Source organism: Macaca thibetana, chromosome 4 (assembly GCF_024542745.1).
Source record: "Macaca thibetana thibetana isolate TM-01 chromosome 4, ASM2454274v1, whole genome shotgun sequence".
NCBI classification, from domain to species: Eukaryota; Metazoa; Chordata; class Mammalia; order Primates; family Cercopithecidae; genus Macaca; species Macaca thibetana.
The window spans coordinates 126,140,991-127,294,423 of NC_065581.1; the positions used below are offsets into that span (position 1 = coordinate 126,140,991).

Consider the following 1,153,433-nt stretch of genomic DNA (forward strand, 5'->3'; position numbering starts at 1 on the left):
GGGTGAGACACATTCCCATACATATGAGAATGGAAAGGTAGGTGGGGAGAAAACCAGGAAAAGAAAGAAGCTGGAGATCTTATGAGTGGGAGGGAGGATGAAAGAGAATAAGAGTCCCATCAACTGCAGGTGGGGACAGAGAGATCTGGGGGAGGAAATGGATTTGGAGGAGGAGACCTGTCTCAGTAGTGAAACATCTTGCCCTGTAACTACTTTCTACCCACCCCAGTTTCCACCTACTCACACTTACATATATAAAATCGCAAGTCAAATACCAGCTTCTCAACACTGGCTTATGAAGTAGATTTTCTTTTGGGAATCAATAGTCGTGTTCAATCCTACACTCCGTGTGAGGAGAGACACATTCCTCCTTTATGTTTTCTTAACTCTGGAAAACCAGTAAAAATAATTGAAAAATGGCTGGCCTCTTTGGCTTCACCTCACTCTTGCCAACTTTAGCCATCTAATCTCCAGGCCCTGTGGATTCTGCGTCCACAGTCCCTCACAAGTAGACTGCCCTCTATTCTGTTTCCACTGCCAGTTCCCTGATGTGACCTTCCCTGGCTTCTGGCAGAATGCTGTCTCTACCTCTCATTACCCATCACACTATTCTCTACTTCACTTACCCTGTTGTGCCCATTCCAGCTTATATTTGAATAATTTATGAAGATGCCATATCCCTTAGTGCAACAACTGCTGTATAAGAGCTGCCTTTTTTTCACCTTTACCGATTTGAGATGACCTTATACAAAGATTTTAAGTGTTTTAGGAAACCTTTGTGAAAGCAAAGGAGAAAAAAAGGACAAAGGGAAGGAAAAGGGAACCAGAAGGACACAGAGAGGAACAGAATGAAATGGAAGGGAAGGGAGTGGAAGAAATTCGGTAGTGTCTTTTTATGTGAGGTACATAATAGACCTTCAGAACATGTCTAATTTTATTCCTTTTCCAAATAAGCTTTTTTATACCCTTTATTTTTCCAAAAACAGATCCTCATTTTCTTTTGAATGAGTGTCTCAGTTGTACCTTCTAAGAACTTAAGTCAGATAACATTTACACATATCCAAATACCGATGTTCAGTGCCATATTTTTCTTTTCCTCAAATACCTCTTCTATTTTGTTTTCCTTTAGAATCAATGTTCTTTATTCTTAAGATAATAGAAAAGTGCACTAAATAGTTTGGAGACTGTTCAAAATAATCATATTTTACTCTTTACTTCATTTATCCTTCTTTAATATCTGAGGTAATTTCATGAAGACTAGTATGTCATAGATCTAAAATGATTGTTTCCTCATTTCTGTGGCTCAGAAAAATCTGACAAGAACCTCTGCAGCTGCACTTGTTATAGCCTCAGACTGTGATTCCCCAGCCAGGTGCAAAAACAATGGCTGCCTATTACTATTCCTGTGCCAGCTGTTATCCCTACATGTGCAACACCCGTGTGCTGAGGGGAGAACACCATTTTATCTGCAACCTCCCTTTTTTTGGTAAGGAATAAATTTTGCTGTCAATTTTTAAATGGCTCCTAATGAGTTAAAAGAAATAAATTATGTTTTATGCAATATATTTTTCATTCAAGGGACTAATGACAGAACCTCTTAGAACTATCCTTATGTTTGAGGAATATACACAGCACAGGACTTCCAGCCACAAAGGTTATTGGTGGAAATGATATATATGATTTCACTCAGGTCTACAATAGAAATTAATCTTCCATGAAAGTATCTTGTAATCAGGTATAATTGACATAATGAATAGATAAAACATGAAACAGAAGAACACATTGGCAGGTAAGAGGTAAGGGCGGGGGGGCAGGGAAACATATGTAAATGGAATCCAAAACCATAAACTAGGTAATATTTCAGTTTTTGAAAGTTACTAACAGTCATCTAAGGGACCCCCAATAAAATGTGATGGGTTCCAGCTTAAAAATAAGCCATACTCTTTATTCTTGATGAGCTGAATTATCTAAAATCAGAAATGTGACACCAAACAAAGTATTCAGTGTCAGATTTATTTTATTCCAAGTCATATAATTTTATATTGGGAAGAGACCTTGGAATCCAACCTTTCATCAAGCTCTGGAATTCCTTCCACAATATCCCAAGTAGATGGACATTTAGTCTTAGCTTGACTCTGGACTTAACCTGATCATTTAGACATAGCTTGAGCTCCTCCTGTAACAGTGAGCTAAGCACTCTGTAAGGCAGTCTACTGTATTATTGGACGTTTTTGGTTACCAGAAAGTTCCTTTTTATGTTGAGATGAGTCTTGTATTTCTATAATTTCTGTCCATTGACAATGGCTTTGCTACTGGGAAGATGCTGTATTATAATTTATGGGGCAGCCCTTAGGTTGCTTAGGTTAGATAGGGTGATGCTTTAAGATATCCTGGGTCCAAAGAGAGGGAATTAAGAGAGGTGAAATAAGTACATCCTTTTAAATCCAACAATTCTTTTGGGGTCTAAGTAAATAGCATAGGTCATTATTATAACTTATATTTAAGGCATATTCAGAGGCAAGCATATATAGTTAAGATTTAAAGACCTGTAACACTTAATACAATGCAATACTTTCTCATCGTTCAATTTTTTATGTTTATCTAATTTCTGTAATTTCCCCAGTCTAAGGTCAAGTGGGTTAAAAGTTTTGGGAGTAGGAGACGTAGGAGACTTTGGGGAAGAATTTTTCCCCAAAATAAATTATTGGATAGAATTTACTTTCCAGTTCAAAAAACTTGATGTTGAAATTGTCACTTATAATCAGAGGTCTTGGTAGACATCTGCATTGCTCCAGCCTCGGTAGAGCTTCGGATTCTGCAAGCAACACTCAAACTCTACCACTTCCCCTGCTTCTGAGGTTAAAAGCAAGTGCCTGTCCTCATTATGATAGTTAAGATCTTATCTTTTCTTGTTTTTCTACCTCTGATAGGCTGTTCTGGTATTTTTCCTGGGGGCAAAACAGAAAAGTGGTTGATTTCTTCGTGGCTCAAACTGAAAGATCATCAGGAACATGCAGAACATACACACACACACACACACACACACACACACACACAAGCATTAAGCTCCCTGGGGCCTTGAAGCCCTCACTGTCACTGCATTTCTTTTCTTTTTTTTTTTGAAATGGAGTTTCACTCTTGTTGCCCAGGCTGGAGTGCAGTGGCACAATCTCGGCTCACCGCAACCTCTGCCTCCCAGGTTCAAGCAATTCTCCTGCCTCAGCCTCCCAAGTAGCTGGGATTATAGGCATGCACCACACACCTGGCTAATTTTATATTTTTACTAGAAACGGGGTTTCACCATGTTGGTCAGGCTTGTCTCAAACTCCTGACCTCAGGTGATCCACCCACCTTGGCCTCCCAAAGTGCTGAGATTACAGGCATGAGCCACGGCGCCCACCTCTCACTGCATTTCTAACTCTCCTTCTTCATTAGTGATGAATAAATCACCATGTCTTGTATGTGCTTTGGGGTTTTTCTTCTTCCTCTAAAGAAATTTTTGAAAGGGTTATATTGTAAACATTATAGATTCGTACTTTTATAGGTGACTAATATGCTAACTTCCTTCTGGACAACAGTGGAGCTTATATTTCTTTCAGATGCTTCAAAGAATACAGAAATGTAAGCTCTAGGAAGCATGCCAGAAACACTTTTGAATCCAAATGGCCGGGTGGAGCCGGGTTATACTGAGAAATTTTGAGATATTTAAAAATCATTAGAGCTGACAGAGTAATAAACACCTATTCAAATGCAAAATAGTTGTTTTTCTCTATACCTTTTAAAGTCAGTGAAAGAAGGTTCTCACCATTTTACAACTGTTAAAAAATTTAACTATATGTCACCCACTTTCTTAAATATTTACCCAATTTAATCCTTAAAACAAGCCTCGAGGCATTACTCTCTGCATTTTTGAAAATAAGGAAACTGGCTTAAAGAGGAAGAGTTGAGACATGCCTGACAATCCCAGGAGTTGAAGTTGAGGGAGTCTCATGACTTCAGAGGCCAGGCATGTTCACTCTGCCATGACTATCCAGTGATCTGTGGGCTCACTTTGGTCTGCTATTACAAATAAAAGAGACCCTTGAATTTGCTTTCTAAATAATTATCTTCATGCCAGGCACAGTGGCTCACGCCTGTAATTCCATCACTTTGGGAGGCCGAGGTGGGAGATTGCTTGAGCCCAGGAGTTCAGGACCAGCCTGGGTAACATAGTGAGACTTTGTCTCTACAAAAAATACAAAACTGACCCAGTGTGGTGGCACACACCTGTAGTCCCAGCTACCCAAGAGGCTGAGGTGGGAGGATCACTTGAGCCTGGTAGGTTGAGGCTGCAGTGAACTGTGATCTTACCACTGCACTCCAGCCTGAACTACAGAGCAAGACCCTGTCTAAAATAATAATCATCATGATAATAACAATAATCTTCCAAACATCTTAAGCCTAGTAAATCTTGATGTTTTGGTTCTTAATCCATGGGCTGGGTAAGACATGTCCTTTGCTGGAGATTTCCACAAGTAAATTGAAAGAAATGACATCTAAGACATGTTTCAACTCTTATGATGGTTAGTTTCATGTCAATTTTACTGGGTTAAGGGTGCCTGGATAGATGGTAAAACACTATTTCTGGTGTGTCTATGAGGGTACCTCCTGAAGAGATTAGCACTTGAGTCTGTACACCAAGCGAGGAAGATCATTCTCAGCAATGTGGGCAGGTATCATCTAATCCATGGAGGGCTCAAATAGAACAAAAAGGTAGAGGAAAAGTGAATTTGTTCTTTCTGCTTGAGCTAGGACTTCTATTTCTCTGTTGCCCTTGGACATCCGCATTCCTGGTTCTTGGTGTTCCAGGCTCAGACCAGGACTTATACCATCTACCTGATTCTCAGGCTTTGAGACTCTGACTGAATCACAGCACCAGCTTGCCTGGTTCTCTAGCCTGTAGACAGCAGACATGGGGTGTAAGCCAACTCCCATAACAAATCTTTTATATATGTGTGTGTGTGTGTGTGTGTGTGTGTGTGTGTGTGTGTGTATCACCTATTGTTCTGTTTCTTTGGAGAACCCAAATACGACTTTAAAACGTGATTTTGTGAGATTACACGTAACAAAAAACAAAAGAAAAATAAAGAAACATATACTTAAGTACAGACATATTAAGGTAAGTGAGAGTCCTGCTTTGTTTAAGACAAGTCTCACCTGTGAACAAATCTTTAAGTGACCTAAAAACTTTAAAAAACAAATTGTGGGAGGCTTGCCTTTAGAGATTATGGTTTCCAATTTTAGTTTTTTATTTTGTTTCGTTTTTTGTTTTTGTTTTACAGCTACCAGGGATACCAAATTAAAAATTCTTGTTTGGCTTCTTAAAAGTAACCTTTTTAAAGCTCCCCGGGGAATTTTACTGTGCAGCCAAAATTGAGAGCCACTGATTTGGGGTGTATAGGGAGGGCCTGTGGTGGGAGGTGTTGGGGAACGAGATCTGGACAGAGGATGGCCCCCTTGAGAGTCTACATTTCTGCTCTTGATAAAGAGATTGTGGGAATAAATACCACAACAGGCATTATCTGCACTGTCTGCAAAGGCTAATTAAAGGAGATGAAGCTTGAGCAGAGTTTTGAAAGAGAACAGAGTATAATTTTATTATAAGAAAAAAGGAGGCAAGATTAGGTCAGAAACTTAGATGTGTAAGAGTGGATTATGTTCAGAGTTGGAACAAAACTTTAATCTGAGAACAGTTAAAGAATACCAAGAAACCCATGATCCAAACTTTGTTTCCATTAGGCACTCGGTAACTAGTAATTAAATTTCACTGTAGTTGAATTGAAATAATCTTAGTGGAAAACCATCAAGTGGCTCAGATTAAATTTTTGTGTTTACTACTGTATCCATTTAATCCTGGATCCGCTCTCTCAGATTTAGAAATTCTAAAACCCAGGAATTACTCGGTTCATTCTCTCTTCCCATTGCATGTCATCTTTGCAGCAGCACAATGATTGGAAATAGATACTATTAGCAACTTCTACTTCCTATCTTGAGCAGATCAAATATCTCTCTAACCCCATTCAATGAAAGATAATGAGATCTTTAAAATGTCCCAATATCCACAAACATAGTGAATCATTGCTCTTAAGGGTCCTTATAATGATGGTCCCAGGACTACAGGAGAGAAAGATCACATTTTAACAAAACATTTCCACTGAATTTTATAATCTAATAGTACCTTAAGAATTATGTCTAGTTCCTTGAAAAAAATTATAAAACATTTTCCATCCTGTTTTAAATATTACTTTTTTGTTCAATAGAGAGGTAAGTCAAATATGGATAGTTTATGAAATACATAAAGGACCTATTCACTACCTAATGAATTTAGAGTGAAATTTTAATACTTACCTGAAAATCAAACATGACCTTCCTGTCATGTTTGTCCCGTGTATTAATCCGTTCTCGCACTGCCTGAGACTGGGTAATTTATAAAGGAAAGAGGTTTAATTGACTCACAGTTCAGCATGACTGGGGAGGCCTCAGGAAACTTACAATCATGGTGGAAGGGGAAGCAAACACGTCGGTCTCGACATGGTGGCACAAGAGGGAGGTGCTAAGCAAAGTGGGTAAAACCTTTTATAAAAGCATCAGACCTCCTGAGAACTCACTCACTATCACAAGAACTGCATGGATGTAACTGCCCCCATTATTCAATTACATCCTACCGGGTCCCTCTTCCGACACGTAGAGATTATGGGAACTGCAATTCGAGATTGGATTTGGGTGGGGACACAGCCAAACCATATCATCCTGCCTTCCCTTGGGGACTGTGCAATCAACACTTAAAGATCAGCAAACTGTAGCCCCAGCATCCAATCAACGCAACAAGCTTTTACCAGTAGTCCCTATTCACAAGTAGCAAGGCATGGCAGAACAAAAGATCCTAATTGTCTTTGGGTGGAAATGTCATAAGTTATGCTGGACTCATTAATATGATTTGTGAAAATAGTGTAATATCTGACCTTGAAAAACACAGAAACAGTTTGTCTTTAGTGCCATCTCTCAATTATAAATTCATTCATTCACAAAATCATTCATTCAACAAACACTTCCTGAGGCTGCACTATGCGCCAGACATGTGTTTGTCCTGTGTATTAATCCGTTCTCACGCTGCTATAAAGAACTGCCTGAGACTGGGTAATTTATAAAGGAAAGAGGTTTAATTGACTCACAGTTCAGCAAGGCTAGGGAGGCCTCAGGAAACTTACGATCATGGCAGAAGGGGAAGCAAACACATCCCTCTTCACATGGTGGCACAATATTTTTTTTTCATAGAGACAGGGTCTCGCTATGTTGCCCAGGCTAGTCTTGAACTCCTGGGCTCATGAGGCGGTTATCTCCGTGCTGTTCTTGTGATAGTGAGTGAGTTCTCAGGAGATTAAAAGCAACACAGGCTATTCTTTGCTTTCACAGGGTTTGATGAGGAAAACTAGCAATTAACAGTTAAATAAAAATTATAATTAAAAATTGAAACATAAATGGTTTGAAGGTAATTAACAGTGGGTTATGTGAGACATGTGTAAGAAAGAACCAACCCTCCACATGGAAAGAAGAAGGCTTTAGATGAGGCTGAAGAGTAAGGTAGTCACAGCCAGGTTTTACAGACCTCTTTTCTATTCAGCTTGGATCCTATCTGCTGCCCAGCGCCAGGAGCTGAGACTAGCCAAGGACACCTTCTGCAGAGCCCAGACTGAGCTGGAGCCTTCCTGTCTCCTTGGTGAAAACTCTCCCGCAGCAGACTCAGCCTTGCATTATGTACGCATGCATGCTCCCGTCAGGGGTGTCGCTGGAGCAGGGGCGGGGTGGTGGGTTTGTTTCTCCATATGTCTCTGTATGTCGGTGGGGGTGCATATTGCTAGCATAATTCACAGGTTTTAATTTATTTTATTTATTTTTAATTTTTTTTTTTTTTGAGACAGAGTCTTACTCTGTCTCCTAGGCTAGAATGCAGCGTTACAATCATGGCTCACTGCAGCCTCAACCTGCCAGGTTCAAGTAATTCTCCTGCCTCAGCCTCCCATGTGGCTGGGACCACAGGTGTGTGCCACCACACCCAGCTAATTAAAAAAATTTTTTTTTTCATAGAGACAGGATCTCACTATGTTGCCCAGGCTGGTCTTGAACTCCTGGACTCAAGTGCTCCTCCCACCTGGACTTCCTAGAGTGCTGACTGGGATTACAGAGGTGAGCCACTGCACCCAGCCTCAGCGTTTTTAAAAATAAAGTTAATTATTTTTTTCTCCTATAGCTACAAACTTAATTTTTTTTAAGAAAACTAAATGGGTGATTATTCTTCACATTGCTTGCCAGAAAGCCCAAATACTTGACATACATACTTACATACTGACAGTGTGAAAGCCACTTCAGGGAGGCCTGTGGACCCTCTGACCCACCAACTTCTTGAGGTAAGTAGGGGTAGGGCATAGGAATTCTACAACAAGAGCTTTGAAGTCTGTGATTCATGTCAGCAAGTTAGGGAACATCTCAGGACCTATGTGACAAGACATCAGCTGTGGCTGCACTATTTAGCTTTGAAGTCCTTAACTTTTTAAAACCAATTCCCCTTTTGATACACATAAGAAACTCATACACTGTGTTATCAGCAGAATTGTTTCCCACCAAAAATATGTTGAAGCTCTAGCCCCCCATATTTGTGAATGTGACCTCATTTGGAAATAGAATCTTTCAGATGATCAAGCTAATGAGGTCATTCGAATGGGCCCTAATTCAATATGACTGCATCCTTATGAAAAGGGGAAATCGGACACACAGGGAGAATGCCATGTAAAGTTGAAGGCAAGGTGATGCATCGACAAGTCAAGGAAAGCCAAAGGCTGCCAACAAACCACAAGAAGCTCAGCAAGAGGCATGGAACAGATTCTCCCCCAGGCAGAACCAATGCTGCTAATACCTTGATCTTGGACTTCTGGCCTCCAGAACTATAAGACAATGCACTTCCATTGTTTTAAGCCATCCAAAGTAGTATTCCGTTCGTGCTAGTTTGTCATGGCAGCCAGAGGAAACTAATACATACCCCAACTATCTTATTTGAAATTTCAAAACAAAGGAAAAGAAACTTCTTATGTTTCTACATTTTTTTTTTTTTAGATGAAGTCCTGCTCGTCACCCAGGCTGCTGTGCAGTGGCATGATCTTGGCTCACTGCAACCTCTGCCTCTCGGGTTCAAGCGATTCTCCTGCCTCAGCCTCCTGAGTAGCTGGGATTACAGGTACGTGCCACCATGCCCAGCTAATTTTTGTATTTTTAGTAGAGATGGGGTTTCACTATGTTGGCCAGGCTGGTCTCGAACTCCTGACCTCAGGTGATCCACCACCTCGGCCTCCCAAAGTGCTAGGATTACAGGTGTGAGCCACCACACCTGGCCTGCTTCTATATTTAAAAATAGAAAGCTAAAGAATGGAAAAACATGACTAAATTTGTTAAAATATTGAATATGCTTTTAAGAAATATATATTGCAGCCCACCCTTTTCTAGAGATGCTGACATTGCCTGTGAAAGGATTTCCCTCCTTCACACTGTGCAGTTGAGAGTCACTGCTCTAGCTTCTCTGGTTTATACTGCAGTAGGGAGGGAAGGCTTGGGCACCAGCCAAACCTTCTTTCAGCCTCAGAGAAAACCTCCACCAAGGTACGATACAGGGGAGAGGTAGTGAAGTCCTATGCAATGCCCTACCAAAGACTCCACCTGATTATGCCTATCAAACAACACAACAGCAGGCTGGACAATTATGTCCATCCTTAGACACAGGCGTCTAGAAAACCACCCAACTTAACAGAGAAGTGGAAACCAGGAAGGCCTCACCTTTATACTATCCTGACTCCAGTTCTAGCATGTCATGGAATAGGGGAATGTTGTCTTGCTTTGGAACTAAGGTTATGGGTACTGTATTAGTTTCATAGGGCCACCGTAACGAAGTACCACAAACTAGGTAGCTAAACCAACAAAAATGTATTGTCTCACAATTCTGGAGGCTAGAATTTCAAAATCAACGTGTTGGAAAAGTTAGTTCCTTCTGAGGTCTCTGAGGGAAAATTGGCTCCACGCCTTTCACCTAGTTCCTGGCAGCTGAGATACCCCTTGGCTTGAAGATACGTCACTCCAATCCTCCCTCTTCATGTGGTGTTCTCCCTGTGTGACTGTAACTGTAAGTAAATTTCCCCTCACCATCCCACCTTTTTTTGTTTGGTTGGTTTCTTTTTTTTTTTTTTTTTTTTTTTTTTTGAGACAGAATCTCACTTTGTTGCCCAGGTTGGAGTGCTGTGGCACGATCATGGCTCATTGCAGCCTCAACCTCCTGGGTTCAGGTGATCCTCCCACCTCAGCTTCTGGGGTAACTGGGACTACAGGTACATGCCACCATGCTGGGTTAGGTTAATTTTTGATAGAAATGGAGTTTTGTCATTTTACCCAGCCTGGTCTTGAACACCTGGGCTCAAGGAATCTGCCTGCCTCTATCTCCCAAAGTGCTGGGATTACACGCATGAGCCACCACACTTGGCCAAATTTCCCTTTTTAATAAGGATACCAATCGTATTGTATCAGGGCCCATCCTAATGACTTCATCTTAACTTGATCACCTGCAAAGACCCTATTTTCAAATAAGGTCACATTCACAGATACTACAGGTTAGAACTTCAACATTTTGCTGTGAGGCAGGGGTTCAGAATTCAACCTGTAACATGTACCAACTTGACTGTCCATACTGACACAGACTAAAGAACATTAGTAAGGTTTTTGGATCAGAACCTGATCCTGAAGGCCAGTCTCAGTGGCTCACACCTATAATCCCAGCACTTTTGGAGGCAGAGGTGAGTGGATCACCTGAGGTGAGGAGTTCGAGACCAGCCTGGCCAACATGGTGAAACCCCCCTCTCTACTTTTAAAAAATATATTAAAAAACAAAACAAAACAAAACAAAAGAAATTAGCCAGGTATGGTGGTGCACGTCTGTAATGCCAGCTATTTGGGAGGCTGAAGCAGGAAAATCAGTTAAACCTGGGAGGCAGAGATTGCAGAGCCAAGACTGCACCACTGCACTTCATCCTGGGCGACAGAGTGAGACCCTGTCTCAAAAAAGGAACCTGATCCTGGATGCCCAGCTACTCAACCATTCAAAAGTTGCCAGGAGGACTGAGGCTATACACGTACTCCCCCTGCTGTAAAAGTCGATGATGTAGTGAAACCACTCTCATCTAGCTGCATTTGTACCTACATCCCTAGCTAAAATTAGCCAATAATTTTCCTTCCTTTTTTGGCCCTTGAAATCAAGGTTACCTTATTGGCATACCATGAACCAAGGAGAGTGGGGAGACACTGCCCCTACTTAAGGCACTGTCTTAACTATTCTCTGGAATTATATATATAAGATGAGGATTATCTGTTCCGTTGCTAGAAGATAAAGTAGAACTTGCTTAGAAAACCACCTTGGCCTTAGGGTGTTTACTTTTGTTTGTAGGCAAACTTTTATATATATATAAAATATATATATATATATATACACACACACACACACACACATATATAAATAACATTTATACATATTTATGGGGTACAAGTGAAATTTTGTTACATGCATTGAATGTGTAATGATCAAGTCAGGTTATTTGGGGGGGTTCATCACCAAAGTGTTTATCATTTCATGTCCACTCTTCTAGCTATTTAGAAAAATATAATATATTGGCTGGGCACAGTGGCTTACGCCTGTAATCCCAGCACTTTGGGAGGCTGAGGTGGACAGATCACGAGGTCAAGAGATTGAAACCATTCTGGCCAACATGGTGAAACCCCGACCCTACTAAAAATACAAAAAATTAGCTGGGCGTGGTGGCATGTGCCTATAGTCCCAGCTACTCAGGAGGCTGATGCAGGAGAATCACTTGAACCCTGCAGGGGGAGGTTGCAGTGAGCCGAAATCGCACGGCTGCACTCCAGCCTGGCAACAGAGCAAGACTCTTTCTCAAAAAACTAAAAAGAAAAATAGAATGTATTATTGTCAATTATAGACACCTTACTTTGCTATCAAACATTAGAACTTATTCCTTCTATCTAACTGCATGTTTGTAACCATTTTCCAGCCCCTCTTTATCCACCCTTCCCCTCCACAACCCACCATTTACCCTTCCTAGTTTCTGGTGTCTATCTCCTTAGACAGAGCCTCTGTACCTCCATGTGATCAATATCTCTAGCTCCAAACTTTTTCTTTTTGTTTGTTTCAGACGGAGTTTTGCTCTTATTGCCCAGGCTGGAGTGCAGTGGCACAATCTCGGTTCACTGCAACCTCTGCCTTCTGGTTTCAAGCGATTCTCCTGCCTCAGTCTCCCAAATCACTGGGATTATAGGCGCCCGCCACTATGCCCAGCTAGTTTTTTTGTATTTTTAGTAGAGACAGGGTTTCAGCATGTTGGTCAGGCTGGTCTCGAACTGCTGACCTCGTGATCCACTCGCCTCAACCTCCCAAAGTGCTGGGATTATAGGCATGAGCCATCGCACCAAGCCCCTCCAGCTCCAAACTTCTAAAACCGCTGTTTCAATTTCTTCAATGGTCTAAGATGGATTTGGAGGTTGTGTTTCTTTTTTGAGCTAATTTTTTTACATTATGTTTTTCTAGAAAATGGACATTTCACCTATGTTCTCATAATTATGCATACACTTCTTCTTGATATTCTGTTATAATTTTAAAATACCTACTATTTGTTGGTTATATCCTCCTTTGCATTTAACTTTTTGGTGTGACTCCACTTGTCTTTCTCACCAAGAGTTTTTCTAATCTGTTAACCTTTTCAAAGAACCAGTATCTAATTTTTGTTAATCCTCTCTATTATACATTTTTTAACTTCTTAGTTCCAGTCTTCATTTTTATTATTTTTATTATTTGGCTTCTTCCACTTTTTTTTTCTGGTTTACTATATTGTTCCTTTCTAACTTTTTAAGGTTGATACTTGGGACGTTCATTTTGAAACGTTTGTCTTTTTTTAATGTGTGCATTCAAGGCTATTTTCTTTCCCAAGTAATTGCACACTCTAGTTTAATTAGTGCCATTATTGTTCTTTAATAAATATATCATTTGGGCTGGGCACGGTGGCTCACCTTTGGGAGGCCAAGGTGAGTGGATCACCTGTGGTCAGGACAAGCCTGGCCAACATGGCGGAACCCTGTCTCTACTAAAAATACAAAAATTAGCCAGGTGTGGTGGTGGGCACCTGTAATCCCAGCTACTGGGGAGTCTGAGGCAGGAGAATTGCTTGAACCCAGGAGGTGAAGGTTGCAGTGAGCCAAGATTGTGCCACTGCACTCCAGCCTGGATGACAAGAGTGAAACTCCAACTCAAAATATATATATATATATATATATATATATATATATATATATATATATATCATTTCATTATTATATATATAATCATTTCATTATTATATATATAATCATTTCATTATGATATATATAATCATTTCATTATGATATATACATCATTTCATTATATATATCATTTCATTATGGTATATATCATTTCATTATGGTATATATCATTTCATTATGATATATATCATTTCATTATGATATAATATTACACATGTACATTATTTTATTTTTAATTGAATGGAGATTTGATGACCTTTTTGTTAATTTCTAATTTTATTACACTGGTATCAGATAATGTAATCTGCATGGCATTTATTCTTTGTTTTTTGTTGAAATCTGTTTTGTGGTTAGTAGTCATCCAATTTTTGTACAAGTGCTATGAGAATTTGAAAAGCACATATATTTTCTTTTTGTTTTTTTTCCAGATGGAGTCATGCTCTGTCTCCCAGGCTGGAGTGCAGTGATGCCATCTAGGCTCACTGCTACCTCCGCCTCCCAGGTTCCAGCAATTCTCCTGCCTCAGCCTCCCGCGTAGCTGGGATTACAGGCATGTGCCACCACCTCCAGCTAATTTTTGTATTTTTAGTAGAGACGGGGGCTTCACCATGTTGGCCAGGCTGGTCTCGAACTCCTGACCCCAGGTGATCCACCCACCTCAGCCTCCCAAAGTGGTAGGATTACAGGCGTGAGCCACTGCGCCTAGCCGAAAAGCATGTATATTTTCTAAATGTGTGCAGAATTCTATTTATATCAACTCAATCAAGTTTTTAAATTGTGTAGTATCAACCTTCTATAACTTTACTTATTTCTTTTAGACTGCTTCATTTACTACTGAGGGGATTATATGAATTTATCCATTTCTTCTTGTAATTCTGTCAGATTTTGGATATTTATTTTAAGGCTCTATTGTACAAGATATAGATTCAGAGTTGGTACAACTTCCTAATGAATTGTTCATTTTATTATTATGTAATGATCCTCATTGTAACTAATAACACTTTTTTTCTTTAGAGTCTATTTTGTGTGGAATTACTATAGTATACCAGTTTTCTTTCGATTGAGATTTTTCTGGTATGAATTACTGATTTATTTATTTACAATGTCCCCATGCTATCCTGTGTTAGGTGTTATAAACATGTAACAGCATTTTTTTTTTTTTTTTGAGATGCTCTGTCACCCAGGCTGTAGTGCAGTGGTGTGACCTCGGCTCACTGCAACCTCCGCCTGCTGGGTTCAAATGATTCTCATGCCTCAACCTCCTGAGTAGCTGGGATTACAGGTGCCCACCACCACTCCCGGTTAATTTTTGTATTTTTCGTAGAGACAGAATTTCACCATGTTGTCCAGGTTGGTCTCAAACTCCTGACCTCAAGTGATCCAGCCGCCTCAGCCTACCAAAGTGCTGGGATTACAGGTGTGAACCACTGATCCTGGCCCATTTAACTGGGATTTTAAAAATTCAGTCTGATAATCTCTGGTTTTTAAATACTCTATTAATTCATTTAAATTTAACATATTTTAATAGTATATATTTAAATTTAATTTTAGCATCTCATTTTGTTCTTTTAATATGCTTTTTTCATTTCTTCTTCTTCCTCCTTTTTCTCTTCTTTCCCGACTTCTTTTTGGTGAATTTGGTTTTCTACATTTCCTTTTATTTTTCAAATGGTTTTGGAAGTCTTACTTTATAGTATTCCAATTAGTTTCATTTTGGTCTTAGATTTTTCACAAGCTACAATAGGTTCTGGCCAAGCTTGTCTTACCTAATCACTCTTCAGCTTTGCAACCCAGGACATAACTAGTTGCATACAACCACAGCCTAGAAGTTATTTATTTATAACTTATGTGCCCAGAAACAGAGGTTCAATGATACAGCTACTTAAAGGCAGCTTTTGCAAACATAAAAGGTAATTAGGTTGGAGTTTTAGAAACTGGTATACAAGAGGCATGGTAAACATTGCCTTACTCTAAACAGATGGAAAACTACTGTTCACTCAGGCATGTCTGTGAAGCTTTGGGGGGACTTGAAAACCATGCTCACTGCACATCTGCCTGCCTGATGTTCTCTGTTATGCTTAGAGCTTATCACAGTAAAATGCAACAATACACAATTTATTAGTCAAAGTGCTCATTTTCATTAAGACCTAGAATCAGCCCTCGGTGGAACTACTTTGCCAAGACACTTAACCAAATCTAAATTCATTAGTACCCTGAACCTGATACTTGGCAGTAGGAGAACCTGAACTACCTATATTCACAAACACCCTCTCATCTCTCAAGTAACTCATTTTACATGTAACTATTTGTTGTTAACTCCCCCAAATAATCATCACTATTTGTTTTTTACTTATTTTTTAATATTTTATTTCATTGTTCACGTTATATTTCAAATTCCTGGGGGTATGAATCTTTGCTGTATTTGCTGTCACCCATGGTTAACGATATGTTTTTTAACTTTCTGTGTATGCCAATAAACTTGTTTTATTCTGTGGGAATCGTAGTAGCAGCCTGGGTTGTAGGATAGTGTCTCCAAGGAAGTTTTGTATTTTTCTCTGCTCTAATTTGAAATCAATTTTTATTTAATTGCTAGATAGGAGGTTTACGTACCACACACACAGGAAGCAAAGAAATACAGATATTACTAGACGTAAGACTTTAATGCGTGATAAAGCCTTACACGTTAGAAATTGAAGAAAATAATTATTTTTTAAAGTAGTGCTGGTAACACAAAGAAGTTATGTATGAAAATTAAAACAAAACTAGGGGGTCAGGGGAATCCCAGGATGGAAGGCAGAATGTGACAAAACAATCTAACTCTATTACAAATGCACAAAACAGCCTTACAAATGTTTCAGGTGCTGACCTCAAACTTTGGAAATGAGCAAAGTCTGCGAAACTAAAGTCAAAAGAAACTACATAGGCACTGTACTTCTAGCTAAGAAAGTTGTTTCCCACAGAATTTAACAATTCTGCTACTATTCTACATGTATGCTCTATTTGAACAATGAAGTAAACACATGGCAGATGGTAGGAGCCTGGTTTCTCACTGTTGAAGTTGGAGGTTACAGATAAGCAAGGGGAGAGTCTGGAGCGATCTTAGTGGTAAAGGAATAAAGTTGGAGGCATCAATATGAGTTCATATTTAGCTTAATATAGATACAGATGGTTACATATAGAAATATGTGTGTGTGTGTGTGTGTATATATATATATGTTAGTATACACACATAGATTTCCTTGCACTGTCTGCTAAGAGGACCTAAAACCAACAACACTGGAGTAACAAGCACACTTAGCATCCATGTTCCAATAAAAGTAACCAGAGTATCTTGGTGAAATGGCTGATTCTAAGATTGAAACAGAAAATATACAAGATGGGCCTGGAACATCTCATAGTGCCAGAAAGTAAGGAAACACTAAATCATGCAAACCCCCTGCCCCCAGACACACACAAACAGTGAGGGTAGTCAAAAGGACCCAGGAGACAAAGGAAAGAGCTTCCAATGGCTAAGGCTGGAACAATTTGTGCAACAGCAACAGCTAAAAGAAATAACATTGGATTATAACTCAAAATATAAAATAAATATTTATGAGTCCACACTCATGCATGATTTTTTTTGCCCCTTCACTGGACATGCGGCAGGAGCACCACGTCTACTTGGCCCACTGTGCTCAACCCCATGTGGGAGGGAGCTTGTGAGTGGGCAAGTGCAGGATCCAGATGGCTGCTCTGGGTGGGGCCTACAGTCAGACCAGGTGTGTTGCCTCAAAAGGAATGTGGTGGCACTGAGGTGAGAGTGCCTATGACCCTGAAGGCCCAGAGGGGGTATCACAGTACTGTTTTAGTTCCACCATCTACAGTCTGATGGACGGCAGTATTTTAGCAGCTCAGCTGGCCCCTTGCCTCATTGTGTGGGGTGGCTGCCCTCTGCCAGTGAGGGCAAAGGGCCAGTGTGACAACCTTTTTTAGAATACCTGCACTGAGTGGGTCCCAAGCTCTTGTCCAGCATCCAAGAAGAATGAGGTCACTTGGATGGCTGAAGGATGGTGAAGACAGATAATTTTATTGAGTGATGAAAACGCTCTCAGTGGACAGGGGAGCTGGAGAGGGGCCAGGAAGGGCAGGTCATCTTCACCAAAGTCAGGCCATCTCCTCCTCTACTGACTGAGTCTGGGGTCTTTATAGGCACAGGATGGGGAGTGCATGCTGATTGACTTGTGAGTATGCAAAAAAGGTCAAAGTGAAGACACCACTCAAAAGTGGGCATAACAGTATAGAAAACAAATTATAAAAGGGTAGGCATATGTAAAATAGGTGATGGGGATCAATAGAGGAAAGCACCCCAAACAGGAGGACAAGTTCTCAATCCAGTCTGGGGATTTAACTTGTAATTTGACTTTCAGGCTTTAAACTCTCTTCTGCTTGGAGGTGGGATTTCACTGAGAACTCGCTGCTGTCTGCCTAGGCATTTGGCTGCCTCCTGTCACTATCAATACTACATAAATAAATGATTAAATAAATACATTAGGGGAGAAAAGACAAATAATTCTAGGCAGAACAATTCCGAATAATTTATGTAGAAGCTGCACCACTGTGGGAGCATAACTCCCCAGTCTTTAAGTGTGGGTTGCATAAAGTGACTCCTTCCCAGAGAGTACAGGACAGAAAGGGAAACAAAAGCAACTTTGTAGTAGAGAAACCTTACAAACACTACGTCAGCCAGGTGATCAAAGTGATAATCAACAGGGATAAGTCATGCTGATAACATGTGTCCTTGACATAATGTGATGAAATAGAACTTGACCTCTATGGTTTTCCTCCCTGAAACCCAAAACCCCAGTTTAATTATGAGGAAAGCCTCAGACAAATCCCAGTAGAAAGACATTATACTAAATACCTGACCACTTCTCAAACCTGTCAAGATCATCAAAAACAAACAAATTCTGAGAAATGATCATAGCCAAATGGAGCTAAGGAGATGATGACTAAATGTAACTCGGTCTCCTGGATGGGATCCTGGGACAGAAAAAGGACATTAAGTAAAATGTGAGTAAAGTATGGACTTTTATTAATATGTCAGGATTGGTTTATTAGTTGTGATGAATACTAATGTAAGATGCTAGAAGTAGGAGAAACTGGGTATGGAGTTCATGGGAACTCTGCGTAGTCTTTCCAATTTTTCTGTTCTAGATTTGTTCTAAAAATTTAGGCTTTTTTCTAAAAAAAGATAATGTTGAAATAAACTTCATTTTGTGAAAAAACCCTAATGGAAAATCTCAAAATCTACAAAATAATAAGAATTTTTTTCCAACCTGTAATATTATTATTCTGAAATACAGACTGTTAATTTTTTTAGATACGTGGTGCTGGAAAATTAAATAACAATTTTTAAAAATCATAGCAACTCCCACGTCGTTCCATTTAGCAAACAAAAATTTAAAATTCAGTGTAACACAACAGAAAATCAAAAGAAAAATGTGATAAAAATATTTGCAATGATTATGACAAAGAGAAAACATTAATTTCTAAGAAGTGTATAACTTTTTTTGACAAGAAAAACACCAAAATCCAAGAAGACAGCTAGTTAGAAGCATTAAAAAAATTTACAAAGAAAGAAACACAATAGCTAATATATATTTAGCAAAACATTTTACCTTGGTTCCTGGAATAATTGAAAATTGGTGAAACTGGGTAATGAGCACATGCGATTCTTTATACAATTCTCCCTACTTTTGTATATGCTTGAAATTTTTCCTTATTAGAAAGACAAACGTTTCACCTTACTAAAGATGATTACACATTTTAAGCATAGATGTTGTCTATAAAATTAAATGTTTTATTTGTTTGTTTAATAAAACCCAACTTTTTATATGTTACATTGAAATACTCTCACTGATATTCAGATTGTGGAAATGTAACTTTGTAAAGCTTTCATGGAAAGCAAGTTTGTTTTACACAGACTGACAGACACATGCACACGCACACACACAAACTTGGAAAGTTCTTGAATACTTTAAGATGGCAGACTGAGTGCACGTTTGTCATCCTTCTACCACATCGTCCACTGAATTCTAAAAACAGGTAAAAGAAAAAGAAAATATGGATGAGTACCATTGGCTGACCACAAATTTTTAAAACTTCTTGGAAAAGACAGAGCAGATACAACCAAACTGACAAACTAGATTGAGAAGTGTCAGATCTGTATCGGGGTCTATGCTTTCCCTAACCAATCCTTTTTCCCCTTCATTTTATGTTTCCCAAGGTTTATACCGTAGTAAACCTCCTACAGTTAAAATAGTTTTGCAGCATCCACTTCCCAGAGAACACGATGACACAGCTGTACATATGATCACAAAATTTCTGATCTCAAATTATTTCTTTTAATTCCAAAAACACACTGGAAAAGAGAAGAATAAGAATCATAGTGGCATCAGACTTCTCAGCTGCTAGACAGGGTGTTGAAAATAATAGGCCTATTTCTGCAAAATTTAAGGATAACAGATTTTGTGTCTATATCATAGTTCTATACTCAAACTGTATGGCTTAAAGGGAAAAATGATACACATCCATGGAATCAAAAAGCTATCCTGTCACATGAACTTTTGGGGAAGAAATTCTTAAATATTTTCTCCAGAAAAATTGAAAATAAATAATCATAAAAGACATATTAATTAAATACTTTTGGCTTGTTTGCAAATAACAGGACTCTATATGAACTAGCTAGGCAAAAGGTGAGTTTTTATAAGGAAACAAAGTTATGTGGCCCAACACAGTGGCTCATGCCTGTAATCCCAGCACTTTGGGAGGCTGAGGTGGGCAGATCACTTGAGGTCAGGAATTCGAGACCAGCCTGGCCAACATGGTGAAACTCTGTCTCTACGAAAAATACAAAAATTAGTTGGGCATGGTGGTGCATGCCTGTAATCCCAGCTACTCAGGAAGCTGAAGCAGGCGAATCGCTTGAACCCGGGAGGCAGAGGTTGCAGTGAGCCAAGATCGCACCACTGCATTCCAGCCTGGGCATCTCAAAAAAAAAAAAGAAAGCTATTTTACAAAATCTGTCTTACATTGGGTTCCCTAGAAACCAAAGTCTGAAGCAAAAGCTCATGTGCTACTATTTTATTAGAGCATGCAAGCCTAGGAAGGAGAGAGGAGACAAAGCCAAGAAGTGAGGGAGGGAGAGCAACAATATGAGTGTGTTACCAAGCATGTCATTCTTTGGTATCTAAAGAGATAGACTACCACATCTGACGGTAGTCTCTATTTTCCAGGGAGCTTTATAAATGACTGACTATCAGGACAGTCTGTCCAACAGCTCCCGACTCCACTGGACAGTGTCCTGACTCCACCGGACAGTGGATGGCCCCACAAGGAGTTGACTTCTTTGTACTTTTAAGTTACACCATCATAAACGGCCACAACACAGATCCTGAAATTTCTCAGTGCTTTAGAATCAAAAGGGAAGCCCCAGAAGGAGGTGACCGGTGGAAGGCGAAAGGCAAGCGGTGTTGGCAGCAGGGCCCTGTCTGATTGTGCATATGAGAAGTCAGAGCCCACCTAGAGCTACTTACTTGTTGGTCGCAACAACAGTTAGCCAAAGATTCTTGAGACAGGCAGAGGTGAAAGAATCTGAAGTGCATTTTTAAAATTTATTTATTTTTGTTTTGGCTTTAGTTGTTTTTTTGTTTTTGTTTTTGTTTTTTTTTTGAGACAGAGTCTCACTCTGTTGCTCAGGCTGGAGTACAATGGCAAAATCTCAGCTCTCTGCAACCTCCACCTCCCGGATTCAAGAGATTCTCCTGCCTCAGCCTCCCGAGTAGGTAAGATTACAGGCGCCCTCCACTATGCCCAGCTAATTTTTTGTATTTAGTAAAAATGGGGTTTCACCATGTTGGCCAGGCCATTCTCAAACTCCTGACCTCAGGTGATCCACCTGACTCGGCCTCCCAAAGTGCTGGGATTACAGGCGTGAGTCACTGCACCTGGCCTGAAGTGCACTTTAGAGGTATCTGAATCAGAGTCCAGAATGGAGTCAGGCCTCCGCAATAGAGTAAATCCAGTGGCTGAGACCCAGGAAGAGCACAGCCACCCTTGTTTTTCATTTGTCTTTTTGCTCCTTTCTCAATGTCAGGTCTTCTCAATCAAGGTCAACTTGATTCTCTATGGCTACAAATGAAATTCCTGAGACATGAAAAGTGATTTAAAATAAGAGAGTAGCTTTGTACAAACCAAAGATGATGAGGAGAACGCTTAATCTCTGAATCTAAGTTTCAAAAAAAAAAAAAAGAAAGAAAGAAATAACTGGAAGGAACACATCTTATGACTAGATGAAAGCCCAACTATTATGAAGATGTAAATATTTTCAAATTAATTTATGGATTTAGTGTGATCCCAATCACTGTTGCAATGGAATTTGGAAGACGATCTAAAAATATTTTATTTTTAGCCAGAGAAATGAGTGAGATTAACTTTTAAAATGAAACTCAAGGGTAATATGAATAAATTAGACATTCCAGCTGTTAAAGTCAGTCCTCACTTAAGGACTTGGATAGGTTCTTGGAAGCTGTGACTTTAAGTGAAATAACGTATAACAAAACCAATTTTGGCTGAGCAGGGTGGCTCAGGCCTGTAATCCCAGCACTTTGGGAGGCCAAAGTGGGTGGATCACTTGAGGCCAGGAGTTCAAGACCAGCCTGGCCAACATGGTGAAACCCTGTTTCTACTAAAAATATAAAAATAAGCTGGATATGGTGGAGCATGCCTGTAATCCTAGCTACTCGGGAGGCTGAGGCAGGAGAACCACTTAAACCTGGGAGGCAGAGGCAGAGGTTGCAGTGAGCCGAGATCATGCTATTGAACTCCAGTCTGGGCGACAGAGTGAGACTGTCTGAAAAAAAAATTCTCATTAACTTTATTACTAATGACTTTGAAAGAAATGATATTATTCAAGGATCTGTTCTACATTGTTGGGCTTAAAATTAGTTTCCAAGAACCTATTCATGACATTGAGGACCTATTATATATCCCCTTATATTTAGGTTGGCATAAGAATAAACAGATCATGAGAGACTAATGTACAAAATAGACAAGAATAGCCAGATAGCCCAGAATGTCTCTGCACTATTAAAATTAAAATTACATTAACATTAAAATTCAAGTTATTAAGCCAATACTGAATCTGATAATACTTCAACTTGGGACTGTCATAGTTTTAGCTTGTGTATTTACTGCTCTCAATCTCTGCCATTTAGGAATTTCCTCTTCTTCCTTATGAACTCAAGATGGCATTAAAGTTTTTATTTTTATGACCACAGTGCCATAAAAAGACAGAGGCACTGGCTACCATTCCCAATTGCCTCTACTCAATGATGTTGACTTGTCAGACCAAGATAACTTCCAGGTGCATAAATGATAACTGGTACAAGTCAAAGTAGAGATATATGAGTTAGATGCAGTTGGTACCACTAGAGCCTACTGACCTTTCTCAATTGGGGAATTGGGGTTTCATGAGAAAATTAAGAGAAAATGATTTTGATTATGCCTCAATTCCACCCCTACCCCACCGAGATGATACATTGCTAGTGCCATTACAGACACATAAGAAAGAAGTTAATTTGGCCGGGCACGGTGGCTCACACCTGTAATCCCAGCACTTTGGGAGGTCAAGGCAGGTGGATCACCTGAGATCAGGAGTTCAAGACCAGCCTGGCCAACATGGTGAAACTCCGTCTCTACTAAAAATACAATACTTAGCCAGGCGTGGTGGCAGGTGTCTGTAATCGCAGCTACTTGGGAGGCTGAGGCAGGAGAATTGCTTGAACCCAGGAGGCGGAGTTTACGGTGAGCTGAGATGGCGCCACTGCACTCCAGCCTGGGCAACACAGCGAGACTGTCTCAAAAACAAAAAAAAAAAGAGAGAGAGAGAGAGAGAAAGAAGTTAATTCATTGTGTACATTGAATGCTTCCAAGCTTAACCCTCTCATGAAATCTTACCTGAGAATAGATAACATAGACTACACTTGCACAGAGCAAAATGGGAAACTTTTAGTGAGCAATTTAATATTTCAATCTGTTACTGGACCCCACCACTTACCCAAAGTTATCATTTAGCTTGGAGATTTCCTCAGTATTGTCCCTTCCTTGGTTGCCAGAAAGATGTTACCAGAAAGGGGTCCCGATCCGGAACCCAACAGAGGCTTCTTGGATCTCACACAAGAAATAATTCAGGGTGAATCCATACAGTAAAGAAAAAGCAAGTTTATTAAGAAAGTAAAGGAATAAAATAATGGCTACTCCATAGACAGAGCAACCCTGATGGCTGATGGCTGCTCATTTTTATAGCTATTTTTTGATGATATGCTAAACAAAGAGTGGACTATTCATGCCTCCCCTTTTTAGAACATATAGGGTAACTTCCTGATATTGCCATGGCATTTGTAAACTGTCATGGCACTAGTGGGAGAGTAGCAATGAGGATGACCAGAGGTCACGCTTGTCGTCATCTTGGTTTTGGTGGATTTTGGTTGGCTTTTTTACAGCAAGCTGTTTTATCAGCAAGGTCTTTGTGACCTGTGTCTTTTGCCAACCTTCTATCTCATACTGTAACTTAGAATGCCCAGGAGGTCTCAGCCTTATTTTACCCAGCCCCTATTCAAGATGGAGTTGCTTTGGTTCAGACGCCTCTGACAAATCCACTAAGTACTAGACAGGCAAAATTATAAGACAAATAACCTATTTTAGCATCTGTGTTATGGCCTCAGGAAATCTTGTGGCCTAAAAAGTTTAATCTCCATCAGGTTTTTATTAGTTTGCTCGGGTTGCTGTGACAAAGTACCACAAAGAGGGTGTCTAAAACAAATGTATTGTGTCACAGTTCTGAAGACTAGAAAGTCTGAAATCAAAGTTTTGGCAGGGCTGGTTCCTTCTGAGGGCTGTGAAGAGAAGAGCTATTCCAGGCTTCTCTCCCTGCCTTGTAGACAGCCATCTTCATGTTCCCATGGCATTCTCCCTTCATGGCTGGCTGTGCCCAAATTTCACCTTTGTATGAGGAGTTGGATTAGAGCCCACCTCAATGACCTCATTTTAACTTGACTACCTCTTTAAAGACCCTATTTCCAAATAAGATCACATTCCATGGGAGTGGGAGTGGGACTTCAAGAGATGAATCTGTTGCGTGGCATTCTGCTATTTAACCCAAAACATAGGTTGCATAGGCAACTGTCAGTTTTGAACTGAAATCCTCTTTTCGGTAATCTTTTTCAGAAATCACCACTACTTCCAGGAGTAGACATACAATCCAGACTTGAACAATCAGAGAAGCCTATTGCCCTGGCATTATGATTGGTTTAGGGATGGCCACATGACTCAAATCAAGCCAATCAAAACCCTCACTGGGACTTTCACTGTTACTATAAGGAAAGATTGCAGGGTCAAGGACCACCATGTAAGCCTAACTGCAGGTGGCCATCTTGGATGGCACATGGACAGATGCTGCCTGAAAATAAAGTCAAATAAAGCATGGCATACTGCCCAAATCACTCCCTCTGGACTGGGACACTGATGTTTCCAGCTGCTTGGAATATTGGTAGCTGATGGCTCTCAGCTGAGTTGTTCTCCGTGAATTGCCCGCACCAAGAAAAGCCACCTTGCCCAAGGACTGATGGATGTGGGGCTGAGAGCTTATAAAGGCCCAGTCCCCTTTGCTCAAGACCAAACAACCCTAGATAGGGTTATTCGGTACCAGAGTTCATCACAGAATCGGCTGTCTCCCATGCCCAGTCTTGCTTTATTTACTCCCCTGAGCCATGTTTCTATTGAGAGCACTCCCCAGCAAACTGCCTGCATTCAACAAATCTTCATCTCAAACCTATGACACCAGCACAGACGAAAGTGGCATTGTGGGATCCTGATTACTTGTATCAGGCTATGGATTCAACCCTTGCACCTGTTGGCTATATGAGCCAATAAATTTCCTTATTTATTTTTTGTTTTACTTATTATATTTTATTTATTTATTTTGAGGTGGGATCTTGTTCTGTCACCCAGGCTAGAGTGCAGTGACACTATCTCAGCTCACTGCAACCTCTGCCTCCAGGCTTAAGCCATTCTCCCACCTCAGCCTCGTGAGTAACTAGGACTACGGGCATGTACCACCATGCCCAGCTAATTTTTGTAATTTTTGTAGAGATGGGGTTTCTCCATGTTGCCCAGGTTAGTCTTGAACTCCTGAGTTCAAGAGATCTACCTACCATCCCCTTTCAAAGTGCTGGGATTACAAGCATGAGCCACTGCCACCAGCTAGGCTACATTTTAATGACAGAAAAATAAAATAAGCAAGTAAGAAATTAACAAGTAGGTGTCTGGTTCCAAGATAGCTGAATAGGAACAGCTCCAGCCTGCAGCTCGCAGCATGATCGACACAGAAGATGGGTAATTTCTGCATTTCCAACTGAGGTACCTAGTTTATCTCATCGAGACTGGTTGGATAGTGGGTGCAGCCCATAGAGGGTAAGCTGAAGCATGGCAGGGCATCACCTCACCCAGGAAGTGCAAGGGGTCACTGGATTTCCCTTTCCTAGCCAAGGGAAGCCATGACAAACTGTACCTGGAAAATCGGGACACTCCTACCCAAATACTGTGCTTTTCCCACAGTCTCAGCAACCGGCAGACCAGGAAACTTTCTCCTATGCCTGGTTCGGTGGGTCCCACGCCCATGGAACCTTGCTCACTGCTAGTGCAGCAGTCTGAGATCAACCTGCAAGGCTACAGCATGGCTGAGGTAGGGGCATCCACCATTGCTGAGGCTTGAGTAGGCAAACAAAGCAGCTGGGAAGCTTGAACTGGGCAGAGCCCACTGCAGCTCAGAAAGGTCTGCTACTTCTACAGACCCCACCTCTGTAGGCAGGGCATAGCTGAACAAAAGGCAGCAGAAACTTCTGCAGACTTAAACATCCCTGTCTGACAGCTCTGAAGAGAACAGTGGTTCTCCCAGCATGGCATTTGGGCTCTGAGAACGGACAGACTGCCTCCTTAAGTGAGTCCCTGACCCCTGTGTAGCCTAACTAGGAGACACCTCCCAGGAGAGGCCAAGAGACACCTCATACAGGCAGGTGGCCCTCTGGGACAAAGCTTCCAGAGGAAGGATCAGATAGCAATATTTACTGTTCTGCAGCCTCTGCTGATGATACCCAGGCAAACAGGGTCTCGAGTGGACCTCCGGCAATCTCCAACAGACCTGCAGCTGAGGGACCTGACTATTAGAAGGAAAACTAACAAACAGAAAGGAATACCATTAACACCCACAAAAAGGACATCTACACCAAAACTCCATCTGTAGGTCACCAACACTGAAGGCCAAAGGTAGATGAAACCACAAAGATGGGGAGAAACCAGAGCAGAAAGGCTGAAAATTCTAAAAACCAGAATGCTTCCTCTCCTCCAAAGGATTGCAGCTCCTCACCAGTAAAGGAACAAAGCTGGATGGAGAATGACTTTGACAAGTTGACATAAGTAGGCTTCAGAAGGTCAGTAATAACAAACTTCTCCAAGCTAAAGGAGCATGTTCAAACCCATCACAAGGAAGCTAAAGACCTTGAAAAAAGATTAGACGAATGGCTAACTAGAATAAACGATGTAGAGAAGACTTTAAATGACCTGATGAGCTGAAAAACATGGCACAAGAACTTCATGATGCATGCACAAGCTTCACTAGTGATTCGATCAAGTGAAAGAAAGGTTATCAGTGATTGAAGATCAAATGAATGAAATAAAGTGAGAAGAAAACTTTAGAGAAAAAAGCATAAAAAGAAACAAACAAAGCCTCCAAGAAATATGTGACTATGTGAAAAGACCAAATCTAAGTTTGATTGGTGTACCTGAAAGTGACGGGGAGAATGGAACCAAGTTGGAAAACACTCTTCAGGATATTATCCAGGAGAACTTCCCCAACCTAGCAAGGCAGGCCAACATTCAAATTCAGGAAATACGGAGAACGCCACAAAGATACTCCTCAAGAAGAGCAACCCCAACATACATAATTGTCAGATTCACCAAGGTTGAAATGAAGGAAAAAATGTTAAGGGCAGCCAGTGAGAAAGGTTGGGCTACCCACAAAGGGAAGCCCATCAGACTAACAGAAGATTTCTCTGCAGAAGCCCTACAAGCCACTAATATTCAACATTCTTAAAGAAAAGAATTTTCAACCCAGAATTTCATACCAAGCCAAACTAAGCTTCATAAGTAAAGGAGATATAAAATCCTTTATAAATGAGCAAATGCTGAGAGATTTTGTTACCACCAGGCCTGCCCTACAAGAGCTCCTGAAGGAATCACTAAACATGGAAAGGAACAATTGGTACCAGCCACTGCAGAAGCATGCCAAATTGTAAAGACCATTGTTGCTGTGAAGAAACTGCATCAATTAATGGGCAAAATAACCAGCAAACATCATAATGACAGGATCAAATTCACACATAATAATATTAACCTTAAATGTAAATAGGCTAAATGCCTCAATTAAAAGACACAGACTGGCAAATTGGACAAAGAGTCAAGACCCATCAGTGTGCTGTATTCAGGAGACCCATCTCACATGCAAAGACACACATAGGCACCAAATAAAGGGATGGAGGAAGATCTACCAAGCAAATGGAAAACAAAAAAAAAAGCAGGGGTTGCAATCCTAGTCTCTGATAAAACAGACTTTAAATCAACAAAGATCAAAAGAGACAAAGAAGGCCATTACATAATGGTAAAGGGATCAATTCAACAAGAAGAGCTAACTATGCTAAATATATATGCACACAATACAGGAGCACCCAGATCCATAAAGCAAGTCCTTAGAGACTTACAAAGAGACTTAGACTCCCACACAAGAATAATGGAAGACTTTAACATCTCTCTGTCAATATTAGACAGATCAACAAGACAGAAGGTTAACAAGGATATCCAGGACTTAAACTCAGCTCTGCACCAAGCAGACCTAATAGACATCTACAGAACTCTCCACCCCAAATCGACAGAATATGCATTCTTCTCAGCACCACATCGCACTTATTCTAAAATTGACCACATAATTGGATGTAAAGCACTCCTCAGCAAATGTAAAAGAATGGAAATCACAACAAACTCCCTCTCAGACCACAGTGCAATCAAATTAGAACTCAGGATTAAGAAACTCACTCAGAACAGCGCAACTACATGGCAACTGAACAACCTGCTCCTGAATGACCACTGGGTAAATAATGAAATGAAGGCAGAGATAAAGATGTTCTTTGAAACCAATGAGAACAAAGACACAACGTACCAGAATCTCTGGTACACATTTAAAGCAGTGTGTAGAGGGAAATTTATAGCACTAAATGCCCACAAAAGAAAATAGGAAAGATCTAAAATCAACGCACTAACATCACAATTAAAAGAACTAGAGAAGCAAGAGCCAACAAGTTCAAAAGCTAGCAGAATGCAAGAAATAACTAAGATCAGAGCAGAACTGAAGGAGATAGAGACACAAAAACACTTCAAAAAAATCAATGAATCCAGGAGCTGGTTTTTTGAAAAGATCAACAAAAGTGATGGACCACTAGTAAGATTAATAAAGAAGAAAAGAGAGAAGAATCAAATAGATGCAATAAAAAATGATAAAGAGGATAGCACCACTGATTCCACAGAAATACAAACTACCATCAGAGAATACTATAAACACCACTATGCAAATAAACTAGAAAATGTAGAAGAAATGGATAAATTCCGGGACACATACGTCCTCCCAAGATTAAACCAGGAAGAAGTTGAATCTCTGAATAGACCAATAACAGGCTCTGAAATTGAGGCAATAATTAATAGCCTACCAACCAAAAAAAGTCCAGGACCAGACGGATTCACAGCCGAATTCTACCAGAGGTACAAAAAGGAGCTGCTACCATTCTTTCTGAAACTATTCCAATCAATAGAAAAAGAGGGAATCCTCCCTAACTCATTTTATGAGGCCAGCATCATCCTGATATCAAAGCCTGCCAGAGACACAACAAAAAAAGAATTTTAGACCAATATTCCTGACAAACATCGATGCGAAAATCCTCAATAAAATACTGGCAAACTGAATCCAGCAGCACATCAAAAAGCTTATCTACCAAGATCAAGTGGGCTTCATCCCTGGGATGCAAGGCTGGTTCAACATATGCAAATCAATACATGTAATCCATCATATAAACAGAACCAAAGACAAAAACCTCACGATTATCTCAATAAATGCAGAAAAGGCCTTCCACAAAATTCAACAGCCCTTCATGCTAAAAACTCTCAATAAACTAGATATTGATGGAACATATTTCAAAATAACAAGAGCTGCTTATGACAAACCCACAGCTAGTATCATACTGAATGGGCAAAAACTGGAAGCATTCCCTTTGAAAACCGGCACAAGACAGGGGTGCTCTCTCTCATCACTCCTATTCAACCTAGTGTTGGATGTTCTGGCCAGGGCAATCAGGCAAGAGAAAGAAATAAAGGGTATTCAATTAGGAAAAAAGAAAGTCAAATTGTCCCTGTTTGCAGATGACATGATTGCATATTTAGAAATCCCATTATCTCAGCCCAAAATCTCCTTAAGCTGATAAGCAACTTCAGCAAAGTCTCAGGATACAAAATCAATGTGCCAAAATCACAAGCATTCTTATACACCAATAACAGACAAACAGAGAGCAAAGTCTCAGGATACAAAATCAATGTGCAAAAATCACAAGCATTCTTATACACCAAAAACAGACAAACAGAGAGGTGAATCATGAGTGAAATCCCATTCACAATTGCTACAAAGACAATAAAATACCTAGGAATCCAACTTACAAGGGATGTGAAGGACCTCTTCAAGGAGAACTACAAACCACTGCTCAATGAAATAAAAGAGAACACAATTAAATGGAAGAACATTCCATGCTCATGGATAGGGAGAATCAATGTCATGAAAATGGCCATACTGCCCAAGGTAATTTATAGATTCAATGCCATCCCCATCAAGCTACCAATGACTTTCTTCACAGAATTGGAAAAAACTACTTTAAAGTTCATATGGAACCAAGAAAGAGCCCACATAGCCAAGACAATCCTAAGTAAAAAGAACAAAGCTGAAGGTATCACACTACCTGACTTCAAACTATACTACAAGGCTACAGTAACCAAAACAGCATGGTACTGGTACTAAAATAGATATATAGGCCAATGGGACAGAACAGAGACCTCAGAAATAACACCACACATCTACAACCATCTGATCTTTGACAAACCTGACAAAAACAAGAAGTGGGGAAAGAATTCCCTATTTAATAAATGGTGCTGGGTAAACTGGCTCATCATATGTAGAAAGCTGAAACTGGATCCCTTCCTTACACCTTATACAAAAATTAATTCAAGATGGATTAAAGACTTAAATGTTAAACCTAAAACCATAAAAACCCTAGAAGAAAACCTAGGCAATATCATTCAGGACATAGGCATGGGCAAAGGCTTCATGACTAAAACACCAAAAGCAATGGCAACAAAAACCAAAATAGACAAATAGGATGTAATTAAACTAAAGAGCTTCTGCACAGCAAAGGAAACTACCATCAGAGTGAACAGGCAACCTCCAGAATGGGAGAAAAGTTTTGCAATCTACCCATCTGACAAAGAGCTAATATCCAGAATCTACAAAGAACTTAAACAAATTTACAAGAAAAAAAGCAAACAACCCCATCGAAAAGTGGGCAAAGGATATGAACAGACACTTCTCAAAAGAAGACATTTATGCAGCCAACAGACATATGAAAAAATGTTCATCATCACTGGTCATCAGAGAAACGCAAATCAAAACCACAATGAGATACCATCTCACACCAGTTAGAATGGCGATCATTAAAAAGTCAGGAAACAACAGATGCTGGAGAGGATATGGAGAAATAGGAACACTTTTACACTGTAGGTGGGAGTGTAAATTAGTTCAACCATTGTGGAAGACAGTGTGGCAATTCCTCAAGGATCTACAACTAGAAATACCATTTGACCCAGCGATCCCATTACTGGGTATATACCCAAAGGATTATAAATCATGCTACTATAAAGACACATACATACGTATGTTTATTGTAGCACTATTCACAATAGCAAAGACTTGGAAACAACCCAAATGTCCATCAATGATGGACTGGATTAAGAAAATGTGGCACATATACACCATGGAATACTATGCAACCATAAAAAAGGATGAGTTCATGTTCTTTGCAGGGACATGGATGCAGCTGGAAACCATCATTCTCAGAAAGCTATCATAAGGATGGAAAACCAAACACTGTATGTTCTCAATCATAGGTGGGAATTGAACAATGAGAACACTTGGACACAGGCAGGGAACATCACACACCAGGGCCTGTCGGGGACTGGGGGGCTGGGGGAGGGATAGCATTAGGAGAAATGCCTAATGTAAATGATGAGTTGATGGGTGCAGCAAACCAACATGGCACATGTATACCTATGTAACAAATCTTCACGTTGTGCATATGTACCCTAGAACTTAAAGTATAATAATAATAAAAAAAGTAGACAGAAAAAAAAATTTAAAGTACAATTTTCAGTAAATGCTACCCATCCAAAGCTAGCCTTGGGGGAGTGGGCTGTCACAGAGCCTGGCTCTACAAAGTTGGTTGGCATTATTACATTTGAGCAGAAGGGGCCATTCCCAGGTTCTGTACTTATATCACAAAGCCTCTTTGGAAGGCTAGTATGACTAATTTAAAATCATCCACAGAGTCTGGGAGGGGCCTTGCAATCACCATGCTGCCCTCTGGTGCTACCTTTGACCAACATCTAGCTAGGCAACTCCAGAGATGACTATCTTAACATCCCTGGAACTTTGTCTCCGTGGACTTCACCTCAGTCCTGCCCTTCTCAGATCATCCCAAAAGCCTTATGTGGATTATTTCACTTAGCACTCAAAAACCCCTGTAAGTGGACACTGCTATCTTCTTTGATAGGTAAGAAATCTGAGCAACAGAGAGAATAAGTAACTCCTCCCAGGTCAGAAAATGATGGAGTGGTTCTGAACCCAGGCAGTCTGATTCCAGAGACCTTTGCAGTCCCTTTGGAAGCCTGCACAACTTAGCGATACTTGGCCCGTGGTCTCACCTGTCAGGGTGCCCATCAGACTTATACCTGAGTCTGGTTCTGGGAATGTCAAAATCAAGAGAAAAGAGACTAACATGTACTGCCCACCTACCTCATTCCAAATGATTTTTTTAGTAAGTTCATTTAAGCTTAAATTTTTTTTTTTTTTTTTTTTTTTTTGAGACAGAGTCTCACTCTGTTGGCCAGGCTGCAGGGCAGTAGTGCCATCTCGGCTCACTGAAACCTCCATCTCCTGAACTTAAGCAGTTCTCCTGCCTCAGCCTCCCGAGTAGCTGGGATTACAGGCATATGCCACCACGCCCAGCTAACTTGTATTTATTTATGTATGTATTTATTTATTTATTTTTGAGATAGAGTCTTGTTCTGTCTCCAGGCTGGAGTGCAGTGGCGCCATCTCGGCTCACTGCAACCTCCAACTCCTGGGTTCAAACAATTCTCCTGCCTCAGCTTCCCAAGTAGCTGTGACTGTAGGCACGCTCCACCAAGCCCAGCTAATTTTTTTTTTTTTTTGTATTTTTAGTAGAGACAGAGTTTCACCATGTTGGCCAGGATAGTCTCGATCTCTTGACCTCATATCCGCCCACCTCGGCCTCTCAAAATGCAGGATTACAGGGATAAGCCACGGCACCTAGCCTAATTTTTGTATTTTTAGTAGAGATGGGGTTTCTCCATGTTGGCCAGGCTGGTCTCAAACTCCTAACCTCAGGTAATTTGCCCGCCTTGGCCTCCCAAAGTGCTGGGATGACAAGCATGAGCCACCGCACCCGGCCTAATCTTAAAATTTTTCAAACCTGCAAGGTTGACATCATTGTTCCCAATTTTCACAGGAGGAAATAATGCCAGTAGAGTTTAATTAATGAGCCCACAGTCCTCCACTTAGTGCTAGAAATAGGTCTCAGACCTGAATCTGGCTGACTCCAAAACACGCACTCTTATTAAAACTGCAATTTAATCATGCTATTTTTTTCAAGCAAATGGTCCTCTTGGTCTATTGAGATTCAGTTATTTATTTTCATTCAGTTTCCTCTTTAATAACAACTGAATAGAATTCTTTATGTTGGAGATTGAGAGTAGAAAGAGATTAATTGGGAAGAATCCAGGCTATGCTACGGATTTGCCCTGCTCTTAGCCTGGACAAATATTCGTGTCCTGCTATTTATAAGGAAGAAGATGCAGGAGTGGTTTCCATGCAGTCAGTACATGCTTTCTCATTAAAGGACTGGTGAATGTTTCCCGCCCCAGGTGAACAGGGCCAGAGCTTTGTCTTTGTCACAGTCCCCAGCCTCACGCTTTCCCCATTTCTAGGCCTGACCTTGCCAAATTACTCTTTTGAAGTAGTTCTGACTTTGCAAGATTCTCCCTGCAATTTCCTTAGGCTTTTTGCCTTCCATCAGGTGACCGTAGTAACTGCAGGGCTTGCATTTCATATCACTGTTGGCATTTGTGTTCATTCATCTACAATATTAAACCTGTCACTGAGTGCAGGATCCTTTGCTGTCAGGTCCTGAAGATTTTTGGACTCCTGATTTGTTCTGTAATTTTTTGTTCCTTGCTCTGCCTTCTCAAACCAGTGATTTCTTTGTGCCCACCAACACCTGAAGATGATCTTCCAAGGAAACATACCTTGGCTCCAGTACCACAAGGTCAATAACCCCTTTCTGGCTCTCTGCACCCTCTAGTCCATCCTTACTACCAGGCTCAGTAGACATCTGGTCTCGTCCTGGGTATCTATTGTTCACTCCACTTCTCAGCTCTCAGGTTCCTATTATCTTCCTGAATCTTGGATCTGTGCTCGCATCATGCTTGGAAGAGCCATTTCTACCATCCCTGTGGTTTTTGGTGGAGAGAATTAAGTTCCTTAGGAAAAGATGGCTCTTTCTTCTATAGTTGATTCCTGGATCCCCTTTGAAAAGATCTCTTCCACAGCTTCAGGGTAAGGGACAAAAAGATCTGCATTTAATATGCAGGTTTTGCACCCAGACTTGCAACTGCTTTTCCTGCAGAAACCATTATAGTACCTAAAAATTATTTTACTATTTCATGTTCTGCTCCCTTGCATATAGGTTACACATTTCTATCACCGTGTTATAAATTATGTAATGTACTTTTTAATATAGTTAATGTAAGTACAATATACTAAAAGAGCTGATGCTGCTCTTTAAGCATTAAAGCTACAAAATATAAACTTGAACTTTGGTGCTGATAGTAAATACCATTTTTCTGTTATTTTGTCAGGAGATAGTTACGAGTGCTCTGATAATAACATATGCTTACTACTCATGCCATTTCCTCCAAAATGAACTCTTTAACAATTTAAACACAAGTCTAGTACAATAACATTTCACAACATGGCTAAAAATAAAAGGAATCACATTTGATGAGCATTTACTGTATGCCATGCTCTGAGCTAAGCACTTTGCAGACATTATCTCATGGAGTTCCTCAACAACAAGAGGCTGGTCCTATAATAATAATTGTCAGTGAGCCAGCTGAAGCTCAGAGGAGTTAAATAACTTTCAAGTCTCAGAACGAGGCTACAATGGAGCTTAACTCCAAAGTCCAAACCTTAACTATTGAGTGATATTACCTCCCAAAACTAGAGAAAGATAAAAGGTATGTTTGTGCATCTGTGTGTGTGCATGTGTGTTAAAGAGAGAGAGTGAGAGAATCAGATACTCAGAGCATAACAAACTGCAGGTTCTCACCAAATAGTTTACTGGGAAGAAATCCTCATTCTGGATTCAAAATAGTTACATATTATAAGCCAAAAAATATGACGGTATTTTTATTATACATAACCTATCATTCATACAGTTTTATGGTGTTGCAGAAAATTTCTGAAGGCATAGTACTAACCATCAGATTTGTTTTCATTGTTTAAATGTGACTCATGAGAAACAAACAGCAAATGAGTCTGATAATTCCTTAAGTCCAAACCATGGTTAATGGTAAGGTGCACAGGAAGTTGAATTAAGTTTTTCCACCTTTCAGCCTACAAAATTACCATTGGTATACTGCCACTTTACAGTGACAAATAGGCAACCACTTTACCCAGATTTCATTGTAAAGGGTTGTGATGTTAATAATAGCATTCACAGTGAGTCATTGTGGCAACGGCAGCAGCCGCCACAGTCGTGATACTATATTTATTACGGGGAGATGGTGTTATTAAGGCTACAAAACCAGAACATGTCATTTGTCATCTTGCCATTAATCTGGAAAAAAGCAAATGACTCCAGTTCAGCCCCAGAGTAGGTACAAGAAGTTCTCATTTGTCCCTAGATTGACGAGAAACTGCCAGGGTCTCTTTAATCCCTTCCCCATTTTGCCATTTCAGTCAATGCTGGCCCTTGAGAGTTGTGTTGGCACAGTCTGTATTGCCTGCCCTTGCTGGAGGCCGTGGGGGCATCAACTACTGCATGCTGACATTCACAAAGGGGCTCTGGGATTTTCCAAAAGAAAAAAACACCACAAAACACTTTTCCCCCAAGTTATAGGACACAAGACCTTCTAACTGGACACCAAGATCTCCTAAATCAACGTCACTGAAACTCACAGTGAACTTACTTATCAAAATAGACACTCCTTTATAAACCTTGTGATGGAGACCGTGAGTTGGCTACCTCAACATGCAAGCCCTCTTCCTTCTGATTAGAAAGATTGCACATCTAAAAAATCATCTTTCCAAAACTCCCTTACAGCTTGGGTTCTGGATGTGCATTGTACTCTGCCCAGTACATGAATCTTGTGAGAAGTAGGAGGCAGAAATGAAATGGAGGCCATATTGCTGCCAATGTTTTGGTCACTTTTTTCTGCAGCAATGTCCCAGTTCCTGTTCTCAGCTTCCTAGGCGTGGAGGGCAGTTGAGCAGCAATGATCATGCCTTGATTCCAGCTTCCTGAACACTGGAGCACAGCTGCAAAGCTGCACTCTTGAACTCACAGCTCTAGTAGCAGTCTCGGGAAGAGTACCACCCCAGGGTGTCAGATCCATACTGTTCTTGGCCCTTTAAAGCAACCCAAGCCTTTAATCTTGCACTAACAGGATTGTCTGCCACAGGAAGGGCACATTCTCCAGCACCCCCTTCAGAGGCAATCCACAAGGCTAGTGGACCAAGAGAGCAAAGACATGATCTGTGGAGGACAGTGGACAGGAAGGCTCCTTCCAGAAAGCAGATCTAGGGCCCTAATGAAGGACCTTATCGGGAGAACCCGCTCCGGATGTTTAACGTGAGTTCTTTTCTGTTTCCTAAGTGTCTCCGCTGGATTGAGAAATAAATGGAAAGAGCACAAGAAATTTAAAGCTGGGTGTCTGGGGGAAACATCACATGTCAGCAGGATCCATGACGTTCCCCGAGCCGTAAAACCAGCAAGTTTTTATTAGCGATTTTCAAAAGGGGAGGGAGTGCACGAATAGGGTGTGGGTCACAGAGATCACATGCTTCACAAGGTAATACAATATCACAAAGCAAATGGAGGCAGGGCAAGATCACAGGACCACTGGACGAGGTGAAATTAAAATTGCTAATGAAGTTTCGGGCATTCATTGTCGTTGATAACATCTTATCAGGAAACAGGGTTTGAGAGCAGATAACCTGTCTGACCACAATTTATTAGGCGGGAATTTCCTCGTCCTAATAAGCCTGGGATCGCTACAGGAGACCGGGGCTTATTTCATCCCTTCGGCTTCGACCATAAAAGACGGCACACGCTTCCAAAGGGGCCGTTTATAGGCCTACCTTCAGGGCACATTCTCTTTCTCAGGGATGTTCCTTGCTGAGAAAAAGAATTCAGCGATATTTCTCCTATTTGCTTATGAAAGAGGAGAAATATAGCTCTGTTCCGTCCAGCTCACCAGCGGCCAGTTCAAAGTTACGTCTCTTGTTCCCTGAACATTGCTGTTATCCTGTTCTTTTCTTTAAGATGCCCAGATTTCATATTGTTCAAACACTCATGTTCTACAAACAATTTGTGCAGTTGATGCAATCACAGGGTCCTGAGGCGACATTCATCGTCCTCAGCTTATGAAGAAGATGACAGGATTAAGAGATTAAAGTAAAGACAGGCATAGGAAAACACAAGGGTATTTACTGGGGAAGTGATAAGTGTCCATGAAATCTTCACAATTTATGTTCAGAGATTACACTAAAGACAGGTGTAAGAAATTATAAAAGTATTAATTTGGGGAAATAATAAGTGTCCATGAAATCTTCACAATTTATGTTCTTCTGCCACGGCTTCAGCCGGTCCCTCCATTCGGGGTCCCTGACTCACGTTTTCCCTATTCCCACCTAGCGGGAATTCAAAATTCCCATAACTGCCATGTGCTTCCCATTCTTTGCTTTTCTAAATGAAATACGTATGGAAGTTACCCTGTTTCTACTTCTCCACTGTATTTTGGGGATGGAGTAGAGGACAGAACACTTTTCTATTCATTTATGGGCCAGCGAACCAAATGATCCACTTCCAGCCCTGCTGAAGAGGATGGCACACCACCCAGAGATCTTGGACTCTGAGTTGGTTTTAGTCACTGGAAGGGTGTTTGGATTGTCTCCTTCATGGAAGGAGTGAATGTGTTCAATATGTGAGAAGAGTATGCATATTTGGAAAGCAAGAGGGAGGGACTGTGGTAGAGACCAAAATCCATTAAGGGACAATGACTGCCACAGTGTCAGATCTATCTCTCGGCCTCCCTTACAGTTTAGTATTGTCATGTTAGTAAATTCTGGCTGATGGACTGTGAATAGAAGTGACTTCTGTCTCTTTGTAGTGCCCAGCAAAAGGAAGGCGTGTGTGCTCCCCGCCCTTTCCCCTTTCCTGCTGCCTGGGAGATAAGCTTTGGGAAAGAGAAGACACGTACTGAGAATGGCAGAGCTCCCCACTGGTACTGACCTGATTAATTCTGGACTGTTAGGTGACAGATTTATACTGCTGTCTTATTCAAGCCATTGTATATTTGGATTGCTTCACTAAAAAAGCTTATTGTACTTTAATATGTGTATCTTACTATACTAATGCAGAAACAAATAGAAAAGTTGATAACTAGCTGAACCTAGGGCAAAATCTGACAAACTAGAAACAGAAATTAGAAACACATATAATATTACCAGTTCTTACCTTTACAACTCTTGGGGGACTTTGTATTTGTGTGGTGTCTGTTGTAATCTCTTTTTTTTTTTTTTTTTTGGAGACCGAGTCTCGCTTTGTTGCCCAGGCTGGAGTGCAATGGTACGATCTCAGCTCACTGCAACCTCCACTTCATGAGTTCCAGCAATTCTCCTCCCTCAGCCTCCCAAGTAGCTGGGATTACAGGCACACAACACCATGCCGGGCTAATTTTTGTGTTTTTAGTAGAGGCAGGGTTTCACCATGTTGGCCAGGCTATTCTCAAACTCCTGACCTCAGGTGATCCACCCGCCTTGGCCTCCCAAAATCCTGGGATTACAGGCATGAGCCACCACTCCTGGCCAGTCTATTGTGATCTCCGAGGCATCTTCATTTCCATCTCCTCCTCTCTCTTTTTGGAAGCTGGTATCCTCATGATCTTTCCATTGTCCCTTTCTCTGAACCCATCAGTATAAATGGAGAATAGAAGACAACTCCTAGATATTGGGCACTTTCTCCATGTGTGACACTTTGCTAAGCACTTTATATGATGCGAGGTGTACAGTACTATTATCACTATTTCTCAGATGAGAAAAGCGCAGCTCAGAGATACTTATTAATTTCACCTAAAGTCATTTGTCTAAGTGACTAGTGGCACCTAGCTAAAAGTCAGTTTTTCTGACTTTAAAACTTAGAGATATACAGTTATACACAGCTCTAGTAACGCAATTTCAGGTGTCACTGAGTTGAATAGAAAAGTAGGTTTCCTGTCTGTGTTATGTGTGGAGTCCCTGTATCATGACACAAATAGTCACATCTTTTGGGAAAGCACATTAACGTTTCAGCTCTTTGGGGGACTTTTATTTAATGTAGTAATAATGTCAAAATAAGGCAAGTGACACCGATGCCTTTTTTGCATTAATTATTAAACACTTTAGGTATTTTTCAATATATAACATACTCTCTTTCCTTTAGGAGCATCTAGTGTTTTCCATCCTGCAGATTTATTGAAAAGAACATAGCATCCTAATGAAATTGATTTTTTCATAGCCCAATCTTTAAAAAATTGAACAAAATATAATGGACTATACCCAGAAATAAAATATCAGAATGTATTGTGAACAATATAGGTAAGCATTATTTTGGGAAAACATTGTAATGTACACACACACAAAATAGATAGAAAAAAAAAAAAAATATATATATATATATATGTATAGTGTCCTAGGGCTGCCATAACAAAATACTACAAACTGGATGATGCTGGCAGGGACATGTTCTCCCTGAAGCCTCTAGGGGAGAACCCTTGCCTCTTCGTGGCCTCCGGTGGTGGCTGGCAATCCTTGGTCTTCTTTGTCTTGCAGCTGTATAACTGCAATCTCTGTCCTTGTCTCCACATGGCCTTCTTCCCTGTGTTTGTCTGTCTCTGTGTCTCTTCTCCTCTTCTTATAAGGACAACAGTCATATTAGATTCAGGGCCCACTCAACTTTCAGTATGGCCTCATCTTAACTAATTATATCTGCAATAACCCTATTTCCAAATAAGGCCACATTCTGAGATTCCAGGTGAACATGCATTTTGGGGGTACGCTATTCAACCAAGTAAAACCAAAAGAAAAACATATATATATATAAAATATGCTTTTTAAATATAATATGTATGTGTATCTACTGAACCAATAAAAAAATGTAATTCTTCCTGTGGGTCCTGATCACAAGTATGAAATCCTTTGACTCTTGTTGAGAGGGACATGGCATCTGCTTATCACAGTATCAGCAAACTATGACCACACATACTGAACACGTAAGTCCTAAGAGGATGGCAAGTAGACAAGTGAACTGAACCATGTGTAGGCTCAACTTAACACCCACTTTCACATTTATTTGATAATAGATGTGTGGTTGTCTGGATCAGTGAGTGGAACTCATGATAAAATTTTGGAAAGAGATGATACCTAAATTACTCTAATGATAGTCTTTACGATGTCAGTGAACATGATCAATTGTAATTATTTTGCAGCCACTCCAGTGATTTCAAGCCAAATTTGAACTGGTAACCTAGAAAAGGAGTTTCTTGAGTATACTGATGATACTTCAGGATTTCAAACTTCAAGGTAGTCATAACATAAACATAGGAAGTTTCAATGTATATTATTATGAAACGCACAGGACCAAGGACCAGAAACTGGTAAATTTCAAGGATACAATGAGCAGTGCCTGTGTTTATTTTTAAACATCTCTTTCACCGCATAATATCATGTTTTCCCAAACTAAAACATTTCTGATATATTGCTGATACAGTTAGAAGTTCATTGGGAAGAGCCGAAGCAAATATAGCAAAATGATGACATCCAATTTTGGTGAGTAGAACATGGATACTTCCCATAATATTCTCCATATTTTTCTGTATGCTAAAAAGATTTTCATCTTTCTTTTCCAAAGAAATGAGTTGTGCCAAACAGTATCATTTTGCTTATTCAGTCCTCAAAGCCTCAGCTCAGTGGCTGCTGGGTTCCATTTTCAAAGCCCCTGAATCCTCCTCACCTCTTCTCTGGCCTTTGATGTCACAGTCTTCAATTTCACCAGAAGACTTAAGCCTGAAGTCCCCATTGTGGAGTGGCATCCAGGGAGGCCTTGGGTTCTCTCCAGCAATCTGGCTAGTCCTCACGGTCTCAGAATGCCTTCAGTATCAGCTCTTACGAAGCCCCAAAATGGCTTGCCACAATAACATCCCCTCCTAGGGAAAGCATGGAGCCTGGACACTGACCCCAGCTCTGGAAGAGGAACTAGGCACACAAGGGTTGTGTGTGTTGAGCATGGCAAACTGACGTGGGGACTCGTGTCCAGGGGCATCTAAAGGTCCAGCTTCAGCAGGGCCCCATGGCTCACGCCTATAATCCCAGCAATTTGTGTGGCTAAGGCAAGATCACTTAAGGCCAGTCTCTACAAAAAAAAAAAAAAAAAATTTTTTTGAGACGGAGTCTCACTCTGTTGCCACGGTGGTGTGCAGTGGTGCGATCTTGGCTCACTGCAACCTCTGTCTCCTGGGTTTGAGCAATTTTTCTGCCTGGGACTATAGGCATGCACCACCATGCCCAGCTAATTTTTGTATTTTTAGTAGAGATGGGTTTCACCATGTTGGCCAGGATGGTCTCAATCTCTTGACCTCATGATCCACCCGCCTCGGCCTCTCAAAGTGCTGGGATTACAGGCGGGCCAAAAAAAAAGATTTTTTTTTAATTAGCCTAGTGCACACTTACAGTCGCAGCCCAGGGTGGTGATAGCAGGGGAGCTGGAGCGGGAGGATCAGTTGAGCCCAGGAGTTCAGGGTTTCAGCACTCTGATCACGCCACTGCACTTCAGCCTGGATGACAGAACTAGACCCTGTCTTAAAAAAAATAAAAAAATAAAAAATGAAGGGCCAGCTTCCATGAATGACAATGGGATATGGTAGTGGTATTCAAACTACATTTTGCTCTGCTGCCTTAAAAGAGTTTGTAAAATTGGCTGGGGGCGGTGGCTTCCTCCTGTAATCCTAGCACTTTAGGAGGCCGAGGAGGGCGCATTGCCTGAGCTCAGGAATTTGAGACCAGCCTGGGCAACATGGTGAAACCCCATCTCCACTAAAATATAAAAGAAGTGAGCTGGACGTGGTGGCGCGCGCCTATAGTCCCAGCCACTAGGGAGACCGAGGCAGGAGAGCTGCTTGAACTGGGGAGGCGGAGGTTGCATTGAGGCGAGATCGCGCCACTGCACTCCAGCCTGGGCAACAGAGCAAGACTCTGTCACACACAAAAAACAAAAACAAAAAAATAAACAAACAAAAAAAGATTTTGTAAAATTATGTATTGTTTCACACATTTTATTCATGATTCCTTTTTTTTTTTTTTTTTTTTTTTTTTTTTTTGAGACAGAGTCTTGCTCTCTTGCTCAGACTAGAGATCTCAGCTCACTGCAACCTCCACCTCCTGGGTTCAAGCAATTCTCCTGACTCAGCCTCCCAAGTAGCTGTGATTACAGGCAGAGTAGCTGTGATTACAGGCGCACACCACCACACCTGGCTAATTTTTGTATTTTTAGTAGAGACGGGGTTTCACCATGTTGGCCAGGCTGGTCTCAAACAAACTCCTGACCTTGTGATCCACCCACCTTGGCCTCCCAATATGCTGCGATTACAGGCATGAGGGCCCAGCCTCCAGAAGTACTTATTATTAGAACTTTTAAGACTTGCAATGGATGTAATTTCCAGCTTGCATTGCTCTTTTAAAAGTAGTAAAAGAATATAAATACCCTAGCACAGGTGTCCCCAGTCCTCAGGCCACAGACCAGGACAAGGACTCGTGTGTGGCCACTTAGGAACAGGGCCACACAACAGGTGAGTGGTGGACAAGCGAGCAAAGCTTCATCTGTATTTGCAGCCACTCCCCATCACTCGCATGACCACCTGAGCTCCACCTCTGTCAGATCAGCAGTGGCATTAGATTCTTATAGGAGTGCTACCCCTGTTGTGAACTGTGCATACGAGGGATGTAGGTTGCATGTTCCTTATGAGAATCTAATGCCTGATGATCTGTCACTGTCTCCCATCACCCCAGATGGAACTGTCTAGTTGCAAGAAAACAAGCTCGGGGCTCCCACTGATTCTACATTATGGTGAGTTGTATAATTATTTCATTATATATTACAATGTAGTAATACTAGAAATAAAATGCACAATAAACATAATGAACTTAAATCATCCAGAAACTATCCCTCCCCCCATTCACGGAAAAATTGTTTCCACCAAACCATTCCCTGGTGTCAAAAAGGTTGAGAACTGCTGCCCTAGAAGTTTGATACCTGTAAGTATGTGGCTTTAAAAGATCTGAACAAGAAGTTGCTTTTAGCAGTCAAAAATTTCACTTTGTCCCCTGCTAACTCCATTCTACCTCCTCCACATAAATTTATCCAAATGTAGTATCATTCTATGCTTAAAAATCTTTTATAGATCACAACATTATATGATCTGCACAATTGTGTATATACATTGAACATTTTTTACTTTATGTGCCCATAATGCTGTAATTAACATTTTCTGCCATTACAATTGCTAATACACAGTTGATCAAAGCAGATCAACATGCTGACACTTTTGATAGATAATTATTAAACATAAAAGAAAATTTTTGTTGGGAGTGCATCTGTTTATGAGATGAATGTGCTTTGTTTTTAAAATTAGTTCATATATCTATCCAGAATAGAATTTGTCAATAATATGAAAATGATTTGACATCATTTTTGTTTTCATTTTATAAATGTAGAGGCTAAGAAAACTTGCTTATGTGAATAAATGGGGATAGAAAAGGTTTTGCTGAAACAAAAATCAGTCAATCCTTTCAACTCGTTCTAAATTTTATGTCAAAAATCACCTAGTGATCTATCATAACATTATTTTTCATGTTCTAGCAAATGACAGCTTGATTAAGCTTGTCTTCAATTTTGTTGGAAGTAAAGAGTTGGAAACCACCTGGCTTGCAAAAGAGGTTTTTATCCAGGTATCAGGGTTTTCTCCAAGAAAGGCTTGCCAAGACTTATCAAATGGTTATTAAATATGTATGTTATTTTTGGCTCAAAGGTATTTTCTAAAGTAAGATGTACTCAAAGGGGTTGGGAAAATAAAAACTCTTTCTTTTAATGTGCCTTAGCCAATTCACAATTTTTAATAAAATTATTTTCATCTTCTCACATGTTTTCAATATATTTTATGTCAAAACTTTGATGAGCTAAGACAACAGATTTAGCTCACTGAATCTGTGGAAAATGTTTGCCATCCAACCTGACTGGCAAAGGCAACATCAGGTTTACATTCTTCAGAAGGACTTCAGTTTTCAATTCAAGTAAATATGTTGATACGACTTTTAAGGAACATTACAAAAACCATTAAATTTAAATTTAATAATTTAAATGTATTAAACTATGAAGAACATTTTATAAAGTAGATTGCTAAAAGTCTTAAAATCATTATGTAGAGGTAATAGGATTTTTTCATTTTTATAATAAATTATAAAACAAGAAAATAATGTGATTTCTTACAACAAATCTATAGTTAAGTAATGTAATATAAAATTCCGGCTTGGTAGAGGTCCCTAAAGTGGGAGAAGGAGTTCTGTGAAAGTGGGTGACAATGAAGACCCTTCCTAAATATGGCAGCTGGTTCTCAGGCAGATCAGTTTCAAGTAAGAGTATGTATGGGATTTGAGAACCTAGAAATTGATTCCCTTAGAACTATGTGTGCTCACATGACCCTTGGAAAGTCTTCAGGTATTCCCAGGAATATTCTAGTTTGAAGGCCACTGCTATTAAAAACCAAATAACCAACCTGCTTTGATACCTTAAAAAAAAAATCAAATAATCAGTAACGATTATTATTGAGAAGGGCCAACTGTCATTTATAGGTCAAGAACCGCCCCCATATTATCATTAGTCATGCTTGTTCAACTGAATATCTCAGCTGGATAACTCATAGTAACCTCAAACACAACACATCCATAACTAAATTTGTTGTCTTTCCACTGAGGCCTGCTACTCGTCCTATATTTCCTGTCTCAGAGGATGAAACTAGCATCTCACAATGATCTGTGGGAAACGCTGTTGTTGGCCACTCTATAGCCATTCTTCACTAACAGAATCACTTTTAGTTCAGAGAAGCAATCTGCTCAGCTTAAAAACTTTCTTGGAAATATATGCAATTTTTTATTTTAAAAAATAATAAGGTAAACAAAGACACATATAAAAAATAAAATAATTCAACAACCAAAAAATAAAGAACCTCCCTTGCAACTAGGGGTAGCTATACAAACTGCTTGGGCTACTGCATATCATAATGACATGGGTGGGACATCCAGGAAGGCTTTTTTTTTTTTTTTTTTTTCTTTTTGAGATGGAGTCTCACTCTGTTGCCCAGGCTGAAGTGTAGTGGTGTGATCTCAGCTCACTGAAACCTCCGCCTTCCGGGTTCAAGCAACTCTTCTGCCTCAGCCTCCCAAGTAGCTGGGATCACAGGCATGCACCACCATCCCCAGCTAATTTTTGTATTTTTAGTAGAGATGAGGCTTCACCATGTTGGCCAGGCTGGTCTGGAACTCCTGACCTCAGATGACCCACCCACTTCAGCCTCCCAAAATGCTGGGATTACAGGCATGAGTCACCGTGCCTGGCCCAGGAAGGCTCTTTTTAAAAGGGCTGTCTCTGCCTTTTGCACTTCAACCCTTCCCTTCATCAAGCCTGGACCAGTGTGATGCTGAAAGTAGCACATGCTTCTACATTAACAAGATGACAAGCATGAGGATGAAAAGCCATTCTAAAGAAGGTTGAGCAGAAAGTTAGGAGAGGCATCACAAATCTGCAGAATAGCAGTAGATTGTGTTGCCAACTTTTCTAGTCAAGCACAATCCTGACATCATAACCAACCCAGAAACCTGGACCATTCTCCATGGCTCCTTCTCTCTCACTCCCCACATCCACCTAGTAGCCAAACCTTGATTCTTTTATATCCCTAACATCCCTCCTGTCATTCCCACTCTCTCTAACCCTGTAGCTAGCCGCCTTAGTTTGACACCTTGCTTTTAGGTTTTCCCATTTCTCTGATGGCAAGGTTTTCTTATTAGAGTCTCAGCTTGCGCCAAAGCTTTAAGTAGATTTTGTTGGCTGTGTCATGAAGCACCAACTTCTTCAAGAGAAACACCAGATCTTAGCATATGCTCTGACTCTTCTTTGCCTTGCTAGACTGACTTTTGACCATATTTCTCCCACCCTTCATTCCAGACAAACTGAGCTACACTAAGTTGTCCTTTGTCTTTGGACCCTTACTCTTTCTCCTCTGTCCCCTGAAATAACCTTAATCCCTCACTTCATCATGGCAGACATTTACTCTTCTCTTTTTTTAGAGACAGGGTCTCACTCTATTGCCCAGGCTGTAGTGAAGTGGCATGATCAGAGCTCACTGCAGCCTTGACCTCCCAGGCTCAAGTGATCCTCCCACCTCAGCCTCCCAAGTAGCTGGGATTGCAGGCACATGCAACCATGCTTCAATAATTTTTTTAAAAAAATTTCTGTAGAGACACGGTCTCCCTGTTTTGCCCAGGCTGGTCTCAAACTCCTGTGCTCAAACGGTCTTCCCACCTTGGCCTCCCAAAGTGTTGGGATTACAGGTGTGTGCCACTCAAGTTATATCACTCTTGAAGTCTTTCCCAGATCCCCTCCTTCCTTGTTGAAAAACATAAAGATAACTATGGGATTAGTAAAATGATTTAATTATTGCATTCTTTCTGAGACATGGGAATTTAAAATGCCACAATCTACTATATGGGTGTATAAAAATTATTGTTAACTATATCTGTATCTCTGTATATTCTATATATGTGCCTGGTGTTTTTAGATGTCAAGGAAGTTTGGTTATTTGGTTCTTAATAGTAGTGGTCTTCAAACTTGAGTACTCCTGGGGATACCCGAAGACTTTCAAGGGATCATATGAGCAAAGATAGTTTTAAGGGAATCAATTTCTAGGTTCTCAAATCCCATACATACTCTTATTTGAAATTCATCTGCCTGAGAACCGGCCGCCATGTTTAGGAAGGTTCTTCCTCGTCATCCACCTTCCCAAAAGTCATTCTCCTACTTTAAGGAGAAAAATGGACCTCTACCCAGCCAGAATTTTATATTACATTACTTAATTATTAATACATATCACTTAACATATATGAAATTTTATGAATTTATGAATAGATCACGTAATGTATACCAATTTAAATTCAAGCTATGCCCTTTGAATTCATCCCAATATAGCTGAAATAATTGGTTATGGATTTCATACTTTTGTTGTGTTAAAAATAAAATCAGATCAAATTTTTAAATTGTTCCTAGGGAAAATATCTATTCAACTATCCCCTGTATCAACAATAGTTTATTGTCAGAACATTTTCTGTCACTGGCACAATTTCACTGGAAACCATGTGTAGTGTGCACATTCACTTTGGATGTTTGGGGTTTTTTTTGGAATTTCTTGTATAAGGCAACTTGCACAAATAATATTGTCCTGTTTACTTCAAATATTTTCCACCTTAAGCCATGACTTTGTTTGCTTTGTTGAATAATAAAAGTAACAGATAAAAAAAAAAAAGAAACTAACTGTAGAAATTTATCGTGCACAAAGGAACGGTTGGAGAACAAAGAGACCTTGAATAAAATATGGTAAAACGTCCTGTTCACAGCACTTACAGAACAGTTTATAGAGCATTAAAGGAGCAAGAATTTTGACTTTTTTCATGATTGACCGTTAGACATTAACATTCTTTTTAAGGCAAGCAGAGCTGTTTAAGCTTATTTGTCTACAGCTAATTGGTTTAATTTCACTGAATCATGTTGACAAAGATGTTAAGCTTGTATTTTGTGTTTCATTTATAAGTAGAGCTAGCATTTGGGAAAATCAGGATGACTTAAGTGTTGGCTACCTGAGTATGCATAGATGACCTTGAGATATATCTAAACTGTGGCTTCCATTTGTATCCTTTTTAATAGTCAAAATTATCATTTTCATAGAAGCTAATGGTAAGACAGAATCAACCAAGTAATTTCTAAAAATTGCCTCTTAGACTAACATCATTATTTTGCATGTCTTATTAGCATTGCTGTTGATGTTGAGTAGTGAATGATGCCTGAGTGGTTACCTGCTGATTAATTTGCTTTATGTAGGATCTGATCACAGCTCCACCAATATATCAGCATTGAATAAACATTTGGGGATGATAATTGTATACTAACAATGTCAATCATTCATTTGGCCATCACAATACAGACACCATCATGCTTTATGTGTTGATTATGTACTCAGAGTTGAGAAGGGATAATGATACCCAGATTTTTGTTTGATTGTGTTAAAATAAACACTGAGTTTGAAACATCTGGCCAGTCTTTGTTTTTCTATAATATCCATTGATTAGTAACTATTTTTAAAGGCCTTTTCTATAATGTCCAAAAACCCTGGTATAATGTACTACTACTAACTAATAATAATAATAAAAAGGCCGGGCGCAATGGCTCATACCTGTAATCCTAGCACTTTGGGAGGCCGAGGTGGGTGGATCACCTAAGGTCAGGAGTTTGAGACCAGCCTGACCAATATAGTGAAACCCATTTCTACTAAAATTACAAAAATTAGCCAGGCATGGCGGTGCATGCCTGTAGTCCCAGCTACTCAGGAGGCTGAGACAGAAGAATTGCTTGAACCCGGGAGGTGGAGGTTGCAGTGAGCCAAGATGCGCTCCACTACACTCCAGCCTGGGAGACAGAGTAAGCCTCCATTTCAAAAATAAAAAAATGGGGTCAGGCGCAGTGCCTAACGCCAGTAATTTCAGCACTTTCGGAGGCCAAGGCAGGCAGATTGCTTGATCCCAGGAGTTGGAGACCAGCCTGGACAACATGGTGAGGCCCCTGTCTCTAGAAAAAATACGAAAATTAGCCAGACGTGGTGGTGCACACCTGTGCTCCCAGCTACTCGGGAGGTGGAGGTGGGAGGATTGCTTGAGTCTGGGAGGAGGAGTTTGCAGTGAGGTGAGACTGCATCAGTACACTCCTCACGTGACAGAGCGAGACCCTGTCTCAAGAAAAAGAAGAGGAAGAGGAAGAAGAAGAAAAGAAGAAGGAGAAGGAGAAGAAGAAGAGACTTGAGAACCTATTCCTTAGCTTGTTGGGCATTTATTTTTAATTATCATATAATTCACTTAATAGAAACACACTTGCAAAAGCAGACAGGGCACAATGCTCCAGGAATGGGGTGTCAAACATATAAAGAGAATAAGGGCATCTGCCTTTGCTCCTCCGCACACGTGGTATAAAACGGAGTCCAGTCAAGTTGCTTCAGAAAGAGCTTTTTCTTCCAATCCAATACAGAACTTTCTTCTTCTCCTTCTTCCTTCCCACGAGGGCCACCGCTCAGTGTCCCGTTTGCCACTTCTTACTCTCCCCACTAAGCACAGTCTCCAGCTTTTATTCCCATCAAGTACCTGTCTGGGAACAAGATCAGCAAGACTGTTTGAAAGAGAGAGAAAATGGGAGAAAGGAGTTGAATAAAATGGACCAGAAAATTAGAGGGACCAAGAAGACAGAAACGGAGAGAGTCCTTCTCTTCGTTCACCTTCTTTATGAAGACTCTTAAAGAGAGAGAAGGGGCTGCAAAAATGAGAGGAAACTGCTCCTGGCTCCTCCCTCACCCCATCTTTCAGGGCTGCATCCCAGGGCCACTACTCTAAACACCGTCCCAGAGCCCTAGCCCCAGCCTCTTGCCACCTAAGTGTAAGTATAAACTCTCACCAGGACGTGGAGGCAGGGAAGACCTGCTCTCACTGCCTTGCTGCTGAAAAACTTGCAGCCAGGATGGCAGGAAGGAGACAGCAATAGAGATAAAGAGAGGGAAAGGTAGGGGTGAGGAGAAGAAAAGGGAAGGGAAAAGAAAAAGGAAAAGGAAGAAAGGAGGGAAGGAGGAAAGGAAAATGGAGAGAAGGAGGGAGGAAGGAAGACAGGTAGGCACATGGGCAAGGAAAGGAAAGAAGGACAGGGATCCCAGGAGGTTTAAGGAATGAGGCCTTCTGCTGGGCACGGTGGCTCACGCCTATAATCCCAGCACTTTGGGAGGCTGAGGCAGGCGGATCACGAGGTCAGGAGTTCGAAACCAGTCTCACCAACATGGTGAAACCCTGTCTCTACTAAAAATACAAAAATTAGCCAGGCCTGGTGGTGCACCCCTGTAATCCCAGCTACTCGGGAGGCTGAGACAGGAGAATCGCTTGAACCTGGGAGGGAAGATTTCAGGAGCCGAGATTAAGCCATGGCACTCCAACCTGGGCAACACAGTGAGACTCAAAAAAAAAAAAAAAAAGGAATGAGGACTTCTTCCTTTGGGGGGAAGAGGATTTAAAGAATAAGGCCTTCTTCCTCATTCCATGGGGAAGGGGATTTAAGGAATAAGGCCTTCTTCCTCCAGACCTTGTGGAAAGGGATTTGGCAACTCATGTGCTGGTCATGTGTCCCTTAGGGCAGTAGCTACAACACTATGTAGACTGTTTCATCTTGGCTGGCAGGAGGAGGGAAATAAAGGCCTTAAAGCCCAATGGCAGACACTGGATCTGTGATGGCAGCCCCAGCAAGGTGATAGCTACAGGCTGTCTATGACAGAGGTCACAATGCAAATGCCTACAGGGCCAGACGGGTAACATGACTGTAAAGCCAGCCAAAGCGTGGCTCTGGTGACCCGGGGAGCCCAAGCTACAGCTGTCGTTACTTTTCCTCCTGCCAGATCTCCTGTTTTATTTTTTTAAGAGAATACAGGAATCCATGTTTTTGAGAAATCTCCTGATTTTTTACATGTCAACAACTAATTCTTATGTTTTTAAACATATACATCAAAAGGAAATACTTCTATGGGCCATATGTAATCAATAGGTGCAATGTCAACTAAATATTTTTTTCTGTTCACATAACTTTGTGGCAAAAGACTTGATCACCCATTTTTGACATTTTCAGTAGGTCTAGGAAAGGAAAATAGGCAATCAGGAAATTAATTGTGAAAACAATTACTGAAGGAAATTGTTAAAATTACATAAATAGGGATACCATCTAGGTCTTTCTGTGCACCTGGGAACATAATAGCTCCCATTTATAATGTTATTTTGGAGGAGAAAAAAAACATTTTTCAACTTCCAATGACAACAACAAAAAGAAACAAACTTTTGGAATTCAACCCCTTCATTGACTGAAGGGTACTTTTATATACAGTAGTTTGATATGAGAGGGTTTGCTATGCGATATGATCTAAAGACATTTTGGAGAATTCCTAAAGACTTAGCTTGCTATCTGATGTTCTTGATATAACATAAATATCTAGTCTCCGCTATAACTAAGCTATTCCAGCCAAGATTAGTATCATTGCCCATGGTCCAGGCAACACTAAACCGTAAGATCATATATCACTTGGAACAGGATATAAATATCTTCCAGAAGATAGATGTGCTCTGCCTAAATATATAGTGAGGGCCGTTTAAGCTGAGTACAAAGCTATTTTAACTCTAAGCAGGATTTATAGATGCTGTGATGGTTAATTTTATGTGTCAACATGGCTAGGCTATGGTACCCAAATAGATGTTGCTATGAAGGTATTTTTTCGATGTGATTAATTTTTATAATCATTTGGATTAAGTAAAGAAGATTATGCTCCGTAATGTGTATGGGCCTCATCCAATCAGTTGAGGGCCTTAAGGGCAAAAAATGAGATTTCCCAGAGAAGAAGGAATTCTGCCTCAAGATTGTTAGAATTCCTGCCAGAATTTGCAGCCTGCATGCCTGTCCTAGAAATTTCAGACTCACCACCCCGACAATCACATGAGCCAATTCATTAAAATCTCTTTCTCTCTTCCTCTCTCTCCATATATGTATGCTCTCTCTCTCTCTCTCTCTCCATATATATATATATCATATCTTATGTATATATATAAAACGTATCTTAGCTATAAAGGAGACTAGATATTTATGTTATATCAAGAACATCAGATAGCTGGCTACGTTTTCAAGAATTCTCCAAAATCTTGTTAGATCATATCGCATATCATATGTGTGTGTATATATATGTATGTGTATATGTATGTGTGCATATACTTGTGTCTATATATGTCTACATATGTGTTTATATGCATGTGTGTGTCTACACAAATATATACACACATATTGACACACGTACATATAAACACACACGCAGATACATATACACACAAAAAAAACTTATTGGCTGTTTCTTTGAAGCATCTTTACTGGCAAAATGCCCATCAGTGAGGTCTGGAAACTACCCTTCCTCCAGTTCATCTCTCCCACCTATTCGTCAGTTCTACTCTAAAGCATTATTTTTCTAATGTAAGGCTTTTATTTCAGACAAAATGTGAACATGATGAAGTTAATACTTTATAATGTGGCTGTTTTCATGTTGCACTCTAAGTTGTAATTCTACCATTGTCTGTATCTCTTACTGTATGGTGAAATAAGAGCAAAGGACCTAATCTTTATTCAGCAGATACTTTTTATTTTTTTCTTTGAGACGGAGTCTCACTCTGTTGCCCAGGCTGGAGTGCAGTGGCGCAATCTTGGCTCACTGCAACCTCCTTCTGGGTTCAGCCGATTCTTCTGCCTCAGCCTCCCAAGTAGCTGAGACTACAGGCGCATGCCACCACGCCTGGCTAATTTTTGTGTTTTTAGTAGAGATGGAGTTTCACCATATTGGCCAGGCTGGTCTCGAACTCCTGACTTCGTGATCCACCCACCTTGGCCTCCCAAAGTGCTGGAATTACAGGCATGAGCCACTGCGCCTGGCCCAGCAGATATTTTTTATACTTTAGTCAACCAAACTTCTGAAGTAGACATCATTTTTATTATTATCTCCATTTTTACAGAGAAGAAACCCACTTCTAGTGCACATATCTATTTACAGTTTGATGAATTTTCAGTCTGAGCACATGTGTAGCAAGTAGCTAGGTCAAGGAACAGAAAGAGACAAGTACCCCAAAAGTGTCCTCAAGTACTAGTGCATGTGCGCATATAAAATGTATATGAATGTATATATATGCATGTACACATACAGATATCCACAAAAAAACCTGCATTTTAACAAGATCCTCAGGTGGTATAACTGCTACCCAGATCAAGATAGAAAATCTTTCCAGGCCGAGCACAATGGCTTACACCTGTCATCCCAAAACTTTGGGAGGCTGAGGTGGGAGGATTGTTTCAGCTCAGGACTTCGGGACCAGCCTTGGCAACAGAGTGAGACTCCATCTCCACAAAAAAATTTTAAAAATAGCCCATCATGGTGGTATGCACCTGTAGACCCAGTTACTTGGAAGGCTGAGGTGGGAGGAATGCTTGAGCCAGGGAGATTGAAACTACGGTGAGCCCTGATTGCACCACTGCACTCAATCCTGAGTGATGGAGTAAGGCTCTGTCTCAAAATAATAATAATAATTATTATTACATTACTTATTATTATATATTATATTAATTTAATATTTTATTATATTAATATTATTAATATAATTATTATATTAATAATATTAATATAATTATTATATTAATGTTAATATAATTATTATATTAATATTATTTTGATTATTATTATTATTATTTCCAGCACCCCAAAAAGGCTCCCCTTGAATCTCTCCTAGTCACTACCTCCTCTCAAAGGTAATCATGATCCTCGCTTTCAGTAGCAAAGATTAGTTTTGCTTGTTTTTATACTATTTATAAATAGAATCATACAGTGCGTGTACCCTTTTTGGCTCCAGCTTCTTTCCCTCAGTCTCATTGTAGGATTCATTTATGTTGTTAACATAAAATTGCAGTTCATTAAGCTCAGACTCAGAGATTGCAAACCGTCACTTAAATCATGTAAGTAAGTTATTCGACCAAGATCGCACAGCTATAGTAAGCAACAGAGCCAAGATTCCAACCCAAGAGTGTCTTAAGCCAAAGTCCATGACTTTCTTCTGCTCTACCAATGTTTCCCAAAATAGCATATGGGAAATAATTTTAGGAGGTGCATGGGTGAAAATGAATAGTTATGCTTTTCTTTTCTTTTTTTTTTTTTTTTTTTGAGATGGAGTCTTACTTTGTCACCCAGGCTAGAGTACAGTGGAGCGATCTCAGCTCACTGCAACCTCCACCTCCCATGTTCAAGCGATTCTCCTGCCTCAGCCTCCTGAGTACCTGGGATTACAGGTGCCTGCTACCATACCCAGCTAATTGTATTTTTAGTAGAGATGGGGTTTTACCATGTTGGCCAGGCTGGTCTCAAACTCCTGTTCTCAAGTGATCCACCCACCTCATCCTCCCACAGTGCTGGGATTACAGGTGTGAGCCACTGGGCCCAGCCTTACAATTCCATTTTTATGAAGTTCAAGAAGAGGCAAAACTAATGTGCGTAACAGATGGCGGAACAATGATCGCGTGAGAGAGTGATATTCACTGGGAAGGGGCATGAGGTAGCATTCTGGGGCTAAGAAATGTTTTCTCTCTTGATAGGGGTGGTAGTTGTCTCCCTCTGTGCGAGGGGTATAAAAACTCATGGGGCTATGTGCATAAGACTTGTGCACTTTATCACACATTCTGGAAAAACCAATACAACTCAAAACAAATAAATACATTTCACTTCTCTTTTACATTTGTTTTAATTTATTTTTTAACTTTTATTTTAGGTTCGGGGTACATGTGCAGGTTTGTTATATAAGTAAACTATGGGGGTGACGCGGGTGTTTGGTATACAGATTGTTTTGTCACCCAGGTACTAAGTATAGCAACAGTTTCTTCCCTTCCTTCCTTCCTTCCTTCTTCCTTCTTTCCTTCCTTTCTCCCTCCCTCCCTCTTTCTGTCCCTCCCTCCCCCATCTCTATTTCTCTCTCTTTCCCCTCCCTCCTTCCCTCCTTTCTTTCTTTCCTTCCTTCCTTCCTTCTTTCCTTCTTTTCTTTTTCTCCTTCTTTTCTCTCTTTCTCTCCTTCCTTCCTTCCTTCCTTCCTTCCTTCCTTCCTTCCTTCCTTCCTTCCTTCCTTCCTTCCCTTCCTTCCTTCCTTCCTTCCTTCCTTCCTTCCTTCCTTCCTTCCTTCCTTCCTTCCTTCCTTCCTTCCTTCCTTTTCAGAGTCTCCCTCTTGTCGCCCAGGCTGGAGTGCAATGGTGCGATCTCAGTTCACTGCCACCTCGGCCTCCCAGCCTCAAGCGATTCTCCTGCTTCAGCCTCCCAGGTAGCTGGGATTACAGATCTGGGATTAGCCACTACACCGGGCTAATTTTTGTATTTTTAGTAGAGATGAGGTTTCATCACGTTGGCCAGGCTTTTCTCAATCTCCTGACCTCAGGTGATCCACCTGCCTCGGCCTCCCAAAGCGCTGGGATTACAGGCGTGAACCACCGAGCCTGCCCCAGATAGTTATTTTTTCCTGATCCTCTCCCTCATCCTACACTTCACCTTCAAGTAGGCCCCAGTATCTGTTGTTCCCCTCTTTGTGGCCATGTGTTCTCAATATTTAACTCCCTCTTATAGGTGAGAACATGCGGTATTTGGTTTTCTGTTCCTGAGTTAGTTTGCTAAGGATGATGGCTTCCAGCTCCATCCATGTTCCTGCAAAGGACATAATCTTGTTCTTTTTAATGGCTGCATAGTATCTCATCGTGTATATGTACCACATTTTCTTTATCCAGTCTACCAGTGATGGGCATTTTAGGTTGATTCCACGACTCTGCTATTGTGAATAGTGCTTCCATGAACGTTCATGTGCATGAGTCTCTCTAGTAGAATGATTTATATTCCTTTGGATATATACCTAGGATATGTAATAGGACTGCTGGGTCAAATGATAGTTCTGTTTTTAGTTCTTTGAGGAATCACCACACTGCTTTCCACAATGGTTGAACTGATGTACACTCCCACCAGCAGTGTGCATTTCCCTTTCTCCGCAACCACGCCAGCGTCTGGTTTTTTTTTACTTTTTAGTAATAGCCATTCTGACTGGTGTGAGATGGTTATCTCATTGTGATTTTGATTTACTTTCTTTAACGATTAGTAATATTGAGCATTTTTTCATAAGCTTGTTGGCTGCATGCATGTCTTCTTTTGAAAAGCATCTGTTCATGTCCTTTGCCCACTTATTAATGAGGTTGTTTTTTGCTTGTAAATTTGTTTAAGTTCCTTATTGATTCTGAATATTAGACCATTGTCAGATGCATACTTTGCAAATATTTTCTCCCATTCTGTAGGTTGTTTATTTACTCTGTTGACTGTTTCTTTTGCTGTGGAGAAGCTCTTTCATTTAATTAGATCCCATTTGTCAATTTTTGCTTTAGTTGCTATTGCTTTTGGTGTCTTTGTCATGAAATCTTTGCCAATTCCTATGTACAGAATGGTATTTCCTAGGTTTTCTTCCGGGCTTTTTAGAGTTTTACTTTTTACAGTTAAGTCTTTAATGCATCTTGATTTGATTTCCATACTTAAAAAGTGAATCTACTTAATCAAAAACCCTAAATGAAGAATACTTCCAGTGTTCTATAAGTATTGTGAAAACTAAGAAGATGAGAGTCACTTTGTTAGAGGTATTTGGGGCACATTGCCCTAGACCACAGAAGCCTCCAGCAACAGCAATGCCTGAGAAGGGAAAAGTGGATGTAAACTTGTTTCTCAAAGCATATTCTGGGGGCCAGCAGTGTTGGCATCACCTGGGAGCTTTTTAGACTGGCAGTATTTTGTGGCTCACTTCACACATACTGAAACAGAACTTACACTTTAACAAGATCCTCAGATGATTCATCTGCCCTGAATGGAAAACAAAAGCACTGATAGAGAAAGTAGGAAGACTAATTGTTTCACTAGCACCAATTTCATCATCCTAACTGGATTGTAACCTTCTTGAGGACAGCACTGAATAGGATCGGAGGACTCAGACTCCCACTTAGGCTTCTTCCTAGCAGAATAACTTTGGGGTCTACTAGATTCCCTTAGTCTCAGAATATAAAGTGGGAATAATAATAATAGTATCATTATTAATACGTACTTCATTGGGTGTTGTAAAGATTAAATAAAATAGTGTTTTTGCATTGAAAGTATATCTTTTAAAAGGGCTGTAGGCTTCCATGGCTAGATGGTCTGTTAGAGTCAGAAATCTGAACACTGTCCGTTTATTCACACAGCATGCTTTGAGAGGTTTTAAGAATTCCAGCTCCTCAACAGATGCTTGCAATACCTTTTCGTGGGTAAGATTCCTAAGAGAGAAGAAATTAGGTCCCCTCATTTTCATCCTCTGGAACAGTGCTTCTAAAACTTTCACATTCAGAACAATCAGCTGGATAGCCTCTTGTGAAAGATTCTTGAGTTTCATCTGCAGTGTCATGCTGATCCTGGCAGTCAGTGGATCAGAGTTGGAGTAGCATTTATCCACTGTATTAGTATACTTCGTACTTGATGTTTGTTCAACACATTACTTTTCTTAATTTTTTTTTTTGTTATTGAAGACAAGGGCTTGCCCTGGAGTGCAGTGGCATGATCTTGGCTCACTGCAGCCTCAAGCTCCTGGGTTCAACTCTGTCCTCCCACCCCATCCTCTTAAACAGCTGGGACTTCAGGCACGTGCCACTACACCCTGCTAATTTTTTTTTTAATTTTTTTTTGTAGCCAAAAGGCCTCACTCTGTTTCCCAGGCTGCTGCCAAAACTCCTGGGCTCAAGTGGGTCCCCTGCCTCGGTCTCCCAAGGTGCTGGGATTACAGGCATGAGCCACCACGCCTGTGCATTATTTCTTTATAGTGACAATTAAACATAATAGGCAATATATAATTGGTTGAACATAGTTTATGAAACAGTGCATTAATTGTGGGCAGTGAAGAATCATTGCAGTTGTGAAATTTGTATTTTAAGTAGATCATTGTAGTATGGCAAAATGGTTAGGAAAGAGAAAGCTATTTTTTTTTTTTTTTTTTTTTTTTTTTTTTTGAGACGGAGTCTCACGCTGTTGCCCAGACTGGAGTGCAGTGGCGCGATCTCGGCTCACTGCAAGCTCCGCCTCCCGGGTTCCCGCCATTCTCCTGTCTCAGCCTCCTGAGTAGCTGGGACTACAGGCGCCCGCCACCGCGCCCGGCTAATTTTTTGTATTTTTAGTAGAGACGGGGTTTCACTGTGGTCTCGATCTCCTGACCTTGTGATCCGCCCGCCTCGGCCTCCCAAAGTGCTGGGATTACAGGCTTGAGCCACCGCGCCCGGCCGAGAAAGCTATTTTGATTAACTGTTCACGATATGAGATACTGACTGTGATATACACGTACGTTCAGTGTTTCTTTAGATATACTTGACTTATTCATTGAACACTTATCCACTAATCTCAAAAGTATTCCTCGGGATAGTCTCCACTCCTATCATTTTTCCTCTTATTCATGAGATGGAAAAATTATGACCATGGTACAGAGTTGTATCTAGGAAATGAAGAACTAGAACATTGAATTGAATGGGTTTGACAGGGTTCATAATTTCTTTTCATTTTCTATCAATGTCTTCTTTTAAATTATCTTAATAATAAAACCTTTTTCTAAAAAATAATAATAATAATAATAATAACGTTTGTGGCTCACGCCTATTATCCCAGCACTTCAGAAGGCCGAGGCGGGCAGATCACGAGGTCAAGTTGAGACCATCCTGGTCAATATGGTGAAACCCCATTTCTACTAAAAATACAAAAATTAACTGGGCATGGTGGTGCACACCAGTAGTCCCATCTACTCGGGAGGCTGAGGCAGGAGAATCTCTTGAACCTGGGAGGCAGAGGCTGCAGTGAGCCAAGATCATGCCACTGCACTCCAGCCTAGAGACAGAGTGAGATTCTGTCTCAAAAAAAAAAAAGTTTGTAAAGTAGTTAGTACATTCCTAAGTACGTAGTAAAATATTAATAAATGTTAGCTATATATTATCACCTCCATTCATGATGAATGAGGTGAAGGACATTTGTTCATTTGTTCAACAATTTTTATTTAGCACTTATTATGTGCCCGGTATTGTTTTAGTCACTGAAGACACAACTCTGAATGAAACACACCAAAAGAATCCCTGCATTGTTGGGGCTCCTGTTCTGGTGTGAAGGATGGTGTTGTGCAGCAGATGAGACCCTCCAGAGAGAAATATTGGAGACTCAGGAAAACCTCCTAATTGAGCCTTGAGATATCTGGCATCACTGTGTACTGATTCTTCCTCCCAGATGGGCTGTGACCACCGTTAGTAAAAGAAGTGTGCCAAGATCTTTTCACACCTTCCCTAGAGACAGGTTGCAATGAAAGAAAATGTAGCACCTGCAAATCTCTGGCTTAAAAATTCTTTTTAAAGAAATCTTTCTTGTCCTTTTGATGTTTGTCTCTCTATAAATATATTGGGAAGAAATGTCTCCATTTTGTATCTCAAATAAAGAAAAACAATCATAGAACATCACATGGGCCCATGATTTCTGCCCCAAGGAGGGGATAACAAGGTCATAATCCTCCCCACACAGCTGAAACAGTTGCCCAGGTGGGCAGAACAGCCTTGTGTTCACCCCCTGTCTAAATGAACCACACCTGCTCTGGGATGCAGGCCTATCACAGCTATCCACGTCTGGAAGAGGGCTGAAAGCAACGCAGGTAATACTTGAATACTTAGCACTTGATTTGATGGGGAACAAAAGGAGAAAGAACTCTTTCGCACTTCTCTATGTCTTGGTGTTCTTCAATTTTTGTCCTATTGTATTTGAAAGAAACCTGTAGTCTAGCCCAAAATGAAGAGTCGTCTTGGATTCTGGCGGATCCTAAAAGAGAGGCTAGTAAGTTGCTTTGGAGGGCCTTTTTCTAGTCTCTCCTCCCTGCCCCTCACCCCCGTCTCCCATTACATGGGCCGCTGCATAAAACAAACCACTAAGAACACCTAAACCTGTCCAGAAAATCATTCCTGGGCTCAGACCTTCATTCCCAGCATTCTTGTCCCTCTCTTCATATGTTGTCATGTTTAGATTTGGGTTGGGTTGAGCCCTGTAGAAATGCTCACAGCAGGGAGTAATTAGTATAAATAGTCTAGGGCCATCTATGTTTTTGCTCAGGTAACAATCTAGGAATCTGGACTCAAATTCTGGATTCAAGTAACCTTCAGTGTCAGACTACCAGGATTATAGGAATTGATATCCTAATTCACTCAATTTGGAATTTCCCACCTCCCCAGATACCATGTTCTTAGAAACCCAAGCTACAGGGTTGTTTGCTTCCTTAGCCCCAGACTTACCAGATCCGTGCTTTCTCGTTTTTCTTCCTGCCTCACACTGGTCTATCTGCATGCTTTGTAGTCAAGTCTTCCTGAATCATGACACCTACACTTCCAAGTATTTGATAATAAAAGTGAAGTTAAGACTTTTATAGTAACCTAATAATTTTCAATGGAATTTTGGCTCTTTAGGACATTTCCCTAAATATCACCAACATACAAGTAGACTCCCAGCCATTTATTTATTTATTTATTTATTATTTTGTAGAGACAAGGTCTCACTATGTTGTATACACTGGTCTCGAACTCCTGGTCTCAAGAAAGCCTCCCACCTCAGCCTCCCAAAGTGCTGGGATTACAGGCATCAGCGACCACACCCAGCCTAAACATTGTATCTCAAACTATTTGGACTATAGTTCATCCAAGTAAGGAAAATGACCCCATGCTCCACCAAGTCTGATTTTCAATAAGAGAAAGAACTGAGTGATAAAAATAAACCATCACTCTATAAGCAAACACAGCGGGTTTTCTCTATACATCTACTCTAGCAATAGATGTAGATGTAGATAGAATGATGTGGATGTAGATAGAATAGATAGGTGTAGATAGAATAGATGTAGATAGAGGCGGGGCCCGGTGGCTCAAGCCTGTAATCCCAGCACTTTGGGAGGCTGAGACGGGCGGATCACGAGATCAGGATATCGAGACCATCCTGGTGAAACACGGTGAAACCCCGTCTCTACTAAAAAAATACAAAAAAATAGCTGGGCGAGGTGGCACCCAGCTACTCAGGAGGCTGAGACAGGAGAATAGAACCCGGGAGGCGGAGCTTGCAGTGAGCCGAGATCTGGCGGGCGCTCCAGCCTGGGCGGCAGAGCGAGACTGTAGTCCCAGTAATCCCAGCACTTTCAGGAGGCTGAGACAGGAGATCGAAACCAATGGCGTGAAAACAAAAAAAAAAAACCGGGGAGGTGGCGGGCGGAGCTTGCAGTGAGCCGAGATCTGAACCCACGGAGCGCTCCTGAGCCACTGGCGGCAGCAGAGCGAGACTCTGTCTCAAAAAAAAAAAAAAAAAAAAAAAAAAAGAATAGATGTAGATAGAATTATCTACATCTCAAGTTCTAGTTTTGGGAAAAATTAAGCCCCAAATAGCACTGACACAAATATGTGTCACTACTTGCAAATGTCTAACCAAACAACCAACAAATTTATAGTAACAAAGCTAAATTCAGTTAGTCATTAAATAGCCAGAATGGTAGCAACCGAAAATCATGACCAATTCAAGAAAATGTTGATGATACTGTTAACAAAGTACCCTTTCAAAAAAGTGTAAGAATTCCAACCATCATCATGAGCATATGCCATACAACCCTCACAACATATACACTTGTGGTACTGGGAGTCAACCAGCCTTGTCAGTAGACTACTGAATTCGATTTTTCATCAACTCTAATAGTACATTACTTTTAGTTTATAAATTGTTACGTTTAGCAACCCTTGGCTTTCTTAGTAGGTTACTAGTAAGCATCTCTTAGCCCTAAGTAAAATGAAAGTCGCTTGTCCCTAAGCACCAAAAAAATACCTGGCATGTTTCAATCAGCTTTGAGCTCCTCAAGACACTACAATAGACCCCATTTTGAAAACCATGGTACTAACTTAGAATATGCAAACTAATGGCTCCTTGAGGCTACTTGCGGCCCCATTCCTCCTTTATTGATATCTCTGCTCCAAACCTACTACATAAACTCCCCTTTCTTAATTCACTGTCTGGTTTTCTCTTTGTTATCTAGTCTCTCCCAACTCAGAGTCTGAGGCCTCTCTAATATTCCACCTTTATCCAAATCTTCCATTTTTTACTCTTATTCTTTAATTACCTGGTGAATGTTCTACTCAACAACAGTCTCATCAGCCAGACCTGTCCGTGGTGGAACCCCTGTCAGCTGCAGCTCTCTGGCAGAACAGCTGCTACCCTTTCTCCCCCTGCAGCGAACTCCTGTGTGTGTATGGCTCTTGTTCCCTGATTCGCACATACCTAAGACTAGATTGCTCTTTATTCGTCCCCAAACTTTTCACTTTTGGCAAAGGTTTATTTTTTTTTTTTCTAATTATAAAACATTGCTCTAAAAATTCAGCAATGAGATGAAAGGTTTGTTATTTCATAAAATATAGGAGACATGTGTTACCTTTCTGCAACAAAGTAGTCATTTATCGTCCAAACATGGTATGATAAAAGCTGCCAAAACACTGATAATTTTTTAAAAACTATAGAACACCCCCAATCAAAGAAAAATAATTGCCAACTCATCTTCTCTCTTGCTATTTCAAGCTGTAAGTAACCATGGCACATGAGCTTCTGATGCGCAAAACAGCAACCACAGCAAACAAACTCTTCTGCCTCATTCATTCATCCATCCATCCATTCATTCATCCATTCATTCAGCAACTATCTATTAAGCAGCCAGTATGTCTAGTGCTATTGTAGTCATTGGAGGGTCATCAGTAAACAGTCTTTGTAGGATAGACAACAGTACAGTGAGTTATGAGAGATAGAGATTTGGCCTGCCAACAAAAATCCACCAAAGGAGAAGCTAACAATTGTAAATGTGTCTCTGAATTTAGTCCCATAACTTTCAGTGACCTTTGTTTCCTCCCCTTGAAGGCTGATGTAGTTACACCTTGGCCAGTGACTACCTCCTCCATTTATTATAAGTCGCCCTCAAGGCCCAGGTTACCTTCAGAACTTCATGAAACAAATAATGGTAACAATTGTAACTCCAGCAACAATTTTCCTACCAAAAGAAATAATAATAACAACAACTAACTTTTATTGAGCAATTACTATATTTCAGAAGTTTAATCCCCACAATAATCCTAAGAGTTAGGAGTAATTATTTTCTCTACATTACAGATAAGAAGAGACCAAGACTTAGAGGTTATTAGGTTTATCCACAATTCCAAGCAAAAGATCCATTTCCTTGATCTGCTCAATGCTTCTTGGCTGGTATGGAGAGTCCTAAACTCTGTAGTTGACTCCAGCTCCAAAAATATTTCATCGTTATCAGGGCCCTTTATACTAATACTCTTTGCTTCTCTCTGCAGCCAGCTGTCAATAAGCTCCTTTTCTGCTGATTACAACATCAACAGACAATAAATATTGAATATATGTGTAGACTGTTTACTATTCTAATCAAATAGTGCATTCCTCAAAGTTAATTTGGCACCTGTTTAAGGAGACACATAATTGGTATTGAATTGCATGGCAATTAGATAAAGCTATTCCAATAAATTCTGTGATCGGCCCCCAAATAATTGTCTTGTGTTTTTATTCCCATTTTTAAAAAATGTTCCAAGATCTGTCATTTTCTGCTACAATGTGCAGTTTCTTCACCTTTTCCTCTTACATATCATCTTCTGTTTCTTCAGAATACACTCAAGTGAAATAAAACATAACGAGCCTAGGTTATATTTCCCAATGGCCTAAATCCCATATTTCCCAGTGACGAGATCTTCCTGGGTTTCTCCTGGCACACTGTACCTTCTTTCTTGATTCCCATCTCTGCCAGGATGCCCTGGAGGCTGAAGGATTGAGAGACAGCAGAAGTCAGGCAGAGCTTGCTTGGAGAGGGCTACAGATGTTTAGTATGCTGGAGAGTCACATGACAGTGATCTCCACCACCGAGGATGACAAAATAGAGCGAAAAATGAACTCTGGATTGCCTGCATTTGTGATCTGGGAGTCTAAGAGCAAAAAAATTAGAGAAAACATTTTGGACTGCAAAAAGGAGAAAGGTTTTCCAGATAAGTATGGCAAATCAATCAGCATTTTAATATTGTTTCTCCTGAACCATTTTTAAATGCAGCAAATACATGGAAAAAAGTCACAAATTCACAAGGACAAAGAAAATATGACAGGTGACAATAGCTTATGAGCAACATTAATAATCTTTTGAAGTCAGGAGAGCAGACAGAAGAGTAGGAATAGACTTAAGAAAGCTGCCACCTAAGCGCCTATGGATAGGGATACCAGTAGGAATTGAGTCAATCTACCCTCAACACAGAGGCCCGATGAGGCTCAGAACCCTTGTATATCTGGTATTTTCAGGGAACTCTTAAGGCAGGAAAAAGGTGTGTGATTGCAATTAGGGGGTTGGTTGCTCATTTATCCACTGGTAGCCCTGCCCCCGGTCCCATCACCTTTCCCTTGAATTCAAGTAACTCCTCCTCCTCCTGCCTACACATGGAGATCAAGGTCTCCAAAAAAATGGAGAGGAAGTATTTCCATACCAGATCATCCCAGGTATAGTAGACAGCAAGGGTGGGGAGCAAAGCTGAAAAGAGAGGAGTGAAAAACTTTTGCTGATTGAACGGTAGGGCTCCAGTTTCTTCCCCTGATTCCAGAATGCCTGCACCCACGAGATACACCCACGCAGAAATTAGCAGAGCTCTTCAGAAACAACCCCAAAACCCTACGATTTTCATGTTTGGAATTTTCACAATGAAAAGCTTGCTTACCAACTGATTACCGTATAACAAAGCTCACTAGTATCTGTTGGCAAAATCTGGCCACCAATACAGAGCCTCTGATCAGTTTCCTAATGACTCACTGTTAAATATGAAGAGATAGCCAAAGATCTCTAGATATTTGAGGAAATACTTCAGCATAAACACACAAAAATAGAGATACAAACAAATAAATTGACAAAAAAAGGACTTCATTTGAACAGACAGAAGGCAGTAGAAAACATCAGTGAAGTCATGGTTAATATTCTCAAGGAGATGAAACTAAGTGTCATATTCATGAAACAGGAACAGAATGCTATCCTTTAATAAAAGTGATGGAAATTAAAATCCAAAAATGGAATTAACTCTTAATTTTTAACGAGAAAGCAAAGTAAATCTCTTAGAAAAAAAGAACCAAAAAAACCCCAGAAAAGATAAGAGGGAAAACTTAGAATATTAAAGTACCAATTTAGAAGTGCCAACATCCAACTGTTAAGAATTCCAGGAGAAGAAAAAAGAAGAAGAAAATGGAGAGAAATAAATTTTCAAGGAAATAACACAAGAAAACATCCCTAAACTAAAGAACATACGTTTCTGTATAAACAAAAGATTGAAAATGATGCATGACCAGGTATAATATGGCAGAACATTAGAACCTAGGGATTAAAAGATTCCAAAAATTCCCATAATTTTTAAAAGTCACATAAAAATGGTAAGGGATGAGAATGCTACCTGACTTCTCAACATCAGCACTGGAAGGTAGTTGACAATGGATTAATCTATGATTGCTACTTTTTCCTCCTACAGCTTTCCTTTCTCTCTCAAATCTCTTTCCCTCTCTCCCTCTTTTTCCAAGGAGTCATGCTAATAGAAGTTGTTGGCAGCTATTTTTTGACCAGGAAGAAAGCCAGACTTGGGAAGAAAGTCAGACTTAGAAAGAAATAAAACATATTACAGATGGCAGAATGGAGAAAGAAGGAAATCAGGATTTAGGGGTAACATTGAATTGCTTGATGAAATCATCCCCAAGGTCCTCCCTCTCTCTCTTATATTACATGTGTCAAATAGTTACTCTATAGCAATTTATGGCCCAGCCTCAGAAATCATTAGGATCATTCCACTGTATTCTATTTGTTGAATCAGTCATAAGTCTGCCCAGATTCAAGGGGAGGAAATGTAGAACAACCATGGGTTCTGAGAACCGAAATGAGTAGTAGATCCTGAGGCTCAAATGCAGGCGTTCATGATCTAGGCAATGTGCTTATTGTACCACAAAAGCATTCGTAACCCGCGGACAAAACACCCTAAGGAACCAGAGTTATTTCAAGGAATCCAGGAAACCATATGTGTACCAAGCATTGCTAATTTAAAAAAAAAAAAAAAATCACAAGATCTATAAATTTGGAAAAGGAGACTTTATTTCTTATAAAGGGTTACAACCTGCAAGGTGGTCATGTGGCAAGCTGGGAGGGCTAACACGAAAGCCAGGCACTTTGAAGGAGAAGGCATTGGGGTAGAAGATATTTGATGAATGGGTTAGCTAAACATACATATTCAACAGGAGCTATGGACATTCATGAAAGTGGTCATGATGCAGGCTAGGGAACAAACATGCATGTTACACATGACCCAGGTTCACCTGCGAGTGGAGACGAAACATTTAAATGTATTACAATTAGGCCTAATTGGGTCTTTTCAGGACACAATTTTGCTCTTTTCAAGACACAAAGACACAACTGTGCAGCCTCTGTAAACTGGCCAGAATCAGTCCATGGTCAGTGGTCTTATCAGGAGAAAGTTACTGAAATTGGTCTCTTGTCCAATCAAAGATGTAGTTATGGCTTGTGGGAAAATGGTTGGGGGTCAGTTAGTCAGCATCTGGTGGAGCTGCAAATTGTTAAAATATTGCATCTCTCAAGGCCAGTGCTCGTTTAGCTGCCAGAGAAGAAAAGCCTCCTGGATGCCAGAATATAGTTATTCTTTAAGTGCAAGAGTGCACGACTTAACCTTTGCCTAGCAGGGCCTCTTGTTTATAATTTGGTATCTTATTGCCACAAAGAGTGTTCTGTCAGATTTATGATCTCTCCTATAACATAATGCTGGTAAGTTGTTGTGTCTAAACTCTTTAGGAGTTTAGGGTATGTCTGACCTCCTGTCCTGATAGGCTGGGAACTCACTTTTTAAGGTTTTTCTGAGGTCTTCCCAAGAGGGAGTTCATTAGGTCAGTGGGGGGTTTAGGATTTTATTTTTGGTTTATACATTTTCTGTAGATTGAATAAATAATGTACCTTTTATACATAAATAGTAAATGTATTATTATCTTTAAAGTGTAAGTATTAACTTTATGATTAATAACTCATGTAAAACCTTCACTAGGCCAGGCACGGTGGCTCATGCCTGTAATCCCTGCACTTTGGGAGGCCGAGGCAGGTGAATCACCTGAGGTCAGGAGTTCAAGACCAGCCTGGCCAACATGATGAAACCCCATCTCTACTAAAAATACAAAAAAGTAGCTGGGCATGGTGGTATGCACCTGTAATCCCAGCTACTTGGGGGGCTGAGGCAGGAGAATCACTTGAACCCAGGAGGTTCTAGGTTGAGTGAGCCGAGATCATGCCACTGCACTCCAGCCTGGGCAACAAGAACAAAACTCCATCTAAAAACAAACCAACAAACAAAAACAAAACAACAAACAAAAACCACATTTGATAAAGATAAAACAGCTTTTTGTATGTGTACTATGTATTATATAATGTATTTTATTCGTCATAGATACTGCAAGTACAACAAACAGGTGGGGGTGACATTTTTTATGTTTAAAAAGGGTGATCATATCTTCCAAATTGAAAGTCACTGTCTTCGTATTGTCTAATAAATCCCAGAGAACCTCTGAGAAGAGGCTTGTTAGAATGCATTCACAACGTCTGCCGGATCCACAGACACTGCGGAGGCAGCTCAGCTCCCTGATCCTGTTGCGGGAACTCGAGACAGCCATTTGCCCAGCTCTTCCATCCCCTAACCACAGCCACAACTGATTGGACCAGGGGTAGGCAGCCAACCCAGCCAATCCTGGGCTGGTCAACGACCTATGAGGTGGCTTGGAGCATAACGTTATCAACTAGGGACAAACTGAGCTACTCAGGATTTTTCTATCTATTTGAATTCAGACCTTGTACAGCATGAGACTGCTAGCAGCAAGAACGGACACCAATAAATCAAAATAATGAGGGAACAAATCAAAGATTAAGTAAAAGCTATGAATTAGAGAAAAGATAGAGGTTGAGGAAGCTAATTAGAAGCATAAAGAGAAGTAAACAGAAAGCACTGTGTTTTAGTCCATTTTTACACTGCTGATAAAGACATACCTGAGACTGGGTAATTTATTAAAAAAAAAAAAAAAAAGAGGTTTAATGGACTCACAGTTCCATGTGGCTGGGGAGGCCTCACAATCATGGCAGAAAGTGAAAGGCACGTCTTACATGGCAGCAGGCAAAAAAGAGAATAAGAACCAAGCAAAAGGAGTTTTCCCTTATAAAGCCATCAGATCTCGTGAATCTTATTCACTATCAAAAGAATAGTATGGGGGAAAACCGCCCCATGATTCAATTATCTCCCACCGGGTCCCTCCCACAACACGTGGGAATCATGGGAGCTACAATTCAAGAGAGATTTGGGTTAACACAGCCAAATCGTATCAAACTGAATCTATGAAAACAACAGAGTGGTGTTAACCAGGAGTCCCCAGTGCAGTAAAGGCTAGTTCTTCACCAGAGCTGCCCATCAGAAGCAGCCTGTGAGACGCTTCTTCATGGAAATGCTTGGGCCTCATCCAGATCTACTGAATCAGAATCTCCAGAGTATTTCTTTATTTATTATTTTTATTAGTATTAGTATTATTATTATTATTATTTTGAGATGGAGTCTGGCTCTGTTGCCCAGGCTGGAGTGCAGTGGTGAAATCTCAGCTCACTACAACCTCCACCTCCCAGGTTGAAGTAATTCTGCTGCCTCAGCCTCCTGAGTAGCTGGGATTACAGGCATGTGCCACCATACCTGGCTAATTTTTGTATTTTCAGTAGAGATGGGGTTTCAGCATGTTGGCCAGACTGGTCTGGAACTCCTGACCTCAGGTAATCCTCCCACCTAGACCTCCCAAAGTGCTAGGATTACAGGCTTAAATCACCACACTCAGCCCCCAGAGTATTTAGATGTTGAAAGAGCTACAAAAGCCATTCTGACACGTTCTGGTTTAACAGCCCTCAGTCTGTAGAGGTCCTATCATGGTAAATGGCCCTCTTTTGGCTTTCAGTGGAGTCCCATATCTTCCTAGTTGCCCCGTATACATCCTGACGGTTAACCCCTTTTACCCGGCTAAGTGAATCTCCATTCCTTCTAGCCCAAAGTGTCTAACTGAAACATTCAACTAAAGGAGGACTACAAAAAAATTATTTTTTTAAGGAACCGTTTGTTGAGGCTGCTAGAGACAAAAACAACAGGAGAGGAATTTTCGGATAGATCCATCTTCCAGAAAAGTGTGGTTGTTTCAGATTTCTCATCAAAAAAGGCTCCTGAGGAGCTGGTTTTCTTTGAAGAGTTATTTATAACTTTTTTAAAGAAACTGGAAAGCCAGAGATTATTTGTCTATAAATAAATTAAAGGTACATGCATTTCTCTTGACTTTTTCTAGATTTATGAGGTTATACTGAGTCCAATACCTCATGACACAGAGAAATCAGCTTGTTCCTTTGCCATAACATGTTTGTATTTTGTCTGTCAGTTCATTGAACTGTTCCTCCTTATTGTCTGGAATTGTAGGAATTGTGCTCAGACACTAGGGAAATCTGGGATGTCAGTGTTTCCTTACGACAAATTCCTCAGATCCACATTTCTGTAACTTTTTTTTTTTTTTTCTGGTTCATAAATGTTATAACTGCTGTTGATGGTAGAATCCTGGATTCTGAAATAATTTCTTTTCAAAAGTTAATTTTACATTTTAGCTTCAGGTAGCTTCAGTGACTCAGCCATTGTATTGAAAATGAGATAACAATGTCAGTAATCTTTAAATTATGTTAAATAGGCATTTGTTGAAACCTCAGTTCATCCGGTTTGGGAATTATCTAATCCATTCCACCTTTTCAACCCTGCTCAATCATTTGCCCTCCTCCTCTTTTCTAATTTCGGCTATTGTAATGGTATATGGACAATTATCGGCTGACAGGAGGAAAAGACAGTTGCATCAGCATATTAAGTTACCTGGTCTGTAACTTATTTAATTATTTATTTATTTTTATATTTATTTATTTTTTTGAGATGGAGTCTCACTCTGTCGCCAAGCTGGAGTGCAGTGGCGCGATCTCGGCTCTTGACAACCTCTGCCTCCCGGGTTCAAGTGATTCTCCTGCCTCAGCCTCCTGAGTAGCTGGGACTACAGGCATGCGCCACCACGCCCAGCTAATTTTTGTGTTTTTAGTAGAAACGGGGTTTCACCACTTTGGCTAGGATGGTCTTGATCTCTTGACCTAATGACCCGCCCGCCTTGGCCTCCCAAAGTGCTGGGATTACAGGCGTGAGCCACCACACCTGGCCATTAATTATTTATTTATTTAGAGGCAGAATTTCACTCTGACACTCAGGCTGGCGTGCAGTGGCACAGTCATGGCTCACAACAGCCTTGAATTCCTAGGTATCTATGAAAGCCTCCCAAGTAGTGGAGACTGTAGTGGGTCACGCCACCACACCCCAGCTAATTTTTTTAGTTTTTTGTAGAGATGGGTGTCTTGTTTTGTTGCCCAGGCTGGTCTGGAACTCCAGCACTCAAGTGATCCTCCTGCCTTGGCCTCCCAAAGTGCTGGGATAAGTGTGAACCACTGTACTCAGCCAGTAACTTATTTTTAAATTGTGACTCCAGGACACTAGGGCATGCTTGGACTTCCTATGATAGGAGCTTAAGAAAATTCAAGTATGCAAACGTGGTAACTTTAATCAGTTTTCAGTGAACAGTCATTCACTATGAAGATGATAAGCTATAATTATAGATTGTGTTATGTAATCTCAATACACAAAATAGCAATGTTACAGAAGTTAAAAATTAAAGTTTCTTTATAATTAGTGGTACTTATCAAATTATTTTATGTAAGTTTTTTTACAGTTCTTTGTAATTCACCATTATTAAGACATACACTTAGAATTGTTTCTTCTGTCCTAAAGGTTCAAAATCAATGTCCCAACCTTCCTTTCTAGCCTCAACTGTTGTTACGCCTCTTTCCTTCCATACCTCAAATTACTTGCCTTTCTCTGATTTTGTATGCAGTAGCGACTCTACCCCTAAAGTCCTACCCTATTATTCTATTGCTTTAAAGCCCCAGGAAACTTCACTTTATCCATGAAAGCCCCCAGGTCTCCCCAGGAACGATTCTTCATCTTTGCACCCATATCCCTGTATCATTTACCCAAAGCTTCTTTTATACTATTTATTAATAATGCATAGTACTACTTGGGGTTTTTGGAGGACTAGAATTGAATTTTGTTTATTTTTACTTTGCTTTAGTCTTTCCTAATGCCTAGAACAGTGACTTGAACAAAGTAGATGTTCCATATTTTCATTGTGTGAATAAAGGAATGTTGGTGTATAACTGTTGATCATCTCTAATTCCCAGCCAACTGTAGCCAATGGCACTTATTACTGAGATAATTAACTGGAATGCAACTTATGGCCAAGAAGGAGTATTTTCACTGTATTCACAGCTCAAAATTCACAGGAGTATATTCATAACTCAAAAAAATCAAATCTATGATTTTAAATTTTAACACCATGATCCAAATAAAAGAACTATCTATATGTGAAGTTGATACAAAGGACTAACCATCTTGAATCTAAAGGAAAAAACATAAAACTGTATTGTCGATATCAATGGTAGATAGAAACGATACTCTGTCAGTTTTCTTTAAATAACTGAACAATCACATGAATATACCTTCTCTGGAAGATATTCATTAAACGTTAAATCATCAAGGGCTTGAAACTAAACTTCATTTGATGCTCACCAAGAAGACATTAAACAAATCATGACAGACTGAGTAACAATTTCAACTTCTATAGATTTTTTAAAAGTCTTTTTGATTACACAAGGTCAGCCACCTCATAAAATTCTCAGACTTCTTTGGGCTTCCTACATTGCTTCCGTCTAAAGGTTGCTTCAATTTCTCAGCCTAGACTTTTGCAAAGCCTGTAGATTGTTTGTCTTTTGTATTTTCTAAGTGCCTGATAAATAAAATTTCAATTTAACGTTACTAAGACAGGCAGAAGTAGAATTATCTATACAAATCAAAATTAAAGTGAAAATCAACCATGAACCACAATTCCCAAGTCTCTGTCTACACTCCTAAGCCTTTACTTAGCCTGGGTTCTAGAAGAAAATCCTCACCTACGTACTACACATTTCTACTTTAACTACCTCAAGTTCGCCATGCTCAGATCAAACTCCCTGAAACTAGCCCTCCTTCTCCATCCAATTTTCCCACCTCTGTTAATTAGTTCATTATTCTCTCAGTCACTGAGGGCATATATGATGGTAGCTTTTGACCATGGCTTCTCATTTACCTTTTCATTTTCTGCCACATAATGGTAAGGATTCATTCTTCCAAAGGTCTCTTATTTCTACAGCGAACCTACATCATTCCCATGTAGCCAGCATCATTGCTTTTGGAAAACTACCCCTTTCTTATTTGAAATGAGGTTGTCAAGCACAGTAACTCACCCCATCCCCACTGAGAAACCAGCATGTGACCTGTGGCCTGTCAGTTCACGGTGTTTCATCCCCCTGGTAAATGTCATTGGTCGAAGGGGTAGGTTTATACTGCAGTGAGACCAATCAGAATTCCCTTCTTGGAATTCATAATTAGATATTATAATAAATGCTCTCTCTACTAGAATTACTAATCTAGGAATAAGTGAATTTGCAACTACCAGAAGCATCTTCCCAGCTATACGCAGGGAGTCTATTTAGAGTAGAAAGAGCTCAAACCAGAGAAGGCATGAGAGCCAATGTGGAAAAACAGAGTTTTGACTTTGTTGAGTCACTGGAGCCAGCCATGCTCAAAGTCTGCGCCATCCCTGGAATTGCCAGTTAGATGAGTCCAATTTCAAAATTCAGACTCTACAACTTTCTACCTAGGTGAACTTGGACAAGTGACGACTTTTCTGTGCCTCACTTACCTCATCTATAAAATGGAAGGTACTATTAGTACCTACCTCACAGGGTTGTATGAGAATTAGCATTGTAAATGCTCAATAAAAGTTAGCAATAACCATCAAGTGCCAGTGAATTCTAATATTGTTTGATCTACTTTGAGTTGGGGTCCTGTCACAGCAGAAAGAGCACAGATGAGAGGGCTTTGATTTTAAAAACATGCTTAGAGTTCATTCTTCCCCTGCCTTTGCGTTATCATCATCCCCATGATGATCCTGAGCAACATTTCAGCTGGCTTGTCTGACCACTTCTTCACTCTCTACAATCCACCTGAATCACTAGTGTCAGGGCCATCTGCACTAAATATCACTGTCATCATGGAATGTCCTTGCTCCAGTTTCTGTTCAGATTCCCCTTCTTGGTTTCCCGGGTCCCACTTTCATGGTCCAATGAACCACCTCTCTCCCCAGAATTCTGGTCGGCCTGATATCTTGCCTTTCACGAGATCATGCCTTGCTGATTTGTGTCCTTCTGCCTTTCCTTCAGTCATCACCCTCATCATCCCGTCTTTTTTTCCCTCGAGATAATCAGCTGCAATCATTCCTCAATGCAAGCTCTGCCCCCTCCAGGATCTCTCCCCTGGCCACTGTGGCTTTCACTGCTTTTACTCTTCTTGGTATTCCAAGTCATTTTAAATTCTGTAACATGCAATCAGAGATTATCCCATATTGTTTCAGAGGGGGGTCACCCAACTAGAATTTGAAGTTTATGTGAAGTTTTTAGGTCAGATTTTTTGGTATGTCCCCTAACTCAGCAATAAGCACACAATCAGCCTCAAAATAAGTATTTTGTATAGGGTCCAACCATAACACTAACCATTCTTATTTCTTTTTTCTTTTCCTTTTTTTTTTTTTTTTTTTTTGTGAGACTGAGTCTCGCTCTGTCACCCAGGTTGGAGTGCCGTGGGGCAATCTCGGCTCAGTGCAACCTCCACCTCCTGGGTTCAGGTGACCCTCATACCTCAGCCTCCAGAGTAGTGGGTATTACAGACATGTGCCATCACACCCAGCTAATTTTTGTATTTTTAGTAGAGACGGGGCTTCACCATGTTGGCCAAGCTGTCTCGAACTCCCGACCTCAGGTGATCTGCCCACCTCGGCCTCCCAAAGTGCTGGGATTACAGGTGTGAGCACCTGTGCCCAGCCATTCCTATTACTGAAATTTGGTAGTTCTGAGCATTTGTTTCAGATTAACATAACTTTTACTGCAGTTATCTAATATTGATACAAAAACTCAATTCTGAGAAGCACACAAATACTTAAATGACAAAATAAGGCAATTTTGAGACAGCTACATGTCTTTATTACATAAACATTATAATATTTCTCATAGGAGTTGGTCTTCAATTTGCTTGTTGCTTTCGCAGAATGTCAAATATCTATAGAAAATGTCTAATTATTTATGAAACAAACATTCCCCTGTCCCCGCCTCCCAAAAAACCTCATTGCCTACAATTCCCAACCAGATTCCTGAGAAAAATAATAGGATTTGTTTATTTTATAGCATCATACATAAATTTTCTTTCAAGATATAAAAAAGGACAGACTTCTAAAACATTAATCTCCTTTTGTTTACAAAGTTCTATAAAAATACATTAAGTATGTTCAAATGTTTGTTCTTTCACTTTATATTCCAGTTTACCAGAAACAAAAAATGGTGGTACATAAAAGATATGTGAACCACATTAATCTTGCAGTAATACAATGTCAACATCATCATGAACACCTTGCAGAAGCAGCTCTCCTGAATACGTTACAATTTTCCTTCGTTTTGCAGCTTTGAGAGTTCCTACCAATGCTTCAAAGAGGTTGGCACATTTATCATCTCGGAAGAGGACCCCAAATTTCACGCTTAACTTTCCATCAGCATCTAATTTGAGAAAATACATTGTTAGTAAATGTAAAGTCTGTGTCTTACCGTCAAGTATGGCAGATTTACAAAATCTTTAATACATTTCTAACTATGGGCTATCCAAGATTACAATTTAACATTTAACAGTCATAAATTCAACATATTCTCTTCCCAGATCCAAAAAGTAATGGAATAAATACATGTTATACGCCTCTTAGCCTTAGGATTATCCAAAGACTGAGAACCAAGAAACATTCACAAAAGTTGAATGTGCTACAGTGCTAATATTGCAGATAAATTTCCCGCTTTTTATTTGTTAATTGTTATGTGAGTTTTTGAATCAATAAAGACTACAAATAAAATAGAAAACCAGGATCAAGAGCAGTGTTTCTCTAAGTGTGTTCTGAACACTCGGAATCCCCAGGGTGGGAGTGGGGGCTCCTTAAAAATGCATTATCATCAGCCATTTATCAGGACCACTGAATCTGAATTCCTGGTAGTAGACTCAGAAATCTGTATTTCATATGAGCCCTAGATTATCTTATTTGGAGGCCAGTTTTGAACATAGACATCGAAAGTTAAGATAGACCAAAAGTGGATCTGCTGTTAAAAATCAATAACCTGAAAACCTGGAGACGAGAGTAATCTGGGAGACGCCTCCCTATCCTTGGGTGATTCCTTTGATCACCTGACTGAATCCCTGACCTCTTCCTAGCCCTCTACTGCAGGTTCTTCCCTTCCAAAGCTACCCCCACAGTCAAGAGGATGGCCCTCACAGTGAGGAGAGGACCATTTCTTGACCCAAGGTTCTTGAGTGCCCACGCTCCCTGGCGAGAACTGCTGACTGGCTGCTTGGCAAACTCCTACCGTAAGCACAGCACTGTGTTACACGCTAGAGACAGATATAAGGAAGGAGAGAATTGCTTTCGAACTTTCAAAGCAATGACTCTGAGTCCCATGAAGAAATAAGAAATATACACATAACAAGTTAAAGCAACAATACAAAGCAGTACGTGATTGGATGCCAAATGAGAAGCCAAGAAAATACATCCCGGCTGAGTGCAGTGGCTCATGCCTGTAATCCCAGCACTTTAGGAAGCCAAGGTAGGAGAATACCTGGAGCCCAGAAGTTTGACACCAACCTGAGCAACATACTGAGACCATCTCTCTCCTAAAAAAATAAACTAAAAATAGCTGGGTGTGGTGGAGTGCACCTGTGATCCCAGCTACTCAGGAGGCTGAAGCAGACGGCTGTTTGAGCCCAGGAGTTCGAGGCTGCAGTGAGCCATGACCGTGCTAGTGCACTCCAGCCTGGGCAACAGAGTGAGACTCTGTCTCAATAAAAAAAGAAGAAAAAAAGAAAATATATTTTACAGTTTAGAGGAGGGCAAGATGTCTTTGGGCAAGAATGGTAAGGAAGACTTCAGGGAGGAGGCAGTACCTCTTCCGGACTTGAAAGGAGACAATCACCTGGAGCTTTTTTTTCTTCAGCTTCATTGTGATGATATGCTCTGAGCTTTTCAAAAACCTAACAGTCCTCAGTGGAAATCTCTGCCACCTACTAGTCGTTTGGCCTTGGGCAACTTGTTTAAAGCTCCCTAAGCCTTGGCTTCCTCCTGTGTAAAATGGGGGCCTGAACATCTTTTCTCGGTGCTGCCAGGAGACACAGTTCGAAAGCACTCGGCACACTGCCTGGCACACACTGAGCAGACCATCAGCGACCAGGGGCTCTGCTGTGACTGACACAAATAGGGATAGTGTGCCAAGCCACAGGCAAGGCTAAAAACGAGTAAGGTGGCTGGGGGAACAGTGACCAGCGTTGAGTAGTTTACTCACCTGAAGTAGATCACCTAAGATGAGAAGGAGGATGAAAGATGTTCTAAAGGGAAAACAGGGAATCTGACCATGGTTGGCCTGGAAAGCAAAGATGCACCTCTTTGATTTTTCAACTTCTACCTGCATGACACTCTGTGGGCAACAGGAACCTGTCACTGACTACAGATAGAAATGGAGCTGCTGGTAACCTCAGGCAAGTCCTCCAAGCTCTCTGAACTTCAGGTATCCATCAAATGAGGGTAAAAATACCTCTCACAGGGCTGTTGCAAGGATTAACAGACATAATAAAGAAAAAGTCTTTTCTAGAGTGCCCAGCATACAGTAAATTCTCAACTTTGGTTAAAATTTTTAAAGGCACCAAAGACAGAAACCTTGGTGTAATCTTGGAGTTCTCATGCCCCCCTCATCCCTCAATCTGACAAATGTTTGGGTGATTCCACCTTCTTTGTGTCTTCTGTGACTACTGCCTCTCCTCTCCAATGACAGTTAATTCCTTGGTTCAGATCCTAAGTGTTTCTCACTTGCGTCACCGCAAGCTGCTGAGAACTCCATACCAGCCTCCTTTTCTGCATTTTTGCTCCTCAATACATCCTCTACATGGGTGCAGAAGAAACAATGTGGAAGAAATTTTATGAGATGCAAAGCTCATTGTTACTCTTCTACTTTAATCCTTCTTTCTTTCTTTTTTCTTTTTTTGAGACAGGGTGTTGATCTGTTGCCCAGGCTGGAGGGCAGTTCTGTGATCATAGCTCACTGCAACCTCGAACTCCTGGACTCAAGAGATCCTCTTGAGCCTTCCAAGCCTCCCACGTAGCTGGGACTGTAGGCATGCGCCACCACACCTAATTTATTTTTATTTTTAATAGAGACGAGGTCTCGAACTCCTGGGCTCAAGCATTCCTCCTGCCTTGGCCTCCCAAAGTGCTGGGATTACAGGTGTGAGCCACCTCATCAAGCCTACTTTAATATTTCAATGGCTCCTTATGACCTTCTAAATAAAGAGAAGTCCATGGCCTCGCAGAAGAGGCACTTCATCCTCTGGCCTTGCATCTATCGCTTGCCTGGCCTTCTGCCATATCACTGCATGTACCTTCTGATTCAGTCACAATGACCTGCTTGCTGTGCCTAAGATGATATGACAGATCCTGCCTTTGTAACAGTGCCCATGTTCAGTCATCTGCCCAGAAACCCAGAAACTTTTTCCTAGCTAAATTATTTTTCTTCAGGAATGAATTCAAATGCTACCTTTTCTAGAAGTCCTTCATGATCCCTTCAGTTGAGTGAATAGCTCTTCTTATAAAACTGAGTATATATCTATCAAAGTGTTCACCATCATTTATAGTATTAATAGCTAACATGTATTGACTACTTGCTATGATCCGGAACTGTTCGATGCATTTTACAGTCATTAAAATTCACTTAATCTGTATTTCATGGAAGATAAGACACAATTGATTGCAAGAAGCATCATTATTTTATATTACAATTAAACTGCCAATTTAACCATAGCATGCCATGTACTATAAGATGCATTTTTATTTGAGAGATTTTTTTTTTTTTTCTTTTGAGTTTCCTTCTTGTTGCCCAGACTGGAGTGCAATGGTGTGGTCTTGGCTCACTGCAACCTCTGCCTCCCAGGTTCAAGGGATTCTCCTGACTCAGCCTCCCAAGTAGCTGGGATTACAAGCACCCGCCACCACGCCCAGCTGATTTTCATATTTTTAGTAGAGACAGGGTTTCACCATGTTAGCCAAGCTGGTCTCGAGCTCCTGACCTCAGGCAATCTGCCTGCCTTGGCCTCCCAAAGCGCTGGGATTATAGGCGTGAGCCACCGCACCCGGCCTATTTTAGAGATTCTTTTAATGTGAAGAAATGTGTCCTTGAAGTAGAGTATTACTGTTTTACAAACAAGGAAAACAAGGCACAGAAAAGTTTAGTAAAGTAGCCAAGGTCACAGAGCAAGTATGTAGAGGAGCTGGGATTCATTTCCACAGAGTCCAACATACAGCACATATTAATTACTTCCCTCTAGGTACTTCTAGTTTGCCTGTCTTTCAGCTACCTAAAGAGAACCTCAAAGATGGAGATGGAATTTTGTTTATTTTTACATCTCCAGCACTTGAGCACAAAGGGGACACTAAAAAAAATATTTGTTGAATGGAAGAATTTAAATATCCAAGTGCTCTCTCCCCATTTAATCTTTTTCACTATATGAAAAATGAGACTTTAAAGAATTTGACTTTGAATGAAAAGATAAAACTAAATTCATCAGTTTTCATCTTGAGCTCATAATATGTAGACTAAAGCAAAATCATTCCAGATACAACTTAAATAATTAACCATAACACATTCAAAGATTACACATATCTACATATGCTTTCAAACTCAATAAGTCATCTTTTGCCAGGGATGAGAAAGTCAAGGTATCCTGATGAAGCTGCAAAATTAAAAGTATTTCCATGCTTACAGAAGTTATGATAATTATCTTAAGTCTTCTAACGTGAAAGCTGCTAATTTTGAAGTGGAATTTCAGTTTGCCTTACCAGAATAATGACTAGTACTGTAAAGGTTAGAATTTAAAAACTAATTGAATATGGGCCGGGCGCGGTGGCTCAAGCCTGTAATTCCAGCACTTTGGGAGGCCGAGACGGGCGGATCACGAGGTCAGGAGATTGAGACCATCCTGGCTAACATGGTGAAACCCCGTCTCTACTAAAAAAAAAATACAAAAAACTAGCCAGGCGAGGTGGCGGGCGCCTATAGTCCCAGCTACTCGGGGGACTGGGGCAGGAGAATGGTGTGAACCCGGGAGGCGGAGCTTGCAGTGAGCTGAGATCCGGCCACTGCACTCCAGACTCCGTCTCGGAAAAAAAAAAAAAAAGAAAGAAAAAACTAATTGAATATGACCAATAAACACTAGGCTGACATGGATACAGAAAAGAAAATCCTACAAATCTTTAGAAATATGCCTTTAACACCTATAACTATCCAAACAACAGTAATGCATGGCTGGGCCCAGTGGCTCACGTCTACAATCCCAGCACTTTGGAAGGCTGAGGCGGGTGGATCACACGAGGCCAGGAGTTCGAGACCAGTCTGGCCGACATGGCGAAATACTGTCTCTAGTAAAAATACAAAAATTAGCCAGGAGTGGTGGCAGATGCCTGTAATCCCAGCTACTCAGGAGGCTGAGGCAGGAGAATTGTTTGAACCCAGGAGGCAGAGGTTGCAGTGAGCCAAGATCACACCATTGCACTCCAGTCTGGGTGACAAAGCAAGACTCTGTCTCAGAAAAAAAAAAAAGAAAAGAAAAAGAAAAAAACAATAATAATGCTGCCAAGAGTAAGATGACCTCACTGAGCTCAGGAAAAAAACAGGAGTGTGGGAGGAAGAACAGGAGGGGCATCACTGTGGAAAATAAGACTCATCAGGCCTCCATCAAGTGGGTGTGGTGAAATGGGTGGGAGAAAAATTGAGTTAGGGAAGATTGTTGACTTCTTTGATTAGGAAACTAAATACATCATGGCCAGACCAAGTGGCTCATGCCTGTAATCCCAATACCTTGGGAGGCTGAGGCAGACGGACCACTTGAGGCCAGAAGTTTGAGACCAGCCCGGCCAACATGGCAAAACCCCATCTCTACTGAAAATACAAAACTTAACCAGGCGTGGTGATGGACACCTGTAATACCAGCTACCAGGGAGGCTGAGGCACAAGAATCGCCTGAACCTAGGAGACAAGAGGTTGCAGTGAGCCAGGATGGTGCCACTGCACTCCAGCCCAGGCGACAGAGCGAGACTCCGTCTCAAAAAAGAAACTAAATAAATTACATTTTCCAATGTCTTCTCAGTGTTCTCTTCAAACAATACATTCATTCCCATTCCAAAACCAACTCATGGATTTCCCCCTAAACTGACCTGCCCTATACTTCAAAGTCCTACCTGAGATGCAAGACTTCACTGAGTGCCCCCAACTACCACAACTTCCAATAATCTATTTTGAAGGGACCATATTGCATGTCAGCACTTCATAGTTCAGCATACCATTTTTTTTTCTGACAATTGCCTCATGAGTTTTTTATTGTTTTTCTTTTTGTTTTGAGATAGGGTCTCACTCTGTCCCATAGGATGGAGTGCAATGGCTTCAACACAGCTTACTGCAGCCTCAACGTCCTGAGCTCATGCAATCCTCCTGCCTCAGCCTCCAGTACAGCTGAGACCATAGTTGTATGCCACCATGCCTGGCTAATTTAAATTTTTCAATTTTTTTGTAGAGATGGGATCCTACTTTGTTGCCCAGGCTGGTCTTGAATTCCTGGGCTTACATGATCCTCCCACGTTGGCCTCCTGATGTGCTAGGATTACAGGCCTGAGCCATGGCAGCTGGACTATGAGATTTTATTTGTTTTCATCAACTAAGTAGTAAAATCCCTGAGGAAAAGGAACACACTTTATACCACTTGTACTACACAGTTATTAGCACATATAGATACTCAATAAGTATTAACTGATCATATGATTCAACTCACTTAGTTGTTGACTACCTTAGGACATAAGAGTCCACATCAACTTTAATATGCCTCATTTATCTTTTCTTGGTACATTTCAGTAATGATGACTTGGGTTTGATATAGAAATAGAGTGACTAAGACAAAAAAAGAGGGAGTAATAGGAAGAATAAAGGCCCCAGAAGATATGCATGTCCAATCCCTAGAATCTGTATGTTACCTCACATGGCAAAAGGGACTTTTCAGATGCAATTCAATTAAGGACCCCACGACAAGGAGGAATCCTGGATTACCTGGGTGAGCCCAGTGTAATCCAAAAAGTCCTTAAAACAGAAGAGGGAGGCAGGCCGTGCATGGTGGCTCACACCTGTAATCCCAGCACTTTGGGAGGCCGAGGCAGGTGGATCACTTAAGGCCAGGAGTTCAAGACCAGCCTGGCCAACATGGTGAAACCCCATCTCTTTTATGTTTGCTTGTTTGTTTGTTTGTTTGTTTTGTGAGATGGAGTCTTGCCCCACTGCCCAGACTGGAGTGCAGTGGCGCAATCTTGGCACAACCTCCGCCTCCCGGGTTCAAGAGATTCTCCTGCCTCAACCTCCCTAGTAGCTGGGATTATAGGCACACGCCACCACGCTCGGCTAATTTTTTTTTTTTTTTTTTTTTTTAATCTTTAGTAGAGACAGGGTTTCACCATGTTGGCCAGGCTGGCCTCGAACTCTTGACCTCGTGATCCAACTGCCTCGGCTTCCCAAAGTGCTGGGATAACAAGCGTGAGCCACTGCGGCCGGCCAGTGAAACCCCATCTCTAATAAAAATACAAGAAACTAGGCCGGGTGTGGTGGCTCACACCTGTAATCAAGCATTTTGGGAGGCCGAGGTGGATGGATCACCTGAGGTCAGGAGTTCAAGACCAGCCTGGCCAACATGGTAAAACCCCATCTCTACTAAAACTACAAAAATTAGCTGAGCATGATGGCAGGTGCCTATAATTCCAGCTACTCGGGAGGCTGAGGCAGGAGAATCACTTGAACCCGGGAGGCCGGAGGTTACAGTGAACCGAGATTGCACCACTGCACTCCAGCCTAAGCAACAGAGTAAGATTCTGTCTCAAACAAATAAACAAACTTAAAAAAAAAAAGTGGAGGAGGTCGATGTAATGCAATGCGTGGACTCAATCAGCTCTTGCTCGCTTTAGGACAGAGAAAGGGGACCATGAGCCAAGGCCACCTCTAGAAGCTGGAAAAGGCAAGGAAACTGATTCCCTCCTGGAACCTATAGAAAGGAGTCCCCTGCCAACACCTTAATCTTACTCTAGCAAGACCCTTGTCAAACTCCTGACCTACAGAAGTTTACATCACTAAATTTGTGGCAATCTGTTACAGCAGGAACAGAAAACCACTGCAGGGGACATTTGATATTAATGGCTTAATGGAATTTTCCAAGTCTGTCCTGTTATTTCAAAGGATTTGTGATTCATGAACAGACAGTGCTTTAAGAAGAATCAAACTATAATGACACAAACCTTGAGAGCTTCTGAGGGACTTTCTAGGACGGGTTTTCACTTACATGATGTAATTTTAAAACTTCCAGTCCTATGATCCTAGTTGTTGCTGAATACGTCTATTATTCTCATTATTTTCAAAATGCTCCCCAAATTCTTGCATGTCTCATCTGAGATGTACCAAATACCTAAAGCCACAAGTATAATAGTAATTTTCATTACGACTTAGGAAGAAGATGCGAATACTACCCATTTTGCATGTCACTATCTTCAAGGAAGCTGCCTAGTTATTGCTGAAGAAAAAGATAATTTTTCTTAAACACTACCTAAAGGGTGATTTATTTTAGTTATCTTACTTAATACCTGATTATACAAAACTCAAGATTTGAGATTTGGAGAAAATAAAGACAATTTAGTATAATTTAGTATAATTTCAATGTAAGTCCCTAGTCATTTACAAGTTTGTAAAATGATGACATTTTAGATAAGATGATTTAAAAAAAGAAGTTTGTAAAATGATAGCAGAACAAAGCAGAAAACATGAATTTTAATAGTATGATAAGTAAAAATTTGAACATGATTCAATTACCAAATTTTAATGTAGTCAGATGAAAGAAGCTTGGTAATTTGCTTTCTATTGAAAAAATAATGAAATATCTCAACCATTCTCTGCATCAGAATCACAATACCCCAAAAGCCCTGTGTCTCCAGATGTCACTTTCTGGCTAAGGGCAGTTACCACCTGGGGCTGTGGGCAGAGCTGCCATACCTCTGTCCTGAACCCCTGGGTGACCCCTTCTAGGCTTCTCCAGCATGCCAGTCTCGCCTGTTCAATGTAAAGCCACGAAAAATACTCTATCTCTGTTACATACTTACTTTTTGAACCCAAACGATGAATTTCCTCCACTAAGAGGTTAACCTCATGATCCACATTCATTGCTGCCTGGGAGGGAAAAAGGAAGTCTAAATTATCACCATTACATTCCATTAAGCACATCCAAATCCAAGGGCCCTTTGTCTTTTTCATGTCGCATTTGTCACTATTAATTTACCATGTCCCTTTTCCTAAAAATATTTGTGTGATGCATGTGGCACTGAAGTGTCCCCATTTTCCCTCTACCTTTGTAACCGCCCCCTTAGCTGCCTGCACTCCTATTCTCCACATCCGTGGGGGAGAATACAGTCATTCTCCTTGCACCCATGATTCACTCTGAGTAGGTCTTCTTCAGGGTACCCTGCTAGGCACCGAAAATACAAAAGGTGTGTAGCACAGGATCTGCCCTCAGGGATCCCACATTCTAAAGGCAAATGAGGGCCTGCAATGAAGAGCAATGTGACAAATACTCTTTGAGTGGTGGGTCCAAGGCATCTGGAAGCACAAAGGAGTAAACGGCAGGAGGCTTTCTGGAGGTCACTGGGGAGGAGTGGTCCAGCCGGACAGGTAGGGTAGGGCACTCTATACAGGAGGAAATGCATACGTAAAGCAAGGCAACAAAGGAGAAAACGCATAGCACACTTGAGGCAGGCCTAATCTAGGGGCTGGACACCCCACAATAAACTGACACACACTGCCTGCCCTTCAGCAGCCAGTCTAGTGGGGGAGGCAGATCAATACAACAGCAATTTTAATACCATCCTGTCAATCCAGTGACATACAGGGACATCATGGCTTTCTCTGGGCAATGCCCAGTAAATCCGATTGCAGTAAATAGCTTGTGGTGAAGATCATTCATCTGCAGATAAGGAGTTCAGAATAAAACAGAAGCTGAGCCTTTCCTTGGCTCACTAAGTCCTCCAACAGCTGGGTTCTGCACACTGTTCTAGCCTCTTCCACCCCCTTGAACTCTAGGCTGTAGCCACACGGGACTTTTTAATCTCTCAAATGCCCCTTGCTCTCTCACCTCCAGCCTTCACACATACTATGGCTTCAATTCAGACTATAGCTATTCCTCTTTCCAGGGGCTAATTCACACACATCCTGCTCCAGCTTAAATAAAAGCCTTCCCTGAAACCCTGGAGAAGCAGTACTCCCTCACTGTGTTCCCATAGCACCGTGCCCCTCATTTCACCCAATTGGAATTACATTTCTGGACTTTCACTACCACAGGGTAAGCTCCCCTCTGCAGGGATCTGACTATAATGCTCACTGCTGTATCATGTCTGGCACTAAGAGTAGAGGGTAAAGAAATATTGACCTCATGAACTGAAAAGAACACGCAAAGGCATGAGAGGGATTGGAAGTACACCTGCAGGATGTCAGGAAGTATGAGCAACTGGGTAGAAGATGCATCAGTTCAGTCTGTTTTCAAATCATAATTTTTTCAAATCAAATAAGGGACCAAAACAGTGGAGTTGTGTGTATGGTTTCCTTCGGGGTGATAATTTGCAAGAAACAACTTTATCCATATGGAGTGTAACTAATTCTTGCTAGCTGTTAAAAACAAGAGTGACACCTATGACTATATACTACCTGCTTACATGATGTTGATTGGGACACTAGATTTTCTATCTGCTAATTATTAAAAGTGCCACTACCATCTGCTCTGTTGCTTGTGTGAATATTATAATTTAAGAAGCTTAGATTGTAATAAAACGTGAAATATTCAATTAAATGCATCTTCATAAAACTTAATATGAAAACTTACAGTGTTCAAATATTGGGGACTTTGTGTTGGTGAAGTCATATCTATAACATTATATGCAATTCAAGACATAGTTTAAGAGCGATACTAAAAAGCTAAAATATACACAAAGTACACAGCCACTAAGCCTGAACACCATGCCATGAGAATAAAAGTAAGAAAAAACTATTAGTAGCAGTGTGGTGGGCAACTGTTGTTTTGTCTACCCAGCACCCATTTCCCATTCTGGCACCGGCAGTCTAAGTTTTGTTTGGATAAAGCCTTTCCCTCCTTATGCTAAACCCATGTATCCTGGGTAGAGCCTTACCCTGGGCTCCAGAAGCAGGTCAGAGCCAGAATAATTGGTTTGAGGCATGAGGTAGCTGAGCCCATCCAGAACAATTAGGTTCAGCCCTGTGATTTTGCTAGAACTATTAGTAAAACGACACTCTCCTTCCACTTGGTTCTAAGATATTAGTTTATAGTCCCTGATGTCAATGGCCACCATGTGAGAACCGCTGGCCAGGAATAAAGCTAACACAAAGAAATGTCCAGTCATACAACAATGACTGAGCCTATATAAGACCCTGGACTTTCCAACTACGTGAACCAGTATCTTTCCTCTTTTTGCTTGTGTTGGTTTGACTGAGTTTCTATTACTTGCACTCTAAAGAATCTTGACCCATAAAGTTAGCTTAGAGAAGAACTGCTGCTTTAAAAACAAAACAAAAAAAACTAAAGCTCTTTTTTATGTACTTTATGAATAGACTTTGTGTTCCTCTACTGGGTAGGATGGATAAGTGTAATAGAAAGGCAGATTTGAGAGCCATATAAAAAAGTTCTCTAGCAATTAAAATTGCCCAACAATGAATAAAGTTTGCACCCTGTTCCTAGAAACATGCAGACATAGTAATGCAGACATAGTAAGGATCTGTGAGGGATGATGAGGAAATTAGCCTGTACTGGACAGAGCGGGAATGAAAATGTCCAAAGAAATTAAGGAACTCCCCAATTATCTGATTCTCGACCCCCTAGAAAGATGTTATCTCTTTAACACCCTTCTTCACTCCTTCCTCCCAACACCAGCAACACACTTCAGACTTAGCTCTCATTGAATATGGAGAATCAAAGGGGAAATCCATCTATTATATATAGCATGCATACCTGCATTATATTAAGCAAATGTACGTTCATCCAGTTTTAAGCATGGAAGGTAACCAGCGTTTCTTTATACTTAATTACACATCAGGCTCCTTATCTGCGTTAATTCATGTAGTTCTAAGAACCTTACAAGGCATTTATTTATCCCCATTTGAAGGATAACGAAACAGGGGTTAATGCCCCACAACTAAATGCTGTTCTACCACACGGTGGTGGCTCTTCTTTCCCCCTTCCTCTTCCTCTTTTGCCATTATGCAAATACACTAAATATAAGAGTGAGTGGGATTTACATGAAATGTGACATGCTGAGCTCTTACCAAGGCAGAATACTTACAAAGCAAGAAAGGCTCCCTGCCCAGACCACTATAAATAGGAAAATAACAGGTTTAGAAACAATTGCTAGCATACTTAACTTGACATGTTTTATTTATTTATTATTTAGGAAGGAGAGGGACAAAGGGGGAAAAATACCTATTGTGACACAATCCTTGAAAGACCCATGGCCTTTTATAATAAAGACAGAATCCCAGGACTGCAGTGAGCAAGATGCAGAACAATGAAGGGGGTGGAGGGATGAAGAGAGGTTGATGGATATAAATACACAGAAGAAATAAGACCCGATGTTGCATTGATCAGTGGGGTGACCATAGTTCACATTAATGGATTGTACACTTCCAAATGGCTAAAAGCAAATAAGTTGAATGTTCCTAGCATAAAGAGATAAACATTTAAGGTGATGGATATCCCAATTACCCTGATTTGGTTATATGAACGTAACACATTCTCACGAGTACCGTGAAACTATCTCTAAGGGAAAAAAAAAAAAAAGAACAATAAGGAGAGGTGAGAAGCAGAGCAAGTCTAAGGGGAAGAGCTTAATGGTGAGCGGCTGGACCAGAAGACAGGAAAATGCTCCAGGGAAGGCAAGGCAGATGCCGGCCAGGCACTCTAATTGTCGTCGCAGAATCGATTTAGGCTTTGTGCGTGGGAAACACAAAGGAAGCGTAAAGTCGGTGGACTGGGCAGAACCCGAAACCCACCATCAATACACACTTTAGAATATATTTCAGGACCCTCAGGGCATTGTTATTTTTCAAAAGTTTGGAGGCAATGCATGGAGATTTTCTAATATCCAAGGAAATATAGCCTACTGGAATAGGTATGTCTGGAACCAGGAACCAACTTTACACACTCGGGCTGGGCACGTTTTCTCAGCCCTCCTTCGTAATCGCGGACAAGCAGCTGGTGCGGGTCAAAGGATGACTGGGCTCCTTCCTCCCTCCGGTCTGGGGCGCGCTCACTCCATATTTGGCCATCCTGCTCCCAGTTTGGGGTTCTGCCTGGTAGAGGTCCCTTAACCCCGTGCCCTGCAGCCCATCATCACACGGTCAGCGCCGGCACCGGTGCAGGGCTGGGGAGCGCCGGGCTGGGCCCCCAGTTGCGGGGCGGCACCGCTGGCGCCAGGGAAGGGCCGCGTCCCGGAAGCCTTTGTCTCCGCAGCTCCCGGCGCGGCGCCCCGGGTCCGTCTCCCCAGTGGCCCGGGCATCCCGAAGCGCCGAAAGAGCGAGCGCCCAAACCGGGAGAGGAAAACGGACCCTGCCCCGGGCTCCAAGAGCCCCTGGTGTCCCCTCACGACTCTGCACCCCCTGACCTGGAGCGCACAGAGCCGCACCCACCTCCGGCGCTGCAGAGTCCACTGCCCTGAGGCCACCACGTTCCTTGGGGCAGTCTCTCCCCTTGCCCCCAGCCCTTCCCCACCCAGCTCTGCAGAACTGGCTCCTGAACCACCACCGTGCAAAGCCGACACGTCGCACCGCGGTAAAAATCGTTCCATTTCTGCTGGCTTCCCAGTCCGCCCCCGGCCGGCGAAACGTCACGTGAGCCGAGTGCGGAAGTCGGCCCTAGAGGTGGGGGCGTGAGCGGCGCGCGCCCCCCGGGACCTCAGCCCTCGAGGTCTCAGCCCAGCCGGTCGCAGCCTCCGCGCGCCCTGGGCCCCTTCCTGGCCCCCTCCCGACCCCCTCCCGACCCGACTCTCACCGCAGCCCGCAGTGCCCGGCGGCGCACCCCGGACACCCGGTCCATCCCTGCTACCTAAGCCACATCTGCCCGGGCGCTCACGTACCTCTCTGCCCGGTTTTCCTTCCCGCGGGAGAACTGGCGCCGCGTGGGTCCGGACCCGGTTACCTTCTTCAGTGCACTGGGGAGGGTGAGGCCAAGAAAGGAAGTGGCTGAGGCAAAGAGAAAGACGGCTGTGGAGGAGGAGGAGCAGGGTAGGGGGAAAAGTAAGTGTTTCTGCGCTCAAGAAAGGGGCCGCCCACACTCCCAGGGACAAGCCTATGAGGAGGAAACTCAGGGGAGGAGACGTCCAAGAAAGGAGCTGACTCCAGACAGGTGGAGCGCCCTGGGCTCCTAGGAAAACGGGTCCGGAGCCGCGATTACCCCACTTTTCCACCGTGCTACTCAGAGCCAAGGATCCCAGGATCTGCAGCTGATCCTGGGCGTCGATTTCCTGCAGAATTTCTCTCCCAACGTAAGAAACAAAGCGCCCCCGAATTGCTGAAGGCAGCTAGAAAGAATGTGGCATTCATGGGTTCCGGACGCCGGGGGCCTCCAGAAAACTACGACTCGTGACTTGAAAATGGCTTAATTCGCAAAACAAAATGCAATCTTGAAAGCCAATTTGTTAGACTGCAAAGAAATTTGACTTGGACATAGGTAGTTGTTGACCCTGGATCAGTATCGGTTTCTTCCCTTGTTCATTCATTATTTCCTACGTTTAACTTCATAATTCAATTTATTCAGACTCCCTTTGTTTTAGTCACTGTTATTTTAATATATGCGTGTGTGAGAGAGAGATGCTTACCCTACCCAGAGTCCCTTTGGAAAGGAAACAGTTACCCAAACTATTTCTAGAGCAGGGTTTGCACAAATAACTACAAGAAACGTTCCTTACTCCTCCCCACGCCCAGCCCAGCTAGTTGAAATCAAGAGGGATCACGTGACCCAGGAGCGCACAATCCATGAGGTATTCATCATCCTGTGAGGTGGCCTGGAACAAACAGTTCTCATCAAACACGGACTCTGATAATTAGTAAGCAGATCAGACTCTCCCTTGGAAATGGAAAGTGGAGAATGCAGAGACGGAGCTATCTGATGTAATAGAAAGGTTGGAACTAAGAGAGGGTAAGGCAGAAGGGGCCAAAATGGGCTTCGGGATGCAAAACATTTGAGTAAGCAGAAACCAGGAGAATGTAGCAGCAGGTTGGGTGGAGGCACAAGTGGTAGAAACCAGTCAAAGACAAGCTGAGACCAAGTGATGGAAGAAGAGCAACGAAGACCTGCTTCCCAGGGGCATGTGAGTGTCCAGTTCCCTGGGGCTGCACTGGATCCATCCACTTCCCATGCTTCATTCTAGTCTTTACAGTGAACACCTGTCTCTTGGGTGTGACTGAATGAGTCTCTGTTCTGTAATCTTCAACAAAGGTCTGAGTCTTCTAAGTGTCTCATGGCAGATAAAGTTTAAGGTGACTCCTAGATCTTTTAAGACCTATTTTTTTCTTTTACTTGTTTTATATTGTTACCAAAAGGATTGAGGCCTATTTTTTTCTCACCAAAAGAAAGCCAAGAAGTTATAGTTTGTATCTTTCAGAGTTGACATAAGGCAAAAAATTATAATTCAAGAAAAATATATTTAGCAATTATCCAAACAGGACCTTGCTACTTTGGCCTGTGACAGGGATCACAATTCATCAGTCAGATAATATCCAATGAAAGGAATAATGAGTCTGGAGTGTACCACTTATGTTATGATTAAGCAATTAGGATTGTGCTAATTGCCAACCAAAGAAAAAGAAATAGATTACTTTCCCTAAAGAAGTAAACATCCTTGTTAGTATAAAAATAAACTCACCCAAAAAAATACTTGGTTTACACATATGCTAAACTAAGTATAACACAAACTTTACGTTAATCTATAAGGAATTACAATGTAAGAAAGTTGTTTTGTCGGCTGGGCGCGGTGGCTCATGCCTGTAATCCCAACACTTTGGGAGGCCAAGGTGGGCGGATCACCTGAGGTCAGGAGTTCGAGACCAGCCTGCCCAACATGGTGAAACCCCATCTCTACTAAAAATACAAAAATTAGCTGAGTATGGTGGCATGTGCTTGTAATCCCAACTACTCTGGAGGCTGAGGGAGGAGAATCACTAGAACCCGGGAGGCGAAGGTTGCAGTGACCCAAAATCGTGCGACTGCACTCCAGCTTGGGCAACAGAGTGAGACTGCATCTCAAAAAAAAAAAAAAAAAAAAAAAGAAAAGAAAAGAAAAAAAAAAAAAACGAAAAAAGAAAGCCGTTTTGATAAAAGAAATATTTAAAAATTTTAGCTAATATTTTTCATATCCAATCCTACTCCTTCAATTTCCAAATGGACTTTTGTTATCTTTCCTTATTCCCTCAGGAATATCATCATGTACAATGTAAACAATGTGGAAGTTTAACCTACAAAGAAAATAAAATTTATCAAATTAAAGAGTATTTAATATATTTTAAATAAAAGTGCCAGCCACAAAGTGCCAGCCACAAAAGTGCCAGCCACAAAGTGCCAATACTAAATGGTCCAAAGTAGTCCATGACCTGTTCTTTGTCAAACAGAACTGAAAGTAATGTACATTTGAAATATTAAGACAATCCTTATCCATGTATTTAATTGCATAGTATGGACCAGCACTGTCCAAAGGAAATAAAATTGTGAACAACACATGCAATTTAAAATTTCTAGTAGCCACATTTTTTTAAAAAAAGATGAGATTTATTTTAATATATTTTATTTCACCCAGTATATCCAAAATATTATCATTTCAACCTGTAATGGATACTTTGAAATTATTAATAAGATATTGTACATTCTTTATTTCATACTAAATATTGTAAGTCTATTTTGTATTTTACATTTACCCAACATTTCAGGTGTTCAATAGCCTTCTATGGCTAGTGGCTACTGTATTAGACAGTGTAGCTATAGACAATTCCAGAATAAAGCATTGTATTATATGCTAATACTTTACTTAAAAACTTATTACGTGTTCCTGGAATGAGAAAAATAACACTATGATATTTAAAAGCTCATGGAAAATCGAAGTCATTATTTTAAAAATGCAGTTGTCTCTACTGTAATGAATAGAAAAAAATTTCTATTTCTTCCTCTATCTTAAAGGATCTCTAGGATGGCAATTCCATCCTGGGCACACACCCAACAGAAAAGGGAGATATATTCACCAAGAGACATGTACAAAATATTCACAGGAGCACTGACTATGCATAATATTTCTTTTTTCTTCTTTTTTTTTTTTTTTTTTGAGATGAAGTTTCACTCTTGTCACCCAGGCTGGAGTGCAGTGGCGCAATCTTGACTCACTGCAACCTCGGCCTCCCAGGTTCAAGCGATTCTCCTGCCTCAGCCTCCTGAGTAGCTGGGATTACAGATATGCACCACCACATCCAGCTAATCTTTGTATTTTTAATAGAGACGGGTTTTGCCATGTTGGTAGGCTGGTCTCGAACTCCTGACCTCAGGTGATCTGCCCACCTCAGCCTCCCAAAGTGCTGGGATTACAAGCATGAGCCACAGTGCCAGGCTGTATTTCTAAAATACAAAATATTTCTAAAATACAGTGACTCAATCCCCTAATAACATCAGAATAAATTGATAAATGCAGTACATTCATATAATGGGCTATTATCCACCAGCGAGAACAACCAACCAACAGCTGCGTGCAACATGATGATTCTCACAAATACAGTGTTGTGTGAAATGAGCCTGATTATTCCTTTACACAAAGTTTTAAAAGCGGGTTAAACTAACCAGCAGTGTTGGGAGTTAGGATAGTGGTTATTCCTGTTGGATAGTGAAGGGTAATGACTGAGAGGGGGCATGATAGTGGCCTTATGAGGGGCTGATAATGTTCTGCTTCTTGACCTGTGTACTAGTTACACTAGTGTTTTATTTTTAAGAATTCATTAAGCCAAATACTTTAGATAAATATATATGTATATGTATGTGTGTATATATATGTATGTGTGTATATATATGTATATTTTTTCCTGTTTTAAAAAATAAAACATTTTTTTTAAAAAAGTGTAGTTGTCAGGCTATGCTTAAGAAACATAAAAAATAAAAATGAAGAGTGGAGTATCACAATCAAGCAAGGCATATTCCAGGAATGTGGGGATTATTCAACAACATTGAGAAAAGTAATAATCCCATATGGCCTTATCTCCAACTTTTATCTTACTCCTTAAAATGAGGTTTCTCATTTGGACTTGTCATTCTAGTTCAGAATGTCATCACCTTGTGCTCTCATTTATGAGGATAGCAATAATAATGATGGTTACATGTCTTGGGCACTAGTTCTTGATCCAATTGTAGTATGGCTTGAGTGCCTTGGATGATATGGAGAAGTAAAAGTAAGCTCTGTGACCTTAAGAAATAATGTAAAAAAAATTATACACCATAAGCAAGTGGGATTTCTACCAGGAATGCACAGTTGCTTCAACTTACAAAAATTAATGTTAAATAATTAATTATATTAATATATATAAATTAAATAGAAAAATCCACATAATCATTTTATTAGATGCAGAAAGAACATTTGACAAAATTCATTATCCTTTCATGATTAACTGGAAATACAAAGGAACTAGAAATGGAAAGGAATTTCCTCAACCTAATGAAGGGCTGCTACAAAAAAACACAGTAACATCATACTTAATGGTAAAAGACTGAAAGCTTTTCCCCTAAGATGAAGAACAAGACACGGATGTCTGCAAAACAATCCACTAAAAAGCTAACAGAACAAATAAACTAATTCAAAAAGATTACAGGATATAATATCAATATACATAAATCAGATGTATTTCTATATACTAGCAATGAAAAATCTGAAATGAAATTTTTTTAAAAATTCTATTCCAATAACATCAAAAAGAATTTTTGCACAGGCAGCAAAAGCAAAAATAGACAAAAGAAATGACATCAGACTAAAAAGCTTATGCACAGCAAAGGAAACAACCTACAGAGTGAAGAGACAACCAGTAGAATGGGATAAAATATTTGCAGACCATACATCTGATCAGGGGTTAATATCCAAAATATGTAAGGAATTCAAACAACTCAATAGCGAGAAAACAACCTGATTTTAAAGTGGTCAAAGGCACTGGGCGCACCTTTAATCGTGTGTCTGTAATCCCAGCACTTTGGGAGGCCGAGGCGGGCTGATAGCTTGAGTCCAGGAATTCAAGAGCAGCCTGGGCAACACTGTGCAATCCAGCCTGGGTGACAAAGGGAGAACCTGTCTCAAAGTCTAAAAAAAAAAAAAAAAAAAAAAGGCAAAGAACCTGAGTAGACATTTCTCAAAAGAAGCCATACAAATGACCAACAGGCATATGAAAAAAATGCTCAACATCACTCATCATCAGGGAAAAGCAAATTAAAATCACAATGAGATATCACCTCACACCCGTTAGAATGGTAATTTTCAGAAAGGCAAAAGATAACAAAGTGTTCCCAGGATGTAGAGAAAAGGGAACCCTCATTCCCTTTTGGTGTTGGTGGGAATGTAAATTGGTACAGGCATTATGAAACAGTGTGGAGGTTCCTGAAAAAATTAAAAATACAGCTATCATGTGATCCAGCAATGTCACTTCTGGGTATATGTCCAAAGGAAATCAGTATCTTGAAGAAATATCAAGCCAGGCACAATGGCTCAGCCTGTAATCCTAGCACTTTGGAAGGCCAAAGTGGGTGGATCATGAGGTCAGGAGTTCAAGACCAGCCTGGCCAAAATAGTGAAACCCCGTCTCTACTAAAAATACAAAAGTTAGCTGGGCGTGGTGGCGTGTGTCTGTAGTAGTCCCAGCTACTCTCGGAAGGCTGAGGCAGGGGAATAGCTTGAACCCGCGAGGTGAAGGTTGCAGTGAGCCAAGATCACGCCACTGCACTCCAGCTTGGGCAACCGAGTGAGACTTCTTCTCAAAAAAAAAAAAGAAAAGAAAAAAAGAAATATCTACAGTCCCATATTCATTACAGCACTATTCACAATAGCTAAGATATGGAATCAATACAAGCGTGAATCAAGAGATGAATGGATAAAGAAAATATAGTACACACATTGTACAGTTTGGTTCTGTGTCTCCACCCAAATCTCATCGCAAATTGTAATCTCAATAATCCCCACATGTCAAAGGAGAGACCTGATGGGAAGTGATTGAATCATGGGGGCAATTTCCCCCATGCTGTCCTCAGGATAGTGAATTAATTCTCATGAGATCTGGTGGTTTTTTGGGAGTTCCTCCTTCACTTTCACTCACCTGCTGCCATGTAAGATGTGCCTGCTCCCCCTTCCACTATGATTGTAAGTTTCCTGAGGCCTTTCCAGCCATTTGGAACTATGAGTCAATTAAACCTCTTTTCTTCATAAATTTCCCAATCTTGGGTATGTCTTTATAGCAGTGTGAAAACGGACTAATATAACACACACACATCCCCAGTGAAATACTATTCAGGCTTAAAAAAGAAGATCTTGTCATTTGCAACAGCATGGATGAATCTGGAGGACATTATGTTAAGTGAAGTAAGGCCAGCAAAGACAAATACTGCGTGATCTCATTATATTCAGAATCTAAAAAAGTTAAACCCTTGGGAGGCTGAGGTGGTGGATCACCTGAGGGCAGGAGTTCAAGTCCAACCTGGCCAACATTAGTAGAGAAACCCCATCTCTACTAAAAATACAAAATCAGCCAGGTGTGGTGGCACGCACCTATAATCCCAGCTACTTGGGAGGCTGAGGCAGGAGAATCAGCTTGAACCCGGGAGGCAGAGGTTGCAGTGAGCCGAGATCGTGCCACTGCACTCCAGCCTGGGTGACAGAGCAAGACTCCGTTTCAAAAAAAAAAAAAAAAGTTGAACTCATGGAAGCAAAGAGTAGAATAGTGGTTACCAGCGGCTGGGAGCAGGGCAAGGGATGGAAAGATGTCAGTTAAAGGATACAAAGTTTTAGTTAGACAGAATGAATAAATTCTGAAGATTAACAATGTATTGTATATTTGAAAATTGCTAAAAGATTAGAACTTTTTTTTTTTTTTTGAGACAGAGTTAGGCTCTTGTTGCCCAGGCTGGAGTGCAATGGCACAATCTTGGCTCACTGCAACTTCTGCCTCCTAGGTTCAAGTGATTCTCCTGCCTCAGCCTCCCGAGTAGCTGGGATTATAGGCATGCGCCACCACGCCTGGCTAATTTTTCTATTTTTAGTAGAGACGGGGTTTCTCCATGTTGGTCAGGCTGGTCTTGAACTCCCGACCTCAGGTGATCCACCCACCTCAGGCTCCCAAAGTGCTGGGATTACAGGTGTGAGCCACCACACCTGGCCTAAAAGATTAGATCTTAAAGTTTCTTACAACAAAGAAATGATAAGTATGTAAGGTGATGATATGTTAATGAGCTTGATATAATCATTTGACAATGTATACACAATCAAAACATCACATTGTTCACCTAAATATAATTTTTGTCAATTATACCTTAATAACAATTTTAATACTCAGAAAAAAGAATAAAATGTTTAGTAATAAGTTTAATTAAAGGAATGCAGAATTTGTACACTGAAGATTAGAAAATATTGTTGAAAGAAAACTTTGTTTAGAAAATCTAATTAAATAGAATGACATCCCATGTTCATAGATTGAAACACTTAATATTGTGGTGATGACAACACTCCCTTAAATGATCTACGGGTTTGATGGTATCCCTATCAAAATTCTAACTTTCTTTTCGCAGAAATTGACAAGCTGATCCTAAAATTTATATAGAGATGAAAGGGACCCAAAAAAAACAAAGTTGAAGGACTCACACTCCCTGATTTCAGTTTGCTGCAAAGCTATAATCAGTGATACTGGCATAAGGATAAACACGTAGATCATAGGATAGAATTGAGAGTCCAGTAATAAACCCATTCATTGATGGTGAACTGATTTTTTGTAAGGGTGCCAAGACCATTAAATGGGGAAAGATGGTATTTTCCTTTTTTTTTTTTTTTTTTTTTTTTTTTTTGAGACAGAGTCTCACTCTGTCACCCAGGCTGGAATGCAGTGGTGTGATCTTCGCTCACTGCAACCTCTGCCTCCCAGATTCAAGCAATTCTCCTACCTCAGCCTCCCGAGTAACTGGGAGTACAGGCATGTGCCACCACACGCAGCTAATTTTTTTGTATTTTAGTAGAGACGGGGTTTCACCATATTGGCCAGGCTGGTCTCGAACTCCTGACCTTGTGATCTACCCACCTCAACCTCCCAAAGTGCTAGAATTACAGGCATGAGCCACCACGCCTGGCCAAGATGGTATTTTCAACAAATGGTGCTGGGTCACTGGATATTCACATGGAAAAGAATAAATTGGACTCCTATCTCATACCATTATATTAAAACTCAAAATGGATTAAAACCTAAATGTAAGAGCAAAAATGATAAAACTGTTAAGAGACACAGGTGTAAGCTTCATGACTGTGGTTCAGGCAATATTTTCTCAGATATGACACCAAAAGCACAAGCAACCAAAGAAAAAACAGATAAATTAGATTTCATCAAAATTAAAACATCTGTGCCTCAAAGGACAATAAAGTGAAAAGACAACTCACAGAACGAAAGAAAATATTTTCAAATCATATAACTAATAAAGATCACATATCCAGAATGTGTGAAGAACTCTTAAAACTCAACAATTTTTTAAAAATCCAATTTTAAAATAGGCAAAGAATTTAAATAGACATTTCTCCAAAGGAGATACACAAATGGCCAATAAGCATATGAAAAGATGCTTGATCTCATTAGTGATCAGAGAAAGACAAATCAAAACCACAATAAGATACTACTTCACACCCACTAGAATGGGTATAATCAAAAAAATGAACAATAATGAGTCTTGATAAGGATGGGAAAAAGTTAAACCTTCATACATTACTGGCGAGCATTAAAATGGTACAGCTTCTGTGGAAAACAGTTTGGCAGTTCCTCAGCAAGTTAAATATATATTTTACATTCTTTTTTAAGTGTTATTATATATATTATATATAGGATATATAACATGTATATATATTGGAGACAGGATCTCACTCTGTGGCCCAGGCTGGAGTGCAGTGCTATGATCATAGCTCACTGCAGCCTCCAACGCTTGGACTCAAGCGATCCTCCTGCCTAGCGCCACCCTCCCACCCCCAGGTAACTAGGACTGCAGGCACACTCCACCACACTCAGCTAATTGTTTACAGTTTTTTGTAGAAACAGGGTCTCATTTTCTTGTCCAGGCTGGTCTCGAACCCCTGGCCTCAAGCAACCCTCTCACCTTGGCTTCCCAAAGCCCTGAGATTACACACATGAGCCACTGTGCCCAGCCTAGATTTTACGTTCTTTGATCCAGCATTTCCATTTTTGGTTGTATACCCAAGAGTACCAAAAGCATATGGACTGCACATAGTGGCTCATGCCTGTAATCCCAGCACTTTGGGAGGCCATGGCCGGTGGATGACTTGAGCCCGGGCATCTGAGACAAGCCTGGGCAACATGGTGAAACCCTGTTTCTACAAAAAATACAAAAATTAGCCAGGCGTGGTGGCACGCATCTCTAGTCTCAGCTACTCGGGAGGCTGAGGTGGGAGGATCACTTCAGCCTGGGGAGGCTGAGGCTACACTAAGCCGTGATCATACTGCTGTGCTCCAACCAAGGCAACAGAGTGAGAACCTGTCTCTAAATAAATAAATAAATAGAATGAAAGCATATGCACACACAAAAACTTGTACATAAATGTTCATAACAGCATTATTCATAATGGTCAAAAGGTAGAAACAACTCAGCTTGTGAAGAAATAAAACGTGGTACATCTACGCAATAGTCTATTATCTAGCCATAAAAAGGAATAAATGCTAATACATGCTATCACACAAATAAATCCTGAAAACATCATTCTAAATGAAAAAAGCCAGAACAAAAAGGCCACATATTGTGTGTATTTATCTGCTATCATATAAATAAAATTGTATTTATATGATAAATAAAATAAAATTGTATTTATATGATAGCAGATAAATTCAGATCAAGCAAATCCACAGAAAAAGCAGGTGGATTTGTGGTTTCCAGAGGCTAACAGGAGGTAAGCAGTTACTGGGTGCAGAGTTGGTGTGTGTGTTTGCTGGGGTGGGAGCAGGGGCGGGGGGAATTTAAAATGTTCTGGAATTAGTGGTGAAGGTTGCACAATCTTGTGAATACACTAAAAACTGCTGAATTGCATGGTTTAAAATGGTGAATTTCATGATTCATGAATTATGTCTCAATTTGATCTTTTTTTAAAAAAAGAAACAATGGGAAGACAAGACTGGCTGAATTTTCTTTTTTGAGATGGATTCTCGCTCTGTCGCCCAGGCTGGAGTGCAATGGCGCTATCTCGGCTCAATGCAAGCTCTGCCTCCCAGGTTCATGCCATTCTCCTGCCTCAGCCTCCCAAGTAGCTGGGACTAGAGGCACCTGCCACCTGGTTGAATTTTTGTATTTTTAGTAGAGTAGGGTTTTCACCATGTTAGCCATGATGGTCTTGATCTCCTGACCTCGTGATCCACCCACCTTGGCCTCCCAAAGTGCTGGGATTACAGGCGTGAGCCACACTGTCCAGCCTGAAAAAAATCTTGGAAAAAAGGATCGATTAGACTGTTCTAGGAAGGTGTTGCATGTCCCCACTGCTGCTTTATTCATTCATTCATCTATTTACTCATTCATCAAATATTTATTGAAAACCATTATGTGGCAAGTCTCATGTGTCTCCCTCCCAAAGCTTGGTTTGGTCAAAAACGACCTTCTTGTATAAAAGAGGGTCATTCTTTGTCAAATGAAGACAAAGACTCTTCTAAACTGGCTTATGATACAATACATATCACCATTATTTCTAGAGTTTTCATGGACTTTTCCTTATTTTTCTTTTATCCTTCTTCCATATCTTGCTTTATTATTTTTCTCTCTTCTGTAACTCCTAAATTGGAAACAATGTCTTCAACAAAGCTCTTTAATCGTAAGACATGGAAACATACTAAAGCTCCAGTATTGAGTTATTGAAAGGTTACAACAGAGGTTCTCATGGACATCCAAGAATAAGAAACAAAAACGTTCCAGTGACCTTGGCCTTAGAATGGAAACGTTAGGACCAAAGCATTATTGTCTCCCATGAGACAACTCTCCCTCCCTCCCTCCCTTGTGTCCCCCATAACTGATGTTGCAAATGGCCTTGGTCTCCTATGGCACAGTCTCTACTGACAAGTCTACTGGTAGTGGTTCAGCTCACCATTACCAAATGAATACAGTCTTTTAGTATCTTAATTCCAGATTTTTTTTTTTTTTTTTTTTTGAGACCGGGTCTCACTGTCACCCAGGCTGGAGTGCAATGGCATAGTTCACGGCAGCCTCGAACCCCTGGGCTCAAGCAGTCCTCCTACCTCAGCCTCCTGAGTAGCTAAGTCTACAGGCGCACCATAATGCCCAGCTAATTTTTTATTTTTTGTAGAAATGAGTACTTACTATGTTTCCCAGGCTGGTCTTGAACTCCTGGGCTCAAGCGATGCTGTCACCATGGCCTCCCAAAATGCTGAGATTACAGCATGAGCCTCTATGCTTGGCCTCCAGATTCTTTAAACAGAGAACCTAACCGAGCTAGTTTGGATGGATTATTAGTCACGCTCCCCCATGCCCTGTCAAATCTGCTATGCCCACTACTAGGGCTGCTCCTTCCAAAAGAGATGCATGAGATCGTTTCTCTGTGAAGGACCTGTAGGAGAGGAGTCACCCCTACATATGTCTGACACAGATAACAGCAACTCTTATTATTCAATAAGTAGTTACTAGACCCACATGGATATTTTCTTTTTCATTCTTTTTTTAAAACATTTTTTAGGGACAGAGTCTTGTTATGTTGCCCAGGTTGGTCTCAAACTCTAGCCTTAAGCGAGCCTCCCAACTTAGCCTCCTGAGTAGCTGGGACTACACATGAGATACATGGCACCTGGCTCTAATTTTCATTTACACTTAAATTAGTTAAAATGAAATACGATTAAAAATTCAGATCCTCAGTCATAGTAGCCACATTTCAAGTGCTCAATTGCCACAGGGGATTAATGACAACTGTATTGGATAGCACAGAAATTTTTTACTGTTTCAGAAAGTTCTACTGGAAAGAGTTGTTACAGATGGTAACAACAACAACAACAATGACAACAACAACAAAAAAACAAGAACATTGTTAAGAACTCTAAGATGATAACCACTATTTATTTTTCCAATTCATCCCCCACTTTCAACCCACCAACCAACGAATTTACAAATAACCTTTTTTTCTAGGCCTCCTAATCTTGTGATAAGAAATCTAAACTATTATCCCAAAATAATCAACCAAAAAGTCAAAATCTAGGACAGTCCTAGTCAGTTTGGGACAACTAGTCAGCCCACCCATGGTTCACCCTTCTTTTTTGTAAATTTCTTTCATTCAGTATACAGTCCTTCTACTTCCTTTTTTCTGAGTCTTTGTTGTAGCTCCAGTAAGAGAGAGGCTACATTATCCTTTATTGAGCCTAGGCCAAATGGTCAGTGCTGCCAACTGAGAATAAAATTTCCAGATCATTAAATTCAGTCATGAGGGCTTAAGTACTAGGTGCAAAGAGCAGCCAGACAGGCAACTGTGGTGATCACAGTGGAGTCAGGGGTCAAGGAGGGCACCAAGAAGCACAATTTCTAACCAAATACCTAAGGTGCTGTCTCGGAAGTCTACAAAGCCTAGAGTGGAAGGGGTTAATGCCACAAAGCATTGCAGTGGCAATTAATCTGACTACACATTAAGATCACCTGCCAAGCTTAAAAAGAAGTACCTAGGCCTTACTCAAACCAATTAATTCAGAATCTCTGGGACGCCCATGTTTTAAGGTTCCCAAGAAATTCTAATGTGCAGTTGAGATTGAGAACTACTTGGTCTAGACAAGCTTGTGAAGCCAGCAGCCAGTGAAAGCTCACAGCAGCAGCTGCTCCAAGGAATTCAAAAAAGCTTCTGCTGCTTTTCAGCCACAGGGGCTCACTGATGTCTGTCTAATGTATCCCATAGAATGTAAAGTGTCTCTGCTGCTCTCTTCCTGGGCTCCATCATTCATGGTATCCCTAGGAGGGGCACTCTCTCAGTATGAACGGAGGACAGACTTACACCTCGGCAACACAGAGGCCCAGCCACGTTGCAAAATGTAAGGGGTGCTCAGGAGTGTCTCTTTCCCCGTAAAATATCTCCACACCATGACTTTTCACCTGGAATTCCAGTATTTATACACACGGATGGCTGTCTGTATATGTATAGACACACACGCAAACATGTAAAATAAGCATAGAGTTTGCAAAATCAAGTGTCTGTAGAGACAGGCACATAACAGTGGTTGAAATAAGCCTGGCTGACTTCCTCTTTGGAAGAGGGAGCTCCTATTCAGCTGCATGTGGGAGTCTGTACCCAGTGCTGCTAGACTGTACCGTTTTTCAAGAAAAGATAGAAATCTGGATTTTTTGAAAAACCAAAACTTTCCCGTTAGAAACAAATACAGCAACTCATTAAAATGTTTTAAAAACACTGTCCAGGCCCAGTGAAATCTTACTGCAGGCTGGAAAAAGTCCCTTCAAAAATAGAAACGTCTTTGGGAGTAGCAAGAGAATATTTCCTTTCTCTTGTCTCTCTGTTGGGAAATTTTTCTTTTTCTACAAAGCAAATATTTCCTTCAGTTTATTCACGAATTCCTCCCTCAATCCTGCTGAGGGCTCTAGATTCCGTTTTCTCTTTTTCTCAACAATATTTTTCAGAAAGTACTTGAAGTTTGCTGCTTCTATCCCTCACCACCTACCATTTATTTCACTACTTGTAATCTGGCTTCTACCTTCACCTTCTTTCTTCCTTCTTTTTTTTTTTTTTTTTTTTTTTGAGACGGAGTCTCACTCTTGTTACCCAGGCTGGAGTGCAATGGCGTGATCCCGGTTCACTGCAACCTCCACCTCCCTCACCATTTCAAGCGATTATCCTGCCTCAGCTTCCGGAGTAGCTGGGACTACAGGAACCTGCCACCACACCCAGCTAATTTTTTTATTTTTATTTTTAGTAGAGATGAGGTTTCCCATGTTGGCCAGGCTGATTTCGAACTCCTGACCTCAGGTGATCCGCCGACCTCAGCCTCCCAAAGTGCTGGGATTACAGGTGTGAGCCACCGCACCTGGCCTACCTTCACCTTCTTACTAAAGCTGTTCTCTCTAGCCTAAGGTCACTAATGACTCCCAGCTGGCAAACACAACAGCCTGTTCCCATTTCCCAATATTCTGCAGTTCTCGATAGCACCAGACATTGTCACCAGTCCCATCAGTCACAGTCATCCCCCAACAAGGAGGCTAAGTGGTTCAGGCATACTGCTGGCTTGGAATCTGGGCTGCTGGAGATCAGCTTCCTTGTGTCAGAATCTCTAGAGAGCTTTTAGAAATGAAAAATTGTTAGACTTAGAAATACAGAAGTCTGCATTACATGAAGTTTAGGATGCTCCGTTCTGGTCCCCCCTTCAGTCTAATGTCGGGTTAATTTTCTGAAAGTACAGCTTCAGAGTTTGCAAATGGTCTATTAAATCAAATATAAGCTTTTCACCACTTTTTAAAACCTTCCACAACTTGACCACTCTTACCTTCCAGAGTCCTGACCCTCCAGTGCCATCTGTGATAAACCATAGACCTATCAAACTGCACTACATCCTATTCCTGCATCTGGTCCAGACTATAGTGAGGGCACGGGTTGGAGATCAGTTCTGTTCTGTAAATGTTTATTTAGTATGTTCTTGCCTTCCTGTCTTTGCTCTGATTGTTCCCTCTGCCTGTTGAGTCCTCCCCTCCCACCCTACCTTCGCCTACTGAAATCAAAGACCAAACTTCGGTGCCAGCTCTGCCACTGAAACTCCGTGTGCATGTACACAGCAGAGGCGACCCAGTCACGCGGGCTGGCTGTAGTTCTGTTTGCATGTGTTCTTGGAAAAATTGCAAACCTCTATGCGCCTCAGTTTTCTATTCTAAAAATTAATGATAATGAAATCTGCTTGCAGAGTTGTTGTAATGGAGAAGTAAAATTGTGCATGTGTGTGGGTTTTGTTTGTTTGTTTCTTCTGACACAAAGTCTCACTCTGTTGCCCAAGCTGCAGTGCAGTGGTGAGATCTCAGCTCACTGCAACCTCCACCTCCCAGGTTCAAGCAATTCTCCTGCCTCAGCCTCCCAAGTAGCTGGAACTACAGGTGTGTGCCACCATGTCCAGCTAATTTTTGTATTTTTAGTAGAGATGGGGTTTCGCTATGTTGACCAGGCTGGTCTTGAACTCCTGACCTCGTGATCCTCCTGCCTCGGCCTCTCAAAGTGCTGGGATTACAGGCGTGAGCCACTGGGCCCGGCCAAAATTGTGTTTCTTATTTAAAGCATCCTTCCTCATTGCAAAAGGATTTGAGGAGAAATGAACTAATATAGAAAGCATACCCAGCCCTGCCCCTCTTCCTCCTGTCCATTCTGCTTGGTGTCATAACCCCCTCTTGGGAGTCTTACAGCACTTTGAACTTCTTTTGGGACAGTTATCTCATGTCACTTTTTTTTTCTTCTTTTGAGATGGAGTCTCTCTCTCTTACCCAAGCTGGAGTGCAGTTCACAATCTTGGATCACTGCAACCTCCGCCTCCTGGGTTCAAGTGATTCTCCTGCCTCAGCCGCCCATCTCATACCACTTTTATGTAATGCAAATATCACCCTCACCTTGACTGTACTCAAGTTCATGATTCCACATCCTCTAGGAAGTTCAATATTCTTCCTTTTTTTTTTTTGGAAATTCTTGGGATGTATGTTCTTATGCTTTCTGCTGGTTCTGAGTTCTCTAATTCCAGTTACTTCTCACATTTCATGGATGTTCAACCATTTCCCCCAAAAAACAGGCATGGAAGAGCTCCATTTCTTAATTTATTCCCCATATCAACCTCTCCCCTGGCCACCCAAGAAAAAAACTAGCATTTGGGGCCGGGTGCAGTGGTTCAACCCTGTAATCCCAGCACTTTGGGAGGCTGAGGTGGGCGGGTCACCTGAGGTCAGGAGTTCGAACCTGGTGAAAGCCCATCTCTACTAAAAATACTAAAATTAGCCAGGCGTGGTGGCGTGCTCCTGTAATCCCAGCTGCTGATGTGGGAGAATCTCTTGAACCCAGGAGGCGGAGGTTGCTGTGAGCTGAGATCGCAGCACTGCACTGTAGCCTGGAGCCTGTCAGGAAGGAAGGGAGGAAGGAAGGAAGGAAGGAAGGAAGGAAGGAAGGAAGGAAGGAAGGAAGGAAGGAAGGAAGGAAGGAAGGAAGGAAGGAGGGAGGGAGGGAGGGAGGGAGGGGGAGGCAGGGAGGGGGCAGGGAGGGAGGGAGGGAGGGAGGGGAAAGAAGGAAAGAAAGAATGAAAAAGAAAGAAGGAAAGGAAGGAAGGAAGGAAGGTGGGAGGGAGGGAGGGAGGGAAAGGGGGAAGGGAAGGAAGGGAGGGAGGGAGGGAGGGAAAGGGGGAAGGGAAGGAAGGGAGGGAGGGAGGGAAAGGAGGGAGGGAGGGGAAGGAGGAAGGGAAGGAAGGGAAGGAAGGGAAGGAAAGAAAGGAAAGGAAAAAGAAAAGAAGAAAGAGATGTCCTATTTCAAAATCCCTTCAGGTGCCCCACTCCACCTGAGGACTTGCCCAGGGCCCCCGCTCCTCCCAGCTCCAGCCTCCTACCTGCTGCCAAGCCCTGTCTTCACCTCTCCTTGTCTGTTTCCAAGTTCCTACTCCTCAGGCACCAGAACTTCCAGTTCTCTCCTTTGTTACGCAGAGCAGTTTAGTTTTCCAGTCCAAAATCCAAAGCCTCATTAATGTGCTCTGCTGGGAACACAAAAACAAACAAAAACAAAACACCTTCGCTTCTGTCCCTTGGGCAGCTTGGAAGACCAAGCAGAGGCTTTACAAGTTGTCTTTTTTCCCTTTATTTCATTTTTCTTTCTTCTTTTTTCTTGTGCATCTCCAGCACTAAATCTCTATCAGTGAAAGTAAGCTTTATAGCAACTTATTTTCTCAGTGATGTGAATTATGGCAACGCTCTTAGAAGACAAAGGTGCTAAATGTGTTGTTTTAAATAACATATTTATTTAAGCTTATATTGGAACTTATACCATCGTCGTTTCCCCTTAGCAGACTACAGTTACTGAGGGTGGACAGTGTCTTATTCATTTTGTGTCTTTGCAATGCTTGGCCCCATGCCTGGCAGGGAGTGGGTGCTCAATAACTGTTTAGTTGAATGGACTTGAGGGTGGACTATCTAACCTCTTGACCCTCCTCAGGGCTATTTGAAATGAAAGATTAGATGTATGAATCAATTATCTTAGCCATTATAGACCAAATATCCTTTTAAATTTTCACCAAAATTTAAACAAATTTCTAGGGAAGAGGTAATGTTTTAAAATTTACTATGTATTAAATACATATAATTATTTGCATTTATATTCCATTTCCACTGTCTTTTTAGTGAAATCAATGTCTAGTATCTCTGCCCTTGCTGTCTGTGGGTCATATTCAATTGAAAGAAGCCAATAAAATTTGTAAAAACTAGTTGCATACATTTTTAATGGGCTTAGGTGGCAAGTAATCACCACAATAAAACTTTCATTGATATTCTAATTTCCAATACGATGTGAATTTCAAATATCATTAATTGCATGTAAAATCCTTCATAACAGCTGCCTTTTAGCTATCAGTTATTAGTAAGTGGTCATAATACACATTTATTAACTCTTCCTGAGAGAAATTACAGAGACAACAGAATTATGGGTTGATATTTTGAGAACATAAATTTAAAAGATCTACATGAGTAAATTTCTTAAGTCTTTTGGCAGTCTTTTCTATATATTTAATTGAGGGATGAAACAGCAAAAACATGTGGGGGAGGAACATAGACCACATTCTTTTCTTCTTGGTCTTAGCAGTGTTGATTAAAGCTGTTTAGGGTGTTCTAAACATAAGCCCCTGGAATTCTTTGATAGAGATTTTTTTTTTCTAGAATGAATTCCAATCTCTTCACTGATTTCTTAAACACTCACAACATGGTTTTCATTGCCACAAACTTCCTTAAAATAGCTAATTGCTTTCCTTGGTCTTATGAAGTCCAGTTGATTTTGACAGGTTATCACTCAAATATTTAGATTTCAATTTAAAAATTGAAACATCTAGATGTTTCTAGATGGGTTTCTTTTCTAAGTATTTAGGTGGCTTTGGGGTGCTCCTCCACGTATGACACATATCAAGAAGACCAATTAATGTTAACCAAGTGTATAGAAGATTTTATTTATTTATTTGCTTGTTTGTTTATTTATTTTTTGAGACAAGGTCTCGCTCTGTTGCCCAGGCTGGAGTACAGTGGTGCGATTTCAGCTCACTGCAACCTCCACCTCCTAGGCTCAAGTGATCCTCCCACTTCAGCCTCCTGAGTAGCTGGGATTACAGGGGCATGCCACCACACCCAGCTAATTTTTGTTTTGTCTTGTTTTGTTTTGGTAGAGACAGGGTTTTGCCATGTTGACCAGGCTGATCTCAAACTCCCGGGCTCAAGTGATTCACCTACCTTGGCCTCCCAAAGTACTGGGATTCCAGGTGTGAGCCACTGTGCCCAGCCAAAAGATTGTCTTTGAAACATCAATATTAGTATACAGTAAGAACTTCAACTGTATGAAAAATTATGTTATCCACCTAGGGTCATCTATAATCTACAAACAGTATTGCTGTACATGCAAAATCAGATTGTTTTCACAAAAGTGGTTTTAATATTTATGGAATTAAAAACAGAATAACTTGGATTTCCTAGTAGTTAATCTAATTCCCAACATATTAATAAAATTTAAAGCTTATGAGAGAAAAGAAAGACGATTAGTATGTTATAGTAATGCAAAAATTTAATACTAGTATTTTGGCAGTTCAGTTATATTTGTCAATGGTAATTATAACCATTAAACAAACATTTATTAAATAGATATTTATTCAGTACCTGCTATGAACTTAATAAGTCACTTTTTCTCCCTAGTAAGGGGTTTTTGGTCTGATATCTAGGACCATTCACTCTCTGGTATCTATTAGATAATGCTTGACCTAAAATTCTCTAAGTCCCTTATTAAACTCTCTCTCCTCAATACTTTACAATGATCTTTAGAAGCTTTTGTCAGGCTGTTAAACTATTGTTCTGTCCCCCTCAAGAGTAGAGAACCTCTGATATCCAAGTTGATTTGCAAACAAATTAAGGCTAAAGATGCCTTGAATATACATGGGATGAGGCAGTCATTTGTGTGGAAAGATTTGAGGTACGAAAGACCTTCTACTAAGAATAGCAATTGCTGGCTGCAGTGGCTGATGCCTGCAATCCCAGCCCTCTGGGAAGCCAAGGCAGGAGGATCGCTCAAGCCCGGGAGTTTGAGATCAGCCTGGACATCATAACAACATTTCATCTCTACAAAAAATTAAGAAAAAGGCCGGGCGTGGTGGCTCACACCTGTAATCCCAGCACTTTGGGAGGCCGAGGCAGGCAGATCACGAGGTCAGGAAATCGAGACTATCCCGGCTAACACGATGAAACCGCCTCTCTACTAAAAATACAAAAAATTAGCCGGGCATGGTGGTGTGTGCCTGTAGTCCCAGCTACTCAGGAGGCTGAGGCGGGAGAATCACTTGAATCTGGGAGGCAGAGGTTGCAGTGAGCCAAGATTGGGCCACTGCACTCCAGCCTGGGCGACAGAGTGAGACTCCATCTCAAGGAAAAAAAAAAGAAAAGAAAAAAAATTAGCCTGGAGTGTTGGAGTGCACCTGAAGTCCTAGCTACTTAGGAAACTGAGATTTGGAAGAGCCCTTGAGCCCAGGAGGTCAAGGTTTCAGTGAGCCTTAATTGTACCACTGCACTCTAGTCTGGACAACAGAGCCAGACTTCATCTCGAAAAAAATAAATAAATAAAAAGAACACTGGCTGCCATGCACCTACGTGCATTTCCATAGGCATAGAGTTGGAACTCTGACCATTCCAAGGAGGTCATTTTGTTATCAATGAGGTTATCAGCATTACCTTGGGATAATTATTGTTTTTGGTTACTGTTATTCTACTTTTTAATGATCAAAATGTCTATGTAAGTATGCTTATAATGAATTATAAATGACTTTAAGTACATCATTATTAATTGACTGTATATCATTGTATATTTGCATCAGTTTTATTGGTGGCCCATAATTTTCCAATAAGCCACTGCCAAATGACATATATTGAAAAACACCTCAAATTTGCTGTATGGTGCCATTTAATTCATTATATGCTCCCAATGGGTCTATACTATTGAATTAACTTTCATCATACTTACATCCTTACTCACTTATACTTAAATGAAGTATAATAACTTACTGTGCTATTTTGCCATTTATATATATTGTTTTAAGATATATAAAATGTGTAGAGGCCCTTATTCCTGTAAGTAAGCTAAATGTTTCAAGCTAGAAGTTTACTGCGGCTTTTTTATTCTCTTTAGGTTTTTATTATCAAAAAGTTTTTTGTTGTTTTTATTTTTTCCCAACAAGAAAAAGTAGGTCCAGAGAAGCTGGTGCCTTCATCCAACACTTGTGAAATGTTAAAGCACACACTTTGGTGCCCAACAGGCCATTAATAAAATTCCAGCTCTACCACTTAATGTGTGTCCTTGGGCTCAACTTCTCATATCTCTCATATGTAAAATGGGAATAATAACACCTTCTGTATAGAGTACTCATGAGGCCTAAGTGTACTTAGACCTTCAAAGCAATTATTCAGTGAATGGTAGCCATTATTATTGTGTACTTTGTGATTAAATGATGAACCTAATCTCACACCTGTAACCCCAGCACTTTGGGAGGCCAAGGTGGGTCGATTGCTTAAGACTAAGAGTTTGAGATCAACCTGGGCAACATAGCAAGCGAGACCCCTGTCCCCACAAAAAAAATGTAAAATTGGCCAGGTGTAGTGGCATGTGACTGAAGTCCCATCTACTTGGGAGGCTGAGGTAGGAGGATTGCTTGAGCCTGGGAGGTTGAGGCTGCAGTGAGTCATGATCGTACCACTACACTCCAGCCTAGATAAGAGGACAAGACCCTCTCTCAAAAATAAAAATTAAAAAGATGAACCTTGGCTGCCCAGGCCTTGGAAGACACCTGGTCTAGGGTGAGTCCAGGCAGAGTGTTATGGAATTGGTGGGTGGGATTTTTGTGTTGCAGCCTAGGTCCAACACAAGAAAGTTGGTGCCATGCTCCTTGTACTGACTTGCGTGTTCTAGGGATCCAGGAAACTGAAGGAGCTTACCCTGCTGTCACAGCAGGAACTTCTGATCTTGCACAGACATGGTAACCCAATTTTCTATGTAGCTATAGAGGGGTTAATATGGAGCATGTAGGAACTCCCTCGGCCTTCTTCTCATCAACTGGATGAGACATTCCAGGACTTGCGAAGAAGCCCTTTCAAATAATATCAGGTGTTCAAAGGGATAAGTAAGAGTGTGTCTCAAGCCCACGAGTTTGAGCTCTCATTGTTGTGTGCCAGAGCAGCTTACTCACAGCCTGGTTTTCTATCTGTACATCAGAATACAGGAAGCTGTCCCTCAGAAATTGCTAGAAAGCTAGTATGGTTTAGGAAACTAATGAGCATAGTAACTCAAAGGGGCTTAACAGGTGGACCCTACAGGTGGCTTAACTGGAAGCAGGGTAGTGGTACAGATAACCTTGACTTTGTCCCAAAGCTCACAGATAGAGCCTGAATCTCTCCCTTGCCTTTGGGGAGAGGAGGGGAGAACTTAGCCTGATTAGGACACTGGCCAAGGAGCACAAGGTAAGCTGGGGCTTCACTGGCCAGGAAACACAGAAGTTATAATAGGAGCAGAAAAAGTCAAAATTATGCAGGATGGCTGATATGGTATGGGTATGTCCCCATCTAAATCTCAACTTCAATTGTATCTCCTAGAATTCCCAGGTATTGTGGGAGGAACCCAGCGGGAGGTAATTGAATCCTGGGGGCCAGTCTTTCCTGTGGTATTCTCACGATAGTGAATAAGTCTTACAAGATCTGATGGGTTTATCAGGGGTTTCTGCTTTTGCCTCCTCCTCATTTTTCTCTTGCCGCCACCATGTAAGAAATGCCTTTCACCTCCCACCTTGATTCTGAGGCGTCCCCAGCTGTGTGGAACTGTAAGTTCAATTAAACCTCTTTTTGTTCCCAGTTTCATATATGTCTTTATCAGCAGCATGAAAACAGGCTAATACAATGGCCAAGATCCAAAGGGCCAGAAGTGTAAAGAGCACCAAATCTAGGGGTTTAGTGTCAAGGTCAAGTTCAGAAAAAAGGCAGCTAATATAAGAAAAGGAAGACTATAAGCAAGGCAGAATGGAATGTGGTAGAGGGGTGCAAAAAGGGAGAGAAAGGAATGGAGTTTCTGAAACATTTTCTAGAATATAATTTAATGACTTGTTACAGGAACTGAAGAGGTGTTGGTGGCAAATGCTGCATGTGGGTGAGCACAGATTAAAGGGTCTGGGATAAAGCAGGCAGGTAAGAGGGAGGTCAGTTATTATCTCAGCCAAGGCTGGTTTTAAACTTCTGTGGTTCAGCTTTTAACCCAGTATGGGGAACTTCCCACCTCTTTCCCTTTCCCACCAAAAGCAAAGTCCTTGTGTGGATGTTCTGGTCATGGCAATTTTGGTGAGGAGTCCACCATGGTAATCATATGGGGAGTAAGCCTGAAGGAACTTCACTCTGCTGAGCAGACCATGGGTGGAGTCCAGTCTGCATTGGTGTGGACAGGAAGTATGACTGGTTTGGTCTCTGTGTATAGACAAAGGGGTTCTCTAGTAAGTCTGTGTCTCTGAGATTCAGCCTCTTATTCACAGGCCCTTAAACAGTTCCCCTCTTTTTATGTTTTTTTGTTTGTTTTCTTTCTTTCTCTCTCTCTTTCTCTCTCTCTCTCTCTCTCTCTCTCTCTCTCTCTCTTTCTTTTTGAGACAGGGTCTCACTCTATCACACAGGCTGGAGTGCAGTGGCACAGTCTCAGCTTACTGCAGCCTTGACCTCCCTGGGATCAAGCAATCCTCCCATTTCAGCCTCCCAAGTAGGTGGGAACTATAGGCGTGCACCACCATACTCTGCAAATTTTGTTTATTTTTGAAGAGATAAGGTCTCACTATATTTCCCAGGCTGGTCTCCAGCTCCTGGACTTAATCAATCACCCACTTTGGTCTGCCAAAGTACTGAGATTACTAGGGTAAGAGACGATGCCCGCCTTGGTGGTCCTGTCTGAGATCTGCCCACCCTGCTCCTCTTGAGCAATGATGCAAAGCCTTCTTAGGCCTCTTCTCCAGGATTAACTCCAGATTCCCAAAGGGTCCTCTGGTAAGCCCCTCCCATGGGAAACCCCTCTGATGGGACAAGCCCTCCTCCCCTACTTCTTTTTCCTCTCTGAGGCATTGCTTGTCTTCCTTCACATTCCTTTTTTTTCCTGTGACACTTTCAACAGATCTTGAGAATTTAGAAATTAGTTTACTAATTAAAAACTGAAAACTTCACATTCCTTGAGGGAAGGGAGAGCTTAACTCCACATCCTCCCTGGCAGTGAGGTGAAACATTCGCATTCCACCTTTCCACTGCAGACAAGCAAGGGAAGACAGGTTTCCATAGGGAGCAGTCAGAAAGTTCATAAGCTACCACAAAATGTTCACATGAAAGGGATCAAAGGCCTTTAGAGGAGAACCAGACACCCTCAAACCAGGAACACACCAAGTTTGGACTTAGAGCTAGAAGCAGGGGTGGGGAGCTACACAGATAGGAAGTGCAACACAGAGAGGAGAAAAGTTAAACAGCATATATTTGTCTTCTCCACTGTATTATAAATTCCTCAATGGCAGGGATCATATCTGACTTTCTGTTCTCAGCATCTAGTAGTTATTAACACATAGTATTGTGAGCCTTGGTATTAGGCAAAAACAATCAGACAAACAAACAAAACATAATAAATGCTCAATAAATATTTGTGAAATGAATTAAATTGACCAAACTGTTTTGATGGTAGGAATTTATACATATGTTCAAATCCCCAGGCTGCCTTAAAATTCCTATTATCTCAGATAACTTTTGGGGATTCAAGAGTTCATTGATATACTTTTTTTTTTTTTTTTTTTTTGGAGACAGAGTTTCACTCTGTCACCCAGCCTGGAGTGCAGTGGTGCGATCTCATCTTACTGCAACCTCCGCCTTCTGGGTTCAGGCGATTCTGATGCCTCAGCCTCCCGAGTAGCTGGGATTACAGGCGCTAGCCACAATGCCTGGCTAATTTTTGTATTTTTAGTAGAGACAGGGTTTCACCATATTGGCCAGTCTGGTCTTGAACTCCTGACCTCAAGTGATCCACCTGCCTCGGCCTCCCAAAGTGCTGGGATTACAGCCATGAGCCACCTAACATACATTCATTTAATGTTTCAATGCATCTTGAAACATTAATTGAGATTCCCCAATCTTTTGGGGATTCAAAATATATTGAAACATTAAATGAACGTTTATCAGTGAAGGTCCTGAGAACTAGGAGAAAGACAAAGCGAAATAGGCAGAAAAGTACCTTGGTGTAGAAAAATAAAGTAAGTGGTGACTCTTTTATTCCAAAGGTTGTTGCCTTTTAATACAACTCTACTTGATCTAACTAGAGCACAGCTAGAAATATGGAATAAATAATGTTTATCTCCAAAAAGCATTTTTTATCAAAATGATGCAGGCAATGGGCCAGGAACTACAAAAAGGAAAATGTCACATAGGTTCTGGGGTCTGACTGGTGTGGAGAATCAATCACTTTGCTAAGGCTCAGTCTGGTCAGCATAAGGATTTGTGTTGTGGGAATATTGTTTTGTTTTTCTCTTTATTTCATCCTTCTGTCCATTTTTCTCACGCTCTTCTATTTCCCTTAGCTTCCGAGGCCACCTCTAGTTCTATTCTCCACTTCCCCATCTTCAATGACCTAATATGAAATGTCATCACGTTAATCTCGTTAACTCTCACATGTCCTGTTCAATCTGTCGAAGTATAGATAGTCATCCTGCAGTTCCTTCCGGAAGGAGGGGTCAAAAGATGAAACTGACCTACTTCTGGCCACTCCAGGCCCGTGCAGGACAACTTTGCTGTATATTCTAAATGCACTCTTTCTATTAGACCATGCACCATGCCGTATCGTAATTACTTGTTTACTCATAGTGAATGTCACCATCGTTTGCTTCTTTGCTATTTAAAGGCAAGAAATGTTTTCTTTAAATCTTCAAATTTAGCACAGTGTCTGACATACAGTAAGTATTTAATAAATAAGTAAAAGGGATGGAGGGAAGAGAGAAGGAGGGAGCAAAGGAAAAAAGGAAGGAACAAAGGAGGAGGAAAACAGTTAATTAGTTGGGAAATTCTATCCAAAAAAGAGAGTAAAATTCAATACTAGATGATTTGTGGAAACCAATTATTAATAGTCACTCTTACAACAAAATCACTGTAACTGCTTCTCAACCTGGCCACTTGAAGTGACCTGGCTAATTAGGGAGCATATGTTGAGTTAGGTCAGAGAGACTAACATCATAAGATCATGATATGTTGCAGCCTGCAGAGTAAGGTAGGAAATTTAAGCAATTATTTATTTTTGTTTTTTTAAGGGTCCTTGATTCTACAAATACAACCATCAACAACAAACACTAAGCCGAACTAACCAAATAACAAACTTCATTTTGTTTTCAGGCAACTTAAAGGAAGTTTTGTTTTTGACTTTGTAGCTGCATTTCTCTAGTTCTCTTATTTCTCTTTGTACAAATAATGATTATCTTAATGACTGCCTTCCTCACAAATAATCCTTTGAAAATGATCCACTTTAGGCTGGGCTCGGTGGCTCACACCTGTAATCCCAGTACTTTGGGAGGCTGAGGCGGGTGGATCATCTGAGATCAGGAGTTTGAGACCAGCCTTGTCAACATGGCAAAACCCTGTCTCTACTAAAAATACAATAAGCTGGATGTGGCGGCACTCGCCTGTAGTCCCAGCTACCCAGGAGGCTGAGGCAGGAGATTCACTTGAGCCCAGGAGGCGGAGGTTGCAGCGAGCAGAGATCGCAACATTGCACTCCAGCCTGGGTGACAGAGTGAGACTCTATCTCAAACGAAAAAGAAAAGAAAAGAAAAGAAAAGAAAAGAAAAGAAAAGAGGGAGGGAGGGAGGGAGGGAGGGAGGGAGGGAGAGAGGAAGGAAGGAAGGAAGAAAGGAAGTAAGGAAGGAAGGAAGGAAGGAAGGAAGGAAGGAAGGAAGGAAATGATTCACTTTAAATAAATTAGTTTATTGAATTAGAAGAGGAGATTTTCCCAAAAAAAAAAAACTACTTTGGTAAAATAAATAACTTTCTGTCTTTAAATCAAAGTATTGTTCAAGGAAACATGGGTATTGTGAATCCTGGGGCCACTGAGACTAAGTATTCTTATTGACTTCTTATCGGATTGACACCTTGAATGTCTTTATTATAATGTCCCCTTCTCTCTCCCAGCCAAGAAATCATGCAAACTGATCTCAACCCCTAACCTCCATTGACCCCCATGACATCTGGGAGAAAAGCAAGGAAAAGAGGAAGTACTGGAGGCTGAGCTGTAAGTGAAAGATACTGTATTACTTAAATGATAACAATTTAACAGAAGGATCCTGAGATACAGTTAGTGACAAAATTAAGTTCAACCCGGTTGCTGCTACTGAGGAACACTATATTCCCTAGAGAAGAAGATTTTTAAAGCTACATATAGGGTTTAAAATGTTTGGTCCCACCACACTTATGTACCTGCATCAAAATAATTATTAAAAAAAGACAAGTAGATTTTAGGCACTAAATGCTTATAGGCTGTAACACTTGTTGATAGTACCCAAATTATTAGACATGGTCAGGCTTTCTTTGTGCAGTGGATTTACAGAACAGTAACAACTTGAAGACTAGAAGGAAATGGATATTATAGATGATAATGACATGTTGTAAATAATTGTTTATACCTTAATAAAGGATCTCCTCCTGGTTGTTTAAATTATCTGCACAATAAGCAAGAACAAACATAAATAATCCAGATTTTAATTGATTATGTTTGTCTTTGATAATAGTTGCCAGTTGTTAAATACCACTTAGATAACAATTTTGACATATGTTATCTCTTATGGTTACTCTGACCAAATAAGGCATCCCTTTTTACAGAAGAAGAAAATGAAGCTAAGAGAGATTAAACTTGCCCTGGATTATTCAGCTAATAATTTCCAGAATCAGGCTTCAAACCCAGGTGTATTTTACCTCAAACTAGGACCATTCTGTTTCTCTTTCAACTTGTTGCCTTCTTATTGTTACAGCCAATCAAAATTTATATTCGTTTTTACTTTCCACAGTGTTAGTTAAGATTGTCAGCAGAGACAACCACCGAGAGTCCTTGGAAATTGAAATATGGACAACAAAGCATGCCATAGTTTAAACTGGAAATAGGCACAGTGGCTCACACCTGTAATTCCAGCACTTTGGGAGGCCGAGGTAGGTGGATCGCCTGAGGTCAGTAGTTCGAGACCAGCCTGACCAACATGGAGAAACCCTGTCTCTACTAAAAATACAAAATTAGCCTGGTGTGGTGGCACATGCTTGTAATCCCAGCTACTCGGGAGGCTGAGGCAGGAGAATTGCTTGAACCTGGGAGGCAGAGGTTGCGTGCAGTAAGCTGAGATCACACCATTGCACTTCAGCCTGGGTAACAAGAGCAAAACTCTGTCTCAAAAAAAAAAAAAAAAAAAAAAAAAAGGGAATTAGACTTTACAAAGCAAATAACCTATAGCTCTAAGCACCACAAAGGGTTATGAAACATATAACAATGTAAAATATTTTCCCGGCAGGACCATGGGAAGTTAAAGAAAATAGTGAAGGTTATAGAAGTAGCACAAAGGTCAGGTTACTTGTTGTTGTTGTTGTTAATAGTTTGAAAAGATCAAGTGTTTGGAGATGATCCTATCCAAGTGCAAAGTTTTTGCTTTTGAAACACTACTAATGGTAAGCAACATGCATTTAGCTTTTCCTACAACTACATCTGCATTTTTCAGTCCCACTATTATAAAGACAAAGAAGAAACCACTTTGACTTTTTTCAGGTTAAAAATTCAAAGTCCTGAAAGCACATGCAATTGAGAATATTTACAAAGGAAACTTGGAGGAAAATTGCCTTGCATACGGTAGATAAGTCATAACTTTGTTGGTTTGATTTCTATTGGAAATCAAAGGAAAATGCTTTTTCAATTTTTGGTTAATCTCTCCTGATAATTTTATTTAGACAAAAAGTTGATTTATTTTTCCTCTACCAACAGTTTCATAAAGGTTTCCATGCCTTTGCTCCTGTTGAATCTAATGCTAATACGAGATCTTAAATTTATCTGGCATTTTCTATTTCATGATTAAACCACTGATTTGCAACTGCAACATCCAAAAAATAATAAGTTTATGATTCTCTCCTAGTTAGGTAATGGAAATATATCCCATGAGTAATATTGCCTCATGTGGTTTCTAGAGAATACAGTTGATTTTCTTAAGTTAATCTTATTGTATCATTTATATTAATGACTTCAGAAGAGGAAAATATATAAGATTCATAGTTGAGGACACAAAACTTGCTACAAAAGATATAACAAAGAAATAAATATACAATGTCAAATAAATGGATGCATTTTATATGTAAATATATGTATATAACATGTAATACATATATAGTAATTATACAATGCATTTATTTGATATATTTGATTATATGACATATAGTAATACATACACATATATAGGATGTAATGTGTATCTATATGTATAACACATCCATTTATTTGACATTGTACATGCTTTTGTGTGTATTTTAAACAAATGATGTTAAGAAGGATATTCACTGAAATGTTAATAGAGGTTGCCTGTGGATGGTGGGATTACAGGTAATTTTTATTTTTTATTTTCTAAGTTATTTTGAGTTTTTACAATAAACCTGTTTATTTTTACAAAAATGGTAGATTTCTCAAAAATAAAAGACAGAAATTATAATTACAGGTAATAAATTACACTCCATCCTAAATTCTACATCAAACAAGAAGCATACATTAAACACCTGGATACCATGTTGTTCTGAGACAGAGTCTTGCTCTGTCACCCAGGCTGGAGTGCAGTGGTGCAATCTCAGCTCACTGCCTCCTGGGTTCAAGCGATTCCCATGCCTCAGCTTCAAGTAGTTGGGATTACAGGCATGTGCCACCACGCCTGGATAATTTTTGTATTTTTAATAGAGACTGGGTCTCACCGTGTTGTCCAGGCTGGTATCAAACTCCTGACCTCAAGTGATCCACTCACCTTGACATCCCAAAGTGTTGGGATTACAGGTGTGAGCCACCGCACCTGGCCCCAACTCCAAGTCTGTCTTTATGAGAACACGACGCAGATAATTCAACAGCAACTATTCTTAGCAATTTACCATCATGGTGTCTGCCCAAAGCATCATTCTTGATTTTTATACAAACAAAAATCATCTTTCTGTTTGCATACTTAACGTGTTTATGTAACATTTAATCCAATTATAATAATTACAATAATAAGTATAAGAGGATGGTAAGCACCAGCCAGCTCAACTAATGGGAGCAGAAGTGTGTAGGTGGCTGGCTTAGATCGGGTTTCCCAGGAAACCTGATGGAGATTTGGAGATAAGAGGTTCACTGGTAATTGTCAGGAACAACACTCATAAGGAAGGGAAGAAAGCCCAAAATTGGGCAGAGGGAAAACTGTAATGTGGTAGCAATGGAGGCCCACACCAATCCCTGGAAGATCTCTGAAGCTGAAATGACTCTTCAAAGTTGTCCCAAAACAAAATTGTCCCTTGTCCTAGGAGACAAGGACCTTTAGTCTCCTAAATCCACTGACCAGTCATTGGATGTGGGCTGCCCCTGTGGCAGGGGTATAACTTGAGTAAGACAACTTCCTTCTCCCGAGGGCAATTCCTGGAGAGGGATTCAGCTGTGGGGCTTTGACATCTCAATACTTTCAGTGGCTAAAAATATGAGTGCCTCAGTCCTGGCGCATGTGGTAATCTGGATTTCATACCACAGTCAGCAGCCACCACAGCCCGTGCTTGCACCACACATGCTTTATATATTTACTCCATATGGGAATAACTCTCCTAGCATTCTGATTGGTCTCATTTCCTGGAAACTGTTACAAGAGGAAGGTTAGTGGAATGAACTACATTTGCCACCCCTGCAGCTCATGGCAAGGCCACATCTGATCCTCACTGTCTCCTTTCTGCTTCTCATTCTACATCCCCCTCACCCTTAGCCAACACCTCTGCTGCCCTAGGTGGCTGTTCTTGCAGGGTGACCCAGACTCTCATCTCCCTGGTGGTCTGAGTCCCTTGTCACCACACCCTTCTCAGACTATGGCAGTTACACTTATCCATTTACCAACAACACTGAACAGGGCAGTGTTAAAGAAAAAGTTATTCAATGACATTTGTTAAAGCATGGTAAAGCAGACTTATCCAGAACCATTGAGAGAAGCATAGGAACCACTGCAATCAGATTTTTCAGTAAGGCAAAGAGATTGGGCTCAACTCCAAATGCAGCTTGGGCAAGTGGGAATTTATAGCCAAGGAGTAGGGTGGGGCTCAGTGGATGGAAATTACTTAGAGGAAACATCAAGGGTAAGCGGGATTCTCTGGCTAAATCGACTGAACAGGATTCTTGCTAAAGTCAGAGCAGGATGATCAGACATCACCTGGGGAGAAAGTGGAAGATGAGGAACAGGATCAGCTTTCCAGGTTGATCAGATTGATCAGATTGATCAGAATCAGCTTTCCAGGTTGGTCAGATCGAGGTTGATCAGATATTGAGGGTTGGGGGTTCTTGCTAAACTGACTTAGCAGGTTCTTTGCCGAAACTGGATTTTACAAGGAAGTGCACAGATGGGCCTAGGAGAAGTTTTAGGAGCCTGACTAAAGTTTGGCCAAGCCAAAAATTTTTATCAGGGGCAACAAGAGATACCAATCCCAATAGATCTCTTAGGTTTTTAACTTACTCTTTTCTGCCTCAATTGTGTAAAGTAAGTGTTATTTCCTTCTGATGAGTAAATTCAATTACCTTCAGGTGTGTTAATTATTTTGTTCCCTATTAAGGAGCCCTTAGTAACGGGACTGCATTTGTGGCTGAAAGTTTAATGGGACTAGTAATAAGCCTCATAGTGGAAGCACTCTTCTTTGACAACTAGGACCTCCAGAGGCCCAAAGCCCAGGACTGAGGGGACAGGAAGGGGTCTCCAAGTGGGTCACTCCTAACAAAGGCAAATGGGGCCAATCTAACGTTCACCACTTGGTTCCCTGTCTCATAGAGAGCCCACTGATCGGTGACACTGTAGCATATACAGTCATTAATTTAGGGTCCTCTCTTGGCAGAGTATCATCTCCAAGCTGACACACAGCTACACCTTCAAAAGACCATTCTATCACTCTCCTGGCCAGCACCTTCCATGGGGGTATGTGAGAGGTCCCATGGTCATATGTCCACTGATGTACATGTAAGCCACCTACAGCAGCAGAGGTGTTGGCTGAGGGCGAGGGGATCTAGAATGAGGAGTAGAAAGGAGACAATGAGGATCAGTTGTGGCCTTGCCATGATCTTCCAAACTGTCTCCTTCCAAGAACCTGACCAACCAGCCAAACTCTTTGTTACTGTCCCTGGGTTTAAAGTATATTCTCATCTTGGGCCACCTCTCATTGATGTGAATGGGGTCTCTTGTTCTAAAGCAATATTACACAGACTCCAGGTTGATGATATAAACATTCTGCTAAAACACCCTCTGATAGTGGTGCCGGCTGAGGCCCTGTGGGCAGAAAAGCAAACATATGCCCAGAATATATTTGATTATAGTAAAGATAAATCAACTAGTCACCAAGTATCCGATTGGTTTCCTTGAGGAATGATCCTGTGTTCAGAACTGAACTTGGGTCTCGTTGCTGGCGGGTTGGACATACGGCCTTGGTAAGTGGGAATCTAAGGTGTGGGGCCCATGCATAGCTTCCATTGCTGCTGCAAAAGCCATTCAGTTCCTGAAGCCAGTGTGCCAACATGGGGGTGGCTGATTGCAGGAGCTGCCTGACAGCAACTGGACAGGTCATTTTGTCTACCTGGTTGTCTTGTGCCTTCTCTCTACTTGGTTGCCTTGGGTGTGAATATGTAGTACAAAGATATTCCCATTTCATGTCCTTTCCATAGGCTCAACCACATGCTTTCCCCCCAGACATCCTCCACTCTGATCTTCCAAACTGTCTCCTTCCAAGCCCCTGACCAACCAGCCAAACCCTTTGTTACTGTCCCTGGGTTTAATGTATATTCTTATCTTGGGCCACTTCTCATACACAAAGTGAATGACTAAGTGCCTTAACTGAAACCCTCCCCAGTAAATTTCCCCTCACTAATGTTCTTTAGGCCCCCCACACAAGTTGGGCTAACCCAATTTTTAACTCTTCTGTTCTGTAGAAGACACTCCTAAGAGAATAAAGAGGCAAGCCACAGACTTTAGAAAATACTTGCAAATCACGTCTAACCAAAAGGAACTTGTATAAACAATGTATAAAGGATATTCAAAACTCAAAAATAAGAAAACAAAGAACTCAATACAGGCCAGGCACAGTGGCTCATGCCTGTAATCCCAGCACTTTGGGAGGCTGAGGCCAGTGGATCACTTGAGGTCAGGAGTTCAAGACCAGCCAGGCCAATATGGTGAAACCCGTCTCTACTAAAAATAAAAAAATTTAGCCAGATTTGGTAGTACATGCCTGTAATCCCAGCTACTTGGGAGGTTGAGGTAAGAGAATCGCTTGAACCCAGGAGGCGGAGGTTGCAGTGAGCTGAGATTGCACCACTGCACTCTGGCCTGGGCAACAGAGTGAAACTCTGTCTCAAAACAAACAAACAAAAACAAAACCAAGAAAACCCACAATATAAAATGGGAAAAATTTTGAATAGACAGTTCACCAAAGAAGATATTCAGATGGCAAGTAAGTACATGAAATGGTGATCGTTTGTCTTAGAGAAATGCAAATTTAAATCACAGTGAGATGCCACTACACACCTATTGGAATGACATTAGAATGGTTTATGAGGTTGTGTTCAACAAAACTAAAATGCGGATGCATTTCTGATGGGAATGCAAAATGGTACAGCCATTCTGAAAAAATGACATTTAAAAAATAAAGTTAAACACATGTTAAGCATTCACCAAACAATCCCACTCCTAGATATTTTATTAATAATCACCCCAAATTGGGAGTAACCCCAATGTCCTTCAATTAGTGAATGGATAAGCAAACTGTAATCATCCATACAACAGAATGCTATTCAGTGCTTAAACCACTGATGCAAGCAAGAACATGGGACAATCTCAAATGCATTAATCCATGTGAAAAAACATCCAGACTTAAGAGGGTACATACTACATGATTCCATGTATATGACATCTTTGGCAGAAGAATAGGAACAGCAAACAAATCAGTGGTTGCAGGGGCGCTGAGGGTGGAGACTGGAGCTTAGTACAAAAGGGCAGCACAAAGGAATTTTTTTGGATTGTGGAATCTATATCTTGAGTTTGGTGGTGGCTGCATGACTGTTTGCATTTGTAAAATTTTACTGTATGTAATTTATTTATTTTAAAAATGATATTAGAGATTTTCAGTTAAAAAACAGCTGATGCATTTGCTGGCAGTAACCAACTAGTAGTTTTATCTGAAAACCAGCATTTTAAAATCTATAGCTATGTAATATAGACCACCTGTATTAAAATAGCTTTCTCATGATGTCACTTTTAAAACTGATATTACTAAAAATGTATAGGAAAGATTAGACTTGAACTCAAAGGGCCAATGTGTTACATCGTATTTCTTTACCTTTGTAATTGGAAATACGAATTTGAGTGACAGATCTAGAGAATAATATAATACATTGTAAAACTGTTAGCCCTCTACCACTCAGTCCACCCAGTATCCATCTGGGAACTGAGGAGGCAGGCTCCTCCTCTTGCAGGCTTCCCTGTCTTTTTGAGTTCCTGCTTCCATGGGGAGTATGTATTTGGAGGGGCTCTCACACAAGCGCACTGCTTCTCATAGACTGATGACATCTAGGACTCTGGCTCCATCCGGGGAATTGTGTCTGCAGGTTGAGGCAGTAGTTGCTGGCAGTAAGGTCCGTTCAGCTGCCTCCTAGTAAGCCCATAAGGAAAGGGGTCTGACTTTATTATTTTTCTTTAGAATGTGTGGTACTTGTGACTTTTGGTCTTCCCCTTGGCCTTGGTTGTCAATGAGAAAACTACTCCATGTCCTGTTACATTAGGAAAGCCTCATAGAGCAATAGAATCATTGGAAGATTCCCTCTCAAAATCTAATAACGCATATGTTGTGGCCAATTCAGTTATTTGGCCAGGGGTAGGGGGAAGGAGTGCATGAAGGAATCAAGGGTGCCAGCAGAGTACCCTGGACATGATGACAACAAGGTCCCTGAACTATATGATCACTGAGAACAAGACCATGGAGTTTGTTTTACAATGGCACAAGATGCTTAAAGTATATTTTTGAATACATTAATTATGTGCTGGTATTAAGGAGAACCTGAAAGTTATAAGGAGCATATTAGTCCGTTCTCATGCTGCTAATAAAGACATGCCCAGGACTGGGTAATTTATAAAGGAAAGAGGTTTAATTGACTCACAGTTTAGCATGGCCAAGGAGACCTCAGGAAACTTACAATCATGGCAGAAGGGGAAGCAAACATATTGTTCTTCACATGGTGACAAGGAGAAGTGCCAAGCAAAAGGGGAAAAACCTCTTATAAAATCATTAGAGCTCATGAGCACTCACTCACTATCACAAGAACAGCATGGAGGTAACTGCCCCCATGATTTAACTGCCTCCCACTGGGCCCTCCAGCAACATGTGGGGATTATGGAAACTACAATTCTAGATGGGATTTGGGTGGGGACACAGCCAAATCATATCATTCTGCTGCTGATCCCTTCCAAATCTCATGTCTTCACATTTAAAAACACAATCTATGCCTTTCCAACAGTCTCCCAGTCTTAACTCATTCCAACATTAAACCAAAAGTCCATAGTCCAAAGTCTCACCTGAGACAAGGGAAGTCCCTTCTGCCTATGAGCCTGTAAAATCAAAAGCAAGTTAGTTACTTCCTAGATACAATGAGGGTACAGTTATTAGGTAAACACACCAGTTCCAAATGGGAGAAATTGGCCAAAATGAAGGGGCTACAAGCCCCATGCAAGTCTGAAATTCAGCAGAACAGTCAAATCTTAAAGCTCCAAAATGATCTCCTTTGACTCCAGGTCTCACATCCAGGTCACACTGATGCAACAGGTGCATTCTCATGGTCTTGGGCAGCTCCACCCCTGTGGCTTTGCAGGGTATAACTCCTCTCCTGGCTGCTTTCACGTGTTGGCATTGAGTGTCTGTGACTTTTCAGGCACATGGTGCAAGCTGTCAGTGGATCTACCATTCTGGGGTCTGGAGGATGGTGCCCCTGTTCTCACAGCTCCAGTAGGCAGTGCCCCAGTGGGGTCTCTGTGTGGGGGCTCCCACCCCACATTTCCCTTCTGCACTGCTCTAGCAGAGGTTCTCCATCAGGGCATCACCCCTGCAGCAAAATTTTATCTGGGCATCTAGGCATTTCCATACATCCTCTGAAATCTAGGGGGAGGTTTCCAAACCTCAGTTATTGACTACTGTGTACCCACAGGCTCAACACTATGTGGAAGATGCAAAGGCTTAGTTCTTATGCCCTCTGAAGCCACGGCCTGAGCTGTACCTTGGCCCCTTTTAGCCACAGCTGGAGTGGCTGGGATGCAAGGCACCAACTCCTTACGCTGCACACAGCAGGGCGGCCGTTGGCTCAGCCCATGTAACCATTTTTCCCTCCTAGGTTTCTGGGCCTGTGATGGGAGGGGCTGCCACAAAGGTCTCTGACATACCCTGGAAACACTTTCCCTATTGTCTTGGTGATTAACATTAAGATCCTTGTAATATACGCAAATTTATGCAGTGGTCTTGAATTTCTCCCCAGAAAATGGGGTTTTCTTTTCTATTGCTGCAAATTTTCCAAACTTTTGTGCTCTGCTTCCTCTTGAACACTTTGCCACTTATAAATTTCTTCTGCCAGTTGCCCTAAATCATCTCTCTCAAGTTCAAAGTTCCACAGATCTCCAGGGCAGGGGCAAAATGCCACCAGTCTCTGCATAGGAAGAGTGACCTTTACTCCAGTTCCCAAAAATTTATACATCTCCATCTGATACCACCTCAGCCTGGAATTTATTGTCCAGATTATTATCAGCATTTTGGTCAAAGCCATTCAACAAGTCTCTAGGAAGTTCGAAACTTTCCCACATCTTCCTGTCTTCTGAGCCCTCCAAATCTCTAGGAGGTTCTAAACTTTCCCACATTTTTCTGTTTTCTTCTGAACCCTCCAAACTTTTCCAACCTCTGCCTGTTACCCACTTCCAAAGTCACTTCCACATTTTCAGGTATCTTTACAGCAGCACCCCACTCTTTGCAGTATCAATTTATCGTATTAGTCTGTTCTCATGCTGCTAATAAAGACATACCCAAGACTGGGTAGTTTATAAAGGAAAGAGGTTTAATTGACTCAGTTCAGCATGACTGGGGAGGCCTCAGAAAACTTACAATCATGGTGGAAGGGGAAGCAAACACATCCTTCTTCACATGGTGGCAGCAAGAAGTGCTGAGCAGAAGGGGAAAAGCCCCTTATAAAACCATCAGATCTCCTGAGAACTCATTCACTAACATGAGGACAGCATGGGGGCAACCGCCCCCATGATTCTGTTACCTCCCAACAGGTTCCCCCAATGACACATGGGAATTATGGAAACTACAATTCAAGATGAGATTTGGGTGGGGACCCAGCCAAATACAAAGGAGCAAGTTTTTTGTTTTTTTTTCGAGACGGAGTCTTGCCTTGTCACCCAGGCTGGAGCACAGTGGTGTGATCTTAGCTCGCTGCAACCTCTGCCTCCCGGGTTCAAGCAATTCTCCTGACTTAGCCTCCCTAATAGGTGGGATTACAGGTGCACACCACCATGCCCAGTTAAATTTTTTTGTAATTTTAGTAGAGACAAGTTTTCGCCATGTTGGCCAGGCTGGCCTCGAACTTTTGACCTCAGGTGACCCACGGCCTCAGCCTCCCAAAATGTTGAGACTACAGGTGTGAACCATTGTGCCCAGGGTAGGGTGCATGCTTATTTCAGGACTGGAACGTGAGAGTGAAAGGACAGCCTGTTATGGACTGAGAAAGAAGGTTCAGAGTTCTAGAACTTGGAAGTGAAGAGATCCTATAATTACTTTGGGTTGCTAAAGAGGAGTGGTGCTGCGAGGTCAGGAAATTGAGACCATCTTGGCTAACACGGTGAAACCCTGTCTCTACTAAAAATACAAAAAATTAGCCGGGCGAGGTGGCGGGCGCCTGTAGTCCCAGCTACTCGGGAGGCTGAGGCAGAAGAATGGCATGAACTGGGGAGGCGGAGCTTGCAGTGAGCCGAGATCGCGCCACTGCACTCCAGCCTGGGTGACAGAGCGAGACTCCGTCTCAAAAAAAAAGAAAAAAAAAAAAAAAAAGAGAAGTGGTGCTGGAGGTTGCTAAGGTTAAGGGTGCAAAACTAGGAGGAGATTAGAAGACAACAGGTCCTTCGATAGCAACATTGTTTCATTATAACGTTGAAGAGAAAAAATAAATCCATTCCCTGTAGGGACCACTGCCTGGTAGGGACCAGTGCCTGTGTGAAGTCTGCATGCTCTCCCTATGTCTGCGTGGGTTTTCTCTGAATCCTCAGGTGTCCTTCCACATCCCAAAGATGTGCACATTAGGTAAGTCAGGGTGTCTAAATGGTCCCAGTCTGAGTGAGCATGGATATATGTGTGTGTGTGTGTGTGTGTGTGTGTGTGTGTGTGTGTGCGCGCGCACCCGGTGATGCAATCACATCCTAGACAGGAGCTGGCGCCTACCTGTCCCATGAGCCACTGGGATAGGCTCCTGCTACCCACAACCCCGAACTGGAATACATAGGTAGGAAAATGAATGAATATAAGTGACTGAAAAATAAAAATGTGTAAAGCATATGATGATCATACAGATGCAAAACAGTAAACAAAGTGGTGCTAGAGAGCTCAGCAAGCCACCATGTTTGTGATGATTTTGAACTTCACTTTGCAGACATTTATTCCTTGATTTAACCCACCACAAGGACAACCGTCGTAACTCACTAGTACAGCAAAAATAGGGTAAGGAGTTATTTTTTTTTATTAATCATTTTGGTTGCATGTGTAGCTTACATTTACTTAATTAAATGTTTAATATTAGAAGTGTTTTGGTCTCGATTTAGAAATTTGGTGATTTTCTGACCAGAAATATGCCATAGGAACTTAACTCTTGTTTGTAGCAAATTATCAATTAGCCTGTGATAAAATTGGTTTCATGATACCATAACCAAGTGCAGGCTTGGCTGCATGCCCCTTGCCAACCCAATAACAAGGATGAAGTGCAGTGAAAGGAAAGTGGCTTTATTTTTCAAAGCTAGCAGTGGGGAAACAGCCAGCTTACACACCTCTGGAAACTGCTTCAAAAGCCTGGGTTGAAGGCAGAGGTTTCAAAAAGGGAAGCTCGATATGGGAGACATGCAGGAGTTGTGCCAGGAGCAGGGGTTGTGGTGTCTTGCTTCAATGCCTATCTTGAGTTATGGTCCATCTAAAATGCAGGCTGGCGTCATCTCGCCTGTGGCCAGGCTGCAGAGTATCTACCTTGAGGCAATCTTTAAGTGGGGGACAATTCTGCAGCTGGGCCTTTGTGCCTAGCTCATTTTAAATTAGCCCCTGGAATTTTTAAGAAGCATACAGTTACATAAATGTGCATTGGGTAAGGGAGTACCTTGTGGGAAATGGAGGGGAGTGGAGTTTCAAAGTATGTTTCAAGGCTATATTTTAAGACTAAAGAGAAAAGGTTTCTACAGTTTGTTTCAAGGTTACATCTTGAGACTGATAAGAAAGGAGAAAAGAAAAAATGTTTTGTTTTGAAGCTAAACTACTCGGTTACAATACTTTGTTTTGCTTAAAATTAGTTTCCAAGGACCTATCCACAATAACATTAATTGAGGACTTACTGTATTGAATGGCTTATCATATCAATGTCGAAACTGATGCTTTCATTCATTCAACAAATTATTATTGATACGCATTATGTGTCACATACTGAATTTTGGCAATGAAGAAATATTTCCCTCCCCTCCCCTCCCCTCCCCTCCCCTCCCCTCTCTTCCCTTCCCTTCCCTCCCTCCTCTCTTCCCTTCCCTTCCCTTCCCTTCTTCCTTTCCTTTCCTTTCCGTTCCCTCTCCCCTCCCCTCCCCTCCCCTCCCCTCCCCTCCCCTTCCTTTCCCTCCCCTCCCCTCCCCTCCCCTTCCCTTTTTTCTTCTTCTTCTTTTTGATACAGAATCTCATTCTGTCACCCAGGTTGGAGTGCAGTGGCACAATCACTGCTCACTGCAGCCTCTATCTCCTGGGCTCCAGTGATCCTCCCACCTCAGCCTCCCAAGTAGTTGGGACCACAGGTGCACACCATCATGCCTGGTTATTTTTGCATTTTTGGTGGAGATGGTGTTTCACCGTGTTACCCAGCCTGGTCTTGAACTCCTTAGCTCAAGCAACCCACCCACCTCAGCTTCCCGAAGTGCTGGGATTACAGGCATGAGCCACCACACCTGGCCAAGAAATATTTTCTTAATAATAAAGAAATTAGATAGGCAATACAAGGTAATGATTTTAGAGTTGAGACAGCCTGGAGTTTGAATCCCAGTTCCAGGTATTTAATAGCAACATGACTTACACAATACTTAACCCATTTTGCCTCAGCTTCCTAATCTGTCAAAAAAAAAAACCCTTGTAGTACCTACTTAATAGGGTTGTTGTGATTAATGCGATAATTAGTGTAAAGCTTTAGAACAATGCCTGAAACTTAATAGCTAATTATTCAATAATTAGCTATTAAAAATGTAACAGATATATATATAATGTCAGATAGTGACAAGTGTTATAAATAAAAAGAATTCAGGTTGGGTGCAGTGTGGCTCATGCCTCTAATCCCAGCACTTTGGGAAGCTGAGGAGGGTGAGCCCAAGAGTTTGAGACCAGTCTGGGCAACATGGCAAAACTCCGTCTCTACAAAAACCACACACACAAAATTTAGCTGGGCATGGTGGCCTGGGCCTGTGATCCCAGCCACCTGGGAGGCTGAGGTGGGAGAATCACCTGAGCTCAGGAGGTCGAGGCTACAATGAGCCAAGATTATGCCCCTGCACTCCAGCCTGGGTGACAGTGGGAGACCCTGTCTCAAAAAGAAAAAAAAAAAAAAAAGAATTCAGATAAGCAGATAGTGCATGGTGGGACTATTTTAGAGCAGCTGCTGCAGGAAGGCCGCTCTGAGGAGGTGACATGTAAGCAGGGACCGGAAACCATGTGAGAGAATATGCCATGCCATGGTTTGTGGAAGGACTATTTTAGATGGCAGGAACAAAGGCCCTGGGGCAGACAAGGGCTGCAAGGCCTAGGAAAGGTGGCCGAGAAAAAGATGCAAAGACAATTGTGAGCCAATCTCTACCCCTTTGTGCTCTTCCTGTTTACACCTTTGGAAGGCAGCTGTCTGGGGGGTTCTGATCACTTCCTGCAGGTGCCCTGAAAGGCCACATGAGGGGCTGCTGTAGCAAACTGAAAGTCTTAGAGATGGGAAATAAGCTTAATGGATAGTATATACTTACCTTTATCAAATACTACTAGTCAAGTCAGAAGATATTGACAGGTCTACAATCTCTTACCTTTCTTAAAAAATAGAAAGATAATAGAATGCCTGTAACTGTGTACATATTAACATTCCAGAAAGGCCTGGAGTGAAATGAATAAAAATGGACACTAAGTGGCATCCATAAAGGCTAGAAATAGCTTCATGCAAGCTTAGTTTAGATTTTGCAGGGCAGGTTTTACTTCCAAAGGGTTACAAAAAAGTCTTTGGGTTTTCAGTGCGCTTTGAATTTTGCAATTACAGATAAATGACTGGGAACCTGTAATAGTTTCCTCCTATGTGTCATTTATAGGATCCGCACTCTGGGAAACAACTTGTAGAAGACAAAATAAAAACCAAAACTCTGTGTAATTCTGCCTTAGCTACCGTCTTTGAAGTATTTTATATTTGCCAAGTATAAATTCTTAAGATATTCTACTTGAAATAGCTGAAGAATCCCCTCTCTGGGACAGGTGCAGATTAAAAGAGCGCCACTCCATGATTTTCATAAAGGAGAAAATAAGGAAGGCAGCCCCTGTGGGCAGACCTGGGCCTACATGAGTTGATAGAGTTGACGGTATAAATGTAGAGTATTAAGTTCCCAGTGACCGGAATGACCTTGTGAACAAAGAGGACAACTTTGCCAGTTTTCCCCCTCTATTCAGCATATTTCGTTTCTCAGGTAAACATGGCTTAAAGCACGAAGGAGACGAAGCCTCAATGTTGGTGTCTACGTGGAGGCTTTCCGGATAGCCTGGATGTTCATAGCCCTTCAGAACAGATGGAACTACTGCATTTATCTTCATTTGTACCAAAAAGGTACAGATAGAATGATAATAACAATTATTATCCCCTTTCAATCCAATTATTTAGACGCTTAGGACCAGAAGCTGCGAAACATAAAAACTGCAACCCGTATCTTAGTTATCTCGGCCTTAATGAGCTGCTGGCTGTTTTCCACTGCACCCCCCTTTCCGGGGGTCTTGCTGAGGTCTCCGCGCAGAGGGCGGCTCGGTCATCCCGCCGCCGGGCGCCGGCCACCAGGGGGCGCTGCGGCCTCCTCCCTCTCCCGGGAGCGGCCAAGCCAGCCCGGTGGGTGTTTCTCTCTCCCTCTCGCGCTCTCTCCTCCCGGCCTCACATCCGGGTCTGGAGCGCGGCTGCCGCTGTCACTGTTGGTTCGGGCGCGTCGGGGCCGGGCCGGGCGCTGTAAATGGCGGCGGAGGGAGGCGGAGCGGCGGCCACGCTCAGCCCAGATCCTCCGAAACTTTAGGTTCGAAGCCCCACAACTTTTCGGGAAGCGCTGCGGCTCCGGAGGCGTGGACGGAAGGGGAAGCCGAGGCGGGAAGTCTGGGGGAATCGGCGGAGAGCCGGGGAGACTCGAACCCGCGGCGGGGGCGGAGTCCACCAGTGCCTCGCGTCTCCGCGGCCCCCGCCTCTTTTTCTGCACCCTCCCGGCGGCCGCGGCCAGGGCCGGAGCTGCAGCCGCAGGCGCGCGCTGCGCGGATCCCGGGACTGCGCCGGGCCTCGCAGGCGGTGGCGCGCCGAGCGCAGCCGGGCTCCCTCCTCGCGACCTCTGGGCCCTGTTGCTTGGGCGCACCTGGCGCCTGTGAGGCCGGGGCCGGCGACTTCGGGAAGCTAGCAGGAGGCCGGGCCACGCGCAGCCCCTGCCGGCCCAGGATCCTGGGGCCGGGCCCGGAGTAGTGCATGCGGGGCGGGGCGGCCGTGAGCCGGAGGCGAAGATGGAAGGCTTAACGCTGAGCGATGCGGAGCAGAAATACTATTCAGATCTCTTCTCCTACTGCGACATTGAGAGCACCAAGAAGGTGGTGGTCAACGGGCGGGTGCTGGAGCTGTTCCGGGCCGCGCAGCTGCCCAACGACGTGGTCCTACAGGTAACGTCGCGTCCTGGGGTCGGCGGGCGCCTCAGGCCTGCAGTCGCCAGCCTCCGGGAGTGGGAGTGGGCACCGATTCCTTGGGGACGGGCGGGGGTCTGGGTCGGGGTCCCCGCAGCGGGTAGGGGCCGCAGGTGCCCGGGAGGCCTGGACTCGCGCGGCGGCCGAGGGGGAGGGGATGGCTCTTAGAAGACGGAACTCCTGTGGTGGGGGTCTGAAGAGCCTCAGCCGGTATCCCCCACTACCCTGAGAATCTGTGCTCTGCACTACAAGAGCTACCTCACGTGAAGGATCTTAGGTTGTTAAATGTGTGTGAATCCTGGAACCTGGCATACAGAGCTTTTCGGATCCTGCGGAGTAGTGAAGTTATCAGTATGGGCAAAATGGTTTTTTTAATTCTTGAATTAACCGAGAAGACGCGATAAAGTGAGTTTTACAGGTTTAGGCATCGAAGAAACTGTTTTGTTAAAGGAAGCAAAATTCTTAGGGCAATTTTTAAAAATGTGAACTAGTGAGTAGTTTTACAAGTAGGCATACAAGAAGTTGTAATTATCTGTAGAACGTGTGTATGAAACTGAACAGTTTTTTTCAACAGGCGTTCGAAAGCATTTGTGGAACTTGCGGATTTGGGTTGGGAGATGAGTATTGAACAGCTGGTAGACAGAAGTGCGTATTTTCCCTAATCTGAAGCCCTGGAGGAGCAAGCCCTATAGGTTTCAAGCCTTCTTTATCATGTATGCTTTTAAAACAGAAGACTTCCTAGAAATTCTTATCTAATGTATGTGGTGAGCATTAGTGCTACTCTGTTTAATGATTCATAGCTGCTAGTAGGAGTCTGTCTAAACAGCATATTAGGAACAGGTTTTAAGCATTCATCTTTTATATTGATTCAAGCTAGTTATCCACATCATCCACATCTCCAAAACTTAAAGCCACATGTGTAGGCGTATGTAGTGGACTGCAGAGCATTGGACCAGGGTTTTGAGGGCTGGGTCCTTGACCCTACTCTGCTGTTAACCAGCAATATGACTTTGGGTCAGGCACTTTCCCTTTTCAAGCATAAGTATGCTCATCCACAGAATGAAGGCAAGTTTCTTCTAACAAAAATTCTGTGAAGTATAAAAATGTCCACACACAGGTCTCTGTTTTAGAAGTTAGGTCCACATTAACTATGACTAAGTTGAACGAGTTAGATCTTTTTACATGTTCTTGGGTTTTATATTGCTTTTTTAAAACCTTGGGAGGAAAAATGTGGGGTGTCTTACGTGCCAGTGAAGGGCAACGAGGAGTCCAATTTCATCCTGTTGAAAAGGGACAAATAGTAAATATTTTGGGCTTTGCTGGCCATATATGCTCTCTGTTGCATATTCTTTGTTTTTGTGTTTACAAAACACAAGTATGTAAAACCATTCTTAGCTCAGGGACATACAAAACTGATTCTGTGGTCTGCTAACAGAGGGTGCTGGTAGTGTGGTCTACGGTACTCTCCTCTTACAACTTTTGAGTAGGACTTAAAGATCTGGTCAGAACATGCTCATTAATGATCCTCTTTTTGCTCCTTTTGAAGAAATAACAGAATATACCTTCAAGTTAGGATCTAAATAAAATTAAGGAAAAGCCTTCTGTGTTCTATTTTGGTTTGTCTTTGAGGTGAGAAGGAGTTGAAATAAAACTTTCAATCTTTTTAATGATAAGCAAAGACTTTAGAACTTGAAATGTAATTTTTAGGACAGACACATCAGCACTAATGAATCTTTACTTGAAACACGTTTAATCCAATGCAAGTTATTTTTATGTTTTGCTCAATTTTATTAACATTCAAAAAATAAATTTCATTGTCTTTTGGCATAAAGAGAGAGCTTAAGTATTCAGGGTTCACTTACAAGTTGGAACTCCCTGAAGCAGAACTCTACAGTAATGTATACTAAATAGCAATCCAGATATCTTGAAGGCGGTTTACTTAAAAATTGGTCTAAGACATAGACATATGAGACAAAAGGAGAATATGTGCTTACTTCCCTTAAGGGAGTTTGGGATTGTCTGAAAACAGTCCTCCATTGCTTTCTAAGTGGGAAACATTTGGGGAAGCTCGTATCTAGTGCCGAGTCTCTGCTTAACACTGGGCGAGGCATTGCAGGCATCAGAAGAGGAGTAAGAAGCTCTTAAGGATCTTGTCAATTACAGGAGTACTCATGTATAACATAAGGTAGAATGTATGCCATAGGAGAGGTGCCAAGTGTTATGTAAATACAAAGGAGGTATGACCAAGAAAGGCTTTTTGACTTAATTCAGATGGACTTTAAATTAGGGTGGAGTGAGGGGAGTGGAATTATGAGGGCTTCCAGGCAGAGAAAAAAATGTGATCAAAAGTGGAAAGTGTAGGAGCCTTTTCAAGGACTAGTGCTTTCAGGATAACGGAACATAAAATTAGAAAGAGGCCATATTAGGAAAGACTCTGAAGAAGGGCAGCAGATACGATATTTCAGCAGGCAATGGAGAACCACTGAAAAGTTTCTGACTTCGAGTGGCAGAGAGGCTAGGGAATGAGACTCTTTTAGTGATCTGGATTGGGTGCTAGGTCATGGACTTCCAACCAGGGTGACAGCAGTAGAATAGAAAGAAAGAGACTGGATGTGTTATTGAAGGACTGCTGGGTAGCCACTATATGAGGTGCTTTGTGGAATAATGTTTAATTGAAGCCAGATTATCAAGGTTGGATGGAGAGCTTTGAACTAATTGTGAAGGTAACAGGGAGTGGTAGATTTAAAGAAATGACTCATAAAGCAGTGCTTTAGGAGTCGTTTGTCAGGGCCATAGGAATTAGAGGAATAAAACTGTAGACTTAACTTGGGGGCTGATTTTGTATGGCAGATACGAAGTAAGAAACTGGGCCAGTGGTACTCAAACTTGGGAATGAGGGTGACAATGGGGAAGGGGCATTTGGCAGTGTCTAGAGACATTTTTGATTGTCATAACTGGAGGGGAGAGAGCAGTTCTACTGGCATCTAGTGGGTAGAGGCCAGAAATGCTGCTAAACATCCTGCAGTGCACAGGACAGCCTCCACAAGAATTATGTACCCAAAATGTCAGTAGTGCTGAGACTGAGAAACCCTAACCTGGAATATAGTGGTGGGAGTGGGACAAACATGAGATATGGGCCAGGCACAGTGGCTCACGCCTGTAATCCCAGCACTTTCGGAGGCTGAGGCAGGTGGATCACCTGAGGTTAGGAGTTCGAGACCAACCTGGCCAACATGGTGAAACCCTTTCTCTACTAAAAACACAACATTAGCCGCGTGTGGTGGCGCATGCCTGTAATCCCAGCTACTCTGGAGGCCAAGGCAGGAGAATCACTTAGAACCTGGGAGAAGGAGGAGGTTGCAGTAAGCCGAGATCGAGCCACTACACTCCAGCCTAGGTGACAGAGCAAGACGCTGTCTCAAAAAAAGAGAGAGAGAGAGAGGTGGTAGAGATTATGAAGGTAAACTCGAGAGGCCTGGGTTATTTGGCAGTGTTTTGGTGAGAGTACAATGGGGCAAGGATCGTTCTTCGTCACACCACTCACAGTTAGAAAAGGGGCAGGAAGAGGGCTTACTTTTTAAAAGAGACAATGATGAGTTTGGTTTCAGACATTTTTAGATGGCAATTCAGATCTCTTGGGGACAGTTGGAAGTGGGTGGAGATTTGTCCTGCTGGTTCTTACAGCAGTTCAGGTTCAGGTGTTTGGGGTCTTTTCCTCTATTTTGCTCACCTAGGTGTTTAGGGATGGGAGACAGTGTCACATAGACTGGGTATGCACATACATAACAGGACCTTGATTGGTACAGTAGTTTACAGTGTTTGTTAGTAAAAGTTAGGAGGGGACTGAGTCATCTGGGGACGTGAGTGTAGAGAACAAAGAACACCGAGCCCAGAACCAAACGAGGAAGGAGCTGGCATTTATTGAGTGCCTATTACGTTCTTTGACCAGGCAAATCATTTTCATGGAAGAACTCATTTGATCCTTGCAACATCTTGTGAAGTGGGTGTTATTCTTGTTTATTTTATTTTTTATTTTTTGTTTTTATTTTTATTTTTTGAGACAGTCTCGCTCTGTCGCCCAGGCTGGAGTGCAGTGGTGCGATCTTGGCTCACTGCAACCTCCACCTCCCAGGTTCAAGTGATTGTCCTGCCTCAGCCTCCTGGGTAGCTGGGACTACAGGCATGCGCCGCCACCACGCTCGGCTAATTTTTGTATTTTTAGTAGAGACAGGGTTTCACCATATTGGCCAGGCTGGTTTTGAACTCCTGACCTTGTGATCCGCCCACCTCAGCCTCCCAGAGTGCTGGGATTACAGGTTTATTCTTGTTTACTAAGAACTTGATAACAGGGAATTTAACTAATTTATTTGTGAATAGTTCGTATCTCTCCCTTACTATTATTCACCAGCTCTTACCTTCTCTGGTCATGTGGTTTGGGGGCAGGGTAAGGAATAAAATTCAGTTGGTCTGATTTTGACTTGCCCACAGTTCTTATGAACAGTAGGGATTTTGGAATATTTGATTTTGAGTTACGTATCAACTTCCTCCTTTGCATAGTAAGTAGTTTAATGTATGATGATGTCTTGAAACACAGCCACTTCAAAGAAAGAGGGAGATTCTTGTAGTTGGTATCTGGGGCACACACAGATACAATTTTTCTTTATTACAACTGTCAGATGTTTTAAGGTGTGCTCATTATACTTGCTTTGGAATAGCAGAGGAAAATCTATTCTGAGTTTAAGAGTTTGTTTTTGAAGACAGAATGTCAATAGATAAACTGAAGGAGTGGATGCTTTGTAAAATTATGCTCCATGCCACATAATAACAAGATGAGGGGGAGAAAAATCTGGCTCATAGGATTTAATCATGAGGAATTTTGCTGTCTGCTGAGCAAGACAATATTCATTGTTGTGGCTTAAAAGTCAGCTTTTTCCGAGTAGTTTATTTTTTAAAGATTAGGAAAGATGTACTATTTACCACACTAATCAGAATGTTTTCTTTGCTTTCACCAAAAGCTTCTGTTTGGGAAATGTCTTAAAACTTCATACAGACTTTGAATGCATAATAGGTTGATAAAAGGTTCTAGTACTAACTGTTCTTTCATTGAGGTTTGTGAGCAATGTACCCTGTTAATGAAGCTGAAAATCTTTAGATCATTTGTGTTGATCAATATCTTGGTAGAATATTTGAATAACACACATAAATGTAATGGGGAAAAGCAATAACAGTGAAACAAACCATTTTGTTTTTCTCTTGAAACTTGTTTAAATCAATTACAAAATCTGGCATTAGTGATAAGTTTAAAAATAGAAAGCAGAGCTCATTTATGTGTTGAAAGATATAAACTTAATAAGTCTCGGGTTTGTTATTCTGGAGTAGTGGTTTTTAGTTCTGAATTACTAAAAAATTGTAATAAACTACAGAAATAATCTTGCCTTAATCACTTACCTATACACAGTTGAAAAAGATACTGTTTGTGAAAGAAGTCACAGTTAATGTCTTTCTGTAGTGTCCTATTTATTTACTTTTAAAATTTCTGTCTTCTTGAGTTTCTTATGTTAGTTTTAGTCATTTTGTTTGTTTGTTTGTTTGTTTTTAATCAATAGCCCAGAGTTAGAGTTTTAGTATATTGGGAATTCATGCCAAACATTTGATGGAACGACACAAGAGCATGAGAAGGTGGTATGAAGAGCACTAACTGTGGCAGGCAAGTTCCAGTCCTGGCATCAGCTAACTTTGTGACCCTGAACAAATCACAGAATGTCTCGTTTAGCTATGGAATTGGGTTTTCATGATTTCTGACTCAAATGAGACTATCTTTGTGTAGGAGCAGCTAATCTATTGCAGACACACCCCTTTAAGAGTAGCACAAAGTCTTGTGGTTAATTGCTCCACTATCTTGACACTGGAACTGGATTATTTGACATTCTTTGAGGACTATAAAGAGGAGATATATAGAAGAGGAAACTGGTGAAAGGGTCTTAAATCCGTGGGTGCTTAGTTCTTCAAGGCCATGAGAATTTGAAATGGGTGATAAGACTTGTCATTTCTGATGTTTTCTGTTATATAGGTTTTATTTTCTTAGCCTTTCCTATTGTAGATGCATCTGCACTCATCTTTTCCCTCTGTGTAATGGAAGTTAAACCATATACCACATTTCATTGAGATTTGATGAATTCTAAGACTTAGGCTTTTAAAAATTAAGAATACTACATCTCTTCTCCATTTTGTTTCAAGAATTAGCCGTGTGTTGAATTTGGGGTCTATCATTAAATAATGAAGCCAGAATTTATTAGTCTGTCTCTTTTGGGTTGTTGATTCCTTTGAGATTCTGGTATACACACTGGACATCTACTTAGAAAACATAGTTCCACAGAATTTTGCACTTAATTTGTGATTTCCAGCCTTCCCCTAATTGAGTCAAGCTTATCTTATGGCCTTCTACATTAATTCAGTTTTAAGGAAGAGCACGCTGACCTGAGAAATGCTAAACATTTCTCTGTCTTAAATCAGTTTTAAATATTTGAACTAAGACTTCCTTGTGGCTGTTCTTTGTATACATGCAGTGGTGAAGGATAAAGACATGTTCTCTGACTTGTGCCAATGTCAAAAAGAAAAAAAAATGGCCAGGCATGGTGGCCCTCACCTGTAGTCTCAGCTACTCGAGAGGCAGAGGCAGGAGGATCACTTGAGCCTGGGAAGTCCAGGCTGCAGTGAGACATAGTAGACATAGTAGTGTCACTACACTCCAGCCTGGGTGACAGAGCAAGTCTCCATTCCACCCCCCACCGCGCCCCCTCCAAATAAAAGAAAAGAAAAAAAGAACGGTATACAATAATAGAGAATCATTGGATGAGGAGGTAGTGGGGACCTACTTAGGTGTAAGGGAAGGCCCCTTAGAGGACGCCTGGATGAGGGGTCAAGGGAGGGAGAATAAGGTGTTTCATATAGAGAGAACTGGGAAGGGCCTGAGGCTGTCAAGAGGGCAGTGTGTGAAACTATGGACAAGAGGGGAGAATGGCAGGGACTGCATAAGGCAGGCCCTTGTACTCAGTGAAAAGGAATTTGGATTTTAGTGGAAATATACGAAAAGTTTTTATTTGGGGGTGTAGCATCACCTGAATTTTTTTATATATATATATATATAAAATATGTATATATATAATATGTGTATATATATAATATGTATATATATAAAATATGTGTATATATATATATAAAAAAAATATGTATATATATTTTTTGTTTGTTTTGTTTTGAGACGGAATCTTGCTCAATCACCCAGGCTGGAGTGGAGTGGCCGGATCTCAGCTCACTGCGAGCTCTGCCTCCCGGCTTTACGCCATTCTCCTGCCTCAGCCTCCCGAGTAGCTGGGACTACAGGCAGCCGCCACCTCGCCTGGCTAGTTTTTTGTATTTTTTTAGTAGAGACAGGGTTTCATCGTGTTAGCCAGGATGGTCTCGATCTCCCGACCTCGTGATCCGCCCGTCTCGGCCTCCCAAAGCTGAATTATATTTTAAAAGATCATGCTGACTGATGTATGAGCAAAAAGAATACTGGGGGCAAGTGGAAGCGGACAAGCTAGTGGATATGCAACAGTCCAGGCAGCAGACAGCAATGGTTTAAATTAGCGAGGTGGCAGTAGGATAGAGAACAGTGGACATATCCGAGACTTTTTAGGTGGTAGAAATAGGAAGGCATAGTAATGCGTTGGATATGGAACATAAGGGAGGGGAAAGAACTTGAGGATGTTGTTGGAAGTTGCCACTATTGTATGGTTGGAAGAGGAATGGATTTTGGTGGGGGTTGTTTCGGTGGGAGGGGTAAGGGTGAATTCAGGAGTTTCCCTTTTGTCTAGTTCTCAGAAGCTTGTAGATTGTCAAGTAGGCCTGTTAGAGAGATCTATAAATCTTGAGGAATTCAGAGATACTTGGCTTAGATATGTCATTTGAAGATTGTCACTATGTTAGTGACATTTAAGGTAATGAAAATGAATGAAATAATTGAAGAAAAGATAAAGAAGAAAGAAAGATTGACTAGAATTGGAATCCTGAGGAATGCTGAACGTTTCTAAGTTGAGTAAACTGGAAGGCCTCTTGGAAGGAGGCTAGAAAGCACACAACCAGAGTGGTACAAATTGGGAGTGTGTAATGTACAGTATTATCACGTCATGGATGCCAAATAATGCAGGTATTTCGAGGGGGGTGGGTAGTCAGCTGTATTGAGTTTCACTGAGAGGCTGAGAAGATGTGGGCAGGAATGTGGCCATTGGATTTGGCAACCTGGAAGTTATTAGTAACTTCAGTGAGCCAGTTTCATGGACTAGTGTAGATGGATGCCAGATTTGAGTGATTTGAGGGATAAATGATGGCTGAGGAACTAGAGATAGGGTGTATAGATAGCTTTGAAAGAAGTTTGCCTGTGAAAGGGAATAGATACAGGGTAGAAGCTAGAGGTGTATGAGGATATAAAGGAAATCTTTTTGTTTGTTTCTTTTTGAGTGTGAGAAATTCTGCAGAATGATTTTAGTTGTTAGGATTGCTAAGATAAGGGAGATGAGAAGTCCTTGAGAAAGCAGGAATGGTCAGGATCCTGACTGCACAGAGTCCTTTGATAAGAAGGGGATACTTCCTCAGTGTTTTTTTTTGTTTGGTTTGTTTTGTTTTGTTTTGAGATGGATTCTCACTCTGTCTCCCAGGCTGGAGTGCAATGGTGTGGTCTTGGCTCACTGCAACCTCCGCCTCCCGGGTTCAAGCGATTCTCCTGCCTCAGCCTTCAGAGTAGCTGGGATTACAGGCACCCACCACCATGCCTGCCTGATTTTTGTCTTTTTAGTAGAGAAGGGGTTTCACCATGTTGGCCAGGCTGGTCTCGAACTCTCGACGTCGTGATCCGCCCACCTTGGCCTCCCAAAGTGCTGGGATTTCAGGCATGAGCCACCACGCCCGGCCACTTCCTCAGTTTTAACAGTGGTGAAGAAAGAACAACATGGTTACAGAGGCAAGTAGGAATATAGATTTAGTGGGTGGAATATAGATTTAGTGGGAAGATGTTCTGGCCTAATGGCTTTTATTTGTTTTCTACAAACTGAGGCAGGATTAACAGTATAGTAGTGACATAAAATCTTAATATGAAAGTAAGGGGAAAAAAAAAACTTATATTAGTTTCAAAGAGGCCTAACATACTTAGGAATAAACTTAAGAAAAGAGTCACCAAGATTTTTGTATTAAAAACTACAAAACGGGGCTGGGCACAGTGACTCACGCCTGTAATCCTAGCACTTTGTGAGGTTGAGGTGGGCAGATCACTTGAGCACAGGAGTTTGAGACCAGTCTGGGCAACACAGGGAGACCCCTGCCTCTAAAAAAAAGATAAAATAAATTAGCTGGGTGTGGTGGTGTGCACCTGTGGTCTCAGCTACTTGGGAGGCTGAGGCAGGAGGATGGTTTAAGCCTGGGAGGCAGAGGTCAGAGAGACCCAAGATTGTGCCAATGGACTCCAACCTGGGCAACAGAGCCAGACCCTGTCTCAAAAAAAAAGAAAAAGAAAAAGAAAAAAAAAAGAAAAGGAAAAGAAACAAGAAATAATTGGGCTTTATTAAATATTTTTAAAACTTTTACACTTCAGAGGATACTTAAGAAAGTATAAAAAGATAAGCCGTAGATTGGGGAGAAATATTTGCATATTATAAACATGGTAAAGATCTTTAATCTAGAATATATTTGAAAAATCTTACAACACACTTAAAAAGGAAAAAAAAAAAACTGGGAGAAAGCCCATTCTTAGGCTTAAGCCCATTAAATAGGTATTTCACCAAAGACAACGATAAGAATGGCCAATAAGCGTATGAAAAGATGCTAACATCATTAGTCATTAGGGAAATGCAAATTAAATCACAGTGATATACTATCACGCACTGTCCAGAGTGGCTATAATTAAAAAGACTGACAATACCTAGTATTTATATTGTTAAGAAACTGGAACCCCTAGGCACTTCTCTTGGGACTGTAAATGGCACAACCACTTTGGGAAACAGTTTGGCTTTTTCTTAAGAAGTTAAGCCTAAATTTGCCATAGGAACTAGCAGTTCCGCTGTTAGGAATCTGCCCAAGAGAAATGAAAATACATGTAGAAATAATGGCATGTACATGTCTGTTAGCATTATTCACTGGAGTCAAAAACTAGAAAACAATTCAAATATCCATCAAATGGTGTTTGAATACATAAAATGCGGAAAACTATTCTGCAATAAAAAAGAAACAAATTAGTGATATATGTTATAACAAACATGAATGTCAAAAACATGGCTCTGGGCAACATAGCAAGACCCTGTCGCAAAAAAATTAATAAATAAAATTAGCTGAGTGTGATGGCACCTGCATATCATTGGCTATTCTTGGAAGGCTGAGGAAAGAGGATAGCTTAAGCCCAGGTGTTTGAGGCTGCAGTGAGCTGTGTTAACGCCACTACACTCCAGCCTGGGTGACATAGCGAGACCTCATCTTTAATAACAACATGCTAACTGTCAAACCAAATACAAAAGAGTACATATTGTGTGGTTACATTTATATGGACTGTCTACAAAAAGCAAATTTATAGAGATATAGCAGATTAGTGGTTGCCTGAGGCCAGAGCAAGAGAAATGGTCTGGAGGAAAATACTTGGGTGACAGAAAAATTCTAAAATTAGATTGTAGTGATAGTGCTGTATACACTCTATAATTTTCTTAAAACTCAATTAATTGTACATGTACGATGGTTGAATTTTATGGTTTATAAATTATACCTCAAAGCTATGAATTAAAAAATTACAAAATAGTCATCTAGGAGAATGTAAAAGTTGAGTGTGGTGGAGAATGAAGGACTGTGTACTGCTTACATAGTTTAATTACAAAACTTCAGCATAATGTAATCTGGCATTCGATAAAGGATTTAAATTTTGAAAGATGATATACTGATAGATTTTTACATGTAGCGGAGATTGCCATATCTCATCTTCCAAGATTCATTAGAACTCAGTATATTTACATTACATTACATTAGCATCAAGCTAACATTTATGCACTGTTCTGTGTGACAGGGACTGCTCTGCCTGCTTTTGTATGTGTTGTTTTACAAGTACATTATTTATTGACCTTAGAAGGGGCTAAAAATCATATGATTTAGAATGAAGACCAGTTTCCATCTATTGACCTTTAGTGGTATGATGAATTTTTGTACACTTAACTCAGATATCTTAATATTATGGGAAATTACAGAAATATAATACTTCAAAGAATAATGCGAATTTGAAGTAGTCATGACTGACAAGTACTAATTTTAATGAAATAGTGGTTTCAATCTACAGGACTATTTTGGGTTGGTTTGTCCACTGGCATAATCACTGTCACTATCATGAATCTTTTTGGGGGCTATTCTAATGTTACTTAAAGGGACTGATTTGGTGTTTTGTATTTTGAAATAGCTGTTTTCAATCTGAGTTTGCATAAGTAGCTAGATCTTGGGCCTAATACAATTATAAGTGTGTTCCTTTGGAGAAAAAAATAGTTGCATAAAGTGATTATTGCTTCTTTTTGCCCATGAGTTATGCAAAATGTTGTACGTGGAAATAGAAGTATCTATAAAACAAGAATTCATTGTTTGGAAACTAAGAGTATACTAGTTTTTCTTGGTGTCTCATTTGTGACTAGAAGGATCAGAGGTTTGACTTCAAAGTGTTTAATGAAACTGTATGTTAATAGCTGATTTAGAAGAACGCATATCTTTTCTGAAGCACTTCATTATATTCCGTAGAAAAGTAATTACAACACCTTCGTAATTTTCTGTGTCAGCAAGTATTAAGTGTAGTCAATAATAGCATAGACTTTGGAATATGACAGTTCTAGATTTTGAATCTCCAGTTGGTGCTTATTAACTTCTCATCCTTTGTAAGTGCTTAACCTCTCTTGAGATTTCATTTCCTCATCTGTAAACTGAAGCCAATACCATTTCTGGAGGTTTTTTTTATTTGTTTGTTTTGTTTTGTTTTGTTTTGTTTTGAGACGGAGTCTGGCTCTGTCTCCCAGGCTGGAGGGTAGTGGCACAGTCTCTACTTACTGAACCCTCCGCTTCCCGGGTTCAAGCTATTCTCCTGCCTCAGCCTCCTGAGTAGCTGGGATTACAGGCCTGCGCCACCACGCCCAGCTAATTTTTGTATTTTTTAGTAGAGATGGGGTTTCGTCTTGTTGACCAGGCTGGTCTCGAACTCCTAACCTCAGGTGATCCTCCGCCTTGACCATTTCTGAAGTTTTAATACTACCAAACTGATAGTGCCTGGTTCTTAGAAGGTAATCAAGTAAGTTTCACTCACTTAAGCTCTGCTGTATATGAGAAAACACAGAATTTGTAGAATCTTGGCTTTAATACTAGAGAAAATTGTCTGTTCTTCAAATCTAGCTTTATACCTTTCATTGATTTTGTTGGGTGAACTTCATAATGCTTTCCCAACCTTTCGATTCTGTCAGTAAGCCTTTTGTTTTGCCCTTTCACTGGATAATTAATTTGAAGGTTTGCTCTCTTGAAGTGAAGTTTACCACTAGAGGACTCAAAGAATGATTCTGAGGTTTGGAGCCTACAGAAGGGTGATGCCATTAACATGGAAATAAAGAAGCAGAGGGCAAGGTAAGGGGTTTGGGGAGAAGATAATATGGTGAATTTTGGATGTGCTGAGTGTGATGCCATGTTCCTTCCTTCTGGGCAGCAGAGTTAGGTGGACATTTGAAAGCTTGAGAGTAGCAGCAGCTGGGTGGCGTTAGAAGCGTGTGCAGACTTGGTGGTGGTTCCTGAATGAGGCCATTCACTAAAAATGAGGAATGCAAGCCTAATTTATTTATTTATTTATTTATTTTTTTTTTGAGACAGGGTCTCACTCTGTCACCCAGGCTGGAGTGCAGTGGCATGGCATGATCATGGCTCACTACAGCCTCAACCTCCCAGGCTCAAGGGATCTTCCCACCTCAGCTTCCCAAGTAGCTAGGACTACAGGCACATGCTATCATGCCCAGCTAATTTTTGTATTTTTTGGCTTTTAAACTCCTGGACTCAAGGATTACAGGCATGAACCATAATGTCCCGCCTTAAAGTCTTTATATTTGAAATGTCCTTTCAGAGTTAATTAACTCTGATATTGTCCCAGAGATTTAGGTTTCTGTTTTCACTTAAGACCTCAGGAGTTTTCTGAAACTTTCTTGAAACTGTTAGGAAGGCCATGTGGGTATGGAAGTATATCTCTTCATCTGAAATTAGGTCAGCCTCCAGAGACTTGAATCTTGGATATTAAACCCAAAGGCACCTTACATTTTAAACCCGTAACACATTTGGACATTTAATACAAGAGGTTTTAGCTATTTGTATAAGCAACCACTAAACACCTGGACACATAGTAATTGTATTTAGCTGAGGAGTGAGCCTCGGAGCTGAAGAATCTAGCCTACCTCTTCACGTCAGCATCTTATTGCAGCTTTGTGATTCTCATTTAACACAGGATCTCATTTAATCCTTGTAATAAGCGTGCCATTTCATTAATTTTTATTAATAGGAAAATGTATGCTCTTATGATATTCAAGAATCGATAGATTCTTGAAGGTTTGTAGACACATTTCTTGAGGTTTAGTTATCCTGTGGCATTGCTGTACCATTTGTTCAGAGGATGGTTCTATTGAATTCCTATTCTCCATATATTCAGAATTTTTTTTTTCAATTTCATGTCCTATAATTACGCTTTTCATTAATTAAACAAACACCATTAAACACCTGCTGTGCTCCAGGATCTGTACCTAGGGCATTCAGTATGCAGAGGTGAGTGAAAGAGACACGGTTCCTGTCCTCCTGGAAAATCGAAGCTTCTGATCTCCAAGGAGTCACTGTGCCTGTCTGCTTCATGACTGTATTCCTAGCACATTGTCAGTAGTGAATATTTGTTGAATGAGTGAACATGATTTATCTTTTTTCCCAAAAAATATGTTTGCTTATCTCTAACCTTAATGTACATTGCCAGCAAATTCAAACGATACTAATAATTAATGCTGATGTAGTGCCTACTATATCAGCCTTGTTTGTGGCCCTTTATGATAATTCATTTTCGTTTCAGTGATGTGAAGTGGACACAGTTTATTATCCCTATTTTTAAAATGACACAGGATAAGTAACTTCTCTACGATTATACAGCTAGTAAGTAGTAGAGCTGGGATTTAAGTAGTCCTGCTTTAACCTACTACGTTTTATGTGTGTTTCATGGAAGCTTAAGAGTGAAAGTCAGATTACTTTCTGACAAGCTTGTGTATTACTCCTTCAAAAATGTTTTCTTATTCAGACTCTGACTGATTCCCAGTAGAATTTTTTTACAGTCTCTATATTATTGCTGAGATTTTATTAAACTTACTGTATTTTTTCCTGGGATCCAGAGCAGATTCTTCCTATGATGAATTATTTTCTACATTGAGATATTTACAGACTAACTCATTTTATAGTCCTTTGGTTTCCTTCATAATTTTTATCACAGGCTTACTTACCTAAATCTGAACCATCACATTATATCTCTGGAATGTTGTATCATCTTTCATGGAATTAGAAAGGTCTTTGAAATAATTTTTGAACTTTCACTTAAAATACCATGTGTTTTTTGTTTTTTAGTTTGACCTCCTACTTGAACTTTTTCCTGATCATCCCAACCAGATAACCCCTCCTTCTGTAGTCTCCCAGCTCTGTTCTGTATGTTTGCACTTGTATACAATTTGTACTTTAGGTTATTCTTTCTGTGTATCTTTTTCCCGTGATCGGTGGCAAACAATTTGAGGGTAAGTTTTAGCCTTGTTTCCCTTATTATCACTTTGTTCCTGTTAGGTACTCACTCAAAGCCTATTAGACTGCTTAGCTGGTGCTTTAGAATTTCATTCCTCATCAGTACATTGATGGGTCCCAGCCTAGCCTCTTCATTTTATCATACCACTTAAAAACTTCCAAATTATAATTAATGAGTTTTTTTCAACAGTATGGAACTCTGAGAACAGACTGCATAGTGCTTTCAATTAGACTGTGAATATTCTCGTTAATACTTTTAAAATTGGTCAGGTGATGCTAGTCAAACACACTGAGCGTGCATGCTAATAACTTTAAGGAGTTGTTACATCAAGGCTGTTCTCTTAATTTTTTTTTTTTTTTTTTTTAAGTGGTATCATGGCTTACTTTAGTAGTAAACTCACATGCATTTCTCTGCCCTGCAGAGGCATAATTTTCAGTTGTTGAACTTGACAGTGAGCAAGCACTGGTAAACAAGCATGTAATCTAAATAAGAAAACAGGTCAGTGGAGTTTCTCATTTAATTTAGTTAACTCTTTTAGAGAGAAAGTATAGCATTCCCATAAAATGAAGGGTGATACAGAGAGCATTTCAAATCTGAGTAGTCATGCATAATCAGCCTTAAAAGCTTCTGCCAACCCACTGCTACATCTCACAGGCTTGTTTCTGATTATTCTCCTAATAGGGACTTTGTGTTCCCTCCCAGCAAATCTGTTTTTCTGTATCTCATACAGCTTTTACTTGTTCTTTATCTATTCTTTTTTATCATGTAACTTCCTTCATCTACAAGACTCTGTCCTCACTTCTGTGCTTATTCCTCCCCCCCTTTTCAAAACATGGCTTAATTGACTTTTATAGGTTTTGGAAATTAATTTGAACAACCTCACTCTCACTGAGACCAATTTCCCTGCTGCCTATCCTTTTATATATGTTTTGCACTGTATTGATTTTTGTTCATTTATGCTGTTTCTTGGTGTGTTTATGCCGTTGCTTGGCTGCTTCTCCAGTATCTCTATATCCCAGCAATATTGTGAGCAAGTTGTGGCTAAAACTCAGATTTCTTTTCTTTCATGATGTGCAGAACAGCAGAAACACATAATAGATGTTTAGAAAACATAGGCAACTTTTTGGGGCAAGCCATTTGCTTAGCCCTGCTTTGCTGTGCATTCATAGACGTGATTGGGATGATGACTTAAGGCAATTCTGGGCTCCTCACCCAGGGAAGTGAAAAGTGGGGGTGGTGAAGCTTGAAGCCTTGGATGTTCCACTGCCTAGCACTATGGGTACTCTCTCCCCACCCCAATCAACATTCTGAGCATGAGAAGAGAAGGAGGCAGTAAGAACAGGAACAATAGCACAGAATTCTCTGAGCTCTGACTTCGCTGCTTTGCTGACAAGACATTGCTGCTTTCCCCTCCCTCCCTTTTAGAATCTTTTTCCCTTACCTACCCCCAGTTTTTTTTATATATAGCAGAGTAATTGTAAGAAATTTTTTTAAAACTGTGAATTTATTGGCAACTAAAACAATAAATTATGGTAGAATCTGGATACCTTGGCACTATAGCATATACTTTTTTTTTCATAAAGTATAATGAGGCACAACTTCTACAGAGTTCCAGTGTGCCTGGCTGCAAGTGGCGGCCCACAAGTCAATTTAGAGATGAGGGTGCTGGGTTGAGTGATGGTACACTCACAGGATTTCATACATTCCCTAGCACAGGCCACTGAGACATGTGCCACGTCAGAATTACGGATTGTACTACTTGTCATTAGGAATAATAGAAACTACAGATCTTAAACCTTTGAAAGCTAATGACCCACTGTATTCTCTGCCGTCATTCAGAACACTAAAGAATTAATGGCTGGTGGAAGGGAGCTTATGGTTAGATTTTCTGTTTACCACCCACTGTTGTGAACCCTGAGAGATAGAAATCTTTTACTTCCCTAAGTACATTTCCCTCGAAGATTTGATTCTGGAGTGAATCCAAACTTAGTGTTTCTTGTTAGCACCTAACAAATGGCAAAAAGGGAATTGTCATAGTTACTAATTGTATTGTTTCATGGTTATTTTCTACATAATGTTCCTTTTTGCTTCTGGTGTTTTTCATTTGACCCTGCACACCCATCTAGCTGCCTTCCTATTTTTCTTCTTCCTTTTACTGCCAAATAACAAATGACCTGATTTCTTCTCTACTGCCTGTACCCTGGCCTATTCTTAAGCACTAGTAATCTAACTTTTATTTTTATTTGCTGATTCATCTTTTGAGACAGAGTCTTGCTCTGTCACCCAAGTTGGAGTGCAATAGCACGATCTTGGCTCACTACACCTCTGGTTACCTGGGCTTAAGCGATCCTCCCACCTAGCCTCCTGAGTAGCTGGGACTACAGGTGTGCACTACCATGCCCGGCCTTTTTTTTTGGTGTTTTTATTAGAGATGGGGTTTTGCCATGTTGGCCACACTGGTCTCGAACTCCTCAGCTTAAAAGCAATCTGCCTGCCTTGGCCTCCCAAAGTGCTGGGATTTTAGGCATGAGCCACTGTGCTTGGTGTAATTTAACTTTTATATTCCGCCTCCTTTTTGTTTTTTGTTTTTTTAAAGTATTCTTAAAGTTCGTTGTTATCGTAATCACCAAATTCAGTGACCTTTTCTTAGGTCTTATTCTGTTCAACCACTTTCCTTGCAATTGGCAGTGAATCACTTCATGTTGGATATTGTCTCTTCTTGTTCATCATGGAGCTGAAATATTCTGTCTTTAACATCCTGATTGTCTTCCTACTGTCTTCTTTGGAGTCAGCTTTGACTCATCTTTTCCATTTATCCAACTTTCAAAGTCCTTCAGATTCTCTTTGAAAGGACTTAGCCAATCATTCTTTTCTGTTCTTAGCATTACTCTAATCCAAGCTCTGAACGCCTCATTGATAAACTACTATAGTGGCCGCCTAAATGTTAAGCTTTTCTGTAATTGCTAAAGAATAGATTAGTGAATTATAAATTATATGATACTCTTAAGAAATGTTCGGTGAAAATTAGCGTGGCATTTAGAGCCTCCATCATCTAACTTCATTGTACCACCTAGCCACCACTACAGTCCCTGAATTGACTTAAATTGGCACCCTGAATTGGATTGCCTCTCTTGTTTTGACTGACCAAAAATCTACCAATTCTTTAAGGGCTAGAGATTGGGTACTTATTAAAAAAAAAAAAAAAATCCCAACTCACAGTAACCACTCTTTTTATTTAATTCTTACAGGGGTCGAGTACTAATTATATAGCACCTATAATGGGCCAGGCATCAAGCTATTTGACATATATTTAACTTTACATTTAGAGATAGGTATTATTTCAGTTTTTCAACTGAGCAACCTTGAGCTATAGAGTCGCTACATGTGCAACATGCACTGGGATTCAAATTCAGTTTCGTGTGATGGCAAAGCTTGTGCTCAGGTTGCCAACCATTTTGATGCTTAAAATTACAACCTTGCTGGGTATGGTGGCTCACGGCTGTAATACCAGCACTTTGGGAGGCTGAGGCAGATGATTACTTGAGCCCAGGAGTTTGAGACCAGCCTCAGCAACATAGTGAGACCCCATTTCTACCCAAAAAAAAAAAAAAAAAAAAAAAAAAAAGGCCAGCTGCAGTGGTGCATGCCTGTTAGCTACTAAGGGGGCTAAGGCGAGAGGGGTTTGAACCAGGGAGGTTGAGGATGCAGTGAGCCGAGATCACGCCACTGCACTCCAGCCTGAAAGACAGACCTTGGAGACACAGTGAGAACTATCTCAAAAAAAAAAAAAAAAAAATACAGCCTTATATCATAGGTTGTGTGTTGTTTGCAACTAGGGCAGAAAGTTTTTGAGAAAAAGGGTTCTGTGTAAAAATTTTGTTTTCCTCCCAGGGCCAAGTATATATTTTCAACATTGTATGTGAGTACTTAAGAGGAGAAGATTTTCATGAGATGTTTCTATAATGCTACTAGGTATAATAACCAGTCTGCTACTCAGTGTTAGCACATTCTCTACAATATTGAGAAAACATGAAAGACTGCAGATATGGGTGTGTACTTGAATCAAGGAGAGGCAGTAGAGCAGCCTTATATTTTGTTCCCCAAAGCGTGAGATGTGTACCCAATTCTTGCACATAGTGAAGAAGCTATTCTCTTTTTTATTGTTTTTCACATCTGATTATTCACGGAGAATGTTTCAGATTGGAGCTAGTAAAATTTTTTTTTTAACACCGTTCCCATATTATTTGCTCTCTTTTAAAAAAGGACAGGTAGGCCTTGATGTGGTTGCAAGCACATTTAGCAGACAGTGGTATTTGGCTGAAATTACAGTTTTGTTTTCATTGAATATATTATTTTTTTAATCTCTGTTTCAAGTGAAGTAGAATTTTCCATTTATACATGATACAAAGTTTCTTTTAAAATAAGTTTAACTTTTAAAAAAGTGTCTCATTTGAAGAAAAAATACTAAGTACATAATAGTGCAAGTGGTCCATGAACATGGCAGAATTTGTGAAGGTGGTATGCAAGTGTCTAAAATTTGGGAGATACTGGCATAGTGAAAAAAGCCAGGCTTTGGAGGTCTATGAAGCTGGGTTCATATCTTGGCTCTACTAATTTCTAGTCAATATCCTTGGCCAAGAACTTTCTCTTTGCCTATTACTTTGATTTGTAAAATGAAAATAACAATGCGTAATTTTTAGGGTCATTTTTGAGGATTGTATTAAAGAAGTACTGATACACCACTCAATAAATGATAGCTTTTTCATCATTGTCACTTTTATTTTGTTTATTGTTTATTTTCATTTAGTCAGCTTAAAATCCTTGATGGAATTTTTAAGTTGAAGTTGAGTTCTTAGGAGTTACCACCATCAAGCAAGTACAGATGGTCCCTGACTTACAATGATTTGATTTAGGATTTTTCACATTTACAGTGGTGTTAAAGTGATACACATTCAGTACACTCCTCAACTTCTGATGGAATCATGTCCCAGTAAACCCATCATAAGTTGAAAATATTGTAAGTCGAAAACATACTTTTGACTTGGGATATTTTCAGCTTAGGTTGGGTTTATCAGAATGTGACCCCATCATAAGTTAAGGAGCATCTGTACTTAACTGCTCTGAGCCTTAGTTTCTCTGGGCATTAGTTAGTTTTTTTCTTCCTGTGTTTGGGGAATAAAGGTAACCCTTGCCTCTTAGGATTGTTTTAAGGACTAAATGAATTCATTCGTAAAGTACCTGGAACAATGCCTGGTACTTGGAATAGTGCTTTATATAGCTGTTAGCTACTATTGTTGCTATTCTCCTAGGAAGAAGCTTGTTGGAGATCCTGAGGCTCTTTTTCTTTGTTCTTTTTTTTTTTTTTTAAAAAAGATATATTTTATTTTAAAAGATTTATTGTAATAAGGTATTTTCTGTATATCCATTATTAAAACATAGTCTTACACACTAAGTGCCTTCTATCTGTCAACTCCTTCTGATAGGTAGAAGGAGTTCTATGAAGTTTTCTTTCTTTTTTTTATTTTTATGTTGTTATTATTATTATCATTATTATACTTTAAGTTCTAGGGTACATGTGCATACTTTCTTTCTTTGTTCTTATCATGTGTTGGGGATGGAGTGTGTTTAGTGATGTTTGTGTATGTTCATTAAGTACCTACTGAGTATAAAACGTTGCTGTACTGGGATTATGATAAATAGTCAAGGGAGAACAAGTCTTCAGCAAAACTACCCTGAACTACCTTTACCCTAAAATTATTGCTGCATATAGCTATAGAAACTCAAAAGGAAGACACTAATAAATCCCAGCAGATCAAGAGGCCTAAGGTTGAGTCAACCTCAAGTTTTGTGTGTGATACTGTACTTTTTAATTGAGTAAAATGTGAATATAACTTCTTGTATATTTGATCTCATAATCATATTTAAATACACACCTGTGTTATTTTTCAAAGGAGTCACATATCTATGTCTGGCACTTTGGCAGAAATAGATTTTTAAAGATTAGATGTTGTCTTGTCCATTTTATGTTGCTATTTTAAACAGAATACCATAGACTGGGTAATTGGTAATGAAAAAAAAGTTTATTTCTTACAGTTCTGGGGGCTGGGAAGTCCAGGGTCGAGGAGCTCATATCTGGCTAGGGCCTTCTTGTTGTATTATCCCGTGATGGAAAGCAGAAGGGCAAGAGAGCACAGTTGCATGCCCAAGAGCGGGCCCAATTCCCTTTTATAATGAGTCAACTTCTGTGATAATTGCATTAGTCTATTCACGAAGGCAGGGCCCTTGTGACCTAATCACCTCTTAAAGGTCCTGCCTGTCAACACTGTTGTTGTATGGGAGATTAGATTTCCAAAGCATGAACTTCAAACCATAGCAGATGTTTTCAGCAGGTAGTTTGTATTGTTGTTATATGAAATGTCAGGAAATTAGCATTCAGAGAAATGATATTTGTATTAGAAGGGATCTTAGAGATAGAATTCAACGTTTTCATTTTTTTAGGCAGAAGCTTGAGAAATATGACACCTATCAAAACTTGGTTCCTGCGGCCTTCCAACCAAAAACTTAACAACTCTTGTTTGATGATGTAACATACTAAAACTCTGTTATAATGCAGCTTACTAGATGAATGTACTACTGGGTATATATGATCCCTTATAAAATAGTGAAGTGATAAAGAACATGGGTATCAATCTAAGTTCTGTTACTTGCTGTGTGTCCTTGAGCAAGTAACATGGTCAGTTCTCTCAACTGTGAAACAGTACCTACCTCATAGGGTTTTTAGTATGATTAGGTTAGTTAACATGATACGAGCTTGGGACAGTACCTGACACATTGTGTGTGCACAGTTAATGCTTGTCATTATTATAATCATCTTTTTTGTCATTCTCACCCTGTGATAACCCATAGTGCTGGTGTAGTACATTATGCTAACAGTGGAATGGGTTTCTCTTTATCATATTATAAGTAAAGACATTTCCCTGTCCCATTTGCTCCTGCTTGACCACTGGTAACAAATGTATACCGGAAATTATATCATTGGTGCTTAACTCTGTGTAACCACGATTCTACTCACTTGAGATACTTGAGAGCTCCACTGTATTCTGTGCACTTAGGAAAAAATTGTGGGCTCCTGCTTCTCCCACTAGAGGAGCAATAGTGGCAACATAGTACAGTTGGTAAGAGCACACTCTGGAATCTTCAACTTCATCACTTACTGTGACCAGGGGTGAATTACTGAGCCTCTCTGTACTTCAGTTTTCTCACCTGTAAAATAGGATAGAAATCTCTGTCCTTCTGGGCTAAGATGATTAAATGAGCTATAAAGTGCTTAAAATGATGCCTGGGCCACTGTGTTTAAATGTTTTATTGTAAACTTTTATTATTTTTTAAAATTTCTGATTAAATAGGAGTCATTGTGGTTCTGGAATAATCAGGTTTCCATGTAAGAAAAGAGAGGTTTGATTATTAGTAACTGGTTCTTGAAAAATACTACTCCTTAATCAAAACATCAATATTTTATATGGCATGTTGTAAGGGAACAGGTTGCAGGTGTTGTCTTTCCATGTCACCTTACACACTTTATTGGTTGAATGGGATTATTTATCTTCAATGAGTTTTAGAAGCAATTGTAAGTCTGAGTTTGCTTAAGACAGCCCTGGTTTATGCCTCTTGTTTAGGCATAATTATAAACAGTGCCTCTTTCACTCTACACATGTCTCAGTTTGGATGTAAATTTTATGATCACTCTAAGTATTAGATAGTGATCAAATTAATTTTATTGGACTATCTCCATACGCTGTCGTATTTTCTAAAGTCAACTAGTACTATTTCAAGCTTCAGTTTTAGATGGTTGTAGTATTTTTCAAACTACTTTTGCATATTGTGGTTTTTCTCCTTTTTTACCTTTAATCTTATTTGTGTTTTTTTAAAAGTCTTTTTGTTGTTGTCATTGTTAATGTAGATAATACAAATGATTATTTTAATTGGGAATTTGAGACCTGGATCAAACCGTCAAACTTTAGAAGTAGTCATATTGGAGTTCTTATATTTGAGGCTATCAGAAGTGTTTTATTTGTTTAGATAACAATGACAGTGAGATTGATTAAGCAGTACAATATTTATTGGCCTGTATGTACTACTTTTATCAGAGTAGACTGACAGTGGGAGTTTATGTTTCCTAAAGGAAGAATTTATAGCTAAAGAACCAGGAATCACATATTGCTAAGGAAAATCTCTTTAACTACATATACTATGCAGAAATTAAAGTCAAGAACTATAAACTTCTTAAGTTGCCTCAGTCCTCTTACGTTGGTTGTTTGACTCAACCCATTCTTTATGATTCCCTTCCATAGCAGGTTGAGTGAAATCTACCGTGCAAATATTAAGAAGCTTCTAGGTCCTATAGCAGTAATCTATATTGTGATGGTGAGTTCTCTTGATGAATTTCTATGAAAATACTAGTAGAGGAGAAAGAATATGTATATATATTTGAACTTTCTGTGCTGAAAAGTTACAGAAGACATTTCTAGGGTTTTTTTTTTTTTAATTGAGAAATATACCTTTCTTATATACTAATACTTGTATAGAAAGGAAATTCTTATCTCGTACTTACGTACTTTTTCTTTGTCTATTTTAAAAATTTTTCCTTAACTGACAAATAAAAATTTTATATATTTATTATATACAACATACTTTGAAATACGTATACATTGTTGAATGGCTAAATTGAGTTAATTAACATACTTGCTTTGCGTGTGCATGTGGTTCTAATATTTGTGTTTAAGTACCTAACATGCAGTAAGGGCTCAAGAAAAGTCTAATGTTACTATTTAGCTGTAGTAATTCCTCTATGATGAATTTTATACATTTCTTATTTTTTGAGTTTATAAAATAATGGACATCATTACGTCAACATCATAACATATAGACAGTTCATTTTACCTGAGGACATAGTGTTGGGGAAAAGACCTGGAGAATTTTCCCTCACTGAAGTAGGAAAGTGGTTGAAATGTAAATTGGAAGTTACAGATAAGTAAAATGGAGTTTGGGTGAAAGGTAGAAAAAAAAAAAAACAAGAGAATGTCTATTTATGTAAGTGTTAAGATAAAATCATGGCAAGAGAAAGGAAAGAAGCAATGTGGTCTTGGTGTGCAGGCTTGAAATCAAAGAGCATTTGAGTTGTGTAAGCAAAGCAATGAACAGTTAAAAGTTTTAGATGAGAAAGGTAGTGAAAGTGAGATGAGCTATTTGCTTTAATATAACCGGTAAGTATCTAGTATCTCAAAAGGGTTGAAATGATTGCATTTCACTTTACAAAGGAGTTTAGGAGGGAATTGGCAGGGGTTGGTCACTAAGGGATAGCAAGAGTCACTTAGGAATACATACATGGCTTATGAATACAGTGATGGATATGAATTACCCTCTTCTTTGTTGGATTGTGCTAAGTATTGAAATGAACTTGTTTTTGTAAGGAAATAAAATATTAGAGATTAGTATGTACCCAAAGCTAAACGTATTCTGTTTTGATAGCAGAAAGGAAACAGCCATTTTGGAATGACTGGGCTCTGAAGATGATGTAAAGGTGTGCATGGATTGTGTGTAATCAAAACCACTTGGACAAAGCAAACATTGTTTATTATTAGAAAATGTTTAATTTTTAAAGAAATGGTGAACATGATCTTTCCAAGTAAGAAAGGGTTGATTCAAAAGAAGACTAACAATGAATTCGGTAAATCAGGAGGGTGTGGGCATGACAGGGAGCAATTCCCTTCAATAGGTATTAAGTGCCTACCAAGTACAAAGAACATTGCCAGACCTTGCAGTGGATTTCAGTGTACCCAAGCCATAGTCCTGCCCTCAAGGAGCTTAGTGGAGGGGAATGTGGGTATGGAATGTGTGGTGTGGTTAACATAATAAATGGGTAATACTAGTAACTCAAATGGCGTTGGGGTACCAGCACAGAGAAAGAAAGATAATTTGGTTATGGAGTGGGATGGATAGAAAATGTTACAGGAAGGAGGTAGGTCTTCAGATGGGTCATGAAAGAAGGAAGGGTGTAATTTTATTTATTTATTTATTTATTTATTTTGAGATAGTCTTTCTCTGTCATCCAGGTTGGAGTACAGTGGCTCACAGCAACCTCCCCCTCCCAGGTTCAAGCAATTCTCCTGCCTCAGCCTCCCAAATATCTGGCATTACAGGTGCCCGCCACCATGCCCGGCTAATTTTTGTATTTTTAGTAGAGATGGGGTTTCACCGTGTTGGCCAGGCCAGTCTGGAACTCCTGACCTCGTGATCGGCCCACCTCAGCCTCCCAAAGTGCTGGGATTACAGGTGCGAGCCACTGCGCCCGGCTGGAAGGGTGTAATTTTAATAGGCAAACATAGATTACAACATGATCTTGTGAGAGAGAGAAAAGCAAAAGGATAGAGGTAGGAAAGCCCAGTCTAGGTTGGCCAAAGTAAGTTTGGCGGGGGAAGGTTGGGGTTATATATTATGGAGAATCTTGAATGCTGGACTTAGAAGTTTGTTCTTTAAAATATAATAAAACTATAGGGAACTGTACTTTAGGACTGCTAATCTGTGTAGGAGTCGAGGAAGACCGCAGAAGAATTTATCGTAAATAACATTTCATTCATCGAACCAACAAATATATATTGACACTGTGCTTTAGGAGTTGCTCTAGGTGCTGGGAATATAAGAGGCCTTCCTTATTCTCTGGACTATCATTCTTTTGGGAGAAACACAATAAATAACAGTAGAGTGCTCAAGGAAGGCCTCTGAAAGCATGACATTTAAGGTGAAGCCTGAATGACAGAAGAGGTCTGAGGGGAAAACATACTGAAGATACAGCAAGTGCATATTTAAGGGCTTTACTGACATACTGGTGAAGGATGAAATAATGTATTTTTTAGTAATTAATTTCCCTTGGTGACTACTCAGTTGTCTTAATACCTTGAGTCATTTTGCCAGATAACAAGATCTTTTATAAAGCTATTTTATATATATACACACACACACATATATATACACACACATATATACACACACACACATATATATACACACACACACTATATAATAATTCCTCGATGGCCTTAGAATAATTTTTTTTCTGGGCACCCAGTGTCTTAGGCAGCTGGAACTCTCTAGGACCATTATATATTTGGGAAGGCAGGTTAATATATAATAATGCCTGTATGTAAGATCTTTCATGAAACTTGGTCTTACCCTTCTTTCCCACCCTGCCCTTAACCTACTTGCTAAAGAACACAAAGGGACATTATTGCAGTCTTGCCATTTATTTTATTGCCATTTTTCCAGTATTACGAATACCTTTGGGACAGAACATGCAAATAGGTGGTCCAAGTGTTATGTTTGGTCTGCATACTTTTAAAAGATGATTTTGAGTCCACACTAGCATTTGAAAGTGGGAATATATTATAGAAAATTCTGTGTATCCAACTCTACAAAAATCTCTTCATGGCGTCTTTAGGCAAGTATTCTTCAATAGCAGCAGTCAGCTAGAGTTGAACAGCAGCTGCTTCCTTTACACCTGCACTCCATAGTTCACTACTTTCCTCACCTTGCCAGTTTCACTAATTCATATTAATTGCTTGCTCCCATAAGACATGGTTTTCAGTGGCTGCTTTAAGGGAGGTGTAGTACACAGTGGTGGGATCAAAACCAAGAATTCCTTTTATCACTGTCCTCTGTTTTCACTCTGTGATAGCATTTCTCAAAGTATGGTCTCCAGACCCTGGTCTGTGAGGTCCAAGTTATTTTCATAACAATAGTATTATTAATTACCTTTTTTACTGCGCTGACACTTGCATTGATGGTATAAAAGTCATGGCAGATAAAACTTTTGGTTTCTTGGCACAAATCAAGGCGTAGCACCAGACTGTGCTAATATTGTATGCTGGACTGCCAAGCAGTTTTACTTAAGAAAGTGCTTTGAGCCGGGTGTGGTGGCTCACGCCCAGCACTTTGGGAGGCGGAGGCGGGTGGATCATGAGAGGTCAGGAGATCGAGACCATCCTGGCTAACACGATGAAACCCTTTCTCTACTAAAAAGTACAAAAAATTAGCCGGGCGTGGTGGCGTGTGCCTGTAATCCCAGCTACTTGGGAAGCTGAGGTGGGAGAATGGCGTGAACCTGGGAGGCAGAGCTTGCAGTGAGCTGAGATCGCACCACTGCACTCCAGCCTGGGCGACAAAAAAATAATGCCATTTGAGTAGCAATAAAAATTACTAATTTTATTAAAATTTGACCCTAAGCATACATCTTTTTAATATTTTATGTGATAAAATGCTAAATGTGAATAAAACACTTCAGTTCCATAATGCCTGTCTTGAGAAGTACTTACATTATTGTGTGTGTCGAGAGCTAAAGTAACTACTTTTTTCATGAACATCATTTTTCTTGAAAGAATAGCTGACTTAAGTATTGGGCAGACAGGTTCTTGAAAATGAAGGAAGTGAGCCTGCCATTTAAGGAAAACAGGTGATGTTCTTTGTTGCTAATGATAAAATTCAAGCTTTCCATTGAAAATTATAATTTTAAAGAACTTTTATCTGCTACCATGTACAGATACTTCCCAACACTTAATGACTTTTCTGGTGAGATCAGTGGTGATATTAACAAAAATATGTCACATTTAGAAAAGTTTGTTGATATGGTTTCGGATTTATATTGAAATTAACCTTTAAGTACCACTTGTTGAATTTTGATGTAGTATCAAAAAATAATAATCAAAATTACCTAAAAAGCTATCTAAATACTCCTTTTCCAGCATGTATCTGTGCGAAGTGTGCATTTTCTCTACACTTTAAACGAAGCAGTGTATCACAATAAATTGAATAAAAAGGCAGATAAGAGAACCTTTTCCTAAGCTAGACATTAAGGAAATTTTCACATTTGTAAAATAATATACTCTTCTCACTTGTTTTTTTTTTTTTTTTTTCCAGTTTTGGAGAATAGTTTTTTGTATAAAACTGTGTTATATGTAATAGGATTATTGTTTTACGTGAATTTATTGATACTTTTTGATTTCCCGTTTTAAATTCTCATATGGTAATATCAATAAATATAACCCATAAAAACAAGAACTTAGGGAATGGAGTCCTCAATAGTTTTTTAAAGTATGTGTAAGGGATCCTAAGACCAAAATTACTAAGAATCACTGCTCTAGAGTCTACAACATTGAATCCCAAAGTGTTTTATATAAAGCATCTGATACATGGACCATTGATTCTAAAGCATTTTTGTAGGTATTAAACCAAAAGGGGGTTCGTTTCTAGATGGTAGGATTTTTTAAAATTACGTCTTGTGGGCTAAAAATGCATTCTGAAATCTCCAAAGAGGCTGTTACATACCTCAGCTTACTCGACTACAACTTCAACTGGACTGATGTTGTTTGGAATACATTTTGAAACTACTGCTCCATAAGCAAGCACCGTTGAAGTTTTGTCTATTTATGTCTTGGAGGCATATGGGAACAGGGAGTCTTCATACTGCCCTGGCATTGAATCCTAACTCTGCCACTTACTAGCCTCAGTTTTCTTTACTATGAACTGGGGAAAATGCTAGCCAACATTATCGGATTGTTCGGAGCATTAAGTAGAGTAACAAGTAAACACTCCTAATAATAGGTATTTGCTATAATTGTTCCCTCCTTTATTGTAGATGTGAATCTTCATTACAAGGATTCCCATGTTACTTAAGCTAGTGAGTCAGAATTGTGTGACCTAGTCTAACAAGTTAGTAGAACAATAGAAGTTATATAGTGATTGGCTAGCCAGTGTTGTACATTTATAAGTCGATCAGACTAGGCTTTTAAGCCACCAAAAAACATAGCATGCTCACTGACCCAGTTCCATTTGAACTGAATAATTTTTATGAAAATGAAAGCAGTAGAATGAACTTCTCATTTTTAACCTGTTAATGACTGAAAAGGGAAGATCCTAATTTTGATTCCATTTTGTTATATTAAACTCATTCATAAAATTTCATTTTGGAAAGGATGTTGGCAGCTTATCTCAGTGTGGTGTATAGTTCCAGTACATTTGTCATCGTGTCTTTTGAGTTTTTTTGTTTTGTGATTCAGGTCATGGATTCAGGCGCTTAAACGTAATTGGACATCTACTTGACTTTGGTCTTTTCTCTTTTTTTTTTTTTTTTTGTCTTTGGTCTTTTCTCACCTGGAATAAGAAGTCACTTCTGTGTACCTTTATTGTTCTTAGCATTCCCTGCAGTCTCATTCTGAGCATAGGAACAGAGAGCCTCACTATGCATTTAACCAGTCTTGCTGTCACTATGTGCAAGACACTGAAAAATCAAAACATGCTTCAGGACTTCTTGAGGGTACTTGTCCTGAGGAAGCTGACATTATCCTGGCAAAAAGACTAGGTACAGCATGTCATGGTGGAAGAAGAAAGGCATACATTTTTATTATAACTCTGCCCTTTATTGGGCCCTCTGGCCTTAGGCAAGTTGCTTTTCTCTTTTTTCCTCAGTAAAATGATAGTACCAGTTCCACTCCATTATTTTTAAGAATTAGATGGGAACACCTTGAGTGTTCAGCACTGTGTCTAGCATTGTGTGTGCTCGATGAATGTTCACCTCCCCCCCATTTTTGTATTTCTGGAAATAAAAATAGATTGCTCATGTAGTTTGCTCCTTGGAGATTTCTTTGGGTCCTTATTAAAGAACTATTCTTGTTTTATAGTTTTAAAAACTCATTTCTTTTTTTTTTTTTTTTTTGAGACGGAGTCTTGCTCTGTCGCCCAGGCTGGAGTGCAGTGGCGCAATCTCTGTTCACTGCAAGCTCCGCCTCCCGGGTTTACGCCATTCTCCTGCCTCAGCCGGACAAGTAGCTGGGGTTACAGGCGCCCGCCACCACGCCCGGCTAAATTTTTTGTATTTTTAGTGGAGACGGGGTTTCACGGTGTTAGCCAGGATGGTCTCGATCTCCTGATCTCGTGATCCGCCCGTCTCGGCCTCCGGAAGTGCTGGGATTACAGGCGGGCTCATTTCTGTTTTTAAGTCTGTGGCATGCAAGGCAAAAGGACAACACCTAGAGACTGCTGATAGAGCAAAAAACGATAGTTTGGCAACAACAAAAAAGTCACAGATTATTACAAAGAACAATACAAAAACTCTGTTAATAGTGTTATTTTATTATGTGAAAAAAAAAATTCCACTTTTTTTTTTTTTTTTTTTTTTTTTTTTTTGAGACAGAGTCTTGCTCTGTCCGCCAGGCTGGAGTGCAGTGGAGCGATCTTGGCTCACTGCAAGCTCCGCCTCCTGGGTTCATGCCATTCTCCTGCCTCATCCTCCTGAGTAGCTGGGGCTACAGGCGCCCACCACCTCGTCTGGCTAATTTTTTTTGTATTTTTAGTAGAGACGGGGTTTCACTGTGTTAGCCAGGGTGGTCTCGATCCCCTGACCTTGTGATCCGCCTGCCTGGGCCTCCCAAAGTGCTGGAATTACAGGCATGAACCACCGCGCCCGGCCACATTCCACTTTTTTTTAAGGCCTGGAGTACATAATTGCAGTATCCTACAATGTACTATGTTTTCAAAATTTGCATTGTCAAAAATCTATACGCTTTTGTTCTCACTCATAAGTGGGAGTTGAACCGTGATAACACCTGGACACAGAGAGGGGAACAACACACACCACAGCCTGTTGGAGGGTGGGGGGCGAGGGGAGGGAACTTAGAGGACAGGTCAATAGATGCAGCAAACCACCATGGCACACGTATACCTATGTGACAAACCTGCACGTTCTGCCATGTATCCTGAAACTTAAAGTAAAAATGGTTTCCATAAAAATAATTGCTGCTCATGGTTTTAAAAAGTCAGATAGTTCACAAGAACTTACAATAAAAGCAACCATTTCCTCTACATTCCCCTTTCCTGTACTACTTAGTGTTGTTTCCTGCAAAACCACTTCAAACTTTATTAAACTCTTTCTTCAGTGATTACTTCCATATCTCTTAAAACCCCACTTTATCTAGATTCATCAGTTATAGACATTATCCAAATATAGGAAGTAAATGAAGATTTCATTCAAGTTACTTCTCTGTATTCCCTCAATTTTCATGTCAGGTCCTCTGTTACCTTTAAAACTTTTCTTTCTTCTTGTCCTGTTGATGCGTATTTTAAGTTGAGAATGTGAGCCAATGCCTTTTCCTTTCACCTTTCTTATACTTCTGCTCAGTTTCTTAGCAGTACTTTCACATATGTAATATTAACATTTATATTGTTCTGTAACCATAATTAATTGTTTAATATGTTTTGACTTTAGGTTGAATATAAAAGTTGAAAATGAACCAAAAATATTCATGCGATGACTATATAAATATTTTCATGGCAGAGCTGGGTATTCAGTAGTGTACTATGCTTACAGCTTTTCTGCTGGGTTTCTTAACTGTCTTTCCTTTTTTCTCACACTGTTTGCCTTCATAGCCGTTGAGTTCTTCTTCCTCTTTATTTTTCCTTAAGCTTCCTCCTGGAGACTTCTGTCATTATCCTTTGATCTGCAGTGGTGGCTCTGTAGGCTGGTTGCGTAGCTGACATCCTGCAACTTTTTTTCTTTGCTTTCTTGGCATGTATCTACTTTTCCTGGAAGCTGTGTCTTCACACTTTACTGAATAACATTCTTCAATATTTTTCCAAGAATGGGTTCATAGGAGATAAACATTTAAAGATTTCTGACTGGTTGAAAGTGTCCATTCTTTCCATAATCTTGATGATAGTTTGGATAGAATTCTAGGTTGAAAATTTTTTTTTCTTAGAACTCTCTGGATATTACTTTATTGTTTTCTGATATTCAGTGTTACTGCTAAGTCTGATTCCAGTTTACTCGATATTTCTTACATGATTAACACTTCTCTGCCATCTCTAATGTTCTCCCCCATCTCTAAATGTTTTAGGATCTTTGTTTTCTCCTTGCTGTTCTGAAGTTCACAATAATGTGTTTAGGAATTTTTTGGTTCATTTTGAACACTCAGTGGATCTTCACAGTCTGAAAACTTGTGTCCTTTAGCTTTGGGCAAAATCTCTTTAATTATTTACTCTTCTGTTTTCTCTGTATTCTTTGTAAGACCTTTTTTAAATAAAAATTTGGTCCTTCTAGATGAATTCTTTATTTTTTTTTTTGTATTTTTCTAATTTACCTTTAATCTTCCTACTTCTGGAGACATTTTTCTCTATTTTATCTTCCAGTGTTTCTATTGAACTTTGTATATTTCAAGATACCTTGCTCTCTGATTGTTCTTTTAACATAGTATCTTGTTCTTGTTTTACGAGTGGAGTATTTTCTAAAATCTATCAGAGAATACGCACTAGAGTATTTTTAAGGTTCTTTCCCTCTGTGTGGTTTTTTTTTCTGTTCGTAAATTTGGCAGCCCTCTTCAACTTTATAGGCTTTCCCAGATGCTTTTTGAGCTTTGGTAAGCTGTTCATATTTACGGATGAGACAATAGAAAAACCGACTGAGTTCTGTGTACTTGGGTGTCGCTTATCTTTTTTTGAAGGGCTGGGGAATAGCTTCTTAAAAGGCTGTCTTACTTTAGGTGGGGTGGGTCAGGTGCTGATCCTTAATTGGGATTAGTAAGTTCTGGAAAGACTTAACAGGGGCAACAACAAAGTCTATACCAGCTGTCCTAGTTTTTCTCTAACATTTCATTCTTTTAGATATACCACCATCCGGTGCTTGTTTGTCTGTTTGCTTTTGTTTAGAGGGTAGGGTATGGTTGCTAGTATCTGTGAGCAGCAGTAGAAATGGGGATCTTTATTCTCTGTCCTAGTCCCATCCCTAGTCATACCCAGGATTTCTGGGTGAGTCTCTGAATTTTGTTGGGCAAGTTGGTTCTTCTCCACGGGTATTCTTGGCACTCATTTCTTCCACCTTACTTCATTAGTCACTATTCTGTTTTCTAATTGCAAAAAATTATTGAAATTTTCTGTCAGCTAACTTCCCCTTTATTATTGTGGGTTTATTCCCTTACTGTCGTTTTTAATGAGTCCTGAAGGGAGAGCAGGTAAAATCCTGGGCTCAGAAGTTGTGAATGCTTAGGAAGACATGAGAGCATCTATTTTAGAAGGCTTTCCATCAGAAATTATAACACTCATATTAGTGCGTAAAGGCATTAACTCTTGGCTCTCAAGAAAATGTGGTTTTCAAAAATGACTTAGTCTTTGAAGTCTCTATATAAAGTCCACTATGATCAGGGTATTAAATGGAAAGTAATAATGATATTTCTGGGCCAGATACTTGTTGAAATGCTTTATTGAATACAGTCTCATTGAATGCTCACAGCAACTGCATGAGGTAGTGTATTATTTTCCTCAGTTAATATATGAGGGAACTGAGGCATAGTAAAGTTGGGTTCTTGCTGAAGTACTGTATGAACAACATAAAACATGATTTCCTAGCCGTGTTGATCTGTACAGGAGTCAAGTGAACTACAGTCTAGTTTATCTTTTTTCCTAGAAGTTAGTGGCTTTTTGGTAAATATTATGGAATGAAACATTGAGAAAAGAAGTACTGACTTCTCTAGGCTGATACTCCTTGGTAAAGCCAGTAAAGTTAAGGAAAACATTAACTTTCCTCTCTTGTCTCAGACCACAGAGCCAGGATTTTGTGCTGGTCAGTTAGATGTAATACTCACTTACAGTTTTTAGTACTTGACTGTTACTTACACACACACAACTTTGTTTTGTTTTTGTTTTTTTTGGGGGGGGGACGGAGTCTTGCTCTGTTGCCCATGCTGGAGTGCAGTGGCGTGATCTCATCTCACTGCAAGCCCCGCCTCCCAGCTTCATGCCATTCTCCTGCCTTGGCCTCCTCCCGAGTATCTGGGACTACAGGCACCCACCACCACGCCCGGCTAATTTTTTTTTGTATTTTGAGTAGAGACGGGGTTTCACTGTGTTAGCCAGGATGGTCTCGATCTCCTGACCTCATGATCCAACCGTCTCAGCCTCCCAAAGTGCTGGGATTACAGACGTGAGTCACCGCGCCTGGCCTTTTTTTTTTTTTTTAATTTCAAGAGATGGGGTTTCATTCTGTTGCCCAAGCTGGAGTATAGTAGCATGGTTCCTAGGTCACTGTAGTCTGGAGCTCCTGGGCTCAAGTGATCTTCCCACCTCAGCTTCCCTAGTAGCTAGCACTACAGGTGTGCCATCACACCCAGCTTTTACATATATATATATTTATTTCTTGTAGAAACAAGGTGTCACCATGTTGCCCAGGCTGATCTTGAAATGCTGGCCTCAAGCAATCCTCCTGCCTCAGCAAAATATTGGGATTACAGGCATGAGCCATTGTACCTGGTGGACTGTGGTGGAAAGCATATTCCATTTCTAGAGATTTGTTCTATAGTTGTACAAGTGCACAAAGACATGCACAGAATTGTTTACGATATTATTTGTAATAGAACACTGGGAAAACCTAAATATCCATCAATAGGAGATTGGTTAATTTGTGATAGGCACATCCATCCACACGATGAAATGCTTTATAAAAAAATGAGATGTATGCAGATAGAGAAAGATCTTTGAGTAATACATGAAAAAAATCATGTACAGTGACCCTACTTGTGTAAGATGTGTGCTTGTGTGTTTGTATACATGTAGAAAAAAATTAGAATATATGAAAGGAAGTGTTCCTTTAAGTTTACCAATGTGGTAGGTTTATTACAAGTTGCTTTCAGATTTATATTGCATAGCTAATAGGATACCTCGGGATTAAAAAGTTACCTGTCTTATGTAATCACCCTTTATTTTCATTTTATTTAAAATAATTAATAATTGTATATATTCCTGGGATACATAGCGATGTTTCAAATATATAATGCGAGCTTGTCCAGCTTGCAGCCCACAAGCTGCATGTGGCCCAGGATAGCTTTGAATGCAGCCCAACATAAATTAGTAAACTTTCTTAAAACATCATGAGATTTTTTTTGTGTGTGATTCTTTTTTTTTTTAAGCTCATCAGCTATTGTTAGTTTTAGTGTATTTTATATGTGGCTCAAAACAGTTCTTCTTCCAGTGTGGCCCAGGGAAGCCAAAAGATTGGATACCCCTAATATAACGTATAGTGATGAAATCAGGGTAATTAGCATATCCATCATCTCAAACATTTATCATTTCTTTGTGTTAGGAACATTCAATATCCTTCTCCTAGCTATGTGAAACTATATATTATTGTTAACTGTGGCCATCCTAGAGTGGTAGAACTTATTCCTCCTATCTAGTTGTAATTTTGTATCCCTTAACAAATCTCTCCTTATTCCTCCGTTTGTCTACCCTTCCTAGCATGTGGTATACTCTGTTCGCCGTTTTGCTTCTGTGAGATCAGGTTTTTTTTTTTTTTTATAGCTTCCACGTATGAGTTTAACTTTCTGTTCCCTGGCTTTTATTTCACCTAACATAATGTCCTCCAGTTCCATCCATGTTGCCATGAATGACAGGATTTCATTCTTTTTTATGGCTGAATAGTATTCCATGGCATATTATAGCACATTTTCTTTATCCACTTATCTGTTGTTGGACATCTGAATTAATTTCATATCTTGGCTATTGTGAATAGTACCACAGTAAACATGGGGGTACAATGGCTCTCTGATACGATGATTTCTTTCCTTTCGATAAATTCTCAGTAGTAGGATTGCTGGTAGTTCTATTTGTAGCTTTTTGAGGGACTTCATACTGTTCTCCATAGTGGTTATAACTAGTTTGCATTCCCACCAGAAGTAGATGAGTTCCCTTTTTTCTGCATCCTCACCAGCATTTGTTTTTGTTTGTTTGTTTGTTTTTATAATAGCCAGCCTACCTGGGGTGAGATGATACCTCATTGTGGTTTGATTTGCATTTCCCTGATGATTAGTAGTGATGAGCAGGTTTTCACATATTTGTTGACCATGCATATGACTTGCTTTGAGAAATGTCTTTTGGGATCATTTGCCCATTTTTAAATCAGTTTTTTATTTATTTTTTGCTGTTGAGATATTTCAGCTCCTTGTATATTTTAGATATTAATCTCCTGTTGAATGGTTAGTGTCCAGATATTTTCTTACATTCTGTAAGTTGTCTTTTACTCTGTTGATTGCTTTCTTTGCTGTGCAGAAGTTTTTAGTTTGATACAATCCCATTTGTTTATTTTTGCTTTTGTTGCCTATGCTTTTGAGGTCTTATTTATAAAATATTTGCCCATACTGATGTACTGAAGCATTTCCTATATGTTTTCTTCTAGTAGTTTTATTATTTGGGGTGCTGTATTTAGGTATTAGATGCATTTTGAGTTGATTTTTATATAGGGTAAGAGGTGGGCATCTAATTGCATTCATAAAATATGTAATTTGGCCCGGTGTGGTGGTTCACACCTGTAATCCCAGCACTATGGGAAGCCGAGGTGGGCAAATCACCTGAGGTCGGGAGTTTGAGACGAGCCTGACCAACATGGAGAAACCCCATCTCTACTATAAATACAAAATTAGCCAGGCATGGTGGAGCGTGCCTGTAATCCCAGCTACTCGGGAGTCTGAAGCAGGAGAATCACTTCAACGCAGGAGGTGGAGGTTGCATTGAGCCGAGATTGCGCCATTGCATTCCAGCCTGGGTGACAAGAGCGAAACTCCGTCTCAAAAAAAAAAAAAACCTCTCTCTCTCTCTCTCTCTCTCTCTCTCTATCTCCCTATTTCATATGGATATCCAGTTTTCCCAGCACTGTTTGTTGAAGAGACTGTCCTTTCCCCAGTGAATGTTCTTGGCACCTTTGTCAAAAATCAGTTGGCTGTAGGCTGAGTGTGGTGGCTTATGCCTGTAATTCTAGCACTTTGGGAAACTGAGGCAGGCGGATCACATGAGGTCAGGAGATCAAGACCAGCCGGGCCAACATGGTGAAACTACGTCTCTACTAAAAATACAAAAATTAGCCAGGGGTGTTGGTGGACACCTGTAATCCCAGCTACTCAGGAGGCTGAGGCAGGAGAATTGCTTGTACCCAAGAGGTGGAGGTTGCAGTCAGCCAAGATCACACCGTTGCACTCCAGCTCTAGGTGACAGAGCAAGAGTCCGTCTCGGGCGGGGGGCGGGGAAAGAAAAAAACTACTGATTTTTGTATATTGGTTTTGTTATCTTGCAACTTTACTGAATTTATTAGATCTGAGGGTTTTTTGGTAGAGTCTTTAGATTTTTCCATTTATATAAGATCATGTCATCTGCAAACAGGGACAGTTTGACTTCTTCCTTTGGATGCCCTTTCTTTCTCTTGCCTAATTGCCCTGGCTAGGAGGAATTGTTACGTCTGATGGGGAATATAGGAACTTTAAATTCTATATCCTTAACTACTATTTTATTTTACCATGAGCATGTATATTTTATAACATTAAAAAAAAAGCATGATAGTTTCCAGTATTATAGCAACAATCACCAACTGGCCTTTGGTGATTTAGATTTCCTTGGTGAGTTAGAAATCTAATGGGAACAGTTTGGGAATCTGTATCCTAACAGGTATTTCTTTTTTTTTTTTGAGACGGAGTCTCGCTCTGTCACCCAGGCTGGAGTACAGTGGCACGATCTTGGCTCACTGCAACCTCCACCTCCTGGGTTTAAGTGATTCTCCTGCCTCAGCCTCCCGAGTAGTTGGGATTACAGGCGTGCACCACCACACCTGGCTAATTTTTGTATTTTTAGTAGAGGCGGGGTTTCACCACGTTGGTCAGGCTGGTCTCGATCTCCTGACCTCGTGATCCGCCCGCCTCAGCCTTCCAAAGTGCTGGGATTACAGGCGTGAGCCGCCGCTCCCGATCCTAACAGGTATTTCAAGTGGTCCCCATGGTCAGATAACTGTGCTAGAGAAAGAGTGAACTGCATACAAATATGCATAATTAAGATTAAGAGGAAATTACCATAAAAGGAAATTAAAAGAATGGGATTGCTTTGAATGATGCTCAACTAAGAAATTGTAAAATTTGGAGATGATAAATGATTCTCTAGGAAATTATCAAATCTTAGAGATAGTAAACCTAGCTTATTTCAGATAGAATGGAAGAAACTGAAAAACATATGAGAGCTATTGCCTCACCTGTATCACTGGTGAATTATTTCAAATCTTCATGAAACACCTAATTCCTAATCTATTTAAAGTATTTCAGAGCAGAGAGAAAAAAGTAGTTTGCAAGTTCTGCTGAAAAAGCCAGTATAACACCAACTCCAAAGCATGGCAAAGATTATGTATGCTTTGAAACTTAATTATTCTAAGATTGTGGTTAAAATATTTTATAAGTATTATTTGGGAAAGTAATACACCATGTCTAAATGAAATTCATTCCACGAATCAAAGGATGGTTCTATGTTAGGAAATCTGTTAATATACTTAGTAATATCAGTGGGCCAAAGAGAAAATTATGGTCTTTTAGTTTTCTGCACAAAATCCACATATGATAAAATTAACATCTTTAAGTGGTTTTTGAAAATATAAAACCCAAAACAAGATTCTTAGAAGAACAGAACTAGAACTAGCTTTTTGTTTGTTTTGTTTTGTTTTGAGACGGAGTTTCCCCCTTGTTGTCCAGGCTGGAGTGTAATGGCACAACCTTGGCTCACTGCAACCTCTGCCCCCCGGGTTCAAGTGATTCCCCTGCCTCAGCCCCCTGAGTAGCTGGGATTAGAGGCGTGTGAGGCATGTGCCACCACACCCAGTGGTAATTTTGTATTTTTAGTAGAGACAAGGTTTCTCCATGTTGGTCAGGCTGAACTCGAACTCCTGACCTCGTGATCCGCCCGCCTCGGCTCCCAAAGTGCTGTGATTACAGGCGTGAGCCACCGCTCCCGGCCTTAAGAGTTTCTTTAACCAAAGGTGTTGGCAGAGTGTTAGCCTGTATCATGCTTAATGATAAAACACTAGAAGTGATCTTGTTAAAGTTTGGAACAAGACCATAAATCAATTGCTATCCCAAATAAAATCTCAGTTTATTCTGACAAATGATTCTAAGGATTATTTAGAAGAATAAATATATGAGGATAATTCAGAAATTTCTAAACAGCAAAAAAATCGAGGGTGGACTAATCCTATCAGATGTTTAAATATTATAAAGCTAAAGTAATTAAAACACTGGGTTACAGCTCCAGGACTAGCATACAAAACTGTAACATAAGGAGCCCAGAAATAAACACATGTAAATATAGGAGTTGCTTTTCAAGTTAATGGAGAAAAGAGTTTTTTAATAAATGGTTAACTTTTTCTTTTTTTTGCGGGGGAGACAGAGTCTTGTTCTGTTGCCCAGGCTTAAGTGAAGTAGCACCATCATAGCTTACTGCAGCCTCAAACTTGTAGGCAAAAGTGATCCTCCCACCTCAGCCTCCTGAGTAGTTGGGACCTCAGGCATGTGCCACCACATCCAGTTAATTTTTAACTCAATTTTTTTTTCATATAGATGAGATCTCACCATGTTGCCAGGGCTGGTCTTGAACTCCTCCTGGCCTCAAGCAGTCCTCCTACCTTGGCCTCCCAGAGTGTTGCAATTACAGGCATGACCCACTGCTCCTGGCCTCAATGGTTAACTATTGAGGAGGATCAAAAGGATATCTGGTTTGCTTCTCATTCCAAAATAAATTCCAGTTTTGTCAGATTTGGATATTTTCAATATTAATCATAAACATTCTAGAAGAAAACATGTATAAAGACCTTTTTTCTAAGTCTAGCAAACTCAAAAGTCCTAAAAGGGGGAAATTATAAGCTTGTATAAAAATTGAAAATTCTGTATCACCAAAACAGCTTTTTTGGAAAAAACAGATAAACTAGAAAACAACGTGTACAGTATGATCTGGCTTCTGCCTAAGTCATCAGCTCCATCTGCTGCATTCCCTCCTCCCCATCAATCCTACACACACTTAAACTACACACACTTACAGCTACACTCCGGTCTTTCCTTCCTGAGGGTGCTCAGTAAATAGTCATTGAATAAATGAATTAATTCTGTGAGAGTTTGCAGGTCAATATGTATGATATAATGAAACCTTTTTTTAATGAGACGGAGTTTCAGTCTGTCACCCAGTCTGGAGGGCAGTGGCTTGATCTCGGCTCACTGCATCCTCCACCTCCTGGGTTCAAATAATCCTCCCACCTCAGCCTCCCGAGTAGTTAGAATTACCAGTGTACACCACCACACCTGGCTAACTTTTGTATTTTTAGTAGAGATGGATTTCACCGTGTTGGCCAGACTGGTCTTGAACTCTTTTTTTTTTTTTCTGAGATAGAGTCTTGCTCTGTCGCCCAGGCTGGAGTGCAGTGGCATGATCTCAGCTCACTGCAAGCTCCACCTCCCGGGTTCACGCCATTCTCCTTCCTCAGCCTCCCGAGTAGCTGGGACTATAGGTGCCCACCACCACACCCGGCTAATTTTTTGTATTTTTAGTAGAGATGGGGTTTCACCGTGTTAGCCAGGATGGTCTCGATCTCCTGGCCTCGTGATCCACCTGCCTCGGCCTCCCAGAGTGCTGGGATTACAGGCATGAGCCACCATGCCTGGCCCAAGTGATTGGCCTGGGCCGCCTTGGCCTCCCAGAGTGCTGTGATTACAGGCATGAACCACGGTCCCCGGCCATAATAAAACTTCTTAAAATGAATAAAGAAGATTAACAATCCATTAAAAATTGCCAGAGAACAAGTTGGGCAAGTCAGGAAATTTTTTTGCATTTCTATGCAAATGACTAACAAATATAGAACTTTTAATAAATACCAATTAAAACAGCATTGAGATTCTGTCTCCCTTCTTGAACACTGCCTCCTCATTTCTAACCATTTCCTTGGTGTCTTCCCAAAATGTCAACAAACCATACTGTGAACTCCTTTTAGGTCTTCCCTCTGTCTAGCAGATACCTGGCATACATTAGATGCATTGTTATATAAACAAAAGTATCTGAGATATGTAATGATCCTCTGCGAGGCGTCAAGTGGGCAGAAAAGAGTAGAGGATTGAGGCCGGGTGGCCTTCCTTTTTTAACTCTCCTTTTCCTCATAGTTCCCTTAATGGTGTAGCCTGCCTCTTTATTCTCTTAGCCCTTTTAAATTTCTTCAGAAGGACATGCTCCTTAGTGGCAGGAACAGGAACTTCTTTGAGTGCTGGTCAGCCAGCAAAAATGACTCTTTTTGTGTATGTAAACAAATGGTCATTATTGTTGTGATACAATTGCTTAATCATTAATAGGTGCTTTTTTTTGAAGTCCTGTGAATACTTTTCTTCAGACTTAATACCACAGCGTCTCAGATACTTTATCTTCCTTTGAGCGTTTTGGAAAAACAGACTAAAACTGCTCTCTCTATACAAAAATTTGTATTATTTGAAAAGATACAACAGGGATACTTAGTGTTTAAGATAAGATTATAATATCTGCATAGTAGAAACCTCCAGCTTTTAGAGTTACAATTTTGTAATCTGAAATCCTATTTTTCTAATGTAATATTTACTTGCGCTAGCAAGTCTGGAAATACTTGTTGAAAGACTGGAATGATTAATGTAGATCCTTGAACACTTTCATGCTTTAAATAAAAGGACAGACAAATTTTGTTCATTTTAAAGAACAGTAGTGTAGCCATATTAAATACATTTGGAAAATAAGAGGGAAAAATCCAACTCTTAATCTCACCTAAAAAATTGTGATAGACTTTTTTTTAATAGTTTCCAAATTTGTGTTTTTATGGTTAAAATTATGTATATTGCCTTTCTTCCCCACTTGATGAATCCTTAGCATTTTTCCATGTTGTTACGTCATTTAAAGACTATCACTTTAAATGGCTGCATAATTGTCTCTTAGTCACATGGTTGTATTGTATGTGCAGTGCTTATGAAGAAGAGCGGGTGGTACGTTGTTTCTTTAAACATGTGACTCGTAACAAAAAATTTTTTCTGAGAGAATTGCTAATTGTATGGATTTTGATAAGTAGGCGAACGGTGACCTTACTGCAAAACGGTGACTTTTTGTTTGTAAACATATGAACCTGAAACTTGAGGAAGTTGGTTGTCAGTTGTGTTAAACCATCTATTAGATAGATATTTTGAGACGTTACAAACAAGTTGGGTAGCTGCTTATTTTTGAAGGGAGAATTTTGTCGTGAATCTTAATGTTAACATTATGTTATCTTATAGATCATGGAGCTTTGTGGTGCAACAAGACTTGGTTATTTTGGAAGAAGTCAGTTCTACATTGCTTTGAAACTTGTAGCTGTTGCCCAGTCTGGTTTCCCTTTAAGAGTGGAAAGTATAAATACAGGTAAATATAGAGTACACTAGTAACTGAAAGAAAATAGGCTTCTATTACAAATGAAGTCAAGTCAATAGAACCCTTGTGTCTTTCTGATCTTATAGTGGCATTTGTGACCTTGAGTGAAGTGTCGTGACTTTATTCCCACTACCTTGCATTTCTCACTTGAAAATACTAGAAAAATATGTCTGTCTTTTATTACAGCATAGTATATGTACTTCATCTGTGTTTGACTGTATGTACTGTTCAAATGGCAAATTTTTAAGAATTTACTAAAAGTTGTTTAGAAATATTTTAAACGAATAGTTTTATTAAGGTAAATGATAAATTATAGTGACCATCTTCATATATAGCATCCCTGTTTTCTTCATTTCTAATAAAACAACATTATACTTTGTATTTTTGTTTGTTTGTTTGGGAAGGCTATGGAGGCTCCAGTTGAAATTAAGAAGTAACAGTTAACCTAAACTTTTTGATTGATAGAGACAATATTAAAATATTGGCAGACTAAAATCTAGTTTCAGACATCTGACCGCATTACAATTTTGTATTAGTCCGTTTTTACACTGCTATAAAGAAATCCCTGAGACTGGGTAATGTATAAACAAGAGAGGTTTAATTGACTCACTTCCGCATGACTTGGGAGGCCACAGGAAACCTACAATCATGGCAGAAGGTGAATGGAAAGCAAGGCATGTCTTACATGGCCACAGGAGAGAGAGAGAGAGCGCAAGGGGGAATTGCCACAGACATTTAAACCATCCGATCTCATGAGAACTCACTCACTATCACAAGAACAGCAATGGGGGAATTGCCCCCATGATCTGATCACCTCCCATGTGGGAATTACAATTCGAGATGAGATTTGGGTGGGAACACAGAGTCAAACCATATCAAAGTGTTACATCATCAGATAATTTGTTTTTCAAGTATTTAGAGACTTGTTGATGTGAAAGAAGATAGAAAGTCTACAAAGATAGGCACTTAAATGCAGAGGGTTCTTTCGTTTTTATAGAGTAAAGGGGAAAGAGAAAAATTAAGATTTTTAAAATAATCTGTACAGAAAAATTGCTGTAAAATTCTGTAAATATCAGAATTTGTAGAAATAGTTTTAAGTACCAGTTTAGTTTATTGGTCAGCAGAGGTTTTCATTGTAGACCTCTAGTTTCCCACACATCTTTCTTCTAGTGTTGGGAGTTTACATTCTTTTCAGGTAATTTTGAATTCTCTTACATGTATATTGAATAAGCTTAATAGTTTCCCTCCTTCATGTGGAGGTTCTAAAGAGAGACAGAGGTAATCATATAATGGAGGTAAGTACACTTTCCTCTGAAATGATTCTGTAGCTGTATTTTTTCTGGTCTAAAAGTATCACTTATGATTTACCTGCAAACAGTTTTTCAGTCCTTCCTCTTTCTCCTCTATTTAAAATTGAATGTAGAATAGAATACTGTGTACCATGTTTTTGGTAGGTGAACAGTAAGGTATTTTTAGGAATTTCTGCCATGAAAATTTCTAAATCTAGTCTCAGACTTAGTGACATATTCTGTGTTTTACTTAGAGGTCTAAAAGCTTACTTTAAAGACCCGGTGTGAGTAGAAGCAGCCTAGGCTTTGGGGTCTGACTGACCTAGGTTTAGATCCTGTCAGTTACTACGAGCATGACCTTGCCATCATGAAACTTCAGTTTTCTTTTCTGTAAATAGGGACTTTGCAGGCGTACTGTGGTTACGAGGTGAAATAAATATTCAATGACAAGTGTAGGGCTAAACATACATAGACATTTGATATAGCCATTGTTATCACTCACTAGAAGGACAATTTGGTTTTATTACTTCTTTCTAGGTAAGAGTCTCCCTAAATAATGTAAGGGAGATTATGGTCCATATTTTGTGGTGATAGACATTTTGTGCCTTTTGTTTCTGTATCCATTTTTACAAAAATTCTGATATCTAATTCATGTCTTTAGTTTTTAATGTATATGTCCTTTTTTATTTTAAAGTAATGATTATTTTGTGGTTAACAGTAAAGGACCTTCCTCTGCCAAGATTTGTTGCTTCAAAAAATGAACAGGAATCTCGCCATGCAGCCTCATATTCTTCAGATTCTGAAAATCAAGGGTCATATTCTGGTGTAATTCCCCCACCACCTGGCAGGGGGCAAGTGAAAAAGGGATCCGTAAGCCATGATACGGTTCAGCCTCGTACATCTGCAGATGTACAGGTAATCACATGCATGTAAATATTAGCAGTTGATGCCCTGTGCAAACGCTTCACTAAAACATTTATTGGTAGCTTAATAATTAACATGTCTCCTTAAAATTACAATTTTAAAATACTGTTCTTTTCTAGGAACCTGCCTCCCCAGTTGTTTCACCACAGCAATCCCCACCAACTTCTCCACACACATGGAGGAAGCACAGCCGTCACCCCAGTGGTGGGAATAGTGAGAGGCCTCTTGCGGGACCTGGGCCATTTTGGTCTCCCTTTGGTGAAGCACAATCAGGTATTTAGAGATTTATTGATTAGAGTGTCATTGTGTTGCCCAGGCTGGTCTTGCAATCCTGGGTTCAAATGATCCTCCTGCCTCAGCCTCCTGAGTAGGTGGGGATTATAGGCTTGTGCCACAGAACCTGGCTTAGAGATTTTTTAAAAATAGCAATTATTTAGGGTTGTAAATTGAAGGAAACTTGATAATATTCCTTCAGGAGTTGCCTTCAAGACAGTTTTTAATTGTAAGTTAAGTTAAATAAAAGCAAAAGCCAACTATGGAGATTTATAAGTGGATACATTGCTTTGAAAAGTGGTAATTGCATTTATGTGTATCTATGATGCTTAGACACATTTATGGATACCAGATTCTCTAAAGGTAAAATGAATAATTATTTCCCAGAATATTATGTATAAATTACATAAATTTTATTGACAAGGAGAGCACAAAATAATTGAAGATATTTACATGAGGTATAATTTCTAATTGAACAGAAAAGATTCCATTTTGGAAATTGTTAGATTTCTTCAGAGTAAGAGTTTGAAAGAAAACTTCCTGATAACTTAAGTTTTTTCCTCAAACATGAGTCAGCATGTTTACCCATTCTCCTTATAGGTTCTTCTGCTGGTGATGCAGTGTGGTCAGGGCATTCCCCACCTCCACCTCAAGAAAACTGGGTCAGTTTTGCAGATACTCCACCAACCAGTACTCTTTTAACCATGCATCCTGCTTCTGTCCAGGTGTGACATTTTATTGGTATTGCATTTTTATTTGCTTCATTCAGAGTATTGCTCCAGTCATCATTTTTATATTTTGCTGTTGCAGATTTTATAAATGCAAATCCATTCATTTATTTAAAAGCAAAATTCTGCTCTGTGCATTTCAAATCTGTTATCATTGGAATGTTTCAGCTGATTTTATTTCAGTTTCTGATTTCCTAGTGAAGTTTTGAAAGGTTTCTGCATCTGGAAATATATTTGCTTGGCTTTTTTAGCACATTTTCATAACTTTCTGTTGCTTGCATAATTGCTGTCATTCTACTCATTTCTATAATCATTGTGCAAAAACATATCCAATAATCTGACTGTAACAGATATGTGGTTTTACATTTTAAATATCCACAAAAAGCAAATTTTATTTTCAAAGATAAATAACCTAGCAATCTTGGTCCATATAATCATGTAGGTAGATACTGTACTGAGGAAAAAATGTTTCATTACAGGACCAGACAACAGTACGAACTGTAGCATCAGCTACATCTGCCATTGAAATTCGTAGGCAATCCAGTAGTTATGATGATCCCTGGAAAATAACAGATGAACAAAGACAGTATTATGTAAATCAGTTTAAAACCATTCAGCCTGATCTAAACGGATTTATTCCAGGTGAGTTGTTGAAAACAGAAGTTCTTCTAGATGGGACAGGACAGTCTCAATTTCATAATCTCAAAGATACTGTTTTATTGGTCATAGATTTTAATTATAAAATAATTACCAGATTATTTGTCTAAAAAGAATTTATAATCACTGGGAGCCAAAAACATGACATATTCACATATTAAAAATATCTTTTCCCAGTTAAAAAAGTCTAAGACTCTTACATTCTGTTGGTGGATCCGTAAGTTCAGAATAACATTAAACAACACTGTTTTAATATTTCAGGATCTGCAGCTAAAGAGTTTTTTACAAAATCAAAACTTCCTATTCTTGAACTTTCTCATATTTGGTAAGTGTGGTATATCATTAGTTGGGTGACTGGGTTGTTTCCAAGGAGTTTCTAGCAGATAGATTTTAGAGCCTTAAAAAATAAACAACTAACCCTTCAAGAATGCTGTCAAAGAACTCAGTATTTCCTTACAATAGCCAGCTTCTCTCTCATTCTGCAGAAAAGAAATAAGTGATACTGATACAGTAGTTCTTTGTAAAGAGCTAAAATTCTTTAAGCTGTATCAGCTGTCTTTTTGTTGCATGAGATAAAAGTTAGTTTGCACATACATGGTTATATTTATCCCATTGGTGTTTTATCAAGTTTAGTTAAGTCCTATACCATGCCATAACTTTAGGAATGGTGTTAGCTTCCATTTAACCAGAGACTTAAGAATAGCTGTGTTGGAATATGGTTGGAATTGGCCATTAGAACACAAAGTGTAATCACAAATTACTTTATAAAAACAGGCGGGGGCCGAGCACGGTGGCGCATGCCTGTTATCTTAGCACTTTGGGAGGCCGAGGCAGGCGAACTGCCTGAACTCAGGAGTTTGAGACCATCCTGGGCAACACGGCGAAACCCTGTCTCTACAAAAAAATTAGCCGGGCATGGTAGCACATGCCTGTAATCCCGACTACTGGGGAGGCTGAGGCACGAGAATCGCTTGAACCCGGGAGGTGGAGGTTGCAGTGAGCCAAGATTGCGCCACTTCACTCCAGCCAAGGTGACAGAACGAGACTCTGTCTCAAAAAAAACAAAAACAAACAGAAAACACAGGCTGGGAGTTGTGGTTCACGCCTGTAATTCCAGCACTTTGGGAAGCCGAGGCAGGCAGATTGCTTGAGCCCAGGAGTTCAAGACCAACCTGAGCAACATGATGAAACCCCGTCTCTACAAAAAATTAAAAAATTAGCAAGGTGTGGTGGTGCAAGCCTGTAGTCCTGGATACTTGGGAGGCTTACATGGGAGGATTGCTTGAGTCCAGGAGGCAGAGTTTTCAGTGAGCTGAGATCATACCACAGCACTGTAGCCTGGGCAACAGAGTGAGACTCTGTCTCAAAAATAAGTAAAAAACGATTATCAAATAAACATAAATGTTAATTCCAGTGTGTATCAATGTATTTCTCTATATTCTAAATCATTTTTAATAGGTTTTTGGTAGCATAGAGTGTTTAGTACAAGGTAGGTAGATAACACCTAAACCTGAAAACTCAAAAACTAGTAATATATGCATGCTATTTATAGTTTAAGGCAATCAAGACAAAAGTGGTTGTCTGTGTATCTAGGAAAGGGCATAGACAGCAAGGTGGAGTGGCTGTATTTCTGTTTTAAGCCTTGCAGTTCTACTCAGTCATTTAAAGTATGTACATGTTGGCCGGGCGCAGTGGCTCACGCTTGTAATCCCAGCACTTTAGGAGCCTGAGGCAGGTGGATCACATGAGGTCAGGAGTTTGAGACCAGCCTGGCCAAAATTAGCCGGGCATGGTGGCGTGTGCCCGTAATCCCAGCTACTCAGGAAGCTGAGGCGGGAGGTGGAGGTTGCAGTGAGCTAAAGCTCATGCCACTGCACTCCAGCCTGGGCGACAGAGCAAGACTCCATCTCAAAAAAATATAAACAAAAAATAAAGTACATACGTGGTGAATTTTGATAACATAAAAAGCAAACTTTTAAAAAATGTCACTAATTTATTACATGTGCCTTCTAAAAATGCATGTGAGTTACAGGTCATTCTTTTTGATGACCTTAATTATTGGGGCCACTTTTTAGAGAATTTCAAACACACAGGAAAGCTTAATAGTACCATAAACCCTCACATACTACCACCTAGATTCTGCAGGTAACATTTTGCTACATTTGCTGTATTACACATCTTTCCGTGTATGGGATTTTTATAATTACTGAGTTTTTGCACTTTCTCATGGAAAATATTTCTCTTGCTTCTTTTTGAGAAATGAAAGGATCCAAAGCGGAATGTGATTATATACACAATAAACTTATCTTCTAGGGAACTCTCAGACTTTGATAAAGATGGTGCATTGACACTGGATGAGTTTTGTGCTGCTTTTCATCTGGTGGTTGCTAGGAAGAATGGCTATGATTTACCAGAAAAACTTCCTGAAAGCTTAATGCCCAAACTGATTGATTTGGAAGATTCAGCAGGTAAGACTGGGAGCTAAAGAGAGCTGTTTGCATGCCTTGATAAACATAGTGCTTGATTCTGAAAGAAAAATCAAGATAGAGGTTAACCAGAGCTTAATACCCAAGGTATTTCATCAAGTGTACATAGATTTGTCATCAGAATAGGATGTATGAGCCAAACTTGGATTTGTCTTATTCAGTCTACTTTTAAAAATAAAGATAAGTAATATATACCACTATTTTACCTTTATATTTGTGGCTTGCCAAGATTTGAAGAGCATTTCAGTGTCTTGTTATTTTGCTATCCTTTAATTGTGATAAATATTGTCTCAAGTGGGTAAAGTAACCCATCTTCATTATAAACATTTTTCTCTTTAATACGTCTTAATTTGTTGAAGGGAAATTACCTGGTTCATCATTAGACCTTTACAGTTGTGAGCATTTTTCTTTAAAATGCCAAGCTCTCTTCTGCAGACTCAAAGAAATCTGGAGTTTTTGTGTTTGATTTTAGAGAATGCTGTGTTGTTAACAAGAATGCAAAGTGCTCGTATTTATTGGGACCTTTCTTTCTTTCTTCCTTCTCTTTTTTTTTTTGAGATGGAGTCTCGTTCTGTCACCAGGCTGGAGTGCAGTGGCATGATCTCGGCTCACTGCAGTTTCCACCTCCCGGGTTCAAGCGATTCTCCTGCCTCAGCCTCCTGAGTAGCTGGGACTACAGGCACACGCCACCATGCCCAGCAAATTTTTGTATTTTTAGTAGAGACGGGGTTTCACCACGTTGGCCAGGATGGTCTGTATCTCTTGACCTCATGATCTGCCTGCCTCGGCCTACCAAAGTGCTGGGATTACAGGCGTGAGCCACCATGCCCGGCCTGGACCTTTCTTTAAAAAGAAAAAGAATATCAAGGGCTAAAAATTAGTACATTTTTCTTAAATTCTGAGTGAATAAAAGGAAATCTAATGTTTAATTCTTAATGAGTCTAATTAAAATAAATTATTGTCTTCAGTGTTTCTATCTAAATTCTCATTTGGATGTGATGATGGAAAGAATTTGATACTTTTAAAAGGGAAGTTCAAATAGAATTTGGCTCTCAAAAGGGCATTTTTCTATCAGGCAGCATCTTTTTAACCTAAAAATATACATGTCTGACTTAGTTGTCTAAATTACACAGAAGGAATCAGATGCATGAAATTACTGTCACAAAGAGAACAGTCTCCTTGGAGTCAATAATCTGAATGTGCTTCTAGTTTTGCTAATTTCGCCTGTGACCTTGGGCAAGTTCTAATCATTTACTGTATTTTTCCCTTCTGTTTCTCCACCTGAAATGTGGATTTGATGCCATTCACATTTCAGGACCTGAATTGTACACTGACCTTTTATCAACCAATAGGTTGATTCTAAAAATATGGCATTGATTTTAATTTCTTAAGCACATTTTTCTATGATAATCCTAGCATTTGGGGATTATTTCAGGTAGTTGTGAAGCATCAGCCTCTTACTTGAGCTGAAAGCTTAGTATCTTTATTAGGTAATTTTGATTCAAAGTACTTTGATTTACCTACTTAAGAAATAAAAACAACTTCTTTGTTAAACACCTATGATAGCAACCAAAAGAGAGAAGAAAATGTGGTAACTTCACACTTTCAGTATCATTGATTTAGAAATTGGACTTGTACCTAGAGCTTTTATATGACTTCAAGCCTTTGAAAACCGACAGCACAATAATACAAGAAACTAATTTAAATGAAGTTTAATGTCTTGTAGGTGATTTTGTAGAGGCTTGTCTGCTTCTGTTGTCTGCTATATTTGTCAGTGAATCTGGCTTTTGCATGCATTTATTGGGTTTCTTTTTCCTTTATTTAATTTAAATAAAAATCAAGTTCTTTGTAAATTTGATCTATAAGGTTGATGGTTCAGGAAGTTTTTTTCTGGGCGTTTATCTTTTTGTCTAATTTTACACCTATTAGATCTGTTTAAAAGACAGACTGATTTTATTGCCTGTGTATATCTATGCACTGTTGCCCTAAATATAATTTTGAAACTATCACAGACCCAGATAGTTTTTTTTCCCCTCACAACATATGGTTTTCTCACCAAATTTATTGTAAACATTTGGATCACACGGTATTACATTCAAATCTGCTTTTCATATTTACAAATGATAAATTTTGGAATTCTGTTGATTCTGGGGTGATGTAATACAAATTATCATTTTTTTCCCACCTATCATAAACCTGAGATTCACATGACAAAAGGTCCTTCGAGTATAGAAATTGTTTTGTGACTCTGTGGGTCAGTCAGTATCCGTAAAAATCATTATAAAAAAAAATTAGCCAGATGTGGTGGTGTGTGTGCACCTGTAGTCCCAGCTACTTGGGAAGCTGAGGCAGGAGAATTGCTTGAACCCTGGAGGTAGAGGTTGCAGTGAGCCAAGATCGCACCATTGCATTCCAGCCTGGGTGACAGAGTGAGACTGTCTAAAAAAAAAAAAAAATTATAAAAATAGCTGTGTTTTGGCTGGGCGCGGTGGCTCATGCCTGTAATCCCAGCACTTTGGCAGGCCAAGGCAGGCGGATCATGAGGTCAGGAGATCGAGCCCATCCTGGCTAATACAGTGAAACCCCATCTACTAAAAATACAAAAAAAAATTAGCCGGGCATGGTGGTGGGTGCCTGTGGTTCCAGCTACTCGGGAGACTGAGGCAGGATCATGGCGTGAACCCGGGAGGTGGAGCTTGCAGTGAGCTGAGATTGCGCCACTGCACTCCAGCCTGGGGGACAGAACGAGACTCCATCCCCAAAAAAAAACAAAAAGAAAAAATAGCTGTGTTTTTAAAAGGTCACGGTTAAGAGGGTCATACTCAGATAGTTTCTTTTGGCTGACATTAGAATTTATTGTAAATATTCCTCTGTGGAGCCTCTCTGACTATAGGCAGAGGTAGTTTATCTCATTTCTGATCTCTTATAGCATTTTCTACATGCTAATTACTGAAACATACCACACTAAATCCTGGTTTTTTTTCCGCCTTCCTATCACTATACTCTGAATTCCTTGAAATAAGGGAAATGTATCCTATTTATTGTAGTATGCTTAAAACATACCACTTTGCCAGGCACTGCACTAATATTGGATGAATTCTACATGTGTGCCATTTTCAAAGGAAGGTATTTTTCTTGACATTTTTCTACCTTTGAAAATATAGCGATTTGTTATCCTAGGTTTATGATGTTGGGACATACTAAAACATTAGTTCCACAAATATTCTGTACTTAAAGTTTAACTGTTAGAGGCAAATAGATGGTGAGCAGTGATCACTTGAGTTATAGCTCCTTGGAGTAACATGCTAGGCTTTCTATAGGCATGCAGACTGGGTGGGGTAAATGTGCATTTTTTCCAAAATTACTTGAACAGGTATGCAGGGTTAAATCATAGATAAAATAGAACTACTAAGGATTATAGGTAGAAGTACTTCTGTCGACCTGAGTTAGAATATTTAATAACATCAGCACTGAATTTGGCAACTAAAATAAATAGAAAGGGAAACTTGATTTTTGTTGCCTTACAAAGGAAAGCATACAAAATTCATCTGCAGAAAGAGCTTTCTGAAACTGAATTAAAGAATATTTAGCTTTTTAGGAGTGTTTGTCTTCTTTAAAAAAAAAAAAAGATTAAGGTGGCCTGCCACAAACACATTGAGGTACTATACATTTTAATGTCTAAAGAATCGTCTCCTTTGCAAAGCACAGTTGCAATTTTAATGTACTTCTGTGATTGTTTGATACATATCTTTCTCTCAAACTAGACTAGAGCCTTCTAGGAAGGTAGGAACTGGATCAGTTTTGTTCATTATATCTCAGTGCCTAGCAAGGTGCAAATTGAGTACAGGAATAGACAGACATTCACATTGTTGAAATGATTAAATGACTGAGCCAATGAGTTTTAACTGTTTTCTACCTCTACACCACACTGCTCACATGTGCAACTCGCCAATCTCTGAGATGCTGAAAGAAGGAAAGGGATGTGTGCTTCCCTGTATCCATCTCCTTCCGCATGATCCCTACTTTACACAGTAGATTTGGGCAGATGTTTCATTGTTGTTTATAGAGTGCGTTGCATGGATCTACAAACTCTAAGAAGTACTTCCAACATGAATTTTTTTTTAAGCCAGAGAAAAGAAGGCACATGAGACTTTCCATGAATAGTTTACTAGAAATCCACATAAATTCAGATTTGAGACTACCTTTGTGTAAGTAAATCACTGTTAAGAGTTTCTCATATTCATCCAGAAATTTTTGACATATATATAAAAACCTACACACAGGTATTGGTGTTTATGCAGATGCAATCATACTACACATCCTTGATTTTTTTTTTTTTTCTTACAATGTTGGACATCTTTGTACTTTACAATTGATATGGTTTGGCTCTGTCCCCACCCAAATCTCATCTTGAATTCTCAGGTTTGTGGAAGGGACCCAGTGGGAGGTAATTGAATCATGGGGGCAGATCTTTCCCATGCTGTTCTTGTGATAGTAAATAGTCTCACGAGATCTGATGGTATTATAAGGGGAGTTTCCCTACACAAGCTCTCTCTTTGCCTCCTGCCGTCCATATAAGATGTGACTTGCTCCTCCTTGCCTTCCACCATGATTGTGAAGTCTTCCCCAGCCATGTGGAACTGTAAGTCCATTAAACCTCTTCCTTTTGTAAATTGCCCAGTCTTCGTATGTCTTTATCAGCAGTGTGAAAATGATCCGATACAATAATATATGGAGCCATCACATTTATGATTCAAAGTATTCCATAATATGATGTGCTTTAACCAGTTTCTTATTGATGGATTTTGGGGTTGTTTTCTGGCTTTATCTTTAAAACACTGCTGCAGTGAACATGCTTATATGTATATCTTTGTTTTATACAAATAACCTGGAATCTTTGTTTTTGAAAATTCATTATTCAGGTACCCTTAGTTGCAGAAGAAAAAATAATGAAAATATGCACTAATGCTTATCATTAGCTTTCTAATTAAGAAATTACTTCTCAAACCACCCCTGCCCCCCAGACATACTCTGTCACTGTCTGTCTCCCCGCCTACCCTGCTGTGTCTCTCTGTCGTGTGTCATTTCTTTCCAGATATTTGGGTATTGTAGCTGATAAATCAGTACAGTTGAATTACAGATATTAGTAAAGATACACCATTTAATGAACTCGGTCGAAGTAAATAGAACTCAAATCCTGACAAAGACATTGACAAGCAAGGGCAGATGATACTTGAAGGGCAAAAACTCTATGAGGGCAATAACAATAGTAGGGGCTTTAAAAGATTATGGTTTGGGCCAGGCACAGTGGCTCCAGAAGCATTTTACTAGACCAAGGTGGGAGGATCACTTGAGGCCAGGAATTCAAGGTTACAGTAAGCTGTGCACCACTGCACTTTAGCCTGGGTGACAAAGCGAGACCCTGTCTCTAAAAAAAAAAAAAAAAGGATTATGATTTCAAATTCAGCAGATTAGTAAGTATCCTTGGGAGTAATTAATGATACTTACAATTATTTTTTTGTAGAAGTGACCTTTTTCCTTTGCAGTTGTGCTATAAAAGTCAAAAGTGAACGAAAGATGAACGTATCTATCTTCCTCTGTTAGAAGGAGAACTCCATGGGAATGGGACCCTTGTCTTACTCAGTACTGGGTCTCGAGAGCCTGGAACCCCATAGGCCTTCAGTAAATGTTCACTGACTCAATTAGTGCTTTTTAATTTTGCCACCAAATTATACCCCCCAAAAAAGTAACATTATGTTTCTCCCCGCCCACACCCTCCCCACCGAGATGGAGTCTTGCTCTGTCGCCCAGGCTGGAGTGCTGTGGCGCAATCTTGGCTCACTGCAACTTCCCCCTCCCGGGTTCAAGCAATTCTCCTGCCTCAGCCTCCCGAGTAGCTGGGATTGCAGGCATGCTAATTTTTGTATTTTTAGTAGAGACGGAGTTTCACCATGTTGGCCAGGCTGGTCTTGAACTTCTGACCTCGTGAAGCGCCCACCTTGGCCTCCCAATCCCAAAGTGTGGGGATTACAGGCATGAGCCACCACTTTATCTTTCATTCTTTGTTCTTTATACTCTATTTCCACTATTTTCTCTGTAAGTTTTTAAGATAAAGCTCCAATTAACTGTTTTCCTCTTTATGAAATTTTAGTATTTATTTTGAATGGATTAACTTTAAATGGATTTTTTCCCATGTTTAGCTTTCTTTGGATAATGGGAACCTCCTATATATTGTAGGTAATATTCTTTGAACTATAATAGTTGAGTCAGATGTTGATCAGTACTGTCAAATGTTGATCAATGCTGTAAAAAGTCAGCAAGTTCAGTTTAATAAGAATTTTGGGTGAATATTTTGTTTCTTTTCAAACCTTGTTGGACACGTTTTTACTTTGGTTTTTTTAAACCTTTGGTTTTAATCGAAAACAATTAGTCTTCTACATAGACCCTCTTTTAAGGTAGTTTTATTGAATAAGTTTCATAAACCCTCTTAAGGTCTGCTTACTAAGTTTCCATTTTGTGAAGTGTTAGGGAAAAGTGGAGTTCATTTTGGAAATAGAACTTACTAGTTTTTTGATGCATATAATATCATTCAATGAAAAACAAAGCATATCTTAAATTTCATCTTTCTACATATGCATTGCTTATGCCTGTCTTTTAAATATGAATGAAAAACTTACCATTTGTAGTTTTCCTTGAAGACTTAAAAGTCATGAACACTTGATTGTTTTTCATTTTACATAGTTTTTTCTTACACTGTCTTTTAAATATGAATGAAAGTTACCATTTGTAGTTTTCCTTGAAGACTTAAAAGTCATGAACACTTGATTGTTTTTCATTTTACATATTTTTTCTTACACTGTCTTTTAAATGTGAATAAAAGTTACCATTTGTAGTTTTCCTTGAAGACTTAAAAGTCATGAACACTTGATTGTTTTTCATTTTACATATTTTTTTCTTACAAGAATAATAGTCTTCAAATAAGTTATTTCTGCCTTGATGAAATTATTAAATGAGGTTGGAACATTGAACATTCGTTACTGAATAAATTCCTAGATTTGTTTGCTGCTTGAAGGCAAAGTAAGTTTTAAACTGTAAGACTTTAAGGGAGTATATATATTTCTGTAAGATTAATAACAGCCAGCACTTTTGAGACAATTTTTTAGTATATCAAGTATAATACTAAGAATATAAGAGAAGTTTAGGATGTGTAGGTTACAAAGCTAGAATAAAACCAAAGCTCTGAGAAAGAGGTTGTTTAGCAGGTAGACTGTACTGAATTGAATCTGGGAATTTTCCAGATTCTTTGAAAGGATAGAGAGGTGAAACTTCTTCCAGTGTTTGCAAACTTAGAATAAATGTAGAATAAGCCGTAGGTCAGTGTGATCATACTGGGTTGTCTCTTTCAGACACACTTTTATACGTGGAAATACTTTTTGCATAACAGCCCATTTGGGGTTAACTTTAACGAATAATTTAGGCTCATGCTCTTCTTTTTCAGCCCTGATGCTCTGATGATGTCAGGGGCAGAGCAGAACCCACAGGAGGGAGGCAGGGTTGACACAGTGTTCCAGCAGGAGGCTAGGTTGGAACACTGCATCAGGTAAGAGTAAAACTACACCCCTGCCTCCGGAAAAATACAGTCTTAAAGACTAACATTTGTGGGTGGGCAGGAAGCTCTTTGTTGGAGTACTTACATGGAGCAAAGTTGAAGGAGGTACAGTTTATTTCTAGACCGAATGGTTGTCCGTAGACTGACTCTTGGTTTCTAGAACATAGGAGAGAAGCAATGCGTAATTTTGCTAATTTATCCCAGAAACAATTTTTGGATTTTCTAGGACAACAATTTTTCAAACTTCTAAATCTTTTTTTGTTTGGTTGGTTTTTGTTGTTGTTGTCGTTGTTGTTTATTTCAATGTGGAACAAACTTTTAAATCTTTAGACCCCTTTAGACGTTCTTAAAATTTGTGGACCCCAAGAGTCTTTGTTTACATGGGTTAGATCTATCAAATACTTACATTATTAGAAATTAAAACTGATTAATTTTTGTTTTTACTTTATGTAAAAAAGCAATAATCCATTACCTATTGGCATAAATATTTTTAGGAAAATAACCGTATTCTCCAAAATTAAAAAATTATAAAAAGGGTGGCATTATTTTACATTTTTGCGAATTTCTTTTACATCTGTCTTAATAGAAGACAACGAAATTGTCATATTTGCTTCTGCATTGTCTGTTGGATATGTTGTTTTGTTTGAGGTATACCAGGGGTCTAAAAACTAAGCCCTGTGAGATAGATCCAGCCTACTGCCCATTTTTTACTAGCCCACAAGCCAAGAAAATTTTTTCTTTTTAATTGTTGAAAAGAAATCAAAAGAATATTTTATTACACATTAAAAATTGTATGAAATTCAAATTTCAGTGTCCATAAAAATTGTATTAGAACACAGCAGTGCTCATCGTTTATTTATGAATTGTCTAGGACTGCCTTTGCACCATAATGGTGGAGTTGAATTGTTGCAACAGATACCTTATAGCCACAAAACCTAAAATAGTTACTATCTGGCCTTATGGAGAAAACAGTTTCCAAGTTAAATCTAGCCTTACACAATAAAAGGAAGCACTATTTCGTGGCTTTTTCAGATAACATAATTATTCTTTGGTACCACATCAAAGCACAAATGATAATTTCTTAAAGGTTACTTGCAGTGTGGAAGCTGAAGCCACTTTAATGCATTTTTTGTACTTTTACTTGATTTTATACCATAATGCATTGGATATTTGTAAAATATCAGATCATTGAGTTACACACATCTTTCAGATGTTGACATCTTTCATTATAAAATATTTAAAAAGTGTATTTGCTGATTTCACAACCTATCTTATCAAAGAAGCCTTTAAGTGCTGGAAGCTCTTGAGATTATGGACATGGACATACATTTTCCAAAATTTGAGTTTTCCCTTGAAACCCTCAGCATTGTCATTAGTAACCATTGGAAACAAATACTGAAAACATTGCTTTCCTTGAAATGACAAGCTCACTTCGTTCATTTTTGAGAAAATGCCTGCTCGATAACCAAGTCTGAATTATTATAGATTATCAGCTCTTCTTTCAAGAAAAATGGTGTGCCATGAAAAAAGTGGCTTGTTCAGCTTACAACTGAATCATACAAGTACTTTTCTGTGAGACAACCATTGTACCTATTCATATGCAGCAGAAGTGTTGTGTGTATATATTTCCCATTTTGACACATAGAGGAAGATGTGTTTTTAGGGCTGAGATTTAATAAAATTAATTTGTACTGCTTCATGAACATTCATAAGTGAGATCAGCATACATATTTATTTTCATTTATTTAAATTTAATGCTTATGTATGTGGGGGGGGTAAGGAATACAATAACTGTAAGTGAAGAGTACAATGACTATATTTTGTTGCCACTGCCTTGATTCAGTGCAAATGTCAACATAAATGTCAATTATTATTACAAGAATAATTTTCACCTTTCAAATCTCTAAAAGAGTCTTGGGGAGGGACTCTTAGAAAGGAGTCTGTGGTCCACAGTTTGAGGACTACAACTCTAGGAAAATAACTCTATTGAAATGGCTGTAAAGTATAATTGTTTGGGTGACTAGCATTTCACTTCACAGCCTCAAGCAACTAGACCCACTGCAGCTTTGTACCAGTGAACCAGAAATATTTCCAGAATCTGTCCCAAATCATAACTGCCCTGAGGTGGGGATGTGGTACAGCCTGGCCCTAAATTTGTCAGTAGAAGAAATCATGAGAACTGTGGTCTTGAAAGCCCAACCAGGACTTCCAGATTGCCCTAAGATTGATATTTAAAACTAAAGTAATAGAGTCTTGCTTTAAATAAATTCTTTCAAAAATTAGTCATCGTGTAGTTAATACTGTTTTAATTCTATTTATTTTCTTCAATACTCACCTGCTTTGGGGAATCCCTTAAAGATACTTCTTTATTATTCTCCTAGTAGACTTTCACTTTCAGTAAATTGTCAAATTTATAGCTACTGTTCCCCTTTCCCTTTGTTATCACTGGGGATAAAGGTTCATAATGGTTTTTTTCCCACTGAAAACTATCCAGTGAGGAATTTGCTACTACTGTTTATCCTAAATAATTTTTTCATAAGTTCTTCTCTAAGAACTTTGAGTTGAGGTCTTCATAGAATAATATCTGAAGTCTTCCTACCTCTATACTACCCAGACACTTCTATTGAGAAGATATAGGACTCAAGAAAGAAAGAATTTCTGATCTTAGAAAACAAAAATTAATCAGAGTACAATTCTGAACTACAGATTAGAACTTGCAATGTGGTATAATTATAAAGGTATAACATCTGGGTAAGTAAAAAGGAAATATTTTGAGGGAGGCATGTAACAATAGCAGAAAGGACATTTGGAGAACTTTTTCAGCTATCAGTACTTAATTGTGGTCCTAGGAAAATGACAGTAAAGGAGAATGAAGTTAAATAAAAAAGATTACACAAGGCAACTGATTCAGTAAACACCTGAGTGCCTGTATGTATTAGGTCCTATGTTAGGCACTAAAACTTAAAGGATTTACTAATGAATAGATTGAAAAGTTAAAAGCTATACATTGCTAGGTTGTATTATATGGCTGTCTATTTAGAAATGTGAAGTATAGTGCTAACGTTTAATGGCAGCTGTCTTTCTGATGGAGAAACTCAGGTGCTGTTTTATTCAACTTGCCTATGGTCAGACACGATATGGAAATGATATTTTTGATATGAGTTCTAAACCGATTAGGTACTCCCTGTTGACTGGGGTTATATTCAAAGCCAGCTTGGAAGAATTGGAATGAGAGTTTAGTGACCTTTGAAATTCCTTCTGTTTTTAAACATAATTTAGAGTTATTTTAAATTAAGGTTAACTATGCTTAAAAGTAGAATATGAGACCTCAAAATACTTTAAAAACCGTTTTGAAATAGTGTAATGGATTTGTAACTACCTCAGTTAAGTCTGTAAGTGCCAGTGAGCTTAGATAAAAGTTAAGTTTCATACGGGGCTTATTGACTTTGCTTTTTTCCCGTGGATGGGGACTCTCTTCTTTTGCTGTGTACCTTGCAAGTATATGCTGTTAAAATTTTGTTAACAAGGGAGATTTGTAGAGGATATGTGAGTGAGTTAGTATAAGTCAGCAGTTCCCAAAGTATATTCCAAGGGAATACTGAAGGATTTTATTTGATGAAAAGGATGTGTGTCTGGAAAAAAAATTGATTTAAACAAAGCTTATTTACTTTGAGACATCACAAGTCTTAATATACAAATGTGCATAAGGATGCTCCAACAAAGAATTACTGTTTCCCCAAACTTATTTGAGCAGAAAACCTAATTTTTCAAAGCCACCTTACTGATTAGTATTCCATGGAAGAGAATACACTTTGGGAAACTGGTATAAATCTATTTCTATTACCAGAAAATGATTTTAAAGCATGTGACCTATTGCAATATTACTATGTATAACCTTCTTCTTTTTATTCCTAACTAGATTTTATTTTCATGAAAAACTGTGGCTTTGGGTAGACCATAAGTAGCAGGAATAAGTAATGTCTGTTAAAATGCTCACTCTGAGAACATGAGGAAAGGAGATTTACATTATATATTACTACTTGTGAAAATCATCTGTTAGCTTTTTTTTAAATAAGTAAATATGCCTAAAATAAACTACAGTGTAGTCTTTATAGAGAATTTCTCTATTTTTAAATTGCAGATGTTGGGGATCAGCCAGGTGAGGTAGGTTATTCAGGCTCTCCTGCTGAAGCTCCTCCAAGCAAGTCACCATCGATGCCGTCACTAAACCAGACATGGCCTGAGCTGAATCAGAGCAGTGAGGTTAGCAAAGCTTTCCTTTTCTTTCATTAAAAGTTAACTCTTTTAAGGTAAGATGTTCCAAAGAGGGTAATTTCAATCTGTCTCTTCCAGCATGCATGCATAATTGAGAGAATATATCAGATATACTATGATAAATGTTTGTAATTATGTGACTTTTTCGAGGTTTTCAAAGTATATATTCTGTCATTTGATTTCCACCACTTACCCCATTAATACCTTGTGAGTTTAGAGAGGCAGATTTAGAAAGTTTAACCGTCAAAAGGTAAATGACTTGGCCAAGATCTCATACCCAGTGAGGGACAAGAGCTAGGATTTAAACATAAGTCCTTTGATACCTAGTCAACTGCCACATCCACCGTGTCACACTGCCTTCTCAGTCCTGTAAACAAGATATGTAATAATACATTTGGGATCTTAGCATTGGAAATGATAAGAGAAGTGACTGATTCAGTTTCCATGTGAAGAAAGTATGTTTTACAACCCCAGAACTCTGTATAATTAGTTTTATTCAATATAGAATGTTTAGCCATATTGAATGCGTTAAAGATGTGTTATATATGACCAAGCACAGTATGCAAAATGGAATTTGGGACCAATGCACTGTTTCCCAATTTCTTTGAAACTGCATTATCTAAAACATCAAAAGGGCCACTGATAAGAATAAGGGAAGAGGACCTGAGGCCCTACCTCCCCTAAAACACCTGCTTAGGCCCCTATTAGAGCAGTTTTCTTTGTGAACAAGTTACGTTTTTTTTCTTATTTTTTTTTTCTTTTTGTAGCATGTAGGAAATGCTAAAAATATAAATATATAAGAGTTTGTTCACTTTCAGGAAGAAGTTCTAAGCTTCTGTCCTTTCCATGCCCTTTACAGCCAGAAAAATGCTGGATTGAAGACCATGCTAGATAATAATAATTTTGGACAGTTGGAAAACAGAAGTAACTGTGGTTTTATACTACTTCCTGCTCTATGACATAATCACAGCCAAGATACTTGTGTCTGAGACATTATAACATCACACCATCCATCCTACCATTGGATGCAAAACCATTAATACAAGTGCTTTTCTAGATGAAGGGAATAAACCTTGAAAGAATTTGCTAATAGAGAGGGTTTATGGAAAGTAAGGTAATTGTTGTTAAGACACTACTGTTTTTGCTGTGTCTATTCATTTTGTGTCATTTTTTAAAAACCAATATATTAAAAGAATATTTTTATTCCATTGATATCAGTTTGTAAATAAAAACAATTCTTTCTAAAGCATCTCAAATCTAAAGCCCATGTTCATTCTAAATAAAATCATATGTGATCATTAGAGACTAAAGATAGAAGTCCCTTCTAAATTCAGATAGTAGAAGTTGCATTTTTTCCTACTGAAATATTCCCATGAAGTTTTATTTATAGTATTTGGTAATGAGGTCATAATTTTTTTCTATATGTGAAAAATCAAAATGTTAATAAAACATTGATTTTGAGACATTTAATGATATTTCTAAAAATATCTAGTTAGGATATGGAATTTAGATTACATTTTAATTGTCTTCCACAAAGCACTAGTAATCTTTCAACATAGATTTATTTAGCATCTGTGGTTATGGATGAGACAGTATAGGAGATGACACTAATAATCTGTAACCTTTATGGAGCAGTTTTGATGTGTCAGTTCTGTTTTAAAAACAGTACAAAACAAACTCTTTATGTATATTAACTCCTTTAGTTCTCTGAACAATCTTATGAGGTAGATATTATGTTACAGATGGAGAAACTGAAGCACAGAGAAGTTATGTAACTTGTCCAAGTTTGCACAGCATAACTGGGATTCCAGTAGCCTGGTTCCACAGCTGTGAGCCCTTAAAAATTAAGTATGAAGATGATAAAAGTGTCCCTTTGTCCTCCAGGTAGCTTACATGCAGTCTTGTGAAACTAAGTTAAACTTCATGCCACCCAAATGAGATACACAAGTAAATACCTTCTTTTTGGCAAAAATCTTCTGTAAACTTTTCTCCACAGTTAGATAATTAGGATTTTAAAACTTCCTTCTCTGTCCCTGTAACAATAATTATTGAGGAAAAAACTAATTATATTAACAGATATTGATAAGTAACTTTCCTGAAATGATGCCGCATGATAAAAGCAATTATTGTGGGATTTTTAATTCATGAAATACTTTGAATGGATCAGTATTTCTCAGAATATCTTAATTTTCATATGAAAACTAATCTGTAGGAAAAGTGGAATTATTGTATTAGCCATTTTTGTAGGTAATTTTCACCAGTGTGCTCATTTGCTGATACTTAATTTTTACATATCTTCTCAACTTAAATGTCACTATTGTAAATAGTAAGTTGAACTTTGAAGCATAAAAATGTATACTTTCCCAAAGAGGATTTTGGTTTATGGGGTAGTTTTGTCTTTTGTGTAAATATTTGTGTGTATACATTGTGTGTGTGTAGATGTTTTTCCTCTTTAGAGGATAACTGATAATTCTTAAGAATCAGATTTAAATGATAATTTTAATACAATTTTGATGTAAAAATTCTATACCATTTTATTACTAAGATCTCCAAAACAAATGGAATTTACTATAATTAATATTGACTTATCACTCCACCTGTTTTAAGAGGTATGATTTTTTTTTGTGTACCTCTTTTAGAAGAGTAGTATTTCATATCAAAGTACATCTTCTGTATATAACTCATGCTCAGATGCTTGATTTGCTCTCATTGTGGCCGCATTCTGATTTTTCTAGCATGGGGTAGGGAGTGGGGAAGTGGGGGTGCCTGATTGGCAGTTCTGTCTTGTGATCTGGCATGGCCCTGTTTGTAGTGCTGATTGCAGGGGTTGACTTGCTACAGATTGACATAAGCTCTACATATATTAATTCCAGAATTCTTTGCATTTTATCTCAATTATATTTTATTAAATATCTATACATTTGTGTAAAATATGTGCACGTACATAATAGAATCATCTTTCAGGGGTCGCACTGGCAAGTCGCACTGACTTGCTCTGTTTTGAACAAAACTTTGATTCTTTAGGATCACAAAATCAGTACATTAACATTTGAATGTTCAAAGAGGGATTTGATGTTATTTTTTCTTTAGTCAAGACATGCCTCTTTAGTATTTTTACTTGGTGGACATTTATATCACTTAGACTTTGTTCCTGTATTGTGTTTTATTTTAATTCTGTAAGGCTTTAAATCTCTTCCATAGAGATTGCAATAAATCATTACTATACTTTTGATTGTGAAGCTCCTTACCTTACAAGATGACCCAGAATAAATATAAAATGTTGATGGAAAAATAGAAATTACTGAATTTTGTTAAACCTATGAAACACAACTTGCAGTGCAACCTCTGAATTACTTTGCTAAATCTTCTCCAGTGATCTTTTACTCCATCTTTCTCATCATGCTGACTTGTCTCTCCTCTGTCTATTCAGCAGTGGGAGACATTTAGTGAACGCTCTTCAAGCTCACAAACTCTGACCCAATTTGATTCTAACATTGCACCAGCTGATCCTGTAAGTCAATCACTTAGCTTGCTTGTTTGAGATTAATTTTATTAACCCAAATTTCCATTCATTATCGTTTTTAGCTGATATGCATGATTCAGTGGAGTGCTTAGAAGGAAGTGGTGGCAGGCTTTTCAGTTTTTGTGTGCTTAATGGTGGGAAAGACATTTTTTGCCATTCCTTTTTTCTAGTTATTTTGTTGAGAGAAAACTACGTTTTTAAAATCTGGTACATGTGTCTAGAGAAGCATTTTTTGTGACAATCTATTTGGTTACCCTTATCATTTGCTAATTAAGTGTATATTTTATATACATACTGTTTATTTCAGTGTAGTGACACTTTATGTAAATACTATTTGTATGCTTACACATCATGTAATATGTACTACATATGTAACTATTTATGCAATGTCATCTTTTATTTTGACATGCCAAATGACATGGCTTTTATTTAATTAGTATGTTGAGTCCTGTTAGAGAGAATCAAGTTCAGCAATACAAGATGTTGGACAAATACTCCCCTTATGCAAAGGAGCCTCTGTCTTGTCTTCTTGTGGCTTACTGTGTTGCTTTGAAAATGCTACAAAGTTCACATCCTGATTTAAAAAATAAGTTCTATCCCCACAGAGTTAATTTAATATATGCTTCACCTATCCCTTGGGTTTTTTGAAAACCTTAGCTGTTAATTGTTCTTCTCCCTGTTCACTTCTCTGCTTTTTCTTTTTCTCTCTTTATTTATATATATATATATATACACACACACACACACACACATATATATATATTTAAAGACAAGGACGTGCTAATAAGCACTTTCCAAAAAGAAAAGAGGGAGTAAGCAGGAAGTGAAGAAGTGTGTAAAGGCAAGATTTTAAAAATGAGCTGAGTAGAAAGATATGGGGAAAATGACATAAGACATTCTTTTTAGATGATCTGATCAAAGACAGCCAGCATTTATTAATTAAATGTAAAAATGGTCTTGTCATCTAAAGAGATTTTGAAGAAGTGGCATTTAAAGATAAAGTATACCTTTAGCAGTTAATGGGTCTTTGATGTGGTTTGTTTTTTGTTTTTTTGAGATGGAGTCTCGCTCTGTCGCCCAGGCTGGAGTGCAGTGGTGCGATCTCAGCTCACTGCAACCTCTGCCTCCTGGGTTCAACTGATTCTCCTACCTTGGCCTCCCGAGTAACTGGGACTACAGGTGTCCACCACCACACCCGGCTAATTTTGTGTGTGTGTGTATGTGTGTGTGTATATATATATTTTAGTAAAGGCGGGGTTTCACCATGTTGGCCAGGGTAATCTTGAACTCCTGACCTCCAATGATCCACCCACCTCGGCCTCCTAAAGTGCTGGGATTACAGGCTTGAGCCACCACGCCTGGCCTGATGTGTTTTATCATTTTAAAGAATTTATATGAAATCTAGAGGCTGCTGTTGTATTTATTGAATTCAAACATAATGTATGTTTTTTAAATGTTTATTTTATAGTCTATTAAGTATTCAAGGACCAGCTGATATGTAGATTATCTCTGCCTTTTGCTTCTCATTTCTTGCTACATTTAAGGCATTTATTTTTTGTTTTAGTCTCTGAAAAATGAAGGAGAAATACAAGGCAATGCTTGAAAACTTTGCTGCTTATTGGCAGCTATAATTAAGATCTCTTAGGAATTGACAAGTTCTGTAAATTAAAAGTTTTACCTTTATGTTTTCTTTTTAAGTTTAAAGTTTTACCTTTAAGCTTTAAGTTTTGCTTCTCTATATTATTCCTGTCTCATTATTGTACAGTTAAGCTAATATGAAAGTACTTAATGGAAGTACTCTATATGGGAAGGAAGGTTTGATATAGCAATAAAGAAACTATTATATTCTCTAACCCTTAAAAAACAGTGACAGTAATCACACATAGTATTATGATTCTTTGTCAGGCCAGGCAAGAACATTATGTATAAAAATCTAGAACTCAGAAACAAAATAAATTGACCTATGACTGACAGGAAATGTAGAGAAATAGTTGGTTGAATAGCAGTGATGTTCTTCACACTTCTTGGAAATAATACTCAAATTTGCAACTCTAGTGTCTAAAATTATGTGACTCAGTACTTTCCTTTGTTATCTCTAGTGTGTCAGGAGGCTCTCAGAAAATAGAGTGATTAATTTGCATTTTAAACTTGAATTTAGACCTCTGAATTTGATTTTAAAAAATTGTCATTCTTAAATACTTATATTTATAATCTAATACCTAGAAGTATCTTATTTATTTTATGGTGGCAAACTTAAATCTGATCTTTGTTTCCCAACCAGTATTCTTACTTTAAATTTTCTATTAAAGGAGTAGCCTGCCTTCTGTTGTGTCCTACAGTGTCTAAGTTTGTTAACCTTCATTTAATACTTACCTGAAGTATTACCCATCCACAGACCCACTACAGTCTGTAGCCACAATCCCACATGATCCTTTGCAAGGCTTTTATAAATAAGGATTATAAGTAAGTAAATAAGGCACATTCAGATTAGAAGGGAATCACCTAGGGGGAAAAAAACCTTACACTTCTTTTTTTTTTTTTTTTTTTTTTTTTTTTTTTTTTTTTTTTTTTTTTTTTTTTTTTTTTTTTTTTTGAGACGGAGTCTGGCTCTGTCGCCCAGGCTGGAGTGCAGTGGCGCGATCTCGGCTCACTGCAAGCTCCGCCTCCCGGGTTCACGCCATTCTCCTGCCTCAGCCTCCCGAGTAGCTGGGACTACAGGCACCCGCACCTGATCCGCCCCGCCTCGGCCTCCCAAAGTGGGGATTACAGGCGTGAGCCACCGCGCCGGCCAAAACCTTACACTTCTAATGTGAATTTAACATTTCTTACAGTATTGGAAATATTTAACGGACTATTAAAAAGAAACTAAATTATAATAATTTGCCATTTGCTCAGTAAAAGTCTGTACAAAGTTCCAAACTGGTCCGTAGCATTTAGAGACAACCACTACACAGTGCAGTGACCCCATTTGCAAACCAGATGGTTAGTTATTAAGCTTTCATAGTTCTGGTGAAATTGAGATTCTGATGGTCTTGGTTCCAGAAACTTGATCTCTTTTCTTGAACTGCTTGTCAGTTAATAGCCTTTGGTAGAATCTGCTTCTGCTAGGATATACATGAATGAAAACACTAGGAAAATTGTAGGTGGATGAGAAGTGTAATGCATTAATTAGTCTTTGCTGTGATTGATTGCACTGCAAATATATGAAAATGCTAGTTAACATTCCCAGCTGTTCCAAGCTTTATATATCTGATTTTATATACACATACACATACATTGAATATAGATTTAGATGAATGTTATGAATTAAAGCATCTAAGAAGTTTTTCTTTTTTTAAATTCCTAATTTGCTTTCTGTTTGGAATAAGAACTTATTTTCTCATGAACTATCATTTTTTTCTCCTTTAATCATGCCTTATAAAGGTATATTCTGATTTTCATAACAGTTATTTCTGGTATTAAATGTAAATTAAGAAAATAGTAGAGTTGCTCCTAAAGCCATGTTTTTATAACCAAAATATAACTTAATATCTTAAAGGTGTTTTTATAAATACTTTCCTGAGAATGACTCATTATGTGACAAATCTAAACTTTCATCCATCTATAATGTTAATATTATTTGTAACTATAATTTTTTAGTTGTAGGGCAAGTGTTAGGTTGATTGGTTAAGTACATGAACCCTGTCGAGATTCTCCCTGGTGTAGGGGCAAGAAATTACTTTGAATGAATTTGGTAGTGTAATAGATGTGTAAAGAATTTGTTACCAGTTGTTGGAATTCAGAGATGAGCATAAGCCAAGGAGATATGTCAGATAAGAGAGGGTGTGCTAGAGCTTTGCCTTCTCTAGCAGGGGCTTGGTGTTAGCACAGTACTGTCTCACTAAAACAGTTTCCAACTTAAACTGAAAGGCCATTATCCTCCACACTAAATTATAAACTTAATTCATTACTAGATATTAAAAATTTAGGATCTCAAATTCAGTCTTCAGCAGCCGCACATACAGAGTGTGAACTGACCCCTCATAGGAGGAGCTCAGCCCCCTTGGTGATATTTCTCAGCTGGTCTATTGCTGTTAAGCTGGGTGCTTGATCTGGTTCTGGTTTCTGCCCTGGGAGTCTCAGTCCCCAAGATGAGCCCTACCTGTGTCCCAGGTACACCTCTCTTTTCCTTTTTCTGAGAGGCTACCATTGTCTTCATTCTCTCACCCTTTCTTTTGTGCTTTCATTCTAATCAGAAGTCTTTACTATCAATTCCTTTAGTCCTCTAACTGGACTAGACTCTAATCTAGTCTAGTTTAGAAATAATCAGCTGTATTACAGTTATGAAAAAGGTTTAAGAAAAGTATTACCTTGTTAGAATGGGAGTCTTGTTTCTCTTTAAAAAAAAGGATTCCTTTGTGGCAGTTTTGTGTTAAATTTTGAGACAATCAAATTTAAACACTTTGAATTAATCTGTAGGAAGTATGTATTGTGCCTACTATTGCAATGTCATAGGCATTTTAGTAACTTTGTTTCATAGGTTTAAAAAAGTATCAAATTATTTTGAGCAGTTTACTGAAAATGAGTTTTCAGTCTGTTATCTAGTTCTTGGATTCTCATGAAATAGTTTATTTCAACCTCAAGACTCACATTTGCATAATTTTGTCAGATCATTCCTCACTTTTTAATATTGTCTTGAACTGTGTTTTTATAAGAGCATGTTTTAAATGTAAATCTTACACACACACACACACACACACACACACTTTTCGAGATGGGGTCTAGCTCTCACCTAGGGTGGAGTGAGATGGCATGATCACAGCTCACTGCAGGTTCCACTTCCCAGGCTCAAGGATTCTCCCACCTGGCCGGGCACAGTGGCTCAAGCCTGTGATCCCAGCACTTTTGTAGGCCGAGGCAGGCAGATCACGAGGTCAGGAGTTCGAGACCAGCCTGGCCAGCATGGTGAAACCCCGATTCTACAAAAAAAAAAAAAATTAGCTGGGCGTGGTGGCAGATGCCTATAATCCCAGCTACTTGGGAGGCTGAGGCAGGAGAATCGCTTGGACCTGGGAGGCGGAAACTTGCAGTGAGCCAAGATTGCGCCACTGCACTCCAGCTTGGGTGACAGAGCAAGACTCCATCTCAAAAAAAAAAAAAAAAAAAAAAGGAACCTCCTACCCTAAGCATCCTGAGTAGCTGGGAGTATAAGTCGTGGGCCATGCCCAGATAATTTTTATATTTTTTGAAGAGACAGTGTTTCACTATGTTGCTTAGGCTGTTCTCTGGGCTCAGGTGATTCTCCTGCCTTGGCCTCCCAAAGTGCTGGCATTACAGGTGTGAGCCTCTGTGCCCAGCCTTCACGTAAATCTTTAATCACTCCACTTAAAAAGTTTTTTTTTTTTAATTAGCAGATATTAGGCATATATAGTGAGCTTGATTTTTAAATAGAATTCTAGAGCTTTTAACTTAAAAAGCTTATTTTCATGCCTGCCTGAGTGTAAATGGGAAAGCCTGTCCACTGGTTTTTACAGTTTTATTAGTTTTGGTTGTTGCATGGCATTAGCTTGACATTTTAATACAAATTCTGTATTTCCTCCCATTTGTCTCTAGGATACTGCTATTGTTCATCCAGTTCCCATTCGTATGACTCCAAGCAAAATCCACATGCAGGAAATGGAACTTAAAAGAACTGGCAGTGGTAAGGAAGCCGTTGCTGGTTTGTATTTTAGTTTTGCATCAAACTAAAATACATAAGTAATTATTCTGTCAAGGTTCAATTTTCTTTCATCGTTGCTTATTTTTTAAGCTAGTACTTTCTATAATTATGTATATGTTCGTGCATATTTATTTATGTTGCAGTTTTTAAAAGGAATTTATTTTAAATTGTAGAGTTTTAAAATAAGGACATACGAAAATGTGACATTTCTAATACCCTGTGGGTTTTTATGGTCACCCTTGTAAATTTACATTTAAAATATGTTAAAACTTTAACTGAAGAGATATATGTTAAAATAAATTTTGGCTTGGAAATTATATATTTTACTTGAACTCTTGGAATGCCTCATTTTGGACTAAATGTTTCAGGGTTTCTCAAAGGTAGATTTTTTTTTTTTTGTATAAATCAGCATTATAAATTAACTTACTTTACAGCTTATATATGTAGTGTTTTGTTTAAGTTTTCTACAGGAATAAAATTGTGAACATGCAAATAAACTTTTTCATTATAAACTATCTTCTATTATGACAGAAAATAAAATTCTAAATAAATAGTTTTACATTTGTTTTTATTAAAAATATTATTTTGTCTTACATTTTATGTTTTTACCTGCCACTTGTTTGGATATTTAAATGTCTTACACTCTGGGCTTTATGAGTTTATCAGTTCAAATACCTATATCTTGTATTTTTACCTATTAATTCATAGATCATACAAATCCCACTAGCCCATTACTTGTGAAACCATCTGACCTTTCAGAAGAAAATAAGATAAATTCATCAGTGAAATTTGCTTCTGGTAATACTGTAGGTAAGTGAAGTATTACATCTTCCATTTGAAGTTTACTAAGTCTGGATTTAGAGTCTGACTATTTCAGATGTGTACCCATTTAACACTGTCTTCACTAGATAACACTTTGCCCTGTCTGTGAATAAATGGTTGCCCATTGACTCCTGCTTCAATGCAGGCCTCCTGTTTGCCATCCCTCTCTGTGTAGCCAGGTTTGGTCTTATGGCTCTTTCCCAGTAGTTCCTTCCTTTTCTATCACACAAGAAATTGCATATATACGTTTATTCAGCCAGTGTTAATTGGATACAGTATACCAGGATCTGTTCTAGGCACTGGGGATTGAACAGTAAAAAAAGTCTTTGCTGCTATAGAGTTTACATTCTGTAAAGGAGATAAAGAGGGAATAAAAAGTAACTCTTATATTAGAAAGTAACTAATACTGTGGATAAAAATAAAGCTGGGAGAGGGTGGAGAGGTGCCATTTTAAATAGGATGGTCAAGGAAGACCTTACCAAAAAAATGTAATTTGAGTGAAAACTTGAAGGAGATGAATTAAGCTGTACAAACCCAGAAGGAAAATTAAGGCCCAACAGACAGCAAATGTAGAGCCCTAAGGCAGGACCTGCTTCTACCAGAATAGCAAGCAAATACCTGGAATAGAATTAGTTAGGAAATTTGACAGGGAAAGGTAGCAGTGGTAGGACAGTAACAGGAGGCAGTGTCAGATTTTCTTTGACTTAGTGAGATGAAAAGCCAATCGAAGGTTTGAATGGAGGAGTGATGTGATCTGAGCCTCCTTTTTAACTGGGTCACTCTGGCTGTCCTAATGATAATAGGCCAGAAGAAGGTGAGACAAAACAGAACACAATTTGGGAGACAGGGATAATCAGGCAAGAGAAGATGGTGACAGCTTGGTGTCTAGGGTGCAAGCAGTGGAAGTGATAAGAAGTGGCTGGACTCTGGCTGTTGTGTACATTGTGGAGGAAAAGACCTCAAGAGTTGCTTTTACCTGTGTGGTATAGGATGTAAGAGAGAGGAGTCAAGGGTGGTTCCAGGGTTTTTGGCCTGGACAACAGGGAAATGAAGAAAACTGATAGCAGTAGGTTTGTAGGGAAAGAATCAAGTTCAGTTTCATATGTGTTAAACTTGAGGTGCCTGTTAAAATATCCAGATGGAAATATGTTCATTTTAATGTCATTCTTGTACCAACTAGATGATTCTGTGATTTACAAGAAAAAGGAAGGAGATATATTTTGAAATACAACTAAAATAACCAGTGCCTTCAGCTTATGACTCTTGAACGTATATAGTAATATTCCTTCAGATTGTCTCTAGAGTTCCTATCTTAAAATTTCTTTTGTCTGTCACAACTCTTAGTCTATTTCTGGGATTCTCTTCTGTAAGCACATTTTATTCCCATGTCAAATTAACAATTTTAAAATTACTTTATTTAAAAGTTTCTAATTTGTTCTTTAAAAGTGACCTTTTTGTCCATTACAGAAGTAACATATTTATTATAGAAATGTAATAGATAAAAATGAAATAATTACTCATATTCTCACTAGTCCACCAATGTCCATGATTAACAGATTCATTGTCAACTTTAGTTCTCATTCTGCACATATGTAAGGTATGTTTGTATCTAATGTGAAATTATAATACAGTCATCCCTCAATATGTTTAGGGAATTGGTTCTAGGACCCCCATGGGTACTAAAATCTGTGAATTTTCAGCTCTCTGATATGTGGAATGGTGTAGTATTTGCATGTAACCTATGCACATCCTCCTGTGTACTTTAAATCATCTCTAAATTACTTATAATACTTAATACAATGTAAATAGTTGTTTTATTGGGCCAGGCACAGTGGCTCACACCTGTAATCCCAGCGCTTTGGGAAATCAAGGTAGGAGGATTGCTTAAACCCAGGAGTTAGAGACCAGACTGGACAATATAGCGAGACCTTATTTCTACCAAAAAAAAAAATATATATATATATATATATATATGCGCGCACACACGCATGCAAACTATATTAAAAAAAACAGTGGTCATGCTGTATGGTTTTTTATTTGTGTTATTTTTATTGTTGTATTGTTACTTTATTTTCTAATATTTTCTGTTTGCGGTTGGTTGAATCCTCACCTGTGGAACCTACAGATACAGAACCACAGATTTGGAGGGCCACATTGTATATGTACTGTTTTGTGACTTATTTTGAATATTTCTGCATCATTAAGTATTCATTATTTTTTCTAGACTATAACTTGCTTTGTCTACTGTGTAAATATGCCATGATTTATTTGATTTGTAGTTAATTTTTTACAGTTAATAACACCAGGATGAACTGTTAGCCTATTAGCCAATCTTTGACTATCTCTGGCTTGAAACAGCATATCACTTATATTTGTTTGGAGTAGATAGAGCAAAAAGTAAAGAAATGATTATTATTAAATAGGACATATCCCATTTATCAGCAGATGGTTACAGTAGTTCAGACTCTTTTACTTCTGACCCAGAACAGATCGGGAGCAATGTAACTCGTCAAAGGTCAGTATTTCTGTCAATGAAAAGCATGTTAAACTATCTTGCTGCATTTTAATGTTTAAAACTATTTAGAACCAAGCACACATGATTTTGTTATCTGAAAGCTGATAGGTTACTTTTTGATTTATGTAAAAGACAAGTAATTTTGATCCTTTCCACTTGAATAGAAAAACAAAAAGAACCCTGGCTTTCTAAATGGTATTTTGTGGAAGCTTTAAAAAGAGGTGATAACTTCTTGGCGATAGAAGTTTTGTAAGTCCTTTTTGTACCTAACCAGTGAGAGTCTGTTAAGTAATATATGTATAGCCTTATGGCAAGTACCAAAAGAATTCTGTGTTTTAAAACACCATCCAAAAGCACAGTCCAGTGGTGGGCCACCTCCCCACCCTGAAGTTCTGCATTACATATAACCTTTCAGGCACAAACAAGAAAGGTGTGGGATAGGGTGGAGGATGGCTAGAGATTTGTCTGCAAGGGCTTTACCATCCACTAAAAATTGTGCAGGACAGAAGCATCTTTCTCTCCTCACTTTTTGCACATGGTAAGTATCATTTTGCTGCATGCCTGGTGTAGCGAGGATGCAGAATCTCCAAACAGCTTAGAGTCAGAAGGCTGCTTGTCTTCCTTTCTGATTCTTCATGTAGTTCTTCCTGTGTTTCTTAGCATTCTCAGTCATCTTGGATTTTACTCTGCTGTTTATTCTCATATGTGAAGATCAGATTACCAGAGTCCTTGGAGACTCTTTTCAGAATATGAAAGACTTTGGTAGCAAAGAAGTGAATCTCTAGGGTGAGTTGAGTTTGAGCATAGTCACCTCTAAAATGAGATGGTCTGTGTGGACACATGAAAGGGTACTCCAGCTCACCAAAATCCAGACCTTAATAGGTTGAAAGCTAACCATATCTGAAAGTAGACTTTCCTTTTTACAATTTTTTTTTTCAGACTATTATTACCTTTAATTGAATGGGAAAGCATTACACTAAGTATGCGCAGTCTATTATGAAGTCATGTTGACAACTAAATTTCTTTTCAAAATTTTTGAGGCTGGGCACATCTGTAATCCTAGCGCTTTGGGAGGCTGAGGTGGGCGGATCACCGGAAGTCAGGAGTTCGAGACCAGCCTGGCCAACATGGTGAAACCCCATCTCTACTAAATACAAAAATTAGCCGGGCGTGGTAGCATGCACCTGTAATTCCAGCTACTCGGGAGCTGAAGCAGGAGAATCGCTTGAACCCAGGAAGTGGAGATTGCAGTGAGCCAAGATGGTGTCACTGTACTCCAGCCTGTGCAACAGAGTGAGACTATCTCAAAAAAAAAAAAAAAAAAAAATTGAAATTTTGCTTAATAACTTTATTTAAAAAAATTGTTAGCCACATAAAATAATCAGTTGTTTAGGATACATCGAAAACAGTGCTATCTTAATTTATTGTAACACTTACATACTTGAGTGTTGAGAAAATGTCATGCTAATAAGATCCTTTGCTGCTTAGTCAAGTTTCAATGTTTAAAAAGAAAAAAGCTCTGATATCAGTAGTATGACCAATTATGATGGGGTGAATTTTGCAGATCTCATTCAGGAACATCGCCTGATAACACTGCACCACCACCTCCCCCTCCAAGGCCACAGCCCTCTCATTCCAGATCATCGTCTTTAGATATGAATCGGACCTTTACAGTCACCACAGGTAGGGGCTAGAGAACCATAATATACATTATCATTTAATTTTAAAGTTAATCCAACACACATACACATTTTATTTTTGTTTCTATTAACATGTCTTTTAAAAATATTTATCTGGCCGGGTGTGGTTGTTCACACCTGTAATCCCAGCACTCTGAGAGGCAGGCAGATCACTTGAGGTCACAAGTTCGAGACCAGCCTGACCAACATGGTGAAACCCCATCTCTACTAAAAACACAAAAATTAGCCAGAGGTGGTGGTGCATGTCTGTGGTCCCAGCTACTTGGGAGGCTGAGGTGGGAGAATCCCTTGAACCCGAGAAGCAGAGGTTTCAGTGAGCCAAGATTATTTCACTGCACTGCAGCCTGAGTGACAGAGTGAGACCCTGTCTCAAAAAAAAAAAAATTATCTGAAGGAAAATTCGGGTTAAAAAGATAGCAGATGAGAGGCAATTTTTTTTTCTTAACAACTACTTAAAGTGTGTTTGAGTGCAAATGATGAAGATGGGAACCTGAGAGATGTCACAGGAAGTTTTAAAAGAACAATGTTGTGATATCAAGTTAGGTGGGACTGATAGATCTCAATTTGGCTGATGAAGATGAAAAGTCATAATTTACCCAGGTTTTCAATTTTTGAAGAACTGGCATTATTGTTGTTACCTTGGTTAACATAGAAAAGTTAGGGCAGAGGATGATGAAGTGATGTTTTAGTCACTATGAGTTTAGAATGGTGAGGAAAAGTGAAGTGTTAAGTGAAAGGGAAAATTTGGAAGTTTTCATGTGATACTTAAACAGCAGTCAGAGATATGAGAAGAAAATCAAGGTTGTTTACTATTATGGAAATAGGCAGGAGTATGCCAGGAGGGCTTCATGTAATAGAGTTAAGAAGCAAAGCGACATCTGATGAAAGGCTGTCAGATTGGGTCTTTAGGTTACATACAGACTGTGTAACAAGTTAGTACCTGCCTTCTAATGCTTAACAAACATTCTTAGAAATCTTTATCATGTAGTCACATTCATTCAGCCTATTTCTTCTATTAACAAAGTGATTATACAGTTACTAAAAAGAAGACTTTCGTATTCATGCAGGACAACAACAGGCTGGAGTTGTTGCCCATCCTCCTGCAGTGCCTCCAAGACCACAGCCCTCACAGGTAATTCTCCAAGGTATTTATTACTAAACATCCCATGATCACTTTTCTTGCTAGGTATTTAATTCTGTTCTCAAATTATTTGGAAGGTCAGGAATGATCTGATGGTCATCCTTAATGAGCATTTAATTCAGTGAGGCTAAATCTCATTTTGAAAGATACACATTTCTAGAATGATCTGGTTGTTTTTTGAAAGAGCCTTAAAAGTGAAACAAATGATAATGTCTTGACAGAGAAGAGTTTAGTTGAAACAACAATGGATTGGGAGATAGGAGAGATCCATTACTGTCCTGGGTGTAGCAGTGACTCACAAAATCACTTGACTGGGCTGGGTGCAGTGGTTCACACTTGTAATTGCAGCACTTTGGGAGGCTAAGGCGGTAGGATTTCTCAAGCCCAGGAGTTCCAGACCAGCCTGGGCAACATAGTGAGACCCCCATCTCTAAAAACAAAAAAAAATTAGCTGGGTGTGGTGGTGTGCACCTGTAGTCCCAACTACTTGGGAGGCTGAGGTGGGAGGATCTCTTGAGCCTGAGAGGTCAGGGTTGCAGTGAGCTGTGATTGCACCACTGCACTCCACCCTGGTGACAGAGTGAGACCCTGTCTCAAAACAAAACAAGATACCCCAAAATAACCTCACTGCATCTCTCTGGATGTGTTTACTACATGAGTTAAGGAAGTATAATGACCTCTGCATCCCTTCCACATCGAAATTAGAGTGCTGTAGTAGACATTTATAAAATGCTTTGGGACAGCCTTAGTGGCTGAAGTTAAGGATCACATTATACATAAAATGTTGGAATGAGACTTAGCAGGGACTTAAAAGATAAATTGGAATTTATTGGAGAGAAGGTATTCCAAACCGAAGGTATGACATCCACAAAGCCATGGAAGTGTGTGTTAAGCCTGGCACATTCCTCAGGGGAAAACAAGTTCGTTCAGCACAGCAGGAGTAGATGTGCGGAGTGATGGGAAATGACGCTAGAGAGGTAGGGAGGAGGCAGAGCATCTCCCATATCATAGTAAGAAGGACAGAGTTTTTCTTAGAGGAGATGAAGAATTTTTAAAGGGAAGAGACTTCAGATGTCTTTCTTTAGTATCCTTTACTTCCTTTGTCATAAAACATCTCACACTCTATTTTAATTTCTTATTTACTTATTCTCTTCTGCTCCAGAGAGAAGCAACTTTATTAGGGTATAAGCGGGCCTCATTTGTTTTGTTCACAAGTAGATATTCAGTAAACATATTTTTAGACTGAACATGGAGCAGCATTGGTCTGGCAAAGGAGTGGAAGATGGATTGAAGGGAAGTGTTCCTGACATGTTGGGAGAATAGTTAGAGCAGTGGTTTTCACGCTTTAAAAAGAGCAACCTTTTTAAGAAACATAGTGAAACATTCAAAAAAAATAACTTATTTAAGGAACAAACTATTGTGTATTAGCCCAGTTAAGACAAAAATACATGCAAATGGAGAATGGGGGTAGGGCCAGCCCTACCCTCTCCTTCAGTGTACTTTCTTTGCAATATAGTTTTTGAAAAAAAATCTTTTTATTGGAAGTTTATTATCTTAATTTTTTTTTAGTGTCTTAGCTTTTCACTTACGGTTTAATCATTTATTTAGAGCTAAATGTTACACCTCTCTGAACTTACAGATAATAAAACAGGGCATCTTTATATACTAAATTTTCAAAGAAGAAGAAGATGACTCTGTGACACTGATAGGCTGATAAAATGTGTGTTCCTCTGTTTTGAACCATTGCACAGGCTCCTGGTCCCGCTGTGCATCGCCCAGTGGATGCCGATGGCCTCATAACTCACACTAGTACCTCACCTCAGCAGATACCAGAGCAACCAAATTTTGCAGATTTCAGCCAATTTGAAGTATTTGCTGCATCAAATGTAAATGAAGAACAAGATGATGAAGCCGAGAAACATCCAGAAGTCCTGCCGGTCAGTTTTCAAGGGCTTGGCTAATTTTCTGCAGGCAGTCACTTCCCGTACCATGTTGGGTCAACAGAGCAGATATTAGAGGTGACATCAGTGAGTAAAATATTCCCTAGGTCAGTGCTTCTCAACTTTTTTATTGGCCTCCAATATCTGCTGGTTGCAGTGTAATGCTTACTGAGTATCAGAGTCTGGTGGGGATGGGGGATTGATACCACATGAAAAGACACCACCACCTGGCTGTGGCTAAAACACTGCTTTGGGGGTTTCCATCTTAATGCTAAGCATCTGACTGCGTGATTTGGTGAAGATTTCCATGTGATAAAAAGGCCATGGTTACCATAGCTCCACTCATTACACCTTTTCCACAAGGGGACCTTCACTAGATGTAACTTTTAGATCTAACTACAACTTTAACCAAATTTCAGCCAGACTTCTAATTAAAGCATTTACAATTTGTATGAGACTAAGTTGCCTTAGCTAAGCAAAGACTATAGGATATCAAAATTTAATATTCAGTGTTCTAGGAGATTCTGTTGTAGTTCCAATGGCAAGAACTTCTCTAGGAATCTCTGACCTAAATTGCTGACCATAAATGTGGAGTTGGAAAGACCAGAGGAATTCTGCAGTCTCTTTCATATAGATCATGGCCATGGAAAATTTCCTACTCGCTCCCTTTTCAAACCTATAACTTTCTGCTGTGCCCATTAGGGGACTGGGCTGCATCTAGGAGGGTCAGAGTGGGCATGTAGAGGTGTGCACAGGGTACCGTACTCACTCCCCTGAGTGGATGCCTCCCTCTCCCAACCCCAAGGACTTCCCAGACTAAGCACTTAGAGGTTCAGTGCCGTGGCTGCATCCTCACCCCGTCTTCCTCTCCCTCACACATCTATTACCTGCATCCTCGCCCCATCCTCGTCTCCCTCACACATCTATTACCTGCATTCTAACCCTGTCCTCCTCTCCCTCACGCATCTATTACTGCATCCTCGCCTCGTCCTCCTCTCCCTCACACATCTATTACCTGCATTCTAACCCTGTCCTCCTCTCCCTCACACATCTATTGCATAGCTGCATCCTCTCCCTCACACATCTATTACACAGCTGCATCCTCGCCCCGTCCTCCTCTCCCTCACACATCTGTTACCTGCATCCTCACCCCGTCCTCCTCTCCCTCACACATCTATTACATAGCTGCATCCTCGCCCCGTCCTCCTCTCCCTCACACATCTATTACATAGCTGCATCCTCAACCCGTCCTCCTCTCCCTCACACCTCTATTACATAGCTGCATCCTCACCCTATTACATAGCTGCGTCCTCGCCCCGTCCTCCTCTCCCTCACACATCTATTACCTGCATCCTCACCCTATTACATAGCTGCGTCCTCGCCCCGTCCTCCTCTCCCTCACACATCTATTACCTGCATCCTCACCCTATTACATAGCTGCGTCCTTGCCCCGTCCTCCTCTCCCTCATACATCTATTACCTGCATCCTCACCCCATCCTCCTCTCCCTCACACATCTATTACATAGCTGCATCCTCGCCCCGTCCTCCTCTCCCTCACACATCTATTACCTGCATCCTCACCCCGTCGTCCTCTCCCTCACACATCTATTATCTGCTCTCCCCTCTGCCTTTCAGTAGCAGAGAAATCTCATTTAATGAAGTTCCTTCAAGTTTCTTAACATCATCTCAGTTTTCTTGTCTGAATATTTAACATTTTACTCTGATTTGTTACGTATGCTATATTTATGCATAATTACATGTTATGTATAATTAATAGTGATAAACATACTCCTTTTTAGGCTGAAAAAGCTTCTGATCCTGCAAATTCTCTTCGAGTTGCCAAAGCAGATAGTAAAACTGAAGAAAAGACAGCTGCTAGTGCTCCCACCAATGTGGTATGCAAAATGTCTTTTATAATAATAATTTTGTACATCATAAGTTATGTGAAATAATTTTTAGAAATAAGGTCAACCAGAAATCATCTAACCCGTTTCTCTACCTTTAACTGTAGTATAGTCAGTCTGTCACAGAACAAAGTCTGCCTATTTAATGGAGATGATATTCTGTAATCTATGTTAAATATGTGTCACAGGTTCTCAGAATTTAAGTGGTTATTACATTCTTCCCACTATATAAGGTAGAACTTCTTTATAGGTGAAATTCAGTTTCTTTTATTGTAGTCTTGAATATAATAAAGAAAAATTATCAACTCTCTAAAGTTATTGTTATTCCTTTTGCTCTTAACTTGTTCTTTAACTGTTTTAGGAATAATTTTTCCCCAACATTTTATTATGAAAACGTTTAAGCATACAGAAAAATTGAAACAGTTTTTCATTGTACATCAGTAAATTCACTACCTTATAACATTATTATTTTACTATACTTGCTTTACTACATATCTCTCCATGCCTTCTGTTCATCTGTCAGTCCTTATCTGTTTTATATATGTATTAGTCCGTCTGCATTGCTATAAAGGAATATGTGAGACTGGGTAATTTGTACAAAAAAAAAAAGAGGTTATGTTGGACATAGTGGCTTACACCTGTAATCCCAGCACTTTGAGAGTCCAAGGCAGATGGATCACTTGAGCTTAGGAATTCGAGACCAGCCTGGGCAACGCAGCGAAACCCTGTCTCTACAAAAAGCACAAAAATTAGCCAGGTGTGGTGGTGCACGCCTGTAGTCCCAGCTACTCGGGAGGCTGAAGTTGGGGGATTGCTTGAGCCTGGGAGGTGGAGATTGTAGTGAACTGAGATAGTGCCCTGCACTCCACCCTGGGTGACAGAATGAGACCCTGTCTCAAAAAAAGAAAAGAGGTTTATTTTGCCTCATGGTTCTGCAGGCTGTACAGGAAGCATGGTACCAGAATCTGCTTCTTCTAAAGCCTCAGGAAACTTAGATTCATGGCAGAAGGCAAAGTGGGAGCAGATGTGTCACATGGCGAGTGAGGGAGCAAGGAGAGATGCCAGGCCCTTTTAAACAGCCAGCTCTCATGTAAACTCAGAGTTAGAACTCATTCATTACCGTGAGAAGGGCACCAAGCCATTCACAAGGGATCTACTCCATGACCCAAACACCTCCCACTAGGCCCACCTCCAACATTAGAGGTCACATTTCAACATGAGATTTGGAGGGGACAAATACCTCAACTATATCAGTGTACCTCAGATTGCAAATATCAGCACACTTTCCCTTTGAGGGAATAATTTTGGTAACTTTTTTTTTCTGTTATCATCTAGACATTCCCAATAGTTATAAAAACAGCATGTGTTTCTGAAGTGCTTCAATTCTACTTTCTGGATGCTGTGTGTGTATTAGTCTGTTTTCATGCTGCTGTAAAGATACCACCTGAGAGTGGGTAATTTATAAACAAAAGAGATTTAATTGACTCACAGCTCTGCATGGCTGGGGAGGCCTCAGGAAATTTACAGTCATGGCGGAAGGCAAAGGGGAAGCAGGTGGCAGGATGGAAAAAGAGCGAGGAAGTGCCTCACTTTAAAATAATTAGCTCTTGTGAGAACACCCTCACTCTCACAAGAACAGTATGGGGGACCACCCCCATGACCCAGTCATCTCCCACCAGGCCCCTCCCTTGACACACGGGGATTACAATTTGAGGTGAGATTTGGGGGCACAGAGCCAAACCATATCACTATGTTTTATTACATTAGTAGTCCTGTGAGTTTTTAAGTAATGAACTTTATTTTTGTCAACTCACAGCAACAAATTAAAAATATCACTTAAGAGATAGCAGTTGACTATTGTTTTTATTTATTTACAGGTAAATCAAGTTACGGTAAATGCCAAAACGCTGTTTTTTATTCTGCCGAGGGCAGATTCATAATCGCCAACAAAATGTCAACTCATTTTCAAAAGTTTTAATTACTGTGCATATTAATAGTGATGTTTTTGGTATTTTAAAGAGTTGCTTAGCTTTCCATTACTTTATAATGTTATTTTATTCATTAAGATACATGTTAGTATTTTTGAGTAAGAAATCCTATAGTCATAATGCTTAGATATTTCTGGAGACTGCCTTTGTTTATTGTTGAACAGGTATATATTGATTCTGTATCATATTTATGTTAAAACTGAATATTAACAGTTTTGCATCAATATGTTATTCTAAAAATATTTATATTGCAGGTACATTCATGGTTGTGGTGTCAACTAGAAACATCTTTTCTCTCTATAATTTAAGTTAGCTCTTGCCACAAATACATAGATTTAAAGTAGGACAAGTAACTTTCAATTTTCCAAGAGCAAATGGCTTAAAGAAAGCAAATGGTGTTGCAGAGTGCTAACTATGAATGTCTTCAGAAATGCTTATTATTAATGGAATTCTTGTCTTAAAGAGCAAAGGCACAACACCTCTTGCTCCACCACCTAAACCTGTTCGAAGAAGATTAAAATCAGAAGATGAATTAAGGCCAGAAGTCGATGAACATACACAAAAGACGGGTGTCTTAGCTGCTGTTCTTGCATCACAACCTTCTATTCCCAGGTAATCAAAGCTATTCCTAGGCACATTTAATTACTAGGAAGAAAAAGCACAACAATTAAAAACAATCAAACTGGGCCGGGCATGGTGGCTCACACCTGTAATAGCAGTTTGGGAGGCCGAGCTGAGCAGATCATTTGTGGTCAGGAGTTGGACCAGCCTGACTAACATGGTGAAACCCTGTCTCTGCTAAAAATACAAAAAAAAAATTAGCCAGGTGTGGTGGTGCACACCTGTAGTCCCACCCAGCTACTCGGGAGGCTGAGGCAGGAGAATTGCTTGAACCCAGGAGGCGGAGGTTGTAGTGAGCCAAGATGGCACCAGTGCACTCCAGCCTGGGCAACAGAGCAAGACTCCATCACAAAAATAATAACAACAACAATAATCAGACTGAAATAAATTATGGTCAGACTAGTTCTTTAATTGAGCAGAGCCATGTCATGTATGAGTAGGTACTCTTCCCATGTTTCCCCTTTATTATTAAGTTGTATTCCAATTCCATTTTAACACCCTGTTTCAATAGCAGTACGTTCTTTAAACTTGATAGTTTATAGTAAAACTGGTATTTTAATTATGGTGTTCTAGACCAAGAATCAGCAGATTAACTCTTAATGGGCCAAATTCAGCTCAGCCTATGGCCTGTTTTTATATAGCCTATGAACTCAGAATGACTTGTTCTTTTTTGTAGAAGAGAGAAGAAAGAACAGAAGAGAAAAGAAAACAAAAAACTAGAATATGAGACAGAAACTGTATGGCCCACAGAGCCTGAAATATGTACTGTCTGGTCTTTTACAGAAAAGGTTTGCCAGTACCTACTTTAGACTCTTTTACTTAAACTCAGGTGATTCTACAGAAGAAATTTTTTAATAATTTCTTTTTTTTTTTTTTTTTTTTTTTTTAACCTCTCCTATAGTGCTGAAGCTTTTGGTTTATCACTGCAACTGAGCAAGTGATGTTGAGCTATGCTAGTAAGGAAAAAGATGCTCCTTTTGCTTCTCATGTTTAGAAATAGATCAGGGAGGAATAGAGAGGATTTAAGATAAATGAATGTTACAGGTTTTTTTGCCTTCTTTGTCTTCTCAGATCTGTTGGGAAAGATAAGAAAGCTATTCAGGCATCGATTAGACGCAATAAGGAAACCAACACAGTTTTGGCCAGATTGAATAGCGAATTGCAGCAACAATTAAAGGTAATATAGTTTCTGAATCTTTATAATATTCCTTATCTTAGTAAAGAAACCTAAAGAGAAGGAATGTGATCTCAGACACCTCCAAGATCACATACATAGCTCTCTTCTCTAATTTTCTAGATGGCTTTGACTGTGGTTAGTTTACCCCCCACACGCCACCACACACACACACACACCCTTTTTTTTTTTTTTTTAAAGAGACAAGATCTCGCTCTGTCACCCTGGCAACCTGGGCTCAAGCTATCCTCCCACCTCAGCCTCCTGAGTAGCTGGGATTACTGGCTTGAGCCACTGCACCCAGGTCCTAGTTTGTCCTTTTATCAAAGACAACTCAAATTCCATTAAAGGGACTTAAACAGGCCTAAAAGAAGAAGAGAGAGGTGGCAGCAATTTCAGTCGTCTTGCATGTGGAAAGAGAAAAGGCAAGCCTTAAATAGAAATGGTGCTTATGCACAGTGTGTACTACTGTCATCTAATACCCAAGAGGAATGTGTTTGTTTTCTAGTAACTATGATTTCTTTGCTTCCCTAGAAATAAAAATTACTCCTACTTACTCCTTCCTTACTGGGTCAAAAAAAAAATTACTCCCAGAATCACTTATGGTTCCCCAACATTATTAGGTACTCATGTCTTACAAACCAGTGGTTCTCAAACCTTAATGCATATATAGGTAATCTTGGATCATGTTAAAATGAAGATTCTGGTTTTTGTAGAGCTAAGGTGGGACCTGGGAATTCCAGGCAGTGGAGATGCTGGAGCACTATCCCACTTGGAATAGAACAAAGATGAGATGTCATCACTAGGGAAAAGAAGCTATATTAACAAATTCATCTACGGTTAATTCAGGGGCAGGCTTATTGCAAATTTCAGGTGTTAATACCTATTTGTTGCAAACACTGACTTTTCTAATAACTAGACATTCTGTTACCCTGATTTGTGTAATAAGAAAATGTGTGAAATTACTAGGATCTTTAGTATTAACATATAAAGAAACTACGTTTCTAAAGTGAAGTATACTTTTAAAATATGAATAAGCTCTCCCTTAGTCGTCTTGACAAATTTAAATTGTTTTCTGGAAGCAGAGCTATTGTTAGATATTCCTTCATTTTTCTATACTTTGAAACATAACTTGGGCTTTGCATCTTTTTCAGGATGTTCTTGAGGAGAGAATTTCCCTGGAAGTTCAACTGGAACAACTTCGACCATTCTCTCACCTATAAGCCAATTGCCGTTAACTGTGAACATACTTGTTTTTAAGTGGTTTTGGGTTCAAAGCCAATTTGGAGACCCAAACATTCAGCTCACTGCTTAACTCAACATTAAATTTTATGATTCTGTTTTGCCCTATATGTTCACCATTGTATTTAAGTATCTTTTATTTTTTAATTTCAACAATAAAAAGGTCAGGATGACGTTTTCTGGAGGGTGTGTTGTGTTTATTGGCACACTCACCTTTTCTGTTCCATAGCAGCTGGGATATGCAATGTTTCTATGGCTAATATCACACACCAATTTAATTTATAGAATGGGCTCCTCGTTTACATCTCAGTCACAGACTCAAATAAATTGTCAGTTTGTCCTTTTATGTTTGTTTAATATTTTACATAAAGCGTCTATTCCATAAAAATCTTCAGAAAGAGTTTCCCATTTAATTTTTGATTTTAAAGAATTATATTGGATAAGGCGGTTTTCACCATAAGCTAATTTACTCTCTGCAGCTGTCTGCATTCTTCACAAATCATGTGTTACGTTCAAGCCTCTTTTACATGTCAACTTGTGACAAATATAAACGTCAGATTTTATATTTCCCTTGTAGAAATGTGATCAACTTCATTAGCGACTTATAACTATTTTATGTGAGATTGAATAATTCAGCATTCATGTAAACTTATGAAATAGGTATGAGTAATGGCCTTTGTTAATTTTTTTAAGTATTGTTTTAAAACTTCTGAGGATATCAGTTATTCACAAAATAAAGGGAAATTCCTTAAGATTTCTAGTTTACCTTTAGCCATCTTGCCACTCATTCTTTTGCTATACAAACAAGTTTTTCCTATTAATGAGTTTCTGGAGTGTGCCTTATTCAGGACAATATGCTGTTTTAGATTTTGTTTAATATTATATGATATATACATTTTGATCCATTGCTAACAGCAGATATTCCCTTTAAGAGTTATTCTGTCTATAGGATCATAGTTGTTAAACTGCATGGATATATCTTGGCAGAATCAGAAGTGTGGTTTTACACCAATAAAACAGCATAATATTTTAACTTTTGCTCATCTTTTTAACAACAATTTAAAGTTTTAAGAAATAGAAGGTTTTGTATATTCATTTCTGAAAGAAAAATTGTTTAAATACTATAGATTCACCATCCTAAACTGTACCGATAGGTTTTGTTATTATAAACAAGAATATGAAGAACAAGGAAAACTGACAACCTCAAGCTTCCAAGATTAATATAATTTTTACCTAGCGATATCTAGGTAAAAATATACATCAGCTAAAGTTTCCAAGTGGCCATCAGTATGGCTTTAGTTGTTAAATAATCAGATTAAAGCATTAAAGGCCCAGGAAACTACTCAACACCTATTTTTCAGTGTCTTTGTTTTAAAAGAAACAGTTTTACTTAGCTGCATTTCATTACAAGCAACTTTTGCTGTTTCCATTTATTTTTGTTCTTTAAAATTTGCTTTTTAAGAATAGCCTTCTAATTTAAACAATGTCAAAAATATTTTTAAAGCTTCTTAGAGTTTAGCCTTGCAATAAATAACACTTAAAAATTATAGAAAACTTTTTTAGCACTTGGAAGCAGTATATCTTTAATGCTGTCTAGAGGAGTACATCCGTATATGTATGACAAGTTTTTGAGTAAATTGTCCTTTGTATTTCTTGTCTTTTTTTTTTTTTTTTTTTTTTTGAGACAGAGGTTTGCTCTTGTCACCCAGGCTGGAGTGCAGTGGAGCCATCTCAGCTCACTGCAACCTCCACCTCCTGGGTACAAGTGATTCTTCTCCTGCCTCAGCCTCACAAGTAGCTGGGACTATAGGTGTGTGCCACCATGCCTGGCTAATTTTGTATTTTTAGTAGAGACGGGGTTTCTCCATGTTGGTGAGGCTGGTCTCAAACTCCTGACCCCAGGTGATATGCCGCCTTGGCCTCCCAAAGTGCTGGGATTACAGACGTGAGGCACCATGCACAACCCTCTTATCCATATTTTAAATCAATAATTGTTTCATGAAAATGTTAAAAATGGTAAATCACCAACAAATTAAAATATTTTTCTAGACTGATCACTTAAGAAAACTTTCATTCTGCTTTTTGCATTAGATCATAAAACAAAGCTTTATACAATGTGCTTGCTCTGTCTTACGTTTCATCACATCACATTACTCCAAATAATATTATCCATGAAATATAGCTACTAAAAGAAGTAATTGAAAATTTTGAACTCAAAATGTACTTACACATTCTACATAAGTGAGCACAAATGATAAAGTTTAAAAGTTGGAAAGATCCTATGGGTCATCTTAGTTTATCTCATCATCCATGACAGTTACTCTGTTTCTTACTGGATATTTTGGAACAGAAAATACATGTTGTCTGTCTTTGCTGGGGAGAATTGGCACCCTTGAAGTTTTCAAGTTTGGTCTCACTTCTCCATACTGCTTTTGATTGCATTTCTAAGTACTGACAGCCATAGGAACTTCTCATCCTCTACTTCTGTAGCACAAATCCATTTATATTTTGGACCTTGAAGAATAAATGCATTCTTGACATCTGTAAAAGCATTTGAGATATACTAATTAATCCTTGCAGGTAGCAATCAAAATGAGAAAAAATGTTAATACTCAAAAGTCATCATCTTTGAGAATTTTAAAACATAAAAAGAAATACATATCCAGTGTAGAATATAACTTCCTAAAATTACTAAATAATTCAAATGCAGTGTAAAATAATGTCTATATTACAGTTACTGTAATTACAATTATTTTAAAGATTAAAGGATAGATGATGTAATGTCTTTTAATTCCTTGTCTCAATGACTGCAGAAGGAACTGGAATCAGTAACAGTCTTTACTGATAGTTATTATAAATAAAGATGCTAAGAGCTAGACCTGGACGACCTCAGTATGAGAACCAATGACAGAATCAAGCCAGCTACTTAGCTGAATGCCCACTATTAGGTCACTTAACAATGTTTTGACGTAGGTCACAGCTGATTGTCATGGGAAGGGAACTGAAGGAGACATGTTTCATACGCTAACCATACCCAGTGTTGATAGGTAACTAAGCCTTTTTAACCTGAGTTTGTATTCTAGGTGGAAATACTCATTTTTTCTCAGGCTCAGATTTAGAATGGGGCTGAAGCCATTGGGAAATAGGCCTTTTGTTTAGTTTGGTACTTCTGTAAGTAGTAGGGTCTTGGGTTCCAACTTTAACCTTAAGTTCTGTCTTGACATGCAGTGAAAAACATTGGAATGAGAGATGTTACATTCAGACTGTCTGGCCTAACAGATATAGGAATAAGATAAAGATCCTTTTAAGCTTGGGAAGTAAAATATAGGATAATAACTAATAAAAATAGGTACAGTGGGTTTAAGTAGGACTTCGTTTTTGTGACAAAATGATACTTCTATTGGAATTATTGTGAGTGAAGTGTTTAGTTTACCAAGCATCCTTTGCATATCTGTGGATTCCTTTATGTAACAACTCCCAGCTTAGATGCAAACTTAAGGAAGAAAAGGTTATGTCAAATATGTAATAATCACTTAGTCCTAGTAGAATGGGAAAGTAATAGATAAAAATTTAAAATATGCTTTAAGACTGTAGCATCTTCAGACAGTGTAGAATAATGGTTGAGAACCCCAGCTCTCATGTCACTGCTTCAAAGAACTCATGGTAATATGGGGCATTGCCTCCCTTTGTGATTTTTGAAAGCTGTTTTCCTAACATCTAAGGTTCATGTCTGAATGCCAGAAGTCCTGTCTTTAACTATTTCAGAGGCAGATGAAAGTTTACATTGTTTAATGAAATTCTAATATTGGGGGAATTATTTGCAACCTGGTAAATTATAATTCCAGTCCTTTTTCTACTGTTCTATTAAAGAGCTTTACATTATATAGCTTTTTGAAGGTATCTGTCTCTTGGAAGGAAAAAAAATACGTACACTTGGAATCTGGAATATTTTCTATGAGTAACCGATGAAGGGCCACTGATGCAATGAACTGGTAGGTTGTTTTTGAAGTCCTCTCAAATGGAGTATGAGATGTGCCCCGACTAGAAACGAGCAGTGCATCATTGAAGAGGAAAAGGCTGAGATCATGGATGTGTTCATAGAGCCTGTGTTAAAATGGAGAAGGTGCAGTTTTAATACATAACATACATGCTTTATTACATAGTTAACCATCTTGAAATTGTTAAGTCACTAGTCAAGGTTTTTACCCCACTACTGACATTTTGAATGGCTGGTTGAAGTTCTCAGTATAATATTCCTCCCGATGTGATTCGCCCCTCTTGTGTCTCTGAGGTCAGGTCAGTACTGTGGGCCCTCAGGGCTCCTGGTGGAGTGCTTTGAGTTTGTCCATGGGATAAGTATTTGGTAATCCATGTGGGAAAAGAAACACTGACTTTCCCTTCTTTATGAAATGAATTATATCTGTGTTGGTAAATTTTTGTCAGTGTTGGTATTTTGATGTATTTGGGCAATCTGAAGAAAATAAGTCTTTGTTTTGTTTCACCTTTAAGGATAACAAGGCCTGGCACAGCGGCTCACACCTGTAATCCTAGCACTTTGAGAGGCCGAGGCAGGCTGATTACTAGGTCAGGAGTTCCAATACCAGCCTGGCCAACATAGTGAAACCACATCTCTACTAAAAATACAAAAATTAGCCAAGCATGGTGGTGTGCACCTGCAGTCCTAGCTACTTGGGAGGCTGAGACGAGAATCACTTGAACCCGGGAGTCGGAGATTGGAGTGAGCTAAGATTGCACCACTGCACTCCAGCCTGGGCGACAGAGCAAGACTCCGTCTCTAAAAAAAAAAAAAAAGAAAAAGGATAACAAGTTGGGGTAGAGAGAAACACAAGAACTAATTTGGCATGAGGTGTATTAATAGGAGAAAAAAGCATTTAACCACTATGTAGAAGTAAATACAAAAATTTTTACTTTTGATTGGAAAGTAGTAGATAACCTAATATAGTTCATCAGTTTGAAAGGTAAAAATTAAATAGTTCTTTGTTTTTGCTGAGGTTGCTACCATGGTCAACTGTAGGCATATTTATCAAGGAGTAAAATTTGTTGTCCTCAACCTCCCATCTGTTATCCTCTACTTTTCTGTCATTGGAGCGAGATTGCTGTGTTGGCAGGCCTCACTCTGCTCTAGTGTGGGTTATCTGTCCTGTGGGGGTGAGTGGTGATAGCCTGGGAGGAGCTTGGGGAAACCCACCCCACCTTCCAGTTCCCCCCGACCAGGGGTGGCTAAGTGAAGCAAACTAAATGTTTTAATAGAGGATAATTGTTTTCCTGTCAGAAGCATCAAGGAACCCTCAGGAAGTTACTCTAATGAAGACTCCATATATTTATGCTTGTTCGGGTCTCTTATTTTTCATCTTCACCATTTTTGTTTGATTTTTACATTGTCAGTTTAGAACATAAAGTATTACAAAATGCTTAAGTGACATCAATCCCTGCTATTGGCTTTTATTTAGCGTACCTCTTTCCCCCTCCACTTTTCCACATAGCACGACCTCACCTGTCTTCACTCAGATCACCTAAGTTATCAACCTAGTACATTTCCACTCTTTTGTACTTGCCCAGGTAAACACATACACACACACACGCACACACACACACACACACACACGTATCTATGTACAGGAAAGGTTATCTTACAAAAATGCTAAGATTTTCCCTACTCTTTTCTTGCTTTTCTCACTCAGCAATGGAAATCACTTCAAGTTAATGGATAGGACTTTTATTCCTTCCTTTTAATGGCTAACCAGTACTTCATGGTGTGGGTACAACATCATTTATTCAACTCTTCCCCTATTGATGGGTGTTCTCCTTTGATGGACATTTGCTTTGTTAAGAGGCTTGGGTCCCCTCCTTTTTTTCCCTCCCTCTCTCTCTTCATTTGTTTTTTTCTCCATTGCCACTGTGAATGTTGCAATGAGCAGATTTCTTACATAGAAACAAAGTCCTAATATTCTGTCAGATAAAATTCCTGAGAGTAGGATGGATTGGTCAAAGGCTACACGGAGTCCCCCCTTATTTATGGTTTCTCTTTCCACAGATGAACCTTTACATAACTTTTATTACTTTATGTCATCATAATTGTTCTATTTTATTAAGTAATCTCTTATGGTACCTAATCTTTAAACTTTATCATATGTATGAATGTATAGCAAAAAATGTGATATTATAGGGCTCAGTACTGTGAGGTTTCAGCCATCTACTGGGGGTCTTAAAAGGTATTTTCATAGATAAGGGGGGACTGCTGTATATATTTTTATCAAATACCTCCAGGTTGTTCTTCATAGAAGCTGCTATAATTCATATTTAAAACTATATGGTAATAGCTTTAATTTGCTTCTGATTTACTTGGTGATTTTGTTAAAATGCAAATTTTGATTGAATAGAGCTAGGGTGGCCTGAGAATTCTGCATTTCTGGCACGCTCCCTGGTGATGCTGAGTCCACAGATCTGCGGGACACACTTTGAGTAGTAAGGCACTTCAGTCATTTGTTAGTTACAGCTATGCCTAAGAACTGGGCAAAGGACTTCATCAGGTAGTTTAAAAATGTCCAAGAGTTCCATGTTTCAGGTTCAGCTACTTGGACAGTGTTAGGAAGTAGGAGTTGTTTTAGGTGTGTGGATCAATGGAAACGGTGGTCACCCAGCCACTAGAGCTAGCTCTTTCTTTCAAACATTTTCTTCTGTCTTTGGTTATGATTTAGGCTGGGAAGAGTGGGGTGCTTCACATTTACTGATATCTTGCAAAAAATATTTCTAGATCAAGTCAATAGGTTATTCTGAGAATAAAGGAATGAATAGAACTAAGGATGAGGGAGAGTGGAAGCAAGAAAGGCAGGGGGTGCATTTTAAGTCTGTGTGATGGGCAGTATGTGGTGAGTAGCCATTTTGAATAGGCGAAAGAATTCTACCATAGTCTTACTTTTTGCGGGAGAGGGGGAGCAATATTTTTTTTTTACCATATCCATAAGAACAATTATGTCTCCTATCATAGAAGTTTAGAAAACTTCAAATCTGTAATAAAACTGCTGTATCCAAATATCAGGAAAGATGCCAACAGAGTGCTTTGAAGAAGTAGCATTCAGGCCGGGCGCGGTGGCTCAAGCCTGTAATCCCAGCACTTTGGGAGGCCGAGGCGGGTGGATCACGAGGTCAGGAGATCGAGACTATCCTGGCTAACACGGTGAAACCCCGTCTCTACTAAAAAAAAAATACAAAAAACTAGCCGGGCGTGGTGGCGGGCGCCTGTAGTCTCAGCTACTCGGGAGGCTGAGGCGGGAGAATGGCATGAACCCGGGAGGCAGAGCTTGCAGTGAGCCGAGATCACGCCACTGCAGTCCAGCCTGGGAGACACAGCGAGACTCCGTCTCAAAAAAAAAAAAAAAAAGAAGTAGCATTCAAAGAGGTACTTGCTTTGGTAAATTGATGTTCAGTTTTTTTCCTTTGGAAGGGATCACACTGATATTAGAGGTGAATGAAAGAGAATTCCAGTTTTGTGGCCCACTTGGACCAGGTGGATGGTTGGCCCAGGGAGGGGATGGAGCAGCCATACTAACTTGAGCTTAGAATTGAGCCTTTTGTATTCCAAGGACATGAGTGAGGGAAAGAAACACACAAAGAGGTTATTATTTCAATCTGATTCTGAGAGGGCTATTTTATATATGATTTTTATCTAGAAAAACTTTTCAAAAGCCATTTACTAAATTAAGCCCCTCAAGATCTCCAACAATGTTTATCCACAGACCAAACACCAAAAACTCTAAAAATTTAACAGTTCCTCTAAATATGCAAAAGCAAATACAGTCATCCCTTGATATCCATGGGGAATGTGTTCCAGGACCTCCTGCAAATACCAAAATCTGAGGATGCTTGGTATTTTCATATAATCTCTCTAAATCATTTATCTAATACAATGTAAACACTATGTGAATACTTATACCGTATGAGGTTTTTATTTGTTTGTTTTAATTGTATTTATTTTTTAATGTTTTCCATCCTCAGTTGAACCCATGGGTGTGGAGCCTACAGATAATCCCAGCCACTTGGGAAGCTGAGGCAAGAGAATCGCTTAACCCAGGAGACGGAGGTTGCAGTTAGCCGAGATCACGCCATTGCACTCCAGCCTGGGCAACAAGAGTGAAACTCTCTCAAAAAGAGAGTTTCAGTACATGGACAACAGCAGGTCATCAGCTCCACTGTGAGCTGACCTGAGTCGAAACTGTTTATCACCCAGCCTGGTGGATCACAGTGGCGTTGGGGGTCCCCAGAATGAGTCAATTCTGGACCAAAGTCTAGTACCCTTGAGAAGCCTGAGTATGTTTTCTCTAACGCATAGTTACCTGCTAAATGACTGTAGATCCCTTTGGGGGAAGCTAAGAGGAAAGTTTACAGTATGTCTTTTTGGCAGTATAATAGGATATTTCCTCAAGGAAAATCGGCCTGGGAAGTGGATGGCTCTATTTGATGAACAAGGCCAGGCCTCTGTTCACCAGTCCTGCACCACTTTTGTACCTTTGGTAAGACTCCGTTGGAAGAAAAAAAGCATGCTTAAAAATCAGCAAGCTTTGGCCACGTGCAGTGGCTCCTGCCTGTAATCCCAGCACTTTGGGAGGCCAAGTTGGGAGGATCATCTGAGCCCAGGAATTCAAGACCAGCCTGGCCAGTGTGGCAAGACCCCATCTCATTAAGGGAAAAAAAAAAAATCAGCAAGTTTAAAATCACAGACATGAAAATCGGTGTTTATGATAAAAACAATAATACAGAAGTTCCAAGGTACAAAATATATTCTAAAAGTTTAACATACCCAAAATAATGGTCCATGTCCCCAGAGGAACAAATTGCCCTCTGAATTTCCCAGCTCTTAAAATGACTGTATGACTTCATTTCTATTTTAAATTTCATTTAGAATGCAAACACTCGTTCTTTCTGTGTCATAGTTATTGTCTGTTATTTGTGGCCAGGTGCAGTAGCTCACACATGGCCAAGATGGGTGGATCTCTTGAGGCCGGGATTTCAAGATGAGCCTGGCCAATATGGTGAAACCCCATCTCTACTAAAAATACACAAAAAAATTAGCTGGGCGTGATGGCATGCCCCTGTACTTCAAGCTATTTTGGGAGGCTGAGGCACGAGAATCGCTTGAACCCGGGAGGCAGAGGTTGTAGTGAGTTGAGATCGCACCACTGCACTCCAGCCTGGGCAACAGAAGGAGACTCTGTCTCAGAAAAAGAAAAATATGTATTTGTTCAGTAATTGTTACTATGTTAGATTATTATAAGGAAGACTTGGTTCACCTTTCTGCCTCCTGGTCTAATCACTGGAAACAGCATTGTCTGTGCACCGAGAGACCTGGTTCTAAATTCCAAGACCAGCACTTAACTCTGTGACTTCAGGCAACTTAAGCCAGATTGCCCACCCATAACATGGTTCCTGTCCTACCTGCCTCATCAGGTAATTGTAATTAAATCTATCAAATGAGAGAAGTTAACATATGGTAAAGAGTAAAGCCTTATATGAGTTGGTACTGTATCTATAAATACAAGCAGAGTATATTTCCTCTAAGTAAAAATTCCTGGTAGAAATGGGGATGGCATTCCTTGAGTTTTATGTGATTTTCTAAAATGACAGAAAACAAGGTTGCAGGCTAAGTATTGTGTGTTATCTTTTGGAATATGAGCCTGTTTGCATTTACCTAATTTCAAAACTTTTTTCCCCCCCGTAGAGACGGGGTCTCACTATGTTGCCTAGGCTGGTCTAGAACTCCTAACCTCAAGTGATTCTCCCACCTCAGCCTTCCAAAGTGCTGGGATTACAGGAATGAGCCACCACACTATTCAAATAAATATTTGAAATTACATTTAAATTTATTAGCAAATAATATAAATGTCATCACTGAGACAGTGTCATTGACCTAAAAGGAAGAAGCTGAGGCAAAATCAATATAAGTAGAGTTTATTTGGGCTAAGCTTGGAGACTGCAACCCTGGAGCATAGATTCAGTTACCAGGAATATACACCCCAATTAGTAGCATTTACAAGTGGATTTTTAAAGAAAAAGAAGAGGCAGTTCCAGAGTTGTTTATCAAGATTTTACACTAAAATAGCACAAACTATTGATTGACTATAATTGTTCTTTGTCTATGATTTCCGGTAATGTGAAGATAATGGGTGAGGCAGCCTAGGAACAATTGCCCCCAGGCAAGCATGGATGGGGAGGTGTGACTGAAGTCCCATACTCATGTCTCTCTGGGCCTGGTAAATTTTTCATACCTCATACCTCATAGCTTAGAGCAGTGCCTATTTAAATATAAATATACCTCACAATTAGAGCATAAAATGATCTTGGATTATCCTAAATCTTCAAAGTATTCTCATTTGTTGTCCAAGTATTGAAGACCGAAATCTATTTTGTAATAACTAGACCTCCAGCTTCCAGTCCACATGTAAAGAGCTTGGAAGTTGCAGGCCAGGTGTGGTAGTTCACGCCTGTAATCCCAGCATTTTGGGAGGCTGAGGCGGGTGGATCACAAAGTCAAGAGATTAAGACCATCTTGGCCAACATGGTGAAACCCCATCTCTACTAAAAATACAAAAATTAGCTGGGTGTGGTGGCACGCGCCTGTAGTCCCAGCTACGTGGGAAGCTGAGACAGGAGAATTGCTTGAACCTGGGAGGCAGAGGTTGCAGTGAGCTGAGACTGTGCCACTGCACTCTAGCCTGGCAACAGAGCTAGACTTCATCTCAAAAAATAATAATAATAATTAAAAAAAAAAAAAGAGCTTGGAAGTTGCCAATTCTGTCCTCACAACAACAACAACAAGTAGCTGAAGAACTCAGAATCAACAGCTTTTCTCCGATCCATTATAGAATTGAAGTTATCACCCCAAAAGCTGGAATGATAGGCTGCTATAGAGAATCAAAGCTTATCAGAAACAGAAATTGCCTGTATGGAGTAAGGATGCTTGAAGGGTATTGGATTAACTACTAGAGTGTAGACTAGCTTTAGCATTTAATAACTCTGGGCTTGCACACTGGTGTGAGTTTTGCCTCTAGGAGCCTTCCAGATTCTTGCAATGAAGAGCTAATAAAAAATTTCCTTTTCCCGGCTGGGCGCAGTGGCTCATGCCTGTAATCCCAGTACTTTGGGAGGCTGAGGCAGGTGGATCATTACAGGTCAGGAGTTCAAGACCAGCCTGGCCAACATGGTAAAAACCCCGTCTCTACTAAAAATACAAAAATGAGCCGAGCAGTAGTGGCATGCACCCGTAATCCCAGTTACTCAGGAGACTGAGGCGGGAGAATCCCTTGAGGCTGAGAGGCGGAGGTTGTGGTGAACTGGAGCTCAGGCCACTGCATTCCAGTCTGGGTGAAAGAGTGAGACCCTGTCTCAAAAAAAACCCAAATATATATATTTATATGAATACATATAATATACAATATTCTTGCATGGTGGGGAGGAGAAAAGTACCATTTTGAAATATGCCCAGAGTACTTTGTTCTTTTTTTTATTTTTTTTATTTTTTATTTAATTTTTATTTTTATTATACTTTAAGTTCTAGGGTACATGTGGATAACGTGCAGGTTTGTTACATATGTATACCTGTGCCATGTTGGCGTGCTGCACCCATCAACTCGTCAGCACCCATCAACTCATCATTTACATCAGGTATAACTCCCAATGCAATCCCTCCCCCCTCCCCCCCCACCGTGATAGGCCCCGATGTGTGATGTTCCCCTTCCCGAGTCCAAGTGATCTCATTGTTCAGTTCCCACCTATGAGTGAGAACATGCGGTGTTTGGTTTTCTGTTCTTGTGATAGTTTGCTGAGAATGATGGTTTCCAGCTGCATCCATGTCCCTACAAAGGACACAAACTCATCCTTTTTTATGGCTGCATAGTATTCCATGGTGTATATGTGCCACATTTTCTTAATCCAGTCTGTCACTGACGGACATTTGGGTTGATTCCAAGTCTTTGCTATTGTGAATAGTGCCGCAATGAACATACGTGTGCATGTATCTTTATAGCAGCATGATTTATAATCCTTTGGGTATATACCCAGTAATGGGATGGCTGGGTCATATGGTATTTCTAGTTCTAGATCCTTGAGGAGTCGCCATACTATTTTGCATAATGGTTGAACTAGTTTACAGTCCCACCAATAGTGTAAAAGTGTTCCTGTTTCTCCACATCCTCTCCAGCACCTGTTGTTTCCTGACTTTTTAATGATTGCCATTCTAACTGGTGTGAGATGGTATCTCATTATGGTTTTGATTTGCATTTCTCTGATGGCCAGTGATGATGAGCATGTTTTCATGTGTCTGTTCGCTGTATGAATATCTTCTTTTGAGAACTGTCTGTTCATATCCTTTGCCCACTTTTCGATGGGGTGGTTTGTTTTTTTCTTGTAAATTTGTTTGAGTTCTTTGTAGGTTCTGGATATTAACCCTTTGTCAGATGAGTAGATTGCAAAAATTTTCTCCCATTCTGTAGGTTGCCTGTTCACTCTGATGGTAGTTTCTTTTGCTCTGCAGAAGCTCTTCAGTTTAATTAGATCCCATTTGTCAATTTTGGCTTTTGTTGCCATTGCTTTTGGTGTTTTAGACATGAAGTCCTTGCCCATGCCTATGTCCTGAATGGTATTACCTAGGTTTTCTTCTAGGGTTTTTATGGTATTAGGTCTAACATTTAAGTCTCTAATCCATCTTGAATTAATTTTCGTATAAGGAGTAAGGAAAGGATCCAGTTTCAGCTTTCCACTTATGGCTAGCCAATTTTCCCAGCACCATTTATTTAATAGGGAATCCTTTCCCCATTTCTTGTTTTTCTGAGGTTTGTCAAAGATCAGATGGCTGTAGATGTGTGGTATTATTTCTGAGGACTCTGTTCTGTTCCATTGGTCTATATCTCTGTTTTGGTACCAGTACCATGCTGTTTTGGTTATTGTAGCCTTGTAGTATAGTTTGAAGTCAGGTAGCGTGATGCCTCCAGCTTTGTTCTTTTGACTTAGGATTGTCTTGGCAATGCGGGCTCTTTTTTGGTTCCATATGAACTTTAAAGCAGTTTTTTCCAATTCTGTGAAGAAAGTCATTGGTAGCTTGATGGGGATGGCATTGAATCTATAAATTACCTTGGGCAGTATGCCCATTTTCACGATATTGATTCTTCCTATCCATGAGCATGGTATGTTCTTCCATTTGTTTGTGTCCTCTTTTATTTCACTGAGCAATGGTTTGTAGTTCTCCTTGAAGAAGTCCTTTACATCCCTAGTAAGTTGGATTCCTAGGTATTTCATTCTCTTTGAAGCAATTGTGAATGGAAGTTCATTCATGATTTGGCTCTCTGTTTGTCTGTTACTGGTGTATAAGAATGCTTGTGATTTTTGCACATTAATTTTGTATCCTGAGACTTTGCTGAAGTTTCTTATCAGTTTAAGGAGATTTTGGGCTGAGACAATGGGGTTTTCTAAATATACAATCATGTCATCTGCAAACAGTGACAATTTGACTTCCTCTTTTCCTAACTGAATACCCTTGATTTCTTTCTCTTGCCTGATTGCCCTAGCCAGAACTTCCAACACTATGTTGAACAGGAGTGGTGAGAGAGGGCATCTCTGTCTTGTGCCAGTTTTCAAAGGGAATGCTTCCAGTTTTTGCCCATTCAGTATGATATTGGCTGTGGGTTTGTCATAAATAGCTCTTATTATTTTGAGATATATTCCATCAATACCGAATTTATTGAGCGTTTTTAGCATGAAGGGCTGTTGAATTTTGTCAAAGGCCTTTTCTGCATCTATTGAGATAATCATGTGGTTTTTGTCTTTGGTTCTGTTTATATGCTGGATTATGTTTATTGACTTGCGTATGTTGAACCAGCCTTGCATCCCAGGGATGAAGCCCACTTGATCATGGTGGATAAGCTTTTTGATGTGCTGCTGGATCCGGTTTGGCAGTATTTTATTGAGGATTTTTGCATCGATGTTCATCAGGGATATTGGTCTAAAATTCTCTTTTTTTGTTGTGTCTCTGCCAGGCTTTGGTATCAGGATGATGTTGGCCTCATAAAATGAGTTAGGGAGAATTCCCTCTTTTTCTGTTGATTGGAATAGTTTCAGAAGGAATGGTACCAGTTCTTCTTTGTACCTCTGGTAGAATTCGGCTGTTAATCCATCTGGTCCTGGGCTTTTTATGGTTGGTAGGCTATTAATTATTGCCTCAATATCAGAGCCTGCTATTGGTCTATTCAGGAATTCAGCGTCTTCCTGGTTTAGTCTTGGGAGAGTGTAAGTGTCCAGGAAATTATCCATTTCTTCTAGATTTTCTAGTTTATTTGCATAGAGGTGTTTATAGTATTCTATGATGGTAGTTTGTATTTCTGTGTGGTCGGTGGTGATATCCTCTATCATTTTTTATTGCGTCTATTTGATTCTTCTCTCTTTTCTTCTTTATTAGTCTTGCTAGCAGTCTATCAATTTTGTTGATCTTTTCAAAAAACCAACTCCTGGATTCATTGATTTTTTGGAGGGTTTTTTGTGTCTCTATCTCCTTCAGTTCTGCTCTGATCTTAGTTATTTCTTGCCTTCTGCTAGCTTTTGAATGTGTTTGTTCTTGCTTCTCTAGTTCTTTTAATTGTGATGTTAGAGTGTCAATTTTAGATCTTTCCAGCTTTCTCTTGTGTGCATTTAGTGCTATAAATTTCCCTCTACACACTGCTTTAAATGTGTCCCAGAGATTCTGGTATGTTGTATCTTTGTTCTCATTGGTTTCAAAGAACATCTTTATTTCTGCCTTCATTTCGTTATGTACCCAGTAGTCATTCAGGAGCAGGTTATTCAGTTTCCATGTAGTTGAGCGGTTTTGATTGAGTTTCTTAGTCCTGAGTTCTAGTTTGATTGCACTGTGGTCTGAGAGACAGTTTGTTATAATTTCTGTTCTTGTACATTTGCTGAGGAGTGCTTTACTTCCAATTATGTGGTCAATTTTGGAATAAGTGTGATGTGGTGCTGAGTAGAATGTATATTCTGTTGATTTGGGGTGGAGAGTTCTGTAGATGTGTATTAGGTCTGCTTGCTGCAGAGATGAGTTCAATTCCTGGATATCCTTGTTAACTTTCTGTCTCATTGATCTGTCTAATGTTGACAGTGGGGTGTTGAAGTCTCCCATTATTTTTTTTTTTTTTGAGACAGAGTCTCGCTCTGTCACCCAGGCTGGAGCGCAGTGGCCAGATCTCAGCTCACTGCAAGCTCCACCTCCCGGGTTCATGCCATTCTCCTGCCTCAGCCTCCCTAGTAGCTGGGACTACAGGCGCCGCCACCTCGCCCGGCTAGTTTTTTGTATTTTTAAAGTAGAGACGGTGTTTCACCGTGTTAGCCAGGCTGGTCTCGATCTCCTGACCTCGTGATCCGCCCACCTCGGCCTCCCAAAGTGCTGAGATTACAGGCGTGAGCCACCGCGCCCGGCCGAAGTCTCCCATTATTATTGTATGGGAGTCTAAGTCTCTTTGTAAGTCTTTAAGGACTTGCTTTATGAATCTGGGTGCTCCTGTATTGGGTGCATATATATTTAGGATAGTTAGCTCTTCCTGTTGAATTGATCCCTTTACCATTATGTAATGGCCTTCTTTGTCTCTTTTGATCTTTGATGGTTTAAAGTCTGTTTTATCAGAGACTAGTATTGCAACCCCTGCTTTTTTTTGTTCTCCATTTGCTTTGTAGACCTTCCTCCATCCCTTTATTTTGAGTCTATGTATGTCTCTGCATGTGAGATGGGTCTCCTGAATACAGCAGACTGATGGGTCTTGACTCTTTATCCAGTTTGCCAGTCTGTGTCTTTTAATTGGAGCATTTAGTCCATTTACATTTAAGGTTAAGATTGTTATGTGTGAACTTGATCCTGCCATTATGATATTAACTGGTTATTTTGCTCGTTAGTTGATGCAGTTTCTTCCTAGCCTTGATGGTCTTTACATTTTGGCATGTTTTTGCAATGGCTGGTACCGGTTGTTCCTTTCCATGTTTAGTGCTTCCTTCAGGGTCTCTTGTAAGGCAGGCCTAGTGGTGACAAAATCTCTAAGCATTTGCTTATCTGTAAAGGATTTTATTTCTCCTTCACTTATGAAACTTAGTTTGGCTGGATATGAAATTCTGGGTTTAAAATTCTTTTCTTTAAGAATGTTGAATATTGGCCCCCACTCTCTTCTGGCTTGTAGAGTTTCTGCCGAGAGATCTGCTGTTAGTCTGATGGGCTTCCCTTTGTGGGTAACCCGACCTTTCTCTCTGGCTGCCCTTAAGATTTTTTCCTTCATTTCAACTTTGGTGAATCTGGCAATTATGTGTCTTGGAGTTGCTCTTCTCGAGGAGTATCTTTGTTGCGTTCTCTGTATTTCCTGGATTTGAATGTTGGCCTGCCCTACTAGGTTGGGGAAGTTCTCCTGGATGATATCCTGAAGAGTGTTTTCCAACTTGGTTCCATTTTCCCCCTCACTTTCAGGCACCCCAATCAGATGTAGATTTGGTCTTTTTACATAATCCCATACTTCTTGCAGGCTTTGTTCATTTCTTTTTCTTCTTTTTTCTTTAGGTTTCTCTTCTCGCTTCATTTCATTCATTTGATCCTCAATCGCTGATACTCTTTCTTCCAGTTGATCGAGTCAGTTACTGAAGCTTGTGCATTTGTCACGTATTTCTCGTGTCATGGTTTTCATCTCTGTCCATTCGTTTATGGCCTTCTCTGCATTAATTATTCTAGTTATCAATTCTTCCACTTTTTTTTTCAAGATTTTTAGTTTCTTTGCGCTGGGTATGTAGTTCCTCCTTTAGCTCTGAGAAGTTTGATGGACTGGAGCCTTCTTCTGTCATCTCGTCAAAGTCATTCTCCATCTAGCTTTGATCCATTGCTGGCGATGAGCTGCGTTCCTTTGCAGGGGGTGATGCGCTCTTATTTTTTGAATTTCCAGCTTTTCTGCCCTGCTTTTTCCCCATCTTTGTGGTTTTATCTGCCTCTAGTCTTTGATGATGGTGACGTACTGATGGGGTTTTGGTGTGGGTGTCCTTCCTGTTTGTTAGTTTTCCTTCTAACAGTCAGGACCCTCAGCTGTAGGTCTGTTGGAGATTGCTTGAGGTCCACTCCAGACCCTGTTTGCCTGGGTATCAGCAGCAGAGGCTGCAGAACATAGAATATTGCTGAACAGCGAGTGTACCTGTCTGATTCTTGCTATGGAAGCTTCCTCTCAGGGGTGTACTCCACCATGTGAGGTGTGGGGTGTCGGTCTGCCCCTAGTGGGGGATGTCTCCCAGTTAGGCTACTCAGAGGTCAGGGACCCACTTGAGCAGGTAGTCTGTCCGTTCTCAGATCTCAACCTCCGTGTTGGGAGATCCACTGCTCACTTCAAAGCTGTCAGACAGAATCGTTTGCGTCTGCAGAGGTTTCAGCTGCTTTTTGTTGTTGTTGTTGTTTAGCTGTGCCCTGTCCCCAGAGGTGGAGTCTACAGAGACAGGCAGGACTCCTTGAGCTGCTGTGAGCTCCACCCAGTTCGAGCTTCCCAGCCACTTTGTTTATCTACTTAAGCCTCAGCAATGGCGGGCGCCCCTCCCCCAGCCTCGCTGCTGCCTTGTCGCAAGATCACAGACTGCTGTGCTAGCAATGAGGGAGGCTCCGTGGGCGTGGGACCCTCCCGGCCTGGTGTGGAATATAGTCTCCTGGTGTGCCCGTTTGCTAAGATCCTTGGTAGAGCGCAGTATTGGGGTGGGAGTTACCCGATTTTCCAGGTGTTGTGTGTCTCAGTTCCCCTGGCTATGAAAAGGGATTCCCTTCCCCCTTGTGCTTCCCAGGTGAGGCGATGCCTCACCCTGCTTCAGCTCTCGCTGGTCGGGCTGCAGCAGCTGACCAGCACTGATTGTCAGGCACTCCCTAGTGAGATAAACCCAGTACCTTAGTTGAAAATGCAGAAATCACCTGTCTTCTGTGTCGCTCGCGCCGGGAGTTGGAGACTGGAGCTGTTCCTATTCGGCCATCTTGCTCAGGATTGAAACATCTTTCTTAAATGTCAGTATTTTGTTCTTAACAAAGGCCTGACCTCAAGGGAAACTTCTACTAGAACCTAACCAACTGAGATTTTACCAGAGGCTAATCAACCTGGGAGAAGGGAAATACCCAATTCCAGCCACTTCTAACCTTACTGTCTCATGTTAGAGGTGAAAAAAAAACGAAAAACAAAAACTGAGAAGCACTTGTGAAGGTCACAATCCAGAAGTAAAAGACTCACTAAAAGACTGAAAATTGATCACAGAACTCTAGAATATTTTTCCTCCTCTGACATCTTAACTACCACAGCAGTAGGACTCTGGTATGATAATAGGATTACAGCTAAAATAACTGCAAGGCTCAGACCCTATTTAAGAAGGGATCTCTGGCCGGGCGCGGTGGCTCAAGCCTGTAATCCCAGCACTTTGGGAGGCCGAGACGGGCGGATCACGAGGTCAGGAGTTCGAGACCATCCTGGCTAACATGGTGAAACCCCGTCTCTACTAAAAAATACGAAAAACTAGCTGGGCGAGGTGGCGGGCGCCTGTAGTCCTGGCTACTCGGGAGGCTGAGGCAGGAGAATGGCGTAAAAACCCGGGAGGCGGAGCTTGCAGTGAGCTGAGATCCGGCCACTGCACTCCAGCCTGGGTGACACAGCGAGACTCTGTCTCAAAAAAAAAAAAAAAAAAAGAAGGGATCTCTAGGGAAACCCAAAGATGATAGGGAGAAAAAAACAAGGACATGGGAGAAAACTGTAGCCTCTGACGCCAAGCTACAACAAACAGCAAATATGACCTAACTCCCAGCCAGATAAACATAAAACTTCACACTGAAGGCCTGTTTAGTTCCTTTTACCTGACACATTATATCTGGTATTCAGCAAAAAATTATAAGGGGTTCTGGCTGGGCACGGTGGCTCAATCCTTTAATCCTAGCACTTTGGGAGGCCAAGGTGGGCAGATTATCTAAGGTCAGGAGTTCAAGACCAGCCTAGCCAATGTGGTGAAACCCCGTCTCTACTAAAAATACAAAAATTAGCTGGGTGTGGTGGCACGTGCCTGTAATCCCAGCTACCCAGGAGCCTGAGGCAGGAGAATCGCTGGAACCCAGGAGGAAGAGGCTGCAGTGAGCCTAGATTGCACTACTACACTCCAGCCTAGGTGACAGAGTGACACTCTGTTTCCAAAAAAAAAAAAAAAAAAAATATATATATATATATATACACACATGATACTAAGAGGCAAAATACACAGACTGAAGAGACAGGGCAAGCATCAAAACCAGGCTCAGATACAGTAGAGATTCTGGAATTATCAGAGCAGAAAGTTAAATATGATTAATATGTGAAGGACTTTAATGGAAAAAAGTAGACAACATGCAAGAACAGACGGGTAATGTAAGAAGAGAGACCAAAACTCTAAGAAAGAAAAGGTAATACCGGAAATAAATATAACAAAAATGAATGCCTTTGGTGTGGTCATTAATACACTGGACACAGCTGAGGAAAGAATCAGTGAGCTTGAAGATATGTCAATAGAAGCTTGCCAAGCTGAAAAGCAGAGAGAAAAAAAGACCAAGGACAAAGTAGGGGTAGCAGGTAGGGACCACCAGGGGAAAGAACAGAATATCCAAGTCATAGGGACAGTTACAAAAGGCAAATCATATGCATAATGGGAATACCAGATGAAGAAAGAGAGATGGAAGAAATATCTGGAGTAATAATGACTGGAGATTTTACAAAATAATTGACAGCAAACCATAGGTCCAGGAAGCTCAGAGAACATAAAACAGGATAAATACCCCCCCCCCCAAAAAAAAAAAAAAAAAAAAACTACATCTAGGCATAATACATTTAGATGTAGAAAATAAAAGAGAAAATCTTTGTCATTTCAGAGAATACAAAAACAAAAACCCACCTTACTGTCAACAAAGAGTCAAACTCTGTAAAATAAAGAGATTTATTCTGAGCCAAATATGAGTGACCAGGGCCTGGGTCACAGTCTCAAGAAGTCCTGAGAAAATGTACCCAAGGCGGTTGGGTTAAAGCTTGATTGTATACATTTTAGGGGGACAGAAGTTACAGGCAAACATCAATCAATGCATGTAAGTTTTACATTTGTTTGATCCAGAAAGATGGGACAACTTGAATTAAGGGCTTCCAGGTCATGGAGGGATTCAAAAGATTTTTTGATTGGCAATTGGTTGAAAGAGTTATTATCTGAAGATCTGGAATCAGTAGAAAGGAGCGTCTGGCTTTAGATAAGAGATTGTGGAGACCAATGTTCTTATTATGTAGATGAAGCCTCCAGGTAGCAGGCTTCAGGGAGAATAGATGGTAAATGTCTCTTATCAGACCTTAAAAGATACCATACTCTTAGCCGAATCTCTCCTGGATCAGGAAAAGACCTGGAAAGAGGAGATTTTCCCAAAAGAGATTACTTTGCAGGGCCATTTCAAAATATGTCAAAGAAATATATTTTGAGGTAAAATACTCTGATTTATTTCAGGGTCTGCTATCTGCCATGTAATACAATACTGGAGATGAGTTGGAATTTGGTATCTTATTTCTACAAGGAGTTCATTTTATCAGTCTTAAGATCTCTGTTTCAATGTTAAATTTGGGTCAGTTGTGCCTGAATACTTAAGGGAGGAGAGTATAATGAGGCATATCCAATCCCCTCTTCCTATCGTGGCCTGAACTAGTTTTTCAGGTTTACTTTGGAATCCCCTTGGCTGACAGGAGGAGTCCATTCAGTCGGCTGGGAGGCTTAGAATTGTATTGTTGGTTTATATTACCTATAGAGGAACAAGGATAAAAATTACACTGAACTTCTCTTCAGAAACCATGTAAGTAAGAAGAGTGTGGAATGAAATAAGCAAAGTGTTAAAAGAAAAAAGCCACCAACCTAAAAATCTGTATCCAGCAAAATTTCCTTCAAACAATAAATTTTTTACACACACACAAACTGAGAGAATTCATTGACCTTAGTAGAACATTAAGAAATGTTAAAAGAAGTTCTGCAGAGAGAAGAAAAATGATGTAGAAAATCAAACTTATGTAAAGAAAGGAAGAGTGTTTGAGAAGGAATACATGAATGTAGAATAATCTAATAATCAAAAACTGGAATCATCACAGAATGTCTTCTACCAAAGCAGTGTGTTTAGAATTGCTGGTTTGGTAGGTAGTTTCTTTCCATCATTGTAGCTCTTTTCTATTGCTACAAGCCAAAAAACAAAACAAAACAAACAACAAACAGATCAAAGAAAACAAAAATGTCATGACAATGAGAAAAGTGACATATTGTGTGATTTGATTTTCATTTACGATCTAGTCTAGGTAAGGATGGAGGTGAGGGGACTGATTTCTTCCACCTACCCTGCTACCCTGTGCCGTTGAGGAACATTTGTTGAAATATTCATTGAAATAACAAATCAATTTTCATTATGCTTATTGGAGTTGAACAAATTAAAGGAGTTAATTCCTGTCCCTTTGGTTGCTGTTTGCTGAGTCACTCTTTGTCATTAATACTGAAAATCAAACTTACATACAGAAAGAAAGAATGAGAATAGAATTTTATTTTATTCTATTAATTATTTTGTTATTTATTTTATTTCTATTATTTTATTCATAGTTTGATGAACAGTTTTCTAAAGCAGAGATCACCACACTATGGCCCACACCTGTTTTTGTAAATGAAGTTTAATTGGAACATAGTCATGTTTGTTCATTTATATCTTGTACGGTTTATCAATAGTGTATCACTTGTTATGTGTTGCATCATTGGTAGAGCTGATTTTGTTTTACAATAGCAAAGTTGGGTAGTTGCTGCATATATCATTTGGCCAGCAAACTCTTTACTACGTGAAATATTTACTATGTGAACGTTTACAGAAAACTTTGCCCACTCTTGTTCTAAAGGAGTAAAGGGGATACTAATTTATAAAAAGTAGCATCCTTCCATCTTTTTTTCTTAGGTTACTCTGAGCATCGTGCAAACTAAATAGCGTAAGGTCTTGTTAAAAACTGACCTCAATAACTATCTGAGGATAATAAATTGGTCCTCTCTTTCTTACATTTGAGCAGATCATTGGTGTGAAAATCCTGCAACACTTGGAGCTTAGCTAAGTAGAAAAGTGGCCGGGTGCAGTGGCTCATGCCTGTAATCCCAGCACTTTGGGAGGCCGAGGCAGGTGGACCACTGGAGATCAGGAGTTTGAGACCAACCTGGCCAACATGGTGAAACCCTGTCTCTACTAAAAATACAAAAATTAGCTGGGCATGGCAGCGGGTGCCTGTAATCTCAGGGAGGCTGACGCAGGAGAATAGCTTGGAGGCGGAGGTTGCAGTGAGTGGAGATTGCACCACTGCACTCCAGCCTGGGCAGCAGTGAGTGAGACTCCATCTCAAAAAAAAAAAAAAAAAAAGAAAGGAAAGTGACCAACCTTTAGAATGCCTGCTTATGTGGAGTTTGTGGTCCTGGCAGGGACAATTTTCTTCTCCCATTCTACCCAGTAGCTGGCTGGAATGCGAACATGGTGATAAAATAGCCTACACTATCTCAGAGGGAGTTGTCTGTAACTTTTCAGTCTAATGCGCAGATTCATTTCAAACCTACTGTGTCAGACATTGTACTGAATGCTGGAGCTACAGGATGAGTAAGACAGTCACCTGCTTGGAAGGTGTCCACAGCCTTAGGATAGTTAACTATTGTTTACCTTAGAGAGAAACTTATTTCTTCATCACAGCAATGAAGTTGGGCTACATCTTGTACCCTAATTAGATATCTGTTTACTTCTGATAGAGTCTATAAATCAAAAACAAAATAGAAGCACATATAAATTTTTTTAAATAAAAAAACTTACTACTGCAAACCATTTTATATCCCAGAATATGCAAATGTTAAGTAAAACACAGTTCAAACATGAAAAAGTTAATGTTTTCACTGTTTATGAAACAGATTTTCTTAGAAAGACCACAGTATTGACAAAGAAAACTATATTTAAGGGAAAAAAAAGTAATTTTTGTCAAAGTTTTAAAACTACTGAAATTATAGTTTTATTTGTAAGTGCTTTCCTAATATCAAAAACAAAGTTGGGGGTTGGGGGATAAGAAGGGAACTATTCAGAAAGAGAAGTGGGCTGGGCGCAGTGGCTCACGCCTGTAATCCCAGCACTTTGGAAGGCCGAGGCGGGTGGATCACCTGAGGTCAGATGTTGGAAACCAGCCTGGCCAACATGGTGAAATCCCGTCTCTACTAAAAATACAAAATATTAGCCAGGCGTGGTGGTGGGCTCCTGTAGTCCCAGCTACTCGGGAGGTTGAGGAAGGAGAATGGTGTGAACCTGGGAGGTGGAGCTTGCAGTGAGCTGAGATTGCACCACTGCACTCCAGCCTGGGCGACAGTGCGAGACTCCGTCTCGGAAAAAAAGAAAGTAAGTAGAACACATGGCCCCTTTCCTCAAAGGGCATCATGATCACAGTAATACCAATAAAGGAACAAAGACTATCGAAAAGTTATGGGATAGGGGCAAGCTCACTTGTGCCCCTTCTTATAGAGCAACCTTGCAGATAAGAAAGATGTGAAATGGGAGGGCGTGGCAGTGCCTGGCACGTAGCAGGCATTCCACAAATAGTAGCTGCCTTGGGGTCTGTAGGTCTCCTTTTGCCAATGATTGGAGGTTGTATTCATGAGCATGAGATATAGCAAGTTCCTAAGAATACATACAGGGCATCCCCAGATGATTCTCTGTATATCTGACAGATGATCCTTCATATTGATGTTTTGCTTCATCTAGGGGAAAAAAAGTACTTTTAGGCAAACTAAAATTGTGACATTTTTATTCATAAAGAAATAGATTAAAATATTTTATGGCACTTGATACAGGGCTTGGTATTTCCATATGTTATAATAGAAAGTTTCCAATTTCTGGGCTGGGTGCAGTGGCTCACATCTGTAATACCAGCACTTTGGGAGGCTGAGATGGGCAGATGGCTTGAGCTCAGGAGTTCAAGACCAGCCTGGACAACATGGTGAAACCCCATCTCTACCAAAAAAAAGAAAAAAAGCCAAGCATGGTGGCGCCTGCCTGTGGTCCCAGCTACTCAAGAGGCTGAGGTGGGAGGATTGCTTGAACCAGGGAGGCAGAGGTTGCAGTGAGCCGAGATCACACCACTACACTCAAGCCTTGGTGACAGAGCCAGACTCTGTCTCCAAAAAAAAAAAAAAAAAAAAAAAAATCAATTCTCTGTACCCAATGTTTTAAAACAAAGGCAAGTGACAAAATTGGATGCAAAAAGTATCTTCATGGAAAAATATGTTAGCAGTTTACATTCAGCCCAGATGCCTATTTACAGTATGCACAATACAATAATATTTTCAGAATGATAGTACTGTCTCCAAGGTGCTTAATTACTTCTTCAGATAGTAATTATGACCATCGTACTCACTGAGGCAGGAAAGCTAATTAATGCATTGAAAGTACTTTCAGAGGCCGGGCCTGGTGGCTCACGCCTGTAATCCCAGCACTTTGAGAGGCCAAGGCGGGTGGATCACAAGGTCAGGAGACTGAAACCATCCTGGCTAACACGGTGAAACCCCATCTCTACTAAAAATACAAAAAATTAGCCAGGCGTGGTGGCGGCGCCGGTAGTCCCAGCTACTGCGGAGGCTGAGGCAGGAGAATGGTCTGAACCCGCGAGGCAGAGCTTGCAGTGAGCTGAGATCGCGCCACTGCCCTCCAGCCTGGGCGACAGAGGGAGACTCCGTCTCAAACAAACAAAAAAGTACTTTCAGAAACAAAGGATTTTACTTTTTTTTTATTTTTTATTTTTTTGCCTTTTAGTTGTGTAAAAAATCAGTCCAAATACTTCATTCTTCAAACTTTCATAAAAATTTTATTGTATTTGTACAAATATCTGAAAACATTGTCTCATGTTGCTTGGCTTAGAATAGATGCCCTTAGTGTTGGAAATCACTGAACACACTGTTGATTTAGCATTAAAAGGATGAAAGACTTTAAAGCAAAGAACCCCACAAGAAGATAAGGTGTCTCAGACTCTTTGAGTGGGAGTATCACAAAGGCATTGTAACATGTTTAAAGGATGCAGATTCTTATCAGCAACCAACCTGATCTATATAACTTTTATATTTTTTGATTTGGTCAATTGCAGTGGTCAAGTCCCCACGGTCAACATGCTCTGCAGGGGTATGAAGCCTGACAGCGTAGAGAAGATTAAGATATTCTTCAAATCTTCGGGATGGGTACAACAGCAGCTCCGGCAGGCTGTATGAGGCATAGAGAAAGGAACTCTGGTTTCTGAAGGCCCAGGAATGCCCTCTCTGGGGGGGTCCCTGCGGTGCTCTCCCTCAGAACATACCTCAGCATTTTGGTAACAATGGTCTTATCATGCCTCTTCAGGAAAGTTCGGAATGCTGGTATCATTTCTCTGCACTAAAAGGTGAGGATTATTTTGTCAAAACTTTATGAGATAGTTATAAAGTCCACTGTTCCACTGAGCAAGCGTGATCTATGGAATGCCTGAAGCAAAAGGGCAACATCGATGTCTAACCAATTAGACTATTAGCAGTGCCATTGGTGTCTTCCTAGTATGTAAAGAATGTGTGTCAGCCGGGCACTGTGGCTGTAAAGCCTGTAATCCCAGCACTTTGGGAGGCCGAGGCAGGCGGATCACGAGGTCAGGAGATCGAAACCAACCTGGCTAACATGGTGAAACCCTGTCTCTACTAAAAATACAAGAAATTAGTCGGGCGTGGTGGCAGGCGCCTGTAGTCCCCGCAACTCGGGAGGCTGAGGCAGGAGAATGGCGTGAACCTGAGAGGCAGAGCTTGCAGTGAGCCGAGATCGCGCCACTGCACTCCAAACTGGGTGACAGAGCAAGACTCCGTCTCAAAAAAAAAAAAAATGTGTTTTAATTATACATAGACCTGACCCTATTCATTGAACTTAATAAGTATAGACAAATAAGAATGTACTTTGCAACCAGGTGGGCCTGGATTTGAATGAGAATAACTCAAATATATAACCTTATCAAATTACTTAACTTTTCTGAGCCTCAGTTTTCTCATCTGTAACATAGATACCATCTCTAATGCTTGTGGTGTGGAAAAAAAACAATCCTATCCATAAAGTGGCTGTCACACAGTAAATGTTATTTCAGTGTAGTAAGATCTTGACTATTAATGGTATTCACCTTTAATGCTTCTATTAATTATGTTTTCCATAGTAATATTTATTATACAGGTGTTCCACTGTACTTCATATCTGTTTTTTTGTTTTTTGGGGTTTTTTTTTTGGGACAGAGTCTCGCTCTGTCACCCAGGCTGGAGTAGAGTGGCATAATCTCAGCTCACTGCAACCTCTGCCTCCCGGGTTCAAGCGATTCTCCTGCCTCAGCCTCCCGAGTAGCTGGGATTACAGGCACCCGCCACCATGCCCAGCTAATTTTTGTATTTCTAGTAGAGACGGGGTTTCGCCATGTTGGCCAGGCTGGTCTCGAACTCCTGACCTCAGGTGATCCGCCTGCCTAGGCCTCTCAAAGTGCTGGGATTACAGGTGTGAGCCACCCACCTACCTTATCTGTTTTAAAATGTATTCATTTATCACTATTAAAGCACCTGTGAGGTTACCTCCTTTTCCATGCCTAAAAGATGTTGGCAGTGCTAACTTCTAGAAATCAAATATTCATGATTTCATTCTCGGACTTTCAGCTAAGACCAAGTGAAATATTTATGGATTTCAATCAGATTAATAGCTAACAAACATTGGCTGGCATGGTGGCTCACACCTGTAATCCCAGCACTTTGGGAGGCAGAGTTGGGCGGATTGCTTGAGCCCAGGAGTTTAAGACCAGCCTGGGCAACATGGTGAAACCTGGTCTCTACAAAAAAATACAAAAAAAATTAGCCAGGTGTGGTGGCACATGCCTGTAGTTCTAGATACTTGGGAGGCTGAGGTGGGAGGATCACCTGAGCCTGGGGACGTCGAGGCTGCAGTGAGCTGTGATCATGGCACTGCACTCCAGCCTAGGTGACAGAGGGAAACCCTGTCTCAAACCCCACAACTAAATAGCTAACATTTAAGCTAAATACTTACTTGTATGCACACACTGTGCTAGTGAAATAGGCATCATTATCTATAGCTAAAGAAATTTAGGCACCAGTGTGTTCCTGATACCATGTGATGCTTTGCTCCAATTCTTGTCGCCAAAGTCAGTCCTATGAAACTACCTTATTTACGTAACTGTTGAATCATCAAGTTATCCAGCAGTGACTAGACTCCCTGGGTAGGGGGAAGGAATACTACAAAGGAAGCTGTCAAGGGCAGGAGCCCTCCAGAGGCCTCCCAGCTCACAGGACTTTCCTGCAGGCCTCAGTGAAGATGAGTGGTGACAGTGGACTCTGGCAGAAGTGTGCTGCCGTGTGACAAGGTAGCCTTTTCTAGGCTTTCGATACCAAATGAGGAGGGAAGAAAGAGGGATTTTATTCCCAGCAGAAGGGATCCCCACAAGAGCAGCAGGTGGTATAGAAGGGAATTGGATATTCCTGCTCAGAGTAAATAATGGCAGAAATTGCAAAAGGAAAAACTGTTAATAATTTACTCTCTAAGAAATGTAAGATCAAGGCATTCCTTACTTCCTAGTGACATTTCAGAAATTGACTGTTCTTCCAAAAAAGCTGTGGATGATTAATTTTCTACATGAGAGAGTGAACTTGTCAAGGACACACAGGATTGTAGTAGCAGAATGGATTCCAAGCTCAATTGTGGAGCATTTTCCTGTAAGCTGAGGGTATCTGGGGCAGGTGAAACCCTGGTAGTTTGTATGAGGATGAGTTCAGTTCAAGAACAGTTCCTGGCAATGCTAGGTGTCAAATATTGTGCTAGCCCCTAAGTCAGGGTTCCTGTCCTCAGAGGTCACAGTATGGGAAGAGAGCTGGGAGCTAAGAGCAGAGAAGCCTTTCTTATTAACGCTGGTCTTTCGGGTTCCACACATAACTTCCTTTCTAGCTCAGGTCTCATAGAATGATGGGATTGAAATTCATTTACCTTCTCAATAGTTTTCAGAATGACAGGGTAATTGTTGAAGAAATTGGTATATGTGTTCAACTGGCTTCCAAACTTCGTGACTATTTCTCCCACACAGTGAGCTGGGCCCCATTCCTGTAGTCTGTCTCTCAGGTTATCTAGAAACTGCCTGTGGTATGAGAAGAGCATACGCATGAAATATTCACTTGAGATAACTTACAAACCCAAATATCCATTGTCATCAGCACGGGCATTTTCAGCCTAGTCCTTTACAGTAGGGTTTTGGTCAAGTCATTTCTTCTTAACACAGAGAAGTGCAGATTTGACAGGAAAGGGAACAGGGACGTGAAGGAGTAGGTTGGCTGGGGTAGAATCCCACCTCTTCACCTCAGTTCCTTGAGTCAGAACCACACACTGGCCACGATACAGCTGCCGCCTGATGTCCCAGTCTCTTGCCTCCAGATAGGCAGGTGGGTGAAAGTTGTTACAGTTTTTAGAGGGGAGTGCTCCACTGTCTTCAACAGGGAGTGCCAAAGTCCCTGCTTGGCCCGTTTCCCCAGGGCTCTAAGAAAATCCCTCATTCATCTATCAGAGGCCTTCAACACTGGAAGAGGCCTAGTTCAACCTCTTCACTGTAGGAACTGGGGCCCATTGAGAGGAAGGAACTTGTTCCAAGTTACCTAGAGAGTCACCATCGGGGAAGCACATACTCAGGTTGCCTCCCTTTACCACAGGCAGAAATGATCACTTTTCTCTCTCATGTTAGGCACTTGAAAATATGTTGTTATTAAATTGACCCCCAGCTTGGGCTTTCTAAGCTAAGTGTCCTGGTGGCTTAATCCCATTAAATCCTTCTGGTTTTTCCCCATTGCTTAACTGAACATTGCTGATTAAGAATGAGTATATGGCTCTCCTCCTTCCTGCTGTCTTTTGCATGGACTGTCTATTGGTTACAGCAAGGATTCCCAACCCCCAGGCCGTGGATGGGTTCTGGTTCATGGCCTGTTAGGAACCCGGCCGCACAGCAGGAGGTGAGTGGCGGTTGAGTGAGTGAAGCTTCATTGATATTTACAACCGCTCCCTACTGCTTGCATTACTGCCTGAGCTCCAGATCAGCAGCAGCATTAGATTCTCATGGGAGTGCAAACACTGTGGTGAACTGCACATTCAAGGGATGTAGGTTGCATGCTCCTTATGAGAATCTAATGCCTGATGATCTGTCACTGTCTCCCATCACCCCAAGACGGGACCATCTAGTTGCAGGAAAACAAGCTCAGGGCTCCTACTGCTTTACATTATGGTGAGTTGTATAATTATTTTATTATATATTACAATGTAATAATAATAGAAATAAAGTGTATAATAAATGTAATGTGCTTGAATCATCCCGAAACCATTCCCCCCACCCCTGGTCTGTGTAAATATTGTCTTCCATGAAACTGGTTCCTGGTGCCAAAAAGGTTGGGGACCGCGGGGTTACAAAAAGCCTAGGTCCTGAACGCCACTCCTTGCGCCATGGCTAGGAACCAGGGAAGGGGTGTCCTTGGGAATTACTACTGGTTGCAGCCCGGTAGGTAATGTGATGACGATCTCTCTGCTATAATCAGGGTCCCTAAGAGGGGCAGAGCATCATTGCACCTCCATGCAGCTTTAGAAACATTAAAGTATGGGCTCTTCTCAGTGCACAATGAATACTTAAAAAGATACATATTCCAGATTTACCTGTTAAGACTTAAAATCTGTAGAATATCAGAGAAAAGGATCTGGATATTGGCAGCACTCAGAATTGCTCTGTTTGATGACAGTGCTGCTTTCAGTGGTGCGAAATAAACATCTCTCACAATTTCCAGCATCTGCACGTATTTTCTCTCACTCTGTAAGAGTTCCCTGACAACTCTAGTTCGCTTTTCTGCTGAATCCTTCTGGAGTATTCTCTCCTGTAGAGAAGTGTTAAGAACTCAAGTCAGTGATGGAGAAGTAGAAGTGCTGAGCAGTCAGGCAGCTACATGGAGAACTCCCCCCCACCACCCCTTGCTGGTTTGTGCTGTTCAGGTTGAAGGGGACTTCACAGGGGGCTGTGGAGGACCCCGCTGTCCATCACTTGTCCCCAGTATCACCAGAGAGCCCCTCATATCAGGCCAGCCTGATGGCCAAGTAGAGAGGGGAATTTTAATCTTGGATCTAAAGGAAGGCAGTTTGAAAATTTACTTTTATCCATCTGTCCATCCAAATCAATATTAGGTATCTTATGCTGGTGCTGGCCATGGAATGATGAGAACAAGACAGAGTCCTGTCTTCATGGAGGTTACAGTCTAGTGAGGAAGCCTTTGGCTTGTCTACCCTTGTTTGTTTTCCTATTTCTTTTTCCAAGTACTGTTTTATTGATTATCCTGCAAATAGAAAAACTGAAATGAGCTAGCCCTCTGCTAGTTTGGATGTGTCCCTTCCAAAATTCAGGTGTAGCCAATGTGACAGTATTAAGAAGTGGAGCCGTGAAAAGATGACTGGGTCATGAGGACTCCTCCTTCATGTATGGGATCAGGTGCCCTTAGAAAGGGGCTTGGCAGAGGGAATTGGTCCTCTCTTGCCTTCCACCATGTGAGTACTCCAAGAGAAGGCCCTTGACAGATGCCAGCACCTTGATCTTAGATTTCCCAGCCTCATAAAGAATTTCTGTTCTTTGTAAATTACCCAGTCTCATGTATTCTATTGCAGCAGCATGAACAGGTGAAGACAGCTTTTTATTATTAGCTAGTTTGCTTCTCCAACTGACATATGAAAAATCTGAAGCATATGCTCTTCTTTCAGTATTAAGGATCTAACTTCAGTATTAAGGATAGACTTGGAGCTATGAGCCCATCTCTCCTGGCTAGCCAGGTTGCCAGATGTGCTATGTTATATTTCCAACTCTTGTTTTATTTATTTATTATTTTACTTTTTTTCTTTTGAGATGGAGTCTCATTCTTTAGTCCAGGCTGGAGTGCAGTGGTGCGATCTTGCTCACTGCAACCTTCGCCTCCCGGGTTCAAGTGATTCTCCTGCCTCAGCCTCCCAAGTAGCTGGGACTACAGGTGCATGCCACCATGCCCAGATAATTTTGGTATTTTTAGTAGAGACAGAGTTTCACCATGCTGGCCAGAATGTTCTCGATCTCTTGACCTTGTGATCCACCCACCTCAGCCTCCTAAAGCACTGGGATTACAGGTGTGAGTCACCATGCGCAGCCTCTTGTTTTATTTTTTAATGCAGAGGTGAAAATCATACACTAGCCTAAAGAAATTCCATAGCCTGATGTTGTGTGTGCTATGTTTATATGGAGAGAGAAATTACTTTTTATTGCTGGTACTAGATATTTTTTTTCTTTTATCTGCATGTTTCAAAAGCTATAAAATGAGCATCTTTATAACAGAAAATCTATAATATCTAAATTTCAAAAACATAATGTCCTTCAATTTGAGCCTAGGATTATTATTTTCCCTCCAGCCCTAAATATACCCCACACTGCCCCCAATAAAATATGACAATACTGCTTCTGCCACTCCTGGTGCTGCTTGTGTTCTCATTCAATGCAGACCTGAGGTAACTCCAGCACTCACCATGGTAAACAGAAAGCTCAAGGAAGGAGTCAGAACTGCTCACATTCATTTTAAGGTGGTGAGCAGGATGGTTCCTTGGTACAATTTAAGATTAACAGGCATACACCACTTAGTAATAACCACTAAGTAAACTAAGTAAACTTAGCTTACTTAGTACACTTAGTAAACTAATGACAAGCAAGGCTTGTCAATGAGGTGGATCAGATTCCAATTTGTCAGATGGCCAATCAGTGAAACAGAAACACCTGCAAAATTGGAAATGGAGGTTAAAGATGCAATTGATGTGTTTCAGCAGCAGAAGGAGGAGTCCAGTAAAAAGAGAACCTGCTACTTTACGCCAGAGGCTATTCTTACAGACCAAGGGTGCATTCTCAACTGCAATGTGGTTCCACTACATCCTAACTATTACAGTATAGTTTTCTCTGTTCTTTCATTTCCTTCACCATTCCTTTATTGTACATAAGGTTAACTGATGAATGTGCACAAGGATTTTTAAAAAAAATTAGTGGCTAATGATACGTGTTGATCAACACAAATGGAGATGAGAAGGTGAAAAATGCTTCTGTGAAAAGACCTCCTTGGCCAGGTACAGTGGCTCACGCCTGTAATGCCAGCACTTTGAGAGGGCGAGGCAGCTGGATCACCTGAGGTCAGGATTTCGAGACCAGCTTGACCAACATGACAAAACCCTGTCTCTACTAAAAATACAAAAATTAGCCAGGCCTGTTAGCACATGTCTGTAATCCCAGCCACTCAGGAGGCTGAGGCAGGAGAATCACTGGAACCTGGGAGGCCAAGGTTGCAGTGAGCCGAGATCGTGCCACCGCACTCCAGCCTGGGCGACAGAGCAAGACTCCATCTCAAAAAAAAAAAAAAAAACCACCTCTTTTCTCCCTTCATGGGATGCACATTCAGCAGTTATCTTTATATTCCAATCTGTTATTTTGCTCTCATTGTTTTAACAACAGCAATATATATATATATATATATATGTTTTCATTGTCAAACCTTTTGTTGTTATCTTGAGACCACTGTCAGGTATTATTACCAATAGTCATATATATATGTGTATATATGTGTGTGTATATATGTGTGTGTGTGTATATACACATATATATATATAAATCCTTGCATACCTTGTTCAATTGGAGAATTCTAATGTTTTTCATTTATCATTGTAACATGAAGGGCAAATTTTATAACATTTCTGTACCTACCTCTTATATGTAGGACAATCTGTCTTTAACTGAGAATCAATTAGTTGATAAAAATGATTCCCAGATAGTTTTTCCTTCAAGTCAAGCACCCTGTTGTTTAAATAAGTGTCTTGTTTAAAATGAAAAAATGTGTAATGCTATGTGATCTTCACCAAGATGTGTTAACCATAATTTCACTAACTGGAATTATAATGTAAAAATAAGAGAAAAATGAGAGAACTCATTGTAGTTGAAATACTATAAACACACTTTTCTTTTTTTCAGTTTTTTATTTTGAGACAGGGTCTCCCTCTGTCACCCACGCTGAAGTGCAGTGGTGCAATCATGGCTCACTGCAGCCTCGACCTCCCAGGCTCAAGCGAGCCTCCTGCCTCAGCCACCAGAGTAGCCACCACAACAGGCTAATTTTTGTTTTTTTTTTTTGTAGAGACAGGGTTTTGCCATGTTGCCCAGGCTGGTCTCAAACTCCTCTGCTTAAGCGATATACCCACTTTGGCCTCCCAAAGTGCTGGGATTGCAAGCATGAGCTGCCAAACTGTTCTTATTTTCCAAACACATGGTCTGTATAGACTACCTATTTAGACATATCTAATGAGGTAAAACATACATCTGCATCCCACTTGTCAGTGGGCTTACAGCCCATATTATTTTTTAATATTATATGTGTATTTCTATATGTATATATTTTTAAATATTGGAGTTATCCAACATTTATAATCATTTTGAACTAAGGTTTTCATTGTCAAACCTTTGGTTGTTATCTTGAAACCACTGTCAGGTATTATTACCAATGGTCAGATGAGACACCCTCATATCCCCTGCTCTATGCAACACGTTCCTCCTGGGAGTTCCTAGGGATGGGTTTGGGGCGAGTGGGCACCCATGTCCTGGGGCTCCACGGCCTGCGCTGTCTGCAGCAGACGGATACAGCGAGGGTGTCTGGGGCTGGGAGAGAGCCCCAGGTCTGAGCTCAGGGCTGCAGGACTTAAGATTTTTCTTGCCCAATTGTCTGGCCTTAGGGAAGTCATTTGACTTTTTCTCCCCCATGTAACTTTTCTTAACTCTAGTCCTTTGTCTATAAAATGTGGCTAGGAATGTGTCTTTTACAGGATTTTGAGAATGAAAGGTGATAATAAGTGTGTTTGTGTGTTGAAGAAAACAAAACAATGTGCCATGCCCTGGGCTACACAGGATGGGACTGGCCTCTGCCGAGGCTGCAGCTTCCTCCACACTTCACCTTTGACATAGAAAGACGGAGCCCTAGACATTGCGTTCATTAGACTCAACTTTTGAAGTCAGACTATAAGTTGGTAGATTAATTAGAAACTGTGAGGCTTTGTCCCCTTGCCATTTCTTTAAAAGACATCCTAGTATCACAGAGGAAAGTCAGGGAGTAACATACAGATTGGTTTTGCTCCAAGATGGTTACACTGCTGTCCTTCTGGCTCAACTTCTTTTCAGTCCAGGGCTTATTTGAAAAATAAGTCTGCCAGCTGAATTACCTCTAATTATACTTGAGGTTTTTCTTTTAATCCCCCAAAGGGAAATTTTCAAGGAAAACAAAGAACTAACCAGAATAAAGGCTGAAATTTCACTGTCAGGAGCAAAACCAGTGGTAAATTTACATTATGTAATAATTAGCTTACCAGATTAATCAGTGCTTCAAAATTTAAATCATTTTTGCTGAGCCTGGACTTTGTGTCCCAAGAATTGTCTTCTACAACACTTCTTTCCTGAAGATTGAATGGAAACTTGGTTATTGGAGGCAGGTCTTGACATCTCTGAAAACTCAGTACTGTGCCTGCAGGAGGCCCTCAGAAGCCTCTGCCTTCAGCCCCAACCACAGTGTTCCCTACACACAATGAGTTAAGTGCTTGCAAATGGGATGCCACTCTTAAATTTTATGGTTTTTTTTTTTTTTTTTTTTTTTTTTTTTTGAGACGGAGGCTTGCTGTGTCTCCCAGGCTGGAGTGCAGTGGCCTGATCTCGGCTCACTGCAAGCTCCGTCTCCTGGGTTCACGCCATTCTCCCGCCTCAGCCTCCCAAGTAGCTGGGACTACAGGCGCCCGCCACCGCGCCCGGCTAGTTTTTTGTATTTTTAGTAGAGACGGGGTTTCACCATGTTAGCCAGGATAGTCTCGATCTCCTGACCTCGTGATCCACCCGCCTCGGCCTCCCAAAGTGCTGGGATTACAGGCTTGAGCCACCGCGCCCGGCCAAATTTTATGGTTTTTAAAAATAGCCTTTGCTTCCTTTGAACTACATAATACTTGAAAACTAAATCCAGCAAAGCTCCCTCTTCCCTGGGAGCCAGGAGAGTCATGCTGGCCTGGGGCTCCTCCCAGGCTTAGAGACTCACACGCATTCCTGGATAACAGGCTTCTTTTTTTTTTCTTTTTCTTGAGCCGGAGTCTCACTCTGTCACCCAGGCTGGAGTGCAATGGCACAATCTCGGCTCACTGCAACCTCCGCCTCCCAGGTTCAAGCAATTCTCCTGCCTCAGCCTTCTGAGGAGCGGGCTTACAGGGCCCGCTACCACGCCCCACTAATTTTTGTATTTTTAGTAGAGGTGGGGTTTCACCATGTTGGCCAGGCTGGTCTGGAACTCCTGACCTCAGGTGATCCGCCCGCTTCGGCCTCCCAAAGTGCTGGGATTACAGGCGTGAGCCACCGAGCCTGGCTAGGTAAGAGGCTTCTGCCTCAGCTCTGCTCTGTTCCTTCTCAGTTGAGGGCAAATAGGTTATTTTATTTTTAAGATCCAGAAGGAAAAGCTCACAAAACTCACTCCTTTTTTTTCCACCAAGTGAAAATGTGTCAAAAACAGTTTGCATACCCTTTCTAGACCTGCATATTTAAATAAGGCTTATTCTTTCTTCACTACCTTGTTAACTATTCTTACTGTGGCCTCCCTAAAACTTAGCACATTTTTTTAAAAAGCCCTCCACCCCCACCCCTGCTGCCTGCAGCACCGCAGGGTCCACCCTAGCAACAGAGCAATGGTCCTGTGTTTATGTTGAGGGACGATCATGGTCAGCGGCCATTATTGCTGCCTTCCTCATCAACTACGAAACTACCAATAGCAACCCTTGGATGTCCAGGGATGATGCTGGAAGAATAACTTCAATTTGTAACCAAGACTCCTTTTACCTTACTCTACTGAGGCAAAAACAAATTTTTATTTTGGAGATGCCACATTGCTCTGGCAGCCTGAGCCTCTGCAGAAGAACCCAGGTGTGCAAAGCTGCAGCCAGCTAGCTCTAGTCCTAGATGGCAGGAGGTCCCACCTGAGCCTAAGTGCTTCCTGTCTGCTCCAGGGAGTCTTCTTATGATTTCTTTTGTCCTCTGCTCTGTGGCTGTCTCATACCAGCCCCGCATGTATCCATACTTATGGTTTGGGCGGAGGGAGGAGATCTACTTTGTTTTGTTTTGAGACAGGGTCTCACTTTTTCACCCATGCTGGAGTGCAATGGTGCAATATTGGCTCACTGCAGCCTCCACCTCCCAAGCTCAATTGATCCTCCCACCTCAGCCTCCCAAGTGGCTGGGACTACAGGCACACGCCACCATGCCTGGCTAATTTTGTTCATTTTTTTTTTAGAGACAAGGTCTCACTATGTTGCCCAGGCTGGTCTCAGATTCAAGTGCTCCTCCTGCTTTGGGATCTCAAAGTGATGGGATTACAGGCGTGAGCCACTGTGCCCAGCCAGTATCTTGCACTCCAGCGTGGGTGATGGTGTGAGGCTGTCTCAAAAAACAAAAACAAAAACTCTCAAGTTGGACCAAGATTAAGATAATGCAAACAGCACACAATTGTATTGTATTGTGGATCTCACAGATAAGGGAGCCATCTGTCTCTGGGAGATCACCTGACTACACAGGCTCACATGAAAGTTTATGCATTAAAATTCAGGTGTCATCATGGAACCCCCAGACCACTTTGGCTATTTTAGAACCTGCTCACTTACAATTGGGCTTTGTTTCACATTCCAGCTCAGCAGCAACTTACTTTTTTAAATATAATTTTTTCTTTGTGGATAGGACATTGATTTGGCGTAGCAATTTTGTTCGAACCTAAAATTGGCAAGGTCACTCATTTTATATTATATGTTTAACTGCCAGAATTTTTACAGCTTAATTTTAGATTCCGATGCTATCTTTTACTTAGTTTTTATGGATGAATTCAGACGAAGTAACATGGCAGAAACTTTGCACGTTTATTAGACAACGATCATTTTGGGTTAGTGGGTCTTTGCCTTGGCTCTCCAGGACATATAAGGAAGACCATTAAAAAAAAGCTCGGAGAACATGTTAGGAATTTTTCTCTAGGATGGAGCATAGGCAGACACTATTTTCCAGAGACATTCTAGTCATTGCTGATGCTTCTGCCAGCAAACACTCTGCTGCCTGGATTAGGGGCCAGAAATAGTTGTGAAAATGACAGGTAGAGTTCAGGAACAATTATAATTCTGGCGGCCAGCCATCACCATGGTTGCATGGTATCAGTGTAAACATTATAGGCAGACAAAAACCAGGAGCAAATAATCACTGGGCAGCAGGATGGTAGGTAGGTAGGTAGGTAGGTAGGTAGGTGGATGGATAGATAGATACATGGATGGACACACACACACAGTCCTGGATTTGACAGATAATCCCTATTACACAAGCCTCTCTGGGAGGGTTTTTTTTTTTTTTTTAATGAGATGGAGTCTTGCTCTTGTCACCCAGGCTGGAATGCAGTGCTGCAATCTTGGCTCACTGCAACCTCTGCCTCCCAGGTTCAAGGGATTCTCCTGCCTCAGCCTCCTGAGTAGCTGGGATTACAGGCACCTGCCACCATGCCCAGCTAATTTTTGTGTTTTTCGTAGGGACAAGATTTCACCACGTTGGCCAGACTGGTCTCGAACTCCTGACCTCAGGTGATCTACCCTTGGCCTCCCAAAGTGCCGGGATTATAGGCGTGAGCCACTGCACCCGGCTGGAAGGGTCTTTAAAACAATTATCTCAGAGAAGCTTTCACTTTCCCCTCCTTTGTCTCCTGAGGCTTCTGAGTGAATATCCAGGTTTAAAAATAAACCCTAATGTAAGGAAAATCAGCTTTTCTATTTTTATCCTAATTCAACACTGACATTTAGCTGTGGTTCTTCCTCCTAGAGGTCTCTGCATTTCTTTTGTGGGCTTTGTGCCCAAGCTCTTTAGTGTTAAATAGTAGAGAATCAAATGAGAATCGAATACGTATTTTTTCTAATTCAATTTTTTAAAAAATCAAAGAAATTTCCAGGCATTAAGGAGTTTTGCATTTTTCCAGTTTTATTACAGGCAGACAATGTAGCAATAGAGGGCCTGATTTCCAGCAATAAGGAACTTTCAGCCCAGATTTCATGCATTATTTTATGAACATGATTAGCTGTTCGGGTCAACAGCCAGTTGAAAAGACGTCATTCAGCTTGAATTTTATTTGGCAGAGGAACTTGAGGAGAAAGAGTCTCAGAGGAACTGCTCCGAGTCATCGTTCCCTTAGGTGTCAATGATCCCAGAAACGGTTCTCACCAAGAGTTAGGTCTTTCAAATGTGAGAGTGGCACTTCAGAGGAGGAAGCACCTTAGTTTTGTCCTTATTGCTTTCTTGCACAAAGAGGGGCTTTTACTGGGATCTGTATGCCTGGGGTTTGAGGCAATAGCTTCACCCTTAGGAATAAAAGTGGGTGAAAGAATCCAATAAAGTTTCCAGGGAGTCAGGAATCAGCAGATGTTGAAAGGACTTCGGAAGAATTTGGAACCTGTGTAATGGGGTTATATATGTTGATCTTTCCCTTTAGTGAACCAAGGGAAAATGAATGGTATTAGAGGCCTGGGTGCTGTTTTTCAGGTTTTCATAGGCTAAAGGATGGATGGAGACTATGTTCACCCTTTTGGGAAGAATTATCTCCACGAATTTCAAAGAGATGGTGGCTGGCATAATGAGACAAAAGCGGCAGCCTCTGACAAGCAGAAAGGGGAGTCTGGACTAAATGCCCATCTGGCGTTCCCACCCCTGGATTCCCATCCCAGCCCGCGCGTCCTGTTAACAGGCGCTAATCATGCTGCACCGCCTATTTATGTATTGGCCTCATCCTCCACAAAGGCAGGAACTGTCTTATTTTGCTGCCCAGTCCCAGGATTTAGCAGAAGGTCTAGCATGTGGTTAGCGCCTGCAAATATTTAGAGAATGAAACTAAAAAGATGAGGAATTGCCCTCTGCTTGAGAAGTTTCCTGAAAAGGTCGATTTAGGGGCAAGGCGGCCAGCAAGCAGAGCTCCAGCCTGTAGAGGGCTTAGATATCCCTGGAAGGCATTTAGACTCCTCTTGGGATGGCTGGGCGTGGTGGCTCAGGCCTGTAATCCCAGCACATTGGGAGGCTGAACCAGGAGGATGGCTTGAGCCCAGGAGTTCAAGGCTATGGTGAGCTATAATTGTGCCACTGTACCCCAGCATGGGTGACAGAGCGAGGCCCCATCTCAAATAAATAAATAAATAAATAAATAAATAAATAAAGACTCCTTTCTCAGGGAGATGCTTATATCAGGTGATTGGGCAGAATAAGCCACTTGGGCACTTTGTGGGGGAAGGGGAGGACTAAAGTAAGGGTTGTGCTATGGTAACAGCAGAACGGTAGGTCTTTTTTTTTTTTTTTTTTTTGATAGGGTCTGGCTCTATTGCCCAGGCTGGAGTGCAATGGCGCAATCTTGGCTCACTGCAACCTCTACCTCCCTGGTTCAGCGATTCTCCTGCCTCAGCCTCCCAAGTAGCTGGAACCACAAGTGTGCCTCACCACGCCTGGCTAATTTTAGTATTTTTAGTAGAGACGGGGTCTTACCATGTTGGCCAGGCTGGTCTCAAACTCCTGGCCTCAATTGATCCACTCACCTTGGCCTCTCAAAGGGCTGGGATTACAGGCTGAGCCACTGCACCCAGCCAAGCATGGGTCTTAATGACGGCAGGTATGTGCTGCTGAGTTCATTTGGGGCGGCAGGCAGAGGGGATGCTGCCACCAGCAGTCCTCCGTGTGTGCTCCTGCCCGGCCCTGCACTGTCCTTTAAAGAAGCATTAACAAATACTTCCAGAATATCAGGTTAATAAGGCAACAAATGATTTGCCTGCTAGGGGTGCTCATAAGTCTGTTACTCCTAACAGCCCCCCATGGTGAGTTTGTGTTAGGGACTGCCATCCCACGCCTTCAAACATCAAAGGTGACTTCTCTATGGACATAAAATGGTTCTAAAACAGTATTTTCCCCTACATAGAAATCAGCTATGTGAATGAAAACATAATTCTCAGCATTTCTTGAATCCTGGTTATTTCATGTAACCAAGAATGCTTGGATTCTGAATATAGCACTTGCAAAATTATTCTTTTTTGCCTGATGAACTAGCTTTATTATTTATTTATTTATTTATGACAGAGTGTCACTCTGTTGCCCAGGCTGGAGTGAAGTGGTGTGACCTCTGCTCACTGAACCTCCCCGGGTTCAAGTGATTCTTCTGCCTCAGTCTCCTGAGTAGTTAGGATTACAGGCGTGTGCCACCATGCCCAGCTAATTTTTGTATTTTTAGTAGAGATGCGGTTTCACCACGTTGGCCAGGCTGGTCTTGAACTCCCGACCTCAAATGATCTGCCCGCCCGGGCCTCCCAAAGTGCTGGGATTGCAAGCGTGAGCCACCGCGCCCAGTCAGAACTCACTTTAAACCCATTTTTTTTCTTCAATGAATTTGAATCTCAGCTAAGAAAAAACAGAACTATTCTTAGTTTCACCCCCCTCAAAAAAAATTCCCCTGAAGTTCTCTCAAGGCTCAACTGTATAAATGGCAAAGCAAAATGCAAATTTCTAACTTTCCCCCACAACCAAATAGTGCTGCTCAAGTTAACATAGTGCAGGTCATGCTTTTAAGTGGCTGAAGTATTACTCATATTATGAAACTACAAAACACCCTTTTCAATAATACTTCATGAAGATAAAATTCTTTGGAGAAATGACAAGTTAAAGCTTCCCAATAGAGCTTATATAATGGTTTATGAATTTCTTTATCACGTGGGTCTAACTACAGAAAAGCAACGGCATAAAAATGCAGCAGCAACTTTACCTTCATGAATAAACTGAATGTTGTCTTTGGGTCACATTTTGTTGGAATAACATTTCCTTCAAAATCTTTGCTCTCTTTACCATGTTTCTTCAGCAGAAAATATGACAAAAATTCCAGAGGTTTGTCCTAAAGAATGCCCCACCCCCCCAACCCCCCCGCCAAGAAAAATTCCCATTTAAAACATTCATCTGAAATACAGGTGTTAACAGTGCAGCAGAAGAGAGAACACACTTTTTAGCAGGGATTTCAGCTTTCTACCTAATTAATTTACATGTCCAGAAAACAGAGCGACTAGTACTCCATTCGAGTCAGTACATGAGACTTTCTAGTTAATCTCATATTCCAGTTACCATACGTACTCTTGGTTCTCAACAATTTGTCACAATCCAGTTAAGACACCAAAGTTTTATGGGAGGGTCTCTCAAGATCTTTGGAACCAAAGTGGCCCACACCATCCCCTCGGCCAAATGAGGAATGGGAACAGGAGGGATCTTGTCGTCTTTCACGGGGAAGAAGAAGGCCTGGGAAAGAGGCTGCAGTAGCAGAATTGCTAGGAAAAACATGCTGGGCCTCTCAAATTTGGTTCCCTCTCAGGCTATAGGTTTGAGCACCATCCAAATTATATCATACATGGTTATTTTTAAAAAATTAGGTGGAAATAAGTACACTGAACTGACACCAAGCACGCTGAGTAATCCTTCGGTGTTTTGGGAGACAGTGCGGGGGCATCTCTGTTAATATCCCTGCTCATTTTATCAGCAAGACTCGCCAAAGGCCTTTCGTCATTGGGCTGCCTGAGCCTCACTGCGTAGCTGAGACTTTGCAGAAGACAAACTACAGCTAATGCAGCTTCGCTGCCCCCACCCAGTGCAGAACAGCTACGCCCAGAGATGCCTGGTGCAGACCCAGAAGCCACACCGAAACAGGAGCAGATACTCGATAATAAGGAGAGAGAGAACGTGTGCAGAGACAGTGTTAAACTCACCCACGAAGTAGAATTATGATGGTGGAAAAGAAAGATTTGAGACTCTCCTTGAGAATTCCTTGGAAACTGGAGAATTTAGGTTATTGAATATGTTAACATCAGCCCTATCTCCATCCTATTCGTATTCCTGACTTCCCTCAGATGGAGAGCTGCACGTTGCATTTTCTTTCTTTCTTTCTTTTTTTGAGACAGAGTCTCTGTCACGCAGGCTGGAGTGCAGTAGTGGCACGACCCCAGCTCACTGCAACCTCCACCTCCGGGTTCAAGCGATTCTCCTGCCTCAGCCCTCTGAGTAACTGGGATTACAGGTGCCCACCACCATGCCCAGCTAATTTTTGTATTTTTAGTAGAGATGAGGTTTCACCATGTTGGCCAGGCTGGTCTCCAACTCCTGACCTCAAATGATCTGCCTGCCTCAGCCTCCCAAAGTGCTGGGATTAAAGGTGTGAGCCTGGCCACACTGCATTTTCCTATAGCCATGCTGTCCTCTTTGGGGCTGTGAGAGCTGTCTGGAGGCTGACCTCTCACCATTTTCTGAAATGTGGACTGGCTTCTTCTCACTGTTTTCTGAAGTGTAGACTGACCTTAATGAGAGAGAATCTTGGATCTGTGTCTGATGAAATTGTTTCTTTGGGCTTCTCCTACACCCGTCCCCAACCGAATTACTGATTTGCTTCTTTCTGTTCTGTCGTGTTCTCTTTCCCTTCCTCTCTCATCTAGCACCCCTTCCCTTTATCTTTTCACATCTGGGTCACACTTTCTCAAGTTTCTCCTCAAACTGGGAATTGGTTTCACTGTTGAGTAAAGTTTATGTGAAATATAAAGCCACTAGCATGTTTTACATATATATATTAAAAAAGTCACTTCTGACTGAAATTAAGCACAAGACAGAAAACAGGGCACAATGTAATAAACTTTAAATAACCTAGAAGATTTTCCTACTTGTCTGTCTTGTGTACTTAACACATCTTGTGCCCAGAATCCTTAGTGGCTGTTCTCATAAACTGATGTCATTTCTCTGAGGAATTGTGTGCTGAAAGGGATAAACTGGTCAAAAAAATTAGTAATAACTGCAAACAGAATGTATTTAAATGTTGGTTTTCATAGTTTACTTTCTTCAGAGAAAACACTTACAGAATCTTCTTTTGACAACTCCATCAATCTATCTGCCAGAGCTTGTGCAGTCTCTTGGTTGTTCAGAATGTTGGTCATACCCATGGTGTCAAACATAAACTGCCCTGTAAATATAAGGCCACATGCCCTGTAATTGATTTATGCAAGAAATGTGATTTAAAAACAACAACTCAGTCCTCACAGTTGCTTTTTTTTTTTTTTTTTTTTTTTTTTTTTGTGAGACAGGATCTTACTCTGTTGCCCAGGCTAGGGTGCTGTGGCAAAATCTTAACTGCAGCCTTGATTCCCTGAGCTCAAGTGATCCTTCCGCCTCAGCCTCTCAAGTAGCTGGGACTATAGGCAGGCACCACCATGCCTGCTTACTTTTTAAACTATTATTTATTTATTTATTTTGAGATGGAATCTCGCTCTCGTCACCTAGGCTGGAGTGCAGTGGCACAATCTGGGCTCACTGCAACCTCCGCCTCCTGGGTTCAAGCAATTCTACTTTCTCAGTCTCCTGAGAAGCTGATATTACAGGCACCTGCCACCACGTCCATCTTTTTTTTTTTTTTTTTTTTTTTTTTTTTTTTGTAGTTTTGGTAGAGACCAGGTTTCACCATGTTGGCCAGGCTAGTCTCGAACTCCTGACCTCAAGTGATCCTCTTGCCTCGGCCTCCCAAAGTGCTGGGATTACAGGCATGAGCCACTGCGGCCAGCCAATTTTTTAACTTATTGTAGAGATGGAGTCTTGCTATGTTTCCCAGGCTGGTCTCAAACTCCTAGCCTCAAGCAATCTACCCACCTCAGCCTCCCAAAGCATTGGGACTACAGACATGAGGCATCGTACTAGACCCACAGTTGTTTTTTAGTGGATAAAAATGCAAAGAATAGCAGTAAAACTTCTATTACCCAATGGGGATTTCTACTATGATAAAATATAAAATGAACCAAAGTAATCTAAATGTCTAGCATATAAAAAGTGCCCACTCTGGCAAAGCTGATATTGAATGAAATGTATAAATTGGACAATAAGGAGAGATCATGTAAAAAGGAGCTCAATAAGTTTAAATGTTAGACTCTCGATCCTACCAGAAGTTCCTCTATCTTCTCCTTTATCTTCATGCTCAAATATACATTTTTTTTTTTTTTTTTTTTTGAGATAGGGTCTCACTCTGTTGCCCAGGCTGGAGTGCAGTGATGCAATCTCAGCTCACTGCAACCTCTACCTCCCCTGCTCAAGCAATTCTCGTGCTTCAGCCTCCTGAGTAGCTGGGATTACAGGCACACGTCACCACACCCAGCTAATTTTTCTATTTTTCTGTGGAGACAGTGTTTTGCCATGTTGCCCAGGCTGGTCTCAAATTCCTGAGCTCGAGCAATCCACCTGCCTCAGCTTCCCAAACTGTTGGGATTACAGGCTGAGCCACTGCACCAGGCTTCAAATATTTAAATATTTTAAAGTCCAAAGTAAATAACATGCAAACATACATACACAGACATCTTTTAATTTTTAAAATATTTTTAACACGATGCAGTTATTTAAAAAATTGTTGGGCCAGGTGCAGTGGCTCAAGCCTGTAATCCCAGCACTTTGGGAGGCCGAGGCGGGCGGATCAAGACCGCCCTTGGTCAGGAGATCAAGACCATCGTGGCTAACAGAGTGAAACCCCATCTGTACTAAAAAACTACAAAAAGAAATTAGCTGGGCGTGGTGGCAGGCGCTTGTAGTCCCAGCTACTTGGGAGGCTAAGGCAGGAGAATGGCGTGAACCCAGGAGGTGGAGCTTGCAGTGAGCCGAGATCGTGACACTGCACTCAAGCCTGAGTGACAGAGTGAGACTCCGTCTCAAAAAAAAAAAAAAATTATTTTTCCATTTTCTTCTCATTGCCTACGTATATTATTTCATAAATACTCTTATCTTTAGCCAGGTGTGGCAGCTACTGGGGAGGCTGAGGCGGGCAGATCACTTGAGGTCAGGAGTTTGAGACCAACCTGGCCAACATGGCGAAACCCCGTCTCTACTAAAAATATAAAAAATAGGCTGGGCACGGTGGCTCATGCCTATAATCCCAGCACTTTGGGAGGCCGAGATGGGCGGATCACTTGCGGTCGGGGGTTTGAGACCAGCCTGGTCAACATGGTGAAACCCTGTCTCTACTAAAAATACAAAAATTAGCTGGGCATGGTGGTGCACGCCTGTAATCCCAGTTACTCAGGAGGCTGAGGGAAGAGAATCCCTTGAACCCGGGAGGCGGAGGTTGCAATGAGCCGAGATCACACCATTGCACTGCAGCATGGGGGACAAAAGTGAAACTCTGTCTAAAAAAAAGAAAGAAAGAAAGAAAGAACTAGGAGAAATACTTTCTCCGTGTTTACAACTTCATAACCATTTTTAAATAATGGTTGAACACCTCCTAAATGTGATAGAGTAGGTAGTACAAATAAGCAGGAAGGCAAATCCCTGTTTTGGAGGCATTTCTGTAAAGAGACATAGGACACATATTGACAGATATCTGCATGCACGCTTGTGTGTTACAGCTCTTGTGTAGATGGTAACTATGTAAACAGACCTTAAATATGGAGCTGGGCAGAGGAAAAGAAGAAAGGCATAGATAGAGGGTGATTTGATTCATACGGTGTTTTAGTCAGGCGGAAAGTAGTAGGGGAAAAATTGAATAGATATGAATAGTTGCAGATGAGAAAAAGAAAAACTCTTTACCTAGATGGTGAAATATACTTAATTTTACAGAATGGACTAATTTAGGAAAAGATGCAAAGTGGAGGAAGTAAATTGTTTTCAAAGGGCTCTGCTGTGATCATTCATTCCATCATGGGGCTGGAATGTGAATGGAAAAATTCATTCAACCATGTCCAATAGACTCAGCAAAGGCCCATGGAGCCCATCACTAAATTATATTTTTTAGATAGAAAATAAATAGAATTTAAATTGTAGAACAATTTATATAATAGTTGCTGGGGTATAAGAGGTGCTTAACTTTCAGAGCAAACTCTAGTGGGAAAAGTGCACAGCTCTCTGGCTTAGCAAACAGCAAATTGTGTCCAGGTAAATAAGTGACAAAGAATTAATAAGGTGGTAAAATGTTAAAATAAGAACCAGCTTCAACATTTTTGAACCTGAATATATTTGTTCTTAGCGGATATTCATTACATTTGAAAGGAAGTGTGAGCAACCTAGGAGATAAAGTTTTACTGAAGTTAAAATTTTACTTGTGCCACAACTAGTATTCACTCGGGATATGAAAGCAACTTCATAATTAACCTGCAACAGAAGTAGCAAGACTGCTTACCTATCATCCTGCCACTGATGCTCTTCTGCAGTTCCTTGAAGAGAGGATACAGCTGCTTCCTTACTGTTTTCAAGGTTTCTTCTAGGAAGTCTGCGAAGCTGGACCATGTCTGTAGCTTTGCTTCGCAGAAGTAGATGGAAGAGGGGGCCTTTCCCCATTGGGATCCCAGCCAATCACTAAGAACTGACAAGATTTTCTTCTGTTATTATTGCAGGCTTGAGCTCAGATGAAAGAATTCTACGTCTTGTTTAAAGTACAACAAAAACTTAGTTGCATTTGTATTGTTTATTATCGTTTCTCATTAGAAGACTAAGACAAACACCCATCCTCTGTTTTCAAAGCTAAAATTAGAAACTCAAAAAGGATTCAATGAATCATTTCAAATGCATCTCTACTCTTTGATAGCTGAGGCTGACATATTCCATTCAAAGTTAAAAAACAAAACAAAACAGCTGCTGGATTGTGCATTGGGAAGCTGAGAAGTCATCTAAGGAAGAATGCATTGCTGTATCTTTCCAGCCTACAAGTGAAAACACAAGAAATCCCACACTACACGCCTTCCCCATCAGGCCACTGAAAGTCAACCCTGTCATAGCCAAATCCTTATCTTTCTTAAATTATGTCAAACTGCTACCTCGCTCTACAAATCTGTCTACAGGACTATAGCAGATGCTTAAAGAAAGTTTCTCTTCTTAAAAAACAATTACTGGATGATGCACTGGTATGTTAAATTTGATTTTCTGTCCTGAGTGGATACATAGCCTTACTTGCTTTGTTTCCTCTACTGTTACTGATAAACATGTGGAAAGCTTCACAACATGTTTTTGTTTTTGTTTTTGTTTGAGACAGAGTCTTCCTTTGTTACCCAGGCTGGAGTATAGTGGCGCGACCTCGGCTCACTGCAACCTCCGCCTCCCAGGTTCAAGCAATTCTTGTGCCTCAGTCTCCCAAGTAGCTGGGATTATAGATGCATGCCACTACTGCCTGGCTAATTTTTGTATTTTTAGTAGAGACGAGGTTTCACCATGTTGGCCAGGCTGGTCTCAAACTCCTGAGCTCGTGATGCTCCTGCCTCGGCCTCCCAAAGTGCTCGGATTACAGGTGTGAGCCACCGCACCCAGCCACAACATACTTTTTTTTTTTTTTTTAAATAAGGAGAATGAGAACAAGAGAGGGAAAAGGAGGATGAATAGGAGGAAGGGAAGGCAGAGGAGGAGAAAAAGAAGAAAACCTGTTCCCAGCCAGATGTGATGGGTCACTCCTGTAATCCCAGCACTTTGGGAGGCCGAGGTGGGTGGATCACAAGGTCAAGAGATCGAGACCATCCAGGCCAACATGGTGAAACCTCATCTTCACTAAAAATACAAAAATTAGCCGGGCATGGTGGCGGGCGCCTGTAGTCCCAGCTACTCAGAAGGCTCAGGCAGGAGAACCGCCTGAACCCAGGAGGCAGAGGTTGCAGTGAGCCAAGATCAAGACCGCACCACTGCACTCCAGCCTGGCGACACAGCAAGACTCTGTCTCAAAAAAAAAAAAAAAAAAAAAAAAAAAAAGAAGAAGAAGAAGAAAGAAAGAAGGAAGGAAGGAAAGAAAGAAAGAAAAAAAGAAAGAAAGAAAACCTGTTCCCTATTACCAGCAACAGTGTTCACAGCCTGCTGTGCTCTGCTAGGCCAGTTCTCTCTCCACAGAGCCAAATATGCTATCATTTGGTGACGTTGCTATATTAACTAAAATTAGCAAGTGACCTCTGCTTCAAAACTATATTAGGTCAATGCACTTTTGTTTTATCTATAAAGAATCTTTTCCCTTACCAGTTTCACAATTGTGCCAGTTTTCCCAAGTTCTAAAAGGCCCTTGGCATTTAGGAGTAGAGAAGCAATGCTTTATATAGTTTGCATCACTCTCAGCCCTACTTGATAGGAATCAAGGGTGTTTTAAAGCGGAAAATGACTGGCGTCAGTGTAACAAAGCAATTTGACTCTCTTGTTGGTCAGCCCATGTTACATTTTAATCTAAATTTGCAGCTTTAGTACCTAAATGAAAGTTTGCTTTCAGGTGTATTTTCTCTGATTGTTTTTCCTCTCAGATAATGCTACTGTAATGGAAACTAAGCCAGCCTCTTTGCCATCTCTTCGTAGCTACAATTTATTTTTCCAAATAAAACCATATTGACTATATTTTACCAAGAAAAGTTATTCTTTGTACTTATTATTTTTCTAGATCAGCAACTTTGCTTAATTGTTAAAGATTATGTTTTCAACAGAGTTTTTGTAAATGATGGTTTGGGGCAAATATGTACAATAAATAATTCTCTTCTAAGCAAATGACTGAATGATGTGAGATTACCTAGTTTGGGAAGTAATAGCGTTCCTTCAGGGGAGGAATGAAAGAGAGTAATGGATATCAGCCATACCAGTACTATTAACTGGATTTTGTCTTTTGATGATCCTGGAGTTGGCTTGTGTTATTGGACATGGCACTCAGCTCCCATAACACTTACTGTGCTGGTAAGAGCCAGTTGCAATCCCAGTGGGGGCCGTAGAGAATGTGCCAGTTAGTTGAGACAGCTGGGAAAGAACTTCAGTTCCTGCTTCTGCATAGTCAAAAATACTTTTGTTAGTTTACTCATATGTTTTGCCATGGAAGATGATATAACTTGGATATTTGTTCCCTCCAAATCTCATGTTGAAATCTAATCCCCAGAGTTGGAGGTGGGGCCTGGCAGGAGGTATCTGGATCATGGGGGCAGATCCCTCATGAATGGCTAGTGCCATCCCCTTAGTGATGAGTGAGCTCTCACTCTGAGGTCACACAAGATCTGGTTGTTTAAAAGTGTGTGGCACCTCCTCCCTCTCTCTTGTTCCCGCTCTTGCCATGTGACACGCCAGCTGCCCCTTCACCCTCTGCCACGATTATAAGCTCCCCAAGGCCCTCACCAGACGCCAAGCAGATGCCAGTGGCATGCTTCCTATACAGCTTGGAGAACCACGAAGTAATTAAACCTCTTTTCTTTATAAATTACCCACCCTCAGGTATTTCTTTATAGCAATGCAAGAACAGACTAATCCAGAGCAGTTAAATATTATGTATGGGCACTAAAGAGATGGCCAAGAAAGGCCGCTAGCAGTTCTTGTCTTCCATTCAAACCACTCCATTGAACAGTCCATGAACACTTTATAGTTCACCCCTAAATACTGAAGCCGAAACAATCTGAGGACTAAACTCCAGGATGGGGAAAGAGGGCATGGAGTTTGATCTGGGGCTTATTTTCAGATTTGGAATACCCAGCCCAAAGAAAGAGAAAAATCTATGTATTTTTTCTAAAATAGTCTGACTCAAAGGATAAGTCTCATTATAAGAGGACAGATTTTAAAAAGTTAAACACAGGATGGAATATGATGATTAAAATTTAGCCCCTTCCCTGGGCAAAGACTTCATGACTAAAACACCAAAAGCAATTGCAACAAAAGCCAGAATTGACAAATGGGATCTAATTAAACTGAAGCGCCTCTGCAGAGCAAAAGAAACTATCACCACAGTGAACAGGCAACCTACAGAATGGGAGAAAATTTTTGCAATCTATCCATCTGACAAAGGGCTAATATCCAGAATCTACAAGGAACTTAAACAAATTTACAAGAAAAAAAGAAAAAAAACAAAAAAAACCCAACCCCATCAAAAAGTGGCCGAAGGATGTGAACAGACACTTCTCAAAAGAAGACATTTATAAGGCCATCAAACACATGAAAAAAAGCTCATCATCACTGGTCATTAGAGAAATGCAAATCAAAGCCACAATGAGGTACCATCTCATGCCAGTTAGAATGGTGATTATTAGAAAGTCAGGAAACAACAGGTGCTGGTAAGGCTGTGGAGAAATAGGAATGCTTTTACACTGTTGGGGCAGTGTAAATTAGTTCTACCATTGTGGAAGACGGTGTGGTGATTGCTCAAGGATCTAGAACCATAAATACCATTTGACCCAGCAATCCCATAACTGGGTATATACCCAAAGGATTATAAATCATTCTACTATAAGGACACATGCACACGTATGTTTATTGCAGCACTGTTCACAATAGCAAAGACTTGGAACCAACCCAAATGTCCCTCAATGGTAGACTGGATAAAGAAAATGTGGCACATATACACCATGGAATACTAGGCAGCCATAAAAAAGAATGAGTTCATGTCCTCTGCAGGGACATGAATGAAACTGGAAGCCATCATCCTCAGCAAACTAAAACAGGAACGGAAAACCAAACACCGCATGTTCTCACTCATAAGTGGGAGTTGAACAATGAGAACGCATGGACACAGGGAGGGGAACATCATACACCTGGGCCTAGGACGGTTGGGGGGAAAGGGGAGGGAGAGCATTAGGACAAATAGCTAATGCATGCAGGGCTTAAAACCTAGATGACGGGTTGATAGGTGCAGCAAATCACCATGGCACAGGTATACCCATGTAACAAAGGTACACACACTGTACTTATATCCCAGAACTCAAAGTAAAAAATAAATAAATAAATAAATAATAAAAAATAGCCCCTTCAGTGGCACAACATATAGATTGAATTATTTAATTCAGCATACAGGTTGAATTACTTGGAATGAAATGGGTAATTTATTTTAACTATTTGTGGTCCAAGAATAAATACTCCAAAATGCTTCAATTGCTTCATGAAACAAGATGACAGCAGCTGAAAGTTTGGGATGTCTGTCACCTACTGATGTCTACAGCACTTTCATTGACAAATTCATCGATGAAATCAAATAGAGAGTCCAATGTACATACATAGTCAATAGATTTCAACAAAGGTGCAAATTAAATTCATTGGAAAAAGGATAGTAGTTATAAAGAATGGTGATGAAACAACTAGCCATATGTAAAAAAAAAAATTAACTTCTATCCATATCTCATATACCACATTAAAAAAATAGTCAAGTGGATCACAGACCTAAAAGTCAAACTTAAAGCTATAAATCATTTAGAAAAAACATAGGAGAAAATCTTAGTGGCCTTTGGTTAGGCAAATCGTGTTTAGATATGATGCCAAAGCATGATCTATATAAGAATATTTGATATATTTGATTTCATCGAAATTAAGAACTGTACTTCAGGCTGGGCGCAGTGGCTCATGCCTGTAATCCCAGCACTTTGGGAGGCCGAGGTGGGCGGATCACCTGAGGTCAGGAGTTCAAGACTAGCCTGGCCAACATGGTGAAACCCTGTCTCTACTAAAAATATAAAAAAAGTAGCTGGGCATGGTGGCGGGCATCTGTAGTCTTGTAATCCCAGCTACTCAGGAGGCTGAGGTAGGAGAATCGCTTGAACCTGGGAGGCGGAGGTTGCAGTGAGTTGAGATTGTGCCATTGCACTCCAGCTTGGGTAACAAGAGCAAAACTCTGTCTCAAAAAAAAAAAAAAAAGAAGAACTCTGCTTGAAAAGAAACTGTTCAAAGAAGGAAAATATAAGTCACAGACTGGAGAAAATATTTGCAAGTTACTTATCCAGCATGTGCAAAGAGTTCTTAAAACTGAAAAAGAAACAAACAACCTAGTCTTTAAGATGGTCAAAAGAATGGCAAATAAGCATATGAAAAGATCTTGAGCATCATTAGTCATTAGAAAAATGCAAATTAAAACCACAGTGAGATACCACCACATACCCACCCGAATGGCTAAAATTAAAAAGACTGGCCATACCAAGTGTTAGAATGATGGGCAGCTAGAGTTCTCAGATACTGCTTGTGGAAATGTAAAATGCTAAAGTCACTTTGGAAATCAGTTTAGCTGGTGTTTTTATAAAGTTAAACATACACCTACCTATAATCTTGCCACTCTACTCCCAGGTATTCATCCAAGAGAAATGAAAGCATATGTTCATAGCAGCTTTATTTGTAAAAGCAGAAACCAGGAAGAACTCAAATTTATCTATCAACAAATTAATGGATAAACAAATTGTAGTATACATGTACAATGTAATAATTCCCAGTAGTAAAAAGGAGACATTGATACATGCATCGAATGGATAAATCTAAAATAATGATTGAGTGAAGAAAGTCAGACAGATAATACATACTATATGATGCCATTTATAGAAGATTCTAGGTCAGTGCTCACTTTGGCAGCACATATACTAAAATGGGAACAATACAGAGAAGATTAGTATGGCCTCTGCACATGGATGACCTGCAAATTTTTGAAATGTTCCATATTAAAAAAGAAAAAAGGAAAAGGAAAATTCTAGGCCAGGTGGGATGGCGCACGTCTGTGATCCCAGCAGGCTGAGGAAGGAGAATTGCTTGAGCCTAGGAGCTCAAGACCAGCCTGGGAAGCGTAGGGAGACCCTGTCTCTACTAAAAATAAAAAAATTAGCCAAGTGTGGTGGTGTGTGCCTGTAGTCCCAGCTACTCAGGAGGCTGAGGTGGGAGGATCGCTTGGCCCCAGGAAGTTGAGGCTGCACTGAGCCTTGATTTCACCACTGCACTCCAGCCTGGGCAACAAAGCAGACCCTGTCTCAAAAAAAAAAAAAAAAAAAAAAAAAAAAAAAAAGGAAAATTCCAGAAGATGAAAACTAATATACGTGAAAGAAAGACCAGTGGTTGCCTCAGGTTGGGGGTCGGGAGAAGCAAGAGAGAGAAATTATGGAATGGCATGAGGAAAGTTTTGGGGGTAATGAATATGTTCATTTTCTTGATTTTTCTTATGGTTTCATGGGATAAGTATACACATGTCAAAATTTAGTCAATTGCACACTTTAGTTATGTACTGTTTATTGTATATTAATTATATTTAAAAATGTTTTTAATGCCAAAAAGAATGAGTCTCAGATTCTCAGATTTTTGGCTTATGCAGTAACTGTTGAATGATATTTTTACGGAGGAATCTGGGGAAGGGGTAGGTTTGGTGCTGGGGAGGCAATCAAGGGTCTGATTTAACTTTGAGGTGTCTATTAAATGTGAAAATTAAACATCCAGTATGCAGATTCCAAGTGGGAATTAGATATGAGTCTGCAGCTCAGAGATTTCAGAGCTGGAGACATAAATTTCGGGGTTCTCAGCATATAAATTATATTTAGAGTCATAGTGATATAGTTTGGCTGTGTCCCCACTCAAAATCTCATCTTGAATTGTAATAATCCTCACGTGTCAAGGGTGGGACCAGGTGGAGATAATTGAATTAAGGGGGCAATCTCCCCATCCTCTTCTCGTGAGAGCGAGTGAGTTCTCATGAGATCTGATGGTTTTATAAGGGGCTTCCTCCTTTGCTTAGCTCTTCCTCCTTTGCTTCCTCCCTCCTGCTGCCATGTGAAGAAGGACGTGTTTGCTTCGCCAGCCATGCAGAACTGTGAGTCAATTAAACCTCTTTCCTTTATAAATTACCCAGTCTCCAGCAGTTATTCATAGCAGCGTGAGAACGGACCAAGCGTGAGAAAGGAATAATACACATAGGAGTAGTGAGACTGCCTAGGGAGGAGAGTGCGTATGTGGAAAAGGAGAGAGGCTAGGATCAAGCCGTAGAGAATATTTAAGGATCCTGCAAGAAAGAAGAACCTGCAAAGGAGACAAGAGGGCACTGAGGTAGGAGGAAACAGGGAGCGGGTGGTATTAGGGACAACAAGAGAAGGAGTATTTCAAGAAGGGGCGTTCCTCTGCATCAGATGCTTCCAAGAAGTCAAAGTGAGATGGGAATGGAGCAGGGACCACTGGATTTGAGCACGTGGAAGTCACTTACAGTCCTCCAAAAGCAGTGCCAGTACAGACAGAGACCCATTGGAGGAGCTTGAGGAGAGTGTGGGAGGTGAGGAAGGAAGGCCTTGAAGCAGCAGCATCAACATAACCTGGAAACTTGATAGAAAGGAAAATTCTCCAGCCCCACCCCGGACTTAACTGAGTCTGAAACTCTGCGTGGGACCCAGCAATGTGTAGTTTAACCAGCCCTCCAGGTGATATGGATGCACGCTCAAGTCTGAGAACCTCTGGTCTTGTCAATTGAAAAAGTGGCGAGGGAAAGCTTGTTGTCCTTTTATTTTTTTAAAAGGCAGGAGATACTACAGGTGTTTCTGTTTGATAGAAACAATCCAATAAAGAGAGACATGAGGGCATAGGAGAGGATTGGATGTAGGAAGTCTGGAGAAGATGAAAGGCAACGGGCTAGATTCCAAGTGCAGTATCTGAGCTTGTTTGAGACGGGTGCTGCTTCCATCAAGGCAGAAAGGGAGACAGAATAAAAAGTAAAAGGTGGAGCTAGTGGTGGATTCGATGGTGGGAGGAAAATTAGGGAGTTCCCATATGATTCTGTTTTCTCAGGGAACTAAAAGGTGAGGTCAAAGCTGAGAGACAGGGTTATTGAAAGATTGTCTAAAGAGAAGAGATAAAATTGTCATCTCAAAGAGTGTGAAAATGAATTTACCAAGGAAATTGCTCATCAGTGTTGCAATCCCATTTGACAGTTATGTCACCAAAGTAAAGTTAGACCAATCAGAACAGTTGTATCACTTACTCCAACAGTCTTTAAAGCTGCTTTAGTACCCACAGGTATAGCGTGTGCAGAGAGTTGTGTTTTAACTAACATTGGGATTTAGCCAAATGAATTGGGATTTACCCAAAAAAGACAAGGAAGTTCAGATTCTTAGCAAGGGAGTGATGATAAAGTTGGGCCATTAAATCCAAGTTTAACAGGAAAGGAAGCAAAAATGAAGACGTGGTGATAGTGAAAAAGTTGGAGCGTGTAGGCTGGAGGTCTTAGATAAAGAATTGCTGGGCCAGGTGTGGTGGCTTATGCCTGTAATCCCAGCACTTTGGGAGGCCGAGGTGGGCGGATCATGAGGTTAGAAGTTCTAGACCAGCCTGGCCAATATGGTGAAACCCTCTACTGTAATTTCTGTCTCTACTGAAATTACAAAAATTAGCTGGGTGTGGTGGCGCATGCCTGTAGTCCCAGCTACTTGGGAGGCTGAGAAGAATCGCTTGAGCCCAGGAGGTGGAGGTTGCAGTGAGCCAAGATCACGCCACTGCACTCCAGCCTGGGCAACAGAGTGATACTCCATCCGGGGGAAAAAAAAAAAAGACGAAAAGAATTGCTGTGGTGGGGGTATTTGAGCACATGATTTGAAAATGGTTCTCAAAGATAAATACTTGAAATCAAGATTTTAGGGGTGATACAGCTACTGGGCTGACAAGCCTAAGAGGGATGCCTGAAGTGGTGGAAAAGAGATATTTGGACTGAGAAGTCAATGATCTTTGATGCATCCAGGTGAATATTACATTTGATGAGAATTTTGGGGCCCAGAATGGGGATGAGAAGCCTAGTTTTTGAGTGTCATTAAGTTTCACTTGAGATAATTTTATGTCACTGAATCCACTTTCCCCCCTTTATTCTTATTCTGCCTTTCAATACTTTCCCAAGTCCTTTCTTCTTCACTTAAAATATTTGTTTTGTTCTTATTATAAAAGTAATATTAGTTCATTACAGGAAATTGAGACAAAATAAATTAAAGGGAGAAAAAAAGAAAGGAAAACTCACTTATATCCAACTAGTGTCAAGACCTTGGTATACATCCTTCCAAATCTTTTTCTATAAATACATACACCAACTCACGCATGTTGTAAACAATGAGATCACGCCATCCAACTCTTTGTAACCTAGTCTTTTAAAACTAAGTTCAAAAGTAGAAAAGTAGGAAAATTACAAAACGCATCTAGAAATAGGTGCTGTTAATATTTTGGTATATTTCCTTTTAGATTTTTCTATGCGTATTTTCTTTTTTTTTTTTTTTTTTTTTTCCTGAGGCAGAGTCTCACTCTGTCGCCCAGGTTGGAGTGTAGTAGTGTGATCTTGGCTCACAGCAACCTCTGCCTCCCGGCAGATTCTCCGGCCTCAGCCTCCTGAGTAGCTGGGATTACAGGTACCCACCACCACACCCAGCTAATTTTTTCTATTTTTAGTAGAGATGGGGTTTCGCCATATTGGCCAGGCTAGTCCCGAACCCTGACCTCAGTTGCTCTGCCCACCTTGGCCTCCCAAAGTACTGGGATTACAGGCATGAGCCACCACACCCGACCAGCGTATTTTCTACATAATTGAGATTTAAGAAATATATATATATGTAACTGGAATAACTTTGTAAAATTATTTACACGTTTTAAAAAATTCTTTCCCATTCTTTTTTTTCCTGTCCCCTGATTGAAGCCTGCCAGGGGCTTGCTTTGCATATGTCCAACAGTCCTGTGAAATTTGAGGAGTAGAAAGAATTTTAAAACAGTTCCCCAAGGAATGGCTAACAACAACAACAACAACAAAACAGCATGAGATAATTTAATTTCACATTCCCTCTCCCCTGCTCTGCTTGGTAAAACATTGTCCATGAATACAGAGCTTTTACTGAACAGATCTCAAAGAGTGAATTTCACTTAATGCTTCTGAAGTTTCTCTTCAAGCATAGAAATCAACTTTGAATCAGAGTTGCTGATTCTAGACAGGCAGCCACTTAAAATGATATCAGCAACCTTAGTCATTAGCCATACTCATCTTTATAAAGCACTTCGCTGTTTTTAATATTATCTAAGAATATATACTATATTTATTATTTAAATATTTATGTCATCTTGATATTCACAAGTCCTTAAGACACACTAAGATACTGTTGTTCTAATTTCATATGAGGAAATGGAGGTCCACAAGTTTGCCTAATGCCACAAAGCTAAACGATGGTGTGGATGGAACTCAAGTTCAGGTTCTTGGTCACCAAAGTTCATGCCTACTCCAGGTTCAGAAGGCAGCAGGGGGCGTTTCCTCGGATTGAATGATTATGGCTCCTATGATGGTCAGGCACCTTCCCTTATATCCTGGATGCTGGTTTTATTGTGTTTTCCAGAATAAATATAAATAATGCTGCTGGGTCTTGCCATTTAGGGACTGTATTTCTGCAGAGACAGGTTACTCTCATCACTATCCCTCACTGCTACTTTCCTGAAATACTTGGATATGTGAAGTATAAAGAAAAAAGAAATTGAAGCATGAAATGTGACTGAATCATTTGACCCAGGGGCATTTCAGTAATTCACAACATATCCCCATGAAGTGGCAAGGCCACTGTCTCTGTACGAGGTGTTCCGAGCTAACCTGATGCTCCAAGGGGCACGAAGAAGTCCACGTGACCCCCTTCTTCTTCAGTGGCCACATAGCTTCCTAATTTCTCCCAGAAATCTCTCACTTCAGGCCTCAGTAAATTTTTAACACCAATTTTATAGCCTGAGGAAAAAAAAATCAAAATGTCATATTAGTTGGTAACATAATCCTGAACAGAAATTATTAGCAGTTTGTGAAAATGTAAGCACAAAACCAAAATGCCATCTGCCTGTAAGACCAAGATACCTGAGGCACCTCTGCTTCCTCCTGCACCGTGTCGGGGCCATCACCATGGCCCTGTTCTCCTTCACATCCTGGGTGAATTGGACAGTATGCACTCCGGTTGAGGACACTGCATTTCTGCCTCTACTGTGCCGCAGGGTAAGATATCAGGCACATGCAGGGTTTAGGGTGGATGGCCAGCAAGTCATGGGACTTTGCAACCAAGTTCCAAAGTAGAACTGTTTCCCAGGATTGTCAATCAAAAAATAAATAGTGCAGAGCAGAAGTGAGGCTCCCAGAGATGGTAACCATCAACGGAAACTCTCCTTTTCTCTCACTTCCCGACAATTCTGTGTGATGATTCCGCTAAGCTGCATGGGTCTGGACCCATTTCTAAAGGAGTCCTGGAAACTCCACATTCCCAGGCTCTGGGGATGAAATGAAAACAGGCAAAGAATTCTGGTGTTTCCCTCCCTCCCACTGGGAGGGAGAAAGGACTTCTTCATGTGACAGGGTAGCCGACTTTGTTTTGATGTTGTTTTGAAAGCAAAAGCTTTTGGGAAAACACCACAATTATACAGAAGGAAACTAGTTGTTTGAGGTATTTTGTCATTGTTACTGTTGCTTAAAAAAAACAAAATAAGGGCCAGGAGCGGTGGCTCATGCCTGTAATCCCAACACTTTGGGAGGCCGAGGCAGGCGGATCACAAGGTCAGGAGTTTGAGATCAGCCTGGCCAATATGGTGAAACCCCATCTCTACTAAAAATACAAAAATTAGCTGGGCATGGTGACGCATGCCTGTAATCCCAGCTACTCAGGAGGCTGAGGCAGAAGAATCGCTTGAACCCTGGAGGCGGAGGTTGCAGTGAGCCGAGATTGCAACACTGTACTCCATCCTGGGCGACAGAGTGAGACTCCATCTCAAAACAAAACAAAAAGGCCGGGCGCGGTGGCTCAAGCCTGTAATCCCAGCACTTTGGGAGGCTGAGACGGGCGGATCACAAGGTCAGGAGATCGAGACCATCCTGGTTAACACGGTGAAACCCCGTCTCTACTAAAAAATACAAAAAAAAAACTAGCCGGGCGAGGTGGCGGGCGCCTGAAAAATACAAAAAAAAAACTAGCCGGGCGAGGTGGCGGGCGCCTGTAGTCCCAGCTACTCGGGAGGCTGAGGCAGGAGAATGGTGTAAACCCGGGAGGCAGAGCTTGCAGTGAGCTGAGATCTGGCCACTGCACTCCAGCCTGGGCGACAGAGCTAGACTCCGTCTCAAAAAAAAAAAAAAAAAAAAAAAAAAAAAGCAAAAAAACACCCAGAATAAGGAAAAGGCAGAGTTTGAAAACTTTTCTTACCTGGAGAACAAAAAGACTGAGATCAAGAAACTCTAATAGGACATTCTACACGAGATAAACTTACTCCCATCATATAAACTTGCCAATATCTCTGCACCATTTAGAGAAGAGTTACTATGTCATTATACATTTAAACCCCAAACAAATAGTATCTGTGCTTTACTTTGGGAGGACATAGAAAAACGATGTGGAACACAACTTGCCCTAGGCACAGGTAAGCTAAACAGGGAAAACCAGAAGTAAGGTAAAGTGAAACAAAAGACAATTCGTTTCTGCCAATGATAAATTTCACTGAAACTTTCCAAGTACATGAAGTCCCAACCACAGAGATGACAATTTGACAGGTGACTCAGGGACTCACTTTGCCATTTTGCTGGTTTACTCCAGCCATATCTGGGACCATCTTATTCCTTCTCTCCCCTCATCCCACAATGATGGAAGAGTTCACTTGCGTAAGTTTTAAAACAATTTTACTTTAAGTGTAAGCAAGGAAGAATGTAAGTTATAAGAATAGAAACTAGATATTTACTTCTAAAACATTCATCATCTCTTTCTCCTGAACAAAAGTAACCATTGAGGTTTGTTTTGAGGGGCAGGGGGTTGGGGGTTTTTGGTTTGTTTTTGCTTTTGTTTTTGTTTTTTTTAAGACCAGGTCTTGTTTTGTAGCCCAGACTGGAGTGCAGTGGTTCAATGGCTCACTTCAACCTCCGCCCCGCTGGGCTCCAGGGATCCTCCCACCTCAGCCTCCCAAGGCGTAGCTGGGACTACAGAGGTGTGTGCCACCACACCCAGTTAATTTCTTTGTATTTTTTTGTAGAGATGGGGTTTCGCCATGTTGCCCAGGCTAGTGTGGGCTCCTGGGCTCAAAAGAGCCACCTACCTCGGCCTCCCAAAGTGTCAGGATTACAAGTGTGAGCCACCATGCTCCACCCCATTGAGATTTTTGATAGCTGCCCTGTAACAAGTTGACGATATCAGCCATTCCTTTCCTTTGTAGTATAAGCCAACTAGGAATATAATAAATGTTAGTGTATACCAATTTATAGATCTTAGTATTTGCTATTAAAATTGCTGCACTTTCATCCAATTTAAAACTTTTGTGCATCAAAGTGTACAATCAACAGAGTGAAAATGAAATCTATGTAATGGGAGAAAATATCTGCAAATCATATATTTGACAAGGGATTAATATTTGGAATATATGAACTCTAACTCAACAGTGAAAAAAATCAAATAACCTACTTTTTAAAAATGTGCAAAGGACATGAATAGACATTTCTCTAAAGAAGATAAACAAATGGCCAACAAGCCTATGAAAAGATGCTTGACATCACTAATCAGAGAAATGCAAATCAAAACCACAATGAGATATTACATCCATTAGGATGGCTACTATTAAAAAAAAAAAAAGGCTAGGCATGGTGTCTCACACCTGTAATCCCAGCATGTTGGGGACTGAGGTGGAAGGATTGCTTGAGGCTAGGTGTTCCAGACCAGCCTGGACAATATAGTGGGACCCCATCTCTAAAAAATAAAAATAGAAATTAGCTGGATATGATGGTGTGCATCAGCTACTCAGGACGCTGAGGAAAAAGGATCACTTGAGCCTAGGAGTTCGAGGCTACAGTGAGCTATGATCACGCCACTGCATTTCACCTTGGGCAACAGAGCAAGGCTCTGTCTCCAAAAACAACCAATAAAACAAAACAAAAAATAAATAAAAAGCACAGATACACACAGAAAATAAGTGTTGGCAAGGATGTGGGATGTGTAGAGACTATAACCCTTGTGCACTGTTGGTGGGATTAGGAAATGATGCAACCGCTATGGAAAACAGCATCGAGATTTCTTTTTCTTTCTTTTTTTTTTTTTTTTTGAGATGGAGTTTCATTCTTATTGCCCAGGCTGGAGTTCAGTGGCGCAATCTTGGCTCACTGCAACCTCCACCTCCCGGGTTCAAGCAATTCTCCTGCCTCAGCCTCCCGAGTAGCTGGGATTTCAGGCATGCACTACCACATCTGGCTAATTTTGTATTTTTAGTAGAGACGGGGTTTCTCTATGTTGGTCAGGCTGGTCTCAATCTCCCAACCTTAGGTGATCCACCCACCTCAGCCTCCCAAAGTGTTGGGATTATAGGTGTGAGCCACTGCAGCAGGCTGGAGATTTCTTTAAAAAGTAAAAATAGAACCATCATATAATCTATCAATCTCACTTCTGGTACATATCCAGAATTGAAAGCAGGATCTCGAAGAGATGGTTGCATACCCATATTCAACAATAGCAGCACTATTCACGGTAGAAGTGGAAGCAACCCAGTGTCCATCAGTGGATGAACAGGTAAACAAAACGTGCTGTATATATGCCCTTAAAAGGAACACATACAACACGGATGACCTTTCAGGACGTTATACTAAGTGACATAAGCCAGTCACGGCCAGGCAAAGTGGCTCATGCCTGTAATCCCAGCACTTTGGGAGGCTGAGGCAGGTGGATCACTGGAGGTTAGGAGTTCAAGACCAGCCTGGCCACCATGCTGGAACCCCATCTCTACTAAAAATGTAAAAATTAGCCAGGCATGGTGGTGGACACCTGTAATCACAGCTACTTGGGAGGCTGAGGCAGGAGAATCACTTGAATCCCGGAGGCAGAGAGAGGTTGCAGTGAGCTGAGATTGTGCCGCTGCACTCCAGCCTGGGCGACAAGAGCGAGACTCTGTCTCAAAAAAAAAAAAAAAAGCAATTCACAAGAAGACAAGACAAATACTGTGTGGTTCCCCTATAAGAGGTATCTAAAATAGTCAAATTCACAGAAACAAGGTGGAATGGTGGTTGCCGGGCCTGTGGAAAGGAGAAGAGAGAAGTTTGTTTTCAGTGGGCACAGCGTTTCAGTTTTGCAAGATGGAAAATTTTTGGAGATCTGTTTCACAATAGTGTGAACCAACAATACTGAACTGCACACTTCAAAATGGTTAAGACAGTAACCTGTTTCTTGAATCAAAATTTGAAAAAACGGTCATCAAAAAAATTGCTTCAAGTCAGGGTGTGGTGGCTCACCCCTGTAATCCCAGCACTTCAAGAGGCTAAGGCAGGAGAATCACTTGAGCCCAGGAGTTTGGGACCAGCATGGGCAACATGGAGAAAGCCCATCTCTACAAAAAATACAAAAATTAGCTGGGCGTGGCAGCACACACCTGTGGTCCCAGCTGCTTAGTAGGCTGAGGTGGGTAGATCACTTGAGCCTGGGAAGTCCAGGCTGCAGGGAGCCGTGATCACACCACTGCACTCCAGCTTGGGTGACAGAAAGAGACCCTGAATCAAAAAAAAAAAAAAAAAAAAAAGCTTCACTTTTTTCATAAAGCCAAAAAATCAATACATCTTAGCAACTTGGAACTGAAATAGTCCTCCGAAAGTCATACTGTGGACAAACCGCACAGCACGAAGTTGCATGGTTGTTCATCGTCAATCCCCAGGCCTACCTTGGAGTAAATTGATTTCTCTGCTATCTCCATCGCTAAATATTCCCATGCTCTGTGCCTTCCTCCCGTCCAGAGCTTTTTCTATCAGATACAGCAGGCTCTCCAGGGTTACGCTGTGTTCATATACCACAGAAACGACACCAGCCTTCACGCTCTCCACTACCATCTGGAGAATGAAACCAAAGTTGCAGGAGCCGAGACCCACTATTTTAGAATATTTATTAATGAAAGAAATAGAATGGATACAAAATATGCCGTGATTTCTAAAGAATTTTCAGAGATTATGGAAGAAGATAAGCTTCCTCCTTCATTGGTTTCTATTAAAATTAGTTTATTTCTAATTATAAGAGAAGAAAATTAAGTACACTTGTAACTCCACTCAGAGATAAATACTATTAACAATTTAGATTATTTTCTTCCAGCCTTTTTATCTTTGTGCACAACATGCACAAAGACATATAAATAACTTTTAAAAAGTAATAGTGGCCAAGCACAGTGGCTCACACTTGTAACCCCAGCACTCTGGGAGACTGAGGCTGCTGGATAACTTGAGCTCAGGAGTTCGAGACCAGCCTGGGCAACATGGTGAAACCCCTGTCTCTACAAAAAATAAAAAATTAGGCAGGTGTGGTGGCATGTGCCTGTAGTCCCAGCAATCCTCCTGCCTTGGCCTCAAAGTGTTGGGATTATAGGTGTGAGCCACCATGCCCGGCCAGCATGATGCATTGTTAAACACTGTGGAAACTATCTATGGCCCACATGGAGATCAAGGCTCTGATCTTGCTTTCATGTGGATCCACTGAGCTCACCGGTTATCAGTGATTAGAGCTGACTCCTAGATGCCCAGAAGAAGTGAGTTCGTATCTTAAAAGGAGCCATTTTGTTACAAATAGAAACTTTTCTAAGTATATGTGCCTATGTGTGCATATTCACACACATACACATATATACATACAAATACACTCACATATATAGTTACAAAGATTGTCTTTGTGCTTCCTTTATTTTTATATTATTCAGATTAAAATTAAAATATATAACTTCATTATAGAGAAATCAAACAGGATTTCTGACATTGTTCTTTTGTGAGATGGTGGTTACATAATACTATTTGGGAATTTCAGAAGTTTCAAAGTAATTCTTAATCAGCATGCTCCTTTTTTGGATTAAGTGCAACAAATTAAATTCAACAGAAATTTATTGGACATGCACACTGATATGGTTTGGCTCTGTGTCCCCACCCAAATCTCATCTTGAATTGTAATCCCCATAATCCCCGTGTGTCGAGGGAGGGACCTGGTGGGAGGTGACTGGATCATGGCGTCGGTTTCCTGCATGCTGTTCTCGTGACACTGAGTTTTCATGAGATCTGATGGTTTCATAAGTGGCATTTCCCCTGCTCATTGCTCTCTCTCCTGCTGGCATGTGAAGAAGGTCCTTGCTTTCCCTTAGCCTTCTGCCATGACTGTAAGTTTCCTGAGGCCTCCTCGCCATGTCAAACTGTGAGTCAGTTAAACCTCTTTCCTTTATGAATTACCCAGTCTTGGGTATTTCTTCATAGCAGTGAGAATGGACTAATACACACACACACACACTCTCACAAATGTTCAGACACAGAGATCTACATGTAGCATCAATGGGTGAAGCTAAAAGAGTGCTGGAATTTTAGGATTTAGAATTCAGAATTTAGGTTCTAGTGTTTGAAACTTTGACACTTGAGTAAGTTGTCACCTCTCAGTTAAAAGGCCTCAGTTAAAAGTTTGGGCCTTTAATGCTTTTTCAAAATAATTTTGATGTATGATTACCTTTATCGCTTCTGTTTTTTTTGTTTGTTTGTTTTGAGACAGACTTACTCTGTCACCCGGGCTGGAGTGCAGTATCCTGATCACTACAACCTCCACCTCCTGAGTTCAAGCGATTCTCATGCCTCACCCTCCTGAGTAGCTGGGACTACAGGTGCACACCACCACACCCGGCTATTTTTTTTGTACTTTTAGTAGAGATGGGGTTTTGCCATGTTGGCCAGGCTGGTCTTGAACTCCTGACCTCAGGTGATCCACCTACCTTGACCTCCCAAAGTGCTGGGATTACAGGTGTAAGCCACTGCACCTGGCCTTTTATTTTTTTTATAGAAACAGAGTCTCACTTTGTTGCCCAGGCTGGAGTGCAGTGTTGTGATCACAGTTCGCTGCAGCCTCAACCTCCTGGGTTCCAGTGATCCTCCCACCTCAGCCTTCTGAGTAGCTGGGACTACAGGTATGTGCCACCACACCTGGCTTGATTTTCCTTTTAGAAGTTGAATCATTTTTCATAAACATGGTGGCCAAAAGATTGTCACACACCCTCTAGTCTAGATGAAAAAAAAAAAAAAAACTATCAGGACAGGACTGGCCTCATAACATACTCTACCTCATACGCAGGAATCCGGGATGATATTAATATGAAGTGTGGCCGGAGAGCATATGAAGAGCTGTCATCATTTTTATGAACTCCATGCCAATATTTCTTTGATAATAAAGGGTAGGAATGGCTTCCAGAAATATTGCTTCTATGGAGAAAAAGGAAATATGAGAAGTTTTCATGTTCTCTTACCTTGAGTTTTGGTAAGTAAGCAGCATATGTCTCTGGGCATCAGCTCTATTCTACAAGGCACGTGGCCTCCGTGCCTTAGCCTCTCCCTGTGTTTTGTGGGGACAGTAGCAAATGGAGCTCCTGGGTGGGGTGAGGCCAAATCTGAGAGATTGTGAATTTCCTTCTAGGCCTCGGTTGTTCCTGAATAATATCTTCATTCTCTCCACAGCCACCCTCACCTCCAGCAATACCAGCAGCAGGGGCTTCCCTGTGCTTCTTAAAATTCCATATATATATATATATTTTGTTTGTTTTTTTTTTTTTTTTTTAAGTGACAGGGTCTTGCTCTGTCACCCAGGCAGGAGTGCAGTTGTGTCCTCACAGTTCACTGCAGCCTCAACTTCCCAGGCTCAAGCAATCCTCCCACCTCAGCCTCCTGAGTAAGTGGGACCACAGGTGTATGCCATCACAACCAGCAGATGGGGTCTCGCTACGTTGCCTAGGCTGGTCTCCAACTCCTGAATTCAAGTGATCCTCGCACCTTGGCCTCCCAAAGTGCTGGGATTATAGGCGTGAGCCACCATGCCTGGCCTCTTAAAATTCTTTATGTGCCTTGAACAAGTGAATGCACACATTCACAAATGTTCAGACACACAGAGATCCATATGTAGCGTCAGTGGGTGAAGTTGAAAAAGTGTTGGAATCTTAGAGTTTTAGGTTCTAGTGTTTGACACTTTGACATGTGGGTAAATCACGTCACCTTCCTAGGCCTCAGTTTCCTCATTTGAAACAGGTGAGTGAGATTATATGATCTCAAGAATCCAAAGTTGGCTGGGCATGGTGGCTCACACTTGTAATCCCAGCACTTTTGGAGGCTGAGACCGGTGGATCACCTGAGGTCAGGAGTTCGAGACCAGCCTGGCCAACATGGTGAAACCCCGTCTGTACTAAAAATACAAAAATTAGCCGGGCATGGTAGTGCACGCCTGTAGTCCCAGCTACTCAGGAGCCTGAGGCAGAAGAATCGCTTGAACCCAGGAGGCAGAGGTTGCAATAAGCTGAGATCGTGCCACTGCACTCTAGCCTAGGTGACAGAATGAGACTTCATCTCAAAAAAAAAAAAAAAATGTTTAAAAAGAAATTCTAAGCAGATGCACAATGGTAATGGTTATGAATGTCAGATAGAATTTAATTTCTGGTAATTTCAGTCTATAGTATGATTTGGTAACTGAATGCAGCTGATGTTTCTCTATTTTGGGTAATAAAAGAATTATATTTGTACATAAAAATATAAGTGGAAGTTATATTTGGATACTCTTACTTCATAGAAAACACTTGTGGAAAAAATGTTATTTTTGCTCAATAACTGTATACAGAAAATATACTACATCCACAATATAGCTTCAATGCAGAGTTGAGAATGTCAAGCTGGGCTCAGTGGCACATGCCTGTAATCGCACCTATTTGGGAGGAGAGTGGGAGGAACGCTTGAGCCCACAAGTTTGACACCAGCCTGGGCAATGTGGCAAGACCTCATCTCAAAAAAAAAAAAAAAAAAAAAGAATATTTAAAATGTAAGTTTTGGATGTTATATGTTTACCTCTTCAGAAGGCATGTTTGACCACTGTTCTAGAAAATTAATTATCTTTACTGATATTTCAGAGGATATGAGCCACAGAATTACACAAGATTTCTGCACGATAGCTAAATTTATTCTAGAATGAATGTTTGGTATTGGGATAGTGTTGAGCCGTCAGTAGATGGAATTTTGCTTACCGCTTGGGCAAGATTTCTAAAGATGTCAAAACAAGCTGTTTCTCCAAAGCTTCATGTGAACCCACTCGCTCCCTTACAGTCTGGGAGAGGCGTGGTTGGCGTCTGGGCTTTAGCACGCTAGAGCGGCAAGTTCCACTAACCCAAGGGGGTCTAACTTTGAATAACTCCTCTGAAAAACAAAAAGCAGCAGGCGGGGCTGATTACTTCATACTTCTCCCAGCCAAGTCCACACAGATAAAGGCATCAAAAATAAAGCTGTACCAGGGCAAGATTCCAAATGACAATAATTACAGCCATTTTCATGTACTCTGTTTGGATTTCTCATCCTCTCGGCACTGTGGCTGTGAGCTACCAGTCATTTCAGGTCAAGAAACACAGCTCAGAGAACAAGCAACCCTTTTCTTGAGGAGACCAGTTAATCAATTGATATGTGTCACATTCATTTGTGCCCTTCTTCTTGCCTTCAAGCAATTTCTTATTTGTCACAATCTCACCAGAGGGTGAGTTAGTGGGAAGAAAGCACGGGAGAACTCAAATCAGTTTTGCTGTTTTCTTTTACACACTGCTTAAAGCATAAGGCCTAGCTGAGGCTGGACACCATGGCTCACACCTGGAATCCCAGCACCTTGGGAGGCCAGGGTGGGTGGGTCACTTGAGCCCAGGAATTCGGGACCAGCCTGGCCAACATGGAGAAACCCCGTCTCTACAAAAATAGAAAAAATTAGCAGGGCATGGTTGTGTGCACCTGTGGTCCCAGCTACTTGGGAGGCTGAGGTGGGAGGATCACTTGAGCCTCAGAAGTTGAGGCTGTAGTGAGCCAGAGATCGCACCACTGCACAGCCTGGGTGACAGAGTGAGACCCTGTCTCAAAAATATATAAATAAATTAAATAAATAGGGGGCGTAACTGAAAGAGGCTTTAAAAAGAGAGGAAAAAGATGTCCTCTTTCTCCTTTTTTAAATGGCATTTTCCCTGCTTCCATTCTCACTTTCATTTCTCCTCCTTTTTTCATCACTCCCAGTTCCTCTGTTTTGAACCTATTTATTTGCTTCTTATCCGTGTTCAAACATCTTTCTGCTTTTTGTTTTTGGTCTTATAAGCCTGAAAGGAGCCAGAACAGCAATGGAGACACTGATATTTAACCTTACATATTTTGTCTGAAATCTTTGTTTTTCTCATCAATTAACTTGAAATATACAATAAAGAAAAAAGCTCTTCTGGAAAATAAAGACAGAGTACTGCGAAAGACAGGGCCGTCCTCCTCTGTGGGAATTTGTATGTGATCCATTTGTTTCTACAATATTTACATAAGATATAAAGGTTTAAAATGCTACTTACTGTTACGTAGTGCAATTTCCTCCCAAATTCTTTTCCTCAAGCACTTTTCTCTTTGTCTCTCCAGTAGTTCCTCATCTTCTGTTTTGGGTTCATTCAGCGTCCCATAAATAGCAGCAGCCTCCCTAGGTGTCAGCCAGTCTAAGTGGGACACACAGGCAACGTAATGGCGCTTCCAAGCACCATACTCATTATCTGTTGGAGTATAGGGCAGAAACCACCCGAACTTAACGCATTTGGGCATCCATAAGCAATCCTTCAGAAACAAGAGGAAGATGAGTCACAAATTGTTTTCAGACAGTTTTCTAGCAATAATATTTTCAGGTACACAGATACTTTTTCATTACACTGACATTTCTGGTACAAAAATCTGAGAATTTATATGCAAATACATTTGTTCTACAATGTTTACATAAAATATAAGGTTAAAAAAATTTGTTTTGTTTTGTTTTGTTTTGAGACAGAGTCTGACTCTGTCGCCCAGGCTGGAGTGCAGTGGCCGGATCTCAGCTCACTGTAAGCTCCGCCTCCCGGGTTCACGCCATTCTCCTGCCTCAGCCTCCCGAGTAGCTGGGACTACAGGCGCCCGCCATCTCGCCCGGCTAGTTTTTTGTACTTTTTTAGTAGAGACGGGGTTTCACCGTGTTAGCCAGGATGGTCTCGATCTCCTGACCTCGTGATCCGCCCGTCTCGGCCTCCCAAAGTGCTGGGATTACAGGCGTGAGCCACCGCGCCCAGCTAAAAATATTTTATTTTATATATTTTGAGACGGAGTCTCGCTGTGTCACCCAGACTGGAGTGTAGTGGCGTGATCTCAGCTCACTGCATGCTCCGCCTCCCGGGTTCATGCCATTCTCCTGCCTCAGCCTCCCGAGTAGCTGGGACTACAGGCACCCGCCACCACACCTGACTAATTTTTTTGTATTTTTAGTAGAGACAAGGTTTCACTGTGTTAGCCAGTATGGTCTTGATCTCCTGACCTTGTGATCCGCCCGCCTCGGCCTCCCAAAGTGCTGGGATTACAGGTGTGAGCCACTGCGCGTGGCCTTTTCTTTTTCTTTTTCTTTTTTTTTTTTTAAGACAGAGTCCTGCTCTGTCACCCAGGCTGGAGTGCAGTGGTGCGATCTCAGCTCACTACAACCTCTGCCTCCTGGGTTCAAGCAATTCTCTTGCCTCAGCCTCCTGAGTAGCTGGGATTACAGGTGCATGCCACCATACTCAGCTAGTTTTTTTGTATTTTTGCTAGAGACGGGGTTTCACCCTGTTGGCCAGGCTAGTCTGGAACTCCTGACTTCAGGTGATCCACCCGCTTCAGCCTCCCAAAGTGCTGGGATTACAGGTGTGAGCCACTGCACCTGGCCAGATATAAGGTTTTTAAATGCTACTATTGACTTACTATCTGAACTTGACTTGGAAATAAGAAGCATATCTTGTTCCACAGGAAAAATAGTATTTGATGAATATATACATTATGTGTGAATGTATGTATTAGACCTCTTTGTGATACTTATCTAGTGTTCCAATAGCATTTGGTTACATTAACCCTAGATTCTGAAAATTCAGCTTCTAGCAATAATGGAATAGTTTCTTTCAGATTAACCCTCTCATTGAGAATAATTTTGACTGAAGCATATGATATTGCCAATATGCAGCCATTTTGACATAAGAAAAAGAAAATTTCATGTGGTTTGATCTAATGAAATATCTAGACCAAATATTATACAATTATTTGAAGGCTATATTATAGAGCTATCAATGCAATAAGGACTTGTTCAACCGAGACCCCAGAAAGAAGGGAAACCCAGAGAGGTAAGCCTGATATTTGGCATCACTTTTTACTTCAAGGCATTTGTCAGTTCCAAAGTAAAGCTTGTTAGGCTGAGAATCCGAACAGAAAGTTATGACTAAAAGACTTAGATGTAGAAAAGAATCTTAAGCATTCTCACAGGGAAGAGAGGACACAAATGGAAATTTAGGGCCCACTGAGAGGAAGAGCCTTGGTAATCACACCAGCTTTCAGTTAAGATTCTTTTCAGGAAGGACGATACTGAATTAGACAAACTCACAAAGACTGAAGCCAGCTTTGAAATATCTCATTCCTTGACTGGATTTGTATGATTTGTTCCTAGCACTAGATATGCCAGAAGCAAAAGTAAATTCTCCTGGAGGAAGATAACATCACCCAGAGACTCAAAGGATCACATCAATTTTGTATACTCAGTATGCGGTACTCAATCAAAATTAACTAGAACATACAATAGACAAGAATTCGGTCTTCTTTTTGGTTTTTAGTAACTATAGAGAGATCCTCAGGCAATCCAAATACTGTAATCATCAGACATGAACTTTGGGGAAATAAATACTCTATAATTAATATATCTAAAATAAATGACTAGGTGGAAAATTTTGGCAAAAGAAGTCAGTATTCTAGAACTGAAAATATATAATAACTGAAATTTAGAACTCAATGGACGGGTTTAAGATCAGATTAGAATCTAGCTAAAGAAATAATTAGTAAACTGAAAGATGGGTCTGAAGAAAATCCAGACTGAAATACTGAAGGTCACAGAAATGGAAAATGTATAAAAGAATATGAAAGTTATGAGACATGGTGAATCTTTCCAACCTATAAGTATTGGAATACTAGGAGAAAAAGGGAGAGAATGGGGCGGAATCAATATGAAGAAATAACCTCTGAGCATGTTTCAAAACTGATGAAAGACATTAAGTCTCAGACTCAAAAATCACAGCCAAACACAAAAACAAGGTACATAAACACTCACACCTAGGTATATCACAATAACGTTACTGAAAATGAACGAAAAAGTCCGAAAAGCAGCTAGAGATGATATAAATGTTACCTTTAAAGGATCAACAATAAAACTTGACTTCTCAAGAAAAAAAAAAAAAAAAAATGAAATATTTCAGAGTTCTATAAAAAAATTAGCTGCCAACCTAGAATTCAGATTTCTTACTGAAATATCTTCTAAGTATGAAGATGAAATAGATATTTTCAGACACACAAAAACTAAGAGAATTTATCAGCAGCACGCCTGTACTAGAGGTAATATTAAATAGAACATAAAAGGAAAATGATCCCAAATGGAAACTAGGAGATGCGGAACAGAAAAAAATGAGCTACAGAAAAAAATATGGTCATATATGAATAAATATTGACTACATAAAACAATAGTAATAAAGATTTGTGAGATAAGTGTTTATGTGTTATATATGTTTATTTTACACACTTAACCCTTGAACAACGGGTTTGAACTGCATGGGTGCATTTATACACGCTTTCTTCCACCTCTGCCGCCCCCAAGACAGCAAAACCAACCCTTCCTCTTCCTCCTCCTTTTCCTCCTCTTCCTCAGCTTCCTCAGCCTACTCAACATGAGGATGAAGATCTTTATGATGATCCATTTCCACTTAACAAATAGTAAATATATTTTCTCATGAATGTTTAAATAACAATCTCTTTTCTCTTGCTTGCCATATTGAAGAATACAGTATATAATACACATACAAAACGTGTGTTAATTGACTGTTAGCGTTATCAGTAAGTCTTCTGGTCAACAGTAGGCTCTTAGTTATTAGTATATATAAAATAAAAATCTTTAACAAAAAAGCATGGAAACTGAGAGGAGGGTAAATGAAGTTAAAGGGTTCTAAGCTCCTTGCATTGTCTTAGAAATGGTAAGATAATACAAGGTTATATGTTATAATCTCTATGGTAACCATGAAATAACTGTTAAAGAATCTAACAATTGAAAAAAAAATTTTTTTTTTTTTTTTTTTGAGACAGAGTCTTGCTCTGTCGCCCAAGCTGGAGTGCAGTGGCCCGATCGCTGCTCACTGCAAGCTCTGCCTCTGGGTTCACGCTATTCTCCTGCCTCAGCCTCCCAAGTAGCTGGGACTACAGGCGCCCGCCACCACACCTGGCTAATTTATTTTTTGTTTTGTATTTTTAGTAGAGACGGGGTTTCACCGTGTTAGCCAGGATGGTCTTGATCTCCTGACCTCGTGATCTGCCCGCCTCGGCCTCCCAAAGTGCTGGGATTACAGGCGTGAGCCACCGTGCCCGCCCTGAAAAAAAAATTTTAATTAACGCAAAGGAAGACAGGGAGAGGGAAAAAACTAAATGCGACAAACAAAAAATAGTAAAATGATAGATTAAACACAAATATGTAAGTGTTTACAGAAATATAAACAGACTAAGCCAGGCACAGTGGCTCACGCCTGTAATCCCAGCACTTTGGGAGGCCGAGGTGGGTGGATCTCTTGAGCCTAGGAGTTCCAGACCAGCCTGGCCAACATGGCAAAACCTCATCTCTACTAAAACTACAAAAATTTGCTGGGCGTGGTGGTGCATGTCTATAGTCCCAGGTACTCCAGAGGCTGAGATGGGAGGACCACTTGAGCCTGGGAGGCAGAAGTTGCAGTGAGCCAGATGGCACCACTGCATTCCAGCCTGGGTGATAAAATGAGATCCTGTCTCTGAAAAAAAAAGTATGTATATTGTTACATTTTATTAAATATTTTACAAGAAAAGGGACAGCCCAGAGGCAGAATTAATGGCAAAAGATGTTAATTTTAAACAGCTGCTGCTTTTAACTGCTTTCAACTGCTGTTAAGATCTCAATGTATGTTCTTTAACAGATGTTAGACAATAAGGGATCAGTTGAGGCTGTGGTTGTGTAGCAGTTTCTAGAGCTGAGTTATTGGAGATAATATACAAAATCTAAAGCATATATCATTTTTCATGAAGAAAAGTGAACTTCTTGGCAGGGCGCGGTGGCTCATGCTTGTAATCCCAGTACTTTGGGAGGCCGAGGCAAGCGGAACCCAAGGTCAGGAGTTTGAGACCAGCCTGACCAACATGGTGAAACCCCGTCCCTACTAAAAATACAAAAATTAGCCAGCTGTGGTGGCAGGCGCCTGTAATCCCACTTACTCAGAAGGCTGAGGCAGGAGAATCGCTAGAACCCAGGAGGTGGAGGTTGTAGTGAGCCGAGATCGCACCACTGCACTCCAGCCTGGGTGACAAAGCGAGACTCTGTCTCAAAAGAAAGTGAACTTCTTTAACCAAGATAAAATGTTTTCTAAATAATTATATGGAGTATTTAAAGATTTTTTAAGTAACAGGAATTATTGGACTAGTCTATATGCCTTATTTATTTATAGAAATACATTATTTCACTTATCCCTATTTTTTCTCTCAAGGGTAAGGGATGGATCAGGTACCCTCAGCTATTGTCTTCAGGGAAGGGAGCTACCCTAGTAGCCTCATTTAAGATTACAGCTGTACTTGTGCCCTATTACTAGGAAGTGACAAATAGTAAACCTGTTCAGTTAAAAACTTCCAGGGCCAGCTGACTTGGGCAGCTGCACACAAATCTTTCGGACTCAGAAAGGAAAAGATATATAGAGAAATGAAGCGTGGTAACACTGTAGAGAAATCCACTTTGGCCACTTGCATCCTTTCTGAAAACCAGTCTTGGACAAACCTAAAAAGAAAGAGAAATTTAGTTTAGAACATTAATGTCTAAAATTGACTAAAAAGCATAAATATTGGTCATTGATCTTCCTCCAGTGTTCTACCTATAAAAAATCCTAACAAAACATAAATCTAGATTTAAAAAACATTCAGGCCGGGTGTGATGGCTCAAGCCTGTAATCCCAGCACTTTGGGAGGCCAAGGTGAGCGGATCACTTGAGGTTAGGGGTTCAAGACCAGCATGGCCAACACAGCACAACTCTGTCTCTACTAAAAATATGAACAATTAGCTGAGTATGGTGGTACGTGCCTGTAATACCAGCTACTCGGGAGGCTGAGGCAGGAGAATCACTTGAACCCAGGAGGCTGAGTTTGCAGTGAGCTGAGATCATGCTACTGCACTCCAGCCTGGGCAACAGAGTGAGACTCTGTCTCAAAAAAAAAAAAAAAAAAGTATTCGCTTTGAATTATCCATTCTAAAAAGGAAGACAAATAACAAGAATATCTAAAATTTACAGGAAGAAAACAGTCTTCGAGTAAACCTAGTTTGGTGTGATTTTCAACAGAAAAAGACTATAAAACCTTTTCACTATCAATTTAAAACTGAACCCAAGATTTTTAATGGAGTTGAAATTCAAAGCAAAGATATATTCACTGAGATTTTCTTGTGTGTGGACTTTTTTGCTTTTTTAGACCAGTGCTTCTAGAAGAAATTTCTTTTTCCCTTTGAGTGGCTGCCTCTATTATAAGACCAAATTCTCTTCCCCACTGGAGCTGACACATTATATTATGTGATGTATTTAATCCTTCTTTTGACACAAAGCTGGCCATATTCTGAAATGCCAATCATTTGTCCCGAATGGGTAGCAGGTATAGAAAAGAATAATGTGCTATTACGGGTCAGTAAGAGGGTTTGCTCAGCCTGGCGTGGCTACGGGAAGAGTGCGGAGAGACTCGGTGGGGCAATAGCCATGTGCAGAAGGGCAGAAGGAGACGATGGCTTCTGAATGGCTGGAAGATCGGTTGTTTATAGGGGGTTGGGAAAGATTTGAAGATTATGGGAGCTAGGTTTCTCACTTTTGGAAAAAGGATCTACAAATATGTAAAGGAGGAAAGCTAGACTAATCTATATGGAGTTGGAGAGAAATTGGAGATATCACTGTAAAATCTCATGTTTTAAAATATGTATATAAATGAATGATACACAAATAGAGACAGATGGCTGTATATGTACACGTGTGTACATATATTTCATCTTAGAGCACCTAAAAGCAATGACATCCCAAAAGCAATGAACACACCATAAACTCAGATATTGGTTTCTCAATTCCATTTCCTAATAAAATAAACCAGAATTTACTGGAGAAATGGCTGATACCAGGGTAGGGACAAGGAAAGTATAAGATAGGTCTGGAATATCTTGACACCAGAAAATAAGGAAGTACTTAACCCAAAGAATACAGAAGCCAATTTATTAATAAAGTCACTCCCACCGGCAAAATATGGAATAATTTGAGTTTCAAAGCAAATAATTAATGTAATATAGCCTATTGAATAAAATAGGCATTCCTGAGTCCATACTGATATAAATATACCCATGAATGAATGAATAAATAGGGGAGAAGGAAAACTACCTCATAACAGAACACCAATTAATACATGCAGAGGGAATTAAGAAATTAGGAAATCACCTCTTGGAGGCCATCATATTAATAATTGCTTCAAATAGGAATCATTAATGAGTGACTCATGCCTATAATCCCAGCACTTTGGGAGACCGAGGCGGGTGGATCACCTGAGGTCAGGAGTTTGAGACCAGCCTGGCCAATGTGGTGAAACCCTGTCTCTACTAAAAATATGAAAGTTAGCCAGGCATGGTGGTGTATGCTTGTAAGCCCAGCTACTCAGAAGGCTGAGGCAGGAGATTTGCTTGAACACGGGAGGCAGAGGTTGCAGAGATGGCGCCACTGCACTCCAGCCTGGGTGACAAGAGCAAAACTCCATCTCAAAAAAAAAAAAAAAGAATGATTAATGAATGCCAAAACTAGTGGGTGAAGCTTGATAAGAAACAGGATATTTACATAGATTAAAATAGTTTTTGATTACTTTAAAATTAATCAAATACTTTAAAATTATTTATTAAATATAAATTAAGTACAAAATACTTAATAATTAACTATCTTAACCAAGGGATATAATCACCAGCTGTGGGACAAATTGACATGCTATGCCCCCCGATGCAATCCACAGAGAACACAGCATCATTTCCACACTGTTCCTGCCAAGAAGGTATAAACTGAACGTCATCTTGAGGAACCATCACCCAACCAGAAATCGAGGGTTATTTGACAAAGCAGCAGGCCTGTATTCTTCAAAAGTATCAAGTCATAAGAGACAAGGAAAACCTGAGCATTTGCTCCACATTGAAGGCGGATCTAGAGACATGGAAACTAAATACAGTAGATAACCCTGGGCTGGATTCTGGACCAAAAGGAAAAGTGTGATTATAATGGACATTGCTGCAGCAATCAGGAGTATGGGAATGGAGTCTGCAGGGTGGATGTAGTGTTGTATCAGTGCTGATTTCCTGGTAATGCTGGATGTACTTTGATTTTTCAGCAGTGTATACACCTTGTGTTTTAGGAAACACATTGACAACCTTAAGGTAATGTGCATCATGTTTGTAATTTACTCTCAAGTGATTCTAAGTAATAAGGCAAAAATGGTAAAATGTTAGCTATTAAACTGTTAACTTTTTTTTTTTTTTTTTGAGACAGGGCCTGGCTCTGTCACCCAGGCTGGAGGGCATTGGCACGATCTCAGCTCACTGCAACCTGTGCTTCCCAGCCTCAAGCAGTCCTCCCACCTCAGCCTCCCAAATTGCTGGGGCTCCAGGCATGCACCACACACCTGGCTAATTTTTTTGTATTTTTAGTGGAGATGTGGTTTGCTTATGTTGCCCAGGCTGGTCTCGAACTCTTCAGCTCAAGTGATCCGCCTGCCTTGGCCTCCCAAAGTGCTGGGATTATAGGCGTGAGCCACAGTGCCCAGCTATAACTATTAAAATGTTAACTAAATGAGGAAGTCCAGGTAAAAGGGATAAAGACATTATCTGTACTATTCTTGCAACTTTTCTGTGAGTTAAAAATTATTGCAAAATGAAAAGTTTTTTTTAAGTGGCCAAAATATTTTTTTTTAAAGTTTGCTTCAGTTCCAAGTTTTAATGATTGCTGATTTATTTTCTGTGTTCCTCCTCCCCTGGCCTTAAGTCACTGCTGTTTTTTTAATCCCTGTCCAGGTAGCCTTGTCACATCCTGAGATGAAACAGAGTGGCATAAAATGAACCTGTTTGCATGCCGTTGTAAGGAAAGAGTGTGTGTGTGTGTGTGTGTGTGTGTGTGTGTGTGTGTGTGTGTGTGTGTGTGTAAACAGGGGCAAAGAATGGAGTCGGGCCTGTACTGGTAGCATGTAGTATCCACAGACAGAAGTGTTACTTGAGGATCTTGTCAGTATCAACAATAAAGCACAGGTAATAACTGTAATTTCCTTAGAGATTAACATTCAAGCTGAACAAGACTGTGGCAATGCCAAGAACAGCTAATCTCTAATGAATTACTGTCCTCATTGCCTGAGACTTCAGGATCATTTTGCTAGCCTTTGAGATAAGTTTTATTCTCATTTACTTGGAATTATAAAATAGATTAATAAAATATGAGGCAAAACAGAAATGTTTCTGGCCTCCTTTCCAAAGAAAGGTCTCAGTATCTTTAGATTTTCATGTCTACTACCTTCCCACCTCACAGCATCTATTGTTCCATCCCAGCAAAGCAAATGAGAATTGAATATGAATTACTTCCAAAAGTAAACCTTGGTTATACATATTTCATATTTGTTCCTATTCTATGCTGCTACAAGGACACATTTGAGTATAATGAATCTTAAGAAGAAAGAAAAATGCTTCTGTCACATTAAAAAAAAATACATGATCAGCAGAACTAAGGTAGGGTAGTTTGTAGTAATGACATTGCGGGGCTCATCATATTTTAGTTAATGTTGCAAAGTAAGAAATCCGTGAAGAGAAATAACAACATGTAAGAAGAAAGTGAAAAAATGTGTTTTGCTCATTTATTGTGACAAGGATGGTTTCATTTAAATAATTCATGATAATGCTTTGCAGTGTGCCACTGAATGTACAACGTGTACTTTGCAAAAATAACAAAGCTTAGTAATGCGGGACTTGAATTTAATTCTCTGCTCTTAAATTTCTGATAAGTAGAAAGAAGCTGCCAAAATTGTGATGAAAATGACTAGGAGAACAGCTTGGAGAGAGGCCTGTGGAGGGGAGAGTGGATTTGGCAGAGGTCCCTGTTTTCTGGTTGCCTAGGCAGCACCTCTAAGCCTTGTCTGGTGGCTTCTTTACAAACAGTTTTATGGCTTGGTCAGGGTCTGGGATGCTGTTCATACCCCAGTTTCAGTCCCTGGTGCATGGTTTTGTTTTGTTTTTTTTTTTTAATTATTTATTTATTTATTTTTGAGATGGCATCTTGCCATCTCACCCAGGCTGGAGTACTGTGGCATGATCTCTGCTCACTGCAACCTCCACCTCCTGGGTTCAAGCGATTCTCCTGTCCCAGCCTCCTGAGCAGCTAGAATTATAGGTCCGTGCCACCAAGCCTGGCTACTTTTTGTATTTTTAGTAGAGACGGGGTTTCACCATGTTGGCCAGGCTGGTCTCGAACTCCCGACCTCAGGTGGTCCTCTGGTGCATATTTTAATGGGGCCAAAAGGAGATGACACAAGGGCAAGGGGAACCATAGGCATTTGTGCAACTCCTGAATTGCATGAAAAGGAAGACAAGTTGACAAGTGACAAATATCAACGGCCATACAAATATGCTTTTGGATCCAGCAATTCATCTTCTAGGGTTTTTTCCTAAAACAGTGATTAAAGATATGTCTAAGGATTTAGCTAAAGGATGTTCCTCTAAGTGTTGTTTATAGTAGCAAAAGCTGGGGAAAACAAGCTAAATGTCTGAGATAAGTTATGGCATATCTATAAAATCTAATCTTCCTAGAAATCAGTAGACTGAGCTGAAAGAGGAATCTATGTGATATGCTTTGGCTTTATGTCCCCACTCAAATCTCATCTCGAATTTTAATCTCCATAATCCCCATATGTCAAGGGAGGGACCTGGTGGTGGGTGAGTAGATCATGGAGGTGGTTTCCCCCATGCTGTTCTTGTGATAGTGAGTTCTCATGAGATCCGATGTTTTACTGGTGTTTGACAGTTCCTCCTCCTCTCTCTCGTTCTCTCTCCCTCTCTCAATCTCTCTCTCTCTCTCTCTCTGTCTCTCTGTCTCTCTGTCTCTGTCTCTGTCACCTGCCACCACGTAAGATGTGCCTGCTTCCCCTTCCACCATGATGTAAGTTTCCTGAGGCCTCCCCACCCATGCAGAACTCTGAGTCAATTAATTCTTTTATCTTTATAAATTACCCAGTCTCAGGCAGTTCTTTATAGCAGTGTGAAATGGACTATTATACTATGAACTAATTTCAAACAGCTAAAAGCTTGGGATTATAAAGCATAATCTCTTCAAATGGAAAAGTAATGAAAAAAAGAAATCAGCAAGTTATAAAATTAAAAAAAAAAAAAAAACACAAGGACACCAAGTGGGAGCGGAAATTGAGAAATTCACAGAAGAATTGGGCCCAGTCTTGATGAGTAGTGCTAGGCTTTCCTACTGACAGGAGTCCACACCTTGTAGGGAAGAAGCAAGGAAGCACACTGTCTCCTGGGCTGCTACAGGAAAGGGAGACCTGGGGGAAATCAGAACAGGCCTGTACCTTGCATGGGCTTAAGTCCATATTAAATCTCCTGGCACATTAGAGACCCTGAGCTACCATAAAAACATAAATGCTGGTGAGAAAATAAGAAACCCAAGGGGTTCCCAGAGAGGAAGATACACATGTGAACCACCCCATGTGCCTCCACAACCCAGGGCAGTTATCCTCCCCGTGGAAAATAACCTCAGACTAAAACACCATGAGGGAAGGCCAGCAAATGAAAAAACAAGGGATCTGTCACCTCAAGAACTAAAGGTAATGAAATTATCCAAGAGATTTTAACATAAACATGCTGAAAATATTCAAAGAGAAGTCAAGGTAATAGTAGGAGTGAATGTTTGAAATGTTCATTTGGAAAAGAAACAACAGACATTTGAAGTAAAAAATACATAGTTTTTGAAATTAAGAGAAAACTGAATAAGTTGGATAATAAACTTGAAACCAAAGGAGGGAAAACTAGAGAATCTTAAGCAAAATCTGGACCATTGAATACTATAAAGTCATTAAAAATGATTAAAAAAATTGAAGACATTTCACTTAGTTTCATGCACTATTATCCATATGAGAGTTTCATGCAGCATACAAAGTTCCTGAAATGTCTGGCAAATTTTGTATCTATGCACCTATGTGTGTTTTCTGGGGGGAATATTTATAGTTTTTGGGTGCAGTTTGAATACCTCTTCTCAAAGGAATACATGATCTAAAATTGTTTCATTAAATTGGTATGTGCATGTTTACTGTGGTTGTACAGTTCACTGATTCGCTTATTAAATCAACATTATTTTGAATCCCTTCTTATATTCTGGGGTTTTAATGAGACAAAAAACAAACAAACAAAATGACACAATTCCTGCCTTTATGGAGCCTACAGTATGGTTAGGAAGACAGCACCAATTTTTTTAAAAATCTAATACAGTGAAATTACAACTGTAGTTAATCTTCTGAAGAAAAAGTACATGTGTGGAAAGGCTTCCCTGCAGGAGCTAAGTCGGTTAAAGGCAACTTGGAGAAGAGGGCAGTGGAGGTAGAAGAGCCTCCTAGGTAGAGGGCAATGTCAAGGGCAAAGACAGCACGGCATCCCTGAAGAGCTGGAAGAAGGTGAGTTGGGCTGAAGCACCAGGAACTATGGAGGAAGAGGGAAGAGGGGAAGCTGAAGCGGGGGTCAGAGCCATATCCCTGCAGGGCCTTAGATGCCATGTTAAAGTTTACAATTTTTTAAACTAAAACTGTTAAACAGGGGCATGATGACATGGTCTCAGTGCCATTTGAGAAGCCAACACTGACTGCACAGGGAGGGGTGGGAGAGTCCAGAATGATGGGGAGACCAATTAGAAGACCACGGCCATAGCCATAGCCCAGGCCAGATATAATGGTGGGTTGGCCTAAGGTGGTATTGATAAAGATGTAGAAAATTGAACACATGAGAGATATTGGGGGTAAATTGATAAGTGATGATTAGATGACTCTTGGGTTTCTAACTTTTAGAACTGGATGGCTGGTGGTACCATTATTAAAATAGAGAATATAGTCACATTTTGCCTATGACGATTGTACACACTTGGACGTGTTGTTTTGGGGTGTTTTCAAGACATTCCAAATTAAATATCAAGTAAGCAGTTGGATATATAATTAGGAACTCAAAGGCAATGTCTGGGCCAAAGATAAAAATTGCCTGATCACTGTTATAGAAATATTAAATAAAAGCCTGGGTATGGATTAAGTGCTCTACACAGACAGCACAGAGTAAAAAGAGAAGCAGAGTTCCCACAGGCTGGAGGAATGCCCGCATTTAACAACACATAGAGGATTTGTCATTAAACAACATGGAAAGGACAGGACCGAGAGGTAGGAGGAAGCCAGGTGAATCTTCTATCATGGCATCCACAGGAAGATTGTCATTTCGAGGAGTGAGTACTTGATTGTACTGAAAACTGCAGAGAGGACAAGCAAGATAACTGAAAAAAATCCAAGAGTCCTCTGGATTCAGCCATATGGACTTAAAAGGGCAGAAACCAGTTTAGGATGGGGTGAGTAGTGAGTTGAAACTGGGGATCTGGGGACAGTCCCTGCAGATGACTCTAGAGCAGATGTATGGCCCGTGGACTGTATCCATTTGTTTTTGACATCCCTTTTTGCAAAATGTTACTGGAACACAACCATACCCATTTACTTACATACTGCCTATGGTGGGCTTCGTACTGCATTGGTAAAGCTAAGTAGTTGGAGCAGGGATCACAGGGCCCACGAGGCCTAAGATGGTTGCGATCTGGCCCTTTAGAAAAAGCTTGTCCACCCCTGTCATAGAGTGATTTGGAAGGAAGGAACAGAACACAGTGGTAGAAGCTAGACTTTTCTGAATACACCTTGTTTTCTAGATGTGACTTCTGTAACCACATGTCTTTTAATATTAAATTATCAAACAAAATTGGATTTGATAAAAGCAATCCCTAAAATTCAAAAGCAAAATGAAACCAACCTAATTGTGTATTGAGTTAGTTGAATAACCATACAGATTGGGATTATTCCATTTTAAAACACAGAAATTTGACTCTATGTCCCTAAATGTGGCATACCTTAAGGACAATAAGAACTGCAAAAATTATTTTTAACTGATTTCAGTAATGACATAGGGAGTGGTAGTGATGGTTTTGTTGTTTTGGGAATGTTGTGCATGTATTATGGAACAAACAAAATGAGTAATTACGTTAATGTCATTGGGAACCAAGATTTCCTATGTGAAAGAAAGGAGATATGGATGCAATACAGAAAGGTTCAATACAAATCCTGTTGACTTGAATTTGAATTGAGAGTATGGATCTGAACTCTTGATGCATTGTAACTTTTTTTTAAAGTTATTTTCTAGTTCTGTGTACTAAAAATTCCTAGAAACTTGAACAACCTTATAAGATACTTACAAGAGTGCCCTATTAGGGCAATACCTAATACCAAATATTATTCCCCACCAAAAGGAAACAGGGCTCCTTGGAGAAATGGTGATCCCAAGTCTGAGGCAGAAAAAGGACAAGACGAGCCCAGAAGATTTTATCACACCAGAAAGAAAAGAAACTACTAGAAACAAACAGGTGTGGTGGCTCATGCCCTGTAATCCTAGCACTTTGGTAGGCCAAGGTGGGAGGATAATTTGAGGGCAAGAGTTCAAGACCAGCCTGGGCAACATAGTGAGACTCCCATCTCTACAAAAAAAAATTTTTTTAAACTTAGCCAGCACCCTAGCCTGAGTGACAGAGTGAGACCCTGTCTCAAAACAAAAAAAGAAGAAGAGAAATTAACATGTCAAAAGAACTCAAGCGTTATCTTGAGGAGGCTCCCCTGGCCAGGAACAATACAATTTCAATACAAATAAGAAAATAACCGAAATGGATTAAAACATAAGATACTTAAGTTCATGAGTTTATAATACTACGAAGAACTCAGTGATCAATTTTGGAGGATGACATAAAACCAAGCTATTGGTTAGAAAATTGGTAAATAAAATCAACATGTGTCTTTCCTGTATGAACTCTACCTCAGGGGAAAGCACCTCATTAAAGAGGGAAAGTTTCTCTTTATAGAAGTATGCTAACTAGTAAACAGAAAAGGAATGACGAGGTAGTATGTCGACATTTTGCAACCCCTAATGAAACAGTGGACCCATGCCAAGATTGTCAATGGCATCTAACAGCACACAGAAAAACCACTGGAACTCGCCAGCTTCTGAAGGAAGAACAAAACACCACCTTTAAAGTATTCTTATCAAAAAATCAAATGTGACTTTCATCAGGCCTCAAACTACCAGTTTTCAGGAAAAGGGGAGGCAGAAGGTTACAATCAGCAAAATATAGACTGTGGGAAACTCTACAGGACAAGGAAGAAAAGAAAAAGAGGGGAGAAAACCTATACATTAAAAGAAATCTAGAAGTCATATTAATCAGTTGCAATTTGTGAACCTTACTGGGTCCTGAGTTAAAGCAATTATTTTTAAAGTAAGTTATGAGATCATTGAGGAAAATTGATTACTGACTAGACATTTGATTATACTAAGAAATTATTTTTTCAGGCCGATAATGCAATTGTGATTAGATTTTAAAAAATAGTCCTTTATAAAAAAGTTATGTACTGGAATATTAAAGTATGAAATGACATGATGTCTACAGTTTGCTTTAAAATAAACCAGGGGGCTGGGCGTGGTGGCTTATGCCTGTAATCCTAGCACTTTTGGGAGGCCGATGAGGGTGGATCACTGAAGTCAGGAGTTTGAAACCAGTCTGGCCAACATGGTGAAACCCCGTCTCTACTAAAAATATAAAAATTAGCTGGGTCTGGTGGCACACACCTGTAATCCCAACTACTTAGGAGGCTCAGAGGCAGGAGGACCTCTTGAATCTGGGAGGCGGAGGTTGCGGTGAGCTGAGATTGTGCTGCTGCACTTCAGCCTGGGGGACAGAGCGAGACTCCGTCTAAAAAACAACAAAACAAATAATAATAACCCAGGGTATATAGGGTGGTTACAACTTCGAGAAAATAGATGAAATAATATGAACCATGAGCTGATAATTATTAAAAATGGGTGCTGACTATACCAGGGTCCCTTATATTGTTTGTATATGTGTTAGGCCCTTCTTGTGTTGCTATAAAGAAATACCCCAGACTGGGTATTTTTTTTTTTTTCTGTTTGGTTTGAGACAGAGTCTCACCCTGTTGCCCAGGCTAGAGTACAATGGTGTGATCTCAGCTCTCTACAACCTCCGCCTCCCAGATTCAAGGATTTTCCTGCCTCAGCCTCCACAGTAGCTGGGATTTCAGGCATGCGCCACCACACCTGGCTGATTTTTTGTTTCTTTAGTAGAGACGGGGTTTAACCATGGTGGCCAGGCTGGTCTTGAACTCCTGACCTTGTGATCCGCCCACCTCAGCCTCCCAAAGTGCTGGGATTACAGGTGTGAGCCACTGCACCTGGCTGGGACTGGGTAGTTTATAAAGAGGAGAGCTTTAATTGGCTCATGGTTCTGCAGGCTTTACAGGAAGCATGGTGCTGGCATCTGCTTGGTTTCTTAGGAGGCCTCAGGAAGCTTCCAATCATGGTGGAAGGTGAAGGGAAAGCAGGCACGTCACATGAAGAAAGCAGGAGCAAGAGAGTGAGACAGTGGGGGAGTTGGGGGAGGGTGCCATACACTTTTAAATGACCAGATCTCTCAGACGCTCACTATCATGAAGACAGCACCAAACCATGAGGGATCTGCCCTCACGACCCAAACACCTCCCTCCAGATCTCACCTTCAGTATTGGGGATTACAATTCATTATGAGATTTGGGTGGGAACTAATACCCAAACTCGATCAGTATAGTTTGGTTTTCTTTTTTTTGAGATGGAGTGTCTGTTGCCTGAGCTGGAGTGCAATGATGTGATCTTAGCTCACTGCAACCTCTGCCTCCCAGGTTCAAGAGGTTCTCCTGCCTCAGCCTCCCAAATTACAGACAACTGCCACCACACCCAGCTGTGTTTTGTATTTTTAGTAGAGTCAGGGTTTCACCATGTTGGCCAGGCTGGTCTTAAACTCTTGACCTCAAGTGATCCTCCTGCCTTGGCCTCCCAAAGCGCTGGGATTTCAGGTATGAGCCATCGTGCCTGGCCTATATCATTATAGTTTTAATTAAACTTCAATTTTCCCAAAATAAAAAATAATTTCTAGCAAACAATCTACCTTGCTGTTGGTTTTCTCTAGTAATTCTTAGTGGCTGGTATGTATGTAGGGGAGAAATTTAAAGGTTCAGGTCTTCAGACTAGGATTTTGGAAGATGAATGTGATAAAAATCTTGAGTAAGGGAGCTGAGAGAATTGGAATGTGAATTACTAACATGGCAGGCCATGGCCCCTAAATGGGGTGATCAGGCAAGTTAAGTACCAAGGAAAGGGCTGATTGACAGAGAGCAGAGGAGCCCGTGGACTGGAAGGTCAGTGAGTAGAACAGCGATCAAGATGGGGATAGCTGAACAGGCAAACTGGGAGAAGAGGGAATGCTTCCATCAGTGACTTTGGATTAACTGTAATGCATTTATTGTGGGAGTCGTTGATTAAGGCTGGGGGAGAAAAATTCATTTTGGGTGATAAGACCAACTGGGTGTCCAGAGTGTGAAGTGGGTTTTCCTCATGAATGCCAGTGTCACACAGACTAATGACTGGGTTTGGGATATAAACGAAATGAAGAACCATGTGCTGAAGTCTTCAGAGGACGGGAGAGCAAAACTGGATATGGCTAAAGCAATAAGGAGAGTGATTGAAGTTTCTTTGAAAAAAAAATTCTGGATAATTGGTCTAATCGGATCCATATATAGTCATACGAATGCACAGGAGTGTAAAAAGAAGGCTGTATATGGTGGTGGATCATTGGATTATTGGTGATGGCTATTTCCCTCTTTTTACTTATCTACATTTTCTTTTCTTTTCTTTTTTTCTTTTTTTTTTTTTTTTTTTTTTTTTGTTTAGATGGAGTCCTGCTCTGTCGCCCAGGCTGGAGTGCAGTGGCATGATCTCAGCTCACTGTGACCTCTGCCTTATGGGTTCAAGCGATTCTCCTGCCTCAGCCTCCCTAGCAGCTAGGATGACAAGTGTCCCCCACCACACCTGGCTAATATTTTTGTATTTTTAGTAGAAACAGGGTTTCACCATGTTGGCCAGGCTGGTCTCGAACTCCTGACCTCAAGTGATCCACCTGCCTCAGCCTCCCAAAGTGTTGGGGTTACAGGCGTGAGCCACTGTGCCCGGCACTATCTGTATTTTCTAATGCTTCTACAAAAGCCTGGTATTGGTGTTGAGCAGGCAAAGAAGAACCAAGGCTCTCACACATCCTGTCCCCTCTAGATAGAACAGTCACTCTCTAAGTCTTTGCTTGTCTGACTCCTACTCGTCCTTCAGACTCCAGTGTAAATATCCCGTCCTCAGGGCAGCTTTCCCTGACCCTCTGGCCTAGGTGAGGTCCCATTACTTTTCCTTTGTCACTTCTCACAGTCATAGCTACTTCTTTGTTATGTCAGGCTGGCCAGGCTGGTCTTGGATCATGGGAAATGTCGCATAATGCATGCACACAGACATATTGTTGTTATGTAATTGCAGTTTGACTTCCTATGTGTTCATAATAATTTAGGGCCAACGAGGTGATGTGGTTCTGGGGGGTGGAGCCAGAAATACTGAAACCAGTAGAGTGGGTTAGAGTCCTGTGGCTGGTGAAAACTATTTTGGCAACAACGCAGGCAACCAGATCAGGTGATGATAGTGGAGTTTTAGAGTGACATGTCTGGGGTACAGCCAGGATCTCCCCATCTCCTCAACAACCATTCCTGCTGCCCAAACACGTCCCTTTAGGAGGCTGACTGACACTCATTGAGCACTCCTGCTTAATGCCATCTCACAACCTTTGCTGAAACTTGTGTTCTTTACACTTGATGTGCATTACCGTGTAATCTAAGCGCTGTTTTATGTTTTTATTCTTGCTGACCCAGTCCTTTTTCAGACTCCACCATTTATTTATTTATTTTTAAGACAGGGACTCTGTTGCGCACGCTGGAGTGTAATGGTATATTCTCAGTTCATTGCAACCTCCACCTCCCAGGCTCAAGCAATTCCCCTGCATCAGCCTTCTAAGTAGCTGGGACTACAGGCACACACCATAGCACCCAGCTAATTTTTGTATTTTTTAGTAGAGACAGGTTTTTACCATGTTGCCCAGGCTGGTCTCGAACTCCTAAGCTCAAGTGATCCACTGGCCTCCGTCCCTAAGTGCTAAGATAACAGATGTGAGCCATTGCACCCGGCCTCCCTCACCATGTAATGTCTGTCTCCACTACTGTCTTGTTCACTGCTCTGTCCCTGGCAACTGGCAGAGTGCTTGCAGCATGGCTGGGGCTAAATAAATGTGTATAAATTAAAATAAGAATTGAAAAAAGAATAAACGTTGAAAAATAGAAAAAGAAAATCACTGCTTATAATAGTTTCCTGTTGCTGCTCTAACAAATTTGTAAACAAAGCTACCACAAATGTAGTGGCTTAACGCAACAGACTGATCTTAGGGTTCTGGAGGTCAGACGTCTCAAGTCACTTTCTCTGGGCTACAGTCAGTCCCAGTGCCTTTTCCTGCTCCTGGCAGCTGCCTGCCTTCCTTGTCTCATGGCTTTTTCCTCCATCTTCAAAACCAGCAGTGGAGCCTTTTCGGCTTCCCCATCAAAGGGCTAGAAGCTTTGATGTCTGGCTGCTTCCAGGGTTCACCCTTTTTCTATCTTAGTTTTATTCTACTGAATATAAACTGCAGTGGGCAGGCCCTTTTCCACTCTGCTCACTGTTGAGTCCCATGCACTCAGAACTGTGCTTGCTCCATGGTAGCTACTCAGTCAATATTTGTTCAATGCTAAATGAAGAAACTAGCTTTTGTCATGCTTCATTTACTTACCCTTCTGTTGGTGAAATAACCCCAATTTCTATTCGGCAGTGCACATAATTCTAAAGAAGCTGACACCACAGCTTTGAAAAGCATATGATCAACGTATAGGCCAATCCCCTGGCCACAGCAAGTGGCCAGAAATGGGCATGGGCCTAAACGAGTCTGATCAGAGTAAGGCCCAAACAAATGGTTTTTTTCTTCTGGACACATCTGAGGGAATGGAAGGAGAAAGCTGTGGCTACAGAGGCAGAACAGGCACAGGAAGAAACAAGCCATTGGCTTCACTACGGAAGCACTGCAAGAAGCTTCAGCTGCAGGAAAACCCATATCTGGAGTTTTCAATGATGTGAGAATAAAATATGTCCTTCATTATTGATGTCAAGTTTTGGGCTACCTACAGTGAAACACATTCTAAAGCCAGTAAGTAGCATCACAAGTGCAAAATGAAAAAGGCACCCACAGAACTGGAACAAATCATTTTGTTTCATTGCACTGAGACTAGAAGGGTCGAGACAGTTCATGTGATCTGTGTTCCTGACTCCAAGGAGGAGTAGAATCAAGAGATGGAAGAAGCCTTGGGGCTTTCAGGTCACCCACCCCTGTGTCTGACCCTTGGCTACACCAGATCACCTGAGGAACTTTGTAAAAACAGCTTCCTCCACCCCATTCCATTGTGTTGAGCCAGAATCTCTAGGGGTGAGGCTCATTATCTGTTTTACAAACTCCAAGTGATTCTGAGGGACCATCCCTTCTCAACAGCTATGAACTTCCCATTGGTAGAAGGAAGCATCATAGCAGATCCTAATGCTAATGTCGACGTCAAATTCAAAGCACTGAACGTATGTATCGTGGTCTTAGAAGTATGTATAACTCATTTCTGAATCACTTTATTGAAGTCCCAAATTAATTAAATACTTAGACTATGCATGAGAGTCTGAAGGCCTTTCTCCTGTGTGTAAAAGGAATCTATTTCACTGCTAAAAGGTTTTTGTTTTTCCCTTCATGGTTCTCAGATAAAATTTAGAGAGTTGAGATGACCAGAGAAGTGACTACTAGATAAATGGACTATTATGGACCATTCTCAACCTATTTTTCTTCCTTTCACTATAAACAATGGCAGCTTCAGATTTAGCAAATTCAAGGAATCAATGATGTCATCAAGGATTTCTTATATTTTCACTTTGCCATCTTCAACCGTTTTCTTTGGTCCTTAGGCTTGTCCCAAAAATAGTTCTCAAATAACTAACTGCGGTGAGCCTTGGTCTTCACACAACAGTGACCACAGCTAGCAGGACGGAAGAGAAGATGTTCATCCTCAAATCTTGTTTAAGTTTCTTTCAGCAAGAAGTCCGTCCACCCTTACGTCTCCTTGGGCAGAATTAATATCTACACGCCCTTTCCTAAAGCAGACACCAACCAGGGGAGGCAGTGATCGTGATAAATTTAGTCCAACCCTGACCCACCCTTGGCAGGGTGGGGTTACTTACCAGCCACCCCTGAAGCATAGAATGCCTGGGGGGAAAAATCAGAGTTTCTGTCAGGAAGAAGGAGAGGAATGTGGAATGACTTGGCTGGGCCAGTAGTCAACAGTGTCTAACCCTGTAAACAGGAATTGAAGAAAGACAAGGGGAAAGATTTCTCCAGCCACCTTGAATTAAATAATGAAAACTTGAATGATGCAAAGTATTAGTAATGTCCTATATTCTAATGCTTGGATTTTTTTTTTTCATGAAGTCTTGCTCTGTAGCCCAGGCTGGAGTGCAATGGTGCAATCTCAGTTCACTGTAACCTCCACTTCCCAGATTCAAGCAATTCTCCTGCCTCAGCCTCCCGAGTAGCTGGGATTAGAGGTGCCCGCCACCACACCCAGCTAATTTTTTTTTAATTAAAACTTGGAATATTTTGAAAAACTCCTTCCTCCTAGAGAGCTACCAAATGAAAATTTTTTTCTGATTAGCTTTTTGTCATTTTTGGAATTAGGAGTGCTTTAGATATCTGAATTCATTCAACAAGCATTTATTGAGTGGCTGCTATGTGCCTGGTATGGCTCTAAGTGCTAGAGAGGAAAAGAGTCACCAAAGTCTTTGCTGTCATGGAGCCCTCATTCTAGTGGGGTAGGCAGACAGCAAAGAAACAAGTCCTGCATGTCACATAGTGTCAGGTGGTGTCAAGCGGTAGACAGAGAAGCTCAGCATGAGAAAGGGAGAGAGAGCAGCTCCACACACTCACAAAATGGGAGTGAGAACTTCAAGCCAGTGGATGTTGTCTAATATAGGCCAATAACCTTCCCTCCATCCATCCAATCAAAGAGCTTCGCTTTTTGCTTTTCCCTTTTAAAACTCAATGATTTTCTTTTTCTTTTCTTTTTTTTTTTTTTTAAGCATCATTCACCTCTAAAAACCATCCCAATTGCAAATGCTAAAATTTCATGCGGTTGTCCTTAACCAGCCCACGTGTGTAGAAGGGCAGGAACATATGCAGAATACTCGGCGAAGGGGAAGGAAGTCAAGATGACTTGAATTTCCAGACTTGCCTTGGATATTTAGAAAACAGTCGTTTTAGATACAAGTGTACACTTACACTTTGAGTACTCCCCTCTCCTCTCTGACAAAGATTCTCTGCTTGACCAAACTTTAGTCAAGCTTCTGAAACTTCCCTTTGACCCACCTGTGCACTTCCTTATAAAATTCTGTTTTAGTAAAGAGCCCTGTTAAGTCAGTTTAGGAAGAACCCCCACCCTGGATATCTTATCAGGTTCCTCATCCTCCACCCTCCCCCAGGTGTTCTCTGAGCATCCCGGCCTGTCTTCAGCAAGAGTCCTGTTGGGTCAGTGTATTCAGATCCCCGCTTACCCCTGATGTTTCCTTGAGTAATTTTCCATCCACTGGCCCCAGCCTGCTCCTTGGCTATCCGTTCCCACTTGTCCATGCTGCATCTGAAGTTGAGCCCAATCTCTCTCCCCTGACCCCATGCGGCAGTCCCTATAGCTATCTACTATCTCCATGGTTCTCAATAACGTCTGCTTTACTGTCTTCATCAAGTTTCATTCCACTTTTTTTTTCTTTAATATCTTCACCATCTCCACACAGAAATATTCTCCTTTTAAATGGACGTTCAGTAACTGAGAGTGATGTGGCTGTTCTATATTTAAAATTAACCTAGGAGTATGTTGTCTCTGAAAAACTGCTCACCAGATTGCCTCACAGATCACGGCTGAGACAGACGTCCTCAAGTGAGCCCTCGCAGGCTGCATAGGAAGAATGGAAGTGGGAGTCGGGGCTGTTCTCTCTTAATACACCTTGGTAGATACATTTTTCTGCCCTCCAACCCCATTTCGAGTCTGCTCTGATGGAGAAAAGTGACGAGAGCGAATCCTTCATGGGCTGTTTGTTATCTCACACACACACACACAAACACGCACATACACACCTGGATCAATGCATTCCCCCTCTAGGGAATGCAGTTGCATGGATGCTGCCCCACCCACCGAGGAAAGCTGCAAGTTTGAGCAGCTCCGGCTCTGGAACCAAAGGCTTTTGTTTAAGGAATTACCAGGCACTAAGCAGAGGCAATTCAAAACCGGTTAAACCAGTGTGGCAAGGAGACTGATTCAGACTCCTCATAGGTTTCTCCAAGTGTAACAGACACAAGCAACCCAGTTTCCTTTAAGGAGTCACAGGAAAGGTCAACCTAGTCAAGTGGTAGGGGAAAGACATCACTGGAAACCATTAGTCATGTGGATGACACGGGGCCATACTGTACTGAGGAAAAGCCACAATTGAGATATAAAGTTGCTGGGCATTAAAGACAAGCAGAGAAGGCTTCCCAGGAGAAGGGACATTTTAGTTGTGGCAAGGAGAATTTGCCAGAAGGATGGTTTAAGAAGCTGAACCTTTAAATAAATGTCTTAAATATAATAAAATTCCACTTAGGAAATCATCTTAAAACTTAACAATAGGGAATATTTATTAGGACAGGAAAGAAAACTCTAAGATATTTGAATATATCTCATAGAGATTAAGAATTTTTTTAAAGACAGTTGTGATAACAGTTCCCACCAATATTGCAATACCCTGTTTATAACTGAATTAAAACAAAAATTATTTGGAAATTATAAAACAAAACATCTAAAACAATGGTCTCTCTACCTTGAAAGAAAGGTATTGCACAAATATAGCCTAGCTTACATATAAAGATTTCAAGCATTCAAATTATGCTAATGTATTTCATTTATTAACAAGCTTATTTACAGTTATTGGGTAGGCAAGACTACAGGAATAAATGATTCAAAAGAAATGCTTAATAATTAAAAAGTGATTGTACTACCATTGGACCTAGCAATTCCATTCCTATATGTATAGCTAAGAGAAATAAAAACATCCCTATGCAAAAACTTGGACACAGATGTTCATAGCAGCATTATTTATAATAATTATTGTAAATAAAGATGGGAAACAGTCCATATGTCCATCAACTGATGAGTGGATAAATAAAATATGGCATATCCATACAATGGGATAATATTTGGCAATAAAAAGGAAAGAAGTACTGATACGTACTACAAAATGGATGAACCTTGAGAACACTATAATATGTGAAAGAAGCCAGTCACAAAAGACCACATACTGTCTAATTCCATTTATACGAAAAGTCCAGAATAGGCAAATTTATAGAGACAGAAAGTAGATTCTTGTTTGCCCAGATCTAGAGGGATGGAGATGAGAAGTTACTGTTAATGGGTAGGGGGGTTCTTTGTGGGGTGATGAAATGGTCTAAACATGTGGTTATGATCATGGAATTTCATGGAACTGTGAAATACAGTCTGCTCTCTGAAGAAATGCTACTGCTATCCAAAAAAAACCAAAAAAACAACAAAAAAAAAAACGCTTTCACTGAACAGGTTAGTTTTATATTTTTGTCTCAGAAAAAAGAATTCAGTTACCAGACAAAGGATGCAATTTCCAGTGACAAAATGCCAGGCCTAAATTAAGCTGCTTCAAAATATACCACAAGATCTCTAATGACCTCCAGTGGTCACGACTAAAATTGCCTGGTTTATGATACCTGAGCCTAGAACACGACGCACAAAGTGGTTATAAATGTGACGTCTGGTCTGTTATTTTCTTATCTTGAAAGCTGCAAAGTTGGAGTAAAAGGAAACATAGCCAATGACTATCATAAAATGTCTCTTCCCCCTGATATTTCAACATTGACTGAAGGGCCCGTTTATCCGTGCCCTGTCTTTGCAGCCTCTTTCAACAGAGCCAGAAAGATGCCTGTCTCCTTCCAGTGACTCCACTGAGAGAGTCCATTAACAATCTGCTTTGCACCCACAGATGCAGGAGTAGCCGACACGTGAGGAGGAGAGAAAAAATGACTGATCAAAAGAGACTGGCAGGAAAACATGTAAGAAAGAACAAGAGGCAAGTGCTCCACCTAAAATACGCCAATTTGGTCATGCACAACTCTCAGATACTTTTGCGGGCTATCTAAGACATCCGAAGGTTACCCTCTCCTGCAGCCTCACCACCAAGTTCTAGTGAAAGTACCTAACATCAAATGATGCCATACTTACAGTTTTTCTAAACAAACATTAGTAAATAAGCCCAAACAACTTCACACAGTCTCCTCTGTAGGCCTGATGAAGTCCCAGCTCTCTCTCCTCTGGGTAAAAGGTTCATTCGAAAGGACAATGTTTCAGAAACAGTATTCTATTATTTTTACCCTCATTGTTGGCCTCGGGCTACCAGAAATCCTCCAGACTAACATAAGGCCATTTATTTGGCATTGAAGGCTGGAAAAGCATCCTGCCACACACCTGCTACCAGCCTGGCTGGATTCTTCAGCCACATCCAGGCAAGCTGGAGGGCTCTCTAGAATATTTCGGTCAGTCCACACATATCTTGAATACCTTTAACTTCACAAAAGAGAATCCATTTCTAACATTCGTCTGGCTAGTTAACAAGCCACAGGTTGTTTTGAGAATAATGCCTGATATTTGCTATGCTAATTAGTAAAGTATCTGATAACTCAGGTATTTTGACCTTCCAAACTAGAGCTGGCTAATGACTCCTAGGGTATTCATTCCTGACCAGAACATGAGCTGACCCTGGGCATAACTTCAACTCACAGATGTCACACTGTCTGTGCTGAGTGTTTTAAAGTAAATTACAGACATAACATGAGGGAAGGGGAAGAAAAAGAAAGAGAACCCTCTTGGCAATCCTTGACTAGGGCTGTATAAGTCTTGCCCAGATTCCTAAATGTTTCAACCACTGTCACTTGTCGTATATTTTTTAGATCCATCCATTCATTTAATGATTTTGCCTACCTATGTCCCAGACATCCACTTGCAATATATTGTCTGTCTGATGGTTCCAAGGAAAATTTAATATGCTAAGAGAATGTTAAAAATTCACTGACTGAAGCCATTGTGTTTTTGCCAACATGAAACAGTCCCACCATAGTATGAAAGCGTTAAATCCCCCCACGGCTCCACTTTAGCCTCAAGGAGAAAAGGAGAAAGCAGGCACTGTAAGAGTCTGTTTATAAACCTTAAAATATCAATTGCCTGGTTTTTTTTTCCCCTAGGAACAAAACATCTCTTAAAGGTTATATAAACATTTATATATGGTTTTCTTTAAGAATCAATGTTAATTACATCATTAGGCTACACTTACCTTAACTGTGATTTAGTGCATCTTAAAAAAATCGCGAATAAGAATTCTTGACGTTGCTTGTTAGTCCAGAGGTCAAACCAATGACTTATAAGAGCCACTCTTTCCTGAAAGAGCTATAAGGGGGAGGGGAGGAAGTGGCATTTTGCTGTACAGTTCAATGTTTTTAATTGCTAAGCAATCTTTAGACAATCTACCAGCAACCTCACTGCTAATATTTGCAGAGTGCATTACAGTTCACACAGCGCTTTCACATATAGAGAGAAAGGTCTCTCCTTTCAGGTTAAACTTCTTACCCAGGGATACTGACAGGCCCAGACTTGTTGGGTGGGCTGATGGGAAGGACTGGCAGGGATGTAATTATAGAGGGGCCCAAGAAGGGCCTCTGGAAAACAAAGAGGTAATGATTCCTGGATCTTGTTTCTACCTAGGCTAATGTGGCCTAGGGAAACAGAGTCCATACATTTCATCTTGAACACATATACGGGCTACACTCATTTAATTGTGAGAACAGGACCATTTGAGGTAGGTATAACTTCACTAACTACAACCCTGGATCTTCATAGCACCCACCAAGATGAAAGGAAGTATCACTTAATAGCCAACAGAGACATGTCTCTAGGGAAGATATACATTAAGGACCAGAATCCCCCAAACCTGGGTTTCGGTCCAGCTTTGCTCAGATAGAGATAACAAACTCACTGTTCTTATCATAGGTCAGGCTTTAGCCCCAGCCTGGTCTAGTCTCCTTTCCCGGTGAATGAGGCTGAACTCACAAGAGCACCCGTGAGAGCTCTGAGCACTCAGTTCGCCTTCTCTATTGCCAGAGCCACCATAAGCCATTAAATCACGACTTCCTGAATTACCTTAAAATAGGAGAGGCATCCCCAGGCCACATGGAACCATCCAATTGGCACAGGAGGGGAGAGAGGATTACAGAAATACACAGGAACACATGCATGAACACTCCCAGCCTCCACCACCAAAAGCACCTTCTCATATCCTCCCCTGTCTCCAGCAACTGTGTGTCCTGGAGGTCTCTATTTTGTCCCTGGAGGTACTGAGTGGAAAGGGAGGCCATCTGGAGCCTCCCTTGAGGTAGAAGATGGGGACTGGCGTGAGAAGAGACTGTCTTTGGGACAAAGCTAAGTTTATTTTTGTTTAAACTGAATCAAAAGCTAAACTCTTTAGAGAGTTTTTCTTTAAAAATATGACAACATGAGACCCAATATATCACCATAAAATTAACCCTATGAATTAAACTTGTTCTACTTTAAAGTATGTAACTTACCTGTCTATTTAATGACTTGTTGCTAAAAGGTGTCCAGGCACTAAATCTTGTGTGGAAGCTCTCCATTTCCGGAGTTCTCCAGGAAGAATCCTCAGCTGACATCTCAGCAAATTTTCTTCCACTTCTGGAAACTACAGGTTTATTTCAATAGGTGTGCAATTAAGATCACCTAGAAATATCCAATATGTTAGTGTCCTTATAGGAACTATATAATTATCGAAATTCACATATAACATATAGACAGAATTATAACAATTCATGTGTATACATGTGTATATATACAATTCATCTGTGTATATGATAAGCCATACAAATATACACAAAAATCCCATGAACTTCAAATCATTGCAATTATTCTATTCTTACCTACTTTCACCCAAATCTGAATTTAAACAAAAGTTGTTTTTTACTTTGCTGGGAAAATGGGAAGCACTGGAAAGGTTTCAGGAAATGATACTTAGAAACTGACATGATTCATCAGCCAAGGAGGTTGACTTTTTCTTTACCTGGAAAATAAGAATTTGTTACTTTGTTAATTTTTTTTTTTTTTTTAGATAGAGTCTCGCTCTGTTGTCCAGGCTGGAGTGCAGTGGAGCGATCTTGGCTCACTACAACCTCCGCCTCCCGGGTTCAATCCATTCTCCTGGCTCGGCCTCCGGAGTAGCTGGGTTCAATCCATTCTCGATCTGGCTCAAGCTCCGCCTCCGGAGTAGCTGGGATTACAGGTGCGCACCACCATGCCTGGCTAATTTTTGTATTTTTAATAGAGACAAGGTTTCACCATGTTGGCCAGGCTGGTCTCGAACTCACGGACCTCAAATGATCTGCCCGCCTTGGCCCCTCAAAGTGCTGGGATTACAGGCGTGAGCCACTGCATCTATCCAAAAGTAAGAATTTGAAGTACTAGAAGATGATATTCCACCTGCCCATTTTTCAGGACAGAGGTCAAAGAGAATATAAAGAAAAACAAAATAGGCTATTGTATTATTTATTGCTGCATAGCAAATTACTCCCAAAATTTTCAGCTTAAAACAACAAACACTTATTTCAAAGCTTCTGTGGTTCAAGAATCCAGGCACAGTTTAGCAGGGTACTGTCTAACAGGGATCCCACAACAACCTGCCATAGACTGGGTGACTTGCACAACAGAAATTTATTTTCTCATAGTTCTAGGGGCTATAATTCCAAGATTAAGATGCCAGTAGAATTGGTTTGAGGAGGCTTCTCTTCTTGGCTTGTAGGCAGCTGTCTTCTCACCGTGTCCACACGTGGCCTTTCTTCCATGTACATGCAGAAACAGAGATCTCCGTCGTCGTCGTCGTCGTCGTCGTCGTCGTCTTCTTCTTCTTCTTCTTCTTCTTCTTCTTCTTCTTCCTCTTCCTCTTCCTCTACTTCCTTCTTCCTTCTTCCTCCTTCTTCCTCCTTCTTCCTCCTTCTTCTCCTCCTCCTCCTCTCCTCTTCCCCCTCCCCCTCCCCCGCCTCCTCCTTCCTCCTTCTTCTGCTTCTCCTTTCTGCTTCTCCTTTTCCTTCTTTTGAGACAGTGTCTTGCTTCTGTTGCTCAGACTGGAGTGCAGTGGTGCAATCATAGCTCACTGAGCTGGGCGCGGTGGTTCACGCCTGTAATCCCAGCTCTTTGGGAGGCTGAGGTGGGTGGATCACTCGAGGCCAGGAGTATGAGACCAGCCTGGCCAACATGATGAAACCCCGTCTCCACTAAAAATACAAAAATTAGCCAGGCATAGTGGCACACACCTGTAATCCCAGCTAATCCCAGCTACTTGGGAGGTTGAGGCAGGAGAATCACTTGAACCTGGAGGCAGCAGTTGCTGTGAGCCATGATCGCACCGCTGCACTCCAGCCCTGGGTGACAGTGAGACTCCATCTCAAAAATAAAAAATAAAAAATAAAAATCATAGCTTTCTGTAACTTTAAACTTTTGGGCTCAAGGGTTCTTCCCACCTCAGCTTCCCTAAACACTGGGATTACAGATGCGAGCTGCACCTGGTCTCTTCTTATAAGGACATCAGTCCTGTCAGATTAAAGCCCCATGACCTTGTTTAACCTTTATTCCTTATAGGCACTATCTGCAAATACAATAATGATTGGGGTGAAGACTTCAACATATGAATTTGTGGGGAAAGGGGATACATTTCAGTTCATAACCAGTACCTCTGTGTCAAGGGCTCTTATAAGGCTACAGTCGAGGTGTTTGCAGGGACTGCAGTATCACTGAAAGCCCTGAAGCTCATTCATGTGGTTGTTGGTAGGATTCCATTCCTCATGCTCTGTTGGACTGACGACTGCAGTGCTCACCAGCTGTTGGCTGGAGGCCTCCCTTGCCTTCCTTGCTACATGGTTCTCTCCATAGGGCATCTCCCATGGTAGCAGGCTTCCATCACAGTGAGCAAATGAGAAAGCAAGAGAGGGCACACCAGAGGGAAGCCACAGTCTCTTTGTAACCTAACCTCAGAAGGGATATCCCATCACTTTCACTATATACTATTGGTTAAAAGCAAGTCACCAGGTCCAGGCCACACTCAAGGGGAGAGGATTAGATGACAGCATGAATAGTAATACAGTCTATCATAGTTTACCCTTTGGGTCAGTTCCTTTCCTTTCCCATATGCAGAACACACATTTTTAAGGAAAACAACCCCAAAGTTCCATCTCATCAATATTTTTAGCACAGAGCTCATGAGCTAAGAATGATTCACAAGGGTCTCTCTATAGATACAGGTATAGCACCCTTTGATCTAAATACCTTTGAACTAAAAAGGTAAGTTATCTGGTCCTTGCCTCTGTAAATAATATATATCATGGTAGAACAAGGAAAGGATAACTGCAATAGATAGTCCCATTCTTAAAGAAGGATAACATATGAAAGGATTCATAGCAATCCTGAAATGCAGCTACAGAAGACTGGGGCCCAGTGATCATTTTGTCTCCAACAATCACATTCTCTTTTAGACCATGCCAGTGATTCCCTTGACAATGTCAACTTCTCAAAATTATCCCAAATTATGTATTTGATTCTAAGCAGTGCTATGTGCCACAATTATTTAGAGACATGTTTTTTTCTCTCTCTCTCACTGTAGATATTTTGAGCCTATCAGGCTTCCTTAGAAAAAGCCAAACCCTACGTCTTCCTTCCTTGAGATGTTTTTCCAACTCAAAGTATTGGCTGGGTACCACCTTGTTCCATTCAGAGATCCTAACAATGGTGTGACCACCATACTTTTGACTGGTCCTTACCAATAGGCATAGTTTTCAGCATCATTTATTGCTCAAAGGTCTTCTCAGTTTTTTCTTTACTAGTTGAAGATGTGAATCAGTTATTCCTTCCAACTGTGCAAATCCCTGAGTTCTGAGACTCTCTCTGAATTCTTTTATATTCCTGCTTGCAAACCAGCCAAATATTTTCTGAGCTCCTCTATCTCTTCTAGTACTTTGGCAAATGTGGCCTATAGTAATAAACTCATTCTAATAGCATTCATTTTCTACCTCTTTGCATACAGTACAAACTTATTAAGTATATAATATGCCCTTTAATCTATTCCAGGCTATAGTTTTACAACTTTTTCCCACTGCATCACATGGATTGCCATCTTTTCAGGTCTTCCACAACAATTTCATGCTGTCAGACTAGAATGCCACATAATATAGAATGTGTTGCTGTTGTTACGGCAACATCCTACTCCTGGAACCAATTTCTGTATCTACCAAACATTCAAGGAAGAAATTACAGTTACACAAAATCTTCCGGAGAACAGAAAAAGTGGGAATGATTCCCAAGTTCTTTTATGAAGTTGGTATAACCTTTATATAATCTTAACACCAAAACCCAAGGACTTTACAAGAAAGAAGTATTACAAGCATATTACCATAAATATAGATGCATAAATCCTACCAAAAATTAGAACACCAAACTCAGTAGTATATAAAAAAGATCATATATCACCAGCACGTTGGATTTATGTAAATTTTGTTTGACATTACAAAATCAATGTACTTCTCATTATGAACAAAAGAAAAAAAGAGAGAAGATTATATGATAATCTCAGTATATAAAAAAAGTTTTCTTTTTGTTTGTTTGGAAAGGGTCTTGCTCTGTTGCCCAGGCTGGAGTGCAGTAGCTTGATCTTAGCTCATTGCGGCCTTAACCTCCCAGACTCATGCAAGCCTCCCACCTCAGCCTCAGCTGGGACCACAGGCATGTACCACCATGCCTTGGCCTCCCAAAGTGCTGGGATTACAGGTATGAGCCCCCCAGCTGGCCCAAAAAGTGTTTCTGATAAACCTCAATACCCGTTCATGACAAAAAGATCTCAGCAAACCAGGACTAGAAGGGAATTTCCTAATCTGAATAAGGGCAAATACAATAACCCATAGCAGACATGACACTAATGGTAAAATGATAAAACTTTCTCTCTGTTCACTACCACTGTCTTTATTTAACATTATTCTGGAGGGTCTTTCCAATGTGATAAACCAATAAAATAAAATAAAATAAAATAAAATGTTTAATCATTTAAAAGGAAAAAATAGGCCAGGCGCGGTGGCTCACGCCTGTAATCCCAGCACTTTGGGAGGCCAAGGCAGTGGATCACTTGAGGCCAGGAGTTTGAGACCAGCCTGGCCAACATAGCAAAACACCATCTCTACTAAAAATACAAAAAGTAGCTGGGCGTGGTGGTGCATGCCTGTAGTCCAGCTACTCGGGAGGCTGAGGCAGGAGAGTTGCTTTAACCTGGGAGGCAGAGGTTGCAGTGAATTGAGATTGCACCACTGCACTCCAGCCTGTGTGATGAGGTGAGACACTGTCTCAAAAAAAAAAAAAAAAAAAGAAAGGAAAAAATTAAATTGTCGTTATGTATTACAAACATAATTATTCATAATTATATGTAGAAAATATTAAAGAATCTACAGATAAATTCACAAGCTTGGCAAGGTTGCTGCACACTAGGCTTACATACAGAAATCAATTGTTTTTCTGTATGCTAACAACATTTAATAAGCAACAACATATCATTTATAACAGCATTTAAAAATCCAATATAGGCAGAGGCAGGAGGATTGCTTGAGTCTGAGTGTTTGAGACTAGCCTGTGCAACATAGCAAGACCATGTGTCTACACAATTTTTTAAAGAAAATTAGCCAGGAATGGTGGTGCATGCCTGTAGTCCCACCTACTCTGGAGGCTAAGATGGGAGGATCACTTGAGTCCTGGGAGGTTGAAGTTTTACTGAGCTGTTATCTTATCCCTGCACTCCAGCCTGGGCAACTGAATGAGACCCTGTCTCCAAAACAAAAACAAAAACAAAATCCAATATAAATCAAGGTGGGACAAGTATTCCACATAGAATACTAAAAATTTTATCCAGACAAAATTTTTCAAGACCTAAAGAAGAGTATACATCAGTGAAGATATTGATTCTTCTAAATTAATCTATTACTCAATACAGTCTCATGAAAACCCAGCAAGTATGGGGGGGGGTGTGTGTGACAAACTGATTATAAAATGTGTATGAAAATGCAAAGGGTCAAGACTAGCAAAGACAACTTTAAAAAGAACAAAGTGGTTGGACTTACTCTACTTGATATCAGGACTTATTATACAGCTAGTGTAAATAACAGCATGAGATATTGGCGCAAGAATAAACAAATAAACCAATGGAACAGAGCAATTATTCCAGAAACAGACCCACATACATATGGACATTTGACCTATGACAAGGATGGCACTGCAGAGCAGTGGGATAGGATGGCTCCAGTCAGTAACACACGTGGTAGAACAACTGCCCAGCTGGACCCAGCTCACCCTCAGAACTATGAGAAATAATAAATGATTATTGTTTGAAACCACTAAATTTTGGGATGGTTTGATATCCAGCAATAACAAAAAAAATTGGTACCTGGCAGTAGAGTATTGCTGTAATATAACTTAAAACATATGATACTGGCGTTGGGACTGGGAAGCAAGTGAAAATTAAAAGGGTGTGAAGGAGATGGTGTAGTGGAGTGTAGAGAAAGGCTAGTCAGAAGATGACTGGCATTATGTAGCAGTGGAAAGTTTAGTAACACTGTTACCTGCACTAATGTGGAGGATAGAAAATGTGTCAATGAATTTATAGACCTGGCGAAAGAAATTCTGAGCAGGATGTGGAAAGTGCTGATTGGCTCCTTTAGCTGTCCAAGGTGAGAGATATGAATTAACCTAAAAAATCTGTTTAGTCTTGGGGCAAATTTTAATGATAAAGAACATCTAGGCCGGGTCCGGTGGCTCATGCCTATAATCCTAGCACTTTGGGAGGCTCAGACAGGCAAATTGCTTGAGCTCAGGAGTTTGAGACAAGCTTGGGCAACATGGCAAAACCCTGTCTCTAAAAAAAAATACAACCATTAGTAGGGTAAAAGAAAGCAAAAATTACCCCTGGGACAGCAAGACCAACCCTTCTTCTCTCTCTTCCTCCTCAGCCTACTCAACATGAAGATGATGGGGATGAAGACCTTTGTGATGATCCACTTCCACTTAATGAACAGTGAATATATTCTCTCTTCCTTATGACTTTCTTAATAACATTTTCTTTTCTCTAGTTTACTTCATTGAGAGAATACAGTATATAATATGCATAACATACATTATACGTTAATCGGCTGCGTTATCAGTAAGGCTTCCAGTCAACAGTAGGCTATTACTAGTTAAGTTTTGGGGGAGTCAAAAGTTACGCATGGCCAGGTGCAGTGGCTCACGACTGTAATCCCAGCACTTTGGGAGGCTGAGGTGGGCAGATCACCTGAGGTTAGGAGTTTGAGACCAGCCTGGCCAACATGGCAAAACCCCATCTCTACTAAAAATATAAAAATTAGCTGGGCGTGGTGGTGGGCACCTGTAATCCTAGCTACTCGAGAGGCCAAGACAGGAGAATCGCTTGAACCCAGGAGGTGGAGGTGGCAGTGAATTGAGATTTCACCACTGCACTCTAGCCTGGGGGACAGAGCGTGGCTCCATCTCAAAAAAAAAAAAAAAAAAAAAAAAGCGTGAATTTTCAGCTGCACAGGGGATATGTGCCTCCAACTCCCACATTGGTCAAGAGTCAACTATAAAAGAGTTTTAAAGAATCTTAAAGTCTTTGTCCCATAGCACCCCAATCCATAGCCCAAAGCAGAAAAGGACCTATCTCAAAGAGACTTGTGGATATAGCTTTTGTCTAATAGAATAAATTACAATTACATATATACAAAGCCCACAGAATTGTCAAGAGGCTTGCTCTCATGAAAGCATGGCCAGCTTGAAATAAGAAGGATCAGGAAATTTTGAAATAAAAAGTCTAAGCCACCATTTTAAGCCACCATTTTAAGCTGGGTGTCTAGGGAAACACATAACATGTCTTTTGAGCTCACAGATCTCCAGATTGAGAGGAGTGATGAACAAGGAGCCTCATTTGCAACTGGACCTGATGGAGATCACAAGAGACTGGGCTTCAAGCTTCATACCATAATTGGAAGACACTATGGTGGTGTCTTGGTGTGAAATAAATATATTTTGTGTGCTGCAAGTAAGAATTGTGGCCAGAAGGAGGAACATGGTATATTGTCTGTGCCCATGGCCAGGAACAATTGCTCCCATCCCTGTACCCACATACCAGTTCTCTATCAAAAGGTGGAGTCTATTCTTCTCCCTCTCCTTGAATCAATCTGCACTAGCACTGGCTTCTTTTAACCAATGGATATTGTGGAAGTGATGATGTGTGACTTCTGGGCATGGACCTTAAGAAGACTTGCAGCTTCTATTTTTGCATTCTTGGAATCCAGCTGCCATGTAAATAAGCCTGGGCTGGGATACTGGATGACAGAAGACAAAATTAGGAACAGTGGATGATGTCAGAGAAGAAGATTTTGGCTCAATCTAAGTGGGAAGAAAATCACTCCACAGCTCTAGCTGTCTCCAGAGATTATGTCCATTACTGGAGTTGGTAAAACTCAAGGTGGACAACCACTTGTCAGTGATTTTCTAGCTGGGATTCAAGCATCACAAACTTCTAAGTTTCTAAGCAACCCTCTGTTGCTATAAATTCCAAGAAGAGAGAGTACAACGTGGCTTGGTGTAGCTGAAGAAACTTTATTGAAGAGTCAAAATAATTCTAGAATAAGGCATTTGCAGTGCCTCTGCTCTTATTACATTTCATGAAAAGAAGCACATTTTTTTCAATGAATATATTAGGCAGGCATCATATTAGGAACAATTTTAGAAATGTTACAGACGAGCAGCATGGCAGAGAGAGCACTAGATTTGGATCTCTGCTCTGATTCCCCAAAATTAAGGCTTTACAAGTGATTTACTATTTGGGCCTCAGTTTCCTCATGTGTAAAGCAAGACAGTGATGTGTCTTGGTAAACTATATTATAATGTGTTGTTCAGATAAAAACCTCTTGGCAATGTGGGAAATTAAATACCTCCTTCTGAATCAACACTAAATGAAAACAAATTCTTAGTTTCATAAGATGCCCAGCTGTTGTTACATGAAATCCTTCCAAGAGCCAACATATGGGATTTTTATTTAGCAAGTTCTCAAAATTGTTATTACACTCTGTGTTAAGGGATTAGAGTTATATAATGAGCTGAACATTACAGAAAGAATAGTCGCTGTCTCTGCTGGTGGGCTTAAATATGTGAGCATAGTATAGTATATTGTGTGTGTGTGTGTACATGCATATATGTACAACTTTGGACAGGATTATTTTCTTTTTCTCTTTCCTTTAGTTTTTTTACAGTTGGGATTTCACTGTATTGTTTAGACTGGAGTGCTTTGGCACAATCATGGCTTACTGCAGCCTCAAATTTCTGCCTCAAGGGATTCTCTGGCCTCAGCCTCCCGGGTAGCTGGGGCTACAGGCATGACCAACTGCTCCTGGCTCAGGATTATTATCATTATTATTTATTTATTTATTTTGAGACAGAGTCTCTCTGTGTTGCCCAGGCTGGAGTACAGTGGTACAATCTCGCCTCACTGTAAGGTCCGCCTTCTGGGTTCAAGCGATTTTCCTGCCTCAGCTTCCTGAGTAGCTGGGATTACAGATGCACACCACCATGCCTGGCTAATTTTTGTATTTTCAGTAGAGATGGGGTTTCACCATGTTGGCCAGGCTGGTCTCCAGCTCCTGGCCTCAAGTGATCCGCCCACCTCGGCCTCCCAAAGTGCTGGGATTACAGGTGTGAGCTACCGTGCACTGCCTGCCTCGGATTATTTTGATTATGTGAAGATACTAATTTTGTTGACTAGCTAGTCAACCCAGGGAGAAATGGCAGGCTGACAATTACTACTTCTTTAATGGAATAATTTCTTTTCTTATTCTAGCATTTTACATTGCTCCAAATAGTAGTGCCATAAGATATTAATAACTATTTCCCCAGAAAACAGGCTCTGTGTTTAAATGATTGAGATATTAAACTTATTTCTTTTTTGTAGGATGTTTTGGATGTTTTAATATGCTTAATGTTCACACTGAATCTCCAAGAGGGGAAAATAATATCCAGCATTTTTCTTTGTTCATTGTTATATGGAGACTATCATAGTGTGTATTGGTTATCTAATGGGATTATCATACTGTTTATTTAATGCTGCATAACAAATTGTCCCAAAACTCAGTGGCTTAAAATAACAAACACTTATTATCTCACGGTTTCCATGAGTGATGAGTGTAGACATAGTTTAGCTGGGTCCCCCAGCTTAGGGTCTCTCACCATCCAATTGTCAGCTGAGGATGCCACAGCTGGACTGGGGAAGAATTAACTTCCAAGCTCACATAAGTGGTTGTTGGTGGGATACAGTTCCTCCTAAACTGTTGGCATGAGAGACTCAGTTATTCGCTGGTTGTTGGCCAGAGGCTCCCCTCCCATGTGGGCCTCTTTATAGTTTAGCTCACAAAATGGCAGCTCACTTCCACCCAAGTGAGCGAGCAAGAGAGTAAGAGCGGGCAGGCAAGATGGAAGCCAGAGCCCTTGCGTGGTGTAACCTCAGAAGTGACAAGTAACACACCATCACTTTTTGATTCATCAGAACAGGGGTTTAGCAACCACAGTCAGCAGTCCACATCTGGCCCACCACCAGATTTTATAAAGTGTAACTGGGATACAGACAATCTCATTTATTTATGTATTGTCTGTGGTTGCTTTTCTTTAGTAAATTTCACTTATGAGTCTCTTGTTTTCTTATTGTTTCCATATTTATTCAGTATTTTTCTTCATCTACTTACTGGATAACTTTTTTTTTTCTTTTTTAAGACGGAGTCTCGCTCTGTCACCCAGGCTGGAGTGCAGTGGCATATCTTGGCTCACTGCAACCTCCACCTCCCTGGTTCAAGCAATTCCCCTGCCTCAGCCTCCCGAGTAGCTAGGATTACAGGTGCCTGCCACCGTGCCTGGCTAATGTTTTTTGTATTTTTAGTAGAGACAGGGTTTCACCATGTTGGCCAGACTGGTCTCAAACTCCTGACCTCAGGCAGTCTGCCCACTTCAGCTTCCCAAAGTGCTGGGATTACAGATGTGAGCCACCACACCTGGCCTCTGTGGCTGCCTTTTTGGCTACAATGAAATTAAGTAATCGGGAGAAAGACCATATGCCTCAGAAAGCAAAAAATATTTATTATCTGGGCCTTTACTGAAAAAGTTTGTCAACTCCTGCATTATAGGCATCTAGCCCACATCTAAGGGAAGGGGATTCACATAAGGCATAAAGACCAGGAAGCTGAGGTCATTGGGAGCCATTTTAGAAGCTTCCTCCCCATAGTGTCTGCCATAGAATAGGTATTTGGCAAGTATTTGCTGAAAGAATAAATGGATAATTGTTCTATAATTGCAGTTCAAACCATAACTGCTATGGTTTGAATGTGTCACCCCCAAATATCAGGTTTTGAACCTTAATGGCCAATGTAATGACATTAAAAGGGTGGGCCTTTACGAGCTAGGTCATGAGGGCTCCTTCCCTTGTGAGCTGGAATTCAGATCCTTATAAGGCTTCACACAGCGTTCACCTCACTTGCCCTTCCACCTTCTGCCATGTGAGGGCAGACATTCCTCCCCTGCGGAGAATGCAACAACAAGGCATCCTCTTGGAAGCAGAGAGCAGCCCTCACCAGCCAACCAGACCTGACAGCACCTTGACCTTGGATTTAGCAGCCTCCAGAACTGTGAGAAATACATTCCTATTGCTTATAAATTACCCAGTCTCAGGTTTTATTATAGCAGCAGAAACAGAGACATGCATCTGCTAATTTTCCAAATTCAGGGGATAAAAAAGCAAGTTATTAGTAAGAAAAAAACAAATTCCTTCACTATTAGGATTTGACAACTGTGTCACAACTGTGACAATTTATCAAGTCTGTGATCTTACTAGCAATTTCCATCATTATGTTTAACAAGTCATATGGTAAAATAAGCTCAGAATTGAATTAAATATAGATTTGACAGATTATTCTTCCATGACATCAGCAAATTAGAAAAAATGGAAGCATTTTAAGGGACTCATTTGAGGTGAGAATTCATTCTGGGGCAAGAATACTTATTGTGCATTCTGTTTACAATACAGCAGTCACCAGTATCTTCTATATACAAGGGAGGTTCAAAACCTTAGTGTATAAAACCAAACTCTCAACCATTTTTTCATCCTTTTTGTGTGTCTTTTCTACAGAAGTGAAAATACTGTGCCATGAAGTTCTTTCTTGATTTTTTTTTTTTTTTTTTGAGACAAGAGTCTTGCTCTGTCACCCAGGTTGGAGTGCAGTGGCGTGATCTCGGCTCACTGCAAGTTCCGCCTCCCGGGTTCACACCATTCTCCTGCCTCAGCCTCCCAAGTAGATGGGATTACAGGGACCCACCACCACGCCTGGCTAATTTTTTGTATTTTTAGTAGAGACGGGGTTTCACTGTGTTAGCCAGGATGGTCTCGATCTCCTGACCTCATGATCTGCCTGCCTCGGCCTCCAAGGGATCACAGGCGTGAGCCACTGCACCTGGCCTCCTTGATCATTTAAGAATGATCTTTTTCTTCTACAAAGTGGCATGTCTCTACTGGAAAAGTGAATGTTGTGGCTGCCATCTCACAGCCCAGCTTTTGACTTCGAATTGAAACTCCAGTGTGGGTGATGCAAAACTGGAGGCCCCTTTGTTACGTCACTCTGTAAAGCAAGGGCCTAAATGATTCTAAAGTCTGTTGCAAGAAGGGAATACAACAGAAGACCCCAATCTGTGTCTTTCCTCATTTGTAACTGGATCCAACAAACGTGCTAAGTAACAAGATCAAAATGAGGAGGGGGATGTGTAGTAAATATTGTATTTAACATCTTAATTTTTGTTTGAGTGTCTACACTGACTGGCACAGCACTAGAAAATCTCTTCCCCCGTACACTGGCTCATTGAATCCTCAGATTCACACTGGGAGTTAGATTATAGAAGAGAAGAACATGGTAGAGAAAATCATCCAGTCGGCATGCAGTGGCTTACACTTGTAATCCAGGCATTTTGGGAGGCCAAAGTGGGTGGATTGTTTGAGCTCAGGAGTTCCAGATCAGCCTGGCCAATATGGCAAAGCCCCATCTCTACAAAAATTAACCAGGTGTGGTGGCATTCGCCTGTAGTCCTAGCTAGTTGGGAGGCTGGAGTGGGAGGACTGCTTGAGCCCAGGAGGCAGAGGTTACAGTGAACCAAGGTCCAAGATTGTGCCACCGCACTCCAGCCTGGGCAATACAGTGAGACCCTGACTCAGAAAAAATAAAAGAAAATCAGAAAATCATCCAAGGTTACACAGGTGGTAATTGGCTATCAAGTTTCAAAATTATACTAGATTTTTGTTCTGAAGTGTAAGTTTAACTTGAATATAAAATGGTATTAAAAGAAAAACTTCAGCTGAATTAAATTTAAAGGTGTTTAATTGAGCAATGAACGATTCGCGAATCAGGCAGCTCCCAGAATCACAGCAGATTCAGAGACTCCAGCGGTGCCTTGCAGTCAGAACAAATTTATAGACAAAAAAGTGAAGTGATATACAGAAATCAGAAATGAGGTACAGGAACAGCTGGATTGGTTATAGCTCAGCAGTTGCCTTATTTGAACACAGTTTGAACACTCAGCCGTGTATGAGTGGTTGAAGTATGGCTCCTGGGATTGGCCAAGACTCAGCGATTGTTACAAGCACGTACTCCTAAGTTAGGTTTTCATTCCTGTCTACCTATTAAATTAGGTGGCAATTCATCCACAAGGATTCAAATATAAAAGTACAGAGTCCATCTCAGGCCATATTTAGTTTGCTTTAACAACTGCTACGGATGTATTTGGAAATACATTTCTATGTCGTGGCTGACTATCCTTTACAACAGGTATATTGATGAGGAACTCAGAAATTGACATTGGCACTTCTATGCTTAGTCAAAAGAAGGATGGGGCTTTTTGTGTGACAACCTGTGATATGGTAGAATAATAAAAAATATATATATTGGTCTTCGTCCCTGGTTCCTGACATAGAGCTCCTAAAACTCTTGTCGATATGGATGCTAGGATAATCTTTTGTTCTAATATTTGGTTTTTGACCCCAGTTCCTGACACAGAGCTCCAAAATCCCCTGGAATTTCCTGGGTGATAGGAACATCTTTTGTTCAGATGAAGTGAATCTTGGTGAACCCCTAGATAGCTTTAGGATGAGGGCTGGTTACCAGGGAAACCAACCATGTGATTATGCAGCTGGAACTTTCAGCTCCATCCTGTGACCTCTGGGGAGGAGAAAAGGGCTCAAGTTGAGTGATGACCAAATGGCCAATGATATCATCAATTGTGCCTATGAATGAATCGTCCATTAAAATCAAGATTCAGGGATGTTTGAGATAGCTGAACATATGGAGGGGCTGAGAAGGCATGGAAGTTCCACACCCTTGCCCACATACCTTTCTCTGGGCATCTCTTCCATCTGGCTATTCATCTGTGTCCTTTGTAATATCCTCTATAGTAAATGGGCAAACATAAGTAAGTAAAGTGTTTCCTTTAATTCCGTGAGTCACTCTAGCAAAGTAATCAAACCGGAGGAGGGGCTTGTGGGAACCCAGATTTGTAACTGGTTGGTTAATCATAAACAACATATAGTCACAACCTGGGACTTGTGATTGGCATTTGAAGTGGGGGACAGTCTTTTGGGACTGAGCCCTTAACCTGTGGGATGTGACACTAACTCCAGGTAAACAGTGACAGAGCTGGGTTAAATTATAGGACATAGAGTTGGTGGCCACTGGAGAATTAGTTGTCAGTGGGAAGAAATTCCCACACATTTTGGTGACACGAGGTGAAGGGCAGTATGGAGTGTGTGTGAGAGTAAAGAGAAAAGAGAGATTTTGTTGTTTTTTTTTTCCCCTCTCAGAAAAATCAAAGCCCAATTAAAAGATGAAACGGCTGAACAATTGCCAGCCCATATAGAGAGCTAAATCCTCACTGGGATCACACATGATGTCAATTAACTGTGTTTCCACAGGTGATCCGTTACACAGGTGGAGAAATGCAAGTTAGTCTGGTCCTTCTCCACTACAGTAGACAGAGTGGCTTAGAAATTAAAACATTGCTCCTTGGCAGAGGTATGTACCTACATTCGCGTACTTCTGCAATTCACACATACAAATTGTGCAATGATTCCTTTATTTGATTATCAAAAATTTACTTCCTTAAATATGCCTCCAAAAAGGTTATCTGGTTCTAAAGATTGCACAAAAAAAACGGGAGTAGAAGAAAAGTGTGATTGGTGAAAAAGCAGAAATGAAAGACAATTCCAGTTGAGTTAAATGTTCCACATTTAGGGCATGTAAAGATACATGCCAGTATATAATTTTTATTAAGTACACACTAAGCAATGAATAATGAAAATAATGGCGTGTTTTGAGGAAACTTGGGCTATTGATAGTACAGGTGGTGACAGAAAATACCATACTTGTGCTGGTATTTTGAAATGGTAGATGTGCTCACTGATTTATAAGTTTAAAGCTATAAAATTAAAGCACGCTGTAACAAACAAGATGCAACTGTTGCTATAAAACTTCCAAGTCCTTATCCCTTCTTCCTCCCACTGAAATAATTGTTTTTAGAGCATGATTTTTGAGGTTTCTGTGGAGCACAAATGTCAGTTCCTGCAGAACAGACTGTAGCGGGCTTGCATACAATTGCATGGGTTGCAGTGAACTTTAATACTGATGATGTCAGGACATTCTGTTCTGATACATATGCAAAGTTTATTAATAAGCACAGCATCGGTATTTTTAAATCGGTAAATATTTTAAAGTACCACTGTTTTATTTGTCCTGTTCGTCAAATCTTAGCATATTAACTCTGAGAGCTATCCTTATAACCACGACCTGTATTCACAGTAGATTTTTTGTATTTCTCCTTCATTCCCCCAACCCAGCCCCCACCCTACTGCCTACATTTTTGGACCCCATAGGAGGAAAGGGGGCAAGAACTGTCAGAAGGAAGAAGGCCTATGAAAATCAGCGTTTTCCAAAGTGCTCAAGAACTTTACTTCGATCCCAAATCAGTTCTCTGGAGGAGGTAAGAGTTTATTTGCGATGGACCCATGCAAACCCTACCCTACGCGCGGATTTTGTTCCTCCCCAGAGCCTCCTGAGAGTCTTGGTTAATTCCAAAGCTGCTAAGGGACTCCAGGGTCCCGGAGGGAGGGCCCTGCGCCCCTCAGCGCTGCTTAGGGTCTTCCTGGGCGGCTGCACTGGGAAACTAAGCCGGCCCAGGCGATGTGCCCCGGGCGGCCCCAAGAAAAAGAGGAGCGGCTCAGAAGCCACGGGCTTTACCTCTGGGAAGTGGCCATGAGGCCCGGCATGGTGGCGGCTGTGTCCTCTTGAAACCGTGCAGTGAAAATGGAGTGCGCCCTCTCCGGCCCGCAGCTCTGGAGAGGGGTGGGGCAGGGACAGGGTCATCTCCATAGGGACCCAACAACACTGAGCCGCCACCCCGCCCCAGCGGCCGACCTGGACCTCCCCAGCTGCAGTGTGCAGAGCCGCCCGCCCTTCTCTCCGCAGTCGCAGCGCAAGGCCAGCTAGGTTCGGGTCCCGGCTCCTTTCCCCGTCCCCAGGGAGCTTGCCGTGGGAAAAAGCTTTCGTGGGGTCCCGTGGGTCGCGGCACGTCTCGGAAGCCCTACGAGGTGTCCAGCAGAGGTGCTAGACCCAAGGCCGTGGGACCCCAAGAAGAGACTCGGACACTGAAGCCAATGTTTGCTTGATCTCAAACAAAGCCAGCGATGTTAATTAAGGCTGTGTGATGAGGAAAGTGGAGTTTCTTATTTTTTGTTATGTTCATCTTCAGCAGATTCTCAGAAAATGTTAATATTTACTGCAGAATTACCAAGTTCAGCATTATACAGGAGGTACAAAAACAAAATCGCAAAAACAAAACCAAAAAACCCTTCCTCATTAGTTTCTGGTCAAAATGTCTTTTAAGTATTTATTGTGAAGCCTGTTTTTTTTTTCTTTTGTATGTAATAGTTATGGCCATGAAAAGATGCTCACAATACATTACGTATAAAAAGCAGCTTAGAAAACCACCAGAATGGTATGATCTATTTTTTTTTGCAACATGTTTAAGAAATCTGGGAGTATGTACACAAATAGGTTAAATGGTTTGCTCTGGTAGTTTTAAAAATCATCTGTAATTCGATTTTTTCTACAATGAATAAGCAACATCTATGTAATAAAAAAAATTTCATTCTAGTTAAGTTTCTTATGAGAGATGGGATCTTGCTATGCTGCCTAGGCTGGAGTGCACTATAGCCTAGGCAGCATAGCAACATCATTGTGCACTATATTTTTATTTTTATTTCAAATATATTTTTCTTTTTCATCTGTATGCCAGTAAAATCATCATCATGCACTATAGCCTAGAACTCCTAGGCTCAAGCAATCCTCCTGCCTCAGCCGCCAGAATAGCTGAAAGTACTGGTGCCTGTCCCCAAACCAGGCCCTAAATTTTATTCTAATACAGGCACCGCATTTTTTCCTGTTGCCTTGGATATGTGTTTAAGGAGTGTGAAAGGATACAAATTAGATAAGCTAATATTTCACTACCTGGGACCCATCTGGGGCCCTGTGACACAAAGGGCAAATGAACCAAGTGAATAAACAAGGTCAATCCACTGCTCTGTCACAACCCACAGGAACCAGCTTTTTGCTTTACTCTATCTCAGGACCAATCCAAGAAAAATTGCACATGACAAAGTATCCTTTCGCCCTGTCAGACCGTAGAGTACTACTTTTTCCCCTTAAATCCCTATTCTCACAACCCAAATGAAGTTTCCTCCGTGACACTGTAATTTTTAAAAGGGGTATTAAAAAGACCAATTAAATAAACTGATCAAAATACTCTGAATTCAGAAAGCCAAAAATTATTAAAATCAAAATTTGAAAAATATTAAGTCTGTCTCCTCCCCTCCCCCAATTAGGTGCTTATTTCTGTGGCCTGGAAACAAGGAGACAGAAGCATGAGCATCTTCTGCAACACAAAGGTAACCGAGCTATAAATAAGCAAAATGTGTTCTATCCATACCATGGAGTATGATTCAGCCAAAAAAAGAAATGAACTACATGCAATCACATGGATGAAGCTTAAATCCTTGAAAACATCATGCTAAGTAAATGAAACCAGTCACAAAAGGCCACGTATTGTATGATTCCATTTATATAAAATGTTTAGAATAGAAAATCCAGAGAGCTGGAAAGGAGGTTAGTGGCTACCAAAGGCTGAGGGGCTTGGGGGACAAGGAGTGACTGTTAATGGGATTCTTTTTAGGGTGATGAAAATGTTCTAGAATTAGATAGATCACAGTGATAGGTATATAACTCTATGAATCTACTAACAATCACTGAATTGTACACTTTAAAGGGGTGTATTTTATGACATGAATTATTGTTTCAATAAAGCTGTTTTTAAAAGGTGATGAAATGAATGTTTACTGAGCATTGCTGGTGTCAGCTATTGTGATAGACATCTCTCTCTCTCTTTTTTTTTGAGACAGAGTGTTGCTCTGTTGCCCAGGCTAGAGTGCAGTAGCGCAATTTCGACTCACTGCAACCTCTGCCTCCTGGGTTCAAGCAAGTCTTGTGTCTCAGGCTCCCTGGTAGCTGGGATTACAGGAGCCCACCACCACGTCCAGCTAATTTGTGTGTAGGTGTTTTTAGTAGAGGTGGGGTTTCACCATGTTGGCCAGGCTGGGTCTTGAACCCCTGACCTCAAGTGATCCATCTGCCACAGCCTCCCAAAGTGTTGGTATTACAGGCGTGAGCCACCGTGCCCGGCCTGTGCTAAGCATCCTATACACCTTTTTCACTTACTCCCCATATAACCATTACCAACTTGGTTACTGACCTCATTTTCTAGATTACAAAAAAAAAAAAACCCAACCTGAGTAAACGTGCATGAACACAAAGCTAAGTGGGGGCATAACGGGGATTCAAATTAAGGTCTAAGTAACTTTAAAGCTCACATTCTTTCATCACACCAGTATTTAAATGTACACAAGGTACAGAATTTGCAAGGAAGTTCTAGAACCTCAAATTTTATAAACAGTTTACTTGTAAGGACTGAACCCTTGTATCGCCCAGATTGAAGACTACATGGGTTTCTTCAAAACAGACAACAGAGATTAATTTAAAACAACTACTTTATTAAAAAATAGCAAATCTCACAAATACTTATTTAATTTCTTATCACTGGCCATTGGAAAACACACCAATGTGTATACGGATTGTCTAACGTAAACTGAAGCTGGGCTGCCACAAGACGCCTGTGCATCATCAGCTTGCGATCAACACTGGAATAAGTTTGGTGAGCTTGGGAAAGAGAAATCCCTCAACCCCGTCAAGAACATTAGCACAATGCATTTCAAGTATAATCCCATAAGGCAACAATATGAAGCATAGCAGCACAATCTCTGCATCACATTTCCTGATTAAGCCTTCAACAAGGCCTAGGCCTCCAGTTATGGCGAATTACGGCGAGTCACATTTACTAAAAGCAGAATGTGAAAACGATCATTGCACTTGCACTTTAATTACTTTAATTCCTTGTTGTGGAAGATGATTCTGCTACTGGATTTGGCTGGAAAAGTAAAGACTGCTGCTTCTCTTCAAACCACAGAGAGCAAACTGCATTCATTTTAGCTAGCAGAAGTATTTGGAACATCTTGTGCATCTGCCAAATGGAGTTTTTGTCTGAATTCATCAGTTAAGAAGATTTTCATTCTATAAGGGGTACTTCTTTTACATTTCTGAAAATTACATTCAGGAGCAAAGAGAAAGAGGTGTTTAAAAAAGAGATATGCTCAAAGGAAAAGCTCTTGTGTTGCTACTGAGACACTCAGATGGGGTACGACAACTTTTAAACGTAGTAAATTATAGACAGAATTTGAAGACTTTTTTTTTTTTTTTTTTTAATTTTAGAGATAAGGACTCACTTTGTTGCTCTGGCCGGAATGCAGTAGTACGATCATACTTCACTGCAGCCTCAAACTCCTGGGCTCAAGCAACCTTCCCACCTCAGCCTCCCAAAGGCACATGCCAACACACCTGGCTAATTATTCTTTGTTAGAGATGGGGGAGGAGTCTTGCTATGTTGCCCAGGCTGGTCTTGAACTCCTGGCCTGAAGCAACCTTCCTGCCTCGACCTCCCAAAGTGCTGGGATTACAGGTGTGAGCCACACCTGGCCCAGAATTATTTTTAATGTGTCAATAATCATTTTCATAGTAAGGAGCTGATTAGAGACAAATATGACAAGACACTAGATTAAAAAAACCTTTTGAGAAGACACCACTTTATCATCTTTGGGAAAACAATTCTGTTTAAAAGTCCAAAAATAAAATCATTACAGCTCTAAAATCTTTTCTATAATTCTCTTAATTGTTCCTCAAGAAGACTGGAAATAGGACAGAAATCTTGCATGGATTACTCATCCTTTCTTACGATCACTGTCTTTCATTTTTCTCACTGACCTGTATTTATCCACCTGTTACTTATTTTTCAAGACCCAATTCAATGATATGAATACTCTGAAGGCAACTAAATGCTTGCAGTACATGTATGGCAGAGGTTGCAAAAATGTACAGACATAAGCATTGCCATCAAAGACATTCTCGTCCAGTTGGAAGGCTGAGATTTAACACATGTAAAAATCAACAGATAATAATATAGGGCAGAATGCTAGGTTAAGGTACAAATGAAATCCTTTATGGAAGTGGTCAGCTTGAATGTAATGTGATAAGGAGAACAAGAAGGTGAGAGCAAATTTAGGTAGGAGGTACAACCTGAACAAAGGCATTATGATGAGAATGAACATGATGTGTTTCTTGGGCATCCAGAAAACCAGCCTGAGGGGAATGAAAAAGAACGAAAAATACAACAGCATGTACAGGTTGTGACCAAATTATTAAGAACCTTTAAAATAGTTGACATGGTTTAAATAAATTAGTAAAAAATAGAAATGGCAGGAAGAAAGTGATGTTTCAAGAATATTAATTTTGTAGCAATGCCTAAAGTTTAGAGCAACACTGTCCAATAGAAATACTGGAATCACACTTGGAATCCCAGCACTTTGGGAGGCTGAGGTGGGAAGACTACTTGAGCCCAGGAGTTTGAAACCAATCTGGGCAACATAGCAAGAACCCATCTCTTAAAAAAGATACAAACAAACAAACAAACAAAACCAAAAAAACAGCTGGGCATAACATACACCTGTAGTCCCAGCTACTCAGGAGGCTGAGGTGGGAGATCAACTGAGCCCAGGGAGTCGAGGCTGCAGTGAGCCATATCATGTCACTGCACTCCAGCCTGGTGACAGAGCAAGGCCCTGTCTCAAAAATATATATATAATATTTTAAGAACTATTTCAACATGTAATCATTATAAAAATTGAGATATTTTATGTTCTTTTAAGGCTATTAAGTCTTTGAAATGGCTTAGTGGCTACTATATTGAACAGTGCAACTCTAGACCTGGAACAGAAAATTGAAAAAGTATGGACTCAGACGATGAGGTCCTGGATTATCATGTAGAGAGTGAAGGAAGAATAAAAGCAGAACTGATGATACTGATGATGCCTGACAACTGTAATAAAGAGATGGCAAACAGACTTCATATCCAGATCCAGGCTCAGTGGCAGAGAATGCCATGTCTGATTAGCAATGTCTGCCATGGTCCTCGAAGGCATTTTAAAATATTCTTGGAGACTGAATTAACAGAGGCAGTCATGACAGAGAGGGAAATTATGAGGGGAAAGTTTAAGTACTGAGAGAACACCTATTACAGGTGAGGAAACTATGGTTGCCAGATTTTGTTCAAGGTCACATGGCTGCCTACCAAGCATTCCAAAGCCTACACTGTTGTATTATATAGGGTATTATGCTGCCACGTTTGTGGTGGCTAAATTCCACCACAGGTTGAGTCACAGAAAGTGGTAAAACAAAACAAAACAAAAAATTCTAAATGTTTAACAAAAACTCACAAAAAAGGGCTGGGCGTGGTGGCTCACGCCTGTAATCCCAACACTTTGGGAGGCCGAGGCGGGCAGATCACCTGAGTCGGGAGTTCAAGACCAGCCTGGCCAACATGGTGAAACCCCATCTGTACTAAAAATACAAAAATTAGCTGGGCATGGTGGCAGGCACCTGTAATCCCAGCTACTCAAAAGGTTGAGGCAGGAGAATTGCTTGAACCTGGGAGGTGGAGATTGCAGTGAGCAGAGATTATGCTACTGTTTCAGCCTGGGCAACTGGGCAAGACCCGTCTCAAAACAGACAAATGAAAAAACCACACAAAAGGATAGGAAATACTTAAGTGTCATGGCAGAGAAAGAATATAAAGCATTGAAGGAATATAGTAAAAAGAACTTCTTGCAGGAAAAGCCCCTTGATTAACTCAAATCTTACCCCCTTCTTTAACTCTTTCTTGACAATAATCTTACATTAATCTCTCCCCACAGTTTATGTAGCACCTTATTTTCTTCATCTGCAAAATGGAGGGCATAACACTACCTACTTCCAAGTAGGGCCAAATGAGATAATGCACATACCCTTTATACAGTACTGGGAAAATAGTAAGTATTCATGAAGATTAGCTATTCATTGCCATTACAGGACTTCTATATACTTCCCGATTTCTTTTGCCCAGGCTGGAGTGCAGTGGCACAATCCCTACTCACTGCAACCTCTGCCTCCCAGGTTCAAGCAATTCTTCTGCTTCAGCCTCCCAAGTAGCTGGGATTACAGGCGCCCTCCACCACACCTGGCTAATTTTTGTATTTTTAGCAGAGACAGGGGTTCAAGATGTTGGCCAGGCTGGTCTTGAACTCCTGACCTCAAGTGATCCACCCACCTCAGCTTCCCACAGTGCTGGGATTACAGGCATGAGCCCCTGTGCCTGGCCCCAATTTCTTAATTGTTGTTACTGCACAATTCAGCAGTTAATAATGGTTACAGACATGAGCCACCATGCCTGGCCCCAATTTCTTAATTGTTGTTACTGCACAATTCAGCAGTTAATAACAGTATGAATATAATCTTATAGCAATAATAGTAATTTTTATACATATATTTTGGAAATTTTCACATATGCATCATCACATGTAGCAATTACCCTGTATTACAGAGAACACTCTGAGATGCTAAACAATTTGCCCAAGGTTACATGATCAAAATGTAGAACCAAACTTCAAAAATTAAATCTCTACAACCAGTATCCTTTCTATGTCAATAACTGGTTCAAAGGGAATGTCTTACCTCTCAAATTATTTTATAGGCAGGATCATTTCTCATTGTTCTTTTGTACCTTACCATTGTGCCTGTTATGTTCAAAAGTACATTTTGAAAAGTTCTTAAAATAATTGCTCTCAATTTAGATGTCAAAACCTGAATATTCTACATGTGTCTTGGTGATCTCCTTTAAGTTAATCCTATAAAACACTAAGTACATTTAATTATGAAATGTCATTTCACAAGCTATGTAAGCATCCCTTGAAGCCTGCATTTTAATAATGTCTAGTTTTCAATTTAATGCACCTAAAATATCCTATGTGATGATATTAAATTAAGTATAGTATATATGTCTGAACATCTCACTGCTGGTTAGCCTCAGAATCTAAGCTTCAAAATAATTTACATAGCAACTAACCTAATCCTTAGTTCTCATGATAAAAAACAACAATTTGTCTTAAAAATTCAACAACAGTACAAAGCAAAGTAGAACAAACCAGAAGCAAAATTTCAGTGTAAAAAACAACAAGAAAATTCCATTTGGAACCCAAAGCGGGTAGGGAATGGTGCCTCAGGACTGTAATCCCAGCACTTTGGGAGGTTCAAGTGGGAAGATCGCTTGAGCCTGGGAGGTTGAGACTGTGGTGAGCCGTGATCATGGCACTGCACTCCAGCCTGGGCCACTGAGTGAGACCCTGTCTCTGAAAAAGAAACAAAAAAGAGAAAGAAAAGAAAAGAAGACCAAAGAGGAAGAGTGATGGCCCTAGGGAATAATACTATGTGTCTTTTCACCATATCTAAATAACACATCTTTCAAAAACTTGATTGAGACTATTCATCAGAAATTGTAAGTTGTAAACTTTTCACTGTTGATAGTAGGCAAAGGATACATGGAAGAATTCAATTCTTCTAACTGCAAAACAAATAAAAAAAATTATTTTTAATTTTTATAAGATCAATATAAATAATTGTTAACTATTTGTTTTTAAATAAATTATTTTTCATTTAAGCTTTCTTGTGCTGGTCACGGTGACTCATGCTTATAATCCTGGCACTTTGGGAGGCCAAGACGGGAGAATTGCTTGAGCCCAGGAGCTCCAGACTAGCCTGGGCAACACGGTAAGACCTCATCTCTACAAACAATAAAAAAATTAGATAAGTGTGGTGATGCACACCTGAGGTCCAGCTACTTAGGAGGCTGAGGTGGGAGGATTGTTTGGGCCCAGGAGTTTAAGGCTGCAGCGAGCTCTGTTAGTGCCACTGCACTCCAGCCTGGGTGACAGAATGAGATACTGTGTCGGAAAAAAAAAAAAAAAAAAAGTTTTCTGTAAATGAAAAGGCAAAGTACTAAAGAAAAAAACTTTCAAAAAATTTTCAGGCTAAAAAATTCCTTTTTGCAAAAATAATTATAAAGTAGCATTAACATGTTTATGAAACAAGAATATGAGGAGAGAGGCCAGGCATGCTCTTGCCTGTAATCCCAGCACGATGGAAGGCTGAGGGGAGAGGACTGCTTGAGCCCAGGAATTTAAGACCAGCCTGAGCAACATAACAAGACCCTGTCTCTACAGAAAAATAAAAAGAATATGAGCACAGAATGAAACCAGATTATAAAAACTGGAGTTTTATAAGTATTCCTAAAACCAGGCATCATAATCATCATCTCTAATAACAGTTTTTAAAAGAAAAAAATTGCCATTTTAATGATCAAAATATTTAAAACCATCATAGATTACAAAAAGATTTCATGTTACTCAATTTTCTATATGAGGTAGAATTCATCACCCCTTGTCTTAGTCTGTTTGGGTTGCTATAACAAACACCATAAACTGGTGGCTTATAAACAATAGAAATTTACCTCTCATAGTTCTACAGGTAGGAAAGTTCAAAATTAAGAAGTCAGCAGATCTGCTGTCTCGGGAGGGCATGAACCACTTCCTGGCTCATGCAATAGGAGGGCTTTCTCCCGGTGTCCTCACTTGGTAGAAGAGGCAGCAGGTTTCTCTTGGGCCTCTTTTATAAGGACATTAATCACATTCTTGCCCGAATCACCTACCAAAGGCCCCAACTCCTCCTACCATCACTTTCTAAGTTAAGATTTCGACATATGCTTTCTGGGGAGGACATAAACATTCAGACCACAGCATTTTTATCTTACAGAAGGAAAAATCTGAATTATAAAAACATTAACTAAATGGCTCAATGTTGTTCAGTTATAACCCAAATGCAAACACTGAACTAAACGAAGGCTTTCTGGTTTCAAATTCAGTGTTCTTTTCACTATACCACTGTTATTCTGCTAAATGTATAGCAAATTATACTTATTATCTGTTAAGAGGAAAAAAATGTAAAACATGAACTCGTAAGGCTGGGCACCGTGGCTCACACTTGTAATCCCAGCACTTGGGGAGGCCAGAGTGAGCAGATCACTTGAGTCCAGGAGTTCAAGACCAGCCTGTACAACATGGTGAAACCCCACCTCTCCTAAAAACACAAAAATTAGCCAGGCGTGGTGGTGCGTGCCTATAGTCCCAGCTACTTGGGGGTGCTGAGGCAGGAGGATGCGTCAAGTTCAGGAAGTTGAGGCTGCAGTGAGCTGAGATGGCGTCACTGCACTCCAGCCTGGGTGACAAAGTGAGACACTGTCTCAAAAAACAAACCAACCATGAACTGCAAATGGAAATACTTGCAAGACTGAATATGACAGACATGAAATAAAAAGATTATAGACTCGAAATAGTGAAAGTATTGGCATACAAGTTCCCTCACATTTACTTATTCAAAAGAGAGAAAAACAGTAGAAATTAACCCTTTTTGTCAACGGTTAATAGGGAATCTAAAACTAACGTGTTAAATTCAATTTTTATTTATTTTTGTTCCAAAAAGGATTTAAAGAAGCAAATTTAATTAACATTTCTCAGTGTAATAATCATACCTCGTGTTATGTGCTAAACTGTGTACCCTCCAAAATTCATGTTTCAGTCCTCACCCCCAGGATCTCAGAATGTGAGTAGATTTGAAGACAGGGGTTTTAAAGAGGTAATTAAGTCACAATGAGGTTATTAGGGTAGACACTCATCCAATGTGACTGGCAGGAAGAGCAAAGTTGGGCACTTGGCATAGAGGAAGAAGCCATGTGAACATGACGGCTACTACAAACTGAGAGGCCTCAGAAAAAATGCAACCCTGCCACCCTGGGCTCCAACTTTAGCCTCCGGAATTGTGAGAAAATAAATGTCTGTTGTTAAAGCCACCCAGTCTGTGGTACTTTGTTTTGGCAGCCCTAGCAAAGTAATACATATGGCAATGTACTAAATTAGCAGAAATACCAAATGTAGCTCTGTATTTAAAAACAAGTAACCACCACCTGAGTAAATAACACAAAATGTATTAATCACATCAGGAAAGGTCTTTTTGACTACTATCTTCTGTATCTTAAGATTTTATTATTTCTGTACAGAAGCAAATATTTTGCTTTCAGATTTGCCAGCATCTGTATTCTGAGAATACATGCTTAGATGTAAATATGATAACTTCCTTGGAATATATTTCTTGAAAAAAAAAAGAGGAAAGTTTTTACAACATGGATGAAACTTGAACATTAAGTAAAATAATCCACTTAGGCCACATACTGTATAATTCCAGTGATATGAAATGTCCACAATAGGCAAATCCATAAAGGCAGAAAGTAGAGTAGGGGTTGCTAGGGGATGAGAAGAGGAGAGAATTGACAGGTACAGGGTTTCTTTTTGGGATGGTGAACATGTCCCGCAATTCAACAGCGATCTGCACAACACTGTGAATATGCTAAAAACCGCGTGATTGTATAAATTAAAATAGTTCAAAAGGTAAATTTTTTTGCAATAAAATTTTATTTTAAAGAACAAAGAAAAAGAATTACACTTACATCTGAGAGAAGCCTATCCAGATTGGAGTCACTGGCTGTTTTTCTCTTATCCTCAGGAAGTTCCTCTAACTCCCCATAGAGCTCCAAATTCAAGCGAGCTAATTTCTCCTGCATTCCCCGAACATGTTCCATCTGTTCAATGGAACATTCATTTCCTTGGGAACATTCCAGAACATTAATAATGATTAGGACAGTTCAAACGAACAGCATTGAGTAAAAACACTTAAACTCTAGGTGCTCTAAAAGAAACAGGTTTTCTTTCTTCTGTAAATTAGATAATTATTAATATTTTCTGTGTTTAATAACAAATCAAATTTCTGACCAGGAAAACAATGACCAACCTAAGAAATGACCTTGGGTACTAAAGAAAATCATATAGGAAATATTTCAGGCCAGGCGTGAAATATTACAGGCTCACGCCTGTAATCCCAGTACTTTGGGAGGCTGAAGCAGGTGGATCATGAGGTCAGGAGATCGACACCATCCTGGCCAACATGGTGAAACCTAGTCTCTACTAAAAACACAAAAGTTAGCTGGGCATGGTGGCGCATGCCTGTAGTCCCAGCTATTCGGGAGGCTGAGACAGGAGAATCGCTTGAACCCAGGAGGCAGAGGTTGCAGTGAGCTGAGATCGCGCCCCTGCACTCCACCCTGGCAATAGAGCGAGACTCGGTCTCAAAGAAGAAAGAAAGAAAGAAAGAAAAGCATATAGGAAACATTTCTTTTTAAAAAGCAAAATCAGGCTGGGTATGGTGGCTCATGCCTATAATCCCCACACTTTGGGAGGTTGAGGCAGTAGGACTGCTTGAGCCCAGGAGTTCAAGACCAGCCTGGCAACATGGCAAGACCCTACCCCTACAAAAATATTTTTAGAAAAACACATTAGGTAGGCATGGTGGTGCATGCCTCTGGTCCCAGCTACTCAGGAGACTGAGGCAGGAGGACTGCTTGAGCCCAGCAGGTGAAGGTTGCAGTGAGCTATGTTCAAGCCACTGTACTCAAGCCTAGGTAACAGAGTGAGACCCTGTCTCAAAAAAAAAAAAAAAAAAAAAAAAAAAGAGAAAGCAAATCATCCCTTAAGTAGAGAAAATATGTTTTCTTCAACAGTAACATAATATGTAGAAGCAAAACAGAACCATCTAATCATGTCATTTGACAACTACCATTTTAACTGAGTGACCCAACATTTTATAATAATTTGAGTGAAATTAAGAGTTCTAGGCCCAAGTGGCTCATGCCTGTAATCCTAGCACTTTGGGAGGCCAAGGCTAACGGATCCCTTGAACCCAGGAGTTCGACATCACCCTGGGCAACATGGTGAAACCTCGTCTCTACTAAAAATACAAAAAATCAGCCAATTAGCCAGGCGTGGTGGCATGTGCCTGTAATCCCAGCTACTTGGGAGGCCGAGGTGGGAGGATCACATAAGCCTGGGGAGGTTGAGGCTGCAGTGAACCATGATCACACCACTACACTCCAGCCTGAGTAACAGAGCGACACCCTGTCTCAAAAAAAAAGGAAAACAAAATAGAGTTCTGGCTGGGCACGGTGGCTCACACCTGTAATCTTAATACACTTTGAGAGGCCAAGGTGTGAGAACTGCTTGAGTCCAGGAGTTGAAGACGAGTCTATGAAACATGGCAAAACCTCATCTCTATAAAAAATACAAAAATTAGCTGGGTGTGGTGCTGTACGCCTGTAGCACCAGCTACTTGGGAGGGTGAGGTGGGAGGATGGCTTGAGCCCAAGGAGGCTGAGGCTGCAGTGAGCTGTGATCGTACCACTGCACTCCAGCCTGGGTGACAGAGAGAGACTCTATCTCAAAAAAAAAAAAAAAAAGTTCAATAACGACTTCAAATGTGAATCATTTTGCCAACCAATTATGTATTCTTCAAGAAATATTAATAAAAATATTTATGAAGCATGAAAAATGTTATGAAGCATAAGCAACACTATGTAGTATTTTTAATTGTATATACAGTTGTCAAGACAACTTAACTGCTAAAGGATAGGTCTTACATTATGTATTGACCAAGAGTCCTCTGAAGTGACATTATCTGCCCAGAGCAACTAATTTATACACATAACATATTATCTTTTCATTCAGTTTAAGTACAGACTCTGCAATCCCTTGACAGTATAATTTTTTCAAAAAAAACCTTTCTATTTTTCCTAAAGGTACTATACAGGTAAAATATACCTCAGCTAAAGTTGAAGTACAAATCCTGAATAAATATGAATTAATGTAAATTATACTAGTTTCCTCTAGCCAGCTTTATAACATCTTCATAAATAGACTATACTATATTATGTTAAGGACAACTAATGTTGAAGCTAGTTATGGCTCTCTCAAAATCGTCCTTTCTTCACAGTAAAATATGTCATATTTCCTCTATTTTAGTCACGATTTTCAACATTAGTAACCTGGAAGGTCAAGTGGAAGAAACAGAAATATCTCAAGACATGTGTTTGTGTGTATGTATGTTTGTGTATATGTATGTAAATGTACAGTAAAAATATAAAGAGGTAGAAATCATACGGGAAAAGATGAGAGTCGGAGGACGGATCAGGGTGACCCACCATGAGAACAATAGAAGCTTCAGAGGCTAAAAAGGAAGAGATGGAAGAAAAATAATAAACAATAGAAAATATGTTACGTGAGATGAAAGATGAGTCAGCAGATATGAAGGGCTCACTGATTCCCAGGCAGATTGATGAGAAAAGACACAGTCCTAAGCATATCCTGGAAAATGCCTAACCTTTAAAGATAAAAGAAAAACATCTTTTAATCATCGAGACAGAAAAATATAAATTACCTGCTAAGAAAGAATCTGACTGGCAATGGAATTCTCATCTGCAACACTTATTATGAAGAGTAATCAGTAGGATAACAGACAAAGACAAGAAAGGACTTCAATCCAAAAACACAGAGGCAACATAGAGTAGGGGAGGAACGGTACTGGGAAAAAGCAAAGACATGGAAGTGGTCCAGAGATTACATCTCAAGGGTAGGAGGGAAGAATGGAAGAGAGGGGAAGTGAAAATACTCTGAAGATACCGCCTTACTGGGATGGGCTGAAGCAAGGAGGTAGGGGTACAATAAAGTATTTTGGTGAAATAAATAATGTGCTTTTAATGTCTTCTTTTCAAATATTAGCATAACCAAGACTGGAAACCCAGAAACTATGAAAAAAAAGATACAGACATGTTTGAGAATGCAAAAAGTAAAAATTTTCACAAAGTTAAATATACCATAAACAAAGTGCACAGACACAACAAATTTGGTAAACAAAAATAAATACATAATAGAGGTCAGAGGGTTAGTATCTAAAACATAAAGGGCTCTTTACAAGTGACAACAAAAGGATAAATAACCAAGTAGAAAACTGACGGAAGGTCCTGAAAAGGATCTATCAAACAATCTACCAAACACACATGGATCTTCAAACTCAATTGCAATAAAAGACATCTCACTTAACACCAAGAGACAGGCAAAAATTAAAAGACGAATAATACCTACTGCTTGGTGGGAATTCAAGGAAAAGCATTCTTTCATAAATTGTTTATGGAACCTAGAAGTGCAGTATTGTTTTTCTTTGCAAAGCAATCTGCATACTTCTATTAAAGTTAAAATTACATATATACTTTGACCCAGCAATCCCACTCATGAGAATCAATCCCAGAAGAATAGAAGCACCAGCCTAAAGATCTATGTAAAAAGATGTTCACTACGCCATTGTGTTTGGTGGCTCAAAATAAGAAACAAAGTAATGCCTCTCAATAGGGACACGGTTGAATAAACTAGAGTATATTCACAACTTGGAATATTATGTTGTCATTAAAAAAGAATGAACTAGAGCCATCCTAGGTGCATTAGAGAGATTTCCATCAGATATTCTTTAGTGCAGGAAAGCAAGATACAGAATATCTTATATAAGATACCATTTGTATTAAATAATGAAAATAAAAATATGAAAAGATATATACCTGGATTGTTAACAAATGGTTGGGATGAGGGGAAGTGGAAGTAGCAGAAGGGATAAGGGAGGGAATAGGGAAGTCAAGTAATAAAAACATGGGGAAGGGAAAGAATACTTTAAAAAATCAATACGTATGTGGACATTTATGCATTTGTATAAGATTATGCATCTTCTAAAAAACTGGGGGGAAGTTAAAAAAAGTTTTTAAAGATTATGCATATTATTGAAATTGCCTTTTAAAATATTGAGAAATAGGCCAGGTGTGGTGGTTCATGCCTGTAATCCCAGCACCTTGGGAGGCTGAGGCGGGCAGATCAGGAGGTCAGGAGATGGAGATCATCCTGGCTAACATGGTGAAACCCCATCTCTAGTAAAAATACAAAAAATTAGCCAGCCGTGGTGGCACACGGCTGTAGTCTCAGCTACTTGGGAGGCTGAGGCAGTAGAATAACTTGAACCTGAGAGGCGGAGGTTGCAGTGAGCTGAGATCGCGCCATGGCACTCTAACTTGGGCGATAGAGCCAGACTCTGTCTCAAAAAAAAAAATTGGGAAATAATCTTATCATTAGAAAAAGCTTACAAATAAGTTCCAAACTGCACATGAAAAATCTATCTTTTGGGAACTCTGTGACTATCAAAAAATACCTATTCAGAATTTTTAATGGAACAATCAGTTAACTATTCTTATATCCTCATGAAAAAAACAAGAAAACTGGATTCTTTTAATTCCTAACTTTAAATCAGGAATCCTGGGAAAGAAACAAGTTTAAGCTTAGGAGGGTAAGGGAAAATGATCTTGATACTTTCAAAATGAAGACACTAAGTCTAAAATATTTTAACTGACCAAGACTGTCCCTCTTATTTGTTAAACCTGCAAGATACTTATTCCATAATAGCAATCCTACTTTAACATTTCAACTAACCCTCCCTCTTTAAAAAAAAAAGAAAACTTTTTCCTAGAAGTTTTAGAAGGCAAATTATATTCTAAGACAAAATCTAGTATGATTGCCTTTATGCCTGTGGGTTGTTTTTTTCTTAAAAGAAACTGGCACTTTGAAAAGAAGAGTAAAATACACAAAGAAAATAGGATGCAAACATCTTAGAGAAAAAAATAGTAGAGAAACATCTACTGCTTACCAAATGCTTGAAGTTTTCCAGAGTGGAAATCATTCAAAAGACTGAGCAGCCCTCTCTCCATCTCCTGAACATCTGAGACATCAGTGAGGAAGGAGTGCTGAATCGGAGTTGACTGAGCGCCTTTTCCCTCTCCGCCCTGAGGTTTGGTCTTTTCTTTCATCACTCTGTGAAGACGATGCAATTAACTTTAATTCTATCTTTTTAGGCTATTCTAGATTAAGCTTCTGCTGAATTTTTTAGTGAAGTAAATGGAATTTCCCTTAAAAGCCAGAAATCAAATAGTCAATACTAAATAAAACCAGAAACTCCAAGCCAGAAACCAAAAGAAAAAACAGGTTGTGAAAAACCCCAAACAAATGTATAAAATATAACTACAAAGGCATATAAAAAGTTTGATTAAAGCATTTATATAATATGCTAATTATTTGGACTGCAGAAAAGAAAACTTGTCTCTATTATCCTATGTTTTACATTTCATTTCTCAGTAAAACATATTACACCTTTCCCTTCTAAACTTTATTTGTTCCTTGAACTCTCAGTAGTTCTACAAGTGGTTATGGGGTCCCTACTCTGTAGCCGACGTTATCCACAAACACCCAGTCTAAGGAGAAGGGAAGATATTTAAATTCATAATCACCATGTAATGGAATACTAAAAACTTGTTATCATCCTTGACTCCTCCAACTTCCCAAGGCTCCTACATGCAGTCGTGAAGTCCTATCAACTATACCCACAAAATATCTAATCTCTCCAGTTCTCTCTCTCCCCTGCCGCCATCCCATCTCTTAACCAAAGCGCTTCCCAACCAGTCTCCCTATCTCTGTGTGTGATCCCTGATCTCCCTTCTCTCCCCACTGGGCAGCCAAGTCCATTTCTAAAAAGTAAAATCAGATCATATAATTTGCTTAATTAAAAATGCTTCAGTAGGCCAGGCACGGTGGCTCATGCCTGTAATCCCAACAGTTTGGGCAGCCCAGGCAGGAGGATGACCTGAGGTCAGGAGTTCAAGACCAACCTGGCCAACATGGCGAAACCCTGCCTCTACTAAAAATATAAAAATTAGCCTGGTGTGACGGCGCACACCTGTAGTCCCAGCTACTCAGGAGGGTGAGGCAGGAGAATCCCTTGAACCCAGGATGTGGAGGTTGCAGTGAGCTGAGATTGTACCCCTGCACTTCAGCCTAGGTGACAGAGCGAGACTCCGCGTCCAAAAAAAAAAAAAAAAAAAAAAAACTTTAGTAGCTTTGCATTGCCTGCTGAATATAATCTAATATCCCTAAGAAACCCTATCCTCCCTTGTCTATGCTCTAGACACTGAATCTCTTTAGTTCCCTAGAAATCCATTCTCTTATCTTCTTACGTGCTAATCCTCTGCCTACATTAGCATCCTTCCACTTACTGCCATCTTTGGCACACTACCTCCCACACATCTTCAAGTCTCAGTTTAAATGCTATTTCCTCAGGAGGGCCTTTTTGGAACCCCTAGACTAAATCAGTCCTTATTACACATGTCTGGCATATACCAGGCTCTCAAATGCTTGAGTGATGATGTTATGCACACTGTGATACAGGAAGAGAGAGAAGCAGTTCGTTCAGCCTGGGGCCAACCAGAGAAGGCTTCCTAAAAGTGATAAGTGAGCAAAGACTTAAAGAACAAGTAGCGGCTAAATAGGCAAAATGGGAGAAAGAGTAATTTATCTTTATAACCCAATGCACACAACAAATCCTGATATGGAAGTATATTCAGTACTCAATTTTTACATAATGTTGAATGAAGACACCTTCAACACGGCTGTCCTCACCACAATAACGATAAGATAAATAGGGTATACCAGGGAAGGTAGGGGAGGGGGGAAAAAAGAAACAGACTATCATATGAAAGAAGTTTAGAATAGATACATTGTGGACAGTAGGTCAATAACAGTTCTTCCCAAAGCAAGGACTGCGTTTTATATATTATATACATTATGTAATACCTTGTTACTCAAAGTGCTGCCCATGGCCCACAGAATCAATTTCACTTGTGACCTTCTTAGAAATGCTCATCTGAAGCCCCCCATCCCACACTGATGCAGAATCTGTATTCTAAAAAAATCCCTGAAAGATCCATATTCACATTTTAAATCTGAGATAAACTATTACAGAGCACAAGGTTTCAGCATGACAAACGTATTTTTTTCTCTCAAATTTAGAAGTTTTCTCCAAGTAAAGTTTCACATCATCAATTAATAACCCTCTCAGAAAACAAACACAAAAGATAAAACAAAAACCTGTTTATTCCTGCTTCAATGTTATTTCACACTCTCACTTTATGTTAACATAATTCAACAATAAAGAAAGCACACAGTGAAATAATACTATGTGCAAAGGCGCACTGTAAGTACTGTCAGGCACACAATGACGATCCAGATAGTCCCGGCTCTCAGAAGCCGACATCTACAAGAGCGTATGGAAATAAAACTACCAGTAAAAATGACAATGATACAAACAAACTGCTTTTAAAAACATAGCAAAAGGACTGATTACTTTTAAAATCTCTTGGTTTTCTTTTTCCACCAACTGTAAAGTTATTCAAAATCTGACCCTAATTAAACTCCTCCACGACAAAAACCCCATTCTGATAATTTATTTGAAGGAAATCCTCAAAACTCAAAACTCCTGTTTATCATTTGGTACTCATTGGAATACTTCTTTCAAATGTTCTCTTGTCTTTGGCTATGTCCCTTTTGTTTCCATAAAGAGAGATCTTCATCAAGGCAGTAATCTCATCTCTTATTACGTGTAAACCCAGTGGCTACAGAATGCAACAGGCATTTCCTTAGCTAACTTGCCAGGGTGAGACTGGATGTGAGTGTAAATTTATTTAATAATTAGAAAGAAGATTGACATTACACAACACTTTTTTTCTCTAAAGCTATAATCTTCCCTTCCAAATATCTAATACTATAAAATACTCACATACATGTAATAGTAACATATAACATAGTTAAACTTGTCACTTGTTTCCTTTAAATATCCTGAATGCAAATGATGTTCACCAAATATTAATAATGACTTTCTAGGTGGTAGAATTTTTGCATTTTGAATTTCTTCTTTGCATTCTTCCTGTGTTTGAATTTTTATAAAAAACACAAATTATTTATACAAAAACAATGACATCATTATTTTTTAGAAATAAAAACTGCAAGCTGGGTGTGGTGGCACACACCTGCAGTCACAGCCCCTCAAGACTAAAAAAGTGTTTTAAGAAGAAGTTGAGTCAGGACTTACTTCAATGGCATTTTACTGTGAACATGTAAAATAAAAGAATTCACCTTTTTAACTTTGGTCGCTGTGAAGTTGACTGTGATGCAGGATTTGAAAACCCTGTGCTTTTACTCACTGGAATGGCATTTTTTTTGGCATTGACAACCTGAGTACAGTGGGCACTAAAAGACTTAGGACTCCTCCTCTTCACTTTCCGCTCTTCCATTGTTTTAAGTTCCTTATTGCACCACGGCCAGCTTCTTAAGACCTAAATAAGGAAATAATACAATTATATATGTATGCTATAATATGCAAACATGAAAGAAATTCAAAGACCCATTTCACAAGTCAAAGGAGGATCAAGAATTCCAGAGGGTGCCGGGCGCGGTGGCTCAAGCCTGTAATCCCAGCACTTTGGGAGGCCGAGACGGGTGGATCACGAGGTCAGGAGATCGAGACCATCCTGGATAACACGGTGAAACCCCGTCTCTACTAAGAAATACAAAAAACTAGCCGGGCGAGGTGGCGGGCGCCTGTAGTCCCAGCTACTCGGGAGGCTGAGGCCGGAGAATGGCGTGAACCCGGGAGGTGGAGCTTGCAGTGAGCTGAGATCCGGCCACTGCACTCCAGCCTGGGCTACAGAGCGAGACTCCGTCTCAAAAAAAAAAAAAAAAAAAAAAAAAAAAAAAAAGAATTCCAGAGGGCATAAGAGAAAGTTAGAAAATGGGTCTCTTAAGTTTAATCTACTCTACTATGTACCCATAAGCCCCTAGCAAAATTGTCTGGTAGACAGTTTTGTTGTTGTTGTTTTGTTTTTTTACCATTTTCTTTATTCCCTCATCCTACAAATATTTACTGATTCTCTTCCACAAGCCAGACACTATTGTGGGCACTGGGGAGACGGCACTGAACAAAACAAGATGTTTGCCCTCAAGAAGCCTACATTTTACAAGGGGAACAATATATAAACAATAAACAAATGATCCACATAATATTCCCAGCCTGATTCAAGCTTCAGGTGGCCTTTAGGTCTCTCTTCCAAAATGTATGCTCAAGAAGAACCAACTAGATTCAAACAGATGTATAATTGTCAGGGGGATTTTAATCAGCATTTAAAAAATCAAATAGAAGCCTTACTTCAAACTACTAAACAGAAATCAGTTTCTAGCTAGGGCTAATAATGATTCTAGCATGGTGATCAAGGCAAGTTCTAGAAAATCAAACTTGTTTGTTGCCTATTTTGAATATACTTTCTCTAACCATTTCCAAACAAACATGAATTTTATGATATATATTTGGTTTTACCCGTATCAAAAAAAGTTAACAATGTGAAGTTAAAGAGGGCCCTTCCATGGGGAATATGTGTAAGGCCTCCTAGTTATCCCTACACAATCCCCTTACTTTATGTATTAATCCGCTCTATTTTCTAACATCTATCTATTTAAAAATACCCTTCCGGCCGGGCGCGGTGGCTCCTGCCTGTAATCCCAACACTTTGGGAGGCCAAGGCGGGCGGATGACAAGGTCAAGAGATCGAGACCATCCTGGCTAACACGGTGAAACCCCGTCTCTACTAAAAACACAAAAAAATTAGCCCGGCGTGGTGGCGGAGGCCTGTAGTCCCAGCCACTCAGGAGGCTGAGGCAGGAGAATGGCGTGAACCCGGCGGGCGGAGCTTGCAGTGAGCCGAGATCACGCCACTGCGACAGAGCGAGACTCCGTCTCAAAACAAAACAATAAAAAACAAGAAAACCTTTCCATATTTTATTTGCGCATAGTGTTAAATTTTTCTTAACTTCATTATTTCATGTAACGTAAGATAAAGAATTTATATGGCTATCTACCTCATCAGGTTGTAAATTGCCTTCTAGAAACATTAGGCCGTTTTTTGCATGTTGTGTTTAAGCATGCCATGACCATTCAAAAAGATTCGAACCCATGGCTGTCGCTTAAAATAATTATTTGAGAAATTCAATGAAATTTTTTTTTCTTTTGCCTGGACTTAGTGCCACTGGCACTGGAATTTAAACCACTCAGCTTAAATTGGCTGACGCTAGACAATCACAACTGGAGCTACAATACTTCCAAAGAAGAGGCTTTCTGGGAAAGGCTCCAGTGCCCAGTCTCTAATCCCAGATACCATTGGGTATCAATCCACTTAAACCTTGGCTAACAATTTTTCTTTTAAGAATAATTTTGGTAACAATAGTAATTCTGGTGTTGTTTCAACACGCAACACAAATAAAAGTCTGAAAGATGACTGAATAGAGACGATGGGATATTAGTTCTCTGAAGAGGCAAGAATCTGTAAAAATTTATGATACGCATAAACACGCTGGCCTGAAATTTCACGATGCTAATACGCATTTGGTGGTACAAGAGAAAAAAAAATCTAGGAAGTAAAGCAATGCAAATAAACCAATGGTGGTCTAAACCACAATATTCTGGGAGCCAGCACTCGCGATTTCCTCGTTTTTGGAAAGTCACATCTGTCACAAGAGCACTGAAACCCTTCTTGTATATCAAACAGCAACGAATGTTTTAGAGAACGCATAAGTAAACTGCTCATAGTTATTCACACAGTGGTTTTAAGTGCCAAGTCTCGCCTCCAAGCAGTATCCCTGGAGGTCCCTCTTGACATCACCTCACTCTCCTTCCCCAATCTGCCGAAGCGATGACCCTTCACCGCCCAGTACCCAGCAGTGACCAGAGTGGTGGGAAAGGCCTAAAGGGGCAGGTTGCGGAGGTTCCTCTGCTTCCACTACATACCTGAAGAAGGGTATTGGGACCCCCTTCCGCAACCCGCAAAGACCCGACAGCCTCAGAAGCCACCGCCGCAGCCACAAACACAGCCCCGGTCACATCCCGGGACCCGCGCCTCGGCAGCTGCCTTTGTTTACGGAAGTGACGTGGAGGCACGGCCTCCATGCCCCAAGCGGAAGCCCCGCCTTTTCCTGCTCCCCCAGTGTCACTCTTGTCTCCGCCCTCGGCATTTCATTGTTTCGCGTGTCCTGCCTTTAGCTGTAACTCCAGCGGGCGTGGAAAGGAAGACCTATGGTTGGGCGTGTCGTTTTAGGCTCTGTGACCCAGGAGCAAGACGCAATAAGCAGGTGCAGTGGAAGTAGAAACGGGCAATGCAGTACCTTTCCCGGAAGCTACTCAGCCCTTTGGTGAGTGTCAGATCCCTAAGAACTACAATTCCCAGAATGCTGTTCGAGCACGCCCGAAGGCGGAACCAGAGTGTCACAGTGCAACTGTTCCTTGGTTGTTTCCGATTGGTTGCCCGGACTTCTCGCGGCTAAACTAACTTTGGCTGGAAGGCGGTGTGAAGAGGGTGATTCTGTTCAGCGACCATGATGCTGAGCCCGTAAACGAGAGTCTGTTACCACTATTAATAGCTATTCTGTTCGGGCCCTACACAAAACGTTATATCTAAACCTCTCTACAGTTTTATGGGTACGAGTTATAATCTCCGTTTTACAAATGGGGAATTTGAGGCTCAGAAAGGCTAATTGTTGCAGGTGTCTCTCTGTCGCCAACGACAGTTCTACTTCCACTATACTTAAAGCTTCTGGAGAACGACTTGCAGGCTGAGAGAAAGAGATCTATCTTAAATGAGGGAAGAAATGCACGTTTCATTGCCTGGTCTGGGTAGCCTTTCCGGTGTGGGAGTGGGAGGTGGGAAGGTTTTAGATTCACAGGTCCTTAGATTGAAGGGACTCTGGAGGAACACCACATACCACCCCCGCATTAGCTAATGGGGAAACCATATCTAGAGATTGTATCCATGCCAGAAAAGGCGGAGCAAAGACAACCCCAGTCTCCTGGCTTCTAGGATAGGATGTTCTTCCACCACCCGCCATTTAAAAAAAAAAAAAAATTCTGAAATGTTTTTAAAAGAAAAGCACAGAGTAAACACTTAACGCACCCACTATCCAGAACGAACAGATTTATGAATGAAAGAAACAGAGCATTACAGATAAAGCAGATGTCCCCTATTCTCAGTTCCACTCTACTGCCACCCTCAGGGAGGCAACCAGGATCATGAATTTGATATGTATCTTGCCAATCTAGGTTTCTATACTTAAACTATTACTATGTATTATAAACAATATGTAGAATGGTTTGGGGTATTTGAAGTTTTATATGAATGCTATTATATTTTGTGTATTGATCTGCAACTTGATTATTTCACCAAATTATGTGTTTTTGAGAGCTGTCCACATTGATAAATATAGCTAGACTTTATCAAATAGATTTGCCACAAATTATTTGGGAATTCCAATAGTGATGGATATTTAGGTTGATTCCCATTTTTCACCGTTACAAACACTACTGTACAGTCTTCTCAATATCTTTTCCCAGTTTCTCCTTTTAATTAATCTCAAATTGTCTTATTTGTATGAACAGAGCTTGCAACTGGTGATTCACATGCTACTTTTTTTTTTCAAATTGGTTGCTAATGGCTAAAATTGAAAGAATTAAAAAAAAAAAAAAAGGATCTGTGGCATCCCATGAATTAATGGGAAGATCTGACTACATTAGATCTGTGTTGTAGCCTGGCAACAATGGTTCAAGCTGAAAAGCATCTGCCTCCTTTACATCAGTTCAAGTAATATCTAGTTTTTCTTTATCTTTAGTACCCATCTGAGCCCTGTAGCATTTGTGTTTACAACCTGCAACATTATGTAGGGACACAGGAAAGCACCCTTCTAAATGTACATATTTCAGGTATTCAGAAATAGGTATTCAGGTTTTGAATACCTATTTGAAGTCCCTATTTTAGCCACACCCTGTGATAGGAGGTCAGGATGCATCTATCAACAAAAGGTGTAAGAGCTTTATAGTCAGAGATTTTATATTCCTGATATGAGAGACTGACAAATTAGTATGCAAATAAAATAGTTTCATTTAGTCAGATAACAGTCCGAAATAACAGCTTAAGTTCAAAAGTAGTGTGTACTGAAGTAGAAGTATCAGGGAAGGCCTTCCCAAAAATGCAACTTTGAGGTAGAGATATGAATGAAGTGCATGAGCCAGCCGTGGAGTGATCTGAGGGAAAGGAGTCCTTGAGTGCCAGGCACGGTGGCTTTTGCCTGTAATCCAGCACTTTGGGAGGCTGAGGCAGACAAATAGCTTGAACCCAGGAGTTGGAGACCAGCCTGGGCAACATAGCAAAACCCCATCTTTACAAGAAATACAAAAATTAGCTGGGCATGGTGATACAGGCCTGTAGTCCCAGCTACTTGGGAGGCTGAGGTGGGAGGATCACCTGAACCCAGGAGGTCAAGGCTGCAGTGAGCTATGATCATGTCACTGTGCTCCAGCCTGGGTTACAAAATGAGACCCTGTCTCAAAAAAAAAAAGAAGAAGAAGAAGAGCATCCTTGAATAAAACATACGGCTAAAATGCAGGCCATTAGGCAAAATGAACTTTAACATGTTTGAGAAAGCAGAGGGTTAGTGTGGTGACATGTACTGAGCTAGGGACCGAGTGATGCAAGATAGAGTTGTTGTAGAGGTACAATTTCAAGTGTGATTTCTTTTATCTAAAATCTAGAGTTCCTCCCTGAAAGAAATGATCTTTCAGGTTTTCTATATTTTCCTTTAATTCCATTAAACTGTAAACATCCCTTCTTTGGATTAACTGTTAAATGTATACCTTGAATAAATTACTCCAATCAGATACTTTCTTCCTGAGGATTATGTTTAGAGGATAGGAGCTTTGATTAACAAGACCTTTCCCCTGCCTCCCAGTACTCATACATTGTATAGTATAGGTAGGTAAGGAGGAGTACTGCTGGCGAATTTCCTAGTACTAGCAGTGGAGAGCCATTGAGAGAAAAATCTGCTGGGGCCCCAGAAATCTCTATTTTAAAAAAATATTTGTGTTATGGAAAATTTGAAACATATATACTGAGGAAGACAGAAAAATATAATGAATCCCTCATCCAGCCATTAACCCCTGGTCAGTGATATCAATCATACTTGTTATCAGTGATGTTGACTCTGACCCTTTGTGGAATGAAATTTTTGTTACTTTTTTTTAGGGTGCTGTGAAGATAAGAAAAGAAACAGGGATTTCAAAAGAAAATTATAACTGAATTTATACTTACAAATTTTTGGTATCATCTCAGGTGATTCACATGGACACACATAAACACACCCACAAGTGCAGCTAGAAGTAAATCACCCAGAAACTATCATTGTGCTTGTACATTGTATATACAATGCAATCATTTCATACTTTGGTTAGAAAACTGTGATTTCTGTCTTGCAAAGCTGTATGTAGTAGATAATGTGATAACCTATAATATTGATCTGATAAATATGTATTCAGATGAAACCTGTAAAAAAAAATGCACCTCTTCTGACATTTTTCAGTCTCTAGTATTATGTTGAAGTAAATCTCAGATATAATTTAATCCCTAATATTTTAATATAGATTACTAAAAGATTAAAACTTTTAAAGACTTCACCACAATGCCTTTATGATTCCTAAGCAGCAACAAATGATTAATGTGATTAAATATTCAGTAAGTATTCAAATTTCCATTCGAATCAGAAGTGTGATAACTTTTTTCACATTTTACTTGAGTCAAGAACCTCTCTTTCTGTAAGGTCCTCAGGTGATGAAAGGGTTTGGAAGCCTCTCTGGTACAGCCTCATTTGTTGAGCTACAAACATGCATTGTCCTTTCCCTTCAGAAAGTTAGGGTGCTGTGAAAGCAGGAGTCCCCAACCTCCAGCTGTAGACTGGGACTAGTCCGTGGCCTGTTAGGAACTGGGCCACACAGCAGGAGGTGAGTGGCCAGTGAGTGAGCATTACCATAACCTGAGCTCCCACCTACTGTCAGATCAGCGGTGGCATGAGATTCTCACAGGAGCCGGAGCCCTAAAGTGAACTGCGCATGTAGGTGGGCGGCGCTCCTTATGAGAATCTAACTAAAGCCTGATGATCTCAGGTGAAACAGTTTCAGTTTCATCCCCAGACCACCCCCACCCAATCCATGAAAAAATTGTCTTCCACAAAGCCCATCCCTGGTGCCAAAATGGTTGGGGACCGCTGCTCTAAAGGGGAAGGCAGGTATCGCAAAGCAAATGGATACTCTACCTCAGTGCCTGAAGCACAATCATTCCTGTGTTGTCCTTTGTGGTTCTTAAAGGGAACAGATGTGTTTTTTGTTTGTTTCTTGTTTTTGTTTGTTTTTACCCGGAAGCCATTCCATCATTTTCTAAGTGTGTCTCCACCTCCATTTCCCCTGATGCCAGAATGTCTTGGCCAAGATAGTCACTGCTTAATGCCTCTTTGCATGTCTGGCTCAGGAAACAGCTAAGAAAAAAAAGATAAGAAGTCATAAAGCAGAAACGAGCTTGGCATGTTCACGGAACTGAAAGAATGCCAGCGTAGTGTCTGGAGTGCAGGGGGACAAGGAGAGGTAGTATGAAATGAAGTCCCCAAGGTTGCCAGAAGGTCAGGTCAGGAAGGGTTTTTTAAACCAATATAAGAAATCTCTGGTTTTTTCCCTAAGCACAGCAATAGGCATTGGAGAGTTTTAAGGCATGACATGGTCTAAGTTACATTTTTAAAAGATTATTCTATAGAAGAATGGAAACAGGAAGGCCAGTTAAGAGAAATAGCCCACAGTGTGGTATTATATAGGCTTGCTTTACAACTCAAACCTGAAAAGATAAGTTATTTCAAAAGCCATGCTGTACTATGACTACTATTATAAAACTTGGTAAGGTTCCTTCTTTGAGGCACCCTCTAAAAAAGGTGCCAAGAGATTGGATCTGAACTGTCCAGCACTGACGGCCTTCAGAGAGCTATGCTATTGTAGATGAGCGAGCCTTTTGGGAACTGTTAATAGTGAAAGGAAGAACCACTTAGTGAAGAGCTGTGAGCCACCATTTCTGGAGGAGCGTGGTATGGTGTCATGGAAAGTGCACCAGACCAGGAGTTGTGGGAAACCCAGTTTCTGGTCTACTCTAGGCTGTACACTTTTTTTGTTTTGTTTTGTTGTTTTGTTTTGTTTTGTTTTGTTGTGAGACAGAGTCTCACCCTATTGCCAGGCTGGAGTGGAGTGGCAGGATCTTGGCTCACTACAACCTCCACCTCCCGGGTTCAAGTGATTCTCGTGCCTCAGCCTCCTGAGTAGGTGGGATTACAGGCAGGCGCCACCAAACCCAGCTAACTTTTGTATTTTTAGTAGAGATGGGGTTTTACCATGTTGGCCAGGAAGGTCTTGATCTCCTGACCTTGTGATCCACCTGCCTCGGCCTCCCAAAGTGCTGGGATTTCAGGCATGAACCACCATGCCCAGCCTCTAGGTTGTACATCTTAAGCATTAGTGAGAGGCCCAAACATGAACACAGAAGCTTTTTTTTTTTTTTTTTTTTGGGATGGAATTTCATTCTTGTTGCCCAGGCTGGAGTGCAATGGCTCGATCTTGACTCACTGCAACCTCTGCCTCCTGGATTCAAGTGATTCTCCTGCCTCAGCCGCCTGAGTAGCTGGGATTATAGGCATGTGCCACCATGCCTGGCTAATTTTGTATTTTTAGTAGAGATGGAGTTTCACCATGTTGGCCAGGCTGGTCTTGAACTCCTGACCTCAGCTGTTCTGCCCACCTTAGCCTCCCAAAGTGTTGGGATTACAGGTGTGAGCCATTGCGCCCGGCCGAGGCTCTTACCATTTTAAGTATTTTGTTGTTGTTGTTGTTGTTAATGGCTTTGGAAAAACAAGGGGCAAAAACAGACCTTAAAAGTTATATGGGCCAGGTGCAGTGGCTCATGCCTGTAATTGCAGCACTTTGGGAGGCCGAGGCAGGCGGATCACGAGGTCAAGAGATTGAGACCATCCTGGCCAACATGGTGAAACCTTGTCTCTACTAAAAATACAAAAATTAGCTGGGCGTGGTGGCACGTGCCTGTAGTCCTGGCTACTCAGGAGGCTGAGGCAGGAGATCGCTTTGGGAGGCGGAGGTTGCAGTGAGCCAAGATTGCACCACTGCACTCCAGCCTGGTGACAGAGCGAGACTCCGTCCCAAAAAAAAAAAAAAAGTTACATGGACAGACATTTACAAGATTCCTACATATATATATATGGTTTTTTATAAACTTGCTTTCATCATTAGGCTATAACTTCCTTGAGGGCAAATATGTTTATTTTATTTTTGTATCCTAAGCACATTGCAAAGAACGTGACATAAAGTGGTGCTCAATAAATGAGGTAGGAATGAATGAAACTTCCTAATTTTATTTCTAAAAGTAAAATGATTCCAGCAACCCCTCTTTAAACCAAAGTAGGCCCAGTCATAATGCTAATCAGATGGCATCACTACTGCCCAGGCAAGTGCTCTTTTTTTCTTAGCAGAGCAGTTCTAGCTATACCAGCCTTTCTGCCAAGTGGTTTGAAGAAGGAACCCATCCTAAAGCTTAGGGGAATCATTGACTGATTGGTTCTTTAAAAAAAAACCTTAATATTTGGGATGGTTTCAGGTTATGATTCTATAAAATTTACTTTTAATCCAGTTTCAAGTTCAGACTTCCTTTTTAAGGCCAAGAGTAAACAGGATTAGGGGACGGTTATCAGCAAGATAGGTTCTTGGTTCTTGTCATAGGAACACTCCAGCTTTAGAAGGTTTGTGTTACAGACTTAACCAGAAAGCAAAGGATATGGGTCAGCAAACTGGCTGTAGTGCGTTACAACCCTTCCTTCAGTTTTATCTCTTTTTCTTGAATTTTAGTCCAAATTCAGCAGTATTATCATGGAGAACCACGAGACTGCTAAGAAATATGTGTAGAGATAGCTTACAATATAGCAGAGGAAGAGGAAGGAAGGAAGGCGAGAAAGAAGAAGGAGAAGAAAGAGAGGGAAGGAGGAAGAGAAGCAAAGGAAAGGTTTCCATAACACTTCGTTTATATCTCTATTTTAAAGTGTTTATTTAAAACCCAAACTGCTACCACTCTGAATTTTAAGAAATTGGCGTAAGTCCTGTCAGTGGGGAAATATTAAATATGGTGCTAAGAGAAGGGATGAGACTCTAGGTAGAAGACCCATTGTGTTGTCTGATAGTCGGATGTGCATAGGTGGGCAGGAGGCTGAGTTTAAGGATATGAGATTGACAACGTTGAATTATTCTGTATAATAAAGTTGGAAGAATTGTTCAGTGGGGTGAGTTTGGGGGTTGGGATTATTGCTAAGAGATAGCCAAAAAGAAAGAGGTCGGGGGCAGAGGAAGAAAGGCCTGTCAAAGTGGTAGGAAGGAAGAAGACTTTAAAAAGAGAAAGAAAGTCTATTATTCAATCTTCAATTGTTAATGTTGCTGTAAATGGACACGCCAACACACACACATACACACACACATGCACACGCATCCCGCATGCTCTCAGACATCAAAATAAATCCTCTATAAGTTCACAGCTTGTCATGAATGAATCATTATGATAATCAAAGAAAAGGGGTTGTGTGCCACATCTTTGGGAGATTTCGTGAAGATTGAAGATGAAATGTGTGTAACAATAAGGAAGTCCAAAAACTGAACTGTGTCAGATGAAGCAGGAGCTTAGACTAAGTCCAAGTTGAATGGGAAAATGACAAATCACTCAAAGGAAGGAAGTAGGTCATATACATCTTTATATTCTCAAAGCTTAGCATAGTGTCTGGCATGTAACAGAAACTTAGCAAATGTTCATTAAATGAATGAATAAATGAGGAAAAAGTAGATTCATATGATAGCAAGTAGCAGAATGGCATTATTAAATCAAGTGTCAACCTAACTCACATTTCTTATTCCAGAATTGGAAATCAGGTTCATCTTAGTCATACCTGCCTCTGATCTCCAGGTGGCAGTATTTTATCATATTAAATTGTTTTGAGACAACAGATTCCGTTTACTTTTTGAGAAAGGAGAACATAACTGTATTTAAAATAAAAATTCAGTTCTGTAGCTCATTTCTATAATTGTACAGAACTAAGTAAGAGATAGAATATGATTACGTGAGATTATAGATTTATCCCATGAGATTATAGATTTATCCCCCAATTTCAATATAAATGAGAATTATTGGTGGTTCCTGAATTCAACCAGTTTCCTAAACCTTGAAGGTAAATACATTTTGGTGTGCTTTGTTTACAAAATGTATGTATTTATTCAAAGTATGAAAAGCTCTGTGTGTGTAAGAGAGAAAGGAGAGAGAGAGACACAGACAGAAAGAGACAGAGAGCAGTAATATGTTTAGAAGTAATTCACTTCCAGGCCAACCATGGTGGCTCATTCCTGTAATCCTAGCATTTTGCGAGGCTGAGATGGAAGGATTGCTTGAGCCCAGGAGTTCAAGACCAACCTGGGCAACACAGTGAGACCCTGAATCTATTTTTTTTTTCTTAAAGAAGTAATTTACTTCTACTAACAGGATAACCAGATTAAGTAGAATGGCCAGTCAAATATAAATTTCAGATAAACAAGGAATACTTTATTCATATAAGTATGTCTCGTGCAATATTTAGTGCATACACTAAAAAAGTATTCCTTATTTTTCTGAAATTCAGATTTAACTGGGAGATTTGTAATTTTCTTAGCTAAATCTGGCAACCTTACCAACAAATATTCTGTTGTTACTGTTAATTCCAAAATAACAGAACATCAAGGGAGACCCCACTTCTACCAAAAATAAAAAATTTAGCCTGGCACAGTGGTGTGCTCCTGTAGTTACAGCTATTTGGGAGGCTGAAGCAGGAGGATTGCTTGAGCCCAGGGGTTCAAAGTGTTAGTGCACCACGATGGTGCCATCGCACTCTAGCCGAGGCTATAGAATGAGACTCTGTCTCTAAATAAATAAAACAAAACAGAACTTCAAGTCTGCAAGGCAAAAAATTGTGTTTCCTTATTTGGAGAGAGAAAAAGGAAGTAACAGGCAGGGATGGCTTTCTTGTGAGTCTAACTTGATTGCTCTTTGTACTCTACCCATTGGGAGTCAAGCCCCTCAGCTGAGTAACTTATCTTCGGGAAACTGAGCTCTCTAGCAAGTGCAGATGCTAAAGCCTAATTATTTTATATAAATGCTGTGTTTTACAGCACCTGTGAGACTGGTTGCAAAAGCCAGACCCTGTGAACAATCGAAAATATCCCAGGCCCTTTCACCCTCTGATTTATATTTTCCAGGAGTACCTGATCCATAGCAGCTATGAAAACAGAAATAGATGAATTGCTTAGGAAATAAATTCTCTTTCAAAAAAGTAAAGGATTTTCTGGTAAATAAAATGAGATATAGATTTATACACATTTGGATATTTAATATAAACATTCTATCTTCCAGGTAAACTGTGCTTCAAAATTTCATTTGTAAATAAACTCCTGAACTCAAATAAATTTTCCATAGAAACAGTATTATGAGCGGCAGTCAGGTCTTTTGGTTACCCAGTAAAGGTGTATAATTAGTTGATTATATGACTGAAACACTGCATTTGCAGGTAAAAATTTGGGTTTTTTTTTTTTAAAGGTTGTAATAGTATTTTTTAAGAGTAAAAATTTAAAAAGCTTTTTTTTTTCTTTTCTTTGAGACAGTGTCTCACTCTGTCTCCCAGGCTAGAGTGCAGTGGTGTCATCTGGGCTCACTGCAACCTCCGCCTCCTGGATTCAAGCAACTCTCACGCCACAGCCTCCCAAGTAGCTGGGACTACAGGCGCACGCCAACATGTCTGGCTAATTTTTGTATTTTTAGTAGAGACAGGGTTTCGCCATGCTGGCCAGGCTGGTCTTGAACTCCTGACCTCAAGTGATCCACTTGCCTCAGCCTCCCAAAGTGCTGGGATTGCAGGTGTGAGGCACCACATCCATCCATTGAAAAGCTTTTTAAATATTGAATGTTCATGTTTGCAAAAATATCAATAACCTATGTTTATTTTGCTCTTGCCTTATTCCTGACAATTCTAAGTGATTATATGAATTAACCCTTTTAATTCATATAACCCTAGGAGGCAGATTCCATTATGATCCCTCTTTACAGATAAGGAAATTGGGGCAAAGATTAAATAGCTGCTCCAAATTATAGAGCTACTGAGTAGCAGAACTGGGATTTGGATCAACCACAGGCACATTAACCACTGTACACCACAGTTTCATTAGCTTAGGATAAAGAAGGACCTGAACCATCTGAGAAGATTGTTAAGGGGACATCTGATCACCATCTGATCACCATGGTACATGGTATTGTTCTCTGAGCCTAGAATGGTTCAAGGTAAATGGCTGGTCTTTCCCTTAATTTAGGTATATGATGAATAGTACTTTTGTGCTTGTCAACTGTAATGGAGTTGTTTTGGAGTTTATAAATGGAACAAAGGCTGTCAGAAAAAGAAAGATTTACTTGAGTAACTGGATAATGGTTAATAAAAGGTGGAAGAGGATTAACGAGTACATGCTTGTGGGGTGTGAGAAACAGATTGCTGGGGTGGAAATAACTGAGCTGAGACCTGAAAAGAAAAAAGGGGGAAGAATTTGACTTTACATAATTATTTACATGAAAAGGGAGGGGAAAATGAGAGGGATATTGCCCTGTATTATGGTTTGTTCTAACTTGTTTAGATGTATGATAACCCACTGTAGTTCATGTACCACAGCCATGGCAATAGTGGATTTACTAGGGGCCCCTACTCCAAATGATAGTCTTATGTCCTTAAGAAAGCGTCCAGTTGTGACCTCAAAGTAGTTGTCTTTGGGCACCCCCTCCACCCTCTTTCCTATCCCAGAGCATTAGATATGAGGTCATGAGAGTGAAGGGGAAAGAGTCCTGGACTTATTGTTGGGGAAACAGAGTTCCAACCCTGCTACCTAAGTAGTTCTCCTTTTGTGAGTTAAAGTCTTTGAGCCCCTCATTCCTAAGCTGTGAAAACAGGCATGATTTTACCCACTTCATGGTTTTGTTGTAAGCATTAGGGGAGGTGCTGTATGTGAGAGCATTGAATAGAAAGCATGACTGGGGGGTCAGGAGGGGCAAGGGTGACCCTTCCTGTGATCCATACTCATCTATGGCCATGATAGGGGCCTCTCTCACTTAACCACCAGTAACTGTTGACCAAGGGAAGGATCTAGGTGTTTATTTACCATCTACTATGTATGCTGTAGAATGTTAGTGTTAGCCAGGAGCTCGGGTTCAGAGATGGACTGCCTGGGTTCAAATCCTAGTTCTAGCTGTGTAATTTTGGGCACATAAGTTGAAGTCTCAGAACCCCCTTTCTTTCCTGTGAAGCTGGAGTCCTCATGAGACCTTCCTCGGAGGTTAGCTGTGAGGTAGGAGACAGTCTGTAGGAGTTCACAGTCTATTGGGAGAGACAGGTTTGTAAACAAGCGATCACAATGCACCACGTGGTAAAGTGCAGTCATGGAGATAGGAATAAAATGCTTTGGTAGCATGGGGAGGGGGTCGGGTGGACGAGGAGACAAACCTGGCATAAAGGTTCAATGAGAGACATGAGATGTGTGTGTGTGTGTGTGTTCATATGTATATATAGACACATACACCTGTTTGGTGAAACAAAATCGTTCCTGTCTTCAGGCCTAAGGATGAAGCTAAGCTGGCTGGCCAGGTCCTTTATGCCTGGGCTCTGTGATCTCCACACCCGCTTACTCTGCCCCCACTTGCTATTCTCTGTCCTTGGAGGCACTTCCATGACTCTATTTTTGCACATTCTGTTCCCCGATGTAGAATGCTCTTCCATATCTAAACACCTCCAGAGCTCAACAGAGATAGCAAAAATATCAAGAGTATAAGAATAGCCAAATAAACAATACAAATAATTTCAGCAGTTTAAAGTTAATAAATAGCTGTGATTTACATGCACAGTCTCATCTATGCCTTTTTAGCTTTTCTTCTTTTTTTTTTTTTTTTTGAGATGGAGTCTCCCTTTGTTGTCCAGGCTGGAGTGCAGTGGCACGATCTTAGCTCACTGCAACCTCCACATTCTGGGTTCAAGCGATTCTCCTGCCTCAGCCTCCTGAGTAGCTGGGATTGCAGGTGCCCACCACCGTGCCCGGCTACCATCTAAGCCTTTTTAAAACCTTAGAAGACAAGTACTGTATTTAATCCTATTTTAAAGTGAGGATTATTGAAGGTAAAATCTACTAAGTAGCCTTTTGTAAGTCACACAACCGGCCAGTAGTACAGCTAGGATTTTTGCCTAGCTCTGGCTAATCCTAGAGCTCGCCTCTTGACTTCTATTGTCTCTCAAAATTAATTCCTTGGGCTGGGCATGGTGGCGCATGCCTGTAATCCCAGCACTTTGGGAGGCCGAGGCTGGCAGAACACATGAGGTCAGGAGTTTGAGACCAGCCTGGGCAACATGGCAAAACCCTGTCTCTACTGAAAATACAAAAATTAGCCAGGCATGGTGGTACATGCCCGTAGTCCCTGCTACTCAGGAGGCTGAGGCAGGAGAATCACTTGAGCTTGGGAGGTGGAGGTTGCAGTGAGCTGAGATCATACCACTGCACTCCAGCCTGGGTGACAGGGCAAGACTCTATCTCAAAAAAAAAAAAAAAAAGACTGGGCACAGTGACTTACACCTGTAATTCCAGCACTTTGAGAGGCCAAGGTGGGTGCTTCACCTGAGGGCAGGAGTTCGAGACCAGGCTGACCAACATGGAAAAACCTCGTCTCTACTAAAAATACAGAATTAGGCGGGCATGGTGGCGCATGCGTGTAATCCCAGCTATTTAGGACGCTGAAGCAGGAGAATCGCTTGAACCTGGGAGGTGGAGGTTACGTTGAGCTGAGATTGTGCCATTGTACTCCAGCCTGGGCAACAAGAGCAAAATTCCATCTCAAAAAAAAAAAAAAAAATTAACTCCTTAGTAAGTAATTCTGCAACTTAAATATTAAAAACAAAAATTGTCCTTATATGTAATCTATTAGTTTTATTGCCTCTCTTATTACAATACCCATCATAATATTTTTACTTTTATTTTTCTAAATTGCAAAAGTAAAGTTTATTATAGAGAGTTAGAAAATATAAATAACCAATATAACAAGAGTAAGGAAATTGTTATCCAAAATTTCACATTCTAAATGGGAAAACCCCAATTTTAATCAATAGGGTACATACTGTATGATTTCATTTATATGACATCCTAGAAAAGGCCAAAACTGTAGGGGAAGAAACAGTGGTTGCCAGGATCTGGGCTACCAAAAGCATCAGGGCTATTGGGAATGTCCTATATGTTGATTGTGGTGGTAGTTACATGAGTGTATATTTTATTAAAATTAATAGAACTGTACACTAAAAATAGTACATTTTATTATATATAAATTATAACTCAATAAACCTGACCAAAAAGCATTAACACCTTGCCATATATCTTTCTACTTCCACACTTTTTCCTATGCATATATAGTACATATATATCCTTTTATTTTTTAGAGATGGAGTCTCTCTCTGTCACCCAGACTGGAGTGCAGTGGTGTGATCTTGGCTCACTGCAACCTCCGCCTCCAGGGTTCAAGCGATTGTCACACCTCAGCCTCCCTAGCAGCTGGGATTACAGGCATTCACCACCACGCCTGGCTGATTTTTGTATTTTTAGTAGAGATGGGATTTCACCATGTTAGCCAGACTGTTCTCGCCCACCTCAGCCTCCCAAAGCGCTGGGGATTACAGGCGTGAGCCACTGCACTTGGCCAGTAAATATATATCTTCTAAAAATAGTTTACACTATATTGTTTTTCATTAAATATACTTTAGTTTTGAAAACATTTCTAGACTTATAGGAAAATTGCAAAGACAGTACAGGGGTCCCATGTTCATTCCACCACATTATTAACATGTTACATTAGTATGATACATTTGTTACAATTAATGAACCAATATTGATGCATTGTTAACTGAAATCTGTAAATTATTGTGATTTCCTTAGTGTTTACCTCATGTTATTTTTCTGTTTTAGAATCCCATCCAGGATACCACATTACTTTTTGTTGTCATATCTTCTTAGAGACCTCTTGGTTGTGACAGTTTCTAGACTTTCCTATGTTGATGACTGATATGATTTGGCTCTGTGTCCCCCTCCAAATCTCATCTCGAATTGAAATCCCCACGTGTCAAGGGAGGGAAGTGATTGGATTATGGGGTTGATTTCCCCCATGCTGTTTTCATGATAATGAGTGAATTCTCAGGAGATCTGATGGTTTTATAAATAGTAGTTTTTCCTGGACTGTCACACTCACTGCCTCCCGCCGCCTTGTGAAGAAGGTGCCTGCTTCCACTTCGGCCACAATTGTAAGTTTCCTGAGGCCTCCCCAGCCATGTGGAATTGGGAATCCATTAAACATGTTTCCTTTATAAAGTACCCAGTCTGAGGTATTTCTTTATAGCAGTGTGAAAACAGACTAATTACAGAGAACTTGGAAACTTTTAAGAGAGCTGGTCGGGGATATTGTAGGATGCCCGTTCACTGGAATTTACTTTTGTGATGTTTTTCCCATAGTTAGACTAGGGTGATAGGTTTTAGGGAGGAAGACCACAGAGGTAAAGTACCATTTTCATCACATCTATTTTACGTTTTGTAACCTTTTTTCACTCAAATATGTGTCAAAAGCATATTTTTTACTTGATACATATAAATCTATAGCCTTCTTGATGGTGATAATTGTATTCTGTTATATGGATGTAGCGTATTATCACCTATTACTGGACACTTAGGGATTCACTGTAGCGTTTTCACTATTACCACAAATGCTACAATAGATACATTTGTGCACATCTTTGCAAATTTGTCCAATAAATATTATTATGTTAAGACACAGGTTCTCACTTTATTGCCCTGGCTGGAACGCAGTAGTGTGATCAAAACCCACTGTGGCCTTGAGCTGCTGGGCTCAACTAATCCTCCTTCCTCAGTCACCCAGGTAGCTGGGCCTACAGGTGCACCCCACCATGCCTGGCTGCTTTTTAAAATGTGTTTTAAGAGATGGGGTCTTGCTATATTGCCCATGATGGTTACAATTATCTGATTTTTTTTGTTTTATTTTGTTTTGTTTTGTGACAGAGTCTCGCTCTAATGCCCAGTGGAGTGCAGTGGTGTGATCTCAGCTCACTGCAAGCTCCGCCTCCCGGGTTCATGCCATTCTCCCATCTCAGCCTCCCGAGTAGCTGGGACTACAGGTGCCTGCCACCACGCCCGGCTAATTTTTTGTATTTTTTAGTAGAGACGGGGTTTCATGGTGTTAGCCAGGATCGTCTCCATCTCCTGACCTTGTGATCCGCCCGCCTCAGCCTCCCAAAGTGCTGGGATTACAGGCGTGAGCCACTGTGCTTGGCCTGATTGTTTTATTAGATAATCCTGAGTGATGTAGAGTGTCTGAAGCAAACTGCATTCATTTTTGTTTGTTTGTTTTTTAAGGGCTTTTGGTACATAGTACTAAATTGTCCTCCAGAAAAATTGTTACCTATTCAGTGCTCTGTTTCCTCAAATTCTAGCTAATACTGGATATTGTTTTTCATTTCAACCTTTGCCAATTTTAGTAGAAAAATGTATTGTGTTGTATTGTATTTAATTGTTTCCCTATTGGTATCTTCTTCCAGATAGTGAACTCCTAAAGGAAAAAGACTATATTCTATTCATTTTCAGATACCCAGAATCGAAGTTACTGTCTGAAAGAAATAGGCACTCAGCAGAAGGAAGAGAGAGAGCAAGGGAGAGAGGGAAGGCCTGAATCCAAGAGCAACTGTGTGATCTGACAAGATAATTCATGCTACGGAGAGGAAGGGTTTTCGCCATTACTGGGTGCTATTGTATCCTTCTGGGCCAATGCGCCATATGTATTATGCAATCTGAAGGCGTGGCACTACTAGTGTGAGCTTCAGACCAGGTAGGAGAGAAATCTACACTAGACCAAAAGAAGGTAAACAGGATCTTAGCGTTTTCCTCAAATAACAAGAACAATTACTACAGATTTGTTTGACCAATTCTGAAAGGGAGGATCACCTTACAGTCCCTTTAAGCTGTAATGCCATTCATGTATTCTCTATTACAGCTTTTTGGAACAATTAGGTACATTTATGATTTTCAGATCTTTTCCTGTTTTCCTTCTTTCTGTCAGTACCATCTTATATATGTCACCTTGCTTATTTTCAGTCATGGCTGCCAAAAATTTTATTTTTTTCTCCCTGCATACTTCCCCAATATTTTATTTATATATTTTCTTATAAAACTTTGACTTTCTCTTCTTCTACATGCTTTGACGCTTTTCCTAAATCTTGATGTCAGTTATAAATTTACTATACCAACGAAGTGGTAAATGTTACTTTTTCAATTTATCACCGGAAGAATGATAAATCAAAACAGTATAGAAAAGGAAGATGTGTTTTTGGCCAGACCCAGTGGCTCACATTTGTAATCCCAGCACTTTGGGAGGCTGAGGCAGGCAGGTCATCTGAGGTCTGGAGTTTGAGACCAGCCTGGCCAACATGGTAAAACCCCATCTCTACTAAAAATACAAAAAATTAGCCAGGTGTGGTAGTGGGTACCTGTATTTCCAGCTACTTGGGAGGCTGAGGCAGGAGAATCACATGAACCCAGAGAGCAGAGGTTGCAGTGGGCCGAGATCAGGTCATTGTACTCCAGCCTAGGCAACAAGAGTGCAACTCCGTCTCAAAAAAAAAAAAAAGAAAGAAAGAAAAGAAAAAAGAAAAGGAATATGTGTTTTTATATTAAATATTTTAGTTTTATTTTCCAGTTTTGCAAGGTTGATTCATTTAGTAGGGTCTGAAAAAAGAAATATGTTCTTGGAATGCTGATGGTAATTCAGTAATTGTTAAATTTTTCAATTTTCAATGGGAGATTTTCTCAAGAGGACTCTGTTTAGAGTATACTTCTTATCTAAGAATTCCCATATGTGCTTTACAGAGATTCCATGTCCCTGCCAGTTATCATTTACTCTCTCCCTGGAATGTGGGAGTGCCCTTACTATTCTTCCAGTCTGACCTAACAGAGACTAGGCCCCAACTTGTAAGACAGAATTTGTTTCCTGCGAAATAAAACAACATTTTATCATAAATTAGCAAAATGATTTAAAAAAAAAGAGAGAGAGCGTATTATACGCTAGCACATGACAAAGAGAAATTCGAAGAGCCAGACATGTTTCTGGAGTAAGAAGTTCTGCAGTGTTAAAATTAACTTACGATCTTTTTATGGTCTATATTGAATCTCTCTAATTATTTATTTATTTATTTATTATTTTTATTTTTGAGACAGAGTCTTGCTCTGTCGCCCAGGCTAGAGTGCAGTGGTGCAATCTCAGCTCACTGCAACCTCCGCCTCCCGGGTTCAAGCGATTCTCCTGTCTCAGCCTCCCGAGTAGCTGGGATTACAGGTGCCCCGCCACTGCGCCCAGCTAATTTTTGTATTTTTTAGTAGAGATGGGTTTCACCATCTTAGCCAGGCTGGTGTCCAACTCCTGACCTCGTGATCCACCTGCCTTGGCCTCCCAAAGTGCTGGGATTATAGGCATGAGCCACCGTGCCTGGCCTACTTATTTATTTTTTGAGACGGGATCACACTCTGTCTCTCAGGCTGTAGTGCAATTGTGAGATCACCGTCGACGTATATTTATCTTATAGAAATTAAAAATAAATTTGTTTCTTTGTTTTGCAGCTAGAAGAATTGAATTCTTCCATGTATCCTTTGCCAATTGGCAGTAGTGAAAAGTTTACAATTTATAATTTCTGGTGAATAGTCTCAACCAAGTTTTAGAAAGATGTTTTATTAGATATGGTGAAAAAAGACACGTAATATTATTCACTAGGGCCATCACTCTTATCTTTGGTTTGTTTTCTTTTTTTTTTATTTTAAGAGACAGGTCTTGCTCAGTGGTCCAGGCTGGAGTGCAGTGGCATGATCATGGCTCAGTGCAGCTGCAACCTCCTAGGCTCAAGTGATCCTGTCACTTTAGCCTCCTGAGTAGCTGGGACCATAGGTGCTGCTACCACGCCAGGCTAATTTTTTAATTCTTTGTAGAGACAGGGTCTCGCTATGTTGCCCAGGCTGGTCTCGAACTCTTGGCCTCAAGCAGTGCTCCTGCTTTGGCCTCCCAAAGTGCTGGAATTACTGCGTCCACGCTATAATGAATCTCTTAATAGCTAAATCTATTAGCAGAGGGAAGTAATTGATGCTACGTTATTACATAAAAGAGAGCATTTATAGGATGGTGATAAAATTAAAACGAGCATTTCTTAGTGAAACAAACCATTGTTCCTGGTTGTTCATCAGGTAATTTATCATAAAATTATTTTTCCTTTATACACATGTGGAGTTATAGACATTTATTTTGAATGCTTAAAAATTGTCTTTAGTTTTTTCTCATATTGCCTTAGTTTGTAGTAATTTAGAGTAATTAGAGTAATATGAGTAATTAGAGTAATTTCTCATATTGTCTTAGTTTGATTACTTAGAAGTTATTCAGTACTTTCATTAAAACATTATTAATAGTATGATATTTGAAAAGGTAATATTCTCTATTGAAGTTAAATTAGTTTATGTTCTCATAGCACATATATTGTTGATCTGAATAAGTATGTTACTTGGCTAACAATGCCTAGACAACCTTACTATTAGCTCTAGCAATCTAGGATGTAGAATTGTGTTGAGATAAGTAGAAGTCAAAAGAAATAAAAGGTGGGAATCAATGAAGAAATTAAACATCATTTAAATTATCAACGTGTCCACCTGAGACTGTAATTGAGAAGGAAAAAAGAGGATCAGAATTGAGTTTCAAGAAGCAGCCTCTTGCTTTTCCTATCTTTAAAGGATCAAACTTGATAAGAAATCTAGAGTGTTTCCTTGACAATCTGAGGGAAGGAACTGTGAGCTCATGGCCTACTCTGTCATGCTAGAGTTTAGGCATTTAATAATCCATTGATAATCATCAGGCATTTAGGTAAACGAAAATGAACATATCTGCCTGGATCCCATTACTTCATTTCAGATCTTAAATCTTTTGTAATAACCAGAACATTACAACAACATTATAAGCCTTTCATATATGAAGTAATGTATTTCAGTAAAGGGATTTCCTAGGCTCTTGGTGGAGTAGTATGCAGAATGACTTCAGCCTCCTTTAATGTTTGGATAAAACAAAACCTTCAAATGGAGTAAGTTCCGCTGTTGTATAAATCAGTCAAGATTTTTTAAACAACTATATGAGCTCAAGATGGTGGAGGCAAAATCCCCCACGTACAACATTAAGAGAACAATAAGAAGTATTCTCTGCTCCTATAATCTGCTTCTATCATGTCTGTGCTCTGCTCAAAAACCTCCTGTCCTGAGCCAGAGTGTGGTGCCATATGCCTGGACTCCCACCTACCTGGGAGGATGAGGTGGGAGAATTGCCTGAGCCAGGAGTTCGAGGCCAGCCTGGGTAATATAGTGAGACCTTGTCTCTAAAAATAAACTTTAAGCAAACAGAAAACACCCTAAAAACTGTCCTGTCCATCCCTCTTTTTTAGAGAAGCATGTCCCCAAATCTGTGCTTGGAAGACATGTATTCTATAAGATAGTAACAGATCTTGCTGAAAAATACGTAGTTTTTCCAAAATATGTTTTTAAATCTATATATGTAAGAAAAATTCTAAGTGCCTTTAAGAAGCAATTAACATGGGATAATTTGTCTTTGAGAAATGGAACTAACTTCTGTGCATCAAAAAACCACTTTTAAAAAGTTATAAGAGACAATTGGCTGGGCGCGGTGGCTCATGCCTATAATCCCAGCACTTTGGGAGGCCGAGCCAGGTGATCCACCACTTTGGGAGGCCAAGGCCAGGTGGATCACCTGAGGTCAGGAGTTTGAGACCAGCCTGGCCAACATGGTGAAACCCCGTCTCTACTAAAAATACAGAAATCAGCTGAGTGTAGTGGCGCGCGCCTATAATCATAGCTACTTGGGAGGCTGAGGCAGGAGAATCGCTTGAGCCGGGGAGGCGGAGGTTGCAGTGAGCCGAGATCAGATGCCGCTGCACTCCAGCCTGGGCGACAGAGTGAGACTCCATCTCAAAAAAAAAAATATATATATATATAAGAGACAGTAATAAACACTGTAGAAGATACGTGCTGCACATAAAACTAATAAAATATTGATATCCAGAATATATTAAAAATAATGGCAAAAAAATATGAGCAGGCAATTCACAGGGAAGAAAGTCAAAATGACCAATAAACACACAAAATATGTTCAAACTCACTAGTAACTAGGTCAATGCAAATTAAAACTAAAATAAAATGCCGTGTCTTATATTGGCAAAAAATTAAGTCTGATACTGTTAAGTAATGTCAAGGTGAAACAGGAGTCACATACCTTGCAGGTGGGAATATAAATAAGTACCACTTTGGAGAGTGGCTTGGTAATAACTAGTAAATTAAAGATGTGCCTAATCCATGATACAGTAGTTCCGCTTCTAGATAAACTCACGTGTGCACAAGGAAATATATACAAAAATATCCATCATGTCATTGTTTGTTAACAGCCAAAATGGGAAGCAATATACATGTCTAAATGTACCTAAACAGGAGAATGGGTATACTGTGAAATAGTCATTTGTTGATTCATTGAATATTTATTGAGCACCTGCAGTATGCTAGTGCTCTCTGAGTATTAGAAATGTATCAGTAAACAAAATATCTGCCCTCGCAGAGTTTATGTGTTATTGATAGGGAAGAGGGAGTGACGGGTGGGTAGACAATTTAAGGCCAGCCACAGTGGCTCACGCCTGTAATCCTAGCACTTTGGGAGGCCAAGGCAGGTAGATTACTTGAGCTCGGGAGTTGGAGACCAGCCTGGGCAATATGGCAAGAGCCCATCTCTACCAAAAACATGCAAAAATTCACCAGGTGTGGTGGTATTCAGCTGTAATTCCAGCTATTTGGGAGGCTGAAGTGGGAGAATCATTGGAACCTGGGAGGTTAAGGCCTCAGTGAGTTGAGATCATGCCACTGCACTGCAGCCTGGGTGACAGAGCCAGACCCTGTCTCAAAAAAAGAAAAATATGACTTATAAGATGGTGACGTGATATGGAGAAAGAAAAAACAGAGAAGGAGGAAGAGAGAGCAGTTCTTGGTGGTAATAGAAGATCCCACTATGAAGGTGACATCTGAGCAGGACCTGGAGTGGTGAGGGATCAGCCATGCAGATAACGGGAAGAGCATTGGGGACCTAGAAAGCTGCACATACGAAGACTTTGAGACAGTAGGATTCCTGGCATGGTTGAGAAAAAGCAAGGGGGCAGGTGCCTAGAGTCAGGTAGGCCTTAGCCCATTTTGAAGACTGCTGCTGTAATCCATGGGGCAAACATTTATTGAGTGCTCACAATATGCCAGGCATCATTCTAAGCTTTTTTTTAATACATATTTTTTCTTTTATTTACTTTTTTTCACTGCAGCCTTTGCCTCCCGGATTCAAGCAATTCTCCTGCTTCAGCCTCCCGAGTAGCTGGGACTACAGGCATGAGCCACCATGCCCAGCCAATTTTTTTCTTAGTAGAGATGGCGTTTCACCAGGTTGGCCAGGCTGGTCTTGAACTCGTGACCTCAGGTGATCTGCTCACCTCAGCCTCCCAAAGTGCTGGGATTACAGCCATGAGCCACTGCACCTGGCCCATATTTTTTCATTTGATACTTATAGTCTTCTTAGGAAGGCACTAGTATTTAGCCTCATATCATAGATGAGGAAACTGAGTCACAGAGAGAGTAACTCCTTCTAGATCAGTATACTGTGGTGTGCTGATTCAAATGCAGCTGACTCCATAGGCAAATCTGTTAGTTACTGGTGAGCTGCCTCTTGCATTTGTTCTCTCTGGAGTGTTCCCCCTATGCCGTTTGTCTTTCCTACTACTCCAGACTATGCCTGGGGTCACCTACTGGCCCTGTCCCCTGTTGTCACCTAGAGTCTGGGTACCCTCCAGTCTTAGTCTGTCTTATGTTGCTACCACACACTACCACAGTCTTGGTAATTTATGATGAACAGAAATGTATTTGGCTCATAGTTCTGGAGGTTGGGAAGTCTGGCAGCCTCGTGTCAGCACCTGGTGAAGGCCTTTGTGCTGTCTCCCCCCGTGGTGGGAGGTAGAAGAGCAAGAGTACGCAACAGAGCAAGAGCAGAGGGGGCTGAACTACCTTTTTATTAGGACCCCACTCTGGTGATAACAGCACGAATCCATTCATCCCCTAATCACTTAACACCATCACAATGGCGATGAAATGTCAACATGAGTTTTGCAGGAGACATTCAAACCATAGCACCTTCTTGGAATCTTGGAATAGATGAGGTGGGACAGTCCTTCTTTCCCCTGGCCTCTTTATTATCTTTTCCATCTCTTCAACACTAGCCCAGCAGGCTGTACAGGCCTATGCAAATTTCCTTGATGAAGAGCTGGAGCAATTTCACAGAGGAATTTCACCAAGTCAGACTTTATTTTGAGTGTCAAAAGAGAAGGCCAATTAACTTAGGCTGTTGGCCGGGCGCAGTGGCTCACACCTGTAATCCCAGCACTTTGGGAGGCTGAAGTGTGCAGATCATGAGGTCAGGAGATCAAGACCATCCTGGCCAACATGGTGAAACTCCATCACTTCTAAAAACACAAAAATTAGCCAGGTGTGATGGCAGGCACCAGTAATCCCAGCTACTCAGGAGGCTGAGGCAGGAGAATTGCTTGAATTCCTCCGGGAGGTGGAGGCTGCAATGAGCCGAGATCACGCCACTGCACTCCAGCCTGGATGACAGAGCAAGACACCGTCTCTAAAAAAAAAAAAAAAAAAAAAAGACTTAGGCCATTACACAAAGAGGGTCCCTACTGAATACTTTCACTGTTCTTAATAGGAGAATGTTAAGATGGCTTAAGCACCTCCTTCTGTGGAATCTATTATCTGCTCATGAGCTTCAAACTTGATCAGACTATTTTAACTCACTAGTTCTTTTTTCCTAATTTGGTGGCAGTAGTAGTGTTTTCCTCTTCCTTCTGCCACACGTTTATGATGTTATTCTGTTTCTATTGGAAATTAAACTTCTGTAGCCACACTCATTCCCCATGAATTTGTGGCTGAAAGAAGCCAATTTTCAAAGAAAATCCTTCTTGGGTTTCTTACATTGTGCCTGAATCCAAATGCAGAGCTCTGAACACTTTAAAGTGAAGCTGAACAATGGCACCAGTAGTTTATAAAGAGCTGGGAAGAAGGTGACAAAAACAAGGCCCAGAGTGGTGTTTATGGTGTGTGCTCCCATTTGGGTATAAAGATACTCTCTCTGCAAGGACACCTGAGACACAGAGAGCAGCCATGTCTCAGGGGAGGTGAACTAAGATATTATAGCTCAAGGGTAGGCGGAAGGGAAACTTGCTGTTTACTCTTTCCTTTTTGTATAATTAGACATTTAGGGTTTTTTGTTTGTTTGTTTGATTGATTTACCATTATACACAATACATTTTTCAAAAAAAAAGTAATACAAAAATTAACATTCTGGAGGTGAGCTATTGAAAATATTACAGTAATTTTTAGAACAGCCTATTTCAAAAGTACTTAAATATTGCAAAATATGCTTTTTGCTTTTTCCCTTTGCTACAATGAACCTTGTGAAATGCAATTTTTATACTATACAGCAGTGACAGCGAAATGAAGGAGTAGACCTAAGGCAGTGCCTGGTACAAGAACCTGACCTGCAGCATTACTCTGAACATCAAGTGGTCACATTATGGGGAAAGAGATCCCCTTCTCATGTAAAAATATTTTTGCATGTTGTTTTGTATAACAAAAGTGTGAAATGGGTGAGATTTAGCATTATAATTAATTTGTTCTTACTAAAGTAAGTGTTTTGATTTTTCTGTGGGTTAGTTGTGTTAAAATTAGGTAAAAAACAATTTATCTGAGGGGACATTTTTGGCTGCTTGCTTTAATCCAGGCAGGCACCGTATCTACTGATCTTCTGATGGTGTTTCACCTAGATGTTATATTCAAAAGCTTTTAATTTCATTTTTCTTGTCTTTTCTTTCTTTTTTTTTTTTTTTTTTTTTTTTTTTTGAGATGGAATCTTACTCTGTTACCCAGGCTGGAGTGCAGTGGCGCAGTCTTCAACCTTTGCCTCCCAGATTCAAGCGATTCTCCTGCTTCAACCTCCTGAATAGCTGGGACTACAAGCACGCACCACCATGCACAGCTAATTTTTGTATTTTTAATAGAGACGAGGTTTCACTGTGTTAGCCAGTATGATCTCGATCTCCTGACCTCGTGATCTGCCCGCCTCAGCCTCTCAAAGTGTTGGGATTACAGGCGTGAGCCATCACTTCTGGCCAAAGCTTTTAATTTCTAATGGTCCTCCAATCAATACATTATAAAGTTTCAAACCATTCTGGGGCCAGTTAGTTTTGAAAAAGGATAGGGATCAAACTCCCCAGCGCTTCTTATTCTGGCTCCCATTCACACTTCTTCCTTTTGTGAACCTATTCTTCAGTCAAAATATTCTTTTTGTCCCCGGTCCCACTTCACGCCTTACATTTTCCAGGCCTTGTTCTTACACCTTCTCTCACCCAAATACCCTCTCTCCTCCTGTATTCAAATTTTAAAACTGAATATATCCTTTAAGGGCCAGAGTGAATCTGCCTTTTTCTTTCGGCCTTCCCTGACCATCCTCAGCTACAGTGACATTAAACTCCACGGAACCTCCATGTACTGTTTCTTTATCTTTATAATTTACTAGGTGAAGTATGCAGACTAATGCTGATTTATAGTTTATTTGGGCTGTCATACAAAAATAATATAGACTGAGTGGATCGTAAACAACAGAAATTTCTTTCTTGTGGTTCTGGAAGCTGGGAAGTCCAAAATCAAGACACTGGCAGATTCAGCCAGTGTTGAGTGTGCACCTTTTGTTTCATAGGCATCTTCTTGCTGTGTCCTCATATGGCAGAAGGGACAAAGGAGCTCTCTGGCTCCCTTTTTATCCCATTCGTGAGAACTTTGCCCTCATGACCTAATCACCTCCCAAAGGCCCTGCCTCCTAATACCATCACATTGGGGGATTAGGTTTTGATAAATATATGGATTTTGGGAGACAAAAACATTCAATCTATAGCAGTCCCCAAAGATGTCCACATCGTGTTTCCCAGAACCTGTGCGTATGTTAGCTTACATGGTAAAGAGAAATTAAGGTTGCAGATCAAGCCAGAGTTGCTAATCAGCTGATTTTAAGGTAGGGAGATTATCCTGAATTATCCAGGCTCCCTAATGTAGTCACAAGAGTTCTTAAAACTGGAAGAGGGAGGCAGAAGACAGAATCAGAAAGATGAAGCATGTGGAGGACTCAGCACAACATTGCTGGCTTTGAAGGGGGCCACAAGCCAAGGAATGTGGGTGGCCTGTAGAAGCTGCAAAAGGCAAGGAAAGGCATGGTGGCTCACGCCTGTAATGCCAGCACTGTGGGAGGCTGAGGTGGGCAGGATCACCTGAGGTCAGGAGTTCAAGACCAGTCTGGCCAACGTAGTGAAACCCCATCTTTACTAAAAATACAAAAATTCACTGGGCATCGTGGCATGTGCCTGTAATCTCAGCTACTTGGGAGGCTGAGGCAGGAGGATCGTTGAACCTGGGAGGCAGGGGTTGCAGTGAGCCAAGATCATGCCATTGCACTCCAGCCTGGGTGCCAAAAGTGAAACTCCGTCTTAAAAAAAAAAAAAAAAAAGGGCAAGGAAACAGATACCATCCAAGCCTCCAGAACATATGCAGCCCTGCTGCTTCCTTGATTTTAACCCAATGAGTTTCACTTCAGACTTCTAACCTCCCAAACTGTAAGATAATAAGTGTATTTTGTTTAAGCCACTAAATTTGTGGTTATTTGTTAGCAGCAATGGAAAACTAATATACTAGAATCACCTAGTTATTGTAGGTATTTTGACATCATCCTCTTAAGTGATTTTAAATTCTGAGAAGATAGATACCAAGCCTTACATATCTTTATAGGCCAATATTGTAACAGTATACTGAGCATAACAAATGTTGCAATCTGATTCTAAGAATCAGAAAGGAGAGGTGAGAGTTAACCCCCTAAGAGATTGTATACTGATTTTTAAATGTTGTATCTGCACACACAAGCTACCCAGGAGGGCAGTCATTCTCAGCTTTAATGGTTCTAATAGTAGCCATAGGTATTTGTACTTGTATTACACAAGACTACGGAACCAAAGCTGAAGGAGAAGGAATGTGGCACGTGTGCAGCTTTGTTCTGTCATTTATTCAATCCACATTGATGTGCAGGGCTTCAGATTTTTCTCTTTAAGGATGTGGTTCCATTGCTGCACTGATGTTTGCAAGGCCCATATCTAATATTTACTGCATGCTTGTAACCAAGTATTGTTCAGAGTGCTTGACATATATTATATCCCAAAAGGTAGGGTTATATCATCCCCATTCTGAGGAACCTGAGGGACAGAGAGACTAAATTGCCCAGTGACATTGAGCTTGTGAGTAGTGGAGCAGTGATTCAACCCCAGGCAGCCTGTCTTCAGAATACCAGCTTTGAATTTTAACTTGTGCTCTCCTAGCAGTTTATCATAAATTCTTTTATGGCTCAGGCCTGGTAGTGTTTAGTAAAAGGTCAACAAATGTTCAGTATAGGCAGCTCTTCTTCCCACCTCTTTCTAGTCAGATTTGTTTCCTGATCAGAATTTAGAAAATTTACCCAACTTACATCTCTATGCTTTGCTGCATAATTTGCTCTTTTCAAAAACTACTCCTTTGTGAACATTTGGATTAGAAATTAAATTGGACATTTGGGTTCCCAAAGACTATGTTTTATTCTATTTGTTAACATTAGATTCTCATTTATATAAAATACATTATATATCTGGTTTGTGAAATTGTGGGTGACTTTTGTGTTCTTTGACCTTTATTATCCAGATTTTTTAAATGAATGTGAAACTTTTATGATTAAAAATGCTAGGAAAGGGCTGGAAACCGTGGCTCACTGGCTCACACCTGTAATCCCAGTACTTTGGGAGGCCAAGGTGGGTGGATCGCTTGAGCCCAGGAATTTGAGACCAGCCTGGGCAACATAAGGAAACCCTTTCTCTACAAAAATACAAACATTATCCGGGTGTGGCGGTATGCACCTGTAGTCCCAGCTACTCAGGAAGCTGAAGTGGTAGGGTTGCTTGAGCTCGGGAGGTGGAGGCTGCAGTTAGCTGTGATCGCGTCACTGGACTCCAGCCTCGGCAACAAAGTGAGACCCTGTCTCAAAAAAAAAGGAAAAGAAAAGAAAAATGCTATTAAAGTGTTAAATCACAAAATGAGTCACACTTTGTAAATTTTGTTTTCTACTTTGCTGTATTTTAAACACATTCCCATCTTATTAATACTTCAGTGACACTATCCTGTTTTATATGAATATGTCACAATTTCCTTTGCCAATATCTAATCACTTTTGCCCCACATTTAAATTGTGAGAAACAACTTCACCATAACATCCTTGTAACTAAATATCTATGTACTTTAAAAATTTCCTTAAGATCTATTTCTAGACCTGAAAATGCTGTGCCAAAGATATGTAGGTTTTTAGAGCAGATTTTTATGGCATTTTTAATATATGCTAAATTCTCCTCCAGAAAGTGTGTACCACATTTTTTCCCCGCTAGCAGTGTTTGAGAGGTTAGATTTTCCTCTCCCTTGATAATACCTGATATTTTATTTTTACTTGTGCATCTAAACATTTTCTTGTCGTGTATTCATGTCTTATTAATTACCTGCTTTGAGTTTTTTACTTTAAAATATTTATTTTTCTTATTAATTGATAAAATCTTATAAATTAAAGATATTAGTTCCCACCCCCAACTCTTCCCCCCTGCCCCGCTTTTTTTTTTTGAGGCAGGTTTCTCTCTGTCACCCAGGCTGGAGTGCAGTGGTGTGATCTCGGCTCACTGCAACCTCCATCTCCTGGGCCTCCATCTCCGTTTCAGCCTCCCAAGTGGCCAGGACTAAAGGTGGGTGCCACCACACCTGGCTAATTTTTGTATTTTAGTAGAGACAAGGTTTCACTGTGTCACTCAGGCTTGTCTCAAACTCGTGAACTCAAGCCATCCGCCTGCCTTGACTTCCCAAAGTGCTGAGATTATAGGTCTGAGCCACTGTGCCTGGCCTGTTTGTTTTGTTTTTGTTTTTTCAATATTTTCCATAGTTTCAAATTTGCCTTTGTGGTCAGGTGTGGTGGCTCATGCCTGTAATCCAAGCAGTTTGGGAGGCTGAGGCAGGAGGATTACTTGAGCCCAGGAGTTTGAGATCAGTCTGGGCAACATAGTGCATCCTCATTTCTGCTAAAAATGAAAAAAAAAAAATAGCTGGATGTGGTGATGTGCACCTGTGATCCCAGCTACTTGGGAGGGAGGCTGAGGCAGGAGGATTGCTTAACCCCCGGAAGGTTGAGGCTACAGTGAGCTGTGATCTCACCACTGCACTCTAGCCTGGGCAATGGAGTGAGACCCTGTCTCAAAAAAAAAAATGCCTTTGCATTCTGGTCATGGTAGAGTTTTTTGGTTTATTTGTTTGGTCTTGGATCAGAGAGAGAGACTACACATACTTCTTGGTTTATGACACACTATTATCACTGTTTCATTTAAGGCACTACTGATTTGTTATAATTTTTTTTTTTTTTTTTTTTTGTATTTTCCAATATCCTCTTCCAGTTCTATTGTCCTATACCTACTCCCAGTCTTGGGTTCCTGCTCTAGAATGTGATACCATTAATAACATATCCTTGAACATGTATATATTTTTTAAATATATACATATAAAATATATGTTGATAGTGTTTTATATGTGCAACCTTTACATACTCATGAATTACACTGTGCTATAGATCTTGCTGTATTCTTTTTGTCTTTACTCGATAGTATCATTTTAAGATGAATTCATGTTTTAGATGTACATGTATAGTATTTCATAATATGGAATAAACTTCAGCATTTAACTTATTCATTCTAATGATGAACACATAGTTTACCACCAACTCCCATCAGTGATAGACAACATTGGCCTAAACATCCCTGCATATGCCTAGGCACCTCTGTGTGAGTTTCTTTGGGACAGGGTCCTCAACCATGTTTGTGCTATGACTCCTTTAGCAGTCTGCAAAAACCAGATGGATCTTGATGGCTAATAGTGATATATTAAACTTAACTACTTAGTGAACATTCTTTATAATTGATATCAAAAAGAACATGGTTTTTGTTTCTGTTTTTTGTTTTCTTGAAATGCACTTTCACTCTTGTTGCCCAGGCTGGAGTGCCGTGGTGTGATCTCGGCTCACTGCAACCTCTGCCTCCCGAGTTCAAGTGATTCTCCTGCCTCAGCCTCCTGAGTAGCTAGGATTACAGGCCATGCGCCACCACGCCTGGCTAAGTTTGAATTTTCTTTTTAGTAGAGACGGGGTTTCACCATGTTGGTCAGGCTGGTCTTGAACTCCTGACCTCAGGTGATCCACCTGCCTTGGCCTCCCAAAGTGCTGGGATTACAGGCATGAGCCACCGCACCCGGCCTGAAAAGAATGTGTTTCAAAGATCAAGTTATATATTGTGTGCCAGAGCTTGTACTGATCTTTTCTGTTAAATGTCACCATTTAGTAAAACTCTTTCTCAAAATAACATTCTTAAAGGCATAAGATAAAATATATAGAATTACAAACGAAACAACTTATATTAATATACAGTAAATGTTTACTTTATTAATGAATTAAATAACAAGATATCACTATGACAATGTCAAAGTAGTGATAGCCATAAGTAATAATGTAAAGTGAAAATATTTATGATTTCTATTCATCACAATGTCAGTATTACTGTGGTTTATTGTCTACCTATATAATTAAAGAAAATGCTAAATTTCATTAGCACACATAGCTCTGCCTCTGGAAGGATTTTTTCCTTACTGCTCTCCTTTTGCACTATTCTTGGGTAGAGTTGTGTGTTCCAGCAGTCCATTCGTGGCTCACAAAAACATCTTGACTGAACCCATCTGATAACCAAGCCTAGGTCATATCTTCCCCCATCAGTTGGTCATAGGTGAGGCATTGTTGCAATAGAAATAGGAGACATGGGCCTGGCCGCGGTGGCTTACGCCTGTAATCCCAGCACTTTGAGAGGCTGGGACGGGTTGATCATCTGAGGTCAGGAGTTTGAGACCAGCCTGGCCAACATGGTGAAACCCCATCTCTACTAAAAATACAAAAATTAGCTGGGCGTGGTGGTGGGCTCCTCAGCCTACTCAGGAGGCTGAGGCAGAAGAATTACCTGAACCCAGGTGGCAGAGGTTGCAGTGAGCCGAGATCGTGCCATTGCATGCTCTGGCCTGGGCAACAGAGTGAAACTCCATCTCAAAAAAAAAAAAAAAAAAAAGAAAAAGAAATAAGAGACACTGGAGCTTGGGCCACCTTCTTATGTAATCTGCTTGTGGCCCATGGACATGCTGGACTTTATTTTGTATGCACCATTTACATTTTATAAGGAATTGCTACTTCACTTATTTGAATATATAGTTTAATGGCTCTTATATCCATGATGGGTAGCTCTGGTTACACAGTCATTTGGTGTCCCATGTCAGAAGCTTGGTCTCCATTAGGGCCTAGTATCACACCTGAAGTTGCTTTCCAAATGACAAGCATCACCTTCTCTGCCCCCAGAAGGCATCACATTCTGCCAGAATCCTAGGATCTGGGTTGTAACTCTTCTGTTAAAGTTTGCCAGCAATCTACAATATGCTTTAATTATTAAATATCAAGGATACCTCTAACATCATTGATTCATAGTTAGCATATGACCCAAGTGGCCTAAAACTGCTAGTGTGTCTTCTTTTCCTCTTGGACCCACTCAAAGCTAGCGGCCTTCTGAATCACTTAATAAATGGGTTGGAGCAATATTCCCAAATTCAGAATATGCTGAAATCTAAAGAGGCCCACCAAGCTCTGTGCCTCTTTCTTAGTGGTAGATGTGTAAGGTGCAACAAGTTTTCTTGTTCCTTAGGACTATCCATGACTTCTCGGAATATTAGACCTCCAAAACCTTTGTAGTATTTATCTGCCATTTATCTGGGTTCTATTTGGGCATCCAGAGTACTTGTCACTTTTTTTTTTTTTTTTTTTTGAGACAGAGTCTTGCTCTGTCGCCCAGGCTGCAGTGCTGTAACACAATCATGGCTCACTGCAGCCTCAATCTCCCAGGTTCAAGTGACCTCTCACCTCAGCCTCCCAAGTAGCTGAGATTACAGGTGCACACAACCATGCCCAGCTAACTTGTCCCTTTTTATTCACCAAGTCTGTGTAGTATGACATCATAATGGAACAGCTTGATTTCCTAGAAAATATTGAGATCATCAAGAATTTTGTGGACTGTATTATGAAGAAAGCAGAAGTTTATTAGCCCTGGGTCAAGACAGTAAAATGTACTTCTGACTTTCTCATGTAAAAGTAAAGTTTTTTGACTTTTATAGTGATATATTGAAAAGAACATGTTTGTAAGATCAAGAGCTATACACCATGTGCCAGAGCTTGTGTTGATTTTTTCTATTCAAGATACTGCATTCAGCCCCTCAACTGCAGTTGAAGCTACCAGGTGGTTACATTTAATATATCACCATTGCTTCAGGTGGAAGCAGGAACTGCAAGGGCTAGGGGAGCTCCTCTGAAGACTGGTCTATCCCTCTCCCTGCTCTGAGCTCCTGCCTCCAGACCATTTTCCATCATTCACTCATTCATTCATTCATTCATTCATTCATTCATCCATCTATCTGTCCCTGCCACCAGTTCCACATGGCTGGCCCAGCATCAGAGGAGGGGTGGGAGTGACAGAGCAGGGTACAGACACTGCCATCAGGGTATGGTCAGGACCTGGTGGAATGAGGAACTGGGGAGGGGCACTTACCTGGGAGGAGAAAGGGAAGGCTCCTTGGAGGAGATGATCTTAGAGCTGAACCTTGCAAAGCTGTGCTCTGATCCACGAAGCCTCCCATGCATGGGTGAAATTTGGGAAAGGAAAATGTGGGACTGTGAAGGCCTTCAAATGCCAGTAAGGAGGGTGTCAGACAGATCTGTGTATCTGGAATATTACTTAGGGGCTGGTGAGAGGGCTGGACCAGAGGGGAAGACTGAGGGTGGGGAGACCTCGAAGGAGGATGGGCATGGTCCAGGCTGTAGAGAATGGGGCTCAAGTCTAGGCAACTGGGAGGAGCAGATACACAGGGAAGGTACAAGGGCAGGTGTGGGACATGTTCACTCTGAGGGGGCAGGACCCTGGGGGCAGGGACCTAGAAGCATCTTATGGGCTAAAGACAAAGATGGCCCTGGAAGCATCAGCGTATGGTGGGGGATGGAGGCACTGAAATTGGGAGAGAGGATGACGTCTCCCCAGAACACAGTGGAGAACAAGGCCTGAGACTGAGCCCCAGGGCTCCTAACATCTCAGAGACACAAGTACTCTGGAGGTGAACCAGGTAAGGGTGGTGTCCTAGTGGTGGAAAAGGGAGAAGCATCAAGGAGCAGTGATGGAGTTCTTGGCATCAAAAGCTGCTGAGATGTGTGAAAGGACTGAGCCATGCAGGTCCCAAAGTCATGAGGGAGGAAAGCTGAGAGTCGGGGCTGGGGACAGAGGGCTTGGCTGCCTTGAGTGAGGTTAAGCAGGGATGGTGAGGGAAGATGGGGACCCTGGTTGGGGGACTGGGGGTGGCTAAAATGAAAATGAAAAAAAAGTATCCCTATTAACCATCATGATCTGGTATTTGCAGGAGTCATACAGGTAAATTAAACAGGGTTGTGATGGGAACCAACACCTCTGTGTCCTTTAAATATCTAAGTTGTGCTTATTCCCAAAGTTCCTCTTGGGATGTGTTTCTGATTTGCTATCTTGGCCCTTTGGTGGCAGGAGGCATTTTTCAGGGTCATTTTCTAGCTATTCTTACCGTAATAACTTTTACACAATAGGTCAGGGGCTGTAAAAGTTTGGCCACCTGGTAAGTGTATCTATTCAAATTTCACATCTGAGAACTGGGATATAACCACAGAATAGGTTATTGCCTATTCTTTAGGATTCTGTTTTGTAGAATTTTTGGACTCACAGTGATATGGCTTGGCTGTGTCCCCACCCAGATCTCATCTTGAATTCCCACGTGTTGTGGGAGGGACTCGGTGGGAGGTAATGGAATCATGGGGACAGGTCTTTCCCATGCTGTTCTCGTGATAGTGAGTAAGTCTCATGAGATCCGATGGTATTATAAGGGGGAGTTTCCCTGCCCAATCTCTCTCTCTGCCTGCCGCCATCTACGTGGAATGTGACTTGCTCCTTCTTGCCTTCCGCCATGATTGTGAGGCCTCCCCAGCCATGTCATTAAACCTTTTTCTTTTGTAAATTGCCCAGTATTGGGTACATCTTCAGCAGCAGCGTGAAAATGGACTAATACAGTAACGAGGACTAGGGCCAGAACTGCATTTATTACCTGGTCTGCATAAGTCCTTTCTCTACCCAGTGTTCTATGATGGCATTTTGTGTTTGCTTGTTTTGGTGGCAGTTCAGACCCTGTTATGTAACAGTCCTCAAAATGCCTGGAAAATGCCTTTCCCCAGTGTATAGTTTTTTTAGTAAATGGCTGCAAGAACTTCTGGGGAATGATTGGGGGAATGTTTATGGTACATACTTGAGCAAGTTTTAGATGGTCCTTCCTCAAGGAGACATATACTCCCCTTTAATCACGGGATCTCACCTATGAACTGGCTAAAAACTGGATGAGAGACCACAATATTTTTCCACTTTGCAGCCAATGTCAGTCTTCTCTTCAATTTTTTTGTGTTTTATTTTATAAGGTAAATAAGTAACATCCTGATTGATTGGATATCCATCTGTCTTGCTCCTAGGAACAGCATGATCTAGTAACCATCATCACAGATGTCTGTAGGCCAAGCCACTCTGATCGCCATTCCAGCCTTGCTATCTTTTATAGCAATGATGTCCATATTGCCTCTGTTAGGTGCCACTCCCTGGCCTCTGCCATTCCAGAATCTTATTATGTCCATTGATACCAGAAGGCCAGTTTCAAGGCTGCATCTCTTCAACATATAGAAGAAATGTGTCATTGAGTTTCTGAAAGATCCCAGTGCAAACTTCCTTGGTGCATTTCTTATTGCTTTAGTGAAGCAAATGTCTTTCAGGGATTCCTGGGAAATACAGTCAGATAGTGGATTTTCTGATCATATTTAATGAGTGTAATACATATATTTTAACATTTTCACTGCCGTGTGCCTTTTTACCCCTTCCTCAATATTTGCCAAAGTAGTTCTGGCATCTCCACCTCATTTACAGTAGGACATCAAAATGGCCAAGCGCCAAGAGCAGCATATTAGAATGACTCCGGTGGGATGCGGTGGCTCACACCTATAATTCCAGCCCTTTGGGAAGCCAAGGCAGGAGGATTGATTGAGTCCAGGAGTTCAAGACCAGCTTGGGCAACATGGCAAGATCCCGTCTCCACAAGAAAATAAGAAAATAATTAGCGGGGTGTGGTGGTGCACGCCTGTGGTCCCAGCTACTTGAGAGGCTGAGGCAGGAGGGTCCCATGAGCCCAGGAGATGGAGGTTGAAGTGAGCCGTGATCATGCCTCTGCACTCCAGCATGGGTAACACAGTGAGACCCTGTCTCAAAAAAATAAAAATAAAAAATAAAAAAAAGTATGACTCCATATTTTTTTTTCCCAAGAGGCTAAACCCCAAGTCACAGGTGAGTGCTCCAGTGTCAACAAGCTTTTCACTTTTTTTTTGAGATGGAGTCTCACTCTGTCACTCAGGCTGGAGTGCAGTAGCACAATCTCAGCTCACTACAACTTCTGCCTCCCAGGTTCAAGTGATTCTCATGCCTTAGCGTCCTGAGGAGCTGACATTGCAGGTGCCTACCACCACACCCAGCTCATTTATTTTTATTTTCAGTAGAGACGGAATTTCACCATTGTTGTCCAGGCAAGTCTCAAACTCCTCACCGCAAGTGATCCTCCTGCCTCAGCCTCCGAAAGTGCTGGGATTACAGGTGTGAGCCACCACACCTGGCCACTACACAGATTTATATTTTATCCCCTCATCACTCTCCTGGTTCAATACCCTTGAGATTCACTCTCACACATGTTCATCCATTCTTGCTAGTACTTCTTATTTTGACCCTGTAATTGTTTTGATTGTGTAAGCCCTTTCCTTCTAGAGTAGGAAATGCGTTTTCCCTCTAGACCCTTACTATTCCTAAGGCAATGAAGGATGTGGTGGCAGGTCTTGGACAGAAAAAAAGCATTGTCTTCCAAGCTACCTGACTCAGGTGAGGTTTCTGCAAAGCTTCCAGGGATTGTGGAATTTTCCTCTCTAGCAAGAAGGAGAGGACAGCTTCTTCTGGCAGAAGACTCGGGGGAATTTGTGGGTTCCAGATACTGAGGTTTATCTACCCAAATGTCACTATACCAGCAAATCACTTTTCCTGTCAAGTCCTCAGCTTTGGCATAGAATTTTTTTTTTTTTTTTTTTTTTTTTTTTTTAGACGGAGTCTCGCTCTTTCACCCAGGCTGGAGTGCAGTGGCATGATCTTGGCTCACTGGAACCTCTGCCTCCCGAGTTCAAGCGATTCTCCTGCCTCAGCCTCCCGGGTAGCTGGGGCTACAGGTATGTGCCACCGCACTTGGCTAAATTTTTGTATTTTTACTAGACACAGGGTTTCACCATGTTAGCCAGGATGGTCTCAATTTCCTCACTTCATGATCCGCCTGCCTCGGCCTCCCAAAGTACTGGGATTACAGGCATGAGCCACTGTGCCCAGCCCGGCATAGATTTTTTGAGGCTATGCATTCAGTCTCCTTTGCAGTTTTGCTGCTCTTACTGTTGAATCCTGGGCCTGATTTTTCAGCATATATTTCCCTACAGCTACAGGTAATGAGGATCATTTTTTCATTTCCTTCCCTTTTTTTGTTTAGTTTTTCCCCCAAAGTATAACTCACATGCAGCAAAGTACACACATCTAAATGTAGTTGCTTGATGTATATATTTATGACATACTTACACACCCTTATAACTACTGCTCAATCAAGATGCAGACCATTTCCAGCATTTCAGAAGGCTTCTTCATGCCTTCCCACAATCATCATTTCCCCCACAACGGTATCACTATTTTACTTCTTTCACCAGAAATTCATTTTCCCTATTTTTTAACCTTACCTAAATGGAGTCATGGCTTGTGATCTCTTGTTCTTCATTATGTCTGGGAGATATGTGCAAGTTGTGCAAAGCAGTAGTTCCTTTTTTTTTTTTTTTTTTTTTCTGAGGCAGTCTCACTTTGTCACTCAGGCTGGAGCGCAGTGGTGCGATCTCAGCCCACTGCAACCTTCGCCTCCTGGATTCAAATGATTCCTCTGCATCAGCCTCCTGAGTAGCTAGAATGACAGGCACGTGCCACCATACCCAGCTAATTTTTGTATTTTTAGTAGAGATGGTTTCGCCATGTTGACCAGGCTAGTCTCTAACTCCTGATCTCAAGTGATCCACTTGCCTCAGCCTCCCAAAGAGCTGGGATTACAGGCATGAGCCACTATGCCTGGCCCAAAGCAGCAGTACTTGTTAATTGCTGTTTAGCATTACACAGCATATTACAATTTATTTATTTATTCTCCCATTGATGGGCATTTGGGTTATTTTCAGTTTGTGCTATTATGATAAAACGACTATGAAAATTCTTCTTTTTTTTTTGAGACAGGGTCTCACTCTGTCGACCAGGCTAGAGTGTAAGTGGCATGATCTCGACTCATTGCAACCTCTGCCTCCCATGTTCAAGCAATTCTCTCATTTCAGCCTCCTGAGTAGCCTGGACTACAGGTGCTCACCACCACACTCAGTTACTTTCTGTACTTTTTAGTAGAGACAGGGTTTCACCATGTTGCCCAGGTTGGTGAAAATTCTTATATACCACTTCTAGTGTATGTAAACACTCATTTGTTTTGGGAGTAGAATTTTTCAAGAGTAGAATTTGCTGAGTCATGTGCATATAATTTTAGATAAAAACTACCAGTTTTCCAAAGTGGTTGTACTGACTTAAACTCCTCCACCACAACATAAAATGTTCCAGGTGCTCCACATCATCGAGTACTTACTTCATGTTAACAGTCCTTTTAAGTCATTCTCATGAGAGTGTAATAGCATCAAATTATTGTTTATGCACTTCCTTGATGAATAATGACTTCATTGCCTTTTCATATGCATTTTGCCCTTCGTTTATCCTCCTTGTGAAAAGAGTTTTGGGTACAGTTTTTAAAAATTGGGCTATATGGGTTTTTTTCTTAGTGATTTGTAAGAATTTTTTTATACTCTAGATCTAAGTATTGTGTTGAACTATGTTCCAAGTTTTTGTCTTGCCTTTTAACTCTCCCAATTGTGTCTTTTGATGAACAGAAGTTCTTAATTTTAATGAAGTTCAATTTATCAGCCTTCTCTTATAGCTAGTGCCCTTTGTTCCATTTAAACCCAAGGTTATAAATAGGTTCTGTGTTTTCTCCTAGAAGCTTAATTGTTTTACCATCCTCATTTATGTCTGTGATCCACCTAGAATTAATTTGGGGGTGTAGTGTGAAGTAGAGGTCAAAGTTTGTTTTTTTCACATGGCTATCTAGCACGAATTATCAAAAAGACTATCTTTTATTTGGGAGTGTCTTTTATTATTGTTGTTGTTATTATTATTATTTGACAGAGTCTCACTCTGTCACCCAGGTTGGAGTACAGTGGCATGATCTTGGCTCACTGCAATCTCTGCCTCCCAGGTTCAAGTGATTCTCCTGCCTCAACCTCCTGAGTAGCTGTGATTACAGTCAAGCGTCACTGTGCTCAGCTAATTTTTGTATTTTCAGTAGAGATAGGGTTTTGCCATGTTGGCCAGGATGGTCTTGAACTCCTTATCGCAGGTGACCTGTCTGTCTTGGCCTCCCAAAGTGCTGTGTGAACCACTACAACAGGCCTGGGAGTATTGACTGCCATGGAGGACTCTATTTTATAGTGGGCATTGAGTTGGTAGCTACATGACATGAGTATGTTTTTTTTTTTTTTTTTTTTTTTTTTTTTTTTTTAAAACAGAGTCTCGCTCTGTCCCCAGGCTGGAGTGGAGAAGTAGCACCATCTCCGCTTACTCTAACCTCTGCCTCCTGGATTCAAGGGATTTTCCTGCCTCAACCTCCCAAGTAGCTGGGACTACAGGCGTGCACCAGCTAATTTTTGTATTTTTTTTTTTGAGACGGAGTCTCGCTCTGTCGCCCAGGCTGGAGTGCAGTGGCTGGATCTCAGCTCACTGCAAGCTCCACCTCCTGGATTTACGCCATTCTCCTGCCTCAGCCTCCCGAGTAGCTGGGACTACAGGCCCCACCACCTCGCCCGGCTAGTTTTTTGTATTTTTTAGTAGAGATGGAGTTTCACCGTATTAGCCAGGATGGTCTCGATCTCCTGACTTCGTGATCCGCCCATCTTGGCCTCCCAAAGTGCTGGGATTACAGGCTTGAGCCACCGCGCCTGGCCAATTTTTGTATTTTTAATAGAGATGGGGTTTCACCATGTTGACCAGGATGGTCTCAATCTCCTGACCTCATGATCCACCTGCCTTGGCCTCCCAAAGTGCTGGAATTACAGGCGTGAGCCACCGCGCCTGGCTGAGTATGTTGATTTCTTTTATCAAGAGTTTAAAAGCAGCTAACCAAAACCAAGCCATTCTATAATTCCTTTTAAAAATAATTTTTATGGTGACTATTGCTACCTCTTCCAGTGCTAGAATACCACATATTCTTTGCCTTCTGCCTCCACCACATTCCAATCAAATGTAGACAGAGGCAATCAGGGAAGCCATTTTGTGAAGCTACCAGAGAGTATAGGCCTCTCACGTGCTACCAGTGACGGGGTTCTTTTTGCTGCCTGGCTGGTGGGTAATCCCGGTTTAGAATCCTGTCTCGAGGGCATTCTTTCCATGGCCACTTCTGTAGCCACACTTGCTTCTTCTGGGTTTCCCCCAAAGCAGAGCCTGGGCCTAGAGTTGCATGCAGATGCTTGATTTGGTATGCGACTCCAGGGAGCAGGAGTGAAGGGCCAAGGAACGTGAAGTAGGGAAGGAGAAAAAGGCAATGCTAGATTGCATTATTGGGTTGGCCCTGTTGCAGGAGATTGGTGTTTGTTTCTGCTGACACCTGCCGACCTCTATCTGAGGGACAAAAGAGGAAGCATTCTCCCCACTGGTGGCGAGCACTTCTGGGTGCCTCAGTCAGTCCCAGTGGGCTCCTGCGTTGTCCTACACCAAGACACCACTGAAGACCATGGGCAGGAAGCAAGAGAGTGTGACCCATTCTCTCTCTCTCTCTCTTTTTTTTTTTTTAGATTCAGTTGTGCTCTGTCACAGTCTGGAGTACAATGGCACAATCTCGGTTCACTGCAATCTTTGCCTCCTGGGTTCAGGTGATTCTCGTGCCTAGGCCTCCTGAGTAACTGAGACTACAGGCACCCATCAATAAGCCTGGCTAATTTTTGTATTTTTAGTAGAGACAAGGTTTTGCCATGTTGACCAGGCTGGTCTCGAACTCCTGATCTCAAGTGATCCACCTGCCTCAGCCTCCCAAAGTGCTGGGATTACAGGCGTGAGCCACCACACCCGGCCTGCCCACTCTTGAGGTGAGATAACGAGAGAGAAAAAGAGTAAAAGCCTATGTGGAGTACTTGCATCACAACCAGACGTGAGAAAGGAGAGGCACGCAAAAGCTTTCCAATGCATGTATTGATACATGCAGCTCCTTGCACCCAAGGACAACAATGCAGCCAGGTACCAAAAAGTATCTGAAGTCAAGTACCTGAAATGCCATAAGGTGCTTTCTCCATATCTGCATTTCTCTGTGCATCTGCTTCATTTTCATCCCTCGACAATACAGCTTTCTTTGCTTCAAAAGTACAAGATGGGTGGAAAACGACCATTTCATCTCTTTTGTGTTTACCTGTTTCCTGCTGAATAGGGCGGCCGGACTGAACCAGAGCTCTTTGTTCCAAGTCCAAATATCCTGTAAAGGAAATCTGATTGCTTCAGGTTGGGTCTGGTATCAAGGGCTAGTGGAGTAGAATCATGTTGTTCTAACACAGTTGCTAAGAATACAGTTCTATGGATTGGGTATAGGGCAGGGTTTTTGTCTCCTGAGCTAACTCCCTTTTGGAGGGGATCGCCTTTTAAGGTATCCACTACATTAATCAAGCTCATCAAAACCTTGTTATTTCTATCTTTGGTGTAATGCTGAGAAAGTCTTACTCTACCTCATGATTGTATAAATATTCATTTTACATTGTCTTCATATATATGTTTATTTTATTTATTTATTTATTTATTTATTTATTTATTTTTTGAGACAGCATCTTGCTCTGTCACCTAGGCTGGAGTGCAGTGGGATGATCATGGCTCACTGCAGCCTCAAACTCCTAGGCTCAAGCGATCCTCCTGCTTCAGCCTCCTGAGTGGGTAGGATTTCAGGCGCCCACCACCACACCAGGCTATTTTTTAAAATTGTTTTTTGTACAGACAGGGTCTTGCTATGTTGCCCAGGCTGGTCTCAAGTCATCCTCCTGCATCAGCCTCCCAAAGTGTTGGGATTACAGGCATGAGCCACTGTGCTCAGCCTTCTAATATTTTTATGATTTTAAAAATTTAAATATTTAATCCACCTGGAATCTATTTAGGTACAAATTATGCAATAAGGACCCAACTTTTGAAAATATGATTAGTTACCTCACCACCAATTATTTAATAATTCATTCTCTTCCCACTGATTTAAAATCCCAAATATTTCATATACCAAATTCATATATATACACTCACACACACACACACACACATGCATGCATGCACATGGCAGTGTGTGTGTAGTACTGCTTCTAATCTTTTCCATTGCTTGGTTCATTACTATTTTAAATATATATGTAATACTTCATAAATAGTTTGAAAACAAGTACTCCCACTGATTTTAAATTTCTTTAGAGGGCCAGACACTGAGGCTCACACCTGTAATCCCAGAACTTTGGGAAATTGAGGCAGGAGGATCCCTTGAGCTCAGGAGTTCAAGACCAGCCTGGGCAATATGGCAAAACCTTGTCTCTACAAAAGATACAAAACTTAGTTGGGCGTGGTGGCATGCCTGTAGTCCTAGCTACTTGCTTGAGCCTGGGAAGTCAAGGCTGCAGTGAGCCATGATCATGCCACTGTACTCCAGCCTGGGTGACAGAGCAAGACCCTGTCTCAAAAAAATAAAAAAAATTCCTTTAGAGGAACAACTGATTACACACACACACACACACACATACATATAACTAGCAGTTTCTTATGCGTACTAGATAATGATAACAATTACAGTTTAAGAATATATATGCATGATTAAATATAAGATATATGTATTACTTTATAGCATTCATAAATTGCATATCATCAGGAAAAGATTATATCAGTATATTGATACATGTTTCTGTGTGATAGTTTCCATGGTAACCAGTTATCTTTTATTATTGTTTTAAGTAATTCCCTTCCTGAGTGAGGATTACACATATCTCTGCCCATAATAACTCACAATGCCTTTGATATGGTCTGGTTGTGTCCCCACCCAAATCTCATCTTGAATTATACTCTCATAATTCCCATGTGTTGTGGGAGGGACCCAGTGGGAGATAATTTAAATCATGGGGGCAGTTTCCCTCATACTGTTCTCATGGTAGTGAATAAGTCTCATGAGATCTAATGGTTTTATCAGGGGTTTCTACTTCTGCATCTTCCTCATTTTCTCTGAGGCCTCCCCGCCATGACTCTGAGGCCTCCCCAGCCGTGTATAACTGTAAGTCCAATTAAACCTCTTTTTCTTCCCAGTCTCAGGCATGTCTTTATCAGCAGCAGGAAAAAGGACTAATACAGTAAACTGGTACCAGTAGAGTGGGGCGTTGCTGAAAAGATACCTGAAAATGTGGAAACAACTTTGGAACTGAGTAACAGTCAGAGGTTGAAACAGTTTGGAGGCTCAGAAGAAGACAGGAAAATGTGGGAAAGTTTGGAACTTCCTAGAGACTTGTTGAATGGCTTTGACCAAAAACCTGAAGCAATATGGACAATAAGGTCCAGGCTGAGGTGGTCTCAGATGGAGATGAGGAATTTGTTGGGAACTGGAGTAAAGGTGACTCTTGTTATGTTTTAGCAAAGAGACTGGTGGCATTTTGCCCCTGCCCTAGAGATTTGAGGAACTTTGAACTTGAGAGAGATGATTTAGGGTATCTGGAGGAAGAAATTTCTTTTTTTTTTTTTTTTTTCTGAGATGGAGTCTTGCTCTGTCACCCAGGCTGGAGTGCAGTGGGGTGATCTTGGCTCACTGCAACTTCTGCCTCCTGGGTTTAAGCAATTCTCCCACCTCAGCCTCCAGAGTAGCTGGAGGCGTGCACCACCACACCCAGCTACTTTTTGTACTTTTAGTAGAGATGGGGTTTCACCATGTTGGCCAGGCTGGTCTCGAGCTCCTGACATCAGGTGATCCTCCTGCCTCGGCCTCCCAAAGTGCTGGAATTACAGGCATGAGCCACCGCACTGGTGGAGGAAGAAATCTCTAAGCAGCAAAGCATTCAAGAGGTGACTTGAGTGCTGTTAAAGGCATTCAATTTTATAAGGGAAGCAGAGCATAAACATTTGGAAAATTTGCAGCCTGACAATGTGATAGAAAAGAAAAACCCATTTTCTGAGGAGAAATTCAAGCTGGCTGCTGAAATTTGCACAAGTAAGGAGGAGCCGAATGTTAAACCCCAAGACAATGGAGAAAATGTCTCCGGGGCACATTGGAGGTCTTCACAGCACCCCTTCCCATCACAGGCCTAGAGGCCTAGGAGAAAATGGTTTCGTTGGCCAGGCCCAGGGTCCCTGTGCTGTGTGCAGCCTAGGGACTTGGTACCCTGTGTCCCAGCTGCTCCAGCCGTGGCTGAAAGGGGCCCACATAGAGTTCGGGCCGTGGCTTCAGAGGGTGCAAGCCCCAAGCCTTGGCAGCTTCCACGTGGTGTTGAGCCTGTGAGTCAAGAATTAGGGTTTGGGAGTCTCCACGTAGATTTCAGAAAATGTATGGAAACACCTGGATGCCCAGGCAGAAGTTTGCTGCAGGGGTGATGCCCTCATGGAGAACCTCCGCTAGGGCAGTGCAGAAGGGAAATGTGGGGTCAGAGTCCCTACTGGGGCACCAACTAGTGGAGCCTTGAGAAGAGGGCCACCGTCCTCCAGACCCCAGAATAGTGGATCAACCAACAGCTTGCACTGTGCACCTGGAAAAGCCACAGACACTCAACACCAGCCTGTGAAAGCAGCTGGAGGGAGGGAGGCTGTACCCTGCAAAGTCACAGGGGTGTAGCTGCCCAAGACCATGGGAACCCACCTCTTGCATTACCATGACTTGGATGTGAGACCTGGAGTCAAAGGAGATCATTCTGGAACTTTAAAATTTGACTGCCCTGCTAGATTTCGGACTTGCAAGGGCCCTGTAACCCCTTTGTTTTGGCCAATTTCTCCCATTTGGAATGGCTGTATTTACCCAATACCTGTACACCCATTGTATCTAGAAAGTAAGAGCTTGCTTTTGATTTTACAGGCTCATAGGTGAAAGGGACTTGCCTTGTCTCAGATGAGACTTTGGACTGTGGACTTTTAAGTTAATGCTGAAATGAGTTAAGACTTTGAGGGACTGTTGGAGAGGTATGATTGGCTTTGAAATGTGTGAACAGAGATTTGGAGGGGCCAAGGGTGGAATGATATGGTTTGGCTGTGTCCCCACCCAAATCTCATCTTGGATTGTACTCCCATGATTCCCACGTGTTGTGGGAGGGACCCACTGGGAGATAATTTGAATCATGGGTGTGGGGGGTCTTTAACAGCAGCATGAAAATGGACTAATATAGCCTTCTGTGGAAAAAGCACACATTCCTGCTCCATTGATGTTGGTCTTAGACATGTGGCTTGTTTTGGCCAATGGCAGGTGAGCGGATGTGACTTATATTATGTTGAAATAAAAGTGTTGATCATTCTTGTGTGTTTTTACTAACTCTCTCCTCTTTTTCCTGTGCCCTGAGAATGGCACATCTCGGCTATTGAAGAAGACACATGGAGCGGGAGAAGAACTACCATCAACCCCATGGCTAATGAGCAACATGAATGAGATATAATCCTTCATTGTTTTAAACCATGGTGATTTGGGGGTTGTTACTGCAGCCTTCCTAGTAAATGCTGACGAGGACACCTGGCATGCTCACTGTTGACAGTCAAATTTTGACTGCAGTTATCATTTGGGTCAATCTGACTGACCTAGCTATCTTTTATAATGATCCAACGCAATTCTTTAACTCAATACTTTTTATAAATATGGCAAAAAAAGATTAATTAGAATAACTGAGACCTCAATGGGCATACGGCACACAAATGTTACTCAACAGTTATCTTAAATATAGTGAAGCTGGCTGGGCGCGGTGGCTCACACCTGTAATCCCAGCACTTTGGGAGGCCAAGGTGGGCAGATCACCTGAGGTCTGGAGTTCGAGATCAGCCTGACCAACACGGAGAAACCCCATTTCTACTAAAAATACAAAATTAGCCAGGCATGGTGTTGCATCCCAGCTACTCAGGAGGCTGAGGCAGGAGAATTGTTTGAACCCAGGAGATGGAGGTTGCGATGATCTGAGATCATGCTATTGCACTCTAACCTGGGCAACAAGAGCGAAACTCCATCTGAAACACACACACACACACACACACACACACACACACAGAGTCAAGCTGTTAAGCTTTCTGTAAGTAAAGGAGACATCCTTCAGCAAGATCTAGCAACGGTGACTATTATAAATATATAGTTGGCAAAAAGAGACGTAGAATCTCAAAGAAACTGAAGACCAACAGATATCTTCAGAATCTGGATTGATTCCACGGCAGTTAAGGGACAGTGCATTATCCTTGTCATTTGAGTGCTGTGGTATTATTAACATGGCTCTGATACTCTTGATCTCTGCTCCTCTTAGTGTCCTTTTGCTTCTCTTTCTGCTACCAGCTGACTTCCTTATGGTTTATTCCATACCATTTCCCTTCCTCAAAGCTTCTGCTATAACTACCATTTATGATTTTTCATACCTTTATCTTGCTCATAAGTTTGGTTTGCTCCAGGCTACTCCTGCCCCTTCCCTTCTTCTAGGTTATCTTTTAAACTTCAACTCCCACTATTAGTTGCCCCATTTCAAATTCCTGAGAGTATGATTTTGTTGAATCCGGCTCTAGTGGGTTAAATAATCTCTACCTCCAATATTCATGTTCACTTGGAACCTCAGAATGTGACCTTATTTGAAATAATGTGGGGATTTTTTGTTTTGTTTTGTTTGTTTGTTTTGAGACAGTCTCACTCTGTCACCTAGGCTGGAATGCAGTGGCATGATCATGGCTCACTGCAGCCTCGACCTCCTGAGCTCAGGCAATCCTCCCACCTCAGCCTCCCAAGTAGCTGGGACTATAGGCACATGCCATGACACCTGGCTTATTTTTGTATTTTTTTATAGAGATGGAATCTCACTATGTTGCCCAGGCTGGTCTTGAACTCCTGGGCTCAAGCAATCCTCCTGCTTCGGCCTCCCAGTGTGCTAGGATTATAGGTGTGAGCCACTGCACCCAGCCTAAAACCCAATCTTTATTGCATCTCTTTCTGCTAACCAACTGGCTTCCTTACAATAAATAATTTAATTTATTAAAATAAATATTTATTGATTGACATACATTATTTTCTTCTTTAGTAATGATTATTACTGATTAGCAGATAGTAATTTGAGCCTGAAAATTAGTGGGTTGTATCAGAACAGGCAGTAGGATAAGTTTGGCCCATGGGCTATAGTTTGCCAACTCCTGCTATAGAAGAAAGTTGCTGTTGCTTGTTCACCAAAAATCAATCTTATTTTCCTAATAGGACCCTAATTTCCTTCTGGGAACCTTTCCCCTAGCCCTACCTGTCATTGAAAATGATCAGTGTGCACACTTCCAGTAATGCCACAGAAGCATGAGGCCCTGGCTACAGTGACCGGTTCCATCTGAGTGAATATTACAGTTGCATGGGATCTACTTTTTCTGTTTTGAGACAGGGTCTTTCTGTGTCGCCCAGGCTGGAGTGCAGTGACGAGATCATGGCTCATGTAGCCTCGACCTCCAAGCCTCAAGCAATCTTCCCACCTCAGCCTCCTGAGTAGCTGGGACCACAGACACATGCCACCATACCTGGCTAATTTTTAAAATTTTGGGTAGAGACAAGGTCTCTCTAGGTTGCCCAGGCTGGTCTCAAATTCCTGGGCTCAAGTGATCCAACTGCCTCGCCCTCGCAAAGTGCTGAGATGACAGGCTGAGCCACCACACACTCTGCCTTGTTTTTCTTTTTCCACAGGAACCTGTGGTGATAAGGAAGATGTGAGCCTGGAGATACAGAAGCTACCACTGAAGCTGACACAGCAAAAGGCAGTGCCAAGGAACTAAAAGAAAACAAATTTTGATTACATTTTTGGAGTTCATGGGTCAAGCAGTTCATGACACTGAAGCTTTTCTGCTACATGAATAAATAACTTTTTCTTTGCTGTTAAAGTGGGTTTGTGCTGGCTTCTCTATCACTCACAACAACTGGATACTAACTGAGGCAATACTTCCTACCTCTTACACACATTATACCCATAAAACAGAAACAACATCTAAAATTAGATTTCAACACAACTACCAAAGCAGAAAAGTTCAAACCAACAAGTTATGGATACTGTGTTACTGAAACTACATTTCTCCTTCCAATGTGAGTATGGTGTTGGTGAACATGTTGCGTGTTGATTCTGCTAGTCTTTGTGTCCTGCACATAGGGTGTGGACTGTGTAATGAATCGTTTCTTCATTATTTTTCTCAGCTTGCATGGTTGCATCACCTTCATTCACAGAGCTCACTGTGACAGCATTTAACCTTGTCTTGGTACACGTGTGTAATTTACGTAATAGTCACCTCTGTACTTTCCTCAGTAACTTAAACAAAGGAGGCCATCACTCACCGTGCTTGCCTTTCAAATTAGATTTGATATCAAATTAAAGTCTCATTTTATTAAATTTCTGAAGCCAAAGTCTTTGACCTATGAAAGTATGTTTCAATTATGAATGGAAAAGAGAAGCTTTGTGTTATTAACAGGAAAAGAATTCAAGTGTGACGGTTGTGTCAATGCCATTGGGACATGCCAGTGCTCAGTAACTCAACAGACAAGCCTACTAGACCTGCTTTACTCATTCATGGCCCTGTTTCTTCACTTTCTACTGACTCCCACCTGTGTTTCATAATTCTCTACATTGATGTGGTTTATTACTTCTAATCGGGACCTTAAACTAATTGTGAAACTTGTTAGAGTCTCTTGGTGTAAAATTGTCTTCATACAATTAGAATGTTATAATCTGGACCTACCAATGTGAACAAGTGAACAAATGTGCTGTTTATTTTAACCAGCAGTGCTGTTTTAGTTAGCTATTTATCTCCCAAATCTCAAAAACACTCAGTAGCTTACAACATGAAGCTGTTTTTTTTTTTTTTTTGCTTATAGGTCTGTGGGTCAGATGGGGTAGCTCTGCTTCAGGTTGTAGGTCATCTCGGCTTGGCAGACTTTAAGTTAAACATAAGACTGTGTGTCTCATTTTGGGGCCCACACTGAAGGGAGAGCAGCTAGCTGGTGCATGCTGTCTTCATGGCAATCACAGGGGTGCGAGAGGCGGAGCTGAAGGACACAAGCACATTTAAGTCTTTTGTGTGTGTCATGTTCAGTGACATTCCATGTCCAGAGCCAGCTACATGGGTGGATCATGAATAGAGGGGAGAAATGCACCCCACCCACTTCAGTGAGCTTTAGGTTTACATGGCTGAGGGATGGAGGGAAGAATTTTGGACAATAATCTCATCTAGTACATATGGCTTCAATTTGTATGAACCCTGTCTCTACTCCTCCAACCCTCTGATCTCAATTGCTATTGCTAATATGCCCTGTGGGAGTGAGAGGGCTTTCTGTAAGAAAGAGAATGACTTCCAGATAGCTTATTGGCCATCAATCTAGGAGCTGTTACAGCTGAGAAACATTTTGACCCAACCCTCTGGCTTCTTTGTTGATTTATTTTTCTGATACAATTCATGTTTTTAAATATTAAGCTTTAATGAAGTTAATGTGTTTTAATGCAGTAAAAAATAAAGCATATATGATTCTATCATTTGTAAATATACAATATAACTAGTAAGAAATAAGGGGTCTCATTCACACCCAGATTTATAGGACCCAGCACTATGTGCTGGGTATATAATAGAAGCTCAGTATTTGTTGATTGAAGTGCTTTTTCTTGTTTACTATTGATTATTATTGATTAACATATAATAATTTGGGCCTGAAATAGACATTTCCCTTTTTAATATAATTATATATATGTGCATATCATATCATTAATATCCTCTGACTTTATTAGTGTCTGTTAACCATGTCGGAAAAAGTAAAGGTGTTTATAATGCATGCACAGAAAAATGATACGTTTGTGTTCGCTGTTTTTAGGACCAAGAAAAAATTATTGGTTGCTGTTTTCTCAGTTTTGGTGCTTTTAAAAATAAATTTTACTGTGCATATTTGAGTTTTACAACATCAACATCATGTTATGAGATACATATAGATAGTAACATGATTACTATATTCTCAGTTTTGTTTTAAAAGAATACTTGTTTCTATATCCTTTTGATGTGGTAAGAGACCTCAGGAGAATATCTAAATGGATAGTTAGAAATATGTGTCAATATAAGCAAAATCAAATTTTCAAGATTGTAAGTATCAGCCAATGAAAATGCCAGTTAAAATTACTTTTAAATAGTATTTAAAATTAAAATTATGTATGATGCAGATATAAAAGATACAAATTTTTTATATAAATTACAAAATTGTTTTCTTCATGAAAGGAAAAAACTAATTCCTAGAGCTGATTTTATGAAAACTGAACGCATCATAAAACAAAAATAACTTAATTGAAAGATAGTTTGCTTTGTGTCACAGGTCATCTGTTTAGAAGAGCAATACTAAAGTAACTAAATGCCTTTTTGGGCTTCCTTCAATGATCCTGAAGTTTCAGGCTATTTCCTTTGCTTTCTTCTAGGAAACATTTATTATGGCTGAAATATGCATTAATGTTTCAAGTTATAATCATCTTGCCAGATATACTTATGGCATAAAGACAGGAAGGAAACTAATACTCATGAAGTGTCTATTATATATCTTTGGTAAGGTGTTAAAAGCAATGCCGTGTTGAGAAGAGAAATATTCCCATTTCAGAAGAGAGAAAACTAGGCTTAGAAAGTTGAAATGACAGAGTTTTTTACTCCAAAATCATGTTCTTTGGCATGAGCCAAAACCTGAGAAAACTGTCTATGGAACAGTGTAGTAAACTGGTGTGAACTCCCCTTGCAAGTTCAATAATTGCAGTGTAGTAACATCAAGTTTTATTTAGAGATAAACAAATGACTTTATGCATATGTTTTGCAACAGACAAATCACAATAGTCCAAAGTCCTACAGTGGATATTCCCCAATGCCACAGAAGAGGCCCCGAGGAACAGTTCAAATGTGCACCTACCCGCTAAATGCTCCCCGGGCATGGGCGGTCCTTCCTGGCTGGAATTTCTCTTGTGGTTATTCCTGCAGTGTCTGCAGCACTGACCTTATTCCTGTCCTCAAAATCCACTTCCTCTTCTAGTGAATCTTGTTTTTCTCATGCTTCCAGACCCAATTTCCTAGTCTAGTGACACCTCTAGACATTTTTCTGTGACATTTCTTGATTTGTAAGAATGCTTCCAAACTCCTACACCAAAATACTTTTCCCTTATTTTGTCAATGACAAACATTTAGCAAGTATTTGTTGCCTTCACAGTCTACTTCTAATCCGTGCATCCTGTCCTTAAAGAGTTTATAATCGACCTAAGGAGAAAAGCTATTCCCATAAAAATAATGAGAGCTAAAGATAATAAGTTGTGTTACAAAACTTCATAGGAGGGGCCAGGTGCGATGGCTCATGTCTGTAATCCCAGCACTTTGGGAGGCGGAGGCAGATGGATAACCTGAGGTCAGAGCAGCCTGGCCAACATAGTGAAACCCCGTCTTTACTAAAAACACAAAAATTAGCCAGGCATGGTAGCAGGTGCCAGTAATCCCAGCTACTCGGAAGGCTGAGACGGGAGAATCACTTGAACCTGGGAGGTGGAGGTTGCAATAAGTCAAGATTGTGCCACTGCACTCTAGCCTGGGCAACAAAGCGAGACTCTGTCTCAAAAAGAGACTTCATAGGAGGGAAGGATGAACATGTACTGAGAAAGCTAAAAGTAGATGGAGCCTTGAAAGCATATGTTGACCACAGCACCCTCCCTACCACCCTGTCCCCATAATCTAACATCTTGCGCTGGTCAGCATTGAAGGACACATCAAAGATGTCAGGAACACAGAAACACAATGAGGCCATCATTCTGGAGGAACAAAGGCATCAACACACTCTTTCTCTTGTGTTGAGTCATCTTCCCTCTCATAAAGTTCCCTGCAGAGCTTTAAGAGGGTTTGTTTTCTCTTTGGACTGTGACTTTACTCTCTAAGCCCTGAGCTTATGAGAAAAGATGCCCTGACTTTGCTCTGAGCCTAAAGGGAAGACATACTTGTGGTTTCTACCTTGTCTAGCCCAGTTCACAGAGTAGATGAATATCTGGCAGAAACTTTGGTCCTAGGAATAATACATGTGCATTTCCCTGGAAAGGGCTCTGCGTCATATCTCTTTAGAGACTTTTATGCTATGCCAAGACAGTATAGCAATGGTAAATGACTAAGGGCTTGGGGTTTGAAGTCAACAGACCTGTTACGTGTCTCCGAGATGGTTGCAGTCAGTATAGCCATGAGAGCTGAGAAAGCCCCAGAGGCCTTCAACAGAGCTAACAGCAGAATTTGGAAAAATACCAGATTATTGTTCTACTGCCCTAGAATAAGTTAGCAGACCTTGGTGCTCAGGATACCTGGGGTCTGAGACTCTTTGTTGCTATGTGGTTCACACATGTTCATGTGAACAATCACCTGGTGAGGTAGTAGCTTTATTTTTACAAACTAGATGAGTTAATTTGCCCACATTTATGAAACTATGACAGACTGATTGATTAAATACTTTTGGGGATGTGAATGTAAGTTCATGGTTGCACTAGTTTTTATTTAATGCAATTAAAGAATTAACAACTTGAAAGTCAAATGAATAGTTCATTTTCTCCACTGTTCTAATTTACTAATCCAAGTAAACTTTAAAGTGTATGGAGATGTTGCTGAATAAATGTGTTGCCCCTCCCAAGTCATATATTTGCATTTATAACTGGCACTACGATGTGTCTTAATCCAGTTATTACTTTTTAAAAGAAAATCAGTATAAACTTGCTGCAGTGAAATCTTACTCCAAAGTCCCTTAAATATAACTGCATGGTGGCTCTAACTCAAATGTGGTGGTGGTGGTGGTGGGGTATTATTTGGGAGGGGGTGATCTTATGAGGTCTTTTTTCCCTCCGTATCTGTGGGTTTTTTTCCCCTGAGTTAGCCCCTGGGTGACCCCACCCTGTGCCCTAAATTATACAATTATACACATGATGACCAACTACTGACTTAATCCCAGGGGCATGAGAACTTTGATCTGGCAGGTGTACAGAGGCCTTAAAGTACCCATGGATGGATATTGGGCCCTTTCATGGCAGGTAAACCTTGCTTGTAGTTCAACAGTCTCTTCTATTTTGAGGAAATCAGTCTAATAAAGATAGTAGCAACTTTTCTCCAGTTTATAATACCATTAAGTAATTTTAATTACAAAAATTAGAAATAATCTAGAACTGTCTCCAAAATATACGTCGTAAATTCAGGAGGAAATTCAGGAGTTGTAAATTCAGGAGTGGGGCAGGGAGTGGTAGAGCTTGGAAAATCCCCATATTTGGTTCCAAGAGATGCACATATTTATTTACTTCATCTACCCTACTCCCAGTATGAAAAACATTGTGTAATTGTAAGGCCAAGTGCGGTGGCTCACACCTGTAATCCCAGCACTTTGGGAGGCCGAGGTGGGTGGATCACCTGAGGTCAGGATATTGAGACCAACCTGGCCAACATGATGAAACCCCATCTCTACTAAAAATACCAATATTAGCTGGGCATGGTGGTGCACACTTGTAATCCCAGCTACTCGGGAGGCTGAGGCAGGAGAATCACTTGAACCCTGGTGGCAGAGGTTGCAGTGAGCCAAGATCGTGCCATTGCACTCCAGCCTGGGCAACAGAGTCAAACTCTGTCTCAAAAAAAACAAAACAAACAAACAAAAAGAAAAACATTATGTAATTGTTATGCTGTGGTATTTCAACTTAGTAGTGAAGAATGTTTTTACCTTCTTTAGGAAAAGAAAACTGAAAAGATATTATGTATCCACATTACAATTTCATTGATATTCTCTTGAAATTATATACAATCAGCCTTCTGTACTCGTGAGTTCTGCACCCGTGGATTCAATCAACTGCAGATAAAAATACTTTAAAAATTACGTCTGTACTGAACATGTAACAGACTTTTTTCCTTGTCATTATTCCCTAAACAGTTCAGTATAACGACTATTTACATAGAATTTCCATTATATTAGGTATTATAAGTAATTGTATTATAAGATGATTTAAAGTACACTGGGAGGATGTATGTAGGTTATATGCAAATAATACTATGTCATTTTATATCAGAGTCTTGAGCATCCCTGAATTTAGATATCAGTGGGGGATGCTAGGACAAATCTTCCACAGGTACTGAAGGATGACTGTATTCATTCTACATGTCAATAAAAAATTTCAAAACTGTTAGCTTTGTTTTTTCATTAGAGTTGATTCTGGTAATAAGCACAGGAAAGAAAAATTCACATTGCACACCATATAAATCAAGTTTCTCAGGCATTCCTAGTGCAATCTGATGAAAACATCTTTCCTTAAGGTGCTTTCCTTAAGGTTCCTTAAGGTGGAAAAATTGCTACTTTTTTTAGTGACAGATCATTGCCTTGTCACCCAAGCTGGGAGTGCAGTGGTGCGATCATAGCTCACTGCAGCCTTGACTTCTTGGGCTCAAGTGATCCCACTGCCTTAGCCTCCTGAGTAGCTAGACTCATGCCACCACACTGACTAATTTTTTTTTTTTTTAGAGACAAGTTGCCATTTTGTTGCCCAAGCTTAATCTCCTGTCTTCAAGGGATCCTCCAACCTCAGCCTTCCAAAGTGCTGGGATTTACAGGCATGAGCCACTGTGCCCAGCCTACTTTTATCAGTTATAAGTGTGTTTGCCTGCAAGCAACTGAAGACCCAAGAAAGGTAGGTTTATTTATTTATATTTTATTTTATTTTACTTTCTGAGATGGAGTCTTGCTCTTGTTGCCCAGGCTGGCGTACAATGGCGCGACCTTGGCTCACTGCAACCTTGGCTGACTGCAACCTCCGCCTCCCAGGTTCAAGTGATTCTCCTGCCTCAGCCCCCCGAGTAGCTGGGATTACAGGTGCCTGCCACTACACCCAGCTACTTTTTGTAACTTTAGTAGAGATGGGGTTTCATCATGTTGGCCAGGCTGGTCTCAAACTCCTAACCTCAAGTGATCCACCTGCCTCGGCCTCCCAAAGTGCTGGAATTACAGGCGTGAGCTACCGCGTCTGGCCAGAAAGGTAGGTTTAAATAAATAAGGAGTTTATTTGCCTCAAGTGACAAAGATATCTAGAGATAAGTTTCCAGGGCTGAGATGGTGTCTCAACCATGTCTTCATGTGGCTCTCATTTGTGTGAAAAATAGCTTCACTTAAGGCATGTCAGCGTCCCAAGTGGGAAGAAAGAGGAAGAAGAAGGTGCAAAGTGTGATGGAAGTTGCCAGCGCAACCTTTATTTGATTTTTTGTTTTGTTTTGTTTTTGAGACAGGGTCTTGCTCCGTCACTCAGGCTGGAGTGCAGTGGTGTGATCACGGCTCACTGCCGCCTTGACCTCCCAGGCTCTCACAATCCTCTCACCTCAGCCTTTCAAGTAGCTGAGACCATAGGCTCACACTACCATGCCCAGATAAGTTTTAAATTTTTTTGTAGAGATGGGTTCCCCCTGTGTTGCCTAGGCTGGTCTTAAACTCCTGTGTTCATGTGATCCTCCTGCCTTGGCCTCTCAAAGTGCTGAGATTACAATTGTGAGCCACGGGGCCCAGCATGTCCAGGCTTTAAAATAGCATTTCTAAGAAGCCTGTAGCAGAGACTTCTGTTTATACTTCATTGGGCAGAACTGGGCCACATGGCTATTCTACCTCCATCGCATGGAGTCTAGGAAAGCAAGTGTCTCACTTTGCAACCTGTGTATATGTAGAGGAGGCTGGTTAGAAAGGCAGTGAAGTGGGTGGTCAGAAAACCAGCTCTTAATATGCCATCACTAATGCGGGATTCTTCTCTTACTGATTTCTTGTCATGTGGAATTACTTTAAACAAACAAAAAATTTTCAGTTCAGAAGTTCTAGTTTAGGAATGCAGTGTCCTTACCACTTATTTCCTCTTTTAAATGATAGATTTGGGCTGTCTTGTCTTGAAATAGCTACTTATTGTAGCTTGTGTTTTGAGAGCAGCTTATCTAAGATCAAATGACAAAATGAAGGGAAACATCTTGTGACCTTTTTGGTTTTAGTCATTTGGGATCTATTTCTTGCCAGGACAGACAGTTCAGTATTTTGAAATATTCTGGTGTTTATTTGTTCAAGACCAAGACAGAACCATCATGAATAATGAATATACAAAAAAAGAACCAAGGCATGAAATATACATTTTTGAAACTCACTTGGATCTGCTGAACTAAGTCAGTTCCAATTAGAGAACTATATTATCTTTTTCTTTGGAAGCAATTTTATTAACTTACATGGGTAAAATTTCCTTAATTGTGGTTCTTAAACTCTACTAAAGACATCTGAACATTGTTGATTGATCATAAAAATATAGAATTTGAGTAGCAGATCATACTGTAATTTTAGTCATCAGATTGTTGCAACTCAGACCTTTAAAAATATTTATCTTTAAAATTAGAATAAAATGCTCTTATTAGAGAAACTTTGTAAATGATGAGAGACTATCCTTTTATAGATGCCCTATTATGAATACTTAACAGTTTGATGTATTTTTGGTTATGAAAAGAAAATAATCAGAGTTACTATTTTTTGAATATACTATGCCAATAATTTAATATTTAACTTAATCCTCTCAAAAAGTCTAGGAGCTAGGTAAGGTTTTGTCCCCATATTTACAGATGAAGATAGTTACAATTAAGTAATTTGTTCAAAGTCACATGGCAAGTAGCACAGCTGGATGTGAACTTAGAAAGTCTTCAAAACTTCAACATTTTGAGGACCTGACCAGTTTAAAGAACCTAGGAAGCTGAAGTAGACAGACATAAGGGTTTACCAATACTGTTCTTATATCACTTGATTGAAGATTCTGATTTTCAGAAAACACTGATAACCCATCTATCCATTAGTAGCCTATATCTGAGAGTTACGTTGGTCCTTGTTCTTCCTAAGGGCTGAAATTTCATGTATCCCTAGATTCTGTGAACTCCTCTGTAGCATTCAACAAATTTTTTTGCCTTAATTTCCGGAGTGTTTCTGATGTGTCCTATCACAGAACACTGATACAACAGATTTTGTGACTTGAAATCTAAACATCCTTTCTGTGGGAAAATTCATTGAGTTTCCAACAAGGAACCTATAGATGAGCTTCTGAAAAACCATCCATTAGTCAGATATTCTGTTCATAAATATAAAACATTGTCTGTTCCTTGTATCCTATCCTAATCGACCTTCTAAAAAAAGTCTCTCTTTTTTTTTTTTTTTTTTTTTTTTTTGAGACGGAGTCTCGCTCTGCCGCCCAGGCTGGAGTGCAGTGGCCGGATCTCAGCTCACTGCAAGCTCCGCCTCCCGGGTTCACGCCATTCTCCTGCCTCAGCCTCCCGAGTAGTTGGGACTACAGGCGCCCGCCACCGCGCCCGGCTAGTTTTTTGTATTTTTTGGTAGAGACGGGGTTTCACCGTGTTAGCCAGGATGGTCTCGATCTCCTGACCTCGTGATCCGCCCATCTCGGCCTCCCAAAGTGCTGGGATTACAGGGTTGAGCCACCGCGCCCGGCCTCTTTTTTTTTTTTTAAGTCTCTTTTTTAGTGCTACTTGATCACTTTATTATTGGAAGTTATGAGCATAAGTCCCTAATATACTGACTGTAAAACTGTGTACATGTAGCCATTTCCATTCAGCAGAGACTTTATCTATCTTACATAATAGCTAGTACACCATTTACACTCAGTAAAATTATTCATACTCTTTCATTTGTTTTAGTTAAACAAGTTCTAGTGAATTTATTTATGTGCAAAAAAATGGAAAAAAACAGATGTAGTGAAAGGCTCCTTTTAACTGCTCCCAATCCCCATCCCCGCAGAGGTAAACACAATTAACAGTTGGAGGTGGAAACTTCTAGTTCTTTTGTTTACATTTACCTACACGTGCATGTTCTCATACAGAAATATAGAGGGTTTTTGGTGTATTTTATTTTAAACACTAAATATGCTAATGATTTGATTTGCTTATTTTACATAGCAATGTCTTGTAGTTCTTTCCATGTCAGCATAAACAGATCCATCTCATTCTTTTTAACTATTGCCAGGCATTGCATGATATGAATCTTTATGTATGTATGTATTTGTGAGACAGAATCTTGCTCTGTCATCCAGGCTGGAGTGCAAGTGGCACAATCGTGGCTCACTGCAGCCTTTAAATCCTGGGCTCAAGCTCCACCTCAGCCTCTTGAGTAGCTGGGACTACTGGTCTGTGTAGCAATTTTTTTTTTTTTTGGAGAGATAGGGGTATTCTTATGCTGTCCAGGCTGGTCTTGAACTCCTGGCCTCAAACACTCCTCTCACATTGGCCTCCCGAAGTGCTGGGATTACAGGCATTAGCCACCTAGCCCAACTATGATATGAATCTACAATGGATTACATAACTAGTCCTCTTTTGATGGACAACTCAGTTGTTTATAATTGTGTTATTATTACAATGACGCTGTGGCAAATATCTTTACACATTTCTCTTAGTGTACAGGTTTATCTAGGGTAAATATCTACAGTTAATTTTTTTTGGATTGAAATATGTATGCTTTAAAAATTTTAGGGAGGAGGAAGGGAGTGGGCTGAGGGCTGAGGGACTGCCTGTTGGGTGCTGTGCTCACTGCCTGGGTAATGGGATCATCCATACCCCAAACCTTAGCGTCATGCAGTGTTTCCATGTGACAGACCTGCACATGTACTCCCAAATCTAAAAAAAAAGTTGAAATTATTTTTTTTAATGTAATACATACTCAGTAAAAAATGAACCTGGCTGGGCACCGTGGCTCACACCTGTAATCCCAGCACTCTGGGAGGCCAAGGCAGGTGGATCACTTGAGGTCAGGAGTTTGAGACCAGTCTGGTCAACATGGCAAAACCCTGTCTCTACTAAAAAATGAAAATTAGGCGGGCGTGGTGACACGTGCCTATAATCCAAGCTACTCAGGAGACTGAGGCAGGAGAATCACTTGAACCTGGGAGGCAGAGATAGCAGTGAGCTAAGATCATGCCACTGCACTCCAACCTGGGCGACAGAGACTCTGTCTCAAAAACAAAAAAACTAAACTTGTAGCCAAGTGTATGATCAAGTTAGCCACCAGTTCCTTGTGATCACACTAAATCTTTTGTTTCTCAACAGTTACTCTTATAGAAAAATCATTTTTACATTCCATCTTTTGGATCCTCTCTCTCATACTTCCATTCCTCTAAATGAGGATGTATTTTTGGTGACAAGTAATAGAAACCTTACGTGAACCAGACAGAAAGGGTAATTTATGGGCTCATGTAACCAAACTGTGGGGAAGCCCCAGTGTAGCCACATCTCAGGGCAACCAGCATTTAGGGTCAGAATGCTGCCAGGACTCATTTTGCTTCTCAATTTGCTTCACTCTTTTACTGCAGGCAACTTCTTTTTTCAAGAGTTCTTTGTATTCTAATACAAGTCCTTTGTTAGATATGTGCTTTACAAGAATTTTCTCCCAATCTATGGTCTGTCTTCTATTTCTCTTAACAGCATCCATCAAAGAGCAGTTTTTAATTGTGATTAAGTCCAATATATTAGTTTTTAAAAAATGGATCATAATTTTGGTGTTATATCTAAGAAATCATTGCCTAACACATGGCCACAAAGATTTTCTCTAGAATTAGCTTTAGGTTTTACATTTAGGTCAATGATCAATTTGGGACTAATTTTTGTATATGGTGCATGGCATGGATAAAAGATTATTATTATTGCATATGGATGTTTTATTATTCCAGCACCATTTTTTGAAAAGATGATCCCTTCTCCACTGAATTGCCTTTGCACCTTTGTTGAAAATCAGTTTTCCATTTATGTGTGGGCGTATTTCTCCACTTTCTTTTCTGTTTCATTGATTTATTTGTCTACCTTTACTTCTATCTCACACTGTCTTGAACACTATGTCTTTATAGGAAGCATTGAAATCAGGTAGAGTTAGTTCTCCAACTTTGTTTTGCCTTTTCAAAGTTGTTTTGGCCATTCAGGTCTTGATATGGTTTGGGTCTGTGTCCCTGCCCAAATCTCATGTTGAATTGTAATCCCCAGTGTTGGAGGAGGGGCCAGGTGGGAGGTGATTGGATCATGGGGGTGGACTTCCTCCTTGCTGTTCTCTTGATAGTGAGTTCTCACGAGATCTGCTTGTTTAAAAGTATGTAGTATTTCCCGCTTCCCTCTTTCTTCACATGCTCTGTCATGTGAAGATGTGCCTGCTTTCCCTTCACCTTCCACCATGATTGTAAGTCTCCTGAGGCCTCCCCAGCCATGCTTCCTGTACAGCCTGCAGAACTAAGAGTCGATTAAACTGATTTTCTTCATAAATTATCCAGTCTCAGGTAGTTCCTTATAGCAATAAGAGAATGAACTTATACAGAAAATTGGTACTGCGAAGTGGGGCATTGCTGTAAAGATACCTGAAAATGTGGAAGTGTCATTGGAACTGGGTAATGGGCAGGGGTTGAAACAGTTTAGAGAGCTCGAAGAAGACAGGAAGATGAGGGGAAGTTTGGAACTTCCTAGAGACTTGTTAAATTGTTGTGACCAAATGCTGATAGTGATATAGACAATGAAGTCTGGGCTGAGGTGGTCTCAGACAGAGATGTAGAACTTATTGGGAGCTAGAGTAAAGGTTGCTCTTGCTATGCTTTAGCAAAGAGACTTGCAGCTCTAGGGATCTTTGTAACTTTGAACTTGAGAGAGATGACTTAGAGTATCTGGCAGAAGAAATTTCTAAGCAGCAAAGCATTCAAGATGTGGCCTGGTTTCTTCTAACAGTATATACTCATATGTATGAGCAAAGAGATTTTCTGAAACTGAAACTTAGATTTAAAAGAAAAATTGAAAGAACTTCAAAGAAAAAACTTTTTCAAAATTTAATGAAGCATCTGTGCACCAAATAAAATCCTGTCACAGACTGCCAGAGTTTCAAACTTTGGAAAACTTTGGCATGATGTTTCCCAGCTCTTGAGTCGAAGTTCTTGAGGCCAGCAGGCTAAGTTTAAATCCAGGATCTTTCTCTCATGTACTAGCTGTTTGCTGCTATACCTCCCCTCTGAATCTTTTCCTTACCTGAAAAATAGCAGTACTAATAAAATCTCCTGTTTGTAGATATGAAATGAGATAAGGCATAAAAAGCCCTTGGCATAAGCCCCAGTAAATGGTGGGTGCCTTGAAAATGTCAGTCATTTTTAAGGCAGGAAATCAGTGTCATAACTCAAAAAATATGGTCCCTTTCTGGTATTGTTAGCTTTCTACTCTCCATTCTTACCCTCAAGTCTGAGACACTTGGCCTTGACATAATCTCTTCACTCTCAAGGTGCAAAAGCACTTCACCAAATCTTTTACTTCAACAATAGAATCAGGACCATGACTCATGTACAAGTGACTGTGCAAGTTGATCCGGGTGGGATTGTGAGCCAGATCACCCAGAGTCAGTCTTGGCTTGCCGTAATCATCATGGTATCATTACCAACAGATATTTAGGGGTGAGCACCCATTATGGGTACAACTCCATGACAGCTTCTGGGAGCACTATTCTAGATGGTCATAGTGAGCTTTTGGCTGGAGGTCTGCAACACACTCTAAGAGGCCAAGTGGAAGCTGTGGACCAGGCAGACTAGAGCCACTTTGCAGTGAAGAGGCACAAACTACAAGGAATAAAATTATAGCTTGCTAGAATTGTAGTCTACATTTCCCTTTGGCTGCCTGTTTGTTTCTCAATATAATTTGAGGTGTTGACTCTAGACCACAAAAACCTAGGTGGTTTTGGGTACCAAGCTGTCTTATGAATTACCTTTGTCTTTTTCTAACTTCCTGGCAGCTAAGATTAGCAAGCCTGGTTGGGATTATAATTGTTGCATTTAAACTACAGAAAGAATGTTCTTTGATGAAAGATTCTCATATTTCATAAATGTTCTAATTTGATAAAACTTTAATGTCCTTACCAACAGGTCATAATGGACATGTAACATTTTATGTTCTTACTACATTGGTTATTTTTAAAGTATACTTTGGTCTGAAGGAGGAGATGCTCAGGATATTATTTCAAATCTTTAGAGGCACAAATTTTTACAAATCGGATCATGTCTATGACCAGATCAGTTGTATATTTGAATTATAGCCAAGTTCCCCTAGTTTACAAGGTAATGTGAATTATGGCTAAATTATTAATACAAGTTAAAAGATAATTATCAAAATTACAATGGGGCTTATTTGAATATTTAAAAATCCTGACTGGGTCATGGTGGCTCATGCCTGTAATCCCAGTACTTTGGGAGGTTGAGGCGGGCAGATCACCTGAGGTCAGGAGTTTGAGACCAGCCTGACCAACATGGTGAAACACCGTCTCTACTAAAAATACAAAAATAAGCTGGGCATGGTGGCAGATGCCTGTAGTCATCGTTACTCAGGAGGATGAGGCAGGAGAATTGCTTGAACCTGAGAGGCGGAGGTTGCAGTGAGCTGAGATTGCGCCATTGGACTCCAGCCTGGGCAACAGAGTGAGACTCCATCTCAAAAAAAATAATAATAACAAACAAAAATCCTGGCTGGGCACAGTGGCTCACACCTATAATCCCAGCACTTTGGGAGGCTGAGGCAGGCAGATCCTTTGAGCTCAAGAGTTTGAAACCAGCCTGGGCAACATGGCAAAACCCTGTCTCTATTAAAAACACAAAAAAGTAGTCAAACATGGTGGTGCACACCTGTAGTCCCAGCTACTTGGGAGGCTGAAGTAGGAGAACTGCTTGAGCCTGGGAGGTTGAGTCTGCAGTGAGCTGAGATTGGGTCACAGGACTCTAGTCTGGGCAAATGAATGAGACCATGTCTCAAAAAATAATAATAAAAACCTTTTCTCTAGATTATAGTTTTATATACTTTAATAATAGCTTTATATGAATGAACCAAATAGATGCATATTTTTCTTCAGTTGTAAGCAATTAAAACGGTATTTTGTAGATGAGAGCTGGTTTGCTGTAGTTATAGTCTTACTTTGGAGAAAATACACTGCTGAATTGCTTTTCATTGAGATGAGGCATAAATCTAGGTTTTAGGTATCCTGAAATGTATGCAATTTTGGAGTCCCTCTTCAAGAAAAAAGAATACCAGGCTGAGTGTAGTGGCTCATGCTTGTAATCCAAGCACTTTGGGAGGCCGAGGCAGGCTGATTACTTGAGCTCAGGAGTTAGAGACCAGCCTAGGCAACATGGCGAAACTCTCTCTCTACAAAAAACACAAAAGTTAGCCAGATGTGGTGGCACATGCCTGTAGTCCCAGCTACTTGGTAGGCTGATGTGAGAGGATCACTTGAGCCCAGGAAGTGGAGGCTGCAGTGAACTGTGTTTGAGCCACTGCACTCCAGCCTGAGTGACATGGCAAGACCTTGTCACACACATGCCAAAAAAACACCCAAAAAACCCACAAAAAACAAAACAAAACAAAAGAAAAAAGCAGTCAGGCATGGTGGTTCATGCCTGTAATCCTAGCAAACTGAGGTGGGAGGATTGCTTGAGGCCAAGAGTTTAAGACCTACCTGGCCAAAATAGTGAGACCCTATCTCTAAAAAAAAAGAGAAAAGTAGGGTAAATTTTGAAGATGGCTGAATAGGAACATCTCCAGTCTGTAGCTCTGAGAGTGACTAATGCAGAAGACAGGTGATTTCTACATTTCTAACTGAGGTAGCTGGTGCATCTCATTGGGACTGGTTGGACAGTGGGTGCAGCCCACAGAGGGTGAGCTGAAGCAGGGCAGGGCCTTACCTCACCCAGGAAGCACAAGGGGTTGGGGGATTTCCCTTTCCCAGCCAAGGGAAGCTGTGACAGACTACCTGGAAAAGTGGGGCACTCATGCCCAAATACTGTGCTTTTTTCCCCTAAGGTCTTAGCAACCAGCAGACAAGGTGATTCTCTCCCGTGCCTGGCTTGGCGGGTCCCACACCCACAGAGCCTTGCTTACTGCTAGTGCAGCAGTCTGAGATCGATCTGCGAGGCGGCTGCAATTGCTGAAGCTTGAGTAGGTAAACAAAGTGGGCAGGAAGCTTGAACTGGGTGCCCACCGCAGCTCAACAAGGCCTACTGCCTCTAGACTCCACCTCTGTGGGCAGGGCATAGCTGAACAAAATGCAGCAGACAACTTTTGCAGACTTAAATGTCTCTGGCTGACAGCTCTGAAGACAGCAGTGGTTCTCCTTGCATGGCATTTGAGCTCTGAGAATGGACAGACTGCCTCCTCAAGTGGGTCCCCAACCTCCGTGTAGCCTAACTTGGAGACACATCCTAGTAGGGGCCAACAGACATCTCATATAGGTGGCTGCCCCTCTGGGACGAAGCTTCCAGAAGAAGGATCAAGCAGCAATATTTGCTGTTCTGTAATATTTGCTATTCTGCAGCCTTCAGTGGTGATACTCAGGGAAACAGGATCTGGAGTGGAACTCCAGCAAACTCCAACAGACCTGCAGCTGAGGGACCTGACTGTTAGAAGGAAAAGTAACAAACAGAAAGGAATAGCATCAACATCAACAAAAAGGTCTTCTACACTAAAATCCCATCTGTAGGTCACCAACATCAAAGACCAAAGGTATATAAAACCACAAAGCTGGGGAGAAACCGGAGCAGAAGAGCTGAAAATTCTAAAAATCAGAGTGCCTCTTCTCCTCCAAAGGATCACAGCTCCTCACTAGCAATGGAACAAAGCTGGACAGAGAATGACTTTGACGAGCTGACAGAACTAGGCTTCAGAAGGTCAGTAATAACAAACTTCTCCGAGCTAAAGGAGGATGTTTGAACCATCACAAGAAAGCTAAAAACCTAGAAAAAAGATTAGACGAATGGCTAGCTAGAATAAACAGTGTAGAGAAGACCTTAAATGACCTGATGGAGCTGAAAACCACAGCACGAGAACTTCATGATACATGCACAAGCTTCAGTAGCTGATTTGATCAGTGGAAGAAAGGGTATCAGTGACTGAAGATCAAATTAATGAAATAAAGTGAGAAGATAAGGTTAGAGAAAAAAAAGTAAAAAGAAATGAACAAAGCCTCCAAGAAATATGGGACTATGTGAAAACACCAAATCTATATGTTTGATTGGTGTACCTGAAAGTGATGGGGAGAATGGAACCAAGTTGGAAAACACTCTTCAGGATATTATCCAGGAGAACTTCCCCAACCTAGCAGGGCAGGCCAACATTCAAATTCAGGAAATACAGAGAACACCACAAAGATAATCCTCGAGAAGAGCAACCCCAAGACACATAATTATCAGATTCACCAAGGTTGAAATGAAGGAAAAAGTGTTAAGGGCAGCCAGAGAGAAAGGTCGAGTTACCCACAAAGGGAAGCCTATCAGACTAACAGCAGATATCTTGGCAGAAACCCTACAAGCCAGAAGAGAGTGTGGGCCAATATTCAACATTCTTAAAGAAAAGCATTTTCAACCCAGAATTTCATATCCAGCCAAACTAAGCTTCATAAGTGAAAGAGAAATAAAATCCTGTACAGACAAGCAAATGCTGAGAAATTTTGTCATCACCAGGCCTGCCTTACAAGAGCTCCTGAAGGAAGCACTAAACATGGAAAGAAACAATTGGTACCAGCCACTGCAAAAACATACCAAATTGTAAAAACCGTTGATGCTATAAAGAAACTGCGTCTATTAATAGGCAAAATAACCAGCGAACATCATAATGACAGGATCAGATTCACACATAACAATATTAACTTTAAATGTAAATAGGCTAAATGCCCCAATTAAAAGATACAGACTGGCAAATTGGATAAAGAGTCAAGACCCATCAGTGTGTTGTATTCAGGAGACCAATCTCATGTGCAAAAACACACATAGGCTCAAAATAAAGGGTTGGAGGAAGATCTACCAAGCAAATGGAAAGCAAAACAAACAAACAAACAAACAAAAACCAACCAAACAAAAAAAACAAAAAACAAACCAGGGGTTGCGATCCTAGTCTCTGATAAAACAGACTTTAAACCAACAAAGATCAAAAGAGACAAAGCCATTACATAATGGTAAAGGGATCAATGCAACAAGAAGAGTTAACTATATGCACCCAATACAGGAGCACCCAAATTCATAAAGCAAGTCCTTAGAAACCTACAAAGAAACTTAGACTTCCACACAAGAATAATGGGAGACTTTAACACCCCACTGTCAATATTAGACAGATCAACGAGACATAGGGTTAACAAGGATATCCAGGACCTGAACCCAGCTCTGCAACAAGCAGACCTAATAGACATCTACAGAACTCTCCACTCCAAATCAACAGAATATACATTCTTCTCAGAACCACATCGCACTTATTCTAAAATTGACCACATAATTGGAAGTAAAGCACTCCTTAGCAAATGTAAAAGAACAGAAATCACAAAAAACTGTCTCTCAGACCACAGTGCAATCAAATTAGAACTCAGGATTAAGAAAACTCACTCAAAACCACACAACTGCATGGAAACTGAACAACCTGCTCCTGAGACTACTGGGTAAATAACAAAAATGAAGGCAGAAATAAAGATGTTCTTTGAAACCAATGAGAACAAAGACACAACACACCAGAATCTCTGGGACACATTTAAAGCAGTGTGTAGAGGGAAATTTATAGCACTAAATGCCCACAAGAGAAAAGAGGAAAGATCTAAAATTGAAACCCTAACATCACAATTAAAAGAACTAGAGAAGCAAGAGCAAACAAAGTTCAAAAGCTAGCAGAAGGCAAGAAATAACTAAGATCAGAGAAGAACTGAAAGAGATAGAGACACAAAACACCCTTCAAAAAATCAATGAATCCAGGAACTGGTTTTTTGAAACGATCAACAAAATTGATAGACTGCTAGCAAGAATAATAAAGAAGAAAAGAGAGAATCAAACAGATGCAATAAAAAACGATAAAGGGGATATCACCACCGATTCCACAGAAATACAAACTACCGTCAGAGAATACTATAAACACCTCTACACAAATAAACTAGAGAATCTAGAAGAAATGGATAAATTCTTGGACACATACACCCTCCCAAGACTAAACCAGGAAGAAGTTGAATCCCTGAATAGACCAGTAACAGGCTCTGAAATTGAGGCAATAATTAATAGCCTACCAAGCAAAAAAAGTCTAGGATCAGACAAATTCACAGCCAAATTCTACCAGAGGTACAAAGAGGAGCTGGTACCATTCTTTCTGAATCTATTCCAATCAATAGAAAAAGAGGGAATCCTCCCTAACTCATTTTATGAGGCCAACATCATCCTGATACCAAAACCTGGCAGAGGCACACACAAAAAAGAGAATTTTAGACCAATATCCCTGATGAACATCGATACGAAAATCCTCTATAAAATACTGGCATATCAAATCCAACAGCACATCAAAAAGCTTATTCTCCACCATCAAGTTGGCTTCACCCCTGGGATGCAAGGCTGGTTCAACATATGCAAATCAATACACATAATCCATCACATAAAGAGAACCAATGACAAAAACCACATGATTATCTCAATAGAAACAGTAAAGGCCTTCGACAAAATTCAACAGCCTTTCAGGCTAAAAACTCTCAATAAACTAGGTATTGATGGAAATATCTCAAAATAATATGAGCTATTTATGACAAACCCACAGCCAGTATCATACTGAATGGGCAAAAACTGGAAGCATTCCCTTTGAAAACTGGCACAAGGATGCCCTCTCTCACCACTCCTATTCAACATAGTGTTGGACGTTCTGTGCAGGGCAATCAGGCAAGAGAAAGAAAGAAAGGGTATTCAATTAGGAAAAGAGGAAGTCAAATTGTCCCTATTTGCAGATGACATGATTGTATATTTAGAAAACCCCATCGTCTCAGCCCAAAATCTTCTTAAGCTGATAAGCAACTTCAGCAAAGTCTCAGGATATAAAATCAATGTGTAAAAATCACAAGCGATCCTATACACCATTGATAGACAAACAGAGAGCCAAATCATGAGTGAACACCCATTCACAATTGCTACAAAGAGAATACAATACCTAGGAATCCAACTTACATGGGATGTGAAGGATCTCTTCAAGAACTACAAACCACTGCTCAACAAAATAAAAGAGGACACAAACAAATGGAAGAATTTGCTCATGGATAGGAAGAATCCATATTGTGAAAATGGGCATACTGCCCAAGGTAATTTATAGATTCAATGCCATCCCCATCAAGCTACCAATGACTTTCTTCACAGAACTGGAAAAAAACTACTTTAAAGTTCATATGGAATGAAAAAAGAGCCCACATTGCCAAGACAATCCTAGGCAAAAAGAACAAAGCTGGAGGCATCACACTACCTGACTTCAAACTATACTACAAGGCTATAGTATCCAAAACGGCATGGTACTGGTACCAAAACAGATATAGAGACCAATGGAACAGAACTGAGGCCTCAGGAATAACACTACACATCTACAACCATCTGATCTTTGACAAACCTGACAAAAACAAGAAATGGAGAAAGGATTCCCTATTTAATAAATGGTGCTGGGAAAACTGGCTAGCCATATGTAGAAAGCTGAAACTGGATCCCTTCCTTACACCTTATACAAAAATTAATTCAAGATGGATTAAAGACTTTAATGTAAGACCTAAAACCATAAAAACCCTAGAAGAAAACCTAGGCAATACCATTCAGGACATAGGCGTGGGGAAGGACTTTATGACTAAAACACCAAAAGCAATGGCAACAAAAGCCAAAATAGACAAATGGGATCTAATTAAACTAAAGAGCTTGTACATGGCAAAAGAAACTGCCATCAGAGTGAACAGGCAACCTACAGAATGGGAGAAAATTTCTGCAACCCACCCATCTGACAAAGGGCTAATATCCAGAACCTACAAAGAACTTAAACACATTTGCAAGAAAAAAACAACCCCATCAAAAAGTGAGCAAAGGATATGAACAGATACTTCTCAAAAGAAGACATCTATGCAGTCAACAGACACATGAAAAAATGCTCCTCATAACTGGTCATCAGAGAAATGCAAATCAAAACCACAATGAGATACCATCTCACACCAGTTAGAATGAAAATCATGAAAAAGTCAGGAAACAACAGATGCTGGAGAGGATGTGGAGAAATAGGAATGCTTTTACACTGCTGGTGGGAGTGTAAATTAGTTCAACCATTGTGGAAGACAGTGTGGTGATTCCTCAAGGATCTAGAACTAGAATTACCATTTGACCCAGTGATCCCGTTACTGAGTATATACCCAAAGGATTGTAAATCATGCTACCATAAAGACACATGCATACGTATGTTTATTGCAGCACTATTCACAATAGCAAAGACTTGGAACCAACCCAAATGTCCATCAATGATAGACTGGATTAAGAAAATGTGGCACATATATACCATGGAATACTATGTAGTCATAAAAAAGGATGAGTTCATGTCCTTTGCAGGGACATGGATGAAGCTGGAAATCATCATTCTTAGGAAACTATCGCAAGGACAGAAAACGAAACATCACATGTTCTCACTCATAGGTGGGAATTGAACAATGAGAACACTTGGACACAGGGTGGGGAACATCACACACGGGGGCCTGTCATATGGTGGGGGGTGGGGGAGGGATAGCATTAGGAGATATACCTAATGTAAATGATGAATTGATGGGTGCAGCAATACATATGTATACATATGTAACCTGCATGTTATGCACATGTACCTTAGAACTTAGAGTATATTAAAAAAAAAAAGGGACCCTTACATTGATAGGGCCTCCTTGCAGGGCCTAAGAAAAAAAAACAATGAAGGGCTCTGAGGCTTCACCTTCATCATCTTCACAGTAAACCCAGTTCTGGCTAAGATATATTACTGAGGACATTTCTGAGAATGCTCCAGTTTCTCTAATTAATGAAAAAGCTCTTCAGTTTTGATACTTGGAGATGGGTAATATTACAAATAATCAATTGCCTGCACAAGATAATGGATTATTCTGTTACTGACAGTGTTCCCTTTTCAAGTTTTATTTGTTGAAGTATGATCATTCAAAAATTCCAGCATTTTGTGTTATTCAAAAAAAAAAAAAAAAAGAGCCCAAATTACTATTAGCCACTTTCACGGGGTGTGAGAAATGGAAACGAAGGATTATACTTATCCAAAAGCATTGTTTTTCTCAGTATAAAATTTTCTCCTGGAGACTTAATAAGTAAGAAAATTGTATCTTGCTTGTGTTTGCATACTTTCTCCAAGAAAATTACATACAAATATTAGATTTAATTGGTGGTTGAAAATGAGGAAAGAAAATAGTAAAGCAAGGAGTCTAAACTTGTTAGAATAACTTCTCCAAAACTGAGAAAAAGCCATTTTTCATGCCTTGCTTAGATCTCCATGGTCGGTAAGAAGTGGACAATTTAGATAATTACTGTAGGTAGGAAATACAAACAGTCTCTATAGATAATTCTAGAAGAAACTTTTTTTTTCAGAACGTCACAAATCAAAACAATAATTCCCTTAATTTTCTGCTTTTACTACAGAGCACTGGTCTTTAATTTTTTTCTTGTCTCAGGTACACAATTTTAACAGTCTAATATTTGGCCACGTTTTCCTCACTTCTTTCTGAGGATAAAGAATGAAATAATTAAATGGCCAAAAGAGGAATGGAGGAGAGGTACAGAATGAGGACTCTCAAGAGAAATTGGAAAATAAAGATAATATGAATTTGCGGAATAATAAATTTGTCTGGTGTGATGGTTAATACTGAGTGTCAACTTGATTGGATTAAAGGATGCAAAGTATTGTTCCTGGGTGGGTCTGTGAGGGTGTTGTCAAAGGAGATTAACATTTGAATCAGTAGACTGGGACAGGCCGACCCACCCTCAATCTGGGTGAGCACCATCTAATCAGCTGCCACCATAAAAGCAGGAATGGAAAGAACAGACAGCCTGAGTATTCTGGCTTTCATTTTTCTCCCATGCTGGATGCTTCCTGCCCTTGAACATCAGACTCCAAGTTCTTCAGCTTTTGGACTCTTGGACTTACACCACTGGTTTGCCAGGGGCTTTCAGGCCTTTAGCCACTGACTCAAGACTGCACTGTTGGCTTCCCTACTTTTGAGGTTTTGGGACTCAGAGTGGCTTCCCTGCTCCTCAGCTTGCACATGGCCTATTGTGGGACTTCTCTTTGTGATCGTGTGAGTCAATACTCCTTAATAAACTCCCTTTCATGTATACATCTATCCTATTAGTCCCGTCCTTCTAGAGAACTAATACATCTGCCTCCCCTATCATCTTCTCAAAGTATCTTTGGAGTATGGACTCTGGAAGAGAGAGGCTTACTGTTTGGATAAGATGGTCAGGCATCAATCAGGGACTTGCCTGATCTGTACAGTCTGGGCAGTAGGGTGGTCACTGCATTCGTCAAGTGGGCTTAATTAGTTCAGCTGCCTCCTGTTGATAATGCATAAACAATGTTTGCAACCTTAGAACATTAAAAACAATATGGGGGTTAATTGGGAATAATGGTACCCATATTAAATAATTGATTCACCAATAAACTAAATGTAATGCACACTTCACCTTCTTCACCAAGGATCTGAGGCACTCACCAGACACACTTGTAAAAAAGTAAACAAAAATTTTAAAGAGTGTGGTGTTGGAAAAAAGAATAGTAGGTTAGTAATCATGATGGTCGGGGTATTGGGTACTGGGCAAATTGAACACAAACATCCCATCCAGGAGGGCCTGCCCAGACACTAAAATACAATGAATTTGACTCAGAAACCAAATTTGTCACCAAAACCAGTGATAAGAGAACTAGGGTTAGTTTAAAACTTTGATTAATCATGAGAGAGAAAAAAAATTGTTTCTTCCAGGAAGCAATGCTATTCCTATTATTGCTTTTAAAAGGAATTTCTCAAGTAAATATTCATAGCAAACAAAATAATAGATTTATAAACTGTTTCTTGTATTGTCAGTTGACAAAGGCCAGCTGAGTTTTCAAAAGGCTACTGGGTGAAAGCAGCTCTTCAGGGAGTCATCCATAACTAGATACAGTTTCCTAAACAGCTCACCCAAGCATACATACGAAAATGACAAACTAAAAAGAACACCTACTATAATTCTGGTACTTCTGATTCCTTCTCAATATGGTGTTGGTAAAATTGGCTAAGAGAAATGCTTCTGCCCTAGTTCTGATTCAGGTTTTCTTTTCTTTTTGTCCATGTTCTTTATAAATATTATGTATTATACTTGAATAACTATAGAAAATTTGTTTCTAATTGCTCTCGTTGAGATTTTAAAGGATATTTATTTGCTGCATTTTATTTATTTTTTTAAAGACAGGGTCTGGCACTACCTTGGCTCACTGCAGCCTTGACCTCCTCCTGGGCTCAGGTGATCCTCCCACCTCAGCCTCTTGGGTAGCTGGGACCACAGGCGTGTGCCACCACACCCAGCTGATGTTTTGTATTTTTTGCAGAAATGGGGTTTCACCATGTTGCTCAGGTTGGTCTTGAACTCCTGAGCTCAGGGGATCCTTCCACTTTGGCTTTGGCCTCTCAAAGTGTTGGAATTACAGGCATGAGCCACCGCGTCCAGTCTGCATTTCATTTCCTATGGCTATTTTCTCTCTTTGGATCATAGAACCTTAGTTTCTTTTTGAGATGGTAACTTGTAGAAGAATGGCAACATGATTTCAATAAGGTTAATAGACTCCCAATACTTTTATAGATGAGATGGAGGAATATAATTTGGGTGGCTGATTTGTAACCAATTGAATAACTCTATCCCAAGGATGTAGGCTGTCCTTCTGCATGGAGGACTCTGGCATGCTGTGAGCATCAGTTCATGTATAAGAAATGCAGAAGGAAGGGTAGTGGAGTAGATAGAGCTCAATTTTGGACATATATGTTGGAGGTTCATGTTGAAATGTACTTTATTAGTTGAATATATTGACTTGGGGACAGAGAGAAAGAGACAGAGAGAGAAGGGGTAAGAGGGAAGGGGGAAAGAAAGGGGAAGAGGAAGGTATCTAGTGATATAACAATTATGTAACAAGTGATATCTAAGCACTTTACATGTTATAACTCATGAGACCCTGGCAACCATGTCAGGGTTATCTCATTACAATCTCCATTTCACAGATGAACTGAAATATGAGTGGTAAACTACTTTTCCCAAGCCCACACAGCTGGTAGGTGGTAAGAACTGAGATATGAACCTTGCTTGAAGTTAGAGATTTTTGGCCATTAAGTCATAGGCATGTCTGAGTTGCTCAGGTTGTCTGGATGAACTGAGGTTCATCAATGTGTTGACTTTAGAGGTACAGAAAAAATAAAGGCCACATTTTTGGAGAATGTGTTCATAGCCTTCAGTCCCAAAAGCTTAGAAAGTGTGATATAGAGTGGGTAATAAGAAGAACATGGCAGACACCTGGGAACAAAGTTTCAAGAAAGTGGGAATGAAGCTGACATCCAAGGACCAAAGCAAGCAGGAAGGTGCCAGAGACAGCAGCAGAACCATTTCAAAGCAAGGATGGGTGAGAAAGCAGATGGCAGTGGATGGTTGTGCACCTGAAAACTTTCAATGCAGGGTAATCTAGAAGCTTGACCATGAAGCAGAGGGAGAAAGGGTTGTGGCTAGCTACTCAGGAAACCAAAATGAAGAGAAGGGTTTTAATCTTTCAATGAGAAAGGCTTGAGTGTATTTTAAATATTGAGTGGCAAACGGAGAAAGAAAAGGTGAAGATGCAAAAACAGAGGGTAATACTTGGTGAAAGGTTGTGGAGGGTGCAGGAACAGATGGACTCCTAAGCCCAGGTGCCAAGAACATCTTGGATAGAATTGCATTCTGCTTTAGGATGGAGGAAGGAAGTAATGATGAATATATGAGCACAGCTAAATGTATAGGTAGGATGCCCATGCTTCTGACAGCTAAAAGAAAAAAAAAAGCAAAACAGAAATTAATGTATAGGTAGAGGAGAAAACTTTATGCTTTTCATCATGAGGAAATGGAGGCCCAGACAAGCTAACGAATTGGTGTAGGGTCAGTCTCACAGCCCTTTCCTTTATAAATCACCCAGTCTTGGGTATTTCTTCATAGCAGCATGAGAATGGACTAATACAATAGCACAGTAGGGTGCTGGTTATTTCCTGTTAGGTTGGTGCAAAAGTGATTGCGGTTTTAGACCGTGAATTTTAAATAATTTATTACTAGGCTCAAACACATCTTTATTAATCAAAATAGAAACCATTACAATCAACACATTTTTTGCCAACAAGAAATAAGTTTGTTTATTCCTATAGCATAACAATCTGTGCTTTGGGGCCAGGCGCGGTGGCTCACGCCTGCAATCCCAGCACTTTGGGAGGCTGAAGCGGGTGGATCACAAGGTCAAGAGATCAAGACCATCCTGTCCAACATGGTGAAACCTCATCTCTACTAAAAATACAAAAAATTAGCTGGGTGTGGTGGCACGTGTCTGTAGTCCTAGCTACTTGGGAGGCTGAGGCAGGAGAATCGCTTGAACCCAGAAGGTGGAGGTTGCAGTGGGCCAAGGTTGCACCACTGCACTCCAGCCTGACGACAGAGTGAGACTCCGTCACAGAACAAACAAACAAAACAACCTGTGCTTCGGGATTCTATGAACTCTTGGAAAGCATTTTCTGTATCCTGCTCCTTGCGGAAGCATTTTCACCACAAAAAGTTGTCAAGATGCTTGAAGTGGTAGTCGGCTGGCGAAGGGTCAGGTGAATATGGTGAATGAGGCAAAACTTTGTAGCCCAGTTCGTTTGACTTTTGAAGCGTTGGTTGTGTGATGTGCAGTTGAGCGTTGTTGTGGAGAAGAACTGGGCCACTTCTGTTGACCAATGCCGACTGCAGGTGCTGCAGGTTTTTGTGCATCTCATCGATCTGCTGAACATGCTTCTCAGCTGTAATGGTTTCGCCAGGATTCAGAAAGCTGTAGTGGATCAGACCAGCAGCAGACCACCAAACAGTGACCATGACCTTTTTTGGTGCAAGTTTGGCTTTGCAAAGTGCTTTGGAGCTGTTTCTCAGTCCAACCACTGAGCTGGTTGCCACCATTTTCTGTAAAATCCACTTTTCATTGCACGTCACAATCTGATGAAGAAATGGTTCATTGTGCATACAATAGGAGAAGATCACACTTCAAAATGATGATTTTTAAAAATTTTTGCTCAGGTCATGAGGCACCCACTTACCGAGCTTTTTCACCTTTCCAATTTGCTTCAAATGCCAAATGCCTGTAGAATGGCTGACATTGAATTCTTTGCAAGTTGTAAGAGGTTCAGCTTGGATGATTGTTCTCAATTGGTCACTGTCAACTTCTGATGGCTGGCCACTATGCTCCTTATCTTCAAGGCTCTCATCTGCTTTGCAAAATGTTTTGAACCATGACTGCACTGAATGATTGTTAGCAGTTCCTGGGCCAAATGCATTACTGATGTTGCGAGTTGTCTCTGTTGCTTTCTCAAATAAGAAAATTGCTCGAATTTGCTTTTTGTCTAATTATCATTTCCATAGTCTAAAATAAATATAAAATAAACAGCAAGTAATAAGTCATTAGCAAAAAAAAAAACCACACAAAGTGTGAAATGTGCATTAAAATGATGTATAACATAACCACATTTAAGAATGTATTCCAATATCAAATGGCAAATTTAAATAATGCAAAAACTGCAATTACGTTTGCACCAAACTAATACATGCTGTCTTCCTCCTCTTCCTCCAAACTTTCATGTCTGAAAAGGCTGATTGATGCAGCATTCCTCAGGTTCCCTTGCCAGCTGGCTTTTGATTGGAAGTCCTTGTTAACAAAGAAGGAATGAGCCTTCTACTAGAGAACATAGCTGTGTTAAGATGCTCTCATGTGGCTATAAATACCTGAGACTAGATAATTTATAAAGAAAGAGTTTTAACTGGCTCTTGGTTCTGCAAGTTGTGTAATAAGCCTGATACTGGGCTCAGCTCCTGGGGAGGCCTCAGGAAGCTTACAATCGTGGTGGAAGGTGAAGGGAGCAGCAGGCACATCACAAGGCCAGAGCAGGAGCAAGAGTTAGGGCACAAGGTGCCACACACGTTTAAATAACCAGATCTTGTGAGAATTCACTCACTGTTGCCAGGATAGTACCACAGGAATGATACTAAACTATTGGATATCTGCCCTCATGATCCAATCACTTCCCACCAAGTCCAACCTCCAACATTAGGGATTACGTGTCAACAAGGGATTTGGGCAGGGACACACATCCAAACTACATCAATAGTCATAGTTCTATTAAATTGGAAGCTAAGACTCTTAGTTACTTGGGGCTTCTTTTGCCACTGTATGTACTGGCAGATTACTAAGGGGAAATTTTGTCTCTGCCCTCTTCTCCCCACTATTATCTATCTTCTGCTGTGTTTTACCCCAGAAGGCTGATCCCTGTGGGTTACATTACCCAATGGCTTCCACCAATAGAAGATCCAGGCAGGAGACAGAGAAGTGGGAGAGGCAGAGATCTGTCTTCCCTATTCACTGCTTGCCCAAAGTGGAAGCCCTTACAAGGCTTGGGTGACACTTTCTTCACCTTGGCCCTTTCTCCAGGTAGGTTCTGTGCAAAGCAGTCCCTGATACTGTGCCCTTAGGAGGTTAGCTTGGGAGTGTTCATGGGATGACCACTTGGGGTGGGCGAGTGAGAGGATCAGGATTGGGCAGAGTGGGCTAGGATGGCCCTGCAGTTAGTTGTCCCAATTTGGGGCACGTGAACTGGATCTTCATACCTCTGCATAGACCAGTCATTGCATGAGGCTGCCCCAGGGAAAGGGGATATGCTTTCGGGTGAGGAAGTTCCCGTTAGGCAAGAACAGGTCCCAGAGAGGAATCTGGTTGAGACCTATTGGCCCCCGCACTTCCAACTGCTAGTAGATGAGTGCTCCATCCCTGGGGTGGGGAATCGAGGTGATGCTCCCTTCCAACCCTTTGAACCAAGGAGTTGTAAAGGTTTCCTGCTCTTGCTAGTTTCTGAGTGCCTCAGCACCTCTGGTTTTTGTTTCTTCATTAAGTTCTCTTAATTGAATCTTCTGAGTTGATCTGTTTCTTTTCAGGGCCCTAATATAGATAATAAAAAATTATATAAATATATAAATAGAAACACTTAAATGTTCAAAAAGTTTAGTAGTCTAGAATAGAGAGACTTGATCTGGCCTGGGAGGGGAGGGCAAGTTTGGTCAAGGAAGTGACATTTGAACCAAAATCTGAAAAGCTAACTTAACAAAGGAGAGAGAGAAGGGAGAATGGAGGAGCCATTGAATCCATATGGCCCAGATCACAAGGCGGGTGGGGGCAGTACAGGACGAGGGAGACAGGGAATCAGCTTGAGAGAAAGGTAGGGACAACACTCTCTGGGTTTTGTGGACCTCATTTTTGTTAATTCAAAAAGTAATGGAAAAGCTTTACGGATTTTTGAGCTGGGGGAGGGGGACACAGTCAGATAAGCATTTTAAGACAATCTCTCTAGCTAATCAAAGACCAGTGTTATTTTTAATTTGGTGAGAAATTACCACTTGCCTATGTCTGTTAGAAGCAGAAAAGTCTCTTTTTTGTTTACTAGTCTCCAGACTGGCTGGACTGAGGTTTCTACCACTGGGCTAATCCTGCATATAAATGGCTAATCCTGCATATAAACCACAGTATTTCATGGACAGAAGACTGTTACACGCTATACCCCACAGTGCCTGTTGCATCTTTTTCGCATCATGGCAATTTTTTTTTCCCTAGCAGGTAAGATAATACAAAAAAATGTATTAATCATTAGACTTTCAATTCAGGAACAATTGTACAATATATCAAAAAGTTGGGAAAGAATATAGTTTATCTATACATTCCACTTGTTTTTAGAGTCTTTAAAAAGCACGCAAATGTCCACGATTTTTGGTCTTGGAATTGATTTAATAGAATTTCCCTTTAGATAGTAATGAAAAACAGAATGGAGAATGTTCCTCATAATCACACACACACACACACACAAACACACAGCTTAGGCCCCCAGGGCTCCTTTCTGCTTTCTCAGATCCTGATGACTATTCAGCAGAGATGAACAGTCATGGGACAGGGCCCAACTGCTTAACTTAGGAAGTGACATTAAATTCTTCTTGGAAGAAGTTGGCACAATGTTTTTGTTCTGTTTTAGATGTTACTTAATGGGATGTTAGAAGGGAAGTTGTGACTGATGCATCAAGAAATGACAGCTACCAAAATCACTTACGAAATTTCAAAGTAAATAGCTGAGGACTGCTTAGATGCTCAATCACACAGGCTACAAAAGACTCAAGTGACTGCAAATGGAGGAGGGCTTTTGAGAATTTATTTGGACAGGGCTGTGCTGAGAGTCCCACCCTCACCCCACAATGGGCGGGGGCACTGGCATCGAACACCAAGCTGAGTGAGAAGGGCTTCTCCAGGCCTCCCAGGGAGCTTGCTGGCTGCTCCTGGCCAACAGCAGACTGGGCCTGACTCCCATCGGAGGAAGGCCAGCATCCTAGGGCAGCCAGTGGAGGGTTGGCAGAGGGCCGTGCCTGGGAGGTCACTGTGCTATCTTCCAACCACGCTGTGTGAGTCTCAGATACCATATGTGGAATCCTCAGCAGGAAGGTCAGCTTGAGGTCATTTTAAAAGGGATTCTTCTGAAAAAGTCTCACTGAAGGGTTGACAGGACCCTGATGCTGAGAGTCTGTGTGGAGGGGACAGAAGGAAAACCAAGGTTGGGGTAGAATAAGCAGCTAGAGAAAATTCATTGCCAGTGTCAGGAAGCATGGCCAAACATTCCCAGTGAGGGCTCACAACAGTGTTCACGGAAGAGTCACTTTCAAATACCCACCAAGCCCAGCGTGGGTGATGCCTTTCCACCAGAGGTCCAGTTCACTACATGCCTTCCTGCGGCCTCCACCCCTCTTTCCCCTTACCATGGCTAGCAACTGGGCCATGGGAGGGTGACATGGGGGAGGAACAAAGCTCCTTGTCCGCACTTCTGCCCACAGGAGGCCCCTGGTGGGGAAGGGGACAACATTTTAATTACTGAATTAAGAGCAGGGTTTTTCTCTTAAAGTAACAGGATTTTCTATTACCTGAGAGAATAAACAAGTTACGGGACTGCTTGAGTTTCATTCTGTGGAAGAGGAAGAACTATCCTCATGGAATAGATTATTAAAGGGATAGCAGAAGACTAAAAATTCAGTTGCTTTTATGGACACACCCATGAGTCCTGTTAATTCCATGTGTTGGTTATATATAGAATTTACATTCTGCTTCTGGAGTAGTGAAATCATTTTATCAAAAAAAATTCTATTGATATTGCCCCAGGATGACAAATTTACAAAAACATGCTTGCCCTCTTTTTATTAGTTTATGTGGCTAAATCATAATTCTTTTCAAACCAATGGGAAAGTCTTAAGGAAACAGAAGATGGAATAAACTAAAGGACAATGCTGGCCTGGGTGCTATGGCTCGTGCCTGTAATCCCAGCACTTTGGGAAGCTGAGGCCGGTGGATCACCTGAGGTCAGGAGTTCAAAATGAGCCTGGCCAACATGGTGAAACTCCATCTCTATTAAAAATACAAAATTAGCTGGGTGTGGTGGCAGGCACCTGTAATCCCAGCTACATGGGAGGCTGAGGCAGGAGAATCGCTTGAACTCAGGAGGCGGAGGTTGAAGTGAGCCGAGATCGCCCCATTGTACTCCAGCCTGGGTGACAGAGTGAGACTATGTCCCAAAACAAAAAACAAAAAACCCACAATAGACTGTTAAAGCAATTAGGAAGTAAATGTTACACCTAAGGGACTTGTATCTAGAATATTCAAGGAACTATTACATCTTGATAAGAAATGGACAAAAATTTGATTTAATAATGGCCAAGAATCTGAACAGACATTTCTACAATGTTATCTTTTTTCAAAGAAGATAAACAGGTAGCTGATAAAATCATGAAAAGATGCTCATTATCACTAGCTATCAGGAAAATGCAAATCAAATCCACAATGAGATATTATACCCACTAAAATGGCTGTAATAAAAAAGACATTAAAATTAGTGTTACTGAGGATGTGAAGAAACTGGAACCCTCATACATTGCTGGTTGGGAGGTAAAATGGTGCAGTCACTTTGGAAAACAGATTGGCACCATGACTCATCAATTCCACTCCTCGGTATGTATCCAAGAGAAATGAAAACACACATCCACACAAAAACTTGTACACACATGTTCACAGTAGCATTAATCATAATAGCCAAAAAGTAGACACCCAAATGTCCATTAACTGATGAATGGATAAACAAAATGTGGCATATCCAAACAATGGGATATTATGCAGCCTTAAAAAAAGAATCAAAACTGATCCATGCTACTCCACGGATAAACTCTGAAAACATTACACTAAGTGAAAGAAGTCAGTCACAAACAATCACACATTGTATGATTTCATTGATATGAAACCTCTAGAATGGGCAAATCCATAGACACATGAGTGGTTGCAATCGGCTAGTGATGGTTTGGGAGGGAGGGAACTGAGTACTAAAGAGAATTGTTTTTTTGAGACCAGTGTGATTAAAATGTTGTAAAAGTGATCATGGTGATGTTTGCACAACATTGTAAATATACTAAAAAGCACTGAGTCATACACTTTAAATAGGCAAATTATATTGTATATAATTTTTTTTTTTTCCAGACAGAGTCTGGCTCTCTCGCCCAGGCTGGAGTGCAATGGCACAATCTCAGCTCACTGCAACCTCCGCCTCCCGGGTTCAAGTGATTCTCCTGCCTCAGCCTCCAGAGTAGCTGGGATTACAGGCCCCCACCACTACGCCTGGCTAATTTTTGTATTTTTAGTGGAGACTAGGTTTCACCATGTTTGAGACTAGGCCAGGCTGGTCTCAAACTCCTGACGTCAGGCGATCCGTCCTCCTCAGCCTCCCAACGTGCTGGGATTACAGGCATGAACCACAGTGCCCGGCCATATTATATATAATTTAAAAATGTTATGCATGGTCCACTATATGGGAGTCTCATGATGACAGGGACAGAGCCTGCTTTGCACATTACCTTACCTCTAGCCAGTGTCCAACACACAGGCACTCAACTAGTATTTCTTGAGGAAGCAGCACGCTTTTATACGGTTCCTGATGTTTATCCAGTGTTTCATAAATAGCAAAGCATGTTTTTTTTCACAGACAGCAGCAGTTCCTTTGAGCCTCATAACAACCCCGAAGGTGGTCCGAGTAGGTGATATGAAACTGTTACTGGCCCACATTGTAAAAAATGAGGCGCTGTACAACAGGATAAAGACCAAAACAACAACACCACAACCCGTATCTGTCTACTAAGTTTTATCTGGAGGAGCTCTTTCCCAGGCCCATTTGTCTCCCACTGCTCCTGTGCCCCAGTGAGGGAACGCGCTTCTCATTACAATCAGCGCTGCTCTGGGAGACTGACTCCCAAAATGCCATGAAACAGAGGAGCAAGCAGGGTCAACTGGAAAGCAGAAACCAAAGAACCCAGATTCCTTTTCTGAGCAAACACAGCGATGGGCTAGTGGGATTTTAGCTTGGGGATACTGGACCCAGTCTTCTCAAATACTTCCTACCAGAAGGTTTGTGTTAGCGGGTGTCCCATGACCACGATCTCAATAGCATGTAGCTTACCTATCTTCCAGGCTCCGAATTCAGGGTTCTAGGTTCTAGTTCTCCACCCCTAACTCACATGCTTGGTGAAGAAACCCAGATTAGTCACATTTCAGATTGGACCTTTCCAGCTGTAGTAGCAGGCAGTCACAGGGGGAGTCACCTTGCTGAAAAAAACTCACTGGACGCCCCCTGAAAAGAGGTCTAGAGAAGTTGTTCCGATTCGGACGCTGATTCCTAGTCGGTTACAGAACCCCTGGCCACAGGACATTTAAAGACGTTCTCTTTGAGGTCCACCCGGGCGGCCCAGAAGCGTTGGCCACCTTCCAGAAGGGAAGTGGGAGAGACCGGGAGACCCCGAGGGGCCCGGGGCGTTCCCCGCGGGGCGGAGCGCTCCAGACTGCGAAGCGCTGTGGGCAGGGGCGCAGGTGAGCAGCGCGAGCAGAGTTGGCCGCGGCGGTCCTGGCGCCTCCGCCTCCGCGGCGCCCGCACTGCGCTCCACCCCGGCCCGGGGGGCGGGCGAGGGCTCTGCCCCACCGCCCAGGGGCTGCCAAGGGGAGTTGGGGCGGCGACGTGGGCGTCTGGGGACTGTGCGCCCGCGCCCGCCCCGGCAGGGTGCGCTGAGGCGCCGGGGCCGCCACTGGCTGCGGGCGCTGGGCGCGGCGGCCGCGGGAGCCGCAGGTGGTTCCCGGGCCGGCCCTTTTCTCCTCCCCCTTTCCTTTCTTTCGCCTCCCCTCCCTCTCGCCCGGTGTCGGCGGCACTTCCCTCGCTTCCTCCTCCCTCTCCAATCCGGAGGGAGGGAAGGAGCAGCCGGCGCTTTCCTGCCCGCCTGCAAACTTCAGCGGGACTCGCGGCTCCCCTCGCCGCCGCGGCCGCCGCCGCCCGGCGCTGCCCCTGGAACTTCCTCTAGCCGCGCGGCCCGGGAAGCCCTGCGGGTGGAGGAACGCCGCCGGGCGCCAGGCAGCCGCGACTCGGACCCAAACCCTGTCCCGCGCCGCCCGGGTGCCCGCCCGCCCGCGCGCCCGTCCGTCCGTCCGTCCGTCCTTCCTGCTCGCCCGGCCTCTCCCTTGCGGGCAGAGGCCGCCAGGCTTCCCTCGGCGCCCCGCCGCTGCCTGGGACTTCCTTTGTGTTGGATGCAGGCTCGCGCCCCGCGCCGACGGGGGGCGGACTGAAGGATCCCGCGCCGCCGGCCCGCCCCCGCCATGCCCTTCCACCAGAGGACCCTGGAGCCCGCGCGGCTGCGCCGGCCCGTGGCGGCGGGGGCCGGGGCTGCGGGCGCGCCTCTCTTCCGCTCGCTGGAGCAGGTCAGCTCGCATACCCTGGGCTGCCTGCTGGCGCAGCTGGCCGACCTGTCGCGCTGCGCCGGGGACATCTTCGGCGAGCTCGAGGGCCAGGCGGCCGCGCTGGGCCACCGCACCGCCGCGCTGCACCGCCGCCTCGACGCCCTGCACGCCGCCGCTGTGCGCCTGGACCACCGCCGAGTGAAAATCCGTGAGTGGCCGGCGGGCCGGGGGAGGGGAACCGGTCGGGAGGCACCCGGAGAGCTGCTCCCGCCCGCCCCCTGGCGGCCCGGGGTCGGCGCGGGGGCCGGGGAGCCCCGCGATGTCGGGGTCTCGAGTGGGGACCGCCGGACCCCAGCGGGAGGCTGGGCAGGTGGCAGGGGCGCAGAGCGCTCTGTGACTCGGACTCCTGGAGGGTCTTGGCTGCCTCGAGGGAGTGGGCGCGGAGGGTGGGAATTGGGCTGGCCCAGTCCCCCTGTCCGCTACTTCTGTCTGTGTCTGTCTCTGTCTGTCTGTGTGGGAGGCTGAGAGGAGACCGGCGCTGTAGACAGAGGAGGAGCCAAGGCCGTGGGAAAAGGGTCATAGGCAGGTAGCCTGTTGGAAAAGCTAGGGGAGAATATACATTTGGGCTTATAGTAGTTACAGTTTTGGAGACTTCAGGACGATCCGTTTGTAAAACCCTGGGGATGTCGGCGAGCGTTGGGGCTGCTTGCCCCCTCTCTTCCTGCCTCCTACCTGTGTTCTTACCTACTAGCAGAACTATGCAGACTTTAAGGGTTTTCCCATTTGGCGCTGAATTTTCTTTCTTCTCCCAGACCCATCGGCTGTTTGTGATTCAGAAGACCTTGACCTTGAGTTCAGGCTCTGAATCCCATTCATCTTTGTCTGGCTTCCTCCAACTCTGAAAGTCAAGTCTGTGTCCTGACATAGTGATCTCTCCGATCATCCATTTCATTTCAGCAGCTTAACTGGCTCCGGTGAATGAAGCAACTGGAATTTCCTGCTGGACCAAAGCAGAGAAACTTTCAGTGTGATGTCTCTGTGGTTTCTCCCTTTTAAGTACGTGAACTTGGTCATAATCCTAAGTGTAAAGAGTAAATTGGAGATGGTTGATGGGTTGCTGGGTGGGAGGGGAGGTGTTGGTGTAACACACGCCTAGATTTCAGCAGCTCTGGATGAAATAGCTTTTTCTCCTAGAATCACTTCATATGCAATCTCGAATAGCTCGTTTTCCAGCTAGCTAGAAAAACTTAGCTATATTTTAACTACCTTACAGCCTAAGAGTTCAAAATTTTCAATTACTTAATTTCAGTGAGATTGCTTGCTATAATACATCTTTCTCCAAGTTGTATAATTATCATGTGGCAGTTTTACATTTTTGTGTTCATCTCTTTGATGTGCTGTCAACACATTCATATGAATTGTGGACAGTTCCCAACCTGGGAGAGCCTCCCCCTCCAAGAAAAAAAAAAAAATCTATGGGGAAGAATCAAAATGATCTCATAAAGTTGTTGACATAATCAGAATATATCTACATAATGTGAGTAATGACTTCATGCATATGGTAGGATATACTGTCCTAGTAGGATGTCATGGTCTACACGGCAATCAGGAGTTGCTTCTAGCGTTTTCTGTGTAGGGTGTAGGCGCGTGGGAGAACCAGAATTTCACCCTTGACAAGGAATGTGATGAGCGAGATCTGATTGATAGGTGAATTGATCTATTGTGGGAATTAAAAAACAAGAGGAAACTCCCTGAAGGTCAAGAACTCCTTCCTTTACTAGTTTGGTTTTATACTTAAATGTATCACTTTTCTCTATTCTTTAGTACATATGCCCCAATAGGCTATTGTCCATAGCCAGAAATCCCCCAAATTCTCCATATTAACTAAGGTTGTTCTAATTACAGTGACTGAAATAACTCTTTTCAAAACTTTTCACAAGTTTGTTTGAATCTTAAATGGTTGTGATTTCATATCTGTGGTCCAGATTGGAGTGCAGTGGTGCCATCTCAGCTCTGGGCACCCTCCGCCTCCTGGATTCAAGTGATTCTCCTGCCTCAGCCTCTAGAGTACCTGGGATTATAGGCACCTGCCACCACGCCCGGGTAATTTTTGTATTTTTGGTGGAGATGGGGTTTCACCATGTTTGTCAGGCCGGTCTTTAACTCTCAACCTCAGGTGATCCACCTGCCTCGACTTCCCAAAGTGCTGGGATTACAGTCGTGAGCTACCATGCCCGGCCCCATTTTTTGTTTGTTTGTTTGTTTTTTTTAAGTAATCATGCAAGAAGGCTTTTTATTGAATATAATTATGCCTGAGTATAAATGTACACGTAGAGAAGAAAGCTGACTATAAAGGCATTAATTTTTGTGGTTTCTTTCACCTTCACACACTTTGCTTTTTTATATGCTAAAAAGCAGTGAAATGCATTACCATCTGTTAGAATTCTTTTAAAACAATGCCTCAAACCTTGTTCCTGTGTAAAAACTACAGTTTGAAGTCGTTTGGTACCATTTTAGGCAGGTCTCCAGAATAACATACTCCATTAGTATGGATGGCTAGACTTTTAGACTTGGAATTGACCATAAAGGCCATCCATTTCGTGAACTCATACCCAGAGAGGAAATCCAGTCCAAGAGCATTGCAGTTAATTCACCCCAGGTTAGGCTGTGGGTTAATGACACATCCGGGCCTGAAGCCCAAACCTTCTCATTGTCTCGCCTGTAGTCCCACTGCCTGTGTTCCTTCCCTTTAGAAGAGTGTGGGGCCAGGCACAGTGGCTCATGCCTGTAATCCCAGCACTTTGGGAGACCGAGGTAGGTGGATCACTTGAGGCTAGGAGTTCAAGATCAGCCTGGCCAACATGGCGAAACCCCGTCTCTACTAAAAATACAAAAATTAGCGAGACTATCTCAAAAAAAAAGTGTGGAAATGGGGAGCAAAGTTTAGATACATTCCTTAAACAGTCCTAAGGATAACTGTGACCGTTAATTCCACCCTTCTTGTCAGATAAACCTTTTAATGAGTCTCCCTAGGAGCAATTAACAGAATCCAGCAGTTTACCAGAAGCCTTTAGCAGTTGGGGACAGCGTATTTCAGTGACCAATAATAGCTCTCTACCATAAGAAAGGATGTGAGAATGTCAGTGGAACAATTTAAAAAGAGGTATAGGCACTCTTTGTGATACAGAGACAGTATTTTAGTCCTGTGGGCTGGCCCTGCTGGCCTCAATGGTCCTCAGAAGTATTTCATCAAGTTTGCCATTCCTCAAAATCTCATGGGTAGAAAGTTATCCAAAATAATTTTTTGTCATGCCTTGGGGAGAATGTTCATTGAAGACTCCTACTTTCTTTCCCAGACACCCCCAGGTTGAGGGAATGTTCCTATGGCATTGGTTCACCTCGATCATATTTACCAAGCGGACTTCTGCACTGGTCTGCCAGACAGCAGGGACCTTTGAGGTCCAGGATGGCCAAGTCTTTGTTTTTGTAGAGCTTAGAACAATGCCTGGATGTAATAACTCAATAGATGTTTGAATTGAATGAATACTTAGTGACTTAGTGCTTACTGTCAGGAAGAATAACTGTAAAAACCTGAGGAAGGAGGACAGATCTTTTGAGGCAGGTGGATCTGTTGAGGCCAGGAGCTCAAGACTAGCCTGGCCAATATGTCGAAACCCCGTCCCTACGAAAAATACAATACTGCTACCAGTGTAAGTGATCCAGACAATTACTTTACAAAAATAAAAATGTAAACTATTTCTGCCTTTAACCTTTAATGCTTAACCACCAATCTCTGCTCCTGTCTGTAAAAGTTGGACTTCATTAATTTTGCTGACACAGTAAGTTCTCATGGAAAATAGTGACGATAGCCAGCAATGTGAGTAGTTACTTCTTGGCTCTGTAAACATCAAAATAGACTTTGCTAAGCAGAAATCAATAGACACTTGATCTAATAGTCCTGTTTTTTAATTTTAATTTTAATTTTAATTTTTTTGAGACGGAGCCTTACTCTGTCGCCTGGGATGGAGTGCAGTGGTGTGATCTCAGCTTGCTGCAACCTCTGCCTCCCGGGTTCAAGCAATTCCCTGCCTCAGCCTCCCGAGTAGCTGGGATTACAGATGCCCACCACCACGTCCTGCTAATTTTTGTATGTTTAGTAGAGACGGGGTTTCACCATCTTGACCAGGCTGGTCTTGAACTCCTGACCTCATGATCCACCCGCCTCGGACTCCCAAAGTGCTGAGATTACAGGTGTGAGCCACTGCGCCTGGCCCCTGTTTTTATTTTTAAGCTCTGTGTGATGGGGTTTGCTTTCTCTTTAAAAATAGTTTTGTTGAAATAAAATTTACACACCATACAATTCACCCACTTAAAGCATACTATTTGGCTGGGTGGGGTGGCTCACACCTGTAATTCCAGTACTTTGGGAGGCCAAGGTGGGCTGATCACTTGAGGCCAGGAGTTCGAGACCAGCCTGGCCACTATGGCGAAACACTGTCTCTACTAAGAATACAAAAATTAGCTGGGCACAGGGGCACATGCCTGTAATCTCAGCTACTTGGGAGGCTGAGGCATGAGAATCACTTGAACCCAGGAGGTGGATATTGCAGTGAGCCGAGGTGGCACCACTGCACCCCAGCCTGGGAGACAGAGCAAGACTCTGTGTCAAAAAAAAAAAAAAGTGTACAATTTAGGGGTTTTCAGTATATTTACAGAGTTGTGCAACCATGACCACAATTTTAGAACATTTTTGTCACCCGAAAAGAAACCCCATACTCATGAGTAGTCATTCCCCATTTCCTGTCAACCCTCCCATTCCTAGGCAACTGCTGATTGCTTTCTGCCTGTATCGATTTGACTTTTGACTTTTCTGGACATTTCATACAGATGGAATCATGTGCCTGGCTTTTTTTACTTAGCACAGTGAACTTTTTGAAGTTCATAATTTCTTTCTTTTTATAATTAAGACTTTTATGATTGAAAAAGTATCATTCATATTTATTACTTAATTAAAAACCTTGTGAGATAGGAGGGAAGGCCAGGTTATATTATACATATTTATTACTTTTTAATTGATACATAATAATCGTACATATTTATCACTGTATATTTGCAAATACACTGTACATTTGCATAAACAGGCCTGAGAATTTGGCAGACACAGTAGGCTCATACTTCTGAGGAGTAATTTTAGGTGTTAAGATGCATTCTCATACCTCACAACAGACTGTCCCCTCACCTAACCAGAGGGTTGGCTGGTCCTGATGTCAGCATATCTTTGCTTCTTCCTCAGAATACAAGGCACTTGTCAGAGTTCTAAAGTCAGAGACTTCACTGCACTTTTTTTTTTTTTTTTTTTTTTTAATTAGAAAAGAGACGAGGTTTCCATACATTGCGCAGGCTGGTCTGGAACTCCTGGGCTCAAGCAATCCTCCCTCCTTGGCCTCCCAAAAGAACTGGGATCGCTGGTGTGAGCCACCGTGCCTGACTGACTGCACTTCTAAGAAAAGGTTGTGTGGCTGTTTTTGTGCCTGTCCACTCATAAAGGTTTGGCATAAGATTTGCTTTCATTGACACATACCACATGCTAGAGAGGATGTTGGTGGCTGTGTGGCCCCACCCCCCTCTAATCCCAGTTCCTCAGTTTATTAAAAGAAACTGACAGTAGCTCAGTGGTCAGATTGCACCATCAGGTTAAGGAGGCCAGGTGATTCCTCTACTTGACTAACTTTAAGAACTGCTTGGAACTTTTGTTAAAATTAGAGATTCCCAGACCCTTCCAAAGTCCTGTTGAACCAGAGTCTCCAGTGTGTTTAACAATGCCATGCTGTCCTTTGGCCAGGCAAATTGAGGAGCACTGCAATAGTCTAGAAAGCTCATTGGATTAGGAATTGGGAGACCTGAGCTTGGCTTCACCTCTGCCATTTTCTAACACAGATTTTGAGCAATTTATTCAACATCTCAAAGCCTTAGTTTTCTTATCTGTAAACAGAGACCTTGACAAAAATAATTTCTACTAGCCTTTCCAATTTTGGCATTTTGTGATTCTACTGAGGGATTTAAAAAGTTTTTATTTATTTTGACAAAATAAATAGGAAAATTAAAGTTGCTTATATTTATGGTAAACAACTTTTTTTTTTTGTTTAAAGACAGGATCTGGCTGTTGCCCAGGCTGGAGTGCCCAGGCTGGAGTTCAGTGGCTCAAGTGATCCTCCTACCTCAGCCTCCCTAGTAGCCTGGACTACAGGCACATGCCACCACGCCAGGCTAATTTTTAGATTTTTAATAGAGACAGGGTTTTACTGTGTTGCCCAAGCTAGTTTCAAACTCCTGGGCTCAAGCATCTGCCCATTTTGGCCTCCCAAAATGCTGGGATTCCAAGTGTGAGCCACTGTGCCCCACCAACATGATATTTAGATATATGGATATATATTGTGGCATGGGTTAATCAAGCTAATTAACATATATACATTACCTCACATACTCTTTTTTTTTGTGGTAAGAACACTTACAAGTATGCAATACATTGTTATTAGCTATGGTCACCATGTTGATTATAGATCTCTTGAACTTATTCCTCTTAACAGAAATTTTGTATTTTTTGACCAATATCTCTTCAATGCCTTCTTCCTACAGCCCATGGTAACCATCATTGTACTCTCTGCTTCTGTGAGTTTCATTTTGACTATTTGATAATACTATTTGAAGTGGATACTATTATTATTTCTGTGTGACAGATGATATAACTAAGGCACAAATAATTTGCTTGCCCACGTTGATAGCTGGTAAGCAATGGAGCTGGGCTTTGAACCCAGACAGAGTTCAAGTTCAGATGAATTTGTAAGTACAACTTTGATAAATAATCCCTTTGATTCTTTTGATGAGGGATTAAAAAAGAAACAAAAAACTTTGTGTCTGAAATAAACTCTTCATGACCATATGGACTCTTTTTACATTTAAAAATTATTTATTTATTTTAAGAAATTGGAGTCTCACTGTGTTGCCTAGGCTTATCTCAAACTCTGGCCTCAAGCAATCCTCCCGCCTTGTCCTCTCAAAATACTGGGATTGTAGGGGTGAGCCAGCACACCCAGCCTGTATGGGCTCTTTTAGCTAATATTTTATTCACATAGAATGCGTGGATTGTCACGTGTTGAGGGATTAGTCACTTGCCAAGCAGATCAGGCAGGTACTTGTTTCTAGTTTGTGTGTATTCTGCCTACAATACATTCATAGCTTCCTCCTCAGCTTTATAAAGTGCAACGTCATTATGGAAAGAGAATCATGTTTAAATGCATTTGCCAAATATTCAGATTTCTAGAGGAGTTATTTTTTGAATTATGAGAGTATATCCTTTAAATCAAAACATCAGTCTCCTCATTGACTTTTGGGTATTGGGAAAATAATAACCTGGCTTAAAAAGCTACCTACATTTAGGTTGAAATTATTTATCTAGCAGTAATCTAGTTTCCTGCTATATTAAAGCAAAACCTAATATTAACATTTCAGCTGTATATATTTTAAAATCTAGACTAGCAAAGGAAAAAATTTAACAAAAGAGAAACATTTGAGTTTCTTAATATTTTGGGGAGACAATTCAGAAACAAAAATAATGCAGTATTTGCCTCTGGCAGTCATTTTATAATCTTTAAAAAACCAAGTTTTTCCAGCAGTGAAGGTGTAAAAAGAAAAAAAAAATATCAAGTTTTAAGTATAAAATAAAATGGCTTGCACCTAACTAGGCCCGGAGTAACTTACTTAATTTTGTTTCTTCTCAAATTGGTTTCTATCCTGGAATGAATGACTTATGCAGGAACTGAAGTTCAGATACAGCAGGAGGGTGCTGACCGCCATCTTGTTCCACATGCCGGTTTCATTTGTGGTCTGCACTTCTCACAGTGCGCACTTCAGCTGCACTTTGGGCAAAGGTAGAAGAGCTGGAGCTTTGTGTTTGACTGAGGAACTCTCTGAGAAAAGGAGCTTTCAGCCGCCCCCCCACCTTTTTTTTTTTTTTTTTTCCTGATACGGAGTCTCACTCTGTCGCCCAGGCTGGAGTGCAGTGGCGCGATCTCGGCTCACTGCAACCTCCGCCTTCCGGGTTCAAGTGATTCTCCTGCCTCAGCCTTCTGAGTAGCTGGGATTACAGGTGTGCGCCACCACGCCCAGCTAATTTTGTATTATTAGTAGAGGTGGGGTTTCGCCGTGTTGGCCAGGCTGGTCTCGAACTCTTGACCTTGTGATCCGCCCGCCTTGGCCTCCCAAAGTGCTGGGATTACAGGCGTGAGTCACTGTGCCCACAGGCCTCCCCTTTTTTTTGGACAAATGATGTGTCTATGAAAGACTTTGGCATTCAAACAAAATATGTCATTCCTGTTACCAATATCAAGGCAGTAGCATAATTCCGTTTTCTGATGTCAGACAGTCTTTGCAAGAATTTTTTTTTTTTTTTTTTTTTTTGAGAGGGAACCTGGCCCTGTCTCCCGTGCTGAAGTGCAGTGGTACGATCTCGGCTCACTGCAACTTCTGCCTCCTGAGTTCAAGTAATTCTGCCTCAGCCTCCCGAGTAGCTGGGTCTACAGGTGGGCACCACCATGCCCAGCTGATTTTTAGTATTTTTAGTAGAGATGGGGTTTCACAATGTTGGCCAGGGTGGTCTGAAACTGCTGGCCTCAAGTGATCTGCTCGCCTTGGCCTCCCAAAGTGCTAGGATTACAGGCATGAGCCACTGTGTCTGGCCCTTTGCAGGGATTTTTTATTGCCTGATGATGCTGTCAACGAATGCTGGACATTTGCCATACACCAAACACCTTAATATGTACAATGGCTCTATGAAGTGGATATTATTATTATCTCTGTGTGACAGGAATACAGTGAAGGCACAAATAACTTGTTTGCCCGCATTCACAGCTGGTAAGCAGTGGAGCTGGGCTTTGAAGCAGGCCAGGGCTCTCTCCAGGATTAGTCTGCCCAAACAGCGTGTGGCACTGTCTCTCTGTTACCTGATCTAACTTCAAATTATGACCTTCCCATACTCAGATGAGGCCAGGAAGATACAGTGAAAACCTGTCAAATATCTGAGAAAAAAACAAGAAGCCTTTTGGGCTTTTCCCTTTCCCTTCTCTTTGTTTAGAAACCTCTCAAACTACTAGCAGATGGCCAAGAAATTTGAGACACGCATCAAAAGTACTTACTTAGCACGGTGCCTGGCACATAGCTAACATTTATTTAACATTTGCTGCTGTTGTTTTGGTGACATTGAAGGCTGAGTTAGCATGTGTGTGTGTCTGTGTCCCTGTATCACCACAGATGGCCCAGTCTGCCGGAGGCTGTGCCACTGAAGCCTGGAAGATGAAAGCTGACCACAGCTACATGAGAGCTGGTGTCAGAGATAAACACAAAAATACCTCTGGTTGGAAAACCAGAGAGTTCTGCACAGGCATGTGAAAGTATGTGCGGTTCCCGACAGCAGTGTGTGGAGAGCTGTTGCTTTCTGTCTGCCTCACTGGGGCTGGGGAAGCCAGGCCTATTCCCGGGGACTTTTTATGGACATGGACACGGGCTTGCTTTCACAGAGCCCCCTCGCCCCCATTTCCTCCTGCCGTGGGAACTGGAGGGCCGCCCAACTCCCACCTCACTTCCCAGCTATGGGAGAGCTGTCGCTTGTGCCTCACTTGGCCTGGGGTTGGCTATCTGAGCCCTCAATGTCACTTTTTCACCCGGAACTTGACGGGCTCAGCCTGCACCTTGGCTTTCCTCGGGTGTCTTGGAACGCGCAGCAGCTGTTCATCTCCGGGTTACCCACACTTTCTGAATCATTGGAGTCACTGGGGGCTTGGTGAAAAACATTCCCAGGCCGCTCCGCTCCTGGAGATTCTGAGTCAGCACAGCTGGGTGAGGCCAGGAACAGGCCTCCCTAGCAAGGACCCCCAGGTGATTACAATGAGGCGAATTTGGGAAACACCCATCTAGGCCGTGTGTGAGGCATCTTGTTTATTCGGGGCGGCAGGACATTCATCCATTTATCCATTCCTGAACTGTATTTGAGTTATTCTGTTAGTGCTAAGTGGTGAGGATTACACAGGGTCCTTCCTTGAGGTACTTGACAGTTTCATGTGGATGATTAGATATATAATTAAATAATAAGGAATAGAATGACCATTTACAACATTGTTTCTAGAAGAAAATCTGTTCTGAATTCCAAATCGCCAGTTTAAATTGCATTTTGAGAATACATCAAACTTAGAAAACCTGCATGTAAGTTTCTGGGTGGTGCCACTCCTACACATATAAAATAATGATTTTAAATGTTTACAGCATATTTTATCTAAAAATTAAACTCAGAGAAACAAATATAAACCCTTCTGGAATAATTTTATTTTTCCTTTGGTATGGTAGAAATTTTCTTCTGTTTTATTTTCACTTACTCTTCTGATCGGTTTCATGAGACATTTCCACCCATGTAGAAAAGCAGTGTTACCAGCCTGGCCAACATGGTGAAACCCCATCTCTACTAAAAATACAAAAATTAACTGGGCTTGGTAGTGGGCACCTGTAATCTCAGGAGGTTGAGGCAGGAGTATTGCTTGAACCTGGGAGGTGGAGGTTGCAGTGAGCCAAGATCACGCCACCGCACTGTAGCCCGGGCGACAAGATCGAAACTCTGTCTCAAAAAAAAAAAAAAGAAAAGCTATCCTTTGGAAGGATAGACAATGGTTTTAGATTATTCCTGCAGGGAAATCCTTTATTATACTTTACTTCCCCTGCACTCCCCGTTATGATGAAAAATTGATAAAGGTGTTATCAGTAATATGCAGAGGGCTGTGTAGTAACTAGTTAATTTAACTTACAATAACACATGGTAAAATATGAGGGCTTTCCTCATGACAACATTACACATCTGATAAAATGTTCTGAGGACTCAGAGACCATGATGTGTAAAAAAAAGGAAATAGAATTAATAGAATTATGCATAATCCAATTATATCTGATTATGTTGGCATCTGAGAACTGCTGTTGAGGTGCACGGTGGTTTCTCAGCTGATGGTCTTGCTGCTGGTACCACCATCCAGGCAAGGGCTCTAGCCTGTTTCTCCCAGGATATTCCAGGTGTGCTCATTAGCTAGTTGGGGGGCCCTCAGAGAGCTCCAGGCAGCCTGACTCCATAGCCTGTGCTCCTTACCTTTATATTACATGAGGACGAAGGTCAGTGGAAAAACCATGATGCAGCCCAAGTAACCTCAGCATAAATTTTCATGTAATTTATTGAATAGGCAATAATTTACATTGTTAAAAAATACGCATACATAAAGGCCATGCAGTGAAAAGTCTCACTCCTTCTGTCCAGCATCAGTTGCCCACTCCAGATAACCATGTTTACTAGTTTGTTCACATGCTTCCAGAGTTTCTATATACAAATATGAAAATATTAATTTATGTTATTTTCCCCTCTATTTTTTATACACACAATTTCTGGGTTATCCTGTTGCTCTTCTTCATTCATATATATAATCCAAAGTAGTATTTTACTTATTGTTCTGTATGTCTTTTAGCTGGTTTATTTTTTGTGAGATCTCAGTTACATTTTGTTGTTAGGGAAGTCTTTTGATTTGGGAAAAAAGATTAATTAGCATTGGAATAAATTGTTAAACCCTTAATTTTTTTATTGCTTGATTTTTAGGAATAGTTTATGAGCTTCCCAAGAGATGATTAAGCCTTTCCTAAATTAAGAAAGGTAAAGCGGACTGGGCGTGATGGCTCATGCCTGCCATCCCAACAATTTGGGAGGCTGAGGCGGGCAGATCACTATGATTCAAGAGTTCAGGACCAGCCTGGGCAACATGGTGGAAAGCTCATCTCTACATTAAATACAAAAATTAGCCGGGCGTGGTGGCTCGCGCCTGTGGTCCCAGCTCACTCGGAGGCTGAGGCTGGAGGGTCACTTGAACCTGGGAAGCAGAGGTTGCAGTGAGCCAAGATCGCACCACTGCACTCCAGCCTGGATGAGAGTGAGACCCTGTTTAAACAAACAAACAAACAAACAAACAAAATGGAAAAGAAAAAGGAGGAGAGGCTTCTGTTAAATGTCTGTAACAACGTAGTTGGGTTTATTTAAAAGTAGGCATTTTCTGCCTTTTAATCTAGATATCCACATGCTAAATGTGAATTACTTTCTGAATTTGGAGTATGTTCATATCTAGAACTGTGTTTGAATTTTAGTGTGGAATGTTTTACTCTGAGATGGTGACTTCATTTGCTAAGTAAATGCAATTGGTCATGAGGCCTGTTTGGTGTATTTAATTTCACTGGGTTGGTTTTAACTACCTGACTGCAGTGTACTAGGTGGTGCTGCCACAGTGCAGAGTGACACTGACAGACATTTGAATAGAGCAGCCATGGTCAGTGGAGTTGTTTTTCTCTAGTTGTTAACCTGTTTAAGACCAAAGATTTGTGCTGAATTACTACAGAAATGACTAAAAAGAGCATTATTCATGAGTATAGACTCAGACACATAATCGTTGAATTATATAACCCACCATGTAAGTTTTGTGTAAATAAAAATACATCAACAAGTTTTCAGTCTTACAAAGTATGCCGTAAAATGTTTCTGATAATAAAATTAAGGTATATTCATCCTAAATTCCAAAGTTGTACAGTGCAGAAAGTATAATGAAGAAAAAAATAATAACCCAGAGAGTATGGCTTCATTTCCTCTCTTTTTTTTGGCCAATATATTTATATGTTTGGATCTATCTATATTTAGGTATAGTAATCAATAGCATTTTAAACAGAAGTGGGTGCATCTTTCTCTGTTCATAAGAACAGAGAAATTTGTGTCCTGAAGTTTGAAAGTGTAGCTGATATCGTGAGCTATTCCCCCATGTTGTAAATATCTAGAGGCTGTTTTAAATAGGAGAGGCCTTGGGGTGCATCTCTCTGACAATGTCTTTATTTTGTTTTGGATCCCAAGTAAAGCCCTTTTGATGTCCCCAGGGGTCTGTGTGTTCACACAAGAGTTATCAAGTGGACAGAAGTTTGTTATTCTTCTGGGCTGCCTAGGGCCTCTTGTTCAAGGATTTAGTTATATGTGAACCTTTAAATTGTACCCATGATGTATTTAGGAGTAGATATGTTTTTCTATCAATTAGTGTAGTATTAATATATTGCTAACACTTAGAAGTGACCACTATTATCTTCTAAACAAAAAACATATTTTATGTCTAAGATTGTTTACCTACGAGGACAGTTCTCTGTATCATTACAGCTAACAGATTGAGTCAAAAAAGATAGTTGTCTCCTTACTTCCTTATGATTCTTTAGTTGAGCAGCATGCCTATTGGACTAATAAATTATTGTGTTGCTTTTTTTTCTTTGAAGTTATGTTTCTCTTTTCTTCTTAAAAAGCATGTGGAGATTTCCCTTTCCCCTTCACCAGAATGGCAGTCTGACATCTGTCTCAACTTTTCTCACCTTGGTGGGTGCCTGCTTTTGGCAACATATGGGGTCTGTTTAGATTTAGCTCGACACGATTTTAAAACAAAGGTCTGTTGCATCTCTTGCTGCAAATTTGGGTCTTTTCTTGTGGAAAGATGAGGATTAAGCTTAGATCTGCTTCTCTTATTCTAAATGTTTTAATTGAAAAACATAGCTTATAGAAGAATTGGGGGACTCTGGGCTAATTTTCACTCGTGATAGAGGTAGCAGGCGATGAAGGTGTGAAATGGGGTGGGAAAAATGTCTTTAAGTGCCTTTAGTACTTTTTACATAATCTAAACACATTATTTTGCACATTTGCAAGTTCTGATTAATAATAATATTAATAATTTATAGTAACACTTATAGGATAACATTTGTAGGATACTTACAGGATACTTACTATGTGCCCAGTTTATTTAATCCTCACAAAACTGTATAAGAGGAACATTACCAACCCTCCATTTTACTGATGAGGAAACAGTGGCACAGATAGGCAAAGTAATTTGCCTCAGGTCACACGGCTGGTCAGTGATAGAGATGAAATGATGAAGTATGGCATAGATGAGTTCATACTGCCTCTGTAATGTGTTTAAATACTTCATCTGCATAATTTTATGTTTTAATTTTTGTGAACTTTTAAATTCATTTTAATTTTGAAAAATTTCTGAGTTTGGCTAGGGGTTAATAGGTATTTTCTGTCTTATTCTGGTTATTTTAAATCATTGTGCTGCTAGTCCAGTGGCATGACTCATGGAGGTGAATTAATGGCCCATGTGACACTGCTGTTATGAATCTATAGATAATTCAGAAAGTTTCTCTGCTTCTTTGAGCTGCACTGATGAAAGGTCACCTAGTCTGTAAATACAAAGTCTTTTTGTTAGTGTTGCCTATCATTCTGGCCTCTTTTGCCAGACATTCATGATCAGTGTCAGAAGATAGGCGATATAGGAACAAATGAAATTTCTGGCTTATTTTTATTTATGTTATGTTAGGGGGAAAAAAATGTTCTTCTTTTTCCCCCTTTCTCTAAAGTTGCAATATTTAAATAGTATGACACCGTAAAACGCCACCTCAAGCCTGCATTTCAAGGAAATTCCTGAATTTTCCTTGCTAATGAGTGGAGGATGAGAGCAGGGATGAGAACTAGCTAGCTGTTACTCTGCTCTGCAATACTCTGCTCTCTCTTTACTGATAGAAAGTACCTTTAATTCTGTTGTGCTTGCTGGTGGCACCAGCCAAGAGAATTGTGACCCATACCCCTTAACTTACATCAGTGGTTCTCAAAATGTGGCCTCAGGACCAGCATCATAAGCATCTCCTGGGAACTTGCTAGAAATGCAAAATCTTGGCCCCACCCAGACCTACTAAATCAGAATCACGGTGGATGGGCCCTGCAGATGTGGTGTGAAGAGTCCTCCAGGTGATTCTCACGCACACAGCAGTTTGAGAATACCGTTTGCAGTATCCACTGGCTCAGGGCCAGAGGAGTGCATCTGTGTAGACACCTTAGCATGTGGGCTCTGCTTGGGGCAGTGATTGGAGCTGCCAACACTAAATTTCCAGAGGGTTCTTTTGCCTCTGGTCAGGACAGTACTTTAAAGGCTTATGAACTAACACTTCATTATCATGCAACAGTGAGTCTTGCTTTGAGAACAAGTACCTTTAGAGGTACACTTGGTAGTAGGCCTTCACTATTTAAAGATTAGTAACATGGCCACTGGCTTGTTCATGGGCCTTCGGGCTTGGGGCAGCCTCTCTTGATTTCCCTTTTCCTAGAACTTTAAACAGCATCCAGAGAGCTGGGAGGTGACTCAACACAATCACAGGGTAGGGACATACTTTTTAAACAAAATTGGAGGAGAGAGGATTATGCTCTCTAAATACTGATTACATAAAACCCTCATTTTGATATCTTAGAGAGAATGCCTCCTAAAAAATGTAACTAGGAAAACTTGAGGCAGACATAGGAAATTTTGCTTGTGGATGGGACATAAAAACATTTGAATAAACATGAGAAAATTTACAAGCACAAAACTTACTGAGCAGTTGGTGTTCTTTCACTTTTAGTGGAATCCTGTTTTGCTTTACCTAGTTCAACTTTATAATTTATTACTTAATTCTGTAATCTATCTATCAATTAGCTGTTAGTACAGTATACTCCACTGTAATTTGAAGAGGTCAAACATAATTGAAACAGTTTGATAAAAGGCAGCAGATGGCCAGGCGCAGTGGCTCACGCCTGTAATCCCAGCACTTTGGGGGGCCGAGGCGGGTGGATGACCTGAAGTCAGGAGTTTGAGACCAGCCTGGCCAACATAGTGAAACCTCGTCTCTACTAAAAATACAAAAATTAGCCTGGTGTAGTGGCGTGTTGTGTAGTCCCAGCTACTCAGGAGGCTGAGGCAGGAGAATCACTTGAACCTGGGAGGTGGAGGTTGTAGTGAGCTGAGATTGTGCCGCTGCACTCCAGCTTGGGTGACAGAGCCAGACTCTGTTTCCAAAAACAAACAACCAAACAGAAAAAAAAGTGGAAGCAGTAGAGCATGGCATGTAAGAGAGAAAATTTACTAGTGGTGTGACCTTGAATATATTACCCTCTCTGCTTAACTTTTTTCCTCTGTAAAATGGGCATTGTATTAATACTTGAGATGATAATTGTGTGGATAAAATGAGATATAGAACAGTGCTTGTTCTATAATAAACAATAAATATTAGCCAATATTTTGGATTGGACCTTACTATTTTTTTAGACTAGTTTTTCTTTTTTTTTCTGAGTGTATTTTAAAACCTAAGTGTCAATGTTAGAATAAAAAACTGGATCTTAATAATACAAAGTTTCCTAGTGAGTGTCCTTATGTTCTGGTTGAGTTTTCTCGATAGTTGATGGTTAGATTTGTTAATTGGGTTATTTTGAGGTTTTTGGATCTTTTTTTGATATCATGATATTCCATTCTGAAAGTATAGAATATTGGATTAAATTTATTCGGCATGTTCTCTAAAATGGTGTTTTGATTACATCTCTGATGTGAATTTATTTTGATGTCATTTTCCTCTTTTCAAATCGAGATCCAGTAAAATCAAGTTAGTTAGGGTTTTGCTTAGTTGGGTTCCAATTAGTTTAATTATATGCAGGTAATCTCTAATTTAGATGCCTGTTGAGATACAGAAGTTAATTTTTAAGTTATTTTGAACTTGTAATATATTTCCTCTTAAAAACCATGTTTCCAAAGCATGATCAGGCATGGGGCAACCCCCAAAAGCCTGTTCAACCTCAAATGTGGATATGTAGACCTACAGTGCAGTGAGATGTAATCATGTAAGAATTTTAGGCTGGGTGCGGTGGCTCACACCTGTAATCCCAGCACTTCAGGAAGCCAAAGCAGGTGAATCACCTGAGGTCAGGAGTTCAAGACCAGCCTGACGAACATGGCGAAACCCCATCTCTACTAAAAATACAAAAATCAGCTGGTGTGGTGATACGTGCCTGTAATCCCAGCTACTTGGGAGGCTAAGGCAGGAGAATCACTTGAACCCAGGAGACGGAGGCTCCAGTGAGCTGAGATCTCACCACTGCATTCCACTCTGGGCAACAGAGTGAGACTCTGTCTCAAAAAAAAAAAAAAAAAAAAAAAAAAAAAAAAAAATTAAGAATTTTCTGTGGGAAAATGGATTATAGATGACAATCAGGATACCAAGATGACATTTTTCTTACTCCTCCCACCCTCTTCCCTAAGCTGTGTGACCCTGACCTCGTCTAACATGAGTGATTTGAGTCAGGCCTCCACTTGCCTTTTGGAGGGTGAAGAGGGTTCCTGTGGTATCATGGTGGCAAGATATGTGGCTGTGAAGCTTTGGAAGCAGGAGATGGCTTTAGGGTAGTTTCTAGGGTGCTTGGGCTTATGGGACTGAGAACTTTAGGCCCTAGAATCTTGGCGGTGGGGATTCATTGTAGACGTGAGCCACAGGCCAGAAGAGGGAAGGGGAGCCACAGCCTGCAGATCCACTGTCGGGCAATTGGCAACTGTATACAGTACATTTCTATCTGAGTGTTTGTAAATAGGGGGCTGCTTGTAGTGCCTCTTTTAATTTTTTCCTGGGGGATTTTTTTTTTTTTTTTTTTTAAGAGACTGGTGGCCTAGGTTGGAGGACAATGACGGGATCATAGTTCTCAATAGCTCACTTAACCTTGAACTTCTGGGCTCAAGCCATCCTCTCACCTAAGCCTCTGGAGTAGCTGGGACTACTACAGATGCGTGCCACCTTGTCGAGCTGCTGGGGAACTTTAAATGGATGAGGGCCAGAAGTTTTATCAGTCTTTAACCAGCAATCCCATTACTGGGTATACAGCCAAAGGAATATAAATCATTCTGTTATAAAGCTACATGCACGCATATGTTCACTGCAGCACCGTTCACAATAGCAAAGACATGGATTCAACCCAGATGCCCATCAGTGATAGACTGGATAAAGAAAATGTGGCATGTATACACCATGGAATACTATACAGCCATAAAAAGGAACAAGATCATGTCCTTTGCAGGGACATGGATGAAGCTGGAAGCCATCATCCTCAGCAAACCAGTGCAGGAGTAGAGAACCAAATGCTGCATGTTCTCACTTATAAGTGGAAGCTGAACAATGGGAATACATGGACACAGGGAGGGGAACAACACTAACTGAGGCCTGTGAGGGGAGGGCGGGGTAGGGGAGAGCCTTAGGAAAAACAGCTAATGCATGCTGGGCTTAAGACCTAGGTAATGGGTTGTTAGGTGCAGCATACCACCATGGCACATGCTTACCTACGTAACAAACCTGCACATCCTGCACATGTACCCTGGGACTTAAAAGAAAAAACACAGTAAAATAATAAACCAAATTACATCCTTTAAAATTTTTTAAAAAATTATATCAACAGATGCAGAAAGAGCATTCAATACAATTCAACATCTTTTTCTTATAAAAACTCTTAGTAAATTAAAAGGAGAATTTTTACCTAATAAAGGATATATTTTAAAAGTTGAAAAAAAATTTTGTTGTGTTTTTTACTTAGCTCTATTGCTGGAAATGATTATCTTCATGTATATGTAGTTTTATCCTTACTTTGAATACCATACCTTAGTCTATAGCTTTGTATCTATAATCCCGTTTACTGATAAAATACAAGAAAACATTCAACTTTATGAGGGAATGCATTTACCTTTAATTTCTGTTTAAAGATTGTGGTGTGTATGTGTGTGTGTGTTTTTTTTTTTGAGACAGAGTCTCGCTCAGTCGCCCAGGCTTGAGTGCAGTGACTGCTTGATCTCCACTCACTGCAAGCTCCGCCTCCTGGGTTCACGCCATTCTCCTGCCTCAGCCTCCTGAGTAGCTGGGACTACAGGTGCCTGCCACCACGCCCGGCTGATTTTTAAAAATTTTTTTTTAGTAGAGACAGGGTTTCACCGTGTTAGCCAGGATGGCGGCGATCTCCTGACCTCGTGATCTGCCCGCCTCGGCCTCCCAAAGTGCTGGGATTATAGGCGTGAGGCACTGTGCCCGGCCATGTGTATGTGTGTTTTAACAAACAGCACGCTAACCATTAAAAGCCCTTACCACTCGCACTCTTCAGTCTTTGTAAAAGGATCTGAATGGTTTATAGAATCCTGCAAGCTTTTGGTAAAGTACATGTTTTTAAGTCATGTTAATTGTGTAAAGAAAAGACAGACTTGAGCTTGTTAAAAATTATTCCTGTCAAGTGCCATGTAGCTTCACATGTCAAACATGACTTGAAAATATTTTCCTCAAGTGGCCATGTCTTAACAATTTATGTTCCAGAAGGAGTTTCTTGGAAATAATTAAATAATGAGAAGTCACATTTTTCTTTCAAGTTCGATTTCCAAAGTGAAAATGAACTTCTGTTTTTTAACTTAAACTTGAAAAAAATTCAATGAGAGCCTTTAGAATTGTGCAATGATTGTGTTGTATGGAATTGGGCTTCCCTATCTCTGTTACCAGAAATGAAACTTGACTTTTTTTTTTTTTTTGTAGCTGTAAAAATGAAGAAATAGAAGAAATAAAAAAGGCTGAGTCTGGGATACTGTTCTAGTCACTTAAATCTTAGCTACGTAAATGTGTGTTTATATTAATGGGGTGGGACAAAATAAGAGTTTTTTTTTTTCCCTGGTTAAATACCACCCCCTCCCCCCCGCCCACCAAATATCGCTTTGCAAATTCCTCAGACTCTCATTGAAAATATATGAATAGCTAAAAATGAATATTTAGCATGATTAGAAAATATCATACAGTTTTTACAGTGAAATTCCAATTAAGTTACTGGATTCCAAGTTACAGGAATTCCAGTTGATTATTCGTTTTTTCTTGATATTTGAGCTAATGGAGAAGAGATATAATAGAAATAATCTAGAAACATTATCTATCTATCTATCTATCTATCTATCTATCTATCTATCTATCTATGAGATAGTCTTGCTCTGTCTCCCAGGCTGGAGTGCAGTGGCGCGATCTCGGCTCACTGCAACCTCCCCCTCTTTGGTTCAAGTGATTCTTCTGCCTCAGCCTCCTGAGTAGCTGGGATTACAGGCATGTGCCACCACACCCGGCTAATTTTTGTGTTTTTTTAGTAGAGATGGGGTTTCACCGTGTTGGCCAGGCTGGTCTCAAACTCGTGAACTCAAGCAGTCTTCCTGCCTGGGCCTCCCAAAGTGCTGGGATTACAGGTATTATATTGTGCCCAACCCTCTGATATCTTCTAAGAAGCATTAAGTTGATGCATATTTTGTGCATGTCTCTTCTCTCATTTAATGGATAGTTTTACTGGCTAAGAGGTTCTAGATTAAAAATCCCTTACCCTTTCTATTTTGAAGACATTGTTACTTTAACTTCTTTAACCTTTTAGTTTCCAGTGTTGGTATTGAGAAGCTTGAGATGTTCTGATTCCTGATCATTTGTGTGTAACTTTCTTTTCCTTGATAAACGCTTATGTGATCAGTTTTTTAATCCCAGTGTTTGGAAATTTCACAGTAATGTCCCTTGAGATGTGTGTGTTTTAATTAATACTTGTTGGGTACTTGATGAGTTCTTTGAATCTAGAAGCTCGTTTCCTTTAGTGCTGAAAATTTTTTAAATTTAATTCTTAATTTCTAATTATTTTTCTTTCTTTGTACTTTCAAATGTTAGATCTGCTGGATTGATCCTTAAACTTTCTTTTCTTTATGCTTTTCCGTCTCATTGTCTTTTAGTTTTACTTTCTGGGCCATTTCTTTTCTTTCTTTTTTTTTAAATTTGGTTTTTGTCTATATAGCAAAGGCATTGATATTTATTTTTATTTATTTATTTTTTTGAGCCTTGCTCTGTCACCCAGGCTGGAGTGTGGTGGTGCAGTCTCGGCTCGCTGCAACCTCCACCTCCTGGGTTCAAGCAGTTCTCCTCTGCCTCAGCCTCCCAAGTAGCTGGGATTACAGGTGCACGTCATCATGCCCGGCTAATTTTTGTATTTTTAGTAGGGGTTTCACCATGTTGACCAGGCTGGTCTTGAACTCCTGACCTCAAGTGATCTGCCCACCTCAGCCTCCCAAAGTGCTGGGATTACAGGCATGAGCCACCACGCCCAGCCTATTTTTATTTTTATTTTTATTTTTTTAGAGACAGAATCTTGCTTTGTCACTCAGGCTGGAGTGTAGTGGCGTGTTCATAGCACACTGCAGCCTCAAACTCCTGGCCTCAAGTGATGCTCCTACCTCAGCCTCCCTAGAGTATCTGGGACTCCAGACATGTACCACCATGCCTGGCTAATTTTTAAAACATTTTTTGTAGAGGTAGGAGTCTCACTATGTTGCTCATCTTGAACTCCTGGCCTCAGCAATCCTCCCTCCTCAGCCTCCCAGGGTGCTGGGATTACAGGCATTGAACCACTGTGCTTGGCCTATCTTGTCCATTTCTTACTCTTTCTTTTCCAGTCCTTCTACTGAGCTTTTCATTTCTGCTATCAGGTTTTTCATTTGCAGGAGCTTGTTTTGTTGTTGTTGTTCTAGGTATTCTTTTATATAACATCTTGCTTTTAGTTTATTGATATACTGTCTCTTATCTGAGACTATTGAGTTTTTAAAGTTTTTTTTTTTTTTTTTTAACCTTCTATGGTGTTTGCTGCAAGTTGTTTTTTTCTGTTTGGATCTCTTTTCCATTTGAATGATTTAAAGGTGTGTCTAGTAGTCTCTGGCTGTCTCTATTCATGTAAGAGGGTGGGGGACTCAAAGGCTGCTTGGAAGGTCTGAGTGTTTGAAGGGGGCTTGTTGGCTGGGTGGGAGTGTTGTGGGGAAGAGGACCTGTCAATAACTATTGATTGATTGATTGATTTTATTTTTATTTTATTTTTTGAGATGGAGTCTCGCTCTGTCACCCAGGCTGGAGTGCAGTGGCGCGATTTCAGCGCACTGCAACCTCCGCCTCCTGGGTTCAAGCAATTCTCCTGCCTCAGCCTCCCAAGTAGCTGGGATTACAGGCACATGCTACCATGCCCGGCTAAATTTTGTATTTTTAGTAGAGACAGGGTTTGACCATATCAGCCAGGCTGGTCTCGAACTCCTGACCTCAGGTGATCCACCCACCTTGGCCTCCCGAAGCGCTGGGATTACAGGTGTGAGCCACCGCGCCTGGCCTGTCAGTAACTTTATTTAGGTCATTGTAGGCTGCTCAGTTTTTCCAAAGAAGACCCCTCTACTCTCTTAGCTGGCTGGTAAGGCCCAGGTGTCAGCTTTCCAGGAGCTGTGTAGAAAGAAGCCTGGGTCTCAGCATTCAGAATACATCTTTTTACTTAATTCCTCTATGTTTGGTAGGTTCTCAACTGTGCTTTGTATTCTCAGAGCAGAAACCTGTTTTAGGCCGGGCGCGGTGGCTCAAACCTGTAATCCCAGCACTTTGGGAGGCCGAGACCGGTGGATCACGAGGTCAGGTGATCGAGACCATCCTGGCTAACATGGTGAAACCCTGTCTCTACTAAAAAATACAAAAAAACTAGCCGGGAGAGGTGGCGGGGGCGCCTGTAGCCCCAGCTACTCGGGAGGCTGAGGCAGGAGAATGGCGTAAACCCGGGAGGCGGAGCTTGCAGTGAGCTGAGATCGCGCAATTGCACTCCAGCCTGGGCCACAGAGCGAGACTCCGTCTCAAAAAAAAAAAAAAAAAAAAAAAAAGCAGGAAACCTGTTTTAACCCTTTCTGAGAATTAATATCCAGTTTCCTGCCAGGATGGGAAGAGTGGCCACTGGTGGCTAGGAATGTGGTCAGGAGACGTAGGGTTCAAACTGCTTAACAATTTTCAACCAATTCTTATTTTAGCTGTTCCTTCTTCCCCAAGAAAATCAATTCACCTCTACTTCCAGAAGTCCTTGTTACCGCCAATACCTGCACTTGTGGGAAGTTGGCAGTATAAATGGCATAGGTTCTTAGCTTTCCTCCCGAGTTGGTTTAGGATTGTCTTCATCAAGTCACCAGTCTGTTATGGCTCAACCTTTTGTTCTCCACTTTCCAAAAATTTTCTTGTCACCTCTTCCCCCATTCTCTCCATCTTCTTAAAACAATCTCTTTGCTGCGGTTTCAGTGGGGCTTTGAGAGGGGTCTAGATTTGACATCTGTGTTCATTTCGCCCCCTTTGCTAGAACTCCAGGACACTTTTATGTGTGTGTTTTCCTGTCTTCTCAAGCAGAATACCTTTCCCCCTGCTTTCCTCGCCTACCCTGTTCTGTGAAGGATGCCACCATGCTGTTAGCCATCAGACCAGAACTTAAGGGTCAGCTTAAGTGTGGAATGTTTTACTCTGAGATGGTGACTTCATTTGCTAAGTAAATGCAATTGGTCATGAGGCCAATTTCCCTTGCTTCCTCCATCGTGATCCAACCAATGAAAAATTCTTCCTGTTTTTAGGGCTGGGTGCGGCGGCTCACGCCTGTAATACCAGCACTTTGGGAGGCTGAGGTGGGCGGATCACGAGGTCAGGAGATTGAGACCATTCTGACCAGCATGGTGAAACCCTGTCTCTACTAAAAATACAAAAATTAGCTGGGTGTGGTGACACATGCCTGTAGCGACAGCTACGCAGGAGACTGAGGCAGGAGAATGGCTTGAACCCGGGAGGCGGAGGTTGCAGTGAGTTGAGATTGTGCCACTGCACTCCAGCCTGGCTACAGAGCAAGACACTGTCTCAAAAAAAAAAAAAAATCTTGTTTTTAAATTTTTTTTCTTTCCTTTTAAAAAAGTTTATTTCATTTCTAATTGACAGATAATAATTGCTTATGTTTATGGGGTGCAACGTGATGTTTTGATACATGTATATATGGTGAAATGATGAAATCAGGCTAGTTAGCAAAACAATTTCTTTTCTTTTCTTTTCTTTTTTTGAGATGGAGTTTTGCTCTTGTTGGCCAGGTTGGAGTGCAATGGCACGATCTCGGCTCACTGCAACCTCCGCCTCCCAGGTTCAAGCGATTCTCCTGCCTTAGCCTCCCTAGTAGCTGGGATTACAGGCATGAGCCACCATGCTTGGCTAATTTTGTATTTTTAGTAGAGACACAGGGTATTTTGTATTTTCAGTAGAGACCTCAGGTGATCAACCCACCTCGGCTTCCCAAAGTGCTGGGATTACAGACGTGAGCCACTGTGCCCAGCCACAATTTATTTTCTAACAAGATCTCTCACTCTGTCTCCAGGTCCCCGTGTTCCTGGAGGGGCTGCCCGTGCTGGTTTAACCTATGGGGTGTATGTCCACTAAAATGAATTCCTTCTGAGTGGTCCTAAGTGTACCACACAGTCAAAAACAAAAATGTTAGAATATTTTTTTCTGATTTCAAAGAAAGTTAGATATTAACTGTTAAAATTGTAGAACTGTATAAAATTATAGAGCTATGAAGAAAGTAATGAACTTTTTTCATAGCCCTAACCCTCAGATGTAATCGCTGTTAGTGGTTGGTACATAACAGAAGCATTTGAAAATCAAGAATATTTTCTAATTATCAGCACTTCATTTGATATTTCCCTGTTTACATTAATGTTAGTGAGAAAATGGAAAGGACATGAAAGAAGAGAAGATAATGAGCAAAATATACATTCCTTGAGCGGCAATTAAAGAGTCTGAAATTCTTTTTGTTAGCTGTTTTGCATTTTGATTTACTTGGAATTTGGTGAGTGAATGAAATTCTAGAACTGAAAACATTGTGGTTGAACAAACATTAACATTCTTTCCTTCTTTTCTTTCCCTCTTTAGAATAATGTCTCAAGTATATGCATTTCTAGTCAGTCTTTTCTAGAGAAATTATGTTGTGCTGAGTGATGGTTATGCTATCCTCCCTAATTTTTTATATACAGCTCAACAGCAAGCAGTTTCACTGACATGATTTTTGCATTGTCTCAGATTATGGTATAATATATAAAAATCCAAGATTTTGGTGTAGACCAGAAAGCAGTTCTTAGTGTTGAAATTTTCTGTGACTTCAGGTTATCTTTTAAGAATTTTAAAAATTTACTTTGGTTTTTCTTGTTATGCTTGTTCTATTAATTAAAGTTAGAAATGGGACTCCTCTTGCCTCTTTCTACATTTAGAGCTGCAGCTGGGGTTGCAAATGTAGTTCTTTGCCTTTGCTAAGGAATTGCCATATTTTAGACATATTGACAGCAGGTGGTATTGAGGGCCCCAAATTATCTGGTGGAACACAGCTCTGGAACGCTAATGGTTGCAAGTGGAAAGATGTAATCAGACATTGCAAAAAACTGACAAAAATTCTATACATGTCAGTGAAAGCATTCTTTTCATAATAGTCACTTGAGAGAGTATGTGTTTAATTCAGTATAGTTGGTGTTGCTAAAAACATTGTTGGATTTTTAAAAAATCGAATCTGCAATCCATGAATACATTTATATTTTTAGTCTGTACTCTTATTAGTGGTATGATTAAATTCCCATGGAAAAGATTTCAGCATTACAGAATTTACACCCTGCACGCCTCTCTTCAGAGCGAGTCATCGTCAACATTTGACTGTCCATCCCCACATTCTGTGTTATTGTTCCCCTCCTGTGTATTGTATCAATATACATATATACATTCCTTTCTTTAAAAAAACGACTGGGATCACATTATATATAAATTGTGACTTGAGTGTTTTTTCTTTTAACAATATATCTCACAGTTTTCCATGTCTGTTCATACAGATTTGTCACGTCTTTTTTTTTTTTTTGAGATGGAGTCTTGCTCTGTCTCCAGGCTGGAGTGCAGTGATGCAATCTCGGCTCACTGCAAGCTCCACCTCCCAAGTTCACTTCTGCCTCAGGCTCCCGAGTAGCTGAGACTACAGACACCCGCCACGACGCCTGGCTAATTTTTTGTATTTTTAGTAAAGATGGGGTTTCACCATGTTAGCCAGGATGGTCTCGATCTTTGACCTCATGATCTGCCCGCCTCGGCCTCGCAAAGTGCTGGGATTACAGGCGTGAGCCACCGCACCTGGCTTTTGGTTTTTTTTTTTGTTTTTGAGATGGAGTTTCGCTCTTATTGTCTAGGCTGGAGTACAATGGCACGATCTCGGTTCACTGCAACCTCCACCTCCGGGGTTCAAGTGATTTTCCTGCCTCAGCCTCCCAAGTAGCTGGGATTACAGGCATGCACCACCACACCTGGCTAATTTTATATTTTTAGTAGAGACAGGGTTTCTCCATGTTGGTCAGGCTGGTCTCAAACTCTCAACCTCAGGTGATAGGCCCGCCTGGGCCTCCCAAAGTGGTGGGATTACAGGTGTGAGCCACTGCGCCTGTCCAGTTCTTTCTTTACTGTGTGTGTTCTTATGGATTGAGCACCTCAAGAGCTAGCATTGTCTTATGGATAATTTTATTCTCGGTAGACACAGTGTATGACTGAATAGTGGGGTTAACTACAGAGAGAGCCTGGGGCTTAAACTGGGTAGAAACTTAACCATTAGGGAGTAAAGCTTGTAGTTAAATCAGTGGGAAAATAAAGGGTTTTTTTGGTTGTTTTTTTTTTAATTTTAATTAGAGGGGTGATAGGATGATAGCTCTAATTAGAAAGATTAAGTGGTAGTAATATCTAGGATGCAATAGAAAACTGAGACAGAAGTTAAATCAAGATATGGTGAAAGTGGTCTGGCTTATATTTGTGTAGTAATAATGGAAAAAAAGGGAATTAGTATTAATAATTTGGAATAGAATTTACCACAGTTGACAAGCTGTTGTGTTCAACATTCATTCATTCATTCATCCATCCATCCAGTCAACTTGCCGAGCAGCACTGTGAGTCAGGCAGTGTGACGGGCATTGCTGGTAAAGTGCAAAGGACAGGCTGAATCAAAGGTGCTGAGCAGGCCTGGAGAGTAGGTGGCCTCTGTGAAGACGAGGCCAACCATAGAAGTTGTAAAGTCGGGAAGAAGGAACTGGTTTTGCCCAACAATTTTGTTAGCTTTTAGACTCACAGATGTTAAGCTTCCAGGGGATATTCAGCAGGATGTTGGCAGTATGAATATTTTGAAACAGATTTTGAGTTTAGTCTGTGTGGTTGAAGATGATTGAGCCACAGAAGTGAAAAATGGCAAAGAATTGGAATCAGAGTTATTGGAAAGTTAAGTTGATCTGTGTTATGACATAGCATATAAGCCAAGTGTTACTAGAAATAGAAATAAAAACTGAGAAATTAATGCTGAATTTGGGTGAAAGAAGGGAAGATGGAAAATAGACAAAATAACTCCTAATTTTATTGCATCTGTTTCTTAGTTCACTTTTCTGACTTGGCTTAGGTGATGGTTAATATGATGTGTCTGCTTGCTAGGCTATAGTGCCCAGATGTTTGGTCAAACATCAGATTAGATGTTGCTGTGAAGCAAGTTTTTTTTCAGTTGTGATTAACATTTAAATCAGTAGACTTTGAGTAAAGCTGGGTGGGCCTCATCCAATCAGTTGACTGTCTTAAGATAAAAAGCTAACTTTCCCCACACCCTGACCCCAGGGAGAAATTCTGTCTCCAGACTGCCTTCTGACTGGAGTGACAACATCAACTCTTTCCTGGGGCTCCAGCCTGCTGGCCTGCTTTGCAGATTTCAGATTAGCCAGCTCCTACAATTGCATGAGCCAATTTTAAAAATAAATCTTTCTTTTTCCAGGCTGATCAGTAGATAAAGGTAGAGCTATAGAGTGATCTATATGTTTGCCTATATCTATCTGTTAATTTGTGTCATATTGGTTCTGTTTCCCCGGAAGACCTTGACTAATACAGATTTTCACATAGCTAGAGTCAAAGTTGTGTTTTCTATTTATTGAGCTTGTTCTTTAGCATTTAGCTCCATCCCTGATTCTTTGAATCCTTTGACAGACAATTCCTCTCTCCAGGCAGTTATCTGATTTTCCTTTTGCTCAGTAAGTGCTCTGTGTGTACCTTTCTTATGCCATTGTATTATTGTAATTCTTGGCATATGTGCTTTTTCCCTAAAGCTAATCTGTGAACTTCTTGCAGACTAGGAGCTGCTCCTACTAGCTTGTGTGGCTTGGGTACCCAGCCTACTTGGCATGTAAGAATTTGTCACAGTGTGTCTATTGAGTGAAAGATTAGCTCTGATCTGACTCTTAAGTATGATTCTAGGAAAGAAATTAAAAGGAGAAACATTAAAATATAAAGTAAATGTGACCTAAAAAGCCAGGAGAGGTTGGCAAGCACACGGTGAATATCTTCTGGATCTTCCCCGGGAATGTAGGTGTGAAATGTATTGTGGTGATCTCTGGAACACCACAGTGACCATTATCTAATCCGCATTTGTTTTTCAAATTGTCAATCTTTATCCAGACTTGACTTTGCCCAGTGATGGCTAGATAAAGTCAGACTTTAAAATATTTCAGAGACATTTTCAGGAAAACACAGAAGTATCAAGAAGGACAAATAAATGCTTGTAACCTCATTGCCGATGGTTACTTATGAAAATTTTTTGTGTAGATTTTCCAAGAATTCTTTTTTTCTTTGAGACGGAGTCTTGCTCTGTCACCCAGGCTGGAGTGCAGTGGTGCAATCTCAGCTCACTGCAACCTCCGCCTCCCAGATTCAAGCAATTCTCCTGCCTTGGCCACCTGAGTAGCTGGAACTGCAGGCACGCACCACCACGCCTGGCTAATTTTTGTATTTTTTAGTAGAGATGGGGTTTCACCATGTTGACCAGGCTGGTCTCGAACTTCTGATCTCAGGTGATCCACCCGCCTCAGCCTTCCACAGTGCTGAGATTGCAGGCGTGAGTCACCATGCCTGGCCTATAATTTTTTTTTTTTTTAAACGGAGTTTTGCTCTTGTTGCCCAGGCTGGAGTGCAGTGGCGTGATCTCGGTTCACCACAACCTCTGCCTCCCAGGTTGGAGCGATTCTCCTGCCTCAGCCTCCCACATAGCTGGGATTACAGGCATGCGCCACCAGGCCTGGTTGTATTTTTAGTAGAGATGGGGTTTCTCCATGTTGATCAGGCTGGTCTCGAACTCCTGATCTCAGGTGATCTGCCTGCCTCGGCCTCCCAAAGTGCTGGGATTACAGGTGTGAGCCACCATACCTGGCCTAGAATTTTTAACATACACAGACATATACAGTGATAGCATACCATATATGCTGTTTTGTTACTTGCTTTTTTCAAGTAAATGTCGTAACATCTTTTGCTGTTATTAACTATACATTATTTTTAATACCTGCATCGTGTTCCACTGCAGGGAAATATATATTATTTGACAAATATCTGATTATTAGACATTTAATATTTCTTTTTTTTTTTTTTTTTGCTATGAGTTTGGTGAACATATTTGCACATGTAGCTTTGTGTACTTGGCTATTATTTCCTGAAAATAGATTGTTAAAAGTAGAGTTCCTGGGTCACAGGTAACCATTTTTTTTTAAAGGGGATTTTTGCTATTTGTTACGTAAGTGGCCTCCAGAAATGCTTTACCAATATACATCAATTCCAGCAGTGTATGAGAGTTGAAGTGTGTTCTTATAACAGGTATAGGTACATGACTGATTTTTTTTTCTTCTGAGACAGGTTTTTTCCCCTAAGTCTTGAATATTCTGTGTCAGATCTTGTTCAACCTGTCAAGCCTATTCGTGAATTTACCGGGATAAATTAATAGTCATCATATATCCGTGCTTGTTTGAACAAAATACTCAAGCATCCAAAATATGAGTAGCCAGTCTTGCAGCATTTGTGAATGACTCACTTGTTTGTTTGAAATGGAAAACATAGGAGGAGGCAAGTTAAATGGCTATGAATCTTCTTTAAAGGAGCCATAATACGGTATGCAAGACCAAAGGACTAGCCCCAGTCCCAGCCTTTGGGGGATATAGTATCATACATTCAATCCTGTTATATTTATTGCCATACAATTGCAAACTAAAACAAATAATACAACTATCAAAAATAATGGCTTCCCAAGGACCAGGATCCTAACCTTTTAGTTTGTACCTTAATGTGCCTCTGAGAAGAAATGTTAAAAGAGTAATATTATATAGGTTCATTGGATTTTTCTCATGGATTATGGTTAAACTATACTTGTAATGTTATTTAATAATAATCCAGGAATCTTTTAGATCAGAAAGGAATCTGTGAAAGCTATGGTGCTTATTCTTTTTTGTTTGTTTGTTTGTTTATAAAGATAACTAGGGCAAAGGATTATTCTAAGATTTTTTTTTTCTAAAAAAAGCTTATTCTAGAATTTGTTTCTAACTGAAGTTATTATTGCTATTATTATTTTTTAGAGATGGGTCTCCATTTGTTGTCCAGGCTGTAGTGCAGTGGTGCAATCATATCACTGCAGCCTCAAACTTCTGGGTTCAAGTGATCCTTCTACCTCAGCCTCTCAAGTAGCTGAGGCTACAGGTGTGTGCCACCACTTCTGGCTAATTATTTTCTAATTTTTTGTAGAGACAGAGTCTTGCTTTGTTACCCAAGCTGGTCTCGAATTATTGGACTCAATCAAGCAGTCTTGCCACCTTACCCTCTCAAAGTGCTGGGATAACAGGCATGAGCCACCTGCCTGTCCCAAGCTGAAATTACTGAAGAATCTTTTTCCTACTTAGATTTACTTCATTCTCTATTTAATGAAGACATGCTTTAACATAATTAGTTGTGGTGTTTCTTTCTTCCTTTATTTTTTTATTTGAGACAAGGTCTCACTCTGTCGCTTAGTCTGGAGGGCAGTGGCACAATCATGGCTCACTGTAGCCTCGACTTCCTGGGCTCAAGTGATCCTCTCACCTCAGCCTCCTGAGTACCTGGGACTACGTGTGTGGGCCACCATGCCCAGCTTATCTTTTTTTTTTTTTTTTTTTGAGATGGAAGCTTGCACTGTCGCATGGGCTAGAGTGGAATGGCATGATCTCGGCTCACTGCAACCTCCACCTCCTGGGTTCAAGTGATTCTCTTGCCTCAGCCTCCCGAGTAGCTGGAATCACAGGCACCCACCACCTTACTTGGCTAATTTTTTAAAAGTTGAACTTCTACAGAGAGTACAATGGTGTTACCAGGGACTGGAGTGGGAGGTGGGAGAAATAGGAGATGTTAGTCAAAGGGTATACAGTTTCAATTCTGCAGGAGGAATACATTCTGGGGGATCTAACATACAGCCTGGTAACTATACATGATAATGTGTGAAGTTTGTTAAGAGAATATATCTGAAGTATTTCCACCACACATATACACAAAAAAAGTAACTATGGGAGGTGTTGGATATGTTAATTAGCTTGATTGTGGTAATCATCTTAGAATGTATATCAAATCGTGTATGAATCTTCTTTAAAGAAGCCATAATATGGTATGTAAGACCAAAGGACTAGCCCCAGTCCCAGCTGGGACTACAGGTGTGCACCACCATGCCCAGCTAATTTTTGTATTTTTAGTAGAGATGGGATTTCACCATGTTGACCAGGCTGGTCTCGAACTCCTGACCTCATGGTCCACCAGCCTCGGCCTCCCAAAGTGCTGGGATTACAGGCGTGAGCCACTATGCCCCGCCAATTTTTGTATTTTTTTTGTAGAGACAGGGTTTCACCATGTTGCCTAGGCTGGTCTCAAACCCCTGGGCTCAAGTAATCCACCTGCCTGGGCCTCCCAAAATGCTGGGATTATAAGTGTGAGCCACCACGCCCAGCCTGGTGGTGGTATTTCTTTTTTCTTTTTTTTGAAACGGAGTCTTGCTCCATTGTCCTGGCTGGAGTGCAGTGGTGCGATCTTGGCTCACTGCAAGCTCCGTCTCCCAGGTTCACACCATTCTTCTGCCTCAGCCATGGTGGTGGTATTTCTTCTTTCTCTTTACTGCTGTTAAATTAAGGAGGTATAGGGGATGGAATAAATACTGCTTTCTGTGTCTTTGGTCAAGGTCTATATTTTTCTCTCCCAGATTTCAAGGGAGGAGTACTTTTACTATATGAATGGTTCTGTGTAATCAAGTCTGAGTTTGATTCCTTAAGTATTCAAGTGGAAGTACTGAGACACATGTCAACCTTAGATTCGAGTTATAGATCACTGACGCCTTAGATGTTCCAATGCAGCTCAATTAAGTAGAGGAAGTATACAAAATGAATAAAGGATTTAAAAGCACAGAGCTGATACTGGGTATGCTACTGCAGAAAAGGAACTATGTAGGTGTATTTCCTCCTGCTAGCTAGAGTTAAAACTGCTAGGCTAAGCCACTGGAGCTCATGGGTCTTCAGAGATGCAGTGTTTTGAATCAGCCACGGAGTAAGAGGAATGTGAGGTGTTTTGAAGAAAGGACATCATGCAGGTGTTTTAGAAAAGATGTTGTAGGAATGGCTCACGCCTGTAATCCCAGTATGTTGCGAGGCCAAGGCAGATAGATGATTTGAGGTCAGGAGTTTGAGACCAGCCTGGCCAACATGGTGAAACCCCATCTCTACCAAAAAATACAAAAATTAGTCAGTCGTGGTGGTGCATGCCTGTAATCCCAATTACTCAAGTGAGACTGAAGTGAGATTTGCTTGAACCCGGGAGGCAGAGGTTGCAGTGAGCTGAGATTGCTTTACTGTACTCCAGCCTGGATGACAGAACGAGACTCCATCTAAAAAAAAAAAAAAAAAAAAAAAAAAAAGATGTGGTAGGAAAAATAACTCTTAATTAGCTCATTATGTTAGTTGCTAGACTTAGATTATATTCAATTAGTGAAATAAGCAAAACGTCAGGAAGTATTTTTACCACTGGGTATTTTTATAATTCCTGTGCTCTTCCATCCCCAAAGAGTCAATTATTAGGTGTTAGAGCATCATTCTTTTAACCCCAGATGCGTAACTTGGCAGGAGGTGCCCAGTGTTTTCTTGGCTTTTCTTTGGTTGTGGAGAAATATTAATTCTCCTTCACAGCTGACACTCAGAAATATCTTAAAATTTAAAATATGTTCAGTAGTAGCCAAGAGGAGTGTGAGGGTGATTTTTACAAACATTAAGAATTACAGTCTAGGCTGGGTGCCATGGCTCACACCTGTAATCCCAGCGCTTTGGGGAGGCTGAGGTGGGCGGATCACCTGAGGTCAGGAGCTCGAGACCAGCCTGGCCAACATGGTGAAACCCCGTCTTTACTAAAAATACAAAAATTAGCCGGATATGGTGGTAGGTGCCTGTAATTCCAGCGACTCAGGAGGCTGAGGCAAGGAGAATCACTTGAACCCGGGAAATGGAGATTGTAGTGAGCCAAGATTGTGCCACTACACTCCAGCCTGGGTGACAGAGCAAGACTCTGTCTCAAAAAAAGAAAAAAAAGAAAAGAATTATAGTCCACATCTCAGGCATGTTATGCATAGTAACTTCCTTATTCCTTTGCCCTTTGTCAGTGTATGTCAGTGTTTGGTTGGTGTCCAGCCCTGTCTTGGTGTGAGTACAGGTCACTTTACCAGGCTGTAGACATAATAGGTATGGGGGAAACAGGAGTACAACTATATGTAAGAAAAGTCCTTCTTCTTCCTACTAGCTCCAAGAAATTCCTTTGGTCATCAGGGTGGATTTTGTTAAGTTATTTACAAATCCTTTAATCTCAATTTAAAATTAGAAGGATTTGGATGGTCTCATTTATGGACCCAGCAATCCCACTACTGGTTATATATCCAAAGGAAATGAAGAAAATCACCACATCAAAGAGATACCTGCACTCCCATGTTCATTACAGCATTATTTGCAATACCAAGGTATGGGAGCAACCTGTGTCTTTCAGTGGATACATGAATAAAGAAAATGTGGTGTTTATTTACAATGGAATATTATCCAGCCTTAAAAATAAGGAAAGCCAACTATTTGCTACAGTATGGATGAGGCTGGAGAGGATGTTATGCAAAGTGAAGTCAGCTAGACATAGAGTCGAATACTGCATGATATCACTTATAAGTGGAATTTTAAAAAAGTTGAACTTCTACAGAGAGTACAATGGTGTTACCAGGGGCTGGAGTGGGAGGTGGGAGAAATGGGAGATGTTGGTCAAAGGGTATACAGTTTCAGTTCTGCAGGAGGAATACATTCTGGGGGATCTAACATACAGCCTGGTAACTATACATGATAATGTATGAAATTTGTTAAGAGAATCATCTCAGAATGTATATCAAATCATGTCATACACCTTAAATATATACAATTTTTATTTGTCAGTTATACCTCAGTAAAGCTGAGGGCAGGGGAGGAGGTGGAGAGTTAGAGAGACTCCTATAGCCTCATTTATGGACCATAATGGAACTCAATGGCAGCTAGAGACTTCACTTTTAGGAGATGGCTGTAGAAGCAAAAGGTTTCTGCCAAGATAGTTTTACAATTTCCTCATCATTAGTTTTATTATTTTATTCTTCCGTAAACTAAGAACATATGTTCAGGAGTTTTTTTTCTTTTAATATTTTAAAATATGAAATCTTATATTTATATCTTAAAACTTTTTTTGGCAGTTGTTTTCTCATTGAAATTATTTATAGACTCTTTTTTCTTACCTATATTTAGTTCATTTTTCAAATAGTTCAGGGATATTGTAGAAGCACCCAACTTCCCACAAATTGAAGTGTTTCATATAGACAAGGTGAATCAGTTGCTTCCCTCTCTTTGCTGTGTTAACAAGTGTAATAAAAGGTAAATCTATGAGAAATGAAATATAAATGTTTTCATGTTTGATCATTCTATTTAAAAGAAAAAGCATTGGCTTTAGGGCTGACAGCCTGCCAGGAACTGTGGATCTTCTAAAAAGGAGGGGCCAGGTCCTGAATGACATTGAGCAGCTGCACTAATCCTGGATGGATGGACTGACTGCAGACTGGACGTTCTGTTCCACGAAGAAAAAAATGTCTGTTTACCCCAATGCAGGGTTTTTTTTGTTGTTGTTGCAGGCGAAAGCATTCCTAATGATACGTTATCTATGGGGAAAAATTAGCACCACACTTTCATTGATCTTGTTACTGAGACTTAAGAGCATCTAGAATATTATGGGGAAATGGAAGCTGTGATCTAGATAATAAATCCACATATGAATGAGAAGGGAGAAATGAAAGTTGCTAATGTGTAATGAGGTGATAGACACAGGCACAATGAGGATTCGCGTTTGCAGTTGACCCCTAAATAAAATTGACATTCCATCTCCAGCCTTTGATATACTTAGGCTTCCCTTTTTTGGCAGCTTCTTTTGAAGCTGAATGCTTTTTTGGATCACATCAATAGTACATCCTAATTAGCCAGCTAGGAAAACATTATTAAGAAACTTGAGGCAGGTTCTCAACACCACAAATTATCCTACGAGGACAACCACAAAGAAAACTTATGTTTCCTTACACACCGTGTTTTAATTACTCATTTCCATTTTTATCAGCTGCAGTAATCCAATCTCATTTATAGAAGATTTAAACCTGACATATTATTGCTGTAATCTGTCCTCACTATCCTCCACCCCATCAAATACACATGCACATTTCAACTCATAGCTGCTGATCTTCTGCAGTTTGAAGTGGATTTCCATGCTGACTGTATTCATGCATAATTGGGCAATCACACAAATGCATTGCTCTGAGAAGGTTGCATGATTTACAGCCTAAACAACATCTTAGGAAGGTTCCCATACTGAGGCACTGAAAAATCCACACAGATTTTGTTCTGTTGAAAAACCAGATTTTATAAAACTGGAGTTAATGCATTTGTAATTCACATTTTATTGAGCTGTTCTATAACTTTGTAAAAGAAACTCATAAGTTTTCAGAAAAGTTTTATAAGCAAATTATCAGAAGCCTTGGGTGACATTAGAAACACAGTGCCAAAGATACTTCTTTGTAAAGATACCAGAAGAAGCCATTCCTTTCATCAAGGACCAATGCTTAAGCATTTTAGATCCAGAGTTTGTGTCTTTGTCACATGGGTTTCTCCTCAGAGTCACGAGTTGCCTGCTGCATCTCCTGCATCTCCAGGACTCATGGAAGGCAGAAAGAAGAGGAAAGAGGGAGGGCTTTCTCTGAATGAGGTTTTTTGGGGGAGGTAAGCTCTTTCTGGTGACTTCTGCTTTCATCACATTAAAACTATATATGTCAACTTCCAGCTGCCTGGGGGTGTCTTGTGTTTTTATCAGGGCACACAGCTGCCCTAGAAAGTAATTGGTGTTGTATTAATAAGAGAGGGCAGTGGGTACTGGATTGGCACAACAGTATATAACACGGTATGCTGTTATTATTTTGTTGATTTTATTTGGATACAATCCTTGAAATAATTGCTCCCATTAAAGTGGTAGTACTTCATGTGGCTTTGCTTAAATTTTTTTTAGTTTCAAAGTTAGGAAAATAAACTTAGTACTCATTGTATTAGCAAGTAAAGGACAATTGTAATTTTGTTTTCAACTGTTGCTGTTGAATGTGATCCATTTTTCTCTGACTCATCTTAGTGTTGTAAACTAATTAAAAGTCATGACAAGTTAGGTGTCTGTTTCCCGGATTTTTAAAACATCATTCCACAGCCTCTTACGAAGCAGCTACTTTTCTAGGGAGAATGGACAGCAAGAGATCAGTGGATGAGAATGATAATAAATATCCTCTGACCTCAAAGAACTTCTAATCTCCTGGGCCAAGCAGGAGAGTAATTGGTAACTACAATGAAAGGAAGCATGAAATACAAGCTAGATGTGGAGGTTAGAGGAAACATTTCTACAAGTCCTGCGGGAAGAGGGTGACAGTGAGGACATAAAACAGAGGTAGTGTTACTGTTTAATTTCCATGTTTTTTAATTGTATTTTTATGAACCTCACTATATTACAGAAAGATCTTGTCACTTTAGTGAGGAAGGAAAAGGGACTTTATGAGTCAAGGATGTCATTAGAACATGTTAATTCCTCTTAGTCTCTTTCCCTCCTTGTTTTAGAGCTCTGCCAACTCCCAGTGCTTAAAATAGCCACTTACGGTGGGTGAATATGTTATGGATTTTAGTTTCCCCAAATAAAATATTGTAACCTATTCAAATTATCCACCAGTATGGAAATAAATTCTTAAAAATCAAAGCTCATAGAGCAGACACTGTCAATCTCTTTTCACACATCCTCCGACTCATATCATTCATGTGCACACCCCTCAGAGCGTGGGTGATTTCTTTTCACATAATTAGACTCATACTATATGTATTGTTCTGCAACTGGCTTTTCGCCACCTCGTAACAGCTTAAAAAATTTTTTTTCTCCTCAGTATACATGGAATAGTGGTTTTTTGTTTTGTTTTATTTTTCAGTCAAGGCTGGTGCCACCCTTACCTGGGTATTTAAAAAATGAAAAATTATGGAGAAATAGTTGGCCCAGAATATTAATAACATCTCATTGAGAAACAATGTGTACTGAAAAGAAACTGAATTGGTCACATTAAAAAAAAGAGAATGATATGGAAATACCTGCTGTTCTTAATATTTCTTTTAAAAAATTAAAATAATTTTAAAAATGTGATTGTACCATAAGTATTTTCTTATCAATGGCCAGTGTCTTTACACATCTATTGGATTGCATGTATAAGAGCATAGCTAGAAGAATTGCTGGGTCAAAGGATATGCATGTTTAAAATTTAATGATGCTCTCAAATCACTCTCCAAAAAGGCTGTACAAAATTGCAGCCCTAATAACAGCGTACACATTTTCCCACATCCTTTTCAACACTTGATAGTATCAGTTAATTTTTTTTTGCAAGCATATTAAGAAAAAATAAAGTCTTGTTTAAATTTCCATTTTCCTGTCCAAAAAAAGTCTGCGTCAGAGTACTTTCAGTTTAATGATAAATGACTAATTTGCTGTTAGATATGCAGTTAGTGCTCGTCTGCTCTGGATTCTCTGCTGCATATTTCATTCATGTTTCAAAAACAGACTCATTTACAAATCAGTCACCTCTTTGGAGTGTCTTTGTAGTCCCATCTGCACAGGGTGTCACACTAATCCTGATTGGCAGGAGTGAATTTTATGAAGAACTTTGAATTGGTATTTGCATAGAGGGAGTTATAGTTTTCCAAACTGTGGTTGCTACTGCATTGCTGGGTTGGTGAAATCAAATTAGGGACAATGAGCAATGTAAACAAAGAAATAGAATATAAAATATCAGAGCGTATCATACAGTAAGGGTAAGACATGTTTCGTGAAACATTTCATATGTGTTTGTGTTTTGAATATGGGTTTCTAGGTACATATATATGCACATATAATATGCATACTGCGTTGTGATGTGAAATACCTCTGAGCTGAGGAATGCTGGTATGGAGAATCTAAGCTTTAAACGTTTATTCAAAAGAGTTTATTTCTGCCCTGCCTGAGACAACAGTTTCATACTTGATTGTGGCATTTCAGAAAATAAGTTGCCAATCATAACAATACTTTGTGAAGGGTTAAAGACTAAGGCTTTTTTTTTTTTTTTTTGAGATGGAGTCTTACTCTGTTGCCAGGCTGGAGTGTGGTGGCGCGATCTCAGCATCTCAGCTCACTGCAACCTCTGCCTCCTGGGTTCAAGTGATTCTCCTGTCTCAGCCACCCACGTAGCTGGGACTACAGGCACACACCACCATGCCCGGCTAATTTTTGTATTTTTAGTAGAGACGGGGTTTCACCGTGTTGGCCAGGATGGTCTTGATCTCTTGACCTCGTGATCCGCCCTCCCCGTCCTCCCAAAGTGCTGGGATTACAGGTGTGAGCCCCCGTGCCTGGCCAAGACTAAGGCTTTTTAAGGGGAACTTAAATGCTTAGAGATACATGTCACCTAGTTGGACTTGGAAATATAATAGGTGTGGAAAGTCAAATTGTCTTGAGTGCAGAATGAAGAAATGAAGTGTTACAACCCACTAAACTTAATTTCACTGAGCAATTTAATTTTTCCTTGCTCCAGTGTAGTTACTGAACTTGATTCTGTTGTAACCGTTTAGCTCTGCAGGCAAGAGAATGCAGAGGAAATCCTTGACTTTCAACAGCCTCTCCCTGTGAGTGGGCACAAGTGCAACTGATTATCCAAAAGTAGTTGCTTAAACTAATTTAGACTATTTAGCTAACCTCAATCCCAATGCTGATCTTATGTTGCTTAGAAAATTACCTGTTGGTGATTATAATAAATGGAGGTAATTAAAATTTTAAAAAGTGATGGAACATTCTGCATGTGGGTGTATTTAAGTATCTGGCAGGTGTTCATATTTCTACAGTGTGAAACTTACGGGTAAACAGTGGCCTTTCTGTTAGAAATTCTATTCCCGCTTTTGTGCCTCTCCCCTCTTAGAGGTAGTTATTTTCAGTTGCTTGGAGAATAACAGTGATGATCTAACTAATTTGTTTTGCATTGTATGTTTCCTAAGTGCTTATATACTTTTTTGCTTGTTTTACTTAAACTAATTCTAACTTTTCTTACTTGAATTATTCTTATTCAGTAATTGCATCTTCATAAAAAATGATATGAATGGAAACATGATTTTCTAGATTTTAAAGTAATGTTAGAAAAATTTGGCTTTTAAAGTTCTATGATATAGCCATATTTAATTTTTTAACATTTTTATTTGTTTTTTATTTTTTTGTTTTTTTGAGATGGAGTTTCACTCTTGTTGCCCAGGCTGGAGTGTAATGGCGCGATCTTGGCTCACCGCAACCTCTGCCTCCCGGGTTCAAGCGATTTTCCTGCCTCAGCCTCCTGAGTAGCTGGGATTACAGGCATGAGCCACCACACCCGGCTAGTTTTGTATTTTTAGTAGAGATGGGTTTCTCCATGTTGGTCAGGCTGGTCTCAAACTCCTGACTTCAGGTGATCTGCCCGCCTCAGCCTCCCAAAGTGCTGGGATTACAGGCATGAGCCACTGCGCCTGACCAGCCATACCTTAATTTAAATTTTATAAGGTATTACTGATAGATTTTAGCAAAGGTAAACACAAAGTAATCAATATTATTTCATCTAGCAAAGAAGATGAAGTGAAAGTTCTGTAAGGACATCAACCAGAACATAAAATTATTGAATACTAATGTTCTGATACAGTTTCATGGTCTATATTGTTAATAAGAAATAGAAGCAGTGTTGACATTGAGTATAGTTACTGTGTTACTTTAAATTTAGGTAAAATTATTTAACCCCAAAATAGAGTGAAATAATTTTATACATATTCAGTCTAATCATATCTTTGCGATGGTATTTTCTGTTGATCTCGTTTGTGTTTGGTCAGTGGTAGCAAGGTATCTGATACTTATTGTGATTTCCAATGGGCACCTCCTGTCAACGTAACTTTGCTCATGTAAGTGCCTTAAGCTCTTTGCTGGTGGTGAATATGATGACTGACATTTCTGTCATGTAGCTTCTGGAATGTTGTTAGACAGGAGATCCTTCAGATGAGTATATGGGTAGCATATATGCTCTGGATCCATGTTATTAGACAGAGATCCTTCACATGAGTGTGTGGGTAGCATATATGCTCTGGATCCATGTTATTGGACAGGAGATCCTTCACGTGAGTGTATGGATAGTATATATGCTCTGGATCCATGTTATTACCCTCATCCCCTTCCCCATGGAAAACGTTCCTTTCCGTTCCCCTTTCATCTAAAGAAGCTGCTGCTACATCTGGAAAGCAGAGACAAGGTTAGGGTTGGGTGATTTCTGAGCGAGCGTTGAAGTTTCGTTGTTTCTACAACTGTTCTATTTTGTTAACGTGAGTCATAACTTAAAATGATGTAAATGCTAATTAAACCAATTGGCTTGATGAAAGAAGCTTGCATATTGCAAAAAGAAAGTCTTATTAGTGGTTGTTTAGAAATACAAAGGAAAACTGTTGTACCACAGTTTGTGCTCCAAAATTTATTTTGTGAGTTTCTTTGAATAGAATTCTTTGTGTTCCTTAACCTTTTTGCTTTTCCTAAGATTTGCCTTCTCCAAATTTAAATAATAAATGGCAACACTTGTCAACATTTAGGGTAAACTGAAGAAATACCAATAGAGGTCAGTTGTAATACATATGAGTTTTTTCTTTGAAAAATATTATATATTAATTAAGTTGGTTGGCACGTGTAGCTATTAAAGCTAAACAGATGAGTTTTACGACATGTTATCAAAATTCGAGGTAATTTAGAACAACTTTGTTAAGAACTTGCTTTAATTAAGGAAGACCCAAACACAAAGCCTTATGTGCTGGGGAGGAAAGTCGTCTATCTGCCAAGCTTCTTCACCTATGCCAAGTACGATGTGCAAGTGGATGGTAAGATAGGGCTGTTCTGAGGCCTGAGGCCCCGGCTGATGTCCAACGCCCTCTTTACTGTGACCTGGGTAGTATGAAGAAGGTTTTCCCTCCAGATGAGATATAGCAGGTTTCCAACAAGGATGATATGAAGACTTCCCTGAAGAAAGTGGTGAAGGAGACCTCCTATGGGATGATGATGCAGTGCATGTCCCGCATGTTGGCCCACCCGCTGTGTGTCATCTCAATGCGCTGGATGGTCCAGTTTGTGGGATGGGAAGCGAAGTACAGTGGTGTGCTAAGCTCCATTGGGAAACTTTTCAAAGAGGAAGGGCTGCTGGGATTTGTTGGATTAATCCCTCACCTCCTGGGTGATGTGGTTTTCTTGTGGGGCTGTAACTTACTGGCCCACTTCATCAGTGCCTACCTGGTGGATGACAGCTTCCACCAGGCCCTGGCCGTCCGGAGCCACACTAAGGGCTTGATGGGGATTGCAGTGAGCATGCTGACCTACCCCTTCCTGCTAGTTGACGACTTCCTGGCTGTGAACAACTGCGGCCTGCAGCCTGGGCTCCCTTGTTACTCCCTGGTGTTCAAATCCTGGATTCACTGCTGGAAATACCTCAGTATGCAGGGCCAGCTCTTCCGAGGCTCCACCCTGCTTTTCCGCTGGGTGTCATCAGGATCATGCTTCGTCCTGGAGTAACCTGAATCATCTAAAAAACACGGTCTCAACCTGGCCACTGTGAGTGAGGCCTGACCATCTCGGGATACCTGCAAGATGACTCCAACCCAACAACAATCAGATGTGCTCCAGCCCAGCCGGGTTTCAATTTCCATATTTGCCATGTGTCTATCCAGATGTGGAGTTGGGTGGAGGTGAGGCTGCACCCAGTGGATTGGGTCACCTGCCAGACCTGGGAAAGGTGGGGGGAGGTGGGGAGTTGGCAGAATCCCCATACCTCATGGATTTGCTGAGTCTGTCTTGTGCAGAGGGCCGGAGAATGGCTTGTGGGGACCCAGGTTGGACAGGGAAAGGCTAATGGGGTCAGACCCCACCCCATCTACCCCTCCAGTCAGCCCAGCGCCCATCCTGCAGCTCAGCTGGGAGCATCATTCTCCTCCTTTGTAAATAGGGTGTGATCCCCTGGCACACGGCCACCATCATGTCTAGGCCTATGCTGGTAGGCAAATGCTAGGCTCTGCCTGCGCGTTTTTCTCAACACTATTCTTCTGATAATGAGGGCAGCACCTTCCTCTGAATGGGAAATCATGTGAGTACTTAGAATGTGTCCTCCTCATCTAATGTTCATCTTTTTAATGGCAATGCCTCGCGTATAGGATCTGGTTACCTGTGCAGTTGTGAGTACCCAGAGGTTGGGCAGATCAGCATCTCTAGTCCTACCCAGTTCATGGTAAGATTTGACCCCATCTCCTGCAAATAAATGTATTGGTGGTGGAGAAAAGAAAAAAAGAAATAGAATTCGCTGTTCTTCTTCTTCTTTTTTTTTTTTTTTTGGATGGCTTTATAGAAGGAAATAAAGATATATATTACATAGAGGTCCAATTTAAGGAAGATCCGTAGAGTATCAAGTTTCAGAGTGGCTTCATTGACTTGAAGAAGTTAAGCTATTGAATACAAAGGGTGTATGGAATGAGAGTATTCTCTGCCTTTCCCAGTGAGAGACTGACTAGATGAAGTGTATAGAGTCGACACCCTCCCAGGCTAGTGGACTGTGAGAGGTTCTGGATGAAAGGTTAAAAGATTGCTTGCTCTTGTCTTTCCACTGATTCTGCTGGTTAGCCTGACACTAACGGTGGATGAAGTGTAGTGTATACACTTTCCTGTGATAAACCTGGTGTATCATCTCCCTTGTTCTGCTTCTTGAAGATTATGTGTTGCATAATAATAACTAAGCCTCTATATACAACTCCTTCTTAATTTTACCAATAAACAAGTTCCATTAAAAAGGTATATGAAGGTCTACATTTTTATACTAATGCTGTTCAGATATGCTATTTTATAGTTGACTATGTTCATCCCTCACCGCCAATCTACTACTCATCTATTGCCTTGCTTTCAAATATTTTCCCAGAAATTAAAAAAAAAAAAATCTTGCCTCTTCTATGCTCTTAACCCTCAGGAATACAGTATAAGTTCTGAAGATGGAATATAAATTGCCCTTATGATCTGTTACAGTGAGGGCTCCAAGAAAACTACTGCTTTCAGTATTTACACCATTGGGTAGGCCCTTCCTTCTGTGTGTGGCATAAGTCTTAGACTTTAACTGATAAAATCAGCAGAACCGATACTGTGCAAGTTCCAGGCCTAAGTTTTGAGAAGTTCCAGCAATTACATCTAAGAAGTCCAGTTATTTTAGTGCGCAGTCACATGAATGGAGAGAGGCCCTAGAACTACATGCTGGGAGAGAGGGAGGCTTGTCCGTCCAAGTATCCTACCTGGTCTCGGTCAGCTAAATGCAGCCTTATATGATGGCTGGGGAGGTGAGCAGAAGAACTGTTCAGCTGAGCCTTGCCTAGATTGCAGAATATTGAGCAAAAGTATCAATTGTTTTTTTTAAGCCATTAAGTTTTAGAGTGGTTTGTCATGCAGCAGTAGATAAGTGAAAACACTCCTACGTGGATGTGTATTGATAGATGCATTTTAATAACTGCTTAGCAACTGTGTGTGTGTACGGTCTGGAAAGGTAAAATATACATTTTGCTAATCAGCTATAAAAATAGGTTCATCAATGTATTATGTGCTATTTACTAATATAGTTACACCAAGAGGGAAGGAAACAATGAAATTGAAGAGATTTGAATGTCACACAATGCTATTATAATTAAATGCAAGCTTCCATACCATAACTCATTAACAGTAGCAGTGACTTTGAAAAATTTGGCAACAATTTAAATTGCAGAGTTGAAACAGAAATCTGTGTAAGAAAATTAGACACCGGTGCCGTGGCTCACGCTTGTAATCCCAGCATTTTGGGAGGCCAAGGCAGGTGGATCACTTGATGAGGTCAGGAGTTTGAGACCAGCCTTGCCAACGTGGTGAAACCCCATCTGTAGTGAAAATACTAAAATTAGTTGGGCATGGCGTGCACCTGTAATCCCAGCTACTCGGAAGGCAGAGGCAGGAGAATCACTTGAACCCCGAGGTGGAGGTTGCAGTGATGTGAGATTATGCTTCTCCAGCCTGGGATACAGAGTGAGTCTCCGTCTCAAAAAAAAAAAAAAAAAGTGAGAAATATTTTTTGATGGGATCAATTTTTAAGTTCTTTTTCCACACAAAATTGTTTTCAATTGACATTTCAAGCAAAATGCCTCTGTAGGTTGACTGATTACAAATGTTTTCACTCAAGCATACCGGCTTCTAAATCTGTCTGTAAGCTGCTTTCTTAAAAAAGTGAATAAGCTTAGGAAATAATTATTCCTCAAAGTACACAAAACTCCCGAGCAGGCTTTTGTTCTGTAGACAGATCTGATTCATCAAGAAACATCAAGATAATTGTCACGATTTAAAATTTTGAAAAGAACCCAGGAGTCTTTGGCTTAAGTATAAAACTTTGTTGCTTTCTTGGCATGATGCCTCTAGTTGAGTATTTTGTGCTGTACGTTGCTCCATTTTTTGTTTTGTTTTGTATTTTCGCCCCCAGGACAGGAAACTACAGAACAAAATATATTCATTTTGGTAACCAATGCTGGTCCTTTGGTGATTCACTGTTTTTGAGAGATTCGTACAGAAAGGAGAAACTGAGAGTTGGATGCTGTATCCTAGTGGATGCAAATGACGACCAAAGTTTTACTGTCCATCACAGATGTTCGTTAAACTGGGAATCACAATTTTGACACATGAAGTACAACATTCACGTTAAAGTACTCTCCTCTCATAATTCATTTATTTTGGGCAGTAGTGTGTGCCATTTTAATTAAAATTCTTAATGGGCTCAAACAGTTCTTATTTGAAGACACCAGTGTTTCCTCCCTCTTGGGACTGTGTGATTGTGTAAAAGTAGAGAAATGTTTTCTTACTGGATTGTAAGCTGCAGGAGAGCAGAGTCATGTTTCATTTGCTCATTATTGTAAACCCAGAATGGAGGACAGACCCTAGCATTTGTAAGTACACACTCAAGTTTTTTTTGAATTAATGAATTTAGCTTTTTAATCAGTTTACCCCTCACCCCTTACCCTTAGGAGTTGCTGATTTAGGTAGAACTTAAACAATTCCAGATTGGCAGATTATATTGAGGGACTTGTATTTTCCTATTCTTCCTTGTGGATAGTCACTGATTTATTCTATCATATTTCCATGAAGTATTGATAAGAATTTTTTTTTTTTTCCCTCGAGACAGGGTCTTGCTCTGCCTCCCAGGCTAGAGTGCAGTGGTGCAATCTGTAGCAACCTCTGCCTCCCAGGCTCATATAATCCTCCCACCTCAGCCTCCAAAGTGGCTGGTTGATAAGAATTTTTAATTCAAGTACCTGTATATACTATTTTCAATATATTATTTCTAATCCTTATAACAGGTTCTTTGGAGTTAGGGGTTAAAAATATTGGTGTATTTAACTTTCTTATAATTCCGTAGTGAAAACCTATAACAAGGGATTTATGTGGTATGTAACAAGGGATTTGTGTGGTATGTTGAGAATGTTAAGATGTTTCTGGAATTACTGAGTTGGAAGATGCTTGCGTAAGAAAGATGCATTGGAAAAGCTGCTGTATTCCTGTAATTATATGATGAGAGGAAATTTGTAAGTTCTTGAAAACTTGTATTAAGATTCTATGGTAACTGCTTGTATTTAAGTTTTTCTCCCACCTGAAAGACTATAAAGAAATGTTGGCTCTAGGTTTATCTTTTTGCTGATTATCTCATACACTCATTCATTTAAAACACCTTTAACAAATGTATATATTGAGCACTTATTTTCTGCCAGACACCTTTTAAATTCTTCAGGTCCTTCAGTGAACAAAAAGACCAAAATTCCTGCTATGGTGATGTTTGTAGGGGCAGATAGAAAAACTACAGGCCAGGCGGGGTGGCTGACACCTGTAATCCCAGCACTTTGGGAGGCTGAGGTGAGTAGATCACAAGGTCAGGAGGTCAAGACCATCGTGGCCAACATGGTGAAACCCTGTCTCTACTAAAAGTACAAAAATTAGCCAGGCATGACGGTGCGCACCTGTAGTCCCAGCTACTCAAAAGGCTGAGGCAGGAGAATTGCTTGAACCCGGGAGGCGGAGGCTGCAGTGAGCCAAGATCATGCTACTGCACTCCATCCTGGGCAACAGAGCAAGATTCTATTTAAAAAAAAAAAAAGAAAAATAAAAACACTGCAGTAACAAAAAGTCAATATTATAGTAGGCTATAAGGTGATTAGTGCTATAGAACAAATAAAACAGGCTAACGGACATCTAGGAGAGAGAGTGGGTTATAATTTTGAGGAGGCCCGCTAATCCTCATTAAGGTGACTTTTGAGCAAAGATGGGAGAGGAGCCGGAGAACCTTCGTGGTTGAGGGAAGGGCCAGAGTGCTGAGTGCCTGGGGCCCAGCTGCATCAGAGGAATGCATTGACGTTTCAGTGTGGTCCACATTGCTGTCAGATCATGCTGGTGTCCGTGGACCTTATTGAAAATGATTATTGCATGTAACTCTATTATCCTGTCATCAAATCACACAATAACACTAAACAGAGACATCATTAGAACAGAACCACATAGTAAGATGTGACCTGGAAACATTTATTTTGCCCTTTATGGTTTTAAAGGTTTACACACATCATGCTGTGCCTCAGTGACAGATGACTCTTGTTCCAGAATTCCTGGTCAGGCCCCAGAGGCCTTTTAGATGTTTAGGTTTCAAAATTATTGACTCTGTTTTCAAGGATAGAGACCATATAAATCAGCTATAGGATAAAGGAGTTGAAGCATGTAAAATTCTTAAATCTGTGCCTATACATAGTAAATATTCTACCAATATTAATTGACTCTAGAAGAAACATTTTAAGTTAGTAGATACATTTAAAGTAGGTACCCATGTAGAAAACACGTAAACTAAGTTGACTTCTATTAAGAAATAATAATTTATCTTTTGTCTCCTTCATTTTGTTTCTTATCACCCTATTTCCTTATCTCATAGTCCCTGCTCCTTTTAAGTAAAAACCAGATTTTCAGATAATAACAGTATTAATAACAGAGCAATGCCTGTGTCTCTTTTTTGAAAAGGTGGTTTTATTTGTGTGTTTTATGTTTTTAAACTTTTCAATACAGATGACTTTTTCAACTGACTATTTGATACTTCAGAAGAAATTGCTTTTTTTTTTTTGTTTGAGACAGAGTCTCGCTTTGTTGCCCAGGCTGGAGTGCAGTGGCACAATCTCAGCTCACTGCAACCTCTGCCTGTCTGCCTCAGCCTCCTGAGTAGTTGGGATTACAGGCACGCACCCTCACGCCCAGCTAATTTTTGTATTTTTAGTAGACACGGGGTTTCACCATGTTGGTCAGGCTGGTCTCGAACTCCTGACCTCGTGATCGACCCTCCTCAGTCTCCCAAAGTGCTGGGATTACAGGCATGAGCCACCACGCCTGGCCATAAATTGCTTCTCATTGAATATTATAATTTGAAAATAAGTGTTTTTGAGAATTGTTTTGCAGTCTTGTTCAATGATTTCCTTTTTTAAATGACTAATTATATAAATTTGAGAAATAAGTTTTGTTTATAGTAAAAAGATACAAAATTCTCAAATAGCCAAAATACTTTTCTCAATCCCAAGATAGAGTTTGTTTTGAAGGCGCTTGAGCTGCTTAGCTTTTTTTTTTTTTTTAAAACATGGAGTCTTGCTGTTGCCTGGGCTAGAGTGTAGTGGCACAATCTTGGCTCACAGCAGCCTCCGCCTCCTGGGTTCAAGCAATTCTCCTGGCTCAGCCTTCCAAGTAGCTAGGACTACAGGTGCGCACTGCCATGCCCAGCTAATTTTTGTATTTTTAGTAGAGATGGGTTTCATCATGTTGGCCAGGCTGGTCTCGAACTCTTGACCTCAAATGATCTACCTGCATCGGCCTCCCAAAGTGCTGGGATTACAGGCACGAGCCACCGAGCTGCTTAACTTTTAGTGAAAGTGTAAATCCTCCAATTCTGTTAAAATGGTACCTAATTATATCATAATTTTGATGACTGAGATATATTTATTAAAAGCATACTGTTTGTCAGAGGTTCTAAGTGGTAATTCAGGTATGTTTCCATCTTATGCAACACATTCAGTATGGGTTTGAATATTGGCTCTACTAGGTTTAAAGATGTACCCTTCTTCAGGTTGATCATTTAATTGTTAGACTGAGTTTAATGGTGGATACACATCATTATGTATTTGTCCAGACACATAAAATGTCAACACCAAGAGTGAACCCTAATGTGAACTATGGACTCTGGGTGATAATGACGGGTCAATGTAGGTTCATCAGTTGTAAGAAATGCACCACCCCATGGGGAATGTGGATAATAGAGGAGGCTGTGCAGGTGTGGAAGTAGGGAGGTTGGGATCTGTATCTCCCTCTCAATTTTGCTATGAACCTAAAACTGCTCTAAAAAAATAAAGTCTTAGGAAAGGAACTAACAATATTTATACCTACAAAATTGTGAGGAGGAAAGATGATGTTGGCAGAAGGCCTAGCACAGTGTTTGACACATAGTAAGCCCTCATCAAATGGTAGCTGCTGCTAAAAAATATCATCTCATTATCGTATTGGCTTGATCTGTGTTCTTTAAAACATCTTTAAGATGTCTTCTACCTGATGTTTTAAGCTCATGGTAGCGATAGGTAAGCTTAAAACAGCAGCCTTTAGAAAATAACCACTTGTGTTTGATGAGGACGTTTGTGAAGCAGATCCAATATTTAAAGGAATCTTAGAGTGAAATACTTTGGGAATGGTTACCCTTTAATTATGGTGTCTTTCTTTGAACTCTCAAGCTTCCTTTGTATGATTTTCTCCCCCCAGAGACCCACCGCCCTTATCTCCGTGTGCCTACCTCACTGTCTGAGCCTTCTTTTGGCTCTCCCTGCTAATTACCACCTCCCTCTGCTGCTCACCTTCTTCACTGCTGTTCTAGTTTTTACATTGTTGCCAGACCTAATTCTCTAAAACATCCCTCCACTCTTTTATTTTCTTAAAATTTACGTTGGCAAAACAGAAACAAAAACAAAAAAAACCCAAGTCTGAACTCCTTTGCCTAAACTTCATGGTTCACTACAATCTGGAATAATCGTATTTTTTCTTTATTCAGTTTGACTTTCCATGATTTCTAAACCATTTAGTGGAGATACACACCAACCAATATTGTACATTTCACATGTGTTCCTTGAAGCTTTTTTGCCTGTGCCATGCTTTCCTCTTACATGGTTCTTCATCTTCTCTGCCTTAAGTTACCATTTTAGAAGGGTGTATCAAGTTCTGTGTTCTCTTCAAAGGCTTTTCCTGACTCATCCAGGTTTCAGTGTTTTTTTTCCTGTGTGTATAAAATTGTAAATTAATTAGAGAATGTATACAGCATGAAGTGCTCATTTTAGTCTTACATTTGAGGAGAAATATAAGTAAAAAATTTTAATTTTTAATTTTTGTGGGTAGAGAAATACAAATTCTTATAGAATTAGGTATTCTATAACAGAGTCTGGCCAAGTATTGACAACTCAAAAATTTAAGTGATTTGATTCTCTAAACTTTCATTTTTAAAAATTGATTTTTTTGTATGAATTTGGGAATATAATATGGGTTATAACAGAAAGTTCAATGAGATGTCAACTGAATTTTAAAAAAGATTTCATTTGTAATAAATGTAAACATGATACCTTAAAGTTTTTCTTTTTATAGTCTGAAATGATATGTTAGAGAACATGGAAATTTGTTACTTCAGAAAACTTTTTATGTGGGAGAAGCATTAGAATATTTATAGAAATCAAAGTATAGGAGACAGTGAGGAGGTGGGGACTGAGAGTGAGGGAATATCTTTTCAGACAGGAGTAGAAAGGGGGTTCATATCTTCACAGGCCAAAGGAATTCAGCGAAGAGTAAGGAACACTTGATCATTTAAGGGAGGAAGAAAGGTTGGGTGCAGTATTCCTGGGAAGGTAGTGATGGGTTTGGATAGAGCATACTGAAAGCAGGGGAGTTCCCCTGACTGCCATGATTTTCTTTTTTTTCTTTCTTTTTTTTTCTGAGATGGAGTCTCACTCTGTTGCCCAGGCTGAGTGCAGTGGCATGATCTCGGCTCACTGCAACCTCCGCCTTCCGGGTTCAAGCGATTCTCTTGCATCAACCTCCTGAATATCGTTTCTTTATTCAGTTTGACTTTTCATGATTTCTAAACCATTTAGTGGAGACACACACCAACCAATACTATACATTTCACACGCGTTCCTTGAAGCTTTTTTGCCTGTGCCATTCTTTCCTTTTAGATGGTTCTTCATCTTCTCTGCCTTAGGTCAACATTTTATAAGGGTGTATTTATGTTCTGCGTTCTCTTCAAAGTCTTTTCCTGACTCATCCAGTTTTCGGTGTTTTCCTCTGTGTATAAAATTGTAAATTAATTAGAGGATATATACAGCACTAAGTGCTCATTTTAGTAATTCCACTGAGCTGGGATCCCATTGAACTGGGATTACAGGCACGCGCCACCATGCCCAGCTAATTTTTGTATTTTTAATAGAGATGGGGTTTCACCATGTTGGTCAGGCTGGGTCTTGAACTGCTGACCTTGTGATCCGCCTGCCTCAACTAAGAGGGGCAAGAATCTTCAACAGCTGAGATTGCCTTTGGGGTGGGAGGACTTTTTTGTTTTCCATTAGCTTTTAAATTCTGCTTTTGACCAAGTCTCCAATATCTTGGAAACATTATTTTTCAGTTAGAAAACCATTGCCCATTGATGTCAGCAAAACTGACAGTTTGTGTGTGTTTAGAAATTTCAATCTGGTAATGGATCAGCCCATATGCTTCAATGGATTCAAGATTAAAGGTGGCCTCAGTTTTATCAGCCAGTAGGTACAGTTGACCCTTGAACAACTGGGAGTGGGGATTTAGGGGAACCAACCTTGTGCATTCGAAAATCTATGTATAACTTTGACTTTCTGAAAACTTAGCTACTAGTGACCTTCTGTTGACCAGAAGCCTTACCAATGACATAGTCAATTGACACAGATTTGCATGTTACATATATACTGTATTCTTACAGTAAGGAAAGCTAGGTAAAGGAAAACGTTATTAGGAAAATCATAAAGAAGAGAAAATATATTTACTATTCATTAGTGGAAGTGGATCATCATAAAGCTTTTCATATTTATCATATTCTGAGGAGGAGGAGGGATTAGTCTTGCTGTCTCAGGGGTGGCCCACGAGGCCAAAGAAAATCTGCATATAAGTGGACCCATGTACTTCAAACTTGTGTTGTTCAGGGGTCATTTGTATTTTTTAAATGTCTACTACATGCTAGGGATTTTGATAGGTGCTATGAAAATGCTGAGGAATACTAAGAAATTACAGAATAAGTTTGTTTGCCCTAGCCTAAAAGTCAGAATAGTTACGTTCCTTTCACTTTCTAGCTATACCACTTTGTAGCATAAGGGAAGTTTTGCTTTGGGATATCCATAACTGTATACTAGAGGGTGCAGACTCGATGGGCACCAAGATGCTGTAAGATGGAGAAAAACTAATCCATACTTGTTATAGACAATTCGACCTATAGATTATTCAGAAGGGGAATGTTCTACAGAAATATGCAACACTTAACAATTTGCATGTAATACAAGAAGTTCAAAGATGGGGTTGTTTGCAGCTCTGCATGAGATTATAATCTGTGCAATACAATGATGAGAATTTTGAAATACTGATGGAACTTTATCAGGTATTTATGATGAAATACAGCATTGTGGAGAAAAAGCTGCATTTTGTTAAAAAAAAAAAAACAAAAACTAAAATTTGAAAAATGGTTTTTAAGAATGAGGTTCTACATCAACTTTTTTTTTTTTTTTTTGAGACGGAGTCTCGCTCTGTCGCCTGGCTGGAGGCCTGATCTTGGCTCACTGTAACCTCTGCCTCCCAGGTTCAAGTGATTCTTCAGCTTCAGCCTCCCAAGTAGCTGGGACTACAGGCGTGCGCCACCACGCCCAGCTAATATTTTTGTGTTTTTTTTTTTTACTAGTGGCGAGATCACGCCACTGCATTCCTCTCTGTTGCCCAGGCTGGAATGCAGTGGCGTGATCTCGGCTCACTGCCAGCTCCGCCTCCCGGGTTTACACCATTCTCCTGCCTCAGCCTCCCAAGTAGCTGAGGCTACAGGCACCCGCCACCACACCCAGCTATTTTGTGTGTGTGTGTGTGTGTGTGTGTGTTTAATAGAGACGAGGTTTCACCATGTTAGCCAGGATGATCTCAATCTTCTGACCTCATGATCCGCCTGCCTCGGCCCCCCAAAGTGCTGGGATTACAGGCATGAGCCGAAGTGCCTGGCCAATTTTTGTATTTTTTTTAATAGCAACAGGGTTTCATTATGTTGGCAAGGATGGTCCCGATCTTGTGACCTTGTGATCTGCCCACCTCGGCCTCCCAAAGTGCTGGGATTACAGTTGTGAGCCACTGCGCCTAGCCATACATCAACTTTAAAAAAAAAAAACAATGAGTAAAAGTTGTTACAGGGGAATTATTTATTTTGTTTCAAATGAAATATACTTTATACCAAATTCTCAAGTTTTTAGATAATGTGTTTTATCTTTAAGACATTTTCAGGGAATATCCATAATTGCTCCCAGGAGTAGGTAGAGAGAAGAAGTAATTTGACAGTGCTTCCAGATGGCTCTTAAAAAAATAATAAATTCCTTCAAGTTCTTGATTCCTAACACTATGGATTTTATTATATCTCCAAACAAATCAAGTAATTCTGATGTAAGTATGAAGCTGCTGTAACCCAGATTTACCTTTATTAAAACAGATGGTACAAAAAAAGAAGAAAAGTATTTTACCATCCCCTTTGGGCACAAAGCTCAAACTTATTTATCCCCATCCAAAGGCAGTTTCTTTCTGTTTTGGCCTGACTTCTGGGAGCCCAGAACTCTTAAAAGATGTTTTCTTGAAAATAGTGAGCTCTTTTCTTGTCTGTCCTAGTATTCTTGGCTGAGTTTCCCATATTCTGGCTGCTCCTACTCATTAATATGCAGCTTGATCCATAGTGGCTGGGAAGACAGCAGAGGGCTGGAAGTTAGTGCAATGAAAGCTCCTATGCGGGCTCTCTGAGGAAAGATGCAAATGTACCCAGGAATAGTGTACCCAAGTTTCATTTTCTCAGGTCAGTTGAATAATTGAAGCTTTCAACAGATTTAAATAGAAAGTTTCTTTTTTTCTTTTTCTTTTGATGTAGATTCAATTAGGACTTAACTTTCCTACCTCTTTGACAGTAAGTATACTTTTCTTGTTGACAATAAAATGATTAATCAAGTTAAGTATTGCATGTATCTTTTTAATGTTTAATTTTTGTGGGTGCATAGTAAGTGTATATGTTTATGAGGTACATGAGATATTTTGATACAGGCATGCTATGCATAATAATCACATCATAGAAAATGAGGTATCCATCCATTCCTCAAGCATTTATTCTTTGTGTTACAAACAATCCATTTATACTCTTTTAGTTTAAAATGTACAATTATTGACTATAGTCACTCTGTTGTGCTATCAAATACTATGTCTTATTCTATTCTTTTATACCTATTAATCATCACCCACCCACCCTACTGCCCTTCCCAGCTTCTGGTAACCATCCTTCTACTCTCTTTCTTTGTGAGTTCAATTGTTTTAATTTTTAGATCCCATAAATAAGTGAGAACATGTTATGTTTGTCTTTCTGTGTGTGGCTTATTTCACTTAACATAATGACCTCTAGTTCCATCTATGTTGTTGTAAATGACAGGATCTAATTCTTTTTAATGGCTGAATAGTACTCCATTGTGTATAAGTACTACATTTTAAAAATCCATTCATCTGTGGTTGCTTCCAAATCTTGGCTACTGTGAACAATACTGCAACAAATATGGCAGATATCTCCTTGACATACAGATTTTCCTTTATTTTGGGTACATACCTAGTAGTAGGATTGCTGGATAATATGGTAGCTCTATTTTTAGATTTTTGAGGAACCTCCAAACTGCTCTTCATAGTGGTTGTACTAATTTACCTTCCTACTAACTGTACGAGGGTCCCCTTTTCTCCCCATCCTCTGCAGCATTTGTTATTGCCTGTCTTTTGGAAATAAGCCATTTTAACTGGGGTGAGATAATATCTCATTGCAGTATTGATTGGCGTTTCTCTGATGATCAGTAATGTTGAGCACCTTTTCATATGCCCGTTAGCCATTTGCATGTCTTGTTTTGAGAAATGTCTATTTAAATCTTTTGCCCATTTTTTAATCGGATTAGATTTTTTGCTGATAGAGTTGGGTTCCTTACATATTCTGGTTATTAATCACTTGTCAGATTGATAGTTTGCAAATATTTTCTCACGTTTTGTGGGTTGTCACTTCACTTTGTTGATTGTATCCTTAGCTGTGCAGAAGCTTTTTAGCTTGATGTGATCCGATGTATTCAGTTTTGCTTTGGTTGCCTGTGCTGGTGGGGTATTGCTCGAGAAATTTTTGCTCACACCAATGTTCTGGAAAGTTTTCCCAATGTTTTTTTGTAGTAGTTTCATAGTTTGAGGTCTAAGATTTAAGTTTTTTGTATATGTTGAGAGATGTGGGATCTAGTTTCATTATTCTGCCTATGGATATCCAGTTTTCCCAGTGCCATTTATTGAAGAGACTGTCCTTTCCCTAACATATTTTTGGCACTTTTGTAAAAAATGAATTAACAGTAGATGTGTGGATTTGTTTCTGGTTTCTCTATTCTGTTCCATTGGTCTATGTGTCTATTCTTATGCCACTACTGTGCTGTTTTGATTACTCTGTAGTATCATTTGAAGTCAGGAAATGCGTTTCCTCTAGTTTTGTTCTTTTTGCTTAGGATAGATTTTGCTATTCTCGGTCTTTCACGGTTCCATACAAATTTTAGGATTGTTTCTTCTGTCTTTGTGAAGAATGTCATTCGTATTTTGATAGGGATTGCATTGAATCTGTAGATTGCTTTGGCTAGTATGAACATTTTAACAATGTTGATTTTTTTCCAATCCATGAACATGGAATATTTTCCCATTTTTTTGGTGTCCTCTTCAATTTCTTTCATCAGTATTTTATTGTTTTCATTACAGAGATCTTCCACTTCTTTGATTAATTCTTACGTATTTGATTTTCAGTGTGGCTATTGTGAATGGGATTACTTTTAAAATTTCGTTTTCAGATTGTTCACTGTTGGCATATAGAAATGCTATTGATTTTTGAATGTTGATTTTGTGTCCTGCAACTTTACTGAATTTGTATACCAGTCCTAATAGTTTTTTGGTGGTCTTTAGTTTTTTCCGAATATAAGATTATATCATCTGCAAACAAGGATAATTTGACTTCTTCCTTTCCAATTTGGATGCCCTTTATTTCTTTCTCTTGTCTGATTGTCTAGCTAGGACTTCCAGCACTATGTTGAACAACAGTGGTGAAAGTGGGTATCCTTGTCATGTTCCCGATCTTAGAGGAAAGCCTTTCACTTTTTCCCTGTTCATTATATTATCTATGGGTTTGTTGTATGTGGCATTTATTATGCTGAGGTATGTTCCTTTTATACCCAGTTTTTTGAAGGTGTTTATCATGAAGGGATGTTGAATTTTGTCAAATACTTTTTCAGCATCCATTGAAATGACCATATTTTTTTTTCCTTCATTCTGTTGATCTATTTCTTTTTCTTTTTCTTTTTTTTTTTTGGAGACAGAGTCTCACTATGTCACCCAGGCTGGAGTACAGTGGCACAATCTCAATCTCAGCTCACTGCAACCTTCGCCTTCTGGGTTCAAGTGATTCTCCTGCCTCAGCCTCCTGAATAGCTGGAATTACAGGTCTGCACCACCACACCTGGCTAATTTGTTTTTTTTGTTTAGTAGAGATGGCATTTCACTATTTGACCAGGCTGGTCTCAAGCTCCTGACCTCAAGTGATCTACTTGCCTCGGCCTCCCAAAGTGCTGGGATTACTGGCATGAGCTACTGTGCCTGGCCTCTAATGTATTGTTGAGATCAGTTTGCTAGTATTTTATTTAGCATTTTTGCATCAATATTCTTCAGAGATATTGTCCTGTAGTTTTTTTTTTTTTTTTTTTTATGTGTGTGTGTTTTTGGTATCAGCCTAATACTCACCTCGTAGAATGAGTTGGAACTATCCCCTCGTTCTCTAGTTTTCAGAACAGTTTGAGTAGGGTTGGTATTAATATTAGTTCTTCTTTAAATGTTTGGTAGAATTCAGCGTTAAACCATTAGGTCTTGGGCTTTTCTTTACTGGGAAACTTCTTTGATCTCATTACTTGCTGTTGGTCTGTTCAGGTTTTGGATTTCTTCATGGTTCAATCTTGGTATTGTGTATTTCTTGGAATTTGTCCATTTCTTCTAGATTTTCCAATTTATTGGCATATAATTGCTTACAGTAGCCACCTAATGATCCTTTGAATTTCCGCAGTACCAGTTGTAATGTCTCATTTTTCATATCTGATTTTATTTATTTAGATCTTTTCTTTTTCTCAGTCTGGCTAAAGGTTTGTAAATTTTTTCACTTTTCCAAAAAACCAACTTTTTGTTTCACTGATCTTTTGTATTCTTGATTTCAATTTTATTTCTGCTCTGATCTTTTATTATTTCTTTTCTTCTAGGAATTTTGGATATGGTTTGCTCTTGCTTTTCTAATTAAGATGTATTGTTAGGTTGTTTATTTGAAGTTTTGTTTTTGTGGGTTTTTTTTTGATGTAGGTACTTGAGGCAGCTACAAACTTTCCTCTTAGTACTGCTTTTGTTGTATCCCATAGGTTTTGGTGTGTTGTATTTCCATTATCATTTAAGAAATTTTTCAGTTTCATTCTTAATTTCTTCATTGACCCACTGGCTATTCAAAAGCATGTTGTTTAATTTGCATGTGTTTATAGTTTCCAAAATTCCTCTTCTTGTTGATCTCTAGTTTTATTTTATTGTGGTCAGAGAAGATGTTTGATATTACTTTTTTTTTTTTGAATGTTTTAGGACTTGTTCTGTGACCTAACATATGGTCTATCCTTGAGTATGATCCATGCAGTAAGGAAAAGAATGTGTATTCTGTGGCCATTGGATGAAATGTTCTGTAAATATCTCTTAGGTCTATTTGGTCTATAATGCAGATTAAGTCCAATGTTTCTTTTTCTGTCTGGACGAACTGTCTAATGCTGAAAGTGGGGTGTTGAAGTCTCCAGCTATTATTGTATTGGGATCTCTTTTTAGCACAAATAATATTTACATATCGGGGTGCTCCAGTGCTGTGTGCATATATGTTTAAAAATTTTTTTTTTTCTTGAGACGGAGGAGTCTCGCTCTGTTGCCCAGGCTGGAGTACAGTGGTGCAATCTCGGCTCACTGCAAGCTCCGCCTCCCAGGTTCATGCCATTCTCCTGTCTCAGCCTCTGAAGTAACTGGGACTACAGGCACATGCCACCACACCCGGCTAATTTTTTTTGTATTTTTTTAGTAGAGACGGGGTTTCACTGTGTTAGCCAGGATGGTCTCGATCTCCTGACCTCGTGATCTGCCCGCCTCAGCCTCCCAAAGTGCTGGGATTACAGGCGTGAGCCACCGCACCCGGCTAACATTGTTATATCCTCTTGCTGAATTGATACCTTTATCATTATATGGTGACCTTCTTTGTCTTTTATAGCTTTGTCTTGAAATCTGTTTTGTCTGATATGAGTACAGCTACTCTTGTTCTTTTTGTTTGTTTTCATTGGCATGGAATATCTTTTCCTATCTCTTTATTTTGGGTCTAGGGGAATTGTGTTTCTTGGAGGCAACAGATTATTGAGTCTTGTTTTTTATCCATTCAACTGCTCTCTGTCTTTTGATTGGAGAGTTTAGTCCATTTACATTCAATGTTATTGATAAATAAGGACTTACTCTTGCCATTTTGTTGTTTTCTGATTGGTTTGTGGTCTTCTTCTTTCTTTCCTTCCTGTCTTCCTTTCATTGAAGGTGATTTTCTCTGGTGATATGATTAGTTTCTTGCTTTTTATTTTTTGTGTATCTGTTATGTTTTTTGGTTTGAGTTTACCATAAAGCATGCAAATATTATAACCCATTATTTTGAGCAGATAACTTAACACTTTGCATAAACAAGCAAAAATAAAACAATAAAAACTCCATGTCTTAACTTTATTCCCCTGCTTTTTAACTTTTTGTTGTTTCTATTTATATCTTATTGTACTTTGTGTCTTGAATAGTTGTTGTAGTTATTTTTTCTTTGACTCATTGTTTAGTTTTGCTACTTAGAATAAGAGTAGTTTACACACCACAATTACAGTGTTAGAATATTCTGTATTTTTCTGTGTGCTTACTACTACCAGTGAGTTTTGTACCTTTAGGTGAATTCTTATTGCTCATTAACTTCCTTTTCCTTCTGATTGAAGTCCTCCCTTTAGCATTTCTTGTAGAATAGTTCTGGTGTTGATGAAATCCCTCAGCTTTTGTCTGGGGAAGTCTTTATTTCTCCTTTATGTTTGAAGAATATTTCACCAGGTATACTATTCTAGGGTAAAAGTTTTTTTCCTTCAGCACTTTAAATATGTCATGCCACTCTCTCCTGGTCTGCAAGGTTTCCACTGAAGAGTCCGCTGCGAGATGTATCGGAGCTCCATTGTATGCTGTTTCTTTTTCCTTGCTGCTTTTAGGATCTTTTCTTTATCCTTGACCTTTGGGAGTTTATTAACTGCCTCGAGGTGGTCTTTTTGGGTTAAATCCACTTGATGTTCTATAACCTTCTTGTACTTGGCTATTGATATCTTCATCTAGGTTTGGGAAATTCTCTGTTACTATCCCTTTGAATAAATTTTCTGCCCCTCTTTCTCTACCTCTTCTTTAAGGCCAATAAGTCTTACATTTCTATCTTTGAGGCTATTTTTTGTAAATCCTGTAGGCATGCTTCATTGTTTTTTATTCTTTTGTCTCCTCTGTGTATTTTTGAATAGCCTGTCTTCAAACTAATTCCTTTTTCTGCTTGATCAGTTCTGCTATTAAAAGACTCTGATGCATTCTTCAGTAGGCTAATTGCATTTTTTCATCTCGAGAATTTCTGCTTGATTATTTTTAATTATTTCAATCTCTTTGTTAAATTTGATAGAATTCTGATTCCTTTTCTGTGTTATTTTGAATTTGAGTTGCCTTAAAAAAGCTATTTTGAATTTTATATCTGAAAGGTCACATATCTCTTTCTCCAGGATTGGTCCCTGGTTCTTTATTTAGTATATTTGGTGAGGTCATGTTTTCCTGGAATGTCTTGATATTTAAAGATGTTTGTCTGTGTCTGGGTATTGAAGAGTTAGATATTTATTGTAGTCTTTGCAGTCTGGGCTTGAAGTACCAATGCTTCTTGGGAAGGCTTTCCAGATGTTCAAAAGGACTTGGGTGTTGTGCTCTAAGCTGCATGTGCTTTAGGGGGCATACCAAGCCCAGTAACACTGGTTCTTTCAGACTTGTAGAGGTAACACCTTGATGATTTTGGACAAGATCTGGAAGGATTCTTTGCATTACCAAGCAGAAACTCTTGTTCTCTTCCCTTTCTCTCAAAAAAAGTTCCTCTTTCTGTTCTGAGCCCCCTGGATGGGGGTGGAGTGACACAGCACCCCTTTGGTTACCACCCACTAGGACTGTGCTGGGACAGACCTGAAGTCAGCAAAGCAGTGGGTCTCGCCCAAGGCCCGCTGTAACTACTTCCTGGCTACCGCCTATGTTCACTCAAGGCCTTGGGGTTCTACAATCAGTAGGTGGCAACGTGGGCCAGGCCTGTGTCCTTGCCTTCAGGGTCATAAGTTTCCCCAGGCCCTAGGTGGGTCCAGTTGCTGTCTGGGAGCCAGGGACTGGAGTCAAAAACCTTACAAGTCTACCTGGTGTTCTAATGTACTGTGGCTCAACTGGCACTCAAACCACAAGATACAGTCCTTCCCACTTTTCCCTCCCCTTTTCAAAGGCAGAGGAGCTTCCTCCCATGGGCATTGCCACCACAGGCCCATGGACAGTACTGTCAGACTACTGCCAATGTTCTCTTAAGGCTAAGGGCTTTGTAGAGACAGGGGCTCACTGTGTTGCCCAGGTGGTTCTCAAACTTCTGGCTTCAAGCCCAGCCAGTTAGTGTAAATCTTTTAATCAAAACTTTGGTTTGTGTATTTTGGAGAAAGTAATTGTGTACTACTAAAAAAATCTGAAAAATATGTAATGTGTTATTTCTGTAGACTATACAACTTTATGAAGCCTGGTTTTATAGAAATCAATTTCTACTTACTATGTGTTTGCTTATTAAGGTTTGAAGCTTCACATACCGTTAAAAAGAAATCCACTTATCACAAATGCACTCTGTAACAATTGCCACAACAACTAAATTTGTGCATTAAATTCTGGCATTTGCTTCTCTTTAAGAAATACTGATGTAAGGCCAGGCGCGGTGGGTCATGCCTGTAATCCCAGCACTTTGGGAGGCCAAGGTGGGTTGGTCACCTGAGGTCAGGAGTTCAAGACCAGCCTGGCCAACATGGTGAAACCCCCTCTCTATTAAAAATACAAAAATTAACTGGGTGTGGTGGCACAGTCCTGTAGTCCCAGCTACATGGGAGGCTGAGGCAGGAGAATTGCTTGAATCCAGGAGGTGGAGGTTGCAGTGAGCCAAGATCGTGCCACTGCAGTCCAACCTGGGCAACAAGAGCGAGACTCTGTCTCAAAAGAAAGAAGGAAAGAAGGAAAGAAAGAAAGAAAGACTAATGTCAAATTATTGGGCTACAAATAAATTTGGTGCTTTCGGGACATAATAGGATATGACTGTCTTTGAAATAATTAGGAATGAAGATTCCTTGCTTCCTCATTTACAGCTCAGTTGTCTAATTTAGTAGCTTCTGGCCCAGCTGATGGGAAAGCAGCAGATACCATTGTCTCCCTCTCTGAGGATAACTTTATTCAGTCACATTATAAGGAGAATATTCCTATGTGTACAGGCGACAGAGCTTAAGATTATTTGAATTTCAACACTTCTTTTGAGGTTGCAACCATGGAAGAAAACTGTGCTTTATTGGAATTCTACCTGTGCCTCTCAGAGGCTGGCATGGAATGACTGAAAGTAGTTGAGCTCCACAGTGACATGTGTAATGTTTTCTTCTCAGTCTTGTCAGTGTTCTGATAAAAATTGTTGAGTTTATTCAGTATTTATTCATCCCATCGATATTTACTAAATGCCCAGTTATGTGCAAGGGACCAAATTTTCCTGGAGTTATTTGAGTCTGTAGTAAGCATTTCTGCTAACAAGCGTGGTTTCAAATAAATTTTAGTCTTGGTTAGTCGCTACTGTGGAAGAAAAAATGGAGGAACTTTTTTTTTTTTTTTTGAGACAGAGTCTCGCTCCCTCTCCCACGCTGAAGTGCAGTGGAGTGATCTAAATTCACTGCAAGCTCCGCCTCCCGGGTTCACGCCATTCTCCTGCCTCAGCCTCCTGAGTAGCTGGGACTACAGGCGCCCGTCCACCTTGCCTGGCTAGTTTTTTGTATTTTTTAGTAGAGACGAGGTTTCACCGTGTTAGCGGGGATGGTCTCCATCTTTTGACCTCGTGATCCGCCCATCTCGGCCTCCCAAAGTGCTGGGATTACAGGATAGAGCCACCGCGTCTGGCCGGAACTTTTTAATCTTCTTTTTGAAACAGGGTCTCACTCTGTCACCCAGGTTGCAGTGCAGTGGCGCAATCTTAGCTCACTGCAACCTCCGCCTTCCAGGTTCAAGCGATTCTCCTGCCTCAACCTTCCATGTACCTGGAATTACAGGTAGAATATTTTAAAATTAATAATCCAAAACCAGTATCTCTGGTCACATAAGTGAATAATTCTCATGAGTACTTGGTAAAATACTGAAATGGAATTTGCTTAACCAGGGTAGGATGTATTATTACAGAGTGTGAAGATAAAGCTATAGTCATCACCTCCCCATATAGTAACTCAAAATTGTCTTGCCGTTTGTAATGCCAAACATTAACATGCTTCCCAAAATATGCATATTAAAAATGGAGGATAGGAAATCAATAAATATGGATCATAATGAATCTTTGGATATACCAATTTTTTTTTTTTTTTTTTTTTTTTTTGAGATGGAGTTTAACTCTTGTTGCCCAGGCTGGAGTGCAATGGCGCAATCTCAGCTCACTGTAACCTCTGCCTCCCAGGTTCAAGCCATTCTCCTGCCTCAGCCTCCCGAGTAGCTGAGATATCAGCCTCCCGAGTAGCTGAGATAACAGGCATGTGCCACTACGCCTGGCTAATTTTGTATATTTAGTAGAAATGGGGTTTCTTCATGTTGGTCAGGCTGGTCTCGAGCTCCTGACCTCAGGTGATCCACCCACCTTGGCCTCCCGAAGTGCTGGGATGACAGGTATGAGCCACGGCACCCGGCCAGATATACGTTTTATGTATATGTGTGTATGTATTTGAAAACTTAAAAGTAACTTTGAGCTTTTCCAGATAAAATATGTTGACAAGAATATTTTAAATAAGCTCATCTAAATGAACTTTTTTTTTTTTTTTTTAGGTGGAGTCTTGCTCTGTCGCCCAGGCTGGAGTGCAGTGGCGCAATCTTGGCTCACTGCAACCTCTGCCTCCTGGGTTCAAGCGATTCTCCTGCCTCATCCTCCTGAGTAGCTGGGATTACAGGTGCCTGCCACCACGCCTGGCTAATTTTTTATTTTTGGTAGAGACGGGGTTTCACCATGTTGGCCAGGCTGGTCTCAAACTCCTGACCTCGTGATCCACCCACCTCAGCCTCCCAAAGTGCTGGGATTACAGGCCTGAGCTACCGAGTCTGGCCATAAACAAATTTCTTATATCTGGTATATACTACTGATATATTTGAATACTATGAAAATTTAGATTTTTTTTTTCTGATGATTAAAGAAGCTTTAGTTTATATATACAAAATGTATAATGTGTGCACGAGAGACAGATGTTTTGTCCTAATATAAATTCAACAATGTATTAATAGTTAAGCCACTACCACGATAGTAGTCTATAATGTTAATACAGTGGATATTAACAATTATTTACAAAGAAGAATACATTCAGGAACATTCTATTAAGTACTATTGTTGGTACATATCAAAAAACTTTTTGTGTATTAATTATTCATCCTTAAAATATAGGCCAAAAACAGTGTTTTCTTGATTATGATAACCTACAGAAATTGACAGACTGCATGGTGGGTAGCTTGAGAATTTAATTTTCTAGGTGTAGAATTTAATCCTCTTCCTCTTGGGAACAGATTTGACAGTTTGGTATTTTTGCAGAGAGCAGTGTTGCATAGAGAAGACAATTTCTCATCAACATCTCATTAATCCTATTATTTCCCTTAGAGTAGAAAGAAAGGGCAAGTGTTCTAAATTGTTTTAGGTGTTTTATGTGCAGCAGAAGTTTAGACTTTCAATAAAAAGGTGTATATGATATACAGTAATGTTTTTGTTTAGTCTTGATTGCTTATAATGGTAGTTACAATTTTTTTAAGAAAGTTTCTTTGATTATATAAACAATATTTGCTAACGCTGAGAATCTGGAAAATGTAGAAGTTACCATGTGGACTTGAGCCCTCAATCCCAAAGGGCTTGAAGAGGTGTTTTTACTTTTTAAATTCTGTGTTTTAATGGATGCAAATGTCTTCTTAATATTTACTTAAAGCTATGCCTTCACAGAGAGAAGTCAGGTGTGTCTGGTGATTTAGTAAAATTTATGGACTACATAATCAACCTATCTACCACTGTTAATGGTAAGAAAATGACTGTGGCTCTTTCAAGGTTTTGTCTTGCGAGGGAAGAGATTCCTGTATTAACATTCTATCTAAAGAGTTTGTTTCCAAAAGCTAAGTGAGTTTTTAGAATTAAAGCAAGTGGACTGATCAGGCAGGACTGAATGGTTGTTTCCACGTGTTGCTTTCACTGATCAAAACTGATTTGTTGGCTAGGAAGTCAGGTGGAATAATTTGGACACCTCAGCGCCAGGGATCATTTGATCAATTAAAACCAGGCTGTCTGGAGACAGCCTTCTGCCTGTCCTGAGTCTAACAATGGATTTTTATAGCCAGTAATGCCTCGGTGCAGGAACTAGAAGCTGGACTGTTGCTGAAGGCAGAAGAAAAACTCAACAGTAATTTTCCATTGAGAAAAGTTAAGATAAGGAAACAACATTCATTTCAACAAATACTTTCGGCTGGGTGCGGTGGGTCACACCTGTATTCCCAGCACTTTGAGAGTCCTAAATAGGAGGATTGCTTGAGGCCCAGAGTTTGAGACCCACCTGGGGAACACGTGAGACCGTGTCTCTACAGAACATTTATAAAAATTAGCTGGGCATGGTGGTGTGTGTCTATAGTCCTAGCAACTAGGAAGACTGAGGTGGGAGGATCTTGAGCCCAGGAGTTTTAGGCAGCAGTGAAGTATGATCACTGTACTGCACACAAGTCTGGGTGACAGCAAGACTTTGTCTCTAATTTTTTTTTTAATTGAAAAAGTACAAAAACAAGTACTTTAGAGCTTATACTGTACTCATGGCACTATACTATTCTTCAATAATATATATAGAGAAAATACAATTGCTACTGTCTAGAAAGGGGAGATAGTAGTTACCCAGTAAGGAGTGGTGATAAGTTCTAGACCAGAAGTGTGAAGAAGACCTAAACTCTGGAAAAGAAATGTCCAGCTGTAATCAAGAAACATAGCAAATTAACAGTTCACACTTTGAGAGGCCAAGGTGGGTGGATCACTTGAGGTCAGGAGTTTAAGACCAGCCTGGTCAACATGGTGAAATCCCGTCTCTACTAAAAACACAAAAATTAGCCAGGCGTGGTGGTGCACACCTGTAGTCCCAGCTATTCAGGAGACTGAGGCACGAGAATCACTTGAACCTGGGGGGCAGAGGTTGCAGTGAGCTGAGATCGCACCACTGCACTCCAGCCTGGGTGACAGAGCAAGACCCTGTCTCAAAAAAAGCAAAGCAAAACAAAACAACAACAACAAAAAACCTGTTAATTGATGATTTCATTATTTACATTGTAATATCTTTGTAAATTAATATCCCCTGTATTAACATTTTAGTTTAATTATTAATAGTTGATTTTATATTAAGACAAAATATCTCTCTTTCACACACACACAATATTTTGTATACACAAACTAAGAGTTCTTTAATCATCAATTCTGGCCTTTTATTTCATGATGACCTTGCAGAACTTCAGGAAAACCTGTAATTGAAAGCGGTAGAGACAGGTATAGCTATTATAGGAAATTTGGTTCTGATGAAGAATCCTTCCAAGGATCTACCAGAGTTTTTGCAGACACCTCCTCTGCTGCAGTTTAGGATGCTCAGCAATATTAAGTTCATCAGTTCACTTGCATGAGGAAGAAATGTTAGATGAAGTTTGATTTTATTTAATTCAGGTGGGCGAAGTGTCAGACGGAGGCTATTTCTGAGCAGGGCAGAGCCTCAGTGTTCTGAGTGTCACTCAGCAAAAGGTTTCTGAGAGATCTTAATTGTCCGTTCAGGAAAAATGGGACACCCATTGTTCTGCCTTGAGATTACATGATTTCCCTAGGTAATCTAATTTCATTCTTCCTTTTTTTGTAGTGTGTATACGTGAATGAATTATTCTCAGTTCTCTGTGTAGCTCCAGGTAGAGTACCAGACTCATATATCCAGCCTAGTGACCCAGAGTCATCTGTGTCATATAGTGAATGCTTACATTTGCCCTCCTTCCCTTCTCATTTCTCTGATTCTTGGTGCTTTCGAATCCTTGCTTCTCAAAACGTGGTCCATGACACATCAGTATCACCTACACTTGCTAGAAATGCAAAGGCTCAGGCACCACCCAAGATCTACTTAATTAGGATCTGCATTTTAACAAGCCGTCTAGGGGATCCTGTGCATGTTAAAGGTGGAGATGCACTCTCTAAGCCTCCACCATCGCTGCTGCCTCCTCACATCCTGTCAATCAATAACATCAAAGATTGTGCCTCTTTGATTACCTCTTGTGTTAGTCTGTTCTCACACTGTTAAGAAGAAATACCCGAGACTAGGTAATTTATAAAGGAAAGAGGCTTAATTGACTCACAGTTCCACGTGGCTAGGGAGGCCTCAGGACATGTACAATCATGGTGGAAGGCAAAGAAGCAGCAGGCACCTTCTTCACAGGGCAGCAGGATGGAGTGAATGCAAGCAGGGGAAATGCCAGACGCTTATAAAACCATCCGATCTCGTGATACTCACTCCCTGTCATGAGAACAGCATGTGGAAAACCACCCCCATGATCCAGTTACCTCCACCTGGTCCCACCCTTGAGATGTGATGTGGAGGTTATTGGGATTATGGAGATTACAATTCAAGATGAGATTTTGGGTGGGGACACAGCCACACTGTATCGCCTCTGTAAATTGTGAGTTTGGCTTGTAAACTATAAAACAAAGGGAGAGACTGGGGAGATGATGGTCAAAGGATACAAAATTTTAGTTAGGAGTAATAATTTCAGGAGAGCTATTGTACACCATGGTGACTATAGTTAAGAACAATGTATTGTAGTCTTCAAAACTGCTAAGAGAGTAGACCTTTAAATATTCTCACTGCAAAAAAAAATGTGGGTAATATGTTAATTGGTTTGATTTAGCCATGCTATAATGTATACATATATTAAAACATCGGGTTGTACACCATAAATATATATAACTTTTATGAATCAAATGAATAAACCAGACAGACACTATAGAGGGATAAGCTCTCTGTACCTCTCTGTTGCACTCTGGGCCCTGTTGTCTCTTCGTCTCCTTCAGTCATTTACCTGCCTGCCTCTCAGTTTCTGAGCAGTGCGTCCCGTCCACGCTCACTTCAATACGCCAGTGCAGGCCTTCGTTTTCTGTGCTCTGAATGACTGTAAGGGCCTCTAAACTGGCCTTTTGCCCACATTCCCATCTCATTGTTCTCAGATCCACGTCATTAATGCAATGATTTTGCAAGTCCAAATTGCACACCTACTCAGCATCCTTGGCGACTTCATCACTTGCTGCCCTTTTTTCTAAGTGGCTTTCTGATCACACCTGGCTGTTGCAGGGTCCCTGTATTGTGCACGTGCTACTTTCCCATATCCCCTTTTCTCCTTTTCTTCCTCTTTCCTTAGAATTGACTGTAGTGTTACCTACTTCATTGCCTCTGACCTGCACTCCAGTACTTCTGTAGCAACCACCCACAGGAATGCTTAGTGTGTGCTGTGCCTCTCCCACACTAAGATGTGAACCCCTTGGGAGCCTTTCTGAGACAGTGACAGTGGGATTGTTCCTTTACTCTGGGTTTTGTACAGACTGGGTACATCTGGGACTGTCCCCTTACTTTTCGTTTGCCTGCATGTTTTTTTTTTGGATAGGTAATCAGTCACATTAGAGGCGGGCAGATCATGAGGTCAGGAGTTGGAGACCAGCCTGGCCAACATGGTGAAACCCCATCTCTACTAATACAAAAATTAGCTGGGGATGATGGCGCATACCTGTATTTCCAGCTACTCAGGAGGCTGAGACAGGAGAATCATTTGAAACTGGGAGGTGGAAGTTGCAGTGAACTGAGATCGAGAGATCGAGCCACTGCACTCCAGCCTGGGCAACAGAGCAAGGCTCCATCTTGGGGGAAAAAAAAATCAGTGATGCTTTCTAAAAATAGGAAGTTCATTCTATTTAACTTTTTTACATTTGAGAGATTTCATAACAAAAGCGACCAGATATAATGGAGATCTTTGTGTTATTCTCCACTATTCTTTCAGTGTTTGCATTTTTCTTGCTTTGGTCCTTCTGGGATAGACTTAAAGCTTTGACTTTCCATGGAACTAAATTGGATGATAATGAATGATACATACTTATTGTAGACAGTTTTGAAGTTTCATATGTTTGACTTGCATACCATTTGTAGCAAAACTAACCCTTTTCAGCAATCTGTTTAAAACCCTTTTCAGCAATCTGTTAATTACGGATTCCATCTTTAGGTTTCTCAACTAATGTTAATAGAGCAGCAGTGTCTGGGGGAAGCTGGCAGGAGGGCAGGAGTCAAGGAAGCATGGTGGTGCCACTGGGGCCTGGTGTGTCCAACTTTCACCTCCTTCTTACTTCTCCCTTATCCCCCACACTTGCACCTTGGAGTCCTACAGCATGTCCCCTCACTTAATCTATCTGTCCTCCCCAACTGCAGTTTATGTGTGAAGCCAGGTGGAATTGCTCTCTCTTTACTCCTGCTCTAGATTCCCTGCATTTGGGATGATGTTTGAAGACTGGAGACTGGCTCATAGGATGTGGGAGGGGCGGGCAACTGGGAGATCCATCTACTGTAGTCTCAGTAAACATTGCCACGTGCTGCTGGGGCAGATGGAAGTTATTTTTTATTTTTTATTTTTTTAATTTATTTATTATTATTATACTTTAAGTTGTAGGGTACATGTGCATAACGTGCAGGTTTGTTACGTATGTATACTTGTGCCATGTTGCTGTGCTGCACCCATCAACTCGTCATTTACATCAGGTATAACTCCCAATGCAATCCCTCCCCCCTCCCCCCTCCCCATGATAGGCGGTGTGTGATGTTCCCCTTCCTGAGTCCGAGTGATCTCATTGTTCAGTTCCCACCTATGAGTGAGAACATGCGGTGTTTGGTTTTCTGTTCTTGTGATAGTTTGCTAAGAATGATGGATTCCAGCTGCATCCAAGTCCCTACAAAGGACTCAAACTCATCCTTTTTTATGGCTGCATAGTATTCCATGGTGTATATGTGCCACATTTTCTTAATCCAATCTGTCACTGATGGACATTTGGGTTGATTCCAAGTCTTTGCTATTGTGAATAGTGCTGCAATAAACATACGTGTGCATGTGTCTTTATAGCAGCATAATTTATAATCCTTTGGGTATATACCCAGTAATGGGATGGCTGGGTCATATGGTACATCTAGTTCTAGATCCTTGAGGAATCGCCATACTGTTTTCCATAATGGTTGAACTAGTTTACAATCGGAAGTTATATTTACTGGAACAATTAGAAGCATTATTATATGTTTTTTTAAATTCTAGAATTCTCTCGTTGCAGAATAGAAAAGTATATTTGTTCTAATGTTAGGTGTTTGTTTTTCAACATGCTTTTGGATTGTTATATACAGAAAAAGGAAATGCTTCAATTTCCATTTTTTCCATTAACATTTTTAGTAAAATTGTTTAATTCTTCCCATTTTATGTTAGCAACCACCATATTGACCTATTTTCTAGAAATGATGTAAAGTTTAGCTTTTTGAATTAGTCATTTCATCATTGTAATAATAGAATCCTTTGTGAAGTTCTGTCCTTACCCCTTGCCCTTCTCAAAAAAACAACTAATGTTATAAATAATTAATAACATTTTGCTCACATTAAATTCCTTTTGGGGAAGGCCTGAGTTTCATTCATAAACACTGTTTACTTTATAGCTTTTGTTGTGCCCTTCTCAGATGCTGGTCTTGTTGACAAATTGTTTCAGATCATTTAGGTCATGAAATATTTTTCTTGTATCTTCAAAAAACAGGGCTTTGCCTCACTGCTGGGCCTGTAGTGACTACTCGTGCAGATTTTCTTTCAAGCTCTTCTTTCTCTTTACTTAAATCTGAAGGATTCTTTTGTTTCCATCTTAAATGTTATCTTGTTATCTCGTCTTCTTTCTTGGCAGGTGCTAAGGAGTATCTTTAAAAAAAAATTAATACAGTTTAAAGACTGATTATTAGGTTATGGTTGTTTTGTTTTTGCTTTTGTTTGAGTGGTTTTAACTTGCAGATTGCTTTTTTTTTTTTTTTAAGATGGAGTTTTGCTCTGTCGCCCAAGCTGGAGTGCAGTGGCACGATCTCGGCTCACAGCAACCTCTGCCTCCCGGGTTCAAACAATTCTCCTTCCTCAGCCTCCAGAGTAGCTGGGACTACAGGCGCACACCACCACGCCTGGCTAATTTTTGTGTTTTTAGTAGAAATGGGGTTTCACCATGTTGGCCAGGATGGTCTCGATCTCTTGACCTCGTGATCTGTCTCAAATTCCTGGCCTCAAGCAGTCCTACTGCCTTGTCCTCCCTAAGTGGTGGGATTACAGGTGTGAGTCACCATGCCTGGCCACTCCTTTTTAAAAAACACCATGGAGAATATACTATTTGTACACTCCTCAAACTTGGTTTTCCACTTAAACATATATTGTGGGTATTTGTAGCAGGTTCTTTAATTAGGTGGGAATAGTAGGTACGAAAAGTAATAGTCAGCCACTCTCTCCCATAACTTCTGCATTTAATTATTTTTGTTCTACTTCTAAATTAATTAGCTTTAATCTTAGCACATTAAGGATTATGTGCTGCTCCTATAAATAGGTCTTGGTCTTGGGAAATTTGGTGGACCAGTTGTTAACTTATACATTTTTTTTTTGAGACGGAGTTTCGCTCTTGTCATCCAGGCTGGAGTGCAATGGTGTGATCTCGGCTCACTGCAACCTCTACCTCCAGGGTTCAGGCGATTCCCCTGCCTCAACCTCCTGAAAAGCTGGGATTACAGGCTTCCACCACCACGCCCGGCTAATTTTTGTGTTTTTAGTAGAGATGGGGTTTCACCATGTTGGCCAGGCTGATCTCAAACTCCTGACCTAAGTGATTCACCCGCCCTGGCCTCCCAAAATGCTGGGATTACAAGCATGAGGCACTGCACCTGGCCAACATTTTTCATTTTATTTTAAGTTACCTGTGTCCTCCTCTTTCTTGCTCTCCTAGAAGAGAAAAACACAGAGGAAATGGTAGGAACTCCTGCAGCAGGTGGAGTGACACCCAAGGCCCCAGGGGCTGAGGCAAACGACTTGGAAATGAGAGGGTCATGACATGTGGTCTTTAGCCTCTTAGGTGATTATATATATATATTTAAATGCCAAACATAACAAATTAGATTTAGTAAGCAATTATTGCTCAGCTCTCTGGATGTGTTGAAGTTCTGCCTCCAGTAGGCAGATCACTCTATACAGGTGTACAGGTCATTATTTCTTTTATATAAAAGTGTTTTGAAAGAGCAGACAATTCTAGATAGGCAGAAGAAAGAAGAAGGGAAAATATTCTTCTCTTCCATAATGGCGTTTATTTCCTTTTCTACCTTTCTCTTGTGAATATCATAGTTAAATGTGTTCATTTAAAAAAAACCTCATTTTGTGTCTTGTTGCTAAGATATCATACATCTGTCTGGTCATATTAAGCAGGTGAGTAGCTTTTCTGCAGTGACCTAAACAGCTAGTCAGAAAAACAGTTGCTGTAGCTTAGTGTATTTATTTGAAAAGTGCTTCCCCTTTTAGATTGGATGGGACTTGAACACAACTACTGATGAGTGTCTACAGATTGCCTGCAGTGTTCTCAGGAATTTAGAACAGTGGTTTTAAATCAGGTTTTAACTGTGTGTCACGACCAGTTGGAGGAGCTTTTTGAAAATATACACATCTGAGCATCATTCTTGTCCTACTTAATCAGAATCCCCAGGGGTTGGGGCCTGGGCATGTCGCTATTAGCAAAATCTCCTTGGGTAGCTGATGTATAGCCTTGATTAGGAAGAACTGATTTAACAGGTATTCTTCCTTTAGCATTACCAAGAATGTTTGCATACTTTTTCCCTGCAGGAAGGTCTCTGTTATAAGTTTCTATAAATTAATGCTTATAAAAATGTGGCATATAAAATTATACCCATATGAAAATATCAGTATACTGTTAAGTAATGAATTTGGTCACAGAGGTTTTCTATTTTTGACACTTCTTCTTAACTGTCCCTCTGTGCATCTCCACCGTGCTTCATGATAAATGTTTGGTGGTGAGGTCCAACCCTTGTGCATCAGTGACGGCTGCAGATGTGGGAATCAAGCTGCCATCACCTTGCAGTTCTCTATACCCCACTGGACACAAGTCATTTGGAACAGTGATGGACTGTGTTGAGATCTGACAGGGAGAGGGACACACATCGTTCCACGAGGCTCAGCCTGTCCTCCAGGAGTAATGGGAAGGCAGTACCTGCAGTTCTGTAGAATTCTTGACTTTCTCAGAAGCTCCGTCAAGCTTAGCTAATAGCTGTCAGTATCTTCCTTGTGTGTGTGTATGTGTGTATGCGTGCACATTGTTCTCATTGTCTATTTGTTTCACAAGCGTGAATTCCTCTTCTCAGCGGTCCTTAACATGAAGGATTCATGTTGTTCTAGAAAACAGTGTTTGCTCTATATACAAATACTGGACAGAGGGAGGAATAGATGAATAGATGGATGAGCAAATGAAAGTGTACTTGATGCCTTTGAATTAGTGGGGGTGAAAGGGGAGAGACAGAGTGAGACAAACTGACTGACCTTTCCAGTGAGTCTAGGAAGTAATGTGGATTTCATTAGGGCGTGGAGAATGCAGTTTGTCTTCTTCCCTGTGAGATCTCTCTTGTAGCAAGCAGGAGCAATGACAACTTCACGTACATGTTACCTGTGTCCCTTCTCACTGCCTGAAAGATCCCCTTTCCATCTCTGATTAGCCAACATTTTCCATTATATATAAGTCTTGGTCATTATGATATAAAAGTCCCATTCTGTATGTCTCACCATTGCCATGTGGTCACCTTTTCCTCCTCACCCCCTAGTTACTATAGTACTTAAGTCACCCTACCCAGCTTTTGCACTTAATTATACTTGCTCATGATTTGCTTATTGCTTTATGTGAACCATATAATTTATCTTCCCAAATAGACGGTAACCTTTTAAAAAATAGCGCTGCATTTTAGGCTACTTGTTCATTTCCTGTTGCACCTAGAAGAGCCATGCTGGTACTTCCAGGTCCTTCTGAGAGCTGCCGGGAACACTTCCTTTAAGCTAGTGTCTTAATGGGTGGTTGACAGAGTAACCTCTACCCCTGACTGCTCAGCCCCAACAACATAACTTGAGTTCATTGTATTTCTTTGACCTGGTTCTGGCAGATGAGGCTCTTTTCTTAGACCGTTTCCTTACAGTCTTGGTGGGAGGAGGTAGGGATATAGACTGGTTTCAAAAATTCTAAAGATCTAGCTAGACCTGCTCTGGCCTCTCCCCTTAGGTTCAGGTGTTGTCAGGTGGGCTTTATGATCTGGTTTATCCAGACTTGCTGGAGCACCCCTACACGTGCTAAATGCTGACCCAAATACTTGGGATGGGAAGGTACACCCAAATCAGCTTTCTCCTTTGTGCCCTCTCTCACTTGCTTGCTCTCTCTCTCTCTGCCTGCCCCCTTGTTCCCTCTTCCTCTCTCCCTCCCCCTTTCTGTCTTTACTTGTTCCTATCACCATCCCAAGAATTTGTAATATCACAAACTGGCCTGTACTGCCCCTACTATAAATGTTGCTACTCATTTGAGTGAGTATTCTTCTTGAATTAACTGTTGTTCATTGACTAATATCTTAGTGTTCAAGGAATACAATGTTGTAGGCTAAGCATCTAATATTTATGAAGTCACACTTCGAAAATTTAAACCTTAGGTAGCTGTGCAATAATAATTTAGCTGTGCCACAATGTATATAGTCTGCATGTGATCTCTTCAGCATGTATTTTAGAAATAATATTGATTAAAAATTTGTGTATGAATTTGTTCATTATTTGCTCTGATTTCAAAAGAGTAGCAAATCAGAATAGATTTATTATTTCTGGGACATTGGTAAATTTGATTAGAGCAGATGTTTTGAAATAGAGTAGTAATTGTTTTCTTTTTTAAAAAATAAGGATGGGGTCTTGCTATGTTGCCCAGGCTGGTCTCAAACTCCTGGGCTCAAGCGATCCTTCTGCCTTGGACTCCCTAAGTGCTGGGACTACAGACATGAGCGCCTGGGGAGTAGTAAAGTAAGTCAGTACGGTTATAACCAGGAGTCACAGGTATTGATGCAAACTTGGGCATTGCCCCTCAATTCAGTTGGTATCAATTTGGATTTGCATATTCCTCCTCTTCCTGCTTCTCTTCTTATTTTGAGAACCTGACTTGGGCCAGGTGCCTTGGCACATGCCTGTAATCCCAACACTTTGGGAGGCCGAGGCAGGCAGATCACGAGGTCAGGAGACTGAGACCGTCCTGACTAACACGGTGAGACCCCTGTCTCTACTAAAAATACAAAAACTTAGCCAGGCATGGTGGCATGTGCCTGTAGCCCTAGCTACTCAGGAGGCTGAGGCAGGAGAATCGCTTGAATCTGGGAGGCGGAGGTTGCAGTGAACCGAGGTAGTGCCAACTGCACTTCCATCCTGGGCGACAGAGTGAGACTCCGTCTCAAAAAGAAAAAAAGAACCTGACTTGCTTGCATGCTTGGGTTATTTGCATATAAAAAAGTGGTTTCCTAAACTGATGTCTCCATTCACAGATAACCTGAATGTCTTTTTGTAGCCAAAGAATATTGGGAGTATGTTTATGAATAGAATCATAATTTCCACCAACAAAATAGCAATGTTGACAACAAGGGGCTGGAAAGCAATATTGTAAAAATATGATAAGAGTGGCTTGAACAAGCAACAACAAAATTTTCTTCAAGTTGCTTCCTGGAGGTTGTGGGCTGGAAGGCTCTCCTGGCTGGAGAGACAATATGAATGGATGGCACTGACCCTGCTGCAGCCTGTGGGGCCTGAGGTTTCCGTAATTTTGCAGGCTGAGACCTGGGGAGGACTGGGCTCTTATTCTTTCCCATTGCCTTGGTGTTCCACTGTCTGAACTCAAATTCCAGCTTTGTCATTTGCCAGCTTTGTGATCTAGGGCAGTGGTCCTCAACCTTTTTGGCACCAGGGACCAGTTTCTTGGAAGACCATTTTCCCACAGACCTGGGGTGGGGTGGGTGGTGGTGGTGGTTTCAGGATGAAACCATTTCGACTCAGATCATCAGGCATTAGATTCTCATAAGAAGCATTCAACCTAGATCCCTCCCATGTGCAGTTCACAATAGGGTTCATGCTTCTGTGAGAATCTGATGCCGCTGCTGATGTGACAGGAGGCGGAGCTCAGGCAGTAATGCTTGCTTGCCTGCCGCTCACCTCCTGCTGTGTGGCCCAGTTCCTAACAAGCAACAGACCAGACTGGTACTGGTCTGTGGCCTGGGGGTTGGGGACCCCCTGACATGGCGTATTTTATTTAAATTCACTGTGTCTCAGTTTCCTCGGTTGAAATGGGAATATTGGTAGTAGCTACCTCGTAGGGTCATTGAGAAGATTCAGTGGGTAACTTAATTAGAACAAGGCCTGCTTGTATAGTAAGCACTTGTTTCCTTGAGTTACTATGCAGCTGCAAGTAACAGATCCCAAACACCAGTGATTAACACTTGTGGATGTTTATTTTTCTCATGTAATGAGAAGTTCAGAAGTAGGCAGCCCCGGGCTAGGATGGTTTCACGAGGCCATCACCAGACTCCACTATTTCTTTTCCACTCAGCTTTCCTTAGTGTGTGTTTGTCATCTCACAGTCACAAGGTGGCTGCCTCATTTCCAGCATCATCCTTACATCCCAGCAGGAAGAACAGGAAGGTCAGAGAGCAAATGGTGAGCACCAGCTGAATTGCCTCTCTTTATAAAGAGATTTCCAGAAAGCCTCACACATCAATTTCTATTTATATTATATTGGCCAAAATTATAGCACATGACCTTATCTATAAGCAAAGAAAGGAAATATAGTTTTTAATTGAGCATGTTATCATTCCCCCAAACATCAAGGTTGTTATTGGTAGTAAGGAAGAATTAGACAAGGGATGTTGGGTAGGCAAACCAGCCATGTCTGCTGCAGCACTCAACATTCTTACCATAGAAATCATCCTTGAATGTGGCTGTCCCTAGAGATAGGGACCTTGCAGGAAGAAGGTTTCAGGATTCTGATTAGGAATCATGGAAATTTGCAGAAGCAGCAGCATTCACTTCCAGGCCATCCTGCACTAAATGTGGGCCTATGACTGACCCATTCTACATCTTTCTCCTGCTTTCTCAGCCTAATTCGCTTCCCCTCTCCTATTACTGCCTAGGGTCTTAAATGTCTGATCAAATGTCCTTAATCTGTTGCCTGCAAATTCCAGGGTGCTTTTGGGGAACACCTGGAAGCAGTGGCATTCTGGTGGCCCCGCTTGCACTGAAGACAGGATACAGGGCAGTCTGGTTATCCGCAAGATGTGGGACTGGACAGGTCGCATGGCCATGGGGGATTTGTCCCGTTCCAGCTCTCCACTTGCTGTACTTTTTCCTCCTCTAATTGAACTCTTAGGTGCACATACTTCCTCAGTTTTACTGGCATTCCATTCCCATGCTGTGTGTTGATGAAATGGAAAAAGAGCCTTTGCCTGCATTTGTCAGCAGGGGAAAACTTGGCTCACACTCTCGGACCCAGGCATGGTGTTTCCCATCTGTGGTGGCCATCACTGACTGGAGCGGCGTACTTCTAATACACATCCGTTAGGGGTTCTAAGCTTGGGGAAGGGCAGAAGGCCAGATATCATCATCTAAAACTCCACATCGATCAGAAACAATGAAAACTTTCTCAGGATGGGCACAACTACCTAAAATGTTGGCTTGGGCTTTGTTATAGGCTGGTTCATTAACGGCCAATATTTTGGCCTACAGTTAGTTAAAAGCATAATACCAGCCAACCTTGAAGCAGCATTCCGTATCTGTTTGCATCATCTTATTTCCACTCCAGAGTCAGCAAACTTTCCATTAAGAAAATGGGCCTGGTGTGGTGGTTTCTCAGGGTTTGCTTCAAATCTTTTTCTACTTCCATTAGCTTTCAATACAGAGCTACTGCAAATTGAATAAACGATGGCTCATTGTAAGGCGCAAATGCTTTGTGGTCCAACTAAGACTAAAAGTGGTATCTCCATGCCCTTTCCTTAAAAAAGAGATAGTTTTCCTCAATCAAAGAGCTTTGTAAATGCTGTAGATCAGCAAGGGAAGTTAATTTTTGAAAAAACTAAATTCATTTAGTGCTATTTAAACTCCACAAACTCACTCATTTTGTAAAAGGAAGATAGGTTTTTAAAGTTCACAAATAAAAGGTAAGTGCTACTGTGTCAGGTTAGTTAAAAGGGAAGATGATTGAGAGGACAGTGTGTCATTAATTTTTTTGTGTGTGTATATAGAAGCTTTCTCAGAGAAAAACATTCAAATATTACAATTCTCCTTGACCAACCCCTCCTCAGAAGTAACCAGTATTTTCACTCTCTCATGTATCTTCTAAGACTTTCTATGCATTTATATTTTTTTCCATGGAAATTATCTTTAAAAGTGTATATGGTATTATGCTGTGCATTATACAGTTTTCAGATTTTAACAATAGTATATCTTGAAGGTTATTACATACTAGTACATTTATACTTATTCTTTTTCATTGCTGCATATACCATGGTTTTAATCCTTCCCCGGGCACTTAGTTGTTGCTAATGTTTTTGTTTCCGGCTTTGTTTTTTGAGTATTACAATTACGCAGTTCTTGTATTAGTGTTTCCGTACATATGTGTGAGTATTTCTACTGGATAGATACTGAGAAGTAAAATATTTGAGGCAAATGGTATATGCATTTCAAATTTTAATAGATACTTCCAAATTTCCTTCTGAAGTGGCAATACTAATATACCCTCCCGTCAGCAGTGTGTATACAAGAGTTTCAACTTACTTTTTTTTTTTTTGAGATGAAGTCTTGCTCTGTTGCTCAGGCTGGAGTGCAGTGGCGTGATCTTGGCTCACTGCAACCTCTGCCTCCCAGGTTCAAGCAATTTTCCTCCCTCAGCCTCCTGAGTAACTGGGATTACAGGTGACCGTCACCATGCCTGGCTAATTTTTGTAGTTTTAGTAGAGAGAGAGTTTCACCATGTTGACCAGGCTGGTCTTGAACTCCTGACCTCAGGTGACCCACCTGCCTTGGCCTCGCAAAGTGCTGGGATTACAAGCGTGAACCACCGTGCTCAGCCTCAACATATTTTTTTAGTGTGGCATTTATTTCTATGTTTTTAGGCAGGCTTTAATGTTTAGCTTTTGCATACATTTCTATTATATGGTATGTTCTGGGACTACAGTTAGCACATACATATTTAGTAATGCTTTTAATTTGAAATAGTGGTAAATGTGAAATCATTCCTATACCACTGAAGCAGCAGCAGCACACTGAGAAATTGTGTCACCCTTAAGTCTCTCTCCTTTAATGAGGCATATGTGAAACACTATTAAAATGCTGCCTGTTGCTATTTATAGTTGACATTGATGGTTTCCTACCAAGCATTCATCTTCCCTATCCTTTTCTTATTAGCAGAAGCCCCCACCTCCTTTTTCTTCAGAAAAATGACCCCAATTCAGAGAGATTTGTTGAAATACCGTTTTCCTTGCCACTTGACTTTTTTGTTTGTTTGAGACAGAGTCTCTCTCTGTTACTCACTGGAGTGCAGTGGTGCAATCTCAGTTCATTGCAACCTCCACCTTCTGAGTTCAAGTGATTCTTCTGCCTCAGCCTCCTGAGTAGCTGGAATTACAGGCATGCGCCACCACACCCGGCTAATTTTTGTATTTCTATTAGAGATGGGGTTTCACCGTGTTGGTCAGGCTGGTCTTGAACTCCTGACCTCAGGTGATCCACTCAGCCTCCCAAAGTGCTGGGATTACAGGCATGAGCCTCTGCGCCCAGCCAATAATGCCGTTATTTTTGGATGCAGGGAGGCCACCTGCCTCATTCTTGGCTTCTCTGGCTTTTGGAATGGATGAGTAAGTGTGGACCAATGCCCCAGGTCTAGCCATAATTACCTTTGAGTCTTTGGGTGGAACTGTCGAGATAGGATGAAACTAACACAAAGGAAAATGGAGCTGAGAAGGAGTTCTGTGATCACCTGTTTTTTGCTTTCTATCTCTGGACTCTTCACATTTTGTCTTCTAAGTTGTGGTTTTAGTATTTGCTACTGAATGCCTAACATATTGCCTCCAAATCTAGCTTTTCTTGCTCCTCACATCTTGGTTGGCTCAGAAGGGGACATTTTGGGATGAGGCATTGGTGGGGCCCTGTGGGAGCAAACAGCCAACCTCTTTCTTGTGCAGGTTGAAACAGGTGAGGGTGATATGGGAAAGAAAAGTGAGAATTTTCTGTAAACCCTCAGGCTCAACATCATAAAGGAGGAGTGTGGCAGGGGGCCTAAGATGCATCATGCAACTGAGCACATATGTGCCTTAAAATGGACATTTCGTGGAAGGATGACATTGATGGTGGTCACTATCTACTACTATAGCCATATTGGCAGTAGTAATAACAATGAAAATTATTGAGTATTGGTGCCTGCCAGGTGCTGTGCTGAGCACTTTACATTTATGATCTCATTTAATCTCTAGAATAATGGTCTGAGATAGATGACATGGATAGCACTACTTTTTATAGGAAAATGAAGTTAGGAAAGTTGGTTAAGGCCACATGGTCAGTGGTGATGGTGGGGCTTGAGCAGCCTGATTCTTGGGCTGTGCGTGAGCCCCAGCGGTGCATTGCCAGCTTGCCCGAGCAGCCTCGACTCTGCGTCTCACATTCTTCCTGACATCCACATTCCTCTATAGCTTTGGTCCCAGCTCACCCTCACACCACGTCCAGCACCATTTCTGTGAGCTTTGACCTATGCATTTTGCCCACCCTTGGAGGCGTAGGCAACATCCATTTGCTTGTCTGCCTTTCTTAGCCACTTTATTTTTAAGTAACATATTTATTGGGAACTCGCCAGCATATATTGTTTGTATCAGCATTTCTTAATCTTTGGAGATTGTGGACCCTTTAGATAGGCATTATTTTCCTGAACGAAAAAAGTGTGTATAGTGTATGCATGTAAATTTGCATGCAATTTCATGGAGTTACAAATACTCTGAAAACCAGTTTCTCTTTACATGCCTAGCGTCTTCTAGTAACCAACAGAGTAGATGGGCAAGACAGTGGGGTTGAATGAAATGTTCCTGTTACGTAAATATCTTTCCTGTGTTCTCTTCCTAATCCACTAAAGGGAGGGATGGTCTCAATCTTTGAATGTATTTGTATACTATGATGTAACTGGAACAATTATTTGTCTTATAAATTATGTAGCTTCGTTTGTAGTGGCAGTTGAAGGAGGCCGCTCTGCTTTGTTTTTTGCCAAATTATTTTTATTACAAGTAACTGCAGTTCGTAGTTAGTAGTCATTGATCAGGAATTTTCTTTATGGGAAGTTAACTGGACAAAGTAGAAATAAAATTTTCAGTATGGGTAACAAGTTTTATCAAACTTAATAGGCTCAAGAAAAGATTTTGTGCTACAGATCCTACTACAGTATAATGATGCCTATTTTATAGAGAAAGCAGGAATTCTTGAGTTCACATTGAGTTGAAACTTATTTTAAAATTTTCAACTCCATTTTTTATCTGTTTCAACTGACTTGTACTTAGGGAACTTGAAAATGACCTAATTTCTTCCAAGGCCAACTGTTAAAATTCTGCTTCATGTATGAATTACAGCTTTTGTGTTTGGATTATTGGTGCTAAGATTTAGAATCTTGAGGCTGTATTGTTGGAAACTGACTTCCTTTTTCTCAGAAATTACTCAGTATGAGAAACATGTCATTCAAAGTAATTTTCGTGATTTTCTGACAGGCAGACATGTTAGTGCCTTTCAAACAAACTAAAGCCTTCATTTAGTAAGATTTATCCTCTCTTGAGCTAAAATATGTCCTTTGAGAAAGTGTTTTCTTGGTCTAGAATTCTTTTGTTGGCGCTCACTGTTCCAGAAGAGCATTCCCTGCTGCGCAGTTCCGCTTGGTCCTGCAGCTAGACAGTGAGCGGAGCTGACAGGGTTGAAGGTTAGCATCCCAGGACTTGGGGGAGCTCAGCCCTTCCTTTGGGGTGCATGGGAATGCCACAGTGTCTCCAAGGAGGACCTCTAAGGTCCAAAAGAGGCATCCCGCCCCCTCCTTCTGTCACTTATCTTTGGAGCCTCAATCGTGAAACTTTTGATTCTGTTTCTTAGGAGGTATGAATTTGAAGACATTACAAAGTACCCATTTGGTCTCCTGAACATAATTCCTTGGAGTAGTTGTCCTTCTGAAACATACCTCAGCATTTAACTTTAAAGCCTCAGGGGAAGGAAGGAAGTCGACAAGAAACCCCACTCTGTGATTATGACTCCCGGCGGTCCTTACATGTATGAGGCATTGGTCACAGCTTTTGTTCTTGCTTTTGTTCCATGTACCACAACTTGTTTTTCTAGAATTCCCCAAGCTTTTGTATGCTGAAGAAAAAAATCAAACTATCGCAATTTTAATCCTGATTAGATTCCATCTCACTTCCAAGTCAACTTCATAAAAACATACGAAGTTTTAAGGTGTGGTATGCTAAATTGAAAATTACATTGCTATAATATTCTTTGTTTGCTTTTTTTGTTTACGAACCAGACGAAGTAGTTTGACCTCTCACTTGTTTCAAGGCTAATCTGGGTGAATACTTTTGTTTTTGTTTTGGTTGGTTTTGTCCAGTGATAGTATATTTAGAAATAATGTTCATAGCAATAAGGTCAGAGACTTGTAAGAGGGAGACTGACTGATTCATCTTTCTGTTCACAGCATTAACACCATAGCTGTGTTCAGTGAATGGATGCATTTATTACTTAGCACTTAAGAGTGTCAGGCGTGATGCTAATTTCCAGAGATCCAAAGTTGAATGAAATGGAAAAGGGAAATAAAGAAGAGGAAATAATTCCCAAACAGTGTGGAGCATTATGTACAGATGCATAGGTTTTGATGGTAGCACCTGGGGGCACCTCCTTTTTGAGGATCTCCTATTTTAGCTGATTAAAGAAGTAGCACAGGGGCTGGGCACCATGGCTCACGCCCGTCATCCCAGCACTTTGGGAGGCCGAGGCGGGTGGATCACAAGGTTAGGAGATCGAGACCATCCTGGCTAACACGGTGAAACCCCGTCTCTACTAAAAATACAAAAATATTTGCTGGGCGTGGTGGCAGATGCCTATAATCCCAGCTATTCGGGAGGCTGAGGCAGGAGAATGGCGTGAACCCATGAGGCGGAGCTTGCAGTGAGCCGAGATCCTGCCACTGCACTCCAGCCGGGACGACAGAGTGAGACTCTAAAAAAAGAAAAAAGAAAGAAAGAAAGAAGGAAAGAAAGAAAAGAAAGAAAGAAGGAAAGAAAAAGAAGTAGCACAGGTAATCCGGATGAAGGTGGGGTAGGGATACTGCCAGTCACAAAAAGCACGGAGACAATAAATGGCATGAATTTGCTGGGGAATATGGGCACTGAGGACACAATGCTAGGTGACAGGTGTTAAGAGACCTATGAAGTGGGTCTGTGACAAGGGACCTTGTCATAGACGGCTCTGTAAAGCATACAAAAGATACTTGATCCCAACCTATTTAATTGATCAAGAATGACAAGGGCTGTGGGGCTTAGTATCGTTTTGTTATTTTGAAATGTTGTGATGATAGTTGATGAAATTAATTAATCATACTCTATCGCAGATGGAAATGAGACAATGGTAACAGTTCTTTCTCTGTGGGGAATGAAGTATTTTGGTTGCAAGAAGAGGATGAAGGTGCAAGCTCTTTCCTCTGCAGCCTCTTCAGGCCGGAGGAGCCTGTGTGGGTTGTGATTTGTGGGTGGCTTGTCATTCTGTGGGTGGCAGGCACAGCAGGGGGCTGTGAGAATGCAGGAACAACTTGTATACACAAAGTACTTTGCAGTTTTGTGAAGCCCCTTCATCCATGTTATCGATTCTGAACTCACAAAATCCCTTTTTAAAAAGCAGAACAGCAAACCTCTCCAGTTACTCCTATAGTTGAAGTTCAGAGAAGTTAAGTGAGATGTTCAAGGATATGCAATTAGAAATCGAAGGATATTAATAAGCCCCAAATTTATGACTCTGGTACTCATGCACTTTCCACATTACCACGCTTCTGCCTTGCTTGATAGCTGTTCAAGAGACCTGGCCATTTTCCTCTCAGAACTACGTGTAGTTCCCTTCAACAGAGAGACTGTTGAGTGAACAGATTCTTAACAGTGTAGAAACTTACCTTAATCAAATGACTATTGTGTTGAGTCTGTTCTCTGAAAGCAAAATTATTTTAGTCATATGCTTCTCTGTGATGAATTTTTGCCTTTATATTTGTGCCTAATGTCTTAGAAATAGCTTTCAAATCAAAGTCGTGGTGGGGAGACACAATGTCAGTGAAGCTGGAGCTAGAACAGTTGTAAGATAGCGGATGCCTTTGTCTTTTTGTGCTTTGAGCTGATGAAAATCTGTTCCATTTTTGACTGCCACAGTATTTTAATTCTGGTAAACTTTTTTTGTGGGGGGTGAGAATGTGAGAGTTTATATTTTTATTTGCTTATATGAAAAGGTAATTATACAAAAAAGAAATTAGCCAGGCGTGTTGGCGTGCACCTGTCATCCCGGCCACCCGGGAGGCTGAGGTGGGAGGACTGCTTGAGCCCAGGAGGTTGAGGCTGCCGTGAGCTGTGATAACACCACTGTACTCCAGCCTAGGCAACAGAGCAAAACCCTGTCTCAAAAACAAACAAAAAAGGTAGTTAGATGAGTACATGCAAAAAATGGTGAAATCCAAGTCAGGTCTGTTGTCTAGTTAACTGTGCTTTGTGCCAGTCAGTTTTCTGTTTCTGATAATGCGATGCAGATTATGTAAGATGTTACTATTGGGGGAAGCTGAGTGAGGAGTATACCAATCTCTGTACTATTTTGGCAGTTTCTTGTGAGTCTATAATTATTTCAGAAGAAAAGGTAAAAGAAAAGTAATTAAGATATGTCAGTCAAGTAAGTCAGATATTTTCCTTAAATTTGAAACAATTTGTCATGACTAAATTGTAGTGCAGGCTGGGTGCGGTGGCTCATGCCTGTAATTCCAGCACTTTGGAGTCTGAGGCGGGTGGATCACCTGAGGTCAGGAGTTCGAGACTAGCCTGGCCAACATGGTGAAACCCGGTCTCTACTAAAAATACAAAAATTAGCCAGACTTGGTGGCACATGCCTGTAGTTCCAGCTACTCAGGTGGCTGAGGCATGAGAATCGCTTGAACCCAGGAGGCAGAGGTTGCAGTGAGCCGAGATCATACCACTGCACTCCAGTCTGGGTGACAGTGGGAGACTGTCTCAAAAAAAGGTATTTTAAATAAATAAATCAATCATAGTGCAAATAACATACTCATAATTCATTCATTCATTCACCAGATAATTGTTGAGTTCTTTACTTTCTGCCAGGCATTATTTTAGTTGCAGAATCAGAGAGCTGTGCCTAACTGTAAGGGGTTAACCAGAAAGAGCCTTCCCTCCTTGCTTCTTAGTTGTAGAGCAGGGCTTACCCTAAGCTGTAGATTTTAGGGATAACATTCATGCTTTCTGCAGAAAGTATCCTTAGTGTTCATTAGATTTTTGAAGTTTAAGGACTGGTGCCATAGATGATTACTTCTCATACATGGCTTTTCATGAATACAGGGAAGCCTCTGGCATTCTGAATGCATTAACCTGATTAATTGTCTTTGGGAAACTTGAGCTATGCAAGGTACCTGTCAGACTTCTTTATTTTTCTTTTTAGTTGACTGATGGTAAAGGTGTTGGATACTTAGAAACAGTTTGACTTCTGAAACGAAAATATTTAGAGCTACTTAAGTTGATCCATGTGAGCCCTGATTTTTGGAGTGGTCAACTCACTTAGCAAAACTTAATGCAGATGATGAAACTTCTAAAATGTTTTTGCAGGAGCTCTTGTGTGAGGTGTCATACTGAACACTGTATGCGTACTGAACACATTTTTGTTGCCCCATCCATTCCAAGGGGCCAATGTGCCTGACACATCTCTTTTATTCAGAGTCTGTGTGGTGTTTAAAATTAGTTCCAGGTAAGACTTACAATTCATGATATGTTTTACACATTCTCTCTTTTGTATGTGGTTGGTACAGGTATGAGATTTTTCTCTTAAAGAAAAACGAAAACCAGTCTTAAACTTCCATCAAATTACATTGTCCTATAACTATACATATTTTCCTTGGTAGCATTTAGTGTGCCTGACATGCTTCTGTTTTAAAGGGATGAGATGCTCTTAGAATAAGAGACTTAAAGTACGAGAAGGGGAGTTTGAACTAAAGTCTGACTGTATCTACAATAATTTATAATGGTAATTTTCAAGTTTGTCTCTTGTCGTTAGACTTTGAGCCCCTTGAGGGCAAGGCTGAGCTCATTTATGTCTGTTTATTCCTCGGCTCCTAGTGTGGGATCTAGCAGCCTGTAGGTGTCCAGGAATTGTCTGTTAAAAACCTTCAAAACACTATTTACAGGCACCACCAAACCTCATAGTGCTCACCCAGGAATGTATGGGAAAACTTTACACTAATCAAAGATCCCTGTTGGCTAGAGCACTGCGTGTGGTGGTGGTTTTAAAATGCTCAGAATCCAGACTGGCACAGTTGGCTCATCCCTGTGATCCCAGCACTTTGGGAGGCTGAGATGGGTGGATCACTTGAGCTCAGGAGTTCAAGACCAGCCTGGACAACATGACAAACCTCATCTCTACAAAAAATAAAAAAAATGTAAAATCAAAAAAAACCCTTCAGAATCCTCAACTAGTGTAAATATTCCCCTCTCAACATACTATTTGACTTTAAAAGCTTAAAACTGATAGTTATATTTTGGCCATTGCTTAAGTAGCTAATTTTGGGAGTGGAAGGTATCTTCTTTCCATAAAAGAAAACCAGCAAACAACAATGTGAGCTGAATTAATTTTTGTTTATAATGTACTTTCTCTGTTTGTTTGGAGGGCTTTCTCTGAGGGTGCTTCATAGATTTAGCTATGATTTCCATTTTAGATTTATGAACTGTCCAGGAAGGAGTTCTGTTTTAATTTGTCACAACACCACAGTCCCTTGAAGGCATGGATTCTTAATGCATCTGATGAGGAGAATGTAATTTTAAACACACCTACCAATGATGAAAATAACAAAAGGCATGCCATATTCAGTTCCAAGTGGATTCTCTTTATCCATGGGAAATGATAATGTCCCATATTGTTGGAAAAAAAATAAAATTAAACGAAACAAACATTTGTAAATCTAACAAAATTTGCATTTCCATGGAAACTGAAATTGAAAATACAATAACCGGCTGGGCATGGTGGCTCACGCCTGTAATCCCAGCACTTTGGGAGGTTGAGATGGGCAGGATTGTCAGAGGTCAGGTATTCAAGAGCAGCCTGGCCAACACGGTGAAACCCCTTCTCTACTGAAAATAGAAAAATTAGCTGGGCATGGTGGCAGTAGCCCATAATTCCAGCTATTCTGGAGGCTGAGGCAGGATAATTGCTTGAACCTGGGAGATGGAGGTTTCTGTAAGCTGAGATAGTGCCACTACACTCCAGCCTGACGACAGAGTGAGACTCGGTCTCAAAACAAAAACAAAAACAGAAACAGTAACCGTATTTGCACATAAGAAAGTGAAAAACCTAGGTATAAATCGAATGAAACATACAAAATCTGTATGCTGAAAATTACAAAATGCTGATGGATAAAATCAAAGACCTGAATACATGGAGAGACATACCATGTTTGTGGATTGGAAGACTCACTATAGTAAATATATCAATTCTGCAAATTATTCTATAAATCTGACACAACTTTTTGTAAATTGATAGTGACATCAAAATAACAAGCTCAAAATAACAAGCTTAAAACATCAACCTGGTATTTCATCTTCACATCTTAAAAATTCCAGGTTAATTAGTAGTTACCATTTTTCCATATGCTGCTCTCATTGTAGTCCTATGAAATAATGATAAACTTATCGGCTTTATAGGTTTGCAATCTGATAGATCTTTTAATGAAAAAGTTAAAGTGTGTACATTTTCTTATTCTTTAGCCTTAGTTTTGGTTTTTGTTATTGTTATTAAATACATTCTTGAGTTTTTGTGATACTGTTGCTAGATTTAAGAAAAACTCTTTTTTTTTTTTGAGATGGAGTCTCACTCTGTCGCCAGGCTGGAATCCAGTGGCGTGATCTGGGTTTACTGCAACCTTCACCTCCCGGGTTCAAGCGATTCTTCTGTCTTAGCCTCCCGAGTAGCTGGGACTGCATGCGCGCTTCATCACATCCAGCTAATTTTTGTATTTTTAGTAGAGACAGGGTTTTACCATGTTGGCCAGGATGGTCTCGATCTCTTGACCTTGTGATCTGCCCACCTCAGCCTCCCAGAGTGCTGGGATTACGGGCATGAGCCACTGTGCCCGGCCAAGAAAAACTCTTATAATCAGTATTAATCATTTTAGATTCACGTAAGAGTAAATTTTTAAAAATAGTATCCCTCTTGTATGAGTTTTCTGCATGACAGGTGCAATTGAGCAATAGCCACACAAGTGTCTAGGGATGGCGCTGCATGTGTAACAAAAGGTTAAAGGGTTTTCTAACAGATTGCCAGCAGTGTTTTACATTTCCTGAATGATCTAAGTGTGGTTTAGCTTGGGACTGGAGAACATAACAGATTTAAAAAATAACAATGAATATGGTTGCTCTGTCAGAATTAAAGAGTTATTTAAATAAAGGCAGGCCAGGGAGTATTATCAAAAGATTCCCAACAATCCTGGTGAGTTTTACTTTAGAAAAAAGTTCTGAGATAAGTGATTCAGATTTATAGTGGAACCAGATTTTATATTCATTTCTTTCCAGTTTAGTCCCTTAAAAAGTAAATGAAGGGATATAACGTTTGAATAGAATCCTTTGTTTTCTATTGACTTTAATGCTTTCATAATCATTATGAGAAAATACTTTCAAATGATTTATACATGATTTAGAAATGCAGACAGCCCTTTCCAAGTGATTATTGTATTCTGACATACAGTGATATGTGTAGATATATCATGTTACAGAATGAAGTGGCCATTTTTGTGGGATGAATTTTCTAAAGAACATGTTGAAATATTGGAAGTTAGGGTTATTTTAAAACATGATTTCCTTCTCTCACAAATTACAGTGTTTGATCCCTATAATTGCCAGACTATAAGCTCTAATAGGGATAGTAAGATCTAAGTGTCTGTTTAGCAACAACATTAAGAAAATTTTAAGTATAGCTCTGAATTTTAAAAGGTATTAATATTATTTTTCATTTAAATTTATAGTAATTTAATGAGAAACAAATGGCTTAAACCCAGGGAAGCAAGGATTGTAATTGATTTTTTTGAGCAATGTTCTCTTTTGGTTACAAAGTAAAAGGTAAAATAAAAGTTTAAAAGCATTTGGAAAGAATGTTCTTTGGTTTTGTCACTCAGTAACCTAAAGTTTAATGACTCTTTATAGTGCTGATAAACACTTAAATTTTTACAGTAGGCATTGCTAGTTCAAATTGAAGGAAGGTTGCCAGGCTCATGCCCATAGTCCCAACTACTTAGGAGGCTAAGGCAGGAGGATCCCTTGAGGCCAGGAGTTCAAGGCTGCCATGAGCTATCATCTTGCTACTGCACTCCAGCCTGGGCAATAGAGTAAGAGATGGTCAAGAAAAGAAAAGAGGAGAGGAGAGGGGAGGGGAGAGGAGAGGGGAGGGGGGAGGGGGAGAGAGCATCGAGTGGACCTTAAAATACCTCTGTGTTACTTCATTTTAATTAATTAATTATTATTTTTTTTTTTTTTTGAGATGAAGTCTTGCTCCGTTGCCAGGGCTGGAGTGCAGTGGTGCAATCTCGGCTCACTGCAGCCTGTCTCCCGCGTTCAGGTGATTCTCCTGCCTCAGCCTTCCAAGTAGCTGGAATTATAGGCGCCTGCCACCACACCCAGCTGACTTTTGTGCTTTGAGTAGAGACGGGGTTTCACCATATTGGCCAGGCTGGTCTTGAACTCCTGACCTCAGGTGATCCACCCACCTCGGCCTCCCGAAGTGCTGGGATTACAGGCATAAGCCACTGCGCCCAGCCTTATATCTTTTTATATAGTACAGGTTACCATAAAACACTATATTATGTAGAATTTGTTTTGAAAAAATATGTAATAGAATTCAAAACAATTAGGTAGCTCAGAATGTGTTCTTAGGTTATACTCTGTGCCTGGGTCAAGAGGTAACAGACAAATCGGATCCAAACTTTACAGCTAGATGACTTGGACACACGAGAACAGGTGACTCGCTGATGATTAAACAGGGAATCTGATGGATCTCCAGGCCCTGAGCTCTGGCCTTGGAATCTTGCACTTTTTGCAGTCTGATGTTTGGAAACATAGGGGTGAACCTGAATTAAAGAGAAATCCATGTAAGGCCATTTACTTTAATTTCATCTTCATTATTGTACTTAGAGTGTGAGGATGCTGTCATCTTAGAATGAATGAATGCAGGGTTCAGTATTAGTGGGATTATATAGCTTCTCCCACCCTACTACAAAGAGGTGAGGAAATGCTGGATGTTGTTTTAGCCTGGTCAGCAAATCCAAATCTGTGAGCAGTGTGGAGAAAGGGTTTATGTTCACATATATTTTTAGTAGTTCTTAGAAGAAAGACAAATGCTGATTTTTTTTTTTCTTAGATGAAGTCTTGCTTAGTTGCCCAGGCTGCTGGAGTGCAGTGGCATGGTCATGGCTCACTGCAGCCTCAAACTTCTGGGCTCAAACCATCCTCAGACCTCAGCCTCCAGACCAGCTAGGACTACAGGTGTGCGGCATCACACCTGGCTATTTTTTTTTTTTTCCCTTAAGATGGAGTCTTGCTCTGTCGCCCAGGCTGGAGTGCAGTGGTGCGATCTTGACTGACTGCAATTGCCACCTCCCAGGCTCAAGCAATTCTCCTGCCTTAGCCTCCCAAGAAGTTAGGACTACAGGTGCCCATCACCATGCCCAGCTAATTTTTGTATTTTTGTAGAGACAGGGTTTCACCATGTTGGCCTGACTGGTCCTGAACTCTTGGCCTCAAATGATCCACCCACCTCAGCCTCCCAAAGTTCTGGGATTACAGATGTGAGCCACCACGCCTGGCCTAATTTTTTAGAAAATTATTATTTGTAGAGATGGGGTATCACCATGTTGCCTGAGCTGGTCTTGAACTCCTGGGCTCCTATGATCCGCCTCCGAGAGTGCTGGGATTACAAGCGTGAGCCACTGTGCCCTGACAAAAGCTGATTTTTAAGAAGGTGGGAGACAGTTTCACCTGCACCACCTTCTCTTCTGGGAATCATCATCAAGGTCACTGATGACATTATCATCATCACTGGGGAAGTGCTGGCACACCCTTTAGGTCACTGCTTCTCACTCATAAGAAATATTTTTAATATCTTTTTTTCTACCATGAAATGAGTATTGCATAGGCAATATATATCTATTCATGCATGCTTAAAAAGTCAATATAATGTCCTACCTGCAACGTAAGGAGAAATTAAAGAAGGCCATTTCTACCTTTTCATATTCATTGCTTAGAAAAGACTGTACTTACTGGAAGATGGAATACAACCGTTAGATGCTTACATGTGTGTGGAATTACCACGATGAAAAAGTTAGTGACTCAAACACTACAAGCGGTTAGGTGGTCAGTGATGTGATTTTTCAGAAATGGTGAACAATTCTTGACAAAATTCCAAAGTAAGCAAACTAAAGTGATCTTTCTATTCAGTGTTAGCAGTGTACCTGGAAATTTTGGCATACATTAAAGTCAAACACAAACATTGTATTCTTATGTAATAAAAATATCATGAGAGGTTTTTTAATCAGCATAAACATCTAAAGCCTTTTAAATCTATCAGAACATAGGACAATATACTGTCACACACATTGTATGATTTCTGGTAAACCTGCTGCCTGCCCACCAAATGCCAGTGGTGTTACCCAACTATCCTGATGACCCAGAATGCCCCACACATTTCCAAGATGGCTGCTAGGGTGAGGCACTACTCTTGTTGAGAACTTCCTTTCATTTTCTCCTGCTTTTTGATGATTTGCTTACTGTTTAGAAGTAGGCACTCTGTCATACCTTGTAATTTTTCTTGCTCTCGTTGGGTGTAGTTGTGTGGTGGGCGTGGTAAGGGAAGAAGAAAAAATTGTAGTTTGTAGTGGTGGGTATCAGTGATCTGTATCAGTATTTTGAAGTTTTTTTTTTTTTTTTTTTTTTTTTTGCATTCACGAGGCAAGATGAAACTCTTATCCTTAATAGTGCTTTGACACCTCAAAGCACTATCTGATGTGAAGCAAAAATTTGCGTTTTGCATTTTTTCAAGCAAATGGGAAATAAATCATTTGCTTGACCCTGTTCTTCTTCCTAGTTAACCTGGAGATTATGTTAAATATTGTTGTGAAAGGAGTGTGAATTGGAATGTTTCTTAGGAACACCTATTTAATATTATTGACTGTAAAATTTTGAAGCCTGGCAACCACTGAAATTTGGGCATCACAGTAGAATCAGTCATGAACCCTGGGTGTGACTCTGTCATTTATAAGAGTGTTGCTGTGTTTGACTTGTGTGTACCAGCAATCAAGCTGATAGAGTTGAAACAGTATTGCTATGACATAATAGCAGGGGCTTTTTATAATATTATCCCCAAATCATGACAATTGTGTTGCATTTCAGATTTATACCTTTTAAGGATGCACTTCTCTGCATGCCCCATCCCTATCCCTGGTGCCCAAAGCCATGTTTGTTCAAGGAGCCTGGTCCCCAGTTTCAGTGGAGTAGATGAGGTTGAACAGTAGTCCCAAGATGGCAAGGTCTCCTTCTAGGAACTGGTATTGAAAGGGAGGAGGAAGAAGGAGAGAATGAATGGGAGAGAGCAAAACTGAGAGATCCTATTTCTCTGGGTAGTAGATTTGGGTGCTTGGGCTGAAATCAAGATGTTGGCCTGGTTGATTCCTTCTGAGGGCTGTGAGGGAAGGATCTGTTCCAGGCCTCTGTCCTTGGTGTGTAGATGGTCGTCTTCTCCCTGCGTGTTTTTACAGTGTCTTCCCTCTATGCATGTGTCTCTGTGTCCAAATTTCCCCATTCAATAAGGACCGGTCATACTGAATTAGGACTTACTCTAATGACCTTATTTTAACTCGATCACCTCTGTAAAGACCCTATCTCCAGATATGGTATTAGGGTGTAGGACTCCACCATCTTTTTTCAGAGGACACAATTCACCACCTAAGAGGTGCTCTAAGCCACTGCCCTGCTGTATGGACTGGGAAGTACAGGAAGGTGATTTGCAGAGACAAAGAGTAAGACACAAACGACATGGGAAGAAACGACTTCACAGATTATTGACTCTTTCCCATTTTTCCTGGAGATGAGTTGTATTCCTAACCTTGGATTCAGTGAGCTACCACTGTGGGCTTCCAACATGTTCCCATTGCTTAAATGTAGTTCCTGTATGTTTAGCTAAAAAATGCTAACTAATATGATAACCAAATTGGGACAGACATTGTAGTATGACACTCTAAGGATCTGGGTGTTACCTGCGGGTCTTGTGAAGCCATCGCTGGTTAGATGAACTGGAAAAGGGAGGCAGAAAGAACTCTTAGAAGCCTATTCTCATGGAATTATGAGGTGAGGGAGAGTAAGGAGGAATGGAACCTGTAGATTTTGGTTCTTTTTAGAGTACCTGTTACTGTACAAGCCCTTTCATTTAACTGGGGCCCACATTAAGGACATGGATTAAAGAGATTCAAAGAGGGAGAGGGAGGAACCCATGTTGACTTGGAACTTTCTGCTTTAGGCGGTGGGGTTGATAGGTTTGGTGTTAACTTGACAGAGACTGTGTTTGAGGAAAGACAGAATTCTGATTTGGAAATGTTGAGTTGAGGACATAGACAGCCAGGAAAGCTGGGCATGGTACCTGAGGTGCTGGTGCTGAAAGCAGTTTTGGAGAGTCATTTGTTTCATGCTATGCTGGTGGAAGCTGTGTTGACTAGAAGCTATCACCAGGGAAAAGAAGAGAGAATCCCAGAAAGGGCCATGTATGAACATCACCTTTGGAAGTACAGTCTGAAGAAAAGGGTCAGCAAAGAAGATGAAAACAAAGAAGCAGTCACCTGATGTAGCAGTGAGGCTTAAACACACTCCACAGACATTTATAATTTATAAGCATAGTGGGGGCAAAAGTTGTGAAGTTGTGTTGCTGTGGGTAGAGGCAAGAATTGTGCATTAAAAAAATGGAGGCATGGCTGGGCATGTGGTCTTGGCATTTTGGGAGGCCAAGGCAAGAGGACTGCTTAAGGTCAGGAGTTTGAGGCGAGCCAGTGAAGCATAGCAAGACCCTGTCTCTACGGGAAGTGGGGGAAGCTACTCTGGAGGCTGAGGTGGAAGAATTGCCTGAACTCAGGATTTCAAGGCTACAGTGAGTTGTGGTCTCACTACTGTACTCCAGCCTCGGCAACAGAGCAAGACCCTGCCTTTGAAAACAAAAACACACACAAAATAATAATAATAATAATAATAAAATAGAGGCAACAGCATAGATGATTCCTTCAAGATTTTGAGAAGAACAGAGAATGATTGCTTGAAAGGAAGGCAGGATGGAAGAGATTCCCACAGGAAGGGGGAAGCCCACATTCCTCCAAATATATGCTACTTAAAATAGCCACTATTTATTGAGCCATGCATAATGTGCAGCACTGGCTAAATGCTTTATATACATTATCCAAGCTGCCCTTTCACACACGCGTGAAGCTTGAGAGGAAACATCAGGCAAGTTACCAGATCCTTCTGTGTCCCTCAGATACATACAGTTTATACAAGATCAAACCGGTTAGAAAGCTCAGGTCTATCTAAATCTAAAGCCACCCCATCCCTCCCTGAAAAATCTCTCTATAACAAAAATGAATTCAGAGTATCAGCTAAATACAAAAACAAAACAAACAAAAAAACAAAACAAAAAAACCCAGGAATTAAATTCAGGCCATCTCTTGTAAATTTTTAAATGGGATTTGCCAAGCATTCTGCCTTATTGAATGAAGTGAATGACAATAGGCTAAAAAATAAATGTAGAAATGGCAGTAGGAGGCACAGGGTTTGGAAAGAAACTGATCTGGGGTTAGATGTGTCAATAGGAGTGGAACTTCAGACTTACTAGGTGGCAATTTGGGAGAAAATATCAGGTAATAGAAAGTTAGGCTAGCACTTTCGATAAGGTCTCCAATGCTTGTCAATACCGAAAGGAGAACAACTAAGCAACATGGATGTGAGTGTCAGAAAGCAAGAAGGGCATATGTTTGAAACCAGACTAGGAGATGAGAAAGTCAAAGATGAACATAGGAAAATTAAATAGAAAGGAGAGAGTGAAAGGGACCCTCCAACCCCCTCAAATGATAACTATCAGTAAGAATGAAAGGGACAGATTCCATTTATTCATTAATGAATTCCATTAATTAGTTCTCCATTGGGTAACATTAATACATGCCACATCTTTTATTGTATATATAAAAGGGTATGTGTAAAATAAAACCATGCATTTCACAAATTTCAAAGCTACATATCATTTGTTGTAATGGTGCCTACTCACTCACATTCCACTGCCTTCCTGTCTTCCTGAGTGTTAACCCCACTAACATCAGACCACGTGTTGCCTTCCTTTATCCGTAGGTCTTTAGCAGTTAGTTTCCTCTCTACCTGGTGTGTGGTGGCCCTCAAGAAATACATTTTCATTCCATGTGTTAATTCATTTCCACTTAATGCAGGATAATTGAGAGATTGAGGTCTTCATTAAAGGATTTCAGATACCTATCAACAATTCACTAGCTCAGTAAAATACATACTTTTGTTTTATCTGGAGTTGGAGCTAAGAAATATGAACTTGTAAGTTTACATTAGATTTCCACATTTTTAGAATGTTGTCTGTTACCCTTAGCTTTTGATTACAAATCCACATTTCTCTTATTTTTAACCCCGAAAGACCTACTGGTAAACCTACTAGATACTTTTATATTTAAATGTAGCTGTCAAATTGATATAAGGCTATATGTGACATAAAAGAATGATGTTTGTTTTTGCTTTTTTTTTTTTTTTTTTTTTTGAGACAGGGTCTCGCTCTGTCGCCTAGGCTGGAGTGCAGTGGCGCGATCTTGGCTCACTGCAACTTTTGCCTCCCAGGTTAAAGCTATCCTCCCACCTCAGCCTCCTGAGTAGCTGGGATTACAGGAATGTGCCGCCACACTTGACTGAGTTTTCCATTTTTTTTTATAGAGATGGGGTTTCACCTGGTTGGCCAGGCTGGTTTCCAGTTCCTGAGCTCAAGTGATCCTCCTTTCTCAGCCTCCCAAAATGTTGGGCTTACAGGCGTGAGCCACTGCGCCCGGCTATAGCAATGTTTTGAGTTTTTTTGTTTTTTAATTTTTTTCTAACTTTTAATTGAAAGATAACATGCATACAGGGAAGTGTGCATACTTCATTGCTTTTGGGTGTGCAAGGCCGACTTTTCACAGTAGAGGGTGATTGGTTTGTCCTGCTGCTTATAGGTACTTTACCAGCTCGTAATGTTCACTTCTTGGTCTCCCTCATGTGCAGCTGCTAAAGGAAGCAGGGAGTCTACACTAAAATCACCAAAAAGGAGCAACAGGTACCTGAGACCTGGAAGTGAGGCATATGATGATGTTTGGTTTGAATTTTGGACTAAAGTTCTGTGACGATTAATAGCACAGGCAAACAAATGTAAAACTCGTCAAATCAATAGTTATATAGATTTTACTATTAAAAGGAAATAACAGTATCTGAAATGGAATTAAAATTCCAGGCTCCTAAAATCATTACCTGTAAATTCTTTGTTCTTTATGCTATATGACACCAGATCAAAACTTCACAAACTAACAAACCATTTTTATGGATTGATGCTTCATATGCCAGCACTTAATTAGGCTTTTGTATTCTATTTGCTATTTGGAGGTCTTAACTTTTTTTGTTGTTGTTGAGATGGAATCTCACTCTGTTGCCCAGGCTGGAGTGCAGTGGTGTGATCTTGGCTCACTGCAGCCTCCGCCTCCCAGGTTCAAGCGATTCTCGTGCCTCAGCCTCCTGAGTAGCTGGGATTACAGGTGCCTGCCACCACACCTGGCTAATTTCTTATATTTTTGGTAGAGATAGGGTTTCACCATGTTGGCCAGGCTGGTCTCAATCTCCTGGGAGGTCTTAACTTTTTGATTGCAAGGTGGGAACCCTGAGCACTTGAAACTCTGCTTGAGAGAGTTTTTCTGTCCCGCTTAACTCATGCAAGGTAGGAATGAATAATTTGCTGCTGCCACTGCCTCTAGAGACTATTTTAAAGGATTATCTCATGAAGCTTTCAGAACTCCCCCCCGCCCTGCCCCACCAGTTGAATGTGGGTGAGAAACGGATGTGAACTTAAAAACTTACAAAACTTGGTTAACCTCTTAGGAGCAGCTCTGCTTAAATTAGCTGCATTGAGCTCCTCGATGTCCTTTTGTGGTGCTGCTGATTCTTTCAAGAACCTTGGCTGCCTTGCCAAATGTATCACTCCTTTATAATCCTAAGTGTTTTAACAAATGAAACACAGTTCAGTTTCTGCGCTTGGTTTTAAATGTCATTATGTGTCTCAGCAATCCACTTAGTCCATCAAAATCACATTTTGACTTGTCCACATAATCCTTTTAGACTGTTTCTGGATTTATTAAGTGCTTTTCATGCAGTTGATGAAAAAGCTTTCATTTTAAAAATAATTTCCACATGACGCTGGAGGCCTCCCATTGTAGTTTAACAATAGTTGAGATGTTGTATTGTTTATTCAAAACTGCCAAGTAGCGTCAGTGCTGGTGGATGGGAACCCTGGATGGAGTGCTGGGAGAGCCCTGGAGAGGTAATTTAACCTCTTCGTTGTACAGTCCTGATGTCCAGTGGGTTTCAGCAGCGTGTCTAGGTTGACTCCATTGCCAGGCAGAGATAGATTCTGCCTCCTCTACCCCTTTGCCTTCCTTGGATGAATGATTGACCACTGGAAGGCATCCAGACCATTACCTTTCTATGCCTTTTCCTTTGCATAAGACCTGCAGAGGAAAACATACTTTCATCCTGGATATTTTTTGGTTTTAGCTTCCAAGTAGGGGTTGTGGCCTTTTTTTCTCTTGGGATTGGGAAGAAGGGCAGTGTTGGAGGGGAAGAGACCCAGAAACACCACCATGCTAGTAATAAGGAGGAGAAAGTCGGGCCATATTAGAGTCCCTCTGCCAGTTATGTAGATCGTGGAGCATAGGTGCAAGGTTGGCATGGCAGCCTCTGGACCCCTCACTTTCCACTTTCTCTTACCCATTGTCTCCATAGGACTCAATGTTTTGTTTCCAAAATCTTTCAACTTTACCTGTATGATATGCTATTCTTACCCATTTGTTGTACATAAATATATTTTCTGCTGATTGAAAAAATTCAGAAAGGAAAGAGGGAGATAATCTTTTTATAATTGATTCCAGGTTCCCCTATGATATTGAAGTTATTGAAATTCACTTTTGTAAAACAGACTTAATATATCTGTTTTAAAAAAAGAGATAAGGTGTCACTCTGTGGCCTAGGCTGGAGTACAGTGACAGGATCACAGCTTAGTGCAGCCTAGAACTCCTGGGGTGCAAATAATCCTCCCACCTTGGTCTCCTGAGTAGCTGGGACTACAGGTGCCTGCCACCACACCCGACTAATTTTTAACTATTTTTTGCAGAGACAAGATCTCGTTATGTTGCCCAGGCTGGTCTCACACTCCTGACCTCAAGTGACCCTCCTGCCTTGGCCTCCCAAAGTGCTAGGATTATAGGCATGAGCCACTGTACCCGGCCTGTATCTTTAATTTTAACTCTCTTCCTCTTCTTAGTGGCTGGTCCTTTTCCTGACATATACTGTCTAGAGACTGTATGCATAAAATAGCTCAAGGAAATATTATTTAGAAAGAAATAGTTCTCAAAGAATCACTTTTTATTTTCTGTAGGTGATTAATTGATGTGCTTAGAAGACCTGCAGAGGCCTATGCCTGTGATGTATACTGTACAGTAGGCTTGGCATCAGCCTAGTGGGAATCTCTGGTTTTGAATTTCTAAAGTGACTTGCAAAGGTCCAAGACATATAGTGAAATGTTGAGTTGCAAATTAGGGTCATGTGCTGGATGGGGCTTGTGCTGGGGAACAGGATCTGGGCTCATGCGTGAACCAGCAGCCAGCTAACCACAGCAGTCAACCCCTGAACGAGTTTTGTAGTGCACTCCTCGTTTTAAGCACTTTACTCCTTTCAAAATACATTTTTCTTTCTTTGTGAAAATCATCTAGAAAAGAAAAAGCCCACTTTTGAGTGAGAGATACAGATTTCTTTATCTGTAAACTTGGGGGCTCTTTAAAATCTTGCTATGTAGCCCTTTCCTTGTCAGTGTCAATGTGCGCAATTTAAAGTACCTGCACTCTCAATTATTTGTCTCTTGTCTTGATCTTCCTAGGAAGCAGAGGAGTAGTTTTCAGCTCTGGGTGCTGCTTGCTGGGAATCATATTGTATTTTGTGGATTTGGCACTGGGCCCATACATCTGTAGAGTGAAAAGCTCCCTAGGTGATTCTGATATACAGCCACGGTCAAAAAGCATTGAAATAGACAAGTACATGAAGATCAAAGAGTTCAGGGAAAATACTCAACGACTTTCACGTCAGTCCCCAATAACAGGTACAGGGGCTGTTTTTGCTTAGAGCCAGGGAGCAGTTGCAGAAGCCCAGCAAAATTGGCAGTCCTATTGGCAATAAGTTAAGCTCTCAAGGATTTAGTTCTACATAGGTTCATTCTCCCAAATGACTGAATAGATACTCCCACCTTGTCCTGAAACAGTTGTGAATGAGAGTCTAACTGTTCTTTGCTACTGAATACCAAAAATACTGGTACTTTAGCCAAACCCTTTCTCTGTTGCTTAGAAGCTGCTGAATCAGTGTAGTGCATTTCTCCTATTTTATCCACATCCCCCAACCACATAATTAATGTGATCAAAATAAACTGACCCCCACCACATCCCTGGACATTTACAGCAACATTAGCATGTCAAAGGCTGGGAAAGTCCTGTAGTGAACAAGACAAAAAACCTTTTAAAAACTTTGTTCCCCCTAAGCTTATTTGCGTAGGAAGATCCTTTTGGCTCCTATACCTACAACTGAACAGTTTTCCCTTAACACCAGTTTGGGAAAAACTGCCCAAGTCACTTTTCGATTCAGCAGTTTTCTTAGAGTTAACTTCTGACAGCTGAACCTCTCTTTAAAATCCCCTTTGAAGTTGGTCTGAGTTAACAAATGGAAGGCTTGGCAAAGCAGTTTACTAATTCATAACTCTATCCCTCAGCTTTCTTTGTGTTGCTAAATACTATCATCTTTGACCTGCTAACAAGTAAATATTTGAAAGGCCCCATGAAGTATAATGGGCATGAGTTTGTGCCTGGGGAGACCGTCTGCTGGATGAAAGAAATGACTCACTTTTCATCTCCTAATGAAAGTGAGTTTGTTGTTTTACAGTAGGTTGAAAGGAAGTATTTTGAGTGCTAAGGGCTAGATTTCCTTTTATTTTTAAATTTAGCCATTGGCCTCACTGATTCGAGGGTTGCGTGTTAAGTCGTCATTCCTAAGTGTATCAGCACTCTCTCTGTGTGAGTGAATTAGCATGATTGTGAATGAATGAACTCTGTGCTACCAAAGCCCAGTGCTTGGAACAGTCAGAGGAAACGGAAACGTGACTCACTGATGTACTTGAAGACTATCAAGGGGGAATCACGAACTTCAGAGCCAGACCTGAAGCATGGGAGAGTGGGCAGAGCCTGGACTGGGGCAAGGACGACGGGATTCTAGTCCCAGCAGTGCTCCTGACCGCCTCCGTGACAGTGCCGGAATCTCTCAGAACCCGTCTATCTCCTATGAATAATAGGAGTTGTGAATTATTTGTCACTCAGATCATTTCCAGCTTCAAGATTCAATAAATCTTTCAATTCTACTGATTCTCTAGTTTGTGTGGAAGTGGGTGTGTATGTTTTAATGGCTTTCAGATGGGATTCATCAAGGCTCCATTAAATAAACTTTATTTTTAAAATTTGAAGTGAACTGCAGTCACAGAGTTTGGCTAGGAAAGTCCATAACAGAAAATGAGGAAGCAAGTAAACTTTGATTTATAAGGCTGTGGGCAACTGACTTCCTGTGGCTGTGGCGTTTGATATGTAAAATGATATGTGTGTGATGCTTTTGGAGAAAGGTTAATTATTGTCTACAGGCAAAAGTTTTGCTCCATCACAATTGCTTTTAAAAAGCTGAAGTAGCTCCTAGCTACCCTGTTTCATATGTCTTACGATGTTTAGAAAGTATGTAGACCAGCCTACTAAAATACATCTGCAGACCTTTTTCCTTAGGGGCAATTACCTGCATACCTATCAGTTTTCACTTTTTAGTTCTGGTTATGTGGGTGTTTTTGTTGTTGTTTTGTTTTTTTGTGGGACAGTCTCGCTTTGTTGCCCAGGCTGGAGTGCAGTGGAGCAATCTTGGCTCACGGCAGACTCCACCTCCTGGGTTCCAGTGATTCTCATGCCTCAGCCTCCCAAGTAGCTGGGACTACAGGTGCACGCCACCATGCCCAGCTAATTTTTGTATTTTTAGTAGAGACAGGGTTTCGCCATGCTGGCCAGGCTCATCTCAAACTCCTGGTCTCCAGTGATCTGCCCGCCTCAGCCTCCCAAAGTGCTGGTATTATAGGTGTGAGCTACTGTGCCTGGCCTGTGTAGTTTTTACACAGTCATTTTTGTATATGAAGAATCTTGTGTTCTATTTTCATTCAGTTGTTTTCTTTCATGTGGGCTGAATTGACAGGTACCTTGAAATGTGGGTGTGGGACCTATTAGAAATTATCTGTGCAATCTTGAAAAGTGATAATGTGGATATTTACTATTGTGTTTTGGGGAGCAGGAAGCAGTGTAGTTTTCTTGAGGGTGATAATTAGATTTTCTTTAGTTTGATTATGGCTGCATTTATTGTCATGGAATAATTGAGCAAAAAACCCAAAAAACATTTTCAAATGGGAACTTTCAAAGTTACAGTAGTCTCCCTTCATCCATGAGGGATAGGTTCCAAAGCCCTCAGTGGATGCCTGAGACCATGGAGGCTGCGGAACCCTGTACACATTACGTGTTTCCAATCTGATAACCGAGTGGTCTGTTCAGTAACTCAGGAGAGTGTGTCCGCAGCGTGGCTCTGCTGCACAAAAGGATGATTCACGTGCAGGGCTAGACAGAGCAGGATGGTGGGAGATTTCATCACGCAATTTAGAACCGTGCTCAATTGAAAACTGATGAATTAGCTGGGCAGGGTGGCTCATGTCTGTAATCCCAGCATGCTGGGAGGCCAAGGCAGGCACATCACTCGAGCCCAGGAATTTAAGACCAGCCTGGGCGACACAGGGAGATATCTCTACCAAAAACAAAAACAAAACAAAACAAAAACCCCCAAAAATTAGCCAGGCATGGGGGCGTGTACTTGTGGTCCCAGCCACTCAAGAGGCTGAGGTGGGAGGATTGCTTGAGCTCTGGAAGTGGAGGCTGCAGTGAGCTTTGATCAACACGCCACTGTACTCCAGCCTGGGCAACATTGTGAGACTCCATCTCAAATAAATAATAAAAGGAAAAAGGAGAAAACTTAAGAATTATTGGTTTCTGGAATTTTTCATTTAATGTTTTAGACCACAGTTGACCTCAGGTGCCTGAATTCAACTGCAGAAAGCAAAACTGCTGATAAAGGGGAGGGACTACTTTAAATAATATTTGATAGCTTTCATAATTTTATCCCTTTTTTGTGCAACTTAAGCCACAGTATAATATTTGCTACCAGTGTTTCCCCCCTTGATAACTGGTATCAATAGTCCCTTACCTATTCCTTTTGCTGATTAATATGCTGCTGCAAATTCTCAAGTTCAAGAAGATAGGTCTGAGTGCCTCCTGAGTGCTCCGTGCTTGCCCCATACAGTCACTAGGTGGCGGTATTGCTGTTCTTTTTCTTGCGAGGAGGCGATTCCCAGAGGATTGCCCGAGATCCAATGGTCAATACACAGGCCTGCTGAAATCAGGATTAGAAGCCAGCCTTGCCTGATTCAAATATTTGTGCTATTTGCCTCTCTCTGTTGCTCCAGCATATTTTTGAGGGGGGGAAAGGAAAAGACTAAAGCCTTGCTTGTTAACATACGGTATAATTTTACTGACCATCCACAGTTAATTTTTTTCTTAAGGAATGATTATCACTGATGGACAGGAGAGGTGTCAGTGGTCTGACATCAGTAACCCACGGTGCAAAGGAGGGAAATCCCATATGACCAGGCAGCCTGGTACTATGCCAGTTCTCCCAGTGGAGAGGGTAAACAGCGGCTTTAAGGGTCAGGGATGATGCTGAAGAGGATGGAGAACTGAGGAGTCCACACAGACAGGTTGGATTCTGTTGTGGGGGATGAAATGGAAGGCAGAGGAGCTTGCATTTGATGAGGTAGAGGCCCCAGCACAACAGTTTGACAAGATCAGGGCTGGAGTTGGTGGTTGATTGGGCAGGATGTGCAGGCCAGAAGGAAGAATCAGAGGGAAGAGGGGCAGGGGCTTTCCTTGGGGAGTGGGGGGAAAGGGAGAAAGGAGGGGCTTGACTGCAGTTTTGTGCAAAGGGAGGTTGTCTTTGAGTTTGGGAGTGAAGGTGGGAGTGGGCTTCAGGGAAAACCTAAAGGTTTGGAGCAACCAGACCGACATGAAAGGTATGAGTAGGCCAGGCGCAGTGGCTCACGCCTGGAATTCCAGCACTTTCGGAGGCCAAAGCCAATGGATCACCTGAGGTCAGGAGTTTGAGACCAGCCTGGCCAACATGGTGAAACCCTGTCTCTACTAAAATGCAAAAATTAGCTGGGCATGGTGATGGGCGCCTGTAGTCCCAGCTACTTGGGAGGCTGAGGCAGGAGAATCGCTTGAACCCAGGAGGCGGAGGTTGCAGTGAGCCGAGATTGCACTCCAGCCTGGGCAACAGAGTGAGACTCTGTCTCAAAAAAAAAAAAAAAAAAAAGAGTAGAAATATTGTAGAAAAACACTAGAGGCTGGCAATCAGGCTCAGAGCCAGCCCGGTCAGCACATTCAGTGTCTTTATTTCTGAGGTGGCTGGGGACCCACAGGAGCAGTGTGGATGCCAAGGTGCAAGGGCCGAGGAAGAGGGAGTGCTGGGGATGCAGAGGCTGGGACTGTGCCGACTCGGAGGAGCAGCCGGCTGAGGAGAGGCGATTTGCTGTCTGATGTAGAGGATCAGAGGTTATCAGCAAAGGGAAAGGAGTGTATTATCTAGAAAAAGAGGTTGAAGATGCAAAGGAGGAAGCCAGTTCATTCCTGCTGTGAGAAGGAGGTAGAATGAACAGGACAGGGAAGGCATAGATGAGGGTTTGGGGTAAAAGGAGGCTGGGGAGGGTGCAGGTACAGAGATCGTCACAGGTGACTCTACTGAACCCTCTGTGTGCTGAGCAGTGAGGGGCGAGCGAGTCTCTGCCAAGCCTCTACATTGCTGCCTACCCCGAGCACGTGGTGGAAGGTGACTCCTCACCTGTGGGCAGGTTATGGCAGTGCCGTAGTGCACAAGCCAGCCAGGCCTCCGCTTGGCTGATGAAGACCCCAGGTGATTCTCTGGCCCTTTCCTTACATACTCTGGTTGTCTAGGGTGGGGCCCGGGTCTGTATTTTAGTAAGCACCCCGCATCATTTGGGGGAACAGGTCATTTGATATGACCCCTGGGATGCTGGCACGCCCTCTGTGCTTTCTCCTTCACACCTCACCCATACTCTCCTGTGAATGCACAGGACACACTTCTGAGTGTTAATCTCCAGGTTGTTGAAGCTAATGGATACTTGACTGCTTTCATGAACCACCCTCAGGTTTTAGTTGGATGCAGGATCCTTTGCGGGTTCCTACTGCAATTTTGGCGGGCGGGTGTTAGGATACAAATACTCCTTCCCTGATGGTCTGCCCAGCAGCTCTCTTCCCCTGCCTGTGGCTTTCTCAAGGATGGGTTGTTTTGTTCTGCCACCTGCTGGTCAACTACGGGCACTGCACGTGGTGTTGGGAGGATGGCTCCATATGGAAGGCGGGATTTCAAACATGATTTTCAGTGGGGTGTGTGGATGAGGTAAAAAGTCTTATTTTGGATGGGTGGGGATACTAACCACTATACTAACAAGAAGCCGTTAAAAGTCTTATTTCTAATAGAGCCATCTGCTCTAAGTCAAACCATTTACCCTTAATGTTACCATATAACAAAGTTAATTTCCTCTTCTCTAGAGCTTTCTTTTCACCCAAACTTAAAATTTAATAACAACAACACATTTTAAGAGATCAGGTTGCTGTGTTAATCTCAGAAGGAATGTTTTCTAATATGCCAAGTGTCTGTTCTATGGACAGATGATTCCGGTGCTTCAGGTCAGTGGTGAAGACAGATAGGTTCAAGCTCCATTTTGTTGGAGGGGTATGACCTTGGAAAATGGCTTTACTTAGGCTCAGTTTGTTTTCAGTGTAGTTGCAGTGTCATTATTTTATTTTTTATTTATTATTATTTTTGAGACGAAGTCTTGCTCTGTCATCCAGACTGGAGAGCAATGGCATGATCTCAGCTCACTGCAACCTCTGCCTCCTGGGTGCAAGCAGCTCTCTTGCCTCAGCCTTCCCAATAGCTGGATTACAGGCGCACACCACCACACCCAGCTAATTTTTGTATTTTTAGTAGAGACAGAGTTTCACCATGTTGCCCAGGCTGGTCTTGAACTCCTGACCTCAAGTGATCTACCCACCTGGGCTTCCCAAAGTGCTGAGATTATAGGCGTGAGCCACCAGACCCAGCCAGTTATTATTATTATTATTTTAAACTGTGCCTGGTTCTGAGTCCCAACTTTGCTGATGACCTAACCCTGAGAATTAATTTCTAAGGATTTTAAGGAGTACCTGCGAGGTGCTGGGCCACACAGCGGTAGACTGCTGAGATGTGATTCCTGCCGCCAGGGGGCAAGCATCACCGCCAGCACATGAGCTTTCTGGTTCCATTTCCTCATCTGTACCATGAAAGTGTATGATGGGGCCGGGCGCGGTGGCTCAAGCCTGTAATCCCAGCACTTTGGGAGGCCGAGACGGGCGGATCACGAGGTCAGGAGATCGAGACCATCCTGGCTAATGGTGAAACCCCGTCTCTACTAAAAATACAAAAAACTAGCCGGGCGAGGTGGCGGGCGCCTGTAGTCGCAGCTACTCGGGAGGCTGAGGCAGGAGAATGGCGTAAACCTGGGAGGCGGAGCTTGCAATGAGCTGAGATCCGGCCACTGCACTCCAGCCTGGGCAACAGAGCGAGACTCTGTCTCAAAAAAAAAAAAAAAAAAAAAAAAAAAAAAAAAAAAGGAAGTGTATGATGGGATTATCTCTAAGCTCTTCTTGGGCCCCAAGCTTCTGTAAGTTAAACAAACAGTATAAAGTGTTCAACTTGACTTTCCTAGTGACCATGGGAGGCGGTGTCTGTTGTTGTGTCCTTCTTGATGGTGCCAGGTTGTGTCCTTTTAGACTCAGAGACCCGTTGACCTTGGCATGTTCCATGGGAAGCTTCCAAGGCAGTGAATTTCAGGCTTTGCATTTGATGTGTGTTTAAACATTTTAAAATATTAGAATCAAAACAATGGCAGGCTCCTTCATTGTCTTTTAAATGTTATCGTTTGAAACATAGAATTAGCATTTCACTTGGCAGCTCTATCTATAAACAGAATGTGAAGTTTCTTAAAGATCAGTAGTTCTTAAACGTAGGATAAGAGGCTTACCTTACACAGAACACGAAGCTTCTTATTTTTGTTCTTCTTTTTTTTTTTTTTCTAGACAGAGTTTTGCTCTTGATGCCCTCCCGAGTATCTGGGATTACAGGCATCTGCCACCACACCTGGCTTATTTTTTGTATTTTTAGTAGAGACGGGGTTTCACTGTTGGAGGGGTACGCCTGTAATCCCAACACTTTGGGAGGCCGAGGTGGGTGGATCACCTGAGATCAGGAATTTGAGACCAGCCTGGCCAACATGGCAAAACCCCATCTCTACTAAAAATACAAAAATTAGCCAGGCGTGGTGGCGGGTGCCTGTAATCTCAGCTATTCGAGAGGCTGAGACAGGAGAATCACTTGAACCCAGGAGGTGGAGGTTGTGGTGAGTGGAGATTGTGCCGCTGCACTCCAGCATGGACGACAGAGTGAGACTCCATCCCCACCCAAGAAAAACACATGTGCCAAACAAGAAACCTCAAACCCACTCTACCCATAACCTGTTGAATAAGAAGCTTTTTGAAAGATGGCTCTGATGTTCAGCCGTGGTTGAGAATGAAAGCACTGACACAGTTTCAGTTGGGCCTGACCCATCCTGGGTCGTTTGTTTTTGAGCAGCACGAGGCCGTCAAACACAGGGGACTCACAGTGTCCCAAGCCCTGTGCTTGGCTCTGGATCCTAAACCCGCAAATGCTTACTGATTATCCCCTCCTTCACATTCCCCCCACTACCTTTATTAGGCTGGTGGCAAAACATTTGATGAGACTATTGATTTCTCTAGGTAGACTTTATTATGAAGCTTACCCTAGTTAAGTAAATTAGATTTTAATCTTTCCTCAGACCTCATTGTAATCTCATTATGTAAAGGGGGTCTTTTCTGGAAGTGGCTGAGCATTATATTGACATATTAATTCTTAAGTGACTTTGTTACTTCTTAAGTGATGTCACTTATTATACCTCAAGCATAGGCTATACCCTGCTATAATTCCCTATGTGCTGAATAACTGGTGTTGGACTCTGTTATAAATTAAAGATTTTGGGCTGGGCGTGGTGGCTCATGCCTGTAATCCCAGCAATTTGGGAGGCCAAGGTGGGCAGATCACTTGAGATCAGGAGTTCGAGACCAGACTGGTCAACACGGTGAAACCCTGTCATTACTAAAAATATAAAAATTAGCTGGATGTTGTGGCAGGTGCCTGTAATTCTAGCTATTTGGGAGGATGAGGCAGGAGAATCTCTTGAACCTGGATAGTGGAGGTTGCAGTGAGCCAAGATTGCACCACTGCACTCCAGCCTGGGCAAGACCAAGACTCCATCTAAAAAAAAAAAAGATTTTGACACTATTAACTCTTTTTTCTTACTTATTTGTTTTTGTTTTTAGAGTTGGGGTCTTGCTCTGTTGCCCAGGCTAGAGTGCAGTGGCACAATCACAGCTCCACTGCAACCTTGAACTCCTGGGCTCAAGTGATCCTCCTGTCTCTGGCTCCCTTGTAGCTGGAACTGTGGGCATTCACCACCACACCCAGCTAATTTTTAAGTTTTTTTTTTTTTTTTTTTTGTAGAAACTGGGACTTGCGGTGTTTCCCAGGCAGGTCTTGAGCTTCTGGCCTCAAGCAGTCCTCCCACCTCACCTCCCAAAGTGCTGGGATTACAGTTGTGAGCTAACTTTCCTTGCCTTTTCTCCCTGTTTTGAAATGTAGCTCACTTTTAACCAAGCGTTTTCTTATCAGCTGTAATCAGTGATGTGTATTTTATAGAGCGATTCAGTGCGGTATTTTTCTTCTGTGTTCATTTTTTTCCCCCTAGAAAAATTATCAGTGAAACAAACTTTAGGATGGAACATGAGAGAGAGAGAGAAGTTTGACCAAATTTGGAGTTTTCAATTTTTTAAATTTTTCAGTCATTTAAAATAACTGACATTCCTTATGAGATAAGGTAGCTATGCTTGTGCTCTTTTTGTAGTAATTTCTTTTAAGTTGCCGGAATTCCACACTTTTCTTTGAACCATTCATTGCCTGACATCCTGTGAAGAAAAATATGCCTCACAACTAGGTGAAATGACACAAGCTGGTCACTTTTAGAATTGTATTATTACAGGTGAGACTTGGGTGCTCACTTCTTTTCCTCGTAATTCTGGCATGAGTGAAATATCTCCCTGATGGGAAATATTTCCTGATGGAATCTGACTCTCATTCCCAGCTCACCTCCCGCTCCCTGTACACACCAGGTGTAACTAATCATCTGTGCTGGTCCACCAGCCACATCTATTTCAAGGACTGTTCCTGCTGTTGCTGAAAATAACCTCTCAGTTACTGAGTGCTAATAATGGGCCTTTCTCACTTAGTTTTCATAACAACTCTAAGAAATAAAGGCCCGGGTGTCTGTAGCATGTCGGGGTTCAAGCAGAGAAATGAGAGCCAAGGGTAAGTACAACTATTAAGGCCCTGGGGTCCTTACCCACACAGGTGCATTCTGTGGCAGCTCTGTTGTAGTTCTTCCTGTGTTTCAGGGAAATGCCTGCGTGACTGGGCTGGGAGGAGGACAATTAGGAAGGAGAATCTCTGGAACAAATGTCTCCATTTGTGCTTGCCAGTTTCCATCAGTCCACTCCAGTCTGCCATCAGTGGAAAGGGCATGGTGTTTACTTTGTAGAGGTACTTCGTCCTTCTTTGACGTTCTTCTTGATGGCATATCTTCAAGTAGCCTATTATGGTAATAGAAGTTGTCTTGGTTTAACATACCTGGTTTTGATCCTGGGGAACAAGTGTTTCAACCTCAAATTTCTGAGTGTCTTAAGTGTTCTTTAGGCCTTTTGTTCTCTGCATTTCTCCTTATCAGATGAGTTCATTACTTTAGGACTGTAACAAAAGTAATCGCACAGGGACCACTGAAGTAGTCATTGTCAAATTGGATTCCCCTTCACTAAATAGCTCTTCTACTCACGGATTTTGATGACTGTTGGGAGAGTTGCAGTGCACGTGGCTGTAAAAATTTGTTGAGCTGAAGAGAAAAATATACAAAGATAAAGTCATCTTAAATTTTTTAAGTTTTAAAAGAGTGAAATTTTAATAGACAGTATGTGAGAGAAACACAAACGTCTATGCCCTTAGTCAGATTTGCGGATTGAATATAGAGACATAGAGATCAATTTTTAGATATATCCAGCTGTGAAGTGTTCATTTAATTACATAAACAAGGTTGTAGGAAAAGGATCAGGTGAATTAGTTTAGTTGCAGAGTGAGTGGAAAGTTTTTAATATTATTTTATTTGTTTATTTACTTGAGATAAAATCTTGCTGTGTTGCCCAGGCTGGAGTGCAGTGGTGCATTCATAACTCACTGCGGCCTCAAATTCCTAGGCTCACGTGATCTTCCTGCCTCAGCTTCCTGAGTAGCTGGGACTATAGGCAAGCACCACCACAACCAACACATTTTATTTTTTGTAGAGACGAGGTGGGAGTTGGGGTGTGGGGAGTGTCTCACTTTGTTGTCCAGGCTGCTCTCCAACTCCTGGCCTCAGGTAATCCTCCCACCTTGGCCTCCCTAAATGCTGGGATTACAGGTGTGAGCCACTGCACCTGCCATGTTTTTGTAAATAAAGTTTTATTGAAACCCAGCTACCCTCCTTTGTTTATGTGTTGTCTGGCTGCTTTTTTGTTACAATGGCAGATTGAGTAGTTGCAGTAGGGACTATAGAGTTAGCAAAGCCTTAAAATATATGCTGTCTGGCTCTGTATCTAATCAACCTTTTTATGTGGGGGAATATCAAAGGAGATCCAGTAAAGAAACTTGAGTTCATCTGTCAGGAGAGAGTTGAACATGACGATAAACAGCATATGATGGACCAGTGCAGTTTAACAAACATCAATTTAGTGCTTACTGTATGCTGGGTCCTGGGCACACGGTGACAAAAGCCTCAGTTCTTTCTCTTGGGTGGTTTACAGTCTGGAATGGCAAATGCATAATTTCAGATGCCACAGGTGAAGCACAGCATCTCTCTGTGTGGGCTGTTATGGGGACACATAGCAGGGGTACCTCACATAGCCCAATCCCTGAGGTCAGGAGTGGTGTTTTTGGAGCCTTTAACCCTTGGTAATTTGCCCAAGTAGGTGCCTGTGGTAGATGACATTCAGAAATATTCACCCCTTGCCCCCACTTCCTTGGGCAAGTGGAGTTAATTCCTTGCCCCGTGATGCTGGGCTTGGGCACATGACCTGCTTTGGCCAGTGGAATGTGAGTAGCCCTCTTGCCTAGGAAGCTTCTGCAGCTGAGCTGGTGCTCTCTGGTGCCATTGCCATGGAAAAGACAAGCTTGGACTGGCCTACTAGTCCTAGGAGGGGGAGGGACACCTGGAGGTCACCGCCAAGGTGACCAGCCATCCTGGTGTATCCAGGACTGCCCGCATTTTAAAACTGCAGTTCCATGTCCCAGGAAATTTCTCATTTTCGGGCACACAGGGACAGCCACTTTGGAGCATAGCCACTCTCAGCCGAGTTCAACCGAGGTTCACTACCCTCCAGATGACCCACTAGCTCTGAGAAATTGTAAGTGATGACTGCTTTAAGCCACTGGGTTTTGCAGGAGTTTGGGGGGCAGCAATAGTTAAGTGATACAGGACCCAAAAAACATTTGCTTATTTAAATTGAGACAGCTCCCGGCAGAAGTTTTGAAGGGTGAGTAAAAAGTAAAGCCGGTGGAAAAGATGAGGAATGTTCCAGAGATGGAGGAGATAAAGAGTCAAGGGCCTGGAGGCGTGGAGCATGGTATGCCTGGTGGTGGGGAGGACAGATTGAAGGTGCACAGCCAAAAGCAGGTCGCCCGGTTCCCAGGGCATGGCAGTAGCCCAGGGGAGACACCCGCAGGCAGTGGCCCTCAGCACAGAGGGAAGGCTGTTGACTTGGGGTTGGGTGGATGCTCAGCTCAGGACCTTAGGTGAGATACTTCATCACATTCTTCCTCAGTACCTTCACCTATCAAATACATCTACACCACCGAGATGGCAGCAGTGATCTGTCTAGAACAGTGTGACAGAAAGCCAATGGGTCATTATGACTGTTTGCTTACTGATTTCAAAATTTTTTGAAGTTTTTTTGGTCCCATCTTTTTTTCTTTTCTTTTTACAATATTTTATATTCTCATTCATGTTCATCCAGTTATTCCCCAGGGCAAAAGGGATTTTTTTGGTCTTGAAATGGAGTGTCCTGATATTAACTGAAGATTATTTATTGTATTCCATTTACATATTCTCAGTGATTTAAAAACTACTCTTTAAATTAAGGCCACTTTGGGCCAGGCACAGTGGCTCCTGCCTATAATCCCAGCACTTTGGGAGACTGAGGCGGGCAAATCACTTGAGATCAGGAGTTCGAGACCAGCCTGGCCAACATGGTGAAACTCTTGTCTCAACTAAAAATACAAAAATTAGCCAGGCATGGTGGTGGGCACCTGTAATCCTAGCTACTTGGGAGGTGGAGGCTCGAGAATCGCTTGAACCTGTAAGGCAGAGGCTGCAGTAACCCAAGATCACGCCGCTGCACTCCAGCCTGAGCAACAGAGCAAGACTCTGACTCAAAGGAAAAAAAAAAAGTAGAACCTCAAAACTTCTCATTTTTTCCCCCTTGTCAGAGCATTCTGATGTGACAGAGCAGACTATAAGATTCAGAAAGTAAGAGCCAGAGGCCACACCAGCCCAGTGTCACTGCCTCACAACACTTGGTATAAATGCTTGCAGATCCTGCTTTGATTTTTTTTGTTGTTGTCAAAAATTCCTTTTTTTTTTTTGAGACGGAGTCTCACTCTGTCACCCAGGCTGGAGTACAGTGGCGTGATCTCAGCTCACTGCAACCTCAGTCTCCTGTGTTCAAGCAATTCTCCTGCCTCAGCCTCCCAAGTAGCTGGGATTAGAGGCAGACACCACCATGCCCAGCTAATTTTTGTATTTTTAGTAGAGACGGGGTTTCACCATGTTGGCCAGGCTGGTCTCGAACTTATGACCTCAGGTGATCCTCCCACCTCTGCCTCCCAAAATGCTGGGATTACAGGTGTGAGCAACCACGCCCAGGCCTGTGAAAAATCTCTCTAAATTGCCAGTTGTTGGCAACTTAAACTGCCTCTACTCATTCCCTGTTAGATCTAGTCTTCCAAACTTTTGCTTTTATAAACAAACAAAAAAGGACTGAAAAGGAATTAGAAAACTAGAAAAGTATAAGAGTGCAAAAGATCTCCAAATTCTTACAAAATGAACAGAAATGCTTAAAGATAGAGCAGGTTGCAAAACTCCCATTGGTACTCCACTGCATCAGTTTCCTATACAGCTGCTCTAAAAAACCACCGCAAACTTGGTGGCTTAAAACAATGGAAATTTCTTCCCTCATAGCTCTGGAGGCCAGAAGTCTGAAATCAAAGTGTTGGCAGGGCTGCACTCCCTCCAGAGTTTCTAGGGAAGATCCTGTTCTTTGCTGCTTCCAGCTCTAGTGGCTGAATCACTTCGATCTCAGCCTCTGTGGTCACATTGCCTTTTCCTCTTCTGGCTGAAATCTCCCCCTGCTTCTCTCTTTGAAAGGACACATGTGATTGCATTTATAGCCCACCCAGCTAATCCACGATAGTATCGATAGTATCCGCATCTCCAGATCCTTAACTGAATCATACCTATGTATCTCTTTTTCCCATGTCAGGTAACATTTATAGATTTCTCTCCCTCCACCCATGCTAATACTTAAAGAATTGGTAATTATGGGGCGATTAATTTCCTACCAAGTCATTATGTTTGCCAAATGATTGTGTTGGCCAAATTCAGTGGTGTACTGGAGCCAGCACATACTGACTGTGGGAGCCAGTTCTTAAATTTCAAGATTTTAGCAGGCTGATTGTTAAATTGTTGGTGACTTGAAAGTGGCCATGGTGGGAGCCTTTATATCATGGAAATTGGCAAATATGTATTAAAAGTCATGACTTCCCACGTCCCTCATCCCCGCCTCAGAGAGCCAGTTTACTAGCACACTACTGGTTGACTAAATCTCCCAACCACTAGAAAACTCAGCTAGAGAGCACATCTCATCCTGAAGAAATTACTGAAGCCCAGAGGCTTGACTCGGGCCTACTACTTGTTTCTTGCATTTGTTTTTTTGCAGTGTATTGAAAGTAACTGTGCATATCTGTCTTCTACAACACATTTAATACTCCTCTAGGGCAGGGCCCTATCTTTTTTTGCTTTAGAATCAGCCTCCCTGGCCCATCTCCTAGCATAGAGATCAATAAATATTTGAACTGATCCCTGTAACTGGGATTACATTTGCTATTTCTGGAGGTGACACACATACTGATGCATAGCTGCAATAATCCTAAATATATGTTTTTGCATTTCTGTCTCTTTCCTTGTTTGGAAACATACTCGATGTTTTTGCTGACTGGGTGCTCCTGATTAATTTTAGTTACTTTATATTCAATTCTGTTAATAAATCATTAAAAGTAAGATTTATCTGCTTCACTGGAAATCACTGCTTGTATCAAGCAATGTGTCACATGTATTTAGCATGTAGGCGTAGCACAGTAAAAGTAGGCTGAATTGATAAAATGTCTGTTAGAAGTCAGATATATTCAGTGTAAGCACTGTAGCGCCATTGCGAGTATAGTTTTAAAGATAGAGTTAAATAGAATAAATGCTTTAGAAGGTCACGTAAGGTCGATTGGAAAATTCTTTGTAATTTCTTAAACATCTACTAGGAAAAACTGACGTAAAAACATTTTTCCACTGGCATGGAGCAATTCAATTCACCTAGTAGAACCCAGCAGGTCCCAGCCTGTGTGTGGATTATCACGTAGAATGTGGGCTGCTTTTTGATTTGGCTCACTGTTGATTGCACTGGGCTGGCCTGGAACATTGGATTCGGAAGTTTTGGTGGATGGAAGCAGTGAAGATGTCCTAATAAATGAAGGAAAGCATACGCCTATCAGTTAATAACCTTCTTTCTTCCCAAAGTGAAACAGTATGGCCATATGGATGGGGTTTTATTATTAACCCTTTAATTCAGATTGTATACTTTTTGCCAGTTTATACATTTTACTTTTGCTTTTTGTGATTTAGTGATAAAGGAGTGGTTGCTGTAAAGGCCTACTTATCTCCTTACGCTGAAACTTGTTAAGATCAAAATAAAGAGGTAACATGGAAATGACAGATGGTTCCATTTTTCACCCTGTCAACCAACATTGGCTAAATGTTAGCTGTGTGTAAGGTCTTATAAGGCAGGGGTCCCCAAACCCCGGGCTGTGGCCTATTAGGAACCGGGCCGCTCAGCAGGAGGTGAGCTGTGGGCAAGTGAGCATGACTGCCTGAGCTTCACCTCCTGTCAGACGGGCAGTGGCATTAGATTCTCACAGGAGTGCGAACCCTGTTGTGAGCCATGCATGCCAGGGATCTAGGTTGCACACTGCTTATGAGAATCTCATGCTGCTGATGAGCTGAGGTGGAACAGTTTCATTCTGAAACCACCCCCTACCCTGCTGTCCATGGAAAAATGGTCTTTCACGACACTGGTCCCTGGTGCCAAAAAGGTTGGGGACCACTGCTATAAGGGACAGGAAGATGACAGATGAGCTCCCTGGCCTCAGAGGGCATTATAGTCTAGCACTGTGCTAACTTAAACCTGGTCTGTGCACTAGCATCACTTGGGCACTTCTGGGAGTTCAGAATTTCAGTCCCTTCCCCAGACCTGAATCACACTCTGCATTTCAATAAGCTCTCCTGTGATTTTAGATGCTTAATACAATTTGCAAAAAAAAAAAAAAAAAAAAAAACTGGTTGAGTAGATAGAAAAAAATAATAACCACAGTGATCACAGGAGAGGCTATAGGAAAGGTATCAAGAACAAAGGAAGTTATTATTTTTAAAAAAATTATTTATTTGGAATTTTATTTTGATCTCAGAGTAAGTTTGCCCTTGGTCTTCTTGTATCAGAAGAATCTCAAAGTTGATGCCGTTTTAGGGTTTCTTGTAATCTGAACCCCTTAGACTGGGGACATTTTCTTGGTGAAAGTTGGTGCAGATGTCGCATTCTTGGTTGTGTACTGCTTACCAAGCCTCTGACGTCCATGTTCTCTGTCAGTGGCGGCTTCTGTACCGGCGACATCCTTTATCCCCTCGCACCTCAGGGGACTGAGAACAATAATCTGCCATATTGCTCCTGTATCAAGTGATCCCATGGGGACAGTGCGGCTAAGGCTTAGGATGTCAGATCTGTTCGCCCTTTGCAGGCATGAAGACTTTGAAAGGTGGGAGTTGGGCTGGTGGTGATACATATGCATAAATGTTTGTGTTGAGTCTTTCCCTTTGAGGGGAACAGCACTATTAATTCCATTGAAGGCACTGTGGCTTTTAAAGCCAGGGTTTAATGAGAAGTCAGTGCTTTTCCTTCTTTTAAGTATTAAAGCAGTGGTAGTTGTGGGCAACCTGAAAACGGGACCAGCTCTGAATAGGTGATTAGCTGTGTTTTGCCTTCCATGACTTCTTTCTGGAGTACAATCACTGGTTCCATTCCTTGGTGGGTGGAAAGGTGGATAAAGGAAGAAGGATTTAATGTACTATGGGGAGTGTGTTTGCTGTGGTCCTGGGGGTAATACGATTTGGTGGTTTTGTTTTTCTAGTTATAAATATCTGGCTCAAAGTATTTACTTTTGATATTGAGATAAGCTTTCATTATTCGTGTGTACAAATTACCTCATAGAAAGATTTCCATTTAAGTCTACTGTTAAATTATTCACAGGAGATGATAGTTGGAAAACCTACTGTACCCTGTCCTAAGCTAAAGGCCCCTGTGGGTTGTCCGGGTGACTCATGCGGTAATCTGATGAGAGGCACACTTCACTGCTCCCAGCCCAGGCAGGGCCACTCAGAATGTGACACCATAGAGAGCAGTCCTCCTCTCTGCTCTATGTGATTCTCTTTGCACCTTTGTCTCTGTTCACATGCCTTCTGTTTATGCGCCTCACTCCCAGTCAAACCAGCCAACCCCAGCTGCTCTCGCAATCCAGCCGTGTTTTCCCATTGATTTCTAACTTCAGGGTGCGACCTCTCTTGTTCTCTTCTCTAGGTTTGACAGGGCAGGCAAGCTACACATGGAAGTGAAAAGTCACAGTGCTCATTTGTGGCCTGTGAGGCCAAAAAACTGATGGCACTTGAAATTAGTTCCTATTTTTGGCTGGCAGTTTACACAGATGGCGAGTAGAGCAATTACATGCCTGGTTGCATTGAAAGGTTTGTCTAATCCTGTATCTTGTCCTCTTTAACACTTTTTATTAAGTCTCCAACTTTCATTTATGATAAATTCCTTTTTAAGGATGCAGTATATGTTGAAACATAAAATATTGCGTCTTATGGCAAGAACCTTCCAAACATATCAGTCTGTTCCTTTGACTCTTGGTAGAAGCACAAATAAATCTTTCCAAATTAATGGGCATTTGACTTAGGAATTCCCAAAGGAGATGATTCTAGAACTTCCTCTGGTAATTTATTCTGATGCCTCCAGTTTTTATAGTTAACTTTTCCTTAATGTATTACTTACATCATTTCTGAAATATATAGAGTAATATAGAGTAATTTCTTGTCCCTTTGTCAGCAGTGACGGGTAAGTGACCCTCAAATGCAGAGAACTTAATATAAAAGATTCTATTGATCATAAACGTGGTGTAAAGATCCACCTGGGGGTCATTATGCAGGGTCTGCTCCTCCAGCCATTTCAACCCTGGGGCTTCCATCCTGCTGGTGAAGGAGATGGGTGCTGGCCAAAGGCAGCTGCGACAAAGCCCTTCCACAGAGGCTCTGCCTTTTATTCCGTGAGCCCTCATTAACTCCCACTAAACATGTAATTTAAACAATCCTGTTTATTTGATTCCTAAGGCCTGAAGCTCAGCAGTGGCAAAGTGGTAGGAAGGGAGCAGTTATTGGCACATGTGATGACAGCAGAAGTTCGAATTTGACAGCCTGACAGTGAGAGGGGAGGGGGCAGCGCAGCGCGGTAAGGAAGGCGGATAAAATCTGTTCAGCACGTCTGTCCCACATGGGGACAAGGCAGTCTAATGTAGATTTTCTTGTGGAAAAATAGCTACATTAAGATGTTTTCATTACTTCGAAGATTATAGCTGAAGTTACTTAAAAAAAATTACTGTAAAAGTAGGGATTTGTGGGTGGGGAACGGTGGGTCATGCCTGTAATCCCAGCACTTTGGGAGGCTGAGGTGGGCAGATCACCTGACATCAGGAGTTTGAGACCAGCCTGACCAACATGGCAAAATCCAGTCTATACTAAAAATACAAAAATTATCCAGGCGTGGAGGCGCGTGCCTGTAGTTCCACCTACTTGGGAGGCTGAGGAAAGAAAATTGCTTGAACCCAGGAGGCAAAGGTTGCAGTGAGCCAAGATCATGTGCTCCAGCCTGAGGGACAGAGTGAGATTCTGCCTCAAAATAAATAAAGAAATAAATGTAGGGATTTTCCATGGCAGGGTTATTGTGAAGATTAGCAATAATATACAGGAAGCATATGGCACAAAGTAGCCTTGGACCTACTGCCGGGAGGGGTGATTGGTATGGCTCTTGGGTTGATAATCCACATAACTAAAATGTAGGGCTCATCGTGGTTGCTAAACAAATATAGCTTGAGTCAATATAGTAGCTTCTTAAGAAGCCCACTTAGGATGTTCTCAGCTAATTAGAGTATATATCTAATATGCAGAGTTAAAATCTAAATATTACCTACAAAGCTGATTTAAACCATTATATTCTCTTGACCAACAGGAACTCTGATCCAGTTGTAAAAGTAGTTAATTTATTTGACTTTCTTACATAAATGAAGATTTAATAATCAAGGCCCAATATAACAGAAATATGCACTAGCCAGTAGACAGAGAACTGGTTATTATGCAAACGTATCCCTAGGCCTTATGATTTGTGGGTGCACGGTTTCTGGAAATCTGGCATAAGTGGGCACTTACTTTGAGGGAGAGTCATAAGTCTAGTCCCCGAATGGACTAGTTATTGTTTTTGGCTGCTTGGCAGGAAATGTTCCTTTAGCTTCTCCTATTAAACCTTTCCTTGATGTATACAGGGATGGGGACACTAGAGGAAAACACGCCAGTTACTAATGACACCAATTGACCTTTGCTGCTGTATGTATGCACACTCCACGGAGGAAGAGTTGAGGAAAGCGCTCAGCAGCCCTTCTGGTAAATACAGAACAGCACTTGGGCCGGGCACGGTGGCTCACATCTGTAATCCCAGCACTTTGGGAGGCTGAGGCGGGTGGATCACCTGAGGTTAGGAGTTCGAGACCAGCCTGACCAACATGGAGAAACCCCATGTCTAGTAAAAATACAAAATTAGCTGGGTGTGGTGGCACATGCCTGTAATCCCAGCTACTCAGGAGGCTGAGGCAGGAGAATCACTTGTACCTGGGAGGCGGAGGTTGTGGTGAGCCGAGAGCGTGCCATTGCATTCCAGCCTGGGCAACAAGAGGGAAACTCCATCTCAAAAAAACAAAAAAAAACAAAAAAAAAAAACAAAAAAAAAACAGCACAAGGTTTAAGCATATATATAATTTTTTGTTTTTCTTATTTATTTTTTGAGACAGGGTCTCATTCTGTTGCCCAGGCTAGAGTGCAGTGATGCAACCACAGCTCACTGAAGCCTCAATTTCCTGGGCTCAAGTGATCCTCCTCCCTCAGCCTCCTGAGTAGCTGGGACCACAGGCAAGTACTAACATGCATGACTAATTTTTTTTTCTTTTTTGGGGGTATTATTTGTAGACACAGGGTTTTGCCATGTTTCCCAGGCTGGGCTTGAACTCCTGAGCTCAAACGATTCATCTACCTTGGTCTCCCAAAGTGCTGGGTTTATAGACGTAAACCACCATGTCCAGCCAGATATTTTTAAATTAAAAATGCAGCCGTAGAGAGTAGGGAGAAGAGAATTGTGTTTATTGCTTGGGTTCCATGGATCCTTTGAGTGTGCACAGATGTGTGGCAGGGGGTCTCGTGAACCAATGAAATGGTAAACAGCATTTGGGACATTAATGGATTTTTCTGGTGAGATGGTCGTTTTTTACTTTTCCTTTTATATTTTGAGACTCTCAAAAAGTGCTTCCTACTCAGAAAGAAGAGAGTGGATGTTTGATGTTAGCCACTGGTGTTATGCACAAATATTTTACCTTTGCCTTTACAGTGGTAGTCAAAGTGGAGATATTATTCCAATTAATAATTGAAATAGACCCAGAGCACTTGGTGATATAGCAAGCATCCCTGGTAAGTGTGTGAATCTCTGATCCCAGTGGTGTCAGATGCAGCCTGCTCTTCATTACTGACTCCTCTATGTGACATTGGGTATGAACATACTTTCTCTGGGCCTGAGCTTTCCTATCTGAAAATCAAGGAGTTTAAACTATGTGATCTCAAGGACTCTTTTAGCTTTTAAACTGAGGCTGCTTTGTAGCTTCTCCCTTAGTAGTACCTGTTCTCTGTCATTATTTACATGGTATAATATGAACTGCCCATCCTAGGAAAACTTTGTAGAACTTCTGACTATCTTCTACAAGTGTGGCTGTCCCAGTAAGCTTGTAGAGCCTTTTTCTTAAAATCTCAGTGAATTTGAGTAGATGTATGATGCAAAATCCTTGTTTTAAAATTTTTAATCAAAGTTTATTTTCTATTGCAGTTTGTTAGGTTTAATGTATTTGATCGATGCTGAGTAAAGCAAAGTGCTGCGAGACCTAGTTCTCTACTTGTTGCTTATTTGCTTTACTCCAAATAACACTTGGGGGAAGGAGATGCCGACCCAAGTTTCTATGATAGAAAGTTGCAGGGACTTCGAACACCCCTATGACTATGCAATTGCAGTAAGTTAGCCTTGGGTGAAATGCTACACCCAAATGCATTGCAACTTATGGCTCTAGGTAGTTTGCAGAGGAAGCTCAGGGCTAGAGCCTGCAGCTAAGTGCCACTAGTATAGCTCTCTGATGACTCTTTGTGATAGGATGATCATTCAAGATTGGAGAGGAATAACCCCCAGGGGCTCCCAGTGATAGGGCAGAGGAGAATCCTCAGTCCCACACTCTGGCTGCTGGTGACAGGCAGGAGTGACAATAACAGGTACAATAATGGCTGCGTTTCACCTTTGTTGGAAGCTGGGGTCCATTATATTCTCTTTGGAAGTATGTTTCCTTAAATGATGGACATTCCTAAATACATCTAGGAATGTTGGATGTATCTATATTTATATACTGTATTAAGCCCCTTCTCAAAATTGTAGTTTCAGAAGTATGGTTTGATAATTAATAATCAAGTTCTTTTTCTTTATGCCCAGAAGTCTGTATGCTGCACAGACTTGCATACCCCTAACTGCGCTAAAGTTCAGAAGTTTGAGCTGCCACTGAAGTATTGACTGTGGAGAGGCGGAGTTTTCTGTCTCCAATGAGGTGCCTTTGGTGTCAGGAAAGCCTATCATCTTTCGCAGGAGTGCTTGCTCTGTAATCCAAGCAATAGCCACGCAGCCAGTTTTATTGTTTGCGGAGTCCTGCGGCTCTTAACGAGCGCTTCATAGACGGGAAGGAGAGCAAGTGGGCGGTTTATGATTCTGCCCTGTGCTGGGGCGAGTGAGCTGAGCTCTTTGATTTCTCCCAAGTGACCGTGTGGGTGAACTATAAACTGGGTGCCTGGCTTGACCCTGAATCTTTTTCTCTAGGGCGAGGAGTTCCTTCTTTCTGCAACCGACAGCTGGCTTTCTGCCCTGGTGGGGAAAGATGCCCAGGAGTGGAGTAGGATTACAGTTTGGGATGCTAGGGACACACCAAAGAGTCGGAGTGCCCTGGCTTTGTGTTTTGCAAAGTCCTGACAAGTGCTCCTGAAATGAACACCCTGTTTCATTTTTTAAATTATACTTTTATTTATTTATTATTTTTTGGCCGTGGATATCGCTGATCTAGAAACGGAGTCCACAGTGTGGCTAGGGTAAAACATTTTTCTTTTCTTTCTTAATCCCTCCTTTTCCCTTTCTTTTTAATTGGGTGACACAGAAGCCGTCTTTTTGGATAATGCCGTGCCTGACTATCAGCGTTGTCTAAGAGGGAAACAGCAGGCGTGTGGAGAGGACCTGGGCCAATGCAAAAAACCCAGCGTTTTGTTTGCTGGTCTGTTCTTTGTCTCTAGTTGATTTTGAAAAGAAGATGAAAAAGGAAGGCTCTTCAGGTTCCTTCAGACTCAAGCCGAATGCAGGTTCTCTCTCACGTGCTGTGAGTTGGATAAATTTCTCCTCCTTGTCCAGGCAGACAAAGAGGCTGTTTCGCAGTGATGGAGAGCTCTCGGTTTGTGGGCAGCAGGTGGAAGTGGATGACGAAAACTGGATATACAGAGCCCAGCCCAGAAAAGGTGACTCGATTTTTTAAAAATTTAAACATTTGAAAAAGTTTGTTATGTAGAATTCTTTGTTTCTATCACTCCCCCTTCATGATTTTTGCCCCCATTAGGAGTTTCTTTTGAAATGTTTGTTTTTGTATTGGAATTCAGCGATTCAGCTTGAGCTTGTATCCTGTATCATTCAAAGAAGGATAAAGTAGCTGTTATTTGTTCTTGGCAGCCTCCCTCCCTCCATCAGAGCCACATGCTCATGTGACTTATGAAAAGTTCAATGATAAACCACCACCCCAAAGAGAATCTCCTGCCCTTATAGCAATCTGGGGCTAGAACGTGGAGCTCTTGTAAAACTGCACTGAGAAAACTTCAGGAATCGTACATAGTCTTCTTGCATCCTTCTTCTAAGATTGATGAATTACATGAATGCTTGAATTAAGCTGGTGTTGGGCTATGACATCAAGGAAAATGAACACGCGAGGGGCTTAACCCTGATAAGTTGGTCCCAAGGAGTTTTTGGATTTTTTTTTCTCCTTTCCTTCTTTTAACCAGAGTTTTAGTTTTCTATCAAGTTTCTTTTCAGATTGACGTTGACTCTGTTCTCAGGATTAACATGTTTTGCCTCCAAGATGAAAAAAAAAAAAAATACCAGTCCTGCTGGGAGAGAGGGAAACAGGTCAATATTTCTTAACATACCCCTATTTTATATTTAGATTTTCTGAGTTCTTCCTCTTGGTGTGTGTAGAGACTGAATTGTTAAGCTCTAAAATGGTTTCTGCATTCAGTGCAGTGGGTAAAGCCCAGTAGGGGAGTGCTATTTAAGTATCACAAAGGAACCAAGTCCAGACATTCCGCGTGATTGTGTTTTCCCTGTTTATCACATTCTTCCCCGTGCCAAGAGAAACCTTGCTGGAGTCTTTCAGGGACCTGTGCCTCCCCCTGCTTTGGAAAGCAGAACTACTGAAACGTGAGAGAATCAACTAAGTTCAATATGTGCTTATGAGTATAGTAATTATATTGCACAGGCTGAGTGTTAATGCAGCCCTTCTTCAGGGTGAATGTGTGTAAACTATTTGTTCTTGTCTATTAAACTATGGCACAAGAGGGACTAGCTAATAATATTTGAAAGTATCAGCTGTTTATTATATCAACAAGGTGATCAACAATGACCCACTGATTCTGAGCTTAAAAATGTGGGTTTTCAGTTCAAATGCTGTGTGATTGCCAGGCTTAGAAAAGGCATTTGTGCGTTCTGGCTGGAGTTGTATAGCTTAGTAAGTCCGTGAACTTTACTTTTCTAAATCAGGAATAAGCTGTGGTTTTGTTAAATGATTGGGTTGTAATGTTTGAAACAAAAATGTTTGAAGGGTGGATTCAGTAGTGCTGTGGTCGCGAGAGGGTATAGTTTTGATTCCTTTGGGCTTTGCCGAAGGTCGCTTTTTAGGACTTGTTTGACTTGAAGTCAACCACTGTCAAGTCTCTGTTAATGATTGTATACATGTGAGCACGAGGCTGTAGGATTTCTACTGTAGATGCTTCATCTGAATTAGCATTAAAGGAACAGAGACTGAATTTGCATGTATTAGTTTTAGTTGGGAAATAAAGCAAATACTGTACACGTGACTTGTGGAAAATAAAGAAGTCATTGTAAAGGACAGGGGTGACTTGTGAAGGGAGGACTTGCTTACGTAGCAATACAAAAGATTGTGCCCTTTATCCCTTAATGGAATAGGGGATACAGTAGCTTCATGAAGATAAATGGAAGCATAATACATGGTGTAAGTTTATGTGTTTTTTAAAAAATAATTGGGCATGAATAATATGATTTTTGACATATGGTGTCAGAGAGAATCCTTAAAAAGCTGCTTATACATCAAAATTCATGGCATTATATTCTGTTTTCACATTTGACTTACAAAAGAAAATTGGCTTCCAACTTTGACATCTTGTCTCAGGGGCATGTTATAACAGTTGATCTTTTCTCCACACAATTCCTTTCTTTGGAGAAATACAGAAGTGACATTTGTTTATGTGAGCAGATCAAAAGAGGACAAGTCTTCAAGAAAAATTATGCAGAGATGAAGTTTTTTCTCAGAAGCATCAAATAGGCTGACACTCTAGCGAGGATTATCAGGCAATACTAAGAATGCCCAGTGGCCACGTTAGGATTTGGCTGCAAATAAATATGCACTGGGAGACACACTGGTCTGATGGGAATGTGTAGCATCTTTTACATCTCTCTGCCCAGATCACACACAGCCTAATCCACCTTCCTTTCAGTTTACTCCGCAACCCCCCTAACTTACATTAACATTTTTTGATTTATACAGATTGCCAAAAACCTGCTCTCCCTCCTCCCCGCTCTCTCTCTCTCTCTCTCTCTCTCTCTCTCACACACACACACCCACCCACAACCATTATGCAGTGACAGCTCGAGGTAGGGCAACTGTAGCATAACAAGCCAGCCTCGCATCAGTGGTCCCCCTGCGGGATCTGTGGTTGGTGGAGGTCCGGTTCTGCAGCTCCTCCCCTCCAGCAGCTGCTGCCAGGCCGCACTGCTTGCCTGTTCCCTGCCCACTGTCTCCAGGTATGCTTTGCACCATTAGCCTGCTGAGCTCCTACCATCGGTGTGTTGTATGAGACACATTCAATTTCTGAAACAGAAGCTCTTTTAATAGGGAATTTCTATGCTGGATTGTTATCAGGAACATGAAAATAAAGTTTTGAAGTGGTTACCCTTATGGATATCTTTCGGTACAACAAACCAATAGCTTTATGATTTAATGTCAAGAAACTAAGGATAAAATTATAGTGCTTGAGATTCTTCTTTCTTTTGAGAATCTTTTTTAAGATTAGAAGCTACTAGTATGCATTTTCTAATTAGACTACTGTTCCTGAGCTTAAAAAGTAATTACAAGATACATATTGATAGGTCCAAAGCAGCCACCAGTAAGCATCTGTATGTTTTCTTTTGTATGTGTGTTTGACAGCACACTACAAGTTTCAAAATTCTCTTGAATCCCCGTTTATACTCGGAGAGGTAAGAATGAATTGGGTAACAGCAATGATCAATTCTTATATTATTAGTATGATATGACCCACTGCAGTAGTAGATGAGGTTTTAACTTAATTAGCCATACAAATTAAGGGCGTGAATCAGTATCTTCTTTATAGTAAAAAAGTGGAATGCAGTGGTAGATGAGACAATATGTAACTTTTCATGTGAAGTTGTGAGAGCATTTATTGGTGGAATCATTACTGAACACTATGTGCAGGGTACAAAGAAAGATAGCACTTAGGCCCTGAAGTCATGGAGTTCATGCTTAAATGGAGAAGCAGATAAGACATCTAAAGTGGGGGTTTAAAAAGAGAATGTAGGATAATTGTGAAAAAGTGCAACACGATGACCTAGATGAGAAGGTCCGGATAAGAGAAGGTCCAGATAAAGGAAGTTTATCCGGAACATTTTCATGTTTTCATGGTCTTCTGACTGTTAGCATTTAACTGAACAAGATTTAATGAGTACCTGCTGCTTTTCTAGCACTGTGGAAGGTCCTTGAGGAAAACTAATGACTAGTAGTATTTATTCTGTGCTTCCCCTTTCTTGCTCACTCAAATAAAACTGAAAGAGGTGGAGTCATAATGGGGTGTTTGTCCTCTCATTGAGCAGAGCTTGTTTTGTTGTATCCTCAGCTCTCCATTTAGCTGGGCAGAAGCGTGATTGATGATCCTGGTATTGACAGGTCAGCAGATAGAGAGGGCAATTGACATGCAAAGCCTTGCTTCAAACAATGTTTTATCCTTTCCTTCTGGACTTTATCATACAGACTAGTAATGTTACCAGCTTGGAATCATTTGAATGTCAGTGCCCTCCCTTCTCAGCCACTACAAAAATGGCCGGAGAATGGCCATACTAGGTATCAAGGGTAATGAATAATCCATATACTAGATAACCAATTTTTGAGTGCGGGAGTTGGATCTATTAAAATAATTTCATCCCAATTATTCTCCTAATAAAATAGTTGCAGAAAGCAGGATCCTTGTGCATAATTAGATTACTAATGTCCAGATATTACAGTGGAGAAAAATGACATGAAAGACCAAAAGCAGCTAGGTCAAAAGTCAAGATCTTGTTTCCATGTAAATAGCTGTGGTTTATTTCTGATAATAAATTCCTTAAAATGGTGGGATTTAGGAATAGCTTCCTGGGCCAGGTGTGGTGGCTCATGCCTGTTATCCCAACACTTTGGGAGGCCGAAGTGGGCATATCACTTGAGCCCAGGAGTTCAAGACCAGCCTGGGGAACACGACGAAACCTTGTCTCTACAAAAAATAGAAAAAGTAGTCAAGCGTGGTGGTGTGCGCCTGTAGTCCCAGCTACTCAGGAGGCTGAGGTGGGAGGATCGCTTGAGCCCGGGAGGTCGAGTCTGCAATGAGCCAAGATCACACCACAGCACTCCAGCCTGGGTAACAGAGCAAGACTAGGTCTCAAAACCAAACAAACATAAAGACTGGGTCTCAAACCAAAAAAAAAAAAAAAAAACCTCCATAAAAAATAGCTTCTTTATGGCATTAAGAAAACCTAAGAAATATTGAAAAATATTGTTAAGTAGCATCACAAATTTAAGAGTGAAACAGGATCAGTAAGTTTTATTTATTCCGAGGGTTACTACATATATCGGAAAAATAGCCAAAGGAAGTTTTACCGTGGTGTGTTAACAAAAGAGATCAGTGAATGTCATGGTATTCTTCTTACTTCCTACTGAAGTTGACATTCTGTGAAAGAGACACACAGTGAGTGCCACTTAATATTTTATCTGGTTTGTTGAGACTGCCCTTTATTGACCTTTGATTATTATTATTTTTTTTCTGAAGTTGGGACTCTGTTGTCTCACTGCCTTGTTTTGTTGTAAAATGTCTTTATTTGCAAATTAAATTGTTGAAGTTCGATTTAAATGATATTTTGTCTAGTATCCTTCCTTTTTTAGTTTAAAAACTTTGTGCATTTGTTTTGAGAAGAGACATTTAAATTATGAAAAATATCTTTTTTGAAAATTATGAAAAGTATCTTAAGAGTGATAAAAGAAGCAACTTATTGTCAGGGCTTGGGTGTGGAACTGAGTAACCTGTGTTCTTTTCCATTAAAATGTCTTTGTTAAGTTACAGAAACCTTTGAAATTGATCTTTACGAACAGTTTACTTTTATTTATTTTTTTTGAGACGAAGTCTTGCTCTGTTGCCCAGACTGGAGTGTGATGGCATGATCTCGGCTCACTGCAGCCTCTGCCTCTGGGGTTCTAGTGATTCTCCTGCCTCAGCCTCCTGGGTAGCTGGGATTACAGGCACCTGCCACCACGCCCGGCTAATTTTTGAATTTTTAGTAGAGACGGGGTTTCACGATGTTGACCAGGCTGGTGTTAAACTCCTGACCTCAGGTGATCTACCCACCTCAGCTTCTCAAAGTGTTGGGATTATAGGCGTGAGCCACCATGCCTGGCCAACAGTTTGCTTTTTATAATTTTAAAAGATCTTGCATATTATTTAGGGTTAATTTTTATGTCTCATGCAATTGTTATAAAATATATTTCCATGTCATTTCAGGGTGTTTTGGTTTAATTATAACATGTTCTGTCAAATTAGAGGGGTTTGTTTGTTTCCTTTTTTTTTTTTTTTTTTTAGAGACAGGGTCTTGCTTTGTTGCCCAGGCTGCAGTGCAGTGGCACAATCATAGCTCCCTGTAACCTTGAATTCCCAGGCTCAAGGGATCCTCCCCGCTCAGCCTCCTGAGTAGCTAGGACTATCAGCACAGTGTACCATGCTTTTTGAATTTTTTATTTTATTTTTGTAGAGGTGGGGTCTCTCTCTTTTGCTCAGGCTGATCTTGAACATCTGGCCTCAAGTGATCCTCCTGCCTTGGCCTTCCAAAATGCTGGGATTATAAACCTGAGCCACCATGGCTGGCCTGGAGTTTTTTTCAAAACTACCATCTTTTCTATCAAATACTTCAGTTTAATCTCCTAAAGGTCTGCTGTGTTTGAACCTGGATGTCTGTCCTCATAGAGTTTAGGCCCTTATTGGCTCTTACATGGATTTCTAAATGATCTTCTGTTCTCTCTTGCTTTCTCCACTCTTGTTCCCCTTTCATCCATCCATGAGTCTACACTGTTTCCAGAGTGATCTTTCTAAGATACAAAAACCAGCTGGTACCAGTGGCTCAAGCCTATAATCCCAGCACTTGGGGAGGCGCAGCATTTGAACTCAGGAGTTCATGACCAGCCTGGCCAACGTGGTGAAACCCCATCTCTACTAAAAATACAAAATTTAGTTGGGTGTAGTGCATAGCTGTAATCCCAGCTACTTGGGAGGCTGAGGCAGGAGAATCGCTTGAACCCGGGAGGCGGAGGTTGCAGTGAGCTGAGATCGCACCACTTGACTCCAGCCTGGGTGATATAGCAGGCCTCTGTCTCAGAAAAACAAATAACAGAAAAACCCACAAAAACAACTGGATCACCTTTCTGTAGCTCCCCGTTGCGTACAGAATGAAGCCCACATCACTTTACATGGTGTGAAACCTTACGAGATCTGCCTCCGTCCTCTCCCCTCCAGAACTAGCATACAGACCCATTGCTTTTTCATAACTCCAGAAACTAGCACCTCACGTTCCCTCTTATTCCCTGTGCCAGGGTGCTCCAGTCACCTCCCCTGCCTGTTAACTTCCTACTTATCCTTCTAGACTCGCTTTAAAACTCTGTGAAGTCTTCTCTAACATCCTCAAGCAGAGCTGATGGCTCTTGTCTATGCTATTTCTCTGCCTTCTTCATTCCTCTCTAATTGTGTTTTTCATGCACTGGATTATGCTTACTTGTTTACTTGTCTGTGTCTTGAACTAGCCGTGACCTGTTTTAGGCCAGAGACTCAATCTTATTATTATTATTTTTTAATCACCAAGGCTAAGTGCTCAATAAATGGTTGCTGAATGGGTAAACTTAAGACATCTGGGACTCGGTTAAATGGTGCTGTGCGCATAGGCTAATGTGCTAAGCAAATACTTTCTGAATTTGGCTTAGTCCGGCTAATTTTTGTATTTTTTAATAGAGACGGGTTTCACCATGTTGGCCAGGTTGGTCTCGAACTCCGGGCCTCAAGTGATCCACCTGTCTCGGCTTCCCAAAGTGCTTATATTACACAGGCTTGGCTTGAGCCACTGTGCCCAGCCTGTTTTTGTATTTTGGGAAGATCGCTCTAGAAACAGTGTAGACTCAAGGATGGATCAAAGGGGAACAAGAGTGGAGACAGCAAGAGAGGACAGAAGACCATTCAGAAGTCCAAGTTATGTGTAGCACTGTATGCTTATTACCAGTGCTCTCAACTCTGGACTTTTTTGAGTGTAATAAAAGAGAGGGTTCTGTTTGTGGAACATAATTTCAATGGCATACTTTTGGTGTTTTCTGTTGCTTCATTCAAACTATGTACGTATCAAGCACTTTGTCTAAAAAAAAAAAATTTGATCAGGGCTGTTTTGACCAATTAGTAAAGTTGGCTTTAGTGAACAGAGAGGAGATATGGAATTAACGATGCCAAGCCTGATGAGGAGAGGCTCCATCGTGCTATTGCAATCTTTTCTTAACTGGTTTCCCTGCTTTCACCTTTGTACACACCGCTTCCCTCCCCACCAATTGGGCTGATCTTAACCTAGCAGCCTCAGTGACCTGTTAAACCTCAAACATGAAACATGTGTAATTTCACTACTTGAAACCCCTCAGGTGCTTTCCTTCTCCAGGGAATTAAATAACTAAACTTTGACAATGCTCTCTAAAGCCCTATACATTCTGCTTCCCTTACGCCATTGCCTCCTTGTGCTTCCTCCTCACTCTCTCCTCCACAGTCACACCAGCCACACTGTGAAATGGGGTAATACCTATTCATCATACATATCAGTAGCAGGTACAATTTATTTATTGAATAAATGAATGTTTGTTTAATAGATAGGCTGTAAGCCTACAAATGTGATCCGTTGTATTTAATGATACTGGCCATTGGATTGATAATCTCTTCACTATCAATAGTCAGTTGAGTCAAAAAATGTCTTTATCCTAGTGTAGACTATACTATTATGTAGAATTTCCAGTTGTAGAAGTGTCTTTGGAGTACTTGTATAACCTAAGCAACTCAAGTGGAACCTATCACTTCCTTTACGTAATCCTTCAAGGAATTTGTATCTCAGTGTTGACGTCAAATCCTGAAATGATTAAAATACTATATTGCAAGTCATGTCTGAATCAGTCAACCTACCCATAAGGTTAATAATGGCTAATATTTAGTGAATGTTTACTGTGGCGAGACACTATTATTAAAACTTTACATGAGTTCATTCATTTAATAAACCTAGTCTGGATATCATAAGTAACCAATCAAAACAATAGTTGATTTGGTAAGGAAGGGTCAGATCATTAGAACTGAAAACTGGGCAGAGAAACAGATGTGGGGAGGCAGAGAACGGAGTATAATTCTTCAGACGGAGAAATGACATTGAAAGCACCTAGGGCGTTTTGGTGTCAAGGACTTAATAACTTTTGGTTTAAGGGCAAATACTCTGCTTTGAAAATATTTGGTGCTTCATACTTCTCCTAGATTTGAAGCCCTTTGAAGTCTAGCCTGTCTTTTTCAAGTGCCTTGCACTTTGCAGATAGTAAGTAAATATCTGTTGTGAATACTTGGTTGAAGCTGTGTTGGAGGGAACCCACTCTGGTTATGGCGTGCAGAAGGGATTGGAGCATTAGAAGTTAGAACTCGGTCATCTAGGGGCTGAGAAAAGACAAAGTTCTGATTGAAGGGATTATATAGGCACATAAGGGAAAGTAGTAATGAAACCACAGATTTTCATGTTAGGCTCCCTTTTTGTGTGTGTGTGAGACAGAGTATTACTCTGTCCCCCAGGCTGCAGTGCTCTGGTGCAATCTCGGCTCACTGCAACCTCTACCTCCAGGGTTCAAATGATTTTCGTGCCTCAGTCTCCCCAGTAGCTGGGATTACAGGCATGTGCCACCACACTTGGCTAATTTTTGTTGTTGTTGTATTTTTAATAGAGACAGCGTTTCACCATGTTGGCGAGGCTGGTCTTGAACTCCTGACCTCAGGTGATCCACCCACCTCAGCCTCCCAAAGTGCTGGGATTACAGGCATGAGCCTTCACACCTGGCCATGTTAGGGTATCTTTATTAAGAGAAGTCACAGATTTTCATAATTACTTGTTCCGTTAGCAACAGCGTCTGTGATTTTTTCCAATGTATAGTTATACTTTTTCTAGCTTTGTGAACTATGGGTAGTCTTTACCTTATATTTCTGATCTCCCTAATTAAAGATTATATTTATGGCAATCACTGTCTTAATAAATGTGATTGGAAAATTTATGTATAATCAACATACACACTCTTCATATACACAAATGTGTGAGGTGTAAGGCTGGGGATGCCTGAAGCTGGTTGCAGTGATGTAGCTGTGGTCTGCCCCTCTTTAGCCTGTACCATACCTCTTCTGTGTTCCGTTGAATTCAGCATCTCTGAGCATTGTCTATCAGTTCATCACTGACGTTTGATGACTGACTAGCAGATATTATAGACATTAAACCAACAATTATTTATTTAGCTTTTGCTAAAATTCGTTACTGTGCCGGCTGCATCTCGCTTTGGATATTTAGGCCGTAAGAGAAATGGTGAATGCTTGCATAGGCAAGCAGTTGTCTGAGACCATCCTTCCCCGCTGTGGTTGTAGGGGGAGGACGTGTTGGCCAAGTCTCCCAGCCAGTGCTTCCCTTGCCAATACCATCATTTTCTGGACTCATTTCTAGTGTTTGGGTGCATGCTTGGGCATGCGCCTCATGTGGCGGGCACATCGTGGGTTCTTGTGTTTGGAGAGCGCCTAGTACTGCATACACTTGATGTAAAGCAACCTTCTGAGTAACTCATACTGAGGAGTCAATGTGAAAATGGCTTGAATTGTGAAGTTACTGGGAGCATCCTGGCCCACAAGGGGTTTCCTAGAGTGGGTGCTCATTAGGGTTGGTGGCATGAAGAGGGACTCTACTTTCCCATTTTCATGCCCTCTTATTTTTGAGAAAGACTGTATTGGGAGTGGTAGTGAATGGAAGAAGGTGGCAGTAACCTGGAGGGAAGAGGAGGGGATAAGCTCTGAGGAAAGAAGAGATCATGACTCCCATACTGATCCAGTTCCACCCCGCCACTTAGCTAAGACTTTTTGAATTCCCATCCCCTAAGTAATCGTGGTTTGTGGGAGGTTGGTCAAATTTCTGAATATGCTGCTTGCATCACTAATTGTACACTTGTAGTATTGTAGGTTTGTTTTTATGTTTTAAGACATAGCTTAATAAGTTTTTGTACATCATTGAAAAAGGTATAGAACAAGAATAAAGGCTAATCTATTCACTGGTGAAAATAATTTTCGTGGTAGAAGTAAATTGTCAGGTTTGGGCTTAATATGTGTTTGGCTTTCTTGAAGGAAAACTCACAAGTATTAATAAAAGCCACAAGCAGTTGAGATTTCCTTAAACAGTATCACTTGAGTTTTGTCCTTTCTATAAACTTGACGAGAGAACATGAGAATAAGTATATAAGTATATTGTCGATAAGTTCCCTTGCCTCTATTCCCTAAGCTTCTCTTTCACTTTGTAACTAGAAAAGCCTCAGCTAAAGCAGAAACTGGGTATCTGGTGTTTCTGGATTGCCTTCTGAGATAAACCAGCATTCCCTCCTGAACAAGGGTGGGTATTGCTTTAGTCTTGATTGGTTGGGGATTCTTTTACAAAGCAGACACAAGGCAGTTTGTGAATTTACCTTGTGGGTGGTTGTGGCTGGTGCTTAGTTTGGTTGCTGTGATCATCTTGCCTGGTAGTTATTTATTTACATAAGTTTTTCACCAGTAGAAAGTACATAGAATGCTTTGACTTCCTGGAAAAAGAACTTTGATTTCTACAGTGAAAGTCATTTCAGTGCTGAGTTCTTCAACACACTCTCTTCCCATTATAAAAGGATGTTTTAAATATTTTTTCCTTGCTAGCTTCCCAAGTGCAACTCTTTGTCCTTAAGTGTGCATGCCTGAGTGTTGTGCTGTCATAAGTATCTTAGCTCTGTTCCATTTACAAGTCACTTTTGAGCCACCGTGTCTCATTTGTGTGCTATTGATGCTTTATGAAGCTGGTGAGGTTGGGGTTTCTCTCCTTCAACATTCCTTTGGATCGGCAGACCTTGGTTACATCGCCACTCTGGAGAATGTGTTGGTTTATTCAGTTGATCTGTGTTCTTATGTCACTGTAACCAGGGGAAGGTTATGCCACTGACTTTAGAAATCTCGAAGGTTATGTTCCAACTCCAACTAATAATAAAGGTTTGAACAAAAATCCAACTAGTAAATTCTCTAGTTTCTGAGAAAGTTGAGCTAGTTTTCTCTAGAATACATGCTTGTTGCAAATGGGGGAAATAATGTCCTACAGTAACTATGGTGTGAATGTTTTGGGGTTTTCAGGGCCTGAAAAGTTTGTAGTTTATTTTTTAAGTCAGAGAGTTTAAAAAGTTTTGTTTGTGTCCAAAGTAATAAATACACTTTACATTGGTTCCCAGGCCACACATGGCACATATGCACGGCATGCATACATGGAATAGCTTTGTGGAATGATTTACCTTTACTGCGTGTCTACATATGATACTCTATTTTCTGTTTATTCTATTCTATGTTATCAAACAGAACATGTCAGTCCTGACTTACTACTTGATTTTGTGACCCTCAAAAATTGTGCTTTCGGTAGACTTCATTTCTTTCAGTAGGGTGTTATTATGCATGTGTATCACATAGCTTTTTTCCTCAATATTTAGAAGTTACAAGCTATGATGGAATTTCTGTAGATAGTCCACTGTTGTCTTGGTGTTGGAGAAAGGCCTGGCATACCAGTAGTACTTTGAGAAACAGTGTGGAGTAGTGATGCCTCTCAGAAAACCATCGGGTCCAAAACCCAGCTCATGACTCTGAGCCACCTACGCATTCATCCACCATAGGAAGTCCTTTTCTGGGTTCCCCTCTGCGCCCCTAGTCCAGGATCCTTTTGGTGTGTAAGCCTTGAAAGTTGGCAGCAGGAACGAGTGATTTCCAACGGGAGCCTTGCTGCCTGCTGCAGGGCAGTGTGGAAGAGCCTGCTAATGCACTCAGGCTGATTCTCTGCACCTGCTCACTGGCCCCAGGGAAAGCCCATGAATAGCAATGTCTGGCCAGTTTCTGCCCTGATCCTGTAGATTTCCCTGTCATTATGCTTACCAGCCTACTGTCCGTCCCCCATAGGGGAAAATTAGTTGCGAAGTTTAGTTAAAAACTTTTAGTTCGAATTATTGGACTCTAGCCTGTATGTAGCAGAGATCGTATGTCTGAACTGAAAAACAAAAGCAATGCTTTGGTGGGGTTTTTTTTTTTTTTTTTTTCTTTTTTCTTTTTTCTTTTTAAGAGATAGAGCCTCCCTCTGTCATCCAGGCTGGAGTGCAGTGGTACAATCATAGGTCATTGTAACCTCGAACTCTTGGGCTTAAGGAATTCTCCTGCCTCAGCCTTCCAAGTAGCTGGGACTATCAGGGGCTTGCCACCATGCCTGGCTAATTTATTTTATTTTGTTTTTTGTAGAGAAGGGGTCTTGCTGTGTTGCCCAGGCTGGTCTTCACTCTTAGCCTCAAGTGATTCTCCCACCTTGGCCTCCCAAAATGCTGGGAATATAGGCGTGAGCCACTGCCTGGCTGTACTGTTTTCTTTGAAAAAGTTACTGTAAAAAACACTTGTTGGGGCCAGGTGCTGTGGCTCACACCTGTAATCCCAGCACTTTGGGAGGCCGAGGCAGGTGGATCGTGAGGTCAGGAGATCAAGACCATCCTGAACATGGTGAAACCCTGTCTCTACTAAACCTACAAAAATTAGCTGGGCATGGTGGCGTGCTCCTGCAGTCCCAGCTACTTAGGAGGTGGAGGCAGGAGAATTGCTTGAACCCGGGAGGCAGAGGCTGCAGTGAGCCAAGATCGTGCCACTGCACTACAGCCTGGGCAACAGAGTGAGACTCTGTCTCAAAAAAAAAAAAAAAAAAAAAAAAAAAAAAAAAAAAAGGCTGGGCACAGTGGCTCACGCCTCTAGTCCCAGCACTTTGGGAGGCCGAGGCGGGTGGATCACAAGGTCAGGAGATCGAAACCATCCTGGCTAACACAGTGAAACCCCATCTCTACTAAAAATACAAAAAATTAGTTGGGCATGGTGGTAGGTGCCTGTAGTCCCAGCAACTCAGGAGGCTGAGGCAGGAGAATCGCTTGAATCCAAGAGGTGGAGGTTGCAATCAGCTGAGATCGCACCACTGCACTCTAGCCTGGGCAACAGAGTGAGACTCCATCTCAAAAAAACAAAAACAAAAACAGAAAACCTGGTAATTGGTTAGAGATACTTTTCTAAACTGTGATCATATGGACTAGATGTTAACTTGTATTAAATACTAGGGGAGTATGCCTTTTACTTATTTGTAGTTCCATATAACAGAAACTTGCCTCATTCGTCTTTCAGAATTCTAAAACAATTGAAAATATTTTTTAATGAACATCTTTCTAAAGTATAGTCTACACCCAGAGCCTGTTTACAGGTCATGTTTTGTGCAGTAGTCATGCATGGTCTTTCTTCATCATGTGGATAGTTCTGTGGGAGAGTGGCAGGACAGGTGGCATTGCCCCTTTTTGTTGTGAGCAAGCAGTTCCTGCAATATTAAGACTTGCTTGAAGCCATAGAGGTAATTGGTATAGACTGGATTTGAATCCACTTCTCGTGACTTAGTCCCACACTCTTTCCATGACACTTCAACAACTCTGCTCAATCAAAGAGTACAATTTAACCTTGTTTTAATGCCCTGGTGTCACTGTGACTAGTCATTGGACCTTGTAGTAACCTGGTGATGCCCTGGTGGCTGCTGAATGTTGTAGGGATCTTTGCTTTGGCGTGAAATGAATCTCCGCAGTGTTCTTTAATTTCCAGTGTCTGTTTTGTATTTCACTTTTGCTGGAAGGCTTTCTCTTTCCACAGTGTACTGGTACCTGCCTCTGGTAGTCCCCACCGCTGTTTGGCTTGGTGTTGCTCATGTGTTACCTTGTGTGGGGGGTCTGGGTAACCCAGTGTGTTGCAACAGTATTGACTGGAAGATGCATGAGACCCTGAGCCACGATCCTGTGGGCAATGCTGTCTGGTTGGAGGCCATTTGGATTTCTTCTTCTTTGCCATATTTTGAGTGGTTGAATTTGTCAGAAAGATAATCCGTTGATAAGTGGATGTTACTCTAATATGTAACTATGTTTTTTACATGTTTATCTTCTGTTGGCTTTTTGTTTGGGTACATTGAAATAAAGTACGTGTATGTGTTAACATTATGGACTTGTGACTGTATTTGGCCATCCCAGTGTTTTCTGTAAACATTTTAATCACTCCTGTAAAAATCACTCTGAATTTTCAAGGAGGATTATCATCTACTGCTTTGTTTCGCTTACTAAGCAAGTATAGCTTTTAAGCCTTGATTTCACCATTAACCACTTTCTCTAATAACATGTGGATTGTCACTCTCTTTTCTCCATCTGATATTTAGACATCAAGCTTATTTACTCATTTTTCATTTTGTTGAAATTGCGTCCCCCAGATTTCTATTTCATGTTTTTGTTTGTATCCTCTACATTTAAAAAGTCAAGAAATAGTGAAGATAAGACGTATTTCAATTATTTAAAACCAATTCTACTCTACTAAACATGTTTGGCCAAATACTTTAAATGATATTTGAGCCTCACTAATATGAATGGGAATTATATAAAATGTGGCTGAAAAAGCTGATCTGACCCTCTGGTTTTCCATGAATTTGTTAGTGAACCGCTAATATCCCAGTACAGAGAATTCACATGACTTTTTACTAGTTTGTGTTGAAATGCTATAATCCCCATTTTGCATCCTAGATTCACAGTGGTTGCTCAATGAGTACTTTGACTTGCACATAGGAGACCTACAAAAATGTTTAAATGCAACTTAAATTAATTGAAAATAGAGATTACAGAAAATTCTGTGACTCAAGAAACGAGGCTCAGAGAAAAGAAAAATAGTTTCCAAAAGCATTGTTATCCCTTCTCTCATTCTCTAAACACTCAAGAATTGACAGAAGAGTCTCACTCCTGATAGAAAAAGCTTTTGGTATTTTACATAGTTACTCTCTGTTTTGGTTGTAAAATGTCAGAGATGGTGACAGTTTTAAAGATGTCTTTCTTTTCTGATGAAATGAAAACTCAGAGAATTCTGTTTGGTGTTTACCTAATGAGAGAAATCAACTTTAGTAATTATTTAGAGAGAGCTCTTATTGAAGCAATGACCACATATTTTCTTCTCTCGGTGCCATTTGAAGCATTTTAGTAAATATTTGTACACAGTCTCTAAATTGGACATGTGAAGGGATCCAAGTAGAGTTAGCTTAACAACAAGGCTAACGTGTCAGGGCTGGAAAGAACCTCCGAGATACCCTGTTTGATCCCTTGTTTGGCAGCTAAGAAGGGAGGATGCAGAGAAGTGAGTTAGCTTGCTCAAGACGTGCACCCAAGAGGGCCCAGTGAGGCTATGTCCTTACATTCCTTTGTCCCCTCTTAAGGTATTGAGAGTGTGTTCCTTTCTATTAGTTTCTTTAATTTTGACATTCCTGACTGCCCTGTGAGGGTCAAGTGACAAATTCCTCTTCTGACCTTACAGAGCAGGTTTTGGAAGCTTCTTAGTCACTCTCTATCACACAGAGAGTTTTCTAAGCAGATGTGCAGGAGACAAGCAATTTACCAGAGCAAAGACAAAACGGGAAGAACGCCAGTCCTAAAAACAGGCTTTCTCGTGTCACTTTTATTCCACGCAAGAACAGAATTCATTCAGTTTTCAAAGAACAAAAGAGGAAAAAAGAAAACAAAAACAAAAAACCAACTCAAGGGCACCAGGCTGCAGCCTTTCTTTGTTAGGAACTGAAGTCCCTAGAGACAGTTGAGTAACTTAATAGAGCTGTCAGAAGCACACCTGCCTCCAAAGCAATAGATGCATTTTAAAACTTTAAACTTAGCATTCTATTTTTGACCTGGAACTTTTTCCCTCTTGAGTGGCTGTAGTCTTATAGTTAATAACTGAATTTACAAAGATACATTAAATAAAAATACAAAGTAACACAAAGTAAATCTCAGCCATTACCATTAACAGAAAGGTAAGTTACTTCTACTAGAACTTTATTGACTTTAAGCTAGAGAGAGAGAGAGAGATAGAGAGAGGTAAAACAAAAATAAAAAAGGAAAAGGCTCAGATTATATTCGGCATGATCAAGAGGAGGATCAGAAGAGCTGTTTTTGTGGGCTGCACTGTGCTCTGTGGATCTTGTAACTCTGTAATTATCATGCACCGTGGCAAGACTCCACCCCTGAAGATGGTCTGCGAATTTGAAGAATCATTTTCTTGCTTATTTTTAAACTCTTAAAGACAGGGAAAAAGACAGAAGGAGCCTGAATGCTGTGGTTTCCTCAAACCATTATTGTTGTAAATCCTATGGTTCCTGAAGGAACTCAGTATTCCTAAAGTTTCAAACTGCCTCACTACTCAGAACGCTTGGCAGTGGAAAGAGAAATGATTAGCTTCTTCCTTGAAACGTTGTTACTAAGGTTAAAGGGGAACAAAAGTTGGTGAATGTGGTGAATTTCAGAAGTAAGCTACCTTTTTATAGAAATTCCATAGTTCTTTCCAGAGCTTTGGGTTTTTCAAATACTTAGTTGGTTTCGAAACACAATATTTAAACAAGTAAGCCTTAAAGAAATTAACCGTTAGAATAATGTATTCAATTATCTATGCAGAAGTTACCAGAAGCCTGGACATTTAACTTGGCATACCTTGCTCTTAATATCTTAGTATGTCTTCTGGAATTTTATCTTTTTGTTTGACGATTAAAAGTAATTATAGTCCAGTTACTCTCTCTGCTTATGTTTTAATAACACCTACATTGTGGCAGAACTGTGGTCTGGTTGGTACATGGACTTGAATAATTCTTGATTTTGTGGATGGAGGAGTTGCACCTGTTTCTGTAGTTGAAGGTTGGTTATGGTTTTTACTTCCTCAGATTACTCAGATGCTTGGGAGAAAAGGACACAAATGACTTTTTTTGGTGGGCGGAGGGTCCCATTGATCCGTATAGAAATTGAAGGGTCTCATTGATCTGTATAGAAATCGGAGGGTCTCGTTGATCTGTATAGAAATCGGAGGGTCTCATTGATCTGTATAGAAATCGGAGAGTCTCATTGATCTGTATAGAAATCGGAGTGTCCCATTGATCTGTATAGAAATACACAACATGAAAGGACCTACTGTTGTATCTTTCCTATGAGGTTATTTTTATGTGCTTTAACCTAGACCCTCCGAAATGTAATACACATATGTTAGGCATAGTGGCAATGGCAAAGAGAAAACAATTTAGACTCCAGTAGTTTTGTTTTTCTCTCCTATAATACAATTCCTTATAAGTTTACTAAGAAAGGGAATTTGGGGTCATTATTATGACATCTTTCGGTATCCTCCCTCCATCTGGACATACTGGTGTTAATTCTCTTGTAAGAGCTATTTCCAGAAAATATTTTTCTTCCTTTTTCAGTTCCATCACCCTTCAAATATTTAATTCAGGCAGAATGAGAGTAGGAAAAACTGCTTTCTGAGTTTGCTGTGGTGAAGTTGCCTGGAGAGAGAACGGTATCTGTGTTTGTTTATAAATGAGACTTTTTCAGATTATTAATCCTTTAAGGAAATGATAGTTTATAAAGATTTCACCATGAAGTTTATTAATGATCACTGACTTTCATTTAATAATGAGTTTTAATACCATTGTGTGTAGGGAAAATATGTCTATTTAATTTTAGGGAAGATATTATGACTTTTCATAGGAATCTATGCTGGTGGTTATGTATCTTATCTAGGTTTTATATACTTTCCACTAACGATTTGCTTTTGGATGAAATAGCAAAGTAGTAGTAATTCTGCTTTACATATTTGTGCAACAAACATGGATCACCTATCATGTTCCAGCACCCTGAAAAGTACCGGAAGTTAAGTGTGAATGAGCAAATCCCTACTTTAAGGAATGGTCATATTGGGTGGGCAGAATTGTAATACCATGCCAGCCACGTGAATAAAGTGCCATGGGACATAGTGCAAGCTTGAGATTGATCCTGCTGCTGGAGAGCAGCATGGTTAGAGGAGGCTTTAGAGAAGTAAAAAGCAGAGTATGGGGGTGAGGGCTGCATTCCAGACAAAGGGGACAGTAGCCTGATCCAAGACAACAGAGGTACAAGACCCTAAGGAATATGACGCAGAGCTTACCGAGGGGGTCACTTAATGGGATACGTCCAGAATAGTTTGGAAAAAATACTGAGTATAAGTCCAGACGGGCCTTTATTGCTACATGAGGAGTTTAGAATTTTTCCTTATCTTGTGTTTTTTACATAAGTAGACACATGATTTTTTTTCCCCCCTCTGGAGGGAAAGGATGGTGCAATTGGAGTTCTTTTGGAAAGATGTAATAGGTGTGAAGGTGGATTAAAAGGTCAGATTTTGAAAGAAAAAATATCAACTACAAAGGTCCCAAGGAGCACTCTGTCTCGAAGAAACATTTCAGCCATAGGCACTATGCTTTGAAGTGACATCAGGGCTGCATAAATGGCACAAGGTTCCATAGTAAAATCTCCTTTCTGCACTGCTGCTCATGAGGTGGCACTGTGCTTCTGAGGAAATGAGTGGAGTTACAGACTGGAGCTCAGCGGACACAGCAGTGGAAGTCAGGGCAACTTGCCACAGCTAAGGGCAACCGGAAGAGGCGGGAAAGTTATCTAAGCTAAGAGCCCAGGTCAACTTGGAAATTTATCTTTACCTTCCCCGGGAAGATGAAACCAGAAGGACCTAAAGGTTCTTACAAAAAAAAAAAAAAAGAAGAAGAAGAAGAAAAAAAGAAAAGAAAAATCTAACCCTTTGGGTGTTAGGAGAGCTAGCTAAGGTGCCATGAGTGAAGGCACAAATTTCATGAAAAGGAGCCAAATGCGGGCTACTTTCTTGACTGTGATGTCAAGAGACCTAGGCTTGGCTACGAAGAAAAAAAAAGTTGAAATAACCTCAAGAACTGGCTCAGGAGGGGGTGTGTGTGTGTGTGTGTGTGTGTGTGTGTGTGTATACACTTTTTTTTTTTTCTTTTTTCTTTGAGATGGAGCCTCGCTTTGTCCCCCAGGCTGGAGTGCAGTGGCACGATCTCAGCTCACTGCAACCTCTGCCTCCCGGGTTCAAGCGATTCCCCTGCCTGAGCCTCCCAAGTAGCTGGGACTTACAGGCACGCACCACTATGCCCAGCTAAGTTTTGTATTTTGAGTAGAGCGAGGTTTCACCATGTTGGCCAGGATGGCCTCGATCTCCTGACCTTGTGATCTGCCCGCCTTGACCTCCCAAAGTGCTGGGATTACAGGCTTGAGCCACTGTGCCCAGCCCCAGGAGAGTATATTTTTAAATGGCGAATTAGAGCAGATCTCCCATGATTCAGGGAGGAAATACAGTGATGTGAATGTGTCTACCCAAGGCCAGAGGCCATTGAAGAGCCTCCATGAAGCATTTGTGTAGTTGTCTTACTGCTCCGTGGTTAGTTTGAGTCCAGCACAGAATACCCTAGGATTCAGCTATTTCCTAAAAGAAAATGCAAAGAGGATGAAGGTTGCGCTTGGGACTGAGTAAGTCAGGCCTGGCTCTGGAGTGGAGAAAACTCAAACAGGATACAGGCCCAGACAATGCTGGGAAGAGGCAGTGTCCAGAACAAAAACCCACGTTCCATATTCCCCTGCCTACGGAGCTGGATAGACTGAGGGCACTAAAATGGGGTCTGGTTTTAAATCAGTTTCCCTGGTGAGCCAGGGAAAAAGTGAAATTAGCCAGTTTAAAGTTATAATGCTATAATTTTTTTCTCTTTCTCTTGTTCCTGAGGTAGTAATAAATATATAGAAAAACCCAGACTAAGTCTCCTGTCTGAGAGATTCAGAACACTGGGGAAACTAGAAGTATTCTAGAATAGTAGGGGAGTAGAGAATGACTAAAACTGGGTTAAATGTGTTAGTCATGGTCATAGGTATCACCAGAGTGGATTCCTCTCTGGGGAATTGGCTTAACCTGGTCATTCTCATCTTAAAAGTATCAGAGGGTTTCAACATCTCCAATCTCTTGCATCCAGGGGGAAATGGAAAGCACTGTGATGGGAAATATGTCTTCAGGCTCCTCTGACTTCACAAGCTTCTCATGCTTTAAAAGCATGTCTAGAGATACAGCTATGAAAATAAGCATCACCTGTCTGAATACAGTAGCCCTGCCTTATCCTTGGGGGATACGTTCCAAGATCACCCAGTGGATGCCTGAAACCACAGATAGTACCAAACCCTATATATACTATATTTTTCTTATACATCCGTACCTATGGTAGTTTAATTTATGAATTAGGCATAGTAAGAGATTAACAACATAACTATAATAATAAAATAGAACAAGTATAACAGTATGCTGTAATAAAATTAACATAAATGTGGTCTCTTTCCCTCTGTCTTGATATCTCTGTTTTAATATTTTTGGACCTCAGTTGACTAGGGGTAACTAAACGTACCAAAAGCAAAACCTTGGATAAGGGAGGACTGCTGTACTTTGCAGTTGAGGTGAAACAGACCTGTGAATGGGTATGGAAAAGGACTTTTCCATCTTTATCTGGGCTTTTTGGCAAGAGTAAGAGGATACATAGGGAGGAGATATGGTTTGCCTGTTTTTCTTGTATAATTTTGTTTTGTGTTTTGCCAGGAATGAAGACAAATTTTGAGCTGATCTAGATGACTAATTCTCTGTATTATGCAAACTAATTTCTAATTTATTCTCATCCCCACTATTTTCTGGAAATCAAAATTAAACTGGTAGCACACAAGTGAAATCACACTGGAGTGGTTTTGAAGACATAATTATCTAAATATTTTTGGCTGCATGTGTGGATACCACTCCCTCTTGTAGAGATAATAATGTTAAACTTTAACATGATGCTGGATGTCGTAATCCTACAAGGGAGAGAAGTGGTTGCCGCCCTAAGGTCATGATTGGCAAAGGCAAGACTTTTGTGCTGTCCAGAGGGCTACAAATCCTGTGAGTGCGCATCATCTTGGACCTACTCCCTTTCACAAAAGCTTCCTAGGTATTTATTTTTCAGTCTCAGTAGCAATGATCAGTGGTGGCAGACAATCATAATTTCAATGGATAGTTCTTACTTTTTCCTAGTTTGAACAGTGTGCCCTTTCGTGTTTTATTCTCAGACATACAGTTGTAAACACAAGGGATTTTATTTTCTTATTATTTTATTTTATTTTATTTTATTTTTTGGAGATGGAGTCTCACTCTGTTGCCCAGGCTGGAGTGCAGTGGCATGATCACAGCTCACTGCAGCCTCCGCCTCCGAGGTTCAAACGATTCTCCTGACTCAGCTTCCCGAGTAGCTGGGATTACAGGCGTACGACACCATGCCTGGCTAATTTTATATTTTTAGTAGAGATGGGGTTTCACCATGTTGGCCAGGCTGGTCTTGAACTCCTGACCTCAGGTGATCAGCCTGCCTCGACCTCCCAAAATGCTGGAATTACAGGTGTGAGCCACTGTGCCCGGCCCACAAGGAATTTTTTTTAATATGATAATCTTATATTTGACATTAAGAAAAACCCCTTTTATTGTCATTGCTTGAGATTAATGCTGTGAAGTTTCAGGTAGTGATACCTATAATTTCAGCAATTTAATAGGAGTTGGTATTTGTGCTGTTTAGAAGTGCTATAAAATTTTGCTGCAGTAAGTACAAGGGTATGGAAAAAATAGGTTTTAAGCCTATGTAAACATAAATTGAAGACAATTTAAAAGAAAAACAAATCATGACCATCTCCCATAATTATTACCTTGCTAAATGTGTAAGTTCCCTACGGTCACTGTAACAAATTACCCCAAGCGTGGTGGCTTAAAATAAGCAGTTTATTCTCTCCCTGTTCAGGAAACCCGAGTTCTAAAATCAAGGTGGTAGCAGAGTCCTGCTCCCTGCAGAGGCACTAAGGGAGAATCCTGTCCTGGCTCTTCCGGCTTCCGCTGGTGCCGGGTATTCCTTATCTGTGACAGCACCTCCCAGTCTCTGCCTCCATCTTTTACGACCACCTCTGTGTCTCTGTGTATCCTTTTTTTTTCTCTCTCTTTTTTTTTTTTTTTTTGGAGACAGAGTTTCATTCTTGTTGCCCAGGCTGGAGTTCAATGGCTCAATCTTGGCTCACTGCAATCTCTGCCTCCCGGGTTCAAGCGATTCTCCTGCCTCAGCCTCCCGCGTAGCTGGGATTACAGGCATGCGCCACCACGCCTGGCTAATTTTGTATTTTTAGTAGAGACGGGGTTTCTCCATGTTGGTCAGGCTGGTCTGGAACTCCCAGCCTCAAGAGATCCACCCATCTCGGCCTCCCAAAGTGCTGGGATTGCAGGCATGAGCCACCGTGCCCTGCTCCGTTTTCTCTCTTATTAGGACATTCTTCGTGGATTTAGGGCCCACCCTAATGCACTATCATCTCATCTTGATTCTTACCTTCCTTAACTTATGAAGACCTTATTTCCAAATAAGGCCACACTCTGAGGGTAAGCATGAATTTAGAGTGGACACTATTCAACCCACTACATTAAATTACGTATGCTTTAACCTTAGGAGGGTAGCTTCATTAGATGGCAGTGGGCAAGAACTACCATTGATCATTATGAATTTTGTGTATTCTTCTGTCATGTGACTTACCACACCGAATTATATTTATTCCACTCATCTCTTGCACTAAACCTCAAGAAGGCAAAGATTCTTTTCCTGTGACCTGACATAATGTGCCTAATAGTATGTGTGTGTATTCAAACCAAAAATAAGAAATTAATGAGTTAAGATGGAACCTTAGAGTTAATTTAGTCCCCATGTTCTATTCAGTCCTCACATTTACAGGCCATGAACTGCTGTAGAGACTAACTGTTGGGGCATCCAATCTTTTGGCTTCCCTGGGCCACATTGGAAGGAGAAGAATTGTCTTGGGCCACACATAAAATACACCAATACAGTGATAGCTGATGTACTTAAAAGTTGCAAAACAATCTCATAATGTTTTCAGAAAGTTTACGAATTTGTGTTGGATCACATTCAAAGTCGTCCTGGGCTGCATGTGGGCCACAGGTTGGACAAGCTTGAACTAGATAGTGATATAGACATGACTGGAATGAAATTCTCTTTACTTTTCAATCCACTTTTCTTTCCAGCATATAAAGTCATCTCTATTAAAAAAAGGCTTAAACTGCCAGGCGCAGTGGCTCATGCCTGTAATCCCAGCATTTTGGGAGGCTGAGGTGGGTGGATCACGAGGTCAGGAGTTCAAGGCCAGCCTGGCCAAGATGGTGAAACCGTGTCTCTACTAAAAATACAAAAAAAAATTAGCCGGGCATGGTGGTGGGCGCCTGTAATCCCAGCTACTTGGGAGGGTGAGGCAGAGAATTGCTTGAACACAGGAGGTGGAGGTTGCAGTGAGCCAAGATTGTGCCACTGCACTCCATCCAGAGCAAGACTCCGTCTCAAAAAAAAAAAAAAAAAAAAGGGCTTAAACTGTGAGTATTCAGAGTGCTGTTAAATGCACCTAATCCCCCGAGACCCTGTGTATTAGCCTGTGTTCAAAAGTCTTAAGTCTCCAAGGTAGGAGCTGTTTTCTCTCTCTATACAATTCCAAAAGTTGAATGTAACCCATGAAAATATTTTCAGGAATACCTCTGTAATTCGTAAATTACATGGGAGGGACTACTCAGAACAGGAGAGGACAGAGAATAACTCAGATCAGCCATGGAGAGAGTCCCGTGGTGAGATGGAAGAGGCTAATCAGCTGGTCTGGTTTTGATCTTGTTTGTTAGGTGAATCAATCACCTCATGGTTTACACAAACGAAATGAGCTATGAGGTTTCCTCCCATTCTGTTCTAGGAGTTAATATCAGACTAGGCGCGGTGGCTCACGCCTGTAATCCCAGCCCTTTGGGAGGCCGAGGTGGGCGGATCACAAGGTCAGGAGATCAAGACCATCCGGCTAACACGGTGAAACCCCGTCTCTATTAAAAATATGAAAAAATTAGCTGGACGTGGTGGCGAGTGCCTGTAGTCCCAGCTGCTGGGGAGGCTGAGGCAGCAGAATGGTGTGAACCTGGGAGGCAGAGCTTGCAGTGAGCCGCGATCATGCCACTGCACTCCAGCCTGGGCGACAGAGCGAGACTCCATCTCAAAAAAAAAAAAGAAGAGTTAATATCACTGTTAATCATTCCCAATGCAGGTTTTTTTTTTTTTTTTTTTTTTTTTTTTTTTAAATCCTAACTAGCTTCTGGCGAGAGACCTCTTATATATTCTTGTGATTATGGAAACTAGTACGGTGACTTCCTTATGGTAGGTAACATATTTATTACCCAGGTGCTATTGGTGATTCAGGGTGACAGGGAGCAGAAACCCCACTGGGATATGCTGAACCATCTATCGAAAGCCAAAAGAACATAGAGCATCCTTAGTGTGTGGCAGTGAGCACCCCAGGACACAGACAGATAGATAGATTGGTTCTGTGAGTCAGTTTCCTGCATCCTGTGGAGTCAAAAGGAAGACCGGCAAACAGCAACGGGTCCTGTGAACAATGGCCACTTCCTGAGCCAGGAGACTCTCATGTCTCTGTGGGGAAGGACCACAGGGCCACTTATGGTTCAGACGGTACTTTTCAAGCAGGGTGCTCCTGAGGCAGTATTTGTGGACTGTTTCTCTTCAGATCTGTCGTAAGATTCCTTTTGCCACTTTCCACCTGTGTTTGAGAGTCTGCAATCAAGTAACCTTGAGCTTGCCAGAGTGAATTTAGCTTTCCAGTGGAGGGGAAGAAATGTACTGATCTCATCATAGCCACAACAGAGTTAGAAATTTGCATAATCTAATGCTGCCTTTGTTTCCTCATTTGAAAAAAATGATGCCATAGAAGTATAACATGCTTCACAGTTTTATCCTAATATTCAAGGGGCTTTCTTGTTTTTTGTTTGTTTGTTTTTTGTTTTGAGACAGGATCTCACTCTGTTGCCTGGGCTGGAGTGCAGTTGCATGATCATGGCCAAGGCACTCTCTACCTCTTGGTCTCAAGCAATCCTCCCACCTTAGCCTCCCAAGTAGCTGGGACCCCTGGTGCATGCCACCATGCCCAGATAATTTTTTTTTTTTTTAAGAGATGGGGTCTCACTGTGTTGCCCAGACTGGTCTCAAACTCCTGGGCTCAAGTGATATTCCCGCCTTGGTCTCCCAAAGTTCTGGGATTATAGGTGTGAGCCACCATGCCCACCCCATTTTTAAATAGTAGTATGTAGTAGTAATGGTAGCACTTACTTAGTGCTTATGATTTGTCTGGGACCAAAAGAGCATTTCACATATATTCACTCATTTACATAGACCCAGACAATGGAGTGCAAAGTTTCCTATTATAATGTGCAGTGTTAATTATGTACCAGTATATGGTTTGCTCTATATTAGAAAAAAAAGGGGAGCATGTGAACAGAAAAGGAATAATGAAGTCAGTGAATAGTAAGTCATAATTACATAAATAGTAAGTCATAATAAAATAGCAAAAGGTTAAACTGAATCGAGTGATTTCTTTTTTGTGTCGTTGGTCACGTGAAGAGCTGCATCCGCTGTGGTGGAAAATGCTGAGAGAGAAGCACAAACAAATGGGCTCACCCTTGGGCTGGTCTGCACTGGACTGTATGAACGGTGACTGCTAACCCCTGGCTCCCTTCCCTTTTCAAGATGATCGCAGGCTGATTCCATGGTGTGAAATAACCCAGGAGAGATAGGGAGGTGTCAGCAGCACAGCCCAGCAGGCTGGGGATTGGGCAGTGGCTTCCTGGAGTAACAGGCGCTGGCTGGCCGCCCTGCTCTCTGGCAGTGAGCGCTGAGGAGGTGGGCTGGGAGACAGCTGTGCCTAGCACTGCAGGCTTCATCAGACCACAGAGCACAGCCCCTCCATGGAACTGCTGCAGAATGTTCTGCCTGAAAGGTGAGGGGCCTTCGTGCCCATTTGGGTGGGAAAGTTCTACTTAGGGAAGATTGTTATTTAGCATCACAGTCTAAATCACAGAGCTGGTTCCAGTAAAAATCAAAGTTTGAGGGAGTTTTGTAAGTATGAAAGTGAAAAAGTCATTGTTCTTTTTTGTTGCAAACAGGAAGAAAGACCTCCTGCTGGGGAGATGGAATTCTCTTTTAAACAGAAAGGATATTTCTGTGTTTGAATGTGTTTTGTATGTGTTTTGTTATAGACAAAAGTAGCTAAAAGTTTAAAAGAAGGTTTTTAAAATCAACTTAATAAATATAGGAATAGTTTACAGTGGTAGTATGAGTCTATTAGAGAGGTTTTCATGTAAGGAGTTGTTCTTGTAAAGAGTTAGAATGAGTAGAAAAGGGTAAAAGATTCTATTGCTTTAAGCTTCACTATGTGAACTTAGGAATGAAATTAATTTGACTGTAGAACATACTTCTAGGCTGGGCGTGGTGGCGGGTGCCTGTAATCCCAGCTACTTGGGAGGCTGAGGCAGAAGAATCACTTGAACCCAGGAGGCGGATGTTGCAGTGTGCCGAGATTGCACCACTGCGCTCCAGCCTGGGCAACAAGAGTGAAACTCGGTCTCAAAAAAAAAAAAAAAAAAAAAAAAAAAAAAGAGAAAAAAAAAAAAGAACATACTTCTTGTTCTGGCCACATATGGATTATAGTACTTCCTAAGTATTTTCCATCTTTAGGCATTTATTTTTTCAGTCAACTCTATTTTTCTTCCAACTCTTGTTATAATGTAATTATTGTAGGCATGTGAGAGTGTGTTTGTGTGATTGTTGAAATGGCCGGGGGTAGAGGGGGAGGTGAATTTCCTTGGAACTGTTCTGTTCATATCTTTCAGTATATGTCATTCTGTTGATGAGAAATTCTTGACATCTTTTCAAGTTTTGGAAATAAAGTGGTCCTGGCTTATTTGCTTGTGGATTGCTCCTTTGTCCTCAAAGTCTGTTCCTGAGGTATAGACATGGATTTTGTAGACCCAGCCTTTGCAGTTTTAACCTTCTTTTGACACCTTAAAACCCACCAGTCTTTAATATTGAACTTGGTGTTTGGGATATTTCTTTATATAGTAGGTGCAAGTTTGGTGAAATTGAGGGGTAAGAACAAAAAGGAACGTCACATTTTTCTCTCCTTAAGCATTCGATTAATTCTCACTACAGAGAGTATCTAGTTGCAGTGGATTTCCAAGGAGTCATGGGCTGACATGAATTTAAGTATTTCCGAAAAATAATTTTAGATGAAAGGCATTATGAGCTCTTATCACACTGTTTCTTTACAAAATTGTTCTATAAAAAGTTTAGGTATGAAGAGTCGGTGGTATTATTGGATGAAGGTACATGCTACCTGGTGTAATTTCCACAGTGCAACTGAAATCATTACAATCCAATGATAGCTTAAGGTTTACAATTTCGAATTGAATATGGGTGTGGAATTGTCACTGGGTAGGACATCTGCAGCTTCAACATATTTTTCTCCACCCATTCCCATAGCAGCCATTTCATTTTATTAAAGAATCTCTCATTTTCTTGGACTCTTAGTTTCTGTGGTAACTCAGAAAACTTAAAAAACTCAAACGTATGGCATGTGATGACAACTAAGTGCTTTTACGCTGAAGTGTGTGTTCTAATCAGGAATCCACAATCTCACCCTTTTAAAGCCTGTTCTCTGATCTGCCAGCAGCTAGGACAAACAGTTGACTTTCTACTCGCTTCCTGTGACTTATAGCTTCTTGATTTACAATAATAATTTTTAAGTTGTCCTTTGCCCTACATATGAAGCAAGCCTATGATAAAGTAAGGATGAGTGAGATTAAGCAGAAGAATAGTAAGAGCTACTTGTTGATGCTTTGTTCTTACTTTGGAAAAGTGGCTTTCATTCATTGGTCTGTGGCTAGCCAAGGTCCTAGGGGCTATTGCATATGTGGTTGTGATTAGCATTGATTTTAAAGGAAACATGATTGCTCTTCCTTTGGTTTAAATCATGTTCCTGTGTGTTTCTTGTAATTGCTGAAAGAAAACATTTAAATCAGATCGCTTCCCACATTGATGCAGGATTTCCTTTTCTCTACTTAGACTGTTTCTTTTCTGAAGCCAGGTCCACTCAGCTTTGTGTCAATTTGGCCTTCCTTGAAGAAGGATGCCATCTTTCTCATTACTGTCACTATGGTAACTCATATAGTTGCAATCACTCTTTGCTATTGAAGTATCTCAGATACATCAGCTTCTCCCAACTACATTTTGTATGTGCAACATTTGAGCACTCAGTCTTCGGGAAGATGTACTGTAAAGTTCAGCTAAGGTCTCTGTGGCTAACAAAGGCATGGTGTGTTCCTTCACTGTGTAGCAAGTGATCCATTATGGTCTGGGAAGTGAATTGTGGCTAATCATATGATTAATAGCAAGTAATATGATTAATAGCAAACTACTGTGTGTACCATTGACAGATTATTCTAAGAAGTAGAATAGGCCAGGTGCCATGTCTCAAACCTATAATCCCAATGCTCTAGAAGGCCGAGGACGGAGGATCACTTGAGGCCCTGAGTTCAAGACCAGCCTGGGTAACATAAGGAGACCTTGTCTCCACAAAAAAATTAAAAAATTAGCCAGATGTGGTGACATGGAACTGTAGTCCCAGCTACTTGGGAGGCTGAGGCAGGAGGATTGCTTGAAGCTAGGAGTTCGAGGCTACAGTGAGTCATGATTGTGCCACAGCACTCTAACCTGGGCAATAGGGTGAGACCCTGTCTCGAAAAAAATTTTTAAAGAATAAATAAAAATTAGAATAAAATGTTTTTACTACTAAAGCTACGTGGAACATAATTACACTTCTCTGAAATGGTTCCGAATGCAAATTTCTTAATTATAGTAAATCAGCTTTAACTTTATAAATACTAATTATCTTTGCAGTGCTTCTCTAACTTCGGTGAAGACTTTTTAAAAGAAATTTCCAAACCATTACAGACTGATATTTTGTAAAACATAAAATCATGTGCTTGTGTGATATCACCACATTGTCAAACAGCTATAAAAGTTCTTAAACATTTAATCTCATTTCCTGTACTAATCTTGTTATAGACTGGTAGTGAAGTACTGTTCTACTGGCACTGGTTAGTAGACAAATCTGCATTAGTTTCCCAGAGCTGTCATAACAAATTACTGCTTAGTGAGTGGCTTATCCAGCAATGTATTCTCTCACAGTTCTAGAGGCTAGAAGTCTGAAATCAAGGAGTTGGCAGGGCCATGCTCCCTCTGAAGGCTCCAGGAAAGACTCTTCCTTGCCTCTTCCACTTCCTGATGGCTCCAGGCATTTCTTGGCTTGTGGTAACATCACTTGAGTTTCTGCCTGTCTTCCCACAGCCTTCTTTCCTGTGTGTTTCGCTGTGTCTCTGTGTCAGATGTTTTTCTGATAAGAACACCACTCATTGGACTTAGGGCCCACCCTTAATCCAGTATATCACTTCACCTTAATTAATTACGTCTGCAAAGACCCTATTTCCAAATAAGGTCATATTCCAGGGTTGTGAGCGGACATGATTTTGGGAGGACACTATTCAACCCAGTTCAGTGGACCGCATGTAAAATCACGTAGCTTGAGGGCAGCTGCATGGGAGGTGTGTTTAATGGAGAACTGTAAGAATGATATCCAACTTAGCTGCTTTGAGGATGCCTTTGAAACTATGGCAATGCGAATTTAAGATGAGTTTGTATGTGTAGGTAGAAGAGTTGAAAATGTACATACCCATTATGATCAGTCATGCAAAGGAAAATGTTGCCTTTTTGTTTCCTTTAATCGATTCGGCTTCTTTCATGAACTCTTATCCCGCTGAGAAGGGGTAAAACAAAAAACAAAATTGAACTTAGTTCACTGCAGTCAACTCAGTGTGAGCCAAAAATTTAAACGGTTGCATTAGATAGCTCAGTCTGTTGGATGACTCAGTCTTTCAACATTCTCCTGCTTATCCTCCTTCTCTTCAAAGGGGACTTTGTTGCTAAGTCCCCCTTATTAGTATAACAGAAGTGAACCATGCTAAAATATGTACTTTTGAAATAATTGGTTTGATTATTATACAACGTTGAAAATTTTAAAGCAGACTCTCTGCTGTTGAGTTTTAAACATGAGGTAATATTTTTTAAATGATGTTGGTTTTATTTTTATTTTGTTGAGACAGAGTCTTGCTCTGTTACCCAGGCTGGAGTGCAGTAGTGTGATCTTGGCTCACTGCAACCTCCGCCTCCCAGGTTCAAGTGATTCTCCTGCCTGAGCCTCCCGAGTAGCTGGGACTACAGGCGCACACCACCTTGCCTGGCTAATTTTTGTACTTTTATTAGAGATGCGGTTTCGCCATGTTGGCCAGGCTGATCTCGACCTCCTGACCTCAAGTGATTCACCTGCCTCGGCCTCCCAGAGTGTTGGTATTACAGGCGTGAGCCACCACACCTGGCCTGATGTTGCTTTTAATATGGACAGGATGCATACATATATCCTTCTGTGCTCCAGGAATAATTTCACTGTATTTTATGAGCATAATAGACCTTAAGTTCCTGAATTTACTAATGGATTTTACCTGATTTTGCATTCTCTCTAGGGACTTTTTACCTGGTTTGTGTTGGACTAGGTTCTTTCCCTTCCTCAGCCTTTATGTGTCTTCCAAGAGGTAGAAATCTAGTTTCATGGAGCAGAAAAGTGGTAAATTCTGTGGAATTGGGTGTGTCCCAGCTGCCTGCATGCCCCGAACGACAGGGTCCTGTCTATACTCTTTTTTGCTTCACAAGTTACTGATTTAGGAAGGCCTTTAGGTTGTCTAATAATAGCAAAGAGTTATGTTGGAGATTACAGCTATGAACAATCTCAGGCATGTGCCTCTGCTCCCACAAGGGCAGTTCATATTAGAAACTAACCCTATCCTTCCTCATTGTGTACCCTGAAACAGATCACAGGCCTCTTTCCAGTTGTCTCGTGTATGTTGTGTATGTAAAAGAATTCCTTAGATTCTTTTCTTGGCAGCATTTGGAAAATAATGTTAGGAATCAGAAACAGATTTGTTATTTCTGTGCTCAAACAAGTGCATTTTTCAAGTGAGCTAGTAAGCAACCATTTGCTCTGGAAGGTCCCTAGCCTCTTGTTAAATCTGGTAATAAGCTATCAGATAATCAGTGAGCAAAGTTTATGCTAGTTGATTCTGAGCACCATTTTGAAAGATTTTTAAAAATCAAAATGCAAAGCAACCCTGGGAATATGGCATCTGTCTGACTCTGGACATTTTACTATCATGCATTTAGATGTCGAGTTTTATATAAATTATCAGTGGCTTTTAGAACTATTGTTCTACAATTCTTTCTGGTTCTTTCCTGCTCCTTTCATTTAAAATTGCATATAATTGTTAGTGGGTAATCAACAGCTACCAAGCGGAATTCCCATTTGCTCAGTCTGCAATTTAAAATAGCACTTTTAATAAACACAGTGGTAATAACACGCATTTTTCAAACTGGTGGGGAAAGCCCTTGGAATTTAATAAACGAAACAAAGCTGGCTAGACTTCTATTTCTTTTGTCTTTTCCTTGAAAACGTTATCATGCTTTTTAGTTGTCTTTTTTTCCTTCCATGAATAGTCAAAATCTGTTTTTTAAATATGTTGCAGTAGAAGCCAGATTACCATGTTAAATAGGTTGTGTAATACTATATATTGAGATGTTACCCTATGGACTAAAAGAGCAGTTAACAGAGTTTTGCTGCCTAAAACAAGGAGAACTTGAGGTCTGCTTGTTTCTGGAGCATGCTCTGTGCAAGGATTCATGCTCTGGGTAATTTTGTGGAACTGAATCAAATAACTTGAATTACTGAAAGCATTAGCAAATATTTCAGTTAAACTCTTCATTTTAATATCTCCTGTTCCATTTCTACCTATTCTGGTTTCCTTTATTTGCTGATTTTCATGTCTCTCTTTTTTAGGCCCCCTACCTCGCCTTAGCTGTCCTCCTCTGTGATGGCTCATTGGGGGAGCAGTATTACACCTAAGCCATATTGAACTCCTTCTAGTTACAAGGATGTGGTCAGTAGTCTACACACACGTTAGCAAAGGTGATAGTTAATAGGCAAGGCAGATGGACCCGTGTGATAAAGGCAGTTTACCTCTCAGGACGTCATGTCACCACCATTAACCAGGTGCAAAGGTATGCAGGGGTATATATTTTTCTATGTTAAACATCAGAAGAAAATACTGCTGAAAACAACCTGAGGGTTTTTAAGCAATGAATAGATTTTGCATGATTAAACAGTTTGGCAGGATATGGTATTGGGGATGTGGGGTGGAAGATGGGTAGTCTTAAATTGGGAACATTAATTATTTTATACAATCGTATGTAGCAATTGCATTTAAAGTTAAGAGATCTTAATTTGACAGCCAACAGAATGACAAACAATTTGATTTAATGTCAGCAGCATTGATCTTGTATCTGGTGATTATGTGACATTTATCAGTCTTTGTTAACTTAGATTACATTTAGAACTTTTTTTGTTGTTATTACTGTCAAAATGTGATTAACCCTGAGAGCCATTGAGACAAAAGGCCGGAGTGACTTGACTGTGGGTTTAACTTGGGGGAGGTGTGCATGATAAGAGAAATGTGAGTGCTCATCACCACTTTTTCTTTGGAATGTCTTCTTATAACAAAAAGATATAAATAGCATAAAGTGAACTTTAGGAGCCACAAGTTGCAGTACACTTTAAGTGAATTTATATATGCACAGAATAGTTTTCAAAAGGTCAGATGATAACATACGTTTGTACTTGTGAAATTTTGCAAGACAGCATTTGAGAGCAAAAGAGAAAATCTCTGCTTTGCTGACCACAAGAGGCCACCTATGTTCTTCATCATTTTGTTTCACTGAGTGAACTGTGCAAGGTTCATTGTTGCTGGAACTTTCAGAATAAAAGTTGAGACAGATGCTTCTGCTCTCTCGAGGGCGCGAGCGTTGCGAGCAGGGTCAGGGGAGGAAGAATAGTGACTTGATGAGTGGTCTCTTAGGAAAGGGAAGGCAAAGGGGACCACAGGAGCCTGGCTGATGAGCCTGGCAGATGCCTAGAGGATGCTTGATTTGGTAGAAGATCACATGGGGAAACTGGGTTATACCAGACATTGAGAGTGGCAACTTTTCTGATTCCAAACAGAGTAAATGAGAAAGGGGCCTCAGAAAATGCCTTGGTGTTAGCTACGTGGGATGGCATGGCAAAAGAAAATGAAGTATATGAACACACCTAGCCCCAGTGGTGGTACTCTATCTCTCCTTCCTTAGCCATCTCCTACAGATTTGTACTTTTGCTTTATCTAGACCCTTTCCTAATTTTAAGAGGACAAAGGAAGCTCAAGTCCCGTCTTTTTTCCTGGAAAAGTTTTGCTGTAACCGAATACCCAGTATTTTATGCAAAAGAGGTCAATATTCTCCCAAGGTGGCTAATTATATGTCAAAGGGTATCCAAGATTTGTTGATATTTTGAAATACCTCTGAAGTTCATCAACTCTGACCAAAATATTTTGATAGAATTTGGGGTGTGTTAATTTCATTGAGTGTTGATGAGCACTTACCATGCACCAGTCACTGTTCCTACCCCCAGGAAACTCTTCCTCTCTGATGCTCTGGACTTCTCACCGGTCTGGGTCTCTTCAGTCCCAAGACTTCTGGTTGTTTTCCTGCCCGCTGTAAAGGTGCTGCTTCTTGTGCCAGCTTTCGGGGGTTCTTCTTTCCCCAAGATTGACTTTGTGAACAAAGCAAAGCCAGAGACTTTGTAAAGGGTTTCCCTGCTAATCATGACCCAAATAACCCAAATAATTAACACAGGTTTGTAAAGAATATTCAAGAAATCCCAGCTCTATCCATTAATCATATCTGCTTATCCCTGGAGTAAAGATCTCCGTAGCTCTGATACTGGATCCTGCCTAATAGAATAGTGAGGATTAAGTAATAATTTACATAAGATGCTGGTATTTTCTCTGTAATATATAGTGATGTTATTTAAATTTGACCTCTCTAAGGGCTTAATTTGGGCTTGTGAAAGTAAAGACTGATTTGTACCCTAATTTGCAAATATGGTATTTCTGCATAGTGAGAAAGGCAGATGTATTTCTCAGTTTTCATCACAGCATATTTACGCCAAGTTTTAAAAAGTTTTCTGGACCTACACAGTTGTATAAATACATCCAGATGAATAAAAAAGTATTACAAGTCACATATATTGGCAAAGGAGCGTGGTAGCAACACAAATATTTTGAAAGCTATGTAAGCCAGTGAGAGTATCCTGATACTGCTCTAACAGCTCCAACGGAAGTGTTTGCTGCCACAGCAATTGAGACAAAACCTTTCCTTTTTGGAAATGTTTCCTGGCAGAACAAATACTTGATAAAAATTTACAACAAGATTTGAACTGCTCAAGATGGTGCCTTTTATAAAATTGTTTTATTTTTACAAACTCTTTTCACATCAGGAGGAGAGAAATCTGTGGGTGGACGGTTTTATCCTTATATAGGTGGAAATGTCCTTAGTTTAGGTTGACTGCTGTACTGAGGAATTGGGAATGAGCTCCCCTTAATTATGGGTTATTTATCTTCTTGTTGTATTTCTTCTTCTACCAGTAATTGGCAGCCTATTTTTCATCTCAGAGAGAAGAGGCCAGGGAGTGTAGGAGTTGTCCAACTGAATTGTCAGTCAGTAAATTACGATGGAAGTTTAAAATCAGTAGCATACTCAGAAGATGACATATATCGGGAGTAGGGGGAAAGGGGAGGGTGAGCATCAGGACAAATCCCTAATGCATGCGGGGCTTAAAACCTAGATGACGGGTTGATGGGTGCAGCAAACCACCATGGCACATGTATACCTATGTAACAATCCTGCATGTTCTGCACATGTATCCCAGAACTTAAAGTAAAAAAAAAAGAAAAAGATGACATATGTCCACCTCTCCAAAAATGCGGAGTTTATAAACGCTGAAAAGATTGAATGCAGATGAGTAAAGTTGTGATGTCTGTAAGCATGATTTAAATATAAAACATTAGTTTGATGTTTGCCATCACTTTTAGGTTTGGGTTTACAAGACTGCTCCTATAGAGATGGCTGATAGAGATGGATGCTAAAACATCCAGTGTCGTTTCTGCTTGCCACAGAAAGTCGATGTTGGTTGATATGGCAAATATCATAAATCCTTGTTTGTATGTTATTTGCCTTATGATAACACACTTGGCTGAAAATGAGTTTGTCTTAGTCGCTCCCCAGTCCTCACTCACCTTCATGAAATCATAGAATGAATCCATTGTTGGTGTGTTATCTGCAAAAGATAAAGTGTCTGTGAGCTAGGGGATAACTGGAGCCCCTAAAATAAATGAGATTCGTTTAACACGTGCCATACCACAGGTTTCTCCTAGACTGCTGTTTTGGACTATGTTTGACTAGATTTCCTTTACTCTAATTTTCCCTTGCCCTCTTTTTAATTTTGGAAAGCAACCTTCAACCTCTGTGTGTGAATAGCCACCCTCCTTTGTCTCTTGCTTGACGGTGGCCCCCCAGCAACTAGCTCAGTGTCATGTCTAAAATTAGATCAGTCTGTATGGATGCCCTGTAGGGAAGTGAGAGAACAGGCTCTCTCTGCCAGAGCAGATCGTCACCGCACAATGAAAATTCTCACTTTACGATAATTCCCTAGTCAATGTCATGAGTCTTTTGCTGTTTTACAGTAAGGCAGTCTGGTATTTGGTGTACTGAACTGCAGATACGAATATCCAGCTGCCACATTTTCACCTGGATGTCTAACTGACCTTATGAACATATCAAAACTCCTGTCCCCCACCCCTACCTATCCCACTGCAGACTTCCCCGTTTCATGGCAAATCCATCCTTCCAGTTGCTTAGGCCAAAAACCTTGAAGTCATTTATGACTTCTTTTTTTGGTAAGGGGGTGTCGTGAGGGGAGACAGGATCTTCTTGTTCTGTTGCCCAGTCTGGAGTACAGTGGCACAATTATGGCTCACTGCAGCCTTGACCTCTTGGGCTCAAGTAATCTCACCTTAGCTTCTTGAATAGCTGGGACTACGGGCATGCACCACCATACCTGGCTATTTTTTTTTTTTTTTTGGTCAAGGTGGGGTTTTACTGTGTAGCCCAGACTGGTCTCGAACTCCTGGGTTCAGGCCATCCTCCTGCCTTTATCTCCCATAGTGCTGGAATTATAGGCCTGAGCCACTGTGCCCAGCCAACTACTTTTTTTTCTTATTCCTACCTTCAATTTGGCAGAAAATTCTATTGACTATATTAATTTTTTTTCCGCATTATCTGACTATCTCTCACCATCTGAACTGCTACCTGCTTAGCCTGAATTTCACCTGGATTATGATAATAGCTTCCCTTTACAGCCTGCTTTCAACCCAGTAGCCCGAGTAAATCTTTTAAGACAAGCGATATCGTGCCAGTCCTTGCTTTAAAGCCTCATTTCACTCGGAGTAAAAGCTCGTCTTGACAATTTCTCTTTATTTTTGAAATATCAATCACAGGCTTGAAATAACCTAGGAGGAGAAAGTGTTTTCTAAGCTACAGAACTTGCAGCTGCATCAAACCTTTAGTCTGGCAGAAAAGGCAAAGTTTTCCCTGCCAGAACTACTGTCCCAGCTGAGTCGTGCTCTTGTTTGATGCTCCTAGAAGGTATGGTCTTTAATGAGACTCCTCCATCTTTTCCTTAATGCAAGTGAGGATTGTTCCACCCCATCTCATTTTATCATTAAAAGTGGCAATCTGTGTACTAAATGCAGCCACAGAGATTTACCTTTGGGCTTTATTAACTGAGTTTGATAGAGTTTCTGTTGGAATTTTGGAAAACTGATTCCCATGGCTTTATTGATAGGGATTAAGTTAGAAATAATCAGCAGGGAGCCTGTAGAAGAACTAACTTAAATGTTGGAGCCAGGTTAGTTTTTATTTGTATGCATATATCTCTTGTGCCGAGATTGATGTGTGATGAAGTCTATGAAAAAGACTTTGCTGGTAAGTACAGGGTATTTTACCCTTTCAGAGTGCTCCTTTTCTTTCATAGCATTATTAAAATGGAGAGTAGGATCCAGTCCAACTCACTGAGTGGGATTTGCACGTTCTATGAGACATGAACCCTCTTTTTTTGTGTGGTCGTCATGTACCGAGGGTCCTTTGGTTTTCCTGCTAGATTGTAAGCTCCTTGAGGGCTAAGTCCATTAACTTGATCCAGAAGAATTCCAGTAGATATTGCTGATTAAAGGAATGAAATATTAATATTTAATCTGGTTTCGGTAAAAAGACTTTAACCATCACTCTCTATGCAAACAAATTTCAATGGGACTGAAAATACGCAGGCTATTAATTAGCAGAGCAAGAAAGATTTTTAATTCTGAGTTTCATTTTTTGTAGCAGCTCAATCAAAAAATCTGATGAAACAGTTTCAATCATTAATGGCCTATAGCATGTGGAAGCTGGTCATAGAGGAGGAGAAAATTTAATGTGTTTCTAGACATTTAAACATTCAGAACAAATGAGTCTCAGCTTCATGGTGACTGGAAGGGAGACAAGCTTCCCATGTAGCTTCTTGCTCTTAGAAGTGGCAGGTCACCATCTGGAGAATGGCCCATTCCCTGCTGGCCCTTCTCAAGCATCACTCTGAAGTGGCTACACTTCTCTTGACTAAAAAGGATTAAGGATTTACTCACCAAGGAAAAACACACCCTTTATCTAAGCACTTTCCTCACTCTAGGGTTTTCAGTGTTTTAGAAAAACACTCCAATGCATAGTCCCATGAATGGGCAATTGATCATAGACAGAAAAAAAAATTATTTTCAGAAATATGAGATTATTTCTCTTAGCAGTCATCATTTAAGTGTGTGTGTGTGTGTGTGTGTGTGTGTGTGTGTGTGTGGTTTTTTTTTTTTTTCTTTTTTTGAGATGGAGTTTCACTTTTTTTGCTCAGGCTGGAGTGCAATGGAGTGATCTTAGCTCACTGCAACCTCCACCTCCCGGGTTCAAGCAATTACCCTGCCTCAGCCTCCTGAGTAGCTGGGATTACAGGCCCAGCTAATTTTGTATTTTTAGTAAAGACAGGTTTTCTCCATGTTAGTCAGGCTGGTCTTGAACTGCTGACCTCAGGTGATCTGCCCACCTCAGCCTCCCAAAGTGCTGGGATTACAGGCGTGAGCCACTGTGCCCGGCGGTAATTTTTTTAAAATAGTAATATTCATTGAAGTTTTATTTCATTTGGTCTTTCTACCCTTTGTTCTAAATTTGTAGGTCCATTTGATTATTTTCTAGGGTTTCCCTGTATGTATTTCATTCTGTTGCCATTGCATTTGTTCCTCATTTTCTCTAAATGTGTTCACAATCAAGTCACTATGTGTTTTTGTCTTTTAGGTACTATTTGAGCAAGTTGATTATTACTCAAGACCCCATGTCAGAGTGCACCTGGAGGTACTCTGTTAATCTGTTGAGTAATTAAGTGCTTGGCTACCTTAAGGACTTCATTCCTTCCCCTTTATTTCTGTGAACTGTTATGGTTATTAAAAGTTGTAGGAACCTTGACCTCCAATAGGCTGCCTTTTCAGCTTCTGTCTTGTAAGTGGGATCATCATTTTAATGACCAGTTGAGATCTTATTAGATTACACATTCGGGATGAACCTGGAATCTTCCATGATGCTATTACCTATGAGTAAAATTTCTGCATGTAAAACAGAAAGACCCCTAACCTAGGAATCAGAGTTTCTGATCCCAAGTCTAGCATTTATTGACTCAGAATAAGCCACCTAACTACTCTGAGCCACTTGTTGCCATCTAATAAATAGAAGTGATTGCCCTGCTTGCTTGATGGGGTGATTTTTTGGGGGATCAAATGAGATAAGATACCCAGAATGTAGCCAGAAACTAGGAATCCTCTTTCCTTCTCCTCTCCCATTCTCTTGTACTTCTTGTCAATTCCATCCCTTCTCTCCAGGCCGTGAGTCACCACCGCCTCAATGAGGTGACTGTTAGCATCTCATGCCTTTGTTATTAGGCTCCTGACTTCCGGATCCTAGGCTAATTACCTAGCATTCCTTCTCCAAACTCTATCCAGAATGAAAAAAACACATCACAACTGTTTCTTCTCTGGTTAAAAATTCTTCAGTTCCCTACCACCACCGTTCCATTGCCTTCAGGATGAAGTGTAAATTCCCTAACATGATATATAGGAGCCCTTCATGATAGGATGCTTCCTTATTTTCTTCTTGAGCTTCAATTCTCAGTAGCCTCTTCCCCCATCCATATTTCCCATTGTGTTCACCTTCCTTTGCATATGCCAGGACCCTCTGCCTTGAGGGAATATCTGCTTCTCTGCTGTTGCTTCAACCTGATCTTTAGATTAGACTTATAGGATTCAGTTCAGATGTTACCTCCTCTTGGAAGTTCTCCATAATATTCCAGTGCTGGTTAGTAACCCTTCTCTGTATTGCCTATCAGAGTGTCATACAGCTGTCTGTTTTCTTGTGCTAGGCAATAAGAACCTAGAGGGCAGGGAATGTATATTGTTCATTGCCGTTGATGCCAGGAAGCACATAAGTATTGGCTAAATTGCCTTGTTAATAATGGAAAAAAATTTAAGATATAAAGGAAAATTCTGATGTATCATCTGCTTTAATATCAGAAAAAGAATTAGCCAGGTATTGTGGCTCACACTTGTAATCCCAGCACTTTGGAAGGCTGAGGCAGGCGGATCACTTGAGGTCAGGAGTTGACCCGCCTAAGCAACATGGCAAAATCCTGTCCCTACAAAAACAGAAAACAAAAAGACAAAAAAATTAGCCAGATGTGGTGGCACACACCTGAAGTCTCAGCTACTGTGGAGGCTGAAGTGGAGGTCAAGGCTACATTGAGCCGAGATGGTGCCATTGCACTCCAGCCTGGGCAGCAGAGTGAGACCCTGTTTCAGAAAAAAGAAGAGAAACAAAATGGTTGACAAATGAAGTAGATCTAAGAAAAACAGAAACAAAATGGAAAGCTTTACCCTGCCCCCTTATTTGAAGTTACAAACTGACCGTTCTTACCTGGAATACCACGCCTTGCCCTGGAAAATTGTATTTAAGAAAGAGTACCACAATATTCTGTAAGAGTAAATTAACATGGATATTGTCAAGCAAAGGCAGTTAATTCAAGACTAGGAGTGATGCTGTTTATTACCTGGATTGGTGGTGAAAACTGAAAATATGAAACCATTCAAGAAAATACAAACAGTTTAATGATTGATTTATATCTTAGTTCGGACTGCTATAACCATAGACTGGGTGACCTGTAAACCACAAATTGTATTTCTCACAGTTCTGTAGGCTGGACGTCTGAGATCAAGGTATCAGCACAAATTCTGGTGAGGTTCCTCTTCCAGGTTGCAGACTGCCGTCTCCTCATAGTATTTTCACATGGAAAAAGAGAGAAGAAAGCTGTGGCCTCTTTTTTTAAAAAAAATTATTTTAAATTTTATCTCAGTAGTCAAAAACTATTGAACAGGTGGTTTTTGGTTGCATGGATAAGTTCTTTAGTGACGATTTCTGAGATTTTGGTGCACTTGCCACCTGAGCAGTGTATGCCCTACCCAACATGTAGTCTTTTATCCCTCACCCCACTCCCATCCTTTCCCCCGAGTCCCCAGAGTCCATTATACCATTTTTATGCCTTTGCATCCACATAGCTATATATCGCTATATTTGGTGACTCACTTAGTAGCTACCACTTATAAGTGAGAACGTACAATATTTGGTTTTCCATCCCTGAGTTACTTCACTTAGACTGATGGCCTCCAGCTCGATCCAAGTTGCTGCAAAGAGCATTATTTCACTCAGTTTTATGGCTGAGTAGTATTCCATGGTATATATATCACATTTTCTTTATCCACTCTTTGGTTGTTGGGCATTTAGGCTGGTTCCATGTTTTTGCAATTGCAAATTGTGGTGCTATAAACATGCATGTGCGTGTATCTTTTTCATATCATGACCTCATTTCCTTTGGGTAGGTATCCAATAGTGGTATTACTGGATCGAATGGTACTTCTACTTTGAGTTCGTTAAGGAATCTCCGTCCTGTTTTCCATAGTGGTTGTACTAGTTTACAGGTCTGCCAGCAGTGTGAAAGTGTTCCCTTTTCACCACATCCATGCCAACATGGTCATTCTTGCAAGAGTAAGGTGGTATCTCATTGCAGTTTTAATTTGCATTTCTCTGGGGCCTCTTTTATAGGTGCACTAATTTTATAGGTGCACTAATTCCATTCATGGGGTCTTCACTCTGATGACCTAATCACCTTCCAAAGGCCCCACCTCCTAATACCATCACATTGGGGGTTAGGATTTTAACATAAGAATTTTGGGGAGACAAACATTCACACCATTGTAATCTGTAATCGATTATTAAGGCAAAATGGTCTGTTTGAGTCTTCTGGAATTAAATAATTCAAATAATGGAAAACAACACCAGTCTACTGAATATGATAGGCAAAAATTTTTACCCCTGTGACTTTTATTCCTGCCATGTCTGTCAGTATGTTACACTACATGGCAAAAAGGGCCTCTTCAGATGTCATTAAAGTTACTAATCAGTGACCTTACCAAAGGGAGATTAGCCTGGATTATCCAAGTGGGCCTAATGTCATCAGAGGAGCACTGAAAAGCAGAGCTCTCTCCGGTTGATGGCAGAGGGGAAGTTGAGAGATTCTTCAGGTGAGGAGTCAGTGTGCTGTTGCTGGTTTGAAGATAGAGGGAGCAGTAGGAGATGAGAAGGAACTGAATTCTGCCAACAATGAGCTTGGAAGCTGATTCTTCTGCATAGCCTTCAGATAAAAGCCCAGGCTGGCCGACTCTTAAGTTTAGGCCTTGTGAGACCCTAAGCAAGGCCCCCAGCCAAGCCCACTGGACTGCTAACCTGCAGAACTGTGAGATAATAAATGGGTATTATCTGCAGGTGCTAAATTCATGGTAAGTTGTTATAACAGCATGTGACATGGCTCTCATAAAGGCAACATTGAGAATGAGCCTTTAGAAAGGCTGTAGAAAACTACTGCATCATTAAAACAAAACAAAAAATGGAGTTGAGGGACAGGAGTGTCTTGCTTTGGGAACCTTTCTATTAGAAAGATTTGATTTCCAGTAGACCTTAATATTGGACGATGTCTGACAAACACCCAAATTGAATGACCTTTCTGACACCTGCAAGGCAGTCTTTATTTCTGGCTGATGCAAGATCTTTCCCTGACCCCTGGCACATCATAGTTGACCCAGTGCTTGCTCCGAAGTGTGTCTCAGACTCCTAAAGGCCCCAGTGGAGACATCAGTCAAGGGAATCTTATGCTATTATATGCTGACTTTGTGCAGGAGAGGTTAACAATAATAAATTCAAGGAATGAAGATTGTTTTGGGTAGTAGAATATCAAAGGCTCATTCTCAATTTTTCCAAGTGTTTTGTAAAAAATAGGACATTTGAGATGTTTACTTTTCAGCACTGTTTTTCTAATGTCACCTTTATGAGGACCATGCTGTTTGTCAAAGGCGCCCTTGAACCCCAAATACTGGAAACGTACTAATCTTGTTAATGAGAAGAGAGGATTTGATTTTGACTTCATTCCGGAAATACTGTATTCTCTTACTGCAATTCTAAAAACCGTTCATTCTACTTGTCATGTACAGGATAGACAAAGACTTAAGTCTGGTCTGTGTTTTGCCAGTGTGGTGAATCTGTCCATATTAAAACAGTTGACTTGGTATCAAAATAGAGAACAATTGTGTCTGTACAGGATGATAAATAATAGCAGTTAGAAATTAACAGAGTTGATAATCCTGTTTAATCCCTCACCTTTTAGAAATTAAGTGGTTGGCCAGGCGCGGTGGCTCAAGCCTGTAATCCCAGCACTTTGGGAGGCCGAGACGGGTGGATCACGAGGTCAGGAGATCGAGACCATCCTGGCTAACATGGTGAAACCCCGTCTCTACTTAAAAAAATACAAAAAACTAGCCGGGCAAGGTGGCAGGCGCCTGTAGTCCCAGCTACTCTAGAGGCTGAGGCAGGAGAATGGCGTGAACCCGGGGGGCGGAGCTTGCAGTGAGCTGAGATCCGGCCACTGCACTCCAGCCTGGGCGACAGAGCGAGACTCTGTCTCAAAAAAAAAAAAAAACAAACAAACAAACAAAAGAAATTAAATGGTTACTGCCTTTGTTTGTCTAGAGAACAAATCATGAATTATACATTTATCCCTCTCAAAACATCAAATAACAAGAATTATAGGTAACTTCTTGAATGACTAGCCAAAGAATGAAAATTTAAAAGGCAGGTTAGGTTGGCAGGTAAATCGTCACTCTCCACTTCCTTTCTTCCTGGACTCCAGAACTTGGCACAGTTGTCAACTCATATCTGCCTTGATTTTGTTTTTCTTCTAAAGATGAGCTCATCCCTTCCTTCTGAATGGATACCTCTGTCTCTTTCACTCTGTTCCGCAGCTCTCCTTTGCTTCTCTGTTACTCCGGCTATTCTCTGAGTATTAGGAATATATCTGAAAAAGTAATACAAGAAATAAAATCTTGGTATTTTAGGCTTATGTAATCATCTGGAATTATATTTACTTGTATAGCTTTATAATTATGTCAAATAACTTGCTTTCTCTCCACAGTCACCTTGAGTTGTATACGTATAATTTACCAGTTTCCAGTACACTACAAAATATGGATTGGAATATGGCCTGCTTAGCTCAGAGGAGGAATGTAAGAAGCGTAAATAAAAGGAAAAGTCTGGCATTCAGTTCACAGGCTCTTGTTTGAGGCTTTCTAATCACTAATGACTTTGGCTCAGCCAGTAGAAGTATGTGGCAAGTCACTTAACTTCCCGGGGTCCCAGCTCTTTCATCTCGACTACACAGATGATAATTCCCTAACTCATAAGGGCTTCATGAACTTTAAATGGGGCAATGCATGCAAAGCTTGCTTGGAACCTGGCTAGACCCAGGAACTGTTAACTACTATTTTTCTTTCTGTCATGTGTGTGTTCAATGCTACACAACCTCTGAAAATCTAACTGGTATTTGTCACGCTGGAGCCTCAAAGAGGATCTTTTCACTTTGGGTTTTCAGTCTCCTAAGTGGATTGGTAACGGGCGTAGTATGTACCCACTTCTTTCGACTGTTCATATGTAAATGCTTTCAACAAATGCCTGGACACTGGTAATCCGGCTGCTCTCTGACTTGCCATTTATCTTGAGCTATAAATTCAGCCGCTATTCATGGATGCAAATGAGGGATTTGTTTTCATGGTGCTGCAAGCCTCATAAGCCTTATTAGTCTTTTGTCACTTCAGATTTAAAAAAGAACAAACTTTTAAAAAAATTTTTTGGGGCCGGGGGCACTTTTGCCCTCCTCGTTTTAGACTCCCAGACTGCCATTTGTAAGCAAACTCAGAATGATCCTCTAAATGTCTATGATTTTTGGTGTTTCATAGTGTTTTTTTTTCCCCTTCTGTACTTAATCTTAGTTTCCCAAATATGTAACCATGAAAGAAATCCTTATCTGCACACAATCCAATGCAGCCTCCCAGCGCTGGTCTTGACCTCATATGTCAATAGGGTAGAGGAAGAGCGAAGGCTCAGATTTGTGTGCTGCCTACACAGCTGGCTCAGTTTGCTTTCTTGTTTAAACGCCCCAAAGCAAAGACAAAGACACTAATGTTAGACACATGACAGGGTGGAGTGCGGTTCTGAAGTGTATCTTTAAGCCCAAAGAAGCAGGATAGATGCTGGTGGAATTCCCGAAACCACCATGAATGGCAAACTTTATCAATGCTATCAAGATGATTCTGTTCAATTTCAGACCATGTATCAGCTGATTTTGAAATTCATTAGTATAGTGGTTAAAAACACAAGAAAAAGGATATTTAAATTTTAAAAGCAGACTTTTTTAGAAATTAATGATTTAAAGTTACATTTCAAAACTCACGGGATGTGACCAAAACTATATGCAGAGGGAAATTAGTAAGCTCATATATTTTTAAAATAAAAAAGAATAAAAATTAAGCCCCCAACTCGAGGTAAAGTATAAAGAAACATTGAAAAAGCTTATCATAAAAATAGGAGGAAAATGGCAAACCCACTGGAGTTTGTTTCATATATTTACAGGTGTTCTGGGTGAAAGTGGAGAGGGCAGGGAAGTGCCCCGTACAATAGAAAAAGGGAGAAGAGTGAGCACTGTGTATGGTAAAATAGGAAGTTTTGTTTGTCTTTCCAGACAGGGCTCACTCTGTCACCCAGGCTGGAGTGCAGTGGTGCAGTCTTGGCTCACTGCAGCCTTGACTTCCCAGGCTCAACTGACCCTCTCACCTCATCCTTCCCAGTAGTTGGAACTACAGGTGAGCACCACCAGGCGTGGCTAATTTTTGTGTTTTTTAGAGACAGAGGTTTACCATGTTGCCCAGGCTGGTCCCAAACTCCTAAGCTCAAGTGATCCATCCACCTCAGCCTCCCAAAGTGCTGGGATTATAGGTGTGAGCCATTGCACCTGACTGCAAAATGGAATGTTTTAACATTATGATCTGGGAACTCAGGAGCACATTTAAAATTCTATTCTTTTTATTTTATTTTTGCCCAAATCTTTTCTTTCTTTTTTTTTTTTTTTTTTTTGAGACAGAGTCTGTTGCTCAGGATAGAGTGCAGAAGCATGATCTCAGCTCACTGCAACCTCCTCCTCCCAGGTTCAAGTGAATCTCATGCCTCACCCTCCCGAGTAGCTGGGATTACAGGCTCCTGCCACCACAGCTAATTTTTGTATTGTTAGTAGAGATGGGGTTTCACCATGTTGGCCAGGCTGGTCTCAAACTCCTGACCTCAGGTGATCCGCCCGCCTTGGCCTCCCAAAGTGCTGGGATTATAGGTGTGAGCCACTGCGCCTGGCCAGGTTAAATATTTTCAAATCGTTCTTTTTTCTAAAAGCCTTCCTTATCAGATCCCAAAGTATTTCTCCAACACTTAAGTAGTCATTAAAACTCCCCTATGGGCCCGTCGCAGTGGCTCACGCCTGTAGTCCCAGTACTGTGGGAGGCCGAGGCGGGCGGGTCACGAGGTCAGGCAATCGAGACCATCCTGGCCAACACAGTGAAACCCTGTCTCTACTAAAAATACAAAAAAATTAGCCTGGCGTGGTGGTGGGCGCCTGTACTCCCAGTTACTCTGGAGGCTGACGCCGGAGAATGGCGTGAACCTGGGAGGCAGAGCTTGAGGTGAGCCGAGATCGTGGCACTGCACTCCAGCCTGGGCAACACAGCGAGACTCTGTCTCAAAAAAAATAAAAAATAAAAACTCCCCTATGTACCCTCATTGTATCAACCCAGCTAACCTTCATTTTTATTTTGTTTTTTTATTTGGCAACAAAGTACATCCTGATTTTATATATTCTAGCTTTGAGTACATTATAGAGCGAGCAGATAGGACTGAATCTTTTCCCTCCTTTTTTTTTCAGACAAGGTGTCACTTCTTTGTTCAGGCTGGAATGTAGTGGAATGATTTCAGCTCACTATATCCTCGACTTCCTGGACTCCAGTGATCTTCCCACTCAGCCACCCTGAGTAGCTGGGACTACAGGTGTGCACCACCACACCTGGCTACTTCTTAATATTTTGTAGAGAGAGAATCTTGCTATGTTGCACAGGCTGGTCTCCAACTCCTGGGCTCAAGCAGTGTGTATACTTTGGCTTCCCAAAGTGCTGGGATTATAGGCGTAAGCCACTGTGCTCAGCCCCTTCCTGTTTTTGATAGGGCTGAAACATTCTATTTTTTGTCAGTATGACACAATATTGCACCTAAAATCAAACTTAGAGCTCAACTAGTGCCAGCCTATCATCACAGAGGTGAAAAATCCAACGCCCAGAGACATTAAGCTTCCAGGACTCACATGGCAAGGTGAAGACTAGAAATGTCCATGGTGGGCCAAAACGTGTCTCCATCACAGTCCATAGCCAGCCCGTTTGCCACTTACACGTACCCTTTCAAGATCCTTTCAGCCAAATTTTTCTTTAGCTTTTATTACACGAACCTTTGGCAAGCAGGGCTCCCATCATTCAGATGATTTTTAAGTATTCTTTTAAATTGATTTCTGATGTTTAAGAATGGGCTTCTGATAACATTTTATGATATCCTTCAATATTTTTTTGTGTGCCCATTTGCTAGGGAAGAAAACCTTTAAATCACTCTACTAGTGTTTCCTATTTGGGAAACTTTTTGGCAATATCTCCTAAAGCTGACTATGCACACAGTCTCTGACCCAGCAAATTCCCCTTCTGGGATTATACCCACCATAACGAGATACTTAATGTTTACCAAATGACATGCATGAGAATGTTCATAGTGCACTATTCCTAAAAGCCCCAAACTGGAAAAAAAACAAACAACTAAATGTCCATTAATAATACAATAGATAAGTAATTTTTTTCACCATACCAATAAGAATAAACGTATTACTGCTACATAAAACCACATAGATGAATCTCACAAACACAGAAGAGTGTGATTCCAACCATATAAAGTTCAAAAGCAGGCAAAACTCATCTATGGTGATTTTATTAGGGTAATGGTTTTGTGTGGGGATGGGGCTAGTGGCTGCAAGGAGGGCATGAACAGGAGGTCTTGGGAACTGGTGAAGATCTCTGTCTTGATCTGGGTGCTGGTTACATGGGCGTTCACTCTGTGGCAATTCGTTGAGCTGCATACATAATTTGTGCACTTTTCTGTACCCAGTGACAAGTCTGCTTAACACTAAGCTTAATTTTAGCTTTCAGTACCCCTGTTTTGTATGAGCCCGTGTGGGGCTTGCTTTTCGATTTACTTAGGTAAGTGCTCATTTTTCAGAGGTAAATAGGAGGGAACCTTCAGGGTCCCACCCCACCACTTGGCAAGCTTAAGGCCTTTGGAAATTACTTAGCTTCCTACTTAGTCTTCATTTCCTCAACTCCAAAAATGGGCATAATCACAGCTCACATATCTCAGGGCTGTAATGTGAGTTCAATGAGATCATTCACATAAAATTCCCAGCCTGGAGTAAGCACGATTAACTTCTTGCTATTATTTTTATTTTGCTTCCCTAAAGACTGTTCGATGCTTTTATGACACAAGTAATCTTGCCATTTGGCCGCAGGCTAGACCTAAAACCTGGACCTATAGCACAGGATTTGGGCTTTCCCATTCTTAAATCCTCAAAGGAGATGTCACATCCTAAATGACTCATCTGCTTCAGTGCTTCAGATTCATAATAATTTCATGTCAGTAAAACCAATCAAGAATTCCCCTGTCTGTCTCCTGTCTTCTATTCCTGGAGCTTTTAGCTCTTTTTTTTTTTCCCTCTTTAACACATCTCTAGGCTGGGTATGGTGGCTCATGCCTGTAATCCCAGCACTTTGGGAGGCTGAAGCGGTAAGATGGCTTGAGCCCAGGAGTTTGAGACCTGCCTGGGCAACATAGCAAGACCCTGTCTCGACAAAAAGTTTAAACAGTTAACTGGGTAGGGTGGTGGCTCACGCTTGTCGTCCCAGCTACTCAGAAGGCTGAAGCAGGAGGATCGCTTGAGCCCAGGAGTTCGAGGCTACAGTGAGCTATGATCTCACCACTGCACTGCAGCCTAGGTGACAGAGTGAGACCCTGTTTCTAAAACATAATAAAATAAAAACAAAATTTAAAAATTCTCTTTAATTCACTGCCTTCTCCGTCTCCCCTTCTGTACCCTCCCCCACTCCTCTGCCCCACCATTAATTTTTTTCCTCACAAATACAGAAAATACTCAGTGTGCTGCAAAACTTTACTGGCCTGACTTCCCCTAAGGGCCTTAGTGGGTATGTTCTGTCCAAATGAGTGATTCCTCCCAGGAATGTTCTGGAATCTGTACCAAGCCAGTTAGTTGATGGTAGACTACAGAATGTTATACAGAGAGATCATGAAAGGGTGGAGTTGGGGGGATGGAGACCCTCCCTTTTATTTTATTAATGAAACTCATTCATTCAGGAAATAATTCCTAGCCTTTCCGCCTACAGATTATTGTCATTCATTAACCCAGATAACACAAGATTGTTAAATCTTGTTTTGTTATGTAAATATAAAAAGGCTTTTCATTTTCAGTGCACCATGGACTCAAACAAATTAAGAGAGCTCAAAGAGAAAGTAAACTTTTTTTTTGAGACAGGATCTTGCTATGTCAGCAGGCTGGAGTGCAGTGGCACAATCATGGCTCACCGCAGCCTCAGCCGCCTGGGCCCAAGCCATCTTCCCAGCTCAGCCACCTGAGTAGCTGAAACCACGTGTGCACCACCACACCTGACTAAATTTTATTTTATTTTATTTTATTTTAGTTGAGATGGAGTTTCGCTCTTGTCACCCAGGCTGGAGTGCAATGGCGTGATCTTGGCTCACTGCAACCTCTGCTTCCTGGGTTCAAGCGATTCTCCTGCCTCAGCCTCCCAATTACAGGGATTACAGGTGCACCCTATCATGGCCCACTGATTTTTGTATTTTTAGTAGAGTTGGGGTTTCACCATGTTGGCCAGGCTGGTCTCGAACTCTTGACCTTAGGTGATCCATCCGCCTCAGCCTCCCAAAGTGCTGGGATTACAGGCATGAGCCACCGCACCTGGCCTAAATTTTATATTTTTTTAGATACGGGTTTTGCTATGTTGCCCAGCCTCCAAACATTCTTTGAACAAGAAGTTACAGTGATGGATTTCCATTTTTGAAGTTACTTTCTTGACTTCATATGTCTTTCAGGGGCCATCCATTTTTCTATTTGTCTTCAGAGCAAAATTTAATAATAAAAAAGTCTGCATCTGATCTTCTGCTTTCTCACCCCTTCTTCAGACTCTGGATTTCTGGCTCCACAGTATCATAGGATTCTCCTCCAGGGTGTTCATAGTTTCCACGTGGCCAAATGCAATGCTCACTTTTCTGACTTTGCTGTACTTATTAGCATATTCCAGGGAGCTGAAACAGTTTCCTCTGTTGGATTTCCTGAAGTCATTGGCCACACTTCTGGTCCTCCTCCAAGGCTCCTCCTCTTCTTTCTGACCAAGAGTCTCCCTCTTTTCTCTCCCTGCCCTCTTCCCCTTGATGTTCTCTTTAAGTGGCTTTAAGTATCCTTTTATAAGCTAATTTTAAAGGTTTTAAAATGTTGTGCCCTGACCTCTGTTATGATGGAGACTCCATGCCCATATGAGATGTTCCACTTTGCCCATCTAATTGTCTTCTAGCCACTCTTTTTTCTGAGTTCTCCTCCCCAATAAATAGCACCACCAGCCTGCACTCAGGCACCTTCAGCAAAAAACTCTAATCATCTTTGATTCCTCTTTCTTCTGTCCCACATCTAATCCTGTCCAGTGCCGACCTAAAGTGTGTGACAGAGACCAACTCTTCCAAAGCAAAGAATTTATTTGGGAATAGCAGGGGATTGCAATCCAGAATACTCATGCTATGGCTAACCATAGGCATATTCCAGGGGGTGAGTCAGCGGGTAGCTGTTTTGTTTTGTTTGAGGCAGGGTCTCACTTTGCTGCCCAGGCTGGAGGGCAGGGGTGTGATCATGGCTCACTGCAGCCTCAACCTTCTGGGCTCAAGGGGTCTTCCTGCCGCAACCTCTTAAGTAGCTGAGACCACAGGTGTGCACAACCACGCCCAGTGAATTTCTTTATTTTTAGTTTTGTAGAGATGGGGTCTCACTTATGTTGCCTAGGCTGGTCTCGAACTTCTGGGAATACAGATGTGAGCCACCACGCCTGTTCTGGGGGAGGCTTTTAAAGACAAAAAGGCAAAGTCCACCTAAGCTATTCTGAAACAAATACTATTGGTTACAGGGATTTGTTGTAGATGTTGGCATTAGCTAATTGGTGGAGACAGTCAAACCTGTTGGGTGTGCACTTGTGCAGAAGGCTTATCTGGAATACTGTGGTTTTGAGGAATCCCTTGCATAGTTCCCATTATAGGCATACCTGTATGAGGGCCCCGCCTTCATGGTCTCTCGGCTTCAGTTTTTTGGGTTTGACATTAGTGGCTCCATTTTGATACTGATAACTTTCACACTGATCTACCTCCAAATTATATCTTGAATCCACCCATTTGTCTCTTTTCCAACAGGTGTTCAAGCCACCATATTTCTTTCCTAGTTGATGACAGTAGCTTCCTACTTTTACTTGCCCATGCACAATCTGTTCTCCACACAGTGGCCAAAGAGATCTGGTTGAAGCCCGAATGTTTGTTGCAAAAAGTAGAAATCAGTTGTTCTTTCAGGCTCTGTCATAGGCAATATCTGTAGTAAAATATTTGGAAAATATTTTTGAGAAATATCCTCATTTTTACCAGCAGAGGGAGATTAACGTGGTCAAGGTTGTATTCAAGTGTAAAAAGAATTAAATTGCCGGGCATGATGACTCACGTCTGTAATCCCAGTACTTGGGGAGGCTGAGGTGGGCAGATTGCCTGAGGTCAGGAGTCCAAGACCAGCCTGGCCAACATGGTGAAACCCTATCTCTACTAAAAATACAAAAATTAGCTGGGTGTGGTGACGCACGCCTGTAGTCCCAGCTACTTGGGAGGCGGAGGCAGGAGAATCGCTTGAACCGGGAGGCACAGGTTGCAGTGAGCCGAGATTGCACCACTGCACTCCAGCCAGACAACAGAGCAGGTCTCCATCTCAAAAAAAAAAAAAAAAAAAAAAGAATTAAACCAGGCAGTGTACTCCAGCACTCAGTGTTGGGAGAGCTGTGCCCAATTTTGAAATTTTATTGGTTATTAATATTAATTTTGGTATGATTTTATATGCCAAGACTGTGTAGATTTATATTTTGTTCTTTTAAAACAATCTGTTTTGCCTTATTATGTTATTATTGTCATTATTCTTTGTCACTGAGCTTAAAGAACACACAACAATTGGATTTGGGCAGTAATGAATTGTATACTGAATGCCAACATTTATGGGAAAAACCCAGTATTCCCCTTGTTTCAGAAAGGATTGAAAGCAGCTGGGAAAATATAAAACGTGAAAAAGGTTGAGAGGGAGTAGGAAAATTTTTGATAAACTAGTCTTCATCTTTATCAACTTTTTAAGGGATGGCTCTGAAATATGTATTTTTAAAACAAAGAGTATTTCAGGAATATGAATATGGAACAAAGAGTTGCTAATCAACTCTTGTCTGAATACTGAAATGGAGGGAATGGGAAATGCTGCCCATCTAAGTGCTCTAGGTCTTTCTCCAGCTATCTTGCTAGAAACCCCTAGGTATGTGTGAAGATGTATCGTTTCTGAAGTGCAAGAAGAAACTAGCACCAGACAACAATCTGCAAACACTGTGCTTGTTTGTAAAAATTGTTCACAAGATTTTCCCACTCCCCTGTTGATTTTCTAACAGGGTAAATGTATCATGGACAATGGAAAAAAAAGTCTTGTGCAAATGTTGTTCCAGCCTTGCATATTAAATTATTCATGTATTGTGATGGTAGCAAATTACTTTCTTCATCGAAGATATTTCTCTGGTTTAAAAAAAAAGATAAGAATGTTAATATTTAATGCTTTTATTACAATATTTGGGTGTTTATGAAGAAATAAATATTTTTGAGTTATGAGAGACATAAAAATTCCGTTTGTTTTTGATAACACATTTTTTTAAGGTCATTGCTTTGTCAAAAGGAAAATTGGGTGGCAGAGTAGATTTTTTTTTGAAGGTTCACTTTCTTTTAAATTTCTACTACTAAATTATGCTTTGAAAAAATACTATTGAAGTTGTTAGTTGTTACTATATACAGGGTAAAGCTTTTAATTTTTTTTGTCTCATTTAGAGGAGGCTTATTTATGCAGTGGTGCTCAGAAAAGTTATCTTTTCTTTTTTTTTTTTTTTTTTTTGAGACGGAGTCTCGCTCTGTCGCCCAGGCTGGAGTGCAGTGGCCAGATCTCAGCTCACTGCAAGCTCTGCCTCCTGGGTTTACGCCATTCTCCTGCCTCAGCCTCCCGAGTAGCTGAGACTACAGGCGCCCGCCACCTTGCCCGGCTAGTGTTTTGGTACTTTTTAGTAGAGACGGGGTTTCACTGTGTTCGCCAGGATGGTCTCGATCTCCTGACCTCGTGATCAGCCCGCCTCGGCCTCCCAAAGTGCTGGGATTACAGGCTTGAGTCACCGCGCCCGGCCAAGTTATCTTTTCCCATTAGATGGTTAGCTGTGGAGTGTTTTATTCTTCAGTGGCATTTTATTATTTTTATTTATTTATTTATTTTTGAGACAGTGTCTTGCTCTGTCACCCAGGCTGGAGCGCAGTGGTGTGATCTTGGCTCACTGCAACGTCCACCTCCCCAGTTCAAGTGATTCTCCTGCCCCAGCCTCCCGAGTAGTTGGGATTATGGGCATGCACCACCACACCCAGCTAATTTTTGTGTTTTTTTTGAGACAGAGTCTCGCTCTGTTGCCCAGGTTGGAGTGCAGTGGTGTGATCTCTGCTCACTGCAAGCTCTGCCTCCTGGGTTCATGCCATTCTCCTGCCTCAGTCTCCCGAGTAGCTGGGACTGCAGGCGCCCACCACCACACCTGGCTATTTTTTTTTGTATTTTTAGTAGAGACAGCATTTCATCACGTTGGCCATGCTGGTCTTGAACAGCTGACCTCAGGGGATCTGCCCACCTTGGCCTCCTAAAGTGCTGGGATTACAGGTGTGAGCTACTGCGCCTGGCCTTCGGTGACATTCTAGAATGTTCTATTGAAGTTACTCTATCAGTGCTTGGATTTCTTACTGTCTTCCCCATGAGAACATAGTATGTAGTGAAGAATTAAAGCTAAACATAAACATTTCTAGTTTTGTTTTGTTTTGTTTTTTCCAACTTTAACTATATAGGTTAGTTGGAAAAGTGAGTTAATTTAACTTGTTCTTTTAATTTCTGAAGTGAGATTGTAACAACCCATGAAATGCTCTGGGTTTTTCTTAAAAAAAAAAAAATCATTCCTGTGGACTTTCTACCCTCACTTCTGTTATTTTTCTTATATAATGTGAGTTTGTGCATGTCTTACAAAAAGTCTGCTGTAATTTTTTAAATTTCTTCAGAAAGAGAGTCCATGGAAAGAAACCAATCCTGGACTTTGTTGAGTTGATAGACTTAGCAGGTGACACTGTTAAATGCTACTGGGTGAATTCTTGTGGGCCACTGATACAATTTGAGTTAAAGCATTCTCTGATGCTCTCAGTTTCTGACTCAGGAAGTTCAGATGTATTAATAAATAACTTGTATTTCTGGATTTGAAGCAAAACTGAAATAAGAGACCACAAATCTCAGGCGACTTAGAAACCTATATTAGTAGTTGTTCTTACTGAAGAATTTGTCCAGAAATCTTACAGCATGTTCTCACTCCAGTCCTGTCCCCTTCCTCCATCTCATCTGACTTCCTCCCCAACCAGCCACAGAACTAACAATGTCCATTTCCCAGACTCCCTTGCAGCTACAGTGCAGGTATGTGACCTAGGCTCTGCCACCCTGACCCACTCATTGAACGTGGATGCCAAACTGAGGGATGTTAGGCAGTAGCTGAGTAGGTTGTCTGGATCTACTGGCAAGGCTAGCAGCGCTGGCCTTTTGCTTTGGGAGCCACTTAGTGGGCGCTGGGCATCCACACTTGGGTGTGCTCTGTGATGACCAGCAGGTGGCAGCAGCAGCAGTGTTTCGCTGTTACAGTCCTGGCTGTGTGGCAGGTAAACTTATCCTCTGGCCCTCCTGGAGATTCCGAGAGCTCCTTAATATCTCTTAATAAATAGGATTTGCTTAATTAATATAATGAGAGTGGATTCTGTTGTTTGCCTCTTAAGTGCTCAGACATTGCTTTTATATCTGCTTTAACAAGGCACTGGCTGTCTTATTTCAGTTATCTGATGTTCTTTCCCTAAATACTAATAGTGGTTAGATCTTACATGTTCTTTATCAAAATTTATGCGATACTTCAGAACTGTATATAACTAAAATTGGGAAAAACTCAGCATTTAAAAAACGAATACAGAGAAAGCTTTTTATGTCATTATTACTTTCCATTCATGGGCTTTAATCGTGACCATCCAGTTTCTGCAAACCCTACTTGTAGAAAAAAATCAGTCTGACAAGGCAGGTAATAATCAGGAACTGAAATATTCATCCAGAATTCTCCAACAACATGAAATCAGAGAGTCTGGTGAGAACAGAGGCTAAGTAGAGTCAGAATGTGACAATATCCTACCCCCTGGACTGTTGGTGTCGTCTTGGACTAGGTAACACGTTTAAGAGAGGCAGAAAGTGTTACGATACAACCAAAGAGTAGGCATGGGGGAAATCATTGTGCAGAAGATAGACTGTTTACTTCCATTCCTTTCTCATCAACATTATAGTTTGCCTTGGATCTAAACACTTGTCTAATTTTTAAATTTAGTTTTCTACATCTCTAACGTTTTTCTAAAACACGGAAGACTGTTTTGCATGAAAACTTTCATGTTGGCCGGATGCAGTGGCTCATGCCTAAAGACCAGCCTGGGCAAAATGGCAAACCCTGTCTCTAAAAAAAATACAGATTAGCCGGGCATGGTGGCATGCACCTCTAGTCCCAACTACTTGGGAGGCTGAGGTGGGAGGATGACTTGAGCCCAGGAGGTAGAGGTTGCAATGAGCCAAGATCACACTACTGCACTCCAGCCTGGGCAGTAGAGCCAGACCTTGTTGCAAACAAACAAACGAAAAAACGAATTGCCTATTTTCCAACAACAACAACAAACAGCATTGATGATCAGCCATTCCATTGCTAACTGAGAGTTCTAAAGTCTTTGGCTTGCCACCAGTGGTGACTTAACTTTTCTAGCCATATCTCTCACAGCCATTGCCACAAACCCCACCTTGTCATCCCACCAGGCCAGCAGATTGTCTCAGGCAGATTCAGTTGCAGACAACATTGTAAGCAGAAGGGGATTTAAAATAGAGTATGTGGTATCTACATGATCATTGGGAAAACCTTTGGGAATAGGCCCAAACCCAGGCATGACTGTCTCGGAACTGGCTGGCCAAAGGAGCTGTTATCTCTGCCGCTGTCAAAGCTGGCACCCAGGTTTTGACTCCAGGCCCACACTGCCTCAGTTGTGTACCCTATCAGCAAAATGATCACCACATGCATTGCCTCTCACCTCCATGAAAGTAGGGACGGCACACTGACACTTCAGTTACCTCAACAGTCAGACTTAGCAGCAGAAACAGCCGAAGCAGCAGGAGCATGGAAGTAAGGACTTGTGTCATCAGCCATGTGCATCTGCTTTGCAAATGCTAAGCTGGCTGCTGAGGCCCGTGTATCAAAGAGTCTGGGAAATGTGGTTTCCAGCTCCCAGCCTCTCATTGTGGTGCACTCGACAAGGAGGTGGCTTGCCTGGGACTGTGAGAGATGGCATTGCACCATCATGACACACACACTCAGTGTTCCCAGCTCCAGACAACTCACTCTCTTCTTTATGCCTTCTTGTTGAGTTGGAATGTGTTTCATATCCGTTTTCATCCAGCAAACCTTTACCTACCCATCCGGCCTAGCTCACATGTCACCTTCTATGTCAAGTTTTCCCCGATACTATTAACTTCCAGCCGTTAGAGTTATGCACTTCCTAATTTAAAATGTACCTTATTCCCATTTTATTGAATCTGTCTTCTTTCATCAAACAGAATGCCTGATGGACAAGAAATAGATCGTTTATTTATTGCATCATTTGATCGACCAACTTACTGGCATCTCCAAAGCCAGTATGGCCCAGTTCCTGTCCTCCAGGAGCACAGCTCCTAGCAGGGGAGACAAATGAGCACAATTATGGAGCACATAAGCCAAATATGAGTGAAAAATCCACTCTCCTGGGGAGAGGATGCAAAAGATTACAAAGTCAGAGAAGGCTTCATAAGAGAAGGTTGTCTTTGTTTTGGTATCTCCAGTGCCTAGAGTATTGTTTGGTGTGTTGAGTCCTTAATGAATGAGATGAGGCTAAAGATGAATGAACTGATTTCTGTGAATGAACTTTTGTCTCCTGTTAAAAGCTCCCTGCTGATCTGAGTGGCTGCAGATACTTTACAGTGGTCTCCCCTTAGCCTCGGTTTTTGCTTCACGTGGTTTCAGTTACCCATGTTCAACTGAGATCTGAAAATATTAAGTGGAAATTTTTAGAAATAACAATACGCAAGTTTTGAATTGTGTGCTGTTCTGAGAAGTGTGGTGAACTCTCTCACCCTCCTGCCCCATCCTGCCCAGGATGTGGCCAGCTGATCCACACTGTAGACACTGCCTGCCCATCAGTCACAGTTATCAGATCTGCTGTTGTGGTATCTCATCGTGTAGACATTTTTTTAAATCTCACTTCCTCAGAAGAAGGGTGAATTCAGTACAGTAAGATTTTTGGGGTTTTTTTTGTTTGTTTGTTGTTGTTGTTGTTGTTGTGTGAGACAGGGTCTTGCATTGTCGTCTAGGCCGGAACGCAGTGGTACGACCACAGCTCACTGCAGCCTCAAATTTCCGGGCTCAAGCTATCCTCCCACCTCAGCCTCCCAAGTAGCTGGAACCACAGGTGTGAGCCACCACACCTGGATGATTTGTATTTTTTATTTTTTGTAGAGACAGAGTCTCCCTGTTTTCCCCAGGCTGGTCTCAAACTCCTAGGCTCAAGCCTTCCACCTGCCTTGGCCTCCTAAAGTGCTGAGATTGCAGGAGTGAGCCACCATGCCTGGCCACAATAAGATATTTTGAGAGAGAGAAAAAGAGAGAGGCAGACCATATCCACATAACTTTTACTATCGTATACTGTTGTCATTGTTCTGTTTTATTGTTACTGTTGTTAATCTCTTACTGTGCGTAATTTATAAATGAAACTTTATCATGGATATGTATGTGTAGGAATAAATGTAGCATATTTAGGGTTTGGTACCTTAAATATCTGTGGTTTTAGGCATCTACCGGGAGTCTTGCAGTGTATTCCTTGTGGACAACAGTATTTTTTTTTAACATCCTAAGAATAAAGTTTGTTTTTTGTTTTGTTTTGTTTTGTTTTTTGAGAGGGAGTCTTGCTCTGTCACCCAGGCTGGAGTGCAGTGGCGTGATCCTGGCTCACTGCAACCCCTGCCTCCTGGGTTCAAGTGATTCTCCTGCCTCAGCCTCCTGAGTACCTGGGACTACAGGTGCCCACTACCATGCCCGGCTAATTTTTGTTATTTTTAGTAAAGACAGGGTTTCACCATGTTGGTCAGGCTGGTCTCAAACTCCTGACCTCAGGTGATCCACCCACCTTGGCCTCCCAAAGTGCTGGGATTACAGGCGTGAGCCTCCATGCCTGGCCAAGAATAACGTCTTTAGAGTTAGTAACGTAAACTATTTCTTTAACTCCTGTATTAAATTCATTCATTTAATAGAATAATATGAATTGCATGCCCACAGTGTATCAAACCTGGCACTGGGCCCCTTGTTACTGTAGGTTCAGCGAGCCATGGCCTCTGTATCATAGTCCAGATCATGTGTCTATTGGGAGACTGAACAAATTAGTCATTGAACAAATCACTACACAAAAACTAGTAGTAGTGATATGGAAGAAAAGTACAGGTTTTGATGAAAGTGAAAAATAGGAGGTCTAAATAGAGTCCGATTCAGACCCTGAAGAAATGGCAAATTAATCTGAGACCCAAAGGATGATGGGAGGAGAGTGGGTAAAAGGCCAACCCACTGGCTCTCTGTCTCTTTACACGGCAACTAAGATAACTCTTGCTGCTTTTATTTTATTTTTTTTTTTTTTTTGAGACGGAGTCTCGCTCTGTCGCCCAGCCCAGGCTGGAGTGCAGTGGCGCGATCTCGGCTCACTGCAAGCTCCGCCTCCCGGGTTCACGCCATTCTCCTGCCTCAGCCTCCCGAGTAGCTGGGACTACAGGCGCCCACAACCGCGCCTGGCTAATTTTTTGTATTTTTAGTAGAGACGGGGTTTCACCGTGGTCTCGATCTCCTGACCTTGTGATCCGCCCGCCTCGGCCTACCAAAGTGCTGGGATTACAGGCGTGAGCCACCGCGCCCGGCCGATAACTCTTGCTTCTTCCTTTGCCCGCCAGCCCCTGTAATCATTTGATTGCCAAAATATCTGGTATTCAAGAAAATAAAATCCAATTTCAACACACAGGGAAACTTTTCAAAAACTTACTTATCCAAGCTACTTGGGAGGCTGAAGCAGGAGGATTGCTTGAGCCCAGGAGTTGGAGACTGCGGTGAACTAGGATCTGCACTCTAACCTGGGTGACGGAGTGAGACCCTGTCTCTGGAAAAAGAAAAAAAAAGTTACGTACGTTCATGAATAAATGTTAGGTTTAGTCATAAATGTGTGGACATTTTTGTTTAGTATTTGCAAGGCATTTCTTAAGGAAAATTTTCATGGAGGTTAAAAAATTATGTCACTATGGAACAAGAATGCTTTAAAGTTCTCCAGGCTCTTTTCCTTCCCAACCCATTTCTGTGAATGCTACCTGTTGTCCCATCGTGTCCATTTTCACAACAGCTGGTTTTGCATGGCACCGAGGTTGGCACTGTGCAAAGTGAAGGGCATGGAGTTGGCTTTGGCCCTCTGGGAGCTTCCAGAAATATCAGAGGAGGTGTCTGCCGTGTGTAGAACACATAGCACATCGAGTACGAATTTTAAATAACGTGTTCGTTTAGGTCTGGGTAATTGATGGCAGAGCATGAACAGATTGAGGGTAAGTGCATTTTATTAGGAAAGCAGGAGGAAAAAACACATTAGTTGTGGAGAAGGGAGCTAACACTAGGGAAACCCCCATCTAGACAGGGCAGGCTGAGGGGAATTTAGTGATTCCTCCTTTGATCACTGTGGGAATCTTCTGAAACCTTTCTCTCGTCATTTGCATAGACCTGAGAAGAATTTGCAGGCAAGGGCTGAAAGCAGTCTTCTGCCCAAGACTTCTTAATGATCCCCTTTGCCACTGTGATGTTTTTAGGACATTCTACACGTTTTGTTTCTCTCTGAATGAAGCATTCACGTTGCCATTGAACACATCTAGTTTGGGGTGCATTCTAAGTCAAATTATACAAGAAGCTATTTGTGGCATTCAGCAGCTGCAGAAAGAAGACGCTGTTTTTTTTTTTTTTTTTTTTTTTTTTTTTTTGGTGTTGGGGAGTGTTAAACACAATTCAAGTAAAGCTAGAAAGTTCAGAATATAGAGTTATCCTGTTGATGAGCAGTTAGAATTGTATTAACAAAGAAGACCACGGAGGTTACTGAGGAAAGAAGTGAATTTTATCCTATTTTAACATGGGACATTGTGCCGGAACGAGTTCTCCATAGATGCTCTGGGATTTATTTTGATAATGAATGTAATATATTGTCTGGAGTCTGTGGCCGATTCCTCTTTCCCATGGGGTGCAGTTGGTGAGTATCTCTCTTCAGAAAGCAGTTGTAATAAGATAATTAAATTTGTCTGATTAAAAATGATTGTGCATAAACATTAAGCATGGGAAAGTGCAGGTATTTGAAAACTGCCCTCAGTAGCCTAAATGTATACTTAATTAAATAAGGTTTGCTAATGAGAATTGATTGTGGCAGCTTTATTTAAACTGTTTTATCACATAATGATGTATATGCATTGCAGCACACAAAGAGATAGGTGTTTCAGATGAGGTGATAAAAGTGGATCCATCTCACTCTTCTGAGGGCTGCTATGCAATATTTAGAGAAGTTTGGAAAAACTGCTTGGCATTAGAAGACCCTGTTTATTTTCTCCCTCAGATGTCTTACTTTTCAAGACAGGATCTCGCTCCGTTGCCCAGGCTGGAGTGCAGTGGCGCAATCTCGGCTCACTGCAACCTCGGCCTCCCAGGCAGCTGGGATTACAGGCAGGCCTGTGCCACTGTGCTCTGCTAAGTTTTGTATTTTTTTGTAGAGACGGGTTTTCACTATGTTGCCCAGGCTGGGTTCAAGTGATCCACCCACCTTGGCTTTCTAAAGTGCTGTTATTCCAGGCATGAGCCACTTTGCTTGGCCTATTACTTTTCTTTCACTAGTTCAGGAAGACATGGATTGCCTTTGTTGTTGGTCAGATTCTTATAGTGGCCTGGCGTGGTGGCTCATGCCTGTAATCCCAGCACTTTGGGAGGCTGTGGCGGGCAGATCGCTTGAGCCCAGGAGTTGGAGACCAGCATGGGCAGCATCGGGAGACCCCATAGACGTAATGTGTTCAAAACACACTCACACACACACTCTCTCTCTCTCTCATACACACATACACACACACACACACTCACTCAGTGATTTTTTTTTTTTTTTTAATCTACCTCACCTTTTTTCTTTAGTAAAAAGCAAACATTGGACCAAATTATGAAATCTCCATACCTGCCTTTACAATGCCAAGCTTCAGTTTTGGCTGCAAGTTAAAAATATTATTAGGTACACCAGGAAGCCTGCTGATCTTAGTCCTTCCAAATATGATTTTGTTTGCTAAGATATGAAGAATTCCATTGTTACTTTTCTGCTTTCTGTTCCAAGCCTCCATGATGCTGATGAAGAGGAGCTAAGCGTATCATTTTTACAAAGTCAGTGCCACTACCTAGAATTAGCATTATCGTTTTGCTTCCTGGTTGATTTTTTTCTCAGATTCTGTGTGGACCAAATTATGTGGGATCTGCAATCAATGCACCTCCCTTCCCTTCCAGCTGTGCCCTCATTGTATCGCCCTCTAGTAACAAGCCTGGAGGTACTTCTGTGGCATCAAATCAGAAATCTACCTTGTGACATCCTTGCTTTAGAAATACCAGGTTACTAGGATTTAGAGATACTAAGCAATATGCCTCCATACAATGACTGATGTTTTTGTTCTTGTCCCTTGCTCTTATTTGATGTTTACTTATTAAAAATGGTCTTTTCAATATGAATTGAAAAGAAATCAGTGAACGAATATGAAAAATTGAGATTATAGGAAGGTTTTTATTTACTTAAAAAGTCTTTGACTAACTGACATTAATGGAAGTTCTGTACTAGGTGAATTCTAAATACCATCTTATGTCAGCCTGAGCTGCTTTGCTCTTACACCTCACCTCCGCCATAATTCCAAAACCCTTGTAGCACTCATGCTTCATAAGAACCTGTGATTTTGCTGTTTGGAGAATTTTGCTGCCGTGTGTTCTGTAGTTTAGGACAATGAAAAAAATGTTTCGAAAACATCCAACACTAATCAAATAAAATATTATCCTCATGTAGATTAACCTTTACCATTACTAGAAAACCAAGTACAGCTGGAGACTTAACTATAGGTCTTGCTGTTGGTTCATCAGCAAACCAAAATGGTCCAATTTGTCTCATTACCATTTTGCATGTGAACCAGCTGTCCTCTTAACAAAAGCAGTTGAGCACACCAGCCGATTAATTGTAGCATTCATCTTAACCATATGTGAAACAATATTAGAAATCACAGGAAACAGAGAAAAGAAAAACTGAACAGCCAGTTAATCTTCAGAACACAAGTTCACAGCGATTGTTCCGTGGCTTACTAAATAATTAACTCTAGTTATCCTTTTTCTCTAAATCTTTATACTTATTGATTATTAATTGGGAAGAAGTTAGGCAGTGATAAATATGATTTGCCTTCAGTCATTTTAGGTTGTATTTTGTATTCTTGGACAGAATGATTTCAGAATCTTCATCAGTCCAAATGAAAACACTTTTTGGATTCCGTTGTGTAAGGCTTTACCTTTTGGTTATAAATTGATGTAGATTTTTTTCTTAGCCCCGTTATTCAGTTAAACACAGCTTCCCCCTTGTTGATTTAGAAATGTTTTGTATAACTCAGGGGTACTTCCTTAATGTGAGCTGGGTTGCAGACACTAGGTTGTTTATGAATATTCACAAATCTTTTTGAAGGTGTGATGTCAATGTTGTCCGAATTGAGGCTCAAAAGGGCGCAGGGATCATAGAATATGTCTTTCTCTAGGGGAGGAAGACAAGGATATTCGTTTGAGACGTGACCATGAATGAGAGCATGTTATCTTCTGTAAATGACAGCTGGGGGAATCATTTTCATGCACCAGTGTGTCGTTGAGTGTCATGGTGTCCCCTGTAGGTGGCAACCTTCTACTTTATTTTGTCAGTTTCTCCTGGTAGTCTTTGTTAGGAAGTCTTCCTTTGCTCTCATTTTTTTTCTACATAAAAAATTCCTTTTAAGCATAGATTCTTTGTAGGTTTTACAACACCATCAATCAAGCAAGTTCTTGATATTATCCAATTTTAAAAATACAGGGGAGCTCAGAGTATAAAGCACTTAGCTAATCACAGTTCTTTTAAATTAGATCTCTAGGATCATCATATTATACCTTGGCTTTTCATTCCACAATGAGATTTTCTTCCCTGAAGATTTTAGAAGAAAGGTTGCATCAATTTCTTTTTCGAATTTTGATTCATTGTTTGAATTACTGTTATTTTAAATGTATGATTATGTTAAGTATAAATAGCACAGGAAATAAATTTTAATTTCTAAGTGATTGAAAAGTGTTCTCTTCTCTAAGATGTTCTAGACCCTTTATAGGCATTCAGAAAATGTGTTTTGAATGACTGAATTGGGAAAGACCAAGTGAGTTAACTTTACAGTTGAGTTCATCAATATGTAGCTCTGCTTATATACATTATTTCTCTCCTGAAATGAGCCTTTATATACCTAATATAGCCTTTGAGAATGAATTAGATGAATCTGTACTACTTGGGTAGATGGATTAGGGCTGTACAACATGTCACAAAGAATAATTGGTTCAAGTACAAGAGGTTACAGTTAATGAAATTATTCTCTTTCTGCAAGAAAGACATAGCTCACTTTGGGGGATGTTATCCTTGAAATAAAGTGACATATTTTTGAAATAAAGAATTACAGTCTGTCAAGGAATGCTTCCTAAGAAAGGTTAACATTTGAATTATAACTTGAAAAATGAATAGAGGTATGCCAAGTGGATAAGTGGAGGATCAAGCATCCCAGGCAGATTAATAGCATGTGCAAAGGCATAGGGGTAGAAGGAGTGTGGATAGTGGGATCCCTCACCTCCCTGGCCCTTACCGAAGGCAGCAAGTAGCACGTTGAATTGAAAACTGGGCCACAAGATGGGGTATCAATACAGATGCTGGGTGGCCCTGTGATCACTGCAGGTCACTTATTTGTAAAATTGGTTTAAATGTTCCTTATGACTTTCTTCTGCTTTAACTTTCTAGGGGCCTATGAAATCTCCCTTTTTTGATTTGCCTGTGCTATTTCCATACTCACCAATAATTCCAACATCAGCACCCATCCCTTTCACAAAGCTGTCCCATACTAGCCCGACCTCATTTCTAGCATCTCAGGACAGTCTCTGGATGATCCCAGCCACGCGCTAGAGAGACTTTGCAGCCTTCCATTCCTGCAGGCATGGCTGAACTTTGAATGCTGTGTCAGCAGGGCTCCCTTTGTGTTTTGGACTTTTGATTTGGGTTTCTTTTTTTTCGTAGCATGTTTTCTGTCTGCCTTGCCTTTCATTTGTTCAACATTTGTCACATGAATACTGTGGCTTGACTAAACTAGTCACAGTGATAGCAGACGTTTTGAAATTGACCGAGCTGATGGCAGCAATGATATTGGATTAAATTATTAACTAGGATCCACAGCAGAAGCCTTTAGCTTCAGCACATGCAGAGTAAAGGGTGTTTCCTAGCATCAAAATTAACTGGCAAAGTGGATGCCAGATCAAGTTTCTTCTAAAGAATTGATACATTATCATCTCCTAAGGTTCCCCTTTCTGTCCCCAACCACTCCCCCGACCCCATAATTGATGAAGAGAGAGATTTCCATTTGTCTTTTTTTCAGTATGTCATATGTTTCATCATTAAAGATTAATTCAGAAATAGAAGAAAGAAAAGATCATTATACCCATGAGATTCTAGAATATTGGTGATTTTTAACATGCTTTTGTGAAATAACATTCGTGGGACACTTAAAATAACTCTTCATGAGTATCTGTTATCAGATTCATGTTTTCATTCTGTGGACAGTATCTCTGCATTACCTTTTAAATGTGTGTGTGTGTCTGTTTACCTCATTATGTAACTGTAAAAATTGAGAGCATAAGAGTAAGATCACACCCAGAGTCTATTCCGGTTTTTCCACTTATCTGTAAAAGGCTTTATAGCTAGTTTATCCAAAACTAGCATCACATCCAGGATCATGTTGTGATGTTCTTTAAATCTCTTATAATCTGGCACATTTCTATTATTATTAGCAGTAGTAGTGTCAATTATTTGATACGTTATTGGAGAGGCCAGATCAGCATAATGTCCCAGTTTAAGACTGATTGCTTTTTCTTTTTCTTCTAGCTCTTTTATTTCTGTAACATGATAGAATTTAACTTGTCAGAAAAAACTTTGATTTACCATAGGTGATGTTTATACTTGCTATTTCATCACATCAGTGGACATAAAACATCAGTTGTCCACCATTCGTGTTTGCTAGATTAGGTGCCTGGCTGGTCCTTCTGCTGTGTGGCTGCTCTAATATTCCTCTTACATGGCAGCTCTTCAGCAGGGAGTTAAAACTGACAAAGAAAGATAGAAGGTTCAAATACCTAAGATTTAGACTGCTAGGAAATGAACAGTAATAATCTGTAAGAAAAATGCCTGATGCAAAAAAATTAGAGATTGATTCTTAAGGCACAAGTGACCAATTTGTCTTTTGGTTTGTTTCTAGTCAAAATAAATGCCCAGCAGCAGGAACTTTATGAGTCCACTCAATTTGGCTCGATTAATCTTAAGTAGTTTTTTTAATCTGCCATATCAAATACTTAAAGTTATTTTTAATATTATAAATTTTAATTGTATTAACTTTTACTTTATTTTACTATAGATTTTTGAAAATTCCTTTAATAATGTCAACTTTTGAAGAATAAATCTTTATTACTAACCAGTGATTTTTCTTCCAGCTACTCCTATCAAACTCTTACTATTCTATGACCTTAGATAAGTTTTTTAAATTGTACTTTAGGATTTCCAGATTAACCAAATACAAGATGCCCACTTGGTTAAATGTCAGAGAAACAATGAATTATATTTTAGCATAAGTATATCCCATTCAATATTTGGGACATTGTATATTTAAAAATTATTTTTTATCTATCTGAAATTCAACTTTATTTGGACATCATATATTTTATTTGGCGGCCCTATGTTTAAAAGTTGCTGTTTTATTTACACATTGACTGTATTAATTTACCTGCCTATGTTATTAGTTTGCTTTGCAGCTTCACTGATTCAATAATAATTGTTTGAATTCAAAATTGTTATTTTGCTAGACAAGAATTACAGACTTTACATAATTGCTCTCAAGTGAAAGTATTCATAAAAACATGAAACATAATTCTTACCTTCAAGAGTTAACGTTATAGGAAGACTTTGTTCCTTAATAAACAGGATAGGCCTAAGTTATCTTTATCTATTGGTAAAACATTATGAATGTGTATTAAGTAGATGATGATGTTAATTTTTAGAAATGTATAAAATCCCTTACTACTCTGTACATTTTATTTTATTGGCCCAGAAGGCTTGGGTTGTGCTTTCTGCTGTGATGTTTTCCAATGTTTCAATGAGTCTGAAAAGCATAAGAATGAATGGGTGTGTCTATAGATTTAAAAATTGTTTTTGAAGTATTTTAACCTTGCATAAAGATGAGTACATCTAAATTACCTTGGTCATATACAGTCTTCTATGCTAGATGTTAAGCTTGATTTTTAAAAATATCCTAAAATGAATTAACAATCAGTAAAGGCACCGTTTATAGATAAGTTTGCTTTGAAAAATTTTCTATTTGAAGAACTAAATTCCTTTGAGAAGCATTTCAAACGATCCTTTAATACACAGCCCTGAGCAGAACTCTATTATGTCTGATTTTTATTTCCCCTTTCTTCTCTTCAGCTTGGAAGAAAATAACGATCTTTATTGATTGTATATTTCATTTTCTTTTTTTTTTTTTTTTTTTTTGAGATGGAGTCTAGCTCTGTCACCCAGGCTGGTGCAGTGGCGCGATCTCAGCTCACGGCAACCTCCACCTCCCGGGTTCAGGTGATTCTCCTGCCTCAGCGTCTGAGTAGCGCCACCGCACCCGGCTAATTTTTTGTATTTTTAGTAGAGACAAGGTTTCACCCTGTTAGCCAGGATGGTCTTGATCTCTTGACCTCGTGATCCACCTGCCTTGGCCTCCCAAAGTGCTGGGATTACATGTATGAGCCACCATGCCCAGCCCCTATTTCATTTTCAATTGCTCAAAGATTCAAATTTTATCTAATTCAAAGTGCGTAATATGATATAAACATGGCTCATTTCTGCATAAATTGTTGTGTACAATATTTGAAAATGACCCTTTTGAGTCAATATTGTTTAACAGTGTTTGTGAAAAAGTTTCTGGATTCCAAATAAAGACTTTCAGTGCGCTGACTGCATTTGATACACTAAGGAGGGCCTGTGGGTTTGTGTAAATAGGGGTGGGGGTGGGGATGGGCAAGGCTGTGTCTGTGAGTTCTAGAAGCTGTAGACAGCTCTGCTCTTAAGAGGCTTTTAGGTTTAGACATATGATCTTTGGCCTTCACAAAAATAATGAGGGTGTACTTTAAGATCGTACTAAAGATAAAAGCATGGGTGGTAACAGAGTCATTTATTTAAATGGACAAGGTTTAATTTTTTGAACTTTATACTTTAGGTTTATTTGGTTCCTGAAGCATTTTACAGACGGTGAAACACAGACTGATAAAACCAAGTTTTTCTAGAGAAAGAAAGTTATTCTGAGCTGAGAGTGAATTCTGACCTCTTCACCTTTTGTGTGGATTGTGGCACCATTTTCTCTCTCCGCCTCTGGTCAAGCCTATTCAAACCTACTTGCCATTTGACACCAGGGTTCTAGTTAAAGTGCACCATTGGCCCTACAGGTTCCCCTCTGATCCTCCATCAGGGACACCCTTGCCCACCACCTGCCACTCACCCACGGTGGCAAGCAAGACCCTGCGGGCCTGCCCTGCCTCTCTCCATCTTCCCCACCATCTTTCCCCACAGGACTGTCCTGTGACCTTTCACCAAAGTGTCAGCGTATCTCCCCATGTCCCAGGACTGGGCTTTACCCAAGAGTCTCTCCTCTGTACTCTAATGGCGGGTGATCCTTTGAATGAGGTGGGTGTGTGTTATCACTTTACCTAGGAACTTCACAGTCACCTCTCTCTCACTGGACTTAATCTTTATGTCATCATTTTTATCTGTGTGGGTGTGTCTTTTCCTCTAGACTGTGAACTTCCAAAGGTCAGTGATCATGTTTGATTAATTTTTAACCTGGACACCTAACACAAGGCAGCAAATATGTTCTCTCTTTCTCTCTCTCTCTCTTTTTCTTTTAAGAGACAAGGTCTCATTCTGTCACCCAGGCTGCAGTGCAGTGGTGTGATCATAGCTCACTGCAACCTCAAACTTCTGGGCTTAAACAGTCTTCCTGCCTCAGCTTCCTGAGTAGCTAGGACTACAGGCATGACACCATACCGGGCTAATATTTTTATATTTTTCTGGGGATAGGGTCTCTCTGTGTTGCCTAGGTTGGTACTGAACACCTGGCCTCAAGCAGTCCTCCTTCCTCAGCCTCCCAAAGCTCTGGGATTACAGGTGTGAGCCATCATTACATCTAGCCTCGGTTTTTTTCTTTTTTAACTGGGGATTAAATTTACCTGTCTGGTTCATGGGAAGAAAAAAAAAAAGATAGTCCTAATAGAAGTAAAAGTAGTTCCTGAGAAACAGTTTAGGGGGAAAAGCAGATTGTCTCAAATTAGATATGTTGAACTTGCGATACTGTGAAATCTGAGTAAAGGTTAGCAAACGGGACTGAGGGCAGACAAATGAAAGAAAATAGAAATGAAGGTTGAGCAGGATGTTTAAAGGCGGTAGCTTAAGCCATAGGCCAGCCGTCTTTTTCTCTTAAAGGTTCAGATAGTAAATATTTTCCGTTTTGAGAGCCGTACAGTCTTAGTTGTAGCTGCTCAGCCCTGCTGTTACAACCCCAGAGCAGCCTTAGGCAATGTTTAAACAAATCTTTGAACAAATAGGTGTGGTGGCATTCCATTGCTTTATTATTGGACATTGAAATTTGAATTTCATGTACTTTTCACGTTATGAAAAATTCTTCTCTTACTTTAAAAAAAATCATTTAATGGCTGGATTTGGCCAAAGGATCATAATTTGCTGACCTCTGCTCTATACTAACAAAATCATTCAAGTTTCAAGGGGAAATAAGTATAGGACAAAGGCTTATGGACTAGATCTTTGAAGCTTGGTTAGAGTTCGTTGGAATTCAGAGAAGGAGCCATCACATGTGGGAGAGGAACTAGTGTGTTGCAGTGTCAGTGAAGAGGATCAAGAGCTGGGTGGTTGGAGGTGTATGATTAAGAAGATCATTAGGAAGGTGAGGAGAAAGAAAAACACCATTAGTAGGAATCAGAAATTCACCGATGACCACTGAGAATTTTTTAAAAACTGAAATAAAATCTTAGACAATAGAAAAGTTAATATGTGGACATAAATTGGAAGCAGGGGGTATATAGCAATTACTCGAGGAGTTGGCAGTTTAAGTCAGAGACAAGTAGAAAGACAGCTGTGGGGTCTGCCACACTGATTTCCTTCCATGAAAGCATGGCCCTTTATTAAGCAGAAGGCTGCTAAGCTATCTCTTGAGATTTTATTCATTGATTTAACATACACTTACATATGTTTACATACCAGGTACTGTTCTAAGGAGTTTATCAATAATAACTCTTAGTTCTCATCATGACCTGGTGATATAAACACTGTTGTTATCCCATTTTACAGATGAGCAAACCGAGGGATGGAGAGGTGACTCTTCTAGTAAGTGGCTGGTAACCTGGGTAGGATGGTTCCAGAGGGGGCTGCTTTTCGCTATTATGCATTGGTGTCAATTTTTTCACGTCTAGTTCATTAGAACATTTCTTTTTCTTTTTTTGCCCTGTGCAATGGGCCTTGCCTGTAATCCAAACACTTTGGGAGGCTGAGGTGGGAGGATTGCTTGAGGCCAGGAGTTTGACTACAGCCTGGGCAACATAGTACCCTATCTTTACAAAAACCTTTTTTTTTTTTTTTTTTTTTTTTTTTTTTTTGCCACTGTCATATATGGCTGAAGTTGGCATCGGAAGTACCATGGATTTATATCTTTTCTGTTGCACATATAAATTGTACAATTAAAAAATACACTTCCAGAAGAATACAGCTCTTCCATCAACCACAGCATCGAGGCATGCAAATTATATGATGAAAACGTTTCCCTGTGCTCATGCTCATATGAAGGATGTAAAGTAAGAGCTGGCAATTGATTGGGGAAACTTTCTAATTAATAAGCACTTTGAAAATACAACTTAATATAGAACACAAGAAATGTGATAGTTTATTTGGTTTATTTCCTGAAAATCTGGATTTTATGGTGTTACATGGCAGTGTGGAATAATGCACAGAGGATGAGACATCCTAGGATGCCGGGATGGAAGCCTGCATTCTCCCCCTAGGTTTACCACTTCCTTGTGTGTAACCAAGTACAGTTGGCTCTCCATATCCATGAGTTCTACTTCCACGGATTCAAGCAACCATGGAGCAAAAATATTTGGAGGAAAAAACCACAATAAAAGTAATGCAGCAATAAAAAAAAACATGTTTTTAAACCAATACAGTATAACAACTACTTGCATAGCATTTACATTGTATTAGGTACTATAAGTAACGTAGAGATGATTTAAAGTATATAGGAAGATGTGCATAGGTTGTATGCAAATACTATTATATCAGGGACTGGAGCATCCAAGGATTTTTGTATCCAAGGGGCATCCTGGAATGGATACAGAGGAACAACTGCGGCCACTTTATATCACATTTAATATTGAGTAAGAAAGGAAATTACTCCATGCAAGATTCTTCCTACAGTTCATTTTCTGAGAGGAAAGAGCACTTCTCTGGTCCAGGGAGATGGAAATGTGTCTCACAGCCTGAGGAGTCTCTGTCTGTCTTTAAAATGAGAGCCAGTGAGATTCATTATACAGAGTTTTGTTTTCTTGCCATTGCCTCCTTCAAGGTTTTGCTCAAATCTCACCTTTTCATGAGGACCACCCTGACTCCTACGATACTGCAGCCTGGCCACCCTCAAACCCCCCCTTTTATGTTGCTCAACTTTTTTATTTTGTCTATTGCGCTCATCTCCTAATATACCATAAAATTGTAGTTTAGTGTCTAATAATTTAAGCTCCATGAGGGCAGGGATCTCACCTGTTTTGTCCAATGACGTATCCCAACTAAATGAAAGAGTAGTAGTTAGCATCAGTGCCCAGTATTTATCTTTCTGAGGAATGAATCTATATTCAGATGCCATTGTTGAACACATGGAAAGCTACATGCTATGGAGGATTGAGCATAATCAGCGTTTCTCAAGAGAACAATTTCTCTTTTCACTGGACATTTGCATGGTGACACTTAACCTCAAACACTTGTGGATTGTGCATATGAGTGTTTTTGCCCACAGCTCTCCTTGTGTCTAATGCAATGAGCAGAGCGAGGTCACTCTGCAGATAAATTTGTTTTCCAAAGGGGAACTTTGCCCGCTAATTTAAGGCAGCCACATAATCTGACTTACAGGCTCAGTCGTTTCTCATTTGCCATCTGGCAATTTAATTACTTTAAAATAAAGCTATATATAGAATGAAAGAACACAAGTTGGAAATCTGATAATATGTGTGATAAGATGGTAATGTTTCTATTTGTTTTTTGTTTTGTTGTTGAAAAAATAAAGCGCATAGAAAGACTCGAGAAGGAATCATTTCAAAGCTTTCCCTAGACAGAGCCCCTTACATAAATTTTATTCTTTGACTAAGAGCCTTTGTTATAAACTAAATGTTTTGAATTAGTGGTTTATTACATTTTTCCATTGAGTTATAAGTCTGGCCCAAAGCTATGAAATAAGAGGTTGTCAAAATTGTTTCAAAAGTGTTTGGCCATGAAGTGGAATGGGGCTGAGATGTGAGGAAGCTTCTTTTCCTTTTTCCCTTTTCATAGTATTTCCTGATCTATATTCTTCTTTTCTCCTATCCCTTTACCCCTGGAATATGTTTTTCCAGTGCCTTCTTATACTCTGTTTCTGATTTCTCCATCTCTGCTTGTGCTTCCCTAGTCCTCTGTGGTTAATTGCAAATGGGCAAAAGAACCAGCACTCTGGATGGTATATTCAAGTTAAAGAGTAACTCAGATAATGTTTGTTTGAGACGACTGTGAGGGAAGGGCGATTATGGAATTCTGAAAACCAGGAGCTTAGGTGACAATTACATTTAAAATAAAGATTAAAGTGATCAGGGTACTTTATCTAATTTCTCGTTTGTAGTGGGAAAGTTGTGTTTTTTTGGTGGTTTCTTTTTTTTTCCTTGATTGTTGTGGCAGCTAGATGCAAATAACATCACGCTTTGGAACACACAATGCTGATTCTCAATCACTGGCAAAGAAGGGTGAGAAGACAGGGCATCCTAATTTGCACAAAAATGCAACCAAGTCATCATTTGCAGCTCCTTGGAGATTCCATTCTAAAGTTTTACTACTTGTACAAGTTCCTTTGGTATGGGAGGCAGAGCCTGGGGCGTGGTTGTGAAACAATAGTTTGGCTTTTTTACCCCCTAAATCAGTTCAAATCTCATATACCCTGAATTAACTGGAATTGCTCTCAGACTTGGCAGCTCCTGTAAAAGATCTGGATGTTCATAGTGGCTTAGTGAAATGGGGAACACATTTGTTTCATCTTGACTTCCATAGAGGAGAATCTGTACTATTTTTGTGGGCTCAGAGAGGGGGAGCTTCTGATCTGTTGGAGAGAAAACTGAATGAATGGGCACTGAGGCAGAAAGCCTGATGTGGCTGTCATGCAAATAAGAACCGTGATTGGCTTTCCCTTTCTTTCTGCGCACGATGTCACTGGCTGCTCTCAGCCTTAAAGATTAGGTTTCAGTAGGAGTTTTTCAGGTTCAAGGACTGTTAATGGTTTGTAACTGCCTGACAATAAGCTCAACCTCAAAGTTACATCAGCCTGGGCAGATGTCTAAGGATATGAGACCGGGGGAAGAAAAGTTAGAATCTGGAGCAGGACGAAGCTTGCCACCTGCCTCATGGGCTGAGCTTTTAATGTGATTTACATTTCTAAGCTCTATGTAGGTGCCCTGGAAATGGTGGTCTTCATTAATGCAAAGATTAAGTCTTTAATTAAACTTTTTAAGAAGAAAAGTAAGTAGTTCCTTTTCTCTCTACTACCTGTTGTGTGCGTATGTTTCCGTATGTGTGTATGTCCCTGTGTGCCCGTGTGTGTGTGTGTGTGTCCATGTGTGTGTTTTAGGTCCTTCGTTCCTTTGTGTGATTAAATTAAGAGTGTGAAACAGCATAGTAGGCATGAGTTAAACTCTATACCAGGTTGTTTAAATACCTCAGACTTTTGTAACTCTAGGACAGTATTATGTGATCTTAGCATGTCTTATTTATTTATGATTGGGGTTTTAAGTGAATTTACTTCTTTTGTGCTTTTCAAAAGAAGTCCTTTGAAGAGGGGGAAAAATTATTGTACTTAATTTATGTTTCCCTTAATATCCAGTGTATGATTTTTTGATTCTTTGGCTAAATATGCAGCTGAGGTAAGGGAGCCTCTGTGTAATGTATGACATGTTTCTGGTGGAGATAATCCCCTAAAACTCCCTGGCACTCTTTGTTGTGTATTTAAGAGCTTGAGCAAGCACAAACCGTCTAGACTGATCAGTGATTGTTGTAAGGTACAGAGCTTTTGTGGTGTGGCTTTATTGTGTGCTTACCATTGACTTACATTTCTTTAATCTAGTTGCTTCTTCATTCTCTTGAAAATGATAATTTTTATAACTACCTGGCTTTGTTTTTACATAGTTGTTGTTTTATTTTAGTTTAGTTTAGTTTTTGGACCAGTGATTTAAACTGGATAAATGTACATGGGTAGGGGCATTGATAAAAGGGGCTTTGGAGAAAGCTACGAAGAGCAGCACGGTGTGCTGATTTTCCGCAGCTTCTTGCCGAAGGCTGCTTTGGATGGACAGATTAAAAGTGCCCCTGGCGAGAGTGAGGAACACCAGCGAAAGAGACTTTCTCATAGGAGCCAGTTGGTAGCTGTGCAGTGGGGCTGATGGTGCGACTGATGGTGCAGACACGAATGCCATTACTTGGATTTGATTTGTAATTGGCAAATAGGAAAAGTTTTCATTTTCCATAGTTTCTACTCTGAAGTATGGTAACTCAATCTTTAAAATAAATGGACATGAGCATAAAACACTGATGAACTCTGGCTACACTTGGGGGGACATATGGTGAGTTTGGCCCAGTGCTAGATTATTCTGAAACACAAATGAGGGTTAAGTCAGGTCTTTGTGGATTTTGTGTATTAAGATTGATAGTTGTATGCACCGTGCAAAACATTTGCTCAACAAGAGTTTATGTGAAATACTAGGTGCTGAATGCACATACTGCTTTTGTCAAACACTAAGCAGAAAACACACTGGACATTTCTGTTTTTAACCTGATACCTAATTCTCAGTGTTTACTTTCTCATTTAGCAACTTATGGAGAAGGTGGGATCCTTTTGAAAATGAGTTATCCTGTTCAGATTCATAAGATTGTAAAATTTAGTAGCTGTAGAAAAGATGGTATGTGAGATGAGCGCTAACCTGTGGCCCAGGTTTACAAGAGACAATGATGGTTGGAAGTTTGGGGCCTCATTAGAATAATTTTTACTGTTCCTGCCACAACCGTGTTTTACCTGAGTTATTTCATGAGCTAAGTACTTTATGTATATTGGTTCATTTGATCTTTAAAGTAGCCCTAATAACTGTGCTATAGAGTGTGTTTAGTTAATTTTAGATATCCTCAAATGGATTTAATAGTTTATGCATGTGTTCTCACGTTATTTGAGAATTCATTTTATGGTCTAGTTTCGGGGTACATGTTATGCTGGGGACATGGATACCCAGTGTGAACTCTATAGCATAGATCAGAGTCAGGAAGACTTGCTCCTCACTCACAATTCAAGTATCTGCTGGCTTTACAAGGGTTACACTTGCTACCTCAAGCAAATGCCTCAGCACAAGGACTTTCTCCAATACCTTTCCAGTCTCTCTTATGCCTGGGTTACATGGCAGACATATAGAAAGTATTAAAACATTGTTGATGAATTTGTTTTGGTGCTGTCGGCCTCATTTTGGGCTCCACTGATGCCCCAACTTAGCTTGTGTTGTCAGGAAAAATGAACTAGAGACGTCTCAAGCCTCCGGGATTTAAAGAAAAATTATTATAGAGATTTATCTTAGTCTCAGGATTTTATCTGTTATTTTATCCTCTAATGTCTCGTTTCTCCTGTGCTGGGAAAATTTAGTTGAATTGGATTGAGTTGGGAAGAGTCAATTGCATTGTAATTTAAAAAATTTTTAATATAAAAGCATTTCGTGAAAGCAGGAAATGCAGAGGGAATTTTGTAATACAAATGGATCTCCACATCTATTAGCTATGTCATTTACATGTAAATTGAATGTTTACGCTTAATTTTTTAAAAATGTAATTGAGTTTATAACAGTGATGCTCTGTAAATAATGCTGTAGAGAGGGAATATTTCTTATAAACCTCCTGGTAGGAAATTCATTTCTGTCAGGACAGTCTAACATTTACTGTTGCAATGGCATTATACAGTTGAGTAACTGATATTTGTTGTGTGTGTGGGAGGGGGTTAAGTAGGAATTGGAAGTCTCTATCAATTCTGTCCATTGTTTTCAAACATTGAAGTAAAGGGAGGACCTGAAATGCTGGGAGGCAGTTAACTGAGCAAATGATTCTATGAAGACATTGTTTGGAGGGTGGACACTTTCAGCTTTTCCTTTATAAATAAAACACTGTGGGCAAGACCGCTGGAATCTAAGATTAAATCTAATTTGGAATTTGCTCCATTGCTCCCTTGCCGGCCCTTACCCGTGGATGTGTTAGGCATGGAAACACATCATGATGTAATGAATTTGTAGCTAATGAAGCCTAAGTTGACACATGAATGTATTCTATCTTTTTTTCTATAGCGGTTTCCAACCTAGATGAGGAGAGCCGATGGACAGTCCACTACAGTGCCCCATGGCACCAGCAGGAGAATGTGTTCCTTCCCACCACAAGACCCCCCTGCGTTGAGGACCTGCACCGCCAAGCCAAGCTCAATCTCAAATCAGTATTGAGGGGTAAGATGGCATCATCTGTGAGCTTATTTTCTTGGTTATTGGGTCCTGAGAGTATAAACTCGATATCTATCTATAAAACCAGATCTACTTTTATTGAATGTATAGTAAGCTGTGTCTTTATATGATGTCATAAATACAACCTAATACATGCTGATATGGTTTGGCTGTGTCCCCACCCAAATCTCATCTTGAATTGTAGCTCCCATAATTCTCATGTGTTGTAGGAGAGACCCAGTGGGAGATAATTGAATCATGGGGGCAGTTTCCCCCATACTGTTCTCGTGGTAGTGAATAAGTCTCATGAAATCTGATGGTTTTATAAGGGGACACCCCTTTTGCTTGGTTGTCAATTCTCTTGTTTGCCACCATATAAGACATGCCTTTCACCTTCTGCCATGATTGTGCGGCCTCCCCAGCCATGTGGAACTGTGAGTCCACTAAACCTCTTTTTCTTTATAAATTATCCAGTCTTGGGTGTATCTTTTTCAGCACTGTGAAAATGGGATAATACACATGCCTAAGATGTTCTGGTCTCTGCAGAAACTTGCCTATTTGCAGATATGCAAATCGATTTCCAGGAGCCCACACCTTCTCAGAAACATTTTAGCATGTTTAAACCACCAGTGTTAATTTGATCCAAATAAACCACTGCTGACATGGGCAGTTTTGCCACTGTCTTTTTAAAACCATTGTAAGTATTCAAACCAATTTGTTTTTTTGAACACATTTGTTTGTTCTGTTTAGTTCAAGCCGGCTGGAAGAAGGACCTGTATATAGACTTTGAAGATGTGCTAAATGGTTTGATTTATCAGAACTGTGTAGCACCCAACTGGGCTCTCTGAGCCTAGGTTCTGCCAGCAGATGAGCAAGGTATACTTGGTCAAGTAGAAAATATAGGAAGAATGTTTTCCTATATCTAGTTTAAAATTCTCATTTTTACTTGAATTTATTGTGGTTTGTTTTTCTTATTGAGATGGAGTCTCACTCTGTCACCCAGGCTGGAGTGCAGTGGCGTGATCTTGGCTCACTGTAACCTCCACCTCCCAGGTTCAAGCAATTCTCCTGCCTCAGCCTTCTGAGTAGCTGGGATTACAAGAGTGCATCACCGCACCTGGCTAATTTTTGTATTTTTAGTAGAGATGGGGTTTCACCACATTGCCCAGGCTGGTCTCAAACTCCTGACCTCGTGTGATCCACCTCAGCCTCCCAACATGTTAGGATTACAGGCTTGAGCCACTACACCTGGCCCAATTTATTGTTGAAGTTAAAAAGTAAATGTGTGGGAAGGAGGGCAGCCTAAAGGTGACAAAGAAGGAAAGTAGTTCTTCAAAGAGGAAGGAGTGACTTGTAAAATTCAGAGAGTCTTTCTTAGTACAACAAACCAAACTTCTTATTCTACCAGATGCTGCTCCCACCAGACTTCTCCTACCATGCAGTATTTGGGACATTAGTATACCAAAGAAGTATTTGTTATTTATCTGAAATTTAGTTTTACTGGGGCTCTGTATTTTATCCTATTGTGGAAGACTTGACTTTGGGAGAAATTCTGTCATTGATTCAAGAAAAATCTAGATAAATAATTTTATCTTGTCTACCAGTCACTTATGAAGTGGTTCATTCTTTAATGTACCACCACTACAATGACTGATAACATTTATTAAACACTTACCTATAATGCCAGGTACTGTTCTAGGTCCACTAAATGTATTACCTCATTTAATTTTCCCAGTGATCCTACTGCTTACTGTTACTATGCCCAGATGGAAAAACAGAAGCACAACGATTAGAAACTTGCCCAAGATCTCCAAGTTAATTAGCAGTAGGACCAGGATTTAAACTTGGACAGTCTGAGGCTGTGGAGCTCATATTCTTAACTGCTACACTATACTGCCTTTAACAATGATTTATTTATTGGGAATCTGTTATTCTGGCAGAATTGCAGAGTACAAAGGCAGGGTCCTAGCTCTCAAAGAATTTATGCCTACATCTCTTGTGCAAATCACAATGTGGAAAATACTGAGGAGACAAACCAAAAATTACTGTATGGGAATTAAAGAGAAAAGATAATTTCTGCTTGGAGAGAGAAAGAATAGCTATCCATAGGTTCACCAAAGATTTGGTGTTCTGAACAGAACTGTGCAGACATTTCAGATCATGGCTCTATTTTTTGTTCCTTTCATCTTTTGTAATGCTTAGATTATCTAATGTATCTTCCAGTATCTTGTATCTCATAGCTTTGCTATTGGACTATTTAGAAATGAGGGCATTGTTGGTTTTCCTTTTTATTTAGCCTGAGTAACCTCTGTCTTTAGTGACTTCAATCTTAAATGAGAAGAATGGCATTTGTTTGGTTCGTTTGTAAATGGCCTTGGAGTTGTGCTTTGAGCTTTGTTGCTGTCATAATATTGGTCCCTTAATGTACCTAAATCTAACCAGAGTTTTTTCTAGATCCCTTTAGTTTCTGGTGATTTATCTTTAGTAAATTGTGACCAGGAACTTCTCTACTTATAGCTCACCTTCCTCCACCAAATAACTAATGAGAATGTTAAATGGCACCGTTCCCAGGACAAATCCCTGAGGCAGTGCCTGGTTAGTATTTCTCTGCCCAGCTCCTAAGCAACAGAGCACTACATGGTCTGGCTTGTAGAAAACACTTTCGTGAAGGTATGTGTGAGTTTGAATATTCAGGCTCAACTGTTTTTGATCACTCTCCAGGAAACTGTGCTTCACTCCCTATTTCATGTATTTTCAAGTCTCAGATCAGGACTTCACTTCTCTCCCCTTGAAAAACTAAACATCTGTTTATAGGCATTTCTGCTTTTCTTTTTGAATATGCAGTACATCTATATGAAATATCATATATCCCCACTGGTTTTGCCTAAACTTGAATTTGATTTTGAAAAGATAAATGCCTTCATAATTGCTTTAATGCTCTAAAATGGTTCATCAAAGGGATTTACTATTAATAAAATTAATAACTTTGGAAAATTCCTGGAGCGCAACCTTTAAAGTCTGGATTTTAAAACTTCGTAAGAGATTTTAGATAAATTATAGACTTATGAACAGTGGTTGGGAAGGATGAAATGAGAAAGATTATCTGAGTTCTTTTGTTCTCAGTTATTTACTTTTAACCACATGTACAGAACTTCATGGACCTCTTCCCCTGTATCATCTTAGCAACCTGAAATAAACACAACATGAGCACAAGGTATTAATTACCTCATTTCAGTGAAGATTAAAAAATCAGTCCCTGAATATGTGGCACTATTAAGATTTGATGTTATATAAATTATCAGTCTAAGTTCATTCAACCTCAGCATTCTCTACTTAAAAATATAGAAAGGTAGCTAATTATTCACAATGAGTAATCGATTTTGTTTCTTCTTCTATTCTTACTGTGTCCATAATTTTAAGAAAAGAATGCCATTCTTTAATATTAAACAGGTTATTGCTTTTTCATCGCCATTAAATGCTTATTGTATGAATTAGTCTGTCAGTTTTTATGGGGAGCTAGTCTACTCTTGGGAACCATAAAGTGTGAAGGGAAATGACACGGCGAGTATCAATAAATGAATAATGAAATGTAAACATATACTTTTTAAAATAATGCATAAATCCTTAGTAGTTAACAGATTAACTGAAGAAGCCACAGAATTACTGGAAAATGTTTGGTGGAAAAACTGAGTTTGACTTAGTACATAAAAGCGGATAATAGACATAAGTTAATCAATATTGAGCATCTGTTCGGTTCTATGCCAGGACTGTTTAAATGAACGGATGAAAGTTTCCGGGTCCTCAACTTTAAAGAGCCAGGCCTGCTGTCTTGGCAGCAGCTTGTAGCAGAGCTTGAGGTTTGCTGCTGCAAGCTTACTGTCTTACAGTAGTAAACAGACAGTAGTGTGATGGAGGTGTGCCTGAGGTACATTGTGCACACAGGGAGAGAGGGCTCAGTCAGAGAAGAAAGAAAAGCCCTGGGAGGTCCCCTGACTCCCCCACTCCCTCCTGCTCCCATCCTCACGTGAGAGAGGAGATAGTCTTTCAAGATGTGTAAAATGGCATGTGAAGCAGGCTCTTGTCCATGTATAGTTTCGCTCTACTCTGATCTGAATATAGCAGATACCTTTTATATTTACAGTTGGAGAGTCTCTGGAGACTTTGATAAAATGTGATGGTCACAGGCTTAGATTAAATGTCTTGGTTTTGTTTGTTGATTTGTTTTGTCACTAGAGATTTAGGTAATGGTTCACTGCTAATGAAGATACAAACATGTACAGGTTGAACATCCCTAATCTGAAAATTAGAAATCTGAAATGCTCCCAAATCCAAAACTTTTTGAGCACTGACATGATGCTCAAAGGAAGTACTCATATGAGCATTTTGGGTTTTGGGATTAGGGATTCTCAATCAGTAGTTATAATGCAAATATTCAAAAATCAGAAAAAATCCAAACTCTGAAACATTTCTGGTCCTAAGCATTTCGGATAAGAGATACTCAACATTTACCCAGATTTAAAAATGGCATTTTAATATTTGGTTCAATAGACACCTGGCTAGCAACAAAAAATAAATTTTTGAAGATGGATCCCATTATCTGTGAAGAATTCACTCAGCTTCTTACTGAGTTTCCAGAAGAAGTCTACCTTTTTTACATCCAGCATTGTTTGAATCCTTCATGAACTTCATTGGAGATAGCTGTGATGATAAGTAACCTAAAGCTGGCTAAACATTTATCTGCATAGTTTTTAGCTTTATGGAAAGGGCTACAACTAAGTAGAAAAGAAATCAAGAGATAGGAGTAAGCTGAATGAGACCTTCAGATTTTGCTTTTTTTGTCACCTGTAGACCTCATTTGACAACTATGAGCATATTAAAAGCTGAAATAAAGACATGTCACTTTTAAGGCTCCATCCCCCAAAAGCCCAACTTGGGAGGGAGATAAACATAATTTCTCACAGTGTGTTTAACAGGCACTTTAGTTACTGTCTCTGTGTATGCTCCTGCCTGAATTAGTTCACAGAGCAGCTGTTGTTGGCATCAGAAATGTTCTCTAGTCACAGCTCTTCCCTGAAGAAATGCATTTTAGCAGGTCAGCATGCTCTATGGCTCTAGAATTAAAAGTGTGAGCACAAGGAGGAGTGTTGAATCTGGACTATGTCATTCAAAGTCAGAGGGCTATATTTATTATACCTGAAAGGATAGGAGTTGAGAATTTATGACACAATGTGAAAAAATAACTACTTACACCAAGTGATTAAAAACAATTGTGCACACATCGACCTGTTTAACATTAAAGAATTATTTACTGGCCGGGCGCAGTGGCTCATGCCTGTAATCACAGCACTTTGGGAGGCCACGGCAGGAGGATCACGAGGTCAGGAGATCGAGACCATCCTGGCCAACACGGTGAAACCCATCTCTACTAAAAATACAAAAATTAGCCAGGTGTGGTGGCACATGCCTGTAGTCCCAGCCTACTCAGGACGCTGAGGCAGGAAAATCGCTTGAACCTGGGAGGCAGAGGCTGCAGTGGGCCAAGATCGTGCCACTGCACTCCAGCCTGGTGACAAAGTGAGACTCTGTCTCAAAAAAAAAAAAAAAAAGAATGATTTACCTTTCCTAAAATTACGAACTAGATTTCCAAGTTGTTCCAGCCAGATTTCTCTATAGTTACCGACAGCAGACTTTGAGGGTCTGCATCCACCCTTAGTTGTCATGAAGCCTCCTTGCTCCCTTTTGGCGTAGACAAGTATGTTTGTCTTGGGAGAGACTGTGGGCCTCCTCTGGATTTGATGAGGTTGCTTGTCTGTCTTATTTATCTGCCTAGAGCACATGCGTCCCTGAGATATCGCAGATACCCCTTGTCTTTCGCTATCGGTTCTCCACTTGAAGGTCCTGTGGCGCTTTCCCAGGACTGTCTAGGAGGTGCCTTTGCAGGAACGGCCTGTGGACGTTGATTGAGAGCTCCCCCTGACGGCATGATGCATCTGCTCACTACCTCAGACAGGCCCAAGATGGACATCTGCTTTGCCCACCTGGTGCTAACCACATTGAATTCTTCATCTTTTTTTTCTGTAACTTTTAAAAAAATATGACATACAACACAGAGAGGTACATAAAAACGTGTACGGCTTAAGAAATAGAGTGAACACCTATATAACCATTACTTAGGTCAAAATGTGACCTAAACTTCAGAAGCTTCTTATTCCTGCTTGCTTGCCTTTCTTTTTTCTTTTTTTCTTTTTCTTTTTTTTTTTTTTTTGAGACAGGGTCTTGCTCTGTTGCCCAGGCTGGAGTGCAGTGGTATGATCATGGCTCACTGCAGCCTTGACTTCCCGGACCCAATCCATCCTCCCACTTCAGCCCCCTGAGTAGCTGGGACTACAGACATACACCACCGTGCCCAGCTAGTTTTTATATTTTTTGTAGAGATGGGGTTTTGCCATGTTGCCTAGTCTGGTTTTACACTCCTGGGCTCAAGCCGTCCTCCTGCCTCAGCCTCCCAAAGTGCTGGCATTACAGGCGTGAGCCTCCACACCCAGCCATGTTCCTGCTTTCTAACAGGAGAAGTCCAGGTGTCATGTGAAGTACTTGAGTCACATCTAAATTCCAGTCCTGACTCTGTTACATACTAGGCATAGGTTATTTGAGTTTAATATTATTTGTTTCTTGAACATTTTGATCTTGTTTTCTCATCTATAAAGACCATAACATCTGTTTACATGGGAATGAAATGAACATATTCATGTAAAGTATTCATATCTCAATGTACCTGCCCCTCAATGTGGAAGTTACAGGTGTCTGTGGAGGGAGGGGTACATTTTAATTGAAGTGGAATGGAACACAGATACAATTTTATAAATCTCAAATGGCCTTATGATTTAGTTGGGGCTTTCTCTCCTACCTGTTGTGCTCCAGAGAATATACTGTGGGGAGGAAGGATAAAGGAACAGAACAAGGAACACTTCTGATGACAGTGACAGACGCTTAATACTCAGGTTCATTTCATCCACATGAGCAAGATGCCTTTGCCCACTCACCATCAACCTCTGAAAGACCCCTGGAATGCTGGAGCTGGAAGGAGCCTCCCAGGCCTCTGGTCAGTCCCCCTTTCCATTTTGTAGATAAGCAAAGCAAGACCCAGAGAAGTTAAGGGTTCCTGGTGCTCACACATGCTGGCCTATTCTGATCTCAGACCTCAAGAGCACTGAAGCGACCTGTCCCTTTGATGCCCTTTCAGCTGCCCTCCACTTTATGGAAGTTCACAGGGACAAAGCTCACCCTGGGAAAATCATGGCCAAAGATGGACTTGGTTTCTTTAGCCAGTTAATTTAGAAATGCAAATTGGCTCTTTGTTGCCTAAAGGTGGTGACTTCATGGTTGATCCTGAAGTCTCCTCACTCACCCCCAATTTCACTAAAATTCAAATAAGTCTAAGAGAAATAAAGGGAGCATCACATGACATGTTTGATTAATATCTATAACCATTCTTTCATCTTAATGGCGTTTGGTGCTTATTTTTAGGGTTATAATTGGTCATTAGTAACTCAATAGACTTAAAAAAATAGGCACAGGTTACAAGGGAAGGAAAGATAAACATTTGAAATTAATAAATACACTAGTGGTTTAGCACTTGCAGCTGAGTTTACAATTTGCCTAGTTTGCTACTTCCCAAAGAATACTTTAGTAAAATTGATGTACAAAAGGCAAAGGTCAGATGTCTCTGGCTAAGGTATTTTAATTTTTTTTTTTTTTTTTTTTTTTAGACAGAGTCTTGCTCTGTTGCCCGGGCTGGAGTGCAGTGGTGTAATCTTGGCTCACTGCAACCTCCACCTCCTGGGTTCAAGTGATTCTTGTGCCTCAGCCTCCCAAGTAGCTGGGACTACAGGTGTGCACCACCATGCCCAGCTAATTTTTGTATTTTTAGTAGAGATGGGATTTTGCCATGTTGGCTAGGCTGGTCACTAACTCCTGACCTTAGGTGATCTGCCTGCCTCAGCCTCCCAAAGTGCTGGGATTACAGAAGTGAGCCATCATGCCCAGCCACGTAAGATTCAAGCAAGAAATTTTTCATTACTTATATTCATTTATACAGTTTTAAATCATTTTCTAGTTGAAACAAATATTGGTATAGAATTGGGGGGCAGGAGGAGTGCTATATTATTCTGAAAAAGTCACTGAACAGGGGAAGGAAATATAATTGTCTCTTATTTCGGAAAACCGCAGTATCACTGACGTCTTGTCATTAACAATTCCAGAAGATGAGATGGGAGACCAGAATTCTGGTTGCAGTGTTGTCAGCGGCAAGCTGCAGGATGTTGGGAGTCGTATCCCATCTTTGTACTTGGCTTCCTTCTCTGAAAAACAATTTATGATCTCTATGTTCCCTGCTAAGCTCTAAAATTCTGATTGGCTTCTCAGCACTTAACTGTTTGAGGGTAATATGTGTGAAGGTAACTGACACAAAGATATTACTGTCGGCTGAGCCTAAGTCCTGACAAACTGGAATGTGTCATCTTAAGTCTGTGTGGACGGAAAAATTGTCTAAGTACATACTGCAAGTGAGGCACTGGGCTGGATGTTATAGTGCAATCAAAGATGAATGACATTAGTGCTTTCCTCCAGAGGCTGAAAGCTAGCCAGAGATAAGATGTATGTATGACTAGCTTGTGTACAAGGTTCATAGCGGTGGTATTATTAAGCCTCACCTCTGGGTGTTATCTTTAAAACAAACTTGGTCAGCCTGTCCTAGTTAAAAATTCTTTACCGGCTCCCCATTATTAACAGAATATAACTTAAGCTCTTAGCATCTGGAAACCTTCCTGAACTCAAGCCTGTTTGTCTCATCTCATCTGCGGAATCACTTTTGCTCCCCAGACATCTCTACTCCCCCATCCAGGGATTTTACTTTGTGCCTTCACGTGTAATGATAAAGTCCTTCAGTTGGAATGCTAGCTTGTCTTGTTCTTCTTTCTACCCTCTGCATGTCCCAAGCCATACCTTTTCCTTTCTGAACCACAACCTCTCACACCTGGCCAACTCCTGTTTCCCCTTTGAGAGTCATCCTTGGGTGCTAGAGTCCCCCACAACCTCTCCAGGATTCCCCTGGGCAGCCCCAGGAAGCCTTTTTCTACCTTCTCATGGAAGCTTACACTCCACCATTCCACTGCTTATGATACACTATGTAATTGTGTTTGCACGTTTATCTCCCCACTTGACAGTAACATCCGTGGGAACAGGGCTTTGTCTTTTCACTTGTGTGTCCCCAGTGCACAGTCCAGTGACTGGGACTGCAAATACTGTTGTGTTTGTAGAGGGCCTGAAAATGTTTGGAAAAGTCACCTAAAACTCAGGAGAGGGGTCAGAGTCAAAGCCGGGGAACAAGTGGTGAGAATGTAGAATGATGAGATTGGGGATGGTGAGGGCCAGTGGTGAGGAGGAGGGAGGGTTGAGGCTTGGAAGCTTTCCTTTAGGGCACTGGGAGGGAGAAGTCTGCAAAAGAGCACAAGCGGGGAAGAAGAAAGTCAGCCGGGAAGAAGAAAGTCAGCCAGGATGAGGCAGTCATCGTGGTGCTCACAGGTGGGGAGAGAGGCATTGTAAGAAGAGGCTGTTGAATTGGTTGTTAGGTGGCGATTGGTGACCTCTGAAAGGGCAGTTTCAAGGAAGTCTTTAGATTAAGAAGCCAAATTTCCTGAGATGAGAATGATTTTTTTTTTTTTGAGACGGAGTCTCGCTCTGTCGCCTGGGCTGGAGTGCAGTGGCACCATCTCGGCTCACTGCAAGCTCCGCCTCCCGGGTTCACGCCATTCTCCTGCCTCAGCCTCCCGAGTAGCTGGGACTACAGGCACTCAACGCCACCTCGCCCGGCTAGTTTTTTTTTTGTATTTTTAGTAGAGACGGGGTTTCGCCGTGTTAGCCAGGATGGTCTTGATCTCCTGACCTGGTGATCCGCCCGTCTCGGCCTCCCAAAGTGCTGGGATTACAGGCTTGAGCCACCGCGCCCGGCCGGAGAATGATTTTTATAAGCAGAAAACCAATAAAAGTAATTTTTTTTAAAGAAATGAAGGTGAGTGAATGATGCCAGCAGAGCAGAGAGGGAAGGGATAGTATTTTGAGGTGATGGCAGGGTACAGCTGATATTATAACATGTTTTAAAAACTAGATCTTATGCAAACAGGGCCGTAGACAAAAGGAGTCAACAGGAGGGGAAAGGATTGCAGATATGGAAAGAGAATGGGAGGATGTTCCCTGAAGAGGCAGGGAGGAGGCAGTCAACTCAGGGCAAAGCGGAGGGGCGGAGGATGCAGCCTCTGTCTCCTAGAGGGAATTGGGGAAGTATGTTATGAGATGGAGCCAGAGATGGAGGCTGCTCATTACATGGTGTGGGAGCCTTGCTTGCAATATGGCCCCCCACCATATTGTTAGTTCTTTGGTGAAAAGGATGACTTTATTTGGTGCTCTCTCACTCAGGTCTTGTGAATTTAATTAGGTTGACTTTTCAAAGACAAATGATGTTATTAAAGGCTTAAAAAAATATGTGTGGTATTTCATTAGGCTCTATTGGAATTTTTGTCCTGAGGGAAAGTTGCCCAGCTGGATGAAACCATGGATTAAATGCCCTATTGAGAAAAAAGAAAAGAGCAGACAAAAATATGGGATTAACAGAACGGGATTTATATACAAAAAGGGGCTATTTAACTTCTCTTGGATTTGGTGGCATGGAATTGTCTGTAATACTAAGTACTACTCTGGGTACAGTAACCCTGAAAGAAGTGCTTTCCTCGGTGTCCTTAACTTGGGAGAGGGAAGTCGGATACAAGAGCAAAGGAAAAATGAACAATCATTGCTTTTTCAGATAGTTAAAGAGACGTGTTGCCCCCACCCCCACACCGTTTTTTTTTTTTTTTTTTTTTTTTTTTTTTTTTAAACGGTAAGCAACACAGAAAAGATAGAATGGCAAAGACAGTCATTTAAATGATCCAGGTCTTAACAAAGCACTACGGATTGTTTAAACAAAGGCTTTTTGTTTTGTTTTTGTGTCTGCAGCCAGTCTGCTGTTTCAGCAATTCTATTTTAACTCCCGATAAAGTAAGTAACTTGAGTGGCTTCTATATTTCACTCAGGGCAGCATAAAAACGCTACATTGAAGGTACTGTGGATAAGATTTGTTATTCACGGTACAACCGAAGTCTCTGGTGTTGGCTTAGAATCTTTGCAGGCTATTTGATCTTGAGTAACCTTGGTGATGCTCCTCTGCTGCCAATGATATGGCTTTATAATTCTAAAGTGAAATGAGATCGCCTTCAATTTGGCGGCTCTCTCTGGTGGTGCTCAGCTAGGACTTGCAGACTCTCAGCACACTCGCATTAATCATGGCATCAGAAAGCTTTCACCTTAATTTAAATCAGATTTAGTTCTTCAAGGCTTCCTAAATTAATTTGGGCACGTGACAAGAAGAAATGTTAAAAGCTGATTTTCTGCAATGGCAAATGACATCTTAATAGTAATTCTTGCCATGGCGTGCAATGAAAAACAAAGCTAACAAACAGTTTATCCAGGGGCTCAAGTTTTAATGTTTAACTCCTAAGGGTTTTTTTGTTGTTGTTGTTTGTTTGTTTTGTTTTGTTTTTGGAGGTTTTAATTTCACTCTAATAGGAATTAATCACAGAGCAAGAATATTAATCAAAATGGCCTTTTATTTTTAACCCTTCTACATAAAATGAGATTGTCTATGGTGTTTAATGTCAGTGACAGAGATATTGATCCCAAGACATGGGAGAAAACCAGTCTTTCTAAAATGTGTTAATGCATTGTTAACAAATTCATTTCCAGTTAGACTGTTGAGCTGATGACCATAATTAATAGTGTATTTTCCCTCTGTGGTTCGTCCCAACCGGTTCATTTTATTTTGCTAAATATACAATGTAAATTGAAATGAGAAGTCATTTGGAATTGTGCTATTATAAAATAATTTTTAGGCAGTCTGCTTATCATTCCTTTTTTTTCCCCCTCCCTTGGCAAAGAAACCTGTCCATTTCAAAGGTGGCATTTTGTCACCACCTCCTCTCTTCCATCTTACTCCCCGCCTAAACTTGCCTGCAAGGTTTTTCTGAAAATGCAGCTTTCCTGTGGCATCTGTTCTGTCTGACTAGAAAGCTTTGGGGAGTTGTCCATGATGCGGTGAACTTTTTAATCCTAGATTGGTCAGTTTCCCTGAAATTCTACTGAGGCAAAATTTCCTTGGATAGATAACCACGATGGTGCACCAGCCATCATCTTCCTTATTCATTCTGTTCCACCTACTCTCCTCTCATCCACCTATTACTCAAATATGTGAGTTGTGGATGGGAGAAGAGGCCCATTTAATGGGAGGTCAGGTCATATGCCTTGGGTTGATGAAGGCGGAAAATGTGGCCGAGGATAAAATCTACCTGGGTGAGCAGTGGGGCCATCACTTTTGTAGTATAGTTAAAATACCCTTTCAAGCATGCTGCTGAATAAATACAGATCATTCATTCATTTAAGGAACTCACTGAGCACCAGCCAGCCACCCACATTGAGTCAGATCATGCAGGGCTTAGAAACCATTAGGAGGACTTTGGCTTTTACATTCAGGGCGTGGAGAGATTTGAACTCAGAAGTGACATAATCTGACTCATTATTTTGAAATGGATCAATCTGATTGTGCGTTGAAAGTTCACAGTAAAGGAGACGAGGGAGTCAAAGCAGGAGACCAGGTGGAGGTCACCATCAGGCGAGAGATGGTGGTGGCCTGATCAGGAAGCTTTCCCTGCAGTTGCAGCTGGAGTGGAATGTTAAAATAAATGTTAGAACCCTCCAAGCACTTTAAGGGAATCTTGACATGTAAGACACATTTCTACAGTAGCAAAACTAAAGCTTTTCCTGGAACAAAATGGCATTCTTTAGGGACTAAAGGTAGATACCAGATATAGCATTCCCCCACCATTGATCTGTACCGTATCAGCTAAATTCTTTATCTTATGTTCCCTTTTAAGTTATTCACTTGGTGAGTGTGGATCATTTGTGACATAATAAAAAGAACAGACCAACCCTCTTTTCCTTTGGGCCTTTTATCATTTCTCACGTGGAGTATATAGGAAGCAAAATTCTATTGCCCTCTTTGGGAGCCCCACCTAACACCTCCTCTAAGTGGAGAAGACTTCTCCTCTTTCACTTTCACCTCCACCCTAAATGGATATCATATTGATCCCTTTAATTTTATTTCTACTTCTCTTTAGGTATTTGTCTTACTCTGAAACAGTTTTCTCACGGTGTGGCTCACAGGACGCTGCATCAGCATTGATTGAGAACTTGCTAGGAATCCAAGTTCTCAGGCTCCACCCCAGACCTACTGAATCAGATATGGGAGTGGACTCCGCAGTGATTTTATAACGAGCCCTCCCGGGGATTCTGATGCACCTTACTTTGGGACGCCACTGCTCTGTACATTGGCCTGTGAATTTGTCTAATCAGGCAGCTAAACTGTAAGCACCTTGAAGGCTGGAATGTAACCCTTTAGTCCCACTACCCGATACAAGCTACAAGTTAGGATTCCAAGACACAGCTCCCCAGTTTCAGAGTTGGAGCTCTTGACTGCTGCTGCTTTTCTCTCTCGTTGGTGGCAAAGGTGACTTGAGAAACTGGTGTTGATGCCTCTGTGTATTCATTCTGTGTTTTCTCCAAGTTAGCTCTGCCTTGACTGTCTGAAAGAGGAGTGTTCAGAGGCTTAGAAAGAAATGGCTGGCCAAAGCACAGGTCAGGAAAATTACTGAATCTGGAGGTTGGAAAGAAAACATAATTGTTGCCAGCTTGACTCTCCCTTTTCCATCTTTCTGGTAGTATAAGTCTAGATAACTTTCATCCTCTTTTTTTTTTTTTTTTTTTTGAGACAGAGTCCCACTCTGTTGCCCAGGCTGGAGTGCAGTGGTGCCATCTTGGCTCACTGCAACCTCCACCACCTGGGTTCAAGCAATTCTCCTGTCTCAGCCTTCTGAGTAGCTGGGACTACAGGCACCCACCACCACGCCCAGCTAATTTTTGTATTTTAATAGAGATGGAGTTTCACCATATTGGCCAGGCTGGTCTTGAACTCCTGACCTTGTGATCCGCCTACCTTGGCCTCCCAAATGTTGGGATTACAGGCGTGAGCCACCACGCCTGGCCTCATCTTCCTTTTTTGAGGCAAAGTAAGACTTCCTTCAGGAAATTTCCCTTTTTCTTGACACCAGGGTGATAGTTGGCATATTTTCATATTGACTCTCTCTTTCTTGCTTCACCTGCAGCTAAGCATATTGTACTCCATTATCTGGAATGTTTTGTCTTTATAGGTTTCATTAAGAGATAAAATATTTACTTTTAGAACTTTTAGAAAGTCTTGGGCTTAATCATTAAAGACATATATTTTCTCTTTTTTATGTTTTATATTGCTTTGAATGCTAAGTGTCACTGAAGTGATAATTCGTGAAGAAGTGGTCTTATGGGCTCAAATTTGCATTTATTAGGAGGTAAATTTGAGTTTAATACTTGAAACATAAAAGCACGCTTTTATGCTGTTATACATATTCCTGTATAGCTACATAACAACTCTTGCTCTAAAAAGAGGGCAAGGGAGAAAAGAATAAATCATTAGTCTAATAATAAACCAAAAGGGCCTATTTATTTGAAACTTATTATTTAAAACTAGTATAAATTATAAAGGAAAATATTCATTGAAAAGGTCTGTATTAAATACACAGTGTCTTTAAGATTTAAAACAGCTTGTCACCTCTTTGATACGCTACACACAACTGAATAACTTAAATGTTTGAACATCTACTGTCTTTTAATTATGTTCTAGTTTGTTTATTGTTGAAGACAATTTAAATAAATTGAAGTTCAACTGCTTTGAAGAATTTATGGAAAATCTAAATATACTTTTGGAAAATTCATCATGCATGAGGGACAAGGGAGAATCCTAACTACAATATCAGTATGATTTCTTTCTCTTTTCCGATATTGCCAAGCCAAACAAATTAATGAAGGGGTAGGTAAATAAATCCCTTCTATTTTAAATGCACTTTGGTTTGATTTTTCCTTAAGAAAATAAGTTCTCTAATATTCACAATACATGATATTTAGGTGCAGTCAGTTTTTCCTATGTATTTACTCGCAAGCTCAAACTAGATTATTTAGCTATACAATACTTCAGCTATTGGGCTAGAATTTATTTTCTTCTAAACGTGAATGTTTATAGTCTTATGTATTCTCAGTCCTTCTGGACTAACATGAAGTTTTGAGATAGAACTGGCCTTTTGCCCTGTTATTAATAATCTGGTAGATTATTAACTGGGATAGAACTTTAAAAACTTCGAACTACCAGAAACTTTATACCTGGGCTTCAGAATCTGTAAGACTGATATAATAACTGCTTTCCTTCAATTCTCAGAGAGTTATTGTGAACACAAATCAGATAATGATAGCAAGAGGCTTTCAGTTTAGAAAAGTGTCAGTAGTATTCGCTTTAAAAATCAGTGATCTGAAAAAAAATATTTTAGACTCTAGATCATCATAGGACTTTTTCACTGAAGCAGTACATCATGACTACTGTTTTTATAATTAACTTTGGTATTGGAGTCCTCCCAATGTTTAATGACCTTGAATTACAGTAGGAAGGTTGCAAAAGATTTAATACTGTTAAAAATAAACCGCATTCAGATTTTAAAATATGGTATATGTAGAATACCATGCTAGAAATACCAAATTATGCTTTAACCTGAATGTTTCAAAACTTTCCTAGCAACTCATACACATACACGTCAACACTACCCATGACCTGAAAAATGACAACTGGCCCACTGAACTGGTCCTTCTGGCTTTTCACACTGCAGTGCTTGTTTTAAATACAGTTGACCCTTGAATATAACACGTTTGAACTTGGAGGACCCACTTATATGGATTTTTTCAATACAGTCAGTCCTCCATACATTCTGGGTCCAGCATCTGAAACCAAATGTGAATGGAAAATACAATACTCAGGTATTTTCTGCATCTGAAACCAAATGCGAATGGAAAATACAGTATTCACATTGTGTGAAACTTACATTATACAGAAAACCGACTTTCTGGGTCTGTGATGTGCAGGACTTTAGTATGCATGGATTTGTGGTATTCTGGGGTCCTGGAACCAATCCCCTTCCGATACAGAGGAATGACTGCTTCTTCCATCAGTTCTTTCCCTTTCTCACACAATCTAAGAAGTCAGCAAACTTCTTACTTTTTTTCTTTTAACATCCACTCATCATCCCACATCATTTCCTTGGGAAATAGAAGAAGAATCCCATCTTAATCCACTTTGCATTCAATTTCTCTTTCTTCTATTTCTCCATCTCCCTCTCATTTAAGCAGGTCATACTTAGTAACCATCTATTTAAGAACTTTGCCCCCTCAGATTATATTTCAGAATCTTTATAATAAATTCAGGAAAATGTTCACTGCATTGTATGCTTTCTCTTATGAAATTATACACATGAAGAAATCAATCGTGACAAATTACAGAAGTCAGTGGTAAAAATGTCCATGTACTTTTATCAGCATCACTAAGCACCTTGCATTTTCCTCGTGTAGATAATAGCATGTTTAAAGTAGTCCTCTCTTATTTGTGTTTCACTTTCTATAGTTTCAACTACCTACAGTCAACCATGGTCTGAAAATTTTAAATGGAAAATTCCAGAAATGAACAGTTTATAAGTTTACATTTAGGATCTTGTTTCTAGCCTGTGGTTGCAGGCATAACCTGGCTTTAAATTATGCTCTGCTTTGCAGTTATTCTCTCAGTTCAGTGTCTAAAAAGTCTTTGCTTATTCATGATGGCTTGCTCTCACTTTTGTTTCACTCCACAGACAATAAACTCCATTTCTAATGAACAAAACCATGGTTTTAGAACCTGAGATCTGTTGCAACTTGACAAGAGGAAAATTTTCTGAATTTCTCCTAGAGTTGGAATAAATGACAGTGGAATTTGATGAGTTTACTAAATTTCAGAAATTTGATAAGAGCAAAAAAAATTGGTCAGCTGTCATGAATTTATATTGTCTAGTCTTCTCTTAGATCCAGCATCATATTTCATTTGTTTTACTACCATTTATTTTACTGCCATTAAAACATTTTTTTGACCAGGCGCAGTGGTTCACGCTTGTAATCCCAGCACTTTGGGAGGCCGAGGCGGGCAGATCACCTGAGGTCAGGAGTTCGAGACCAGCCTGACCAACATAGAGAATCCCAGTCTCTACTGAAAATACAAAAATTAGCCAGGCGTGGTGGTGCATGCCTGTAATCCCAGCTACTCGGGAGGCTGAGGCAGGAGAATCGCTTGAACCAAGGAAGCGGAGGTTGCGATGAGCCGAGATTGCGCCATTGCACTCCATTACAGCCTGGGCAACAAGAGCAAAACTCTGTCTCAAAAAAAAAAAAAAAAATTGTGACATAGATTTCATGGTAGAAAAAGGATGCATTGTCTTTTAAACTGGGCTCAAAAAAGTGACACATACTGGACGTACTAATGTTGAGGCCTCAAGCAACCCTCCCACCTTGGCCTCCCAAAGCACTGGGATTACAGGTGTGACCCACTGTGCCCAGCCCTATAATTTAAACTTCTTATAGGGTTCATCAATGAAGCAAAGAAGACAATTTTGAACAATAAATTAATTTAGTTTAAAAGGGCTTTGGACTTCTCTTTATATTTGTAAAGTATTTGAATATCCTGAATTACATAGATAAGTAGCTACAAATGATAATAGTTTATATTGGTTTATTTTACAACAATAAATAGATCTTTAGACTTTAGTTTTACAGAGATAGCAGGAATAGCTTTATTTCTAGGACCACCGGAAAGTTAATTTAGCAGCATAAGTTAATAAATTAATTCCCTCATTGTCTTAAAATTTGGTATGTAAAACTATTGAACTTGAGTCTTATTTATTCAATTTTTTTTTTTTTAGATTCAGGGAGTATATGTGCAGGTTTGTTACATGGGTATATTGTGTAATGGTGAGCTTTGGACTTGTAGTGTACCCATCACCTAAACAGTGAACACTGTACCCAATAGATAATTTTTTTATTTTATTTTTTTTCTGAGATGGAGTTTCGCTCTTGTCACCCAAGCTGGAGTATGATAGCATGATCTTGGGCTGACTGCAATCTGTGCCTCCTGAGTTCAAGCAGTTCTCTTGCCTCAGCCTCCCAAGTAGCTGGGATTATAGGTACCCACAACCATACCCGGCTGATTTTTGTGTTTTTAGTAGAGACGGGGTTTTTCTTTGTTGGCCAGGCTGGTCTCTAACTCCTGACCCCAGGTGATCTGCCTGCCTCGGCCTCCGTTAGTGCTTGGATTACAGGCATGAGCTACTGGCACGGCCCCCTAATAGGTAATTTTTAACCCTCACCCCCCTTCCACCCTCCCTCCTTTTGGAGTCCCCAGTTTTATTTATTTATTTCCATCTGTGTGTCCATGTGTACCAATTGTTTGACTCCCACTAATAGGGTGAGAACATGCACTATTTGATTTTCTGTTTCTGAGTTATTTCACTTAGGATAATGGCCTCCAATTCTGTCCAAGTTCCTGCAAATGATATGATTTAATTCTTTTTTTATGGCTGGATAGTATTCCATGATGTGTATCTACTACATTTTCTTTATCCAGTCAACTATTGTTGGATACTTAGGTTGATTCCATGACTCTGCCATTGTGAATAGTGCTGCGATAAACATATGGGTGCAGGTATCTTTTTTCTGTAATGATTTCTTTTCCTTTGGGTAGATGCTCAGTAGTGGGATTGCTGGGTCCAATGGTCATTCTATTTTTAGTTCTTCGCGAAATCTTCATACTGTTTTCCATAGAAGTGGTACTAATATACATTCCCACCGATGGTGTGTAAATGTTTCCTTTTGTCTACATTCATGCCAACATCTGTTGCTTATGACTTTTGTTTTGTTTTTTGAGACTGAATCTCACTCTGTTGCCCAGACTGGAGTGCAGTGGTGTAATCTCAGTTCACTGCAACCTCTGCCTCCCGGGTTGAAGCAATTCTCCTGCCTCAGCCTCTGGAGTAGTTGGGATTACGGCATGTGACACCATGCCTGGCTCTTTTTTTTTTTTTTTTCTTTTTGTATTTTTAGTAGAGGTGGGGTTTTGCCATGTTGCCCAGGCTGGTCTCCAACTCCTAGCCCCAAATGATCCACCTGCCTCAACCTCCCAAAGTGCTGGGATTACAGGTGTAAGCCACCATGCCCGGCCTTGCTTTTTAATTATAGCCATTCTTGAGTGTTATTTTTTAATCTTAGCTTTAAGGTAGCTATTTAAAGAAAATCTAATCCAATATTTACAGAATGTCAGAACTCTGCAGAAAATACCATTTGAAAACTACTAATCAGGCTGGGTTCAGTGGCTCATGTCTGTAATCCCAGTACTTTGGGAGGCCAAGGTGGAAGGATCGCTTGAGTCCAGGAGTTCAAGAGCAGCCTAGGCAACGTAGTGAGTCCCCATATCTAAAACATTAAAAAAAAAATAATGCCAGGCTTGATGGCATGTGCCTATATAGTTCAGCTACTCAGAAAGCTGAGGTGGGAGGATCACTTGAGCCCAGGAGGTTGAGGCTGAAGTGAGCCGTGATCATTGTGCTACTGCACTCCAGCCTGCATGATAGAGTAAGACCCTGTCTCAAAAAAAAAAAAGAAGAACAAAAGTACTAATCATGCTTTATATAACATATAACATTATCTCTGTAGAGTGAGAGTATAGATTCCTTTTTTTTTTTTTTTGAGACTGAGTTTCGCTCTTGTTGCCCAGGCTGGAGTTTAGTGGCACAATCTTGGCTCACTGCAACTTCTGCTTCCTGGGTTCAATCGATTCTCCTGCCTCAGCCTTCCTGAGTAGCTGGGATTACAGGCATGCACCACCACACTCGGCTAATTTTGTATTTTTAGACGAGACAGGGTTTCTCCATGTTGGTCAGGCTGGTCTCGAACTCTCGACCTCAGATGATCCTCCTGCCTCGGCCTCCCAAAGTACTGGGATTACAGGCGTAAGCCACCACGCCCAGCCTGAGAATATAGTTTCTAATCATACTCTTTATTTCAGGAAAATTGCCAAATGGAGAAAATGTGAAAATATTTCTTATAAAGGGTTAGATTAATATGAGTAAATTCTCATTAAAAATATGTTGTGTTCTGGAATTTTCAGAAATTTTCTTTAAATATCACTTTTAATCAATATTACAACTAGTTGCCACCACAAAATTTTTGACCTATAAGTAACTGAAGTAGTATTAGTTAGCCATTTTATGATTACATTTGCATGTTTTCATTAGCTTGCCATTCTAACAGGTCCTCATTTTTGTCTAATTTGCAGTTCCGAATTGTAAACGTTGTCCTTCCACTCCCACTGTGAGGTATCAAAGGAGAATGAGGACTTTTTTTTAATCCCCTGGCTTATTTAAAATTGGTCTAATATTTTTAGCCCTCCACTGAAGTGACTGCCGTCTCCTCTTTGAGGAAGAATCGTGGATCCTGATGGCAGAAAGGAACTCTGAAGATGCCCTAGTTTAGTTCTGTGCCTGTAGATGCATGGTTTTTATAAAGCTGTGCAAAGAGAAAACTTTTCCAAAACCACACACGTTTTGTGCCCCTTTAGAAAGTCAGATATTTAAAGGAACCCTGTGGCAAATGCTTTTTTGAGGCAAATGCTCCTTTGTGCATCTTGGTGCTTTAAAGAGCCATTGGAAATTTCTGACAGCACCTGCCCCAACCCATGAGAGCTGCCAGTGCAGTGCTTTCCCCTCAAAGAGGATCCTCCTTTCCACACAGCCAGTGGCCCCAGTACCCCTGAAGTCCAAAGTACCATAGTGGTGCCAGACATTCCTCTGTGGACTGGCAGATGTCTCAGGCTGGCACCCACCTTCCTATTAAATTCCACACAATATTTACAGGCTGTTTGACATCAAAATTAAATTGAGAAAATTAATATAAAATGAGAACATTATAATCCATGATCTCGTGTGTCCCTTCTAGCTAAAATGAGTCTAGGAAGCAAGCATAGCATGAACATCGCTTTTTTTTTCTGTGTGGAATACTTTCACATAATCTAGTAACTAAGGCCATGGGTTAAGATTCCGAGTCCACTGCTCACTTGCATAACATTATAGAGCAAATAACATAATTACCCTAAACATCAATGTCCTGTGAGTAAAGTAGAATTAATGATGGTGTCTACCTCACAGGGTAGTTGTGAGCTCTGAATGCAATCTTATCAAGTATTAATTTAATATTAATATTAATTGAAATATGGTATGTAGTGTGTACTAGGGACTTTAATAATTCTTAACTGTTTTTACCAGTATTTCAAAATCCTGTTAATGCCTAGAAAAATATAACTTTGAAAAGTAAAAAAGAAGAGTAAATGTAAAGTAAGCAAAGAGGAGTACAGCTTTTTAATGACCTTCTTCCCCTCCCTGCGTGCCCCTCTGCAGAATGTGATAAGTTGCGGCGTGATGGCTACCGCAGTTCTCAGTACTACTCTCAGGGACCCACCTTTGCGGCCAACGCCAGCCCACTCTGTGATGAGTACCAAGACGAAGATGAAGAAGCAGATCAAAAGGTAAGCTTCAAAGTTCAACACAGGGTCCTGGGTTCGGATTCCAGAACACAGAAAGGATATATGTAGACAAACTGGTAATATCAAAATCAAGCCTGTATTTTAATCAATAGTATTATCTCAAGTGAATTTCTTGGTTTTGACAAATGTGCCATAATTATGTAAGAGAATGACATAAATGGAAACTGGGTAAAGGGTACACAGGAAACTCTCAATACTCTTTGCAGCTTTTCAGAAAATATAAAACTATCCTGATTTTTAAAAAGGTAAGATTAGAATCTAAAGAATTTATAAAGGAGACATAAAATCAGTGTATTTGTGCATCTAAAATATTCTTTTTTGGTTAGAAAAATAAAGGACTTTTTTCTCTTGTTTGATTTTTCATATGACCAAGAACTCAGTTATATGACAAAGAAGAACTCTGATCATAATAGTAGAACCCACTGCTTTACAGTGGTCAGTGTTATTGATAGAGATAGAATAGAAACAGTGCATTTACTTAATATTATTGCACTAGCCAATTCATTTAGTGATGCTATTTTACATTTGGGTTCCTTTTCCTCTGCCATCTCTGGCGATATGCACAAACCACTTAAGATAAGTAATTTTCTTAATACTAAATACATATGAAAGAATAAAAATGTATGAAGACTTTGATTTATGTAGTTTTATTTTCATTTATTAAGTAATGTGGATTGACACTGGAATTATTACTTAAAATAAGATTTGATGAATAGTGTTTTGTTTCACAACCATTTTAATTAATTAAAAAGTTTCAGTGGAATTAGGCCAATTTATAAATGCCTTATTGATTGAAGAACATTATTCAAAATTTATTGTCCTTTTCCTCAAATAGGTAACTTCAGAGAATAAAATAAGATAAGAATTGATCAAAACATGGGAAATTAAGCCAGGCGTTGTGGCATGCATCTGTTATATCAACTACTTGGAAGGATGAGACAGGAGGATCCCTTGAGCCCGGGAATTTGAGTTGTGGTCACTCCATTGTACTCCAACCTGGGCAGCAAAACAAGACCCTGCCTCAGAAAGCAAAAGGGAAATTACTACCTTAAACTTTTGATCTTCAAATGATCTTAACCCAGATTTTTTCTTTAGATTCACTTTTTTTTTTTTTTTTTTTTTTTTGGTGAGACAGTCTTGCTTGCTCTGTCACCCAGGCTGGAGTGCAGTGATGCAGTCTTGGCTCACTGCAACCTCCACCTCCCAGGTTCAAGCAATTCTCGTGCCTCAGCCTGCAAGTAGATGGAATTACAGGCACACGCCACCACGCTTGGCAGATTTTTGCATTTTCAGTAGATACAGGATTTCACCATATTGTCCAGGCTGGTCTTGAATTCCTGACTTCAAGTGATCTGCCCACCTCAGCCTCCCAAAGTGCTGGAATTACAGGCACGAGTCACTGCGCCTGGTCTACATTTTTAAATTAATGTTTTAAATTGACAAATCATAATTATATGCATTTATGGAGCACAATGTGATGATTTGATATAGATACACAACATGGAATGATTAAATCAGACTAGCGTATCCGTCACTGTGCTTACCTATTATTTTTTATGGCAAGACATGTGAAATTTGCGCTCTTTGTTATTTTGAAATATACAATTTATTATTAGAGATTGTAGTCATCCTACTGTGCAATAGATATAAAAACTTATTCCACCTGTCTGAAATGTTGTCCCCTTTGATCAACAACTTCCTATTCCTTCCCTTTCCACCTAGATTTTTATCACAGAATGTTTTTCCTAGTTCTTGAAAGGTATTTTCACATACTGGATTGCTCCTTTGAGCCTTTAAAATATACAAAGACAGTATCTTACTATAATGAGTAAAGCATTCATTTCAAAATTAATCTGAACTCTAATTTTGAAAATTTTCATTTTTCTCTTGTTGGCATGAGGGGAAAATGAAAACCAGAAAGTGAATTATAGAGTGAGACTTTTGTTTATCCAGATATACATTAGCCTTATACTGATGCTCAGAGAAGAAGAAAAGTTTATAGTGGGGCCCAGTGAGACAGATGGTTTCTGGGTGTATAGAGTCCATTAGCAAATTGGCATTGTCATGACAGCATCCTAAGATTTTTCTGGAGAATGGAAAAATCATTTCTAATTCTCACATAGCTCTTTGCTTACCATGACACTCAACTCTGAGGGAAGTTAGCCTCTGCACTAGTTTCTACTCCTCTGTACCATTGCCACAGACCCTGACAGCCAAATAGCCCTCTCCCAGATGTGTGTGAGAGTGTGGACAAATCACCCCCAAGAAAACAGGCTCCTATCCTGCTGAAAATGAGTGCAAAGAAAATGGTCATGTATAAGGGAATATATATAAAAGTCATCCTTTATATGATGTGATATGACATGACATCCCAGTAAACACAAATGTTTCCATAATAATTACCTTAGTGTGATTTGCTGGCGCTGGCATCACTAGACCAGGAACGAGAAGTTGACAGTGGGACCCTTGACAAGTCTCCTTGAGATCCACAGTGTCCTTCTTTTTGTGAAAGGGAGGAGGTAGGCAGTGGGAGGACCTGTCTGATGTGTGTAGGAGGAGAGCTATTTTCTGGGGTCCCTCCCAACCCTCTCCAAGTTACAGTGTCTGCCTTCATGGCTTTCCTATATTTGGTCTCTTACAAAGGCACACAGCCACTTTCAAATCTTAGCTTTCTTTGCTGCTATAAATTTTTGTTACTTTTGTGATTTTTAAAAATCCAGGTTTGGTTGGGTGTGTTGGCTCACACCTGTAATCCCAGCACTGTAGGAGGCCAAGGTGACCAGATAGTTTGAGCTCAGGAATTCAAGACCAGCCTGGGCAATGTAGCAAGACCTTGTCTCTACAAAAAATAGAACAAAAACTAGCTGGGTGTGGTAGCACACCTGTAGTGCCAGCTACTCGGGAGGCTAAGGTGGGAGGATTGCTTAAGCCCAGGAAGTCAAGGCTACAGTGAGACATGTTTGCACCACTGCACTCCAGCCTGGCCAACTGAGTGAGACCCTGTCTCAAAAAAGAAAAAAAAATCAGGTTAATACTTGTTCTTGGGTAAAAGTATTTTGAAATCCTTGGAATATATCATTAGAGATATTTATGGGGAACTTGTATTTTTCCTTTTCTTAAATATGTAGAACCAAGTTGAAGTATATTAGAAAAATGTTCAATCATTAGATCTGAATGTCATCTTAAGGCGATCTCTGTAAGAAATTGGTTTCAGAATAAAATAAATATCAAATTATTTTATCAAATATATATTAGACATTATTATGTACTAATTAAATATCAGCTAACAAATTATACTATCATAATAGCTAACTGCCTGCTTCCCCTTCCTGCCTCCCCCACTCCCTTCTTACATTCTTCTCTTGGAGCAACCTCACTGAGTTTTGTATTAACTTCACCATTTCTTGATTCTGTGCAGCATCAAAAAAACCACTTGCCACCGGACTATAACATATAGCCAATTCCACGATCTTGGAGTGCATTTCCCATCCTTTTGCTTATTCATCATGGTTGGATTAATCGCAGCACTCTGTTTTTTGTGTTTTTGTTGTTGTTGTTTTGTTTTGTTTTGTTTTTGGGGCAGGGTCTCACTCTGTTGAGTCTGTTGCCCAGGCTGGAGTGCAATGGCACAGTCACAGTTCACTGTAGCCTCAACCTCCTGGGTTCAAGTGATCCTCCTGCCTCAGCCTCCCGAGTAGGTGAGACTCCAGGTGCACATCTCCACGCCCAGCTAATTCTTGTATTTTTTTTGTAGAGATGGGGTTTTACCATGTTGCCCAGGCTGGTCTAGAACTCCTGGGCTCAAGCAATCTGCCCGCTTTGGCCTCCCAAAGTTCTAGGCTTACAGGCGTGAGTCATCACACTCAGCCCTGTTCTTCTTAACTACATGAAGTTGACAAGTCTTAGTGCACTGTCAGTGACAAAGATCCTGAAATTGGTATGGAAATTAAACACATAAGCCTTATGTTTTCTCTACCACTTCCTATAGGTCCCTCTCCATAACTCATGTGCGAATGTCTTCAGGTTGAAGTGAGGGTTTCATTTGTGTGCATCTGCATAGTACGTGATTGGCTGCTTAGTTGGCTTATTCATTCAACAGTAATTCCTTGAGTTATTTCTACTAAGTAAATATTTGCTCTGAGTCCAAATCTTTATTAATCTTCATGGCCCTTCCTGCCATTCACTAGGTCACTGTGATGCACGGATGCATCCAAGCTGTACAGCCAGCAGTGGTGGTCATTTAGGACCCAGAAACACTCCTCACAGCTCCGTAATGTGTTCTGAGAAAGAGCTCCTTCAAGCACAGAATTATAATTCCTTTGTAAAATAAGGACTTATTGATCACCTTCTATGTGCCAGAGACTATTCTAGGTGTTGGAGATGTAACAGTAAACCAAATGCAAGAAATCTCTGTCCTTGATGGAGCTTTGATTTCATGGGGAGGCACTAAGAGCAAATACAGTCATGCATTGTGGATACATGCTGAAAAATGCATTGTTAGGTGATTAGTCATTGTGCAAATATCATAGGGTGCACTTACCCAAACCTAGATGGTACAGCCTTCTACACACCTAGGCTAGATGGGATAACCCAGTGGCCCCCAGATTCTTTGTCAGCAGGGTCCAGTTTCATGGAAGACAATTTTTTCATGGCCTAGATGGGTGGGTAGGGCAGTTTTGGGATGAAACTGTTCCACATCAGATCATCAGATATTAGTTGGATTCTCATAAGGAGGGTACAGCCTAGAGCCCTCACATGCACAGTTCACAACAGGGTTTGCGCTCCTATGAGAATCTAATGCTGCCACTGATCTGACAGGAGGCGGAGCTCAGGCAGTAATGCTTGCTCGCCTGCCACTCACCTCCTGCTGTTCAGCCCAGTTCCTGACAGGCCACAGATGGGTACAGGCGCACGGCCTGGGGGCTAGGGACCCCCGGTGTATGGCCTATTGCTCCTAGGCTACAGCATGTTATTATACTGAATACTCTAGATAATTGTGACAATGGTGAGTATTTGTGTATCTGAACATAGGAAAGGCACAATAAAAACACAGTAGAAATGATGAAAAATGGTACATCTGAACAGGATACTTACCATGAATGGAGCTTGCAGGACTGGACGTTGCTCTGGGTGAGTCAGTGAGTGTGGTGAGTGAATGTGAAGGCCTAGGGCATTATTGTACACTATTGTAGGCTTTATAAACACCGTAGACTTAGGCTGCACTATATTTATAAACAAAAATTTTTCTAGCCAGTTTCAGTAGCTCACGCCTGTAATCCCAGCACTCTGAGAGGCCAAGGTGGGAGGATTGCATGAGTCCAGGAATTCAAGACTAGCCTGGGCAACAAACTGAGACCCCATCTCTACAAAAAAGCAATATGTTTCTTTCTTCAATAGTAAATTAGCCGTAGCTTACTGTAACTTTTTTACTTTATAGGCTTTTAAATTTTTTAAACTTTTTGACTGTTTTGTAATAACACAGCTTAAAACATAAATGCATTGTATGGCTGTACAAAGATATTTTCTTCGTATCCTTATTCTGTAACAGTTCTTTTATTTAAGATGTTTAATAAAAAAGTTTAAAGAGGAAAACACTAAGACACAAACGCACACACTAGCCTTGGCCTACACAGGGTACACGGTCAGCAGCATCAATATCACTGTCTTCCCCTCCACATCTTGTCCTACTGGGAGTTCCTCAGGGGCAGTAACACCCATGGAGCTGTCATCTCCTGTGATAACAATACCCTCTTCTGGAATATCTTCTGAAGGACTGGCCTGAGGCTGTTTTACAGTTAACTTTTTTTCATAAGTAGGAATACCTTCTAAAATAACAAAATATATAGTATGGTAAATACATAAACCAGCGGCATAGTCACTTAATATCTTTATTTTGTATATCATTACCAAGTATGGTGTATTGTGCATAATTGTGTCATATTTTGTTTTTTTGTTTGTTTGTTTTGAGAGAGAGTTTTTGCTCTTGTCACCCAGGTTGGAGTGCAGTGGCATGATCTCGACTCACTGCAACCTCTGCCTCCTGGGTTCCAGCAATTCTTAGTAGATTTTTAGTAGAGACGGGGTTTCACCATGTTGGCCAGGCTGGTCTCAAACTCCTGATCTCAGGTGATCCACCCACCTCGGCCTCCCAAAGTGCTGAGGCTACAGGCGTGAGCCACCGTGCCAGGCCTCAGTTGTGTCATATTTTTATATGAGTCTTAGGGCAGTGAGTTTGTTTACACCAGAATCACCACAAGCAGGAGTAATGTGTTGTGCTATGTTGTGATGCCCGTGACATCATTAGGCAATAGAAATTTCTCAGCTCCGTTATGATCTTATGGGACCACCATCGTATATGCGGCCTGTTGTTGACTGAAATGTCATTATGCTGCACATGACTGTAAGTAATTTCGCTCTGTTAGAAAGTGGCATATACTCTGGAGTAAAATCAACTGGAGGGACAGTTGCAATGTTAAATGAAAAGGGTAGGCCTTACTCAGCATAGAGGTGATTGGGATTGAAAGAATGAACATTTCTGAAAGAACATTTTAGAAACAGAAAAATCATTCATTTCTGGAAGAACATTTTAGAAACAGAAAGCAGCCAATGCAGTAAATGTTTCTTAAGAGTGTATGTGGGGCTGGGCGCAGTGGCACATGCCTATAATCCCAGCACTTTGAAAGGCCTAGGTGGGTGGATCACTTAAGGTCAGGAGTTTAAAACCAGCCTGCACAACATGCTAAAACCCTGTCTCTACTAAAAATACAAAAATTAGCTGGGTGTGGTGGCAGGTGCCTGTGATCTCAGCTACTCAGGAGGCTGAGGCAGGAGAATTGCTTGAACCCAGGAGGCAGAGGTTGCAGTGAGCCAAGATCATGCCACTGCACTACAGCCTAGGTGACAGAGCCAGACTCTGTCTCAAAAAAAAAAAAAAAAAAAAAAAAAAGTATGTGATGTATCAGATGCTGCAAAATTCAAAGATTAATAAGATATTTTACATGCCTTAAGGACTTTACAGCTCTCCAGGGTAGGGAAAACTAAGTAGAATAAAAAGCATTATATATAACCTGCTGTTACAAGTGTTTGGCATATAGTACTAGGTGAAAAAGAAATTATTCTGACTTGGATAATCAGGAAATGGGGGAAGGATCCAGAGATGGTAAAGTATGTAAGAAGAATGGTTACGGGGCTGTTGCAACAGGCAAGATGGCACTGAGGACTGAGACCAAAAGTATGGTTGAATGATGAGGAAGGGGGTGGTTAAGAGATGGGGCATTCCAGAGTTAGGAGACGAGTTTCAAGTTTTAGTTCTGCCACTTGCTGTGTTTCTTTGGATGCATCACACCCCTTTAAGGCATGAATTTCCTTATGTAGAAAGTGGGGAGTGGAAGAAGATTGTTCTCTGTGAGCTTGCAGGGCTGGAAGTTGTTCTGGGTGAGTCAATGAGTGTGGTGAGTGAATGTGAAGGCCTAGGGCATTCTTGTACTCTGTGAGCTTTTGAACAAACAGTTTATTCATTCTTTTTTTTTTTTTTTTTGTGAGGCATACACATTGCTTTATTTAAAAAATACGGCGAAGAGAGCCAGGCGAGGGGGCTCATGCGTTGTAATCCCAGCACTTTGAAAGGCCTAGGTGGGTGGATCACCTGAGGCCAGGAGTTTGAGACCAACCTAGACAACATGGCGAAACCCTGTCTCTACTTAAAACAAAAATTAGCTGGGCATGGTGGCACACACCTATAATCCCAGCTACTAGGGAGGCTGAGGCAGGAGAATCACTTGAACCTGCGAGGCAGAGGTTGCAGTGAGCCAAGATCACGCCGCTGCACTCCAGCCTGGGTAACAGAGCCAGACTCTGTCTCAAAAAAAAAAAAAAAAAAAAGGTGAAGGGAAAATATCTAGCTATTTGAACGTAATTATTCCAAACATAGAAAACACACAATTAAAACAAGTGAAGGAAAGCTACTATAAAATAACAGCTTAGATACTTTTTAAGGATCACTTATAGTAAATCTAGAAATGGGAAAAAAAAAAATCACAGAGACAGAATCTGTTTAGCACTAAGTGCAAATGCTGCTGAGATGTTAGCAGACTGAGACTCAGAATTGAAGCACCACAGCTGTTCTCCAGTGGCCTAGGGATGCTCTCTTCTCCCGTGCTCCCATCTTCAGCCTTCCTGCCCTGACCTCTCTTCAGAAGTGCCTGGCGAAGGCAGCAATGGCGACCACCTGCAGGATGGCCTCCAGGCTGTGGAGCACCAGGAGTGTGGCGCTGAGGGCCCAGTCCACCCACAACACCAGCGTCTGCCAAAGCAGGAAGTGGGCAGAGAGGAGCCGTGATGGCCAGGCTGGCGACCAGCAGCCTCTCAGCCTCTGTTAGGTTGCCCCTGGTGCCCAGGTATAACTATACTGCTTCCAGAGTCCCCATCAGAAACAACGGAGTGAGATCGAGGACCAGGTAGCAGTGAGGATAGCTGAACACCTGACCTTGTGTGCAACTGCCATCTTGCTCGCCCCCTCATTCATTTACTGAGTAAATATTCAGTCTTGCCAATATGCCAAGCATTGTTCTAAGTACTAAGAAGCCATCAAGTGAACCAAAGCCCCTTCTACTGAAGGGAAGATCATGGTGAACAAACAAGCATCATACAACACCAGGTGGTGATAAGCGTTATGAAGGTAAATAAAACAATGGTAAGGAGAGTTCCAGAGTGACAGGACTGCCAGTTTAGATTGAGTGTCCAAGAAGGACTCTGAGAATCGTCATTAGAGCAGACCATCAAGTGACATGTAAGAACGTCACCCAAGTGGGAGTTGAGCAATGAGAACACATGGACACAGGGAGGGGAACATCACACACCAGGGCCTGTCAGTGGGGTGGGGAGAAAGGGGAGGGAGAGCATTAGGGCAAATACCTAATGCATGTGGGGCTTAAAACCTAGACAACTGATTGATAGGTGCAGCAAACCACCATGGCATATATATATCTAAATAACAAACCTGCACGTTCAGCTCATGTATCCCAGAACTTAAAGTAAAATACAAAATAAAACATTAAAAAAAAAAAGAACATCACACATGGGAAGGCCTGGAAACCTTCTTGTAGTTACCCTGCGGGAAGAATAGCCACACACCAGAGCAGGTAGGCACGGAGCAAGGGGAAGAGTGGTGATAATGACTTTGGAGGAAATAACCAAGGACCAGATCACATAGGACCTAATTAGCCATAGTAAAGATTTTGGATTTGTTGCTCCTGGGTGAGATGGGAGTCACTGGAGGAGTTGAGCAGGGAAGTAACATGATCTGATTGATTATTTAATGGGATTTGTCTGTAGGAAAATTAGACCATAGACAGTGGAAGACAGAAACACAGAGACAAGACAATAGGCCCTTGCAGTAATCCAGAAAAGCGATGGCCAAGGGTGGCTGGGACCAGAATGGCAGTGGTGGGGTTTCTAGGTTTATTTGGAAAGTGAATCCTATAGGATTTGCTTAAGTTATGAGACAAAGAAGAGTTGAGGATAACTCCATCTGCTATTTTTCTAGCTTGGTCTCTCTAGAATCTCATTACAAAAATTATTTTACCCCCTGAGAACGTCTCACCCATTAACCCTGCCCTCTTCATGTCCACACTCATCCTTCCCCGGCTTATATTACATGGCCTGCCATTGCACTCACTTCTTTGCACACATTTTCAACTCTGCTGGCTCCTTTCTCCTTCTGCCACTTTCCTGGCCAAGAACCCAACTCCAGTTTGATCCAACTCTTCCCTGCTTTGCACTAAAGCCTGATTGGTTGGTTAAATGAGGCTAGAGAAGGACGCCAGGATGTGTTTCACTGAATGTATGACCTCAAGCCTCAAGTGCTGCCTAGCAATCCTACTATATTAACTCATCGGTTCATTCTTCCACTCTCCCAAGTAATATTTCATACCTTCTCAAATCAAACACAACTTCTTCTGTGTCACTTGCAGATCCTGCCTGCTGTGGTTTGGAAATGGATCGAGTTTGTCCCCACCAAAACTCATGTTGAAATGTGATCCCACTGTGGTAGTGTTGGAAGTTGGGGCCTAGTAGAAAGTGTCTGGGCTGTGGAGGAAGATCCCTCATGAATAGCTTGGTGGTGTTCTCTGGCTTGGTAGTGAGTTTCTGCCCTCTCTCTTGATGGGATTGGTTCTCGTGGAAATAGATTAGTTCCAGTGAGAGTCAGTTGTTATAAAGCCGGGAACCCTCAGATCCTCCCCTCATTGCACATGTCTGCTTCCCTTTTGATCATCTCTACCATGTTGTGACACAGCGTGAGAGCCCTTGGTAGAAGCCAGGGCCATGCCCTTGAACTTCTCAACCTGTGAAATCCTAAGCTAAATAAACCTCTACTCTTTATAAACTACCCAGTCTCAGATATTCTTTTATAGCAACAGAAAACAGACTCAGACTCTGCCCTTTGTATTTGCTGCACTAGGAAAACAAAAGCACTCGGGTCATATCTTTTCACCACCAAACCCATCAAACTTCTTACATCTCCTCCTTTATGCTCTCACCCTTTCCCCACCATTGCAATGCCCTGCTGTGTCCCAAGTGGCTAGCTCAGGGCCTGGCACACAGTAGGCACTCAGTATTTTTCCAGTGGGATGAATAAGGACAACTTCTCAAGGACTCCATATTTGCAATTCATCCCTCTCTCTTAGCCCTAATCAATTTTCTGTCTTGATTGCATCATAACCATCATTATACAAACATATTTTTGTATATTTTCTTTCATCTTGAAGAAACCCTGCTTTGACCTTTCATCCCCCTCAAATTTCTACCACATTGTTCAGTTCAACTTTATAATTAAACATGTCCAAAGAACTATCTAGACTTGCCATCTCCACATCCGTTTTTCACAATCTCTTTTGAAGCCCCTCCAAACAAACTTTTATCCCCCGCGCATACTTAAACTACTCTTGTTAAGTCTACCAATCACCTCCATGTTGCCAAATCTAATATTTAATAGTTAATTCTCAGACCTCATCTTACTCAGCCTCTCAGCATTTGACATTGTTTATGATTCTTTTCCTCTAAGAATACTTGGCTCTCATGACATGACACACTCCTGGTTTTCCTCTTCCCTCACTGGCCATTGCCTCTCAATCATTTGTTGGATAGTCCTTTTCTTCCAAATACCTAAAAGTTGGTTTAACTCAGGGCTCAAACCTTGAACCCCTGCTACTCTGTAACAGGCTCACTCCTTGGGTGATTTCATCGAGTCCCATGGCTTTAAGTGCCATGCGCTGATGTTTTGTAAACGTATATCTTTAGCCCAGACTCATGCAGTTACCTGCTTACTTTCCATCTCCACTGAAATGTCTTACAGGTATCTCAAACTTGTCCAAATCCAAATATGTGATTCTCACATTTCTTTTCAAAAAAAAAAAAAAAATGCTTCCTTCTTTCATAGTTTTTGCAAAACCACCTCAGTAAACCACAACTCCATTCTACCAGTTAGTTAAGTCAAAAACCTAGGGCACGGTCTCTATTCTTTTCTTTTTCTCGCACCTTCAGCAACTTCTGTAGGACTACCAATTTTTGAAACACCTTTAAAACCTCAATTCAGGCATCCTGCAATGGGTAGGTCAGGGGGTATGTCCATAGAGTAGGCAGCCGAGGCAGGTTAGAAGTGAGGCTGTGAAGGATTCAGGTAGGTGTTAGATGGGCCGTGCTGTGGATATTGAGTTCACCAGGAGTGATAACAGGAGTGCTGGTGGAGGGAGGCTGAGGTGGGCTCACAGAGGGGCAGTGCTAAGTGAAGGAATTCCTTTATTGCATAGCTAACAGGAAATCTCTGACACATTTTTAAACAGAGAATTTTATGATTAGGAGTAAAAATTGTATATAGTAATCCCTCAGTATCCATGGGCAACTGGTTCCAGGATTTCCCACAAATACCAAAATCTGTGGATGCTCAAGTCCACAGATGCTCAAGTCTATCAGATGATGTAGTATTTGCATATAAGCTACACATATCCTGTCATATACTAGATCACCTCTGGATTACTTATAATAACTAATATAATGTAAATGCTATGTAAACAGTTGTTATACTGTATTGTTTAGGGAATAATGACACAAAAAATGTCTGTATATATTCAGTTACAGACACAGCCATTCTTTTATTTTTTGTTCAAATACTTTTAATCCATGGTTGGTTGAATGCACAGATACAGAACCCACAGATACAGAGGGCTGACGTATATCATCTTTTGATAGATGGGAGATACATAGGTAATTTTGAAACTGATTTTCCAGTTTATACAGTGTATCAAAACTGACCCTAGAAAAGAGGAAATATTTTATCAGAGTGATTACCATGAAAAAAAACCAAATCTTATCAAACGTTTACATCAAATTGAAAAAAATACCCAAGCCCAGATGGTCTTGTGTATGTTGGGTAGGAGTGGTCTTCTACGAAAGATGTTAAAGAATAGGTAAGTCCAATGCTTAAAACTTTTTCAGAGCAAAGGGAAAAAGTGCAGTTCTTTTTAATGAATTAGTTTAACACTGATGCCAAAACCTGGCAAAGATTGTACGAAGCAGAAAATTAACTAGCCAGTCTCACTCATGAATATTGGCTTTAGAGATCATAAATAAAACAGTAGGAAATGTAATCTAACAGCTCATTAAAAGAACTATTCCAAAATCAACCTGGGTTTATTCCAATAGTAATGCAAGGATGCTTGATACTAGGCAATCTAATTATATATTAATAATATTAATAGATCTGAAGAGAAAAATTTTATATAGTCAAAACTATAGATATTGACAAGTTGTTTGGTACAATTTAATGGCCATTCTTGATTTTAAAAAATATAGCAGAACTTAACAAAGTTTATCTGCCTTGTCCTCCAAACCCCACAATTTTTAATGGGCTGTTCCCACTAGAATGCGATATAAGAGAAGGACATTCACTATCATTATTACCACTTAGCATAGTATGGAAAGAGGTAGCCAACAAAATCAGGAAAGCTGTAGAATAAAAAGGGCAAAAGTGAGAAAGATTGAGATTATGTTACCACTCTTTGTTCGTGGTTAAGTCTATATACTGGGTAAATCCAAGAAAGTAATATTTCAAAATTTCTATAAATAACAGAGTTCAGTGATATAGTAAGGTATAAAATTAATATATAGCAATCAATAACTTTCATATCTACAAAGTCAAATTAGAAGATACAACAGGAAAAATCTATTTAAAATAGCTATTGCAAAGTACAGATAAATTTAGTAAGAAAAGGACAAGATCTATATGAAAGAAACTTTAAAAAATACTATATGGCCAGGTACAGTGGCTCATGCCTGTAATCCCAGCACTTTGGGAGGCCAAGTTGGGTGGATCACCTGAGGTCAGGAGTTCAAGACCAGCCTGGCCAACATGGCGAAACCCCATCTCTACTAAAAATACAAAAATCAGCTGGACGTGGTGATGTGTGCCTGTAATCCCAGGTACTCGGCAGGCTGACGAAGGAGAACCCAGGAGGTGGAGGTTGCAGTGAGCCAAGAGTGTGCCCCACTGCTCTCCAGCCTGGGTGACAGAGCAAGACTCTTCTCAAAAACAAAAACAAACTACAGAACACAAATAAGATTTGAGTAACTAAAAAGACATATCATGTCCTCAGAGGCATTAATATCAAAAAGCTCTCCATTCTGCCCAAGTTAATTTATAAGATTAACACAATACCAATAAAAACATGAGTAGATTTTTTCTGGGGTTTTTTTTTTTTTTTTTTTTTTTTTGGAGACAGAGTCTCACTCTGTTGCCCAGGCTGGAGTGCAGTGGTGTGAACTTGGCTCACTGCAACCTCTGCCTCCTAGGTTCAAGCGATTCTCCTACCTCAGCCTCCCGAGTAGCTGGTACTACAGGTGCCCACCACCATGCCCAGCTAATTTTTGCATTTTTAGTAGAGATGGGGTTTCACCATGTTGGTCAGGATGATCTCGATCTCCTGACCTCATGATCCGCCCTCCTCGGCCTCCCAAAGTGCTGGGATTACAGGCATGAGCCACCACACCCAACCTAATTTTTGTACTTTTAGTAGAGACAGGGTTTCACCATTTTGGCCAGGCTGGTCTTGAACCCCTGACCTCAAGTGATCCGCCTACCTTGGCCTCCCAAAGTGCTGGGATTATAAGCTGTTCTGTTTTGTGTTGATCTGAGGCTACTTTGAGGGGTTAAAGAAGAAGAGAGAGGACTAAGGAAGCTGAAGCTAAAGTCTGTAGCTAGGAAAGCTGTAAAACAAAGGAGCAGTAAGGAAGAACTGCCTTGACCAGGTGTGAGAACATAGAGTTAGGGATTCCTCCGTTGTGGCAGCCGAATGTACAAACCAGTATAACAGAATATTAAAAACAGTGTAGAAGTTAGAAATAGACCTAAATCTTCATGGGATTTAATAGATCATCAAGCTGTCATTTGAAATCAGGTGGGAATCCAGTAACTGTTGAAAGGGGCTCCAAGTCAGCAGTATGGTCTTCCATGTTAAGACTAAGACTCCTAACCATGGTTCATGTTCTTAACATCACCCGAACAGTTGGGATCTTTTTTTATTTTTTATTTTTTGAGTTGAGGTGTCACTCTGTTGCTTAGTCTGGAGTACAGTGGCACAATCTTGACTCACCACAACCTCTGCCTCCTGGGTTCAAAAGATTCTCCTGCCTCAGCCTCCCGAGTAGCTGGGACCACAGGTGCGTGCCACCACGCCCAGCTAATTTTTGTATTTTTAGTAGAGATGGAGTTTCACTATGTTGACCAGGCTGGTCTTGAGCTCCTGACCTCGTGATCCACCCACCTCGGCCTCCCAAAGGGAATCATTTTAAATATAGGGTGTGTAGAAGTCAATTTGGAGGGGAAATTCGATCTGGAAAACCTTTTCTTTTATATTTCCTAATAGGTTTTGAGGGGAGGGGTATGGTACAAAGAGCAGTGACTATATAGAAGAAGAGATGCATGAGTTAACAAATTATCAACATTAAAAGAAGTATTTCTTACAAAAATCATCTAATTTGCATTCAACAAATATTAAAAATCCATTATGTGCTTAAGATGAGTTGGTAATAAGGCAAAGGTTAAGGACATATAAATTAGAAAAGAGAACCTAGAGGACGTCTATTCTGGTTATTTACTCTGGCTAATTGTTCTAGAATAATTATCCTCATTATCCTAATGTGAAATACCGACTAGGACTCTATGTGTTATGATATGAAGAAAGATGTTTTGCTAATGAGATCCACACGTATCTTTGATGTTCAAAGTGGGAATATAGTGTAGCAAGAAGAAAACTGTTTAAAGTATTTCCAATTGTATATGTTATGCATATCATCTAAACATAAACATGATGCATTGAAAAAAATGCCGTTGGCAAAGCAATTTAAAAATTCCAGAAAATAGGCCGGGCGCAGCGGCTCACGCCTGTAATCCGAGCTCTTTGGGAGGCCAAGGTGGGCGGATCAGGAGGTCAGGAGATCGAGACTATCCTGGCTAACACGGTGAAACCCTGTCTCTACTAAAAATACAAAAAGTTAGCCAGGTGTGGTGGTGGGCTCCTGTAATCCCAGCTACTGGGGAGGCTGAGGCAGGAGAATTGCTTGAACCTGGGAGGTGGAGCTTGCAGTAAGCTGAGATCGTGCCACCACACTCCAGCCTGGGTGAAAGAGTGAGACTCTGTCTCAAAAAAAAAAAAAAAAAAAGGGAGGGAGGGAGGGAGGGAGGAAATTCCAGAAAATAAGCCAGGCGTGGTGTTGCGTGCCTGTATCCCAGCAGTTTGGGAGGCTGAGGTGGGCGAATCACTTGAAGTCAGGAGTTCCAGACTTGCCTGGCCAACATGGTGAAACCCTGTCTCTACTGAAAATATAAAAATTAGCCAGGCATGGTGGCATGCACCTGTAGTCCCAGCTACTCAGGCTGAGGCAGGAGAATTGCTTGAATCCGGGAGGCGGAGGTTGCAGTGAGCTGAGATCGCACCACTGCACTCCAGCCTGGGCAGCTGAGTGAGTGAGACTCCGTCTCCAAAAAAAAAAAAAAAAAAAAAAAAAGGGAAAGAAAGAAATTCGAGAAAATCTCTTTTCATTCAACTCTGAAATGAGAGAGTATGCCATTGCTTTGTGTTCTATTTTTGACTTTTTTTTCTCATTTCAGTTTTCAGCATATGCCAAGTACTGCCAAAGAGGTTCTTGCATTTGAAGGGAGGTCAGTTATCAGTGCCAAAATACTTACTGTGAGTCGATAGGGAATTTCCCCCTGCCATTATTGGAAGTTGTATTTGATGGTATGTTCACTGAATCTGGAAACATTCACAGAGTCCCCTTTGTCTTAGCAGAAAGGATATCAATCATGAGTTATGCAATCTCTTGTGTAAAATTCACCCCTAAAGAGATGTATTAGATCTAGATTTTTGGCAGTAAACAGTTGGCTTTAATAGTAATGATAGAACTCAAAATTTCCCTATTTCCTGTTATTCTTTGAACTGTCATGTCAGTTTCTGTTTTAGGCTTTGTTGATAACAAATGTTTAAATCAAAGGAAGACTTTGAAGAAAAGGCAGTAACCTTGCTGCCATACCTGTAAACACAGGAGGCTTATTTAACATGATGCTTGAGAGCATAGGTTTGGGGCAGCTTTTCCACCTGTCAGACCTCAGTGGCCTTGGATAAGTTGCTTTCGTCTGTGAGGTTCAGTTTCCTCAACTGTAAAGAGATATAAACCACATGTTCTGGTTTGCTTAGGACAGCCCTGGTTTACAGCTGTTTTCTGTGTAATTATTAATTGCACCCCCTTTCACTCTCAGAGGTGTTCTGGGTTTGATAAAATTACATAGTTACCCTACCTGCCTTGGAAAGGTTGAAGTAAATTAATGTTGTGAAACCCTTAGCACAGTGCCTGGCACATAGTAGATGCTCAAATGATGATAAGTGTTATTAAGCTGATTGGCATTTCAAACCACGCTTCAAAGAAAATAATTCAATAGACAATGTCTGTTTTTATAAAAATGTGGCCACTGTCCCAATCATCTTTTGTTCCACCCACATAGAATTTCCTGCCCAAGGCAATAAATTTGAGAGGTTTCAGCATCTACTGACAAATGTCTGATTGTCATGGCTTTACAGGTTATCTATGTGTGGAGCTACCATTGTTTATGCTATTGCTAGCTTGTTCATCACAGTACACGTTAGGATATAGAACTTTTTCACAAATTAGATCTTATTTTCCACAAGCAGCCCATGGAACAGATTATTTTAATACCTATTACTATTATTTTAATCTGGAAATGGAGACTCAGAAATATGAGATGGCTTTCTCAAGATCACATAGCTCGAAAGCACCAGGAGGCATGCGAAGGCGGGAGCTCCTTGCAGGAAGCATGCGAAGGTGGCTCTTTGCAGGGCGCATGTGAAGGCGGGGCTCCTTGGAGCTCATTTCTTTTCATTGTACCATGCTGGTTAAGCAAAAGGGCAAGATTACTCAATTACCCCAATTCCTCCTCATTATGCCCGATTTTGTCATCTCTTACTCCTTTTTGACTTGTCTGGTATGCGTCACTCAATTTTTTTTTCCCCAAAAAAATGTTTTTAAGAGCTACTTGGTCTCAGTATATGGATCCTGTTCTTGGCCTAGAGTAGCTTACAGTCGAGAAGTGATTACTCCGTATGCAATCATGTGTTACTGGGTCTCTGCGAGTAACTTCAGGACACTGTAGAAACACAAATGAGTCGATGCTCACTGCTCTGCAGTTATGGCACCTTCTTATTCTATGCCATTGCAGGCAAGAATGAGAGAATCGGGGTCGGTCATTCCCGGGCCTTTTTGCCTGCAAACCAGCGAGAGTGTCTCCAGTGACCCATTCCAGTTTCTCTTGCTGTTTCTACTCTATAATCAGGGTCTATTCATACCTGCCTTCTCTTCTAGATTAGTGGACAGCATCCCTATCTTGTCGATCTCTGTGTTTCCAGTATGATGCCAAACACCTGGTACATGGAAAGTCTCAGGCGCCAGGGACTGTGCTCAGTGCTGTATGTGAATATATTCAGTATTTATTGCAACCATGCAAGGTAGCTTTGATTATGCCCATATCATGGATGAGAAAACTGTATCTTGGAGAGATTAGATCACTTGCCTAAGATCACATAGCTTTTAAGTACTGAAACACGATCTTTGTTTGTTAAAATACCTTTATTGAAGTATAACTTACATAAAATAATCTATACACATTTAAGCCTATGCATATTTAAAGTATACAACTTAATAAATTTTGACATGTGTACACACAGGAGACCATTACCATAATCAAGACAGTGAATACATCTATTACCCCTAAAAGCAAAACCAGGATTTAAACCTAGACTTATAACTCCAGAGCTCATGTTTTTCACCCAGTAATGAGTGTATGGGGAGTAGAGCCTTTCCCACAGCCCTTTCTTCCTAACCATTCTCTTATGGGGAATTTTGCATTGCTGAAATAATACAAAGAGTGTCTTTTACAACCCAATTGTCTATCAATTATGGAAGTGAATGAATTAGTACTGGAGTGGAATGTATACCCCAGTGAAATGAATGAATTATAGTTTCACACAACTACATGGATGTGTCTTAGAAAGATAATGGTAAGAAAAACACAAAGAGAATAATACTATTTTTGTAAAAGTCAAAGCAAATTTATGCACACACACACACACATATGCACACATATAACAAGGAATAATTAGGAACACAAAATTCAGGCTAGTGATCACCACTGGGGAAGTAGGGAGATGGGATAGGGGCGTGGAGGGAGATGCAGGTTATTAGTAATATTTTAGGTCATGGGTTGAGTAGTGAGTTCTTGAATATTCATTATGTTATGTGATTGTAATACATAACATAATGTATTATAATTTGTTATACTAAATAATTTGTTATAGTAAATATTTGTTATACTAAAATATGATTACAAACAATTTACTATATCAGTTTAAACATATATGTTCTAATTAAGTATTTTCTTTGAGGAAAGGATCGCTTAATATGGGATAGTTAAGATCCAAAATATTTTAATTTACTGTGTGATAAGAAAGTTTAGAGCTCTTAGGGCCTGGTGCAGTGGCTCGAGCCTGTAATTTTAGCACTTTGGAGGCTGAGGCAGGAGGATGGCTTGAGCCTAGGAGTTCAAGACCAGCCTAGGCAACATAGCGGGACCCTGTCTCTACAGAAAGCTTTCAAAAGTTAGCCGGGCATGGTGGCTTGTGCCCCTCATCCTAGTTACTTGGGAGGCTGAGGTGGGAGGATGGCTTGAACCCAGGAGTTTGAGTCTGCAGTGAGTTGTGATTGTGCCACTGTACTCTAGCCTGGGTGACAGCATGAGACCCTGTCTCAAAAAAATAATAATGCAATAAAAATAAATGAAAAATAAATAAATTAGCCAGGCATGCTGGTGCACATCCATAGTCCCAGCTACTTGGGAAGCTGAGGCAGGAGGATTGCTTGAGCCTGGGAATCTGAGGCTGCCGTGAGCTATAATCGCTCAGCTGCACTCTAGCCTGGGCAAGAGGGCAAGACCTCATCTCGAAAACAGCAATAACAAAAGAGTTTAGAGCTCTTGATAAAGCAATTAGATTTGAGGTAAAGGGACCAATATACGGCATATGAAAGAATGAACAATTAGGCGGGGCACGGTGGCTCACACCTGTAATCCCAGAACTTTGGAGGCTGAGGCGGACAGATCACCTGAGGCCAAGAGTTCGAGACCAGCCTGGCCAATGTGGCAAAACCCCATCTCTACTACAAATACAAAAATTAGCCAGGCATGGTGGCACGTGCCTGTAATCCCAGCTACTTGGGAGGCTGAGGCAGGAGAATTGCTTGAACCTGGGATGCGGAGGTTGCAGTGAGCCAAGATTGCACCACTACACTGCACTCTAGCCTGGGTGACAGAGTGAAACTTCATCTCAAAAGAAAAAAAGAATGAACACTTAAAGTTACTTGATAATATGGATGTGAAAGTCACCTGTTGGCCATCATGGAGTTGCTGAATGAACCATGAACTGTGCTTCTACATGCATTCATTTCCACTACCCCCAACTTTTTCTGTTGTTGGTGGTGCCAGGAGGGAAAAAAAAAAAAAAGGAATACACAGAGAACAGAAATAAGTGAGGGTCTTTTGTGTCTAAGTCTACTAAAGACAAAAGAAGCATATAGCCAAAAAAGGCTACAGACGTTTTGGCACCCTATGAAACTATGAAGGATCTTGAAAACCAAGAGTCAACACAAGAGGTTTAATTCTGGGAGGAAGAGCATGAAAGACTAAGTGTCATCCCAAAAGGACTGGAATGTATGTTGCTGTCTTCTTAAAGATACCAACTATATAGTTCTATATAGTTGATATGTTCTATATAGTGTCATCTGTTCTCTATTTTCATGTAATAACTCTAAATGAATACTAAGTTTAGCTCTGGCTATAATTCAATTTTCTAACTTTTACTAACAAATCAAAACAAAAAAGACTGAACTAATCTGTGTTTCTTAGTTAATCCCACTTTTGGATCAGTTCGCTGTTCTGAGAAAGAGAGCATATTTCATATGAGAATACATGGGAAGGCGGCCCTGCTTCAGGCCCCACACTGTCCGTCTGGTGGGAGCTTGTCTGGTTTCTGGGTAGAATCTAGAAGTCTCTAAAATGCAGGTCTTCCAGCATCCAGAAACTACAAAGTAACTGTCAGCGTTGCCTGTTTCTCTCCCTTTCTGAATGAAGCAATTTGACACAAGGAATCTGGCTTATGTTTCATTTGTGACTCTCCATTCCGTCCAGGACCAGGATATGGGGTATTGGTGAGCATTAATGACCAACTGACAGATCCCAAAACTACATTTAAGTTCTGAGAGCAAGGCGATTTAAAACTCAATTTTTTAAAAAGTCACCCTATATTGAGGGATTTCATTAACATGAAGCATTTGAATGCTACTTGGGTCATTCTGTTCTCTATATGGGGAGATTGAGTTGATCAAAACATACAGCTAGTAAATGACAGTGCCAGGATGTGCTGGTACACACCGTTTTTTTTTTTTTTTTTTTCTTTACTTGTATAGAGTTTCAAAAGGTTTTGTTCTTATTTACAGCTATAAAGGGAGATTTTGTTTTGAGACCGGAAGACCTAGTAATTTATTGTAAATATTGCCACATTGTTATTTTACATTGTTTCACAGGAGAGACTTTGGGGTCAGTTCTGGTTTCTAATCTCAACTGCCCACTTGTGAACTTTCCAAAAGTCAAGTTACTTTACTCCTTTGAGTCTCCACTTCCTTATTATTAAGGCAAACACCGTGAAGATTAAATGAGATACGTTCTATAAAGCCCCCACCAAGGGCAAGGCATATAGCCATCAGTTACTAAATGGTGGGCCTTCTGAAGCTCAAATTCTGAAATAACCTTTTATGCAATTCTGATTCAAAGCTTCATGGAACTTATATTCTTGTCGGAGAGTCAAGATACATAAATAAAATATATGTGTACTAGTTGTGTGTACTAAAGAGAAAAAAGAGAGAAGGGAAAGGGGATACAAAATATTAGAAAGAGGTTGAAATTGAATAGGATGAACAGGTAAGACCTCAATAAAAGAGGACTCTTAAGGGGACCTAAAGAAAAAGAAGGGGCTACCTGTGTGGATGTCTACAGGAGGAGCATTTCAGGCCGTGGAACAGCAAGTGCAAAGGCCCTGAGGCAGGAGTGTGCATGGAAGGTACAAGGTACAGCATGGAGGATGGCGTGGCTGGAGTAGAATTAATATGGGAGAGAACAGTAGGAAATGCAGTCAGGGAGATAACAGTGGCCGGCTGGTAGATCATGTAGGGTCTTGGAGGTCATAGTAAGGACTTTGGAGGGTTTGAACAGAAGAGCAACATGATCTGACTTATATTTCTAAAACGATCCCTTTGCCTGCCGTATTGAGAGTAGACAGAAGGGGAGGAGCAGGGGAGGATGGTCAACAAGGGCAGAAAAATGGAGATAGTTAAGAGGCCTGTGTAATAATCCGGTATTACTATGTCCATCTTAATAGGCTAATCATGTTGTGTTCTGCTATTGAAATGAGGGGGGTGTTTCTGTGCCCCTGCTGTGTTTATATACACTGGGAGGCATGAGAGTCATATCATCCTGGAAGTCATCCATCCTGGTGTTTTACTGTCCTTTAGTAGAGTGTGAGACCTAACAGTCACATTTGTGTATAACTCTATCTGTGCCCTGCTTGGCTGGGAAATTTTCTTGTAAGAGAAAGGAGCACTTTACAAAATGGACTCTATCAGTTGTCATGCTGGAGTGATCCCTGGTGATTGTCCCTACGGGGAAGTACTGTTTCATTATGAGAGTTATCGATTCTGACGCTATCAGTCAACTAGAAGAAAAGTAGGTTAGTGGGGCTGATGAGCACCATTGAGATGCTTACAAACGGTAGACAGTGCTTCATCCTGCTCCCACAGTAGACGTCATATGGAAAAGGGAGCCCTTGCTACAGGGCATAGAGAGCTGTAGCCTGAAAGCTTTATTTTTCTTTCCTTTAAACCTTTCTGGTTAGGATTTGCTTCTTATTGCCTTCAAGCTTTATACTATAATTCAAGGTTGCCTGAAAAATTATATTTATGTGTATGTAACAGGAAATTGGAGTAATCCTCTAATTTACTAGCTTGAGATTCAAACTCAGACATGTAGCCTTTATACAAACTGCCATGAAATTCTTCAGTGATACTAATTTTAAGTGTGTGTGTGTGTGTGCATCTTAAGGGTAGAGAATATGTGTTACAAATCAAACTTAACAAGTGTCACGACTGCAAAAAGGCTGGAAATAATTGATTTACATCAGTATGGCTTAGCTGCTGCTGACTCAAAACCCCTTTGATTGTCTTTAAGGATCTGTGTGAGTTTTGACCCCTTTAACCAGAATCAGATCAAGTATCAATGGTTATAGTGCAATTTAGTATTATAAGACACCAACAACATGCTCAGTTTATAAATTGAGTATATTTGTCAATTTAATTACAAACATTATTTCACATTTTCCTTAGGTGGAAAAGAAACTGGATGATCATTTTATGTGTTTTATGTATTAAGAACATCAAGTAAATGTATTGAGATATCTAATTATATGATTTATCTTTTCCACATACCTTTATTATTATTAGTCTTCTTGGTAAAAGAAAAAAAAAGTGAGCACATGTCAGTTCATGACTTTGCTTTTCTAAAGTAATATTTATGTCAGCACCACCTTCATATCCATGATTTTTTTTTTTTTTTTTTTTTTTTTGAGACAGAGTCTCGCTCTGCCGCCCAGGCTGGAGTGCAGTGGCCGGATCTCAGCTCACTGCAAGCTCCGCCTCCCGGGTTCCCGCCATTCTCCTGCCTCAGCCTCCCGAGTAGCTGGGACTACAGGCGCCGCCACCTCGCCCGGCTAGTTTTTTGTGTTTTTTAATAGAGACGGGGTTTCACCGTATTAGCCAGGATGGTCTCGATCTCCTGACCTCGTGATCCCCTGTCTCGGCCTCCCAAAGTGCTGGGATTATAGGCTTGAGCCACCGCGCCCGGCCTTTTTTTTTTTTTTTTTTTTTTGAGACAGAGTCTCGCTCTGTTGCCAGGCTGGAGTGCAGTGGCACAATCTTGGCTCCCCTGCCTCAACCTCCCGAGTAGCTGAGACTACAGGTGCACACCATCATGCCCTAATTTTTTTTGTTTTTTAATTTTAGTAGAGACGGGGTTTCATCGTTTTGGCCAGGGTGGTCTCGATCTCCTGACTTTGTGATCTGCCCGCCTCAGCCTCCCAAAGTGCTGGGGTTCCAGGCATGAGCCACTGTGCCTGGCCCATATCCACGATATTTAACAGTCATAGACACTTTCACATTTATCATCTTATTAGGTCTTAAGAGCACCTCTGTGGATGCACAAAGGTAGGCTGGGTAGCCCCATTTTACAGCAAAGGAAACATCAAAGTTTAGGAAGAGACTCAGGTCTTTGGATTCTTAGTCTAGGGCCCTATCGCCCATAGCAAACTATTTTCATTAGCTCTTACATAGTCTTTTTCAGATTTATAGAGCTCCAGTGGTTGTAGAATAAATACAGATTTTTGCAGCAAGATGAATGCAGTTGCAATAAACAGTGATGACCGTGTTCTTGTGTTTGAAATTTTTTTTTTCTTTTTTTTTTGAGACAGAATTTTGCTCTTGTTTCCCAGGCTGGGGTGCAGTGGTGCAATCTCGGCTCACTGCAACCTCTGCCTCCTGGGTTCAAGCAGTTCTCCTGCCTCAGCCTCCCCAGTAGCTGGGATTACAGGTATGCGCCAGCATGTCCAGCTAATTTTGTATTTTTATTTTTTTATTTTTTATTTATTTATTTATTTATTTTTTGAGACAGAGTCTCGCTCTGCCGCCCAGGCTGGAGTGCAGTGGCGTGATCTAGGCTCACTGCAAGCTCCGCCTCCCGGGTTCACGCCATTCTCCTGCCTCAGCCTCCCGAGTAGCTGGGACTACAGGCGCCCGCCACCTCGCCCGGCTAGTTTTTTTGTATTTTTTTAGTAGAGACGGGGTTTCACCGTGTCAGCCAGGATGGTCTCGATCTCCTGTCCTCGTGATCCGCCCATCTCGGCCTCCCAAAGTGCTGGGATTACAGGCTTGAGCCACCGCGCCCGGCCTAATTTTGTATTTTTAGTAGAGACAGGTTTTCTCCATGTTGGTCAGGCTGGTCTCGAACTCCCGACCTCAGGTGATCCGCCCGCCTCGGCCTCCCAGGGTGCTGGGATTACAGGCGTGAGCCACCGTGCCTGGCCTGAAATTTCTAACCAATGCATTTCTTTATATTTCTCATCTGTGTCCTCTTAGAGACTTGCATTAAATCCAGAAAGATTAAAACATGCCTTGTAAAGTTAGATGAAACATAATGTTAAATGAAATAAATAGGTCACAAAAGAGAACAGACAGTGTGATTCCCTTTACAGGAAGTTCAAATATAGGCAAAACCAAGCTATGGTATTAGAAGCTGGGATAACAGTTACCCTCGTTTGGGGATATGTGGTTGGGGTAGAAGGTGTATTGAACTGGGTGCTGGTTGTACAGGTACTCCCTTTGGGAAGGTTCACTGACTTTTTATTTTCCAGTAAAATTCTTTCTAAAAGCTTTACTTTCATAAGTGGTAATTCCGTTTAAATGCTTCAGACTTAAAGAGCAGTTCTTACACATTTATTTTTTATTATAAGCTGTTATTTCCCCCACAAAAGTCGATTACCCTTTTTTGTTGTGTTCCTAAGCACCCTGCACTCATTCGGCCTTCTCGGAGCATCTTAGTCACAGAACCAGCTGCCATGGAGTCAGGTTGAAGTCCATCATAAAATGCTTGCCAACACAACTTTCTTGATTACAGTTTTTAAGGTGTTATGGGAAAGAAAGGTATTGAAGAAGGGCTCTTCAGTGAGGATGTTAATCTGTATCAAAACAGACAATGCTAGAAATGTTTTCATAGAATTTTGATATGGCTCAGAGCAGAGCTTTAGTCAGCTCCTTATAATTTAACAATTTCACACTGATTTTCTCCCATATAAATGGCTTCACAAGAGCACAAGTAGTTGAACAACAATAGCTCTATCATTTTTGAAATGTCCTTGAAGTCAGAGCCTGAAGGAAATAAGATTGAGGCTAGAAATTACTTTGAGCAAAACTAAATTTTAATAAAAATGGAAACTGATGGCCACAGCCATGTTGTTTTTCTCCAGGCTTCTAACGTTAAACTAAACCCATGAGCTTTCTTTCCTTCTTTCTTTTTAAAAATTTTTTTTGAGACAGAGTCTCACTCTGTTGCCCAGGCTGGAGTGCAGTGGCACGATCTTGGCTCACTGCAACCTCTGCCTCTTGGGTTCAAGTGATCCTCCTGCCTCAACCTCCCAAGTAGCTGGGATTACAGGTGCTCACCACCACCCCTGACTAATTTTTTTATTTTTAGTAGGGACGGGGTTTCACCATGTTGGCCAGCTGGTCTTGAACGCCTGACCTCAAGTGATCCACCCACCTCTGCCTCCCAAAGTGCTGGGATTACAGGCATGAGCCACCGTGCCAGCCATTCCATGAACTTTCTGACCACAGTAGATAGAGGGAAAGCAGAAAGATCTTCAAAGATTTTGTTCGTCAGCAGAACCTTTTGCAGTCCTCACAGTTTACAGACTAAGGCCGGTGTGAATCATGAGTATTACAGGTCAGACTCAAGAGGCTGAGCAAACCATTGCCTCTGTTCCTAAAAGCGACCAATTATTTTGGCTTCTTTTAAACCAATCTAATTTTTTTAAAAATAAGAAATATATTTTAAAATGTTTCTGCCAGCTCTTTATACACTGTGGCTGCTGCTTCTTTTTTCTCTGCAGTGTTCTCTCTCTTCATCAGAAGAAGAAAGATTTATTTCCATCAGGAGACCTAAAACACCAACCTCAAGTGACTTCTCCGACCTTAATACTCAGACGAACTGGACCAAGTCGCTTCCACTGCCAACACCAGAAGAGAAGATGCGACAGCAAGCCCAAACAGTCCAGGCTGATGTGGTGCCTATTAACATAACTGGTACGCTTTGCTAGCCAGACAGGTTCAGAATGTACTTGGGAGAATGACTACAGCTTTTTGATATACGCTGTTAGCGTTTCATTGTTGTATCAAAGGTGAATAGCTGTGGTCCAACTTCATGCTCTTTGTTTAATGAAAGGAACATTGAAACTACATATATGTGTGCATATGAAATATCTACTGCTTGTTGGGTCAGAAGACTATATCGCCAAACACTGGTGTCAAAGAACTCAGTGGTCCAACCATTCCTCTTAAGAGTGTCTCTTTTAATTAAATTGCTTTTTAGTAAGCCTTTGGTTATATCGAAACATCTTGTAAATGTGGTCCTAGGTATGAAGAAAAAGTATATATTTCCCTTCTAAAGGGTTAAGTAATATTTACAGAAGTAAAGAAATAATTATTTTGTGATGTTTCTAATGATAGATTTTCTAGAAATTTCCTAAAGTAGAAAAAAGGAGATATTACTTATTCAAAATTTCTTCTGAATATAAATTTTTCAGAATATGTTATATTAAGCTAGACTACAAATATTAATTGCCAAACCTGAAATTCAAGTTCTTATGGAATATTATACTCAGCCTGTAATCATTTGTGACAATTAAGGTGACAACAAGGTACATACAATTCAAAGATAATCTTTCATGAACTTAGGAGAGCTGCTAAAAAGATAGCAGAATTGGCTGGGCACGGTGGCTCACACCTGTAATCCCAGCACTTTGGGAGGCTGAGGTGGGTGGATCACCTGAGTTCAGGAGTTCGAGACCAGCCTGGCCAACATGGTGAAACCCTGTCTCTACTAAAAATACAAAATTAGCAGGGCATGGTGGCACATGCCTGTAATCCCAGCTACTCTGGAGTCTGAGGCAGGAGAATTGCTTGAACCCAGGAGGCAGAGGTTTCAGTGAGCCAAGAGATTGCACCATTGCACTCCAACCTGGGCAAAAAGGAACAAAACTTCACCTCAAAAAAAAAAAAGAATCAAAATTTTCCTGCTTTATCACCTCCATAGACCACAAGGAGCATGGGTTAATGGTTTGGGGAGGGCACAAAGTGAAAATAGACATGTGAAGAGTTAATAGCTTCAACTATTAATTGAATTGTATGTTCGATGGAAATAGATGACTAATAGTGGTCATTGATAATCAGTTCATACAAAGCAGGGCCCTTAAGGCCAGAAGCTGACAAAAAAACTAGGTGATCAAAAAGAATGAGTTTTCCTGAACATTTACTCTGGAAACCCATAGCATCCTTGCTGTGCTTCTGAGGCTACTGCTGTTAGAAAGCTTTAGAAAGCTTTTTGCCATGGCATTGGTGAGCTTGTAAGGGGCTAATAGCATCTTCATAGTCACTGCAGATTTTTTTTAAAACCTTCCCGGATATTTAGAAATTACATTTAGAACTCATATTTTAAATTCCATAGAAATTTAATAAATAAGTACATGAATTATTTTCTGTTCAGTATATATTTTTCCACATTTATTTTACTTAAATCTTAAAAGAATAGCAGGACATTTTAAGCCATTTTCTCAGCAAACAATGTTATTGATCTTTCTGAATATGCTTCTTATTTACCTAGATAATATTTTTTAAAGATTATTTTTAAAAGTATAACTATGTTTTAGAACAAAGTATAATGTTTACTGGTCAATGAAATACATGGCTGCTTTTTTCTATAAGAAAATGAATTACACTATTTGATTGATTAAATGCAGCAGAAATGTAATTACATTATATATAATTAAGTGCCTATGAAATAATATTATAAGATAAGAAGATTGTGCAATGAAATATGACAATCCTTAATGGAATTAAGGTGAAATGCATTATCTTGAGATTAAGAGATTTAAAATAGAGTAGAGTTTCAAGAATGAAGAATTACTTCCAATGAATTACATTGTCACAACAGAAGACAGTGTCATGTCTCTGAGCTTTAATTCTGTCCTATCTGATGACTAAGTAGAGATGAATTAGCGTTTAAAGAGAGGCCTTTAAAATGCTACACAGGAAAGGTGAATGACAATAAACAAAGAGCAATATGAGTTATGTCAAAATGTAATTTACTTTTAATCAAATGATTAACATTTTGCAGAAATGCTAAAAGTAAATACAATACCTAATCACATATTGATCCATTTCTACATCTGTGTGTTCACATATATACACACATATTTCTTAAAGAATTATTTTTCTAATCTGTTATAAAGAAACAATACATTTAAAATTTTCACTTTTAGTGGTTGAATTGACATAGGTTATACAGCTTCCTGCTCTTTAAATTATATATTTCTAAAGTCCTAGAAGATATTTGAGATTTAAAAAAAAATTCCTCTAGGGAACTGTCATGTGCTCATTCGTTGGGGTGAGCATTGAGCCTCTAGTTTGATTTTCCTAGTAAGGCTCAGCAGGAAAAAAAAAGTGGCAATAAATACATCATTTCAAATCCAGAGTTCAGCCCACCATGCATAGAGGTAGAATGTTAGCACCATGAGCTGCTGGCTTGAAAACTGATTTAATCCCTTTAGTTATAGTCTTGTGGGCACTCAGCATGTTCTAAAACTTGAAGAGGAAAAAATATTTAAATTAATATGTACATATAAATATGTTCTATAATCTGCTATGTGGGATAACAACGCTTCCACCTGGAAGATAAGTGTATTGGATAAACATACTTAAAGAATTTTTACAAACTGGCTTTATACTGGTGTTTGAGCTATCCAAGTTTATTTCTTTTTTTTTTTTTGGTTTTAAATTTAACATAGTTTAATTGAGCAATGAACAATTTGTTAATCGGGCAGCCTCCAGAGCCAGAGTATGCCCAGAGACTTTCAAGTATATTTCTAAATAGTAACCATGACTGATGAATGCCATTTTTCAATTAAAGGCAGTGATTAAATTCAACAGATATTTATTGAATAACTGCTTTGTGCCAGGCATTAGCTGAGTGCCATGGGGGATGCTAAAGTACATGCATCACAGTCTGTACCCTCAAAAAATGTATAATCCAGCAGAAGATACAGACTTTTTTTAGGTCATGATGCAAGATCAAGCATTTGGTGCCTTCAATGACGTGTGTCTTAGATGTTCATCCTCAAATGGTTTGTTTCTTAATTTTCTTGGAGCTTGGTGATTTTATCTTTTGTCTAGGAAGCAAAACTGGAGACTAAATGCAACTTTCTTTTAATTTTTTTTTTTTTTTTTTTTGGAGATGGAGGTCTCACTCTGTCGCCCATGCGGGCATGCAGTGGCGCAATCTCAGCTCACTGCAACCTCTGCCTCCCAGGCTCAAGCGATCCTCCCACCTCAGCCTCCTGAGTAGGTGGGACTACAGGCACATACCACCACACCCAGATACCTTTTTTGTATTTTTGGTAGAGACAGGGTTTCACCATGTTGCTTAGGCTGGTCTTGAACCCCTGAGTTCAAGTGATCCACCCTCCTCAGCCCTCCAACGTGCTGGGATTATAGGTATGGGCCACCACACTGGCCTAAGTGCAACTTTCTGTTAATGTTTTGTCTGTTCTTAATGTCTTGATACAAGGAAGTTTTTTCTGCTGCAGGGAATTAATGAAGCACTGCATTGTGACTTGCCTCTCGCATGCACCATTTATGCTATTGCACTTAGTGACCCAGTTTTTCGCAGCATTGGCACCTTCTGGTATTTAAGGGTTTCTCTCAGTCATTTCTGTTTTTCTCCATTAGTGACAAGGTTGTAAACATTTGTAAGTTTGCAAGCATTTACGTAAGTTTGTTCCTCAGCAGGGGAAATGTGTTTTGATCATTCAGATGTTTTATTCTCTCTTTTCATTAGATAAGGTTCCCAATTTTTTCTTACCAAAATACAAGTTACATTGTCCACAACATACCTACATTGAATGTGTGTCAGTAATGTTAAGAGTGAACGTTTTTATACTTTTATGCATAAAATGATGGAAGTTTGTAATGTGTATGTGTATATATATGTATATTTAAAAATAACTTTTTGAGAAGAATAACCATTCAAAAAGGTCAGTGCTGTAAGACTTTAAACTGCCAGGTAATTTAAAATAGACCAATCAATAACAGATGCTGTTATATACTTTATTATTGTATGGTTTCTCATGATGTGTTAATCAAACACACCGATACTCTAGAAGGAAAAAAAGAAGTCCCATGATGTGGCATTCCAGGTTTGATTGCAAAATCACCTGAAATGTCTGAATTAAGATCAACTTTGAAAAGTAATTATGAAATAGAAGCAGTTCACCTTTAACAACAGCAGTGCTACTGGGTCTCATTGTGGTAAAAGTACTTTATCATGGTAAGGCGTTTCATTTTTCACTACAGTTGTATGTCACACCACAGCAATTACCACAGTCTATCCAAATTGTCAGCCTCCTTGATTGAAGAAAAAGCTTTTCATTCAAGAAATCTTTATTAAGTTACTTATTTCATCACATAAAGCAAGATATTAGTGTTGATCTCTGCAAGATGACCATATGAATGAAAAAATACTCATTCCGTCGCCACCTACACGCTAATGTAGAGTGGTTTTGGTGACCAGAGCATATATATGAAATACTTCCAAAATTTTGTTTTGTTAAATAACACAGAGTAACTCTTCCAGTGTGTTATTAAATTTGCATTTGCTACTCCAGCTCATTTGAAAATGAGATCAAGGTGCTTCCTTTGGAAGGTAGAACTTGGAAAACAGCCTTACTGTGATAATGTGCTTTCCTTCCTTTTTTGCCCTTCAGCATTCATCATCATATGACTGGCTAACATTATTAATACCTTCTTATCATTTTACAACAAGCTTCTGGAATAAAGTGCATGGTGTCAGCTTGCTTGAAAATAACATTGCTTTGCTTGTTCTACTACTCTACATTAGGGGAGAATTTCGATCGCCAGGCCAGCCTTCGGCGGTCTCTAATTTACACAGACTCTCTGGTAAGACGACCGAAGAAAGTCAAAAGGAGAAAGACTATTACAGGAGTCCCTGACAACATACAGAAGGAGCTAGGTATGGCTCATCAGAACTGTATTCTGTTGCCCCTCACTGCCACTCGGCCTTACTGCGCTAACCTCATTCGTGGTGCTTATAAAATCGATACATTCTGATAGCCGTTTGGTGCCCCAACGGGCCAGCTTCCTTCCTGAATGAGGCATTAGGTGCAGATCTTAACATCCCATGGAGAGAGAGAGTTGATTGAATTTTGGGGAGAAGGTACAAGGAGAGGGAAGAGCTTACATGAAAACGATTAACTGGGAAGATAGAAATTCATAGTTACCTCATCATCGCTATGTGACATGGAGCATTGGTTATTCCCACAATTAAATTTACTTGTCATTTATATCTTGAGTTTTCATGAAACAGAAAAGTCATTCTAGGACATCAAATTATGAATATGGACTTCCACTATAACTATAATGACACTACTGGTGGCATTTTGTCATCAGAAACTACAGTCTGGGATTATTGGTAAATATAGGAAATAGTCATTTATGTTCGATAGTGCCTTTATTACTTTCAGTGAAACAATTTCATAGCTTCTTTATTCTTAATCCTTTATGTTCAACCTGTGATGAAAACAAAAAAAAAATGTTTTGGCTGGTGAAGAGGATTGTTTAATTACTTATCCATTTTGTTTCTGGTTATCTTTATAAAGCTTTGGATAATCCTTTCATTTTCTTTCTAGATTAACTTCCTCTCACTGTTTTCTAATAGGGCCCATAATACCAGAATGTCTGCAGATAGCATAGCTCCTGGGTTAGGACTAAGGACTCCAGTGCCAACCGGCTTGGTTGAACCCTAACTCTGCCACTTGCTCTGCGGGTGACCTCAGTTAACTTCATCTCTCTGAGTCTACTTCCTCATTTAACAAACGGGCTTGGTGATGTTAATAGAACCTACCTCTTAGGGTTGTTTGAGGACAATTTATGCATGTGAGGCCCTTGGTACTTGGTTAGTACCTGGTACTACCATAAACATAATAGCTACTGTGGTCATTATTATAGGAAACTTAATACTACCTGTCTTGAAATGTGTCCTTTCCTCTTTGGCCAACCTGTGGACTTATTTCCTAATAGTTACTTTCACCTGATGTTTTTATTTACTCTCAAAAGTTATACTCTAGAAACTCAGAGTCATTATTTCTAAAGTTTGCAGTTAGTCTTTTAGTCAAAATGAGTGTAACCAGTAATAGTGATATATCTGTGATAGCACCTTGAGGTTGCACGTCAGCTTCTGGGTGCTATGCTACAGACAGTGTGCTTCTCTGTTTGTTTTCCCAAACACCCCTGATTGAATGCCTTGTATTAGAGAGCACAGACTCACTTTTCTTTAGCTGGCATTTTCTCCTTTATGGCCATCCACTTTTATAGTACATATTCTCCGCCTTCTATGCTGTAGCAAAAGTCAGATGAGAATAGCAATGTTCTGCCTGTGCTGCAGGCAGCCACAGTGACCCAGATGGTATACAGGTGTTCGCCCTATTCTATCATGGATTGGTTTATTGCAAACAAAGGCAAGACTGCAGCTGCTCCTGGGGGATTGTGAAGTCTGTCTTTGGTTCGTGCCCTACATGCTGCTGCTATTATTGGCCTGGTTCCTCTGTGGCTACCTGTCTCTAGGCACCTTCCCTCAACCTACCTTAAGGACACCTGTGTGCTTTCTCTCTCTCCTCTCAGTTTATGCCTTATTCTTTCAGACTCTTTTTTCCATTCTTGAAGTGACAGCTAACTAATTTGGAAACCAATCTGTACTCGTATGTTCAGTAGATAGTTTATGGAGTAATTTCCTAAAGCACTCCAGCAACATTTATACTTTAACTGGTCTTTTTAGGAGATGTGCCTTCAAGGAGTGACTTTAAAGACAGGCATTTAGGCCCTTCGTAAGATCAGAAGGATAGTGTGGTCCAAATAAAGATGCGGATACATATAAGTATTCCATATGCATTGTCTGTGTGTGTATGTCATATGACGTCTAGAACGAGAGTTACGAATTTTTATCACTTTCATTCCTGAACCAACCAGTATGGAAGCCAATAGCTCAGTGGTTTCTTTGATCTTACTAGAATGATCTGGCAAGCTAGATAAATCATCTCTTTTGTAATTATAGTATTTTTTAAATCACTGATTAAAATCCGTGGAATCCACGTTCATTTCTTCTACATGTGACATGGAACTGCCACTAATGCTGGAGGGAAGAAAATAGCTTTCCCCACATTGTCTGGGTTGTGACTGTTGCCAGACACGAGACAGTCAATATCATTGCGGTCGATGACATGACCTGGATTAGAACTGGAGGTCAACTGAGACAACCGTATCGAAGAGCTAGTTTAAAAAAAAAAAAAAAAGATAATTAGACAAGGACTCTAGTTTTATAGATAGGCTAGTTGGAGGATTACTGGATAGAATGAGGAGTTAACGTTTATATACAGTTTTATTTAGCAAAAATATTGGATTACATATTTATTTGTTCTGTCCTTTCAGGACTTCTGGTTGATCTTGCCTTTTTTCCCAGTATTTTATACTTATAAGGACTCTGATTTGGAAGTCTTAAACTACCAAGGTTTCTTTAAAAAAACTTAAAAAAAAAAAAAAAACTTTAAAAACTACCAAGGTTTTTTTACCAAGATTATCAAATCATACATAGGTAATGATGATCAAAAATAGATACTTCATATTTTCTTTAAAATTAGTCTTCTTCTAGATATACAGGGGAAGTGTAACAAACAAATTAGACAAAAAGAAAATGATGGCCCAAAGGAAAGGCATTCGCTAGGAAAGATGCACCCTGTCCAAAAGGCATTGCCCAAGTTGCCTGGGGGTTTGGATTTTTTAAAAAACCTAACCATAGAGAGGACTTCCAAGAATTAGAAAGATATATTATGCTAAATTATATGCAGTTTTTATTTCAAAATCCATAAATAATAGACTATTATTAATAGTAATAAAATGGAGACTAGCCAATATGTAACACTTTAAAATCAAGGTATGATATTTAATGCTTACTTCCAAAACTTACCTGATAAACTAAAATTTGTTGCCTTTCGTTTCAGTCAATTGGACATTTTGAATTTTTTCTTTTATCTTAAATCTGTACAAAAATGTATCTGAACATCATATTATGAGGTTTCATCTTTTAGAATCAGATAGGATTATTTTGTTGATATATATATTACGCTTGGCTACTGAACCTATCCCCGTACATATTCTCTAAGCAGAAAAGGCCTCATCTAAAGGAATCCCTTTATGAATAATTTTTGGTAGTTTATACTAAGAAACTATCTACTTGACAAGACTTTTTAAAAACTCATAGCCTACACCTTAAATAAACTGACTTGTAAATCCTCAGCATCGTTAATTACATATATTTTTTAGAAATTCAAAATATTATTAATAAATAAAAGAAAAAGTATAAATAATTATTTCTGTACATTACATCTTAAAATCAGATAAATCCCATCAAGTTTGAGCAGCACCTAAGTGGTCTACACTTGTTTGTAGTTGTCTTTTTGTGGTTTGTTCTGTCTAAAGACATACCTCAGGGATATCGCAGCTATAGTTCCAGACCACTACAATAAAGTGAATATTGTAATACAGCAAGTCACATGAATTTTTTGGTTTTCCAGCACCTATAAAAGTTATGTTTACACTGTGCTGTGGTCTACTAAGTATGCAATAGCATTATGTAAAAAAAAAAAAAAAAAAAAAAAAAAAAGGTACAGTGTAAAAATACCTGATTGCTAAAAAATACTAAGGATGATCTGAGCCTACAGACAGTTGTAATCTTCTTGCTGGTGAAAGTTCTTGCCTCGATGTCGATGGCTACTGACTGATTAGGGTGGTGGTTGCTGAAGATAAGAATGACTGTGGCAATTTCCTAAAATAAGACAACAGTGACATTTGCCACATTGACAGATCCTTCCTTTCTTGAAAGATTTCTCTGTAGCACGTAATACTGTTTAGTAACATTTTACCAACAGTAGAACTACTCTCAAAATTTGAGTCACTCTCTCAAACCCTGCTGCTGCTTTATCAACTAAGTTTATATAATATTCTGAATCCTTTGTTGTCATTTTAACAATGTTCACAGCATCTTCACTAGTAGAGTCCATCTCAGGAAAGCATTTTCATTGCTCGTCTGTAAGAAGCAATGCCTCGTTGTTCAAGTTTGATCATGAGATTGCAGCAATTCAGCCACATCTTCAGGCTCCACTTCTAACTCTAGTTCCTTGCTGTTTCTACCACATCTGGAGTCACTTCCTTCACTTCAGTCTCAATCCTCTCAAAGTTATCTACGAGAGCTGGAATCAATTTCTTCCAGACTCTTACTAATATTGATATTTTGACCTTCTCCCATGAATTAAAATTGTTCTTACTGTGCTAGAGTGGTGAATCCTTTTCAGGTTTCCAACTTAACTTAGCTCAGATCTATCAGAGAAATCACTGTCTATGGCAGCTTTGGCCTTACAAAGTGCATTACAAAATTATGACTTGAAAGTCAAAATTACTGTTTAAGCCATGGGCTGCAGAATGAATGTTGTGTTAGCAGGCATGAAAACATTTATGTCTTTGTACATCTTCATCAGAGCTCTGGGGTGACTAGGTGCATTGTATTTGTGTGTGTGTGTGTGTGTGTGTGTGTGTGTGTGTGTGTGTGTGTGTGTGTATGTATATATAATTTTTTGTTTTGAGACGGAGTTTCACCCTTGTTGCCCAGGCTGGAGTGCAGTGGTGCGATCTCAGCTCACTGCAACCTCCGCCTCCTGGGTTCAAGCGATTCTCCTGCCTCAGCCTCCCGAGTAGCTATGATTACAGGCATGCGCCACCACACCTGGCTAATTTTTTTGTATTTTTAGTAGAGACAGGGTTTCTTTATGTTGTTCAGGCTGGTCTCGAACTCCTGACCTCAGGTGATCTGCCCGCCTTGGCCTTTCAAAGTGCTGGGATTACAGGCGTGAGCCACTGCCCCCAGCCTAGGTGCACTGTAAATGAAAGAAATCTTTTTTTTTTCTGAGCAGTAGATCTCAACTGTGGACTTAAAAGTATTCAATAAATCATGCTGTAAGCTGACATGCTGTCATCCAGGCTTTGTTGCTCCATTTATAGAGCACAGGCAGATTCTGTTTAGCATAATTCTTAAGGACTCTAGGATTTCCAGAATGGTAAAGAAACATTGGCTTCAACTTCAAGTCACCAGCTACTCTGCCTCTAACAAGAGTCAGTTTGTCCTTTGAAGCTTTGAAGACAGGCATTGACTCCTCCTCTTGTAGCTTTGAAAGTCCTAGATGATTAGAAGGTCGTTTCATCTACATTGAAAACCTGTTGTCTAGTATAACCACCTTCATCAACTAACCTCGCTAGATCTTCTAGATAAATTTCTGCAGCTTTTCCGTCAGCATTTGCTGCTTCACTTTTATGTTGTAGAAATGGCTCCTTTCCTTCAACCTCATGAAACAACCTGTGCTAGCTTCCAGCTCTTCTTCTATAGCTTCCTCACCTCTCTCAGCTTTCACAGGATTGAAGAGTTAGGGCCTTGCTCTGGATTAGGCTTTGGCTTAAGAGAAATGTTGTGGCTGGTTTGATTTTCTGTCCAGACCATTAAAACTTTCTCCATATCAGCAATAAAGCTGTTTTTTTATTTGTGTATGCACTGGAGTAGCACTTTTTATTTCCTTCAAGAACTTTTCCTTTGCAGTCACAGCTCGGTTAACTGTTTGGCACAAGAGGCCTAGCTTTTGGCCTATCTTAGCTTTTGACATGCCTTCCTCGCTAGGCTTAATCATTTCTAACTTTTGATTTAAAGTGAGAGACATGCAACTCTTCCTTTCGCTTGAACCCTTAGAGGCCATGTAGGGCTATTAATGACCTAATTTCATTATTGTTGTATCTCAGGGAATAGAGAAGCCCGAGAAGAGGGAGAGAAGCTGGGAAACAGCTGGTCAGTGGAGCAGTCAGAACACACACAACATTTATCAATCACATTTGCTGTCTTATGTGGGTGTGATTTGTGGCACCCCAAAACAATTACAATAGTAATATCAAAGATCACTGGTCACAGATCACCATAACAGATCTAACAATAATGAAAAAGTTTGAGATATTGCAAGAATAACCAAAACGTGACACGGAGACACACAGTAAGCACATGTTAGAAAAATGGCGTCAGTAGACTTGCTCAACACAGGGTTGCCACAAACCTTCGATCTGTTAAAAAAAAAAAACACAATTATCTGCAATGCACAATAAAGCTAAGCACAGTAAAATGACATATGCCTCTATAGCATTCATCTGTTTCCTATCATATTCTGAAACTTTTTATACTGTGAAAATATTGGAGGGTCTGTTTTGGGAATAGAATTTTGGTGGTCCTTGTGATAAGATATATTAGTTTTTCATATGCTTTTTAAGGTCTTTAGGAAATGTTTTTATTTTAATAAGAAAGTTATACTTAGCTGTAGAGGGTGATAAAATAGCTATATTTCTATTTTTTTTTTTAACATGCCTAGAATGGTTTCATATTTAAAACTGTTACCCAAAAGTATCAGGATTTTGTTTATGCTACTTAAAGACAGTTAAAAATCTACCACTAACTCCATGCAAAAACTAGTACAGTTTTGAAAGGAAAAAATGTATTCATATAAGGTCAACTCCAAACATTGAAAACGCATTGTTGAATGGAATTAGGTATTTTGAGTGTTTGGAATTGAACTTGTATGCACTGATACACCAATACCAGTCAACCGCCCATCTTCTAAATTACTAAATGGCAAAACTTTGCACCTCCTCAAAGTGGGTTTTTCTTCTGTCCTGTCCTTTTGTCCACTTTCCCTGTCTGTGTGGGACAGCCTCGTGTGTGTGTGTGTGTGTGTCTGTGTGTGTCTGTGTGTGTGTGTCTGTGTGTCTGTCTGTCTTCAGCGAGTGGGTACTTGAAAGAGGGTAGAGAGAGGAAATAGATCATCTTTGCTAAAAATACAAGTATAAAATTTCCTCTCCATCATCACAGTGAAGAAGGAGGCTTTATGCCAGGATCCTTCCTTCCAGGGTGCCATCTCTTTTGAAGTTGATACAAGCACATTGCTGCCATTTCAGTACTACCCGCTGCTATCTGAGTGAGCAAAAGGCGTTCTCTATCCAGTCCATGCCCTGGTTAGATTATGTGCTGGGAGAGGGAAGCCTTAGGAACCCTATCACCCCTAGGGTCACATCCAGGTGTTCACTGACACAGAGGGGTGTGCTTGACTCGTGTTGCTCAACAAAGCCCGTGTTGGGATAGATAGATACTCTCAGGTCCTTGTTGGATGGAGATAACATAGGGAGAACTATAGTTTTACTACTATTTTTAGAGATTTGATTTGTCGTAAGGATTAACTTTTTTTTTTCTCAGTACACTTTGGGTAGGTTCTTTGTGATTTATTTATTTATTTATTTGTTTATTTTTTCCTCATAAGCTCTGTTCTTTCCTGGGTAGCTTGAAATCTGTTTACACTTAAGGTTTACCTCATCCATGTCCCTCTCTGTTGGCCCTTCCTTGTGTTTCTTTTTTTTTTTTTAAACATACTATTCTCTGTTTGGTTGTAAAACTCCAACGAATAAATCATCCTAATTTGAGGAAATGTTCACTGGATCAGTTCCTGCCGGTTTCCCCCACCAGAACACAACAGATTGCTGTTGAATTTTGAATGTCACCAACAGACAGATAATGACTTCAGATGGATAATGAAATGTTTGGAACACAGATGGGCCTGTAAATCAGTTTTCTTTGCCTTAGAATTTCCTTCTGACATACAGAATTAATGTAATTAACACTGTTTTATACCAGTACCCCTCAAACATGGTATCTCCGTGGCCCTATTGTTCAATTACTACATTCATCTGCCTTTGGGAAAGCTGTGTCACTGCTTGATAGATGGTCTGCACAGTCACCCCGTGGGCGAAAGGCTACCTTGAAGACTTTACTGAAAGGTGGTTATTTCAAAGTAAATCCTCCTCTGAGCCCTCAGCAGCCTTGATCTTGAAGGGATCACCTGAGAATTCCATATGTGGCACTCAAGCCATAGGAGGATTGGAGGTACAAATTAAGAGAAGTACCTGAAATTCATGACAAGAATTTTTATTTTAGAGCTATCAGTAACTTTTTAAATGTACTTAGGTACCTACAGGAGAAAGGACATTAAATCAAATAGAAAATTTTTTAAAAAATTCTGTCAGAGGCGGTGAGGGTATAGGTGATGAACTATGGATTTTATTTTCAGGTAACAAGCCTCTTTCTGCTTTATCTCCAGCATCAGGCACTGGCCAAGATGATGTCGATGGTCACTCAGTGCACACCCCCGATCACTACTCTGCGCTAGGAAGGTTCGATAGCTATCGGTCTGCTGGGCAGCGCTCAGAAACCAGGGACTCCAGCTGTCAGACGGAGGATGTGAAGGTCGTACCACCTTCCATGAGGAGAATCAGGGCACAGAAGGGGCAAGGCATTGCTGCCCAGATGGGCCACTTCTCAGGTTCTTCTGGCAACATGTCTGTGCTGAGCGATTCTGCGGGGATCATATTCCCTTCCCGCCTCAACAATGATGCTGGCTTCCATAGTCTTCCGCGTTCTGGAGTGAGGGCAAACATTCAGTCTCTTGAGCCGAGGCTGGGTGCCCTGGGCCCTGCAGGAGACATGGATGGCACATTCCTCTACCAGGGAGGTCACCCACAAGCAGATGAAAACTTAGGCCATTTAGGAGGTGCCTCAGAGACTGGAACACTTTTGAGACCCAAATCCCAAGAGCTGAGACACTTTGAGAGTGAAAATGTAATGAGCCCAGCATGTGTGGTTTCTCCTCATGCAGCCTACTCCACCAGCATCATCCCAAATGCCACACTGTCTTCCTCTTCCGAGGTCATCGCTATTCACACTGCTCAGAGTGCAGGGCAGCGGGAAAGTAGAAGTTCTGGCTCATCACATGCAAAGATAAAACCCAGAGACCACCTCATCTCCAGGCATGCTGTGAAAGATGATCATCAGTCTCCCGGGCGCCACTGGAATGAGGGTCACACCACCATTCTTTCACAGGCCTTAGACCCTCATTCCCCTGGGGCACCCACACTGTTGTCCCTCTGTGACTCGGCAGTCTCTCTAAATGCTCCAGCAAATAGGGAGAATGCGTCCCAAGCCATGCCGTATAATTGTAGAAACGACCTAGCCTTCCCAGCCCACTCCCAAGATGTGGATGGCAAGAGTGAATCTAGTTATTCAGGGGGTGGAGGGCACAGCAGCTCGGAGCCCTGGGAATACAAGTCCTCAGGTAATGGAAGGGCATCCCCCCTGAAGCCGCATGTAGCAACTCCTGGCTACTCCACTCCCACAAGTAACATGAGCAGCTGCAGTTTGGACCAAACGTCCAACAAAGAGGATGCTGGGTCGCTGTATTCCGAGGACCACGATGGCTACTGCACATCTGTGCACACTGACTCTGGACATGGATCTGGGAATCTGTGCAATAGCAGTGATGGCTTTGGGAACCCCAGGCACAGCGTGGTCAATGTTTTTGATGGAAGAGCTCAGAAAAACCAAGGGGACCGGTCCAATTACCAGGATAAATCCTTATCGAGAAACATCTCTTTGAAGAAAGCAAAGAAGCCTCCCCTGCCACCCTCCCGGACAGACTCCCTCCGCAGGATTCCCAAGAAGAGTGGCCAGTCCAACGGGCAGGTGCTCAACGAGAGCCTGATCGCCACACTCCAGCACTCGCTGCAGCTGAGCCTCCCAGGCAAGGGTGGCAGCTCGCCCTCCCAGAGCCCCTGCAGTGACTTGGAAGAGCCCTGGCTGCCCCGCTCCCGGAGCCAGAGCACGGTCAGTGCTGGCAGCAGCATGACTTCCGCCACCACCCCCAATGTCTACTCCCTGTGCGGGGCCACACCATCGCAGAGTGACACGAGCAGTGTCAAGTCAGAGTACACGGACCCCTGGGGTTACTACATTGACTACACAGGCATGCAGGAAGATCTGGGGAACCCAGCAGGGGGCTGTTCAACCAGCAGCGGGGTGCCCACTGGGAACGGGCCAGTCCGCCATGTCCAAGAAGGGTCCAGAGCCACAATGCCTCAAGTGCCCAGTGGTTCAGTCAAACCAAAGATCATGTCACCAGAGAAGTCCCACAGAGTCATTTCTCCATCCAGTGGGTATTCCAGCCAGTCGAATACACCCACAGCGCTCACCCCTGTGCCTGTGTTTTTAAAATCAATGTCACCAGCAAATGGGAAGGGGAAGCCCAAGCCCAGGGTACCAGAAAGGAAGTCCTCTCTGATATCTTCAGTATCCATTTCCTCGTCGTCCACTTCTCTTTCCTCTAATACTTCTACTGAAGGAAGTGGCACTATGAAGAAACTGGATCCAGCCGTGGGCTCTCCCCTGGCTCCTCCTCCTCCTATTCCCTCTCCTCCATCGCCTTGTCCTGCAGACAGGTCTCCTTTCCTTCCTCCCCCACCTCCTGTCACAGATTGCTCCCAGGGCTCTCCTCTGCCTCACTCTCCTGTGTTCCCCCCTCCGCCGCCAGAAGCTCTCACTCCCTTCTGCTCCCCACCTGATTGGTGCCTTTCTCCCCCGCCCACTGCACTGAGCCCGCTTCTTCCAGATTCACCTGTGTCCTTGCCATTGCCCCCACCTCTCTTACCTTTCTCGGAGCCCCCACCCGCCCCACCTCTTGACCCCAAATTCATGAAAGACACCAGGCCGCCTTTCACAAATTCTGGCCAGCCAGAATCCTCCCGGGGATCCTTGAGGCCGCCTTCTTCCAAGGAGGAGACCAGCAGGCCCCCCATGCCCCTGATAACCACGGAAGCATTGCAGATGGTGCAGTTGAGGCCGGTGAGGAAGAACTCAGGCACCGAGGCAGCACTGTTGTCTGAACGAACAGCTCAGGAACAACGTACTCCAGTTGCTCCACAGTACCACTTAAAGCCATCTGCTCTCCTGAAATCCCGAAATAGCACAAATGAAATGGAGAGTGAAAGCCAGCCTGCCTCTGTGACAAGCTCGCTTCCGACGCCTGCCAAGAGCTCGAGTCAGGGTGACCATGGCAGTGCGGCCGAGCGCGGCGGCCCTGTGAGCCGCAGCCCTGGAGCTTTGAGCGCTGGGGAGGCAGAGGCTCGGCCCAGTCCCAGCACCACCCCACTCCCAGACTCTTCACCCAGGAGGAAGCCACCCCCCATTTCCAAGAAGCCCAAACTGTTCCTGGTGGTACCACCTCCGCAGAAAGATTTTGCAGTGGAACCCGCAGAGAACGTGAGCGAAGCCCTTCGAGCCGCGCCCAGCCCCACGAGGGGAGAGGAGGGCTCTGTGCACAGCAGAGAGGCAAAAGAGAGTTCTACAGTCCAAGCTGGCTCTCATGCCACGCACCCTGGCACCTCGGTTCTTGAGGGAGGAGCTGCAGGATCCGTGTCTCCCAGCAGAGTGGAAGCCAATGTCCTCATGGTTCAGCCCGATGTCTCACCAGCCCCCAAGCAGGAGGAGCCAGCTGAGAACAGTGCGGATGCTGGGGGCGATAGGGAGAGCTGCCTATCTCAACAGGACGGAGCAGGTGAGTCTGGCTTCCTGGCTTCTCTCTCCTGTGCCCTCTGCCCATATGCAGCTGAACCAGATAGGGCTGTTGAATGCTTACACGTGGAAGGAACCCAGGTAGATCAGATTGGTGTTAAAGCTAACAGTATGTAGACTTCCTGTGCAAAAACACAGATTAAGTTACCAGCTTTGCATTTTGTTATTATTTTTAAAATCTAGACCTAAAGGCATGGCAGAAAATAGGGGGATGGAGATGATCTGCAGCAGGCTGGATATTAAATAGCAATGGGTAACACCTCCCTTCCAAAGAGCCACAAAGAAATGTTGCAACAAAATTTAAGAGAGATGCCGTGGGCGTTCTATACTTTAACAAAGAATGAGCTCTGGCTCTCACGCTAGTGTCATTTCCTCCCTTCTTTGTGAACTATCAAACTACAGACCTATGGCATCTCCCTGCGGTTCTCACATTGTCAGGAATGGCAGGGAAGCAGCATATTTAGAAGCTTGGCTGAGGACTGAAATTCTAGTCACTTGTGCATCTTGTGGGCCTGCCTGCTTTTCCGTAGCTGGGGTGCCGGAGACCACCGCAGCCAGTTCATCCTCAGAGGCCTGTGACTTCCTCAAGGAAGACGGGAGTGATGAGGTGATGACCCCTAGTCGACCCAGGACCACAGAAGACCTTTTTGCAGCTATTCACAGGTATTTCAAACTCCTTCCTTTGACTTTAATCTACTGTGTAATTCCTTCTTTCCAAGCAGCACCTCAATTTACTTTTCTTCCCCAAGGTTTCTTCTGTCACCCAATCATGACTCCTTAACTTTACTGTTGATTTTTATAGTTTTATTTCCTCTGACTCCAATTTCTGTTTCACTTTGTTTCACTGATTTTTATGACATTGGGGACAGAGGCGCAATGTGATACCTTCTGGTATGCGCTGCTCTTCCTGGCAAGGGGTGTAGTGTGGCAGTCATAAGACAGAGGATATTAGCGAGAGTCGGATTAAAGCGGCTGACAGTGCAGTCAGGAGGAGGAATGCTGTGTTCTGTGGACTTAGGATGCACAGACTAGCTCCATGGGACTCTCTTCCTAAAGATCTTTTAGTTTATTCTAATTTTTTTTCGTTTTACAGAAAAACCACAATCATACAGTGCAATTTCTTTGGCTGCTTAAATGTTTCTATAAAAGGGTACGTCCCTTTAAGCGGGAGCAAAAGAATGATTTGTGCTGGTTACTGTATACCACTAGTGCCATCTACTGGCATCAGAAATCGTTGGGGTTCAAAACAAACAAACAAACAAAGGGTAAAATTTTCAAAGTAATGGCCTGAACTGTTTGTACTTTTTATATGTGGTCACCTTTAAGGGTAAATATGATTTAGCACTAAAGTTTTACTTATTGCATCATTTTTCTGATTGTAAACAGCTGAGTACTCCCACAACAGTGTCATTGTAAAAACTGATGACTGTATATGTGCAAGTACGTTAAGCTGTAATGCTGTATAAACCTTTTGCTTCCTTCTAGACTTCTTTACCACGGTATTTCCAGGTAACTCTAATGAATGTCCTTATGCTGCTAAGGCCTTATTTTGCCCTGAATGAAGATCCTTTTTTTTTTTTTTAAACCTCCTGAAACAAAGCATCCTATAAGAATGATTTGATTCTGTGTGTGAATGATCTTATGTCAGCACTGCTTTCCCAATTCTTGGACTCTCCCTGAAAAGGCTATTGCATAAGATGAAAAACATAGTGCTGTGCCTACCTGAAGCTCTTCATGTAACACATAAACATCTAACTTGGTGCAGGGGGAACGAAGCAGGTGAATTCATGTGCTCCTCAAGAATCATGCTCTTTACATCACTCCTCTAGTGTTGGTATAATAGATCCTAAAGACTACCCGCTTTAACATGGACTGGTTTCTTTAATCTCATTAGAAGTAAAAAGGTAGCTAGTTATCCAATTATTTCTCAAAACAGAGAAATGATAAATGATGCATCCTTTGAAACTTTAGTGGCAATTCTAGAAGTTCCCACAGATGTTTCTAACTCTTAACCACGCTGGACACATAAGAAGCACTCAATAAATATTTCCTGAATTAAATGAAACCAACTGGTATTTAACCACTAGAAGATTCTTCCGAGACTCAAAGTATTTCATTTAGTATGGAATGCACTGGGTTGCTAAATATACAGGCATATCTATCTATTTATAATAGCCATCCACAGAGAAGATTGCATTTCCTGGTCATTCTGTGTACTAAATACTTGGTTCCAGTGAGGAAACCCAACTGTTGTAGGTCCAAATTATTGCATATTTTTTTCCCAAAAATATGCCAAAAGCCTCTTCTATATTTTGGCAACCTTCTTAAGGCACTGAAAAATGTGTGGTTTCTCTTACTAGGGCGTTACATCGACTGCAGATGTAGAAATCGGTCAGTTCGTATTATTCAGTGCACGTATGAGAGAAGTAAAAGCCAAGTAGGCCTTAGGAATGGATTGCAGAGAGAGAGCGAGGACACATGCTAATTTCTGTTGTAGCGTTGAGAATAAATTAGCAGACATAGTAAAAATCCATCTACTGTATGTGCTTTTTTAGGCTTTATTTTTATGTCCTTCAGCACTTAAGCTCATAATTTAAAATAAAGAGTATCTAAGTTGGAACACAGCTTCCAAATTTTATAATGCAAATTAATTCACTTCAGATTTAAAGCCAGATGGAAAATGTAGAGCACCAGTTGAGGTGTGAAGTTTTTATATTTATTGAAGTAATTAGTTTTTAAATCAGTGTTAACTGTTTAAGCACTTTTTATAGCCGTCTTCCTTAAAAGTACATACTTGTGTGTGTGTCTGTGTGTATGTATAGGCAAAGAATTTGTACGTTTAGATTTAATTATTTTAGTGGGCACCTGCTCTTGAGAGATGACAGTGCTTTCATAAAATCCCATCGTTCTTCCTTTTTTTTTTTTTTCTTTTTTGATACAGAGTCCAATTCACTCTGTTACTCAGGCTGGAGTGCAGTGGCACGATCTTGGCTTACTGCAACCTCTGCCTCCCAGATTTGAATGATTCTCCTGCCTCAGCATGCCGAGTAGCTGGGATTATAGGCGTGTGCCACCATGCCCGGCTAATTTTTGTATTTGTAGTAGAGACATGGTTTCACCATGTTGCTCAGGCTGGTCACCCCATCTTCTTTCTTAATTCTGTGTCTACAATTAAAGGTCATAGTTTTAATCAAGTTTAGTTGTGACTTGTTTAATGGATCTCAGCATACCCTCACCATTTAAAAACTAAATTAAAAATTAAGTCACCAGCCAATACCTAAAAGAATGAAATGAGCAGAGCTGCTTTGGGGAGTAGACCATGTAAGTGGTGAGGCCATGTGCTGTAAGCTCAAGTCCTAGCTGTCATACTAACAAGTTACTTTTTCTCAGTTACCTTTTCTGAAACCCAAAGTAGTTGGACCAGACCATTTCTAACGTCTTTTCTCGCTCTACAATTTTGAGATGTTAGGATGTCTGTAGTTTTGTCAGCCGGTCCTAACTCTTATCAGGACACTGCTCTTGTTGACTACTGAGCGGGACCATGAAACCTGTACCATAGGTCGTGTTCTGAGGTCCCAAAGAGTCTGGTGCTCTGTCCACTCTGGCCACCCTTCAGACTCTGTATTGGGTCCTTACCATTTCCCAACTTCTGCTTTAGTGGCATCTTTTTGACCAGAAGAATGGAGATGACCCCAGGAACACCAAGCCCAGGGCAGCCAGCATGGGCCCATCTTGCCCTCAGTCTTGCTGTGTAAGCCACGTAAAAACTAAATCCATTTTCTATGTGACATTCAAAGGTTTGTTAAGCACCTGCTCTATGCCTGACCAATTATGGCTATTACTGCATTCACGTGTACTGACAAACTGTGACCTATGTACTGTTATTCCCCTTTTTGTGATAGGAAAAATACACAGTCAGAAATGTTAACTTGTCCAAGGCGACGGAACAAGGAAGCTTTAGCAGTGGGAGCCATGTAGCTTCCTTATTTCACTTAATCTTCACAAACCTGTGAGGTTGGTGTCTTATAAGTGAGGAGGCACAGCACACATGGGTAATTTGTCCCAGGTCACACAGCGAGAGGTGGGAAGAGTCTGGTTTCAACTCTTAATCTGTATGTATAGAATCATACTCTCAACCTTTCCCTGCTGCATGTTCTACAGTTTTATAGCAGGAAAAGAGATATACCCACGTCTTTATTCTGTTAACTGTGTCGAGTTTCCTTAAAGCAAGTTGTCCTGCACTTAGCTAAGAAACACACACTGAGTTGTTGTCATGAAGAGACCAGCAAGGGGCCACTTGGTTCATTGGCTTTATCATCTCTTTGCCACTGTCAATGGAAAGCACATTGAACAGTGAGGTTCTTAGAGACTCAGGACAAGAAATATCGACAGGAAACCTTCAACTTTCTTTGATTGCCCGTTCGTCTTCCCCACCCCACCCCACCCCACCCCTCACATTTTCTTGATCAGTGCAAGCTTTGCTGAGTCAATCATGAAGCAGGGTCTGGCACAGAGGGTTCACCTTTGTTTTCTGGAAGGCTGGATTTTAGAAGTTGGCACATGGTCCTGAAAGAGCTGAGGAAGACTGGTCTGATGGCAACTTCTAAAATAACTGAGAATGTGAAGCTGAGGAGTTGTTCTAGGACCTGGAGTGGGGTACATCTTAGTACAGGGGATATTCTGGCACGGAACAAGAAAAGGAAGCGTAGAAAGAAAGGAGGGTCAGCATGTGAAATTCACTCTGGATCAGCCCATCTAGGAGAGATCAAGGAAAACTGACCATTATTAAAACTTTTAGTCCTATCCAAAGTAAGTTAATACAGTGTCTAAGATTTGTTTCAAATAGGGAGGGTGGAGACAAAAGAAGGGTGACCGTAATTCATGATTATCATAAGTGTGTTATGGGCTCATGTGGTCTTGCAATGAGCTGTTCTTTTTTGTGTGGGTGTTTGAAATTTTCAAAGTTAAAAATAAATTATTTGCGGGGCACAGTGGCTCACGCCTGTAATCCCAGCACTTTGGGAGGCCGAGGCAGGTGGATCACCTGAGGTCGGGAGTTCGAGACTAGCCTGGCCATCATGGCAAAATCCCATCTCTACTAAAAATACAAAAATTAACTGGGCATGGTGGCGGGCACCTGTAATCCCAACTACTCAGGAGGCTGAGGCAGGAGAATCGCTTGAACCTGGGAGGCGGAGGTTGCAGTGAGCTGAGATTATGCCATTGCACTCCAGCCTGGGCAACAGAGCAGGACTCTGTCTTAAATAAATAAATAATTATGCATTTATTAATTTTTCTTTTTCTTTTTCTTTTTTTTTTTTGAATAGAGATAAGATCTTACTGTGTTACCCAGGCTGGTCTTGAACTCCAAAGCTCAAGTGATCCTCCCACCTTGGCCTCCCAAAATGCTGGGATTACAGGTGTGAGCCACTGTGCCCAGTGAAAAATAAATTTTTTGAAAGTGAATCTGAAGTAGATGGTGACCTGAAGATGCGATAAGAGAAGCAGAGTGGTTGTGGCTGTGACCACAGTCTGTGGTCCCATGGGAATTAACCTTTTCTTAATGTTATTAAATCTCAGATCCAAAAGGAAAGTCCTCGGCCGTAGAGATTCAGATGATGACCACTCCCGAAACCATTCTCCCTCCCCACCCGTGACACCCACCGGCGCTGCCCCGAGCCTGGCCTCTCCAAAGCAAGTGGGATCGATTCAGAGAAGCATCCGAAAGAGCAGCACCAGCAGTGACAATTTCAAAGCTCTGCTGCTAAAAAAGGGCAGTCGTTCAGACACCAGCGCCCGCATGTCTGCAGCAGAGATGCTCAAGAACACAGACCCTAGATTCCAGAGGTCAAGGTCAGAACCTTCACCAGATGCCCCCGAGAGCCCGTCAAGCTGTTCCCCAAGCAAAAACAGAAGGGCGCAGGAGGAGTGGGCCAAGAATGAAGGCTTGATGCCTCGGAGTCTGTCCTTTTCCGGCCCCAGGTACGGCCGCAGCCGAACACCGCCTTGTGCCGCCAGCAGCAGGTACAGCATGCGGAACCGGATCCAAAGCAGCCCCATGACCGTCATCTCGGAGGGAGAAGGGGAGGCCGTGGAGCCTGTGGACAGCGTGGCCCACGGGGCTCTGGGCGTTGCGGAGGGATGTTCCCTGGACGGACTAGCGAGGGAGGAGATGGACGAGGGCAGCCTGCTCTGTGGGGAGGGGCCTGCCGCCTCTCTGCAGCCCCAGGCCCCCGGCCCCGTGGATGGGACAGCCAGTGCAGAGGGCAGAGAGCCCTCCCCGCAGTGTGGCGGTTCTCTGAGTGAGGAGAGTTAGGGCCAAGAACATAACTCTCCCAGGTGACACGGGGGGAGATGAGCAATGCAGCACTCTAGGAAGCCTGCTAGGCGCCCTTCCCTGGCTCACCCGGGGATCCCACGCTGTTTCTGTGCTGTGGGCCGGCCCTGCAGTGTGAGTGAAGGGTTATTTAGGACTCACTTGGCACTTGCCCTGTGGCTTAAGAACAAGTAGAAGCTTAAACTTCTGAAAGTGCTTCCTGGGGAAGATTTTTTTTTTTTTTTTTTTTTTTTTTTTTCCTGAATGCTGGGTGTGTGTGTGCATTTTCAACACATTTTAATTTTTAAAAAATACATGTATACACAAACAACATGTACAGAAATAGAAGAAAGCAAGCCAGAGTTAAGCTTGATAGAGTAACGGAGTTACTCTGGACTAGATGGTAATTGCTTTCAGAGCATTACGTTTATGGAAATCAGCGAGTTCCCTAAGAAAGGAGAAGATGTTACTTCTAAGAAAGAGGCAGTAGAGTTGCTGGATCTTAATGCACAGAACACACAGATATATGCACACGTGTGCTGCTGAGGTGAGGCAGGTCTGGTGAGCACAGAGAGGCTGGGAAGGGGCTAAGTGACTAATTGGTTCAGGTACTTTTTTCTAGGGGAGGTAGACTTTGCTTCTTTTTTGTAAAAATGACAAACATGTAGAAGTGGCAACGCTGTAACCTGGTGCCTGCTGCTGTGCAGCCACGTACACACAATTGTAGCCTGATTTTTAGAAGTGTGGGTAATTTTTTAATGAATTTCCTCCTTGAGTAGCAGCTGAGGTCATTGACAACTGAAGTGACGGTGTGGACATACAGAGAGGGGAAGGGTTTTTAGAGGAGTAAAGTGATACACTGCTGGAATTTGTTTTCTGCCTATGAAATAAAATTATTTTTCAGAATTAAATTTGAAAACTTGCACTACAGAACTATGGGTGGGGCTTTTCCTTTTACAACAGTTTTGTTGTTGTTGTTTTTAACCAGAGTTTAAACTTCCATTAGGCAATTTCCTGTCACTTGAAATGTCAACATCTGCTAACTTTTGGATATCCTTTTGGTTACACCAAAGAAAAAGTTATGGCTATTTTTTTTTCCTTGAACTGCCTACAGTATCATGTCCTAATTCAGAAAAATTTATCAAAATCTATTATATATTATCTTACTTTGAAGAAAATGCTGAATAGCTCTTGTTAGTCAAATAAACTGATAAAAATTGGTAGGGCCTGGCTATCAGTTAGCCCTGGGAAATGAATTTTTAGATTAAAAAGGTTTTTTTGCATCATTTGGTTTGTGCGTTTTTATATTTGTTTATAAATAATTGAGTTGCTAATTATCTTATAATCTTCTCCAGTCAGATTTTCAACAATTTTAGACATGGGACACAAGTGTGCCAAGTCTTTATTTTAATGTAATAATCTCATTACCCCCACCCTTACTCCCTTAACTTCCATGTACTTAGACTTCATTTGTTAAATAAGCCAGAGGATTGTCGTCTTCATTAGAAGGACCTAGGATGATAATGTGGAGACTGTTGGTCTGAATCTAGTGCAACTACCACCTGCCAGCTTTTGGGGGGTATGAAAGTATCTAAAAGTTGGACTGCACGGGTCAAGTCATTATGAGACTTATAAACTAAAACTTTAGATACCCATTTAGAAATGTCTTGGAGGCAAAAACAAACCTAAAGAATGAAGACTCTTTCCCTTCTCTGAAAAAAAACAAAACACTGCTCTTCACACAACCAGAAATCAAGACCAGAGATTTGGAGCAATTGTCTACTAATTTGGCACAAAGATCGTTTGTTCTTTAGAAAACTGGCGTTGGCTTTTGAATATGAAATCTTCTCATAGCTGCCTAAAAAAGACTAGAATGTATATGGATATCAGAAACCTTTAATACATAATTTATGCAAAGATAAAGCAACATAACACTAATTATAAAACTATTTTTAGATCCCCATTTTTAATGAAAAATACACATTTGTATTTAATTTGCTTTGAATAAAATAATTGTAAAGTAAATATTTGAAACATTTCTTTTTGTTTAGACATGTATTTTTTTGAATAATGAGATAGGTCTTCTTGTACAGAATTGTTGAGTGTTTTGCTGGATACAAACAGAAAAGCAGTGAGACCAGAAGGTCTCTGGGGGAGGTGAGGACCCAACAGAGAGGAGGTGGAACATCATAGACACTGGATGGCACCATCTACCAGGGCACGTGGAAAAACAACTCCACATCGTGTCCTATGGACTTTGGAATAAAATACGAATAACCTATCGCCTGGCGGTTCAGATGACATGGCATGTGGAGAGATGTGACAGCTTCTCACAGGCATGGATGAAATACAGGGAGAGAAGAATCGAGACTCATCCCTGAAACATGGCACCTTCCGCATGGCTACTCTACTCCATGGGGCCCGCTTCTGTTACGGACCACATCTTATTCAAAAGCTCCACAGGGGTAGATCTGATGGCTCTCATATCCTGATACTTTAAGTTCCAGATAATCATAGACAGAAGCCCTAGCCCTAAATTATTTCCACTTTATTTTTACTATCAGTGGGGAGAGAAACAAATGACTGTTTGGTCTGTCAGTTGGAAACAACCTCAGTGTGCTCTGCTTTCTGCCATCATACTATTTCTGAAGAATCTTGATTGAACTCTTGCTTTTCCTGTGGGGGTGACAGTATATTCCGTAGGAGAATCACAGTGAAAAGGGGACGTTTCTGTGTCTCCATATTTCTCCCCACCCATCAGGGCAGCATCTTAGGAGGAGAGGGGAAAGAGCGGCTTTCTTGGTTCTGCCGTAGTAGGGGTTCAGCCTGCATGTGATGCTCATTCCATCAGCAAATGAGCACAGCAGAGTAATTTGCTTTGGCAGATGTGAGGATATTGTTGGGGGAACGGAGGGTCATTTGAATGAAATATGGACCTGATTCTTGTGCCACTTTCCTTAATAAGCCATTCGGTAACTGTGATAGTTTCTCTCAGTTGCCTGCTCTGACCTACCTTCCACAGCGGCCAGCCTTCACTCACAGAACAAGAAGTAGAGCAATCTGTAGTCATGTGTTCAGCAATGGAAAAAGAAGTCCTAATAAATGTTTCTCATGTGCTAGGTAAAGACAAGGAGGCCCAAAGATAGAAAATGTGGTTGAGCTATCAGTTAGGGGCATGATCCTACTGCCAGTTTAGATTCTTCAAAAAGTAGACACTGAGATAGTTAGAATACCAAAGGTTTTATTATTGGAGTAAGCACCTTTGAAAGGAAAAGAGGAAGCAGGACGAGGCAGGGAGAGCAGGCGATCCGCTATCCCAGGGAAGCTCTGGGAAAAAGGTCACTCATTGGAGGAGTCCTGTGTTGGACTGAAACAGCTAGGTCCCGGTACCACTGCCTTGCTTGGTCTGTGGCAAGAGCCCCCCCAGAGAAAAGCATGCTCTCAATTTCCATAATTTAGTGAAGTCACTGGCCACCAACCCCTCCTGTCTTGAGAATAGTGTGACCTCAGCTTGAAAGCTAAGGTGGATCCTGGTGAAGTAGCAGCTGGTGGCTGCCAGCTACCCACACTCCTTGCAGCTGGATGGCACGTCTTGTCTTGAAGGGGGATCTAACTGGCACCTCCCCATGCCTGCCACAGTCCACCCCTTGCCTCTGTGGATCCATTTCCCCAAAAACACGCAGAGAGTGACTGTTCCAGTCTCTTCCTGAGGATAAATGTTGAAAGAGGAGTTTGGTAGGACCAACTAGAGCACCTTCCTGCAAATGGTTTTGGAACCACAACTGGTCCTCATTACTCCCTGCTTCATTCTAAATTCCCCTCACCCTCAACTGTCATCTTTGCTGGTCTTGGTGGCTTTTTTGATAGTATAAACCAAGCTCTCATTCCTGAGGGTCCTGAGCTCCTGGGAGCCAACCCTTCTCAGACCAGGGTTGCTGCACTAGTCCATTCAGTTACAGCTGGGCGAGGAGTACAGAGGGTGCCTCCAGTGGATCTGCTAAGTTCCACACACACTGCTCTTGCCCCCATCCTCTGACAGCAGGCTTACCTACTCTTGCAGTTCATGCTAAATTACCCTTGACTAGATGGTGACTTCTTGCCTACTGGTCCCTGAACACAAAGAGTCCAAAGTGCCCACATAGTAGCAGCAGACTGTAGTTCAATGGAATTCTTGCAATATTGCCTAGAGAAGGTATACACTCTCTGAGAACTAGGACTTCTGATGCTGTAGAACCCAGAGTTTCGGGCATGGGAAGTACTAAGTCCCTCAATGGTTTGTTGGGTGTGATGGTAAGTGGGGTCACTCCTGCCTCCACTCCTTGGTTCTGAAATCTATATATTCCTGTTGTAGACACAGCATCATACAGGCTTTCTGATTCAATAAGTATACCATGTGCAGGAGATGGTGGCACATCTTGGCAGGGTATTGTCTCCCACCTGGCGCTAAAGCAGGCAATGTCAACATTCCATCAGGCCAGCAGCTTCTAGGTGGTGCAGTATGTGATAGGAGACGTGGATCCTATGGCCATTGGCGAACTCTCTCTGATTGGGTGTTAACATGTATAGATCACGTATTCAGCAAGTCCATGTTGACAGATCATATGTTTTTATAAGTCCCTAGATTGTGTTCAGGACCCTGTAGGCCCAAAAGGAACCACATACCTAGAATAGGAAGTCTGTCCTTGTGTGAGTAAACTGCCGGTGCTTCTAGGAAAGAATGAGCCCACCATAGTGAATTTGCTATCAAGTGACGAGTTGGTCCTCACAGCCTCATCGGGGTCTCAGTATTGGTATCTAATGCTGGCAGGTTGGATAGTGAGAGTGAGCAGTGTCTAAGTTGGCCTTGGTAAGTGGGAGTGCATGTTGCTGGGTTCCATGCATAGCCTCCATCTTTGCCACCACTGCCACTTTGTGTACGCATTTTACCAGCACTGAGGTGGGCACTGGCAAAAGCTAATACAACAGGCTAAGTCATTTCGTCTACTTGATTGTTTAGTGCCTCTTCTGTGGTGGGTGCTATCTGGTGGGCATTAACATGTCATACAGTTTTTCAAGTTCTGTGTCCATTCTATATGCCCATCCACATGCCTCTACCCCAGACCTCCTAATCATCCATGTTTTTTCCTCCCAAACTCCTAATCAGCTGGCAGGCCATTTTCTGCTATTTCCATAAATATTTTCCCTGTCCTTCCTCACAAAGTGAATGATCCAGTGTACCTCAAAAAATTCTGCCTGGTTTTTACAGTAAGACTGCAATTTTTTTTCCCGTTTTTCAATGTCACCTTTGAGTGAGGGTCCATTTTCAGCTTGCAACTACAGAATAAGATGACTAATCAATAAACCAAGCCTGTGCATTCCTCTTCCTTCAGTGGATTATATAGGTCCTCCAACAACCACAGGGAGGGGTGATGTAGGTGCCACTGTTCAGACATGGTGGTTGGGATCATTGCTCTTGCAGTTTGCTTATGTCCTCCAGTCCAGCTTGGAACTGCTCCTGTATATATCATTTCCATCTTCCAATGGACGGCGGCCAATCCTACTAGCTTATGACTTGGTGCTTCCCACAGGACCCAGTTAAGATGGGCAATTCTGGATACAGCATCACTGGGTCTCAAAGTTCCGCGTCTACCAGGGCCCAGTAGCACAGCAGAGGCTGTTTTACAAAAAGATTCTTTCCTGCAGTTAGAACCATCTTGCTTCAGGGCCCCAGGGACCTGCACTGTGATTCTCTCACTGGGCCTTGTCATCTTTTCACACTGCATCTTCTTTCCCCCTACCTCCAGTACGTAAGATCTGCCACATCACATAATTTAAGCTGCTAATTTCTTCATATGTTTTTTTTTTTTTTCCTAATTATGGGCCATAATTTATATTTCTCTTTGTTTCCAGTACTTTTTTTTAACTGGATGTTGGGAATTATGAGTGTTATGTTGTTTGTTGATGGATTTTGTTATATTCCTGTAAATGGTATTGGGCTTTATTCTGAGTCACAGTTAAGTTTCTTGAAATTAGTTTGATCCTTCCAAGGCTTGCCTTTAAGCTTTTTTAGGGGAAGTCCAAAGAAGCCTTTGGTCTAGGAACAATTTGACCTCAAAACCACCCTTTGGAGGACTTCACCTGATGACCCATGCATTATGAGTTATTTCTACTATGGCTAATGGAAACCCAAACTTTTCACAGCCCTGTAGATGATCTGTAAATTATTTACTCTACTACTTTCCAGTTACTCATTTCTTGGCTTAGGTAGTTTCTTACACCTTCACTCAACCAAGGATTCTAGGGGACCCACTGCAGATCTACAGCACTATGTGTGTGTGCTGCTTCCTTCTCTCCTCTCACTTACTCACCTTGGCCTCCAGTAACACTGATCTCCATCTCCTCAACACAACAGGACCACTGGTCTCTAGCTTCCCCCTCCCTGCTTTGCTGCCTAGAAACTGCCTCCAGGCCATTAGCTTGAGCAATCATTGGACTCACCTCATTATTCCCCCTTCTCTCAGAGATCACAGTCCTGTACTATGAACTTTCAGTGTCTGAAAACCATTGTTTCATATATTTTGTCTGCGTTTTTAGTTGTTTAAGAGGGACGGGTAAATTGGGTTCCCATTTCATCATCATGGCCAAAAGCAGATGTTCACCTGAGGTGCTTAAAAAACACTGTTCAAGGCAATATTGATTATGGTTTACTGCCCTGATTGGAGGAGATGGAGTTTAGAAGCTTATACTCTTTCCCCACAGGTCAAGGAACAAATGTAGGGGTTATGCTGCCTGCCAAGGATGTCAGTCTCAATTATACATTCAGGAATTAGGCAGATAACCAGTCAGATAACCTGCAGGCCCAGGAGATCTGCTGTAAGCCAAACTTTGATTAGAACTACATTTACTTTCTAACCTCTGTATGCTCCCATTTTAATGGGAAGAGGAGGAACTGTAATGACACTTTGGGTTAGTGGGTATCAGATGTTAACTTGGATCCTGACGTATCCAGGTATTCCTCTTTCCCCAGGGTAGAGCCACCTGAGTAAACGGCCATAGATCCTTTAGAAAAAGAATGAGGGGATCATTACTGTGTACACCTGCTGAAATGTTGCAGGAAACTTTCCCCTAGGGTACAGTCACCTCTGCAATTAATGAGCTCTGGGTCAGAAAACTGAACTAGAAACTGGCAAGGAATCGTGTTTTTGTTTTTTAATTGGAGTGATCTCTCTCAGTCCCCTGCTCATCAGTTCTTGCTTGCTTTTGATTATAAAGCCTTACCCTTGTTGATTAGTAAGCTGTTTTGTCCCTAGGAATGCCTTGTTCTACCAACTATTTCCATGAGACTTTACAGGTCAGGGCCCCTTGGCTGCCATTTGGAGCTTAGTGGTTAACAGGATACTGATGGCACCCTGCCTTCTGTGGCTGGCACTCCCACCTGGGCTCTTCAAGGTCTTATCATCATCCACATTGCTCTCAGCAAGCGAAGTTCCATCACAGCCTTTCCTGCCAGCCCCAGCCTGCTGAGGAGAGCCACCGCTGAGCTCCTTCATGATGCTCAAGCCTGCTCACCAGTGCATTCCCAGCGGCCTTGCTGAAGGATGGGTCCCCTGGGCCTTCCCGTGGAACATAATTGTCTGATGGGTCCCCTTGCCTCATGTATCCATGCCAGCAGGCTCCCTTCCCTGAGCCTTCTCATTCCTTTCTCTATTGTTTGTCCCAGCCATTCAGGATTTCAACATTCTGATCACTCTTTCTAGGCTTCTATGAAGCCACCCTAGAGCAGTGAGTCTGTATTATCTCCTGGCATGTTTCTCATGGTGTGAAATCCTGTATCCTGAGAGCCCCAAGTCAATATACCCTCTCCTTTATCTAGTTGTAAAAACCCAGCCCCTTTGACCAAGCACCCTCGGGATCCAGTCCCAAGAGTATACCCCTGCCCCCTGCAGTACATGCCATCAGGTTAGGTGGCTCCTCTGGCATAGAGTCCATTTCTCCCTCATCAGACCCCTCAGCTGCAATCAGTTATGTTCTGACTTAAGTCTTGTTATAGGCCTGGTAGCCAGGAGAAGGGGAGGGACCAATCTTGAGGGACACCTGTTGCTTCATGGGGAAAGACCTTGGACACTGAATCCCCTTGTGTTAGGGGAGAGGCAGGGAGGGAGGGTACTGCCAGCTCTTCATGGGGAAGGGTGGGCCTCTTCTGCAGGCTCTGAATATTCAGGGAGTCTCCTAGGGAGTCAAATGGTTGGGAATATCCACTAAATGCCCCCATCCCATGTTTTAGGTTCCCACGTTTGATTCTGACTTTGATCTAACAGGCCTGGCTTGGTTGAGTATCTGTTGGCTGTTAGCTACCTTTACCATGGAATCCTGTGCTTGACCTTCAGCTTGCTCTGCTTGGCTACAGCATGAGATGAGGACTTGTTGGCAAGCTACCACAGAGACTCTGCTTCTCACACTTGGTTTTGTTTGTTAACTGACCTCAGTTTTTCATTATCCACTTGCAGGATGTCAATCCAGCTCAGCAATAACCATGGAAGCCCATTGTCCTTGTCTCTTTCATCCACCCTTCCCACATTTGAGACACCCAAATCACCCAGCAGTCATTGCGTTCCCTTGTAGCAGCATGCCATTTCATCTGCAGTCTTCATCATTGTGCCAGGGACTGTCTGTGTCACCTATCCACCAGGGATGGGGGCCTCCGAGCCAGCCAGACAGTGAGTCACTCAGCCTGCTAATGCTGTCTTACCACCTACATTCGTGGGCCACTGGTACCAATTGTGCCAATTTTAGGCTGAGATGGAGTTAGGAGTACAAAACTGGTGAAGTGACATCTCTGAAAGGAAAAGGGAAAAGCAGGATTGAGCAGAGGAACTGTAGAATCTAACAAAGTCTCTACCAGCCCACCAAAAACCTCCAGAGCAGAGGCTGTTTATTAGAGGGGTTTCAAGCTGGTAGAAATGACTAGGTCTTTTTTTTTTTTTTTTTTTTCTTCCTGAGATAGAGTCTCACTCTGTCACCCAGGCTAGAGTGCAGTGGCATGATCATGACTCACTGCAACCTCCGCCTCCTAAGCTCAAGCAGTCCTTTCACCTCAGCCTTCTAAGTAGCTGGGACTACAGGCGTGTGCCACCACACTTGGCTAATTTTTAATTTTTTGGACAGACAGTCTCACTAGGTTGCTTTGACTGGTCTTGAACTGCTGGGCTCAAGCAATCCTCCCACCTTAGCCTCCCAAAGTGCTGGAATTACAGATGCGAGCCACTGCACCTGGCCTAAATGGCTAGGTCTTATACCACCACCTTGCTCAGTTATTGGCTGGAAGTTGCCAGAAAAAAAGCATGCTGTCAGCTACCACTGCCTTGCTCAGTTTTGACTAGGTCCCCCTCTCTCCCATAGAATAGTGTGTCCTTATCTTGAAATCTGGTGTGGACCCCGAAGACAGTAACAAGAGAGACTGTCAGCGAACCACACCCCTCACAACTGGGCGGCTGGTACTTTCTTGAAGGTAAATTTGAGTGGCACACCTCACGTTGTCTGCCACAACTTCAAATCCCAGAATAAAACTGACCATGCTTTGGTCATAGTAACAATTAAGTTCCAGAAACAATCAATGACAATTTCACATCAGTCACCTCACCTCCAAACCAGGCTTCTAAATCATGCTAATCGGCAGCGGCCTCACTCTGGTAACTGCATCTCCACAACTAAAGCTCGATCAACTCCTAAATGCTTTTGAAAGTCTGTTAATCCCTCCTAAAACCCTGCCTAAGGTCAGCAGTTTTCTTTATCAGGAGAGACCGTGCCCTACAAGACCGTGCCCTACAAGACCGTGCCCTACAGTGCTCTCTTGCTCAGCAAGCAGTGTGTGCAGCTTTTTGTTCTAGGTATCAAACATGGCCTCTCCCTTTTAACACTGTCACGTCTGCCCCTGGCTTTCATCTGACTCCTCCTCATCATTCAAGTCTCAACTGTCTCTTGAGAGGCCTTTGCTGACCACCTTATGTGATGCCCACCACACCCTACCTAACCACACTCTACCCCACTGCCCTATTTCAGTTCTTCATCATGCTTGCCAATTTCAAGTATCTTATTTGTGTTGAACTCCCTCACCCTCTAGAATGTAAACTCCATGAGGCCAGGGGCCTTATCTGTCGTGTTCACAGTGGGAGGGTGAATGAAATAGTTAAGGAGGTGGAAAGATGTTGTTGAAGTTAGTAAGGAGGAAGTCAGTGATGAGGGGCTTGGGACACAGATTTTCTTACCTTAGCAGAGTGCTTGGAACAGAGCAGGGGCTCCCTACAATGAGTTCAAGAATGAATGAAAATACGTGACAGTTCAGTGAAATGTTTAGGGGGAAAAAGCAAGATTTTTAGGGGGTTAAGTGGAGACTAGAAAGAAAGGAATGAATTCACTACGTTTAAATGGAGTTAAATAGAGTATTCTTGTGCAGTGGGGCAGTGGGGCAGTGGGAGGATGCGGGAGGGAATGTAATACATACAACAGAGAATGCAATGGTGGCAGCCACAAAAGACCATTTGATTTTTGTGTCCAACTGAATTTCACCTCTCCGGGCCTGACATCCTAGTGGTTCCACACAAGATAAATCTTTAACATTTTTATTGATACTATCTGGAGGGGATATCATCCAACTGACACAAATCCAAGGAAAAAAAGGAAATATGATTGTGATGCAGTGAAGAAGAGGGAAGTGACGTGAAATTTCCCTAGATCCTCACAGAAATAAAGACCGCCATAGTTATGACTAATTTATATGTTTACAGACTACTGTCCTCTGTTACCTGTGTATGTAGGTAAAACTTCAAGCATTAAAAAGGCACATTGGAAATAAGCTTCATTAATAGTAGTATTCTCAATAGAAGACACTAGACACGCACTTTACTTAGAGGTCATGTTGGTGTCTATGATAAACAGACGTTTTGCCTCTGACAGCGGAACTTCCTTTCATTTTTCTCATTCGTTTTCTTTGGTGGGTTCATTTTTTTGAATCAACCACACTTCATTATTTCTATTAAGCAATTTGAAAGGACTGTTGTAGCCTGCAGTGTAGTAAACCTTCTCATCAAAAACTTTTCCATCTTCCCTCAAAATGCTTGCTAATGTCAGAAGTTGTTCTTGATTCTTTTGGCCACTAGAAAATCCATCGAAAGACCTACAAAGGAGAAAGGAAATAACCGTGAATGATTTTAATACTGATGTGAATGTCAGTCTGAAGCAAAAAGCGGGTGCTGGTACCGTGAATGCTGGGTGAAGTGCAACTTCAAAGTTACTCCCTCTGGGCCAGGCGAGGTGGTTCACGCCTGTAATCCCAGCACTTTGGGAGGTCGAGGTGGGCGGATCACTTGAGGTCAGGAGTTCGAGACCAGCCTGGCCAACATGGTAAAACCCCATCTCTAATAAAAATACAAAAATTAGCCAGGCATGGTGGCAGGCGCCTGTAGTCCCAGTTACTTGATAGGCTGAAGCAGGAGAATTGCTTGAACCTGGGAGGTGCAGGTTGCAGTGAGCCGAGATCATGCCACTGCACTCCAGCCTGGGCGACAGAGTGCAAGACTCTTTTTCAAAAAAGAAAAATAAAAAAAGCTACTCTCTGTCAGCAGATGAACTGACCACTCCTACCTGTGATTCCTGGTCTCCGTGTGACCTCAGCAGCACTGAGGAAACCCAGCAGGATGCATCCCCTCCTCCCATCTGTTGACAGGTGGATTTGGAACCTACACAATCTCAAGTGCTCTACCCTGTGCTTCTCAAACTTTTAATGTGCATACAGGTCACCTGGGGATTTTGCTACAATGCAGATTCAGGTCTGGGGTGGGGCCTGAGAGTCTGTATTTCTACCAAGCTTCCACACTCATGCCGGTGCTGCTGATCAGAGAACTATACTGACACCCCTGTAGAAGCCCCTTTTCCAGACTCAGTTTTCACTTGAACATTGCCCCTTTTTCCCTCTCCTAGGGAAAAGAATAAGCGCTGGATTACAGATGAATATGATATAGTTTTCACCTCTCTGAATGTATGATCCAAGGGAAGAGAGAAACATTTTGGCAGTTCTCTCTATACATCCTGAGGTTTTTGGTTTGTTTGTTTGTTTGAGACCAGGTCTCACTCTGTCTGTTGCCCAGGCTGGAATACGGTGGGACAGCATACTGCATCCTTGACCTCCTGGGCTCAAGCAGTCCTCCCACCTCAGCCTCCCGAGTTGCTGGAACCACAGGTGCACAATGGACTAATTTTTTAAAAAAATCGGTAGAGACAGGGTCTTACTATGTTACCCAGGCTGGTCTCAAACTCCTGAGCTCAAGTGATCCACCTGCCTTGGCTTCCCAAAGCGTTGGGATTACAGGCATGAGCCACCATGCCCGGCCTCTGAGAAGGGTTTTAAACAAGGACAGGATCAAAGTGTTGTGGGAGCGTTGAGGACATGATTCAATCTGGGGTAAGGAGAGTCATCTGAATTGGGCCTGAATGGAGGATGGTTTTGCTCAACAAAGAAAGGGGGGTGATAGGAAAGAGACCATAAATCTAAAAATACCAAGTGTTTTCAGAGCGAGGCATAAAATGAGGCCAGGAAGGTGAGTCAGAGCTAGAAGGCAGAACCCTGTGCATTAGCCTAAGGCCTTTTGAGGTTATTTCCAAGGATGTTGAGCAGAAATGTGCAACTTGATCAGATCTGGATTAGAATATAGGTAGATAGATAATAGACTGGTGAGGAAGGATCCAAGCAGGAGGTTGCTATGGGGATGTGGAAGAAAAGACGGTCAAAAGCTTAAAACAAAAGTGGGAAAAGAGAATAAAAGTTTAAGTATAGATTTTACAGTATATAAACAAAAACATCCTGAGATTAAATCATGACAGCACTGACCTAGCTGAGCTGCTGACAGGCAAGCATGATGAATTTGATTTTGAGGGTGAAGAATAAGAAACACTGAGAAACAAAAATTTTCTTAATATGCCTTCTTTGGTATAAGTTCTGTTATCAATGTGCCAGTGCAAAAAATCAATCCTACCACGCTTCAGATGAGGTGTCATCTTTCGAGGGTACAAACCATGTCTGTTTTATATAACAATGTCTACCCAGCACCCAGAACCATTCCTGGCATGCAGTTCCCTTTTAATCCTGCCAAGTGTAGGAATCTCTGCATGCACATGTATACAAAATAAAACACTGCAGGTGAGTTGATATAACTCTTCTGTTCTATCGTTTTCATGTCGATTGAATATAATTCTGAACCACGGGTTAAGAAACATTTTGGGCTAGGCATGGTGGCTCACGCCTGTAGTCCCAGCACTTTGGGAAGCCAAGGTGGGTGGATCACCTGAGGTCAGGAGTTCCAGACTAGCCTGGCCAACATGGGGAAACCCCGTCTCTACTAAAAATACAAAAATTAGCTGGGCATAGTGGGGGCACCTGTAATCCCAGGTACTTGGGAGGCTGAGGCACTTGAATCACTTGAACCTGGGAGGCGGTGGTTGCAGTGAGCCAAGATTGGGCCATTGCATTCCAGCCTGCGCAACAAGAGTGAAACTCTGTCTCAAAAAAAAAAAAAAAAAAAAGAAAGAAAGAAAGAAAGAAAGAAAGAAACATTTTGGCTCCTAAATGTATTCTTTATTTCCTTAATGAATAATCAATGCTTAGCATGTTCTGCCTGAAAGGAATTTGTTTTCAAATTCATTTTCCCTTAAAATCAAATATTGAACCCTTTAATTAGAAATAAGCTTTTGTTCTCTGAATGTGTGTTGTTTCACAATGATCTATTCATAGTTTTATTCAGAACACAGACAACATATATGGTGCCTGCCTTGCCAGGGGCTGGAATATATGGACATAGTAACACGCTGTCATATTCTTGAAGTTTCCGTCTATAAATAAGTCACTATTACTTAGAAGAAGAAGAATAGAAGGAAGGGCCCCAGGACAGAGTAGCTGGCTAGGTGGAGAAACTGAAGAAGGCATCACAGAAAAGGTGTCATTTGCACTGGAGGGTGGCAGTGGGCTCTCCAGAAAGAGTGAAAAGAGAGTGCTAGAGCTAGGAATGCCTGATGCTCATGTTCCAAGTGTTTTACACAAATTAACTCATCTGGTCTTCATGGCAACCCTATGAGATAGGTAAGTACTATGATCATATGCATTTTAAAACAAGGAAATTTTAGCAAGGAAAAGTGGACGAATGTGCCTGAGGTCAAAGGTAACAAGATGTGGAAGAACATGGCATGGTCCGTGAAGGGTGAGAAGCCCAAGTGATGGGAAGGGGAGCTGCTGGAGACAGGTCATAGGTGGCACATAGGAGAGCTGGGCCAGGTCATAGGTGGCACTGTGCACTGTGTCAACAATCTGAGCTTCCCTGGGGAAACAAGAGGAATCCGACAGAGATTTTGGGCTTTTGTCATTGTTGTAAGAAAGATCACAGTCCCAGTGTGGAAGAGGGGAGAAAAAGACTGGTGGCAGGGAAGATGGCTTGCAGGCTACTGAAGTGAAATAGTCAAGAAATTATTCAGTTGAGATCAATCAACATCCCAATATCCACTGGGAGTGTCAGGCATGTGCTGAGAACTAGGCTACACAAAGATGACTTAGTGCGGTCCCTAGAAGATGAAGACCCGAGTAAGTCACAATGGTGAAGGAGAGAAGGGAACAAATCCCTCAATCATTTTTGAGGTGAATGGGCCAGATGTGGGAACCAGTTGTCAGGAACAGTGTGCTGATGGTGACGGTAAATTCCTTGCTTAGGAAGCTGTCTTGACTGGGCATGGTAGCTCATGCTTGCAAACCCGATGCTTTGGGAGGCTGAGATAAGTAGATTGCTTGAGCCCAGGAGTTCAAGACCAGCCTGGGCAACATAGTGAAATCCCGTCCCTACAAAAAATAATAAATTAGCTGGGCATGGTGGTGGCACACACCACTCAGGAGGCTGAAGTGGGAGGATCCCTTGAGCCCAGATGTTCCCGGCTGCAGTGAGATATCATTATGCCACTATACTCCAGCCTGGACAACAGAGCAAGGCCCTGTCTCAGAAAGAAAAAAAAAAAAGGAGCCTCTCTGGCTGATGAGGCCCTCGACTGAGACAGGCACTATAAGATCAGAGAAGATTTGGGAATTGGGGGAAGGTTCATTTTTAGGGTTGTTGAGTTTGATTCCCCCAACCCCAAAGAGAGATGTCCAACAAGTAGGGAAATCAGATCTGGAGACACTTAATAGATTTGAGAATCATTTGACTCACGGAGTTGAAACAATATGAATGGATCGCCCAGAATAAGTCGGCTCTGAAATGAGGGTCTAAAACAGGCGTCAACAGCGATCCTAGGGTGGGGAGCTGAGGAGGGGCCAACAGAGGTAAAAAATGGGAGAGCAGAAATGACAAGAGAGTGACCCTCTGAAAGTTAAAGGATAAGCAAGTATTAACGGACCAGATTGGTCCACACATGACTGCTGTAAGGGTCACATGGGAGAGGACAGTAACCATGTGACAGATACAGAAGCACTGCTGAGGATGGCAAGGGCAGTCTAAGGAGAGGGTGGGAGTCATACTGGATCATGGTGGTTTGAGGTAAAGGCCATTCCGATAAGGACTTGGATGGAAATGAGGAACATTTATTGGAAGTTGGAGGAAAGGTGACCCTTGTCATGACATGGCAAAGAAACTTGTTTGTGTCCCAGTGTAATGTGGACAGTACAACTTGTGAATTATGAAACAGGATATTTGGGTGAACATTTTCTAAGCAAAATGGGAATGGAAGATGTGGCCTGGCTTCTCTTCATAGTTAAATACAAGAAGAGAGAATGTAAAGAGTAAATTTTTAATCAAAAGGGAAGCAGAACTTAAACATTTGGAAAATTCTTAGCCTATCCATATTAAAAGAAACGAGAAAGCTTGTTCCAGAGAGAACAAGGGTAAGGCCAAGCAACCCTTTGATAAGGAGATGAATGTGGAACTGCCATCTAAACAGAAACCAGGACCTGTTCTCCAGAATAATGGAAGAACGGTGCCAAAGGCATTTCAGAAATTACGAGCTGCCTCTCCCATCACATGCCAAGTTTCAGTGCCTGGCGGGGGCAGTACAATTTCAAAGGAGGGTCTTTGGGCACCTGGGGGGCCTTGGAACTCACTGCCAACACTGCCTCACCACTCTGTTCCCTGCATTCCAGTACAGCCCTCCTTGGATGCCCCAGGTTCAGCTCCAGTGGGCTGAGGTGTGGCCTGGGCTGCTATGGCTGTCCCCCCGGAAGGTGCAGGCAGTTAACCTCAGCAGCATCCATGTGGTGCCACCTCTGCCAGTACACGAGCTGTGGGGGCGTGGCTACCTCCACCTTGAAGGATGGAGCTGCCCAGGGCCTTGGATATGTGACCCAAGCAGAGGGCCACAGTGAGAGCAAAGCTACTGCAGTGAGTCCCCAATAGGGAAAATGGCTAACAGAGCCGTGGGAGCAGGGCACACTAGACTGGAAGGGCCACTGGTGTGTAATTTGAGCCTGGTAGGACTGCCCCTGGGGTTCCTCCAACTATGAGAGCTGCAGTGGGTTTGGGCCTCCAAAGCCATGGGCAGGGGCAGTTGAAGCCTTGGGGGCCCAACCTCTGTTCAGCAGAGCTTCACAAGTGGGACCTTCATCCCAGTGGGCCCAGAGGGAAAAGCTTTGAGTCACAGAAAATTAATCTGAAGATTTAGAACTTACTTGGAACCTGTTACCCATTTCTTTTTTCCCATTTCTTCATTTTGGAATGTGGTATTTGTCCTATGTCTGTCCTACCATTTTTTTTTTTTGGAAGCATATAACATGTTTGATTTCACAGGTTCATAGATGGAGGGGAATCGGCCTCAGGATAAACTGTACCTTGAGCCTCAGATTTGATTTTGATGATCTTTAGATGAATTTAGACTTTTGAGTTGATGCTGGAATGAATTAAGACTTTTGGGGCTATTGGGATAGAATGAATATATTCTGCATGTGAGATGATATGAATTTTACAGGGTCAGGGCAGAAAGCTATGAAGTCCATGTTTATGTCTCCCCAAAATTCACATATACATTTTTTTTTTTTTTTTTTTTTTTTTTGAGACAGGGTCTTACTCTGTCACACAGGCTGGAGTGCATTGGTGCAATTACGGCTCACTCAGCCTCGACCTTCTGGGCCCAAGTGATCCTCCTACCTCAGCCTCCCAAGTAGCTGGGACCACAGGCATGTGCCACCAGGCCTGGCATATATATATATATATATATATATATATATATATATTTTTATATTTTTTTTAGTAGAGATGGGGACTTGCTATGTTGCCCAGGCTAGTCTCTAACTCCCAGGCTAAAGTGATCCACCTGCCTCAGCCTCCCAAAGTGCTGGGCCTCAAAATTCATATTTTGAAAACCTAATCACTAATGTGATAGTATTAGATGAGGCCTTTGGAAAGTGATTAGGTCATGAGGGTAGAGCCTTGTAAAACATGTCCAATAAAGCTACCTTGCCTCTTCTACCACATTAGGACTTTTCTGAGAAGGTTCCATCTGTGAACCAGGAAACAGGCCCTTACCAGTCACTGAAACTGCCGGCACCTTAAACTTGAACTTTCTTGTCTCCAGAAATGTGAGAGACAAATTTCTGTTTTTCATAAACTACCCAGCCCATGGTATTTTGTTACAGCAGCCTGAACAAACTAAGACTTTTGTTTAAGGTACTTTTGTTCAGATCTAACTATATTGCAGTCTTTTGTTTTGGGGGCATATAATTTGCACCGTGTCTTATATGAAGAGCATGCAATAGACTCATTAAATGAAGTGATTATTATCTTGTGACAGGCCTCAGTAACATATACAACAAAGCCAGTAGGAAAACATCACAAAGTGCATTAGACCTAATTTTATGGAAGGGTGAAAAGCCTTTTGAAATTGCATTGGAGCTAAACTGTAAGTAAAACTAGCAGTCAGCAATGCTATAAATTATCTACCACTTACCGTACAAACACAGTCATTTCGGCTCTATCTTCAATGAAGACATCTGACTCTAAAGGCCTGGGCGGATCAAATTGCTGTTCAGAGGGAATATACAGGGAAATGGTAATAGTAGACTCACTAAAAGGACCTGAACCAGGCTCCACGTAGCTTGTCACTGGAGCTGTCATCTTTATTTTCATCTCTGTGACATAAAAGTGAAAGCAAATTTAGTGTATTTTTGACAGCTTTAAACATTTAACCTATTCTGTTTTGATCTGGGTTTCTTGATTTACTTCACATTATTGACATATTTACCTTCAAGATAATTTTCATCTTAAAACAGTAAGGCCAAAATTACTAAACTGCTCACTGCCCATATTAAACCACTTTCTGTAATACTGATATTCTGGGTTAATAAATTCTTAATTTTAGAGATAAAAGGGGAAATTAGAGATTACATGGTCAGTAAACTCTTTTTTCTTACAATCAGAAAATGAGGTCCCACAGGCTAAGAGACCTGCTAAAATATAAATAGCGGCAAAGCCAGACCAAAAGCTATGACTTGATGCTTCTAATCTTGGTACCTTCTTGCCTCCCGATGTCTCTGATCCTACCAGTCAGCAAATTATCTTGAAGTGTTAGCTATGGAAAAGGACTTATCACACGTTACACCAAACCCCAGTTCATCCAGCAAAATCAGAGAACAGAGGTTGAAAAGTAATACCCAGTGGAACTCTGGTCCTGAGGAGTCTTGTCTGAAAACAAGACAAGTCTTTGATGACTTGCTTATTTTTCTATTATAAAGGATATTTCTTTGACAAGCTAAAACTCAATAAGAAACCCAGGGACTCTTTCACAATATGCATAATTACACGGAAAACTGCTTTTACCTTTCTCATTTTTGCCTTGAATGTAGCTGTTCAGTCTCGTAAAGCCCGTCTGGATGGCTGAATCCCAGTCCATAGACTCCACGGACGTGCTGACCCACTTGGCTGGTCCATAGCGTCGGATCTCATAACTTCCGGGCTAAAGCGGAACAGAGAAAACTTCGAGAAGCAATTCTAAGAGGGTAGGAGTGAGATGCAAAAATACCGGTGCCATGATCTCGGGTCGACCTGCAGCCGGCCTGTCTAGGGGCTGCACCGCCCTGGGGTCCAGCCCGAGGTCCCCGCTCCTTAGGTGTGGGAGGTGCCCCTCCACGAGGTTCCCCTCCTTGCGATTAGGGACCGCAGCGGCCCCAACCCCACACGCTGGGGACTCGATTCACACTTTAAAGACAAGCACCTATTACACCCCCTCGCTTCGGAGGGTTCCACCACGCGTTCTGGGACGTAACCAGTTCCTCCTCGCCCTACCACCCCGCAAAGACAAGAAATTGAGATGGGTCCTGCGCTGGGGTAGAGGGGAGGGTAGACCTAAATGACCTGGGTTTCTCGTTTGTGTAGGATACGGGGTAGGGACTCGGACCATTTAAAGAATTCTACTTTTTACTTAACTCTATGGGACCCGCTGGCCTCATGGCAAATTAGCCCGAAGGCTGGCCCAGCCCCTCCGCTCCTGAGTCGGCGCCTACCTGGGAGCCCGCGTCCTCCGGGGCCTTCCAGCCCGGCGTCTCTACGGCTTGGGCCGCCGCGTCCTCGGCCGCCCCGGGGTCTGGCTGGAGCGGTTCGGCCATGGGCGGCGCCGGCGCTCTGGGAGCCTGGCCAGCCGCTCCAAGGGCCGGTACCCCGGGCCGTCCCACCCGCGTGTGCGCGCCCCGCCGCGGCCCCGAGTCCCCGCCCCGCAGACCCTGTTCCTCCTCCCCGCCGGGCGGGAGACCCGAGCCCGCCGATGCGCCTAACTCTGGACCGCGAGGGGGCGCCGCTACCAAGGCGGGGCCGGCTCACGACCCGGGACAGCTGCGGCCGGAGTTGCGCGCCCTGCCCTGGCTCCTCCGCGGGGACAGGGAACCGCACCTCGCTTCGGCCCGCCTTCTTTTGGGGCACCTCCCGCCCCCGTCCCTGCCCTTGTTTTTGAGAGAAAGGCAGGCAGAGATGGCCCCGCGGGCAGTCGCGGGTGGCGCTGTTTCTGTGCAACCGGTTTGGGCGCCTCTGCCGCGGCCCGGCCCGCGCTGGGAACCGCGGGCACTGAGCCGCCAAGAGGTTGTCCCAGCGCCGCCGCGAGCAGAGAAAGGCCGGAGGGGGTGCCTGGCGACCCGCCCCCCGTGGCCCGTGCCCGCACTCCTGGGGCTCAGCCAGGGCGAATGGTCGTACTCATCCCAAGAAGGTGTCCTAGGTACCAGACAGCTTTCAGCGTCCCTTGCGGAGGAGGTGGTGGGACCACAGACACATGGGGAGAATCTGGAACTGTTCTGGTTTCTGAACTTCCCCGACAGGACCCCAAACCCTCTGAGTCATCCCCCCAGGCTTAACGGGACTCGGGGAGAGTTAGTGCGGAGGCCAGACACTAGTGCTTTTCAAGAATTTTGGTTACCAAGGCTTTCCGGAGCCGAGCGAGGTGCGGCTCTGTTTCCCAACACCCGCGCTCCGCCCGCCAGGCCGACCCCGCGTTACTGTCCCCTGCGGCGGAGACCCGGCGCGGCTCCGGCGTCCTCCAGAGGACCCCCATCGTGGGAAGCCAGAGCTCCGAGGCTCCCCGGGGCTACGGGGCCGCCGCAGAAGCAGCAGGCCCTCCCCACGCGAAAACCAGCGGACAGAAGGGTGGCCACGTGAAAAGCAATGGTGACATCCCCCAAGGGTGAAGGGGAGTTGGCCCCTGTGAACAGAAGAGGCAGCCGGGGCCACTGGCGATGACATGGAGCCAGCACCCCCTAGTCAGGGTGCTGAGGCCAAAGGGGAGCCTCCCTCCCCCGCAAGGAGACTCCCAAGAAGACGAAATTGTCTTTCAAGGCCAGGCATGGTGGCTCATGCCTGTAATCCCTGCATTTTGGGAGGCCAAGACTGGGGGAATCGCTTGAACCCAGGAGTTCCAGACCAGACTGGGCAACATGTCGAAAACCCATCTCTACAATACTACAATAAAATAGCGTTGATGGTATAGTGGTGAGCATAGCTGCCTTCCAAGAAAAAAAAAAAAAAGCTGGGTGTGCTGGGGTTGTGATCTCAGCTACTCCCGAGGCTGAGCTGGGAGGATCCGCTTGAGCCTGGGGAGGTCGAAGCTGCAGTGAGCCGAGATCACGCCACTGCACTCTAACCTGTCTTAAAAAAAAAAAAAAAAAAAAAAATCTCTTTCAAGAAGGCTTTCTAAGAGCAGCTTGTCCTTCAAGACAAATGGGAAGGAGGGTGGGGTGCTGCCTCTGCCTCCTCACCTATGGACGAAGAGCAGGAGCGGGGCGGGAGGAGATCAGTGCCTGCAGCGACAAGGGCACTGCCCAGGAAGGGAAGGCTATTGCTACCCCTGACAGCCGGGAGCCCCAGGCCAAGGGGGCAGAGGCAGTGCTGCCTCAGAAGAAGAGGCAGGGCCCCAGGCTACAGAGCTGTCCGCTGCCTTGGGGCGGAGAGTGGCCCTACACCAGCCCACGCTGAGCAGAATGAATAGTGGGGTGGGCCAGGTGGTTGATCTCTAAGCTGCAAAAACTGCTGTTGTTGTGAGGTCACTGCCTGGACCTGGTGCCCTGGCTGCCCTCCTGTGCCCAGAAAGGAAGGGGCTATTGCATCCTACCAGCTACATTCCCTTTCCTTCTCTCCCTCCTGTGGATTCTCCAATCCGCCATCTGGCTTTCCTCTTAAGACCAGTTGAAGATGGTCCCTTACAGCCTCCCAAGTTAGATTAGTGATATGAAATCCTCCTTTCCCTGGCCCTGCCTCCTTCCCTGTCCCCAGCCCTGCAGAAGGCAATTTTTGGTTTTCTTCCCCAATTATTTTCCAAGTAGGTTTTGTTTACCCTACTCCCCAAGTCCCTGAGCCAGAAGTTGGGTGCTTCAACTCCCAAACCTTGAGGGTCCAGCCTCCCCCGTGTTGAGTTTTTACTCTCTGGTGCTCTGCCTAGTGTTACCTGGGCCGGGGGAAAGCGGGGGACACTGCCCTGCCTAGGGTTCTGTTCAAGTTCAAACCTTCAGCTTGTGAATCAGCTGTGTCTCTTTTTTTGACTTGGTAAGCACGTATTAGGCTTTGGGGCCAGGGAGAGGTCTGTAATGTGAAATAACTTCTTCTTACCTTTTCTTCTCTAATTTTTATAAATAACTTTTCATGGCCAAACCCCAGATTTGTATTTTTTTTTTTCTAACTGCTAAAACCATTCTCTTCCACCTGGTTTTATTATAACAATTGGAAAAGGAATACATGTCCCTTAAATTTTTTTTGTTAGATGTATTCTTTATTTTTTCCAAGAGATTTATTGAGATATAATTCATATACAATATAGTTCACCCATTTAGAGTGAACTAGTCAACAGTTTTTAGGATCTTTAGAACTGGGCAACCATCATCACAAGGTGAGAACATTTTCATCACTCCCCACCCTTAAAGAAACTCTGTAACCTTTAACCACCACCTCCCAATTCCCTATTCCCCATGCCTAGGCAACTACTAATTTGTTCTGTGTCTCTATAGTTTTGTCTATTTAGAACATTTCATATGAATGGACTCATAATAGTATGTGATCCTTTGTGACTGGTTTATTTAACTTGGCAAAATGTTTTCAAGGTTCATCTGTGTTGTGGCAGGTACTCCATTTCTTTTCATAGCTGATTAATAGTCCATTGGATAAACATTTTATTTATCAGTTCATCAGATGAGGGACATTTGGGCCATTTTCAGCTTTTGGTTATTATAAATAAAGCTGCTATACATGTTTATGTACATGTTTCTGTGTGCATGTATGTTTTCATGTCTCTTGGGTAAACATCTAGGAGTGGAAGTTCTGGGTCAAATGGTAACTCTATGTCTCTTATGTTTAACTTTTTGAGGAACTGCCAGACTGTTTTTTTGCCACTTTACATTCTCACCAGCAGGGTATGAGCATTCTATTTCTCCACATCCTCGTCAACACGTGTTATTATCTGGCTTTTGGATTCTAATCATCCTAGCAGGTGTGTGCTATGGTTTGAATGTTTGTCTCTCCGGAAACTCATGTTGAAACTGAATCCCCAATATGGCAGTATTGAAAGGTGGGGCCTTAAAAGGTGATTGGGTGGTGAGGGCTCTGAAATCCATCCATCCATGGGATAATGGATTAATGGATTATTGGGTTAGCACAAGAATGGGACTTGTGGCTTTATAAGAGGAAGGAGAGAGACCTGTGCTAGCACACTGAACCCCATCACCATGTAATGCTCTGTGCTGTCACAGGACTCTGAAGAGAGTCCCCACCAGCAGGAAGGCCCTCACCAGATGTGGCCCCTTGACCTGGAACTTCCCAACCTCCATAACTGTAGAAAATAAATTCCTTTTCTTTATAAACTACCCAGATTCAGATTTTCTGTTATAAGCAATAGAAAATAGACTAAAACAGTGCACCTGGTGCTTTAAAATATTTTTTGAGATATAATTCGCATAGCATCAGTCACTATTTTAAAGTGTACAATTCAGTGATTTTTAGTATATTCACTATGTTATACAAACATCATTACTACTAATTTCTAATTCTAGTATATTCCATCAGTCCAAATAGAAACTCCATGTATTTTAGCAATCACTGTTCATCTCCCTTGCCCCAACCTCTTGCAGCCACAAATCTACTTTCTGTCTCTATCGATTTGCCTCTTCTGGATATTTCGTACAAATGGAATCATGTATTATAATATGTGATATTTAGGCCAGGCGCAGTTGCTCACGCCTGTAATCCCAGACTTTGGGAGGCTAAGGCGGGCAGATCACCTGAGGTTGGGAGTTCGAATCCAGCCTGACCAACATGGAGAAACCCCATCTCTACTGAAAATACAAAATTAGCCAGGTGTGGTGGCACATGCCTGTAATCCAGCTACTCGGGAGGCTGAAGCAGGAGAATCGCTTGAACCTGGGAGGTAGAGATTGCAGTGAGCCGAGATCCTGCCATTGCACTCAAGCCTGGGCAACAAGAGTGAAACTCCGTCTCAAAACAAACAAACAAAAAAACAATTATATGTGATATTTTGCAACTGGCTGCTTACTCTTAGTGTAATGTTTTCCTTTATGTTGTAGCATTACCAGTACTTAATTTCTTTTTAATTGCCAGAAAATATCCATTGTATGGGCCTAGTGCTTCTAAAGCATTTGATGTCTTCTCTTTTCCTTGCCCTTCCCTGCCCAAACAACTGTGGAGTGGCCTGAGGACTCATGGCACTTTCTAGTGGTTCTGTCAGATATATTATTATGCAGAGCTAAGTTTGATTTACTTAGTAAAGGCTAAATAATGAATGTTTACTTATTTTTAAAAATAGCTTGTTTAGTTTAACTATGTAACAGATGTGATCCATTGCTTAGGTGACTTTGCAAAGTTGAAAATACAACTTTATCACGGGTCTTTTTTAAAAAAAGAAAAAGGATGTAATTTACATCATTGCTTAATAAATCTGTTATTTTATTATTTATTTATTTATTTTTTTTTTTTTGAGACGGAGTCTCGCTCTGCCGCCCAGGCTGGAGTGCAGTTACTGGATCTCAGCTCACTGCAAGCTCCGCCTCCCGGGTTCACGCCATTCTCCTGCCTCAGCCTCCCGAGTAGCTGGGACTACAGGCACCCGCCACCTCGCCTGGCTAGTTTTTCATATTTTTCAGTAGAGACGGGGTTTCACCGTGTTAGCCAGGATGGTCTCGATCTCCTGACCTTGCGATCCGCCCGTCTCGGCCTCCCAAAGTGCTGGGATTACAGGCTTGAGCCACCGCGCCCGGCCAATAAATCTGTTATTTTAATCTACAGAGTATTTTTACATTTATCAATGTCTTTTTTGGAGGGCAATATTTTATTTGCGGAAAATCTGAGGCTAAATTTGGAGACATTTATTTTTTAGGGTTTGGAATATGCAGTTAGTGAAGGTAATAGCAGATGACTAGGCTGCATTATCTGTATTTACAAGGCAGTAACTAGTCATATAAAAGAACAGAGGAAGGAAAGAAAAGGATTTATTTCGAAATCATAGGATTTCAGTTTAGAACAAGTTTAATAAAGTTTAGTAAAGTTTAACAAACTTTAAATTTTTTAAATTAAAGTTCATAAACAATCTTCATTCAAGTTTTATATTGTTATTTTAAAATAATTGAGTTAGTTTTAGTTTTCTTGTCAATTAAAGTAATTTTTTATTAGCTTATATTTCATCAATGTTTATGTGACACTATGAAGCAGATATTTTATTTAAGCTTTACAGCAAATTTTGAGATAAGTTCTATTTCCCACATTTGGAAATCTATGAGCTGATGGGGGAGGGGCAGAGCACCCAAATGTTTCTTCTTTTTGTCTTTCAAAAGTACTATTTATCTTCAGTTAACAAGCAATATTTTATTTTTGTATTTCTTCATTTATTCATTTATTTAGAGACAAGGTCTTACTCTGTCACCCAAGCTGGAGTGCAGTGGTATAATCACGGCTCATGCAGCCTTGGCCTCCCCAGGCTCAAGCAATCCTCCCACCTCAGCCTCCTGAGTACCTGAGATTACAGGGGCATGCTACCACACCTGGCTAATTTTTTGGTTGTTTTTGTAGAGAAAGGGTTTTGTCACATTGCCCAGGCTGGTCTTGAACTCCCGGGCTCAAGTAATCTGCCTACCTTGGCCTCAGAAAGTGCTGGGATTATAGGCCTGAGCCACCGTGCCTGGCCTTACAAGTGGTATTTTAGGAACAGATATTTAGCATTGTGTTTGGTGAGGAAAGACTAAGTTATGCTGTGGAAACAACTTCACATAGCACTGGCCATAAGCAACAGCTGATTCCTTGCTCATGCAGAGTCCTCTCTGGGTCTGAATGAGGATTTTGGACAGCCCCTTTCCATGAGATGGTACAGCGTGGCGCCTCCACGATCACCCTGGCAAGGGAAGAGAGCACTGAGAGACCCACACCAGTAATACAGCCAGTTCTCATTATTTGTGGTAGTTACATTCCTTAAAGTAACCATAAACACCAACTTAGTAAATACTGACCCATTGCTCCCAGGGGAAATATAGAATTAGGTTCCTGTAAGCCTCTGGTCACGCTATTTTCAGTAACCAGTCAATACATAACCTTGTTTTATGTGTGTTTCTGCATAAATATATCTTATTTAACAGGTGTTGTTGATTCATTAACATTGAACTCACAACCAACAGCATTATAACTCATGACTGAATGACACACATATCTTCTCCATAAGGCACATCACAGCCTTCTTGCACTTAGGAACACCAGACAGCACATCGGCCCTAAGCCTGGGGGCTGTCTTTTGTTTTGTTTTGTTTTTGTTTTTGAGACGGAGTCTCGCCCTGTCGCCCAGGCTGTTGTGCAGTGGTGTGATCTCCACTCACTGCAACCTCCGCGTCCCGGGTTCAAGCGATTCTCCTGCCCCACTAGCTGCCCGAGTAGCTGCGATTACAGGTGCATGCCTCCATACGCCTGAGGACTGTTTTAAACAGCAAACAAAAAGCACAAAAATGCAAAAACGGTGGCACTCCATAGACTGTGAAATGGACATTGTCTACCGCACGAGAGCTAAAACAAGACAGAGCTTGCCTCATCCAACTTCAGCTAGGAATGTGTGCACTGGGCAACCTGTATTTTCCAAAGCTCTGTGCCTGCATATGTCTGAGAGTGACCAGAAAATGCTGTGAGTATTGACTGTGGAGTTACAAAGACATTTTAGCAAGCAGGCAAATTTGCAAATATGCAAATATGGAATTTGTGAATAATGAGGATCAACTGTAAATGCTTCCTGCAGTAAGTTACATAGGTTGTTTCCATCCACTTTCATTGACCAAAGCAAGTCACCGGGCCTTGATTAACCTCAAGGGGGTGCAAAAATGCTATCGATCTGTGTTTTTAAAGGAGAGCTCAAAATATTTGAGAAAAGCCTGTCTGTAATATCATTGAGTCACACGTTGTTTATTTATTCCATACTTGTGGCGGATTTTTATTTCCCAAAGATGGTTGCAACATTATCTTCCATCCAATGTGCTGTTCTTATAACGTGACTTTGACATACCTCTAATTAAGAGGTGGACATCTTTTCTCCCTTTCCTTGAAACTTGGCAGGTTTATGATGACAGTAGAAGGCTAGATCATTAAAGTTGTCCACCTAGTTTTCTTTAGGACACTTGCTCTTAGAATCTAACAGCCATGCTGAAAGGAACCCCAAGCAGCTCCATGGAGAGCTATGTGTAGTATATCCTAGCTGAGGACCTGGCTGACAGCTGGTATCAACCACTGCCCATGTTGAGTAAGTAAGTGTTCAGATGATTCTAGCCCACCATTGAGTCACCTCCAGACATCCTTGAGTCTTCCTCCCGAGGTCCCAGAAGTCATAGAGGAGATACAAGCTATCCCTGCAGTACTCACAGAAACTGTGAGGATAAGAAAATGGTTATTTTAAAAAATGACTTTATGTTTGGGGTAATGTTTTTCAGAAAGAATAACTTGAAAAGTATTTATTATATACAGTATTGTAGTAGGTTTTGGTGGGTGGTATGGTTTGGCTCTGTCCCCACTCAAATCTCATTTTGAATTGTAATCCCTACTTGTCAGGGGAAGGGCCTGGTGGGAGGTGATTGGATCATGGGAGTGGACTTGCCCCTTGCTGTTCTTGTGATAGGCTGTTCTCACGAGATCTGGTTGTTTGAAAGTGTGTGGTACTTCCCCCTTCACTGTCTCCTGTTCCACCATGGTAAGACGTGCTTGCTTCCCCTTCACCTTTTGCAGTGATTGTAAGTTTTCTGAGACCTCCCAACCATGCTTCCTATAAAGCCTGCAGATCTGTGGGTCAATTAAACCTCTTTTCTTCATAAATTACCCAGTCCCAGGTAATTCTTTATAGCAGTGTGAGAACGGACTAATACAGTGGGTTTTAGCAACAAATAGTATTTGATTTTGGCCTTTCTGGGGTCATCCATGCACTCATAACATAGTTAAATATCTGGTCTTCTTGGCCTTTTTTTTTTTTTAAGACAGGGCCTCACTTTGTCGCCCAAGTTGGAGTGCAGTGGCTATTCGCAGGCACAGTCACAGAGCACTACAGCCTTGAACTGCTGTGCTCAAGGTATCCTCCCACCTCAGCCTCCTGAGTAGCCAGGACTACAGCTGCATGCCACCGCTCTCAGCAGTTACCTAGTTATCTGGTCCCCTTATGGTTACACGTGTCTCATATGTGATAACTGTAAAATGGGTAGCAACTTGGTATTCTAACAAGAAATTTAGTCTTTTTTTTTGGCTGGCTTCTCCTTCAGTTTTGATGAGAATTAGAGTACCCATTAACGATTTAGACGCAAAGCAACCCATGAAGCACCTCCTCCACTGAGCTCTTTGCTTTGTGCCTGATCCATAATTGCATGCTAAATGTTGAATGAATGCCAGTCGTAGAATTTGGCAGACACATAGATAGGAATTGAGTGTTTTTAGGAACACCTGGGAACCACCTTTCTTATCTGTCACAGAAAATGAAGAGACACTGAGTTGTGGGGTTGAGGATAAAAAAGCTAAAGTCTCAAGCTGGAAATGCTTTTAAAAATTAAAATACCAATTTTAATCAGAGTGAGGCTTGATATAACTTGTAAGTCTGTTGGAGGTGTTTATGAAAAAAGAGAGGCTCATCCATACTGATTTTAAAAGATTTATGCTTTGAAGTAAAAATAGATGACCAAATATATCACAACTAGATAACTCACATTCTCAAAAGCACTTAACAAAACTAATCTTTGATGCAGCTAAGATAAAATGTTTCTGATAGATCACTTGATGAAAGACCATTTTCCAAACATTTAGTGCTGCTAAGATGTTTCCTTGAACTATTACATGTGGGGTTTCCATTGTTGCAGTAGAATTATCGTATTCTTCCTTTCTTTTTTCTTTTTCTTTTCTTTTCTTTTTAGAAATAGGGTCTTGCTCTATCACCCAGGCTGGAGTGCAGTGGCACAATCCTGGGCTTAAGCAATCCTCCCATCTCAGCCTTCAGAGTAGCTGGGACTATAGGTGCACACCACCATGGCTGGCAATTTCTTTAATAATTTCTTGTAGAAATGGGGTCTTTAACTCCTGGGCTCAAGTGATCCTCCAGCCTCAGCCTCTCAAAGTGCTGGGATTACAGGTGTGAGCCACCATGCCTGGCCTGCATTATTTATTAAGGTAAATTAAAGCATTAGTAGGAATTGGACTTGACTCCCTAATGACTTTGGGAACATAGGTGTTACAGAGGTTCAGTGTCCAACTTCCCAGAAGAGGAGTTCCTCTGCCTGCCTCTTTAACAGATCTGCAAACTGGTCAGTTCTCAGCCTGCTCGTAAGTCCTGAATAATGGTCTCCCCAGGTTGTTCTACAGTTGAGTGTCTACATGTGCACAATGAGACCCAGGCACAGAAGAAATAAGTAACAGATTAAAAATTGCCTCCAAGGTCATGTGTGTTGGCTCACACCTGTAATCCCAGCACTTTAGGAGGCTGAGACAGGAGAGTCACTTGAGCCCAGGAGTTTGAGACCAGCCTGAGCAACATAATGAGACCATGTCTCTACAAAAAAAAAAATTTTTTTTTTAAATTAGCTGGGCGTGGTGGCTGAGCCTATAGTCCTAGTTACTAGTGGGGCTGAGGTGGGAAGATCACTTGAGCCCTGGAGGTCAGGGATGCAGTGAGCCATGATCACGCCACTATACTCGAGCTTTGGTAATAGAGCAAGACCCTGTTAAAAAAAACTCCACTATCATGGAGAAAAGGTTTAGTAGTAACGCCTGAAACATCTCCTCTTTGAGATCAATGCTTCTCAAGCTATCTGCAATGAAAGATCCTTTATATATTTTTAAAATTTCCAGCTCATCTTAAACCAACATCAGTGTCTACTGCACAGGACCATGTGCAGCTCATACTATAGGCTACTGAACCCACAAGTTCTGCAGTAATTTAGTTGGTCTATACCAATATCAGTGAGATGAGTCCACTGATCACATGCATGGATTTTGTAAAAAATAAGTTGCTATGAATGTCTCTAAACATGAAACCAGCCCAATTGTGCCATAGAACTGATGTTCATGGTTTCTTTTGAATAAACATAGAAATTGGCCCAGTGTTAAAACTTTAGAAAGTTATCTTTGTCTTATTTGAGTTCCTTTCTCAGGAAACCAACCATCAGGCCTCCCAGATAGTATCAAGGAACTGAAACTTACAAGATTATTGCATCTGGCCAATGAGAGGCCAGATCCCTTACCCTTCATGATTGTCTAACCGACCACTTGCCTCCTGTTAACCAACTCCTCTTCCTTACCCCTTCCTAACTCCTGTTTTCCCACACATAGTTATATTTCCTCCCTGCTACATACACCCCTAATTTTAGTTGGTTGGGGATTTGAGACAGATCTCTCATCTCTTCAGCTGCAGCAACTGAATAAAGCCTTCTTCCCTGCCAATGCTTGTCTCAGTGATTGGCTTTCTCTTTGGTGAGCAATGGGACTCAGATGGAACCCCTGGTGTTTTAGTAACAAATGCTTACTCTCAACTTCTCTTATCATCTTATCTCAGACTATCAACAGATAGCTTGTGAGCCAGCATCAGTTCATGGACCATAACTCGAAGAACACTAATTTAGATGACTATCCCTGTCTCCTGTCCAGCTGAAACCTGATTTAGCCTTTCCAATCATTGCAGTACTTCTGGGGTTGACTCTCTGGATACTTAGCTTGTATTTATACTTAAGGAAGACTACAGTGTATTAACATGGATTAGATGATATTATTTTATAGTCTATACTCATAATTTTCATTGCTATAAATTTAAATATATAAAATTATATTTTACTTGGTTTTATTATTTGTTTATTTAATATTTAGAAATTTTTTTTTCCAGGTTCATATTTGTACACATTGACTATCACATGATGAGCTGACATTATTAGCTTCTTCAGGCATGAGGACTTAATGGATGAGGCACAGGCAGGCTGGAATCCATCAATGTTGCTTTCACAGCTAGAGTTTCTTTAGACATTCACTTAAAGTATAGGACAATCAAAGTCATGCCCCTTTTTGTGGCTAGTACACAATTCGTTCTACTTGTAAGAGTGTTAAGTGTTGGAATATTGTTAATACCAGTGAACAGGAATTGGGCATCAGTTTCTGGACTGCCATGATTTTAGTCTCACCACAGTCACAAAATCTGTAGCCTGCGTCCTTCAGCGTGGGCAGCCACCCTCCACCAGGTCAGAAGAGGGTGCCTCCGCTTGGCTTAAACCCACATGTAAGAATCTGGGTTTCCATCTGAGCTCTGCCACTTTCTAGCCCTCGGCCCAGGATTCAGCCTCACCAAATCTCTCTCTTCATTGGTACAAATAGCTGGGTATTCATCACATACAATTTTGAGGATTCTAAGAGGAAATGCCCAGTTACTGCTTAGCCCAATATTTTGCATGTTGTGTCCCCATAAATGATAGTTGTGAGTATGGTTTTTTGTGAATGAAAACTCTGGGTCATTTCACTAAGCCCTGAGATCCATTAATTGAACTCGCCTGGTCCTCTGTCCATTAGAATCTCCAGGCATGAGAACTTAGTGGATGACGTACAGAAAGGTTGGAATCCATCTGTACTGCTTTCACAGCTAGAGTTCCTTTAGACCTTCACTTGACGTAGAGGACACTCCATTTGCAATAGTTGTTCTGTCCTCAAGGCAGATGTGTGTTTGAACACTGGATTGTCCCAATAGCCCTCTGAAGTAGATCCTATTAATATGATAAAAGAATAAATAAATAATGAATAATTTAGAGATGAGAAGATTCAATGATATGTTCTTGTACATTCTGCATATAGAAGAAAACTTATTAACATCACTTTGTAACTTATTGTTATGATGGCGTTAGCAAAATGGGAGAAAATAAGGGAAGGAAAGTCTGGCTAGGACCACTGAACTTGTGTCGGGGAGGAAAGATAAATTAATTCTTATTTTCTCTGAATAAAACATCCAATTTCCTGTTTCCTTGCCTGAATTTTGCTTGCATTGAATCAGGATAACCTCCTTCCCAGGGCTATATTGTGACCATTGCGGGCCTAAGGCAACTTTGTCTTTGTGGTTTCCACACGAAAATTATAAAATATATGAATTACATTTTATGGCTGTATTGGTATAAAGATGAATATAATCTTTGATCCCCAAAGTTTATTTTTTCTTCTGATTTTAAAATAAATTAAAACCTTTTCATGGACCCTAAAAGTAAGGTGAGCTTTGGGGATGGTGCCTCGTGTGCCTGTTTGGCCCTGGTCCCACCATAGCAATTCAGATGTTTTAGTTTCCTTATGAGAGAGTGAGAGTGCTTGATGTATAACATGGGTTGGTAAATATAGAGAGGAGCTGATGCTTGCTCTGTCCTTAGGCAGATGTGTGTTTTAACACTGGATTGTCCCAATAACCCTCAGATTCTTGTAATATGATAAAGGAACAGATAAATAATGAACAATGTAGAGAAAGGAAGATTCAGCATTTGAAATCAGAATATTTAATTTTTTCTCCACTTTGTTCAGAATCCGGTAGATGAAGAATGCAAATATTGGCCCTTCAAAACATCCAACTATGTGCATTGTATAAAAACTTTGAGGGGTTGGGTGCAGTGGCTCATGCCTGTAATCCCGGCACTTTAGGAGGCCGAGGCAGGTGGATCACGAGGTCAAGAGATCAAGACCATCTTGGCCAACATGGTGAAACCTCGTCTCTACTAAAAATATAAAAATTATCTGGGAGTGGTTGCACATGCCTGTAGCTACTCGGGTTGCACAGCTACTCGGGAGGCTGAGGCAGGAGAATTCCTGGATCCAGAAGGAAGAGGTTGCAGTGAGCCAAGATTGTGTCACTGCACTACAGCCTGGCAACAGAGCAAGACTCCATCTCAAAAACAGAACAAAACAAAACAAAACAAACAAACTTTGAGGAATTGAGGACATGAAGATATATTTTACCTATATGGCAGAGTCCCTCCCCCAGGAGCAAGAACACTGTGGGACTTAAGAGTTTTTCCACCCTGTTGCCCAGGTTGGAGTGCAGTGGCACGATCATGGCTCAATGCAGCCTCAACCTCCTGGGCTCAAGTGATCCTCCCACCTCAGCCTCCTGAGTAGCTGGGACCACAGGTGTACACCACCATGCCTGGCTAATTTTTAAAAAATTTTTGTGGAGATGGTGTATTGCCTTGTTGCCCAGGCTGGTCTCAAACTCCTGGGCTCAAGCCGTCCTCCTGCCTCGGCCTCCCAAATTGCTGGGATTACAGGCATGAGCTACCATGCTAAGCCCTTTTGTGGTTTTCACTGAGCACTTTATATGGTTCTATTTTCTCTGATTTCTTACACATCAATTATTCTTATTTTTTAGTGGTGGGCCTAGAATTTGCAATATATATTTACAATGAATCCAGGTCCTCTTTCAAATAATATTATACTGCTTCATAGATAGTGCAAGTACTTTATAATAATAAAATTCTCCTAATTCCTCCCTCCTGTCTCTTATATTATGGCTGTCATGTATTTCACTTATATATAAGCACACATAATCAAGCAGGTTTTTGCTGCTATTATTTTGAACAATTAAGACTTTTATCAATTAAGAACAGAGCATATACAAAATTACTTTACCTTTATTTATCCCCTCTATAATCCTCTTCCTTTCTTTTTTGTTTTGTTTTGTGAGACAGGGTTTCACTTCGTTGCCCAGTCTAGAGTGCAGCAGTGCAATCATAGCTCACTGTAATTACCAGCTCCTGGGCTCAAGCGATCCTCTCACCTTAGCCTTTCGAGTAGCTGGGACTACAGGAATGCACCACCATGCCAGGCTGTTTTTATTTTTTTTAGATGGAGTTTTGCTCTTGTCACCCAGGCTGGAGCGCAGTGGCGCGATCTTGGCTCACTGAAACCTCCACCTCCCAGGTTCAAGCCATCCTCTCACTTCAGCCTCCCCAGTAGCTGGGAATACAGGCACACAATACCACGCCAGGCTAATTTTTAATTTTTTTTTAGAGATGGGGTTTCACCATGTTGCCCAGGCTGCTCTCGAACTTGTGAGCTCAAGCAATCTGCCTGCCTCAGCCTCCCAAAGTGCTAAGATTATAGACATAAGCCACTGTGCCCGGCCAGAAAGAAGCATATTTCTGATGACCACAATTCAGTCATCATCTAAAACATGTTTTATACTATTCAAGTTCAGGGTACTCCATTTTTCCTCATCTTCCTTAAATCATAAACTAAAACACTTTTCAGCCATAAATCGAACAATCCAGAGAGTATTTCCCAAGCAATGAATCATTTTTTATTTTTTATTAAAAAAATTTTTTTTGAGATGTAGTTTCACTCTCATTGCCTAGGCTGGAGCACCATGGTACAATCTCAGCTCACTGCAACCTTCACTTCCTGGGTTCAAGCGATTCTCCTGCCTCAGCTTCTCAAGTAGCTGGGATTACAGGCGCCCGCCACCATGCCTGGCTAATTTTTGTAATTTTAGTAGAGACGGAGTTTCACCATTTTGACCATGCTGGTCTCAAACTCCTGACCTCAGATGATCCGCCCGCCTTGGTCTCCCAGAGTGCTGGGATTACAGGTATGAGCCACCGCACCCAGCCTCATTTTTAAAATTTTTAATTTTGTAGAGATGAGGTCTCGCTATGCTGCCCAGGCTGGGCTCAAACTCCTGGGCTCAAGTGACTCTCTTGCCTCAGGCTCCCAAAGTGCTGTGATTACAGCTGTGAGCCACCATGCCCTTCCCTCTTCCTCCCTTTATCCAAATTTCTGACCTGTGTCATTTTCATTATCTCTGAAGAATTTATTTTAATATTTCTTACAAAGCAGATGGCTTGGCAACAAATTCCCTCGATTTTTGTTCCTGTGAGCAAGTTTTTCTTTATCCCTCACTTTTGAAGAATAATTTTGTAGAATACAGAATTCTCAGTTGGTGTTTTCTTCCTGTCAATACTTTAAACATTTCATGCTACTCCACTTGCTTGCATGGTTTCTGAGAAGCTGAATGTCATTCTTGTCTTTCCTCTTCTATGGGTAGTGTTTCTTTTTTCCCCCCGACTTCAAGATTTTTCCTTGTGTTTGATTTCCTGCAGTTTAAATATGATATGCCTACGTGTAGTTCTGGGACAATTATCCTACTTATTCTCAGGCTTCCCAGATCTGTGGTTTGGTATCTGACATTAATTTGGAGACATTTGCAGTCATTATTACTTCAAATATTTTTTCTTTTCCTTTCTCCTTCCAGTATTCATATGCGTGTGTAACACCATTTGTAATTGTTCCTCAGTTCTCAGATGTTGTTCCTTTTTTCAATTTTCTTTTCTTCTTCGCTTTTCCATTTTGGAAGTTTCTATTGACAAATCCTCACGCTCAGAGATTCTTTCTTCAGCTGTGTCTCTTCGACTAGTAAGCCATCAAAGACACTCTTCATTTGTGTTACAGTGGTTTTGATCTCCAGCGTTTTTTGATGTTTTTCTTGCAATGTCCATCTCTCTGCTTATGTAACTCAACTGTTCCTGCATGTGGTCTCCTTTTTCCATTAGAATCCTTAGCATATTAACCCTGGTTGTTTCACATTTTGGCCTGAGAATTTCAACATTCTGCCCTATCTGAGTCTGCTTCTGATACATGCTCTGCCTCTTCAAACCGTGGTTTTGTTTTTGCTTTTGCCATTTAGTATGCCTTGTAATTTCTTGTTGAAAAGTGGACATGATGTAAAAGGAACTCTGATAATTAGGCCTTTAGGAATGTGGAGGTAAAGTGTGGGGAAGGATGTATTCTGTAGCCCTTTAATTAGTTTTAGCAAGCCTCTGCGCCTGGGGTGTAAGCTTCACAGGTGCTTCTCATTATTTCCCTCCCTCTTTAGGTGGGACAGGATGGCGAGAGGGGCGAGAGGGGCGAGAGGGGCTAGAGCAAGTAGTTCCCTTTTCCATGTGGAAGGCTAGTGGGGGCTGAAGCTGGGAATTTTCCATCCCCCAGGTCAGTTAAGCTCTGGTAAAATAAACTCTCCTGAGGGCAGGCCTTGTTAAGAACAGAATGCTCTGGTGCATTTCAAAATGGTTGCTTCCCCTGTCCCTGCCAGAAGCATAAGGGGATTTTCTCTGATTTTCACTGTGAGAACCTGATAGGGTTCCTGGAGGTAACACTCACAAAAGCACGGGGGCCCTCCATGAATGGCACCCCTAGAGTTTTTAAACTCTCAGAACTTCCAGCAATTCATCAATTACAGTTCAGGTTTTCCACCCCCAGCTGGTTCCTGGAGGTTTCACTCAGGTAAGTTGTGATTCTCTGTGTCTGTCTGTCTCTCCGACTTTGGGGACAGCGGTTTGTCCTGTGACCTCACTTCGCTAATGGATTTAAGAAGAGTTGATTTTTCTCTTTGTTCAGCTTTTTCTTGTTGGGATGACTTCCAACTTCCTTACAAGTCAGAGCGGAAAGCAGACGTCATTTCCTTTTTATAAAATGATAAAGATATTTTCTGGTCCACTGTTGAATTTAGTGAAATGTCCACATTCTATTCACTAATTCTATTTCCCATTCTTAACTTTTTCTTGCTAAAATTATTTTTTCCCAAAATACCTTTTAGTTGTTAACAATTTAATGCCTCTATTTGCGGATTTTCTTCAACTCCACTTTTTCTTGAAGTGCTAACAACCAGATTATTCGTGTTTGCCAGTTGTGTCAACATTTAAATAAGGATGTACTGTTTACACTGTTGTTCCCCATGTTCTGCCTGCAAATCCTGCTTTGTCAATTGAATTGGCTGCAGCTGCACGTTTGGTTGATGGCGTCAGGAAACAGTTTACAGAGAATGTTGGCTTATAAGTGAAGGCCCAAAACTGTATATGCCGATCTCATTTTCTCTAAACCTGTTAACATAAATCTGTCCACATTGAAACTCACCTGTATTTTATGGTTCACTCATATTACCTAGAGTAATTGCTTTCAATCTTGGCTTCATATTAGAATCACTGGCTCTATTTCTCTCTTTCTTCTTTTTTTTTTTAATTAAAAAATTTTTTTGGTAGAGATGGGTCCTTGCTATGTTGCCCAGGCTGGGCTTGAACTCCTGGGCTTGAGTCATCCTCCTGCCTCAGCCTCCCAAAGTGCTGGGATTACAGGTATAAGCCACTGCACCTGGCCACTTCTGGCTCTATTTCTATGTAATTGGTCTGTGTGGGTCCTGGTATCCGATTTCTAAAAGTTCCTCCAAGTGATTTTACTATGCAGTTAAAGTTAAAATCCAAGAGCTAGCAAACTTTTTTTTTTTTTTTTTTTTTTTTTTTTTTTTTTTTTTTTGAGATGGAGTCTTGCTTTGTAGCCCGGGCTGGAGTGCAGTGGCCGGATCTCAGCTCACTGCAAGCTCCGCCTCCCGGGTTTAGGCCATTCTCCTGCCTCAGCCTCCGGAGTAGCTGGGACTACAGGCGCCCGCCACCTCGCCCGGCTAGTTTTTTGTATTTTTAGTAGAGACGAGGTTTCACGGTGTTAGCCAGGATGGTCTCGATCTCCTGACCTCGTGATCCGCCCGTCTCGGCCTCCCAAAGTGCTGGGATTACAGGCTTGAGCCACCGCGCCCGGCCTTTTTTTTTAAATATTTTTAAAAGTTTTGTAGAGATGGTTTAAAATTTTGTAGGATGGGGGTGGGCTTGCTATGTTGCCCAGACTGGTCTTAAACTCCTGGCCTCAAGTAATCCTCCCTTCTCAGCCTCCCAAAGCGGTTACAGGCATGAGCCACTGCGTCCAGTCACCAGCAAACTTTTTCTCTGAAGGATCAGACGGTAAATGCTTTAGGCTTTGAGGGTCAAAGAGTCTCTGTTGCAACTAAACTCTAACCTCATAGCATGAAAACAGCCACAGGCAAGTGAACATGGCTGTGTTTAATAAAACTTTATTTCTAGACATTGAGATTTGAGTTTATGTAAATTTCATGTGTCATCAAATATTCTCCTTTTTATGTTTTTTCAACTATTTAAAAATGCGAAAATCATCTTGCAGGATATACAGAAACAGGTTGCAAGTGGGATTTGCTCTGCAGGCCAGATAGTCTGGCAACCCCTGGTTTATGGTTTATTTGCTTCACTGCTTCAGTTTGGTGCCATAAGACAAAATGTTTCTTTCCCTAAATCACTGATAACATTTTTAATGAGTCGTAGCATTGGTTACTTATTTTACATGTCTTATCAGAACAGTTTAAAACATGGCAATGCATCTCCTTAGTTAGAAATTGTAGCAGCTGGGCACGGGGGCTCACGCCTGTAATTCTAGCACTTTGGGAGGCTGAGGCAGGCAGTTCACTTGAGGTCAGGAGTTCGAGACCAGTCTGGCCAACGTGGTGAAACCCTGTCTATACTAAAAATACAGAAATTAGCTGGGCGTGGTGACACGTTCCTGTCGTCCCAGTTACCTGAGAGGCTGAGGCAGGAGAATAGCTGGAACCCGGGAGGTGGAGGCTGCAGTGAGCCAAGATTGCACCACTATACTCCAGCCTGGGTGACAGAGCAAGACTCTGCCTCAAAAAAAAAAAAAAAAGAGAGAAATTGTAGCAGTTGGGATGCTTTTGTCTTCAAGTAGCAAGCCTGGCTTAAATGGCTTAAAACAGTAGGAAAGGGCTGGGTATGGTGGCTCATGCCTATAATCCCAGCAGCACTTTGGGAGGCCGAGGCAGGTGGATCACTTGAGCTCAGGTGTTCAAGACCATCCTCGGCAATGTGGCAAAACCTTAGCTTTACAAAAAATACAAAAATTAACTAGGTGTGGTGGCACATGCCTGTAGTCCCAGCTACTCAGGGAGCTGAGGCAGGAGGATGGCTTGAGCCTGGGAGGTTGAAGCTGCACTGAGCCAAGATTGTGCCACTGTACTCCAGTCTGGCAGACAGAGCAAGGCCCTGTCTTGAAAAACAAAAACAAAAAACAGTAGGAAAGGTATTCTATCATTAAAATATAGACAGTTGTGGGGTTAGTTCAGCTGCTCTACAGCGTCATCACAGACAGATGCACATCCAGCAGAGGGCAAGGGGATTTCTTTCCATGTGTTTATTTTTAACAGCGAGGCAAACTTTTCTAGAATGAGCCCCTCCTCCCTTATAAATATCGCCTTCAGTCCCAAAGACCAAATCAGTTCCTGGTGAATGAATTAAGATCGCCTAATTAAATGTCATGATGCACCCTCAGGGTTTTAGAAGGGCCCAGCCTGCCTTAAGCAGGAAGTCTCAGGATCCCAGAACAAAATTAGGGTTCTGTGAGCAAGGAGGAAGGAGGAATGGCAATTGGAAAAGAATCAACTGGATCTCTCGCAGAACTAGATTCTTGGGATTAAAAAAAAATTGTGGGCCAGGCATGGTGGCTTATGCCTGTAATCCCAGCACTTTGGGACGCTGAGGTGGCTGGTCAGGCCAGGTGTTCAAGACCAGCCTGGTCAACATGGTGAAACCCCGTCTCTACTAAAAATACAAAAATTAGCCAGGCGTGATGGCACATGCCTGTAATTCCAGCTACTTGGGAGGCTGAGGCACAAGAATCACTTGAAGCCAGGAGGCAGAGGCTGCAATAAGCCCAGCTCACGCCATTGCACTCCAGCCTGGGTGACAGAGCGAGACTCTGTAACAACAACAACAATAACAACAAAAAATACACACACACACACACACACACACACACACACACACACACATATATATCTGAAGAAGGTTGTGTGCTGAGCTTCTTGAATTTCCATTTGTTTATTTCCTTTAAAGAATGCTAGAGAATTGGTCAGTACAATTTCCTTAAAAGAAAACCTATTGATTTTCACCTAAATAGATTATATTTTGCTTTAGTTTTCAAAACCACAACTATTATTTCCATGAGGTTACATTTTTAAAAAGTATTCTATTTTTGCCTATTTTATTGTTTTAAACTTTATCACATTGCATATCTAGTATAAAAATGTTCATGCTAAAATGACTTTCTTTTTTGAGACAGGGTCTAGTTCTGTCACCCACACTGGAGTGCAATAACACGATCACAACCCACTGCATCTTCAACATCCTGGGCCCAAGCAATCCTCCCACCTCAGCCTCCCAAGTAGGTGAGATCACAGGTGTGCACCACCACACCCGGTTAATTTTTTTTTTTTTTTTGTAGAAATGGTGTCTCACTGTGTTGCCCAGGCAGGAGATCCTCCCACCTCAGCCTCCCCAAATGCCAGGATTACAGGTGTGAGCCACCATACCTAGCCCCAAAATGAGGGTTTTTTTAAGTCACCAGTTTTGTTCATTTTGAACCATCACACATGTCTAGTTTTGAATTTTGCATTGTGACAACAATAAAAATTGTTTTCAAAAATATTCTAGCATTGAATAAGAGTTTCACTTCCTGCTTTTCACATGTCACTTCCTGCTTTCCCTTGTCACCTCCATGGGCATTTTGATGTACCTCCCAAGTGGTAATACCCACCTATGTCTCCTTATTTGAAAAATCACTGAGGAGGCCAAGCGTAGTGGTTCACACCCATAATTCTAGCACTTCGGGAGGCTGAGATGGGAGGACTACTTGAGCCTAAGAGTTCAAGACTAGCCTGGGCAAGAAGGCAAGATTCTGTCTCTATAAAAACATAAAAAATTAGCTGGGCATGGTGGTGCACACCTATGGTCCCAGCATCTCAGGGGGCTGAAGTGGGAGGATCACTTGCTCCCAGGAGGTCAAGGCAGCAGTTAGCTGTATTTGTGCCACTGCACTCCAGCCTGGGTGACAGAGCAAGTTCCTGTCTCAAGAAAGAAAAAATCACAGAGGGAGATCTTGTATCAATATCAATTATACTCTCAACTGTGCTAATCCTTCTGAGAACCCCGATCCTCCAGGAGCATGGGGTGAAATTCGACCTTAGCAATTTTCTGGGGAGAACATCTGGCACAGTAGAAGATGCTTCTGCCCAGGGCAGAGAGGCCAGGCTTCTGTTCTTGGCTCTGCCTCTTACGAGGTATGTTACATTGGACAAGTCACTTAACCTCTCTAAGCTGTAGCTTTGATGTCTATAAAGCAAGAATTTGAACTTTGTGGCTGTAAGGTCCCTATTGGAACTAATAGTTTTTTCTTTATCATGTAATCCAAAATGTTGACCTATCCTTTCCAATGTTAACCTGATTTCTACTGTCATTGTTGCTTGGTGAAGCTTAAAAATTCAGTCACAGTGCTACACACGACGTATTATATGGTAGTGTTATATAATAAGATAATAAGTGCTATCTAATAAGATAATGTGTTATAGCAGAAGCTCTCTCTTTTGCCACAGCACTGTCAGATGACCCATAATATCCTAGTGTGAGACATTCCCATGTCACTAAGCCACATCTCTCCCACATTTGAGGAAGCAAATCAGAAGACAAATAAGCAAGGTGACTACAAAGAAAATAACTTTGGACAGCTTTATTATTATTTTTTAACTAAAATGTTTGCAAATATCTACATTTTCATTGCTAAAACTGTAATATATTTCACTGTTATTTACAACACAACTATCCCCTGCAGCTCTAGAGATGTCTTTTACTCCTTCTAGAACTCTCTCTGTATCTTGGAGCATTCATACAGAAGTGAAACAAACCATGAAACCCTGAAAACCTGGTGTGGGGAGAAAAGTTATATTTGGTGGCAAAAGTAGTTACCTTTGGCTGGTCCAGAATTTTTTTTCTTGCCTTTCAGAGTCCATTCCTTTGCTCATTAGTAATTCAATGATTTTTTTTCAACTCACATAGAACTTTCCTTTTTTTTCTCAGGAGTGTTATACATTTTAGGAGAGTGCAGTCATCTTTAGAAGAACCTGGGGAACTTTTCCCTAAGGAATGTGAAAATAGGTTAACTAGATTGGCATTTGTCAAGCTTTGCCCTCAGCTTGAAGTGCTCCATTGGCAGAGGTTGGCCAATGAATAGCAGCTTCTTGTGTCTAGGGGCCCTTCTCCCTCTTCTCATGGGCGCTCTGTTAAAGGTGGAGAGCTATGTTTTATATGATTCCCAAGAGCAGTTTATTTTTGCCCTTCCAGTCCATGTGAGCCCTCTTCATACTGAAGGACTGCATCCCCGGGCCTCCTCCCCAGGAGGATTTCTGGTGGCCTCCTCGTAGGAGGGCAGTAAACACTGGGAGGGGAGAGTGGCCTCCGGGGGCAATGGGGAGTAGGGGAAGTCCTCACTGCCCCAGGCCAGGCCGGGCAGGTCTGTCACCTCTTCTGCAGGTGGGTGCTCTGGTAGGTCAATGCTGAACACCTGCCCCTGGGGTGGCGGGGACTTGCAGCGGCGGTACAGGAACAACAGCAGAAAGGCCAGGAAGAGCAGGATAGTGGCTGGCAGAAGGATGCACAGGAAGGGCTCCACATCCTCCTGGGTGGAGCTCACCCACTGGGTGCCCTGGAGTTAGAGAAGGAAGCCCAGTTAGGAGATGTGGAAAGAAGGCCTCGAATTTCTTTTTTTTTTTTTTTTTTTTTTCCTTGTTTTTTTTTTTTTGTTTGTTTGTTTTGTTTTTTGAGACACAGTCTTGCTCTGTCACCCAGGCTGGAGTGCAATGGCGCAATCTTGGCTCACTGCAACCTCCACCACCCTGGGTTCAAGCAATTCTCCTGCCTCAACCTCCCGAGTAGCTGGAATTACAGGCATGCACCACCACGCCTGGCTAATTTTTGTATTTTTAGTAGAGACGGGGTTTCGCCATGTTGGCCAGGATGGTCTCAAACTCCTGACCTCATGTGATCCGCCCACCTTGGCCTCCCAAAGTGCTGGGATTACAGGCATAAGCCACGGCCAAGGCCTCGCATTTCTAAGGTCCTGAAGTTCCCTCTCATCTTTCATTCTTCTTTCTATTATTACTCACTCTAAAAATCACTGTTATTTACTTATGCCGGTGAGCTTAAGCCTATATGAAATAATGTTAATTTACACAATAAAGTGTGAATTCAGAATGCCAAAAAGTATACGTTGATGAGATCTTACAACATTTCCACAAAAGTAAAAATATTGAAATAAGTTTTGGTTGGAGGTCTGCTGTTCATTTTCTGGAATGAAAATTCTTACTATTTATGTACTTATTTTATTTAGAATGAGACCAATTATGATTTATTGCCACTAACGGATTATGTGGGACTCACTTAAGTTCTTTAATTCTGGAACAAAAATCTCATGATGTGTTCACATCACAGGTAAAAATTACATGCGTGTCAAATGTAAATAACTGAATTTGGATTTGATAGTTGGTGCTTATGATGAATGAGATTTTAAAAATTCTTTAAATTTGTTTTTGTAAAATTTGTAGGATAAATATGCAAACATTTTACCTTTTTAAAGACAAAGAATTACAGATGAATTCTTGGGCAACCAAAAAGGTATTGATTTTATAATATTAGCTCACAGAAATGATAATGGCTCTTGATGGCAGAAATAATACAATAGGCATGAAATGATGTTTAAACAGCAAAGTAGGAAAGCAAGTTTAAAAAAAAATACTGTTCCTAATGCACAGAGACTGCCTTTAATAAGGCTACTAAGAAATAATGAAGTGTTAAAAAGTTTATCTCTTTTATAAAGCATATAGTAACAAATGTAAATGTTAGTATCTACTATGGAGGAAAAGAAAATATTTTAAAGCCTTGTAATTATGTTTAAAATAAGCAAACAGAATATTAAGCTCTTTACTTATTTAAAAGAAAACCTAGGCCAGGCCCAGTGGCTCACGCCTGTAATCCCAGCACTTTGGGAGGCTGAGATGGGAGGATCACTTGAGGTCGGGAGTTTGAAACCAGCCTGGCCAACATGGTAAAACCCCATCTCTACTAAAAATACAAAAAAAATTAGCTGAATGTGGTGGTGGGCACCTGTAATCCTAGCTACTGGGGAGGCTGAGGCAGGAGAATCACTTGAACTCAGGAGGTGGAGGTTTGCAGTGAGCCGAGATCGTGCCACTTTATTCCAGCCTGGGCAACAAAGCGAGACTCTGTCTCAAAAAAAAAGGAAAAAAAAAAAAACACCCTAATAAACTATGAGAGATGAGGTTCACTCCTTGATGTTGGTGGAAAGGACACATGTTTTGCTGGTCATGACCTCTTAAGAGACTGGTTTATGTAGCTAGCATTGTATAATGCTAGATGTTTGTATAATCTTTTGTTATTCCCTACAGACTTTACAACTATGTGTGTGGTTTTGACTTGAAATTAGATGGTTTATTTAATATTTATATTTCCAGATATTTTGTCCTTGGTAAGATATGAATTAAGATATTTTAGCTTAAAGAACATAAAAATAGTGTTCTCGAGAAGCAGAGCATCATCTTTGAGGGTTGACAGCTCTGTGTTTGAATTCCTACGATGTTCTAACACCTGTGTGACTGCGGACTGTTCACTTGCCTTCTCTGGGCCTAGGCTTTCTCCTCTGTGAAATGGAATTAATAACATTGTTATCAAGGGTTAACATGAGAAGTAAATGAATTAAAGTGCATAAAGCTCTTGGTGATAGTACTTATATATTTATATCTCAGTGACTTGAACGGTCAAGTTTACTAAACCTAAAATATTAAAGATAATCAGAGAAATCTAGAAATTTATTGGTGAGGCTAGAAAATCAGAGAAACCTAGAAATTTATTGGTAAGGCCAGAAAAAAAAATCTGGCATAACTAAATTTATGTTTTAATAAATACATATTTTCAGAAAAAAAGTCTCATGGTTTATATATGTGACTGTTCTAAACGATAAATTCCTTCTGTTTCTTACATAAAATCAAATTTGTTATCAGAATTATTAACTTAAAATCTGTTGTGACATAGTAAGGACTTTGATTACAAAAACTGTAAGAGTAGATGAACTCATAAATTTGCTACAATTATTAAGAAATCAAGTTGGAGTAAGGACATTTTAACTATAATTTGTTTTTTCTCTCTAGATGAATCACCAAAAAAAGTTTTAGCATTTTTAATGATTAAACATTAGCTTAATAGCTTATACTAGCTTAATAATTCAATAATAACTTTGGCTATTATCTCTTTTAGTATTTCAACCCTGATAAGCATAGACAATTTTTCATAATCTATTTTTATTTCATTCTCTATCAATAATATGGATGATAACAGTTTCTGATTAGTTGTGGCCATCAATTTTAAATTCTCTGTTATATCCTAGATAGTTAGTAGGCATAGAATACAGAGATACTTAATGTTCTATTTAAAAGGTTTCATGTTACAGATTCTTTGTTTATAATTATGCTACTTACGGTATTCTCAATACTAGTTGCAAAAATTCGGGAAAGGAGAAGTACCACAGTCCCTGCTGTAATCAGTACTTCCGTTGGCTGATTTAAATTTGTCCACATAGAAAGTGGCATTAGAAGACTTTTATACAGCAAACTAGGACAATTTTTTGAGACAAAGGACTTTTCCAGTTAAGAGAAGCCCAGAGCTATCGGACAAATTCATTGCAATATCCTTAATTTGCTTATTTAATTATTTATGGTATGTTGCTTAAAATTGTTGGATTTTTTTAATGTGGAAAGGATGTCTTTTTTAGTCAAAAATTCTAATTTGCTCACCTGCCTCAAAGTTATTTTTTAACTTTTAATGTTTTTCTGATGTTTATTTTATATCGGCTTAAGGGATTTGTTGTTCAGGGGATATTTTCAAGAAATGTCCAATTAAAGGTGTAACTGCTAAAGGATATCTCAATATCCATATCAATATATATTTATGTATTTTTTCTGTAAAATGTGGTTTTAGAGAACTTAAATACTAATCTCACCAGTTGGTTTTCCAGAAAGCAAGAAAATAGTTGGATTTCCTTCTTTCTTGGGTTGTCAGCAGTGTCACTCATTTCTCCTCTGATTATAAAATTCTTAGGTTTTAGATTTGTAAAAATATTTGTCCTTAATGCTGCCTCCTACGGAGACTTCACCGGTGATTTGCCAGACAAAGCAAAAGCAGCTGCTGCATTTCTTAGTGAGAGACAAAATCTCTTTAACCCCCTGCTGTCTTACCTGAAGTAAGATGCATGGTTTCTGCTAACACTTAAAAACAGTGGTTAATACACAGCCAGGACCAAAGAGAGGCTCTTATTTTTGTATATGTAGACATTGCACCCTGAGCAAAGAACCAAGTTGTAACACCGAGGCTTTTCCGTTGTAACACCTCTGTTGACCCCTGGTTTCAGGTGTTCTTCCACATATTTCAGATATCAAGGGTTCTTAGGAGGATACAGGTGTGCCAAGTTTTACTTGAATGTATCCTTGTCCAAAAAGTATAACTTTCAAGTTATTGCCTTTAGACCAAGCCAATCAGTGAATTCATATTTTTGTTATAGCTGTAAGACAAAATTGCTACCACTACGTTTTAAGATCCTAAAACCATAGGTATTGTTGATTTTAAAACTGATGAAGACGTTTTGGGGAAGAAAAGACTTAAGTCGTAAGTACAGACCTGCAGCTGGGTCTCCAAGAGAGGCGGGCTGGGCTCGCTGGTTAACCACTCGTATGTCTCCCGGCCAGCATGTCCAAACTTCTTCCAGCTGCTGCCCAGCAGTCCCCGCATGTTTTCATCCAGCTGACGCCCTGGCCACCCTTCCACCTTGCTGCCCAGATTTCAACAATGCTGCTTGCTCTTGGCCTGGATCCAGTTTGGATGTGCTTGGTTGATGGCTGTTGGTAAACTCGTCCTCAGATGAATGGCAACAGGGAAAAGAAACCAACCAGAGAGACCTCTCAGGACTGACTGTTTAGATTCGGTGCTTCTGGATTTGTGTCTGTGGCCTTTATCACTATAGGGGTTGGCATCAGATATCAGATATGGAATAGATTTCAGACAAGAGAGTTTTCTGCACTAGCATTACTACAGTGCAAAGAATGGCCTCAGTGAATAAAGAGCTGTTTATATTTAGGACGTAAATAAGAGCCTTTCCCTTTGCTTAGCACACCTCTCTCTAGAGACCTATCTGACCAAGGAAAACTACTCAAGCTGAATTTCCCACTAATTATTTCTGGATTCTGTGGTACAGAGAGAAGAGATATTTGGTAGAAAAGCAAAGACTCATTAATATTTTACTGAATTTACAGATGAAAGATGCCTAATGATAAAGTTGTACAGAAGACAGACCATAGCTTAGATTGTTTGGATGGAATGTTTGCCAATTTCAATTTGTAAAAAAATCAAATTAGCAGTACCTAAATAGTCTTCCTTCTGATTATCTTGTGAACTTCATAACGGTATTGATATCAAGCTTAAAACAAGGAGTTTTCAATTTGAATGTTCACTGAGTTGACTTTGGGATACTTGATTCTACGTATTATTTAACATTTAAGATATGGTGGTTGAATTATCTTTTAGTGGAATAAACTTCAGCTTCAAAGATTTGCACAATTGTTATGGAGAATAGTCTGAGCAATTTAAAAAGAAAAAAGATATATGCAAAATGTTATAACTCAATATTACAACCACCCACATCCTTATCTAAGCATCATTTCTTTCTTTTTTTTTTATCTTTTTTTTAAAATTTATTTATTATTATTGTACTTTAAGTTGTAGGGTACATGTGCATAACGTGCAGGTTTGTTACATATGTATACTTGTGCCATGTTGGTGTGCTGCACCCATCAACTCATTATTTACATCAGGTATAACTCCCAATGCAATCCCTCCCCCCTCCCCCCTCCCCATGATAGGCCCCGGGTGTGTGATGTTCCCCTTCCTGAGTCCAAGTGATCTCATTGTTCAGTTCCCACCTATGAGTGAGAACATGCGGTGTTTGGTTTTCTGTTCTTGTGATAGTTTGCTAAGAATGATGGTTTCCAGCTGCATCCATGTCCCTACAAAGGACGCAAACTCATCCTTTTTGATGGCTGCATAGTATTCCATGGTGTATATGTGCCACATTTTCTTAATCCAATCTGTCACTGATGGACCTTTGGGTTGATTCCAAGTCTTTGCTATTGTGAATAGTGCTGCAATAAACATACGTGTGCATGTGTCTTTATAGCAGCATAATTTATAATCCTTTGGGTATATACCCAGTAATGGGATGGCTGGGTCATATGGTACATCTAGTTCTAGATCCTTGAGGAATCGCCATACTGTTTTCCATAATGGTTGAACTAGTTTACAATCCCACCAACAGTGTAAAAGTGTTCCTATTTCTCCACATCCTCTCCAGCACCTGTTGTTTCCTGACTTTTTAATGATCGCCATTCTAACTGGTGTGAGATGGTATCTCATTGTGGTTTTGATTTGCATTTCTCTGATGGCCAGTGATGATGAGCATTTTTTCATGTGTCTGTTGGCTGTATGAATGTCTTCTTTTGAGAAATGTCTGTTCATATCCTTTGCCCACTTTTTGATGGGGTTGTTTGTTTTTTTCTTGTAAATTTGTTTGAGTTCTTTGTAGGTTCTGGATATTAGCCCTTTGTCAGATGAGTAGATTGCAAAAATTTTCTCCCATTCTGTAGGTTGCCTGTTCACTCTGATGGTAGTTTCTTTCGCTGTGCAGAAGCTCTTTAATTTAATGAGATCCCATTTGTCAATTTTGGCTTTTGCTGCCGTTGCTTTTGGTGTTTTAGACATGAAGTCTTTGCCCATGCCTATGTCCTGAATGGTACTACCTAGGTTTTCCTCTAGGATTTTTATGGTATTAGGTCTAACATTTAAGTCTCTAATCCATCTTGAATTAATTTTCGTATAAGGAGTAAGGAAAGGATCCAGTTTCAGCTTTCTACTTATGGCTAGCCAATTTTCCCAGCACCATTTATTAAATAGGGAATCCTTTCCCCATTTCTTGTTTTTGTCAGGTTTGTCAAAGATCAGATGGCTGTAGATGTGTGGTATTATTTCTGAGGACTCTGTTCTGTTCCATTGGTCTATATCTCTGTTTTGGTACCAGTACCATGCTGTTTTGGTTACTGTAGCCTTGTAGTATAGTTTGAAGTCAGGTAGCGTGATGCCTCCAGCTTTGTTCTTTTGACTTAGGATTGTCTTGGAGATGCGGGCTCTTTTTTGGTTCCATATGAACTTTAAAGCAGTTTTTTCCAATTCTGTGAAGAAACTCATTGGTAGCTTGATGGGGATGGCATTGAATCTATAAATTACCTTGGGCAGTATGGCCATTTTCACGATATTGATTCTTCCTATCCATGAGCATGGTATGTTCTTCCATTTGTTTGTGTCCTCTTTTATTTCGTTGAGCAGTGGTTTGTAGTTCTCCTTGAAGAGGTCCTTTACATCCCTTGTAAGTTGGATTCCTAGGTATTTGATTCTCTTTGAAGCAATTGTGAATGGAAGTTCATTCCTGATTTGGCTCTCTGTTTGTCTGTTACTGGTGTATAAGAATGCTTGTGATTTTTGCACATTAATTTTGTATCCTGAGACTTAGCTGAAGTTGCTTATCAGCTTAAGGAGATTTTGGGCTGAGACAATGGGGTTTTCTAAATATACAATCATGTCATCTGCAAACAGGGACAATTTGACTTCTTCTTTTCCTAACTGAATACCCTTGATTTCTTTCTCTTGCCTGATTGCCCTAGCCAGAACTTCCAACACTATGTTGAATAGGAGTGGTGAGAGAGGGCATCCCTGTCTTGTGCCAGTTTTCAAAGGGAATTTTTCCAGTTTTTTCCCATTCAGTATGATATTGGCTGTGGGTTTGTCATAAATAGCTGTTATTATTTTGAGGTACGTTCCATCAATACCGAATTTATTGAGCGTTTTTAGCATGAAGGGCTGTTGAATTTTGTCAAAAGCCTTTTCTGCATCTATTGAGATAATCATGTGGTTCTTGTCTTTGGTTCTGTTTATATGCTGGATTATGTTTATTGATTTGCGAATGTTGTACCAGCCTTGCATCCCAGGGATGAAGCCCACTTGATCATGGTGGATAAGCTTTTTGATGTGCTGCTGAATCCGGTTTGCCAGTATTTTATTGAGGATTTTTGCATCGATGTTCATCAGGGATATTGGTCTAAAATTCTCTTTTTTTTGTTGTGTCTCTGCCAGGCTTTGGTATCAGGATGATGTTGGCCTCATAAAATGAGTTAGGGAGGATTCCCTCTTTTTCTATTGATTGGAATAGTTTCAGAAGGAATGGTACCAACTCCTCCTTGTACCTCTGGTAGAATTCAGCTGTGAATCCATGTGGTCCTGGACTTTTTTTGGTTGGTAGGCTATTAATTATTGCCTCAATTTCAGAGCCTGCTATTGGTCTATTCAGGGATTCAACTTCTTCCTGGTTTAGTCTTGGAAGAGTGTAAGTGTCCAGGAAATTATCCATTTCTTCTAGATTTTCCAGTTTATTTGCGTAGAGGTGTTTATAGTATTCTCTGATGGTAGTTTGTATTTCTGTGGGGTCGGTGGTGATATCCCCTTTATCATTTTTAATTGCGTCGATTTGATTCTTCTCTCTTTTCTTCTTTATTAGTCTTGCTAGTGGTCTGTCAATTTTGTTGATCTTTTCAAAAAACCAACTCCTGGATTCATTGATTTTTTGGAGAGTTTTTTGTGTCTCTATCTCCTTCAGTTCTGCTCTGATCTTAGTTATTTCTTGCCTTCTGCTAGCTTTCGAATGTGTTTGCTCTTGCTTCTCCAGTTCTTTTAATTGTGATGTTAGAGTGTCAATTTTAGATCTTTCCTGCTTTCTCTTGTGGGCATTTAGTGCTATAAATTTCCCTCTACACACTGCTTTAAATGTGTCCCAGAGATTCTGGTATGTTGTATCTTTGTTCTCATTGGTTTCAAAGAACATCTTTATTTCTGCCTTCATTTCGTTATGTACCCAGTAGTCATTCAGGAGCAGGTTGTTCAGTTTCCATGTAGTTGAGCGGTTTTGATTGAGTTTCTTAGTCCTGAGTTCTAGTTTGATTGCACTGTGGTCTGAGAGACAGTTTGTTATAATTTCTGTTCTTGTACATTTGCTGAGGAGTGCTTTACTTCCAATTACGTGGTCGATTTTGGAGTAAGTACGATGTGGTGCTGAGAAGAATGTATATTCTGTTGATTTGGGGTGGAGAGTTCTATAGTTTTCTATTAGGTCTGCTTGCTGCAGAGATGAGTTCAATTCCTGGATATCCTTGTTAACTTTCTGTCTCGTTGATCTGTCTAATGTTGACAGTGGGGTATTAAAGTCTCCCATTATTATTGTATGGGAGTCTAAGTCTCTTTGTAAGTCTCTAAGGACTTGCTTGATGAATCTGGGTGCTCCTGTATTGTGGGCATATATATTTAGGATAGTTAGCTCTTCCTGTTGAATTGATCCCTTTACCATTATGTAATGGCCTTCTTTGTCTCTTTTGATCTTTGATGGTTTAAAGTCTGTTTTATCAGAGACTAGTATTGCAACCCCCGCTTTTTTTTGTTCTCCATTTGCTTGGTAAATCTTCCTCCATCCCTTTATTTTGAGCCTATGTATGTCTCTGCGTGTGAGATGGGTCTCCTGAATACAGCAGACTGATGGGTCTTGACTCTTTATCCAGTTTGCCAGTCTGTGTCTTTTAATTGGAGCATTTAGTCCATTTACATTTAAGGTTAATATTGTTATGTGTGAACTTGATCCTGCCATTATGATATTAACTGGTTATTTTGCTCGTTAGTTGATGCAGTTTCTTCCTAGCCTCGATGGTCTTTACATTTTGGCATGTTTTTGCAATGGCTGGTACCGGTTGTTCCTTTCCATGTTTAGTGCTTCCTTCAGGGTCTCTTGTAAGGCAGGCCTAGTGGTGACAAAATCTCTAAGCATTTGCTTATCTGTAAAGGATTTTATTTCTCCTTCACTTATGAAACTTAGTTTGGCTGGATATGAAATTCTGGGTTTAAAATTCTTTTCTTTAAGAATGTTGAATATTGGCCCCCACTCTCTTCTGGCTTGTAGAGTTTCTGCCGAGAGATCTGCTGTTAGTCTGATGGGCTTCCCTTTGTGGGTAACTCGACCTTTCTCTCTGGTTGCCCTTAAGATTTTTTCCTTCATTTCAACTTTGGTGAATCTGGCAATTATGTGTCTTGGAGTTGCTCTTCTCGAGGAGTATCTTTGTGGCGTTCTCTGTATTTCCTGGATTTGAATGTTGGCCTGCCCTACTAGGTTGGGGAAGTTCTCCTGGATGATATCCTGAAGAGTGTTTTCCAACTTGGTTCCATTTTCCCCCTCACTTTCAGGCACCCCAATCAGACGTAGATTTGGTCTTTTTACATAATCCCATACTTCTTGCAGGCTTTGTTCATTTCTTTTTCTTCTTTTTTCTTTTGGTTTCTCTTCTCGCTTCATTTCATTCATTTGATCCTCAATCGCAGATACTCTTTCTTCCAGTTGATTGAGTCGGTTACTGAAGCTTGTGCATTTGTCACGTATTTCTCGTGTCATGGTTTTCATCTCTTTCATTTCGTTTATGACCTTCTCTGCATTAATTACTCTAGCCATCAAGTCTTCCACTTTTTTTTCAAGATTTTTAGTTTCTTTGCGCTGGGTACGTAGTTCCTCCTTTAGCTCTGAGAAATTTGATGGACTGAAGCCTTCTTCTCTCATCTCGTCAAAGTCATTATCCGTCCAGCTTTGATCCGTTGCTGGCGATGAGCTGCGCTCCTTTGCCGGGGGAGAGGCGCTCTTATTTTTTGAATTTCCAGCTTTTCTGCCCTGCTTTTTCCCCATCTTTGTGGTTTTATCTGCCTCTGGTCTTTGATGATGGTGATGTACTGATGGGGTTTTGGTGTAGGTGTCCTTCCTGTTTGATAGTTTTCCTTCTAACAGTCAGGACCCTCAGCTGTAGGTCTGTTGGAGATTGCTTGAGGTCCACTCCAGACCCTGTTTGCCTGGGTATCAGCAGCAGATGCAGCAGAAGATAGAATATTTCTGAACAGCGAGTGTACCTGTCTGATTCTTGCTTTGGAAGCTTCCTCTCAGGGGTGTACTCCACCCTGTGAGGTGTGGGGTGTCAGACTGCCCCTAGTGGGGGATGTCTCCCAGTTAGGCTACTCAGGGGTCAGGGACCCACTTGAGCAGGGAGTCTGTCCCTTCTCAGATCTCCACCTCCGTGTTGGGAGATCCACTGCTCTCTTCAAAGCTGTCAGACAGAGTCCTTTGCGTCTGCAGAGGTTTCGGCTGTGTTTGTTATTGCCCTGTCCCCAGAGGTGGAGTCTACAGAGACAGGCAGGTTTCCTTGAGCTGCTGTGAGCTCCACCAAGTTCGAGCTTCCCAGCAGCTTTGTTTACCTACTTAGGCCTCAGCAATGGCAGGCGCCCCTCCCCCAGCCTCGCTGCTGCCTTGCTGGTAGATCACAGACTGCTGTGCTAGCAATGAGAGAGGCTCCGTGGGTGTGGGACCCTCCTGGCCAGGTGTGGGATATGATCTCCTGGTGTGCCTGTTTGCTTAAAGCGCAGTATTGGGGTGGGAGTTACCCGATTTTCCAGGTGTTGTGTGTCTCAGTTCCCCTGGCTAGGAAAAGGGATTCCCTTCCCCCTTGCGCTTCCCAGGTGAGGCAATGCCTCGCCCTGCTTCAGCTCTCGCTGGTCGGGCTGCAGCAGCTGACCAGCACCGATCTTCCGGCACTCCCCAGTGAGATGAACCCAGTACCTCAGTTGAAAATGCAGAAATCACCGGTCTTCTGTGTCGCTCGCCCTGGGAGTTGGAGACTGGAGCTGTTCCTATTCGGCCATCTTGCTCCTAAGCATCATTTCTGTACAAGTGATTATCATGCTGAAATAATATTTCTTAACCAGATTTCTTTTTTTAATCTTGATTGAGATTCTTAATGACTGGCCCATGGTGGTTCATGAATAGGTTTCAGGAGGTGGTAGACTCTCCAAACTTTGTAGATATGTGCAATTTTCTTGGAAGAATCCATAGTTTTCATCACGTTTTCAGATGAGATCCAGCACATTCAGGGTGGTATGGCCAGAGCCTTCACTACCTTTTCAAAGACAGCTGCCATCCCCAACAGATTGTTGTACTTTGTCAACTTTTTTGTGGTGAAAGTTTTCATTAAGTGTCCCAGTACCTCAGTCAGTATCCTCATGTGGAACTCTCTTTTCATTTCATTTCATCATGATCTTTCTTATTGTGGAGTAAGCTGATTTTGTGCTTTCCATTAAAATACTGCCTTGTTCCATTTATGTGTTCCTATTTTAAATACATCCGTATCCCACCCTTGATACATCAGAAACACCTGGCATCCAGTGCACCATTTTGCTTTCTTGCATTTCAGTGGCTTTGTCAATACTGTGGCGTCAACATGAGCCATCCTTCTCCACCTCGTTTACTTATTTAAACACTGTATCTTCATTTCTTTAGAAGCAAATTGGAGGTCTGGATTAAAAGCATTAAATATGTGTCTGTAACATTGACTCTCTTCCAGTATTGAACAAATTAGATACAAATTCCTGCACTTATGAATACATTTTGGGGTCCCAAAAAATAACAAATTGCACAAATAAAAAATGTATCAGAAGAAGAGAAGTATTATGGGAAAAAAAGCAGAGAATGGACAGTAAACATTGAAGGGAGGAGGCCGTTTGAAAAGAGGTAAAGTGATATTTGAGCAAAGACCTGAAGGCAGCAAGGGACTGAGCTATGAAGACATTGGATGAAAAAACATTGCAGACCCAGGGAACAGCCAGTGCAAAGAACCTGAGGCAGGCACATGCCTGGTTCCTTCACCAAATGGCTAGTAGGTCTGGGTGGGCTGAAGCAGTGAACTAGAAGAAAAAAAGTAGAGGATGAAATCAGAGAGGATCTATGGGGGATTAGAGGGTAACATTGAGTTCAGGGTTTATAGAGCATTGGGAGAATTTTGGCTTTTACTCTAAGTGAAATGGAAGAGCTATACAGAGTTTTGAGCAGAGGAGTGGTAAGATCTGACTTCCTTTTTTTTTTTTTTTTTTTTTTTTTTTCGAGACAGAGTCTTGTTCTGTCATCCAGGCTGGAGTGCAGTGGCATGATCTCAGTTCACTGCAAGCTCTGCCTTCCAGGTTCACGCCATTCTCTTGCCTCAACCTCCTGAGTAGCAGGGACTACAGATGCATGCCACCACGCCTGGCTAACTTTTTTTTTGTATTTTTAGTAGAGATGGGGTGTCACTGTGTCAGCCAGGATGGTCTTGATCTCCTGACCTCGTGATCCATCCACCTCGGCCTCCCTAAGTGCTGGGATTACAGGAGTGAGCCACTGTGCCCAGCCCTGACTTCCATTTTAAAAGGATCACTCAGGCCTCTGTGTTGTAACTAGACATAGGGATTAAGAGCAAATGCAGGGAGACTAGTTAGGGGTTCTTAATAATTCAGGAAAGGAATACCAGACCAGAGTAGGAACAGTAAAAGATAGAGACAGGAGGCAGAGAAACTCTAGGCAGACAGGGGCAGGTCCCTGGCAAAGCCCCAGCTTCAAGCCCAAAAACCTGAAACACCTGGCTCAAAGTGAGAACTTCTATCTTGTTTGCCTGCTCTCTCCTGATTGGTTCTTTCTGAAGAATGTCTTTTTACCAATTGAATGTTGCCTTTTCCAAATCTACCTGTGGCCTGCTCCCCCTGATCCTGTGCCTATAAAGACCCCAGACTCAGCTGGTAGAGAGGAGAAACAGCTGGACATTGAGAGGTCACTTGACTTCAGAGACAATGGCTGGATGTTAAGAGAGGCAACTTGACTTCAGGGGAGAGTGACCTGCCCTTCCCATCGCCTTTCCAGCTCCCCTCTTCCGTGAGAACCCCTTTCATTGCTCAGTAAAATTCTACACATTCCCCATCCTTCAACTGGTCTGTGTGACCTCATTCTTCTTGGGCACCGGACAAGAATTCGGGACGCACCAAGTGAGGGTACCCAAAAAGACTGTCACACTGGCTCTTTGCCCTCGTTGGTGAAAGGCAGCCACTCCATGTGACAAGGCAAAGGACCCACTGAGCTGATAACACACTGCTGTCTGCAGATGGTGGAGCTAAGAGAGCTTTGCAACATGCCCTCTGGGGCCTTGAGGTTTGGTACTGCTGGCACTAAAGTGACTGGCCGATTCCTGCACTTACTTGCCTACATGGTCCCTCCCATGAGGGGTCAAATGGGGTGGGCTGCATAAATGGGGCATCCCTGTCATGATCCCACAAAGGGGTCAAAAAAACATCCTGTGTCAAAAGTGGTGAGAGTCTAGATTCTAATATGTTTCAGGGATAGAGACAGTAAGATTTCTTGAAGAACTGAAGGTGGTATAAGATAAAGAATGATTTAGAAGAATTCTAAGGTCTTAGGCTTGAGCAGCTGCAGGGGTGGCCATTGTTATTTACAGAGAAGGGAAAGACTGGGGTGGGGTTTTGTTTTTTAAAGCAGGAGGAATAAAGATCAGGAGTTGGTAATAGATATGGTAAGTTTTCAGTGTGCATGAGTTTGGACATTTGTTATTTAGTTTAAGGGTGAGGACTAGACAAGAGATACTAGTTGGAACTTATAGGCAAGGAGATGATTTTTAAAGCTAGGAGACTTAACGAGATCACCCAGAGAATGTGGGTCAATAGGATGAGGAGGCAGAGTGAGTGTCCAGTGAGCTGAAAGGGAAACCAAGAGTGCGTGGTGTGCTGGAATCCAAGTGAGAAAATGTTTCTGGAAGGGGAAAATGATCATCTATCTCAAAAGTTACTGTCTGATCAAGTAAGATGATGAATGAGATTTAATATTGGATTTAACACAATGTGTGTAAGTGTATATATGTGGGGGGGCATGATGGTTGTTTATTTGGACAAGAGGAGTTTTGATGGAGTGGCTCTGGGGAAAGCCTGATTAGAATGGTTTTAAGAGAGAAAGGAGAAGAATTAGAGATTCTTTAAACACCTAGGCTTATTCTGCTTGAAAGTGGAACAGAGAAATGGTGCAGTAGCTGGACAGTGACATGTCACGAAGAAGGTGATATACTTGGAACAAATTAATAGATTATAGAGAAAAGAGAACATTGGTAACTCTGGTATCGGCCCTCAGCAATTCCACTTCTAGGGATTCCTCCTAAAAGGTAATCTGATGGGCAGGACGCAGTGGCTCACGTCTGTAATCCCAGCACTTTGGGAGGCTGAGGTGGGCGGATCATGAGGTCAGGAGTTCAAGACTAGTCTGGCCAACATGATGAAACCCCTTCTCTACTAAAAATACAAAAATGAGTCGGGAGCACCTGCAGTCCTGGCTACTTGGGAGGCTGAGGCAGGAGAATAGCTTGAGCTTGGGAGGCAGAAGTTGCAGTGAGTCAAGATCGCGCCATTGCACTCCAGCTTGGGCTACAAAGCAAGACTCTGCCTCAAATAAAATAAAAAAAATAATAATAATAATCTGATGAATATTCAAGGATACAACTAAGTACTCAAAGATACATACTTTTGAAAGACATTTTAACAAATCTTACACATCCATACTAACAAACAACTGGAAATAAAATTTCTACAAAATGATATTTGGGTAATAAGATATAAACATATAAAGATGTATTATCACCTGAAAGTAAATACCAGAAAGATGCAACCATGTTCACAACATATTGTAAGGAATGTGCCAGGAAACTGCATATTTAGGCCAGGTGTGGTGGCTCACGCCTATAACCCCAGTACTTTGGGAGATGGAGACAGGAGGACCACTTGAGGCCAGAAGTTTGAGACCAGCCTGGGCAACAAAGTGAGATCCCATCTGTCTCTCTCCCTCTCTGTGTGTGTGTGTATATATATATATATATATATATATACACATACACACACACACACAGAGAAAACTGCATGTTTATTATAAATTTGCATATCTCTGCAAATAGACAAAAAAGTCCGTGTTAACAATGGCACTTTTTTTCTAAGTAGTGAAATTAGGGTTGTTTTCCATAGGACTATGGATTTTATTTCTGAGGATCTACATTTTGTAATTTTTCTATGAATATGTGTTGCATAAGCAAGACCATAGTTCTCAGATTTGCCTATCTTTGAAGAACTGCATAAAAGCCACCCTGTGGTAATATTCTGTTATTTCCTGCCCTCCACCTGAATTAGAATGAATCACTATTTCCTCTGAATTCCCACAGCACGTTGGTTAATCCAATATTACAGACTTATTTGATTCAGCTTTGTGTTATTTCAAAAGTAAATTAGGAGACTGTTAGCTGACTTACAAAAGGCCTCACTGAGGAGTGGCATGAAATAGTGGTCTCTGCTGTGACTGACAGCTTATGAAGACATGCTTAGCCTATAGAGCCAATAGCCTTTACCTGCTATAACAGCTTACAGAAATGCTGTCATATTTCAACTCTAGAAAGCTGTTGTATTTCAATTCTAAACTCTGTAGATTTTTAAGGATCACAGTCTTTTTTTCAGATCTCCACAGCATATGCTCATTTGTTTTTCACAAATTATTTATTTTTCACACTAAAAGGAGACCACTTCCTTTTATTTCCATGAGTTTTTAACCATCTCACATTCTCCTGTTCAGAACTTTTATAGACTGATGTTAATTATAAACACTGACTACAATTAATCTGAAGATCAGATTAGCTATCTATAAAACTTCTTTAGGTATTTCAGAGCTGAGAATAGAATAGTATTTGTATTTTCTACTTTATTCTTCTTTCTTTTTTGAAAATGAGTTGAAGTTTTCATCCATTTGGCTGCTCTGTTTTTTTTTTCTTCCTTAATTTCATTGAACTTGACACAGTTGATTTGCTATTATGTTTTCAAGAGCTACTGAGACTTCTACATTTTTTGGTCTTATTGGTTGTGGATTAGTTGGCTGTAGGGAAGTTTGTTTGTCGTGTTATATATTTCACCCTCTGGGCCAATAATAGAGAAAAAGCCCCAGAAAACCAATGGTCAGAGATGATTCAAGTAAACCAGATTACCATAAAAAAGGTAGCTTCCCCCGCTACATTCAATTTCCAGATTAGCAAATGCATTTGAATTTTAGTAAACTGGTCATTATACTATCTCAAGATACTGTTATAAGAATTAAATAAGCTTGTATTTGATTAGGGTGACAGAAAAACTAATCAGTAGACTGCAAGCAGTACTGTGACTAATCACCGTGCCTGAATCAGACTTCCAGGGAGACCCAGGGTTCATCTAAGGGTCACAGATCTGCTTTGTTTTTGTTAAACTTTGGCCATGATAATCTAGAAGGAAAGCGACAAAGAGTTTGAGTAAATCCATCGGCAATATGAACGGAAAGAGGAAGATTACCAAGTGATTTTTTAAAAACCAACCAAGAATGATGATGAAAAAAGAAAAATGACTGATATAAAATTTACTTTGGAAAAGTATAGGCATCTATGAAATTGGAAGTTTGAGCAGAAGATTTAAAAACATTTTTGCCTGTGGAGGAATAATTAACGTAAAATACAAGGCAAAGATCTTCTGTGTTCAGTTTGATGAATTTTGACAGTTTTAGTCATGCTTGTAACCTAAAACAAGATATAAAACATTTCCATCACACTAGAAATTTCCCTCATGCCTTTTTCTGATCATTTCACCTTCTTCCTCAGTCAACTATTCTCTGCTTCTATCTAAAATGGAGAAATATTTTTTAAGATCTAAATTCTTCAAAACATCAAGGAGCAGAATATGAAATTTATAAGTATATGGTGTTCTCTGGTAATGAACTAGGGTATTTTCAAATATTTGGCCTTTAGTTTCTCTTAATATGGAACTAAGGAAAAATATAGATATATTGAAAAGATCACAAATGTTTGGTTGATAAAATGGTATTCTTGAATTTAAAACAGAAAGTAGTAGATAGACATATTAAAAATCCTCGTGTAATTTGTCTAGCATATTTTCTTTATTAAACTATATGACAGGGAGTTAGTGTGAAGGAATACCATTATTTATTACCTAAATTGTCAAATATTATTATTTTTTGAGGCAGGGTCTTGATCTGATGCCCAGGGTGGAGTGCAGTAACAGTATCGTGCAGGCTCAGCCTCCTGGGCTCAAGTGATTCTCCCACCTCAGCCTCTTGAGTAGCTGGGACCACAGTCACATGCTACCATGCCTGGCTAATTTTTAAAATTTCGGGTAGGGACACGGTCTCACTATGTTGTTAGGCTGGTCTCAAGTTCCTGGGGTCAAGTGTTATATTATCTATTTACCTTTCTTCCTTCCCTTCCCCCTTCCCTTCCCCCTTCCCTTCCCCCTTCCCTTCCCCCTTCCCTTCCCTCTTCCCTTCCCCCTTCCCTTCCCTCTTCCCTTCCTCCCTTTCCCCTTCCCTTCCTTCTTCCCTTCCCTTCCCTCCCCTCCCCTATTCCCTTGCCTTCCCTCCCCCATTCCCTTGCCTTCCCCTGCCTTCTCCCTTCCTTCCTCCTTCCCTTCCCCCTTGCCTTCTCTTCCCCCTTCTCTTCCCCCTTCTCTTCTCTCTTCCCTTCTCCTCACCCTTCCCTTCCCTTTCCCCTTCCCTTCCCCCCCCCTTCCCCCTTCCCCCTTCCTTTCCCCCTTCCTTTCCCCCTTCCCTTCCCCCTTCCCCCTTCCCTTCCTTTCCCCCTTCGCCCTTACCTTTTCCCTTTTCCCTTCCCTTCCCTTCCTCAACTTTATCTTATAAGAAATATTCTGGCCGGGTGCGGTGGCTCACGCCTGTAATCCCAGCACTTTGGGAGGCTAAGGCGGGTGGATCACGAGGCCAGGAGATTGAGACCATCCTGGCTAACACGGTAAAATCCCGTCTCTACTAAAAAAAACAAAGCAAAAAATTAGCCAGTTGTGCTGGCGGGCGGGCGCCTGTAGTCCCAGCTACTCCGGAGGCTCAGGCAGGAGAATGGCGTGAACCCGGGAGGCGGAGCGTCCACTGCACTCCAGCCTGGGAGACAGAGCGAGACTCCGTCTCAAACAAACAAACAAACAAAAAAACAACAAAAAAGGAATATTCCTTTATTGCAGATTAACAAGAAGTTAAGGCTTGCATTAAACAATCTTGGGAAACAATGTCCATGTTTTTCTAAGATTATATAATTCCAGGAGTCAGATCTAGATACAACTTTTCCCAACATCTCTGAAGCAAAAAAAAACTTTTGGTGGTGAATAAGTTTGTTTTCCTTTTAAGAAGTGCAGCAGCCTTACTCCTTAGGGCAAAAACCTAGGGATACCAAATGTCCTTTGATTATAAAGTCTAATAGGAAAAATTAGTTGCCTTAGATCTATTTTTTTTTTCTTTAAAGCTTACTTTAGTATGATTTATTTCACAACTCCTCCACTGATTCAACTCTATCACCACCAGCCACAGATGCAGTCAACTACTACCTTGTTCTGGATTGCTTCCAGGACATGCACATACTTTCATTACTTCGCATAGTATATTCCGCAATGAAATTGTCTGAAAGCCTTTCTTTTCTTCACTAATAAAAGGCAAAAATTGTCTTTTAAATGTTCTCCTAAAGTTCAGCCAGTGGCTGATATACGGTGGGCACTGCAGTGCTTTTGGAGGAATGAAGTACTAGGGTCTCATTTTCTGTGTGCTATGGTTTAGATGTTTGTCTCCTCCAAATCGAATGTTGATATGTGATCCCAATGTTGGAAGTAAGGCCTGGTGGGAGGTGTTTGGGTCATGTGGGCGGATCCCTCATGAATGGCTTGGTGCCCTCCTCCTGGTAATGAATGAGTTCTCACTCTATTAGTTCATGTGAATGCTAGTTGTTTAAAAGACTCTGGGAGCTCTGGGACTTCCCCCACTTTCTCTTGCTTCCTCTCTTGCCATGTGACATGCCTGACTTCCCTTCACCGTCTGCCATGAGTGAAAGCTTCCTGAGGCCTCACCAGAAGCTGAGCTGATGGATGCGGGTGCCATGCTTATATGGCTGGCAGAACTGTGAGCCAAATAAACCTTTTCATAAATTACGCAGCCTCAGGTATTCCTTTATAGCAATGCAAAATGAACGAACACCGTGTATAATAATGTCAGTTTTTGAACATTGTCAGGAAGATGGCCTCCCCAGAAGGCTCTTATTGGAGTGCATGTGCCTGTAGCATGCAAGGGAGCCCCGTGAGTTGCCCCCATGGGGAGCTCCTGGAGCCACATTCAGACACTGGACCTGGGCCCTGCTCTGTGGAGAGCTCTGCACATTTAAACTCCACAGTTCCTGGGATTTGAGTCAGTGTACTGGCAATTAACCTGAGCTCATGAGAATTCTGCAAAAGATGTTCTCAAACACCTTTAAGCAATGTCAGGTAAAATATTATTCAAAATGTTCTCGGGAAAATTTTGATCTGAATGAGAAATTTAGCTAACAGTATGGGATGGAACAGATAATATAGCTGACATATGTTAGGCATATTACAGTTCATGAATAAGCAGTCACTAGTGCTAGACATAGAAAAGTACAAATAGAACATCTGCTAACTCTTAAGTACATGTTTTTGAAGTCCTTATTTACACTGAGTTGTTCTCCCTCTGATTAAAAATATTATAATATTAAAATGTTCAATGGATTTGATCTCATGATTTCACAAAAGAGAAATGAATTCCAAACATATCTTGACTATTTTCATGTGAAGTCTTACAATTGAGGCAAAATATTTTTTTCAATAAACAATAAGTTTTAGAAATAATCATCTAATTAAAGTCACAATTTGTAGATTCCCAGTGTTCTTCCCTTTATTGACATCAGTCATACTTGTCAGCTTGCCTGAACAACTAAAACCAGAGAATCCCCCAGCTCCCACCAACACACACGTATGCTAACAGAATAAAATCTTTGATGGGTTTGTGATTTAAAAAAAATAGAACTGTGGAAATGCTATTTTTAGGAGAGATTAGTTGGAGGGAACCTCTGGGTTGTCATAATATTATTTATATGTACTCTCTTCATTTACTTTTTGTGGTTAACCCATGGCAATAATCTCATTTATGATCTTATTTTTTTAAGTTTTTTTTTTTTTTTTTTTTTTTTTTTAAATGAGACAGAGTCTCCCTCTCTCGCCCAGGCTAGAGTGCAGTGACACAATCATAGCTCACTGCAGCCTTGACCTCCTGGGCTTAACCCATCCTCCTACTTCAGTATCCCAAGTAGCTGGGATTACAGGCGTGTGCCACTACATCCAGCTAATTTTTGTATTTTTTGAAGAGACAGAGTTTTGCCATGCTGCCCAGGCTGCTCTCAAATTTCTGGACTCAAGCAGTCCTCTCACCTTGGCCCCCAAAGTTCTGAGATAACAGGCATGAGCCACGGTGCCCAGCCAGAAGTTTTATATATGCAAAAAATAAAGGGGAATCACTTTGTCTCTATTTCCACATCAGTGTTTCTAAAAGTGTTATCAGGACTCTACTATATAGACATATTCAAGCAATGTGAGGATTTTCTTTGGGCCCTAAGTTACTCACATGTCTAACCAGAAAGGAGAAGTTTCTACTTATGTAGATAAGTGATAACCAAGTTCTAAGGAGCACAGCACAATTGTGGGTAGAATCAGGTGATACAAGAGATTGGAGGAAAAAAACAAAGAAGAAAAGATAGTCCCTAACCTCAAGGCATTTACCTCTTTTTTGTTTTATTGCATTCTATCACAATTAGTTTCCATCCATCATTTATAATCAAAACAGAAGCCCAAACCATGCACTGAGAACTCCCTTCTCAATCAAAACATAAACATGGGGAAACATTCAAAATAGTGATGTCACTGGACTGTCTTTACTATTGCAATTGGGTATAAATGACACCTAGCCTGTCGTCTGTGCATGGCCATTCCCCCAGAGGCCTCACAAAGCTACAACACACCAGGAGAGCCTATGCATGGCCCACATTACATTTCTCTTCCTGATCCTGCCCTCATTTTTGAGATTTTAACCAGTAGGCAAAATAAAAGCTTAAAGAAACAACAAAGAAAAAATTATTCAAAATCTGCTTTGAATCAGTTTTTGTGTAGCAAATGAAAACTAGTTTTCTTTCTGGATATTTATTAGAAATTGTAGTATGGGGGAAATTTAGAAAAGATCTATAATATCACATTATTATTCTTCACAGCGTTGGCTGTACATGCAAACTATCGGCAATAACCTGAATGCACATGTATAGGAGAGTGGTTGAATGATGCATCGACATAGATGGCCGTGCTATGCAGCTGGAGAAAAGAATAAAGAATGTCTCTCTGAACTGGTATGGAATAATTTCCAGGATATATGAAATTTAAAAAGCAAAGGATAAAAAAACATCTAGAACAGTGGTTAGCTAACTTTTTCTGGAAAGGGCCAGATGGCAAATATTTTAGATTTTGTAGATCACATGTTCTTGGTGGAGACTACCCAACTGCAGCTGTAGTGTGAAAGCCATCACAGCCCATACTACAGGGAAGGGTGCTGAGGTTGGGTTCCAATCAAACTTAGTTTACAAAACAGGCAGCAGGTTAGATACAGCCCTCATCAGGCTTTCATTTGCTGATCCCTAATTTGTTGATTCATGTAAGAAAGGGCTATAAGAAAACACAGGAAGGAAAAAAAACAATGAGATTGATTAGCTACAGGGAGTAGAATGGAATGAGGTAGAAAGAATGGAGGAATGGGTATATGGTCATAGGAATAAACAGGGAGCAGTAGTTTTTTGAGTAACTTTTTGTGGAGCTCTGACTTTCAGAACCATGGTAATGTTCTATGTATCCAAAAAAATTATACTTTTCTGGAACCTGGTCAGTTTTATGTTTTCAAATTTATTGGTATCATTGATACTGTCTTTTACTCTCGTATGAATCTATGGCTACGCCCTTTTTATCTTTCTCAACTTTATTTGTGCTTTTTAATCTTTTTTCTTCTTTGAGCAATAGTATATAGGCTTATCGATTTTATATATATATCATATACAGATACATTTGTATATATATGTTTATATATGTATATTTATATATGTATGTGTATATATATGTATATGTATACACACACATTCTAAGAACCATATTTGGCTTTTTAATTTTATCTGTGCTTTCTATTTTATTACTTTTTACTCTTATTTTTATCTTTTCTACTTTCTTTGACTTTATTTTATTATTCTGATCTAAATTTCTCAAGATGAACGTTTACCTCAGGAAACTTCAGTCTTTTCTTTTTTCCTAATATGAATATACAGTGCTGTAAGCTGCACCTCCAAATGTTTGGTATGTAAAACTTTCATTATTTAGTTCTGAATATCAATATTTTAATTTTATTTTGACTCAAGGCTTATTTAGTTACAGGTTTATTTTGTTTCCACCTGTAAGAGGATTTTTTCATTTACATTTGTTTTTGATTTATTAATAAGTTCCATTGTTTTCAGATAACGTATTGTTAAGGCATCAGCTCTTGACATTTATTTCTTTAAATTATACTTCAAGTTCTAGGGTGCATGTGCACAACGTGCAGGTTTGTTACATAGGTATACATGTGCCATGTTGGTTTGCTGCACCCATTAACTCGTCATTTACATTAGGTATTTCTTCTAATGCTATCCCTCTGCCTGCCCCCCACTCCACGACTGGCCCCTGTGTGTGATGTTCCCACCCTGTGTCCAAGTGTTCTCGTTGTTCAATTCCCAACTATGAGTGTGTCCTTGTGATAGTTCGATCAGAACGATGGTTTCCAGCTTCATCCATGTCACTACAAAGGACGTGAACTCATCTTTTTTATGGCTGCATAGTATTCCATGGTGTATATGTGCCACATTTTCTTAATCCAGTCTATCATTGATGGGCATTTGGGTTGGTTCCAAGTTTTTTCTATTGTGAATAGTGCTGCAGTAAACATACATGCACATGTGTCTTTATAGTAGTATGATTTATAATCCTTTGGGTATATACCCAGTAATGGGATCACTGGGTCAAATGGTATTTCTAGTTCTAAATCCTTGAGGAATTGCCATACTGTCTTCCATAGTGGTTGAACTAGTTTACACTCCCACCAACAGTTTAAAAGTGTTCTGATTTCTCCACATCCTCTCCAGCATGTGTTGTTTCCTGACTTTTTTTTTTTTTTTTTTTTTTTGAGACGGAGTCTCGCTTGTTGCCTAGGCTGGAGTGCAGTGGCGAAATCTCGGCTCACTGCAAGCTTCACCTCCCGGGTTCATGCCATTCTCCTGCCTCAGCCTCCCCAGTAGCTGGGACTACAGGCACCTGCCACCATGCCCGGCTAATTTTTTGTATTTTTTAGTAGAGATGGGGTTTCACCATGTTAGCCAAGATGGTCTCAATCTCTTGACCTCAAGATCTGCCCTTCTTGGCCTCCCAAAGTGCTGGGATTACAGGCGTGAGCCTCCACGCCTGGCCATGTTTCCTGATTTTTTAAAGATCACCATTCTAACTGGTGTGAGATGGTATCTCACTGTGGTTTTGATTTGCATTTCTCTGATGACCAGTGATCACGAGCATTTTTTCATGTGTCTGTTGTCTGCATAAATGTCTTCTTTTAAGAAGTGTCTGTTCATATCCTTTGCCCACTTTTTGATGGGGTTGTTTTTTTCTTGTAAATTTGTTTAAGTTCTTTGTAGATTCTGGATATTAGCCCTTTGTCAGGTGGGTAGATAGCAAAAATTTTCTCCCGTTCTGTAGGTTGCCTGTTCACTCTGATGGTAGTTTCTTTTGTTGTGCAGAAGCTCTTTAGTTTAATTAGATCCCATTTGTCTATTTTGGCTTTTGTTGCCATTGCTTTTGGTGTTTTAGTCATGAAGTCCTTGCCCATGCCTATGTCCTAAATGGTATTGCCTAGGTTTTCTTCTAGGGTTTTTATGGTTTTAGGTCTAACATTTAAGTGTTTAATCCATCCTGAATTGATTTTTGTATAAGGTATAAGGAAGGGATCCAGTTTCAGCTTTCTACATATGGCTAGCCAGTTTTCCCAGCACCATTTTTTAGAGAATCCTTTCTCCATTTTTTGTTTTTGTCAGATTTGTTGAAGATCAGATGGTTGTAGATGTGTACTGTTATTTCTGAGGCCTCTGTTCTTTTCCATTGGTCTATCTCTCTGTTTTAGTACCAGTACCATGCTGTTTTGGTTATTGTAGCCTTGTAGTATAGTTAAAAGTCAGGTAGTGTAATGTCTTCAGCTTTGTTCTTTTTGCTTAGGATTGTCTTGGCTATGTGGGCTGTTTTTTGGTTCCATATGAACTGTAAAGTAGATTTTTCTAATTCTGTGAAGAAAGTCATTGGTAGCTTGATGAGGATAGCATTGAATCTATAAATTACCTTGGGCAGTATGGCCATTTTCATAATATTGATTCTTACTATCCATGACCATGGAATGTTCTTCCATTTGTTCCCTCTTTTATTTCGTTGAGCAGTGGTTTGTAGTTCTCCTTGAAGAGATCCTTCACATCCCTTCTAAGTTGGATTCCTAGGTATTTTATTCTCTTTGTAGCAATTGTGAATGGGAGTTCACTCACGATTTGGCTCTCTGTTTGTCTGTTATTGGTGTTTAGGAATGCTTGTGATATTTGCACATTGATTTTGTATCCTGAGACTTTGTTGAAGTTGCTTATCAGCTTAAGGAGATTTTGGGCTGAGACTATGGGGTTTTCTAAATGCACAATCATGTCATATGCAAACAGGGACAATTTGGCTTCCTCTTTTCCTAATTGAATACCCTTCATTTCTTTCTCTTGCCGATTGCCCTGCACAGAACTTCCAACACTATGTTGAATAGGAGTGGTGAGAGAGGGCATCCCTGTCTTGTGCCAGTTTTCAAAGGGAATGCTTCCAGTTTTTGCCCATTCAGTATGATACTGGCTGTGGGTTTGTCTTAAATAGCTCTTATTATTTTGAGATACGTTCCATCAATACCTAGTTTATTGAGAGTTTTTAGCATGAAGGCTGTTGAATTTTGTCGAAGGCCTTTTCTGCATCTATTGAGATAATCATCATTTTTGTTGTTGGTTCTGTTTATGTGATGGATTATGTTTATTAATTTGTGTACCAGCTTTGCATCCCAGAGATGAAGCTGACTTGATCGTGGCGGATAAGCTTTTTGATGTGCTGCCGGATTCGGTTTGCTGGTATTTTATTGAGGATTTTCACATTGATGCTCATCAGGGATATTGGTCTAAAATTCTCTTATTTGTTGTGTCTTTGCCAGGTTTTGGTATCAGGATGATGCTGGCCTCATAAAATGAGTTAGGGAGGATTCCCTCTTTTTCTGTTGATTGGAATAGTTTCAGAAGGAATGGTACCAGCTCCTCTTTGTACCTCTGGTAGAATTCAGCTGTGAATCCATCTGGTCCTGGATTTTTTTTGGTTGGTAGGCTATTAATTATTGCCTCAATTTCAGGGCCTGTTATTGGTCTATTCAGGGATTCACCTTCTTCCTGGTTTAGTCTTGGGAGAGTGTATGTGTCCAGGAATTTATCCATTTCTTCTAGATTTTCTTTTTTTTTTTTTTTTTTTTTTTTTTTTTTGAGACGGAGTCTTGCTCTGTCACCCAGGCTGGAGTGCAGTGGCCGAATCTCAGCTCACTGCAAGCTCCGCCTTCTGGGTTTACACCATTCTCCTGCCTCAGTCTCCGGAGTAGCCGGGACTACAGGCGCCCGCCACCTCGCCCGGCTAGTTTTTTGTATTTTTTTAGTAGAGACGGGGTTTCACCACGTTAGTCAGGATGGTCTCGATCTCCTGACCTTGTGATCCACCCGTCTCGGCCTCCCAAAGTGCTGGGATTACAGGCTTGAGCCACCACGCCCGGCCCCATTTCTTCTAGATTTTCTAGTTTATTTGCATAGAGGTGTTTATAGTATTCTCTGATGGTAGTTTGTTTTTCTGTGGGATTGGTGGTGATATCCCCTTTATCATTTTTTGTTGCATCTATTTCATTCTTCTCTCTTTTCTTCTTTATTAGTCTTGCTAGCGGTCTATCAATTTCAAAAAACCAACTCCTGGATTCATTGGTTTTTTTTTTTGAAGAGTTTTTTGTGCCTCCATCTCCTTCAGTTATTCTCTGATCTTAGTTATTTCTTGCTTTCTGCTAGCTTTTGAATGTGTTTGCTCTTGCTTCTCTAGTTCTTTTAATTGTGATGTTAGGGTGTTGATTTTAGATTTTTCCTGCTTTCTTTTGTGGGCATTTAATGCTATAAATTTCATTCTACACACTGCTTTAAATGTGTCCCAGAGATTTGGGTACGTTCTATCTTTGTTCTCAGTGGTTTCAAAGAACATCTTTATTTCTGCCTTCATTTCTTTATTTACCCAGTAGTCATTCAGGAGCAGGTTGTTCAGTTTCCATGTAGTTGTGTGGTTTGGAGTGAGTTTCTTAATCCTGAGTTCTAATTTGATGGCGCTGTGGTCTGAGAGACAGTTTGTTGTGATTTCTGTTCTTTTACATTTGCCAAGGAGTGCTTTACTTCCAACTATGTGATCAGTTTTGGAATAAGTGTGATGTGGTGCTGAGAAGAATGTATATTCTATTGATTTGGGGTGGAGAGTTCTGTAGATGTCTATTAGGTCTGCTTGGTGCAGAGCTGAGTTTAAGTCCTGGATATCCTTGTTAACCTTGTCTCATTGATCTGTCTAATATTGACATTGGGTGTTAAAGTCTCCCGTTATTATTGTGTGGGATTCTAAGTCTCTTTGTAGGTCTCTAAGGACTTGCTTTATGAATCTGGGTGCTCCTGTTTTGGGTGCATATATATTTAGGATAGTTAGCTCTTCTTGTTGCATTGATTCCTTTACCATTATGTAATGGCTTTGTCTCTTGATCTTTGTTGGTTTAAAGTCTGTTTTGTAAGAGACTAGGATTGCAACCCCTGCTTTTTTTTTTCTCTCTCTTTTTCTTTTTCTTTTTTTTTGCTTTCCATTTGCTTAGTAGGTCTTCCTCCGTCCCTTTATTTTGAGCTTATATGTGTCTCTGCATGTGAGATGGGTCTCCTGAGTACAGCAGACTGATAGGTCTTGACTCTTTGTCCAATTTGCCAGTCTGTGTTGGGGCATTTAGACCATTTAAATTTAAGGTTAATATTGTTAGGTGTGAACTTGATCCTGTCATTATGATGTTAGCTGGTTATTTTGCCCGCTAGTTGATGCAGTTTCTTCATAGCAACAATGGTCTTTACAATTTGGCATGTTTTTGCAGTGGCTGGCACTGATTGTTCCTTTCCATGTTTAGTGCTTCCTTTAGGAGCTCTTGTAAAAGAGACCTGGCGGTGACAAAATCTCTCAGCATTTGCTTGTCTGTAAAGGATTTTATTTCTCCTTCACTTATGAAACTTAGTTTGGCTGGATATGAAATTCTGGGTTGAAAATTCTTTTCTTTAAGAATGTTGAATATTGGTCCCCCGCCCTCTTCTGGCTTGTAGAGTTTCTGCCGAGAGATCTGCTGTTTGATGGGCCTCCCTTTGTGGGTAACTTGACCTTTCTCTCTGGCTGCCCTTAACATTTTTTCCTTCATTTCAACCTTGGTGAATCTGACAATTATGTGTCTTGGGGTTGCTCTTCTCAAGGAGTATCTTTGTGGCATTCTCTGTATTTCCTGAATTTGAATGTTGGCCTGCCTTGCTAGGTTGGGGAAGTTCTCCTCTGGATACTATCCTGAAGAGTGTTTTCCAACTTGGTTCCATTCTCCCCATCACTTTCAGGTACACCAATCAAACGTAGATTTGGTCTTTTCACATAGTCCATTCTCCCCATCACTTTCAGGTACACCAATCAAACGTAGATTTGGTCTTTTCACATGGTCCCATATTTCTTGGAAGCTTTGTTCATTTCTTTTTGCTCTTTTTTCTCTAACCTTGTCTTCTCATTTTATTTCATTAATTTGATCTTTAGTCACTGATACCCTTTCTTCCACTTGATCGAATCAACTATTGAAGCTTGTGCATGTGTCATGTAGTTCTCATGCCATGGTTTTCAGCTCCATCTGGTCATTTAAGGTCTTCTCTACACTGTTTATTCTAGTTAGCCATTGGTCTAATCTTTTTTCAAGGTTTTTAGCTTCCTTGTGATGGGTTTGAACATCCTCCTTTAGCTTGGAGATGTTTGTTATTACCGACCTTCCGAAGCCTACTTCTGTCAGCTTGTCAAAATCATCCTCCTTCCAGCTTTGTTCCTTTGCTGGTGAGGAGCTGCAGTCCTTTAGAGGAGAAGAGGTGTTCTGGTTTTTAGAATTTTCAGCTCTTCTCCTCTGGTTTCTCCCCATCTTTGTGGTTTTATCTACCTTTGATCTTTGATGCTAGTGACCTACAGATGGGGTTTTAGTGTGGATGTCCTTTTTGTTGATGTTGATGTCATTCCTTTCTGTTTGTTAGTTTTCCTTCTAAGATTCAGGTCCCTCAGCTGCAGGTGTTGGAGTTTGCTGGAGTTCCACTCCAGACCCTGTTTGTCTGGGTATCATCAGTGGAGGCTGCAGAGCAGCAAATATTGCAGAACAGCAAATATTGCCGCCTGATCCTTCCTTTGGAAGCTTCATCCCAGAGGGTCTGTTGGTGTCTGTTGAGCTGCATGAGGTGTCTGTTGGCCCCTCCTGGGAGGTGTCTCCCAGCTAGGCTACACGGGGGTCAGAGACCCACTTAAGGAGGCAGTCTGTCCATTCTCAGAGCTCAAACACCATGCTGGGAGAACCACTGCTCTCTTCAGACTTGTCAGACAGGGATGTTTAAGTATGCAGACGTTTCTGCTGCCTTTTGTTCAGGTATGCCCTGCCCCTAGAGGTAGGGTCTACAGAGGCAGCAGGACTTGCAGAGCTGTGGTGGGCTCCACTCAGTTCGAGCTTCCCTGCCACTTTGTTTACCTACTCAAGCCTCAGCAATGGCGGATGCCCCTCCCCCTGCCAGGCTGCTGCCTCGCAGGTTGATCTCAGACTGCTGCACTAGCAGTGAACAAGGCTTTGTGGGTGTGGGACCCGCCGAGGCAGGCGCAGGATATAATCTCCTGGTGTGCCGTTTGCTAAGACCATTCGAAAAGTGCAGTATTTGGGTGGGAGTGTCCTGATTTTTCAGGTACAGTCTGTCGTGGCTTCCCTTGGCTAGGAAAGGGAAATCCCCTGACCCTTTGCACTTCCCGCGTGAGGTGATGCCCTGCCCTGCTTTAGTTCGCCCTCCATGGGCTGCATACACTGTCCAACAAGTCCCAATTAGATGAACCAGGTACCTCAGTTGGAAATGCAGAAATTGCCATCTTCTGTGTTGATCACGCTAAGAGCTGCAGACTGGAGCTGTTCCTCTTTGGCCATCTTGGAACGGAATCCTAAAATTTTATAGTTTAACATAGGTAGGTGATTAGTTTTTGTTTTTATTTTTTAAGTGTTCTTTTTACAGTTAAGACCCATGTGATTTCCAATGATTGACTGTAGGTTTCTGAATATGCTAATAACATTTTAATCTTTTTTTCAAAGAATGCTAAGATCTTAGATCACCTTAGCCCTACCTCCCAACTTGAATGATCTGATAATTTAGTCATATTTTTTTTAACTACTAGACTTTTTTTTTTTTTTTTTTTTTTTTTTTAGCAGTTTTAGGTTTACAGAGAAAAACTGAGTGAAAAGTATTGAGCTCCCATATACTCTTTTACCCTGACCTCTAATTCCCTTATTTTTAACATCTTGTATGAGTTTGGTCCATTTGTTACAACTAATGAGCCAATATTGATCAATTATTAACTAAATTCCATAGTTTACATTAGAGTTCACTCTGTGTCATACATTCTGTGAGTTTGGACAAATGTATATCTAATGATGGATAACATCTATGCATCATTAGAATATCACACAAAATAATCGTTTCACTGTCTTAAAAATACCCTGTGCTTTACCTATTCATCCCTCTCTTCCCCCAAACCCTGGCAGTCACTGATTTTTTTATTGTCTCCAGAGTTTTACCTTTTCCCGAATGTCATATAAACTGTAATCCTACAGTATGTAGCCCTTTCTGATTGGTTTCTTTTGCTCACCATGAATTTAAGGTTCCTCTTTGTCTTTTGTGGCTTGATAGCTGTTTTCCATTCTTTTTTAAGTCCACAAATGAGATAGTGTTTTCATTCAGATAATTCTTTAGATTTATCAACATATTTACCAATTTTTTGGTTTACTATCCTGCTCCCATCTCAGATCTTCCTTCAGAGGTCACTTTCTATCTTCCTTTCATGAAGGAATAAAATCACTCCTTTAAAAAATTGTAATACTGGGCTGGGCACAGTGGTTCATGCCTGTAATCCTAGCACTTTGGGAGGCCAAGGTGGCCAGATCACCTGAGGTCAGGAGTTCGAGACCCACCTGCCCAACATAGTGAAACCCCATCTATACTAAAAATACAAAAATTAACTAGGTGTGGTAGTACATGCCTGTAGTCCCAGCTACTCAGGAGGCTGAGGCAGGAGAATCACTTGAACCTGGGAGGCAGAGGTTACAGTGAGCCAAGAATGCACCACTGTACTCCATCCTGGGTGACAGAGCAAGACCCTGTCTCAAAAAAAAAAAAAAAAAAAAAAAACACACATTACAATACTATTATTTCACACTCATTGTTGGAAGGTAACTTTGTGAGTAAACATTTCCGGATGGACATAAGTTTCATCAGCCTGTCAAATATATTATACTGCTGACTCTAACAGCTACTGTTGAGAAGTGAATTGTAAATGTAATTGCTGTATTCTTGTAATTTTTCGGTCTCTTTTGTCTGACTGACTTTAAAGAGCTTCTCTTTGTTTATGATCTTTAATATTACATGAAATTAAAAGTCAGGATTGATTTTATTTAAATCTGCTTGTTATAAGTTGTGTTCCATGCATCTGTGGGTTTATGTCTGCGATGGTTACTTTTATGTGTTACTTGGCTGGGCCATAGGGTGCCCAGATATTTGGTTAAGTATTTTTGGGTGTGTCTGTGGGGGTATTTTTGGATGAGATTGGCCTGAGTAAACCAGATTGCCCTCACCAATTCAGCTGGATGTCATCTAATCTGTTGAGGGCCTGGATGGAACAGAAAGTCAGAAGAAGGGAGAGTTCACTCTCTGCCTGACTGCTTGAGTTGGGACATTGGTCTTCTCCTGCCCTCAGACTGGGACTTACACTATTGGTTATTTTGATTCTTGGGCCTTTGGACTCAGATTGGAGTGTCAGCACTGGCTTTCCTGGATCTCCAGCTTACAGATGGCAGATTGTGGGGGTTTTCAGCCTTCATAATTGTGACAGCCGTTTCCTTATAATAAATTTTTATATCTACATACCTAGATCTATGTCTATATATGTGTTCTGTTTCTAACACAGTGTTCTTCAAAAGCTTTTGGAAAATTTGGAGTTACTATCCTATGAAATGTTGCCTTTTTTTCTCTGTATTTTGGGACTCTTATTAAATATATTTTAGACCTTCTCATTCTGTCCTCCATGTCTCTTCTCTTTCCATGTTCCATCCCTTTCACTCTGCATTCTGCATCTATGGACTGCCTAGTAATTCTTTCCTTTGTTGACTCGAATCAGCTGTAAAACACATCCATCCTTGAGTTTTAAACTTTAATAATGATATTTTGCATCTTGATTTATTCCCCTCAAAAAGGATTACCTCCCCACCAAGTGGTTGGTAATTTTTTTAATAGTCTGTTAGTCCTACAATCCTAATTTTTTTATTTATTATTCATTTCTTTATTGTTATTCCTTTCTTTACTGCAAATAACTTCATTTTGTATTCTTTATCTGATAATTTAAATATGTCAGTCCTTTAGACTCAAAGTCTGTTTATTTTTGTTTTCTCTCTCTCAGGACAGTGAGAATAGTTTTTTTCCCTGTGTCCTTGGTAACTTTTTAAACTGAGATTTCATATTTTGTTGAACCTGATCTGTAGAAATCCGAAGAGACTAGATTGAAGATTCTTCTTTTAGGGATGATTTGCATTTAGTACTATTGGGGCAACCACCAGCCTGGGACCACTTCTGCCACACTTTTGAGAATTTAAGATTAAAAATGGGAGTTGCAGATTCAACATGTCAGACACTTCAAGTTCCATCTTCCAATTCCATGGTGACAGGGGCAACTCTACATTATTGCTCTCTGTTTGGTTTTACCCTGTTTTGCCTCACCCTGCCTGGAGAGTCCTCTACTCTCTCATGTGCTCAACAAACTATTAAAAATATTGTTGCAATATATCCAGGATCTAGCTATGTTCTAATGGAAGGACCATTCACTTTCTAGTTCACCATATTGTCATATGATTAATTTTCTACCATTAATGTCTCTTTTATTTACTTGGATATTTTAGCTTCCTATTGACTCACTTATCAAGGACTACAAACAGCTTAAAATACTAGTGCCTATTTAGGTAGTGGTTTCTCCAAAGGTTTCTCACATGTTGCTAGTACTTTAAGATTTTAATAAAGGTAAGGGGAGACAAAGATTATGTGGTCAAATAACTATAGGAAATCCCAGGTCATAGCCAGAAAATTTTCTTCATTGAAGGATCTATCAGATTCTCAGGTACAAATCGTCTCTGACTTATGAGGGTCTGGCCTATAATGTTCCATCTTTGTGAAGATGCTGAAGTGATACACATATGGCAATACAAAATAATTTATTCAATACATTACATGAGATAGCCAATACTTTATTGTCAAATAGGCTTTGTGTTAAATGATTTTGCCTAACTGTAGGCTAATGTAAGTGTTCTGAGCGTGATTAAGGTAGGCGAGGGCTAAGCTATGATGTTCGACAGGTTAGGTGGGCTGGGCATGGTGGCTCACACTTGTAATCCTAGCACTGTAGGAGGCTGAGATGGCAGGATTGCTTGAGGCCAGGAGTTCAAGACCAGCCTGGTTAATAAAATGAGACCTCGTCTTTACTAAAAATTAAAAAAAAAAAAAAATTAGCTGGGTGTGGTGGCACACGCCTGCAGTCCCAGCTACTTGATAAGGGGAGGCAGAACAATCACCTGAGACTGGGAATTTGAGGTTAAAGTGAGCCATGACTGTGTCACTGCATGCCAGCCTGGGTGACAGAGCGAGACTCTGTCTAAAAAAAAAAAAAAGTGGATGTATTAAATGTGTTTTTGGCATATGATCTGCTCAACTCATGATGGGTTTATTGGGACGTAGCCCAATACGTGTGAATAGAGGAGCCCCTGGATCCTGCTGTGCCTTGCTATAGTATAGAGCATTTCTTCATCTTCTTTCACCATGGAGCCTTTTTAGTTTTCTAGGACAGATTTTTAGATCTACTTTTTCAATGAACAGTCCTTGAGGAATGCTGTTCTAGTTCAACCCCTTCATTTTAAAGGTGAGGAAACTGAAGCTCTGTGACTGTCACAAAGAGTAGGTGTTAGAGTTAGAGCAAAATCCTTTGCATTATAAGTCCAGGGTGCTTTCTACCACTGAACATTTCTGTAAGTGGAGGATCCATTTCTTCCCTGACAAAAGTGTTCCTACATGTGATGTGTCCTGCCATTAGTCTTGTGTGTTTCTAGGAACTGATTGTCTTGGGGCAGATTTATAGATTGTTGTTAAAATATGTATTGGAGTTTAGAGTGAGGGCAGTGAGAGTGATATCAAAAGTAAAATGTGTAATTATTTTGCTTAGTTAGAGGTACAGTATATGCTGTATGTGTTCCTAGTATTTAGTTGAGGTGATTTAGAAATGTATTTGTAGACTGGGCGTGGTAGCTCATGCCTGTAATCTCAGCACTTTGGGAGGCCAAGGCAGGTAGATTGCCTGAGCTCAGGAGTTCGAAACTAGCCTGAGCAACATGGTGAAACCCTGTCTCTACTATAAATACAAAAAATTAGCTGGGTATGGTGGCAGGCATCTGTAATTCCAGATACTCAGGAGGCTGAGGCAGGATAATCGCTTGGACCCACAGGCAGAAGTTGCAGTGAGCCAAGATTGTGCCTCTGCACTACAGCCTGGGTGACAGAGTGAGACTCTGTCTCAAAAAAAGAAATTTAAAAAAAAAAAAAAGAAATGTATTTGTATACTCTAGGGCATTGCCGTTGAAATACAGATGAGCAAGGCATTAATAGTAAGTTCATGGCCCAATTTATCTGGATGAAAGCCTTTGAATTGAAATGTGCATTATTTAAGAGTCCTGTTCTTTGACATACAATTGGTATACTGGTAATTTAATTTAGGGACATTGGATTTAAAATGCCAACTTTAATCCACACTCCCATTTTAAGCCCCATTCTCTAAAAAAAAAAAAAAAAAAGGCAGTATTTATAATTCAAAATGTTGCTGAATTTGTATTTCTCTTTCTTGCCTTTATTTAGTTTGTTTATACTTTACAGGTATCTTTAAGGCTCCTGCTGGTAGTTCTCTCTGCAAGTAGATATTTGTTATTATTGTAAAGTCATGAGCAGTCAGTGGTGAATTAAAATTTGAGGACCCTTTACCCCTCATTCACTGAATTATAAAATACTGGAGTTTGAGAGTTTCTTGGATTGTGGAATCTTAAGTTAGGAGCCTCAAATTCTGAATTAACCACCAAGCAAGTGGTATAGAGCCTCTACTACTTGGCAGTATTTTTCTATTGTTTATTAGACAAACATTTTTATTGGGTATCTATTAAGTTCTAGGCATTATGATGTGCACCTACAAAACAGTCCCTGACCAAAGAAGCTTGTAATCATGTGGGGGACAGACAAGTAAACTGATGGTTACAAGTCAGCATGAAGCCTATTCACAAGAGCAAAGACAGGGAATCAATGTAAGTGCTCATCAACAATGGACTGGATAAAGAAAATGTGGTATATATGCATGATGCAATACTATGCAGTCATAAAAAAGAATGAGGTCATGTCCTTTGCAGCAGCATAGAGGGAGCTGGAGGTCGTGATCCTAAGCAGAGTTGGAAATTAGACTCAATGAAGGAACAGAAAACCCAACACCACATGTTCTCACTTATAAATGGGAGCTAAACATTGAGTACATATGGACACAAGGGAACAACAGACACTTGGGCCTACTTGAGGGTGGAGGGTCGGGAGAGAGTGAGGATTGAAAAATCTACCTATTGGTTCCCATGCTTATTACCTGAGTGGCGAAACAATCTGTACACCAAACCCCAGTGACGTGTAATTTACCCATGTAACAAACCAGCTCATGTACCCCTGAACCTAAAGTAAAAGTTGGAAAGAAAAAAAAAGTCAACATGAGTGTTTGGGCAGTTGTATGCTCAAAGAGCCCCTGGAACCTTAAAGAGGGCATCCGAATCAAATAGGGCTGTGAGGAATGATCTTTCTTTTGAAAGAACTATATAATCAGTTCTTTCAAACATTCTGCACTCTCTTTAAATCCCCTCCCAATCTCTCTTTTCTCTTAGAATTAATTTTTCCCTATGAAACAGCTATTAAGCAACAACTGTGTTCTCTGCTCACTTTTGTCAACTTTCCTCATCTTTTCTCATCCATCGTGGGAGTTGTACTGAGGAAGAGCTGTCCTTTCTGTCCAAAGCAAATTCTGCTCATCCATTCCCCCCAACCTATGACCCAACCTAGTCCCCTCCCTCCTGGGATCCTGTTCCTTTTCCCCAACATGCACGTGTGTGCATACACACACTTCCAACACTCCCACCCCATGATCCTCATCCTGTCCCCTTCTCAAACACCACAGGATGCCACATCCATCTCCTACTCTCCTGCCCTAGGGGATAGCAACACTCTCTTTCCAGTATTTTCCCCTCAGCCTATACACTTTAGAGATGATCTCCCATCTTGAAATAAACAAAGCAGGAATTTTGATCCTTTTCCTTGGCCTCATTCCTTTTGTGTGTTTCTTTCTTGTCACCTATACCCTCACAATTTAAAAATTGTCATTATTCCTGCCTTCCCTTCTCCCAATTGCTCTTCTCTCCATTTTTTGACTTCTGTGCTCACCCTTGCCCTGAAATTGGTCTGATGAAAATCATCACGATCTTCACATGGACTGTGGACTAGTTCCAGTCTTCATCTTACTTGATGTTCCTGTATCATTGGTCCCTGCTGAATGTTCTCTTCTAGAAGTATTCACTTGACTTTGGTAGTACCCTGATTCTATTCTCCTGCAGTTTAACTGGTAGTTGTTTCTCAGTCTCCTCTGAGAGCAACTCCTCCCCAGCCTTCTGTCTTTGCCCAGTTAATTGGACCCAATGGTAAACCATCTCCAAAAACTCAACTTTAAATATTAACATAAAAATCCAATTAGTTTCAATGAAAAAGAATGGAAAAAGTATACCATGCAATCATTAAGCAAATGATTAATATAATTAATATTAGAATCAGATAGCTGGGCATGGTGGCTCATGCCTGTAATCCCAGCACTTTGGGAGGCCAAGGTGGGCAGATCATGAGGTCAGGAGATCGAGACCATCCTGGCCAACATGGTGAAACCCTGTCTCTACTAAAAATACAAAAATTAGCTGGGTGTAGTGGCAGGTGCCTGTAATCCCAGCTACTTGGGAGGCTGAGGCAGGAGAATCACTTGAACCAGGGAGTTGGAAGTTGCAGTGAGCTGAGATTGTGCCATAGCACTCCGGTCTGGCGATAGAGTGAGACTCTGTCACAATAGCAAAGACTTGGAATCAACCCAAATGTCCATCAGTGACAGACTGGATTAAGAAAATGTGGCACATATACACCATAGAATACTATGCAGCCATAAAAAAGGATGAGTTTGTGTCCTTTGTAGGGACATGGATGCAGCTGGAAGCCATCATTCTCAGCAAACTATCGCAAGAACAGAAAACCAAACACCGCATGTTCTCACTCATAGGTGGGAACTGAACAATGAGATCACTTGGACTCAGAAAGGGGAACATCACACACCGGGGCCTATCATGGGGAGGGGGGAGGAGGGAGGGGGGAGGGATTGCATTGGGAGTTATACCTGATGTAAATGACGAGTTGATGGGTGCTGATGAGTTGATGGGTGCAGCACACCAACATGGCACAAGTATACATATGTAACAAACCTGTACATTATGCACATGTACCCTAGAACTTAAAGTATAATAATAAAAAAATAAAAAATAAAAATAAATAAATAAAATGAAAAAATATCAGAAATATGTAAGTATCAGACAAATAGATATCAGCACACAAATATTAGCTGGTATTTAAAAATACATAGTAATAAAGCAGTCAGTTTGTTGAGATGACATAACAGTACTAAATATATACATAATAACAGCTTCAATATATGAAGCAGAAGAAACTAAAAGAAGAAATAGACTAACTCACAATTACAGTTGGAGATTGCAAGATTTCCTCCCAGCGTAATTAACCTAGTCAATGTTTATAGGACACTCCATCCAATAACAGTAGAATACTCATTCTTTTCAGATATGCATGGAACGTTCAACAAGATGAACTATATTATGGGCTACAAAAAGCCTTAATACATTTAAAAAGTTTAAAATCATGTTCTCTGGAATTTACATGGGAAATCAACAGAAAGGTATCTGGAAAATCTTCAAATACTTGGAAAACGACAACACATTCTTCAGTAACATAAAGAATTAAAGAAGAAATCACAGGAAAAATTAAAAAGTATTTTGACCTGAGTGTCATTTAAGAAACTTGAAAAAGGAGTGAATTAAACAGAGTAAGCAGTATGATGGAAATGATAAAGAGAGTAGCAGTAGATAAATAAAAGATGCACAAGACAATGAAGAAAATTGATGAAATTAAAAACTGGTTACTTGAAAGCAATCAATACAATTAACATTTAAACACACTGATCAAGAAACAGAAGACAAAAATTGCCAACTTCAGGAATGACAGAGGAGCATTACTACAGATATTTAAAGACTAATGAGATATGATGAATAGCTATAGGCCAGTAAGTTTGACAACTTAAATGAAATAGCTAAATAACTACTGAAGTTCAGTCAAGAAGAAATATACACCACATGACCCAGCAATTCCATTCCTGGTATCTATACAAGAGAAATGAAAGCATGTATACAAATGTTAATAGCAGCATTATTCATAATAATGAATATGAATTTGGATATGAATATGGATTTTAAAAGTTTAGAAGTTGGAAAGCTGCAGTTTTAGGGGTGGTGAGTAGTTTCTGCTTTTTAGGATAGTGCCTGCCTTTGTTTTAGAAGATATCCTTAATTCTGGTGAAAATCCTGAAGTGCAGGAATGAACCCAAGTGTGGAGATTTCAGACTGAGATGTGTGTTCTGTTTAGTAAAAATTTGATAATTGGTGGTAATGTAATTTTCCCCTTTAGAGTTTAAGATATTTTTTACATGCAATTCAAAAAAAATTTTTTGAGACAAAGTATTGCTTTGTTGCCCAGCCTGGAGTACAGTGGAATGATCTTGGCTCACTGTAACCTCCATCTCCCAGCCTAAAGCAATCCTCCCACCGCAGCCTCGTGAGTAGCTGGGACCACAGGCGTGAAGCACCTTGCCCAGCTGATTTTTTGTAGAGATGAGCTTTCACCATGTTGCTCAGGCTGGTGTTGAACTCCTGGGCTCAAGCGATCTACCTGCCTCAGCTTCCCAAAGTGCTGGGATTACAGGCATGAGCCACTATGCTCAGCCACACATTAAAATGTATGCTCCGTATGCCTAACACAGCTTGGGGGCCGTATTTGTCCATGGATTGCATTCAGGTGGAAAGATTGACAGCTGGGTTGTCTGTCAGTCAGCGTGACTTATACTGAACCACAATCTTGGAAGATGTTTTCTGGATTCTTCTAACTGTCTTGGACTGAACCCTGAGGATTAGAGCACAACCTAGTTGCTGCTTACTTGGGGCAGAAAGTGGGATACACATTAAATGAGGGAAGAGAAAGATGACCTCAACCTGGAGATCAAAGTGGGGCAAGTTTCTAAGGAGAGGGTTGATTATGTAAAAGAGTCAGAACCATGGTCTGGGAACATGGTGGGAGCCTGGAGACTTTCTGTGTTTCTTCTGACCTGACTCCCGGAAAGTTTTAAGACAAGGTGGCTTCATCAAGGAAAAACTGGTTTTCAAGCTGAGGGAGTGGAAGGAGTTATCTAGAAAAAAATTGCCGGGGTCAGGAATTTATGGATAGCAGAGCACTTATAGATCACAACTCTAGAGGATAACTCGAGTCCCATTTATTAGGTTTTGAATCTATGCATAAAATAGACTATTTAATAGAAAACTCAAATTTGCTGCTATTCTGATATGTATTTATTTATTTATTTTGAGACGGAGTCTCACCCTGTTGCCCAGGCTGGAGTGCAATGGCGTGATCTCGGCTCACTGCAACCTCCCCCTCCCGGGTTCAAAAGATTCTCCTGCCTCAGCCTCCCAAGTAGCTAGGATTACAGGCACCCACCACCACACTCAGCTATTTTTTTTTTTTGTTTTTGTTTTGTAGTTTTAATAGAGACGGTGTTTCACCATGTTGGCCAGGCTGGTCTCAAACTCCTGACCTAGTAATCTGCCCGCCTCTGCCTCCCAAAGTGCTGGGATAACAGGCGTGAGTCACCAAGCCCGGCCTCTGATAAATATTTAGACTGTCTAGTGCCATTATGAGAACTAAATTTTTGATTAGTATGTTCTACTGAATGTTACCTATTCCCTATTAATATAAACGTTAAAAAATTAAACATAGAAGCTACTTGAGTGCAGTTGTTTAACAAGCTTTATAGTTTTTAAGGTGATTTTGTTCTGATGGGTTTATAGACAGACCTATAGGTTATTAGACAAAGTCAGATGATTTGGTTTGGATTCTACTTCTGCTATCTAAACATGAATGATTTGGGGTAAATTAGGTGATTTCTTTCAACCTGAGGTTCTCCTTCTGTAAAATAGGGATAATGTCCAGTTCAAAACTGTTCTGAAGGTTATATGAAATAATTCTTGCAAAATGTTTTATACTTACTAAGTGCTTGATGTTAACTATTAACTAGTGTGATAGTAGGAAATGCTGTGTCTGTTATTAAAGGAGAATTGGTACACTTAACAGAAATTAACTCTGGGAACTCTTGAGTCACAAGCCACTTCTTAGTCTCAACTCTTTAGATAAGGATGTATTCTAAAGTGGGACTGGTTGCCTTATATCTTTTCCTCTTCCCACGGGTACTGAGGGACTCATGTGGGATTGAGGGACACCTGCTTCAGACACTCTGGGTCATGCCACCAATTTTTGCCTCTGAACCGTTTGAGTGGAATGGACCTGAAACCCTGGGGTATCTGGTGCGGCCCTTGTATTGTTAAGAGTATTTGTGGGCAATGTATGCTACTTACATTTTGGAGTTTGCTAAACAACATTTCTCTTGAAGGGACTGTTTTAATTACATGTGATTTATATGTTACTTACAAAAAGGCTTTATGGTCATTTATAAGTAAAAACAATACAAGTCTAATAACCAAATGGGTGCTACCAGGGAGTTAGGATGAAATAATTTTTTCAACATGTTTGGAAAAGCTGAATTTTGGTTCAGACCTGGGCTTGAGTTCAGACCGTTTCCTAGCTGGGCAGCCTTGGGATCTCAGGACGTTTTCCTTGTCATGAAAGAAAATAACTTGAAACCACCTTGTCTAATTTTTAGGAAGAGGAATACAGTGAGGTGCAATAAGTTGCAAGGGGCATGTGTTTCGTTTTTCCCTTGTTCCTAAACACTCTGCTTTACTGGAAACTAAATTTGGCTCTGAGTTTACTGGCAGCGAAGGCAAAATACAAATACAAAAACAAACAGGTTATCTCCCCCTCCCTCCCTTTTAAAGTTAGTATCTATTTATAAGATCAAATAGTTGTTATCAAAGCCCTGAGCTTTGAATTCTTGAAAAATAGTCTCATGTTTCCTTATATAAGAAATCAAGTGATGTAATGGGCACCTACTGTTAATATGGATTATGGAAGACAAATTCGGTGATTTTTTATATCGACCCTTTTTGAAAGCTGAGATGTAACATTAAATTTTAATTTAGTGCAGGCATTTCTAAAGGAAGCTGAGATAATTTGGCCTGAAACCATTGCTTCTCAGCAGCATAGCATAATGCAGGAATAACATGAGAAATTCTAAAAATTGTGACTACTCAAAATGACCTTCACTTTTGCCTCAAGTATTAATGCTCTCAAGTTATCATTTGGTAAATGCTAAATTGTCAGGTTGAATATGATCATCAGTTGTCTTGTGTGTTGCTTATTCCTATAGAATATGAATTTATTTTCTATGGTTTTCTATGGTTATGAGACCAGACTCAGCTTCTCATGGTGAGGACTAATATACACAATTATTTTGTGAGGACTGATTAAGAAAAAAATGTCTGAATTTAAGTTTGTGGGTGATGTTCACTCAATTAAGGTTAGAGATGGTGCACTGGGAAAGACGCCAGCCTGGCTGTTAATTTCACTTTCATTGTTACCTCAAGCTATCATGTCCTAGTGCTTAAGGTGTGGCTTTGCAGTCAGGCTGAACTGGGTTTGAATTCTGGCTCTGCCAATTTCCAGCCATGTGACCATCAGTAAGTTATTTCTGTTCACTTCTCTGAGCCATTAGTCTCTCCATCTGTAAAATGTGGTCTGGAAAACTTACCTTGCAGACTGTTGGTGAGAATAAAGGACATATTTAAAATAAATTGTCCAACATAGTTCTGAGTATTGAGATAGTGAGAATGTGGACTTGGGGGCTTGTTTTGATTCCTTATAATCTGATGCTCCATTCAGAGAGGAAATATGAGCACAAGGTCTGGTCTTGTCTTCTCTTTTCTTTTCTTTTTTCTTCTCTTTTCTTCGGATCTCACTCTGTTGCCCAGGCTGGAGTGCAGTGGTGCCATTTCGGCTCACTGCAACCTCCACCTCCTGGGTTCAGGTGATTCTCCTGCCTCAGCCCCCATAGTAGCTGGGACTACAGGCACACGCCACCACGCCCAGCTAATTTTTGTTTTTTTAGTAGAGACTGTTGGCCAGGCTGATCCAGAACTCCTGACCTCAAATGATCTGCCCACCTTGGCCTCCCAAAGTGCTGGGATTACAGGTGTGAGCCACCATGCCTGGCCATCTTTCTATGACAGAGTAAACACTGAGTAGCAGAGACCCCTGTTCCTTTTGAAAGTGGTCTACTCAGTCTCACTTTTCTTAAGGAAATGATTGCTTCAGTGGTTTAAAAATGTATCATTAAAATGAAGATAATGAAGAAATAATTATTTTACCTGTTGGTGTCATATGTAAAATTTTTCTAGATTTATTTCATAATCTGATGGCTAATAATATAAGATATATAATATAATATATCTTATAACATATCTAATAATATAATATAAGATAATGGTGATAAATGAGTTTGACCATTTGCATATTAGAGTTATTTGGTAAAATCATTTCTAATATTAGTTATTGAATATTTTAGAATAAACATTAGCTTAGTAATTAGCAGTCAGACTGGTTCCAGGCATCTAAAGGGTTGGTATATTCATTAACAGGGGCCTAAATCTGGATAGAAACTTAATATATTTGACTAATAATTTATCCATCTCATCTTTAAATACTGTTAGGTATATTTTTATTTTTGAGATATTCCCAATTTGAAGCAATTTTTAAAATTTACATGAAACAAGTCATTTTTAAAAAAAATTTTAAGAGATCAATCCTGACATTAAAACACTGATTTTTTTTTTCATTTTTAAAAAATGGGGGTGAGGGGAAATTTTAGGCCATTCTATTATTATTTTGTTTTGACAATGCTTTAAAAACCCAACCAAACTGGAATTTTAAGTGAGTGAACTGCATGAATACATACAGAGCTGCCTTTTTAGTAAGCTTTACTCCATAGCCGGGAGACATTTCTTCTGAGTAGGAGAAAATCTATGTATTGCCCCTCTTTTGAATGCCTCTAAAGCAGGAGCCTTCGTGTGAGCTTAGTGGAGCCACTTTGCTGTCAGAACTCTGGTCAGGAAAAGGGAATGGTATGTTTTAAGGGACCTTGGCAATCACTTCACCAGCCCTGTCACATGGCAGATAAGGGAATGAGACTTGAGAAGTAATTTGCTCACGAACACACTGTGTTGATCTAGGACAGGGAGTTACGGCTCCTAATTCCCAGGTGATCCTAACAGACCATAAGGTGACACGAGAGAAAAGTGTACTTGTTCCAAATATAATCTGATGAGTTTGTCCCAGATTGACAGCCATCCCCTTCCTTATGGTAACTCTAGGACAGAGTTTCTTTAACTGACAATTGTACCATGGACTTCTTTGCAGTCTGGGGAGGTCTATAGAATTTCTTTTCTAAATAATGTTTCTAAATGCTTAAGATAAAATACAATTGGTTATAAAGGAAGCCAATGTACTTATCAAAATCCTTAACTTGTGGTAGAATAATATATATTCTTCCCCATGAATATATTAAATAACAAGATCTAGTAGTGGTTTCTAGTAACAACCACCATGTGTTCCAAGTCTGGGAATTTTTAGAGATCTGCTATAGGGAGGGACTTTTCTGGGTAACAAGCTGCAGGTCCTGCCAACATCGCTGTGATTAGTTGCATGCATTCCAAATTAAAGGGCATGTTAAATTTCAGTTATGTGTCAGTGAAAATAGAGCTATAATTTTTTCCCTTTCTTGTTTGTGGATCCCTTAATTATTCTCTTTCTTTCTTTCATTTTTTTATTTTTTATTTTTTTGAGGCAGAGTCTCGTTCTGTCACCCAGGCTGAGTGGCATGATTTCAGCTCGCTACAACCTCCGCCTCCTGGGTTCAATCAATCCTCCCGCCTCAGCCTCCCAAGTAGCTGGGATTACAGGCATGCGCCACTATGCTGGGCTAATTTTTGTGTTTTTAGTAGAGATGAGGTTTCACCATATTGGTCAGGCTGGTCTCAAACTCCTGACCCCAGGTGATCCACCTGCCTTGGCCTCCCAAAGTGCTTTGATTACCGAGATCCCTTAATCCTTTGCCTACTCCAAGTTACAAACTTCTGTTCTAAAGTGAAGCTACCTGGGGAATAGAATGCTTGAACAACCTCCACCTATTTCTGCATTTTGAAACCTTGCCAAAATGCAGATTCCTGAGCCCTGCACCATACTAACTGACTTCCTCTCTGAATGGAGCATCAGAGTGTAAGGAATCAAAACAAGCCCCCACGTCCACATTCTCACTATCTCAATGGATCAGAAGTTCTGCAAGAACATTTGCAGGTATCCAAGGCCTGGACACCGGCAAGTTCAACATTCAACAATGTTTGATTCCTAGGGACATTAGAATTTCAGATTGTCTAAGGTGGCTGAGCTAGTTCAGGTACCTAAGTGAGCTGGGGGAAGAGGCTGTTGTCAGTAGAGGGGAAGGATGGTTTTGATAGGGGTTGAGTCACTCAGTAAGCTGGTTACAATTGTCCTGCCATTTTCCTTAAGATTACATAGAGAAACGATTTGAATTTCTAAGGCTGAATTTGGCTGTAATCCACATGGGGTGGGAAGTTTCTTTTGCTGATGACCTAACTATGAAGTTGGGCTATTGTAGCCCCAGCAGAAGTGCACACGGGGTGTCTACCCAGAAATAAGCAGAATGGAGGTTATAAAATGGGATGGGGGAACACATTTGGTTATCTGCCCCAAATGGGTCCCTGCCCAGTGGGTTGAATCAAACTCTAGTCTGTTAAACTGGCTCACATATTCAAGGGGAGAGAGTTTGGGACCCCAATAGAAGATGACTGGATAAGGCAGCCTTGTTCCCAAAGAGAGCAGATGGCTAGCTTTCTCAGGCCGAGAGCCACTGGCTTTGAACTTAGGAGGTCTTGTTGATTGCCAACTCTGTTGGTACTTCCTTAGGGAATAACTTTACGTTTGTAAGGACAGCTGGGTGGATTTGTTTTTTTGCCATCCTAATTGCCTTACAAAACGAGACATAAGGTTTTACAGTGATTTTTAGATTATTCACTACAAAAGCAGGTATAAATCTTAGCCCACAACTTGACATATTAACTTTTCATTTTATTTATTTTTCTCTAACTAAAAAGTGTTCTGCGCCTCTATTCTGCCAGGACAGCACAAACATATCTGTAAAGGGCTTAGGCTTTTAGACTACAAGAGCTGGAGACTCACAGGCAATTTTTGGCATTCGATCGCATCATGTCCCTCCTCTGAAATAATGAACCCCTGAGCCAACTATTTACTTGACTAGGGAGAAAGGAATGGGGGAAAATATTGAGAGACAAAAAATAGATTAATATCTCAAGAATACTTTTCAGCCTTAATGCTTTTGAGGTACTTAATGCTTTTGATGAAAAACTTGTATTGAAGAAAGGTGGTCTGCTAGCATTCATCTACAATTTTTGGATCAAGGATCTGGTCCCTTAAATCCATATCTGTGCCCATTTTTGAATTTTGGATAGTCTACAATTTTATGAAAGGCACAACCCAGGTTGTTCTGATAATTGCTGAATCCTGTGCATCCTTTCAAGAGCAGCCTTTGAAACAACTCTGTTATTATGTCAATCTATTTCTGGTTGACGCGTAGGAGCAGCATGGTCAGGTCGCAGACAATGTATGCTGTGCTCAGCTGAGTGTGCAGGGACAGGGAGGCTGCTGCTTCTGGCCAGGCAGAGCAGAGGGCTGAGAGAGAGACCTGGAGAGGAGGAGTTGTTTCTATCTCATGCCAGGCCATGCTCTAATCCCCCCCAAAATCACCAAAGGCTTGCAGGGTTGGTTGGTTGGTTGTTTCCATAGAAATAAAAGCTATTAGGTTGGTGCAAAAATAATTGTGGTTTTTGCATTAAAAGTAATGGCAAAGACTGGCCGGGTGTGGAGGCTCACACCTGTAATCCCAGCACTTTGGGAGGCCGAGGGGGGTGGATCACCTGAGGTCAGGTTCAAGACCCGTCTGACCAACATGGTGAAACCCTGTCTCTACTAAAAGTACAAGTATCGTGGTGGGTGCCTGTAATCCCAGCTACTCAAGAGGCTGAGGCAGACGAATTGCTTGAACCCGGGAGGCGGAGGTTGCAGTGAGCCAAGATTGTGTCATTGTACTCCAGCCTGGGCGACAGAGAAAGACTCTGTCTCCAAAAGAAAAAAAAAAAAAAACGGTAATGGCAAAAACCTCAGTTACTCTTGCACCAATCTAATAAATTTACCAATTTAATAATCTGAAATTTAACTATCCAAAAGTATACTAATGTGTAACTGGCTGTGTCTTTAGTTCATTGTCCTTAGAATAAAACATCAACTGTGCTCAGTTAATTTTCCAAAATGTCCATTTATAAATGGTTTTGACCTGAGAGGTCTATAATAATATATTCTCCTTCTGCTTGAAAAAGGAATCTATTCTAGACTTTAGAAGAATATTATTTTTGTAACCCATTGTTACATTTTAAAAGAGCTGTAAAATATTTATAGTCCATGGCCATTATTGGAGCAGATTAAAATGAACCTTGGAATATCAAACTTTTATCTATAATGCAGGCAGCATATCTTTCCTTTATAATAGGTAAATTAGCTTCAATACTCAGTTTTTCAAGTTGCTATAAATGGAGCCTTCTACTTCACAACATCTAACATTCATTTTCTTGAAGGTAAATCATTCTTGGCTAGAGACACCACTAGAGAATGTTGTTTTGAATTCTTTCTCTACTAGAGACAGTGCTAGAGAATGTTGTTTTACTTCCTTACATCATTTGTACTGGTTAGAACAATAGCTCAATGTAGCTTCCTTATATGCCAATATAAGAAGACTAGGTAACAATATCAAAGAGAATACCATTTCAATATTTGAGTTTTCAGCTCTAAACTGTTGTGCATTTCATCTCTTCATGTTCAAATAGAAATAATCTAGCTTTTAAAAAATAAGTGATTTACAATCTACTTATAAATGCCTGTGTGATTTAACTATGCCTTTATAATCTTTGAGTTTGAATGAGATTAAACTGGATAGTTTGTTTCTCTGACAACACAATATTTTGTGCAAGCAGATTAAGTTAGCAAGGCAGACTCGGGGCACTAATGGCTTCATGCTGTAACTAGGAATCTATAAATAAAAAGAAACAAGGAGAAGACCAAAGAGATGCTTACCATGCTCCTTCAAAGGCTTGAGATAAGAGGGATGCTGGTCAATATGTGAAAACCGCAATGTTGCATTATGCTTTGATTTTATTTTCACTTGTATATTGAATCTAGCTTTAAGTTGTATGGGAAAGTGAATTTTTTCTAATGAGTGATATGAAATATACATCAAAGCTACATTATAATACAAGTTTTGATCATAAGCCAAATAGTTGAAGTGTATCACTGTTGTGGGAAGTCAGGGACCCCAAATGGAGGGACCGGCTGAAGCCATGGCAGATGAACATAAATTGTGAAGACTTCATGGACAATTATTAGTTCCCTAAATTAATACTTTTATAATTTCTTATGCCTATCTTTACTGCAGTCTCTGAACATAAACTGTGAAGATTTCATGGACACTTATCACTTCCCCAATCAATACTCTTGTGATTTCCTATGCCTGTCTTTAATCTCTCAATCCCGTCATCTTCATAAGCTGAGGATGTATGTCGCCTCAGGACCCTGTGATGATTGCATTAACTGCACAAATTGTTTAAACAATATGAAATCTGGGCACCTTGAAAAAAGAACAGGATAACAGCGATGTTCAGGGAACAAGGGAGATAACCATTAGGTCTGGCTGCCTGAGAGCCAGGTGGAACAGAGCCATATTTCTCTTCCTTCAAAAGCAAATAGGAGAAATATTGCTGAATTCTTTTTCTCAGCAAGGAACATCCCTGAGAAAGAGAATGCATTCCCAAGGGGAGGTCTCTAAAATGGCCGCTTTGGGAATGTCTGTCTTTTACAGTTGTAAATAAGGGATGAAATAAGCCCCAGTCTTGCGTAGCACTCCCAGGCTTATTAGGACGAGGAAATTCCTGTCCAATAAATTTTTAGACTGGTTGTCTGCTCTCAAACCCTGTCTCCTGATAAGATGTTATCAATGACAATGTGTGCCCGAAACTTCATTAGCAATTTTAATTTTGCCCCTGTCCTGTGATCTCGCCCTGCCTCCATTTGCCTTGTGTACCTTGTGAAGCATGTGATCTCTGTGACCCACACCCTATTTGTACACTCCATCCCCTTTTGAAAATCACTAATAAAAACTTGCTGGTTTTGCGGCTCAGGGGGCATCAGGGAAGCTGCCATCATGTGATGTCTCCCCCAGATACCCAGTTTTAAAATTTCTCTCTTTTGTACTCTTTCCCTTTATTTCTCAGACCGGTTGACACTTAGGGAAATAGAAAAGAAACTACGTGAAATAGCATTGAATTATCGGGGGCTGGTTTCCCCCGATATATCATGTCTTTGTTTTAAAGAAATACATATAGATTTGTGCACATAGTATATTCATCGCTAGATATTAATAACTGAAGAATTGGCCATGGACCTAGAATTCATTTCCAAAATATTTGATTAAAGAGCTCTGCTCCTGAGCTAACTTTATATTAGATTGGTGTAAAGTGTTAAGCTTTATCTGTTGGAGAACATTTATGAATATGAATATCAAGGATACGTACATATCCTCAAATGTAAATTAACTCGCAAAACAGCATGGTATTTATAAATAGCTATTCTCCTACACATAGTACTTACTGTTGATTAGGCACTAATGTTTGCAAAACACTGCAAGATTGAGCTTTCATATTACCTTAAGACAGCCCTTTGAGGTAAGAGTGTATTTTCATTTTACAGAGCAGGACACTTGAGCTCTAAGTAGTCAAGTGTTGTCCAGGTTTCCCACTCCCAGAAGAGACAAAGCGTGGGATGTGAACTCTGCTTTTTTGGCTGAGTCTTCACTCTCAGCTTTCTCCATCCATAAACATGGTTGGCCCCTGTATTTGTGATGTTCTTATGCAAAGTATGTTGATGCCTATCTTAGTTTTATTTCATCCTTATGATGGAAGTGATTGAGTCTTGGTGGTGTAACTGAGACTCCTAGTGTGTATGCATGATAGAATCATGACTTAAAGCTGATAAGCAAAAATTCAATTTCCACAGCATTTTGAATGTCTTTTATCCCACGCTTGGCTAAACAGCAGTTTTCTATGATTTTGGGCAGGGTGATACCTAGGCTGATATATTATAGACTTACAAAACAATGCTTTTAAAAAAAGTTTTCTTTTTTAAATTTTTTTTTTTTTTTTTTTGATATGGAGTCTCACTCTGTCACCCAGGCTGGAGTGCAGTGGTGCGATCTCAGCTCACTGCAAGCTCCACCTCCCGGGTTCATGCCATTCTCCTGCCTCAGCCTCCCAAGTAGCTGGGACTACAGGTGCCTGCCACAACACCTGGCTAATTTTTTGTATTTTTTTAGTAGAGATGATGTTTCACCGTGTTAGCCAGGATGGTCTTAATCTCCTGACCTCGTGACCCGCCCGCCTCGGCCTCCCAAATGACGGGATTATAGGCGTGAGCCACTGTGCAAAAAACATTTTTAAATTGACATCATTAATTACATTAATTGTACATATTTATGGGGTATGGTGTGACATTTTGATATAGGTGTATTTAAAACTATAATCTAGTAAGATCAGGAAGTTAAAAGTGGCTGTATTTTTAAATATTACTTTTAAATACGAATATTCTTATTAATTGAGGGATTTTTGGTTGTTTATGAACAAAAGGTAATACTTTAATTTTTTAAATGAATGATCTACATCAATATCTACTGACAGTAGGAATTTGATATAAGTTCTTATGAGTAAAAGATACCATAGAATAAGCCCTTTTCTTAAAAAAGGAAATAATGATACATTATTTCTACAAATTTGTTTTTTAGGCATATACCAAATTGTCAATAATGACTATCTCCATGTTATAAGATTTAAAATGGGCCTTTACATTCAGACTTATGAAATGCCATGAAAAGGGGCCTAATTCTTTTGACAGAATTCTGTAAACACAGGATATTTATATATATTTATTCAGGAAAGACAATTGTTTCATGTACCAGATTTTTAATGCATTTGAATCTTTATTCTACAACACAAGCAACATAATACAATATCTTTTAAAATATTTTCTCTTTAGAATTTTCATTTCCACCTCAGATAAAATGTACACAAAATACACTTGCAAGCTTGCTTACAGAGACCTGTTAAGGAACAGACAGATTCTATAAAATCAAACAGTTATATCAACATATAAAGGAGTGTGATTTTCAGTTTGTTTTTTTAAGTAAATGTGACCAAACTGACTAAATAAGAAGGCAAAACAAAAAATTATGCTTCCTTGACAAGGCCTTTGGAGTAAACAAAATGCTTCAAGGCTCCTGGTGAATAGGGTTGCAAGGATGAATTTTGCATTTTATAGGTAAAATGGTGCACTGACTCAAATCATTATGGCTATACCAAGCTTCATTTATTTATAATCTTCAATGAAAATAAGTTGATTCTTTGGCATAATACTATAAGGAATAAAAGGACCCATACCACCCACTGGCTTTATCTAGAGTGAGAGATAGTAGTAGGGGAACTGTTTATAATGTAATTTGTCTAAGTTTATTCCTCTTAGAAAAGCGGGAAAAGCATCTTGAATAATAGTCTCTTAGCATGATTAGGGCAATAAACATCTTATTCCTATCTCCCCCATGCCCTCAACACAAACTAAGAAACAAAAATAACCTTTCCCTCTAGGCACCTCCTCCTGTCCCATCATGCCACACCTGGATATTCTATCACATTGTTTCAACTGAAGTGAAACCCAGCTTATCAAAAGCATTCATCTTTGTTCAGCTTTGCCTATTTTATGGGAAATCAATTTTTATTAGAGAGAAGCACTCCCAATAAGAACCAGATGAGAGAAATGCAGGACAAAGCAGCTTGCACATAATCCCGAGGTAGCCAGGGATGCTCACTGGGGCTGGCAGTGTCAGGGCCCGAGTCTCCCTAACGTTAGGAAAAAACATAATCTTTTATATATTAGTTCAACAGATTGGCTTTCGGATTCCCTCCTCTCCTTTTTGGCACCGGTTGGTAAAACAAAAATAAGTTATTCTTAGAGATTGCCTTTTGAAATTTAATTTTAAAATTAGTGTTACTAAAAGAACTAAATGCACAAATACTTTCCAAAACTTATGGGAAAAAAAAAAAGAACTCTTCAATTATTACCATCCACAGAGCCAAAAACTCTGTGGATTGTCTCCTTGATGTCATTAACATTCTGATATGCTTTCTGATCTCACTAATTCTAGTAAATATAATCATTTCCTTCCATTCCTATAATAGTCTAAATTAATTTAAATGAGTCAGTATATTAAGCAGAAGTCTTTAGAGAAACCTCATTGAATCAATAAGCATTACGTGTAATTAATACAGTTTATAAATAGGTGATGATTGTTAAGTTACTTGGTTTTTTCTTAAATCATTCTCCCTATGGTCCTTAATTTTTTTTTAATGGTAAAAGAATTTCCAAAGCTAATTAATTAAATAAAGAAGAGATAAACTAAGGCCCCCTCTATATGAGTTAACATGATTTCACTGAATTCCCAAAGCACACTGATTATTTTTATATTTTTCCCGTTATTTGAAAGATGAAATAATGAATATGGTCTCCACCATGTAGGTATGTGCACAAACACAACATATTTACTGAAAAGTCAAAACAGGCACACCTACTGCTTAAAAGGGAATTGGTTCATTTTGCAAATTTCCATGAAGCCTTTGGGTAGACTCTTTACAGATATATATGAAATTGAAATGTTAATTTATGCCAGACAGTTAAATGAAAGATGAAGGTACAACAAGTAGTCTCATCTCATCTCAAAGGGCTAATATTTTGGTGGCCAATGAGAGATGTAAAACAACTGGCAAGCAAGCAACTATTAAAAAATCTGTAAGCCAGGAGCCAAGGCTGTAAAGAAGCCTACATGGAAACATCTCATTAAAACGATATGGACGGAAGAAATTCAAACACTACACACTTAAATTTAAAATCACCTTCAATACAAGTCAAAGGGTCAACATGATACAAATGATCATCCATAGAATCAATGTTTCTAAATACAAAGACGAGAAGCTTAGATTTATCTCACTGTTCCATAGAACTTATACATTCATTGTCTTCTAGCTTGTAAAAACCAATTGTTGGTATAATAAAACTGGAAACTGGGAAGATTGAGCAAGACTGCTGTATAGAATCCAATCCCAAGTTGTCTGCCCAAGGATAGATTTAGTTTTTCTCTAGCGTTTGATAAGTCAGGTTGATCTTAAAGGTAGTAGTTGGAAACTTTTTCAAGGCAGTGGTTCTCAAAGCATAGTTCCCAAAACAGCAGTATTGGCCTCACCTATAAACTTGTTAGAAATGCAAATTTCCTGATTTACTTAACTGGAAACTCTGAGCATGAGCCCAGCAATCTGTGTCTTAACAGGCCCTCCAGGTGATACTGATGTGTACTAAAGTTTGAGAACCACTGTTCTAAAGACAAAAGATATGGGACAACCACTGGTTAAACCTTCAGGATAGGAATTAACAGTAAAAACAGTTTTTGGTGGTTGAAAAGGGTGGAAGGACCATAATTAGATGGAATTCACCAGCAGTGGAGTGCCATTTTGTCACCAAAGTGGTCAGCCACTCTCTCCTCCCTGGTACCCCTTTGTAGTATTGTACAAAGATACAGAGAAAAGGTTTTGTATGGTGCTCGTGGTGTGGTAGTGGTTTCTCTTCAATGATAGAATGGTACCACAATTTATAAAGAAACTGATGATCTCAGGAGATATTTTTGGTCTGTCTTCCCTGAAATAAGAATTGTGTTTTGGAAATCTAAAGGGTGTTCTGTTCCAAAATCTTAAGTTATTATTTCCACATCAAATAGCAAACACTACAATATAGCCAGAGAAAAAGGATCTTCCAAACAAACAAAAAAGGTATGTTTTCTAGATTGCTCCACTACTAAATGAGAACTTTTTTTTGAGGAGGCGTAATTATAAATCAAGTTCTTGACCAAGTTTACAAATCTTTCCCAGTAACAAGCTCATATTTCCAATAAAAAGTGCTCTTTTGCTTTCCTAAGGCCACACTAAATCTCCCTGGGGTCACCTAAGTGGTGCCCAAGCATATTGAAGTCTTGTCATCTGCTTACTGCAAGACTCTGGATTTTCCTTCTGCCTGTTTCTTTGTCTGTAAAACAAGTGGAAATGTGTAGATGTTATGGCACATGGTTACTAAGGATGTCGACTTGATGCCCTTAGCACCTGGTTCTTCAAGCAATCTTGTCCAACCAGCTGCTTCCTCTTCAGAGAATGTACATTTTGAAAAATGGTTATCCATTATTTTGCATATTCCCAAACTTTGTGCTACAAATTTAGTACCATGTATTTCCCAGAGAAGCAAGTAAAGAGGCACTGTTGGCTACAGGGCACTTTATGCTGAGTTGATTAAATGATATTTGAAAAAGGTTTACAAATCGTGCATGCCATTCTAGACACAGGCTGCCATGTACTTCTGTGTTAACAGCTGGCCATGAACAGTATTATTCCATCATTTCTGCCTAATTCAGTGAGTTTTCTAAAGTAACACTGAATGTCTGCTTGAAGATTAAAGTTTAGATTTTGGCTTTATTTTCAAACACTTGAAATGTGTTACATATGATTTTTTAATGTATAAACACGATTCATTTTCTTTTTTCAACTTTAAAAACCTCCGTAACATCCCAGACAGATCTGAGATGTCAAATAGTCTCATTTTAATGGCCTCATTCCTTGAAACTTTTTCTCATACTAGAGTGCTTACTCTGGACTTACAGCATGTTGTCAGAGAGAGTATGGCCTTTGAATTCAGAAACACCTCTTTTGCAACCAACTTTGCCTTTTGCTTGTTATCTTGGGCAAGTTTCTGAACCTCTCTGGGTCTGTGTTCTCATCTGAAAAAATGAGGAACACAATACTTGTCTCACAAGGTTGTTGTGAGGACTACGTGTGATAATACAGGTAAAGGTTTGCAATCACAGTGACATTCACCGCTCTCTTCCTCCCTGCTATTTGTAACCTCTTGTTATTACTATCAGCTCTACACAAAGGTCTTCATTCTGTTTACTTTGATGGGACTGATACTGATGGATTTTCCTTTCTGAGAAAGAAAACTTTCCTGTATAAGCAGTATTGTGATGAATCTGGTAAAATCAAGGATATCTATTACATAACTGCATTACCTTCTTACAGCCAAGGCTATTTTAAAACAACAAGGACGAAAAGCCTAATGATCATTGTACCAATATGTTTCAATTTCAAGGAACTTTTGAATTATATCAACATTTTTGTCATGTTTGATTTAAAATTTTTATTTTTATTTACTTTTTTGAGAAGAAGTCTCACTTTGTCACCCAGGCTAGAGTGCAATCTTGGTTCACTGCAACCCCCACCTCCCAGGTTCAAGCAATTCTCCTGCCTCAGCCTCCCAAGTAGCTGGGATTACAGGTGGCTGCCACCATGCCCGGCTAATTTTGTATTTTTAGTAGAGACAGGGTTTCACCATGTTGGCCAGGTCTCAAACTCCTGACCTCAAGAGATCTACCTGCCTCAGCCTCCCAAAGTGCTGGGATTACAGGCATGAGCCACCATGCCTGATTTAAAGTATTTTAATGAGAGCTGTTAAGTATGTTAGTATCTGTCTGGGTTCTTATTGGTCAGTCATTACATAGACCCCAAATAATAAAAGTGTTCTAGTTTTATATCTATGGTAAGGGCTGGAAAATTATCGTAAGAGGAGAGAAGATTGTGTAAAAAGGCAGTCTATTTTTAAAATATGATCAGGAGACACAAGAGCTAGGTGAGATGCTATGGACAGTGCATGAGGTTCAGTTGTGAAAACCGATGTCCTCATTAATGACAGAGAGAACTCTGTCCCTCCATACACTTGGCTGGGCCATCATCAGTCCCAGGTCTCTTATACTTGGAGTTTTCCAGATGTTTGTTTCATGAAGCACACTTTACCAAAATTTAGGAAAAGAAGAGAAAGATCTCAACTTTAGGGTAATAAAGTTTTGGCTATAAATACAGGCAACTAAAAACAATGTATAAACTTTCATTCTGCTTAGGTCTGTAAATACATGCTAATAACTGTTCTTCACTTTAAAAGGCTGCTTTGAATTTTGTCTTACTGTTGCTGCAAAAGAGACTGTGAGGAGAGAAACACCTGACACTTTCAGAGACTGGGAGGGAGTGAAACAAGTTGTGGGGTGGGCAGCTGAGTCACAGGAACAGGGCAAGAGACTGAGCTGGGCGGTCTGGGAAAGTGCCACTCCCCTCTCAGTGTTCTTCATCTCCTCCCTTGCTTCCACCTGCTGGGAAGAATCACCTGAAGGCCTACTTATTAGAGACTACTTTGCATCAAGCTGCAAATACCTCTGAGAAGTACTGCTGTCACTCAGTGATGTTTCTGGTTGAAATCTGATGTCAGTGTGGATGTCCAGTAACTCGAGTGCAGAGTATGTCAGGACTGGGTTATACAGAAGACAATGGGAAGGTACCAAAACACTCTTAAAAATTATAGGTCAAGAGCTCTGTACACCTTCTCATCCTTTTATTCTTGGGACCCATATTCAGGCTAGAACTAGAACAGTGTTCGGACACAGTATAGGGTAAACTTATGTTCAAGAATTTTGGATCCCATAATAGAGCATCAGGGAGAATGCTGATTTCCAAATAACTAACATACTTTGGGACACAGTATTCACAATTATCATTTTTTTAGATGGAGTTTCACTCTTGTCGCCCAGGCTGGAGTGCAATGGCACAATCTCGGCTCACTGCAACCTCCGCCTCCTGGGTTCAAGCGATTCTCCTGTCTCAGCCTCCTGAGTAGCTGGGATTACAGGTGCATGCTACCACACCTAGCTAATTTTTGCATATTTGGTAGAGACGGGGTTTCACCATGTTGTCCAGGCTGGTCTCAAACTCCTGACCGCATGTGATCCGCCCACCTCGGCCTCCCAGAGTGTTGGGATTACAGGCGTGAGCCACTGCGCCCAGCCGGTATTCACAAATTGCGACAGCTTCCTTTGAATTTTTCTACTTTATGAAAAGTTGCTATGTATAAATACTGTAATTCTGGCCTCTGCTTTACTGAGGCCTTTTCCCCCAGTAAACTGTGGAGTACTCACAGGTTCACAAAGAAGAACTGAACCTCAGGTCAGCTATAAAAAGAAACAAAACAACTGTGGTGTTACTTCTGTTGGAAAATAAAAAAAAAAGCAGTTATCCAACTTTCAATTCCATTTATAAAGTATAAAAATTCAAAAGTATACAACATAGTTCACTGATATCCCAACAATTCATTGCCTTTTAAGATCAAATAGCTGATTACCTGTTTCTAAACTTGAATTATTGTCTAGTGAGTGAAAAATGAAGGCAAACAGAGTGTTCTGTGGAACTGGGAAAAAAATGGATTCTGTGGTGATCTCTAGATGGCACACAGAATGATAAGGGTCTTTCTTTCAGATCACCTGAAGAAGTCACAACACTGCCTTCCTCTTAACCTCTAAGTTAGTTCCATGTTTCTCAAGGAGGGCAAAGTTTGCAAATACCCTTTTAAATCCGTGTTTCAAGACTGCAGAATTTGTCTTTTATTTAAAGGGTGACTTATTCATTACGAATAGAGCTGAGAAATTATAATGTATGCCTTAACAACTAACTCTGCTCTGTAGAATGTGTGTAAGTAAGCTTGATTGAGGAGTTTTCAATCATTAGGATAATGTAAAAATACTGTAAATAATAAGATAAAGCTTTCAGTACTTAGAAATATCCACCTGAAATATTGGTCTGAATGAAAAGACATCAAACGTAGGGTAACTTTACTTGCTAGATAGGAGAAATATTTTAAATAGACAAAATTTTCTAAATTTCAGTGTCTTTCTCCATTGCCTTCATTTTATGAGACTTGCGCTTGTGTAACTGACACCATAATTTTGCAAGATTGTTGTGTTATATTTTAAGATTGAAAATGATTTCATCATAATCCATCCCTACCCCACACTCCCTGCTCCCTTCCTGAGTCCCTTTCCTCCAAGTGTGTTGATATAAAATGAGTTGTGTTTTACTGTTTTGTTGTCTTAAAAACCAAACGTTATACCTTACGTTCAGATAATTGTGGGGCATGGAAATGTAAGTGCAACAAAAGACTAAGGCACCATTTTTTCTTTCCTTTCCTTGTTTGCCTTGGGGACGGAAGCAAACACCACGAGAACAGCCAGGGTGGCTGGTCGGTCTCATGTCTCTCGACGATCTATGTATCAGCCACTTTCACTGGGTACTCTGTGTCACAGGCTGACAAGCCACAGACTTCAAACCCTGCTAGGAAAGAACTTTCTTCTTTTAGACATACAGAAATCATACAGAAATCAAGGCACAACAGTACCTTATATGGGGAAATTGGTGAATAGCTGAAAATCTTATTTAGGAATAATTTTGAAGTGTTCTGGATTATTTTACAACAGAAGTCACCTCTTTCTTGATTATGACACCCAAGAATATGTTTTTATAGTTGTCTTCTTCCCAGCCAAACCCATAATCATAAATCTTCCTCCAGTTAATAATCCCTGGTACTAGATGTCTGAGTTTACATATCAGCTTGATTTACCAGCAGATATTGCCTTAGGAATTATATTTATTTTTAAGATGATAGATCAATATAGTGTTTTCAAATGAGTAACCCTTGAAAATGACCCATTTGGGGACAATGCTGTAAGCAAAAGCACTGAGAAATATACTTCAAGAGTTAGAAACATATCAAGGATTATAGATTCTTCTATAATAATGTGCAAAATCAGAATATCGTTTGTGTCATCTAGATACAAACCTTAGCATGGCCCCAATGCTGATCAGTGGTTGGAAAGGCTTTTTACATTAGGAAACATTGTTCTCTGAGACACTAGTTTAAGTGGGGCTGGTGGTGGGGAAAACGCAACAGTTGGATAGGCAGGCAGACTCTAACCCTCACTACTGCTGTTTGGTGGCGGAGTGGAATAGGAGTCTGCTACACAATGATGTCTACACAATGATGTCATAGACACGGCCCACCCTGCCCAGCCACTCCCTCACAGCCTGGCGAACTCTGATGTCAGTCACGTGACAGGTCAGCTGACTGATGCACGGGAACACTGCGGGCTGGAGGGCCGTAAAGGTCTGGTCTGGGAGAATCTGAATCTGATTGAGAACTGTTAGCACCATGTTGGTCCATGCCTAAGAGAAAGGATTTAAGAAAATTAGTGGCTTTCCCCCCTGGTTTTATTTGAACACTTGAGAGCGGCCCTGCCAATGTGGAAATGGTTTTTTTTTTTTTCAGGCTGTAGTTGCAATAAGTTAGTTTTTGTTCATTTAATATGCCTATAATAAATTGTAGGCATATTAATTTATTATGCCTACATCATAATTTCACATCCATAAAGATGGGCAGAGATTCGCCTTATTTTCAGCTTTCACAAACTACTAAACTCTTACTCCTTAGATTAGAAAAAACAAAAGCAAAAATAAAAAACCTCCCTTGCCTTCTCACAATGAGATCTCCATAGGCCATTCATCTCAAACTCATTTTTTGATGCACCATAGAATTACACTCTAAGCCCCCCTGAAGATTGAGAATTTTTATGTGCACAGGATGGGCTAGAAAAAGTTGAGATGAAAACAATTTGAAAAAAGTTAATTGGCATAACCACACAATATTTGCTTTTTTCGTTTGTATAATGCTTCATAACTACAGAATTTCTTCAGTGCCATTTTTGAATGACACACTAAGAACTCGATGCCAGTTAAAGCTTACTTTTTTTAAGACAGGGTTTCCCTATGCATCCAAACTGGTGTGCAGTGGCACTATCTCAGCTCACTGCAACCTCTGCCTCCTGGGATCACGCAATCCTCCTGGCTCAGCCTCCCAAGTAGCTGGGATTACGGGCATGTGCCACCTTTCCCAGCTAATTTTTGTATTTCTTTTTTTGTAGAGATGGGTTTTGCCTTGTTGTCCAGGCTGGTCTTGAAAAAGCTTACATTTTATAAGCTTTAGCCTCATCTTATTTATACAGCTAAGTTCCTAATTTTCAATAATACACATTACAATGGAGAAAAACAGTTCCTGAAATTACCTGAGAGTAAAATTCCAGCTTCATAATGATATACTGATACTGGGAAATCCTGCACTTAGGCTCGGGCAGTCCTCTGACTTTGGAGGGAAATTGGTTCGTACTCCCTACCTGTTTGTATAAATCTTAGCCTGTGTGAGCCCGCTCTGCAAGGGGGGCCCATTCAGTACTGGAAACCCAGTTTCCCGCCCACCTCCTCTGGCCGCAGGGGTGTACCTGGATCTGTGCTTCTGCGTCTCTCACCGAGACACTAAGGGAGCTGCCGGTGGAGCCTGAGCGGGGCCTCTTGTCCTGTCGCAGCAGCTCGGGGCCTGCGCTGAAGGAATGCCGCATTTGCCCTTGGTCCATCAAGTGCTGCGGACGCTGAAGCAGTGGGGAGTCCTGGCCCCTGGGACCCAGTGGCTCTCCTTTCTTCTCCACTTTGACCTCTTTGGGGAACGCGGCCAGGTTGTGCTGCTGTTTCCTCTTTTTGTATTCGGTCATCAACTTTGAAATGGTCTTGTCGGCCGCCATGGTGTAGATTTTGTTGCCTGCATTCTCCCACCACTCCTTCTTCCGGCTGGGATCCTTCTTCTCTACTTTGGGGCTGGGGGGCAGCAGCAGCAGGTCCCCACCAGCGGTCTTCAGGCTCAGGGACTCGCCCGTGTGCTCCCGGCACTGGCTTCTGTCGTCCTCGGAAGGGGTTTCTTTCCCAGAGAAGCCCCCCGTGGATGGGGTGGATGACTCGGACTGGAAGGAGGGCAGGATGAAGAATGGGTCGCCCTTGAAGATGGGAGGCTCCTCCAAACAGTTCTCCAGGTCCAAGTGCATCTGGATGTAGTTGTTGCACAGTTCCATGCACAGCTTGTGCAGCCTCTTGACCAGCCACACCCAATCTGCGTTGCTGACAGGCTGGACGCTGAGCAAGGGCATCCGTGCCCGCCACTGTCTCTTCTCCTTGCCTCTCGGGGGACTGACCTGGGCGGTTTCCTCAAAGATGTCTTCATCCTCCGATGAACACTGCTGGGAAGAATCTGTGCTTCTCTCGTCGTCCTCAAAAAGGACCTTCTTCACTTGCTCGGCCGTGATGGTTTCTTGATTGGTGAGAACAGCACACACCAGGGCGTGGAAATAAATGTTAAAGCTCATCGCAGACTGACGGTAGAGGTTGGCGGCGCCCCCGATGCCAGACACTTTCTTCAGCAGGCACTTCAGCCCGGGGCTGGTGTCAAACTCCCTGGCAGTCCTGTAAGAGTCCAGCAGCAGGTCGAATATGACTGCCAAGTTCTGCATGGAGATGTATCTGAGGAAGCCAGCCAGCTTGGCTTCTGGCACTTGGATCGTCTTTTCCTCTCCAGGAGAGGGGCCTTTGACAAACTCTTCTAACAAGATGTCATATAAGTTCTGGAGTAACACCTGATGGGACAGCAGGCTCACCACAATTTCCCTGAAAGACACGCTTCAAGTGAAAAGAGAGGGATCGATGAATGGTTTTCTGCCCTACATCAGGTATTTCAAAGCAATATAGACGTTACCCATTTCAGAATGATATATGCAAATTTACAAACTAAACTACCTCTACTCAAATGTCTTCCGTGAAAAAAGGCATACTTTTTGGGCATTACATGATAACCATTTTAATCACAACTAGTGGACTTCTTGACACTTTAAAAAATTCCCAAAGCTATAGAATATAAGTTATGATGCCAAATTAACAGTTAACATCAAGATATATTTGTGAAAAGATATCACAGTTGAAGGGGGCTGGGGGCTTTTTTTGCCCTTGGGAACACAGAATACATTTTGGGTTTTCCTATAACCCATCGCATGAGGTCAGGTGTGGAATTTTCCATTTGTGGTGTCTCGCTGGCACTCAAAAAGTTGGGGTTAGGGATGCTCAACCTGTCCTATGTTTGCCAAATTTTTAAATTCACCAGTGTGGTTCAGTGTGGTTTTGGTTTCCAGTTTCATTTCTTTTCACTGCTCTTAGAATTTTATGAAAATAGTTGAGGCCATTATATGGCCAATTAATGCCCCAAACTGGATAATTATAAAATTATGACAACTGTTATTAATTTCAAAGGTCTAGCCATCATGTTAATAACATTTTGCTTTATGTCTCACTATGACTTTGAATGTAAAAATTTGTATAAGTAGGAAAAGTGCTTTTCTAACAGCAGAAAATGACAAATCCTGCATAAATCTCAATGTCACCTTTGCCCTTTGTCTAGTCCTCACTGAGGGAAAACACATTACTCTCAAAAACAGCAACCTTTTAAAATAAATCACGTTCACTTTTTTGTGGTAAAATAATACATAAAAGTTACTATTTTAATTTTTTGTGTATACAATTCAGTGATATTAAGTATATTCATAATGTTGTGTAACCATTACTGCTATCTATTGCTAAAACTTTTTCATCATTTCTAACAGAAACTTTGTACCCATTAAACAACTCTCCATTTCCCCAGCCTCAGCTCCTACTTAAGCTACCAGTAAACCCAAACATGCGTTCTTCTGAAAAAGAGGGCTCCAAAAGCTTATACCAACTTGGTCCAAAAGCTATCAGTTTGTTCTAATGTTTTCTGTCCATACTATAAGGATGTGAACTAAAAAGGGAAATTTTTTAGTCATCAGACAAGTCTGTCCCCATGACACCTATAACATCCTCAAGGGACGGGACACTACCTTATTCATCTTCTTGTCCCCAGTAACCGGGAAAATGGTGAGAGTAGCATTCAGTAAGTCTCCAAGTCAAAGAAGGAAAGCAGGCTGGCTCTGGGCACAGGCTGCCTGAAGGAAATGCTCCCCCTGAGAAATTGCTCTGACATTTGAACCCCACTCCCCTAGGATCCTGGATCCCTGATGCAGGAAGCACCACCAGAGGGGTGAGTTTAATCAGCCTGGTGAAGGCGTGAAACCCTTCGCTCACAACATTGTTTTTTATTACCTTCCCTAAGAAATGAAAAGCCATTTTCCAGCCAACACCTAAAGTGAGGCCAATGCAAAGCCATGTCTGAATTGTGGAATATCTTCATCCACTGAGATCATTTTTTGGATGCTTTAAGAGATACAGCTCCTAACTACGCATGTAAAAAAAGACAGCAAATCCCCTTTACCTTAGGTTTGGGTTAAAGGATGCAGTGACAAGAAAACAGAATGGGAAGGAAATAATACTGAAGAGATTAAGGTTTCACAAAGATAAGTGAAACAATTTTATAGATATGCAGTTCTTAATCATCTATGCTGATAGGAGACAAAGATCTCAAACAAAATCAACAAATAACTTTCTAATTCAGTGTACCCAAGGGTTTCAAGCTTTTTCTCAGCACACCTTTAAGAAGTCTGCCATTCTCCAGATTGGATAATTGAGAATTATTTGCATAACAAGTGGTTGACTTAAAACATGCTAATATACATATATCTTTTAAAAATTATTATACTTTAAGTTCTAGGGTACATGTGCACAACGTGAAGGTTTGTTACATATGTATACTTGTGCCATGTTGCTGTGCTGCACCCATCAACTCGTCATTTACATCAGTTATAACTCCCAATGCCATCCCTCCCCCCTCCCCATATTAGGCCCCGGTGTGTGATGTTCCCCTTCCCATGTCCAAGTGATCTCATTGTTCAATTCCCACCTATGAGTGAGAACATGTGGTATTTGGTTTTCTGTTCTTGCGACAGTTTGCTGAGAATGATGGTTTCCAGCTGCATCCATGTCCCTACAAAGGGCACAAACTCATCATTTTTTATGGCTGCATAGTATTCCATGGTGTATATGTGCCACATTTTCTTAATCCAGTCTGTCACTGATGGACATTTGGGTTGATTCCAAGTCTTTGCTATTGTGAATAGTGCCACAATAAACATATGTGTGCATGTGTCTTTATAGCAGCATGATTTATAATCCTTTGGGTATATACCCAGTAATGTGATGGCTGGGTCATATGGTATTTCTAGTTCTAGATCCTGGAGGAATCGCCGTACTGTTTTCCACAATGGTTGAACTAGTTTACAATCCCACCAACAGTGTAAAAGTGTTTCTATTTCTCCACATCCTCTCCAGCACTTGTTGTTTCCTGACTTTTTAATGATTGCCATTCTAACTGGTGTGAGATGGTATCTCATTGTGGTTTTGATTTGCATTTCTCTGATAGCCAGTGATGATGAGCATTTTTTCATGTGTCTGTTGGCTGTATGAATGTCCTCTTTTGAGAAATGTCTGTTCATATCCATTGCCCACTTTTTGATGGGGTTGTTTTTTTCTTGTAAATTTGTTTGAGTTCTTTGTAGGTTCTGGATATTAGCCCTTTGTCAGATGAGTAGATTGCAAAAATTTTCTCCCATTCTGTAGGTTGCCTGTTCACTCTGATGGTAGTTTCTTTTGCTGTGCAGAAGATCTTTAGTTTAATTAGATCTCATTTGTCAATTTTGGCTTTTGTTGCCGTTGCTTTTGGTGTTTTAGACATGAAGTCCTTCCCCGTGCCTATGTCCTGAATGGTATTACCTAGGTTTTCCTCTAGGGTTTATATGGTATTAGGTCTAACATTTAAGTCTCTAATCCATCTTGAATTAATTTTCGTATAAGGAGTAAGGAAAGGATCCAGTTTCAGCTTTCTACTTATGGCTAGCCAATTTTCCCAGCACCATTTATTAAATAGGGAATCCTTTCCCCATTTTTGTTTTTCTGAGGTTTGTCAAAGATCAGATGGCTGTAGATGTGTGGTATTATTTCTGAGGGCTCTGTTCTGTTCCATTGGTCTACATCTCTGTTTTGGTACCAGTACCATGCTGTTTTGGTTACTGTAGCCTTGTAGTATGCTAAGTCAGGTAGCATGATGCCTCTAGCTTTGTTCTTTTGACTTAGGATTGTCTTGGCAATGCGGGCTCTTTTTTGGTTCCATATGAACTTTAAAGCAGTTTATTCCAATTCTGTGAAGAAAGTCATAGGTAGCTTGATGGGAATGGCATTGAATCTAGAAATTACCTTGGGCAATATGGCCATTTTCATGATATTGATTCTTCCTATCCATGAGCATGGTATGTTCTTCCATTTGTTTGTGTCCTCTTTTATTTCACTGAGCAATGGTTTGTAGTTCTCCTTTAAGAGGTCCTTTACATCCCTTGTAAGTTGGATTCCTAGGTATTTGATTCTCTTTGAAGCAATTGTGAATGGAAATTCATTCATGATTTGGCTCTATTTGTCTGTTACTGGTGTATAAGAATGCTTGTGATTTTTGCACATTAATTTTGTATCCTGAGACTTAGCTGAAGTTGCTTATCAGCTTAAGGAGATTTTGGGCTGAGACAATGGGGTTTTCTAAATATACAATTATGTCATCTGCAATCAGGGACAATTTGACTTCTTCTTTTCCTAACTGAATACACTTTATTTCTTTCTCTTGCCTGATTGCCCTAGCCAGAACTTCCAGCACTATGTTGAATAGGAGTGGTGAGAGAGGGCATACCTGTCTTGTGCCAGTTTTCAAAGGGAATTTTTCCAGTTTTTTCCCATTCAGTATGATAATGGCTGTGGGTTTGTCATAAATAGCTCTTATTATTTTGAGATACGTTCCATCAATACCGAATTTATTGAGAGTTTTTAGCATGAAGGACTGTTGAATTTTGTCAAAGGCCTTTTCTGCATCTATTGAGATAATCATGTGGTTTTTGCCTTTGGTTCTGTTTATATGCTGAATTACGTTTATTGATTTGCATATGTTGAACCAGCCTTGCATCCCAGGGATGAAGCCCACTTGATCATGGTGGATAAGCTTTTTGATGTGCTGCTGGATTCGGTTTGCCAATATTTTATTGAGGATTTTTGTATCGATGTTCATCAGGGATATTGGTCTAAAATTCTCTTTTTTTGTTGTGTGTCTGTCAGGCTTTGGTATCAGGATGATGTTGGCCTCATAAAATGAGTTAGGGAGGATTCCCTCTTTTTCTATTGATTGGAATAGTTTCAGAAGGAATGGTACCAGCTCCTCCTTGTACCTCTGGTAGAATTTGGATGTGAATCTGTCTGGTCCTGGACATTTTTTGGTTCGTAGGCTATTAATTATTGCCTCAATTTCAAAGCCTGCTATTGGTCTATTCAGGGATTCAACTTCTTCCTGGTTTAGTCTTGGGAGAGTGTAAGTGTCCAGGAAATTATCCGTTTCTTCTAGGTTTTCTAGTTTATTTGCATAGAGGTGTTTATAGTATTCTCTGATGGTAGTTTGTATTTCTGTGGGGTTGGTGGTGATATCCCCTTTATCATTTTTTATTGCGTCTATGTGATTCCTCTCTCTTTTCTTCTTTATTAATCTTGCTAGCAGTCAATCAATTTTGTTGATCTTTTCAAAAAAAACCAGCTCCTGGATTCATTGATTTTTTGGAGGGTTTTTTGTCTCTCTGTCTCCTTCAGTTCTGCTCTGATCTTAGTTATTTCTTGCCTTCTGCTAGCTTTTGAATGTGTTTGCTCTTTCTTCTCTAGTTCTTTTAATTGTGATGTTAGAGTGTCAATTTTAGATCTTTCCAGCTTTCTCTTGTGGGCATTTAGTGCTATAAATTTCCCTCTACACACTGCTTTAAATGTGTCCCAGAGATTCTGGTATGTTGTATCTTTGTTCTCATTGGTTTCGAAGAACATCTTTATTTCTGCCTTCATTTCCTTATGTACCCAGTAGTCATTAGGAGCAGGTTATTCAGTTTCCATGTCGTTGAGTGGTTTTGATTGAGTTTCTTAGTCCTGAGTTCTAGTTTGATTGCACTGTGGTCTCAGAGACAGTTTGTTATAATTTCTGTTCTTTTACATTTGCTGAGGAGTGCTTTACTTCCAACTATGTGGTCAATTTTGGAATAAATGCGATGTGGTGCTGAGAAGAATGTATATTCTGTTGATTTGGGGTGGAGAGTTCTATAGATGTCTACTAGGTCCGCTTGGTGCAAGGTTGAGTTCAATTCCTGGATATCTTTGTTAACTTTCTGTCTTGTTGATCTGTCTAGTGTTGACAGTGGGGTGTTGAAGTCTCCCATTATTATTGTATGGGAGTCTAAGTCTCTTTGTAAGTCTCTAAGGACTTGCTTTATGAATCTGGGTGCTCCTGTATTGGGTGCATATATATTTAGGATAGTTAGCTCTTCCTGTTGAATTGATCCCTTTACCATTATGTAATGGCCTTCTTTGTCTCTTTTGATCTTTGATGGTTTAAAGTCAGTTTTATCAGAGACTAGGATTGCAACCCTTGCTTTTTTTTGTTCTCCATTTGCTTGGCAGATCTTCCTCCATCTCTTTATTTTGAGCCTATGTTTGTCTCTGCATGTGAGATGGGTCTCCTGAATACAGCAAACTGATGGGTCTTGACTCCTGAATACAGCAAACTGATGGGTCTTGACTCTTTATCCAATTTGCCAGTCTGTGTCTTTTAATTGGACCATTTAGTCCATTTACATTTAAGGTTAATATTGTTATGTGTGAACTTGATGCTGTCATTGTGATATTAGCTGGTTATTTTGCTTGTTAGTTGATGCAGTTTTTTCCTAGCATCAATGGTCTTTACATTTTGGCATGTTTTTGCAATGGCTGGTACCGGTTGTTCCTTTCCATGTTTAGTGCTTCCTTCAGGGTCTCTTGTAGGGCAGGCCTGGTGGTGACAAAATCTCTCAGCATTTGCTTGTCTGTAAAGGATTTTATTTCTCCTTCACTTATGAAACTTAGTTTGGCTGGATATGAAATTCTGGGTTGAAAATTCTTTTCTTTAAGAATGTTGAATATTGGCCCCCACTCTCTTCTGGCTTGTAGAGTTTCTGCTGAGAGATCTGCTGTTAGTCTGATGAGCTTCCCTTTGTGGGTAACTCGACCTTTCTCTCTGGCTGCCCTTAACATTTTTTCCTTCATTTCAACTTTGGTGAATCTGACAATTATGTGTCTTGGAGTTGCACTTCTCAAGGAGTATCTTTGTGGTGTTCTCTGTATTTTCTGAATTTGAATGTTGGCCTGCCTTACTAGGTTGGGGAAGTTCTCCTGGATGATATCCTGAAGAGTATCTTCCAACTTGGTTCCATTTTCCCCCTCACTTTCAGGCACACCAATCAGACACAGATTTGGTCTTTTCACATAATCCCATATTTCTTGGAGGCTTTGTTCATTTCTTTTTACTCTTTTTTCTCTAGACTTCTCTTCTCGCTTTGTTTCATTCATTTGATCTTCAATCATTGATACTCTTTCTTCCAGTTGATCGAGTCGGTTACTGAAGCTTGTGCTTTTGTCACGTATTTCTCGTGTCATGGTTTTTATCTCTGTCAGTTTGTTTACGGCCTTCTCTGCATTGATTATTCTAGTTATCCATTCTTCCATTCTTTTTTTCAAGATTTTTAGTTTCTTTGCACTGGGTACGTAGTTCCTCCTTTAGCTCTGAGAAGTTTGATCGACTGAAGCCTTCTTCTCTCAACTCGTCAAAGTCATTCTCCGTCCAGCTTTGATCCATTGCTGGTGATAAGCTGCATTCCTTTGGAGGGGGAGGTGCGCTCTGATTTTTTGAATTTCCAGTTTTTCTCCCCTGCTTTTCCCCCATCTTTGTGGTTTTATCAGTCTTTGGTCTTTGATGACAGTGACGAACTGATGGGGTTTTGGTGTGGGTGTCCTTCCTGTTTGTTAGTTTTCCTTCTAACAGTCAGGACTCTCAGCTGTAGGTCTGTTGGAGATTGCTTGAGGTCCACTCCAGACCCTGTTTGCCTGGGTATCAGCAGTGAAGGCTGCAGAAGATAGAATATTGCTGGACAGCGAGTCTTGCTGTCTGATTCTTGCTCTGGAAGCTTTGTCTCAGGGGTGTACCCAGCCATGTGAGGTGTGAGGTGTTGGTCCGCACCGAGTGGGGGATGTCTCCCAGTTAGGCTACTCAGGGGTCAGGGACCCACTTGAGCAGGCAGTCTGTCTGTTCTCAGATCTAAACCTCCATGCTGGGAGAACCACTGCTCTCTTCAAAGCTGTCAGACAGGGTCATTTACATCTGCAGAGGTTTCTGCTGCTTTTTGTTTAGCTATGCGCTGTCCCCAGAGGTGGAGTCTACAGAGACAGGCAGGCCCCCTTGAGCTGCAGTGGGGCCACCCAGTTCGAGCTTCCTGGTTGCTTTGTTTACCTAATTAAGCCTCAGCAATGGCAGACGCCCCTCCCCAAGCCTCGCTGCTGCCTTGCAGTCAGATCTCAGACTGCTGTGCTATCAATGAGGGAGGCTCCATGGGCATGGGACCCTCCCATCCAGGTGTGGGATATAATCTCCTGGTGTGCCATTTGCTAAGACGCTTGGTAAAGCGCAGAATTACGGTGGGAGTTACCCGATTTTCCAGGTGTTGTGTGTCTCAGTTTCCCTTGGCTAGGAAAAGGGATTCCCTTCCCCCTTGCACTTCCCAGGTGAGGCGATGGCTTGCCCTGCTTCAGCTCTCGCTGGTTGGGCTGCACCAGCTGACCAGCACCGATTGTCTGGCACTCCCCAGTGAGATGAACCCAGTACCTCAGTTGAAAATGCAGAAATCACCCGTCCTCTGTGTCACTCGCGCTGGGAGCTGGAGGCTGGAGCTGCTCCTATTCGGCCATCTTGCTCTGGGAATCGCTAATATATATATATCTTAAAGTACTAATTAAGATTATGTGGATTAAGTAAAGCTTGGGGCTATCAATGTCAAGGCTATTAAAACAAACCCAAACCAACTAACACAGGTTTCTCTGCTTAAATGCTGTAATCTGGTTTTAGGATTACATCTAAAGTATGCACCTGGCCAGCATATAGTTTTCCATAGGTCTAACTCATCTTCCACTACATCCTATACTGAACTAAGAATTGCCCCTGCAAATAAGAGTCAAATCTAAGAATGCAAAGCATAGAGAGTTTGGCTGAGAGCTCCTAAAGAATGTTAAGGAATGTCTTTTGCCTCAGTGACCAGTGGGATTGGTGAAAGAATTTAATATGCTTATTTTGTTTTGCCTAACTACAATGAGTGGGCAATTGCCTATTAAACGTGCTAGGAAAATTTATGAGCCATGTTGCTATATTTTCAAACTGTAACCTTTTAAAACCAATAATATAAGGATATTAGGCTATTCCTCCTATGTTTTATTTATAATTTGAATGCAACCTATTCCTTTTTCCTACTTTTACATCAAAAATATTTCAGCAAGAATAACTGGCTGAATGTGAATTAGAAATAGGAAAAAAGGAAGAAAAGAACTGAAATTCTGAAGTAAATCAATGCTTAAAGATGCCAAAGGATTGAACAATCTTTGGTAGATAAAAAAATGACCAACACTTAAAAATCAGTGACTGGTGGTTGAGGGAAACAGACTAGAATTGGTAGAGTTTTATTGCTGAAGTTGGGTGACTGGTTCACATTTATTTTTTATTCATGCTTCATAACTTTTGAACATTCTACATTTTTTTTGTATGTACCAATAATTGACCAAAAAATTATTACCTAGAAATTTCACCCAAATAATTGTTATATTAATCAAACTGCCCTGCTAACCCAGCTACCTGTTTGTTTGTTTTGAGATGAAGTCTTGTTCTGCCACCCAGGCTGGAGTGCAGAGCGATCTCAGCTCACTGCAACCTCCGCCTCCTGGGTTCAAACGATTCTCCTGCCTCAGCCTCTTGAGTAGCTGGGACTACAGGCATAAGCCAGCATGCCTGACCCAGCTAACTTTTGGACAAATCACCCAGAGCTTGTGAAATGATACCAACTATCTTTATTTGGGCTGCCGTAACAAATACCATAGACTGGGTGGCTTACAAACAACAGAAATTGGTTTCCTGTAGTTCTAGAGGCTGGATGTCTGAGATCAGAGTGCCAGCATGGGTGGCTTCTGGTGAAGGCCCTCTTCCAGACTACAGATGACCACATGGCAGAAAGAGGGCAAGGGATCTGCCTCTTCTTTTAAGGACACGAATCCCTTTCATGAGGGCTCCACCCTCAAGACCGAATTTCCTCCTGAAAGGCCCATCTAACATCATCACATTGGGGGTTAGGAGTAAAATACATCAATATTGGGGGACACATTCAGTCTACTGCAGCAACTCTCTCCTTGAAATGGGAAACGGCAGAGGCCTTATGCCCAACCAGACCTAGTTTTTTTTTTTTTTTTTCTTTTAAGACAGGGGTCTCGCTCTGTCACCCAGGCTGTAGTACAGTGGTATGATCACTGCAACCTCCGCCTCCCGGGTTCAAGGGATTCTCCTGCCTCAGCCTCCTGAGTAGCTGGGATTACAGGTGCACACCACTATGCCCGGCTAATTTTTGTATTTTTAATAGAGACAGGGTTTCACCATGTTGGCCAGGCTGGTCTCAAACTCCTGACCTCAGGTGATCCGCCTGCCTTGGGTTCCAAGGTGCTTGGATTACAGGTGTGAGCCACTGCGCCCAGCCCAGAGCCAGTTTTGATTCTGACTCCACCTCTTTGCAGTTGTGTGTCCTCGGGCAAGGGACCCAAGCCTCTCTGTATGTGCCCTCACTGTGTTTCATATAGAGTGCTCAAATACTTAGCATTACTATTAATGTGTCAGAAGTTTAAAAGTGGGAAATCTTGGTCATTGCCTTCATCCTCAAATCTAGAACGATATTTTTAAGGGAGGATGATAGTGTTTAGAAAGGTAAGTTTCCTGGGGCAGAGCATAGACCTTTTTGTCTTCCAATAGCCATTATTGTTCCTGGGGAGGTTTATGCGCTTCTCACTGAAACAATCAGAACCATGCCTCAATTTACTTCTTATTTTTTAATGAGACAAGGTTTTGTTCTGTTGCCCAGGCTGGAGTGCAGTGGCACAATCACGCCCACTACAGCCTGGATCTCCTGGGCTCAAGTGACCCTCCCACCTCAGCCTCCTGAGCAGCTGGGACTACAGGCGCATGCCATCACGCTTGGATACATTTTTTTTACTTTTTTGTAGAGATGGCTCTCACTATGTTACTCAGGCTGGGCTCGAATTCTGAGCTTAAGTGATCCTCCTGCAGTTCTGGGATTAGAGTTGTGAGCCACCGCACCCGGCCCCTATTTTTGTTTAAGATAGTAAGTGTATGACATTATGGGTTGGGCTGTGTTCCCCCAATTCATATGTTGAAGTCCTAACCTCAGAATGTGACTATATTTGGAGAATAGGTCTTTTAAGAGGTAATTAATTCAAAATGAGGTCATGAGGGTTAATTTTAATTCAAAAATGACTGGTGTCTTTATAAGAAGAGGAAATTCAGATATACACCCGTACAGAGGAAGTCCCTGTTAAGACACAGGAAGAAAATGGTCATCTACAGGTCAAGGAGACAGACCTCGGAGGAAACCTTCATATCTGACTTCTAGGTGCCAGAACTGTGGGATATATGGTTCTGCTGTTTGAGTCACCCGGTCTGTGGTACTTTCTGTGGCAACCTGGGCAACCTAATACATATGAAATGTGGGGAATTTGGTTACAGGGCTAACCGTTTTTATGGAAACCTTTGCTAAATGACTCCACAGATGTTTTCAGTATTCCTGGCCAAAGCTTGGATTACAATGCGTGAGAACTGGAAGTGAATGAACGTTCTTATTCATAAGCACTCTATGAGTTGAGATTTAGGTACTTACCTTTTCTTGGTGTGTCCATTTGGTTTTTCATCAGGAGGCAGCTCAATAATGAGTTGGCAGGACTGAGCATGGTCAAAGTTGTTTGGTGTCTTTGGTGAGCACTGGGTGTCCAGCATAAACACCTGTATAGGTGTGCAAAGGTACATTTCAGAACTCCAGTGTCCTCTGCTTGACCTGTCAGGGATCAGCTGGATGACCCTGGGCAAGTTAAGCCTCATCTATAAAATGAGGATAATGGTTTCCTATTTGATATGTTTGTTGAGAGACTTAATTGATACGTGTATATTACATATGCAAATCATTAGAACAGAGGAGTAAATAATCAGGGTTAGCTGCTGACACTAATACTAGCAACACTACTAGTTCTACTATGTGACAATTCATTATACCCCAAATAACAGGTATTGGCACTTAATATTAACTACAAGTAAATAAAGAGGGGCTTTGTAAAAGATTCTCTCTGATTTTTGAGTCTTTGGTATCATATTCAACACAGGGATAAAAAATGAGTTGGGACTTCTGTCAGGATTACTGGTGGTTACTGATAGGGCCACAGTGCTCTACTAGGCATGGCAGATGTGACTAAGAAAATACTGAGCACTATTGGCTCTCTGACCCAAATGATTTTCTTTTACATGACTTAAAATACTCTCACTACTTTCCTCTGGAAAGATTTTATATATATAATATATATATTATTTTGCATATTATAATAATATATAATATATCATATAATCTTATATATAAATAAGATTATTATATATGATATATATTAAATATATATATCCTATATATATCATATATATATAGGATCTCACTCTGTTGTCCAGGCTGGAGTGCAGTGGTGTGATCATGGCTCACTGCAGTCTCAACGTCCTAGGTCAAGTGATCCTCCCACCTTAGTCCCTCGAGGAGCTGGGACCCAGGTGTGCACCACTATGCCCATCTATTTTTTAAACATTTTTTTCCTTTTTTTTCAAGTTTTAAGTTTGGGGTCCACGTGCACTATGTGCAGATTTCTTACATAGGTAAACGTGTGCCATGGTGGTTTGCTGCACAGATCATCCCATCATCCAGGCATTAAGCCCAGCAACCATTAGCTATTCTTCCTGATGCCCTCCCTCCCCCATCCCCCACAGGTTCCCAGTGTGTGTTGTTCTTTGCCATGTGTCCATGCATTCTCATCAATCAGCTCTCACTTATAAGTGAGAACATGCAGTGTTTGGTTTTCTGTCCCTGTGTTAGTTTACTGAGGATAATGGCCTCCAGCTCCATCCATGTTCCTGCAAAGCACATGATCTCATTCCTTTTTATGACTGCATAGTATTCCAGGTACCACATTTTCTTTATCCAGTCTATCACTTATGGGCATTTAGGTTGATTCCATGTATTTGTTATTGTGAATAGTGCTGCAATGAACATGTATGTGCATGCATCTTTATAACAGAATGATTTATATTCCTTTGGGTATATGCCCACTAATGGGATTTCTGGGTCAAATGGTATTTCTGCCTCTAGGTCTTTGAGGAATCACCACACTGTCTTCCACAATAGTTGAACTAATTTACACTCCCGCCAACAGTGTAAAAGTGTCACTTTTTCTCTACAACCTCACCAGCATCTGTTTTTTGACTTTTACTAATAGCCAATCTGAGTGGCGTGAGATGGTATCTCATGGTGGTTTTGATTTGCATTTCTCTAATGATCAGTGATGTTGAGCTTTTTTCATATGTTTATTGGCCACATGTATGTCTTCTTTTGAGAAGAGTCTGTTCAAGTCCTTTGCCCACTTTTTAGTGGAGTTGTTTTTTCCTTGTAAATTTGTTTAAGTTCCTTGTCAATTTCATAGAGATGGAGTCTTACGGTATTGCCTAGGCTGGTCTTGCACTCCTGGGCTCAAGCAGTCCTCCTGCCTTGGCTGCCCAAGGTGCTGGGATTATAGGTGTGAGCCACCATGCCCGGGAAGGTTAGAATACTTTTAAAATATTTTCTTGCAAAATCTTGTAACAATTATCAGATTTTCAAATAATGAGTTATTTTAAGAGTGAATACATAAGGAAAATTTGGGATTGAGGAAGAAATAGAGAAGTATTAAGTAGTATTAAGTATTAAGAAGTGAAAGATTGTCCAGTTGTGGTGGCTCATGCCTATAATCCCAGCACTTTGGGAGGTTGAGGCAGATGGATCACTTGAGGTCAGGAGTTTGAGAACCAGCCTGGCCAACAAGGTGAAACCCCATCTCTGCTAAAAATGCAAAAATTAGCTGGGTGTGGTGGTGCACACCTGTAATCCCAGCTACTCTGGAGGCTGAGGTAGAAGAATCACTTGAACCTGGAGGTAGAGGTTGCTGTGAGCTGAGATCACACCCTGCACTCCAGCTTGGGCAACAGAGCAAGTCTTAAAAACAACAATAACAATAACAACAGCAAGAACAAAAAACAAAACAACAAAACAGAAAAAGAAGTGAACAATTCACTAAACAGTTCTTGCTGTTCTTCTCCATTAATGATCTATTTCAGAAGATTCTCTTGCTGTATGATTGGACAGGGTTGCAGAGACCACTGCAGGCACACGTGTAAATGCTTTAGCCAGATGTACTAACTGCATATTTAGAGCAGCTATCCCTTTGGAGGGCCACCTTCTTGGTTTCTCTGTTCTCACTTCTAGCTACACCATTGCTGTAGCAGCCACAATTGCCATGCTGCTAGCAGTGGCTCTTCGTTGCAGCCTTACAACCTTTCCTTCCCAACTTCTGCAGACTGGCCATGGAGGCTTCAGTGGGACATGCTGCCTTCCTTCAGAACCAGCAGAATTATCAAGTCCCAGATGTTAGGGCATGTGCTCAGCAGAGATGTGAGAAACCGAAGATAGAAGGTTCTTGTCCCACTACCTCAGGATACCTGGGAAAAGCCCCAAAGAAGCCAGACCTGGCTAAGAAACTTCTCAACTGACTGAGTTCTTTACATGGGTAATCAGGGGATCCCAGATTATCAGTGTGCTAAGAGAAAATTTTATTAAGAATTTAAACAGATCTGGTAGAGAAAAGGGGCCTTGCCTTTTGAGTATAACCTCCAATTCATTTCTTCAAATTTAACTCAAATGTGACAGTTCAATTACATTTGTAAAACTTGTTTAATATTTTAAATACATACCATGCATACACATGCATATGCATATGCAAAATAGTTTCTTCATATGAAGACCCAATTCAGACATGTCTGTTGCTATTATATGATGGAATATTTAGCCAGTCAATGGTTGTTGGGAATTTAGTCCATTTCCATTTTTCACTACTATGAATAGCATGGTTATGATTATATATGAATTTGGGGATGGCATTTAGCTGGACTGCTGCTGAGAGTCACATCCAGGGTTTCCTAGAGGCAGACTGCTATGTCACTTAGGAGCTTAGGGCATATCTGTAGTTTGTGATAGTACTATATTCTTCCGATATTTCTGTGATTCAGTAACCTATTGATTCAACAAAGACATACTAAACATTTTCTCTAGGCCTTGCTCTAAAAATACCAAGGTAAATACACAGAATGTGTTCTCTGCTCCTCAGGAGCTGACAATCAAATTTTGTGACTTCTTACATGTGTCTCAAGAAGAGAAAGCCATTGGTATATGATGATTCCTGCATGAGTGAATACACTTGAATTTTAATGCTACATTCAACTCAAATGTAGTAAGCAACTTTTAAATGTTAAGTTCTGTGTTGTGAATGAAAGATATAAGAAAAAAGCCCAAATAAGTTTGCCATTGTTAGGCACTCATAGTCTAGCAGTTAACAGTAATAGTTAAGCAAATACTTACAGATAGCTCAAGCAAGTTACGTACAAAGGACAGTGATTCTATTTGATCTGGGCACTGGAGGATGCAACAAGCAAGAGATGATGGACAGGAGGTAATGCTGTTGATTGGGTTCATGTCATTCCTGGCAAAGAATGGTACTGGCAAGAGTTGGGAGCAACAAAGTGTATGTCCCTCAGGGAATGAAAGGCAATTTGGTGATGCAAGACCTTGAAGGAAGGTCTCCCAACATGCATTTCAAGTTTCTAGAGGCCCTGAGATCAAAAGCCCCTGCCCTTACCTGCTGGGCCATGGCTCGGATGCGCCAGTACTCGGCCTCGGCACTTGGGGAGGAGGATGGGGCCGCCACCCGCACCTGGCAGCCTTCCCCGCTGAAGCTCTCTGTGCCGCTGTGGAAGCAGCCCAGCAGGTCCTGGGGAGAAATAGCAGATGCTTACTGAGTGCATCCTGGTTCATGGGCCAGGCCCAGTCTTGGATCTGAGATCGTTACTGTGTCTGAGATAAAAGTACTGACCCAGCAACTTCTTTCTCACCCTCTGCAAGATCTAAAGTGAGGCTGCCTGCTCAGAGGAGGCAGAACCCATGTGCCCAACATGATAAGGGATCAGGAGCTAAAGACGGTTAGAACTGCTCCAGGGAGGGCTTCCTCCCAGTGATGTACCTTCACTGGCTTGAGTGTGGCAGAGAACGCATCTTGCAGGGCACAGCAGGCAAGCCTCCACATCTCCTCAGTGAACACAGGGCCTGCTGTCACAAGGACGTATCTGCCAAAAGAAACAAGTTGTTGTTTTTTTTTTGAGACGGAGTTTCAAAACAACATTGCTCTTGTTGCCCAGGCTGGAGTACAATGGCATGATCTTGGCTCACTGCAACCTCCACCTCCTGGGTACAAGCAATTCTCCTGTCTCAGCCTCCTGAGTAGCTGGGATTACAGGCATGTGCCTCCATGCCTGGCTAATTTTGTATTTTTAGTAGAGACAGGGTTTCTCCATGTTGGTCAGGCTGGTCTTGAACTCCCAACCTCAGGTGATCCACCCACCTTGGCCTCCCAAAGTGCTGGGATTACAGGTGTGGGCCACCGCACCCGGCCACATAGGAGTCTTGAATTCCATTTTGTTGCCACAAAATTTAGGCCATATGGACTCATGCATAGGTTTATTCTGCAGCTCCCTGCCAAGTCTCCCTGTCTCAACCGTCCAGTATTCCATTGTCAAAATACTACTTCCTAAACCATTTTAATATAGAAATATCAATGGATCCCCTCTACAAATAGGCCAATCATTAAGCGTAGACTTGTATGCAAGACTGTATATATTCTGTAGTGATTTTTGGATTCTAGTTCCATTTTCCATCACTCCTCTACAACTAACAAGTAAAACCAAACCCCAAACTCTTATTGTCACTTACAACTCTAATCTCAATACTATTTTGTTCTTCTGCTTGGAAAGTCCCCACCTCCCCCATGCCTGTCCACCTTAGGGGAGGTGACCAGTGTCACTGCTACAACGAGGTCCTTGCTTCACTGTCACTATTTTTCATGTGACTCGCTCTCCCACGTGCCTGGCTTATTTCACTTAGCATAATAACCTCTAGTTCCCTCTATGTTGTTGTAAATGACAGAATCCCCCCCCCCAACTTTTTTTTTTTTGAGATGGAATCTTGCTCTGTCGCCCAGGCTGGAGTGCAGTGGTGCCATCTTGTCTTACTGCAACCTCTGCCTCCCAGGTTCAAGCAATTCTCCTGCCTCAGTCTCCTGAGTAGCTGGGACTACAGGTGCCCACCACCACGCCCAGCTAATTTTTGTCTTTTTAGTAGAGACAGGGTTTCACCATATTGGCCAGGCTAGTCTCGAACTCCTGACCTTGTGATCTGCCTGCCTTGGCCTCCCAAAGTGCTGAGAATCCCATTCATTTTTATGGCTGAATAGTACTCCATTGTGTGTATGTACCACATTTCCTTTATGCATTCATCTATTGATGGACACAGATATGGTTTGGCTGTGTCCCCACCAAATCTCATCTTCAATTCCCATGTGTTGTGGGAGGGACCCAGTGAGAGGTAACTGAATCGTGGGGCCTGGTCTTCCCCATGCTGTTACAGGGAATAAGTCTCATGAGATCTGATGGTTATAATGAGTTTTCTCTGAGCCAGGGGTATAGCTCCAGTCCAAGTCTGAAAGCCTGAGAAGTGGGAGATGTAAGTACAGTCCAGGGGCAGGAGAAGACTGATGTTCCAGCTCAAACAGTCAGGCAGGGAAAGTACCCTCTTACTCGGCCTTTTTGTTCTATTCAGGTCTTCAGCTGATTGGACAAGGCCCACCCACATTACGGAGGGCCATCTGCTTTGCTGTCTCCACCAATTCAAATGTTCTTCTCATCCAGAAACATACCCACAATAATGTTTGGCCAAATGTCTGGGTACCCTGTGGCCCTGAACAAGCTCTCTCTTTGCCTGCCACTATCCATGTAAGATGTGACTTGCTCCTCCTTGCCTTCCACCATGATTGTGAGGCCTACCCAGCCACGTGGAACTGTAAGTCCATTAAACCCGTTTTTCTTCCCAGTCTTGGGTGTGTCTTTATCAGCAGCACATGAAAATGGACTAATACTGACACTTAGGTTGCTTCTAAATTTTGACTATTGTGAACATGGGAGTGCAGCTATCTCTTCGATATAATTATTTCCTTTATTTTGAGTATATACCCAGCAGTGGGATTGCTGATCATATGATAGCTCTATTTTTAGTTTGAGGAGCCTCCAAACTGTTCTCCATAGTGGTTGTACTAATTTACATTCCCACCAACAGTGTACGAGGGTTCCCTTTTCTCCACATCCTCTCCAGTATTTGTTATTACCTGTCTTTTGGATAAGCTATTTTAGCTGGCATGAGATGACATCTCATTGTACATTCAATTTGCATTTCTCTTATGATCACTGATGCTGAGCACCTTTCCATATACCTGTTTGCCTTTTGTATGTCTTCTTTTGAGAAACTGAATCAGAATACTTTGTATAATGTCTTACACAATACACATTTGCTGACTGAACACTGAAATGAAGAATTATTAGCACATAGTCATTTTTAATTACAAAAGTCTACTTACAGAAAGCAATTCAAAAAAGCTGATTCCTACCACAAAGACAATTTAATTTCCTTAGATTTTTAAATAACTCCAGCTTTGTGGAGAGTCAGGAAAGCTTTTTCTCACCTAATACAGGAGCAGCCCACTCTGGAGATGGTTTCAGTGGGCTTGGCCACACAGGCGACCAGCAGCTCGAAGAGGTCTTTCAGCATGGTATTGATCATGCTCTCGTACCTGATGTCTATGGGAAACAGCAAAATCACAGTTTCATACAGGTCTAGTGTAAAGGGATAGATTGAAATGGCCATCTACAGCAACAGAGGAAAGTCTGAATGATAAGCAAATATCTGGGAGAAAGAAATAGAACAATGAGAAAAATGGCCATATCCTCCTCCAATCCCCCACCCCCCAAAAAACCCAGTAAAACAATAATTTTCTTGGATTTTTACCCAATTTCAGCATGTTTCATCCACTTCTAGAGAAATAAAAATGAAATATGCAGTTCACTTTTATGTGTTGCTATATCAGAGTCTCACACTGTGCAAAGCAATGACCTGCCCAGGGACATGTGGCTACCCTTAGGGATATGGTTACCAGTTACCACCTACATGTAGAAAAACTCACTTGTTTTCTTTTGCAATTCGTGTTCTTTTTTTGCAGGGTAAATTGTCCTTGCTAAACTTAATAGAGACACAGTTTCTTTTATTAGCTTTGTTACTCTCCCCTGGGGTCAACATCCTCCTTAGTTTCTCTGTCCTCTCCAGCAAGGGGACCTCTTCCCTTACACCATGATATGCCAGTCCTTCGAGTTATAAGCTCTGCGGGTAGCAGCAATGTTTCTTCTGCTCCTGGACACCCAGATCTTCACACCTGTGGCTCCACTGGGACCACAGTGAACACATTCCCTGCCTCTAGGTCCCTCTCCATCTGCTGACTTCAGCATACTGTCCATCCTACACGTTCACAGCCTTTACAAAGTGCCATCAGTATTAAGAAATTTCTCTTCATCCCTAGCCTGTTAAGCTACTTCTTGCCCACAGTGGAAGCCTTTTCTAAAACCCTGCCTCCTCCATTTAGCCTCCCCAGATGAAGCAGGGTGACAAGATATACCCCCTAACCCCCCACAGGCTACAGGGATATTGCTTCTTTTTTATTTATTATATACTTGAATTTGCCTCCCTTCTCCTAATGCACAGGTACCCCAGACCTCTTATTAGGCACTTTGTTTTCCACCACACATATATTTTGAGCATTCGGTTTGAAAATTTTGTAGAAGACACATGGGTATGAATTTTCTCTTTGAAAATCTATTAGAAGGCTGACACTGACCATGTTGTTCTATTTTAATAATTCCCAGGGCAAAAACCCTGCATTAGTATTTGCATCAGGTATTTACTATGCCGATTTAGCTGACGGTGCTGTCTACCAAAGATGTACCCAGAATGAACTGCTCTGGCGCTTCAGATACCTGAATGTAGAAAGCTTTGAATGTGCTCCACCACCAGCTCACAGGACAGACCAATAGCATGCTTGAAATTGGCAGAGGCCACATCCCAGTAGGAATGGTCTTTATGGCTACGGCGGAGCCAAAGGGACATCACAGGAAGCAGGAGGTGAACCACTGCATAGATGCCAAACCCTGGTCCTGAAAAAGAAAAGTCAGCATAGCAACAACCTGTAATAAATGGGAAGCTCTTTGCCTCCACCTGGCATTGTTGCTCTCTTTTGAAGGATCCCTACATTTGCTGAGAAAGTGCAGGGAAAAAGAATTTACTGCTGATGGGGGAATATATGGTCTTCAGTGGCATTTTTCCTTTTTGTTTCTGCAGGGTTTTAGTTATGTGAGCAATATGTGAATATACTCCTAAAACATTCAAAAATATTGCTGGTAAAGCTAAAATATCACCTGCTCAACTCCTAGGACCCAAATGTAAACACACAAATACACATGTGTGTATAAGAAAATACCCTTTGAAATCATATATTTATGAAATCTAACTACATGGGGAAATACAGAGTTTATTTTATTTTATATAAATAAGATAATGTAAACTTTGGTCTGCATACTCATTTTTTTTTTACTTAACAATAGTGTTATAGCTGGCCACAGTAGTGCACACCTGTAATCTCACCTACTCTGCAGGCTGAGTCATGAGGATTGCTTAATTAAGCCCAGTAGTTTGAGATTAGCTTGGGTAACATTGTGAAATCCCCTCTCCTAAAAAAAAAAAAATTAGCTGGGCATTGTGGAGTGCTGGTAGCCTCGGCAACTTGGGAGGCTGAGATGGAAGGATCGCTCGAGCCCAGGAATTTGAGACTGCAGTGAGCTATGATTACACCACCTCCTCCAGCCTGGGCAAGACCACCATTTCAAAGAAAACCCCAAAAGTGTTAGAGATTATTCTTTGTCAGCAAATTTGGATATTCCTCACTTTTATTGCCACATACTATTTCTGTTGTATTTACATACAGCAGTTTACTTATCCATTTCCTTACTGATGAACATTTAAGGTATTTCTAATTTTTTGTTTTATAGACTACGCTATAATGAAAATCATTGTGCTTCTTTGCTCAACATCATGGAAATGTTGATGAGTTTTTGAAGTTATAATGACAAAAGCAAAGCATCCATTTTATAATAAATATGGAAATTACATGAGAATACAAAAGAAAAAACTCATCTAGAGATAATCACATTTTGATGTATTTCCTTTTAGGACTTTTTGAAAGCATGTGTGTTTGTATTTATAATTGCATAAAATTTCATATAGTTGAGACTGCACTCCATAGTATGTGCATTTTAATATAATGCTTTGTAATTATTCACATCATTAAATATTCACAAATATTAATTTTAATGCCTGCAGAATATTTACCACAATTAACCGCTTCCCAATTAGGGTGTTCATAATTTTTTGGTATTCAAGATGTTTCAGCAAACATCTTATATATACAATTTTGTCTTTATTATTGATAATTTCCTTAGATGACAGGCTCCTAGGAACAGAAGTGGATTAAATGCTCTTTACACACATTTAGTGGCAATCAATGTGAAAGCAGAAAATGGTACTGATGAGTAAAACAGATTTAGAAATAGTAGTTTGCAATTCTATAAAATACCTACTTACTCTTTGATGAAAGGCTTTTGACTTTTTAACATGTGGGAGTATGTATGGTTTTTTTGTTAAATAATATAAACTTTGCTATAGATTTTGAAACAGTATCAATTATCAAGTCTTCATTATAGTGAGTACAGACCTCTTAGTATGAAAGTGGCTTCATTTAGGGTCTGATTGTTAGTAAAATACTTAAATTTCTATAAAAAAGGTTTTTTTATCTTGAGAAATTGGGATGAATAAATGTATATACTAAAATTGATTAATTCACAACAAGAAATAAATTCCTAAAAGTCATGCTTTTCTTATACTCTCAGGGGCCTTGTACTAGGCGAGCACTAAATGTCTTTTTCCAAATCTAATCACCTACGACCTTTACACAAACGGGGTGTTGCTACTTTAATACTGCATATAGTTGCAAGTGGTTTGTTTATATTACTGCAAGACCCAGTAAGCCCAACCAACAGCCCAGGGCCCAAGAGTATGTGACTGTGAGATCCTGCCTCAAAGGAAGGCTGTGACCATGGAACACAGCAAAGCCAAATGGCTCATGGAGACACTGATACCATAGCCTTGATCTGATTAACGTGGAGCTCCTGCACATCCAACTAACTGGCCACCACACAGTCCTTGTAACCAGACTTCTAGGAAGACAGGTAAACAATACACAGGCCATATCTTAAACATCACTACCATTCAACAAACATTTATTGAGCATCTCTTACGTGTGAAGCTTTGTACTAAGTCTAGGAAACAGTGAAAACAGGCAGACACCTGCAGAAATACCCTCATGAAAAGAGTTATATGTATATCCACTCCTCCAAAAGACGGACATAGAAATATTTACCTGGTGTTTTGGTCACATCTCTCAGTAGCTCAAAGAGTAAATCCAAAGTTGGTGGTTGGTGCTGCCGTGGACAATTGGACACAGCCGCTGTCAGCTGCTCCAGCAGGATTATCCAGACTTCTATCAGACCTGGAAACCAAAAAGCAGACTGGTATGAAATCCAGTTAGACACAATGAATAATCATCCTAAGATCCAATTAAACATTGTATGTAAACTGCCAAGTGCTATACAGATGTGAGCCATCACCCAGCGTGTTAGCCTTCAGTGGCCATAGACATGAACAGATGATGATTTATGTGTTCTAACAAAGTCAAGGGGGAAAAGTACTCACATTTCCTCCTTCTTCCCCTTTAATAAAAAGGTGATAGGGTAAGGAAATTCTACTACGTTGAAATGGCTGTCAGGTTTCTTGGGAGCCGACGATAACAAATAAGATATCCATCCAGTTCTATCACCTTCATCTATCTTTTCTTAAAAATGATTTTATTGTGGTAAATATGTAGAGCAGAAAAAGCCATTTTAGCCATTTCTATGAGTATAATTCAGTGGCATTCATGACAACAATGTTGTGCAACTATCACTGTTTCCAAAACGTTTTCATCTCAAACAGAAACCCCGGAGCTATTAAACAGTTACTGTCCTTTCTTCCTCACTCCAGTCCCTGGTACCTCTAATGTACTATAAATTATGGTTGATTTTGAGGTGTGATAGTGGTGTCGTGCTTATGCTTGTTATCTTTAAAGAACACACACTGAAACATCTACAGATGAAATGCTATGTTGAGGATTTGCCTTAAAATGTGGAGAAAGAGGAAGAGAGAGTAAAGATATACATGATCCAAGATTAGCCATAAACTGATAGTAGTTGAAGCTGCGTGATAAGTCCATTATATTATTCTGTTTAGTTCTGTATATTCTACATATGTATATCTGTATATGTATGTATTTTGTATATTCAAAATATACAAGTTTTGCATATGTTTGACATTTCCATAAGGGGGAAAATTTAATTATTTGCCTTTGAAAACCAGAGGAATAATATCTGAGAATGTATCAATGTTGAGGATTGTTTAATTTTATAAAACGAATTTAAAGCTGTTACTGATGTTTGTTCTGATTTACCATGTCTACATAATGATAACTTTAAAGTCCTTGATACATTGATTATGTAGAAAACTTAAGTGCTGGACTGAACTGTATCCCTTAGAAGATGGGGTTCCTAGAAAAAAAATCAAAGATTTGCACAAATGGGAAAGAGAATGCTCGCCGTTACAGACACAACCATTTAAAACTGTTTTAAAGAATGTATTATAGATAAACAACATAAGCTTCTGCTTATAATTATCTGGGTTTGAGGTTTAAATGCTAAAAATTGTTCTTATCTAATCATTAAACTGAAACCTCTATTAGGCAATATCTAGCCAACTTCCAATACTTTAATTGTTCTCTATATTAGATATTCTTTCCTATAATTACTCCTCACAACTAATCTGAACTTGTGAGATTTTGTTGTTTATAATCTCCATCAAAATTCTTAAATCTCTTGGCCACTCCCATAAAATCTGTAACACCAAAATAAAACAAAACAAAAAACCTTCCCCTCAAAAGTCCTTTTATAAAAGAGTTTGAAATAACCTATACCCAGAAATTAGACCCATGTGAGGGTATGATATCCAATTCTAGATGTAGAACAGGACAGGGTCTTCTGAGACAGAAGACAGAAGGCATGAGCATGAGTTAATCCATCTGAAAATGATCCACAGTTACTAGTTTGAACTCTGATTCACAGGAGATCACATGGATGATCCACAGTTACTAGTTTGAACTCTGATTCACAGGAGATCACATGGGACCTAATCTGAAACAAATTCTTTAAAATCATTCCTTTCATGAACCTTCAGCTTCAACAGTCACAAATAGATTCTCTCTTTAGTAATGGCTTCATTTCCCCAGTCTCTAGCCAAATAGTCCTGAAGGAAGTAATTATATAACGATTTGTTTTCTAAAAGATATTAAAAGACAATTACCAGTCAATTTAAATACCCAGGCACCAATGGAACTTCATTCCAATTTGCTAAAGTCAAGAGAATTGAGAGAAACTACTTAAGTGGAATCTGCAAATCTGCACTAGTTTTAGACAGAGGAATCCATTTTAAAAGGATGGGTATAGAGGCATCCATTGTAAAGTGATGTTTTTGGAAAGTCCATGGAAACTTTAAGCAGACTTATTGTGACAGAATTTCAAAAAATAACCACAAAAGTAGATGATCATTCTTATGATCTACGCTATGGTTTGAATATTTCCCCCAAAGTTCACATGTTCATGGAAAGTGCAGTAAAAGATTATTCTGGAGTCTTACGATTTAATGTCTGCTCTGTTGTGTTTTTGGACTCACCTGGGGCATGTTACTCCTGTCTTGCCTATTTCTCCCCCTTCAGAATGTGAATGTCTATCCTATGCCTTCCTACCATTGTATTTTGGAAGCATGCAATTTGTTAATTTCACAGGCCCACAGCTGGAGAGGAATTTGCTTTGGAATGAATCATGTCTTTAGCCTCAACTGTACCTGATTTAGATGAGACTCTTGAGGTGCTGCTGAAACAAGTTAAGGCTTTGGGACTATTGGGATGGAATTAATGTATTCTGCATGTGAGAAGAACCTGAATTTTGGGGGCCAGAGTGGGATGCTATGGTTTGAATGTGTCCCTCAAAATTCATGTGTTGGAAACTTTATCCATAATGCAACAGTGATTATGGCAATTAGGTGATTAGGTCATGAGGGCTCTGTCCTCATGAATGGATTAATATTGTTATGAACCTGAGTTAATATCTTGGGAGTGGGTTCCTGATCAAAGCATGAGTTTGGCCCCCCTTCCTTTCCCCACCACCCTGAACTCCTTGAGTGCTCTCTTGCCCTTCCTCTGTGGGATGACACAGCAAGAGGGCCCTCATCAGAGGCAAGCCCCTCAACTTTTGGCTTCTCAGTCCCAGAACTGTAAGAAATAAATCCGTTATTTATTACTCTCAAGTATTCTCTTACAGAAGCACAAAATGGACTAAGACAATTCCCAGAAGCTTAAGGTACTTCATTTATGACTTAAGCTTCTGGGAATATGAACACGGCAAATAACCTAGTTTAGTCCAATCAATTAACTTACCGGTGTCATCATCAAAATCAGACAGGACTGATTCAATTCCATCCTCACTGCTGGCTGACTGTTCCTGAAGCCTTCGAGGCAAGCTGGCAAGTCTCCCACTAAGGAATATTGGCTTCAAGGGCATTTTGTAGATTTTGGCCAATAACTAAATTTAAAAAGAAAAAAAACCCTGCAATTATATATTGGAAAAAGCTGCATTGTGGGTTTTAAAGAATAATGAAATTATACACTAGTACTAAAGGGAGATGGGAAACGGGACATTGAAAATTTGATTGTTCGTGATTTGGATTTATAAAGGTAGCTTAAAAAGAGGCATTTATCCCATGAAGCAGATGAAATAGCATTCAATGGCAACAAAAAAGTAGAGGGAAAAAGGATCCTATGGATAATTATTCAGTATTTTAATTACATATGAGTTTTATAGATGTTTATAAACCTACCGAGGGAACCATGAAACATGCCAAGAATTTTTGCCTATGGGAAAAAGTGTTCTTTGGGGATCACTGAGAAGACAGTCCACAGACAAATGAGATACCAGACTCAGATTTCTCCTTCCCTTGACTCAACCTCTGAGGGAACACAGGGGCAAGAGCAGTTGGAGAAATGAAGGAGGCTGGGGCCGGCAGGGGACAGGAAGGTCTCAGAAGCAGAGCCAGCAGAGTGGCCTGGGCTCTTTATTCCCGTCTTGGGACTAGCGCCCAGGCACCCCTGAGCTCTCTGTTACTGGGACAGACTTGCAAAGACCCTTATGTCTTCATGAATTAGAATCCTGCCATGTCCACATTGTTCAAGGAACCAGGGCTATGAGCAAACAGACAAAATTCCTGTCCTGGTGGGTCTCACCAACTACAGTCCTTTCACAAGTAATTAAATTTTAGACATAAATGCTACAGGGAAAACTAAACAGGTGGTACTAGAAATAGTGAAGGCCAGGCATGGTGGCTCACGCCTGTAATCCCAGCACTTTGGGAGGCTGAGGCCGGCGGATCACTTTTGATCTGGAGTTCGAGACCAGCCTGGACAACATGGCGAAACCCCATCTCTACTAAAGATACAAAAATTAGCTGGGTGTGGTGTTGCATGGCTGTAATCCCAGCTACTTGGGAGGCTGAGGCAGGAGAATCACTTGTGCCTGTGAGGCAGAGGTTGTAGTGAGCTGAGATTGCGCCATTGCACTCCAGCCTGGGCGACAGAGCAAGACTCTGCCAAGAAAAAAAAGTGACCACATAGGGGGAATCTTGGCAGGAATTGGCAGATCCTCTAGCTCTGCACTCTGAGGAGGTGACATGTCAGATGAGATCTGGGAGATAAAGAGTGGCACTTAGAATCCGGGGAGAGTCCCAGTGGAGGAAGCAGAGGTGGCCCTGCGCAGCAGTGAGCAGGTGTATTTGGGGGAGGGCAGAAGCTCAGCGTGGCTGTAGCACTGTGAGGGAGAGGGGAAGATGTGAGGGTGGAAAGAGCCGGGCAGGGGTCATATTATACGGGGCCTGGGGGAGGCAGCTGGATGTAGAACCCAGGGCTGTGTGTCCCTTCTAAAGCCATGGGCTCAATGCTATCACCCAGGAAGAGGTTGTACATAGATCCCCAAAGAGGCCCAGGGACACCACCGGAGAAGACAGGTGAGAAAGTATTGACAGAGGGGTGTCACTGAAGCTTAGAGAGAAATGGCTTCAGGGAGGGGGCATGGTGTCAGGCAGAGAAGGATGGACACAATGATGGTCACTGCTCACTATGACAGTGCTGTTTTATTCTGTCTCTTTACTACGTTTAAAAAAATTTTTTTTGAGAGGGAGTCTTGCTCTGTCACCCAGGCCGGAGTGCAATGGCATGATCTCAGTTCACCGCAACCTCCACCTCCTGGGTTGAAGCAATTCTCCTGCCTCAGCCTCCCCAGTAGCTGGGATTACAGGCGCATGCCACCATGCCCGGCTGATTTTTGTATTTTTAGTAGAGACGGGATTTCACCATGTTGTCCAGGCTGTTCTTGAACTCCTGACCTCAGGTGATCTGCCCACCTCTACTAGATGATCTTGACTGAACATGTCTTTCTTTTATTAATGTCCCTCTTTATTACTTGCACCCCTGCTCTCCACTTTTTGGTGTCCTCAGGAAGACTTCCTGTGACTTCGTGACCCCTTCCCCTAAAACCTCATGCAAATATAAAAATTCTGGTAGTTTGGGCCTCTGAGTGTGAGGGAGAAGTTTCAGAGACCTCAGCATCCAATTGCGTGTTCTAGTATGTTTTCATTATTTTCTTTCCTTCACGGAAAAAGGAGGGACAAAAACTTATACTCCACATCTGTGCCCCAGTCTCCTCAGCTGGCAAAGTGTCTCTCTTGGGCTTCAGCAAAAGACTCCCACGCGTGTTTTGGCAGCATCTTCCAAGGCAGGTTTCCAGGCTCAGAGCCCAGCTGGACCATTCCCCTACCTGAGAGCAGCGCCTGAGGTAATCCAGGGCTGGGAGGCACAGGTCTGTGGACGGGGCTCCAGGTGCCGGGGCACAGTCTCCAATCTCTTTACAGTCCACTTCCCCTAGGGGCGGCATGGGGGACAGAGACCAACACTGTTACCCTTGCGGGCCCTCTTCTAACAGGAGACCTGTTTACTCACATAGCACTAGTGCACCAAATATCTACTAAAAGAGAGTGGGAGAAAAGGAGAAGAATGACTCCAAATTGCACAGCCCTGAGGAAAATCCTTTCGGCCATTCTCCCGGCTGTATGTGCACATGTTAAATACAATTGGGACCATACTCTACCTATCATTTTGTTGAGATTATATGGTTTAGTAACTCCCCCTTCCACTAAACAATCATCTCCTCTCTATTCTACCACAGTACTTCCAGCGGCTGGACAGTGTTCCTTTGTACACAGGCACATGGCAAATCACATTTCTGGGACCTGCTATTGGAGTGACTTTTGATGACAGAGGACAATCCCAGAGACAAGTCCTGGATTGGGTTGGAATGAAGCACTTCCCTCTCTCCATTTGGGAAAGGATTTCTTTCTCTGCCAGTGCGTGGCACTAAATGGTGATGATAAATGAGGTCTCTCGGAAGAGTCTAAACATCTGGGGTTTGGGGACAGAGACTACTTAATTGCATTTACATGATTTTTCTATTTTTTGTACATATCTAGAGATTTAACATGTCTGTAGAGGGTTATCTGGGGTTTTCTATAAGAATGGTAATTGTGAATTATTATTTTTCTTCTTGAATCTATTTCTATACATTTAATCAAATCATTTCATGTGTTGTAATTGTTTCTAATTGTCTACAATTGTAAGAGCTAGAACCCTCCCCTGTGAGTAAACAGACATAATTACTAGGCATTAGCTAAAATTCAGAAGGAAAGAGGCATGTTTTTCCTTAAAAAAACAGAAAACACTTCTTATGTTTTCGATCAAGGGTTAGCAAATGTTTTTGGCAAAGGGCCAGAGAGTAACTACTTCAGGCTTTGCAGGTCACGCTGTCTTTATTGCAACCACTCAACTCTGCACGGTAGTATGGAAGCAGCCATCGATGAATGAACATGGCTATGTTTTAATACAACTGTACTTATAAAAACTGTGGGCCATAGCTTGCCAACTCCTGGCTTAGATGAACACATTTTATAATACAGAAACAGACCAGGTCAAATTCATGTGGAAATAAGCAGGTGAGGATTAACCATAAATTCATTTCCTACCCATGATTACAGCAGGCATCCCAAAGGTTTAGACCGTGGCTGCTGTGTATTTGAAAGCATCCAAGTCTATGTGGATGGCACTCCCTGGAGCCAGGCAGGACACAGGCCAATAACTATACCATGACTATACAGGGGACTCTGCTTTTTCCACTGACCCCAGGCCCCATACAAATAACTCCACCTTATAATTCACAGAAGAAAACAGGCTGTTTTCGATGTCCTCTGTATGATGGTTTTAGATGTCAACTTGACTGGATTAGGGGAGACCCAGATCACTGGTAGAACATGATTTCTGGGTGTGTCTGTGAGGTTGGTTCTGGAAGAGGTTGGCATTTGAATCAGACTGAATAAGGGAGCTCCACCCTCACCCAATGCAGGCAGACACCATCTAATCAGCCAAGGCCCAGGGAGAACAAAAGGCAGAGCAAAAGAGAATTCTCTGTGTTTCTGTCTCTGGAGCTGGGATACCCTTCTTCTCCTGTCTTAGAACTACAGGTTCTCAGGCCTCTTGCTTTGGACTAAGAGTTACACCATCAGTGCCCCTCGTTCTGGGGCCTTTGAACTTGAACTGAGCCATGTTATCAGCTTCCTGGTTTCCAGCTTGCAGATGGTCTATCGTGGGACTTCTCAGCCTCCATAATTGTATGAATGTTCTAAGATTTCCAACCTTAGATTAGTCAATATTATATTAAATAATTGGCCTTATGCAGAAACCTATTCTCAGTGTCATATGATTAGCAGCTTGAGTTTGATTTCCCAACTTTTTAGCGAAAGTTAAGAATTCCTCCTACACCAGGCTTTAAGTATAAAATATATTTTCTAAGTATAGAAGTCCCCCTTCTTGAAAGCCTCGTGTATTTCAGAAACTACCAGATGATTTTCTACTTAATTTAGAAACACCTTAACAAAATAGATTCTCACTATACAACATGACCTGCCATAGCAGATTTTTATATAGCACAGGTTTATCCGGGGTGAAATGAAAGGGAGGGACACTTAGTTAAACCAAAAGGTTTATAAAAAACTTAACATTTTGAGAGTTTGCATAGAGTGTGATTAGACCTGGAGCCTGAGAACCTTTTACAAAGGGAAAATATAAGGTTGATATTATTTGACAATAGTTAGTATAAAATAATAAATAGATTAAAAATATGCTATAAGATATTCCATGAACACAATGAAAAGTATCAACCTTGGACAAAATTCAAGCTGCTTTCACAGTAAGTTTTTGCTTTTGAGTACACAACATCACCATCTGCTTGTATCCCAGGATGCGTGCTTATTCCAGGCAGTCAGTGGGCCCTTTCTCCAGCCACGGAGCCACCCTGGAAAGGGTCCTCGGCAGTTACAAGGCATGAGAAGAGGGTTCTGCTTACCCAGTCCTTTGACAAACTTCATAAGGCACATGATGTAGCTTGTGGCTGCATTAGCAAAGACCTGGATGTTGTCGGTATTGAGAAAAGCTTCAAATACATCAAACACTGGAGCTTGGCCTTTTCCTAAGGGAGGAAGATTATAGAATTGTAAGAAAGTAAGTTTCTGCCCTCGGGGTTGCCAGGGTTGCCCATATTCCCAGCACCTTCCACTGAGACAGATCTTGAGAAAGATCTACTGGGGAGATGCCTGGGTTTTTTATTGGATCATTGGCTTGACTCCAGTGCGGTGCTCAGCTCTGCCGGCAGGGGAGCAGCTCAGCAGAGAGATGAGTGCCGAGCTGAGGCAATGTGCTGGTCTAAAGAGCAGGGAACCACGTGGCCTCTGGAATGCTACTGCACAGGTATTTGTAGATTATCTACAGGACATGGCAGGGCAGGTTTAGATAGACCTTTGGTGGCATATCTGAGTTTCTTTATATCTATGCAGAAAAAGACCACAGAAGGCCTGAGACCACTCTCCTTTTAGAAAGCTTGCTTGCAAAATTGGCCTTCAGCTGGTGTCTGGGAACTCAGCTCTCAGAGTACTCCCAGGCCACAGTTAACTGATAAGAGTAGTTCACCGTCCTAGACTGTTCATGCAAACCATATGGTTTATGCTGAACACCTGCTTTCCTGTTGGGAGTCTGGGATTTTGGTATGTGCTAGGCAAGGGGTACATAAGTGGTCAGTCCCCAGCTAGATCTCTAATGGGCTTCCACGGGCAGAAACATTGCAAACATGTTGCTGTGCTTTCACTGCTGGGGGAAGAATGTGTTGTGCGTGATCCCTCCTGGGAGGGCGAGAGCACAGGGAGGCTGGTGCGTAGATTCCTCCAGACTCTGTCTGTGTCATTCCTTTTCATAATCTGCTGTGTCCTTCCTACATTGCTAAAACTTAGTCATGAACTGTGTAATAAATCTCAACATAATATGCTGGGTCCCATGAATCCTTCTCGTGGGTTTCTGAGTTTAGGGGTGGTTTTGGGAACCTCCGAGACAACACTCCTGGGCCCTGGGCATGCTTTGTGGGTACCCATCCATTTCCAGCAGACTGAATCTCCCTAATTCTGGTTACTCTGTGTTATGATACTTTTCTGCTTCTTACCAGCAAATGGATAACATTTTTCTTTTTGGCTTTAGAAATGAACTCAACACAGCAATGCATAAGTGAAACAACAGAAATCTCTCAGCCTTATTGCCCAATTGTCAGCAAGAACAGGGCCTGACAATGCTCAGGGCTCTCAGCCTGCTGGCAGAACTCAGAACTCATGTTCCTGCTACACCACATTCTTTCCTGCTGATAAAACATGGCTGACAATCTGTCTTCCCTATTGTTCAACTGGTTTTTTTTTTCATAGCATGAAACTTGGCACAGAGAGTTAATGCTGAATAGCAAGAATCATCCAAACATTCTTACCCATGGAGTAGTCACCAACCAGGTACTCCTTCACCTCCGACTTGTTCCCGCCGTGCACTGTTTCCAGAGCGCTGAACAAGGGTCTCCATCCGGACTGGATCTGCGTGGAACACACTTCAACCAGCTCACCAATGGATGTCACAACCTGGCAGATGCAAAGCAAGGGGCACTTAAAGTCCTCTCCTTAAAAGGAGCAGAATTTCTGGGAAGGGTGATATAGTTCTCTGTCCCCTATTTTGGAGTTAATTTTAGTGAAAAGGAAAAACCAGAATAGACAAACTCACTCAAAAATATTCTGAATAATCTGCCTTATTGTATTAATTTGCATTTCACTAATGACTAATGCTACTAAGCAACTTTTCACATCTTATTAGTCAAATATTTTGTTGTTTTAAAAAATTGGGTTCATGTCTTCTTATTTTCTTTTTTGTTTGTTTGTATTTAGAGTTCCTTATATATTCCCAAGATACAATTTGCAAATATTTTTCCACAACTTTGGGCTTTTTAAAAGTTTTGTTTTTTAATGGTGTCTTTTGAAAATTAAAAGTTCTTAATTTTGGTGAAGTCCAATTCATCCATTTTTCTTTTAATGGATCACATCATGACCCATTTTGAACTTTTTAAAATATGGTGAGAAGTAAAGGTGTAAGTTTATTTTTATCACATACATTCAAGCACAATTTGCTGAAAATATCCCCTCCCATGATTGAATTGCAATGGTATCTTTGTCAAAAATCAATTGATTATAAACATGAGAATTTATTTCTTTACTCTTCAGAACTATAGGTCTGTCTTCAAACCAATACCACACTGTGTTGATTACTGAAATTTTGAAATCAGGTAGTGTAAATTTTCAAAATTTGTCTTCTTTTTCAAGTTTGTTTTCTCTATTATATTCTTTGCAGTTTCATATAGATTTGAGAATTACTTTGACAATGTCTTCAAAAAGGTCTACTGGGATTTTAATCAGAATTTCACTGAATCTATACATCAATTTGGGGAAATTTGCTGTTTTAAAAATATTGAGTCTTTCAATCCATGAATATGGTATATCTCATATTTATTTGAATCTTTAATTTCTCTCAGCAATGTTTTGTAGCTTTTGTGTACAGGTCTTGAGCTTCTTTTGCTAAATTTATTCATAAACATTTTATCATATTTGATGTTGTTTTGAATGGAATTGTTCTTACTTATCTTTGGATAATTTATTTCTCATATATATAAATTCAATCGATTTTAGTATGTTGATCTTGTATGCAGTGACCTTGCTCGACTAGAATTTTTTTGTAAATCCCATATAATGTTCTATATATAACCGCATGTTGTCTGTGAACTAAAACAGCTTTACTTTTCGTTTCAAACCTTGATGTCTTTAATTTCTTTATACAATGAGTAAAAGTTAAAGTTGAGCAGAAATAGAGAAGACAGAAATCCTTGTCTTATTACTGATTACAAGAGAAAAACACTCAGTCTTTCATCATTAAGTTGATGTTAGATGTGGGATTCTCAAAGATGCCCCTTATCTCATGGAGGAAATACCTCTAATTCCTCTTTTCTTAAAAGGTTTTGTCAAAAATGGGTGATGAATTTTGTTAAATGTTTTGTCTATATCAAGATGATCGTGTGGTTTTAATCTTTTATTCTACTAATTGACTGTGAGCTGTTAAACCAATCTGACATTGCTGGGATGAATTCCATATGCCACAATGTTTAATCTTCTTTCTTTATATATTACAGCATTTATTTTGCCTTTTTTTTTTTTTTTTCTTTTTGAGACAAGGTCTCACTCTGTTGCCCAGGCTAGAATGTAGTGGCATGTGATCATGGCTCACTGCAGTCTCAACTTACTGGGTTCAAGGAATCTTCCCACCTCAGCCTCCTGAGCAGCTGGGACTACAGGCATGCATCACCATACCCAGCTATATGTATTTTTTTTTTTTTTTGTAGAGATGGGGGTCTCACTATGTTGCCCAGCATGGTCTCAAACTCCTAGACTCAAGCAAACCTTCTGCTGTGGCCTCCCAAAATGCAGGGATTACAGGTGTGAGCCACTGTGCCTGGCCAATAATTTTTAAAGGAATTTTTTGTCTAATTTCATAAAGAATATTGGTCTATAGTTTTCCTTCTTGTGGCTTTGGTATCACAGAAATGAGAACTCATAAAATGGGTTTGGAGGTATTCCTTCCTGCTTTATTTTCTGGTAGAGCTTGAGTAGGGTTGCTATTATTTCATCCTTAGTTTATAGATTCACCAGTGAAACCAACGGGCTTGGGGTACTGTGGGGAGGTTTTTTTTTTTTTTTTTTTAAATGTATGAACCTTTGCTTTATTCAATTTGTTAAACAAGAACTGATTGATTAAATTATTTCCCCCCTCCCCATAACAGTCATGGAAAACATGTCACTTGTTTGAAAGAACAATACCATTAGTTACAAAATTTAATTGTAAGGATCAAGCAGAGGTTATTGGTCTAACCAATCCACATTGACAGCTTTGAAGTGTTCAGATGCTAGTTTTAAAATAAAGGTGACAAATACCAATCACATTCTCATATTACTGTTCAGGATCTACATAAACTTGGTTCTGGAAATAGTTCAATACACAAAGGTATGAGAATAACACTGTAATCACCGGTGATCAAACCAAGGGTGTAATTTTACAAATCACTTTTAGTAAGAATCAGTTCTAACATTTTAAAAGTCTAAATGTACATAAAACTCAAAGCAATGTATTTTTCTACTTGAGACCAAAATAAGTTTCCTTTTTCCTATCTAAGCATAATTCTTTAAGATGAATCTGAATTCACATGACATACCTTGTCAAACTTTTCCAAAGAATTTTAAACCCTGCTTTAGACACAAATTCTTACATTATGTATACATACATTTTTCTTTTACATATTTTTTCTTCAAAGACTAATGACAAGTTTATGAGGTTAACAGACCTTTAATGTGCAAACATCACCACAATCTAATTTAAAAACAATTTTACTTACCCCCTCAAAAACCTCAGTACCCATTTGCAGTAATTGCCTACTCCACCACCCCACCCCACACCACTAATGTACTTTTTGTCACTATAGATTTTCCTATTCTGACATTTCATATAAATGCAGTCATATAACATATGGTCTTTGGTGACTGGCTTTTCTCATTTAATGTAATGTTTTCAAGATTCATCCATGTTGTACATATATCAGTACTTCATTTTTATCGCTGAATAAGATTTTGTTGTGTGGACATAACCTAATTTAATGTATCTATTCATCAGCTGTTGGAATTTGAGTTGTTTCTAACTTTTTGGCTATTATGAATAATGTTACTATGAACATTTGTGTGCAGGATTTGTATGGATGTTTTCATTTCTCTTGGGTACATACCTCTTGAGGAACTGCCAGACTGCAAAGCAGCCACACATTTTACCCTCTCACCAGCAGGGCATGAAGGTTCCAAGGTCTCCACCTCCTCCCTCACCAACACTTGCTATTATCTCTCTTTTGAGACCGAGTCTCACTCTGTCGCCTAGGCTGGCGTGCAGTTGCACGATCTTGGCTCACTGCAACCTCCGCCTCCCGGGTTCAAGTGATTCTCCCACCTCAGCTTCGCGAGTAGCTGGGACTAAAGTGTGCGCCACCACACCCAGCTAATTTTTGTATTTTTAGTAGAGACAGGGTTTCACTGTGTTAGCCAGGATGGTCTCGATCTCTTGACCTCGTGATACGCCCGCCTCAGCCTCCCAAAGTGCTGGGATTACAGGAGTGAGCCACCGTGCCCGGCCGCTATTATCTATCTTTTTTATCCTAGTAGGTGTGAAATATTATCTCATGTGGTTTTGATTTATATTTTCCTAATGACTAATGATGCTGACCATCCTTTCATTAGTGCATATTTAATGCCATTATTGACATGGTTCTTTTTACATCTGTCATTTGCTATTTGTTTTCTGCGTATTTACATATCACGTCCTTTTTGTTCCTCTGTTCCTCTTTTACTACCTTCTTTTATGTTAAATACATTTTTTTGTGATCACTTTCATTCATGTTTATTTTTTCATCTTTTTGTGTTACTCTCTTGGTTGCTGCCCTAGGGATTATAATATGAATCTTCAATTGATCACATTTGTACCTCAAGTTAATACTGAGCAAATTCTGGCAAAATACAGCAACTTTGCTTCTACATAGCTCCATTTCCCATCCTTCCTTTCTGCTAATGTTATTTATATTACATCTTCATGTTTAATAAATCCAACAATACAGTGTTAGAGTTATTGTGTTAAACGTTAGGTTTTTGAAATAAATTAGGAGAAAGAGAAAAATGTACATACTGTTTTATATTTTCCCACATATGTACCATTTCTTCTTATGCAACAGATTTACCAGTTTGTGTTACTTCTTTCAGCTTAAAGGAATTTAGTATTTCTTGTAGAACAGGTCTACTGGCAAGATATTCTCCCAATTTTTGTTTATCTGAGAATGTTTTTACATCATCTTCATTTTTGAAGAGTAATTTCTCTTTCATTGAGTTTTTCTTTCAGCACTTTAAATATGTCATTACATTGTCTTCTAGCCTTCATTCTTTCTGAAGAAGTCAGCATTAGTTAATCTGAGCATTAATCCTAGCATTAGTTCCTCGGTAGTAATATAGTCTTTCTCTTGCTGCTTTTAAGGTTTTGTCATTGTCATCGAGCATTTTGACTATAATGTGTCTATTGTAGATATCTTTGTGTTGATCCTAATTGGGGTTCCACTATTTCTTTAAATATATTTTCTCATCTGTTTGTCTTTCTCCTCTCCACCTGGGACTCTCATTACAGGTATGTTGGTATGCTTGACATTGTTCTACAAATCTCTGAGGCTTTGTTTATTTTTGTTCAAACTTAGTTTTGTCTGATCTTCACAATAGATAATTTATATTAATCTATTTCCATGTTCACTGATGCTTTCTTCTGCCATCTCAAATCTTTCTAGTAAGCCCATATAGCTAATTTTTCATTTCAGTTATTGCCCTTTTCAACTCTAAAATTTGCATTTTTATAGTTCCCATTTCTATATTTAGAATCCCTATTTTTGAGTCATTGTCGTATTTTCCCTTAATTTTTTCAAACATATTTAAAAGGTACTTTGAAGGCTCTGGCTCCCAAATATATCTGGGCTCACTCTAAGTCAGTTTCTATTCACTATTTTTCCCTCTGAGTATGTTTCACTCTTTCCTGTTTCTTTGCATCGCTCATATTTTTGAGAATTAGACATTTTAGAAAATATATTGTAGCAATGCTGGATGCTAATTTATTTTTGAGGGTTTCCCCCCACCAGACTAAGGTGCTTGCACTTAGTCTGTAGAATCTGTCTCTTCCCATGGCGCTCATGTGTCTGCTCAGTTTTTGTTCTTCATTTTTATTTTTTATCCTGACTCCCTAGTGTTCATCCCCATGTCTGCATAGCTGAGTAGTTAACTGATCATGTGGGTGGAAACTGTGCTCAAACACCTTGAGTCTTTAAGGTTCCTACCCTCTGGCAATCAATCTGTGTGAGAAGGTTGGTCAGAATATTCAAAGTTTTTATCTCCTTTTTCTTTTACTTTTTGATGAAATCTTTACAGTCTCCCCTGTACATGCCCCAGGGATGTGTGAACAGACTATTTGGTCCCTCTATCCTATGAATCTCTGATATCCAGGATCTTAGATTTCTTGCTAGTACACTACTGACTGCAAACCTTAGGCCAGCAAGGTTGGATTCCCCTGTTCATTTCTCCATGAATTCATCACTTTTAATTGACAAGTCAATGATCTTCTCCCCACTCTTCTCCATACCAAGTCTGTCCCTGATTGTAGAAAAGCTGATGATTTTCTCAGTCAGCCTCACACGGGTCAAACTACTCTTCTTGCCAATAGAGCTTGGGAGTAAAGGTGATTGCTTCAGTCTTTGGCAGGAAAGTCAGACTCCCACTATTCTTCACCAAAGTTCTAGCAAACACTGTTTTTAAGAATAAATGCTACTCAATTTGTTGTCTGCTTTTGGTCAGTTTCCAGACCCCTCAGATGGTTGCTTTGGACAATTCTGTCCTGTCCTGTTTTATGCTTGATTTTTGTGGGGAAGGTTAACCTAACTTCTTCAAGTCACCATAGCCAAAGCTGCTCCTGTCCTTAATCTTCCTAAACACATTTAAGCATTGTTATTTTAAAATACGTCTCTGATAACTCTGATGTCTGGGTTCCTGTGTGTGTTTATTGTTCGTTTTTTAAACTTCTGTTTTCAATGACATGTTATTTCCTAATGAGCCTGGTTATTTTTTATTGAATGCAAACATTGCACCTGCAAATCAAGAAATAATTTGAAGCTTATTATTAATGGTGCCTTCTGTCAGAAAGGCACTAGAAATCTCAGATTACCTTAATCTCATGTCAGGGATTGGGATTATTTGAAGTTGGGTTTATTTTCTCTTATGACTAATCTATTTAAAGGGACATCTCTTTCTAAGATATCCCTTTCACTTCAAGATCCTGACTCAAGATGCCAGGAAGTTACCAGACTTGGGAGGTCCCAGACTGCAACTTTGCTGAGCTTCTCCATCTTTTATTATACTGGTGCAAAAGTAATTGTGGTTTTTGCTGTGATGGCAAAAACCACAATTACTTTTGCACCAACCAAATATCTTCCTTTTTTAAAAATAGTAGATTCCATTTTAGGAAAAACAGCCTCAAATACCGGGAAGACTACTCTGGGTATTCTTTTTCTCCCCCATCTTGGCCCTGTAGTTCTTCACTGCCCTATAGTATGTCAGTGTCTTTGAGTGATTAAATTTTATTTTATCCAGCTTTTTTTTAGTTGTTCCCTGTGGGAAAGTTGATCCGAATCACCTAGTTCACTCTTACGGGTATAAAGTCTTAGGTGTTAACCCATCTAGGTTAACTTATCTTAGATGTTAATGATCTAACCTTTAGGTGTTAACTTGTAGGTGTTAACTATCTAGGAGCTAACTATAGGTATTAACTTACCTTAAATGTTAACAATCTAGTCTTTAGGTGTTAACTTGTATTTTCATTCCTTTATTTCCTTAAACTTACTAGGCATTTTGATTTAATATTTTGCATGGAAGATACCAATATTTCAATCCAATTCTTTACAGGTCTAGTTGTACCATTGGTTGTTTTATCAGTTCTCTCCATTGCCTTGTTTTCTTGTGTGTTTTGTGAATTTTTTTAAAATACCGAGAGCTCACATACCTTGAAACTTTGTTTGTGGGATTATTTTGTGGCCTGAATTGGCATGAGTTGCTCTAGGGGGAATTTTGTTGCTTCTGTATGGTGCCTGTATAGTTTCTTAGACCCTGAGGTGGTGCAATTTCATATACGGATCACATAAAAGGGTTAAGTTGTAATAATAAATCCTGGAGCGCTCTTTTTAAAGAACTTTCCATTAAGAGCCAGTGTTAGAAACAAGCTGATAGTATCCTCAGGAAGTTTGTTTTAATTCAACCTTGGCCTGAGTGAACATCAAGTTTGTTTTAATTCAACCTTGGCCTGAATGAACATCAGCTTTGCAAAGTTTGCGTTGAGATTTGTTTTCTGTTTTTGTGCACTCTCGTCTGGGATGACCAGAACTTCTGCTCCACTTAATAGCAAATTCCCTCATGGTAAAACCAGCCTAAGGGCTCTGCTTACCTCTCTGGCTTCCCATTGGCACTCAGTTTTGGGGCCTCCTTACTTTCTTGTCAGTGTGTCAAGGTATTTGAAAGAAATGTTTAAACCTCTATTCAATATTTTTGGTGGATTTCAGAGAGAGAGAGATCCTGTATTTCTAGCCCACCATCATGTGAAATACGAAGTCTCCAGTTTGTTTCTTTACCTTGCCTTCAGTGGACAGTATGGCAGCAGTTAGGAATATAGGCCAGGTGTAAAGAGATAGGCCAGCAGATTGCCTAGGTTCAAATCGCAGCTCCACCAATCACTGATTATGTATCCTTAGTCAAATTACCTGTTTTTTTTTTTTTTTTTTCCTGACGGAGTCTTGCTCTGTCACTCAGGCTGGAGTGCAGTGGCGTGATTTGGGCTCACTGCAACCTCCGCCTCCCGCGTTCAAGTGATTCTCCTGCCTCAGCCTCCTGAGTAGCTGGGATTACAGGCATGTGCCACCACACTCGGCTAATTTTTGTATTTTTAGTAGAGATGAGGTTTCACCATGTTGGTCAGGCTGGCCTTGAACTCCTGACCTCATAATCTGTCTGCCTCGGCCTCCCGAAGTGCTGGATTACAGGTGTGAGCCACCACGCCCGGCCCTGCTTAATTTCTCTGTTACAGATTCCACATAGGATTATTGGAAAGAGTAAGAGTGCAAAGCGCATAGAACCGTGCCTGCCACTGCACTCAGTAAGAGCCAGCTATGACGCTGATGACTATGTCACACTGACCTGGTCTTGGACGTCCTCATCACACAACTCCAGCTGCATAATGCGCTCGAAAGGTCGGAAGAGTGCTTCATTGAAGTGAAAATGAGGTGGCTCATTCCAGTCAGTGAGGACCTCTGTCAGTATGTCATGGATGAAGGAAACAGCCTTCTGAGACACATGTCTTTCCTTATGGCAAGCAGCCTGCAAAATTCATCAGAGAGTGGCATACCATCAGGACAGCAGACAGTGAGAATGTGGTTTCTGAAGGCCTTCCTACCCCACCTCATTACAAGGAGGGAGAAACAGCAATTCTGTTAAAATCAAAACACTCTAAGGGATAAGTCTAAGCAAACTGCACACTAAATTGCATTTTAAACAATTTAACGAGCTTATCAGGCACAACTTCAATTTCATGTTAATGTTTCTAGAAAAAGAAAAGTTTCTGGTAATTTATTTTTCTGTAACATGACAGTTTTCTTAAATGGTACAGAACATGCTCACTATAAAGACACCAGAACCCAGACTAGGAATGGCTTATGGTTTCATCTTAGCTGTGCCCCACACGTAGGAAGATAAGATGAGTCATCTGTTCCTCAGTGAGGTGAGGGACAAATTGCCACAGTAGCTCTAATTGGTTTACAAACCTCCTGGTATCCATGCTCTTGAGTAGTCCTTTCCTGTACTGGCCCTGGGCTTGGACGTGTGAGTTGCTTTGGCCAGTGGAACACAAGCAAACATCATGTAAGAACAGAATTAAAAAGTACCTGTGATTTGAGGTTAGCCCTGTTGTTGCTCTTTGGAACCCTAAGAATGCCATGTGAACAAGCTGGGGCTGGTCTGCTGGAGGCTAGTCTACATGAGAGACCATGAAAAGAGAGACCTATTTGTCTAGCCATCCCTGTTAAGGCCATCGTGAACCATATGGCCCCAGACTTTGCACCAGCTGACCATAGATACACAATTAAAGCCAGTGAGATCCGCCACACCTGGCCAACCCCAGAACTACCCAGAGAAGCCTACCTCAAATATCTGACTCATGGAATCATGAGCTAAATAAACGGTGGTTGTTTTAAGCCACTAGATGTTGGGGAGGCCTTATTGTAGAGTAAAAGATAACTGACAGACTTTTCCCCCATGTCTACATTGCTATTTTCTACCCATTTTGCTTACTAGAATGTTCTCAGGTTAATAAGTTCCAAGAAGTGTTTTATGATTTATCTCTACCAGGTAAGAGCAAAAGGGCTATTAAGAATAGCTATCACTGCAAAACAGGGCAACAGTTTTCCCTGTCAACTTGGAAGTGGCCAGTCCTCATGTACTGAGATGCTTAGATGTAGAGCTGCCATAAAACTGATCACATGAACTGCTTTCCTTTGGAGAGTGAAAGGGTCTTAGTATTAATTTTGTTAAGAAAACTAAGACATAGTGTTCCCTGACTGAAAGGACACCGTCCTGAGTATATTTAGCTATTAGAAAACAGGGACTGGTAGGAACCAAAGACACTGTTATATTTATGTATACAAATAAAGCTATTAGGAACCATCCACAGTCTTTCTGTTCCAGGCTCAGGTTGATACCAGATCAAAAAAATGAAAAACTAGCTGAGTTGTACAATTGCAAAGAAAGAGGGTCAGAGTGAGACTAGGGTAGTACTGCCCTTTGGGGTGATTCTTTAGATGCCATGAAGTATAACTAGAATCTAAACAGTGATGTTTGTGACCAGGTGATGGGCAAGTTCCCACTGCCCAGTGGCCACAGTGCTTTGTCCCCATACATGACTACAGGCCCCCGTGCTGGCTCTGCTGGTCATTGACTTAGCAGTTCCAGGCTCTTCCCACCTTTCCAGTGCTCACCTCCACCAGGTGTGGGGCCACTAGGCTCCAGCAGCGCATCACGTGCAGCAGGGGCCGTGCTTTGCTCCGCACAATCCTCAGCATGGCATCCCCCAGGCGGAACAGGTGGAGGGCGCTTTTTCGGTCTTGAGTGGATTTAACCTCTCCTACAGGAAGGCAAGAACATAAATACCAGAAAGCCCAAACTCAGACACAGTCTGACCTATTCAAGCAAAGAGAGAGGTTGAAAATCTAGGTAGGACCAGCAGGGTAATTCGATATTGGCTAACCAAGGGAGGAGGGAGCCCTGGATTCAAGAAGGATGTGGTGGTTCACTGAGCAAGGCCTGCATCGCCCTCTCACTCAGCACTGTAGCCCCGGTAGCTGAGATGTGACAGGTGTGATCAGGAATTGATTAGAGGGAATGAGGTAGCGGTTCGGTAGGAGGGCCGAGAAGTCCGACTGTCTGAGTTCAAATCCTGGCACCATTTAGTAGTTGTGTTATATTTGGCCAAAGATTTTCCTCTTTAGGCTGGGCACGGTGGCTCACGTCTGTAATCCCAGCACTTTGGGAGGCCGAAGCGGGTGTATCACGAGGTCAGGAGATCAAGACCATCCTGGCTAACACGGTGAAACCCCGTCTCTACTAAAAATATAAAAAATTCGCTGGGCGTGGTGGTGGGCACCTGTAGTCCCAGCTACTTGGGAGGCTGAGGCAGGAGAATGGGGTGAACCCGGGAGGTGGAGCTTGCAGTGAGCCGAGATCGCGCCACTGCACTCCAGCCTGGGTGGCAGAGCAAGACTCCGTCTCCAAAAAATAAAAATAATAAAGAAAAGATTTTCCTCTTTAATGATCTCATCTGTAAACCTGGGGATAATACTGCCCACTCCTAAAATTGCTTTAAAGATTAAACGTGATAATACACATAAAGTGCTCAGCATGGGCCCAGCACATACTAACTGAACAACATTATTAGCTATTATTATTACTCTTGTTCCTGTCACCTTTCATTTCATCATCTGCTTTGACAATCCTAAATAAACCTCTGCAGCCTTTGCCAAGCAGACCTGGTCCCTCTGCTGCTCAGTAACATGCTGTCTGGCCTGCTCTGTCTTGTTTCAGTACCATCCTTGTCTACCCTGATCTCGGGCTACTTCTTTGCCACTGTCACCTTCATCTTCCCCGCTCCTTTCTTGCTCATATTCTGTTGCCTCTCCTCTACTTCCTACTGGGGATGGGACCCAGGTCTAAACACAAAATTCATTTGTTTCATATATACCTTACACATAGCCTGAAGGCAATTTTTGTATCACTTGGGGACCCTCAATAAACTGTGTGTTGTGTGCCTGCATTTTGAGCGTGGCCCGTCACATGAGGTCAGGTGTGGAACTTTCCACTTGTGGCCTTATGCCAGTACTTAAAAAGTTTTGAATTTTGAGCTTTTTGGATTTTTGGGATACTCAACCTGTAATAATCATCATGGATATTTACCCTGCATCAGACACTGTGTTTTAAAGCAATTATATTTCCTTTCTTTTTTTTTTTTTGATGGAGTCTCACTCTATTGCCCGGGTTGGAATGCAGTGGTGCAATCTCGGCTCACTGCAACCTCTGCCTCCCGGGTTCAAGCAATTCTCCTGTCTCAGCCTCTTGAGTAGCTGGGGCTACAGGCACGTGTCATGACACCCAGCTAATTTTTTTTTGTATTTTTGGTAGAGACAGGGTTTCACCGTATCAGTCAGGCTGGTCTCGAACTCCTGGACTCAGGTGATCTGCCCGTCTCGGCCTCCCAAAGTGCTGGGATTACAGGTGTGAGCTGCCGCACACAGCCTATATTTTCTTTTAAGAAGAAAATATAATTATTGCTATTTTACAGAGTAGAAAATTGAATGTCTGAAAGGTGATATGACTTGCCTCAGATGCTGTGGCTGGTAAGTGTTGGAGGCCGCATTTTATATTCCTACCTGATTGATTCCGAAGCAAGTTTCCCTCTTCCTAGATTTACCGCCTCTTCCTGGCCCCTGCTCACTGTGTGCTTTGTAAGCTCAGAGTCTACTGTTTTCTCCAATGAGAAAGACTTTGAAGGTTACCCCTGGGCTCAGAGATTCTCTGAAAGTCTGATGGGCCTGGGAGGTTGGCTTTATATTGCTCAGGTTTTAAAGTCTATTAAAAACGAGTGGGGCAACAACTGTGGCTCTCAAATCCAAATCTGCAGCAAGGATGAAAAAATCAAATATACTGCTTTTAGAACTTTAGATTCCTAAGGATGGAAGGGACCTCAGAGGTTGTGCCGTCCAACATGTCACTACGGTGCGTCCCCAGCACATGGCTCCCTGTCTCTGCCTGAACTCATTCGGGACAAGATGCTCACTGTTTCAGGACAACCACTGGTGCTGTGGATGAACAATTCCATCTGTGAGCAACCTGCCAACCCTCTGGGCCCCTTGGACAATTCAGTACAGCTCTACTTTGTCTTCCACAACACTGGCCTTCAAGAGGGCCTCATTTATTCACCTGGCCTCACAGGAGATGACGCGGACACTGACCCATCATTAATGGGATATGCCTCTGAGATCAGTTTTGCAAGAGTGGTATGCAGTTTCCTTTTTCACCACCCCTTCTGGGATCAGTGGTTGTTTCTGCATATCACAAATCACCTCTGTCCAGCCAACTGGACAGAGGTGTGTGGTGTGGTTTTTGATATGCAGAAAAGTTCCACCTTCATGTGAAGGAAGCTATCTGCACCCTAAGGAGCCACACAATTTCTACCACAAGCACAAAACTTAGCAGAACAACCTAGTCCAGCTCCAGTGGGAATTCTTATAGATGTGGTAGCAGCGTTTCCATTCACAAAGAGTTACACCACCCCTCACACAGGGTGCCTCAAAATCCAGAGACAAATCTATACTTGGGCGTAGCTTGTGTGAGTGTAAGCAAAGGGAATGTGGAGTCAAATCTTCAGGCACGCTGCTGGTGACAGAGGCCTGGGCTGTTTCCTGCTAACCTCCTGGTATATGGTTTCTTCCGGGAAACAATTACCTGGCATTGCCAGAGAGTAATCAACTGTATCCGTGACGGAATGAAAAAGCTGAGACTGCGATGCTTTCTTCAGCTGGTAAAGAAAGCCTCCCAGGGCCATGAGGTTCAACTTATCCGTAGCATCTTCAAAGAGCCTGGATGCAAACAGAAAGAGATGTGCTCTTTGGAAACAGTTCAGCAAGGTCTTATTGGCAGAATGATTATGGCAATTTTGTTGATGTGATCAGTGGAAATGTGTGTAAACACTGTAGACAAATGTATGGTATTATTATATCTATTTTAACTGTGTACAAGTCTGCTCTGTGACATTTTAATTCAAAGGCACAAAGAATATATTTAAAAATATCTTTGTGCCCTCATGGTCTAGCTCAGCCATGGCAGGCTCTCATAAAATGCTTGGCAAGAAGCTGAAAGATGGCAAGGCGTTGTTCCCAGAAACTGAGTAATTGGGAATGGAATCTTCAGAATTAGCTTCAATTTCATAAACGATGTCAAAAAACCCCCGTAAATTGATGAATACGTTTTGTCTGTCTATAATTTATGAGCATAATGCTGGAAGGGATACAAAAACAGCTAAGAGTGGATCCTGTAAGCCCCCCTCAGGGCAGGGACTGGCCTCATACACACCCAAACGCCTGGATGTGATGGGAACTCAAGTATCTATTTGGAAGAAAGAATGTTCCCTAATATGATGGGTCTTGCAAGTTCTTTTTCTTTTCTGCTCAGCTGGGCACAGACCTTGCCAGCAGAAAGATTTAGGAAGGTGGGGAGCACAGTAGCAGAATTTAGGGGAGGATTTGAAGGTCACTGGAATGAAGAATGGTAAAGATTAAATATCTGTTTTATGAGGCCACAATGAGGAATGTGCCAGGTGAGCCTTCCATGGCTCTTGGGTCACCCTGGTATCTGCCTTCCAAGCCTCACAACACCACAGGGCAATCAGTGCTGCTTCAGGGAGAGGGTCGCTAATAGAAATGGAATCATGAGTCCTTTTTGAAGGAGAAAAATGAGACATGCAAGTTAAGATGGGAATTAGTGGATCAAACGTTTATAAATTATCAAAACAAACATATTTTTCTTGCTATTTTGATACCATTTGGCTTCTGGGTCCCATTGACCATTTCTCTTCCCTCATTCCTAGTAAGAAAATAGTGATGAATATTATATTCCACCTGACATTTGTCTATTGCTTTCCAGATTCTAAAACATTTTCACAGCCAACTTGGATAAGCAGGACAAAGCAATTATGGTAGTGGGATAGTAGATGGAGAAACTGAGTCTCAGTGCAGCTATGTCTACAGACATGACCCGGCAGCTGGGGAGTGCAAAGCCAGGACAGGAACTCAGGTCAATCTGAGTCCCGGCCCAGGGAGTGCTCCTCCCACTCCCATCCCCTTCCTGACGGTCCTCCCTGTGCCCGTGCAGGGGGTCTGGGACACAGTGACCAAATGCTGAAGAGGTAAGTGAGGTGGGGCTGTGTGTGACTGGTGACCAAAAGCACTTTCTACATCAGGAAGATTTTCGCTCCTCACCTTCCCATGGTCGTTGGGCATCAATAAGTAACACACGCATGTGGGATTTTTGAAAACAGCCATAATCATAAAAATAGTGGATTTTTACCATTTGCCAAGCTCCACTCCAGCTGCATCAAGTTACTAATTAACTTACCCTCACAACTACCCGGTGACAGAATTACTTTTAAAAAATGACCCTATTTTACCAATGGAGAAGGCCAGGCAGGGCCCAGGGAGGTGAGATTGCCTGAGATCCCAGAGTAAGTGCAGTGCTTTGACCCCAGGTGGCCTGCCTCAGACCCTCCAGTGTTAGTAGAAAACGTTTCATTCCGAGTATGGATGTAATGGTAGAGAGAACAAAGCTTGAAAAAGATGGAGGAAATTTAAGGGATTGGCTAACACATGGGTCGTCCCTGGCATGACTGAGACCAGATGGACGTGGGTGTCGCCTGGTGAGCAGGCTCCCGGCCCGTGGGAGGCTGGCGCCCCGCACCTGTCGGCCTGCGTGGAGAGGGTGAGCACCACCTTGGCGGCGCTGCTCCCGCTCATGAGGCTCCCGCCGCGGAAGTCCGAGGCCCTGCCCCGGCTGCCTTCCCGGACGAGGTCCTGGATGGACAGGGGCTGGACGACGGGGGCCGTGCTCAGGGAGCGCCCCTGCTCCGGGCTCTGCTCCGTGGGCGAGCCCTCACACTCGGGGTCCCCAAGGAGGCCAGCGCTCCCAGTGGCCTTCTGGGGCTGGCTGATGGTCAGAGGGGGCTGCAAGGCGCCATCGCTGAAGTGGTTGTGCTCCAGGGTGCCCACGTACTCACACACCCTAGAAAGAGCACAGACAAGCAGCTGTTAGACTCTGCAGCTCATCCCGGCAGCTCCATCAACCCCACAGTGCCAGACAAAGGAAATGCAGCCAGCTCTGCCAGTTCCCCAGCTTTCCTCTTTCCTGTGAGCACAGTCAGTCCTTCCCTCCTGTGTTCTCATGTCACACAGCATTATTAGTAGTAGTATTTGAGTTAGACCAGACAGCCTTGAAATGAATAAAGGATTATTTGGGTTCTTCCACCCCAGGCTGGGAGAAGGACGGGTAATGAGGCCCCGTTCATCCAATCCCCCTGCCTAGTCCAGCTTATTGGCTTATCTGCTCTCCTGCTGTTTGAGCCACTTTTCCCCAGGCACCCTCTTTCCCTCTATATAGTGCTCTGATTAGGAGTTGGAAAGCATTTCCTTACGATGGGATTCCAGAATGGCCAGAGCTATGACGGACAGGCCATCCAGCCACAGTGAGTTCTGCCCAGCCACCTCCTGCCTGGTCCTGATGGCGCCACATAACTCAAGTCTGGGTGCAGTGGGTGGCGGCCGGGTGGAAGGGCAGTCACCGAATCATGGCAAACACAGAGAAGAGTCACCACATGTGCTACAACTGCCAACTTCTAAATGGTTTGTTCCCAACAGAACCTGGGACAAGGATGGTTCGCAGGGTCCCTCATCTCAGAGTAAGTCCGTTTACCGGTAAAGAGCGTCGTGGATAATCCACTCTGATGTTCTAGAATCAGGGAATTTTTCAATCCCTTACCCGCTGCTTGTGTACCAGGATAGCCTTTTTCTTTTTTCCTTTTTTTTTTTTTTCTTGTTAGAGCAATAAAGAACAGCAGGTTAGCAGCCTTCATAATAGAACCATTTTGCTCAACAAACACTCATGGCTATATTTGCTTTGAAGACGTGAAACTGAACCCATCTCTGGCTGGTGCCCTGGGCCATCGGCCATCACCCTGGCCACTCTTGCCCCATGCCTGCTCTGCCTAGACCTGGGTTTGGAGTGAGTGTGAGGTGTGTGATGCAGAGAAGGAGAAGGCACAGTGTGGCCAGACCCCGTCCTGTTCCATGGGCAGTGCTCCTTCCACGGTACTGGGTCTGCCCTGATGCAGCACTTGGGGAGACGTGCTTTCAGTCTTAGTTGTAAGAGGACCTGGACTCTGGAGCTATTGCTGGTTTTCATCTTACAGGCACTGTGCACTGTGTAACTCACTGGGAGCTTCTTTTCACTTTGATGCTACAATGCTTAGAGCCAAATTTTTGGTCTGTCTTTGGCAGAGGTGTACTATTTTGTTTTGTTTTGTTTCGGTCTAGCTACATTAAAAGTAGGTATCTTGTATTTTATGTATCCAAATAGGCTATCTGAAATCCTTCTTTAAGTAAAGAGGACATTGATAAACATTTAGCAATGTAATATTGCAGAGACATGACCAGTTTTAGATTGGCACTGTATTCACTTAACTTACATAGTCATCTCAATCAATTATTTAATTGGTTTTTCTTCCTTCCTTCTCTAGTAAAAATGTCAATAGAAAAGTCACAGTTCCTGAGACCCAGTTCTGTCCCTTGTTCTTCAAAACATACATTTAGTTGGGCCCTTATTGCGTCTTTTCTTTTCATGTCTTATTTGAAGTTTAATCAAACTCTGTGAATTGTTATAATTGATTTATATGCTGGCAGGCTCTTGAGGCTACCCCTCTCCACCCCCCAGAGCCCACTCCAGGCTTCCTGAGGCAGGGTCAGTGCCATCTGGGGGTGGGAGCCCATCATGCACCTGAACACGTGTGGCCAGCAGTCCGGGTTGTGGCTTCCCATCTCCAGGCCTACGCTGAGGATGGCCTCCATGCACAAGACGTGGGCAGTGTGCAGCCACACCCCCTGCACCTTCCCAATCTGCTCCAGTTTCTGCTCCACTTTTAGTTTCACTGTGCCAGAAAGACATTTATTAAAATAACAGGTTGAGTAAGGGAGACAGAAAGGGAGAGAGAAAGAATGAAAATGAAAGAACGTGTGTCATGCAAGGGCAAAAGGGAAAGGACAAACGTCAGTGGCAGCAAGCGCCTCCACAGCAGGTCCTTGCGGACCCTCATGCAAACCACTCAGCCGGCAGGTCCCATGCGCCGGTGGCCCCAGCTCTCCAGCTCCAGAAGTGGGATGGATCCTGAGCTGGCAGGTGCCATTCCTTCCGGGCCCTTTCACGGGCTCTGGGTCAGGCACAGCAGTGCGGATGGGTTTCATGAGCCAATTCCAGGTAAAACCATCTGGGCCCAGACCTTTCACCCTTCGCAAAAATTGGTCAAATGGAAGAATTCCTGGCTTTCTGCAAGTTTTCTCTGAGATTATTGTAATGTTAGGCTCTCATTATGATCATCATCTCTAAAACAACTTATTTATGTGTATTTTGAGCACCCGAATGACTGCTCTATCACTGAAAAAGACCGATCTCATTTCATCCCTTGAGTTTGTATTTGTGAGCTCCAAATAACACTTTAAAAAATTGTAGACCGGGCGTGGTGGCTCACATCTGTAATCCCAGCAACAATGGGAGGCCGAGGCAGGCGGATCACCTGAGGTTGGGAGTTCGAAACCAGCCTGAACAACACGGAGAAACCCTGTCTCTACTGAAGATACAAAATTAGCCGGGTGTGGTGGCACATGCCTGTAATCCCAGCTACTCAGGAGGCTGGGGCAGGACAATCACTTGAACCTGGGAGGCAGAGGTTGCAGTGAGCTGAGATCATGCCACTGTACTCCCGCCTGGGCAACAACAGTGAAACTCGGTCTCAAAAAAAAAAAAAAAAACTGTAGATGATTAATGAGAAAGAATGCAGAAAGTGACTTCAGATGTCAGTAATGCAAAATGCTAAGGCAAGGCCAAACCACAGTGTCCTCCTTGAAAAAAGGTTTCAAGTCACTGCATGTGGTAGGATAACTAAGTGATGGTCCAGAACCCAGAAATATAGCAAGCCAACCTCAAAGGAATCCAAACCATCTCCTAACATAAGAAGCAAAGTGATTTTTAGCAAAACATCATTTGTCTCATAAATGTGATACTAATTTTATTTATTATTTATTTATTTGAGTTGGTGTCTCTCTCTGTTACCTAGCTGAAGCGCAGTGACACCATCTTGGTTCACTGCAACCTCCACTTCCCAGGTTCAACCAATTCTGCCTCAGCCTCTGAAGTAGCTAGGATTACAGGCACCCGCTACCACACCCAGCTAATTTTTGTATTTTTTAGTAGAGATGGGGTTTCTTACACCATGTTGGCTAGGCTGGTCTCAAACTCCTGACTTCAAATGATCCGCCCACCTTAGCCTCCCAAAGTGCTGGGATTACAAGTGTAAGCCACTGCACCTGGCCATTTTATCTATTTTTTTTTGAGATAGGATCTTACTCTGTCACCCAGGCTAGAGTACAATAGAATGATTATGGCTCACTGCAGCCTGGACCTCCCCAGGCTCAGGCGATCCTCCCACCTCAGCCCCTCAAGTAGCTGGGACTATAGGCACATGCCACCATGCCTGGCTTAGTTTTGTGTTTTTAGTAGAGACAGGGTTTTGCTATGTTGCCCAGGCTGGTCTTGAACTCATGGGCTCAAGTGATCCACTTTCTTTGACCTCTCAAAGTACTAGGATTATAGGCGTAAGCCACTGTGCCCAGCCTTAATCTTATTTTTTATTTGTATTTAATCAGAATATTGTGGTCTTGATTTTGTGGTTTTTTAAAGAACTGTGACTGTAAGGATTTTTATGTAGCTCATGGTTGTAAAATACTTAAGTAAAATTGTGAGACTCCATTTTAAGTTAACCCTGGGGATCTGTGAGAGCTATTTTGTTTTCAAATGGGTCTCTAAATTTGATTCAAATCTGAGAAACACAGACCTAAACTGTGTTTCTCGGCTAAAAATGTACAGCTGACTCAGTGACTTGCTACTGTACATATCTGATAGTAGTTACATAATTTGGACCACGCTTGCATTTTTCCTTTTGTTTGCTGCCTGCCTTGTATCTTCTGTTGCCATCAGGATGGTCATTCTCTTCCCTTTGATCCAGATAACCATCAGCTTCATTGACTCACTGATTTCAACAGGTTAAAAATCAGCCATTTCCCGAGTTCACAAAGCTCAGATTTTTCTCTGATGAGAGCCTCTTCTTCCTGAGCCTCCCCTCATTAATTTTCTCCATCTGTTTTCTCCCCTTTAGAAAACTGGCCAATCTGCCTTCCCCACTATAACCCGAAGGCTCTTCAAGTGTGCACTTGTGTGAAGTGCCAAAGCCAGTGACTAGATGACAGATACGAACAGTTAGGCCAGGTGGGCCCGTGGGACTCCTGGGCCTGCTGCACTTTCCTTGCCACCAGGGGTCAGTATGTCTCTCATTCTCCAGAGGGATCTTCTGTAGGTCACCTGTGGCTCAATGGATCTCAAGATCAGTGGTGTATACATACTGGGCAGCGCACACAGAGTATTGTCTGGCGTGTGTTAGCCTGTGCAGGTGTGTGCATACTGCACCCAAGGCATCAGGTGGGTTCTGGCCCTCCAGTCGTTACCTTGTGTGATGGCATCACTAGGTTCTTGGGCCTCCCTCTCTTCTTTTTCTTCTTGGACACAGGAGGCAGCTGCCATCTGGGCAAGAGCCGAGGCGCAGTTAGCAGCAACCCCTTCAGAGGAGACAGACAATGACTTCTTGACTGAGTATATCCTCTAACCATTCACCTAGCAGAACCCCTTCTAAAAGGTCCCCCCACCCTACCCTGCTGGATCATTCCCAGTAAGTTCTGCAGGAACACAGCCAGGGAACACTACTTCCGCTGGTACCTAGAGCGCAGCTCAGCCGTGCGGCTTTCCGCAGCCCATCGAGGCTCATGCAGATGGCGTCCCGTTCCTTCTGGTTCTGCTCTTTGATGCCTTCAGCTCCCAGAATGAAGGCCAGCCCTTTGGAGCTCCCTGCCATTCGACCAGTCAGTGGGGTTGATAAAGTATCGATCAAGTTCTTCCAGCAGCCCACCAGAATATAGCGAGCAAATGCCACACCTGGAACATGGAGGAGTGTGCGTCATTTTCTAGAGACAAAAAATGACCTGACAATGAATGACATGGTGTTCTCTTGCCATCAAATGAGCAGTACAGAGTTGCATGCAATTCTACAAAAGGAAATATAACTTAATGGATTATATGGGATCATGTTTCACTTTGTTCTTTTAAAAATAAATGTTGCATTATCAGCTGAATGATGCTAAGTGACTTCCATCAATTACTTTTTCTTTTCTTTTTTTTTTTTTTTGACAGGGTCTTGCTCTGTCGCCCAGGCTGGAGTGCAGTGGTGTGATCTCAGCTCACTGCAAGCTCTGCCTCCCAGGTTCATGCCATTCTCCTGCCTCAGCCTCCTGAGAAGCTGGGACTACAGGTGCCCGCCACCACACCCAGCTAATTTTTTGTATTTTTAGTAGAGACGGGGTTTCACTGTGTTAGCCAGGATGGTCTCAATCTCCTGACCTCATGATCTGCCCGCCTTGGCTCCCAAAGTGCTGGGATTACAGGTGTGAGTCACCGTGCCCGGCCCAATTAGTTTTTTTCTAACCAAGACAAAATCTTGATTCAAGTCACCACATAATAATGTAATTGCTGGTAACACATGCAGTGTTCATAAACTCAAGATCCAAGTCATTACCTGCCACTGTGGAGTCATCGATTCTCCTGCTCTGGGCAAAAGGAGACTCTGTAGCAGCTGAGGCCATCAGCTGGCCACCAATGGCACTACTCTCTAAGCCATCAATATCTGTCAAGGAAAAAGAGTGAAGTTTTCCCTAAATAAAACACTCCAGTCAAAAACAAGGACATGGCCACCACAATATTCATTTTTAACAATTATTCCTTGTATCTTTTATGTTTCAAGCATGTAGCAACCTTTTATGAGACTATCATAAATTTTGTTTTATTCCCTCAGTCTAGTTTTATTTCATATTGGAGTATTTATTCTTCTGTTACATTGTTGCCTATCTTTATTTAAAAATAGATGTAAACTATATTTATCTGTTAGAAAATCTATTGATTTAGAATATTTTGATCTTAAATACTCTTTTTATTCAGAATCATTGATTATTCCCGAATTATATATTCCCAAACCTGGTACAGGTTACCCAGATGTGAATTTTCTTTCAGAGCTTCCTTACATGAATTAAGAGGAGAATAAGCCTCTTTGGTCAGATCATCACATAGTCAAATTGCAAAGTACAATAAATAATACCTTATAATTTTCAAAGTGTTTTCACATAAAATTTTTTGACTTGATCATTGAAACAGCTCAAATTCGGTAAGCAGGTCAGTATTCTTTTTATTTCACAGAGGAAGAAACAGAGTCCTGCACCACAAAATGACATTTTTGTCAACCACCAACTGCATATAAGACAGTGGCCCCCTAAGATTATAATAGCATTATTTTTATTGCACCTTTTCTATGTTTAGATACACAAATACATACTACAATGTTTTTACAGCTGCTTACAGTATTCAATACATGCGGCGCAAGTTTGTGGCTTTGAAGCAATAGACTATACCATCTAGCCTAGGTGTGTAAGTACACTCTGTGATGGTCACATGATGACAAAATTGCCTAACAATGCATTTCTCAGAACGTGTTCCTGTCCTTGCTAAAGGATGCATGACCATGTTTAAAGTATGTAAGTGGTTCAAGGCCATGAGGCTGATGACGGAAATAATTAGTATTCATGTCTTCTGACTCCCATCCAGGCCTCTCTACACCATTCCAGCTCCATATTAGATCCTCAGTTATCCGGTTTAAGTTTTTGCTGAAACAAATTCTCTTCTACAGAATTAGCTCAACAAACCACTCTTTAACATTATGGTGAGGAAAGGACTGGAGTGGGGTCAAGAAGGCTGAGCTTCAGTCTTGGCTCTGAATTAAGTAGCCTTGTAGCCCTGGGCCAGGCTCGCCAAGGCCCCAAGTTCCTCAGTATAAAGGAAGTAACCATTGGAAAAGTGACTATGGAGTTGAAATATACATACTTGGATGCAACTAATATAGCTGAATGCAACACAGGGGGGGATGGGAAAGGAGGGTAGTTGTGGGTTTTTTGTTTGTTTTTGTTTTTTTTGAGACAGAGTCTTACTCTGTCACTCAGGCTGGAGTACAGTGGCGCAATCTCAGCTCACTGTAACTTCCACCTCCTGGGTTCAAGCAATTCTCATGCCTCAGGCTCCTGAATAGGTGGGATTACAGGTGTGTGCCACCACACCCAGCTAATTTTTGTATTTTTAATAGAGACGGGGTTTCATCGCGATGGTCAAGCTGGCCTCTAACTCCTGACCTTAAGTGATCCTCCCGCCTCTGCCTTCCAAAGTGCTGGGATTACAGGCGTGAGCCACTGCCTGTAATTATTAGTATTTATTCCCTGAGTTTAGGACTTCACCCTCACCCCAAGAGGATGAGACTTCTTTGCATGGTGTTCCACTGTATCTTCGATTCTTACAGAAATTACAAAAAACCTGGAGACTTCTCGGCAACTATCAGGACCAAAACAGGGACAAAATTTATATGGCTGCTAAGGTGGAAACAGACTGGTTTCTCTGAAATTAATTTGATGTATGGTCAAATGACCTAATGATATTTGCCAGAAATTTTCATTTATCAAAGTATAATGGATGTTTTCTATGTGCGATATTTGCCAGAAATTTTCATTTATCAAAGTATAATGGATGTTTTCTATGTGCGATATTTGCCAGAAATTTTCATTTATCAAAGTATAATGGATGTTTTCTATGTGCTAGGTAAAGGTCTGATGAATTCAAGTAATGCAAAGTTTATTTCTGTGCTAAAATTCCACAGTTCTATACAATACTCTGACATGACACCAGGAATGGCCACAGTTAGTACAGCGTTCATCATCAGATTGCTGGCATTGCTTCTCCTCATACATAACGGAAAGATCAGATAGAAGTCTCCGAACTCTAGGCTAACTGCTGCTCTGATTCATTTGTCACTTCATACCTGGAATTTACAATCATAAAGAATCACAGACCCTTATTTTGTTGAATTCTTATGAAAAGCCCTTTTCATCTTTAAAGTTAAATAGCTTTCCTATGGACATAGCAATTGAGCTTACTGTTCCATTAATAACAGCGATGGCTAATTAACAGTGATGATTGATGAATATGGGAACTATGAATAGTCTGTTACTTATTCATTTTACATCTACTGAATGACTCCTTTTATTAAGGCCTGGGCAAGAGAGTCACAGAGATTACTTTGGCAGAAACTATGGTATTTGCAAATTAAAGCTGGAATGTTTAGGATCCTCATCCAAATTCTCAGACTTACAAGCTCTGGGCAGTACCTTCCATCCCTACTGAAAGGAGTTTGTGAAAACAGATAGAAATCAAGCATTGCTTATAGGTAAACTAAATAAATGGCTCTCATACATTTGAAAGATTACTTCTCTTTTCTTTTTTTCTGTTTTTTCTTTTTTCTTTTTTTTTTTTAGACAATTCTCGCTCTGTCACTCAGGCCGAAGTGCAGTGACGCGATCTCAGCTCACTACAACCTCTGCCTCCCAGGTTCAAGGGATTCTCCCACCTCAGCCTCCCAGGTAGCTGGGACTGCAGACACTTGCCACCATGCTCGGCTAATTTGTGCATTTTTTTTTTTTTTTTTTTTTTTTTTGTAGAGATGGGGTTTCACCATGTTGGCCAGGCTGGTCTTGAACTTCTGACCTCAAGTGATCCACTCGCCTCGGCCTCCCAAAGTGCTAGGATTATCGGTGTGAGCCACCGTGCTTGGCCTGAATGCTTATTTTTCAAATGGATGTAAATGCTATCATGATTAACAAAACACAAATTGATCACCTCTCCAGTGATCCTGATCCGCAAGGTTCGAGACCCAATCTTACTTCCCCCAGTTCCATCCTAGTTCTTGAAACAAGACTCCAAATGCCAATCAATGACGAGGACTCTGCCACCCGTGGACAGACCTCACTGTATGTTCTGATCTTCTGCCTGATTCCTAAATAGTGCCTCACCCCAAATTCTACATGGCTGGGTTCCACCTGCCAGTAGTTTATTCTGACACCTTGTAAGAGCCCCCAGTGCCAACCACAGGCAACATAACACACCCCTTGGACAACGGATTCTGTGCCCCAGCTGGACTGGCCTGCCCAGTCCTGTGCTATTCCTGCTGGGCACAGAGCCATGCTGAGCTGTGTGAGGATACAGATACTCCAGAGAGGTCAGGGCCATGCTCTGCACCTCCTTCTGCTGGAGGCACGAGAGGATAACTGCATCAGAAACCAGTGTGGGGAGGGTGGGTGCAGTGGCTCATACCTGTAATCCCAGCACTTTGAGAGGCCAAGGCAGGCAGATCACTTGAGGTCAGGAGTTCAAGGCCAGCCTGACCAACATGGTGAAACCCTGTCTCTATTCCAAATACAGAAATTAGCTGGGCGTGGTAGTGAGCACCTGTAATCCCAGCTACTCGGGAGGCTGAGGCAGGAGAATCATTCGAACCTGGGAGGTGGAGGTTGCAGTGAGCCGAGATCATGCCACTGTACTCCAGCCTGGGCAACAGAGCTAGACTCTGTCTCAAAAAAACAAAACAAAACAAAACAAAAAAACCAAACCAACCAACCAACCAACCAAACAAACAAAAAACCCAGTTTGGGGACTCAGAGACAATCCAGGACAAGCCTGGAACTCTAACTTACTAAGGCAAGCGATGACCCGACTAAACTTTTGCACATCTTTGGCATTATGGCCGAGCCACAAGAAGCCATGAAAAGCTGCTTTTGCCAAAAAACACTGCCCCACGACAATATGGCATACTGCTCTCTACACTCTCATGTGAAATTTCTAATTGTCAAATAGGATTTTAAAAGTTATTGTGGTTCATAGACACCAAGGAACACTACATAACCATAAAAAAGAACCAAATCATGTCCTTTGTTGCAACATGGACACACCTGAAGGCCATTATCCCAAGCGAGTTAATGGAGGAACAGAAAACCAAATGCCGTATGTTCTCAGTTATAAGTGGGAACTAAACACTGGGTACTCGCCAGGCGCGGTGGCTCAAGCCTGTAATCCCAGCACTTTGGGAGGCTGAGACGGGCGGATCACGAGGTCAGGAGATCGAGACCATCCTGGCTGACACGGTGAAACCCCGTCTCTACTAAAAAATACAAAAAACTAGCCGGGCGAGGTGGCAGGCGCCTGTAGTCCCAGCTACTCGGGAGGCTGAGGCAGGAGAATGGCGTGAACCCGGGAGGCGGAGCTTGCAGTGAGTTGAGATCCGGCCACTGCACTCCAGCCTGGACGGCAGAGCGAGACTCCGTCTCAAAAAACAAACAAACAAACAAACAAAAAAAAAACACTGGGTACTCATGGACATCAAGACGTTAACAATAGACACTGGGGACTGCAAGGCAGGAGAGGGAGGGAGGGGAAAGAGTTGAAAACTGTTGGCTACTATACTCGGTACCCAGGTGATGGGATCAGTTGACCCCACACCTCAGCATCATGCAATATGCCCAGGTAACAGACCTGCACATGTACCCCTTTAGTCTAAAGTAATAGTTGAAATTATATATATATAGAGAGAACTATCACATGAGACTCTGCAAAAAGGACCAACTTGCTCACAAGCCATTGCAACTCACAAGCCATTGCAACCTTACACAAAATAATACTCCTGTGAGGACATCTGCCTGGCACCTGCTTGCCTGTCCAAGTTAAACTGGCACTGCCCCTGTTACTGATCCTTTACTTAAGGATCATTATCTCAAAACAATGATGAAATCCTCCTCATTATTCCTTTAAACACCTTTGCCATCCTTTACCTCCCTGTATAAGCACGTAGTTTACTATGGCGGGCATATTCCCATTGCAACGTCTATTCCTGAACAAATATTTTCTTTCCAAAAAAAAAAAAAAAGCTCTGGATACTGAAGACAAAGATGCTGGTAAGTATTTGGCATTATTCTTAATTCTGGTACAGCTGGGAAGGGAAGGGAGGGCCTCTGATATAGATAGAAAACAGAAGGAAACCAATTTTTTTTGTTTTGAGACAGGGTCTTGCTCCTGTTGCCCAGGCTGGAGTACAGTAGTGTGATTTCGGTTCACTGCAACCTCTGCCTCCCGGGTTCAAGTGATTCTTCTGCCTTAGCCACCCAAGTAGCTAGGATTACAGACACCTGCCACCACACCCAGCTAATTTTTGTATTTTTAGTAGAGACAGGGTTTTGCCATGTTGGCCAGGCTGGTCTCGAACTCCTGACCTCAGGTGATCTGCCCACCTCGGCCTCCCAAAGTGCTAGGATTACAGGCATGAGCCACGGCGCTTGGCCAGGAAGCCAACTTTAAAGTCAGTCGTTTTACATTTATTGGTAAATCCCAAGAACACTGAATGAAATGATATGGGTGACTATTAGCATGTGAGAACTCCCAGGAATAATCCTGGGCCTACACATCCTACAGACATGGCCTACAGTTTTACACCAACAGACAAAGGTGCTAAGTTAGTTCTCATCTAATGGGGCACAGTGAGCCCTACAGACTCCCACATGGAAAAGGTACAGAAAACTCCTGTGAAGTGAACTCATGACACTTCCCTGGAACTGTCACCAATGCCAGGGAAGCTTTGTGGGTGCTGTTTCAAAGTCTGCTCCAAGCACCAACACTTCTCTGAAAGAGGCTTTAAAGCGTGAGCCATCCCACCCTACCATGTGCCCCAAGGCCTTGCGACGAACCACTGACCGGTCAGCATTGTGATCAGGGGAAGGCTGTTATCTTCCGGGCTGCCCCAATAGCCAGCCTCTCCAAGCATGTTCCTGTCGAGCACCTGATGGTAGAGCTCCTCAATCCAGGCCTGGGAGAAGACCATCAGCACGCCGCTGGTCTGCACCTGCTTCATGAAGTCCTTCTACAGAGAGATCGCATGAGAAGGTGATCACATAACACCCCACTCACTAACAGGCTCCTAAGTGCCTCTGCTACCTCTTCATGACACGGAGCCCTGAACTAAACCAAGGCTTGTGTATTGGGTAATGGGGCGGCAAGCGGGGAGAAGCGGAGATGGAGAATTCCCAAATGTGCTGAGGTCTCCTTCACTGATGACACCTTTTGACAGACACCTTGCAGAAGGATTACAGAGACTGCACTTTTCATTCTTACTCCTGCATGTGTGGAAAGGTTTGCAACTGCACAGATGTCTTTAATAGAGTAACAGAGCTTCCTTTTCTACAAGCACCAACAGCAGCAGAGATGGAACGCGTTCCTGTTCCTGCAGGAATGTGCACATTTCCAGAGATACTTCATTTATGCTCATGAAGTAACCACTTAACCTTTGGGAATTTACAATTTATCAAGCAAACAAATGGTTGTTGATTTCCTTCATGTAGATCCATGGATTTAGGCTCAGGAACTGATAATAGGGTACACCATGGAGTGGCTTGCTCCATCACAGGAGCTAACCACAGGACAATCAACATTCTCATTGCATCCCTTACAGGAGGTGCTTATAAGCAACAGCCAGTGAGCTTCATTCTGGGTCAACAGTCGGTCTGGGAACATGTTGGAATACGGTGAAGAGTTTTTCTAAGTGCACACCTTCAGCCAGGCATGATGGCTCATGCCTGTAACACCAGCACTTTGGGAGGGCAAGTTGGGAGGATTGCTTGAGCCCAGGAGTTCAAGGCCGGCCTGGGCAACATAGCAAGACCCTGTCTTTACAAAAAATAATAAAAAAATTAGCCAGGCATGGTGGTGCACACCTGTAGTCCCAGCTGTTTGGGAGTTGAGGTGGGAGGATTGCTTGAGCCCAGGAGTTTGAGGCTGCAGTGAGCCATGCCATGATCACACCACTGCACTCTAGCCTGGACAACAAAGCGGGACTCTGTCTCAAAACAAAGAAAAACACAACTCATTTTCAGCAACTTTCCTGCATATCTTCTGATCTCCCTTAACACATCAATGATGTGGTTTTGAACAGGTTTTATCCATGTGTTTAATAATGGCATGGGATGAAACTAACGGGTTATCCCTGGGCAGCCATTTCCAGGACCTCACGTCCATACACTCTTCACTGGAGCCCAGTGGGCAGCTCTGTGATCACGGTGCTGGGCAACTGTATATCTGTGCCCTTATATATATGTCATCTCCTTCCACCCCCCCAAAGTCCCACTGGCATTACCAATCTAGAGCAGTGTGGGACAAAACACGCTGTGCCATCCCACTCAGGGCACTGACACTCGACTGTACACCAGGAGGCCACAGCCTGCCCTCTGCCAGTCCAACGAGGGATGGCACACTCACCATCACGCCTGGCGCCAGGGTCGGCCGCTTCCTGTAGTAGTCACCATGGGAGAGCTTCAGGTTGAGGAGCAGGGCGCAGTGTGCAGCTGTGTAGAGGCTGTCTGCGTTCATCAGCATCTGGAAGCTGAGGCTGCTATTCCCATCAAAGCCAGGAGAGTGCATCATGCCTAAGGGAGAAAATGAAGGGACTTTTGGGGCTGTGAACAGTGTGCCTGGCAAGGCTGGCTTCCAAAGAGCTGCAAACCCATTGTGATAGATGCTGCATCATATAGGACATTTATGTATAGCACTGACAGCTAGCCAGGAATACCCTTAGGGCCTGATACACACGCCAGCCTGGTGGCAAAGAGCGTGAGCTCAGGAGTGGATCTGCCTGGGCCTGGATCCTGATCTCTTACTTAGCAGCTACAACTTTGATAAAATCATGTAAACCCTCTAAGTCTCACCTTCTTTTCCTATAATAGGGAGAAGAACTGACTGCATTCTATCCCTAGCTTGAGTCCTCCGGTGGCTCCCCATCACAATATAATAAAACTCCAACCTCACCCTATTCTCTCCCTCTCACTCCCCGCAGCCACCCTGACTGCCTGCTGTCCCTTAGCCACACCAGGCCTAGACCTGCCGCAGGGCCTTTGCATTTGTTTTTGCCACTCCCTAGACTGATCCCAGGATCTCTGGATGCTGCACTCCCTCGATTCTGCCAAGTCTCTGCTCAAGTGACAGAGACACCTTCCCTTTTAATTCCATTATTAAATAGCAAATCCACTCCTGCCCACCAATATGCCACTTCCTTACCTGGCTTTTAAAAAATGGCCTCAATGGCATTTATTCTACCCAGCTTTATATTAATATATACTTGTTTATCATCTGCCATCACTACTATAAAATCAATAAGAAGGTGATACTTTATTCATTTTGTTCACTATAGAATCCCCAGTGCCTAGAACAGTGTTTGGTACCTAGTAGACCCTTAAAAACATTTGCTGAATGAATAAGAATTAATGGACATGCCAGCATGAGAATTAGATGCAATAATGCGTGTAAGATGTTTAGAAAAGTTACTGGTAAATACAACTTTTCAAAAGGAATAATGTTCCTCCAAAAGCTAAACATAGAATCACTATATGACCCAGCGATTCTACTCCCATATAACCACAAGGACTGAAAGCAGGGATTTGAACAGACACTTGTACATCAGTGTTCACGGCAGCATTACTCGCAATAGCCAAAAGGTGGAAACAGCTGAAGTGCCCATCCACAGATGAATGGATAAGCAAAATGTGGCATATACATAAAGTGGGCATTACTCAGCCATGAAAAGGAATGGCGTTCTGATATATGCCACAACATAGAGGCGCCTTGAAAACATGCTGTCAGGCACAAATATATATGGTGCACTCTATGAAGTACCTAGAATAGATTTGAAGAAATAGAAAATAGATTGGAGGTTACTGGGGACCGGGGGCAGAGTACCTTCTATTTGGAATGTTAAAAAAGCTCTGGAAATACTTGCACAACACTGTGAATATAATTAGTACCACTGAATTGTATACTTAAAATTTATTAAAATAGCAAATTTTGTTACATATATTATTACCATGATGAAAACAAATAATAATGTAATACATCAAAACACGTTAGGCCAGGCGCAGTGGCTCACACCTGTAATCCCAGAGCACTTTGGGAGGCTAAGGCAGGTGGATCACTTGAGTCCGGGAGTTCGAGACCATCGTGCCCAAGAGGGTGAAATCCCATCTCTACTAAAAATACAAAAATTAGCCCAGCGTGGTGGTGTGTGCCTGTAGTCCCAGCTACTTGGGAGGCTGAGGAAAGAGAATTACTGGAACCCAGGAGGCGGAGAGTGCAGTTAGCAGAGATCGCACCACTGCACTCCAGCCTGGGCAACAGAATGAGACTCTGCTTCAAAAAAACTCCCAAAAAACAAAAAACCAAAAACATAAAAACCCATGTTAAATGTGCACTTTAGGTGGGTTAAACTGTATGGTATGTGAGTTATCTCACAATAAAACTGTTAAAAAATAAATGAGGAAATAAAGAGGTTTTAAAAAAACCATTAAATAATAGTTATCGACTTTCTCCCCACTATCTTTTTCTTTTAAAAGATATTTTATACTTACTAAAGTTTTAATTTTGAAGATCCCTTTGAGCTTTATATAAATAAACTGAAAAAACAAACAACTATATCTCATGCTCCTAAGATGAGTTCATTCAGTCAGAGTTGTTGGTATCTTGGCTCAAACTTTCACAGGGAGCTTGGGGTGACAAAATTATGGAACTCGGCTTCTCTGCATCTGCTAGTATGCTGGTCCTAAGGCCATCTGTAGACAGCCATTTCTAGGCCCTCAGGGTTCCTCACTATCTGGAGCCTGGTGGTCAGCTCACAGCTCTGCAGCCCAAAGACAACTGCACATCTGTGTCCTTACACTGTCATCTCCTCTTACCCTCCAAAGCCCCACAGGCATTATCAGCCCAGACAAGTGTGGACAAAACACACTGAGCCATTCCTCTCAGAGCACCTTAAGAGATTTTCAATGAATGTTCCATTTGTTCCTGCAAATACTCGGAGGCTGAATTTAGCGATGTGGGGGAAACAGTCCATCTCTACATTTGTGCATGCAAATTACACATGTCCATATACTCTGCAAATCAGGTCTAAAATTATTCTTTAATCAAAAATATGGTTCATATGTAATGTAAGAGTTTTCTAGAATTAACAAAGAAATGAGAGATACAAATTTACAACCAGAATGTTTATCCAGTGATGTCGTCCCTATGAATTTTTTTTTTTTTTTTCCTGAGACAGAGTCTTGTTCTGTCGCCCAGGCTGGAGTGCAGTGGTGTGATCTTGGCTCACTGCAACCTCCGCCTCCCGGGTTCGAGCAATTCTCCTGCCTCAGCCTCCAAAGTAGCTGGGATCATAGGCGTGCGTCACCACGCCCAGCTAATTTTTGTATTTTTAGTAAAGACAGGGTTTCACCATGTTGGCCAGGCTGATCTTGAAGTCCTTGTGACCCTCCTGTCTCAGCCTCCCAAAGTGCTGGGATTACAGGCGTGAGCAACCATGCCCAGCCATCCCTGTGAATTTTAATAAATAGGTAAGTAAGAAGATGTGGACCAGAGAAAGCTTTCAAAGTTGAAAATAATTCAAGAATTTGCCGTATTTGAGGGCAGAATAAACATTTTTTGGTGGGAGTAAGCATATATATTATTCCCATAAAACCACCTTAGACAATCAAAGGTTGGGCATTACCTCTGCCTTATAAAACAAGGCGGGAGAAATTCAAAACTGCAGAAATTTTGAAGTTGCCTGAAGACGTTGTCTACCAAGAGCACTTTGTGATCATGGGCTGAGGTGCATTTTATTATTATTACTATGTTTTTATTTATTTTATTTTATTTATTTATTTGATGTGGAGTCTCGCTCTTGTTTCCCAGGCTGCAGTGCAATGGCACAATCTTGGCTCACTGCAACCTCTGCCTCCCGGGTTCAAGTGATTCTCCTGCCTCAGCCTCCCAAGTAGCTGGAATTACAGGCACACGCCACCATGCCCGGCTAATTTTGTATTTTTAGTAGAGACGGGGTTTCTCCATGTTGGTCAGGCTGGTCTAGAACTCCCGACCTCAGGTGATCTGCCCACCTCTGCCCCTCAAAGTGCTGGGATTACAGGTGTGAGCCACCGCGCCTGGCAAGGCTGAGGTGCATTTTATTTTTTTTATTATTTTTTTTTTTTTTTGAGACGGAGTCTCGCTCTGTCGCCCAAGCTGGAGTGCAGTGGCCGGATCTCAGCTCACTGCAAGCTCCGCCGCCCGAGTTTACACCATTCTCCTGCCTCAGCCTCCCGAGCAGCTGGGACTACAGGCGCCTGCCACCTCGCCCGGCTAGTTTTTTTTTTTTTTTTTTTTTTTTTTTTGTGTTTTTTAGTAGAGACGGGGTTTCACCGTGTTAGCCAGGATGGTCTTGATCTCCTGACCTCGTGATCCGCCCGTCTCGGCCTCCCAAAGTGCTGGGATTACAGGTGTGAGCCACCGCGCCTGGCAAGGCTGAGGTGCATTTTAAAATGAAGATCAGACTGCAAGTCAGATCTGAAAACTGTATCTTTGGTTAGCACATGAGCAGTGATGGTCCTGGGACCTGATGGTCCATGGGAACCCCCGGCACTCTCAAGGTGCTAGTGGGGCTGATTTCAGTTATCTGGAGGAGACACAGGGCACAAGACCAGTCTCCTTCCACGGTAAAACAGAAAGTAGCATTCAGGGTTGGGTGTTTAACTATCTTAGATCGTAGATGAAAGGTACAATTGAGTCTATCAACAAGAAAAAATGAATCTGTAAATGACTTTCATTTTAGACATCAGTAATAATTCCTTTCAAAATGTTGAAATGTTTACCTCGGGATGTTTTGGAAAACTGAGCACTTGCTCAGATGCTGAAAGTGAAAAAGGCCGCTAATGGATTGTTGACATGGAGACCAAAATCAGCAGCGAAGTGATGAAGCCCTGGCAGGTACTGCCGGTGGAAAGACTTCGTCAGGTTACCCTGGTTACAGGTAATCTGTTGGTACCAGCCTACATCCGCATACAGATTGATTTCCTAAATTACAAAGAGCTGGCAAATTTGTAAATAAAACAAAATAAGGTCTATTTTGTCAACTTAAACAGCCATTTTCTTGCTATGTCAGATATAGCTTACTGGTGATATTGATAATAATGGAAACATGATAAGATAATTCATTAAATGCTTTCTATTGCCTAGAACCAATCTCTCCTCATACATCACTTTCTAATCCTGCCAAATTGTTTACCAGTAAGGAAAGTGTCCCAGAGACAGTAATTTGCCCAAAGTTACACAGCTCAAAATCAGCAAAGGTCTTTTGGGCCCACACTTCAGGTTTTTGCACTAGCCATGCTCTACTTGCTTTGAATGTCATGAAAAGATTCTGCCATATCCAGTATCTCTCTAATAGATACTCTATTTTCCATTCTTCCCTCTGATTGGCCTCACTGATGTGTTATCCAATTTACAGTAACAAACTATAGGAACTATGACCTTTAACGTATTCTCACTCTTTGCATTGCCCAGTGTTCAGTAACTAAAGTTAATTCTCTCCCTCTATAATTAAGATGTGCTTGACTGTGGAAACAGGAGGATGGGTCACCTACTTGACTGCTTACCAGTGAAATATTAGATACCAGATTAGCACAAGAGACCCCTAAAAGTCTCTTCTGTGTCTGAGAGAATTTGGTACTTCTTCTTTAGATAAACATTAATTTAGAACATTTAATAGTACTGAAGAGTATAAAAAATAAGAACAGTAGTCCCCGCTTCTTCCAAGGCCCAATGATACCTCTACCAGAAAGATGGACTTCCTTGTGTGTATGAAAATACCACAAAGCGAGATCACACTACATATGTCGAACTGTAACTTGATGTTTTCTAAAAATATGTGATAGATGTGTCTTGATATCGACACTTCTGGGTCTGTTTCCTTCTTTTTTAATGACTGTGCATATACCATTGCAGAGTTACATTGTGGTTTATTTGATCTTAATGCTCTATTGGTGGACATTTATGTTGTTTCAATTATGAAAAAAACTGAAACAATGAAATGAATGTTAGTACTTCTGCAAGTGTACTAAAAGCAGAATAAGTATATTAAGTTTAATAGATACATCCAAACTATTTTCCGAAAAGATTTATACCAATTTTCCCACCCACCCACTGTGCACAAGGACACTCTTACACCCGCTGTCAGCGACGCGGGGCAGTATGAGCTTTCTAAACCTTCGTGATAAGATTACACAACTTTGCTTAGTCAGAGATTTCTTTAACCCTAGGGCTCTAATTTTTACATAACAATACTGCTTTATCTTCTGATAGAGGTTGCAAGAAATTCTTTTAGAGATTTGGAAAAAGGCCCAAAGAAGAAAATAATCTGTAATAACACCAGGCTGAGATAAGCAGTATTAACATTTTAATGTGAATTTTAAATCCTTCTTTTTAAAATTACATTATGATAATTTTTCATATCATTAAATATTACTGGAAAACATCATTGTAAATGGCTATATAGGCCGGGTGCAGTGGTTCATGCCTGCAATCCCAGCACTTTAGGAGGCCAAGGCAAGTGGATTACCTGATGTCAGGGGTTCAAGACCAGCGGCCAACATGGTGAAACCACGTCTCTACTAAAAATACAAAAATTAGCCAGACATGGTGGTGGATGCCTGTAATCCCAGCTACTCAGGAGGCTGAGGCAGGAGAATCGTTTGAACCCAGGAGGTGTAGGTTGCAGTGAGCCAGATCGTGCCACTGCACACCAGTTTGGGTGACAGAGCAAGACTGTCTCATAAGTAAATAAATAAATAAATGGCATCTGCTAGTATGCTATAAATCTCTGCCTGAGTTTCTGTTTCTTCAATGTAGGTTCCCAGGAGCCAATGAGACGCCAGGTATCCACTGGTATTTTTAAGTCTGTCAGGACTTAAAAAACTCATACATTTGCTGGGCTACAGCTTTTCAGCCACCATGGTTTTTTTTCTTTTTCTCCAGAGCTAATCAACTCCAGAGGTTTTTGTGTTCTTGAACAGCATCTCCTAAATAATTGAAAATCCTCTGAGAGAAGCATGTGAAGAACAGTTTAAAGATCCACCAAAAGGAGAAATTGAGTACATTGTGGTAAGTTAGCAGGAATGGGTATTATAGAGGCATCCTAAGTCATATTTGCAAAGAATACTTAAAGACACAAGGAACATGGCAACAAAATATTAAGTAGAAAGTAAGTTACAAAATTACACATATGATATTCATTCCCCCCATCCTGGTACTGTGCAGTGTAATGAGTGTGCTGTCTGGAGCCAGGCTCATATCCTGGTATCACTGCTTCCTAGCTATGTACATACCTTGGATGACTTATTACTTAACCTGTGTCTCAGTTTTCTCATCTGTAAAATGAGGATAATAATACCATCTACTTTATGGCGTTGTTATGAGTATTAAATGAGTTAATATCTATAAAACCCTTAGATAATACACAGCATGCAGGAAGTTCCATGCTAGATTAGCTATTGTTATTATTGCACATACATGTAAATAAGCACATTCATATGATGAAAAATGACCGCAAAGAAAGATGCCACGATATTTCAGAGTCAGCTTCTAGGTGGTATGATTAGTTATTTTGTGTTGTCTTTTTTTGTAGAGACAAGGTCTTACTATGTTGCCCACTATGTCCTCCCACCTTGGCCTCCCAAAGTGCTGAGACTACAGGAGTGAGATTTTGTGTGGTTTTTATATTGTTGCATTCTCTAAGTTTTATAGTCTACAATGCCAGGTGTTGGTAGAGGATTTTGTTAGACTACTTATTCTCCATCCCTGCTTCTAGAATACTTCTCTTCCTCCATTTATTAAAACAAGCAAGCAAACTCTCAGCCTTTGAGGCTCCTATCATCTGGCCAGATCTTCCACCCATCCTTGAAATTCTCCTCCGTGATACGCCAGACACAGCCACATTCACTGACCACCCTGGCATGCAGTCTGTGGCCTCCTCTTCACCCCAATGCCTCCTGCCCTTCCTGCCATTATCCTGCACGACTTCAGCCTCTAGATGGCCAACTCATCCAATGCCAGGTCCTTTTAGAGTCTTGACAACCATGCCATCCATCATTCCCTCTACTCCACCCCTTCCCACGCATAGGCTCCTACAGTAACACTCAGAATCAATTCACCCCACTCCAGGGTTCTTCCTGCAACATCACTGATTTAGATTTTAGATGGCCCACTCTGAATGGAATCTTTCTGTTGGCTCACCCACTCACACTACAGTAGATGTTGGAGGAATCCTCACCTGCATGTACTATTGCATTTAATCTGCAGAATAGATAAAGTAAGTACTGCCATTTATCATACTTACATTACAGGCAGGCAATGTGAGGCAGGGAGAGGAGGCTCAGTAACTTGCCCATGGTCACAGCTATTGGCGAGAAATGGCTAGAGCCCAGATATGTATACATGTGTGCCTATGTAAAATTCCTGAAGTTGGGAGGCTGAGGTGGGCGGATCACGAGGTCAGGAGATCGAGACCATCCTGGCTAACACAGTGAAACCCTGTCTCTACTGAAAATACAAAAAATTAGCCGGGTGTGGTGGCAGGCGCCTGTAGTCCCAGCTATTCGGGAGGCTGACGCAGGAGAATGGCATGAACCCGGGCGGCGGAGCTTGCAGTGAGCCGAGATTGTGCCACTGCACTCCAGCCTGGGTGACAGAGTGAGACTCTGTCTCAAAAATAAATAAATAAATAAATAAATAAATAAATAAATAAATAAAATTTAAAAAAATTCCTGAAGTTAGAGCTCAGACATATTTATGTCTATATAAACTTTCTGAACATTGGTTTCATTCTCCCCCTTTCTGTCTGAGACAACATTCAAGAATGGAAGTCACCAATGACATTACAATAAGGATAACTCTGAATCCATAGTTGGTTTTTAAAACAAAATGTGGTGCTGTATTAGAAACTGCTTGTTACTATACAAAACCATTTTCTTCTTACTTGGTAATAGAATCATGACTTTACTTGGGCTTGCAACGTGCCCTGTCTCCTAGGAGGGGTCAGTGAACTTGAAGTTGTGTGGCTCTTCCAGACAGCTCCTGAAAGCAGCTGTATTTAGCTCTCAGGTGGCTCCTTTGCTAGCCTTGCCCCCTTCCTTCTTGCTCAGACTATGGATGAGAAGCCAGCAGCTCTGCCAGCACCAGCTGTCTCGGTTCATGAGGAAACCTGAGGATGACAGTCACCTATTAACAAAAGTAGAGCAGAAAGACAGGAGCACCTGGGTCCCTGATCATTGTGGAGCTCTGGAGATCAGACCTCAGACTCAATTTAGGGGAAAGGAAATGAATCTCTTTCCTTTTGTAGTAATATCTGCCTTTTTTTTTTTTTTTTTTTTTTTGAGACAGAGTTTCACTCTTGTTGCCCAGGCTGGAGTGCAGTGGCGTGATCTCAACTCACCACAACCTCTGCCTCCTGGGTTCAAGAGATTCTCCTGCCTCAGTCTCCTGAGTAGCTGGGACTACAGGCATGTGCCACCACGCCCGGCTAATTTTGTATTTTTAGTACAGATGGGGTTTCTCCATGTTGGTCAGGCTGGTCTTGAACTCCCCTGACCAAGTGCTGGGATTACAGGCGTGAGCCACTGCACCAGGCCATCATCTGCATTTCCTATATATGCAAACAAACCTAATCCTAACTGACAGAGGCAGCATAACATACTCATTTACTTATTTGAGGTTTTCTTCCTGTAATTTTACCTTCTGCATTATACAAAGATAGCAAGGTAAACTTGTATTTGCCATCTTTTAAGGTGTTTAAACCACAGAGAAAAAAACTGAGGCTTGGTAACAGCATAAATGCCTTCCTGGTTGTATAGTCACAAAGCCAGAGCTCCTTCCAGAGACTTTGGCCCACTCCTTAGAGGGTAAAGAGACAGGGGAAGAAGCAGTGAGGCAGAGAAGGGAGAGCCCAGGCTGGGCAGAGGTTGCAGGTCTGGGGCTGCCCACCGCCTGGCAGTACCTGCAGGGTTGGTAGGACCCCTGGGGAGGGCAGACAACAGCAGCAAAATCACAGGACGCTTAGGGAGCCAATGATTGGAGATAATGGAGGCTCCCTGGTGCTATAAGAGGTGAGGGGCCTTACAGATACCACACAAACTCCAGCTTCCGGTTTGACCCCGGGTTTAGAACTAAAGGGAGGGCAGAGACCAAATGTTCTCCCTGCTAGGCAGGCTGGGGGGCTAGAGTCAGCTTTGTTTTAATGTAAAGAAATAGATATATCTTATATAACTGAGATTGATACTTGCTATACTATCTTTCAGGAAATCTAGTACTTTATAAATATCATATTGCTTGCAGCATTATGATAGCCTTACATTTGGTTACAGTAAGTCACAAGACTGCAACTGAAAACCAGTAATCTAAGGAACAGCAATCCAAAATCAGTGCCCATGACCCTTGATCAATTGCTGTACAAGGCTGGGACCTTCCTTTAGTGCTGAGGAGCCACCTTACACAGATGTCACTTTGTTCTATCCAGGATCAAAGAGGCATTTCTGCAGTGATCACAGCTCATGTCAAGCACTGTCTTTATAAAAAACGTACTTTATTTGCCCAAACATTTTCAAACTCCCTTACCATATGAAACTTTAATTGCTTTGAAAAGAAAGGCTCTCTTGAATCCTGTAGAATTAAGAAGGCTCATTTCAATGGCATATTAGCTGTCTGAAGATAGGAGTCACTGAGAAACACTGAGTGACTGTGATTCAGCCAAGAAAGCAGCTCCCTGATAACAGGGTAGGGATGAAGGCTCGATGGATGTTTATGACAAAGTGAGGTTTGACGCTTCTGACATCAAAATAAATAATGAGAAACTCAGACAGTTTCTTTCCCTTCTCCCTCTCTTCTATTTTTACTTTCATAACATTCTCTCAGAAGAACAAAGGAAATCTGCCATCTCCCTGTCTCAGTGGAGCATCTACGTTTCTCTTTTGTTAATTTTTAATCATGGAAGTGGCACTTGCCAGGGGGCAAGAGAACATGCCTCAGTCCAGAGATGGACGTGGGCCAGCACCCAGTGGCTGGAGGGTAGCCAAAGCAACGATGAGTGCTACCAGTTGAACCACAGCAGTGATGGAAGACAGCCAGCTGTTGGTAACAGGATCACAGAGTGATGGGTCTGTAATTTGGAAAGAGAGTCCAACTCCTGAATAGGAAAATATTGTGATGTCACTTGAATTAAATAGACCTACAACTAAATTACAGTCAATAAAAATGATATTCGAAAACAACCAACATTTGTGAAGTCTCTTTTCAACGTATGGATTTCTACATTTAAAAAATAATTTCATAAAACATATTTGGTCTGATGGGAAATTTATGGAACTCTAAAATTTGGGCAGTCTGCAACATTTATAGGGCCATATTCTGGCCACGTAAAAAATTCACAAAAGCCCTATTTTGCATATACTATAAATAAGTATTGATTTGAAAGGTACAAAAACACAAAACTGAAGACCTGCTTTGGCCTCAAATTTTAAAAAGACTTTGCTAGGATTATGTTTCTTAATTCTCATAAGAAATGAAGATGGTCCCTTGGAAGTCAGTCCTCACCACTGTGACAATTCATTCATCTGGAATTTCTGGGGATGTGTTGATAAAGAAGTTATCTGAGAGCTAAATTTTATATATTGTGCTGAAACTTTGGCAGTGGAGTTATTTTGTATGGATAATTTGAATTTTTTTTTCTTTGAGGTGGAGTAGCTCTGTTGCCCAGGCTGGAGTGCAGTGGTACAATCTCGGCTCACTGCAACCTCTGCCTCCTGGGTTCAAGCGTTTCTCCTGCCTCCGCCTCCTGAGTAGCTGGGATTACAGGCATGCGCCACCATGCCTGGCTAATTTTTTATATTTTTAGTAGAGACGGGGTTTTGCCATGTTGACCCGGCTGGTCTCAAACTCCTGGCCTCAAGTGATCCGTCTGCCTCAGCCTCCTGGATAATGTTAATTTTAAATAGAAGACCCTAACTATAATTTTACCATTTCTTGATGGCTCAAGGCCATAATTATTACTGCAACCAGTGGCCATGCTGAGCTCTGATACACAGTTATTCTGGGGACTAACCATGTTTGGTGGGCTCTCTGCCTTGGTACAAGGGACACCAAGCTGGTCGGAGTAGCCAAGGCTGCCAAACCTCTCCATATGAATATTCCCAGCTGGGAAGAGGCAGAGACTCAAAGGATCCACCAACCACTTCCAAAGAACAACCTGAGAGGCTTTATGTACAACTCCTTCAGCTCATGAACTACTGCACATCTTAAGAGACCTAAAGGCTTGGTGCAGTGGCTCATTCCTGTAATCCTAGCATTTTGGGAGACTAAGGCAGGAGGATCGTTTGAGCCCAGGAGTTCGAGACCAGCCAGAACAACATAGTGAGACCTCATCTCTTTTCTTTCTTTTATTTCCTTCTTTCCAACATAGTGAGACCCTTTCCCTTCTCCCTCCCCTTCTCCTTCCTTCCCTCCCTCCCTCCCTCCCTCCCTTCGTCCCTTACCTCCCTCCCTTTCTCTTTCTCTTTCTTTCTCTCTTTCTCTTTCTTTGACAGGGTCTGAAGGGCAGTGGTGCAAACATGGCTAACTGGAGCCTCAACCTCCCAGGCCCAAGTGATCCCCCCACCTCAGCCTCCTGAGGGGCTGGGATAACAGGTGTACCACCATGCTTGGCTAATTTTTGTATTTTTTTGTAGAGAAATGTTCTCACCATGTTGCCTAGGCTGGTCTCAAACTCCTGAGCCCAAGCAATCTACCCGTCTCAGCCTCTTAAAGTGCTGGGATTGCAGGTATGAGCCACCATGCCTGGCCAATACCCCATATCTACAAAAGAAAAAAAAAATTGCTGGGTGTGGTGGTGCCTACAGTCTCGGCTACTTGGGAGGCTGAGCCACTGCACTTCAGCCTGGGTAACAGAGTCAGACTGTGTTACAAAAAAAAAAAAAAAAAGAAAGACCAAAGAACAACTTCATCAATTTACAATCAATAAATATTGATTGAGAATAAGCTGTACATATCCTGGGACCTTAGCATATAGTACAATTCAGCTTCTCTATAAATGCTGGTTGAAGGAGGATTTGCATGGGTGTGTCTGACAGAGAGAGAGAGAGAGAAAGGGAGAGAGAGATGGACAAAAAGACAGAGAGACAGACACAAACATGCACAAAACATACCCCTAGAATGTTCAATAAGAGAATGTCAAATTTAATGACAGTGGTATAAAAGATATTAGGGAAAAATATAATTTTTTAAGAAGATATACATTTTCCTAGTCTTCCAATGAAACAGAATTTTGTTTCACACACAAATAAAAAAATCCAACATTTGTTATACTTACCTCCAAAAGAAAAAATATTGAGGAAAAAAGTTATGTTAGGAAGCCTTAAAAATTAGTGTGAAATTAGGAAATAGGGGGTGAAATTCTTAGGAAATAAGAATTAGGGCAGTGAGTGGAGACGGGCCACTGCACTCCAGCCTGGGCGACAGAGCGAGACTCTGCCTCCAAAAAAAAAAATTAGGAAAGTAGAGAAATTGTTTCTCTTTACATCTTTTTCTAGGTCATGTGAAAATTTCTGGAGTAAAAATTTTGTGTCTCCTTTGGTGCTTGCTACAACTTTGGATCATTCTCATATTTAAAAATGTTCCGGCCGGGCAGTGGCTCACGCCCGTAATCCCAGCACTTTGGGAGGCCAAGGCAGGCGGATCGCAAGGTCAGGAATCGAGACCATCCTGGCTAACACAGTGAAACCCCATCTCTACTAAAAATACAAAAAATTATCCGGGCTTGGTGATGGGCGCCTGTAGTCCCAGCTACTTGAGAGGCTGAGCCAGGAGAATGGCATGAACCTCGGAGGCGGAGCTTGCAGTGAGCCGAGATTGCGCCACTGCACTCCAGCCTGGGTGACAGAGTGAGACTCCGTTTCAAAACAAAACAAAACAAAACAAAACAAAACAAAAAGTTCCTCCTTATATATACGGAGATTTAAGTGTCTTTTACTTGTCCTCTTGAAAAAGGACAATTTGTCAGCTTCTTAAAGATACTTATTAAGCTACACATCTGTCAGCTTCTAACCAAGTTCCAGTAACTGGGCTACAATTTTTTCATGTATGTGTGTGAAGTTTTCTTTGTTAGAAAATAAAAAGTGAGACAAGGTCTCAGCCCTCAAAGAGCACGGAGTATAGAGAGGGGAGGGTGGAAGGGATGGTGGATGCATTAACAAATGACTATGATAAATGCAGCAAGCACAATGACAAACACAAGTTCAAGGTTAGGTGGTAGACGAGCAAGTGATCATGGCTTTTTAGCAGTTCTGTGTCAGTTCTCAGGGTCAGCCCTTTGGATCTGAGCACAGGCTTAGGGAGATTCATTCGCCTCAGTATTCTGTGGTCAAGAGACACTTGTATTTGAGGGAAAGGCACAGATGACCTCCCTGGTATCACACAAACATTTATTCCTACCATGCATTTTATGTACCCATTAATTGCTTTCTTTCTGTATTATCTTTCAAGAAAACTACCTTAAAAATAATTATTTACTATGTGAAATGCTACTACTTCCCTGTATTCTTTGTCTGCTTCCTCCACCAAAACTCTAAGTGATTCTCTCCTTCCCTTCAATAATACCAGCATGATTCTCTGACCTAATTTGGCCACTATTCCCCCAGCACCACTGTTTATGGTCTGATTCACAATTCAACATACGGAAGGGTCTGAGATGGGGGAATGCAATGTTACCAAGCTATACTGGACTATCACACATTGTTCGAATGTTCAGTAGAATTCAGAAGATATTGGGAGGACTTGGAGTACAACTGATCCAAGACAGCATTCAAAATAGTTTACTTTTTGATACGCCAAAAGTACATTGCTCTATGAATTTTAGACACCAAGACATAGAAGCATACTGATAATTCAGTGTTTTAAGAATTACAGACTGTCAGGTTGTTTCTATCAGTAGCACCTTTCTAGAATGCAGCTACTTCTCATTCTTTACTTTACATCCTATACATTTATCAGTCTCATAGTACATTTATCAGTCTCATCCTCTACATATTCCAGCCATTGACTGCTGTAGAATTCAAATAAACCACCACTAATAGGTCTTAGATGTCTTTGCCCTTTTTAAACTGGGGAAACCCAAAGATTCATTAATATGCTTTGAGCACTTCAAACTATAAGCATGATAGTAATTGCCCATTAAGGCAAACTGCTCTGAATAATCTTGTTGACTATACAGCAGAGAATTGTTTACAGACCTGAGCAGAAAGTAGAGGCAAAGTTCTGCAGAGCAGTGTCCACCTCCTCCACACTGGAGAAAGCCAGGAGCCGAGGGAGGAGGCCTTCCAGGGACTGTATGAACAGCCTGGCGCTGTGCTGATCCGCCTCCTGGTTCTTCAGCAGTTTTAGAGACAGGGCGGCAGCTCGCAGGGACCGGTGGCCTAGGCAGTCCCGGGGGGTCTGCTCTTCATCGGCTAGAGAACAGTTGTCCGACCCAATGTCTGACACGTCGGACCTGCCCGAGTCCTTTTCTGCTGCCATTGAGTACTGATCACAGGAATCAAATTCTGTCCTAGAAAGGTCTTGGTCATCAACACTAAAATTGCTCTCACTATACCTAGATCCATAGGACCTTGTCCTGCAGTCTACTGACAGGAAGTTAGTTATGTCAGGGTAAGGGACTGTGTGGCTTCTCTGCACGACATCTGGCTGGTCTACTGCCTCTGTTTCCAATACTTTGCTCAGCGTCTCCTTGCCCTCCGGGATGGCTGGCGACTTGAGACTGTTCTTGTGGTTTCCCGAGTGGTCCTCAGGTGTAGTCTGACCCAACTCTCCCTCGAGAGTGGTCTGGCCTGTGTCTGTGGTGACACTGATGCTGATGTCAAGGTTCCTCTCGTTCCCTGACTCCCACGGCGTGTGTTCCGAGGACAGCACTCGCCGCTGCCAGCGGAAGTCAGCCTCATTGATCTCCATGGAATCTCGGCTCCACTCAGCCCCATCCTTCAGCTCCTCAAGGCGCAGAAGCAGCAGTTGCACCTGACCTTCGCTCAAGCCCTTCCCCTGGCTGAGCTCATCCAGGGCACCCAGCAAGGTGCAGACACAGGACACGGCTGCATAGCAAGCTTCGATGCCACCCTTGATGCATGCTTCGGTCATGCCATCCATGATGCTAAACAGTGTTCAAAAGAGAAAACGGAACAAATGCATAAAATATAGAAAATATCTCTGAAAGGAACAAGAGTGTTAGACTGGCTAACAGCATAGTATTCAAAACGGATAGTCTGATTTGCATAAAGCAAAATGGTCCGGGCAATAAATAAAGGAAACAAACATGCTTAGGTGGGAGAGAAAAATCTTCAGATAAAGTGGCCTGCATTGGCCAGGCATGGTGGCTCATGTCTGCAATCCCAGCACTTTGGGAGGCTGAGGCAGGTGGATCACTTTAGGTCAGGAGTTTGAGACCAGCCTGGCTAACAAGATGAAACCACATCTCTACTAAAAATACAAAGAATTAGCCCGGTGTGGTTGGTGTGTGCCTGTAATCCCAGCTACTCGGGAGGCTGAGACAGGAGAATCATTTGAACCTGGAAGGCAGAGGTTGCAGTGAGCCGAGATCCCGCCACCGCACTCCAGCCTGGGCGACAGAGCAAGACTCTGTCAAAAAAAAAAAAGGGGGGGGTCTGCATTGAATCACCCTCCCTCTTGGCTTGCTGGTTTATCTGGGTACAAACAGAAGCTCCCGATGAGCATTTATGACCTTCCCGAACAATCTCACTTTTGTATTATGCTCAGTATTTCAAATAGAAAATAGTGATAATGGTTATATGATAATGTGGACCTTCCTCTATAAAGTAAACATATGATGTAGGTGAATACAACTATTACGAGCCCTATAATATTCAGTTTTCTAGGGGGGCTACATGTGAAGAAATCCTATAGCTACAGTATTGTAAGTCAAAAGTTCTTCTCTAAAAAAATCTCAATGAATAATTATTATACATTTCACTTGGTACATTTGGTTTTAAGTCAATATGAAAATATACAAAGTTCCATGATTATAATAAATTGAGGTACGTCTTCTCATGTAGCTTGTGGGTGAATTATTAGACACATTTCATATAATGTAGAATTTTTTAAAATCTCAGGGATTTGCAAGCAAAGTTAAAAGTCTTCAGAAAAGCAGCCTCAATAAAGACCTAAAAGGATAAATATCATACAGTTTGAGGAGATCCAGATGAGACTTTCTTTTTGAAATTGATCTTTTTCTGGACTCTGATTCAATGGAGCTGGGTCCTGCCAAGTCACAGAGACGCTGTGGGCTCCCGAGTATCTTAAAGAAAAAGGTAAAAGAGTAACAGAAAAGTGAGTATCACAAAAAAGCACAAGGTTTTTAAATTGTGAGATCAAATAAACGTGTACTTTCCCTACTGAGTGATATAGTATAAGGAGAAACGCAACTATTTGGAACTTCCAATCTTAGTAAGACTGATTTAGGTTTTCTTCTTGACATATGGTGTGTATCAGGCTCCTGGCTCCTCAGCTCAGCGCTGGCTTAGACAAAGAAAATTCTCAGAGGGATTGTTGAAAAATCTTTTCTAGCACAGAACTAGAAAACACTTGGATCTCTGTTCTTTAGTAAGATTGGCCTTTAATATAACCTTCCTGGACTCTTTTTGTCTACTTTTGGTAACAGGTCGGCTAGCTTCATAAACTGGGTGGAGAAGTATGCCCTCTTTCTCATCACCGAAAAAGTTCATGGAAGATTGGAATTACCTGCTCCTTGAATGTTTGTATAACTTGTTTCTAAAGCTACATGGGGCCAGAATTTTAATAGGAATCCTTCAACTACTTCCTCCATTTCTTTAAAGATTATAGGACTATTCAGGTCCTCAATTTCTTCTTGAACCAACTTTTCAAAAGTTGCATTATTTCCTAGGGACTTATCCATTTTACCTGGTTTTCAAATTTACTGTTCTAAAGATGTCTTAAATACTCTCTTTTATTTCTTTAATGTGTGTGACATCTATAGTTAGGTATTTTTTCCTTTTTATTTCTGTTCATTTGTACCTGGTTTGAAATTTTTTTATTGCTCTTGAGAAAAGTTTTTCATTTTTCTTGATCTTTTCAGTCCTAACATTTTCTGCTTTTTAAAATCCCCTATATTTCCTTGTCACATTACTTTCTTCTTTCATCCTTATTTTTCCTCCTTTCTACTTTCTTTGAATTTATTCTATTCTTTTTTTTCTAACTAAGCTGGAGAATTAGGACATTAAGGTTTTCTGTTTTTCAATATAAGGAGTTAAAGCTATACATATCTTCCCATTTACTGCTTCTCACAAGTTTTCATATGTAGACTGTTCATAATTGTTCATTTCTAACACATTTTTATATACATACGGTAGAAATCTATAGAAGATGTCAACTTGAGGCTAAATTGATTCAAGGAAAGATGGTTAATGCAGTGTGTCTGCAGCAGACGTCCCATTGTATGTCCATTCATCTTCAAAGTGATTGATACTCCAAGCAAAGCAGGAAAAGGTCCATTACACAGAAGAAGCTGTATTTTAAGTGACTCTCCTCTTTCCCTCTTTCCATATTTTTTCTTACCACAGAAATTGAACATTTCTGCTCTCTGGGAGGAATAGAAATGAAGCTTCCACTTTTTGTTGACATCAAAAAAAAGAGTGACAATGCTGGGGCTAAAGTCTGGCAGGCTCTCTCTTTCCCTCTCTCTCTCTCACCCCCTCTCTACAGGCCTGCAGCCCCGCGGCTGGACCCTCTGAGCCTCAGGATGCTCCATCTCTTGCTGGAAGGATAAGTGCATTTCCAAAAGATGGAGTGGAAAACCTCACTTTCTCCTGGGATTCTACCACAATTTAAAATTCAGCTTCACCGGTAATAAATTAGATATTCACTGTTAATAAATTCACTAATTTTTTTTAAAGATGGAATATCGCTCTGTCACCCAGACTGGAGTACAGCAGCACAATCTCGGCTCACTGCAACCTCTGCCTACTGGGTTCAAGAGATTCTCCCGCCTCAGTCTCCCGAGTAGCTGGGACTACAGGCATGTGCCACCACGCCCGGCTAATTTTTTTGTATTTTTAGTAGAGACGGGGTTTCACCATGTTGGCCAGCCTGATCTTGAACATCTGACCTCAGGTGATCCGCCCATCTTGGCCTCCCAAGATAATCTATTTTAATTCCCACATTAATCCTGTGCTTATTTCTCATTGCTTCAGAATCTGGAGGGAAAGGGATGGATTGATAAGGTTTCTGGAGAACCCTCGACAAATACTAAAAGGAAAGATATTTTAATCTCAGCTTCTTCAGGTGGGAATGAGAGTTGTGGGATCTGTGGCTGGGGTGCCAGAGGTCTGATAAAGACTAGGGAACTTCTAAAGCCGAGCCATGGGAGAGAAAAGGAAGCAAGCTGTACTTTTTCATTACTGTTCATTTTAAGGGGAAATCAGAAACAAAAAAAGGGCTGTGCTTTGAAAACCAAAGATGTCCTGTATGTCCTTGATCAATAGGCACACACTGCATATGGCAGAGTGACAAACTAAAACTAGAACAGGGAAATAACACACCAAGCGTACAAACTCCAAAAGGCTAAACAAACATCCTGGGAACCCAGTGGTTTTCTTTGTGTGCACAAGCCCTGCACATTTTGGTATCTAGGTTACCAACTTTCCCAAATGATTGATTTTGTCGTGTAAAGTGGAGGTGCTGCTTTTTAGAACATCTTGGCCCCAATTAGTCTGCTGGGCTCCTTGGGGCAGCACTGCCTGGACGTGCTACTTGGGTACTACCATCAAATTCTAGCATCACCTCTGCAAAATGACCTTGGGAAGATAGAACATGTATGATGAACAGAAAAACATAACTAACTTCCTTTTGCAGTACAAAGGAAATTATTTAAAACACATTTAGAGACCTACGTATGCTATACGCAAAGTGTGTACTTAGCATCCAGGTACCAAGCGGCTCTACTGTGGGCAGTGACTGCTCTAGTGCCTGTCATTTCTGAGGGGAAAAGAAAGGTTGCCGCTGCTTATAAAATAGCCTCTTTGTAGACATTTTGTCTTCAGGTCCACATGTCAGTCACTCAAAAGTTGCTAAACACTTATTCTGATTGAAGCATTATAGTGTTAAATACTAGGGGAAAACATACAGAAGCAATCTACACAGAAAAGTCTAGTTGAGGAGACAAGAAGCTTGTTCCCCATTCTATTGTGAAACAATCAGTGTGATGGGGCGTATAATCAATTGCTAAATGGCGGGATGGAATTTAAAGAAGAACACGATCAGTGGTCTGAGGAAGCCCAGCCATGAAGGACAAGGATTTTGATAGCAAAGAAGCAGCCATACTTAAAACATCAGGCTTCACCGTCTTAGCCTTACGACTCACAACGTGAAGGACTTTGGGAATCCAGTAAGGCAAAAGGAATAAAACAGGCAGGAGAGGGAGGCCAGCTAGAATTGAACCAACTATTTTCAGCCTCCATATGTTTTTTCTCTTCCTTACAAGAGCAATAAGTACACCACATATTTGTTTAGCACCTGATACTTACAAAGTACTTAGGCAAACTTTAGTGCATTTTGAATTTGCAACCTTTGGAATATTATAACAATGTACCCATGAGAAAACTTTTAAGTTCAGAGTTAAATGATTTACCTATATCACATAGTGAGTGGCAGAAAGAGGATTCGAACCCTGACTTTTTTTTTTCTTTTTATATTATTATACTTTAAGTTCTAGGGTACATGTGCACAACGTGCAGGTTTGTTACATATGTATACTTGTGCCATGTTGGTGTGCTGCACCCATCAACTCATCAGCACCCATCGACTCGTCATTTACATCAGGTATAACTCCCAATGCAATCTCTCCCCCCTCCCCCCTCTCCATAATAGGCCCCAGTGTGTGATGTTCCCCTTCCCGAGTCCAAGTGATCTCATTGTCGAACCCTGACTCTTAAACTCAGGCTCCTGAAATGGGCAGCAGAACCAACACCAAGAAACAGGCTGCTGGGGGTCATCTGCACTGCAATGTGAGAGTCAAGTCCAGTGATAAGAATGATACAGCAAAAGATCATGGGATTAGGGTCAGTGGGTCCAGGGTTTGCACCTTCTTTTTCTTTGGGACTCTGGGCAAACCATTTGACCTCCTCAAGCCTAAGTTTATTTGTGGGAGGGAATTTCCTTTTCCTCTGGCATCACATTTCTATGAGGAGGAACATCCAGTGCAGTAAAATTCTAGGCCTCTCTTCTCTTTTCCTCTCATTTCTTCTAGGTATAGGAAGAGCCCCTGATCAGACTGGTGAATTTAGGATAAGGAGCTGAGCATGCCTTGCTAGCCCCTTTCTCTCCCATCTTCCTGGGGATCTGCTAATCAGAGGAAGCCCATGCTTGCCCCTCCAGGATGCAAGTTGAACAGGTGCAGGGGAGGACCCTGGGGAAGGGCCACTGCTATCTGAGTGGTGAAGAGTGGTCTAGTCTCACCGGCCTCCAAAGTTGTATTATATCTGCCCATCTAGTGAAGATCAGTTCTTAAAGCTGGCCTTTTGATCTCCATTGCCTGAAGCTCTGGTGGGGAAAAGAAGTAACATTCTTAATTGGCTACTCAGGAAAATAATCAGTCGAGGGTCCATGCTGCATTTAAATATTATCATGGGCTCATAGATTTTTCTTAACAGCCATTAAATCTGGGCCACTCCTTAATTTCTAGAAATAGTGGGTCAGAACTTTCCAATAGTCATAACAATAAAATCTCATTAAAACACCAAGAAAGAATTCAAATTTAACTTCTCAGATATTGGTTGGCGGCAATGATTGCTTAAAATAAATTAATCATCAACAAGGGAATTTTGCTACTCTGGTTTTTGCAGGGGTGAGATACCAAAAGGAAATGCAATGTTGCAATTGGACCTTTATGATCAGATTCACAAATACAAAAACACTGATGACTTTTCCTTTTGGTTTGCTGAGAGAAGGCAGAGGAATCTTTGTTTGAAGCACCTTCAAAAATAAGCCTAATTCTGCCTCAAAACTACGAAGCAGCACACTGGGATGGCTACTGCAATCCGGACAACCTTTATGTTCTCGCTGGGGTCGTGACATTTGGGAGAAATGAGGCAAAAGAATGGAACAAAGGATTCCTCTTAGCAGAGACTGGCAAAGCTCTTTTTTTTGGGATAATGTGCCACCTGAGTATAAAATCATTTTGAAATCTAACGTTGGCAAAGGCGAATAAACACATATATCTGCACAAACAGCACCTAAGGTAGAAGAATGAAATCTCAGCATGGGCCTGGTCAGGTGCACATCTAACAGAGTCTTACCAAGCACTAGCTCGATTCTCAAATGGTTTTGCATCACTGAACATCACTGACCCCTCTCACCCAGGTTCGCAATACACGTTCGCACGCACAGACTCTAGACACAGCATTCGTTAGTGGACACCATGAGGCAGCAATGAAGTTCTGGCAAGTGATTGACAAGCCTTTTCTGAGCGTTTCTTGTATGCGAAACTTGTAACCTGTAAACCTTGTAAACCTGGTGGCGATCTCCAGTGCCTCCTCACCTCTTTCATTATTTTGATGGCTTCCACACGGTGCTGGGGTGGGGGGTACAGCAGCACTCGGTGGTAGAGGGACTGCAGCACGGGCTTCATGGAGTCCACGGACCCCACCAGCCGGACCAGCTCGGCTGCAATGTAATAGATAGTCCGAGCCACGGGCCCGCTCAGGGCTGGAGCAGTGCAGGAGCAGCCTGATCCCCGGCCATGATCAGACACTCCCGGAGACGCAGAGTCCGACTCCAGGCTGGTACTGGTGCTGCTGCTGTGAGCAGAGGTGATGGTTTTGTCATGAATTGGATTCCCCAGGATGACGATGAGAGCAGGGCAGAGGTTCTTCCTGGGAAGAGATGGTGAGAAAAGTAAGTTTCCCCACAAGACAAATGATAACATTTACTCTGCGAGTAAACAGATGCTGCAGAAATGACAAGAGTGGGGCTCTTTACTGCTTCTTCTTTTGGCTACATTTTGCCCATTTTCTAAGTCTCTCTAACATTTCTGGGTATTTCAACGATACTTTTACTCATAAATTGAGCTAGCATGAATGAAATAATATATAAAAGAAGCATTAAGAAACCATCATAAGTGAAGAAATGGACTCAAAATGCTAAATGGCTGTTATAAAGTTTCATATTACTATAAATAACAAAATTATTTACCATTTGAGAAGTTAATTGCAAATTCCACACTGACACCTGCCATTTGGCTTCCTTCCTGTCGATAAGCCCGGGGATCCCGAAAACCAGCTGCCTGCCTGCGGGGCCTGTGACTTCTGGGAATCTCTGACTATGATTAAGAGACTGGTATTTGGGTTGAGATGGAGCTAGGGCTAGGAGTAAAGCTCAGTATCTCTTGCTCCCTGCATAAGTTATCTGCTTTTTGAACGAGCTGAAAACACAGAAAAATTTTCTGGTTCTGGTATCTCATGATCCTATGATATAAACCAAAGAGGGCCTTGGAAGCATATTCTGCCATAATCAGCATCGGTTTTTCTGCGGATTTTGGTCTGATGGATGTCAACAAAACAATTTATCTGCTTTATTATTATTATATATTTTTTTGAGACAGAGTCTAGCTTTGTCGCCCAGACTGGAGTGCAGTGGCGCGATCTCAGCTCACCGCAACCTCCACCTCCCAGGTTCAAGTGATTCTCCTGCCTCAGCCTCCCAAGTAGCTGGGATTACAGGCGCCCACCATCACACTCAGCTAATTTTTGTATTTTTAGTAGAGACAGGGTTTCACTGTGTTGGCCTCGAACTCCTGACCTTGTGATCCGCCCACCTAGGTTTCCCAAAGTGCTGGGAGTGTGAGTCACTGCACCTGGCCTATTATTATTATTATTATTATTTTCTGAGAGTCTTACTCTGTCTCCCAGGCTGGAGTGCAGTGGCTTGATCTCCACTCGCTGCAACCTCCACCTCCTGGGTTCAAGCAATTCTCATGCCTCTGCCTTCCAAGAAGCTGGGATTACAGGTGCCCACAACCACCATGCCCAGCTATTTTTATACTTTTAGTAGAGACTTAAGTTTCATCATGTTGCCAAGGCTGGTCTCGAACTCCTGGCCTCAAGCAATCTGCCCGCCTCGGCCTCCCAAAGTGCTGAGATTACAGGTATGAGCAACTGTACCTGGCCACAATTTCCCTGCTTTCTCTCTATGACATTTATGCACAGATGAAACTACTACTGGTGGGTCATGGACTTCATGGAGAGGGACCCAGAGACACAGCCAGCAGAAGCCCTTGGGTTAGTGTCAGCATGGGGGCGTCAGGAGTGGGTACTCACCAGATCAGGTCCGTGAAGCGCCTGTGCAGGTGCATGGAGGAGGAGGAGCTGCTGAGCACAGACAGGACGCACTCCAGGTAGAGAAGCTGCAGCTGCTGGCTGTCACTGTGGAAGAGCAGAACCGACACAAATGCAGACAAAAGACAAGACAAAATTAAAGAGGTAATGTGTGGAAACATGCTTGGAAAAATGGTAGGCGTTACCAAAGTGCTAGTTTTTGGGGGAAGGTTAGCATTATGGGTTGAACTCTGTCTCTCTCCCCAAATTCACAGGTTGGAGTCCTAATCTCCAGCACCTCTGAATGTGACTTTATCTGGAGATAGGTCCTTACAGAGGTGATCAAGTTAGACTCAGTTCACTGGGGGGATGCTAATCCAACATGACTCTGTCCTTAAAGAAATGGAAATTTGGACACAGAGACATTCATTGAGGGAAGACAGTGTGAAGTGACACAGGGAAAAGACAGCCATCTACAAGGTGAGGAGAGAAGCCTGAGGAGATCCTTCTCTCTCCGTTCTCAGGAGGAACCAACCCCACTGAAGCCTTGATCTTGAACTTACAGGCTCCAGAACCGTAATACAATAAATTACTGTTTAAGGTACTCAGTTTATGGCACTTTGTTACAGCAACCTCAGCAAAATAATACAGTTGGGTGAATTTTTTTTTACTAATAAACTTTACTTTTTAGAGCACTTGGAGATTTACAAAAAACTGACCATGAAACAGAGTTACCATATTGAACTATTATTAAACCTTACATTGGTATAGTACATTTGCCACAATTAATTAAAAATTGATATATTAACTAAAGTCCGTAGTTTATGGCAGAAATGCTAATTTTTATATTATCTAAACCTTTCAAGAGACTGTTTACCACATTATCTTTTCATTGGTGAACACTTTATGAACTTGCATTAGACTTTTCTTCCTTATTGAGGAAACGTGATTTTTCTGTGGAGAAATTATTTTGTGTCCAAGTTATTATTATGGGGTTCCTCATAGAGGAACAGAGCCAGATGAAGAAAACAGACAACTTTATGGGGAACACATTCCTAATATCCAGATTAACTTCTCTCCCCAGCCTACCAGAAAGTATTAAAATCCAGGTAGGTGACAAGAGTGACAGATAGGGCTAAGGAAGAATTTAATTTTCAGGGACATGTTTATTGCAAACACATAATAAATCCTTTCTTAGAGAGTTCACTCAGTAATGTGGAATGGGAATACTCAGAAAAAGGAAAAACTTGCTTATAAAAATAATTTTTGGTTGTGTCTCTTTCACCTAATTTAAAATAAATAAATGTCCAAAGGAAGTCAGGAAGTCTAGTGTCTTTGACAGTTCAAATAAGTCCCAGGAGAAGGGGGTGGAAGGAACAGAAATGCTCATGACAGGCCAACTAGAAACTTGAAGAGAGAGGAAGGAAGCAAAGAAAAGTTAACAGTAGACAGTTGCCAGGGCCAGAGGTTACATCCACACAACTGCCAAATTGAGAAAGACCGTGCAATTGTAAGACACAGGATAGTAAGAGGGATGGAGTCCTTTATTTATGTGCCATTAAATAACCCAACATTGATATTATGCCCGAAAGCCTTTTGTGGCCTCTTCACTAAAAATACTGTTTTTATTTTCTTTTAAGGTTTATAGAACTAAACAAAAACAAAGACAAGAGACAGAGATAGTTTGTAGCCCTTTATAGAAAAAGATTCCTGACCCATATTCTAAAATCTCCCTTGTCTAAAGAGAGCTGTATAATGATTAAATAATGTTATTATTCTGTAGAAGGGAAAGTCACTTATATTTGGATATACTCTGTCTACCACACCCTTTGAGAGTAGAAGAAGAAATGGGGAAAGGCTGAGTCTCCACAAAAATTATTCCTATTTGCCAAGAGGAAGGTGATGGATGGAGGAAGAGTAAGAAATCATGAGCCATTCTTGGGCCAGGTAAGGACCTCACATTTCTAGGCTTCTAGTCCTACAAGCTTCCCTACGCTTTTGACCACGACGTAGCTCTTGACATGAAACAGGAGGTTTCTTCACTCTTATGGGACTGGACAGACATATAAGCCAGTAGATAAAGCACGGGTGGGAAGGGCTGTGAACGAATACCTTAACACAAGGTTCTGTGAGACCATATGGCAGGAGTACCTTCTTAGAAAGAATATCCACAGGACATGCTGTCTTAGTAGATTCTCAAGTTCAAGTAGGAGACTGTGGCATGGTGAGGCACAGGAAGAGGTGTCACAAAATGTGGGGGTGGAGGAGGAAGGGATCTGGGCTGAGAGGTTGTGGCTAAAGCACAGTGTGTGAGGATGGATCAGCCTGAGAGGTGGACAGAGGCCCGATCAGGAAGGGTCCTGTAGGCCACGCTAAGATGTCTGGACTTTATTTGGAGGTAAAACAGTGACATGACCAGATCTGTATTTCAGAATGTTCAATTTGTTTGCTTTACGAGGAAGAGAGTGGACAGGACAAATCAGAGGGCCATGGTATCAATTGTAAGCCATATTTAAAAAATCACTTCTGGAAGGATGGCCTTCACTGTAGTCTAGGTTAATCATTCTGACCAATCACTTGACCCGTTATTAAGAAGAAGAATTATTAAATGCTCCAATTCAAAAATTTCTCTTTTTCTTTCAAATTGTCAGTCTAGCATCACAAAACGAAAAAGACTCTCAATTTCTGAAATCATTGGAAATAAGTCCATAGGAAAGCTATGAGTCATTAAGCTATTGGCAAAGTGTGCCACGGTGAATTCTTCAACCCCGAGATTATCAGACTCACTGACAGGGAACGCATTGCCAAGGTAACTGGCCTGAGAGTCTCCTTGGAGACTGAACGCAGCAGCTTTTGCGTGGGTTGCAGCAGTCTGGAAAACAGGTGATCGTGGCCGTGCATGAGTCACACCATTAAAGGAGCTGTTTAAAACGTAAGTACCTTCCACTAGATACACACGCGCACGCACACATTGTGTATGCATATAACAGCCGGCCCTACACAAACAACTAGAATGCACAAGGCAAAAAGTAGCCTAGAAACCAGCCAACTCCTTCAAAACACACAGGGAAAAACCTGTCCACTTAGGAGGGCTGTAAGTCACTTTCCTTGGTCTTTTGTCTGAGCATTTCATGGTTGACAGGCTGAGTATCTGCTGGTTTCGTTCTCTGCTCATCACTGAACTTCTTCCGAGGTGCACGATCTGTGGAGAACAGCGCTCAGGCGTGGACCCACGGGCCGTGAAGGCGAAGCAGCCACATCTCCTGGCAAGGCTACTGGGAGGGCAACCTAGCACGTTTTGTATCTCTGGAGTTCTTAGGGTTTTGTTTTGAACCATTTTGACTTTGCTTCCCTTAGAAATAGATTTGAATTTAGTTAAAGGAGAGAAGAAATTTAGTAATTGTGTAAGGAGAGAAATGGAATTAACACAGACAGTGGGAATGCTTTGGTAGGCCCCATCGATTCCAAGCCTGCGTTGGTATAGGTTTCACTCTAACATTCTGTTCTAGGAGGAGAGGGAAGCAGGGAAAGAGTGATGGGAAACAGGCAGAGAATAAGTATCTTTCTAAGCCCAATTATCCTTCCTGAAATTCTTGGATTTAAAAAGCATCATGTAACTCAACTTGCCTAACATAGGATTCTATTAATACCACATTGCCAAGGCATGCGAGGGAGTGTTCTACATTCCTGAATACATTTTCTGAATCCTCCCAAGAGACCAAGCATATCATGAACACACACCCCTACAGAGCTAAAGCCCTAAGAGGCACTAATTTTGGAAATGGCTGTTGAGGTTAGTAAATACTGATTCTAGTGTAATTTCAGAGGAATAACCTATTCAGAGGGTAGAAGAGGCATCAAGTTTAGCTAATAGAAATAAAGGAATTAAGTTAGCAAAATCAGAAGCAATGGTACACAAGTGAAAACTTAGCAAGGAGAATGAACAGAAGCACCAGAGTGAGAGTAGCCGGGGCACAGGACTATCTTACCAGGTGGACATAAAGTCTTCCCTTACAGCTACGCTAAGCATCCTGTGCCCCCAGCATCTTTAGCAAAAGGCCCCCATCTTAGGGTAATAGAGTCATGATGGCAAATACTGAAATCAAACAAAGCAATCAATTTCTAGAGGCAGAACTATGACCAGGGGAATTGTACTGGAAAATCAAGCAAGACTGAGAATCCTATAAAATCATTAAGCTCTAAAATAACATGCCTAAAGCCATCTTCGATCCAATGTACAATGAGAAATCCTAGAAAAATGTGCACGTGAATTATTTTCTCCATTTAAAACCTATTCTCAAATTCCTGACATCAAGTGATCCGTCTGCCTGGGCCTCCCAAAGTGCCGGGATTACAGGTGTGAGCCACCAAGAGACCAGCCTAGCCAACATGGTGAAACCCCATCTCTACCAAAAATATAAAAAATTATCTGGGTGTGGTGACGCATGTCTGCAGTCCCAGCTACTCAAGAGGCTGAGGCAGGAGAATTGTTTGAACCCGGGATGCAGAAGTTGTAGTGAGCCCAGATCACGCCTCTGCACTCCAGCCTGGGCGACAGGGTAAGACTGTCTCAAAAAAACAAAAACAAAATACCTATTCTTAAGTCATGTGGTTAAGAAATGCTTTGTTTTTCAGTGACTGATTGAAATCTACAACCTTTATTTTCTAATATGTATGTGTGAGCACTTTCAGTGTGTGTTTGTGCAATGCATTTTCCTAACAATCTACAGTCAAATTTCTGATGTACACAGCCCAGTGTTCTTAACTGTATGATGACTAGAATTAGCAGCAACTATTCTAAAAGCAAACAAACCAGTTTAAAGCAAATGTATGTCAAATATTTACTACATGCTAGACACTGCGCAATCAAAAATAATTCTACTTACAGCAGTACTTCCTAGATTTCAAAACTGAGTGTTTATAATAATTACATTATAGGCATAACCTTAAATACCCACAGGTAAACCAGGTCATATGGTTGCCCTACAGATGAGAGGGATTCCTGGAGCTGATGGGGATTTCTGGGTGGCTGGAGCCATCCAGGTTTAAAGAACCGTGAACTTGAATCCCAGAATGCCAGGCACTCACTGAACCTAGCTTTTCTGACTAATGAACAATGGTATGTTTTAAGCCTATCCATGTTGGGCCTACAGACTCATTTTGCCTTATCCTGCTGACTAGGGACTTATGTATGTATGTATGTATGTATGTATGTATGTATGTATTTATTTCGGAGTTTTGCTCTTGTTGCCTAGGCTGGAGTGCAACGGCACGGTCTCAGCTCACTGCAACCTCTGCCTCCCTGGTTCAAGCGATTCTCCTGCCTCAGCCTCTCTAGTAGCTGGGATTATAGGCACCCGCCACCACGCCTGGTTAATTTTTTGTATTTTTAGTAGAGATGGGGTTTCACCATGTTGGCCAGGCTGGTCTCAAACTCCTGACCTCTAGTTAGGTTTTAATTACTAACTGGCATAACTACCATGAGCCTCTCCCACGTTTCTGGCACTTAAAAACTCCAGATTTTTCCCTTAGAAAACTACTCAGAAAAAAGTTTAGCTAATTAGTTTTCCCTTGCTTATGAAGTAACAAATACAGTCTTCATAGTTTTTGCGGTTCTGGTGGTCTTCGTGCTATTCCCTGCCAATGCTAGCACGTGGGGGTGGAGCAGGGGTCAGGGAGAAGCACCCCCGACAGCTGGCAGTACCTGGTTGCCACCAGCGAGGCTGCGGTGTCCCCTGGTGAACACAAACAAGTTCACCTGTTAACATCAGATGAGGACTCACCATGAATGCGCTGGAACAGGATGAAAGCCAATCAATGGCCACGCCTGAACAGAGGTCTTCTTTTTTAAAAGGGCTCCGTATGACCACAAAAATGAACAAATGTCCCTCTCCCCTATGACTGACTCCCACCTCTTCTTCTATGACAACTCTAGCTCCCATCTGTTGGTCCTGCCTGCTAGAAAAAATTAAGATGCCCAGTGCTAGAATTGCGCCTACTTTCTGACAGCACCCAATCTTTGAACAGAACGCTCAATTTATAACCCATTCTAAGTCACCTAACTCATGCTAAAATCCTATAACAACCCCTCCTAACACCCTTTTACTGTCCTGTGGTTTCCCATGGTGGACAGGCTCCCTCACATAAGAAGTTACTAAAATGAATCCTGTTAACTTCAGGTGTTCCTGGAGCTCTGTGGCTGATGGGCATTGGCAGTCTTTTAAGAGTATTTTCTCATTCGATCTTACAAAAACATCAATGTGTTTTGTATTACTGATATTCTATACAATATTATAGTAATTACCATAAGAAATAGTATATTAATTATTTTATAGGATATACAAACTTAGGGTGGTTCAGATCTTTGTCCAAAGTCACACGCCAGTAAGGGGCAACGTGTGGGTTTTAACCCAGGTAATCCAACAAAGATAATGTAGTTGAGCCAATAGTGATTAAACATCACTCCTGATTGTGTCTTAGGAGAAAATATGCCAATAGAAACATATTCCAACTCTGCTATACCAGCTGTCTGTGTTATCATGGAGGGAACTGGATGGGGAGGGGGAGGACTTAGCACTAGAAGAGATCAGACCTCTGGTCACTGATGGGTAAAGTGAACACATGACCTAAACCAGAACACCTTTGAGAGTGAAGGAGGGTAATTATAATTATTACACAACAGGTATAATCTGGGACTGTCCCAAGCAAAGCAGGTGGCATGGGGGCCTTAAAGATGGGGTCGCTGCAGTTGGTGCTAGAGCCCTCAGTTAGGATGGTAATCTGAGTGCCAGCTCCACTGTTCCAACACTCCATGGTCAGGAAAGATGCGGACCTACGCAGGGTACAGCAGGAGCTATTTACATCCATCTGCTGTGGGATTCAGCCCTCCTGAGCAGGGGGAAGCCCAGACCTGCTGCCTGCCTAGCCTGCCAGGGTCCAGGGATGGGAGAAATTTGAGGGTGGGGGGTAGAGAAAAAGTGCTATTTCTTTTTGGTTTATACTATCCATGTATTAAATAGGCCTTTTCATTTTTAAAAATAAATTTTATTTGCATATTTAAGGTTTACAACATGATGTTATAGGATTTATATATATTCTAAAATGGTTACTATAGTGAAACAAATTAACATATCCATCATCTCACATAGTTACTCATTCCCTCCCACCACCCATCCACAGCCCAGTGGCAAGAGCAGCTGTAAGCTACTCATTTAGCAAAGATCCTGAATACAATACATTATTAATAACTATAGTCCCCATGTTGTACATTTGATCTTTAGACTTATTCGACCTACACATTTGCTACTTTGAATTCTTTGGCTTATGTCTCCCTATTTCCTCTCCCCGACCCCAACCCTGGTATCACTATTTTATTTTCTATTTGACCTTGAAGTGCCTCAATAAAGAGAGCTTACTTTGGTCAAAATATAGAGGTGACTTACAGGAACAACAGAAGAATTGATGAAGAAACCATTTGGCAACAACTTCTAAGAGTAATTCTAAGCTTAGCTTAAAAAATAATCCTAAATTTCTGAGAAACCAAAAGCCAAACAAATTAAAAGATGAGTTTCTGCAATATTTCCAGCAAAGTGAGACACCTCATTCTTGCCTACAACTAGACTATTTCTCCCAACTCATTCCTGCATTTAAAATTCAGCAAGTAAGTTTTCTGCATCATCAGATGTCCTAGTTACAAATGAATGATAGTTTAATGTTTTTCACAATTCAAAGGGCCCTTCAGAATTGTAATGTATTGAAGAATTTTGCAATTCATGACATATGTAGCTGGTAGAGACTTTTCATCCCATGTTGAAATTCTGGTGTTTTATGATTTGGCTTTACTACAGTAAACAGGTTGTCTTGTTAACGACTGCACGGAAAGATGGAGCAGCAGGCATCACCTAAGTGAACTCAGATATTAATTGATATGCAAAAACAAAAAGTAAAAGTCAGAGTAACATGCTCTTTTTAAAGCCAGTTGTGTGAGCTCATAGGCTCTAGAATGTCAGAAGAAATAGAGATAAATTACACAGTCCAACGAGGGCAGCACGGTTTGATGAGAAGAGTCACGCACCGGGACACAGCTGAGATCTGGCCGAGACAGGACCGGCTCTTACACCAACTAGCACTCAGCCCAAGATTCTTCCCACTCAGCTTCATGCTCCAGGAAGCAATTGCTCTCTGTAAGGTATTGTGTTCCCATTGTCACAGCAGAAAGTTATATACTCTAGTAATGGTATTTGGTTATTTGAATTGTGCCAAATTTCAGAATATATTCCTTAGTAAATACCAGTGTTGAGTCCCTATAATCTTACAATCCATAATTTGAATCGATGCTGTAGACAAAGGTTATTTCAGAAGGAGACCACCAGTAAAGAAAAGCGGCAATGGTTAGGGCACTTACTTTATGGCGGCTTGCAGCTTCTCACACAGGACGGTGAGTACAGAGACAACATCATCACAGAGGGACTCTACTGTTGACCCTTCAAAACAGAGGAGGTTACAGGCATGAGACATCAACAGAGGGCATGACAAGTTCCCTGAACCGTCCTTCCCATCCTCCACTTTAGATGGTTTTTGAGACTGAAAAGATGATTTTCAGATGTGGAGAAGCCCTTAGGCCACCAAAGTGATGATCACAGAAATGATAAGAATTAAGTGTAATTATTCCTTTTTTTGTTTTTTGGAGGCAGAGTCTCACTCTGTCACCCAGGCTGGAGTGCAGTGGCACCATCTTGGCTCACTACAACCTCCGCCTCCCAAGTTCAAGCAATTCTCCTGCCTCAGCCTCCCAAGTAGCTGGGATTACAGGCACCTGCCACCACACCCAGCTAATTTTTTGTGCTTTTAGTCGAGACGGGTTTCACCATGTTGGCCAGACTAGTCTTGAACTCCTGACCTCAGGTGATTCACCCCCTCAGCCTCCCAAAGTGTTGGGATTACAGGTGTGAGCCACCGCACATGGCTTATAATTATTCTTTCTAAAGCAAGACACTCAAAAAGATAGTCCCAAAAGAAAATAATAGATTGTTTTTTATTATCAATAAAATTCACACTTACCAAAGGGAAATTAGTAATTTCAAAAACATCATGATAGACAACAATTTTCTTAATATTTAGGCCATGTGTGTATTCCTTATTCTGACCCTTGAATTTCTGGGTCTTCTGAGCTGATTAGAATAGTATCCCAGAGAGATAAAATAAGGCAGCATGGGAAAAGATGGGCTATGGAACTAAGAAATCAGAGAAAAATGGGGCGAAATAATTTAGCCAGATCTTTACCTACTTTATTTGTTGAGCATCTGCAGGGCACATGGTCTTTGTTGATACTGGAGCAATAGTTGATGTCGGAAAAATAAAATTTCCCTCTAAATGTGCTCTAGTTTCCAGAAACTAGAACCAAAACTCCCACAGAAGCATAGTGGGAAATTTGGAATCTGTTCAACTACACGTCAAAAACTGCTGATTGTGTGAGTTTGGGCAAACTTCAGTTTTTCTTCTGTCATTAGTATTAGTAAATAATACTAATTTCACAGAATTGTCAGGCTACGTGAAACAGCAAGTCGAAGCATTTGTTCCCTAAAATAAAAACCTGTAAAGGTCTTTACAAATGTGGCTCTAAGTATCTGATGAATGTATAAATGAATGATGATGGTGACGTCAAGGAAGATGGAGAGAAAATGGCAAGTATGTAAGAGAGAAAGTAAAGTTGGAGGAAGGCAGGGAAAGAGAAATAAATGGCTGTTCCTCAGAATTAAGATCTTAAATGCAGCAATAAAGAAAAGAAATGATAAAACATAGTTTAAGATTAATAAAACCCACACAAGTAGTCCTTAAGCTCAATTTTAGATAAACGTTAAATGAGTCCCTCTGTCAATTTTTTACTATTATATTTTTTAGAGCTATATTCTTGACCAAGAAGATGCAGACCCCCTTTTTAGTTTATAAAATCATCCCACATTAAAGTGAAGCCTTTATGAGAACACCATAGCCAAAAAGAAGAAAGGAAGATGGAACATCTTAGCGCATGTCACTGAGAGCATCCAACTGAAAAGGGCACCTTCCAGTCCGTGGCCCAAGAATGTAGCATCATGGGACTGAAACAATACACTCTAGTGATGCTTTAGAATGTGACTTAAGGCGTGTCTCTTTCTCATTTCTTTCAAATACTCTTCCTCTCCTAGTTGTGGCTGGTAAGCTGTTTCTCTCCTTTTCATTCTCTCCCTTTTTTTCCCCTCCTCCTCACCTCCATCTCCTTCTCACTATTATTAACTGGCAAATATAATAGAAAAGCAGATTTTTCCAATATTTAAAAAAATTACTCAGTCTGAATTTCAATTTTTTAATCAGATATTATTTTTGCATACTTTCAGAAACTAGTATCAAACCTGTTTTTAAAAATTAAATTGCTGGTTAATTATATATGTGGACTTCTATATTTTTTTCTTTTCCTGTGGGTCAGAATGAAGGTTCCTTAACTTGATTTCAGCTGATCTTTAAATTGGGTTGTCTGCAAGTGGCCCTGTGAGATGACTCAACATTCTTGTCAAAAAATTGGTATTTGACAAACACAATTCTGGTGCAGTAACACTGTATGCCAATCAGGTTTCTACAATCTTCTATCCAGTTATTCTCATTTTAGCAATTAAACCTGACTTCATGGAGAATGAAGTAACTAACAAAGCCAGCCTGCAAATCAGAGGTATGTGAAGTGTTAATACCCCTCACAGAGTTGGATCAGGAACAGGTGTGGTTGGCATAAGTGAATGCAGGAACAGAAGAAAGACAGCAGCTGATTAAATAATGCCACCTAAGGCAAAGCCAAGCACAACCTCCAAGAGGATGGTAAAACAACCCGGGAGCTCCTAGACATCTTTGTACCCCTCACTCCAAACACTCAGTAGGCATTCTCACAGCTGCTTTAAAAACTGAACTAGTACAAATCAAATGCAATACCTTGATTCCCGAATTCCTGTGGGACATCTGGGTTTTCAATTATCTAGTAAGGGAGACACACACACACAATTAGGAGATTCAGGCAAGAAAAATCCTGACTCTTTGACGCTGGGAAAATTCTAGGACACAAAATGGCTTCTGGAGCGTCCTGGGCTCAGCTACCTTGCCTGAGCACACCCCCCACCCACCAGCTCTTGAGAGCACTTCATTATTCATGGTGTTTATGAGAAAAATTATTATCTCTGGAACTGAGCTTATCAGTTCCCAAAATAATTCATTCAAGAGTGTCCACGCAAACGTGTGGACACGCCTCGTGGACACGCCTCGTGGACACTTCCTGGAAGTTTAAACCCTTTGGTGCACTTAAACTCCCAGGATTCCAGGATGCTGGGCTGTGACCTGGGGCAATGCCTGCCTAAAGAGGTGAGTTAATTTCACTCAGAGAACAACCTATTCCAAGGCTACAGCTGACACTGTGCATGGCCCCTAATAAATACAGACTCTTGGCCATAAGCAGGATTAGGTTCCTGGACTTCAAAATAACTGGTCAGAATCTCCATCTTTGTATTTGATGGGGAGCATTTTAACCATACCGAGCCAGCTGCTCTTGGCTAGGTACATCCAGAACTATGAGGGCAGAGACAGAACCATGAGGGAAGGGAAAATAGGAAGGAAAAGACATTTACAAATAATCAGACTTACTTCCCATTGCAGGGATAACTCAGCGACTACTGAGCAGAGACTAAGAAGGTGGCACTTTATTCTCCCTACCTCTTTGCACCAAGAGATGATAAGGAGGTATTTTCATACCAACTAATTACCAGACATGTAACTCATCCCATGGTGCTGATTTAATTTTTAAACTTGTTACAGGCACATATTTCTACCATTCTCTGTTCATTAATTTGCAAGCTCAGCTGCTTCCACAGCAACTTTTGTGAAATGTTATGTCAGTATCTACAGCTCAGAATGGCTAAAGCCAAGTTGAGAACAACACTTTCTGGAGGAAACACATTTGAGTCATATTTAAGGGTAGGAGAATCCCTCCATCCTTCAGCCCCAAATATTTAAATGTAGCAACTTTACTTTTTGAAATTAGTAATTTACAACTTAACAATAGCTTAGGTTATGTAAAATAATTCAATAATAAAGCTGGATAATATGGAGGATTTGTGATGACAAAAAATCAAAATTATCATCTGTCCTGGGGTGCAACTGGGGATAAACATTAGGTTGAAGATACACATCCTGCTAGTGATTTTGGCGTTCTACATTATTTATTTTCTTTCCACTGCATTTAGCCTTCCTAATTTTGAGGTGGCCCATGATGTCTTTCCAGTTGATAACTGAAATGAGTGACTGAGGCAAGTATCTCAATCAATCGAAGTTTATTAAGACCGCTTTTGGGCACACCTGGGAAAAATGCGAGCCGTGACTGTCTGCACCTGTGGCTGTTTTTCCTGAAGAGGCTTTCAGGAGGTTTTACATTTCAGGAGGTTTCTACATTTCCTTAGAGGAAGGAGGAAGGCATGTAGGAAGAAGGACAGGTAGGCAGTAACGCAAATCGTTACATGCTTGTGAGATTTTACTTAGTGCCCAGTAAATCTAAATTTACATAAGGTGAATGTTTGAAGAAAAAAATGGGAGTAACAGAAGAATCAATTATGCAGATATCTCTGGGTAAATAGAAGAATGATGGATCTTGTCTTTAAAGATGGGCTTGTAATCAACATTATCAGTGTGGAATCAAACAGACTTTAGTTTTAGGAGCTAGACTTAGATTGCGGATCTAAAGTTACAATAGGCATGTCCTTGTTTATGGGAGGCCAGCAAAGTTTGACTGAAGAGTGATCTGTGGGGGCAGTCATTTGGGTATGCCTGAGGCCTCTTACCCTTCTGAGGTGGTCTGGCTAATGCATAACGCTAGTAGGAGCAACTTATTTGGAAGAGGGTGTTACATGACTCAGCCTCCGGGCTTAACCTTCCCGTTGGCATAAAAAATTGGGGGGTTCTGAGATTTTTAAAAATTTTCTTTTACACAGTGATAGGCCGTGCTAGAAAATACGCACAACTTCCCAAGGGAATGCTCAGTGTTCCCCAGGGGAATACGTGACCTCTTCAGAGCAAACCTCTCCATTCCTACAGATGATTCCACTTTAAGAGCTTTAAAAAAATACCTAAATTCTTATGTGACAAAACTTATGTCTCCCTCCATTGGATATCACAAACGCTTCAAATACCAGCATCCTGAGAACGATGTTTTCTGGGACATGGAATTACATCTCCAGGGACCACATGAATAATAGAAAAGAAATAACAGGAAACACCAATTTTCCACTTAATTTGAGATCTTGCCTCCGGTTGGGGTGAGTCCAGATGGTCCACGATGAGCAGGACCAGAAGGCCTTATTAGCCACATAATACCCAGGATGGAGACAGACAGCCTCTACAGTATCAACTGCACCTCCACAGCCATACCTTTGCCATTCTTATAGAAGAGCAGTATGAACTAAAAGATTGGGATATTTGACTTGAAACCTAATACTCTCCTACTTAAAAATTTTAAAATAAGATTACATGAACTCATATAATTGAAAGCACTTTGAAATTACAAAGTTTGATTTAAATGTTTCATTTAAAATATTAAGATATTATTAATATAGTGTTTGGTCATATTGCCATTTAGCAAGGATGAAATATGAGTGTATATTATAAGATTTCTCAACATCTTAGATTTACGTCAATTAAAAACTTTTTCTCTTAATATGTTTTCTATTTATGTATTTTAATTTCTTTTAAACTAAATACTCCCATACTACCTATATCCAAAATCCTACTTTAAATGAAATTGTTTTTAGCAAGGGGTAAGCTAAAGTAACAAAAATATCTCAAGTTAAAACAATTTTTAATAGAAACTGGGAATTGGATACAGCAAACAGAAAAGAAAAAAAAATCAATATTTGCTTTTTTCAGATTAGTGTTGTTTTCAACACTGGCTGCCAGAGCACATATTAAGTGAGAACTTGTACTGGCAGTCAGCTAGGAGACCAGGGGTTTACTTCGGGCTCCTTCATTGATAAGCTCATTCATTTTAGATTTCAATTTCATCTTTCTGGGCTTCACCTTCTCATCTGTAAAATAAGGAAAAAAGAATTTGACTAGATCATCTCTAAGGTTCCCCTCAACTCCGTGATTTTCTAAAAATTAGAAAATATTGAAATTAAAAATTACAAATAGTTGAAGTTAAATAAGAAATCCTAATTTTTATAAAATTAATTTTGGCGATATCTGGGACTGTAACTGAGATTTTCTTTTTTTTTTTTTTTTTTTTCTGAGACAGAGTTTCACTCAGTCGCCCAGGCTAGAGTGCAGTGGTGTGATCTCAGCTCACTGCAACCTCCACCTCCTGAGTTCAAGCAATTCTCCTGCCTCAGCCTCCCACGTAGCTGGGATTACAGGTGTGCACCACCACACCCGGCTAATTTTTTGTATTTTTAGTAGAGACGGGGTTTCACTATGTTGGCCAGGATGGTCTCAAACTCCTGACCTCAGGTGATCTGCCTGCCTCAGCCTCCCAAAGTGCTGGGATTACAGGCGTGAGCCACCACGCCCACCTGTAACTGAGATTTTCTATTTGAACAAATAACGAATGTCATTTCAGAACACTCCTTGTAGATTTCAAAAGGATTTTAATCTAAATTATTACAGAGGCAGATTTTAAAACAACACAAAACACCAATTTTGAAGAGGAATCACTCTCTCATTAACATTCCCAGAAGATAATACATACAAGGAGCCAATTACATTTACATTTTCCCCTGGAATGCTCATTTTAGACAATCTGTTCAAGTTCAGAGCAAAAAGCTCTAATGGGCTTTGATGATAGAGAGAAGACAAGTTAGTTCAGTTTCACCCTGAAGGCCCCAGCAGGTGAGGGAGGTCTCATGCCACCATCTTTTAGTTAACAAAGGGAAACATACCCAACCTCAAAGCATGTAATAAATTATACTCATTTTTCTTAATTTCAAATTTACTTCCAATATTTGTTAATGTATCACAATATTTCTAATACAAATTTTCAGTATGAGAAGTTTTAAAACAATGATTAAAAAATAAGTTTTAAAACAATAACAAAAAATTACAGAAACTGAGGAAAAGCAATTCTCAAAGCTTTGGGGTGAAACAGGCAAACATCTAAAAAGCTTAATGTATACAAATAAATGTTCTTTTAAAACAAGCAGGCCCTTCCTACTGTTTTCAGGAGGCAGGCAGCCCTGGCAGGAGGGGCCCCCGGGTGTGGGATACACAGACACCACCAGGAAGGTGATGAACGTGGGGGTGTCACAGACTCACCGTATTCTCCTGCCTCTGTCGTAACTGTAAAGTCAAGTCACTCAGCATTTGACTGAGAGTTGCCCGCACAGCAGTGTTTATGCTACGCTGGTGACAGCTGCTTATGTATGTCTCAATGCATACCTGTTAAAGAAATAAGACAGCAACACACATGTCTGCAGGTATCAGCTTATTACCAACATTCTTTGGGATTAACCAGAGAGGATATCAAATCCCTCTTAGACAGAAAGTCAGCCTGATTTAGGACTGGTTATTACTAAATATATTTTAAATCCCTGGAAATTTGTTTTTAAGCATATAGGAAAAATGGTATTTCCCTAAGGAACCACTCTTACAACCTGTTCCTCTGAGCATCATAGGAGAATGCAAATTAGTGATTTTTAGATGTGCCAAATAATTCTATCTAGAATCAACTCGGGTGGCTGGAAATTAATCAGAAAAAGTTCACTTGGTGATGAAATATAACAGAATTTATTAACTCCCAGGTTGTGCAGTGTGGGAAAAGGGTTAGCAAAACCCTTTCTCCTGCTCTATGAATGAGTTTGACCTTGGGTCAACCCTCTAGCTGTGTTCTTCTGGAAATTTCATAAAGGCAGGACATCAGCTGTGTTACTAGGTAGCATGGCTTATGGCAAAAATGTTTCCAAATTCCTATGCTACATCTGAATTGGGAGAACTGTGAATCAACTGTAAATATCTGGTGGGTAGCCACAGGTTTGGGCTTCCCTAGGTGTACTGACTCTTCGAATTGACACATCCTCTGCAGGAACTATGCAAACTCTGCTAATAGAGTTGTTTCAGAAATATTGGTCCTATTTGGGACATAGGGCTTCTAGACCAAGGTGACTGCACTCACCGAGATGGCTCTCATCTCCTTGCATCTATGCTGTCATTTGAGAGCCAGAGGTTCTTCTCTAGGCTGCTGTGAGGACCCCCGGGAATAACAATGCCTAACACTGTCCTGCTTCTGTTTCCTGTCCTGTGTCCTGCAAAGTGAATATAACACCAAGGGTGGCCTATTTGGATCTTGCAAGTCTCCACGTCTAGTTGAGCCTAAAAAGACCCAGTGGTGGCTACTACATGGAGAAATCTCAAATAGAAAAAAAAAAATCCCTCATTTGATAATATGCTGCTAAAAGTCATGACTTTTCAGATTTTACAGCCTCTAATTCTTCTGGAAGCCACAGGGATGGGCATGAAAATGCATGCTTTAAATTTGTCTACTTTTTTTCTCTCCGTAAGGTATTCAATTTTACAAAGCATATTTAGAGACACAAAAACCAAAAGAGGTATTTAATTTCCTCAATTATTTCTCTAGGAATAGCTCCAAGATTATCTACAATGAAAATCCAGGGTTCTCACCTACATGGCAAATTTAATTTGATGATTGACAACTGAGACGGGCAAGAGACTACATTTTAATCTTTGTTGCTGCTTCTGCTTAAGCTGGGGAATTTTCTGCCAGGCCTCATGTTATCTTTTTCTTTCTGCCATGCCTCACTATGTTTACCTAGCAGAATTAACTAGGTGAACATAAATTTTTTTTTAAAGTTTAATTTATCTCCTACTGAATGTTAATATTTCAAAGGAGCATTTGAAACTGAAAACAGTATTTGAAAAAACAAAAAAAGGCAGTCTTCTCGACCTGGACAAAACCCAACAACTCCCAAACCTACATTTGAAAGTTGGCCTAGATTAATTCATTTCAGAGTTAAAGAGCAAAAGCAAGTTATAAAGTATTTATTTTTCATAAAAGTACTTAGGGCACATGACTTTCAATTCATTTTCTCAAATAATCATAGATATAGTGGATTTGAAGACACAATAATTTATGCATGCTTAGAAAAAAAAGGTGTTTTAGGCCAGATACGGTGACTCACACCTGTAATCCTAGCACTTTGGGAGGCTGAGGTGGCTGGATTGTTTGAGCCCAAGAGTTTGAGATCTGCCTGGGCGCAACGTGGCAAAACTCCGTCTCTAGAAAAAATACACAAATTAGCCGGGCATGGTGGTGCACACTTATAGTCCCAGCTCCAGGCATGGGAGGATCACCTGAGCCTGGGAAGGTAGAGGCTGCAATGAGCCGTGATATCGTGCCACTCCAGCCTGGGTGACAGAGACCCTAACTACCCCCTGAAAGGTGTTTTAATCCTGAAATGCTTCTACTTTTGCATGTGATGAAGTGGTTTTAAAACTTTGAAAATACATCTAGAGACCGCACTGAATCACTTTGATGAAGCCAAGCTCTCCATCGTGCATCATTTGTACTTCATAATTTAACAGTTTTCTTTAAATCTTACATTTTCCCCAGAAATCTTTGTAACTGTTGATCTTTAAGATCTCTAAGCTCTGCCATTTTAAATTTATAGGGGAATTGTAAGCCTTAAAAGCATTACAGATGAAAGAGAAGCTATTTTGAGAGATGAACTACACACTTAATATAAACTCTCTTGAATACTGAGAAACATATCACTACACAATCTCTGTTAAAAATTACATCATTCACTTTAGACTCATGAAAGAAAGTGCACGCATAAGGAATTGGATTTTATATAACGCAGTGCTGTAAACAGACAAGAACTTTCCAAATAGCTAAGGTTTTTTTTTTTTTTTTTTTTTTTTTTTTAGTTTTAACGCCAGCACTGTTTTTAGTGTTTAGTTGCTAATACTATACATATAACACTTGGACATGACTTATTGAAGGAGGCATTTTATTCAGGGAAAAGGTAAGCATATTTACTCAGCTAAAAAAAAAGTATTAATTTAAGAAGCCCATTTGGCTAAAGTTGGGAGTACAAAGACTGAATATGACAAAAGGTATCCCATTAAATATAAAATTTACCACGTATTTGATGCTATGGTTATCTTTAGGTACCCAGAAAGAAATGCTTTCTCAGCTATCTTGGCATCTTCTAAAGGAAAGTTTCTTACACTTACTGTAATAATATATTGGCAAACTACTAAGATTCATAGAACTAGAGCTTCCATGTTTAAACCTATTCATCGTATTCAAGACCAACTATTTTTAATGTTTTTCTTCCTCTACCTCAGGGCAGTACTAAATGAGCACATTGAATCAAAGCAGCTAAAAGAATACCATGTCCAAAAGCAGGCTGAGTTTCTGGGACAGAGCTCATCAGTTTCTTCTTTTATTCTGCCCATTATTGGTTCTACCTGCCCATGCTCTTCGCTTTCATAAAGCAGAATCAACACTGGGAAAGCCTAAGTCCTGCACCTTTGCCAGAGGCTTAAAGGGCCAAGTCAAATACCTTGTGAAAAGCCCTATAGGGACCTGATCACAGGGAACACACAAAGATGCAGGGCAGTGAGGAGGTTATAAGGGACACTTTGTGATCATTTCACTGATTTGTAAACATCCAGCTTTATAACATGCTAAACAGAACTGAGAGCAAACACAAATGGTTAATGATACAAAATAAACCCCAAAGGTAGAAGGAAAAAGAACAAGAAAACACAAGTCTGCAGGCCATACATAAGCAATAAAAGCTTTACATCACTGAGTAAGTAGACTGATAGATAATAGTACTAGGTTAAACCCAGGGAGAAATCACTAAAGCATTTAATATGAAGCAGCACATATATATATATATATATATATATATATATATATATATATATATATGCCAAAGGGATCACAAATATTAAAGAAGATGCCACAATAAAAATGTGCTTAGCTTTATAAAATACGTATGATCTTCACTTTGTTGAACTGTGCAATTACCTTCTCTTTCCCACCTGAATGGGGTTATTGGCACTGCTTTGTTAAAATCATGCATAATACTAATAAATTCCATAAAGAGAAGAGCTAGTATATTGTCAACTAGAAAACTTTTTTTTTTGTTGTTTTTGTTTTTTTTTTTTTTTTTGAGACAGAGTCTCGCTCTGTCACCCGGGCTGGAGTGCAGTGGCCGGATCTCAGCTCACTGCAAGCTCCGCCTCCCGGGTTCACGCCATTCTCCTGCCTCAGCCTCCCGAGTAGCTGGGACTACAGGCGCCCACCACCGTGCCCGGCTAATTTTTTGTATTTTTTAGTAGAGACGGGGTTTCACCGTGTTAACCAGGATGGTCTCGATCTCCTGACCTCGTGATCCTCCCGTCTCGGCCTCCCAAAGTGCTGGGATTACAGGCTTGAGCCACCGCGCCCGGCCGGAAAACTTTTATAGGGATGAAAAATAATCTATGGTGATTAAAAGTAGAAAGGATCAGAGATTAAGCTATAAAAAAGCAGAAGGAATGTCCTCTATGTAGGGAAGACTATAAATGCTTCTTGAACACATTAGTACCAGAGAAAATCTTGGCTATCACTATAAGTCTAAGTTTCATGATTAATCATGCTGACAACTCAGTTGCCAGGCTATTCCTTATTCTCTCTTTCCTAAGACAGGTCAACAGGTAGGTATGTGGCAAGAGGCATGTCATCAAATGGGTTCTGCTGATGCAAACACACACACACACACACACACACACACACACGGCATGAACTGAAGTTGTTTTATTATTTCTAGGAAACAGCTGTATAAGTAAGTCCGATCACCACGTTAGGTAGGGAAGTTGGCTAGTTTTCCTTTTGGATGTCAGCTCAAAAGTAAATTCTAAAAGTGCCAGGCATACCCGGAGAAATCTGATTGTGACTTGCCTCTTCCTCCTCCATGGTCTTCTTAGCTTAAGTTGGTATATTAAAATGGCTTAAGACACCTTAACCCATCAATTCATGCACCTTTCCAGGTCTACAGAAGATTGGCTGAGAACCAGTCCAAACTGAAGCAGAGACACTGGTCTGTGTGTCTTCTAACTCCAAACAACTTCTTCACAAGCCACGCAAGTAAGAGGTTTAAGGAAGGTGTGGAAATTCCTTGCCAAAGAAACAATAACTTACTTACTTAAAGCCCATCTAGCAGTAACTAGATAAAAAACAGACTCCTTGGAGGAGTCAAACCAGGATCAATAGAGACTGGCACACAGGAAAGAAAGGGTTTCAGGAAGGAAAAGTGAAGCTCCTTGAAATGCGATTTCCCCACTCAACTGGTCTCATCTGGTTTGAGGTCGTGGTCCTGCTTCCTTAGCTAGTTTTCTTGCCAGGAGATGGGGTTACTCCTTCCAGTCTTACAGTGAACATAACATAACAAGATGCTTCCAAGATAAATAGATCACGGCATCTGTGTACTTTTCTGTGGGATTATATCTGAGACTATCTGTTTCTTAATTGCAGAACATTTTATTTCAGGTATGTCTCAGAAATAATGCTACCATATCAGAGTAAAAGAAGTATTGGCCGGGTATGGTGGCTCATGTCTGTAATCCCAGCACTTTCGGAGGCCGAGGCAGGTGGATCACGAGGTCAGGAGTTAGAGACCAGCCTGGCCAATATGGCGAAATCCCATCTCCACTAAAAATACAAAAAAACTAGCCAGGCATGGTGGCGTGCACCTGTAGTCCCAGCTACTCGAGAGGCTGAGGCAGGAGAATCACTTGAACCCAGGAGGTGGGGGTTGCAGTGAGCCGAGATTACGCCACTGCACTCCAGCCTGGGCAATAGAGGGAGACTCTGTCCCCCGTGCCCCCCCCCCCCGCAAAAGAACTATCACTGAACATTTCAAGAGCTATAAACCAGCTCAATCTAAAAAACAGTTTAGTGACAACGAGAACTGTTAAATTAGAACCGCTGGTGGCAGGTGTTGAGTGTCAATGTTTTTTCAAGCCCCCCAGGGTAACAAGTGAAACTACTACTAACCTCCAATCCTCTGATGTGTTATATAAAATGCTCAGAAAAGACACACTATCCATATGGAAAGATACTGGAAAAAGTGGCATATTCCCTATGGCCACGTGAATCTATGGTCACAAAAAAATGAAATGAATCAACACTTGAGCTATATATATAAAAACACCATAGAACAAGTATCTAACGAAATGCCTCGGTAAAGGTCCAACGGTATAAGACTCCTAAGAACTTCAGTTGGTCGCCAATATTATTATGGCAAGATTCTGCTAACATTCTCTAAGACTGATGGGGAGCCAGGAAGCAATACAGCAGACTGATTAACAGTACATGTTTGCAATATTAAAAGTCTGGATTTGAATATCTACCTGTAGAAACCTGAGCAAGCAGACTTCACTTTGCTTGGGTTCTTTATCAAGTTGTGGCAAAAATTAAAGGAGAATACATGTAAAATGCCACTTATTGCCATGCTTTAGGGACTCAGTGACCAGTAGCTATTATTATTAACCAGTATATTACAACATACCAGAATCTCTGGGACACATTTAAAGCAGTATGTAGAGGGAAACTTATAGCACTAAATGCCCACAAGAGAAATCAGGAAAGAAACTGACACCCTAACTTCACAATTAAAAAAGCTAGAGAAGCAAGAGCAAACACATTCAAAAGCTAGCAGAAGGCAAGAAATAACTAAGATCAGAGCAGAACTGAAGGAGACAGAGAGACAAAAAACCCTTAAAAAAATCAATGAATCCAGGAGCTGGTTTTTTGAAAAGATCAACAAAATTGATAGACCGCTAGCAAGATTAATAAAGAAGAAAAGAGAGGAGAATCAAATAGATGTAATAAAAAATGATAAAGGGGATATCACCACCGACCCCACAGAAATACAAACTACCATCAGAGAATACTATAAACACATCTATGCAAATAAACTAGAAAATCTAGAAGAAATGGATAAATTCCTGGACACATATACTCTCCCAAGACTAAACCAGGAAGAAGCTGAATTCCTGAATAGACCAATAGCAGGCTCTGAAATTGAGGCAATAATTAATAGCCTACCAACCAAAAAAAGTCCAGGGCCAGACGGATTCACAGCCGATTTCTACCAGAGGTACAAGGAGGAGCTGGTACCATTCCTTCTGAAACTATTCCAATCAGTAGAAAAAGAAGGAATCCTCCCCAACTCATTTTATGAGGCCAACATTATCCTGATACCAAAGCCTGGCAGAAACACACACAAAAAAAGAGAATTTTAGACCAATATCCCTGATGAACATCGATACAAAAATTCTCAATAAAATACTGGCAAACCGAATCCAGTAGCACATCAAAAAGCTTACCTACCATGATCAAGTGGGCTTCATCCCTGGGATGCAAGGCTGGTTCAACATACACAAATCAATAAACGTAATCCAGCATATAAACAGAACCAAAGACAAAAACCACATGATTATCTCAATAGATGTAAAAAAGGCCTTTAACAAAATTCAACAGCCCTTCATGCTAAAAACTCTCAATAAATTCGGTATTGATGGAACGTATCTCAAAATAAGAGCTATTAGGACAAACCCACAGCCAATATCATACTGAATGGGCAAAAACTGGAAGCATTCCCTTTGAAAACTGGCACAAGACAGGGATGCCCTCTCTCACCACTCCTATTCAACATAGTGTTGGAAGTTCTGGCTAGGGCAATCAGGCAGGAGAAAGAAATAAAGGGTATTCAATTAGGAAAAGAGGAAGCCAAATTGTCCCTGTTTGCAGATGACATGATTGTATATCTAGAAAACCCCATCGTCTCAGCCCAAAAATCTTCTTAAGCTGATAAGCAACTTCAGCTAAGTCTCAGGATACAAAATTAATGTGCAAAAATCACAAGCATTCTTATACACCAATAACAGAGAGTCAAATCAGGAGTGAACTCCCATTCACAATTGCTTCAAAGAGAATAAAATACCTAGGAATCCAACTTATAAGGGATGTGAAGGACCTCTTCAAGGAGAACTACAAACTACTGCTCAGTGAAATAAAAGAGGACACAAACAAATGGAAGAACATACCATGCTCATGGGTAGGAAGAATCAATATCGTGAAAATGGCCATACTGTCCAAGGAACACTTTTACACTGTTGATGGGACTGTAAACTAGTTCAACCATTGTGGAAGACAGTATGTTGATTCCTCAAGGATCTAGAACTAGAAATACCATTTGACCCAGCCATCCCATTACTGGGTATATCCCAAAGGATTATAAATCATGCTGCCATAAAGACACATGCACACATATGTTTATTGTGGCACTATTCAAAATAGCAAAGACTTGGAACCAACCCAAATGTCCATCAGTGACAGACTGGATTAAGAAAATGTGGCACATATACACCATGGAACACTATGCAGCCATAAAAAAGGATGAGTTCATGTCCTTTGTAGGACATGGATGCAGTTGGAAACCATCATTCTCAGCAAACTATCACGAGAACAGAAAACCAAACACCACATGTTCTCACTCATAGGTGGGAATTGAACAATGAGAACACTTGGACACAGGAAGGGGAACATCACACACCGGGGCCTGTTGTGGGGTGGGGGGAGGGGAGAGGGATAGCATTAGGAGATATACCTAACGTAAATGACGAATTAATGGGTGCAGCACACCAACATGGCACATGTAAACATACGTAACAAACCTGCACGTTGTGCACATGTACCCTAGAACTTAAAGTAAAATAATAATAAAAAATTAACCAGCATATTAGAATGGAGGGCTGGGTGGATGGAAGGAATAACAATAAAAAAGGTGTTTTTCATACCCTGAAAGTATGAATCTTAGAGGAAAAAACAATGGCCTTTGAGACAGATTTTGCTGACCCTGACAGCATGATACAGAATCAAAGACTGGAAGTTTCCATGAGTCAATAAGATCAAACCAGCAAACACACATTTATGAACTAGGTTTTCTGCTTTTGAGAAATCCCACAGAGAAGCCTTTAGCAGGTATAAAAATCTCTCCAATGGAACAGGCTCACCGCAGCCTCCACCTCCCAGGTTTAACCAATTCTCCTGCCTCAGCCTCCCAACTAGCTGGGATTACAGACATGTGCCACCACGTCTGGCTAATTTGTATTTTTAGTAGAGATGGGGTTTCTCCATGTTGGTTAGGCTGGTCTCGAACTCCCAACCTCAGGTGATCTGCCCGCCTCGGCCTCCCAAAGTGCTGGGATTACAGGCGTGAGCCACTACGCCCAGCCCCACCTTTTCTTTTACTCCAAGACCTTGGCAGTTTCTGCTCTTACAGCTTTTTCCTATATGAAGGTAACTTTCCTTGGAAAACTCAACATATCTGCTACTCCGGGCATAATATTAGCAGAAATCTTGGGCTCAGCTTTCAATAAATGAAGAGAAGGGCTATGCATCCATATGGAGTTTTAATAACGATTTCATAAAATTGAACAGAAAGCACTTGTTGGATATTTCATAATTGTCCATTTTTATATTTGGTAATCTTTCTTATGCATCCTCTGTCACAGAGGATGCTGTTGTAAAAACCTTTCATTATTGCAGTTTAATTAAGCAAGTTAAATTTAGATACACAAATGAAGGCTGCCCTCTTATTTACATTTTGAGAGCTTAATGGTCCTTTTATAGCTTCTGAACCTTGGGGAAATAGCCTCATTTTTCATACTTAAGTACACATCCCACTTCCTGATCAGCAGGTTTCAGGGTAAACACTATTCATGAATAATAGTCAATGTACACAAAAGTAAGCAGGAAGAGAATATCTAGATTCCTTCTTAACATTTCCACAGGAGATTTAAATGGTTTAAGATGCTTTTATAAATTGCTTCCCTATTTCAAACATGACAATGGCAAACATTTCACATTTACCATGCGGCTGGACTTGCACTAAAAGCTTTTTATATGGATTGTATTTTTATTCTCTAATTAGCACAACTACACTATGAGCTCAGTATGACTTATCATTTCATCTACAGAGAGCAAACAAGAGGCCGGGACAGGCATCTGAGGCAACACCATTGGGGAGAGTAGAGCCGGGTTCACATCTAAGCAGAACGACTTCGGAGCCCATTTTTCTCTCCCACCAAGCTCAAATGCCTTTGTCATTATATTGTTCTTTGGCTACGATCTGTTGTTGTTGTTTTTCCTTTCCTGGTTTTGGAAGGGGCCACAGTGTTTCCATGTTGCATCCTATCTGGACAGGCCTGCTGTGTCTTTTTATTTTGGCTTCCAGATACTCTCAGTGAACACCCTTCACTCGTGCCAAACTTGGTGGTATATGCCTATTATTCAGGAATTACATTTTCACTCATTCTGACTCTCATTCAAAAACTGGTTCTTGTGAGGTTGTTAGTATCAACAACCTCAATCCCTGGCAGCCCTCTCTTCCTCAAGACCCTCTGCTCCTTGTCTCTCCTTCCCCCTAGTTCCATCAGCAGGGGCAGTGGCTTGACACTTCCCCTCTCTTCCTCCATATGGCAAAGGGCTAACAAGCCTCTTACACACCAATCCTGCTTCTTGCTACTTTCAGAAACAACACTGTCTTTTGGAAAGTGAACCTGCAAATAATGAAAGAGCTCACAGGGCTCTCTTAAAATTCAATTAAAAACAAATACCGATAAAACAAACACAGAGTATCCATATAAATGTGTAAAGGAAAGTATTCTTTCCATCTATATTAATACATATTTTTAAAGTGACTTGTATTGTAATGAGAGGTCAGCTGATTGGCTGCTGCTTTCTGACAGTCACATAAAAATTTTCTACATGCTCAAAAATAATTTTCTCTTAATTTTCACTCTTTAATACCACATAATACCACCATAAAAAACACATGTATCTGCTAATATAAGTACTCTCCATGAGTGCTGATAATTAGCCTTTTTCTCCATCATTTGAGAACACAGAAAATCATTCCTCTTTGTGGTTTGAATGTATACTCTTATCAGAACATACAAATCCTGTAGATATTCTTTTCAAGAAATGGAAGGGAAATTATTCTAAGCATATTAAAGTTCAGCTTTGAAATGATAATGTTTCCAAAAGCCAAAGGCATATGCCAGGCATTCAAGAAGCCAAGTTTTCTGTTGGACATATTTTTGGGAGTGCTGGAAGGCACACATTACTCTGGGCTGCAATACAGATTGAAAAGAGAAGGCTTTTCAATAATCATTACAAAAGGCATTCTTCAGGGTTTTGAAGATGCGGAGGGGATTTAATCTATAAACATCTCTCTAAATCTCCTATGTGGTTTCTTAAAAACTAGTTTTTTAAATCAAATGCTTTTCAATTAATCGTAGGCAAATTAGACCAAGAAAGCAATATGCCTGGGTAGAGCAGGGTAAGGGGAACCAGTACTGTTATTTACATGGTTAAGGCCTCAAGTGAAGCAAACGTAAGCATGCAGGGCTCTGAGACACAGGGCACTACAACTAAGAATGGCGCACCACACAGCATGCTTCCCACAGATCAATTCCTTAGCAGAAATTCCCCTGGTAGTAATCAGAGAAGGGTTCACTCCAGCGCTGGGGCTTAGTTCCACCCCAATATTTATCCCAGTTAGAGATAAAGCAGCTGTGAACAGGAGGCACAGACACAAGCAGTACTCACCTCCGCGATCTTCAGCACGGCACTCCCATTCAGATCAAATGTCGGTGTGTAGGTGATGCACAGTAAAACCTTTAACAAGGTGAGAGATGAAAGAAGAGACAAGGGGTTAACAGTATGAAAATTCACTGTTGTTTCATATGCCATTTGTGTAGTCCTGTTTTTATGATTCCTTTGCTATTTGCTTTATCTAATGTTTCTTTATATCCCACCCACTGCTTTCTCATTAGTGGCCGCGCATTGCCTAATAAAGTAGAGACCATCCTTTAAAAAATAAAGGCTGCTAATCTCTCCCTGTGGAAAGGACTTGCAAGACTGGCCAGAAACAGCGTCTTTTAACAGCTCCAGGAGGTGTGTCCAGTAACAGCAAAAACCACAAAAGAGTTGTTGAGTAGCAGTCATTTTAAAAATGCCAGGCTTAATGCTAGACACTTCACATGAATTATCTAGGTTGATCTTCTAAATAAGTGTTATTATTATTATTGCCCCCGTTTTACTGGTGAGAAAACCAAAATTCCATGATTAAATATGTTACCTAAGGTCACACAGGTAGCAAGTTGTTGAACGCAAGTAATCTGCCTCCATGTGCCCACTCACTAGGCAAAGCCATCTCCACCTCTACTGGGACTCAAAGGTCAGTGCCATTTTCTATTCCTATCCCCTTCCCAAATCCACATGGAATTAGAAATTCTTTTATGGCATTGTCCTCTTCCCTCTTGCAATTTCTTCCAGAATGCTGCATGGGGTTTACTTACTCCCCTTATTTTCCAAGATACATAGACAATGGGTCGATGACATTTGCAAGATCTTTCAGGACCACTAAAAACTTCACTTTCTACTTGTAGAGCCTTTAGGGAACAGATCAATAAAAGCCTGTGGCATTTTAAGAATTGCTTCTCAATTTGTGGGTAAGAGGCTACTCTCTCCCTCTTCACTTAGCTCTGACTTTTCTTGCTGTAGAAGACAGACACAAGAGTGCTGATGTCTGCTCCTTTATCTCGAACCCCACAGCCATCCCCTGCCTGCAGCTTGGACTGCCAGGGGCAATCTTCTGAACATTTTTCTCATCTGTTCAATTCATGAAGGAGCATGGAAGCCTAGCAAATTTACTTAATACAGGAAACTGCAATTGTCAGATGTGACAGGAAATCTCTGCCCATCTCTCAGTCTTAGCTGTCAGCTAGGCCAGTCCTAGGAACAGTTGCTCCTTCACAGAAAGCAAGTGTGTATGCAATTAAAGGGGGAGGGAAAGATTTTTTTTTTTTTTTTTTTTTTTTTTGCCACATTTAGTCACAAGGGTGGGTATTAATTGCAGGGGTGCTCCTCAGTCTTTTGATTCTTAAAGGGACTTAATCCAAGAATCAACACCAGATAAAAATCGGCTCAGTCACCTGGGCACAGTGGCTCACACCTGTAATCCCAGCACTTTGCAAAACTGAGGTGGGCGGATCACTTGAGGTCAGGAGTTCAAGACCAGCCTGAGCAACATGGCAAAACCCCATCTCTACTAAAAATACACACACACACAAAGATTAGCCGGGCGTGGTGGTGGGCACCTGTAATTCCAGCTGTTTGGGAGACTGAGGCATGAGAATCACTTGAACCCGGGAGGCAGATGTTGCAGTGAGCCGAGATCACACTGTTGCACTCCAGCCTGGGCGACAGAGTGAGACTCCATCTCAAAAAAAAAAAAAAAAATCGTCTCAGTGCCAAGGCGATTAAGAAAAAGGGACTGGGGAGCAACTGCCCCTTGGCCTCAAGGGAAATGGCTTTCTTTTGTTTCATGACAATCTTTGGGAGTTGGGATTTGGTAGGCAGGGAGTGATGAAGCTGAGGACAGCAGGGTCACCAGGACCTACCCTGGGCTTGGAGGGAGGCTACGTCTTCCAGGCCCCTATAAGTACATAGTGGTGGTCCCATGGCTGAAAAGCCCTGTTCTTGGCTCCTCCTCTACTTGTTTTACCACGCGGCTTGATTGGCTTCTTTCCAGTCTCAACTTAGATGTCGCCCCCTCAGAGAGACGTTCCCAGATGCCCCTCTCTAAAGTACTTGCTGTCACATCTCCTTGTTTCATTTACTTCAGAGCAGACATTAGTCTCACAAATGACTTGTTTGCTTATTTGCAATCTTCTCATTAGACTATACTATCCGTGGAGCCTCTGAAAGGCCCTCAGGATACTGTCACATGATGCTTTCTCACTTTGAAGTTTTTTATCTTTAGTGCCATGTTTCATGGTGGGCGGTGGGGAGTCTGAGGTGGTGGTGGCCAGCAGAGGCCACTTGGTCCATCTGGGCTCTTGATTTTTTAAGTATTGACAATAAAGACTGGTATCACTTTACAATATGAAAATAATGATGGCAAACATTTGTCCGCACTGGTTAATTATTAACACTGCTTATAGGACTGACGATTGACTTTCTGCCTTCTGCGGCTCTATGCGTTCATACAAGGTACACAAAGGTAGGTTTAGGAAGAAGCGTTCAAAACTTGACCCAGTTTTCTGTGAGCAAGAGCTGCTTTTCGGCAGCAGTGGCTGGAAGCAGGAGCAGTTCCCATGGTGAGGTCTTCGTGAGGGTGTTGAGTTAGCAGTATCGGTAATAAAGATTCTTAGGGGAATGCAGGAAGCTTGACTTCCTGTGTTTCAGGGAAACCCAGCATATGCAGAGGGAGGCCTCCCTGCAACAGTCCACAGAAGCTGAGGATACCTGCACCCAGGCCCCCAGCCAATGCTGACCATGTTCACAGGATGTTGGAAGGAAGGCTTTCCACACCTAATGTCTGGCCAGCAATAGTCAAAGACTCACTGAGCTATATGCGGGGGGAGGGGGAGGGAAACTGAAAACAGGAAATAATGAAAGGAAGGTAAAGCACATTAATGGAGCCAGTTCCTTAAGCTCATGCAGTTTGTTGCATGAAAAGCACAGCAGATTTTAATTACAGGGCTGATGGTATCCACGCCCTCCTGGGACTCACAAGATATAGTAAGGGCAGAGTGTCTAGCCAGGATGATGCAGCAGATGAAAATGACTTATCAAAACTGTTGATGCTCCCAATGTGTTAATTCGCTAGATTAAAACACGGACTAGGGGTAGAAAATTTAGGGCAATAACAAATTGAAATCATCTGACTTCCATTGCATAATGAGAGGGCAACAAGTTTAGATTAACATTCTGAGCATGCTGGCCCCATGGAAAACAGAAGCAGCTAAATATTGAGGGCAATTTTATTAAAAATATATCCTTCACAGGGTCATTAAAGCATATTGACTAAATTACCATGGAACAGCAGGAACTTGAGTGATGGGTAGCGTCTTGCAATCTATACCAGCTTGCAGAAACTGCCTTCATAAATGAGCCACAAGGAAAATAGGGAAAACAGGGGCAAAGCTTTCCATGAAAATGGAAAAATCATTCAATGGCTAATAAAAGTCCCAGATCACTTTATTTAAAAACTTGATAACTGAATAGCTACTATGTGCAAGAAGCAATCCCTCAATTTAAAATGTGTACAGAAACCCTGGGTTTAGGAAAAAAAATTAGAATTAGACTTGAAAGGAGAAAGCAAAGCTGATTTATTGCAAGAATTGGGCACAAGTGATAAGAATCTAGAAAATAGGGGAGCATCACACACTGGGTCCTATTGTGGGGAGGGGGAGGGGGAAGGGGAAGGGGGGGGGGGGGAGGGGGGGGGGGGGGAGGGGGGGGGGGAGGGGGAGGGGGGGGGGGGGGGAGGGGGAGGGGGGAGGGGGGAGGGGAGACGGATAGCTAATGTAAATGGAGATATACCTAATTAGGAGATATACCTAATGTAAATGACGAGTTAATGGGTGCAGCACACCAACATGGCACAAGTATACATATGTAACAAACCTGCACGTTGTGCACACGTACCCTAGAACTTAAAGTATAATTAAAAAAAAAAAAAAGAGAGAGAAAGAAAAAGAATCTAGAAAATGCGGTCACGTTAAGATGAGAGAGGGATGGATGTGGACAGATAATGATGACGAGTACAGAATCGCAGATGTGCTCTTTTAAGAATATCCTGAATTAATCCTCTCCCAAGGACATGTCCTGGTCATGATCGGGAGTTTCCCTGCCCAGTGGCCATGATCAGGGCAGAGCAGAGGCTATGATGTCAGGGCCACAAATGAGACATGATCATGCATGTGACTTGGTGTTTAATTGTTGTGTGACTTTGTCTATGTCCCCTAGCCCTTTACCTTTAAAATTCCCATCCCACCTTCCAAGGATATTTACAGGAACAAATAAATTAAATGAATGTTTAAAGAAATAGTGCAGATGAGAGAGATCTTTAAGACTGTCTTCTCACAGAAGCTACACAAGTCTCATTTGATGTAGTTCATGGTAGCTACTCCGACATAGATGATTAGGCTTATTTCAAGTAAAAAAAAAAAATAGAAATATCAGATAATCCACATTGAAAAGCAAAAAACCTTTGATTTTCACTCCATGTCTTATCAATGCCACAAGTTCTCATTTTTCTGATCCAGCTCCACTTTCTTCCTTCTGTCCTCCCTTTTAGGCTACGATTCAATTCCAGTCATTATTCACTAAGGTTCTAATTGCTGTGGGATTACAATATAAAGGAAGCACAGTCTTTGACATCAAAAAAACCCTCACCATGTATTGGAGAAATGAATGCCTGCAACTGTTCTTCAAGGCTGGCTGTGATAAGTGCTTTCGCAATTGGGAGGTATATAATAATTTGGAAGGCTAGAAGACACAATAACTTTGGAGAAGACAGACTTTGCAGATGAGAGGACATGTGAACAAACCACCAATACTGGAGAGAAAAGGGAGGGAAAGACGCGCCAAGCGAAGAAGTGTCATGAGCAAGGCATAGAAGTATGAAAGCAGAGGCCAGGGATGATGCTAGAAAGATCAGCTGGAAATTTACTGGATGTCAATTTAAATGCCTTATGTTAAGTGCTTCATACATATTAGGACTGGTCAGGCCAATAAATTATAACTAAAAGGAGATAAACTAGGGCAAATTGGAAGTCAGAGAGATAAAACAGGCACTTAATAAAATACAGACGATGTCGAAGACAGATCCTAGTTGTTCCAGTGGCAATGAACTGACTGTTGCACATTTGGAAAAAAGATGCAGGGAGAGTGGAAGGCAATAGTCACCCGTGTTTGAAACCTGGGTACCATCCTACCATTGCCCTCCCACCAAACCCTACTGTCCTAGTCCACCTAGCTGACATCTCTCATACCCCACCATTCCCACATATTTTACAAAGCTTTATATTATATATTAATGAAGTAACATGCTTTGGAGAACAGAAATATAATTCGTTCAAATTGCATAATATAAAATACTTAATGCTACAGAATGGGCAGACAACTCAAAACGCTTATTCCTATAGCACTTATTTGGAACAGTTTAGATACACTACTTAAATCTGTATACTTACACACATACGCACACACACACGCACACATCATTGGATTTCTCAGCTTCTTAGCAATAAGGTCTACCTTTGTTGATGCCTGCTATGTTTATAGCACCTTGCTGGGCCCTGGGAGGTGCCAGGAGCAGCTGGGCCTTGGCCCATGCTCAATACCTTCTATAAAATGTCCAGATGAATGGTCATCCTCACAGTTTCAGTGGAACTGTGCATCTATGTGCTTATTCATGATTGTAAAATGTGTAGACAATGTAGTAAAACAGCCCTGGTGGTATGGAAGAAAACTGTTCTGGGCATCTGAATGTCAGATCCAGGTGGCCTGACTGGTGAAAGGCAGTTTTTGTAACCAAGCAAGGTAATACTGGAGTTTCAGGTGATCTGGTTAGGGAAATTATAATTTTGTAATCCCTCATTCAGGATTACCAAATTACACTAATCTGGCAGGACCTCGCTTGGATGGGGAGAAAATCATCTCTAGTATAAGCAGAAAGCATCTCCCATGAGACATTTCTGGTATTTCCCATTATGCTCTGCTGAGAACCTATCTTCTGCACTCACCATCATAAATGGTGACTTGTACAGGGTTTATGAGTTGAAGAGCTCATTTCTGTCAAGGTTCCAACAGAGCCCTCTGCAGGACCATTTCCAGGGGATTCAAGGGTGAAGAAGTGAGTCCTGAAGTGATGAGAGAACAACTCCGTGGCCACACTACATCTACCTGTGTGCTGGATTATTCAGGCTCTCATTCATTCACTCAACAAATATCTGCTGAGGTGTTGCTAGAGGCCACATCCAGTGTAGGTATTGGATACACAGCAGTGAACAAATAAGATAATCTCTTATCTTGCAGAGCTAACATCTGGTACGAAGGTGGTCATAAAATAAAAAATTACAATAAGCTGTAATGAATATTCTGAATGGGAAAATGCAGTGTCCTCTGGGAAGGCATGTCAGGGTCTAACACATAATACACAAGGTGTAATGCTGTATTCATCCTCTCATGGAACTCTAAATTTCACATGTTATAATACATATAAATCAAACCTAGGGGAAGAGAAAAGGGTACCATCAAAATGGGAACTGATTTTGGGGAGTCAATCTACCTGTATGCCATATGGTGGGCATGAGGGCCTACTGAATGAACAACAAATTATTTTTCCTTTTTCTTAAACTGTTAAAAATTATCTTAATTAACACACAACTCCTTCTTGGGGGGAACTGTGGTTTCATTTTTCAAAATATCAGATGTTATTTATAAATCAAACCAAACAAAATAAGCTAGTTAGGGCTCCAAAAAGTACAGCCCACAGAAGGCCTTGCATTTTTTTCTCTCTTGGTGTATGAAGAAAACCTTAATGCCAGGCGCATTTCAAAGCCCGACTCTGGCTCTGGCTGCGAATTTAGCTTTGTTACTTAACACACATTTCCTTCTGGCCTCTCATGTAGATTGGCTTTAAACTTCATAAAGTTAAAAATCATTGCATAATTCATTCTCTTTAGAAACATTCCAGTTCTTTTTTTACTCTGTCAAATTCAGCCGCAAGAACAGAAAATTCAGTGACAAGCACAGGAATACTGAGACACCAAACGCCCTGCTACGGGGTGAAGAGTGTGCTGCCTTCCGCACGTGCAGCCAAATGGAGTGTTCATTGCTGGAAGTGTACCCCGACCATGAAATGTCAACAGAGATTTTTTTCCCCTCATGGTTCAGGCACAAACAACAAAGCAGACTTAGTCTTCTGAAGTTTGCAAAATGGCAGAATGTTTATCTTCGGAGTGAGGGAGGGATGGAGTCACAGAGTAAACAAAGAATTTTCAGAGGACATTTCCTTACTTCAGTTTAAATTATGGATGTCACAGAGTGGTATAATAGACACTGGAGACAGAATGGGGGAGGGAGGAGGATGAGGGATAAAAAAACTACATATCAGGTACAAGGTACACTACCCAAGTGACATGTTCACTAAAATCTCACACTTTACCACTACACAATTTGTCCATGCAACCAATAGCCACTTGTACCCCTAAAGCGATTAAAATTTTTTAAAAAAATAAAATGTTAATGACAAAGACAAACCTTTTTTCTTACTTTGATCAAGGTTTTTCAATCTTGGCACTATTCGCATGTTAGACAAAATAATTCCTTTTTTCGGGGGGACTGTCCTGCTCATTGTAGGATATTTAGCAGCATCCTTGGCTTCTACCCAATAGATGGCAGTGGCAATACCCCCATTCCCCCAGCTCCTCCTTCCCAAGGCCAGTTGTGACAAGTGAAGATGTCTCCAGGCATTGCGAAATGTCCCCTGAGGACAAAATTGCCCCCACCTGAGAACTACTGTTTCGTTCATTTCTATCCCACATACCTTGTAGACATAACTCAGAACTTCTACCAACGAGCTTGTCCAACCCTGTGGCCCATGGGGCACATGTGGCCCAGGACAGTTTTGAATGTGGCCCAACACAAATTCATAAACTTTCTCGAAACATTATGAGATTGTTTTGCTTTTTTTTTTTAAGCTCATCAGCTATGGGTCGTGTTAGTGTATTTTATGTGTGGCCTGAGACAATTCTTCAGATATGGTTCAGGGAAGCTAAAAGATTGGAAGCCCCTGCTCTACAACATTGTTCCAATTCCAAAAGGTTGAGAGCTAGAATCTAGGACTTCCAGAGAAGAACTAGGATGAGCCACCGATCCTTCGCTTTGCTTCAGAGACTGTGGATTGCAGGTCACAACAAGTAGCTGGGCTACAACCTCGATCTTTATTTTTGACCCTAAAGGCTGAGGCAGGAGAATGGCGTGAACCCGGGAGGCGGAGCTTGCAGTGAGCTGAGATCCGGCCACTGCACTCCAGCCCGGGCGACAGAGCGAGACTCTGTCTCAAAAAAAAAAAAAAAAAAAAAAAAAAAAGAAAATGCATCAAGTTATTTTATTTCATAAAACATCTACCACTACTAGCAGGTTATCAACCAAATCACTTTCTGGCTCAACTTGCCAAACTTCTGGCAAACAGCTATTCTGAGAGACTTTTTAGTCAACAGATTTTGCTAGAGCTCCTAAATACTCAAGGTGGAAAATCTTTCCAATTCCTCATTGGTTTACGGTCATGTCACGGGTTCTTTTCTGGCCTTTATTGATTGCCACTAGAAATAAGTTACTGATATTCATCAGATATGCCCTTAGCACCGAATTCTAGGAAATACTGTACCAGTGATATTCATAAAAAATATGTAAATATTAGTTATAATTAATTTAGCTAATTCACTTGAACAAATAATCTGTTCATTATTTATATTTTCTTCTCCCTTCTAAACTTTCTCCCCTGGCCAAGTCTTATAACTGTCATCTCTAACGAGAGGCCTCACAAATCTCTTTCTAGAGTCGTTTTCCTCAGGTTGTAATCCTTAATTTCAGTTTCTAAACATCACAAATAAATATTGACATATTAGACCAAATAATTCTTTTGTGCAATTCCATGAAAATCACATCAACCTCAATAAGGCTCTAATATGGTAAACGGCTAAACATTTCTTGTTCTAAAATTCTTAATTACCCTTGTAGATATCCCCATCAAGAAATAGAATCTATTTCTCTATCTTTTAAATATGAGGTATGGAGTGACCATTAGCTTGAAATGACCAATGGGACATCAGCAAGCAAACAAACAAACCCCCAAAACACTTGGGCCTCTGAGTTCCTCAATTTTCCCTGCCACTGCCACCACGTAGATAACCTGCCACACTAGAAAATGAAAGACCTGATGCAGCAATTGTAAGTCTGCCAGCCCCAGTCAAGCCACCAACTGACCAAAGATGTATGAGCAAGCACAGCTGGGATCAGCAAAATAACAGGACAGCTGAGCCCAGCCTTAACTGCCTACCGCATTTTGGGGTGGTTTCCGATACATGAGGCATAGTCCCAACCATATTTATTTTAGAATATGAACTTGCTTTACTATTTCAAATGAATTCTAGAAGATTCAGCTGTGTTTATATGGCAAGGCAATTTAGTTGGTCAAGATGAGATCTACTAATTCCAACCCTTATGAAGAACAAACTGGATTGGTCAGTAACGTGTTGATTACTGCTGGATGATAGATAACATGTGATTAAGACAGGAAAAAGAAAAGGAAATTACTGTGGAAGGGCTGAGTTGATGCCCTTCCAGCAAGTATATTAGACATGAAGACAAGCAAGTGTATTAAAACCTGTACCCAAAGGTTGAGTGGAAGAGTTATTTTTTCGTTCCATTGTACAAGTAGTTCATGTTTTAGAAATAGACTCTAGCCTAAAATTTCAGTAGAATGCAGGATGCATTTTCTCATAGAAATAAAGATATAAATTACAGATAGTTGCTCAGGGCAGCCTACAGATTTCTCTTTAATCCAGAACATACATGAAATATTCTGTATTGACAATAAAAAAATGGAAATAATAGAAAAATAAAAATAAAAAATACAATTCTTAATTATGCTAACATTAAAACTGTACTTAAAGGAATATATATATATATACACACACACACCCACACATACATATATATAGCCATGTAGAAAATGCTTATGATTTAAAGTGTAAAGCAAGAAACAGGTTGGCTGTGGCGGCTCACACCTATAATCCTAGCACTTCAGGAGGCCAAAGCAGATAGATTGTTTGAACACAGGAGTTCGAGACCAGCCTGGGAAACATGGCAAAACCCTGTCTCTACAAAAAAATACAAAAATTAGTTGAGCATAGTGGTGCACCCAGGAGGCTGTGGTGGGAGGATAACCTGAGACCTGAAGATCAAGGCTGTAGTGAGCTGTGATTATATCACTGCACTCCAGCCTGGGTGACAGTGAAACCCTGCAGAAAAAAAGAAAAGAAAAGGAAAAGAGAAGAGAAAAGAAAAAAAATCCTATACACACAATGAATATAACTATAAACACCTAAGTAGATACGATGAGAAATCAGTATACAAAAGTCAGTCAACATGATGGGATTTACAATTAACTTTTTCTATTTTGGAATGCCCATAATGTTAAACTGCTAGCATTTCTTTAAATTTGTCTTTTAAAATATTATACACACACACGCGCACACACACGTCAAAATTTAAATATAAATATTGAGACCTGTACAATATGAACTCAGGCTCTCTCTTAAATTAGCCCCTTAAGACCATCACTCAACCAGGAACTCTGGCTGTGAGTCCTGCCGGCAGCTTGGGCTTTCCCTTTCCCACCTACTCACTGCGCATGTCACTGCCAGTCACCAGCTGCTCCTCATTCTCTCTGCAAATCAGGTCAGTGCACTCAGCCACACCTTCTGCATTCGGCCCAGGTGGCCCCTTCCTACTGCCACCTACCTGGATTAAGTCCTGGTACCTCTGGCTCAGCCTCTTCCAATAAGATATTTCACGATGAAATGACTTGGTTCTGCTGATTCCCGAATCATCCTGCAAACACATACTCCCTCTCCTCACCTTGCATGTTTAACGTCCAGCTCTGGCTGGATCACTTGCCTGCTTACAGAGAGCAGGCCCTCCAGAACCTCTTCAACCTCCCTTTCAGGCTCATTGTCCACTATCCCTCACTAATCCCAGTTTCCATCTCCAGGACTTTTTTTCTCTACCAAGAATGCCCTCTCTCCTAACATAATTATCTGAATCCCACCTACCTTTCAAAGTCCAACTCATATAGTATCCCCTCCTTGAAAGGATGTTCTGCCCTGCTAAACATGCTTCTTCCTCCTGAATGCGCCTCCTGAACTTTTCTTCTGATTAAACATACACAGCTACCTTGAATTGTGGTAATTGGCTGCCTCTTTATTGCTTTCCTACTAAATTATAAACCCTTGCCTTTGAACGTTTTGTTTTTAATCCTATATAGTTTTATGCAGTGTTGGTAACAAAAATATATTTGTTTAATAAGCCAATAAAAAATAAGGTCTAAAAAAGCAACAAATTTAAAAGTTCAATGACTTATTTTTTCAAGTTTAACCTGTAACAAGCATATTTTGACTTAATCTCACAGCTGGGTTTTTAAGAAGTCAAATTTCATTGGTACGCTCCAGATAACACCCCCACTCCTTCCTCTTCTCTTTCCCTCTCAGACTCTCTGCAGAGTGAGAGCCTCATCTCAACTTGTCTCTGCCCGTATAAACACAGAACTTTTGACAGTTTTATGTTGATACTTACAGACCTGACCACGCAAGGCCCTCAAGATAGGGTTGTTAAAGGGCTAGAGCCAACTTGATTCTCTACATCTGAAACACTTAATTACAGAGCTCTTCTGGAATAATCAAATCATATGAACTCTACCCAGCCGGATGGAACAGAAACATTGGCTCAGCTAAAAAGTGGGTGTCTTCCTTAGACTGTGGAATCATGGCTGAGGGTCAGGACCTGAAATATATCAAGGTGGATAATTGATGTATAATAATTTACAAAATTATTCTTTTAGGCTACAGAGCTACAATTCACAGTAGTAAATATGCAGACCTTCTTAAGGAATCAGAAATATGAGGATATGCACAATATTATTCACATTTTACAGATCAGAAAATTGAGGCACAGATAAACTTTCCAAGGCTACCAGGCATTCTAGCTCCAGAAGCTGCACTCTTACCATCCTGCTACAAGATATTTTGAAAAAAAGAAAAAGTGAAAAGAAGTCAAAAGGCAACAGAGTTCATTGATTATTCCATTGAACAGTCACACCATGCCATTCTCACACCCTTGCAGACACATTTGACCATGAAAGGTTCCTCAATGAAAGGTTCCTCATTATCTTCAGAATCCATATTTCTCACATTGACCTTGCAGTTAACTCAAACCCCTAGGTCTGGAATGCTGTCTTCTCTACCTATCAAAAACTATACATCCACAAACCATATAAACTCTCAGCCCTGCTGCAAAGCCTTTCCAGAAAAATATAAATGTTTGAAAAGGATATTCCGCTACCAATGACTGTTTAAGCCCAGCCAAGTAACTGAACCATTCCAACTTCAATTTACTTATGAAAAGAATTTGATGATGTAGGAGGTTATTTCAATTCTAAAATACAAACCCATGTTGATCTTTCTCATTCTTGAACTCACAGATTATCTATTATCTCAATTTAGTTTGTTGTTTATCCTTGTGGGCCATTAAAACTACCACATGTGTTTCTGTCTCTCCATTAGTCAATAACTAAACTAACGAGCAATTAGTGAGCCATGTGCCAGATGCTCTGCTAGGCACCAGAGGGATAAGTATATCACCAATTTTCACTTAGTAACCAGTGAAATTTTCAAGTCATGCCTGAGTCAAGAGTTTAGGAGACATTACAATGTGTAATGGAAACCAAGGAAAGTGAAACTGTGGATAAGGGGGGACTAGTGTATTTATGTATTTAATTGATTTCTGACGCTATCACTAGTGTCCAAACACAGATTGTGTTTTTCTTTGGTTTTGTTTTCTTCACCACAGGATCTTCTGTGCCCAGTACAGCACCTGACAGATAGAATACAATCAAATATTTGCTGAATGAATGATTAAAAAATCAGAGAACCTTCCCACTCTGTTTGGAACTATAGAACATCCAAAGTGATGAGGGCCTCTGCATTTATACTTGCTTAAATAAGATTATGTGAGAAAAGTTTAAAGACACTTAGTATAGTGATTCTCAAATATAGTTAACACTTGGAAATGGTGGTGCTTTAAAAAGATATTAATAGATAATATGAAAATCTCCATCTCAAAAATAGTGCATAAACTATTTAAAGGAAAATCACATCTCTAGGCTTTCAATGTTTGTTCATTACTTTTTCATATATTTTTACCAACTGCCAAAGGCAGTCATATCAAAGGGTAAAGAAGGATGGGAGGAAAACTTACTAAGAATTATATTAATCTGTTTGCAAAGTAGAAAAAGATTCTCATCACTCAACCTTATGAGCAGGAAGAGGGAAGGCTGTTTGAGAACCATTTACTTAACAGAATCACATATTTTAAACACTTCCCTGAATTCACTGCACAAACAACATGTTTGCAGACTTCTTAGATCAACCTCCAACAACGACCCATTCAGGAGTTAAACATTTTTCATCAAACATTGGATTTTTCCTTAACTCCAGAGATTGCTACCAATCTTCTGAAGTGTCTCAATGGCTTCAGGCTAAGAAGAGATTTCTCCCTGTTATAAGAAGCAAGACAAATTAGCCATTTCACTCTCAGACTGCACTAATGATCACATTCTTTCCAAAAGGAACTCTAGAAGACCAAACGCCCTGAGTTAAGAACATCAAAACTAACCAGTTGAAGAAACTTCCCAAGTGTAAGACTCTGCCATTAAAACATTACTGAGAGGGGACTCAAACATAGCCTTTATTCCTTTGTCATGTTTCTAGCTCCCAAACCAAGCACTGATGGCAGTACTGATACATAATTTAAAAGCACATTCCCTTCCACTTTGTAATACCAGAACTCTAATTGGACACCCTGAAGCTTAGGACTACTAGCCATACAAATAGTAAACTCTTTGTCCACGATTCACTCACCTGTGTATTTTCTGTAGATGTTTACTAGGCTTTTATTATATAAAAATACCCCAGTCAGGTGTGGTGGCTCACGCCTGTAATCCCAACACTTTGAGAAGTGGGTGGATCACCTGAGGTCGGGAGTTTGAGACCAGCCTGACCAGCATGGTGGAATCCCATCTCTACTGAAAATACAAAAAATTAGCTGCGCGTGGTAGTGCATGCCTGTAATCCCAGCTACTCGGGAGGCTGAGGCAGGAGAATTACTTGAACCCGGAAGGCGGAGGTTGCAGTGAGCTGAGATTGCACCATTGCACTCCAGCCTGGGCAAAAAGAACAAAACTCCGCCTCAAAAAAAACAAACAAACAACAAAAAAAACCCACCACCAATGGTAAATTACACTCTCCTTCCTTTTTCCCAACTCTCTCTCTCCCCCTCTCTTTCTCTCTCTCTCTCACACACACACACACACACACACACACACACACACACCCCACCACCAGACCGATTAGCTAACTTAGTGGAAAAGACACCTAGATGCCGTCTTCATATGTGAATTTAGCTCACAGGACTAGTGAGGGAATATCATTATCATGGGAGGACACAGAAAACATACAGGACTCTGAGCCACTCCTAGTTTTACCCCTCCTTAGCCTGTGACTTGCCTTTTCTGATCCATCATCTATACAAGAAGAAGAGCAGTGACTAGCACCCACAGGCCTCTCAGGATAGACTTAGCAGGCAAGGTAACCCACCACTTCAGAGCACAGGTTTAACCTCAGGCTAAATACTGCTCTGGTCATTTCATTAGCCGTGTGACCTCAGTATCAATGTGTCTGATGCATAAAAAATGTTACATGATCAGCCCCTGTCATTTCTCCTTTAAAAATTATAAACCACTCTACCAATATTCACTTCTATTATCTAAAAATGCACATAAAAAGATACCCAGTAACAGAATATTCATCAAATGCTCTCTCAGGGCCCAGCATCATCTCCTTCCTTATCGCCAAAGCCAGCCTGCCCTCCCCAGATAGGACACTCACATCTCCCACATGCTTACAGAGGCAGACGGCTAGCCATAATTCCTCCACTCAGCAGCCTTTGAAGACTCAGCCAGCTGTATCAGTTAATAACCTCACTAAAGGTTATCCATCAGAAAGAAGGGAAACAAGTCCTAACTACTCTAGTGAGAGAAGTCATTAAATCCATACATGGCTGCTATACAGTCTGCCTGGCATTTATGGAAATAGCACACACCATAGGAAAATGTTACCAAAGCAGACAAGTATTTAATCTAAATATTAAATAGCCTACCAATCAATTTCAAAGGTAATCTATCTTCAGAGAATCTTTCTGATTCTCTACAGTTCTAACCATTTATTTGTTCAAGCTGTAAAATTTTTCTTTGGGTTCCATAACCATTTCAATAAATCAAACTTGCCTTTTCTCCCCTTCCTGTTAAATAGTAAAACCATGTAGAATACTTCCTAGACTAAGTGGTTTAACCTCATTCCTATTTGTCAGAAGCAGGCTGCACTGATTTTTTTTTTTTTTTAACGCTCTGATTGAAAGTCTTCTTTCTAAATGAGAATACTACCCTTGGAATGTTGGATTTCATTATTGGCTAGTTTCTGTTTAATCTTGGAGAAATCTCTACAAAAGGAAACTATATTATTTTCTTTCCAGGAATTTAATACAATTGTTCCATACTCTTAAGAGTGTGACATGGTTCAATTTCTCATGTTTATAAGCACTAACAGATACTAATATGTGAATAAAATGCATGATCTAACTTCCAAAAAATAACACCCAGGATATGTTATAACAATGTGCTATGCTGTGGCTGGACAGACAAATTTTTATTTGTCCAACACTGCATGGTGTGGCTTTATCCCTCCTGAATGGTATATCCAGACCAACATTTGAAGATGTCCACTATATCTTGTTTTAAAATGTTTTCTGTGCCTACAAAATACTTACATAAAATGACTGGAAGATTTTTATAGGAAATTTTAAATAATTTATCATCAGAATGAGTCATGTAGAAGCGCCAAGACTAAATTAACATCCCCTTCAGATGTAATGGAAATCTCATCTTTTCTCTGGGGACTCATCTAATTCTCTCTTCTATAATTTTTGGGAGAATACAGTAAAAGCATTTAATACAGTAATGGTATTAGCAAAACAAGGACTTATTTAAGAGGCTTTACTTGGGTCATTACAAGTATTATAGAATTACAAGATAAAGAGTGTGGGCTTCTGGAGATTACTAAAAAGTTGATATAGAAATTCCTCATTCAGAGAGAAGGGGGATAAAACTTATTATTCTAAGCCAGAAAGTCTACACTGTGAACCAATCTCTATATCGAAATAAGTATTTTAAATCTCAGAAATGGGAAATGATCATAGAGCCCTCACTTGTGACCTATCAAAGTCAGGTTACCATCAAGTTTTATTTGATGTTAATAATAACATTATGCAAAGTATAGTTATCTTGTCATTAATTTTCTAGCAGCTTGACCAAACTGTTTATCAAAAAGTATACTACAAAAAATTAACTTCAGGCTAGGTTTGTTGTGAACTGAAATATTTTTCCCCAATCCTAATATTTAAATAGTTAAAAATAATGGTACGTTTCCTATCATCTCCCCATCACCCCTCCTTTCTAAGCACCCCAGTCTCCAGCAATCATCTTACTCTCTACTTCCGTGAGATCAACTTTTTTCGATTCCACATGTGAGTGTAATCATGGTATTTGTCTTTCTGTCCCTGGTTTATTTAACATAATATCTTGTGGGTTCATCCACAATTATAGTTAAGTTGGAGGAGTAAATTTCAGGAGCTCTATTGTATAGCAAGATGATTATATTTAGTGACAATATTTTTTTTTTTTATTTTTAGACAGGGTCTTACTCTGCCGGCTACAGAGCAGTGGTACGATCTCGGCTCACTGCAACATTTACCTCCTAGGCTCAAGCAATTCTCCAGCCTCAGCAACCCAAGCAGCTGGCATTATAGGCACACACCACCATGCCCTGCTAATTTTTGTATTTTTTTTTAATTATACTTTAAGTTCTAGGGTACATGTGCACAACGTGAAGGTTTTTTACATAGGTATACATGTGCCATGTTGGTTTGCTGCACCCATCAACTCGTCATTTACATTAGGTATTTCTCCTCATGCTATCCCTCCCCACAACAGGCCCTGATGTGTGATGTTCCCTGCCCTGTGTCCAAGTGTTCTCATTGTTCAATTCCCACCTATGAGTGAGAACATGCCGTATTTGGTTTTCTGTCCTTGTGATAGTTTGCTGAGAATGATGGTTTTCAGCTTTATCCATGTCCCTGGAAAGGACATGAACTCATCCTTTTTTATGGCTGCATAGTATTCCATGGTGTATATGTGCCACATTTTCCTAATCCAGTCTATCATTGATGGGCATTTGGGTTGGTTCCAAGTCTTTGCTATTGTGAATAGTGCCACAATAAACATACGTGTGCATGTGTCCTTATAGTACCATGATTTATAATCCTTTGGGTATATACCCAGTAATGGGATAATGGGATAGCTGGGTCAAATGGTATTTCTAGTTCTAGGTGCTTGAGGAATTGCCACCCTGTCTTCCACAATGGTTGAACTAATTTACACTCCTACCAACAGTGTAGAAGTGTTCCTATTTCTCTACATTAATTTTTGTATTTTTTTGTAGAGATGTGGTTTCGCCATGTTGCCCAGGCTGGTCTCAAATCTGGGCTCAAGCCATCCCCCTGACTTGGCCTCCCAAAGTGCCGGGATTATAGGCATGAGTCAAATGCCCAGCTGACAATATATTCTTGAAAAATGTAAACAGTGGCTGTTATGTGCTGTCACGACAAAAGTGATAACTATGTGAGGTAATGCAATTGTTAATTAGCTAGATTTAAGCATTCCACAATGTATATAGACTTCAAAATCATGTTGTACATGATAAAGCATACTATGTTATCTGTCAACTAAAAAAATAGCATGTAACAAAGGTCCTTATCTGTTTAAGCATTTTGGAAATCTCATTGTAAAGACTGACAGATTTATTGTTTTTCTGACAGTGTCTGACTTTCCTCCCAGACATTAACTAAAAGTATTAAGGTTTATAATGGTGTCATTGGAGAGTTCATTAAGAGAGGCTTTCCATGATTTCTGGTAGAGTTAACCTGTGTCAACTCCTATCTTCAGCAAGGCTAGCAGAAGGCATTGCTGGGCTGGATGGAATCAGAAAGCAAGTACAAGTTTTCAAAACAGGTGCTACTGTTGACATAATATGCATTAAACATTCTGCTTGTGCATAGCTCCTAGAAGAATGGGTACTTCCTCATTTTAATTTTTAACACAAGTTTCTGTATTCCACAAAAAACTATTCCTGGGAGAATTTCCAGAATAATATGTAATCTGACTTGCATATCTTAGTATGACACCAAAGCTGACTCTCCAGTATTTGGAGACCTAATAGCAGAAAAAAGATTCACAGGTTGCACTTCGAAGTTACAAAAGCGGTTAGCATGGCAGTTGGCTTTGCCTCTGTTTCAAGAGTGGCCCAGAGATAGTGGAGAAGTAAAACAAAGCTGGAAGGGGTCACTCTGTGGTTCCTAAGAATGCACGGCTGCCAAACTTAAAGGATAAGACAAAACTGTACATTCCAGAATCAAAGAGAGTTAAAGATGAATGAGATCCTAAAGATCAGCTAGCTCAGGCATCATCAATGTTCATTGTGTTTAAGAATCAGTTGGGATGCTAGTGAAAGCTGCACATTCCTAGTCCCATCCACTGAGATTCTGATTCAGCAGCAGGAGGCAGCCATGGTACCAGTAGTGATACATAACATTTCTAAAGCACTTGCTTTGTGCCAGATACTGTGCTATGTTCTTTATAAATATCACCTTATTTAATTCTCAAAACAATCCTACTGGGTGGGTACTACTATTGCCCCCATTTCACAGAAAAGGAAATCAAGGTAGAGTGACTGAGACATCTGTCCAAGGACATTCTGCTAGGAAGTAGAAGAATAAGAGTTGAAACCCAGACAGGCTGGCTTCAGAGTTTGAGCTCTTAATCATCACCCTGAACTACCCACCAACAGGGTTAGGGTGAGGCCCAGGACATCAAGAGAATGTCATGACTGCAGTCAATCTTTTCTGAATGAGAAACTGAAACCAGGAGAAGTGCAGTCTCCAATCCAAGACAAAAATCCTTCAGTGCATTTCCAGGGAGAAATCCACCAGTGGATGACACCAACTATTCCTGAATATTCCTCAACATATGCTCCTCGAGAGAGGAAAAGGACGGAATGCATTATTGAAAGCTTTCTTGTTGGTTCCTGCTGTGTTACCATGACCAAAGTGCTGTTATGGGGCAGAGTTTCTATCCTTTCTGCCCAACTCACCATTCACTCAGAGAATATGACACACTCTGTTCAGCATAAGGGACCCCCAATCATGGTGATTCCTAAAACAAAGGGAAAGCAGGAGGGAGAGATGCTATTCCTAAAAGGAAGGTGGTAATTGGAATGAGGGAGGTAAGTTTCATGTAACTTGAAGGAGAAAAAAAAAAAGATGTGATTCTGGCCGGGCGCGGTGGCTCAAGCCTGTAATCCCAGCACTTTGGGAGGCCGAGACGGGCGGATCATGAGGTCAGGAGATCGAGACCATCCTGGCTGACACGGTGAAACCCCGTCTCTACTAAAAAATACAAAAAACTAGCCGGGCGAGGTGGCGGGCGCCTGTAGTCCCAGATACTCGGGAGGCTGAGGCAGGAGAATAGCGTGAACCCGGGATGTGGAGCTTGCAGTGAGCCGAGATCTGGCCACTGCACTCCAGCCTGGGCGGCAGAGCGAGACTCCGTCTCAAAAAAAAAAAAAAAAAAAAAAAAAGATGTGATTCTGATATGGCTCCCAACTGTGGTCTTTCTCCCCCTAAATTGACCATTCTGAAATCTCAGTATATATCAAAACATTATTATTATTATTATTATTCTTGCTTTGTTTTAACATATGAAAGCAGGCAGACTACCCGGAATAATCAGATCTACCCCATGCTGGAACTACTCACATACATTCTCTTAAAAGGTTACAAATATACTTTCTAATGGCCTTTAATGCAGAACGAGGCCAAAAATCTCACGGATTTATTGAAATTGTCCCTTTTTGATGTTAAACCATCAGGGTAATTTAGGGGGTCCATGAGCAAGAATAACAAGCATCCGTTCTGAATGAAAGACGAGCTAGCATGACCGCAACGCAGACGCATTTTCAGATAACAAGTGCAGGGGATCCGAATGTGTTCCTGTCCCAATGACGCACACTGGTGGCCACGTCAAACCAACCTTCATCACTTCCACCTGCAGGTCCTCGTTGAGCGAAGGCGTCACTTTCACGGCATTCAGGATCTGATTGAGCAGCTGCTTCTCATCAGAGTCTGTTTCCATGGATACAAACCTCTCTTCCGACAGAAGCTTCTGTAAAGAGGCACAAGGCAGTGATCACAGATAGGCTCTCCCCTGTTGCCTTATTTGGTTGTATCTTATTATGGATTGATGATCAGTTTTCTTACCGGGGAGGCGTGTAGCTGGAGGCCATTAGGAAAGGACTTATGTATGCTATGTGCCAATAAAAAGAAAAATGCAGCCAAGGGCAGTGGCTCATGCCTGTAATCCCAGCACTTTGGGAGGCTGAGGCGGGTGGGTCACGAGGCCAGGGGTTCGAGATCAGCCCGGCCAACATGGTGAAACCCTGTCTCTACTAAAAACACAAAAATTAGCCAGGTGTGGTGGTGAGTGCCTGTAATCTCAGCTACTCAGGAGGCTGAGGCAGGAGAATTGCTTGAACCCAGGAGGCAGAGGTTGTGGTGAGCCAAGATCGCACCACTGTACTCCAGCCTGGGCGACAGAGCAAGACTCTGTCTCTAAAGAAAAGAAAAATGCATGCAACCCTGAGTAAATGGTTTTTGGCAAAGACCTTTTCCTGCTATTGGACTATTCATTCTAAATGCCATCAAGTGAAACTCTGATGTGCCGGCCATATAAGGTATTTAGGTGGTGGGGATGGAGAATGATCATGCTAAGAGGAATCTAGCCCTACCCACTAGTCTCACATACACACACACACACACTTTCTAAATGTGGCTTCACCACAGGAAAGAAGGTCTTGTAGACAAGATCATTTTTCAGGTTTTTATCTTTTTACTTCCTAATGTGACCTGTCATTTATCCAGGAATTATTTAGGAATCCAGAAATCTTAATGTATTTCCCCATCAGAAAATGCATCCCCCCAAACCTCAACCAGAAGACATTCATTGTTATGAGGACTCCCAGGAGCCCATCTCGCAGGATAGGCTTTCTCTATCTCTTTCTCATTTTCATAAATTTTTTTTCCAGATTGTACCAAAACCCCCCTGCCCACAACTTCCACTCCTTCATCTTCCTCCAGAGACACACAGATTAAGCTTCTACAAGATCTGAAACCAGCTATCACGTCCACCCAAGTCTTGTCTTCTCCACACTAAACCTCCTCAGGCTCCTCCAAATGTTCTCTGCCAGATAAGGTTTCACTTGTGCTTAGAATGTGGCCTCAAGAGTGGTCTGATACTAACTAGTGATACATAATTTGGATCACATTCTCAAGTCAAATGAGCTTAGTTGGTTGTCACAGTACATTCTATGCCTGTGAATGAGGCATAGAATTTCACCCTCAAACCCCTAATTCTCGTTCACAAGGACTGCAATTAAGCTACTTTCCTCCATGCTGTCTTGGTGCAATTGATTTTTGAGACCCCAGTATAGACCTTTATATTTGTCCCTATTCAATTTGTTCTTCTCCAAAGGGGCTTCGAGTTGCAGCCTGTGAAGAACTTTGAGAATTCTGATCCATCCAGTGTAATAACTCCCTCTTTTACCTTCACACCACTAAAGACCTTGAAAATAATATTTCAAACCTTTCTACTTAAGACTCCCTGAAATTTTGCCTATATTCTTTCAAAAGGACTTTTTTTCCCCCAGAATCATGTGGTATACTCAAGAAAGCCCAGAATTAGAGTTTACATACAATTTATTTTTATTTAAAGTGATAAAAACTGAGAAGCTCTAAAAATATGCCTAAAGTTAACAGGAGGTAGCGGGGGATGGTAAAAGGACGACTCACAGCCTACCAAGTTGCTTCAGTTAACACGATTCAGTAAGCCCTTGAAAACATGGCACTGCAATTTAGAATATTCCAGGGTTAAAGAAAAAAGGGAGAGAAGCTAAATGCAAAATCTACATAACATTAGAGAAAAAGGAACAAAAGTGGCAGATGAAAACAAATTCTCAACTATTTTTATGGTTGGCCCAATTACGTTGGAGAAAAGCAAAAGGTTTTTAATAACATTATTGATAATGTTTAAAAGATTCAAATACTGTTGTGTATAAAAATATACATTATCTAATTCTGATCTGCTGGGGGAAAAAGAGCTGTTTTCTCATTATTTCATAAGTTTCCCAATACCTTTTTGGGAACTTCTCTGAACTAAAAAAGCTAACTATGAAGCAGTTTGCACTGACATAAAAAGACATCTGACAAATGCCACCGTGGTTTATCCATGGCCACACTGAACAAACTCCTGCAGGCTTCAACTTCACAGCGCTTGTCTCTTAGAGGCCAACCACTTTAAAAAGTATGTGTATTTACATAGTCAGCACCTTTTTACTATCAGAATTAGACCCATTATGTTTGGTGTAAAACACAAACCAAAAAAATGTATTCAAGCAAATCTGACTTTTCTTGTTAAACCAAATTTCTTTTTTCTTCCCAATCTTGCTCTGGAAATAAAAGATAATAATCCACTCCTCAATCTAACTGTGGAATAAAAAAACAAAACAAAATCTTTCCAGTTTACCATCAGTTTTTATTATATAGAACCACAGATGTTGAATGTATAAGATTTGAATTGATATGAACTTGTGGTCTCTTTTTTGGGATCCCTTACTCTCCTGAAAGATGTCACACACACACACACACAAAAATCCCTATTTTTGTGGGCTTAGCTACGTCCACATGAATCAGTGTCTGATCACAAAGGTTCAATGAAATAATGCTGTGTACAGAGAAATTCTGATGAATATAAGAAAATCCTGTTATTTTCTATGGTTATTTCCTAGTTCAATCACATTTCTGTCTGAGTCTTTAAACAACCAGTATTTAAAATGTTAACTATTTGCCCTTTCAATGCCAAAGTGGCCTGTCAATTTCTATCATCCCACTGCATTCAGTCAAAGCCATACCTGCATCCCTGCCAATGCGTGTTGGGCCAGCTTCACATTCTTGGATTCCAAAGCCAACTGGAGAGGCAGCAGGCATTTCTCCCTGGCAAACGCAAAAATAAGGACAACATGTGAGCTCAGTAAAGCTGGCAATCAAGTGATGTAAGCCTTATGTACACCCACCCCCAAATACCACTACACACATACACAAAAACTATAACCAATAATAAAAATGCACATGGGCTCAAGAGAAAACACAGCAAAGAAGCTGTGCAGAAATGATAGCCCATCAACCCCTTGCCTTCTTGGTATGGCTACAGGAAGAGCAAACACAAGGACTTTTACTAATTATTACCTGGTACACTCATTAGTACACAATGGGATCCCAGCCAGTCTGTGAACATGCTTTGTTCTTTCCCAAATTAGCACCACTCACTGCTCACACCCAGCACACCTGGGGGTGAACACCTCTAGGAGGCATCATTAAGTAGATTTCTACGCCTTGCTTCTACCTCTTCCTTACCTGGAGATTATATGCATCACCATCAGCACTCTGTCTCATCAATATATACCAAAATTCTATTAGTTTGTCAATTCCTCCCCAACTCAAAGGATTCAACAATAATTTATAAATTTAACATTTGCTCTATAATCTCCATCAAGTAGTAGATCTGAGTCTTGTGACAGGTTCTTAATGAACATGTTTCCAAGACAGAAATACAAATTAACCATCAATAGCATTGGCCGATAAGAGGTGCCTAGATGCAACATTATCTAGAGTCAGGGGAGAGACAAAAAAAAAAAAAAAAAAAAAAAAAAGGAGAGCTATTTGGATATTTTAAAGCTTAGAAAAAAAAGGAGATTAAAATATTTTAGGAACAAACCAAAAGACAAAAATATCTGTTAGAAGCATCTACTTTAAATAATTAAACAACAGACCAAGAATTTTAATCAACCCATTATTTCCCTATGGAGTTACACTAGCACAAAAGTGAAATGTGACTTCATTTTACCAGGTTTCTCTACCCCTACTTAAACCAGAGCAGCCCCACTCTTATCTGTTTTATATTTTCAGCATAAACTGAAAGATACATTGATTTTTAGAGTGTGAAAGCTACCACATTAGACTATAGGATTTCATCGTTGGAGAAATAAGGGTTACTGTTGTAGAACACAATGAAATACAAAGTTCATTATAGCTCTGATTTCTCCCTGTCCACTCTGCAGCTCTGCTGCTTTTCCATGGAATCCTTCCATCAGCAGCTTCACAACCGATGAAGTGAGAGTCACACACTCCTCTAATATAATGCCAGCCACACAGACTACAAAAACAATCAGGAAAAATGTTTGCCTTCCTAATCCTCACCTTGCCCCTCAACAACCCAATGTTACAATATCCATTTTTATATGACAATTAACACTACAGACATTTTTCATTAGATTCATCCTTTGACAGATGGATAAATTACCCAAGTGTGTTACATCCAGTTGGGTGGCTGTAACTTTGTCACCGTTATTTTATTGTCAGCTTGTCACAATTACAAGACAAACACTGTGGCGCAGTCAATTAGTGCAGGAATAGCTGATTTTTTTTTCCAATTTTGTTTCTTTTATTCAATGTTAACCAGTTTAAGAGCTTAGAAAAATTAAACGGAAGCATGAAGATAGAGTGAGAAGTAGCAACCAAGGGCAAATGGTATGCTAACAGAAGCAGCACAGAACTTCATCTGTAAACCCTTGAAACAATCAAATTTCCACCAGGATTAATCCACTGTGAAAGAACTTTCCACTTGAATTTGGAGTCAGATTGGCCAATGAAAGAGCATAATAGCAGGGAACAAGCATGGGGGTCCAAAAGTCTTACAGCCTAATAGTCCAGGGAAGAGGAAATATATCCTGCAGCTATGGGCTGAAAATGTACAAGTATTTACACATTACTCACCAAGGGCACCCAACAAGATTGGATGCCATGTCCAGCAGCAACAAGGACCCTTTTGGAAATCCTCAACCTGTTGACTCTTGGAAAGCAGCAATATGTTCGCCTATCTATATTACTCTGCCATCTGCAGTATTAGCCCTTGAAATCCTTATTCCACACTCTCACCTGCTTATACATTCACATGACTGATACTGTTGACCTAAGCCTGGTTGCTGACAAATGCTAGGATTTCCAGGTTGCACCACCACCAGGGGCCATCACCATCATGCAAGCCATGGTCACCAAGCAGGACTGGTAGATGAAGGTGGTTCAACTAGGTTTTGGCTGAGTTGAAAAATATGAGTGGTTAGTAGAAAGAACATGGGCTGTGGAATCACATACACATGAATTCAAATGCTAAGCACTGGTAAGTTTTGTAGTCTCAATCGAAATACTAAAATCTGTGGGTCTTAACTCCCTTATCCATAAAAAGGGCATTTTAAGACCAATCCTGCAGAGTTGGAGTACAATATATAGATAATATGTAGTATAACATATGTATCAGAGGTTGTCAAACTTTTTTGGTAAAGAGCCCCATAATAAATATTTTAGACCATGCACTCCAAATGGTCTCTGTCGTAACTATTCAACTCTGCTAAAGCACAAAAGCAATCACAGACAATTAGTAAATCAATGAGTATGACTATGTTCCAATAAAACTTTATTTACAAAAACAGGCAAAAAGCCAGAGTTGGCTTACAGGCTGTAGTCTGTCCAGCACTGATATAGACAAAGTGCCCAACACAGATCATGATCTTCCCCATGCAGATCAAAAACAATTTTTCTTTTTTTTTTTGAGACGGAGTTTTGTTCCTATTGCCCAGGTTGCAGTGCAATGGCGTGATCTCAGCTTGCTGCAATCTCTGCCTCCTGGGTTCAAGCGATTCTCCTGCTTCAGCCTCCCAAGTAGCTGGGATTACAGGTGCCCACCACCACGCCCAACTAATTTTTTGTATTTTTAGTAGAGATGGGGTTTCACCATGTTGGCCAGGCTGGTCTTGAACTCCTGACCTCAGGTGATCCACCCACCTTGGCCTCCCAAAGTGCTGGGATTACAGGCGTGAGCCACCACGCCTGGCCTCAAATCTTTTTATGTACCCAGAAAGATTTTGCACAGGACAGGGACTAACTGTCCTGGGAAGGTCATAGCAGAGGCAAGCACAGCATCAAGATCTCCCTTAGAAAATGAATACATTGCCTGGACACCGTGGCTCATGCCTGTAATCCCAGCATTTTGGGAGTCCAAGGTGGGCGGATCACGAGGTCAAGCGATAGAAACCATCCTGGCCAACATGGTGAAACCCCGTCTCTACTAAAAATACATAAAAATCAGCCGGGCGTGGTGGTGTGTGCCTGTAGTCCCAGCTACACAGGAGGCTGAGGCAGGAGAATCACTTGAACGTGGGAGGCAGCGGTTGCAGTGAGCCAAGATCACGCCACTGTACTCCAGCCTGGCAGCAGAATGAGACTCCATCTAAAAGAAAAGAAAAGAAATGCATTGGGGAAATATCACTATAGACAAAAATTTCATCTGGATATTAAACCAAAGCACTCCATTATTCAACCATTTATCCAATCATCATCCATTCAAACATTTGAGTGCCTCCTGTGTGCCAGGCAGCATGCTCAGAGCTAAGGAAGGGCCAGCAAGGAACGGGTCACAACCTGCTTTCATTAGTATTCATGGGACAAAGAGAGAAAAAAGAAAATTAGCACTTACTATTTATCTCATCTTAACTGTCACTACAACCTTCTTACCCTTATTCTAAATTTGAGAAAATTGAGGTTTGGAAAGGTTTTGTAGCCTGCCCAAGGCCACACAGTTAAAATGTGTTGCAGACAACTCAAACCCAAATTCATCTGACTCCCAAGACCAAGTTCCTTTCAACCTCTTTGGTCTCATAAGATCAGAGCAAAACTAGAATAGATGTGCTTCTTAACCTGTTTTAGTTCTTAAACACGCACACACACACACACACACACACACACACTCACACACAAAATCTGGCAAAGGACCCTCTTCCTAGAAGAGGGTGCCTATCATTCCATAATCCTCAGGTCCCCAAACCTCAATTCTACATCCCAAGTTAGGAGTCTCTGTCCTTTATGGTAAAGAACTCTGCTCAACATTCAAGGTCTGTATCAGAGAAGAGGGTAGTATAACCTGGCTGGGGTTCTGCTAGGACGGCCTTTGAAGAGATGCTACACTGAGCCCTGGGTAGCTGTGTTTGTGTGTGTGTGTGTGTGTGTGTGTGTGTGTGTAGGTGTATGTGTAGGTTACTATAAACATTTTATAGTAAATAAAATTCTATTGTTGAAATTGAGGACCAATATTTTAAGAAAATGTCTACAATGTTAATAGTGCTGTTTATTGCAAAGTAGTTGCTTCTGACCCTATCTTCAACAACAAAATAGATATTTACTTAAAATGAAATGCTTAAAAACAGGGTTTTTTGCTAGTAAATACTAGTAAGAACAAAAGTGTACCCACCAGTCTAATGCTTTTAAACAGCTAACAAAAATCAACATGAATGAGAACAATTTACTGTAGTAGTAACACGGTTGGTAACAGGGCCATAATAATCTGTATCCAAGGCCACTCATCCCCTCAGACCCAGCAGCCCCTAGAGTAGTACCACAAGCCTCAGATCCTGACTTCAATTGGAAATGAACCCATGTGCAAAAGAAGGAAATTCATGGGGCATAACCAATTTTGCTGCTTGCTCTGTGATATCATAAAAACCCTCCTACCTTCATTTTTTTCTACAAGTGATTTTAATGAAAGAGAAAACAGGCCTGTTAATTGGGTCTCAGGATGAAATTTATAATGAAAATGCAACATGGCACACACTCAATCCCCTTTGCACACACTGTACTGGAATAAATCATCTTTTGATCTTTCTAGATGCTGCCTCATTGGGAAAAGGGCATGGCAAAAACCAACATTCGATTACATTAAGCGATTATTTTTAATGCAGAGGCACGTGCAAATTTATTCTTGCCTAATTAAATAAAGGCAGTGGCCCCAGGTTTCATGTCCTGACATGCCATTATTTCTTAAAGAAGAATAATTAGCAGTGCTGCATATGCATGAGGAAGGCATCATCCGCACTGTGATGCTGCATCTGGTCATGAAGAAGAGACTGAATCTATTTCCTTAACTGCACTGTCATGGTTAACAGACCAGCTTTATTAGGCTGACAGGTAACAATGGACAAAGGGAAATTAAAATAGGTGAACAAAGGAAGAGTTAGGATTTACCAATAATTATCTTTCAATACAACCACAAACGTGAACTTTAAAAAAATTGTTTGTAAGTTATTGGGGTACAGGTGGTATTTGGTTACAAGAGCAAGTTCTTTAGCGGTGATTTGTGAGATCCTGGTGCACCCAACACCCAAGCAGTATACACTGCACCATATTTGTTGTCTTTTATCCCTCGACCCCCTTCCACTCTTCCCTGCAAGTCCCCAAAGTCCATTGTATCATTCTTATGCCTTTGCATCCTCATAGCTTAGCTCCCACATATCAGTGAGAACATACGATGTTTGGTTTTCCATTCCTGAGTTACATCACTTAGAATAATAGTCTCCAGTCTCATCCAGGTCATTGCAAATGCTGTTAATTCATTCCTTTTATGGTTGAGTAGTATTCCATTGTATGTATGTATATATATATACATACCACATTTTCTTTATCCACTCACTGATTAGTGGGCATTTGGGTTGGTTCCACCATTTTGCAATTGTGAATTGTGCTGCTATAAACGTGTGTGCAAATATCTTTTTCAAATAATGACTTCTTTTCCTCTGAGTAGATACTCAGTAGTGGGATTGCATGATCAAATGATAGTTCTACTTTTAGTTCCTCAAGGAATCTCCACGCTGTTTTCCATAGTGGCTGTATGAATTTACATTCCCACCAGCAGTGTAGAAGTGTTCCCTGGTCACCACATCCACAAAAAACATCTACTGTTTTTTTTTTTATTTTTTGATTATGGCCACTCTTGCAGGAGTAAGGTGGTGTTGCAATGTGGTTTTGATTTGCATTTCCTTCATCATTAGTGATGGTGAGCATTTTTTTCGTACGTTTGTCGGCCATTTGTATAGCTTCTTTTGAGAACTGTCTACTCAAGTCCTTAGCCCACTTTTTCATGGGATTGCTTTTTTCTTACTGATTTGAGTTCACTGTAGATTCTGGATATTAGTCCTTTGTCAGATGTGTAGATTGTGAAGATTTTCTCCCACTCTATGGGTTGTCTGTTTACTCTGCTGACAGTTCCTTTCGCCATGCAAAAGCACTTTAGTTTAATTAGGTCTCAGCTATTTATCTTTGTTTTTATTGCATTTGCTTTTGGGTTTTTGGTCATGAAATCCTTGCCTAAGCCAATGTCTAGAAGGGGTTTTCCAATGTTATATTCTAGAATTTTTACAGTTTCAGGTCTTACATTTAAGTCCTTAATCCATCTTGAGCTGATTTTTGTATAAGGTGAGAGATGAGGATCCAGTTTCATTCTCCTACATGCGGCTAGCCAATTATCCCAGCATCATTTGTTGAAAAGGGTGTCCTTTCCCCACTATGTTTTTGTTTGCTTTGTTGAAGATCAGTTGGCTGTAAGTACTTGGGTTTATTTCTGGGTTCTCTATTCTGTTCCATTGGTCTATGTGCCTATTTTTATAGCAGTACCACACTGTTTTGGTGACTATGGCCTTATAGTATAGTTTGAAATCAGGTAGTGTGATGCCTCCAGATTTGTTCTTTTTGCTTAGTCTTGCTTTGGCTAGGCAGGCTCTTTTTTGGTTCCATATGAACTTTAGAATTGTTTCTTGTAACTCTGTGAAGAATGATGGTGGTGTTTCTTTGGGGATTGTGTTGAATTTATAGATTGTTTTTGGTAGTATGGTCATGATCAAGTGGGTTTCATACCAGGGATGCAGGGATCGTTTCACATATGCAAATCAATAAATGTGATACACCACATAAACAGAATTAAAAACAAAAATCACAAGATCATTTCAATAGAGCAGAAAAAGCATTCGACAAAATCCAGCATCCCTTTATGATTAAAACCCTCAGCAAAATTGGCATACAGGGGACACACCTTAATATAATAAAAGCCATCTATGACAAACCCACAGCCAACATAATAGTGAATGGGGAAAAGTTGAAAGCATTCCCTCTGAGAACAGGAACAAGAGGAGGATGCCCACTCTCACCACTCCTCTTCAACATAGTACTGAAAATCCTAGCTAGAGCTATCAGACAAGAGAAAGAAATAAAGGGCATCCAAATCAGTAAAGAGGAAGTCAAACTGTCCCTGTTTGCTGACGGTATGATTGTTTACCTTGAAAAGCCTAAGGACTCCTCCAGAAAACTCCTAGAACTAATAAAAGAATTCAGCAAAGTTTCCGAATACAAGATTAATGTACACAAATCAGTAGCTCTTCTATACACCAACAGCGACCAAGTGGAGAATCAAATCAAGAACTCAATCCTTTTTAAAATAGCTGCAAAAAATAAAACACTTAGGAATATACCCAACAAAGGAGTTGAAAGATCTCTACAAGGAAAACTACAAAACACTGCCGAAAGAAATCATAGATGACACAAACAAATGGAAACACATCCCATGCTCATGGATGGGTAGAATCAATAAAGGGAAAACGTGAACTTTAAGTAACCCCAAATACATTCCTGAATGTTAGGCTGATTCCTCTTTGATGCTCTGGGTGAGAAGAGGCATGAAGATATCTTACATTTCTGAGGTCTGCTTACACTCTTAAAATTCTAGGATTCTGTGATCTAAGCCATTTATCAAATAACTGTCTGAATTTCTTCACATCATAATCATAGCTCTGGTTGAAATGGCTTAGACGTGGCTTACAAAGTAACATGCTACACATGTTCCTATTTACTATTTAATTATAACTTTTGAAGGTAGATATCTAATTGTCAACCAAACTGAAACTAAGAGAGATTAGGTTACTTGTCCAAGGTCATATGTTTGCAAATGACAGAGCGAGATTCAGACTTAGACCATCTCTTTTCTTTTTTAAAAATATTAAATAGACACAGGGTTTCACTATGTTGCCCAGGCTGGTCTCAAACTCCTGGCCTCAAATGATCCTCCCACCTCAGCCTTCCAAAGTGCTGGGATTACAGGCATGGGCTGTCGTGCCTAGGCTAGACCATTTGTTTTGAAAATCTATGTCCTCAAACCTATGCCATAACGTCTATGCGGATAGCCAGCTCCCACCAACTATGTGTAAGGCACACTGCTTTAAAGTGGTAATTCAAAGGTCCACTATGTTAAGAATGGGGACAGGCATCAAAGAAATAACGTGAACTCTCTTATTTCGAGTGGTAATTCATGAAGCAATGCATTATGTTGACAGTTGGTATGTAATTAGGAGAAGGTATAGGCAGTCTGGATATGTGGAAAAAAATTGGCTTTGGAACTAGCTGCTGAGTTCAAGCCACACAGCCAGCACCTTTCCTGGTAGTCAGGCCATTTCCTAATTTGCATACGAAAGGTTTCTACCCTCACTGTTGTGACATTCGGGTTGTTATTATTCATGTTAATGAATATGCGTCCTTTACATTTAAACAGTTTACACCAACATTGATTGATTTTCATTGATTAAGCTTTTGCCAGGGCCAATTCCATTGGCCCAACTGGAACTAAATTGGTTCCTTAATTGATTTTCTCTACAGTGCAGTTAAAATATATTTCCATTTCATTTCTATTTTAATGAAATTATTTTTATCAGTAGCAATCCTTTTCTATTTCAAAACAAAGTCTGGATTCACCCATCAGGCACTGTTTCAGGCCCTAGGGATATAGCTGTGAACATAAAATCCCTTTTCTCCTGCAGGCTTTCAAGACTTTTAGCAAGCCTATTGCAATTATTAAGTTGAAACTGGCATTTATATAGGTCAGAAGAGGTTGAATATTGGCAATTTCATATGATTCAATCTAGTAGAACTAATTCTAAATAACATAAAATGGTTATGCCTATACTTTACCTCAAGATATCAACTTTTATCGTCCATGATTTTCTTATAAAAAGCACACATGTATATGAGAAAAATCCAAACAAGCAGAATAAAAAACAAACATTAATATATAGCAATGCAAATCAATTAGAGCATTATTTAAGAAAGAGCTCAGCTGAATGTTGGCAGTGGGTATTTCCAGATAGTGGCATGGGAGAATTTTTTCTTTTTTTATACTTTCCATTTGTACCAATTTAATATAATAACTCTAGAGTATACTTGCATAATCTAAAGAAAATACTCTTTAAGCTTGACTGATGTAAGGAGAGTGGCAGTTGAGTCACGGAAGTGCCATTATTAAAACTTCCAGCATACCAGTCACCGTGCTAAGAGCTCAGGCACTTGATCCCAATAACTCTCCCAACCACTCAATAAGGAGGGACAAATACAGTCACGTGCCGCACGATGGTGTTTCCATCAATGACAGACCACGGTGGTCCCATAATCACCTGGGAAGTTTCCTATCATAGCTGTCCTAACATCATGCAACACTATACTCACATGTTTGTGATGATGCCAGTGTACACAAATCAACTGTGCCACCAGTTGTACAAAAGCATAGCACATACAATTAGGTACAGTACATCACACTTGATAATAATAAACAACCATGTTACTCGTTTATATATTTTCTATATTTTTATCATTATTTTAGAGCATACTCCTTCCACTTACAAATAAAAAAGTTAACCGTAAAATGGTCTCAGGCAGGTCCTTCCGGAGGTATTCCAGAAGAAGGCATTGGTATCATAGGAGATGACAGCTCCTGACCCTGAAGACCTTCCAGTGGGACAAGATGTGGAGGTGGAAGACAGTGACACTGATGATCCTGCCCCTGTGTAGGTCTAGGCTAATGTGGGTTTGTGTCTTAGTTCTTCACAAAAAGTTTAAAAATTTAAAAATAAATTAAAGCTTAAAGGCTGGGCATGGTGGCTCATGCCTGTAATCCCAGCACTTTGGGAAGCTGAGGCAAGTGCATCACCTGAGGTCAGGAGTTCGAGACCAGCCTGACCAACATGGAGAAACCCCATCTCTACTAAAAATACAAGATTAGCCAGGCGTGGTGGTGCACGCCAGTAATCCCAGCTACTTGGAAGCCTGAGGCAGGAGAATCATTTGAACCCGGGAGGCAGAGGTTGCGGCGAGCCGAGATCACACCAGTGCACTCCAGCCTGGGCGACAAGAGGAAAATTCCATCTCAAAAAAATAAAAAAATAAAAATAAAAGTAAAATAAAGCTTATAGAGTAAGGATATAAAGTATTTTTATACAACTGACAATCTGTGTCTTAAGCAGTGTTACTTCAAAGAATCAAAAAGTTAAAAAATTAAAAAGTTTATAAGATAAAAAAGTCACAGTAAGCCAAAGTTAACTTACTATTGAAGAAAGAACATTTAAAAAATAAATTCAGCGTAGCCTAAGTGTACAGTGTTTATAAAGGCTACAGCAGTGTACAATAATGTCCTCGGCATTCCAATTCACTCACCACGCTCTCTCTCACCGACTCACTCAGAGCAACGTCCAGTCCTGCAGACTCCGTTCATGGTAAGTGCCCTACACACAGGTGCACCATTTTTTATCTTCCATATCTCATTGTTACTGCACCTTTTCTATGTTTAGTTACACAAACACTTTCCAGTGTGTTACAACTGCCTACAGTATTCACGCAGTAACATGCTGCACAGCCTGCCTGGGAGCAACAGGCCTATAGCCCAGGTGTATGGTAGACTGTACATCTAGGTTTCTGTACGAACACTCTATGGGGTTTGTATAATAATGAACTTGCCTAATGACACATTTCTTAGGACCTATCCCCATCGTTAAGCCATGCACGACTGTATTATTGGCATTTACTATGAGGGATGGAGGGGAAGAGAAAAAAATCACTCCTGGACAAGAGGTAGGGCAGGCACTGGACCCCTGAGCTCATGCCTTGGCACATGAGACCTTAATGGTTACCATGTGTCAATCTCAAACTACATTCCAAGAACGAGGTTAAACATTTTACATACAGTAAGCCAGTGAAGATTTTTTTTTACCAAGACACTCCTTTCTTTCTGTCCATTGTCAATCCATTTTAATATTTCCTCACATTATCTCCTACATGTCAATTTTACAACTTCCCGCTGTGAAATGCTATAAGCTGCTCCTCACCCCCATAGACACACTTAATTCCTCACAGGGCCACTTCTTATGGCACTGTGGAAAATGTCTGCTCTTTAAGGTTTTCATAAGAAGCACTTTGTCAATATATATAAAGAAATTAAAATATTGGTATGCCTTTAACTAGGGTTTCTTCTGCTAGGAGCCTTTTCTAAGAAAATAACCATAGATGTAGCAAAGTTTTCTATGTAAAGATGTTTACTGTATCTTTATGTATAATGTAACTGAGGTTAAAGAAATCATGGTACATCTATAGAATGGAATAATACATAATCACTAAAAGTATTCTAAAGATTTTTTGGACACAGGAAAATACTTTGAAAGTGTTATGCAAAAATACGAGACTATCATGCAGATTATATACCACACATGGTTGTCCTCTTGAATAAAAACTTGCACACACATACAGCGCAGGCAGAGGAGGGAGGGAGAGATTGCAAAGAACTTGCCCCCCAACACTTTGCCTTTTGGGAATGTGGATGATTTTGGTTTTATTATTTACATGTTTCTACATTTTAAAGATCTTCAAGAATAAAACATGTTACCTTTAGAATCAGGGAAAAGGTGGCCAGGTGCGGTGGCTCACACCTGCAATCCCAGCACTTTGGGAGGTCGAGGAGGGCAGATCATCTGAGGTCAGGAGTTCAAGACCAGCCTGGTCAACATGGTGAGACCCCCCCCATCTCTACTAAAAATACAAAAATTAGCTGGGTGTGGTGGCACACACCTGTAGTCCCAGCTACTCAGGCGGCTGAGGCAGGAGCATTGCTTGAACCTGGGAGGCAGAGGTTGCAGTGAGCTGAGATCGCGCCACTGCACTCCAGCCTGGGAGACAGAGCAAGACTCCGTCTCAAAAAAAAAAAAAAAAGAATTAGGGAAAAGGTGAAGTTAGCCTGAGCCTACAAGTACATACACATGCTCTCCCTTTCCTTCAAAGCTTTATGGCCTGAACACTGAATGCCTGTTTCCCTTAATGGCCTCAAAGTCATCCTTCCTGAATTCCTCTGTGCTAACTTCATCTCGTCTATCCAGTCACCACCCTTTCCAATTTATCAATAACTGAGCCATATTCCTGGAATAGCTTCTCTTTTTCTTCCCCCTAAGGAAATGTCCATACCATCTTTCAAACATTTCCTGAATTGTTTCCTCTCCCTAAAGCCTTCTTGACTGAAGTGATCCTAAAATACAGTTACCTTAGCCAAATATGTCATTTAAAATCAGTCTACTTAACCTTGCTTCTTCCTTTCTGTGACATGTTTTCCTACAATCAAGCTTTCAGCCTTAGAGTGTGGATATACTGACAGCATGAAACATGCCTATGGAAATTGCTCTGCCCTGCCCTGGATCACAGAACACATGCACTTTGTTACTTAATGATTTTTTTCATGATGAAAATGCTCCAGCTGGCAATTTGGAGTTAGCACTCTGCCCGGAATCTCCAGCAGGAGAAGCACCCTTCCGCCAAGGAGTGGCAAATGCAAACAGCAGCAGCAGGTTCCTAACACAAACACTTGAATTTTATGGAACAAGAGAGAAGTAGTGGGAAAACACCATCATCATCTTTTTTTTTTTTTTTTTTTTCTTGGCAGAGTCTTGCTCTGTCACCCAGGCTGGAGTGCAGTGGCACGATCTTGGCTCACTGCAACCTCTGCCTCCCGAGTTCAAGAGATTCTCCTGCCTCAGCCTCCTGAGTAGCTGGGATTACAGGCGCCCACCACCACGCCTGGCTAATTTTTGTTCTTTTAGTAGAGACAGGGTTTTACCATGTTGTCCAGGCTGGTCTTGAACTCCTAACCTTAGGTGATCCACCCACTTCCCAAAATGCTGGGATTACAGGTGTGAGCCACCACATCCGGCCCCATCGTTTTTTTAATATGCTGATAACCTTTGCAACTGTAGAGCTACCTCAAAAAAATGACAACTCTATGGCACAAATATCTTTCAGAAACATCTATGCAACAAAAGACAGGTAACTTAAAAGCAAAACAAAACTAATAATTTTGAGAAAAAAAGACTGACTTCATATTCTCTTTGAGACTCACTGGCCTATTAAAGCTCACAAATAATGCATAAATAGATGTATTATAATCTCTTATAAATTAAGTGCCATGACTGCAAAATGGTCAACTAAAGTAACAGTTTTCCAGGAGATAAAAATTTCCAGGTATGGTGTCAAAATGCCTTATGAAACCAGTCCATTACCAGTTAACACAACAGTCAGAACTAAAATTGGCATTTCTAAATGACTAATAATCCATTTGTGAGAAGTACATAAGAGTTTTAGTAACAAATAGAGCATTTATTTAATAAATATTTATTTAGCCTACTACATGTCTAGGCACCGTGAGAAATGTTAGACACATAACGATGAATGAGACACGTGGTTCTTGCCTACATGGAACCCATAGTCTAGAGGAGGCAACAGACATGTGATAATATGGAAACATAGGTACAAGGCAATAAACACTTAGGTATACACAACCAACTATAGAAGTATAATGAGAGTGGGAGAGATTTTGTCTAGAAAAATGCAAGTGTCTTCATAAAAAGGTGATACTCATTAGGCCTTGAACTGCAGGAGACAGAATGGAACTTGGTCAGCCCAGTGAAGAAGAGGAAAAGGACATTCCCAGGTGAGATTGTAAATGCAAAGGTACAGAGTGGGTTCGTGGAGCAGCCAAAGTCCCATTGTGACCTGATGAGGAGGTCACGGTGAGAAGACTGGTGTGAAATGATTTCACAAGGGAGCTTTGAGTCAGCTTTGGAGGGTCTTGAATACCATTCGGAGAAACTGACCTTCAGCCAGTTGAAAATGAGGAGCTAATGAAAGATTTTTAATCAAAGGAATAATGTAATCTTAGACATTTTCTACCAAATGGAACTCTGGTTACAATGTAGAAAATGAATAGAAAACAGACTATCATTAAAAAAAAAAAAAGCTTTGGAGTCAAAGTACTCTTGGTCAAATTCAGGCGCTGACAATGGCAACCTGTGTGCTAAGCATTTCACCTCTTCAACCCTTACTTTCTTAATCTAAAAACATGGAACTAATATTACCTACCTCAAGCAGTGTTAGAATGATCTGATAAGAAGCTATGTTAGTCAAAGTTCTGACTGCCCAGGGCTAGCCTAACATTTATAGTGCTCTGGAGGGCCCCAGCTCTGTCTTGTCCCACAAGCGGTCTCAGACAGCGACATGGACACCTCAACCTGCAGACCAATCCCAACCCACAATCACTGCAGGTAACTGCTTCATGGCCAGCCTTTAGGCCTAGGGATGCACACACTTATGGCACCGTTTGCCTCCTGAAAGATGGAGCCAGGGAAGAGACCTCATAGCTGAGTTTTTGTTTGTTTGGTTTTTTGTTGTTTTTTTTTTTTGAGACGGAGTTTTTGCTTTGTTGCCCAGGCTGGAGTGCAATGGTGTGATCTGGGCTCACTGCAACCTCCACCTCCCGGGTTCAAGCTATTCTCCTGCCTCAGCCTCCCAAGTAGCTGGGATTACAGGTGCCTGCCACCACACTTGGCAAATTTTTGTATTTTTAGTAGAGACGAGGTTTTGTCATGTTAGCCAGGCTGGTCTTGAACTCCTGACTTCAGGTGATCCACCTGCCTTGGCCTCCCAAAGTGCTAGAATTACAGACGTGAACCACCTTGCCTGGCCCCGACAGCTGATTTCTGTAAGGAAGCTCAACACAGACGGAGCAGGGAAATTCTGAAGTCTTCAGTAACAGAGAGGAAAGGGCAGGCTTTGGGTGGGAACAATTCCATTGTCCTGAGGAGACTGAAAATAAAGCCTGTACAACATAGGTCCAAGGCAGGGTCCCGCCTCACCTAGGTCTCAGGGTAGCACTGACAGTATCTAGCACATTGTACACGCTCAACACATGCTTGTGATTATGGTGCTCTTTCTGATTATCACAGTTGCCTTATGATAACTTCATTGTTGTCATTATTATTAACCAGAGGCAGGAGAGCCTGGAGGAAGGGCTCCACTCTAATAGAAGGACTCGCGCTGAAAGTGCATTTAGGTGTCTGCCCTCAGGAACGGAAAAAAGGAAAAAGAACCTACAGACAGCATGCAAATGAAGTAGAGAAGCCTGCCTGAAAGAACAGTTTTGAGGAAGTAAGTGGGAAAGATAGCAGCTATATTTTTGTATATTTAGAGTTCAAAGTGCCTTTGGGCATCTAAATGCCAATACATAGCAAATTGGATGTACTAGCCTGGAGCTAAGGAAAAATTTAGAAGTTATCGATCTATAAGTAGTAGCTGAAAACTTGGAAGTGGATGAAACTTCCAAGGAAATGTACAAGGTGCAGAACAGAAGGATAGAGCTCTGAGAAATCCCCCCAGCCAGTGAGTAGAGAGAATTAATGATGCTGGCAAAGAAGTAGTAGTCAGAAGAGGCTGTGATGCTCAGGAAGATGCCAGAAGGAAGGTTGTCCTTCTAAGATATGCCCATTTAGTACCAGTACCCTCTAGTCATTGACTGCCCACTCTGTGCCAGGCATTCTGACTTGGTGTACATTATCTCATTTAATCTGATCATTAACACACTATGTGATATATACTTATTTCCATGTTATCAATGAGCAGATAGGCTCAGAGATGGTAAGTAACTTGTCCCATGTCACCTAACTACTATGAATTATCAGTTCCCACTAGAAACCTAACTCTACTGTGAAAGTTAGAAAAAACTAGGCACACTTTGGTCACGGCTCAAGAGGAGGTGGTGTGGAAAGGATGAGAAGTGATGTGAGCTGGGAACTTTCTCAGTGATTTAGCTCATTTAATCCTCACAGGAATTGGGGCAGTGGCCATTATCCTGTCCATTTCACAGTCCAAGACACGAAGCTCCTGGAGTCATGGATCCATGGACAGAGTTGGTAAATGGATGAGTCCAGACTCAAATATAAGGATTATAGGACACAAAAGCCTACACCATTTCCACAGCAATGTGTTCTCTCTCCACCACAGGGAGCAAAGGCTAAAGGGGAAAAAGAAAGGACCCCACAACATGGAAACAAGCACCAGCATCCCTGCAGATTAACCAAAGTATTGAAAAGGTTTAATCTTCCAGTTTTCCTATGTTCTTCCCACAAACCACCCAGCACATGACACCAACGCAATAATCCCCACTTCTCCCAGGAAACACAGCACTGAGAACTGTTTCTGTTCAAATCGCATACTCAGCTATAAAATGGGCAGGCACGTGGGCTCCAGAAGATAGAAAAATCTGTACCCTTCACTCTTTTATTGACATTTTATCTACAGTGATAAAACTTTCAGCATTACACCATTAAATTTAGCCTCAGATATAGTAAAAGCTAAGCATCAGACTAGTTTAAATACATGGAAAGGCCAAGGACATTACCTCAAAGCTTCATCTCTGGTGCCGAGATCAACCGTACCATTGAAGGCTCAGAATCACACGCTCGTCAAACACACGCTTGGCACTGTTAAGCCTCATGTCCACTTGACACATCCATCCATCCTTCCAAATGCCACCCTGCTCCACACTTCCGCTTGCCTTGTGAGCATTCCCAGAGCCCCTCCTGGCAAGGTTAGTGCTTCCTCCACCCCCATGACACAGGATATGGTAGCTGGTTACATATAGGTGGTTTTATTAATATCATTAAATAACTGTGGGGGAACACGTTTATCCTGCTTGGTCACAATCAACCAGCAACGAACATCCTTGCGAAATCCTCTACCAAGCAAGCAAACTGCCTTTCTAGTATCATGATGGCATACTACACTGTTTACTATTTTTGTTTGTTTGTTTTGTTTTGAGACAGGATTGCCCTGTTGCCCAGGCTAGAGTGCAGTGACTCAAACATGGTTCACTGCAGCTTCAACCTCCCAGGCTCAAGTGATCCTCCCACCTCAGTCTCCCAGGTACCTGAGACTAGAGGGATGTGCCGCCATGGCTGGCTAATTTTTTAAAAAGTTGTTTGTAGAGACGAGATTTTTGCCATGTTGCCCGGCTGGTCTCGAACCCCTGGGCTCAAGTGATCTTCCCTCCTCGGCCTCCTGAAGTGCTGAGATTACAGGCATGAGTCACCATTCCCGGCCACATACATTTTAAAAACTGAGACCATAGCTTCAAAAAGAAGATTTCTAGTATTTCATGTTAATTTTCAACCAATTGTTAAAATCATTCCTATAATAAAGGAGACGGTAAAATGACCTTCCTTCCTGCCATGGCACATCAATTTGATGGAATTTTAATGGCCTTAAAATGTTTTTAAAGAACACTTAATGACATTGGAAAGACGTGTTTGATATATTAAGTGAAAATAGCAAGCTTCAAAATATTACATACCATATATCCTAATTTCATTGTATACTCTCAGAAGAAAATAAAACAAATATTAAGATTCATCTTTAGGTCATATGACTTTTGCACCCAGCAGTCACAAGTTAGAGTTTAGATTTTAATAGTTGTTACTGGGTAATCCTGGGCAAGTTATCCTCACAAAGCCTGAATCTCCTCTCTATAAAGTAGGGATGTCATAAAACCTTCTGCATGGTTCCAGTGACATGATGTGTCAATACTTATGTTTCGTAGGCTTTTGAATTTTCTACACTGAGAACCTACTCAGTTCACACCCTGACATTACCTTTTTTTACAAGTGTGTCAACTGTGTATTCTCTTACTTTCTAAATCATTTAAAACAGGTGTTTCCATAGGTCAGCCTGAAACCTTTTTACCTGCTGAAGTTATAGCTCCTGTCCTCTGCTAAAAGCTTTGCAGTACCTTCTCCATAGGCATCGAACATCACTTTCATGCATCCATGTATGAGATAACTCCCCTTAAGTAATTCATTTTGGCAGCAAGCATCAGGCAGAGAACAATGAGGTAAAATTTTATTTTCCCATAAACAGCAACTTCTCCCAGCAGTAATACGTTTGTGGTATTTCAACTACTGAACATCCCCATCGATCCTGTACTGCAAGCACTCTTTAAAAATAGGCCTTGGGCAGAGCCAAAAAGGTTGGGTGGGTTACTTACTAGCTGCCTGCTTTAAACATATCACAGACCCTATACCTCCCTCTACCAGCCTGCAGGTCAGCTGACTAAGATCTACATTAACCTGTCCAACAAGTAGCCTCAGGTCTGGCACTATGTGATGTGAGGACAAGACTGTTTCTCAGGATAAATGTCGTGTTAAAGGTTGGGTTTCTGTGTGGGCACAACAGGTGCCCTTCAGCCTGTCTGTAACTGCCTTATAGCCTAGTCACCCTGAAGGCAGCTGTATGTATAGCAATACGTTGGCAATGGGCTGCTTTACTGCACTCAGGGTAATAGCAAGTCTACTATATAAATGCATGACCTTTCCAAACGAGACATGTGCTGGAAGAAAAACAAATATGCCCAGTATCTTTTTTTTTTTTTAACGCACAGAAGACAGAAAACAGTAGCAGATTGTTCTCTTAGCGCAATGATTCAAGAGCAAAAGACAGTCAAACTAAGACAGTAAAAGCTGCCTCAGAACTATCCCAGCTGAGGGCATGACAAAGTGACTCTGGAGGACAGGACAGATCCTCCTCACCGGGCGGTGGGAGGGGGAATCCTAAGTCTGCCTGACATTATTCTTCTCGCCATTCATATCTATCAGAGACCACAAACAGCAAATGCAGCACCATCATTTGCAGCAGGAGTGGTTGTAAATGTCCTGCATCCAAACAGAGACTTAGTAAGCTTGCGAAAGTACACATATGGGTGCCCCCAAAAATCAGCAAAAGCCAGCTAAGATCCTGGAGGCTGATAAAGATGTTCACATGGAGGAAAAAGGAATTTGTCAATAAACAAATACTCAAGTATTACGAACACTATAATTGTTCTACTCTATTATTTTATAGCAAAATCCTATTATGTAGTTGCCTTTAGCTCAGGTGTTTTTCCTTTCCCTAGATTAAATCCCCACACACACTCATTTCCCATCCTAGTAGAACTGGGAGAGGTTCCTAAGTTGAGGAAAACTAGGAGTACCTGACTCCCCCACCTACACATACTGCTGGCTCCACTCGATGCCTTTTTGGTAGCGTGACTTGACACACTGTTCACATCAGGTGGATGCTGAGGTGGGGTACAGTGTTTCTCCCAATATGTTGGAAAGCACCAAGACACTCTCTGTCCCAGCCTGAGGAGGCGGAAACACGCCACAGAGGACTGATCCAGGAACTGCACTGAAAGACAGGGTCAGACCAACCTGGGAGAGAAACATTCGGACTCAAGTTTATGGGGCATCACCACTCTTCATGGCCATACCAGGTGGCATTCTCCCCTCCCCAGGCACACACAGGGGCCCAATATTCTTACGCAGGCTGAGCGACACCCAATCATCCCCTGAGAGCCAGAGCCTTCCTTGCTGGGGTGTCAAGGCAGCTGTGACTACCCACCTGAAAGCCCAGGTGTCTGAGCAAGGAGCCTCACTACTCCAGGCTAAGGAGAAAGACCATAAATGGAGGTCACAGTATCATGAAGGACAACGGGGTCTGTGAAAAGGACTCTGGTCCAACTCCCTCCCATTATTTAGCTCTGAACAGAGGGGATAATCCTGGGCATGCTACTTGGCTCTCTCCAAAGCTTTGTTTCTACCCAAAATGCTCTAGGAAGTTTCTGACTTTCCCAGCCTCCTTCAAAAGGATGAGAGGGCCAGCTGCTGTGGGTCATGCCTGTAATCCCAGCACTTTGGGAGGCCGAGGTGAGCAGATCACCTGAGGTCAGGAATTCGAGACCAGCCTGATCAACATGGAGAAACCCTATCTCTACGAAAAATACAAAATTAGCCAGGTGTGGTGGTGCACGCCTGTAATCCCAGCTACTCGGGAGGCTGAGGCAGGAGAATCTCTTGAACTCAGGAGGTGGAGGTTGCAGTGAGCTGACGTTGCACCATTGCACTCCAGCCTGGGCAACAAGAGTGAAAGTCTGTCTCAAATAAATAAATAAACAAACAAATAAATAAAAGGGATGAGAGGAATAACTCGCGGAGGAGATATGTAAAAGCTTTGAAAGGGACACTGCAGTGAGAAGAGCAGCAGAGTCTAAGGAAACAGGCCCTTTTCTTTTATCCTGGCTCAGACACTTGTGTTCCCTACAAGTCTCAGTTGTTTTGCTTTCAGGATGGGGATATCTCCACTGCCTCTTCAAATTCTAACAGCCTCCACTTTCAGAAGTGCGGCTGACAGTGTTAGCAGCCTTCTCCTCAGTGACAAGAGTCCAACTTTATTTTGCCCAACAGCATGGTCAGCTCCAAGTGGTAGATCAGTATTGGTGTGAGCCTTTCCCAAAAATCCTGTTTTCCACTTTTCCTGCCTCCCTTGTAACCCTGAAAAACTTTTGCTTTACCAACAAAAAGGACCAGACCTGCTTAGTCGGCTCCGCCCTTCTGCCTTTTGTCTTTTTGACTTCTTTCTAGATGGGGATGTGATATCTGAAGCTGCAACAGCCATTTTGTGCATGAAGAGTCAGATAGAATGGAAGGCCAAGAGAATCCTGGAGATATCAGCGCTGAAAGCCGACCTCCAGACAGCCTGTTACGTGAGGAAAATAGCCCCATCTCATTTAAACCACTGCTAGTTAGGCTTTCCCTTACCACTGAATGTATTTGTAAGTCACATAACTTCACTAAGGCCTGTTTCCAGAGAAGAGCCAATATTCAGGTAGTGGCATATGTGTCTTCTGTCCCAGTACATTTCCGAAGGGTGAAAGGTGAAATCAATAGGAATGACAATTCCTATTCTAACACATCTAAATGACAGATATTCAACCAATATACACTGAAGAAACAGAATAGTTAAAAGAACAATTTTCGGGTCACATCTATATTTGAACCTCTATCATCTGTTAGCTGTGGGACCCCAAGCAAGTGATTTTATCACTCAAGCCTCAATGCCCTTATCATGAAAATGCAGATTATGTTACTACCTATTGTACTTGTTGTAAACAATAAGACAATGCATGCCAAGCCATTGGTATAATTCCTGGCATAGATCAATACTCCTTGGTAACTCTCATTACTGGGGGGTCACTCATGTTGCACCAGAGGCCGTGGGTATAAGGATGATGGAGTTCAAGATCTGGACGGGAGATCCTACAAGTAAATCAGTAATTTATGGAGAAAGATCGAGGCTCTAATATGCATCTGCATGCTCAAGGGGTGGAAAGAAACCCAAAGCCCCACCTCTAAGGTCCCATATCTTGTAAACACCACAGATATCTCAGCTCTCCTCCGTATTTTATCAAAGTTACCAACCATTTAATTTAAAACTTCAACTCTTTATCTCATACACCAAACAACAGGACAACAAAATGGTCAAAAGACAGCCAGACATGAAGAAAAGAATCCTACCAGCAGATCTTCAGACTGGTTATGGCAGCTGCACATGCCTGGCCTATCTTCCCTTCTCTGGATCCCTACGGGTCACGATCATTCCTTTAGGGAGGGTGATCAGTTAGGGTGTGTTCAGCTGCAAGTAACAGAAAGTCCAATTCCCTCGGTGGCCTAAACAAGGAGGCAGATGAATTCCAGGTTCAGGTGATTCAGTGGCCCCTTAACACAGCTAGGAGGCCCTTTCTATCTTTCTTCGGATCCACCATATGTCAGCTTCATTCCCTGGCTTGCTCCTCTCACAGCTGCAAACAGCTATAGCTGCTCCAAGCATCATTTGAATGTGAAACGTTTCGGAGGAAGAAAGAACTTCACTTTCACAAGACTGAGAGGGTACCCCTCTCATATTCTGATGCAGGGCAAGCCTGTGGCCAGCCTCCTTGGAAGCACAGGGCTGATAAAGAGGACAGATCCTATACCTAGTCAGGTTCATTGGGGGTAGGGAGCAGTTGGATGGTGGGTGGGCAAACAATGGTTTCTCCATTGGAAAATAACGGAAGGCCTAGAGAATTTACAAATGCAAATAATTACTCCCTAAACTAAGAACGCCCCTGTGTATTTTCTGGCTAAAAACAAAACCAAAGCATCATCTTCAGGTAGGTATGTGTTCCTACTGGAAGTCTGATGTCCTCCGTCCTACCCATAGCTCCATCAACAGCCACCCTCATCCATGGACTGCCATGAGAGAGGCCAGCTCAAAGAAATGTCTTTGAGTCTACAAGTAAAAATGGAAAGAGAACACAATGATAAAGCAACATGAGATTCCAATTCTTTTATTTCAGACACCAGAATTTATTTTAAAGAACACTTAAGACTGCCATAGTCAAGTTTTCCAAGTCTTGCCTGTTCAGGCAGATTTGTTTATAATTCCCAAGGACCAGTTGGGCCCCTTTATATTCACAGGATGAGGAAATAATGCTTCTTAAATCCATAGTCTAATCTGCCCTTTCTTCCTGGTACCCTTGTTTTCCTATCTAAAATCACACTTTGAAACCCAGCACAGGAGGGGGGAAACCTTAATCACACCGCAAACTTCCAGAAAACTGCAAGCCTGTTTACTAGAGTGATATTTCATTCACGATTTTTTGTACATTCTGCAAACTGCCGTCTTCCTTTATATCTTATGTAATCTTCATAAGAACCCAGTAAGGACTACATTGTTTGGGGGGATATTAATTCCATAGCTATGAGGATGGTAGAAGTATGATAAAAGTAGTTATTTTTCATTAAAAGTATGTCATTTATATTAACATGGAATGGGTTTGCTATTATTTTTAATGATTTTAAAAATTTTGTTTTAGTTTCCAATATGGTAAATAGATATAATCCCAATTTTAAATAGAAGCTATGTGGGATAAATAATTTTTAAAAACGTACAAGGTCTTGACACCAAAGAGTTTGAGAAGTGCTGCCTCAGTCCACATCAGTAACACACAGAGGGTTCTGAGAGAGAGCCCTGTGGGTGGAAGCTGCCCTCCTGCCCCGACACAGGGGAGATACAAAGGGGCAAGGCCCTCCTTTGGACAGACCCAGCATGGACACATGCTGAGCACTCACAGGGGAGGGTGAGGCCACCTCTGTGGCCTGCAATGGGATCTCTTCAGACCTGTCACACTGGGGAAACAGAGGCACCTCCCCACCTTCCCATTTCCATCTCCATTTATGGAAACTGACGGGCAAAATGATCAGCTCGAGGTCCCAACAGTCATATGTTGAACTAGGACTTGCACGTGCATTATGATGACCTATTTGCTCTCCCTTCAGCAAATGACGAGCTCTTTGAGAGAAGAGAGCATACCTCCTGTTCCTCACTGCATTTCTGGCATAAACCATGCTGTGTGTTTGGCTGACTCCAAACCCAGGCCACCTGCTCCCCCTTGCCAACTGCCTGATCCACATGAGCCCAGTCCCCACCCTGTCTTCCCACTCTGCATCACTCTCTCCAGACCCCTCCGATAGAGACGCCAACATGCAGAACTGAGCTCAGTGAGGCAATCATCTAGAGCAAACATTCGTAAAAACATCCTCTGTACTGAATGCCTGGGCATGCACACCTTTAACAATTGTTTTCTTTCTTAATCAAACCCTCCTGTTGACTTTAAATTACATCTTTATTTTTACTACCTCTGAAATGCATGAATGCTACCCTCCCCATTTTCAGCAAAGGTCGTGTTGCTGACCTTGTCTTCCACACTCAGCTTTATTTCAGAGTCAGGGGTAAACCCAGCAGCCCTCCCACCTGCTCAGTCCTGGGTGTCCTCTGTGTTCAACCCTCTCCCTCTGCCCTTCCCAGTCATGGGATCCCTCCTTCTCCCAACCCCCAAGCACAGCTGGGCCCAGTTTACTGGCTTCTGTCCTACCAACAGCCTCTGAAATAAGCACACAAAACCCCTTTTGTTTTTGAAGGTTTTTCTCCCAGCTGGTAAATACAGAAAAACAAAATAGGATTTGTAAAATAAAGCACACCATAGGCAGTTATAGTTTCAGGAAAATAAAAACCATTATTTTACATAGAACAATTCTCTCTGGACTTCATTAAATTGAAAATTAGTGTAGGTCTGCTCTCACTTAAAATATTCTAGAAGGATTCCTTTAGGCCTAAAAATGAGCCCTATCCTAAATCTTCTCTCAGTAATTCTTCAGTTTTGCTCACCTTAACCCTCATTAAAAAAACCATATTAATTGTTACCTGGCCTCTTCCTTTGGTCAAGTTAGCAGAAGGTGGAGAGGTAAGAGTTAGTTATTTAATTGCATAATTACTCAGGTTTCCCCAGTGGGTATTCACATCAGTTCAGACTACAGTCTCTTTTGTCTTAAAGTTTCCTTCTTCCTTACAGAGAGGTAAAGTCAATTTAAGTCATTTCCTGGCAAAGCTGGGTATACACACTAATCTTAATAGCTCTAATAATTCGTGACACTCCCCTCAGTCTGAATATAGGACAACCCTCTTATAAAAGCACTGGCTCCTTGGAAATTGCATTTGAAGCTGTTTCAATACAAGGTGGTCTAATCCATAATCCTTTATTGGTAAGTTGCACTTGTGAGTGGGCAATATAGCAGGTTTTCTAGGAGGTTTTTTCAACAATGGTGCTTCATCAAGTGATTTACTGCGTGAAATGTAATTGTATATATCTCAGCTCTTCCCATAAATTGCCAAAAAAAAAAAAAAAAAAAAAAACCTTCTGTATTAAGTCAAATAATTGGAGAGCTAATACCCCATAGTGAGTTAGGAAGGTGATTTTTGGAGTCCAGCAGCCCTGGTTCTGCTCTGGACTGGCTCAAGGAGCTCAGCCAGCTACATAGCCCCTCCAATCAGAGTGTGTCCACTGTCTCACACAGGAGTGCTGCCAAGATTAAATGGGAACAGCATACATATAGTACCCAGGAAAGTCTCTGGCACTTGGTAAAGGTTTGAAAATGTTAACTTGTATTCTCATGTGTCCCAAATTTAGATGGGAAATGTGAATTATAAGGCTATTAAACATATTAAGCAGCATTGTATTAACAGAGTAGTGGACTATAAAATAGGTAAAGGGAGATCTCCTGTATCAAATGTATCAGACTTAAGTTGAAAAAGATACATCAGGGAATTATGTAATTACATAATCCTATTGATTTATATACAATTCAACTATACATAAATACACAATAAAATTAAAAATATACAAAAATATAAAATACTTAATAATAAAGGTTTCCAAGAAAACAAAATATGATTCTAGTCTGCACCCACCCTTCTCTCAGAAGAAAAGTCCTAGAGGGTGAAAAAGAAAGATGTAAATACCTCTGTGGAGCTACTGACATCACTAAATTGATGGGCTCAGGTCCCTATCCATCTCTTGAGATCCATTTTTATAATCCATCAATATAAACAATTTCTCAGAGGCACAGTTTGAAATGAAAGCAGAAAATTTGGGACTAAATTGCCTTAAAGGCACAGTTTAATGGTGAAAACAATTCATAGACTAATGCACACTGCAAAAATCCTGCCTTCATTCTATTCAAAAGGGATGAAGAGGCTGGATGCAGTGGCTCACACCTATAATCCCAGCACTTTGGGAGGCCGAGACGGGAGGATCACTTGAGGCCAGGAGTTCGAAACAGCCTGGCCAACATGGCAAAACTCTGTCTCTATTAAAAACACAAAAAAAATTAGCTGGGCATGGCAGTAGAGGCCTGTAATTCCAGTTACTCTGGAGGCTGAGGCAGGAGAATTGCTTGAACCCAGGAGACAGAGGTTGCAGTGAGCCCAAATCACACCACTGTACTCCAAACTTGGCGACAGAGTAAGTGAGACTCCATCTCAAAAACAAAACAAAACAAAACAAAACAAAACCAAAAAAAAGGAATGAAGAGGCCTAAAAAACAAAAATTCATGATTGGATTGTTATATTTTTTTCAGTGGATTTATTTTATGTTTAAAGTCAAGTGTTATAAAGTCATCAACTATTGGTCATAAAGAAAGGATGAGTGGTCACAGCTTGTTTCTGAACATTAATAATTTGTGCACATCCTGAAATACTACTCAAGCCAATATCCCCTACATACTAACTTGGGTGACTTATGCACTCATTTTTTAAGTGGTGACTTCTTTAAGTGATGACTGCATCACTTAAAAAGTGCTTTTAGGTCAGAGCTATTAACAAGGAGAGGCTTTGTAATGGAGAGCTAATTGTCGGTCTTCCTTATCAACGTGAGTAGAATGTGGAAACCATTAGGACTGGCTTACAACGGGCAGATAGCCCCACAGAAACAGCTGTCTGTAAGCTAGGAAATAGAATGGTATTATCACTTATACTATGTTAAAAGGAGAAAAGAATATTCTTTGTTCTCCACAGCAGCAGGGAAAGGAAAAAGAGAAACTAGATCTTCAGAGCACCTTGATTTCTAACACGGATTTCAGCAACCTCCACTGCTAAATGCTAGTCCATGTGCCACTTTCTCCTTGCAAATACATTTTTCTGGTCACCTGTTTATGGCAAGCCTGATCTCGGGAAGCTAGAAAAGTTCAGGTCTCCTCTAGAACGAGCCCTTGCTCACTTACAAGGTTCCCACTGAGCCCAGAAAGGCTGACAATGTCCTCACATTGCCTTTCACAACTTGCTGAGATAAAGAATTCGCTAAATCTGAAAATGAGCCAGGCATGGACTAACCAAAGTGTCTTAAAGCTCTGCTACCCCTTTTTTTATGGTTCAGAACCAACAAAACTCAACAGAGTTTGACTCAACAGAGCCAAGACTCATTTACATTTGTGTGACTCTGCAAAAAGAAGTCAGCTATAGTAGGGAGAAAAGGAAGAAGGCAAGAAAAGGGTACTTAAGATGAGTTTACATCCAAGAGAAGCACACATGTTTATAATCCATCTAGAATAATGTGAAGCACCTGTCCAGCATGTATGCTCAGACCCTCCATTCATTAGCACAAGCTGAAAACATGAATTACAAATTCTACACCAGCATCCTTTGCTTCCTCCATGACAGTGGGAGGTAGCAAGGTGAGTCCAACACTTCTCCATGACATAAGAAAGGCAGGTACAATACTGATGAGAATCAAACTGTGTGCCAAAAACAGCTATTAGGGTATTTGCTGTCCTCATCATTTTAAATCATACAAAGTTCTTCCTAGTTGATGCAGATATGTTTCTTTCTTCAAATTAAAACCAAAAAACTGATAGGCATGGTGGTTCACACTTGTAACTCCAGCACTTTGGGAGGCTAAGGTGGGAGGATTGCTTGAAGCCAGGAATTTGAGATCAGCATGGGCAACGTAGCAAAACTCCATCTTTACAAAATTTTTTTAAAAAAATTAACTGGGCCTGGTGCCATACATCTGTAGTCCTAGCTACTTGGGAGGTTGAGGCAGGAGGGTTGCTTGAATTCAGGAGTTCGAGTTTGCAGTGAGCTATGATTGTGCCCCTGCACTCCAGCCTGAGCAACAGAGTGAGACTCTGTCTCTAAAAAGAAAACAAAATAACAAAAAAAAACTTGCATATCTTGCAGAAGTCGCTCCAGGGTTCATAACACAGAACTAAAGCACTAAAATAGATCAATGCGGCATAAAGGCAATTAAAATAAAACCACATGAGGAATGGGAAGCTGTTATGGATGGTTCTCTCCAAGTATAAACACTGATGAATGTGCTCACACCCTGCATGAAAAATCAGTAGGTCCCCACATCAAGACGAGGAGGAATATGTCATTATCTGGACTGAATGAAGTGTCTGGACCAGGCAGGCAAAATGAAGCAAAGGGCCAGGCAGAGGGTCAGCCAGGGAGGAGAGGTGGTGGGACACATACACAGACAAATGGGAAAAAAAGCTGTTAGAGTCTTTCTGGAAAGTACACCTGGCAAGAGAAAGCAATTAGGCTGAGGTTGGCTCTGAAAAATCATGAAGCAGGTAAGCAAAATGGCTGGGTTATGGCTAGGGTAATCACTGGGATTGTTCCCAAAGGGGCACTGAGTAATGCCAATAAGAGGTTTGCTGCCAATGGCTGCCGTTTGACAAAATAGCTCCAGGATTCCCTTGACAGTTTTATCTCATCTGGACAAGTACTGTTGCAAGTGACCTGGAAGGAAGAAAGAGACAATCCTGGATTGGGGCAGGATGGGAGTGGAGGTTCTTTAGTCCTTTAGAACAGAAATACTCCAAGTCAAATTCATGTTGGAAGTGGGGGTAGGACAGGCAGCATGCCTCTTCCAGGGTGGCCAAGAACTTTTCATGGAAATCTACTGAGAACTGAAACCTCTGTATCTTTAGCATCCTTCGGCATAGAATATTGGTCAGAGTCCTGACCACCACCATCCTCCACCCCTTATCTAATACACATTAGGGGGTGCAGGGTTTTAGTCGAGTAGAGGGCACAGGATTTAAGTCTATACTAACTGAGGTCAATAATCGTTGGGTTTCTGAGTATACTCTTTAAGACCAACCCTCTCGGTGAGTAAGATATTAGAAGTCCTACTGCCAAAGCTGAGATTCCATTTTGGCACAGATTCTTTCGAATACTGCATTTTCTAAGAATCTAGGAGATGAAGGCAGTGGCTTTCTGGGACGTGTGATATAAAGCTGGAGAAGCAGTTTCATCCCACAAACATTTATAAGGCACTGAGCTAAGAGATACAAAGATGAGTAATTTATCTAGATGAGCTCCTTGAGGCTAGGGTCTGATAACAGAACCTGCAAACAACTGCCAACGTGGTTTATGAGCTTCACAACAGGATTATGTAAGGAGAATGCTGAGGGCACAAAGGACAGGAATATCATTTTTACCTAGGAAATAGAGGAAGGACTTCAGGACACCTCAGCACAGTCTTCAAGGATAAGTAGGATAAGGAATTGAGAAAGGCTGCATGTTATAAGACACACACTGGGCAATTTTGATGAAGACAGCAGCTTAGAACATGTCCCCCTAACATTTTAGTGCTTAATATGCAGGGGAGCTATTGGGCTACTTATTCAAACATCTCCAGACCTGTGGTTTTGATCTTGGCTTTGGCATGTGGAAGGAAGAGAAGCCATGACAAGTATGCTATATTTCATCTTATGAGATGGCCTAAGACATAAGAATGGTGAGGATTAGGGAATACCTTCAGTAAAACCCTAGCCAACCAACATCATAGTCACATCTTCTATAGAAAAAGTCCCCCTGTCCAACAAAAACAAATTCAAAAATAGGAAGCTACCCTTGTTCCAAATGCATTTAAATCAACACAAAGATACAGGAAGCATAAAAAAGTAAGTAATGTGACACCCTCAAAAGAACACAATAATTCTTCACCAATAAATTCTAACCAAAAAGAAATCCTTGAAATGTCAGATAAAAATTCAAAATATTGATTTTAAAGATAATCAATGAGATGCAAGACAAATCTGAAAATGAATATAAGGAAATCAGAAAATCAATTCATGATATGAATGAAAAATTTACCAAGGAGGTAGACATCTTTAAAAAATTCAGGAACTGAAAAATTCATTGAAGGAATTACAAAATATATTCAAAAGCTTCAGTAATAGACTAGACTAAGAAGAAGGAATCTCAGAACTTGAAGGCAGGTCTTTTGAAACAATACAGTCAGGCAAAATATATGGAAAAAAGAATGAACAAAGCCTTTGAGATATTTGGGACTATATAAAGCAATCAAACTTACAAATTATCAGTATTCCTGAGGGAAAAGAAAGACCAAAGATCTCTTTAAGGAAATAATTGATGAAAATTTCCCAAGTCTGGCAAGAAATTGGGACAGATCCTCCAGATACAGGAGGCCCAACAATTTCCAGAAAAATACATTGCAAAGAGGACTTCACTGCAGCATATTATAATTAGACTGTCTAAAGTAAAAGTGAGCCAGGTGCGGTAGCTCATGCCTGTAATCCCAGCACTTTGGGAAGCTGAGGCAGGGGAATCACTTGAGTCAAGGAGTTTGAGACCAGCCTGGGCAACATGATGAAACCCAATCTCTACCAAAACAAACAAACGAACAATACAGAAAATTAGCTGAGTGTGGTGACACATGCCTGTAGTCCTAGCTACCGGGAGGCTGAGGTGAGAGGATTGCTTGAATCTGGGAGGCAGAGGTTGCAGTGAGCTGAGATCGCTCCACTGTACTCCAGGCTGGGTGACAGAGCATGACCCTGTCTCAAAAAAATAAAAATAAATAAATAAATAAAATAAAAGAGAAAGAATTTTAAAATCAGCAAGAGAAAAGCATCTAGTCACCTATAAAGAAAACCCCATCAGACTAACAGTGGATTTCTCAGCAGAAAGCTCTTAGACAGAAGAGAATTGAATGACATTTTCAAAGTGCTGAATCACAAAGAAAAGAAAATGTTGACGAAGATTTTTATATCCAGCAAGAATAAGCTTCATAAATGAATGAGAAATAAATTTTTCCCAGACAAGCAAATGCTGAGAGAATTTATCATCCCTAGTCTGGCCCTACTAGCAATGCTCAAAGGAGTCTTAAACATGGAAATAAAAGGCTGATATTCACCATTATGAAAACACAAAAGTATAAAACTCACAGGTCTTATAAAGCAATCAAACAAAGGATTAAGAGAAGAGAAAGGAATGAATGGCAACAAGAGAGAATTCCATCAAACCACAAAGACAGAGAAAAAGAAAAAAACAAAGAATCTAGAAAATGACAACATGACAGGAACAAAACCTCACATACCAATATTAATCTTGAATGTAAATGCATTAAATGCTCCACTTAAAATATATCGATTGTCATAAAGGATTTAAAAAAGATCCAACTAGGCCGGGTGCAGAGGCTCACACCTGTAATCCCAGCACTTTGGGAGGCTGAGGTGGGTGGATCACAAGGTCAGGAGTTTGAGACCAGCCTGGCCAATATGGTGAAACTCCATCTCTACTAAAAATACAAAAATTGGCCAGCCGTGGTGGCACGTGCCTGTAGTCTCAGCTACTTGGGAGGCTGAGGCAGGAGAATCACTTGAACCCTGGAGGTGGAGGTTGCAGGAATTGAGATTATACCACTGTATTCCAGCCTGGGTGACACAGTGAGACTCCATCTCAAAAAAAAAAAAAAAAAAAAAAAAAAAAAAGATCCAACTATACACTGCTTATAAGAAACTCACTTTACTTGTAGAGACATGTGTAGACTGAAAGTACAGAGGTTGGAAAAGATATTCCATACAAATGGAAATCAAAAGTGAGCAGGAATCACTATACTTATATCAGATAAAACAGACTTTAAATCAAAAACAGTAAAGACAAAGTCATTATATAATGATAAAGGGATCAACTCAACAAGAGACTATAACAATTTTCATATATATGTACCCAACACTGGAGAACCTAGATTCATAAAACAAATATTACAAGACCTAAAGAAAGAGCTAAACACCAATACAATAATAGTAGGGGACTTCAACATCCCACTCACAGCATTAGAGAGGTTGTCGGGACAGAAAATCAACAAAGACACATTGGACTTAAGTTGGACTTTAAGCCAAATGGACCTAACAGACATGTACAGAATATTCTACTCAACAACTGCAGAATATTCTAATTGTTCTTGATCGGTAGCCTCCAAGTCTTATGTTATTACTTGGTTGAAAAATCAGTGGATAGTCATGATGGAATCAGTGACTACCAGTGGCAACTGTACTTGGTCATATTTTTCACCAAATCCATCACTATTAGGGAACATCCTGAGTTGGCTTTTGCTTATGAAACAAAAAGGACATGGGGAGGATGATTCTAATCTAAGACGTAGCCTGAGCTATCGATGGCTTCTTCAGTGTAGGGATACCACAGTAGCCCACTAATTCATAGATTTATTCAACCCTGCATAGATGCATGTAAGAAGACCTTGAAGTTTAAGAAAAGGGAAAAGAGAAGCAAAGATAGCAAGGGTGCAGTCTCCTCATGGAGAAAGATAAGGACCCTTAAAACCCACCCCCAAATCAAAAGCAAGACTAAGGGTAGCAAGGTGGAAAGATTTTCACATGACTAGCCACTAATAAAGTCAGGAAATATTCCATAACACATATTCCCTGGACCTTCCTCCCTCCATGACACTGAATATCAATGGACTCTGCATTAATTCCTACCCTTGTTGCTCACCACATCAACAATGAGAGTGAGCATTTGATCAGTGACAGAGCCTTGGGCATAAATAAGCAGTGTCTCTTGACCTCCTTAATTACATCTAAAATGTTTTATCATCAATATCTCCCTTAGAATGCTCTATGCATAACTGAATCCAGTCACCAGTCACTTAAATCATTCAAAAGTCATTAGAGCAATCAATGGCAAAAGGAAAGATAACACAACATAGGTCTCTCAAGGATTCAGTTTCAACACAGGCTCTTCAAGGGTTCTTCTGATTTAAGCTACCACTACTAACACACACAACTGACCAAAAACAATATTAGTAATTATGAGAATGGGACTACACTGAACATGAAATAAACAAATCAAAAGGAAAAAAATAGGAAAAAGCATAGCAAAGGTATTCAAGATTATGAATGATCCCTTAGCCCTTTCCAAAACAAACAATTTTTAAAATCTGCAAATAATCACCTCCAGGTGATTATGTAACAGAAATGAAAACTAAATCTGAATTTAAAATCAGAAAAATGCAAGACATACTTTATAAACTTGGCTTCTTACCCATATATTAGATGTAAGCATAATGGAAGAAAAAATAACATATCCAAATTCTCCTCAATGAGCAAATATTTACAGTGCCTGGATTTTTTTTTTTTTTTTTTTTTTTTTAGCAGATGCTCAAATAGAAGGATGCCATGTTACACATAATGATTTAACAGAGTAAATGCTCTCTTGGTTTAAAGTGTCTCTAAGAGGAATCAAAGGATTAAAGAAGGACTGATTTACAACACAGGCAGAAAAGCCCATTACTATATGTCTCCTCTTTATATCATTTCCCTAATGATAACCTGGAATAGTAAATCAGACTAGTATTGATTCAGTCTCTTTTCTGCTCTAATTACGGCTTCTTCTTGTATCTTAGAAGAGGCTTTGAGAGGTTCCCCACTATTGTGAATCACAAACTGAAACCTCCTTATATGTATAAAAGTCTCTAATACATTTACATTTGCTACCACATCACAATGTTTTCCATTTTGTGTACCTTCATTCTCCTCCTTCAAATTTGTTTTTAAAAAAACAGCTTTGAGGCCGGGCACAGTGGCTCACGCCTGTAATCCCAGCACTTTGGGAGGCCGAGGCGGGCGGATCACGATGTCAGGAGATCGAGACCATCCTGGCTTACACAGTGAAACCCCGTCTCCACTAAAAATACAAAAAATTAGCCGGGCCTGGTGGCGGGCACCTGTAGTCCCAGCTTCTCAGGAGGCTGAGGCAGGGGAATGGCGTGAACCTGGGAGGCGGAGCTTGCAGTGAGCCAAGATCATGCCATTGCACTCCAGCCTGGGAGACAGAGCGAGACTCCATCTCAAAAACAAACAAACAAACAAACAAAAAAACTTTGCAAGGCTCATATCTGCTGTGTCTCATTCATGTCGTTCAATTCTCTGTACAAGAATGCTTGATGATCTCATTGTGCATCTGAACATAATAATGTCCATTCTTTTGAATAGTAAGATGATATATCTTTGTACATTAGGATAATCTTCATCATTAGGGAAAATACTCTGAGTTGAATTTCTAATAATGGTAAAAATATGTAAAGAAATGTACATATGCATATATTCATCCATAGTCTCTCATCTGGCACCCCTCCCACCAATTTTGTCAACAGCTCCTGTAGGTGCACAAGATAGGTAGCTGGCTCTGGGGTAAAGCAAAAGATCACTGAATAAAATAAAGCCAAATAAGTAAAAGGAGAACCAAAAATATGTCCTTGGAGACATTGAAACCATATTCTCTCCAACTCTTCTGGCCACACACATACACATGAACACTAGACAAAGAAGGTCATTATATAATGATAAAGGGATCAGTTAAGCAAGAGACTATAACAATTCTAAATATATGTATGTGCCCAACTATTAAACATTCCCAGCCAGTGGAGCAGAAGCCTCTTCTGTTGCTCCTCACACTGAAGACCGACCTTTTATCACAAACCCGGAACCACAGAAAACCTCACCGCTGGGTTAAACAACACTTTGGATGGTTTAAAAGAAAACGTTGTTTCTAAAAGAAACAACCTTTAGAGCAGAGTTTATCAAACTCTTTTACAAACAGTCACTAAGAAAAGGTTAAGATTCTGTTTTTCACGTGTTTTAAGTTAGCATTCAAATTTTTTCATCACAATTTTAATTGTGAAGGCTGTAATTCTGGAATACTGGAATTATTAAAATTTTTAATTAAAACATATCACTCTTGAAATTTATCTCATGAATATGACAGCAATTTGAAAAACACCTTCATCCATCAAAAAAGGTGAACAAACTCTTCTTTAACAGTAAAAAATGCTGTATTGTTATTTTTCTCCTTGAACTTATTATATTTCCATTCCATTTTCCCCAAATAATTTTCTCCAATATATTTTAATGCTAGAAAGCCTTTTATTACTCTCCATACTGTGCTTCTCTCTTAAGAAAAAGTATGTATAAAGTAATTTTTAAAATATTTCCTGTAACCATAAGGCTTTAAAATGTTCAATTATAAGTAATCATTACTAATGCACAAAATTGGTCCAAAGAACATTAATAATTATTTATCAAATGTCAATATGGTTAGCATAGAAAATATACTTTTATTAAAAATACATTGCTAAAGAAATGGAGTTTGTTTATATCTCCCCCAGCTAGTTCATATGCCTATGGAGAAGTATTTTCTATTGCTATACAATAAGGTAGAATTTAGCACAAATTACATATCAATTCTTTACCTTTATAGTTGTAAGCAGTAAGAAACCTTGTTTACAGAAATAATAAGGGAATGAAGGAGACATCATCAAAAAAAATCTTTTCGTCTTTCATCTTATAGTTCCTTCAACATTGCTGAAAGCCAAGAAGTTAAAACTACCTAACTTGAAAAATGATGTGTTTCCTGGTCCTTATAATCACTTCCTTTACCTGTATGGACACTAGTATGTTCATAGTTCTTTGTGGGTGGGACAAGATCTCTGTACCCCAGGGCGACACACTACTGTAAGACACAGGTGGGTAACAGGTGTGGTTTTCTCTGTCAAGCAAGAGCAGAGTGACCGTAAAAGGTGAGGTGGAAAAGGAGACGTAGCAACGTCAGTTTTGAAGCAAATCAGTTTTAAGAAAGGAAACTTATAGAAGTTGGGAGCCAGGAAATTGCCTTCTTTAAACTATCCATGCCTTCACAGCTCATAGAAAGTCCTCGCATCCTCCTATGCGCTGGACACTCCAGCTGTACCACCTCTCAACTAGACAAACATGTTGTTGCCAAACATTCTGTTCATGTATAAGCTTTGTACACACAAAAATGTACTTAGTTTAACACACGGATTCCCTTACAATATGTAAACCTACAGGTTTATGCAGCTACTACAGGAAAAGTAATGAATTTTTTAAAAAGATAGAAATATAAATTTTGTTCAATCTACTTAAAAAGAGAGAAAATATCTAATCACAGTATCCTGAGAACACAGAAACCATACTCAGCAAAGGGTTATAGTCCAATATATTTTATAATCTCAAAGAAAACCCTGGAAACAGCCCAAATGTTATTAAACAACAGGAAAACTGCTAAATGAATTATGCTACAGCCATATAATGGAAGTATATGTAACATTTTAATTTGAAGAACATATACTGGCATTAGAAAACATTCTATATGGTATTGAGTAAAAAAAACCAAGCAGGCAACAAAGTCGTGAATAAAATTTTATATTAATTTATAAAAATATATGTGTATAGAAAAAGACATTTAAGAAAATCTATTAAACTGTTTTCAGTGATCATCCTTAGGTGATAAAGTTATGAACAATTTTCTTTTTTATTCTATTGTTCTTTCCAATTTTTCTACAGAGGGCAGGCATTTCTCTTCCAGTGAGGGTTGGGGGAAGGTATAGGGGGAGGTGAAGAAGGTGGGGAAATAGGGTCCCTATCTCTGGGCTGCTGTATCTGGCTGTGGACTTCACAACCAGTAAGATGATGTCCATCCAGGGTTGCCAATCAGAGCTTAAATCCACACTACCTGGTGTAGGGGTGCATCCCCATCAGAGGGAGTGCAATTTTCTTTCTACTCCTTCACATAAGTTTTGATCATGTCTCTCCTTGACCAATTTGATCCTTTTACCATGGACTTCCATGGCTGGTTCCTTTAGGTCACTGATTTCATTCCCTCCACAGACAGGTGGCGTGAATGCAATTAGGTTCACATCATGCTAACCTCATGAAATATCCCAGCTCATGGGTGCAAGAAAGCCTTTAGTCAGCAAGTAAAATGCTATGCTATGGTTTGAATGTGTCCCCACCAAAAGTAAGTGTTGGAAACGTAATCCCCAATGCAACAGTATTGGGACATCAGGCTTAATGAGAGGTAATCTGGCCATGAGGGCTCTGCCCCATGAATGGATGAATGCGGTTATGACAGGAGTGGGGCTTTGTTAGAAAAGGGTGCATTCAGTCCCCTTCTTTCTTCTCTGTTCCACCCTCTTTTTGTCCTTCTACCTTTGGGATGATGCAGCAAGAAGGCCCCCGCTAGATGTGGCCCCTTGATCTTGGACTTCTCAGCCTCCAGAACCATGAACCAATAAATTTCTGTTCATTATAAATCACCCAGTCTGTAGTATTCCATTATAGCAGCACAAAACAAACTAAGACACACTGTAAATCAATGTGGTTATCTGGGCCTTCAATGGGCAATATTGACTTCTGTGATATTACACAATGTCCATCTCCTACCTCAGTACATGTGGAGGGATCTTGACAATAGTATCCAAACCACCCAGAGTTTCTGCAAAAGAAAAATTACAAAGTTAAAAATAAATATTTAAACACTGAGAATATACACTGTACATGAATTTCTCTGTTAGTTTCTCTTTTCCCCAGGAATTCCTCTAATTATAAACTAGTCAATTCTCAATTATCTGCATGCAAGTCTTTCATATTTTAAAATCCTTTTCCCTTGAGAGCCCCAAAGATTTCCCTGGACCTTGCAAACTACTGGGGAGGGGAAAGTTAAAAATTAGGGCACATTTCCCCATACAGATAAAGAACAAATAGTTAAATTCCTAATCTGAACCACTGAATCTAGTTACAACTGACTAAGATACTATATTCTTGCAATAAAAATAGAGAAAGAAAAGCTGTGTCCTTGAAAATACTGTTTCAATATCCTTACACAATAATTCATACTTGTGAAAGACTTTCAAATTCACAAAGCACTTACACAACATCTCATTATTCTCACACACATTTGTGACATGTTATATTAAAAATTTTTTTTTAAATTACAGGATAGTTAGGATATCAATTGGAAGGCTCACATCCAAATCTCGTTAATCCAACCTGGATGTTCAATACTTTACCACTGTTTGTGGATTTTTCACACTATTGCTGCCTCCAATTTTAGAGATAATGAAAAGCTCACCAGTCTCTTCCCCAAAAAACTGTACTATTTCAATCCTTCCAACTTGTCTCCAGTCTTGTAGCTCAAATTGTGTTAACCCCTTTCTTCACTCCTTAGAGTCAGCAAGCCCTGTCTATCTGAATTATTTTCACTGGAGAAGGAGAAACGTCTCTTCCCACCTTGCTCAGAGATCAGAGAGAATAACAAACATGAAATATATATATCAGAGACTCAAGGCTAAGAACAGGCCTGATAGGATCTGGGCTTGATGTGGCCAGTGGAGCAAAAGAGTGGATTTCAGAAAGACAATTAATCAGCAGAACAGAAAGATGAGTTCAGCAGGGTTCTTGGTATCGTGAAGACAAGGCCAATGGAGGAAAATGAAGGACTGAAGTCAATGCCTAAGATAAGACAGGATGACAAGAAAGGGAAGCCCTGAGATGCAGGTACAGGAAGCAGCTCAAAGGCCACACAGGCCAGCGCACCCTACCACTTAGCACAGCAGGGACTGGCACTCAGGACAAGCCGATGCTGCTGCCCAAGGAGAGGCAGTGACAGTGAACAACCAGATCTGCATGGTTTTCCCACAGGACAGAGGGATATATAGTCAACTAAGGCTGGGTAACAGTGCCCAGCTCTATAAGGCTAAGAGCAAGCTAGAAGAAAAGGAAAAGAGAAAAGGCAGTCACGCAGCAGCCACTGTGAAACTACACCTCTAAGTGCAGTGAGACTCCCAGGCACATGGGATAAGTGTGGAACCCAAGGCAAAGAGCATCCAAGGTCAAGGTCAAGGAGAAAATGGCCTGCAGCTTTGCAGTAAGCACCCATGACAGAATGGTAGCTGGGGAGAGGGCACCATGGAAGCATCAAGAACGAAAGCAAAGTTAACCAGGTTCCAGTCCAGCTCCGCTCCAGCTTGTGACGCTGTGGGATCGGGACAGGTCACTTATCCTCTGTAAGTTTTAGTTCCCTCATCTTTAGAAAGAAGACAATGACACCTTCCTTCTGGATGCTTGTGAGGAACTGATAGGATCATGATCATAAAGGGCCTGACACAGTTCTTAGTTGCCAGTGCCAATTCCTGTCTCCCTTCTTTGATTCTCTCCCTAAATACTGGACCAGGTCCTAGGCTAGGGACCCAGTGGTGAGAACAGACATGATACGTGAATTCATGGAGTGCACGTTCTTATTTCAAAGCATGATAAATGCCAGGAAGGAAAAGACAGGGAATCAGGCAAAAGTAGAAAAGGAGGTCCTACTTTGGACTGCGACGTCAGGGCTTCCTGCTGGGGGTAATGAGACCACAAATGATTTACTTAAAGTAGATAAGGAGGGGTCACTCCAAGTGGAGTGAATAATAAGTTTGAAATGCATGGAGAATCCCAACATCTTCCCTGACTCTGTCCTGCCACTTCAGTCCAAGCTGCCACCTTCTATCACCTGGATGACGGTACCAGCCTCTGTCCTGAGCTTTCAGCTTTTGGGCATGCCCCTGAAGCTGCAGTCTCTGCTTAACACAGTAGCCTGAGAGACCCTGTCAGGACCCAAATGAGAGCATTTCCTCCACCCCAAATGACTCCCCATCTCATCCTTAGAGAGCCCAAAAAGGACTTTCATGATCCGGTCCTCACTTCCTACTTCTCTCCCCTTGCTCCAGCCCCCTGACTCCTTGCTCTTTCCTGAAGCCATCAGATAGACGTTTTCCCAACTAGGAGCCTCCCTTTTAGTAAAGTTTTCCATGAATACCCTATTTAAATGGCAATTCCCCCTTTACTCCAAGCACCTCCTATCTTCTTCACCATTTTATATTTTCCCTTTCTTAGCTCTTATCACTCTCTTTGCTGTCATGTGTATTTTATTTACTTATCTTGATTATTGGCTGTCATCTCTCCAAGAGTCTGTAAACTCTTGGATCTTTTTGCCTGTTTTGCTCACCATGTTATCCCTAATACTTGGAACAGTACCAGGCATGCAGTAGGTACTCACTAAATATTTGCTGAATTAATGAAGTAAGAGGGAGCACAGTGTAGCTGAGTAACTGAAAGATCAGTGTGGCTGAAATTCAGAGAGCAAGGACCCCTCTCTGTCATGAGGGTTTCAGTGGGGAATGACCCTTCTCTCCCATAAGGGTCTCAGAGGGGGATGACCCCTCTCTCTCATGAGGGTCTCCATGTGGGATGCTCCTCTCTTTCATGAGGGTGGTATAGGACAAGGCTGTGGGGCAGGTAGGAGCCAGGCCATGTAGGGCTGGACAGAACACACTAGGGACTTTCGTTTTTATCCTAATGGGATGCTATTCAGTGTTTTAACATGGCATGTCATGAAAAGACTGGGGTTTTCCAAGGTGACACTAATTGGGAAAAAGAACTTGAGCAGACAAGGAAGGAGCAGTGAGGAGGCTGTTGCAGAAGTCCAGATCAAAAGAGAAGGCAGCTTATTCTGGAGAGCTGGCAACAGAGGTAGAAAGAAGTGGACAGCCTTAACATATACTTAGGAGGTAAAAATGAGTAGAGCTTGGGTGAAGGACTAGGTAAAAGGGCAAATTACAGAAATGTATCAAGGATGACTCTAGATTTCAGGTTAATGCAACTGGACAGGTGATGACATCAACTGATCATTTAGAAACACCAGAGGTGAGTGAGGTTTGGCAGTGAGGTAGAGGTGGGGAAGAGCACATGGTCACTTTGAGCCTTGTTGAGCTGAGTGCCTGTGAGCCATTCAAGTGGAGATGTTCAGTAGGTAGCTATGTTGCGGGGTGTGGGTTTCAGAGCACTGGTGTCGATTAGTGATATAAACGTGGGCATCACATTCACAGAAACACAGCTGAAGCCATGGGTATGTGTGTGTTCAACTCCAGAAGAGCTGGGAGTAAGAGATAAGGGCTCAAAGTTATCCCTTGAGAAACTCAAATATTTACAGCTGGGGAGAGAATCTGGAGCTGTCAAAGGAGACAGAGTGACTCAAGAACCACGATGGATGTGGTCATAGAAGTCAAGGTAAAGCAGATGCCCAGGTGTGTCTAGTATCACCAGGAGGACCTGTGAGATGGGAGTGAGAATGGTCTGCCAGCTGGATGGCTGTATGTTACTGTTCCTCAGTAACTGTGAGTTGGTGGGATAATGGAGGTGAAAGGCATATGACAGCAACATGAAGACGGAGTAGAAGGTGAGAACACAGATACAATTTCTACACTTTTTAGGGAGTTTGGTTGTGAAGTAATAACCTGTGGTTGGAAGAAAAAGCAAGTGGGTAGATAGAGAGAAGGCTGCTGGTTGGATAGATGTTCCCTCTTCTCCTACTTGGCCTTCGTGCCTCTAGTTTCTTTCCTCGCTACTCCATTTTCCACATCTAGTCTGCATAAGACCCCTGATAGACATAAAATACTAAAAGTAGGACTTGGTTGCTTCCAGCTTTCCTGTTCTGCAATTCTATTTCATCCCATCACAGCCTGGCTCACAAGCCCCCAGGACTGCCGGTTCCTGAAGTTCTTTCTGCCTTTCCCCAAGCCAACCCTCTATCCAATTCATTCCTTTCTACTCCCTGGCCAGGCCATTCCTCACCAACAAAAACAACCAACCAGGTAACACTAAATAAAGAGAAAATACATACGCCTTGTTAGTTATTCTACAGCCATTAACACTGATTTTCAGAGAAGTGTCATGACAAAGTAGACAAAGTAGAAGAAGATGCTAAAGTTAAAAAACACATGACAACATGCCATATGTGGTATGACCTTTTGCAAAGGGAAAGACTCCAAAATGTCAACAGTGTTATCTCTGGATAGGGAGACTGCAGATTATTTTAATTTTTTCTTTATGTGGTTCCATTATTTGCAACATTCTAAAGTGAACATATATAACTCTTATAAATAGAAAAAGATGAATATTATTTAAAACTCAAGCAAGCAGTTAAAGTATTGATTTAACTTATTGAACGTCTGCCTTCCACTATAGGTACAGAAGCAACCAAAGAAGCATAAACGGCAGTCCCTGTACTAAAGAGCTCACTACACTGTTGACACGTATTGTTTTGATTGACCAGTATCCGTTCCCCTGGCTTCTGAAGAAGCATCCTAATTATACTTCCAGGAAACCATTTTCCCCAGCTCTGAATTTCAGTGGGACTTGTACCCTAGGCCTAAAGCAGTTATTCCCTTCCATTCTTTGACTAGAGGACTGGTTCAAGGATACTCACATGAACCATCAGGACAAAGAGAACAAGGGAAACCAAGGATCGAGCAGGAGTGACTGGAAAAGTCTAGCTCTCTTGATATGATCTAAATATGGTGACGATCATCTATCTCAAAATGGTCTCAGTGAGGAATGACACCTCTCTCCCTTGAGGGTCTCAGAGTGGGATGATCCCTCTCTCCCATGGGGGTCTCAGTCTCAGTGAGGGATGACCCCTCTCTCTCATGAGTGTCTCAGTGGGGAATGACCCCCTCTCTCCTGAGGGTCTAAGTAAGGGACAATCCCTCTCCCATGAGGGTCTCAGAGGGAGATGACCCCTCTCTCCCATGAGGGTCTAAGTAAGGGACGATCCCTCTCCCATGAGGGTCCCAGAGGGGGATGCTTCCTCTCTCCCATGAGGGTCTAAGTGAGGATGACCCCTCTCTCACATGATGGTCTAAGTAGGGGATGGCCCCTTGCTCCTATGAAGGTCTAAGTGGGGGATGACCCCTCTCTCCACAAGGGTCTCAGTGGAGAATGACCCCTCTCTCTCATGAGGGTCTAAGTGAGAGATGACCCCTTTAATGATGGTCTAAGTGGGGGATGAGCCCTGTTTTCCTGGGATGGTCTAAGTTTATTGTTGCCTCTTTTCATGAGATGGTCTAAGTGTGTTGATTCATGAGCCCAAAACCGTGGAGACCCATGCAGAGCATGTCAGTCAACCCACAAAGAGCAGGACAAGATCCCTGAAACAGTGTCTAATTCCTAAGTCACAGCTATTCTTGCAAGGGGTATTTTAGTTAAAGGAGTAAATAAATCCTGTTTCGTGTAAGTCAGCTTAAACTAGTTTTTTTAATCTCTTGCACCCAACATATTTGCCAATTATACTGCCCATAAGAGCCTACCTGTGCACACAATCAACTATTATCCAAAATAGTAGGTACCCTAAGAGAGTCATGAAGGCAAGGATCTGAACCCAGACAAGCAACTGATCCTACTGAGGAGCTCAGGGAATGTTTCCTAAACAAGTCGGACCTTGCAGATTCTGAAAAGGGAATCCCAACAGAAGGACTAGCATGAGCAAAGGCAAAGAGAGAAGTGTGCCACACAGCATGTTCAACAAAGTGCTGCAGTTGACTGCCACTAGATCGTTGAATCTTGGTTGGGGAGTGACAAGAACAGAGGCTGGGGCTAGATTCTGAAGAGCATTCTGAGGAATTTACACATTAATCTAGAAATAAATTATGGGGGTTGAAGAGTGACAGGTGTTTTGTAATCTAAACAGTGATGGGCAGTGGAAATGGACTGGAGTGGGAAAGACAACAGGAAAACCTATCTCTATGCCTTTGTTCATGTCTCCAGCATGCTCTTCCAACAAATTCCTTATAGGGGACATTTTATTCATCCATATATCCCACTGCTCAGTACCAGGGAGGTCTTAATAAATGTTTGCTAAATAAAGAAGCAAAGGAAAGAAGGAACTCATAGCTTCCCCATTGTTCAAGTGAAATCTGCTTCAAAAGCCCCACCAGCTCACACCAATTCTCCCCCAATCCATGGGCCCCACATTTATCCTCCCTTCTTTGACTTGTTTTCCTGGTTTGCTCAATCCAACTGCATAATGAATGCCCTGCACTATTATTTAACTATTTCATGCACTTCCGTCTTGTCTTGCTAATTACAGAACAATCACTGGGAAAGGAAGCACATCCACTCAGGCTGGTTTTTTTCAGACTTGACTCGAATAATCTACCTGCCTCAATGCTCAGCCTCCCCAATGGCTTTAAAGGACCTAAACTCAGCAACGTTGTGGTTTAACTTAATAAGACGTTGATGTCAGTATTCAAACTTATTAAAATACTAGATTAATCTCCTCCTCCCTGGTTATCTAACTCTGCCTAATATGCAGCAAAATAATAACGAATACTAGGAATGGCATATTTAAAGCACAATTGGGCCCTGCTTTATCATGTTACCCAGCCATCTGTGACCCTTCATTAGAGGCATTTTGGAATCTAGCTTTGAACCACTCTGCTGAATGACAATGGCAACGCAAAAATAGTACTGTGGCTTTAAGAGCCTTGATGCTCTCTCAGATTTCTGGTCCATTTTTCTCTAACAGTAAGCTAAAATGGTCAAGTGCTGGTTCTACCTACAAGACAAACTTCCTAGACAATATTCTAGACAATTTTGTGACGATAGGCACAGGTTTAAAAAAAAAAAGATGCTGCTATAATTGTACACACACCCAAACATGTGAATTAAGACCATCTACATATTAAGAGTCACCTAAACCACTCTCAAAATTTTACATTTAGTGGAAAGCCTGCTAAAGGCTCTTCTCTATCTCAGGCTGCATCAACGCACACACAGTGTCATGACAGACAGTGATGGTTCTTGGTTGCAAGGTAAAGGGAGTCAATTTCATTTTTCAATTGAGTGGCAACTGAGACATCACATCAGGCTCCGGCAAGGCAAAGCGAGGAGCCCGCAGAGCTAGCTGCGCTGGCTTCTTCTTGGCCTTTCCTTTCTAAAAAGCAGCACCATCACCCGAAGTATGCTTCTGATCTATTTGCATTACCATTCTGACCATTTTGATTGCCCAAACCCAGCCTAATTGAAATGTCTTTCCGTTTTTTTCCGCTGCTGAGTTCTGCAACCTGAGTCTGAAGAGAAACACAAATTTGCTCCCTGGAACTTATTTCAATGCTAGCACAGCTCACAAACCTAAAATCCCACCTGTCTGACCGGCAGACCACAACAGAATTGCAGAGGTAACATGATCCCCGCCCGCATGTTATTTTTCAAGTGCAATAACCATGAAAGCTAACACTTAGCAAGCTGACCTCTATCAGGAAAATCAAACTAAACAAGCCTTTCCTTCCTGGTTCCACTCGCCAAGGATTCGACATCAGGGTTGTTGGTTTAACTTCCCTCTTCCCCAGAGGCGCTTCGCTATCAGGCCCCAGGTTTCGCACCGGCTCCGGGTCCTGCCTAACTCGGCGATGGGGAAGCATCGTCCCCAGCGCCGGGACCGGGAGAAGGGGGCCACCAGGAGGGGAAGACAGCGGTCCCCGGGGAAGGTTTTGGAGAGTGAAAGAGACCGGAGAGGCGGCGGCTGATGTCCACGCCCGAGCCAAGACTCTCAAATCCCACATCAATTTCCCGAGGCGACTCTCGCAATCGCGCGAAGGGCACCCATGACCGACGCTCCGCGAAAGCCCCACGCGCGGAGGCACGGGTTCAGCCCCGGCCGCGCGGCCCTCCCTCCGCGGCAAGCAGGTACCGGGCGCTTACCCAGGGCCCAGGTGCAGCTCTCCTTGATGGCTTTGTACTTGCTCCCGGACGCCTCCTTCTGCAGCTTCCTCAGGATCTCTTCCATCTTGACCTTCCAGGCGCCGGGCCGCCGCCCACAGGGAGAGAAGCGCGGGAGAGCCGGGCCGTGGACGCCGCCGCTGCCTGGCCCTGGGCGCCTAGGCGGCCGCCGCGCGCGCCCCCATGCCGCCCCGGCACGGCTGCTGATGAATCACGCCCGCTCCATGCCGCGGGCCACGTCAGCCCCGCGCCCCGCCCGCCGCCCCGCCCGCCTGGGTCAGGTGCGCTCCGCTCGGCGGCGGCTGCGGGCTGGGACTGGAGAGCGAGGCTGGAGGCCGCTGACCTGACCGCCGAGGCAGGCCCCGCGGGCGCAGTGCTTCGCGGAAAGGTGGGGACGGATGTCCGGAGCTGGCGCGCCAGCCGCCGGGAGGGAGCGCCTGCTCGGCAGCGGGCGGCGGGAAGCAGGCGGGGAGGGGCCTCCCCGCGGTCCTCGCACCCCCTGCGCCGACGGTGGCCGCGGGCGGAGTCGGAGCAGCTCAGCCCTGACACCCGGACCCCCAGCGTGGTGCAGGCGCCGCGCCCGCTGCATCCCGTCGTCTGCTAACCAGAAAATTCTTGCGTTCAGTCACGAACAGCTTTTTTGGGCCACTCCCTGTGCAGCGTTGCATACACTGTGCCCCTGCCTGCAGAGAACCTCCAGTCAAGCTTTCAACACGCGGCGGGGCGGTGGGCTGAGGTGGGGCTGGGGTAGAACTTGATACGCCCCAGGAAACCAGGCCCAAAGAGGCTGAGTTACTTCCCAGACCAAGAATGGGTCCCCAAACACGTCCTGAATCCAAAGCCGCTTCCAAAAACCTCTCTCCCCTCCTCTTCCCGTCCTCTCCTGTGCTGAATTGCTGCCCTCTGAAAAATGGTGTGCACAAGGGCAGCCACAGCAGAGGGCCGCTCATTGGGATGAAAACGGGGAGCCCCAGGAGGCTCACGCGGGCGGTGGGGAAGGCAATGTGACAGGGCACCCCGTGTTTCCTTTTTCTTTGAAAATGTTCTGTGGTGGAAGTGAGGATGATGGACTGCAGAGAGGCACACTGGCAGCTGGGAGAACAAAGGTTCTGCAGGAATCTAGAAACCAAGTAGGCCAAGGGTGGGTAGGAGGGGAATAAAGGAAAGTATGTCAAGAGATATTGAAGGGTGGAAGCAATAGGATTTAATGACAGAATAGGGGAGAGACGGCGTAGATGGGATGGCTTCCAGGTTTCTTGTTTAGGAAATTGGGAGGATGGTGGCCCTATTCTCTAAGTTAAAGAAGAGGAGATAAAAAGGGTTTGGATTAGGGGGGATATATGAGTTCAGGTTTGAATACGTTCAGATTGAAATGATAATGAGATACTTGTAGGTGTTTTTGGTTTTTGTTTGTTTGTTTGTTTGTTTGGACAGGAACTCAGGATAGGGCTCTGGGAGGGATGCCAGTATTTGAAGGGTGGTAAATATAGGGAGTTGTTGATGCCTCGAGTTTGACAGAGGTTGCACAAGAGAGGGAGTGAGGACCCCCCTAATTCTCAAATGATGGGTACAGGAGCAAGGGCCCAGGGAGGAGGCTGAGAGGAGCAGTCCGAAATCCGAGGTGTGGGGGGTCAGCCAGGGGAGGGAGTGCCATCGGAGGGTGTCCAGCACATGTGGATGTTAGACTTCTCCTTCGGCACTCTTGGTACTGAGGAGGCAAAACCTACAAAGTCCAGCCCCAAGGATCTTTCTACCACTACCCTCACGCCCAACGAAGCCATCATTTACAGAAAGGTTAAAAAAAAAAAAAAGTCAAAACACTGCAGCCGATAGCATACTTGGGTTAAAGAAAATTGTTAACTATTTGGAAAAATACATAGATCACAACTTTATATCATGTAGCAAAATAAATTACAAATGTATTAAAGAATTAAATTTAAGAATTAAATGATGAAAAGTTTAGAAGAAAGTATAACTGAATATACTTATCTTAATACATTAAGGTTATTTCTAACAAACTAAGGCAGAAACTGAAGGAAAAAAGGTCAATAGATTTGACTATCTGAATATTGAAGACCTTTATGTCAAAAGTTCCATACAAAATTAAAAAGCAAATGACACTCTGAGGGGTGGATTGAAGGAAGAAAAGATGATAACTCTAACTCTTAATTATATGTGGATTTATATTTTTTAGTCTATTTTACAGTATTTACTATTTTATAATTAAAAACAATTTTGCTTAAGCTGCAAACTAGGAAAATATTTATAATAATGTCAGATATATAAAGTTTGAATAGCTTTGTTTAAAAAAGAAAAGCTTTAACAAAGAATTAACAGATGCTCCTTCTTTTTTAAAAAAGCCAATAAATATAAAGTCAGTGTACAGAGGAGGGAATACATATAACCCCATAAACTTGTGAAAAATGTTCTAGTGCCTAATAAAGAGCACAAACTTTTAAATAAGATGCTATTTTCTATTAATCAAATTGACTAAGAGATTTTTTAAATGTTATTGAAGGAGCTGAGCAACAAGGTCCTCTCATGTCTTGGGTGCTGGTCAGAGTGTAACTTGATACTACATTCCTGGAGGGAGGGAGCCTGGATGTGTATGTAGCATAGGTATAGCTTTGACTAACAATTCCACTTTTGGGAATTCATCCTAAGGAAGTGATTATGGAAATGGATAAGGATCTTTCTACAAGGATTTCAGTGTGTCTTTCAGTTCTAAAAAAAGAGAAAACTAAATATGCAACAAGGATATAGATAAATAACCCATGATATATTCATAAAGCATCATATTATATAGTCTTTAAGAATAATGTGGGGGACTAGGCATGTTGGCTTATGCCTGTAATCCCAGCACTTTTGGAGGCTGAGGCAGACAGATTGGTTGAGCTAAGGAGTTCGAGAGGAGCCTGGGCAACATGGCAAGACCTCATCTCTACTAAAAGAAAAAAAAAATTGTTTCTAATTTAAAAAGAATAGGAGAGAAATATTGAATAATATAAAAAGTGGTGTCGGGGACAGTGGCTCACACCTGTAATTCCAGCACTTTGAGATGCCAAGGCAGGTGGATCGCCTGAGGTCAGGAGTTCAAGACTAGCCTGACCAACATGTGAAAACCCCCGCCTACAGTAGAAATACAAAAATTAGCTGGATATGGTGGCACATGCCTGTAATCCCAGCTACTCGAGAGGCTGAGGCGCAAGAAGCGCTTGAACAGTGAGGCGGAGGTTGCAGTGAGCTGAGATCACGCCACTGCACTCCAGCCTGGGTGACAGAGCAAGATGTTATTTCAAAAAAAAAAAAAAAGAAAAGAAAAAAGAAAAAAAAGATGGCTTTTACTATATACTTAAGTAAGAAAATTGTAAAATGCCATGTACTTCTGTATACTACATGATTCCAATTTTATTATTTAAATATTTGATATAGACATATATAAGTTCAAAAATGCATACATATATACATACATATCTATGAAAAGTACACACAAATTATTAAGTGATTATCTTTGATGGGCTTATGGGTGAGTTTATTTTTCATTAAATATTTTTACTTTTATAATCAGAAGTGTTATTTTTTTTAAAAAGTGGCACAAAAATGAAATAAAAGTAGTATCCAGGCAACTAGGTCAACATCCAGAGAAAGGACAAAGATAAACACAGAAAATGGTATAATGGACGTGAGAGAGTTAGGATGCCGTGGAAGCCAGACCCGGGAGAAATGATGACTGCAGCCTGGTTGCAGTGGATTAAGAGCCAGTGAAATCACACGGATCAACAACCCAGTTGATGGCTATGAAGGAAAGTAAACACTTTTCTACTGTCTTTCTATAACTCACAGTAGAAAATATGCTTTGCATTGTCATCTAGTATACACATACATGTATAGATATGTTAAAAAACTGAAACAACAGTTTTAGGTATAAAACAGTACTTACTGTTAACTATAATAGTTACTATTATTATTTCATTCATTGCAGCAGGCATACTTGCCTGTTCCTAAATTCATTCTAGGTTGCGGGCATGAGGACAATGCTACCTGTACAACCACAGTGGTTTGTACTGTGATGCCTATTTCTTCCCAATGTTTTTAATTTTCTTGCTAAAAATTCTGGCTCACACAAATAAGTTGCTGTGAATGCTATTAATAACAACAGTGAACTCTGTTTAGCAATGGAAAGTCTTCTTTAATCTTTTATTTTATTATTTATTTATTTATTTATTTTATTTATTTATTTTTTTTTTTTTTTTTTTTTTTTTTTTTTTGAGACGGAGTCTCGCTCTGTTGCACAGGCTGGAGTGCAGTGGCTGGATCTCAGCTCACTGCAAGCTCCACCCCCGGGTTCACGCCATTCTCCTGCCTCAGCCTCCCGAGTAGCTGGGACTACAGGCGCCCGCCACCTCGCCCGGCTAGTTTGTTTTTTTTTTTATTTTTTTATTTTTTAGTAGAGACGGGGTTTCACTGTGTTAGCCAGGATGGTCTCGATCTCCTGACCTCGTGATCCGCCTGTCTCGGCCTCCCAAAGTGCTGGGATTACAGGCTTGAGCCACCGCGCCCGGCCGTCTTCTTTAATCTTAATCTAAAATGGTTATAAACTTATAATCATTCTTCAATGTATTAAAATAAAATATTAGTGATTAACTTTCTTCTTTGAGTATCAGCTTTAATATGGATTCAGGATTTTGGAAAGCAGATCTTTTATCAATTTTTTCCTCAATATTTCAAATTTCTCTTTTTGAAATGATTAAAGTTTATAAGAGACTTGTAATATAATTAATAGCATTTTTCTATTCAAAATGTCTTCATTAATTTTCTCTTTATGTGTTACAAAATTGTTGACACATAGTAACCACAGTGATTACTTAAAATTTGTTAGTGTTGGATATATTAAACATCTTTAAATATATTGTTACTTTTTCCCTGTTGATCCAAATTCAGTTAGTTTAAAATGTCAAAAAAATGAGTTCTATATGCAAATTCTTTTGGTGAAATATCATTTTCAAAATGCCAAATGAGATTGCTTTTCAAATAGAAAAATATGAATCCCATTCCTGAGTTCATATAATTTAATTAGTACTTTCCTTGTAACAATCAGTAACTTCAGTACGATGCAACATATACATGTTATTTGATGGAAAGGCTAAGTTGTTTTAACAAAGACCCAACAATGCAGTGGTTTACAAAGCATAGACATTTACTTCTCTCTTAAATTAAACCCTGAGTCAGTAGTCTAGGTTGGTGCAGCAGGTCCCAGGAGATCATTAAGTGACCATGTACCTTAAATGTTACTGTTTCCTCATCCCGCGGGGGGGGGTTGTTCTCATTTGTGTGTCTCAGAGATATGTCCCAGGCACATTGTGTTCTAGCCCATAGGAAGAGGAAAAGAGAGCAGAGGAGTCCATGCCTCAGAGGCAGAAGTTACACAAATCTCATATATTGCATTGGTGAAGACAGAGTTGCAGAGATATACCTGAGTAATCACAGCTCTGTTCCTATGGCATAGGGAGGGGAATCATTAGTCTCATCCACAGATCCCATTTCTGAACAAAACATATCAAAAAGTGAAGGTTCCCTTAATAAAATTAAACAACTATCACTATTTTTGTTTTCAAGTCCAAGAGATTCAGTACAATTGTTAGGATACAAAATCTTTGTAATGTATAGAACATAGATTTTAAATAATGTACAGAGTAGCTTCTAACAATATTTTAAATTATCTTTCTATGTTTCCTGGTCATATTTACTTCTGAATCACTCACAATTCCATTACAATTTTCCAGTTGAATTTATGTTTCTCAAGTAGTCTTGTGTTAGGTTAAATGGAAACAACACAATAAATCCTTTATAAAAGTCCTATTTTCATACATATTTGGCATAAACTGAAAGTCTAAGTAATGTGAAATATTAGTGTTCTCATTAAGTGGAATTAAACAACCTGTGTCTGCCTGTATGTGCCTAATAAGTATAAATTCTATTCTGTATATTCTTTAGAACTATAATATGTTATGACCTAGAAGTATAATTAAATTTATCTGCTGATTTATCAAGAATCATATTCACTATAACCATGTATGCTGAGAATAACTTTTTTAGAAGCTGTTTAATTTTTTTTCCTTTTGCTGCATATATGTAACTAATTATGATAGTAATGCTTTTTCATGAAAACCAATGTGAAATAATGTTGACAAATTTACATATTTTTTTCTTTCTTTGAAAATATTTGAAGGCTTTATGAACAAATTTGGCTTACTATATTTCAAATGATTTTTTTTTGGAAGATCTTAAGCTTTTATTTACAAGAATGTCATTACAAAGAGTACATTCTCAGTGAGTTTTGAGTAATTGACAAGCTACACTTTATCATTATTAAAATGATTTGCACTTCTTTGGCTTATAGTTCAAATAATAGAATTTATTAATTTAGAAAGACATTTTTCTTAATGTTGTCACTATATACATGTCCAAATCTGGCAGTTCTGCCAGAACATGCCTCTGCGTTTTCCACAAGATTGTTTTTATTTCTTCTAATAATAAAATAAACTGTGTTAAGGATAGTTGGTATAACTTTGATTAAAATGTACAGTTATCACAAAGTTGAAAAATGCCTAACAATTATGCCTAATTCAAAAAGCACATTGAAAGGTTCTAGCTCAGCCAAACCTTGGTGGAAAGTCTTGCTGCCTTTGCCAAGACTAGATGAAGTTCTTCTAAACCTCACTTTATAATTAGCCATAAATTACATTGACATAAAATGAAACTACAAAACATGAACTCTCCTGATACAATTATGATCAATTCCAGAAAATCAGCTGAGATACCAATGAGCAGAAGAGTGACTGGCTGGCCGTTCCCAGCCAATGCATATATTCATTACCTCCCATTCTCCAGCTGTCACTCAACACAGTTGTTTGCAGGATTTGTGGCAATGTGGACCGCTCTTGCTAGGAATATACGTGTTGCATTCTGATATCGTAGGCTCCATACTAATTCATTTCTTAATATATTTTTATCAAACAGACTCATTAATTTCACAACCCACTCATGGGAAGAAGCATGAAATTTGAAAAACACCAGACCAGAGGAAAATTTGTGATTAAACAGCCTAATGGTAGGGAGTATATTTATACAATGAAAAGAAAAAAAGACATAAAAACAGGGTTGAAAAAAGGCAGAAGGATGCCAGCCTAATGGGGGAAACAAGTATGCTAAGAAGATGGGAAAGATGGTACCTAGAGTATAGACAGAGTCATTGCCCAGTTAGGGGATGAAGGCCAATTTACAGATCTGAATGGGGGGTGAAGATAGAAAGCTGATTTTTTTATATTGTTTAGTTGTTGATGTAGAGACAGGAATTTGTGGGAGCTACACCTGGTGACTTCTGGTTTCCTCATGAAACAAGAAGACATATGCTGAATGTAAGAGGAGAAATGAATAGATGGAGGACCCAAAATTCGACAATAAGAAAGAGAGCTGACTAAGGATGTGTAGAAGGCTTCATGAAGTGTGGAGGACCCAAGTAGTTCCCTCTTTGTGAAGGCTTGGGAAGCAGTCCCAATCCCACAGAATTTTCATATCTGACAATATCTACTGAATTTGCCATTGCTTCAGATCTTGACCACCTAGGTTCATGATGCTAAATCTATACTTCCAGCTCAAATCTTTGTTATGCTTGTTTTACCTGATACTTAAATCATTGATCTTTTCACTTACTCTAATGCTTGATTCACAGAATACAGTAGTAAAGAAGCTTGTTTACAATATAGAATTATACCCAAATATGCAGCAGTATAATCAGAAAGTAAAATAAGCATATTTTTGGATTACATTCCATTTTGAATTAAATTTAGATGAGTGAAAAGTATTCAATTTGAATATGGTTTATAAAATTATTTATGATCTTCAGCATTTAAAAAAAGGTATTTAATACTTTTAAGTAACTTCTATAAAATATTGTATACCTTTCTTCAAGGAAAAAATTTAAATACCCACAAAAAGGGGTAACATTAAAAATTATTCACTTTACTTACAATTAAAATGATCTCTTTACTTACAAAATTAAATGATTAAAAATGATCTATTTACTTACAAAATAATTTCCCATTTTAGTAATAATTAATATGCCCTTAAATATGAGACAATTGGACTTTTGCTTCTGGCTGTGATACAGCTTGTATCAGAACCACTTACTGTTGAAAGCAGTTATAAATCTGGATTAAAAAATTAAGAGGAGCTGTTTGAAGGCATCTAAACAACCAGGACAGCCAGGACTTGAAGGAACAAGATCTTAGAGAGAAGGAGAATGTACAGAAGTGAGCCTGATGTTATTTGCTTCTTTCTTTGAAGCATTCGCTAGTTCGCCTCATAGTGCACAGAAGTCAAGCTAAATATGGTGTTCTAGAGATACCTGGGAATACAAAAATTGGAGTAAGAGAATTTGAATTGAGGAACCAAGGTGATGGGGAAAAGGAAATCATAACAGTAGTAAGGCTATATAAAATTATATATAACATTATAAACGACAACCTCACAATGCCTGCCACCTGCTTGTTAATAAAATTTAAATGTTTTGATAGCCATATCTGTATATGTAGACATATATGTATTTGTACATATGGTAACTTTTATATAAATGATGTAAATGCTCTTATACATTCTGCTTCCTTTCGCTGTATGGTTTGTCACCGACAATTTTTCCTTTTTAATGGCTGCTTATTATTCCATTGTATGACTCTAGCAAACCATTTAATCCATCTATATTGTTGGATTCCAGCTTTTACTATTATAAACAACACTTCAGTGAACATTGCTGTGGTTATTGTATTACCTACCTATTAGAATATATTCCTAGAGTAAACTCCTAGAAGGGGGAAGTGCTGAGTCAAAAAGGATATACAGTATGAGGCCAGCATTACCGAAACCAGACAAGGACAAAACAAAAAGAGAAAACTACAGGCCAATATCCTTGATGAACACAGGTGCAAAAACCCTTCATGTAATACTAGCAAACCAAATCCAACAGCACATCAAAAAGATTATACATCATGATCAAGTGGGATTTATCCCAGTGATGCAAGGATGGTTCAACATATGCAAATCATTGTGTGATACACCACATTAACAGAATGAAGAACAAAATCCATATGATCACTTCAATAGATGCAGAAAAAACATTTGATAAAATTCAACATTCCTTCATGATAAAAACTCAACAAATTAGGTATAGAAGAAACACACCTCAATACAATAAGGGTCATAAATTACAAACCCACAGCTAACATCACATGTAATAGGGGAAAACTTGAAAGCTTTTCCTTTAAGAACTGGAACAAGACAAGGATGCCCATTTTCACCACTTTTATTCAACACAGTACTAGAAATCCTAGGTAGAGCAAGTAGGCCAGAAAAAGGAAGAAATGGCATCCATTGAAAAAGACGTCAGATTATCCCTATTTGCAGATAACATGATTTTACATATAAAAATACCTAAAGACTTCACAAAAAAACTTTCAGAACTGATAAATGAATTCAACAAATTTGCAGGATACAAAACAAACATACAATAATCAATAGCACTTCTGTATACTAATAATAAACTAGCCAAAAAAGAAATCAAGAAAGCAACTCCCTTTACAATAACTGCCAAAAATATTAAAATACCTAGGAATAAATTTAACCAAGGAGGCATAAGATCTTTACAATAAAATCTATAAAACACTGATTAAAGAAACTGATGAAGACACAAACAAATGGAAAGACACAAACAAATGTTCATAGATTGGAAGAATGAATATTGTCAAAGTGACCATATTACACACCCAGAACAAGCTACAGATTTAAAGCAATCTCTATCAAAATACAAATGATATTCTTTGAAGAAATAGAAGAAAATTCTGAAATTTGTATGGAACCACGAAAGACTCACAATAGCCAAAACAATGCTGACCAAAAAGAACAAAGCTGGAGGCATCATGCTACCTGATTCAAAACGTATTATAAAGCTATAGTAACCAAAACAGCATGGCACTGGTATAAAAATACACACATAGACCAATGGAACAAAATAGAGAACCAGAAATAAATCCAGATATTTATAGCCAACTGATTTTTGACAAAGGTGCCAAGAACACACACCAGGAAAGCACATCCTCTTTAATGAATGGTGCTGGGAAAACAGAATATCCATATGAAGAAGAATGAAACTAGGTCCTGCTTCTTCACTTGATCTTAGCCAAAAGGCTGAGAAGCAATTAGATCCCTATTTCTCACCACATACATAAATCAACTCAAAATGGATTAAAGACTTAAATGTAAAACTCAAAACTGTAAAACTATTAGAAGATAACATAGAGAAAACACTTGATTTGGGCAAAGATTTTATGGATAAGACTTCAAAAGCATAGTCAAGAAATGCAAAAATATACAAATGGGATTATATCAAACTGAAAACCTTCTGCATGGCAAAGGAAACAACTAACAGTGAAGAGACAACCTGCAGAATGGGAGAAGATATTTGCAAACTATTCATCTGACAAGAGATATTCAGAATATATGAGAAACTCAACAGCAGAAAAAGATCTGATTTAAAAAATGGGCAAACAAACTGAATAGACATTTTTCAAAAGAAGACACACAATGGCCACCAAGTCTGTAAAAAAAATAAAAGCCCAATATTAGTAATCATTAGGGAAATATGATATCATATTGCCCTAGTTAGAATAGCTATTATCAAAAAGACAAAAGATGCTTGTGAGGACACAGAGAAATGGAAACTCATCTACTGTTGGTGGTATTGTAAATTAGTACAGCCATCATGGAAAACAGCATAGAGGTTCCTCAGAAAACTAAAATTAGAACTACCATATGATCCAGCATTCCCAATACTGGATATTTATCAAAAGGAAAGGATTATCACAGCACTATTGTAGCTAAGATACGGAATTAATGTAAGTGTTCATCAATGGATGAATGAATAAAGAAAATGTGATATATGTACAAAACAAAATATGATTCACCCATAAACAAGAATGAAATCCTATCATTCTTGGCAGCACAAATGAGACTAGAGGACATTATGTTAAGTGAAATAAGTTAGGCACAGAAAGATAAACACGGCATGTTCTCACACATATGTGGGAGCTAAAAAAGTTGAGCTCATAGGAGTATAGAGTAGAATGTGATACTAGAGAAGGGGGGCAGGGGGATAGGGAATGTGTGGTTAAGGGTTACAAAATTACAGCTAGATAGAAGGAATAAGTTCCAGCATTCTATAGCACTGTGGGGTGACTGACTATAGTTAGCAGTCATTTATTTTATATTTTCACATAGCTAGAAGAGAGGATTTTAAATGTTCCCAACACAAAGAAATGATAAATGTTTGAGGTAATGAATATGCAAGTTACCATGATTTTGATCATTACACATTGCATATGTGTATCAAAATATCACTCTGTACCCCATAAATATGTATAATTATTACATGTCAGTTAGAAAATTTTAAGAGAATTCTAAGTGATAAAAAGGATTGTGCTATAGTTTGACATTTTTTTCTTCCATAGTAGTACACAGAATAATGATACATCTTATGATCAATGCTATGTTGGGTTTGTTGAAGTATCAATTATTAAAAATTGAATATAGAAAGACTGCTTACATTCTTAAAGCTTATTTTGTTTTGTTTTTGATAGAATAAACTCTCATGAAATAAGAAAAAATGTTTACATGGTTAAAGGGTTTGGCAACATATTGTCAGACTCTACTCAAGGAACATCAATGTTTGCGTCTACCAACAGAGCACAGAGAGCCCGTATTCTGTCTTCAGCATCACGATATACTGAAGATCCTTTTCCCCTTGGCCAATTTATTTGTTGAAAAATATATATTTAATTTTTGTTTTAGTTCATAACTAAACCTAAAAGGTGAAGTTGAACATCTTATTTTTATTGTTTATTCTCTGACTTTTGTGTATGTCCTTGGCCCATTAAAAAATCAGGTAACTCTTTTATCAGTTTATAAGAACTATATGTATATTATGGATAGTAACTCTTGTCATATAAATGTTGCAATTTTTTGTCATTTTTTAAAAACTTTGTTATGACTGTCTACATAGAAATGTTCAATTCTGTGTGTGTGTGTGTGTCTCAATTTTGTGGCAGAATGCTCTTTATTAAATTGCTTTTTATTATTAGTAGCAGTAATCCTCTAGAAAACCATAAAAGAACATTAACTTCTTCACAGACTTGAAAATAAAGGAAGAGCTGGGAGACTGTGATCTACTTAGCAGTAACTTCAGCAGAAGAAAACATGGATATGGCTATAGATGATAACATTGAAAACAGAAGTACATAAACCTGTGAAAGAAGAGGGAGGGAATAACTGAGAATGTGACTTGGAAAAGTCACCTCTGAGGTTTTATACTGGCAAGAAATTCTCATTCTTTAGAATGCTCCATACTTCATCCCCATTCATTCCCCAGGTCTTCCCTTCTTGAAGGCTCCACAGTAGGCCATAGGAACTTCCATAAATAATTTGGAACAGGGAGAATCTCCAGTTCTGATATTATGTACACAGTAATGGGATATGTATTCTTAGAGTTCCAATTTGAAATGAAGAATAAATTCTCCTATAGGAACATTATTCATGGAGATTAGGTTGCTTACATAGACTCTTACTGTGCATAAAGACAAGTATACCGGCAATTACAAGTTGCTTTCCATTCTCCGGCATTTGAACGTCCTTCTAATTTTGGAGAAATTCCTAGAAAAGTTCAAGAAAGCGCCCTATATCATACTATGGCATAGGTTTTGTTTTTCTTTTTCTTCTTCTCCTTCTCCTTCTCCTCCTCCTTCTTCTTCTTTTGGCAGTTAGAAAGTCCTGTGACTCAAACTTGGCCAAGCAAATGTGCCCATTTGGGACTCTGATTCTGTACCAAATGCCAAAAGAAAAATAAAAGGAGACAGAGACATAAGTCCCAGATAAGAATGCTCCCAGAATAGAAGAATCACCACTTCTATTCGACAGTGTATTGGCTAAAATTCTTAGACAGCACAATGAAACAAGAAAAAGGTACAAGAATTAGGAAAGGAATAAATGAATCAGTCATTTACAAACGATATAATTTCAACATGGAAAAATCAAAATAATCTACGGATAAATGGAATCTACAGGTAAATTACCAGATTCCATGAGTTCAAGATTTCTAGACATAATATCAACATAAAAAGAAAAGTGCATTTCTATTCAACAGTAGAAAGTGTTTTAATAGTATGAAATAATATAAACCATCCAGGAATAAATGTAAGAAAAATGTGTAGGTCCTTGGTACAGAATTACTGAAGTTTTTATTAAAGAACTTTAAGGAGGCCCAAGTATATGGAGAGACACATACAGCTCAATAGAGAAACAGGTAAAAGACATGAACAGTTATCTCATAGAAGAGCAAATGTGTATGGCTTATAAACATAGGAAAATACCCAAACTTGGTAGTAATCACGGAAACCTAACTTAAGACTATACTGAGCTACTCTGTTGCACCCACTAGCTTGACAAAAATAATAAAGTTGGGTTCTACCTGATGTTGACGGAGGTGTGGGAAAGTGAAAAAAAAGTCGTCACTGCTGGTGGGTATATAATTATTACAGTTATTTTGGAAGATAATTTGCTGTCACCTAGTAAAGTTAAATATTCACATTCCTTATTACTTAGAAATTCTACTTTCGGCCGGGTGCAGTGGCTCACGCCTCTAATGCCAGCACTTTGGGAGGCCGAGGCGGGTGGATCACAAGGTCAGGAGTTTGAGACCAGCCTGGCCAACGTGGTAAAACCCCATCTCTACTAAAAATACAAATTAGCTGAGCATGGTGGTGCACACCTGTAGTCCCAGCTACTTGGGAGGCTGAGGCAGGAGAATCACTTGAACCCAGGAGGTGGAGGTTGAACTGAGCTGACATCACACCATTGCCCTCCAGCCTGGCAATAGAGCGAGACTCCATCTCAAAAAGGAAAAAAAGAAAGAAAGAAATTCTGTTTTCACTATAGACCTCAATGAATTATTTAATATGTACACCAGGAGGTGTGTGTATATAATTAGCAGCATTGTTGACTGGGGGAAAAAAATTCTTACTTCTTTAACAGTAGACAGGAAAAAGTAGTTCTGGTATATTAATACCATAAAGCAGTGGATGTGAACAAACGATAGCTATTTCACACCAACATTGAAAATATATAGTGAGCAGAAAGCATGTTACAAAGGAATACATACAGTGTGATTTTATTTATATAAAGCACAAAAACAGGCAAAAGTAACAATGCTAGATCTCGTATAGGGACACAAATCTATGATAAAACAATAAAGAAAAGCAAATCCAGGGATTGGCCACAGTGACTCATGACCGTGATCTCAGCACTTTGGGAGGTTGAGGTGGGAGGATCACTTGAGCCCAGGAGTTCAAGACCAACTGGGGCAACATAGGGAGACCCCATTGCTACTGGAAAAAAGAAAAAATTAGCCATACATGGCAGCAGGTACTTGTGGTCCCAGTTACTTGGAAGGCTGAGGTGGGAGGATCGCTTGAGCCCAAGAGGCGGTCGAGGCTGCTGTGAGCCGTGATCACACCATTGAACTCCAGCCTGGGTGACAAGAACAAGACCTTGTCACACATACACACACACACACACACAAAATAGAGCAAATCCAGAAAACTTAGTTACCCATGAGATGAGGGCAATGAGGGGAAAATAATGAGAAGAATACTAAAGGACTTCAAAAGAATAGCTTAGCAGTAGCTACAGAAGTGCTCACTTATTATGCTTTAAACTGTACCTAAATGTTAAATCCCCTCGTTATTTATTTTTATTTTATTTTATTTTTTGAGACAGGGTCTTACTCTGTTGCCCAGGCTGGAGTGCAGTGGCTCAATCTCAGCTTACTGCAACCTTCACCTCCTTGGTTCAAGTGATTCTCCTGCCTCAGCAAGTAGCTGGGATTACAGACGTGTGCCACCCAGTCCAGCTAATTTTTTTTTTTTTTTTTTGAGACAGAATCTCACGCTGTCACCCAGACTGGAGTGCAATGGCACGATCTCAGCTCACTGCAACCTCTGCCTCGCAGGTTCAAGCAAATCTCCTGTCCCAGCCTCCCGAGTAGCTGGGACTACAGGGGCCTGCCACGACGCCTGGCTAATTTTTGTAGTTTTAGTAGAGACGGGGTTTCACCATGTTGCCCAGGCTGGTCTCAAACTCCTAAGCTCAAGCAATCAACCTGCCTTGGCCTCCCAAAGTGCTGGGATTACAGGTGTGAGCCATTGTACCTGGCCAAATCCCTCCTTTATATGTACAATTTTTTGTTGTTGTTGCCACAACTTAGTAAACTGAAGAAGAAGGGGACAGTTTGGAACTCATTCTCTTGGTGTTATGGCAGCAGCACCCAGCATCTGGTGGCAATAGTGGTGATGGGGCCAGGTGTGAGCTGGGTGTGAGGCTGCCTGGTTAACTCACCAGCACACCTGGAGATGTAACCTGGTCTGTGTTTCCATTGCTTGATCTTCTTTGGATTTGGCCTGTTTTCTAAGCCTAGTTCTTACATTAAAATTCTGCAAACTCCCAAACAGCCTTCCAAAAAATTGTCTTTTCTGCTTCAGTTTATCAGAGATGGTTGCTGCTGTTTACAATCAAGAAAAAATATAATTGCAATGGAGGGAAGTAAACAGTACTTACAGAAGCATACAGGAGGGGCACCTAGCCCAGACTTGTGACTTGGGAGGCTCCCCACAAGTAGCAACATACAAGCCCTGACCTGAATGAAGAGTGGAAGAGAGCTCAGTGTTGGAAGAAGAGCATGAGGGTTCCAGGCTCCCCAGTGCCTCCCCTGCCACGTGGTTCTAGTTACACCAGGTCCCAGCCCTTCCTCTGCATTAAATACTTCTTTTCTTTAAATACCTAAGACAAGCCCTCCATTTTATTTTATCTCTTAGCAGCATTTGCTATAATGGACCACTCTTTCCTTGAAACCATGCTCCTTTATTAGATTCTACAAAGCCACATTTGCTTTGTTTTCTTTTTATTTGTCCGGTACTTTATTAGGCTTCATTTCTGGCTCTCTCTATTTGCTCAAACTCGAAAGATTAGATTAGTCTCACCAGTCAGTCCTAGCCCTCTTTTTTGCCTTTCTCACAGTCTCTCTCTTTCTCTTTCCCTCTCTCTGCCCTCTTCTTCTCTGTCTCCCCATCACTGCCCCAACACCCCATAAGTGATCAAATCCACTCTCAGAGCCTTTGAGGCTATCACTATGCTGATCATGCTCCAGGTCAGGTATCTCTTCCAGGTGCAAGTAGTTTCAAAGCCGAGAAGGAAGGAACCATGTCTATTTTGCTACATATGCAATACCTAACATGGTGCCTGGTACACAGTGGTTGCTCAATTAAAATATTCATGAATGACTGAGTGAACAATTATACTTACATTACTCCAGGTGTCTAGAAACATCTATTTATATTCTTATTAGATCTTCTGTCTTATATTAAACCTTAAGTTTCCATTTGCTATGAAAAAAAGCTGTTTCTAACTTTTGGAAGCAGTTATACTTTTAGATAAAGAATTGTGTTTTGTTGGCAAATTCCAGTAGACCCATGGACCCAATAATTTATTCCTATTAGATGTTCTCTCTTATATTTTAACCTTTACTTTCCATTTACTATGGAAAAAAATAAGCTATTTCTAATCTTTTTGAAGTAGGTATACTTTTAGATGAATTGCATGCAGTTTTGACAGTAAATTCCGATAGACCCACAGATTCAATATTTAGTGGTTGGAAGAAACGTGATTTTCTCTTGGAACTAAGTAGTGGATTCAAGAACCAAACAGAACCGGACTTCACCTCTCTCAATCTCAAATGGCTCTGACCAGTGGCTGGGTATAAAAGTCAGAGGGAGGTGGGAAAGAGAACTGGAATCAACACACATACCTGACCTGTAGGAACTTGGGTGAAACTGAAACAAGTAATGTCTACTCCTCTGATTAAAACTCTGATGTGTGGGGCTTAGACTCTAGGGTCCCTGCACATGGTGTAATAACCTGTGCACTCTAAATGGCGGGCTGAGCTCCTCTGGCTATGGGGTAGGATGGGTGCTGAAAGTCAAGAACTCTAATCCTGGGCCTGCTTTTCGGAGAAGAAACTTTTGGTCATAAGAGTAGAAGGAAATGAAAATTTCCTCTTGGTCAGTAAAGCTATCTGGGCATCTTCTCAACTGCTCTGATCCACTTTTGTCACACACAGAAATTTATTCTGCAAAAATGTTCTGTCTTAACCAACACTAAAGACATTTTTAAAGAACTTCAGGATGAGGAAGACTGAGTTTCTCCTCCTGTGATCAGTTATTTTTTTTTTTATTTGGGGAGGACAAATAAGTGTATTGTTTTATAAGTACAGACCATGCCCCTTAGAAGCTTAAGAGTTTAATGCACAAACAAAATAGAAGTGATTGGACAAACCATGTGTATTTTCCATCTTCACGCTGCTGATAAAGACACACCTGAGACTGGGGAATTTATAAAGAAAAAGAGGTTTAATGGACTCACAGTTCCACGTGGCTGGGGAAGCCTCACCATCATGGTGGAAGGTGAAAGGCACATCTTACATGGCAGCAGGCAAGAGACAATGAGAGCCAAGCAAAAGGGGAAACCCCTTATAAAACCATCAGGTCTCATGAGACTTATTCACCACCATGAGAACAGTATGGGGGAAACTGCCCCCATGATTCAGTTATCTTCCACCAGGTCCCTCCCACAACACGTGGGAATATGGGAGCTACAATTTAAAATGAGATGTGGGTGGGGACACAGCCAAATCATATCACCATGTGTTTGAAGGAGAAAGAAATGCTGCTTGCCTTCATTGCTGGTAGATCCCTTGAGTCAGCTGCAGGGATTCCCAGAAAGGAACAGTTCCCTTTTCATCCTTACAATTGGACCAGGCTTTAATATTAAAGGGAAAAATATGCATCCAATTTAATATTTTGTCAAATAAAAAGAAAAATTAATTTGCCATAAATATTAATGTTCACTCTACAAGTAATCACCAATTTCAGAAGGTATTTTATTAAGTCTGTGCTTAGGAGCATTATAAATGGTGGCTATATTCTCAAGCAAACTCACAAAATCTCATTTAATTTATCATGGGGCTGAAATATTCTTGAGTATAGTTTGTAGCATTTCCAGAAAGAAAGACCAGAGCATCACCACCTTATATGCTGAGTCCCAAGCCCTGAGACTCTTGAGTCCTGAGGCTCTTAGATTTCTGATGCTTTTGGCAATAGGGTGGAATGGGGTATAGGTGCCACTGGCCTGAGAGGTCTGAAAGCAAAGCAAGGAAGGAGGTGGAGAGCGCCCAGAGGATCCTGGTGATCTCCACAGCAATGGTAGGGAAGGGCTCCATGGATCCAGGTGTCAACGACAGAGGAAGGTTCCTGGAGCACAGGACATCAGTGATAGCTATGGGAGGACTTTGTGGGCAAGTGGTAATGGTCATTCATTTGTAAGTATTATTAAGCCAAGAGCTTATTAGTCACGTTTGTACATATAACCATTTCTAAACATTTTATTCTAAGTATTTTATTATTTTATTTTGAGACAGGGTCTCACTTTTTCACCTAGGATGGAGTGTAGTAGCCTGATCTTGGCTCACTGCAGTCTCAACCTCCTAGGCTCAAGTGATCCTCCTACCTCAGCCTCCCAAGCAGTTGGAGCTACAGGCACATGCCATCATTCCTGGCTAATTTTATATATTTTTTATAGAGATGAGATCTCACTATGTTGCCCAAGCTGGTCTTGAACTCTTGGGCTCAAGCAATCCTCCTGCCTCAGCCTCCCACCAAAGTGCTGGGATTACAGATGTGAGCCAGTGCACCTATCCGTCTAAGTATTTTAATTGAAAATGCTTTGTTAATTCATTCAACAGGTACCGTGTTAAGCCTTACAGATACAAAGATGAAAAGGCATATATGACCTTCAGAATCACCTGTGGAATATACACCACTTCTCTCAAATATCAGTATTTGACAGGGGTTGTAGAGCAGATACTAAGACTTGGAAGACTTAAGTAAGTGCCTGATTTGGAAGACTAAAAGAGTTCTAAATTTTTTATTCTGAAGTGATCCATAGATATTAAATACCACATGAAGAAACGACAATGTTGACATTTGTCATAAAAATTCAATTTCTAGACATTCTTATACAAAGTTATTCATATCTTCATTTAGGTGAGCTCTTTTTTTCTATCTATACAAAGAGGATGATTAAAATATGAATCTTGGAATGGAAATTCTGATTGATTGGTAATTACAATTAAATTTTCTGTGATGTCCATAGCTTAATTTCAAAAATTAAAAGGTAATACACAATTTTATAATGTTTAGATTTTATAAAATATCAACTCTTCTACAGAAAATAATAAAATTAAAAGCAAATAACTGAAAAAGGAAATGACAAATTGAGAAAAACATTTGCAAAATATATGAAAAAGGTGTATTATCCCTAGTAATGGGGTATTATATGAGAGGAAAAATAGCAATGTCAAAGGAAATTGCACAATAGGAGGTACATATAAGAAATACAAATGGCCAATAATGAAAAGTGTTTAAGTTTCATGATCAAAACTGAACACATCATTCTCCTAAAAGTGGTCCTCTTCCAGAATACCCTGGGATTGTATCACCACAAGCCCTACAGCCAGGAATCTCGAAGTCTTCCTTGCCCCTGGTACCCAACGCTTCTCCAAGTCTTGTCTCCATAGGACTCACAAATCCGTTCTCTTTTTAGCTTTGCTGACACCACCTTGATCTAAGCCAGCACCATCTTTCTCCTAGATGCTGTGGTAGCCTTGAAAGGAGGCTACCCACATCCACCCTGCCCCCGACTTAAATATTTTCCAACCTGAAACCAGGTGATTTTTTTCAAAATGTAGATTTTATTATGTGACTTTCTTGCTTAAAATATTTTAATGACTTCCATTGTTCTCCACATAAAGATCAGAATCCTTCAACAGATATGGCCAGTGGAATATATGAATATGAACTTACCATGAATGACAAGATCCTGAGTGATGTGGTGACTCTTCCCTCTCCGGCTCCATCACAGCACTGTGCTGGCCCTGGCTTGTCGCATACCGTCCATGTTGGCTTTCTTTCTGTTCCTAGAACATACACAGTGCCTTTGCACGTGCTATTTCCTCTTTCTGAAATTCTCTCTATGCCTGCTCTAGTTCTCATCTATGCTCCCCTGATTAGCTGATGACTACATCACTCAGTCATCATTCTTTCAGGGAAGCTTTCCCTGACGTCTTAAGATCCCAACTAAGTTATCATGTCAATCTCTTGCTTATATACTCATTGTATTGACTCACTGTCATAACACTTATTACAGTTGTAAATTTATATTTATATTTATCTGTGACCTTTGATATCTGTCTCCCTCACTAGAGTGTAAGCTTCTAGTAATCAAAAAAATACAAATTATAACAAATTTTCCCCCTTTGAGATTGTCAAAGATTAACAAAATTAATAACAATCTCTCTTTCTGGAAGGCAGTTTGCATGTTCTGTCTCTCTCTTAGGAATATAGCCAAACCAAATAATTTTGGAAACATCCAAAAATGTTCAATGTTCATTAATAGAAAACTGACTAAACAAATCATAGTACCTTCACACAACATGTTATTCGATGTGAGTAATGTCAATCTCTCTCTGTTGATATAGAAAGATCCCCATAATACATTTTAAGAGAGAGAAAGCCATGTAAAAATAGTCTGTACAATACGATGACATTTTGGGAAAAATACGTGTGTGCTCCACTTTCTATGGTGTATAGATACATAGGAAAAATCTGGAAGGAGAGTAACAAAATGTTAATGATGCTCATCTCTGGGTTGTGAGATTATGAATTATTTTTTACTTCCTTCTATGCAACTTAACCATCTGAAATATAATGCATATGCTTTATATTCATAATCAGAAAAGCACCTATTTTTTAATACAAAAATAAGACTAAAAATGTCAAATCTTTCCTTTTTATCAAATCTATCTATCTATCTATCTATCTTTTTATTTATTTATTTTTTTTTTTGAGGCAGAATCTCTCTCTGTTGCCCAGGCTGGAGTGCAGTGGTACAACCTTGGTTCACTGCAACCTCTGCCTCCCAGGTTCAAGTGATTCTCATGCCTCAGCCTCTCAAGTAGCTGGGACTACAGGCACTTGCCACCACACCCAGTTAATTTTTGTATTTTTAGTAGAGATGGGGTTTCACCATTTTGGCCAGGTTGGTCTCAAACTCCTGACCTCAGGTGATCCACCCACCTTGGCCTCCCAAAGTGCTGGGATTAGAGACGTGAACCACTGTGACTGGCCTCAAATCTATATTAAATATTTTTCGTTTCACACAACTCCATCTGAACCTAATTTGGAAAGGAAATTCAGAGGTAACCTGCCTCCCAACACAGAAGAAAGCACCCTTATCCCTGGCAACTGGGAATGCAGTCTTTAGTCACACAGATGGAGATGCCCTACTTCTTTTGCAAAGGACTCATTTTTTTTTTTTTTTTTGCAACTCTTAATTGTTAGAATGTTCTTCTTTTTATTGAACCAAAATCTGTCTCCATATAACAGTGAAAATTTCTTCTGTTTATTCATCATAAGATTAATGCTTAGTATAATGCCTGCAGGATGGCAGGGACTTAGATACTTAATGACTTATGAGTTCTTTAAGATAATTAAAATTTTCCCCTACAGATTTATTTCATGATTCAACAAATCCCCTCAGCTCCCTAAATTGTCTTAATTCAGTGGGGGTTCAAGATCAAAACACATCCAGTTTCTCCTACTCTGATGTTCTTTAGTCATGAATGTCCCTCTTTCTAAAAGACCCATAGCACTCTAGATATGGGTTGATTAGTAAGAGAAAAGACAGGCTATTATACTGTTTGTAAAATTAATACTGTCTAAAGTTTCATCACCTTTTAAAATAAGCATGCTATATTGTAAGCCCATTTTAAGTATGGTAAATTAACACTCATTCAGAAATCTTCTTCCACAGAAACTATTCCCAAATAAAATCTCCTCCACTGTGACCTGATATAATTAATTTTTTAAAATTTTAAATTGACTTTATTGAGGTAAAATTTGGATATAATAAAATTCACTGATTTAATTGTACATTGAGTTCTGGCAAGTATATATAGTCAGTAGTCATGACCACAATCAAAATATGGTATAGATCAATTGCTGAAAAAGTTCTCTCATGCCCCTAGGCAGTCAATCCTTTTTCCTTTCCTTTATTCCTGAATCATTGTTAAAAAGACTGCCTTTTTTTCCACTGAATGGCCTTGATATCTTTGTCAAATATCAATGAAGTATATTTGTGTTGGTCTATGTCAACCTGACTGGCTTAAGGAATGCCCAGATAGCTAGTAAAACATTATTTTTGGGTGTCTGTGCAGATGTTTCCAGAAGAGATTAGTGTCTGAATCAGTAGATGAGGTAGAGAAGATCTGCCCTCGTCAATGTGTACAGGCATCATTCAATCTGTGGAAGGCCCAATAGAACAAAAAGGCAGAGAAAGGGGGAATTGTCTCCCTCTTTGTAAGCTGGGACAGCCATCTTCTCATGTCCTTGGACATCAGAGCTCCTCGTTCTTGGGCCTTTGAACGTTGGGACTTACACCAATGCCCCCATATCCCCAATTCTCAGGCCTTTGGGATTGGACTGGGAGTTACACAATCAATCAGCTCTGCTGGTTCTCAGGCCTTCAGAATTGGACCAAATTATACCACTAGATTTTCTAGTTCTTCAGCTTGCATACAGCATGTTATGGACTTCTTGGTCTCCGCAAACATGTCAACCAATTCCTATAATAAAATCTCCCTATAGTGAGATTCGATAGAGATAGACTATATCGGTTCTGTTTCTCTGGAGAACCCTAATATAATCTATTCCTGGATTCTGTAATCTGTTTTATTGATCTCTATAGTTATACTTATGTCAGTACTGTACTGTCTTGGTTACTGTAGCTTTGTAGTACTTATTAAAATCAGGTAAATAGTGTAAATCCTTTAACTTTGTCCTTTCATAAGAGTTGTTTTAGGTATTCTAGGCCCTTTACATTTCCATATAAATTCTAGAATCGGTTTGTCAATTTCAATTAAAAAGTCATCCGGGGTTTTTTTTTTTTTTTGGAGTTGTGTTGAATCTATAGGCAATCTTTCTTTTTTTGTGTTTTTCTTCTTTTTTTTTTTTCAGATGGAGTTTCACTCTTGTTGCCCAGGCTGGAGTGCAATGGTGTGATCTTGGTTCACTGCAACCTCCGCCTCCCTGGTTCAAGTGATTTTCCTACCTCAGCCTCCCGAGTAGCTGGGATTATAGGCATGTGCCACCACGCCTGGCTAATTGTGTATTTTTAGTAGAGACAGGGTGTTTCCATGTTGGTCAGGCTGATCTCGAACTCCTGACCTCAGGTGATCCACCTGTCTTGGCCTCCCAAAGTGCTGGGATGAGTCACTGCGCCTGGCCCTGAATCTATAGACAATCTTTTGAAAAGTTAGTATTGCAACAATATTCAGTCATCTGATCCATTAACATGGTAAATATCACTATTCATTTTGGTCCTCTTTAATTTCTGTCAGCAATGTTTTGTTATTTTCAGTCTTGTACATGATATATTAAATATGTTTATATTTCATTTTTCGATGCTATTATAAACTGTATTGTTTCTTAACTTCAATTTCCAATTGTGTGTTGCTAGCATGTAGAAATACAATTGATTTTTGTACATCTTATAGACTTAAGGTAGTCACTTATTAATTGTACTGGGGTTTTTTTTGTAGATTTTTATGGTTTTCTATATAGATGTTTATGTCACCTACAATGAAAGATTGCAACATACTTCTTCCTTTTCAAATATATGCCATTTATTCATGTATTTTACATAACTGAACTAGCTGAGCGTCCAGTGCAATGTTGAATAGAAATGGCAAGAACAGACATCCTTGACTTTTTCCTCATCTTAAAAGGAATTATTGTTTTGTCTTTCACCATTAAGTATGATGTTAATGAAAGTTTTTTGTAGATGGCCTTTATTGAGTTCTGTTCCTAATATTCTTAGGGTTTTCTCATAAATTGGCATTAAAAATTTTCCAATGCTTTTTCTACATCTATTAGAATGTTTATGTATTTCTTTTCTTTGGCCCTTTTAATGTGGAGAATTACACTGATTGACTTTCAAATGTTAAACCAATCTTGCATTCTTGGGATAAACCCCACTTTGTCATGATTTATTATCCTTTTTCTATATTGTCCAAGTCAATCTGCTAATAATTTAAGAATTTTTGTGTCTATATACTTAAAGGATGTTGATCTCTAATTTCCCCTTATAACGTCTTCTTTGGATTTGGTGTCAGGGTAATAATGGCTTCATAAAATGAGTTAAAAAGTGCTTCTTTCTCTTCTCTTTTCTAGAAAAGTCTGTGTAGAATTGGTATTACTTCTTTGTCAGATGTTTGGTTAAATTTACCATTGAATTCATCTAGGCCTACTCTTTGTGGAAAGGTTTTAAACTATAAATATAATTTCACTAATAAATAGAGTGCTATTCAGATTATTTCTCCTTGAGTGAGCTTTGGTAACATGTCTTTGAATAAATGTTATCTAAGTCACTCTATAGTACTTCATATAATTGATTTTTATAACAACTTAATTGAGATATGATTCACATACTAGATAATATATCTATTGAAAGTGTAAAATATGTTCAAGACCAGCCTGGGCAACACAGCAAGACCCCGACTCTACAAAAAATACAAAAATTAGCCGGGTATTGTCGTGCATACCTGTAGCCCCAGCTACTCAGGAGGCTAAGGTGGGAGGATCATGTGAGCCTGGAAGGTCGAGGCTGCAGTGAGCCGTAATTGCTCTACTGCACTCCAGCCTGAGCAACAGAGTGAGACTCTGTCTCAAAAAAAAAAAAAAAAAAAAGAAAAAGAAAGAAAGAAAGAGAGAGAGAGTAAAATCTATTGTTTTTTAGTATGTCCACAGAGTTATGCAGTCATCACTACAATCAATTAATATAATATTTTCAGCACCTCAAAAAGAAAATTTTTTAGGAGTTTCCCATATGCTTTAGCAATCACCATACATTTCCCCAAACCCCCAGGTCCACCAGTCTTTCTGTCCTTAGAGATTTGCCTTTTCTGGAAATTTCTCCTAAAAGAATCATACAATATGTAGTCTTTTGTGACAGACTTCTTTATCTAGCAGAATGTTTTAAAGGTCCATTCATGTTGTAGTATGCCTCAGCACTTCATTCCTTTTTATGACAAAATAATATTCCATTGTCAGGATATACTACATTTTATCTATCTATTATCAGTTGATAGACATTTGAGTTATTTCCACTTTTTGGCTACTTTGGATAATGTTGCTACAAACGTTAAGCATACAAGTTTTTGTTATTATATATCTTAGGTATATATCTAGATATGGAATTGCTGGGTCATATGGTAACTATGTTTACCCTTTTAAGGAACTACCAAACTGTTTTCCTGAGTGGTGCATCATTTCACATTTCTACCAGCAGTATATGAGGGATCCAATTTCTCTACATCCTCATCAGCATTTGTTACCTTTTTATTATAGTAATCCTAGTGGTATAGAATGGTATCATATTGTGGTTTTGACTTGATTTCCCTAATAACTAAAGATGTTGAGCATTTCTTCATGTGCTTATTGGCCATTTGTATGTCTTCTTTGGAGACATTTGCCCGCTTATTATTGAGTTGTAAGAATTCTTTTTATATTTTAGATAAAAGTATGTTATCTAATATGAGTTTCAAATATTTTCTTCCATTGTGTGGGTCGTCTATCACTTCCTTGGGTGTTATAACTCATTTGGATCATAAATAGATGGATTTTAATTTCTCTCTGGCATTATATCCAGTGGATTTAACTGAGAGTTTCTTTATTTTGACATAATTTTGAATAAATTTCGTCATTTGACACACTTGTTCTTTCTAAGCTTTGTATCAACCATAGATTTTACTGAATAAAATATTAACAAGGCAAAGCTTTGTGGCATGTCATAAACATGTTCCTCCAGATTGACGTCAAACAATGGCCAAGCAACTAATGAAAACTAGGCCCTATAATAATGAGTCGGCTTCATGATTTTTCCTGCTTCTTGGTATCCCCTAAGTTCAACCTGTGGATTCAGCTCCATTTATATGACAAAATTGGAGCACAGATGGAGGCTGATGGAGAGGAACAGAGCTAGTTTGGATACTACATTGTAGGATCTTCTCATTAGCACAGAGTCTATCACTTATCCCTTGATATCTTGCTTCACACCCTTCTGTTGCTTTCCATTATACTTAGAGTGAAGTCCTCACTCCCGAACATAACCTACAAGTCCTGCTGATTTGGCTCCTGCCTAATTTTTTGCATCTTGGGTCACTCATCGCCCCTCTCTCTCTACTTAGGCTGCACTATCCCCCTCTAGTTTTTCCTAGCCTCAAAGATTTTCATACACATACACTCCCCACACTCTTCCCATTTGAGATTAACTATCACTTTCTAATGAAGTTTACCCGACACACCCTTAGAATCATGTTCTTGTGTTATTCTCTCTCAGACCACCTTGTGCTTTTCCTTCCTAGTATGGATTACAGTTTGCAATTAAGTGTTTCTTTTCATAATTACATTTCCCTTTCAGCAGATTGCAAGCTCCTCGCAAGAAGAGCTTGTATTTGTTTTGCCTTCCTCTATCTCTACTGTCTATCCCAGCACCTGGCACAAAGGAGGTGTCTTATAAATATTTGTTGAATGAATACATTGTAGGAGACAAAAAACATGTATTCTCACCTCCTTGTGTTATCAGAAAGGAGAGGAAATTTTTACCCCACTTTCTAGAAGGGAGAAACATGGGCGGAACCCGCCCATCTTCTCTACTTCCTCCTCCTCCCTGTGGCAAGAGGAGGACCTAAGTGGTTAGTATATGTAGAAAAAGGGACTAGGTGTTTTGGCTCATCCTTTTACGGGCTTCTGTTTCTTTTGGAGTCAGTCCCTCTGCAGGACACATCCATTCTCTGTCCCTTCATATGTTAAGAACTTGTGAGAAGGTCCGAGGTGTCCAGCTGGTGATAGATATCAAGGGGGCCCACTGCTGCAGCTCATGTGAGCTACCTTCACCAACTCAGCTTCCATCACCATCAGTAATCAAGCCCATATTTCACTCTCTATCTGTCAGACCCCAGCGTCCATTGCTCAGTTATTTCCAAACTCAGAAAGGGATTCCAGTGAGAATGAGTGAGAAAAGTCCACAGGGAAGTTCAGCTGGAATTTGGGAGCAAGGAAGCATACTTTGAAAATGATGAACTGGCTGAGGGCGGTGGCTCACGCCTGTAATCCCAGTACTTTGGGAGGGCGAGGCGGGTGGATCATGAGGTCAAGAGATTGAGACCATCCTGGCCAACATTGTGAAACCCTTTCTCTACTAAAAATACAAAAATTAACTGAATGTAGTGGCGTGCGCCTATAGTCCCAGCTACTCGGGAGGCTGAGGCAGGAGAATCGCTTGAACCCAGGAGGCAGAGGTTGCAGTGAGCCGAGATCGTGCCACTGCACTCCAGCCTGGTGACAGAGTGAGACTCTGTTTCAAAAAAAAAAAAGAAAGAAAGAAAGAAAGAAAATGATGAACTGTGTGGAATATACTTATTTCACAGAAAAGGCTCATAAGGCACAAAGATATTTGAAAAGTTTTTATGTTTACCTGATTAGTTACTTGAGAGTTGGGGTGAGAACCCAGGTATCCTCACTTTCTGAATCAGTGTTTTTACCCAGGCAAGTTTCATTATTGTCATCTCTCCGAAGTTGAATACACACAGGCCCAAAGTTTACACAAATTCTCCTTTGTGTGTCTGTCCTTCCTTCAAAAAATATTTGGGGAAGGAATGTTACAGCCACATATGAAAGACAGAAAAGCCTTTATGAAGTTACATGTATATTTCCCATGTATGTTTGAAATTATTTTAACATAAGTCTTTACAAATTCAATTCTGAAAAACATGACTTAGTTCACATCTACAAAAAATGATTAGAAAGTCCTCAAACTTGATCTGTTTATCCCATGAGTCATATAAAAATATGTCAAAATGAGCTATTGTAATGTCCTTATATAAAGTTAAATCAACTGTGATTTAGTGAACATTTTCATTCCACACATCAAAGAAAGTATCTTTTGCAGTCTTGAATAAAGTGCCGACGTACTGATTGATAGGTTAAAAGAAACTATATCCTAGTTCATTCCGTAAACGGTAAAGCGCAACGTCTGCACAGACCCAGTGCTGTTGAGATGAGCGTCGCCTCTCTCTAAGCTTGCAGGAGTGTCTTCCTGCACTTGCCTCTCACTTCTTTCTCCACTGACCTCTCCCCTTTTTGGCCCTTACACCTCATCTTCTCATGTCTCTGGTCATAGGCTCTGTGCCTCCGATTTCTGTCTGAATTCCCATAGATGGCCTGGGGATGCCCCTGGCAAATTCCCGGATCTTGTCCTCCAGGGGCTCCCTGTTAAGGGCTATTTGTTCCTGCCTCCCAAAATATAGGACTCCCGTGTTTATGAGGTTCCCCAGATCTTGGGCTCCCTTCCTCTGCTACTCTGTATTAGGCAGTGAGGGCTTTGTTATCAAGCTGTGTAGGGGAGGCCTTAGCCAACAGTTTATGCTCGAGTCGGTTGGGAGCTGGGGAAAGGAGAGCAGGTATCCACTGTGGGGTGGGTGGGGGGGTTGGAGTGGTGGGGTGGGGGGTTTGTTTAAAGACTCTTGGTGACTCAGGTTGGGAGGAGAATGGACAGTCTCACTGAGGCTTGTGCTGAGAATGTGGTGGTTTGAACAAAGAAAGACAGACCACTACGTTACCTGCCAAGGAAACAAGTCCAACAAATACCTCCATTCCTATGCTTTTACCAACCTTTGCCTTCCTGAGTAAGATAAAGCACTTGAGCTAATAGTAACCAATCTCTGCTCTCTGAGAGAGTCTTGGGAGTAAATGCGTTCATGAGAATTGAGACCCTTCTTCTGCGAAAACAATCTGGAGAAGAGAGATCAATAAGAAACTGGACCTAATAATGCTTATTTCACAGAGTTATTGTGATGATTAAATGAAGTAGTGCATGGGAAGTACTTAGTAGAGTTAAATCCGTAATAAATGTTACTTCCATTCTGTACTGGTCCATTTTGTGTTCCCACAAAGGAATACCTGAGGCTGAGTAATTCATAAAGAAAAGAGGTTTACTTGGCCCACGGTTTTGCAGGCTGTGCAAGCATGGCACCAGCACCTGCTCCTGGTGAGGCCTCAGGAAGCTTCCAATCATGATGGAAGGCAAAGGGGGAATATGCATGTCATACAGTGAGATGGGGAGCAAAAGAGAGGGGAGGAAGTGCCAGGCTCTTTTAAACAACTAGCTCTTGCATGAACTAATAGAGTGAGAACTGACTCACTCCTGTGAGGCATGCACCAAGACATTCACGAGGGATCCACCTCAACGACCCAAACACCTCCCACCAGGCCCCACCTCCAACACTGGGTACCACACTTCTTTATATTTTTAAAATTTTGTAGGTACATATAGGTGTATATATTTATGAGGTACATAAGATATTTTGATATAGGCATAAAATGCATAATAATCAGATTAGGGTAAATGAGTGTGTCCATCACTTCAGGCATTTATCCTTTCTTTCTGTTAGAAACACTCCAATTATACTCTTGGAATCATTTTTTTTTAATTTTATTTGTTTATTTTTTTGAGATGGAGTCTTGCTCTGTTGCCCAGGCTGGAGTGCAGTGGCACAATCTCAGCTCACTGCAAGCTCTGCCTCCCGGGTTCATGCCATTCTTCTGCCTCAGCCTCCTGAGTAGCTGGGAGTACAGGTGCCTGCTGCCACACCCCGCTAATTTTTTGTATTTTTTTTTTTTTTTTTAGTAGAGATGGGGTTTCACTGTGTTGGCCAGGATGGTCTCGATCTCTTGACCTTGTGATCCGCCCACCTCGTCCTCCCAAAGTGTTGGGATTACAGGCGTGAGCCACCGCGCCCAGCTGGAGTCATTTTTAAATATACAATAAATTATTGTTGACTGTACTCACCCTGCCGTGCTGTCAAATGCTAGATCTTATTCATTCTATCTAACTACATTTTTGCACTTATTAACCATCTCTACATCCTCCTACCCCCAATACCCATTCCAGCCTTCTGTTCTCTGCTGGGAAAACTCTATATCCATATGCAGAAGATCATCCATGAGGTTGATTGTGTTAATTTTTAGCTCCCACAAGTAAGTGAGAACATGTGAAGTTTATCTTTCTGTATCTGGTTTATTCCACTTAACATAATGACCTCCAGTTCCATCCATGTTGTTGCAAATGACAAGATCTTATTCTTTTTTATGGCTGAATAACACTTTATTGTGTTTATGTAATACATTTTCTTTATCCATACATCTGTTGATGGATACTTAGATTGCTTCCAAATCTTGGCTGTTGTGAAGAGTGCTATAATAAACATAAGAACACAGATATCTCTTTGATATATTGATTTCCTTTCTTTGGGGTATATACCTAGCTGTGGAATTGCTGGACCATATGATAGCTCTATTTTAGTTTTTTCAGGAACCTCCAAACTGTTCTCCATAGTGACTGTTCTAATTCATATTTTCATCAATAGTGTACAAGGAATCCCTTTTCTCCACATTTTCGCCAACATTTGTTATTGCCTGTCTTTTGGATAAAAATTTTAACCAGGGTGAGATAATATCTTATTGTAATTTTGATTTGCACTTCTCTGATGATTAATGATATTGACCACCTATTTGCCATGTGTATGTCTTCTTTTAAGAAATGTCTATTCAGATCTTTTGCCCATTTTAAACTGGATTTTTAGGGTTTTTTTCTATACAGTTGTTTGAGCTCTTTATATATGCTAGTTATTAATCCTTGTCAGGTGGGTAGTTGGCAAACATTTTCTCCCATTCTATGGGTCGTCTCTTCACTTTGTTGATATTTTCATTTGCTGTACAGAAGTTTTTAAACTTGATATGATTCTATTTGTCTGTTTTTGCTTTCATTGCCTCCTGTGTGTATGGGCTATAACTCAAAAAATCTTTGCCCAGACCAATGTCCTGGAGAGTTTTCTCAATGTTTTCTTGTAGTAGTTTCATAGCTTGATATCTTAGATTTGTCTTTAATCCATTCGGATTTGATTTTTGTATATGGTCTAGTTTCATTGTTCTGCATGTGGATATAGAGTTTTCCCAGCACCATTTACTGAAGAGACTCTCCCTTTTCTGACATATGTTTTTGGCATCTTTGTTGAAAATGAATTCACTGTAGATGTGTGGGTTTGTTTCTGGGTTCTCTATTCAGTCATTGGTCTATGTTTCTGTTTTAATGCCAGCATCATGCTGTTTTGGTATGCTTTGTTGTATAATTTGAAGTCAGTTACTATCTAGTGGTATAAAACTCACTGGTAATAGTAAGTACACAGAAAAACACAGAATGTTACAATAGTGTAATTGTGGTATGCAAACTATTCATATATTGAGTAGAAAGGTTAAAGATGAACCAATCAAAAATAATAACTACAACAACATTTCAAGACATAGACAGCACAATAAGATATAAATAGATACACTATAAAGTTAAAAAGCATAGGATAAAGTTAAAGTATAGAGCTTTTATTAGATTTCTCTGTGTTTGTTTGTGCTATCAGTGGTAAGTTGTCATCAGTTTAAAATAATGGGTTATAAGTTATTATTTGGCAGCCTCATGGTAACATCACATAAAAAATTACAACAGATACACACATACACACAAAGCAAGAAATTAAAAAATATCACCAGAGAAAATAACCTTCCGTAAAAGGAAGACAGGAAGGAAGGAAGGAAGGAAGGAACGAAGGAAGGAAGGAAGGAAGAAGGAAGACCACAAAACAACCAAAAAACAAATAACAAAATGGGAAGAAAAAGTTCTTATTTATCAATAATAACATTGAATGTTTATGTACAAAACTCTCTAATCGAAAGACAGAGAGCGGTTGAATGGATTTAAAAAACCAAGACTCAACAATCTATTACCTACAAGAAACACATTTTGCCTATTAAGACATACATAGACTGAAAATAAAGGAATGGAAAAAGATATCCCATGCCAGTGAAACCCAAAAGAGAGGAGTAGTAGCTATACTTACATCAGACAAAATAGATTTCAAGACAAAAACTATTTAAAAAGACAAAAGATGGTCATTACATAATGATAACAGGGTTGATTCAGCAAGAGGATATAGCAATTCTAAATATATGTGCACCCAACACTGGAGCACCCACATATATAAAGCAACTATTAAAAAGATAGACCCCCCCAATACAAAAATAACCACAGATTTCAACACCCTACTTTCATCATTGGACAGATCACCCCAACAGAAAATCAACAAAGAAACATCAGACTTAATTTGGACTGTAGACAAAATGGACCTAATAGATATTTACGGAATATTTCATTCAATGGCTGCAGAATACACATTCTTCTCCTCAGCATATGGATCATTCTGAAGAACAGACCATACGTTAGGCCATAAAACAATTCACAAAAATTGAAATTATGTCAACTATCTTCTCTGATCACAGTGGAATAAAACTAGAAATCAATAACGAGGAATTTTGGAAATTAAACGAACACATGGAAATTAAACAATATGCTCCTGAATGACCAGGGGGCCAATGAAGAAATTAAGAAGGAAATTTAAAATTATTGAAACCAAAGACAGTGGAAACACAATATACCAAAACCTATGGGATACAGTGAAAGCAGTACTAAGACGGAAGTTTATAACTATATGCACCTACATCAAAAAAGTAGAAAAACTTCAAATAAACAAACTAATGCTACATCTTAAAGAACTAGAAAAGCAAAAGCAAACCAAACCCAAAAGTAGAAAAATAAAGAAAATAATAAAGATCAGAGTACAAATAAACGAAATAGAAATGAAAACAATACAGAAAGTCAACAAAACAAAGGATTTTTTTAAAAGATAAATAAAATCAACAAAACTTTAACCAGACTAAGAAAAAAGGAGAGAGAATCCATGTAAATAAAATCAGAGAGGAAAAAGGAAACATTACAACCAATATTACAGAAATTTAAAGGATCATTAGAGGCTACTATGAGCAATTAAAGGTCAGTAAATTGGAAAACCTAGAAGCGGACAAATTCCTAGACACATACATCCTGTCAAGACTGAAACATGAAGAAATCCAAAACCTGAACAGATCAATAACAAGTAATAAGATCAAAGTCATAATAAAAAATGTCTCCCAGCAAAGAAAAGCCCAGGACCTGGTGGCTTTACTGCTGAATTTTACCAAACATTTAAAGAACTAATACCAATCCTACTCAAACAATTTCAAAAAAAATAGAGGAGGACCAGACATGGTGGGCTGGGCATGGTAACTCATGCCTGTAATCCCAGCACTTTGGGAGGCTGAGGTGGGCGGATCACCTGAGGTCAGGAGTTGGAGACCAGCCTGGCCAAAAAATACAAAAATTAGCTGGGTATGGTGGGTCACACCTGTAATCCCAGCTACTCGGGAGGTTGAGGTAGGAGAACTGCTTGAACCCGAGAGGCAGAGGTTGCAGTGAGCCGAGATCTTGACGCTGCACTCCAGCATGGGAGACAGAGCAAGACTCCGTCTCAAAAAAAAAAAAAAAAAAAAAAAAAAAAGAGGAGGAGGGAGGAGGGAATACTTCCAAACTCATTCCAAGAGGCCAGAATTACCCTGATACCAAAACCAGACACGGACATATCAAAAAAAGAAAACTACAGGTCAATATCCCTGATGAACATGGATGCAAAAATCCTCAACAAAATATTAGCACACCAAATTCAGTAACATATTAAAAAGATCATTCACCATGATCAAGTAGGATTTATCCCAGGAATGCAAGGATGATTAAACATTCACAAATCAATCAATATGATATTGATAGAAGGAAGGACAAAGACCATGTAATCATTTCAATTGATGCCGAAGAATCATTTGATAAAATTCAACATTCCTTCACGATAAAAACTCTCAAAATACTGGATATAGAATGAACATACCTCAGTACAATAAAAGCCATGTACCACAGACACACAGCTGGTATCGTACTGAATGGGGGAAATCAAAAGGCTTTCCTGTAAGATCTGGAACACAACAAAGGACGTCCACTGATATGGTTTGGATCTGTGTTCCCACCAAATCTCTTGTTGAATCATAATCCTCAGTGTTGGGGGTGGGGCCTGGTGAAAGGTGATTGGGTCATGGGGGTGGATTTCTCATGAATGATTTATCACCATCTTCTTGGTGCTGTTCTCATGACAGTGAGTGAGTTCTCATGAGATCTGGTCATTTAAAAGTGTTTGGCACCTCCCCAATCTCTCTCTTGCACCTGCTTTCACCATGTGATGTGCAAGCTCCCACTTTACCTTCTGCCATGATTGTAACTTTGCAGAGGCCTCCCTAGAAGCAGAAGCTAGTCTTATGCTTCCTATATAGCCTGCAGAACTGTGAGCTAATTAAATTCTTTTCTTATAAATTACCCGGTCTCAAGTATTTCTTTGTAGCAATGCATGGATGGCTTAATACAGAAAATTGGTACCCCTGAGTGGGGCACTGCTATAAAGATGCCTGAACACATGGAAGCAGCTTTGGAAATAAGTAACTGGCAGACATTGGAAGAGTTTGGAGGGCTCAGAAGAAGACAGGAAGATGAGGGAAAGTTTCCAACTTCCTAGAGACTGGTTGAATGGTTGTGACCCAAATGCCGATAGGGATGTGGCCAGTGAAGTCCAAGCTGCCAAAGTCTTAGATGGAAACAAGGAACTTACTGGGAACTGGAGTAAAGATCACTTTTGTTGTCTTGGCAAAGAACTTGGCTGCTGTATGTCCACGCCCTAGGGATCTGTGGAAGTCTGAACTTGAGAGTGATGACTTAGGGTATCTGGTGGAAGAGATGTCTAAGCAGCAAAGTGGCCTGGAATTGGGGACCCCCAGGAGCCTGCTTGGTGCTCTACCCCACTGTGGCCAAGCTGGTATCCAAGATGCAAGAGAAATTCCCCTTTAGTCTTCCATCTCCTTTTCTCAGGCAGAAGGAGTCTCTCCCTATAGCCACCACAGCGGGGAACGCGCTGGGTCACATCTGAAATCAGCATGGCTCTGAGTCTCACCCAAGGCCCATGGCAAGTACTGCCTGGCTACCCCTGCTGCTTATTCAGGGGCCAAGGGCTCTTTACTCAGCAGGTGAGAAATTCTGCCACGCTGGCTCCTTCCATTCAAGGCAGCAGGTTCCAGGGTTTGTCTAGAACTGTCATACATGGGCCTCATGAGTCAGCCTGGCACCCTATCCTACTGCAGCTGAGCCAGTATCCAAGTTGCAAGACAAAGTCCTCTTTACTTTCCCCTCTCCTCACCTCAAATGGAAGGAAGGAGTCTCTCCCGGAGCTACAAGCTACACTGCCTGGAGTTGGGGAGGGGTGGTGTAAGCACTGCCTCAATAATCCTTGCTCGTGTCTCACTAGGTTGCATGACCTCCAAGTCCTCTGGCTCTAAGCCCAGCTTAGCACCTAGACTTGACCAGGAATTACAGTCCTTTTGGCCTAGACTTCATTTCAGGTTTATTTATGACTCCAAAGCACATTAGCCTGTGGTGACAAGGCTTGCTGGAACTCAGGTTCTGGCGGCTTGGATGGGTGACTGCCCTCTGGCTAGGGCTGGTCTAAATAGCACCCTCCATCGGTGCCAGCTGACTTCTTCCTGATGTTGCTCTCCACAGTGACAGGGCAGTGCTGAGTTCCACTGCAGAGCCCCAAAACTACTGAGCTTTCCCTCCTCTAAGCACACAGATTCTCTGTCCACCCCACGTAGCCACTGCCAGGGAATGCGGCAGGGGCGGTGCTGGCAATTCAAGACTGACTTTCCTACCCTCTTCAGTGCCTCTTTCCTTGATATGAAGTTAAAACCAGGTACTATGATCACTCGCCTGAGTTTTGGTTCTTATGAAGGTGCTTTTTGTGTGGATAGTTGTTCAATTTGTTGTTTCTGCTGGGAGGACGATTGGTGAAGGCTTCTATCTGGCCATCTTGCTCCACCACCTCTCTCGGGTGTCACATTTCAGTGTGAGATTTGGAAAGACAAATATCCAAACCATGTCACATTTTATTTTTACCTCTCAAACTCAAAAAACATGCATGGATAGTCCAACTGCATTTTTTCTTCTGTATACATGTCTTTGTTCATGTTCGAGGACCTACTCAAAAGGTCCTGAAAGGCACAACTCTGTAAGTGCACAATGTTGCTGAGAATCCTAACTTAACATTTCTGATGGTGACAGTTTCCCAGTTACCCATGTCTTTGAGTGCAACTGGGGAGAGGTGGTGGGGTGGGGGTGAGGGTGGTGATGTTTGTCTTTCCAGAATTTTGAGCTTGTGGGACAGGAATGTTATTAATAAATGTGGACCACAGGGTATATTAGAGATTTACTAATCTCCTACACAGGAACATTATGTAGTGGGATTTCTAAACAAAGGGGACGATATGAACCATCTTTTAGGATAGTTTTCTCCCCATTAACGTAGCTTATATACCCAGTGTCCCGACCCCAAATTTATGTCCACCAGAACCTCAGAATATGATCTTATTTGGAAATGTGTCTTTGCAGACTAATTAGCTAAGCTGAAGTAATATGAAGTTAGGCCCACCCTAAATCCAATGACTGCTATCTTTATAAGAGGAAGGAGAGAGAGATTTAGAGACACACAGACACACACAGGGCAGAAGTCCATGTGATAATGGAGCAGAGATTGGAGCGATGCAGCCACTAGCCAAAGAATGTCTAAAATTCCTGGCAGTTATCAGAAGCCAGAAATATGCAAAGAAGTATTCTCCCCATAGCCCGCAGATGGCTCTGCCAACACCTTGATTTCAGACTTTCAGCCTTCAGTACTGTGAGAGAATACATTTCTGTTATTTTAAGGCACCCAGTGCATGGAAGTTTGTTATGGCAGCCCTAGGGAACAAATATATTCATTTAGAAAGGAATTTGTATGTGTTATCGGATAGAAATGATTCCACTCCTGTGAGAATTCCCAGCTTTCTTTCTAACTTCTCATTGACTTCTCCCATTCCCAAGTCTCCAGAAAAGCCACTTTGCCTGGTTCCCAATGATAGGGCAACCAACTCGTCCCAGTTTTAGCACTAAAAGTCCTGTGTCCTGGGAATTCTTGAAGTTCCAGGCAAACCTGGATGTTTGGACACACACCTGAAAGGCCCTTCCTTATTACACAGCAGATGACTCCTTTCAAGTAGAAACTCCTCCTAGATGTGCTGTAGGTCCTGGGTAGGGAGTGGGGAGCTTAACTCCCTCAGGAGGATTCTCATTCCCTCTCCACAAGAGTCATGTGGAGTTCTTGGTAAGATACACACCTAGACCCATACAGCCTAGTTGAACCAGGACATTTCCTGTCATGCCAGCACACCATTTGGAAGATAAATTTTATCCACCAGCAGCACATCACACACTGCAGGTGCAGAGTCTAGAAAGTTGTGGTTTTAATAAGCACCCAGATGATTCTTATTAGCAAAGTAAAGCGTTAGCACAGAATCTACTATACCAGTATTTGACTTACCAGTATAGAGCAATGATTGTCCAAAGGAAGGGCATTTTCACTTGCCTAAGCAGGAACAGAGTGAATATGATGAAACTATGTCTTTAGTTAAATTCATTGTTCACAGTAGGATTTATTCTACTACAGTGGGATATGTTATTATTCCGATTATGCAAATCTGCAGAGTTGATATAAATCCCTTTCTTTCTGACAATTCCTTTTATCTCAAAACCCAGATTCCCAAAAAGTGAATGCAGTTGAAACTATTTACCTTTGTGTCATGAACGCTGCCATAACCATCACCCCTTACTTCACTTTCTGTTGTGCCTTAATGCTGAAGATGCCATGCACTTTTCAATGGAGTCATCTCTTAGTATCATATCAGCTTCAGGAAATATTTAGCCCAGGAAACAAATTATTCTGTTGTGTATGACCAGTTCACCTCGTAATTGGTACAGGAACCATAAATACTAATGAATTCTTAGCAGCATTTTTTAAATAAAAGAAGCATATAGAGGGATTTTAAATCATTTTTCTCTCTTAAATGTTTGTGAGCCATTCACCTGTCATTTAAAATTAGTGACCAGGGCAGATGGCAAAAAGTTAGGCATTAGGTAATATAATCATAAAACACCTCCTCCTCCCCCAAAAGCAGAAATCTTTAAATTGGAGACATTTCATGTATTGAAGGATTTTTTTCCCCTGCTGGAATATGTTGCAAGAAATTATGACATTAGATAAAAATATATTTCCACATCAAGAAGTTCAAAAGATTAAGATGCTACTGAAATGTAAGTTAAAGGAATTCATGAATGTGTCAGGAAACATTACAGTAAAATTATTACTATAATTTGAGAAAGGCAGGCTCTGCAATAAAGTGAGATTCATTACAATGCTAACATTATTTTTCACACTTCTGACATATTTAGATAGAATTTTCATGCCAAGTCAAATAATTATGAAATTTAAAATTGCTTGAAAAAAATGTGTGGAATTGTATACTAATAAGGACTTAACTTTAGAGGACTATTTTGCTCTATTAAAGTGTTATGTCTTATAACTTCCTTCTAAGTTCTCAAGGTGTGCATGATAAAATTCCTGTAAAAGCTGAGGTAAAAGGAACATTGTAAATACTTAGTCAAAGCTGTCTTCCAGGAATTTTATAGTTTTTGGTTTTACATTTAAGTCTTTAATCCATCTTGAGTTGATTTTTGTATATGGTGTAAGGAAAGGGTCCAGCTTCACTCTTCAGCATATGGCTAGCCAGTTGTCCCAGCACCATTTATTGAATACAGAGTCTTTTCCCCATTGCTTGTTTTTGTCAGCTTTATCAAAGTTCATATGGCTGTAGGTTTGTGGCCTTATTTCTGGGCTCTCCATTCTGTTCCATTGGTCTATGTGCCTATTTTTGTACAGTACCACACTGTTTTCATTACTGTAGCCCTGTAATATAGTTTGAAGTTGGATAATGTGATGCCTCTAGCTTTGTTCTTTTTGCTTATGATTGCCTGGGCTATTCAGGCTCTTTTATGGTTCCATATGAATTTAAAATAGTTTTTTCTAGTTCTGTGAAGAATATCATTAGTAGTTTGACAGGAAGAGCATTAAATCTGTAAATTGCTTTTGTTAGTATGGCCATTTTAATGGTATTGATTCTTCATATCCATAAACATGGGATGTTTTTCCATTTGTGTCTATCTCTTGTGATTTCTTTGAGTAGTGTTTTGTAATTCTCATCGTAGAGATCTTTTACCTCCCTAGTTAACTGTATTTCTAGGTATTTTATTCTTTTGTGACAATTGTGAATTGGATTGCTCTTCTGATTTGGCTCTCGGCTTGGCTGTTGTTGTTGTATAGGAATACTAGTGATTTTTGTACACTGATTTTGTATCCTGAAACTTGGCTGAAGTTGTTTATCAGCTGAAGGAGCTTTGGGCCAAGACTAGGGGGGTTTCTAGATACAGAATCATATTGTCTGCAAATAGAGATAGTTTGACTTCCTCTCTTCCCATTTGGATGCCCTTTGTTTCTTTCTCTTGCCTGATTGCTCTGGCTAGGACTTCCAATACTATGCTGAATAGGAGTGGTAAGGGAGGGCATCCTTGTCTTGTGCTGGTTTGCAAAAGGAATGCTTCCAGCTTTTTCCCATTCAGTATAACGTTGGCTGTGGGTTTATCATAAATAGCTCTTATTATTTTGAGTTATGTTCCTTCAATATCTAGTTTATTGAGAGTTTTTAACATGAAGGGGATTTGAATGTTATTGAAAGACTTTTCTGCATCTATTGAGATAATCATGGGGTTTTTGTCTTTAGTTCTGTTTATGGGATGAATTGCATTTATTGATTTGCATATGTTGAACCAAACTTGCATCCCAGAGATTAAGCCTGTTTGATTGTGGTGGATTAGCTTTTTGATGTGCTGCTGGATTCAGCTTGCAAGTATTGTGTTGAGGATTTAGGCATCAATGTTCATCAAGGATATTGGCCTGAAGTTTTTTGTTGTTGTTGTATCTCTGCCAGGTTTTGGTATCAGGATGATGCTGGCCTCAATGAGTTGGGGAGCTTCTGCACAGCAAAAGAAACTATCAACAGAGTAAACAGACAACCTACAGAATGGGAGAAAATACTTGCAAACTATGCATCGGACAAAGGTCTAATATTCAGCATCTTTAAGGAACTTAAACAAATTTACAAGAGAAAAACAAACAACCCCATTAAAAAGTGGGCAAAGGATATGAACAGATACATTTCAAAAGAAAACATACATGTGGCCAACAAGCATATGAGAAAAAGCTCAATGTCACTGATCAATAGAGAAATGCAAATCAAAACCACAATAAGACACCATCTCATACCAGTCAGGATGGCTATTATTAAAAAGTCAAAAAATAACAGATGCTGGTGAGGTTGCGGAGAAAAGGCAACATTTTATACACTGTTAGTGGGAGTGTAAATTAGTTCAACCACTGTGGAAAACAGTATGGCAACTCCTCAATGAGCTAAAAGCAGAATTACCATTTGACTCAGCAATCCCATTACTGGGTACATACCCAGATGAATATAAATCATTCTGCCATAAAGATACATGCATGCAAATGTTCAGTGCAGCACTATTTACAATAGCAAAGACATGGAATCAGCCTAAATGCCCATCAATGAAAGACTGGATAAAGAAAATGTGGCACATACATACCATGGAATAGTATTAGCCATAAAAAAGAATGAGATTATGTCTTTGTGGGAACATAGATGGAGCTGGAGGCTATTATCTTTAACAAACTAATTCAGGAACAGAAAACTAAATACCACATATTCTCATTTATATGTGGGAGCTAAATGATGAGAACTCATGAGCACGAAGAAGGAAACAACTGACCCTGGGGTCTACTTGAGGGTGGGAGTGGGAAGAGGGAGAGGGGTAGAAAAGGTAACTAATGGGTCTTGGGCGTAGTATCTGGGTGATAAAATAATCCGTACAACAAACTTCCATGATATGAGTTTACAAACCTTCACAGGTACCCCAGAACCTAAAATAAAAGTTTTTTAAAAAATTGATACATTCGTCATAGAATATCTAGAAAATACAGCTGAATTCAAAAGTGGAAATAAAAATTACCTATAATTTACCTCCCATAAATAACCATGTTAACATATATCCTATATCTTTCCAGTCTTGTCTCATGCATCTAAAGATATCTGCTTTGTTTTGAATTAAAAATAAACAAAACACCAAAACTTCCCCAGACAAAACTGAATGATACAATTAGGTAATGGTGGCAGAACAGACTTCCTGAAATAAGGGAAGGGGCAGGTAAGTTAATATTGCTCCCCACAGAATTGAGCAGAGATAATGGAGAGGGGTGGGGACAGCACAAGCAGGCAGGGGGCACCATGAGCCTCTCAGATGACATTTCTCTTGAGTTCAGTGGGGCTCAAAAGAGCATGTCTGGAGGTTCCCATTGTGTCCACAAGAGAAATAGGTGCTCTGATGTCAATCTTCTGGAGTAGTGCTGCCAGCTGTCTGTTGCAAAGCTTTGCATGCCCAGGACACAGGAGGCCCCTGGCCTGGCCTGGCCTGGCTTTAGTGGGAGCTATCCTGGCCCTCCTCTGACTGTGCCCTCCCTACAGGGCAAGAAGTTCTTAGGCCAAGGGGACATGACCACCCAATGCCCTCATTGGTCCTCTCATGACCACACTGAGTACCCATGTCCCATAAATTCCCTACCTAACCAGCCCCAACCTTGGTCCATCCTCTCATGGTCCAAATGCTCTGCTGGTGTGTGCACCCCAAGTCCTCCATGGTAGCTAAGGGATGGCTATTTAGGGAATTTGGACAGAGCATGGCGTGTGAACTGGGGTGTGTACACCTGGGGTGTATGACACCCTGGCAGTGCAGAAAGGAGCGGGGGGAGGGAAACACTGGAGTGTTTTTGTTGTTGTTGCTGTATCTCTGACAGGTTTTGGTATCAGGATGATGCTGGCCTCAATGAGTTGGGAAGCTTCTGCACAGCAAAAGAAACTATCAACAGAGTAAACAGATGACCTACAGAATGGGAAAAAATATTTTGCAAACTCTGCATCTGACAAAGGTCTAATATCCAGCAAGCTCCATGGTTTCTCAATTCAAACCTGACCTTCCAGGTTGTTAGGAGGCAGCTTTGTCAAGATAAGAGGATGCAACATATTTCATATTTGTGTTTGCTGTCTTGACTTATAACTTTTAAATACTTAGACATATGGTACTTGGCCTCCATTTCTATTCTCAGCCCAGGCTCCACAAATGTTCAGGGACAGGTCTGTCTAGTATCATATATTTTCTTCATCAATGAAATTTTTACTGTATATTTATTGTAATATAAACATGTAAGATAAAGAGGTGAATGTATGCATTTATCTAGAAAAGTCTTAGGAATCATCTCCACCATGTTTGCTCTGATTTTCTTGATACCTCGGGAGGAAGCTGTTTTTCAGGTTAAGATTACATGAATAATTGATTTCACTTTATATTCCAATTTTCATTTTTACAGCTGTTAGCTAGTTCAACTTCTGCATTTTGCAGATACGGAAAATTAATTCCAGAGAGAATGTATGCATTTATCTAGAAAAGTCTTAGGAATCATCTCCACCATATTTGCCCTGATTTTCTTGATATCTCAGAGGGAAGCTGTTTTTCAGGCTAAGATTACATAGATAATTTATTTCACTTTATACTCCATTTTTCATTTTTATAGCTCTCTGTTAGCTAGTTCAACTTCTGCATTTTACAGATGAGGAAAATTAATTCCAGAGAGACTTAGTACCTTCCAAAGTTGTATAATTAGTTGCAAAGTCAAGACCAAAACTCCAGTGTTTCCCAGTCTGATTCCCTTTCCATAATGTTGGTTCAGAAATAACTTGAGAACCTGGGATATTGCTCTGAGATTCTGGGACAGGGCTAAATATGGTGCATAATCTGCATTTAAGGCAGCTGGTGTCATTAGATTCTCAGAGGGGCAATTGAATCCACTCTGTCATTGCTTACCTGACATACTGAGAGAGATTCCTTTCTCCACTTCTCTCCTCTTGGCTTATCTCTGCTGTCTAGTCTCCCTCTCTTTCTTCTCCCTGTCATTCCTTGGTTTCCAGTTCTTTCCTATGCAGAGAGATGCCCTGGAATGTCAGTGATTACACAAGCTGAGCACTGAGCAGTTTTCTCAGAAGTTGTTAAGCCTGTACTCATTCTAGTTCTGACGCACCATGGGTAACTGTTGCTCAGGTCTCAGACCTTCCCAAATATTCTGGCTGGGACTGTTTGATGACCAGTGCGCCTAAAACCCAATTGGACTATATCCCAGATTGCATACGTGATCCAACACTTGGCTCCTGGTTTTTCAAGACACAGTATAGTCTTCAGCCCTGAATTTCTTCAGCGTCATTCTCTCTGACATTCTTTGCAGTTGGAATTGTCCTTCTCACTCAAAGTTACTTACATTATGCTCTGATTAATAAATTAACCTCAAACCAAGCCATCAAGGCAACTAACATAGAGCATGTGCTATTTCATAAGTTTTTAAACATCCTGAAAAATTAGAATAAAGATTTCATCCTTTTTAAAGCATGATCTCAACAGCACAGATTCCTGGAAACCAACTCTTTGGATGACAAATACCAAGCCTTGGTCCAAGGCTACCAAGACCTTGGACACGTTGTTTAACTTCTCTGATCCTCAGGTTTCTCTTATCTGCAATAGGGGAGATACAGTATTTGTCTCTCATGGTTTTTGGAAAGACTGCAGACAATGCATGAGAATTGCTTGCCACAATTACTGACCCCATGTGAACACTTAATAAATAGTAGCTGTCAATAAATATCCAATTCCTTGTATTTTGTAGTTCCTCAGGGAAAGTATGCAACAAACACTAAGTGTATTTGCTCAAAACCTTTATTTCTTTGAAGCTGAAGAAGAGTCATAATCTGCCAGAACAAGTTGTTGCATCTTGACAGCCTAAGGAAATTCTTTTCTTGCAGCTACTGCAAGCTGTCTCCATGTCTCTTCTCAGTGCACCAATCCCATTCATGAAGATTCCACTTTCATACGTTCCAAAAGCCCCGCCTCCTAATACCATCACATTAGGGGTTCAGAGTTAACATATGAATTTTGGGGAGACACAAACAGTTCATAGCACCAGCCTACCCCATAATTCTTTTTTCAGCTCTCCTCTGAATGTTCACTCAGTATGTCTCCACTGGGCACTTAATATATACTTTTTAATGCTATTTGTTTTCATATATATTCCATTATGAACTGTCCTCCAAATTAGACTGAAAACTCAAAAGAAACAGAGGTGGGAGGGTCTGTATTCCTTTCTAGTTGCCACAAACCCTACTGATAAAGGGCTTGATTAACTCATGTAATTTTAAAAGAAACACTCCTTTAAATCTTTCAAAGTGTAAAAAGCTGATTCTCTTGTAATAGAATAACCATATTTAATTTGTATGTTTTGCCATTTGAGATTTCAACTTTTAAAAAACATCTCTTAGGCCCGCTGGTGCTAACTATACACCAAGATCATATGTAGTAAATGTAAATTTCTATAAATGTAATAAATGAGATTCATATATTTATTAGATTTCTCAGATCAGAAATTTATTGCTGCTTTCCGAAACAAAAGCATTTGGTTTCACATATTGAATGTGTATATGCACAGTGCATATGCATGTATACAGAACACTAGAATGAGAAAAAGACTTAGAGCTTTTGTTCATTTACAGGAATCTTCATCTGAGTCCAATTAATGAAAATGGTGACAACACCACAATAACAGACAAGAAATGTTATAATCTGCTAAGTTCATCTCCAGGGAAATGAAGCAGGATATTTGTCAAAAGACTTGAGGGTATCCTTGCATCCTACTTAATATTCTATGTGAGTTCTAAGAGTCAGCATAGCTCTTTCAACATTTTCTAATTGAACATTAATAAATTAATAAGCCTCCTGGCTGCTGCTCCACTTTGTCTCTCTGCATGAAAATGTCAGCTGACTCCCAACTGATGGAGGGATGGGTCTCACTGGCAGATGCAGATTTCCTGAATGAGTTTAGGAACCACTTTTTTTTTTTTTTAAACAGAGGTGTTAGATATTATAGGATATGTATATATTTTAGAATATTTTCCTTTTTCTCATTTTGAAAACTATGCATCTGACAAAGGTCTAATATCTAGCATCTGTAAGGAACTTAAAAAAATTTACAAGAAAAAACAAACAACCCCATTAAAAAGTGGGCAAAGGGATATGACATGCATGTGGCCAACAAGTATATGAAAAGTAGCTCAACACCACTGATCATTAGAGCAATGCAAATTAAAACCACAATGAAATATCATCTCACACCAGACAGAATGGCTATTATGAAAAAGTCAAAAAATAACATGCTGACTAGGTTGTGGAGAAAAAGGAACGCTTTTACTCTGTTAGGAAGAATGTAAATTAGTTCAACCATTGTGGAAGACTGTGACGATTCCTAAAGACCTAAGGAAAGAAATACCATTTGACTCAGCAATCCCATTGCTGGGTGTATTAGTTTGTTTTCATGCTGCTGATGAAGACATACGCAAGACTGGGCAATTTACAAAAGAAAGAGATTTAATGGACTTGCAGTTCCACATGGCTGGTTAGGCCTCATGATCATGGTGGAAGGCAAGGAGGAGCAAATCACGTCTTACACGGATGGTGGCAGGCAAAGAGAGAGCTTGTGCAGGGAAACTCACATTTTAAAAACCATCAGATCTCCTGAGACTAATTCACTAGCACAAGAACAGCACAGAAAAAACCCACTCCCATGATTCAATTACCTCCCACCAGGTCCCTCCCCCAACATGTGGTAACTCAAGAAGAGATTTGGGTAGGGACACAGCCAAACCATATCACTGGTATATACCCAAAGGAATATAAATTATTCTGTCATAAAAACACATGCACACATATGTTCATTGCAACACTATTCACACTAGCAAAAACATGGAATGAAGCTAAATGTCCATCAATGGTAGACTGGATAAAGAAAGTATGGCTCATATAGACCATGGAATACTGTGCAGCCATAAAAAGGAACAAGATCATGTCCTTTACAAGAACACAGATGGAATTGGAGGCCGTTTTCCTTAGCAAACTAATGCAGGAACAGAAAACCAAATACCGTATGTTCTCACTTATAAGTGGGAGCTAAGTGATGAGAACACACGGACACACAGAGGGAAGCAATACACACTGGGGTCTATCAGAGGGTGGAGCATGGGAGGAGGAAGAGGATCAGGAAAAACAACCAATGGGTACTAGGCTTAATACCTGGGTGATGAAATAATCTGCATAACAAACCCCCATGACATATGTTTAACTATGTAACAAACCTGCACATGTATCTGGAACTTGAAAATAAAAGTTTAAAAAAAAAGAAAACCAGAAAAAAAGGGAACATTTTTCTGATTCTCATCTCTATCCACATGGCAAACTTATTTATTATTTGGCAGTTCTATTTCTTTTTTTATTTTCTTTTTTTCTTCTTTTTTTTGGAGATGGAGTCTTGCTCTGTTGCCCAGGCTGGAGTAGCTGGGACTACAGGTGCCTGACACCACACCCCGCTAGTTTTTTGTATTTTTTAGTAGAGACAGGGTTTCACCATGTTAACCAGGATGGTCTCGATCTCCTGACCTTGTGATCCACTCACCTTGGCCTCCCAAAGTGCTGGGATTACAGGCGTGAGCCACTGTGCCCGGCCTATTTTCTTTAAAAAATTTTTGAGACAGAGTCTTGCTGTTACCCAGGCTGGAGTACAGTGGCACAATTTTCTCTCACTACAACCCCCGCTTCCCAGGTTCAAGTGATTCTCCTGCCTCCGCCTCCCAAGTAGCTGGGACTAGAGGTGCACGCCACCACACCTGGCTAATTATTTATTTATTTATTTATTTATTTATTTTATTTTTAGTACAGATGGCATTTCACCATGTTGGGGCTGGTTTCGAACTCCTGACCTCATGATCCACCTACCTCAGCCTCCCAAAGTGCTAAGATCAGTTCTATTTCTTGAAGGAATATTGAGCCTGGCAGTTGAAGTAGACACTGTAGGAATACAGAGGAGAGGAAACGTCTACTTTGAGGTGTTTTAGATCTGTTTGGGGATAAGACAAAGACCTGTGTACAGGCAGGAGAAAGGCCAAGTAGTCTCTGAGAGGTTATTATGGGCTGGGCTGAGGTGGTCTCATTTGCAGGAAGGGACTCACTGAGAGATGCAAACATGTTTCTAAAGCTCCAAATGAAACAAAACGTCAATATCAGAAACAGACTGAAATATGTGACTTTTAAATACAAAAAGCCCCACAAACATCGATGGCTCCTTCAACTTGTTCAAGAAAGAAGTCCGGGTAATTTTAAACACCGCTCAGCTCAATGTGGGCCTGTGTTTTCTCATTCCCTTCCCCCTGTCGGTGAGGATATTTGTAAAAAGTATATTTTAAGGGCATGAATCATTTAGGCCTGAGCTGAATATTTATTGGAAATTTTCCAGGCTGAAACAACCCTGGGATGTACAACCAGCATTTTTGTGATACACCCAGGAGCATAATAATAATTTTTATACTGTAATGAGAGAGAGAGAGTGCATATGTGTGAGAAAGAATGAGTAGTCTGGAATTGGTTTGGAGAGATAAGTAGAGTCTTAAAATATATACTGACAACTGGGTACGCTCTACAAATTTCAAATGTGTTCCAATAAATTTAAGAAAATGCACATTGAAATGGAAAGTTTTAGGAGTTAATTGTGCAGCTCTGTAAAGATCTGGGCATGTGGCCCGGTTCTGCCACTTACTAGCTGTGTTATCTAGGAAAACTCATTTAGCTTCCCCATGCCTCAGTTTCCTCATCTGTAACATAGAAGCAATAATTGTACAAACCTCATAGAGATGTTGTAAGGATAAGAGAAATTAATGTGTGATTAACACAGAGACTGACACATCACACTATATAAGGGCTGGTTGCCATATTATTATTACCATAACTAATTGTGTGGTGGCTAGGTGCTGAGGCCTTAGAGCCAGAGAGTTGGTGTGGGCTCTAACACTGACCTGTTGAGTAGCCTTAAACAAGTAATTTCAATGATCTGTGGCTCTGTATCCTCATCTGCAAAGTAGGTATAATCATTGTACCTACCTCACCAGGTGGATCTGAAATTAAAGAAATTAATATGTATCTTATACTTAGAATAGTGCCACGTGCCTTGAAGCATTCAATTAATGTTAGCCTTTGTTATTTCTAACTATATTTCTGGGCTCCAGATGACATTGTTTGAGCTCAGTGTTTCACTCTCCACTTACCCCAGTGACTTTCAAGCTTGGGACCGGTGTTGATATTTAACTATTACCAGGAGATAGTATATGTCTATACTGACAACTCATTAACTCCATTTACTTGTTTATTCCAAATGCTATGCTTAAGTCACAGCTTTTAGCTCAATTAAGAGAATATAACATCAGCGTGATAGGTTGCACACATTGTGGCAAGCAGGTTGGAGTTTGAATCCCCCTATTTACTGAGCTAATTTGCTTAGTCAGTCTCAGTGTTTTCTTCTGTAAAATAGGCCTGACAGCATCTAACTCACAGTTATGAGAATTCAAAAATATATTATTTGTAAAGTAGCTTAGGGTGTTCTGAGAACATGGTGTTAAACAAATGCTTCTTGCTAAACAAATGCTCTTTGCTCCCACCCACTGAAAGGCTGTCAAGAGTTCCTTTCGGAACGCTGCCAAACTGGTTCCAGGGAGGAGGTTAGAACCGGAATTTCGTTAGAATTAAGTCACAGAGAAGAAATGCGTCTGAAACCACCCTTAACTTCTGGCTCTTAATAATTATGCTGATTTGGCCAGTTGTGGAGGCTCACGCCTGTAATCCCAGGGAGACCGAGGCTGGGCTCCCTTGAGCTTAGGAGTTCAAAAACAGCTCAGCCAACATGGAAAACCCCTGTCTCTACAAAAAAATACAAAAATGAGCAGGACGTGATGGTGCACACCTGTAGTCCCAGCTACTCAGGAGGCTGAGAAGGGAGGATCACCTGAGCCCTGGGAGGTCAAGGCTGCAGTCACTGCAGTCAGCCGTGATTGCACCACTGCACTCCAGCCTGGGTAAGAAAGTGAGACCCTTGTCTCAAAAAAGAAAAAAAAAAAAATATGCTGACTGCTCCAGGCGCAAAAGTGACGTGCCTTTGTCTCTGCTCTCATAATCCCCAGACACGGTCCCACGTTAGGACAGCCGAATGCGTAGTGAATGCTATGCTGAAATATGATGTGCTACTGCCATCTACTGTTCCAAAGAAATACTTCCTTCTCAATTTTGATTCTGAGAAGTTTTTCATTGATCTCTACTTCCACAGCATTTTAGAGCGATTCATTTCCTTATAGTTCATTTTTTAACTATCTCAACAGATAGATACTATGCTGAAGTTCAGAGAAGCCAAGTTTCACCAGTGGTTGTTGACACAACCAATCATTTATTCACACATTCATCAAGCAATTATGTAACACCTGCATTATGACAGGTGCTGGGGGTATAAAGAAGAATAAGATGAGGTCCCTTTCCTTAAGGAGCCCACGGCCCAATAGGGACATAAAAGAGATGACTCAGAACAATGTGATTAGTCCACATGCTTCCAGGGTTTGGAAGCACTGGGGAGGAGCACGTAGTTACATTAGTTTGGAGAAGGTGGCAGAGGGCATAGGCCAGGATTTAGGGACGATTTCTTGGGGGATGTGGTCTGAAGCTGATCTTAAGAGATCAATAGGAAGTAAATAGGGAGGGGACTGGGAGGAAAGGTATTCCATAAATAGCATCAAGAGAAAAGCAGGAATAGCATCGTGTATCTGAGAAGTGAAAACAGTGGGAAGTGTAAGGCACGCAGAAGTGACAGGTGCAGCTGCAGAGGCGAACAGACACCAGATCATGGGGAAGGGGTGGGTTTCATACATCACTTTCAGGAAGCTCAGACTTAATCAAAGACATGATGGAGAACCAGTGAGCGACGCATGGAGTGTCAGGGGCAGATTCACGTTTAGCTGATCCTTTTAGTGATCTTGTAGGAGGTGGGCTTAGGAGAGGGGGAGGGCTCAGTTAGGGGGCAGCTGCAGTAATAAAAGAATGAGCCAGGGGAGGAGCATTGGGATGGAGCAGAGAGCCTGGATGGCAGAAATATTTAGGAGGTAGAGTAGGCAGCTCATTTCTAAATTACTAAATATAGAGTGAGAGATAAAGAAAGCATCAAGGATGGTCTTGGAGTTTTAATGTTGGTGATCAAGATGATGGAGGTGCTGCAGAGGCTACAGAAAGAAGATGCTGGTTTAGGAGAAGAAAGAGCAATTTGAACTCTGTACTGAGTGAGGACCCAGGTGGTGCCATCTGGCTGGAAGTTGGTTATAAAATTTTGAAGCATAAAGGAAAGGTGTGATCTAAAGGTATATATTTGCAAGCCATGAGTACATAAGCAGGGGTTGAAATCACAAAAGTGGATGATGTAACACAAAGAAAATATTTAGAAGGACAAGCAGAGTGTTGAAAATGTTTAGAAGGAATTCTAGAGAATATAATACTGGCAGGTGGCGAGACAGAGAGAGACTAGCGTGTTAAGGAGAAAGGGAAGGGATGGATGGAGAACCAGTGAGAAAGGAAAAAGAAAAAATCCCTGACAGCACTAGTTGGCTTGGAAAACCACAGCTGGGCTATAATAATCCTCTGCTGAACATAAATAGTTTCACACAATAGCAGCATTAGACAGGGTCACTCTGTAATTGTGATAGAGCAAGACCAGATCCCTAATCAGATCTCAACATGGGAAAAACAAAACACCAGGGACCCACAAAACAAGATACCCCTCTTCCAGGCATGAGATGACTCAGAATAAAACATCCACCTCTTGAGCCCTCATGAAGATCACCTAACATCAGCCTCAATCTCACCCCTCCTGTGTGAGGAGACATCCTAACCAAGACAGCCCCAGAGTTCCCCATGGTGTGCAACATCCCTTGCTGCAGCGAGTTAATAAGTTTAATTTTATTTGACTATTGGTGTGTTCTGGGTGGCCTTTGATCCGTGGGATTTATGTTTTATAGGATCCAAGAGAGCAGAGTTTTGTGGAGGAAGATATCAGAGTGTCTAGTACAACAAAGAGAAACATGATATCTATTGAGTGTTGCAAATCTGAACTCACCAGTGACCTTTGTGATAGCAGGTTCAGTAGAATACAGAGAGCATAGGTCTCTCCGACAGATCCTCTATCACCCAACAGGGTGGGTGTAAAAGCTGCCAGCCTGTAGTAGGAGCCAGCATCCACTTGCCATATATCCTATTGAGAGACAGCCTTCAGTGCTCAGTGTCTGGGGCCCTGGCACCCTCAGCGCTGTGCTCCTACTAGCTTAGAGAGCTCATTATGCATATTTCTTCCTAATTCTGTTCAGTGACATCAAATTGGTATTAGGTTGGTGCAAAATTAGTTGTGGGTTTTATCATTAAATGGCAAAAACCTCAATAACTTTTGCACCAACCTAATAGCTTGAAATCAGCCACAATGACAATATTTATACCACGGAAATTGGTAATCAATGCTTTTCTCTTTTCTTCAGGAAGTTGTTAATTTTTTTTTTTTCTTTCCGAGATAGAGTCTCTCTTTGTTACCCAGGCTGGAGTGCAGTGGCATGATCTCACCTCACTGCAACCTCCACCTCCTGGGTTCCAGCAATTCTTCTGCCTCAGCCTCCCGAGTAGCTAAGATTGCAAGCACCTGCCACTATGCCTGGCTAATTTTTTAATTTTTAGTAGAGACGGGTTTTCATCATATTGGCCAGGCTGGTCTCGAACTCCTGACCTGAGGTGATCCCTTCCCCCCGTCTCTGCCTCCCAAAGTGCTGGGATTACAGGTGTGAGCCACCGAACCCAGCCTGATGGTTAAACTTTCTCCATCTGTCCACTGAAGAGAAGAGAGATTACCGAAGGCTGAGGAAGGAACAGGAGGTGACGGAGTGGAGATAAGCAAAAGTTTGCATGAGCAGGGGAGAAGAGAGATCGGGTAAGGAAAAGCAGGGAGACACAGGTCAGCGGGAACTAGAACTCAGGTTGCCTGATGTTCTGCTCACGGCTTGTTCTGCATCGTGCACTGCTAGGAGGGAAACCGTGTCTTCTTAATGACAGACACCAAATGAAGTCAGTTACTCTGTGTGTGTATGCAGGGGTGCACGTGTACACATATCTGTGCACAGGTACACCCTTGTGTAGGGGAGGTTGAAAGAGAGACAGTGGAGTGGCTACAAGTAGGGCCTAGTCCATCTTATAGAACCACCTCTCACAGCAGTAGATGGAAAAATGAAACCCTTGGGACGATACTATGACCATTTATTGTGAAATCAGCTGTTTGAATCATTGACCCTTTAAACGATCAGCTTTCAAGTGAACTGTTTTCCTGCAGAGTGTCTTTAGCTGTTTTAGAAACACAACTAAACCAAAATGCCTGTAATTGTGTGTTAAAGTAGTCTTGTTAGGAAAGAATGCTACTGCGTTGTTTACTAGGACAGTTTGTACAGAATTAATGTTTACATTGACAGTTTTATTTTTTGTTGTTGTTGTTTTTTTTTTAGACAGGGTCTCACTCTGTTGCCCAGGTTGGAGTGTAGTGGTGAAATCTCAGCTCACTGCAACCTTAACCTCCTGGGGTCAAGTGACTCTCCCACCTCAGCCTCCCAAGTAGTATACACCACCATGCCTGGCTAGTTTTTGTGTTTTTTGTAGAGATGGGGTTTTGTCATGTTGCCCAGGCTGGTCTCAAACTTCTGGACTCAAGTAATCTGTCTGCCTAATCCTCTCAAAGTACTGGGACTACAGGCATGAGTCACCACGTCCGCTGTCAGTCCCATTATTTATGGAAAGACTTAATATTTTAAAAATGATTTTAACCTGAAACTGGTATTAGCATGTTGAATTTCCTCAAGGCAGAATTTTAAGTCTTTTTATCCATGGGTCTTTATCTTGCTTTAGAGGAACCCCAGAATAAAGGAGAGCTACCTTTTACACACACACAATTGCCCTGAAGCAAGGAACTCCAGCAGTTTGTAGGATCTAACTCACTCTAAAAGAAGGGAACTGTGTAACTTCAAAAGTCATATTAACTTGTATAAAATAACTGGCTCTACCATAAAAAAAAAAGCGATGCTTTTATTTGGTATTCCAATGATATTTTTGCATTGTAAGTTATCACTGAATTGACAAATGATGGTAACAAAAACATGACAATATATTGTGTTACAGAGCACTGAATTGATTTGCCAGCAGTTTGCAATTTGGCTAAAGGTATTACCCTCCTTACATTTGCATTTCTAAAAGTCTCCATAATTTAGAATGCTGAATTACAGGCTAGTTATGTTTACTGGTAAAGTCATTATCTGAAAAGAAAAATAAAACACCTTAAAAAATACAGCCATTCCCGCTGGGCGCGGTGGCTCACGCCTGTAATCCCAGCACTTTGGGAGGCCGAGGCGAGCGGATCACAAGGTCAGGAGATCGAGCCCATCCTGGCTAACACGGTGAAACCCCGTCTCCACTAAAAATACAAAAAATTAGCCGGGCGTGGTGGCAGGCGCCTGTAGTCCCAGCTACTCGGGAGGCTGAGGCAGGAGAATGGCGTGAATCCGGGAGGCGGAGCTTGCAGTGAGCCGAGATTGCGCCACTGCACTCCAGCCTGGGTGACAGAGCGAGACTCCATCTCAAAAAAAAAAAAAAAAAAAAAAAAAATACAGCCATTCCCAAACCCATGCCTTCACCCAAGGTGGCCACTTAATCTGGAAAGTAGTCCCCTTCCTTTCTGTCTTGTGCAAGACTAAAGTCCTACCTCCCTAGAGAAGCTTTCTACTGCCTTCTGTGGCTCACTCTGGTTTCAAAGGTGTTTATGTCCCAAAAATAGGAGTGTTGTCCAACAGCAGCGAGAGTTGTCTGTGTGCAATGAAGTGTCAAGTAATGAACTATGAAGTCCTGGTCCTTTTTACAATACAATGGTATCAGTGACTTGTATGAGTATATATGGAAGACATGTCCCCAAAATAAACAGCAGCAATAAGGAGCAAATGTCCCAAAGGAACAAAGATTGATGGAGATCTGGCAGGCCAGCATCATGGTCATTCTGATGATGACATATGACAGGGATAAAAACAATTTTATCATAAGAAAAGCACTAATCTACAATATGAACTACACAAGTAATCACATCCGCGAGGTTTTAGTTAAGCACAAGTTTACTATGATGGATATCTGTGTAGACCAACAACAAAAAAAGTGCATACCTGGACTCTATTACTAGAGGTGTCATATCTGCTCTGAGGGAGGCAAAAGGTCTCTTTCTTCACCACTGCTGAAATCACACCCTGAGTGCTAGGTTTAATTCTGGACACCACATATTATGAGTGAAATTAAAATCTAGGAGTTGTTCAGAGAAGAGCCAAGACATTGACAAAGAAACAGAAAAAATTAAAATAACAAGAGATGTTCAGCCAGCCAAAGAGAAGAAATGCCAGACATGAGTGATGGAGGAATGAAAGAAGGGTGAGTCTCCACTTAATGTTAGAAGACTTACTATTTGTCAATGATTTCAAGGGGAAAAAAATCATACGATATTATGCTGAGATAGAATAAGGATGACAATTTTAACAATAAGACCTTCTAAAAGGAAGAGTGCGCAGAGACCCTGTGAGTTATTTTGAGTCTAGACAGATTCTCATGTTCATTTGACAAGCGTTTCTCGGAATCTGATTATGTTCCAGGCACTGGGTGCTGTGCACACAGTGGTGAGAGGTAACATATGACACTTTTGTCAACATCTAATTTACATTGCAGTGGGAGTGGATAAAAATTATTCAGAATAAATATATAATGAAAATTGTGAGAAAAGTTTGGAAGGAAAGACATACAGGACTTTGAGGATGTGTAACGGGAACTTAATCTACTTGGGGGCTTTCTGTGGAAGCGACATTTTGCTGAGGTCAAGGGGTCAGTAGGTGTTCATCAGGTCAGAGGAGCAGGACTGGGTGGGTGAGGTAGAAGAATCCTGGGTTGACGTTTACTGTGTCTTCATAGTCACTGTTAATTTACATAGGATACTCTTGGTTTTCTGGATCATGGCTATGGTTCTAACTCAGGCTACGCTATTGTTAGGGACTCTCAGTGGTCCACAGCTATCACATGATCTCATCAATGTTCAATGTGACAAAATAAGGCCCGGCATCTTTGCCAAATGGTTGACAGTGGGAGTATTTGCCACATCCAGAGGAGACTGTCACTCCATATCCACTGGAGGGTACTTCATCCATGGACTCAACTGGACAGCCACAAGAGAACCATGTTAAAGGCCCAAAGGTCCTACAGAGATGCCCAGAACGGTGGCAGGGGGATCGTGTCACTGCAGCTTGGGAGATGACTAGGAGCAGTTTGGGTGTTTACAAGGACCAAAAGAAGGGAAGAAAGAAGGAGACATTTGAATACATACATAAACTCTTACGAGTGCTTACTGTGATGAACAGCACTATCTCTGCTGTCAGGCTGCCTAGGTTGAAGCCTGGCTTTGCCACTCCGTGACTGCATGGTCTTGGGCAAGTCACTTATTTGTGCCTCAATCCCTTGTGTAAATGAAGGAGATGCTGGTACGTACCTCATAAGGTGGATGTGAAATACCCACTGGGACATAGTAAACTCCAGCAGATTTTGTTAGCTGCTATTATTATTATTACTATTACTTTCTACCAATTTTTATTTTTAAAATTATATATTTATGTATTTTTGTTGGTAACAGATAACCCCAAGTTAGAAAAATAAAACCTTTTTCTTTATAGTGATAGTTTCATGGGTATGTACTTATCTTCAAATTTGTCAAGTTGTATATATTAAATATATACACTTTTTTGTATGTCAGTCAAGCCTCAATTTAAAAAAAGTTTCTTTAGGTACAATTTACATTTTCGCCAAGTGCTCAGTGCTCAGGCGCAATCCCTACATTATCCAGCAGGGGGAACTATCCAACTGCCTACTGTTTTCTATGCGCCATCATTTTATGAATATGGCTAGGATGAATGATTGCATTGTCTAAAATAAGTTAGTCACTTACAGTTGGTATTCACCTATAGAATTTGCCCTTTAGAAACATGGAAATTCCCCTCTTTCAATCTTCTAAAGTGGAAAACCTGTATGAAAAATCATCATCATCAATCCTTACCATATACAGGCACTATCTTGAGCACTTTAGATGTATTTGCTCTTTTAACACCCATTAAAACACTGAAGTTAGCACTGTCTGTCTTACAGATGAGGAAACGGGGGCACAAAAAACTGAAGTAACCTGCCCAGTGTCACACAGCGAATATGAGAAAGCATTTAAACCTGAACCATCCGGTTCCACAGTCCACACCACATGCTGGGTAAGTTATTGTTGGAAACCCACCAGGGTCAATGTGGTCTCTTCCAGAAATTGTGAAGAGCTAATCTCCTTGTGTTCACCTCAGCATTGATGAGCTCTTTTTCTCAAGCCCATCGGAAATTGTTTCATTGAATAACAGAAAGAAATTATATATATATCAAGTCCAAAATTATTCAGAGATATTAAGACGCCTGCGAAACTCTCATTTTGTCTGAAGCCACTTTGCTTCTGGTCAGTATTTGACTTATAAGAAAATTTTTTCTCACAAATATATTATACATAGCTAATTAAACAAATATCTTCATTACTTTTGAAAACCCTGAGAACATAAATATCACAATTTTCTTCACACAACTTCCACGATACAAAGTTAATTTTTGGCAGAACACCCTCTTGTGTTCTTTGAAAGTGAAAATATTTACCTGTAATAAAAATATAGGATGTGGTTTATGTAAAACTTGAATTATGTAAAATGAAGGCTGGGGAAATTATTTCATGTGTTTTCAGATACTTTATCCATGCTTTTATTTATCCTCAAGAATTGCCAGAAAATGGCATAAGTCAAAATAGTATTCTGTTTCTATTGAGAATATCAAATTGGAATACAATTTTAAATATTTTTTAAGTAGTTCCCACTTTTATATTAAATTAACAGAAAACGTAGGGGATTCAGAAGAAATCTTTGGAGGTACATGACCCCCATAAGATGTTTCAGTGATTTTTCCCAAGGCCACTGAGATGCCTGACACTGAGAACTCCTTTGTCCTCAGCGGCACACCTGGCTGCCACCCCACCCTCCCTGCCACACCTGAAGAGTCAGGACGTTGACGGGAGCTAGCCCAGGACACCAAGGGGGGATTCTAAATGCAGGTTGCATGCTGACGTATGATTTTTATTTGGAAAAACCTTAAAATAGTAAATGAAGATTAGAAAGAGTGCAGTTTAAACAGGTAGAGATTCGTGATAGGAAGTGGACTGCAGCAGAGGCGACATGAAATTATCTGGGGAAGCCAGATGAAGCCTTTCCTAAAAAAGCGAGCATTTGTTAAATTACATGTTCATTCATCAAATTCACTGAGCTTCCCTTGAGATCCAGACACAGTGCTGGACACTAGGGATACACAGATAAATTCAGCATAGCCTCCGCTTTCCAAAAGCTGGCAACCCAGCAGGAAAGAACAGCATGCAAAGAGGTAAGAGTACCCGGGGAGCCAAGGTCCAAGGTGCAAAGGTGGAGCCTAGGAGGAAGGGATCACCTGTGTCAGCAGGGGTCAGGGACGGGCTCCTGGGTTTGGGACGGGCTTCTGGGTTTGGGTGCACGCGTCCAAAGGAGTGCAGCCTTTATCCACAGGTGCAATTACAACACCCATCTCACACTGCTGAAAACTCAAATATGGCATTGCTGACCACCGCGCCACGATGCGACATCAGGGGTCAGATATTAGGCTGGCGCTGTGCAGATAAACAGGTGTATATGTTGGTGCGCCAGGAAGACAAAACACGCGCCTGGAGAGGACCAGGCGAGCGGGACTGGAGGCTCGGGGGACGCGTGGGACCCTCGGGCCGCCTTCCGCCGCCGCCCGGTGTCACCCCAGCCCCGCCTGTTTACCAGCGGCCCCGCCCGCCCCGGCCCGGCCGGCAGGTCGGGGCGGGCGCGCTCTGAGTCACCGGAATCTAGGTGGGGCCGCCCGGAGCGGCGTCCTCGGGAGCCGCCTCCCTGCGGCCTCTTCACTTTTGTGGCGGCGCCCGCGCTCTCAGGCCACTCTCCGCTGCCGCCCGTCCCGCGCGCTCCTCCGCTCGCTCCACTCCGCTCGGCCCTGCGCCGTCCGTCAACATGATCCGCTGCGGCCTGGCCTGCGAGCGCTGCCGCTGGATCCTGCCCCTGCTCCTACTCAGCGCCATCGCCTTCGACATCATCGCGCTGGCCGGCCGCGGCTGGTTGCAGTCGAGCGACCACATCCAGACGTCCTCGCTGTGGTGGAAATGTTCCCAAGAGGGTGGCGGCAGCGGGTCCTACGAGGAGGGCTGTCAGAGCCTCATGGAGTACGGTGAGTGCCAGCCCGCCGCCGCCGCCGCCTCCAGGAAGCCCTCGGGGCTGCGGCCTGCAAAAGCCGCAGCGCGTGGTGGGCCCTCACAGGGTCGGGGGAGCCGGTGCCTTTCAGAATGCCTGTTTAGGGCGAGCTGGGGCTCATGCATCCGACCTGAACCAAATGCAGCAGCGGTAGCTTTGGGTGGCTAACACCAAGCTCAGAAACAGAAAAAAAAAAGAAAAAAGAAAGAAATGGCCCTAGTTCAAACTGTATAGTTTTTTTTTTCCTGGGTTTTAACAGTTACGTACGAAAGATTATTTCAAGCATTGCAAGTTTAGATGAGTAAATCTAATGAACAAAGTTTCTTGGAGACTTGAAATTTCTCTTCCTCCTGTTTCTTCTTATGATTAAAATATAAATATTGAAATAACGTGCCTCCCCTAATATCAGTGGATTCGTTCAACTTGATATAGCTGAAAAAAACGTTCCCATTAAAAAAAAACCCCTTCAGGCAGTTTTAGCAGTTAACGATTTCAATAGCTACTTCAGTCTTTTTTACCGGTCTGGCTAGTTCTTGTTAGCTCTTGTTCTAGGGAGTGTCCTTTGGCTTAAGCATGGCATTGCTGTTTAGAAAACTTAATTATTTTAATCTGATTTGAAATCTAAAAAGCAAACACATTCCTTACACCCGCGAAGTGAAGCAGAGTTGGCAAATTTAATGTACCTGGGGTGTGCCATTTTCCCAGCATGGAGGAAGCTCCCTGCTTGCCTTGCTGATAGTCAGGATTGGAGCGTGGTTCTTGTTTGAAAAGGCATTTTCTTTCACAGTGGGAAGCCCCCTCTCCTTGCCTAGGGGTGGACGGGAATCACAGCTGGGGTCTACTGTGATTAGCAATGTGTGTGGGAGAGATGGGGGGCTGTGAGAGCCTAATAAAACCTTAAAGCCAAATGGGCTTTACCTACTGGGTTTAATAGTTTTAAACAGAGAAAGCAATCTACCCTGCCTGTTTTCAATTCTTACTATTATCATTTACTTGATTCTTTCTTTGAAGTGGCCCAGGGCTTCCAACCCAATCCTGTTTGTGTTTCTGGGGTACTATATCAGCAGCCTAGTGCCCTTTCTTTTGTGTAATCCTTTGGACGTCCTCATGATGAACTTCCCCCACAGAAGCAAGCATGGTCCCCATTAGCCGGGTAATAAAATGTAAACACTGCAGAAAATTCCAGCTTTCCTTGCAGTTTGTGTGTTTTCTTCTCTGAAAACCCATACAAACACTGCGCCAGTTCAGGTTTGTATCATCTCCGGTCTTTTAGGTTTTTTTTTTTTTTTTTTTTTTTTTTTTTTTTTTTTTTTTTTTTGAGACGGAGTCTCGCTCTGCCGCCCAGGCTGGAGTGCAGTGGCCGGATCTCAGCTCACTGCAAGCTCCGCCTCCCGGGTTCACACCATTCTCCTGCCTCAGCCTCCCGAGTAGTTGGGACTACAGGCGCCCGCCACCGCGCCCGGCTAGTTTTTTGTATTTTTTAGTAGAGACGGGGTTTCACCGTGTTAGCCAGGATGGTCTCGATCTCTTGACCTCGTGATCCGCCCGTCTCGGCCTCCCAAAGTGCTGGGATTACAGGCTTGAGCCACCGCGCCCGGCCATGGTCTTTTAGGTTTTTAAAGGGAATTCATTGTTTTTTGAAATAACGTACCTCTATCTTCTAGTTAAAATGCATCTGAACTCAGTCTTGTAGGGGACCTAACAGATCTGCGTTTGTGTTTTTAAACATACTTTGATAATTATACCCTACTCCAAAGACTAATGCAGACCCAAAGTATACGCAGTAATCCTCCACATATAAAGTAAGGTTAGTGTGCCTTCGACTAGGGGGGCGGATATTGGCAGAACTATGATCAGTGCTACTGCCGGGACGTGATTTGACCTGCAAAGCTCTGGCTGTGACCACAGCCCTCTTGTGAAACATGCACAATGCCATTTTTATTTTTCTTGGCTTGCAGGATGAGCTCACCTTTTTAGGGTGTGGCTGTTCCACCTTAGACTGATACATTGCTTTTTATATGGAAGGCAGTAAGCAGGTCTTTTTTTCTTAGTTTGGTTGAATTTTTAATTAGAAGTCTAAATGTTAATTTTTTTCATTGTAAAGAAAACACTAACTAGTGTATAGTTTATAATTCAGTTTGACATAGAAATTGGTCCTTAGAAAAGCTCGATTTTCTAAGTGGATCTTGAAAAATCTCTTTATAATGCAGCATGACTGATTTTCGTAAATGGTAGTAGCTTTAACAACTCAATTTAATTATTCCTGCTACCTTTGCAAAGGTAATTAAGTGCCAGTAATGCATTACACACACACACGGCTCTTGCTGAAGATCTAGAATCAAATCATGAATCTGGGATCTGCTGTCATGAGGTGATTGTGGGAAGAAGACAGCAGATATGGAGCTACCCCTGGCTGTTTTAGTCAAAGATGAGTTTAAGTGTTTGTTATACTTCTGTGCTCATCGCCACATGCACATTGTCTAGTCTGGCCTCACAATTGTAGAAGCTGTGTATAACAACACTGTAAGGTGATTATCTAGGAGTCTATGAACTCTAGATTTTCAGATAGCCTCAGTAAGGCCTTACTGAATACCATATATTTACATGAGCTTGTTCTTTATCTAAAATGAAGTAAGCAGTTTACACACACTCCCACATATGCACAAACACACAGTATCTTGTGCAACAAGGAATAAGGTTGATGGCTCTGATTAAAATGAGATCTCCGTATAGAGAACTGAGTGTGTACATCCACTTTGAAAAACTTCTTCATATGTACTAGGCAATAAATATTTTGATTTACCGTTGTAACTATTAAGAAAGTCTTTTTATTACGAACTGTTTCAGCACCTCTCTTATTAGATGATGTTCATAACAATATATTCATTTTGGTAGTAAAGACACAGGTTATTCCTGGCAAATATTGACAATAATCCTAATGAGTATGGATGTTTTTATAAAGATAAATCCTTAGAACTATATAAAAACCAGAATGTTATATTTTTCACTGTTACTGACAGTTTAAGAATTTCAGATGACCAAATCACCTCATTTTTCCTTGTGAATGAGCCAAATTATTTGCTGAATACTTTCTTTGACATGATAGTACCAGCTAAATTAACACCCAGCTTAAAACATTATTTGATTTTTTTAAAAATCATGATTTATATTTGTCAAAACAGGAAAAGAAAATCTATGGATTAATGATTGAAATCATTCAAATTTCACCTATAAATAAAATGTGAAATTTAAATGTATGTTCACTCACACTAGTTTTGCACCGCTGGCACCTTCTTTTCCAGTTTTTAAGAAAGAATACATCAGGAGGATATTTTCGGCTCAGCTGTGTAGATTTCAAATCGCAGGCAAGCTCCAGCTTGTTCAAGTGGAGAGTAATGGCGATAAGTTTGTGCACCAGAGTGAAACAGGGAGTCAGTGAGGATTGACGCGTATTTGCCTTGAATCCAAACTGGGAAGTACAAAGCCTCCGTTGTTGTTGTTGTTGTTGTTGTTGTTTAACCAAAGCCACCCTTTGCATACTGCAAACGCATCGATATTTTGTTTGTTTTTAACATGAAATCACTGTTGGACAAGTCAAAGAATCAGTATTACATGAAATAGTTTTAGGTCAGTTAGCCCTGTGGCTCTCAAATGCACAATAAATAAGCAAAGTAAGTACAAGTCAATAGTTTACATTAGTCTAAATTCCTCTTAAAGCAGGGGTCCCCAACCCTGAGACCACAGACCGTTACTTCCACTGATTCTACATTATGGTGAGTTGTGTAATTATTTCATTATATGTTATACAGTGTAATAATACTAGAAATAAAGTGTATAATAAAGGTAATACCCTTGAATCATCCCAAAACCACACCCCAACCCCAGTCTGTGGAAAAATTTTCTTCCATGAAACTGGTCCCTGGTGCCAAAAAGGTTGGAGACTACTGATTGAAAGGACTTCATTTTGAGATCATGCCCTTGTGGTTTTTTCAGTGGGAACTGGGTAGTGAAAGGTATTAAACTGTTCCTGGCTGGGTGCGGTGGCTCACGCCTGTAATCCTAGCACTCAGGGAGGCCGAGGCAGGCAGATCACTTATGGTCAGGAGTTCGAAACCAGCCTGGCCAACATGGTGAAACCCTGTCTCTACTAAAAATACAAGAAATTAGCCGGGCGTGGTGGCGGGCGCCTGTAGTCCAGCTACTCAGGAGGCTGAGGCAGGAGAATGGCATGAACCTGGGAGGCGGAGTTTGGAGTGAGCCGAGATTGCGCCACTGCACTCCAGCCTGGGGCACAGAGTGAGACTCCGTCTCAAAAAAAAAATACAAAAAAAATTCAAAAAAATCAGCTGGGCATGGTGGCGGGCGCCTGTAATTCCAGCTACTCGGGAGGCTGAGGCAGGAGAATTGCTTGAACCCAAGAGGCGGAGGCTGCAGTAAGCCAAGATCATGCCAGTACACTCCAGCCTCGGCAACAGAGCGAGACTCTGTCTCAAAAACAAAACAAAACAAAAAACTGTTCCTAATTTATGAAATTAGGCATTAGCAGACAGATTACTCTTTGCATGAGCATGTATGCATTCAAGTCCTTACACAGCAAAAAATAAAAAGTTGGCTACTCTATTGATTTAATAATTTTTAAAAGTACGTATGATTTATAAAATCTAGAATGTTTAGGACCCAGTAATCTAGTCCAGGCCATTCATTCCACATGTGCCTCTCTCAGCAGTAGCCACCGTAGACAGCCTCAGTTTTTCTCAGTGTGCCCTAACTTGTGTTTGTCCTGTAAAGGGATGCAGACTACTGGGATGTTATAATTAGAAGGGAATTAAAGTACACCAGATTCAAGCTTTCACCAAAGCCCGCACCCATCCATAGCACCCGTGACTAAGCTTTGTCTCTTATTCAACAACTTAGTTCTGTTCCCTGGATGATAGTTTGTTTCCAAGTACTTCTCTTAAACTGACAGAGCTGTGTAATTCCTACTTTCCAGTCTTCTTTCATTGACAGATGTTCAAATATTTGAGGGTAGATCCCAGGTTCACTGCTAGTTATCTTGTCTTTAGATTGACTTTTCCTGTTTTCACCCCATCCTGTATAGAATGACTTCTCCTCTTGTTGATTAGATAAATCGTCTGAAAGAAGGTTATTAAGGGTTAAAGTAACAGAGAGCAATGGAGTAGTCAGGTTCATGAGACCATGCAGAGCATGTAAAGAATCTCACACCAGCTGTGGAATGCTCTCCCATGTATTCTCCCTGCCATCTCTCTGTTGAGCCATTTAACTGCCTTCCTGAACTTCTGCAGAATGGTGTCTATTTATGTATTTTTTGGGGGGCCTATTATGAGTTGTCCTCTAGAGTTTTGCTGCTCAAAGTGTCGCAAACCAGTGCAGCAGAATTATCTGGGTGGTTGTTGGACGTCCGGTGTCTTGTGCTGGCCTAGGAATCGGAATCTGCATTTTAACTACTTCCCGGAGGAGGTAAGCACTTTTAAGTTTCAGAAGCACTGGCCAAATCACTGCAGATTACCTCCTCATTGAATATGCAAAACTATATTTTTGAATACATCATTCCCCCATGCTTACATTTAGTTGTAGGCAGGATCTTTTTTATTTCTTGAACTGTGGTTTTATCCAGTTTTCAGTTCCGCCTATGTTTGGCTTAAAGAGCGTTATAGAAACAATATGAAGAATCTGACAAAATCTTGGATGATACAGAATCTTTGGTATTATTGACAGATGAATCCTGTATTCTGGAAAGGGACTGGACTCTGGTTGGGTGCCACATTAGTGTCATAAGATACAGAATCTTTGGTATTATTGACAGATGAATCCTGTATTCTGGAAAGGGACTGGACTCTGGCTGGGTGCCACATTAGTGTCATAAGATACAGAATCTTTGGTATTATTGACAGATGAATCCTGTATTCTGGAAAGGGACTGGACTCTGGCTGGGTGCCACATTAGTGTCATAAGGACATCGAGTAAGAGGGTAGGCCACGTTTAAAACTACTGAAGAATGCAGCAGATTCATGAAGAGGAGGACTACCTTTGGGGGGAAAATTAGTGATCGTCTCCAAAGTATTACCAACAATTTAAAAAATATTAATGACATTCTTCTTGTCTTAAAATAAAAGTTTATTTTATTTTCTCAAGCTTCAATTTATCATTTCCAACTTGACCTTTTTTTTGAGACAGTCTCCCTCTATTGCTCAGGCTGGAGTGCAGTGGCGTGATCTCGGCTCACTGCAACCTCTGCCTCCCAGGTGCAAGCGATTCTCATGCCTCAGCCTCATGAGTAGCTGGGACCACAGGCGTGTGCCACCACACCCAGTTAATTTTTGTATTTTTAGTAGAGATGGGGGTTTCACCATGTTGGCCAGGCTGGTCTCGAACTCCCGACCTCACGTGACCTGTCTCGGCTTTCTAAAGTGCTGGGCTTACAGGCATGAGCCACCACGGCTGGCCTATTTCTAGCTTGACATTTAAGGTATTTATTTATTTTTACTTGTTTGCTTTTATTAGTTGATCTTACTAGCCTTGTAACATTTTGGGTTTTTTGTATGTAATTTCTGGAAAACAATATAGCATGCTTTCTCATACAAAAAACTTAAAAACCCTTCCTAGGAAAAACTCAGTTTTGTTGGTGACGTTAAAACACGTAGGTTTCCATGTTCTTGATTTGATGTTGAATCTTTGCAAGGGCTAGGAAACTTTGATAAGCTATTGTTCATCTAATGAATATCACTTAAATTTTAATGCTGTTGGTTTCTTTGATTACATGAACTTTTCCAAGTGGCACTTAGAAAATAAAGTTAGGACACCAAATTGCTCTTCCTTTAAGAAAATAAAACAAACAAACAAAACTTTCCTACACAGAAATGCAGCATCTATTTACCTGGAGTACTGAATGCTTTTGTGGTCTTAATCCAAAGAATGACAGTTGACAATGAGAATCCTTTCTACTGTCTCCCATACACTTACACACACACACACACACACACACACACACACAAATTTGGTATATAAAATAGTAATGAAAGACAAACTTATGTTCATATTAGATAAAGATGGACAGTCTCTCTTTGAAAAACTGAGGACCATCGATTGAATCATGAAAGATGTAGCTTTAGGACAAGTTCTAAAAATTGATGTTTTCCAGTGGGGTTGGTAAATAGGATAGAATTTAGACCATGATATAATATAAAAATATAAACAGCTCCTAAAGGGTTTGGTCAGTTTGTAGATAGTAGGCTCATTCTGGGTAACTAAGTGAGACCATAGCTACCTAGGGCATAAAGTGATTAACTTTTCAAAATGTAGGTCATGGAGAATACCCAGGTTCTAAGTGTCTGCATCTGAAAAGCCCCTTCTCAGACAGAACGGTGGGCTGGAAGGACCCTGCTCAGACCTGGTATGGTCTAAATGGTCATTGACATGAGAAGGCAGATTGCTTTACTTGAAGACGTCTGTTATTCATCAGTCAGGATCTTTAGAACTGTGCCAGGATTTCTGTCTTAAATGATAGTTAAGTGATTCAATGTGGGTGTTTCCGTGATGCAAGGAGCAGGTTTTACACGTTCTATTTCCAAGGCAGTCTTTCTCAAGACAAAATGTTGTTTAATTTTCCATTTTGATTTTCTTTAGACTCAGCACTTTAAATAAGCAAGACATTAACTGAATTGTTTTAAGATAGCATGGGAAAAGTTCTTAAAATATTCCTATATTTACATTCACGTCTTGGCTTTAGGTTAGGTGAATTGGCTTGCCATTTCTTTGGTTTAATTCCTTCCAAGCACTGGAAACTAAGCATAAATTATACTTCAGCTGTAACGTTAGAGGAAGTATAATAGTAATAATCTTTTTATGTTAATTTTCCTCCAATAAGTAAAATTGTTAATATTACTCTTTACAGAAATATCATACATAATTTATTTGGCTAGATTTTTCAAACCTTTATCTGTGATTGTAAAAGTTTAGTTATTGAAATACATTCCTTGTTAGGAGGTTTTGCCTGTTTTTATTGAAACTTCTGCCATGCTATGATTTTTATTATGCTTGCATTATTTCACATGCATATATAGATATGTTTCCTTTCATTGCAGTTTCAAACTTGTGAACTCATAAAATTAAAATAATGTTTTTGCTTATTTGATTTAACTATTGGGCTTAATTGAACTTAATGATTACCAGTGGCCATTTAAAAAAATCTAAAGAAATGAAACTATAATTGACAGTGGGTCACATACTTAAAGTTATACGAACCTTTTTGATAGTGCTGCATGTGTTTTAATAAGGACTTTAATCATCTAAGTTGTTCTCAAACTTTATGGATATAAGAAACACTAATAAAATGCAGATTCTTGGGTACTACCACTGAAGCTCTGATTCCGTAGGTCTGGAGGGAGGCACAGGAATGAGTATCATTTTAAGGAGCACTACTGCTTATTTTGCCTTTGTGGTCTATGGGCTGTACTTAGAGAGGTCTGATTAATTAATATTCTTTCCAAAGCATGGTCCCTCTTCTCTTAAAAGTTATCTTGAAGAATGAGGCAAAAGTGAGAAAAGAGGCTTACTAAGTTTAACATTTGGGCTTTATTCCTTTCTATTTTAAAATAAAATGTTCCCATTTTAACCTTATCTCTCAAATCTCTCAGTGGTCTGACAGGAAGAGCTAGAAGATTTGGAGGAAAGTAATAAAAATTGTCCATATAAAACTAGGCCAAATCAGTACAGTCTCAGCCCCATCCTGACCTAATTTGTGTGAAAACAGTGTTTCTAGGACAGAAAAATGTTTTATCTCCTGAATAATCTATTGTGCCCCAGTCATTCATGAATCTAGAGGAAGACCTGGAAGGTGCATGGGAGTTGGAGAAGGGCATGTGGAGCCTTAGCTCAGGTTTGTCTCTAACAGATGAAGAGAGAAAAATGCATCAGATGACTGAGGAACAATCTTTATGGGATGGTGCAGAAGCTCGCAAATGTAGGAGAAAATAAAGACATGAGGTACTGGAGAAAAGTCACAGGGACACAGGAGGAATGTTTGGAGTAGTGAGGGCTGGGGAGTTAGTCACTGATACTACAGGAGTGTGCTTCCTCGCCATCATCTTGGAACAAGCGTTTGTAGCCTTGCTTAACAGATGCAGAGACTGAAGTATGGCCAACGGGGCAGAGGCAGGGTCCAAATGAGGTCCAGCAGCTCCAACACCCTTGCTCTTTCTGCCAGCCTCCATCTTCATTTCACCTTGACCAGTCAAATGACGTAGAATTAAGGGAGGACAAATACTGTCAGCTGTGCTGTGTTACAGAGTAAGAGTAATGTCAAGGCGGAGGACATGTGACTCATGACTCTCCTTTTCAAATGCAGTGAAGGCCAATAGGTTAAGAGTGCACAATCTTCCACCAGCAAATGAATGCATAGACTAAAGTGGTATATTCATACCACAGAATATTAATCAGCCATTGAAAAGAATGAAGTATTGATTGATGCTATAACGTAACAAACTGCATCATACCACACTCAGTGAAAGAAGCCAGTCACAAAAGGCCACGTAGTATATGATATTCCATTTATATGAAAGGTCCCAAATCGGCAAATGTATAGACATAGAAAGTAGATTTGTGGTTGCGAGAAGCTGGAGGAAGAGGGGATGGAGGGTGACTGCTAATGGGCACGGGGTTTCTTTCTGGGGCGATGAAAATGTTCTGGATTGTTAGTGGAGATGGTTGCATAACACTGTGAATACAGTAAAAACCACTGGATTATACACTTTAAAAGGGCGAACTTTATAGTGTATAAATTATTTTTTAAAAGTCATGTTTTAGATTCAAACAGGCTGAAATCAAACTCTGTCTAAACCATTGACTAGCTGTGTGGCTATGGTCAGGCTATTTGAACTCTAAGTATATCCTTCATTTCTAAAATAGAAACAATAGCAGTGTGCACCTTAAGAAGTTATTATGAGATTTACACTACTCAGGTAATGGGGTAAAATCTCCACCATCATACAATTTTACTCAGGTAAAATCTCCACCATCATACAATTCATCCCTGTAACCGAAAACCACTTGTACCCCAAAAACTACTGAAATTAAAAAATATATCTATATATATAAATAAAAATAAAACGGAAAAAAAAGTTGTTGTGAGGATTCAGTGAGCTCATGCATGTCCTGAATGTTATTAGGTATTACCACTAGAGGCAAGATTGTGTGTGAAGAGGTTTTAACAATGAGGGTGGGTTGAACAATAGGCGTTGTTGACTAAAATCATTCGTGTGGATAGCATGGATCTCTGTATTTCCTCAGTGCAGAATAGAATGACCCAGGGCTGGAGGTGCCCATGTATGTCTTCAAACCTAGAACTTGATTGCCATCAAATCCTGATTCTTTTTTAGGGCAAAGATAAATCATTAAAATCTATTGTAAAATACATTTTGAATACTTAAGAAATTAAAATTTAGGCAGAAATTTAGGAAAGTGGTTTGCTCCCAAGCTTGTTATAAGATCTTGTTATAAGCTAGTTATAAGCTTGTTATAAGATCAGAACTACTTCTCCACACTTAAATTGTTTTATTTAACACCTCTGCCTTGTCATAAATATATTTTTTCAATGATTATTTTCGTATGGAACCAAACATTAATATGAAACAAAGATCCCTTAAAGATATTTCCAAACATTTCCTAGAGTTTATAATCTGGATTATTCAGTACCAAAAATGTTGTTTATTATGATCATGTCGTGTTAGAACTTGGGTGAACCTTGTACCCATGATGTGGCAAACTTATCACACGAGAAACAGATTAATGAAGTTTGACTTTAATTTCAGAGATGTAAACTTTTGCCAAAAACTGAGGGGGAAAAGACATTTCTGAGTCTCAGTATATTAACGTCCTACATATGAATTGCCTGTTCTTCCCTTAAAATATGGAGATGCTTAAGTATTGTCAAAAGAAAAACTGTCCTTCCATCCAAATACAACTAGTAGGGGAAAAAAGCCAAAAAATGTATTGATACTACGATAAGTAATTTTTAAACTTGGTATGTCTGTCTTGTTAATTGCTGTTTCTTTTTTTCTTGCAGCATGGGGTAGAGCAGCGGCTGCCATGCTCTTCTGTGGCTTCATCATCCTGGTGATCTGTTTCATCCTCTCCTTCTTCGCCCTCTGTGGACCCCAGATGCTTGTCTTCCTAAGAGTGATTGGAGGTCTCCTTGCCTTGGCTGGTAAGATTGTGTGTCAGCAGTTCTTCATTTATGCCTTCAGTGGGCATCAACTTAGTAACGGTCAATTCCACAAAGAAGACCCATGACTGTTACAGTGTCTAGTCTGTTCTTGGAAAATGTATCACTAGGGTAGAAGTAACAGAGGAGAGAAGTGTTTTAAGATCTGCGTCCCTTTCCTCCTGTGGCTCATGCAGTGTTCTGTACTCCCCATCCAAGTGACAAGGGTTGTCACTCTACATGCCCCTCTCTCTCTTAGGGGGCCTATCCACTGACTCCTCTACCCAAGAAACTAGGCTATGTCAGCCTTGGAAAAGCAGTGCTCTCCATTGTGGTCCCCAGCCCAGGCCTGCTGTGAGCCCCCTGCCGAGGGGACCTGAACGCCCCTGAACTATTTCCCTTGTTGAAAGAGTCTTGTGATCTTATGATGTGGGGCATGAAATGGTGTTCTGCCGTGGGATGGAAGACCCTGGGAGGGGCCGGAACAGGAATCTGCAGCATAGTGCCTGTGTGGGGAGATAGTGGTCCAGACATGGGTGATGTGAGGAAATTTAGTTATTCACGTATGCAGGGCCCAGCGTGAACACTTACTGATGGAGTACAAGAACTAGGATTTTAGGAGAAGAATTATTGGAAATTGTAGTCAGGTATGTGGCACTAAGGAAATCTGTCAAGGTCAGGACCTTAGCCACAGAGTTAGATTCAGAAGTAAAACTGGACTTCCCCAGCAGGGAAGAAAGAGAAGGTGTTGACAGCGGCAAAGCGAGGCCACAGGTCATTTCTTACCAGTTTAGGCTTACGGGACCAAAGCAGACATTCAAGCTACAGACCCGAGGTACAAATACAAAGTGAGCAGATGGTCTTGGAAACAGGTCGGAAGCCTTATGACTCGAAGGGGTCTGTATGATCATGCATGAACCAGGAGGAAGGCCATTTTGTGCTGGTTCCCTGAGCTTAGGAGAGTTAAGTTCATAGAGCTGTGGGCAGCACAGGTGAGGCAGGAGGAGTGCCTCAGAAAACCGGCTGGTCCATACACAGCCCTGGCTTTCTTCACGGCACATCTGACAGTTTCTCTTGATTAAAAATAAAGTTCTTGATCTTCATATTTTCAAAGTTTGCTTTTTTAATATTATTTTAAAATCATAAGTGACTTGGAATCACAAAAGGTATAAAGAACCAGGTTGGTGTCCACTTTCATTTCTACTTGGTTATTTTTGTAGTTTAAATTTATGAGACCCTAGCAAAGAAACACACTTGATGTATCTTCCTTTCATGTGTCTTAGAAAACTCCATAGATGCCAGTTTAAATCACCATTAGAAATAACACACTAAGACCAGGCGTGGTGGCTCATGCCTATAATCCCAGCACTTTGGGAAGCCGAGGCAGGCAGATTACTTGAGGTCAGGAGTTCGAGACCAGCCTGGCCAACATGGTGAAACCCCATCTCTACTAAAAATACAAAAATTAGCTGGGCTTGGTGGTGCACGGACAAACAGAGTGTGTGTATACATACAGTGGAATATTACTCAGCCATAAAAAGGAATGAAATTTTGATATATGCTACAACATGATGGACCTTGAAAACATGCCAAGCGAAATAAGCCAGGCACAGACTGAGGACAAATATATTATTCCATTTACATGAGCTACCTGGAATAGGCAAATTTACAGAGACAGGGAGTAGAATAAAAGTTACTCCCTGCGGGGAGGGAAGAATGGGGAGTTATTTACACAACGTTGTGAATTTATTTAATGCCACTGAATTGTACACTTATAGTGAACAATTGAAAGTGCAAATGATAAATGTTATGTATATTTTACCAGAATAAAAAAAAAATCCTAGTAAAACTCTTATCCATTGCTTTCTTGTAGCATTAAAACAAAAAGATCTAGCAGTGGGCATCCACAGTGACAGGGTAGCAGAGTTACTGTTGTAAAGAAAATTAGTTCAGTGAGCTTCAACAGTTGGCTTAACTTAGAATTTTCATTTTGTAATTTAATACTCATCCTTTCCTTTAAAGAGTGTGAAAAATAGAACAGAAAATGTATTTAGCAGAATAAAAACCCTAGAAATCTCAACACACTTTTACTGGTAATGTTGAATAAGGCCTATTTGACTTTTAAGGTATGTTTCATAGAAACAGTTGTTTTAAATTTTATATATATTCTTACATTAAACATCAGAAAAATTGAACACTGATACAATTTAAATTAGGCAGAAATTAATCCAAACTATTATAAGGACTTCGTATATGATGAGCCAGAATTGATAAATAGCAATATTTAATATTTATTACCAAGAAAATTAGAAGTCAACGTAGAAAAGCATTGCTTTTGTATCTTACACAGTATGTGGTAGCAAATGACACACTTAAATAGTAAGAGTTTGCTATTTAAAGTATACCAGAAGTAGATAAATATTTAAGATTTGCCCTAAGATTGTCCTTTGTAAATTACAAGAGGAATGTTTTAGTTTAGTTAAGAATTAGAAGCAACAAATGAAGATACAGAAACATCTGTAGCCTTTCTAGCAGTGGAAAAAAAAATGAAGAAGAAAAAGAAAACTACTTCAAGGTCCATCTGTGGAGCTGTAGAAAAGAATTCAGATGGTAGAAAAATGGTGGTGAGGGCTACAGATTTCCTGATACCTTCCTGGCGGGCACAGCTACTTGGTCCCTCCTTGTGGAGAGTAGTGTCTTATGGTGAAAGAGCTAAAATCAGACCCTTTGACATGGCAATGTACATATAAATATTAAGTTAAAATGATGCAGAACACACATGTATATACTCATTGTAGCTTTATAAAATCATGCATGTTCATTGAAAAAGACCACGGAAGTAGACTCGATAATGAACATAATGTTCAACTTTCAACTTTCGTTGAAATTTTTTCGTTTGAAATTTATAATTTGTTTGAAATTACTTAAATACTATTACAATGGTTAATAATTGTAATAATGTGACTATTATCCCAGAGAGTTTAGAAATCTTCATGTGTTCTTTCCACATCCTCACTCACACCTCCCTAAGCACTGTGATCATTTGCTGCTTTTATTTTTCCTGTCCCCACCGCACCTCCCCATGCCCTTCCCCCTGCCCTCCCTCCACGTCTGTTTCCTCTTCAGATTCCCACGTCCTCTGCAGGCTTCTCTGCGGATTCTCCCCTTGATCATTCTCAATATCAGTTCATTGTTTCATTTAGTCATTTACTTATTGAATGAATATTCCAGTGATTTGTTATTGAATATCAATGTTGAGTCGTGTGCATGGCTATGTGTATATATGTGCATGCCTGTGTGTATATATACATATATATATGTAATTTTTGCTGACACTGAACATATGAAGTATGTGTTTGGTATAGGAAACACAAAGATGAAAAAAATAGGTTGTTCTTTACTGTGCTGCTTTGTATTGTATGCCAGTTTTGTACTTTTTTGTTATAGTATATATAATGCTTATGTAATATAGAATGGCTCTCCAATTATTTCTGTGTGTGTGTGTTTTTCACATATTTGGCATATGTGTGTGATACTGCTCAGTGCCAGGCATCTCTTACACACAGTAGTCAAGAATCTTTTTTGGCCCCTGCCTAACCAGATTCCTCCTGCCTCCAGGTAGATTTTATACTTATTTCGAGGCAGAAACTTGGTGGAAGGAGTTAATCTGTCGTTACTGTGTATATATTCCTTCATGCATGTATGCATTCATACCCTGGGATTTTTTTCTTCCCTTTAGCTGTGTTCCAGATCATCTCCCTGGTAATTTACCCCGTGAAGTACACCCAGACCTTCGCCCTTCATGCCAGCCCCGGTGTCACTTACATCTATAACTGGGCCTACGGCTTTGGCTGGGCAGCCACGATTATCCTGATTGGCTGTGCCTTCTTCTTCTGCTGCCTCCCCAACTACGAAGATGACCTTCTGGGTAATGCCAAGCCCAGGTACTTCTACACATCTGCCTAACTTGAGAATGAGTATGGGAGAAAATCGCCGCTGCTGAGATGGACTCCTGAAGAAGAAACTGTTTCTCCAGCCGACTTTGAACCCATTTTTTGGCAGTGTTCATATTATTAAACTAGTCAAAAATGCTAAAATAATTTGGGTGGAAATATTTTTTAAGTAGTGTTATAGTTTCATGTTTATCTTTTAATATGTTTTGTGAAAGTTGTGTCTTTTCACTAATTACCTATACTATGCCAATATTTCCTTATATCTATCTGTAGCATTTATAGTACATTTAGAAGAGAATATGAATATGAAACTTAACACTTTATAAGGTAAAAATGAGGTTTCCAAGACTTAATAATCTGATCAAGTTCTTGTTATTTCCAAATAGAATGCACTGGGTCTGTTAAGGGCTAAGGATAAGAGGAAGATAATGTTACAAATTATTAATGACCAAATATTCTAAAATAAACACACAAAAAGTTTATTTTTAAGCCTTCAGACTATTTAAGGAAAGCAAAATCGTTTCCTAAATGCATATCGTTTGTGAGAATTTCTCATTAATATCCTGAATCATTCATTTTTGCTAAGGCTTCATGTTGACTCGGTATGTCATCTAGGAAGGTACTGTTTCGTGGTCCAAACCTGTTGCCATAGTTAGTAAGGCTTTACTTTAAGTGTGAAATATTTAGACGAAATTTTCTCTTTAAAGTTCTTTATAGGGTTAGGATATGGGAAAATGCTATATTAATAAATCTGTAGTGTTTTGTGTTTATATGTTCAGAACCAGAGTAGACTGGATTGAAAGATGGACTGGGTCTAATTTATCATGACTGATAGATCTGGTTAAGTCGTGTAGTAAAGCATCAGGAGGGTCATTCCTGTCACAAAAGTGCCACTAAAACAGCCTCAGGAGAATAAATGACTCGCTTTTCTAAATCTCAGGTTTATCTGGGCTCTATCATCTAGACAGGCTTCTGATAGTTTGCAACTGTAAGCAGAAACCTACATATAGTTAAAATCCTGGTCTTTCTTGGTAAACAGATGTAAAATGTCTGATGTAAAACATGCCACAGGAGAATTCGGGGATTTGAGTTTCTCTGAATAGCATATATATGATGCATCAAATGGGTTGCTATTTTTTTTTTTTTTTTTTACCATTTCTACTTACATAATGAAAACCAATTCATTTTAAATATCAGATTATTATTTTGTAAGTTGTGGAAAAAGCCAATTGTAGTTTTCATTATGAAGTTTTCCCAATAAACCAGGTATTCTAAACTTGTTTCCAGTTTGTAGTTTTTCCGTTTTTCAAATCTGCATAAGGGAATTTAAAAAACAATGGGTAATAAGAACATGGTCTATAATGAAAAGTGGTTTTTGTTTGTTGTTTGAAGTTTTAAAGGCCTTGCTCATTTTAGGTGTCCAAAACCAATTTTTGAGTGGAGATGAATGAATTCTAGTAGTCTATTCCCTGAACTTTTTCCTCAATGAACAATACCCTAGACACACATTAAACAATTTCTCTACAGTCCTACCAACCAGAGGAAAATGGACTAAGAGATTTCTGGCAGGTTCAGACACCCGGGGGACATCTGTGGAGTGTAGCTGAAGCCCCCTCCTTGTGCTGGGGTCCCCTTCCATTCAGGTGGTGGGGTAGCAGTCTCGATTTATTTTCCCCTTGCCCACCTTCCCATTTTATCATTTGTTACTCCTTTTCCCACCATAGGTTATAGGTTACTTCCGCTATGGTGTATGTCATTGTGAGGATGGGTGCAGAGAGGCTGGGTGGGAGAATGGAAATATTTCTCCCTACGGCTACTGTTGGCCAGCTAGTCCTTGGCAGTGAATTTTTCTATGCTTTTCAAAATGCAAGGTGAATGTTAGAGAAATGTAATCTGGGTGGTTATACCAAAATTGAAAAGAAAAATCCACCAACTATGCCGTGACTGGTGGAGAATTTGAAGTGGTCATTAAAAATGTTAAAAATCCCATCATTTAAAATAATACCACAGCTCCTTCAAGAAGATAATGGATATCTAGAGATAAAGAAATGTGGTCTCCTGTTATACATGAAAATTACTCCGTTTATAAGCTTCTTTAACCATGAACTTGTCTTTGCATTATTTCCCATCCAACCTCCTTCTTCCCCTCCTCAATCACACAACACCTTAATGGTGCACATTTAGGAAAAATGCAACCTCCTGGGACCAATGAGCCTGATATAATAGAACCAGGTCAACCTCAAGTATTGATGACAAAGATAAACTAAGTCTGATACTTTGCAGAAATGTTCTGCTTCCTTCAGCCTTGTTCAAGTATAGAGATCTGCCATTCCTTATTGGTCCAGATTCACCAAGACAGATACCTTTATGTCATGAACAGAAGGGAAGTTCCAGAGGATTCTGGAGAGTAATGAAGAATTGGGCTGAGAAACACCTGAAGGCTAACAGTGCATTGCATAAGATTTCCCACGGTAAAGCTGAGGTGCTTTTTGGTTTGGTAATTAAATATTGAGTTCCCACCCTTTAAATAAGCAGTTCTAGGTTCCTAAGCAATTATTTCACTCTGTAAGTAGCCAGACATGCTAAGTGCCACTTACTGCTGAATATAACAAAGAAGTAATATGTCAAGGTCTTTCCGTGTTCACACAGGTAGCTGTGGGGTGTAATAACTTAGCTTCAAAACCATAGACTGCAGAACTGATAATCAAGTTCAATAGCCTTTCCTTTTTTAAGGAAATGAAAACAATGGAACATATAGTCATCCTAAATTAATTCGGTTTAACTTTTTTTCTGTAAACTCCCCCTGAAAGACATTCCTATTAATACAGTAAATGTGAACACTGACTTGTTTTTCTAAGCATATCTGAAAGGGAATATTTGAGTCTCATCCCCAACTTTGGTCCTTGCTATCTGTGCAGGCTTGGGCAGGTCATCTTCCTGCTGGTCTCAATATCCTCACCTGTAAAATGATTGTAAATGATCCCCTTTCCTTCAAGATTCTCTGATTGATAGAATTTTTTCTTTAATTAAAAAATTTTAAATATTCCTTGAGTTGGAAACACTGATCAATAAGTGGATTGCTTAGGGAAGTTGGAACGAATGGATTCAGTCCTAACTTCCTCTTTTAAATTCCCTCTTCGTTTCCTCACTCTTCCTGCAACACTTGTTTTTACAGTTGAGTTTTAAAAATAAGTGTATAATATATAAAGTAATTTCTGTAGTGTGGTTTCAGGTTTAAAAATTTCTGCAGACAGGCTGGGCTTGCAATCCCCTCAGTCGATGGTCAGAGCCCTTTGCTTTTTGAGACCATTTTTGGGTGAGCTTGGCTTGCCTGGATACAGCGTGCAGTGCATTCTTCCTGAATTTTGCAATTCTGGTATCTGAGTGTATTTTCTAGGTGTGGCAGTGCTGAGTATAATCCACCTAGGGTGTGGAAAAAGCCAAGAAAGGGAAATTAAAAGAGGTTCCTATCCAGTCATATTAATGATCTTCCACTTGTACTATCCAGTGCTTTGTTGTTAACCTCAAAAACATACTTTGTTAGCTGCAAAAATAAACAAAGGGAAACTCAGAAGTGTGTGAGCCTGTGTGTGTGTGTGTGTATTTAGAGATAGTTCTCTGGTGAAGAAATGGAATCCTGCTGGTTTAAATGGCACAAGCTTGTCTTTGTGATAATGAGTCATCATATAATCATAATAGATGGTTGTATAAGGGGGTGACCCAGCCAGTTTTTCCAGTGCAAAGACTCAAGGTAATTAACCTGCTATTATCAACTGCTTTTGATTAAGTTACTTTCAAGAGGAAATACTTAGATTTGAAACATAAACTCTGAATTTCATAAATAAAAGTAAATTGCCAAGTGAGACTTTGAAAGCAAGTTCCACGAGGATGCCCTGTTTCCCTATTCTATCCTTTCTATACTGGCTAGTCAGTAGATACTCGAGTTGAAATGCTTCAGTGAAAATTTGCATTTCCAAATGCCAGCCCACCCAATTTCTAAAGTCAAGCAACACCTCAATGCTTAATCCTTTCTCAATGAAAAAACAACAACACTAAAGAAAAACTGACTTCAGTGGAACACTGTGAGAAATGGACACAAAAGACACTGGCGTCTGCATGATTGATTTCATGTTGATAGAATTATCATTGGAATAATACCCTCTTCTGAAGATGTGTATGTGATAAGAAGTGAGACACATCACCACTGGAGACATCAACCTGATTACATGAATTCCTGGCAGATCCCAAACAGAGACAACTGCCTTTGTCTCAGAACAGTACATTAGCTATGCAGGACACCTAGGGGCCCTCACTCTGGAGTGATCTTCCTAACAGAGCTTCTGTAATTTAGGGAGAGGCGACCCTTCCCCTGGGCTGACACAGCCTCCTCCCACCAAGAGCACCCTGGGCTGGGTGCCCTTGTGCAAAAGGGCAAGGCTGCACAACCCTACCAGGTAGCACTGGCTATGGGATTAGGGCATCCAGACACCATGGTGGAACAGTCTGGAATCCAAAGACAAACCCCAAGAGGGATGAAAATTACTGCCAGGACTGTTTAAAGAAGTCAGGCAAGTCTTGTTCCTCTTCCCCCACTCCATATATCCCCACATTTACCTCCCAAATTGTCTTTTATTGGGCTCAGAAACACAGAGGCCTCTTTTTCCATCAGCGTCAGGGATTTAAGTAAAAGGGTGAATAGACCTCTCCCTGCATTCTCCAGTTTATGACTTTGAAGGCTAAATTCAACATTCAGAAACATCACAAACATCTAAGTCAAATGATGTTTGTCTTTTTCTGCAGCAAACACACAATGCCTTAAATGAAACTATGATTTTTTTTTTAAAAAAAGAAATACTGTGTTGAAGTTTCTCAGTTCAGAACGTAACCTCCATGCTTACTGATTGCCAAGACTAACAGGAAGCTTCTAGTTGGAACTGGCTAATTATTAGCCTAATTGCCCTAGAGGGGCTCTCTGGGAATCTCTGAGTAAGTTGTCTCTTTCACTCTCAGATACAGTGGTACTATCCTTGGACTGTAGCAAAGCTGAGCTGTTAAAGGAAAGCCATGTCAAGAAGAGAACCTGCTTCTAAGCCATTGTCTGAGTCATCCCAGTTTCAGCTTGTTTGGTACTAAGGAGCTTATATATCAAACATGCCTGGTTGTTCATGTTCTTTCACTCAACAGTTTTTTTGTTCCAAAAGACGTTAGAAGAATTTTCATAATATGTAGCTCTGTAATCCAAGGGATGCATTTGGAAATAAAGGCAGCTCTACATGTTCTCACCAAGGGAGCCTGTTTGCATAGTCTGTCCCTTAGCAAGTGATCAATGGAAAAAGCACTACTTCCGCCCTAGCGTTTACTTTGGTAACAGAGCAGTCCAATCTTTCCTCTCAACCTGGGGGTGAGTGAGTCATCACAGCATGGGTTAGGACTAGCAGACAAAGTATAAACAACTTCAACATTCTAAAACACAGATACATTCTCCTGAAAAACCATTGGCAGGGAATGAAGAAGTTTCAAAAACAGCAAACTAATTATCTTCAAAGAAGCTTTGTGAGCTTATATTCAGTGCCAGCTGAGATTTTAACTTAGATTCTTATTTGCAGGAGTTAACTGATAGGAACCCTCTTTTTCTCAATTCTACAAATGTCTTTAAGATTTCCGTAAAAAAAAAAAAAAGCCACATTAGAATCATAATCTAGATTTTCCCTAGAGAAATGCATATCAATAATTCAAAAACAATCCATGTTCCATATATATATATATATATATATATACACTTTTTTTTTTTTTGAGACAAGGTCTCACTCTGTCACTCAGGCTGGAGTGCAGTGGCATGATCAGGCTCACTGCAGCCTTGACTTCCCAGGCTCAGGTGGTCTTCCCACCTCAGCCTCCCAAGTAGCTGAGACTACAGGTGCGCACCACCACACCCAACTTTTTTTTCCTGTATTTTTTTGTAGATATATTATGATTCCCATTTTAGAGTTAGGGGTACTGAGCCTTGGAGAGGCTACTGACTTTCAAAGTAAATAATGAAGTTATAATTCGAAGCTAGGTTGGTTTAAATACAAAGTCCATCCTCTTAACCACTACGCAAATACATTTGGAAAATACAGAGGTAGACATGATTTAAAGGTTTTTGTTTTATTTTTGCTTTTTGTTTTTTATTACTATACAAATTGCAGAACCATTAATATGTTGAAATGGATTATAATCATCAAGCAGAATCCTTTCTGTTTTTTAATGGTACATTGCTTTAATTTGGATTCCTGAACAGGGATTTGGGAGTAGGTGATTTATACAGGAGGTGATTCCAGGATGTACAAATGAAGGGATGAGGAGAGTAGGGTAGTTTAAGGGAAAAAAGAATCAAATGTGTGTGTTTATAATCAGATCACTGCCATGGGCTCCTGGGGACTTCTAAAGAGCTCTGTAAAATGTGTCTCAAAATAGTTCTGCTTGAAGACAGGGAAACTGGATTTTTTATGCAACGGCTGCTGGGTTGTTTTTTGTTTGTTTTTTATGGGACAGAGTCTCCCTCTGTCGCCCAGGCTGGAGTGCAGTGGAACAATCTTGGCTCATTGCAACCTCCGCCTCCTGGGTTCAAGCGATTCTCATGCCTCAGCCTCCCAAGATAACCACTTAAAAGTGGTTAAAATGGTAAATTTTAGCTTATTTATATTTTACCACAATAAAGATATTAAATCATTTAACATTAGAAATAAAATAATATTTAAACCAGAATTATTTTGTATTTCTACATGTATCTTTAAATATAATTTTTTCCCATGATGGTATAGGAAACAGGTTTGTTTGTTTTTTTTCCAACTTTTAAGTCCAGGGGCACATGTGCAGGATGTGCAGGTTTGTTATATAGGTAAATGTGTGTCATGGTAGTTTGCTGCACAGATCATCCCATCACCTAGGTATTAAGCCCAGCATCCATTACCTATTCTTCCTGATGCTCTCCCACCCCACTTCCCCTGACCCTGACAGGCCCCAGTGTGTGTTGCTCCCCGCCATTTGTTCATGTGTTGTCATCATTCAACTCCCGCTTATAAATGAGATCATGCAGTGTTTGGTTTTCTGTTCCTGCATTAGTTTGCTGAGGATAATGGCTTCCAACTCTGTCCATGTCCCTCCAAAGGATATGATCTCATTCCTTTTTATGGCTGCATAGAATTCCATGTCATGTATATGTACCACATTTTCTTTATCTAGTTTATCATTGACTGTTATTTCAGTTGATTCCATGTCTTTGCTATTGTGAATAGTGCTGCAATGAATATATACTTGCTTGTATCTTTATAATGATTTATATCCCTTTGGGTATATCTCCAATAATGGGATTACTGAGTCAAATTGCATTTCTGCCTCTAGACCTTTAGGGGTCTTTTTTTTTTTTTTTTTTTTGAGATGGAGTCTCACTCTACCACCGAGGCTGGAGTGCAGTGGCATGATCTTGGCTCACTGCAACCTCCATTTCTGGGATTCAAGCAATTCTCCTGCCTCAGACTCCTGAGTAGCTGGTTCTCCCAGCACTGTTTATTAAGCAGGGATCTCTATCCCCATTGTTTGTTTTTGTCAGGTTTATCAAAGATCAGATGGTTTTAGGTGTGTGGTCTTATTTCTGAGATCTCTCTTCTGTTCCATTGGTCTATGTGTCTATTATACCAGTACCATGCTGTTTTGGTTACTGTAACCTTGTGGTATAGTTTGAAGCTGGATTACGTGATGTCTCCAGCTTTGTTCTTTTTGCTTAGGATTGTTTTGGCTATTCAGGCTCTTTTTTGCATCCATATGAATTTTAAAATAGTGTTATCTAATTCTGTGAAGAATGTCAATGGTAGTTTAATAGGAACAGCATTGAATCTATAAATTACTTTGGGCAGTATGGCCATTTTCACAATATTGATTTTTCCTATCCATGAGCATGGAATGTTTTTTCATTTGTTTGTATCCTCTCTGATTTCTTCAAGCAGTGACTTGTAGTTCTCTTTGAAGAGATCCTTCACTTCCCTTGTTAGTTCTATTCCTAGGTATTTTATTCTTTTTGTAGCAATTGTGAATGGGAGTTCATTCATGATTTGGCTCCCTGCTTGCCTGTTGTTGGTGTATAGGAATGCTAGTGATTTTTGCACTTGATTTTTGTATCCTGAGACTTTGCTGATGTTGTTTATTAGCTTAAGAAGCTTTTGGGCTGAGACTATAGGGTTTTCTAGGTATAGGATCATGTCATCTGCAAATAAAGATAATTTGACTTCCTCCTTTCCTATCTGAATATGCTTTATTTCTTTCTCTTGCCTGATTGACCTGGTCAGAACTTCCAATGCTATGTTGAATAGGAGTGGTGAGAGAGGGCATCTTTGCCTTGTGCTTATTTTTAAAGGGAATGCTTCCAGCTTTTGCCCATTCAATGTGATATTGGCTGTGGGTTTTTCATAGATGGCTCTTACTATTTTGAGGTATGTTCCTTCAATACCTAGTTTATTGAGAGTTTTTAACATGAAGGAATGTTGAATTTTATCAGAGGCCTTTTCTACCATCTATTGAGATAATCATGTGGTTTTTGTCTTTAGTTCTGTTTATGTGATGAATCACATTTATTGATGTGCATTTACCAACCTTGCATCCTGGGGTAAAGCCAACTTGATTTTGGTGGAGAAGCTTTTTGATGTGCTGCTGGATTCAGTTTGCTAGTATTTTACTGAGGATTTTTATATAGATATTCATCAAGGATATTGGCCTGAATTTTTGTTGTTGTTGTATCTCTGCTAGGTTTTAGTATCAGGATGATGCTGGCCCCATAGAATAAGTTAGGGAGGAGTCCTTCCACTTCCATTGTTAGGAATAGTTCCAGTAGAAATGGTACCAGCTCTTCTTTGTACCTCTGGTAGAATTCAGCCATAAATCCATCTGGTCCTGGGCTTTTTTTTTTTTATTTGTAGGCTATTTATTATGGCCTCAATTTCAGAATTCATTATGGGTCTATTCAGGGATTCATTTGCTTCCTGATTCAGTCTTGGGAGGGTGTATGTGTCCAGGACTTTATCCATTTATTCTAGATTTTCTAGTTTATGTGCATAGAGGTGTTAATGGTATTCTCTGATGGTTATTTGTATTTCTGTGGGGTCAGTGGTGATACCCCATCATTATCATTTCTGACTGTGTCTATTTGATTCTTCTCTCTTTTCTTCTTTATTAGTCTAGTTAGTGGTCTATCTCATTTATTATTTTTTTTCAAAAAGCCAGCTCCTGGATTCATTGATTTTTTTAAAAAGGTTTTTCGTGTCTCTGTCTCCTTCATTTCAGCTCTGATCTCAATTATTTCTTGTCTTCTGCTAGCTTTGGTGTTCATTTTCTCTTAGTTCTCTAGTTATTTTAGTTGAGATATTAGGTTGTTAACTGGAGATCTTTTTAACTTTTTGATGTGAGTATTTAGTGCTATAAGTTTCCCTCTTAAACACTGTGTTAGCTGCATCCCAGAGATTCTGGTATGTTGTCTCTTTGTTCTCATTAGTTCTAAATAATTTCTTGATTTCTGCCTTAATTTCATTGTTTACCCAAAAGTCATTCAGGAGCAGGATGTTCAATTTCTATGCAGTTGTGTGGTTTTGAGTGCATTTCTTAATCTTGAGTTCTAATTTGATTGCGCTGTGGTCTGAGAGACTGTTACGATTTCAATTCCTTTGCATTTGCTGAGGAGTTTTACTTTTGAGTATGTCATCACTTTTAGAGTAAGTGCCATATGGCGATGAAAAGAATGTATATTCTCTTGTTTTTGGATAGAGAGTTCTGTAGATATCTATCAGGTCTACTTGACCCAGAGCTGAGTTCAGGTCCTGAATATCTTTGTAAATGTTCTGCGTCAATGACCTGTCTCCCACTATTATTGTGTGGGAGTCTAAGTTTCTTTGTAGGTCTCTAAGAACTTGCTTTATGAATCTGGGTGCTCCAGTATTGAGTGCATATATATTTAGCATAGTTAGCTTCCCTTGTTGAATTGAACCCATTACCATTATGTAATGTCCTTCTTTATGTTGATTTTTTGTTGGTTTAAAGTCTGTTTTGTCAGAAAGTAGGATTGCAACCTCTGGTTTTTTCTGTTTTCCATTTGCTTGGTAAATTTTCCTCCATCCATTTATTTTGAGCCTATGTGTATCTTTGTACGTGAGATGAGTCTTGTAAAGATGGCATATGGATGGGTTTTGGCTCTTTATCCAGCTTGCCATTCTGTGTCTTTTAATTTGGGCATTTAGCTTATTTACATTTCAGGTTAGTATTGTTATGTGTGAATTTGATCCTATCATCATGATGCTAGCTGGTTATTTTGCAGACTTGTTCACGTGGCTGCTTCATAGTATCACTGGTCTGTGTACCTCTATGTTTCTGTAGTGGCTTATAATGGTTTTTCCTTTCCATATTTAGCACTTCCTCCAGGAGCTCTGGCAAGGCAGTCCTGGTGGTGATGAATTTCATCGACATTTGCTTGCTGAAAAAGATCTTATTTCACCTTTGCTTATGAAGCTTAGTTTGGCTGGGTATGTGATTCTGGGTTGGAAATTCTTTTCTTCATTGAGAATGTTGATATTGGCCCCCAATCTCTTCTGGTTTGTCGGGTTTCCACTGAGAGTTCTGCTGTTAGTCTGATGGGCTTCCCTTTGTAGATGACCTGGACTTTCTCTCTGGCTTCTCTTAACATTTTTTCTTTCATTTCAACCTTGGAGACTCTGATGGTTATGTGTCTTGGGGTTGATTTTCTCATAAAGTATCTTAGTGGGGATCTCTGCATTTTCTGAATTTGAATGCTGGCCTGTCTTGCTAGCTTGGGAAAGTTCTCTTGGATGATAACCTGAAGCATGTTTTCCAACTTGATTCAGCAAATATTTAACATCTTTAATGCTGATTTGATTTACCTATAACATGGGGATAATTGTAGTTGTGAGAATAGATTGAAAGAAAAGATCTCAGTGCAATGCCTGGCACACAGGAAGTGTTCAAGGAATTTGTAATTTGTTATAATTTGTACATATTTACATATAATGGGTGTAGTTTTTGAAACATTTTTTTTTTTCTTTTTTTTTAGAGGGGGGGTCTCACACTGTTGCCCAGGCTGGAGTGCAGCAGCATGATCATCACTCATTGTAGCCTTGACCTCCCAGGCTCAAGCAATCCTGCCACCTCAGTCTCCAGAGTAGCTGGGATGATAAGTGGGCGCCACCACACCCAGATAATTTTTGCATTTTTTTGTAGAGATGGGGTCTCACTATGTTGCCCAGGCAGGTCTTGAACTCCTGGACTCAAGCAATCCTCCTGCCTTGGCCTCCCAAAGTGCTAAGATTACAGGTGTGAGCCACTGTGCACAGCCACATTTTCTAACATCATTTCCTCCATAAGCCTATGGTACTGTGGTTCTCTCTGGGTTGAGAAGAGCAATGAAAGAAAGGCAGAAATCACAGAGAAGAGGAGAGGGAAGAGGGAAGCTAATAACATATAGGGGTGTGTATAGCATTTCCCCCTTCAGAGAGAGGATATAAAACACAAAAATAAAGAGATAATTGACCAGATGTGAGTCTCCACGCTGACTTGACTCTTCTGAGGTTTTTTTCCTTTCTTTTTTAAAAAATTTAATCTTGAATTGGTACTCAAATCCATTAGGACACTTGATTAGAAAAACAGTAAAAAACATCAACTCTGATAACATTTATTTTAAAATTAAAAATAAATATCTTGGACTCTCTCCCTCCCCAACCTAAATATCCCCATCTGTCATTATTTAGATAATGCATCATACTTCCTAACCTACTATGAAAACGTCTTCTCAACTGAATGAGCCCTTTTTTCTATGTCTTAAATATGAGCAAGATACCATTTGGGGTTCTGTATCATGAAAGCTAATTTATGTGTATGTGGTTTTCATTTTTTGTCATGCAGTCATTTAGAAAACCAAGATAGATACATATACTTATATTATATATAATATATGTATGTATACACACACATACATATATGTGTGTATGTGTATATATGTATCTCTCTATATACACACACACAGGCATACCTGAATGATATTGTAGGTTTGGTTCTCAACCACCACATATGCAAGAAAACAAATATTCCAATAAAGTGTGTCACAGAAATTTTATTGTTTCCTAGTGCATATAAAAGTTATATTTACACTATACTATAGTCTATTAAGTGTGTGGCACCATTGTGTTTAAAAAAGTACACACCTTAATTAAAAATACATTACTGCTAAAAAAAAAAAAAAAAAATCTGCTAACAATCATTTGAGGCTCCAGTGAGCTATAATCTTTTTGTTGTGGAGGGTCTTGCCTTGATGCTGATACCTTACAACTAATCAGAGTGGTGGTTGCTAAAGATTGGCATGGCTCTGGCAATTAAAAAAAATAAGACAACAGTGGAGTTTGCCATATCAATGGACTCGTCTTTTTCACAAAGGATTTCTCTGTAGTATTCAGTGCTGGTTGATAGTGTTTTACTCATAATAAAGCTGCTTTTAAAATTCGAGTCAGTCCTCTCAAACCCTGCAGCTACTTTATCCACTACATTTATGTACTATTCTAAATCCTTTGTTGTTGTTTCAACAGTGTTCACAGTGCCTCATTCCATTCCAAGAAAGCCCTTTCTTTGCTCACCCATAGGAAATAGCTCCTTATATTTTCAAGTTTGATTGTGAGATTGCAGCAATTTAGTCACATCTTCAGGTGCTACTTTCAATTCTAGTTTTCTTGCTCTTTCTGCTATATCTGGAGTTACTTTCTTCACTGAAGTCTTGGACCTCTAGAAGTCATCCGTAACAATTGAAATCAACTTCTTTCAAACTTCTGTTAGTGTTGATATTTTGACCTCCTCCCATGACCCATAAATGTTCCTAACGGGATCTAGAATGGTGAGTTCTTTCCAGAAGGTTTTCAATCTACTTTGCTAAGATCTATCAGAGGAATCCATATCTATGGCATTGATGACCTTACAAAACCTATTTCTCCAATAATAAGACTTCAAAGTCAAAATTACTCCTTGATTGGTGGGCTGCAGAACGGATGTTGTGTCAAGAGGTATGAAAACAACATTATCTCCTGGTACATCTCCATAACAGTTCTTGAGTGACTAGGCACATTGTCAATGAGCAGTAATATTTTGAGAGGAATCTTTTTTCCTTAGCAGTAGGTCTCAAAAGTGCACTTAAAACATCCAGTAAAGCATTCTGTAAACAGATGTGCTGTCATCCAGGTTTTGTTTTCCATTTATAGAGCACAGGCAGAGTAAATTTAGCATAATTCTTAAGGGCACTAGGATTTTTGGAATGGTCAATGAGCATTTGGCTTCAACTTAGTCACTACCTGCATTAGCCCCTAACAAGAGAGTCAGTCTGTCCTTTGAAGCCAGGCATTTACTTCTCCTCTCTACCAATGAAAAGTCCTAGATGGCAACTTCTTCCAATAGAAAGTTGTTTCATCTCCATTGAATATCTGTTATTTCATGTGTCCACCTTCATCAATGATCTTAGCTAGATCTTCTGGATAACTTGCTGCAGATTCTCCATCAGCACTTGCTGCTTTGCTTGCACTTTTATGTTACGGAAATGACTTCTTTCCTTAAACCTCATAAACCAACCTGTGCTAGCTTCAAGTTGTTCTTCTGAAGCTTCCTTACCTCCCTCAGGCTCTACAGAATTGAAGAGAGTTATAGCCTTGCTCTGGATTAGGCCTTGGCTTAAGGAAATGTGGTTGGTTTGATCTCCTATCCAGACCACTCAAACTTTCTCTATAGGAGCAATAAGGCTGTTTTGTTTTCTTATCGTTTATGTGTTCAGTGGAGTAGCATTTTTAATTTCCTTCAATAACTTTTTCTTTACAATCACAGCTTGGCTGTGCAAGAGGCCTAGGCTTTGGCTTATCTTGGCTTTCCACATGTCCTCTTCACAAAACTCAATCATTTTTAGCTTTCAATTTAAAATGAGACATATGACTGTTCTTTTCACTTGATCACTTAGAGGCCATTGTAGTTATTAATTGGCCTCATTTCAATATTGTTGTGTCTCAGGGAACAAGAAAGCCCAAGAAGAGAAAGAGAGACTTGGGAATGGCTGGTTGGTGGAACAGTCAGAACACCATACAACATTTATCAATTAAGATTGCCGTCTTATATGGGTGCAGTTTGTGGCACTCCAAAAAGAATGACAATAGTAACATCAAAGATCACTGATCATAGATCACCATAATAGATATAAAAATAATAAAAAAGCTTAAAATATTGAGAGTATTACCAAAATGACAGAGACATGAAGTAAGCACGTGCTGTTGGAAAATGGTGCTAATAGACTTGCATAAAGCAGGGTTGCCACAAACTTTCAATTTGTAAAAAAAGTAATATCTGCAAAGTTGAATAAAGTGAAGCACAATAAATTGAGGTATGCTTTTTTTTGTGTGTGTGTGTATAAATTAGTGTCCAGAATTTAAAAGGTTTCTATAAAGAAATTAGAAACAGAAACTAACCCAAGAGAAAACAAGGCAAAGAATATGAATAGGCAATTCACAAACCAGGAACCTGAACAGCCAAGAAACGTAAGAAAAGATGGTCAACTTCACTAAATTTCAGATAAAAGGTACTTAAAATAATAATGTGCTATTTCATAATGACTAGACTGGTGAAGTGAGATACCTTGGTAATACTTCAGTAACTCCATGAGATTATTTAAGCTGCCCATAAGCTGCTTGTGAGAGTGTAGATTACCTAAATGATTTGGAAGAACAATTTTGTAAGACTGAGAAAAGTGAAAATGTGCATATCCTGTGACCAGAAATTCAACTTCTGGGTTTAAATGCCAGAGGAAGTTTTAATATGTGTACTAGGAGATAGATACAGATATCTTCATTGAAGTAATTTTTGTAATAGTAAAAAACTGGAAGCAATCTAAATGCCCATGAATGGGAGAATAAATTTTAGATAAATAAATTTGGGTGACAGAGCAAGACTCTGTCTCAAAAAAAAAAAAAAAAAAAAAAGAAACCATGGAATACTATAGAGCAGTTAAAACCAATATACTAGATCTATATGTATTAACATAGATAAATTTAAAGAATTTTAGATGACAGGTGCAGTTGCAGACTAATTTACACGTATGAATATATTTACAAAATACTAAAAACACAGCAATAATATATTACATGGTTTATGAGAATATTTCCATATGCAATGAAAGCATAAAACGTGGACTGTAAATGTATTCACCAAATTTATAATGAGAATTGCCTTCAGAGGAGGTGAAAGGGAATGAGACTAGAGGAGAATGAAAAAGACTTCAAATTTGTCCATAACATTCTACTTCTTTGATACAAAAAACTGAAGGGAAATGATAAAATTATCACTTTTTTTTTTAACTTGTGGTTGGTAGGTACAGAAATGTATATATTGGATGCTTTATATTTTTCTAAATGTTTAAAATGTTTCCAAATAAAAAAATGTGTTTCTATAATAGACAAAACCAAAATTTTGTTAAGGTGTTTGCAGTCAATCTCACTTGAAAAAACTGTAAAACCCTTTCTACAACAGCATTGTAAATACCAATATAATTAGCAGTATTTCTTTTTAAACCTAATGACTATTAACTCATTTGCAGAACCATAGCAAATATTTTCCCAAGCTGCTTCTGTTCTTTTTAAAAACAAGTCAAAATATTACATATGCTGACTTAAAAAGTCAAATGCTACAAAGAGCTTAGCATGAAAACAGGAAGCCCTACCCATTGTCTCCTCACCATTTGTGTCCAGGCTCCGGAAGTAATTACTGACAACTCTTCCAGTTGCTTCTTCTGATATTCACCTCCGTAAATCAAAGTAATGTGCCTTTTTTTTCTTGAGTTTTTGATTTTATATTGACTTCATACCATGGGAGATGAGGATGTAACTTTGAGATCCATCTCACTCAACCAACTTATGCAAACACTCACATGCATGACATGCTCATGTGTGCACATGGCCAAGCACACATGTACACGTTCAGACGCTTCTCTTCTTCTCAACTTCCCAGTGATGTTATGTCACTCTTTCTGGCTACATCAATAGTCACATTTTACAATATAACTCTCTGTATTGTTCTTACCTGTGTCTTATAGTAAATGATTTCATTTTCTTTCTTTTACAGCTTTTTGTTTTTATTGGAATTAATTCTTGGCTCACTTTTTATTTCCTTATCTGTCTATGTATTAAGCAACAATTCATCTGGAAGCTCTTCAACAGACCTGAAAAATCTCCTTAGTTATATTAATATGCATCAGGTCTTCCATGCATTTATTTTTCTCATGAAAACATTATTCTCAGAAGCCTTCTCCTCTTACTCTTTTTTCTCTTTCTTTCTTCTTTTCTTTCTTTTTTCTCTTTTTTCTTTCCTTCTTTCTTTTCTTTTCTTTCTTTCTTTCTTTCCCTTCATCCATTCATCTTTCTTTCTTCCTTCCTTCCTTCCTTTTCTTTTCTTTTCCCCTCCCTCCCTCCCTCCCTCCCTCCCTCCCTCCCTCCCTCCCTCCCTTCCTTCCTTCCTTCCTTCCTTCCTTCCTTCCTTCCTTCCTTCCTTCCTTCCTTCCTTCCTTCCTTCCTTCCTTCCTTCCTTCCTTCCTCTCTCTCTCTTTCTCTCTCTTCCTGTTGAATGCATTGAACATGTAGACTCCTGCTCCAATTTGACCTGGCTGCTCTCTGCTGCTGTGTAGCTGTCCTTCTGAGAATTCCTTTCACCACCATCCTAGGAATTTATTTTGTTTCTCTCTTGATTGGATTTCCTGTTTCTTCAAGCGTTTGTATTTTATATTCTTGCATTCTCCCCTCATTAGAGTAAAGCACTTTATCAAGTAGCTGAGAATGGTTACATGTGATGTAAATACATCCTCTGTTAATTTTGTCCCCTGCAAAGGATGTTTTCATCCTAACTTCTGGTACATGTATGTGACCTTCTTTGGAAACAGGATCTTTGCAGACATAATTAAGATGTAAATTAAGATGTAAGGACTAGGGCAGGTCCTTAATCCAACATGACTGGTACCCTTATAAAAAGGAGAAAAGAAAGCACAGAGACACATCAGATGAGAGAATGTCATGTGAAGACACACACACAAAGGGGAGACAGCTGTGTGATGGAGGAGACAGAGACTGGAATTATGCAGCTACAAGTCAAGGAGTGTCTAGTATTGTTGGCAATCACTAGAAGCTAAGAGAGAGAACATGCCCTGACAATAGCATAATTAAAGACTTACAGTTCCCGGAATTGTGAGAGAATATATTTTTGTTGTTTAAAGCTACCTAATTTGTGATGCTTTGTTACTGCAGCCACAGGAATCTAATACAGCTTCCATTTCTGGTAATTTCTTTATCCTACCCTTACACTTGATCGATAGTTTGTCTACATATAGAGTTTCAGGTTGGAGATCATTTTTTCTCAGAATTTGCAGGCTTTGCTACATTCCTAGTTTTTATATTGCTCTTGAGAGGTCAGATGCCATGGTGATTTCCAATCTTTTGCTTGTAAGTCATCTTTTCATCATGTGAAGATTTTAGTATTTTCTTTTCATTCTTGTGCTCTCAAATTTATGATGTGTCTTAGTGCAAGGTTGTATTTGCTTTTTAATCCACTTTTATCCAAGGGCTTCATTTTTCCGTTCTCTCTTTCTGTACTGCCTATTAGTCATATATTGGACCTGTTAGTTACTCTTCTAATTTTCTGTCCCTTTCCTTCTGTTTCCTTTATGTTTTACCTTCTCTTCCATTTTTCTTTTTCTTTTTTTTTTTTTTTTTTTTTTTTTTTTTGTTTTTTGAGATGGAGTGTTGCTTTATTGCCCAGGCTTGAGTGCAGTGGCACAATTGCAGCTCACTTCAACCTCTACCTCCCAGGTTCAAGCAATTCTCCTGCCTCAGCCTCCTGAGTAGCTGGGACTACCGGCACACACCACAACACACAGCTAATTTTTGTATTTTTAGTAGAGATGGTGTTTCACCATGTTAGCCACGCTCGTCTCAAACTCCTGACTTCAAGTGATCCACCCACCTCAGCCTCCCAAAGTTCTGGGATTACAGGCATGAGTCACTGTGCCTAGCCCATTTTTCATTTCTTTTTTTTTGTTCTTCCTTTTCAGTGATTTTGTCAATATTAATTTTTCAATCTTTCTGTTGAGTCTAAAAATTTTTCTTCTGTCATATATGAGAGGACTTCAGGAATTTTGTGGGAAAATTGAGTTAAAAGATAAAAATGAGCCAGGCGTGGTGGCTCATGCCTTTAATCCCAGCACTTTGGGAGGCCGAGGTGGGCGGATCAGGAAGTCAGGAGTTCGAGACTAGCTTGGCCAATATGGTGAAACCCCATCTCTACTAAAGATACAAAAAAAAAAAAAAAAAATTAACCAGGCATCGTGGTACACTCCTGTAGTCCCAGCTACTCAGGAGGCTGAGGCAGAAGAATCACTTGAACTTGGGAGGCAGGGTTTGCGGTGAGCTGAGATCGTGCCACTGGACTCCAGCCTGGGTGACAGCGAGACTATGTCTTAAAAAAAAAAAAAGATAAAAATGAAACATATGAACTTTATTTCTTAACATAAGCTCCATTAGGATGAAGAAACTTTTGTAAACAATGATACCAAGCATTCAGTTCATCCATGATGCACTAGAGTCCTAGGAATTTAACCATGTCAAGGCCGTCTTTTTTATATTACTAATTGAAGAAAAATGAATACTCTTTAAGTCTCTATCTATCTATCTATCTATCTATCTATCTATCTATATATTTTTTTTTGGAGACAGACTCGCTCTGTCACCCAGGCTGGAGTGCAGTGGTGCAATCTCGGCTCACTGCAATCTCTGCCTCCCAGGTTCAAGTAATTTTCCTGTCTCAGCCTCCCAGGTAACTGGGACTACAGGCACGCGCCACCACGCCTGGCTACTTTTTGTATTTTTAGTAAAGACAGGGTTTCACATGTTGGCTAGGCTGGTCTTGAACTCCTGACCTCGTGATCCGCCCGCCTCCACCTCCTACAGTGCTAAGACTACAGGTGTGAGCCACCGTGCCCGGCCTTAAATATTTTTTGAGATTAGGAAACAAAAATAAGTCATAAGAAACCAAATCAGGATTGTAAGGTGGAAACCTAATGCGTTCCCATAGAAACTCTTGCAAAATTTCCCTTGTTTGAGTAGAGAAATGAGCAGAAGCATTATTATGGTGGAGAAGCCTCTTTGATTAAGCTTTCCTGAGTATTTTTCTGCTAAAGCTTTGGCTAACTTTCTCAACACACTCTCATAATAAGCAGATGTTTGTAGGGATTCAATCAGGCTGGTGTTGTCCGTGTACTTCATTCATCCATCACTGGGTCAGGGGTCTGCAAGAGAAAGACCCCTGCAGCTGGTGCCCCCGTGTGAGGGGCACGACCTCAGCTGGTGCCCTATGTGAGGAGTGCTACCAGAGATGTTATCATTCTTTGGCTCTCCAGATAGTCAACAAGCAAAATGCCTTGAGCATCCCAAAGAACTGTTGCCATGTCCCTTGCTCTTAACCGGTTCACTTGTGCTTTGATGGGACCACTTCCACTCTTGGTAGCCATTGCTTTGCTCGTGCTTTTTCATCAGGATCACACTGGTTAAGGCCATATTTCATCTCCTATTACAATTCTTTGGAGAAATGCTTCAGGATCTTGATCCTACTTGTTTAAAATTTCCATTGAAAGCTCCTATCTGCAACTAATCTGGATGCAACAGATTTGGTACACATTGAGTGGAAAGTTTTGCTCAACTTTAATTTTTCAGTCAGAATTGTGTAAGCTGAACCAATTGAGATATCTATAATGTGGGCTATTGTTTCTGCTGTTAATTGTTGGTCCTCTTCAATTAAGGCATGAACAAAATAAATGTCTTCCTCTCAAATTGTGGTGGATGGTCTGCCACTGTGGGCTTCATATTCACCATCATCTTGTGCCTTCTTAAAACAGGTTATCCATTTGTAAATTGCTGATTTCTTTGGGGCATTGTTCCCACAAACTTTTTGTAAAGCATCAATTATTTCACCATTCTTCCACCTAAGCTTCATCATAAATTTGATGTTTGTTTAATTTTAGCAGAATTCATGTTACTCTGATAGAAGCTCTTTTCACACTGTGTCCTAGCTTTTTCTTTTTTTTTCTTTTTTTTTTTTTGAGACAGAATCTCATTCTATTGCCCAGGCTGGAGGTCAGTGTCACGATCTTGACTCACTGCAACCTCCACCTCCCAGGTTCAAGCGATCCTCCTGCCTCAGCCTCCTGAGTAGCTGGGACTACAAGCATGCGCCACCATGCCCGGAATTTTTGTATTTTTAATAGAGACGGGGTTTTACCATGTTGGCCAGGCTGGTCTTGAACTCTTGACCTCGTGATCCACCCACCTCAGCCTCCCAAAGTGCTGAGATTACAGGCATGAGACACTGTGCCTGGCCTGTTCTATCTTTCTTAATGCCACAAACCAGATCCTGTCCAGAAGTTATAACCAGTTAGCATTAGTTTACGATGGTTCAAAAGATTTTGAAGTCTATGCATAGTTTTCTTTTACAATATGCATTTCCCATGAACTTTGAAAATACCTGGCATGTTTAATTTCCAAGAGCTTTTTCTTACTTTCTAATTACTTATTGTTTAAAAAAAATCATAATCCTATCTTATTTTATAGAAAAAAATTAGTAAGGTTTTGAAGTGTACTTCTGGTCTTTTCTTTCTTAACATTAAAAAAAAAAAACTACAATAGTTTACAAAAGCAAAACTACTTTTGCCACTTCCATAAATGTTGTACTGAAAGTCCTGGCCAGAGCACTTACACAAGAAAAATAAATCAAAGGCTCCAAATTGGAAAGGAAGAAGTCAAATTATTTCTGTTTGCCGATGACACAATCTTATATGTAGAAAACCCTAAAGGTTTCAAACATGCACAAAACACTGTTAGAACTAAGAAATAAAGTCAGCAAAGTTCCAAATTGGAAAGGAAGAAGTCAAATTATTTCTGTTTGCCGATGACACAATCTTATATGTAGAAAACCCTAAAGGTTTCAAACATGCACAAAACACTGTTAGAACTAAGAAATAAAGTCAGCAAAGTTGCAGGATACAAAATCAACACAGAAAATTATTTGTGTTTCTAAACACCAACAATAAAAAACTTGAAAAGGAATTATAAAAATAAGTCCATTTATAATAGCATCAAAAATTATAATTGTTAGGAGTAAACTTAAGCAAATGAGAGAAAGACTTATACACTGAAAACTACAAAAATTTGCTAAAAGAAATTAAAGAAGATACAAATAAGTAGAAAGACATCCTGTATTCATTTATTGGAAGCTTTAATATTGTTAAGATTCCGATATTACCCGGCCAGTCACAGTGGTTCACGCCTGTAATCCCAGCACTTTGGGAGGCCAAGATGGGCAGATCACGAGGTCAGGAGATCGAGACCATCCTGGCTAAAACGGTGAAACTCTGTCTCTACTAAAAATACAAAAAAATTAGCTGGGCGTGGTGGTGGGCGCCTGTGGTCCCAGCTACTTGGGAGGCTGAGGCAGGAGAATGGCATGAACCCAGGAGGTGGAGCTTGTAGTGAGCCGAGATTGTGCCACTGCACTCCAGCCTAGGCAACAGAGTGAGACTCTGTCTCCATAAATAAATAAATAAATACATAAATAAATAAATCATGCCACTGCACTCCAGCCTGGGGGACAGAGCGAGACTCCATCTCAAAAAAAAAAAAAGGATTTTGATATTATCCAAAGCAACCTAAAGATTCAATGCAATCCCTGTCAAGAACTAAATGATGTGTTTGCAGAAATAGAAAAGTCTATTTTAAAGTTCATGTGGAACCTCAAGAGACCCTAAATAACCAAAACAATATGGAAAAAAAACAAAGTTGGAGATCTCACACTTCCTGATTTCAAAACTTATTACAAAGTGGCAATAATCAAAACAGTGTGATACTGGCACAAAGACAGACATACAAACCAATGGAATAGAATAGAGACCAGAGAAATAAAGTCCTACACATAAGGTCAAATAATCTTCAACAGGGGTACTAAGACCACTCGATGGAGGAAAGGACAGTCTTTTCAACAAATAGTACTAGGAAAACTGGATATCCACTTGCAGAAGAATGAAGCTGGTTTCTTAGCTTATACCATATGCAAAAATTAACTCAAAATAGATTAAAGACTGTAAAATCTAAAACTGTAAAAGTCCTAAAAGAAAACGCTGGATAAAATCCTATGACAGTGAATTGGAAATGGTTTCTTTTTTTTTTTTTTTTTGAGACGGAGTCTCGCTCTGTCGCCCAGGCTGGAGTGCAGTGGCCGGATCTCAGCTCACTGCAAGCTCCGCCTTTCGGGTTCACACCATTCTCCTGCCTCAGCCTCCCGAGTAGCTGGGACTACAGGCACCTGCCACCTCGCCTGGCTAGTTTTTTGTATTTTTTAGTAGAGACGAGGTTTCACCGTGTTAGCCAGGATGGTCTCGATCTCCTGACCTCGTGATCCGCCCGTCTCGGCCTCCCAAAGTGCTGGGATTACAGGCTTGAGCCACCGCGCCCGGCCGAATGGTTTCTTTTTTAAACAACTTAACTTTTATATTAAGTTACAGGTACATGTGCAGGTTTGTTATATAGGTAAACTTCTGTCATAGGGGTTTGTTGTACAGATTATTTCATCATCCATGTATTATGCCTAGTTCCCATCAGTTATTTTTCCTGATCCTCTCCCTCCTCCTGTCCTCTACCCTCTGATAGGCCCCAGTGTGTATTGTTCCCCTCTATGTATCCATGTGTTCTTATGTTCCTGTGTTAGTTTGCTTGATTTCTTGAATATGGCACTCAAAGCACAGTCAATAAATGCAAAAACAGATAAATGAGATTACATCAAACTTAAAACTTTTGTTCATCAAAGGACACAATCAACAGGGTTAAAAGGCAACCTACAGAAAGGAGAAAATATTTGCAAATTACATACCTGATAAGGGATTGATATTCAGAATATAGAAAGAACTCCTAAAACTCAACAACCAAAACCAAATAACCCTTTTAAAAAATGGGCAAAGGACCTGAATAGATATTTTCCTAAAAATGATATACAAATGGCCAAGAAGCATATGAAAAGATATTTAACATCACTAACCACTAGGGAAATGCAAATCAAAACCCCAGTGAGATGTCACCTCACACTCAGGATGGCTACTACTAATAAAAACCACACAAAACAGAAAACAACAAATGTTGGTGAGGATGTGGAGAAATTAGAACCCTTGTGTAATTGTTGGTGCAAATGTAAAATGGTGCAACCACTATGGAAAATGGTATAGTTCTTTGAAACATTAAAAACAGTGTTACCATATGATCTAGCAATATCGTTTCTGGGTATATATACAAAAGAATTGAAAATAGGATCTTAAGGTTATATTTGCACATTCACGTTCATAGCAGCATTATTTACAATAGTCAAGATGTGGAAGCAGCCCAGCATTCATCAATGGATTATGGATAAGTAAAATGTAATATGTACACACAGCTGAATATATTTCAGCCTTAAAAAGGAAGAAAATGGCTTTACACGCTACAACATGGATAAACCTTGAGGAAATCATGCTAGGTGAAATAAGCCAGTCACTGCATGATTTCACTTACATAACATACCTAACATAGTCAAGTTTATGGAAACAGAAAGTAGAATGGTGATTGCCAGGGGCTGGGGGAAGGGGGAATGGGGAGTTATTCATCGGGTATAGAGTTTTAGTTTCACAAGATGAAAAAGTTCTGGAGATCTGTTGCACAACAATGTGAATATATCTCAGTCTACTAAACTGTATACTTGGTTAAGATGGTAAATTTTATATTATGTATTTTTACCACAATTTAAAATAATAAACAAAAAGGATGCCAGAATGCTGCAAAATTTGAAAACCAGTATGTAAAACTCTAAGTGGCACAGTTCTGACTTTTTATGCCACCATTTGCAGCTGTGTTGTTTTGGAGACAGACATTGACATGTTGGCTTCAGTTATTTTTTGTGTAAGACAGGGAGATTATCTCTGTAGGATATGCATACTTTACCTAATAAGGAAAAAAATGTCAAACCTCTAAATTTTTCCCTAAAAGAAGAATTTCCTGATGGAGAGGTACAGTTGGAGTATACCACCTTTTTCTAAGATTTCCTCTTTCCCTCAAACTTCAACTCACTATGGCACTTGCCTCTAAAAGAATCCTTCCTCTCTGGTGTGTCAGGCTAACTGCGGAATACGAATCTTCCCTTGGGTCTTTGAAGTATTGCTGAGACAGGTTGAGACTTGCAAATAAGGCTTTAGGGGATAACTTGTGGGAGGTAAACACAGATGGCTCTCTGAGCCTAAATTGGTTTATAAAATAAGCCTAATTCTGGTTTGAAAACCTGCTTCTGGTTTGTGGAGTAAGGGGGAAAGACAAATTCTAGACAGGGCCTTTGCTTTCCAGCTCCAGTCTGAGTGCATACGGCAGATACTATCTTCTTATCCAATCCCTTAGGAATTAATCCCTGATATTGACATCCAACTAAGAGATGTCTACAATAGGTTTAGCTTCATAGGCATCCAGGGGGAATGCAGAACACCATTCTAGAAACCTGTTTTTCAGAATTAAACTAATCAGACCTAATGTTTAAAAACCGGTATCAGTAACTAGATTAATAAAACACACACTGTTACTAACATCCAATAATTAAATCAACTAATAAGATATATATTTTTAAATATCTTCCCATAGAATAAGACAAATTAGGCTGTGTGCAGCGGTTCACGCCTGTAATTCCAGCACTTTGGGAGGCCAAAGGGGGTGTATTGCCTGAGCTCAGGAGTTCAAGACCACCCTAGGCAATATGGTGAAATCCTGTCTCTACTAAAATACAAAAACATTAGTCAAGCATGGTGGCATGCGCCTGTAGTCTCAGCTACTTGGGAAGTGAGGCATGAGAATCGCTTGAGCCCGGGAGGTGGAGGTTGCAGTGAGCCGAGATGGTACCTCTGCACTCCAGCCTGGGCCACAGTGTGAGATTCCATATGGCGGTGGGGGCGGGGGGCGGGGGGCGGGGGGAAGAGAGAGAGAGAGAAATTTACACTCTGGTTAAATTTTTCATTTTGAAGATATTGGGCACTGTCCTATATCCCCAGCTTCTGCTATAATACCAGTGTGTTTACAGTCAACACTACTAAGGAAATCGTGGGCTAGAGACAGGAGAAGAATAAATTCTGCATTTGATAGTTGCTAGTTTGTAATGTATTCTACTTGCCATTCCCCAAAATATGCCCTGACTTCCAAGGGAAAGCAGGATATGGGGAGCAGTATCTTATTATGCTGCCGAGAACATTTGTTTGTTTTCTTATTAAATCACATGTGAAACTTGCCTGTTTCTCTCCTACTAGGGATAAGGAGGAAGGTGGTTGCTGCAAGGCCATGGTCAATCTGTGGAGTTCCTTCTATGTGGTACTTGTTCTGATTTAGAAAAAAATACTGTCGGCCGGGCGCGGTGGCTCAAGCCTGTAATCCCAGCACTTTGGGAGGCCGAGACGGGCGGATCACTAGGTCAGGAGATCGAGACCATCCTGGCTAACACGGTGAAACCCCGTCTCTACTAAAAAATACAAAAAACTAGCCGGGCGAGGTGGCGGGCGCCTGTAGTCCCAGCTACTCAGGAGGCTGAGACAGGAGAATGGCCCGAACCCGGGAGGCGGAGCTTGCAGTGAGCTGAGATCCGGCTACTGCACTCCAGCCTGGGCGACAGAGCGAGACTCCGTCTCAAAAAAAAAAAAAAAAAAAAAGAAAAGAAAAGAAAAGAAAAAAATACTGTTATTACATGAAAAAACTAATGTTGCAATTGTAAACACTCATTAAGAGAGGCTAGGCCGGGCGCGGTGGCTCACGCCTGTAATCCCAGCACTTTGGGAGGCCGAGACGGGCGGATCACTAGGTCAGGAGATCGAGACCATCCTGGCTAACACGGTGAAACCCCGTCTCTACTAAAAAATACAAAAAACTAGCCGGGCGAGGTGGCGGGCGCCTATAGTCCCAGCTACTCGGGAGGCTGAGGCAGGAGAATGGCGTGAACCCGAAAGGCGGAGCTTGCAGTGAGCTGAGATCCGGCCACTGCACTCCAGCCTGGGTGACAGAGCGAGACTCCGTCTCAAAAAAAAAAAAAAAAAAAAAAAGAGGCTAAATAATAGTTGGTCTTACTTTATAAACAGAAAACCTTGAAAAAATTAAAAGTTGATAATAGGTCTAGAACTAACAGAAAAGAATTGCAGTAGAGACGGCTTTTTGGAACCTGTTACTTTTTCAATGGCGCTCTGGCCTAATCTGATTATCAGAATTACCTGTAAAACTTAAAAAAAAAAAAAAAAAAGGCCAGGCCTGGGCGTAGTGGCGCCTGTAATCCCAGCACTTTGGGAGGCCCAGGTAGGTGGATCACGAGGTCAGGAGATCGAGACCATGCTAGCTAACATGGTGAAACCCCGTCTCTACTAAAAAAAACCAAAAAACAAAAAACAAAGAAAAAATAGCTGGGCGTGGTGGCAGGCGCGTGTAGTCCCAGCTACTCGGGAGGCTGAGGCAGGAGAATGGCTTGAACCTGGGAGGCGGAGCTTGCAGTGAGCCGAGATTGTACCACTGCACTCCAGCCTGGGCGACAGAGCAAGACTCCGTCTCAAAAAAAAAAAAAAAAAAAAAAAAAAAAAAAAAAAGGGCCAGGCGTGGTAATCCCAGCACTTTGGGAGGCCGAGGCAGGTGGATCACGAGGTCAGGAGTTTTGGACCAGCCTGACCAACATGGTGAAATCCTGTCTCTACTAAAGATACAAAAAATTAGCCCAGTGTGGTGGCGTGTGCCTCTAATCCCAGCTACTTGGGAGGCTGAGACAGGAGAATGGCTTGAACCCAGGAGGTGAAGGTTGCAGTGAGCTGAGATGGCGCCTTCGCACTCCAGGCTGGGAGACAGGGTGAGACTCTCTGCCTCAAAAAAAAAAAAAAAAAAAAAAAGCCTTGGTCCTGCCATACCTGACCTAGAGAATCAGAACTCTGAGGGTAGGAATCAGGATTTTTTTTTTTTTTTCAAGTTTTTCCAGTGACTCTGAAGTATGGCAATTGACTACTGGTCTAAACCAAAAGGGAGACAGAACATTCTTCCTCAATTCCTGAACACTTGACTTCTTAGTCTTTTTTGTTTTTTTTTTGAGATGGAGTCTCATTCTCTTGCCCACACTGAAGTGCAGTGGCGCGATCTCGGCTTACTGCAACCTCTGCCTCCTGGGTTCAAGCGATTCTCGTACCTCAGGCTCCCAAGTAGCTGGGACTACAAGCGCATGCCATCATGCCCAGCTAATTTTTGTATTTTTAGTAGAGAAGGGGTTTCACCATGTTGACCAGGCTGATCACAAACTCCTGACCTCAGGTGATCCACCTGCCTCAGCCTCCCAAAGTGCTGGGATTACAGCCACTGTGCCCAGCCCTTAGTTAATTTTTTTGAGAGACGGTCTCTCTGTGTCACCTAGGCTGGAGTGGTGTAGTGCAATCACAGCTCACTGCATCCTCAACCTCCCAGGCTTAAGTGATCCTCCTACTTCAGCCTCCCAAGTAGCTGAGGCTACAGGTGTGCACCACCATGCCTGGCTAATATTTTTATTTTTTGTAGAGATGGAGTCTCACTATGTTGCCCAGGCTGGTCTTGAACTTGTGGACTCAAGCCATCCTCCTGCCTCAGTCCCCCAAAGTGATGCAATTACAGGTGTGAGCCACCGAGCCTGGCCGCTTCTTAGTTTCTGCTTCGCATCTGGAGACCCTCTTCTCTACCTGAAGATTCACACAAATGAGCTTCTTGGAGCAAAATTGGTATGAGTGGCACTATTTATGAGACGCTTCTAAAACCAGCTACAAAGGTATTGACTAATGTTATGATCAGAAAGAGGGCTCAACATGCTTTTGGCAAAATGCATTCATCAAGTGACACTGAGGGACACTGCACAGTGGAAGCGGCTTTCAAGTTGAAAGAGCAATTAGTATTGGCTGTGCACGGGCAGATGTTTCACTACAGTTGAGTGAACGTAGTCATAGGTTCTGTACAAAGCAGTTCTAGTTAATATGTGTGATTTATGTATGGAGAAACACCTAATGGAGTTTTGATCAACAGATGACTACAATCTGTGTTGCTTTTATTTCGTTGCTATTATTTTGTGAGCTCTGCCTCCGTGCCTACTGAGCCCAGAAACCTATATTCAGCAGGAGGGGTATTGCTACAGCAGTAGGAAGAAGGTACAGCTCTGAATGCCAATCCAGAGCACAGTTGGTCGTCCTCATGATGCCTCTGAACTGCGATTCAATGATGAAAGAAATATTACAAGATTTGCCCCAAATCAGTCATATCAGTGGAGTAGAGTCACATTTTATTTGGGGGCTCAGGGTCTAATCTTGGCATGGAAGGTAAAACACTGGGTAATCAGATTATCCTTGAAAGTTCCTCATGTTATCCTAACACTGAACCCAGCGGCAAACTTTTTTGGTTTTCCCTTGTGTTTTAACCATGGCCTCATTTCCCTACGGTAGTTCGGGCCACGGTTAGGTTTAAACGGAGATAACTACAGAGTTGATGAAGGGATAATTTTTCTTCTTCGTTTTTTTTTTTTTGTTCTGTTTCTCCCTGTTCAGGTAGTTTAATGTATATTGGTTATAATGTTCCACTCACATACCATTTTTCCTTTTCTTTGAGTTTTATTGTTTTTTGAATTTGGTGTAGCACATTGTTTAGGTATGTGGGTCTTGGAGTCAGGCTTCCTGAGTTTCAGTCCATGTTCTGCAATGGATTAACTGTATGCCCTCCAGAACATTACTTAACCTGCCCAAGCCTCAGTTTCCATTTTTGTCAAGAGAGGGTAGTGTTTTGACATCATAATTAAATGAGTCAATACATGGGATCCCTAAGGGCACAGCCTGCTAAGAATATGTGCTCAAAGGTCAAAGTTATTGATATTTGGTGGTGACTTGTGGGAGATTGGGTGGCAGGCAGTGTTCAATCTCAAGAGATTCACACTACAATTGTGAGAGTCCTAAGTGCTTAATTAACATAGGTTTGCTTCAGGCTAGAGAGCACAAGTATCCCTTCTATGACTCCAGTTATTATTACTTGAATGTTATCCCACTGCAGCCTAAATGGCCGTGACATCAGCCTCTAGTTAAAGTCAGACTCAGAGTGAGCAATTGCTTATTCTTTCTTTGAACTCAGTTGATTGTGAAGAGGTAATGGGGCCAGTCATAGAGCCTCATTCAGAGCATTTTAAGACCTCCTTGTTTTTATTCCTCATGGATGATATATGGGCAGATATGTTTTCATTAGAGGAAGTAAATGGCATTTATTATAATTGTTTCCAGGAAAATAATGTGTCCTAGTACATATCATGTATAAGTATTGCTTGAGCTTCTGACGGGATGGTGATATCGTCTAGACAATACACAAATACTGATTTGTGCGAATTACACATAGAAATCAGCTGATCAGAAATCACCTGAACTGGTGGTTTCAACAGAGGCTACCTCATCTTTTGATTAGAGCACATAGTAAATGACTAACATGCTAAGCAGTAAATGGGGTGGCTCATTCAATTATAAGATCATTATTTTGTCTCTTAGAGTTCCTGCTTTTATGATTTCTGTGGAAATGTATTACTTGGGCCCAATCTACATAGCTTTCAAATTAGCAAGTGAGGTCAACTTCCGCAGGCCTCTCATTGATGCTGTGAAATCAGTTGGCTAGGTAAATTGGGCCAGATAAAGGGATGCGATGCATCAAAGCAGAGCCAGGTGTAAGTTTCTATGTTGGGTTGGTCATCCTGAAGCTCTCATAGCTTTCATGTCTTGCCTGGAGTCCCCTCTGTCTCCAGTATATACATAACACAGCTCTCACACCCAGCCTCTTGTCTAGGAGGTTAATTGTGAGACCAAAAAACACGCAAAAAACAGACGCTGAAATGGCTCCTCCCTACCCCACCCCATCTTACCCCACTCAGATTCTGACAGTACTCCCCACCCTTCACCTGGGGCGCTCCACACGGGCCACACCCTCACACTGACTCAGGAGGGCTGGCTTTGGCGCTCTCTGGAGGCCTGGGAGTATGACGGCCCCAACACCCAGGCCTCTGTGCCCTCTGTCCCAACAAGCAAGGCAGCAAAGTATAATTCACTGGCTTGGTGACTCTCTTGAAATGATTTTTCATAAGACACGATGAGGATTATTCACATAGTAGTTTCTATTCTCTCAGCAGTATATAATATATATATACTTAATTCCCAAGGGCTTGCAGTCTCATGATTCTGCTGTTTCTGGATCTGTATCCACACGTTGTTTCTGATTCCTTTCAGATAAATCTGATGCCAATGCCAAACTCATCATTGCTTTCTAACAACAATCTACTCATAACATTAGTTCTATAAGCCTGGCGGGCTTTTCCAGGGGAAGGGTCTCATCACAGAGCATATGGCCTTTTGTATTTTGATGGCTTTACTCTTTCTCTCCATGCTTGTAAGTTTCATCTTCCTTTACTCTCCCCATTTGCTCTGAGGATCAAACAAATCCCTCTCCTTGTGTGATACAGTATTGCTCTTTTCTTCAAGGCTTCAGTACCAGCTGTTATTTCTTGCAGGAACTCACTAAACCCAAGTGATCTCAAGAAAATATTTCCCAACAAAAATGATTTTTGCCCTAAGAGAAGTCTCATACCTGCTACTAACAAAAAGAATATTCTCTGTCCTGTTACACACATTAAAAAGAAATGTCATGGCAGCAACAGGTATCCTCAAAGCGACGTCCAGGGTACTTGAGGTTCACCAAGGATGAGGGGTCCACTCTGCTTGGGAGTTTAGGAAGAACTTCATGGAGGTGGTGGCACAGGTGTCAGGCTCTGGGAAGCAGGGTAGAGAATGGAGGTATAGTTTTGCTGACCTCAGCATGGGTCTAGCTTGGTTTCTCAGCAGCGTCATAGCTGAGGTGTCAGCTCTCAGGAGGTGGTTGCCCCAGACACATGAGAAGAGAGAACCTAGAGACAGGCACACCCATCCCAGGGGGCAGGGAGGATGCTCCAGAGCAAGTGCAGTTGCAAGCAGTGGCAAGTCCAGGCAGGTGGAGCATGGCATGCGGAAAGAATGGGAACTGATGCCAGGGCAGTCCAGTCAGGTGGTGGCATCAGGGAGGGCTGGCCAGGCAGGTTAGGGTGCGGGCCGGGGAGCAGTGTGTAGGGATATCACAGCAGAGCCAAGACAATCTGAGAAGATGTGGGCAGGCAGAAGAAACAGGACATAACTGAAAATGTGTGGGGTTTTTTTGTTGTTGTTTTCGTTTTTTTTTGAGATGGAGTCTGGTCTGTCACCCGGGCCGGAGTGCAGTGCTGCGATCTTGGCTCACCGCAACCGCCGCCTCCCGGGTTCAAGTGATTCCCCTGGCTCAGCCTCCCGAGTAGCTGGGATTACAGGTGCACACCACCACACCCGGCTAATTTTTTGTATTCTAGTAGAGACGGGGTTTCACTATGTTGGCCAGGATGGTCTCAATCTCTTGACCTCATGATCCGCCCGCCTTGGCCTCCTGAAGTGCTGGGATTATAGGCTTGAAGAAGGGGTTTTAAGAGCAAAGCTCCCCACAGGGAGGGAGGAAGTGGGACGGCAGAAGCTAAGGAGGTTGTTGGCCTAGAGGAACTAGGGTGCAAGCTGAGGGTTATCCAGAGCACAGGGTCAGGAGATGCTTAACCTTAAGGCCAACATCAAAGTGAAGTTGAGTTGTTAGAAGCCGGGCTCCTCCAGTTCTCGCTGATGAAGTTCAGAGGCACCACTGAGCCGGAGGGGTGAGTGCTGAGTGGGAGGAGACTCTGGCTGGTGGTCAAGGACAGAAGTTCAGGAAACTGAGTAGAGAGCCAGGCAAATCACTAGTGTCTTCTCCAAACACACCCAGCCATCACCTCTCAGCCTCAGAGACTCCCCTAATTCTTCCAGAACTTGGGGATGGTTCAATTCTTTCTTTTCCTAGACTAGCATCTTTATCATAATTTTAGGGCCTGATTCTAGGCCAGGAAGTACTCTTATTTTCTGACTTTAGGGATATTTCCCACTGGGACTGAGTGAGATAATGCAGGGCGAGGCTGTGCACTGTAGAATGTTAAGACCCTGAGTTCTGGAGCCAGAATGCTTGGGTTTGAATCCTGGCTCTAGCACTTACTGGCTGTGTGACCTTGGACAAGTTATTTGACTTCTCTTTGCCTAATTTTCCTCATCTGCAAGATGGGGATTAATAATAGTGCCTACTTCATAAAAAGTGACTGTGAAGATTAATTCAGTTAATTTAGATAACATAAACATTTAGAACAGTTCTTGGCACTTAATAATCAATCAATATTCAATTATTATTAGCTATTACTTCTCCAATGATGAGGAGGCCTGAGGAAGATTCTGTGTGGATCTAAGGCTATTCTTCACTTGATAAAATATATTTTGAGTGGTTACCATATACCAGGTATTGTTCTAGGAACCTGGGATGTATCAGTCTACAAAACAAACAAAACGCCCTGCCCTATGTCATCTTTTTCTGTTGACTGTAAAACAGAAAGTGGGATTTTCAGAACTTTTGTCTATGGGAGTTGCAAGAATTCTTTTTATATATATATATATATATATATATATATATATATATATATATATACTTTTCTGTATAATTGTTTATAAGACTTCAAGTAGCAAGTACCAAGCCCAATTCAAAGGCCTCAACCAGGACAGACCAGACCATATTATGACTACTTCCTTTCGGGAAACACTGATACCCTTGACAAGCCTCCTTTGAACCAAATTCTTACTCAAAGCAGAGTTGGTGACATACTCTAGAGCTGGGCTTCTCAATCTCGGTGTTATTGGCATTTTGTGCCAGGTAATTCTTTACTGAGGGGCTGTCCTGTGTGTTGAAGGGTGTTCAGCAGCACCCCTAGCTAGATGCTACTCACTGGAGGTCAGTAGCATTCCCCCAGTTGTGATAACCCAAAATGTCTCTGGATTGCCTACTCTCCTCTGGGGGCAAAATCCCAGTTGGGAAACACTGCTCCAGTGGCTGCCCAATGCCACAGTGGACAAGGCTGCTTAACCCCAGCTGCAGAGACCACTGTGTTCCGTCACTGTCGTCAGTGGAGCTTCTTTGGCACCCGGAACCCAAGAGCCCTAGCCGGTGCTATTCTATGCTGTCCGCTCAGGATTTCTGCAATCTTATCACACAAACGGGTAACTCCAACAGCTCTCTGACCCCGGGTGACTCATGACATGAGGGTGGGTTTGCGGATTAGGGATAGGAAGAGGGAAAGGCAGCTGTTCATTCTCACTACAGAAAGAGTCTCATCCAGCACCTATTTAGATAGGTAATTGAGTTCACTACACTTGGGGAGATAATCAGGTATGATTGGTGGGGCACTTTTTTCCTTTATTCTATTTGTCCCTGTCCTCCATGTTATGACACTGCCTGTGTTGAATTTACTCACCTGGGTGTGTTCTGAGGCTGTGCGATCTAACTCAGGAGCCCTAACAACTGGTCTTGAAGTTCCTAAAACCAATTGCAGACAGGGAGTATGCCCAGGAACCCTGTCACAAGGCAGGACTTAGCAGTGGTGGCTGCTGGCTCCAAGCTAAATTGGATTGTGAGGGCCCGGAGTGCCTGCATTCATCTACCACATCTCTCCATGGATATTCACTGAAACTTACATATAAGAGCCTAGGTCAATGTGCATTTCTAGAAAGGTGGCTATTCTTCTAAGGTGAAGGCCACATAACTGAGTCATTTTAGAGTCAAAACTGAATCTAGTATTTATATTAGGACATTGATTTTGAGGGGACACCTGTACTTTTTATTTTTTTAATTAAATCTTACTTCTTTGTAAATTGCCCTTTGGAAGATGCGGGCATGCACAGCTCAAGGGACTCATTTCTTGCACATTTTAAAAATGGTTTTCCAATTCAGCTGTATGTTGCTTAGTGCTGTCCTTAACATCTGCACTTCTTGATCCTGCTTCCGATGCTTCTGGTTCTTTTTAGTAACTCAGCCCCTTTAAACAGACCTATCACAATATTATAGTAGGAGTGTGTGTATAGAGAGAGACAGACAGTGGAGAGTTTGTAAATTATGTGCCAGTGCTTGCTCCGAAGCCAGCTAGGTGCATGATGGTAGCATTCTTGCTTGACTTGGTCATAGCTGTTGATGCCTTAGAGGAATAGTTTCCTACCGAAACTCATTTTCTCTTAAAAACCTCCCTCAGTTATCTCTCATTTTAGTTTGCTCTGAATCATACAGCTTAGCTAGTTGAAATGGGAACCCTGTGGAGGTGATTTGCTCAGGTTTACTCAAGTCAGTGTCTCAGAATAACTGAAAAGCTTTCCATCCTGGAAAATGTCATTCTTCAAGTCACCTGAGTGGGTCCTGAAGTCCTGTCATTGCTTTGCCAAGTTCTTTCTCCAGCCATTGGTAAACTTGACAGAGAAACAGGTAGAACTATTTTCCCCCTAATTTCTCTGAACATTTATTGGCTTAGTGTAGATGTTCTCCAGTACTGGTCCAGCCCAAAGCCCGGAGAGCTCAGGCAATGGGAATGATAGACAGTTGTTCGGAGGCTCTGTTCTCCCCCTTTCCCCAGACAGCACTGTTCTTGGCTATGCTTTCTCAATAGCACCTTCCTTCTCCTGAGAACGTTCTGTTCAAATGACATGTATAAGCCTGTGCAATCTTGCTTCACAGTATCTGTCTGCATCACTCAGGGGTTTAAAAATAGTGCGCTCCAAGCAAGACTTATATTCTCATTGCCTCACATTATCAGACCAAACACAGAATTGGATTCTGGGAGACACTCTGCAGCTTGATATTTACTCCTACAGCCTGAAATTCACAGGAAGGGCTATTTTCAAAATCCATTTTGTCAGACTTCTGGGTAGGGCCTTGATGAGCAAAGTTATGGCAGAACAATTGAGCCTGAAAAGGAGCCAATAAATTCAGAATGAAATGAACAGTGGAGCTCAGGAAAATACGGTCTCGTGAAGTTGAGGACAGAGTAAAAACATGGTCTCAGAGTTGTCTCTAGAATAAGGATACTACTGGTTAATGATGACAGAGATAGAAAATGGGCAACATTTCCAAATAACTCAGCATGAGGGCCGATCGGCCCAGCGTTCAGCTGACAAATTTCATGTGGCAGTGACTCCACCCTTTGCAGCTCAGCCCCACTCCTCCTTGCCCAGGCTCCTCCTTGGAATGGCTTCTCTTTGTCACATGTCACATCGCAGCACCTCACCCAGGCTGGCTTTGGCCTTCTAAATACCCAGCCAAGTCCTAACTTTGTTCTTCATTGCTGTTTGCTTTTATTTGTGTTTTCAAATTAATTTTTCCATGGAGGTAGTTGCTGAAGATACTTTATAGAAAAATAATGTATAAAATCCCATATGCCACAGGGAATTTTGATGGGTGAGTGAGGGCCCTTCTTCCTTCTCCACTCCTTCTTGTTATCCTCATATCTGTTTTCAACCAGGTATACTTGTGAGACTCCATTGTGTAACTCAAAGCAGAGTAAAGAGATTTTCTGGAATAGCAGTTGAGATGGGAATAAGCTCTATCTTTTCTCTAATTCTGAGATGAAGCACAAATGACAGTACTATTTCCTTGTGATACTTAAGATTCTAGCAACGGGCAATGGTCAGAATCAAGGAGACCTTGTGGGAGCCAGGCATAAGCGTAGCAGCCTTGTGGTCTGTGTAAGCCATGTGTCACAGAGTGAGGGATTTGGTGTGTGGCGGGGATTCCGGAACTGGGTAGAGAGTTGGCCTTGACGATTTTTAGGGTCCCTTTTAATATTATCCCTTGATATTGAATTTTCTTAGTAATTTCATAGTTCATGTGATTAAAAACACATTACCATAAGGTAATACTTCCAGTACACGTGGGTGTTTTTTTTGTTTGTTTGTTTCTTTTTTGCAACATTGTCAAACAGATCTTACCTAACAGATCTAAAATGTGGATTGATTTAAGGCAGAATTTTAAAATAATCAATTTACTTGGGACTAGCTACAGAAATTTCTGTCATTTAGAATAACTTCTAGAAATATGTAGGCAAGTTAGCAAAATGACAGCCAAGAAACTGGCCTGGCACAGCCAACACTGACAATAACCATTCCTAGGCATGGTTTACACAACACAGCTTCCTTTAGATTCCATGTGGTTGCAGTCTCCGTTATGAGCCAAATGATGGCTTCCTACTGCTCATTGTCAGAGGGCTGGAGCAGGTCTCTAGGAACGGCCATGGAGAACAAGTAGAGAATATTCCAGTGCCCACCCTATGAATCCTAGTAATGCACAGGAAGCTCTGTGCTAATCCTCTGCTGAGTTATATGCTGCAGAGAAATGGTTTCCAAGGGATGACCATGGACTCTGGCAGATCTAGTCTAACCCACTGACATTCATCTGGGGTAAAATGAGATAAAAGACAAACAGTGATATTATTTCTTAGAGTTAATCCAATTAATTTATAAAATTAATTTAATTTATTCCAATTGGGTTCTTCCCATCTTTAGATATTAATTGCTCTTTCATTTAAGAACAATGTAATATAAATGACAGAGTCTATTGTTCATTTGTTTGTAATGCCTATACTTGACAAAAGAAATCCTGTCATTCTCTAAAGTTTGTATTGTTTGTTTGTTTTTAACTTCCACTAGCCTGGGAATCATTGTAGAGGCAGATGCCAACCAGGCTTTTGGGAAACAAGTCTTAAGGCTCACCATCCTACTGGCCCAAGCACTGCTGGTCCCTGACAACTTTATCAAGTCCTCCCAAGGCCATTGGTGCTTTGTTAAAAAAAGAAAAAAGAAAAAGTAATAATTGAGTTATGATCACATCTCCTTCTTGTCCTCCAAACATAATTTCTACTTAACTGCATTTTTCAGTGTTTTTCATCCTAGGAAACAAAGAGGCACAGGGTTCCTCTCGGGCTTATGTAGGGAGCTAAGCTGATGAGAAAAGTGGAGGCCAAGAAACAACTGAAGCAGTGTTACAGTCCAGAACCGCATTCTCAGGATCCACATGAAGTAAGTCATGAGTTAGGCCAGGTGCGGTGGCTCAAGCCTGCAATCCCAGCACTTTGGGAGGCTGAGGCAGGCGGATCATGAGGTCAGGAGTTCAAGACCAGCCTGGCCAACATAGTGAAACCTCGTCTCTACTAAAAATACAAAAATTAGCCAGGTGTGGTGGTGGGCACCTGTAATCCCAGCTACTCAGGAGGCTGAGGCAGGAGAATTGCTTGAACCTGGGAAGCGGAGTTTGCAGTGAGCCAAGATCGTGTCATTGTACTCCAGCCCTGGCGACAGTGTGAGACTCCATCTCAAAAAAAAAAAAAAAAAGGAAAGATATAAGTCATGAGTTGGAAGTGTCTGGCACTCATTCCAGATGAAACAAGGAGTGGCCCCTTGGGAGTGGGAACCTGTGGCATCATTTGATGGGCGAGTCGGGCTGAGTGAGGTTGGCTCACTCGCCCCAGTGCTGGGAGGTACCACTTGCACACTACAGGCTTTACCTGTCTGATGGCTCAGAGAGCCGTGGGCAATTGCTAAGTGTCTGGGTGTAACCATTGGCACCAAGCCTGCTATGAGAAAACTGAAAGAAGATCATGCAAAGCCGGAGCAGGAAGAATCAGAATACTACTTTTCTACCATGGTGTGGGAGACTGAGAGATTTAGGTTGCCTCTTGGGAGATAATTTTTGGACACTTTCTCTGCAACTTAAAAGGACTTGAGCGCTAAAGGTTTTTTACTTGACCCTGCCTTACCTAGAAGGCTTTGGTGTATGGGGAATATTGGAGTCTGTTAAGTGGCATTGTGTTCTAACATAATTACCATAATTATTTGGGCTCAAGGACAAGCCAATAAGGCTGAGTAGTGGGGGTGGGGGTGGTGATATGACTTCCCCTTAAGTGAGTGGCATTCTCCATATCTACTGTTTGGAGCGGGTAGGGGTAGGAGGCAAATAGAGAAGAATTTATTCACTCAGCTCCTTTTCCCATTGGTTACATATCGCTCCTGTGGGATTCATAGTGCCCAGAATTTCTGGGTTGTGATTACAGGAGTTCCCTGAGAAGTTCTCAGGTGATTTACGCCTCAGCATCAACAGGGAAGCCAGGGCAGGTAGCAAAAAGTATGTGGCACTAGCATGAGACAGGTGCTATTGGGCGTGGCTGCAAGAAGTTGTTCCACGTAAGTGGAAAAAGCCAAAGACCTCAGAGGGTTGAGGCCAAAAGGATCTGATGTGGTGCCTAAGGGGTATTTGATGCAGTCCGCCTCTTGTGCCACTCAGATTCAGTTGCACTTTCTAGTGTTTCTAGCACCACAACGAAAATATGGAGCTGCCTTTTAAAAAATTTATTTTTATTTATTATTTTCTTAGAGACAGGGTTTCATCTGGTTGCCCTGGCTGGAGTGCAATGGTGCGATCATGGTTCACTGCGGCTTCAAACTCCTGGGCTCAGGCCATCTTCCCGCCTCACTTCCTGAGTAGCTAGGACTATGGGTGTGCACTACCATGTCCAGTTAATTTTTAAGCCTCCGTTTTTGTTAGAACAAGATAGTCTCGCTTATTCCTTAAGAGAAAAAGTATAAGTTCAATGACATAGAGTTTATTGCAAGGTGTAGCCAGCCGCATGTCTAAGAAGACGAAAGCAAGAAAATCATTGAAGTAAACTGCAGCTCCTAAAGTTGTAGCTGGCGCTGTGACCATAATTGATTTTCATCCTCTTCCTGCTGCACCCTCCATTCTAGAGTTCCCTTTTACTCAGCCATCACTGAACTGACCTGGAGGATTTGCCTGTTTGTTGACTCAGATTCTTATCCTCAAGGTATCCAGGACTCTAGGTTGCCTTGTTTTTACTGGGCTCTGGTACTTGCAATTGCCCATTTATCATTCTCACTGCACATGGAATTCCCAAGAGATGCCCCAATGCATCTCCCGGATTCTAAACATATTCTTCCCTGCCCCACTGTGTAGAAAAAAAAAAAAATAGAACTTCATGTGAATCAGGGTGAATTACTTCCATGCTAGTATAACTCCTTCCCATGGTTGCTCATCCACCAGTGACTTGGTAGTAGTTATAGCTCCAAGTTCAATGGAACCCTTATTGTGTCCTTTGGTTGAAGTTTTTCCCCAAAGAACTGAGACTTCTAACCTGGCAGTGCCAAAGTTTGCAAGGAAGGGAAGCATAGATTCTATAAAGAGGACACCAAGAGGGATGGGGAGAAGGTCCATTTTTATTTGCACGACTGGGTTTCAGGTCCCAGGCATTCAAGCTATGAGGGATGTAGTACTCTATATCCATCCATGCTCCAATGTGTCTAGCACATTCTGGAGGCAAATATCCCAGAACCATAGGGTTTTGAGCCTAATCTGACTCCTTACCTAACAGACCATCATTCTGTTAAACCAAATGCCTCTGAATGAGGAGGCATGTGATAAGAACTGCAGATGCTGTGGTCATGTCATTTTTTGGTACCTCCATTGCTGTTAAAAAGGTTCCTTGATCTAAGGCAATTTTGTACAGGGTACCAAGTCAATAGTTCAGGCATTCTATGAGGCCTTGGTTCACGGTGCTTATAGAGAGGTACTACAGGTGGAGGAGGCAAGTGTATATCAGGAATTGATAGCAATTCTGGTAAAAACTGTTATGTTTGGAATTAGATTTTATCTTACTTTTGAAGGTAAAAAGTTAACCTGTTACTACTTTATGGATTCTGGCAGAAGATACAAGACTCTTAGATCAGAGACAAAGACTTTTTACTCCCAGCACAGCAAGCAGCATTATATATGTCAGCTCCCCTGTCTCCAAGTCTCATGGGGGTATGATAGAGGGCACAGATGTAGTAAGTTTGTATCACAACTGAGGAATATTCAGCTTGGGGAACCATTGTTTTGTAGCAAGCAATAAACAAACCTTCTGTTTGTCTTGGAGGGAGATATTACTTCATCTCTCAAGGTTGATTACTGCAAACACAACCTTGATAAATGACCTGGCAAGAGCTGTGAGGGCCTTGCATTCTTGTCATACCCAGCAAGAACATGCAGGGAGGCTTAGAGTCTACAGCAGTTGCCTCTCCTAACAAGGACAAATCCTTGCTTCCTCCAGGGCAGAAGGGGCCAATGTTATCAACTTGCCACCAGGTGACTTTAGTCTCCCTGAGGAATGGTTCCATGTTGAGGGTTCAGCATCCATTACTGCTGCTGGAAGGTCAGGTGGTGACCAGTATCAATAACTAGATCAGGCTTTGCAAGAGGGAGCCCAAACACTGAGGCAATGCAGTCTCTATCCATGGGCCCATTTTGCAAGCCTAACGGTGGCCAAAGAGAGAGCCTGGCTGACATCCATAGGACAAGTCTTCTCCTCCTGCTGGCTGAGTGCCACTCTGCAGTGGATATTCTGTTGGGTGTTTAGGGGAGAGGCAAAGGGCCTTGTGTTTTATGTCCATTCACATTGGTCCCTCTGTATTCCTTTTAGCAAACTGCCAATCTTGCTCCTTCAGAGAAGTTTACTTCTGGTTAAAAACCAATGTGTGAGCTTTCAGGCCTGTCCAGAGGCAATGACAGAGGCTCTAGCTGGCAGGCCTCAGGGGCAAAACTGCCCTCCCCATCCTAGATATGAAGCACAGCCTGTGCATGGTTCACAGCCATAGCTCTTACATGGCAGCCTCTGAATGGAGATGCAGCAGAGGAATCAGGCTCTTCACATGCTTGCATTCCTATACTAGTCCTTCATTCCAGGTCTTTCTATCTGAGGCCTTGGGTACAGATCCTCCTCAGATGCCTTATTATGAGGGAAGAAGGAAAAAACCTTGAAAATGCATACCTTTCCCCACTGACTCAGCACCCAGTACTTTTCTACTCCTCACACTCCCCTTGACCTCAGGGTTCATAAACTGCTGAAGCCTTTTGTTCTGAGCTCCCCAGCAGTGAGATGATGCCCATATATGTGCTAATCCACCTGATCCTTGACCTGCACATCATTCCTTGGCAGAAGATTGCTCAGGGGGTCGGCACTTTCTCTTCTCGTACTATGGCAGTAAGAGATTAAAGGCCTAGCCCTTTCTGCCTCTCTTCACTTTTTTTGGATTGTTGCTTTAATTGGCTGCTCTAATACCTGGTAGCTCAGCTCTTTCTCAGCTCAGCCAAGGCTCCTAACACCCTCGAACTCAAGCAAGTTTTCCACTGTCCAGGAGGTCATATGTAGCCTAACCTTAGGTTGTTTTTTGAATAACTGAAAGCTATAATCCCATAGCACCTACCATGTGTATCAGTCAAGAAAAGAAAACTACTCAAGGTATTTCAAATAGGAAGTTCAATGTCAAGAAAACAATGGTAAGGGCAGGGGAGCCCAGCCACTCCTGGCTCTCAGGAAATCAGGAATTTCAGGAATTGTGGGCAATCACCACTGACTATCTCAGGTGGCTGTAACACAAAAGGGGTGATTTCTAGGACTCCGAATAAATTGCAAAACTTCGTATCTGCCATCTGTCAAAGGCATGCCTGCCCACTGCAGTTGGAGCAATAATGACCTCCCTTTTTCTTCTACCTCTCAAAGCTCACATGAGTGCCTCTCAGTAGTACCTCTCAGTGATGGGACCTCAACTGGAATGTTGTTGACAAGAGAGAATGGAAGTGTAGTTTTCAGGCTTCCAGACCTTGTGGACAGGGCAAGTCTAGAAGGGAGTAGGAATGGTATTGTTATACCTAGACAATCTGACCCAACATATCATATTACAATTGTGTGCCTTTCTACTGTTAGGAGCAGTTTCTCACATCTTTATATCCTTGGTGCCTTGTGTATTCACTGGCATGATGTAGATGTTCATATACAGTGTGCTTAGTCCACTAGCTTTCAAGGAGTCACAGTCCTGAAATGTAGCTTTGTCAAATGTTTTAGTAAATAATGAGTAGTTTTAAGACACATTTTTTCCTACTATCTTATTTCTAAGTCTTAGAGCTTAATAATATTTTCTATAATAATCAAAACTTCCAGTCACTCTCAAGCTATCATACATGGCCCGCATTTTGCTGCTATTTGTTTCCGTACTAGTCAATAGGAAGGGAATGAAACAGAGTACAGCTGTCTACTGGAAGAAAAAGTTATTTGGTCTCATTTCATTTCCCCCAAAATGCATCAAACTATAGTAACTCAAAAGTTACAATAACAATAGGTAAATGAGTAATATTTGCATAATGCTCAAATAATTGTATAAAGACTTTCTCCTTTCTCTCAAACCAACCCTGTGGGGAAGACAATATTGTTTCCACCATTTTATTAACAAAAACTGCCTTAATAAGTTGAGATACCTCTCTCTCTCTCCTTGCTTAACATTTTTAAAACCATGTTAAGCATTTCATGATGTTTCTGTCTTACATTAGCAGATGCATGAACACTAGGCAATAGAAGTGCAAATTATTTACTATTTTTGGCCATGAAATTGAAAAATATTAAACAGATTGGCAATGGCAAGTGTTGGGAAAGTGTGGGAAAAAGGCTGTCACATATACTACTGGTGTAAATAGAAATAGAACATTGGGTAGTCATTAAAACAAAAACAAAATGACCTTTTCTGTAACATTTGTTCTTTTATGAATCAATTATAGAGAAAACTCTCATTTGTCAGAATGAAACATGGAAAAGAAGGTTTCCAAGTGCCCAGTGAATGGCAGAGCAGCACTCGCAGTCTCAGAGAACGGGGGAACTGTCTCTATGGCAAGCAATAGAAAAATGAGTATTGAAATATGATATTATCATACTATGTAACAATTAAAAAGAAGAGGTAGATCAATGCATTAATACGGCAAGTCTCCAAGACAAAATGCTGAGTGAAAAATAAGCAACTTGCCAGATAATAGGTAAAATGTTTTATATACATACATACATATATGTATACACACATATATATTTTAAAATATATAATTTTTGTATATATTTATATAGACATTTATATTTTTACTTATGCAACAATATATTTATTATATAATATATAGTATTCATATATTTAAATATCATTATATGATATATGTCATATATAAGTATATATTGTATGATATTTATAAAATATTATAATATTAATATTATCTGTAAATGTATAAAAATAAAGGTTTGGAGGAATAGCCACACAACTAAAAACAATGGTTAAATCTATGAAAAAGAATAAGATTTAGAAAAGTCAGGAAGAAGGCATTTTATATAGTTTAAATTGTTTACATTTATGTGTTGACATTTAAAAATAATTCATATTCTTCAGTGATGCATATTCATATATTACTTGTGAACTTAAAATGACGAGAACTACCGAGAGATTCTCTTCGTTCTTTTGAGAGGGTAGAGAGGAGGGATCATTTATCTGCTCTCTTGGTAACTCTCATCAGTCCTGGTTCCACCGTGGTCAGGTCACCCTGACAGGGCACTTTAATGTTGGCCCACCTGGCAATGTAACATTAGTTCTCTTGTGCTCCAGCCTCACATGACACTGTCCCCAGGATCTTGAACAGAGTGGCAGAAGTCAGCTTGCTCTTGCTACATACACTAACTTCTGTGGTTAAAAGTACATCCAGCATGCATTCTAGTTTATCTTGGAAACTCTCTCGGAGTCTGTTGATGTGTGTCTCGAAACATCAGGAATGCCAACAGAATTGGCTCCTGCTAGGGAAAGATGCTGAGTCTCAGCCCTTCTCCTTTTGCCATCTCTTTGGGGTCTCAGTGGCATGAGACTAGAGATGTATGACTGGGATAATTTAGATAAGGCTCTAACCCAAATTGTCTTAAAGTCTCCTGCTGATGGCCAGGCGCAGTGGCTCATACCTGTAATCCCAGCACTTTGGGAGGCTGATGCGTGTGGATCACGAGGTCAAGAGATCAAGACCATCCTGGCTAACACAGTGAAACCCTGTCTGACTAAAAATACAAAAAATTAGCTGGGCATGGTGGCAGACGCCTGTAGTCCCATCTACTCAGGAGGCTGAGGCAGGAGAATGGTGTGAACCCAGGAGGCGGAGCTTGCAGTGAGCCAAGATCATGCCACTGCACTCCAGCCTGGTCGACAGAGCGAGACTCCATCTCAAAAAAACAAATTATCCTGCTGATACACTCTCAGGAATCTGCCTGCTAAGTGACTGGTTTGAAACTGTGGTAGTTTTTGGCAGAGTTTTGATACTATAAAGGCACCTTGAACCATTCTGGGGACTATACCTCAGTCAAAATTTTCACAGAGTTACTCTTATAAAAATAATATTCATCCTTCAGTAATGATGGTTTGTCATTTTTAATTAAAACAGTATCAGGTCTCTTGATAGTTTTACAGCCAATTCCTTTTTATGGTCCATGTCTAAGTGTATTATTGTTAAATTAATCCATGCTGTATAGAGTCAAAATAATGTAATAACTACCTTCTCTAATGATTTCATTTTCCTATAAAAGGCATCCTTTATTGATAAATAATTCATATTAGTAGCTTGTATTCCTTAGGCAGGTTTTCAAATTATCATTTGAGCATTTAGACACTGGTCAGTCTGAGATCATATAGTACAAACAACAACATTCCAAACTGAGAGTGGAGGTGGGACAATAAATTCCAGGTTATAATGTAGCTGATGGCTCAGTCCATCATCATCCAATTTTATCTTTCCTGATAGTAGCCTACTCTGTACGTAGCAAAATAATCTCTCATTGCCTGTGTGGCCACTGAGTCATGAGAAGGTTTGCAAATCCATGGCACATAGCTTGCCACCTCCACTAGCTGGCGTCCATGGGGTCATTGTTAGTTGATCTTAGTGCTCTTTCTAACTGAGCTATATATGCCATCAGAATCCTTCCCAAAAGATACTCTAAGGCAGCCACCAACCATTGGTGTCAGAACATGAGGAGCATTTTGTAATAGGTTTATCCTATTATGGATAATATCCCATTGTCCTATTATGCTATGGGCTGAATTGTGTCTCTCACAAAAATTCAAGTGTTGAAGTCCTAATCCCCAGTACTTTGGAATGTAACTGTATTTGGAAATAGGGTGTTTAAATACTAATTAAATTAGAGTAAAGGCTCAGAGTGGGCCCTAATCCCATAAGATTGGTGTCCTTATAAGAATAAATCTGGATACAGGCATAGAAAGGTGAAATGCTTTGTGAAGACACAGGGAGAAGACAGACGTCCATCAGCCAAGGTGGGAGGCGTAGAGCAGACCTTTCCTCCATAGCCTTCAGACACCTTGATCTCAGGCTTCCAGCCTCCAGGCTATGAGAAAATAAATTCCTGTTTTTTAAGCCACCCAATCCGTGGCACTTTGTTACAACAGCCAAGTAAACTAATATGTCTCATAAACTGGACAAAAGTAGAGCTAAAACTGAAAGTGATTCAGAAACTTCTTGATTTCTATGATAAAATAAAGAAATCCTTAGCAATTTGCTTATATGCACCCTCTTAATATTATTCCTTAGTATTGAATTATAAGCTACTGACGTTACCCCACTGTTATCTGGCTTGTTGTAAGTTTCACTACCATAGAGTAAAGCTGCTGTAAAAAGGAACAAAGTTTCATGCACATTATGGAATACTAGAACAGATGTGGAAGGCAGGAATTGAATTTGTATAGTGAATCTAAAAATATGAAATGGCTCTGTGATAGGCAGAATAAGGACCTCCAAAGATGTCCATCCTAAACCTCAGAATCTGCGATTATATCACATTACATGGCAAAGAGCAATGAAGGTTGGAGTTGGAATTAAGGTTGCTAATCAGCTGACCTTAAAATAGGGAGATTAACCCAGATTATCATGGGTGGTTCCAGTGTAATTACGGAGGTCCTTTAAAAGTGGAGGAGGTCAGCAGATGAGGAAGTTGAGGTGCTGAACTATGAAAAAGCTCAACTCACCGTTGCTGGCTTTAAAGATGGAGGAAAGGTCCATCAGCCACGGAATACAGGTGGCCTCTTGAAGATGGAAAAAGCAATGAAATGGATTTTTTTCCGGACCCTCTTAATAGGCATGCAGTCCTGCCCAGATCTTGATTTTAGCCCAGTGGAGACCTGTGTCAGCCATCTGACCTAAGATAAAGTTATGCTGTTTTAAGCCACTAAGTTTGAGATAATTTGTTATGGCAACAATAGAAAATAATAAAAGCTCCCATCATTGATTTAATCTTATATTTGCAATGCTAATGCTAATTTCAGAGAAATTGGGCAGAATCTGATTTGCTCATGGAATAGTTGCAGCTGTTGTTTTGTTTTAAAAGTAGGTGTGTCCTGGATGATCTGTTCCTTATTTTATTCTCACCTTTACTCTCCAACCTTTCCCCTTTGTCCCATATTTCTCATTCTTTCACGTCAAAACACCAGCAGAAACCCTTGGTTTCCTTATTTGTTTTGACGACGTTACCTTTATCCAGTCACCTGGACTCAACTCTGAAGGCACCTTCGACTCCTCCCTCTGAGAGGGAGTGAGAGAAACGGAGAAAGACACACATGGACCAGACGGAGGGGGTCCCGGACTGAGGGGGTCCCGGTCCTATTTGTTTTCACAGCCTGTGTGTCTTTCTCCATTTTTCTCACTCCTTCCTTTTCCCTGCCATCACCACAATTCTGCTTTCAACCCTTGATTCCTTTCGCTTGTCCAGATTTCTTAACTGATCATATGGTCTTCAGTGTCTACACGTGTCAATTCTTTTCTCCCCATTTTGCCAGAAAAATCTGAATATACAGAACTAATGATCTCCTTCCACTCAAGGCTGTTTATCAAGGCTTTCTAAAATGAGGCCCTAATCTCTCTCTCTAGCATCCACGTACACATGCCTTAGGCTTTAGACTGGTGGATCTCAACTGTGGTACACAGCAGCTTCATGTGAGTAGCTTTTGAAAAACACTGATTCCCTGGCCCAGTGAATCAGAATCTCTGGATGTGGGGCCCAGGAAATTGATATCTAAAAAAATTCCCATTTAATAATAATGTCTGACCAGGACTGAGACCCATTCTCTAGCCAGGTAGTCACACACTGTAGTGTGCATCAAAATCCCCTGGGGGGTATAGACATGCAGGCTGCAGGGTCCCAGCCCCTGGGCTTCCAATTCATGAGGACTTAGGTGAGACATGATAGTTTTCCTTTCTTTTTTTATTTAATTGTGATGTAATTCACATACCATAAGGGCAACCCTTTCAAAAGGTACAATTTAGTAGTTTGTAGTATATTTACAAGGTTCTGCGACTATTACCACTATCTAATGCTAGAATATTTTCATCACCCTAAAAGACACCCATAGTAGCCACTTCCCATCTCTCCCTGTCCCCAGCCCTGAGAATCCACTAATCAATCTACTGTTTCGCTCTATAAATTAACCTGTTCTGATATTTCATATAAAACGAATTACATAATACGTGGTCCTTTGTGGCTGACTTCTTTCACTTACTACCATGCTTTCAGATTTCATTCATGTTGTAACATGTATCACTATTTCATTCCTTTGTATAGTTGAATCATGTTTCACTGTATGGATATATCACGTTTTATTTATCCATTCATCAGTTGATAGACATTTGGGTTGCTACTACTTTCTGACTATTATGAATAATGCTATTATAAACATTCATGCACAAGTTTTCACACGGGCATAGGTTTTCAGTTCTCTTGAAATATATGCCTGGGGGTGCAGTTACTGGGTCAGATGTTGAAACCTGAGAATTTGCATTTCTAACAAGTTCTTAGTTTATGCTGAAGTAGATGCTCTGGGAATCACACCCTGAAAACCATTGCTATCCCCAAACTGGACTACTGACCCTTCCCTCAAATACCATGCATTTTTTACATCTGTGCTTTGTTGGTCAGTTGGCTTGAAGTGCTTTCCTTCTCATCTCCACCTTGTGACATCTTATTCATCGTTTAGGCCCATCCCTGAGGCAACTTTCACCATGAAGTCTATGCAACCATTATCTGTGTGTGTATTGTTCATGTTCCCCTGACTGAATTGTGAGCTCCTATGTGCATTGGTTGTGTTTGAATCATTTTTATATGAGAGCCCTGGCCGGGCACGGTGGCTCACACCTGTAATCCTACCACTTTGGGAGGCCAAGGCAGGCAGATCACGAGGTCAAGAGATCGAGACCATCCTGGCCAACATGTTGAAACCCTGTCTCTAATAAAAACCCAAAAATTAGCTGGGTGTGGTAGTGTGCGCCTGTAGTCCCAGCTACTCAGGAGGCTGAGACAGAAGAATTGTTTGAATCCAGGAGGCAGAGGTTGCAGTGAGTTGAGATCATGCCACTGCACTCCAGTCTGGTGACAGAGTGAGACTCCATCTCAAAAAAAAAAAAAAAAAAAAAAAAAGGCCCTGAAGCCAACAGAATGTATGTTGTAGTAGGCACTCATTAATCATTTATGTTCAGTTTCCAGGTCTATTGACTTTGTAGTCTAACAAGATGACCCTAAAGTATGTGACTACATTTTTCCATTTTTAAAAAATCTGGTAAATCCCAACAATTTTTAACTTCCTGAATTTTTTTTTTTTTTTTTAAAGTTCCACCCTAGCTTTTCTCATGATCAGGAACCAGAAGGTCAAATGACAAAGATCCCTTAAGGTTCTATTATTAAAAGTATTTTTAAGACTATTTCTTGGACATCAAATTTATTGTAATCCTAGAAGCCAAGGTCTCTATGGGATGTTGGTTTATGACTGGGAAAGCAAAATTTGCCTTTTATTAGATTACTTCAAGTGTAGGATGGCACATCTATTTTGCACACACCTGCCATTTCAAACTAGTGTGCAGAATGATGTGCACACCCACTTATGTGTTTACCTTTCCAGTTCCCCAGGCATCCATGCTGTGAGCTGAATCTTGAAAGTGGCTAGGAATTCCCCTCAGTTAGATCAAAATTCGCCTCAGTTAGAGCCCCCTTGGTGGTGGAAATAGTTCCACTCCCCTCTCTTGATGGTACTGGAAAGTCTCCATTGTCACATTTGACCTTCTGGAAAGTCAGGAATCACTCATGTTTCCTGTTGCCTAATTTCCTCCTAAGGCACACAGCACTGAAGAAAGGCAGTGTGCTAGTTTCACCCTCAACCATCACTGGAGACCTCTTCCAAGTCTTTCACTCCTTTTCTCTGCCTCCAGAAGACACACTTTCTGCCTACACAAGGGTTCTTGTGAATCTGCTCACTCCAGCCAACTTCTATCACATCTACCTGTAACAGAGTCTTTTTCCAATAATATTTTGTTTATATTTATTAATAAGCTAAGAAAGATAGAATTTCATGCTTGATATGATCGTAGTACATCTTTCAATAAAAGTAAGACAAATGAGGGAACATGTTGCTTTTTAAAAAATTAAGCTAAAAAATCTAAGCTTATTAAAATTCTAGAAGCCAACACTTAGAAATGGAATAGAAAATGATTCAATAATAACATATCCAAACATAAATAAGGCAGTTTAAAAATCAACCAGTGGTAGTTGGGGAGAAAAAATGGCTGGCCTAAGTCACACTGGGAAATGGTGCTTTGATGGGAAACTACAAGATTAAGGACAAAAGGAATTGTACATAAGCGTTGTATTCTAGTTGGCAAGGTTGTTTCTCATGAGGGTATGAGTTAATTCTGAAACTTCCGTACATGCATACTGCAATTGAACAAACAAAAAATGGATAGCAGATTATGGGAGCCAGGGTTTTTCATTGTTGGAGAGAAAGGTTACAGCTGAGTGAGGGGAAAGGCCACAATGAACCATGCTGAATTAGATTTGGAGACATCAGAATGAACTCATGTCTAGCATAACATAGACACAGATGAATAGATACAGAACTAATTACAGATATGCATGTATATGTGGGTTACTGTGTATGTATTTTCTAGCTCGGTCTGCTGAGAGGGCCTATCCACGACACCCCAGCAACAGTAAGCACACCCAGCATCCAAATTCTGGTTTCTAATGCCATTCTCCAATATAAGGAACTAGAGTTCTTGGGAGAAATGACTGATCTTAGGGCTAATGGAAAGAATATACAAGATAAGCCTGGAACATCTTGTCATGCCAGAGTGTAAGGTAGTGCTCAAAAAACAAAACAGTGGGGCTATGTCAAACAATGGGGATGTGCCAAAGAGACACAGGAGCCAACCAGAATAGCTCCCGATAGCCAAAGCCAAACAATTTTATCAACAAAATAAATAACAAAATATTGGATTATAAAGTATAAAATCCATGACCATACTGATAAAATACATGAATTAAGAAATAAATGCAGAAGACACAAACGAAAAAAATCAACCAACTATAAATTTCATTCTCATTCGCATACCACCTTGCAAGTCCTCTCCTGGAGAGGACTCAGTGTCACTCAGCTTCCGACTTGTGCTCTCACCCAGTGCTGCCTCCAGTATCTTGATCATGTCCCCAGTCTCCTACAACTCTCGAGTTTATCACACGATGATTATCCTGCCTCCTCGCCATGGAGAAAACTTGCTCCGTCGTTCCAGGATATGATGCTTCTTTGTGGTCCTCTCTGGTGTGGACTGTGTACTCACCATTACTCCTCTTACCATTAGGCAAGTCAGAATTTTTCTTTTCTATACCTGCTTCATGCAAAACCAGTTTCCCTTTGTCATTTTCATGTACCAAATATATGAGTTCCCTGCACAGTTACTGACAATATATTTCTTCATTTATCATATTTCTTTCTAGCTTGTCTCACCATCATTATCTCACCAAATCTACCCAGAGGAAAAGAAGTCGTTATACGAAAAAGATACTTGCACACGCATGTTTATAGCAGCATAATCCGCAATTGCAAAAATATGGAACCAGCCCAAACACCCATCAATCAACAAGTGGATAAAGAAATTGTGGTACATATATACCATGAAATACTGCTCAGCCATAAAAAGGAATAAATTAATGGCATTTGCACCAACCTGGATGGCATTGGAGACTATCATTCTAAGTGAAGTAACTCAGGAATGGAAAACCAAATATCATATGTTCTCACTCATAAGTGGGAGCTAAAGTTATGAGGAAAAGGCAGTAAGGATGATACAATGGACTTTGAGGACTTGAGGGGAAAGGGTGGGAGGGGATGATGGATAAAAGACTATAAATTGGGTTCAGTGTATACTGCTTGGGTGATGGGTGCACCCAAATCTCACACGTCACCACTAAAGAACTTACTCATGTAACCAAATACCACCTGTTCCCCAATAGCCTATGGAAATTAAAAAAAAAAAAAAAAAAAAAAAATACTACTAAAAAAGTCTATACCTCATATTTTAAAGACTAGAGTAAGGTGTAAGTAAGTAAGTAAGTAAATAAATAAATGTGTTAGTATTCATTTCATTTTATATACTTGTTCAATTCTTTGTGCTTTTAAAGTCTAATTACATTAACCTTTACTTCATTTTGGTAATGCTGAACTTGATGATTTTTCAGAATTGATCCCTACTTAAAATCTATAACTACAATGTCCTATTCTTTGGTCATAACTTTATCAGTCTCATATTATTTCAGTTTTTTGATTCTCTGAATCCCAAATTCCCAAATACTTACCTCTTCGACATCATTTCAAACTCCACTTCTATGACCCTGTCATTTTATTTTGACCTATTGTCTACAGGCTGTATGTTCCCTTTTCCAGCCTGGATCCCATAGCCTGTCTCTTGATTATACTTTTGCCCAAATGTTCAACTCTTTTGCCCCTTTGTCCTTCCATGACACTCTAGAATATCAGCCCCGGATCAGTCCAGTCCTCTTCCTCCCTTGTTCCTCTGCCCCAGCTCCATCACACAGTTGGAGAAAATCACTCAGTCCTCAGACTGGTGTCTCTGCAAATTTGTTGTGTTTATTTCCTTCTCAAAAACCAAGAAATCGTTCTCTGCTGCTCTAGTTGCCATTTCCTTCCATTCTCCTTGTTGGCACTTACTAGTTGGGCAACATGAATAAATATCTTAAGTCCCATTTTTCTCATATGTAAAGTTGCACTAAGAATACTTCAGAAGGCTGTGTCAGGGGCTCAATAAGATAACACACATAAAGGACACATCCACGTGTTCAGTGCACAATGTGTGGTTCTGCGTTTAGTGGCAGTGGTAGTAACAATGGCCTCAACTTTTACTGCTAGCAGATTTTGTTTGCAATTTACCTAGGAAACAAAGCCATCACACAGAACTTTATCTTGTCCCATTTACAAACATGTCTGCACCTGCACCTAATCCCTTCATTTCTCCTCTGTCCCAGAAGGTGACCTGTTCATGCCTGTGCCCAGGGCCACACCCGTTCTACCTATTCAAAACTTGGCTCCATTAATCATCCATTCTTTCCCCTTCTGGCAGGGGAGCCAAGACTGGCATTAAGCATTCCCTTCCCTTCCTCCCTGTGGAAACTAAGGAGAATCCTTGCCAAAGTTTGAGTTCTTTTTTAGTATCTTGTCTCGAAATTTCTCTGGTGTAACTAAGAGATTATAACAATACTGTGCCTTATTGAAGCTGTGCAGAAAGGAATCTTAAAAGCTCTAAGAGTTAAGAGTATCTTTTATTCTTCTTTATAAGTCTGACCTTTGAGAATTAATGTTTGTCTTGGGAGCTGTGTGAACCTGGGCCCACAGCTGTGGGAAAGCCAATCAGGAGACCTGACATGGAGAAGGCCCAGGCCCAATCTGGCCATGCCTGCTCCCCGTCTTCCCAGACCACGCTCTTGAGCACGGCTTTTTGTTTCCTTCTACACAGTACAATTTCCACTTTATTTCTCCTGTCTTTCAGGACAGAATGGCATATACATCCAAGTCATCAGGTGTGGAGCTGCTGGAAAGAAGGAAGGAAGAAAGGAAGGAAGGAAGGAAGAAAAGAAGCAAGGGAAGGAGGGAGGGGGATTTCTGGAATAAGGAATGGTGAGTTTAGGGTCATCCAGGCCTGGGGATCTGTTATGCAGCTGGGGAAAGATATCATAAGCATACATTTCAGAACAATAAATATCACTAGTACTATTTGAATCTTTGGCTTTTACAAAGAAAAGAAGGCTCTGAGATCTTAATTCTCCTTGGGAATACCAAAGAGGCAGGGTGGAAGTTGTGGTTCCCTTCTAGTCTTGCAGAAGGAGGGAGCTGGGCAGAAGAGGCTGTGTTTAGGAGCTACTGGCAGGGGCTCATGATGAACTCTGGAAGGATGGGGAGGAGCCCAGGACATAGAGGAGCAGTTCCATGAGGATGTTCAGTTAGATCTGAGAGTTGAAGTCATGCTTAAAAGGGTGGAGACCTGCAGACGGGCCCCATAAATGGGTTCCATTAATTTTTGACTGTGTATCTCCTCTGTCTCTCTCCTTCCCTATGGAGTCCGGCTTACTGAATCCACACATGATCATCAGCTCATTACCGTCTGACATGCTCTGACTAAACTTTCTCATCCACATCACCAATATCTTCCTTCTATACTACAAACATAGCAGGCATTTCGGCCTATATTTTTCTCATCATACTCTTTAGCTTCCATGACATACTACTTCCTGGTTCTTCTCTTGCTACTTGGGTAACACCTACTTGGTCCCCTTCCTGGAAATCTCATTCTCTGACCTCCACTTAAATGTTGGTGTTGCCCAGAACTCTGTTCTCAGCCTTCTTTTCTTTGTAAAAGCCATAGATTCAAATAGTACCAGTGATATTTATTGTTTTGAAATGTATGTTTATGATCTCTTTCCTCAGCTGCGTATAATGAATACCCAGGCCTGGATGTCCTTAAACCCAGTGTTCCTTATTCCAGAATTTCTTATTTCTTTCTTTTTTTGAGATATGGTATCAATCTGTTACCCAGGCTGAAGTGCAGTGGTGCAGTCTCGGCTCACTGCAACCTCTGCTTCCCAGGGGCTCAAGCGATCCTCCCACGTCAACCTCCTGAGTAGCTGAGACTACAAGTGTGTGCCACTACATCTAATTTTTTGTATTTTTTTTGTAGATATGGGGTTTTGCTATGTTTCCCAGGCTGGTCTGGAACTCCTGGGCCCAAGCAATCTGCCTGCCTCAGCCTCCCAAAGTGCTGGGGTTACAAGCGTGAGCCACTACACCCAGCCCCAGAATTCTTTATTTCTGAGAACGACATTGTCATTCTCTAAATGACCCAGGCAAAGCCTGAAGCATAATCTTAAATTTCTCCTCCTGCTCCCTCCTTATAGTCTCTTCACCCATCACCCATATTCAGTTGTACCCATTCTATCCTTCTAAATGTCACTCATATTTTTCTCTCTATCACCATCATAAGGGCTAATACTGAATAATCATTAAGGGCAGGCATTGTACCGTATATCATCTTGTTCCTAGTGCATAGAATATGGGCACAATTTCACTATATTTTGTAGAATATATGAAAGAATGAATAAGGGAATAAACAAATAGATGGACCAATCAATTCAAGTTCAGTCTTTTTGATTTTAAGAAACAGAGACGTTTGTAACCTAGGTTAACTGAAGTACAAATAGAGGTAGGGTATCTTAGCTTAAAGAAACAAATAGCATGTAGGGAGATGAACTAAAACACAAAATAAGAAAGAGTAGGTCAGCCAGTATTCTGTCAAGGCAGCAGTCTCTAAAAACCTCAATTTCTGGAGTTTTTGAACCTTCCCTCTAATTCTCCTCCATTTATAGGAGTCTGCTATTTTCTGGGGGGGGGGGCGGGGGTAGCAGGTTATGCTCTGTTTGCCTCTCAGTACATCTCATTTGCCCCTTTACTCAGCATATTTTTTTCCTACATACATCATTGAATCTGCATACTCATAGTTTCTGCCTTCTCATTGCTGCTTGGCCATGACTTGCTATGATCACAACATGACCTCCTACCTTCATCTAAACATCACTCCAACTTTAGCTCCTGCTGTCTGGTTCTCTCCATGCTTCCCAATTCAAGTCCCCAAGGTCAAGACATGGATGGACCTGGCTCGGTTTTACAATGCCACTCTACTGATTAACTGCTCTTGAGCAACTGTCCAACCCAGTCCACCATGTTTGGTAATGAAGAGTCCCATGATCCAAACCATGGCTGGAACAGTAGTCGTGGCAGGGATTGTGAGGACATGGAACACGAACACTCATCATGTTGCTCCCGGAGATATAAAAAATATATAAATTCTTGCCCCCAAGGAGGGTGGGAAGGGGCTCACCCAAGGTAGTGGGAAAGGCTGGGCTTAAGAAACCAGCAGAGTCAAAAGCCATTGAGGTATGTCAAGGGTATGAATGCCAGGGTGAGACTCCAGAGAATCAACACATGCTTTGAGGGGAACATAGCACCATAGCTATGCTTTTTTTTTTTTTTTTTTTTTTTTTTTTTTTTTTTTTTTGAGACGGTGTCTTGCTCTGTCACCCAGGCCGGAGTGCAGTGCAGTGGTACAATCTCCGCTCATTCTAACTTTTGCTTCCCGGGTTCAAGCAATTCTCCTGCCTCAGCCTCCTGAGTAGCTGGGATTATAGGTGCTCACTACCATGCTGGCTAATTTTTGTATTTTTAGTAGAGATGGAGTGTCACCAGGTTGGCCAGGCTGGGCTCAAACTCCTGACCTCAAGTGATCCATCTGCCTCGGCCTCACAAAGTGCTGGGATTACAGTCATGAGCCACCATGCCAGGTCCATAGCAATGCTTTTGGTGGGAAGGAAGAGCAAGATTTGAGAATGTCCTAAGAATATTATTTTCCAACTCTAGGTTACACAGCACAAAGGGCCAGAAGCAAAACAGACAGTTTTGGGGAGCTGATTTCTTTGCTTCTAGGCTAGCCCCCACTGTGGCTGCCATTTTTAGATTGTAGGCAACATTTTCCCTGATGATAAAAATGTTTACTTAAAAATCTGGAAAATAATTAATTAAAAAATAAAAATTAGTGGTATTTTCCCTACCTAGCAAGAACTACAATCACAGTTTCATAAATTTTTGTAGTCTTTTTCTCTATGCATTTTTTTCCCTAAAATGTTGAGGTTTTATATTGTGATTTTTTTTTTTTTGGAGACAGAGTCTTGCTCTGTCACCCAGGCTGGAGTGCAGTGGCGCAATCTCGGCTCACTGCAAACTCTGCCTCCTGGGTTCATGCCATTCTCCTGCCTCAGCTTCCCGAGTACCTGGGACTACAGGCACCCGCCACCACGTCTGGCTTTTTTTTTTTTTTTTTTTGTATATTTAGTAGAGACGGGGTTTCACTGTGTTAGCCAGGATGGTTTCGATCTCCTGACCTCATGATCCACCCGCCTCAGCCTCCCAAAGTGCTGGGATTACACGCGTGAGCCACTGTGCCCGGCCAATTTTTTTCTTTAGTTATGATGCCACTAATAAAATAATATATTCCCTAAAAATATGGTTGTAAAAATATTCCACCATAGGGTGTTACCATAATTTATTTCACCATGTTCTATTGGTAAGGTTTAGATTGTTTCTGGTATTGCACTTTTATAAACTAAGTAGTTCAACAGAAAATTCTTAGAAGTGGCCAGGTACAGTGGCTCATGCCTGTAATCCCAGTACTTTGGGAGGCTGAGGCAGGAGGATTGCTTGAGCTCAGGAGGTTGAGGCTGCAATGAGCTGTGATTCACGTCACTGTGCTTTAGCCTGGGCAACAGAGATCCTTCCTGTCTCAAAAACAAACAAACAAACAAACAAACATTCTTAGAAGCAATAGGCCACATTAGACGGTAACATTTTTTTAAAACATATATTTGGTCATATAGTTTCTCAATCTAAAATTTTTCAAAATTTAACCTTTGCCTTTAGGATCAAGTTTCAATTCCTGTAGTTAGCAAAAATAGGATGCTTCATGGTCTGTCGTTTATTCGCATCTCCAGCTTCATTTCTTTCTAAACCCTCACACAAACCCCATGCTCCTGTCAACCTTTACTACCTGCTATTTGCCAAAATGTGCTTTGCATTTCTGTGTCTATAGACGTTGGCTCATACTACTCTTCTGCTTAGAACCCTTTTCTCCCCATGTTTCTCCATTACTAATTTGTCTCATCTTCTGAGACGGAGCTTGTTCGTTTTCCCGGCGAGGAAGCATTCTATCCCCACCTTCCCGTTTGGATTCCATACCTGTACCAGTTTGCTAGTTTTGATTGCATTCAGCTGCAAGCCAGAGCAATCCTTACCTACACACCTGCAGACCAACAGAGGCAGCTTCTGGTATTGGTTCCACGACTAAAAGATGCTCCTGCTAGTGGATCAGTGATGCTTTTGGCTTTTACCTCATGGTTATACGATGGCTGCAGCAGCTCCAGGCAGCTGCCTTAAGCTCCAGGGAGAGGTTTTACCGCCCTTGCATATGCTTTCATTTTTTTCTTTGTTGAACATTAAAAGCAAAAACTTCTTTGGAGGCTCCCAGCTGATTTTAGCTTCTCTCTCTCCTTGGGTAAAACTGTCTTCCTGCCAGGCCTAGCTTTAAGGGGAGCTGGGAAAGACAGCCCTCGATTTTCTAGTTGTTACCTTGGAGACAACAAAGGGTTTTGGACGTGTGCTGGGTTAGCTGATAAACAGCGTCTGCAACAATGCATGCTCTCTGCGCTCCTCCCTCATGCTCCCTTGACACTGCTGCTAACTCTTTCTTTCCAGACTATAAGCCCCTGGAAGTTAGAAAGAGTATTTTTCAGTCCTGTTACCTAAGCTCCTAGCATGTACCTCAAACGCATTATTTAAAACATGTTTTTTAATAAATGAACTACCGGAATCAACCCAAATGTCCATCAGTGACAGATTGGATTAAGAAAATGTGGCACATATACACCATGGACTACTATGCAGCCATCAAAAAGGATGAGTTTGTGTCCTTTGTAGGGACATGGATGCAGCTGGAAACCATCATTCTTAGCAAACTATCACAAGAACAGAAAACCAAACACCGCATGTTCTCACTCATAGGTGGGAACTGAACAATGAGATCACTTGGACTCGGGAAGGGGAACATCACACACCGGGGCCTATCGTGGGGACGGGGGAGTTGGGGAGGGATTGCACTGGGAGTTATACCTGATGTAAATGACGAGTTGATGGGTGCTGACGAGTTGATGGGTGCAGCACACCAACATGGCACAAGTATACATATGTAACAAACCTGCACGTTATGCACATGTACACTAGAACTTAAAGTATAATAATAATAAATTAAAAAAAAAAATAAATGAACTACCTTTAGAGAGCATCCACACTGCACCCTCAATGAGCAAATTAGCATGCCAGGGGAAGGGGAGAAGCACCTTCCTCTAAGCCCATAGTCTTACCAATAGTCTTACCAAACGTGGCAAGACTATTGTAAAGGGAATATACTGACCTGGGAGTTGTGGAGTTCATGATGGAAGGGCACCAGCAGCAGCAGCAGCCTGGAAGAAAGCTACTCATAGAGGTCAGTGGTTCTCAAACTTGGCTGCACAGTGGAATCACCTGGGGGAGGTTTTAAACATCCCCGTGCTCAGGCCTCACTCTTTAAGCCCAGTCGTTTCAATGATATGCAGGAGCTGGCTCATTCTGGCTGCGATTCTCTTTCCAACCCTGTATTCAGCAACATCCTTCAGGTAGCTTAAAATTGGCCACAGTGTGGCCAGACGCAGTGCAGTGGCTCACACCTGTAATCCCAGCACTCTGGGAGGTCGAGGTGGGCAGATCACGAGGTTAGGAGTTCAAGACCAGCCTGGCCAACATGGTGAAACCCTGTCTCTACTAAAAATAAAAAATCAGCCTGGCGTGGTGGCGGGTGCCTGCAATCCCAGCTACTCAGGAGGCTGAGGCAGGAGAATCTCTTGAAACTGGAAGGCAGAGGTTGCAGTGAGCAGAGATTGTACCATTGCACTCCAGCCTGGGGACAGAGCGAGACTCCGTCTCAAAAAAAGAAAAAAAAATGGCCACAATGTGATATTTGTATTATAGCAATTGACAAATCAGACAAATCACAAATCAGCCCCCACTTCCACCTCCTCCCCTAAGAACCAGGTCAACGGCACACTGCTCTTGGTATTCTTAGACACTTCCCAGATGTTTCCAATGGACAGTCAACTTTGAGAGCTCTGGGTCAAGGTCAGCTTCTCTTTCGACCTGTAGTGTCCTGCCAACTAGTATCTTGGATTCTTCCTTTTCCCCAGTCCTGCCTTTGGGTTAGCATCATTGCATGGGGTAACTGAGCTTGCCTCTAGGGAGCTGGAGCGCAGTGTTGAAGAGGGAGTAGAACTGTGGCTTCATTTGTAGCTGTTACTGAGTTTCTTTGAATACAACTTGATTTTCTTTTAAAGCTAGTCAAATCTCTTTCAGTATACCTTTAGGGTTGGATCTATGGAGGCATGCTATTTCATTGAAGGAGGTGGGAGAAACTTTCAATAATGTTGTGCAATTAGGAACCCTAATTATCCACTCTTGAGATTGCAGTTTCTCATTCAGAGGCATAATTTTCTATGGTGTAATTTGCTAGGTCTGACTCCCCTGGCTGGATCTGATTTGAGTGAAGTGGGCACCGCCCCATCCGAGGGTAGTCTCGCTATGGCTACCACACACCAAACTGACTTTCCTGCATCACAAAATCACACTATACAATGCCCAGCTTCATTCCTCTCTCATAGGCCAGATTAGTCATCTTTTGCTTGGTGAAGCAGACTGTAGCATTAGCTCAAAGCAAGCTACTGCCACCACCACGTGCTGTGCAAATCTGGCTGGACAAACTTTGACTCAGCAAATTTGCAGTGCCCCATGGGACACCTAGAAATCCCAGGGACAGAGAGGACACTTGAAAAGCCAGGAACTGCTCTTTTTAAAAGTGGTGCTGGGACCCAGAGAACACTCAAAGCTAGAGGGCAACTTTGGTCTCTGCCACCAGGGTGTAGTAGGAAGCTGGAAGAACTGTTCTTACCCACTGGTGGTGGGAGTACAATTGGGATTTATTCCAGGGAGAGGACAAGGGCAACTGAACGGTCGCAGTTAGGTGTATGTACCGTGAAGCTCCTTGGGAAAGATGGGCTGCCAAGGGCAGCTGATTTCAAATGCTTTAAACTTGATTTCTGTAACAGCTTTGTTGCTCAAACACCATCCTGAAGAACTTAACAGGAAGTTGTTCTTAAAATGCTTTTCTTATCTGAACACTTTTTTGTGATTAGGAAGAATGGAAAATTATAAACTTAAGCATTAAGGTGTACTGTGCAGGAAAAAAATTAAAGTAGAAACTTCTAAAGAATGTCTTGGTATCAATAAATGAAATAGATGTCGACATTGACTAGATTATAGAAGTGAGGGAAGTTTATAATACTAGCCAGTGCCTGGTGAACAGTATCACACCCCTCTCATCAGCTCCCAGGCAGAGGGTGGAGAACTCACCCTGGTAATTCAATTCAGGTCTGCTGCAAGATTGGCCCTCAGGGAAATGGTCCTTTCTCTTCTGTCTTACCTTACTTCTGTCTTACCTACCCACCTCGGCCATCAAAGGATCAGGAGTTTATGATTGCATTTCTTGATTGTTTCTGGACTATTGTTTCTATTTCTTTTTTTTCTAGCTTTTCTGTTCTTCATAATGTAATGAAAATATCACTCAGGTTATTATCTCCTGGTATATTTTATTATTATTATTTTTTGCAAATCTTTTTATAGTGTTACCATCTCCACTGAATTTCTCTAAGAGGATATCTTACGTTGGTTAAATTTCGTGAGCTAATTTTCTCTGCAGAGTCAGCTGGATAAAATATTCATTCCTTTTGCTCCAACCTGGTGGCTAGAGTGGATTGCTGAAATAGACTCCTGGAGAAGGCAATACTACAAAAAAAAAAAAAAAAGGAATATGATCATTTTCTTGCTTTTGTTGGGGTTTGCTTGACAGTATCCCTGGCAGGAAGTGATGTGCCTGAATCTTTTCATGCCTCTGCCTACTGTAGGTCTAGACAGAACCTAGAAGCCTTGTTTCTAAGAATACATCCCCCTCCCCACCACTCTGTCATAGACAATCATGAAAGACTTAAATTACGTTTGTGAAGTTTCTTTTCATATGGGTGTTACCGTCATCCTTTTTATCAATCCTGAGGCCCCTCCCCACTCTATCAGTGGCAGGTGTTTAAAATCTGTTTACTCTTTCTGAAGACTTTCTAGTGAACCACACCTGTGTCCTTCAAGGGCGCTCACAACAATGAAGTCGACCTAAACAAAACTGTGAATCTGGGAAATTTTGATTTTAACATTTTCAGACTCTGTTTTCTTTTTTCTTTAATGATTTACCTTTCAAACGACTTTCTATTTTCCTAAGTTATTCCCCTCGTCAAAATAAAATGTCGTGACAAAATCATTTACGCTCTGGTTTTAAACTTACCCATATCATTGGGTGAGGGAGAACATGATGGTGAAAAGCTCTTCTATATCGGGAGGAAGATGGTCGCATGAGAAGAGAAAATCTAAAGATGTGATTTCCGTAAAAGCAACATTAATTATGACAATTATGTGGCCGGCTAAGCAGTTATACCTAATTACCATGTCGTATACATGCTAATGACAGCTAATTTTGCTGTACAGTTTATTTCATTAGAATCGTGTACTACATACGCATGCTCAACCTTCAGAGTTTATTGCTCAAACCAGCACACTCACAATTTAAAAAACCGTAAGAGGGAGACCACTTTCCAGTGTTACATTCTAAGAGGGCACAGATTTCCTGCCTTTGCTACTCAAAATGTGGTGCAGGACCGGCAGCAGCAGCAGTATCACCTGGGAGCCTGTTAGAAATGTAGAAGATCGGGCCCCTCTCCAGACTCACCGCATCAAAATCAATGATGTGATTCACAACAAAATTTGAGAAGTCGTCTGTCAATAATTGACCTTAAATAATTTCCTAAGGGAGTTGCCAGAGGAAGGGAGAATACACAGAAGTCAGTCACTGCTGTAGGACTCGCACAACAGAAGTGAGCCTGCGGCTTATTTCAGACAGGACTTCTCAGCTTCGCGCCTGCAGCGTCCCATTCTATAGGTGTAAGGTGGGCTCAGTAATCAGCTTCTTTAACAGGTTCCCTCAATGGCTGGGATGCCTGCAAGTTTGAGATCCACAGTCTGTGCCTGCTACTTGACAAGGAAGAGAGGGATGGGATGGAACTGCAGCTGGAGGGTGGAAGGGACGTTCAAAGCAACACATGAGGCTACAGGGTGCAGAAAATGCAGTTAGTTCCTGTACACTCCGGGAATGTCTACATTTATAATTGAATTCAAATGATCAATTAAAAAAATTACTCAGGTCAGGAATGTATATTTAGATTTCTAAAGTAATCTGGACTTCAGTGACCCTGAGTCTTAAATGAAAAGCATGTATTACAGAGAAACACCCACAATGTGCACCCCTCACTCCTATGCAAGAAGCTGTGCTATAATTCACCAACTAAATCACCTCCGCCACTGGGGTGTCAGTCTTTAGCTAACATTTTCTGGACTATATTCTTATACTGTTTGTAATATCCTTGCTTAGGGAGGAACAAGGTAATTTGTGGGAGATGTGTCTTTGGGAAAATGCTGCGACACTGGCTTCATTTTGAGCAGGACTTGGTAACACCAGGACTTTTTTTTTCCTTCAAGCCAAGGCTATGTATCTGATACATATGTATACAATGTGATAACATTTTTATATAGAAATAATGAAAACTATAATTAATATTAAAATATCAATTTAAGTAGGAAGAAAGTTCGGTTGGAGAATATATTTTACAGATTCTTTTATATGATTCGAATTGAATTCCATTATTAAGTAATTTGCTGAAAAAATCAAGAGTATTGTTGCTGAATTTAAAGGCAAAATGGCTCAAAAAATCTCTTCCTTTCTCTCAATTTTGATGCATTGCTCTCCAGGGGCAATTAATGCCTTCCCAGTGGCCCCACTCAATGGAATTTTATGTAGTAGAAAGGATTTCATTCTTACATTCCCACCCCAAATTTCAGAACAAATTCACTCATTCATTCTGGAACCCTTGTGATGATGAGGCACGGTTGATCACCCATGTTTCTTAAGGTTCTGAAGGATAAATACTTAATATTTGAAGGTAGATGGGTCCATATTTGCTGAATACAGCATAAATCTGAAGTTACAGAAAGAACAGCTCAGCTAATGGCGAGCCCAGAGTCTGATTCATAGTTTTTAAAATGATTAACCCCACACCCTTCCCTGCCCTAGCTGGCCAGGAGCAAACCATCCTTTAGAGAGGTATAAATTAAGGGAACATGCTTCGTATTTAGGAGTATGTCATAGATTCATCTAAATGCCCTTGGTGAGATATCACGTGTTTAAACACAGTTTTAAATGCAGTCTGATTTATACGTTTGCATGATTTGTAAAATTTTGCTAATACACTCTAATAAACAGTAAGGATCATTGTAAAAAGTAGGTCTGAATTCTTCCAAAGTCTCATTAATTCTATAACCCTTTGAGAAGACATGAACTGCCTGGGAGCAGAGTGTAACTTTTGTGTAAATGTGATCTATTGAGAGAGCTACATTATGTAATGTCTGAAAATTTTTTGGAAATACAAATAAATAGGTTGGTATGGCTTTCCTTCAGCATCCACGGGGGATTGGTTCTGGGCCAATCCAGGCCAACTTTGCATCCAGGCTACTTCCTCCATATCAAAATCCTTAGATGCCCAAGTCCCTGATACAAACTGGCATCATGTAGCACTGCATGGCACATCGTATCTCAATTTTGCACTCTCTGTAGGAAAGTAGGCTCCCAAAAGTGCTGGAGAACACTATGGCGATAAAGTAGCTTAGAATTTTTTTTTTTTTTTTTTAATTTTTGAGACAGGGTTCTACTCTGTAGCTCAGGCTAGAGTAGCAATGGCACGATCATGGCTCACTGCAGCCTTGAACTCCTGAGCTCAAGTGATCCTCCTGCCTCCTAAAATAGCATTTTAAAGTGAAATGAGGTTGGAAATGGTGGCTCATGCCTATAATCCTAACACTTTAGGATGCTGAGGTGGGAGGATACATGGAGCCCTGGGGTTCCAGAACAGCCTGGGCAGCATAGCAAGACCACCTCTCTAAAAAAAAAAAAAAGAAAAAACAAAAAGAAAAATATTAGCTGGGTATGGGGGTGGGCACCTGTAGTCCCAGCTACTGGGGAGGCCTAGGCTGGCGGATTATTTGAGACTCTTGAGGAGTCGAGGGTGATTGCGCCACTGTACTCCAGCGTGGGCAACAGAGCAAGACTCTGTCTCAAAATAAATAAAAAGATAAAAATAAAAAACCAAGGAAATGGAACAATTACCCTCACATCAAGGACATTTTAAGATAGCCAATGCCATTTACATGTTTCAGATCCACTAAGTAATTTCGCATCTGTATTTCATTCTGCTGTACTCTCAACAGTCACCAGAGCCCCTTGGCTCTTCAGTTTTACACTGTGCTGCTCTTCTCTGCACCATTTTTCAATTAAAAATTTATTGGGCGTGGGGCCAGGCACGGCGGCTCACACCTGTAAATCCCAGCACTTTGGGAGGCCGAGGCGGGAAGGTCACATGAGGTCAGGAGTTCGAGGCCAGCCTGGCCAACATGGTGAAACTCCGTCTCTACTAAAAATAAAAAATTAGCCAAGTGTAGTGTTGGGCGCCTGTAATCCCAGCTACTTGGGAGCCTGAGGCAGGAGAATCGCTTGAACCCCAGGGGCAGTGGTTGCAGTGAACCGAGGTTGCACCACTCCACTCCAGTCTGGGCGACAGAATGAGACCCTGTCTCAAAAAAAAAAAAAAAAGAGAGAAAAAAAATTTTGGGCACTACTATATTTAGCTAGGAGCTGGAGAAATACACAAAGAGGAATGGACTCTACCCTCAAGGAGCTATATTTAGCTTGGAGTATAAGACATTTGCAGGTAAGTAGCTTCCTGTCACAGGACGTCATTGTCAGGAAGAGATCACCACTGACAATTGCTTGCTCTTAAAATTTGAATAAAAGGACCAGATTATGGAATATAAAAAAGGCATTTTTAAAAGACGATGAAAATAATGCACAGGTGAACAAATTACAATGTACTTTTCTCTTTAGCAACTGCACTCTACCCACGGCCTACTTTTTGTCTGCGAAACTCACTTTGATTCAACTAGCTTTACACTTTGATAGAAATCTGCTATACTCTGGTGCCCCCTGGAGGCAGTCTACTGCTAGGTCGAGGAGAAAAAAATCCAGAGGACTTTCAACTACAACTGGAGCAACTATACTTTTGTTCAACAATCCCCCTTTTTTTTTTCAATATAGAATTCTGATCTGGGTTTGTTAAACTAGAATTTATCTAAAGTACAGATTTCCCAAGAGAGTAGGGTTGAGCAGAAGAGAACATCCTCAGCATTAAATAATGTTATGTATTCTTCTAAATGCACTTGGGCAGATACTATATGTTTAAATACAATTACACACACAACATAATTTTTTTGTATTTGTATAATTTGTGAAATTGAAAATTTTATGATACGTTCTAAAATATAGCAAAATTTACTTGTTAAATAAATAAATGAAGGAATGAATTGCTGTGCTTTGGTGTTCAATTAGATAAATTGATGTTACTTTGTCTCTCTTTTTTTAATTCCCTTCTCAGAAGCCTTTCCATCACAGAGACTTTTAATGCAGTTGTTGAACTTAATCAATGTTCATAGAGGGATAGAGAGGAAACAGGATTGTGGTATAATTTTTCTCTAGGAAAATGTGTACAGTCCTTTGCTAATGACTACTAACTTGTAAATCTGGTTGAAAGCTGCTCTTGCCCTCAGAGACTTCCTTTAATGGAATAATACATAATGCTCACATTAATTTTAAACAAAGTGATTTTATTTTCTGGAATAAATACAGAGCCTCAAATTCATTAGCTGGTTTGAAATTTCAGGATCCCAGATGTACTCTGCTTTAAATCAAGAAAACCCCTCAGGCTTCTTTCGGGAGAGAAAGTGGAACTTAACAAATACCTATGGCACAATAATGTCATCAGCTTCATTACATAGTTACATATTTAACTTTGTTATATATTGAAGACATTAAACTCGGTTTTCCAAGATAGTGGGAAAATCATGTTTTGGTTCACTAAATATTCTGGTTAGTAGAAAGTTATTACATGAAACACATACGGTTTACCAATTATTTTCAAAGAATCAGAACACAACAAATAAAATCGATAGTATATTCAGTATAATTAATTTTTTTGATGACTGTAGAATTCACTTCAGCATCTTTTATTGCCTTGGTAATCACGGTGAACATTAAAATATAAGTCTAGGAGGTTTGGGAGGTATGGTGATATGAGATTTAGCAAACTGAAGTCAGCTGTTCTAGAAAGGGAAAAATGATAAATAAAGGTATTTATAAGAGTTGTTATATTGGCCATAATTACTACTATAAAGCTATACCTAAGGAATACTTAAAATAAGATATTTTTCACTGCTCCCTACTGTGTTTGTATGTGTGTGTGTTTGTGTGTGTGTATTCGTTTAAAGCTGTACCTAAATTTTGATGGTAAATATCTAACCCCGGGTAAAGGAGGGAGAACTTTTTTTTTTTTTTTGCTTAAAAAAAAGGGATAGAGGCTGGGTGCGGTGGCTCATGCCTGTAATCTCAGCACTTTGGGAGGCCGAGATGGGCAGATCATGTGAGGTCAGGAGTTCGAGACCAGCCTGGCCAACATGGTGTAAACCTCGTCTCTACTAAAATACAAAAATTAGCCAGGTGTGGTGGTGTGAGCCTGTAGTCCCAGCTATTCTGGAGGCTGAGGCAGGAGAATTGCTTGAGCCCAGGAGGCAGAGGTTGCAGTGGGCACCGAGATCGCACCACTGCACTCCAGCCTGGGCAACAGAGTAAGACTGTCTCAAAAAAAAAAAAAAAAAAAAAAAAAAAAGAGGTAGAAAGAGGGAGAACTATACTGATATGGTTTGAATATATGTCCCTGTGAATCATGTTGAATTGTGATCCCAGTGTTGGAGGTGGGGCCTGGTGGGAGGTGTTTGGGTAACAGGGGCAGATCCATCATGTCTTGTTGTTATGAGTGAGTGCTCAGGGAATCTGATTGTTTAGAAATGTGTTCATACTTTCTCTCTTGCACTCTCTCTCTTTCTCTCCCTCTCCCCTACACTCCCTCTCACCACGTGGGATGCCTGCCCCTCCTTCACCTTCTGCCATAATTGTAAGCTACCTGAGGTCTCCCCAGAAGCCAAACAGATGCCAGCACCATGCTTTCTGTACAGCTTGCAGAATTGTGAGCCAATTAAACCTCTTTTCTTTATAAATTACCCAGTCTCAGATATTTCTTATAGCAATGCAAGAATGGCCTATTGTATATACCTAATCAGACAGTATTCATTTTTTAACAACATGTCTTTATCAAGTATTTGCGAAGTATTCATCCTTAGTTCCTATAGAAACTTTTGCCACTCATTATTTTGATTACATATTTAATTAAAATACAAAATTACAGTAGCAAATACAAATGGCATAAACATGTTTGAGACCAGACACAAGTGATTCTTAGTAAAAATCCCAGGGAACTTGAGGGAGCAGCGGGGCTGGTGCTCTCTGGAGGCCTCCTGCAGGGAGTTTGCAGCATGACCAGTCCACAGGATTCCAGAGGAAATAAGGATCAGCGGGTTAGCAAGATTCCACTGTAACAATGGTTGTGAGCCCCAAATGCCCATAGGCAACCACTCTTAATACTTTGGTAGGCACTTCTCTATGTATTTATATTTTTTCGTTTGTTTGCTTGTTTGTTTTTGTTTTTGTTTTTGAGACGGAGTCTTGCTCTGTCACCCAGGCTGGAGCGCAGTGGCACAGTCTTGGCTCACTGCAACCTCTGCCTCTTGGGTTCAAGCAATTCTCCAGCCTCAGCCTCCCGAGTAGCTGGGACTATAGGCATGTACTATGCGTCTGGCTAATTTTTGTATTTTTAGTAGAGACGGGGTTTCACCATGCTGGACGGGTTGGTCTCAAACTCCTCACCTCAGGTGATCCGCCCGTTTTGGCCTTCCAAAGTGCTGGGATTACAGGCATGAACCACCGCGCCTGTATTTATGTACCTTTTTATAAATGTCATTACACTACATTGGTTTTTTGGTAGTCTGCCAACTCACCTAAAAATATGTAGTAGAAAATTTTCCATGCCATTGAATAAATATGCAAATCATTTTCCTCATCCACTACTAAAAAGGACAGAGAGAGGAAGAAGGAATGAAGAGGAGAGGAAGGGGGAAACAGAAAAGAGGAAAAGAGAACAAAGAAAAATGGTAAAGGAAAATGAAAGAACTGCTTAAACAGAGCAACTTTGTAAGATTCAGTGGAAGATTTTCAGATCCACTCTCTGCCAGATCACATAATCTACACAGGAACTCACGGAGATAGATGAGAGCGCACACCCCTGTGATTTTGGCTCTTCCAAGCTCAGAAATGAGCGCAGCAAACTCAGCAATTGGCACTCTCTGGGCAAGGTACCTTTTTCCCTCTCCTCCTCTACCCCTCCCACCCTCTCTTCTCTGCCCCTATTCTCCTCCTTTTTCCCTCCCTTCCTTCATCTCCCTCTCTCCCTTCTTTCCTTGCATACTCCTTCCTTCCTTCCTTCTTCTCTCCCTGCTTCTTTCTTACTCGTGCCTCTCTCTCGCTGTCTGTCATTTAAAATGGGTGTAAAATCAATATTCACAGTAAAACGCACAGATCTTAGTTGTATGGTTCAGTGAGACTGAAAAATGTGCACACACTAGGACCCTCATTGCCATCATTGGATAATGTTTCCCCACGCCCAGTTGGTCTCCTACCCACTGCCCCCTGCTCCCTGCCCCCTGCTATCCCACCCAGGCACCTTCCCCCACAACCCCCATCTCTGTTGCCCAGACTGGAGTGAGTGGCTCCATCTCAGCGCTCACTGCAACCTCAGCCTCCCAGGCTCAAGCCAATCTCGTGCCTGTGTAGCTGGGACTACAGGCACGCACCACCATGCCTGGGTCATTTTTGTATTTTTTGTAGAGAAGGGATTTCACTATGTTGCCCAGCCTGTTCTCAAACTCCTGGCCTCAAGTGATCTGCTTGCTTCTGCCTCTCAGACTACTGGGATTACAGGCATGAGCCACTGCTTGGGGCCTTCCAGGCACCTTTCTATCACCAGAGACTAGTTTTGCCTGTTCTTGTGCTTCACACACATAGAATTATAAGGTAGGTATATTTTGAGCAAGGCTTCTTTAACTCAGTGTAATGTTTTTAAGATTCATCTGCATTGTTGCATATATCAGTACTTTCCTTTTCATTGCTGAGTAGTATCCACTGTATGAACATACAATTTGTCTATGCAATTTCCTGTTGATGGACATTGGGTTGTCCATATTTTTTCTCTATTATATATAAAGCTGTTATGACATTCATCTATAAGGCTTTTTGTGGACATACATTGTTTATTTCTCTTAGGTTTCTGTATACCTAGAGTTGAATTGTTAGGCCATAGGGTAGGCTTATCTATAACTTTATAGGAAATAGACAGTTTTTCAAAGTGGTTGTATGATTTCATATCCTCATTAGCAATGCATAAGAGTTCCAGTTGCTCCACAACCTCAATTACGTTTGATGTTGTCAATTTTTAAATTTTAGTTGTGTTGATGGGTGTGAAATGGAATCCCATTGTGATTTATTTAGCATTTCACTGATGACTAATGATGTAAGTACTTTTTCAAGTGCTTTTTGGATACATATAAATCTTGCAAGTGTTTTGGCCATTTAAAAATTGGGTTATCTTTTTATTATTGAGTGGAAGACGAGATATATATATATATATATATTCTATAATATGTAGATCTATATAGACCCTGCCCCCACACACTATTTTATCCCAGTCTGAGGCTGACCCATTCATTTTTTGATGAGTAGGAGTTTTAAATTCTGATGAAAACCAATTTATCTTTTTTCTTTTATGGTATCCTAAGAAATCTTTTCCTAACTCAGCATTCAGCATTCTCTGGGCAAGGTACTTATTCCCTTCCCCTTCCCCTACCCCTCCCATCCTCTCGTCTTCTCTCTCCTCCCTTCCCCTGTGTTTTCTTCTGAAAGCTTAAAGTGTTAGCTTTTATGTTTAGGTCTATGGTCTTTCTCAAATTAATTTTTGTATATACTATGAGGTAGATGTCAAGTTTCTTTATTTTCCATATAGACCTACAGTTATTCCAGGACAATTTTTGAAAACATTTTTCCCCATCGAATTTTTCATGGCCAATGTTGAAAATCAAATGATTGCATATCTGTTTCTGAACTCTCTATTCTTTTGACTGCTCAATGTGTCTCTTCTTATGCCAGTTCTACTCTGTGTTTATTACTGTAACTTTAGAGTAAGTCTCAAAATTAGCTTTGTGCAGTGGCAGTATCGTAGCCAATGAGGTCTATCTGAGGCGCGATTATTGCTAATAGAGTAAGTCTCAAAATCAAGTAGTGTTACTCCTCCAACTTTGGTTTTGTAAAAAAAGATTTTGTTTTCCTGGCTAAATTCTAGGTCGTTTGTGTTCTCATGAAAATTTTAGAATCAGTTTTTCTGTTTCTGTTTTTTTTTTCAAAGTCTACTGGGATCTTAATTAAAATGGCAGTGAATCTGTAGATTAATTTGGGGAGAACTGATGTCTTAGCAATACTGAAGCCTCTAAATCAGGGATGTGGTATGTCTTATTATTTATTTCAGTCTTTAATTTCCCTCAGTAAGGTTTTATGATTTTTAGTGTAGCAGTCTTATACATCTTTTGTTAAAGTTTTTGATAATATTTTTGATGTCACTATATATGATATTTTCAATGTTGACTTCCAATCATTGCTACTCTGTAGACATAAACTCAATTTTGCATCTTATATTCTGTGACTTTGCTACATCTTATATTCTGTGACTTTGCTAACATAACTAAGTTTTTTTGTTTAATATATTGATTGAGATTTTCCTATATAAACAATCACATCTTCTTTTGAGTCATTCTTATTTATTTCGAAACTAATGTTTATTTTCCATCAACCTTTTTTCTATTTTCCTTAAGAGTCTGTGAAAGAACAGCTTAGGAACACTCAGTGGTTGTTTCTACCCATTCAGCAGCCTGAGCAGTGAGAGCTGCAGACCAGTCTTCCGTGGCAGGCTGAATGCTGCAGTCTTAGTAGGGACATGCTGAACAGGCACAGAGGGCACCTGCACGTCTTTAGACCAGTCAGCCTGAGTGGTGGTGCACTCATGAGGTGGAGCAGTGCATTCACCCTGAAATTCATCCTTGGCCGCAGCTTTTTCAGCGGCAGCCTGCTCTTCCTTTTCAATGTGCTCAGGATCTCTGTAGAAGCAAATATCAGGCATGACCTCTTCCCATGAGTGCTTCCTGGGTCAGCCTCCACCACATCAGACCCACCGAGTGAGAGCCCTTGTCGTTACATGGGATTGCAATGTCCACACAGTGCAGAAGAGAATCTGTCAAACAGAGCAATGGTTGATAGGTGGGTGAACATAAGACGACTCTGTGAGCAGCTGGTGGTCAGCCCTGGGCCAGTAACCACCAGAAGACGCAGTTCTTGGAAGGCTGCCTAGATCTGGTTAGTGAAGGTTCCAGGAGTAAAGTGGCCAGCAATAGGAATGACTCCAGTGGCAGCAGCAACTTCAGCACAGCCTGCTGGCCAGCATTCCTGGATGATATGACATTGAAATTGGCAGGGTATTCAATGGCAACAATAGCATGATGCTTCTACCAGGTCCTCTTTAGATTTGTGGTGTAGAAGCCATCATTTTTCCTTTTGTAGATGTACTGTTCCATTTGGAAGTCAAGATTGGTGCAATGTAAGTCAGTTACTGCTGCAAGATAGTTGAGGACATACTTCTTCATTTGCAGGACATCAAGGGCTCTGGACATTGTGTGAGTTTCCCTTTAAGTTATGAAGGGAATCTAGAACCGGACCGTATGGATGCCTCTCTAGTTAGTGCGGAAAGCCTTGATCCTTTATGTTTGTTTCATGGTCTTGCTTCATTGCACTAAGACTTTCAGTGCAATATTGAATAAAAATGGTGTGCAGTGGACATTGTGCCTTCTTCCCAGTCTTAGCATGACTTAAGTATTTTCGTCATTAAGTGTGATGACACTTTTAGGGTTTTAGATCTTTCGTCAAAAATCAAAATGAGAAAGTTTCCTTATATTTTTAATATGCTGTGTGTTTTATGATGAATAGGTGTTGAATTTGGCAAATGCTTCATCTGCAACGATTAAGATGTTTATATGCTTCCCCTTTTTTGTTAACGTAGTGAATTACATTGATCTATTAATTTTCCAATGTTAAATCAACCTTGCGTTCCTGGGGAAAAGTCCTACCTGATCATGTTACATTCTTATTTCTGTGATTTATGAATTTGCCAGTATTTTGTTAAGGATTTTTGCATTTATTCTTATGAGGAATATTGCTCTGCAGTTTTCTTTTTTTGTAATATATTTGTCTGGTTTTGGGGTGAGGGACATGCTGGTCTCATAAAACAGGTTGAGAAATGTTCTCTCCTCTATATTCTGAAAAGTCTGTGTATGACTGCTAATATTTCTTCCTTAAATGTTTGATAAAATTCACCAGTAAACACATCTGAGGTTGAAGTTATCTTTGTGGGAGGATTTTAACTATGAATTCATTTTCCTGAACAGATATAGGGTTTTTTAGACTTTCTATTTCTTCTTGTATTAGTTTTGTTAATTTGTATTTGTCAAATAATTTAATCTATTTATATAAAGTTTCAAATTTACTGGCATACATTTCTTTATGTATTTCTTTATTGTCCTTTAGTGTCTATAGGCTCTATAATCATGTTCCCTCTTTCATTCCTAATATGGATGGCTTGTATTTTCCTTTTTTTCTTGAATGGTATTGCTAGGAGATTATTCAATATTTTTAACTTTTCAAAGGAACGATTTCTGACTTGGTTGATGTTTCTCTTTTGTCTGTTTTCTATGTCATTTATTTCCACCCTTTATTGCTTCCTTCTTTCTAGTTACTTTGGGTTTAATTTGTTCTTACATTTTTGGCTGCTTGAAGAAGGGTAGATCATTGATTTTTGACCTTCATTCTTTTCTAATTAAGCATTTACAGATCCAAACTTCTAAGCAAAGGGGTAAATTCCACAAATTTTAAAATGTTGTGATTATCATTTAATTCTAATATTTTCTAATACCTCTTGTGATTTTTTATTTCAGCCATGGGATATTTGTAACGGTATTGCTTACTGTCCAAATATTTGGAAATTTGGAAAAAAACTGGTTTTTTAAAAAGTTTCATTTTAGAATAGTTGTAGATTTACAAAAAAGCTGCAGAAATATAACTGATAGTTTCTGTATGCCTGTCACTCAGTTTCCCCAGAGATAACATTTTACATTACCATGGTACATTTGTCAATACTAAAAAAAATCAACATTGTTATATTACTATTTCTAGATTCAGATTTTATCGGTTTTTCTACTAATGTCTTTTCTCCAGGATCCAATCTAGGATATCACATTGTACTTAGTAGATATCTTTTAAAAAAAATTCTAACTTAATTCTTTTTGTTTTCAGAAAATGTGTTTTGTATGATATCAAGTCTGTTAAATTTGTTGAAACTTATTTTATTGACCAGTATATGGTCTATCTTGGTATAGTTCTATGTGCATGTGAAAAGAACCTGGACTTTTTATAGGAAATATTCTAGAAATATCCATTAGTTAGTTAAATGGTCTGATGGCATTATTCAGATCGTCCATATCCTTAATGATGTTACTAACTTTTCCTCTCAGTTAGAGAGGAGTGCTCAAATAACCAACTATAATTGTGGATTTGTTTTTCCCTGTAGTACTGTCAGTTTTTGCTTCATATATTTTGAAGTTTTGTCATTAGGTATACATAATGACCTTTTTATTATGATAAAATATCCTTCTCTGTCTCTAATATTACCACATGTCTTGGTGTTTATTTTGTCTGATATTAATGTAGCCACTGTAACGTTCTTATAATTAGTACTTTCTTGGCGTATTTTTCCCCATCCTTTTTCTTTTAATTTGCATCTCTAATCTCACCCAGCAAGCTGTTGGGGATTGCTTTTTAATGTACTCTGACAATGTCTCCCTTTTAATTTCAGTGTTAATTATATTTACATTTAATGTGATTATTGATATGGCTGAGTACACACTATTTGTTTTCTATTTTTTCCATCAGTTTTATTTTTACTTTTTCTTTTTTCCACTTTCTCTTTGATCAATAAGGTAATTGTAAGCATTCTATTTTATTTCTACAATTGACTTTTTTTAATTAGCAAAAAAGCCAATGGTAGAAATAAAATAGAATACTTAAAAATATGCCTTTTATAAAGTGGGTTGCATTAAGAATTACAATATGCATTCTTAACTTATTAGTCTACTTAATATTAAAGTATTATTGATTAATATTAAATCATTTTATACATAATGCAAAAAGATTTAAGTTGCATAATTCCATTTAATATTTGACATTAAAAAGACATTAATGTTTTCAATATCCTCTTGTCCCACATATCCTGTATGCTGTTTTTGTCATACATTTTATTTCTACATATAATTCCCACAAAACATTGCTATTATTTTTACTTTAAACTATCTATTGTATTTTAAGTAAATTAACAAACATGAAAAAGTCTTATATTTGCTCATACTCACCATTTTCAGCAAGTTTAGTTCTTCATGCAGGTTTGAGTTTTCATAGCATTGTTTCCCCTCAACCTGAAATGCTTCCTTTACCATTTTTGTTGTCTATTGACAATAAATTCTCTCACATTTTATCTAAAACTTTTAAATTTGACTTTAATTTCTGATGAATGTTTTTACTGAATATTAAATTTTAGGTAGACAGTCTTTTTCCTTTATATACTTTAAAGATGTTTCATTTTCATCTTGCTTGTGTTATTTCTGAGGAAAAGCCAACTTATCAGTTTCTCTGCATGCTCTCTGTTTATGTGTGCTAGTCTCTCCTTCTGCAGTATCTAATCTGCTCTAAAGCTTTTATAGTAAATTTTAAATTTTGTTTATAGTATTTTTAGCTTTAAAAGTCACATTTGTTTCTTTAAAAATGTTTTCTTTATTACTGTGTTTATGTTTTTCTTTAAATCCTTATATATGTTTATAAAAGCTGTTTTAAAATCTCTAACTGCCAGGTCAGGTGCAATGGTTCATGCCTATAATCCCAGCACTTTGGGAGGCTGAGGCGAGGGGATCACCTGAGGTCAGGAGTTCAAGACCAGTCTGGCCAACATGGTGAAACCCCATCTCTACTAAAAATACAAAAATTAGCTGGGTGTGGTGGCATGTACCTGTAATCCCAGCTATTTGGGAGGCTGAGGCAGGAGAATCTCTTGAACCCAGGAGATGGAGGTTGCAGTGAGCTGAGATTGTACCGCTGCACTCCAGCCTGGGTGACAAAGCAAGACTCTGTCTCAAAAAAAAAAAAAAAAAAAAAAAAAAAAAAAAAAAAATATATATATATATATATATATATTCAATTTACCATTTTTCCTCCTGATTTTGGATCACATTTTTCTTCTTCTTTACATATCTAGTGATTTGTTTTTCATCGTTTGTTGGAGATTGTGAATGCAACATCATTGAAAGTCAGGATATTTTTTCCAATTAAGATTGTTTACTTGTGTCCAGGTAGGCAATTCACTTCTTGGTAGACTACCTTGATCCTGATGAGATTAGATTATTGGTTTTGCTTAGGTAATTCTAGAATAGCCCTTACTCTAGAGCATGATCCTTAGTTCTACCATGGCCTTTCTGAGACTCATCTGAGTACCTGGGGTGATCATGAGGTTTTCTTATTTTGGCTGTTGAAATTCCAATGCCTCCTAACATTGTGCAGTCTCTAAAATCTGGATTCACCTCTCAGTCTTCATGAAGCTGTTTTCTGCTAGGTCTTCAGCTGTCTACTGCACTTAAATACAGCTCAGTATTTGGCAAAGACTTGAGAAAATCCTATGCGTATTTCTGGGGCTTCTTCCCTGTCCAGCTCCCTTCTGTCTGTTACCCTGTCCACAAATTCCACCTGCATCAGCAGCACAGACCCCAATCTCAGTCTCCTCTGCCTGACAAGAATGATAACCGTTTAGGCCACTTCCCTTGGGAGAAGTTTAGTAGTCCTTCCAAGCAGAAATCAGAGGTGAATGTGGGCTTGCTGTATGCATTTTCCTTCTCTCAAGGATAACAGCCTTATGCCCACTGAAGGTGATTAGTAAATATTTGCTGAACCAGATAGACCTGTTAAACTGGCTTCCATTTCTTTTTCCTATTTGTGATGCATAATTCCTCCAGTTCTTTCCATCCCTAAACCTCCTTTTCCACCAAAATCTATCCTTAAACTCATATTTGTGTTATAGTTATAACTCCATATTTCTGAAACAAAAATTTAGAACCTTATCTAAAAAATATGAGGATATTGGGATAGAATATTTGAAATCTGTGCTACTCATATAAATCCTTGACCTTAACTAAAATGTAAGCTAGACTTACTAAGGGGAGACTACCTTAAGAGAACAAAGTTAGCTTCAGAATTTCTGGCATTAGCATCAGGTACCTACATAAAGTTGTATTGTGATAATTTCAAGATCTTTTTTTCTTTTTGAGGCAGAGTCTCACTCTGTCACCCAGGCTGGAGTGCAGTGGCATGATCTCAGCTCACTGCAACTTCTGCTTCCCACGCTCAAGTGATTTGCATGCCTCAGCCTCCTCAGTAGCTGGGATTAAGGTGCGTGCCACCATGCTCAGCTAATTTTTGTATTTTTTAGTAGACACAAGGTTTCATCATGTTAGCCAGGCTGGTATCTAGCTCCTGGCCTCAAGTGATCTACCCGCCTCAACCTCCCAAAGTGCTGGGATTATAGACATGATCCACTGCACCTGGTCAATTTCAGGATCTTTTAAAACTCTTAGCTACCAACTCCGTTTCAAGAAATATGTAAGATTCTGTGTACAAAGTCATTCTCCAAGAATGTCTATTTTACTCCAGCTTTTTCACTTCTTTCCTACCCAGTTTTGGGCACTAAATGCTTAGGAATGAATTTGTGACTAAGAGATCATTTTGAAATGGGAATTTAGTTGTGGATTTGTGAGGGCTTGAACATTCATTCACTTATTCATGCACACAATAAAAACCTTCTGAGTGGAACAAAAAGCAGCAGAAATTTCTGCAGACTTAAACGTCCCTGTCTGACAGTTTTGAAGAGTAGTGGTTCTCCCAGCATGGAGTTTGAGATCTGAGAATGGACAGACTGCCTCCTCAAGTGGGTCCCTGACCCCCAAGTAGCCTAACTGGCAGACACCTCCCAGTATGGGCCGACTGACACCTCATACAGCCAGGTGCCCCTCTAAGACGAAGCTTCCAGAGGAAGGATCAGGCAGCAACATTTGCTGTTCTGCAATATTCGCTTTTCTGCAATATTCACCTCCGCTGGTGACACTGGGCAAACAGGGTCTGGAGTGGACCTCCAGCAAACTCCAACAGACCTGCAGCTGAGAGTCCTGACTGTTAGAAGGAAAACTAACAAACAGAAAGGACATCCACACCAAAACCCCATCTGTATGTCACCACCATCAAAGACCAAAGGTAGATAAAACCACAAAGATGGGGAGAAACCAGAGCAGAAAAGCTGAAAATTCTAAAAATCAGAGCACCTTTTCTCCTCCAAAGGATCGCAGTTCCTTGCCAGCAATGGAACAAAGCTGGATGGAGAATGATTTTGATGAGTTGAGAGAAGAAGGCTTCAGATGATCAGTAATAACAAACTTCTTCCAGCTAAATGAGGATGTTTGAACCCATCACAAAGAAGCTAAAAACCTTGAGAAAAGATTAGATGAATGGCTAACCAGAATAAACAGCATAGAGAAGACCTTAAACGACCTGATGGAGCTGAAAACCATGGATGAAGAGCTACGTGACACATGCACAAGCTTCAGTAGCTGATTGGATCAAGTGGAAGAAAGGGTATCAGTGATTGAAGATCAAATGAATGAAATGAAGTGAGAAGAGAAGTTTAGAGAAAAAAGAGTAAAAAGAAATGAACAAAGCCTCCAAGATATATGGGACTATGTGAAAAGACCAAATCTATATCTGATTCGTGTACCTGAAAGTTATGGGGAAAATGGAACCAAGTTGGAAAACATTCTTCAGGATATTATCTAGGAGAACTTCCCCAACCTAGCAAGGTGGGCCAACATTGAAATTCAGGAAACACAGAGAACACCACAAAGATACTCCTCAAAAAGAGCAACTCCAAGACACATAATTGTCAGATTCACCAAAGTAGAAATGAAGGAAAAAATATTAAGGGCAGCCAGAGAGAAAGTTCAGGTTACCCACAAAGGGAAGCCCACCTTCAGCAGCGGATCTCTTGGCAGAAATTCTACAAGCCAGAAGGGAGTGGGGGCCAATATTCAACATTCCTAAAGAAAATAATTTTCAACCCAGAATTTCATATCCAGCCAAACTAAGCTTCATAACTGAAGGAGAAATAAAATCCTTTACAGACAAGCAAATGCTGAGAGATTTTGTCACCACCAGGCCTGCCTTACAAGAACTCCTGAAGGAAGCACTAAACATGGAAAGGAGCAACTGGTACTGCCAATGCAAAAACATGCCAAAGTGTAAAGACCATTGATGCTAGGAAGAAACTGCATCAACTAATGAGCAAAATAACCAACTAACATCATAATGACAGGATCAAATTCACACATAACAATATTAACCTTAAATGTAAATGGGCTAAGTGCTCCAATTAAAAGACACAGACTGGGAAATTTGATAAACAGCCAAGACCTATCAGTGTGCTGTGTTCAGGAGACTCATCTCACACACAGAGGCACACATAGGCTCAAAATAAAGGGATGGAGGAAGATCTACCATGCAAATTGAAAACAAAAAAAAAAAAGCAGGGGTTGCAATCCTAGTCTCTGATAAAACAGACTTTAAACCAACAAAGATCAAAAGAGACAAAGAAGGCCATTACATAATGGTAAAGGGATCAATTCAACAAGAAGAGCCAACTATCCTAAATATGTATGCACCCAATACAGGAGCACCCAGATTCATAAAGCAAGTCCTTAGAGACCTACAAAGAGACTTAGACTCCCACACAATAATAATGGGAGACTTTAACACCCCACTGTCAACATTAGACAGATCAAAGAGACAGAAGGTTAACAAGGATATCCAGGACTTGAACTCAGCTCTGCACCAAGCAGACCTAATAGACATCTACAGAACTCTCCACCCCAAATCAACAGAATATACATTCTTCTCAGCACCACATCACACTTATTCTAAAATTGACCACATAGTTGGAAGTAAAGCACTCCTCAGCAAATGCAAAAGAACAGAAATTATAACAAACTGTCTCTCAGACCACAGTGCAATCAAACTAGAACTCAGGATTAAGAAACTCACTCAAAACCACTCAACGACATGGAAACTGAACAACCTGCTCCTGAATTACTACTGGGTACATGATGAAATGAAGGCAGCAATAAAGATGTTCTTTGAAACCAATGAGAACAAAGACACAGTATACCAGAATCTCTGGGACACATTTAAAGCAGTGTGTAGAGGGAAATTTATAGCACTAAATGCCCACAGGAGAAAGCAGGAAAGATCTAAAATTAATACCCTTACATCACAATTAAAAGAACTAGACAAGCAAGAGCAAACACATTCAAAAGCTGGCAGAAGGCAAGAAATAACTAAGATCAGAGCAGAACTGAAGGAGATAGAGACAAGAAAAACCCTTCAAAAAATAAATGAATTCAGGTGCTGGTTTTTTGAAAAGATTAACAAAATTGATAGACTGCTAGCAAAACTAATAAAGAAGAAAAGAGAGAAGAATCAAATACATGCAATAAAAAATGATAAAGGGGACATCACCACCGATCCCACAGAAATACAAACTACCATTAGGGATTACTATAAACACCTCTACACAAATAAACTAGAAAATCTAGAAGAAATGGATACATTCCTGGACACATACACCTTCCCAAGACTAAACCAGGAAGAAGTTGAATCCCTGAATAGACCAATAACAGGCTCTGAAATTGAGGCAATAATTAGTAGCCTACCAACCAGAAAAAGCTCAGGACCAGATGGATTCACAGCTGAATTCTACCAGAGATACAAAGAAGAACTGGTACCATTCCTTCTGAAAATATTCCAATCAATAGAAAAAGAGGGAATCCTCCCTAACTCATTTTATGAGGTCAGCATCATTCTGATACCAAAGCCTGGCAGAGACACAACAAAAAAAGAGAATTTTAGACCAATATCCCTGATGAACATCGATGCAGAAATCCTCAATAAAATACTGGCAAACCAATCCAGCAGCACATCAAAAAGCTTATCCACCACGATCAAGTGAGCTTCATCCCTGGGATGCAAGGCTGGTTCGACATATTCAAATCAATAAACGTAATCCATCATATAAACAGAACCAATGACAAAAACCACATGATTATCTCAATAGACGCAGAAAAGGCCTTTGAAAAAATTCAACAGCACTTCATGCTAAAAACTCTCAATAAACTAGGTATTGATGGGACATATCTCAAAATAATAGGAGCTATTTATGACAAACCCACAGCCGATATCTTACTGAATGGGCAAAAACTGGAAGCATTCCCTTTGAAAACTGGCACAAGACAGGGATGCCCTCTCTCACCACTCCTATTCAACATAATGTTGGAAGCTCTGGCCAGGGCAATCAGGCAGGAGAAAGAAATAAAGGGTATTCAATTAGGAAAAGAGGAAGTCAAATTGTCCCTGTTTTCAGATGACATGATTGCATATTTAGAAAACCCTATCGTCTCAGCCCAAAATTTCCTTAAGCTGATAAGCAACTTTAGCAAAGTCTTAGGACACAAAATCAATGTGGAAAAATCACAAGCACTCCTATACACAAATAACAGACAAACGGAGAGCCAAATCAGGAGTGAACTCCCATTCACAATTGCTTCAAAGAGAATAAAATACCTAGGAATTCACTTACAAGGGATATGAAGGACCTCTTCAAGGAGAACTACAAACCACTGCTCAACGAAATAAAAGAGGACACAAACAAATGGAAGAACGTTGCATGCTCATGGATAGGAAGAATCAATGTCATGAAAATGGGCATACTGCCCAAGGTAATTTATAGATTCAATGCCATTCCCATCAAGCTACCAATGACTTTCTTCACAGAATTAGAACAAACTGCTTTAAAGTTTATATGGAACCAAAAAAGAGCCCACATTGCCAAGACAATCCTAAGCCAAAAGAACAAAGCTGGAAGCATCATGCTGTCTGACTTCAAACTATACTACAAGGCTACAGTAACCAAAACAGCATGGAACTGGTACCAAAACAGAGATATAGACCAATGGAACAAAACAGAGCCCTCAGAAATAATACCACACATCTACAACCATCTGATCTTTGACAAACCTGACAAAAACAAGAAATGGGGAAAGGATTCCCTATTTAATAAATGGTGCTGGAAAAACTGGCTAGCCATATGCAGAAAGCTGAAACTGGATCCCTTCCTTACACCTTACACAAAAATTAATTCAAGATGGATTAAAGACTTAAATGTTGGACCTAAAACCATAAAACCCTAGAAGAAAACCTAGGCAATACCTCTCAGGCCATAGGCATAGGCAAGGACTTCATGTCTAAAACACCAAAAGCAATGGCAACAAAAGCCAAAATTGACAAATGGGATCTAATTAAACTAAAGAGCTTCTGCACAGCAAAAGAAAGTACCATCAGAGTGAACAGGCAACCTACAGAATGGGAGAAAATTTTTACAATCTACCCATCTGACAAAGGGCTAATATCCAGAATCTACAAAGAACTTAAATAAATTTACAAGAAATAATCAAGCAACCCCATTAAAAAGTGGGCAAAGGATATGGACAGACACTTCTCAAAAGAAGACATTTATGCAGCCAACAGACACATGAAAAAATGCTCATCATCACTGGTCATCAGAGAAATGGAAATCAAAACCACAATGAGATACCATCTCACACCAGTTAGAATGGTGATCATTAAAAAGTCAGGAAACAACAGATGCTGGAGAGGATGTAGAGAAATAGGAACACTTTTACACTGTTGGTGGGACTATAAACTAGTTCAATCATTGTGGAAGACAGTGTGGCAATTCCTGAAGGATCTAGAACTAGAAATACCATTTGACCCAGCCATCCCATTACTGGGTATATACCCGAAGGATTATAAATCATGCTGCTACAAAGACACATGCACACATATGTTTATTGTGGCACTATTCACAATAGCAAAGATTTGGAACTAACCCAAATGTCCATCAATGATAGACTGGATTAAGAAAATGTGGCACATATATACCATGGAATACCATGCAGCCATAAAAAAGGATAAGTTCATGTCCTTTGTAGGGACATGGATGAAGCTGGAAACCATCATTCTGAGCAAACTATCACAAGGACAGAAAACCAAACACTACATGTTCTCACTCATAGGTGGGAATTGAACAATTAGAACACCTGGACACCGGAAGGGGAACATCACACACGGGGGCCTGTTGTGGGGTGGGAGGCAGGGGGAGGGATAGCGTTAGGAGATATACCTAATGTAAATGACGAGTTAATGGGTGCAGCACACCGACGTGGCACATGTATACGTAGGTAACAAACCTGCATGTTGTGCATATGTACCCTAGAACTTAAAGTATAATAAAACAAAGCAAACAAACAAGAAAACCTTCTGAGCACCTGTAACAGACCCAGACCTCCTCTGGGTACTGCAGATGAAACAAACAAAGCAGACCAAGTTCCTCTCCTCCTGGGGCTGACATGCTAGTGAGGGAGAGTGACAGCAAACACATAAACAAGTAAATATGTAGCATGTCAGATGGTGATAAGTGCTGTGGAGAAAAATAAAGCAGAGTGAAATGAATCAGAAGGTTGAGCACAGACCTTAAGAAACAAGGGAGCCAGCGTGTGGATATTGAGGAAGACCAGGCAGAGTGTACAGTCAGAGCAGGGAACAGAGGCAGGCATAGGCCTGGTGTGTGTTAGGACGAGCCTGGGCTACAGCAGAGGGAGCAAGAGTGAAGGTAGCTGGAGATGCAGTCAGTAGGAAGCTGGGCCGTGCAGGGCCGTGTGGGCCTCTAAGACCTCTGGCTTTCCCTCAGAATAAGGTGAGGAGCCTTCGCATGGTTTCAAGCAAGGAGTGACATGTTCTGACTTATGGTTTAAAAGGATCATTGGCTGCTATGTTGAGCATACATTTGGAGTGGGGAGGAGGGAGAGTAAGAATCAGGGAGATTCTACAAAATTGTCTCCATTCATTACTCAAAATGCACACCTCAGGAGAGGTTTGCTTCTTCAGATGAGTTCACCGTGACATTCTGTAAACGGGGAGATCCACAAGTGTTGGCCCCTGGACTCCTTTCTCCATCTCCCAGTCTCCCCTTGCTGATCACAAAGGGCTGAAGGGCTCCCACAAAGACTGATTTCAGAGCCCAGGTCCTGCGCACTGAGCTACCACGGACAGGGAAGATGGAAGCCAGAGTAAAGGGAACTTCATAAATTGATGTTCCTTATCTGAGAGGCAGGAACAGATGACATATTCACAGCTTCCCTAGAAAATAAGTTTTTGAATCTGCTTGGGCAGTACTACCCTGCTCCCCCAATCACAGATTGGCATCAAGGAGAGGTGGAGTTACAAATGTTTACACAGAGAAGGGAGAAGATGGGTCGTGTAGACTGTGACAGGCCTGGCCTAGGTCAAGAAGACAAGAGAGGCCTGGAGAAAGACCTGAGAAAGATAAGTAGGGCACAGCGATGTGAACTTCATGATGATTAATGAGCCTCACTTCCTTGTTGTGTATGTGTGTGTCTGAGAAATGACCTAGAAGTCTAGTCTAGAATTTCCTGAAGTCTGGAAGAAGCTGTCTGGTATCTGTAAGCGGTGTCTGGCAGGTGGCTCCTGTGGCGAAGTCGGAAAACCCATGATAGTTGCTCTCTGAGATACTGATTTTTCTCAGCAACATTGTGCCTTTATAGAGCTTTGCACAAAGCAGGCTTCACAAACGCTTGCTAAGTGAAGACCTAGGCTGTGAAAGGTGTATTTTTCAAACAACTATCTCTAGCCTTCATCGAGCCCTTGTGGAATAAAAAATGTTATAGATAATAGTCAACAAAATGCCCTGTAATTATATTAGAGCTGATTTTTGTCAGGTATTTATGTGACTATTCAGGAAAACAAACTGACTGAGGTACTTTTAATCACTTTTTTCTATAGATAAACCAATATGTGGCTGACAGAGTTGAATCATCCCACATAGATGAATGTATTCGTTTTAGTCCGTTTGCGTTACTATAAAGAAATACCTTAGACTGTATAATTTATTTTAATAAAAGAGGTTTAATTGGCTCATGGGTCTACAGGGTGTACAGGCAGCATGGTGAAAGCATCTGCTTCTGTTGAGGGCCTCAGGAAGTTTACAATCATGGCAGAAGGTGAAGGCGGAGCAGGCGTGTCACATGGCAGGAGTAGGAGCACGTCCTGAGCTTTTAAACAACAAGACATGGTCTTGTAAACTGAGCCATAAGCTCATTTATCACCAAAGAGACAGTGCTTAGCCATTCATGAAGGATCCACCCCCGCGATTCAATCCCCTCCCACCAGGCTCCACCTCCAACACTGGGAATCACATTTCAACATGAGATTTGGAGGGGACAGACATCCAAAAAATGTCAGTGTTTAAATGTGGAACCCCAAGTAGCTTAAATGGTTGACAGAGGACAAAAGTGTAACTTCCATAGTAAGACAGGGAAATTCAGGGTCTTACCCCAGTTCCTATATTATCTAACTCTATGTTCTTGAACATTTGTATTTGAGATAATGTAATATTTATTGGGTGTTTATCGCGAACCAGGCACAGTTCTAAATTCTTTACATGTATTAACTCATTTAATCCTCACAATAGCTTAGTTGGGTGTGATTATTATTCCGACTTTACAGATGAGGAAACCAAGGCACAGGAAGCTGCAGTGACCTGCTCAGATGTGTTTGGCATCCCTGAGGCCACCCCCAGATTCATGATTTGCTAGGAGGACTTGCAGGACTCAGCACACAGTGATACTCATGGCTACGATTTATTGCAGTGACAGATACAAAGCAAAATAAGCAAATGGAAAAGGCACAGGGGGAGAAGTTCAGGGGAAGCCAGGCACGTGCTCCCCAGGGCAGTCACGCAGAACACATTTAATTCCTCCAGCAATGAGTGGTGACAACGTGTGAAAAGGTGGCTATCAGGGAAGCTCACTAGAGACTCAGCACCCAGGGTTTTCAACTGGGGCTGGTCATGTAGGCACCCTCTGCTCAAATGTCAAAATTTCACACTCCCAGAAGGAAAGGTGTTGAGCATAAGTCATGTTGTTTGTACAAACACTTTAGGCATAGTGATCAACTCTTATTTCTGAAAGTGGAGAGGTCCTTTCTGGAATCCAAGTTCCCAGATGCCAGCCAGAGGTTAATCTTGCAGGGAGGCCTTTCTAAGGCTCGAAGTCAGACCTTATATGTAAGGCTTTTTTGCACATATGTCTGCTGAGTGGAAGAGCTGGGCTTCACTCACAGATACCTTCCGGAGGCCAAACACAGAGCAGCTTGCGATATATGGCCCATCAGAGATGTCCAGCAGGCAGTCAGGAGTATGGAATTCAGTGGAGATGTGCAGGTTGGAGACAGCAGTGTGGGAGTTGCAGGCCTATAGTGACATTGAAAGCTGTGAGATTCACTAAGTTCACATAGGAAGTGAATGTAGGCTGAGAATAATAGAGGTCAGAGGATGGTGCCCTGGGCCCCTCCCACCTGCAGAAGTCAGCTCTGTGAGGATGAATCCCAGTGAATACCAAGAAGGAGAGGCCAGTAAGTTCAGAGAAGAGCTAAAAGGAAGTTATAATCTATAAGCCAAGTGAAATAAGTGTTACATGCAGGCAGAGATGAACAGCAGATGCTGCTGGTAGATCCAACATGAAGGAAACCGTGAACTGGTCATGGCGCATAGAAACGTGCAGGTTGCTGACTTTGACAAGAACTGTTTCAGTGGATTGGTCTGGAAAAAAACCCGACGGTAGTGGGTTCAAGAGAGCATGAGAAGAGGGGAAGTGGAGATCACAGAGTGTTAAAAACCCATTTGGGGAGTTTTGCTGTAAAAGGAAGAAAGGAAATGGGGTAACAGCTGGAGGCAAAAGTGGGTTTCAGAAGGGGGTGTGTGTGTGTGACTTGGGAGACTGTTCAGCGTGTGTGTATGCTGAAGGGACTGATCCAGGAGGTGGGGGGCATTAATAATGGATGTGATAAAAAGATCATGGTATTCTCCAGTAGGTGAAAAGGGAGGGACAGTACGAGTTGGCTTTAGATTCATTGGCTCATGCCGGGAACAGTGGCTTGTGCCTATAATCCCAGCTACTTGGGAGGCTCAGGTGGGAGGATCACTTGAGCTCAGGCTGGGCAACATAGTGAGACCCTGTCTCAAAAAACAAATTATTAGCTCATGCACTATTCATCCAGAGTAATGGAGGAAAGGCAAGTTATTTGGGCACAGATGCAGGTGGAGGTGGCAGTGTGTGAAATTTCTGGCAACTTCTTTCTTAGTGAAATGAGAAGCAATATGCTGAGCTGAGGGTGAAGAAGGGGAGAATGTGATGGAAGTCTGGAGAGAGAGGAGGAGCTGTAGGAGCATCATTTAAAAGGGCAGAAACGTGAGCTGACCAGGGAAATAAGTTAGAACTGCCTGAGCTCCTCCAGGGACCTAAGAGAACCTTAGGCATTGGCTCCCAAGAATTTAAAATAAGTCCAGTTGCCCACGGTTGGGTGGTTTTTCTAGCCATGTGCAGCTGTAGAGATGCAGGCACCGAGTGACAGAGTTGATTTAACCAGGACTGGGTTTTGCCAGGCAAGCATGAGGAAGGGAGAAAGCAGCATAGACATTGAGGGTGGATGCAAGGGAGTTTATCTAAAGTGGAGAGGCAAAGTGGTGTGAGCCAAAGCTTTGATTTTTCTTGGAAGGTGGTATGTTAGAAAGGTTGATACTGGGACGGGTGCGGTGGCTCATGCCTGTAATCCCAACACTTTGGGAGGCCGCAGTGCATGGATCACGAGGTCAGGAGTTCGAGACCAGCCTGGCCAAGATGGTGAAACCCTATCTCTAGTAAAAATACAAAAATTAGCTGGGCATGGTGGTATGCACCTGTAGTCCCAGCTACTTGGGAGGCTGAGGCAGAAGAATCGCTTGAACCGGGAGGTGGAGATTGCAGTGAGCCAAGATTGTGCCACTGTGCTCTAGCCTGGGTAACAGAGTGAGACTCCATCTCAAAACAAAACAAAACAAAAACAAAAATTAGCCAGGCATGGTGGCACATGCCTGTAATCTCAGCTACTCAGGAGGCTGAGGCAGAGAATTGCTTGAACCAGGGAGGTGGAGGTTGCAGTGCGCCACACAGCAAGACTTCGTCTCAAAAAAAAAAAAAAGGTTGATACTAGAGTGCCTCAAAAATGACTTCCCTTAAATGTATGGTGCATGATAAATGCAACACAAACAAACACAACACAGGGGGTAAAATATTAACGTGTGGAATAAAGCCTACGGCTTTTGGTAACTGTTACTCACTTTTGTACCAGTTGCCCAGACTGGTGGCTACCAGTCCTTGGTTTTAGAGGAGAAAAACAAGTGAAGAATAAGTGACATGTTCCTGCACATTTATCGGATGCCTCAGACCACTGTCCAGGTGGCCCTGAACAGGAACAGTCATGCTCTCAGATGACCCTGGCTCTTTTTAGTCAGCATGCCATTCACATAGCAAACCTGGCGTCCACCAACTCCCCCTTTATGGGAAGAAGGTTTTGAGAGGTTTACTAGTTGTTCCCACCCAGGTGTGAACCACAGTGACTCCCTCATCAGCCCTGCACCTGTCAGAGAACTTCATACAGCTTTTCTGCTTCTTACTCAGCCCAGGGCCTCTTTTCAAGCACATACCTCTAGGCTCTTTCGTTCTTCCTTTACAGCAGGCTCCAGTGACTCAGCCGTCCTGGTCTTTACTGTCCCCTGAGCGCCAGGTCCCCTCCTTTCCCTCGTCCCCTCCCTTCCTAGTCATCTCAGAAGATAAGTCATTAGGTCCTTTTGATTTTAAAGGAATTATTGCTTATCACAAATATGTAAGACAAATAATGAATCTAATACAGATAACAAAAATTAGCATAGTACAAAGTTTCTAGAATCCTAACAAAAGTTTGTATAATTTTGGTCCAATTTATGGTTTGTGCTTCTGGTCTGTGATGGGGAATGGAAACTTCTGCCTTTAGCTAATTCCCAAGGCCAAATTCAACAGCAAAAATCGGATAGTCTCCCACTCCCCACAATGTCTCCTAAGAGCCCCTCATTCCAGCTCTGAGGTCTGACACACACTCCCTGGAGATCAAGATTGATCTCTAAAAATATCTGTAGCTCTCCCCAGTCCAAGATGAGGATATTTTGGTACTGAGAAGTAAGAAATTTCCTGATCTTTGGACTGGGGAGAGTAACAAATGTTTTAGAATGGCTGTGAACTCTGGGCATATCAACGTTAGTTTTCTTTCTCTTTCCTTTCTCTGGAGCATATCAAAACCACTCCGTAACGGCCACCCTAAAACGACACAATCAGAATTGAACTGTTTAGGGTTTCTAAACAAAGGAAGCCACAGAACTCAGAGTAAAAAGCCAAGCAGGCTGGGCACAATGGCTCACACCTATAATTCCAGCACTTTGGGAGGCCGAGGTGGGTGGATCGCCTGAGGTCAGGAGTTTGAGACCAGCCTGGCCAGCATGGATGAAACCCCGTCTCTACTAAAAATACAAAAATTAGCTGAGCGTGGTGACTGGTGCCTGTAATCCCAGCTACTCGGGAGGCTGAGGCAGGGGAATCACTTGAACTCAGGAGGCGGAGGTTGCAGTAAGTCTGCACTCCAGCCTGGCAACAGAGTGAGACTCTATCTCAAAAAATAAAATAAATAAAATAAAATAAAATAAAATAAAATAAAATAAAATAAAGCAAGCAGAGAGAAACAGCAGGTGATTCACTGAGAACCAGACTTGCACCCAATTCCTCAACCCTTATTCACTTCAACATGTGCGCCAAAGAAAGCACCAGTCCCAGCCCTCCTTATACTACAGAGAGTGCTCAGAGTTGGTTGTTGGAATAACTGGACTTTAATTCCAGGTCTGCCATTAGACCAGCTAAGGGACCTTCAGCAAGTGTCCCAGGCTTGCTGGGTCTGGTGCTTACCTGGAACTTGGGGCAGTGAGTCAATGGTCTTCCTCCTGCTAATATTCTATTCTATCTCACTCTTGCTCAAAGCCACGTGTAGAGGTAGGTTAAGTGAATGCATTAACTATGTAGCAAACACAATGTCCATAACGTCTACCTTCTTGTAACAGGGAAAATAGAGATTACTTTAAAGAACAAAAAGAAGGTAAATATAGATGGGGCAAAAGGGGCTGGGGAGGCAGACAGGGATTCAGGGCCAGGGTAGGGATTTTGGACTTTAATCTGAGGACAAGGGAGGCCATCGAAGGACTTAAAGACAGTAACATGGTCAGATCTGTATTTTAAAGAGATCATCTGGCTGTAGTGTGGAGACTGTGTTGTGTGTGTGTGTGTGTGTGTGTGTGCATATGTGTCAGTGTGTATAGGGAGGCAGGGTGGGAAAGGAGGCTTCTAAACCAGGCCAGAGATGTTGGTGACTTGGATTAGGGTTACAGCAATGAGGCTGGGATGAAGGGGACAAGAGGGAAGAGATTAAGAGGCAAACTTAAAGGGACTTGGTGCTAGATTGTGGGGTGGGGGTGGGGGGCGGTTTCAGGGAGGTCACCTAGAGTTTTGCTTTGAGGAACTGGGTGGTGATAATGCCATTTCCTGACATAGAGTGTGTGTGTGAGTGTGAGTGCACACTTGTGAGTGTGGTCATGTGTGGGAGCTGGTAATGAGGAAGTGGACGAATGAATTCCATCTTGGACCTGCTGGGTTTGAGGTCTAGTATCATTTGAGGAATCCAGATGGTTGAGAACTTTTACTAAATATCAACTGTGTATTTTGTGAGGTTACTCACCCCTGCTACAGGAATGGAGTAGACATTTGCTTTGTTCATTGAGCAAATACTATTTAGATCTTTAAAAATAATCATCCTAACTTTTTTGTGTTGTGTTCTGTCTTTCCCAAAATATTTGACTTTTCGCTACTCATCTAGGTTGACGTCAATGCCACGACTGACCTGGGCAGTTCCCTCATGTTAATACAGCAGATCTTGAATCTGCAGCGGTGACTTGAGAGAAAATCATTCTAAACACTCAAAACCTCAGAAGTTCCTTCTCAGGACCTCAAACATGCCATAGGCCTATGTACCACGTTTGTTCTATACTCGGATTTTTCTATACTCAGTTTGGAAATCACAGCCTTCAGGGAAAGGAGAAATACAGCTTTGGGTCTTGGGATTTAAATCACAATGTGAGATGGCATCCACTCTTAGTCAACTGAGGCCCCAACTACATGGTTGTGTATTTTCAGGTGTTTAAGTGATTTTGAACGCTGCATTTCTTTAACTAGTTGAATATTTAAATTCGCCACAAGATGGCAGCATGATGTTATAAAAGAGAATAGAAAAAAGAAAAAAACAAAACTCTTTTTTTCAAAGCCCAGGTATTAATAGAGGCCTGGAAAGCAACCATAACTGAGAATTTTTCTTCTTGTTCCTATAACCGGAAAGAAAGGAAGGAATAAAGTATGAAAGAAAGCAATGAAGTAAAAGATGAAAAAATGGACTGGAGGAATTGAGGGAGGGAAAGCTATATAAAAAGAAAGTAAAAGAAAAAAGGAAAACACTTCACCTCCAAGTAGATCATGTTTAACTAAAGAAAAGAACCAAGCTGCTGATGTAGGAAGTTTCCGAGGGAGGAAACCAGTGCTATAACCGCATTTATTCACAGCCTCGATGTGTGAGTGCAAGACAGACATTTGACCTTCTTATGAAAGCAGTTGTCTCTTTGGGAAACTATGAGAATGAATTTACATTTACAAAGTTTGCTAGTCCCTTTAAGTAAGTCTTGCATTAGCATAATTCCCAGCTTGTATTCAAAACTGATTTTATTCAATATCCTTCAAAGAGGTCATTAATGTTGGTTTCCATGTTTACGTTGTGTAGGGAAATAAGTGAAATTATTCAAGAAGGGAGTAAACGGTATTCAGACACACATTGACAGCAATGGCTTCCTGTGATGGAAATGAGAAGGCTGCCTCCAGTTCAGTGCTTCCAGAAGTCTGCAGGCTGGGAAGAGATCTTCGGGGCTGGCTGCTTGACTCTGCACTGACCAGCCACCACTTACTTGGGCTACTCTTTAGACCCATCAGCAACTTGCTCTCTCCTCAGTCTAATTAATTTGACTTAGCAGGGAGTTCTGGGATGGGAGAGATCTTAGGAGTGGTGATCGGTTTTTCAGCCTTGGCGATAATGACATCTTGGGCCAAATAATTCTTTTTTTTAGGGGCAGGGAGCTGTTCTTCTTATGGTAGGATATTTAGCAGAATCCCTGGCCTCTCGCTATCTGCTCAGTGCTAGTCACATCCTTTAGTAGTGACATCCAAAAATGTGTCCGGACATTGCTGAATGTCCTCTGAGGAGCAAACTGCCCTCTTCCTCCATTTGAGAACCAGTATTTTAGATAAACTCTAATTACAAGAATGAATGAAATTTTGAAAGTTTTCTCTGTCCTACTGTCCTGCTTATGGGCAAAATTGTTATTGAATCATCAGAGAAATGTGTGCTCTTCAAATCTATGTTGGAGACTTCCAAACATTAAATTCAGGCATAAAATGCCCTTATTGTAGCAAAGATAATGTTCTCTTATGTGAATCAGAAAACAACATATATTTATTATAAATATTCTGTTGCACAAAAACTTATACAAAGCACCACAGGGGATGCAAAGCAGTAAGAGTTTTTACATAAATAAAAACAATTACGTTGTTAATTGCCAGGGACTTTTCCTATTCATTGAGATGTCCATGTTCTATTCATCTCATTTAAAGTTTGCAATATCTCTATGGAGAAATATTATTTGCATTTTATAGAGAAAGAAAGTGAGGCTGAGAGAAGTTTAATCACTAACTCAATGTTATATTAATAGATAGCAAAAGCCAGATTAAAACTCAATCTTCCTAACACCAACAACTGTATGTGCTCTAGTACTGGCCACTAACCCTTGAAAATCTTACAGTCTACTTGGGGAAACAATACACATACATAGAAAAGTTGTCTGATGTCATAAGGCAATAGATGATTTAATCCAAAAGTCATAAAAATTGTAAGATGCATTGCTGTAGATAAGAGTGGTCTGAGAAATTATGAAGATGTGATGGGTCTTGATCTGTGCGTATTTAAAGAACTGAGGATTGGAGAGATGTGATAAGATGGGTTCTGTTGCATAAAGCGACAATCTTCAATGGAACACTGGCTGCACAAGGGTGTTGCCAGAATGGGGTTGTATTATGGACTGCATGTTTGTTACCCACAAAATTTATATTTTGAAACCATAGTCCTAATGTAATGGTATCCGGAGAGGGAGCATTTGCGAGGTAATTAGGTCAGGAGGTTGGAGCCCTCATTATGGGATTAATGTTCTCTTAAGAAGAGCTAGCAGCACCCTCCACCCTCCTCCTCAACTTGCTGCCATATGAGGATACAATGAGAAGACTGCCATCTGCAAACCAGGACGTAGGCCCTCACCTGACACCAGATCTGCCAGCACGTTGATCTTGGACTTCCCACCCTCTAGAACTGCAAGAAATAAATGTTTGTTTTGAAGCCACCAGTCTGCAATCATTTGTTATAGAAGCCTGAACTGACTAATCAGCTAAAGACGGCTAAAAGGAGAGGAAGACCTGTGCTGTGAAAGGAGAGTGATGCAGGCTAGAAAAGGAAGCTGGCAACAGAGGGCAGGGGCCTCGAATGCAACCCAGCTATCATCAACTGGAAGGCCAAAATAATGGATTTTGTTTGGCTCAAGTTTTAAAAATTGGAAAATTTGCGGGGGGAAGAATTTGGATTTCTGAAAAGTCTTGAACAAAATGATGTGGCAACATCAGGCCTACATTCCTGAGTCTCGACTTTTGGCTGAAGCCAAGGAGGAGTTATTGTCATGAACAGGGTCTGGATTCTCCAGTTCACCAGTATCCACATCATGCCCTATTCTTTTACCCTCTTCTTTCTTCACTTAATTATTTGCTTAGCCCCTCTAAGCAGTGGAATTTGCAAACTTCAATTTAGAAAAGCATGTTTATTAGAAATTAATCTGATAACACCAATTAAAAATCCACTATTTTTATAACAGTCTGCTAGAAATGAGAGACAACAAACATTAAACATTTGTGCCATATATCCAAAGATTGTTATTAGGGTTTCCTTTTATTCCTGTCTTTTCTACTGAAATTACCCATGGTCTTTCCTGGGGCTATGCAATGTAAATTTTTCATCACTGTTGTTGCTTGGTATTGGAGTTGAGGTTGATTTTCCCATCTTTGTATACTGTGAACACCTCATCACTATGCCATTTCCTTCACTCAGGCCTGGTGTGTGACAACACTGCAACAAATATTTTTGAGCACCTACGGTGTTCCAGGCACTGTTCAAGAAATGTAGGCTATCAACAAATAAAACAGACAAACCTGAGGAGTTTATCTCAGGATAAGCTCTGGGAGTTTTATTCAGGGATAGCCCACATTCCCAGAACAGTGCCTGGAACACTGTGGGTGCTCAAAATTATATGTTGTGGTGTTGTCACACACCAGGCCTGAGTGAAAGAAATGGTATGGTGCTGAGGTGTTCACAGTTTACAAAGATGGGAAAATCAACATCAGCTCCAACATCAACATCAGCAGACAATAAGCAATGACTGTAATACACAAGTAAATTATATATGTTGGAAAATAATTTGGAAAAGGAAAAATAATACAGTAGGCTAAGAGGGCTGGCAGTGGGAAACTGCCATTTTTAAGCAGGGCATTCAGCATCAGCCTCATCGAGAAGACGACGTTTAAGCAAAGACTTGAAGGAGGTTGTCGTGGGAAATTACCTCGATGTGATGGGAATCTCCAAGTACCAGGCAAGCTGTTCTATCATGGAACAGAGGCTCACAGACCAAATTAGGATGTACAAATCATGCAGATTATCAAATGAACCTAAAACACACGATGAGAAGCAAGAGGAAAGAAATGCTGTAAGTTAACATATGAAATACTTACAACGAGGTAGAAGCCCCACAGTATATGAATGTTGGGTTACACATTGTTAATATACTCTTCCTATTTCTTTTTGTCCCCCTCCTGTGTTCCCTTCTCTCCTCTAGCCTTCACCACTGATGGTGAGGATATAAGGACCAGACTTGAGCTCAGCAGACAGAGGTGCCTATGGCCAACACACACTTGCTTTATTAGAGAGACTCAGCACGAAGCACTCCTGGTCAATAGCTGTGGCTCATATTATTAGCCGGTTGAGCAGCTGGGAGCTTTTTCTGAGTCTCTTGGGTGGAACACATGTGGAGTCAGAGGAAGGACTACAATACGTATCATCCACAGGCAAGCAGCTTGGGATGACACAGCTGTCAGCGTGGAGGTGGTATGACCCATACCTTACTATTGGTTCTTCTATCCCTTTCTTTATAGAGATAATGCTCTTGATTATTTCATGGTTTACAAATCCTATATCTCATTCATTATATCTCTCTTTAACATGTCTTATAAGGTACATACTATATTTAACATATCTTAGACATTTCATCCACCCCATTGTTTTTCTCATCTTTCAGAGCAGAATTCAATATTCTCAAGTAGTGAATAATAGTAAACACACTTTACAGAGGGGAAAGAGTCAGCTATGAGAATATCAAAGCGAAGAGTGCACCAGCCAGAAGAATTAGCAAAGGCAAGAGTATACCTGGTTGGGGCATCTCCAGGACAGCAAGAAAGGCAATATGGCTGGAGTGGAGTCAGTGGGTGAGTGGAGATTAGTAGGAGAGATGGTCAGATTTTTCTGGACCTTATGGCCATTGTAAGAACTGTGTAATAACAAATTTATCCTTCACTGAGTTATATAGTTGACCTTTGAACAAGACGGGTTGGAATGCGTGAATCCACTTACATGCAGATTTTCTTCCACTTCTGCCTCCCCTGAGACAACAAGACCAACACCTCCTTTTCCTCCTTCCACTCAGTCTACTCAATGTGAAGAAGATGAGAATGAAGACCTTTATGATGACCCACTCCCACTTAATGAACAGT

General features: G+C 40.8%; 12 protein-coding genes, 2 long non-coding RNA genes, 1 other non-coding gene and 2 pseudogenes across 30 annotated transcripts; 9 read left to right on the forward strand and 8 right to left on the reverse strand.

Moving 5' to 3' along the window:
- Positions 1 to 74,523: 74,523 nt before the first annotated feature.
- ABRACL (ABRA C-terminal like) lies at positions 74,524 to 639,334 on the reverse strand. 5 transcript variants are annotated; one of them, XM_050787438.1, is made up of 4 exons: positions 639,331 to 639,334; positions 88,846 to 88,919; positions 83,818 to 83,884; positions 74,524 to 75,115 (listed from the first exon to the last, which is right to left on the reverse strand). In XM_050787438.1, the coding sequence occupies exons 3-4, from the start codon at positions 83,876 to 83,878 to the stop codon at positions 74,931 to 74,933; spliced, it is 246 nt and encodes an 81-aa protein (XP_050643395.1). In that variant the 5' UTR covers positions 83,879 to 83,884; positions 88,846 to 88,919; positions 639,331 to 639,334; the 3' UTR covers positions 74,524 to 74,930. The 5 variants fall into 5 exon arrangements, with proteins under 5 accessions (XP_050643395.1, XP_050643396.1, XP_050643394.1 ...); XM_050787439.1 differs by lacking the exon at positions 639,331 to 639,334 and adding an exon at positions 547,378 to 547,381; XM_050787437.1 differs by lacking the exon at positions 639,331 to 639,334 and adding an exon at positions 386,591 to 386,594.
- REPS1 (RALBP1 associated Eps domain containing 1) lies at positions 131,536 to 216,532 on the forward strand. Of its 6 annotated transcripts, none has more exons than XM_050787350.1 (20): positions 131,536 to 131,690; positions 173,712 to 173,835; positions 175,852 to 176,048; positions 176,177 to 176,330; positions 176,931 to 177,055; positions 177,538 to 177,700; positions 177,977 to 178,040; positions 180,029 to 180,183; positions 191,952 to 192,073; positions 195,516 to 195,596; positions 201,201 to 201,288; positions 202,015 to 202,116; positions 204,571 to 204,643; positions 206,208 to 206,326; positions 207,411 to 207,475; positions 209,236 to 209,421; positions 211,225 to 211,320; positions 213,781 to 213,929; positions 215,010 to 215,115; positions 216,267 to 216,532. In XM_050787350.1, exons 1-20 carry the CDS (start codon positions 131,538 to 131,540, stop codon positions 216,333 to 216,335), a joined length of 2,391 nt encoding a protein of 796 aa, XP_050643307.1. In that variant the 5' UTR covers positions 131,536 to 131,537; the 3' UTR covers positions 216,336 to 216,532. The 6 variants fall into 6 exon arrangements, with proteins under 6 accessions (XP_050643307.1, XP_050643308.1, XP_050643309.1 ...); XM_050787351.1 differs by having other exon boundaries at positions 204,574 to 204,643; XM_050787352.1 differs by having other exon boundaries at positions 195,519 to 195,596.
- On the reverse strand, positions 216,554 to 328,355 carry ECT2L (epithelial cell transforming 2 like). 3 transcript variants are annotated; one of them, XM_050787348.1, is made up of 22 exons: positions 328,209 to 328,355; positions 312,744 to 312,883; positions 312,378 to 312,546; positions 311,090 to 311,202; positions 289,981 to 290,143; positions 284,640 to 284,892; positions 283,302 to 283,470; positions 281,364 to 281,502; positions 278,955 to 279,120; positions 273,901 to 274,029; positions 265,271 to 265,363; positions 262,771 to 262,953; positions 259,481 to 259,584; positions 250,892 to 250,978; positions 246,155 to 246,369; positions 244,454 to 244,601; positions 241,767 to 241,840; positions 241,516 to 241,672; positions 240,115 to 240,180; positions 239,105 to 239,193; positions 220,286 to 220,458; positions 216,554 to 218,895 (listed from the first exon to the last, which is right to left on the reverse strand). In XM_050787348.1, exons 3-22 carry the CDS (start codon positions 312,477 to 312,479, stop codon positions 218,768 to 218,770), a joined length of 2,751 nt encoding a protein of 916 aa, XP_050643305.1. In that variant the 5' UTR covers positions 312,480 to 312,546; positions 312,744 to 312,883; positions 328,209 to 328,355; the 3' UTR covers positions 216,554 to 218,767. The 3 variants fall into 3 exon arrangements, with proteins under 3 accessions (XP_050643305.1, XP_050643304.1, XP_050643306.1); XM_050787347.1 differs by lacking the exon at positions 312,744 to 312,883; XM_050787349.1 differs by lacking the exons at positions 265,271 to 265,363; positions 312,744 to 312,883.
- LOC126953971 (U6 spliceosomal RNA) lies at positions 268,889 to 268,995 on the forward strand. Its single transcript, XR_007725441.1, has one exon. It is a non-coding gene; the product is annotated as a U6 spliceosomal RNA (small nuclear RNA).
- On the reverse strand, positions 331,052 to 350,428 carry CCDC28A (coiled-coil domain containing 28A). Its single transcript, XM_050787416.1, is given in 7 exon segments — positions 331,052 to 331,619; positions 336,041 to 336,063; positions 339,058 to 339,212; positions 344,175 to 344,338; positions 347,489 to 347,688; positions 350,190 to 350,332; positions 350,335 to 350,428. Coding segments are annotated over 7 exon segments (819 nt in total). The 5' UTR covers positions 350,414 to 350,428; the 3' UTR covers positions 331,052 to 331,564.
- On the forward strand, positions 350,500 to 397,622 carry LOC126952633 (uncharacterized). The gene is made up of 2 exons (XR_007724966.1): positions 350,500 to 350,590; positions 396,915 to 397,622. It is a non-coding gene; the product is annotated as an uncharacterized LOC126952633 (long non-coding RNA).
- On the reverse strand, positions 423,461 to 467,602 carry LOC126953450 (translation initiation factor IF-2). The gene is made up of 4 exons (XM_050788870.1): positions 467,524 to 467,602; positions 432,175 to 432,559; positions 428,061 to 428,227; positions 423,461 to 424,726 (listed from the first exon to the last, which is right to left on the reverse strand). Exons 1-4 carry the CDS (start codon positions 467,600 to 467,602, stop codon positions 424,707 to 424,709), a joined length of 651 nt encoding a protein of 216 aa, XP_050644827.1. The 3' UTR covers positions 423,461 to 424,706.
- On the forward strand, positions 468,118 to 475,725 carry LOC126952612 (mitochondrial carrier homolog 1-like). Its single transcript, XM_050787428.1, has one exon. It carries the CDS (start codon positions 473,432 to 473,434, stop codon positions 473,987 to 473,989), a length of 558 nt encoding a protein of 185 aa, XP_050643385.1. The 5' UTR covers positions 468,118 to 473,431; the 3' UTR covers positions 473,990 to 475,725.
- On the forward strand, positions 485,637 to 703,402 carry NHSL1 (NHS like 1). 5 transcript variants are annotated; one of them, XM_050787331.1, is made up of 8 exons: positions 549,428 to 553,651; positions 630,101 to 630,253; positions 651,772 to 651,899; positions 678,299 to 678,491; positions 683,359 to 683,490; positions 691,760 to 695,044; positions 695,592 to 695,724; positions 700,642 to 703,402. In XM_050787331.1, exons 1-8 carry the CDS (start codon positions 553,450 to 553,452, stop codon positions 701,375 to 701,377), a joined length of 4,962 nt encoding a protein of 1,653 aa, XP_050643288.1. In that variant the 5' UTR covers positions 549,428 to 553,449; the 3' UTR covers positions 701,378 to 703,402. The 5 variants fall into 5 exon arrangements, with proteins under 5 accessions (XP_050643292.1, XP_050643288.1, XP_050643289.1 ...); XM_050787334.1 differs by lacking the exon at positions 549,428 to 553,651 and adding an exon at positions 578,070 to 579,846; XM_050787333.1 differs by lacking the exon at positions 549,428 to 553,651 and adding an exon at positions 621,495 to 627,254.
- An 8,852-nt stretch (positions 703,403 to 712,254) lies between these two features.
- On the reverse strand, positions 712,255 to 721,265 carry HEBP2 (heme binding protein 2). Its single transcript, XM_050787424.1, has 4 exons — positions 720,873 to 721,265; positions 720,190 to 720,325; positions 719,321 to 719,501; positions 712,255 to 712,529 (listed from the first exon to the last, which is right to left on the reverse strand). Exons 1-4 carry the CDS (start codon positions 720,972 to 720,974, stop codon positions 712,331 to 712,333), a joined length of 618 nt encoding a protein of 205 aa, XP_050643381.1. The 5' UTR covers positions 720,975 to 721,265; the 3' UTR covers positions 712,255 to 712,330.
- Positions 721,266 to 742,750: 21,485 nt separating this feature from the next.
- SMIM28 (small integral membrane protein 28) lies at positions 742,751 to 748,237 on the reverse strand. Its single transcript, XM_050787432.1, has 2 exons — positions 747,774 to 748,237; positions 742,751 to 743,733 (listed from the first exon to the last, which is right to left on the reverse strand). Exons 1-2 carry the CDS (start codon positions 747,882 to 747,884, stop codon positions 743,389 to 743,391), a joined length of 456 nt encoding a protein of 151 aa, XP_050643389.1. The 5' UTR covers positions 747,885 to 748,237; the 3' UTR covers positions 742,751 to 743,388.
- A 45,759-nt stretch (positions 748,238 to 793,996) lies between these two features.
- ARFGEF3 (ARFGEF family member 3) lies at positions 793,997 to 984,350 on the reverse strand. The gene is made up of 34 exons (XM_050787319.1): positions 984,078 to 984,350; positions 975,945 to 975,996; positions 939,035 to 939,116; positions 936,103 to 936,234; positions 915,816 to 915,884; positions 904,442 to 904,564; positions 900,089 to 900,131; positions 897,537 to 897,615; positions 889,136 to 889,240; positions 887,359 to 887,692; positions 881,990 to 882,102; positions 880,031 to 880,941; positions 865,164 to 865,330; positions 863,607 to 863,772; positions 857,515 to 857,622; positions 856,662 to 856,877; positions 856,394 to 856,504; positions 853,617 to 853,767; positions 851,529 to 851,849; positions 849,522 to 849,655; positions 846,503 to 846,648; positions 844,671 to 844,850; positions 836,267 to 836,411; positions 834,812 to 834,934; positions 832,178 to 832,281; positions 829,750 to 829,894; positions 826,591 to 826,719; positions 824,096 to 824,272; positions 822,754 to 822,868; positions 820,207 to 820,309; positions 819,826 to 819,957; positions 815,733 to 815,854; positions 803,373 to 804,594; positions 793,997 to 802,263 (listed from the first exon to the last, which is right to left on the reverse strand). Exons 1-34 carry the CDS (start codon positions 984,160 to 984,162, stop codon positions 802,072 to 802,074), a joined length of 6,537 nt encoding a protein of 2,178 aa, XP_050643276.1. The 5' UTR covers positions 984,163 to 984,350; the 3' UTR covers positions 793,997 to 802,071.
- On the forward strand, positions 834,873 to 836,329 carry LOC126952646 (uncharacterized). The gene is made up of 3 exons (XR_007724980.1): positions 834,873 to 834,966; positions 835,094 to 835,212; positions 835,990 to 836,329. It is a non-coding gene; the product is annotated as an uncharacterized LOC126952646 (long non-coding RNA).
- Positions 927,541 to 928,122, forward strand: PBOV1 (prostate and breast cancer overexpressed 1). Its single transcript, XM_050787433.1, is given in 3 exon segments — positions 927,541 to 927,799; positions 927,802 to 928,061; positions 928,063 to 928,122. Coding segments are annotated over 3 exon segments (402 nt in total). The 5' UTR covers positions 927,541 to 927,717.
- A 58,094-nt stretch (positions 984,351 to 1,042,444) lies between the features above and the next one.
- On the forward strand, positions 1,042,445 to 1,059,305 carry PERP (p53 apoptosis effector related to PMP22). The gene is made up of 3 exons (XM_050787427.1): positions 1,042,445 to 1,042,835; positions 1,053,939 to 1,054,079; positions 1,057,816 to 1,059,305. The coding sequence occupies exons 1-3, from the start codon at positions 1,042,622 to 1,042,624 to the stop codon at positions 1,058,040 to 1,058,042; spliced, it is 582 nt and encodes a 193-aa protein (XP_050643384.1). The 5' UTR covers positions 1,042,445 to 1,042,621; the 3' UTR covers positions 1,058,043 to 1,059,305.
- A 69,105-nt stretch (positions 1,059,306 to 1,128,410) lies between these two features.
- LOC126953949 (uncharacterized) lies at positions 1,128,411 to 1,128,535 on the forward strand (annotated as a pseudogene).
- Positions 1,128,536 to 1,129,100: 565 nt separating this feature from the next.
- On the reverse strand, positions 1,129,101 to 1,129,934 carry LOC126952601 (40S ribosomal protein SA-like; annotated as a pseudogene).
- Positions 1,129,935 to 1,153,433: the final 23,499 nt, after the last annotated feature.

Bases quoted from the DNA above. Each gene is read 5' to 3' on its own strand.
- LOC126952612 (XM_050787428.1), top strand. From the start codon at position 473,432: ATGAAGACTTCCCTGAAGAAAGTGGTGAAGGAGACCTCCTATGGGATG.
- ABRACL (XM_050787438.1), bottom strand. From the start codon at position 83,878: ATGAATGTGGATCATGAGGTTAACCTCTTAGTGGAGGAAATTCATCGT. The intron at 75,116-83,817 runs GTAAGTATGTAA...TTCTCAAATTAG, and splicing joins TCATCGTTTGGGTTCAAAAA to ATGCTGATGGAAAGTTAAGC.
- REPS1 (XM_050787350.1), top strand. From the start codon at position 131,538: ATGGAAGGCTTAACGCTGAGCGATGCGGAGCAGAAATACTATTCAGAT. The intron at 180,184-191,951 runs GTAAGACTGGGA...TTTAAATTGCAG, and splicing joins TGATTTGGAAGATTCAGCAG to ATGTTGGGGATCAGCCAGGT. The intron at 207,476-209,235 runs GTAATTCTCCAA...ACCATTGCACAG, and splicing joins CAAGACCACAGCCCTCACAG to GCTCCTGGTCCCGCTGTGCA.
- HEBP2 (XM_050787424.1), bottom strand. From the start codon at position 720,974: ATGGCCGAACCGCTCCAGCCAGACCCCGGGGCGGCCGAGGACGCGGCG. The intron at 719,502-720,189 runs GTAAAAGCAGTT...TTTATGTCACAG, and splicing joins TCAAGGCAAAAATGAGAAAG to AGATGAAAATAAAGATGACA. The intron at 712,530-719,320 runs GTAAGTGGTAGA...TCTCCTTTGTAG, and splicing joins GAAATGACTGTGTTTGTACG to GTCTTTCGATGGATTTTCTA.
- NHSL1 (XM_050787331.1), top strand. From the start codon at position 553,450: ATGAAAAAGGAAGGCTCTTCAGGTTCCTTCAGACTCAAGCCGAATGCA. The intron at 553,652-630,100 runs GTGACTCGATTT...TTTTTTCTATAG, and splicing joins CAGAGCCCAGCCCAGAAAAG to CGGTTTCCAACCTAGATGAG. The intron at 683,491-691,759 runs GTATGGCTCATC...CTTTATCTCCAG, and splicing joins CAACATACAGAAGGAGCTAG to CATCAGGCACTGGCCAAGAT.
- LOC126953450 (XM_050788870.1), bottom strand. From the start codon at position 467,602: ATGGAAATCCACTTCAAACTGCAGAAGATCAGCAGCTATGAGTTGAAA. The intron at 432,560-467,523 runs GTGAGGACAGAT...CCCTCGAGGCAG, and splicing joins ATTTGATGGGGTGGAGGATA to CCAAGACCCTCCAGGAGTCC. The intron at 428,228-432,174 runs GTATGCGAGCTG...CTTCCCCACCAG, and splicing joins GCGCCAGCAGGCAGCCCAGG to GGGCCTCCTGTGGGCAGAAG.
- ARFGEF3 (XM_050787319.1), bottom strand. From the start codon at position 984,162: ATGGAAGAGATCCTGAGGAAGCTGCAGAAGGAGGCGTCCGGGAGCAAG. The intron at 936,235-939,034 runs GTATGGCTTTGA...GCCTCTTTACAG, and splicing joins ACGCATTGGCAGGGATGCAG to AAGCTTCTGTCGGAAGAGAG. The intron at 836,412-844,670 runs GTCAGTGTGACA...TGCATCTGCCAG, and splicing joins ATGAGGACGTCCAAGACCAG to GTTGTGACATCCATTGGTGA.
- ECT2L (XM_050787347.1), bottom strand. From the start codon at position 312,479: ATGTCAGCTGAGGATTCTTCCTGGAGAACTCCGGAAATGGAGAGCTTC. The intron at 290,144-311,089 runs GTAAGTGTAGCC...CTTTCTTTTTAG, and splicing joins TGCACTAAATCACAGTTAAG to GTTTGTCCAAGACTGGTTTT. The intron at 218,896-220,285 runs GTACGTATTTTT...ATGCTTTTACAG, and splicing joins AAATATTCCAGATTCCAAGT to ATGTCAAGAATGCATTTATT.
- SMIM28 (XM_050787432.1), bottom strand. From the start codon at position 747,884: ATGCGGGGACTGCTGGGCAGCAGCTGGAAGAAGTTTGGACATGCTGGC. The intron at 743,734-747,773 runs GTCTGTACTTAC...CTCTAACTCCAG, and splicing joins TCTTGGAGACCCAGCTGCAG to GGCACCCAGTGGGTGAGCTC.
- PERP (XM_050787427.1), top strand. From the start codon at position 1,042,622: ATGATCCGCTGCGGCCTGGCCTGCGAGCGCTGCCGCTGGATCCTGCCC. The intron at 1,042,836-1,053,938 runs GTGAGTGCCAGC...TTTTTCTTGCAG, and splicing joins TCAGAGCCTCATGGAGTACG to CATGGGGTAGAGCAGCGGCT. The intron at 1,054,080-1,057,815 runs GTAAGATTGTGT...TCTTCCCTTTAG, and splicing joins AGGTCTCCTTGCCTTGGCTG to CTGTGTTCCAGATCATCTCC.